Source organism: Gorilla gorilla, chromosome 3 (assembly GCF_029281585.2).
Source record: "Gorilla gorilla gorilla isolate KB3781 chromosome 3, NHGRI_mGorGor1-v2.1_pri, whole genome shotgun sequence".
Taxonomy (NCBI): Eukaryota; Metazoa; Chordata; class Mammalia; order Primates; family Hominidae; genus Gorilla; species Gorilla gorilla.
Window position 1 is genome coordinate 128937515 of NC_073227.2, and position 848804 is coordinate 129786318.

Genomic DNA, 848804 nt, shown 5'->3' on the forward strand with positions numbered 1-848804 from the left:
GTTCCCAAAGTAAAAAACAGATCTACTTTAGGTATTATTCTGTCTCCAGAACTCCACGTTGACCTAGACTCACAACAATATCACAATGACCATTAATTTTCATAGTTTTGCAATCAGAAAATATCTTCATAATCATTAAGAAAAGATTGAGTTCAGCATAGTTTTATTGTCAAAAATATTCTATAATAATTCCAAAAGACTGATCATCTGTGAACTGTGCACATATTTTTTAATTAAAAATTTTTATTAACTTGAAATGTTCCATATGGTTTCAAAAATCAACTATTAGAGCCAGGTGCAGTGGCTCACACCTGTAATCCCAGCTACTTGGGAGGCTGAGGTGAGAGGATCACTTGACCCCAGAAGTTCAAGACCAGCCAGCAACATAGTGAGACCCTGCTTCTAAATAAATAAACAAATTTTAAAGAATCACCTATTAAACTGAAATGCAAGGACCTATGTTCTTAACTCAAAGATGGGATAAATAGCTAGAAAAATTCATTTCAGTCTTGGATTTGAAAAGGACTGCAATGGTACAAACAATTCCAAAAGATATTTTAAAACTGTCAAAATAATTCTTGAAACAAAATCAAATTTAATTATCTCTAATTTTAAAATACTGTATAAGCATGCTATGCAGGACAGGAATTAGGAGACTAGGTGTTGTACTCCAAACGTTAAGAAATACCCAGTTCAGTAAAGCCTCCACCCACATCTATTTAAGCGCAATTCTCATAAAAGCAGGGCTGTGTGCATGTGTGCGTGTGTGTGTGTGTGCGTGTGTGTGTGTGTGTGTGTGTGTTTTACCAAAAATACCCAATTATCAGATCGGTGATATTCACAGCTCTTCTGATGATGATCTTTCAGATGATGATCTTTGCTGTTCTAAGTGATGTATTAATGCTCACTTCCTTCTAGCCACAGAGCCTTGGCCCCACAAGTTGCCTGGAGGCAGCTCTGACCTACATGCAGTCAAATCATCCCAGTCACATCAGTCTCCAGGGTGATTTGAAGTGTGTGTAGTTGACATCTAAGGGATAAGTGGGAGGAAGTTCTGTGGCTGGTCTGACAGTAAGGAGGCTAATTCCTGAAAGGCAGAGAAATAAAATGTCACTCACTCCTATGAGCCCCTGTGGTTTTCAGAGCAGGATCCGATGTGTTTTCTGCCACAGTCTTAATAGGGCAATAAATGGAGAAGGAAATGAGTGGGAGTTCTGCAAGCTTGCCAATATGTGAATGCACCCAACAATGAAGACGAGCTTTTAGTTCCCTTCCCTGGTCACTAGCCACAATGTGCATGGTGGTCAGGAGCTCTGTATCCATATGGTGAGAATGATGCTTTGAGGTTTTGCTTGTTTTTTAATATTAGAGTGGGCAGCTCTCAATTGGATTGTCAAGCTAATATACATAGCAGCATGAAAGCCCTGCATTTACAATTAGTTCCCTGTTGAAATGGAATTATCCTTACTAATGACATGAGGGACTTTCTGATTGGGGTTCGAGATTAGAGGCATTTATTTACCTGTGTAAAGGCCAATGCAGGAGAAACCTATATGACATGGTTTGGATGTTTGTCCCCTCCAAACTTCATGCTGAAACATGACCTCCAATGTTGGAGGTGGGGCCTGGTGGAAGGTATTGAATCATGGGGGCAGATCCTTCATGAATGGCTTAGTGCCATCCCCTTGGTGATAAGTGAGTTCTTGCTCAGTTAGTTCACGTGAGATATGGTTGTTTAAAAGAGTCCGGAGGCCAAGTTCAATGGCTCACACCTGTAACTCCAGCACTTTGGGAGGCCAAGGCAGGAGGATCACTTGAGTCCAAGAGTTCGAGACCAGCCTGGGCAACATAGTGAGATCCTGTCTCTACAAAAACAAAAAAGAAATTAGTTGAGCATGGTGGCACCCACCTACGGTCCCAGCTACTTGGGAGGCTGAGGTGGGAGGATTGCTTGGGTCCAGGAGGTTGAGGTTGCAGTGAACCATGATTGCACCACTGCACTGCAGCCCGGGTGACAGAGTGGGACCCTGTCTCAAAAAAAAAAAAAAAAGTCTAGGACCTCCCCCTTCTCTCCCTTGCTCCTGCTTTCACCATGTGATATGCTGGCTTCCCTTTTCACCTTCCACCATGACTGTGAGCTTCCTGAGGCACTCATCAGAAGTCGAGCCAATATTGCTGCTATGCTTCCTGTACACCCTGCAGAACCATGAGTGAATTAAACCCCTTTTCTTTATGAATTACCCAGCCTCAGGTATTTCTTTATAGGAATGCAAGAGGGACTAGCATACCATACCTGAGGAGAAGGAGAGAATCCACGGAACCCAGGAAAGAAAAGAAAGCCATGCTCCCGGGGAATCTCTCAGTGGCAGAATTCCAGGCTCCGGTGGTCCATGTTCATCCTGTTGCCAGGGCCAATATCCCCAGCAGGCACAAAGGGCACAGCGACTAGAGACTCACAATATGTTTAGGGCCCATGGACAGATTTTTATTTCTTTAGAAATCCGAAGGAAAAAATAAAGTTTTAGGTCAAAGAACACGTTTTCATGTGTAATGTTAATACATTCACCTTTATTCTAACCTAGTCATAAAATATACTTTTTACTTTTTTTCTAAGGAGGAAGTGCCTACTGCTCCTGAAAGTTACCATGCAGCCTTGCCTGTGATATTAGGTTAAATGATACAATATTGCTGACAACCAATTGTTTCAGGTCTACGAAACAGTTTTGATCTACTTACTACATATCTCTCAGACGACCCTTTCCTGGTTTGTAGAAAATCTCAACTCAAGCCAGGTAGAGAAGGTAATCCATTTCTTTCTCTCCCTTTCTCCTTTTCCTCTCTCTCCTTTTTCTCTATTTCTTTTCCCTTTTCCTTCTATGTGTTTGCTGGGTAGTGGGTTCTCTGTCTCTCTCTCTCTCCCCTTTCATCTTCCCCTCTCCCCCATTCTCTCTCCTTTTTCACCTCTCCTTCTGTCCCTATTTTCTTGAACTCTCTTACAGAACCAGAAGATCAGTCATCTATAGTCCTCTGGGCTCCCCAAAGAACCTTGAACTGTCACAGGCACTCACTGTGCTCCTTCTACCCTCAATGCTATCTCTATCCTCTTTCTCTAAGTCATAGATGAGTTCCAGAAGAGATCAGAAAGACCAGGTGAACTCAGATCAGGGATATCCTTAAGCTCTCTGGGGGTTGGGGCAGGAGACAAGGTCCACAGACAAACTAATGTCTTTCTTTTCTTTTTCATTTTACAAACAGGATCTCACCTTGTTGCCCAGGCTGGAGTGCAGTGGTGCAATCATAGCTCACTGTAACCTCAGACTCCTGGGCTCAAGCAATCCTCCCCACTCAGCCTCCTGAAGATCTGAGACTACAGGCTCACACCATCATGCCTGGCTAACTGAAAAAAAAAAATTTTATCAAAACAAGGTCTCACTATGTTACCCAGGCTGGTCTTGAACTCCTGGCCTCAAGTGAGCCTCTTGTTTTGGCCTCCCAAAATGCTGGGATAACAGGCATGAGACATTGCTCCTGGCCAGACTAATTTCTTAAACTGCTTTGCTCCTCCCACACTCTTTATCTTTAGTTGCTGGGTTCTTGACCTGGTAGGGAAAGTGTGGAGGAAGGAGAAAAAATGATTCTACCTATTTGCTTATCCTTAAAAATTTTTTCCATTTTAATATTTAGGACAAAAATGTGGTGTTAAATCTATTTTGCAAGAATTTGCATTTTCTCCTTTCTGATCTCATCATTGAAAACCCCTAAAGAAATGAATGCCCCCTGATCTAGCTACATAAATAGGAAGTCACCAGATAAACAAGGTAAAAAGGGAAATAAGGACCAGGGCATACAGCACATCTGCTATAACTTCCCCTATCACTCTAGCACAAATACTAATTAAATCCATTAGGGACAAACCATAGAGTTGGCTGTCATGGCGATTCTGTGGATAGGGTCCTGTCCTCAAGGAACTACATTTAGTGGAGAAAAGTAACGTACATAAATAATACAAGAAAATGAACATAAATGAGGAAGGAGGAAGTGCTCAGTGGGGGATTGATAGAAAAGCAGCCAGTATCCAGGCTCCCTCTTGGCGATGAAAGGAGCTTAAAAGCTATTCTGTGGTCACAGATGATGGCGGATTATCCACTCCAGTCTGTGGCCCAATGAGAAGGCTGAGTGACTTCTGTTAAAAAACCCAGCCCAGAAGTGTGGTTAAATATTCAGGCTTAGAGAAGTACTGCAGAGCCTGGAGGAAGAGGACACCTTTAGGCAAGGTGAGAAAAGAAAGGAATGACTGAACTCTCATGATACAGAGCTGTGAAGGGAGAAGCAGTCAGAGACTACATGGATTTGGTTCAGGGCTTTCATTTATCTGAAGATGTCAAAGAACTTTTGTGTTACGGGCTTTCGGAAATTCTGGGAGAAGGCCAGGTGCAGTGGCTTATGTCTGTAATCCCAGCACTTTGGGAGACTGAGGCAGGCAGATCACCTAAGGTCAGAAGTTCGAGACCAGCCTGGCCAATATGGCAAAACCCCGTCTCTACTAAAAATACAAAAAAATTATCCAGGTGTGGTGGCACACGCCTGTAATCCCAGCTACTCGGGAGGCTGAGGCAGGAGAATCGCTTGAACCCAGGGGCAGAGGTTGCAGTGAGCTCAGATCGTGCCACTGCACTCCACTTCATGTAAAAAAAAAAAAAAAAAAAACTCTGGGAGAAGAAAATGAGGAAGGAGGCCATATTATTATCCAGCTTCTAGAGAGAGAGTAACAAAAGCAAAATGGTTAGCTTTGAATTTATAGCAAGTCATTAGTGGAACAAGAACTGCAGAGGAGAAGGCGCAACTTCCTTTTTGTGCCAACTTTGTCTGGACTTAAATGATGAATTTGGAAGAGAGAGGTGGAGTTGGGGAGTGGTAAAGCATTAAATAACCAACCATGACTAACTGCTGAGTTTAGCCTGAATGAATTCATTCTGCAAACATAGCTGTCATCAAAACATCGTTTACACAAGACTCCCAAATGTGCTGCATGTCACAACGTATAACTACAAATCCATGCTTTGTCTGCAAGGTCATAATCAACTGTCTGTGGTGTAGCATTTGGTATGGTTGGATAACATGGAATGGTCGCCCCAGGTGATTTCAGTTTTTATGAAAGTAGGGTAAGCATTTTATTCACTGCGTTGTTGAAGATAGATTTGTATAGTCAACAGAGTTTTGTGGCTGCTGTTTTTAATTCGAAGAACATGCTACAACAGAATACAGCTACCTTATAGTACAAACCCAAATTTTTATTCTAGTTCTGTATTGAGCTAGCTACATAAGGCATAATTACTTTATCTTAAAACAAGGCCCCTTCTAGTCTTAGAGTGCTATGATTACCCTGTTTGGTTATTGTGAACAGCCTGGTAGGCACTTTTCTCTGAGAAGATAGGGGAACAGCTGAGAAACAATGTAAGACACCATTAAATCTACTTACAACTGAAGGTAGGAAGAAAATTAATGAATTAAGTAGGGACTCTGTGGATTTCTTTCCTACTCTTTTCCTTATCCACTAATCCTAGCTTTCAAAAAAAAGGTGGGGAATATGTAAAATCAACTGCTATAAAGGGGTGAGCCATAGGATACTCAAACCTAGTACTTCTCCACTGAGCCCATACACCAAAAAAGGCATAAAGATAGAAGTTTTGACCCACGCTTGTGGTATTTTGAAAATGGGCCACGTATTTAAGAAATACCAAATTATAAATATTAGCTATATATTAGAGCTTGGTCTAGACCAGGGTTTCTCAGCCTCAGCGCTACTGACATTTAGAGTGTATAATTCCTTGTTTCAGGGAGCTGTGCTGTGCATTGTAAGATGTTTAGCAGAATCCCTGGACACTGCTCACTAGATGTCAATAGCAAACTGTCCCATCTTCTAATTTTGGTAATCAAAAATGTCCTCAGACATTACCAATGTCTTCTGGGTGGTAAAGTCGCCCTCCTTTAAGAACCACTGGTCTAGACAAATGATGAGGGATATTATAATGTTTTATTTTGATGTGTCTGTCCCTGTCACCTTTCCTGCCTCCTGCCTCGGGCATTTCTCTATTCATTTATTTAAGAGATGTTTATTAAGTAACGACTACGTGCCAGGCACTGTGCTAGGAGATGAGGATACAGTAGTGAAAAAGAGAATGCTCCCTAATCATGGAGTTTACAATTTCATAGGGGAGACAATGTGAAACAAATAATTCTAAATAATACAGCATACAAAACAGAAATACAGGTTACCTGCACACACAATTACAACCACTGTTTCCCCAATCCTATTAATATTATAGTAGATGGTTTAAGAAGGAATTAATCTACAAGAGAATGACAGTAGTAGAGGGGTAGAACAACACAATTTTGAAAACTAGGATGTAGATGGAGGAACTAGAGTGCGATATTATAATAAGAAATATATACTTGATCTCTGCCTCATTTTCTATCACATAGCTCAGAAAACCCTCAGAATCTCTGACGTAATATGTGCCTTTTTGTATGCCACTGAGGTGTCTAATGGCTGGAAGACGACAGAACAATACCTTCAACGTTCTGAAGAAAAAAATCTAATAATCAAGAATTCTATATCCATCCAAACTATTAAATAAGTGATAAATAGAAGACATTTCAAGACATTTAAGGTCTCAAATTATTTCCTATATGTTACAGTTTTATGTGGCTTCATGAAAAAGATCTCAAAACTTAGTGACTTGTAGCAACTATATCTTTTGATTCCAAGAATTTGAATGGAGCACAGAGGAGACAGATTGTCTCTATTTCTCAATGTCTATTATCTCAGATGGGTGAGTTGAACAGCTTGGGGGCTGCTGGGCATTTCTCTCTTTCCACATAGTCTTTCACAGGTTTAGTTTGGGCTTTCTCACAGGCCACAGTGTGGGTTCCAATGGGGATGCTCCATCACTGCCACTGCCATCACCCATATCACACCAGCTTCCAAGGGCCCAAGAACTTGCTCACATGCCCAGCAACCCTCCCCCCCCCCCCCCCCCCGCCCGCCACTGGCACTACCAGCACCCTCCCAAGCCACCTAGAGGCAAGGATCAACCCTCCTGGACCCAATAACACCAGTGCCAGCACAAGCTGCCTTGAAGCCAAAGAACAGGCATGCTAAGCTCACCACTACCACCACTGAGACCTGGTGACTGGCCCATGGCATCCTACTCCCCAGCAAAACTTCACCACAGTCTCAAATAATAACCACATCATAAGCCACTGAGTAAATCACAGATAGCACTGATACTGTTTATAGCCAAAGAAGTCATACAGAAATTACAATACTGCATGCTCCCAAAAGAAAAGCCAAAGTGCCCTACCCAACCAACAACGTTATATATACCTTCAGGAGAAAGTCCTTCCCTAAGAAAGCAATTTCAAAAAATTGGAAGAAGCAACAGTTACACCAGATACACAAATATCAACATAAAAAAGCAAGGAAATATGAAACCTCATAAGGAACGTAATTATTCTCCTGCAACATATCCCAATCAAAAAGAAATTTATAAGCTGGGCTCAGGGCTCATGCCTGTAATCCCAACACTTTGGGAGGCCAAGGCCAGTGGATCACTTGAGGCCAGAAGTTTGAGACCAGCCTGGCCAACATGGTGAAACCCCATCTCTACTAAAAATTTTTTTTTAATTGCTGGGCATGGTGGGAGGTGCCTGTAATCCCAGCTACGTGTTAGGCTGAGGCAGGAAGAATTGCTTGAGTCTGGGAGGTAGAGGTTGCAGTGAGCCGAGATCACACCACTGCACCCTGGCCTGGGCAACAGAATGACATCTCAAAAATAAATAAATTTATAAAATTCCAGATAAAGAATTCAAAATACTGATTTTAAAGAAGCTCAGTGAGATACAAGAGAATTCTTGAAGAAATCAGATAAACAGTTCAGAATATGAATCAGAAATTTATTAAAGACATAGACATTTTTAAAAAGAACCAAACAGAAATTCTGGAAGTGAATAATTCATTGAATGAAATACAAAATACATTTAAAAACTTCATCAACTGACTAGATTGAGCAGAAGAAAGAATATCAGAAATTGAACATGGGTCAGGGCCAAGAATATTAGATCCAGCAAGATTATCCTTTGTAAATGAAGAAGAATTAAAGTCTTTCCTAGACAAGCAAATGCTGAGGGAATTCATTACCACTAGACCAGCTCTACAAGAAATGCTCAAGGCCATCCTAAACCTGGAAGCAAAAGAATGTCATTTGCCATCATGAATACACATCAAACTGTAAATCTCACTGGTAAAGAAATCACACAATGGAGGAAAGGACTCAAATGATACCATGACAGAAACCCACCAAACCACAATGACAGACAATAACAGAAAAAAAATTAACAAAGAATATATTGAAAATCAGAAAACAATTAGCAATGTGACAGGAACAAAACCTCACATAGCAATGTAAATGGATCAAATTATCCAATTGAAAGATACAGAATGGTTGAATTGATATTTTTTAAATGATTCAGCTATATGCTGCTTTTGAGGAATTCATCTTACTAGTAAAGACATATAGACTGAAAGCAAAGGGATGAAAAAAGACATTCCATGCAAATGGAAACCGAAAGTTAGTAGGAGTAGCTACATCCGATAAAACAGACTTTAAATCAATAACAGTTAAAAAAAAGAAAGGACAAAGATGATAATTATATGTTAGTGAAAGTCAATCCAGCAAGAGAATACAACAATTCTAAACATATATGCATCCAAGGCTGGAACACCCAGATTCATAAAGCAAATATTCCTATATCTAAAGAGAGAGATAGACTGTAGTATAGGAATAGTGGGGGATTTCCCAACACCCCACTCTCAGCATTACACAGCTTATCTAGACAGAAAATTGACACAAAAAATTGAACTTAAAGTAGGCTTTATTTAGTCATTTACAGAACATTCTATCCAACAACTGCCAAATACGCATTCTGCTCATTAGCACATGGAACATTCTCCAAGACAGACTATATGTAAGGCCACAAAACAAGTCTCAGAAAATTTTTAAAAATCAAGTTCATATGAAGTATTTTCTCAGATCACAATAGAATAAAGCTAAAAATCAATATCATGAGAAACTCTCAAAACTAGACAAATACAAGGACATTAAACAACATGTTCTTGAATGACCATTGAGCCAATGAGGAAATCAAAACAGAAATCAAAAAATTTCTTGAAACAAATGAAACATAAATATCAAAGATACCAAAACCTGTGGAATACAGCAAAAGCAGTGCTAAGTGAGAAGTTTATAGGACTAAATGCCTGCACCAAAAAGGTAGAAAAATTACAAATGAGCATTCTAATAATGCACCTCGAGGAGTTAGAAAACCAAGAACAAATTAAATCAAAAATTAGCAGAAGAAAAGAAATAATAAAGATTGGAACAGAACTAAATGAAATAGAGACTTAAAAAAATACTAAAGATTAACAAAATGAAACATTGGTTCTTCAAAAAAATAAACAATATTGATAAACCACTAGCTAGACTAACGAAGAAGAAAGAAGATCCAAACAAAAACAGAAATGAAAAAGGAAACATTATGACTGGCATCACAGAAATACAAAAGATCATCAGAGACTACAATGAACAATTATACACTGACAAACTGGAAAACCTATAAGATACAGATAAATTCCTGAAAACATACAACCTACCCAGATTCAATCATGAAAAAATAGAACACCTGAACAAACCAATAACAGGTAGTAAGACTGAATGAGTAAGACCACAACAACAAAAAGCCCAGGACCAGAAAGATTTACAGCTGAATTCTACCAAATGTACAAAGCACTAATATCAATCTTCTTGAAGTTATTTTAAAATATCAGAGAGGAGGGAATTCTTCCTAACTCATCTATGAGGTCAGCATCACCCTAATATCAAAACCACAAGGAGACAACAAAAAAGAAAACTACAGGCCAATATCTCTGATGAACATAGACACAAAAATCCTCAACAAAATACTAGCAAACCAAATCCAGCAGCACATCAAAAAGATAATACCCCAGGGCCTGGCAGAGTGTATTATCTTTTTGATGTGCTGTTGGATTTGCTATTGGATTATCACATCTGTAACTCCAGCACTTTCAGAGGCCAAGGCAAGGTGGTAGGATTACTTGAGCCCAGGAGTTCAAGACCAGTATGGGCAACATAGTGAGACCCCATCTCTACAAAAAATACAAAAATTAGTCAGGTGTGTTGGCATCCACCTGTAGTCCCAGCTATTCAGGAGGCTTACGTGGGAGGATTGCTGGAGCCCAGGAGGTTGAGGCTGCAATAAGCTAAGATCACACAACTGCACTCCAGCCTGGGCAACATAAGGAGATCCTGCCTCAAACAAACAAACAAATAAACAAAAAACAAAAAGATATATACCATGATCACGTGAGATTTATACCAGGGATATAACAATGGTTCAACACATGCAAGTCAATAAACATGATATATCATGTCAACAGAATGAAGGACAAAAACTACATAATCATCTCAATAGATGCAGAAAAATCATTTAATAAAATTCAACATGGCTGCATGATTAACAAAAAAAACTCTCAACAAACTATGTATAGAAGGAACATACCACAAAATAAGAAAGGCCATATACAACAAACCCACAACTAGCAGCATACTGAATGTGGAAAAGTTGAAGACCTTTCCTCTAAGAACTAGAACACAACAAATATGCTCACTTTCACCACTCCTGTTCAACACAGTGCTGGAAGTCCTAACCAGAGCAATCAGACAAGTGAAAAAAATAAACAGCATCCAAAATGGAAAAGAGGAGGTTAAATTGTCCCTCTTTGCTATTGATATGATATACCTAGAAAAACCGAGATTACACACACACACACACACACATGCACACGCGTGCACACACACACACAACTCTTAGATTTGATTAATGAATTCAGTAAAGCTGCAGGATGCAAAATCAATGCCCCAAAATCAGTGGTATTTCTATACATCAATAATGATCTAGCCAAGAAATAAATCAAGAAGGCATTCCAATTTACAATAGCTACAAAAACAAAGAAAGAAATAAAAACCTAGGAATATATTTAACCAAAGAGGTGAAAGATCTCTACAAGGAAAACTACAAAACACTGATGAAAGAAATTGAAGATAATACAAACAAATGGAAAAACATCTCAAGCTCATGAATCAGAATTAAAATTGTTAAAATGACCATATGGACCAAAGCAATCTACAGATTCAATGCAATTTTAATGAAAACATCCCATCATTTTTCACAGAACTAGTAAAAACAGTCCTAAAATGCATGTGGAATCAAAAAAGAACCCAAGAGCCAAAGCAATCCTGAGCAAAATGAACAAAGCTGGAAGCATCACATTGCCTGACTTCAAAATATACCACAAGGCTATAATACCCCAAACAGCATCACATTGGTATAAAAATAGGCATACAGACCAATGGAACAGAACAGGGAACCTAAAAATAAGGCCACACATTTACAGTCAACTGATGTTTGACAAAGACACCAAGAACTCATATTGGAGAAAGGACAATCTCTTAAATAAATGGTGCTGGAAAAATAGGATAGCCACATTCCAGAAGAAGGAAACTGGACCCCTATTTCTCACCACATACCAAAATCAACTTGAAGTTGATTAAAGACTTAAACACAAGCTCTAAAACTATAAAAATACTAGAAGAAAACCTAGGGAAAACTCTTTTGGGCATCGGTCTAGGCGAAGAATGTATGACTGAGACCTCAAAAGCATAGATAACAGAAATAAAAATAGACAAACGGGACTTAATTAAACAAAAAAAGCTTCTGCACAAAAAAGAAATAATTAACAAAGTGAACAGACACCCTGTTGAATTGGAGAAAACATTTGCAAACTTCATCCGACAGGGGACTAATATCCAGAATATACAAGGAACTCAAACAACTCAACAGGAATAAAAGGCAACAAATAATTCCATTAAAAAGTGGGAGAGGCTGGGCGCAGTGGCTCATGCCTGTAATCGCAGCACTTTGGGAGGCCAAGGCAGGCAGATCACGAGGTCAAGAGATAGAGACCATCCTGGCCAACATGCTGAAACCCCATCTACTAAAAATACAAAACCTAGCTGGGTGTGGTGGTGCACCTGTAGTCCCAACTACTCGGGAGGCTGAGGCAGGATAACTGCTTGAACCCGAGAGGCGGAGGTTGCCGTGAGCCAAGATCTCGCCACTGCACTCCAGCCTGGTGACAGAGCGAGACTCAGTCTCAAAAAAAAAAAGTGGAGGAAAGCACATGAATAGATATTTCTCAAAAGACAACCTACAAATGGCCAACAGGTATATGAAAAAATGCTCAAATGCTCAACATCACTAATCCATCAGAGAAATGCAAATCAAAACCACAATGAGACATCATCTCACCCCAGTCAGAATGGCTATTATTAAAAAGACAAAAAAAATGGATGTTGGTGAGGAAGTGGAGAAAAAGGAAGTTGTATACTCTGTTGCTGGGAATGCAAACTGGTGCAGCCACTATGAAAAACAGTATGGAGATTTCTCAAAAAACTAAAAACAGAATTCAATCCAGCAGCCCCACTACCAAGTATCTATCCAAAAGAAACCAATAGATCAAAGGGATACAAAGCATTTGCATTTTTATTGCAGCACTATTCACAATAGCAAATATATGAAACAAACTTAAATACCCATCAATGGATGAATAGGTAAAGAAAACGTGGTAAATATACACAGTGGAATACCATTTGGCCATAAAAAAAGAATGAAATCATGTCATTTGCAGCAACATGAATGATCATTATATTAAGTGAAGTAAGCCAGGCATAAAAAGATAAATATTGTATGTATGTACTTACATGTGGAAGCTAAAAAATTTGATCACCTAGAGGTAGAGTGGAAAGAGATAATGGAGATTGGGAAAGGTGACTGGGGGAAGGAGAAAGAATGAAAAGAAATAGGTTAAAGAGTACAAACATGCAGTTCGATAGAAGAGATAAATGCAATATTTGATAGCAGAGTAGGGTGACTATAGTTAACAAAAAATGTGTTGTACTCAGGTGATGGACATCCTAAATACCCCGACTTGATCACTGTGCATTACATACATGTAACAAAATTTCACATGTACCCCAAAAATTTGTTTAAAAAAATTAAAAAGAAGAAGACAGCGGAACTAAATAGGGGAATCCTACATAAGAGAAAGGCAAAAAGAATCCCCAAAATGCAATGTGAAAGAGATATCAGGATTACAACTGTGAAGCAGCTCTAAGAACAGAGATCAAGGAATAGATAGATGTCTATGATTTTTAAAATAATAATAACCTTGCTTAAATAATTAATGTGTCAGAACATAGTGAGAAGAGAAGATTTATACTGTGGGGGATTGGGGGAGAATTAATGATAATTTAAAAATGAAAAAGAGGTGCATAGAATCAACACATTGAAGAGAAATTTTGCACTAGACACTTGTTAAAAATGGCAAGGAAGACTTTACTCAAGACTATTGCAATAGAGGAGAGAGATTGAACTCAATTCTAAATACAACAGGGATAACAACCTAAGTGACAAGAGTGAGACCCTACCTCAAAAATCAATCAATAAATAAATACAACAGGGATAAGTGGGAATATATATTCAAGGGGCATGATGAGGGAGTCATTGGATAGAAACATACTAAAGAGGGACTTGGTTAGGTATCAACAACACTGGGGGAGAAGAACTTGATTAGACATCAAGGGTAGGGAGGAGAGCTTGATTAGATATCAAAGGTGGTGGGATTCTCTATAAACTGGCTAAGCAGTATCCAAAGCTAAAACTAGACTTGGCAAGCCAAAGATTGGGCCAAAGATAAAGTCTAGTCAAAGGAGGGCTCAGAGGAGCCTGACTACATTTGCTGAATAAGGGAGTCTTTGTCAAATGAACTATTTCCTTCCCTTCCTTTCTTTCCTTCCTTCCTTCCCCACTTCTTTCTTTTGTTCATCCTTTCTTTCTTTTGTTCTTTATTTCTTGTCTGTCATCCAGGCTGGAGTGCAGTGGTGCCATCATAGCTCACTGTAACCTTAAACTCCTAGGCTCAAGAGATCTTCCCACCTCAGCCTCCTGAGGAGGTGGGATCACAGGCGCATGCTGCTATGCCTGGCTAATTTTTTTTTTATTTGTGTTATTTTTGGAGATGAGATCTCATTATGTTGCCCGGGCTGGTCTTGAACTCCTGTCCTCCCTAAGTGTTGGGATTACAAGTATTACATGCCACAAGGCATGACTATCTTTTAAAAACAAATGCAAAATGTTTGCTTTGTTATTTTTAATACATTTTTACAGATTATTTCTGTAAACCAAAAATAAAATTCTATGACCCCCCCAATCATCTGAATGGACTCCCTCCTCTTGGCCAGGGCACTCCTAAGATAACCTGAAAGACTGGTTCAGGCCATGATGGGAATGGCAGATTGGACATGCCTCATTATACCCTCCTCCCTTTTGGAATTCAGGAAAAGCTGACCAGCATTTAACATCAACACAAACCCTAAGTCTGATAAGAAACATTTGCAATGTATTCTCTTTGAAACTTGCTACCTGGAGGCTTCAACTGCACGATAAAACCTTGGACTGCACAACCACTTATCACAACCCAGACTTTGTTTTCTACTGATAAAAACTCTTTCAATCAATTGGCAATCAGAAAATTTTTAAATCTACCTATGACCTGGAAGTCCCCACTTCAAGTTGTCCTGCCTTTTTTGATTGAACCGCTGTAAATCTTACATCTATGGATTGATGTATTATTATGTCTCCCTAAAATGTATAAAAGCAAGCTGTACCCTGCCACCTTGGGCACATGTTGTCAGGACCTCCTGAGGCTGTGTCTCAGGTGTGTCCTTAGCCTTGGCAAAATAAACTTTCTAAATTGATCAAGACCTGTCTCAGATACTTTTGGGTTCACATTTCACACATAGAAATTATGAGAACAAATTTTTATGGAGGCCTAGAAGAAAGCACTACAAACTTTGCAAAATAAGTGCAGGAGAGGCAGGTGATAGTGATACAGCATTTCCCCCAATAATTACCCCCCCAAAAATGGCTGGTGCACTGAAGAAAACTTTAATTCTCCTACAGTTTTAACTAGGCTCAGCCACGAACATGGGGTAGGCTGGCATTTGTGCAATGACACTGGGGTTCTCCACTGCATGTCTGGTCATCCTATCAGTACCTTAAACCGGCCCACAACCAGTTCCTAAAAAGGAAAAGCAGTGTTCTTTTGCCAGCAAAATTGGGGTTTAGTTGAAAGTAAAAGGATGTATTTGAAAAGGTATATCTGCCTTTAAAGAATAAAAGGATCTATCTTTGCACCTGATAACAAATTAACAAAATCTCAAATGGATAAAGCTTGTGTGATGAGACCAAATCACACAAAGTGAAGAAGTCGAATTTTGTTTAATTTAAATGATAGAGAATAGACATGCGCTGAGTTACATTTTCCTTAAAAAATCACCCTGAATGCTATGTAGAGGATGGGTTGTAAGAGGGCAAACACAGAAGCATGGAGACCAGTTAGATAGTTACTGCAGCCAATTATTTGGACTAAGAGAGTAAAGATAGAGAATAAAAGAGATAATCAGATTTGAGATTGATTTTGGAGGGTGAGCTGACTAGATTTGCTGATGGATGGACACAGGGGTGACAGAAAGGAAGGAATCAAGAATGACTTCTAGGTTTTTAGCTTGAACAACTAAGTAGATATGTCATTTACTGAAATGATAAAGACAAGAACAGATTTGAGAGAGGAATCAAGAATTCTGGTTTCAAATGATTATTAGCTATCAAATTTCATATTAAGGAGGAGGTTGGATATGTAAGTTTGGACCTTAGTGGGGCTAGTGAAATACATTTGGAAATTGTCATAATTCTGGTGGTTATCAGATTGCCTAGAATGAGGATAAAGACAGAAAACAAACAGAGAAACCAAAATCAAGCCTATAGAGTACTCAAAAATTTAGGAGTTGAGCAAAGAAAGAAAACCCAAAGGAGTGAAACAAAAGCCAATGGTATGGGAAAAAATCCAAAGAACATGGTCTCAGGGAAGCCAAGGGTGTTTTAAGAGTGGAAGAGTGGTTAACCACATGCCAATTGGTCAGTAAGATGAAATCATAAAGAATGTTAACCATCGTTTTTGACTAGCTGGAGTCACTATAAATCTTGGTGAAAATGAAAACTATAGTAAGGTTAAGTAAGATTAAGGAGGAATGGAATGTGAAGAGTTAGAATAGGATGTAAAGAAATTGTAGAGATAGTATAAGGAGCCAGGGTTCTTTTTGAAAAAGAGCATCTAATAACTCCCATTCTTTTTCAGAGAGAAAGAGAGAGAGAGCACATAGGAAGGAGGCTAAACTTGCTTGCATAACCATCCCACTCTCTCAATAACCTTAATCCATTCATAAGGACAGAGCCCTTGTGATCTAATCACCTCTTAAAGGTCCCACCTGTCAACACTGTTGTATTGAGTATTAAGTTTCCAACACATAAACTTTGGAGGACACATTCAAACCATTGCAGGGAGTTATATGCACTTCCTCATGAGACTGTCAGTATATCAGAAAAGCTGTGTGAACAGCTTGTGACAGCTGCCCCAATGGCTGTTCCATAGGCTCTGGACAGGCGAGTGAGAGATGATGCAGGGTTTGGGTATTCTCTCTTTCTTTCTTCTCTTGAAGGGAGGGATAGGGAAATGAGACTTAACCCCAAAATCCACAGTGGTCTTACACTTTACCAAGACACAGGGTACAAAATTCCCCCTGGGAATGACAAATAACAAAAACCAGGATCAAAAGTCCTCAGTAATAAAGGAAGAAAACATTTGGCCCCACCCTCAAAGGGCAAGAGTGCTGAGGGAAAGCAGGACTCTCATTCTGAGTGACTTGAGCACCAAAAGTTTTATGTCTGGTCTTGAGACATCAACGGGCCCTTAGTGGGGAGGAAGAAAAACACCGTGGTGTTATTCAACAGTACCTCCAGACCAGTCCCTGGGGAAATTGCTCCAAGTTCCTCAAACAGTGGAGCCAGTAAAATTGAAAGAGTAAGACTACCTCTTGGGGGCCTAAAATATCTGTGGCCACTATGCGAAAATATCAGGTCAGGCCACCCAAGATTTCCAGAGTGGTATTCATTTTGATTGATGGCTTCTTCAACCAGGAGCAGGCCACAGGCTAGAGTGGTAGCGATGGAGAGCAGAGAGGTGGTTCCCAGAGCAGCAGTCATGAGAGGAGATGGGCCAGTGAGCAGCCTGAAAGCAGAACACACAACAACAGCAGGAAAGCTACAACAGCTGCAGAGGACCATGTGGAAAGGGAGATGCCTCAATGGTTTAGAATTCTATATTAAAAACAGTGGTGGTTTGGAAGAAGCCCCAAGATAACTGCTACCAAACCTGTGAAATATAATTTAGGTGCCTCAAACATGCCTCTGTGACCTGAGGCTCTTCCTGCTGCCTGGAACGTTCCTCTTGGGCTGAAGTGGGACCAACTTCTTATTCTTCAGGTACGAGCTAAAATGTATCTCAGCGTGGAGGCCATCCCTATTTAAAGATCTCCCTGTGATAGTATAACGCAGCCCTGTTTTTCCTTGAGAGTACTGCATTTCGCTGATTCTGATATATACTTTTTTTTCGTATTTTAACATATCTGAAGTTGGAATGAATCTTATAATCAATACTGTGTCATAGTTTAATTGGCCACAGTTTTTCTAAGTGATTTTTTTAAATGGTGCATTTTATAACCTGTGCCATTTCTATTCAAGAAAATAGAGTTTTCATCATATTCAGTGAGTGTTGTTTGTATGTTTACTGTTTGTTTGTCTACTCTATAAAACTGTAGGCTTCTTTAAAGCAAGCACTAGCATGTAGTACAATGCCTGGTGCATCATATGTATTCAATAATGATTAATCAAATGACTGAATTCATTAATTTTATTTATTTATTTTAATTTTTTTGAGACAGGGTCCTACTATGTTGCCCAGGCTGGTCTTGAACTCCTAGGCTCAAGTGATCCTCCCGCCTCGGCCTCCCAAAAAGTGGTGGGATTATAGGCATGAGCCACGGAGCTCGGCCTGAATTCATTAACCTTATGGTTGTACAGCTCTCAGCTGAAGAACACTGTACACAATACTGTGTATAATCAGGTGACTTAAGATTTTTGGACAAAATTGAATATATAGTCTCTCTGTCAGATTCACATGTACCCAATATCTTATCTCAAAGTACTGGTGTTTTTGTTTTTTGGATTTTTTTTTTTTTTGAATCTCACTCTGTTGCCCAAGCTGGAGTGCAGTGGTGCAATCTTGGCTCACTGCAACCTCTGCCTTCTGGGTTCAAGCAATTCTCCTGCCTCAGCCTCCCGAGTAGCTGGGACCACAGGTGCACATCACCATGTCCAGCTAATTTTTTTGTATTTTTAGTAGAGATGAGGGTTTCACCATGTTGGCCAGACTGGTCTCGAACGCCTGACCTCAAGTGATCTGCCCGCCTCAGCCTCCCAAAGTGCTGGGATTACAGGTATGAGCCACCATACCCAGCCTCAAGGTACTGGTTTTAAGCAGAAATTTCCAAACAAGTAGATACCTTAAAACAAAGAACACATATCTGTCTAAGCAGAACAAATTTTTTGTATTAGACATTTCTCAGAAAATTACTTTTAAAGGGGAGATAATAATAGAAAGTATTTATGCAGCATCTCTCAGTGTAATGCCCCGGTGCTTTGACAAGTACACTATTTTTGAACATGGAAAAAAACTCATTGTCATACATTATGACCAGTTTCTCCTGCTTAATACTATAGTTAAGTCTAATCCTATGTTTATAACCTCTTAATCTACTTCCGTGGAGGAAATAGATTTCGTCTTATCTATTCACTTGATACTAACTCAAATAAGTAGAAAAACCAGGGGATTTAATCTTGGCTAAAATAATTTAGCAATTAGCAAATATTTCAAGGAACGCCAGTTAGAAACATAGAAAACATAAATGGATTTCAATGCATGGTTGATCTTTTTGAAAATTTTCCTCTGAATGAACGTCCTTCTTTAATACTGATGCAAGGCTCTGGATAAATCTTATTATTATTAAAGTCCCCAATAGTGAGAATTTAAATCAAATTTATGCAAAATGAGAAAAATGGGTCACTTCTGCCACTGCCTTATTCTTGGAATTTTTTTTTAGCAAAATAGAGCTGAGAATAAAAATCATCTCAATTTTACAATACACCATATCTCCCTCGTAACATTCAGATAATGATTCTGAAGCTATTTGGTATGATGGATGAAGAAATGCATTCTGAGCTTGGGCAAATCACGCTACTCAGGACCTCTGTTTCAGCTTTTGCAAGTCTGACTTGTCAAGGGCCCCTCCCATCTCCTCAGAGAAAGCTTCCAGACATCCCTGGTCAGAATCGGAGTCTCCTTCCTCTTCTGGACCCACTTAACATGTAGTTTCTACTTCTTGTGTAACAATTATGCAGTGAACCCTGTAGTGCAAATGAGTGTGTGTGCATTTGTCTGCCTCAGAAGGGTGTGAACTCCTGGAGTGTTGGACTGTTTTCATTCATCCTTGGGTCTTGCACATGGAAGATGACTCATATTTTGCCATATCAAATTGAATTGCTTTAAAAGATTAGCTTTGGCTTATTCAGTTTATGCTCCCCAAGGTTATGTTTTTATGTCCTAGTATTGCAGATTAGAAAAAAAGAAAAAACAACCCAGCTCATCTCAAACCCTCGTGGGTCTTTTTGTGTGACACAGAATGAGAGCTGAGCTGAGCCCAGCCTCGGTTAAGAGAGTGCCTCCAGCAGTTCAGACCAAGTTCATGTCCTGAGATAAGACTGGGAGGGGCTTCCCTGGGCCCTGGGAAGAGAGGGGTTCCTACGAGATGAGAAAAGTATTCCCTTAGGTTCTCAGAGAAAATGGCAATGCTCTATGTGGACTATGCACCCATTAGAGACCCAATGCTCTATGTGGACTATGCAGCCGTTAGAGCCATTAGAGACTCTATATGGACTCTGCAGTATTAGAGCCATTAGAGACCCATATTTATGCAGTCTAATCCTGGGTCAAATACTCATTTTCCAGGTGATGATGGACAAGTCCCTTAAGCCTTCTGATCAGCAGCTTCTTGAACTCTAAAATGGGAAATCTAATATTAATGATATCCTACAACATGGACTGTTGTGAAAACTAATAAAGACAAAGCCTTCTCAAGCACTATGAAGCATTCAGTGCTAAGTACAATGAAAATAATGTGGCCAGAGGCCTCGGGCCTGTGCCAGATGGAACCAGCTTTGGCCACTCTTTCCCATACTGCTGCTCCCAGCTGACAGAGGTTTGGCTGAAGATTCTGCCAGGACCCGTGCATCAGTATTCCCACAAGGAGCTGCAGGGCACACACAAGTGTGTGCTGAGAAAGCCCCCAAGAAAGATGGAACCCACATGGGGGCATTGCTAATGCTGTCCCAGAAAACAAGCCCAGGGATTTTCCCAGCTCTATACATTGCTTTGTGTTTATCAGTGCTTTGACCAGCAGCTATTCATTTGTGATATGAAACTCTTAAAATAAAATCTTTTTTATTTTAGCAAGTTTTATTGAGGGAACCTGGCTGCAGGCAGGATTTCAGTCTTATATCTGCATAAAGCCTAAATTGTTGGCATGTTGAAATATTTCCTTAGAAAAACCAAGGTGTTTGATGTTGCTTAGCCACACCAATTGACTGGACTTCTCACTTCCTAACCAGTTGCCTTGGTGTTGCTTAGATGAAGCCCAGATTAATTTTTTTCTCGGTCACTTCTTATAAAATCTGAAATCTGAAAGTTCAGCCCTAACCACCTCACAAAATGGTCAGTCTTGTTCTTGACCTCATTAACAAAGGACTGTCCTTCCAACTCACACCAACCTGGGGGAGGAAATAAACCAGACAGCCCGAATGACGACAGAGTGGGATGAAATAACCCCTCCCTGGGACAATGCCTTTTCCTGTTTCTGGAGGCTCCTCCTATTCCCACACTGGCTTCTGCATCCGTTACTTGGCCAGGATCCTCTTTCACATCAAAGTGTCCCTCCTTGGGCTTCAGAAGTAGGGGCATAACCTTAGTTTCTACAGGAAGGCATTTTCATCCCAAAGGAAAGGGAAAAACCATGTGTTTGGTTGCTATACAATTACAAGCCACTTTCCTTGTTTTTCATTTTATAGTCATGCACATGAAAAGTATAGGCAGGCTTTTAGCTACGATGGGCCAAACATTTGGTTCCTAGACTTCTATAGTTTGAGCTGGAAACATTAAAATAATTAAACTGCAGCCATTAGTCTTCATTAATAATATTAAATGCCTGAGTCAGGAAAAGTTTTAGGAGAGGATATGATTTTCTTTTTTACTTCAAAAACACATGAAAGGGCATAATCTGGACAGATACTTAGGGAAGAGAGGTTGAAGAATGCCATGCATTCCATCTCAGACTAGGCTATGGGGACTCTACTTGGGAGGTCTGGATTTAAATCCAGTTTTGAATGACTGAATGTAATCGGTGATGGTAGGACACTACAGCTTTCCCAAAGCTGTCACTTTGTGTCATTATCAAAAGCACTTATTTGGTACCTAATATGTCTATGCATGGCAGATGTTTAAATAGGAATGTCCCTGCCTTTCTGGGGCCTCTGATCTAAAATGGTGCAGATACTCTTGGAAATGGGGTAAATAGCAGAACCTTGGGTGGGAGACAGCATGTCCAGTAGTATTTTTTTAGTGTGTAATTAGGGTGGGAGAGACTAGAAAGTTTTAACTGGTGGAGAATACAATTCATCATCATTGGAAGGGGACCCTGTAGAAGAGTATCACATTTGGGGGGTGGGAGCTGTTGATCAAAAGATAGCATAATTTTCAGCCAGGCGTGGTGGCTCATGCCTGGAATCCCAGCATTTTGGGAGGCTGAGGCAGGCGGATCACTTGAGGTCAGGCGTTTGAGACCAGCCTGGCCAACATGGTGAAACCCTGTTTCTTTTTTCATTTTATTTTATTTATTTATTGTTTTGGAGACAGAGTCTTGCTCTGTTGCCCAGGCTGGAGTGCAGTGGCATGATCTCGGCTCACCGTGACCTCTGCCTCCTGAGTTCAAGCGATCCTCCTGCCTCAGCCTCCCCAGTAGCTGGGATTACAGGTGTGTGCCACCACAATAGGCTAATTTTTGCATTTTTGGTAGAGACAAAGTTTTCCCATGTTGTCCAGGCTGGTCTTGAACTCCTGAGCTCAGCCAATCTGCCCACCTTGGCCTCCCAAAGTGCTAGGATTAAAGGCGTGAGCCACCTCACCCGGCCTGAAATCCCATTTCTACTAAAAATACAAAAGTTAGGTGGGCATGGTGGTGCATGCCTGTAATCCCAGCTACTGGGGAGGCTGAGGCAGGAGAATTGCTTGAACCTGGGAAGCAAAGGTTGCAGTGAGCCAAGATCATGCCACTGCATTCCACCCTGGGCCTCAGAGCAAGACTCTCTCTCAAAAAAAAAAAAAAAAAAAAAAAAAAAAAAAAAAAAAAGCATAAGTTTCAAAAACTGAAGAAATACTGTTCTAAAAGTATTCATTCATCATTTGCTCATTCAGAATTTACCGACTGCTTCCTGGATGCCCCAATGTGTAGCTGGCACTATAAAAGGTATAAAACAAGTAGACTCATCCAGACATTGACAAACTCATGTACACTCAGGAGCCCATAATGGCACAACATTGAAGCAATGAGGTAGAAGTGAATTATCCCAATCCACACCAACAGAATTGTTATATGAATCTCAATCACTTTGGGATAGATAAGGATATAGACTTAGAAACAGAAAAGCACAATATCTAACTGACCCTAAGTAACCTCAAAGCAAGCATCCTTAGTGTTCTTTTATCCTTCATATGCTCTCACTGAGGTAGAAAAATTAAGCTTTGTGGACACAGGAAGGGGAACATCACACACCAGGGCCTGTTGTGGGGTGGGGGGAGGCGGGAGGGATAGCATTAGGAGATATACCTAATGTAAATGATGAGTTAATGGGTGCAGCACACCAACATGGCACATGTATACATATGTAACAAACCTGCACGTTCTGCACATGTACCCTAGAACTTAAAGTATAATAAAATAATAATAATTAAAAAAAGAAAAATTAAGCTTTGTGTGGCTGAATTATAAATTTCCCTTAACAATTAAGAAAATGGCCGGACGTGGTGGCTCACGCCTGTAATCCCCGCACTTTGGGAGGCCAAGGTGAGTGGATCACGAGGTCAGGAGTTCCAGACCAGCCTGGCCAAGATGGTGAAACCCTGTCTCTACTGAAAATACAAAAATTAGCTGGGCGTGGTGGTGGGTGCCTGCAATCCCAGCTACTCGGGAGGCTGAGGCAGGAGAATCGCTTGAACTCGGGAGGCAGAGGTTGCAGTGAGCCAAGATCACACCACTGCACTCCAGCCTGGGCGACAGAGCAAAACTCTGTCTCAAAAAAAAAAAAAAAAAAAAAAAAACACAATTAAGAAAATGTTTCTTTACCAGAAGTGAATACTGTAGGTTTTACTCTTGGGTTAGGGAAAAGGAACATTGAAAGTGAATCAGATCTTCCACTAGGGCCATGTAATCATACTATTATTACAATGAAAAATAAAAAGGAAGAGAAAAGAGAGGAAAAAGAGAGCAAGATAGAAAAGATTGGATTCCAGTCTGTTAAAGCTGTCTTGTCTCTGACTGAGAAACCTGTTTGGTAACCTGAATGACACCGATTCCTACACCTACAGACAAGCGAGAGGAAAGAAACAGCATTGGTGAAGCATTCCTTTTTGTTGTTTGTTTGTTTGTTTGTTTGTTTGTTTGTGTGTTTTGAGATGAAGTGTCACTCTGTAGCCCAGGCTGGAGTGCAATGGCATGATCTCAGCTCACTGAAACCTCCGCCTCCCGGGTTCAAGTGATTCTCCTGCCTCAGCCTCCCAAGTAATTGGAATTACAGGTGTGTGCCATCTCGCCTAGCTGGTTTGTTTTTTTTTTTGTATTTTTAGTAGAGATAGGGTTTCACCATGTTAGCCAGGCTGATCTCAAACTCCTGACCTCAAGTGATCCACCCACCTCGGCCTCCCAAAGTGCTGGGATTACAGGCGTAAGCCACCGCGCCCAATGGTGAAGCATTCCTTATGCCCTATGTGCTTTAATACCATTATCTTATTTGATCCTGACAATAGCTTTCCAGGAAGGTGTTAACAACTCTCATTTTATAGATGAGGAAACTGAAGTTGAACGAGTTTAAGTAACTTGCCTAAACTCATACAGCTAGTAAGTAGCAGAGCCGGGAGTTAAATCCAGGGCTGTCTGATGTCAGAGCTCATGAATTTTCTCCTACTTACATTCCTTTCATTTGATGCTCAAAGCTCCAGAGAAAAATGTATGTATATAAGGCCCCGGTTGAGTGGAGGACAAATATTCCCTCTAAAATCTCTACCTGTTCAACCTCCCCAGGAATACATCAGACTACTCTTCAAATATAGTCTTCCCATGTCCCTGACCCACCTAAATTGTTCACTCTTTCTTTAATATTATTATAATGGAACTCATGGTTTATATTTGAAATGAATTGTATATTGTTATTTGAAGTGCATATGAGAGGCAATGCTATGTAAAGCCTAACAAGTGATTATTAAAACTTTATATACCCGTATACTTACGTGTATATAAAATATTGCAAAATAAAATAATATTTAAAGAGATGTGCATTTATTTTTGTCATTCTGATGCAAAACTATGCTGTATTCTGACTATTTATAAAGTTATTTCCTTACATGTTTTCTATTTTTTTTCCATCCTGTCATTCTTATTCCCCGGGTAATCTCTATATATCTAAGGAAGAGGAAGCAAGAAGTTGTTCCACCTGTGTTTACTAATTATAGTGTTAGTGCTTTGTATATAGTGTTTGTACTTTGTTAGAATGCTGATTATCTCTCAAGCAGCTAACCCTACTTAGACCTGACAACAATTTAAATTCAAATATCTTCACAGCAGGCAATTTTATTAATGTTTTACATGGCACACCAAAGAAGTGAGCTGATTTGGGTGTGTTTGGTTTGGGCTTTATTTTTTCTTTCCATTTTTGGAAGAATATTGTGCTTTAGAAAAGTATGTTCAGTTGGCCTATACCATTGGAAAACTTTATTGAATTGTTCAACCCATATGCCACAAGCCTGAACCTAGGAGACACCAGCTCCAAGAAAAAGCAGTGTGTTCTATCTCTGTGACTGATTTCATTTTTGGATTCTCTTTTGAGTCTGCCAATAAGTTCCAGATGGGATGTGTTGGTTTTTGAGATGCAAGTTACCTGTTCACTGGGAGCAGAGGAAGACCACTTGTTTGGGGCTCCCACAATTGACAGATGGCAGTGACTTTGGTCACTGATGATGTCTGGATTCAACTCAGCTTAGAAGAGAAACCATAATACCTTGTAAGAATTTCCTTTGCTCCACCCAGTCATTCTAGTAAAGAAAAGAAGACTTGAAAAGCTAAGACTCCAATGCCACACGTGCCACATTAACATCTAGACGAGGGCTTGAGGGAATCTCCCTGGAAACCGAAAAAGAAAAGAAAAAAACTGTCTAGGTCATGGGTAGCCAATCTTTTAGCTTCCCTAGGCCACACTGGAAGAAGAAGATTGTCTTGGGCCACACATAAAACACACTAATACTACTGATAGCTGGTGAGCTTAAAAAAAATAAAAATTAAAATTAAAAAACTCTTGATGTTTTAAGAAAGTTTACAAATTTCTGTTGGGTGGCATTCGAAGCCATCCTGGGCCACATGTGGGCCATGGGCTATGGGTTGGACAGGCTTGCTCGAGGTAATTGTGCTCCCTAACTAGGCAGGACAGCAAGCCTCCCTCCACAAGGAGACCACAGTTGAATGGGGGTGGGGTGAGGTGGAGCTTTTGGTTTGTAAGAATAGTCAGCAATGGAATGGCTGGTTGGTTATACAAATTAAAATTGATTTGCATTCATCTAAAAAAATTAGTAAATACAAGATGCCTATTATATACACAAATGTATTGCAGAAAGACTATAAATGCATGATAAAATGTTAACATACAAAACTTTTTTAATGGAAAAATGTTTGGAAAAGGGTTTCTGAATTCTGGGTTTAGCTTCTTGGGAAAAAATAATTTGAGCTATCGTAAAGTATCGTATCTGGCCGGATGCAGTGGCTCATGCCTGTAATCCCAATACTTTGGGAGGCTGAGGCAGGCAGATCACCTGAGGTCAGGAGTTAGAGACCAGCCTGGCCAACATGGTGAAACCCCATCTCTACTAAAAATACAAAAATTAGCCAAGTGTGGTGGTGGGCGCCTGTAATCCTAGCTACTCGGGAGGCTGAGGCACTAGAATCACTTGAATCCAGGAAGCAGAGGTTGCAGTGAGCCGAGATTATAACACTGCACTCTAGACTGGGCAACAGAGTGAGACTTCATCTCAAAAAAAAAATATATCATGTCTGATCAGTGTACCATGGCTGATGTGAAGGGCAGCTCAGACCAGCCAGAGTGCAATAGAACATTTAAAATTTTTCCTGAAGTTCTTCAATAAAAAAGGAACATAAGGACACCTTTATGTCCTTTAGTGCTCTTTTTCAGAATTCCTTGTCTTCTGTTTGGAAAATAACTTTCATGCTAATATAGTGGAATTAACCAATTCCATAGGCTTTGGAGTCTTAAAGACCCAGATTCAAATACAATTTTGACCTTTGGTAAATGACTTAACATCTCTAAGCCACAGTTTCCTCACAGGTGGAATAGGGTACTTATTTTACAGACTTGTGAGAATTAAGTTAGATTATACATAAATAGCATTTAACACAATTGCTGTCAGATGGTAAGCACTCAGTAATTGTCAGATAGGAATATAATCACAGCTACCCCCTTTTATATTTGTACTGCTTCCACCGTTTTGTACTGAGTCCACCGTTCATATTACTAACATTCTAGCTGCTGATGTGTAGGTTTCCTGGGCAACACAGTAGATCACTTAGGAACATGAATTCAAAAGTCCCACTGCCTGGGCTCAATTCCTGTCTCCCCTATTTATTGGCCCTTTGACCTAGGGTAATTGATTATACTTCACCTCTCTGATTCAGTCTGTCCTTTAAAATAGGAGTGATAATGCCTAGTTCCTAAAGTTACTGTGAGCACCAAATGAGTTAATTCATTAAAGTACTTAAAACAATACCCAGCTGTAGGAAACTCTCAGTAACTATTAGACATTTTTTTTCCCGAGACGGAGTCTTGCTCTGTTGCCCAGGTTGGAGTGCATTGGCAGGATCTCGGCTCACTGCAACCTCCGCCTCCCAGGTTCAAGCAATTCTCCTACCTCAGCCTCCCAGGTAGCTGGGATTACAGGCATGCACCACCATGCCCAGCTAATTTTTGTATTTTTAGAAGAGACGGGGTTTCACCATGTTGGCCAGGTTGGTCTTGAACTCCTGACCTCGTGATCCACCGGCCTCAGCCTCCCAAAATGCTAAGATTACAGACGTGAGCCACTGCGCCCAGCCTATTAGCTGCTATTAATATCATTTTTATGCCTCTCAATGCAATGGAGTCCTAATGTCATTGAGTTAAGATGCTGGTTGTAATGTCAATAAAGTCTGCTTTCATCCTCACTGTATCCACAAGCACCAAGCACATTATCTGACACTGAGAGGGGCCTCGATGAATACTGAGTTTCACTATCTTCTGTAGACCATAAAGTGGCTTACTAACAGCTCTCTCAGTCTGTGCTATCTCCCTTCAAATCTATCTGAACTGGCAACCCAGGTCTGTCCCAATCCTCTCCCCTCTGCCTCTCCCATCTGCTCTCCCATTGCTTTCCTATACATACTCCATCTCCAGCAAACACTGCTGATTTCCTCCCCCCAGCCACGGACTGCAGGGAAGGTGGGCCTTGCTGCAGCCGCAGAGGGAGAATCTTGATCCGTTTGGATCAGTCATGGTGTTCTCATTCCTCTTGCCATTGACTAGTGGAAGTATGGACACCTGATAGAATTTTGGCCAATTAGATGTGAGAGCAAGCCTTAGGAAGAGGAGGGAAGTATCTGAGAAAAACTTTTCCTCAGATACGGGATAAAGATAGGTAGAAAGAAATGGTCTCTCTCCTCCCACTGGATATTGCAGCATTTCCACGTGAGACATGGAGTTACTGCAGCCATCTGGCATGCATGAGTGGAGCTAAGCCAAAGCACTGAGAATGACAGGATGTACTGATCTGCAGAATTCATCAACCCTGTACACCCTAGTTAGAGAAATCATGCTATATGAGAGAATACAGATATATCTATACATATTTGATTTGGGCTTTTCTGTTATTTGCAACCCTAAGCAGCCTAACAGATATGCAAGAAACCTTAGCTGGGTGCAGTGGCTCACACCTGTAATCCCAGCACTTTGGGAGGCTGAAGCAGGAAGATTTCTTGAGCCCAGGAGTTCAGAACCAGCCTGGGTAACATAGGGCGAGTCTTTTTCCACTAAAAATTTAAAAACTAACCAGGCATGGTGGTACATGCCTGTGGTCCCAGCTACTCAGGAGGCTGAGGTGGGAGGATTGCTTGAGCCTGGGAGGTTGAGGCTGCAGTGAGCTAGGATCATACCACTGCCCTCCAGCCTAAGTGGCATAGTGAAAACCTGTCTCAAAAAAGAAAGAAATCCCCCCCACCCCTGTGCAAAGGCCAATATATAATACTTATCCCAATAAAGTATGCATATCACAAATACATAGCTCACAACAATCTAAGTATACTTATATAACGCAGCACTGAAATAAAAATTAAACATCATTAATATCTGAATAAAAAAGTTAAAACTAAAACCTTTTTTTACCTAACAAATTGGCAAAGATGAAAGACTAATCTTTCTCTTGACTTGGATGTAGAAAAGTGTATTCCCATATGCCTTTGGTAAGAGTATAATTTGGCAACATGTATAAAAATATTAAACACAACAAATAAAAAAAACTTTTAAACATGCTTATCTTTTGATCCAAAAATTTCACTTCTAGGAATTTATCTTAAGGAAATAATCAAATGTGCAAAGAGGCATGAGAATCTTTATTGCTGGTGTTTCACAGCAAATATTTGAAAATAATCCAAGTTACCTCCATAGAGGATTAAATAAATTTTTATATATCTTTAAAAAAGATGAGATTTTCAGGAATTGACATGGAAAGCAGACCATGATACACTCTTCCATAAAATCAGCATGTTGCAAAATAATAAGTGTAGTATGAACCCACCTGTAGTACAGAAGGATATACATTAACTGTTAACAGAGGTCATTTCTGGGGCATAAAAGCATGGACAGTATTTACTTTGTACACCATTGTAGTATGTTACTTTTTGGATCAATAGGCACATGTTACTATTTCCATCACAAGTCACATTGAAAGAGCTGAGAACAAATACTCTGCAGATCTCTGGATAGATCCCCTATCCAACATACCAGTATCTTCTCCGCCCCAACTTCCCTGCCTGCCTTGCATGGGTCAGTGGCTCTCACCAGGTTGTCCATGAGCCTCTAGTAAGATACAGACATGGTTTAGTTAAGACATCGGGTTTCCGTAGTAATCACAAAGAATTCACTGTAAAGATTAGAATTGATTATATAAATGGGAACTTTTATGTTTTATAACTTACTGTAAGAGGAATTATTTTTAAATTTCTATAAGGATTCCAACTATATGACATTCTGGAAAAGGCAAAACTATGAAGACAGTAAAAATAACAGTGGTTTTCAGTGGGTAGAGGGAGAGAGATGAATAGGAGGAGCATGGAGAATTTTTAAGACAATAAAACGATTCTGTGTGATACTACAATGATGGATGCATGTCGTTATACATTTCAAAACCCATAGAATGTACAACACCAAGAGCGAAAGTTAATGGAAATTATGAACTTTGGGTGATACCGATATGTCAATGTAGGTTCACTGATGGTAACAAATGTACTTCTATAGTGCAGGATGTTGGGGGAAGCTATGCATGTGTGGGGGCAGAGGGCATGTAAGAACTTTCCATTCTGTTTTGCTGTGAACCTAAAACTGCTCTAAAAACTAGGGTCTATGGCTGGGTGTGGTGGCTCACACCTGCAATCCCAGCACTTTGGGAGGCCGAGGTGGGCACAAGGTCAGGAGTTTGAGACCAGCCTGGCCAACATGATGAAACCCTGTCTCTACTAAAAATATAAAAACTTAGCCGGGCATGGTGGTGCAGGAGAGGCTGCTACTTGGGAGGCTGAGGCAGGAGAATCGCTTCAACCCAGGAGGCACAGGTTGCAGTGAGCCGAGATCGCGCCACTGCACTACAGCCTGGGCAACAGACCAAGACTCTGTCTCAAAAAAAAAAAAAATAGGGTCTATTTTTTTAAAAATCCTATAAGCATAGAAGTGTTCTTAGGACATGGGGTCTTTTATCTCTCTCATGTGAGAAAGATTGATTAGTATGAGCTAAAACTGGACAGGTTCAAACTACTGGCTTATAGCATGTTTCTGAATGCCCGATGACCTTAGCAGCCTATACAACACCTCATCCTCTCATACCTAGAACATTGTTCTTCCCAAAGATGTTTCCTACTTAGAGTTAAGTTTTTACCCAAAGCATCGGAGGAATAGACAAAATCAAATAGAAATAGTTTCAATCACTTGCAGTGTTTAAAATATTTATAATCCTTGCTATAGCCAAAGGCAGCCGGGCTAATTATTTACCAAGCAAGTGGAAATGATGTCCCGGGGGAGATGGCAGAACTGATACATCAATTGGGAGAAAGGCTAGTAGTTAGTAGGAATTCAGGGAGTCTCAGAAGCATCTTGGAGTGGCTCTGTTTTAGCCTCACATAAGAACTGGACCATCATGCTACAAATGACACACTTGCTACTCAAAAGATCAAAGGGTACCGGGAGGGCTTCTGTAGCTTGTCCTCAAGTTGATTTTCTGAGCATCTCTAATGAGCTGCAGTGAGAAAAATCTATGCTGTCTGGGGCTAGAAGGTCCCAAAATAGAAAGACTCTCTAAATTCCTGTAGAGAAATTTAATGGAGGTGAGAGATTATTGGGGCTCCACAAGGGCTTCGAATTTCTCAACTGAAAAGCTTTTTATTGGAAATGACAGTGATTTTATGAGTTTTGCTAATTAGAAGACCAATTAAGCCTTACTTTAAATTTTTTCAAACAACACAGTAACATCTGGACTTCAAATTGGAACTCCCTCTCACTTCTCAAACATGACAGTTAATGGTTTAATTATATTCCAGAATTTGTCTATGTATATACATATGTACATGCTGGTATAGGCTACATATTTAAATATCACATTACAATGCTGTTGCTCATTCCTAGCTCTGCTTGAAATGTCCACTGAATGACAGAAGTTTAGAGATTTGATGCAAAGACCAACAGCCAGAACTCGGGTTGCCCAATGAGCTACTGTCGAGTGTTTACGTTCCTGATTTCCACCTCACATCAGTAATGATAACACTTCCGAAACACCACCAGCTGTGTTTTCCAAGTTTGAAAACTCTAACCTATGTGCACTTTGCAAGTCAGAAACCTAGAGGTCATCCACCCCCTCCCTCACCACCATGTTTGATCCACAATAAAGTTCAGCCAATTTTATCTCCCTCTTTATTCATGTCTCTTCATTTTCATGATCACCATGGTGGTCCAAGCCACCACATTCTGCCACTCTCCCATCTGAACTGTGGCAGTAGCCTCCTCATAATCATGCCCTCTTCTAATCCATTCTCCACAAAATAGCTAGAGAAATCTTTTTTAAAAAATAAATCTATCCATATCACCACTTATCAAGAACTTTGCCTGGCACAGACAACAAAATCCAAACTCCATGCCACCGCCTTAAGTCCCTGTATGATATGACTCTGCCCCCCGTCCAGCCTCAGCCACTCACTCTCATTTCCCAGGCTCTAGTCACTCTGGCTTTCTACTCCTGGAGTGCCCATGTTCCCTCCTGGCTCAGATGTGTGGACCCTGTTGTTCTCTGTGGCTGGAATATTTTTCCTCCACCCTCCCTACTTTGCCTACTTAGCACCTATTCAGTTTTCAGATTTCAACTCAAACACCACTTTGTCAAGATAATTTTTGATGGTATGCCTGTGTGACTGTTTCGTTAATGTCTCTGTTGCCCACTATACTGTAGGCTGCATGCAGGTGGTTCTGTTTTAGTACCTGGTTTCCCCAGAAACTAACAATGTGCCTGCCATATGGCAGGAATTGGAATGTGAATTGCTAACAATTAAAGGGCTGGTGCACGTAAAGCTGTTGGACAGAGTCCTATCTGGGGAAATAGGGACCATATCTTCTGGTTTAAAAAAAAAAAAAAAAAAAAGCAGGAGTAGACTTTTTCTCAACTTCAGAGACTACCCATATACAAAAGCCCAGCTTCAGGCTGTGCTCTGTTCAGCTTGGCTTTGCCTGGATGGGCTGAAATGACAGTACACATGTGGACAGAGGTACTGATTCTCCCTTTTCAAGATGGAAAGATGGCCAGGCACAGTAGCTCACGCCTGTAATCCCAACACTGTGGATGGCTGAGGCGGGCAGATCACTTGAGGTCAGGAGTTCAAGACCAGCCTGGGCAACATGGTGAAACCCCATCTCTACTAAAAATACAAAAATTAGCTGGGTGTGGTGGCGGGTGCCTGTAATCCCAGCTACTCGGGAAGCTGAGGCAGGAGAATCGCTTGCACCCAGGTGGTGGAGGTTTCGGTGAGCCAAGATCACGCCACTGCACTCCAACCTGAGTGACAGAGGGAGACTCCGTCTCAAAACAAACAAACAAACAAAAGATGGAAAGATGACTTTTCAAAGGTTTATTTTCAAAAAAATATGTACTGGCGAATTGAGTTGGAGAAACAAACCAGTCATCAGTAATTACTTTTCCATCCTTTGGCGCCCTCTATTGACAATAAACTCAATTGCGGTAAAATTATACCAACACCTTCTACAGCTAGGAAATCTATGAGGTGGGTTCTTCTTCAAACAGATTCACGATGAATTCAGTCTTTGGGAAAATCTGACTCCTCTTTCATCAAAAGCATGGGTTCGTGTGTCTAAATTGTGTGTGTGTGTGTGTGCGTGTGTGTGTGTGTTGAGACGGAGTCTCGCTCTATCGCCAGGCTGGAGTGCAGTGGCGCGATCTCGGTTCACTGCAACCTCCACCTCCCAGGTTCAGTCGTTTCTCCTGCCTCAGCCTCCCTAGTAGCTGGGACCTAAACTTTTTTTGCCACATTTTTAGGCATCTGTATCTGGCCAACGTTAGAACTCAGAGCAAAATTATGGTAAAATATCTTTGTCTCAACTCTCAGCAAGAATCATCTTTAGGCTGCCTGTATGGGAAATACACTCCACACAGAGCTGCCAGATTGTCTTTTATTTTTCTCACCTGGACAAAATATTAGATCTATACTAGAAACAAGGACGAAGCAAATATTTAAATACAATATGTACTTTAATATTTTTTCCAAATGATTTAGTTTCAAAATAAATAATGTTAGTCCTTTTCCAAACACATGGAAAATGGATATATCAGTAAAAAAGAATAGAAGAGGCTGGGCGCGGTGGCTCACTCTTGTAATCCCAGTACTTTGGGAGGCCGAGGCAGGCGGATCACTTGAAGTCAAGGAGTTTGAGACCAGCCTGGGCCAAAAGGTGAAAGCCCATGTCTACTAAAAATACAAAAATTAGCCAGGTGTGGTGGTGGGCGCCTGTAATCCCAGCTACTTGGGAGGCTGAGACAGGAGAATCGCTTGAACCCAGAAGGTGGAGGTTGCAGTGAGCCGAGATGGCGCCACTGCACTCCAGCCTGGGTGACAGAGCAAGACACCGTCTCAAGAAAAAAAAAAAAAAAAGGACAGAAGAATGGATGAATCAGACAGCACAGGTTAAGCACAATGCCCAGTCTATAGCAGCTTCTGGTAAATGCTAGTTCCAGTGTCACCTCCATTCTGGCTCTGCCACCAACTAATTGACCTTGAAAAGTCATTAAACTCTCTGGACCTCACTTTCTTCATCCGTAAAATGAAAATGTTGAATTATGTGATCTCTGAGAGCCCTTCTCATCTGTAATTCTATATTTCTAAACCCACCCCCTATATCCTTTGGTTTCCCACCACACCACAGTTTCCAGAAAGGAAAGCAGAAACTCTCTATTGATTCCTACACTGTCAATTATGTTCTATGATCATCAACTCTGTATAAAGACGTGAGGACACACAGATGAATATGTTACTGTCCCTGACCTCCGGAAGCACATAGCTAAATGGTGTAATTCACTATAACACGTATAGGAAGAGCTATGTTTGAGTTACGAACAAATGCTGTGGTAACACATTGGACAGTACTATCACAGAGTTCATAAAATGATTGTTTTAATTTAGCAAATTCGGTCAAAAATCAGTTGAGTCGTGTGCTTGGCATTACCCCAACGATATAAGTAATAAGTTGGATTTTTCTCTTTTTGAACCTGTGCTCTAGGTTTCACTTGGGTATAGCCTAAATATCTAAGAAGAAATGCAAATGGTGCTAAAACTCATCCCTCCTTTTCTGAAGCATGGCTTTATTAGAAAAATCAGCTGTAGAAGTTGTGTCTTGATCTACTTACTGTGGACTTTCCTGAGAACAGCAAGTCCTCTTGCCAACATTTGCCATGCAGATACCAGACTGTGAGTTGAAAGTCTGTACAAAGCAATTTCCAGTGGAAGCAAAGCCATCAGATCCCCTGCAGGCATAGTCAGCAGTATCTCTTTCAACTCACCCGGTCTCAGTGCTGCCCATGGTCCACAAAATAATTCATTTCCACCTCAGCTGCTGAGACCTAAAATTCCCCTATTCTACTTCAACTCTTTGCAAATTGGAACTCATGCTGGTTCCATTTGCTAATGGTGACCACGGCCAGTCCCTCCAAATTCCTGTGTTGACGGACAAAGGCATAACTAAATTTTACCAAACCCTGGAGCTGTTTAGTGTTTTAGGACTCTGAAGCATTTATTTCTGTCCCACATAGAAGCTATTCTCTGCTATGAAATAGGAAGATTTCTTTAAAGAAAGCATTTGATGACCTAGTTGGTGAAAACAGAAATGATTAAAACTTAGGCAAATAATCCACATATTGCTATTACCTTAGTGATTAAAACATGCAGCTCATTAATTTAACCTGACAGTGGGCCCTTTTGTGGGTAGACAACTCATACGTAATGTCTTACTGCAGCTGAAGAGACTTGTCCCATGCCAAGCCTGGCTCCCCATTTCTTTTATTACTGTGAAGGCATTGGTACAATCCAAAATGATTAAAGCAATAGAGATTGAATTGCAGACAAAGAACATCAGACTGGATCAGGAATGGGAAAATAAAACTCCAAACAAGAATGAGACTCAAGGGACTAATGATCAAAGCATTCAAGTTTCCCTTTTTAAAAAAAAAAAAAAAGCTGGAATATTCAACTTTCTACTTTATGACACCTCAGAAAAAAAGAGTTTACATAATCTATTAATACAGTAATGCTTTTTATCTGGGAGGAGTTCTTCCAGGATTCCTAAAAGAGAACCCTTTATATATATATATATATGGAATCTTCCAGGATTCCTAAAACAGATTTTAGGATTTTAGGAATCTTCCAGGATTCCTAAAAGAGAACCCTTTATATATATATATATGGAATCTTCCAGGATTCCTAAAAGATTTTAGGATTTTAGGAATCTTCCAGGATTCCTAAAAGAGAACACTTTATATATATATATATATACACACACACACACATACATATATATACATATATGTTATATATATATGTATATATATGTTTTATATATGTGTGTGTATATATATAGAGAGAGAGAGAGAGAGAGTACAAAATATGTCAGAGGTGTAAGAAAACTAACGAAACAAAGTTCCTGGATCCAATTCTCCTTGTCCATAGCTACTCCTTGTATGAAACTGGAGAAACTCTTGAACTTCTTTATTGGTAATGATTATTAGTGGAATGGCATCTAACCCATTTAATCATGAATCACAAGAGAGCAGCAAAATTTACATGACACAAAAATTACAGAAAAACAAAAGAAAAAATCTTCAAGATTTACTGCCTCCATATGCCTCCATATACCTAACCCATGAAAAAGGAAATTTTCTCATTATAATTATTTCTTTGCACAAAACAAAAGCAAATAATTCAAACCTCCTTATCATTCAAAAAGCAAAGAGTATTTTCTATTGCTAATAGTCAGCATTTTAAATACCCATCTTAGGCTGGGTACGGTGGCTCATGCCTGTGATCCCAGCACTTTAGGAGGCCAAGGCAGACGGATCACTTGAGAACAGGAGTTCGAGACCAGCCTGGGCAACATGGTGAAAACTAATCTCTACTAAAAATACAAAAAGTAGCTGGTCATGGTAGTGTGCGTCTGTAGTCCCAGCTACTCCAGAGGCTGAGGCAGAAGAATGGCTTGAACCAGGGAGGTGGAGGTTGCAGTGAGCCAAGATCGTGCCACTGCACTCCAGCCTGGGCAATGGAGTGAGACTCTGTCTCAAAAAGAAAAAAAAAAAAATCTATCTTAAATCACTTCACAGTCATCCAAGTTGAACCTTATTCTTTTTCTTCTTAAGATTGAGCTAATCTACTATTAATGGAAACTGTACCCTTAAGTGACGTCAGGTTTGCCTACCAAGGAGATTCAGGCCCTCTCTGTTCTGCATCTTCTTTCACATCCTACCCATTCCCAGGAAGCCTTCTTGATCTAACTTATGCTATGGAATATCAGATATCAGATGAGTGAGGGGTACTCTCTGTGGTTCCTGTTGAGATAGATCATATTTTAACTGAATGGGAGATTTAATTCTGGAATTTCACTGTTAGCCAGTTTTTCTCCATAGAAAGGTGATCAAGGCAAATGCTATATGAATATTCTCCTCTTTACTATAGGTGGGTTCTTCTTAAGTCAAAACAAATTTATGGCCAGGTACGGTGGCTCACACCTGTAATCCCAACACTTTGGGAGGCCAAGGAGGGTGGATCACTTGGGGTCAGGAGTTCAAGACGAGCCTGGCCAACATGGCTAAACCCTGTCTCTAACAAAAATACAAAAATTAGCCAGGTGTGGTGGTGCACGCCTGTAATTCCAGCTACTTGGGAAGCTGAGGCAGGAGAATCGCTTGAGCCTGGGAGGAGGAGGTTGCAGTGAGCCAAGATTACACCACTGCACTCCAGCCTGGGCAACAAAGCTAGACTTCGTCTCAAGAAAAAAACAAAACAAAATAAAACAAATTTATCTTCCATAATAAAATCGTCAAAGGGGCCAGGTGCAGTGGCTGACGCCGGTAATCCCAGCACTTTGGGAGTCCAAAGTGGGTGGATCACCTGAGGTCAGGAGTTTGAGACCAGCCTGACCAACATGGTGAAACCCCACCTCTACTAAAAATACAAAAAATTAGCCAGGCATGGTGGCAGGCACCTGTAATCCCAGCTACTCAGGAGGCTGGGGCAGGAGAATCACTTGAACCAGGAGGCAGAGGTTGCAGTGAGCCAAGATCGCGCATTGAACTCCAGCCTGGATGATAAGGGCAAGACTCCATCTCAAAAAAAAAAAAAAAAAAAAAGTCAAAAGAAAACTCTTAAGTGGACTGTGTCTAAAGCAACCCACTATGCCCATGTGTTGATAGAAGAGCTGTGTTGCCTATTAAGACAAAGTAACTAAATGGTGACGCCACAATTATTAGTTTTTTATTTGTATAGATGGGGCTTATTTCTAGTTAATACTTCCTCTGGCTTGGGAGAGTCAGTGATAGGATATTGACACCTACGTGTAATGTTTAAGGCAAAATGTTGGTATCTTAGATGAATTCTTTCATTTAAATTCCTCCTTGTGATCTACTGGATTTACAGTGCATTTATCATGCTTCAATATTAGAACCTTTAGTTTGGGGCTAACAGAAATAGTTCAGCTAATGAAAATAATGATTTTTTCATGCTGTACTACATGGTAATTTAAAGCATTTCAATTAAACAAACTGTCTCATTATAGCTCCTTGATAATGTAGTTCCATTTGCTTTGATATGGTCAGAAATCCCAAGGATGCTTTCGGGATACACTCTAACTCTCATATGAACTTGCTTAAGAATGTTACCATACACCAGACATTTTAGAGTATTCAAATGACCTACTTTAAAAATGTTTGAAGTCATTTTATGGTGTGGACCCAGAACAAATTACCCTTATTTAATAAGTAGCTTTCAGTTTGTGTTCCAAAAGTCATCTGAATTCTACCAATGAGGTTTATTTTTTAAAGCTCCATTTTTCTCATATTATAAGATTTGAAAGCACATTCATTCATAAAATTCTCATTCTGGGCCAGCAGCAGTGGCTTAAGCCTGTAATCCTAGCAATTTGGGATGCCGAGGCAGGTGGATCACCTGAGGTCAGGAGTTCGAGATCAGCCTGGCCAACATGGAGAAACCCCACCTCTACTAAAAATACAAAAATTAGCTGGGTGTGGTGGTGCATGCCTATAATCCCAGCTACTTGGGACACTGAGGCAGGAGAATCGCTTGAATCTGGGAGGCGGAGGTTGAAGTGAGCTGATATCATGCCACTGCACTCCAGTGACTCCAGTCTGGGTGACAGAGAGAGACTCTGTCTCAAAAAAAAAAAAAAAGAAAAAAAAATCTCATTCTGTTACTTGTTTTTCACAGAATAATCTTATGATGAATATTATAATTTTAAAATTTACTATTTTGCATCATATTCCCTATCATTTTTTCCTCAAAACAGTCTAGACTCACTTGCTCATTTCTCCGGAAAACAAAAACCTAACTACATAAATTGGCCAAGCACAGTGACTCATGCCTGTAATCTCAGCACTTTGGGAGGAAGAGGTGGGCAGATCACCTGAGGTTGGGAGTTCAAGACCAGCCTGTCCAACACGGTGAAACCTCATCTCTACTAAAAATACAAAAAATAGCCAGTTATGGTGGCACACACCTATAATCCCAGCTACTTGGGAGGTTTGAGGCAGAAGAATTGCTTGAACTCAGGAGACGGAGGTTGCAGTGAGCTGAGATAGGGCCATTGCATTCCAGCCTGGGTGACAGGAGCAAGACTCCGTCTCAATAAATAAATAAACAAAATTGGTGAAAGGATCATTGAGATACTCTGAGGATAAATTATATATTGTTACTTTAACTCGAATATTTAAATCCCCTCACATAAGCTAAAGGCTCAAAAAGATAAATTCTATTAATTTTACTATAGTTGAAAATAGATGCTGGACTCGGTGGCTCACTCTGTAATCCCAGCACTTTGAGAGGCCAAGGCAGGCAGATCACCTGAGGTCAGGAGTTTGAGACCAGTCTGGCCAACATGGTGAAACCCCATCTCTACTAAAAATACAAAAATTAGCCAGGTGTGGTGGTCAGCGCCTGTAATCCCAGCTACTCGGGAGGCTGAGGCAGGAGAATGGCTTGAACCAGGGAAGCAGAGGTTGCAGTGAGCTGAGATCGCAACACTGCACTCCAGCCTGGGTGACAGAGCAAGACTTCATCTCAAAAATAAAAAAGAAAACAGATTAAAAAATAAATTTCTCATATGCCTAACATAAGTAAGAAGTGAGGCACTTGAAAATTTATTTTATGTTACCAAATAGTCTCTTGAATTTAAATACCTGTTAATTTAACTTAAATATCAGACAAACCAGTTGTTGAACATGATAAAATAGCACAATGAACAGCTGACTGGATACCAGCTAGTTTTTTTTGGCTATTGTATGCTATAGCAATTCAAATCCAACTGAACTAGTAAAAAAGAGAGTTTTATGCATTTAGGCATGCTAATAACACCACTATCTTTTACCTTGATTGCAAAAACCATTTTTTTATTATTTAGGGTAAGTAATGCTAACTGCTATAACAAATCCCAAGGTCTAAAATGGCTTAACACAATAAAAGTTTATTTCTATCTCTGAAACAATGTCCAATGTGGTCATTCCATCTTGTGACTTCAAAATAACTGGGGTCTCAGACGCCTCTCTTGGATCCGATAGCCAGGGGATGGACATCAGAGAGTGTAGAAAGAACACTGCAAAAGTCTTTTGGCTTTGTCTTTTGGGTTTGTTGGGGGGTGGGGGAAGAATGGGAACTGGGCTCAGAAGTATTGTACATCAGTTCTACCCACATTCCAGTGGCCCAAATTCAGTTACATGGTCACAACTAAGTACAGTGGAGGCTGGGAAATGTAGTCTGTCTGCCCAGGGAGTAAGAAAATGGGTTTTAGCCGGACGCGGTGGTTCACGCCTATAATCCCAGCACTTTGGGAGGCCGAGGCGGGCGGATCACGAGGTCAGGAGATCGAGACTATCCTGTCTAATGCAGTGAAACCTCGCCTCTACTAAAAATGCAAAAAAAAAAAAAAATTAGCCTGACGTGGTGGCGGGTGCCTGCAGTCCCAGCTACTCAGGAGGCTGAGGCAGGAGAATGGCGTGAACCCAGGAGGCGGAGCTTGCAGTGAGCCGAGATCACGCTACTGCACTCCAGCCTAGGCAACAGAGCGAGACTCTGTTTCAAAAAAACAAACAAACAAACAAACAAACAAAAACAAACCAACAAAAAAGAAAATGGGTTTTGGTGTACACATAGCAATCTTGCCACAAAAATCCCTATAGCCTCAGCAGGGACTTGCAACAAAGAATATAATCTCACAGTTGCTCCTATAACTAAAGATATTATCATTTGGTTTTTAGGTGGAATAATAAATATAAATTCTATAAAATAATGATACTATTCTAACTAAAAGGTATTTAGAAATCAGTAACCATCTATGTCACATGTTTAATCATCTGTGTCTCAGGTGCCTCTTCAAGGCACACAGATTCAGTTTTTCCCATCCAATTATCTGAATCTCTGAAAGCGCTTTTCTTTTCCACTCACTTGTCTATCAAAAATGGCAGACACAGTAACTTTAACTTAACTTTAATACTGAAAGCTGGAGTGAATCATATTAAACATAACTCAAATTTTTTTTGTTCTTTTCTTCCTGGCCTGTGTGACCCAAACCAGTGTTTTCAAAGGCGTACTGCATGAACCAATTTGAAGCTGAAGCTACGAGGTTTTTTTTTTTGTTTTTTTTTTAGCTATGAATTTTTGAACACTTAAACCCAGACAATGCCTCAACAGAACATCCAATAGTCTCTGGATTGCTATTTCATTCAGTTTAAGTTCCTGGCAGAGGTCTGATTTTATGAACCCTTGTTAATTACCAAGCTTTCCAAATTTCCTACAAGGACCTCTAATGCAAAAGGCTATCCACCCATTGTATAACTGGTATCCGAAGCAGACATTCAGCATAAAATTGAGGCAAGTATCCAGAAAACTCAGGCAAAATCTCACAGCTTGACTTGTATCTTCTTTTAAATATCAGAACCCTAGAGCAAAACAGCAAATAATTGATAGGCGATGTAGAGAAGAGTAACTGATAGGATTGAAACCCTGCAGGGACTGACCTAGAAAGAGAGATAAAAGGAACTGAGAGAGCCTGGTTGCTCCATCTTCACGCAATCCTGGGAGGTAGATGTTTCAGAGATCTGGCTCTGTCTAATCCCTCAGTGACTTCAAACATTTCTATTTTAGTGGCTCTTCCTCTTTCGAATGAGGATAATATAAAATGGGTTAAATTTCCTCTCTGGGCTGAAGGTGACATTCACAAGGCATCTATCGAGTCCATTTCCTTTCTCGAAGGCAATCTTCCACTGAGGCCTTCCTGAGAGACTCCTCTGAGACCCATTTCAGGCAGAGTCCTCAATTGACATCCTGCCTGTGTTTCCACAAACCCAAATTAAAGTTACTTAACCTCACTGGCCTCAGTTTCTCTTCTGCAAACTGGGAGTTAAAAATACCCACCTCCCAGGTTTGGATGAGGGTTAAATAAATTATTTAAAGTCACTTAACAGAGGGCTGTACAAATAAAAAGAGCTCAACCAGCTACTGTTATCTTAAAAAAGAAAGGTTAAACCAGCTCCCGACGACTTTCTGCATTATCTAACAATTCTTTGAGTTGGTAAAATATTATTTGAAGCGCAAAACTCTCTGTATTTAATTTAATCCTAATTCAATTCATTTTGGCTATATTTTAGAGAATCACATAATATCTTCTATGTGGTTATATATGGTTTCCATTATTTGTTCTTGAAAACTCCGAAGACTCAGAAAAATGGTAATGTTGAAACAGACGGTGCCACCCATACCCGAGTTCCTCCGCACAGGTGCTCAGTGGGGATTGACGGTGAGGTAGTGCTTGACTTGCTACAGCAGGGATGGCAAGTATGTGGCAGTTGCAATACCCAGCTTACCTCCAAAACATACGTCTATGTCTGCTAATAAACATCTACATCAGCGAATAGGTCACCAAACTCTTTTCCATAGAGTCTATATTTTTCCACAAAATCCTTTTCAAAAATACTTTGGACAATCTCTGCTGATCCATCAGCCACCACTAATCTATTTCCATTCTTGGGCTATAGCATAAAGGGAAGCAAATTTAAAACGGGAAGAAAACCTTGAAGAAGAACAAACTGATTTTAACTATTTGTTATGGTTTTCTGTGTCTAGAAACTGAAGAAAACAAAATGACTAAAGCCAGTTCTTGATCATCTGTGATATTGGAGAGTGTGGTTTAGCATGAATGAATCAAATTAATAAATGTATGTTAGAAATGAGACTTAAATGTCTAAATATAAAAATCAGAGGACTACAAAGAGCTTACATTTCATTTAAAAATAAAACGGAAAAAAAAATCAATGGTAGGCAACCATAGACAAACCTCCTCTTTTGTCAGAGCTGTTATTAACAAGTAACTAAGTCTGCAGATTTTATTTTCACCTTCTCTACCCTTCACTGCATGTAGACTGATAGATGGGTTCATGGGATCTGCAGTGGGCAAGACACAAAAATGTACACAGACAACTGAGCTGGAAACCACAGACATGTTGATCAGCTCTTGAATAATAAATATCTGCAAGGTTATAAAATTGTTGGTGATTTACATATGAAAACAGTCTCAGTGCTAAGGAGAGAAAAAAGTTTAAGTAGCAGTATGAGAAGCTTACAGGAAAAAGCTAAAAATATTTCAAAGGAAAATCTGTGAATTAGAAAAAAATATATACTTCCATAAGCAATTTTGTTTATCTCCTGGGTAAAAGACAAGATCATCTCTGTCTATGCTTGGTAAAGATGCTATGTATTTGGCCACTACCATTTGAGAGAAGCAGAAGAGCATAGCAGTGTTCAGACTCTAGAGCCAGACTGTCTGGGTTCAATCCCAGTTCTGGAACTTTTCAGTTTTGTGAGCTTGGGCAAGCTGCACGACTTCTCTGTGCCTTGGTCATCTTCTCCATAAAGTTAGGATGATAATAGAGCCCACCTCATAACATTCTGACAAGGGCTAAATGAGTTAATATATCTAACATCTAGACTAGTTCTTGATACATACTAGATTTTCTCCTTGGATATTTGTTGTTATTTGCTACAACTTGGTAAAGATCAGACCTCAAAGGAATAATAGCTACTTTTTAAAAATAGTAGATAGGCCAAGCATGGTGGCTCATGCCTCTAATCCCAGCACTCTGGGAGGCTGAGGTGGGTGGATTGTTTGAGCTCAGGAGTTCAAGACCATCTAGGGCAACATGGAAACACCCCATCTCTACAAAGATACAAAAATTAGCCAGGTATGGTGGTGGATGCCTGTAGTCCCAACTACTTGGGAGGCTGAGGTGGAAGTTGCAGTGAGTCGTGATCATGCCACTGCACTCCAGCCTCGGTGACAGAGCCAGACCCTGTCTCCAAAAAATATAAATAAATAAATAAATACATACATACATACATACATACATACATAAATATATAATGTAAAGTCCTTAAAATGGCCTATCAGGTGCCCATCAATCCAGGAGTGGATAAAGAAAATGTGGTATATAAATAAGATGGAATACTACTCAGCCATAAAAAGGAATGAGTTAATGGCATTCATGGCAACCTGGATGGGATGGGAGACTATTATTCTAAGTGAAGTAACTCAGGAATGGAAAATCAAACATTGCATGTTCTCACTCATAAGTGGGAGCTAAGCTCTGAGGATGCAAAGGCATAAGAATGATGCAATGGACTTTGGGGACTTTGGGGGAAAGGGTGGGAAGGGAGGTAAGGGATATAAGGCTACAAATTGGGTTCAGTGTTTACTGCTCAGGTGATGGGTGCACCAAAATCTCATAAATCACCACTAAAGAATTTACTCATGTAACCGAATACCAGCTGTTCCCCAAAAAACCTATTAAAAAAATGGCCTATTAGGGAAAAAAAATAGTGGGACGTATTATTGAGTTTTGTTATCTTGTGTTTTTTTAAAATACTTTTTTGAAAGTGTATTGGTTCTTTATTGTTGCTGTAACATATTTCCATAATATTGGTTCATGCAGTACCATAAATCCAGTGGCTTAAACAACACAAATATATTCTCTTCCAGTACTGGAGATTAGAAGTCTAAAATGGGTTTCACTGGGCTAATATCAAGGTGTTGGCAGGGCACCTCCTTTCAGGACCTTTCAGGGAAAATCCATTTTCTTGCCTTTCTGGCTTCTAGAGGCTGCCCACATTCCTTTGCTGCTAGTGCCATGCCATTGTCAAAGCCAGCAATGGCCAGTCAAGATTTCTTACATCACTCTGATGCCAAATCTTCTACCTCCTTCTCCCACACGTCGACACCCCTGTGATTTCTTTGGACCCACCCCGATAATCCAGGATAGTCTCCCTATTTTAAGATCAGCTGATTAGCGAACTTAATTCATCTGCAAGCCTAATTCCTCTTTGCCATGTAATGAAACATATTCACAGGTTCCAGGGATTAGGGCATAGACATTTTGGGCGGCCATTGTTCTGCCTGCCGCAGAGGGGAATAACATCTATCTTAGAAACTGGAATGATTAATATAGTCTGCATGGTAAAGTGAGAAGAGTTTTGGAGTAAGCAAACAAGAGGTCTGAGTTCAAGCCTGTGTTTGGTTATTAGCTAGTTTTATGATCTCGAGAAATTTTAAGTCACTTTATCTCTTTGGACTTCTATGCAATAAGAGTTGATGTTATATGACCTATGACTCTGTCAAATTAAAAATAAAGGGCTAAAGTCACTGGATTATACAACAAGGCATTGAGATATTCTTCTGCAGAGGACAGCTCTAAATTTAGTTTTTAAATGAGTCTACCTTTACCTGCCTTATTGGTTCTGAAATTTCCCCCTTTCACAGTATAAAAACCATGCATCGTCACAACTTCTGGGCATTGGGAGAGGTGCAGTTTTTTGTTTTTTTGTTTTGTTTTGTTTTGTTTTGTTTTTTTGTTAGATAGATACTCGCTCTGTTGCCCAGGCTGGAGTGCAGTGGTGCCATCTTGGCTCACTGCAACCTCCGCCTCCTGGGTTCAAGCGATTTTCCTGCCTCAGCCTCCTGAGTAGCTGGGATTATAGGCGCATGCCACCACATCCAGCTAATTTTTGTATTTTCATTAGAGACGGGGTTTCACCATGTTGGTCAGGCTGGTCCCGAACTCCTGACCTCATGATCCTCCCACTTCAGCCTCCCAAAGTGCTGGGATTACAGGAGTGAGCCACCGCACCCGGCCATGGTGCAGTATTTTTGAGGCAAGATGTATGAACTGTTTTATCAGTGCATACCAACATTCGCTCCAACATGGGAGAAATCATTCCTGTGGTGTTCTTTCTTAAACCTAATTTCCTCTATTCGTATAGGTGGACACAGGTAATATTTTAAAATAAAATCTGATTTTATTGCAGCTATAATTAGAAACCATTTACTTGAAAGTTCTTCTTTTTGAAAATGCAGAGGAATACATTATCCTTCGCATGACTTTCTGAATCCTTGAAGACCACTAGATCATCCCTTGTTCTCCTTCACAAGCATTACTTTTCAATCCTTTAATCACATTTGTTGCAAATTTAAGAGACTACTTTTAACACTTTGAGAGGGGCTGTTGTTAATGAAAATAGAGGCATAAGGGCAGATATGAAGCCAAGAAAACCTGTCATCTATTATGCTAAGCACGTTAATAGAGTTTATCCTTGTACTGAAGATCCTAGAGAAAGAGATAAAAGAGATATTTCTTCATTTTTGAAATTCATTTTTAAGGAGAAAAAAAAATCCATCTTAACTACCACAACTATTTATAGTCTCAGAAGTAGCTTGGTAACAGAAAATAATCCTGCTTGAACTAACAAATAAGTAATATAAATTCAAGCCTCAGTTATGACATTAACTAGCTGTGTGACCATGGACAAGTCACTTGACCTCTCTAAACTTTCATTTCATACTGTTCATTCACTGGACTGCAAGAGAATAATTGGGTCCAACAAAGAGTAACAAAGAAAACGTGATAGGATAGCGAAGACATATTAAAAAGAAACCTGTAAACCGTTTTAAGGAATGTTGAATTTCAAATACCACTAATTTAAACAAAATTCCCTCAACAGAGAATCGGATGGCCCAGCTATTTGATTTATTCCATCAACCTACCCAGGAATGCCAGCAGCTTAGGAAATTGTGATGATGAAAAGAAAACAAAAAAAGTTTGTAAAATTTGTTACTTTTTTGAAACCAAGTGAATATTTTTTTAATTTCATAATCAAACTTGTTTTCATTTTCAAATTTCTACGAAACAAATGAAGACAATGCTAAATATTGAGTTAGTTCAATTGAGCTTGACACTATTGAGGGCCCAAGCAGAGGTTTATTTCCTCAAAAAGCAATCAACATTCTCCCTCTTGGTGCTACCGAAATTTGTACCCTAACTAGGCAGTCACCTCAAAAACCTTAGTCTGGTAACGCAGAGCATAGAGCAAGGGAGTATGAGACCATCTCTAGTGGAAAAACAACTCAAACATGCTTGAGTGACAGACAACAGCCATAAATGGTATCTCTTTTCCTTGTGGAAAATAGCACTTCTCCATGCTTTGGCTGACTATCAAACCTTGGGGACAGCCTCCAGTTCCAAACGGAAAGCAACGCAGATCTCAGTGGCATTCCAATCTAGTCCGTTTTCAGTTCCCACAGATGTTTTTAGCTGGTGGTAGGCTGTTGCCTTCAGGAGTTTGTCATTTACAGAATCTTATAAAGTGGGTACCAGTGTTCCCTGCCCTCTTCCCAGGCAGGAACAGCTATGTCATGGCAAACCCGTCAGGCATTAAGCGGCTTCTTGTCCCAGACCTCCTGTGGTTGGCCTATCTTTCCAAGCCAATTTGAGGCTTCTCTATTCTCTTTGTCCCCCCTGGCTATCTATGACAAGGGGCTGGATCTTAGAGCTGTGTGGTCCATCAGGGATATTTTGGGCTAATAACACCCATTGTGCTTGGAAACATTTGTATGGTACCACAATAAAGTTCCTGAGTAGAATTTGCTTGTCTGTGCTAAAAAGTTCAGTAGACCATTGACAGGAGCCAAAGCCTTCAATGACAAGAGAGGATGTGTCTTATAGATGGGATGGGACAGGAGTAATAAAGTGTCTAAATGCAGGACTTACTTACTTTTATTGCTGAAGGCATGATCTTGAAAGATTTAAAGACAGAAACCAAGAAATGAATGTCATATTGTCACTTTTAATTCCCCAGCAAAATAAATCTCCTGATTTTTCTGTCAGAGTGATTTGTAAACAAAAACTCTGCATTAAAAAAAGAAATGATTTCTTTAAAGGCTGTCTTGTGAAAAGACATTGCTTACTATACTATTTAAATTTGATTTCCTGGGGTGGAAATATTTGCTTGTGCTGACAACAATGCATCAAGCATACAGACGCAGAGCCAGTGGCCGGGCTCCTTAAACAAATGATTTCAGTAGATGTGGCTCTTGGCCTTCAGGACATAAAATCTGTTTTTGTTTCTGTTTTGTATACTAATATCAGCAAAGGCTTCCCTTTTCTCATTGCATTTGGAAACTTTTGGTTGAATTTCATTAGGCAGGCGGCTCTCTTTTAATGTATAAGTTTTTGCGTAATGTTGGAAAAAGTTAATTAATCAGAATGCTTGAATAACAGGTTGAACAGCTATTAAAATTTGTAATCATTAAGATTCACTTAGCCAGAAGATACTTTCTGCCTCTATCCTTTTTTTTTTTTTTTTTTTTTCAGACAGTCTTGTTCTGTCGTCTAGACTGGAGTGCAGTGGCGCGATCTTGGCTCACTGCAACCTCTGCCTGCCCGGTTCAAGTGATTCTCCTGTCTCAGCCTCCCGAGCAGCTGGGATTACAGGTGCCCGCCACCACGCCTGGCTAATTTTGTATTTTTAGTAGAGATGGGGTTTCACCATGTTGGCCAGGCTAGTCTTGAGCTCCTGGCCTCAAGTGATCCACCCACTTCGGCCTCCCAAAGTGCTGGGATTACAGGCATGAGCCACCACACACAGCCCTCAAATCTTTTTAATAGAATCTTTAAAACTATATCGGCTGGGCATGGTGCATCACGCCTGTAATTCCAGCACTTTTGGGAGGCTGAAGCGGGTGGCTCACGTGAAGCCAGGAGTTTGAGACCAGCCTGGCCAATATGGTGAAACCCCGTTTCTACTAAAAATACAAAAATTAGCCAGGGCACAGGCCTGTAACCCCAGCTCTCAGGAGGCTGAGGCACAAGAATCGCTTGAACCCAAAAGGCAGAGGCTGCAGTTAGCTGAGATCGCACCACTGCATTCCAGCCTGGGGAACAGAGGGAGACTCCGTCTCAAAAAAACATCAAAAACAAACAAACAAAGAAAGTATATTATTGCCTATATTAAAGATCTTGTAGGGTACTAAGATCAAGATTCTGGATATGTTTGGACATTGTTCAGCTGTGGGTTGAAGACTAGGATGAAGTTGCACTGACTTTAGAACTTGCCTTTGTAACTATTACTTTTTATTAAATGACTGATACTGCATTTTTTTATGATTCCCCTATTTTTCCTGAAAGCCAAGTATAGAAGCTAATTCTAGTTAATTTATGGTTTCATTTAATTAAGTTCCACTTAAATGAGATTTTACTGTAACATGGTCAATTGTATTATGAATTATGAGATTTATTTGGGGCAAAGTTAGCACTTACAGGCTGGAAGAAACCTAATGTCTTTAAAACTTGAAAGAAGACTCTTCTTAGAACTTATTTTCTGGATGCCACACAGGTCTCCCTCTTTCTGATGAAACCTAATTCCAAGCATCACTTTTTATCTCTAAGAACTCCAGCTCTGATTGTGTCTTTGCTTTGGTGACACCCTGGCGGTTCCTTTCTGTTGCTCAGAATTTGTCAAAAGAATGAGGAAGATCCTGATGAGCTCAGTCTCCCTTACCCACCACTAGGTCAAGCCTCCCTCTCTGAAGAGTCCTTCTCATCCTTATGCCTGCTTCCAGAGTTGGTGGGGTTGGCTTTGGAGCAGGACTTAATTTTGCCTCATTTAAAATCATGTGCTCAATTGCTTTCTTTCTCTTAAATAATGAAAAGCCAGCAAAGAATAGCTTAATGTATAAGGAAAAATGAATTTAGAGAAATTATTCATCTGCCTGTAAATAATAGCTTCATGGATGTGAGGTAGCTAATTCTCGACAATATTAGGTGCTCTTTCAATAAAAGCAAGAGAAAGAAAAGATCTCAGAAATTTCTTTGTCATGCTTAAAAGTCCTCTGTCCCCCACTCCCCACAATTCCCTGTTTTTTTTTTTAGAAGCGATATTTGTTCTCTCTTATAATCTGGAAATGTATGTGCCTAATTGAAATAAGATGTACTCTTTAAATGATGAAAATAAAAAGTGATCAAAATAGATTTTTGTTATCCTTGGGGCATTGGGAGTTTAAACACAAACTGCATGGCTTGCAGTGTGGGGAATTAATTATTGGTAATTGAAGTTGTAAGCTTAATTCCCTGCTTGCTTCAATGAAAATGAATCCTTTTATTTAATATTGAAATAAGCACCACTAACCTCATGATCTGAGACAGCACATGCACTCAGCTTTTGAGCAACAGTGAATGTTTAAAAAGCTTTATCTTTTTAACACTGAATTGTGATTAAAACAAAACAAAACAAAAACACCGGGTTGCGGGAGTGGTATAAATACATTAGCAAATAACATAATAGATGGTATTTGGGTACTCTTAATAGATGCTGTTCTTATTCACCAGTAAGAGACTTTATTTTGTATTCAAATAAAAGTCTAAACCATTAAAAAATGCATTTATGCTTTTTGAAAACTTGTCCTGAGTAAAATATTTTCGTTGGCTTGTTTTGTCATGTTGAAGCAGGGTGACCATTCAAACTGTTGGGCAGATAAATTTCTCTGCCCTGTGTTTCTGCTGTGAGGAGTTCTTGTCTTCCTGAGGAAGCATTACAGCTAATCATGATGTGGACTTTGCCTCCTGCCCAGTTCTCTTGCTGTGTCTGTGCCTCTCTGTGTCTCAAGGAATGTCTCTGGGTATTTACACTGACTGTTCTGTGACTTAGGTCTGGTAGATTTCCAGGCCCCCTATTCTATGCCTGCTCTTTGCCTAATTAACATCTACTCCTCTCTCAGATCTCAACTCAAACATTACACCTGAGATTAAGGCAAGCACCCCTCTCTTATATTCTTACCACAGTAAATCATGTTGCAATTACTTGTTTCATGCTTGTCCGTTCTGCCAGAGCACAAGTTCCAAGAAGGCAGGGTCTGCCTTGTTCACGGGTAGAGGTCCAGTAACTAGTTCAGAGCCTTGCATATATGGGGGATCAAGAAACATGTTTGAGTGAATGAATGAATAAATGAATGAATGGTGAATGAATGTTAATCAAGGTTGGTCTGAGCAACACTTGGCAAAATTCCCAGTTTATAGTCCTGAAGTATCCATAACTCTTACAATACAATTAATAATTCATTTTTCTCATTTTTAAATAGGAAATGAATGGGATTAGTATTTTCTGACTTTCTGTTTATTGTACTTCATACTTAGTCCTCAGTCATCATTTCCTAAAAGACAATTTATCCATATTTCAGTAAGTAACATCTGTAATTGTGTAATAAGTAACACAAGAAAAATTAAGCTTGCTGTTTAATGTATTTATTAGAGAAAAACCTAGATATTGAAATTCCCTCAAATGAAACAGTGTTGTTTGAATTTGCTCTCAGTGGAACCTATCATTTCTGACCTAGGAGAGGTCTGTTCTTTAAGCAACCAGCCTCTGTGTCCACAAAGTTTGGTCATGGTTTGTAGAAAACTCCTTTGGGTCAGCTCCAAGGGCCAAGTTTGCTCAGATTGCTCAAACTTTCAAAACTATTTTTCTCAAAAGCACAGGGCTTAAATGAACACTTGTTTGATCTAAATATGGTTTCACATTGTCATGGAGAGAAAATAAAGGAGACAGAAGAACGCTTTGGTCTTTATCTCAGTATCCTGAAACTTCTACTTCGTTCATTTTTTAAAAAGGAGCAAAAGTAGATCTAAATGGTTTTCTGGGTTAAGATGGTAGACTAAACCACACATCTAATTTTGCTGCTCTACAAAATTCCATAAAACTTGAGTAAAGTGATTTTCTTGAAAAGGTACAACTCACATGAAAAAGAACACAAAAACAAAAAAAAGGAGAAACTAAAAAACAAAGAAAAAACTGGAAAAAAAAAAAAAAAAAAAGGCCGGGTACGGTGGCTCACGCCTCTAATCCCAGCACTTCGGGAGGCTGAGGAGGGCAGATCACTTGAGATTAGGAGCTGGCCCACATGGTGAAACCTCGTTTCTACTAAAAATACATAAATTAGCCAGGCATGGTGGTGGGCGCCTGTAATCCCAGCTGCTTGGGAGGCTGAGGCAGGAGAATCACTTGAACCTGGAAGGCGGAGGTTGCAGTGAGTTAAGATCACACCTGCACTCCAGCCTAGGTGACAGAGTGAGACTCTGGAAAAAAAAAAAGAAGAAGAAAGAAAGAGAGAAAGAGAGAGAAAGAAAGAAAGAAAGAGAGAGAGGGAGGGAGGAAAGAAGGAAGAAAGAAAGAAAGAGAAAGAGAGAGAGAAAGAAAGAAAGAAAGAAAGAAAAAGAAAGAAAGGAAGGAAGGAAAGAAGGAAGGAAGGAAGGAAAAGAAAAGCAAGCAAGCACAAGAGAATACAAGGGCAGGAAAATTTTGGAATCTGAAAAGCAGACTGACAACTGGCAGTGCCATATACCCCTACCACTGGTGTAGAGGGGAGGCCAAAATAATGAAGAGGGTAAAATAAGGATTGAATGAAAGCTGTTCCATTGGGTTAAATCTCTATACCTTAACTCACATTGCCCTTTCCTCACCTGATTTATTCTGAAGAGTAAGCGCAGCAGAAGGCCTTTGAAATGCAGGACACGAGATACAATTAAAGATCTATCATCATACCAAACACAGAGAGATTGCATGACTGAATGCATATGGAATGCTAAAACCTTTCATCACTTCCTCCACTTGGCTTCCAGAATGCCAGAAGCCTCGTCATTTCCCTTAGTAAGGAGATCGGAAGAGTGTTTTCTGCTAAAAATCTCAACATAGGAGGAAAGTTTTTTTGTTTTTTGGGATGTTTTTTTTTTTTTTTTGAGATGGAGTCTTGCTCTGTTGCCCAGGCTGGAGTGCAGTGGCACGATCTCTGCTCACTGAAGCCTCTGGCTCCCAGGTTCAAGCAATCCTCTGCCTCAGCCTCCCAAATAGCTGGGATTACAGGCATGTACCACGACACCCAGCTAATTTTTGTAATTTTAGTAGAGACGGGGTTTCATCATGTTGGCCAGGCTGGTCTTGAACTCCTGGCCTCAAGTGATCCGCCCACCTGGGCCTCCCAAAGTGCTGGGATTACAGGCATGAGCCACCATGCCCTGCCAGGAGGAAAGATTTTTTAAATATTGACATTGGAAGTACAAAGAGCCTAACCAGACCACTTGACAGTGACATCCAAAGTAAACAAGCTCCACAGAAGCACCCAGAGCAACCAATTATGATTTAAATCCCTTGTTCTTAATCATAAAGGAAGGATGACAAGATATGGAAGATAAAGACCAAACCAATAAACAAAAGAAAGCAACTTGAAGGAAATAGAGACTATACGGTGGGGGGTGGGGCGGGGGGGAAACTCCAACAAAGCTATTCTTTTTTTTTTTTTTTTTTTTTTTTGAGACAGGGTCTCATTCTGTTGCCCAGGCTGGAGTTTAGTGGCTCTATCTTGGCTCACTGTAGCTTCGATCTCCTGGGCTCAAGCAATTCTCCCAACTAAGCCTCCTGATAAGCCAGGACCACAGGCATGCACCAATATGACCAGCTAATTTTTTTTTATTTAATTTAATTAATTTATAAATTTATTTATTTGAGGTAGAGTCTAGCTCTGCCGCCCAGGCTGGAGTGTAGTGGCATGACCGCAGCTCACTGCAACCTCTGCCTCCCAGGCTCAAGCAATTCTCCTGCCTCACCCTCTCAAGTAAGTGGGATTACGGGCGCATGCAACCACACCCAGCTAATTTTTATATTTTTTTAGTAGAGACGAGGTTTCACCATGTTGGCCAAGTTGGTCTTGAACTCCTGACGTCAAGTGATCTGCCCACCTCGGCCTCCCAAAGTGCTGGGATTACAGGCGTGAGCCACTGTGCCCAGCCACCAGCTAATTTTTGTATTTTTTTTTTTTTTATTTTACTTTTAAGTTCTGGGATACATGTGCTGAATGTGCAGGCTTGTTACATAGGCATACATGTGCCATGGTGGTTTCCTGCACCTATCAACCTGTAATCTAGGTTTTAAGCCCTGCATGCATTAGGTATTTGTCTTAATGCTCTCTGTCCCCTTTCCCCCGACCTCCAACTTTTGTATTTTTAGAGGAGACAGGGTCTCATCATGTTGCTCAGGCTGGTGTCGAACTCCTGAGCTCAAGCAATCCACGCACCTCGGCTCCCAAAGTGGGCCACCGTGCCTGGCCAAACAAAGCTATTCTTTTTTTTTTCGAGACGGAGTTTCACTCTTGTTTCCCAGGCTGGAGTGCAATGGCACAATCTCGGCTCACCACAACTTCCGCCTCCCGGGTTCAAACAATTTTCCTGCCTTAACCTCCCAAGTAGCTGGGATTACAGGCATGCGCCACCATACCCAGCTAATTTTGTATTTTTGGTAGAGACAGGGTTTCACCATGTTGGCCAGGCTAATCTTGAACTCCTGACTTCAGGTGATCCACCTGCCTCAGCCTCCCAAAGTGCTGGGATTACAGGTGTGAGCCACTGCACCCAGCCCAGACAAAGCTATTCTTAATAACCTCAGAGAGACTGGGTGCAGTGGCTCCCGCCTGTAATTCTAGCGCTTTGGGAGGCCAAGGTGGGCAGACTGAAAGGCAATGGAAGGGCACCGTGGAACAATAAGGCCGAGAGGCGAGACTAAGAGGGCAAAAATCTTCTTTCTTGAGCTCTCGGGCGAGGTTCACTAGTCCGCAGGGGGAGGGCCAGGGAAGTCGCGCTGTGCCAAAGGTGCAGCGCGCTTTTATGGATGCTGGGTGAGGAGTGGGCGGGGTGGGGGGGGGTCGGTTAAGTTTCGCTCTTCAGTGTGACACGCCCTAGTGGGCATGCGCGTTAGTCGGGGTGGCGGGAACAGGAAAGGTGAACCCGGAAATGCTGAGTCAGGGTATCCGAGGTGGTGATCGCCATCTTGGAGCCTTCACTGGAGTCCAGTCACAGATCACCTCAGGTCCAGAGCTCAAGATCAGCCTGGCCAACATAGTGAAACCCCATCTCTACTAAAAATAGAAAAAATTACCTGGTCGTGGTGGCATATGCCTGTAGTCCCAGCTACTCGGGAGGCTGAGGCAGGAGAATCGCTTGAATCCAGGAGGCAGAGGTTGCAGTGAGCCGAGATCTTGACACTGCACTCCAGCCTGGGTGATGGAGCGAGACTCTGTCTAAAAAAAAAAAAATTCTGAGAGAAAATAGAAAATGATGCTATGTCAAAAGAAAATTCAGAGAATTAAAAGAGCAGCTAATAGCTGAAATGAAAAATGCAACAGAAGAGTTGAAGATAAAGTTCAAGAAAGTGTTAAGAAAACAGCAAAAAGACAGATGGAAAATAGAAGAGAAGATATAAGAAAAATAAAGGGAGCACACCTGAAGGTCTCACATATGAGTAATAAGGGTTCCAGGAAGAGAGCAAGGAGAAAATGAAGCAGAAAAATCATTAGTAAAATAATTTAACAAAAATTTTTCAGAACTGAAGGCATGAATTGCTAGATGAAAAGGGCCCACCAAGTGCTCCTGCAAAATAGATTCTAGTAGAGCTACATTGAGGAACATCACTGTGAAGTTTCAGAACACTGGGGACAGAGATCCTATAAACTTGCAGAGAAAAATAGACTACTTAGAAAGGACTAGGAATCAGAATGCCTTCACACTTCTCAGCTACAATAAGACAAGAGAAAGACCTTCAAAAAAAATTTTTTTTTTTTGAGATGGAGTCTCACTCTATTGCCCAGGCTGGAGTGCAATGGCGTGATCTTGGCTCACTGCAATCTCCACCTCCCAGGTTCAAGCGTTTCTCCTGCCTCAGCCTCTCGAGTAGCTGGGATTACAGATGCCCATCTCCACGCCCAGCTAATTTTTGTATTTTTAGTAGAGACAGGGTTTCACCATGTTGGCCAGGATGGTCTTGATCTCCTGGCCTCGTGATCCACCAGCTTTGGCCTCCCAAAGTGCTGGGATTACAGGTGTCAGTCACCACGCCCAGCCGACCTTCAAAATTTTTCAGAGTCCAGGCACAGTGGGTCACAGCTGTAATCCCAACACTTTGAAACACAAATATGGGAAGATCACTTGAGCCCAAGAGTTTAAGGGTGCAGTGAGCTATCATCATGCCATTGTATTTCAGCCTGGGCAATAGAGCAAGACCCTGAAAATGTCTTTGCTAAATTATAACAGTAATAGAAATCCACCTCAGTTGACTCCATTTTGCTTCTAACCTTCAAACTGTCCTTGGTCATTCCCAGGTGTAGTCCAAGCTAACTTTGGGAGAAATTTAGTTTGTATTTTAACTTTAAAACAAGGATGATAATAGTCCCTCCCTAAAACTAAGTCCTTCCAGCCGGGTGTGGTGGCTCATGCCTGTAATCCCAACATTTGGGGAAGTCAAGGCGGGTGGATCACCTGAGGTGAGGAGTTCGAGACTAGCCTGACCAACATGGTGAAACCCCATCTCTACTAAAAATACAAAAAAATAGCCAGGGGTAATGGCAGATGCCTGTAATCCCAGCTACTCGGGAGGCTGAGGCAGGAGAATTGCTTGAACAAGGAGGCAGAGGTTGCAGTGAGCCGAGATGTCGCCATTGCACTCTAGCCTGGGCAACAAGAGTGAAACTCCATCTCTAAATAGATAAATAAAAACTAAGCCCTTCCTTGCTCAGGGACTGAAAACCGCCTTTGTAAAACCACAAGATTAGGCTTATGGGAGGGACCTGAACTCTGCTAAAATATAGGAGTAGTTTCCATAATCCCTTACTGCTCAAGGATCATGTGCCCAGAGGTCACAAGATTTGTGACTTCTCCAATTGCTCTTCCAGATAACATCACTATTGTAAAACCTAAAATTATTATATTATTTTTTGCAATAGTTTTCAGACTGATCCCACCCACGCTCATGACTCAGGACTCAACTAATCCTGATATTCTCACCCAAAAGCTGACTCAGCACACAAGGACCATTCTCCACACTCCTGTGATTTCATCCCCAACAAATCAGCAGCACCCATTCCCTAGACCCCTACCCACCAAATTGACCATAAAAACCATAGCCTTCAAGCCTTCAGGGTAGCTGATTTGAATGATCACTCTATTTCTCCTGCATGGGCCAGCCTCATGTCAATTAAACTCTACTGCAATGCTGTGATCTCAGTGAATTGATTTTGTCTGTGCAGTGGACAGGAATAATCCGTTTGGCAATTATAACACTGTCTTTACAAAAACAACAAAAATTCTTGAGTTAAAGCATTCCTACTGCAATTCTAGATTCAGCCAAACCATCAAATACACAGGAGGGAAGAAGAAAAACATTTTCAGGCCATCCACCATGGCTCACACCTATAATCCCAGCACTTTGGGAGGCCGAAGCGGGAGGATCACCTGAGGCCAGGAGTTCAAGACCAGCCTGGCCAAAACAGGGTGAAACCCCATCTCTACTAAAAATACAAAAATTAGATGGGCGTGGTGGCACGCACTTGTAATCCCAGCTACTCGGGAGGCTGAGGCGGGAGAATCGCTGGAACCTGGAGGGCAGAGGTTGCAGTGAGCCAAGATCGTGCCACTGTACTCCAGCCTGGGTGACAGAGGGAGACTCCATCTTGTTTTTGTTGTTGTTGTTGTTGTTTGTTTGTTTTTTGAGTTGGAGTCTCGCTCTGTCGCCCAGGCTGGAGTGCAGTGGCGGGATCTCAGCTCATTGCAACCTCCACCTTCCAGGTTTGAGCGATTCTATCGCCTCAGCCTCCTGAGTAGCTGGGATTACAGGTGCATGCCACACCATGCCCAGCTAAAATTTGTATTTTTAGTAGAGACGGTGTTTCACCATGTTGGCCATGCTAGTCTTGAACACCTGACCTCAGGTGATCCACCCGCCTCGGCCTCCCAAAGTGCTGGGATTACAGGCGTGAGCCAAGGCGTCTGGCTCAGTCTCACTCTGTCGCCTAGGCTGGAGTGCAGTAGTGTGATCTAGGCTCACTGCAACCTCTGCCTCCCAGGTTCAAGTGATTCTCTCACCTCAGCCTCCTGAGTAGGTGGGATTACAGGGCGCGCCACCACGCTCAGCTAATTTTTGTATTTTACTAGAGACAGGGTTTCATCATGCTGGCCAGGCTGGTCTCGAACTCCTGACCTCAAGTGATCCACCCACCTCGGCCTCCCAAAGTGCTGGGATTACAGACGTGAGCCACTGCACCCAGATTGGCTTGGGTTTTTTGTTTTTTTGTTTTTTTGTTTTTTTTTTGAGACAGAGTTTCACTCTTGTTGCCCATGCTGGAGTGCAATGGCGCAATCTCGGCTAACCACAACCTCCGCCTCCCGGGTTCAAACAATTTTCCTGCCTCAGCCTCCCAAGTAGCTGAGATTACAGGCATGCACCACCATGCTCCACTAATTTTGTATTTTTTTAGTAGAGATGGGGTTTCTCCATGTTGATCAAGCTGGTCTCAAACTCCTGATCTCAGGTGATCCGCCCACCTCAGCCTCCCAAAGTGATGGGACTAGAGGCACGAGCCACTGCACCCAGCCCTTGGCTCTGTCTTAAAACAACAACAACAAAAACATTTTCAGACAATCAAGGTCTCAAAAACTTAATTCCCGTGTATTCTTTCTCAAGAAGCTATTAAGGATATGCTCCCACCAAAATGAATGGAAAAAAAGAATTAAGAAAGAAGAAAACATGGTATGCTGGAGTTTTTTCTGCACTCTAATCTGTGTCATGGGAAGTTCACCATTATGGATTGTATTACAGATTCACGTGCCCTGTGGTTGTGTTCAGACAAGGAGAGCCACCAGCAAGAAATCTGGAGGACAGAATGACAAAGACAGAGTAGGGCCTTGTGAAATTTAAAAAACCTGTGAGGTAACCAACACCCATTTTGTCACTCATTTCTCACTGACCTCTATCTTACTTTTGCTTTTCTTTCTTTCCTGTCTTCTTAGTCTGCTCCAACTTTCTTACTCTTCTCCCGCTCCTTCAATAAAGAAGCTTCAAAAGCAGTCTCCATCAGCATGCATAACCATGAATGGGGCAAATTGATCAAAAGAGGCAGTACGGCCTAAAGGATAAAAGGGCATGGGTTATAAAGTCAGAAAATAGTGAGTTCAAGTTCCAGCTCTGCCACTTAACAGAGGGGTGATCCTGGGCAAGTTACTCCTAATGTAATACAAGGAAAATTATCAGTATATCCACCTCATGGATGTATAGGGTGGTTAAATATGATTAATAAATGCAAAATCTTGGCCAGGTGCGGTGGCTCACGCCTGTAATCCCAGCACTTTGGGAGGCCGAGGCTTGAAACTGGGAGGCGGAGGTTGCAGTGAGCCGAGATTGCACCATTGCACTCCAGCCTGGGCAACCAGAGTGAATCTCCATCTCAAAAAATAGAAAAAATTAAATGTAAAATCTTAGGACAGTGAGTCACAAATTAAACTCTCAATGAATGGTAGCAATAATTAACATAAATTAAAAGTGCCGGCCAGGCACAGTGGCTAATGCCTGCAATCCCAGCACTTTGGAAGGACGAGGCGGGCGGATTACCTGAGTTCAGGGGTTCAAGACCAGCCTGACCAACATGGATAAATCCTGTCTCCACTAAAAATACAAAATTAGCCAGGTGTGGTGGTGCATGCCTGTAATCCCAGCTACTCAGGAGGCTGAGGCAGGAGAATCGCTGGAACCCGGGAGGTAGAGGTTGCAGTGAGCTAGCTGAGATTGCACCATTGCGCTGCAGCCTGGGCAATAAAAGCAAAACTCCATCTCAAAAAACAAAAACAAAAACAAAAAAGTGCCATCCACCTGGTGAGAGACAGCTAGATTGCTTTCAATTCTCCACTTCACAAATATTAAAAAAAAAATTCATATGTGGCTTATGTAGATAATAATGCTATTCTGCAAATATTTCCAGACCTTTTACTCAGCACAGAGTAGGACTGCACTTCCTAGCTACTTATTTTCCCCTTGATGATAAGTGTGATGAAGAGACTGCTTTGGTGGAGGAAATGTGAGTTGAACTGATATGTATTACTTAAGGGTAAAAGCTCTCAGAACCCATGTAGAATTTTAATTAACTTTCAGATTACTAGTGAATGTCTTTGTCACTGAATTACCTATTAATATGCTTTACACATTTTTATTTTTTTTAAATTTTGGGTTGTTTTTGCTATATAGGATTTCTATGTCTACACTGGGTCTGTGACTATTGAGCACTTGAAATGCAGCTAGAAATGAATTTTTCATTTCATTTCACTCCATTTAATTTAAATTTAAAACTGAAGCAGCATTTTGGTAAATGTACGTTTTACTTTAACTTATGTTATGTTAAGATATTGTTATTGTTTTATTATAGTACACATTTTTCTTATATATTATATATATTATACATACATTATTTCTTATGTATTATTTCTTATGTATTATACATAAAAACATCACCAACGTAGCCAGTACCAATGGACTGGATTTGGTTTGAATGATTTTTTTCTGTGAACTATGTAACACTGCAATGTGTTTATTTGAATATTTTGTGCAAACAGCAAGAGTTATAGTGATACCTACTTAAACCATCCTTGATAATTAAACTTATCCATCCTGCCAATCTCTGCCTTTTAATTGGCATATTTCGATTAGTTATATTGAAAGTAATGATTGGTGTGCTGGGCTTAAGTTGGCTATTTTATTAATTGTTTACTGTTTGTTCCCTCTGTTTTTCATTCCTCTGTTTCCCCTTTCTCACCTTTCTGTGGGTCACTTGAAAATGTTTTAGAATTACATTTTGACTTTATAGTTTTTTGAGTATATTTCTTTGAATAGTTTTCTTAATGGTTTCCCTAGGTATTACAATATACTTGCATAATTTATCACAGTCTAACAGCGTTGACATTTTACCACTTTGAGTGTAGAAACCTTACTTCCATTAGGTCCCTTCACTCTTTCACTTTTTTAAATTGAAATGTTTGTTCCGCTAATTGTAGATTCACATGCAGTTGTAAGAAATAACAGAGATAGATTCCTTATATGCTGATTCCAGTTTTCCTCAATGGTAAAACTTTACAAAACTGTATCATAACAGTGTAACTAGGATACTGACATTGATACAATCCACAGATCATATTCAGATTTCCCATTGGAATCATTTGCATGTGTGTGATGTATTAAGTTCCATATATATATTATATATATATGTATATGTGTATATATACGTGTGTGTGTGTATATATATTTATTTTTCTTTTTTTTTTTTTTTTTGAGATAGAGTCTCCCTCTGTTGCCCGGGCTAGAGTGCTGTGGCACAATCTCGGGTCACTACAACCTCTGCCTCCCGGGTTCAAGCCATTCCCCTGCCTCAGCCTCTCAAGCAGCTGGGATTACAGGCTCCCACCACCACACCCGGCTAATTTTTGTGTTTTTAGTAGAGACAGGTTTCACCATGTTGGCCAGGCGGTTCTCGATCTCCTGACCTCAGGTGATCCACCCGCCTCGGCCTCTCAAAGTCCTGAAATTACAAGCATGAACCACCACGCCTGGCCAAGTTCCATATATTTTTATCTTCTGTGCAGGTTTGTGTATCTACTGCCACAGTCAAGATGCTAAACAGTTCCAACACGACAGGGAGCCCACCTGATGCCTTTTACACCCACATCCACCTCCCTCCCACCTCTGCCAACCACTTTTTAAGATTCTAGACTAACAAGATGACTAATATCCTAAAATATCCTGCATTCTGCAGAGAAACTTGGAATAATGTACAAATTAAATCCATTACTTCTCATCCCTTCAGAAATTATCAAATAATCATAAAAAGGCAGGATATTGAAATTGATGCAATCTACTGATTATATTCAGATGTTCTAATTTTACTAGTATTCATTTGTGTGTGTGTGTGTTTATATACTGTTTTCTGTTTTTGTCTTTATTTTATTTTTATTATGTGTTTATATATTGTTTTATACAATGTTATCACCTATGTAGGTCATGTACCCACTACTACAATCAAGATATTCAACTGTTCCAAAACACAAAGATCCTCTGTGTTGCTCTCATAACCACATCCTCCTACCTTCCCCCGCCCCCACCCTCTGGCAACCATTTATCCTGGCAATATATATCCATTTCTAAAATTTCATCATTTCAAAATGTTAGAAAGATGAAATCACACAGTATACAACCTATAGGTGGCTTTTTTTAATTCAGCATAATTCCCTAGCGATTTATCCCTCCCCACCTCTTAAACATAATGTCTTAAGTATTTCCTCCACATACATTGAATATCACATCCAATTGGTATTATAATTTTTTAATCCTGTGATGGGCAGAATAATGCCCACTCTCAAAGATGTCCACATCCTAATCCCCCAAAACAGTTAATAGGTTATGTGGCGAAGGAGAAGTAAGGGAGCAGATGGAATTAAGGCTGCTAATCAGCTGACTTTAAAAAGAGAGATTATTCTATACTATCAAGGGAAGCCCAATATAGTCGTAAGGATTCATAAAAGTGGAAGAGCAGTCAGTTCTATGCCCAGAGTCCCAGCTACTGGGGAGGATGAGGTGAGAGGATTGCTTGAGCCAAGGAGTTCCAGGCCACTCTGGGCAATACAGCAAGACCCCATCTCACACAAATATACAGACGGACAGACAGACAGACAGACAGACATAACTGTGGGAGAGAGAGACAAAAAAGAAAACCAGAGAGGTAGCAGTGTGAGTGTGAGATGGACTCAACCAACACTGCTGTCTTTGAACATGGAAAAAAGGTGCCACGAGCCAACAAAAGCAGATGTCCTCTAGAAAATGGGAGAGACAAGGAAATGCATTCTCCCCTAGTCTCCAGAAGGAATGCAGCCCTGCTGACACCTTGATTTTAGCCTAGTGAGACTCATTTTGTGCTTCTGCTCTCTAGAACTATAAGATAATACATTTGTATTGTTTAAGCCCTTGTGTTTGCAGTTACTTGTTAGAGCTGCAATAGGAAACAAATTTAAACCATTAAACATAATTTTTAAAACATAAGAGATAAAAAATATTCTATTATAGTCACCCTATTTTTTCTCATTCCATTGTTCTTTCTTTCTAAAGTTCTATGCCTGCTGTTATCATTTCCTTTGAAGAATATCCTTAGTCATTCTTTAAAGGTAGGTCGACTGGTAATTCTCTTAGTTTCCTTCGTCTGAGAAGAAATTAAATTTAAATACCCAGTATTGTAACCATAATAAAATCATTTTTATTTTTTTTTAATTTTTTTGTTTTTATTATTATTATTATTATTATTATTATACTTTAAGTTTCAGGGTACATGTGCACAATGTGCAGGTTAGTTACATATGTATACATGTGCCATGCTGGTGTGCTGCACCCATTAACTCGTCATTTAGCATTAGGTATATCTCGTGCTAACCCTCCCCCCTCCCCCCACCTCACAAGAGTCCCCAGAGTGTGATGTTCCCCTTCCTGTGTAGCTTAAAAATGAACCAAATTTAAATATAAAATGAATGCATACCACTAATGCAGAATAAAGTGGAGATACAGAAACTAGTACTACAACTGGGCTATTAAAAGAAAAGGACTGGCCGGGTACAGTGGCTCACGCCTGTAATCCTAGCACTTTGGAAGGCCGAGGCGGGCGGATCACTTGAGGTCAGGAGTTCGAGAGCTGCCTGACCAATATGGTGAAACCCCGTCTCTACTAAAAATACAAAAATTAACCGGGCATGGTAGCGGGTGCCTGTAATCTCAGCTACTCAGGAGGCTGAGGCAGGAGAATCGCTTGAACCCAGGAGGCAGAGGTTGCAGTGAGCCAAGATCGTGCCATTGCACTCCAGCCTGGGGGACAGAGCAAGACTCCGTCTCAAAAAAAAAAAAAAAAGGCCGGGCGCAGTGGCTCACGCCTGTAATCCCAGCACTTTGGGAGGCCGAGACGGGTGGATCATGAGGTCAGGAGATCGAGACCATCCTGGCTAACACAGTGAAACCCCGTCTCTACTAAAAATACAAAAAATTACCCAGGTGTGGTGGCGGGCGCCTGTAGTCCCAGCTACTTGGGAGGCTGAGGCAGGAGAATGGTGTGAACCCGGGAGGCAGAGCTTGCAGTGAGCCAAGATCGCGCCACTACACTCCAGCCTGGGGGACAGAGCAAGACTCCGTCTCAAAAAAGAAAAAAAAAAGAAAAGGACTGAAAGAAAGCATGTCACAAATTCTACGATGAATGGAAATTGCAATTTGCTGTAACACAGCAAAATGAAAAAAGCTATTTGTGTGTAAAAAATATTTTAAGCAATAAATTAGACAATATTAAGAGACATTTTAAGTAAATACATAATGAATTTGGTAAGACATTTCCCCTTGGAAGTCAAAAAAGAAATCAAAATTGTAGTTCAAAATAGGAGTTAAATATATGACCAAAAAATCCTTAATGCTTCTTAACAGGATCTGAGATTATAATTTTATTTTATTTATGTTTTTAAGACAGAGTCTTGCTGTGTTGCCCAGGCTGTAGTGCAGTGGCACGATCTTGGCTCACTGCAACCTCTGCCTCCCAGGTTCAAGCGATTCTCATTCCTCAGCCTCCCGAGCAGCTGGGACTACAGGTGCACGCCACCAGGCCTGGTTAATTTTTTTATATTTTTTGGTAGAGATGAGATTTTGCCATGTTGGTCAGGCTGGTTTCAAACTCCTGACCTCAGTTGATTTGCCCACCTCAGCCTCCCAAAATGCTGGGATTACAGGCATAAGCCACCGCACCTGGCCCCTGAGCTTGTAATTTTAGACAGCTAAAAAATGTGTTGGATTCTTACAGAAAGAAAGGAGGGAGGGGAGGAAGGAAACAGAAAAAGAAAGGAAAGAAGGAAGGAAGGAAGAAAGGGAGGGAGGGAGGGAGGGGAAAGGGAGGGATGAAAAATGAAAGTCATTTTAAGTCAGATAGTAAAACAAATTATTTCAGTTGTGGAAATTTTGCTAGAAAATTATGAGAAAAAGACTAAAGAAGATATTTTACAAAAAGTGAAAGACCTTCAACTAAGCCATTAAAAAATGGCCCATAGATTACAAGAACTTTCCAACGATACAGTATCAAAGATCAATTGATTAACGATTTAAAAAATTACAAGTACTTTTCTTTAGCTTTAAAATGGATGATGTGATATAAGAGACAATGTCGGCTGGGCATGGTGGCTCACATCTGCATTCCCAGCACTTTGGGAGGCCAAGGCGGGTGGATTACCTTAGGTCACAAGTTCAAGACCAGCCTGGCTAACATGGTGAAACCCCGCCTCTATTAAAAAAAAAAAATTAGCCAGGCGTGGTGGCAGGCACCTGGAAACCCAGCTACTCGGGAGGCTGAGACAGGAGAATCACTTGAACCTGGGAGGTGGAGGTTACAGTGAGTCAAGATCGTACCATTGCACTCCAGCCTGGACTACAGAGTGAGACTCTATCTCAAAAAAATGACAATGTCTATTAATACTTTGGGTATATTTGTGTCTCAAAGGACTTCCAAAACTATGAAGTTTTATTAAATTTGAATTAAAAACACCTAAATTTCTGGAGCAGTTTTTCATCTTTTATAACCATCAAAGAAGAATTTGTGCCTATAATGACAGATGGTGGCCCATATATGTTAGGTAAAAATCCAGATTTGTTGGAATGGTAAGACAAGAGATTTCTATTTCATTTATTGCTTTGTTCCACTGTATGATATGTATTGAAAATCTTTGTGCTCAGTTTTTTAAAGCACACCATATGAAAATTGTTATGGAGTACAATTACTTTAAAGTCATTTAGGGCCAGGCGTGGTGCCTCACACCTGTAATCCCAGCACTTTGGGAGGCCAAGGCAGGCAGATCACCTGAAGTCAGGTGTTCAAGATCAGCCTGGCCGACATGGTGAAACCCAGTCTCTACTAAGAATACAAAAATTAGCTGGGCATGGTGGCGGGCGCCTGTATTCCCAGCTATTCGGGAGGCTGAGGCAGGAGAATCGCTTGAGCCCAGGAGGCAGAGGTTGCAGTGAGCCGAGATCGCATCACTTCACTCCAATCTGGGTGACACAGCAAGACTGTCTCTAAATAAATAAATAAATGTCATTTAGTATCTATACACTAATGCTATAAATCATTGCCAAGTTATGGAACTTTTGAAAGAAATAGACTGATAGAATTAAGACTGATTTTCTTAATCTTGTGTTCTCTGCCTGTGCTCATTGATAAGAGTTGTGGAAGAATTTTTATTTTATTTTATTTATTTTTTTTTTTTTGAGATGGAGTCTCGCTCTGTCACCCAGGCTGGAGTGCAGTGGCACAATCTCGGCCCACTGCAAGCTCTGCCTCCTGGGTTCACGCCATTCTCCAGCCTCAGCCTCTCAAGTAGCTGGGACTACAGGTGCCCGCCACCAAGCCCGGCTAATTTTTTTCTTTTTCTTTTTGTATTTTTAGTAGAGATGGAGTTTCACCATGTTAGCCAGGATGGTCTCAATCTCCTGACCTCGTGATCCACCTGCCTCGGCCTCCCAAATTGCTGGGATTACAGGCGTGAGCCACTGCGCCCGGCCAAGAATTTTTAGAAAGTACTTTTAACTCCAATTTAATATGTTCCTGAATTGGAAGGAATATTCAATAATCAAAGACAAAATGAAAATATGATTTATGTTTTCTCACAGATATCACACTACATATGAAAGAGCTAAATTTTAAACTCCAAAAGAAAGGAAGAGCTTATCAGTGATTTAGCCAGACAGGAACAACAATTTATGTTGAAATTGAAACTCTTCATAATAAAAATCAGAAACAATGACTTTATACATTTTTTTTTTTGAGACAGGTTCTCACTCTGTTGCCCAGGCTGGAGTACAGTGGTGCAATCTCAGCTCACTTCAATCTCTACCTCCTGGGCTCAAGTGATCCTCCAGGCTCAGCCCCTCAAGTAGCTGGGACTACAGGTGCGAGCCAGCATGCCTGACTAATTTTTTTTGTATTTTTTGTAGAGACAGGGTTTCACCGTGTTGCCCAGGCTGGTATTGAACTGAGCTCAAGCAATCCACCCACCTCACCCTCCTAAAGTGCTGGGATTACAGGCGTGAGCCACTATGCCTGGCCAGAATGGTTTTAGTTTTTAATGTGACTAAAAATTTTAAATTACATATGTGACTCACATTTCATTTCTACATATGTGACTCACATTTCATTTCTAGTGGACAGCACTGATATAAATATTATCCTTTGTTTTTGATGCTGCAACTATCTTCTCCTTGTCTATTAACTTTGTTTTTGGTAACCTTTGCTGAAAAAAATGCTGTAACATTAATGTAGCTAAGTCATCAATTTTCCACTTATTGTTTGTAGTTCAATGGTTTAATAAACTTCACAAAGATAATTCTTTATTTTCTTCTTCTGGTTTTGAATACTCACCTGTCTCATTTAGGTCTTTAATTCATTTAGAATCCATCTTTCTATAGTGTAACGTAAAAGTCCAGCTTTTTCTCCAGATGATGAGCCAGTTTTCCCAATACTATATTCCAAACAAGGCATTCTTTTCCATTTTTACCACATTTATTGTATATCAAATTCCCATATGCACACAGATCTATTTCTGAACTCTCCCTCTGTTCCGTTCATCTGTTCCTACACCAGAACCACACTGCTTTTGCTTTGTAATATTCCTCAATAACTAGTAGGTTGAATCACTCATTCGTATGCTGATATAAATATATCAGCCTAAAACATCCCAACAAAAGTTTCTTTACTTTCCCTTTGCTTTATCTTATCAGCTATAGAGTTTGGCCTTTTAAGTAATATTACTAAATATTGCCATTGGAACTTTCTTTGACTGCCTTTTCTTTAAGGATGTTTTTCTCAGTAAATCTTTTAGAGCTGTGATAGAGTTAAAAACTCATCTGCTCATATCTGATAAACCACATGGATGATGAGCAAACCTCTAGTGAGCACCTGCTATTGCAACTGTCTCTTGCATCAGTTAGAGTTATTTGGCTTCCACTGATAAAAATCAGTGGAGGAAAAGCTGAACAGCCAGGATTCAAGAAGAACAAGAATCAATGTTGGCTACTCTAACCTTCTCTTACTCAATAAGACATTAGTTCTTCAAACTCTTTATCTCATACCTGTTTACTTTTTTTTTTTTAACTGGTTTCTTGAGAAAAAAAAAAGAGAAAGGACAGATGTTTTACCTCTTTCTTACCACGTGGTATCTTCAGTCTCATATTATTGTTATTAACATTTATTATACCAGACAGACAGCTCTGGGGATAAAGGAATCGATAGCTAGTGTTTCCAAGGGAAATGGATCAGCTGTAATCATTTCCCTTCTTTGCATCATTCCACTTATAAATCAGTTCTTAGGAGATGGAATAAGATTTAGACCAAAGCAGGTTCCCCTAGCATGGACACTAAAGGATCACTCTCTTATTTGGTGCCATCGTTGTTTTCCAAAATTCAATTACATTTTAACCATGTAACTCTCTCATTCAGACACTTTAAGCGACTTTCAGTGTCTACAAATTAAATACAGATTCCTTAGCGTGGCATTCAAGGTCTTCCTAATATGACCACTTGCCCTTGTAGGCATATCCTATACTTTCCCATCTTCAGGCTTTTGTTTTGTTATTTCTTCTTTGTGAAACACCTTTGCCTTTGGAAATTCTACCAGTGTCTTAAGGCGTATTTCAAATGCCACATCCTCAGTGTTGGCTATCTAACCTTCTCCCACTCAATAAGACATGAGCTGTCCTTCAAACTCTTTCTCTCATACCTGTTTTACCTTTTTCTAAAACAAAAAACAAACAAACAACAACAAAAAAATGGTTTCTTGAGAAAGGACAGATGTTTTACCTCTTTCTTACCATGTGGTGTCTTCAGTCTCATATTATTGTCATTAATATTTATTATATTATCTATTCTCTGAGCAGCCCTTGCATCCTTCTCCTTCCCTTTTTGCTTGTTACCCAGAGTTGGCTTCTGTTGCCTGCAACTAAAGAACCATGATGTAATTTTTTGGTTTCTTTTAATTAGTTTAGACAATTAGACTCCTGCACATTTCTGTCACACTTGCCTGTTGTGGTTTATTCTTGACTGAATCTTTATGAAAGACACAAAATTAGAAGTTTTTAAAAAATGTTTTTTCCGTTTGCATTTGGTAGGGTATAGGGATTAAGGCTGGAAATCAGGGTAGGGTAAGGGGCACAAAACATAAATAGAAAAGACAGAGGAAGAGGACAGAATAAACGAAGGGGTAAGTTTTTAAAATATGTTGAAGTGCCCTCCCCTCAGAGAGATTAGATCAGGTAGAAGCAACAGTTTGAGAACTGATGCAAGGCTGAAAAATGGGTACTGGGGGGTGGGAGTGAGGTGAGAGATGTAGTGAATGGCCAAGGCTTTAAGAATTTTTAAATCCTTTGGAGAGGAAAATGAATGCAAGGCCCAGATTCAGCAAAGTCTCTCAGAATTCATGGAAGTCCATATTCTGAGGTAATGGTGCTTGAGCCTACAACAGTTATAAGAATTTTCAAGAAGAGTTTTGGTTTTTTAAAAAATATATGAATTATTGCTTATATAATTTATTTTTATTTTTATTTTATATGGAGTCTCACTCTGTCACCCAGGCTGGAGTGCAGTGGTGTGATTCCAGCTCACTGCAGCCTCTGCCTCCTGGGTTCAGGCGATTCTTGTGCCTCAGTCTCCCAAGTAGCTGGGATTACAGGTGCCTGCCACCATGCTTGGCTAATTTTTGCATTTTTAGTAGAGATGGGCTTTCACCATGTTGGCCAGGCTGTTCTTGAACTCCTGACCTCAAGTGATCCGCCTGCCTTGGCCTCCCAAAGTGCTGGGATTACAGGCGTGAGCCACTGTGCCCGGCCAGAATTATCGCTTACATAATTTATATTTTGGGGTTGACGTTAGTAAATATAGAAGTGGGGGAGCAGGACATAAATGTGGGGAGGGGGAATCATCGGAGCTTAGGAGTGAAAGACTGTTGTTTTACTTCAATATTTCCAGTCCCTGGCACTGCACTGACACAAAAAGAACCCTCAAACGCTTATGAGTAAATAGGTAAGTTGATGAATGAATAAAGTAGCAAAAAATCAGGATCCGTGAGCTATTCTGAAGGATTTCAGAGATGCTGCAAATTTGCAAGAGTAGGAATGACCATGGAGAGAATGTTCTTACATAGTTCAGTTTAACTGAAATATTTGTGAGATACATACTCTGTGCTCTGCACCTGCACTTCAGGAAAATACAAAGACAAGGAACAGTCCCTACTCCTACATAACTCACAATTCTGTATGTGAACAGGGAGAAATCGCAACATTAATAGCAATTATATGAGACTGAAGATACTACATAGCAAGAAAGAGGTAAAACATCTGTCCTTTCTCAAGAAACCAGTTTAAAAAAAGAAAGGTAAAAAGATATGAGAGGAAGAGTTTGAAGGACAGCTCATGTCTTATTGAGTGGGCCAACACTGAGGATGTGGAATTTGAAATACGCCTTGAGGCACTGTTAGAATTTCCAAAGACAAAGGTGTTTCACAAAGAAGAAAAAACAAAAACAAAAGCCTGGAGATGGGAAAGTATAGGATATGCCTACAAGGGCAGGTTGTGGTCATATTAGGAAGACCTTGAATGCCATGCTAAGGAATCTGTATTTAACTGTAGGCACTGAAAATCATTTAAAGTGTCTGAATGAGAAAGTTACATGGTTAAAATCAGTGTTTTAAAGAAAATGTGCCTGTCAGAGTTTTGTAGAATCTTGCTGCTCAAAGAGTGGTCAAGGACCAGAAGCGTGGGCTTTACCTGGCAGCCTACTAGCAATGCAGAATCTCAGGTCCCCATCCCAGACCCACAGAATCTAAACCTGTACAGTAGCAAGAGCCCCAAGCAATTTGTTTGCACATTAAAATTTGAGAACCACCGGTATAGAATATAATTGAAGAGGAAGACTTGACCTAAGAAAACCAGTTAGAGGACTAGGCCAAAGATAGCTGAACAAAGAGGGTGGCTAATGAGGGAGCCCGGAAAGGGAGAAGACAGAAATGACACAGGGCTTTTAGCCTGGATGGCGATGGCATATTTCTGCCTCACTCATTTTCCTAATAGGTTAATCCTCTTCCCTTATTCATTAAAGTGATTGTTTTCTGTTAATACATTTTTTCTACTTGGTTCTTCTATTCATTAGCAAGCACTGCTTCTTTCTGATTGTGCTCATAGGTCATAAAGCAAATGAGAAATTTTCTTGAGCCTCGTTCTTAAGGGATGCAGATTGCAACTACTGCTGTGCTATACGCTGGAGGAAAGAAATCACATAAAGCGATTAGAAAGGAGAAAAAAAATAAGTGAAACTACCTTCTCACGTACTTCAGGGTTTTCCTCCCTTCTGAGTTTAATATGAATCAAACAGGTGTGCATTCAAAGCATGCAAGTGTATCTTCATTGGCTTTTAATCATCAGCTTGAAGAAAATTCAGATCTCTCAGAAAGAGAGAAAAGTAAACAGCTGAGCACTGTGACTCATTTACACTTCAAATATACTTTGAATTGGTTATTCCTCAATTAATCAAATAGCTGGTGTATCCCTAAAGTAGTATAAAGTGACACACTGTGTGAAATCAATTTTTCTTTCCAAAATCATTAAATCCAGTAGCCTGTGACTACATCCCTGCTAATTCTGGTACCAGTCCTTTCATCCTCCATTAACTTTGGCACGCCTAACAGCCTGTCAAGAATAATTTCCCAGGACGTAAATAATTCAGAAATTAAAAATTAATAAATAATAACAGAGAACTACTGGGAAATAGGCTGGGTCAATTAGTGCGCTCTGCATTCTGTTTCTTCACAGCAGGGGGAGGCAGCCACATTCGTTACTTGAATCTTCCTTTCGATTCTGCAGTCTGATTTACAGCTCTTCATTACTGGATCCAGTCAGACGCAATTACCTCCATCACTATCTCAGTTCCTAACTTCAAAGAAACGAACGTTTTCTTGTCTGCTTTTTTTCTCCTTGAAGCAGGCTCAGCTTGACATCCCTGGAATTTCTTCCACGCAGACTAATTAATAAGTCTTCGACTTATCATATTCACTTCTCTTCTTTGATGTGCTACCTTAGTCAATCATCCCATTTAATTAGAATTTCAATGATAACTTTACTTATCTTGTGGCTATATGTAAATTAAAATAATGGGATTTTACTTCTCTTTCGTATGGGGTTATGACATTTTGGAAGAAAAAGTTTCAACACAAACATGATATTATGTACTTTTTACTTTTCATGTGGGGGTGGGGGAGCATTTTGCAAAATTATTTTCTTCTTGCTACAAAAGAGTATTGCTGTTGAGCAAGCAATAATGAAAATGCACTGGATTTTTCTATAGCATCTTTTCACCAAGCTTTCATAGGGAAACAATTGCCTTCATTTGCATAAATAATTGGAACAAGACACAGACGTGGAACAAGACACAAAGGCAGTGGCTACGTTTTGGGAAAAAAAAAAAAAAAGGATCTCCAGAAAGTCAAGGAGTTGACACACTAACCCTTTTAACTCTTTTGCCCTTTTCTGTCAATCCATGCTACGTTTCCATTTTGATATATTCTATAGTGGTTTTTCTAGAGTTCCCCAAAATAACACAAGGAAATAAAAATGTTCTCCTAAGAACACACCAAATATTAGTAAGGTATAAGATGTAACAGTGATGTGCAAAACTGGTTATAAGGAAGAGCAGAAGGCAGCATTTCATTTCTAGAAAACAATACTAAGACCAATCATCTATTGAGCAGCCATGGTGTGCCAGCCTCAGCCACGTGCTTTATCTCCGTTAATTCCCCCAGCACACCCACAATATGGGATTCCCACTTCCATGTTACAGATAAAGAGACAGTCTCAGGAAGGTTAACTTGCTTTCTGAAGTTCACAAAGGTAGCACGTGAGGAGAAAGAAATCAAAAGAGAAGGCACGAGAGAAACAATTTAAGCCTTTAAGCATAGCATTTAAAACTTTCCATCGTCTGGCTTCAAACTGCTTGCTAAACTCCCTCTCTTCCTACTTTACTACATTAACTCATCCAGAATAAAACTCCAGGCATGAGTTTAGTATCTACTGTATTATACCTTATTAATAATATATGCCTTATTAATACATTTTTGATGGTTGCTTTAATGCTTATAGACATTGGCAGAAATTCAGTCATTGTGGATGTAAATAGGGGGCATGTTTGTATATAAAACAGCATGGTGACCTCAATCATTATAAATACATTGTTTTTAAATAGCAAGTACAAACAGAAAATCATATACTATACATACAAGCTTAAAAGAAGAAAATAAGCTTTGCTCAGATTATCTTATTTTTTCTCAGAAATAAAATTATTAGCTGTTTCATTGGTTGCTTTTAAAAAAGTTACTAACAACAGGAACATCAACGGGAATTGCACATAATTATTCTGCCTTTAATCTCAATCATTCCCTTCCTCTACCCTCAGTAACAATGTCCAGTAAGACAAGAAGCAGAGGTTACAATGACCAATAGAAATTTATTTCATTAGTAAGATGTGAAACCACTGTATTTATACCATTTTGAATCTAACCTTTCGGGGATTTAGTACAGTTGTTCTTTAACAATAGAACTTCGCTCATTTGCTACTTAAGACATGATTATTTAAATTAAAGTTAATTGGTTTCCTTACTCCCCTTTAGGGCTTTAGGCTCAGAACATTTCTATTAGAAAAATCTAATTTGTTTCAAACTCTTATTTCTAAAATTTACAGTGGTTATTTAGAGTGGCTCTGATATTTTAACTCTTTGTAGCAAAAGTTGTACAACGTGTTTGTGTTTTAAGCTAAGTGTTATTACCAAAAAGTCAAAAAGTTAAATTTTTTTTAAACTTCATAAAGTAAAAAAGTAACAGTAAGCTTATTAAGGTTAGTCTATTATTGAAGAAAAAAACTTTTTATAAATTTAGTGTATATAAAACATATATATAGTGTGTATATAGAGTATATATATTTATCTTTTTATATATAAATATATATATAGTGTATACAAAGTGTATAGTGTTTATAAAGTCTACCATAGTGTATAGTAATGTCCTAGGCCTTCCCATTCACTCACCACTCACTCACTGACTCACCCAGAGCAACTTCCAGTCCTGCAAGCTCGCTTTATAGTCAGTGCCCTATACAGGTGTACCATTATCTTTTATATCGTATTTTTCTTCTACCTTTTCTATGTTTAGATATGTTTAGATACACAAATACTTACCATTGTGTTACAATTGCCTACACTATTCACTGCAGTAACATACTGTACAGGTTTGTAGACTAGAAGCAGAAGGCTATACTATAAAGCCTAGGTGTGCAGTAGACTCTACCATCTAGGTTTGTGTAAGTACACTCTATGATGTTCACACAAAGACGAAATCACCTAACATATTTCTCAGAATGTATCTGTCATTAAGCAACACATGACTATAATTGGGCCATTCACAAATAATCACGAGATTAATAAAAGGCATTGATTCATGGTGCAATATAGGCTATGAGGCCCAATAATGGAAAAACGTGTAAAAGTTCTACAATGAAAATGCTTTTAATCTCTTTACTTTATCTCCATAGCTGTAAGTCCAACCTTCGCTAGAATACTAAATTTTATTATTTGATATTCTTCTGGAATAATTCCTTAGTAGGTGCTAATCTCTACTTATTCATTCATTTAAAAAATATTTTTGAATGCTTACTGTTTGCCAAGCACTGCTCTAGGTATTGGAAACATGTAACTCAAAAAAAGGAAAAAAGAAAATAAGGACCAAACTTCCTAGCCTCATGGAGTATACTTGTAGTGGAGACAGAGTACACTTGTAGTGGAGACAGAGTACACTTGTAGTGGAGACAGACGACACACAATAAGCACAATAAATAAATATATAGTATGTTAGAAAGTGGTAAGTGTGAGGAAAAAAAGAACCTGGTGGGAGGAACTAACAATGCCAATGGAGGAGAGCAAAAAGTACAATTTAAATGAGATGATTAGGATGGGCCTCATTTCAAAAGTGACCTTGAGCAAAGGCATAAAGGAAATGGGAGCAAGCCATGCAGATACCTGGGGAACAGCATTCCAGGCAGAAGAACAGCCAGTGAGACATGAAAACCATGATGTCTTATGCAAATTAGAAAAGGCGCTCCATCGCTCTCCCCCAATATGATTCACTACATTAGTTGATCTAAAGAGAAAATTTAAACTCTCATCTTAATAGATAGTAAGAAGGCAATTCATAAATTAATATCCATTCCTGACATGGTAAAAAAAATAAATAAATAGTAATCAGTGGCTATTTTCTTAACATATGACATAGTGGAGAAACATGGATGTTTTCCTGCATTCAGGAATAAGACAAAAATACCATTAATCTATACTACTATTTATATTTAGTATTGCATTTGAGATATAAGCCAATGGGATTGAATAATAGGTATAAGAATTAGAAAGGAGGAGGTAATATCTGAAAAAAATAAAATCAATAAAAAGTTAATACAAATCATAAGATAATTCAGTAAGGTAGCAGGGCATACATGAATAAACAAAAATCCATAGCCTTCAATTTAAAAGAAAACAATTAAATGGAGTAGTGGGTAAGAGTATACCACTTATGTTAACAGCAAAACAGATAAAACACCTAGAGATAAACTTAATAAGAAATGTACAGAGCTTTTAGGGATAAAACTTTAAGGACACAGCAAACAGATATTCCATGTTCTTAGATAAGATGACTCAGGATCATAAAGATGTCAAGTCTCCCCAAGCTAATACACAAAATTGACACATAAAAATGCCAACTTTTGTTTGGAGTTAAACAAGTTGATGCTAAAAATTTGTATGTAATAATCAGTAAGAATTGTCAAGAAAACCCTGAAAAAGTAGAACAACATTGGGAGGGGTCAGTCTTACTAGATATTATATCGTTTATTATACAAAGCATCTTGAATTAAAACAAAGTGGTCTTAGAAAATGAGTAGATATCTAGGACTTAAAATCAATTTTTCATAAAACCAAGAGAAACATCAGACAGTACAAACAGATCCTAAGAAAACCCAGATAATGAAACATTGAAATAATTACGCTAAGTGTGTTTAAGCATTCAAAGAAAAAAGTCAAGACTGAAAATTTCAGCCTAGAATGGGAAACATAAACAGAGAAACAAATTGAAAGTTTAGAATAGAAAAATGTAATAACTGAAATTACAAACTCAAGGGATGGGTTTAACAGCACATTAGACATTGCTGGACTGGGAGACAGGTCAGAAGCATGTTAAGAACAAAAAGGTTTAAATATTAAAGAGCGGGAAAGAAACTATGGTGGTTTTAACATATAATCCTAAAATCACTGATAATCTTTCCATCAAGAATGAGGATATATAGGCCGGGCGCAGTGGCTCACGCCTGTAATCCCAGCACTTTGGGAGGCCAAGGCAGGTGGATCACGAGGTCAGGAGATCGAGACCATCCTGGCTAACATGGTGAAACCCCATCTGTACTAAAAAAAAAAAAAAAAAAGCCAGGCATGGTGGTGTGCACCTGTAGTCCCAGCTACTCAGGAGGCTTAGTCAGGAGAATGGTATGAACCCAGGAGGCAGAGCTTGCAGTGAGCCAAGATTGCACCACTGCACACCAGCCTGGGCAACAGAGCAAGACTCTGTCTCAAAAAAAAAAAAAAAAAAAAAAGAATGAGGATATATGTCTACTGCCTTTGAATCTTTTTAGGTTTGTGACACCCTTAACCAATAGAGTATGATTGAAGTGATGCTATGTGACTTCCAAGGCCATGTATCTTCTGTTGTTTCTCTTACAATGCTTTTTTCCTAGATGCTTTCTCTTGAGAACCTACCTCCCAGAACCAAACTGCCATTTGTGAGAATTCTAAGCCTTATAGAAAGGCTATATGTAGTTGCTCTGGTTGACAGTTCCATATGAGAGCCCAGCCTTTGAAGCAGCCCAGTCCAGGCATTAAACTAAAAAGTGTTCAGATAATTCTACCTTCTACCCCCACCCCATGATGATTAATTTCTTTTTTTTTTTTTTTTTCAGATGGGGTCTCACTCTGTCACACAGGTTGGAGTGCAGTGGTGCCATCTCAGCTTACTGCAACCTCTGCCTCCCAGGCTCAAGTAATCCTCCCACCTCAGCCTCCTGAGTAGCTGAGACCACAGGTATGCACCACCACACCTGGCTAACTTTTTTGTATTTTTGGTAGAGATGGGGTTTTGCCATGTTGCCCAGGCTGAACTCAAGCAATCGGTCCACCCTGGCCTCCCAAAGCACTGGGATTACAGGTGTGAGCCACCACGCCCAGCCTGATGATTAATTTCATGTGTCAACTTGACTGGGCTAAGAGATGCCCAGATAGCTGGTAACATTATTTCTGTGGGTCTGTGAAGGTGGTTTCAGAAAAGATTAGCATTGGAATCAGTACACTAAGTAAAGAAGATTGCCTTCACAATGTAGGTGACTATCATCCAATTTGTTGAGGGTCTGAATAGAAAAACATGCGGAGGAGAGTGAATTTTCTCTCTGCTTAAGCTGGGACATTCATGGTCTCTGTTCTTGAATATCAGCACTCCTGGTTCTTGGGACTCTGGACTCAGACTAGGGCTTATACCACCAGCTGTCCTGGTTTTCCAGCTTGCAGATGGCAGATTGCAGGGCCTCTCTGCCTTCATAATCACATGAGCCAATTCCTATAATAAATAAACAAATAAATGTATACCCTATCAGTTCTGTTTCTCTAGAGAACCCATGCACACCTTAGCTGTTCAAGTTACCCCCGAGTTGAGGCTCCAATCATTACATAGTAAAGGCAAACTATTCTCATTATACCATGTAGAAATTCCTGATCCATAGAATCCATGAGCATACCAAAATGATCATTTTATGCTTAGTGGCATAAAGTACTGAAAGCAAGAAAAGCAAGAAAAAACAACTGCCAATAATAAATTCTATTTTTAGCATAACAAAAGCTGTTGGTGTCTTGCAACACATTCCTTCATTCCACTTCTAATTTTGGCTTCCTTTGTAGTCTACTGATTAGTAATCATAATCACATGTACAAAATCCCTTAAAATTTTTTTTTTAGAGACAGGGTCTCTCTATGTTGCCCAGGTTGGCAACTTCAGTGGAAGTGCAGTGGTGCAATCTTGGCTCCCTGCAACCTCCACCTCCCAGGCACAAGTGATTCTCGTGCCTCAGCCTCCTGAGTATCTGGGATTACAGGCACCTGTCACCACGCCCAGATAATTTTTGTATTTTTAGTAGAGACGGGGTTTCGCCATGTTGGCCAGGCTGGTCTTGAACTCCTGGCCTCAAGCGATCCACCTGCCTTGACCTCCCAAAGTGCTGGGATTACAGGCATGTGCCACCACACCCGGCCTAAAGAACCTCATTTGTTTTTTTAATCTGTCTTTGTTCTCTGTTCATTAATTTCTGTGTGCACTTAATAAATATTTTACAGATTTTTGTGAAATTAAAATAAGGTGAACCTATCATACTTTTTTTGGCTTGGACTGGGAAACTTTGAGGTTTAACATTTTTTTATTTAAGGGTTTTTTGATAAAAGCTATTAATTGTAATGTGGTCAGATTTATTGGTCTTTTCTGAGTTTGTGCTTTTTGTGTCTTGTTTAAAAAATCCTTTTCTACTCCAAAGTCTATAAGATAGTCACCTATATTTCCTAATAAATTAAAGCCTTATTATTGACTCATTTAAGGGTTTTTTTCCGGTGTAGAGTGACTTAAGGATACAATTTTTTTCTTTCCATATGTATAACCATTTTTCCCAGCTTCATTTACTGAATAGTCACTAATCTTTCCCCACCAATCTGATATATTACCTTTGTCATATACCAAAGTTTCATACATTTATTATTATTATTATTATTATTATTATTATTATTATTGAGATAGGATCTCATTCTGTTGCCCAGGCTGGAGTATGGTGGCACAATCATGGTTCACTGCAGCCTCAAACTTCTAGGCTCAAGTGATCCTCCAGCCTCAGCCTCCTGAGTAGGTGGGACTAAAGGTGTGTGCTACAACACCTGGCTAATTAAAACAAAAAAAATTTGTAGAGATGGGCGTCTCGCTATGTTGCCCAGGCTGATCTTTAACTACAGGTCTCAGTGATCTTTCTGTATCAGCCTCCCAAAGTGCTAGGATTAACAGGCATGGGCCACTGTACCTGGCCGTCTTTGAAGTTTTTAATAAGATTGCCATATCTCTCTCAAGACTGATCAAGAAAAAATGCAAATACAAATTTAAAGAGAGGGAAAAATAGTATTATGGAACTGGGTTAAGTACCTTAAGGGAAAACTACAACAATGAGACCACTATTCTTATCTACTGGGGTGGGGGAAGGCACGGACAGAGACGTAAACAACAACATAGTGTGCCAAGGGCTCCCATCTCCTGTTCTCTTCTGCTCTGCAAAGTCTCTCTTAAAATATAGAGAACATATTGCAAATAAATACATTCATTAGTGCATTTATTCAAAAACCACATTTGTCTCTCTATGCAAGCTTCCATCTCAATGCCTGGCACAGAGACGAAAAGGATTTCAGAGGACAAAAATCAAAGGACTGGAAAGGAGGGAAGTAGCTGATGACAAGGTCGGGGGAGAAGCAGCTATTTGAGAGTGAGCAGAGGGAAGGATATAACCAGAGCCTTCCATCTGGTGTTGTGACAAAGATGGCAGTGATGTGAGGCTTGATAGAATTAACAGGCCTCACAGTTGAAGACAGACTACATGCCCTCAGTCACTTGCCTGCTTTCTTGGTTTGCTAGATGGATTAGAAATACTAGAAGGAAAGCTGAGTGGGTACTGGGATATCCTATCCAAATCCTCTCTTCTGGGGCAATGCAGCTGCCTCACAGCAACCACGTTGTGGATCACCTGACCCCGCCTTTCTCAGCTTCCTGGAGGTGCATTCTAAGAGCGCTCCCCATAAACCAACACTCAAGTCTCTTCGAGGTGTGTTTCCAGGGAGCCTAATCTAAGATTAAAAACTTAAAGGCCCCTTTTAGAATTGTCTTTTACAGCCCAGGCAAAGAGTTCTTTACTTTTTTAGAGGTCATGAATCCCTTTGACAAGGTGATGAAAGCCAGGGACCCTCTTCTCAGAAAAATACATACGCGCACTTAATGTAAAATTTTACATACTGTTTTAAAGGTTAAACTTTACCACCCATGAAAAGCCTCAAGTAGTTCTTTGTACATAATCATAAGATTAGCAACCATTTACTGAGCACTTCCTCTCTATAAGACCCTGTACTAAGTGCTTTAACTTCATAATGCCTTTGATCATGACATAACACGGCACGGTAGTTCCTAATATCTTCCTTTTAGAGATTTAAGGGCTTGCTCAAAGTAACATAGCTAATAATTAGCAGACACTGGATTAAAATCCCAATTTGTTTGTAAAGCTTGTGCTCTGAATAAATGACAAGGAAAGAGAAGGGAAGGTTGAAGAAGGGAAGGTTCTTGAAGGTCCCTGGTCCTTGAAGGTCCCTTAACCATAAATGTCAAGAGTTGGGATTTAAACCCAGGTCTAACGCCAGAGCTGGCGCCCTTTAGATTAAAAGTGCAGTGTCCATGACAACGAAAGAAGTTGATTTTGTCCCACCTTTGCTCTTTGCGGCTTTTCATTTGCGTTTGTTTCCACAGCGATTTCCAACAGATTTCTGCGTGGCCTTGACACACACAGCTAGTGTGAATCCCCGCCCACAGAGGTGCGGCACGTTGGTTGCCGTACAACGTGGTGGTTCCCTGCATCTCCGCCCACGTCGGAGAGGTGCGTCGGCTTCCGTACAACATGGATACGCTCTCTCTGACGCAACGTCCTGTCCTGCGCAATTCTATTTGACCTTTGAACTCGCAAAGGCTTTTTTCTTCCTCTTCCGGGGACGTTGTCTGCAGGTATGGAGGTTGTTCTCTTTTCCCTGTCTTTATTTCCTTCCCAATCGGCTGCCATCCGAGGAGCTGAGGAAGCCTAGAGCTCTCAGGAGCAGTCCTTTGAGCTGGCGTAGGGGTAAGGGGCACGACAGGGAGGTTGGTGGTGAGGAAGTTCCTTACTTTGATCTTTGGAAATCCCTTGTTCCTGGTGGCACCTCCAAAGCCTTGAGTAGCCAGAGCTCACCATCCGGGACTTTGCTGCATTCCAAGTGTAGCGTTTGGAGACTAACGAGTTGTGGTTTGGCGGTTTGAGACTGGAAAATCGCCAAACGTTTTCATATTTTACACCCACGTTTTCACAGCACGCCTGTACGTGTCCTTAGTCTTTGGGAGGGCAGGGACCGGCGAGTTCGGGTGGTGGTTTCGCTATTTGGCTTCTGCGTCCAAGGCCCATGTCAAGGAAGAGAAAAATGTGTTAGAAGTTTCTGTCTTGCTTTTGGAGATGCAAACAGAATAATGGCTTCATAAATCACTCGCACTGGTTTTACGTGTCAAGTTTTGGTGTCTGGTAATTCTGTTTTAGTTTAATTTTAGTGAGAGGCTTGTGACAACAAATGAGGTGGTTACAAGGGGTGGAATGGGAAGATTAAATTAGTTCAAGTATTGATTATGTTTTACGTTGGGTAGTTCCCTTAACGAAGTTGCTCATATGCATATCTGTATAACCGATTTGCTAAATAACATCACGATGTTTCCAGAAGTGGGAAGAAAGCAGGTGCCATAACCCAAAGAAACTTGTGTAATATCAAAATTAGTATTAGAGGGTATGCCTTTACGCAGGTGGTGCTTTAGGGCAAGACATTGAACCCTGATATGTGCCAGGCATTGTGTTGGGACGGATAGCTCACGTCGTTTAATCCTAATGACAGCTGTATAAAGTAGACAGAATTCCCATTTTAGAGATAAGGAGGCTAGCTCCTTGCCCTTTATATTCCCAATAAATGGCATAGCTAAGGATTCGACTTAAGAGCTCACTTTTTGTGCTCTTTGTTTAAAGCGGTGTTTCTCCAACTGGGCTCGTGGCACTTTTCTGGACACCACTCCAAACAAAATCAGACTCTGAGTAAGGAGCCTGGTCATCAGAACGTTAAGGAAGTGCCAACGTTTGATTATCATCAGGAAAGCTAACATTCTTGGCCTCTTGTTTATCAGTCACCTTTAAATACAAGTAGTTTTAAAATGTGGAATAATACATCTTAATTTAAGGGTGTTATATACAAGGATATGTATGTGAATGAAATAGACCACATGATACTGTTTTGAGATTTTATTTACTTTTACAATGGAAAGATTTGATGTTACTCTATTCTTAATTTAGGCACTCAGAATGGTCCAGCGTTTGACATACCGACGTAGGCTTTCCTACAATACAGCCTCTAACAAAACTAGGCTGTAAGTATTTCTAAAAATTTTAAGTATATGTTGTCATTTACTCTACAAAATGCTGACCTATTGACTGTTTCACTTTCTAGGTCCCGAACCCCTGGTAATAGAATTGTTTACCTTTATACCAAGAAGGTTGGGAAAGCACCAAAATCTGCATGTGGTGTGTGCCCAGGCAGACTTCGAGGGGTAAGTGTACCTTTTACTGTGTGCAGCCTAACAAGTCTTGAACTTACTGAGCTTTCATCCCTTGACGATGGAATGAATCAAGGAGAGGTTACCACTAAGAGGGTTCAGAATTAGTAAACATTCATGAGCCAAATCTGCCACGAACATAGACTTTTTAAACCAATCTGAGAAATGCAGTGAAATGCCTTTCAGATAAGTCGGTACACCATTTCCCTTTGAAACCTACTTTAAACTTGCCCTTAACACTTAACAAAATTTAGGAAAATTTCTGTTAAAGCATCACAAAAATCTTAATATTTTTCTTATGCAGGTTCGTGCTGTAAGACCTAAAGTTCTTATGAGATTGTCCAAAACAAAGAAACATGTCAGCAGGGCCTATGGTGGTTCCATGTGTGCTAAATGTGTTCGTGACAGGTAAGTTAAATGCTTAAATGGGCTTTCTTTAGCAAATTATTGTGTGTGTTATACTGTCTGCTGATCAGTACAATGGTGAAGCAACTCATTTTAAACCAGTTGCATGCTTTAGAACCCTTTCTTTACTATGGATAATTGATGCTGCACAAAGCAGGAAATGATATTCAAAGTAATAATTTGGGGGCATATTTATGCTAGATGTGGAGATTAAAAGTAACTTGGTTTTGTTCAGGAGGTGGGTAAGAAAGTCTCTGTTAGTGGTTTGGACAAAGATAGATGGAGTGTGGAAGGTGTTAAAAGTGTAGGAACAGAAGAGTTGTGTATTCTCATGTGCCTGGAGCATAGGGTTGCAGGAGATGATGGACAACAAAGGTAGAAAAGCCAGATTATGGCCAGGTGCGGTGGCTTATGCCTGAAATCCCAACACTTTGGGAGGCGGAGGCAGGCAGATACCTGAGGTTGGGAGTTTGAGACCAGGCTGACCAACATGGAGAAACGCCGTCTCTACTAAAAATACAAAAAGGTAGCTGGGCGTGGTGGTGCATGCATGTGATCCCAGCTACTCAGAGACTGAGGCAGGAGAATTGCTGGAAGCTGGGAGGCAGAGGTTGTGGTGAGCTGCGATTGCGCCATTGCACTCCAGCCTGGGCAACAAGAGCGAAACTCTGTCTCAAAAAAAAAAGGGAAAGAAAGAAAAGCCAGATTATGAGGGGCTTTACAGAATAAAAGGTAGATTAGCTTAATTCTTTTATTGATTGATTGATTTTGAGATGGAGTCTCGCTCTGTAGCCCAGGCTGGAGTCCAGTGGTGTGATCTTGGCTCACTGTAACCTCCACCTCCCGGGTTCAAGCAATTCTCCTGCCTCAGCCTCCCGAATAGCTGGGACTACAGGCACATGCCACCACACTTGACTGATTTTTTGTATTTTTAGTAGAGACAAGGTTTCACTGTGTTAGCCAGGATCGTCTCGATCTGACCTCGTGATCTGTCAGCCTCGGCCTCCCAAAGTGCTGGGAATACAGGTGTAAGCCACCGTACCCAGTCCTAGCTGAGTTTTTAAACCAAATCTTTTGACACCAAATGCAGGCTTCATTCTGCATTTTAGGAGGTAGTTTATAAGAGAACAGTAGGAGATACTACATTAATACAAATAGGGGATAAATATAGCTTCTGTGATATACAGCAAAGCTTAACTATGATTGAAGTTTAAAGGAGAAATTACTTGCAAATAACTAGGAATGGCATTTGAGTTGGAACCTAAATGATGGGCAAATTCTGGACAAAAGGCAGAAAGGGCATTCCAGGCAAGGAAAGTACAGACTGATCTGGCACGTTGTGGGTGAGAAATGGAAGTGTACATTGGAGATAAGTCATGAGTTTTAAGCTGAAGAAGTTTGGCTTTTTTTCCCCAGTCTTTGGTTCTAAAACTTTGCTGAACACAAAATCAGATGGGCACATTTATTAAAAATACAAATTCTCGGGCCTTATCTCCTGAAGATTTGAATTTAGGTTTACAGGATAGCCTAGAAATTAGCATTGTTAGCTGTGATGCTGAGCAGGTCTGCATGTGGTCTGTGCTTTGAGTAAGTTAAGGGAATTTTTAAGTGATTCAGTTGTATGTGTCTCTGATAGGATCACATGGGGGAGATTTGAAGAAATTAGAAAACCCAGAGTTTTGAGGGTAGGGTTTGATAACCAGGTTTACCAATGGGAAATGGGGTGGGGGAAGGTTTAAGTTGAAGCAAGAGGAGTGCTTTAAACTCTGGTGGTAACTCTGATTTAACAAATGCTAGGAAGACCTGCTTTTTGCTAGGTCCTGTGCAACCCTGTAATGATAGTGATCCATAAAATGCACTCCTAGATGGAGGCTCAAAGTCTGGAAAATCTTTCCAAATTTAATCCTCATAAACTCCCTGTTAAATAGGTGTGAAACTATTTTGTGCCTTAATATAGAGAAGGTAACTTGTCCAGTGTGCAGCTAGTGTGTGGTGGAGTTGGCCGTAAACAGGTTCTAAAATCCTTGCTCTTGGTGAGGTGTCTCTTGCTAATATCCCTTTACCTTTTAATTTTAGTTCTTAACACATAGCCCCTTCTGTGTTGTTTTTTACTGGGAATTTTCAAAAATATGGTTAAAATATTCTAAGACATTTTGCAAATCAAGAAATACCACTATTCCTGGATCCTAACAATAAATTAGAGCTCTCATAAGTGGTCTCCTGTGGGGATGACTTTATAGTTTATCTTGACTCAGAAGGAGGACAGATAACTACTGGCATGAAATTGAAGGATTATCCTGCTTTAAATGAATTTCATTCACCTTTTAAGTTTTACTCTATATTTGTGTATCCTGTAGTTTCCTGGGTTCCCTGATTGCTTTGCTTAGTTCTTTACCATGTTTGCCTTCTCTGTGCTAAATAAAAAATGAAGTTCATTTTAAAGAAATGATTAATTTGGTATTTTCCTTTCTAGGATCAAGCGTGCTTTCCTTATCGAGGAGCAGAAAATCGTTGTGAAAGTCTTGAAGGCACAAGCACAGAGTCAGAAAGCTAAATAAAAAAATGAAACTTTTTTGAGTAATAAAAATGAAAAGACTTGCTGTATGTATGACTTTTTTTTTTTTCTGTTGTGATGTGTTAGTATACAGATTTTGTTGCTGTATGGTATTTGGGGACCCTGTAGTTTTTAGCAGATTACTTTTTCTTGTTTTGTTTGTTGTTTGTTTTTGGTTTGGTTTGGTTTTTTTGAGACGGAGTTTCTCTCTTGTTGCCTAGGCTGGAGTACAATGGCAGGATCTCGGCTCACCGCACCCTCTGCCTTCCAGGTTCAAGTGATTCTCCTGCCTCAGCCTCCCAAGTAGCTGGGATTACAGGCATGTGCCACCATGCCTGGCTAATTTTGTATATTTTAGTAGAGACGAGGTTTCTCCATGTTGGTCAGGCTGGTCTCAAATTCACGACCTCAGGTGATCTGCCCACCTCGGCCTCCCAAAGTGCTGGTGTTAAGGTGCGAGCCACAGCACCCAGCCAGTGGGTTACTTTTTCTGAAGAAACAGTTGGTGGTCACTGATGGCGAGAATTTTTTTGGTGACAGCTCTACCGCTGCATTGGAGCATAATGTTCTTCTCTTTGTGGGCTGAGACTTCAGGGTGGTTTGGGAGGAATGGCCCTTCTATCTGAAACTTTAATATCCCTTTGATCCTTATTATGGTATCTCCTTTACGTCAGCAAGTTTCACAGGATAGAAACCTTGGTATTCTAGTTCCTTGGAATGGAACCTTTTTAAGATTGTTTTTAAACCCTCTGTTCTTTTAGGTCACTTCAGTTCAAAAATGGTATCTTGGAGAGCTCAGAACTCCTTATTTAACAAATGAGTGAGCTACTATATATGAAACCTTGGGTCAAGGGTATAGTTTCTGGTCTACATTGGATTTATTATCCAGGCCAGAATGTTAAAATACAGACCTCATTTTTCTTGGGAACTATGTAGTGTTTCTGCCAGCTCAGACAAGGTTTCACTCCTGCTGCCCAGCCTGGAGTGCAGTCTTGGCTTGCTGCAACCTCCACCTCCTGGACTCAAGTGATTCTCTGCCTCAGCCTCCCGAGTAGGTGGGACTACAAGTAGGCACCACCATGCCTGGCTCATTTTTGGTTTTTTTAGAAACAGTTTCACCATGTTCCTAGGCTGATCTCAAAACTCCTGGGCTCAAGCAGTCTGCCTGCCTCAGCCTCCCAGAGTGCCAGGATTACAGGCATGAGCCATTCTTCTGCCCAACCTGTTGGCTGACAACCTTTTTTTTTTTTTTTTTGAAATGGAGCCTTGCTCTTGCCCAGGCTAGAGCATACTGGCTCGATTTCGGCTCACTGCAACCTCCACCTCCTGGGTTCAAGCAATTCTGCCTCAGCCTCCTGAGGATTACAGGTGCCCACCACCACACCCGTCTAATTTTTGTATTTTTAGTAGAGATGGGGTTTTGCCATATTGGCCAGGTTCATCTTGAACTCTTGATCTCAAGTGATCCGCCCACCTTGGCCTCCCAAAGTGCTGAGATTACAGGCGTGAGCCCCTGCACCCGGCCAACACCATCTCTTAAAGCCATAACAAGCTTTATTCCAATCTGAGTAGAGAGCAGAGACCTTGAGCCATCATGGAATGCAGAAGCTGAAAGTACCTGGGTAGTTCAGTAAATTTTGACTATTTTCCTCAGTTGAGGAAAATTTACCTACTAACTGGCATGATGTAACTACTTAAGCAGAGGAGAGTTACCGCTTAGCTATACATAAGAACATGTTTTTCTGGCTGGACGCCATGGTTCATGCCTGTAATCCCAGTACTTTGGGAGGCCGAGGCGGGAGGATCATGAGGTCAGGAGATCGAGACCATCCTGTCTAGCGTGGTGAAACCCCGTCTGTACTAAAAATACAAAAAACTAGCTGTGCGTGGTGGTATGCATCTGTAATCCCAGTTACTCGGGAGGCTGAGGCAAGAGGATTGCTTGAACCCGGGAGGTGGAGGTTGCAGTGAGCCAAGATTGCGCCACTGCACTCTTGCCTGTGCAACAGAGCAAGACTCGGTCTCAAAAAAAAAAAAAAACACCTTTTCTTAGGCCAGACTCAGTGGCTCACCCCTGTAGTCCCAGTCTCAACACTTGGGATGCTGAGGCGGGAGGATCACTTGAGGACAGGAGTTGGAGACCACCCTGGGCAGCTTGGCAAGACCCTGCCTAAAAAATAATTAAAAAATAAGAATACCCCTTAAGGTAAAAGGCAAAAAAAATGGGATCTCATAACACCTTTACTGTACCCCACTGCCAGTTAACTTGTTCTTGGTATAAAAAATTTTTAATTAGCATTTTGCAGAAGAGGAGTCACAGAACTAGTAAGTGGCAAAGCTGGCAGTTGAACTCCCTTTTAAGAATTTAACCACCAGGCATGGTGGCTCACGCCTGTAATCCCAGCACTTTGGGAGGCTGAGGCGGGTGGATCACCGGAGGTCAGGAGTTCGAGACCAGCCTGACCAATATGGTGAAACCCTGTCTCTACTAAAAAATAACAAAAATTAGTCAGAAGTGGTGGCATGCACCTGTAATCCCAGCTATCAGGAGAATGAGGCAGAAGAATCGCTTGAACCTGTGAGGCAGAGGTTGAAGTGAGCCGAGATTGCGCCACTGCACTCCAGCCTGAGTGACAGTGAGACTCCTCAAAAAAAAAAAAAAAAAAAAAAGAATTTCATTTTAACCACAGTACACTTGATTGGCTGTGTGCCTGACTCCACCAAATTTGTTTTAGTCCTCCCAGCAACTCCAACAGCTTTATTCCCATTTTACTGATGAGAGAACAGACACAGGTTATAGAAAACCCAGAGCCATTTGTATTGTTGGTAGGATTTTTGCAGCTGTGTTAGTGACTAAGTGTAATGACCAGGCACCCTGATAAATGCTAGCATAATCAATGATAGCTGGGATCCCTGTTGTCAACATTCATAGTCTCAAACGATTGAGATACATTAGCTTTCTCCAAACACCTGCCAATCCCAAAGATTGTTAAGCAACCAGGATAATAGAATTATCTTGTATAATGTTTAATCACAGTATTGAAAATATTATAAAACGGGGATAGAATTGAAAAGCTTGAATTCTAAGGCAGATTTACATCACTTTCTCATGATTTAGGCTTATATATACTGCACCAAGCAGTTCTGTCACTGTGTTTTATTGTATTTGATATAACAATCTAAAAATTGGCACTTTTAATAATATACTCAGACAATAATGTGGCTTAAAACTTAAACTAATTGGCTGCTGTGTAGGCCAGTCCAGTTTTTGAAAGGTTTGAGATGTAATTTCTGAAAAATTGCTGTGGAAGAGAAAGCCTATTTGCCACCCCAGCCTGAGTTCTTGCTGGTGGAAGGAGGCTCCTCCCTCTCCTTGCTGCTCCAAGTTAGGTAGAAAAACATGACTGGACACAGGCTCTAGCTGGTGGGGACTAGCAAGTTTCAGCAAAATATGAAATGGGTGAACTTTGAGAAGTGTAAGGAAGTTAAAGAATTGAGGTGTACATTCTTTTCCAAGAATTCTTTGTATGTTAAATGGTTTTACTTAACAAACATCTTTGTAGACTATTTGGAAAGTTTGGAAAAATAGAATGATGAAAAACCTCAATTTCACTACTTATTATTATTATTTTGGAGACAGAGTCTCGCTCTATCACCCAGGCTGGAGTGCAGTGACGCGATCTCAGCTTACTGCAACCTCCACCTCTGGAGGGTTAAACCAGAATGGGTTTAAGTCATTCTGCCTCAGCCTCCTGAGTAGCTGGGATTACAGGTGCCTGCCACCACATCTGGCTAATTTTTGTATTTTTAGTAGAGACAGGGGTTCGCCATGTTGGCCAGGCTGGTCTCGAACTCCTGACCTCAGAACGTCCGCCCGCCTCGGCCTGCTAAAGTGTTGGGATGACAGGCTTGAGCCACCATGCCGGGCCACTACTCAGTCATTTTTAATAGTTGAATGTTTTTCCTCCCATCTTGTTTTCCATGAATAAAATAGACATTTTAAGTCAAAACTGGAAGCCCACTGCATATATAAACTTTTAACTCTTTTTTTCTCCCACATAACCCCTGTGATATTTCTTTTCAAAGAATATTTTAGTAGTTGCCTGCAGTATCAAATTTACATGCTATAATGTAGACATTCCCTTTATTTTGAACATTTGGGCTATTTCCAGTTTTTCTCTGTTTTAAAACATGAGCCTTCTTATATATCTGATTATTTCACTTATGCTGAATTGTTTTTTAATATTCACAAGCTGGTGTTGAAGTTTAGTATTTAGAAGACAAAGAGCATTGACTGGTGTGAACATAGTAACGACTCTGTCCAAGTGACCCAAATGGGTTCTATAACTCTTCTGGGTTTTGATTTTTGTAAACAAAATGAAGCTCTTATTGAATCCAGTTCTATGTGTGTGACAAAGTATTCTTGACAGGTTCCTAAAAAGACATGTGAATGTAGTCAGTGGTTTTCTTTTTAAAGTCTAATATTTCTCCTTCCGTTGAATCGCTTATAAATTCTGTTAGAAGGTTGAAAGGGTTCTTTTACCCTTAAAAATATAAAATCTCCAAATGTTTAAGTAAGCAAATCAAGTTTGTTTTAGCAACTTAATAACATCCTATAATCTTTACCCCAATGATTAAGAGGTTGGGCTTCCAGAATTTTGATAGTCAGGGCTATGTCCAACTTTCACTGTAAACTATGCATCTTATCAAACCAACTAAAATCACATATAATCCTCACAGAATAAGATTGTGAAGCAGTTCTGAATGTTATGATTTTTCCCTAAAGTATATTATTTATTGCCGGTAATAATTATTCTGCCATTATTAGGTCCAATAGAAAAAGTTGGTGTGCTGGAGCTACCTCACCTCAGCTTGTGAGAGCCAGTTGTGTGCATCTCTTTCCAGCTTTGCATCCAGTGACGTCTGCTTGGCACCTTGAGATTGTTATGGTGAGAGTATTTACACCTCAGCAAATGCTGCAAAATCCTGTTTTCCCCCAGAGAGCTGGAGGTTAAATACTACCAGCACATCCCTAGATACTACTCAAGTTACAGTATATGATCACTAATATAGTATGCTCTTGGTACCAGGACCTCTGATATATATCTGGTACATGTTTGATAATGACTTGATTGTTGTTATAAGTACTTATTAATACTTCGGTTCTGTAAGGAGTTTAGGGTTTGATTTTATAAAATCCAAAACGAGCCTTTTATTGAATCCAGTTCTCTGTGTGACCAGTTCTCTGTATGAATGGAAGGGAAAAGAATTAAAAATCTTGCAAAGGGGAAAGTTCCATCTTCTTAAAAACTAGATGTGGTAAACACTATTCTAAACCAGGAGTAGAAAAGCTAACACTATCTGGCTGGACACGGTGGCTCACACCTGTAATCCCAGCACTTTGGGAGGCCAAGGTGGGTGGATCATTAGGTCAGGAGATGGAGACCATCCTAGCTAACACGGTGAAACCCCATCTCTACTAAAAATACAAAAAATTAGCCGGGCATGGTGGCGGGCACCTGTAGTCACAGCTACCCGGAGACTGAGGCAGAAGAATGGCGTGAACCTGGGAGGTGGAGCTTGCCATGAGCCGAGATTGCGCCACTGCACTCCAGCCTGGGCTACAGAGCGAGACTCCGTCTCAAAAAAAAAAAAAAAAGAAAAGAAGTTAACACTGTCCTTATGAATCTCATTTCTATCTCAGCTAGTTCATGCTACTGTAACTACCACAGACTGAGTGGCTTGAACAACATTTATTTCTCACTGTTCTGGAAGCTAAGTCCAAGATCAAGGCACTGGCAGATTCCATGTCTCTTCCTGTTTGCAGATGGCCATCTCCTTGCTGTATCCACATGTGGTGGAGAGATCACCTCCACATCTCATGTCTTTTCTTAGAAGGGCACTTATCTCGTCATCAGGGCTCCATCCTCAAAATCTAATAATATATACCTCCCCAGAGCCTCACCATCCCATTGGAAGTTAGGACTTTAACATATAAATTTTGAGGGGGATGCAAACATTCAGTCCCTAACATTTTCTAAATTAAAGGATAAGATCCGCAATAATTCTGGATAAAAAGATGCTTTTGGGTTTCCAAAATATTAGCTATTCAATGATTTTTAATAAATCTTAAATGTTTCTGGTTAACCTGAAGGATTATGTAAGTATTTTTGCCAAACATTTACATTCTTTTATAATTGCTTTAGCTTTCATTCATTTACTCGGTAAATATTTATTAGAAACTACCATGTACCAGAAACTATGATGCTGGATAATTGTTAATACAGTAGTCAACAAAGCAGATGAGACTCTTCCCTTGGCCTCATGGCACACAGGAGAGACAATGTTAAATGGGGAACATATAAATAACATTTGTTGTTGCACACACTGGGATTAGACTCACAAAAAGAAAGTCCACAGTGCTGTGAAACGATGTGGAAAGGGAACCTCATGGGGGAGTTAAGGGAGGCTTTTTCTGAGAAAGTGATGTTTAAGCCCACAACAAAGATAAGTAGGTGTTGGCTGGGTGACAAAAAGGGAGAATACTCTGGACATAGAAACCAACATGTGCAAATGCCGTAAGTTGAGAAATAGTTTTTATGAAAAACAAAATCAATTCAGGCAATCCAATTCACTCTCAATATTTAAAGGCCAATAAACCTGAAAAGTGTGAACTGTTAATCACTAAGAAGGAACATCCCCGTCAGCACATAGATTTACTATACCTGTGTGGCCCCAGGGCTACTTTTCCATCCTAAGGGAGACCAGCAAAAGAAAAGCTTTCCTAAACTGTTTTGGTTAGGAGCAAATAAATCCTCCTCTACATTAGGGGATATTTAAATTATGCAATCCCCTAGATAATTTAGGCACCAACCACCTACCATTAAGGAGGAAAAGGATCAAATTTACTGACCAAATTCCCTTGATATTCATTCAGCTTCTATATTCCTTGGCCTGTGCAAATAGCCTGAAGGCTTTACTCTCTCAACTCTCTCTCATTCTAGGGTTGAAAATAAGCTTACAGCTTGACTTGCCTAAAGAACAAATGGTCTTGAAGAAAATTCACGTCTTTATTGCATCTTAGTGTAAGTCATATAAAGATGTCACAGGCCATATGGTCTCTGTCACAACTACTCAATTCTGCCATTGTAGAGTGTCAGTAGCCATAGACGATACATAAACAAATGTTCATGGCTATGTTCCAATAAAATTTTATTTACAAAAACTGATGTCAGGTCAGATTTGGCCTCTTAGCTCATAGTTTGGGACCCTGCTCTAGACAACTCTGCTTCTAGCCACAGCTGCCATCTGACTGCAACTGCATGAGAGACCTTAAGCAAGACCAGTAGAAAACTGCCTTGTTAAGTCTAAGTCTAATCAGCCCAATGGATGGTGGGAAAAAATAAAATGGCTGCTTTTTAAATTCCATTCAATTTTGAGGTGATTTGTTACATAGCAACATACCACTAAAACAATGGTACAGTGCAATGATCTTTAAATATTTCTTTTTACTTGAGTACCCCTTAACATTTTGGAAAGTTATGTAGACTCTTGCACATTTTCAGATTGTCATCTAAAACTTTTCATTCAAAATGTAAATCCTTGCAAAGGATATCATTTCCAACAGAGTGAACATTTTAATAATTTTAAAGAGAACTGTTTTATCAATTTTTAAGCATATCAAAATCTCCATAACCATTTTTTTGAGTTTTTGTATATGTATTTATTTATTTATTTTTAACTTTTAAGTTCAGTGGTATATGTGCAGATTTGTTATATAGGTAAACTTATGTCATGGGAGTTTGTTGTATAGATTATTTTATCACGCAGGTATTAAGCCTAGTACCCATTAGTTATTTTTCCTGGTCCTCTCCCTCCTCCCACCCTCTACCCTGCAGTAGGCCCCAGTGTGTGTTTTCCTCTATGTGTCCATGTGTCCTCATCATTTAGCTCCCACTTATAAGTGAGAACATGCAGAATTTGGTTTTCCATTCCTGCATTAGTTTGCTAAGGATAATGGCCTCCAGCTCCATCCATGTTCCTGCAAAGGACATGATATTGTTCTTTTTTATGGTATAGTAGCCATTTTCAAAAAGACAGGAACAAGCTTTTCTAACATTTGGAAGTTTTATATTCGTTCTTTTTTCTTCCATTTTGTTTTGTTTTGTTTTTTTAGAGACAGGGTCTTGCTCTATTGACTGGGCTGGAGTTTAATGGTGCCATCCTGGCTCACTGCAACATCAAACTTTTGGGCTCAAGCAGTCCTCTGCCTCAGCCTTCCAAGCAGCTGGGACTATAGGCATGTACCACCACACGTGGCTAATTTGTAAAATGGTTTTTGTTTTAAAAAAGAAAAAAAAGATGGAGTCTTGCTACGTTGCCTAGGCTGGTCTCAAACTCCTGGCCTCAAAGCAATTCTGCCCCGGCCTCCCAAAGCAATGGAATTATAGATGTGAGCCACTGTGTCACCCCTTTTTCTTTTTGACATATATTACCATTCCATTTCCTCCATAGAATTTTAAGCTAATATATTTTTATGTTGAAATATTTTCCTGATTGGTAATTCCCGCAATTCTCTCTCTCTCTCTTTTTTTTTTTTTTTTTTCTTGAGACAGAGTCTCACTCTGTTGCCCAGACTGGAATGCAATGGCGCAATCGCAATCTCAGCTCACTGCAACCTCCACCTCCTGGGTTCAAGTGATTCTCCTGCCTCACCCTCCCGAGTAGTTGGGATTACAGGCACCCACCACCACGGTCAGCTAATTTTTGTATTTTTAGTAGATACGGGGTTTCGCCTTGTTGGTCAGGCTGGTCGCGAACTCCTGACCTCAGGTGATCCACCCGCCTTGGCCTCCCAAATTGCTGGGATTACAGACATGAGCCACCGCGCCCGGCCCTACAATTCTGTTTTTAAGAGAGAACAAGCAAAAGAGAGAGTCATCGAGTCTTGCCGCTTGTTTATCCCGTGGATAAAATAAGGCGTTGATTGCTGCCTCTTCAACCATGCTCTCTGCTTCATTCTCAAGGGATTCCCTCAGGAAGTTTCATTTTTTTGACAATTTGGGGGAGATGAAAGAGGATAAGGTTGCTAAATGAAAATCGTCATCATTCTCCCTTACTCCATTCGACATTATCTCTGAGTTCACGCCGTCCGCCAGTGACAGCCAGGATATCCTGCTCCAGTGTAAGATGGGAAAGACACCAAGCCCCTGGTTTTTAAAATTTCTTCACAATCAGTCAAGTATTATTTACACTTTGTTGACTATGTACAAAATGCTAATATAGGCACTAAGATGAACAAAATAGACAAAAATCCCTGCCTTACTGGAGATTACCTTCCAGTGAGGGCTGACAGACAATAAATGAATGAAGGAATAAGTAATATGTCAATAGGTAAGTAAGTAAAAAACATATGAACAATAAATGCTATACAAAATATAAAGCAGTTGCCGGGCACGGTGGCTCACGCCTGTAATCCCAGCACTTTGGGACGCCGAGGCGGGCGGATCACGAGGTCAGGAGATCGAGACCATCCTGGCTAACACGGTGAAACCCTGCCTCTACTAAAAAATACAAAAAAATTAGCCAGACATGGTGGCAGGCACCTGTAGTCCCAGCTACTCAGGAGGCTGAGGCAGGAGAATGGCGTGAACCCAGGAGGCGGAGGTTGCAGTGAGCCGATATCGCGCCACTGCACTCCAGCCTGGGGGACAGAGCGAGACTCCATATCAAAAAAAAAAAGTATATATATATATAGAGAGAGAGAGAGAGAGCAGATAAAGGGGATAGAATGCAGGGTGGAAGTAGAGGGTTGCAGTTTGAATATCCTGGTGAGGGGAGGCTTCCCCAAGAAGGGGACATTGAAGCAAAGACCTGAAGGCAGTGAGGAGGGTGGCCATAAGGATATGTGGGAAAGAGCTTTCCAGCAGAGAATAGTCCGGAGGCAGGAGGAGGTCCTGAAGCTGAGGGAAAGCGCAACAGAAATGAGGTTAGGGAGTTCTCCAGACACCAGGTTGTGTGGGTCCTTACCATTCATCTCTAGGACCAGTGCGGCCCTCAGACAAGGGGCCTCTCCTCTGGGTCCCATGCTTTAGAGGGCGCTGCTCTGGCTTTCACCTGCCAATATCCCACCCCAAAAGCAAAGAGTTCAGGGGACCAAGGGGCATGCTAACCCTAAATGTATCCTCCCTTTCTGGACATAATCCCAGAACCCCTGGCCGAGGCATCCAAACCCACGCACATGTTCATTTCATGTGAGTCAACATGTTCCCTCCTCAAGGAGTATTTATATTTTTGGTTTTGTAATTGCTGATGGTGGGTTGAAAGACTGACTTCTGCTGAGGGAATTTTAAGCAGAGGAAGCTGGTAACTCAATCTGTTTGGAGTCAAGGATCACTCTACTCAATGTAACACAAAGCTAAGAGGTAATGCAAAGGACAGGATCGGCAGTGAAGAAAACACTTGGGATTGCCATGTCTTGGCAGAAATCGACATCAGAAGCTCCCATGAGGTTTGTCTTCTGAAATTTCCTTTTCTGTTTCAAAAATCTGAGCTTAACAATATTGTCAGTGGTTCTCACACTTTAGATTCACTTAGGATTCTTCTGGGAAACTTGTTAAAATTCAGATACCCAAGCTCCATCAAAGATGTCCCCAATCAGAACCTCTGAAAGTCAGGCCAAGAACTTTCATGGTAACAGATCTCCTAGCTGATTTTCACCCAGATGGATCTTGAACTGCCCTTTCACAACGATGTGTTACAAACTGTGTACGATTGGGCATTAGACAAACATGGGTTTAAATCATAGGTCTACCATTAACCAGTTAGATGACTGAGCAATTTTCTTACCTTCTTTCCATCTTAGTCACCTCACCTGTAAAAATGAAGATAAATAATCATAATTTCAGAGGTTCGGAGGGTTGCTGAAATACCTTGTGTTGTCCACATCGCAGAGCACATGGTTCATGGTAGAGATGCTCAGTAAGCCTCTTTCCTGCTTGCAGTACAAGAGCTGCCTTCTTACCTACTTGCAGAGAAACACAGAAAATGCATCAAGATGGCCAGGATGAAGTCTTCTCATTTAGAGTGATTGAAGAGCAGTGATAATATTGGAAATAAACCAAAAAGCCAACTGATATCCTCCTGTATCATGTTTTACCCAAAATGATTTTTTTTTTCTCTTTGTAAGGAATTACACACACACACCCCCATACACACACACTGGCTGATAGTATCAAGCTGTCTTTGATTAGCTCTGGGCAAATGCATGGCAGGGCATCTGAAAACCACAACTGGAGACATCATTTGTGATGGGCCTAATGCTCTGGGTATTTCCTTTCAACTGAACTTGGGGAAAGTACTTTGATATAATGTACATATGGAAATATTTTACAACATTCTTTAAAAGTTAGATACTTTATTCAGGATGTATGTAAAACACACTTTTCTCTTCAACGTGTATGGCTAAATTCCTTGTCATTTCTAAGCCAGCATATTTTTGTGTTGTTTTGTTAAATTGATCTCAGTGTGTAAGAAAGGACCATATTGACAGCCCTGGCGACAGAGTCTTTTTTCTGGGCTTCTGGCAGACAGCAGAACAGCTGCTGCTTAAGCATACCCCAAATATTTTACCTCTGGAAAGATCATTTCTGGAGGTGAGCAGGCACTTTGATTTCTCATTCCCTCTGAAAGGTGTCGGTGGGAATGGTGGGGGAATAGCTGGCCATTTACTCGGGGTTTTGGTTCTGAGGCCATTGCCACATTTCTTCTTCTTTTTTTTTTTTTTTTTTTTTTTTTTGAGACGGAGTCTCGCTGTATACACAGGCTGGAGTGCAGTGGCACGATCTCGGCTCACTGCAAACTCCGCCTCCCGGCTTCACGCCATTCTCCTGCCTCAGCCTCCCGAGTAGCTGGGACTACAGGCGCCCGCCACTGCGCCCGGCTAATTTTTTGTATTTTTAGTAGAGACGAGATTTCACCGTGTTAGCTAGGATGGTCTCGATCTCCTGACCTCATGATCCACCCGCCTCAGCTTCCCAAAGTGCTGGGATTACAGGCTTGAGCCACCGCGCCCAGCCGCCATTGCCACATTTCACATGTGCAATCAAATTGCAACCTGGGTTCTGGTTCAAATTCTTTTGAAGTGATTAAAGCCTGTTGTTTTAAATGCCATTCCTAATCTTAGGGTAAAACATTCCTTGGGAAAGTGTTCTTCAATCCAAGAATCTAACAGTGGTTACTTTCAGGGAGAAGGAATAGGGGAGGGGAGAAGATGATAAGGGGAAGGTGACATTTGCTTTGCATTTTTAAAATTATTTGTACTCTTTGAATTTATAACTCCAAACATGCCATCTTATTTTTTTAAAAAAGGAATCGTCTGTATAATGGTGTTGTGGACCATTTTTATTATTAATTCTCTTTAAATTTCTGAATTGAAAAATGAAATCTAGTAAGTATACTTTTGAAAGCTTAGCTAGAAATTATTTATTTTTAAGATTCAATTACCAAAACGTGCCAAATATACTTTTTTCTTTTTTAGTTTACAAGCCTGTATGTAAAATATTTGTAAGACAACTAGATATAAAAAATACCCTGGGTTTGATGTTTTATTCATCTGAAAATGATGCTTTCACAAGATTTTTTCTTTCATCATTAAAGAAGTAAATCATTTGCATTTTAAAGATATGCTCGTATGCTGTGGGATGCAGCTTTTCCCATTTATGTAATGTTTAATTGCATTTACTTGATCACAGCATTGAGGCAAGTTTCTTTAAAATAAGTTTGCCTTTTCATAATGCTTGCGACTATAGTTTGTAAATCTCAAAGTATCAAAAATACACTTTGATGAGGATAAAATTATGCAGGACTATGATTCCTATGAAAGAGAACTCCTGCCCTACTCTGGCCACAGAAAGGAATTACATGTGGGCAGCTGTAGAAAAATGCTGTTGTTATTTAGTTGAATTGCAACAGCTTTGCAAGTGAGGTAAAAAACGTGTAGATCTACAGTTATTTTTCTTTAACACATTTTAATATCTATGTGCCTGTGTGAGTGTTTTTTTGCTTTAACCTGGGTCCCTAATGTTGCAAAACAATTTATTCTTCACAGAGGACAGCTCCCAACTCTTTACCTCTCTTCCTAATGCAACACTCACTCTCACTCCCAGCAGCTTTATAATATCTGTAAATGTAGAAACTATCAGTTATGAACTTCTGTAACTCCCTTTTCATCTTTGGCACCTCAAAACTTGAATGTATGTAAAAGCATGGGCTTTGAAATTGGTAAACTGGAGCTCTATCAATTTCTGGCTGTGTCAACTTGAGCATGTTGCCTGATTTATATGAGCCTCAGTTTTCTTATCTAAAAAATGAAACTAATAATGCCTACTCCAAAAAATTGTTGGATGGATTAAGTAAGACAACCTAATATAATTCCTGTGCCTAGTAAATCCTAACTGTTAGTTGCCTTATACCTCTAATCTTCTTTCGGCTCTCTTTTCTTTAGAAGATGGCATGCATCTTTTCCAAGGTAAATTTTACCTCTGTTGAACTCTATCCCATACTCTCTTGCCATGGCCCTAATTTTGTTCAGTTACTGAACTCCTTCCCTTCCCTCTGACATCCTTGGTCCCTTCCTCTCCACAGTTTTATTCTCTCATCTTACACAAACATGCCCAAGTCTCATCATCCATAAAAACCTCTGTCATTACCACTTCAGCTCTCTTCTTCTGTTCATACCCAGCTGTGTTGGGTGCCATGAATCATTCACTGCTATTATTTTAAAAATTCCTATCACTACTTCTCCCCCCTGCAATCTGGCTTCTCCTGCCAACATGCTACTGAAATTAATTAATTCATCAAATATTTACAAGCATTTATCATGATACCATGTCCCAGGCACTGTGCTCAGTAACTTAAGTCATTATGATACTGTGTGCTTGACGATATGTTGTACTTACTGGTCAAAAATCACCAATGTCTAATTGTCAAGCTAAATGTCTTCTTTCAATTTCAATCTATCTGACATGCTGGAAACTTCCCTTTCCAAGGCTTCTTTGCTACCGCTCCCTTGGCTCTTCTGTTCCTTTGATCTTGCTGTATTTACTTTGTAGTATCCTCCTAATTATGGGGGTGATTCCCTAGGCATCCATCTTCAGCTTTCTTCTCTCTCACTCTTTTGACTTTACTCTGTGAATTTCCTGTAATTATACACTACATTTGGTGTGTGTGTGTGTGTGTCTGTGTGCACGTGCATTTTTCTAGGAAGGAGTTCATAGCTTTTATCAGCTCTGCAAGGAGGTCTATGACCCTCCCAATAACAACCCTGACCAGTTCCACCTCACGTGTAGACACATTCTTCCACTGTGATGACTTCCATTATCCTCTACATGCTGCTGATTCCTGGATCTCCAACCCTAAACCTCTTTCCCATGCTCCAGCGACCATCTTCCCAACTCTGCCTAGGTCCCTCCTGGAGGGTCCTTCTAGAATAATAGTTCTCATCAGGCAGGTGGCAGAACCTCTGTTTCCCACTCCTTGCATGCCCCTCTGTGAGGCTTGGGTGGGTTGGGGGTGATGGGAGGGGTGCATGTATAATCAGAGTCCCTGGGGTGCAGAAGCTCTGTTCTGACTTTGCCTCTTGCTATCCATGGAATTACTGCTCTGTCCTGGCCATTTTCCCATTCTCTTTCTCTGGTTCCAGGAAAAGCCTTCCCTGGTCCAGCTCTTGGACACAGCTGTAGTGTTGCCTGGAGCCATTGTTACACAATTCATTTTCATCAGAGCCCTCTCTTTCCAGAGTGTTCAAGCTCTATATTTATTTTTAATCAAATTCTCATATTTCTATCTGCACAGAAAGATCTTATGGTGGGGTGCAGTGGCTCACACCTGTAATCCCAGCACTTTGGGAGGCCAAGGCTGGCGGATCACAAGGTCAGGAGATCGAGGCCATCCTGGCCAACATGGTGAAACCCCATCTCTACTAAAAATAAAAGTATTAGCTGGGTGTGGTGGCAGGTACCTGTAATCCCAGCTACTCAGGAGGCTAAGGCAGGAGAATCGCTTGAACCAGGGAGTCAGAGGTTGCAGTGAGCCGAGATTGAGCCACTGCACTCCAGCCTGGCGACAGAGTGAGACGCCGGCTCACAGAAAAGAAAAAAAAAAGGTCTTTTATATCTTTTGCTTTACCACCACCCTCCCTGCTCTCCTCACTCCCAGTCTGTCTCAGCCCCTCGCTGTCTCTCATCTGGACTTCCACACTAAGGTCCTAAAAGGTTTCTCTGCCTCAAGTCTTTCTGTCATTCCATCTATTCTTCCAAACACAATACTAATCAATTCAAGTTTTAAAATCCTTCAATACTTCTTTATGCCTATATAATGAAATCTAAAAGCATCATAACATTGAAAGACCCTGTCTAGTCAGGCTTCTTCTTTTTTAGGTCGCATCTCCACTTTTAGTCCTCCATCATCACCATCACTCTGTTACCACCTTTGGGGCTTTCCCATCTCTCCGCCTTTGCTCAGCCTTGTCCGAATGCCTGAAAGCCTTTTCCCAACCGAGGAATCCATCTCTTCTATCAATGCTCCAGCTCAAATGTGAGCACTTCTGTAAGCCTGCCTTTTCCCTACCTGTTTGAGAATTTTTTTTTTTGAGACAGTGTCTTGCTGTGTCGCCCAGGCTGGAGTGCAATGGTGCGATCTCGGCTCACTGCAACCTCTGCCTCCTGGGTTCAAGCGATTCTCCTGCCTCAGCCCCCAAGTAACTGGGATTACAGGCATGCGCCACCACGCCCAGCTAATTTTTGTATTTTTAGTAGAGGCGGGGTTTCACTATGTTGGCCAGGCCGTTCCTGACCTCCTATTCCTGACCTCAAGTGATCCACCCGCCTCGGCCTCTCAAAATGCTGTGATTACAGGCGTGAGCCACTGTGCACTGCCTACCTGTGAGAATTAATCACTATTTCCTCAGGTCTCTCAAAGCCCAATTGGCCCAAACCTCCAATAGGCATGTGCTTCTCAGGCAGTTCTGCCATAGCGTGCATTCTCCTCAGACTAGGATAACAGTTTCTTGGGGATAAGAGTTATGCACTGGTTATCTTGGCACTGACAGCATTTAGGACAGCTTGTTTCTGCTACATGATCCATAAGTGCTTGATGAATGAATGAATGAGTGATGAACGTTGTCATTACCAACACTACTGCCTACTGTCTTTTTGTTTGTTTGTTTTCGAGACAGAGTCTCTGTTGCCCAGGCTGGAATGCAGTGGCGAAATCTCGGTTCACGGCAGCCTCCACCTCCCGGGTTCAAGTGATTCTCGTGCCTCAGCTTCCCGAGTAGCTTGGATTACAGATGCCTACCACGACGCTCAGCTAATTTTGTATTTTTAGTGAGATGGAGTTTTGCCATGTTGGCCAGGCTGGTCTCGAAGTCTCAACCTCAGGTTATCCACTGGCCTCCGCCACCGAATGTGCTGGGATTACAGGCATGAGCCACCGTGCCCGGCCCTGCCTGCTGTCATTGATTCCCATCTTGGCAAGGAAACGGAGGGAAGTGTGTGAGATTAGGCGTATTTCCACAAAACAAGTATTAAAATATGGAAAGGAGTTGTAACATAGCGAAGAAGGCAGTAGTGAATAAAAAGAACCAAATTTTACTTCCTGTTTAGCTACTTACTTCTCTCTAGCTAGCAGTAAAGACAGTATCTTGATTGGCATAATGAGATTTGTTCAGTTTCTTAAACAATGCACCTTGGCTGCAATGTAGAGAGAAATAGAGGCAGGACATCATGTGGATCTGAATTAATAAGTGGTGGTGGAGGTAGAAAAGAGGGAACAAACTAAATAAACATTAAGGAAGTACAATTGCTAAGATGACACCTTGAAGGATCAAAGGAAATGGAAGAATCAGGGGTTCATTTATTGATTCATTCAACTTATTTAATGAGTCCTACTATGTGCCAGCACTGTGAGAGGTGGTAGGAATTCCCTGGTGAAAAATATTTTGTCCCTGAATTTGAGACACTGAGTTTCTGATATTACAATTGGCTGTGTAATGGTACATAGTAATAAACATCCAATCACTCCTACTTGAATGTAAGCAAATATGAGAAGCATTATTATGCATCTCTTACAGAATACAGCAGTGGACACCTGGGTAGAGAGACAGATGTGCTGATGTAAGACCAGAAAGTACTTTGTGTTCTTACAAAGTACTATTATAAAAGTTTATTTTAGGTTACAAAAGTAATATATGCTTATTACAGAAAAATCAGGAAATACAAGTAGTTTCAAAGAAGGGAAAAATAATCTATAATCACATCACATAGACACAGTCATCTTTATGTTCCTTCAGACTTTTTTCCAGTGGAAAATGCATACAATAACAAATAAGCCAGTACTCTACATACAATCTTATGGTCTGATTTTCTTCATTTTAAGCCTATTGTGGAGGCCGGGCATGGTGGCTCATGCCTATAATCCCAGCACTTTGGGAGACCAAGGTGGGTGGATCTCTTGAGCCCAGGAGTTCGAGACCAGCCTAATCAGCATAGTGAAACCCTATCTCTACAATAAAAAAACACAAAAATTAGCCAGGTAAGGTGGCATGTGCCTGTAGTCGCAGCTACTCGGGAGGCTGAGGCAGGAGGATTGCTTGAGCCCAGGAGGTCAAGAATGCAGTAAGCCATGACTGCACCACTGCACTCTACCCTGAGTGACAGAGTGAGACTCTGTCTCAGAAAAAAACAGCTATTTTGGACATCTGTCCATTCCAGAAAATAAATTTCCACAGTGTGCTTTTTAATAGCTGTATAATATTCCATGGTATGAATGCTTTACAATTTTTTTAAATTAATCCACTATTTTTAATTGGGTATTTTTAATGTTTCAGAAATAACTGAAGATCAGTTGGAAAGTTACTTCACTAGTTAAACAATATGTTTCTTAAAAATAATGATGTCTCTTATGGCCCATACTAATTTAGAGCTCTGCAATGAAGGGATTCTGGGAGATGTAGTTCAGCTTAGCTAAGTTAACACAATACAAATCCACCACAGTTGATTCCTTGTCAACTAAATATCTCTATATACCTTTCTGAACCATATTTGGCTTAATTTTTTTTTTTTTTTTTGAGAAGGAGCTCACTCTGTTGCATAGGCTGGAGTGCAGTGGAACAATCTTGGCTCACTGCAACCTCCATCTCCTGGGTTCAAGCAGTTCTTCTGCCTCAGCCTCCCGAGTAGCTGGGATTACGGGTGTGGGCCACCATGCCCAGCTAATTTTTGTATTTTTAGTAGAGGCAGGATTTCACTATGTTGGCCAGGCTGGTCTTGAACTCCTGACCTCAAATGATCTGCCCATCTTGGCCTCCCAAAGTGCTGGGATTACAGGCGTGAGCCACCGCATTCGGCCTAGCTTAATTTTTTTTTTTTTTTTGAAATGGAGTTTCTCTCTTGTTGCCCAGGCTGGAGTGCAATGGTGTGATCTCAGCTCACCACAACCTCCGACTCCCAGGTTCAAGCGATTCTCCTGCCTCAGCCTCCCAAGTAGCTGGGATTACGGGCATGTGCCACCACACCGGGCTACACCCAGCTAATTTTGTATTTTAAGTAGAAACAGGGTTTCTCCATGTTGGTCAGACTGCTCTTGAACTCCTAACGTCAAATGATCTGCCCACCTCGGCCTCCCAAAGTGCTGGGATTACAGGCATGAGCCACTGTGCCTGGCCTGCTTAATTTTTAAATGAGAGCAATAACAACATTATGCTTCCACCTAGCAATGTAACTATCCCTCATACAATTGAAACATGCTGTCTCCCCAAAACAGGAAACAAACTCCTTTTATCCATTTTTGGGTAATAATCATCTCTCTTCTAGGTGATTCACTATTCCCTCTTTGATATCCAGTTACTTAAACACTGAGAGCTTAAATATTATCAACAAATTGTATATCACATTTGACTAGGAGAATGGGAGCCTGAAAAAAATTGGTTAATATACACAAAAATGTATTTGTATCAAAATAAAATACTCCTAACTATTACAGTGCTTATTTCTAAAACTGCTTACATGGTCATAGCTGGTATTTATAACTACATTCTTCCACTACCCATTTCATATTGTCTTTGCCCTCAGCAAAAATCTCAGCTGGTTGTGGTTTCTTGCCTGTTGGAGTGACCTAAACCTTAATCCCTGAAAGGTCTAAGCCACTAACAGTCCTGGCCCTATTGGGTTGTTGTAATTTTCCATTGAAGTTTATCACAGGATATGGGATTACTAAGGCATCTCAGGGGATCTACTGCATTCCAGGCGTACTCCTCCTTACTACTATTTTGTGATGACTATCTAATTTCCTCTTGATTGTCAAGATAAATCTGCCTAGCCCATAAAGTATTATTTTATTTGTTTCTTGATTCATTGGCACGAGGACTTGTGAAGTGGCTAGCTGACAGTCTCATCTCTCAAATTAATGGAACCATTAATGTGTTCCTTGGTGGAAGTATTCTTCTTTGGTACTAATACTTCTAGATCAGTAGAGCCCTAAGTTGAGTAAAAGCGAGAGGAGCCATTCCCATTTTCTACACATGATTTCTGGACTTGTGAATTCTAACTGTGAGAGAAATATGTTGCTTACTGATTTACTGCATATATGTATCTTAGAAGACACGGACCTGCTCCCAAAGGGGTTGCCATCATAACTGAGTTTTCAAAAGACCATTCCACCATTTCACATACTAAGACTAGTAAGTTTCATGAACATGAGCCAATGGCCACAACTCATTTGCTGTTAAATGAGTTCCTTGGCCAGAAGCAATGCTGTATAGTAAACCATGGTGATGATTATGGCATTCCCTAGGCCTACAGTACAGTGATTTTGGTAGCAGCATCATGCGTAAGGAAGGAAACTTTGTTCTAGTGTGTTTACTTCAGTAAAAACCAAGTGCCTACTGGACCTGGTCCTATATAATTAACTTGCCACCAGGTCTGGCTCATCCTCCTGTAGAATAGTGCCATATTGTGGGCTCATTGTTGGTTTCTCCTGTGGCAGGCTGGGCACTCAGCAGTGGTTCTAGGCAGATCAGCCTTAGTGAATGAAAGGCCATGCATAGCTTCCATCCCTCCTGCCATGGCCACTTCATCTGTAGGTCCTTTGGGCAAGGTCACGAATGGATATGGAAAGAGGCTGACTGATGTCCACAGAATGGGCCATCTTGTCCACCTAATTATAAAGATCTTCCTATGCAGAGATTGCTCTTTGGTAAGCACTCACATAAGGCACAAATATCTTTACATTTTGTACCCCTACAGGAAGGTCTATCCACATGCCTCTCCTCCAGACCTCCTCGGTAATTTTCCTATTGTGTTCCTTCCCATTTTTCAACCATCTGACTAAATGATTGAACTGCCCATGAATCTAACTAAATGATTGATCTGCAATTCTTGCTGTTGCTCCTTCCAGGCAAAATGAACAACCAGGTACACTGCTAAAGTTCTGCCCAATGGGAAGATTTTTCCTCACCACTTTCCTTCAGGCCTACCACTCTCCTTCATAGTGAGGCTGTTGTGCAAAGCCATCTACTTTCAGAGAGTGCCAGCACATTGTGTGGAACTATCTGTAAATCAGGCTTTTCTTCTTCAGTCAACTGGTCATAGGTTGCCTGAAGGTATAATGCCATAGATATAGGTTGAGAGAAAAGAGACAATGTGGCAGGAATGTGGGCCATGTGCATTTGAAACTATTTTTTGTACAACTTACTTGTACCTTCAAGATCTACTTGAGCTTGATCTTATGCACAACGCTTTCATTTGATGATGGAATGCTGCTGCAGACACCCACATTTATTGAATGATAGATTAGACAATGCCAAATTGTCAAATGATGGGTAGTTCAAGTTTCATGGTAGCTTGTTGCCCATGGTCAATAGTTTCATCTCTACTAAGGCTCAGTGGCAAGCCTAGAGTCATTTGTCAATGACTGCCTGTGAAATAATCTCAGTGGCAAGCCTGGAGATTATTTCTCAACAGAGGATGACATAGGTTTGCGCCAAAGCTCTAAGGCTCTGTGCTACGGTGGCTTGTCAAAAGCTTCATAAAGCATGCCTATCTACCACAGACATTACAAGTAATACTGGATCTACTAAGTTGTATGGCCCAAGTGGCAGAGCAGTTTGCTATTGAAGAACCTTTGCTTATTCAGGATCCCAATCAAAACTAGCAGCTTATTGGATTGCTCAGCAAATACATCAAAATGGTATGACCAAATGAAGTATATGTTGCAAGTGGTCCATCCATTGAGCATTGTGCAGCAAATATCCTTTATTTTGAAAGAGATATTCTATGTATTACAGATCACTTAACCCCTAGACATTTCCCTGAGGAGACCCTGACATTTTATTGTGCTTATTTTCCATCCTCTGACATGCATTTGTCCTAACAATATATCTACTGTAGTTGCTACTTAGATCACTATGTCTAATTAGCATATTATCAATGCAATGTCATAGTGTGATATTCTGTGAATACGAAGGCAATCAAAGTTCCTGCAAATCGGATTATGACATAGAGCTGGGGAATTGATATAATTCTGAAATGGAGGTGTGTTGCTGACTGCCAATTGAAAGCAAACTTCTTCTGATGGTCTTTACCATAGGCATAAGTAGAAACAGCATTTGCCAGAACAGCTCACAGGTGCCACGAGATGTGTTGATGTGCTCCAGCGACAAAACCACAAGTGGAGTCACCACATGATTAAATTTACAATAATCCACCATTGTTCTCCAAGGTCCATCTTTCTTTTGCAAGGGCCAAGTTAAGTGAGCAAAATGTGGCAGAAAACACTACTCAGCATCTTTCAAGTCTTTGATAGCACATCAGCCACTGAAGTCACTTTAGATTTATTATTTCTGTAGGTAAAAGCAGTTCTACTGGTTACACTTAGACTTTCCTGCCATAAAAGCCCTCATAATATGGGTCAGGAAACCAATATGGTGATTCTTCCATTTGCTGAGTACATTTATCCCAATTGTACATTCTAGAACTCAGTGATCTCACTACCTCTGGAAGAACTAAAATTAGAGTAGTGATAATGGGAAACTTATTCCATATGTGTCTCTAATATTTGAATAAATTAATTGTTTTACATTGGGCAGGTTCCTATGTTTTACTTGCATAATTTTATTTCTTATTTTCATTATTTATTTGTTTATTCATTTAGTTTTAGAGATGGAGTTTCTCTCTTGTTGCCCAGGCTCGGAGTGCAATGGCGCGATCTCGGCTCACTGCAATGTCCGCCTCTTGGGTTCAAGCCATTCTCCTGCCTCAGCCTTGCAAGTAGCTGGGATTAGAGGCATACACCACCATGCCCAGCTAATTTTGTACTTTTTAGTAGAGATGGGGTTTCATCATGTTAGTCAGGCTGGGTTCGAACTGCTGACCTCAGGTGAGGAGGCCTCCCAAAGTGCTGGGATTACAGACGTGAGCCACCGTGCCCAGCCATTACTTGCATATAATTTTAAAAACAACCTTCAAAGTGTAAAATAACTACAACAATAACACCAAACCCCACAATATTGCATTAGAAAGAGTTTTTATTTAGATCATGAGACATAATAGTGCTTCGTACTCATGCTTATACAGAACCTAGTGGGAAAGAACATAATTCAAGACACTGTCAACCAAACTGCAAAATGTCTTCATAAATAAAAATCCAGGTTAATATTAGTATTATTATCCTACAAAAAACAAAGCTACTAATTTCCTTTCCAACACATATTTAAATAAACAGAAATCAACAATATTTGTAGCCTTTGTAATTCTGGTTTGTTTAGAATTTAGTTAAAAACTTATTTGCGGAGCTCTCCCTCTCTTTTGGCTGGCAGAACCATTTCTGACTTCAAGGCTTTTTATTAAAATATTCTACGATGAACACAGAAAGCTTGGTAGATACCATCTTTACACTTTTTTCTACTTTGAATATATATTTGCTTGTGCACAGTAAGAATTATTAACATTTGCTTTTATGTGTAGCTTAAGATGACAGTTCTACTGCATATTATATTGTAAACTGTGTTTCTCTCAACATTTGTCCTTCTTCATCTATAAATAGAAAACCACTGAATGATTAGATTATATGTTTATTTAAGGGCATGCCCTAATGCCCACTGCTATATTCATTATTTCTTTGGTTTTCAGTTACAGAGTTTATGTTATGTTTAAATAGAACATTTTTCTGTAGGAATTGTGGGTTAGGACATGGATGATAACAGATATGCATATCTTACTCACAAAAGGTCTCTTTTATACGTGGCTTATAGAATATTACAAACTCATGTTGAAAAATATTTCAAAGCTTAAGAGGTTAAAAAATAATAATGAATTGGTTCCTGGAGCAAACTTACTTTTTGGAAAGTGATAGTAATAATTCAACATATAGATGAATGCAGTGTGTTCTGACTTGGCAGTTTTATTATTTATGAAATTAATTTTTCATTTAAAAATTATATATTAATAATTTCTATGTTCTCCACAATGTATGTAGAAATTATGTGTCCCTAGTATACACAGGAAGAAGGATAAGTATATAAACGTATACCATCTTAAATGTCTTAAATCTATTTTACTTCTACAGCAATTGCCTTTTAGGTCTCATCCAGTCACAGACTATACTACACTTTTTGAGTTTATTTCCCTTCCCAGGAGTCACTTTTGTCATATGTAAAGCAGTTATACTAGTATTTACCTAACAGAATTGTCATGAAGAGTATGTAAGCACAAATGTAAATCACTTAACATAGTACCTGCCAAGCAGTGGTTAATTAATGTTAGATTCCTTTTTAAGTTATAAAGGAAATTTAAAAACCTTTAATCCCTATGTTTTTCCAAAGCAAAATGTTTTATTTTTATTTTTTTCTTCATACCAAAGCAAAATATTTTAATTGTTCCAAAGTGTTCCTTACTTATGAAACTGTGGAAATTTCAGAAACATTCTGCTTTACAGTGCCCAGAGAAACTTCCTACATATAAACGCTGGTTCTGGTGTAAATGCATTCATTATTGGTGTTATCACTGGCCTTTACATAACCTAAGATTCGTGTGGCTCCGTTAAGACATAGGTAATATGACTCTGGGGGAGACTCTCACTAATGAACAGTAAGGGCAGCAAGCCTCAACTGTACTTAGAATTGGATACTGCAATGTTTTGATAGTATTTTCATTACGGTCTTCAAACAATTTCTTAACAATTGAGTTGTTAGCTAATTAGAAGTGCAGAACCAATACATGGCATCCTGTAAAAAAAAAAACCACGGGCTTAGTAACAAGCAAATAAAAAATATAAAAACATTGGCTCTATAATGTGTCAATATGCTCTGGACTTATGTAATCAGTGACTCTTAACTCTTGCTCCAAAAGGAAGTTAACATTTGTAGAGTCTTAAAAGATTATATAAAAAAGAAAAGCAAAACAGAAAAAAAAAAATCTTTTAGACCTTCTAGTCCATCCCTAATGACTAATTCTCCATCATATATTTTCATCTATTTGGATTGTAAATGTTGCCCAGACCAGAGATGGCGGTGGCTCACACTAGGGTGTCAGTGGTGGAATGGTGAGGGGCAGATGAACTGGAGATATTTTGGTAGTACAGCCAAAGAGACCTACTAATATTTTGGATGCAGAAGGTTAGTAAGGAGAGAAATCCAGACGACTTTAAGATTTTTGGCCAGAGGGATTTTACCTTTTACCGACATACAGATGACCAAGGGAAGAGCAAAGTTGAGAGGATGAGTTATTCAAAATAGTATTATGGTCATGCCAAGCTATCAGCATTAAGGCATCCCTGTAGAGATGTCCTGTTGACATTTGTGATCCAGGCTGGATGTTTAAAAAAAATTGGTAACATATTACTTTAGCAATTATTATTAATTCTTATTATTACCACGACTACATCGGGAAGTAAAAGCTCAGCAGCCTCCGGCTTTTCCTAACCCTTGAAAAAACCTCTAATATAAAAGGCATTTCTATCCAAAAGTTCCCATTCATCTCCGGCTCTGGGAACCGGGAGCGCCCCCTGTCCAATCAGCTTTCAAATCCCCTGCGACAGCGAGTGGGCGGGGCTCACCTAGACTCCTTGGCCTCCGCTTCTCCGGCTTGGCCACGTTAGAAGTCCCGCAGGTCCTTGAAGGTACACAAATCACCTATATATCCATTGGAAAAATATAGAGTACATTATCACAATTTAAGTTTAATTAGATTAAATAATTTACAACATTTTTTTCAAATCATTTATTTGTTTTATTTAATTTCTTATTTTCTTCTATGAATATAGTAACTCCCTCCGAGCTTTACGGATCTGCGGGTCCTTTCCTCGCGCACGCGCAGTTGTTAGGGAGGGCGGGCCCGTTTCCGGGAGGCGCGTGGGGCTTGAGGCCGATAACGGCTCTTGCTGCTACCAACATGGAGACTTTGTACCGCGTCCCGTTCTTAGTGCTCGAATGTCCCAACCTGAAGCTGAAGAAGCCTCCCTGGTTGCACATGCCGTCGGCCATGACTGTGTATGCTCTGGTGGTGGTGTCTTACTTCCTCATCACCGGAGGTAACTCGGGCTGTCGGGCCCGAGAGGCTGAGGCGCGGAGAACTGACCCGCCCCGGGAGGCGCGTCTGTTCCGCTGACTCTCAGCCCCGGGGGAAGCATAGCTCTGCTTTGGATCTTTTCTGAGGGTGGAGGGGAGTTCTGGGGTCCGAAGTGTTAACGTCCAGGTTTATTCGCCCTCACGCCCTGTCTTGAGAGAATTCGTGTTCTCACTCCCATTGCCTTTCTTCTCCTTCTAGCCCTCCCATCCCAGGGATCCGAGTCAAATATATTTTTCAAAGCCAAATTGTTGCTCTTTTTATTGCTTGCCATACGTTGTTTGATAAATGTCCTGGGAAAGCCTAGTTTGGCCAACTCCGTTTCCGTGGTTGGTTGGTTGATAAAGGTCCTGGGAAGGTCTAATTTGGCCAACTCCGCTTCCATGGTTGGTCAAGAGCTTGTGGGACTTTTAAACTTGTCTTTGTCCTGGAATCTTGGAAGAGACTTGACAGTCTTTAGTTTTGTTGGCTCAAACCTTCGGTTCTGTGTTGCCTTTTGCATGACCTACAATAAATATCAGTGGAATTTTCTGAAATCACAGGTTTGATAAATATTTGAGATTGGAGATGAGATTTGCAGACGATACTGTATTTCAGTGGGCAGAAGTTGAGAATTAAAAAAATAAGATAAATAGCATTACTATTAAACGCTTCTGAATTGTCTATCATTTTATTCTGTCCTTTTCAAATAGAAAATTGCAAAGGGGCGTTGCCTTATGTACTGGTGAGTTGGCAATCCGGCTACAGTCTTTTCAGAGCCACTACCCTTTCAGGCCACAGTTCCAAGATTTACTTAGAACTGTGCTACTGTGTACATTTAGATTTGGGGAAGTAGTGTACTTAACTTGGAAATTATAAAATTAATTTAGATTTTGGGAAGTGGTGTACTTAACCTGGAAATTATAAAATTAAAGCTACGGATTTGGGATAGCAAAAGTAGTTCTACTTTTAAGGGAGTGGCCATATAATTGTTATTTTCATAGATGTTTTGTGAGAATAGTTGGCACTGAAGGGGGAGGATTCAGACGGAGAGAGCTGAGTTCTAGAAGGCACCTTTGAATTTACCCCCTTCCCCCAATCTAGAATAGTGAGAATTAACTTACGTTCATTTAAATAAATTACATTTAAATATTTGAGTTACATTTAAATACTTTTTTGGTAACAAGATACTATCTAGCATTGCATTAGCATTAACCATTAACATTTGCTCATCAAGTTAATAGCTACTGTACTAAATAAAATTTAAAATGCATGTGGCTTTTAAAAATAATAGACTTTTAAAAATAAATAATATAGAATAATTCAGTATTATTATTGAGTGCTCGCTTCGGCAGCACATATACTAAAATTGGAATGATAGGGAGAAGATTACCATGGCCCCTGTGCAAGAATGACTAGCAAATTCGTGAAGCGTTCCATATTTTTGCACAGTTCACGAAGGTCGTTGGACAAAAAAAAAAAGTCATTATTCAATAATAATAATGAATAATGCTAGTTTCTTTCCTGTAACCCTTACTTCCCTTGGAGTCGGATTCTTTGCGAGAAGCCTCAGTTTTCTTTGTGGCCCTCTTTTTTTCCCTGTTGATTATTGTAATGGGGAGATTCTCTGTCCCAACCATTGGGGGAAAGTGGAAAGGATGCCTTTTAGTGGCCAGGTCTATGAGGTATCTTGTATGATGAATTGGTTTTGCCACTGGAAGGGAAGAAGTCTCTTCTAAAAACTGAGTGCACCTTTATAAATAAACTCTTTGTTGCTGACAAATAGTCAGCAAATAGATACTGAGTCCCATTAAGTTTCAGGCACTAGGTACTGGAGATAATAGAACAAAACATAAGGACCCTGACCTCCTGAAGCTTATAATGTCATAGATGAGACATGTTAAATGTCACATAATTTTTTTGTCCATTAAAAATGGTCACAAAAACAGGCCAGGCGCAGTGGCTCACGCCTGTAATCCAACACCTTGGGAGCCTGAGCCAGTTGGATCATTTGAGCCCAGGAGTTCAAGGCCAGCCTGGGCAACATGGCGAAACCCTGTCTCTACTGAAAATACAAAAAATTAACCAGGCGTGGTGGTACACGCCTGTAGTCCCAGCTACTTGTGAGGCTGAGGCAGGAGAATTGCTTGTACCTGGGAGGTGAAGGTTGCAGTGAGCCGAGATGGTGCCACCGCACTCCAGCCTGGGCAACAGAGCAAGGCCCTGTTTCAAAAACAAAAAACAAACCCCAAAATTAGCTAAGCTTGGTGGCGCACGCCTGTAGTCCCAAGTAGCTGGGACTATGGTGCAGGAGTTTGAAGTGGGAGGATCGCCTGAGCCTGGGAAGCTGAGGCTGCAGTAAGCTGTGATGGCACCACTGCACTCCAGCCAGGGTGACAGAGCAAGACCCAGCCCTCTCTCAAAAAATAAAAACAAACGGTGGTTATAAATACGGTGAAAGAAAAGAACAAGAGGTTTTTGAGAAAATAAAGGGAGTTGGAAGCATCATCTGGATTGGACTGGATGTGATTCCTGAGGAAATGGTATGTAAGCCAAAATCTGAAGAGTTCGGGGAAAGGATATGCTAGGCAGAGGGAAACGTAGGGCAAATGTGAGACCAAAAGACCAATTAGGTGGCCTTTGTAGTTGACTGAGACTATACAAGGTTTATGGTAGTGGAGATCAGGATAATATAATGAAAGATATGTTGGAAGTAGATTCAGTAGGTCTTCAATTCACTGGGTGTAGGGGAAGAATGAAGTGGGAAGGAATCTTACAGGTTTCTGGTTTGAGCACCTGAATAGATGGAAGTATCATTTCCTGAGATTGAGAAAACAAAGTTTTTGGTGGAAAATGGTGCACCAGAGGTTGTTTTGGGGTAAAATTAGTTGGATATGTCACATGTGCAGATGGGAATCTAGACCTGAGAAAAGAGGCCTGTGTTGAAGTTGGTCAACTAACAGACATTTCTGGAACTCCCATGAGACATTGAAGAGTATAGGCAAAGTCCAAAGTCCCTGTTCTTGAGGAGCTTACATGTAATTCTAATGGTACTGGCATTATTTGAGAGGCCTTGGCACATCACATTGAGAGTCTTTGGCACATCACATTGAGAGTCTTTGGCACATCACATTGAGAGTCTTTAGCACATGAAATTGAAAGCCCTGGGAGTTCATTTTGGAGAGAAGTAGAAGAGGACAGTGGACCAATCCCTGAGGGCCTCCAACATTTAGTGGTTTTATAAAAGAAGAGGCCCAATAGAGAGGTAGCAAGAAAACATGAAGAGGAGTATCACAAAAGCCATAAGAAGAGGTGTTTTTCAAGAAATTGGTTTAGTAAACTGGATTGAGTGCTTCTGAGAAGTCTCCTAAGATGAGAACTGAAAAGTGTCCATTGAATTTGACAACATGGAGATCATTGGTGACCTTAGAAAGAGCAGTATCAATGGTTGCAGAAGCCAGATTGGATTGAGTTGAAGAATGAAGGGTAAGTAAGAAAGGGGAGATGGCAAGTTTGCCTAAGTCTTCCAGAAGAAAGTCTGACTCCCTTTCAGAAAGCAAAGATAGAAATAGGATGTTAGCTAAGAGGATCTGAAGTCAAGGAGGGTTGATGTAGGGAAGGAGAGCTTGAAAATACAGGAGAGAGGAGAGATATCCAAAGGAATAAAGTCCCTGAGAGTCCAAGTGGGAATGGACTCCTGGTAATTGCAAAAGGGATCCCACATAATAGGAGGTGGGAATCTTCCTCTTTGTAGCTGGAAAGAAGGAGGTGAGGATGGATGCAGGTACCAGGTATTTGTAGATTTGGTGGGGAAAAGACAAGGGAATTCCTATAGGATTGTTTTGTCAGGCTAGGATAAGGGAGATAGGCTTGTTATGCTTAAGAAAAGCTGGAGATGAAGATGTTTGAGAACAGTGGAGAAGGCAGAGTAGATGTTGACAGTGGGAGATGGAGAAAACTATTAGTGCTGATGAACATTAATGTTAATGATCACGATGACATTATGACATAATGGTGGACATTAGTGTTAATGATTATGAATCTCTAGTATTGCCATTCTGCCTGATGGCGTGGTTTTAAAATGTCTCCTTGTTTTACATTTAAGCAATTTCTCTAGTTATTTTTCAATTTACAGAAACAAATCTAAGCATATCTGAGACAATTTTTGTGAACTGAAGTAGAGCCTTTAATTTTAAATCCCCTTTATACTAAAGTCATTCCTGAGTATTAGCAACTCTTATTGGATGAATTTCCTTTATGAAATTTGTACTTCATTTAAATATCATACAGTTTTCAAAGTAATTCTAAAACATTGAGTTGAATGTCTGAATGATTTATCAGAACCTTAGATGAGTTGGGCCACATTTGGTTATAATAATACAATCAAAGCATTCCTATTTAAAAGTAAATGAACCTTGGCTGGGTGCAGTGGCTCACACCTGTAATCCCAGCACTTTGGGAGACTGAGGCAGGTGGATCACCTGAGGTCAGGAGTTCGAGACCAGCCTGACCAATATGGTGAAATCCCGTCTCTACTAAAAATACAAAAATTAGCTGGGCATGGTGGTGGGCGCCTGTAGGCCCAGCTACTTGGGAGGCTGAGGCAGGAGACTTGCTTCAACTTGGGTGGCGGAGTTTGGCAGTAAGCCAAGTGGCGCCACCGCACTCTCAGCCTGGGTGACAGAGTGAGACTGTGTCTCAAGAAAAAGTAAATGAACCTTAAGAGACAATGAAAACTATAATCCTATTTTCAAAAATTAGTAATACAATCTAATCTGTTCTGTTGTCTTTCTTATAGGAATAATTTATGATGTTATTGTTGAACCTCCAAGTGTCGGTTCTATGACTGATGAACATGGACATCAGAGGCCAGTAGCTTTCTTGGCCTACAGGTAAAAGATACCTTTTTGAATGATTTGGTGGTGGGAAAGAAGGTTGCTGTGGTATGCCAACTTATTTTAAAATAGAGTAAAACCTATGGGATCCATGTGTATTTAGACAACAGCTGTTTTAAAATGCTGGATTCTGAAATGGCAGAAAGTGAGTCAAGAACAAGAGTATATTATTTATTTATTAAGAAATAAAGTATTTCATAATGATGTATTACCAATTTACAGTAGGGTGTCAGTTTAAACTACATTTATAGATTGTTCTGGGGGTCAGCGAACTATAGCTGCTTTTTTCTTTTCCCCAAAAAAGTTTTATTGGAAGTAAGCATGCCCATGTGTTTTATATGATCTATGGCTGCTTTTAAGCTACAGTGGCTGAGTTGAGTAAGTATGACACAAACCACATACCCTGCAAGCCTAAGATATTTACTATATGGGTATTTAAGAAAATATTTTTGGACTATACCCTGGTCTATACCATTAAATAACAAAAGTATTTTTGAGACTTGAGGGTTCTGTTTCATCAGTGAAACCCTGTTCCAGTGTGGTTTTGTTCACCTGAACAATGCTTATATTGCTTTCTAAAATTTACTTGATAAATATCTACCAAAACATAGCCATATATTTATATTTGCAGTAATGCTATTTATGCATAGAATATTTCTGGAAAGATTTATTAGTATTCTCTGTGGAGGGGAGTTAATAATGACAGGTTGATGGTAGGGTGGTTTTTCATAGTACCCTCTTTCACACTGTTTGAATTTTGAACTTGGTACATATATTGTGTTTTCAGTGAAAACAATTGACCAAAAAAAAAAATACCCTGTTTACATATGCCTATGTATAATCATCCCTTTAACGAGAAATTTTCTTCTTGAGGTCCCTGAACTATGAGAATTTGATAAAAGCTCTGTATCCCTAGAAAAATCACACACACACACAGACTTTTACCTATAATTATAGGGGTTTGTAGTTCACTGAAGTTCTTATGGGGCTCATGGAGCCTTATTTAAGAACAGTTTCTTTTTAAAATATTTCCATTTGAAACAAGAAGTTTATTATTATTAACATAAAACTTCAAGAAACACATCTAACCAATTCAAAATTGGTTTGAAATTGATAGTAGAAATTTAAATAGCATAACTTTTAAAAAAAAGACCGGGCGCGGTGGCTCACGCCTCTAATCCCAGCACTTTGGGAGGCCGAGGTGGGCGGATCACGAGGTCAGGAGATTGGGACTATCCTGGCTAACCCGGTGAAACCCTGTCTCCACTAAAAATACAAAAAATTAGCCAGGCGTGGTGGCACGCGCCTGTAGTCCCAGCGATCTGGGAGGTGGAGGTTGCAGTGAGCCGAGATCGTGCCACAGCACTCCAGCCTGGGCGACAGCAAGACTCCATCTCAAAAAAAAAAAAAGCTAAGCTAAAGTTCTGGGTAAAGCGTTCGTATACATAAAATATGAGTATTTATTTTACATAAACAGCTGTGTTAGTTGAGGTTTTACAACTTTTTTTGAATGTGAACTCCATGAAGACAAAGATTTTTGTCTGTTTTATTCATTGTTGTATATCCCCCAGAACCTAAAACAGTTCTTGCTACCTAATAGACTCAATAAATATCTGTTGAATGTACAGATGAATATCCAGAGGTACAGTAAAATAGTTGTAAGGCTAAGAATAAGAAATATAACACAAAAATGTTTTGGCACAAAAACGGAAATAGGAATTTCTATTTAAGGGGAAACATTTCTATTTATTATCTTTCTATGGTCATTCTTTTCTTTTCCAGAGTAAATGGACAATATATTATGGAAGGACTTGCATCCAGCTTCCTATTTACAATGGGAGGTTTAGGTTTCATAATCCTGGACCGATCGAATGCACCAAATATCCCAAAACTCAATAGATTTCTTCTTCTGTTCATTGGATTCGTCTGTGTCCTATTGAGTTTTTTCATGGCTAGAGTATTCATGAGAATGAAACTGCCGTAAGTTATTTGTGTAATCAGCACCTTATGTTGCAAATTGGTAAAATGATTACCTGGAAAATGTAACGTCATAGGACATTTAATTTAACTTTCATTTACATGGGTGAAAAATCCAGAAACCAAATGTATTTGTAACTTGGTCAGGTTACAGCTATAGTTAATAAAAATTGAAACTAATAGATCTTCTTAGTTGTTATCCCCATGAATGTTCATGAGAGAAAATTTAGTTACTTTGTCCTGGCATCAATGACTGAAGATAGTCATTGTTTCTTTTTTTTTTCTTTTTTTTTTTTTTGAGACGGAGTTTCGCTCTTGTTGCCCAGGCTGGAAATGCAATGGCACAATCTTGGCTCACTGCAACCTCTGTCTCCCAGGCTCAAGTGATGCTCCTGCCTCAGCCTTCTGAGTAGCTGGGATTACAGGCATGCACCACAGCACTCAGCTATTTTTTGTATTTTTAGTAGAGATGGGGTTTCACAATGTTGACCAGGCTGATCTTGAACTCCTGGGCTCAGGTGATCCTCCTGCCTCGGCCTTCCAAAGTGCTGGGATTATAGGCATGAGCTACCGCGTCCAGCTGTCATTGTTTCTTTAAAATGCCTTTTGGCTAATCTGTAACACAGGATTCCAGTAGTATTAATGGTAGGGAATAGCTTCAGATCACTCACTGTTGCCGCTCTTTGAATATTGGTGGGAAGAAAACCCATTATGCCTTGTAAGGGAAAAGAGAGTTACTGCCTTTCAAAAAGATAGGAAAAGGATATTTATATATTTGTGTGTGTGTGTGTGTGTGTGTGTGTGTGTGTGTGTGTGTTTAATGTGTATTTAAAGATTATTTTGATTCAGAAAACTTTTCAATATCTTTAGAAGAAAAATAAGATGGTTTATGGCATCTTTCATAATTCTGTTTAAGATTATTTACTTGAAATGTGAACAAATACAATCACATTTCCATATATTCTAATTTAATTCATGGATGCATTAGTAACTACAGTAATGACAGGAAATTTGGGCAAGCATACCACAAATATTAGCTCTTAGTATTTTATTTTTAGTATTTTATTTTTTAGGGACTGTATTAAACATCAAGTGTCAACTATACTGATTTCTTAGTGTGTTTGAATTTTACAAATTCACTTGTTCTGTGACTTAACCTGTCCATTGTCTGTAACACACCTGGGGTAGAATGGGCAAAAGTACGTGATGATCCCACAATCATCGTGTTCCCATTTTAGTCCTGGCAGGATGGGAGGGAAAGCATGGAGTTCTTTGTCAGCTGAATATCTGTGTGGCCATATAGCTGCCTCAGTTTCCTCTGGCAGCAGCTCTTTTTTTTTTTTTTGAGATGGAGTCTCACATTGTTGCCCAGGCTGGAGTGCAGTGGTGCAATCTCGGCTCACTGCAACCTCCGCCTCCCAGGTTCAAGAGATTTTCCTGCGTCAGCCTTACAAGTAGCTGGGATTACAGCCTCAGCGTCCCAAGTAGCTGGGATTACAGGCGCCCGCCACCACACCCAGCTAATTTTTTTTGTATTTTTAGTAGAGACAAGTTTTCACTATGTTGGCCAGGCTGTTCTGGAACGCTTGACTTCATGATCCACCCGCCTCAGCCTCCCAAAGTGCTGGGATTATAGGTGTGAGCCACTGTGCCCGGCCAGCAGCTCTTATTTTCATTTGGGGAAGGCATTTCTGGCTATTGGCTAAGTTGTATGAAGACTAAGGTACTCCAGCCTCTTCTTTTTGTTCCTTGTTTTTCTGCTCCTAGTGGAAGTAAGTCACCATAGCCTGGTAAGGTGTACTGGTATAGAAAAGACTGAAGTTTTCATTAGCAGAGCAAGAAAAGAAGAGACTCCCAGATAGAATAAAGAGGTTACTGAAAGGCTCGTGCCTGTAATCCCAGCACTTTGGGAGGCTGAAGCGGGCGGATCACAAGGTCAGGAGATCAAAACCATCCTGGCTAACATGGTGAAACCCCATCTCTTACTAAAAATACAAAAAATGAGCCAGGCATGGTGTCGGGTGCCTGTAGTCCCAGCTACTCGGGAGGCTGAGGCAGGAGAATGGCGTGAACCCAGGAGGCAGAGCTTGCAGTGAGCCAGGATCATGCCACTGCACTCCAGCCTGGGCGACAGAGTAAGACTCCATCTCAAAAAAAAAAAAAAAAAAGAAAATTTACAACCAAAACAAAAGAAACCTTTGGAGGCATGTGTCAGAACAAAGAAAGTGTCCTGGTTTTGCTTATAGAATCAAATATGTTCTCATTCTACCTATTGTTTTCATTCTACACAGTGTTTTCCTTCTTTATAGTTTTAGGTCCTCTTCCTAGGAGTGAGTCTATTAAGAAAATAGGTGTTTATCTTTTAGCTTTGGCATTTGACTTTCAGGATAATAGAGCTATCTGCTACTGACAGAAAAGCTTTGACAAGTGTTTAATACTCTGGATTGCCTTCATCTTACTTTTGCAATCATTTATGTGAACATTTGTCTTCCTGTCCGCATTCTGTAGGCTACTATGTAACATCGTTGACTAAATCCAAACTTTAGGCTAGGGAAAAAGGGTATACTTTCTGGGTTTCAGTTGTAGATTATGTTTAGATCTAATCAAAACAGGACAGTGGTCCAAACAGAAAATTGCTATTTTCTGTATCTTGTTATGCAGCTAAATCTAGGATTTGAATTTTTAAGATGAATTTGTGGTTCCCTTTGTGATATCATTTCTCATCTGCAGCTCCTAATGCCTGGTACCTTGGGTATGGAGTGAGGAGAGACAATGGACAGTTTTATATAAGAAATGGAAGTAATGATACTATCTTTCCTGGAATATTTGCAGGCCCCAGAGGAGATGATGAGCAAGGACTGTTGGCCTGTATTACACACAACAGGATTGTAGTTACTATCCCAGCAAGGAAAGGGTGTATCTTTCTTCTTTCATGCAAATTATCTATGATGACCTAACAGTTTGATTATAGTGAGTGGACTTAACCACAACAATAAAAAAGATGTCAAAAAAACACCAATAGCCACTGGTTTTTCCAAATCAACTATGTTTCTAGCATCTGAGATAAAGGATGGCTGTATCATAAGATGCACCATGATAACCTCCAGGGTGGAATTCTTTTTTACAAAGATGTTACCTTTAGCGAGAGATGCCTTTGAAAAGGAGAAAACAGTAGCACTGAAACAGTATTACTGGTTCTGTTTTCTGATATATGCTTTTTTGAAAGACCTGATGTTTCCCCTATTGATATAATTTTACTAATTAAAACATGTTTTATTTGATGTCTTGAGTTTTGAAGAAACATCGAAAATGAATGACTGTTGGCTGGGCACAGTGGCTCAGGCCTGTAATCCCAGCATTTTGGGAGGCCGAGGTGTGCAGATCACTTGAGGTCGGGAGTTCAAGACCAGCCTGGTCAACATGGTGAAACCCAGTCTCTACTAAAAAATAAAAAAATTAGCTGGGCGTGGTAGTACACGCCTGTAATCCCAGCTATTTGGGAGGCTGAAGCACGAGAATTGCTTGAACCCAGGAGGCAGAGGTTGCAGTGAGTCGAAATTGTGCCACTGCATTCCAGGCTCGGTGACAGAGTGGGACTCCATCTCAAAAAAAAAAAAAAGAATAAAGAATGATTGTTTATTAGCTTTGCACACATAGCAGTACATTTAAAAGGAAAATATTAAACTGTAGTCCCTAATATTTTTATTAGTACAGTCTCAAAGGAGTAATTTTCACTGTGAAAATGAAAATATTCTAATATAATTTATGAGATAATGTATGTGAAATCATGTATGTATGCGTCTGTATGTTCACTGCATTTTAAATATACATAGACTCAAAGGAAATAATGTTCGGTTACTGAGTAGAAGACTGGTACACGTTTGAACTTGATTCTTCTGAAAAAAGAATGAATCTTCATTAGATTGTCTTTAGCCTCCACTCTTAGGGCAGCTTTAACTTAAAAGCAGAATCTTTTTCTTTTCTTTTCTTTTCTTTTTTCCTTTTTTGAGACAGAGTCTTGCTCTATCACCCAGGCTAGAGTGCAATGGCGCGGTCTTGGCTCACTGCTACCTCCACCTCCCAGGTTCAAGCCATTGTCCTGCCTCAGCCTCCCGAGTAGCTGGGATTACAGGCATGCGCCACCGTGCCAGGCTAATTTTTGTATTTTTAGTAGAGACGAGGTTTTGCCATTTTGGCAGAGGCTGGTCTCGAACTCCTGACCTCAAGTGATCTGCCTGCCTCGGCCTCCCAAAGTGCTGGGATTACAGGCGTGAGCCACCATGCCCGGCCAAAAGCAGAATCTTAAAAAAAAAAAAAAAATAAAAGGTGGCCTGTGGTGGCATGGTAATGCCCTAAAGTCAGGCGAGGTGTTCAATTGGAGATGGAGGAATGGGTTCCTACATTCAGGCAAGTCTGTTATAAAGCTGTATAAAACTACTTGAAATAGATACTATCATATAATTGAGGACAAAAGGTCTGCCTTATTTCAGCTGGCAAAAATGGCTTTTTAGCAATTTCACCTAGTGTATATTAAGCTTGAGAAGAAAAGCTAAGGATCTTCTGGATGAATCCTGAGATCATGGGATCAGTTCAGAAAACAAGTTCTCTTAAAGGGAGAAAGGAATAAAAAATATGAATGTAATAATATTTAAACTAACATCATTTAGGGAATGATATGATGCATATATGTGATTCCATGTAATTGAAAATACATAAATACTAAAACATTGCATTCATTTTCGACAGATCTCTTTCTAAAGCGTTTGTTGTATTACACGTTAACACTCACATTTGTATGTAGCAAATATTTATTATTTGATAACTGTTATTTGCTGGACACTGTGAGATTAAACATAATTTAACCTTCTCCACTGAGGGTCATTTTTCATTTCTGTTATGCATAGTCCTACTTTTCAGTTTTGTTGATTTCACTGGCCTGTCACTTGTCATGGTGATCAGTATATACCTATTGTAATTTCATCCTTTCCGTCTTCTTCTTTTCAGTTTGCTGGTTATTCTATGACTTAAGGGAATAGATAACCTAGCTATTAATTACCTTTTAAATCAGTTCTGGCTGAAGGAGAGCTTAATGGCTTGGCTTTGTAACCATACTTTCAGATGTTTGAGAATCTCTTTCATTTCCTTCCAGATTTGGAGCTATATTTTAGAGAGTTAAGGCTGTAGAGAAACTAGCAGCTGGATTGTTTCAGCGACTAAAAAGCTGATATCCGAGGTTCATTTTTAGCAAATAAGGGACGTAATTCATTCTAAAGAAACAAAACATTTGTACAGCTGCTGAGGACAATGTGTAGTAGAGAGGGTGAGGAATTTGGAGTCCAGTTTTGGCCTGCCACTTAATAGCTCTGAGACTTTGGATTAGTTCTGTGAACTCTCTTGGCCTCAGGTTCCAAACCTGTTAAATGAAGTATTAATGTACCTTGGGGAGTTACAGTTGTCAAGATTAATGAGAAGGTGTGCTCTCAATCATAATGTAAGTGTTAACCAATGTCAGTGTTTTCATTCTAAAGATAGAGTCCTAAAAGTTCTGTTTCAAGTTAGATTATGGCCACAGTTTCAAAAATAAATGAATAAACCATTACTGTTTTGGTTTTGTTTCATTTTGAGACGGAGTCTCGCTCTGTTGCCCAGGCTGGAGTGCAGTGGTGTGATCTCGGCTCACTACAAACTCTGCCTCCCAGGTACATACCATTCTCCTGCCTCAGCCTCCCTAGTAGCTGGGACTACAGGCGCCCGCCACCATGCCCAGCTCATTTTTTGTATTTTTAGTAGAGATGGGGTTTCACCGTGTTAGCCAGTGATCTCCTAACCTCGTGATCCGCCTGCCTCGGCCTCCCAAAGTGCTAGGATTACAGGCGTGAGCCACCGTGCCCAGCCTGAATAAACCATTACTGTTTCTAAAAGAAGAAAGTGAGGTTTCCATTTCTAGGACCATTGGAGTGGGTAGTAGACCAGGAGTGAGGAGACTTGTGTTTTAATGCTGGTTCTGTTCTTTTCTGGCCTTGTGATTTTGAGCAAACCACTTAATTGCTGTCACACTCTTCATCTGTAAAATGAGACTAATCCTTGTTTCACACACCCTTTTAAGATTGTTGCAAGGGTTAAATGCAATAATGAATGTGGTAGTGTTTTGAGAAGTTTCTGTTAGTGCTAACCTAGCACAGTGCTTTCCTTAATATACAGAGGCACTGAGTGATGATTGAAAGAATGGCCTTAAAGATTAAATAGAAGGTCCTTCATGGTGGCTTCTCCTGTCTCTAGTTGGTTTTTGAGTTCTTGATTTACTTTTTATTGTATTTATCTATGGTTTTACTTATGTAAAATTCTCACAGGCCTGAATATAAGATTATGAAATTTTCTAGGTCAAGAGAGGGGGCTAAATGATTGAGTATACATTATAGTAAGTGTATTTCAACAATTTTATTTTTATTTCTTACCAAGAAGTATAGTAATGTATTTGTTCTTCTTTTCTTTTTTCTAACATGCTATCATTATAGCATTATAATATTTCTTAGTATCTCCAAAATTGTCCTTAAGGTAAAACTATTTTAAGTTTGGCAGCTTTGAACAGGACATGTCTATTTAAATATTCTTTTCTATCTAAATATAGGTTGACAAGCATGGGTCACCCACTAGTTACAAGGAAGGATACCATAATATATAGCTATATTAAGAGACAGAGTACAAAGTGTATATTCACATATAGGTATATGCAAATGACAAGAAGTTACTCCTAATGAGTCTTTAGTACCCTTGTTTCATAGTGTAAGCTAGCTGTTGGGTAACTTCTACTACAGAGTGCAGATATTAGTGGATGCTTGCTTAAAATCTTCTTGAACCTTTTTTTTTTTTCTTGTGAAGCTTATGTTTTCAAGTATCCTTTTTGTGACACATCAGGCATTATAGTAGCAAATTTATGTGAGGTCTTTAAATTCAATGTATATATCCAAAGAGCCTTTTAATTTTTTTTTTTTTTTTTTTGTGGGGGACGGAGTCTGGCTCTGTTGCCAGGCTGGAGTGCAGTGGCATGATCTCGGTTCAGTGCAATCTCCGCCTCCCAGGTTCAAGTGATTCTCCAGCCTCAGCATCCTGAGTAGCTGGGACTACAGGCGTGCACTACCACACCCAGGTAATTTTTGTATTTTTAGTAGAGATGGGGTTTCACTGTGTTGGCCAGGATGGTTTCAATCTCTTGACCTCGTGATCCGCCTGCCTCAGCCTCCCAAAGTGCTGGGATTATAGGCGTGAGTCACTGTGCCCAGCCAAACCTTTTTATTTTTAAATTTTTGTTAAGTTTTGGATTTGGGAGGAGGTGAGAAGTATCTGGGTGTCAAGGTGGTTGTGTTAGATGAAAGTTCTCTTTACTCAGAGTGTGTGGATTGGCCAGGCTGATATAGCAGAAAGAAAAGAGTGTGTGAGTTCTAGGTTGATTGCATTGGCTGAACATAAGTCTAATCATACAGGGAGTCCAGTGAGTTCAGAAGCCGAAAGGGAGGGAAGTCACATTTTTGAGTGTTTGCTGTGTGCCAAGCACTGGAGGAGACCTCAGTAGTGTCAAGTAGTTTTTAAATCCTACGTTACCAGTGAAGAAACTTGGGACTCTAAAAATAGCAGCTAACATTTGTCAAGTGCATGTAACTATGAGTAGCAATTACTATATGAGTAGATTCTCTTATAATCCTTAAAACCCTTTGAGGTAACTCCATTTTACAGATGAGGAAACTGAGTGAGGTTTGCCAGGCTCATGCAGTAAGTGGTAGAAGCAGGGTCAAAAGAAAAAGTGTTCTGAAGCCGTCAGTGAGTATAAGGTGTTGTAAACCTTTTTTTTTTTTTTTTTTTGAGACGGAGTCTTGCACTATTGCCCAGGCTGGAGCATGGGGTTTCACCGTGTTAGCCAGGATGTTTTGTTTTGTTTTGTTTTGTTTTGTTTTGTTTTTTCTTTTTTTTTTTTGAGATGGAGTTTCACTCTGTTTGCCCAGGCTGGAGTGCAATGGCACAATCTTGGCTCACTGCAACCTCCACCTCCTGGGTTCAAGCAATTCTCCTGCCTCAGCCTCCTAAGTAGCTGAGATTACAGGCGTCTGTCACCACGCCCAGCTAATTTTTGTAGTTTTAGTAGAGGTGGGTTTTCACCATGTTGGCTAGGCTGGTCTCGAACTCCTGACCTGGTGCTCCACCTGCCTCGGCTTCCCAAAGTGCTGGGATTATAGGCATGAGCTACCATGCCCAGCCCAACCCTTTCTTAATGTGGATACTTGTACATAATTTTTCCATTTTTTTTCCTGATCCTGTAGATTCTTAATAATAGACTTTAAGGGTTTATTGCCAAAGGAAAGGTTTGGAACTTTTATAACACCAGATTTAATGCTTTAATTTAAAGGGGATTTCAGGGCCTAACTTGCACATTTAATAAAAGGATCTCCTGTTTGACCAGCATGAAGTTTGACCTTACCAGCAGATACAGCTAAAGCTCCTAACTGTTATCCAGACATTTCCTAAAGTATTAGAGGTTCAGGGGCAGATGTTTGTGCACACTTTTTTGAAGTCTCAGAGGCTCACCTCCCAGTCCTGAATAGCTTCTGATTCTCCCACTTCTCTTCTGGTAATATTAGAGTTTTTAGAAATCCAAACCAGTTTCTTTACATAAAAAAACATTTTGATTTTGTTGCACTTCTGAGAGCCTAAAATAAATTGATTCTGACTCTTAACTTTAACTTTTAGATATCATTTTCTTTTCTTTACTTCCTTTTCTTATTCTGTGTTGTTTGGCATACTGCTTTGTAACTTTAAGAGGGAAGGGCCAGGCGCGGTGGCTTACACCTGTAATTCCAGCACTTTGGGAGGCCGAGGTGGATGGATTAACTGAGGTCGGGCATTTGAGACCAGCCTGGCCAAGATGGTGAAACCCCGTGTCTACTAAAAATAGAAAAAGTTAGCTGGGCGTGGTGGCAGTCACCTGTAATCCCAGCTACTTGGGAGGCTGAGGCAGGAGAATCGCTTGAACCCAGGAGGCAGAGGTTGCAGTGAGCTGAGATTGCACCATTGCACTCTAGCCTGGGCAACAAGAGCAAAACTCCATCTCAAAAAAAAAAAAAAAAAAAAAACTTTGCCGGGCTTCACGCGTGTAATCCCACCAGTTTGGAAGGCCAAGGCAGGAGGATCACCTGAAGTCAGGAGTTCCAGACCAACCTGGCCAACATGGCGAAAACCTGTCTATAAAAATACAAAAGTTAGCTAGGTGTGGTGGCACGCTCCTGTAATCCCAGCTACTTGGGAGGCTGAGGCAGGAGAACCACTTGAACCCGGGAGGCGGAGGTTGCAGTGAGCTGAGATCACACCATTGCACTCCAGCCTGGGTGACAAGAGCAAAACTCCGTCTCAAAAAAAAAAAGGAAAAAGAGGGAAGGATAGTAGAACTGAGGCGCAGTAATTTATTTGTATATTGGGGTGAGGGGGGCAAAATATGAAATAAGGACCATAATAAAGAATCACGCAATTATATTTTTGGATTGTTATTTGATATATCATAAAATTTGTTTTGGCATTTTGAAATACTATAATAATAAGAGAATATAAAAACAATTCTTTTCACTTTTTGTGCTTATAATTATATTTCTGCAGGGGCTATCTGATGGGTTAGAGTGCCTTTGAGAAGAAATCAATGGATACTGGATTTGCTCCTGTCAATGAAGTTTTAAAGGCTGTACCAATCCTCTAATATGAAATGTGGAAAAGAATGAAGAGCAGCAGTAAAAGAAATATCTAGTGAAAAAACAGGAAGCGTATTGAAGCTTGGACTAGAATTTCTTCTTGGTATTAAACAGACAAGTTTATCACAGAATTTTTTTTCCTGCTGGCCTATTGCTATACCAATGATGTTGAGTGGCATTTTCTTTTTAGTTTTTCATTTCTTAAAATATATTCCATATCTACAACTATAATATCAAATAAAGTGATTATTTTTTACAACCCTCTTAACTTTTTTGGAGATGACATTTCTGGTTTTCAGAAATTAACATAAAATCCAGAAGCAAGATTCCATAAGCTGAGAACTCTGGACAGCTGATCAGCTTTACCTATGGTGCTTTGCCTTTAACTAGAGTGTGTGATGGTAGATTATTTCAGATATGTATGTAAAACTGTTTCCTGAACAATAAGATGTATGAACGGAGCAGAAATAAATACTTTTTCTAATTAATACCTTTTATATTTGTTTTTTAACTGACAGTGTTAAGTTTTTGGTCTATTAATCATTCATTCCCATCTTATGACTTTCTTTAGCTACTTTTGGTAGCCTAAGATTTCAAAATATGGTTGGCAGGATGCCTTGAGAATTAGCATCTTTATATCCTTGTAAATATTCAAGCACAGGCTGCGTATCTATGTCAGAGTTGTCAATGTGAATGTGCTAGATAAGCACATGTAAAAACATCTCTGGGGCCTGGTGCGGTGGCTCACACCTGTAATCCCAGCACTTTGGGAGGCCGAGGCGGGCGGATCACGAGGTCAGGAGATCGAGACCATCCTGGCCAACACGGTGAAACCCCGTCTCTACTAAAAATACAAACAAACAAAAACATCTCTGGACCAATCTGGTCTTAATTTCTTCTATCCAGGCCTTTTGATTCTCCCTGGCTGGCCATGGGCTTCACTTCTCTGATGGCTCAATTCATTCTTTCCTAAGATCTTCAAGTTTATAGTGAAATTTTCTCTCAAGTGAGCTTTTTTCCTGCTTATTCCAAGGCTGATTTAATTATAACCATTCTTTAAGTAAAAAAGGACTTTATTCAAAAATTCTGAGTACCTTTTTCATACTAGGCAGCACTGAGAATGTCATGGTGAGTAAAATGAATAAAGGCTGTGCCCTTATAGAGCTTACATTCTTGTGGGGAAATCAGCAGACTTAAAATGTTTTAAACTGTCAGATACTAGTAAATTCAACAAAGGGGAAAAAAAGCAAGGGAAGTGAAGATCTGTATTATAGAGAATAATGGGAGAGATGGAGAAAAAGGGTTGCAGTATTTCCAAAGCCTTGAGAAAGGAAAACAGGACCTATATGCACTTATCAACTTAAAAGACTTGATTCAATAGTAAGAACTTTTTGGTTTGTTTTTTGGTTTTTGGTTTTTTTTTTTTTTTTTGGTCATTTGCTGTATTTTAAAACCTCGTTCAAACTAGGTGGACAGGAAGTAACTCATGGGTGATTATGGCTTCAAAAGTCTGCTTTTTGTCATATTCATTGAGCAGTGAACAGTTCCTAGTTAAGTACCATAAGATGGTGCTGTTAAGGTTTGTTGTTTTTTTTCTGTTTCAAAGCTCTTAAGGCTTTTTGGGGGAATAATAAACGTATCTTTACCAAATAAAGTGAAATATATTTAAAATAATTATATTTTAAAATATCAATACTACAGACTTTTAAATCAATGTGTAAAATGTTTTGCTGGTAAAAGCACAATGATTATGTGAAGAAACAAACTCATTGTACTAGGTTTAAAATGTTTTGGGAACATGAAACCAAAATGTCACAGTCTGAGGGAAAGCGTGCCAAGCATTATTAACATAAAAGAGGTTAAATAGGTGAGAGATTAAGTTTACAGATTAAATTGGAAATAAATGAATCTTTGTTTTTGTCACAGGAAAGATCCCCCAGGGAGAGGATACTAAAATGTAGCTAGAAGTGCAAAATGTTTTAGTAGAGCTTAACTCCAGTGAAAGGAGAAGGAAGGGTGCAGAATTAGGGGAAAATGTCAGACAGTGATGCAGAGTTGACAAAGTTGCTGTCAGCCCAGTGGGAGCTTCGGAGCAGAGACTCCCTGATAGAGTGGTATGTTAGGCAGAAATGGCTAGACCACTGTCCCACTGCATTGTCAGGTAATTGGCTGGGAATCACCTCACCTGGCTAGAAAGTTGAGGTAAACTCCGACAAAGCCAATAACGAGGCTATCAGCTAGCCACAGCTGGGTAGCAAGTCCTTGCAGCTGGGTAGCACGTCCTTTCTTGAGGGGAGATCTGAGCAGCACATCTCTGCCAAAAATTTATAAAGAAAACATCATATTTATAGAATTAAAATGAAATCCTATATAATTTGCTTAGAATGATTATACTGTGATTACTTGAACTGCAAAGTTAGAAGTAACTTAGGTGCTCAGTAAATGGTACATTTCTGATGGGTAAAGTTGGAAGAAAAAGATTATTATTTTTGCTTGAATTTTGCTCTGAATAGCAGAGCAGTTGTTCTCATTATGTGCTATTTGCTGATGCAGAAGATCAGTCTTTGAACATAGTAATAAGAAGTATACATTTATTTATTCAAAGGAAGGCGTGTGCCAGATGCTGGATTACATCAGAATGAGCAAGAAAAATACAGCATCTGTCCAGGTGGAACTTACAGTCTGGTGAATACACACAAATAGGTAAATTCTCTTTGCTGTAGGAGCAACACCTAAGCCCAGATTTGAGATAAGGGAAGGCTGTAATTTGTTTTTGGAACAATGGGTTGCTAATCTGCTTAAAAGTTTCGAGCACTAATACATGTTTGTCCAAATCTTTTACTCGTTTTTCTTACATACTAAGACTTAATTGCAAGGAAGAGAAACTCAGGCTATCTTAAAGAGGATAATATATTAGGATAGTGGAGAAACATGATACTAAAGACGAGTGCAGCAGGGAGTACAAGAACGGGGAATGTGGTACTGGAAGGACTCTTGTTCATTTCTGATATATTGTATGGGTCTGTGTAATGCTTTCCTCTCTATAAAACTGGTCACTTCCAGTTCAGAGTGGTGAGAATCATGACTGCTAACCTATCTTCATTATTATGCTTGACGCCTTCAGCCACCACAGGGGACATTTCTTTGATTCCATAACAGATTCAAAGTCCAGAAGTGCCAGAGAAGAGACTAGTTGACCAGTTTGGTTGATGTATTTACCTGGAGTGTTCTTTCATGTTGGAAAACACATTCAAAGAGTTGGGTTAGGTTGTTGGCTTGTGCTTCAGGGTCTGAACAGTAGAAGCATTAATATGCACCAAGGGATGATAGTACTGGCTTTTCACCATATTTTTTATTTCTTATAACACTGGTAAATTTGCTAAGATGCTTTCATACACCATGTGTGTCTTTGGGTTTTGTCTTATTTTTAATTATCATGGATACATAATGATTGTACATATTTATGGGGTCCATGTGATATTTTGATACAAGCATACAATGTGTAATGATCAAACCAGGGTAATTGGGGTATCCATTACCTCATGCGTTTATCATTGCTTTGCGTTAGGAACATTCCAATTCCACTCTTAGTTACTTTGAAATATACGATAAATTATTTTTCACTATAGTCACCCTATTGTGCTACAGAACACTAGAGCCATCCTTTTATCTAACATTAATTGAAAAAGGTGTCACTTTAAGATTATTAGAATTTTTTTTTTTTTTTTGAGATGGAGTCTCACTTGCTGCCCCAGCTGGAGTTCAGTGGCGCGCCCTCGGCTCACTGCAACCTCCACCTCCCAGGTTCAAGCGATTCTCCTGCCTCAGCCTCCCAAGTAGCTGGATTACAGGCACATGGCATCACACCCCGCTAATTTTTGTATTTTTTATAGAGAGGGGGTTTCACCACATTGGCCAGGCTGGTCTCGAACTTCTGACCTCAAGTGATCCACCCGCCTTGGCCTCCCAAAGGCGTGAGCCACCACACACAGTCAAATCATTAGAATTTTAAGTAATTCAAATTGGAATGATTAATTCCAATAATTAGAATTAAGTAAATTTAAAATAAACAATGCTACCATCTCAAAGAGAAAATTAATTGCATTATGTGGTAGCTGTCTAATAGAGTAGCTGCTGGCTATGTATGGCTATTGAGTATTGGAAAGGGAGCTAGTCTGAATTAAGATGTGCTGTAAGTATGAAATGCACATTGGATTTTAAAGACTTCATATCAAAAAGTAAAATATCTCAATATTTTTATGTAGATTACAAGTTGAAATTTTTGTGTATATTGAGTTAAATCTCAAAATTAATTTCATCTTTTTATCTTTTTAAATGTAGCTACTGGAAAAGTTGAAAATTAACATGCGGCTTGCTTATTTCTGTTGGACAACACTACTGTAGACCAACGGGTCTCAAACAGAGCAGAGAGTTTATGAACACACAGATTGCTGGGCCCTACAAATTTAGTTCCTAGTTAAGTACCTTTATATTTTGCTTAGAAAGATTATACTGTATTTGTTAATGTTTATTTGAATTGTGAAGTGTGAAGTAAACTGTTTCTGATTCAGTAGGTCTGTATGAGGTCTGAGAGTTTGAATTTCTGACAGGTTCCTGTACTGATGCTGCTGATCCAAGGACCACATTTTAAGAAACACTGCTTTAGACCAGGCCCTAAGTAGGGCCAGATAGTAAGTGTTTTAGGCTTGGGGTAGAGGTGAGGGTGGGGAAGTCGCTTAACCCAGAATTCTATAACCAATGAAAATTTTCTTTAAGACTGAAGATGAAATACAATTTTCAAATGAAAGAAAACAAAAAATTTGTTGTCCAAAGACCTGCACTAAAAGAAAGAAGCTTTTCAGATTGAAAGGAAATGATGCAAATGGAGATTTAGATCCTTATAAAACAATGGAGGGTGTCAGAAATGGTAGATATATGGGTCAATGCAAAAGGCTTTTTAATTTTTTTCCTAATTTCTTTTTAATACATACAACTTTATAGTAAGAATAACAACTGTATCTTGTTGGGTTTATAATGTACATAGATGTAATACATATAAACATGATAGCATAATGATTAGAAGTGGGATTTGGGCCTACAGTTGCAAGGTTGTATTATAGTACATAATATATGTTATTATTATATATAAATATATATATATATTTGAGACAGAGTCTCACTCTGTCATCTAGGCTGGAGTACACTGGCATGATCTCAGCTCACTGCAATCTTTGTCTCCTGGGTTCAGATGATTCTCATGCCTCAACCTCCTGAGTAACTGGGATTAGAGGTGCACACTGCCATACCCAGCTAATTTTTGCATTTTTAGTAGAGACTAGGTTTTGCCATGTTGGCCAGGCTGGTCTTGAACTCCTGACCTCAAGTGATCTGCCTGTCTTGGCCTCCCAAAGTGATGGAATTACACTGTGCCCAGCCTCACATAATACAAAATTGAGAAGAGGCAGGAAAGGAGAAATAGAAACAAAAAACAGAGGAGATAAATAGAGAACAATAAAGTGGTGGGCTCAAACAACCATATCCGTAATTATATTAAATGTTAGAGGATTAAACCCTTTAACTGAAAGGTTAAGATTGTCAGGATAGATAAACACACATATACATAATTGTATGCTGTTTATGAGAGACTTACTTTTCATATAAAGACACAGCTCAAAATAAATGGGAAAAGAGATATACTATGCAAACAGTAGCACTAGAAGTTTGGACTGACTATACTAATGTCTACTAAAATAGATTTCAAAACAAAAAGTATCCCCAGAGATAAAAATGTATATTTCAATTTCATAATGTCAAAAGAGTGAATTTAGCAGTAAGACATTACAATAATAGATTTGTATGCAGCTAATAACAGACCTTCACCATATACAAAGGAAAAATTGACAAAATTGGAGAGTGAAGCAGTTTCAGAGTTGAATATTTTTACATTTTCTATTTAGAAATTGATAGAACAACAAGACAAGTAATTAACAGGAACCTAGAAGACCTGAATCACACTATCGACCACCTTGATTCAACTTATATTTTCAAAACTCTACACCCAACAATGGGTGTGCACATCATATGTTTACCATGATAGTCCATAAGATTGGCCTTAAAGCAGCTGTAATACATTTGAAATGATTAAAAAAAGTTAATCTACCTGAGGATAGATAAATAGGTCAATAAAACAGAGAAGAGTCCAAAAATTGATGCACACATATATGACCCATTGACTTGGTAAAAGTTCCAAGACAATTCAATGAGGAACAAATAGCTTTTTTTTTTTTTTTTTTTTTTTTTTTTTTTTTTTTGAGACAGAGTCTCTCTCTGTTGCCCAGGCTGGAGTGCAGTGGCATGATCTCAGCTCACTGCAACCTCTACCTCCTGGGTTCAAGTGATTCTCCTGCCTCAGCCTCCTGAGTAGCTGGGATTACAGGTGCCTGCTACCATGCCCAGCTAATTTTTAGTAGAGATGGGGTTTTGCCATGTTGGCCAGGCTGTTTTCGAACTCCTGACCTCAGGTGACCTGCCCACCTTGGCCTCCCAAATTGCTGGGATTACAGGTGTGAGTCACCGCTCCCGGCAGGAATAGCCTTTTTAACAAACGGCGCTGGGGCAATTGGATAACCATATGCAAAAAAAAAAAAAAAAGAAAAAAAAAGCTTCAACGCTTACCTCACCATTTACAAAACTTCATGAATTACATGGATCACAGACTTTAATATAAGAGCCTGAATCATAATACTTCTAGAAGAAAACATGGATGAAAAATGTAGTGACCTTGGGCTTGGCAAAGATTTTTAAATATGATACACAAAAGCATAAGCTATAAATGAAAAGAACATCAATCAACTAGACTGGATTAAAATTAAAAACTTTTGCTTTTCAAGAGATACTGTTAAGAAAATTAAAAGGCAAGCTCAGACTGTTGGAAGATACTTGCAAAATATATATCTGACGAATGACTTCTATCTGGTTGTATATGGTTGTGGGGGTGAGGTCTGGGGAGAAGAGTGGGAGGTATGAGAGGGAGGAGTGACAAAAGGTCATAAGGAAACTTTTTTGGGTGATGGATATTTTCATTTTATTTTACTTTTTTTTTAAAAAAAATGTAGGCTACCTTGGTAGTTTATGAAGGAAATCAATAGTATTAAAAATTGGATGTAAAAAATGGATACCATCAGAAACCCATGGATGAAGAGAATGGGAAGCTGTTCATTAAGATCAATTGAACAGGATGCCTCAGGGCATCACCAGGGCCCCAGCCCCTTCCAGTAGCTAAAAATGCAAAGAAAAAGATAGAAGAAGAAAGGAAGGAAGGAAGGAAGGAAAGGGAGGGAAGGAGGGAAGGAGGGGAGGGAAGGGAGGGAGGGAGGGAAAGAAGGAAGGAAGGAAGGATTATAATACTTAAATTATACTTACAAATTATTTTTCCTGAAATAAGAGATTTGAAACTATTTTGAAAGATCATGTAGTAACCGGAAAAACTGACCCAAAACGATGGACTCCAAGATATATCTTAATAAAATTATTTAAAATTTTAAAATACAGGGGATATTATAAACATATGCCAAAGATTATCCGCCCATATGCCAAGCTTTTCATTAACTTGACTAAAGGTTACAAGTATAGTACTAGGATCCTCTCCTGAATGGACACAGGCCCAGCTGCCTTTTAACCAAGAGAGGTTGGGTTCTATCTGTGAGGAGGCACTGAAAACATTACTGGGCTGATCAGTTCCCCTCAGCTGGCTTTCTAGATGACAAAAATTCTTTTTAATTCACATAGTCTACCAGTCTGTGGGACTTGAAAACAGCCAAGGGAATTCTGGGGAGATAAAAAACGGTCTTGTCTTGACACAGTTTATCAAAGAGCAAAACTCTGGGCTCTATTCAGAAAGTATAGTACTCTATAAATTTAGTTATCTAAGTAAAGTTAAGGAACGTGCCTATGAAGTACCATTTCAAGTGACGACCAGCTATAACTTCGCATATATACTCATCAGTGAATATAGATTTTAAAAATAGGATGCCACATGGCATCTTTTCCTGACTTTATTAACAGTAGTGTTGGAAGTGCTCTTGTGAGCCCAGCCCTACAGCACCAAGGACATACCTAGCAAGGAAGTGAGGGTAATATTTTTCTATTTAATGTTTCATAATTCTGGCCTTTTAAAATGTCTGACTTGAAGAAAATAAGTCAGTCATATTCAAGATTAATCTATACAACATGTTTGACGGTATTTTAAGTTTATATTTTTAAATTTAATTGACAAATAAAAATTGTATATTGTATACATTTACAGTGTACAACATGATGTGCATATATATTATATATATACATTGTGGAATGGCTATGCAAGCTAATTAATGTGTGAATTACCTCACATATTTACCTTTTGTTTTGGTGAAAATACTTAAAATCTACTCTCTCAGCAATTTTCAAGTATACAATATATTGTTATTAACTATATTCACCACGATGTTCAATAGATCTCTTGAACTAATTCCTCCCGCCTAACTGAAATTTTGTGCTCCTTGACCAACATCTCCCCAATTCCCCTACTCTCTAGCCTCTAGTAACCACGATTTTACTGTTCAACTTTTCTAGATTCCACATTATATGTTCATTATCTTGATTGTGGCATGGTTTCCAGGACAAAGGTCAAACTTATCAGATTGCACATCTTAAATACATGTAGTTTGTTATTTTTTTGAGACAAGGTCTCACTCTGTCACCCAAGCTGGGGTGCAGTGGTGTGTTCACGGCTCTCACTGCAGCCTCCATCTTCTGGGCTCAAGTGATCCTCCCACCTCAGCCTCCCGAGTAGCTGGGACTGTAGGTGCGCACCATTACACCTGGCTGATTTTTTGCATTTTTTAGTAGAGATGAGGTCTCCCTATGTTGCCCAGGCTGGACTGGGCCTCCAAGCCTCAAGTGATCCTCCCACCTCAACCTCCCAAAGTGCTGGGATTACAGGTCGTGGGTCACCCGGCCTGGCCCAAATATGTGTAGTTTTTAAAAAATGTCAATTATATCTTTAAGCTGTTTTTAAAAAGTTAAGTTTTTTTTAAATTTTTTTGTTTTTTGGTTTGTTTTTGAGACGGAGTCTGGCTCTGTCGCCTAGGCTGGAGTGCAGTGGCACAATCTCTGCTCACTGCAAGCTCCACCTCCCAGGTTCACGCCATTCTCCTGCCTCAGCCTCCTGAGTAGCTGGGATTACAGGCACACACCACCACGCCCAGCTAATTTTTTTTTTTTTTCCAGTAGATACGGGGTTTCACCGTGTTAGCCAGGATGGTCTCAATCTCCTGATCTCGTGATCCGCCTGCTTTGGCCTCCCAAACTGCTGGGATTACAGGCATGAGCCATGTACCCAGCCTAAAAAGTCAAGTTTTTAATAGGCCACACCCTTGACTATAAACTTCTACTTCTTCCTTCCTCTTTGCCCATCCCTCAGTCCTGCTGCACCCAGTGGTCTAGCTACCTCTTTACAAGATTACTCGAAGTCCACTTGTTATCAAGTTTATGGAATTTAGTTTAGGTAATTTGTTATAAAATATACAAGAAAATTCAAATTATAATTTCATTAGCCAAAATGAGGTGTGTTCTAACTACTGTTGACATTATCAGTGATGGGAACTTCCTTACCTCTCAAGGTAGCCCATTCCATCTTCAGATCACTTTTCTTTTGGAAAGCCTTTTTTTGTTTTAGTTAATTGGTTTTGGTTCCATCCTTGTGCCTATACAGAACATACTTAGCTGCACACCATAATGATAGCCAGCGTTTCAAATATTAAAAGCCTGTCATGTGCCTCCATTTTTCTCAGGTTAGCTATTTATAGTTTCTCAGGCTCAGAAACATGAGGTCTGGTTCCTTTATGATCACTCTTGTCTAACTGCAGTCTAGGTTCTCTATGTTAATTTGAAAATAAAGTCCCCAAAAGAATATGTACTGCTCTTAGAAAGCATATTAGACCAATATAGCCGTTTTGGTGGCTAAATACTTCTCCTAAGCCATGTTAACCAATTAGATTTGGATTCGTATGCCATCTTTGCCAGTTACCAGCTGTTTCACCTTTAGCAAGATAAATATTCTCCAAGCCTCACTTTCCTCTTGGTAAAATGAAGATAACAATACCTACCCCATAGGGATGTTCTGATAATTAAATGAGATAATGCACAGCCTCTGGAACATATGAGGTGCTCCACTTATCTGTAGTTATTTTCCCACTCACACCCCATACTTTTTTCAATGCATGATTGTACATTCTCATCTGGAGATGGAAGTGGTATAAATGTGCATACATTGGCAGGTATGATAAATATAGTTGAATCATGGAATGTCTGCTTTTATTTCTATGTTCATTGAAAACAGTGTTTTTATGATTTATGTTGTATCTGTTGCAGGGGGGAAATAGTTTCAAAGCAGCATGACGCCACCGCTCGACTGAAGGCCAAGGAGCTGCCTTTGGGTAATGGATGGCACCTCCTTTTCATAAAGTCCATTTCTTCAGATGCCTCCTGTGGTGGATGAACCTTTGCATATGTCATTAAGTGCTTAATGTTGGCAACTGCTCCATCTCAGAAAAAAACTTTTCTCTTGACAGTGGCGTGTGAGCACACAGAGCACTCAAGGTCTAACCAGGTTAATAGGTAGGAACAGCTATAAATCAGAGTCCCCAGCACTGTCTGCACTATTTTAACTGAGATGATAGGAAAATAGGTAACAAGTTTAACCCCCCATGGCAACTGCTGTACTGTATCTCTTCACATACACTTTACACTTGTATAATAACATATTTCAACTTTCAAAAGTGGGCTCACATCTATCATCTCATTTTACCCTAACAAGGACCCCACCCACCTCCCGGATCTTTTAATATCATAACCAGAAAGAGCTGACTAAGTCAACAAGGGAAGGTACCATGCTGGGTACTTTATACATATGACTTCCAGCGCTGACAACGATCCATTCTGGTAGATATTACTGTCTCCTTGTAATAGGGCCCAGCTGGGATTGAACTGAAGTGTGTCTAGCTCTAAAACCCTTGTACTTTCAACTGGGTCATCATACACTTATCCTATGTTCTAATTCATTATTAAAAGTCAATCTTTCCTATGGATAATGGTTACTTTGAGAGGTGGGGGTAGTGACCAGAAAGGGATGTAAAGGGGGTTGCTGGTAATGCTGTTTTTTCATTTGGATACTACTTAGATGAGCGTGTACCCTTTGGGAAAGCCCACTGAGTTGTACACTTAGGATTTGTGCACTTTATGTATGTTTGTAAGAAATATTTCAATAGGAAACATTTTAAAGCTAGTTTTTCTTTTGAAGGTGTAAGCTTTTTACTTACTTGTCTCCAAAATCTAACTCTTTATGTGCCTCTATGTTGCAGTGGAAAAAGTGAGCTCATGATCATTTTGCTTATTTACAATGGATAAATGAGATCCAAAAACACAGAATCAAGGGAAGGAGTTGCTTCTTCTAAGAGTGATGCTTAATCTTCTGGGCCATGGATGAATTGAAGATTTGATTAAAGTTACAATAAAAAGAGAAATAATCAAAGCACGTACATTCTGTATCACGAACGGTGCCAAACTCTTTATATATATTAGCTCCTTTCAGCTGTATCATAACACTGAGAGGTGGATGCTATTATTTCCTTGTTACTCCTCTACCACACACACACACACTCTCTCACACACACACACACGCTCACACACACAGAGTTTTCCCTGTTATTTCAGGGAGCACATGAATGTCCTAAGGTACATTATCCAGAGACACAGCTTAAGAGCCCCTATCAGGTTGAAAAAAAATGACAGAAGAAAAAAATTTTTAAAGCAATGGATTATGGAAAAGGACTCAGATTGTTAATTCAATTAAGTTGTAGTTTGTCATTTTACATTCTTTTGTTTCCCCTATAAAGCTTGATGTCATGTAATTTTTCTTTTCTTTTTTTTTGAGACAGTCTTGCTCTGTCTCTCAGGCTGGAGTGCAATGGCACAATCTTGGCTCACCGCAGCCTTGACCTCCGAGCCCAAGCAATCCTTCTGCCTCAGCCTCCTGAGTAGCTGGGACTAAAGTCATGTGCCACCACACCTGGCTAGTTTTTAAATTTTGTTCGTTTGTTTTGTTTTGTAGAGATGAGGTCTCACTATATTGCTCAGGCTGGTCTTGAACTCCTGGGCTCAAGCAATCCTCTCATCTCAGCCTCCCAAAGTGTGGGATTATAGGCGTGAGCCACAGCACATGGCCTCCTTTTACATACATTTTACTTTATAATATTTAATATACCCAAACATATATGAAGCAGTCATACATTATAAAGCATAATAAAATGCATAAAGTCCTGTGAACCTATAACCCAATATAAGAATTAAAATATTGCCAATACTCTTAATACTATCTTTGTATTCTATCCTTATCCACTTCCCTCCCTTCCTTCTAGAAGCATCTACTGCCCTGAATTGGTGTTTATCACATCTTTGCTTTTTTATCTTTGTATTTCAATGCATATAAAAGCACTTCTTTGCTTTTTAAAGAATAGTGTTAACACATATATATGAATACCTAAATATCATTTTGTTTTGCTTGCTTTTGAGTTATTGCTTGACACATCAGTAATTTAAAGTTGTGGGCCAGGCACGGTGCCTCACGCCTGTAATCTCAGTACTGTGGGAGGCCGAGGCGGGTGGATCACCTGTGGTCAGGAGTTCGAGACCAGCCTGGCCAACACGGTGAAACCCCATCTCTACTAAAAACACAAAAATTAGCCAAGCATGGTGGTGTGTGCCTGTAGTCCCAGCTACTCAGGAGGCTGAGGCAGGGGAATCGCTTGAACTCAAGAGGCGGAGCTTGTAGTGAGCCGAGATCGTACCACTGTACTCTCAGCCTGGGCGACAGAGCGAGACTCCGTCTCAAAAAAGAAAATAATAAAAATAATAATAATAAAGTTGTGTGTTGTATCTTCTACCATGATTGTAATTTTTAAATATATTGTCAGTTTTACAAAATCTGATTGTCATATCTTTCTGGTGAATTCAAGTTTTCATCATTGTGTAGTGACTCTCCTCATAGCATAGTAATTTTTTGTCTCAAAGTTGATGGACTCTCATGTTCATATAGCTGACTCAACCCTTTGCAGATGTTGTTTTGCCATGTATTGTTTTCTATAACTTTCTTTGAAACTTTTTTCGTTCTTATATTTTAGGGGTATCGCTTATGAATATCATATAGATTTATTTTTGTTTTATTCTGTCAATCTTGTCTTTTAATGAGTGAGTTCAGTCTACTTTCAGGAATTATGATTACAGATGCTCCTCAATTTACGATGGAGTCATGTCCGAATAAACCCATTACTAGTTGGAAATATAGAAAGTTAAAAATGCATTTAATATACTTAATCTATTGAACATCATAGTTTAACCTAGTCTAACTTAAACATGATCGGAACACTTACATAGCCCCTAGTTAGGAAAAGTCATCTAACACAAAGTTTATCTTATAATAAAGTGTTGAATATCTCATGTAATTTATTGAAAATGGTACTGAAAATGAAAAACAGAATGGTTGTATGGGTACTAGAAGTATGATTTCTACTGAATGTCTATCACTTTCACACTTTCACACTGTCATAAAGTTGTCATAAATTTAACTATTGTAAGTCGGGGACTGTCTGTATTATATATTTGGACTTTTCTGTATCTCCTCCTCACTTTATTCTATTTGTCTAACTTTTCAAGGTTTATTTCCCCTTCTTTCTAATTATTTTTGAGTTGATAGGAATTTTTAAAAACATCTATAAATGGAAGATTGTCATTTCCAAAAGTGACTGCAGCAGTAACTCCTAACTCATATGTTTTATACAAAGTGACCTTGCTGCTCCTTATTAAGAGAAGATGATTTCTCTTGTTCGTGGAATGTGGCCAGCCTTGTCACCGCTTTTCCTGGTTAAAGATGGCAAAAGTGACTGCCAGTGCTGGGCATAGTTTTTAAACAGCTTGGCAGCTTCTGCTTCCTGCCTCTGAGAATGCTGATTCTTGGGATGCACCCTCTTGGAACCCAGCTGCAGGATCATGAGCACCCCAAACCACATGGAAAAACCACATGTCGCCAATCCTGTCAACATCAGCTGAGCTCGGAGCTAGCTGCTACAATCAACTTCCAGTCCTGCAAAGGAGCCTTCATGGACATTAGCCCAGCTGCCATCTGACTACAACTGTGTGAGATACCCCAAGGGAGAACTACTCAGCTGAGTCCAGTCAGCCTGCAGGACCTTGGGAAATAGGAATAAACTGTTTTCAGCCACTAAATGTTCGGCTTGCTTTTAATGAGCAATCAAGAACTGGGATGAATGTGTGGCTTTAGGACCAAACAGTGGATTGAAACTTCCAGGGTCTTGAAGAGATGAAAAATGCAAGCCAGAAAGGCCTGGAGAAGACAATGAAAGTGGAGCTGTTGGCCGGGCGTGGTGGCTCACGCCTGTAATCCCAGCTCTTTGGGAGGCCGAGGCAGGCGGATCGAGGTAAGGAGATCGAGACCATCCTGGCTAACACGGTGAAACCCCGTCTCTACTAAAAATACAAAAAATTAGCTGGGCACGGTGGCGGATGCCTGTAGTCCCAGCTACTTGGAAGGCTGAGGCAGGAGAATGGCGTGAACCTGGGAGGCGGAGCTTGCAGTGAGCCGAGATTGCGTCACTGCACTCCAGCCTGGGCGACAGAGCGAGACTCCGTCTCAAAAAAAAAAAAAAGAAAGTGGAGCTGTTGATGCTTCAAGATAGTGAGGTCAATGACCTTAGAGGCTGAAGAGAAGGGACCTTTGTTAGGTAAAGGCGAAATTTGCTAATGCTCTAACCATGTGAGGCAGGGGTGGTGGGAGGGCATAGAAAGGGCACCTAATGAACTCATTGATCCAGCTAGGGAGGAAGTAGAAAGTGCCAGGTCAACTGTCTTGTACTGTATATTGTGAAATATAAGAAGAGACAGATGAACTAAGGTTTGTTCTGTTTCTAAGCTGAATTTAGAGGAAACAGAGCCCAGAACAATCTTTCCAGGCAGCAAATGAAAGCTTGTGTTTTTAAAACAGCTTATCCAAGAAATGTTACTTATTTATTCTTTTTTTTTTTTTTTTTTTTTTGAGATGGAGTCTCGCTCTGTTACCCAGGCTGGAGTGCAGTGGTGTGATCTCGGCTTACTGCAACCTCCGCCTCCCGGGTTCAAGTGATTCTCCTGCCTCAGCCTCCCAAGTAGCTGAGATTACAGGCACACACCACAAGCCCCGGCTAATTTTTGTATTTTTAGTAGACATGGGGTTTTGCCATGTTGGCCCATGCTGGTCTCGAACTCCTGACCTCAGGTGATCTGCCCACCTCGGCCTCCCAAAGTGCTGGGATTACCGGCGTGAGCCACCGTGCACAGCCTTATTTTATTTTATTTTTTTTTAAGATTTTGTTGTTAAATTGATGATTAAAATTGTATCTTTGGTACATCACTATCTCTGTCTAAGCACAATAACTTCTAGTTGTATTACATTTTTTCAGTTTACAAAGAACTTTTACATACATTATCTCAATTCTCCTGACAATCCTGGTGTGAGGCATGTAGGAAAGTTATTTTTAGTCCATAGTATTAATAGTAGCAACACCCACAGCCACCCTTTCTTTTTCTCCAATTTTGGGATTCCTACTATGTGCCCACCATTATACATTAAATAGGTCATCTTGTATCCTCATGGTAGAATATTATGACTCACACATTAAGGATGAAGGATATTAAGACAGAGATACTTCAACAAAGAAATAGCTAGCAATGGTGGAAACTCCATTTGGACATTAGTTTAACTACAAGTCCAAACTCTCATAATCACCTTTTTTCCTGAGAAGAGCAGGAAGCAATTTTAAACCAGAAAGCATCTTCAATATGTAGATTATTTTCACCTCACAAAATTTCATACTCATTATATGACAGTCAATGTTTTTCAGAGTTACTCTGTGTGAACTATGATTTTGATAAACTACAGTATTTGACTTTTTCCGCTTCTGGTTGGGAACTTGTCAGTGTTGTAACAAGTGTCTTCATTTGTAAAGTAAGTGGGTTCAGCAGATGATCCCTAATACCCCTTTCCTATTTGATATTCCTTTTAATATTTTATAATTTTCTGAAACATGAGTTTTCTTATCACTATCTGCAGGGCTACAGATTAATTCTTTTTGACCAGCAGATGGGGCTCTTGATACCTGAATAGTACTTAAGTTTACTTGCTGGCTCAGTCATCATTTATTAGTCGTAGGAAGCCTTTATTGAGCGCCTACCATAATGTGCCAGGCCTAAGCATAATCCTGCTGCTGCTTTAGATTTACATAATAATGTTCTTAGGCCTATCTCAAATTATTTTTACATGTGGTAAAGTTTTCAAAGGACCACTTACCATTTTATTAAGAAGAAACTTCTCCCTGTAGAAGACTGGATTAGGTGATTTCTGAGATGTTTCCCAGTGCTAGCTGCCATGATTTGAGGCCTGGGATTAAGTGACCTTAGCAGTCCAGGACTGTTTTGTGAAGAAGCTGATATGTCTCATTTTCTGTGGTCTCCAAATACTGCCCAGGAGATCAGTAGCTGGAAAATGTATTTTTAAAAGCAATTGTGATCATAAATAGGGTACAGAAGTCATGAGAAGTTTGATAACATTTTCAAATTATACATAAATTTTTAATTATTGATATATTTTATCTATAAATAGGTAACATCTTTTTACCCTAGGTACCAATTAAGTGATGCTTCAAAACAGGGAGTAGAAAAATCCAGATGTTTCTGAAATTTTTTTTCTCTTTGCCTCTCTCAAAACTCTCTTATAGTTGTCCAGTATTGGTTATTATTTTATAAAAGGCCACACTCAATTGTAGAGTAGTAGTTAGGTGTATTTAACATTTCTAAGTTATAGATGTCCCAAGACAGGGGCTGAACTGAAGCTGGCAATACCACTTAAAACTGCTCGAACAATCAAATAAGATTCATCAAACACTTAGATAACCTCTCAGAGAGAAGCCAGGACAAATTACTAGCTTTTCCACTTAGTAAACCTGGACATGTGTCCCTTTGGAAAAGGCATATTCCCCCTTGGTGTACATGCTTTTTCATGGAGGTACCCGGAGGATGAGTCAACTGTGCAGGTAATCACAGCACGCTCATCATCTGTCTGGACCATGTGGTTTGGTGTCCCATAGCCTGTGTGCCACACCTGGTCAGCATTTTCAGAAGTGCAGACAAGTGGCCCAGAAAAGGAATCTGTATCTCTGGTTCTTTCGGGTCTCGCATGTCGAGGCAGATCTTCTATTTTTTGTTTTCTTTTCCCTTTTTTTTTTTTTTTTTTTGAGATGGAGTCTCATTCATTGCCTAGGCTGAGTGCAGTGGTGCGATCTCGGCTCACTGCAACCTCTGCCTCCCTGGTTCAAGCAATTCTCTGCCTCAGCCTCCCGAGTAGCTGGGACTACAGGTGCCTGCCACCACACCTGGCTAATTTTTGTATTTTTAGTAGAGACATGGTTTCACCATGTTGGCCAGGCTGGTCTCGCACTACTGACCTCAGGTGATCCGCCTGCCTCAACCTCCCAAAGTGCTGGGATTACAGGCATTGAGCCACCGTGCCTGCCCTAGTTTTTCCTTTTCTACCCACCCCACCCCAACCAACCTGTCTCAGTGAAAACCTGGTTGTTACTAAAGTGAAACTTTAATAAGGATATTGCCTAGGGAAGATTAGTTGTTTTCCTTGTCATTCAAGTTCATTCTGGACCTCTTCCTCTGAGCTGTTAATCAGTGTTGCTAAACAGACAGAGAAAGACAAGGGAGAGAAAAATGCTGATTCATTCTTCAGAACTTTTAACCCTTTTAACCCCTAATTCTTCTCCTTGAGAAGCTATTCTTTGATTGTGAAAAGCTTTGTTGTTCAAGGAAATATGGGTAATAAAAATAGCTAACATTTATTAAGAGCATAACATTTATTAAGAGCATACTGTGTGCCAGATATTGTTCCAAGCACTTTTCATATTAACTCACTGCATCCTCATAAAATGCTATGAGATAGTACAATTAAGTCCATTTCATAGATGAGAAAACTGAGGTTCAGAGAGATTAAGTCACTTGCCAAAGATTGCACAGGTCCTAGGTGGCAAGCCTGCAGTAGAGATCCAGAGCCTCTGCTCCTAACCACAATGGAGTCTTCTAGGAACGTGTCCTTATTTGGCCTCAAAGGAATAATAATCTTTTAATATTTTTTAAAAAAGAGTTGACTAGATTGGAAAGTGCCTAAGTTCAAGGTCTGATTCTGTTTCTTAGTTACTTTACAAAATTTTCTGCACCATACCTCTAGCTATATATTCATACCCACTTGTTGTAGCACTTAGAAGTTTTATCAGTTTAGTCTCACTTGTCTTTGCATCTGAGCAATATGCACAATGGTTAGTATATATTATTATTATTATTATTATTATTAAGACCGAGTCTCACTCTGTCACCCAGGCTGGAGTACAGTGGTACAATCCCTGCTCATTGCAACCTCCTCCTCCCAGGTTCAAGTGATTCTCATGCCTCAGCCTCCCAAGTAGCTGGGACTACAGGCACGCACCACCATGCCCAGCTAATTTTTGTATTTTTAGTAGAGATGGGGTTTCACCATGTTGGCCAGGCTGATCTGGAACTCCTGACCTCAAGTGATTGCCCACCTCAGCCTCCCAAAGTGCTGGGATTACAGGTGTGAGCCACCATGGCCAAAAAATATATAATATTATATATTACATATATCTTATATATATCTTGACATATGTTTGGGGACTTATATAGAAATAACTTTTGGAGAATGCTTTAAAGTTTACAAAGGATATGTTCATTGCTTTACCTATGACTAATTATAGATATTTAACATGGCCTCATTTATTTGAAATTTAGAAAAGTATTTTTTCATATAACTTCCCTTTGGAAGCATGTTAGTTTAATTCTACCCAAACTGTATGTGCAAGATTATATGTACATATGTTTCTTTTGATAATGCAGCTTTTATATTTCATTTTACTAAATTCAGGCATGAGAAGAGGATAAATCAAGGAAATTTACTCATATAGGTGGTTCATGGCTTCAGTAATGAGGTAAGCTATACTATAAACTTAGCAAAATGAGAAACGAGAACCCCTTTATGAAGCTGGTAAAATGTTCCTAAAATAGAGGTGATTCGCTATCTTGGATTATAAGCTGAGAAATCATAATAATGTGGAACTGAAAATTTGGGGAACACCCAACTCCAATCAAGGTGAGCTACGTTTGATCCCCGGGGATCTGTTCACTTGTGCTGTGGTGGGTCTGCAGATAGACAGGAGATAGAAGCAGGAGGATCAGGCCAGACCATAAAAAGAAAATCCCCCAAACCAAGGTTTCTCCTGCACTGTCCAGATTAGAAGGAGCCTTTGCAAGATTATTGCAGTAAAGGAAAGAAGTGCCTCAAACTCTTCTTTAAGAGACGTTTTAGGTTCACTCATTTCCCACTGTTTTGGCTCTACTCACCAAAGTCACTTCCTGATTTGATTAGCTAAAGTTTTATTCCTCTGATTAAAATCTTTCAGATAAAATCTTCACGATAAAAGCCCAACTCCTAATAGTGGCCCCAAAGGCCCTGTACATCGCCTCTTCCCCCTCTCCATCCTTTGATCTCATCTCCTAATCCTCCAGTTCATTCTGTCCACACTGCCTTCCTTACTGTTCCTCAAACACACCAATCACACCCTGCCTCGTGGCCTTTCCTCTCCCTCTACCCAGATGGCTCATTCCCTCATTTCCTTCAAGTCTTTGTTCAAAGGTCATTTCTCAATGAAGCTTTCCTTCTCTGTTTAAAAATTACAGCTTCTACCTTTCTAATTTCTTTTCCATAGCACTCAGTGCTGTCTATCATACTATATAATTGCCTTGTTTATTTTATTTATCTAGATTAGTATATAAGCTACATGAAGGCAAGACATAGATCAGTGCCTGGACATAATACATGCTCAATAAATATTCAATGAATTACTCAATGTAACCCTTCAGGAAAATATAAGAACTGGCTGATTTGCTATAAGCATCTAAGCATCCCAGGACAATTGGAGTTAATTTTTTCTGCCAAGTATCTTCCCTGACAACTTTCTTACTCCTTGTCTATTCCTCTTTATAACTTGAACTAATCTTTTTTGTTTGAGACGGAGTCTCGCTTTGTCGCCAGGCTAGAGTGGAGTGGCGCAATCTCGGCTCACTGCAACCTCCACCTCCTGAGTTCAAGCAATTCTCCTGCCTCAGCCTCCCAAGTAGCTGGGACTACAGGTGGCATGCCACCACGCCCAGCTAAATTTTGTATTTTTAGTAAAGAAGGGGCTTCACCATATTGGCCAGGATGGTCTCGATTTCTTGACCTCGTGATCTGCCCTCCTCGGACTCCCAGAGTGCTGGGATTACAGGCATGAGCCACCTTGCCCAGCCAACTTGAACTAATCTTAACTCTTTATATCCCTAACTTCATCTCTACACATTAAGTCCCCTGATTTTTTTGGAGTCTCTATGTATATTTTCAGCTTCGGCTTCATTTGCAGCAGACTCATTCTACTGATAATTATAATTCGTCTAGTTTATCTTTCTGAGCCAGGCCTCATGCTTTGGTTATCCACACATTGGAAGCCCACTTCCGATCCAGGCAGTTATACCTAGAGGTGTGTTGTCACAAGGCCACCTCAGACAGGGCTTTGGTTGTGACAAACATCATGTTAGACACTCATATAAGAAATTGGGATTGGAATTTACAAATTAAATCTCATAAATATGGTCATGTTCTTGAGATTGAATAATTCAAAGTGCATGCAAAACTGCATTTCTGATCGTGTAAAGCTGAGGAACTTCTAGAACCATAGAGGCAATTTTATCAGTTGGAGCCCCTGAGGCCCGCCTGACGATCTGTCAGTAAAACTGCTCCAAAACTTCATGTTAGCTGTCTCTGTTCAGCCATCTTTGGAGCATCTTTGGCTAATTCACTAATCAATGTAAGAAGTAATCAGGTTTGAGTCATTTTCAGACATGAGCTGCCACATTTGACACGTAGTTGATTAATGAATACTTAACAAATAATTGACAATAGAGGTCAGGACTGTACACACATTCAAGCTAAATAAAAACCAGTCACATAGCCCACACCTTGTTAGGAAACGACTTCTTCATCTAAAATGTTTAGATCATGTGAGATGTTACAAGTAAAATAAATTCTCAACTAATTTGTCTGCCATCTATGCCACTTGAGCCAATGAACATTTAGTAAATTGCTAGAGCTGCTGACTTGTGTTACAGTTCGTGCTTTGGTGTATTTTATAATCTGGTTACGTTTTTCCAAAGCTAATGCAGTGTCAGGATCTGGAATTTTATTCTGTTTGCAAGCTAATAAGCTAGCCTATTACTATTTCATGGATACTGGCAGAAGACATGAGACTTCTGGATCAGAGAGAAAGGACTTTATTACTCACAATGGAGCAAGTAAAATGAGTTTTATGTTGGCTTTGGTTTTCCAACACACTTCAAGTCCCACAGGGGCAATGCAGAAAGGCCTATGTTGATGTTTACACATAGCTGGTTCGTGTGGCAGCCAGGGAGCACTAAGCTTGGGGAATATGCTGCTTTTATAGTAAGCAAACCTGCTGTCTGTCTGGAGGGAGACATTATCTTATTCCTCAAGGTTGCTTGCTGCAAGCATAACCCTGAGCAATGGTCTGGGTAAAGATCAGTCATGGCCTTGCATGCTTTACATACCCAGCAAGAAGGTGTGAGGATGCTCAGGGCCCATGGTGGATTGCCTTTCTCAACGTATACTTAGTTGGTAAAGCATTTCAAGGTTGGCATAATTAAGTGGATCACTTTTAATGCTATGTATTACTTTACTGACATTGTGCACACAGTTTCATTATATACTTTATCATTTAGTATTATTTTTTGATATGTGAAATGAATTAGTTCAGCTTCTTAGATAGTGCCATGTCTTTTGCCATTTCATTTACTGAAATGAGTTCAGATTTATATCAAATGGCTGTACCTACCTATATGTTTATTTTGTATTTTCTTGCTATATTCATTGCCATGCAAACTGTTTTAAAAATCCAGGTAATGGCATTAGCCTTTAGCAACAGTCAGTAATATATAGTTATGAAGCATCACAGTACATCTGTTTTGAAGCCTTATAAAATTTGTTGAGTTTCTGCAAATAACTGAACTTTGTCCCAACATTTTAAACTCTTTTTTAGTCTCAGGTAGTTTATGTAATTCTTATAAAATCTCTATCTGAGACTATCCCTACTACACTTACTATGTCCATCATTACAACCCCCAGCTTTTTTCCTAGCCAAGTATTTGTATCTTATTTAAAATATTATACTTGAGTGTAGCTATATCCTGGTCAAGAAGAAAATTAATTTCTCTACTTTTCCTCCATATCCCACAACATGCAAGATGTCAGATGTTTATTCTATATGACTAGTATCATGGCCACTGCAAGTTAGGTAGGAATAGCATTGCAGCTCTTAATGAAAGAGCTGTTTCAATTAGCACAGCCTAACCGGGCAACTGGAACTTGAGCCCCTTGCATTTTCTCTCTCTCTCTCTCTCTCTCTCTCTCTCAGGGTACTGACACTTACTTTGGATTTCAGTTTGTTGAGTGAGTTCATGCTTGCTGTCTTTCCTTTATGAGGCTGTTAAGCTCCTTGAAGACAGAACCTGGTTTTGCACAACCCATTGTACAGAGCAGAGTGTGCACATTGTAGGGGTTAAGTAAGTCTTGTTTAAAGGTTGTTTGTATTATTTGCTTATCTTTTTACTTTTATTGTGGACATTTTAAACATAAGTAAAAGCAAAGTTAATAGTACTAATAAACCTCTCCTTACCCATTGCCTAACTTCACCTGTTATCAACGTATGGCCAGTCTTGTTTAATCAATGTATAACCTCATTCCTCCGCTCCCAACCCAGGTTGATTTGAAGTAAATCCCAGATGATAAAATATGTATTTATCTGTAAAGAAATATATATTTTTGAATAATTATATTTCTTAGAATATAGCTATTAGGCCAAAATTACAGTATTCCATAAATATCAGTCACGTTTCATAAATTGATATGAAAGGGAAATCATATAAGTCTAGCTCAAATACTATAATTCTGATCCCATTTAAATTATATTATTATTCTTCTCTTGACATGTTTACTTGTGAGAAAAAAGTATTACTACCCAACTTTAGCCAGCCACTTCTATTTTTGAAGGTTTTTTGTTGCCTTAGACATAGCTGAAAATTTTTCCTGTGACAATCTTGATGTGACAGTTTCAACAGGCTGTAAATGAAGTGACCCTGACACTCCTCTCTCAGGACACATCAATGTGGGACATGTTCTTTATTGTTTGTGAAGAGCTGATGGTTCATCTTTTGGAAAAACACAAACCAGCCGTCAAAAGGCCTTTATTTGTGCAATAGTTCAGATTACAGCACCATTGGGCAACCCCTGTGAAGGATCATCCACTTTAACTTTCTGAGATGCTGGTATTTCATCACTTTTGTTGAGGTTCCAGGTGGTTTGGTTCTCTGGAACTGACAATGGCCCCTGACCAGGTATGTTTTTGGATATAGTGATTGCCATGCTGCTTCCTTTTGTAGTTCGGGGGCGGGTAAAAATTGTGCTGCTGGTGATCATAAATAGCATTAGTTCATAAAATAACAATTGTTTCTGTTTTTTTGAACTAGGTCTGCTTCTGATTCGAATAAGCAGAGTGAAAGAAAGGCTTTCTTCTCAGTGCACCTGGGCAGTGCCATATGCCAAGAGGCCATGGAGGACAATGGTGAAGCATGGGGATTCCAGGGTCAATCTGGGTTTTAATTTGCCCTCCATCACCTATTTGCTATGTGAATTGGGCTATTTGCTTGACTACTCAGTGCTAAATTTCCTTTCCTGAAATAAGGGGTAATCATAATACCTGGATCATAGGTCATTGGTGGGTTAAATTTATTTATTCAACAAACATTTAAAGGATGCTGCTAATTGTCAAGTATACTTGCAGGCCCTGGCAATATAACAGTGAGCAACCATAGGTTCTTAAACTCTTGGAGATTACATTCAAGATTATATATATATATATATATATATATATATATATATATATATGTGTGTGTGTGTGTATATACATATGTATATATACACATATGTGTGTGTATATATGTATATATGTAGGTATATACACACACACATATATATGTGTGTATATATAAAATATATATACATATATATCATCATGTCCTTACCCTCATTCATTTTCCTTCATAACACTTGTCTCCCTGACATTATATATTTATTTTCACCAATATATATATGCACATATATATACACACACACACATATTTTATATATAAATGAATCAGGGTATACAATTCACATATATATGCACAATATATACACATATACACATATATATTATATATAAAGGAGTTATATATATAAAGGGGTTTTATATATAAAGGAGTTAACATAGGTAAAGCTGTCAGCAGACATGAGGTGTTACTATTGCTCTCCCTCGTCTGGATCCAAAGGAGTAGCCAGACCATGGCTTAGCTAGGGAGGAGCAGACCTTGTTTAAACATTTGACATGCATAATTGTATGCTTTAGAGGAAGGGAATGAACATTCGTATTGCAGTGTGTGGCCTTGTGTGCAGCACTTTAAGTCCTTCAAACAGTACTGTAAGTTGGGTATTTTAAGCCCAAGTTTTAAGAAGATGAAACTGAAAAACATAAGGAATTTTGCCTACTTCATGCATGTGTATGGCTCTTATACTTTCCTCTCTACATGACATTTCTCACAGATGCTGTTTTTCAGGGAAGAGTTCAAAGAAACCACAGAGTTTGAAACTGTGTGTATGGAATAGGCCATTTGGGGTAGACCTGCCATTTGGCCTGCATTTACCCTGCCCCCTTCTGAGATGATTGATTACAGGTAGTTCTTTATGTCCAGATCTCCATGTGCTGCAGCTTGGCGGCCTTGATCTCACCCTATCCGCAGATGCTCCCTGAGGCCAAGGCAGTGAGAGAGAGACCAACTAGTGGCCTATATCAAGACTAACAGAAATGAAATGCATTAAACTGTGAAAAATGATTTAATCATATATTTTTAAATGGTAACTGGTGGCAGCAGAAGAGGTAGACCAAACATTAATAAAGGATGAAAAAGTAGGCAGAGGGGAGGGGAATAGGGGAGGCAACAGAGCAGAGACGACTGGATAGCCCAGACTCAGACTGGTGGACTACCAGTCTACCATGGTATCCTGAGTGACTGCACAGGCCAATGATTTGACTGCTAAGAGGGCTTCCTGTTCTTATTTCCCTTTGGTACTTTAAATAAGTCCTCATTAGCTGAGGCAACTTGAGCATGGAAACTGAAAGAGCCAAACATTCACATTAGATGATGCTGGGCTACATACATTTACTTTACAGAGCTACAGACAGGTAGGGAAGATAAGTACTGAGCAGGGAACATGTCATTCCTTTTCTTGTTCTATATCTAGGCAAGCTCTGGAGAATCTGAGTCAGTGAGGAACACCCTGGAGAATCTGAAAAAGTCTGCAATGCTGAGATGTGATAGGCTTTAACACCCGACAAACACCTAGGTATGAAGTTTGACTCATAGACCTTCAAGACACACTGGAACCTTTTTAAAAGCAAAGCTTGGGGTGACTCAAGGACTGTGTTAAGATGTGGGAAAGTGGTTAGGTCAGACTGCTGACACTGGCTTCTCCTGGCTACATAGACCCCTGGCAATCAAATTGCCAAGATGGGAGAGGGCAGTAGAACAGAGCAATGTTGCCTATTTCAAGTCTGGAGGGAAGTAAAACAGGCTTGATGCTGGACATGTGTTGCATGAATTGATACATCTTCAGATTAGGTTCTTTTGAGAGATGAGGTGACCTAAATCACCATGCACACTTGGGGAGGCTGTCGCCTTCTCAGGGCCTTGGCTTTCTCCGCAGTGAAGAGGGTCAAGTTTGGGCAAAGTTGGTCTCCAAACTCACAGCTGTAATAGTCGGTGAGTTCACAGTGAAAAATGTACCAAGTAGGCACCTTGGATTACTTTATCCAGGCTGATGATCTCCAGAGAGGAGAATTCCTAGGGATGGATCAAATGCTATGAATATGAAATATATACAATTTTGTAAAAATTCAAGTTATTTTAAACTGGAGCTCTGGAACACTGTTCAACCTCAAGGCAAGCAGAAAGTGACTCATGTGGTATTGTGCAAAGCTGGAGACATTGAGGGTGGGTTGAATCTTGTGCAGTTATTTTGACTACAATGCACTTTACCTTTTCAGAAAGCATCTTGCCATCCTTCAAAACTCACTTCTGCAGACTTAATTGCTCTGTGCTCAGTGTTTCCATAACGCTTTGTTTATCACTGAGCTTCTAACGTACCGAGTCCGTCTACAAGTCTCCCTCGTCTTCTAGACTTTGATCTCCTCAAAGGCAAGAACTGGGCCTTATTTATTTTTGCATCCATTATACAATGCCTGTAACCTGATAGCTCTATAAGTGTTTGTTGACTGATGAATGATATCTTACTTAGGCAAACTAGAGAAGCAGAAAATTATAATGCAGCCAGTTCCCTAAGAGTTAAATTAAGTCTGAATAGAAATCATCACCAGTTGGATTTGGGAACAAGACTAAGAAGCAAAAGCTAATAAGATTGAGACCTGATAGCATAGTTGAATATTGAAAAAGGACAAAATCCTATTTGCCTCTGTCGATTAGTTAACAGTGATGAGATTGGCAAACTCCTGGGAAAGAGCCAGTATTCTCTGGGCACATACCAAGCTACTGCAGGGAAGCATGTCGCCAGCAAGTGATGCTGTGGAATTGGAGTGAAGGTCATTCAGCCAGGTGCTTCAGTAACACCAGAGCCTACAGGGCACACAGATGGCCTAATCCATCTATGGATTAGGTATTTTGATATCAATATTTGGATTTTATCTTCTTAACAATATGCTAGATTTAATAAATGGTTTTATTTATTTACTTTATTCATTCATTTGTTTAGCAAATATTTATAATGAGTGATTATTGTTTTCCAGACATAATTCTAGGCACTGGATAAAACAGTAAATAAATCAACAAAATTCTTGTCTTCATGGAGATTATATTCTTGTGTGGAAGACAGATAATAAACAAATGAGTAAACTGTGGGTAGATATGAGAATTGATAAGGAAGAAAAAGGTAGAGAAGGGGAATATGAGCTAGGGGAGTGGGAAGGTTCACAGTGTTTGATATGATGGCCAGTGAGGGCCTTACTAAGAAGGTAACTCTTGAGTAAGGAAATGAAAGAAGTGAGGGAGCTCATCATGCGGTCCTTTAGGGAAGAGTAGAAAAAGGAGCAAGTACCAAGGTCCTGAGGTTGAAGTGGACCTGGTGAGTCAAGGATCAGTGAGCAAGCTGGTGTGGTGGAGTTGAGTGAACAAGGGGAGAGTAGCAGGAGAGAAGAGGTTAGAAAGATAACACAGGGTCACATCACATTGGGCCTGGTGGGACATGATAATGACTTTGGCTTTTACTTCAAATGGGATGGGATGCCGCTGGAGTGTTTTGAACAGAAGAATAACTCAGCTTGACATATAATATGAATATATATATGTATATATAATATATATATTATATATATTATAGTAATATATATTATATATTATAGTAATATATATTATATATTATAGTAATATATATTATATATTATAGTAATATATATTATATATTATAGTAATATATATTATAATAATATATATTATATATTATAATAATATATAATATATATTATTATAATATATATTATTATAATATATATTATATATTATTATAATATATATTATATATTATTATAATATATATTATATATATAATATATATAATATATATTATAATATATATATTATATATTATTATAATATATATATTATATATTATAATATATATATTATATATTTTATAATATATATATTATATATTATATATATAATAATATATATATAATAATAATAATATATATATATTTTTTTTTGAGATGGAGTCTCGCACTGTCTTGCCCAGGCTGGAGTGCAGTGGTGTGATCTCGTCTCACTGCAGCCTCCACCTCCCAGGTTCAAGCAATTCTCCTGTCTCAGCCTCCTAAGTAGCTAGAACTACAGACATGTGCCACCACACCTGGCTAATTTAGTATTTTTAGTAGAGATGGGGTTTCACCATGTTGGCCAGTCTGGTCTCAAACCCCTGACCTCAGGTGATCCACCTGCCTCAGCCTCCCAAAGTACTGGGATTACAGGCATGAGCCACTGCGCCTGGCCTTGACTTATATTTTAACAGCATCAATTGGCTACTGTTAAAGCAGTAAGGGCAGTAGCTGAAAGATCAATTATGAGGCTAATTGCAATAATGTAGGTGACAGATAATAGGAGCTTATATAAGGGTAGGGACAGGCAGGGTGGGGCTAGAAGTGATATGTTTTGAAGCTGAACAAACAAGGGAGATTGAGAATGAGCAGCTAGAAAAGTCAGAAGAAAACAAGGCAAATGTGAAGTCCTGGAAGGCAAGCAGAGAAGGTATTTAAGCAGGAAAGAGTGACCCTGCTAGGTCAAGTAAGGTGAGGACTGGGAAATCATCGTCAGGTTTAGCAATGCAAAGTTCACTGGTGACCTTAAAAAGAGTACTTTCAGGGGAGCAGTGGAGGCGGAAACTTGAATGATGTGTTTGTGATGGAATGGAAGGAGAGAGATCAGATCAGTGGGTATACGCAATACTTATAAGAACTTTTACTGAAAAGGGATGAAGAGAAATGAATATTAGCTGGTGGGACAAGTGGGATTTAAAAAGTTATTTTTAGACGAGCAAATTAGCAATACATTTGCATGCTGATAGGAGTAATTCAGTAGAGAAAGAAAAATGGATGACGCAAGTGACAGCAAGGAGAATGCTGGTGCAATGTCCTAAAGTAGATGAGAGAGAAAGGCCTTAGCTAGGAGCACAGAAAGTTTATTCAACCATAGAAAGAGGAGTGAAAGCAGAATATAGCATGATGGGGACTGTGGAAGTTCTCTTCTGATTGCTTCAGTTTCCTCAGCAGAGCAGGAAGAAGACTGTTCACTTAGTGAGGATGGAGGAAGAGCTGGACATTTCAGGGGAGAGGAGACAACATGACACAGCCCTTTCCTAGCAAAAGGAGGGAATCTCTACATGATAAGAAGTTTACAGAATGGAACACATTGTCAATGGAGAGATGTATGCAGAGATAGGATAACAACTGTTGGGATGTCTTGGGGGGAATTCAGGTATTGGATGGAGGATTTAGTGAGAGTTAAGTGTTCCTTTCTCAAATCTTTAATATTTATTCTTTGAGAAACTTTTATCTGGAAAATGTTTTTAGTATTATATGTAAAATCACTGATGTGGTACACAAGTATTTACACACACATAAATGTATATAAATATTTGTATTTATATATTCTGATTTATATAATACTTTCAGAATTCCATGTCATCAAAATATTAACCAAATGCTTAACAAAACTCTAAAGATGAAAGAAGCTGAGTTTACCAAATATGAAAAATCAAAAGTAAGAACTCTTATCTAATAGTTTGAGGGGAATGTCTGCTATTTCATAAGCACGGAAAGCCTCAATAATCTTGCAATAATAAAATTCATACACTCTCGGCACTCAAAAAACTGCTGGGAAATTGCCTCATTAACCTTTATAACACCCTTGTGAGGTCGGCAGGAATTTGACGAGATTTCCATTCTCCCTAGTGGGGAAATGGAGACAGGGAGATTTGAAGAAAACTGTAGACATAGCTCAAATATAAGTAAATCTTGTGTTGAATCCCGTGAGGGTCATCAGTTTGGAGGTATATGAAGGAATTAAAGTCTATCAATCACCTTGAGGTGAACCAGCCATTTTTAACCTGTATCATAGATTTTAAGAACAAAAAGTCATGTTAGAAGAAATGATGAGAGGAAAGAGAAAAAAAATCTAGCGAGCGCTTTCTATTTGAACTCTTTAAACTGTCTCCAGTCATAGGTGTCAGAGAAGTAAGGACTCATTCCTGTGCAGAGGGCAAGAAGTTTGAGAAAAAAATGAATACTCTAAACAAAAACAGGAATTCTAAAGCTGCTAAAATTAAATAAAGGAATAAAAATGAGGCCAAACAGGAGAATCTTATGTGAGGTATATAGGGGAATGAAAAGGAAAAATCTGTGAAATTTTGAAATCTGTGAAAGCTAAACTAACTGTATAAATCATGTATTCTTGAACTGGAGTATGTTTTGTGAGGGGAAGCATAGTGGAAAGAACTGATAATCTCGGCCAGGTGTGGTGGCTCACGCCTGTAATCCCAACATTGTGGGAGGCCGAGGCGGGTGGATCACCTGAGGTCAGGAGTTTGAGACCAGCCTGACCAACATGGTGAAAACATGTCTCTACTAAAAATACAAAAATTAGCTGGGTGTTGTGTCCAGTGCCTGTAATCCCAGCCACTTGGGAGGCTGAAACAGGAGAATCACTTGAACCTGGGAGGCGGAGGTTGCAGTGAGCTGAGATTGCACCATTGCACTCCAACCTGGGCAACAAGAGTGAAACTGTCTCAAAAGAAAAAAAAAAAAAAAAAAAGAACTGATAATCTCCTAAAAATAGCATTCCTAGCTTGACACCCAAATGGCCTTGTGTTAACAGTAAGCAGTAGCTAACATTTAGTGACAACTTACCATTTGCCAGGCACTCTTCTTAGCCCTGTACATATACAGTGTTAATTTAATCCTCACCACATATCTATGAAGTAAATACTACTATCATACTCACTTTACCAATTAGTCAATTTAGGCATGGAGGTAAAGTAACCTGCCCAAAGGCAGTCATTACATGGAGCAACCTGATAATCCAGTCCAATCATTTATTATACACCTGCAATGAGGAGCAGCTACACAATAGGTGCATAATAAATATCTGTTGAATCAACAAACAAATGAACCCATAAATAAATGACCTGGCAGGGTCCAATGCCAGGGTGAGACCCAGGCAATGCTCAAAGTACCCAAGGACCTAAGAGAGGTGTCCTGCCCTCTCTTTCATCATCTTCTCTTCCTTTGGGACTCCCCTTACCCCACATCCTTACTGCTTGCCTCCTGTACCCAACACTTTGGGTGCTTGCCCTCACCATTGAAACCATCTTTTCCTCAAAGTTTAAGTTCTGCGATCCACCAACACCCTCAGCCCTCTTTCCACCCTCTCTTTAGCCAAAGAATCAATACTATTAATGATTTACATACCAGAAACAATTCTCACTGGGCAGGGATTACAGGTGAAAATGAACTCCCCAGAAACATGTCTTCAGCCATGTCTTTCCAGGATCCTCCTTCGATGGTGTTAAACCCACTAGGTCCTCACCTTTACACCTTTGAATAAGGAAAGTTTTTCATGAATATCTTTATTTTATTTTTCGACTTTCATAACCTTCCCCAATTCATGAATATCTCATATACAGAAAATCTGGAAGGCAAGTGTGAAAACTCCAAGCTTCTATAAGTAGGAAACTTGTCAAGATGACAGCTACAAAATTAATATGCACAGATATAGGTAAATATAGACGGAGATCCTTGCTACCCTTTTTTGCACACCTATGAAAATAATAGCAAAGATTTGTGAATTGCTTATTATGGTCCAGTAATTCTGCTAAGCACTTTATATGTATTTTGTCATTTAGTGACCCCAGTGACACCGAGGGACAAGAAAACTGAGGTTCAAGGTATTACCTTGACTAACCCAATAAATAAGTGGAGAAGCCAGGATTCCAATTCTCCCTAACCCCAAAACTGATGCTTATTTTGCACTTCAGCCCTGCCTACTTTCTACTGGAAATAAAGATAGAAACACTAGGGCCCCAGGCTCACAATCACCTCCCTAAGGAGACGTTCACAACAAATGCTCTTCAGCTTGCAATGAAAGCTTTACTCATCTGTTGCAGTAATTATAACATTTATTTTCTGGAACCTCTTCTTAGTCAAGTCCCATAGGTCCCAGGGAGAGATGCATTCCTGTTCTGGAAGTCATGGGGGAGCATTAGCCCTGGCCCCATTGTCACCTTTTGTCACTGAAGTGACCCTGAATGCTTCCCTTCTTAGGCCACACCAGCCAAGGTATGGGGAATGATAAGAAAAGAGGCAGTCGGTACAAATTCTAGCACCTGCCTAAACTTTGAATTTTAATCATTTTTAGAGAGGTGTGTGTGTGTGTGTGTGTGTGTGTGTGTGTGTATCCTCTACCCTTTCTCATTCACTAGTCCAGGGACTTTATATAGGTGGTTTTTGTTTGTGTTGGTTTCAGAGGCTGATGAGTGTTATCTTGTTCCTACTAATAACTTTCAAATCTCCCCCAGGATAAGTCCTATCAGGAAGAAAACCTTATATATTTTTTTCATCATACCGTATGCCTAGTGCCTAACTCTGTGCCTGGTATAGAGTAAACATTCAATAAATGTTTGTTTAATGAATAAATTGGTCAAACTCTAGTAGATTGAAGAAAAATAGCAAACTGCCCTATCACTGTGGCCCTAGGGTACTTAGGTATTTTGCAAATATAGATTTTCGGACTTTGCCACAGATCTGAAGAAATAGAGTTTGCAGATTAGTATTTTTAATAAGAACACTAGATACTTTTTAGTAGTAGGCAAATTATGGAACATTGCCCTGGGATTTTGAATAAATATGCTTCTTATGTGTCAGTGTCTCATAAGTACTTACCCCTTGTCATTTAACAGTCATTTATTGAGCAACTACTACAGTATTTCTGAGTCAATACCAAGCATTTGACTTTTTCTCCTGCTATATAACATTGTTAACGTTGATTCCTGGGCTGTCTCGCGGTTAATGCATTCTTTCATGTTTTCATTCATTAGTTTGTTCATTCACTCAACAAACACATATTGAAAGTCCATGATAGACCAGTCGTGTCCACATGTTTGGTTGTAAGGGGAAATGTTCACTGAAGTTATATCTCTGGGTCCCTGCTCAGCTGTTTTCACTCAGTTTGACAGGTAATTTATGGTGATGGTAGAGAACTGGGGAGAAGGGAGAAGCAGGAAGAGATGTGGCTTGGCCCTTTGTCAACATTATAATATAATTCTGCCCTTGGCAGAGAACAGACTCTGAGGGACTTTCCAGATTCCTTTATTGGCCACAAATGTGGTTGGATGAAATATTGTGTGCCACTGGAGCTTGGAAATTATTCTTTTTTCAATACAGAAATTTTGGAGGCAATGGCATCTAACTTGGAGTGAGTCTCTCCTGCTTATGCAGGAAGACTTATTTAATCTCCAAATCTAGTTTGTTTTTGCCACTTTGCCTATAATCTTTTCTTCAAGTATGAGATTCTTCTTGCTGGATGGTACTATTTAATATGCAGAGCTAAAATGCTAGCTAGAATTGTAGGCTTCACTCTCTGAGATCCTATGTGTGTTAATGGATGTTTTTATTCACAAGTGTCAAAGCCAAGCTACGTAGAGTAGGTATGTGGACAAGAAAGCACCTTTGTGCTCAAGAGACCTGTCTTTGGAACAGGATGTGTCTGTTGCTGTTATCTAATCCACGCTGATGGCTCTGCAGAAGGACATATCCACCTCATCTGCTTCCAGCTGCTGGCTTTGCCCCTTCTCTGCCTCTAAGCACCAGACCTTCAGGATTCCTCATTTTACATCTTTGACATCAAATGAAAAGAAAGACTGACAAATAAGCCTCATAGATATGTGAAGTGTACCGTTTAATATTTTTAACTATTGTGTCACCGCTGTCTCAGTTATTCCTGTAGCCAAGTCCCAAGTCCATCACCTACCTCCTCTCCCTTCTTCTCTTCCTCCTTTTTCTTTTTCTTTCTTTCTTTTTTTTTTTTTTTTTTTTGAGACAGAGTTTCACTCTGTCACCCAGGCTGGAGTGCAGTGGCACGATCTCAGCTCACTGCAACCTCCGCCTCCCAGCTTCAAGCAATTCTCCTGCCTTAACCTCCCGAGTAGCTGGGACTACAGGTGTGTCCCACCTCACCCAGCTAATTTTTTGTATTTTTAGTAGAGATGGAATTTCCACATGTTGGCCAGGCTGGTCTCGAACTCCTGACCTCAGGTGATTAGCTTGCCTTGGCCTTCCAAAGTGCTAGGATTACAGGTGTGAGCCACCGCAGCTGGCCCCCTTCCTCCTTTTTCTTTAGTATCTACTATATTTGGGACACTCTGCTAGAGGAAACAGTAGAATCAGGAAAAAAAAGTTTCTCAGAAAGTTGTCTGTAAACCACCTGCATCAGATTAACCTGAGGTGCTGGGGAGGAAGACTCTTGAACCCCTCTAAACTTACCGAATATACTCCCAACATGATAGGGCCAAGAAATGCATTGTTAGCTCACACCCCTGGTGATTCTCATGCACACAGAAGGCTGAGAACAACCACTGAATCAGGAAAGATACAAACTCTGCAACTTAGAAGTTGTTTGTCCTTAGTGGAGTTACTTGACTTCGCTGAGTTTCAGCTTCCTTAGCTGAAAAACCTCCAGGGTCCCTCTGAGGAATGGAGAGGAGAAATGTAAAGCATAGTTTCTGGCATACAGCATGTGCTCCATAGAGAGTCATTACTTGAAACTAGATGCTGTGGAGGGTAAGAGGTTTAGACAATGTAATTGTCATCACCTTTTTTTTTTCCTAAAACCTGTCCAACTCCCCTCTACATCAGTGGTTCTCAGTCTTGGCTGCTCATTAGAATCATCTCATGAGTTGGGGTGTTTTAAAAATTCTGATGCGGGGTTCCCAGATTAATTCTATCAGAATCTGTGGGGGTGAGACCATGGCATCATGATTTTTTAAAATTCCCCAGGTGAGTCCAACGTGTGTCTGTCTACATTCCCTTCATTTTCTGTCTTTTCTTTCTGTCCAATAGCAGGCTTGAGCCTCCAATTTTGTTTTGGAAAATAGCCTGGGGTTATGCCATGCCCACCTCTAGCCAATTAGAGAATTGTACTTTTTGATTGTTTTTGAAAGGGACAGGTTCTGGTGTCCATCTTGTTTATTGTGAAAATGGACACCATATAAGTCTGGAATTAGGGCTAAATGACAATGCTGGTAAGGTGTGTTATTAAATGACCTTCAAAGCGCACATGAGGAGCTTGAGAGGGAAGCTTGGAGTAGGAGTGAAAAGCCCCAGTGAAGACAGACATGAAGGAAAGCTAGGGGGCTCTGCTGGAAGGATTGGCAAATAAATATTTTCTAAGCTCTGCTGTGGAAAAAAGGAGGAAATTTCTTTTTGACCTCCTGGTTACATTCAAACTAGTGTAAGACAAAAACCAACCAACTGGCTGGGTGTGGTAGCTCATGCCTGTAATCCCAACACTTTGGGAGGCCTAGGTGGGAGGATTGCTTGAGCTTAGGAGATCGAGACCAGCCTGAGCAACATAGTGAGGCTCCATCTCTACAAAAAATAACACACACACACACACACACACACACACACACACACACACACACACACAACCAACCAACACGGATACAAGTGAAAAGGATGATAGGATGGGATGGAGATTCCAGGGCCGCTGGAATGAAAAACCCCAAACTCTCAGAGTTCCTTCTCCTAACCCTGCTTTTCTGCTTCTTTTTGTACAACGGTTTTACTGCTCTTTCTCTGGTGAACAGATTTCTCTGCTCCTCTAGGCACAGGGTATGTGGTTTCCTCACACTTCCTGAGTTTATGTGCTACATTTCTGGCTAAACAGATTCAAACCACTCTTTGTTCTAGTTTCAGATTTTGTAGCAGAGGATCTTAATGGTCTTGGGTCAGGCATAACTTGTGACTACACAGATAATTTCTCTAAGGCCAACCAGTAGCTAATTTTGTGTGCAGTTGGTAATTTTATTTCCTTCAGATGGTGGAACAATTTGACTATAAAATGTACTTGTAACTGGGGTTATAAGGTGTGTGCTCTTCCTCCTCCATGATCTCATTTTTACCATGATAAATGAGAACTCATCCATCAATAACATCATGGTTATTTGCCAATTCTCTCTCTCTCTGTTTTTCACTGTTTATCTAATCAGATGAATCAGTTATCTGATATGTGGCCATCAGCTGTAGATAAATGACACATGTTGGGGAATGTACTATTATTGTGACAGTCATTCATTGTAGAAATAGAACACATGGCATGTGAGCTGGATTGTATGCATGAGTGTGTGTGTATATCTACCATTTCAATCCATAACTTGTCCTTACACAAATTTAGGTATTGAGTAAATGTTTCCAGTTTACTAGTTGTGGGACAATGAGTAAATTATACCTCCTCTAAGGCCCAGTTGACTTATTTGTCAGATGAGGAAGAAAAATAATACTTATTATCATGTGAGGGTTAAACACAATAATACACCTAAAATGCTTAGCAAAACGCTTGGCACATTTAATAATCATTAAGATATCTTAACAATTACTGTTTAGTTTTTATTATTAAGAGACCAATCTTCGTCCCTAACTCACGAAATCTGCAAAGGACATATATATAAAACCTAAATATATGTCTTTATAGGTGCTTTATGACATTATTTTAAAGGGATCTCAATTCATGATGAATTCTTAAAAAAAAAAAATTCTACCACCATTTGTTACAATCTGGCAGTGCTTACCAGTAGGGATCAAATTCTACAGGTTCACTTTCTCTAGACTCAAGGGCAGAGTAAAAGGGGTGGGGAGAAAACCCTCTGCCAATTGGTGACTTTGGCAGAAGGCTTGTTTAGAGATAAGCATTATTGAACGAGCTTCACTTTGCCCTACACCTAAGGTGATAAAACTGATAGATGTCATGACTTTCAGAAAGAGCAAGAGGTAACCTCACTGTCCAGTCAACATTGCTTTTGTACAGGACAGAATGTAAGTCCAAGACAGCATGTAGGGCACTCCTGAATATGTAACCCTTGTAGAAGTTGTTCTCTCATCTCTGGCTCTAATCTTACTAGAGATTTTTGGGGCGGGGGAATGAAATCAGCATTTTAAAAAATTATTTATCATGTGCTAAGTACTGTACTATGTGCTATTTGTAATACAGTAGTCCACTCTTATCCGGGGGTTATGTTCTGAGACCCCTAATGGATGTGTGAAATTGTGGATAGTATGGAATCCTATATATGTATATTATGCTTTTTTCTCTATATACATACCTATGATAAAGTTTAATCTATAAATTAGGCACAGTAAGAGATTAGCAGCAATAATGAACAATAAAATAGAACAATTATAACAATATACTGTCATAAAGGGCTGCCCTGCCTATGGAGTAGTCATTCTTTTATTCTTTTACTTTCTTAATAAACTCGTTTCCACTTTAAAAACAAACAAAAAATCCCCCAATATACTGTAATAAAAGTTATGTGACTATGGCCTCTCTCTCTCTCTCTTTCTGTCTCAAAATATAATGGCCGGGCTCAGTGGCTCATGCCTGTAATCCTGGCAGTTTGGGAGGCTGAGGCGAGTGGATCATATGATGCCAGGAGTTTGAGATCAGCCTGACCAACATAGCAAACCCTGTCTCTACTAAAAGAACAAAAATTAGCCGGGCATGGTGGTGAATGTCTGTGATCCCAGTGATATGGTTTGGCTGTGTCCTCATACAAATTTCTTTTGGAATTGTAGTTCCCATAATCCCCACATGTCATGGGAGGGACCCAGTGGGAAGTAATTGAATCACGGGGTGGTTACCCTCATGCTGTTTTATATATATTTACATAATTTTACGGTATTCACCTACTTTCAAACCTCAGTTGGCTGTAGAAAGTGCAAGGGCAGATAAGGGGGGACTACTGTATTGTATGAGGAGACAAATTTGTGATGCAGTTATTAGCTCCATTTGACAAATGGGAAAGCTGAGGAGAGAAAGACACTAATGGAACAAGGACTAATGTAACAACTAGCTAAGAGGTGGAGTTGGAAATTTAAAAGTATTTCATTATGAAATATACACACAAAAGTTAAACAAAAAACATACATATTTTAATAAATAATTATAAAGCAGATATATAACTATAATCAAGTCAAGAAATAAAACTCCTTATGTATCCTTCCCAAATGATGATCCTTACATCTCCCTACAGGTAACCACTCTACTGACTTGTGTAGTAATCAATTCCTTGCTATATTTAAAACTTATCAACCCCTAAGAACCACTGGTGTTTAATTTTATAAAAATTGAATCATACTGTAAATATGTCAATTCTCCCGAAATTGATTTATAGACTCAACAATCACAATCAAAATCCCAATAATTATTGTTACAAGTTGATTGTAAAATATATACAGAAATTTAAAAGGCCAAGAATTGGTGAAGCAGTCTAGAAGTAAAATAATAAAGTAGGAAAATCTGTTCTACCAAATAGAAAAACTTACAAGCCATACTGAGGAAGACAGGGTGATACTGCCCCAAGAATGGACACATAGACCAATGGGACAGAAAAGAGCCTGAATCAAACTCATATTCATGTAGATACTTGATATGTAAGAAGGTGACATTGCAGACCAGTGGAAAAAAGGTGGTCTTTTTGATAAACGTTGTTGGGACAATTGGGTAACCATATGGAGGAAAATCCCCAAACACAAAAGTCAACACTAGAATGATTAAATACTGAAATGTTAAAGCTATAAAGCTTTTAGAAAATATATTGGAATATGTTTTCATGACTTCAGGGTTTGGAAGGATTTTTTAAGCCACAAAAGCAGAATTAGAGTTAAGTCTATAATTGATTGGGTCAAAGTCCATGCTCTTTTGATTATGATACGTTTTAACAGAGGGACAAATATCTCTGTCCTGTGGATTTCTTGATGCTGCATTTATATTTATGAAAGAAAAAAGAGAAAGAGAGACTGGATTAAAAAATCTTGGAACAGCCTTGGAAGTAACGCTATTTCTTAACAACAAACACCATCATCTTTACACATATATGACTAATGCCCCAAAATAGCATCTTCTGTGTGCAAAATCAGGTGAAATGAATCTAATTCTGCTCCCTGACAGCCGAAGCTGAGTAGGGATGAGCACCAGCATGAGTCACAAGGTTCTGGAGCTTGTCACTTCTTCATACAGGGATCTGGGGTCCCCATATGTGATTTGTCTTTTGATTTTATTTCCTGCTGGACAATGCCAAGTCCACAGTCCTGAGTCTGTCAGGTAGAAGGGACAGCAGAAGAACTGCATTAGACAGTGCTTGTTTCCTGGGAGGGGACCCAGGTTAGCTAGGCTTGCAGAAAGGGCCCTAACGACATGATCCAAGAACACACAGAGACCCTGACGGCAAGTAGTCGTGATGGGATTGCAGATAGAGAAATAGAGAAAGTCACTGCTAGGCTGTCCAAAGAAGCGTTTGAGGGCAGTAATCCAGATCATCAGACAAGCTGAGCTGTGGCCTAGGCCCTTGTGGCCAGCTTTTTATATGCATCCCCGTCAAGTGGGCATCCTAGTGTTCTTAGCAATGTCCCTTCCGTGCTTTATCCTTCTGGACTAGTAAAGCAGCTCTCCACGTCTCTCTGTGTCAGTGTTTCCTCAGCAGTCAACAGGAGAAGAGAGGATCAGGCAGGCTCCTTGCTTGATGGTTCAGAGCACAAGCAGAAAGAGTTATCCCAGCACTAATATCTACTCGCACTTAGTATGGAAGGTATTAATTAGTATTCTTTGATTGCAAGTAATAGAAGCAAGTTACTTGAAGTAATATAAGGGGGGAAAGGGGCAGGGGGAGGGAGGAAAAGAGGCACCATGGAGCTCAAGAGCAGGAATGTAGTTGGGCTAAGTGAGGGACTGGAAAGGGGAATGAGAAGGCCTAGGGCTCACTGTCTCCATGTTTTTCTGATTTCTGCACAGTTGCTTCACTATGCTGCCCAGTTTCTCTGTTCCTTTGTACATAGATACAAGGCAGGGGAATATGGTTGTCTAACATACTTACAATGATATTTCTTGAATTTACAAATTGTATTTCCAGCCACATAGTCTTAATCATAGGTAGTTCAATTACAGAGGCAAATCAAGTGATTGACACAGCTGGGTATACATCCCTGGCCCAATCAGTTACAGCAAGTGGGCTAAGTGCACAGGGCACAAACACGGCTCTTAGGGATCTGCTTGTGTTAAGGAAAATTCCCACAGAAGGTGTGGGGAGGTTATTAGCTTACAGACTTGGCAGACCCACCAAAAGCTGTCTACTTCAGAGGGGCACTGTACAACCCTGGGAACATCACTTAATCTCCCTAGGTCTCTATTTCTTTCTATATAATAAGAAGGGGTTGAAATCAAACATCTTTTTTTGTAATCAATTACAGCTTCAATTTGCTGTATTTATAAACTCAGTGCCCCTCCTTTTCTCATTCTATGAAATTTTCTTTCTCTTTTTTTCTTGTCTTTTTTTTTTTTTTTTTTTTTTGTTGCCCAGGCTGGAGTGCAATGGTGCGATCTTGGCTCACCACAACCTCCACCTCCCAGGTTCAAGCGATTCTCTTGCCTCAGCCTCCTGAGTAGCTGGGATTACAGGCATGCGCCACCAGGCCCGCATAATTTCTTTTTGTATTTTTAGTAGAGATGGGGTTTCACCATGTTGGTCAGGCTGGTCTCGAACTCCTGACCTCATAATCTGCCTGCCTCGGCCTCCCGAAGTGCTGGGATTACAGGCGTGAGCCACCACGCCTAGCCATTCTATGAAATTTTCTAGAGCCCAACAACAAATCATTTCTGGTAACTACCGGGGTACATCTTTACAGAAGAGCTGCCATGTTTTACCCAAGACTCCTTTCCCTTTCAAATTGGCCTAAATTATTTTCCTTCTGGAAATTGGGACCAGATCAAGAAGACTATGTATAATAGGTGCCTCAGAAGGCAGGTCAGGAAGCCTTGTGTGAATTCTTCTGTCTCTTCAACCTCCACACAGAGGAGTGATTGCGGACATCCTGCACTAAGCAGGCAGATGGTTAGAGCTTGCAGACATCCTGCAGGAGGCAGGCAATGGTTAGAGCTGGATAGGCTGTACTTGGTGGTTAGCTTTCTCCTCCACTTGCTACTTGCGTTATCTGCCTACCAAACGACAGTAGATGGTTCATTTGCTTTAGCTATGAACTCAATGCTAGCAAATAGGAACAGGTAGAAAGTGAATAACTATTTCCATACCATTTAACCCAGCAATCCCATTACTGGGCATATATACCCAAAGGATTATAAATCATTCTACAATAAAGACACATGCACACATATGTTTATTGCGGCACTATTCACAATAGCAAAGACTTGGAACCAACCCAAATGTCCATCAATGATAGACTGGATTAAGAAAATATGGCACATATACACCATGGAATACCACGCAGCCATTAAAAAAGGTTGAGTTCATGTCCTTTGCAGGGGCATGGATGAAGCTGGAAACCATCATTCTCAGCAAACTATCACAAGATCAGAAAACCAAACACCGCATGTTCTCATAAGTGGGGGTTGAACAATGAGAACACATGGACACAGGGAGGGGAATATCACACACCAGGGCCTGTTGTGGGGTAGGGGGCTAGGTGAGGGATAACATTAGAAGAAACACCTAATGTAGGTGACGGGTTGATGGGTGCAGCAAACCACCAGGGCACGTATATACCTATGTAACAAAACTGCATGATCTGCACATGTAACCTGGAACTTAAAGTATAAAAAACAAACAAACAAATAAATAAATAAAATAAAATAAACACTGGCAGAAAAAAAAATAAAAGAAAGTGAATAACTATTTCCTCAGTTAACCTCTCTCTCAGTTCCTCCCAGCCCTGCCCATTATCCACTTTTACGCCCTCGTATACATCAGATTGTTTTCACACACTGGTCAAGTCTAAGTTGCATCAAGCCTGGGGGTGCTCGCACTCTGGCGCAGCTCCCCAGCAATTGCTCTGCTCAGCCAGAGGCCGAGAAGTGGGTGGGACACTGCAGCCCCTCTCACTCTCCTCCATGACTTCACCTACTCGCGGCTCTGGGCACCACCTCAGGCTCCTCCCACCATTAACGACCACTTCTGTCATCCCAGGGGAATTCGTTGAGCAAATACAACCACTTGCTGGCCTTCTAGATCAGAAAGTTAACCACTGCTGTGTCCCAGCCATTTTCCTCAGAATCCCTGGACCCTGGGACAGCCAGATAATCCACCCTGGCATGAATGGGTGGACATAGGTGCAATTTGCAAGCCTCCTGTCATTGTTATTGTTGTCAAGAATAATAACATCGTACCTATATAGTACCTCCTATTTCCACACTGTTTTCTTCTCTCCATTTTCTCAAACAACCCTATCAAATGAGGGAGAGCTTTCATAGAAGGAAGACCCTTGTCCGAGGGCTCAGATACCTCGAGGTGGCAGTTTGGTTGTGGCTACAAATGGGGCTGACGATGCTGGAGATTCTCCAGGCAAGGAGCTTTCAACTAGGTTCCACCCCCTCATTAATAGGCAGCCTGGGAGTTGTTTCTACTCTGCCACTGCCACTCTCTCCAGCCTCTAGGTGCAGACAAGAATGAGAAGGAGATCAGACGTTTTACAATGTGTGAGGACGTAGACTTGAGTGTGACTTGAGAAAGACAGTTTTCCTGTCTGAGGACCCCACTATTCCACACAACCCCATATGTACACACACATATACATAGAATATTTAATATGAAAATTACATTGCTCTAGCTACAGTTTGCTAATATCTCTGCACCCCAACCCCTTATTTCCATGCCCCAACCCCTTTCCTGCTTTTCTGGAAGGTAAGAACCCCTGAACCCCTTCCCTCCATGTCGCTACTCTCTCTTTTCTCTGGGCTTGCCTCCTTCACTATGGGCAAGCTTCCACCTTCCATTCCTCCTTTTTCTCCCTTAGCCTGTATTCTTAAGAACTTAGAACCTCTTCAACTCTCACCTGACCTAAAATCTAAGCATCTTATTTTCTTCTGCAATGCCGCTTGACTCCAATACAAACTTGACAGTAGTTCCAAATAGCCAGAAAACGGCACTTTCAATTTTTCCATCCTACAAGATCTAAATAATTCTTGTCGTAAAATGGGCAAATGGTCTGAGGTGCCTGACGTCCAGGCACTCTTTTACACATCGGTCCCTCTCTAGTCTCTGTTCCCAATGCAACCCATCCCAAATCTTCCTTCCTTCCCTCCCACCTGTCCCCTCAGTCCCAACCCCAAGCGTCGCTGAGTCTTTCTAATCTTCCTTTTCTACAGACCAATCTGACCTCTCCCCTCCTCCCCAGGCTGCTCCTCGCCAGGCCGAGCCAGGTCCCAATTCTTCCTCAGCCTCCGCTCCTCCACCCTATAATCCTTTTATCACCTCCCCTCCTCACACCTGGTCCGGCTTACAGTTTCATTCTGTGACTAGCCCTCCCCAACCTGCCCAGCAATTTACTCTTTAAAAGGTGGCTGGAGCTAAAGGCATAGTCAAGGTTAATGCTCCTTTTTCTTTATCCCAAATCAGATAGCGTTTAGGCTCTTTTTCATCAAATATAAAAATCCAGCCCAGTTCATGACTCCTTTGGCAGCAACCCTGAGACACTTTACAGCCCTAGACCCTAAAATGTCAAAAGGCCGTCTTATTCTCAATATACATTTTATTACCCAATCTGCTCCCGACATTAAATAAAACTCCAAAAATTAAATTCCGGCCCTCAAACCCCACAACAGGATTTAATTAACCTCGCCTTAAAGGTGTACAATAATAGAAAAAAGTTGCAATTCCTTGCCTCCACTGTGAGACAAACCCCAGCCACATCTCCAGCGCACAAGAACTTCCAAACGCCTGAACTGCAGCAGCCAGGCGTTCCTCCAGAACCTCCTCCCCCAGGAGCTTGCTACAAGTGCCAGAAATCTGACCACCAGGCCAAGGAATGCCTGCAGCCCAGGATTCCTCCTAAGCCATGTCCCATCTGTGTGGGACCCCACTGGAAATCGGACTATTCAACTCACCTGGCAGCCACTCCTAGAGCCCCTGGAACTCTGGCCCAAGGCTCTCTGACTGACTCCTTCTCGGCTTAGTGGCTGAAGACTGACACTGTCATGTCGCCTCGGAAGCCCCGTAGACCATCACGGATGCCAAGCTTTAGGTAACTCTCACAGTGGAGGGTAAGTCCGTCCCCTTCTTAATCAATACGGAGGCTACCCACTCCACATTACCTTCTTTTCAAGGGCCTGTTTCCCTTGCCTCCATAACTGTTGTGGGTATTGACAGCCAGGCTTCTAAACCTCTTAAAACTCCCCAACTCTGGTGCTAACTTAGACAATACTCTTTTATGCACTCTTTTTTAGTTATCCCCACCTGCCCAGTTCCCCCATTAGGCCAAGATATTTTAACCAAATTATCTGCTTCCCTGACTATTCCTGGACTACAGCCGCATCTCATTGCTGCCAACTTAGACAATACTCTTTTAAGCACTCCTTTTAGTTATCCCCACCTGCCCAGTTCCCTTATTAGGCCGAGACACTTTAACTAAATTATCTGCTTCCCTGGCTATTCCTGGATTACAGCTACATCTCATTGCTGCCCTTCTTCGCAATCCAAAGCCTCCTTTGCGTCCTCCTCTTTTATCCCCCCACCTTAACCGACAACTATAAGATACCTCTACTCCCTCCTTGGTGACCGATCATGCACCCCTTACCATCTCATTAAAACCTAATCACCCTTACCCCACTCAATGCCAATATCCCATCCCACAGCATGCTTTGAAAGGATTAAAGCCTGCTATCACTCGCCTGCTACAGCATGGCCTTTTAAAGCCTGTAAACTCTCCTTACAATTCCCCCATTTTACGTGTCCTAAAACCAGACAAGCCTTACAAGTTAGTTCAGGATCTATGCCTTATCAACCAAATTGTTTTGCCTATCCACCCCATGGTGCCAAACCCATATACTCTGCTATCCTCAATACCTCCCTTCACAATCCATTATTCTGTTCTGGATCTCAAACATGCTTTCTTTACTATTCCTTTGCACCCGTCATCCCAGCCTCTCTTCGCTTTCACTTGGACTGACCCTGACACCCATCAGGCTCAGCAAATTACCTGAGCTGTACTGCCGCAAAGCTTCACAGACAGCCCCCATTACTTCAGTCCAGCCTAAATTTCTTCCTTATCTGTTACCTATCTCAGCATAATTCTCATAAAAACACACGTGCTCTCCCTGCTGATCGTGTCCAATTAATCTCCCAAACCTCAATCCCTTACAAAACAACAACTCCTTTCCTTCCTAGGCATGGTTGGTGCAGTCAGAATTCTTACACAAGAGCCAGGACCACACCCTGTAGCCTTTCTGTCCAAACAACTTGACCTTACTGTTTTAGCCTAGCCCTCATGTCTGTGTGCAGCGGCTGCTGCCGCCCTAATAATTTTAGAGGCCCTCAAAATCACAAACTATGCTCAACTTACTCTCTACATTTCTCATAACTTCCAAAATCTATTTTCTTCCTCATACCTGATGCATATACTTTCTGCTCCCCGGCTCCTTCAGCTGTACTCACTCTTTGTTAAGTCCCACAATTACCATTGTTCCTGGCCCGGACTTCAATCCGGCCTCCCACATTATTCCTGATACCACACCTGGCCCCTATGACTGTATCTCTCTGATCCACCTGACATTCACCCCATTTCCCCATATTTCCTTCCTTCCTGTTCCTCACCCTGATCACACTTGATTTATTGATGGCGGTTCCACCAGGCCTAATCGCCACACACCAGCAAAGGCAGGCTATGCTATAGTACAAGCCACTAGCCTGCCTCTTAGAACCTCTCATTTCCTTTCCATCGTGGAAATCTATCCTCAAGGAAATAACTTCTCAGTGTTCCATCTGCTATTCTACTATTCCTCAGGGATTATTCAGGCCCCCTCCCTTCCCTACACATCAAACTCAAGGATTTGCCCCTGCCCAGGACTGGCAAATTAGCTTTACTCAACATGCCCCGAGTCACAAAAACTAAAATACTAAAATACCTCTTAGTCTAAGTAGACACTTTCACTAGATAGGTAGAGGCCTTTCCTACAGGGTCTGAGAAGGCCACCGCAGTTATTTCTTCCCTTCTTTCAGATATAATTCCTCAGTTTAGCCTTCCCACCTCTATACAGTCTGATAACAGATCAGCCTTTATTAGTTAAATCAGCCAAGCAGTTTTTCATGCTCTTAGTATTCAGTGAAACCTTTATATCCATTACAGTCCTCAGTCTTCAGGAAAAGTAGAACAGACTAAAGGTCTTTTAAAAACACACCTCGCCAAGCTCAGCCACACACTTAAAAAGGAATAGACAATACTTTTACCACTTTCCCTTCTCAGAAGTCAGACCTGTCCTCAGAATGCTACAAGGTATAGCCCATTTGAGCTCCTGTATAGACGTTCCTTTTTATTAGGCCCTAGTCTCATTCCAGACACCAGACCAACTTAGACTGTGCCCCAAAAAAACTTGTCATCCCTACGATCTTCTGTCTAGTCATACTCCTATTCACTGTTCTCAACTACTCATACATGCCCTGCTCTTGTTTACACTGCCGGTTTACATTGTTTCTCCAAGCCATCACAGCTGATATCTCCTGGTGCTATCCCCAAACTGCCACTCTTAACTCTTGAAGTAAATAAATAATCTTTGCTGGCAGGACTATGCTGAATCTCCTTAGGCACTCTCTAATCAGATGTCCTGAGTCGTCCCAATTCTTAGACCTTTTATACCTGTTTTTCTCCTTCTGTTATTCCATTTAGTTTCTCAATTCATCCAAAACCGTATCCAGGCCATCACCAATAATTCTATATGACAAATGTTCCTTCTAACAACCCCACAATATCACCCCTTACCACAAAATCTTCCTTCAGCTTAATCGCTCCCACTCTAGGTTCCCACGCCGCCCCAATCCCGCTCAAAGCAGCCCTGAGAAACATCGCCCATTATCTCTCCATACCATCCCTCAAAATTTTCGCTGTCTCAACACTTTACCACTATTTCATTTTATTTTTCTTATTAATATAAGAAGACAGGAATGTCAGGCCTCTGAGCCCAAGCTGAGCCATCATATCCCCTGTGACCTGCACGTACACATCCAGATCGCTGGTTCCTGCCTTAACTATGACATTCCACCATGAAAGAAGTGAAAATGGCCTGTTCCTGCCTTAACTGATGACATTGTCTTGTGAAATTCCTTCTCCTGGCTCATCCTGGCTCAAAAGCTCCCCCACTGAGTACCTTGTGACCCCCACTCCTGCCCGCCAGAGAACAACCCCCCTTTTTCCTTTACCTACCCAAATCCTATAAAACGGCCCCACCCCTATCTCCCTTCGCTGACTCTCTTTTCGGACTCAGCCCGCCTGCACCCAGGTGAAATAAACAGCTTTATTGCTCACACAAAGCCTGTTTGGTGGTCTCTTCACACAGATGCGCATGAAACACCCGACAACAAATGTCTACTGTAGAATGTGTATCACTCTGTGGGAGATAAAAATACGAATCAGAGGACCTCCTGCTCTCAAGGGCCTCAAAGAGAGAAATAGTTAAGATATATTCCCTGAATATCTATACATCAATGTGCTTTCACTGCAGCATTTGCTAACTTCGAGATTGTAATCAAAGCCTCATGAAAGAGAGCATTGTTATGTTTTGCAGGACTCTGGGGCGCTGCAATCCTGGATTTACAGCATTTACATAATTAAAGCAAACAAAAATTGTAGTGAAAACGTTGGATAAGAAGAGAAAAAAGCTACAACATTCACAATGCTAATTCCTATCACCTGAGTATATTTGTTGATGGTCTGCTCATTTGTAACACGTTTCTTATTCTGCATATGGGAAAATAAAATCAAATGTTAAATTTTTCCTTCCTAGAGCTCCCTAATTCTAAGCTATTCCCTTGTATTTTGTGGCTTCATTTGACTTGTCACTTGGAAGCTACCACTGTGACAGGCTGAATTATGGTCCTGGGAGATGTTCTCATTAGAATCCCTGGAACTGTGAATGTTGCCTTATATTGCAAAGAGATTTTGCAGATGTGCCAAGTTAAGGATCTCAAGATGGGGAGATTACTCTGGATTATCCAGCTGGATCTAGTATAATCACAAGAATCCTCGTAAAAGGGAGGGCTGTCATTGTGCTGTTTACCTCTGTTCTCCTGGTAGAAGCCAACACTGCTAGGCAGGAACATGGGAAAAATCCAAAAAGGAACTGCCGAAGGCATGGATGATCATGCCTTTGTCACCTCATCTTGTCTTCAGGTCTCTTGTGAACCATACCATCTCTCCTTTCCTCCTCTAGTTTAGTGTAGATGGGCTTTAAAATCGTTCCTCAGGGTTGACATTTACTAAACATGTCTACACTGCAGTCACAGGCTGGGGTTAGAGAGTCGGGATATTGGATACTCTCAGCTTGAACGTAACCCTTGTACTTAGGGACACAAATACAGCAAGAGCAAGCCCAGCTTGGTAATATTTTTAGAAAGATATACAAAAATTCTAAATCATGGGGAGTTTGTTAAAATTAACATTTAACCTTTCATTAATGACCTTAAAGTACTTTTTAAAAAGACATAAAAATGAGAGAAAATAAGGTGCTTTGGCCTGTCACCTTGTAGACCCAGGACTTTGTCTATTGCCATTTTATTCTGACCCTTTTATTCTTTAGTCTGAGGCAGAAACGTGGTCCTCGCAACCACCCTTTCTTTGTCCCCACCTCCATGAAGAGCTAGCAAATAATAGAAAGAGCCCGAGAGAGCAGGAAAGATTGAGAAAGAACAGGGAGGATAAAAATTAAGATCAGACAATCAAAAAGGAATGATAATTAAATCAAAGTTTGGAAATTGTCATGATGTAGTCCCAAATTATACAACCATGGATGTAGGTGCAAATCCAGGTTGTGTGGGTCCTAAAACTTATGCAGTCTCTGGCCCTCTTGAAGAAAAATACAAATGTCTGATCTGCTAATGTTATATAAACAAATGACCAAGTGAACCTATTGGCAGTGAACCATTTAAGGCCTTGGAAAAGGTCTGTGCAAGAGGGCCCCTGAAGCTTAAGCTTCATTTTACAGTAGATGCTCCTTTGCAGGGCCAAGGATCAGACTGCAGATGGCACTTGTGACACAGATGCACGTACCCTTCCATTTTCGTTGTCTGGTCCCAGGGCAGAAGCCTGATGCCTCCTGTTAGTGATAGCATTAGTGATGCTTGTTGGAGCATAAATTGGCTGTTGAGGACTCTGCAAAGGCTGGTGTCCTGGAAAAGTTGAAGGGATTTGGTTGGGTCTCAGGACTTGATCTAAGCAGGGTGGCTGTGCCAACAGCATCGGTCTCACTCAAAGATGAGGGCTCAGTTTCCTCAAAAATATAGTTTTTGGCTGGGCACAGTGGCTCACGCCTATAATCCCAGCACATTGGGAGACTGAGGTAGGTGGTTCACTTGAGGTCAGGGGTTTGAGACCAGCCTGGCCAACATGGCGAAACCCCGTCTCTACTAAAAATACAAAAATTATCTGGGTGTGGTGGAATACACTTGTAATCCCAGCTACTTGGGAGCCTGAGGCAGGAGAATCACTTGAACTTGAGTGGTGGACGTTGCAGTGAGCTGAGATCGTGCCATTGCACTCCAGTCTGGGCGATGGAGCGAGACCCTCTCTCTATACATATACATATACATATACATATACATATACATATACATATACATATACATACACATATACATGTATATAAATATATGTATGTATTTCATTCTTTTCAAAATTCTGTTTGTATGTTTAGACAGGGCCCTCAGAAAACTTTCAGTGGGCCTCACTTCATCAAACACTGTTGATGTCCAGTCTCTTGGACTACTGAGTTCACCAGGATGGCATCTGTGGGCTTTGGGAGTTTGCTTCAATGCAAGCAGATGCAACCCAGAACAGTGCAGGCATTAACATCACTGGGGCAACCCTCAACCAATGGGGGAGTAAGTGAGTGGAAAAATGCTCCTCCACATTTCCCCCCCTGCAGTGGGACAATGCTAAAATGTGTCCCTCAAAACTTGTTAGACAGCCCTGTTCACCCAGGGTGGTGATTCACCCAGGGTGGGGTGGGTGACTGCTTTTCTCCCATCCCAGTCAGTTCCCCACTTCCTCATTTCTGCTTCCTGGGATTATCTCCAGTGCAAGCTATCTGCTTCCAGGTCTTTGTCTTAGGGTCTGCTTTTAGAAAAACCCAAAGTAAGGCATTACTTAAAACCACATGGCTACTCATTAGGGAAAGTTGAGACTTTCTTTACTTAATTATGGGGATGGAGATAAGAACATTTTTCTACCTTTTATTTTGAAATCTCACTACCAGTCCTAATAATCTGGTAACTTAGAGGATACTCTGCTTCTCTTTCCTTCAACTGGCAGCAACTTCCTCTTTAGGGGCCATGTCCATCTGCACTCCCAAATTATAACACCCAGAATCAAGCCGGATCAGATACTACACTATTGTGAGAATATCTAATGCAAACATGACATTAAAAAAAAGAGACTGTTTTATATCAGTCTTGGACTTTACTTGCAAGGCTTTCAAAAAGTCACATGGAAACAATTGCAATGAAAGGATTTTATGCATTTTTTGGTGCAAAGTTTATTTATTCAGATTGTCTTTATAGTTGGATCTCATCATGTTAGAGGATTTTGCAGAAACTCTTCAGTTTCATTTTCAAAGCTATAGATGTCTTATTTGTATAATTATTACTTTTTGGTGGAGACAAAGTGACCCAGTTTGAGAGTTCAGTTAGAATTTTGTATTCTTCACAGATTTTCCTATTGAATACACAAATTAATTCTTTTGTTTGACGATTTCCAAAGCAGTTCTTGGCAAAAATAACTTTTCACATTTTCATGTAAAACCAAACCTTATGTAAATAACCAACTGCAGAATCTTTGGGCTTCATTCTAATCCATCAGAGTCAACTTGACTTTTCTGAGTTTTATTTTTAAAACTTTAAGTATCAGAGAAAATTCATTATCTTGACTCTCTTTTAAAATCAGACTAATCAGGGCCTCATTGGTTAGGATAAAGAGGATTAAATTAAACTCAAGTTGTCAGGCATCTGATTATGGACTTCAAGAGCTGGGAAGAGGCCAGGCACAGGTGGCTCACACCTGTAATTCCAGCACTTTGGGAGGCTGAGGTGGGCAGATCACCTGAGGTCAGGAGTTCAAGACCAGCCTGGCCAACATGGTAAAACCCCATCTCTACTAAAAATACAAAAATTAGCTGGGTGTGGCAGTACCTGCCTATAATCCCAGCTACCTGGGAGGCTGAGGCAGGAGAATTGCCAGAACCCGGGAGGCAGAGGCTGCAGTGAGCCAAGATTGGGCCACTGCACTCCAGCCTGGGTGACAGAGTGAGACTCCATCTCAAAAAAAAAAAAAAAAAAATAGCTGGGTGTGGTGATGGGCTTCTGTAAGTCTAGCTACTCAAGAGGCTGAGGCTGGAGAATCACCTGAAACCAGGAGGCGGAGGTTGCAGTGAGCCAAGATCACGCCACTGCATTCCAGCTTGGGAGACAGAGCAAGACAGAGTAAGACTCCATCTCAGAAAAAAAAAAAAAAAAAAAAAAAAAAAAAGAGCTGGGGAAGACACTTATTTCCCTGAAAGCCAGAACTTCAACTCTTGAGTCACAAGCGATGACACTGAGGAGTAGTAATCTAGAGTCTCATCCTGACATCCTTTGACCTGAACAGGGCATAAGAAAACACCCAGCTCTTGTGTTGCCCACAGAAACAGTTGACCCTCACATTTCCCCTTTAAGACTTGACAACAGGAGAATCTCTCAGTGCTTCTGTAGAAGTTGAGATTCTTTATTCCTACGCATGTCTAAGTCTGGAGCTCTGATCCCGAAATACGCTCTATGAGAATGCTATGAGTATGAGTATGCTATGGACTGAATTGTGTCTCCCAAAATTTATATGTTGTGCCCTAACCCCTAATGTAATGGTATTTGGGGACAAGGGCTTTCAAAGATAATTGGGTCTAAATGAAATCATGAAGGTAGGGCCCTCGTGATGAGATCAGTGCTCTTAGAAGAAGAGACACCAGAGAGCTTGCTGTCTCTCTCTGCCATGTGAAGACAGGGTGAGAAGGCAGTCAGGAAGAGAGCCCTCAGCAGAACTTGACCATGTTGGCACCCCAATCTTGGACTTCCAGCCTCCGGAACTGTGAGAAAATAAACTTTGGCTGGTGAAGTCTCCCAGCCTGTGGTATTTTGTTACGGCAGCCTGAGCTGACTAACACAGTATATAAACTCTACAAGCACCATTCGGGTATATGGAAGACTCAAATATTCTCCTTGCCTCTCCCTTGGAGCTGTTTAATTTAACCTATAATTCTTCTCATAACTGTATTTCCTAGAATCACACATTGACTGTAGACCGGAAAGAAGGAGGTTTGGCTGCATCCTGACTTTTCATATATATATAGTCAAATATGAAATATACTGTTATCTATCTGTACACCTAAGAAGGGCAGATTTACTGTGCATAATTTTATACTTTAATAAATCTGAACTTAAAAAAGATCAGTGCCTAGGAAACTGGTTTCTATGAAGAAAGCCTTTAGCCAAAGATGAGAGATTGGGGGTTGGGGGTAGAAAACCTGAAATAACTGGGTTTAGTTAACTTAGAAAAAACAAATTTAGCAGTGGTTTAATAATATCTGAAATCCAAATGTCAGTTTTTCCTCTCCACCTTGAGGGTCACTTTGCAACATTCTATTTGAAGGAAAAAAAAAAAACAGATTTAACTATGAGTAGCTGACTTGGTTGCACTACAGTGTACAGTGAGCTTTGACATATCATTCCAGAAGGCCCACGCTGGGTGGTTGTTGGTCTGCCCAAGTTCAATCCTTTTCACAGACTCCCTGCCTGAGTGAGTTTGCAGAAATACTTGTTTATTTTTCTAAGTGTCCGGGAGGTACGTGTTGGAAAAGAAATACACACACATACATATAATGCACACACACTCATTCCTATCTCCAAAGGACTAATATAAATCCTTAAAAGAAACAGACTAAACTGATAAAAAGAGAATCATTTTCCTAATGAACTCATAACTTATAAGGTTTACTCTGCCCACAATAAAATTGGGTGATAGTTGGAACTCTTAATTGTTCCATTACTGAGTCACTACCCCAATGGGAGCTTTCTAGTTTCAAACACCTCTCTTGCTTCAAGTCTTTAGCCCCAGTATTTCTCAAAATATGTCCTCAAATTGCCGCTATCAGAATTATCTGGAATGATTGTTCAAAATCCAGATACTTGAAAATGAATTTCTAAGGGTGGGCCTCAGAAATCTGCATATGAAAAAAGTCCCCTGGTAATTCATTTAGCACCAAAAGTTGAGAACACTTCTTTTAACTGCTATGATGAAAAGGTTTATTTATTTCTTTTTCTCTTGCTCCTGGACATAAAACAAGAGCAAACTCTTTCTGCCACATTCTTAGTTTGGAGGTTGGGTAGTCTTAAAAATGGGTCAGAAAATTGGGTAGTTCATGTGTTCTACAGATTTTTAATGAAGGTTGATACTCAACATTTTGAAATGGCATGAAGGGGCAAAGAACTAAGAGAGGGGAAGAAATAGAAACCCAACCAACCTACTATGCATAAAGTACTGGTCTAAGTGTTAAACGATTTGTGTTTCAAGTTCCCCAATGTTAGTGATTTCTTCCTTTCATCTAGCTTTCCATCTTTTCTTCCAATTTTCTTTCATTAAAAAAATTTATTTGTATATGTGCACAGAATTGAATTCATCAAAATTGTTGGTCACATTATATTCTCATCATTGGTTCACGCATGGTCTTTTTTTAATTCATTATTTAATTAGATATTTTAACTAATGCAATAAATACCTAAGAAAGCAACACCTAAATCAAATGCTAGTACCTTGACAATAACTATAAGCAGAACACCAAAACCACTCTGTTCTTCTGGAAACCATAGTCAAGGGAACTCAGGACCTGACAAGCTAGCAGAAGGTTAAGAAGTTCTTACCAGCCGGGCTCCTGGCCTCTCTTTCTGTGGAATCTGGTCAAGCAGATGGTAAAATCACCATTTGTCCCCTTTTCCTCTCCAAAATCTTGATTCATGAGAGAAAAGGACTTATGTGACTAGTCTTGGGGGTATAAACTCTGGTGTACTTTTGGTATGAGTATTCACAATTGTCTAATCATTTTCCTCCCAGAAGTAGACTTTCCCTTTGTCTTTGTTTTCTGTGTTTTTCTGTCATAAAGAGGGGTACCACAGGGTAGAACATGGGCCCAAAACTTCTGAAAGCCCGTTGTTTGAACTGGTCCTGCCAATTGGTCAGTTTTTTGGTTCTGATGAGACAAATGTCTATTTAGACAAACTTTGCTGTAGGTGCCTGAAGTAAAAACTGGATGAGGTTCCCCTCTCATCCTGTTTGACATCCTTGATAGCTTAACTTGTGACCGAGTGGGAGCACTTTCTCTTGGTCTCTGCCATCCAGGGGATGTGATTTTCAGCTCATGTCTGGTAGCCAGTCAGAAAATGGCTGGGAACCCGAGACAAAAGATTTTAAGCAGCACACTCTGTTCCAAACATGTCAAGCTCTCAGGGGAGTTTGTTTTAAGGGGTCCCATCCGTAGAGACTTTTTTTCATCTTAACAGTCTTTGGCTGGTTAGTCCTGGAAAAGTCTAATACCAGGAGGGGCTACCTGGCATCACAGACCCAGGGGTTTGTGACTAGTGACTGCCCCCACCTCCCAAATCTGTGGGATACCAGGACAACATAAGCACAAATGCCACCCTTAACCATCTGTGGCAACAAGAGTTTTTTGCTATCTTAGCCTATTCCTGGAATGCATTTTTGGGGATTATGGGGACTGACTCTTCTATGTCCTCTCCATATAACGCCCTTTGCTTATATGGTAAAAACTTACTCTAAACCTGGAAAATTACCTCCTGGGCTTTCTATCAAGTAGCTTATTGGATTGAGCTGCTATTGGAGTAAGTACACCATTGGAAAGTATTTGTGTGACTCTTGACTTTTTGGAATAACCATTTGTTACTGACCCTTTTCCCTTCCATGAAGAGCTTTCGATTTCCTGTCTTCTTCTATCTATGGGCACACTGGGCTTTTAAGTCTTTGCGTGTAGATGGTTAGTTGAGAAGCTGACACCCTACAGAATGTGACTGAAAGAATTGTAAGTTATACTTCATTTGCAACTAGCAAAGGTTCTTTTGTTGTTGTTGTCTTTAGGGGTGGTTTTGGGTCTTGGGAGGATTACTTTGAACCACTTGGGAGGTCTCATGCATCCTTATTTAAGCCATAACCTTGGTGAAGGCTTACTGGTTTTGGTGAGTGACTTGGGAAGGTACTTTTGTTTTAACAAAACAAAGCTCAAGCTAGGATGGCTGTTTTTCCTGGCTGAAATCTGACAAGAGATTTGAAAAAATATGTATATATTTCTTAAGAGCTTTATAGTCAAAAGTCAGCTTAACTAAAAGCTGATATTCAGGATTTTTTTTTTTTAATCTTTCTGCATTCTCTTTTGGATCCTGTTTCTGGGAATGTTTTTCAATTGACTGAAAGCTCTTTTAATACGTTTGGTGTCTGTTTTCTCTCTTTCTTTTTAGCATGATTTTTGCCTAGAAAAATGTAAAGCTTTATTGGCCTTTTACAGAGCTTAAAATCTCCACAGATTGTTTCCTCTAAGGCTTATTCTTCCATTTCCTTCCACTTCTTCTCCTCCTTCCTTTTGCCGTCTTTGATAGCACATGAAGAAACCTAGAAGAAATTTCTAGCAGCCTTGAGACCCCTTGAAGAACACAAAAAAGGCACTATACACCCCCTTTTTGGTGTCTTTTTTCTTTATTTTTTTAAAAATGGAGACAGGTTTTTGTCTTGTTGCCAAGGCTGGTCTTAAACTCCTATGTTCAAATGATCTGCCCACCTTGGCCTCTCAAAGTGTGGGGATTACAGGTGTGAACCACCACACCTGGACTATATTCATAAATTATTGGTACATGACTGATAATTAAAAACTGCTTACTTCATAGGTTGTCACTGTGAATTAAAGTTACTCAGGTTTAAAATTGTAGGTAATATGTATAATTAAAACTACTAGATATAAGAAGAATAATTCTATATACAAATATTATAATATATAATTCTAATTAAAAATAATTCTATATGCAAATATTAAAGTCTTGTGTCTTCAAGGAGGTTAAGGGAAAGGATAAAAAGACTCTGCTAGGTAATCTGAAATACAGACCTTTGCTTATGACCTTGACATCAAGGAAAGTAGGATGTGTTTTGGAAAGGAAGGTTATGAGAAAATCATGAAAATGTAGTTTTGTTAAATAAAAAGTAATTTTGTCTAGTTTAAAGGTTGTTTACAAGGTGTTTTAAATTCGAGGAATAAAGTAAGAATAATAGAAAAAACTGAATGAATATAGAAAGTTGGGGAAAGAAATAGAATGGGAAAAATTGTGAGAGGTTATAAAAGATTTATGAAAATCTTATCTTTGTGGTTAAACATGATTGAGATTAGACAGATCTGCTTATAAGGTTTTATTAAAATTATGTTTAATATTAATAATACACTGATTGATAGAAGGGTAGAGTTTGGTTTTCTCTTTTAAACAAGATTTTCATTTGCTATTAATAAGAGATAGTAAAAGATTTTTGTTTGCCTTTTGAGTAAACTTCATAAAAAGAAAGAGATGAAGAGACAGACTTTGTTAGTCTCATGCTGTCTATATCAGGTATTTTGATTGTTTGAAAAATAGTGTCTCCTCTCTATCAAAGAGTAAAATTTTTGCTTTTTGAAATCTTTAAATTATCATTTTGGCTAAATTAGTGACTGTTATTTTATAGTGACCTATGATCCTCATGACCTATGATTAAGTGTCTTCAATCTTTCATATTTTGATAACAAAATAAACCTTAGGTATTCAACAAACTTCCCAAATCAAAGTTTCATGTTCTAAATTAAGCCTTTTTTTTTTTTTTTTTTTTTTTTTTTTTACCTTGAACTGGTTTTGGACATTCAAAAAGGGCCCCTGGATATCTAAGACAGACATATTAGGCTTATTTGTCATGTTAAAATCACATAGGAAGCATTGTCAAATAAGAAATGATATTTAACTCTGAGTTACATTTGTATGGATGTGTTATTAATATGTGTTTCAAAATTATATGAGAATCTTAAAAATCTGGTATGTCTTGGTATATGTGGTAAATTGCTTTATTCTGATCTTTTTCTAAAAGCTCTTTGCAAATATTAAAGCCTTGTGTCTTCAAGGAGGTTAAGGGAAAGGATAAAAAGACTCTGCTAGATAATCTGAAATACAGACCTTTGCTTATGACCTTGAGATCATACAATTGAACTGAGTAGGAATTTCAATAACACCATTGGGGAAAAACTGGACTCATAAAACTGCTAACTTAATATCAGACAGAATAACAATTAATTACATAGGACTGAACTGATGGAGGACTGAAATAATTTTTTGTTTAAAACATTACTGATTCTTTTTGTTTTGTTTTCCAGAGTTAATAACACTTTTTTAAAAAGCTATTTATAGTTTTCAGCACTTGAGTAAAGTATACTTTCTTTTTTTTCACTCAAGACTTGTTCTGTCACCCAGGCAGGAGTGCAGTAGCATGATCTCAGCTCACTGCAGCCTCCACCTCCTGGGTTCAATCAATTCTCCTGCCTCAGCCTCCCAAATAGCTGGGACTACGGGACTACAGGTGTGCGCCACCATGCCTGGCTAGTTTTTCTTTTTTTTTTTGTATTTTTAGTAGAGATGGGGTTTCACCATGTTGTTCAGGCTGGTCTTGAACTCCTGACATCGTGATCCACCCACCTTGGCCTCCCAAAGTGCTGGGATTACAGGCGTGAGCCACTGCACCCAGCCATGCCTTCTTATAATCTTTTACCAAAACACATTCTATTTTCCTTACACACCTTGCATGTAAAACTGTTTTTCCAGTAGTCTCAAGTACGTGTTACACTGCTAACCCTTACCAACTTTTACTTTTGGTAAGTAAGTAATTCTAATTATGTACTAGGTGTGGAGCCTAGGACACCAGACAGAAGTGCAGATAATGTTTGAGTCTTCTCAGCATAGCTAGGGGACATGGCTAGCTCTGTGTGTCCTCTGGCCTTACCTAGCTTTAAAGAAGGCAAATTGTACAGTTAAGAGTCATAGTAGCAGTTTATGAAGCATTTAGTAGGCCTAATAACCTTTAAACTATACAACATTTATTTCATAAATTTTTTCAGACTTACACAGACCATCTATGACATGCCTGGACTTTCTGACTTGTAGTAAACATCCCTCTTTTTTTAACAACTATTTTACTTTAGGACAATAATTTATCATACAAGATCTTTTTTTTATATACAAAATCTCTTTTCTCTATAACATTCCTTACCAAAAATACCTCTTTACCTTTAAGTTAGACAAAAGTCATTTTCCTTCTGTTAGGAAGTTAAGGTTTGTACTGCATGTTGCTGCGTGAGTCCTGTGAAGAGGGAGCAGATAAGGAGGTTATCTGCAACTGAAGAAGTTATTCCCCTTCAAGAAATTGTTTGGGGCCGGGTGCGGTGGCTCATGCCTGTAATCCCAGCACTTTGGGAGGCTGAGGCAGGCGGATCACAAGGTCAGGAGATTGAGACCATCCTGGCTAACACAGTGAAACCCCGTCTCTACTAAAAATACAAAAAAAAATTAGCCGGGCATGGTGGCGGGCGCCTGTAGTCCCAGCTGGAGGCTGAGGCAGGAGAATGGCATGAACCTGGGAGGCGGAGCTTGCAGTGAGCCGAGATTGCGCCACTGCACTCCCACTTGGGCGACAGAGCGAGACTCCGTCTCAAAAAAAAAAAAAAAGAAATTGTTTGGTTAGATTTTTGCTAGAGCTTGTCTGAATAAGTGTGGGCCACTTCTAAACTCCTGAGGTAGGAATGTCCAGGTTGAAGTTATTGGTTAAAGATTTAGGTAACTTTCCTAGGAGAAATAGGGCTATAGGAAAACATGAATTTAGAGGTTGATTAAATATTAAGCAAGCAAGCACCTATCTTGAAAAGTATATTTTTGTCAAAAGCCATGTGAATATTTTCTTCTGGAGGGAGGAGGTGCCATTTGTCCCTACTACCTGACAGGATTTGGAGGAGAGTTGCTCAGATAATAAGATGAGCACAGAGTAGGCAGCTCTTGAAACCTAAAGGGAAATATATAATTTTACTTACTTTATTGTTATAAATAGTTCTAGTTTTGCTTTTACCTTAGCTAGTTTTTATGACAAGGTCAAACTTTTCCAAGGAATTTAATCCTCTCTTGGAGCATCTTATACATCTCTTTCCTGTTATTTAAACATTTCATCTAATACTGTCTTCAAAGTGGATTTTTGTATGCACAAACCAGCTAAAGTTCATGTATGCCTGAGAAAATGTTTATGATGCCTTCATATTTGAATGTTAGTTTGGCTTGGTATAAAATTGTAACTGCATTTCTTTCAAAATTTGAAAATATTATCTCATGTGTCTTGCTTATCATGTTGCTGTTGAAAAAACTTGGTGTTACTCGAATTTTAATTTTGGTTGGTGATCTATTTTTCTGTACAGTGTATTTTAGAATTTTCTCTTCTTATTCTAGGAGTGGATTTTTATCTTGTTCCCTATGTTTAGTCCTCTATGAAGCCTTTCATTCTGAGGTCTTTTATTGTTTTCCCCCATTTATTTTTGAAAATTTATCTCCTTTATTTTTTTAAACATTTTTATCATCATTATTATTATTTTCTGTATTTTTTTTTCAGACAGAGTCTTGCTCTGTTGCCCAGACTGGAGTGCAGTGGTGTGATCTCGGCTCACTGCAACCTCTGCCTCCTGGGTTCAAACAATTCTCCTGCCTCAGCCTCCCAAGTAATGGGGATTACAGGCTTGTGACACCACACCTGGCTAATTTTTGTATTTTAGTAGAGATGAAGTTTCACCTTATTGGCCAAGCTGGTCTCAAACTCCTGACCTCAGGTGATCCACCCACCTCGGCCCCTCAAAGAGCTGGGATTACAGGTGTGAGCCACCATGCCTGGACTTAAATATTATTTTAATTTCTCTTTAGGACTTCCATTATCTGGCGTACATCTTTGTCTTATCATTTATCCTTGTTTATATATTAGTCGTTCTCAAAGCATGATCTTCAGATTAGCAGCACTGGCACCACTTGTGAGCTTATTAGAAATGAAAACTCATGTCCCTTCCCACACCTAATGAATTAGAATCTCTGGGATTCAGGGTCAAGAAACTGGTTATCAATCTCTCCAGGTGATTCTTATATATAAGTTAAGACTTAAGGCTGCGCGTGGTGGCTCATGCCTGTAATTCCAGCACTTTGGGAGGCCGAGGTTGGCAGATCACGAGGTCAGGAGATCGAGACCATCCTGACTAACACGGTGAAACCCTGTCTCTACTAAAAACACACAAAAAATTAGCTGGGCATGGTGGCAGGTGCCTGTACTCCCAGCTACCCGGGAGGCTGAGGCAGGAGAATGGCACGAACTTGGGAGGCAGAGCTTGCAGTGAGCTGAGATCACGCCACTGAACTCCAGCCTGGGCGACAGAGCGAGGCTCCATCTAAAAAAGAAAAAAAAAAGATTTAAGAACAGGACCCAGCCAGGCCCAGTGGCTCACACCTGCAATCCCAGCACTTTGAGAGGCTGAGGTGGGTGGATCACATGAGGTCAGGAGTTCGAGACCAGCCTGGCCAACATGGTGAAACCCCATCTCTACTAAAAATACAAAAGTTAGCCGGATGTGGTGGCAGGTGCCTGTAATCCCAGCTACTCGGGGGGCTGAGACAGGAGAATCACTTGAATCTGGGAGATGGAGGTTGCAGTGAGCAGAGATCGTGACACTGCACTCCAGCCTAGGTGACAGAGCAAGACTCTGTCTCAAAAAAAAAAAAAAAGAACAGGGTCAGGTGGCTCACGCCTGTAATCCTAGCACTTTGGGAGGGTGAGGCTGGTGGATCACTTGAGGTTAGGAGTTTGAGACCAGCCTGAAGAACATGGTGAAACCCCGTCTCTACTAAAAATACAAAAATTAGCTGGGTGCAGTGGCATATGCCTATAATCCCAACTACTTGGGAGGCTGAGGCACAAGAATCACTTGAACTCGGGAGATGGATGTTGCAGTGAGCCGAGATCACTTGTACTCCAGCCTGGGCGACAGAGGAAGGTTCTGTCTCAAAAATAATAATAACAATAAATTTAAGAAAAATTGTTTTATTTTTGTATTTTCTTCTTTGCTATGGGAGGGTTTCTCAGTCTTCTAATTTGCTGACTTTTCCCCCTCAGTTGCATATATTCTTTCAATTATCCCAACTATGTGTCCCATTCTTCTTTAATTTAACCTTAAATTGGGTTCAGTAGACCAGCAGCCTCACTATCACCTGGGAACTTGTTAGAAATGCAAAATCCTAAACCGGGTGTAGTGGCTCATGCCTGTAATTCCAGCGCTTTGGGAGGCTGAGGCGGGTGGGTCACTTGAGGTCAAGAGTTCGAGACCAGCCTGGCCAACACGGCAAAACCCTGTCTCTACTAAAAATATAAAAAAATTAGGTGGGTGAGGTGGTGGTATGCACCTGTAACCCCAGCAACTCGGGAGGTTGAGGGAGAAGAATCACTTGAACCCGGGAGGTGGAGGTTGCAGTGAGCTGAGATCACGCCATTGTACTCCAGCCTGGGTGACAGAATGAGACTCTGTCTCAAAAAAAAAAAAAAAAAAAAAAGAAATGCACAATCCCAGGTTCTCATGTAACACCTACTGAATCAGAAACTCTAAAGGCAAGGCCCAGCTATTTATTTTAACAAGCCTTCCATGGATTCTTCTGATCCATGCTTAATTTTCAGAACTATTGCCAGGTGCGGTGGCTCATGCCTGTAATCCCAGCACTTTGGGAGGCCAAGGCGGGTGGATCACCTGAGGTCAGGAGTTCGAGGGCAGCCTGACCAACATAGTGAAACCCCGTCTCTACGAAAGACACAAAACTTAGCTGGGCGTGGTGGAGCATGCCTGTAATCCCAGCTATTCGGGAGGCTGAGGTACAAGAATCACTTGAACCCAGGAGGCAGTGGTTGCAGTGAGCTGAGATCGCACCATTGTACCCCAGACTGGGAAACAAGAATGAAACTACATCTCAAAAAAAAAAAAAAAAAAAAATTCAGAACTATTGCTCTTGTATTTTTTAATGAAAATATTCCTGTTTTTTTAGTGCCTTCTTGTCCTTGCTTCAAGTCATATCTTCCCTTAGTTCTGTTAATATGTTTATTAAGCTAATTTAAAACTCTTGATTTATTTTTTTCTAATAATTTGGCCAATTTTGCTACTTGTAATCTTTTGTGTTTGTTTCCATTTTTGAAATGCTTGTGCTTCTCAAATGTCTTGCTATTTTGGCCTGTGACTGTGCTCACCCTGTGGGTTATTGGTTACTGGGTGGGGCAATGCATATGGAGGAAGGCCAGAATCCCCAAGCTCAGGCACCAGGGTGCAGCAGGTGGAAAACACTGGGCTTCAGAAATCTAGTCAAGCACACCCCACCTCACACAGCCACTATTCCAGGCTTTACATCTAGGAGAAGAGGCTTAGGACAGAGAGACCCAGTTTAGATCACCATTCTTGGCCAGAAGGCTTGGAGCAGGAGGGGTGGGAAAGCAACAACCTGAGGTCAGTTAGTGCTTACACACATTCCTCCCACAGATGTTACACTACAATATTACTCCTGAAGGCACCTGGCCCTGAGTTCTGAAGACACTGTATCCCAAGGCAATGGCAGGGATGGAACCAGGGCAGAAGCCAGCAATTGCTCCTCCTGTTCTCCCTTAACACCAAGCTGGGCTGCCTCTTTCCCAGATGCACCCTTCCCCAACTTTCAGACACCAAGTTCAAAACACCCCCACCCAAGGATGTCAGACAGTACCCTCTGTTTTCCCTTGGTAGTTTCTGCTACCTTAATCTTTGGGGCAGAAACCAGGAGTTGTTCAGTATCCTGGTCAGATGTGTTGAGTTTTCAAAGTTGGTACTAAGAGCTTCCATTAGTACGGCCCTGGTTTCTAAGCACTCTCAAATGTATTATTTCATTCTCACAATCACCTATGCGGTAGCTTGCACACGTGTTATTATTCTTATTTTATAGAAGAAGAAATGGATTCCAAAAAGCAGTGACTCACTGAGGTCACACAGTAGTTGAGTGGCAGAGCTAGGAGAGAACTCTGGTCTCCTGCCTGGTTGAACAAATCTTGCTGTGACCTCTGACCTGTCAGCTAATGTGCTTGTGGTCTGGGAACAGGGACCTTGAGCCCTGCCCTGCGCCTGTGATTCTCTGGACTTGCCTCACTCATGCAGATGAAAGCTGACACTGTGGAGCGCATCTTACTGTTTCCTGCCTATGAGTAGATTTGTCTCTAATGGAAAGAGGGGTTTCTTGTTGTTCCGGGCCCACTGGACCTACTGCTAGGACACCATTGATTTTTAAAAAAGGATGTTTTTAAAATGTTTTCCACATGCTCAGACACCTTAGTGTCTCAAAAAATAAGAAAATATGTTAGAGATGTCAGAACAAGTAAATGATGTTTAAAGTCTCTTCTGTGCTTAAAATAAACCCTTTTTCACGGATGCTGTTGGTGCCCCACCCAGATCCCTTCTGTCAGGTGGTGCACTCAGTCCCCATTTGCTGTAAGCTGCTGATGGCCCACAGCTGCCCCTTTCTCTGAAGAATGGCCTTCTGCCCAATGGGGCTGGCTTCCCAGAGATGTCTGGAAATAGCCTCATCCTTCATCTGCAGCAACGACTGCCTAATACAATAAAGGCTCGGCTCCTTGTTAAGGAAGGTTAATTGTGTGATGTAATTTTTGTTCCAAAGATCCTTCTGAGGCCAAATAAATTCTTACACATGAATTCCTGTCTTAGGCTTTGCTTCTAGAAAACCCAAACTAAGATACTCTTTAATCAACAAAGAATGTATTAATGCACTCCAGGCGCTATAGGGCAACATTGAAACTTGGTATATTTAATGTTTGACATTTACCATTTCTAATGTCCCTTGAAACTGCCTCTTTGACCCATGACTTGTGTGTTGCTTAACTTCCTAGTGTTTGTACATTTTCCTGTTATTATTCTGTTACTGAGTTTTAGATTAATTCCATTATGGTCAGAAAATACTTTGATTAATGTATCAGAGTTCAATAGTAAAAGAAGAACCTCTAGGATATCTGTAGCTATCTATATGAGACACACACATTTATGCTTATACATATTTACATTTATAGGGATTTGTTATGGAGAATTGACCTCATGCAATAATTGTGGTGCCATCCCTGTAAAGCAGGGCAAGCTTTGGGAAAGGGAAGATGAGTTTAAGGTGGATAGGACAACAAACTGGAATCCAAAGCATAACATGGAGCCATGAGGACAGATTGAACCCCAGGTGAGTTTTTGTTGCCTCTCACCCTAGTGGTATGGGTGTTCTGCATGGGCTGGGGCCCATGGTCATGAAGCTTAACACACACCTCAGGTCCAGGAGTTGGAGGAGCTAAAGGGGAAGCCATGGGAAGTGGAGGAGTTGCAGGCTCAGTCACTGCCTCACACCATGGAGGTAAGTCAGTGACAATGTGTGAAGGCCACAGAATGGCCACTGCTTCACTTCCTCCCTCAAACTGTTACACCAGAACCTCTCTGGTGGCCCACTCTAACCACCAAAAACATGCAGGAAAAGGAATTCTTGGAAATTACAAGAATCTAGAATTTAGTCCAAGCAAGTTGACACATTACAAAGTCACCACAGTCCTTCCCACTTCAAATAAGAACCTATGCATAGCTTGTAAACCATATTAATCTCCAAATAAAAACAATAACAACTTTATATTTTCACCTAACATGATACATCTATACCACCTACAACCAAAAACACATTATTTATTTTCCCAGAACAGGATACAGAGTTCCCATGGTCCCTTAAAAAAAAAAGGTGATGTTTACTTTTCTCTTGCATTCTAGCCATACTTTTCCTTACCCTAATTGTGCACTAGTAACAACAATCTCCCTTAATGATCAGGATCAGTCACCCCAATGAGATAAAGTAACCACCTTATATACGTGCTGGTTCAATGTCATGAAGAGCCCTAAGTGGTCAGGTGGCAGTCTCAGCTTCTATTCTTTTCCTTTCCTTTCCTTTTCCTTTTCTCCTTCCTTCCTTCCTTTTTCTTCTTTTCTTTTTTTTTTTAGACAGAGTTTCACTCTTGTTGCCCAAGCTGGAGTGCAATGGCGTGATCTCGGCTCACTGCAACCTCTGCCTCCCAGGTTCAAGCGGTTCTGCTGCCTCAGCCTCCCAAGTAGCTTGGATTACAAGTGCGCACCACCATGCCCGGCTAATTTTTTGTATTTTTAGTAGAAATGGGGGTTCACCATGTTAGCCAGGCTGGTCTCGAACTCCTGACCTCAGGTGATTTGCCCACCTCCATCCCCACCACCATAAGCCCATTTCCTCATAAGCCAAAGTGATAGGATGGGCAGTGATAGGAGTGACTGAGTGATTGATTCTGACCATCATGGGGAAACTGGTTCTAGATTGCTTCTAGAAAAGCAATCTGCTAATGAAAACTCTTTAGAAAGGAGGAATTAAATAAAGCAGCAGTTCAGAAAGGGAAAAAAATAATTGAAAATCCTAAGATAGACATCCTAGGTCAGGAATCTCAATTATATCCCAGAGCAATATTAGGAGACAGTGAAAAATAAAAGCGAATTATTGAGTATTTGAAAGGAATGAGCGATTAGTTTTATCCCTTAATCTTCTCCTTTTCCTTCTTTTTAAATTCTGATCACACCAAAAACATGAACTATGTGTGAGGCATGAAAAGGGCATGGTTCACATCAGGGGACTCCTCAATGTGTCCTGAATGAGCAATGTTAGAAGACCTTGGCTCTCTGCAAACCCTTCTTGCTTTCTAAATCTGTACTTTCTACTCTCACAATTCCATTTCCACTTTAAATCCTGTGCTACTGTTGCTCTCTTCTTCTCTCTAGGGGATGGAAAATGAGCTCTGGATTTCTACTCGCTTGTGGTAGCTATTTATTTCAGTTCACAGATGATATTGCTATTGATATAAAAAGTAGCAAGGATGCATAAGTCAGCATTTGGTGGCCAATGTTTCATTACGTTCAAGTCAATATTACCTGGTAAAATTATAGTGTATTTGTTACTGTGTTACTCGGGTGAGTTTTCCTAATTAACATTTTCATGTCTATCACTGATTGATAAACAGTTTTGCTTCTTGCTTGCTAGTAATTGAGAATCAATTCATCAAAATAACTGGTTTGACTGCATTTCATTAGGAGAGTCAACCATCCATGCCAGTTGATGACTCTTTCATGTGTCTAATGCTAACATTTTTAAGCGGTGTGATTGGCCTGGGAGTCAGAGTCCTCTGGGTGCCAGTCCCAGCTCTGCCTCTGAGGCTGTGGGGGCACTTCAACCACAAAAAAAAGCAATTGTGATATATGTAAATCTAATATAATACTGAGCATATAAAATAACACAGATAGAGATACAATACAGATATGGCAAAAACCATGATTACTTTTACATCAACCTATAGATTTATAAATATAGATGTAGTTAGGCCCAAAGTTACAAACTTAAAAGATACAAAAGTAACATTCCAGTTAGGGTGTGATAAGTGAAGTCAAAGCATTCTAAAGTCTTTGCATTAATCAGGAAGAGGACAAAAATCTCAGTCAATATTGGATTTTAATGAGTCAAGGATGTATGTGCTCTAATTTCTGGGGTAACCACTTAAAAATGTTAAAATGGCAAATAACTTCCAGATTCATGATGAGTAAGAAACAAATGGAATGATAAAAAAATGCTCAATTTATCCAGACAAATTGGATAAGTAAAAGAAATACTCAAATATATTCCAAAGAAAGCAAGAAAGGAGAGAAAAAGGAGAAAGGAACAAATAGAACAAATGATCATTAATAAAAAAGATATATTTAAATTCACATGTATCAGAATTACATTACATAGAAATGCTCAAATTAAAAGACAAAGATTGTCAGATGGAATAAAAAATACAACTTTATATGCTATTTGTAAGATGCCCATCTGGCCAGGTGCGGCGGCTCATGCCTGTAATCCCAACACTTTGGGAGGCTGAGGCGGGCAGATCACGTGGTCAGGAGTTCAAGACCAGCGTGACCAACATGGTGAAACCCCATCTCTACTAAAAATACAAAAATTAGCCAGGCTTGGTGGCACGTGCCTGTAATCCCAGCTACTCAGGAGGCTGAGGCAGGATAATCGCTTGAAACTGGGAGGCGGAGTTTGCAGTGAGCTGAGATAGCACCACTGCACTCCAGCCTGGTGACAGAGCGAGACTCCGTCTAAAAAAAAAAAAAAAAGATGCCTATCTAAATTCATGGATATAGAAAAGTTGGCAATAAAAGAGTAAAAAGTCTCTTCTTTGGGAATATTTAATAATCATACATTTGTATGCATGTAGTAATATATTCTGAATCCTATAAAGCAAAAATTGATGGTACTACAGAGAAATAAAAAAGTCATGCATATTATGGGAGACTTTTACACTTATCTCTCTGTAACTTATAGACAAGCAAACAAATATTCCAATAAAGATATATAGAAGGTTTGCACATGATCGAAAACTTAATGACACACATAGAACACAGAATTCATATTCTTTTCAAGTACACATAACACACTTAACAAAATTGACCACGTGCTGAGTCACAAAATAAGTTTCAACAAATTTCAAAGGAATGATAGCACACAGAGTATGTTCTCTGACCAAAATGCAGTAAGAAATCAATTAAATTGATAATTTAAGACCTTCTCACAAAGAAAATACCAGCCTCAAATGACCACTCAGTAAATTCTACCTAACATCTAAGGAATACACAATGCTAATATTCACAAATACTTTCAGAGACTAGAAAAGTAGAATTTGTTTTTTGAGGCCAGCCTAACCCTGGTACTAAAAATTGAAAAGGACATTATCAGAGAGAAAATTTTCAGGCTAATCTCACTCGGGAGCACAGACGTGTAAATCCTAAACAAAATCCTTGCATACCACATGTATATGTAATAATGCATCATGACCAAGTGGGTTAATTTCAGGCTAGTTTAGCATTTGAAAATCCATTTGTGTACATCATTAATGTAATTTTCCTGCCCAAAATGTTTAATCTGAATTTAATCACAAGAAAAATTAAATTCACACTGGCATTTTTCAAAACAACTATCTTAGACTCCTAAAAAATGTCTATGTGATCAAAGAAAAAAAGATAGAAAAATATTCTGGATTAAAGGAGAATGAACAGAAGCAACAACTAAATACTATGCGGGATCCTAGAGAGGATTCTGAATTTTTAAAAAAGGCTACAAAGGACATTATTGACACAGTTTAGGAAATTTAATATAAATTATACATTAGATAATATAACTTAATGTTAAATGTTCCAAATATGATCATTGATTTGTAGGAGAATGCCCTTGTTTTTAGGGGAGACAAAGAGGAATACTCCTTGTTTTGGGGAGAGAAAAGACCGTGCTCTCCCCTGTGCTGTCCCCTCTGCCATGTTGTCCTGTCTGTCTCTTTTTGTAGAGACAGGGTCTCATTATGCTGCCCAGGCTGGCCTTGAACTCCTGACTCAAGCAATCCTCTCCCCTTCGCCTTTCAAAGTGCTGGGATTACAGGTGTGAGTCATCACACCTGATCCCAAAGAGAAATATTTAGGGATAAATTGCCTTGATGTCTGCAACTAAATCTCAAATAGCTCAGCCAAAAACAAATCTCAAATGGCTCTAATGGCTGAGCCAAAACCCAAACTGTGTGTGTGTGTGTGCGTGCACATGTGTGTGTACATAGATAGTAAAGCAAGTGGGGCAAAATATGAACAATTGGTGAATTCAGGTGAAGGATATGATGTGAAATTTCACTGAAGCTTTGAAATTTTTTAGAATAAAAACTTGGAGAAAAATATATAGAAAAAAATTTATAAGGATTTTCCTGGAGAAGGAAAAATTTAAATAACAAAATGTAAAATGGCTACTGATATGAAGGAAATTAACAATTAAAATAAGGTGATAATGTAAAGTGACTTTAAGAGAATGCACAATGAAAAGGAATTCCTCAAAGAGGACTGAAAGCATTGATGGTCAGAAAAAGATCACATGCTTTAAAAAGAAGAAAGAGAAAATCAGTATAGTCACCACATGTACAGAAGAAAGAAGAAATCATATCATCCTTTAAATAGATACACACATCCTTTGATAAAATTTATCATTCACAGTCTGACCAACATGGTGAAACCCTGTCTCTATCACAAATACAAAAATTAGACTGGTGTGGTGACATGTGCCTGTAATCTCAGCTACTCAGGAGGATGAGGCAGGAAAATCGCTTGAACCCGGGAGGAGGAGATTGCAGTGAGCCAAGATGATGCCATTTCACTCCAGCCTGGGCAACAAGAGTGACACTCTTGTCTCAAAATAAATAAAATAAAATAAAATCACTTTCTAAATACCAAGAACAGTCAGAAAATGGAATTTTTAAAAGGATACCATTTGCAATGGTACCATAATCTATCAAGTACCTCCAAATAAAACTAACCAAATGTAGACCCATCAAGGCATAGATTCTTTGTTTCAGAAAATTGGAGAGAATCCTGGATTTTCCTTGCCTCTACTTCAGCTTGACGTCCTATCTTGGATATTGAGAATATTTTTTTCTTGCTCTCCCTGAAAAAATATCCCTCCACCCTCTTCACAAATTGCCCTGTTTAAAGCCTGCTTATGTGCTTGCCTGTACTGCCCCAAAGAGAGCCTTATATTCTTAGGCAAGTGAATGCGTGCCTTGTTGGAGGACGTGAGCAGGAAAATTCACTGCTCCTCAAGGCTTCACTAATCAAGACCACCTGTGTCATTTCCGCAGCCCCTGAATGCATGATTGGGATGGACATACAGACACTCCCTAACATACCATTGTTCGCTTGGAATTCTTTCACTTTACAGTGGTGTGAAAGCGATACTCATTCAGTACAAATTATACTTCAAATTTTGAATTTTGATCTTTTCCTGGGCTAGTGCTATGTCATAGGATACTCTCTTGTGATGCTGGGCAGTGGCAACGAGCCGCATCTCCCAGACAGCCATGGCATCACAAGGATAAACAAGTGAGATCTACAGTGTATTGTGCTGCCTGATGACTGTGCCCAGCTGCAGGCTAATGGAAGTCTTCCGAGTATGGTTAAGGGAGGCTGAACTAAGCTATGATGTTCAGTAGGTTAGGTGTATTAAGTGCATTTTTGACTTAGAATATTTTCAACTTACTATGTGTTTATTGGGAGGTCACACCATCATAAGCTGAGGAGCATCTGTACTTGGCAGTTGGAGTAACCCCCAAGTCCTTGGCCTGTGGAATAAGAGCTATCATGGTCGGGTAGGCAAGGCTGGAGCACCTGAAGCTACCTCTCCACATTCCTGTTCCCCCATCAACCAAGATGATAAATCAAAGACAACATCACATTCTAGGGAGTTGATGGGGGAGACTAGTGCCACTCTTAAAATTCTAAAGGATGCAGGAGTGGTGGTTTCTATTCCTCATCACATCTCTCCATTAGCCAGTAGGGCACAGAGACTAGATGACAGTTATGGAGAATGACTGCATATTATTGCAAATTCAGCCAAGCAGTAGCCCCAATTACAGCTGCAGTGCCAGGCGCAGTATTGTTGCCAGGGCAAATTAGTAAGACCTCACCTACACGATATACGGCTGTTAAATGGGGGGGAATTTACTTATTTTTAAGCAAATCACAAAAGAAAATCAGAAATAATTTGCATTCCTATGGAATGGACAATATTATTTACACTTTTGTCTTAGAGCTATGCTAATTCTCCTGCCCTCTGTCATAACAATCTGAACAGATTCAAACTATCTGAGCATCCTGCAGAGTATCACAGTGATCCATTATGCTGATGACATCATGCTGACTCAGCAGGAGGAGTAAGAGGTGCTCCTCAGTATGAACCAGTACACTGGAGGCCTGGGTAAAACAAGCATGCTGGAGAGGGTGGGAGATAAACCCTATAAAGATGCAGAGTCCTGCCATTTTGGTAAAATAGATGGTGGCTGCTTTCTAGCCACACTCAGTGGTGGCCTTGAAAGAGCAGCAATGAAAAATCTTCCCATTGGCAGCACTTTGAGTAGCACACTTGGTGATCCACCTTGTGTGGAAGGAGGAATAAGGTGCATATATATATGGAGTTATGAGCAGTGGTGAATGGCCTGGCTAGCTAGCCAGGACTCTGAATGTACTAGAATACCTGAGACAAAGGAGATATGGGATAGAGGCATATAAATCGGTATAGGGAGTAAATACTACTTGTTATTTTTGTATCACATGTAATGTCCATTAAGAAGTGTCCACCCCGGAAGAGAGACTGAACAACAAAGTAGGCAAAATGACTTGACTGGTTGACATTAGCCAGTTTTTGTCACCAGCCACCCCACAACAGGCACAATGGACTCATGAACAAAGTGGACACAGTGGCAGAGATGGAGGCCATGCAAGGAACAACAGCACGGACTCCCACTTACCAAGACAGTTTTAACTATTGGCCCCTGGCATAGCTAATCTACTCACAGCAGAGAACAACACTGAGCCTCCAATATGACACTATTCCTTGAGGAAACCGATCAGCCACTCGGCGGCAAGTTGACTTTATTGAGCCCCTTTCATCCTGGAGGAGCCAGAGATTTGTTCCCACAGGAATAGAGTGCCTGATGCACAGGCACAGAATCCCATAAATCAGATTGTCCAAAGAGCAGAGCCACACTATAGTGAAGATGTGCAGGAGTGGGCCCGTGCCCATGAGATTGACTGGTTGTATTACACTCTCACCCTCCAGAGGCAGCCAGGTTGGTAGAATTGAAGTATACTACTGGAGGTGCAGTTGAGGCACCAGCTCAGGGGCAATTGTCTGCAAGCATGGGGTGCCATCCTTCAGGATGCAGTAGCTGCACTGAACCAGAGATTTCCATGTGTCACTGGGTCTCCAATATGATCCTGGATCCAAGAGGCAAAATCTGGCAGTGGCCCCACTTACCTTCAGTGACTCACTGGAGACTTTTATTCTCTTCATCCCTGCAACTTTGGGGGGGTTGGAGGCCCTGGTCCGGTAAGGGGGTGCACTTTTGCCAAAGGAAAAAGCAAGGGTATTGTTAAACTATAAGCTAGGACTGACACCTGAGCACCTTTGACTCCTTATGTCTAGGGAGCAGCAGGAGCCCCTGTGTTGGCAGGGTTAATTGACCATGATCAGCAGGTAGGTAGGGCTGCTGTTCTACAGTAGGGGCAGGAAGGATATGTGTGGAACCCAGAGGACACATTTTTGGTGTCCTTGGTGCCCCTTGTCTAATTGTAGCTGTGAATGGACAAATATAGCAGCCCTGGCCCAAGAAGGGCATGGTCACCAGGGCTCAGACTCCTTAGGAATGAAGATTGGTGCATGTCCAGATGAGCAGAACTGTTAGCTGAGGGTGAGTGTAATTTCAATCATGGACAAGGGACATGATGAGTCCAGTTGTGGCCCTGGGATTATTTGCATGTCTGGGGTCCGAGAGGACCACGCTGACACAGCCTTGATTTTGACACCATGGAAACGAGGCAGCTACCTGAAAGCTCACTCACAAGTGGTATGTCTGTTGTATTCAGGAAGGAGTCGTTTCTTTCTATATCTTCCTTCCTTGTTATAAAAACCTAAATTATAGGTAATAAAGAAGAGTGGAGTATGTCAAAAAGTAAAGCCTTAGTTTTCAATTATTTTCCACTTGGAGAACTCATAACACAGGTATGAGGCTTTCTCCTTCCTCCCCCTCTCTTGCATGTAATAACAACTCCGATAAGAGGCTGTGGGCACTCTCTGAGCATGCTAACAAAATATGCTCACAGGAGTGTCAATCTGTGAAAGATCTGATTATCTCAAAGTGCTCTTGCTCCCTAGAAGCAAACCATAGAGACCTCTCTTCCATCTCCTCCTCACCAGTTCCTGGCAACCAACCTCAGCATTATCCAACCGGGATCCAGAGTCACAAGTGTAGTTTTAGGAGCAAAAAGTGTTTAACAATAAGACCCTGCATTTTTATGATGAACTCAGGAAGGAAGCTTTTTACAATGAGTTTTCCTTTCAACCTCCCCCTTAGCTATCATTAAATAGCTGTAGCAAAATTATTATCTTTTCTTTATGGAATAAAAAATAAAACACAGGCTGGGCATGGTGGCTCACACCTGTAATCCTAGCACTTTGGGAGGCTGAGGCAGGTGGATCACATGAGGTCAGGAGTATGAGACCAGCCTGGCCAACATGGTGAAACCCCCATCTCTACTAAAAATACAAAAGTTATCCAGGCATGGTAGCTCGTGCCTGTAATCCCAGCTACTTGGGAGGCTGAGGCAGGAGAATCCCTTGAACCTGGGAGGCACGGGTTGCAGTGAGCCGAGATTGTGCCACCACACTCCAGCCTGGGCAACAGAGCGAGACTCCATCTCAAAAATAAAATAAAAATAAATCACAAAGTTTAATAATTATTAGAAAGGCAATAGAGAGATAATGAGAAAAATCAACCCCGAAATTCAAATTTCTTCCAGTTCAGTCTATTAGCCTCCGAATGAACCTCTCATGGCAGCATCATGTAACTAAGAGATCCTCGATGTCCTACTTTCCTCCAACTTCCTTTTGCCAGTGCCGGGCTAGAGATTGTGTGTGTGTGTGTGTGCGCGCGCGCACGCGTGCACGTGCACTCATGTGCTCCTGCTTGAGTACATGCAGGGGGTGGGCATAAGTGATGATAAACTTGATGGTAAGAGGAAGATGATTGGTTAAAAGAAGATTTCTTGGCTAGGTGCACTGGCTCATGCCTGTCCCAGCACTAGGAGTCTGAGGCGGATGGATTGCCTGAGCCCAGGAGTTCAAGACCAGCCTCCTGGGCAACATGATGAAACCCTGTCTTTACAGAAAATACAAAAATTAGCCAGGCACAGTGGTGTGCACCTGCAATCCCAGCTACTCAGGAGGCTGAGGTGGAAGGATTGCTTCAGCTTGGGAGGTTGAGGCTGCAGTGAGCCAGGATAGTGCCACTGCACTCCAGCCTGGGCAACTACCCTGTCTCAAAAGATAATTTCTTACCTGACAGGTAAATGACTTGGTTTGGGTGATACAATCCGTGAATAGACAAAGCAGAAGTCTCCTGACTCTGAATGCCCTGCTTCAGCTACTGCTGCTGTTCCAGAAATGTCTTTATGCGTGTATTTCTGTGTATATTCCTTGTTCCCTTCTCAATCCCCATGGGATGGTGATTAACCAAGTTCCTTGCTAGAGGCCTGAATTATTCTATCACTTTTTAATATTTGCTGTTTGTGATTTTTTTCTGAATGACTTTGCTTTTACCATCCCAACCCTTAATATTCCCTGCAAAGGGTAGGTAAACACTTTTCTAGTAATTTTTTTTTGTTTACATCATATTTTATTTCATTACAGTCAATAAATATACTTTAATATATGAAATCATTATAGAATACATATTTTAAGGCACTAAGTCTCAAAAGTGAAGGCACCTGTTATACTTTGCTCTCTAATTTGACACATTAAAACATGAGAGGTAAATCTGCCAACTTATTTTGAGTTTGCAAGCTTACATTTAATAGAATAAATCAGGTAGCTTCAGAAATCAAATAAGAAAATTAACAGGCTAGAGTCTGAACTAATAATCTTGACATGGTTTGATTATCACTTGGCTTATTCTGATTACTCATTTACCTTTTCATTTATGAATCTAAACTGACAATTCCACCTTTAGAGGTACAATAGAGCTATTAACCGATGAGACACATCTACTCATTCTCTGTAACTCTGGACATCGCATCTTGCTTTAAAATGCAAATCAGTCATGTCTTGAGCCTCTTACTGAGCAGCGAATGTGTATCCGTGCACATTCCATTTCTCTTTCTGCTGGGATTTTCTTTGGAGTCAGTGGTGCTGTCCCTAAGCAGTTCTACGTGGGCTTCTTTCAGCATCTGCAAGACAGGCACACAAAGCTCCAGTGGGCATCCACCTCTAATCCAGCCTCCACAGGACTGACTTAACAAGCCCACACACAAACAAAGGACACAGAAAAACCAAACAAAACAACACTGCTTGCTCCTTTCTAACCCTCTCCTCAGTATCTTCAATAGACATTTGAAATGTGATGTCAACAGAAAATCCGGGACTCCGAGTCAACTTTTCATAAAATGTGTGCCAACTTTGCTAACCCTAAAGTGGGATTTCTTGTGCTGAACACTTCTTTTGTTTTGTTTTGTTTTGTTTTGTTTCGTTTTGTTTTGTTTCATTTGCAGGACTCTTTTTAATGCTTGGGGAACCAGTGGTTACAGCTGTGATTCTGTCTTAGACTTGATAAACTATTCTTGACATCAAAGAATAATTGATTCCTATAATTGGTTTGTGTTGTTAGACGAAACAGAAGCCATGCTGTTAGCGAATCACTTGCTCTCATTCAAACAGCCTGATGATTTTAATCACGAAAAAAGACTTTGCTGACTCCACTGGATGCGCAGGCGGGCTCGAGGCACTGAGTGTTCCTTTATGCATCGAACTCATAAACAAATAACAAATTATGCAACAAAGCCTCTCAAGTTTTTGCCTTTCTGTTTCCCAGCCCAGGGTGCTCTTTCTCACACCCTGGGCAGCTCAGGAGAGAATGGCAAGGCCCTCTGCTGGAAGCACATCAAATGCAGAAACTAGGCCAGGCAATGCCAGACAGTTCCCAGGCCCCACTGCCATTCGAAGCTTACGCTTTAGTTCGTTTTAGAACCAAACTCTGGCACTTCAGAACCTCCCTGCTAATGCTTCTGCTGATTGTAAAGTCAGTGTGTGAGAATCGGAGGCAGTGTCAGGAAGCCCTCAGGAAAAGCAGGAAGGAGGTTAGGCCGTTTTAATTCTCTCTATATATATTTTATAGGCCCTCTTTGCAGGCCCACGAGGCTGCTTTTGGAATGGGAATGATCCTGTAAGAATGGTTCTTTGGCTTTTGATGTGTCAAATGATGTGACACTTGCTGTGGAAATTTAATTGTGCACTCAAAATTGCAACAATAAGCCAACATAATACAGGCTGGTATTGTTCTAATGGTCACTGCACAATTTTTTGAAAATTTGTATTCCTTTTTTAAACATTCCCCAAATTTTAAACATTCCCCCTAAAAATAAAGTAGCCAACCCTTACCTTTGTTTTGCATGGAGTATTCTCAGAGGTCACACTTTCGGTTTTGGTTCCCATGGCTTCTTCTAAAACTAAATCAAGGAAGGTATTATGGAGAAGACAAAATAACATAAAAACCTTAAGAAAAAAAACTTTTTGGTATCTTAGCAATACCTTTAATGAAGAATAGAAGGAAATGTTATGTGTTAAAAGAATGGGCCAGGCGCTGTGGCTCATGCCTGTCATCCCAGCACTTCGGGAGGCCGAAGAGGGCGGATCACAAGGTCAGGAGTTCGAGACCAGCCTGGCCAATATGGTGACACCCCGTCTTTTCTAAAAATAAAAAAATTAGCCGGATGTGGTGGCGCACGCCTGTAGTCCCAGCTACTCAGGAGGCTGAGGCAGAAGAATCACTTAAGCCTGGGACGCAGAGGTTGCAGTGAGCCGAGATCACACCACTGCACTCCAGCCTGGGCGACAGAGTGAGACTCTGTCTCAAAAAGAAAAAAAAAATCACTATTAAAATTACTTTAAGATTCTTTTGTAGTATTTTACCATTATCATTTATAAGTGGCACTAAGCCCATTTTACCTACTCCTCATTCACTTTATTCAAAGGAAATTCTTCTGGCCCACTATTAATAACACTCAAGCTCTGAGTTGATGCAGACATAGAGTGACAGATTGCCCCAAGCCACAAGCCACACTCTCTCCTCTACCCTGCCCTATGGGATCAAAGGACACATCTGCTTGTGAGGAATGCTTGCCAGGTCTGGGTGTGAGCATGCTCTCTGAGTCCAAAGACAGTGACCCTATTATTAATAACTTATGTGGACTCTCAAGTTTCCAAACATTCACTATTCATATCTATTTTGTATGCTATATTGATTCCTAGCTTCTTGGCTTTATCCTAACCCCAAAAGGCTGAGAAGCAAGTAGAGAAGTTGAAATTTTTTTTTTTTTTTTGGAGACAGGGTCTTACTCTGTCACCCAGGCTGAAGTGTAGTGGCGCGGCTCACTGCAACCTCTGCCTTGCAGTCTCAAGTAATACTCCCACCTCAGCCAAGTCCCAAGTAGTTGGGACTACAGGCGCACGCACCACCATGTCAGGCTAATTTTTGTATTTTATTTTTTGTACAGACAACCTTTCACCTTGTTGCCCAGGCTAGTCTCCAGCTCCTGAGCTATCCTGATCTCAAGTCAAGCAGTTTGCTTACCTTGGCCTCTGGGATCTTATAGGCATGTGCTGCCATGCTGGCCTGAATTGTAAAAACATAACTAAAGCAAAAACGACAATATCTATCATTTTTATCATGCTTTATGCTCTTCAACATGGTTTTACAGTGCTAATTTACTTTCTAATCCAATGTATGTTCATAACAAAAAAATAAATTAACCTAGTTGCATAATATAGGTAAACAAAAGATATATTTTTATGATAGACTATAATTCTGAATAACAAAAGTCCTCAAAAGTTAAACAGTAAAAGATATTTCAATATTTTAAATATTTTTAAAGAAAAAAGCAAAAGAAAAAAATAAAAATTAAGGCCGGGTGCAGTGGATCATGCATGTAATCTCAGCACTTTGGGAGGCTGAGGTGAGCAGATCACGAGGTCAGGAGTTCGAGACCAGCCTGGCCCACATGGTGAAACCTGTCTCCACTAAATTACAAACATTAGTTGGGTGTGGTGGCATGCTCCTGTAGTCCTAGCTACTCAGGTGGCTGAGGCAGGATAATTGCTTGAATCTGGGAGGCGGAGGTTGCAGTGAGCCGAGATCCCACCACTGCACTCCAGCCTGGGTGACACAGCAAGACTCTGTCTCAGAAAATAAATAAATAAATAAATAAAAATTAAAAAATAAAAGTTAAAAATACAAAGTTAGGCTGGACGCAGTGACTTACGTCTATAATCCTAGAACTTTGGGAGGTCGAGGTGGGTGGATCACCTGAGGTCAGGAATTCGATACCAGCCTGGCCAACATAGTGAAACCCCATCTCTACTAAAAATGCAGAAATTAGCCCGGCATGGTGGCGGGTGCCTGTAATCCCGGATACCTGGGAGGCTGAGGCAGGAGAATCGCTGAAACCCGGGAGGCGGAGGCTGCAGTGAGCCGAGATCACAGCACTACACTCCAGCCTGGATGACAGAGTGAGACTCCGTCTCAAAAAAACAAAAACAAAAACAAAAAAAACACACGCAAAGTTAAGTGATTCAGCATATAGCAAAGAACTGTCACACTGTAGCCTATATAATTTTTTTATTAGAAATGTTTCATGTATTAGTCACACAATGCTGAAATACTATACACTGTAGTATTTGTGGTGCATGGCACAATGCAGACATGCACTTTTAAATACGCTAGCTAAAGTAAAAATAAACGACAAAACAGTATGTTCTTTCAGCAAAAACTTATATTTGGAGTTATATGAATAGAAACTGAAAATTTCAATTTAAGAGTCCATGTAGTTACTTTTCAGCTATCTTTTTCTAGTCCTAAATGGAAAGTTACACATTTATTTCTGCCCTGCCTCACTTCCATCATGAATAACAAGATGCATATGCTCATTATGACTAGACCAGGGTTTGAGGGGTGGGTTTGGGAGAGGGAACAAGAAGACATCTTAAAGATCCGTGGACCCACCTGTTAGAATCCCATCAAGTTGGTCCACCATGAACTTTGCATCTTCTTCAGTGAAGCACATAGGTGGTTTTATTTTAAGTACATTTCTATGAGGTCCATCGGCACTGAGAAGCACTCGTTTTTCTTTCATCCTAATTTGTGTAGGAAATACATGTGAGTGTATGCAAAGGATAACTACGATTACTGAAGAATTATGTGAACATAGAGCAGTTTAAGTATTCTGCATTTAAGAAGCCCACATTATAAATAGGATGTATTTAAACTTTCCTTTTTCAGAGGGGTGGGAGGAAGTCAAGCAAGCTTTCAAGTGGGTAGGCATCCTGCAGCCAAGATACCAAACAGGTGGGTGTGGGGGTGAATTACTTGTAGATGATGTGCTGAGCTTCAGCTGTGGCAGGGGTCCTTTTCAGATGGTCCTTCACTAAATCAATTCCAATAAAAAGGCCAATGCCCCTGCGAGAGGTGAAGAAAAACTTGACCCACAATCTGTCCAACTCTTCACTGTCACAAAAAGTTAACACTATCACCAAACTTCCATTTAATTTCCAAGTTTAATTCTAACTAAATCAAGATACCAATCTATGTTCACAGTTGTTTCTACTTTTGGAAATAAATTAGTTTTTGTCATCCAGTTTTCTTTTCTCAATTATAAAAGAAAATGGCTTAAAAACAACCCTTTCATGCTATTTAGTTTCTCAGGATGTTAATGATGATAAATGTTAACATATATATATATATGTCAGTATTTCATACATATATATGAAAAATATCCAGTTTTTCAGAATAGCATTTTAAATAATTTTCAATAAATTATTTAGAGCTACATTAAGTTCCTTCTTTTCATCTTTTGGGTGCTGACATTATCCTAACTTTATTAAAAAAGTATAAAAGCCAGGAAAGACATATACCCAAATGGTTTTTGTTGGTGGTGGTTTATTTATTTATTTTATAGAAACAAGGTTTCTTGTTACGTTGCCCAGGCTGGTCTCAAACTCCTGGGCTCAAGCAATATTCCTGCCTCTGCCTCCCAAGGTGCTGGGATTACAGATGTGAACCACCACATCCGGCCCCACCCAAATGTTAACAGTGGTGATATCTGGATTCTGGAATAAGAATAATTTTTGCCATCTCTGTTTTTTGGTGTTTTCCAGATTTAGTTTTATGTACTTTATTATAAACTTACAAGATAAAATATAAGCTATTATTATTATTGTTAGAGACAGGATTTCACCCTATCACCCAGGCTGGAATGCAGTGGCACAATCTCGGCTCACTGCAACCTCTGCCTCCCAAGCTCAAGTGATTCTCATGCCTCAGCCTCCCGAGTAGCTGGGACTATTGGTGCGTGCCACCACACCTGGCTAATTTTTTGTAGTTTTAATAGAGACGGTGTTTCACCATGTTGCCCAGCCTATAAACTATTATTATTTTGAAAAAAATGAGTAACTACATGACGACTTCATAATGAACATACCTAATATCTCCTATCAAAGTGTGTTTAGCCTTCTGTTTTTTCAGTAACTCAGTGAGATAATTCCCTACTCTCTCGGCATTTCCTTGAAGGTCTTCATTTTCAATTATATTCAGGACAGCCAAACCAACAGCACAAGATACTGGATTTCCTCCATACTGTAAAAAAAAAAAAAAACAAATGAGAAAATATACCAGTTGAATGAGTGGTATTCCCTCATCCATGAGAAATTTGGCTCATACATACATAAGTGAAGATATAATTTGAATAAAATATTCTCTTATAATATTAGTTTCTCATATTTAGAATAGAGCATGATTCTATTTATTCAGGATTGAGTGAAAATTCATTCTAAATTATATTATCCAAGCTGCATAACTGGTATGAAGGACTACCAGTGATTTTATTTGCTCATCCAAACAAAAGCAGACATTATGTTGGGAGTTCAGGATTTCATAGTGTTGCCCAATGAGGGAAATAGGGGTTTCTGCCCTTGAAGAGCTGAGTAAAAGTAGCTAAGCAATGACATTTTCCCCAAGCAATTTATGTCCTCAGATTTGAATCTTACTTTTAGCTTTAACAAGTCATATTATATATACTGAACAAACTACAATAATTTTTCCAAGCTTAAAGCTTATGGGGATAAGTCAAAAAAATATAATATCCCAAAGATAAAAATTTAGTATCTCTTATGACAGCTGTATAACATTTATAGTACTGAGTCATAAAAATACTTTAAAAGTGTTTTGGAAGTTTAAGTATGATATGAAACAAAGCAATGAAAATATCATAACCTGTAGAATTTAGCAGGGCAACCATCTATCATTGGAAAAATTAATAAGACTGTTTTAGGACTGGTAAAGATACACAAGCAGAAATACAAGGAGCATTTTGTCAGACAGAATAAAATCTGGTTAGATAAAAGTTTGGCCATATCTAATGCATGTGGGACTTAAAATCTAGATGACGGGTTGATAGGTGCAGCAAACCACCATGGCACATGTGTACCTACGTAACAAACCTGCACATTCTACTCATGTATCCCGGAACTTAAAGTATAATTATATATATATATATATGTATGTATTTAAGATGTTTTATTAAAATAAGAAAAAACTTTGGCCAGAGTTCTGGGTGGTTAGCCGGCAATACTGAGCTTTATTCTTTACTACATTGACAAAAAATATAAGAACATGCATTATTTTTCCTTCTTAGCATTAAAGTTGGAGACCAAAATGTACCGTATTAAAATATTCCATCCCAGAGCTGCTGAAGGCTTCTGCAATTTCTTTGGTCGTTACCACACATGCCACCGGGTGGCCGTTGCCCATCGGTTTTCCCATTGTGACGATGTCTGGAACAAAGTCTTCACCATACATCTGGAAGCTCCAGAAATGTTTCCCAACTCGGCCAAAGCCCACTTGAACTTCATCAGCTATAAACACACCCCCTGCACCGTGTACATATCTGAAAAGCAAAGCGGCAGTCTAATGCCTTCAGGTCACTGAGATCCCCAAACCCACCCACAAAGGTGCAAATTATTGAAGACAAAAAAAAAAAGTTGTTAACCTGAAGCCTTAATTTTTCTTAAAAAACATTTCAGTACTCTAAACCCCACATAAATGTCATTGACTTTACAATATAATCACGTAATTTTTAGATTAGATGTATTCCATACCAGTTGGGTTTGTGCTACTTAAAGTAAGCTATATTGCAGTATTTTTTTTTAAGAGACGGGGTCTCACTCTGTTGCCCAGGCGGGAGTGCAGTGGTATGATCAAACTCCCTGTAACCTCAAACTCCTGGGCTCAAGCCATCCTCCCACCTCAGCCTCCCGAGTAGCTGGAACTACAAATGTGTGCCACCATGCCCAGATAATATTTTTAAAAAGGTTTTGTAGAGAGGGGGGTCTTGCTCTGTTGCCCAGCTGGTATTGAATTCCTGGCCTCAGGTGATCCTTCTGCTTTGGCCTCCCAAAGTGCTGGGATTATAGGCATGAGCCACAGCACCCAGTCCTATTACCATATTACGTTTTAAGTGGGAAGAGAAAGAATCAAACAAGTAGTTGTTAACAGGGTTAGTCTTCAAATATTTACTAATTGGGAAGGCTTGTGTAATGGTTAATACTGAGTGTCAACTTGATTGAATTGAAGGACACAAAGTATTAATCCTGGGTTCCTGGGTATGTCTGTGACGGTGTTCCCAAAAGAGATTAACATTTGAGTCAGTGGGCTGGGGAAAGCAGATCCATGCTTAATCTGGTGGGCACAATCTAATCAGCTGCCAGCGAATATAAAGCAGGCAGGAAAATGTGAAGAGGAGAGACTGGCCTAGCCTCCCAGCCTACATCTTTCTCCCATGCTGGATACTTCCTGCCCTCAAACATCAGACTCCAGGTTCTTCAGTTTTGGGACTTAAACTGGTTGTCCTTGCTCCTCAGCTTGCAGACAGCCTATTGTGGGACCTTGTGATCATGTAAGTTAATACTTAATACTGCCGTGTGTGTGTGTGTGTGTGTGTATGATATGTGATATATATGATATATAGATATGTGATATATCATATATATAGATATGTGATATATCATATATGATAGATATGTGATATATATGATATATAGATATGTGATATATCATATATGATATATATATGTGATATCTCATATATGATGTATATGATATGTGATATCTCATATATGATATATATGATATGTGATATCTCATATATGATATATATGATATGTGATATCTCATATATGATATATATGATATGTGATATCTCATATATGATATATATGATATGTGATATCTCATATATTATATATATGTGATATCTCATATATGATATATATGATATGTGATATATCATATATGATATATATACACACATATATCCTATTAGTTCGGTCCCTCTAGAGAACCCTGACCAATACAGATTTGGTACTAGCCAATCAGAGAGGATGCAGGCTGGAGGCTGGAGCAGAGTTCTGAACCCCCGCTGTTGGACCATGTGTAAACCTTGTACTTGCTGGATCTTGGGGAAGGCTGAGAGATCATCCAGGAGTCCTGGGTTGGCAGGCACTCAGGTGTGGCTATTTACCAGCTAATCAGGAATTATTTTAATATCTTAGCAACTAGTATGGCCCTACAGAATTGTCGCAGTGCTCTCAGTTTGACCAAGGAGGCCCAAGTCAAGTACATACTCTGCCACTTTCTGGAAGTAGCCTGCTGGAGGAATTATTTGTCCGCCACAACTCTGCATGGATTCAGCAATAAAGGCAGCAATCTATATAAGAGAAGATGGTGTCAAAGTCCATTAGGTCCCCCTACAACCCCCCTAAAAAGAGGATATCTTATAGAGCAGGTTATTTTAAAAATGGCTAGGAATAGACCTGTAGCAAGTGGCAAATTAGCCATTTGATTAAAGAAAAAGGAAAAGGTGTCTATGCAGGAAAAGCAATTGATTTAAAGCATTAACTTCTGAAAATCTAGGGTACCAATAAAGCTACCATGAGAAATAGAGGAGATGAGAGTGCAACTTCTATTTCTCATAATTACATGCAGCAGTTTCATTAGGATGAACTGAATAAGACTGCTATTTTTATTAGTCTTTGGTTATGAACCTGTAAAAAGTTATCTAGGTCCAAAGGCATTGTCGTGGTGCCTGTTTCTTAAGCTTGGTGAAGTAGGGCTGCTTGAGGCTGGAATTTGCACCGTGAAAATGGCAGGGTGGTTTGTGGCCACACACTATAGTTACTGTGCCGTATTTCTAGGTTTTGCCCTAAACCACGCTTAACTCAACAGTGGGCAGTTAACAATAGGAACTACAGATGAATCATTCTAGAGACTAAGAAAAGAGAAGTAGGAAATAGATAATGTTGAAGAGAAAGCACAAAGAATGTGAGATAAGAAATCAAGAGAACCCAGGTTCTAGTTCAGACTACCCCTTAGTAATTGTATGACCTTGGGTTAAATCCTTCACTTTTTAGATATTTGGTTTCTTAGCTGTAAAATGAGGCTGTTGGACTCAAGACTTTTGCTGTACAATTCCATGACTTTGCAAGCACATCTAATATTCTGAAGCACTGATCTTATATTTGTTCATTGCTTTCAGCACTGCTAATATGATAGCAACAATCCAATAAATGTTGAATGCTAATGTTCTCAAAAAATTATTCAAACCCTCTTTTAGCAGCAAAGAGTCCGTAAGATCTTGTTAATGTAAATTTTTTCCTAAAAGTGTTGTTTGCCATTTGTTTAAACAGGTACAGACCACATTTGAAGAGGAAGAGTATGAAGCTTCCCACAACACGTAGAGCTTTAGGTCTACCTGCACAGATGTTTCACATAAGAAGATAAAAACAAATGGGTTGGGGGAAAAAAAAAAGAAGCAGTTAAGAAATGTGAACGGCTCTCTAGTCATGAAGACAAAAATATTTGAGTTAATTAGAAAAAGAAAAGGCCTCATTTTTATTTCAGTTAAGGTTTTTTAAAAAATAGCCAAGTCTATGCCATAAGCCAATTTTTAAGGCAAAGTACTGTCAGGTTGCATTAAAATCCACATAAGTAACCTACAGATGGGCTGAGAATTGAACATCAAGCTGAAGACAGTAGGGTGAAGACCAAGAAAGTGAAAACACTTTTTTCCTCCTCTCAAGGATTTTGTTTCTGTCTTAGAAGTCCAGGCCCACATCGGAAGAACATTTTCTGCCTTGGCTTACCCAGGTGCAAACCAGCCCCAGGCTCCATGGCTTCAAGAAGGTCGAAGTTCGAGGGAAGCACCAAGGCTCCCTTGTGGGTCTGGAAATCTGCATTGGTCCTCAGGTCCCAGGGCTACTTTGTCTCTTCTCTTCCCTTCACCATGTAATGACCCCTACCCCTCTAGACTAGACCCTGCATACCACTGTAAAGGTCAGAATTAGGCAACCAGTTCTGGAACCAGATAATGGTTGTATTTCCAGGATAAATACAAGTAGACAGTCTTAGAGGCATGATTGTAATAACGCATTTTTGAAATTTGAATCAAGTGAAAACGTAACTAGAGAAGAACAGAAAGGGACATTAGATATAATCCTTTTCCATCTCTTCAGTGAATCCCAACAGTTTTAATCCCTTTTATAAAAGATGTTGAGATGTTTCCAAAGCTATAAATACGAACCTTCCTTCCACTGTTATGAGCATCTTCAATGATTTTCTTCACTTCATCTGCATAAGCACTGGCTGGGTCTGCATGGTCTTCTCTATATTTTCCTCTGTAAGTATCTGGAGTTGGTGCCTGAAAACGTCAAATAATGCAGTTGCTTGTAATTTGCCTTTTCGACAAACCTTAAAAAAAAGGCATTTCCCCACAAGAACATGTTAGAATGGTGATCATGTGAACTTAAGATACTTTAGGTTTTTTTGTTCTTTTTTTTCCTGAACATTTCTAAATTCTGTGAAGAACTGACATCTTTGAATTGTGAACAGAAGTTTGGATTTGCTTCCAGACTGTTATAAATCAAGACTATATCCCTCCTCACATAAATAGAACATTCAAATCAACAAGTGTGATGATACTATTTAAAAATGTCAGTGAATGGAAACTGTATTAACTAGTCTGTATTTAAAATGAGCCAACACCGATCAACTATATTACAAATCGTAATCATTCAGAAAACTAGAGTGTGTTAGCACTCACTCCAGATCTTAAAATCTTTAAAGTGTTGATGATTCTCAAGAAATTTGGCCAGGCGCAGTGGCTCACGTCTGTAATCCCAGCACTTTGGGAGGCTGAGGTGTGCAGGTCTCTTAAGGTCAGGAGTTTGAGACCAGCCTGGCCTACATGATGAAACCCTGTCTCTACAAAAAATACAAAAATTAGCAGGGCTTGGTGGTGTATGCCTGTAATCCCAGCTGCTCGGGAGGCTGAGGCTGAAGAATCGCTTGAACACTGTAGGCGGAGGTTTCAGTGAGCCAAGATCGTGCCACTGCACTCCAGCCTGGGTAGCAAAATGAGACTCCGTCTCAAATAAATAGATAAATAAATAAATAAATAAATAAATAAATAAATAAATAAAAGAAAAGAAAAGAAAAAAGAAATTATACTGTTCCTCAGTTAAGAAAAACACACCAAATAAATTTCACTTTTTCAACAACTTGGTTGGTTTCTTTATTTTACTTAATAAAGCTATATAATAATTTAGCATTATTATACAGAGCAATTTACTTTTTTCTTTTCTTTTTTTTTTTTTTTTTTTTGAGATGGAGTCTCACTCTGTCACCCAGGCTGGAGTGCAGTGGCACGATCTCAGCTCACTGCAACCTCCACCTCCCAGGTTCAAGCGATTCTCCTGTCTCAGCCTCCCAAGTTGCTGGGACTACAGGCACCTGCCACCACACCTGGCTAATTTTTGTACTTTTTTTAAGTAGAGACAGGATTTCGCCATGTTGTCCAGGCTGGTCTTGAATTCCTGACCTCAAGTGATCTGCCCACCTCGGCCTCCCAAAGCCCTAGAACTACAGGCGTGAGACACTGCGCCCGGTCAAGAGCAATTTAAACACACACTTAGTTCAACTCTGAATTTTGAGTTGGCATTTGTGATAGAAAATGTAACTGCAGATTAAGGAGCAAGAAAAATAAAATGATAGCTCTGAACAACTACTAAACTAATTTGCCTATTGTAATACTCATCAATGTATTTTAAATAGATAAATAGATTTTAAATAACATTCTGTCATTATTTAGCCCTTTGACCTTAGCAAGCCACATAACTGCTCTTGATTTTAGTTTCTCTTTCATGGTTCATCTAGATGAAAGCATTGGCTGGATTATCATTAAGCATTCCTCCAATACAAACATTCTGATTTAGGATTTTAAGACACTTACCACATGTACAAATTCTTTTTTGACATCTTTTCCTTTCTGAAACTTATATGGGCTAATCTCAATTAAGGATGATAGGTGACCATGGTAAGCACTGAAGAGAGAAAGAAAAAAAAACAGTAATCAAAATAATTCCAAGAGAGATATTTTCAAGTATATGAAAACCAGTGTTGCATTTCATCCATATGCATCCGTCCAGGGAGAATCTCAACACTGGTGCCAGATTTGACTATATGGGATCTAATTTTTCATGGCAAGACTGGCCCTTAATGTGTCCAATTCTTCTTCCACATGTAATAAAACTCATAGAAAGCCAAGCATGTGTCCTCATTGACAATTTCTTTTTAGTTGGGAAAAACTGATGTATTTGGATTATATTGCTAAATTAGATTGTCTAAATGTGAAAAATTGTTTTCTATATCCTCACGCAATACTTTACATGTATGTATTCTTTAAATGTGTTAAAAGAATATGTGTTACATTCTAGTAAATTTAAAAACAACTTTATATCATAGAATGGGCATCTGTTTCTGTTGGGGATGATTTCTAAAGCATGTCCACTTGCAAACATTAGGCAAATATTACTTGAGAAGGAAAAGGAGATCTTTTTAAGAACTAAGATTGAGGCTAGCCATATGCAGAAGAATGAAACTAGACTCCTGCCTTTTACCATACACAAAAATTAACTCAACATGGATTAAAGACTTAAATTTAAGACTTAAAACTCTAAAAATCCTAGAAGAAACCCTAGGAAATACCATTCTGGACATCAGCCTTGGCAAAGAATTTATGAATAAGTTCCCAAAAGCAATTGGGAAGGGCATGAAATGAGGTACATATTTAACTTCACCCTCTACATCTGAAGTTAGTGAGTGGGGTGGAGGAGTAGACAAAAATTTAAAAGAAAAAATATCCGTAGGCTAGCCTTGGTGGCTTACGCCTGTAATCCTAGCACTTTGAGGGGCTGAGGCGGGTGGATCACTTAAGGTCAGGAGTTCGAAACCAGCCTGGCCAACATGGTGAAACCCTGTCTCTACTAAAAATACAAAAAAAGTTAGTTGGGCATGGCAGCGGGCACCTATAATACCAGCTAATTCCAGAGGCTGAGGCAGGAGAATTGCTTGAACCCAGGAGGCGGAGGTTGCAATGAGTGGAGATCGCACCACTGCACTCCAGCCTGGATGACAGAGCGAGACTCCGTCTCAAAACAAACAAACAAACAAACAAACTCTAATAAAGATGGAAGTTGCCAGATTTCTGGTTTAAAATGTAATAAATTCATGTTTGACAGGTAAGATTAGATAGTGACTGTTAATAATTACAGGCTAATGAAAAAGTTTTAAATTTTACCTGGCTGCCGGTTTTCTTTAAAATTTGCTGTAAATTGTTATCTTTAAAATGAGTGACTGCGAATAATCACAATAGTGAAGTGAATGCTTGAATTTTTTTGAAATTAATTGTATTCTGATTTGGAAAACAATTTAATTACTTACATGTTAATAGTGGCTCAATAAATAATGTGTGAAAAGTAATCCATGATTTATGCAAACTCCATGAAGCTACATCCCCCACAGTACCCAAGAGAGCCTCTCCTACTTCCTGGTACTTAGAAGGAATTAAGTATCCCTCTGGATTTAAGCTGGCCTTGATAGCTTAATACATAATTTTTAAAAACATTGCTCCATATATCTGTCCTCTTTCACATGCGTTCATGGTATTAGTATGCATAGGATCAATACAATTTTGTCTCTGAAGAAGCTTCTTGCTTAAAAATCTTGTGTCTAAGACTTACTGGTCAAGAGTGATCACATCCTGGTGGCCTCTGAACTGCCGAGCCAGGCGTAAGGCTAAGTCGTTGGCTTCAGATCTATTAAGATAACATAGAGAGAGAGGACACTGTGACACAGTCTCTTTTTAAAACATTTAGGATGTGCCAGGCACGGTAGCTCACGCCTGTAATCCTAGCGCTTTGGGAGGCCAAGGAGGGCCGATTGCCTGAGCTCAGAAGTTAGAGACCAGATTAGGCAACTCCATCTCTACTAAAATACAAAAAATTAGCCAGGCGCGGCAGCGTGCACCTATAGTCTCAGCTACTTGGGAGGCCGAGGCAAGAGAATTGCTTGAACCTGGGAGGTGGAGGTTGCAGTGAGCAGAGATTGCCCAACTGCACTCCAGCCTGGGTAACAGACTGAGACTCCATCTCCAGAACAACAACAACAACAACAAACATTTAGGATGTTAATTACAAAAGTTGTAAGATTACATTTATTCAGAAACTTATAAAATAATAAGTTGAAATCCTCTCCTTCCTCTATCTTGCCCGCCCACTTTACCCTTCCAATATAAGGTTCCTTAGATGTTTTCAGTAAAGAATGAGACATATAGAAGAAACCCAATAAAAATTAAGGATATGCTGCCCATTCCAGACTTTAGTCTAGTTCAGCCACATAGTGACTGAGGACAAGAAGAAGCCTTCATTAAATCTGATCTCCACAGGAGGAATGGGAGACTGAGGGCCCATTAGCTTGGCTGCCAACCCTATGTCATATTTACCCAACATTTGACTAGCTTCCTTCTCTATAAAATGAGTATCAAATTTTTTCCTATATATTTCAGACAATCTAAATATACTACCCAAAAAAAGGAAGAAAATAATAATAAGTGGAATGTTTACTATCTGCTAAACATCATGCTGAGGATTTTACTTGTATTTTTTCTCATAACAGCATTACAAGTATTGCCATCTCCTTTATATGGATAAAACAGCCTCAGAGAGGTAAAGTAATCAGAATAAGGTCTCATAGCTAATATGAGGTAGAGCAGGATTCAGACTGAAGACTTTTTTACTTTAAGAGTATTTTGTTGGCCAGGCATGGTGGCGGTGGCTCACACCTGTAATCTTAGCACTTTGGTAAGCCAAGGCGGGAAGATTTCTTGAGGTCAGGAGTTCAAGACCAACCTGACCAATCTAGCAATACCTTGTCTCTAAAAATAATAAAGTAATTTTTTTAATTAAAAAAACAGAATATTAGTCTTGGCTGGATGCGGTGACTCATGTCTGTAATCCTAGCACTTTGGGAGGCTGAGGCGGGCAGATTGCTTGAGCCCATGAGTTTGAGACCAGTCTGGGCAACATGGTGAAACCCCATCTCCACAAAAAATACAAAAATTAGCCCAGGCATAGTGGGCTATGTAACCCCAACACTTTGGGAAGCCGAGCCAGGCACAGTAGTGTGACCACCACGCTGGACATAAATTGGTTTTAAAATATCTTAATGGAAAGTGAATCACAGAGAGTCATATAATCAAATATTCATGGAATGTCTAATAGTTAATTTTCATATATATTTCTTTCTTTTTTTTTTTTTTTTTTTTTTGACGGAGTCTCACTCTGTTGCCAGGCTGGAGTGCAATGGTGTGATCTCGGCTCACTGCAACCTGACTGCAATTCTCCTGCCTCAGCCTCCCAAGTAGCTGGGACTACAGGCACACACCACCACGTGCAGCTAATTTTTGTATTTTTAGTAGAGACAGGGTTTCACCATGTTGGCCAGGATGGTCTTGATCTCTTGACCTCGTGATCCACCCTCCTTGGCCTCCCAAAGTGCTGGGATTACAGGCATGAGCCACCACGCCGAACCATATTTCATTTTTAAAATAGGAGTTTCTACTATATATCTATAAAGCTTTCCCCAATATAATATTGCACTTTAAGTACATATTTAGACATGCATTTGCAAAAACATACTTCTAAATATCTGCATAATAGTCTATAGAATGGATATATAATGATTTGAATTTACAGAATTTAAAAGTTGGGGCCAGGCACGGTGGCTCACACCTGTAATCCCTGCACTTTGGAAGGCTCAGGTGGGCAGATTGCTTGAGTCCAGGAGTTCAAGAGCAGCCTGGGCAACATAATGAGACACTGTCACTAAAAATCAAACAAAACAAAACAAAAAACTAAGTTAAAAAGTTGAGGCAGCCCGAGGTGCCTGCATGGAGATGGCCAGCCTGTGGGTGTTGGTGCTGGCCCCAGGGTCCCCACGCTGACCCCGAGGCGCTGCTGGTGGCCCTGTGCATGGCCTTCCAGACCAGCCCGCATCTCTTGGGGCTCCTTCTGGCTGGGCACGGTTGCTCACGCTTGCAATCCCAGCACTGGGAGGCCAAGGCGGGTGGATCACCTGAGGTCGGGAGTTTGAGACCATCCTGACCAACATGGAGAAACTCCATCTCTACTAGAATACAAAATTAGCTGGGTGTGGTGGCGCATGCCTGTAATCCCAGCTACTCAGGAGGCTGAGGCAGGAGAATCACTCAAACCCGGGAGGTGGAGGTTGCAGTGAGCAGAGATAGTGCCATTACACTCCAGCCTGGGGAACAAGAGCGAAACTCCATCTCAAATAAATAAATAAATAAATGAAAGTTGAAATGTATCTATTTGAGTTTCCTTCTTTTTTCTTTTCTTGTGTTTGTGTTGGGGAAATATGCTCAATTTTCAACAATCAAAAATCTTTAAAAAGTCTAGCTTGTTGCCAGGCGCAGTGGCTCATGCCTGTAATCCCAGCACTTTGGGAGGCTGAGGTGGGTGGATCACAAAAAATTAGCTGGGCGTTGTGGCGGATGCCTGTAATCCCAGCTACTTGGGAGGCTGAGGCAGGAGAATAGCGTGAACCTGGGAAGCGGAGCTTGCAGTGAGCTGAGATCACACCACTGCACTCCAGCCTGGGCGATAGAGCAAAACTCTGTCTCAAAAAAAAAAAAAAAAAAAAGTTTTAGCTTGTTTAGTAGAGTTATTTATTGGCTAAAGTTCTTCATACATTCATTGAAAGAATATCTTGGCCTATCAATCCTTAAGCTACTTATTGCACTGCCTGAGGAGGTGAGCATCATTTGACCAGTTAGATTCACAGTCATAGAATAAAGTGGGAGAACCAGAAAGGCCAGGTCCCTAATGTGTGATCACTTAGTGAATGGCAAGAAACTCAGCAAACCCTTTTGGACAAGCTCCACCATGAATCAAAAGGAAAGATTTATGTGCAAGAGTAGACAAAGTTTAGTGGGAATGGGGAGGGGTGGGAAACCATGAAACATACCCTGAATTTGTAAAATAACAAACAGAGAGTTTCTCCGGCAGAGTTGCTGAAAGGCGCTTGGCATACTCAACAATGTTGTCGTGGAGGAATCGAGAATTTGTATTTAGCAGTTCCATCTGTTTCAGGGCAGCTTTGACCACTCCTGGGTGACAGTGTCCCACTAAAATTTATGAAACAAAAGCCCAAGAAATAAGTTAGAATTCTAAGTGCCTGGGAATAAGAGGAATTATGAAGCAAGCAAGCAAGCAAACAAACAAACAAACAAAAGTTGAGTTCCTTTCTCTTCCATATTTTGCTGCGATTTTCCCCACTAGGACTACTGGCCCACTCAGCAAAGGAACTGCAGCCACTGCAATTCCCCAGACAAAGATTAAGTGTTCCAAGTCAGCTTTACTCCATGAACATTTCCTCCAAAGCACTGCAAGGACAGGACATTTACCATGGGCAACATTGTTGATGCAGTCCAAGTACTGTTCACCGTTCTCATCAAACATGTACTGCCTCTGGGCTCTCACTATTTTGATGGGATCCGACGCAAAGAAAACTTTGCATGAGGGCCTAGAAATAATCAAAGGAAACACTTTGGTCTGGTAGGACTACTCTCAGTATTTTTCCTTCTCAGTGAAGGTCCCCATCAGTGGAAAAGTACAATTACATAAAGGAAAGGGAAAACACAACCTGGATGACACACATTTCTTTTCATTTCATGTAAACCTGGAAACTTTTATGTTAATCCCCCATTCATGACATTGTTCACATTCCTTATGCTTGTTATATTAAATATGCCATGATTTGACAATTTATTAGAGGCACATGAATCCACTCTGTGATGGTTCTAATCACACAAACCAATAACTAATTTTCCTTTGAGAAATTTTGTTCCATCAGAAAAAAATAACCAAGTTTTTTTGGGGGGCTTAACGTGTCAGAAGCTGTTATATATTTTGTAAATATTATTTAATCCTGTCAACAATCCTATGAAAGAGAGGTTATTATCTTTCTCTTATAGGTGAGGAGACAAAGGCACAGAGAAATTAAGAAACTGGTTTAAGGTTACACAGACAGTAAATGAGAAAACCAGAATTTGCAAGTAGGCTGTGTTGTGCTGTAGCCCAAGGTAGACATCTCTGTTTCCCCTTCAATCTAATGTATAAAGACATGAATAGCACTGAAAGCTAAATGCAAATAAACTAGAGTTAAATACTACAAAGGAAGTTTTATAGATCATTTTCATTTTCATGTATTTTGAGTGGTACTTGTCCTGTATCAAATGGATTTTCCATTATTAAATAGTGAAATTCAATTATTCTTCTAAGCATTTAATATGTTTTTTTGAGCATAATAAAGTCATCCATACTTTTATTTGGATGAATGGCTGGATTATACATTTTAGCACATAGAAATTTCACAAAGGCTTCTAATCTTGGCTTTATGAACATTTAAGAACTAAAGTTAAATATATTTATTTATTTTGGTGATTTTGCATACATACAAAAAAACCCTCACACACACTGGAGGTAGTTCTAGTAGTAGAAATATACTAAATTGATATGTAACTGTTTAGAAGGAATTTTGATTATTACAAACAGTAGGTAACCTCAAATTTTAAAATTGCATAAGGTTGTGTTATATACTGATTTTTTTTTAAGCATCATCAGCTGAAATGAAAATAGTATTTTATAAGAATTTCTTATTGGTTCAAACTCAGCTGTTAGTTTATACCTACAAGTTAAAATCCAAAAAAAAACTTTGTTAAGGATGTGAGCTGAAAGCTGCAGACTTCACATTGCCTTTTTAATACACTTTCCACCTTGCCCGTCAGACTTCAGGTAAAATTCTCCTTTTTCCAGTCAGCCCATGGCTACACTCGTGCTTTTAGAAAATTTGTTCTGCTCATGTCAGAAACCATTAGGCATTTACCGGAATCTAACTAAGATTGAAAACTAACGCAGGGAGTGATTAGAAAAAGTAGGGTAGTGATTGATTAATGGGGAAAGAACTGGATTATTTTGATCCCACTTCGCGGCTGAGAGAGATGGAACTAGTCTTCCAAACCACCCAGAAACCCCTCCAGTTGGGGTGAGGAGATTCAGTCTGAGAAACTGTCCAGCATTCCTCCGAAGAGGATGCGGATTGTTTTCTTCCTTGTAACCCCAAGTGCTCTCTCATGCCCACTGGCCCGGCTGCAGTCGTTCATTTCAAGTGAATATTGCAGACGGTTGACTTTACAGTATTCGGGGTCATTAATCATCATTTATATTTACACGTATCTTTTTAAAAAACACGCACAAAACACTAACATATTAATCTCATCTTCTTGCTCCTGTGAAGTAGAATGTTATTCCTACTTTCATAGAAGAGACAAAGTAATTTGACAGAGGTCACACAGGGAATATGACACCCAACGAGGGCCAGAGCCCCTGTCGGTCTTATATACTCACCATTATATTACTAAGTCGTTTGTGACGGGGGCAAGACAAGCAGGCTGGGGAGAACACAGCTTGGGAGACCAAGTTGGGTAAGAGGGATCTAAATAAAGTCTCTTGCTTTTCTAACAGAAGGTGGTTTCAAGTTTTTCTATTGGCTAGATAAACCCTTCACCGCTTAACCAAGCATGCAAGAAGAAAAAGCTCACTTTAAGTAAAAATTGTCAGAACTGGTTTGTTTGCGGAGCCATCATGAAAAAATATTTCTCAGTTCACAGTTTCCAAAAACTTTCGAGTTGTGTGGGGGTGGCCGAGCGCTATCCTTCTTCCACCCATCTCCCATCCCTGGAATGGTGTCTGCTAGGGCTACTGGCCGTCATCCACCAACCCCTCTAGCCGGCCGGCAGCCCCCGCTAGTCCGCCGGCTGCAGAGCGAGCCGGGAACTTTGGAGCGGGCAGGAAGCCCAGCGTTCCGGGTTCCAGGAGCGTTTCTGGGAGCCCGCGCGGCCCCTGCAGGTGGAGGCGCGCGGGGCGCGTGCACAGGCGCGGCGGGCACGGAGTGCGGCTGCAGCGCATCGCTTGTTCCCTAGCCGGCTTTCTCTCTCCACCTTCTGCACTCGTTATTGCCCCCTCTCTGCGCTTTCTTCCGGGCCAGGGTGCCCTTACCCGATGTGCTTCTTCCTCAGCGCCAGAGTGTCCCGCTTACTGTACAGCTCGCACATGGTGGCGGGGTGCAGGGCGCTGCGAAGGTGCAAGATGCCCCTGTCTGGTCTGCGCGCCTCCTACGCGAGCCTGGGACTGCCTTGGCGGCCCCGGCCGGCCTTCCTCCCGTTATCCCTCGTGGCGTTCTCTTGCCCGGGGCGTCGGAGGTCACTGGTGGCATCAACTAGCTAGGATCATCTCCCTTTTAAGTCTGGCTCTGGCGTTGCCCTTTGCCAAGCCCCTCCTCCTCCCCCGCCGGGGCCGCGGGCAGGTCGCCGGGCTAGCAGCTCATTCGCCACCACCCTGTCCTGCCAGGCCGGCTCGGCCCTACCCGCCCCTATCATTCCTCTGAATTCGCCTTTCATTCTCCTCACTTTGCCTCGCCTTTGCTTTTCCTCCTCCTCTCCCTGCGAATTCCCTCCTTCCCACGTTCTTTCTCGTTTCTTTTTAGTGTAGTCCTTTATTTTCTGGTAAAAATTCAGGAGTTAGGCGCTTCCCGGATCAAGACTCACTGCGCAGTCCGATAAGGTAACCTACCATTTACTCAGCACAAGGACGCGTCCTGACGAGAAATAACCCGGACTCAGCCTGTTATCTCCATTGGCAGTGATGATACATGCAGCGTTTCAAACATCTCCTTTAACAATGATTACACTTCTAATTCTTCTAACTATACAACTTACAAAACACATTCACATGACTTATCTTGTTCAGTCTTCAAAACAACCCTGAGAGATGACCACGAGTGTTACCCCATTTAATAAACGGGGAAAGTGAGGTTATTCCCTGTTCTAATGATTACACATCCACTTGATGCTGAAAACGGGACTCATTCTTAGATTTCTTGACTTCCTTCAAGATGGTCTTCTCACACTGATCATATCTGAAGCTAAATATGTGCACAGGTAGAAACTTTTTTTTTTTTTTTTTTTTTTTGAGGATGGAGTCTGGCTCTGTCGCCCAGGCTGGAGTGCAGTGGCGCAATCTCGGCTCACTGCAAGCTCCGCCTCCCGGGTTCACGCCATTCTCCTGCCTCAGCCTCCCGAGTAGCTGGGACTACAGGCGCCCGTCACTACGCCTGGCTAATTTTTGTATTTTTAGTAGAGATGGGGTTTCACCATGTTAGCCAGGATAGTCTCGATCTCCTGACCTCGTGATCCCCCTGCCTCGGCCTCCCAATAGAATCTTAATTAACTGTATCATTAAATCATACATTATTTTAACTAGAAGTCATCTGGTTTAACTTCTCTGCTCTGTAGATAAGAACAGTGAGGCACAGGAAAGGTGAAGGTTTATTCAAGTTCACACAAACACTTAGTCATTGGGTTAAGGATAGGTCATTTTATTCTCTCTGTGTTTTGAAAGGGCAGCAGGGAAAGCCTAATTTGCATGTATCAACACATTTGATAAATATTTGCAACTGATCTTTCTCTTGAAAAAAGTTATTAATATATATTCACGCACTGCAGGAGGAGTAGAATTGGATTGCCTAAGGTAGAAAGAGAAATGGAGTCCTATGAGGAACAGTGTGTTAATTCCAGATTTTAGGCCAGGCGCCATGACTCACGCCTGTAATCCCAGCATTTTGGGAGTCCAAACTGGGCGAATCACCTGAGGTCTGGAGTTCCAGACCAGCCTGGCCAACATAGCAAAACCGCATCTCTACTAAAAAAATACAAAAATTAGCTGGGCGTGGTGGTGGGCACCTGTAATCCCAGCTACCCAGGAGGCTGAGGCAGGGAGAATTGCTTGAACCTGGGAGGCAGAGGTTGCAGTGGGTTGAGATCATGCCACTGCACTCCAGCCTGGGCAACAGAGTGAGACTCCATCCCCCTCCACAAAGAAAAGAAAAAAAAAAAAGAATTCCATGTTTTATAAATGAAGAGCAGGAAGCACTTTGGAGACTTGCAAGAAATCCCAGTTATGTAATCTTGGTCTAGTTCTGTGCCTGAAAGATATTGCCAACTGTATATCTACTCTCAAACCACCTTGACCTGGTGAAGTCGTAGTCACACTTCCTTCATAAAACTTTATGGATTCTTGTTGTTAATATTCCCAGTGCCTTAAGAAACTCTGGATTGAGAGTCTTGGGTTCTAGATCTGGTTCTTCCATAAACCAGCTGGGCTTCTTAACCTTTCTAGGCCCAATTTCTTTGTATTGAAAACTGAGCTCTGTGGCTGGTGGGGAGCTACACAGCTGTAATCCCAACACTTTGGGAGGCTGAGGCAGGTGCATCACTTGAGCTCAGGAGTTTGAGACCAGCCTGGGCAACCTGGTGAAATTCTGTCTGTACAAAAAATTAAAAAATGAGCCAGAGATGGTGGCGTGTACCTGTAATCCCAGTTACTCGGCAGGCTGAGGTGGGAGGATCCCTTGAGCCTAGGAGGAAGAGTCTGCAGTGAGCTAAGATTGTGCCACTGCACTCTAGCCTGGATGACACAGTGAGACCCTGTCTCATAAAAAGAAGAAACTCTCTGACTCAAAGCATTACAAGTAGGGCTTGAATGAGATCATGATTTGGTCTTTATAAGGGTAGAGTCCTGAACCCTCTTCTTTTCTCTTCACTCTTTCCCAAGAGTGCTACCTTATGTTTTAACCATTTATTTAGGAGAAGGCTTCTTAGATTCATTATCTTTTATGGGAAAGCAAGTCACTGTTACATAAAAGATAATTTCCCCATTATTTAACTTTTTTCACGATAGAATATATAATATTGACTGAGTACCAAGGACAGTCTTTAAATAAAGAACTGACACATAATGGATCAAAATAAGGATGGATGAAAGTCGACAGACATCCACACTATACAAAGCTTTATCAAAAAACAAATCCCAAGGTATTTTGGGGTATATTTTCTCATGTACTTCTCAAATGTAGAATTATTTGGTAGGAATGTATGCTGTAGTGCCTTTTCTCTCCAGAAGTTGACACTTGGGCCAGGCGTGGTGGCTCACACCTGCAATCCCAGCACTTTGGGAGGCAGAAGTGGGCAGATCTCTTGAGATCAGGAGTTCAAGACCAGCCTGGCCAACATGGTGAAACCCCATCTCTACTAAAAATGCAAAAAATTAGCCAGCTGTGGTGGCATGTGCCTGTAGTCCCAGCTACTCGGGAGGCTGAGGCAAGACAATCACTTGAACTTGGGAGGTGCAGGTTGCAGTGAGCTGAGATCGTGCCACTCCAGCTCCAGCCTAGGTGACAGAGCAAGATTCTGTCTCAAAAAAAAAAAAAAAAAAGAAAAAAAGAAGTTGACGTTCTCTCAGTTTTGGTCCTGACCTTATTGATTGGCTCACTCTATTAAGTGAGTCCTGATCCGAAGGTCATAGATTTCTCAACAACCTAGGCTTGGCCAAACAAACCATACTTGTGCATGACTGAAATGAGGAGGTACAGCCCACACAAGCTTGGGAAAATAAGAATTCCATTCAATAGTCCAATGAGAAGAGTCTGAATGGCAAGTTTTAATTTTCTTTTTGGTAAAAACCCTGTAAAAATGGGTGGGTGAACTGTATGTTCCCAAGAACAGAGATTATTCAGCTTATTAGACATTACTCAAGATGGAACATGGGCATTTGAAACTTTTCACTCTTTCCTGTTACCCTGTCATGCCCTAATCTACCCTATCCTTCATAGGGATTTGTATTTTCTGAAAATCATACATCATCTGGGACAAATGCTGGGTGTGGTGCTTTTCTGACCTGACACACGGTATCCAAAGAGGGCATCCTTGACCCCAGACAGAACTTTGCATGAGCAATGTAATTCACATGTCTAAACTTCACCTGAGAAGTCTACACTGCTGTCAACGTGTGCATATAACTGTGCACACAACTCCTAGTTCAGATTAGAAGGAGGCTGACAGGTTAAAACAGATGTCCATCTCTGGGAGTTCAAAACCACCTCAAAGAAGCCATTTGACCCCATACAATATGTGTGGGCTGGGTGCAGTGGCTCACGCCTACAATCCCAGCACCTTGGGAGGTCAAGGCGGGTGGATAACTTGGGGTCAGGAGTTTGAAACCAGCCTGGCCAACATGGTGAAACCCCATCTCTACTAAAAATACAAAAATTAGCCTGGCGTGGTGGCATGCACCTGTAGTCCCAGCTACTTGAGAGGCTGAGGCAGGAGAATTGCTTGAACCCAGGAGGTGGAGGTTGCAGTGATCTGAGATCACACCACTGAACTCCAGCCTGGGTGACAGAGTGAGACTGTGTCTCAAACAAAACAAAACAATATGTGTGAATGTGTGCCTCTACTGTGTATCAATGGCACATCAAGATTGTGTAAACTGGCTAGGTACAATGGCTAGCACCTCTAATCCCAGCACTTTGGGAGGCTGAGGTGGGAGGATCAGGTGAGCCCAGGAGTTCGAGACCAGCCCAGGCAACATAGTGAGATTCCATCTTTATTTTCTCTAAATAAATTAATTAAATTTTAAAATTGTATAAACCTTTTTCTCTACTCCCTTCATCCTGAAGTTCCCTTCCAAACGAAGTCCAGAGGAGTCTTCCAGACTTGTGTTTGTGTGTGGTGGAGGAGACTTCTGGAAAGGGGGCAGTAAGGTTATATTTTAAATACCCCAGGCTCATCTTAGTTCTTACTGAAACCTCTAGCCAACCTAGGAGCCACATACAAAACTCAAGAAGCTGATGACTGGTACTTGTACTTCATGGTGCTCCAGATGGAGACAGGGATCTAGAATATGGCTTCAGTTTATTTCTCGTGAGTTTATCTCCAATGGTGAAGTGGAGCAGAATATGCCACTGTAGAATAAAAGTTAATTTGAGCTGAAGGCATTTGAGAATCAACAGATGACAGAGAGGCTTCTTTTCTCAACTCCCTTATCTACCTAAAAGCAGTCTCCCAAAGGAACTCAATCATCTTAAGTCCCCTCCCTAGGAGTTTCACAAAGAGGGAAGATTGACTCTTGTCGCCAGAGCCAAGAATTCAGCTTCAGGATAAGAGATCGCCTAAGCAGATATTGCCACAAAGCTATCTTATCTCCCAGGTATTTTCCTAAGGACCCGTTTATTCTTCCTAAATGTCCCATTATTATTCCTAAATGTCATTTTTTTTCTTTTTTTGTTTTTGTTTTTTTTTTTTTGAGATGGAGTTTCACTCTTGTTACCCAGGCTGGAGTGCAGTGGCGTGATCTCAGCTCACTGCAACCTCTGCCTCCTGGGTTCAAGCAATTCTCCTGCCTCAGCCTCCCAAGTAGCTGGGATTACAGGTGCCTGCCACACGCCTGGCTGATTTTTTTGTGTTTTTAGTAGAGACAGGGGTTTCACCATGTTGGCCAGGCTGGTCTCAAACTCCTGACCTCAGATGATCCACCCGCCTTAGCCTCCCAAAGTGCTGGGATTACAGGCATGAGCCACTGCGCCCGGCCCATTTGTTTTTTTCGTTAAGTGCTCTTCCTCTCTTCCTCTCCCTTCTTTTCTTCTCTTAAGATGGTTTATAAGCTCCCAATTCTTTTTTTTTTTTTCTTTTTACATGGATTTTTGCTCTTGTTGCCCAGGCTGTAGTGTAATGGCACAGTCTCAGGTCACTGCAACCGCCACCTCCTGGATTCGAGTGATTCTCCTGCCTCAGCCTCCCAAGTTGCTGGGATTACAGATACCCACCACCATGCCTGGCTAATTTTTTGTACTTTTAATAGAGACGAGGTTTCACCATGTTGGCCAGGCTGGTCTCGAACTCCTGGCCTCGAGAGATCTGCCTGCCTTGTCCTCCTAAAGTGCTGGGATTACAGGCTTGAGCCACCGTGCCTGGCCACTAACTGTTCTTTTAAGTCACACTTTTCTTTGTGTTCCCACATACACACATGCATAAAAATTTGTCTTTTCTTTCATCAATCTGTCTTCTGTCAAGTTTAGTTCACAAGCCTCAGCACTGAATCTAAGTGGGTAAAGTTTTTCATCTCTGCCAGGGTCAACTTCCTAGAGCAAAGGTTGGCAAACTAAGACCTAGGGACCAAATCAGCCCCACTGACTGTTTTTGTGTGACCCATGAGCTAAGAACAGTTTTAATATGTTTAAATAATTAAAACAAATCAAAAGAAGAAGGGTATTTCATAACACTTGAAAACTATATGACATTTAAATGTGTGGTCAGGTGTAGTGGCTCACACCTGTAATCCCAGCACTTTGGGAGGCCGAGGCAGGTGGATGACCTGAGGTCAGGAGTTCTAGACCAGCCTGGCGAACTTGGTGAAACTCTGTCTCTACTAAAAATATAAAAAATTAGCCAGGTGTGCCATGTGCCTGTATTCCCAGTTACTCTGGAAGCTGAGGCAGGAGAATAGCTTGAACCCAAGAGGTGGAGGTTGCAGTGAGCTGAAATTGTGCCCCTCCACTCCAACATGGGTGACGGCGAAAGACTCTGTCTTAAAAAAAAAAAAAGAAAGAAAGAAAACAGAAATTTAAATTTGTGTCCATGAATAAAGTTTTATTGGAACATAGCCATGGTCATTTGCTTATGTATTGTGTATGACTGCTTTTGCTTTAGAACAGTAGAGTTGAGTAGTTGTGGCCTACAAAGCTGAAAATATTTGCTATCTGGTTCTTTAGAGATAAAGTATGCCCCCCTCTGCCCTGTTACATTACCGCTCTATCCTATTACTATGTTTTAGTCTCCTCATAGCACTTCTCACTGTGTCCATTTTTGTTTACCTGTTTTGCCTGCCCCACTAGAACATGAACTCCCCAGGGGCAGAGACGTTAGAAGCTTTTTCTTCACCGCACCCCCAGCACTTTAAGCACAGTACCTCACACATAACAGGTGCTCAGTATGAATGAGTGGATAACAATAGAGAGCATTTTTTTTTCTTTTCTTTTCTTTTTCTTTTTTGAGACAGAGCCAGGCTCTGCCACCCAGCCTGGAGTGCAGCGGGACAATCTCAGCTCACTGCAACCTCCGCTGCTTGGGCTCAAGCAATCCTCCCATCTCAGTCCCCCAAATAGCTGGGACTACTGGTATGCACCACCACACCCAACTAACTTTTGTATTTTTTTGTAGAGACAGGGTTTCACCATGTTGCCCAGGTTGGTCTCCAACTTTTGAGCTCAAGCAATTTTCTTAAGCGATCCGCCTGCCTCGGCCTCTCAAAGTGCTGGGATTGCAGGTGTGAGCCACTGTGCCCATCCAATAGACAGCATTTACTGGGCACTTACTATATGTCAGGCACATGCAGTATGTCTTTTACTTCTGGCGATAACCCTGTTGGATGGATACCATTTGTTATGGCCTGACTAGTACCCCCCAAAACTCTGTGTTGAAGTCTCCACCCCCAATACCTCAGAACATGACTCTATTGGGGACAGAGACTTTAATGAGGTAAAATGAGGTCACTGGTGAGGGGCCCTAATCCCCTATGACTAGTAGCCTTATAAGAAAAAAGAGATTGCCCAGGTGCAGTGGCTCATGCCTGTAATCCCACCTACTCAGGAGGCTGAGGCAGGAGAATTGCTTGAACCCAGGAGGTGGAGGTTGCAGTGAGCCAAGATCGTGCCATTGCACTCCAGCCTGGGCAACAAGAGCGAAATTCTATCTCAAAAAAAAAAAAAGAAAAGAAAAGAAAAAAAGATTAAGACACAGATATACACAGAGGAAAAGACCATTTGAAGACACTGAAAGACAGCAGCCATCTATAAGCCAAGGGGAGAGGTCTCAGAAGAAACCAGTCCTGCCAATATCTTGGTATTGAACGTCTAGACTTCAGAACTGTGAGTCAATACATTTCTGTTGTTTAAGCCCCGTAGCCTGTAGTATTTTGTTACGGCAGCCCTAACAAATTAATATACTATTACTGTTACCTTTTTCAGATGAGAAAACTGAAGAACATAGAGATTAAGTACTTCTGCCATTAGAAATAAAAGAGCCAGGATGTGGACACTGGGAGTCTGATTCTTATGCTCGTTCTCTTAACTACTATGCTATGCTACCTCTCTGTGGGTGAACAGACAGAAAAGATAACAGGAGAGTTTACTGCAAAAAGTTTTCTTCTTCCAACTGGATAAAACATAAGAATTTTCCGAGGACACTATCCACTTAAGGTCTCGATATTTTCTTTTGGAACAACTGGCAGAGTTTGGGAGGTAACAAAGTCCCAAGTTCGATGACTTGGCAGAGAAGTACTGTATCCTTATGGTGAACTGGGGAGGTGCCATTCAGCTCTGCAGGAATTTCATAGAGTGTAGAAAAAGACGGTTGCTTTATTCTATAACTCTTCATCCTGGCTGCTCCACACAGTTTTGGCAGACACGAAGTATCTGCTTCATGCCTATCTTGCCAGCCGTACCTCCATTAATACTCTGAAAAATTCATATTTCAAGGACACATTTCAAAAAACATGGATCTAGGTGATCTGAACATTGGAAATATGATAGCTGAAGTGCTTTTAGTTCTAAATAGAGAAGGCATAATGTGAACTAAAAGTTTACACTTGCAACCTGGCTTGGTTAGGGTCATGAAAAGCATAATTTCTAAAAGTATGGATTTATTTTGCAAGGAAAAGGAAAGTGTATTTCTCAGTGTACATGGCAGGTTAGCATTAGACAAACTTGCCTAATAACAAGAATCACCCAGGAAGCTTGTGGAAAGTACAAATCCCCAGTCCCATCCTGGACCCACTAAAACTGAATCTCCACAGTGGAGTACTGGTGACCAATATTTTTAACATGTTTCATAGATTCTTATCATCAGGCAAATTTGAGAAGCATTGTAACAGGAGATAACATAGAGCCATGTGTCCATTTCAACGTATTCCTAGTCTCAGATACCACTGTCTCTTGCCTGATTTATTATTATTATTTTCAGGGCCTCGCTCTGTTGCCCAGGCTGGAGTACAGTAGCACAATCATGGATTACTGCAGCCTCGACCTCCCGGGCTCAAGTGATCCTCTCACCTCAGCCTCCTGAGTAGCTGGGACTACAGGTGTGTGCCACAACTCCTGGCCAGTTTTTGTATTTTTGTAGAGACAGTTTCTCATTGTGCTGCCCAGGCCAGTCTCAAATTCCTGGGCTCAAGTGATCCTCTCACCTTGGCCTCCCAAAGTGGTGGGATTACAGGCATGAGCCACTGCACCCAGCCCACTTGCCTGAATCACAATGACAGCCTCAGAATTGTCGCTGTAGGTTTCTTCTTGGGTGCCCTTCCAGTGTCTCATCCTCAGAACATCAGGAGTGACACGTTTACTACAAAAGCTGGGGCACCACTCTCCTCTGCTAATACTTCTTTTTCTTTTCTTTTCTTTTCTTTTCTTTTCTTTTCTTTTCTTTTTTTTTGAGACCGAGTCTCACTCTGTTGCCCAGGCTGGAGTGCAGTGGCACGATCTCGGCTCACTGCAACCTCCACCTCCCAGGTTCAAGCGATTCTCCTGCCTCAGCCTCCCGAGTAGCTGGGACTACAGGCGCCCGCCACCACACCCAGCTAATTTTTGTATTTTTAGTAGAGATGGGGTTTCACCATATTTGTCAGGCTCGTCTGGATCACCTGACCTCAGGTGACCCACCTAACTCGGCCTCCCAAAGTGCTGGGATTACAGATGTGAGCCACCGCACCCAGCCTTCTGCTAATATTTTTTAATGGTTTCCCATTCTCCTTAAAAATAAAATCTGGGAGCCTGCAAGTCCTGTGTCCTCCAGCCTCACCTTGTGCTCTCTCCCTATCGCTTGTTCACCTCTCGCCACACTGGCCCTCATCCAAGTTCTCAGCTGTGAAGCTCTCCTGGCACCTGCCCACTGTCACCTCCCACCTCTCTCCATTTCACTCCACGGCTGTTGGCCTCAGCTTCAACGAGGCGTGCTCATGGTGGCTTCATGACCCCATTACCCTTCTCTCCCGCTTAGGAAACCAAGTCTAGCTAGTCTATCTCTGTTTAGTAGTTTCATGGTATCCCATTTTTCTTTCGCAGCACTTGTCACAATTGTAATTAATAAATTAGAAGCTGGGCGCAGTGGCTCATGCCTGTAATCCCAGCACTTTGGGAGGCCAAGGGGCAGATCACCTGAGGTCAGGAGTTCGAGACCAGCCTGGCCAAACCTAGCTGGTGAAACCTCGTCTCTACTAAAATATAAAAATTAACTGGGCATGGTGGCAGGTGCCTGTAACCCCAGCTACTTTGGAGGCTGAGGCAGGAGAATTGCTTAAACCCAGGAGGCGGAGGTTGCGGTGAGCCAAGACCACACCATCGCACTCCAGCTTGGGCAACAAGAGAGAAACTCCATCTCAAAAGTAAATAAATAAATAAATTAGGAGATTCCCAGCAGCTGAACATGTGGAGGTTCCTGGAGGCTGGTGCCCCAGGTAGTGCATGGAAGCTCCATGCCCCTTCCCTCATACCTCTCCTTATGCATCTCTTCATCTGTATCCTTTGTAATATCCTTTTTTTTTTTTTCTGAGACAGGGTCTCACTCTGTTACCTAGGCTTGAGCACAGTGGTGTGATCTCAGCTCACTGCAGCTCCCACCTCCCGGGGTCAAGCGATTCTTGTGCCTCAGCCTCCCGTGTAGTTGGGATTACAGTAGTGCACCTGTGTTTTTTGTATTGTTATAGAGACAAGGTTTCACTATGTTGTCCAGGCTGGTCTCGAACTCCTGACCTCAAATGATCCACCCACCTCGGCCTCCCAAAGTGCTGGGATTACAGGTGTGAGCCACCACACCTGGCCTCCCTTGTAATATCCTTTATAATAAACCAGTCAATGGGCCTAGTAGAGAAAAAAAGAGATGAAATTCGTTTTAAGTAAGTTAGAAGCAGCACAGTAATACTTGGCACAGAAGTATTGGGCATGTTCGAAAAGCATTACATGTGCTGTGGAAAGGAGAAAATGTCAGATACACAGAAAGACTGGAAACTCTTTTGAGTCCTTTTACTTTCTGTACATACATGCCTTGGATTGTTTTCCAAAGTCAACACTTGAAAGAGATTGAGGAAGAAGTAGGAAGGCTCTTCTGTACCAATATGTTCAACATTCCTCAAAGGAAGTGTGAAGATGAAGAATCAGGAGGAGAAAAGACAGCTTGACTTCTGTACCATTCAGGAGAATGATGGCAAAACACCTAGCAATGAAAAAAGCAATTAGCATGTGCTTTTCAGTCATGTTCACTCTGCTGCCACCTATCAGAAAAAACTCAGGATGGCATTGTGTTTGAAGTAAACTGTTTGAATTAATTACTTAAAAAATTAGATGTGTCATTTTATATATATATATATAAAATAGACTTGCTTAAAATATATATATATATATATTTTAAGCAAGCTTATTAGGAAAGTAAAGGAATAAAAGAATGGCTGCTCCATGGGCAGAGCAGTGATCATTATATCCCTAAGGCCTATTTTTTCTCCCTAGAATCAAAGTTCAAAGTTCTATAAGCTAGGGACTGTATCTGACCTTATCCCGCTTATCCTAGCATCTAGTCCAGGGTCTGGCATACAATAGAGTCTCAATAAATACTTAACAAATAGATGTCAATTTTAGTAATTAGTGGATAGCAATCACAGCTACAAATTATTGCCTCTTCCCACCATGTGGTTGGCATATGCTGGGTACTTGGATTTACATCTCTCCTATCTTCATATCATCAGGGTAGATATTATCTCCATTTTCACAGAAGAAAACTGAGACTCAGAAGGTTGTGTGATTTGCCCAAGTCCACAAAGCTGCTTTGGGGTAGAACCAGGACAAGTTTCCCGTCTGTTTCTGTTTTACTCTAAAATCCGTGCCCCTTCCATTCTGAGTGACTGCTTTGAGGGCTACCTGATGTGCCATTGTTTTCTACCCTCTTCTCAAAGGGTAGAAAGGCACTACCAAGACAGTCTCTGCTAACATAGAGTTAAGACAAAGCTCCTTGCACATTTGACTGAGAATGATAGCATCAGCTGATTTTCCTGGAGAAAGTCTATGTTTGGAAATCATAGTGAAATGGAACAATCTTTTTAAAAAGCCATCTATGCAGCAGCATTCAGCTGACATATTATAGTTCCTTTTTATGTGGAAGAAGTCCAGAAATGTCAATAAGTCTCTAGGTAAGTAGGTACAGAAATAATGGGTGACACTGCAATAACAGACATGGCACATAGGGGTGCCCACGCCTCCAGGCAGCTTTCCAGGAAATAGCTTCACTGGGAACTGGCAGGCCTTAGGAGCCATGTGGCTGCCAAGTTCTTGCCCAGTGAGAGACCTTTCTTCCTGGCTTGTCCCTGAGACTGCAGGGACATGGAAGCAGACCAGAAGCAGCAAAAGTTGTACAGTATGTGTGTTCAACTTTTAAAAATGGAAGTAAAGTGGGTATTTAATTTAATATTATAAATTAGGTATTATAAACTTTTTGTTTGAAATTTTTACTTATTTATTTATTTTTGAGATAGGATCTCACTCTGTCACCCAAGCTGGAGTGCAGTGGCATGATCACAGCTCACTGCAGCCTTGACCTCCCTGGCTTCAGCTGATCCTCACACTTCAGCCTCCTGAGTAGCTGGGACGACAGGCATGTGTCACCATGCCTGGCTAAATAATTTCTGTATTTTTTGTAGAGACAGAGTTTTGCCATGGTGTCCAGGCTCGTCTCTAACTTCTGTGCTCAAGTGATTCACCTGCCTCGGCCTCCCAAATTGCTCAAATTACAGATGGGAGCCACCATGCCTGGCCCTTATAAACTTTTTGTTTTTTTTCCCACCAAGACAGAGTCTTGCTCTGTCACCCAGGCAAGAGTGCAATGGCATGATCTTGGCTCACCGCAACCTCCACCTCCTGGGTTTAAGCAATTCTCCTGCCTCAGCCTCCCGAGTAGCTGGGATTACAGGCATGCGTCACCACACCCGGCTAATTTTTTTTTTTTTTTTTTGTATTTTTAGTAGAGACAGGGTTTCACCATGTTGGCCAGGCTGATCTCGAACTCTTGACCTTGTGATCCGTCCGCCTCGGCCTCCCAATGTAAACTTTTTAAAAAGTTTAGTATACTGAGGTTTTCATGGCATTTAATATTTGTAGTCTTGAACCTTTAAATACCACTCCTTCCCCTTTAGTTTTCCTGATTATAAAGATACGTGGTATGATTTATAGCAAGGAGAAAATTGGTACTGTAAAAACCAGAATCATGCTTCCTTTGCGAAAGAGGGCTACTGTGGAAAGCAAAATGCCCAAGGCTTCTGGATATGAAATTGTAAGCTTCGGGGCAGGGTCTTAAATGGGCAGGGTGAGTAACTGAATTGCACCCCCTGGAAAAGAGGAAGAGCATTCTTGCTCTGGAGATGGAGGGCTCAAGGAGGAGAGACCAGGGGAAAGAAGAGAGAGATGAGATGAGCCTGCAGAGAAGAAAAGGTCAAGGAATCTTTCCATTATTCCATTCTGATTTGCTTGATTTGATACAGTCATGTAGACCCTTCATGCCACCAAGCCTTAGGCAAGTGTATCATACACACACACTGTATTTATCATGTCACTGTTTTGTGGAAATCGTGAGAACAGGGCTGAATTCCACACCTGTGTCCCCAGGAAGAGTGAAACTGGGATTTTGCAGGCGTGGGAAAGTGAAGCAGAGATGGTAAGGAGAAAACAGCAACCTCGGCCATGCCTGGGAACCATTGGCTTCTGGATCCTGTGTAGGACTTCTCCCAAAATGCAGAAGGGGGTTTATAGACACTATTTCCTGGATTTTGAGGGGGCAAGATGACATTTGGGTTGCATCGGTGGAGTTTCCCAGGCCTGTCTCTTGTATTCATCATTGGTACCTCTTTTCTTTTTCGGGAAACTGTGGTAGAGGGAAGAGGAGTTTTGGAGACAGGCTAACCTGAATTTGCAACCAATCTCTGTTTCTATTGCTTAACCTATTTGAGCCACTTAGTTTTTCAGCCATAAAAAAAAGTCTCACAGGACACAGGACTGTGAAGAGGCTCAAATTAAAAGACATCTCATACACAGGTTAAAAATTCAGGTCTTAACGCCAAAGTGCTTGATTCAAGTCCTGGCTTTACCATCTGCTAGCCATGTGACTTTGGATAAGTTATTCAATTTCCTCTTATAAAAAATGGGGCAGCTGGGCGTGGTGGCTCACGCCTGTAATCCTAGCACTTTGGGAGGCCAAGGTGGGCCAATTACTTGAGGTCAGGAGTTTGAGACCAGGCTGGCCAACATGGTAAAGAAATCCCGTGTCTACTAAAAATATAAAAATTAGCCAGTGTGGTGGCCTATGCCGGCAGGAGAATCACTAGAACCTGGGAGGCGGAGGTTGCAGTGAGCAGAGAGCACATCACTGCACTTCAGTCTGGGCAACAGAGTGAGACTGTGTCTCAAAAAAAAAAAAAAAAAGAAAGAAAGAAAAGAAAATGGGGCAAATCAGTGCATCTAGCTTCCATGTTGTTGGGAGTGTCAAATGAGATAATATAGTAAAGCACTTTAGTGTAATTGCCAGACAAGTTCTTCTTGCCCACTGCACAGATAAACCCAATTCACTGAGACATGTTATTGCAGTAGAGAAATAATTTAATTATTGCAAGGCAGCTGAACAGGAAGAGGGGATTTATTATTCAAAGTCACTTCCATGAAGGCTCAGAGGTTAGGATTTTTCAGGAATAGTTTGGTGGACATGGGGACATTAGGGAATGGGTGCTGTTGTTTTGTTGGGGATGCAATCATAGGGGTGTGGAAAAACATGGAGTATTCCTCTGGGTGGAGTCCTGAGTCATAGGTTTGGGTGGAGTTGGTCAGTAGCCAGAAGGCAGGAGTCTGAAAAAGCATCTCAAAATATCAATCTTAGGTTCTCCATTAATGATGTTATCTATAGGAGCATTTGGGGAAGTCTCAGATCTTGTGACCTCCAGCACAGTAAAGGATTATAGCAAGGCATGCTATGCCTACATTTTAGCAGAACTCAGGCCCCTCCCATAAACCCTTGGGGGCTTTCATTAGTTTTACAAAGGTGGTTTCAGTTCCTGAGCAAGGAGGGGGTTAGTTTTAGGGAGGGACTGTTATCATCCTTGCTTCAAAGTTAAACTGTAAACTAAATTCTTCCTATGGTTAGTTTGCCCTATGCCCAGGAATGAGTGAGGTCAGCCAGCTTGTGGGGCTAGAAGCAAGATGGAGTCAGCCATGCTAGACTTTTCCCATTATCATAATCTTTGCAAAGGCAGTTTCAATCATGTCTGGTATTACAGCAAGTGCTTAATAAGTGGCAGCTATTATTGTTATTATGTATGTAAAATGTCTGGTTTGGTAAGACATTGATTAATGACTTTTGCCCTTTCATTTTATCGAAATATAAGAGCTGTGAATTCCCATGCTACCCACACCTCTTTTTCCCAGAAGAATTAACTAAAAGAGACTCAACCGATCACTTATGTTAGTTATGAAGGTTCATAGAAGCTTAAAAAACACCTCTGCATTTTTTAAAAATAAAGACTTCTGACCAAAGAAGTTTAAAATGTTGTTGAGCCTGGGCACGGTGGCTCACACCTGTAATCCCAGCACTTTGGGAGGCCGAGGCAGGCAGATCACGAGGTCAGGAGATCGAGACCATCCTGGCTAACACGGTGAAACCCTGTCTCTACTAAAAATACAAAAAAATTAGCCGGGCGTGGTGGCGGGCGCCTGTGGTCCCAGCTACTCGGGAGGCTGAGGCAGGAGAATGGCGTGAACCCGGGAGGCAGAGCTTGCTTGCGGTAAGCTGAGATGGCGCCACTGCACTCCAGCCTGAGGGACAGAGCGAGACCCCGTCTCAAAAAAAAAAAAATGTTGATACATACATATATTTTATTTGGAAAAAAAAAAGGTACTGTGAGTTCTAAGAGATATACTCCGTGTTTTTGTTTGCACTTCAACAATCTCCTTGTCATTTGTCCTCTAATGCAGAATCTTCGACCTGCCAGTGTGCATCCTCTCCCTGTGGACAGCACACTCTGCCTTTTCATGCTACTCAGTTTTCCTCACACTTTGTTCTGTTTTCCTAGTACTGCTTCAGGTTGATAGCATCTTTCCGTGGTATTTGAGGCATACACCCGAATGCCAGGATTTTGAATGTCATACTAAATAAAGAGGATTTTTTTTTTTTTTTTGGAGTCAGAGTCTCACTATTTCACCCAGGCTGGAGTGCAGTTGTGCAATCTTGGCTCACTGCAGCCTCGACCTCCCAGGCTCAAGCAATCCTTCCACCTCAGCCTCCCAAGTGGCTGAGACTACAGGCGCATGCCACCACACCCAGGTAATTTTTGTAGAGACAGGATTTTGCCATGTTGTCCAGGCTGGTCTCAATCTCCCAGGCTTAAGCGGTCCTCCCACCTTGATCTCCCGAAGTACTTGGATAAATAAAGAGGTTTTTTGTTTGTTTGTTTGTTTGTTTGTTTTTGAGACAGAGCCTCACTCTGTCACCCAGGCAGGAGTGCAATGGCACAATCTTGGCTCATTGGAACTTCCACCTCCTGGGTTCAAGTGATTCTCCTGCCTCAGCCTCCTGAGTAGCTGGGATTACAGGTGTATGCCACATTGCCCGGCTAATTTCTGCATTTTTAGTAGAGATGGGGTCTCGCCACTTTGGCCAGGCTGGCCTCTAACTCCTGGCCTCAGGTAATCCACCTGCCTCGACCTCCCAAAGTGCTGGGATTACAGGCATGAGCCACCGTGCCCGGCAAAGAGTTTTTTAAAAGGAAGTTTTGGAAAAAGAAAGAAGCTTTCCTGCTCGCCCTTTGTCATGGTGGAGCCGAACTATTTAGTGCTCTGATTGTGAGGAGCTCTGCTGAGATATAGAATAGCTTGGTGTGAGAGTTCAGACTTTAGAGTTAGAGGGCTTGGGTTCAAGTCCTGACTCTGAGCTTACTTGTGTGGCCTTGGTCAAATCACTTAGTTTTTCTCTTTTTTGGTTTCCTTGGGTAAAATAGGGTAGCTGGCTCTGCAGGGAAGGAGGGTAAATAAATTAATAATCCTGACGAATGGTAAATATGTTGGTTCTTATTGGTAATGTGCTAGGCTATTTTAGTGAATTATTTCTGACCCAAACCAGTTTCCCACCTCCAGTTTCAGGAAGATAATAAACCTAGTAGTGCTGAATTACCAGGACGTGTGTAGGGCTAGTGGTTGATTTTATTCCTTATCGCTGAATGTGCATCACCCTGCACTTTGCTGTAATCTTGAATTAAAATGGTTCTGAGCCTCCTAATAGTAACTCATTATTGACAGCTTTAGCTTTCTTGAGAGGTCTCATGAGACATCTGAAGCTCTTTCTGCCTGGAGCTGGAGCCAGGAAGCTTGGATTCTAGTCCCTATTCCTGACTTCCTATTGGGGATTGGCAGCAAGGCAATTCACTTTCCTGAGCTTGTTTTTATAGATTGGGTAAGATTCAGATGACATTTTACATGAAATGATTTTTAAGTTGGGGAATGTGCAAAAGATAAGCTATTGTGTGATATGTTGATAATAATGGTAACAGTAGTAAGTGCACTTATTTTATTAGTAGGTGTGACCTCAAGGCTTACCTAGAGTGTGTTTTTATTTCTTTTAGTCCTCATAATGCTGAAGATCCTAGGCATAGGATTCTTTACCATTTACAGTGGTGGCAGTATTTGGGCAAGATATTATATAGAAGAAAGATTTTAAAATGTATGTTAGTCAAATGTTGCTAATTATTTGCCATGATATATAACTTGAAGAAGGAAGATAGAGTTTTGGGGAGATTATTATGTGGAGTTACACTAACCATGTGCTTTTTGGATAACTTTGGAGAGAGTAGAGGGGGCATATAGGCATTATATTTATAGATCATTTGTAAATTTTAAAATTTTTATTAGAGACAAGGTCTCACTTTGTTGCCCAGGCTGGAGTGTAGTGGCATGATCATAGCTCACTGCAGCCTCGACCTCTGGGCTCAAGTGATCCTCCCACCTCAGCCTCCTGAGTAGCTGGGACTACAGGTGCATGCCACAACACCTGGCTAATTTTTACAATTTTTTTTGTAGAGATGGGGGTCTCACTTTGTTGCTCAGGCAGGTTTCAAACTCCTGGGCTCAAGTGACCCTCCTGCCTTGGTCTCCCAAAGTGCTGGGATTACAGGCATGAGCCACTGTACCTGGCTCTACAGATTCTTTCATGCTTAAAAATAAATGAAAATACACTCTCCTTTATTTCCAGATGTACTTTTCTCTTGATCCTTGAACTACTTTCTTATTTTGTACCTCAGTAAACACAGTGATTAGCAGAGGTTGAAGGAGAAATCACAAGCTGTTTTCCATAGTCTTAACTACATTCTGTCGTGGAATAAAAATGAGGATTGTCCTATGTGTTCCAGCAGAACTATTAGGTACACCATTTTCTGGGAACCCCTCCTTTTGAATTCCTCTCATTTTGAGGGTCACCATGGTCTAAAGCCACCACTGGTTTCAGGGGACAGTCCTAGGACTCCAGTCCACTCCCAGACAGGTCACTGCTCTGCCTGTCCATTGGTGATATATAAAAGATATGTATGTATGTATGTACGTACGTATTTTTGAGATGGAGTTTCACTCTTGTTGCCCAGGCTGGAGTGCAATGGCATGATCTCAGCTCACTGCAACCTCCGCCTCCCAGGTTCAAGCGATTCTCCTGCCTCAGCCTCCCGAGTAGCTGGGATTACGTGCATGCACCACCACACCCGGCTAATTTTTTTTTTTTTTTTGGATTTTTAGTAGAGACAGGGTTTCTCCATGTTGGTCAGGCTAGTCTTGAACTCCCGGCCTCAGGTTGTCCGCCCACCTCAGCCTTCCGAAGTGCTGGGATTACAGGCATGAGCCACCATACCTGGCCAAAAGATTTTATATATTAAAGATCTACCACTGAAAAATAATAAAATCTACCATTTATTCTATAGTTAAAATCCACCATTGAAAATGAATTTGTGCAGAAACAAATTCATTTTCAATTGTAACTGAACCTCTGTTAAACCCTAGTTGGAATGTAATTACTCACTAAGAAAACCTTGATTCAGGGCTTAAAAACCAGGTAGATAATATACAAGCACTTTTTCTTCACTTTCAGAACCATTAGTTCAAGAACTATTTAATGTTTCTTTTCAGTTTTCCCCATAACACTTTCTTTGTGCCACTAATATAGAATTTATTTTATGCTACTGGAACATTCCAATGCGTTGATTTTATATTGTCATATAGGTTGCACATACCTTGAAGGCAGAAACCTTGTTTTGTTTTTTCTTTTTCTTTTTTTTTTTTTTTGAGACAGAGTCTCACTACCTTGCCCAGGCTGGAGTGCAGTGGTGCAATCTCGGCTCACTGCAACCTCCACCTCCTGGGTTCAAGCGATTCTCCTGCCTCAGCCTCCCAAGTAGCTGGGACTACAGGCATGCGCCACCACTGCCAGCTAATTTTTGTATTTTTAATAGAATGGGGTTTCACCATGTTGGCCAGGCTGGTCTCGAACTCTTGACCTCAGGTGATCCGCCCGCCTCGGCCTCCCAAAGTGCTGGGATTACAGGTATGAGCCACCTGCCGGGCCTAGTGCTCGGCGGAATTAAGATAAGAATGCTTAATCTTATTCTGGTGCTTTGTATATGCTGTGTGCTAAAGTGTTTTTGACTTAAAGTATGAGGGTGGGAGAGATAGGTTGAGAAAGATAGGAGAAAAATATTAAACAAATTTCACCTTGAGAATATAATGAAATAATTTTTTTTTTGAGATGGAATTTTGCTCTTGTTGCCCAGGCTGGAGTGCAATGGCACAATCTTGGCTCACAACAACTTCTGCCTCCCAGGTTCAAGCGATTCTCCTGCCTCAGCCTCCTGAGTAGCTGGGACTACAGGCATGCGCCACTATGCCTGGCTAATTTTGTATTTTTAGTAGAGACAGGGTTTCTCCATGTTGGTCAGGCTGGTCTAGAACTCCCAACCTCAGGTGATCTGCTCGACTCGGCCCCCCAAAGTGCTGGGATTACAGACATGAGCCACCGCGCCTGGCCAATAATTTTATACTAATTGAATTTTTAGAACTTGCTCTCAATTTGACAGAGGTGACTTTATAGGATATAATATTACTATTTTTAAAAAGAACCTAAAAAATTCATTTAATTTTACATTTTAATTAAATTTTTAATTTTAAATTTTAAAAGTTAAGAATTCATTAACACTCAGGCAAGTCCCTTAGATGAGGCCACTGGAAGATCTAAGCCCAGCTCTGCTCAGGGCGGCTCCTGCAAAGGCTGTTTTCATTAAAGCCAGTTTTCATTAGATGAGTCTCCTGGGGCAATATATTTGTTTAGAGTTTATTATTTTAATTGAAATATAAATCTTTACATAGTTAGCACCTAGATTTCTGGATTTTTGTTTTGTTTTGTTTTTGAGATGGGTTCTCGCTCTGTCGTCCAGGCTGGAGTGCAGTGGCGCCATCTCAGCATTCTGAAACCTCCATCCCCCCGGTTCAAGCGATTCTCCTGCCTCAGCCTCTCGAGTAGCTGGGACTACAGGAATGCGCCACCATGCCTGGCTAATTTTTGTGTTTTTAGTGAGATGAGATTTCACCCTGTTGGCCAGCCTGGTCTTGAACTCCTGACCTCAGGTGATCCGCCCGCCTCGGCCTCCCAAAGTGCTGGGATTACAGGCGTGAGCCACCGCGCCCGGCCTTTGGATTTTATTAATACACATCTTTCCTTGGATTTACGGGAAAAACGTGCTAGTTGTGTATGTGAAGTCTTATTCTAATTCTTGCATTATTTGGATCTGGGACTTGTAGAAACATTTTGTTTGTTTATTTACTTGCTTTTTGATACATTTTCTTAAAAACAGAAAATTATTTGAAAGATAAGATGTATGTGTAGAGAAGATATATTTCAAATAAGTGCATTAGATTTGAGGTCACCGACATGAGTGGAAAGACTTGCAGCTGCAATTCTTTATTATGTGTGAGCTTATAAGGAAACTGGGCTCAAGGGCATTGAAGGATACATAACTTTCCTTGGCATTCAGGGTCTGCCCTCTGTCGGTGATATGTGCATAAAAATACCTTTATCCCTCAGAATTCTGCACTAGATTGAAATAAATTTTATCGATTAGGCATAGTGTATGGGAAGTCAGATGTGAATGAAGTAGAAAACTCTTTAAAAACTCAAACTTAAATTATAATTTTTCTCACTGTGGGATTTGCCGTTAATGCAGAAAGGATAGGGATAAAGTTAAAGAAAAATAGACAAATTACAGACATTTTTCGATTTCACAATTAGAAGGAGAAGTAATTTAAAAATCTTGAATCAAATGAGGGATTGGACATTTTCATTGATGCAGGAGTAAAGGCCACTCCATTTTCTCCATGCATTGAATACAGTATTTGATTTTACATAAATGTGTCTTGATCCTTTTTGTAAACCAGTTACTCACTAATAGTAAACCCAGCGCTCTTGTTAATTATTAATGAGACTCTAAATATTCAGAGATAACTTTTTTAGTTCATTGCATAATACTGTCAATATAAGGGTTTTTAATTTACAATGAAATTATAACCTCATGAAACAAAGTTATAATATAACTTTATTTAAAAATTAACATTTAATGGGATTATTAAATAGTGTAAAAATACTAAAATTATATGCTCTTTTGCATTGTTTTTATTTTTTATGTAATCTTTTCTTTGGCATTAAAAAACTAACATATGTGAGAAATCTTGGAGAAGAAAAATACATTTTTATGTATTACTCTCTAGGTAGTAAATGCTACATCAGTGGGCTGTGGAATCTAACTGGGTTTACACATTGACATTTTTGTAATTTAAAAACTGTCTTTGACAGTTTACAAGCATGAGCACAGTGGCTTATGCTTGTAATCCCAGCACTTTGGGAGGCCGAGGCGGGCAGATCACTTAAGGTTGGGAGTTTGAGACCAGCCTGGCCAACATGGTGAAACCCCATCTCTACTAAAAATATAAAAATTGGCCAGACGTGGTGGTGCAGGCTTGTAGTCCCAGCTACTCAGGAGGCTGAGGCAGGAGAACGACTTGATCCCGGGAGGCAGAGGTTTTAGTGAGCCAAGATCACACCACTGCACTCCAGTCTGGGCAACAGAGTGAGACTCTGTCTCAAAAAACAAAACAAAACAAACAAACAAACAAAAAAAACATAAAGACGTAAATTTTAAAAAACTATCTTTGTTTTTAAAACTGACTTCAAAATATACTACAAAGCTATAGTAATAACCAAAACAGCATGGTATTGGCATAAAAGTAGGCACATCACCAGTGGAACAGAATAGAGGACAAATAAATAAATTCATACACTTATAGCCAACTGATTTCCAATGAAGACATCACAAACATACATTGGGGAAAAGGCAGTCCTTTCAATAAATGGTGGTAGTCTCGACAATAAAGTCAGTCTCTTCAATAAAGGCAGTCTCTTCAATAAATGGTGCATGCGAATATCCAATTTTCCTACTACCGTTTATTGAAGAGATCTCTATTTCTCAGCACATACAAAAGTCAACTCAAAATGGATTAAATATAAATGTAGGCCAAGCATGGTGGCTCACCCTTGTAATCCCAGCAGTTTGGGAGGCTTTGGTGGGAAGACTGCTTGAGGCCAGGAGTTCAAGACCAGCCTGAGTAATACAGCAAGACCACTTCTCTACAAAAAATTTAAAGAAATTAGCCAGGTATGGTGGCATGTGCCTGTAGTTCCAGCTACTCGGGAGGCTGAGTTGGGAGGATTGCTTGAGCCCTAGAGATTGAGGCTTCAGTGAACCATGTTCACGCCATTGCACTCCAGCCTAGGTTTTGAGACCCTATCACAAAAAAAAAAAAAAAAAAAAAAAGATTTAAATGTAAGTACTGAAACTATGAAACTACTAGAAGCAAACCCTGGGGAAATGCTTCATAACATTGCTCTGGGCAAAGATTTTTTTGGGTAACAGCTCAAACTTACAGGCAACAAAAGCAAAAATAGACAAATAGGATTATACAAAACTGAAAAGCTGCACAGCAAAAGAAACAATAAATAAGAAACTCAGACAATTCAATACCAAGAAAACAAATAATATAATTTAAAAAATGCGTGAAAGCGGGCATGGCAACTCACGCCTGTAATCCTAGCACTTTGGGAAGCCGAGACCAGCCTGGCCAACATGGAGAAACCCCGTCACTACTAAAAAATACAAAAGTTAGCCAGGCATGGTGGCAGGAGCCTGTAATCCCAGCTACTCAAGAGGCTGAGGCAGGAGAATCACCTGAACCTGGCAGGTGGAGGTTGCAGTGAGTGGAGATTGCACCACTGCATTACAGCCTGGGCAAGAGAGTGAGACTACGTCTCAAAAAAAATTATTTAAAATGTTTACTCCAAGAAATACATATATATGAAATAATTACAGCACTAAACCAGGATCCTTTGACCAAATCACAACCTCCTCTTTGATTCCCCTTCACTCTAGGCCTCTTTCAAATTCTTTTTCCTGAGCTGGAAGACAAGTCAGATGCCCGCAGGGTCAGTGCCAAGCACGTTCCCAGCTGGGCGACTGTGTACCTTTCTCTAAGAATGCATGACGTCCTTCCCCCCAACTCCTTGTTTTAAAAGATTTAACCCATTAGGAAGTTCATTTTTCAGTCTAAGCCAAAAGGAGGTGTGGGACATGGCAGTCTTCACTTCGAAGATCCCTTTCCTCCTCCAGTCCCTGTCAAGGGTTCTGGAAGAGGCTGGCTGTTGGGTTTACATGAGGCCACCGGAAGATCTATGCCCAGTTCTGCCCAAGGCAGCTCCTGCAAAGGCTGGGACCTCAGGTGCTGCTTCCTCAACCCTCTCGGTGACCACGACTCAAAGGACAGACCTGAAGGGTACGAGGAGCAACAGGTGCTTGGGCTGCGTTCCAGGAAAGACACCTGTCCAGAGAAACGGATCAGGCTGTCGCATGCAAGATTGAATCAGAGATGGTGGTTTGGGGGTGATTTGGACAAATTAGGTTAGTTTAACAAAGCTCTGAAGTGGCAGAAGATCTCTCCTGGACTACTGATTGAACACAGAACAAGAGATGAGCATGGTGTCAGACTAAGTCTTAGAGAGATGCAGGCCAGTCTCCTCCCACAGGGCCTTTGGACTGCAGGGACAGACACTGCTTGGTACCCTCCTCCAGCAGGAGTCACGGTAAGGAGTGACTGGGGTGGAAACTTGGGAAAAAGCAACAACAACTAGATAGCTTTTGGCATTGTAACATAGAGACAGTGATAAGTGGTAACAACAGCAAAAGAAAAAAAAAAACGAAAAACTTGAAGACACCAATATTTAACAACCATTCACCCAAGTCTCACACTTAAGTTCTATTCCCATCGCCTCCATAAGCACCACTGAACTAAATATCTATTTTAAAGCACCCAAACCAGTCCAGACCCTCTGGAAACCAAGAGCCCCAGCCAGAGCTGTCGCCTGTCTTGGGTCCAGGTGAGAGCAGGGTTCTGGGAAAGGCACCCCGTTAGTCACTCAGCGCAGCGCACAGGGCGGCAAGCTCGGGCATGGGCACTTGACGGGGTCGCGGTTGGCAGTCACAGCATCCGTGCTGACACACGAGGAAGGGGACTCTTCGGTAATCCCAACTATTTGGTACCAGAGCCAAGCAAACGTGACTAAAGGGAGCCGGGTCAGCAGAAAGGTACCCCGAGTCTCAGCAACAGGACGGCCCGTGAGAGGCAGGATCCAGGCAGGAGAGAAAAGGAGACCAAAGCACGTCTTGCACAAGGCTGGTACGGAAAGGGCTGATCCTTCTTGCAAGAACGGGAGAATGCACTTGACTGCTGGCTGATCAATCTCTAATTGGCAAGTGCGGGTGACAAGGCTCGACCCTGGCTCCACAGGGAGCCACGAAGCTGACTCAACTGATACAAATGTTCCCATCTCTGCCCCACCCCCAAGTCCCCATGGTTCCACCATCACCTGATTTTCATTTGGACTTCTTTTACAGCTAAAGTAGGTATAAATGGCTAAACACAGACCCCCAACACCCCCACCAGGAGGAACACGGCAGATTCTATAATGGCGCAGCCAGAAGTCTGTGGGCGTATAGGCAGCAAAGGGGAGAAACAGAACCGACACCGGCCTCGGCTGATGTGCAAGAAAAAGCGGGAAAGGAGTGTCACGGATGCTTCTGAAGCACGCGAGCGTGATTTTGGATGGAGGCCGGCCGGCAGGGACCGACTTTGTCTAGCTGCTGCCGGTTCCTCTAAGGGACATTTTTTTTCTGAGTAAATGGCGATTCCTCTTCCATGTAGCATCCACTTGGATCACGATGCTAATTATAACTGGAAAGGGGTGTTTTGGGGAGTGTATTTAGGAAAGGAAGAAAGAAAAAACTTTTTAAAAAACCTAGATTGCTCAAAGTTTCTGCTTGTTTTGTAGGAATGGTAAGTCAACTATGAGCAAATATTTTAATTCAACATTAAGAGGAAAAAACATACTTTGGAAAGCATACACAAAAAAAGGTAGTTAATGTTGGATCGCTTGTAAAATGGAACCTCAGGGAGCCTAAACAAAAATGCATCTTTGGTCAACTTTTGCTTTTTTTTGAGACAGAGTTTCGCTCTTGTCACCCAGGCTGGAGTGCAGTGGCGCGATCTCAGATCACTGCAACCTCTGCCTACTGGGTTCAAGTGATTCTCTTGCCTCAGCCTCCTGAGTAGCTGGGATAACAGGTACATGCCACCATACTTGGCTAATTTTTTGTATTTTTAGTAGAGACGGGGTTTCATCACATTGGCCAGGCTGGTCTCGAACTCCTGACCTCAGGTGATCTGCCCACCTCAGCCTCCCAAAGTGCTGGGATTACAGGCCTGAGCCACTGTGCCCCAGCAACTTTTGCTTTTTTAAATTCCTAGTTTGACTTCACGTCCCAGTGCTCATGGAAATGATAGCTGCTGCGAGAAGTGTGGAGTTGGAGGAGTCTCCAGGAGCATCAGAGGGTTGGGGGGTTGTATTCTGGCAGTTTCTTGATCTTCTCTTTCTCGGTCTAGCATTTGTCTCTTGCTATCACCAAGGTGTGTGAGTAGCCCTTGGCGACCTGCTCTGAGAAAATGCTATCCAGAGTCTTCACCTCTTGGGCTGCAGTGGAAGACTTAGGCTTGTGGTCCCCATAGCCGTGTTCCCCGAAGGTTGGCGACGGGCCCCAGCTGATGGTGCTCTCATTGGTGGCCACAGTGATGCTGCTCTTCCCACAAGCCAGGCTCCATATTATCCAGCCACAGAGGTCCTGCACTGCTTTCGGGTACACGGTAGATTCATGGGAGGTGTTGGTGACCCCCAGAAAAACAGACCACCCACTTCACTGATGGCAAAGAAGCAGGTGTAACCAGCATAGATCTGGGACACCCCACGGACAGAAAAGTCAAACAGCTTCACCAGGCGGGGAACCATCTCATCCTTCTGCTCTGCATGGCCCAACCAGCCATAGCCACTGGAGCCCCAGAGAAGACTTGCCTCTGGGAGTCCAGAACCAGAGTGTGGTTAGTGCCACTGGCCACATCTTGCACAACCACATTTGGTACAGGCAGCATCTGTCAATTTTTGGTCTTCTCGATGAAGATGGCCACTTGCAGGGGCACCAGTTTGCAGTCGTATTCTATCTGCTATGGCCAGGCAATGAACTTCCCATCCGAGTTGTGTCCCAGCTGACCATATTCAGGGCACCCAAAGGAACAGAGGTTTCCTTTGCAGTCTATTATCATACTGAATTCAGCCCCCACAGGCCATTTTGGTAATTGGCTGGCCATTGTACATTATCTGTGCGGGGCTGTGGACAGTCTGTCTGGTTGCCAAGGCCCAGCTGCCCCATCTTGTTCTCCCCAAATGCAAACACGGAGCCAGTTTCCCTCAAGGCCAAGGTGTGGTTCTGCCCACATGCTGCAGATACGATCACTTTGTGGCTGAGACCCTCGATGAGTCTGGGGGCTTCCACTCTCTTGGTGTCCCCATGTCCCAGCTGCCCCTTCTTTGAAGAATTTTTAAAAGCTGATCTCATAGAAATAGAGTAGAATAGTGGTTACCAGAGGGTCAGGATGGGGTGGGGTAGGTAGGAAGGATGGGAAAATGAGGAGAGGTTAGTGAACGGGTACAGGATTGCAGCTAGTTTGAAGAAATAAGGTCTAGTGTCCTATATTTGACTATATTTGACAATATTGAATATTTCAAAATAATGAGAAGGTTTTGAATGTTCTTACTACAAAGAAATGATAAATGTTTGAGGTGAAGGTAAGCCAATTACCCTGATTTGATAATTTCACAATGTATACATGTATTTAAAGATCACACTGTGTCCCATAAGTATGCAAAATTATGGGTCAAAAATACAATAAAATGTAAGAAATCCCTGTCTTTGGAAATCACTATTTTTTTCTCTCTGTTTTTTTGTTTTTGAGATGAAGTCTTGCTCTGTCACCCAGGCTGGAGTGCAGTGGCTTGATCTCAGCTCACTGCAACCTCTGCCTCCTGGATTCAAGCGATTTTCCTGTCTCAGCCTCCTGAGTAGCTGGGATTACAGGTGCCTGCCACCATGCCTAGCTAATTTTTGTATTTTTAATAGAGATGGGGTTTCGCCATGTTGGCCAGGCTGGTCTCGAACTCCTGACCTCAGGTATTCCACCTGCCTTGGCCTCCCGGAGTGCTGGGATTATAGGCATGAGCTATCGCACCTGGCCTGGAAATTACTATTTAAAGTTAGGAGTTATCTATCTACTTATTTGTTGTCCCTGTTGTTTGACTTGTAGACTTTGGTACAGCCTGAAGTATAAAATTCCTATTGTTAACTACATAAAATTCTGTTATTAATAAACAAACTCAAAAGAATACCAGAACAAAAGTTTCTTTATTATGAAGCCCTCTCTTTTTAAAAAGCATTCAGCGGAAACAAACAATATAGTGTATGCCAGAACATCAGCATCACTTCTAGAAAATGACTCCAAGTTTCACAGCAGTTTACTGGGTTCCATGGTTTTGGGGAATAGAAAAGCAGGGTAGTACCTGTCACACCTGTATTCAGTTTCCTTCTTCTACTATATCCTCCCTTTTTTTTTTTTTTTTTTTGAGATAGATTCTCCCTCTATTGCCCAGGCTGGAGTGCAGTGGTGCAATCTTGGCCCACTGCAACCTCTGCCTCCTTGGTTCAAGCGATTCTCCTGCCTCAGCCTCCCGAGTAGCTGGGACTACAGGTGTGCATCACCATGCCTGACTAGTTTTTCTTTATTTTTAGTAGAGACGGGGCTTCACCATATTGGCCAGGCTGGTCTTGAACTCATGACCTCGTGATCTGCCCACCTCGGCCTCCCAAAGGGTGAGATAATAGGTGTGAGCCACCATGCTCAGCCTATTGTATCCTCCTTTTATGAGTTGAAAGTGTCCCCTCAAAAGATGTTGAAGTTCTAACCCCCGGTACTTGTGCATATGACTTAATTTGGAAAATAGGATCTTTGCCGATGATCAAGTTAAGATGAAGTCATTTGGGTAGGCCCTAATCTAATATGATTGAGTCCTTACAAAAAGGGGAAATTTTGTCACAGAAACTGACCCTTAGAGAGAGAAGACAATGTGAATACACAGGGATAAGGCCATCTATTTAATACCAGCCAATGAACCCTTGAGGCTCCCGGAAACTAAGAACCCTTTCAAATAATCAAAATGCCAGGTTTTTTGTTTGTTTGTTTTGAGACAGAGTCTCACTCTGTCACCCAGGCTGGAGTGCAGTGGCATGATCTTGGCTCACTGCAACCTCTGCCTCCCAGGTCCAATCGACCTGGGAGTATAGTAAATATAACAACATAGCACCTTAATCTCACAATAAGGTTATTTTTTCTGTCTTAATTTTATCTTGTTTTATCCTTATATATTTTGGAATATGGATCAGCAGCTTTTTTTTTTTTTTTTTTTTGAGACACAGCTTACAGCGGCCTCAACCTCCTGGGCTCAAGTGATCCTCCCACCTCAGCCACCCGAGTAGCCGAGATTACAGTCATGAGCTAGCACACCTGGCTAATTTTTACATTTTTGGTAGAGATGGAGTCTCACTATGTTGCCCAGTCCGGTCTCAAACTCCTGAGTTCAAGCAATCCTCCCACCTTGGCCTCCCAAGGTCCTGGGATTTCAGGCGTGAGCATTAGTTCCAGCCAGCTGCTTCTATACAATAGGATTTATTCTTACCATGTTTTCTAATGTATTTTGTGCCATTTCCTGCTGTTCTAAGACACAAAAGTAAAAAAAAAAATATTTTCATATAATATTTACATGTATATAATGTTTACATATATATTTGTATTTGATGTCTGGGTCCAGAGTTACATCTGAAGTTTTTATTACGTTAACCATTATAATTGGCATCCTACTGCTGTCAGATTTACTCTAACAAATAGATTACTGTTTATTATATTGAAGGAAGGGTGTATTGAACGATGGCTAGCTTTTGAAATGAAAATCTCAAGAGACAGTGACTCAATTTATTATGGGATTTGATATGTTTGATGGAGGGGACAGAAAACATTTTTAGCCAGCATCATGATTTCTAATTTTTGTTTGGGTCTTAGAGAAGAGGGAAGATTTCACCTTCCAGATCCCCTATGTACCAATTCCAGATGTTGGAAACAGACGTTTGGGAAATCTTTGGAGTCCTGTGTGGACTTGTGACCTCCTATCCTAAGTCCAGTCACAATTTTTTTTTTTAGCATTCTTGAATTGTACAGTGAGAAATGAGTTGCTTGGTCAAATGTTCCTCCTTTTTGCCGTGGTGTACTCTGGGCATATCCCTAACTTTGCATTGGCTGTAAGGCTCTTCATTTCAGCTTTGTAGATGAGAGTGCGGTGCTTAGTTTCAAATTCTGGTTCTGCTACTTTCTAGCTGTGTGAGCCTGGGTGAATTACTCATCTTTCTGACTTTTAGTTTTCTAATGTGTAAAATGAGAATAATAAAGTGCCCAATTCACAGTGTGGTTGTAAGGATGAAATAAGATATATGATGGCCCAGCATAATAGTATGTGGTAAGCACTAAGTCAATGACATCTATTATTACCTCTATACTTGTGCTGCTCAGAATTCGTGTCTTGCAAAGAGCTTGGCTGCAGCCCTCTGAGACTGTTAAACTGAACTAATTGATCAGAGTTTGGTCACCTAGTGCCCACATTATATACAGCCAAGGAACCGGTTAGTTTTGGACATGTTGGCGGATCACTTAAATTCATGCTACTGGCCTTGAAGGACCTTGAACAAGAGCATTTTCTTGGTTCATTGCAAACCTATCACTAGTGTTAGAAAAATAACCTACGCACGTGTGTGTTAGAGGCATCGCCTCTGTGGAGGAAGCATCATTATAATTACTTATTGACTTCTTGCTGTGCAATATTTTAAATAATAATGCTTTAATAATGTTTTAGTCAAAATGAAAATATCTTTAATAGAGCTCAAGCACACACTGAATTGATAAAAAGTTATATGACAAAAGAAAGAGTGCTGTAATGACATTTTTATGAGTCAATCTTTATTGCATGTCAATAAAATTCTGCACTATTCTAGTTGAATAGGGAGAGACTAGTTCATAAGAAGCCCATTACCCTAAGCTAGGTGTTAATAATCTCTTTGTCTGTGTTAATATTACAATATGCTGCATAATGCCAGGCTTGGAATACAAAAGTTCAGGGTTATGTAAGTGTTCTGGCATGCACAACCCTTTGAGCAAGACACTTGGAATTCTAGCTTGTCCAGCAGTTTAACTAGGCTGCGCAAACAATAGGGGCAAGAATGTAGCAAAATGCCCCTATTTCAACTATTCTTAACATAGCTGTCTTTTGATGGCTTTCTCACAAATTGTTCAGTCCTGAGAGTCCCATATCTTTTTCCTATCAATAGTTTACCATCTTTACACTTAGCAAGGAAACTTGCTAAGTGTCTTAAGAGGTGGTGACATTCATTATTTTTTAATTTATCTGAAGAAAACTACCCTTTTCTCTCACTAGCTTTTACATAAAATTTAGTCCTTAAGCCGGTATATTTGGGACACTAAATAGTCAATAAAATGCAAGAAAAAGCATTTAGCTTTTAAGAGCAAATGTCTCACTTTCTTTTTTTTTTTTTTTCTTTTTTGAGACGGAGTCTGGCTCTGTCGCCCAGGCTGGAGTGCAGTGGCGCGATCTCGGCTCCCTGCAAGCTCCGCCTCCCGGATTCACGCCATTCTCCTGCCTCAGCCTCCCGAGTAGCTGGGACTACAGGCGCCCGCCACCTCGCCCGGCTAATTTTTTGTATTTTAGTAGAGACGGGGTTTCACCCTGTTAGCCAGGATGGTCTCGATCTCCTGACCTCGTGATCCACCCGCCTCGGCCTCCCAAAGTGTTGGGATTACAGGCGTGAGCCATCGCGCCGGGCCAAATGTCTCACTTTCTTAACATAGAGCAGACCTTCTTAATGACTGCAAACTTTCTACCGATCTGATAGATATATAAGGCTTCTCTTCGGAAGAGAAAAATAGCTAGTGGTTCATTGAGAATTGACTCTGGGCCAGAGTCTGACCTAAGCACGTATGTGTATTAACTCACTAAATATGTGTATTAACTTACCACCTTGAGGTGGGTAATTTTATCTTTTCCATTTCACAAATTAGGAAACCAAGGCCCACAGAGATCAGATAACTTGCTTTAGTAAGTGGTTAAACAGGGATTCAAATATAGGCTAATTGGGCCAGGCATGTGGCTCATGCCTGTAATTCCAGCACTTTGGGAGGCCGAAGCAGGTGGATCACCTGAGGTCAGGAGTTCGAGACCAGCCTGGCCAGTGTGGCAAAACCCAGTCTCTACTAACATTACAAAAATTAGCTGGGCTTGGTGGCATGTGCCTGTAATCCCAGCTACTTGGGAGGCTGAGGCATGAGAATTGCTTGAACCCAAGAGGCAGAGGTTGCAGTGAGCTGACATCGCACCACTGCCCTCCAGCCTAGGAGACAGAACGAGTCTCTGTCTCAAAAAAAAAAAAAAAAAAAAAAAAAAAAAAAATTAGCCTAATTGGCTCCAGTAACTGAGTTCTTCAACACTAAACTATTTGTGTTTTGGATGCCAAAAAAGACTTCGCAAACATCAGTTGAGAACAGTCTAGAAATAACTTTTTCCTAATTAAAAAAAGGAAAAAGAAGAAAATGACAAAAATTTAGAGTAGATTTTTTTCTTGCCCAAAATCATCTCATGGAAAATACACATTAGAAAGGCTTTTGGAACACTGTTTGCTTTTTTGGGCTTTCATGCTTCATGTCTCAGTGAAAGGACAAAGTTCTAAGAGCTGGGAGGTTCTGGTTCCAGGCTCTGCTGTTAATAGTTGTATCACGTTGGCTGAGTCACTCATTCTCTTTGGATTATTTTTTCCAAGTGAAAATATTAATGCTATTAATCTTATATAGTTATTGGGAGAATCAGATAGAACTGATAGGAAATGATCTAAAAATACCAAGTGGTATGGAAATATAAAGTGGTATTTATAGTTGTTTATTGTCACCAGCCATATATGGAATCATGTGATCTCAGAATTGGAAGAAGTGTTAGAGTCACCTAGGAACAAGGCATAGTGGTGGGGTGGAAAGAGCTGTAACATTTATCCTGCATTCAAATCTTTTCTCAGCCACTTATTTACTTAATCTTGGGCTGGTGATCCAACTTCTCTGAGTCTCGGCTCTATTTGTGAAAGATAATTATATTTTCTTTCCAGGGATATGACGATTAAGTGTAGTGTCCTGTCACATGCTCTCTCAGGAAATCCTCAGCCTAAAAGAAAACAAAACAAAGCCAGAAACAGCCTGCCAACTGAGATCAATACAAGTAGCAAAAATCACACACCGTAATATTTTGAAGATAAATGGAAGTCAATAAACATTTGTTAAGTATTACCATAATAAGTGTTTTGGCTGGATGCAGTGGCTCACGCCTGTAATCTCAACACTTTGGGAGGCTGAGGCGGGTGGATCAACTGAAGTCAGGAGTTCGAGACCAGCCTGACCAACATGGTGAAACCCTGTCTCTACTAAATACAAAAAATTAGCCTGGCATGGTGGCACGTGCCTGTAATCCCAGCTATTCGGGAGGCTGAGGCAGGAGAAACACTCGAACCTGGGAGGCAGAAGTTGCAGTGAGCTGAGATGGTACTATTGCACTCCAGCCTGAGCAGCAAGAATGAAACTCCGTCTCAAAAAAGACAAAAAAAAAAGAAGTGTTTTAAGTATTCTTACTAAAGGAACATGTGAAAGGTATGAGATGCCAACGGCATCTTTATTTTATTTTTATTTTTTACCTGCAGCCCATGTTTCTGCTAAGTATCTGTATTTTATAAAAACATAGCAACGCTATGCTAACTACTTATAATTTTTAGAGGATGACAATACCACAAAATATGATGGTTTACAGTTTCTTTAGGTTTATCTATATACACAACCTGTGAGCGGTGGCAGTGTGGTAGGCAGAATAGTGACACCGTAAAGATATTCATGTCCTAATCCCCAGAACCTGTGAATATGTTATGCTGTATGCCAAGGAGATATTAGGGTTGCAGATGGAATTAAGGTTGCTTGCTATCAGCTGACCTTAAAATAGGGAGAGTATGTTGGGTTATCCAGGTGGGCTCAATGTAATCACAAGGGTTCTAAAAAGTGAAAGAGGTAGAAGAGAGAGACCCAGACTGATTGCAGCATCTGAAGGACTTGGCCTAATGTTGCTGACTTTGAGGAATAATGAAGAGGGTTATGAGCCAAGGAATGCAAGAAGCCACTAGAAGCTGTAAAAGGCAAGGATAATGATTCTTCCTTAGAGCTTCCAGAAAGGTGCAGCCCTGTCAACACCTTAATTTTAGCACTATGAGATCCATTTTGGACTTCTGAACTACAGAACTGTAAGATAATGCATTTGTGTTATTTTAAGCCACCGAATTTTGGTAATTTGTTATAGCAGCCATAAAATAAACACAGGCAGTTTTCTTTCTTTTCAACCCTTTTCTTTTCTTTTTCTTTTTTTTTCTTTTGAGATGGAATCTCGCTCTGTTGCCCAGGCTGGAGTTCAATGGTGCAATCTCTGCTCATTGCAACCTCCACCTCTGGGGTTCAAGCAATTATCCTGCCTCAGCCTCCTGAGTAGCTGGGATTACAGGTGCATGCCACCAAGCCCGGCTAATTTTTGTATTTTTAGTAGAGATGGGGTTTCACCATGTTTGTCAGGCTGGTCTTGACTTCCTGACCTCGTGATCCACCTGCCTGAGCCTCCCAAAGGGCTGGGATTACAGGCATGAGCCACCATGCCTGGCCTATTTTTCTTTTCTACTTGCATTGGCTAATTGCATTATTTTTACCAGCTAATTACATATTGTAATTGCATTGTTGCTTCTATTACATATACTATTAATAATTACTAGTATAATTAATTGGACTATTATTGCTTCTCTTAATAGAATAGTATTAAATGTTCTATTCTTGTTTTTCATTTTAAAAGGAATGTTTATAAGTTTTTGCTAATAAGAAATATGTTTGCTATAGGTTTTTAATATATTCATTCCTATGTCAGGTTAAGAAAACTCCATTCTATTTCATCTTTTAAAATCAGAGAATACCTATTAAATTTTATCAAATATTATACCTTAATTTCTCCTTTCTTATGTTACACATTTCTTATCCAATTTTTGTACCCAAAATAGCATAATTAGGCTTTCTCCCTCTTTCTTACATTTTTGGAAAAGATGATGAGTCAGGGAGGAGAGTACTCTTTAAAAAGTAATGAATAATTTAGCCCTAAAAGTAGAAAAAGTAATTTTATTGTTGGTGAGTTCTCAAAGCAGTACCAAAAATTGCTAGATGAGTTAAAGAAGAAAGTGGGAGCTTATTGTGGCAGTAAATTATAGATAGTAAGTTGTGGGCAGTAAATTTAAAACAGCAAATAGTGTAAAATATGTAGCTAAAACTATCTAAGGGTAGGTTCTCTAGTCTGACATCTATTTTCTTTTTTCTTGAGATAGAGTTTTGCTGTTGTTGCCTGCCCAGGCTGGAGTGCAATGGGGTGATCTTGGCTCACTGCAACCTTTGCCTCCTGGGTTCAAGGGATTCTCCTGCCTCAGCCTCCCAAGTAGCTGGGATTACAGGAGCCAGCCACCACACCCAGCTAATTTTTTGTATTTTTTTTAGTAGATACAACATTTCACCATGTTGGCCAGGCTGGTCTCGAACTCCTGACCTCAGGTGATCTACCCGCCTCAGCCTCCCAAAGTGCTGGGATTTCAGGCGTGAGCCACTGTGCCTGGCCAAGTCAAACATCTTTACTCAATTTTTTCATTATCACTTGCTTTTATGTTTGTTTTCATTTTCTGCAGGTAGACAGAATAGTATAGGAAACTTCATAATTATGCAATGTCAATATGGCTAAGATATTTGATACCTTGTCCATTTACTAAACATCTCAACCATAGATGAAGTCAACAACTATTTCCACCACAGTTTGACCATTTCAGAACTCCTGTCTTCTCAGCCAGTGACTTGATATATTTGCTCATTATAAGTATGACTCATTTTCTTTCTTTCATTGTTTCTGTATTCCAACCTTCCTTTTAATTTGTAAGTATAAACTCATAATTTAGAAAAGCTTATATCTACTTGACTGCCTTTTATGTACTCTACTGAAAAACATTTTCCAAATGGGACTTTATTACTTTTAGAACTTGTCATTGACCTTGAATGATGGATTTGGTGGATGCTGAAAGCAGGCTTTAATTCAAGCTAAGAAGTGAATCCTGGTGCATTTTTGGGTAGAGATATGAGAGGGGATTGAGGGTGGAGTGCAGTGGAGATGAAAAGAATGGAAAGGAGTGCCAAAGAGTGAGGAGTTACCAGTGAAGACAGCTCTGAATAGTCACTCCTTGGAACAACTCCTGTGATAGGAATGCCAATTGAGAAACAAGGCCCTGCGTACCTCAGGTATGGCAAGTTTTGATTGAATTGGAGCAAACACTGCTGCCGGACAGCATTTCCCAATTGTGTCTATGAAAGACATATCCTTTATCCCTTTAACAGACACTCTGGTTCATATTCTTTTTTTTTTTTGAAACCAAGTTTCGCTCTTTTTTGTCCAGGCTGGAGTGCAATAGCGTAATCTCAGCTCACTGCAACCTCTGCCTCCTGGGTTCAAGTGACTCTCCTGCCTCAGCCTCCTGAGTAGCTGGGATTACAGGCACACACCACCACACCCGAATAATTTTGTATTTTTACTAGAGATGGGGTTTCACCATTTTGGCCAGGTTGGTCTCGAACTCCTGACCTCAGGTGATCTGCCCGCCTTGGCCTACCAAAGTGCTCAGATTACAGGCGTGAGCCACCGCACCCAGCCCCAGTTCATATTCTTATGTTGAATTATCTTATTTGTGGAATACTTATCACTATTTTATTGGATAATTGTTTTCCGGAGGACACAGCTTGGTTTAGAAGAAGAACAGCCCCACCACCAAGTCTTTTCTGCTATCACTATTTGATGTTGATACCACAGAGAATAGAAGGGAAAATGCACATAGACTTATGTCTCTTGTATTGAGGGATTCTTTTGTTTGCTTGTTTTTGAGACAGAGTCTCGCTCTGTCACCCAGGCTGGAGTGCAGTGGTGTGGTCTTGGCTCACTGTAACCTCTGCCTCCCGGGTTCAAGCGATTCTCCTGCCTCAGCCTCCTGAGTAGCTGGGACTACAGACACCCGCCACCACGGCTGGCTAATTTTTGTATTTTTAATAGAGACGGGGCTTCACCATGTTAGCCAGGCTAGTCTCAAACTCCTGACCTTGTGATCTGCCTGCCTCGGCCTTCCAAAGTGCTGAGATTACAGGCATGAGCCATTGCGCCCAGCCAAGGGATTCTTTATTATCAATTCTGAATCAGTAGAAAAGTCATGCAGATTTTAATATGAATTACATGCTCACTGTTGCATTGCATATTCACATACCCAATATTATCCCTGGATGACTTGTTCTTTTTTTCATTTGGTTAATTGCTTTCATTAATATATTATTTTAATTAGTATGTATTTGAGTACCAACTATGTGCTGGACATTAAAGACATAAGGGCAAACAACACAGAGCTCTCTCTCTCTCTTCATGGAGTCATAGCATGTCAAAAGAGGCAAAGGGAGCACAGAGGAGAGCTAAGTAACCAACACTGGAAAATCCAGAGAAGCTTCCCCAGAGGTAGTAACGTCTAAGCTGAGATTTTTTTTTCTTTTTCTTTCTTTCTTTTTTTTTTTTTTTTTTGAGACAGAGTCTCACTGATTTTTGAGACCTCTGCCTCCCAGGTTCAAGCGATTCTCCTGCCTCAGCCTCCCGAGTAGCTGGGATTACAGGCATGCGCCACCACACCCAGCTAATTTTTGAATTTTTGGTAGAGGTGGGGTTTCACCATGTTGGCCACGCTGGTCTTGAACTCCTGACCTTAGGTCCTCCACCCGCCTCAGCCTCCCAAAGTGCTGGGATTACAGGCATGAGCCACTGTGCCCGGACTCTTTTTTTTTTTTTTTTTTTTTAAGCCTCTGAGACAAGTTCAACTAAGCAGACACTTTAAGGATAAGTAGAAGTTAGGGAGGTAAAGTGGGTTTTTAGGTAAAGGAGGGATGAAACAGTGGCAGAGAAGAGCCTGGTTGAATGACTGAAAAATAAGTGCAGGCTGTCTACATAAATGACAAGGAAAAGAATGGCGAGAGGTAAGGCTAGAGGAGTAGATACAGACTGAATAAAGAAGGGCCTTGTAAACGGTAAGGAATTTGAGATTTATCCTGAGAGAAACAGAGCTTCAAGTTAAAGAGTTTCAAGCAGGGAAAGATAATTCTGGCTACTGTGTAGGGCAGGACCAACCACTGTAAGACCTGCAGTTACAGTAATTCAGACATGACACATAAGTTACTTGGCCTTCGGTTGTGACCATGCAATGCTGTGAAGATGGCAGTTGTAGTTTATATTGAATCAGTAGAACCTGCTGGTCATGAAGAGTGACTGGGGATGATGAGGAGGGTAGAGTCAGAAGTGACAGGTAAGTTTTGGTTTCATCAATTGTGTGAGTGGTGATACTATTCCCATAGTGATACTATGTGGGGCAGAGGAGGAGGAATGTGGCAGAGGGGCAGTGGGCAAGATCCGTTCTGCATGTGTTGAGTTTGAGGTGCCAGTTGCACATCCAGAAGTATGCAGCTGCAATCAAAACTGGAGTTTGGAGAGAGATAGTGGCATATTGATGGTAACTTAATTCCGAAGGCTTTAGGAGCTCCCTAGGGGAGAGAGTAGTTTCACTGTGTGGTGGGGGAGGGCTTAATAATGGATTGAGGAGTGAATGGAAGGTGAGGAAGCGGGTATGGTGAGTACATAATCAACCTCCTAGAAGTCAGTCTTTAAGGGAAAGCAGCAAAAAGAAAGGCCAGCAGCTAAAGGGGTGCACAGGTTTGAGGAAAGGCCTTTATAAAAATGGAAGATATCTGAATATACTTAAATGTGTTTAGTCAAAGGGAAGGATAAGTTGAAACAACAGGGCAAGGTCCCTGAGAAGCCTGGGGTGGATGTGAAGCATTTGTGGCAGAGGTTAGCCTTAAGCAGGGAGAGTGACATCATTTTCAATTGTAATAGAAGGGAAGGAAGGAATCAAGGGTGTAGAGGTGGGCACACTTTCAGTCGGCTCGAGGGGTTTGAGAGAGTCTCTCTGTGGATTTCTTTTCTTTTGTGAATGCAGGATTATCCACCGAGAATGAAAAGGAAGAAATTAAAGGAGAGTAGAAAAAGTTTGAATTACCACCATGATTAGGGAAACACAGACAGATTGTTAGTTGTTGGTAGTTGTTGAATGCACAGGTGAATTTGGAGACTTTGAATTTACGATGAACCAATCTGGGCTACTGAGTGATCTTCTCCCATAGCATTGAGTGGACTATACCAGACAAAGATGCAGAGAAGGTGGACAGATGGGCTATTACATATTTGGCTTTTAGCAAGTGAGCACATGGAACAATGGGGTAAAGAAGTTGTTGGCGTCAGTGTAGGTGAAAATTTGTTCTGTGTAACTTAAGTTGGAGAGCAGAGGAAGTGGAGCTATGTGGGGCATGGTAAGGAGGGCCGAGAGATATAGGGAATGGAGGTGGTTGTTAGGTGCAAGAATAGGTACAGTGGGAGTCACTGGGAAGGAAATCCTGCCAGGATAGTGGAGAGTCCTCAGAGTGGGATGTTTGAATGCATTATTCCAGAGTTGGAGCAGTTTCAGGGACTGACACAAATCAGTGTGTCAGAGGAGTGAGTGGCAGAATTGGAGGGTGGAAAAAGTCATTAGAAATGAGGTCTGAGAAGATAATGGAATAAGGTGTTGGTTATATTGACCATGTTGACATGTAAGTTACCTCAAATGATAGCATATAGGGAGAAAAATAAGACTGTGAACCACGTGCTAAAGGCTTCAATTAATGAAGGGAACGACAGAAGATGGCTGCAAAGAAGAAGGGCAGAGGGTGCTAGTAACCAGTTATCATTAAGACTCAAATAAGTGGGGCTTTCTATACATGGATGAAGAATTGTGTGGAACTGGCAATAAGGAGCAATGTGGATGCCAACTTTCTTTCCATCTAGCTGGGAGAATTGTGGGAAAATTAGCAGCCTCTATTTGAAGGAGTTGCAAAAGAGTGACCTCAGAGTTTTAGTTAAGGCACTGATGAGGAGAGAAAATTCACAGAAGAGGTTCACAATAAAAGGAAGGTCACCACCCCTGAATTAACGTCAGTCACTTATATTTTATTAAAACAGACTAGACGGCCGGGTGCGGTGGCTCACGCCTGTAATCCCAGCACTTTGGGAGGCCGAGGCGGGTGGATCATGAGGTCAGGAAATGGAGACCATCCTGGCTAACACGGTGAAACCCTGTCTCTACTAAAAATACAAAAAATTAGCTGGGCATGGTGGCAGGTGCCTGCAGTCCCAGCTACTCGGGAGGCTGAGGCAGGAGAATGGCATGAACCTGGGAGGTGGAGGTTGCAGTGAGCTGAGACTGCGCCAGTGCACTCCAGCCTGAGCAACAGAGCGAGACTTTGTCTCAAAATAAAAATTAAAAAATTAAAAAAAATAAAATAGACTAGACTAGCAGTGTTTCTCAAAGTGTGGACCTTGGAACAAGTGCACTACCACCACCTAGGAGCTTGTTAGAAATAGAAATTCTCCAGTCCCATACCAGATCTCTTGAATCAGAAATTTAGGGGGTGGGGCCCAGCTATCTGTTTTCACAAGTTCTCCAGGTGATTCTGATAAATGCTGAAGTTTGAGAACTTCCAGACTAGATCTAGCTTCCTAACATGAACAGACAATGAAAAGTCAACAAATACAAATTGAGAGAAGATTTAGAAGGCAAACATTTGATATTCAAATAGATAACAACATGTGTACTGTACAAAGGTGCAGAGGGATTGGAAAAAAATCATGGTCCTCAGTTTCACTGGCTTGCTTTAAACCACATATTAATCATCGTAGGCTTCCTGTTCTTACTCCTGTTCTCCATGGACTACTTCAAACCTCTCTACTTTCTTTAAATTCCTCCCTGATCACTTATTAGGTGATATTCCATCTACCACCAAGCAGGTGATATTACACCATACTTTATATAAAACATATCTGTAGTAAAAGGTCACAACACATCTTCCCTTAGTTTGAGAACTAGTTAGCATGCCACAGACAAGCTCTGTGGATTGTTTTGCCCATCATGCACATTAATAAAATTCAGAAGTCCCAGTGAGTTTTGTTGTTCTTGCAGCTTTTGTTATTTCTTTTCTTTTTTTCTTCCAAGAGAAATAACCATTTATTTACTAAAAAATATTAATTGAGAACTCACTGGGTTGGGTTCCTGCTTAGTTTTACCATGTGGTGGAGGAGACAGACAAACTACAGTTATTAACCATCTGATAAGTGTTTTAGCAGTGCCAAGTACAAGAGATTATTGGAGTAAAGAAAGAGCATCTCAACTTGGCAGGAAGAGGTGTTTAGTAAGTTGATGCATACGTTGAATCTTGGAAGAAGAGGAAGTATTCTTCAAATCAATGGCAGGGATGGGAATGGAGACTATTTCAAGGCTAGAGAGCAACCAAAGTGATCCTCAAATAGTTTAACATAGGAGAACCTTGGGTGAGGGTTGCTGGCCAGCAAGGCATGAGGTTATAAAGCTGGTCATGGTTGGATCACAGTGGGCCTCGGATTCTACACTGAGGTATCTGCATGAGGATGGGAGACTACTGGCAGATTTTAAGCAAAGGAATAGCATTATTAAATTTCCCCGTAGAACTGTTTTTAGGGAAGCTGGTTTTGGCACAATGCTATGGTTTGGATATGGCACGTTCATGCCAAGTCTCATGTTGAAATTTGATCCCCGCTGTTGGAGGTGGGGCCTACTGGGAGGTGTTTTGGTCATGGGGATGGATCCCTCATGAATGGCTTGGTGCCATCCTCATGGTAATGAGTGAGCTCTCATTTTATTAGTTTTTGCGAGAGCTTGCCCAAGTGCTGGTGTTAAAAAGAGCCTGGCACCTTCCCCTGTTCTCTTGCTTCTGCTTTCTGCATGTGGTCTCTGTTCACTGGCTCCCCATTCACCATCAGTGGAAGTAGCTTGAAGCTCTCACCAGATGCAGATGCTGGTGCCATGTTTCTTGTATAGCCTGCAGAACCCTGAAACAAATAAACCTCTTTTCTTTATAAATTACCAAGCCTTAAGTACTCCTTTCTGGCAACACAAAAATAGACTAAGACATACTCGTGCTTGACTTACATTGAGAAACATTATCAAAATCTGCTGATGTAGTTATTATAGAAGTGTTCTTTACAAGAAATCGCACATAAAAAATATTTTCAGGCCAGGTGTGGTGGCTCAGGCCTGTAATCCCAGAACTTTGGGAGGCCAAGGCGGGCAGATCTTGAGGTCAGAAGATGAAGACCATCTTGGCCAACATGGTGAAACCCCGTCTCTGCTAAAAATTAGCTGGGCATGGTGGCACGTGCCTGTAATCCCAGCTACTTGGGAGGCTGAGGCAGGAGAATCACTTGAACCAGGGAGTCGGAGGTTGCAGTGAGTCGAGATCGCACTACTCAACTCCAGTCTGGGCAACAGAGCAAGACTTCGTCTCAAAAAAAAAAAAAAAAAAAAAAAAATTCAGGCCAGGTGTGGTGGCTGAGGCCTGTAATCCCAGCACTTTGGGAGGCTGAAGTGGGCAGATCACCTGATGTCAGGAGTTTGAGACCAGCCTGACCAACATGGTGAAACCCTGTCTCTACTAAAAATACAAAAAATCAGTCAGGCATGGAGACACACACCTGTAATGCCAGCTATTCGGAAGGCAGAGGAAGGAGAATTGCTTGAACCCACAAGGTAGAGGTTGCAGTGAGCCGAGATCGCGCCACTGCACTCCAGCCTGGGTGATAGAGTGAGACTCCATCTAAAAAGATATATATATATTTATATTTAATGTATATTTACATAAATTAAATTATTTAAAGTATATATATTTATATAACATATACAAATTTATAAATATATACTTTAAATAAATAAATAAATAAATATATATATATTTTCAATTAGCTTTGGTTATTTTGAGGAAACTGTGCCTTGTCACTTTATGGATAAGTGTGTTACTGATTTATTTTTCTTTTTGCTATGAACACCAAGGAGCTCAGAGCCATGCTGGTTGTTTGATTTAATGATACTATGTACTTTTATATTCTCTATCTTTTCATTATAACTTTCTTTGTGGTCTTGAACTATGTTTACTATGTTTTTCCAGGTTCTTATTTTTAAACTAATTCATATATTTTAGAAGTTTTCTTTTTTTCTTTTTTTGTGAAACAGGGTCTCCCTCCAACACCCAGGCTGGAGTGCAGTGGTGCCATCTTGACTCACTACAGCCTTGACCTCCCAGGCTCGTGATCGTCTTGCCTCAGCCTCCCAAGTAGCTGTGACTACAGGTGTGTACAAGAATGACTGAATAATTTCTTCTTGCATTTTTTGTAGAGACAGGGTTTTGCCATGTTGCTTGGGCTGGTCTCAAATTTCTGGGCTCAAGCAATCTGCCTGCCTCAGCCTCCCAAAGTGCTGGCATTACAGGGGTGAGCCACCGTGCCTGGCAATAGTGTTCTTTATAAACGTTCTTTTAATTTTTCTTAAATATTATGGGAAGTGAAATAAAAGGATGAATTTATAAATAAAGCCATATTTACTTTCTTTGAATCATCATCCTCAGAGTGATAGAGGGTATGAGATAGTTAATAGTTGCAGAGAGGCCAGTTAGAAGGCTTCTCCAAAAGTTTGAAAAATGAGTAAAGTCTAAACTGAGACCATGGGATGAGGATGGAGAGAAGGGGTAGATCTGATGGAGATTTAGGAGGCAGAATTGAAGGAACTTGGTGATGAATTAGATGCTGTGTGTATGAGGGGATGGGTGGGTGATGGAGGTGGGTAGTGTCCATAATGATTCTGAGGCCTCCACCTTGTTTGCCTGGATGGCAGGTGGGGAAGGTGGCACCATTTATTATGATATGGAAGTCTGTAAGAGAACCAGGGGTGAAGTGGAAGATGATAAGCACCTGTGGGACATCCCGGTGGACATGCCTTTATCAGTTGGTCTGAAAGTCGGAAGGAAGTCTGATGAAGACAGAAACGTGGTCTTTGTGAGAAAGAATGAGCTCTTTTGGAGAGAGGGAATGCGTGGCTGAGAAGAGCAAAAGCAGAAGAGAGAATGAAAGTGAGAGCCCTGGGAATCATCATTTAACAATCAGGTAGAGAAGGAAGAGCTGGCAGAGGAAAATAAGGAAGAAAAGTAGGATTAAATGACAAGAATATAAAGACTAGAGAACTAAAAAGAGTGCTGAAGAGGGTGGCAGTGGTCAACTGCATCTAATGCTGCTGGCAAGATCAACAAAGATGAGCGCTAGGTCTAGCCACTCCACAGTGTGTATATACTTCAAAACATCGTATTTTGCACAACAGATACACACAATTTTATCTTTCAATTACAAAAGCAAAAATATAAGAAAGGTGAGCATTGGGAAGTACTCTTTTATTTGGGACTTGTAAATAATTGGTGTCTTTGTGGAGGCATTTATTCATTCATCATTCATTAAATACATATATATGTAAAATTTTTTTTTTTTTTTTTTTTTTTTTTTTTTAGACTGAGCCTCGTTCTGTCCCCTAGGTGCAATCTGGGCTCACTGCAACCTCCGCCTCCCAGGTTCAAGTGATTCTCCTGCCTCAGCCTCCTGAATAGCTGGGATTACAGGTGCCTGCCACCACGCCCAGCTAATTTTTTGTATTTTCAGTAGAGATGGGGTTTCACCATGTTGTCCAGGATGGTTTTGATCTCCTGACCTCGTGATCCACCCACCTCAGCCTCCCAAAGTGCTGGGATTACAGACGTGAGCCACTGCGCCCAGCCCATTAAATACTTATTAAGTGATTACTATACGCTACATTCTAATCATATACTGATGACTAATTTGATGGGAGGATGGTAAGAGGCAACTAAATGTAAGGTAACAATTCACCAAGATGGGAAATAGTGGAGGAAAATTAGGAGGGGAGGCCGGGCGCAGTGGCTCACGCCTGCAATCCCAGCACTTTGGGAGGCTGAGGCAGGTGGATCACGAGGTCAGGAGTTTGAGACCAGCCTGACCAACATGATGAAACCTTGTCTCTACTAAAAATACAAAAATTAGCCTGTGTGGTGGCGGGCACGTGTAGTCCAAGCTACTCAGGAGGCTGAGGCAAGAGAAACGCTTGAACCCAGGAGGTGGAGCTTGAAGTGAGCCGAGATCGGTCCACTGCACTCCAGCCTGGGCAACACAGCGAGACTCCATCTCAAAAAAAAAAAAAAAAACAACAAACCAGAAAGTTCTAGTTTTAGAAAATCCCTATAGCTAGGTATGTGCACCAGGTTAAATGGTGGGGTTACAATATTGTAGAAGAGTAGAATAAAATTCTTTATGAATAATGTTTAAATCAAAGAAAAGAGGCCAAGGTTTTCATGAACATCAATAAAGCTTTATAACAATACAATTCATTATCATTGTTTGGATTAATATTGTAATAATTACACACTTTTTACATTATGAAAATAAGTCATAAATAGTGTAAAAATAATTCTGAAGATCAACTTCTCACAAACTAGGAACCCTGAAAACAAATTTAAAAAGCAAATAAAAACAAATTGGAAACTGAACACAATGCAATTATCTCCAAACCGCAAATCAAAAATCTTATGCATCTTTTGATACAGTAATGTCAGCTGGAGAAATTACAATGAAATTAAAATAAAAATTGAACAGGGAGAATTCAATCTTTCAATTATTTACACTACTGAGATAAACAGGTTTGTGCCATATTTACAGTGATAAGACACAACACATTCTTAGAATAATCAATTATATGAGACTGGCCCACAAACATTTAAAAAAATATGCAGTGTAATGCTTGCCAAAATATTTTTTTTGCATATTTCACTTATTTTGTATTTATGTGAGTTTTTGGCAATATAAAAATAGCTGCACATAGAGATGAACTTTAAAATGTAAAAAATACAAATAAAAATATAATATTTTCTAAAGAAAAATCAGATACATACATCTTTTAAAATGTTATTAAGTTGAATGAAACATTTACAACAGTATAAAGAATATTCACATAAATGTCAACAGTATGTAAGACATTCTTTTGTGAATCCAATTCATTAATATTTCTGAGATAGGTAAGAATATCAACTACATTTTGAGAAATGTTAGTACTTTCTTTGTTAAGTTGTTAATAAATCACACATAACGGTTTAGGTTGAAAAAGTCTTCTTATTCCCAAAAGGACGGTTCTTTCGATAAGCAGCATAGGCAATTTTATACATTTAAATATTTTGAAATGAAAAAAGTCATTAAAGTGTTTATTAGTACGGGGTTAGCAAAAACCAAACTCCACTAAAAATTTAAGTTAGAGGAGTGTCTCTGCTGTGTCAATTTTATATTGGCAACAAATCTAGCCAATATAAAGGTATCCCAAGAAAAATGGGAAGAAGTAGGGACTGACAGTCCTTCTAGCCTAAAACAATTTAGCATAATCATAATTGGTCAAGCTTGTTAATTCCACTAGGGATGTATGATTTTAATAGCCAGAATCACATGTGATTGTTCTTACTTATTATTTTTAGAAAGATAAGATAGGGTTCCTAAGGACTTAACTTCCAAGAGATAGCAGGAGCTCTTGTTTTTACAAATTAGAAAATCCTATTTTTTGTAGTGTGAAATATTAATATAATTTGATTATTAGGAAGTAAGAAAAAACAAGATTTCAAATATTAGCATCTGTATGTTGCTTATGATCACTTATTAGAAGATGTTAAAACACCACCAAAGTATAGCCCAACTCTGGGTAAGACAATATATAGTGGGGAAAGAAAGGATAACAAATGATGTTAACTTTTCATGCTTCCATAGTAACATTAAAAAAAAAACACTTGGAAATTAAGCACATTTCCTAAGTGATAAAAATATAACATATCAAAGACAATTTTTCCGTTGGCACTGACATGCTGATTTGACAATTTTCTAAACTAGCACATATGTCTATATAGATAGATAGTTAGACAAAGGACATGTAGTATAAACTAGTTGATGTGTAAGTTCTTGCTGTCCCATCAGAACATCGTATGCACAGAATGTAAATTCAAAAACAAGACCTTTCTTCTAGTAGGAATTAAAGATATTCTAATGTCCTCTATAAAATCACATGAGAAAAAAAAATCCTCCAAGACTGCTTTTGCTAATGAAAAACAAAAACTGAAAGAAAAAATTAGGCATATTTGTGCACTAGGTACTCTATACGGTGTGTGCAGACTTCTCTGACGCTAGTTTTGTCATGTTTCATCAAATCATATAAACTAAAAGATGAGTGAATGAAAAAGATGAGACACATGAAAGTAGATAAAGGCATATGATGTATGAAATGAATATGAAATAGGAGGATCCATGATCTGAGTAAACACACATCATCTATTGGTACACTGTTTTGTTTTACATTAAGAAAGCCTGGTCATTGGACCATAATTATAGCAAATTCATGAACTTTAAAAATAAAATAACACACTAATGATTTAGGAATGCTATTAAACAGGGAAATAAAATTATCCATAGTAGTTGCATTGTCCATAGAGAAAAAGGAAAAGAGATACATTAGCACCAACCAACATAAATGAAAAACAATTTTAAATCTAAAACACATATCAATTTGCTATCCTTCAATGTTTTATCAGAAATAGAAACTGACCTTGCCTTATTTCCAATGTGTCTTTCATGTATATTTTCTCAACCCTCTATCCAATAACACACATTAAAGAAATCTTTAAGGAAAGTATATTATCTATCAACACATATCAACAAACACAATTCTTTCATTCACTTAGAAATTATTTAAGAATTCTCTATATGACAAAATGGATGCTTGAAAACATTGTAGTAACCAAAAGTTAAAGATTATCCATCATGGTTAAGACCTAGCAATTCCATTGAACAAGGAGGAGTATTTCCATCCCTTTGTTTTTCCCAAGGAAATAAATGTAATGAAAGTTTACAACCTCATTTAATCATGAAATAAGTTGATGTTGTCAAATCAGTTATAGAGCAAAAACTCAATATACACACAGGACAGAACAGTATTCTTTGAAGGGCTGTATTTCAAAAAATTTTTTTATACATAAAGTGTTTTTCTTTTGATGTTGAGGTATCGTCTCCTGAAGCTGTGCAAGTTTTAAATAGTGATCCATTTCAATCCACCTCTTTCTACTAGAGGAGCAGAAAAAAAAGATAGAAGGGAAAAAAATATAGCCACTGGACACTGTAGTTTGTTTTCCTGAAGAGAATGTAGTTCCACCCACTTCAGTTCATTTTTCCAAACCATTTAAGACAAATTGTGTCGGACATTGAGCAATACGTTATCCTAACACCATGCCATACAAGAAATTGTTAGAAAATGTCCTCCATTATTTTCAAAATGCTAAACTGGCTTAGGGGTGTGGAATGTTACCAGAAATGTTACCAATTAGACTGATCTAATAGTTTAAACATCTTTCAACCTTAAAAATTTAATAGAAAAAAAAGAAGATGCCATTTTGTATGACTGTCATTTGGTTACATAACATAAATGAGATCATGAGGATTTTAGGTTCCTTGTCTTATGGTTATATCTTAACTATAAGCCAAGGATGAGTTAATTTCCCTTCTGGTGGTGACACCTATGCATGAAACTAGAAATCTTCCCAGAAGATGGCATCGAGTCAGGAGAGAAATTAAATTCTCTAATGGGCTGAAAGGGTGCCTACTCCTCATTGATAATGTTTCTTTCAATGTAACACTTCCACTTAGAATAAGCCATTTCAAAACACGCTACCAACTCTTTACTGTGCAAAGAAATGTTCCATCTAATATGGGTAGGTAAAGTTTGAGCAAGTAGATGAAAAATATTTTCTTTATGGCAACTATATTTCACAGCTTTCTGAGATCTTAGATTTGGTCTGTGGATATGAGGATGAGACAAACATTTAGAAATGTTAAAAAGAGAAAGAAATCTAAATATAGACAAAACTTAAAACCATAAAAATAGAAATTAGTTAATATTACCAAATGTGACAAAATCTTGGCTTTATATTAACTGATAATCTCCATGTACGTTACATTCATCATGTAAAAAAAGTCAAAACTACTTAAAAATGCATAACTTTCATGCTTTACAATGATTAGACTGAAAGTGGAGCTTCTTTTATATTCTATCCAATTATCCAAAACAAGAGAGAAGTTAGTAAAAGGTCATTTTGACTACTGGAGCCAAATTATTATGATTTGAAGACTTCTTAAAAAAATTGTTCAAAACATATGTGACAAAAACTGAAACGAATATTTTTTCAATATTCTTGGGACTAAAGAAAGAAAAAGAAAAAAGCATTAAAAAGAATGAAAAATACCTTTCTGTTTCTCGAACTTTGTAGGAAATGTTTGACATGGTTGGATCGTAGGAGGAAGGAAAGCTCTCACAACAACTTTGGCACAGATTGTCCCAGTAAGCTCTCCTACATCATCGGGAGAGGCGATTTTGGCTGATCCCTTCTCAGAACATGTTATTTCTTCAGCAACCCAAGTTTTGGTGGGATGGACATCCCTTTTCCCTCAGGGACAGGATCTCCCATTCCAAGAATCTCCTATTCCAAAAGAAGTGCTGTGCCTCTGTCATTTTTAAAAGCACCTATATTAACACTTGCTGAAATTCAGTTTATTTATATATATTTTTAAAGTCTGTGGTTCTGCATGTTTGCATTTGTAAACCTCTTTCCTACTTGGTCACATGAGAGGCAGTGCTGGAGGCTGAATCGGTCCTCTTTCCATGTCTTCACTGCCAAGGGCAGCCCAAGGAAAACTGGCGGCAGCAACAGGCTCAACCCCTTCGTATTTCAACCAAAGTGGCCACATGAGCCCACAATACTGGAAGCTGTAGATCTGCAGTCAGGACTGCAACTCCCTCAAAATACAAGACAAATTGTGTATGCTCTCCACCACCTTATCTCTTTTTGGCAATAAGCCATGGTGTAACCCCCTTGAGATGACAAAAGGAATAAAGGTTCAGATGTAATCAAAGGACTCCTGGTCAACATGCTAGCATCTGAAATTGCACAGCAAGCAGGTTTGGCACACAGTCATGCTTTTTTAGTTAGTTTCAATGGGTGGTGTAGGTATGAGTCAACGCCGACATGAAAGGTGAATGGGAATGTGATAATCAGCTCTAAAATCAGTCAGTATAGTACATTTTCATAGCTTTGAGTCCATATTTGGTCACCATTTCATGTAAACTATTTCATGGCACTTTTTGTCCATGCAATTAGCAAGCCAAAAGAAGGAAAATAGCTAGTACAATCAATCATTCTCTACCACTGATTTGTCCATATAAATACGTATCTTCACATAAGATAAGGAGATACTGATCTATATTTTTTGCAGCATTCTCACTGGTTTCACAAATTGCCCAATTTCAGATGTAAGTGGAGTAAAAATGGACATGTATACTACTGCCAGCAGGAAGAAGCAGCCCTATGTAAACATATCTCAGACTTGTAAAATCTGCAATTCAGTTTTCAACTATAAATATTAAAAATGGACCATTATATACACAACTTCATGCTTGAAAGGTTAGATTCATCACTGCAGAAAAAGACAACAAAAAGACAAATACATGGAATTAGTAGTCTTGAATTAAAATTTTAAATCAATATTTATTTTAAGAAAACTGGTAGAACCTTGAATAGAGTCTATAAGCCAACTGACTGGCTATCAATGAGCCAATTGATTATCTGATATGTGTGCTATATATTAGTTTCTAAACTCCAAGATGTCATGGCAATTTCCATCTGAGGTTCATTCCACATTTTTCCTTTGCCACTGAGAATTATCTTTCCTTTGCCACTGAGAATTTTAGGGTAAGTGTTTTGCTCAGTGACTGTTCTGGGAAAGCAGAAAATTAGGATGTTTATCACATATGTACCATAATTAAATTTAATTTTGTATTTGTAACCTACATAATCTTCTGCAAGCATTACAATACAACTGTGGAAAGGGCTGAGGATTGACCTCGATAATGTTGTTTACTTCACCAACACCTGACTCTAATCCTCTGTTCTTCAGTTCTTGGTTCCTCCTTCCTTTTGCAAGCCTTGCCCACTGCGAATGTTGTGCAAGGTAGACCTGCCTGCTGTCAGGCCTTCAATCTGTATTACAGGTTCCATTGTGACCTAAGGCACCACAGATTTCTGGTTTCTCACCACAGATTTCTGGTTTCTCATCTCTCTCTCATAGCAGTCATAACTAAGGTTTTCTTAGAACTGCATTAAGTCAGAGGTCTGAGGAACAGAGGTCTTTGAGATATACACTTACAAAGCAGATCTTAGAGACGTCCTTGACATTGGGTGTATCACCCTTTTGAACACTGCTGTGTTTATTAGGCTGTAGGGCACAGTGGCAAATGTTTGCTTGACTTAAAATTCAAATTGTGGCAGTCGTATAAATCACTGATTATCAGTAAGCAGAATGTATAGGGAAGGAGAATAACAGAGGTCTCTTCATTCACCCTCCACAATGCATGGAGTCATCTTTAAGTTTATTTATTAACATTTGTTTTTCTCTATTCAAGGAAAATAGATGCTCTACTAGGTGTGCTTTGGAGGCTGCTTTCTAATCTTCAGAGAAGGAGTTCACTCAATATTCTTGCCTGTTATGCCAATGCCAAAAAATGTGTCTATAGGAAGCACTCCTTTTTCCAAACCCTCACTTATCTCTCTTAACTCTTCTTGTGTTGGTAAATTTAGAAAATGGAACTATATCTAGAAAGAAAACTAATTTAAAAAAAGATCAAATAGTTTTGCATATATAAATCATTGAGAGGAGCATGACCAAGAGGAGTTGGTAATTAATCAGTGATTTATACGACTGCCACAATTTGAATTTTAAGTCAAGCAAACATTTGCCACTGTGCCCTACAGCCTAATAAACACAGCAGTGTTCAAAAGAGTGATACACCCAAAATAGGACTCACTAAAAGCAATCCGCTGACTTTATTTTAAAAATATAATTTAAAAAATAGTTTTATTTGACTATTCAATGTAACAGCTAAGTTGACCACATAAGAAATTTGAGAACGTTTTCATTTTCTAAATTGTTTCTTTCCTTTCTGGGGATGGGTGGGAGAGGTTGATCAGAATGATTTGCATTTGTGTGTGTTGGGTGGGTGTGGTAAACAATACTAAACTTTCATAATTCTTATTCTTTATATAAGAAGATGCTGGATTCATAAGATCTTTAATCTTATGTAGTGTATAGTGTCTATTCTGTGGAAAAAGGAGTATTTAAAAGGAAAATTTCTGATTTTCTAATCGTATTCATATTACTACCAGTAATATGAATTTCATGAACCATTTCATGAACCAAAAAGATGATGCCCATTTCATGAACCAAAAAGATGGTGAGTTCTTTGTTGCCATTTAAGGGTATAACCCCCTTTTAAAAAGGCAGCGATTCAGAGGCGGCTAAGAACGATTGCGAACCCAAGTTCTGAGTGGTGTCAGAAGGCTGGCTAAAGCAAGCCTATTGCATCTCCTCTATGTGAAGTGTGCTAATGGCTGGTTTAAAAAATCATTATACTATTAGATTACAGGGCAAAGGTTAGAGAGTGAGTGGTAATTCCAGCTCAAGATGGTATTAAAAATTCTGTGAACGGGGGTTATGATAGTGGAGGGATAGTTTTCTCAGGTGAAGAAGAATATGATGATAGGTCCATTTTCATGAGACTCACTTGACCCTGTGTGTGATCAAGCTAATTATCTGACAGGCTGAAAGCGGAGTATGGGAAGCTACTAAATAAATGACGCTACTGAGAGAGGTTTTACTTTCTCTGGTCAAGTAGGTGAAACTGATTAAGAAAGAGAGTGAGTTATTCAGGATTTTCTCACCAATGGAGTTGCTAAGGTAAGAGGCAACTAGGAGTCAGGTTTCCCATCTTTCTGCATTGCTACATAGTTTTGCTATAATTTTGCTAATGAAGCATGCCTGTCCAAAATTACTGAAGAAGCCACAAGGTGCTGGAGAAAAAATTTCAAAATGATTGAAGCATCTTGTGCATTTCCTCAGCTCATTTTTACGTGCTTGGAATGCTTTTATCCTTCAGTAGCATGTGCACAGCCTTTATAATTAGATCTTCACCATTATTGCATAAAGGTTTGCTATTCTGTGAATAGCACAGCACATATGGATGATCTCTTCCCTGCTTACAGTTTTACTGTTGCTTTCCGTTGTCTCTCTCTCTCCCTCTCCTAGTTGTGATACATACTAGTTCTGTGCTCTTGGAAGGTCCTTGACCTCTCAAATTTGTTTCCTCATCTGCATCACTGAGGGTAATAAGACTTTATGGAGTCATTGTGTGGATTAAATGAAATGATATTCTCTATATGAAAAGGCTTATCATACAGCCTTTGCACATAGAAGGTTCTCTATAAAGAATAAACTTCTTTCATCACTGAATACACACACAGTGACTATGGGCAGTCATATGAAGAGGCTAGAATAAACTGATGTCATAAAGGACACCACTTAAATTTAATTCAGTTTTTCCTACATAAGTCAAGACATAATTAAACAAATGATGCTTATATTTTTCTGCTTTCTCAGCTCTGTGACTAATATTGACAGGGTTCTACCATGTATTATCATGTTTGTCAGTGTAAGTAAGGATAAATAGAAAAAGAATCACAATTAAGAATAGTTTTAAACATTAGGAAGACAAAGATTTTGAGAGACAAGCAAAACATTATCAGGATGCACTGCCCCTTTCCATTCCAAAGAAAGGATTAGATAGGGAAGGTTCCGAATTTCAGTGTTTGCTAAGAATTGCATTAGCTGATCAGTTTAGGAAGAAATCAGCAGTAAATATACTGATCAAAAGATATTCTGGAGATGAAATCTCTTGCTTTTTAATATCCAAAGAACCTTCGGAATGTCACATCCGAAGGTCTTTTCTGAATGGAAAAGGCTAGTCCAGGTTAAGAGAAAGGGAGAGTGCTTCTTTTGAGAAATTATTCAGTAAAGCCTACCTTTTGCCAACAGCCAGGCATGGGTAAGCCATCTGGCCCCTGTTTTAAAGAGAAGAAAAAGAATTCCTCAGGTTCCATAAGAGTGATTAAACTTCATAATTCACATGCTCAGAGGCTTAAAAATAAATTTCTACCCATTAGTGACTTTGGTCATGGGCATCTTTTACTAATTAGCAACTCCCGATATATTTCCCAGTGTTAGGTAAAATAAAGAAAATTCAAATGTTTTCCAGAGTGAGTACACATTTTGAAAACACATGAAGTATAGAAAATGTTATGCCTAATTTTGAAAAAGCAATTTACAAAGCACAGTGCTCTATTCATATCTATATTTTTAGATAATAAATCTATACTCTTAATTCCATTAAAACACATCTCACTGGTATCTCTATTACGTAAACCAAAATAACTTCTCTTCCCGGTCACTATTAGACTATGGCTGAATTCATGATAATGATGAATAATCAATGATAAGCCATTTCTATCTGAAGTTTATAGCTCTTCACATGCCAGTATTTTTCACTTTTCTATATTGAAAGTAAACACAGTAGAACATACTCAATTGAATCAGAAGACAGGCAGCCTATCTATATTTTTATGATAAAATATTATCTACAGCATTTATCGATTTCTCTATTTAAATTATTCAAAAGTTAACAAATTCTGAATAAAATAAGAGGTTCCTAAGTATTGCAAAATTTATTTTAAAGTGTATGCATTCTTCAGATACAAATGATACAAATAACACAGGAAGAGTTGGTACATCAAGAAGGCATGCTTCTACTTTTCCACCAACAAAATGATCATAAAATATGATTTATCATCAATACCAAGCAAACAAAGAACTGGGAACTTCATATTGAGATTTTCTAACTATAATCACCGACTGCTTAATTTTTTAAAATATAAATACAATCTCTTAAAGAGAAATATAAATTTATCTTTAAAGAATCATGCTTATACCTGAAGAATAATATAAGAACATGCAGACCAATATAACCATCAATGCAAACATAAAAATTTTTATTTATACCTCAGAAAATATGAATATACTTTCATTTTAAATGTAAAAAAAGAACACTTTTAAAAAGCTTCATAAAATATTTGGGAAAAACTGGTAATGCCAGATTGGTACAAGGAGAAGGTTCAACCAGCAGAATTTTAGATTTTAGTATCAGGAGGATTTTGAGTTCATGCCAATGGAGATAAGGGAGTTTGGTCTACTTTAGGAAAGTGAGTTTCAAAAGGAGAGACCATTAAACTGAAAAGGTTATGTGACAAAGAAGAAGGTTGGGGCTGCAGACTTTTATCATGTTTAGAAGCTCAGAGAAGTTTGGTCTTCTTCTTTGTGGTCTCTTAAAGCATTCTCTTGAATTGGTTAACACTTGACAACAGAAGCTGATTTCCGTAGGTTGGGCCTTATTTATAGCCTGATTGAAATATAGCGAAAAAGGCAGAAATACCTTTTTTTTTTTTTAGAGAAAAAGAAAAAAAGTCAAACTTAGGTGGAAAACCAAAAGTTATGGTCTAGCAGTGTCTTTGCATCAAATATTTTCACATAATTTTAATGTAATCTTTAAATATTTATTGAAAAAATTAATATCCCAAAGAACACAGAAAAGGTGGTCATGTCAGTTGTGAGAACAACATCAGGAGATTAATTTGCATTCATTGATAGAAACGCGTGCTTGCTCTCTGACTCTGCACAGTGGCAGAAGGAGCCTGTTCATGCACATGCATGTAGTGTGTTTATCATGTAAAGCTTGCCCAGAAAGCACCACTTTACACTGATAGAGATGAACATGTGATAAACAAAGGAAATGCATGCAGGGTGGTAGGAAAGAGAAATACTGTACCAATTGGCAAGGAGCATCCAGCCCATCCAGGCCAGGCTGGCCTGGCTCCCCTTTTTCCCCCTTAACGCCACGGAATCCCTGTTTGTAAAGATTAACTCATAATGTTACTAACACAAGAAATCACTTAAGCACAAATTCTGCGAAAGAAGTAACTACAACAACAAAGGCTGGGAGAGGAGCAACTCTGAAGGGAAAAGTAACATCCAGTGAAGTTGGGCAAAGTAAAATGGAGGGAGACATATTCCTACAACCGGGGCTTGTCTGAAAACTGTGGCCTTCTCTTTTGAGGGGTATGGAATCGTGCCAGTTCCTTTCGGATCTTACATTCAGGTTCCAGTTGTGCCGTGATATTTGGGGGTTAAGAAACCAGGCAGAGCTAGTGGCCCAAGACGAGATGTGGAACATATCAGGATAACTGATAAATGTTTCTGGGTATCTTGAAGTCCATGTTAAATGACCCCAATCAGAAACCCTCCTGTTACGGATCCCTCCAGCTTGCTCTTCTCCCATCTGATCCCCTCACACAAACATCTGGAGACAGTTCCACAAGTCAGACATACCAACGGGCAGGGTGCATCTAATCCAGGAGCACCCTGTTCTCCTTTCTCCCCTTTAGGCCCCTTTTTGCCTTTCTTTCCCTTTTCCCCCTGTGGATACAAGGGTTTAAATAAAAGACAAATTTTATTTGGGGGAAAATAATGGTAATTCAAAAGATGGTTTAGGTAAGAAAATTCTGGAAGGGCATTTACCACTGTTTTCTGATTTAGGTAAGGCATGATATTATAAAAGCTAACATATTTTCAGAGTGACAATGGATTCTGGGCAGGGGCATGTGGGATTTTATTTAAGATACTCAACAAGACAGAATAAGGAGGCTTAAAAGCTGATACATCAGAAGTGCTAACTTAGACCACAATGTCACAATCATGAATTAGGTGTTTGAGTCACAGATCCTGTGAGGATGACAGGTACCAAAACCATTGAAGCCAGCCAGCGGCAGATGAAGTTCAGGGAAATAATGGATACTTCACTCAATTTTCAATACCTGTCACCTTGCTTTTTTCTATCCTGTAACGGATGAAAGCTGCATTGAACCAGAGGAAAAGGAAAGAATATGAACAGTGTCTATTTCTTTGAAATGTATCCAACTTTATGATTGATATTACTTGTGTAACTCTCATTCAAAAATATTCAATATCTTAAAATATGCTTCTATATCTTTTAATATTTTTTACATCCTTTTGTTACAGCAAAACATTTTTTAAAAGAAACTAAAAGCAAATACTTTCCTTATTAAGTCAGGTAAACAAATGTTAAAAGTGCTAATACTTTGCAGCAATGCCAACTGGAGAAACAGACTTATTTATAAACCTAGGGATCTTCTTTAATTCACTCTCTTACTGATCTCATGCCATGTATTTACAACGGTAAATGAGTTTCCAGCTTACTCACAATGTAACAAAAGCCAAAAAAAAAAAAAAATCTGTTCAGGAGAGGAAAAGCAGCTTGGACTCAGTAAAAATGAGGTAGGCAGGATAATTACATAGTGGGAATGTAGCTATGGAAATTAGTATTTAGGAATCAAGGTAAAGGTTGTGGGAAATCTGCATGGATCATAAGGCCAGAGGAATTAAGGAAAGGAGGCAAAAGGAGTAGTAGGAAGGAATGCACCTCAGCTGTTTTATATTAACATCAGTATCTCTGCATATTTACAGACAGGGAGTTAGTGCCGTGCAGAATTCAAAATACTACACAATACATACTTAAATAAATGTATTCATTCTGCAATCAGGATGGGAGTTACAATAAAACTGAATAATGTCTGAAGCAAAGCAACATGAATATTGAAAGGTTAAAAGAGATATACATAACAGAAATATATGAGATGTGCATTCAAATCAATACATTCATTCTGACAGCATGAGCAAAAGCTCTTCATTTATCTCCTGTGTGCCAAAAAGATTGCATCAGAAGGCTCAGAATCAAAAACACTTGGATTTCTTGAATATGGGGCAAAGAAACATTCTCTGTGGCTTAGTTGATCATGATCAAAGACAATGATGACCCCAGAAGTCAGGGTGAAATGAGAGCAGTTGTGATAGGAAGTAAGATGGGAAGAACATTCAGGAGTAAGTTGGTCACTCACTCAAGATGGATCAACATCCTTCCTTAACAAATCACTTCAGTACCATGACATAAAACTGATGTAAACTCATCTGGGTGAGCTCTTCCCTCCCAAAGGGCAGTGGACTCTTCTTCACATAGGTGTGTCTGAGACCACGTGTGTTGGGTATTATCACTTTGGAATTCAATTCATCATTTGATTGGTAAATCAACTCAGATTAACCACTCAACAGAAAAATGTCATATGAATGTTACTGTGCCAGGCTATAGGAATCATTTTTCAGTAATATTTTAGTGAGCCTCAAGCTTTATGGGAAAGAAACACTACAGTATGAAGAATAACGTGCCAATGTTATTATTAGTCAGCATTGTTTTGTAATATGTACTGATTCCCCATGCAATACAAAACCATGTCATTGTGGGTATGAGTACATGAGAGCTCTTGATAACTTTTATTTCCCATGTCAAAGAATTATATACATGAATTATTCTCATTTAGAACCAATTTTTGTAAATTTAAAACTTCTAATCATGGAAGCTGAACATGGAAATATTTTGTACGGGTGATTAACATTATTCTGAGGATCAAGTTTCTAGCTTTTATGCTTTCCTATGCTGTAATGCTGGTAATTTCTTTCTCATAAACATGAGTATCCTCCTAATGGTAATTTTTTTTTTTTTTTTTTTTTTTTTTGGGGGGACAGAGTCTCACTCTTGTTGCCCAGGCTGGAGTGCAATGGCGTGATCTCGGCTCACTGCAACCTCTGCCTCCTGGGTTCAAGCGATTCTCCTGCCTCAGCCTCCTGAGTAGCTGGGATTACAGGTACCCACCACCACCCCCAGCTAACTTTTGTATTTTTAGTAGAGATGGGGTTTCGTCATGTTGGCCAGGCTGGTCTCAAACTCCTGACCTCAAGTGATCCACCCGCCTCGGCCTCCCAAAGTGTTGGGATTACAGGCGTGAGCCACCACGCCCGGCGGTAATATGTTTTTGAGTGATTAAGATTTTAGACTCATACAACCCATTAGGTAAATATAAAATGCATATATATATGTTTTTGAGTTTTTTTAGAGATAAAGTCTTGTTCTGTCACCCAGGCTAAAGTACAGTGGTACGAGCATAGCTCACTGCAGCCTCAAACTCTTGAGTTCAAGTGATCTTCCCACCTCAGCCTCTGGAGTAGCTGGGACTACAGGTACATGCCACCATGCCCCACCATATTTTTTTATTTTTTAGTAGAGATGGGGGTCTCACTAGAGATGGGTTGCCCAGGCTAGTGTTGAACTCTGGGCCTTAAGCAGTCCTCCCACCTTGGACTCTCAAAGCACTGGGATTATAGGCATGAACCACTGCACCCAGCTACATATCATCTTTAAAACACACTCATCTTGGGCTGAAAGCTTATATGCATAATTTATCTCAAAACATATGTATTTTATAGTCAGAATTTATAATTCAGAATAAAAGAATTTTTTATACTTCAGTTTCCTTGTTTGTGAAGTGGGGAAAATAACGCCAACTTTGGGGGTTGTTATGAGGATTAAAAGACTTATCATATGTAAAGCTCTTGGGAAAGCACATAACGTTCAGTAAATGTGATGATACTGGTGATGATGATGGGGCTTTCAGATAACCACTTACACGGGCTCTCTTACCAATGGGTGGGAGGAGAGTCTAAGCAATGCTTAAGGCCTAAAACTTACACCACAAGCTTAATAATCTTCTTTCTTTCACAACTCTCATTTAGCCTTGCTTGTCAACAGCTATGAATGTCACTGTTCAAGAGACTTCATAAGGTTAAATAGAGCAGGGACATAAATTAACCTGAGAAATATAAGGTTTAAATTTGTACTGTGAAATGTAGTTTCAGCCACTTTAAGATTTTCACTGTTCTATTGAGGGATTGAGTTTTTGATGGCTTCTTTTGTTGTGTCCAGTGTAAACAATTCTCCTTAGATTTACTACCAGGTAAAAGACCCAAGCAAAATACTGAGAAAGGGGTGGTAGGGGAAGAGAGAGATAGAGAAGGATGGAGGGAGGGAGGGAAGGAGAGAAAAGAAACAGAGGAGAGGAAATGAGGGAAGGGAGGAGAAAAGAACAAAGGAGAGGAAAGGAAAAATTGACTTTTAAAATCCATAAGCCAAACTTTTCTTTCAAGTCATAAAACCATATTGCCTGATATGGGCTCCTAAAGACCACGGAGCTGATGGTTCTGAGATAGAACTTCAACATCAACCTCATAAAATACACCAATATCTCTGTTTTAAAAATCCCTGTTGCTCTGAATCTGAAAGTGGCAAGTCCTAGTCCTGCGTAGTGAACTTACTGTAGTTTATCAGTCACACTGCTTCTCCTCCATTTTCAAATAAAAAATACCAACGTACAAAACATATCTCCATTTCTCTACTGGGAAGTAGTGAAGACAAGTGAGATGCTGCCTTTGCAGGGTTCAATGAGCTCTGCCAAATACTACTGCAGATTTGTGTCATTTAATTTTACTTTTTAAAATGATTTTTTTTTCAGAAATCCTTTATTTTTCCATAAATTGGTGTCAGGTGGTTGAAAAACTGTAGCTAGAATATCTGGGGATAATAATTTTTTCTTCTATGCCAGGCAGTGCCCTTATATCTGGCAGTACAGCCTTCTTCATTCCTGAAGACCTGATTCCTTAAATCAGGCATCAGTATGTTTTTGGAGCACAGGATGGAGAAAGATTAAGTGTCAAATGGAATCACACAAGCTGAACAGCAAAGCAGACAGCAGGAGAAGAATCAAACAAGGTACATGCTGGGATGGAGAGGTCACCTTTTCTCCCTTTTCTCCTAGATCACCCTTCTCACCCCGTGGACCAGGGAAGCCCTGTAAGATAAAAAGCAAACCAAAAAGATCTATTGGTGTAATAGTGGCAAAATCATATAGAAACAAATATTTTAGGATTTTACATTTCTGAGCTTAAATATAACAAGAAATGGCTCACCAGTCTTAAGACTTAGATAATAAAGCAGTGCTTAGAAACATAAGTTTTCTAATGTCTCAATTATCTATACACAACAGGTTTCTTGCTTTTTCTTTTAAGAAATACAGAGTAGAAAGAATACCAGAATACTAGTTTGAATTCTGGCAAGTTCACTGATTTGTGCAGATTTGGGCAAATCACTTACCTCTCTGCACTTTAGTCCGTTGACTGTAAAATGGGGTTAATGATATCTACCAGACAGCTGTTGTGAATGTTAAATGTGATGATGTACTACAAAATACCAGAATGATGCCTGCCCATAACAGGTGCTCATAAACAGTAACTAGTATTACTTTTGGTATTCTCATTATTCAGGTAATACAGGATGAGCAGTGATTGTGTCTAGAGGCATTTACTTTTGACATTCTCTATTTTCACAGAAGCAATTAGCATAAGATATATAGGGACTAAATGTTAAAAGGAAAAAAATATTGCATAACTGCTTTGAGAAAAAAACATAATATATCATTCTGTAAGGATAGCATGTGAGAAGTATATTGATTTTATGCATATTTTTCATAAATAGGTCATGCTGATGTTAAGAGTACCCTCAATTTGGGAAAGTATTTTGAAGTGCCACTATCCATTACCAGTTATTAATTTTATACAAGATAATTGTGTTTTTTTGCTTTTCTGTTTTATCTCATGCAAACACTAGTGTATTTTATATTGCTGTTTACATGCACAGCAATATATGTTCTATGCATACCTATATGCACAGAAAAAAAAGAAGTATTCTTTTTGTTATCGATGATGGAGACCATCAACATCTATTATAATAGGATGATGTTTATTGTACTTATTACTTACATCAAGACCAGGCTCTCCATCTTTCCCCTGCCAAAGAACCATAGTAGCTACATTAGTGTTTCTAAGTTTTATGAATAGATTATTGCTTTATTTAAGGCTGTCTGAACATGCAACACTAGTACTAGAACAACTACTTCAGAAATGTGAAAAAGATTCTCATTTGGATTAGTGACTGTTAGTGTTGCAGTTAAGGGTCATGAAAATTTTATATTATATATAGGGTTAAATAGATTAATATTTTGCTGATGTTTAAGCCTTGGTAGCTAAGTTATCAGTCCAGGAGTTAAATTAAAAGTAAAAATACTGTTTAGTTGATTAGTGACTGTTAGTGTTGAAGTTAAGGGTCATGAAAATTTTATATGATATATTGGGTTAAATAGACTAATATTCTACTGATGTTTAAAGCTTGGTATCTAAGTTACCAGTCCAGGAGTTAAGTTAAAAGCAAAAAATACTGTTTAGCTGATTTAAAAACATACCAGCACTAATAGAGGATGTGAATCAATGCTACTTTAATTTGATAACTTAGTAGTTAGCTCACAAATGAGTAAAGAATGTAGAAATACAGTTTTAATTTGGCTAGGATGTGCACACTGTGTACGAAGGATGTGAAGGCTGCAACTTAAAAGCTGTTTTTAAGTAAGCTTTGTAAATGAATAATCCCCAAATTTTTTTTAAAAGTCGTAAGACTGTTAGGCAAGAATGATAAATTCACTCCCATGGTGCAGATTATCATGGTGATGACCCTATTGTGTCATATTATGGATCCATCCAAAGTTCACGAGAGGTTACTTTGATTTCATCAATTAGATTTTGAAACCTATTTCAAAATCAGCATCTTTTTTTTGATTTAGCACTGAGGTAATCATGGTTTATGTTTATTATTTCAATTCATAAAGAGCATGTGGGAGATATGGAAAGGTTAAAACCCTTAATGCAACGTACGCTTCTACTGTCGTCCTACCCTATCTTAATGAATCAATTATAATTATTCCCAAGATGATATTTTTAAAGCAAACCGGAGGTCTCAATTTGAATTCTGTGTAATTAAGAATTTTCAGGCCAGGCGCAGTGTCTCACGCCTATAAATCGAGCACTTTGAGAGGCCGAGAAGGGCGGATCACTTGAGGTCAGGAGTTTGAGACCAGCGTGGCCAACATAGTGAAACCCCATCTCTACTAAAAATACAAAAATTAGCTGGGCGTGGTGGCACACATCTGTAATCCCAGCTACTCGGGAGGCTGAGGCACGAGAATCACTTGAACCCGGGAGGTGGAGGTTGCAGTGAGCCAAGATCATGCCACTGCACTCCAGCCTGGGCAAAAGAGCAAGACTCTATCTCAAATGATAATAATAATAAGAAGAGAAGAATTTTCAGAAGACAGAGCACTATCAGTGTTCTATGTTCTGAAGATCATTCGTCATCACGGTAATTTAGAAAGTCAGAAACATCAAGTCGTCATAAATATCAATGTAATTTGGGGAATAATTTTTACTAGCAAGAGTCATTTTAGTAAATAGTCTATAGGAACAGATAAAGTCTGAAGAAGGCTGTTTTCAGTGAAGCTTCCACAGCCATTTTTGGATCCAGTGATCTTCCAAGGAAGTGCCAGTTATGAGTGTCCAGTCAGATGATGTAGGGAGGGCATCTTCTGACAGTTAGGATCCCGTTCTCGAGTTAATAGTTTATTCTAGAGACAGTCTCTGATCCTGTCAATCTCGTGAAGTGCCTGGATATGTGTCTGTACATGATGAGAGGGCAAGAGACTGAATATGACCTATTTGTGAAGGACATGGAAGTACTGAATTTATAGATAATGAGTGGATTGTTGTTTCTTCTCTAACATTAGTCTGCCCCACAAGGGAAGGGTTAACCGTGTCAGTGACTGGTCATCTATGCATGCGGAAGGTGGGGAGGTGCATGTGACCGGGAACTCACAGGCAGCCCATAGGGCCCTCTTGGTCCAGGCTCTCCCATAGCTCCTTTTTCACCCTAAAATGAAAAGTAGAAAGTTCAAATCATACACACACACCTACATTCACACACTTTCTCTCATGCCCTATGTCTAAAGCCTCTATTTCAAGGACCATTCTATGAAAATCTCAAAGATTTAGCCTCTGGCAGAGTCACTGCCAGTGATATTTGGAAAGTAATCCACAGTAGCATCTTTTACTAAATCACCTTTGAAAGAGGGGCAGCACAAGATTGCTGCTGGCCAGCCGTGCAAAAGCATTTGCATATCTCAGATGCCATACTTAGGTTTCTTTGGCATTAGTGTGAAACATTTATTTGTTACTAATTATTTTGTTAGCACCTTTAAATGTAAGAATAAAGTGCCTTTCTTTTTTGAGACAGGGTCTCCCTCTTTCATCCAGGCTGGAGTGCAGTGGCATGATCACGGCTCACTGAAACCTTAAACTACTGGGCCTAAGTGATCCTCCCACCTCGACCTCCTGAGTAGCTGGGACTACAGGCAAGCACCACTATGCCCAGGTAGTTTTTAAATTATTTGTAGAGATGGAGGTCTTACTATGTTGTCCAGGCTGGTCTTGAACTCTGGGGCCTCAAGCAATCCTCCCACCTTGGACTCCCAAAGTGTTGGGATTACAGGCTTGAACTACAGTGCGTGGCCTGAAATACCTTTCCTTCTATCAACAAACAATGATTCAGGGAAACCCTTTCTCGATTGCCCACTTCCTACCCCCAGCTATATTTTATTTCACAGCCCTTAGACACCAGAAGACCCATGAAGCTTATGACCTGCTTATTCTCTGCTACCCTCACTAGAATATACACAGGAGGGTTCTGGGGCCTCTAGCTTTGTTGTTCCCTATAGCATCCTTACAGGTTAGAATAGTGTATGGCACATCAGTAAATGTTTGTTGAACGAATGAATCAAAGCAAATCTGTATAATCATGTACACAGTTTGCTTCCTTTCTGAAAAAGAGGATTTATTTATTTTTTATTTTGAGACAGAGTCTTGCTCTGTTGCCTGGGCTAGAGTGCAGTGGCACAATCTCGGCTCACTGCAACCTCCGCCTCCCAGGTTCAAGCAATTCTGCCTCAGCCTCCCGAGTAGCTGGGATTACAGGTGCCTGCCACGTCTGGCCAATTTTTGTATTTTTAGTAGAGACGGGGTTTCACCATGTTGGCCGGGCTAGTCTCGAAGTCCTGACTTCAGGTGATCCACCCACCTGAGCCTCCCAAAGTGCTGGGATTACAGGCATGAGCCACCATGCCTGGCCTGAAAAAGAGGGTTTAAAAACTTTCAACCCCTCTGAATGCTAGATAAGGTAGGTATATGCTATCTTCCTCACTTTCTCTCTAAGTGTCTATTTAAATAGAACAGCTTTCCCCATCTCACACGATATTCTTGAACACTTATAAAGAATAAGTGTTATTGGAGGTAATCTTGTGAATAGAATAATTGTGATGATAAAGAAAGAGATGTTCTGTATTTCAAATGGTGTTTTCTGCTGCTGTCATCTCCAAATTGAAGTGTTTGTCAGTATTAAGTAGGAAAACTTCAGGAGTAATGGTGATTTTATATGAGTAGCCAAACAGAAAATCTTATCTCCTTTTATCATACCCCTGAAGGAGTTTAAAGGTTAGCAAATCTTTTTTTCTTGGCAAAACACCAGGTTCAGCTGATAACAGTGCCTGCAGAGCCACCTGATATGCCTGTGTTTCTCCAGATTCCCGTGTGAGCAAATTTCAGGTCCCTGTTAGCATTTTCTTTATCTAAATTTGAGGGGTCAGTGGAACTAATTAACACTGTCACCTAGAGGCAATATGGTATGGGTGAGATTACTGAAAATAAATATGATAAAAGTTTGAACTTTTATTCATTATTACTTTACGGTTATTACCAAAGCAGAAGCAATTGCACTCAGCACAGTGGCCAGATTTTAAATGAAACATTAAACATTTTTTTAAGAAGGGAATTTCCTTAATTTGTTAAGAGACATCTATAAAAAGTATCTATAGCATATTTCTTAATAGTGAAATATCAAAAACAGTCCCTTTAAGAATGGAGCAAAGGACGGGTGCAGTGGCTTATGCTTTGCACTTTGGGAGTTCAAGGCAGGAGGATCATTTTGAGGCCAGGAGTTTGAGACCAGCCTGGGGAACAAGGTGAGACCCTATCTCTAAAAAAACAACCAAACAAAATAACTAGTAAGGTGTGTATGTGTAAGTGTGTATCTATCTATCTATCTATCTATCTATCTATCTATCTATCTATCATCTATCTATCTGTGTGTGTGTGTGTGTGTGTGCGCCCACACACACACGTGTAGTGGGAGGTGAGAGTTTTAAGGGAGGATCCACATAAACTGGACTATGTCTAGTTTGAAATAACTGAAATAACTCCACAGATTAGGGTGGGTCTAATTGGAAAAATCTCCATAGATTATTTTGATATAACCATTCCCTTCTCACCTGAGAATCTTGGCTTTGTCTTATTCTTAAAACAAATATACTATGGCTCATTTGAATAAAGCTGTCACTAGAACAGCTGTCTGTGAAACAACTCTTCTAGAACAGCCCACCCCCCAAAATTACTTAAGCTATTAATGACAATTCCATTTCTCTTGCCAGTGACTGCCTCAGAAATGGACAGCTGACCCAGTTCTGGCAAATGAGGTGTCAGGGGCATCAGCCGGGAAGCTCTGGGGAAGGTTCCTCTCTGCTCAGGAAGAGACATGAGGTAGTCTCTCTGTTCTCTGCCAGTGTCTCACCAGAGAGGATGCTTGGACCACTGTGCCCAGCTTGTCTGTGGTCAGAAGACAATGCCGACATGTGGAAAAGGGCTCCCAAGCAAAACCTAGAGTCCTCCTTTGAATATTTTCTTATATAAAATAATGTATTTCTTTATTGTGTAAGCCATTTTGAATTTGTCACTTAGAGCCAAAAAGCATTCTAATGATTCCAGCTTGAAAACTTTTAGGAATGAAATATTAACACAGGGATTTGAATGTATAACTCCTTTTCCTGGATTAAGCAATTCCAAAAGTATTTTTCAACCTCTCAAGCTTAACACATTTATAGAGTTCCAAAGCCAAATGAAGAAATCGGCTAAGGTAGGGAGGATCAGATGCTTGCAGAGTGGAATATTGATGCTGTCAATCATACACTTGAAAATGTTTGAATAACATTGGCTGTCAAATGCGTGGTTTCTTTTAGGTTGTTCTGATTTCATTCGGGTTCTTTAATTTGCACATCAACACTGAGGCATTATCCTAGAACACCTCCCTTTGCTGATTCTGACTTCTTTAAAATTTGAAACTTTTTCAGGAGAGTCCAGATGGCAACTTGGCAACTCCATCAATTAACTCTGAGAATCACACTCCAGTTTAGCACTTCCAGTGAGGGGCACTTGGAGAGTACTGATATATGATCCAGTTAAGATAGTTAACATGCTGCGTAAATACAAGAGGAACACTTTACACTGCACACCATTTGACTGAAACTATGCCTTCAAAATTCTTAGCAATTTCATTTGCTCTTCTGGTTAATTCTGCTCCAGCACTGAGACCTGATACTCTTGTGACATTGTGGAGCTATCGGAAGTAGCAGCTGATTTACCACACGGTAAACCCTCTTGAGCCCCAGGGCATTCTGCCAAAAGACTGCCTGAGATTTGCTGCTCCATTTTTAGTACATGGGCTGGGTTTCTTCATACAATGCTTGAAAGCCAATCTGCATCAGCAGCGTTGAGGCTTTTAGCTTTTAAATATTTTTAATTAAGATGATCTTCAGAAGTCATTGGTTTGATCTTAGAAATATGACAATTGCACATTCAGATTACATGTTCCCTTAGAACTCATCTCTTTCTACAAGCATTCTTGGATAAAGCCAATCTTCATCACTGTACAGCTTACTATTTGTATTATTTTGGCCTCATTCTCTGGTTATTTCCTTCATGCATTTTTTTTTCTCTGCAATTAGATTGTAAACTCTTCTAGGTCAGGAAGAATAGCTGCTTTTTTTGCAGCATTCAGTATATATTAATAAATATTAATAAAAGACCAAGAGATAATTAATCAATTATAATGGTATTATTCAATGTACTGAAGCAAATTAGCAAAATAGGCTTTACATAAGTGGGAGGAGAGTGTTTCCATTTCACACTAGTAGTAATACCATGCTTTGCACATAGTAGCATTTGGTAAATATTTCCTGAATGAATGAGATCACTCTACAGAACACAGAATTATGGAATTGGAAGGTATGTTAAAGAAATGACTACTGGCCCTCTTTTTTTAAAGCAAATTATCTCAGACTGATGAAAATCTATCTAGTTTTTAAAAGACCACAAACTTGCACAGTGAATCATTCTGACATTTTGAAGACTTCACTATTAAAATACTTTCTTTATATCCTCTCCTGGATAGTAGGGAAATTGATGACATAATTCCACTCAGACACACAAAAATAATTCTAAGATTTCCAAGGTGAGGAAAAGAAATAGTGGGAGAAAAACAGAAAAGGTGGGGAGAGAGAGAGAGAGAGAGAGAGAGAGAGAGAGAGCGTACGCATGAGAGGGAGAAGAGAGAAGAAAGTTCCAGACAGATGACCATTTATCTTCCATTCTGAATGTCTTTTTTCCCCCAAAAGATATGGAAACACGGCCTAGCAATAGAGAGGTTAGTGAAAGGTTTTCATTTTATAATGCACTGAAATTATTTCCTTATGGTTAAAGAGAAACAGCCTATCCTTTAGCTTTAAAAAAGGGGGAGCATTTGTAACTGTGCAGAAAAGAATACTTAGGTTTCATTATTTCCTTTGGAAAAAAGTTATAACCTACTCTGAATGAGTACAGTAGCGTTATATAAAAGATTATCAACGAGAATACATACTCCTGGAAATTTTAGCTCCATTGACTTCGACTTTCTGGATAAAGGCCAAATGAAAATATCTTCCTTATGGGTGAGGGAAGAATCATCTGAGCTATTTATTTTAGCTATGTAAATGTATGTATTGTTTTTATTAAGGCAGCCGTGTTCTATTTTATGCTCTGTGGTTTTCTTCTCTCAATATTAGGACTCTGAATAGAACTTAGGATGGTATCTCTTTTTATTTAATATTAGATAGCCCTTTATTTCTTCTGAAAAATGAACAGTTCAATTAATATGGAAAAGCCATGCTCTGTGTTTTCTTTAGTACAAGCTTAATAACCTCAGCAACAACTTACTCTTTCTCCTTTGGGACCTGCAGGGCCATGGGGTCCCATAGGACCATCTGTACCCTAAAAAAAAAGATCATATGAGATATATCACAAGGGCTGCAAGAATAGCAGTTATAATTTATCCTGGATTTTTCCCAGATGAATGGTGCCTAAGAATATCAGTAAGACAACTCATCTCCTTTCAAAGTGCTTTATGCTTGATTATTTCAGGACAGTGGTTTTCAAGAAACTCATGCAAAAAGGATGAAGTATATAACTGCATGTTTCAATGAAAGGTACACACAAAAAGCTGCATATCATATTTAATTATATCTTTTTCCTCTGACTAAATAAAGCATCATTGGCCGGGTGCGGTGGCTCAAGCCTGTAATCCCAGCACTTTGGGAGGCTGAGGTGGGTGGATCACCTGAGGTCAGGAGTTTGAAGCCAGCCAGCCTGGCCAACACGGTGAAACCCCGTCTCTATTAAAAACACAAAAATTAGCTGGGCATGGTGATGGGTGCCTGCATTCCCCTACTCGGGAGGCTGAGACTGTAGTGAGCCAAGATCGTGCCACTGCACTCCAGCCTGGGCAACAGAGCGAGACTCCGTCTCAAAAAATAATAAATAAATAAATAAATAAATAAAGCATCTTCACTTTGCCCCATAATCTTAAGAAGAAAAATGTAATTGTTATTCCTTCCTGTCACCTCTTCCTCAAGCCCTTTCTCTACACCCACTGCCACCCTTAACCGGGCATGCTCTGAACTCTTGTTTTCAGCTGTTTAAGAGGCTTGAACTGTTACACAAGTAGAAGAAAATCATTAAGTAAATGAAAACAGTGTGTAACTGTTCAATCCAAAAACTTCCTGCAGCTCTGTTGGGGGCAGCAGGGGCTTACAGGAAAGGAATCATTCTTACAGATTCTGTGGCAGTGGCCAGTCACTAGGCTTACAACTCACAAACCAGGCAGCCAAGATGACTTAAAGGTATAATTCCCCTTTGTCCCCCTGGTTAGTTCAGGATTAGGATTTCTGCAGTAGAAGAGGTGATATTTGAATGAATGTAAGAACGCTGAGGTCCAGTGAAAATAATGACTGCCTGAAACAAGTTTTTAGAATTGAAAAGATGGGAATTTCTTTTAGATTCTTAAAACTGTAGCCAGGACTTCAAGTATACTTGCTCATTTCCAGTATGACTATGCTTAGATTCATAAAAAATTGATTATAATATTTGCAAATGTAGGAACTATTCCAGCATGATTTTTCTTTAGTATTCCCATTTCTGTTCTACTATTCTGGTTTATTCTGTTAGAGCTTTGTGATAAGAAAGAATTCAGAGTTTTAAATTCATTCTAATGTTGCTGAATTCTCATCAGCTTAACTGATATTTTTCTTATTGCCTGAATTCAAAGTTCACCTTCAGAAGACTTCTAAATACTGAGTATCTGTGGCTGAAATTTAAGAGCTGGAGCTGCTAAGAGCCAAAGAAAAAAAGACAAAATGACAGAAGACAGACAAGTCATTTCTATGAACAGAAATTAAAAGTTAGTGCCAAGGAAGAAGTTACATTTGATGGACATCAGTCTAAAAGGAAAAGCAAGTTACAATAATTTCACATTATTTTAATCTCTTCAGAGGGCCACTCTCATGGAATTGTAGGGGATGTCTGTCTATTGGTTCTGGAAAAATTCATGTGGAATTCTAAGACAATGAAGCCCATTAGTCTGGTCATTCTTCCCACCTAGCAAATTATCCAGACTTGAACACAAGCTTCAGAAAGACATTCTGGCAGTTTAGCTGTTCTCCGGACTGAGTTGCAACCGTCCTCTGTCCACCTTTCCCCCTTTTGCCGCCATCTGTGTCCACCTTCCCCTTTTACTCCAGCTCTAACTACACCCTCATCATTTGATGAGAGGACATGGAGCAAAGGGGTCTGTGCTGAAGCACATGATTCACAGCCACAAAACATGTCAGAGCAAGACAAGGGACTGACTCACCCGGGATCCTGGCTTTCCGTCTAAGCCAGATGCTCCCTGTGTGATTTGGTTGGTAGCAGGGTTGGTGGGTGTAACACGAATGACAAGAACAGAGATTAGTATGAGGTACCGATGAACAAATGTAACACTTCAAACAACATAATACGCAGTTACAGGGTTCTGGGATGAATATCACATTGCTACAAATTGTTAGTTAAAAAAAAAAACCACATGACAAACACCCCACAGATGATGGCATTTTAATGACATTTCTATTTGACAAGTTCTTATTTAGAAATCAAGCTAATGAAGTGTATAAACTGGGCAACAAAGTAGTTACTCATAACGGTTGCAGGCTTCTATCTAATTTCCATATGAAATTCATTTTCTAAAGACTGTGCTATTCACCATATATTTCTTTAGGTTCTGAAGAGAAAAGAACGGTAATTTCCTAAAAAAGGGCTCATTATAATAATCAATCAAATTTAGCATTTCAGAGGAGAAGAAAGAGCTCTGGTTATACTTGTTAAAATAGTATTTATGAATAACAAATACAGGGTTTTCACATGTTAGGATGACTCTTAGTGGATTTTACATGAACAATAATTACTCATTGTTTTCTGGGTTGTTCCTACTGTTCACTCTACTTTCCACTAGAGGGACTTCTAGGAAAGGGAAAAAGCCAGAAAACAATGTGCGACCAAGCAAAAAATAACTTCCAAACTAAATTGTTTCTCAATTCCTTCAAATAATCTTTGCATCAAAGCCTGATGGGGGAAATAACTTTAAAAATTGAATGTTCTCAGACAATGCATGCTTTTCTTCACTTTGAACTCTAGGCTACACGTAAATAGTGTATGATTAAACAATGGCATTTTCAATGCTTGTTTCAAGAATAAGTACAATAATTTCTTTGATACGGTTTTTTGTGTCTCAAAGCCCAAATATTTATTTATAGTCCTTTAAAAATATTGGTTATATCAAGGAGTATTTAAGAAAGAAAATGCACTGGCCCTAAAAATTCTATTGTCAAGATTGCAGAACTATTTCCCAATTTTATGCTTCAGATGCAGTTAATAATACAAAATGGAAAAAAAAAATCTATTCCAGATGAAAACTCTACCAATGATGTTATTCTACATACATTTTGAGTATCTTGAGTTTTTATTTTAAAATTTCTTCTGTATAATCCATGAGCCATACTATAACTGCAAAATACATACATTCTTTTTTTTTTTTTTTGAGATGGAGTTTCACTCTTGTTGCCCAGGCTGAAGTGCAATGGCACAATCTTGGCTCACTGCAACCTCCACCTCCCAGGTTCAAGCAATTCTCCTGCCTCAGCCTCCCGAGTAGCTGGGATTACAGGCATGCGCCATCACACCCGGCTAATTTTTGTTTTTAGTAGAGACAGGGTTTCATCATGTTGGCCAGGCTGGTCTCGAACTCCTGATCTCCACTGATCACTTGCCTCCATCTCCCAAAGTACTGGGATTACAGGTGTGAGCCACAGTGCCCGGCTTACATACGTCTTTTTTTTTGAGACGGACTCTCACTCTGTTGCCCGGGCTGGAGTGCAGTGGCGCGATCTCAGTTCACTGCAACCTCTGCCTCTCGGGTTTATGCCATTCTCCTGCCTCAGCCTCCTGAGTAGCTGGGACTACAGGCACCCACCACCAAGCCTGGCTAATTTTTTGTATTTTTAATCGAGACAGGTTTCACCCTGTTAGCCAGGATGGTCTCGATCTCCTAACCTGGTGATCCGCCCACCTCGGCCTCCCAAAGTGCTGGGATTACAGGCATGAGCCACCGTGCCCGGCCTTACATACGTCTTTTGTTAGCAATAATTACAATAAAAATATATATTGTTGTTCATTTGTTTAAGGCTAGCATAGGTACAGCTGTTAGCTAAATGTTGCATAAAAATTATCAATAGCCCTAAATTTTAAAAAAGGGCAGACTTTAAATAAATCAGATTGAAAGTTTAAATAAAATAGAAAATCCAAACTTTCTTTTGCCTTTTGATACCTTCTTCAGTTACATTATAACATTTGAAAGTAAATGTAGGCCAGGCATAGTGGCTCACAGCTATAATCCCAGAGCTTTTAGAGGCCGAGGCAGGAAGATTGTTTGAGGCCATGAGTTAGAGATCAGCGTGGGAAACATGGCGAGACCCAATCTCTATAAAATATTTTTAAAAATAAAGCGCTTGAGCCCAGGACTTTGAAGCTGCAGTGAGCTGTGAGTGTACCATTAGACTCTAGCCTGGGTGACAGAGTGAGACGCTGTCTCAAACAAAGAAAAAAGAAAATAAATGGGGAAACTGTAATAATTTTATACTGATACTATTATATCTACCTAGAATGCTGAAATAATGACTCACATATATTATAGAGGTTTTATGCCTAGGTCCATTGATCTAACTGGTGTGATTAAACCCATATTCTAGGCTGGGCTGGTGGCTCATGCCTTTAATCCTAGCACTTTGTGAAGCCGAGGCGGGTGGATCACCTGAGGTCAGGAGTTTGAGACCAGACTGGCCAACGTGGTGAAACCCTGTCTCTACTAAAAATAGAAAACTTAGCTGGGCATGGTGGCGTGCACCTGTAGTCCCAGCTACTTGGGAGGCTGAGGCACGAGAATTGCTTGAACCTGGGAGATGGAGGTTGTCGTGAGCCAACGTGGCACCACGGCACTCCAGCCTGGGTGACAGAGAGAGACTCTGTCTCAAAAATAAATAAATAAAATAAACCTATATTTTAATACAAGGTTTATATCAGTCATTCAATAAAGAAATACCTATTGACCATCATATGGTGGATGTATGTAAGGCACTTGCTATCAGCTGGCGTAAAGTATAATACCCATGGCAAAAATGAAAAAGTGGTCATCAGCTTTTTTTTCCTCCCACATTTCAAATTGTGTATAAACTATATTCTGTTACTGATTTTATGTCATATTTTACTAATGTAATCTATATTGTTCTTTGTTGATTTGTATCTGTATTCACCAAATAGATAGCATATTAAAGGCTTGAAATTAAAGCCTCGTTATTTAATAACAATTTAAAAAAATCTCCGTTTAGTTGTTGTGGAAAGAAGGCTGACATAAAGAAAATGAAGAGCCTGGGGGAGATTCCTTCTTCATTAAAAATAAAAATCTCTAAACAACTGCAAAATACTTCTTTTATACGACTCACTATTGCCACAAGAACCTCATAACAGGGAATTTTCAAAACGAACAACATAAAACACATAGAACATGATATGATTGATTAATGTAAGGAGCCACAGCATTGACCTCACTCCATCAACAATGGCCAATTCCATACCTGCCACCAACAGAGGGCTACAGTTTTTGGTATCCAAGGAGAAAAAACAATTGAGGAAGCATTTTAAACTGCACTAGATTATAAAAAGTGTTTGGGAGAAACTATGAAATAATGAGCGCAACACTTTTAAAAGAAGGGGACAATGGAAGAAGAATTGTCAGCCCTAAAAGAGGAAGGTTGGCATGTATGTAACTGAAGAATGACAGGACATTTATAGCATTGTTTGTTGCGGGTCTTCCTCTGACACAAGAGAAGACATCAGAGAAAACAAAACTGAGCTGAGCTCTGCTCTAATATAACATGTTTCCTAATTACAGAAACCTCAACAGTACGAGCTGCTGAGTAAACCAGAGCTATCATGTAGGGTAGAAAGAAAAATCTGAGATTCGCACTAAAATGGAAAGTTTTCTTTACTTACTGGAAGACCAAGGGGTCCTCTGTCACCCTTTTGACCTGGTTCACCCTTCAATCCTTTAACACCATTTAACCCTGGTTCACCCTAAATGCAAAAGCAAATGCCAATTTTGGTTGCTATTATGGGTGTTTAAACTGTGAGAGAAGAGAGCCAGTCTCTGAAATAGTTGCAGATTCCAGTTTTAGGAAACAGCAGAGTCAGGCTAGATTTGTCTTGCACCAAACATTAATTTTTAAAGTTAAAATACTTACTAAACTGACATCAACAATTAATATTCTAGAAATCAAAACTCCCAAGAAAGTGTGCTCCTTACAATAAAAATATGTATGGTTGAATTCCTAAATTTTTCAGTTCTATCTCAAGGAAATTCATGTTATACCACATTTTTATGATCAAATAATTCAAAGACAATTGAGTGGAGGATGCTGAAGAAGATTCGGTAGAAAAAAAAACCCACTCTGCTGGAATGGAAAACTGGAATATGCAGGACAGGGTTATAGACAGATATTTTAAGCCTTTAAGCATGTTGCCCAAGGGAATGAACTAAAAATGTAGCAGCTGATGTTTGAAGTAATGCCATTTAGCAAGTCCTCATTCACTGCCCTTGCCAAGTCAGATCCCTACATGGACTAATCAACAAATCACCAATCCCAGGAGAAAATATGAAGATCAAAGAACTTAGATGCAGTTTTACTAACTATCCATCTGCCCAATGTTAGAATAAAGAAAGTATGAATTTAACTCAGGTTGACATTATAAAAGCCACGGTAAATGATAAATTCTTGACTCCATTTTTAAAAACCAAGGAATACAGTATACCTATTTTCCATCAGTAACGGCATGTTAGATATCAAGTTCTGACCTGTATACTTTTCAACTTTTAAGTGTAGACATTAATTTGCCAAGAAAATCTTGAAGGGCTTGTGAAAGAAAGATGATTTCAGACACAAATACCCTATAGAGTCTTGCTGGGTGGGGGCGGGAAAGGGGAGAGGCTATACTGACATGGCAGAATAACCTGGGCAGTATTTACTCAACTTGCCTGATGACGTAAGTCAGTGTAGCGCTTGTTAAACATAAAGGGTTCAGGGCCCCACCCAGTCCATGGTAACACAGAAATGGGTATCTTTAATAAGTCTCCCAGGTGATTCTTATCAGGAAATTCTGGGAAACACTGAGCTAGATTCATGCATGGAATGCTATATATTTGAACTTTCAAAGGGGGTTGCAAAATGATGAACACACTGGCATGGCATAAAAGGTTTTCAGGATTTTGAAGATAGGATGTTTGCAGTACAGCCACTATAGCAAGTCCAAATGTGTTGGTGTTGGTAAGGTAGTATCCCGGGAATGCTATTGATTGAGGACACCATATTAAGGCCAAGGCTCAGTAGTCAGTGACTAATTTGAGATCCGTGGCTTTGCATGTGTGCGCACTTTCAGCAAGTGGTCTTGAGGTACTTGAGGTTAAATCCAGTGACAGAAAGACCAAATTTCAAGTCTGGACCTAAGTTCTAGTCCCAGATCTGTCATGAACTAGCTGTGTAATTAGGGGCAAATGACCTAAACTGTTTGGGCCTGAAGTTTATCATCTATGAAATCAGGGAACTTGCATAGATATCTATGAGGTCTTTTCAACTTTATAATTATCTGAAACTTATGATTTAAGTAAGAATTGAAGTTGTATGGACAAAATAAATTGTTGCATTTTAGAAATCAAAAGCATCTTGGGCATCTCCTAATCCAATGGTGATGGCATATCTGAATCACTTATGAAATTAAATATCTTGGTGGCATTATCCTTAGTCATTATGACCAGGCTGGTTTTTGGTGGCATCTTAAAATCCAAGAGTAAGGCCGGGCGCAGTGGCTCATGCTTGTAATCCTAGCACTTTGGGAGGCCGAGGCGGGCGGATCACCTGGGGTCAGGAGTTCAAGACCAGCCTGGCCAACATGGTGAAACCTTGTCTCTACTAAAAATACAAAAATTAGCCAGGCATGGTGGTGGATGCCTGTAATCCCAGATACTTGGGAGGCTGAGGCGGAAGAATCACTTGAACCCAGGAGGCGGAGGTTGCAGCGAGCCGAGACTGCACCATTGCACTCCAGCCTGGGAAACAAGAGCGAAACGCCATCTCAAAAAAAAAAAAAAAAAAAAAAAAATCCATGAGTAGGCAGCATTGATTTAGTCTAGATGGGGAAAAAGGCCCAGAGAGATTAAACGACTACTAAGGTCACAAAGCTGATAGATGGGGCTCTCTCTTCTGAACCCCCAGATAGTACTCTTACCCCAAAGTCTAATTCATGCTTCTGAGATACTGTTACTCACTGGCCTTACTGGAAGGTAAGGTAGTCTAAGAAGAATAAAGAGGCATGAACCCATTCTTGGGTGTCACCTGCCTGACTGGGAAAAGGAAACCCAGATTTCCTGAGTCAGACCAATACCTGCCACCACTCCTAGAGCTGGGTGGGCCAAAGAGAGCCAGTCTCCCCAGAGGAGACAGTGGCCTGCTTCTGGGCTTTGTGACACCTAGTGCCAACACTGCCTTTATGTGTCTCCCCAGCCCCTCCCTTCCTGTTAGTTGCACCAACTCACTACTGAGGCACTCTCAGGAGTTCATGAACCTTCTTTCAAGCAGGGTTGAGGATGAGTTATAGAATTTTTCTGTTCAGAACCAAGTATCACATAGCAACAATAACAGCGGTCTTTTGACATTTATCAACAGCTGCACCAGATATTTTGCTAAGTGTTTTATAAGCATACCTCATTAAGTTATCACAGCACTGTAAGGTGAGTTACCCAGTTGAGTAAATAAAGGATCAGAGAGGGTCCATAATCTGCTTAAGGTGATACAGCCTGGCAAGATTGAGATTAGAACATAAGTCTTCATCACGTATGCTCCCTGAAAGGGGGAGCTTGTCTTTCAGGGCTTATTTTAATCTGCCAGGATGTCCTTGCGGTCTAGACAAAGGCAAAGGACAGGTGGAGACCATCTTCATCATGCAAGCTACACTAATTCTGACAAAGAGGAGCTTTTCTCCCTTGTTCTCTTCTTAACCCAAAAGTGTAGAATGCATGTTAAGTGATGTGATCTTCTTCCCAGTATAGCACACCTGAAATACCCCACCCGCTTCTAGACCAATGACCTCTGGGCGAGTACAAAATTAAGATGCTGGAGAGGCAAAGCATTTAGATGTGATATGACTACGTGGCAAGCAAGAAATATCAATTAATAACATCCAAATATACAGCTAGAGACACCATTTAAAAAAAGCATCTAGACTAGTCTGAGAATCTCATCAGATTCACTTCTAAATGGTTGACTTGAGTACATTATGATTTGTAATTTGAGAAGCTTACATAGTGACCAGGAAAAAGGCAAAATGAGGAATAATTTATCTCCAGGTGATATCATTTAAATTTGTTATAAGTCATTTTGTGTTATGAGATTTAAACATATGGATGCTTAAAGGCTCAAAGATTATCAACATTACTTGACAAATAAATAAGACAGGACAGACATGCTTCTGTCATGCTTCTCCATGATTATCAAGGAAGCAGAAATCAAATAATCAAGGGATTTGTTGGATTACCTTTGGTCCAGGAAGTCCATGAGGTCCCTGAAAATGGAAAACAGAGCTTTTAATTAAGAATTGATTCACTGTTTCCCAGCAAGAGTGAATATTATATCACATAACAAAAGAGATGTGAGACAAGCATCTTCTTGTTTGAGCTATAGCTAGAGGCAGGCTAGTGGATGTTATTTATTACCCACCAAAAGTTCCTTCCAGCTCTTGGATTGCTCTGTAATAGGAAATTCATTAATAGCAATTCTGTCTGCTAACACCTTTGAGGAGGGAGAAATCTGCCAGGGTTACACGGAAGAAAGAAGTAGGAAAAAGAGGTATTCTGAACTCAAATTACCATTACAAAGTCTGAGTGGAATACGTGAGATGCTTCATGAGTTTAAATGAAATAAAAATATGACTTCAAAGAGAAATTTGCCAAAGAGAAGCCCCAGACTTTAAGTGCCAGGGAAGAGGAAAGTTTTCCATTAACTCCTCCAGACCCAAGGTGTTGAAGAATCTAAAGGAGACATGAAGTGAGGAGATGACACCCAAATTTGGGATTTTGTAGCATCATTTATTTAAGATTAAATAAAAGATTATTATGTAGGAAAGCTAAGCATTATTATTTAGATTGCATTTATTTTTACAAAAACAAATTCCTCAAAGCTCTTGTAATAGTTGTTTATCAGTGGAAGAAAGTCATAATGCATGCATGAATCAGGATTGCAAAACACATATTTTGTAGAAAATCTAAATATACAGACTAGTCAACTTAAATTAACTAAGGTTACTGTGGATTGCTGTAAACCTTTCAAGTAATTTAAACAAACTATTTGGAGAAAGGAGTATTTAAATATCCATCAGTAAAATTATAAAACTGCAGGAAAAAGTTTTTATTAAGCAATGCCTATATATTTGTTACATATGTCCACATTAGAATAATATTTTCCTTTTCAATAAGTTTCAGGTAAGCATTTTCAGTAAATGGCTGTTACTTTATCGGGTATTCTTACCTCATTTTAATAATGGCTTAAAATTCCTCTAAACTAATTAATTTTATGATATGAACAGGCTGTAGCATTTTCTAATTTAACCTTCTATCTTATAGTAGAGGGAGTATTTTTAAAAAGCCAAAAGTATGCCATTTGCTTAATTCTTAATGAACCCTCTAGTTTTAAGAAAATAAGGTCACACTGGGCGAGGTGGCTCACATCTGTAATCCTAGCACTTTGGGAGGCCAAGGCAGGTGCATCACTTGGGCCCAGCAGTTTGAGAACAGCTTGGGCAATGTGGTGAAACTTCATCTGTTCAAAAAATACAAAAATTAACTGGGCGTGGTTGGTGGCATGTGCCTGTAGTCCCAGCTACTCAGGAGGCTGATGTGGGAAGATCACCTGAGCCTAGGAGGTAGAGGTTGCAGTGAGCCATGATCGTGCCACTGTACTCCAGCCTGGGTGACAGAGTGAGACCCTGTCTCAAAAAAAAAAAAAAAAAAAAGAAGAAGAAGAAGAAGAAAGAAGAAAGAAGAAGGAAGAAGGAAGAAAGAAGAAAAAGAAAATAAGGTCAATAATAATTGTTTACGTTATAAAATAGAAATGGAGCTAATCACTGGCTACGCTCTTGGCTTGGATCATTCCAATAATGCTCTTTCTTATGCAATGGGAGGAAAGAGTGACCATAATTTACTTATTCTGTAATACTGAAGTCCTTTGATTTATTGACACCTGAGAGACACATGTGACCTTCTAGCCTGCCTGACTTGCTCTTATTCTGCCCCAGTCAAAAGCATTTGAAGCATTCTGCCTTCAACATTCTAACCTTAACATAACTGTCATTGGTTTGACATTTAGAGAATTATACTTCCTTAATGGCTGCCTTCCTCACTGGACATCAGTTTCTTGAGGGCAGGGCCACTGTCACCATTGGCCACTGCAAGACACCTGCAGTTAACACTGGCCCTGGCTCAATGAATCAATCAAAGTATCATAAAAGTAAGAAGGAAAAGATCTAACAATATATGTTATCTGAGGAAGTAAGCTGCAATTTTTATCATACTATTTTACAAATATTCTTTTTTAAAATTGACACATAATAACTATATATTTATGGATATAGTGTGATGTTTTGATACCTTATACATAAATGTTCCTATTGAACATTTCATTAAAGAGTTCAAACCTCAAACTTTGTCAGAAAACATTCTTTAATGGCTATTATTACTATTATTATTATTATTATTATTTTTGAGATAGAGTCTCACTGTCTCCCAGGCTAAAGGGCAAGGGCACGATCACAACTCACTGCAACCTCGGCCTCCCTGGGCTCAGGCAATCCTCCCACCTCAGCCTCCTGAGTAGCTGGGACTACAGGCATGTGCCACCATGGCCAGTTAATTTTTGTAGTAGAGATGGGGTTTTGCCATGTTGCCCAGGCTGGTAACTCCTGACCTCAAGTGATCTGCCCACCTCGGCCTCCCAAAGTGTTGGCATGAGCCATTGTGTCCAGCCAATTCTAAATCTTATTCTGCTGGTATCAGGTTAGAGGAGTGGCCGGATAAAATGATTTGCCAGTGTTCACGCTGTAAGGTTGTAGTAGAGCTTGCTATATGTGTCTGTCTTTCCTCACCTCTATCGCAAAACTACTCTATCTCTTCCCAACATATGTGTTTGGGAGAGTGAATGACAACACTGTAAAGTCAATATATCTCAAAGCACCTGGTATTTTCCATCCATTCCACAGAGAGTAGTACAAAATACAAGCTGGCTGTTTAGAGGGATGTGTTCATGTTCTCTCTAGTAGCATGCTCATAAATAAGCAATTACATTTCAGAAAGAAGGGAAACTTACCATGGGGCCAGGTGGGCCATGGGGACCTGGTGGGCCTGGTGGGCCTATGATCTGTATGTCCAAAAAATAAAAATGTATTTGGTTACTTCATTTAGATAAGGCAGTTCAACTTGAATCTTGTGCTGGGGTTCTGCTAAGGCCATTAGTAGTAGGAGAGGAAGAAAGATACTAGAATAAGTGATGTGTTTGATTCTCTAGATTTAGAAATTCCCTTATGAGAATTTAAAAAAAAACTCCAAAAAAAAGTTCTCCAAAAGCCAGAATAAATGAAAACTATGTTAAAAGAAAAGGAAGCAACTAATTACCAAGAAATGCTATAATGTCACTACTATCAAAATCAAATATTTCACTAAGCATAAGCAGGGCTCTGGAGAAACAAACAAGTATGTTCTATATTCACAAAGATCTACCCATTGTTAGGAGAAAACCATTGATTTTTTTCCTCAGGATTAGACAGTCCTCTGAAAACCTGCTTCTACCTCAGACCTCTGATATACTTTGTCTATCACTGTGCAAGGCTGACGGATGTTTCTTCTACAGTTTGAGAAACCAAGAGGTTTGAGGTCTGTCTACTGTTGTGCAGCCATCTGGCAGAGGTGGAATAGATAAGTAACAGGTCAGTGTGTGAGGAGGTTCAGGAACCATGGAAGTTCAGCCACCATGGACTTACAGAAGGACCCTGTGGACCCGGCATTCCAGAATCTCCTTTTTCTCCTTTCATTCCATTGGCTCCCTACAAATAACCATTAAGCAGAGTTAAGCAGGTAAAGTTATTTCCAGTGTAAGAGACAACTGAATTTTCTCCCCAAACCCATTGTTCTCTTGACATTTTATAATATTATGCACTTGCTACGTAAAAGAAGGATTTATCTCCTTGAATTCTAGCTTAAAATAGCAAGCTTATTAAAATCCCTAGGATTATGGGTAATATGTAGAATAAAATATAAAGTAAATGAAAACTAGTTTGAGCTTGATTGGTTAAAGACCTACAGTGTTAAATACATTGAGTTATAAATGGTATATCTTTTATGGTGGTGTGCAATTTAAACAGCAAAGGTAAGGCTTTTAACTTAGTTTTTACTGACATTTATATACTTCCTTGTTTTACAAAAAAGTCTAAGGCAGTGGAGTTTACTGCATTTTTTAAAACAATTTTTACATTTTCTCCTCCAAATTCTCAGTTAGAATTATGGGGAAAACCATAAAACACCATCCCATAGTATCATACACACAGAAGACACTTTCCAGAGTAATTTGTTTTTTAATTCTCCTATATTTTGGCTCATTTCTTTATTATGGTTTATTTTACAATAACCAGTTACCACCATCTTATGCATACTAAATTAAAGTGGCCAACTATGTTTATTTTATTATCTTCTAGGGAAAACAATTCAGGAAAACATGAAGGCTTCCTTTATAATTCATTTGGTTACATGCCTTACAATTTGAGTTCCCTAGAGTAATTAACCAATAACACCTCAAATATTTCAAAATAAAAATATGAGATGAACCACTAGATGAGATTGCAGCTAATAATATAACTCTTTTCTGATTGTTTAATTTATCTTAATAAGAACATAACATAAAAAGTATAAACAAACAGAAAGTATAAACATACCGGTAATCCAGGAAGTCCAATTCCTCCTTTTTCACCTGTCATACCTGGGTCCCCCATGTCTCCCTTTGAGCCTTTGAGTCCCTAAAAATGATAGACAAGGTTGGCATGTAAGTGGCATAATGACCCCTGATAATTACATCCTAGGGAAAACAGAATTCCAGATCAATTTTGTTAATAGGTGGGTTCAATGTTGAGATGATTCTGATTTTTGTTTTTAGGTAGAGTTATTTCTTACAGCAACCTTCTACATGCAATCAGTACTATTTCTCCTTGTAATGAAATAGATTAAGTTCTATTAGGCCATGTAAGCATAAAAAACATGAACTTAGGTTTTGACATAATTTCTCCTGATTTTGTATTTTTACCTGGCAGCTAATTCTATCTCACCAGACCTGAAAACAACTTAATAGACTTAATTCTCAACAATACAGGATGTATTTTGAACTGGGACCTAGTGTTATATAATAACAAATGTCCAAATTTCTCTCATCTCTACCCACTATACTCCCCTCCCTCCTAACTGCAGGCAGAAGTTCCAGTCACCATCAGTTTTCAATGGTCCAGTCTACAGACTGGTAAATCACTGGATCATTTACCACACACTAACGCTCAATCAATGCTTAAAAGTATGACAACCTCTTCACAGTGTTCTTATTTTGTTCTCATGATGTCTCTATGAGGTGAGTCAGAATGGTATTTTTATTCTCCTTTACAGTGAGGAAATAGATAAATATGCATTTTGAATGTTAACAAATCTGAATTTTGTAATTTTTTTTTTTTTTTTTTTTGAGTCGGAGTCTCACTCTGTCACCCAGGCTGGACTGCAATGGCGCGATCTTGGCTCACTGCAACCTCCGGCTCCTGGGTTCAAGCCATTCTCCTGCTTCAGCCTCCCAAGTAGCTGGGGCTACAAGCATGCGCCACCATGCCCAGCTAATTTTTGTATTTTTAGTAGAGACGAGGTTTCACCATGTTGGCCCGGCTGGTCTCAAACTCCTGACCTCAGGTGATCTGCTCACCTTGGCCTCCCAAAGTGCTGGGATTACAGGCGTGAGCCACCATGCCTGGCCTGAATTTTATAATATTAATATTGACATTAATTTATATTTTTAAGCATTTTCATCCTAGGAAACTCACTTCAATATACTGATGGCTCATTCTTCAGTAGAGATGATCATAGTTATTATGGTAAGGGGCTTCTAGGCTGCACAAACCTGTTTATCTTTTCTTTATTAAAAACGATGGAGAAAAATTATTTATGGAAAGGATCTCTTCTTGTTAACTGTACCTATTTAATAGCATTCAGAATTACCCAATGGGTAAGTAGGTGCCTGAGTGAATAGATGGATCTTACTGATTAATAAGACCTGGATTATTTTTAGGGATCTAGTGATGGCAGCAGGATGGCAACCCACTGTACTTAGTGATCGAAGAAGACCTTGCAAAGCCTACAGAAGAAAAAAAAAAGCTAGCTACTATATCTGTAGGAGCCATATTGTATATCATTATGCATGTCAAATTAATTACTTATAATGACCAATGGTCAGAGAAGTAACATAGACAGACTTTAAAATTCTAAGTGATCTATGATATAGCAAATCATCTAAGGTATCTATGTTTCTGTTTACCACATGTTCATTTAATATGGCATTATTATTATTTCAGCATATAACTCTGATAGTAAAAATAATTCTAAACCTAATTTTCCTATCTAATACTTTCTTCTGAGGAGTATATGTGCACTAACTGTATTAAGAATCCTTTCGATTTCTTATGATTTTCCTGATTTTAGCCATTTCTTGGGTAAATAATGGAAATCAAGAAAACATTAAAGATCTTGAAATTAACCCTTTTGATTCCATTCCAAATTCTGAATACTGTCCACGTTCTCCAACTCAGATTCTTTTAGGGCAGAGGTCGCCAAACCATGGCTCACAGGCCAAATTCATCCCAGGGATTGTTTTTGTACAGAGTGAATTTAAAAAAAAATTGTTGAGGTGTTAACCAAAAATAAATAAATAAAAAGGAAACTTCAACACAGATTGTATGTGGCCTGTAAAGCCTAAAGCATTTACTATCTGGACCTTTATTAACAAAGCTTGCCGACTTCTGTTTTAGAGGGAACCCTCAGAGATACACTACCATACTCTGTCAAGCTACAAGTTCCCTGCTTGTTTCTGTATTTTCTAAGGATCTAGGGATAGGTGTCATCTTTATTTGGGAAAAGAAAACATTGTCTAAATAAGGCATATAGGCAAGATTTAGTTTTGTGGAAACTATAGTCACTGATTTTAATCTTGACATATTTGTATTCACTGACAAAAATTAGGCTAGTTTTACTGACTTGGTAATGATTTTACAAGTCTATTAAAAATTTGCAGGGGAGTCACTGGTAGGTTGATAGAAAGTATTAAGAACAAAACTGAAGTATCATATGGCTTAGATGTTTTTGCAAAGAAAACTAATGTCTGATTTCAAACTAATTGCTTTTTAGAGTCAATGAAGTCTCTAGAACAAATGATTAAAAGAAAGAGGGTATCAAATATCAATGCTCATGACATTTTGGCTTCAAACCTACAATAAAAGTAGTAATCAAGAATGATGCTTTAAATAATAGTATATATCTTTGAAAATTACCTGTTCTCCATCCATTCCTGGGATTCCTGGAGATCCCTGCTCTCCCTATTAAGATAAAAATAGATGACTTGCCTCCATTCTCATTGGTAACATACTGCACTACATAAAAAAACGATGCTAGTTTGTTAACACCACAATTTGACTTTCAGCAAATGCATCATAACCCGAGAATATTCTATTATAGCACATATCTAAACTAAGGGAAGCAATAATCTTTCGTCAAGATTATGTATAGTATTTATATGTAGCTAAGATCCAATGCTTTTAGTGTTTTTATTTTTTCTCCATGTGAGATGCAGGCTAAAAAAGAGTGGTCAAGGAAAACTGATAGACACAATTTGATAGCTGACCATATCCTATAGCAACAACCTATCTGCATCAGTTAGTTAATTTTTTTCTCCATACAACCTCTGTATGATTTCTCTCACTTTCCAATTTCAGTAAAAAGGAAAACATAACAGTTAACCTAAAAAAATAAAATGCAAAGCCCCATGAATTTTCAACAATATTTTAATTGGCACAGTTCAAACAGTTAGTTACAAATTCATGATTGTGAGTGTGCAATTTCCAGAAAAGCCTCACTGAAGGATATCATAAATCAGATATCTTAATCCATATAAAATTACTTTTGGATCAATTCAATTTCTTATACTGTGCTATGAATGAACTAAAATTTACTATTCATGTTATGATTTATAAGGATTTTTGACAAACTCAAAATATAGAGATTTTTGTTTGCTTTTTTAAACTGAAGATGTTCCATTAAAAGCAAATTTATACAATATGCCAGAAAGTTAATCAAACAGCAAATGTTTAGTCACTTTTCAGTTTTGAAAGGTGACTAAATAAATTCCTTGAAAAGTAAGCATTATTTTGTATCAATGAGTCATTTATGTGGATCCCATTACAAATATCCCTGAATCCCACACTGTGGAAACTTTGTAAAAACAGCTCTTCTGAGTGTGAGAGGCCTGCCTCACAGACAGATTTCCAACAGAGCTGACCTGAGGCTATATTTTCTAGAAAGGCCTGTTTGGTGATACTATAAACCACAATATTGAAATGGTTAGAGCTCCTTTCCCTGGTAAAAACTTTAAGAGCTATGAGGTATAGCATGAAATTTGAGCTTTCCAGTGTTTAAGGAAGGCATGATCTTGTGGTTATAAACAAATGAAGCAAGAAAAGCGGCGGGGGAATGGCCTTTTCTTATTTCAGGTTTCCTGCTCTTTGTGGTAGCAGCAAAGTTTATTTTGCCACAAACAAGTCTGCTGAGGTTGGATGCACCTGGCTAAGCCCTAGTTTCATTCAGAGTCTGAATACTTGTCAGCACTGTGGGCCCAATAATGATGGCTTTGCTAGGCTTTTCCCTTTAAAATATGACTCACAAGTGTTTAAAAGAAAAACATAAATCATGAGTTATTCATTTATCCTTCACCCCTCAAATGGGGTTTGTAAGAGTTATTTGATGTGTAGGGAATCAAACAATTCTTGTGTGATAAATGAAGGAGAAATGCTAATTGAGTAAGTTCCCATTCAGTCTGAATTCCAAGATCACAAGGGGTTCTATACTTGACTCAGGCTACATTTTGCTGTCTCTTGGTCATAGCTACATTCCACCCCAATTATCCCAACCTTCTCAAGGACAGATCATGGAAAGCATAAAGGACTATATCAGCTAACACAAGATCTCAATTATAAGACCATTGTGGGGTGGGTGGGGTAGGGATGATAGTATACTGGGAAGGATGGCAAGGGTAGGAGGAAAGCGAGAATGACTCAACCCTCCTCCATATTGCTTGTCTAGATATTCATCTGGGCAACTTCTTCCTGTCTTTCAGTTTCAACTCAAAGCCACCCTTGGCTCTTAAGACTTAGAGGGACCTTCTATGCATTTACTGTATTAATAATTGTACCTTTACTTGCCTATCTCCCTCCCTAGGCCATAAGCCCTCTATTGGAATTTCTTTCTAGTATCCTTACTAGATATTAGTCCTTACCATAGAGTAGAGGCTCAAAAATTACTTACTGAATAACTGAATTAATACACGAATAGCAATTGGATTATAAAACCAGGGGAATATAGGTTTTAGTGATACAGATTTTTTACCTAGGAGGTCCTTTTTGCCTCTTTGGGTCAAAGAATGGGTGCCTTTGGGGCTTCTCTAGGCCTTTGGACTGTAGAGAAGAGAAAAGTCCTGGAAACTTTTGAGGTTTGTGGGAAATGAGATACGTATTTAGCTTTGGGGACAATTTTGGTTCTGGAGTCTTAGTCAAGCGAGGAGGTGAAATAATGAACTTAGACACTTGGTTGGTTCTACACAAAGGAAAAAAAGAAATTGCAGATTTCCTTCTAGGATATCTAGTCCAGCTCACCAAGATATTATTGATTGGGGATCCAGGCAGTGTTGCTCACCAAGAATAAAGATTATGTATAGTTTTTTTGTGTTATGTCTCTTAGGGACCAGAATGTGCTGGAGAAATAGAAAGTTAAAAATCCCACACCTTATATTAATGTTATACAAGAAATCTATTTGAAATTAGGATCTATGTTCTAAATATATAGGCAAGGAGCTCAGTAATATTGTAATTTATATTCCTTTATATAATAGAAAAATAAAGTTTCTATATACTAGATTTCTGTTTTTAAGTATCTTGAGAGGGTATGAAAGCTGATACGTGTGCGTGTGTGTTATGACAGACTTAGCAAATAAACTGCCTTAAGAAGCATTAACAAAAGATGAATTCTGAAATAACTTGAATCTCCTACAAGAATCCAATGACGAAAGTCATATTTCAACACATGTAGCTCAGTTCTGAAAAGCCAGAATCACTGGCCATGTGTTAATTGATCAAACATGGTTGAATGACTAAGCTTCAGTTTGGAGGGATAAAGCCATCAACAAAGTTTAGATATAAGCAAGCAATTCTAGCCTTCTACTGTTTTTAGTTGGTATGTTTCACTAGATAAGATTTAAATGGCAAAATGTCTGAAAGTATATAATACAGAATGCATTATGAAAAATGATTCCTAAAGTTTTGATTTGTGAATGCATCGTACTAAAACTTTTCTTACTCTTTTTATTATAAAAGCATTAGAAGCAAGGATCTTTCTTGGTGTCAAGTTAAATTTTCTCTAATCCTCCTTTAATCAAACATTTTCTTTTGTTTTCAGACACCATATTTAGTGTTTTTTACATTTATAATTTCTGTGGAACTTGTTTTTCCCTTGTTTAATATCTTTTTTCAATGTCTTCCCCTAAATTAAATTTCTCTCTCTTCTTTTCCTATTTTCCCTTCTTCTTTTCTAATTTTCTATCTTCCTTCAGTCCAGACCTCAATTTCTTTTCTTTGCTCTCTAAAACAATACTGTTGATCTCAGCTTCTTCAGCATTTTGTAAGACTGATTTTCAAAGATGCATATACTTAATGTGGTATTCCCTGCACTGTATGTGATAAATGCAAACAAGTAAATAAAGAATAACCTTTGGCCCTTGTAGTCCTTGAGGTCCAGGAGGTCCAGGGGGACCCTAAATCAAGAAAAGCACAGTTTTTAAAAGTAGTAATTATATGCATTAAAATTCATGCCTTAAATAGGCACACTATACACCTTCCTTATTTCTATCGTAATCAGATCTCCCCAAATATAAATTTGCAATGAGGAAAAATTTTACTAGTTACATAATTAGAAAAAAACACCTATTTATATGCTAAAATATTAACACATTTGAGGTCAAAATAATGTGGAAGGTGCTTCTGGGTAGATTCGGTAAGGCAATGTAAAATTGCTGCCATGCTCAACACTCATCGTATTGGGATGAATTAGCATATGAATATTAGCTTTGTTTCTACATACACTTCTTACCCCTCCACCCCAAAGGCGTTGATTTCCCAAACCCTAAAGAATAAAGCTATATTGTTCAGATAAGGCCAGAGACTTTTAAGAAAATTAGCAATCACTTTTTTCCTGACCTTTTCACTAAGCAGACAAAGTGATTCAACTGGAGCAAATGTAAAAGATTATTAATACAAGAAAACATAAAATTAAGTATCAGATAAAAACAATAGCTACATTAGTACTATTTTGGCTGGCATGCATCAACACCAAATACAAAACCACAAACCACAGAAAGCATGCAATAGGAGTTACCGTGACAGTTAAGGTGGTAATCCTCTGTTGGGAAAATGTGTTAACAAAGACAGAGTTATCTATTTTGTGTGCCAAAGTACAGTAATACATTTGTGAAATAATCAACTTTTTGAATATGTTTGGCTAGTTTGATATCTTAAAAGGATTTGACAAGATACTGAGAACATATTACCCTATCTTCAATACAGTATAGTTGTAGAGATTTTTTAAAAATTATTTTTAGAATCCTATTTTAAAAATCTATGGCTGAAGAAAAAGAAATGTCAAAATTTTAATTCACCTGATTGAAAAAATAATGCAGTAAAGTCATATATGCTAGAGGCTTGTCAGTATAATTGTGAACTGAGAAATTTTGCTATTGATAAAAGCACTATTCTAGAGAGTACTTCATTAGAGAAAACTGAAATACCCAATTGCATATTTTTTCTCTTTTAGTCTGCAGCTCATTTGTTGCATTAAAACTAACTTTGTGTATGTGTGTGTGTGTGTGTGTGTGTGTGTGTGCCATAACTAAAGATATTAGCCGACACAGAATTGATCTAATTTCCTTTTTTTTTGGCATTCCAATTTTTCTGTGAACTTAATCAGAAAAACAAATGAGTTTTTAAAATTTATTTATTGATTGATTTATTATACTTAAGTTCTGGGATACATGTGCAGAATGTGCACATTTGTTACATAGGTATACATGTGCCATCGTGGTTTGCTGCACCCATCAACTCGTCATCTACATTAGGTATTTCTCCAAATGCTATCCCTCCCCTTGCCCCCCACCCCCTGACAGGCCCTGGTGTGTGATGTTCCCCTCCCTGTGCCCATATGTTCTCATTGTTCAACTCCCACTTATGAGTGAGAATATGCGGTGTTTGGTTTTCCATTCCTGGGTTAGTTTGCTGAGAATGATGGTTTCCAGCTTCATCCATGTCCCTACAAAGGACATGAACTCATTCTTTTTTATGGCTGCATAGTATTCCGTGGTGTATATGTGCCATATTTTCTTTATCCAGTCTATCATTGATGGGCATTTGGGTTGGTTCCAAGTCTTTGCTATTGTGAATAGTGCTGCAATAAACACACATGTGCATGTATCTTTATAGTAGACTGGTACCAAAACAAATATATAGACCAATGGAACAGAACAGAGGCCTCAGAAATAACACCACACATCTACAACCATCTGATCTTTGACAAACCTGACAAAAACAAGCAACGTGGAAAGGATTCCCTATTTAATAAATGGTGTTGGGAAAACTGGCTAGCCATATGCAGAAAACTGAACCTTAAACCTTATACAAAAATTAACTCAAAACGGATTAAAGATTTAAATGTAAAACCTAAAACCATAAAAACCCTAGAAGAAAACCTAGGCAATACCATTCAGGACATAGGTATAGGCAAAGACTTCATGACTAAAACACCAAAAGCAGTGGCAACAAGAGCCAAAATTGACAAACAGAATCTAATTAAACTAAAGAGCTTCTGAATAGCAAAAAAACTATCATCAGAGTGAACAGGCAACCTACAGAAAGGGAGAAAATTTTTGCAATCTATCCATCTGACAAAGGGCTAATATCCAGAATCTACAAAGAACTTAAATTTACAAGAAAAAAAAACAACCCCATTGAAAAGTGGGCAAAGGATATGAACAGACATTTTTCAAAAGAACACATTTATGCAGCCAACAAACATATGAAAAAAAGCTCATCATCACTGGTCTTTAGAGAAATGCAAATCAAAACCACAATGAGATACCATCTCATGCCAGTTAGAATGGCGATCATTAAAAAGTCAGGAAACAACAGATGCTGAAAAGGATGTGGAGAAATAGGAACACTTTTACACTGTTTGTGGGAGAGTAAACTAGTTCAACCATTGTGGAAGACAGTGTGGCAATTCCTCGAGGATCTAGAACTAGCAATACCATTTGACCCAGCAATCCTATTACTGGGTATATACTGAAAGAATTAATCTAATTTCTTAAAGTGTTAGAGAATTGTAACAAAATATACTGTGTCTAAGTCTGAATCTCTAAAACATAATTCCTGATCCGTCTATGAATCATATTTTTGAATTAACATTTTTCTGGTCTAGGTTCTGTGCTGAAAGTTCTATGGGGTTGATAACCACTTTATGAAATCACAGAGGGGAGAACATTTCCTTTAGGGACTCTGGTCATAGAGAAACATTATTCAATTACATTCAAATTCGTAGGTATCAGTTGAACACCATCCTTCTGTTTTCCACTATTCCACTCCAATTTCTGATTTGAGCTGTTGTTACTGTTTTTTTTTTATTTTTTAAATTGTTGTAAAAGGTAAAATGTCCACAAACTGGGGGCAAGGTTATAAGAAAAAAATAAGGTCCCAGAATTTTACACCACCAGATCTGTGTAACATAATTCCATTCAGTTTATGCTTCAGGAATTCACCTAGAACAAGAATTGGATTTGTAGTTATGGTAAAGCTACTTTTTTTTTGTTGTTCCTACAGTGTAGAGAAGTCATTTAAACAAGGCTATTAGAAAATTAAGGAGTAGAAATAATTTCTTTATCATTGTCTTCCAATTACATGTTACTTTTTAACTAGAAAACAGGATCATAAAGCCCTAAAAAGGAAAGGGAGCTTCAAATTTGAGCTCTCTGAGGTTTTCCAACATGTGCCATATACTAATTCATTTTTCACCTGAACATAATGCTAGTTGGTATTTTTTTAAATTTAAAGATAACAACATGTTTAATAATGAGCTGCAAAATAAAAGAATATTATTAATAGTAACTGACCTAACAGATGGAGTTTAAATGATTTTGTTAAATAACTATGTTTGTGAAACTTTAAAATTGTATAATGTTCCATCCAGCTAATAGGTTTTAATGACAACAAACTGAGCTAACTTCACAAATACATAGTCTTGACCACCAACTGGAAGCACCAGTATGCAGACACACAGAGAAGTCCTAACGATGTGGCTCACTGTGCATTTCTTATATGTGGCAAATCCAAGTTAAAGCTATATAAACTCAACAGGATTCTCTCTTGAACTCAAATAACGATTTGAAAGTCAGAATTTTTGGTGGTGATGGAGAAAGACATGGCATTCTCTAGTGAGACGTGATGTGAAATGGGAGGCATGAACTACAGAAACTGCAAATTGGGTAAAGCCCAGCAGCCTGCTTTGTGATTTATTCCCTGAAATGTTTATCTGAATCTCTTTAGAATTAAAGGTTACTTTCTTTCATTTCTCATAATGATGAAAGCTTAAACTCGCCCATGATTCATACTAGAGAACAGGTTTAGTTTAGATGGCGATGAGAATTTTTTAAAGAGTCAGTTAGAAAACAGAGGTTTTACTGCTAATTTGTAGAAATTTAGCCACCTTAAATAAAAATAAATAGCTTATGGCAATGTTTATGTAAATCACAATCTTCAATAGAGGCAACAGTAAAATTTTATATTTCGAATACGGTATGATTATAACTGTAATATATTTCTATTTATCTGATTATCCTAGAGTATTTTTGGCAGATTGTTTTAAAAGGGATAACAATGACATACCTGCAAAACTGTAAATATCCATCACTGGTTAGAGAATTAGAAGAATAAATGTCTACCATCTCTTCTCAATCTAATGTATTAATTTTATGAGGGACTCAATTCACTAGAGCACTATGTTAGGGAAACCAATAGTTTTGATGTGAAAAGATAACTATAAGCTATTTATAAGCATGGCAAATAGTTGCCTCACAACCAACCCAATAAGAATAGTAAACCTTTAGGTTGAGACATAAGCATGAACTAGTTGACTATGATAGATATTGACTGTTTAGTAGTCATATACAATTAAAGATGAGAAAAAGAAACAGAAGTATATCTTTTCATATCGAAATATAGGTGTCACATTTTTAAAAAAGTACAATGCTTTTAGGCATATCAGGAAAAAGTGTTCAGAAGCTCTGAAAAATCACCCAAAGAATAGTATTAGGTTTCGTGGACTCATAGAAAAAAATTTATTCCAATAACATCCTTATTTTGCAGATAAGATCAACGAAGTATAGATACATTAAGCAATTTTCCCCAAATGACTGAGCTAATAGAGGGGAGATCAAAATAGAGATTTCCATTTTAGACTAAGGATAGCTTGCCTCATGCCAGGCCCAGTTCATGCAAAGAATGCTTTGAGAACTTGATCACAGTGTTGCAGAAAATGCCCAATTATATTGGAGCAGTTCTTGGAGGATAAGAAAGTAGATACCTCTTAAAGGTGGTAGCAGGAATTATAGGGCCATTGGAAGTAGTTTAAGGGCAATTTACAACATTGCTAATAAACTAAGTTTTTAAAAAGTCCTTATATTTTATAAGAACTTTGAAAACAGTAGGCACACCAAAACTTTGTGTTCCCTGTCTCTGTCTCCCTTTCTTTCCTTACATAGTTATCAACTTGTGGGGAAAAGGGAATAATTCAGAAAACTAGTTCTAGAATTTGATAGTAACCCAGAGGGCACTACTTACATCAAATCCAATTACACAGAGGAACACTAATTCAAGCTCCTGACTAAAGATACTGTCCAAGCAACATTTCTCCAAGCAGTACACATGCTTCTCTTTGTATTTTACCAGAAGAAAAATAATGAAAGGCCAAAAAATAGGCTGAGCTGAAAATAGATTTAAAAAAAAAAACGACTTAGTGCTCTACTAGTTAAAAATGATAGTTGTAGCAAAGAACCTATACAGGTACAGATCTGTCATAATTAGATTGTGTTAGTAAAATCATAAAGATGGAAAAATAATTCAAACAGGTACAAAGTAGCAGAGAAGTATTTAAAACAACTAATTCGGCTTACAAGCAAAGAAATGGCTTGTACATATGAATTAAGTATACTTATTCAACCAATAACCATTTACTTAATATTTACATATCTAGTTAATATAAGCATAAAATGTTTTTCTGTCACCAAGCTTACAATCTGATAAGAGGTAAGACTAAAATCAACTATGGAGTTTGATTTTAAATGGTAAACCACTAGAACCCCACCACTAATGTTTAAAAGGATTAAGAGGAAGAACTCATCTGAGTGGCAGCAGTGGATTGCTGTGTAGAATTTATATGGGAAAGAAAGGAAAGAAGAATGGGATGAACACATGCAAAAAGGAGGAGACTTGTATGGATATGATAACAATGAATATATCAGGGGGAATTCTGCTGTGGAGAAATGAAAAGTTCTCCACAGGAAGGGCATGACTATACAGGCTTAAGATGGAGAAGCTTGGGCTTGATAGAACAGACAGTAGGGGGGTCATTAAGGTTTCTGAGCAAATTAGAACCATCGAAGCCACGATCATTTATAAAAATTAATCTTGGAGTGATACACAAGATGAATTAGAAGGACCAGGAGGCACTAGGGAAAGAGTCATTGGTCAAGGAGCTGTTGCTGTATTAGGAATGAAGTAAACAGGATGTGGACTCAGTTAGGAATGGAAAGAACAGGCAATCTCAAGAGATACTTTGAAAAAGGAAATAGCAGCCCCTTGGTGAGACAGAATAAGTAAAGGACTAAGAATAGTTTTAAAATGACTCTAAACTTTCTATTCCCTCAAAATTCAGATTCATGGTATCACTAACAGAAACCGGTCACTTAAAAAAGGGACTCATTTGGTAGGTGGGAAAGGTAACCAGTATAATTGTATTGGTGGAAGCTGATAAGGCATTCATACATCCATAATGGAAACATTCTTGGACAGCTGGGGGCATACACAGATTATATCTAGAGATGAAAGAATTGAGAGCCATAATGTGGAAGAACACAGAGGGAGTGACTGTACCAAGAAAAGATCAGAGACTTGAGGATACCAAAAACTAGGGAATAGACAGACAAATTAGAAACACCAAAATAAAGGTGATACGCCAGAGAAGAAAAATGGAAAAAATGAAAGTAGAAGGTCAGAGAGACAAAAAAAAAGTTTCAAAAGGAAGGTGGTTTGATATCAATATCACAAAAATGTCAGGGGCGATGAGTCCAGTGGACTTGACATAGAAGTTATTGTTGACCTTTGTAAGAGAAGATGCAACAGAATGATGATAGAGGCTAGAATGCAGCAGTCTAAACATGAAAAGAATGAATAGGAAGCAAAGGTGATAGAGACAAGCCACATAGTCTATTGCTTACTTAATGAGAAGAAAAGAATTATATGGTAGCAGTAATAAGAAATACAGAGGGCTTACTATGTACCAGGAACTGTTCTAAGAGTATAATATATATTGTGCCATTTGCTCTTCTCAACAAGGCTGTGAGGCAGATACTGCTACCATCCTCATTCTGTAGACGGGAAAACTGAGGCACAGAGAAGTGAAATAACTTGCCCTAGGTCACATATTTAGTAAACAAGAGAGCTGAGACTTGAATGCAAGCAGCTCCAGCCCCAGAGGCACAGAGCTCTTGATTGCCTTGCCACATTCCCTCTGCAAGCAAGGAGGCAAAAATTGGCCAAACTAACACAAGGTTTATCCCTCATAAGGCTTAACTATATCTGAAGGTGGAAGGGAAAGGAAAGAAATGATTGAAAAATGCTACAAAATAAAGAAGATAAACTGGGTCACAGAGAAGGGGATGGGTTCTTGAGAACAGGGAGAAGGGATGCCTTGAGCAGTGGAGTCCTCTGAGGATAGAGGGTGTGGAAGCTCATATTTGCACACATTACATGGGTGCTCCTCAGCATCCTTCTCAGTGTGTGTCAGGGCAGGGACCAGTCACTTGCCTGTAAGGCTTCGTGGAGGTTGCCGTTGTAGTCTATGATCTCAGTGGCTCCTTGATCCCCTTTTTGACCAGGTGGACCCTATGACAAAACCAATCAAGGGAAAATCATGGGTATTAGCTTAGCATGTAGGGTGGACTGTGGCAGAAACAGAAATACAACTCACAGCTCTCTCTGAACATCATTTCCCTACTAAGGCCCAACTGTACTTTAGGATATATAAATAATTATGTTCAAAATGTATCCTTATCTCAAAGGAGGCAAACCACTTCTTATATCCTGTCTTTGGTAGGTTCAATATATGAAATCTGATAAAAAAAATACGATTTAATTTTTGAAACTATTTTCTGAAAATTACAATATAGGCTACTCTGATGTGACATGTAAAATTTTATTTGCTTTATTCATATTTATTAAAGCATCCTCTAATCTTTTGTTCCTCATCCATACCTCATACATTGCTTCCTCATTCCTTTTTTGAGACGGAGTCTCACTCTGTTGCCCGGGCTGGAATGCAGTAGCGTGATCTCAGCTCACTGCAACCTCTGCCTCCTGTGTTCAAGCAATTCTCCTGCCTCAGCCTCCCATGCACCACCATGACCAGCTAATTTTTGTATTTTTAGTGGAGACAGAGTTTCACCATGTTGGGCAGGCTGGCCTTGAACTCCTGACCTCAGGTGATCCACCAGCCTTAGCTCCCAAAGTGCTAGGATTACAGGTGTGAGCCACTGCACCTGGCCGTCATTCTTTAAAAAGATAGAACATTGTTCTGTAGAAAAATACTTGGCTTTCCCATCAGGAATGAATGCCACAAAAATTAAAAAAAATAGGGAACAAACAATAGAATACATGTATATTTTTAAGACTTCTACCCTACTTATTAGATCTGCTACTTAATTTCCATTAGTCATGCCATAATTCCCTTTTTTTTTTTTAAAAAAGACACTGAACATATGGGTTATTGCTTTCTTTATGACTGAGTTAATTGAAAAGTGGAAAATTCCATTAGCTGGATGGGAACAGAGGGAAAGTAGACAGGGGGAGTTCTTTAGACCTTCTCAAAGAAGCTTAGTTTATGTGTTGGAATCCCTACATGCACTGCTCCTGGTGAGGAAAATAAAGGAGGTAGGGGTGTTTCAGAAATAATTACAGTAGTCTACCTCCAATACTATTATTGAGTATTATTAATACAGATGTCATATGAATGGCCATGCAGACATGAATTCAAATCTGGGATTGTAGGGAGCAAAAGTTTAGATGGATGAGAGGAACACTCACCCTTGGTCCCTGAGCTCCAGAGTCCCCTTTGTCTCCACGATCCCCCTTTTCCCGTTGGAAAGAGAAAAAACTTAATCAGAAGTGGGGGAATCTACAAATCTCGTGTAAGAACATGTTTATGCCATACAGAAGCACCTTTAATATGAACTTCTGAAGTGAAAAACAACAGCAACCACCACCAAAATAGCAAATACTTTTTTAAGATGCAGCTTGAAAAGAACTAAAATTCCTTTTTTTAAAAAACTCCCTTTTCAGGTAATAGAGTATCTTGAAAAAACAATATATATGGTAACTGTCTCACTAGGTAGGATCTGCAAAGGCAAAGCAAGTGGTTTCTATGGCACCCAAAGTAAGCTTTTACCTTGCAAATTGAGCCATTTTCTTCCTTTTTATGAAGAGATTTGGGGCAAAGGGAAAAAGAGCCAACAATTGTTTTTCCTCTGAGAAGAAAAGTGTAGATAGTTGGGACAGGAAAGGAGTAGAGAGCTCATTCTAGGGAGAATTAGGAAAGGAAGGTCACAGGCTAGGCCTCCCTCTGATGATGGGGATCTAAGGAAAAGTTCATCTGTAGGTATAGGCATTTTAACACTCAGTGCTGAAGTGGACAGCAGCCAGCTGGAACAGGTTGGCAGCGCTGAAGGTCGGGGCAGGGCAAACCCAGCTCTCTCTTTTTTCAATGCAATATGAAATTTATCTGAAGTTTCATTGATGGTGGCATTACCTCAACTGTAGAGCAGCAGGAATAGTCTAAGCCCTCAAAATTCTTAGAAACGTAAACTGAAACTTTGGAGAAGAGATTCAAACCTGTGTAGATTTAAAGGTTCTTTAAAACAGCCTTAAATTGATAGGGTTCTTTTTCTGTACGGACTTCAAAGCATTTTTATATGTCTTTCTACAGATTCCTATAAACTGGGTAAGGATGAATAAAGATAAGCAGGAAAAAGGATTATAATTCTTCCCATCCACAGTATGCCAATAACATTGATCATAATAAATTTGCTATGAATGAAGCATTAATAATCTTTGCTCTCTGTTTTCTTCATCTTGCACACATTTTTTTCCATGTCAGTAGCTAACAGCATTTTAAATAATATGATTCTGCTGACAGTATATATGTTATTGCAGATAGTATAAAGAGTATGATATAGAGGAGAATTTCAATTGGCAGTAAAATTTTAATGCAACGAAGGGAGTCAACTAAAAAGCAGAGTATAATTTGAGCATTTATCACAAAGACAGCGAGGAAATGAAAAATTAGATTACACAATACACAATTTAAGGAAAGTTCTTAATTCTTTTCAAAGAAGCTATTCCTATGAAATAGGAAATACAACTTCTCTTAAAGAATTTTCTGAAGCACTAGACTATTCAAAAACAAGCAAGATGAAACAAATGTATTGTTTTGAGATATCATCATAGGGATACTGCAATCCCTTTTGCAATAAGTATTGCAGTTCCACTGTGTGAAAGAGTTTAGTCTAAAACATGAAAAACATGCCTCTGTGGCAAAGGCAAAAAGCACAGATCTTGAAGGCCTCATGTTATATTTAAATGGTTATCTGGTTACTGACCTTTGACCCCTTTGGGCCTCTAGTTCCTGATTCACCTTGTTTCCCCTATTACAGCAGAATAAGAGGATGAAAAAGATAAAATTATAGAGGAGATAAGAACAGAAAAATAGAAATTAGCAGTGACTCAGAATAATGAAGAAAAATGGAAACACTTTATTTTAACTGCCTCAATATATGGCTCTACAGAATGTCGGTTATTATAATACTAAACATAAGTATCATCACCATATCATCAGTTCATTCCATTATTATTTTGAAGGCTGCCCTCCCATCAGTGGATGAGAAGAGTTCTGTGAATAATTCTCATTAGTCTCAACAGTGTTTGGCTGCATCAATTTCCTTTTCATCAGTGAGTAAATAGTTTCCTGTGTCTCTAGGATGGGCTATTAAAATAAAGTGTGACCACATTAGTTTGCAGAAAGTTTAAATGAATAAGGTCAAACAGACAAATAAGTCCTTAGCTCTAATATTTTCAAGGTGTTACACTCCATTAAGTTACCATAGAAACTAACACAGCACTTATCAACAGGGATTTTTTCTCAGTAAGTTTTAATACACATTGAGTGATAATGTGTTAATGACAGCACTTCTTTTACATTTGGATATGCTATCAATTTGCTCACTGAACAGAACAGAGTAAACAGGGTGAGGTGAATTGTAAAATCTCTTTTGAAAAGAACCAGTTGGTGTGCATTTCAACAAACTATTTGTGATTTGGGCTGTTTTAATACCTGTTAAGAATGTTGTTTTAGTTTTTTGTGTTCTAAATCAAATCAAGCCAGAGAATGGTTATTTTCCAGTTTAAGAATAACTCACCTTTGGTCCGGGGGCTCCAGGTTCCCCTCGCTCACCTCTTCCAGGAGGCCCTGCTTCCCCCCGTTCACCCTGTCACAAATTGCAAAACAGGTAAATGGCCATTCCCCCCACCCAGGCTGGTCCCTGTAGATTAATAAATGAGTTGAATGAAACCAAAGAAAGCAGAGAGTTTTCATTGATTTACCCTGTACCCAGCACTTTATTAATCTCTTAACATGAATTATCTCATTTTATAATCAAAGCAATTTGTGATGGTTAATTTTAGGTGTCAACCTGACTGGATTAAGGGACACATAGAAAGATAATAAAGCACTGCTTCTGGGTTGTCTGTGAAGGTGTTAATGGAGGAGATTGGCAGGTGAGTCTGTTGACTGAGTACGGAAGATCTACTTTCAATGTGAGGGGGCATCATCAAATCTGCTGGGGGCCCAGATAGAAGAGGAAAGGCAAACTCTCTTCCGCAGCTGAGAGCCCTTCCTCTCAGTCCTTAGACATCAGAACTCCAGGTTCTCTGGCCTTTGGATTTTGGGACTTGCACCAGTGCCCCTCAGGCTCTTATGCCTTCAGCCTCAGACTGAAAGTTACACCATCTGCCTCCCTGGACCTGAGGCCTTCAGACTTGGACCGAGCCATGCTACCGTCAACCCAGGGTCTCCTCCAGCTTGCAGATAGCCTGTTGTGGGACTTCTCAGCCTCCATAATTGTATAAGCCAATTCCCCTCATAAATCCCCACTCATCTATCTATCTCCCTATATATATCCTATTGGTTCTGTCTCTCTGCAGAAACTTCACTACTATGCAATTATCCAATGTTTGTATTATCATCTCCATTTTATGGATAAGGAAATGGTTTGATAAATGCCTGTCAAATAGCTATGTTGGTAAACAGAAAGACCTTTAAAGGGAATTGATAAAGACCATCACTATACCTCAAGATAGGAATGAATATCCATTTTCATTCTGCAGTCACTTTTTAAGCACTGCTGGCAAGAAGCATGGCAAAGTGGTTAAGTTCCTGGCTCTGTAATCTAGCATCTTAGGTTTTACTCCTGGCTCTGCTATTTACCAATTCTGTGTTCTAGGGTAAGTTAGTTAGGTTTTGTACATCTCAGTTTCCTCAGTAAAATGGACAAAGTTATAGTACTCATCTCATAGTTTATGAATGTAAAAGTGTTCGGGTTTTACAGTTTTTTAATATATTCATATCTCTATGAAGTATAAATATGGCTACTGTCCTCAAGGAGCTAGTGATCTAGTTAGGCAGACAAGAGCCACAAAACCAAAATAGTTAAGGATTAAGGAGTAATGTAAGGCCATATGTGACAGAAGGGGAATCCCTATTGGTTTCTATTATTGTGGATTGGATCCCTGGAGGTGAGACTTGAGTCGTGTCCTGAAGGATGAGTAGGGTTTATTTCATAATTATTGCTGTTAATGACTGTAGCATGGATGAGTGCAGAAACTGCACAAAACACTTTACATGTATTATTCTATTTAATCCTCAAGACAAATGAGAAAAATTTTATTATCCATATTCTACAGATGAGGAAGCCAAAGTTTGGAGAGGTTAAGTAACTTGCTCAAAGTGACAAAGCTTTTAAAGTGGGTAAAACTGATGGTACTCGATCTTCAACTTTTGCATAAATGTTTTAAATGTAAATCTTTTGCACATCTTTGATCATTTTCTCAGGATAAATTCCTAGTTGGAAAATTGCTAGGTCAAAAAAGTATGAATATTTTTTAAAACTTGCTAAATTGCCCTTCAGGAAGATGGTACCTTTTAATACTCCCTAAACACAGAGTAAAGAGTGTCTGGCTTCTTGCATAAGGGGTAGAATTTCAATCATCAAACATTTGGAATTCAGACTGTTGATGACATATTTATGGATGAAAGAGGTGCTCTCCTCACTGAAGGAAATACTTCATCTTGGAAAAGATAAGAAAATAGAATTAGATCAGTGGTGGGTCACGTAGGGCTTGAAATTCCAAGATTCTTATCTGTATCATGCCCACTTTGGGAAGCCTTTGTGGTTTTATAGGGGAGGTGGGATAGGTTAGTCAAGGGTTAAGAAAGACAGGAGGCAAGTGTTAAAGACTCAGTAGGTTTCTTAACAGCAACTGAAGAGGTTGTGAAAATGGAGAGGTTGGGAGAAAGACAAGGGACTTCTCTAGATACAGGAGATAGACACAATGGCCCAGAAATGAAAAGACTTTTTGCTTTTTGTCATCCCCCACCCCATTACCCTGTTGAGTGAGACTAAGGAGCTTCTATTGGTATATGAAAATTATTTAAAAACTGTAAAGTATTTGGTGTTTCTTTTAATGTTTTATTTTAAGAATTACAGAATTCTAAAACAGTCCACTATGAAAAACAAAAACCCTTAAAAATAATTTATCTGTAGTTCACCACAAGAGTGAAGTCAATACATCTTCACTTTTTAACATTTATATATTTTTAGAGAGGGGATCTTGCTATGTTGCCTAGGCTGGTGTACAGTGGCTATTCACAGGCACTATCATAGCACACTACAGCCTCAAACTCCTGGACTCAAGTAGTCCTCTGGCCTCAGCCTCCTGAGTAGGTAGGATGACAGGTGTGCACCACCACACTCAGCTAGAATCTCTTTTTATTATGTCTCTTATTAGTTCCCTATCACTCTCTGAAATTATATTATTTGTCTACTTCTTTCCCTCCTTCCATCTCTTCCTTGTCCACACTACAATGTAAGCTTCAGGAGAATAGAAACTGTTGCTGTTGCATTTACTTCCCATGCTTAAATGCAGAAAAATATTTGGTCAAAACATTGGTGAATTAACAAATAAACAGTATTAGTAAAAGTATTCTAAAATATTCTGACTATAGTCCCATTTCTTTTCTTGCTTTTTTTTTTTTTTTGAGGTCTCACTCTGTCACCCAGGCTGGAGAGCAGTGTTGTGATCTCGGCTCACTGCAACCTCTGCCTCCTGGGCTCGGGTGATCCTTCCACCTCAGCCTCCTAAGTAGCTGGGACTACAGGCATGCGCCGCCATGCCCAGATAATTTTTGTATTTTTAGTGGAGATGGGGTCTCATCATGTTGCCCAGGCTGATCTCAAACTCCTGGGCTCAAGCAATCTGCCTGCCTCAGCCTCCCAAAGTGCTGGGATTACAGGCGTAAGCCACCATGCCCAGGCCCCTCCCCCAATTTCCTTAGCCTGATAGAGGTCCCTCTCAGGCACTAATGTAGGTATAAAAGATGCAGCATGTTTTGATGCCATTGTACATCTTCCTTCATTATGATCTCTCCTCACTGTGTTGGGAATAAGAAATATAGTCTTAGTTACTTTTTAAATCTGAATTTAGTGGTACAAATCCAGACTGTCTATACAAGTGGAAGAATGGTGTTCAGCTGAAAGAGATTTTTAAAATAACCATGACTTTCCCATGATGACACTGAACCAACCATAACATTTATACTTAACATATGTGGATTCAACACAAATTAGATATTTCAAATAATACTGATGATGTGTGTATATGTGTGCACGTGCATGTTGCTGTTTTAACAGCTGAGTTAAGGTAGGTAATTCGGCTGACAATTAACCTCAAAGTAATGTTAGTAAAATGAATTTCCTATCCATATCCCTTCTGTGGAAATACAAAATAGGTAGAGTACATTCTTTAGTTTTATTCAGGGTTCAGAGTAGTATCTGTTATATGAGTACCTGGTCTATAAAATCATGCTGGGTTCTTCATAACAGTAATTAATGTTGATTTTATGCCTCTACATCTGGAACTTTTTCTGAAACTGCAGAATAGTTTAAAATCAGGAAACTAAAGAAAAGATATTTAGGAATGAACTTCACTCTCTACTGCTTGTGTTTTTTCTATTTTCCCTTGCACAGCACACAAAATGCCACACACGCTTTTAGATCCAGTTCACGCCTGGCTTTCTCCTTCATTGACCAGGCCGCCCTTTCTTTGTGTATCATGCCCATCTGCGAGGCTGACTTCTTTCCTGCCCTGGGTCCGAGGCTGCAAGCCTGAATAAATGCAACAGTTCTTGTATTAACAGGGAATGCTCATTATTTTCTTGCTCTCACTCTCTCTTTTTATTCCAGAAAGACATTTCTTGTGTGAATCTGCTCAGGCTAAAACAGGCATTCCTCATATTTTGTTAGTAAGCCTGACAGTTCATTATGTGAAGAAATTTCTTAAGAAAACAATTTTGCATAATCCGATGGAGTTTCAGTCCCCCCTAGGACACACATAGTTTCCATTTACTAGGTTTAGAGTTATTTTCACTTGACCAGCAGAAATGAGGACCCTTCTGTCAGAACAGACCATGAACATATTTCTGTAACTCTTGGAAATCATCCCTGGCTTATTTCTGTTGAATGCAATACACATTGAGGCAAAGCCTGCTATGGTTTAAAAATAAAAGAACGTAGTTTGATGTAATTTTGCCCCTTCTTTGATTCATGAGTCTGTCATGAGTAAAGTTCCATCATCAGAGCTGTACTTTTTATGTCTTTCAGGGTAGATAAAAAGAGAACTCTGGGTCTGACTGTATTCATAGCAGCATATATATATATATATATATTTTGCATGGCAGTATATATATATTTTGCTTTTAGAGCCCTCCCTAGGTTTGCCAAGTAGAAGATCATGAGATGGTTTTCATTATAGAATATTTTTGCAGATGTTATTCAGAGTAGATCCTTTTGGGATGAGGCACTTAGGAATCTATATGACATCAGTACTTGCCTTTGAAATCTGGGGAGTAATGGGAATAGTAATAACCTTTGATTTACAAGTATATCCTGAAATTGGTGATGAGGAGCAGGAGTTAATGAGTTCTATCTCTCCTCCTCAGAATTTCTCTACTTTTCCACATGGCCAGGAAGCTAATAGCATCCCATCAGTTTAGGAGCAATTTGGGGTACAAGTGGAACAACTGAAATATTTCACCATCCTGTTGTCTTGCCTAAGGCTTTCTAGAATTAACTTTCCACTACTCAATATTGAACACAGTGGTGCCATTAGAAGTGTTAGTAATGGGTAGATTAAGCTGCTTTCATTCTCTATTAGGCAAAAATATCTGGTCACCTAAATTACCAAGTTGCCCCACATTTCTTTCAACATAGTAGACTAAAAATATATGACAAAGATTTCAGAAAGAAGAAATCAAGCAAGAAGGAAGGAAGGAGGGAGGGAGGGAGACAGAGAGGAAGAAAAGAAAGAAGGAAAAGAAAAAAGAAAGAAAGAAGAAAGAAAGAAAGAAAGAGAAAGAGAGAAAGAAGGAAGGAAGAAAGAAAGAGAAAGAAAGAAAGAAAGAGAAAGAAAGAAGGGAAAAGGGAAGGAAGGGAAGGGAAAGAAGGAAAGGAAGGGGAAGGAAAGGAAAGGGAAGGGAAGCGAAGGGAAGGAAGAAAGGAAGGAGGGAAAGAAGAAAGGAAGGGAGGAAGGAAGGAAGGAGGAAGAAAGAAAAAGGAAAGGAAAGGAAGGAAGGGAAGGAAGGAAGGAAGGAAAGAAGGAAGGAAGATAGGAAGGAAAGAAGGAAGGAAGAGAGAGAGAGAAAGAAGAAAGATGGAAGGAAAGAGAAAAAGAAAGAAAGAGAAAGAAAAGAAGGAAGGAAAGAAAGAAAAAGGAAAGAAAGGAAAGGAAGAAAGAGAATAAAAGAAAGAGAAAGGAAAGAAAAAGAAAGGAAAGAAGGAAGGAAGAAAAGAAAGAAAGAAAAAGAAAGAAAGAAAGAAGGAAAGAAAGAGGCCCACTTACTTTTGTTCCTGGTAAACCTGGTAAGCCTGGTTCTCCTTGAGGACCAATGAAACCTGGTTCTCCCTTTAAAAACATGGGCATATGAGATCATTAATCATTTGACAATAAATAAATAAACAAATAAATAAAACTAAACTCATTTTCTTCTACTGAGATTTTACTTCCCTGGTTGTATACAGCTTTCTTGCCGAGATCCAGCTACTTACTATAAAATTAAACCAAACAGGTTTTAATGAGTGAAGACACTTTGAGCAAAATTTTGGTGAAGATTTAGAAAGTAAAAGTGACTAAGTAATCAGATAAATGTCCTAATAATTTCCTCTCTCATCTGTTGTCCAGCGTTTCTCACCACTTACCAAAATAAGTGCATTATGTTTGGGTGAATGTGGTAGGTAGCCTCTAAAATGGGCCTCAATAATCTTACCTCCTGTTGTTCATCGCTTTGTGTAATCCTCTCCCCTTGAGTGTAGACTGGATTTACTGACACACATCTAATGAACAGAATATGGCAGAAGTGATGGGGTATCACATCTGAACCTAAGTTGTGAAAAGCCTGTGGCTTCCATTTTGGGGGCCCTTTCTTGTTCTCTCTTAATTGGATCACATGTTGAGGACTGAGGTCTGCCAGCAACCACATGTGTGAACGTGGGAGCAAGTGCCTCACCCTTATAGAGTCCTCAGATGCGACCACAGGCCTGGCTGACAGCTTCACAGCAATCTCATGGGAGACTGAGCCAGAAGCACATAGTTATACTGTGCTTGAATTCCTGTCCCTCACAAACTATAAGATAGTTAATGTTTGTTGTTTTAAGCCACTGAAGTTTTAAGGGTATTATAGTAGGCAGCAATAGATAACTGACACAATGAATGTTGTTAGAGAAGAGATTCAGAAATGTTCAGCATGAAAAGAAAACTATCTCTCCTTGCCATACCTCCAAAACCTTGTCTCCACTACCTAGAGGAAACCCAGCAGTAAAATAAAAATATATTTCATATTCGTCCCCAATTCCTGGCACCAACCTCCTAAAATGGAATTTTCTGAGTGATAGGATAGAGAAGGAGCATCTTTTGTTATTCAAACCAGCTCCTTTCAACCATACCTAAGTCTCTGTCACTGAGGTGACTCTCATGGGAGCCCTAGACAGCTTCAGGACAGGAACTGGTTGCCAGAGGGGCCAACGGTGTAAGAGTGTGGGAACTTTCTGCCCTACCTCCCAGCCTCTGGGGAAGGGACAGGGTCTGGACATGAGTCCAACCACCAATGGCCAATGATTTAATCAATTACGTCTACGTAATGGAAGTTCCATAAAAGCCCCTAAACAACAGGGACTGGAGAGCTTCCAAGTCAGTGAGCACATCCATACACTGGGAGGGTGGAATATATCAACTCTATGGAAACAGAGGCTTTTGTACTCTGGCCTCTTTTGGACCTTGCCCTATGTACTTCTTCATTTGGCTGTTCATTTTTATTAGCTGTAATAGTATATAGCACCTTCCTGATTTCTGTCAGTTGCTGTAGCAAATATTAATCCTGAGTCGGGGGGAGGGGATGTGCAAACCCCTGCATTTGTAGCTGAGTCAGACAGAAGTACAGGTAACCTGCGGGCTCAATACCTGTGCCTGGTGAGCAAAATGAGGTCACTCTTATAAGACTGAGCCCTTAAATCTGTTTGATACCAACCAGGGGAGTTAGTGCCAGAATAGGATCGAATTGTAGGACACCCAATCGGTGTCAGAGAATCAGAGAGGTAGAGAACTGTTGTTGGAAAATACACTACATATTTGGTGTTGGAAAACACTTGAGATGAGCGTTCACATTAGCTTGACTATCCATAAAGTTTTATTTTCTTTTTTAACTATTTGAGGTCAAATATAAGAGTTTACCCAAAATCTATAAGAAAATTTTAAAGCAAAAGCCATAATGGCTTTGTTCTCAGTTCCTGCTTTTTCCCCTCTTGGATGATTTCTGGAGCAGTTGTTAATATTTTAAAATATATTTGATTTCTTTCTAAGGCAGTAGTATTTCAACCTTTGTTTCATGATACTTGCAACTGAGCAGCAATGTATAGAGAAAACGTTTTATAAGACATGATAAAATGTCAGGCTGGGTGCTGTGGCTCACACCTGTAATCCCAGTACTTTGGAAGGCTGAGGTGGGTGCATCACTTGAGTCCAGGAGTTTGAGACCAGCCTGGGCAACATAGGGAGACCCCCGTTCTGTACAAAAAATATGAAAAATTAGCCGGGTGTGATGGTGCGAGCCTGTCGTCCCAGCTACTTAGGAGACTGAGGCAGGAGGATCGTTTGAGCCCGGGAGGTTGAGGCTGCAGTGAGCCGTGATGGTGCCACTGCACTCCAACATGGTTGACAGAGCAAGACCCTGTCTCATAGAAACAAAACAAAAAGACACACTAAAATGTCATCAAATATTTTTCACAGAAGTCAATTTTTTAAATATGCTATAAAAAACCTTGGGTATTGGGTGGGGAACAAAAGGATATCACCACCACCAGACATATATTGATATATAACTCAAATGTATTTATCTCTAGCCCTGGTGCTCATGAGACTGATCTAAGAAAAAAAAAAAAGGCAGGAGTGAGTAACTAATGCTTTGGGTTTACTGCTTGCACATTTTCTGTAACTCCCTAGTCTACCTGTCCCATACCCTTACGACTATTAGAAAGGAGAATCTGAAAATATAATTTTGGGTGGATCTCTTAATGGCCTAAAACGAAAATCTGAACTATATTCAGAGAAATCAATGGCGATTATTCTACTTCTAGTAAAAGAGTTTAACTTAAGTCAAACAAAAACATTATAAGGAATACATCTGTTTACATGTAAAATATTTCACCTAACAAAATGATATATACAAATAAATATTTCTTCTCCCTTCCCAAAAGAAATGCTGTGTTAAAGTCAACGTGTATCATTGGTAACAACTTACTGTCAGGGAAATGTAATGCAAGTTAATATGTTGAAAGTTTACACGGAAACCAGAATTCTTGTATACATTCAAGTGAAAATAAAATGATTTCATTCTTTAGAAAAACAAATAGATGCACCATTAAAGCATACTAATAGAAGAAAAAAGAGTAAATGTTGCAAAAACATATTTCTTATACAGGTTAGTGTTTAGTTTATAAAAAGATGAACCATGCAGGTGCATAATTCACAAACAAATAAATAGGGCTTTGAGATCTCAGCTGCCAGGTAAAACTGTTTTTTTCTTCCTTTTTAAAAAATAGAAGATATGTTGTTTCCTTTAGTAAGTGTATGGAAAGTTCTTTTTTTTATGTGCTAGCTGAAAGCATCGATAGTTCTTTGAAACAGAAAATTCAGGGGAAAATTTATTTCTAGATACAAAATTAGCACTGCATTTGACAATCTCAATGATTTTAGCACAATTAATATTGATTGGCTAATTTTATTTTATTTATTTTATTTTATTGAGACGGAGTCTCACTCAGTCGCCCAGGCTGGAGTGCAGTGGCACAATCTTGGCTCACTGCAAGCTCCGCCTCCCGGGTTCACGCCATTTTCCTGCCTCAGCCTCCCGAGTAGCTGGGACTACAGGCACCCACCACTACGCCCGGCTAATATTTTTGCATTTTTAGTAGAGACAGGGTTTCACCGTGTTAGCCAGGATGGTCTCGATCTCCTGACCTCGTGATCCGCCCGTCTCGGCCTCCCAAAGTGCTGGGATTACAGGCGTGAGCCACCGCACCTGGCCTGACTGGCTAATTTTAAAGGCTTTGAGCATGATACATTATACCTGATTATGCCACTTTAAGAAAGCATCTACCGTATCTATACATTCTGACACACTTCTTATTTCAATTTATTCAAGGAGAAAAACCACATACTTAATTTTAGGATCACAGTTTTCGTCTATTTACTTCCAGAGGTCTGAATCACTTTAGAAACATTATCTCCATTCTCTCTATATCTTGGCAGGATGGGCAGGAGTTAATTATTGTTCCCTTTTTTCTCTCTCAGACTTCAAAAACAATTGTTGAAGTAAATAAGGCATGGATATGTTGACTCTTGGTCTTCAGCTAGTTGGGCTATTTCTTACTTCCCTAAGCTTATACCAGAGGTTCTCAAAGTGTGCTCTGGGGACCTCTGGAGATTTCTGGACTTTTTCAGGAAGTCTTTAAGGTCAAACTATTTTTACAATAACACAAAGACATTATTTGCCTTTTTACTTTCATTCCTTCATGAGTACACGGAGTATGAAAAGTTCACTAGGCCAGGCGTGGTGGCTCATGTTTGTAATCCCAGCACTTTGGGAGGCCAAGGAGGATGGATTACTTGAGGTCAGGAGTTTGAGACCAGCCTGGCCAACATGGTGAAAACCCATCTCTATTAAAAATACAAAAACTAGCCGGGAATGGTGGCATGCACCTGTAACTCCAGCTACTTGGGAGGCTGAGGCAGGAGAACCACTTGAACCTGGGAGGCAGAGGTTACAGTGAGCTAAGATTGCGCCACTGCACTCCAGCTCAGGCAACAGAGGGAGACTCTGTTTCAAACAAACAAACCAAAAAGAAAGGTTTATTATATGGTTCCAGATTCCACGTTGCACCTAACCTTTAAGAAACTACCACTTGTGGGGTTTAGGATAGTAGCCAAGAAAAATATCAACAATTATCTGAATAGGCTAACCTTCCCCTGTCCAATTACATATCTGCATGAGGCCAGTTTTTCTTCATATACTTCAACGAAAACAACAAATTGAATGCAGAAGCAGATATGAGAATCCAGTTGCCTTCTATTAAGTCAGGCATTAGATTTGATATATATATATATACACACACACACACACATATACATATATACACACACACATACATATACATATATACACACACATATATCTCTCAAAATGTCATTCTTCCTGCTCTTTTTAAAAAATCTTGTCTTAAAAACCAGTTATATTTCATAAAACATGCTATTTGATTAACATGTAATTGATTTTTAGAAATTTTTCAGTTTTAACTTCTTTTTTTTTTCTTTGTTTTTGTTTTTGAGACAGGGTCTCACTCTGTGCCCAGGCTGAAGTTCAGTGGTATGATCATGGCTCACTGCAGGCTTGATCCCCTGGGCTCAAAGGATCCTCCCACCTCAGCTTCCTGAGTAGCTTGGACTATAGCTGTGCATCATCACGCCTGGCTAATTTTTAAATTTTTTGTAGAGACTAGGTCTCGCTATGTTGCCCAGGCTGGTCTCGAACTCCTGGCCTCAAGCAATCCTCCTGCCTTTGCCTCCCAAAGCACTGGGATTACAGGTGTGAGCCACTCCCCACAGGCAGCTTTAATTTCCAATGCAGAAATAACACAAGACATATTCTACATAAACAAAAGCTCTTTCAATTCTAATTTTTAAGAATGTAAAGGGATTCTGAGACCAAAAAGTTCAAGAACTGCTAGAACAAAAATGCAGAATTTTATTAAAGGCTGACTTTTCAAGCTGGAGTCTTAATAGAGGATTCTGGCTTTGTTAACGTGTGGCTTAGTTAAGACTTACCATACAAAACTGCAAGCAAAGCACTTAACCTCTCCCTAGAATTAAGTCAGTGTGCAATAAATACTTGTTATTACTGTTTCCCTTATCTTACAGGCTTACAAATGTTAGCTGTCTAGTAGTAGTAGTAGTAGCAGTAGTAGTAGTAGTAGTAGCAGCAGCAGCAGTAGCAGCAGTAGCAGTAGTAGTAGTAGTAGTGTTACAGCATCTCTGCAACCTAACTGGTAATATACAAAGTGTCTTCTTGTCACCTTTTAACCTGCCTAGGGTTATACTCAATACTACTTCAGCTTCTTTCAATAAGTAACCCTAAATTTTCTCAGTTGAATATGTCATTAATTTATGAGACAATATCCATCTGCCAGAGCAGTTGAGATTGCAAAACCAAAAGAGGTTTAAAACACATCAGAACGGTGTAAGATAGAAAAGTGATGAGTTTACTAAGAATGAGTTTTCTTCCTTCAAAGACGGAAAGAAGAAAATGTTCCTACCTATAAATTTCCCTAAATGAATGTAATCTTAAAAAAAAAACCCATCTTTTTGAAAAGAATTGATATACGGTTTAAAGTTTCTAGAATCTCCTAAAATGTCTTGGCAAAAGGCAATGACAGCCTAAGTTTATAGAAATATTTTCTTGTAATAAAAAAATAAGCAAATGATTACTATACTATAGTCCCAATTAGTCACAATTTCTGTTAACCAGGGTAGAGGAAAAAGACCAGGTCGGGGAAGAAGGCGGGAGGAAGCAGCTGAAGTACGATTCAAAGGCAAAGGACTTTTGGGAAATCATCTTTGGAGTCAATCAGACTTCACAAAAATGAGCTTACATAAGTTTTCATGGCAACAAACAGGAGAAATAACTGTTTATATTGGAATGTATAATGATTATCACAGCTGTTTTACATATTTAATCTCCCTTAATGAATGGGACATAGGAGAGTAGTAAATTGAAAATTATCCACACGTATTTGTCTGAGTAGACAAAGTGAGGGAGGAAACTGGAACTATAATGGAATTAAGTACTTAACATTACTTTTAATGAAGGAAAAAAATAAATCCAGAGGGTTTTTTTTATTTTTCTTTTTTACTGGGCAATTACCTAAATTACAAAATCCAAATCATAATTTCAAAATGAGCCATTTTAGAAATAACATGGGAACATAAAGCAGAGATCCTTTGAAAAGGGCATGTCCTGCTCCCATTATCAGGGAAATGAGGTTTTAAACAGGCAGACTGCAAGTAAAATAGCTCTACCATTGAAGTAAAAACAATAAAGTAGGACATTTTCTGAAAGTGTTTATCTTTAAAGTTAATGTTCTGTTAGTGCATTTTAAAGAAAATAACAAAAATGTCTAAGAAAAATGAGGGAAAGACAAAGACTTAAATCTGGCTTGTTGCATATATCAGGACACCAATGAATAGCATAAGAATAAGTTGGGTAGAGCACCAATTATTTCAGAGTTACTTTAATCCATTTTTTTTCCCTCAGGTATTATACATATTTCTTCTCTCATTTCATAGATATTCCACATTCTCCATCTCTCCATCTGTTCACTCACTATCTCAAGTTAGATAGCATGTTAGGTTTTTACTTTTGTTATCAGTGAGAACACCAAGATGACAAAGTCAATTGGGATTCCTCACGTTGGTGCTGAGGATAGATAGTGTGTGGAAGGGAATGGATGAAGGCAACCAAGAGACAGATCTGAGATCATTGCTGCTTGCAAAGTTAGTGCCTAACTCATGGGCAAGGACTTCATGACTAAAACACCAAAAGCAATGGCAACAAAAGCCAAAACAGACAAATGAGATCTAATTCAACTAAAGAGTTTCTGCACGGCAAAAGAAACTACCATCAGAGTGAACAGGCAACCTACAGAATGGGAGAAAATTTTCGCAACCTACTCATCTGACAAAGGGCTAATATGCAGAATCTACAAAGAACTCAAACAAATTTACAAGAAAAAAACAAACAACCCCATCAAAAAGTGGGCAAAGGACATGAACAGACACTTCTCAAAAGAAGACATCTATGCAGCCAACAGACATATGAAAAAATGCTCATCATCACTGGTCATTAGAGAAATGAAAATCAAAACCACAATGAGATACCATCTCATGCCAGTTAGAATGGCAATCATTAAAAAGTCAGGAAAAACACATGCTGGAGAGATGTGGAGAAATAGGAACGCTTTTACACGGTTGGTGGGACTGTAAATTGGTTCAACCATTGTGGAAGACAGTGTGGCGACTCCTTGAGGATCTAGAACTAGAATTACCATTTGACACAGCAATCCCATTACTGGGTATATACCCAAAGGATTATAAATCATGCTACTATAAAGGCACATGCACACATATGTTTATTGTGGCACTATTCACAATAGCAAAGACTTGGAACCAACCCAAATGTCCATCAATGAGAGACTGGATTAAGAAAATGTGGCACATATACACCATGGAATACTATGCCGCCATAAAAAAGGATGAGTTCATGTCCTTTGTAAGGACATAGATGAAGCTGGAAACCATCATTCTCAGCAAACTATCACAAGGACAGAAAACCAAACACCGCACATTCTCACTCATAAGTGGGAATTGAACAATGAGATCACTTGGACACAGGGTGGGGAACATCACACACCGGGGCCTGTCAGGGGGTGGAGGGCTGGGGGAGGGATAGCGTTAGGAGAAATACCTAATGTAAATGATAAGTTGATGGGTGCAGCAAACCAACATGGACATGTATACCTACGTATCAAACCTGCAGGGTATGCACATGTACCCTAGAACTTAAAGTATATAAAAAAGCCATCCCATTACTGGGTATATACCCAAAGGACTATAAATCATGCTGCTATAAAGACACATGCACACGTATGTTTATTGCGGCATTATTCACAATAGCAAAGACTTGGAACCAACCCAAATGTCCAACAATGATAGATTGGATTAAGAAAATGTGGCACATATACACCATGGAATACTATGCAGCCATAAAAAATGATGAGATCATGTCCTTTGTAGGGACATGGATGAAACTGGAAATCATCATTCTCAGTAAACTATCACAAGAATAAAAAACCAAACACCGCATATTCTCACTCATAGGTGGGAATTGAACAATGAGATCACATGGACACAGGAAGGGGAATATCACACTCTGGGGACTGTTGTGGGGTGGGGGGAGGGGGGAGGGATAGCATTGGGATATATACCTAATGCTAGATGACGAGTTAGTGGGTGCAGCACACCAGCATGGCACATGTATACATATGTAACTAACCTGCACAATGTGCACATGTACCCTAAAACTTAAAGTATAATAATAAAAAAAAAAAGTTAGTGCCTAACTAAGGTGAGAGAGAATAGTAAAAAGAAGGAAGAAAAGGATGAGGAGAAGGAGTAGTGAGGAATTCAGGGAGGGAGGGAAGGAGAGGGAGAGAGGAAGACAAGAGGAGAGAGAAATAATAGAGAGGAACAGGCATTTAAAAATGTTCTTCTCCTTTCCACATTACCATAAAAATTAAATCCAGATTTAATCTGTTCTCTTTGTTTTTATTGTTTTCTGTTGTTCTGTTTTGTTTTTATGTGTCCTGGAAATCTCCAACTAGATCTACTCTTGGGACAAACAATAATCTAAACAATGTATTATCTAACCCTTAAAATCAGTACAGAACTATGATTTAATCAAAACCTGGGGATAAAATATATATAACATTATTTATCAGAACCCTTAAGAAAATCCAAAATTTTAATTACTAATACATAATAGCTGGCATCCTGTTCTGTTCCCCAAGCCACATGCTAACCAGTAACTGAATAGGTTGTCCACAATATGGATATCTCAGCCCTGTTGGTGTTATTATAGCATAGGACTAATGCAGCTTCAAATTCCAAAATGAAGACAAATTTGGTCTAATTTTCTGGTCTTCTCCTGGATATTGCATCTGATTTCTTCCTGAATTGTTTCATGAGTTTTATCCTTTGGTTATTCTTAACATTAATTAATAGCTCACCATCAATGAGTTAAAAAACCAGGTCTCAAAACTAAGACTACAGCATATTTCCCTTTGTTGACCTGGTAGAAAAGATGAATAATAGAATAGCTGTGATTTTGGCAACTAACCTGGGGTTCAGTTAGGAAAGAAGAAATGCTATTAATTCAGGATAAAGCACAGTGTAGGCCTGACAGTAAACTGCTGGGAGCAGCCGCAAGCTGAAAATCTGACACAGGCTGCTAATTTGAACAAAAGATTTAAACAGCCAGGGCACATTCAGATACAGAATCAAGTCTGTGGAGAATAACTATAGCTGAAATCAGAGGTGTATCTTCACATGACCAACTACGGAGGGCCTCATCATCTCACATTGATCTTTCCATTTAGGCAGTCATAACTTCAATCTTGTAGTATAAGCTCAGTGACTATCAGCTACAGTACCTAATGTGCACTATATTTGAAACAGGATCCTGTTTTTGCATGAAACAAAAAGTTCCATTGTCGATTAGTGTATGAGCATTAAACCTCTCTCTCTCTCTTTTCCTCTTGTGTCCATAAACTGGCTATATGTACACACAGAAATGACATAAACTACAGAAGATTTAGCTGTAGGAAAGTGGGTCCTATTCATTCTATATAAGATAGATACCTTTAAGGTAAGATTTTTGACTGAAGCCACTTCTCCTCAACTCCTTTGCTATTACTTTTAAAAAATTCAAATAGTCTACTGAGATAGCAGCTTAAATACTGTTTTCTGGCCAAAAAACAAAAAACTAACAAATAATAATAAAAAAAAAACCACATGAACAACTACCATCTCTAGAAGCCAAAAGGGAAACAAACAAAAACTGGTCTTCTATTTTACAGAAAGGCAAGGCAAAGCTGGAAAATTCCTTAGGACCATGACATTTCTGAAATCTAACAATGACCATCAAAGGTCTCATTAAGTCTTAGAATTCAATAATAAAATCTTGACTGACTTTTCTTCAAACCCATATGTAATACATAGCAAGAAAGTATTTCAGGTGACCTTATTTTATCTTCTAAAATGGTTATTGGGACAGTTCACTTAACACTCTTTTGCCAATTTACATAATGATGAGAAGAATCAACAAATACTTAGATGGGATTATTAGTCAATGTAAGAAAGGAGGAGACAGCTTCATTCATACAGAAATGACTCATCAGGTGTTTCTCTATAAAATTCCAGAATTTACCGTCTGCTAAATGGAATGGTGGCTGGAATGTCCTGACTGCTTAGCTGTGGCCCATAGAAAAATCTCTGGTTTTTTCATTTTACCATTTGTTTTATTTTTATAAGTCATTATCAATTAAAGGAGTAAAAAAATTACTTTTTAACCCCTCTGAAAAAACCTCTAGTATACCAGGTTAAGGCAGGTAATATTTTCCATGATATTTATTACCCCCGAGAAGGTCCAGTTTTCATTGCCCAATAAATAGTACAGCAGGGCTTAAAAAATGTGTGCTGATCTGCCTGGGTGCTAAAAGCATCACCAATAATCTTGATTAACGTGTCTTGACACTGAATGCATTAGCCATATAATATTCTTCTTGCTTAAAGGCTAATTAGAATTCAAGGCAGCATGATACCTGCTTTTGAGGATTACAGTAAGAACATTTGTTGTAATAAGAACCACCAGGCAGCCAGTTTTGGTAATGATTGATATGTAAAATTATTGAGGGGAAAAAAGAATGAGAAAGTAGAGTCTGCCCCCAAAACATTTATTTCCCGTAAGGATCAAATTTTAGTATAAATTAAAACATCTTGGTGGCACTGATGAAAATGAACTATAATAGCAGGTTTATTTAAAATCCAGAAAACATACCTTTCTGACTTTTTTTTCTTAACTGGCTTACATCATGAAAGCATATTCCTTGTATTTATTGGAGGTTTCATTCTGGCAGCTAAAAATCTCTGATTTCTGGTTATGTGAGTTTCCTAATTTGACTCTCCAATTATTCAACTTCTCAGATGAACTTTGTGCAGACAGGAAATAATTATAAGTAACGATAACACAATGTTATTCGTTTAACCAGTACTCCATTTTCTTTTTCTCTTTTAGGAATTCATTTCACATCCTATGTTGCTTCAGAAGTTTTTCTCTGCTATTTTTAAAATGTGATTTGATGTTTGTGAGGAAGGAACCTCATCTCTGGTGGATTTGGAAGATAAGCTTCTATTAGATTACTGAGCACTGTACTTAATCCTAGGAATGCCAGAGTAAATGCTTCTGCCACCTGTAAAAGCTAGTCTTTACATAATTTAGTGGCAAGAATGATTTCATATGCTGGGATATAAAGAGTTAGTTACTGTCTCATACCCTCCTAGTCCCCAAGTTCTTGATCTTAATGTCAAATTTTCACTAATGTGGAAGCCAGAACAAAAATATCAAGCTTTGAAGCATGATACTACTGTGAAAATGTATTTGCCACTAAAATGATTTCATATGTTTTTTACTGTATTACATCTCCCTTGCTCCATGTTTTTTTTTCCCCCAATTTGCTTTCTGAATATGGTAAAATAAACTGATGGTATATGGGTTTTTTTCTGGTTGTTCTTCTTAAGATGGAGTCTCACTCTGTTACCCAGGCAGGAATGCAGTGGCATGATCCCGGCTCACTGCAGTCTCCACCTCCCAGGTTCAAGTGATTCTCCTGCCTCAGCCTCCTAAGTAACTGGGACTACAGGCATGCACCACCACCCTCGGCTAATTTTTGTATTTTTAGTAGAGATGTGGTTTCACCATGTTGGCCAGGCTGGTCTCGAACTCCTGACCTCAAGTGATCCACCTGCCTCGGCCCCCCAAAGTGCTGGGATTACAGGCGTGAGCCACCGTGCCCGGCCTGGTGGTACATGTTGAAAGAAGGAAAAGCAAGTGCTGAAAATCTATATTTATTTATTTATTTTTATTTTTTATTTTTTTTGAGATGGAGTCTTGCTCCATTGCCCACGCTGGAGCGCAGTGGCACGATCTTGGCTCACTGCAACCTGTGCCTCCCGGGTTCAAGCAATTCTCTTGTCTCAGCCTCCCCACTAGCTGGGACTACAACTGCCTGCCACCACGCCCAGCTAATTTTTGTATTTTTAGTAGAGATGGGGTTTCACCTTGTTGGTCAGGCTGGTCTCAAACTCCTGACCTCAGGTGATCCACCCGCCTTGGCCTCCCAAAGTGCTGGGATTACAGGCTTGAGCCATTGCGCCCAGCCTAAAAATCTATATTTATGAAAAATGTCTTGGGTTAGGTAACATTGACTGGAGCCTGGAGAATTTCCATCATTACATGTCAAGGTTTGCTTTTACTTTTCCTGTGAACAGAACCAGGAAGAAGAACATTGACAGTGCCATGTCCTATCCCCATAACACTGTGGTTCTTCATCCTTTGTTCCTGGGATACATTTGGGTAATAGGAAAAGGGTATAGTGTGATGTCATGTTTGGAGAAAAAGCAGGTGATCCTGACTGCTCTTAAAGTAACATCCACTCATCGCTGCAAAGGAGTTTTCGGAATTTATATTTACTAACCTACAGAGTATACACGGCTTTACATCCTATAGGTTAAAATTAAATGAGGAAAAATTGTATAGAACATGTGTGTAACCAATGTTTCCAATATTTTGAGCTGCCCCAAAAGAAAGAGATAACAATAATCAAAACCGACATAGCATTTACTACATGCTTGGCAATATTTTAGGAACTTTACATGTATTAGTGCATTTAATTTTCACAACAACTGAGTTATGGTCAATGAGTCCCATCTTATGAGGAAACTGAAGTACAGACAGACGATAGAAGTTGCCCCACATTATGTTATTGATAAGGCGTGGACAAGGATCCACACATTGGTGGTCTGTTATGAAGTCTGCTCTATCCTGCTTACTGCTAGGGCAACATAACCATAGAAAGGGGGTAAGTAATGTATTTACATTTTTCAAAATAAGTGTAGAGAGCAAAGCCTAAGAAAATAGGAACTTAGAATCTTACTCTTTTATGTGATATCAGAAAAGCTGGTTACAATAATTTTACCCATTAAAAATATGTGAAAGCTTGTTTCAGAAACTAATTTTCTGGGCTCAAATCTTATTCCAGAAGATCAATGTCTACATGGTACATTGTACATAATTTAATTTTCCCAGTTGAACATCGTGACACTACATGAACCATGAATGCACGAAATAGGAATTCCAAATGTCTTCCATATGGTAAGAGGACTTTTGGATACTTCTGCAGGAAGCTTAAGAGTAGCTCGAAATTAAGTTATGCCTGTTCTTAGTGACTTTTATTATGTATGCCTAAGGTATTAGCACTTTTCTCTGAGTGGGACCTTGAGGTGATAGATAGATGAGTCTGCTGTCTGTATTTAGGCACTTTGCTCATTTCCTGAGAGCTGTGGAAGGCATGTGGACACTCATTAAGTTTCCAACCATTCCCCGAGAGCAACAGCTGGTGAATCAAAGCTTCCCTGGTATGTCATGGCTGGTTTCCTCAAAGTCTTGGAAATAATGGATGGCATTCACATGCTCTCTGTAGCACCAACAGATAAGAAGGAGATGAATAGCAACAGGAAGCATTTCCAAAGCATAAAGAAACACACAGGTCTAGGAAGATTATGAGTAATGTGCTTGCTACCACACATTCTATATCCATACATGGTGGTTTCATCTTTTAAATACTGTTACTCGTTCAAACTATGAAATCATAGTTAACTGTCCTGTGGTGGCTACCTAATAGAAGAAATGTAAATTGAAGGGAAAAAGAACATTCTAAGTTAAGAAAACTATGTCATAAAATTATAAGCCTTTAACTCTACATTTATAAATATCCAATGACCACTAATAGTTGTGATGTATCTTTAAATTGTCTCCTTTTCAAAATTACTAATTTATAGTGAGCACTGACTACATTATAAGGAAAGTGTATCTCCCACATCCTGATTAGAGAAGACAAAGCTTATTAAACCAAAAATAGAGCCTAAGATTTAAATCAAATACCAGATAGTTACCCAACAGTACTTGATAATTATGTAGAAGAGTATGTCTAGTGATTGATGAAAAAAGTTTTTGTCAATTAATAGCTTCTTTTCACTATAGTCAGCAGTCAAGGAGAGAAAAACAAAAGAAAATATCAGAGCTACCTGACCTCGACAAACTCCATCTGGCCATTTCCTAAGACTTGAGGAATAAAAGCATTTGCTAGAGGTGGCAAATTGTTTAACATCCCTCCCAACTTCAAAAAGCTCAAAACATTCTGACTAGTCCACAGATGACTAGGCAAATTCCGAGGGTCCAGTGGGATATTTTTGTGATGGAGGATATAAGACTAAAGTAAGATGATAAATAGTATAATCAAAATTGCTTTTTTTTTTCTCCTTTGGAGGGAGATAATCAATTCCACATTCTCAAGTACTCTCTCTCTCTCCAAGAAAGTGCTTCAAGTTCAGGAGAAGGGACAACTAGATTTCAAAGCACGGAGGTTCCTGCAAGAGAAGCTGGTACCCCGATAACCTACAAGCACTTGCTGCAGCAAACTGCTTCAGCCCTTCCTTTAAAATGCCTTCCCCTTTATTTATAATGCTACAAGGTTATTTTTGATTAATGCTGAGTATCACTTTCTTATCACTTTAAACAAATAGTTTTTAAATTTTTATGATCTTCCCATTATTTGTAAAAAGCCATCTTTGTGTGTGTGTGTGTGTGTGTTACTAAGAAATGCCATAATTTAACTCTATAATATGAAACCACCTATTAATTTGTGAAGTTATTTTTGCTAAATATCAAATGATAAGGAAGTGACTTCAACTATTTAGTAAACTGTTGTCATAGTGTTACTTTTTCACCAAAGAAGCCAAAGACTAAAAATCTATTAAAAGGACATATCTGAACTTTTATGATACTAATCTAGAAACATCAAACAAAAAGATAGAACTAAAATTGCTGAATGCCAACCAAGAAGACATAGCTTTCATGTCTATCAATTGTACCAAATATACTCATAAAATATTATACATATTATATGATCTCTGAGAACTCAATAATATATCTATCCTAAAAATCATATTATTTCACATAACTCACACTCCAAGCAGAACCTTCATAAAACAGTATACACAACTCTCAAACTAGAAGTAGGAATGTTAACTTTATTTATTTTTCTTTTTTAGAGATGGAATAGCACTCTGTTGCCCAGCCTGGAGTGTAGTGGCGTGATCTCGGCTCACTGCAAGCTCCACCTCCCGGGTTCAAGAGAGCCTCCTGCCTCAGCCTCCTGAGTAGCTGAGATCACACTCGGATAATTTTTTTTGTATTTTTCATAGATACAGGGTTTTACCATGTTGGCCAGGCTGGTTTCGAACTCCTGACCCAAATAATCCGCCCGCTTCGGCCTCCCAAAGTGTTAGGATTACATGAGCCACCGTGCCCGGCCTAGAAATACTAAGTTTAGAATGGACTAACGTACAACAGAGATTGATTCAAAACTTTGTAAGATGAGAACAACAAAAGAAAATGTATTTGCATTATGTTAACCCCTATTAAGTAGTTCTAGAATATATAAAAAAACTTTTAAAATAAGAAGCTGATTTTAAAGGAGTAACTATAGCTAAGGCAGTAGAACTTTAAGTCTTGTCAGTTGCCACGCAAAAAATTTCAAAACATTTTTAAAAATGTTTTTAACATTTTTAAGTGGTTTACATCCATTTAAAACAAATGTCTTCAAACTAAGCTTTAAGCAATTATTTCAAAAGATATTTAGAAAGTTTATGGGGACAGTGTATGTGTTGGGTCAAAATATTTTAGTAATATGATTTGTACTTTGCAGTGATAATTACTGAGAGGAAGTAGAAGATAAATGTTTTAGAGAGATTATTATAATGAGTGAATCACAAAAACTGCTGCCTAAATGTTAGCTTTATGGGGATGTTAAGACTCTAATTCTGATCAAAATCTGATAGGGTCTTAAGAATAAAACTAAAATATGAAGGTAAAGAGACATTTTAGACTTTAAAGAACTCCTGTGACTTCAAATGAAGGGACATTTACATTTATTTAAGGGGCAGTAGTAAGTTAAATGGAGAAATAAACAATCCATATTGCCATGGCAAACTTTAGAGGTATCTGTGCTTAATTTTTAATTTAAAAATTTAGTTAGTTGAGATGGCTGGAGAGTACTTAGAGAACAGCATTCTATTTTTAGTTTCCATTTTTCCCTATTTTCCTCCAATTTGGGTGAATCTCATAATTACAGTTCTGTGAAGCCAAGACTGTCCGTGCAGTATTTACCTTTATCCCCGGAAGTCCAGGAAGCCCAGGAAGCCCTGGTTCACCCTACATAGGAAAATCATATAGCATTATAGAATGATATTCACTCAGTCACAATATCTGGAGAAAAACATGGCAAATGTTCCTAGCTCAATACTTTCTGCAAAGATAAATTAAAAAACCATCTACTTTCAAAAACTTTGATGAGATTATACAATTCAGTCAACTCTTGATTTAGAAATGGGTTGACCTCTTCACAGATTTTTTGGGATTTTCTCTCTTCCTTTCAGTTCACTGCACATTGGTATCTCCGTCAGATGGCGAGAAAGAGGAGTCAAAAGGGAAGAAACTCCCATATTTCATTATTTCTTCCTTAAATGATTTGGTGGGGAGGCTGAATCTATTTGCCCAAATGAAGATAATGTGTGCATTTCAACAATGCATCCTATCCCAGTATTCCCTCACCTTAGATAATCAAGAGTTGGCTGTATGAACAGATGGTCACATCAAAACAATATTCATTAAAAGTCTTGCTCACTTAAAAAGTATAGTAAGCTTTCCTTTTCATTCCTGAATGATGAGAAGATAAATGAATACTTAAGATTAAACCTAACTCCCGTCTGTACTTCTGACAATTGTTGAGTCTGAGCAACCCTGCTTAGCAGCTTAGGGCTAATGGTACTATGCAGCTGTTGCTGAATACAGGTTTGAGATTAAGTAGTACATTTTGGGTGAGCACATTGGAGTCAAGCTTAACCTTCTCATTTTCACAGAGTTGTCTACATTATTTTAAGCCCAAAGAATGATAATAAGAGGTTCCATTGCTTAGAAAATCTCCTGAATTCTACTAAAGAAGTATAAAGGAATCTCAGGAGAAAATGAAAGTCCTCTCTGTTGGATTGAAGTGATTATTTTTTGTGGAAATAACATTTGAAGGCAAAAGGGTGATACTACTTCGTGATGGCCAGTTAGTGGGATGACAACTATACTAGAAGACACAGGAGCATTAAACTAACAGTGAAGTGACAAAAGAAAGCATTTCCTTTCATCTAAATGCTTTAACAATCCTCATTTCAAGGAACATCCACTAAGTCCAACCAGAAGTTTCATCTTTAGTAATATTACTTTCAAATTATGAAGCACCGTGGTTTGTTCTGGTGTTATCACAAAGTGATGTCTGAGACTGCTTGTTAAGCTGTGTGATTAGACCAAAAAAGGACAATGGTTTTCTTGATGATTTAGGTCAAAGTTACTTCAGGAATGCAAAAGAAAAACGATTCTGTCTGAAACTATATAAATGAAGGTTTGCATTGTGAACAATAAGACTAAAATGAGACTAAGCCAGAGGAGAAAGGCTGATTATCAAGAACTTGTTATTCCATTCAAAGAATGTCCAAGTAGATTAAATTTCACACAGATATAACATTATATATTTGATCTTCTTTTACTTTCTCTTTTACCTTTCAATCAAGGAGTTTAAGAGGATCCAGTAAAAAGAGCTTGTATATATTTTTTGCTGAAAATTCTCTTTTATGTTAAAAAAGCATAAGGCCCTTGAAAACAGTAAATTGCAATAGAATATACAATTAATAAAAGTAAACGTATTGATGGCAAATCTATAGCTTTGTATTCTTTCAGAAAAGTCCCCCCAAACTCATTTTTGCAGACATTCTATCTGAAACATTTGTGGAAGTATGTAGGTTGTAACATTATTGTCCAACAGGTGTTCTCGTCACCTCTTTTCTTCCCACCAAATGAAAGGATTGAATGATTACTTTAAAGAAAGATATTTATTTAAACACGCATGCATACATAGACACACACCCATGTTTTTAATCAAGAAAAAGATGTGTAAGACATTATGGAATATTTTATAATGTAGATTGACTACTTACAGAGATTGAGCATTTAACTTTTCTCTACATCATATGTGTATTATGTATGTGTGTTAATAAATGTATTTTTTAGTGAACAGATACTTAGAAATTCGTATTTCTCATAGTTTTCATATTTCATAATTTGACCTTTCAAGTTTATGTTTATTAGTTGATATGATGAAAGATTATAATACATGTAATGTTACCCTTTGTGGAACATCACCTAACATTTTTAGAAAGACTTTTTTTTCCTATATAAATCCTCTGTCTTTATACCATAAAAGGTTATCTTCTAACTAGGACAACTGTGTCCAACCCACAGCCCACGGGCCACATGTAGCCCAGGATGGCTTTGAATATGGCCCAACACAAATTTATAAACTTTCTTAAAGTGCTATGAGATTTTGTGTGTGTGTGTGTGTGTGTTTTTGTTTTTGTTTTTGTTTTTTTTTTTTAGCTCATCAGCTATTTTATGTGTGGCCCGACAGTTTTTCTTCCAACGTGCCCCAGGGAAGACAAAAGATTGGACATTCCTGAACTAAGTGATAGCTTTTCAGTTAACTTCTCCATTCTTCCCTATTCCTTGACTCAGGGGCTTCTCTCAAGAACTCAATTTGGGGATGCACAACCCAAAATCTGGGATCAGATCTTGGTCATAATTAGGATTTGATTCATTATCCCATTCAAAGGGGATATCAAAATAAATCAAAAGTGTAACATATCTGTATAAAGCTTAACCTTCAGGTTTAGACTTTTGCTTTTTTCCCCTTCTTTTCACCTTTCACTCTCCATTACAGGAGAACCTCAAAATCAGGACTCTGCCTTCACCTCATGTCCCTGCTAGAGTGCCCTAAATATTTCTAGAGAGTTTAACTGTGAGGGGCCCTTCTGATAGGAGATCGATTTTACTCCTCTAAAATTAAAATATTTATTTTTAAAAGATGTGGGAAAGTTAGGAAGGAAAGAATTAGGTGAAGAAACACAATACTTATTTTATAAACCTACACACTCACTCTACAAGCACATATATACACTCCAACTCACACATCAATCACATACTAAACTCTTGAGGCTATAAAAGAAAGAAAATCCAATGGAATTATTCCTACATTATGAATATAACTCTAGATCTCAAACTCTCATGCTGAAAAAGACCACACGGTGGAAAGCTAACTGATGAGCTTTTTGCTGTGTCACAATATTCTGTACTTTTCTGGGAGTGTCTCTGACACAGGAGCCTAAGTGCCAATGAACCCCCAGCATGGTTCTGCAATGGAGAGGAAAATGCCGTGGAAGATCTCTTGAAGCGATTCTGTACTCAGTTCAGTTTATTTTTCTAATCTACATCAGCAGCAAGCATGGACATAATTTACTTTTAAATCAGTGTTGGGCTAAGTATTGCCAAGTCCCGATATTAGACAAAGGAAGTCATAATATTGTGGGAAAGTGGGATTGTATCAAAGGGTAGAATCTGGCCTAAATATTAATGAAAAAGATGATGCTCACTTTAGGGCACATAGTCATTCAGGAGGACTGTAAGATTTTAAGGATTCTACCCCTTCTCTCAATATAGTTTAAAACTGGTTTTTAGTGCAATGCAAAGGAAATCCAGTGTTATGAGTAAATCTATAAACTTCCAGAATGAATCTAAACTGTATTTATAAGTAATCATTATGATAAGGCAATGTTTTATTAAGTAATTGAAAATCTATTTGAATATTCCACTCTGAAAACAGTGTCAACTATACGAGATTATAGCAGGTTTGTTTTGGTTTATTTTTTAGAGACACAACTATCTTACAGACTTTTTAGCAAAACACAGACTTGGAGAGCAGTAAAAACTTAGGCTTTAAATTCGAAAGACTAAGGGACCTAAAATTAGATTGTCTGAGAAGATCAGTTGCTTTTTCAAACCAAAGCAGACCATGGATCTCTGTATCACTAATTCCAAATTTCTTAAATAGAGAATTGATAGGAAATCTTACAAAATAAATAGTAAATTTTGCAAAGTTCTGCTAGGCTCTTTGAAAGAGTATCAACTTTACCTAAAACTGGGCCTAATGAGTCATTGCTTAGACTCTTAGTTTTAAGAGAAAAATCTGTTTTTAAATTAGAGAAATGTTAAAAGAATGTGGAAGATCTCCTCAAAAATTATGTCCATCCTAAGTGTTTAAAATGAAGCAATTATCCTCTCAATGACTTCAAGAAGTTGGAAACCTTATTTTACTACATCTTCAGGTTCCAAAATACAAGAAGGGATTTATTCTCTCTTCCCTTTTCTGCTAATAGGTAAATTTTATTTTTCTATTCATATGTTTATCTACAACATCAGCTACTGCTAGACAAAGGCAGAGTCATGATCTTTAAGAGATTTAACCTAATATAGAATCCATATTTACTTGCTAGCTACATCTGTGGTCTAAAATCTGACTGTATGGGCATTGATATCCAAATGCTCAGACGATAAACTGCTAGCATGTGTTTCCTGTTTCAGACTCAAATGAGAGTATGAATCTAAACATATTCACTGCATGTCTTCTAATTTATTGCTAAAGTGACATACAAATAAAAAAACAAAAACTAATGTATCCATAAAATGGTATCGCTAGTGTCTCTAATTAAAATTTAGTTCATTAACAAATTTAGTGTGTATAACAACAGCCACGGCACAAGTAGATATAAATCACATAAAAAATTATCAGTATGGAAGCATTTGCAATGATAGGAAAAGGAATATAATTCATAAAGAATTGTCCATCACTATTGAGACAGTTTAATGACAGTTAGATAGAAACAGCAAAGCAACACAGCCAATTATAGACATTTTTTTCTATTAAAAAGTTATTTAATAGAAGACAGAAACATGCAGATTACCATGAAGCATGCAGGATACATTGTTGGCATTCCAACCCACCTAATCTTTGAGTTTCAAACAGCTAAGTATATGCAGACTTTTATTTCACAAAGCATCTTTTACATATATAAAGTTTGTTTGCACATTGTGCTATGGTCATCATCAAGATCTTTTAAAATGCAAAACAACAATAATACTCTGCAATGCAAAACATGAAAACTGCATCATTTTGTAATAATTGTTTTCATATTACACAGTGGATGGTAGATATAAAATGGTGAATATGAGACAGTAAGAACACACTAGAGATAGAGATATTACCTTTTGCCCTGGACGACCAGATTCCCCAGGTTCTCCCTGACCAAAGAAAACCAAAGATGAAAAAGACAGTCTTACAAGAATTTTCTAAAACACTTAGACCTCTGGGCACCATCACAGGGATGGCCTAGCCCCCTTCTTCAACCACATGTCTTTTATTTCCTTTATCCTGCGACTCTACATCTCACTAGACATACGGATTTCTTTTTTTTTTTTTTTTTTTTTGCTGTAAATATAGCTATAGATCACATATAAATCACATTTCCATAAAAACCAATCAGAAAGGGAAGAGAATGCAAGACTTCTTATTTAAACCTTCATCACATTTCCCACAGATATTCCCTATTGTTTTTGGAAGCCCAGTTATTGCAGGAGAATAAGAACAGAGTTATAACCATCAAAGTTGCTAAAAAGGGAGAGAAAGTAGAGGCCTATAAAAATCAGAACTGTAACTCCTGGAGTACAAATACTTGCAAGGTTATAGTTACCTTAATTCCTGCAGCAGATGATCCAGGGTCACCCTAAAACGAAACCCAGGAGAGATTATCTCACAAGTTACGGGAATAGGAAACATCACAAGCACTCAGAGAGCCATCACCAACACAGGTACTCAAAGGGTACCTCATGACTAATGGGCCTAACTACGTTCCATAAGACTTTGTACCAATATCTCAGCTGTTAAGATGTCAACAATTTCCAAGATAAACAATGTACTTCCTAAAAACTGGGTTTACTTCGCATGCAGATACATAAGGACTACATTCCGTGAAATAAACATGAATTTCTTCCCTTGATACAGCGCTAAAAATACATTGTGAAGCAATAAATTACAATTTAGGGATATGGAACTTTTGGCTTTCTCTATTCCTGGAATTTATTAATGCCATCAGCTATCATTTACTGGGAGTTCCCTGACCCTTTTACTCTTCAGCAAGTCAAGGTTCAACAGATGAAGTCAGAGGTTAATGATGTCGAGTTAGAAAAACCCACGCAGCAGATCAGTTTGTTTTCCTCATAAAGCACTGTCACAGTTACAATGGGCACGTTTTTTCCAGCTTTACACTTATTTCATTGTAACTTAGGCACCAGGAAGTTACAGGATGATGGATGACTTGTGGGTGAGGGGGACACATGTGAGCTCTGAGAGAAAGTCTTGAGAATCTGTTTTTTAATAAGGTACTGTGTTCCAGCCAGATTTCACTGAGGGTGAATACTTCTCTAAAGCAAATGTGTTATAAATAAGCAGAGAGGAACTAATGGGGAAAATAATATGGAGGGTAGCTGGGAATGTTGCTTATTTCTGAAATGAAGTCAGCAAAGGGCCTAGAATTTCAAGTTCCTTCTAGCCCTCTCTGTCTCATGAATACGCTAGAAGGAAAAAGAAAAGGTCACTTGAGACTGTCAAGAAAATAGAAACAGCCACAGGAGGGAGGCACATATTGGGATTTCCTCAGCTGTCTCATCTGTACAAATGCTCAAGGAGCTCCGGGGGCCCATTTCCTTGTTCTAGATTCCAGAAGCTGCTCATCAATCTCTTTTAGAGACAGATATAAGGCCTCAGGCCTCTGTACACGGGCCACTTGCCCAGCTCCCTCAATTTCTCTCCCCTCTGCCCATGGCTGGCTTTGCCTTGAAGACCCCTTCACCAACCAGCCTAGACACATCAGACGCATGCCCCTCATGCACACATCTTACTCCGTAGCATCATGCTCTGTTCATGTCCACCGCAGCTCACTTCCTAATTGGCTATTTATGTTCCCTGCCTATTCATTGTCTATCTCTCTGTTAGACAGTTAGCTGCATGTGAGCAGATTCTGGATCTATTTTTATTCAGTTCCCGGGCCCATAGTATATGCTCAATACATGTATGGTGAACGAATGAACAAATCTCAAAAAGAATTTTTAAACAGGTTAATTGTCAAGGATCAAAATGTAAATTCTTCAGGAAGGGGGAAAAAAAAGCTTACGAAAGAGAAGGAAATAGCAAATTAGCTTGTTAAGTAAACCGATAGTTACGTGAGTTTCTTTGACATCTATAATTGCTATTCCTCCTGTTGAAAATTAAAATGTAACTAAACATAAAAAACAAGAGGACCCTAATACTGTCTTACTGTAGAATGAGACTGATTTCTCTTGCCAATCATTAATATCCAATTGAGTTCCAAATGGGAAGCAACATGTCCAATAAAAAGAATATTTATTTCTACTAAATTAAGTCTGAAAGCCATCAGTACCAATGAATCAGGTTTGCAATATTTTATACAATAATATCTTTGAATTCATAAAAGCAATTTTGACTATACAAAGTTCCTACTTTATCTCATTTAAACCTCACAAAACTCTCATGAAATAAAGGGGGCAGATATTACTATTTCCATTTAATAAACAAGGATATCAAAGCAGCTAGAGGTTAAATGAATTTGGGGCTTCCTAAATTCTACTGCCGTGTTTTAGGTTTTTTTTTTTAATACAAAAAAATTGTTGGCTTATTTCATTTTGACAACAGGACATAAAGGTTGTAGTAAACTTGTAAATACAAAGAAGCTGCTTGTATTAATTGTAGTTGAATTCAATATCTTAACGAAAAGCATCCAGATAATCCCTAATGTGAATAAAGACTAGATTTAGTTCTCATAAAAAGTGGATGGAAAGGAAAAGACAGTTTCTTGAAAGGCCAATATATTTGTGGAAATCTGAGCAGTTCCATTTGATGGACAACTAAGGGTGATTTTTTTTTCTTTTTTAAAGACTTAGAACTGTGAAATCTCAAGGAATTTTTATAACTTTTAAGTGGTAACATGACTGCTGGAAGACAGTCATACGTTAAACATTTTAAAGGATAATGCTGCAAGTAGTGGAAATAAAACAGTGTGTGTTTATAATCCTCCTTCCCCACAAAGTGAAAATGAATACTGGATTAAAGTAGGGGGAAAAACCCCAACTGCGTCTTAAGTATACTCTCAGCTTCATAAGTCAGTTGGCTTGGAAATAAAAATTTCTACAGGGTAAGTTATAGATGAGGAAATACTATGAGAAGATACTTGAGATAAATGAATTTGACTTTACTATGTTTCATTCAAGCACAGTTTCCATTTTTGTTTGTGATTATTTTCAAAACAACACTCAGATAATTATATGTGTGTGTTAATAAGGCACATGTGGATATATGAAGTGAATGTAGTGACTTATTTTTATCAGTCATTAATTCATTCAACAAATACTTAGCAAGCACTAATTGTGTGCCAGACATATCTATTAATAGATGCTGAGAGCTGGGAGATAACAGTGAACAATGAAGTTATAATCCCTGTCCTTGTCCTGCATTACAATGATCATTTTGTAATATATGTAGTGCAAAAATATTATTGATGGAAAGCATGAAAGGTAATTCATTTTTTTCTTTCTTTCCTTTTTTTTTTTTTTTTGAAATCTGGTGTAGGAAGAGACTGTCATGTTTGGAAAATTCTGTGTCACTATGCATGCACAGAAGACACGATAAGCAAATGCATGGCTATCAAAGGAATTATAAAGAGTGCTGTGGAGAATATAGCAGGTGACCTACCTAATCCAGAGGAGACTGAAGGCTGCTTCAGGGAACTGACTTATAAATTAAGTTTACAGCAGACTGAAGAATGAGTAATATCAGAAAGTAGAGAAGTGGTGATGAGGAGTCAGGGGGCGGAGGACAGACAGCAATAGTATTCTAAATTATGGGAATGATGTGTGCTAATTAGGGAAGGCCCGGCACCAATTAGGGTGGGAGTGCCAACTGGGATAGGCCTTCAGGTGTGATTTTATGAAAAGAAGACAGTTTGGTTGGCTCCAAATATGATGTGGCTTCTGAAAAGGCTCAGAGGATGCAAGTCAAAGATGCATTTTCATACTTCATACTTCATACATGCATCTTTGCTATGTAGATGTGAAGTATGAAGATGAAGACAGCGTGAATACACATAGGAATGGAAATGGGGGAGAGAGGAGCAAAGAAAAAAAAAACAGGTAATGCTAAGAAAGTGAAGGCAGAGCTTTTGAACCAACAGACAGAATTGTGAAGAGTAGAGTGATGTGGCCAAACCATTTAGTGTGCAGCACAAATACCCCATTTCGCACAAGGGAAAATAGATAAGAAATCAATTTCTACATTTGTTGGTGGGGTTAACACTCCAAAGAGTGGGACATAATCCTTCAATAGTAACTCTACGTATGACTGAACTCCGTCTTTGGCAGGTTTACGCTCTTAAATCTAGGGTGTACCATGGTTGTAGGCCAGAGTGTGCTGAAGTTACTGGCCACAGAGAAAACCCAGCCTAGTGGTTTTTATAGTTCCACAGTATTTCCAGATGACCAGTCTGGAAAGGTTTAGATTACTTTACCATCCAAAGGCGCTGAGTTGAATCAAAAGGAAAAAAAAATCCTATTAAAGTCAATCAATGACGTAATTTACTACATCAATGGCAGAAAAGAAGGATTTTTAAAAATTTTTACATCTCAAACTTGGTAAACGATGAATGAGTTTCACATACTGAACACAAAGGCCATGAGAAGAGTGTTTCCAACATGCTGGAAACAAATTATATGACAGAAGCAGGAAATGTTTAAAAAACACATCAAAAATTATATTCCAATTACAGCATTCTTGGGATAAATGCTACAGGTCAGATTACATATTATACACATTACAGATTCCTATTTACAATCCCCTGTTTAGACCCATTGAAGGTTTATGGAAATGATTTCCATTTTAACTGAAGTATTTCTTATACTTAATTTCAGCTGACTAATAAAACTTTTTGATAAAAAAAAAGAATAACAATCTAGTTGATTTCAATTTCCATGTGGGAAGAAAAGCTAATATTTATTGAGAGTTTATTATGTGTGAGTCAGTATGGTAAATGATTTGCATTAATATATAAAATAAGAACAGTATTCCTTTGAGATGAACTTGGTCTTTTCAAAGAAAAAAAGCTGTTTTACCATTGTAAAATTAAATTTCAAAAAATTTAATTTTACAATATGATTGAAGAAACAATTATTGGCCTACATTCCAAAAATGAAACTTTAAAAAGACATCTTTTAAGCATAAAATTCTCTACATAAATCCACATAGGCATAGTTCAGACGTAGTATAAATTTTTTTCACTTGAAAAAAATTGCCCTCTGTGTAGAATATTTCCTTTCTTTTAAGCAGAGGTTGGTAACTATGGCCAAATTCAGTTGGCCACCTGCAAGACCCAGGAGCTAAAAATGGTTTTTAAAAATCAAAATAACAATAATAATTCATGACATATGAAAATTACATGAAATTAAAATTTCAGTGTCCAGAAATAAAGTTTTATTGGAACACAGCCTACTCACTTGTTTATGTATTGTGTATGGTTGCTTTCATGCCATAACAACAGAGTTGAGTAGCTGTGACAGAGACCACATGGCCCACAAAATCTAAAATATTTATGTTCTGGCACTTTACTGACTTCTGCTTTTAAGCAAAAACAAGCAAGTTAGATGTAACACCAGGTTTACATATTTAGGATTTCAAATTCTGACTTTGAGAGTAATCAGGGTATATCATTGGTCTCATTTGTATTAAACAGATTCATGCCATATTTGATTGCAGCATGATACTTGAATTTGGCAGATAAATAAAATGGGCCTACAGCAGTGATACTCAACTGTGGGTGGCTTTGTCCCCCAGGTAACGTTTGACAATACCTGGAGACATGTTTGATTGTCACAACTTGGAGGTACCATAGGTATCTTGTGAGTAGAGGCCAAAAATGATGCTAAACATCTGAGGGCCCCATAACAGAGAATTATCTGGCCCCAAATGTCAATAGTGCTGAGGTTGAGAAACACAGATCTATAAGAAACTGAGCCCACTCTAATTTCTAGACTCCTCGAATATGAATATAATTGCTACTTGGTGACATTATTTCATTCCTACCACACATGCCATATTTATATTAATATTTATGAGAAGAAAAAAGATAAATTTCTTTTTATTTTGTAGCTATGTTTTTATGACTAACCATTATCCATCTGTACTGTAATAATTTTCAAAGTGGAATAGTCTTAGTCTCAACTGTAAGGCTAAATAAATAAATCTTCATCACTCAACTACTTAGCTTGATTTAAATTAAAACCCATCTGACTTTATTCTGTTTTCAATTTCTTAAAAAGATCTTCTTAATCTTTAACACATAGCACAAGTGAAGTATAACATCCTTCCTCTGTCAGAGGTATCTATAAAGTATGAATCCAAGCAAAAGCTATCATGATAGACTGAGGAAAAATAAGAAGAGAGGAGGCAGAAGACAAGCCACAAGACTACTGCAGTATAAATGCTAATAATGGTTTAAAAGACCCTTTGCCCCAGGACTGAATATGAAGCCTGACAAAATACCCAGATTTAGTGGAATTTGAATTGAGGTAAATTTTCAAGACTGCATTAGAGGGTCTAATCAAGTGACATTAACTTATAATCAAACTTTTCTTTTCAAAATTATGATTTCAATGGGTTTTTGGGGGAAGAGGTGGTGTTTGGTTAATGGATAAGTTCTTTAGTTCCGAGATTTTGGTGCACCCATCACCCAAGCAATGTACACTATTATACCCAATGTGTAGTCTTTTATCCTCACCCCCTTTCCCATACTTTCCCCAAGTCCCCAAAGTCCATTATATATCATTCTTAAGCCTTATAATCACACTTTTTTTTTTTTTTTTTTTTTTTTGAGACAGAGTCTCTCTGTCGCCCAGGCTGGAGTGCAGTGGTGCGATCTCAGCTCACTGCAAACTCCACCTCCCAGGTTCACGCCATTCTCCTGCCTCAGCCTCCTGAGTAGCTGGGACTACAGGCGCCCACCACCATGCCCAGCTAATTTTTTTGTATTTTTTTAGTAGGGACGGGGTTTCACTGTGTTAGCCAGGATGGTCTCGATCTGCTGACCTCATGATCCACCCACCTCAGCCTCCCAAAGTGCTGGGATTACAGGCGTGAGTCACCGTGCCTGGCCTCAAACTTGTAAATCTCATTCCAATCCTCTGACATGTTCTCTCCTGAAACTGGTACAAACTGAATCACTTTAGGGCCTCTATTTTCATATGCCTGCGCATAAAGGGAGCGTCCCATTTACACATGAATAAGTGTTTTAATTCCTTGAAAGCCATATTACTGAAAACTTAGCTACACATTTTCTATAATTTTTGATATATCATTTTACTTTGAAAATATTTTAATTTGTGGATAGGAGCTTGCGGAATAATCACCTTTTATAAATCAAATATTTAAATGTTTTCTAATCTTGGAGAATGATCTCTGACCTTTTCATATTAAGCAACTCTCACTTATCTCTCTAAAAATCCCCCATCTTCATAAACTTGAAGTATATTTCTTGCTCACATATGTACCCTTTCTTGTCTTACAAAACTGTACCTTTTCGCCTCTGTCACCCTTGGGGCCGTTCTCTCCAGCGTCTCCCTGAGGAGGTGAGAAAGTGACACATGTAAAATACACTGGTGACGTTAAGCAGATAATATTTTTCATTATTTTAAGCTTTCTTTCATGAACACTATATATTAAAATCTGTTGCAAATGCTCTATAGAGCTAATGTATTTATACTTGACCAGTTGTCTGATATCAATAAAAGAAATTTTACTACAACGAACATGGCTGAACAGTTTTAAACTATTCCACAGTATTAACAGAAAACACTTATCTGTCTTCCAATGCCTTATTTGGGCACTTAAAGCCTTCTTAATTCTGTCTCTGCTCAAAGCTCCACTCAAACAAAGGCTTTCTCCTGACAGTTCCCTGAATATGCCATGGGCCTTACCAACTCTGAGGCCTTCTTCATATAATTCCTGTCACCTGGATCCCTCCCCTCTCTTTCCCTTTCCATCTGTATAAATCCTGCCCTGTCTTCAAGCATATCTCAAAATCTCCAGGGCCTCAAAGTACATGACAGGGCCCTCAAAACCTGTAGACTGAATATTTATTTATCTGGGCCTACATGGTTTGCATTTGTGAAATGAATGTTTTATGCTTTACTAGAAAAATTTTAAAAATCATAGTTTATGCTTTTTTTGTTGTTATTTTTGAGACTTCCTATGCCTGTTCCCTCACTGACATCTCTTTTCTGTCTACGAAGCAATGCATTAGGGAAATAAAGCATTCGTTTATTATGTTCCTTAAATTCTGAATTCTTCAATATAAGTCTTACAATATGTTATGTGGAAATGTTATGGACTTTGGAGCCAGGGAGACAGACCAGTTCCAGCACCTACTGGGCAAATGAGATTCTCTATGCATCAGGTTTCTCCTGTGCAATGTAATGGAAAGGATAATTTACACAGTTATAAGAAATAAGTACTACACTGTGTGTAAAGCAACTAGGGCAGTATCTGGCACATCATAAGCTATTAATGATAACAATGCATTACTATTCACATATTCCATAGGCTGGAATGCAGTCACTTTTCTATTACTCAAAAAGTTTCTTAAAATAGGACAGAAACTATTGATCATAACTTTCTTGGGAGGGGGCAGAAAGGAAGTTGGGAAGGCAGACTTTCACTTTTTTCTCTGTATTTTGTTTTATTCTTTCAAATAAGCAGGAAGTTAGTCTGCCTGGGCATTTGTTTATGGTGACAAATACACTGCGGCAGGCCACAAGAGCCTGGGACACTTTCTCTGATGAACGCCTGGTATGGTGCTGATACTGCTCCTTTTCCCTCCTAATTTCTACACAAAAGAGTCACCCAGTGACTAATTAATTTCAGGTTAATTACCATGAACTGATTGGATGCTAAATAAATGTCCTAGTAATGTGTTATGAGGGATCTTTGATAGGCAGTTGATTTGCATGCTTTTTATAAAATTGCACAAAAATCCCTCTATTACAGAACAAAACAAACAAACCAACCTTCTTAGTAGGTAAACTGGCTCAGAGTAATTGCAAAGTGAAGGGTTTAACTGAGCTGTCCCCTCAGGAAACTGCCCTTTCCACCCACATATTTTGCTCCCCCTCCATTAAATAAATGGTTTTTTTTCTTTACAATGTTGAAAAATACAGTTATAATTAAGAATTTTTCTTGATCTTTACATAAACTTCTTTTGGGATGAGAGGTTATAATACTGATTTGTCAGAAAGACCATATCACTTACAAAGAGCATGATGTAGTAACTTGGTAGTTTCCTACTCAGCATATTTTTCAAACACTATTAAAATAAGTAGCATGAGAACCAGGAAAATAAGTATCGTAATATGCAATCAGAGCCTAAAAATAATCAGGACAGGCCCAAGTAAGAAAAAGAGTCTAGGAGTAACTTAACACTCTGCTCTTCCTGTTTCTCTTTTTGGTTTTTATGGGAGTTCTTTGTGGGCAACCTTCAGATAATTGCTGCAGGTAAACATCTGTATCCCTTTAACCTAGTGACATTAGAAGCAGTAGAGAGAGATGTGGGTGCTTGGAAAAGTATTAGAATGGCATTAGCAAGTAGGCAGACCAGATTTTGCAGGCCTAAGGATTTTTGAAACCCATTTAAAAGCTTAAAAGCCTGACACAGAATGTTTAAATTTGCTCCTTTTCTCTTCATTATTAAATATTTGTTCTGAAGGTATATCGGCACCTTTCTCTTTATTTTTTAAAACTTTTTTTAACCCAAATTTTTGTGTATACATAAGAATCACACTATTTCCTCCTTCCACTAATTAACAGTTTGAAAAAACACAGGAGTCATTATATCTATATCTATATATCTACATATCTACCTACCTACCTACCTACCTACCTATTAATCTACCCACCCATCCATCCATCCACCCATCCATTCATGCATATAGTTTAGTTTGAGTACTTCTTTGGTATGCTGGTGGTGGGGAGTAGGGAGAGAGAAATACAGGCAGAATCATTCTTACCTTTTCACCTTGTTCTCCAGGTTCTCCCTGAGCAAAAGGACAGAGATTGGGTGACATCAAATCATAAAACACCTAATTTTATTATCATTATTAAACAAAACAGATATTGAACTTACTAGGTAAATTATGCATGACACTTTCTATTTTGGCTACATGCAGTTGCTATACGAAAACAAATGATAAAATGAGTTTCCTGGAGAATTTGAGTATGAATATCAATTATCAAATGTAATCTTAATTTTTTGCTTTTATAGCACTAAAGAAATGTTTTTGAAGATTATCATCCAGAAACTGGCTTTTGGAGCACTAAGGAGAATGATGGTGTGGTAATTCAATATCTTGAGAGGCTTCTTAGCCTATAATTTTTCATTCTGCTTAAACTCAGAGTTAATCAGGTGGACTAGCATGTTTTTCTGAAAATCCTTTTATTCAAAGCGTTCCCTGGTTCATAGATCATTTCCAGGGTCTAGGGTGCCAGGGTAGTTACCCAATCTGTCTTGCCCTAACATGATCATAAATAGTCCTAATCTTGAACCCCTTACAATGTCATAAACTCTCTTTAGCTTCTGGTAAAGAGCATGTTCCAGATCAGGTCTATTTTAGGAGACACCTTAAGGAAAGACACTAGAATGGGGCAGAATTGAAGTGAGTTTAGGAATGATGTCCTTATTCAAAATGATGACCTGGATAGCATGAGGACTAAAATGCAAAATGGTGCCCTGAAGAGAATCTCATTTTCACTTTACCCAGGAAAGGACAGAGGTTGGAGTAGGAGAGTAGGAGTCCTAAAGTAAATCATATACATTATGATAATAGTTTACTATGAAAAGCTTGAGTGAATGTTGCCATAAGATCAGACTGCTTTGGAAAAAAATGAAATAAGGCAATTATTGTATTTTTTTAAATTTATAACCCACTGCAGAAGTCAGTTTGGAAGCAAGACTCTTTTCTCTGGAACTCAACCTGACCCTTTGGCTTTCTGCATTTCTGGTCACCTTCACTGCTCAACACCCATCCTGATGGTCGCTAGGCAACACCAGAATAGCACTGTGAACATGCATTAAGCATTAACTCCCATTGTCTGGCTTTTTAGCATGGAGAAAGAGAGAGAAGAAGACAGGAAAACAGCTAGAGTCCCAGAAGGAATATTTTCTTTCCTCTCCTGCAGGACAAAAAACAGGTCTATAAATTTAAGGTCTGTCCTAGGCGCCTGTCAATAGCAAACGATCTGTAAAATCAGCTGACAGGCATCTGTGGGTACGAATACACACCAGCACAGCTGATGGGATTAAACATTAGTTTTGTACTTCAAGGGATGTTCACTCATCAAAGGATTTGGGATTTGGCTGCCTGCTTGATTTAAACTAAATTGTCCCCAATCTTTTTATATTTAACTGATTCAATTTTTTTAAGAAACAAAGAAGACTTGGAATAAAAAAATCTTCATTACATTTTTTCCCTATTTAGTAATTCAGACTACATCCATTTTTAAATTTTAAACATCTTTATTCTGCCTTCATCTGATTAACTGGTTATGTTGTGTAAGAGTTGGAGGTGGCCAAATCTTGGGGAAAAGCCATAGTGAATGTCATCTTTAGTAAGGCATGTAAATATAAAAATTTTAGGCAATATGGACATGACCTATGTTTTTATATACCCATTAAGTGGTAAAATGACAACAGCCATATTGGAAACATAGGCCTACTCATGTTATTTAAGTATCTCAGAATAAAGATGTTAGATTATCACATCCCATTGATTTTTCTGCATTTAATACTAATGAGAATCACAAATACAATTAATTCATTAGTAACAAAGTTCTATACTATAGCATATTATACTATTCACAAAATACCCATGTAAGTGCAACTGGTGAGATTGTTAAAAATTGTATTAAATAATAGCTTACAATTTCCTGACAATTCATGGGTCAAATGATTCTGCTTGGCTTTATTTGTACTAACCTTAGGTCCTGGTATTCCATTCTGTCCTACTGCTCCAGGCAACCCGGGCTCACCCTCAAAATAGAAAAACAGATACTACTAAGTAAAATAGACAAAATCAATACATTACATGGATCATTAGAGGAGACAGCCATCTAATAATTCTCTAGAAATAGATTAAGAATAAGTGACTATTAGTTTAAATTCAAGTTAGCTTCCATGGTCCAAAACGCTGCATGTAATGGAGCAAGGATACAACGGGGTTAATTTCCTTTGTTCAGTCTTCTCATCATTAAGAAAACTGAGGCAACTTACCAGTGGAAATTAACATCTAGCATGTTGCTGGGTACATTGTGAACATCAAATAAATATTTTTTGAATGAGTAAAAGACAACTGAAAATACAAGACTCTCCTGGCAAAAAACTTTTAAGTGATTCATCAGCTCAGAAAAAGAAAGAATAAATCATTCTGTTCTCACATTAGACTTAAATGAACATTTACAAACCTAAATCTTGAAGAACATACACATCTTTGAACACCTACTTAATTCATTTAGACACATTTGACACAAAAGTAAACACTAAAAACAGATTTGGTTTTTCTTTCCAATTTCATTGTAAAAATAAGTAGAATAAAACATTCAGACTTATGGATCTCATTGCTATATTGAATGATAGGCTTTTGGGCAAAAGATGATGACTATTAGGCTAGAAAAATTTCCTACTTCAGAAAGATGATGATGTATACCAGTCTTTCAAGACTCTGAACCAGCAATTGTTTTCCAAAGAGACAAAGCTCCCTGAAGTGCCCAGAAACAAGGAAAAGATACTTTGGGCCTTTATGCTTCCATGTGGCTCAAACTTACAGCAATTAGAATTCTGTTCTCATTTTAAAACATTCTGAAAGCCCTTCACTGTGTGCCCCAATTACTGGACAACTTTCTTCTTTCCATTGAGGCTAGTAAAGTTGCTCCTTAGTTGATTTTTAAAAAATAGACTTTATTGTTAGAGCAGTTTTAGGTTCACTGCAAACTTAATTGATTTTTGAGAATGTTTTCTAAGTCACCTGGAGGGCAAGAATTCCGTCACTTTTATATTTGTGTTCTCAGCTTCAAAAACATATATATTAATAATAATAGTAACATTTCTTAAGTGCCAGGATCTTTATATTCATTGACTCAATTCACACAAATTCCTATGAGGTAGGTACTATTTTTATCTCTATTTTACAGGTAAAGAAACTAAGGCACAGAGAAGTTAAGTAATTTGTCCAGATTTACACAACTATAGTCAGGACTTGAACCTTCATGGTTTAAGAAGGTATGCTCTTAACACCATGTTACACTGATAAGTGAATGAATGTATCTAGGAATTGGGAGAGAGTAGATGATGAATATTTCTATCTTAATTATTATTTGGTTTATAGTCCCACTTATAAATGACTGTCAGAATGTGTAGAAACCTGAATTAAATATAACCTACATAGAGATGATTTTTTAATATCTACCAGATAAACTAAGCAATGTGAAGCTTGTAGTGTCTAGAATAGCGAAAAGTATTTTACTATTATAGTGGATTATTAAAATTGCTAAAGTCTTAACCTCCTGGAAAAAAATTCTGCTTCCTATATAAAGTCACACTGTAATTGTAACTCTTGCACTTTCCTTGGTAAAATGGGAAAAAATGTTGACTTAGAATAATGATGGTCATTATGGCAAGATTTTGATATGCCATTTGTACATAACAAAGGATAAGAACTTGGAAACAGAATACACCCTGAAAAAGGAGTATCATTTACTGTGCAACCAGAAAAAGACCTATGGAGTCTGCTTGCTTCAAAGAATCCACAACAGGAAGCACTAATATCATAACTCATGGTTTCATGCAAATAAGAGATGCCGCCAGGAAACAATACAAACATTGTTTAGACTTTCAAAGAATAACCATGGTAGCCAGAGTTTTTTTTTTAAAGAATGGTTAAGCCCCTGGAACCGGACAAAATTCATGCTGAGATTTTGAAGCAAGGAAGAGAAATGCTGCTTAGGTATCTGCATAACATTCTCCTTAATATATGAACATTGAGGGATGAAAGTTTGATCTCCTTCTTTTCTTTGATTTTTTATGTTGCCAATCTTTAACATAAAAGGCAGCAAAAAATTGTACCCGTAATCCCCATCACTCTATAATAATTGTTTTCATTTTGTCCTGTCTCCTTCTGGTCTTTGATATTTACAGTTACATAGTTTCAAGCAATTGTAAACATATTGCATAGCTTGATGTTCTGATTTTTTAAATCTTTATACACACATTTGTTTTCACACAGTATTTGTGAATACTGTCTTGTGAATAGTTTAATCATCTATCAAAGTCAGGTGTGACCACTTGTTTAATCAGTCCCACATTGTTGAATACTCGTGTTCTTCCAATTTTTACTATTAAAGATAAACTAAAATAAATACCTCTGTAAATATACTCATTTTTCTGTCAAATAATTTAATTATGATAAATTATCTAAACTTGTTTTATTAGTCAATGGAAACATTTTATGGCACTAACTGCATATTTCTAAATTGCTTTCTAATAGAGTTCTGAGTTTTATTTGCTTTTATAGGCACTTCAAAAAAATTTTATAGGCATTGCTTTTATAGGCATCCACTCTGTGTTACTTTTTCACAACTTCTTACAATGGTTTTTCACAACAGCATTGAATATCACAATTTTAATTATTTTTGTAGCCATTTTAATAAGCACAAATGAGAGCTTACTGTTGTTCAGTTTTAAATTTTTCACTTGTAAGCTTAAATATTTTCTGATGGGTTCATAATTTAAGTAGGTATTCACAAAATTTTACAGCTGAAAAGTGAATAAAGCTAGAGGAAAAAATGACTGATAGCATTTTACCCTTATAATAGTTACATCACGAAACACATACTCCAAGTTAGATTAAAGGACTACAGAGCATTCTGTTATTGTCCACGCTTAGTTTCCCAGGTTCTGTGAAAAGAATATAAACGATAAACCACTGTACAAGTCTGAGTTTCATAGCCAAGCTTTAGGAATCTGTAGGTGCTGATTATTCAACTGACAGTGAAAATTTACTATACGTTCTACTGTGGACTGAACGTTTCCTGAGACATAAAGATAAAATAGACATGACAGGTGCCTGTGCCCAAAGAGCTTATTTTTGAGTGGGGAAAATATATACATATATGTATACATATACACATATACATATACACATTAGGTGGCATCTAATTGAGTTCATGAAACATTTTTAGGGGCAAAGTTTTCTTACACTTCATGAAGTAAGAAGCATAATAAATAGAAAACAACAAGAAGTCTTGCTGAGGAATAAAGCATACATCTTATATTGTGTTAATGTATTTTAATATATCAGGACAAAAATTATTATCATGAGCCCTCTAAATAAAGTTGTAATGATGTTACACTATTACATAATAGTGAACATGTACATATACAGAAAAATATATCAGAAAGGTACAAACAAAAAAATGGGAACCAGGTTGTGTGTGTGTATGTGGGTGGGGGTAGCTGGTCTCATGTTTGTGGCATAATCTATCCATCTATTTCTGAACACATTTCATACTTAAAACACCGAGGGCATTCCATAGATGGTAATAAAGAAAAACGGCAGCTAACATCTTAACCACAGGTAGATTAATGGGGTTTTGTCTACTATACTTTAAATTTAAAGGCTATTCCCAGTATGACCATTCCAAAATGGCCATTTCCATTTCAAGCTGAAAACAAGTTGGACTGACTTTTAAGAAGGATGGCTTGCTGCTTTCATTTTTTTAAAAAAAACAACTCTTTTAGAACTCTAATGTAAAACATCACTCAAGGCCATACAATTATTTCAGGTACTGTCATTCAAGGGCAACTTGAATGAATAGTTAAGGATAAAAAGAAATGCGGTTTTCTTACAAATATTGAGTGCTCAAAGGAAGTAGGTCATCTAGCAGTAATATTGTTCATCATCACTTCAATCACGATAGTCTTCCTTTCTGGAAATTGGAATGAGAATGGAATGGACCTATACGTTATACCTGGAAAATGAGCAGATTCTAAACCTGTGTTGTCCAATTGGTACCACTAGCCACAGGCAACGATGGAGCAGTAGAAATGTGTCTAGTCCTAATGGAGATGGACGTAAGTGCAAAATACAATTTTAAAGATTTAGTAGGAAAAAAATGTAAAATATCTCACTAAAAATGTGAATATTATTATTCTTGAAATATTAATTCATATCATGTTAAAATGATAATTTTGAATAGATATTGAGTTTAAAAACTATATTATTAAAAATAATATTACTTGTTTCTTTTTACCTTTTTTCAATGTGGTTAACAGAAAATCAAAAATTACATATGCAGTTTGTATTTGAGGTTTGCATTATATTTCTGTTTCTATTGAGCATTGGTTTAAACTATAAAATTATTTAATTATTAGAAGACATCATGAACCAAAAGCCTTTAAAACCAAGGAAGGAGTACTATCAGTATTAAAGCAAGTCAACATACAGCAATACTTCAGAATGGAGACTCCACTCCACTGCATATGCAGTTAAAATGCACCAGAGAACTCTGCCAAGCTGGAGCAGTATGTGGGGGAGGGGGGGGGGCGTGGAGAGACTAGAAGCAAGCTCTGGCTCAGGACAGAGTGGCTTTTGGAGGGTCCAGGAGATCAAGTTCTTGTGTGTAACATGGCACAGCCACAACTGGTCTCTGTACTGTCCGTACGGTAAGCCAGTGGTTAGAGGCTGACTCTAGGGACCAACTAACGGAATTCTTTGCCACCCACCAGCTTCCAACATTCTCTTAAAAGCAAGTCAGGCATAGAGCTCCTTCACTCAGTTCTCTGCAAGCCGGTCCCATCTCATTCAGAATAAGAGCCGACATCCTTACAATGGCCCCAGCCCCACATGATCTGACCCCTGCTGCTCCTCTGACCTCCCTTCTGCTGCCCCCTCACATACTCCAGCCACACTGAACCCCACCCTCACCTTGCTCCAGTGTGGAAAGCAGCCACCTGCCCAGGGCCTTTGCACCTAGGCGTTCTCTAACGGACCTCCTATGTTTTTCCTCGGATAGCTATAGGATTGCTCTCTCACCTCCTTTAACTTTGGATCAAGTATCTCCTTACTACAGGGGTTACCCCTGAGTTCCCCCCACTCCCCTAACCACACCACCACTCCCTATAAAGGCATATGCCTGTGCCTTTCTCTATTATACCAACTGCCGCCTAAGATACAACTTTGTGTTTCTTTTCTGTCTCCTGCCATTAAGACTTTCAGGTTTAGCAAACAAAAATATAGGAGACTGAGTTAAGTTTAAATTTCAGATAAATAATGAATCATATTTTAGTTAAATATATTCCAAATATTAAATGGGACGTAGTCACATTAGAAATTCTCAGTTGGTATGTGAAATCCAAATTTAATAGAGCATCTTATATTTTATCTGACAACCCTATTTTCCACTCCCACATCCCCATCACCACTAGTCTATGAGCTCCTTGGGCAGAGAACTTGGTCTATTTTGCTCATTACTCTTTCACAGTGCCTATTAAAACCACTCACACATAATAGCTGTTCAGTACATCAGTGTTAGAGGAATGAATGAATATAGCAGAATCAAATGCATTAAGCCTACATGAAGATGTGAAGCACTGAACAGGCCAGGTAGAAAACGAGACAGCAAGGCTGCCCAACTGGGAGTTTGGAAAATAATATAACTGTCATGGCAAGAGATGGCTCTGTCTCAGGAACCGCAAGGCAGCCGTCACGGGAAAAGAGAAGGGAGCAAGGAAAAGATGGGAGAAATGTTAACCCTGCAGTGGCACACCTCCAAGTCATGCCCAGTTCAGTCCGAATCACTAGGATTGATGGACACAGGCACAGCATGGGGTGGAGTGAAGCGAGGTGAGTGCGAGTTAGAAGAGGAGTCTGTGAAGGGCAGGGTGACAGGAATGAGAACTTTAATGGCTTCCAAGAAAAACCCTCCAGGACTCTGTTGGGGGAAGAGTGTTTACCTAGAGGACTAAAGGCTCCAACAATTAATCCTGTGGGTCCAGAGCCTGGGGCATTGTCGACATTTCCATGTACTGCTCATCTCTTCTGTCTGCTTCTTCTTCCTTCACCCCCAGTGCCTCAGGTGAGGGGCAAGAAGTAGCTGGGACAATGCTGGTTCTATAAATTTTCATGTCATCTAAAGTTCCCCAAAGACCCTCTCAGAATTTACACAAGTGTCATCATTTACCCCATGAACTCGCTAACATCTGCTTTTCCCTAAGCAGGAGCAATCACAAAACAGTGAAATATTTTAGTGAAAGGAGCCAAGCCAGTCATTCTTAACAGAGGAAGAAACACATTCAGAGAGAGGAAGTAACTTTTCCAGAGACAAAAAGCCACAAAGAGGTAGATGTGAGATTAAAACCCAGGTCTTCTGATTCCTCATCTTGTGTTTTCTTCTATTGAAGCAGCTTGTGTCTAAAAATCTCATTCAATTTTATCGTTTCTTTTCTGTTTAAGTTTCACATAAAATAGTAAAGTGGCTTTAGGACACTAATACCAGCCTAATATCATAATACCAGCTGTTCCACATAATAGCTGTTCAGTACATTGGTGTTAGATGTACTGAACTTCCAGTTCTGACAAAGAACAATTTGCTTATGCTTCCATGGGGCTGTTTTTCTCTTGTAAAGTGTGTGGGGCTGAATCAAATATTTGCTTTCTTTCAACTCTAAAGGAATAAGATTTATTATTATTGCTAGTAGTTGTTGTTGCTGCTCTTGTTGCTGTTGGACTAAAGATGTTACCTGGTCATTCTTTATTTCTTAGAGATCTGACTAAATTTGGCTCAAGTCTAAGACTTGCTTTTTCCAGCCCCCTGCTCAAGCCTTGCATCTATACATGTCTCTGCTTTGCCCCATACCAATTCCGGTGGTTCAGTCAATTCTTCACCAGTTTCCTCAAGAATTCCTCTCTGCAGGCATTTTGTGAATTCAAGATTCACTATTTGGTACTCTCAGGAAGGCGTCATCACTGAGCTGAGTCTGTCTTCATCTTACTGGCTTCTCCTCTCTGCCTCTTCCACCTCACTGTCCTCTTTCTTCCCTCCCTCCTAGAACATCCTAGGAAATCGGCTTCTCTCTGTGTGTAGCAGTTCAGTAGTCTTTAGCTCCTACTTGCATACCCAATCCCTGATTCTTTTTCTTTATCATTCCGGGAAGCAGAGGAAGCTGTGTAACACGCAAAAGTAAAAAGAGAAAACCCCTAGCCTGGACTATTAGGTTTGCTTATGCATCAGAGAACTGGCATCCCTACTGCGTTATCTAAACAGCAAACTCCCTCCCTAAAATTAGAACCGCATAACCACCCAATGGGTTCATCTTGCCCGCTGCCCAGACAGAGCCAATTTATCAAGACAAGAGAATTGCAATGGAGAAAGAGTAATTCACACAGAGGCGGCTGTGCAGGAGACCAGAGTTTTATTATTACTCAAATCAGTCTCCCCAAAAACTTGAAGATCAGAGTTTTTAAGGATAATTTGGTGGGTAGGGGGCCAGTGAATTGGAAGTGCTGATTGGTTGGTTCAGAGATGATATCATTGGGAGTGGAAGCTGTTCTCTTATGATAAGTCAGTTCCTGGGTGGGGGCCACAGAACTGGTTGGCAGGTCGAGGTGGGGCCATCCGGTTAGAAATGCAAAAACCTGAAAAGACATCTCAAAAGGCCAATCTTAGGTTCACAATAGTGATGTAAGTTGCAAATCTTATGACCTCCGGAATAACGGCTGGTAACATTTAGTATTCCAGCCCCTCTCATCCTTACTTGGTGGCTGGTGGCCTTTTATTCATTTTACAAGAACAGTTTAGCTTTTGGGAAGGGCTATTATTTAAACTATAACTAAAATCCAAGACTAGTTCAACCTACACCCAGGAATGGACAAGGACAGTTTAGAGGTTAAACGCAAGATGGAGTTGGTTAAGTCTGGTATCTTTCACTGTCATAATTTCCTTAGTTATAATTTTGCAAAGGCAGTTTCAATCTCTTTGTCCACATTGGTAATGTGAATACTAAATAGTAGAAGAGTAGACAAGTATATCAGCCAGGAACTTAATACAAATACCCTCTTTTAAGTAATTTGCTGAAATGGGTCTTAAACTGTTTAATAACTAAATTTAACCTGGTGACCAAACCTTCCTTATGCTTTTTTAAAAATTACACATGTCTAAAAATGATAAATAAGAAAACATGATAGTTGTATCAATAATATAATAGTATGAGGTGTTTCAGAAATAAGTCTGCTAGTTAACACTTTTAATCTTAGATTTTCATATTGTTCATGTAGACAGAAATATCTACAACACAATTTGAACAAAGGAAATGTAATGCAGAGAGATAGTTAGAAGTTTGGGGGGAGATCACGAAAGACAGCTAAATTGACTTTATTGGGGTGAAATTTACATAAATGAGAGGAATTATTTGCCTTGAGGAAACTCACAAAATCTGAAGGTCTAAGCAGGAGTATGCATGGTCACACAGATACTCCCCCATTCCACTCCCTGCCTGATAATTTCCTCCTTTCTCTTCCCATCCTCTTTGTCTCTCCAGCCCTAGTTCTCTCTAGGAGGTGCCTTGGGGATTACATGTGAACACCACAGCCTCCAAGCCCTGCTCATAGCTCCTCGTTAACAGTGCTCCACGGCCACCCATGGGCTTAGCGGTGCACGTGCCAGCAATATGGTCCACTCTTTCTGAATACGTATCTGGGGAGGGCCCATTACTAACCCTGGAAGCTGACTTAAGGAAATACCTTTATTTTTTCACCTGGTTCCCTTAAGTTTCCATGACTTGTAACATAATGTGTCCTTGAAAATATATCCATTTTTAAAGTTTTAAAACCCAGCTAATTCCATATTTCCCAAAGTATAGTTCTTAAAGAAACTGTGTATAGTTTGAATGATAAATTATTCTTTCTCTTGGAAAGAGAATGTGTTTAATTATTAATAGAAATTTTAAATGTTTATGTCCACGTGGAAAAATTCTAAAGGTCAATTAAGAGAATGAGATAATACTTCTTACTGATACTCACTTGGACACCTAAGAGGTTTCTGAATCATGGAGGTATTAATGCCTCCAATTCAAAGAGGAAAACAATCTACCCTTATTTAACAGTCTTTTAACAGACAGTTATATGTATTACTTCCTTTATCTTTTCTGATTAAACTTAGAGGTAAACATTATAATCCCTATTTGAAAAATGAGGAAACTAAGGCTCTGAGAAGGTAAGCAATTTGTCCAAGGTCATACAAACACTGAGTGGCAAAGCTAGGATTTTCTGAATTTAAAAATCCACACGCTCAACCACTACTATGCAGTGGAAGTATACTGCCTGACTTTTAAGCTCTACTCTGCCACTAACACCTGGGTGACCTTGGGCTTCTTTTATTCTTTCTGCACCTCAGTTTCCTCATTAAGAAAATGGAGATAATCATAGTGCCTATTTCATAGAATTGCTATAAGGACTGAATGAGCTAAGATGCCTATAACATTTAGGATGCTGCCCAGCAGTTAATAAACACTGGATACATTTTAGTAATTATGATATACTGCTTCTATTCTCTGCACTAGGCAGAGAAGACAGAGAAGAGAAACCTGAAAGGAATTCAGTTTCTCATAAATTAATCCCACTGATGTTGTCTCACAGTTGGATCATGGCTACCCCTTGGCAATGTGGCCTGGTGTCAAATAAATGGAACGGGGTAGATTTCACCCGTTATGGTTTTGACAATAAATTATTACACTGCAGCCTTATTTTTAATACAAATCTCAAAATCAAGAGACCTAATGATACAAAAACAGGGTGCGTGGTTTATATTGATTTAATATCTTACTGGTCAGAAATTTTAAGGAAAAGCTGTCCATGATGAATACAAAATCCTACAGTGATCAATGATATCAACAATACAGTGTTTTAGGAACAGAATTCTAAGACCAAGGCTATCTGTAGTATAAATTGTAAGTATTGCAACATGGTGATAGCTTCTCTTCTTTTGCCAACTCCTGTTTACACTGGGAACCTCACCAAAAGTCTCCGATTCAGGGAAGTGCTCTTATTCAGCCCTTTGCACCAGGCCAGGGAGCCCTGTGCTTTTCTGTTATAATACTTCGCAGTACTCTAATTTAAAAATCTATAGATTTTTCATATAATTGTTCATTTAATCCCCCTACTACCCATTAGCCTAGAAATTCCATGAGGCAGAGACAGCTGTAAACTCAGTGTTCAGTTGGTGCCTCACACTTAGTGAGGGCTAAATAAATATTTGTTGAATGAATGATCGAGGAAATTAATAAGTTAATCAATGAGTACATTTAAGGGAAATTTCTTTAAAAAGCTTTTCCCAATTATGGATACAATTTAATCAGATGTAATATGTCAGTATTTTTGTGATTTCTTCTATGAAATGCAGTGTGTTTTACATTAAAATAGAAAATAGTGGATTTCATGATGCCATAATTCATTAACAAACATTTGCTTCGGTTTTTTTTTTGTTTTTTTTTTTTTTGCAAAAGCGAGTGAGGAGCTTTACTTCCTCAGCTACCCCTTTCTCTCAGCAATCCCAATCCTTCAACTGTTTATTCTTCCTTCTCCCAATATTTTCATTTGCTACAATAATAACTGGTATCAAACTTTATAGTAACATGCCTAAATAAAGTCGGGAGAAAGTGGTTTTAAAGAAAATCTTACTTATTTTATTTCAAGCCAGCAGGAAAAAACTTCCTTCAACTAACTTTTTGTTTCCCCCAAAGAAACCCAAAAATAATTACATGAAGAAAAGAAATATCTTGTGTTCCGCTTAACAAGTAAAATTGAGTGAAAAATGTCTTTAAGAGTAGAGTAGGCTTGTGTATAAAAATGGCTGAGAATGTATAAATCATTCCCAGGAATGGATGAAGTGATTTGACTTTATGAAATATCTGTAACAGGAAATGATGGTGCTTCTTTTAGAAGAAAGCATTCATCCTCTTATTATAGTTACTAGAGGAAAATGGTCATGTACTCTTGGAATTCTAATCTATACAATTATTAACGTTAAAAAACTGAAAAATTAAAAAATATAATTCTCACTTTTAACACAAAAAAGATTGAATGGTTGTAAGGTACTTTCCTTGAACTACTAACTAATCTGGAATCATCAATCAATCACTTAATTTAGTCTCAATATCTTTTCTTAAAGTTTAGCATTAGAAAGTCATAAACATACTGCATAATAAATTACTGGGTAAATTCTGCTAAAGGAAAATTTTAAGCTAATTAACTAGAAAACAAAAACAGCCCTACAACATATTGAAAACTTTCAGGAATGTAGGTGGCAGTAAATATATAAATAAATAACAAAAAAACTGTGTTTAGTGTTTATAGTAAGTGAATGGGGGATAAAAAATATTGGATTTACTGTATCATTCACTGCATAGACTTGAATCAACGGCTTAAGCTTTGAAAGTCTGAGAGCTTCAATTTATCTATTCTCTAAATATACTTACAATAAAAATGCCATTAAAAATATGCTGTGAAGATTAATGTCAGTGAAGAACTGTGTTACCCATGTATAAGAGATAAAAAGGAATTTCAAATGTCATAACTATAAACTAATTAAAATTTAATGTTACTTAAAAATCACTTAGCTATTTGTGATGGATTCATAGGTGACACACTAATATCAATTTTTAAATTTATGTTATATTTGAAGTTTTAAAAATAACAATAAACTCTAGAAAGCACTTAAAATTGCACGAATCAAGATCATCTGATATTTATCTTTTGCTTTGGAAACAATCCCTATGACTCTGCAGGCCTCAGAAAAATTCTAGCTTGCATAGACAAAAAAAATTTCATTTCAATCCTGAAAATATTCAACATTATTTTTATAGTAATCAAGAGACAAGGATGTGAATTAAGAGGAGCAAAAAATGGGACTTTGTGTGGTCTCTGTCTCTCCTTTTTTTTTTTTTTTTTTTTTTTTTTAAGACGGAGTTTTGCTCTTGTTGCCCAGGCTGGAGTGCAACGGCGTGATCTTGGCTCACTTGCAACCTCCGCCTCCAGGGTTATCCTGCCTCAGCATCCCAAGTAGCTGGGATTACAGGCATGCACCACCATGCCCTGCTGATTTTGTATTTTTAGTACAGACGGGGTTTCCCCGTGTTGGTCAGGCTGGTCTCGAACTCCCGACCTCAGGTGATCCACCCACCTCGGCCTCCCAAACTGTTGGGATTATAGGCGTGAGACACCGCACCCGACCTCCAGCTCCTCTTTCATGGCATTTGCACAGTGTTGGGCACTAATTGCTATTCAAATAAATTGTCATAGTGATTATTTGTTCTTATGGATGCTAAGAAAGATGAAAATCAGGAAAAAGTAGAAAAATGCAGAGTTTTAATAACACCTTTTAACAGTTCAGATTTTTAAAAACTGACATATAAGTATATAAACAAAAATTGTAGACAGCAATCTATTTTGCCAAAAAATTATTCACTTTAAAAACATGGTTCTACTATAAAATTATTTTAAATAGCTCACATTTCTCCAGAGTATTTGAAGTAGGAACTAACTGACCAATATTCAAATATACATCACTTCATGTATGTGTGTGTGTGTGTTTGCGTGCATGCACTCATGCACACGCGCATGGTGGGGGAAAGAATAAATTATGGAGGGCAAATAAAATGTTAATTATATGTTTAAACCAACAAGATCTTCAGGAGAATTACATTATTTTTGTGTTCAATATAATTAGCCAAAGAAGAAATAGATAACATTTTATATTTTTAGGCAGGATTTGCATTAGATCTGCCCTAACTGCTTGGTTGGTGGAAACAAGTCCAAATTATGAAAACATCAGCTTTCAGAATTGGGAACAGAGGATGCTAAAAGCTGGTTGCACTGGAAACAAGACATGGGGGATGGGGGACTTTTTGTGTACTCATAGTATCTCTGAGAAACTTAGAGATAAATTGGTACAGCTTCTGCTCTCATTTTACAAATGAATTCCCTTTGAATGCAGAGAAAAAAGGGATCCTTCAAAGGCTACACAAGAGGTGAAAGAGCACAGAGTGTTCTGATGCCAGGACAGGGCTCCTACATCAACCCACTGGTGACTGTGCTTTCATAATAATGTGAAACATGTGTTTCTCTTTCTTGTATCTATAGCAGTGACATTCCAACTACCCAGTCCTTAAGAGCTGGGGCCTTTAGTCCTTAGGGTCAGGGAGACAGCCAGGGGATAGAGAATACATTCTACCTCTATGTGTATTTCTGCATATTCATTTTCTTTCTATGAGGAATTCACCTGGCTTTTCCTCCCTGCTTGAATGTAAGTCTAAGGTTCATTTGCTGAAACTTTTTTTTTTTTTTTTTTGAGACAGGGTCTCACTATGTTGCCCACGCTGGAGTGCAGTGGCATGATCACGGCTCACTGTAACCTTGAACTCCTGGGCTTAAGTGATCCTCCCACCTTGGCCTCCCAAAGCGTTGGGATTACAAGCATGAGCCACTGTACCCAGCCTGCTGAAATTCTTAAGGCATGAGAATACTACTAGAGACACTTGACAGCATTTATTGGGCATCTATTACATAATATTTACTTTAGATATATTGTCTAATTAATACTACAAGGTCTGTCTCTATATTGTACACTGGAACCTTAGAAAGTTAAGTGATTGGCCCAAATGAGAACACAGAGCATTCTCTCTCAGATGCAGAGACCACGCCCTTTTCTCTGTACCACACTGCCTCCTACTTTTCACAAAGGGATGTTCTGTAGCCCTTCACAGGTTGTGATGCCAGAAGGGGCAAGATTGGAGTCTAATGCCATGCCACTGCATAAGCAGTCCTTTCTCCTAATACAGTCAGAAGAACTGAAAGACCATTACAAAAATAAGTATTCAGATTAGCAATCAAGGTGATCAAAATGGAAAAGATAATGTGTAGGAAAAACGTCACACCAAGTTTATGTGCTAAGGCCATCACCTATTTTGCCAACCTGAATGGATGGACAATGTGCTATGGGAAACAAAGCATTTTTGTCTTCTTTTTCTCTTTCTCTCTCTCTCTCTTTCTTTTTTATAAATAGAGACAGGGTTTCACCATGTTGCCCAGGTTGGTCTCTAGCTCCTGAGCTTAGGCAATCCTCCTGCCTTAGCCTCTAAAAATGCTGGGATTATTGGCATGGGCCACCTTTCCTGGCCAGTGTTTTCTTAAAATAGTATACTTTTCTTTCTTTTTTTCCAAACATAAGAAAATAATTTTTTATTCCCTAGTTTTTATTTGCCATATTTCTTACTTTTTTTCTTTTTAAGAGATAGGATAGGATCTCACTATGGTGCTCAAGCTGGACTCCAGCAATCCTTCTGCCTGAGCACCCCCACCCCAAGTAGCTGGATATTATTTGCCATATTTCTGATGGCTTAGAAATTATATCCTCCCCTAACCACTGTCTGAAAACTTTTCTAAGCATCAAAAGTAATCTTTTGGAAAAAGCAAAATTGTAATGGAGAAGAAAATGTTTTCCCAAGACAGTTTAAGGATATTGAGGTGCTCTTACTAAAACAAAATTATTATGTCATTGTAAGCTCCTTTCTTAGAAAAACAAATTCTAGAGTTCAAGATTCCAGAAAAACAAAGTCTAGAGTTCAAGAAATTTGTTTAAAAACAAATTCTAGAGTTCATTTCATGTGCTCTAAGTATGTAAAATTATTACTCTATTGCCAACTTTGTTTTTACTCTCTAAGTGACCTGCTGTTTCAGTGAAGGAGACTCATGTTTTTTACACTTTCTTTTCCTAAAAATGATACAGCAAATATTACAAATGTTAAGTAATTACTAGACCTAACAGAAGTTCCATACACAAAGCTTTAGGTTCAATTCTCTGAAGGAGGGAAAACAAATTTAAATTACATTTTGCTGATACCTTCATAAAAGTGTGAAATCATTTCGTTTCCCTGGGTTTTACAGAAAACACTTTTAAAATGCCACAAAGATGTATAACGAGACATAAAACTGCAAATATTAACTATTTCCTTGAAATATAATTTAAACTTGGTGACTAGGACAAGAAAATGTCACATTCCTTTCTCTTGCTAAGGAAATTGCATATTTCCTTTGCAAAAGTAAAGAATATGCAGTCTTTGAAAGAGTATATGTGACAGTTTTAAAGTTGTTTTGTTTCATGTTAAAAGTTTCTATAAATTTTCATGATTGTGTCAAAGCTGAAAAATGAAAAGAAATAAAGACGAAAAAGGAAAACATTATTAATCTTAGGCATACAAGTTTTGTTTTTCACCAATGTCAAAAACAACAATTATGCCATATCTGTATTTTGTTCTTTCTAAATGTTATCTTGAGTTATATAATTTTCAAATCCATCTGAGAATGAATACACTTTTAAATTTTTGCTTAGGTTTCCCTCCATGATCTGCAATATTCTAAACAGAATATTCTAAATATTCTGTCTTTGCCAGGATTTGTGAAGCAAATGGATACGCATTTTACTAAGTGGAAAATGTAGCTGCGACATGGGCGGTTAACTGCTGGCGAGTGTGCGGTGTTTGGTTTATGGACTAAAGGACACCATAAGCTTTGGCTGAGAACATTAATTTCATGGGGGAATTGAGTACTTCTGGGAACACAGAGCCTCTTAAAAACATAGATTAACTGAATTTTCAGAATTTCACTTAACTGAAGTGAAGGAAAAGTTTAATGGTAATATCAAATACTGTCTAAGGGCTTTACATCTATTTGCTCCCTTAACTCTCATTGACTCTATTAGGTAGGCACTGCCATTGTCTCCCTTTACAGATGAGAAACTGACGCCAGAGAATTCCAAGGACTTTGCCAAAATTCACACAGCCTCTGAGTGGAAGACTCATGCTCTTAGCAACTTACTAGGTTTAAAATTGTGGTTGTTTATGTCTTATTGATAGAAAGAAAAGATGGACTCAATGGAAAAGGACACAAGGAGTATTTATTGCACCTGAAAGGGTTGAGTTACGTATGATTTCAGAATTTGGTCCAGGGTGCATGGATTTAAAATACTCTGGGAAGGCAAGATAATGGGTCGCAGAGTATAAAAGGGCCAGGCCAAGAACTCTGGGGAAGACAGGAAAGTCCCTCGCTCAGCTTCCTGGCTCCTGACAGACCGGCTCAGCAATGGGCTTTGTCAGCTGCCACAGTGGCTTTCCTGGTTTCTGTGAAGGTTCCAGACTAAAGGGCCGGTCAGGGATGTTGAGGAGCTATGCTTTGTTCAACTAGTAAGTATGTTGCAGGAGTAAATGTACACAACACACAGATATGTGTATGTAGAGTGTGTTGTTTCTTTCACTTTACTTTTTCCTCTCATGATTAACAGTACAATAAAAGTGTATGTAATACCAAAGCGGGACAAATCTATTTAACTTCTACTTTTGATTAACAGTGAAAAGAGCTACCTTCTGGATTCAGAAAGTTTGACTAGTTCCTTCTATGAGAATAACTTCTGTTAGCCAATTATTAATACGTATTAGTTTTACCATGACCAGAATAAACTAAAGTGCATTTTGTTTATCACAATCAATGTTAAACATAAATTTTTCCAATTCCATATCTATTTATGAGAAGGATATAGTTGTATCACATACATAATTTATTGAAAAGTAACACATCCAAAATACTTGAAATGGAAAATCTTCAAAGAATTCCTGACTATTTAATGCATCTTTAAAAATTAAACTAATTTGGTAATTTGTAGCACAATTTTCCTGTATTTCAAAACATAGTGTTTTTATAAGCATATAAGCTTATTACTAACATTATGGACTAGAATAATTTTGTGATTTCAATGCTCACCAAATTATTTTTAAAATACAATATTCTATAGAACTCACCTTTTGCCCATTCATCCCTGGAATTCCAGGTGCTCCAATAGAACCCTAAAGAGACACATGATTAAATTCAGTTGATATCATACAAAAAATATTTCAATTCTAAATTTATATTGTATTAGTTATGTAAGCCTTGCTAAAACATTTCTAGGAAGTTTTATTTTTCAGACCTTATCCACTGTGTTCAAATATATAATGTAAGCAGATTCCTCAAGCTTCCCCAGAAACTACAGAGTTAAAATTAAACCTTGCTTCTAAGTATCCACTTAACTTTAATATGTTTTAAAGAAATTTACATGATAAATTGGTCATACCTATCAGAGGGCCACATGGCTCTAAATTTTCATGTTTTTAAGAATAAATAGGCTTAGTTCCATCTGGAAAAAGCCTACCAGTAGCAGTAACACTTGCACTTCATGAGTTAAAATACAATGAAACAAAAGGTAATTAAAATAACAACCATTTGTTCCGCAGTTAAATAAGGGGCCCATGTCGTAAACTCAAATTTGTTTTATTTTAAGCATTTTTCTCCAAGACTTTCAAGGAGTAAGTTTAAGCCACATGAATGTGAATATGTCTTCCAGAGTGACTCAAAAAGGTGCAAAAAATGTTATACACTGACCAGGAACAACACAACTTCTGTGCAAAAAAAGTTAAGGTGTGTGTGTAAGCACGTGTGGGCATGTGTGTGCACATGCATAGTGGCATGAGTATGAATGATTGGACATAGATGGGTGAGCTGGAGAATAAGAAAGCTAATTATTACCTGAGAAAATCTATGACATTTAACTGGATATAGAAACATTAGCAAATATTTTCAAACAGTGATGTCATTTCCCTCCATTACACCTTCCATTTAGGCTCTGGAGAAACCATTTTAAATACAATGTGCTTATTCTTTGTCTAAAACTAGAAAACAGATTTTTCTGATATTACATTTCTTTAATAATAATGGGAAAAAGATTTTTTAAAATCTGTAATTATAGACCAAAACTCCCCTAAAAAAATGGTCTGTAATTATAGACCAAAAACTCCCCTAAAAAATAGTCTACTAAAAAAACAGTAATTATAATCAAAACAAATTGAGATGGCAAGTTCCTTAGTGCATTCAGTGATTATATTGAATGGGTCATTAAAGGACTTCCCGAAGCCTGAAGCAGTAATTTTATCCTGGTCGTATGTGGATTAGAGTAGCTTTACAATTTCACACCATGCTTAATAGAGACATTATTGCGAAGGACAAAGTGTTCCTATGCACAAGTTGTCCTGCAACCCATGGGCTTTTACTTGGTTTGTAGGATTATGTTTCAACAGATGCCACATGCCCAGTGCTTGGGGGATAAAAAGTCTCTATCTTTGATGGATTCCAAAGATAAAGAATAATCACTTTTCCACCTGTTATAATACAATTGTTTTCTTTAGTTTTCCGTGGGTTAAATATCCCCCTCCCGGCTTGAGGGGTGTAAGGATGGGGGAATGAGGACTTAGTGATATTTTGTTGGCAAAATGCCATCTATTTGCTATTAATATATTTACTGCTATAGGATAGGTGTAATTTTGGAAACCCTAGATCTTCTCCATCAGAATTTGAAAAAAAAAATTTTTTTTTTGAGACCAAGTTTTGCTCTGTCTCACCCAGGCTGGAGTGCAGTGGCACAATCTTGGCTCACTGCAGCCTCTGCCTCCCAGGTTCAAGCGATTCTCCTGTCTCAGCCTCTTGAGTAGCTGGGACTACAGGCGTGTGCCACCACACCCGGCTATTTTTTGTATTTTTAGTAGAGATGGGGTTTCACCATGTTGGTCAGGCTGGTCTCTAACTCTTGACCTCAGGTGATCCAACCGCCTCAGCCTCTCAAAGTGCTGGGATTACAGGCATGAGCCACTGTGCCTGGCCTCTCCAGCAGAATTTAATTGTCAATTCTGATGATTGTGGATAACAATGAAATGACAATCAGGAAGTCACTTTTCAGGTTACCTCAGCAAAGAAGGACACCAGTAGGCTACTTGAATATAGTGAACCCAGCAATATCCTTCTTCTGGGCTCAGTTCTCTGGCCGTTTGGCAATCATATAATTGAGGAAGGCCATGCATTCATTTTGCAATATCAAATTATCTTTCACATTTTAAATTTTGTCATGTTTTACCAGTATTTGAATTAAAATTCAATAACGTACAAGTTCAGCAGACAACTTAAAAAGAGTCTGTTCTTGGATTTATTGAATTTTTTATAATGGAGTCAATTAGAAATCTAATGCTCACATTATGTGACTATATTTTTAGAAAGCAGAATACACAAACCAGACTAACTGCTTCAGCATGGCTTACAGTAGCTAATTTCATTCACCTCTCCTGCTTGCCATTAGGTCATGAGAGCATAATTACTTTCACAGTATTGTTGCTTATACTCTACCTTTTGTCCCAGAGGCCCTAGAGGACCCTAAAAAAGAAAAACAATTCAATTAACATAATATTGTAGCCATTTAAGCTTAGATGACCAATTTAAACTGTCCTATTCTCTAAGATTCTCTTTGCTATACTGAAATATGTTGACATTTCATATATCAGGAAAAAAAAAGAAAAGAAAAATTTCAGTTTGAAGTTCCAAATGGATCTTTTCTTCTAATTTTCTTTTGAAAAACATTAAGCATATGCAGCAGGATTCTGATTTCTCCTCTCTATTAAAAAATAATCTTTGCTGTTCCAGCACATATCGTTTTTTAAAAAAAACCTATAAATGTGTTACATCAATCTCATTTAGAAGGCTGAAGATATAGTCCCTAGAAGCAGTTAAAATGCAATGTAGTTTCTCAGCAAATGGACACATTAGATGACTTCTGCACCTGCAAATCTTCAGTAAGCAGATTTGCAAAGGAAATAATTGAATAGCATTACAAAGAAATATGACTTTTTTTTTTCTGTTCTTCCTCTTAGGAAATATGGTCAACTAACCTGCACAAAAACTTGTTTACAAACTAGGGCAGGCCAGTGTCAACTGTGATACCGAGTATATACTAGAAAAGGGAACAAAAGATGCTGTCAGTTGTTTCTTAGACTAAGATACTAGATGGAGGAGATTTAGTGAGATGAATGAGAATATTTATACAGCATGGAAATGCAGCAGTTTTGAGATTTAGCAGTTTTTCAACCACAAAGTCAGTGTTGGGATTCTCTTGGCTTTATTTAGAGCAAGGCATGGCTTTGAGACAGTGGAAAATAACTCAAAGAGATATAGCTATATTTCTATCTATTTTTAAATACAACTATTATGCATTTTCTTCCAGTTCTTTCAAAAATATTTTTTAGTATGTTTTAGCAAAGCTATAGACACTCATCATTTCATGTTAAAAGTTCTTTATTCCATGACATTTAACTAATGACCAGCTTATTTTCAGTGTGTGACATTTCAGTTAAACAGCATGTTGCATTCTCGCTCTGTAACACTAAATAAAACACTAGGGTGGTTGTCAGAAGAAGACCTGCTCATGCATCCTTTTTATTAAAAATATCTAATGTTTAGGAACATTCAGAGAATCTGTTCCCCATGTTATTTTGCAATCCTCACAGGAAGACTAACAGTTTCCTCATATAATCAGCTTTAGGTTATTGAAAGTACAGTGTGCAATACTGCCTTTATATATTTCTATTTAATTTACTCAACCAACTGTTTAATGAGCTTGTTATTTGGTTTATCTGTGTGGTCAGACATTCTCCCTACTTATCTCACTCCCTTTATTTAAAATTCTCCCTGTTTTAGATTTTGCAGAGAAAATAGAGACTATCAGGTGTAAATTCCCTCAACATCTTGTCTCTCATGAAACCAAACGTATGTGTACCTCTTTCCTGTGTCAGAGGAAGAAGAGTCCCTCCTCCTATACAAGGCAAATTCATCTGGTATACTCTGGAATCCATCCTTGTCTCTGTCCTCAGGGATCTTTTGCAATCAGTTACCCCTACATCTGTATCAGAGGCTCCACTTCTTCACTAGTTCTTCCCCTTAGCATATAAACATATTCAATCATTTCCTCACTTGGGTAAATTGTTTGGAAAGTAAATGTTCATGCTAAGTAAGGGCAGAATTTGGAGGCTGTGGTGATAGGAGATCTGAGAATGAAGAAAGGACTTGGGTTTTATCATTGTCTATGATTCCATTTTCTCCAGTGTCTCTAGAGTACTTTAGTTCTTAAAATGTTGATGTTAGAAAGGAAATCATAGAACAAGGGGTACATTAATTCAGTATTTAGGCTGAGAATGTGTATGTTCAATTCACAAAGGCTTGTTTCCCACTGTAAACCTAACTGCCACTTGAAAAAAATGTTGTTCACTAAAATTGTCTATTTCATCACATTGATATATAACCCTGGAAGGGAATATTTCAAACAAAAATAAGAGTGAATTCTACATCAAATATTTTAATTAGAGAATAACATATCTGATATTTTCTAATTTGGTCTGTTGCATAATCACATAAAATCAGAGATTTAGAATGACTAATCACAACTCTGAAATTCATAAAATTAAATAAGTTGTATATTTTAACACAATATTTAATGAAAATCTAAGGATGGCTACAAAGACAATATTTTCCTTTACTGTTAGGAAACTACTGCTACTTCTGGTAACCTCTAAAAATAAAAGCAGTTTTTAAGATTTAACATTAATTTTGAATTGGGAATACATGGCTTATAGAATTTTCATAACTATGCTGCCAAGAATATATTCAGTTACCAGAAATGTGCATATACTTCTTTGATCTCTCTGGCAGGAAAAATGGTAGGGATCTAACAAGAGTATCATCCATTACTGGGGGAGGGATACCTGGGATTAAGGCAGAATAAAATATAGAACACTTAAGTACAGGCAGACAGACACACACACACACGTGTGCGCATGCATGCACACATCCAGAAATACCAGTTATTTTTACTGAGCAAGATTTTACTTATATGCATTTGAGTATCCTTAGATTAATAATACCATTATGTATCTATAACACTGTGGTAATTAAAGTTAAGCTTACAAATCAAAGTTTCCCTACTCAAACATTGATTTTAAAATTAGGGTATGTTGCTACCAGTTGGTTAAGATGATTAAATTTGATTAGTCTTGCAGTTTCTGGTACAAATGTAAGTTTATAAAGTAATGGGTAAATACCATAGAAACATTCATTAATTTATCAAATCTTTATTTTTGTTTTCTCTTTTGAGACAGGGTCCCACTCTGTTGCCCAGGCTGGAGTGCAGTGGCGTGATCATAGCTCACTGCAGCCTCAAACTCCTGGGCTCAAGCAATCCTCCTGCCTCAGCCTCCCAAGTAGCTGGGACTACAAGCACGTGTCACCATGCCTGGCTAAGTTTTTAATGTTTTGTAGAGACAAGGTTTTGCTATATTGCCCAGGCTGGTCTCAAACTCCTGGCCTCAAACGATCCTCTCACCTTGGCATCCCAAAGTGTTGGGATTACAAGTGTTAGCTACTACTCCTAGCCTATCTAATCTTCCTTACACTTGTTTCTATTTTCATCCTGCACAACAACTTGGATGAATAATGCCATAAATTCATTATTCACTAGTTAAACAAATGCTGATTATTCCCAAAATTAAAGTCAATTGTTCTAGTGATTCAAGATTTCTAAAACAATTCCATTATTGTTATCCTCATGATTTAGTAAGTTTGTATCAAGTAGATTTCCAACCTAGAGTCATAATCTTTTCGGTTCATCTCTGTTAATCAATGAAGTGGTCCTTCCTTATTTATATTTGCATATACTTTGTATATAACCAGTTAAGATGAAAATAATCTAGTTTTATTTTTTCAACATAATTTCTTTGCATATATCTCAAGATCAAAAACTGTAACATACAGAATCTCAACATATTGAGCTATATTTCTTTAAACTCCAGAAACATCAACTATAATTAGAACCTTAAAATACACTAATTTAAATACAGGTTCTGGGTGATATAAATTGTAAAAACTTTTAATTGAAGAATTCTGCACCATGAATATAACTTTATCAAAAAGATACAAACTCAAAGAGTCACTGAAAAATTCTAAGCATGAAGTAACATCACTAATCTGCATATAAACCTTTATACCAGTTTTAATACTCTTTCAGAAAACATCATGGAAAGTTATGCAAAATAAAGTTCAGATAAAAACTTGTGAACACAGTAAGAAATTATACAGTATACTTGATATTCTTTCCAATTTTTCCTCTCCCCGCTAGATTCCATATATAAAGATTTATGTACAATATTCAGCATATGGTGAGAAAGTAAGTTAAAGAAACATGATAGACCCCATGTTGGTGACTGTCTTTACCAAAAGCATGTTACTCAGGCCTCAGAGTAAAGTTTAACTCCTCCTACTTCAGTCCATCAGATACTTAAGAATATCTCTATGGTCCAGCCTTCTTCTCCAGTCACATTGCTACATTCCTGTTAAACCCATTTCTCGCTCCCTTAGCTAACATAACATTCACCTAATGACCACCCTACTTTTGGTCTCCTCCAATCCTTTCTGCACACTGCTGCCTGCGTGAGCTTCCCCTAATGGGTTCATACCTTTCCCATGCTTAAATATCTTTCAATGGCTTTTCGTAGCCTTTTAGAAGAGTCTGAGCTTTGACAGTAGTTGCAGCTTTCTGCATAAGCCAGGCTTCCACATTTCTACACCTGTCTATTCCTATAAGGGGCTTTCTTCTCCCCGGTCCTCTCCTGCATCCATTCCAAATATCAGAGCTCAGTACCCTCACCTTTGGTGTTAGGTGCCCTTCTTTTCTTCTCCAAAGCACCCCTATGATGTTTTCATAGAATTTTCCAACAATAATCATAATTGTCTGGTTACTTCTTTATTCACTCTAAATTACCTTTATCATGCACAGTAGCTGGCACATAGTGATTGCTCAGTGAATCGTTTTGAGATTAATTCATTTATTCACTCACATAATAGTTTTTAAGAGCCCACTGAGTTCTTTTTTGTCTACAAAATAAGACAAAACAAAATGACCACTCAGTGAGCACTCAAAACAAAATAAGATAAAAATGCATACCCCTGGACTTCATATACTAGTGAATGTAGTAAAACAGTAAACAAATAAAATATAAAATTGTGTCAGGTGGTAACTGCTAAAGCAAAGAGGGGGATATGGATTGTGAGAAGTAGATGGAATAGTTTAAATTGTGTGTGTGGTGGGGGCGGGGTGGTCATTTAGTGAAGCTCTCAGTCATAAAGAGGTCAGGAAAAGAGCCATGCATATAGAAGAGGGAAGAATATTCCAGGCAAGGGAAGAGCAAATGCAAAGACCAAGAGTTGGGCACATGCTAAGTGTGTTCAAAGAACACCAAGGAGGCTATCAGTGAGTAGTAGGAGATGGGGATACAAACAGGGAAGAACAATTGTATGTGTATGGCCTTGTAGGTGCTTGTAAGCACAATGATGTTTACTCTGAGTAGGATAAAATTTACAGAAATGAATAAATGGATACATAAAGCAAATCAGGTTTTTTTTTTTCCTTAAACTTTAGACAATAGTGTCTCAAGACAGAAATGGCAGGATTTTTCACCCTTTTGTTCACCTGACTCATTCTAACATTGCTGGCCTATTCTAATAGCCTCCAGATTAGCTCTAATTGCAAGCGTGAGTGGAGGAATTCAGGTCATGACTTCCATATGAATACAGCAAAGCCAAAATCATCCAAATTACATGGTATCATTAACAATGAGAGTGTTGTGTATGTGTATGTAGGCCTAAGGTCTCTAATGCACTTCAGAAAACAATTATGCAAACAGTAGATAGAATTATCAACCCAAGTAAATCTTCAAAGTAGGCTGTTAAGAAAAGAATGACTATGTGACCGTTATGTGTTGGCTGTACTTTCCAGTTTGTGAACAAAAAAAAACACAGAAAGATACATCATGAGATGGAAAAAAATTAATGAATTTTTCTGACACTACTGATGTTAGCACAAATTTGACTGAGGTATTAATTACTTAAACAGGATGCTGAGTTCCTAAATGATGTGCTTTAGGATGCCTCTTGGGACATGTTTTAAGGCAAGTTCTGGTTGCCTGCTATTAGGAAATGATGTAGGGGGCGGACACAGTTCCTGTTCTGTCCCTGATGACTAACAGTAAAATTTGAAGCTCTGAGAGCCGCTGGTCATTTCTGGACACAAGAATATACAACTAGCTTCTGTAATAAAAAACACAGGGAACAAAAAAGAGGTGGTCCATCTGTGAAGGGGAGGATAAAAGCCCAAAACTATTAAGCCATTTAAAATTATTTCCTTTTTAAGAATTTTTCCACGATTTAATAAAAGTTAGGCAAAATGAAGAAAATACTTTTAAAAGTCTAGTTCCAAAGGGAAGAATGATAACACGTATAATCTAACTTATGGAGTCATAAAACATTAGTACCAGACTTTCTCAAGGGTTTGGTACAACAGACTTTAATTACAATTTTTTGAAAGATATTAACCTGGTGAAATGCATCACAAGATCACAAAATACATAAACTTGGTTTATAAAGAGTAAGAGGAAATTTATCTTACTTAAGAAGGAATCATTTAAGATGCATGTATATAAAATGCCATGTTCTGCTTGGATGTTTGATGTGGGAAGGTTAAGAAACATAATCTCTAGCCACTATTATATGTATGTCTGGAGTGTAATTCAATTGATGTTTTACAGGATTTGGATTTCATAGCTTAAGTGTGTGGAAATGCCAACTAGAAACTATCGGGAAATGTTTAGAATATAAGAGAGTGCACTGCAATGTTTTCAATGTAAAAGCCGGTGATTTAGTTGAAGTGGGTATGAAGGAACACAGTATAAACAAGAGCAGAGCAAGACAGTGCTGAGAAGGGAGAGCCTCATCTCTTGTTTCAAGTCTTTCATGGATCCTGTCTTCAGTCACACTTCATCATTTATATTTTCCCAAGAAGTCCATATCCTTCTCCGATCAGTCTTCATGTGAAGTTCTTAATCATTCTTCAAGGCCCAGTGGTCATAACTCACTTCCTTTGTGAGCCTTCTCCAGCACACCCAGACAAAGCTTGTTTTTTTCCTTTGTGTTTCTTTAGCACATTTCAACTGGCTATATTTTAACATATTTACCTATTTTAAAAATTCACTTGACTAAAAATCCACTTCCTCAGGCCATATATTTCACATCGTCAGCACCTAGATTAGTGCCTAACACATAAATAATTATTGACTAAATGGAAAAAATGAATGAATGAATTTAAAAATTATTAAATTCTGTTTAGTGGCTTTCCACCATTATTTCAACACTCATATTACCATACCTCTATCACTGGAAAGAGTTGCCAGTTTTGAGGCAGTTGTTCTGTTTAAGTATCTGAGATTTTTGTTTCAGTAATATCACCCCATAATTTCTATTATTTGAAAAAGTTCCTCTACAACCCAGAGCCTGTTAGGAAGATGGCATGTCGTTATATTTATTCATGAGCATTTGATGAAAAATAGTTCTACATGCAGTAATTATTTTTTAAAAGAGTAAATTCTTTTTGACTTCTCTATCTCATGTGCTGAATTTTTGAGGAAAATATTAAACCAGGATGATTCATTTATTGGTGTTTCTCAAAATCATGAGGCTATGACCTCTTTAAGGGAGGTCTCTTAAAGCTCAGGAAATTAAAGAAGTAATACATTTTTCTCACCACTTGACAAAACCAGAACCCAAGACTAAATATTGAGCATTATATACCATAGATTAAAGATAAATCTAGGTATATAAAAGTCTATTTTTGATCAGATTCCAAAACAGAGACTCTATATTACCTCTCGCCAGATATCCACACTAAAATTAGCTCACTCCATCCCTTCTAAATATTTAATAAATTGCTTCTTATTGCTAAACCCAAAATGGAAATGATCCGAAAAGAAAGAAAAATTAACAGGCTTCTTTGCCCTCTGTGATTAAACATACTTCCCTCGAGTACTATAAAGGAAACAAATTTATGGTTCACAAAGGCCTATCACCCTACACTACACTCAGTAAAAAATATTTCCATTGAGCAGTGTAAGTGCTTTTCCTATTTTAAATCAACAATGCTGAGAAACACCGGCTGCTAGAGTTTAAATAACTCATGATTCACAGAAAAAGTTCTTAAATTTAAGATTATAATATATAGTCATATCCTATTCAGATCTGTTTTCTACCTAGATGGATCTGCACTGTCTATTAATAACAGAACTTTCTTTAATGACAGAAACATTCTATATTGGTCAATCCAGTAGGATAGCCACCAATCACATATGGCTACTGAGCACCTGAAATGTGGCCAGTACAATATTTAGACACTGAATTTTTAATTTTATTTATTTATTTATTTCTACAGAGACTCACTTTATCACCCAGACCGGAGTGCAGTGGCATGATCTCGACTTGCTACAACCTCTGCCTCCACCTTCCAGCCTCAAGCGATCCTCCTGTCTCAGCCCCATAAGTAGCTGGGACTACACGCATGAGCCACCCAGACTAATTTTTGTTTTTGTTTGTTTGTTTTGTAGAAATGGGTTTTCACCATGTTACCCAGGCTGGTCTCAAACTCCTGAGCTCAAGTGATCCACCCACTTGGGCCTCCCAAAGTGCTAGAATTATAGGCATGAGCCACAGAGCCTGGCCAACCTTAAATTTAAAGAGCCATATGTAGCTAATGGTGACTGCATTGAACAGTGCAGATCTAGACAACAGAACACCCAAGACTGAAATCAGGTGAACTGGATTCTAGCCTGGTTCTGCCGTTAACTATTTTGTAACCTTGGCTGTTTCCTTTTCACTCTGATGCTGTTCTGTGAAATGCTAAGCTAAATGATTTCTAAGATTTCTTCTAAACCTTTTATATCCTACTTAATAAATAGCCATATGGTGTGACTAGAAACTGGTTGTTTCTTTTTTGTTTTGTTTTGTTTTGTTTTGAGACCAAGTCTCGCTCTGTCACCCAGGCTGGAGTGCAATGGTGCGACTTTGGCTCACTGCAACCTCTGCCTTCCAGGTTCAAGTGATTCTCCTGCCTCAGCCTCCAGAGTAGCTGGGATTACAGGCACCTCCCACCATGCCTGCTAATTTTTTCTATTTTTAGTAGAGACAGGGTTTCACCATGTTGGCCAGGCTGGTCTCAAACTCCTGACCTCAGGTAATTCACCCACCTTGGTCTCCCAAAGTACTGGGATTGCAGGCATGAGCCACCGCGCCCGGCTGGTGTGACTAGAAATTGATGCAATTACTTTTCCATTGTCCTCATGAAAATCATCCCTTTAGTTATAACGTGCATATTTATAAGCACACATATACTCCAAATAATCTATAAGACATATATAAATATAAAAAGATGCAGGCTGGGTGTGGTGGCTCACACCTGTAATCCCAGCACTTTGGGAGGCCCATGCAAGAGGATTGCTTGAAGCCTGGGCAATACAGCAAGCCTCCATCTCCATAAAACATAAAAATTAAAACAAGGTATGGTGGTGCATGCCTTAGTCCTAGCAACTTGGGAGGCTGAGGCAGGAGGATTCCTTGAACCCAGGAGTTTGAGGCTGAGGTGAGCTGTGATCATGCCACTGCACTGCAGGCCAGGTGACAGAGCAAGACCCTGTCTCTAAAACAACAAAACAAAACAAAAGAAGAAAAATAAGAGCAATTTTGTGTAATTCTGTTGAATTTATCCTACTCAATCCTACCCTTGGGGCATAATGACATGACATCAATTGGGAGAAAAACATAAAGCTAATTTCTTTGTATTAGAGCCTGATTTATTAATTGATTAACTCATATCACTCAGTCACTCTTATTATTAAACACACTAAGTACCAATAACTATTATATGATGTGACAAATGCTGTGGAGAAGGGGAGAAGACAGCTTCTAACTTAGCTTGGGGGAGTGTGAAAGTGTATGCATGTGTGAGGTTTCCTCAAAAGAGGTGACCAAGCAGAAGTCTATTTCTTTTTTAAGGTTCCACTCAGACACATGGATCCTGAACTTCCCTTAGATCTGGCAAGGAGGCTTTTGTCTTGTGCCCATGCTTTAAAAGGCTTTTTTCTGGTTGTGCCTCCCGGGGGTTAGGAATCTGTGGGTCTAAGAGAACATGCTCACCTCTATACATACCCTCCACCCTCAGCCCTACCACCCCACCCAGCCACCTGACCTTCAGGTACTAAGGACTCCAGAATTCTCTGCCCCAATGACTTGAGCTCACTTCAAAGACTATGTGTTGCCTCTTCCCAGGCCTGTTCTTCTGAAGGTAAACCATACCACTGGTGTGCACCACAACAAATTGGAAGAGAAGGCAAAGAGGTGGGTATTTTGAGGGGGATAGATGAAATTTGGTCCTGTGAGCATTCAAGAACCTTTATAAAGTTAGAGGCTAAGTCTTATAAAGTTGAAAAATGGAGGAAGGTGTGGGAGAGAAGGGAAGCAGGCCAAGGACAGGGCTAGGGCTAGTTACAGCTCTCCTCGTGCCACCACACTGTGGCTTTGAACTCCAAGGAGTGCAAGAATTCTGGATTTGAACTTTCCAAGTCATCATGAGAATATATCTGTAAAGGTTGGGGGATAGAACATATTTTACTGAACAGTTTTATTAGGTTGGTTTATAACTTAAATATTTAGACACTTTGTATAAGGACTCCCATTTTTCTTCTTGCTCTAAAACTTGTACATTTGCCCTAAGTCTGCAAATGTAAAGCATAAACAGATTTAGCTCTGTTTTTAAAAATTTCTTCTTTATCTAATGATGAAATATGAGAATTTGATAAGACAGATCAATTATAACTTAGTTAATATTCTCATACAAGAGTCACTTATTTTGCTTCAGTAGAGCTAGAATAAGCTGGATTCTACAGTTACAAGAAGTGACAACTAGAGAAGCTGATTATGGTTTTGGAGAAGGAGACAATTTTTAAGACTTTCTTCTATTAAAAACTTAGCATATGACTGTTCATTGCTTTTAATTATTTACAGAACATATATAACAGATACATATAATATGCATCTGTGCATTCATAATAGAAACAGAGTAGGATGACGGGACTTTAGAGTTGGAAGGGAAATCATGCCGTTTAGTTTCACCATTCTTTACAGATGAGGAATCTAAGGCCTGGATACCTTAATTTGTCCAAATGATAGAGCTTATTAGACCTTGAGCTGGAGCCACTGTAAAAATAGTTAATAATAGAGCTGATTCACAGCCTAGAGGTCAATAAGGAAAACAAAATGAAGTAATGAGAGAGGAATACAGACACAGTCATCTACTCAGCTGTTGAGACTTTCTGCTACATAATCATGCTTCTAAATCACTGTTGAAAATGCTCCCCAAGATGACATTTTGTTTCTAGGAGACAGAACCAGCTTCAAAGGAAAGTCAAATGTTCCTTCCTATCACCTCACTAGGTGACCTTTAGACACCTCTGGAGAAGTCTGTGCACGTAGGAATCAACACAGAGCAGGTCCCCCCAGCCTGGGGAGACACAGCTCCACTGTGTTGATTCTATGGCAAGACTCCCTGGAAGGGGTGGCGGGGCAGCACCAGAAATAGAAGGCATCACTTGTCTACTTTTTCTGGTCCCTTTGAAAAACAGCACTACAGGCTCTGGGCAAAAGTACCAAGGGGGTGGGAAGAGCCCTGCAGGTGTGCCATTTATATGTACTTCATGGACAATCAGATTAAGGAAGGCTGATAAAGCATTAGAATGGTTGCTAAGGCATCTCAGCAGGCAGTGTGCACAACTGAAGGACATGCAGTTTTACCAAACAAGATTTTGTTGTCAAAATCTAGTCTAATAACTAACTACAATAAGATGATTTCAGTCATTTTTGTTATTTGTGATTTGAAGGTTTGGGGGTCTTGCTTCCTCTGCCAGATCCAAATCAGGAAGTCTGCTGTTGTCTTCAGTGTCTGCCATCTGCTGATCAAGATAGCAGGCAGATCAAAGCACAGTGAAGGAAAGCCATGAGTTTTATGAAATCCATCGGATAGCAATGCATTATAAATTGAACATATTTAAAGTAAACCTTCACATACTGGGTATTTCAATTTTATTTTAAATGCAACAGAAACATTTTCATGCTTATATTATTAACTAATATTTTAAAAACATTATATTCACTTCACCCAAATGTATTAAATGTGTTTTCAGGTAAAATTAAAATAAACCAAAAGTATCTGTAAACTGTTTGGACAAAAGTCCAAATTTCACTTTAAGGCACCACAACAGCAAATATTTCTGAGTTTTGAACTCTCAGATACCACTATGGCCCAATGAGGAACACTTTAAGTATTCTTATAATTCAGTAGAAGATAAATGAACACGTTATGGAGTTTATATATATTTAGGGGAGGAGAAGAAAGGAATAAAGAGTTTCAGAACAGGAAAGTGATTTGGTTTTTGAAACCTTGGATATAGACAATTTGGAACAAAAAATAATATACATGAAACTGGAGCAATTTGGTATATTTTTTTCAATACTGTCTATCTTTCATGCTTTTGAAAATTTCTGCATCTGTCAAAGAAAGAAACAGCAAGAACATCGAAAGGAAAGATACCTTTTAAAATACTGTTTTAACAACAATTTGAATCTCTGAAGAACTGAAAGATAAAGATCATTTGTGCTAGGATTCAGAACTTGATCACTTCCAATTATGGTCATTCCTTTGTTTCATTCTTGGGTCTAGTTTTATAAGATACAGCAGCTCTCTCCTTATTTAGATGGAGTCAAATTTATTTAAGTGCAAAATCTGGGTTTTAAAAGCTCATCCTGAACTTCTTGGAAACCCAAAGGTCACGTTTACAGAATAGATGCATGGCAGGATTAAATCAATGTGGAACTGCATGAGCTGCAGGTTTTCTTTTTTATTCTATCACAGATGCTGTTAATCGTCAGATGATTACTTCTGCAATATAAACTATATATCTTAGATTATGAAAACGAATTCCCTACCTGAGACACTCATACAGTTTTGCAAGAGCTAATTTTAGATTGTTTCTAGCTTCTTCATTTCATCATCAGAGACATTTTAAATTTATAACAACTCTCTAGTGCCTCTTAAGGCCCTTATGTAAGCAAGCACTCCTCCATGACACAAACCAACAAATGTAGTGGGGTTTACATAATGTGAAAAAGATGAGAATAGTGGTATTTATTGTCTTTTGTTTGTCTTAATAAGTGGGCGAGAAGGAGAATGTTATGAAAAATTAATAATGTAAGATGATATGATATTTAGGAGAAGAAAGCTAAAACAACAACAACTACAAATAGGACAAAAGCAATAAATTACACTCTTAATTGCACTATTTGACATGTTGTAATTTAATTGGTAGCTATCATTCAACTATTCTTAGCCCTTACATTTCTTAGAGCAGCCTTTGTGTATGCCAAGTTATATCACTAGACATTTGTTTTAATAGTAATACTTCTCACTTATGGAACTCCTTGTGGTTCATAAAACATTTCATATTATCATTTCACTTGCTTCTCACCATAACCCAGTGAGACAGGTAGAACAGGAATTATTACCTACATTTTATAGATCAGTAAAAAGGATCACAGACTATAGTCATACACTACTAAGTAGTTCTAAAACAGGAACTACTGATACAATGTACTTTTCTCCCTACCAGATTTCAAGTTCACAGACACACACACACACACACACACACACACAACGTGTGAAAGAAAATTTCTAAGTTTCTAAGAAAAATTTCCTCCTCACGATTCCTCAAGGATCTAGAACTAGAATTACCATTTGACCCAGTAATCCCATTACTGGGTATATACCCAAAGGATTATAAATCATGCTACTATAAAGACACATACACACGTATATTTGTTGTGGTACTATTCACAATAGCAAAGACTTGGAGCCAACCCAAATATCCATCAGTGATAGACTGGATTAAGAAAATGTGGCACATATACACCATGGAATACTATGCAGCCATAAAAAAAGGATGAGTTCGTGTCCTTTGCAGGGACATGGATGAAGCTGGAAACCATCATTCTCAGCAAACTATCACAAGGACAGAAAACCAGACACTGCATGTTCTCACTCATAGGTGGGAATTGAACAATGAGATCACTTGGACACAGGGCGGGGAACATCATACACCGGGGCCTGTCGGGGGGCTGGGGGGCTGGGGGAGGGATAGCATTAGGAAAAATACCTAATGTAAATGATGAGTTGATGGGTGCAGCAAAACAACATGGCACATGTATACCTATGTATCAAATCTGCACATTGTGCACATGTACCCTAGAATTTAAAGTATAGCAAAAATAATAATAAAAGAGAAAAAAAAGAAAAATTTCCTCCTCATGAAAATTGCAGTTATATTTCTAGTATCCTCTTCTCTCTTTGATATGAGTTAAAATATTCAGGTGCTATTCAAGTTAACAAATCATGATTTCTTTTTAAAAAGATAGATTTTTAGATAGGAGAAATACTTCATGTTAAGCAAACATAAAATATAGAAATTCAGTTTGCTGAGGAGAAGAATTAGGGGATTACACTGATTTACAGAAAGATTCTGAATAGGATTTCTTTAAACAGCAAAATTCCCTGGCACATTCAAAATATGTTGATTTAAGAAAATCTGATTTATACAAAACTTTACAGGAATCCATCTGTTATATAAATCTACACTCACCTGTGATTTACTCTAGAGAGAACAATTGAGTGATAATAATAATAACATACTCATATAGTTCTTCATTATATGTTTTAAAGTGCTTTCCCCTAATTTATTGCATTTTCTTTGGCAACCTTTTAAGGCAGTCAGAGAGGGTATTATTATCCTTTCTTCACAGATGAGAAATTGAGAGGTTAAGTGACTTGCCCAAGGTCAGATGGACATTCATTCATTTACTGCTATCAGAATGATGTAGTTTTAACGGGGTAGTCAAGGAAATATGGTTCTTCCTCCCATTTTTTTAAACAAGCTGTGAAAGCCATTAAAACAGAGGTAGATGATCTCACAAATATAATGTTGAATGAAAGAAGCCAGACACAAAAGTGTACCTACTGTAGGATTCGATTACTATAAAATTCAAATGTAGGCAAAACTAAAGTATAGTGACAGAAGTCAGGGTGGAGGCTACCTCTGGGATGGCAACTGGGGGTAAAGAAGGGTTTAAGATAACCTCCTTGTTCTTGATCTGGTTTGTACATAGTTTTGTTCACTTGGTGAAAATTCACTGGGATATGCACTATAATTTGTCACTTTTGTTTATATACATTAAAGAGGTTTTCTCTTTGAAAAGAATCTTACATCTTTAAAAACAGTAATTTTTAAATGCCATTTAGATCACTTAATATATATATCCTTGAAACATTTGTCATTTTCATTGTTTCTTAAATGCATTTAAAAAATAACATGAACTAAATCATAAGAGTTTAAGGAGTCAAGAAAAGTTTGTAGAAAAAAAACCCAGTATTGTTTCACCTGAGAAAGTTTTGATATGAAATGAGAATTGGAGCACACTAAGATAATAATGCAAGTGATTTAGGATCAGGTCAAACATTTGTATTTAACTATGTCAAACTGGGAATGGTAAGCAAATGAGATTATATTGTTATTCACATAGTATATCCCAGAGAGCATATGTAATATGTAACAGAGAATTCCTTGAGTAGAAGATAAGAATTTTTAAAAAGTATATCCGTTTTATTTTAGAACATTGTATATTAGGATGCTGTGTTGGGTATCGGAAAAAAGCCAATGCCAGTGATAAAAATCTGAGTAGTCTGTGCACACCTGGGGACAAACAAAGGCTCCTGAGAAGCCCACATAGCTTTCAATATAAGAATATACTGGGAAGAATGTGTTTTCACCATTTTCCAGGACAAAAATTACATGTACCTTCAATTGCTTAAATTCATTTCAAAATTTTATTGTAGTTCTCCCAGAATTCTTCATACTCTATAACTCCATACCACTGGGAGCTAATGCTGCACTTGTATGCAGTTACCACTGATGACAAAGTTTTTGTTTAAGTTTTACATATGGACTTTTTCCCGTTCCTTCCACTTTTTTCTTTTTTAAACAAAAACCATTGTAGCACCAAAAATTATCTGTATTGGGCGCGGTGGCTCACGCCTGTAATCCCAGCACTTTGGGAGGCCGAGGCAGGTGGATCACAAGGTCAGGAGATCAAGACCATCCTGGCCAACATGGTGAAACCCCGTCTCTACTAAAAATACAAAAATTAGCTGGGCCTGGTGGCACACACCTGTAGTGCCAGCTGCTCAGGAAACTGAGGCAGGAGAATCGCTTGAACCCAGGAGGTGGTGGTTGCAGTGAGCCGAGATCGCGCCACTGCACTCCAGCCTGGGTGACAGAGCAAGACTCTGTCTCAAACAAACAAACAAAAAAATTGTATCTTGATATTACAGGTCAGGAACAGAGAATTTCCAGGCAGTGAGTGAGATCTGGACCCAGAATGCTTTCATTTCACCAGGGATCCTGCAAAGGCAGCTGTACCTACAGCTGACTCCCCAGGAGAGCTGCTGAATACAATCCAAGCCCAAAGAAGCCTTGTTGATTCCTGACTCTATGCGTTAGTTTCACTAGGACCTACCTGTTTCTTAAATATATATATATGTATTTAGAGACAGGGTCTCACCGTGTTACCCAGGCTAGTCTCAAACTCCTGGGCTCAAGTGATCCTCCCTTCTCTGGCTTCCCAAAGTGCTAAGATTACAGGTATGAACCCCCATGCCCAGCCTACATTTTATACCTTGAACATCTGCATGCTGCATGCCAAACATTATGCAGGATGGAAAGTGTCAAGCTGATTGTGGTCACCTGTCAGCTCCCTGGCAATCTCTGGGCCCATTCCTTCAGTATCCAGGATGAGTGTGAGCCGTCCTCTGGCATTTGGGTTATTAGAGAATTACCCCGTGCTTCCCAATAGTGTTCACATCATAACATAGATTAGAGAGGCAGCTCAGGAGACAGACAGGAGGGGACAGGAAGAGGTAGGTTGAAGGAATTCTACTCTTCCCGAGCCACCAACCTAACCAAACATTTTTTCCACCAGCAAAAGATAAACAATTCATGGGGAACTGGGACCTGTGTGTCTATGAGTAAGTCCATGTGGAATCATTTCAGGACCAATTTTTTTTTTTTAAATGACAGAGAATCAAAAGGCACAACGATTTTTCTCTGGGTAGAGATATTCAACAGTAGAAAAATTCTGCATCACTGTGCAAAGTTTGCTGTGCTAATTCATTTAGTCAGACCTGATCCCTTTGAAAATGGGATTTCTATTTCTATTTAAGCTAATAGGCATGCCCCTAAATTTAATCTCTCTTACAGCAGAGTCACTTAATTAATTCTCTCCTTTGACCTGCAGCATCTCTGTCGCTCCCCACACCTGGAATCTCCTTCTTTTTCTCCTGCAACAGCAATGTAGATATGTAGTCTTATGACCATTAGCATGTAGTAGGCCATATTACTTTTAAATTTTACTAATTTTCACTTTTTTATTATAGTCTGTCATATGACAGATACATTTATCACACATAATCTTGACCATAGTTGTAAACAACCTGGCTTAGTATAGAAAAAGATAAATTGAGATACTTGCCATCAAGCCTTGTTCTCCTGGTTTTCCTGGTTCACCCTTAAAAAAGAATAGTGATAATTTTAGTAATGCTGTAAGTATTTAAAAAAAACCCTTCAATCATTTTTTCTTCTTTGACTGGGGCATGTAAATGTCAAATATATTTCTTCGGGTTAAATAGAGGAATGTAGCACATTAAAAGAGAGCTAATTTCCCTTCTACAAATAAACTTTACAAATTTAGGGTTTAATAAAATTAGTCTAGATTATCATGTCTTCTTTAGGATGACATAAAGATAATGACATGGTGTCTTTATGAGAACTCAGAACTTTCATACATAGGACAGAGAGACAATTGCTCTTGGTGCAGGTGTTTAATAAAATGAGCAGAGACTGATGTTAAATTTTGCTCTTCCTGGATTAATGATGGCTGAAGTAACATGTTTCATTAAATTTGATAGAGAAAATTACACTATATCATGACATTATCATTTTCTTATATTCAGATTGATATAGAATTATCATATTTTATTGTCATTATAATGACAGTCATTGGCTAAAAATATTTTTGTCTTAAATTGCCAATAAATATAGATATTGCTGGTCTTTCAAAATAAGTATTTCACAGTTTATTTTTATAGTCTTCTTCTAGCAAGGTATGATGACACATGCCTGTAATCTCAGCTATTTGGGAGGCTGAGGCAGGAGGACTGTGTGAGCCCAGGTCTTTAAGGCTATAATGTGCTATGATGGCGTCTGTGAATAGCCACTGCACTACAGCTTGGGCAACACAGCAAAGACCTCATCACACACAAAAAAATCTTTTTCCACTTTGGAAGGCCGAGGTGGGCGGATCACAAGGTCAGGAGATAAAGACCATCTTGGCTAACATGGTGAAACTCTGTCTCTACTAAAAATACAAAAAAATTAGCCGGGCATGGTGGTGGGTACCTGTAGTCCCAGCTACTCAGGAGGCTGAGACAGGAGAATGGTGTGAACCCGGGAGGCAGAGGTTGCAGTGAGCCGAGATCACACCACTGCTCTCCAGCCTGGGTGACAGAGCGAGACTCCGTCTCAAAAAAAAAATCTTTTTCTAGCAGTCATCATAGTATATATAAATAAACTCTGAGACCATATACAGTTCAATTATATTTCTGAAAATTTTAAAACAAGTTAATTTGTCCTATGTGTAGAAAGCTCCATTTCTTACTTACATGAATAAACTATATTCATTTAAAGAATGATATAATTTTGGATTGTGTGGTTTGTCATACTTTACCTTTAATTTTGTTTTTAAAAAGTAATTTCTATCTTGAATTTGAGTATAGTATAGTATATAATGCTCAATGATCTGACTAATGTACCATCAAAATGGTTTTAACTACTTTTTGAAGAGACGCTCACTGTATTTCTGTTGGCAACCAGCAATAATTGGAGAGCTTTAAATATCCCTAAAGCTGTGGATCTCTCTACCTTTTGGAATATCATCATGAGAAAAAGCAAGGCATTAGAAGACAGTTACAGAATTCAACCACTGTCTTTGAAGGTTGAGTGAAAGCAGTCCTAACAACTAGCAAATCATATGTTGAAAGACAATTCCTCATTTTATATCAGCAAATTCACAGCAGCTTTCAGAAAGGGATATGGGCTTATGAGGCTGTCTCAGAAGTTTTAAAGTATGCTATATTCTCATAAAGAGTCATTCTTTTAAAAATGCACAAATATATGCATATAAAAATGAAAGAAAATATACCAAAACATTAATGAGTATTGTAAATATTGTAAACATTAATGAGTATGGTAAAAGAAAAAAATATTTTTTTCTTTTTGGTTTTATTTTCAAAAGTTTCTGCTTCGTGGATAAATATTTTCATTATTATTATGTACTACAAAAATACTATGAAAATAATTTGCTAAATAAATACATTGAATAAATAATTTAATCCAGTAATAAACCTTAATTTCTAGTCCTAAAGTCATAAAATAAATCTAAAATTTTTGACCTTTTCCATATATTTCTTTTAATTGCTGGGTTGCCTCTATGAAATCAAACCATTTATCTTCTGCCTTTTACTACTATATCATTGACACTTGACCAATCTTAGTAGCCAAGTATTGAGACTACTTTTAAATTATTTCTATGAAAAAGCCTTACATACAAAAAGACAAATGATATTTAAACCATACCCACTGATGTTTTGACCATTCATTTTACGGTTATTAGCAATTTTGGGGGTTCAAGTTATTTATAAGGGATTAAATATTAGAACATTTTACTTCGTCTACTTTCCATAAATAGTATAGGACTTTATTGGTCTGCTATTGAAACTTTGGAAAATGTTATTAGACTCCTACTTAGTTTTTCAGACTAATCTCCCATTTAAACCAAAGACCCCGGTGCACACTACGGCAGTGAGGATACACCTGGGAATGGGCAACTCCAGTCAAAGACTTCTTGAGGCTTACCTCAAAAAAACAGTTTAGTGGCTGCCTCCGGGTGTCTCTTGTGGTTTGCTTGGATCCCCAGTGTATTCAGTGGTAAAGAGGAATGCAGCTGGGAGTGCCCTGTGCTGCTTGGGGACTTTCCCATCATCTCACTTCCCTCAACCCACTCCACTCATCATCCCACTTCCCTCAACTCACTCCACTCACTTGACCCCCTGACCTGATGCCCCTCACCACCCTACTCCACCCTAGTTCTCAGCCCTTAACATGAAGCAAAACGTGTGAGAATAAGTGATCCAAAAAGCGACTCACGGGTACTCCTGGCATTCCACGGGGGCCATCTTTCCCTGTGTCCCCAGGTGGCCCTCTTGGGCCTGGAGGGCCAGGGGGTCCTGGAGGCCCTGCCTGCCCTTGGTCACCCTGTGATGGAGAGGGGAACAGACCAGCAATAACCATGAAAGATAAAGACCCAGGTCTTCTTTTCAGCACCTTAAATTTGTATTATCTAATTCACATTTACACTAAGAACCAGAACCACCACAAATATAAAGCCTGTAGGCAATTTGCTTCCCAGCAGGGAGCAAATAAATATTCATGCTGGGTGACTGAGCAGATGTTATTAAAATCAAAGCAGTTCAGGAACTAGCACTTCCAGTTCTTGGAAATAGTGTGTATGTTACCACTATAGTCAGAGCTGGTATAAAACGTGTGCATTACTTTATCCATAACAACACTGCATCAGTTACATTCACCTCATTTAATAAAATGGCTGCATTTATAGTTAGACAAATGTGTTTACTTTAAATTAAGCATATGAGGCTCCCATCATATTGCCTAATAATTTATAAATGACCAAATCTAGAGAGCTTAGAAACTGGATCTGTTAGTAGTTACAATTTACAATTTTTTAATTAAGAAAAAATTAGATAGGCTTTTAATATCTTTTTTGGTAACTTTATCTAACATTTCAAACAAATGCAGCTCACTAAACATAATTTTGTTTGAGGATATTTCCAAATAAATGCCCACCTACCACCCACACCCCACCCATAAGAGATAAATCGTAAAGCAATAGGTACACAGAGCAATAACTGATGTAAAGAAGAAATGAGACTTCAGCAAGAATAAGCACTACCTTAATCAGGCGGCGTTTAATGAGCTGCTGATCAGCAGAGAGAAACCCATGATTGATTTTAGGAAACACCATCTGATCAGTCAGTTGAGGTCAAAGGTTGAAGTTCAGAGATGAGAGAGTTGAAGAATAGACATCAGAAGGCCCCAAGAAAGAAATAAAGATATCCACATTAGACTTATAATGATTATTAAACAAAATAGAACTGGCACTTATGTCTAACATTAGACCCACTGGCTCTTCTTGAAAGAAATATAATCCTGAAATGGGATGCTGAGACCAGATCTTCAGTAGTAATGAATATTTTTTGTGCCTCATCATTTCACTGTGGATGTTGGATCTTTTTAATGTAGTTTATTCCCAGAAACAGGTAAGCAAGTGCACCCCTGCATTCTTCAGTCTGAGCAGAAAGTCTAGAGACAAAATGCCAGTTCCATTTCCGTCAGACTTGTCAACCAGCATAATGTGGCGTGAACTCAACTGCCATTTTATTGATGCCTGAAGTCCAGAGAGAGTACTTAGGATTATTTAATTGACTGGAAAAATATTACAGAGCATTAGAATGCTTGTAAATTAAGCCATCAAGGCGTGGCATGGTTCTAGATCGCTATGCCCACCTCTGTTCACAGTACCTGTTTGACGTCAATATCCTCCTCTCAAGTATGCTCAGGATACACCCTCTTAATAGACATTTGACCTCAATGATGCAAGTGGGGTCCCAAGTGCCCAGTAACTTGATATATACTATGAGAGGAAGCCAATGGGCTCGGCAAGCCAGTTGAATGGTTCCTGCTCACGCTTATGCTGATTGCATTTCTGACTGTGCAGGCATGAGTTACAACCACAAACCTTGACGGTGAGGATCTGATTACTGTGCAGGGCAGCAACTGTGGGGAAGCCTGGCAGGCCCTATGGACATAGCACAGCACCAAAACAACACGACATAAAACGTCACACAGACATTTCACTAGGGGACAAACAAAACAAGCACATACCTAGCACCTCCCTTTCCTGGGACTTAGAAGTCTTGCCTCATCTGACATACCATAAACAAAATTAGACATATGAGGCCCCAAAATAAACCTTTTTTTTTTTCTTTTTAAGATGAAGTCTCACTCTGTTGCTCAGGCTGGAGTGCAGTGGCCTGATCTAGGCTCACTGCAACCTCCACCTCCCAGGTTCAGGCAATTCTCCTGCCTCAGCCTCCCTAGTAGCTGGGATTACAGCCATGTGCCACCACGCCAAGCTAAGTTTTGTATTTTTAGTAGAGATGGGTTTTCAGTTTCACCATGTTGGCCAGGCTGGTCTCAAACTCCTGACCTCAGGTGATCCACCGGCCTCAGCCTCCCAAAGTGCTGGGATTACAGGCATGGACCACCACATCTGGACTTTTTTTTTTTTTTTTTTTTTTTTGAGACGGAGTCTTCCTCTGTCACCCAGGTTGCAGTGCAGTGGTACAATCTCAGCTCACTGAAGCCTCTGCCTCCAGGGTTCAAGTGATTCTCTGTCTCAGCCTGCCCAGTAGCTGGGATTACAGGTGTGCACCACCACGCCCAGCTAATTTTTGTATTTGTAGTAGAGACTGGGTTTCATTATGTTGGCCAGGCTGGTCTCAAACTCCTGACCTCAAGTGATCTGACTGCCTCGGCCTCCCAAAATGCTGGGATTACAGGCGTGAACCACCATGCCCAGTCAAACCAATAATTTCTTAAAGCATGGAATAGGGAAAATGAGAGCTCATTGTCAGTGAGCCTGGGGCAGGTACAATGGGATCTGTGTCTAAACGGTGTAAAGAGTTTGCTACACGAAGCATTTCTGGAATCTTACTTACAAAATTACAACATCTTAATTACAAAATGTTAGTACAAAATGGAGATAACTATAGACACTGTTACAAAAACCACACTGTAATTTCCCTCAATTGACATTCTGTTTACAACTCAGGACATACAATACGTGTATTAATTCTTTTTTGGACAACAACAGGGAACAAAATTTTGCCATCAGATCATACTTATTCCCCAGAATAAACACAGCACGCCTCACAAAATATAGTCTTGCCACCCACATATCAAAATTTCTCTCTCCAATAATATGATGAATCTCAGATCTCTCCTGTTTCAGGAATTCATGCAGAGGTGGTGGATGAAAATCTGTCTCTTACAACATGTGTATTTCATGTCAGGGGGATTTACAGTCACACTCTGCAGTAATCACTTCTGTCACATAACTTTTCCAAAAGAACTTGACAGTTCACACAACCCCTTAATGCAGAAAAGCGGTTTTGAATTCCTTATCCAAGGAGAACAGGGAGAGATGTTTTAGACACTCGTTCTTCAATAACTTGTACTAACTCCTCCTCCCAGGCGTTATCAATTGGGTAAGTCTGAGAGAGAAATTTTGGCTTTGTTCTATTTCTTTTCTAACAACATGTGAAACTAAAGCCTTTTATTCCTTTTTTTCAAAAAAAAAAAACACAGAACATGTTTACCGTATAAATAAAATAAACAACAACCACAGCAATACATGGCCTGGGCTCTCCCTCTTCCCACCCAAATTTATCTTGTGGATATTTTTAGGAAAGCCCAGGAAATTTCTACATTTTCTACATTTTTAATTTTATTAGTTTCATGAATATTTCACCCCCCACATTCCTCATATTAGAGATATGTTTTTCATTTTAAGAAAGGCAGTAAAATTAGTTTGTAGTCTGAAGACATTTCTTCAGCTCTAATGCCTTTGACTCTCAGTCTTCAGTACTACAACTTCTCAGGAAGCAAAACAGAGAAAATCTTATTTCTTTTGCCAAATCCGTTCTGATAAGGCTATTAAGTGGCTGCGTAGTTTTGAGGTGACCTATGTCCTCTTTTTCTTCTCTCTAAATACAAGTCCTTTAAATATAGATTCTGCATAAATTCAGAAATGCTACAAGTTGGAAAACAGATGTATACAATTTGCTTTTGTTTTACTATGCAATATGAGTTTAAAATGTTATTAGATGGTAATGTGCCAGCGTCTTTCCATCTGTGACTCATTAGCCCTATATTACACAGTCAGAATTTTATATATAAACCTCATATTTATGTAACAAAGAACAAAAACAGATACAAACAGGAAGTCTATGAGGGATCAGAATCTTGATTAGTGGCGATAAATCATAATGTCACTTGAAACAGGATTATCTAACAAAATAATTTTAAATTAAAAACCTTTTAGCAGCACACATGGTAGGACTTAAAAATATTTTGAAATTTGAATGTGTAAATAAGTCACTTCTTGTACTCATCTCTGAGCATGACCAGCTTTCTACTTGATCGTATTTTCAAAATGCTCACAAAAAAAAAAAAAGCATTAAGTTTTATAACTCCTTAGTTTGGGTTCTAATTTTAATGAGATCTAAAGAGAGAATTGGATAGGTAATTCTCACCTCAGAAAGACCTTTTTCCTCAAACAGAATAATCTCTATTTGAGGAAGCTGATTTATATTCCTCAATCATCTTGACTGTGAAAATGCTACCAATTAGGTGTTTAGTGCTACATTTTAAAGATATCATTAGCATGCTAGGCAAGGAATTTTTCAGGAGTTTACGTGTAGCAAAGTAAAAAGGGGACATGTGGACAGAGTTTCTTATATTCTAACAAAAATCCCATGATTTGGGCTGCAATGTGCTAGGACCCTGTGCTTTTCAAACTGGGGTAAAAGTAACCCTCAGAGTATATGCCAGCATCCTACAGAGTGTTTCAAAGCAATAATAAATATAGTACATCTTCCTAAAAAGTCTATTTAATTAATGGCAAATAAATTTAAACATTATTATGTAAAGCAAACATCGATATATTATAGAGTTTTAGCATTCAAAATTGAATATGTTTTAAAAATTTTCACCATTTTATGGTGGTAAAAAAAATCCCATTTCACAGGGGCTGCCTCCAGATCCTAGGTAGACACTGACTCTGCTTCTTGCACGAGTTCTTTGGAGGGTTGGTTTGTAAAGTACAGGTGTTGACACCTATCTTCAGTACAGGTGTTGACACCTTATGGCTTTGTGTGGCCATACCTGCTAGGCTTCTCTAGCTGCTCATACAGAGGATATAATTTTTATTAACTATACCATGTTTTCCCACAGTACCATTAGTCATAATCCTTTCTAAACAAATAAAATGGACATATTTTACTTGGTTTTGCATCTCAGAAAATTTGCCTGGTACACAGATGGTTTGAGTGGGTGTGGAAAAACAAATGTGCCTCCAGAAAAATATGGAGAAAACATCCAGGAATAAGCTGAATATTGAAATAATTTTTGTTATTGTTGTTGTTTTTTGAGATGGAGTCTGGCTCTTCACCCAGGCTGGAGTGTAGTGGTGCGATCTCGGCTCACTGCAACCTCTGCCTTCTGGGTTCAAGCAATTCTCCTGCCTCAGCCTCCCCAGTAGGCTGGGACTACAGGCATGCACCACCATGCCCAGCTATTTTTTGTATTTTTAGTAGAAACGGGGTTTCACCATGTTGCCCAGGCTGGTCTCGAACTCCTGACCTCACGTGATCCGCCCACCTCAGCCTCTCAAAGTGCTGGGATTATAGGCGTGAGCCACTGCACCTGGCCTGAAATAATTTGTACATATTTTCACACCCAAATACTTTGAATTCTTAAGAAATCGGATGTATAAGAGCTGTGAAACTACCATATATATAAAACTTATTTTTTTCCCTCCTGAGAGCATAAAGCCTCAGACAGCTTCATGAATCTTCATGACATTCTGTGAAGTAGGCAACCATCTCACAACGAATATTTTGACATCATTACAGGAAAGGCTATATCTCCCCCTTCATTACCATCTAGAAGAAACAATGCAAGCCTACCCCAAAGGGATATTGAACAAATAAATAATTCATAAGAAATGCTTCCAACTACTTAGAGGCCATACATTCAAGGTGTTATTGTCATTTTTATTGTTACGCAGTAATAATGAGTGTTATAAGATTACAAATAGTGAGAAGATTTTGTGCTTTCTCAAAAGTATTCAGTAAGGCAATGATAGAGCCAGAAATTCAATTCAGGACTTCTGATTCTAAACTTTGTCATTATGCAATTTATGTGTTTATAATTTTCTTCTACCTGCTTTACAGTTTAAATATTAGAAAGCTTTAAAATTGACTAACATTCAACAATATTTAAAAAGCATTTTTTGAGCACCTTCTGTGCAACATTTACTATGCCATGCTCTGGGTATTGAATGGTGAGCAAGATCCCAAGCTCACAGGGTTTACCATCTAGTGGAGAAATAGAAATAAGCTGGCAGTTATCATACAGAGTGATAAGTATTATGGTGGAGAAGTTGGCGGGGGGGCTACAAAGAAAATAAAATGTGCACTAGACACATGTTTCAGGAGCCATGGAAGACCTCCCAAGCCAGGTGAATGAGGGGCTGGAGGTTGGTACAGGAAGAGTAAAACCGAAGATAGACCATTTAGGAAGGTATTACAATAGTCTAGTTGTGAGATTGTGTCTTAGAACTAGAGGAGGGACAAATCAATTGTTTCAATTGTTATTAAGGAAGTTGAAATTTGTAGGACTTGTAACTTGGCTGATAATATAAGGGTAAATTAAGAGCAGAGAATGGTCCTAGGTCTGTAGCTTGGACAATGGAAGGATAGTAGAGGGAACACAAGGAAGAGGCTTTCTGGGGTAGGCAGGTAGTTATGAATCATGAATTCAGCTATAGATTCACTGAATTTGAGATGTCTGTGGACAGCCAAGGGACAGCAGTTGGACACGCATATAAAATAGAAGATGAGAAATGGCTGGGCACGGTGGCTCATGCCTATAATCCCAGCACTTTGGGAGGCTGAGGCGGGCAGATCACGAGGTCAGGAGTTCGAGACCAGCCTGGCCAACATGGTGAAACCCCGTCCCTACTAAAAATATGAAAATTAGCTGGGCATGGTGGCGGGTGCCTGTAATCTCAGCTACTTGGGAGGCTGAGGCAGGAGAATCATTTGAACCTGGGAGGCGGAGGTTGCAGTGAGCCGAGATAGTGCTGTTGCACTCCAGCTTGGGCAACAAAAATGAAACTCCGTCTCAAAAAAAAAAAGAAAAAGAAAAAGAAAGAAAAGAAAGAAAGAAAGGTGAGAATTATGAGCCATAGAAATATCTGAAGTCACCTAGAGAGGCTGTAGAGAAGGCAGACCCTTCAAAAGGCTTAGGTTTAAGGGATGAGCAGGGGAAGAGGCAACTACAAAGAAGATGAAAAGGAGTGGCTATAGAAGCAGGAGGAATGGTAATTCTCCTCACAAAAATTCTAGTCAGGCAAATGACTCAAAATGATAGATGCATATACTCTACTTTGCTGTTTATTGCATCATCAATAATGCTGCCTAAATGCACATAAATAACTCATAATAAGAACAGGTTAACAATGGCCAGTGTCACTGACAATGGCTGATCATTGATCAGCACAAGGGAGTGTACCTGAGGTTGTTGGGCTATGGAGGAAAAGATAATTATTTTAATTATGAAGAGTCAAGGGGCCCCAATAGCAAGTCATATTGAAAGAAAAAATATGCATTATGCTAGGAAATGAAATCTCCAAGTCTCTCTTTAATGTAAATACTATCATGATTCTGTTTGCCCAAAATTCATCATGCATTACAACACGACCATCACAGTGGGCATGTGTGCAGCATAAATAGAGATAAATACTCCTCAAAGTTGATAAGATAATTTCTAGCTAAGAGAGACCAGATGGGGAAATACTATAATAAGGTACAAAAATATTTAGGTAAAAGAATTGCTTCAGTTTAGCAGAAACTGTTAGAAGGCTAAATTAAGAAAGAAGAGAATTTAAGAGAAAGAAATTTGCAGCTAGATCATTCCATATTGCAGTAGATGGTATAATTTATCTGTCTGAGTAGAAAAATCAACTATATAAAGCTAAACAGCTAAAGGAATTTTTGAACAATCATGTAATATGAGAATTGGGGCCTGTGGAAATCAGAAGTTATAACTGATGATAAAAGATTGCCTCATGGTATTATTAATTATGGGAAGAATTAGCCTTCTGTAGTTGAATATAATATTTTCAACTGGCTCAAAAAGTTACTATTTTTCTTTTTTATTGATACTCTAAATTCCATTCTACTACGTTTTCTCATAAATGTTAACCCTAGTCACCCCAGGAATTATCTTTTTTTGTCTATAAATGATAAGTGTAAATTTTACAAGTTATTTGAACATAATATTTTCAACTGGCTCAAAAACTGACTATTTTTCTTTTTTATAGATACTCTGAATTCCATTCTACTATGTTTTATCATAAATATTAACCCTAGTCACTGCAGGAATTATCTTTTTATATGTCGATGATAAGTGTAACTTTATAAGTTATTTGGAAGAGAAAGAAAACAATGCAATCTCTGTATTAACAAATATCATTAAATACTGTAGCTACTAAAATGCTAAGTAAGTGAAGACAGCCTGCAAAAGATCTATGAATAAGAAGACGGCAGATACACTTCAACACTGGCAAGTGCAAAGTATAAGAAAAGTGCCTAAACTATTCATATAGGGCCAAAGGCTCTACTTGTTGTATATGATCTATTAGGGGATTCCAGGGCTTGTTGTAAAGTGTTCCCTAATGACATACACCTAAGAAAAGCCAACAGAAGATGAGACCCCATGAAAAGAGGTAGAATTCCTGAAGAAGCATTTTCCTGGTCTGAGTGCACTAGAGAATTATAGACACAGAATACAGGGAAGAAAAATAAAACAGCCTTGCAGTCTGGGATGATGTAGAAAAATAAAACTGTATTGATTTTATTTATATACACTCTGCTAGAACTGGATCAGAGCTATTCTCTATAAATAAACATCAAGAGAACAGTACTGTCTTAGGGTTTCTTAATAATAGTTAAAATAATAAATAATGACAATGGTGATGATGGCATTAATAGTGGTCAAGGCTTACATGATACGTTCTTTGAGTGAGGTATTCTTCTAAAAGTTTTATAAATATTAACTCTTTTAATCTTCACACCAACTACTTGACAGATGAGGAATTTGAGACACGAAGAGGTGAGGGGTCTTGCCCACCCAATTGTAAGTGGCAGAGCCAAGAGTCACCCCCTGACAACCTGCTCCAGTGACAACCATCTTAATCAGCATATTTTCCATAAATTTTTCTTTTTTTTTTTTTTTGAGACTGAGTCTCACTCTGTCACCCAGACTGGAGTGCAGTGGCACAATCTCGGCTCACTGCAACCTCTACCTCCTGGGTTCAAGCGATTCTCCTGCCTCAGCCCCTCAAGTAGCTGGAACTAAAGCCGTGTGCCACCACGCCTGCTAATTTTTTTTGCATTTTTAGTAGAGATGGGATTTCACCATGTTGACCAGGATGGTCTCGCTCTCTTGACCTCATGATCCACCCACCTCGGCCTCCCAAAGTGCTGGGATTACAGGCATGAGCCACCGCGCCCAGCCCCATATCTTCCATAAATTTTTCATAGTCTATGAATTTCATTTCCACTTATTCATTTATTCAATAAGAATTTAACACAATCACACAATGACCAAGGCAATATTTGGACATTGGGATTAGAGCGGTAAACAAGATAGACTTTATACCAGGCTTTACGGAGCTTAGAATGTATGAAGGCAGGCAGACATGAAACAAGCAACTTCAAATGTGGCTGGGATCTCTTTTGCTAACATTTATCCACACTCTTTTTCTCTTGTATTTTTTCATTTCCTCCCCACTCCTGCATCAAGCTCTTAGACAACCCTTTGCTTAGGGCCTCAGAGGAGGCATGAGGAGGCAGAGTGCAAGACATAACTTGTCTACCAACATTTCTAGAAATGAAAAATACCTAGAAAGACACTCCACCAAACTAGAAGTGAGGAAAGAGATCTGTAGTCTCTGAGAGCAAAGAGGCACCTAAGCTCTGCTTCCCAGCAGCACTTCCAGGAAAGCAACACCACAAAGAAATGGCCATGTGACGTGTCAGATAGACATGTGTGGGCAGCCTTGCAAAGGATTCCCCTGCCTGAAGCACTACACAGAAGTAGCAGAAAGATTCCCATGCCCCATAGGTGCAGTCATGACACACTAGGAGACCCTTCTGGCTAGCCACTCTCAAAGGGCAACAATACCTTTCCTTCCTGATACTTCCGCCTAGATGAACGCTGGAAAAAACCAGAAAATATATTTTCCTTTTCTAAAGACATACTGAATCAACACTTGGTATACGGATATTAGGTTCTATTTTAGGAACTCTCCTTTGAGACGTAGACTCTGTTCTTCAACTTGGGCAAGGTCAGGATAAGGGCAATGGCAAAGGGTTATAAGGATTCCTGTGGGAGGTCAGAGTGATGAGAACAAGAGAGATGAACTAAAACATGCATTCCTTCGTGTGACAAATGTCTCTGGAATACATGCTATACGCCAAGTACAGTGAAAGAAGCTGCAGGGTTTCAAATCTAATGGGGGAGAGGGAATTGTCATATGAATGTCAATCCACATGGAAAATGTGTTAAATTAGTGCTCTGGTTAGAGGAGCAGGCAGTACTTAAGCTTATTCTGTCTGAGGACTGGAGTAAGACTCCCATAAAGGTAGAAATTAAGACACGTGAAGAGGATTAGGACCCTGGCATTGCAGTGAAGTGTGGACTGCAGGCTTCTGAAAGAAGGTATTCCAGTCTGTAGCACAGTGAACAAAGGAGAAGGAACACTCAGGAAATTCTGGTAAGGTGAGTTTGGCTGTGGTGAAGCACACACATTTTAGAGAAATGCCTGGAAAAACTGATAGGGCACAGATGTGGGAGGTCTTAAAAGAAGCTTCAAGAGGGAAGTAGTGGAAAGCCATGAAGGTTTTTACACAACGAAGGTGCCATGCCATGTGAGTATGAGGAAGACAATTCTGACAAAAGTAAAGAACAGATTAAAAGCCAAGATATGGTTCATGATCCTTCATCTGCAGTTCCAAAATCCAAAGTCTCTGAAGATAAATATTTTTTCATTTTTAGAAAAATTTTTTTTCTTTTCTTTTTTTTTAGACAGTGTCTTGCTCTGTCATGGAGGCTGGAGTGCAGTGGTGCTATCTCGGCTCACTGCAACCTCCGCCTCCCAGGTTCAAGTGATTCTCCTGCCTCAGCCTCCCAAATAGCTGGGACTACAAGTGCCCACCACCACGCCCGGCAAATTTTTGTATTTTTAGTAGAGATGGGATTTCATCATGTTGGCCAGGCGGGTCTCAAACTCCTGATCTCAGGTGATCTACACACCTTGGCCTCCTAAAGCGTTGGGATTACAGGCGTAAGCCACCGCGCCCAGCCAAAATATTTTTTCTTAAGTTTTAAAGTTTTTCCTGCTTGCAGGAAACTTATGTGATGGCAAAAACTTACTTGAACAGATGTAAGGCTATTTATGGTCATTAATAATCCTTCTAAGTGTGAATATGCATATGTTTCACTGTAGAATTTGATGGTTTGATTACAGGGTGTCTCAGGCCCCTAAGGGTGTCAGACAATATGCATAGCATGAACTAAATTAACTTTCTAATTCCTAAAAACCGTAAGTTCTGAAACACACTTGACTAATAAGAGTTTTAAGAAGGGATTGTGAGCCTAGTTCAAAATTAATGACAAAGAGCTCTTTAGCAGAACTAAAGATTATAGAAAGAGTGGTAAGTTTTGAATTTAAGGAAATGAATGTGGGTTTGAACAATAAAATGTATTAATTATAGAGAAGTTTAAAAAATGCCCTGTCTCAATATATGGCAATCTGCATTATACATTATAATTTATACCAGTTTGTAGTAATTAAAAATAAATCTACTTTTATGATTTCAGTGTTACATATTAATGAGAACTAGTATGATCAATTATCTGGTATACATCTTTTAATTAATTGCTTTAATGAATAAATAAGCACATTTATAATTAGCATCTGTTTTGCAAATAAACACCAAAAAAAACTGTGAAAATTTTTTCTTTTCATGAAATGAAAAAAATTCTCCAGAAGTCCTGTTTAGAAGGTCAATTTGATTGTCAAACACTGCATAAAAATCTGCTTAAACCTCCCTGTGGAAACAAAAATGGTGCAAAAGCGGGCTTGAACTCAGCCCCATCTGAATTTCCTGCAATATGCCTTTGAAATACAAATTTTGAATTGTGGAGCTCAAATTACAGTTTTTAATTGTCGAAAAGTCTTCTAAGATGGTGCAGTATAAAAATAGCATGCAATACAATAATATTTTGGAACTACATTTCTATAAAACCCAGGGTGCTCTTCAGTTGAGGTTGCCAGGTCAAGGACTCATCTCAACTTCAATATATCCTATCCATTTTCTGAAAGGAAACAGTCTACATCTGGGAGAGGAGGCACAGCATGGATCAGGAAAGAAGATCAGTAGCTGACAGAGCACCTGACACTAAAGGGAAAACAGGCATTTCTTCAGCAGCCTGTGAGAAAAACTCAACTTTTTTTTTTTTTTTTTTTTTTTTTTTTTTGCATGTTTCATGCTGGGAGAGAAAGCATAAGTGTCCTGCCATTCTCTGGGAACTCTATTTAGTACTCTGGTTTAATGAGTATTTGCTAAACATCCTTTGTTTGATATTAGATTAAGTTGACTCTAAAATTCCTTGGGCATGCACCGTTAATGGTAGCCTCTTTCCTGTTCATGGAAGAAGTAGATGGCTATAATGGATGGAAAATCATCCTGTACTTCCTTGTATACCTCTGAAGTTTAACATCCACCCTAAATAAGGTTTAGCCCACAGCAAATGGCTGACAGCCCTCTGGGATAACTGAACTCTTCAAAAGTGACCTTAGCAACAAAAAGATAATGGAGTGCTTGGAACAGTAGAGCAGGGAGTAACATTACTTGCAATGGTACTCTTCTAGGTACCTTTCTGTACTAGTTCATCTGGTCCTATCCTCCAACATCCTCCTTTAGTTCAAATCCTAATTTTGTAGTTTTTTCAGGGTCTGTTCAATTACACAAAAGTAAAATAGAGTCTGTTCCTTGAGGGCATCCCTGAACTCTGCATGTTTCCCAAAGAGGCTAAAATATTTATTGCAATTTAGGACATGTTTGAACATCCTGTAATTATTTTTATATTTGATGTCATTTGTACATATGGAGTAAACTGAAATGACTATAAGAACTTGGCAGACAATATAAATAAAGAAGCAGGTTTAAGACAAAAGGAAGTGGGGAGACTTGGCTGAATAGAAGAGTGAAGCTGGAGCTGAAAGGAAACAATAACTAATCCCTTGATTTTTGCCACAGATGAAAGCAGACCTAGTGTGGCTACATCTTCACCTGCTCCATGAGAAACAAGAAATGAAAGTCTTTTTTTAAGAAAAAAATAAATGCTTCAGATTTTGATGTTTGTTAACAATTCAAATTTAGTTTACACACTTTATATTCCAAATGAAAATACATTTGATAGTAGGATTTGTCTCACAAATCACCAGTTAAAGATCTCTGATTTAGTGTTTTTGAGTGGTGAAATACAAACAAAACAACTGTAGGACTTTGCTTCATAGCACACTTAGCCCAACTGATAGAACTTTATTTTGTTGCATTAGCGTTTGAGGAAAGGGTTACTGGTTCTGTATCAATTACACATTGTAATTCAGAGCACTGATTCTTAAATCATAAAAATGTCAAAATATGATTGTTATACACTATCTCTAGCAGGAATAAGAACAGAACAAAGTATAATTCCTTTTCGAAAAGGACATAGCTACATCCCATAGTGATTAATTCATTTGGGAGGAGTCCCATGATTTGCTGTTAATGAAAGAGGCTGTTGTAATCTACATGAGAATTATGGTTTCTCTGGGAATGTCAAAACCGAATTTCCTGACTTCTGTGAAATTAAATTTAAACTTTAGAATGATATAAATATTGAAAAATCATAAAATAAACTTTCTGCTTTTTGGTTTTAATTTCCTAGTTGTGGTTGATAATGTTATTTAACGAAATGCAGTACATTTTTTATATTAAATAGTGTATCACATGCTATCATGTTTATTATATTTAATTCTTAAAAGTGATATTTATTCGCACATATAATTTACTTGAAATAACTACACTGATAATATTCATATTTAACCTCAAAAGTCTTTTATACTTCCAAATCTCAAGTACTTTTATGCTTCCAAATTTAGATAATAATAAGGCAGACAAAAATGTCAAGAGTAAAGATTAGATTGTCTTCGTTACTGAAAATGAGGGCTCAAAATATGCCTTAGGTGCAATTTTGAATAGGAACAATTCTTTCTTTATTTAAATGTACTTAATATTCCATTTACCAAAGAAAATTGTCCATATAAAATAGAAAAAAAGATTTTCTCTTTTTATGGTTACATGAATTAATTCAAAGTGTAACATGGTCTTTCAACTTAGTAAATTTTAAATGATATATATGCATTATTTGCTGTTAAATAAAAGAGAAAAAAAGGGAATGACAATGCTCTGGGTTTGAAACCATAACTAATCAAGACCAAGGAAAAAACTTTCTCTGATGTCTTAAAATATCTAAAAGCAATAGCCCAATTTACAAACTACAGATGTATGTTATAAATCTTTTTTTTTTTTTAATGGTTCTTCGATTTCAGTACCCATAGCAACAAAGTTTATGTTTTAAAAACCAGGTGGCATCTGGGATACCGAGATAAGTGACCAGTTCTACCACCTCATTAGCTACAAGTTTTATGACTCACATATGTGGCTAAAAAATTACAAGATGTATGTCTGTCATGTCATTATTAAAATTGAATTGCTTATTTTCACATAAGGGACTGCCAATCATTCTACCTGGGTGATACAGGATTTTAGCACGTAAGAAACATTAAAGAGAGTAAGAAGAAGTTACTATTTTATAGCTGTGGGATGAAGCTTCATAACATTATAAAGAGTTGAGATTAAGCTTCATAAACTTTAATTGTTCAATTGTCCATGTTTCTTGACTTGTGAAATGTTGGGGAAGTTAATGTTGGAAAAGTGGCACAAAACGAATTTGACTAAGAAAAAAAAGATTTTTCAAGGGAAATGCGAGTCAACTTTTGTACAAGGCATAATTATCCAATTTGTGAATTACTAAGGGCCTAACAATTCACAAATTGCAGAGTGGACTTCCCTTCCCCTCTCCTATTCTTTGTAGGATTTCCTTCTTTATGAATATCTTAATTACAAATAAGGAAGGAAACAAAAAAGGAAGTGAAAGTCAATCCAAGGATTAACACAGAAGAGTAGCATGGAACATTATGATCTGTGTCAGGAGCACTTGGGCTCCATGAAGACTGGGAGGAATTTCTAAGGGCAACAAAAAGAGTATATTCCGTCAGATTCAGACAGAGAAGCATAATAAAATAATAGATCTATTTTTTCAGTCAACTGAGAATAAAATGTGAATAGTTGATAGAAGAAAGCAGTAGCAACCAGTTCCTATTTAGCTTCTAATTCTCTGTCAAACAGAAAAAAAATATAGTTGTTTGAATTAAACATTGCCACAAATACTGGTGTATTAAATGCCAAGAAAAGTGAAGAGATTACTAATGAAAACTTTGCAAATATAAATGTGTTTTAGCGGAATAAACAGCTTTCAAAATACTGAGCATTTGCCAAAAAAAAATTATTCAACCATTCGTATCATTTTTTTGGGAACTGTGAAAAGTGCAAGAAGAAATAGAAGAGAGAAAAAGGTAGCTCTGTGAAGTATATACAGATTGCTAAAATTTGTATTGACCTAAGTTAAGATGAGAATATATTATTAAAAGGATTGTTGGTGAAAATTTATAACAGAATACTAACTTTATTTAGTTTTTTAAAAGGGTTATTAGTAGGTGGATGCACATATGTAACTGGATTTCAGCAAGTGGTATGCCAAGGTTTCTTATATTATCCTTAGATTCTATATTGAGAAATCTGAACTGAAAATCAATGACAAGAATGGATTTATAACTGGTTGAACAATCTACACAGATAATAATACTTAACCAGTCACACAGTTCAGGACCTCAGGACTGATCCGTTTAATACATGTTATTTTTGTTTGTTTGTTTTTGAGACAGAATTTTGCTCTTATCTCCCAGACTGGAGTGCAATGGTGCAATCTTTGCTCACTGCAAACTCCGCCTCCCAGGTTCAAGCGATTCTCCTGCCTCAGCCTCCTGAGTAGCTGGGATTACAGGTGCGTGCCACCGCACCCAGCTAATTTTTGTATTTTTAGTAGAGATGGGGTTTCACATGTTGGCCAGACTGGTCGCGAACTCCTGACCTCAGGTGATCCACCTGCTTTGGCCTCCCAAAGTGCTGGGATTACAGGCATGAGCCACCACACCCAGCCTCAATATATGTATTAATGAAACAGTCTTCTCAAACTTTGGGTGTGGGAATGATTTTTGTCTCTACATGAATGTCTGTTTCTACATCTATATCTCAAATCTCCAGGAAATGGGAAAGAAGAAGAAATGTAATGTTTGTTGGATTGCAGAATCAGAATCCAGAGGGGACCTCAACAGGATGGAATGATGAGAGTGGTATACTAACATGGAATAAAAGAAAGTAACGGTGTGTGAATCCAATAAACAAGTTACATAAATACACGATTGAGGAGCTAACAGTAACAGTAAAAAAAAATTTTAGAATTTAAGTCGATAAATTTATACATTAATATATGATATGGCTGCCAATGTTATTTCAAGCTCATCTAATTCCAGACTGTATTAACATAAACAGACACATACACAGGTAGGTTTTATCCCAAACACATTTATCCAGGCCCACCTGGATAAATGTGTTTGCTTTCTATACATTATCCTTTAAGGAGGACATAGGAGCATGAATACAGAACCAGGACAGTAAGAGGGGAAAAACTGTTCACATGAGGACTGGATGAAGAAGATGGGCTTGGAGCAGGAGAAGATGAGATGGGACGTGAGAGGTATTTTAAACAGGCTGAAAACTGAAGGGAGAGCACAGAGCAGAACCACCACCACCACCACATGGTGTATTCAGTTTAGGCTGGGCCATCACTGTCAAAGAATGTAACCAATAATGGAAGAGCTTTAAGGTTCATTTCACCCATGAGCTTCCATGTTTCTATAAACCACTGAAGGATAGTCCTGTGGAAGAATAATTCGTTCAGAAGACAGGACTGAAACTAAATGTACAGGAAGTAGAAAACGGTAGATGTTGATTCAAAAGAAGGAACAATAAATATTTGTTGAATGAATGATTGAATTATTTTGTAATCTTAGAACTGTCTATGATTAGAATAGTCTGCTTTTTAAAAGAGTGAGTTCCTTGTCACTGAAAATTTTTGAATAAAACTCAGCCTAGGACACCCTATAGAAGTTTTTAGGTAATTAGCTGGCAGGGCCGATTGTCTAAATGGGTGAAGTGGGTTTGTTTTGCAGTTATAAGAAAAAGTTTGATGAGGCAGCAAGTGAATTTCTCTCAACCATATTATCTTCCCCCTCATCACTCTTTTAAAATAGGACAACTAACGTTTATCTAGAAAGCCTTTCTGGCATTGTCAAACCATTTTTAATTCTAATAAAAAGCAAAATGTGACCTCTTATATTACCCAATAGTTTAAAACACTATAAGAAAAAAAATTCAGATGCATTCAACTCTTTCCCATAAAAGGAAATATAATCTACCATATAGGATTCTATTTATGTTATCTTTTTTATTTTTTAACTTTCGGACGATCTCATTAAATTCTATATTTATTGCACTCAGATAAATTAACTTTCAATTTATTTTTATATCAAGGTGGACACAAAGAAAAAAGAATCAAATAATACTGACCCAAATTAGTTCTTCCTCTTAAGATTTGTCAATACAACCATAAGGGGCAACTCCAAACAATTCATGATCTTGTTCCTCTTTGGTGCCTCAACAGAGCAATTTTGTTAGAAATATTTATAAGGGAAAATGTTCCATTAACCCAACTGCATAAAGAAAACCCAGAAAATATATATAATAACTTAAAACATGGGTGTTTCTAGAAGTATATGGACTAGTATTATAAATGAAATTATTTGGGTCCAACAATGAAAACATATGCAACTAAATATGATATGATTCTAAATATCTATGAACTTTGGCAATGACCTATATAAGATATCTAAGCTAGATCATCTTAGGTAATAAACCAACATTTTTTTAAAAAAAAACCTCTTGGAAATTCTGAAATTTAGAGTCCCATTTTTCCTTAAAGGAGTGACTCTGAAATTCTCCCCCTCAAAGTCTCCTATGTTTCTAATTTTAAACATATGCAATTAAAAGACTAAAATTCATCTTTTTTAACATTATTTACATGCTACTTAATGATGGTTATTCTATCTACAACTGTGCTAACTTTCTAAAAATTCTGTTATTCTATAATTTATATTTTAAACAAAAAAATCTTGAAGATAACATAAATTCTGTTGGAATCTTGATGTAAAACTACCAAGTTTAAACTATACTAATTTCAATCTTTGAGCAGACTAGTATACTAATAAAAATTCTACACTATCACAGACTGAAAACCACAAGTATAAAAACAATTCGATATATTTTAAAATAAACAGTATGTAATTATGTTAAAGGCACTATTATAGCCTTTTTTTCTAGAAAGTAAATGATTCATAATTGTTTTGTGATCTATGTGTTTGTATATTTTGATGGACTCTGTCATCATAACATCAAAAGCAAAATCATCTTAATATCTAATCCAGGTATTGCAAACTCCAATGCCAACAGAAACTGCATACATATGTAAGTAAATGGAACAGGTTGGGTGTCACTGGGGATAATCCAAAATGCATGTCCTACCTAAAGCAGACAGACTCCATTCACCTTCAACCAACCTTCCTTATAAAGGAAGGTAAACTCAATGGTGCCAGCTTTTTAAATTTCTCAAGAGAAATTTTTAAATATGATTTATATGAAATTGCCCAATATTAGCAACTAATCTGGGAAAGAAAAATGAAATGTATTTACTACCAAAATCTGGTTCACAGGTTACCAGCTTGCAGCCTCTAATCTGCTCCTTTGTGAATTACTAATTTAAAATATAGAAGGAAGATTGCACCAAATAGTGAACACATTCCAATAACAGGAAAAAATAAAGACATTGAATTCCTTTTCCCCACTACAACCAAAGGTGTTAGTCTCTACCCTAAAAAGAAATTCCATGTAAGTTGTGACAGTTTCTCAAACTACAACCCTGTTGGCACATGCCATTACATTTGACACATTCTAAAAATCTTGACTTATTGTAACAGTTATAATATACAATTCTGGGTAGATACAATGACTCAAACTTTGCATTCTTCTCTGACACATTTTATTAGAAGTACATGGCTCCAAAGTGGAAGTAATACCACAGACCAGTATAGAGTTACAGCACTAACATTCAACATTGTACTGGTGACATAGCAAGCTTTCTCCAATTCAATTTTGTTTGACTTTTCTGCCTAAAAATGTAAAATGAAGGGTGAAGTTGTAAATCTCTACATTAGCTTTCTGAACAAATCCAAAAAGTCTAATAGATCTCCAGATATTCCCCTCTTCCTGAAACTCCTCAAAATTCATTTCCTTTTTAAAAATTTTTGAATAATTGCAAATGACTACTAAAGAAAAAGTTGCAAGACTGAAAAGTGATTTTGTACTGAACTTATTAAAAAAGGCAGCAAAAATAGAATGGCTTCATAATGTTGTATTCTAGAGTTTCCTAATATAGAAGATCCTTTGGAAAATTCGCTTTGTCAACATAGAAATAATGTGTTTATCTATGCCAGAAAATGAAATAATGTGTGTAGTGGGGTAAAGCTCTTAACATAAACATAGTAGTTATCTATTTGGCAGAGAAAGAAAAAGAGATTGTTCAAAGACAACATACTCCTTACTATTCTTTTCATCATCAAAATTATAGTGATTGTCAAATATATTACACATTTTTTAAAAAACGAAGATATACCACCAAAGAAATGTAAAACATTAATAAAAATGGTTAAATTGTAGCTAGTGGCCTTCTACCATATCATGCATATAAGCCATGTTACCAAAGACAAAATACAGTAATTTTTGATGTTCAAAACATGAGATAAAACTATGCCAGTGGTTTAAAATCTTTTCAATGCTATGTTCTCAAAGCACAGTTCAGTAGGATAAAAAATGAACTGAGGATAGGGAAGAATCAAGGCTGAAAAATTACAAAGTGCTGCTATAACTTCTGTTAAATTCAAGGACTACGTTAGAGCCCCCTTTGTATCTAGAAGTTTACATTCCTAAAAGGAAGCTTTGGTGCTGGCATTCTAGAACCATCTTCTTCAACCACTACGAAATAGAAAGAAAAGATATATCTAAGAAAAGTCATCTGTCTCTTGAATTTGTCTCCAAGTTTTCTCTAAAATCGAAGTCAAGGTAAATATTTGCTTTTCAAGATTATCTTGAAAACGTGTGTGGACTCTATTTGGAAGTCAGAGCCAGTCTTTGATGCGATCATCAAGAACTTCCACTGTGCTTGCTTCCATCTCACTTTGCAAAGAAATATTAAGAATGATTTCCTTGCATGTTAAGGTATGCAAGCAGAAACCTCTAGCGCTAACTTATTGTTAATTTACATTCTCTTTAATCCTGAAATGCTACACTGAATAGAAAAATACTTTTTAAAAAACAATTAATTAGAAGATGAGGAGCTTAAAAATTTTTGTGCAAAAGGCTAAGGAAGATATATCAAGTTAATCTAAAAAGCTTCATAGATTGCTTTGAACATTTACCTATCTTTTCTTAACAGGAATTAGAGTATAAACAAGAATAGGTTCACATTTGTGCATGTTTAGATCTTGCACATGTGGAGAATCTGTATTTATGGACAACTCTGCTTCATAAAGACATTATTGATGAGTGTAATTATGAGTAAGTATTCACACAGAGAGATGTGTATATAAAATGTACCTAGAGATAGACTAATTCCTATCAGTGAGAACTGAAATACGTTCACACACTAGCATATGGAATGAGATACAGTACAATATTTTAAACAACTGGCTATAAAAGGCAAGTGTTTGATAATTCTTAATATAAGAAGTAATTCATAAATCTTGCAAAAGGCAATCCAAAATGTATTATTTTGATTGTCTTTTGCAAGATTTGCCACTTAGTTTTCAGTCGCATATGATTACAGCATATGCAACTTCAAACTAAGGCACATCTCAGAAGGTTCTCCTGTTCTGTTGTGTTGTGTTGTGTTGTGTTGTGTTGTGTTGTGTTGTGTTGTGTTGTATTGTGTTGTGTTTGGGCATCACTCCCTCAGTCACTTCCTTCATTCTGTACTTCCTACCTCACCAGTGGAAGAATTTCCCTTTAGCAGTCCCGGAAATGTAACAAAGTGATGGTTTCCTTTCAATGATGACAAGGTCAAGATTTTCGCAAGAAATTTCAAGATTGGGCCACAATTTTAATAGTCTAAGTAAATTAAGTCAGCCTCTAAAAATAATAAGCCTGATGAAAGGCCAAAGGAATAAAAGTATTTTTGAAAACAACTGAATGTATTCTTAATTAAAAATTTGATTGTATCTCCCTTAGATTTTTCTTCCCCTGCCAATAAACAGAATATTCAGGCTGACATGTTCTTTTGAAGACAAGGCAAATGAGACAGGAATTACCACCTGTTGTTCTCTTGTCCTTCCTAATGTTACAGTTAGTTCCTGCCATTTCCCGCTGCATCCCACAGGCTTCAAGCCAGGACAGCACTCTCACTCTGCCATGGCAATTTCTCTCTCTCTTTTTGTTTTCCACCACCATTCCTCTACCTCGATTCTTTTTTTTTTTTTTTTTTTTGAGACGGAGTCTCGCTCTGTCACCCAGGATGGAGTGCAGTGGCGGGATCTCGACTCACTGCAACCTCCACCTCCCGGGTTCAAGCGATTCTCCTGCCTCAGCCTCCCAAGTAGCTGGGACTATAGGCGCTACACCCAGCCAGTTTTTGTATTTTCAGTAGAGACAGTGTTTCACCATGTTGGCTAGGATGGTCTTGATCTCCTGACCTCATGATCCACCCGCCTCGGCCTCCCAAAATGCTGGGATTACAGGTGTGAGCCACTGCACCCAGCCCTTAATTCTTAATTATAAGGAATTACTTTAGGCCTGAAGCGACTAAAATACCTGTACTGAAAAGAGTATCCTATGTAACCAGTTCTTTGATGGTTTGGAATGCTACACTGGAGGTTTTTGATACTACCTTTCCATCACTGACTCTTTTGTCAACCAGATTCGTGCTAAATTCACAAGCTTATAAAGCATGATAAGAATGCCCGGAAGTTCTTGGTATGTGGAACTGTAAAACCAACAGTATTGTTATTATTATTATGATGATGATTACTATTTGTCTCTCTATGTTTGTGTTAAATAATTCATTTGTGCTAATAAAACCCACTAGTGATCAATAAAGGTTTCTCTCAATATCAACATTTTTCAAGCAAAGTTTAACTGGCTTCTAAGAGATGAAAAGCAAACCTTCCTCACTCCCCCAAAGTCACTGTAGAATTACATTTGAAGTAGGGCCTTGCAACTGACATCCTTTTCCTACAAAGCCAGTCTTGTTTGCCAATTGTGATTTACAGGCTGTGTCTGCTACAGGGGGCTGCTGGACACATTAGTGCAGGTATGCTTATGAAAGGATGCTGCTGTCTGGCATTAAATGACTTTCCAGAGACCCATCTCATTCAGACCTACAGGAACTGTTCTCCCTGAACATCATCTGTCAATGCATAAGCCATTATTCCACCCATTCTGAAGGGAAGAATCAAAAATATAATCCTGCCCTCCAGTCCCTTCTGTAAATCGTGATGCACCATTAAAATCTGCTGTTTTATGCTTTCTTGACTTCTATTTGGTTAACTCACTTCAAATATTTCCAGTTGCAACTATAATTCTACATTAGGGAGTGATACAAAAATAATGGTGGTAATAATGTTCAATTTTGTTAGTGTAAATTGTTTATAAATTGCTGTATTTTCTATCCACAATATGTTCATTATTCATGGGTATTACCAGCTAAAGTATAAATTGGATTTTTTTTTGTCCATTTCAAATACAGGTTTTAGTATATTTACTAAAAGCCTTACATTCTCTATATAATATTGAAAGTCATCAACCCCAAATCGACCTTCATATTTTAGCATATGCTTCCATTGTAGGCGTTAGTGCAACTCATAGCTCTACATTACATGAATTAATAAATCTAAAAATCTTATATTTGGATTCAAGTAAAAAAGCTTGCTTAAATATAAGACAAAGAATAAAACCTTCTGCATAGTTTCATGTTTGAGAGAGGATTATTAATATATTACTTATCAAGGAAGTCTTTAAATTATGTGACCAATATTTTATAAAAAGCAGCACTTGTAAAAATCCCAACAAAAGAAATATAAATGGAATAATATTAAATATATACATATACAAATATATTCTTTTTCGATTAAAATATGTCATTCTACTTAATTTCAAGAAAAATTTGAAATAGTGCCCCTAAGCCTGAAAAGATAAGGCATACATCCAGGGATATATGTCACATGAAAAAGTAAGAAGAATATTGCAGTTTACATGAACAATGAGCACAAAAGTGTGGACAAATGAAATCTCTTTACTCCATAAAATGGAAATAATTATTTACATATCATATGTAAATAATATCATAATTAAATAATGTGAATAATTTAATTAAACAAATAATGTGAATATTAAATTAAATTAATAAATTAATAAATAGTAAATAATAAAATTAATTAAAATAAATAATATAAATAATCAAATAATTATTTACATATGAAGGTCACTGTACTCAAAAGACAAAAAGGAAATCCAATCGTTATTTAAACTGGTTGGTATCATTTTCCAGAATTTCTTGTCAGAGGATGTGCTTAGGATTGGATTTTGGCTTTGGTTTTGATTTTAATATCTCTGTGGTCATTAATAGAATTTTCAGTTAAAGGCTCACATCTCAGGCATTTCACTACTATACTATTTTATATATATAAGCATTTTGCAAAATGTTCCTTCTTACTTTCATATATTTTGTATAAAAGTTTACTCAACTGAATTACTATATTTATTCAGTAGGGATAGATTTACTTACATAATCTTTTAAGGACATATATACAAGATTTACAGTGACATAATATAGGTAGAGCCATTATTCCTCATCCTTTCCAAATCTCTCTTTTTTTCATATTTGATGAGCCCAGCCATTCAACCACTAACACTGAGATAAAATTTACAACACTGAATTCCAAGGAAATATTGTCAACACATCTACCATTGTTTGTAAAAAATAATTTATTTTCTAAATTGACCGATATTAGGACAAATTTACAAATATTCCTGGGTTCAATTCAATGCAACAACTTTTTAGTGGGTTGAAGCATGACACAGAACACTCAAAAGAGAACTCTGATTAGAAAATCCCTATGATAAGAACATGTGCAAATCTTAATGAGCTTACTGTTTCCATGCCAGCTTCTGAATCTGGAAAGTGTTAAAATAATTTTCTCATAATTTATTTCTTTCCATTGTGTTATATCCATTCCCTTTTCTCAGGCAATACATTCAGTACCCAATGAGTAGTATATTCATTAAGGCTACAGAGAAAGGCAAGGGTTAAACAAATAAGGACATCAAATTAATATCCAGGCCTAAATGTTTTAGCAGAGCCAAAAAATCTGTTTAATCATTCAAGTCAACAAAGGTTAAGATAATAAAATAAACTTCTAAATGCTTTCCTTTTCTGGAACTTAATCTGTCTTGCCAAAGATGTTTTTAAGATGCTATCAGTTTTGCATAGTCCCAGCTGTTATGAAAATTTACTCGAATACACTAGAAGGAGAAAGGAATTTTATGAAAATGTGAAGCAGAGCTCCTGGGTGGCTTATTGAAACTGTGAGAGCTTAGGACTCATTTAAAACCAGCTGTTGGCTGATGATGTCAAGACCAATAACCACTAAATCTCCTATTTATCAGGACTCTGTGTTATTTGGCAAGGTGATAGTAACCAACTGATTAGAAGATTAATATATAATCAAAAGATAACTTCATGACGTTTCATTTTATTGCCTAAGTTTGATTAATAAATTTGCCACAATTTCAGAAAAACATAGTATTCCATTTTAAAAAATCATTATTAAACATTACAACAGCTTTGCTTATTTTTAAGGCTATGTTTTTAAGTCACTAAGATAGAGAAAAGAAATATGAGCCATTATCATCAAAGCCCTGAGTGTCACTGTGATTCCAGGGCTATGGTTCATGATGAGGGCAGAGGCTCTTATGAACTGGGCAAACAAAAAGCCCTCTTTAATGATGAAGAGAGACAGCGGTAGCAGGTGGGTGTAGATGACAACGGGAGAAGCATTAAAAGTCTTGAGACTTTTACAGTTGACACTGAAGTTCTGTTACTGATAAAGAAATGAAGTTCATTTTTTTGCAAAGAGGGACTTAGAATAAAAGTGGAACAACAACATAGCTTATAGGTTATGCAAACTCAGCATTATGAAGAGCAGAAAACAAACTTCATCCGTCTGGTTATCCTGAAGAAACAATTACTAATAGCAAGTATAAGCAAGATCTTGACATGCAATTTTCTTTTTAAAAAATTTTTAAGACTGGTGTGATAATATATACAATTTTCGAATAGGTGCTATTGAGTTGAGAAGTAAAATCTGTATTATAACAAGGTAATTGGGTGTTCTTACAATCCTTGGAGGGGGGCCAACATTGCCCTGCCTCTCTTTGCTCCATATAGTGAGTTCTAAGGTATTACTCAGTGACATACAGTTTCTAGGGTATTACTATGTGGTGATCATTCATTCACTTATGTTTTGGGGGGGGTATTACTATATGGCCATTCATCCATTCATATGTTTTCTGTTGGGTTGACAGTGTGTGGCCTGCATAAACTGAGTCCATCATAATTACAAAGAAAAAATATCCACCTATTTGTGCTTGTGTTCCCCAGCTTTTTCAATCTTATTCACAGAGGCCTGGGATTTTCAAGTTGAAAGGGTTCCTAGCAGCAATCTGGAGGCAGCTTGATATTGTAGAAAGATAGCAGGATTTGAAATTGGCGTTGAGTCCCAACACTGTCTTTTGGTAAATGTATGTGAAAGAACTTGAACAAGTCACTTAATCTGCTTGAGTTCAATCCTCATCAGAAAAATAAAAAATCATAATAAAGTTGGCCATGCGCAGTGGCTCGCACCTGTAATCCCAGCACTCAGGGTAGGCTGAGGTAGGCACATCACTTGAGTCCAGGAGTTCAAGGCCAGCCTGGGCAACATGATGAAACCCTGTCTCTACTAAAAATTAAAAAAAATAGCTGGGCATGGTAGTGTGTGCCTGTAGTCCCAGCTATTCGGGGGACTGAGGCAGGAGGATCACCTGAGCCTTGGGAGGTTGAGGCTGCAGTGAGCCGTGATTGTGGCACTGCATTCCAGCCTGGCAACAGAGTGAGACCCTGTCTTAAAAGAAAAGAAAGAAAAGAAAAGACAAGAAAAGAAAAGAAAAAAAGAAAAGGAAGGAAGGGAAGGGAAGGGAAAAAGGAAAGAGAGAAAAAGAAAGAAAAGAGAGAGAGAGAAAGAAAGAGAGGAAAGAAAGAAAAAGAAAGAAAGAAAGAAAAAGAAAGAAAAGTTTTATTAATACGTGTTCTACTAACTTACAGCATTACTTTACAGGATAAATGAGAGAATACATGGAAAATGTAATCTGTAAATACCTAGGTTCAAATTCTGGTTCTGCCAGTGAGTGATTATTATTTTGGACAAAATATTTAAATTTTCTAAGTCTTGGTTTCCTCATCCATTAAATGAGAATAATAAAAGTAAGTATTTCATAGGGTTGTTGAAATAAGGTGTGACATCACAGAGTGATTGGCGTATTTTAGGAACTCAATTAAAGTATCCTTATTGTTATTATTTCAAACACAGATATTTCTGTAACCCCTATCATTTCACATTAATGTTGATGACTTTATAACAACTACCTTATTGATAGGGAAGCAGTCTTGTTCACCGAAAACAGCACAAACTAGAAGCTGAGAAAGCCAGGTTTAAATCCCATTTCTACCACTTACAAATTATGTCAACTTGGGCAAGTTACTTTACCCCATATTCCTCATACGAAATATGTGAAGAAAAATCAGGTATGGTTTGTTGAGAGCCTATTATAGATTTTTTCATATACTACTTTATTAATCCTGATCATAATCATAGATAGTGGTAGAGTTAGAATTTGATCCCTGTCCAGCCTGACTTCAGCCCATGTGGATAATCATTTTACTCGACTGCATCCACTTTTCCCCTTTTCCTCCCTGATAATCTATCTCTCTGCACTATAGTAAGGCTTAGAGATGATGTATGCAACTTACCTAGAAAAGTATCCAGCAAGTTGTAAGACTAAGCTATAGGCAATTATAATTATTATGTGAGGTCTTATTTCCTAGTCCAACTTTCTTATTCAACCTAGGAATCCCCGACAACTTCCTTTCAGCAGGTTGTGTAATCTCTACTTAAATACAAGGTAAAGTCATAGCCTCAAAACTTTGCAATACAAAGCTATGAGGATGAAATAAAGAGAATCAATTATCTCTTTGCGCCTGGATACTCTATGCGTGGTGACTGACAGCACACGTAAAGCACCATCCTGACCCTAAGCCTAAAGGCCTAATGAAATGCAGTGTTTGGAAGAATGAATTAAAGATTAGTGGCAAATCTGCAATGACATCTCCCCAGGAATCAAGGTGGGAAGTACAATTCTTATGTCAGGATGCATTCATTTTTGGAAATCTAACACTCAGTGCCTCGTAGAATAAAACCAAATGATATTTGTGGTTATTATATTACACCTAAAACTGTAGGCCTGAAATTGGTTCAATGTATACTGAACTGAAAGTTAATGCTGAAAAGTTAGCCCACTTTCTCCTGCATTAAATCATATGCCATCAACTATATTCAAAGACGGTCAACTTTCCTACCATTACCTTTTAACTTCTTGCAATCTGACTTCCACTCTCACTACTTAACAAAAGATATTCCTTTAATAGCCCATGACTCCAAAACAGCAAATCCAAAGGCTTTTGAAAGACCTCATCCCTGAGGCTCTCTTTTTATTCAGAATATTATATTGGCCACTCTTTTTTTTTTTTTTAAGTAGTTTTGTATGTGGTGTTCACACAATGCAGTGTCCTGCTTCTACCTTCAAATGCTCTCCTTTTGCTGACACTCCTTCCTTCCTCATCCCACTCCGTAAGTGTGAGTATTTTTAAAGACTCTATTCTAGGGCAGTACTCTTCTTACTCTTTTGCCTACCATGTTTCTAATTCCGGGATTTCAATTCTCCCTCTGTGATAGTTCAGCTGTGTAACAGTTACCTACAGTTATGGCACTGCCTCAGAATTCTAGTCTCATGTTTCTGTTTGTTACACTATTCCAATGAAATATCTCATCAAGATCACGAATTCAACATAATTAAAATCCATCTTCTCACTTATCCTCCCAACTTTCTTCTGACCTATTTTATCAAGCATCAAGCCAGAAACTTTAGCCCTATCTTTGTCTTCTTTTTCAACTTCATCCCCTGCATCAAACTGGCTTCAAGACTGGTCTTGAATTTTCACCTCAGCATCTTTCCATTTCACTTCCTGACTGCTTTTTTAAAAAACTTTAACCTGACTACAACTCCAGGGTCACAGGTCCTCAGTGTCAGCTGAATAGGGACACTTGTTCAAGTGTCCTCAAGACTTCTGTCTCACCAAATGCTCCTCTATCAGTGTCAGCCCTGATTTCCCTCTTTGTCTACTCAGGTGTTTGCTTGGCACTTGTGGTAAACCTTATTGGTTGGATGACCTAAGTTCCCTTTCAGCCCTATTCCCCTTGTCCCTTCCAGCTTTTGGATGACTGTGTGACACAACCTAGCCAATGAGACATGACCAGAAGTCTACTAAGAAGTTCAAAGTTCATAGGGAAAATGTTGCTTTCTTGATTCAGACTCTTCCCTCTCTATCCTTCCTGCTGATATACGCCTAGATGCAATGGTTGGACTTGAAGCAGGCTTCTTGCAATCATGAGACAAGGCCAGGAGATTCACAGACTTAGTAACATCATTGAATCAACAGTAACACCATTTAATTATATAAATAACACTATCAACTGCCTTCTCCAAACTTCTTTTTATGCGAGAATAATGAACTCACATCCTAGCTTTCATGGTGAAATTGGAGCTTTTGTCCGTATTTTGGTGACCACTTTGGAATCTCTTTCTTGGTTCATCAACTTACCACCTCCCACTCCACCTCTCTCCCTAACCCCCGCTGAAATTCTACTCTGACACTGACCTTTCTACTCAGTATGTGTCCTTGCCTCCAATGATACCTGATGTTCCATGCTAAGTCAGCTCATCCTTTCCGCTTACCTCTCCACTGAGGACTGGACATTGTCTGTACAGCCTAGATTCTTATGACTTTGTTCTAAATGAGTGACATAGTTTCCTGGTCTACTTGGTCACCCTGCTTTCAGTCTCTTCCAATTGTATTCTATAGCAGATACTACCACCAAATATATATATATATAAAATAATTATTTTGAGCCCAAGTCTCACTCTGTTGCCCAGGCTGGAGTGCAGTCATGCTATCTTGGCTCACTGCAACCTCCACCTACCAGGTTCAAGTGATTCTCCTGTCTCAGCCTCCCAAGTAGCTGGGATTACAGGCACTCGCCACCACGCCTGGCTACTCTTTGTATTTTTAGTAGAGATAGGGTTTCACTATGATGGCCAGGCTGGTCTCGAACTCCTGACGTCAGGTGATCTGCCTACCTCAGCCTCCCAAAGTGCTGTGATTACAGCAGTGAACCACTGCATCTGGCCTCTAAAATATTTTTATAAAGAACATTTGGTAATAAGCACAGATAGTCTCAAAATAAGATAAGCACAGATTACTCAAAATTCTCAATGGCTCTCTAATGCCTACCACGCTAGACATTCAAAATGCTCCATAATATAACTTCAACCCAAAATTTTCCATCTATATGACACAATATTTTACTTAACCTACTTATTGGCAAATGGAATATTATTTTTTAGGGTCCTTTTTAAAACTTACTTTTAATTGACAAATACAAATTATATATATTGTTACATATGTTGTTTTGAAATATGTATACATCATGCGATGGCTATATCAGGCTAATTAACATTTGTATTACCTCACATCCTTATCTTTTTTGGTGAGAACACAATGTACTCTCAGCAATTTGCAAGAATACAATATATTGTTATTAACTGTGGTCACGTTGCTGTACAGTAGATCTGTTGAACTTGTTCCTCTTATCTAACTGAAAGTTTGTATCCTTTGACCAACATCTCCTAAAACCCTCCCCACCAGCCATGGGTCACCACCATTAAATGCTCTACTTCTATGTATTCAACTTTTAAAAATTCCACATATAAGTGAGATCATGCAGTTATTTATCTTTCTGTACCTGCCTTATTTCACTTAACATAATGTCCTTCAGGTTCATCCATGCTGTGGCAAATGAAAAGATTCCCTTCTTTTTTAAGGTTAAATAGTATTCCATTGTGTATACCACATTTTAAAAAATCACAAATGGAATATTATTGTTCCTTAACTAAATCCTGCCATTTTCTACTTGGATAATATTGTTTATACTATTTCCTCTTCCTGGAATATGTACTGTCTTGCTCTTCAGTGTATCCTCCTAAAGATTACCAATTTATCAAGTTCTAGCTCAAGTGTCACCTCTTCCACAGTTGCCAGTGCTCATTTAAAATGAAAGAATTTTCACTTTTCTAGCACCCCTTGGTATATATCTATTTGAGGCATATAACATATAACCACACAGTTTCTTACTCAGGTACCCATGAAATTATCAGCTTCTTGAGGGCCATAATGATATAACAATATTTTATTCATACATTCAACAAATATTTATTGAATCTTCACTATTCTATGTGAAGGGGTATGAACAAGACAGAGAAGAACCTTGCTTTTATGCAATATAGGACCTAAGGAGGGAGGGGGGCATACTTCATAGATAATGGGCAAGTAAATACATAAACAAGATAGAATAATCTCTGGTTTAGATTGAGTAGTTAGAGAAGTTCTCTCAGAGGAGGTGATATTTGAGATGAAGTTTCAATGATAAGAACCCAATCACAAGAAGACCGGAAGAGGGCAAATGGAAAGCTGTTGAGTTGGGTGAAAGTGCAGTGTGTCTGAAGAGGACATGGAGGACAGTGTGTGGCTGAGTGTCGTAGGTGAAGGCAAGACTAGTGTGAGATGAACTGGTGGGGATGGGCAAGAGCTAAGCACAGCAGGTTGGATTTCATTCTAAAGTTTTACACAGGAGTAACATGATCTAATTTACAATGTCAAGTGATCTCTCTGCCTGCTGTGTAGAAAATGGATTATACAAGGTTAAGAGTGGAAACAGAAAGATTAATTGGAAAGCCACTGAAGTAATCAAGAACATGAAAGTAAGTTGAATTTGGTGGTTAGTAGAAGAGAGAGATAAGTGGACATATTTATTGTGTCTACAGTATTAAGCACAGTATCTTAAAGATGGTAGCTGCTCAATATATACTGCTGAATATATGTCCAAGTACTTAAAAATAGTCTCACATTCTTAATTTCTCTATGATCTTCAAGTTTTTTCAGCTTCGATTTACCTCTTATGGCTTAATTTATTCCCACTGGACACTTGGGGAGTCAAAGAGTTAAAACTTCCAAATATTCAAGAAAATGATATAGGTCTCATGATGGAAATTCACCTGACAAAGAGCTGACATGATGGAGTTTGGAGTTCACATTGTTATTTATGGGAAGAAATAAACTATTGGAAACAAATGGTAAAAAGCGTAATTCAAAATCTGCAACAGGATGAAAATGGACAGGGTATTGGAATACAAACTCTACATTTAAAAAAAAGAGAGCCTTTGGTCATCGTCAGCAAGAATACCATGCCTAAATAGAGAATGTGGGTAAAATTAATTTTCATTAAAATTGGAAACTTTTCCAGTTCTTGCTTTTGATGTTTTTTGAAATATAGAACCTTCATCTTACTATCTTGATATGATCAATTTCCTAATATGTAGCTAATACTATCTTATTAGATAGTAATGTTTACAAAATTCTAAGAGCACTGAATGAGACCTGCTTGGAATCTGAGAAAAGACAGGCAAGTCAGTGGGTTCTCATTCTCTTTCACCTCTACCTTCCAGGACATTTAGATTCGTACCCATGAAGACTCATCCTGTATTAGGAATTCAATCCAAATTCCTTCAATACAAAGCAAAATACAGAGGAAAATGAGATCACTTTTTGCCACTTTCCACCTGAAATGCTAAATGGGCTCTGAATTGAGTGAAACTTGGCCCCACTCAGTGTGAAAACTAGCTGAAATCTGTATGAAAGGCAGTCTGGGTTTGTCGAAGTAGTTCATGAACTTTGGCCAAACTTTCAAGGAACCTGGTCCAAGTCTTAGTTTGTAATGCAACATGAAACCAGGTGAATTTCAGATGGTTTCAGGTTTCATCCTGAAAATTTGGCCTAGCTTTATAATCAATCATCACTCTTTGTAACGATGAAAGCCAACACACCTTTTTGAAAATGAGGACTGCATGCATACTGATGACAGCTAAGCTGTGAACCACCCTTCACTTCCTTTGCCAAAAGAAGATTTCTCAGAATGGAAACAGTTTCCCTCTTACCTGGAAAGGGGAAGTTGAGTGATTTTGATATTGCGTGTAGAAAGAAATGATACTCGATATGAGGAGACATGTCATGTGAAATAATCACCACATACAGAGCAAATGGCTGTATTCTAACCATTTAAGGTTATGAGAGTCTTATTTTGTTCACATCCATGACAGTGGATAACGTGGTGTTTAATCTCCTAAAATGAGCATTTGGCTTGAAGCTAGTCATCAGCCAGAGTAACTGCCACGAGAAACAAAATGCTGTGAAGCATAATCAGTATTTCTATATGAAGAAGTGACTGAAGAACAAAAGGGAAAGTATAATAAATCATAGCATAACTTTTGTCTAGTTTAAGAAACATGAGGAGATAATACAACTACAAACCTTTCAAGTTTGCATCCACTGCATCTTTTGCAAAAATATCTCTATGCAGTATAAATGCATTTAATAAGTAACTAAGCACAGTGAATTTTACAGAAAGACCTACATAGTTTCTTTTTTCAACCTGAAAGTTTTAAATGAGCCTTTCCACTGTAAAAAATTACTCTATTCAACCAAATACTTGCTTTTGCGCATAGTGACATGAGAAAATTGAGAGGTATGTTGAACGGAGCCACTACATCATTGAAACAGTATGTCTGAACATTTGGGTAATAAGGCACAGATGTGAAGTAGAGGACTTGGCACTACCAAGGTAACAACAAAGCATTCACCATTGTGTTATAATGGTTAAAAGGGCCACATCTGAGAAGCTTAAAAGAATGCTCCCTCCTCCCTGCAATGCTAAATTGTATTACACCTTTTATCTGCTTAAAAATCTATAAAAACTAGAAATTCAAATAAGTATCATGCAAACTTATGGCAAAGAACAAATATGTAAAATGCACTGATAATTTTATCTGTAAAAAACATTTATGCAATAGCACGTAACGTTTAACTGCAGCAAAAGGCCAAATTCCATAGAAATCCACATGGCCTCTATGTTGCGAAACAATTCATGCAAATCTGAAGGACTCAATAGTCACGGGAAAGGTGGCTGCTAGTGATTCTTAGAAGTGAGATCACATGGACACAGGAAGGGGAATATCACACTCTGGGGACTGTTGTGGGGCGGGGGGAGGTGGGAGGGACAGCATTGGGAGATATACCTAATGCTAGATGACGAGTTAGTGGGTGCAGCGCACCAGCATGGCACATGTATACATATGTAACTAACCTGCACAATGTGCACATGTACCCTAAAACTTAAAGTATAATAAAAAAAAAAAAAGAAGTGATTCTGGCCCTTACTCAATATGTCTAATTATTGTAGAATTTTCTATTTATAGGCATCAAGTAAAGATAATGCAACAGAATACATCCAAATCGTTAGTCAGGTTTTTTTAACTTACAAGTGGTATGGTATTCTTGCCAGCCATTACTGAACCATGTGGCACAAAGGCAGTTATGAAGCTGGGGTACTTTCATTCAATAAATGTGGAGTTAGAAACTAATTTTCCGCCCAAGATAGGTAGAGCATGACTTACCCTAGGTCCCTGATCACCTTGTTCCCCCTGTAGAATAGAAAGGTGAGATAACAGTTTTAGCCAAAATTTATACATGATGTTCATTAAAAAGATCAAAATGTAACACAGTATAGGTCACGCCAATATGGATCTCCACTAACTTTATTTCTGGTATGCATTTTCTTACCTTATCGCCTTTTGGACCAGGAGGGCCCTGAAAAAAAGAAAGAGAAAAAAATTTTAATTAAAAAAAGATATTGTAAACTGAATAGATCAGCCAGGTTAGTTGAAAAATTCATTCAAAGAATACAGAGATAGCTGTCAATGAGGTTTCTCAAGAAATTTTGGTTTCTAAACTATAATCATATTAGAATGTGAAACATATAACCATATATGTTTGTGCATGTATACCTGTACATATCATGTCATAAGTACATAATATGCTCAATAAATGTTCACAAACTCAGCACATGTATGCAAGTAGAACCCAGTTAAAGAAATAGAACATTACCTGCAAGTTAGAAGCTCCTGTTGGGACATTTCCTTGTCACCACCCTCTACCAACAGTAACCACTATTCTGACCCCTGACAATATAGATTAGCTTGTCTGTTTTTGTACTTCATGTACATAAAATCATAGAGTCTGGCCTCTTTTGCTTAATTAGTATGAAATTCATCCATAATTTTGTGTGTAGTTGTAGATTGTTCTTACTGCTTTATAATACTCCACTGTATGACTATATCATCATTTACTTATTCATTCTAGTGTTGGCAGCCATTTGTTTCCAGGAGTTTCCAGGTCTTGGCTATTATAAAAATATGCTATGGCCAGGCACAGTGGCTCATGCCTGTAATCCCAGCACTTGGGGAGGCCAAAGCGGGTGGATCACCTTAGCTCAGGAGTTCAAGACCAGCCTGGCCAACATGGTTGAAACCACATCTCTACTAAAAATACAAAAATTAGCTGGGTGTGGTGGCGCATGCCTGTGATCCCAGCTACTTGGGAGGCTGAGGCAGGAGAATCGCTTGAACCTGGGAGGTGGAGGTTGAGGTGAGCTGAGATTGTGCCACTGCACTCCGGCCTGGACAACAGAGCAAGACTGTCTCCAAAACAAGTGCTATGAACATAGTAATTCACGTCTTTTGTGAAAATGTATATTCATTTCTGCTGGGTGTGTATCTAGAAAAGGAACTGTTAGGTTACAGACTATACATATGTTCGGTTTTAGTAGATGCTGCCAAATGGTTTTTCAAAGTGATTCTTAACAATTTAAGCCCCATCAGCGATGTATAGAATTTCAGTTGCCCCATATTACCAATACTTGATATTTTCTATCCTTTTCATTTTAGGCATTCTGGTGGTGATGTAGTAATTTCACATCATGTTTTAGTATGTATTTACCCAGTGATTAGTAAATTGAACTCCCTTTTAATACACTTATTGACCATTTTACATCCTTTTTCATAAAGTGTCTCTTCATACCTTTTGTCCTTGGCCTACTGAATTGTCCTGTTGATTTGCTAGAGTTCTTTATCTATTATCTATTATATATTGTACATATGTATGTAGGTAGATGCAGAGTTATTTATATATTTTGAATGAGTCTTTTGTCAGATATATTTACTGCAAATATGTTTTCCCACTTTGTTTACTGCCTTTACATTCTCTTAGAGGTGTTTTTGATGAACACCTCTGAGTTCTTAATTTTAATAAAACTCAATTTAACATTTTTTATTCTTTATAGTTGTCCCTTTTTATATTCCACTTAAGAAATCTTTGCCTACTTCAATGTCATAAAGAGGGCTTTCCATTTTATTTTAGAAGCTATTTTTTTAGCTAAAGTTTATTTTAAAAGCCAAAAACTTCATTATTTTATCTTCCATATTTAAATCTGAATTTATTAAGAACTGATTGTGTATGATGTGAGGTAAAAGTCAAGATGCTTTTTAAAAATGTGGATATCAAATTAACCAAACACCATTTCTTGAAAATGTACCTTTTCCCCATTATAGTACAGTATTACCTTTGTCATAAGTTAACTGATGCTACGTATGTGGCTCTTTACAGGAATTTCTATTTTGTTGGGCAGCTGTCTATTCCTGGACCTCATTGAGATTTTCTTTACCTTTGAACAGAAATACTAATTCTAGAGGCACTGATATATTTTCTAGCTCTTAAAGATAAAGTCAAGTTTTGGTTTCAGCCCACCTGAGGAGCTGGAGCATTTCAGAGTCACCTTCTCTCACCTCTATTTTCAGCAGGGCTGAGGAAAAAGGACAAGGCTGGACAGGAAACACGCCCAGGTTCTAGCAAAGTGCCAGTGGAGGCTGCTATGTCACTGCAGGTGGGAACGTAGCAATGATCCACCTTCCAAAACATTTCCTTTTGCTAAGTACCAGCTACAGAGTAACTGCACCAAATTCCCATTCTCAGTGTGGCCCTTCTGGTAACAGCTGTGAAATTACCATAAAATTACTAATAACTACATCATGTCCTATACTTTGTATCTTTTACCATTGACAAGAAACTTTTTCACCTGTTATTGCATTTAATCTTTTCCACACTCCAATGAGATAAGTATTATGATAATCCTTTTACAGATGCCAAAAATGAAACTCAAAGACTATCAATGTTAGGCTTCTTGTGAGTTAGAAAGGACTTTAACCCAGTATGTGTGACTTTAAATGCAGAGGTTTTGACACAAAGTATTGGAACACAGCTCTGGAACTAGAGTCTCAGAAAGAAGGATACCTATCTGGTGCCTGCCTTCAACAAGCGCCATCTAAAATGCCTCCCCACTGCATTTTCCACAGTGTCACAGACACTGGTCCCAGCGTCTCAAGTTCAAAATGAGAGAAAGGGGAATAGAGGAGGAGTGAGGAGGGGCAGAGGGGACTAAGATAATGGAAATCAACTTTATAAAACCTTTTTATGTCTTACCCCCAAAATCATTTTGCAAGTTAAAAGAGGAAAGAGAAAATATTATTTTTGTTTTCAATAAATTTTTAACATTTTTATTATTTTCCATGAATCAAGTAGTAATTAGTGAGTACAGTCTGTGTGTTCATCTCTGGAAAATTAAGTTTAAGGACTTTATTCAATTATTTTTAACACATGCAAAATGCTTACTAAGGTTATACAAGTAGGATTTTATTTGTGGTGGGGCAGATGAAAGCCAAAGAAAAGAATAATGAGAGGATATGACCAAATTTAAAAAATAAAATTGAGGTTCTAGTCTTGATTTAAGTAGCATGTTAGTTAACTTTATTTTGATTTTTACACACATTTGTTGAATGTCTATACAGTGTGGCAACACTGTAAGCACTGGTGGAACATATATGTTGGGAAAGGCTGATTTAGAAAGACATGGTCTCTGTCCTGGAGAAGCTAAATAGCCTAGTGTCTAAGGCAAACAGTTTCCACATAGTAGCATTAAGAAAAAACGACCTCTAGAAAACTCAGCTACATCAAGGTCAACTGTTACTATGGACACCTCCCCAGCCTCCATATCCACCCCCTTCCCAGGTTTCTCTTTAAACTTTTGTTTGCTTTTGCCAGTGAGATTTCAGAGGCCACATCTCCCATTGTACCAGTCCTCTAAAGGCACCTTGTTAGGTTACACAGCATCTTTAAGGACAAAGTTTTTGTGAAGTTATTTGACAGTGAGGAACAGAGACAACCCTTTTCCTCAAAGTCCAATTACTCATGCCAAATCCACGTATCAACTAGAGTTCTTTAGCCAACTTGCCCTGAGCAAGGATGCTTAATTAGCATCTACAATTGAGCAATAAATATTGCTGCCTCAAAAGATGGTGTTTCTGAGCAGACAGTATGGCGTCCTGGCACCTGCCAGCTTAGGACAGAAGCAAAGCCGAGGTCAACCTCCATGCACAGCTGCAGCGGCTGCTTCGGACGCTCCGGCCCCGACTTGTGCACTTGGATTAACAGCAGGTGTTTTCTTCTGCTCTGACTGAAATCCCACTCTTCCTTCCGAATTGGACCCTCTTCACTGAAAATATGGGTTAAATTTGCAGAAAAAAGTGGGCTACCTTAGTAAACACAGATAGTATAATATTTCCAAAATTTAGAAGCCATACTTCTTTTCTAAGTCAAAAAATTACAAATGAAAGAAAGGTTTATTTGAACATTACCCTTTAAAATTAAAATTGGGGTATTAATGTTTTTTTTTATCTTTAGCATTAAAAAAGCTAACTAGTATTAACTAAAGGATAGGCAGCAATAAAAATTAATGGCTATTTGAATTACAAATTATTTTTCAATGGCACATTGCTGTTTCCAACTAAACCAAGCTCAACAATCTAATATTTAGTAGACATATTTATTGTTCAGGTGACAGTATCAATGGCTGATTGGTAACTATTTGAAGATAAAACTTTGTTGCTCCAACAAGGTTAGGGTCAATGGAAAGGAAAGATGATAAAATTAGCAGTCATAGGGAAGTGAACAGTGAGTCACAGCTCTATAGAAGGCCCTTTTGGGGACTCTTGTCCTGGTTTGGTCTAGAATCCAATAGTCAGATCTTTTATAAGCCCCACTTTAATAAATAAGTACGAATATTTGAAATGATCTTTTGAATCAGTTGTATGTAATTAATCCTAAAGTTAATTACATTAATAAGTACTTAAGGGTGCTAATAAAGTTTTTATTTATTAGTGTTGTTAGTAATTAGAACATTTATTTTAGGGCATTGTTGGAATGTTATTAACTTCCTACCAAAGGATTTCTACATTTCTGTGGCAAACTTAAAATTAGCCCCTGTTCAAACGGCTTTACATTCAGAGTTTGCAAGAACCACCCTTCTATTTGTAAAAAGCCTTTAATGTGGGTTTTGGCCTATACCAATTTAAGTCTCCTCAAATCTACTTCCGTTTAAGTAACTAAGGTTTTAGCTTTTTTCCTATGCTCTATTGTCTATTTCAATTAAATGATAAAACCAAACTAAAAACAAAGAGAGGCACAATGAATGACATTCAGGAAAATACTGAATTTCAATCTACATAACAGCAATGGAAATACAGCTGGAAAAGAGAGATATACTCATAGGCCTGGAGTAACCCAATCATGGTTTTTTATTTACTGGAACTGTAAATTATATTTGCTTTGAACTGGAAAAAACTAAGGCAGGAATAGTTTTTAAAAGATGACAATCATGAAAACAAAATTAAATTCTGCTTGAGGTAGAAAAAAGTGGAAAAGGAGCAAATGCTGGGAATTCTTGGCAGCCCGAGTGCCTGGAATAAGAACGGGGTTATGACTTCTATCCCAGGAAAGAATAGATAAGTTTATTTTTATTCATGAAATATAACAAAACCTTTTCTGATTAATCTATTCATTGCTGTAGAAATATGAGGACAAGCAAGCTTCACTCTCTAAGAATTTCTGGCTCACTATCAGCCAGGCGATGTACTCTGAGTCTGGAGGAGGGACATGTAAATATAATCACAATCAGTGGACTAAATACTGTGTTGTGGGAGTACAGAGCAGAAAGAGGTGGGAGAGCTGGAGTTGAAAAGATGCTATTGGAACTGGCTCTTGAAAGATATCCAGGAATAAGGGGATGGAGGGAGGAGGAGCGAAGCAGGCTGGAGGCGGGAAGGGATGCACATGCCCAGTTGTGAGAAAATACCACTCTGTCAGAGAAAGGAGTTCAGGGTGGTAAGAACATGTGGGGAGTGGAGATAGAAAATAGCAGGAAAGAGATTTTAAGAGGCTGGTTAACCACACTCAGGCATTTGAGCTGGATTCTGTCATCAATGTAACAAGGAGTGCGGAGATGAAGTGTGCTCTGTTTTGTGGAACTCTGAGAACACGGGGTGTTCAGGATTCTTAGGAAGTATTTGCCTTGGTCCAAAAGAGAGATGGTAAAGCTTTGAATTAAGGTTGTGCTAATGGAGGCACAGGGAGAGTTCTAGATTCAGGAGACATTTCTCAAGTAAAAATCAACAAGACTAGTTAACTGATTGGACATGGGGGCCACTGACAGGTGTCACCATGTTTTAACAAGTCCTACTCATTTCAAGGTTCACAATTTAGTGTATTTGCAGACAAGCATTGGCCTAAGCTGGTTCAACGTAGATAAACACAGCAGTTCCACAGCCAAGTGAATCAAATAGAGTTTAAATCTGGTTTTAGTGTTATATTTCAAATCCACAGTGTTGGCAGCTTCGGCTGGCCTAATTGGAAATAGCTGAGGAGAGAGAAAACATTCTCTATCATCACCATTGAGCAGAAGCAGCACAGAGGTAGTCATAACTGCCTCCCCTCAGAAGCCACAATTCTTCCGTGTTAACTTCTGAATAGAGGAAACCTTTATCACATTTTCTTTCCTCTACTTTTTCAACTGTAAACTGAATATGGAATTACTCTATTTTAAACTCTACAAGTTTCCTACTCTTTTAAAGATAAAGAAGATAGTCTGCTGTACAAGCCGTCCTCTAGGAGCACAGCACAACCTCAATGGTCACCGCACGTCTGATGTGGGTCTTCTTTCTGATGTGCTCAGGCACAAGCAAACATCGATGTTCACAGTCTCACAGGGAGGAAGCGGAATATCCCGTTTTTCTCTTGTACAACTAGGATAGAAGCTTCAATTCTACTGCCTACTCCCTAAATTGCATGATGAACTTGACTCATAGTGCCAATGACACACATACTCAATCCCCACACTTACAAGGAAACTGAATTTGGTACCACAGTTTCTTAACAGGTCTCTAAAACTGCAGAAAACCACATTGCAAATAGTATTAACAATTGAAAATATAGTGTTTTACTTGAAAAATAGGGATCCTAGGTATTTAGGTGAGGATACATCCACCCTACTTCTGAAAAAAAGTGTTTTATGTAGTACAGGTTTACCTCCAACTAGAATGTGAACATGTGTTCTTTCGAGTATTTACTTTCACCTTAAACTCATACATAGTTTTCTGTTTTACTGGCACACATTTTTTAGAGACATTTCTTCTTCAAACCACTAAGTTGTTTTATAGACTTTCAACTTTGCAAATAACTTGAACTACAAATGTGAAAATTTTAAAGTTAAAATAACTTTTTCTGAAAAAACTGATGTAAAATCATAGGAGTTCCCGTATGTAAGTATAGATAAATTGTGTGTGTGGATACTTGTGTTTAATATCTTTTTAAATGCTTCAGTAAAAAGTTAAAAAAAAGTGAAAGTAGAATTTGAGAGTTACTTTAAAATGCAGTACATGAAATAACATATCTTGGCGGTTAAGAGCTCAAGTTTTGGAGTCAAACCGATGCAGATTGAAATCCTGGCTGCAATCACCTGTGCGATCTTTAAATGGTTAATTAATCTCTTTGTTCCGCAATTTCTTAATCTTAAAATGGGGAAAATAATGCCCACTGTTTGGCTAAAATAAAATATTATACATGAAGCAATTTATAAAATGCCTGCCCTACCAATAATATAATAGTAATTATCAAGTACACGCTCCATATTTTTAATATTTTAATTATCATAAACATAAAATAAAATTTATTTTTCAGATACTTGACTTGAGGATAAAGAAATACAATCAACTTCCTGGCTAGGTGCGGTGGCTCACGCAGCACTTTAGGAGGCCGAGGCAGGCAGATCACAAGGTCAGGAGTTCGAGACCAGCCTGACCAACATGGTGAAACCTCGTCTATACTAAAAATACAAAAATTAGCCAGGCGTGGTGGCATGCGCCTGTAATCCCAGCTACTCAGGAGGCTGAGGCAGGAGAATCGCTTGAACCAAAGAGGCGGAGCTTGCAGTGAGCTGAGATCGTGCCACTGCACTCCAGCCTGGGCAAGAGTGAGACTCTGTCTCACAAAACACACACACACACACACACACACAAACAAAACAAAAAAGAAATACAATTGATTTCCTAAACCAAAAGAAAATGCCTTGGGAAATGTCCTGGGGGGACGGTGAAAATATTTGGAGAATAGGAAGGTCTAATATAGTCTACCTCTATCGTTAAGGAACTATTACCAAACAAAACAAATAAACTTGGTCGTAGTTTTAACCACATTACTTTTATGATTAAAATAGACTAAACGTCAGGCCCTAGAACCACCTAGTCACCCGTAGCATAGAGTAAGTGCCCAACCAGTTCTTGCTGAATTGAAAGGCCCAGAAAGAAAAGAATGCAATAAAACTCTCAGTGTTCAAAACAGCAACATATAAAGCATTATAGAAGAACCAGATTCAATGTTGCTTCAGAAGAACCGTGTTTATTATAGTGTCAAACTCTGCTAAGCCAGGGAAGGGAATTATAGCTATAAACAGATTTATAGCTTCAGACTTTACACCTTTCAGTGTGCACTGAAGATTAAAAGAGACCAAGCAGAGGGGGTGGGTATAAACAGAAACTTTTAAAATATCAAAACCAGCCTCACTTACTAGAAAACAAATTTTTATGGCTATTATTTTCTGGGCATTTTCCACAGTAAGATCATAACTATAAGGTTTTTTGTGATGTCCATCTGAGCCCTGAACAAGGGACTATATGTGCCCATGATCAGTCTTAAATCAAAAGCAGCTGCCATAAGGAAGCAATTAGTGGGTCTAGCACTAAAGAACATTTAGAAAAACCAAACATTAAAAAAGGACTCTCAAAAGTAAGACTGATGTAGCTCAATGTAGTTAAATGCTTATAAAACAGCAGGAATCAGGGACGCTCTCTCTGGTTTTCTTTTCTAACACAATACAAATTAAATACAGTCAAATTACCGCTCCTGCCAATCAAAACGAAGGGAACCCTTCTTCCTAGCATCATTCCTTGCCTTACATGTTTTAAGAAATTGCTAAAACTTCTTTGTTTAACTTTGATTTTTTTTAACTTATTTTTAAGAGGTCAAATAAAATGAACCCCATGGTGAAAGACTTGGAATCCTAAACATTCCTTTTGTCGAAAGAAAGTATCAACTTGCTCTTTTAATGCCCTAGTAGTCCTGTGATTTTACAGCTAATGGTGCAACCTACCCTACAATGCTCTTACTGTCCTCAACACGATTCAAATGTATTCAGAGATACGTTCATGTTTATACCTTGGGTTTAATCTATAATCATCGATTTCAGCATGTTTCCTAATATATTGTCCCAACATAGTTTTATCCGGGCTACTTAAGAAACATTGTGTGCCGGTCAGTTCGATTCTTTGCTTCATTTGCAGTAGTATTGTGTCCAGAACTGGTGGGTTCTTGGTCTCACTGACTTCAAGAATGAAGTCGCGGACCCTCGCAGTGAGTGTTACAGCTCTTAAGGTGGCGCATCTGGAGTTTGTTCCTTCTGATGTTCGGATGTGTTTGGAGTTTCTTCCTTCTGGTGGGTTCATGGTCTCGCTGGCTCAGGAGTGAAGCTGCGGACCTTCGCAGTGAGTGTTACAGCTCTTAAGGCGGTGCGTCTGGAGTTGTTCATTCCTCCCCGTGGGTTCGTGGTCTCGCTGGCTTCAGGAGTGAAGCTGCAGACCTTCGCAGTGAGTGTTGCAGCTCATAATGGCAGTGTGGACCCGAAGAGTGAGCAGCAGCAGGATTTATTGCAAAGAGCAAAAGAACAAAGCTTCCACAGTGTGGAAGGGGACCCAAGCGGGTTGCCACTGCTGACTGGGGCAGCCTGCTTTTATTCTCTTATCTGGCCCCACCCACATCCTGCTGATTGGTAGAGCAGAGTGGTCTGTTTTGACAGGGCGCTGATTGGTGCCTTTACAATCCCTGAGCTAGACACAAAGGTTCTCCAAGGCCTCACCAGATTAGCTAGATACAGACTGTCCACACAAAGGTTCTCCAAGTCCCCACCAGAGTAGCTAGATACAGAGTGTTGACTGGTGCATTCACAAACCCTGAGCTAGACACAGGGTGCTGACTGGTGTGTTCACAAGCCTTGAGCTAGATACAGAGTGCCAATTGGTGTATTTACAATCCCTGAGCTAGACATAAAGGTTCTCCACGTCCCCACCAGACTCAGGAGCCCAGCTGGCTTCACCCAGTGGATCCCGCACAGGGGCTGCAGGTGGAGCTGCCTGCCAGTCCCCCACCGTGCGCCTGCACTCCTCAGCCCTTGGGTGGTTGATGGGACTGGGGGCCCTAGAGCGGGGGGGGGGGGGGGGTGGGGGGGTGGCGCTCATTGGGGAGGCTCTGGCCGCACAGGAGACCATGACGGGGGCGGGAGGGAGGCTCACGCATGGCGGGCTGCAGGTCCGGAGCCCTGCTCCGGGGGAAGGCAGCTAAGGCCCAGCGAGAAATTGAGCACAGCAGCTGCTGGCCCAGGTGCTAAGCCCCTCACTGCCCGCGGCAGGTGGGGCCAGCCGCCCGCTCCGAAGTGCGGGGTTCGCTGAGCCCACGCCCACCCGGAACTCGCGCTGGCCCGCAATCACCGCGCTCAGCCCGTTCCCGCCCGCGCCTCTCCCTCCACACCTCCCCACAAGCTGAGGGAGCCGGCTCCAGCCTTGGCCAGCCCAGAAAGGGGTTCCCACAGTGCAGCGGCGGGCTGAAGGGCTCCTCAAGTGCCGCCAAAGTGGGAGCCCAGGCAGAGGAAGCGCCAAGAGCGAGCGACGGCTGTGAGACTGCCAGCACACTGTCACCTCTCAGTATATAGAGCAATATAGGTTTTATGAAGGGCCGCTAAGCACAACACAGGATAAGGGTAAGATGTTCCTTTGAGTCTAAAGAGATACTCAGAAGGAATTAAAAAATGACTCTCAAATGAGGCTAGGAGAGTCTGACTCTCAGGGCTTGTCTACCATTCTCCTTCTTCCCATGTATACTGGATCTCCCTCCTTTTCAGTTGATGCCTAAGATCATCAAAGGCTTTTAATATGAGTTTCTACAACTACCACACTCCCCATCTTCAGAGTCTTCTGTACCTTCATCCTTCTCTCTGTGGAGTGAAGAACACTGTACCTACCCACTTCTGTGCTTCCTCCCCAGCCTTGCCCCAGTTACTCTTTTTCTCACTTGTCTCTTCAATCATTCCCATTACCTTGGATTCTCCTCCATGCTCTTCGAACATGTTCTTTCACCCTCTCCTAAAGACAAGGGGAAGCAAAGCTGCCTTTGCCCATTACTCCCTCATTTTAATGTCTTGTCTTCTTCCTCACTGTCTCCCTAAATAGATTGGGCATAGAAAGGAAGTTGAATTGCAGGACGGAAGGGGAGGTAGCAGAATAGACATCATATTTTTATAGTCTGTTTTGGGAAAAATAAACATGAGTTGAAATACATACTGATCTTGGGGACATTTCTTTCCATTAGGAAGAAGAAAGCTAAACTATGGGAAGGAAAACTGCTGAGCCAGTCCTCCAGGCACAAGAGAGGAGTTATCTCTGGTGAAACTAAAACCAAATAAACTGGAGTTTTGGGAAGATGGGGTTGACAAAACCTGTAAACATTCAGATTGCCCAAATTTGTGTCTAAACCTTTTTTGTTTTTTACTCTACTTCCCTCATTAGCTATAAAATATATACCCTTAAGGCTACAACTATTACCTGACTTATGTCCTAAATTCTTTTTCAAGCTGCAATCCTGCATTCTCAAGTGGTCACCAGATGTATAAGCCAACATATACTATCATCAGCTCAAATTCAACATTCTCAAACCAAATTTCTCAATTTCTGTTGCAAGCCATTCATGATTCTTGACTTTCCTATTTTTCCTATTTTTGTTAAACTCAGTACTGCTCCTCCAAGCCTAAAAGCTGAGTATTATATTTGATTCACTTAATCTATTGCCAAGTCCTATAGATTTCATTTTCCACAAAATCCCTTGAATCTATGGCCATCTTTTCATGTTTGTTGCACCCTTATTCCTGGATAACTGGAATAATCTACAAGCCTCTGTTGGCCTTACCTCTTCTATTCCATCCTACATACTTTTGTCAGATTAATTTTTCTAAAGCACATTGCTGAGCATATCATTCCTCAGCTCAAAGAACTTCAGGGGCCCATTTTGTAATCTACAATGAAAAAGTTGCCATAGACAACAATCTTCAATAGATGTTATTTGGTGAAAGGTTGCTGGGTATCAGGTCAACATACCTTGACCTCCTGATCAACCAAACTTTGTGTACTTCTTGATATAATGAACTAAGAATTGTACTATACATTTATTACAGGTTTTCCTAAAAATTGAGCCAAACCTACTCAATCTTCTGAATGTAACCTGTAGTTTAAATAAAACAGAGAACATAGGGGAACAAGTTAAATAATACCACAAGGAAGTAATTAGACAAATCCAGAATGTGGGACACTCTAAATGTAGAATAAATGTCCTAGAAAAACTGATTTCATGAAATAATAAGGGGAAGGAAGACCACTATAGAATAAGAAAGACTGAAGAGTTTTAATAATTAAATGCCAAGTGCAGGCTTTGGGTCTTGGTTCTAACAAAACATCTGTAAAAAGACATTTTTGAGACAATTGGTGAAATTTAAATATGGACTGAGTGTTGATATTAAGAAATTACTGGTAATTTTATTAGGGTTGATGATAAAATGGTGGTTATGTTTTCCAAAGCCTCTATCAGTTAGAGATTCATATTTCAGTATTTGTAAATAAAACAACATAATATCTAAGCTTTGCTTTAAAATATACCAGCAAAAACTAAACAAAACAAAATAAATGAGAGGAAAGGGATTCATAAAAGTAAGATTAGCAATTGATGTTTCTTGAGGCTGGGTGATAGGTCTAGGTCAATTTATGATACTATTTTCTCCTCCTTTTGAGAATCTTTGAACATTCCCATAGTAGTTATATAATTTAAAAATTTATTTTACAATGCTGTTCCCATTCATGCCAAATAAAGCATTAACTTCTATCTGTGTCCAAAGCCTTCTATAACCTGCTCCTAATTTTCCTTTTCTGCCTTATCTTCCCCAATTCTCCACAAGGAGCCTCTCCTCCAGCCTGTCTTCAATACCATCTGTTCTCAAAATGACCCCGTCTTCTCACTCTCTCTATCTTTACTTACGTCCTTCTTTCTCCTGAATAAACATTATCAATTGTCATTTTGCTTGGAATAGTTAGAGCATACCTTTCTTTTTCTTTTTTTTTTCTTTTTTTTTTTGAGATGGAGTCTCGCTCTGTCGCCCAGGCTGGAGTGCAGTGGTGTGATCTCTGCTCACTGCAACCTCCGCCTCCCGGGTTCAGGCAATTCTCTGCCTCAGCCTGCCGAGTAGCTGGGATTACAGATGCCCACCACCACGCCTGGCTAATTTTTTGTATTTTTAGTAGAGTCGGGGTTTCACCATCTTGGCCAGGCTGATCTTGAACTCCTGACCTCGTGATCCACCCGCCTCTGCATCCCAAAGTGCTGGGATTACACAAGTGAGCCACCGCACCCAGCCGTGCATACCTTTCTTAAACGTCTTACCTGGAAGCCTGAGCTATGAAGCTACTTGGAAAAAAAAAAAAAACATAGAATTTTGAGTTTCTGAAAGAAAATTTTGTTTTTGCAGTACAGTCCCATCTCCACCTCCCCCATAAGCTCACAATCTCTATAGCAATCATTGATGACTCATCTCCATGATCTCACTCCCCAAAGCATTACCAGACTATCCTTTGAATATGTCCTTTCCTTATTTCTGAACTCCTAAAACACTTGTGTCACTTTTATGAAACTTAGCTCACCCTGCTGGGAGTAAGATTTGTTTCTTAATAAAATACCAGGGCCCTTGAGGGTAGGAAAAGAGGTACATGGAGAAACATAACAAACACTGACTTTGGAGGCTTTAATATATACTACCACGTGACCTTTGGCAAATGACTTAACGTCTCTGAGCCTCAGTTTCCACATCTGTAACCTAGAGCAAAGAATAATTACCTCATATGCAAGTTGTAGAAAGTAATTAAAAGAATGCAGGGTTTTCTGTAAATATTACTTCCACTCCCTTTCTCTCAAATGTGTAGCTTTGTGCCTTATACATGGTAAATATCCAATAAATACATTAGCATATTTTCTGCAACAAAGGCCTTTAACAATACATCGGGACCAAAATTAGTATTTTCTGAATAGCCTGATAGCAATAAAAAAGACACAGATATCTGTGTATCCAACATGCTTCCAATGAGTGCTTATGAGGATAGAGTTCAACTAGAAATTGTGCCTTTTGGGGTGACTACAATTTCTCATGTGTCGACTCATGACACTAGGTCAGAAGAGTTAATAGAAGAAAGAATAAAAACTTTGCACAGTCTCCTGGAGAGGAAATGAACAGTATTCAATGAAATGTTTTTCTCATATCTCAAACACAGGCATACATTTTTGGCTCCTGTTTCCCTCCTCCCTGTGACTTCAAAGTTTTAAAAAGAGTTATTCTGTTTTTACTCCCCCCACATTTTCAATAACAAGTCACTCCTGAAACCATGGCAAATGCTGCACCGAAAACCACCAGGCTACTGAAGTTACTGAATAACTTTCTACTTGCAAACCCAGTAACAACATTTCACATGCTCACCATTCCTCCCTTAGCTTCACTGGCAACACTTTTCCTTTGGGTCTTCGACTAATGGGGCTTTCTCAATTTCCTTCCCTGGACCTTTCCGTGTTCTGCAATTCATAATTAACCCTACCCTCATTTCTGTCTTTTCTTCCCCTCTACGCACTCTCTGGGGATCCCCTTTATTTCCACAGCGTCAGCTACTACTTGTCCACTCTATCCCACTGTGGCCTCTCTCCAGGACTCTGCCTACTGACCACTCTGCATCTGCTCCTGGATGTCCTATTCTCATCTCAGATCATTATGTTCACCACAAAGACTTGGTAGTTTTCTTCTGAGTAAACTGCATGCACTTTATTCAGGGTCCTGCTGGCCCAAATTGGGACTGGATCAGTTAGAGGAGGCTTCCATCCAGATGAAGCTCCCTGCCAGGCTCCCAGCTAGGCAAGTGGAGCAGAAGCTGGATTTCAAACTGTGCCTGCCCCTTAGCTGAGCTGCTCTGTGCAGTGCACAGTGTGCACAAATGTCAATGGTGGTGCTGAGCTTATTGCAAGTAGTAATGTTTCCTTCGCAAATGAAAAATTCTACTATGTTTATTTTTTTTGAAGTAGCCCCATAGCTTAGGTTGCCAGGTAAGAGGTTTCAAGGAAGGTGTGCTACAACTCTTCTAAGCAAAATGATAACTGATGATATTTACTTGACTATATCAATTAAGGATACATCAGCTTTGACTTGTCTTCAATTCTGCATATTGTTTATTAAAATAAAAATTACTAATTTTGAATTACTATGATCAATTCTGCCTGATTTAAGAGTTCCAATAATTAGCACTGGATATACTGATCATTTGGAAAGACAAAATACAAACCTTAAAGTGTATAGGCTAACATTAACTTGGTGAAAGATTAGACTCTGCTACACTCACTGTGCTAACAAGATTTAAGCATGCCCTACCCAAAAGAGAGAAAACAGAACAAAATGTTTCTGGAACTCTTTTTCTAACTACTATCATATAGCATTCCCCATTTTAATCTCTCTACTATCCAAAAACTAAGTATATATTTAAAATGTGGTATCAGTTGAAATATCTGAAGATGCTTAGAGAGAAAATAAAATTAGCCTATCAAGAATTTTGGCTAGGATATAAAAATTACCAAATACGCCGGGCACAGTGGCTTACGCCCGTAATGCCAACACTTCGGGAGGCCAAGGCAGGTGGATCACTTGGGGTCAGGAGTTTGAGACCAGCCTGGACAACATGGTGAAACCCCGTCTCTACTAAAAATACCAAAAATTAGCCAGGTATAGTGTCGGGGCTGTAATCTCAGCTACTCAGAAGGCTGAGACAGGAGAATCACTTGAACCCTGGAGGCAGAGGTTGCAGTGAGCTGAGATCACACCATTACACTCCAGCCTGGACAACAAGAGCAAAACTCCATCTCAAAAAAAAAAAAAAAAAAAATATATATATATATATATATATACATATATATGTATCTCTCTCTCTCTCTCAAAAGAATCCATAAAAATATATATGTGAAATTATATCTACAGAAATAATATACATCACAAAATTTATAAGTAAAATTTTTAAAGTTTGAAATATTTCAAAGTGAATTAATCTTACTTCATTGAAGAACATTTTGAACTAAAACTTTGCTGTCTTTAAAGAAAATTATATATACCGTGTGCACATAAATGTTTATTTACATAGAGGGTCTTATGCTATAACCATATCTAACAGTGATAGTTGCTCCATTATTTCTTAACTTTAATATCGAGTTATTTATCCCAAAATATCTACCTACTTTGAGGTTATTATTATATTAAGTGTTTATCCAGCAAGTAAAGTACCACCTCTAAGGGCAATATCAAGTCATTATGGCTCTATCTCAGTATGAGTGTTACGTGAGAAGGTATATATGTGGGTGTTTACATGTGCATAAATATGCCTTTACTAATAACAGTTATATATGTGTGCCAATACACTGTTTTAAGTGCTTCATTAGGTCACATATTAAGTTAAACCAGCCATTTTCATTTTACATTGAAAAACTGAAGGAAAAAAGTTAACTTGTCCAAAGTCATACAGCTCATAAGTGGTAGGCCACAACTTAAACCCAGGTACCTACCCCTGGAGCCCATACCCTTCACCCTGTATGTGTTTCATATGCTATTGTACAACCAGACTGCTAAAAGCTGATATTTTCAGTAGGCTCAGAATTTCATCATCAAATGCATATAAAATTATCATTAAATCTGAATGATTAAATATATACATTTATTTAACAGAAATTTATTGTGCATTTTCTATAGCTCAGTATTGTATAAAGATGCAGTAATGAGTAAATTCAGGGAGTGATAACAGCTTCCACAGATGCAAAACATTGTTGGACTAAGTTAATTATTCATGAAATGCTACGTGTTATTCACCTTTATTCAGGCAGAATTGAGAGGAATATATTAGAAAACATAGCATAAAGTAGGCAATAGAAATTCTTCAGCTAATTTCAGTGAGAAAAATTCTAAGATAAAATTAAACTCTGAGATGATACTACACCATTTAAATACACAAATGATCATGTTAAAAACAATGAAATATGGATTATAGTAAAATACATAAGCCGTTATACCATGTGTACTCTTAAAGACATAAACTATCTGGAGTACAATGGAGTTTTTCATATCATATTAACCATCTGCTTCATAAAACATCAAAAATTCTAATATATTAAGACTTTTATTATCATTCTCTTTATAATGTAACCACCACATAAAATAATATAACAGAAGATGATAATACTTTGCAAGTCTAGCATGATTTCTTTAGGATAGACTACATTCTTAGTTTAATATGACAGTTCTATTGTGTAGTGAGCAAAATACTTTCTGCACACACATGCACACATATGCATGCAAAGGCACATGCTTTTTGAATTTCTTGGAGAATGTATATTTACTTCCACCCCCTGCCCCCAAGTCAGGCTATATGATCTGAAAAAGGCTGGATTGGAACACAAACATGAAATATGGGATTTCTAAAGTGTTAGGTTAGAAAGAGCTTAGTATATAATTAAAAACATATGAATAGAAAGTTAAATACTGCCCCAAAATATAATATTTCATTCAGGAATAATTCCTTTTTAAGGCACACACAGCTTGAGTTTTGTAAATTTTAGTAAAATACTGTGAAATGAAATTAATAATTAGAACACACACACAGAAGGAAGCAAAGAAAGATTTGGGGGAAAAGGCAAAGTGACATCCTCCACTTCTTTTCAAGAGCATCTGAAAAAGTACAAATGGCAGCCTCAAGCCCCTGTGTGCAGTTGTCCGATGGTACTTGCTTGTGGTTTCTCTCACATTTTTTTCTCACTGAGTAATACAGAATTACAACACGCATAACACTTTACTCCTCCAAATTCCTAAGGAAATTATATCTCCTTTATGTTCATGAAACTCCAAAAGAGAGTTATGAGGCTTTGAAACTAACAATTTTATGCGAAAGAAATGGTCTTAGTATGGAAGGCGATTAATACAATGTCCCACTATTTCACTATCCTCTGTTGAAGATACTGATGGGGTTATTTGGGCCAAAGTCATGGTCAATAGATCTTTGTAAAGAATACAGGATAGAATCCTGAGAAAGTTTTAAAATATAACTAGCTTCTACAATTTGTATAAAAGTCTTTATTAGTGGAAGAATATTGATATCTAAGGAATGTGTGGTTATACACAACCACCATGAACTATTTTCTATGATAGTCCCAAGAAAGCCAAGCCTCAGACCCCACAAATAAATTGTTACAAAATAAAATAACATAACGTAAGTATGGCCCTGGGTTAGTACTGTTTATTTTCACCAAAGATTAAATATCAATATAAATAAACTACTACAATGAAGGAAACAAAGGTATCCACACTCCAAACCATGTGGAAGCAAGTTATTGAAACTGCTAAGTGTTCAGTAAAATCTCAGGGCTTAGGAACCTCAGAGATGTCATTTAAATGGCACTATTTATGACACATGATATTACTGACTAGGTCATTATATTTTGTTTGTTTTGGTTTTTTTTGTTCTTATTATTCTATTTTTAATTGACAGAGAAAATTATATGTATTCTGAGTCTCAAGTCAAGGCTAAATGAAATAAAAATTATATGCATTTTTCATGTACAACATGATGTTCAGAAGTATATATACATTGTAGAATGACCAAGTCTAGCTAAATAACATATGCATTACCTGACATGGTTATCATGTTGTGGTGAGAACACTTAACATCCAATCTTAGCATTTTCCAAGAATACAGTATATTGTTATTAACTGTAGTCACCATGTTGTACCATAGATTTCTTAAACTTATTCCTCCTAGCTGGAATTTTGTATCCTTTGAACAACATCATCCCACACTCCCACCCCAAACCCTGCCATCTGCTGATAACTGCCATTCTACCCTCTGCTTCTGTAAGATCAACATTTTTAGATTCCACATATGCATGAGAACACGAGATATTTATCTTTCTGTGCCTGGCTTATTTCACTTAGCATAATGTCTTCCAGGTTCATCCATGTTGTTGCAAATGACAGGATTTCCTTCTCTTTTTAAGGCTGAATAGTATTCTGTTGTGTAAACATACCACATTTTCTTTATCCATTCATCCACAATGGGCTAGGGCACTTCCAATTATAAAAAGCTAATAGTTTTCTCTTTCCCTCAACTTCCTTTTCCTAAAGCACTCACATGTACCATTTACAACTCAATAATATTTGTTGAACTTCCACCATGTGCAAGAAAATAAATTAGGTAAGCCGGGTGTGGTGACTCACGCCTGTAATCCCAGCACTTTGGGAGGCTGAGGAGGGTGGATCACCTGAAGTCAGGAGTTTGAGACTAGCCTGGCCAACATCATGAAACCCCATCTCTACTAAAAATACAAAAATTAGCTGGGCGTGGTGGTAGGTTCCTGTAATCCCAGCTACTCCAGAGGCTGAGGCAGGAGAATTGCTTGAACCCGGGAGGCGGAGGTTGCAGTGAGCCGAGATTGTGCCATTGCACTCCAGCCTGGGCAGTAAGAGTGAAACTCCATCTCAAAAAAAAGAAATTAGGTGTTGTGGGGGATACTAACAGTGAAAGAAAGCATAGATTCTGCCTTTGAAGATCAGAAAATCTATCACGAAAGAGAGAAAAGAGGCAGAGGGGAGGTTGCTTCCAAGATGGCCAAATAGGAACAGCTCTGGTCTGCAGCTCCCAGCAAGATTGACACAGAAGACAGATGATTTCTGCATTTCCAATTGAGGTACCTGGTTCATCTCACTGGGACTGGTTGGACAGTGGGTGCAGCCCACAGAGGGCTAGCTGAAGCAGGGAGGGGCATCGCCTCATCCAGGAAACTCAAGGGGTCAGGGGATTTCCCTTTCCTAGCCAAGGGAAGCCGTGACAGACTGCACCTGGAGAAACGGTACATTCCTGACCAAATAGTGTACTTTTCCCACAGTCTTAACAACCGGCAGAACAGAAGATACTCTCCCGTGCCTGGTGCAGCGGGTCCCATGCCCATGGAGCCTTGCTCACTGCTAGCGCAGAAGTCTGAGATTGACCTGCGAGGCTGCAGCTTGATGGGGGGAGGGGCGTCCACCATTGCTGAGGCTTGACTAGCTCACAGTGTAAACAAAGTGGCTGGGAAGCACCAAATGGGCAGAGCCCACTGCAGTCAGCAAGGCCTACTGCCTCTATAGATTCTACCTCTGTGGGCAGGGCATAGTAGAACAAAAGGCAGCAGACAGCTTCTACAGACTTAAATGTCCCTGTCTGACAGCTCTGAAGAGAGCAGTGGTTCTCTCAGAATGACGTTCGAGCTCCGAGAAGGGACAGACTGCTGCCTCAAGCAGGTCCCTGACCCCCGTGTACCTGACTGGGAAATACCTCCCAGTAGGGGCCGACAGACACTTCATACAGGCGGGTGCCCCTCTGGGACAAAGCTTCCAGAGGAAGGATCAGGCAGCAATATTTGCTGTTCTGCGGCCTCCGCTAGTGATACCCAGGCAAACAGGGTCTGGAGTGGACCTCCAGCAAACTCCAACAGACCTGCAGCTGAGGGGCCTGTTAGAAGGAAAACTAACAAACAGAAAGGAATAGTATCAACATCAACAAAAAGGACATCCACACCAAAACCTCATCTCTAGGTCACCAACATCAAAGACCAAAGGTAGATAAAACCATAAAGATGGGAAGAAACCAGAGCAGAAAAGCTGAAAATTCCAAAAAACAGAGTGCCTCTTCTCCTCCAAAGGATCACAGCTGGTCACCAGCAAGGCAACAAAACTGGATGGAGAATGAGTTTGACGAATTAACAGAAGTAGGCTTCAGAAGGTTGGTAATAACAAACTTCTCTGAGCTAAAGGAACATATTTTAACCCATTACAAGGAAGCTAAAAACCTTGACAAAAGGTTAGATGAATGGCTACCTAGAATAACCAGTGTAGAGAAGAGCTTAAATGACCTGATGGAGCTGAAAACCATGGCACAAGAACTTCGTGACACATGCACGAGCTTCAATAGTCGATTCAATCAAGTGGAAGAAAGGATATCAGTGATTGAAGATCAAATTAATGAAATAAAGTGAGAAGACAAGATTAGAGAAAAAAGAGTGAAAAGAAATGAACAAAGCCTCCAGGAAATATGGGACTATGTGAAAAGACCAAATATGTATTTGATTGGTGTACCAGAAAGTGACGGGGAGAATGGAACCAAATTAGAAAACACTCTTCAGGATGTTATTCAGGAGAACTTCCCCAACCTAGCAAGGCAGGCCAACATTCAAATTCAGGAAATAATTGAACACCACAAAGATACTCCTCGAGAAGAGCAACTCCAAGACACATAATTGTCAGATTCACCAAGGTTGAAATGAATGAAAAAATGTTAAGGGCAGCCAGAAAGAAAGGTCGGGTTACCCACAAAGGGAAGCCCATCAGACTAACAGTGGATCTCTCAGCAGAAACCCTATAAGCCAGAAGAGAGTGGGGGCCAATATTCAACATTCTTAAAGAAAAGAATTTTCAACCCAGAATCTCATGTCCAGCCAAAATAAGCTTCATAAGTGAAGGAGAAATAAAATCCCTTACAAACAAGGAAATGCTGAGAGATTTTGTCACCACCAGGCCTGCCTTACGAGAGCTCCTGAAGGAAGCACTAAATATGGAAAGGAACAACCGGTACCAGCCACTGCAAAAACACGACAAATTGTAAAGACCGTCGATGCTAGGAAGAAACTGCATCAACTAACGGGCAAAATAACCAGCTAACATCATAATGACAAGATCAAATTCACACATAAAAACATTAACCTTAAATGTAAATGGGCTAAATGCCCTAATTAAAAGACACAGACTGGCATATTGGATAAAGAGTCAGAACCCATCGGTGTGCTGTATTCATGAGACCCATCTCACATGCAAAGACACATAGGCTCAAAATAAAGGGATGGAGGAAGATCTACCAAGCAAATGGAAAACAAAAAAAAAAAAAAGGAGGGGTTGCAATCCTGGTCTCTGATAAGACAGACTTTAAAACAACAAAGATCAAAAGAGACAAGGCCATTACATAATGGTAAAGGGATTAATGCAACATGAAGAGCTAACTACCCTAAACATATATGCACTCAATACAGGAGCACCCAGATTCATAAAGCACATCCTTAGAGACCTACAAAGAGACTTAGACTCCCACACAATGATAATGGGAGATTTTAACACCCCACTGTCAATATTAGACAGATCAACAAGACAGAAGGTTAACAAGGATATCCAGGACGTGAACTCAGCTCTGGATCAAATAGACCTAATAGATAGACATCTACAGAACTCTACAACCCAAATCAACAGAATGTGCATTCTTCTCAGCACCACATCATACTTATTCCAAAATTAACCACATAATTGATAATAAAACACTCCTCAGCAAATGTAAAAGAACAGAAATCACAACAAGCTGTCTCTCAGACCACAGTGCAATCAAATTAGAACTCAGGATTAAGAAACTCACTTAAAACCACAGAACTACATGGAAACTGAACAACCTGCTCCTGAATGACTACTGGGTAAACAACGAAATGAAGGCAGAAATAAAGATGTTCTTTGAAACCAATGAGAACAAAGACACGATGTACCAGAATCACTGGGACACATTTAAAGCAGTGTGTAGAGGGAAATTTATAGCACTAAATGCCCACAAAAGAAAGCAGGAAAAATCTAAAATCAACACCCTAACATCACAATTAAAAGAACTAGAGAAACAAGAGCAAACAAATTCAAAGGCTACCAGAAGGCAAGAAATAAATAAGATCAGAGCAGAACTGAAGGAGATAGAGACACAAAAAACCCTTCAAATAAATCAATGAATCCAGGAGCTGTTTTTTTGAAAAGATCAACAAAATAGATAGACCACTAGCAAGACTAATAAAGAAGAGAGAAGAATCAAATAGATGCAATAAAAAATGATAAAGGGGATATCACAACTGATCCCACAGAAATACAAACTACCATCAGAGAATACTATAAACACCTCTATGCAAATAAACTAGAAAATCTAGAAGAAATGGATAAATTCCTGGATACTTACAACCTCCCAAAACTAAACCAGGAAGAAGCTGAATCTCTGAATAGACCAATAACAGGTTCTGACATTGAGACAATAATTAATAGCCTACCAACCAAAAAAAGTCCAAGACCAGACGAATTCACAGCCGAATTCTACCAGAGGTACAAAGAGGAGCTGGTGCCATTCCTTCTGAAACTATTTCAATCAATAGAAAAAGAGGGAATCCTCCCTAACTCATTTTATGAGGCTAGCATCATCCTGATACCAAAGCCTGGTAGAGACACAACAAAAAAAGAGAATTTTAGGCCAATATACCTGATGAACATCAATGCAAAAATCTTCAATAAAATACTGGCAAATAGAATTTAGCAGCACCTCAAAAAGCTTATCCACCATGATCAAGTCAGCTTCATTCCTGGGATGCAAGGCTTGTTCAACATACACAAATCAATAAACATAATCCATCAAGTAAACAGAACCAATGACAAAAACCACATGATTATCTCAATTGATGCAGAAAAGGCTTCAGAAAAAATTCAACAGCCCTTCATGCTAAAAACTCTCAATAAACTAGGTATTGATGGAATGTATCTCAAAATAATAAGAGATATTTATGACAAACCCACAGGCAATATCATACTGAATGGGCAAAAACTGGAAGCATTCCCTTTGAAAACTGGCACAAGACAAGAATGCCCCCTCTCACCATTCCTAATCAACATAGTGTTGGAAGTACTGTCCAGGGCAATCAGGCAAGAGAAAGAAATAAAGGGTATTGAATTAGGAAAAGAGGAAGTCAAATTGTCTCTGCAGATGACATGATTGTATATTTAGAAAACCCCATCGTCTCAGCCCCAAATTTCCTTAAGCTGATTAGCAACTTCAGCAAAGTCTCAGGATACAAAATCAATGTGCAAAAATCACAAGCATTCCTATACACCAATAATAGACAGAGAGCCAAATCATGAGTGAACCCCCATTCACAATTGCTACAAAGAGAATAAAATACCTAGAAATCCAACTTACAAGGGATGTGAAGGACCTCTTCAAGGAGAACTACAAACCACTGTTCAATGAAATAAAAGATGACACAAACAAATGGAAAAACATTCCATGCTCATGGATAGGAAGAATCAATATCATGAAAATGGCCAACCTGCCCAAGGTAATTTATAGATTCAATGCTATCCCCATCAGGCTACCAATGACTTTCTTCACAGAATTGGAAAAAACTACTTTAAACTTCATATGGAACAAAAAAAGGCCTGCATAGCCAAGACAATCCTAAGCAAAAAGAACAAAGCTGGAGGCAACATGCTACCTGACTTCAAACTATACTACAAGGCTACAGTAACCAAAACAGCATGGTACTGGTACCAAAACAGATATATAGACCAATGCAACAGAACAGAGGCCTCAGAAATAACACCACACATCTACAACCATCTGATCTTTGACAAGCCTGACAAAAACAAGCAATGGGGAAAGGATTCCCTATTTAATAAATGGTGCTGGGAAAACTGGCTAGCCATATGTTGAAAGCTGAAACTGGATCCCTTCTTTACACCATATACAAAAATTAACTTAAGATGGATAAAAGACTTAAATGTAAGACCTAACATCATAAAAATGCTAGAAGAAAACCTAAGCAATACCACTGAGGACATAGGCATGGGCAAAAAGTTCATGACTAAAACACCAAAAGCAATGGCAACAAAAGCCAAAATTGACAAATGGGATCTAATTAAACTAAAGAGCTTCTGCACAGCAAAAGAAACTATCATCAGAGTGAACAGGTAACCTAAAGAATGGGACAAAATCTTTGCAATCTAACCATCTGACAGAGGGCTAATATCCAGAATCTACAAAAAACTTACACAAATTTGCAAGAAAAAAACCTTTGCCCCATATCCTTTGCCCCATCAAAAAGTGGGCAAAGGATATGAACAGACACTTCTCAAAAGAAGACATTTATGCAGCCAACAGACATATGAAAAAATGGTCATCATCACTGGTCATTAGAGAAATGCAAATCAAAACCACAATGAGATACCATCTCACACCAGTTAGAATGGCAATAATTAAAAAGTCAGGAAACAACAGATTCTGGAGAGGATGTGGAGAAACAGGAATGCTTTTACACTGTTGGTTGGACTGTAAACTAGTTCAACCATTGTGGAAGACAGTGTGGCGATTCCTCAAGGATCTAGAACTAGAAATACCATTTGACCCAGCAATCCCATTACTGGGTATATACCCAAAGGATTATAAATCATGCTACTATAAAGACACATGCACACGTATGTTTATTATGACACTATTCACAATAGCAAAGACTTGGACCCAACCCAAATGTCCATCAATGATAGACTGGATTAAGAAAATGTGGCACATATATACCATGGAATACTATGCAGCCATAAAAAAGGATGAGTTCATGTCCTTTGCAGGCACATGGATGAAGCTGGAAACCATCATTCTCAGCAAACTATCACAAGGACAGAAAACCAAACACCACATGTTCTCATTCATAGGTGGGAGATGAACAACAAGAACACATGGACACAGGGCAGAGAACATCACACACCGGGGCCTGTTGTGGGGTGGGGGCCTGGGGGAGGGATATCATTAGGAGAAATACCTAATGTAAATGACAAGTTGATGAGTATATCAAACCAACATGGCACATGTATACTTATGTAACAAACCTGCACATTGTACACATGTACCCTAGAACTTAAAGTATAATAATAAAAAAAAGCTCTGCAAAAAAAAGAGAGAAAGGAAAAAAGTGTTCATGAATAATTATAATACAATTTAAAGAGGAAACTGGAGGAAGAAAATTAATATTCACTGAGTGATTGCTATGGACTAGGCACCACATTAGACATCTTACATATATTATTTTAATCCTCACACTGTTGAGATAAGACATAATTATCTCTGCTGTACAGATGAGGAAAATGAGACTAGCATGATTGAGTAACTTGCCAAAGATAGATAGTTTGTAAGTGGTAAAGCTGGGATTTGAATTATGTAATCTGTCTGATCAAAGTCCATGCCCCTCTATTTTAATTGTAAAGTGTTATATAAAAAGTGCCAGACTTGGTGGCTCATGCCTGTAATCCCAGCACTTTGGGAGGCTGAGGCAGGAGGATCACCTGAGGTCAGGGGTTTGAGACCAGCCTGGCCAACATGGTGAAACCCCATCTCTACTAAAAATACAAAAAGTAGCTGGGCATGATGGCACAAACCTGTAATCCCAGCTACTCAGGAGGCTGAGGCAGGAGAATAATTTTAACCCCGGAGGCAAAGGTTGCAGTGAGCCAATATTGTGCCACCGCACTCCAGCCTGGGCAACAGAGTGAGACTCTGTCGGAAAAAAAAAAAAAAAAAAAAAAACAAAAAACAAAAAAAAAACTATACACATAACACTTTGTCAGGATTCAGAAAAAGGGAGAAATTACATTTAGTTAAGGGAGAGTAAAGACTTCTTAATAGAAGAAGCAGCATTCAAATACGAAGGGGTATCCTATTTGGATGTGTGGAAACTGAGTGTGTCTAAGGATTAGGAGGAAAGGCTACTGGAAGAAAAGGCAAAAAGAAAAAGAAAGATTTGAGGAGAAAAGAAGTAAATGGTTTGATTTGGTTTGGTGAAGCATAGTCTAGAAAGGGCATTAATGAAAAATTAATGGGAGATTAGGCTAGAAAACAGGCCAGATAAGAGGATTTGGATGTCAAGCAAGAATCTAGATTCTATTGTATTCTAAATGAAAACCATTAAGACTCAAGGTTTTGAGGTCAGAAGAGTGACATAATCAGAACTATGATATATAATTGTATTAGGATACTACTGGTTGATAGTACACTCAATCCTAAATGCCTGCACTACAGATACAGAAAAAAAGCTAACTACTCACTTTCCTGACTTGCCTCCCTGCAGCAATGAGTGGCCAGACAACAGGCATATCTTCGCAGTGTGAAGAATGGCAATGGGGAAACCACAGTTAAAAGAAACAGGCATCTGAGATCCTGTCAGGTAGGCAGTGAGCTAGAGGGTTGTAACTGTTCAGTCTGCCATTGGCAAAGCTGCACAAAGTATTAGTACTGTGACTTGAATACCTGTCAGTAATGAGGAAAGGGAAAGGAGAACTGGGATGAAGAGTATAAGGTAGAAAGGGAATGCAGAGGTGAGGATCCAGGAAATGACTTAGTTCCAGAACAAGGGTTTTTGAATCTGAGCAGAAACTCAATTATCAGAGAACTAAGGCATGACTCTAGGACCATTCTTAGGATAACAGTATTGATCCTGAGTCACCTGCATGTTGGAAAAGGGCCTACTTAAATGCCTCATGTTTAAGGTCTCCATTGAACCTGGAGATTACCCAGATGTGCAGGTGGAGATTAGCCAGAGCAGGATTTGCAGGTGGGGTTAAAGTCATCCTTGGAAGGGATGGGTCTGAACATTTGAGAACTCTGACACTTTATAGACTATTATTGACAACATTAAAAGTACTATCACAAGAGATGTGACATTTTTCCAAAGAAGATATACCTAGGGCCAACAGGGATATGAAAAGGTGCTCTACATCACTAATCATCAAGGAAATGAAAATCAAACCATAGTGAGTTATCACCTCACACCTATCAGAATGGCTATTGTAAAAAAGACAAAAGATAACAAGTGTTGGTAAGGATGTAGAGCAAAGGGAATCCTCGTACACGGTTGGTAGGGATGTCAATTAGTACAACCATCATGGAGAATTGTATAGAGGTTTCTCAAAAAATTAAAATAGAACTATTACCATAGGACCTAGCAATCCCACAGCTAGGTATATATCTGAAGGAAGTGAAATCAGTATGTTGAAGAGATATCTGCATGCACGTGTTCATTGCAGCATTTCTCACAATAGTCAAGATATGGAATCAACCTAAATGTCTATTAGCTGATGAACAGGTAAAGAAACTGTGGTATACATACACAACGGAATATTACTTAGCCACAAAAAAGACTACCCTGCCATTTGCAACAACATGGATAAACCTGGATGACATTGTGCTAAGTGAAATAAACCAGACACAGAAATATAAATATTTTATAATCTCATTTATATGTGAAATCTAAAGAGGTCAAACTCATAGAAGCATAGAACAAAGGCTGGAGGGTGGCAGAAATGGGGAGATGTTGGTAAAAGGGTACAAATTTTCAGTTACAAGATGAACAAGTTCTGAGGATTGAATATACAACATGGGTGGTGAAAAATATGTTAATTTGATTGTTATAATATTGCACAATGTATATGTATGTGAAATAATTACACTGTACATCTTGAGTATATTCAGTCTTTGTCTACTAAGTAGTTTTAAATAAAAATATAGATACTTTTTTTTTTGTTTTACTTTAAGTTCTGGGATACATATGCAGAACTTGCAGGTTTGTTACACAGGTATGCATCTGCCATGGTAGTTTGCTGCACCTATCAACCCATCATCTAGGTTTTAAGCCCCGCATGCATTAGGTATTTGTCCTAATGCTCTCCCTCCCCTTGCCCCTGAACCCTGACAGGTTGCAGTGTGTGATGTTCCCCTCCCTGTGTCCATGTGTTCTCATTGCTCAACTCCCACTTATGAGTGAGGACATGTGGTGTTTGCTTTTCTGTTCCTGTGTTAGTTTGCTGAGAATGATGGCTCCAAAAGCAATTGCAACAAAATCCAAAATTGACAAATGGGACCTAATTAAACTAAAGAGCTTCTGCACAGCAAAAGAAACTATCATCAGAGTAAACAGGCAACCTACAGAATGGGAGAAAACTTTTGCAATCTATCCATCTGACAAAGGTTTAATATCCAGAATCTACAAAGAACTTAAACAAATTTATACAATTTTTAAAATTAAAAAAACCAGAACTATCACAAGAACAGAGACTGGGTCTGCTTATCCACCACAATTACACTGCCTTATTGTGCCTTGCACATTGTACCTTATATATAGGGGCTAAATAATACTTGTTGAGTAGTTAATTGAATTATGTTAATATGAATTAATGAACAAATGTCAGGGTAACTTTCATTTCAATAAATTTAGCCTTACCCTTAAATAATTCTCATTACTTCTAGTTTGAAATATAAAAGGCTGGGCATGGTGGCTCACGCCTGTAATCCCAGCACTTCGGGAGGCCAAGGCAGGTGGATCACCTGAGGTCAGGAGTTCGAGACCAACCTGACCAACATGGTGAAACCCAGTGTCTACTAAAAATACAAAAGGTAGCCTGGTGTGGTGGCGGATGCCTATAATCCCAGCTACTCCAGAGGCTGACACATGAGAATAGCTTGAACCCGGGAAGCAGGGTTGCAGTGAGCCGAGATCGTGCCATTGCACTCCAGCCTGGGCAACAGAGCGAGACTCCAACTCAAAAACAAAAACAAAAACAAAAAAATGAAATATAAATGCTCGTCTGCATTTTCTTTCATTTCCCTTTCTTCTTTCTGCCTTTACCCTCTGTTGTTACTTGTTATTTTTCCAAGTTGCTGTGACATTATTTACTTTATTCCCTTTCTTTTCCTCTCCAAGAGTTTTATTTCCCTTGATTCAGGAGATTCACAGCAACATCCTCTCTCTTCATTTCCCTGGCCCTTTTTCCATCTTAACCACAGCTGTGAGAATTGCTTTTTAAATTTTTTTTCATTCTAATACCCTTTCACCATCTCATTTCCCTTGTCAAGAACCATTTTCTCACCCATTTAGGTAAATGCAAAGACTCACCTCTCTTCCCTAAGGTCTCCTTTCTTATTTAATTTCATCCTATGACTGTAAAAGAGTTTGTTGCTATTTAGCTTTCTAGTCCCAGCAATTCTTAACAATCTATGCTGTCTTCAGCTTTAGGAAGACGATCAGAACCACTCACTGAATAATAGACAGTTTCCCTTTTTACCATCGGTCTGCAAAATAAAACCTTATTAATCTGGAAGGCTTTACAAAATAACATGTGATATAGAAGTAGAATTGAGGTTTTTTTGTTTTTTTTTTACTCTCTAAGGAGGAGTTTTGCACTGTATAATATAAATACTATGAATAAGATGATGTGGGAACGATAGAGTTTGGATATTTGCCCCCACCCAAATCTCTTGTTGAAATATAATCCCTAGAGTTGGAGGTAGAGCCTGGTGGGAGGTGACTGGATCATGGGGGTGGATTTCTCACGAATGATCTAGCATCCTCTTGGTGCTGTCCTCAAGATAGCAAATTCTCACAAGATCTGGGTGTTGAAAAGTGTGTGGCACCTTCTCTCTCTCTCTCCTGCTTTTGCCATGTGACGTGCCTGCTCCCCCTTTGCCTTCCACTATGATTGTAAGCTTCCTAAGACTTCCCTAGAAGCTGAGCAGATGCCAGCACTATGCTTCCTGTAAAGCCTGCAGTACCGTGAGCCAGTTACATCTCTTCTGTTTATAAATTACCAGTTTCATGTATTTATTTATAACGATGCAAGAACAGCTTAACAAAGAGAATGTTCAGCCTATGCGAGACAATTCTCACTGATATAAACATTTGCACGGGAATAACAAGTTGTTAATTACAATTCTGTCCAAGTCTTTTAATAAATTTTAAAGGATGCCCAATCCCTATATTAGTCCATTCTTGCACTGCTGTAAAGAAATACCTGAGACTAAGTAATTTACAAAGAAAAGAGGCTTAACTGGCTCACGATTCTGCAGGCTGCACAGGAAGCATAGCAACTTCTGCTTCTGGGGGAGGCCTCAGGAAGCTTCCTTGCCAATCATGGTATAAGGCAAAGTGGGAGCCAGCACTTCACAAGGTCAGAGCAGCAGCAAGAGAGAGATGGCAGGGAGTTGCTACACACATTTTTAAACAACTAGATCTTATGAGAACTAGCCAGAAGAACAGCACCAAGGGTGTGGTGCTAAACCATTCATGAAAGATTCACCCCTATGATCCAATCACCTCCCATCAGGCCACACCTCCAACACTGGGAATTACAATTCACATGAGATTGAGTGGGAACACAGGTCTAAACCATATCAATCCCCCAACTTAAACATTTACAACCCTTTTTTGGGGGAAGTATTTTGTTTGGAAACCTAATTATATCTTCCTGTAGGAATCACAATATGAATATGGTTTATTTTCCCAGCCTAATCCACAAAAGCCTATTCCTAAAGTACCTAAAACATATCCCCATAGTACAATAGAAGCAGACCATTATTAGTAATAGTGTCTTAATGAAAAATCCATTGAAAGTCAGAAGTGTAGATTAGAAGAGTCTGAATGACACGGTCATGACTCAGACAGGGGTGGGAAATGTGGGTTTAAGGGTTGGCTAAGGGAGAATTTGTTTGTAGAAACCTTGCACAGATGACAAGCTGTCTTCCTTAACTAGTTGCAAAAGAAGATGGGGAGTGAAAGAAGAAGTTTTGCAACGTCCATGCCCTTCCATTTTCCCAGAGCTAACAGCATGTGCTAGGGAGACCCAGAGCAGGAGAGGAACAGAATTATCAGGCCAATCAGTTATGTTGAATTGTACATAAATAACAAAAAACAAATTTTGACATTTTAGGTCAAAATCTTATAAAATCAAAGAAATCAAAAGGGTTGACATTTTAAGAAAAAAAGTAGGTATCATTTTGAGTCAACAAAAAGAAGAGGAAAAAAGAAAAAGAAGATAATCAAAATTTCAAGTTCCTGTTACTAGACATATACTGTATGTGAAAAGGATCATTTTCAGTGAGCCAAGTAAACAGAACATGGAAATTTTAAGAAAAATTTGATCAAATAAAAGAAAGCTTTCAACAACTTAAAAACCCATAACAAGTTTCTAATTTTTTGTGGGGGTGGCGGGTGGGTCTCACTCTGTTGCCCAGGCTGGAGTCCAGTGGAGCTATCTTGGCTCACTGCAACCTCCATCTCAGGTTCAAGCAGTTCTCCTGCCTCAGCCTCCCTAGTAGCTAGGATTATAGGTGTGCACCACCACACCCAGCTAATTTTTTTTTTTTTTTGGTATTTTTAGGAGAGACAGGGTTTTACCATTTTGGCCAGGCTGGTCTCAAACACCTGACCTCAAGTGATCTGCCTGCCTTGGCCTCCCAAAATGTTGGGATTACAGGTGTGAGCCACCGTGTTCAGTCTCTAATTTGGGTTTTAAATGCATATTACTTATTAATACACTGTATGTACCTTATAGATCTATGTTAAACAGATTTAATGTATAGTTTATGTAAATTTACTCAAAGAAAAAGTAGGCTCATAGTAAGGTGTTAATGTAAGACATAATTTTATAAAATACAAAAACTCTGCTGCACATATTGATAATCAAATCTACTACATGTATCATTTCTAAGTGCTCATATTTATGATAGATAAAATTTGTTTTGTGGTTGAAAGCCTATTTAAGGAACAGAAAACCAAACACTGCATGTTCTCATTTATAAGTGGCAACTGACTGATGAGAACACATGGACTCATCGTGGGGAGCAACACACATTGGGCACCTGTGGGGGCTTGGGGGAAGAAAGAGCATCGGGAAGAACAGCTAATGGATTCTGGGCTTAATACCTGGGTGATCAGATGATCTGTGCTGTAAACCACCATGACACATGTTTACCTGTGTAACAAACCTGCACATCCTGCATATGTAACCCTGAACTTAAAATAAAAGTCAAAGATAAATAAAAATAAATAAAAGCCATTTTGCTGAAGAGTAATTTTTAAAAAGTCAGTTTAAGGTCCACTTTTTTTGTAAAAGAAAATTTCCCGAGAGCAGAGCAGGGGTTAGGAAAGTAACACATTACAGTAGGTAATGGGGAAAACAAAATATACAGATGGATAGGAGCCTATATAAAATTCATCTATAATTTTAAAAATATCAGAGAAAAGCTAATGACCATCAAGCACCACATGCAAAACTTCATTAAGTGCTATTTAATTTCAAATCTAACAATGGAAGTATCATAAATATGAGCACTTAGAAATGATACATGTAGTAGATTTTGGAAAAATATTATGATAATGATGTAGGCATAAGAGGTAGGCCAGACTTTTCCTTGGGGACACAACAACAACTCTTCGCTTCTTTTTTGTGCTGTGGAAAGATCATGTGAGGGTATGTCTTGGCTTCACGTTTTCCCTAATACCTATCCTTCCTCAATTTATTGACTTCCTTTTGCTGTGATGTGAGGAAGACATTTTAAACTAAATGATCATGAGATTTCACATCCACTAAAGGCAAACTGGTAGCCAAAACAAAGGAAACCAGAGCAGGTTTCTAATGGGACCATTTGAAAATGCTGGTCCCAACCTCCTTGCAAATTTTCAACATTTTCCAGCATAGGCAGTTAGGTAGACTATGTTTCTGCAGAGCCATAGTAAATATAGGACCTGATGTGAAGGTGTTCTGAAGTGCCATGAAATACATTCATTCTTAGCCACTGTCATCCACGGTTCTCCTGGTCCTGTCCATTCTTGGTTTCCAGTGCTGGTTTATGATCCTTCTTCTGTTTATTAACTGTGGCTGTATACTCAAGATTTACTATTACTGTTTTTCTTTTTACAGTTACTCTCTTTAGTATCTTATTAACTACTAGGCATTTAATGCTGCCTTTATATTTAATTTCCCAAGTCTTTCTATTCATATCTGAATTTTCTACTGTCTTGTCTATAAGACATGTGCACTTGGATGTTGTGGCAGATGTAGGTGCCTGCCCACCACTACCTGCTCCAAGACAGTGCTAGAATACAGGTCCCATATGTCCCTCTGGCTTCCTAAATTCCTTTCACAGCAGGCCAGGAGTGCTGAAAAGCCAACATCCAGCTGTGAACGTCAACAGTAAAGGCAGGGAACTTAGTGGATAAATCCATCAACTTCCTTGTCCCTCTTTGGGATGATTCTGGGGCATGCTCTACATAGTCTCTCAAGATTCCTCAGCAGGATTGAGCCCCATTTGTCCACAGCAGAAACCTGCTAATTGAGGCATCCATTTTTTGGTTTTGTTGCCTTCCCTGTGTCATTTCTCCACTCTCTCACGATGCTTTCTAGGATCATCTCTCAAATAAATTATTTATGCTCAAATTCTTAAGAAATGCTTTGGGATGTGGGAAAGAAGGTCCAGCTAAGACAGAGGTCCTATTAAAAATTAAAATATGTTAAAGATTACAATCTCTCAAAACCAACTCATCAACTTCTTTTATCATCTGCTGTCTCACCATCTTCTTTCAAGGGCTGAGCACTACAAGGTATGAGGGTTTTAGAGACAGACTTCAGCTAACCTCCCAGTTTATGGTGTCACTCATGTGAGTAATTTATCTCTTCTGTTTCTGTATGTTTATACACACACACGCGTGCGCGCGCACACACATACACACACACACACACACACGTAGGATAATAATACTTTCCAAGGCTGTTGTAAGCATCAAATAAAAGAAAGCATGCAAGCTGAGTACGGTGGCTCATGCCTGTAATTCCAGCATTTTGGGAGGCCAAGGTGGGTAGATCACCTGAGGTCAGGAGTGGAGTTCAAGACCAGTCTGGCCAACATGGTGAAACCTCATCTCCACTAAAAATACAAAAATTAGCCAGGCATGGTGGCAGTTGGCCTGTAATCCCAGCTACTTGGGTGGCTGAGACAGGAGAATTACTTGAACCCAGGAGGCGGAAGTTGCAGTGAGCCGAAACTGCACCATTGCACTCCAGCCTGGGCGACAGAGCAAGACTCCGTCTCAGAAAAAACAAAACAAAACAAAAAACAAAAGAAACTATGCAAAGCATCTTTTACTTTGTCTTCATTCCATTGTAATATGGCCATTTCAAATTTAGTAAACAAGCTATAACTTTCTTCCGTGGGTTTTATTCCATTAATAATTGCCTTGAACCAACATGGAATACAAGAGTGAAAATCACAAATAATGAGAATATAGGTATTTTCAGATATCAATATAAGTTAATTAAAAGTCAAAACTTTCTCATAAGCTTGGTGTGAAAAGAACTTGTTCACTGAAGTATGTGGAATTTTTTGCTTCATTAGACATCTATATACAGAGATCATAAAAACCATAAATAATATTCTTATGATCTGGTATGAGGTGGAGCACACAATAGATAATTCATGATATTGACTACAAAACTATCATGAAAATGGCTTATTTGTGAAACAATCTAAGGCAGAAATAACATTCAGTACATCAAGGGTAAAGAGATGGAAGATGAGTTCAGTAAATAATTATATTATTTATAGGCACTACAGTATTAAAAGTAAAACATTAATAACTGCATTTTCTTCTCTCTAGAATCCTAGGGATTATAATTAGTATTGATATTGAATTTGTTGTTTGTTGAGTTTCTCGTACTGACTTTTCATTTCTGAAAACTCACGTATTTTTTTGTATTTCCATCTTCATGCCACATTCCTCCCCTTCCTAAAATTTGCTCATTTTCTTCAATATGGGCTCAATAAGATTTTCTGTTGACCGCATTCATGCTTAATTATAAATCATGTCTTCGGCAGTTGTTTCTAAATTAAAAATTCAATATCTGTCTATAATGAATCAAAAGTAGCTAGTAGGATCACAGTCTAAATAATCAGAGTCTGCAGGGATTCACAACAACATTATTAGTACATGATTAATCAGTACATAATGCACACCAGTTCATACTCGACTTTTGTGTCATGCTGTCTTACATTACAGTCCTGTGGCACTGTTTCAGATCAGTTAAGAGTTTTGCTTTATATGATAGTACATTGTTAAATCTGCCATCTGGCCCAACAGCTGATGTGGCTCACACAACCATGAAGAGGCCCCAAGGGTTTACTCCTGGGAAATATTTGGTCTACTGTGTGGTGTTGTGATTATCAGTTCATAGCTTTTTTATATCTTTTGAAAGAATTGCAGAAAGACCTCCACACTGGGAAAATCCTAAATTGAAAATAATTTGCTAGAAAAGAATTATCTTACCTGAGGACCAGGCTGTCCCTGAAATTAAAAAGAAAAAGAAAAACAATTACAAAATTGTATCCTAAGTGAATATTTTCACTACCAAAACTGAAACTAGTTCTGGAAATATTTACAAATATTTCTGAAGATAATATCCTAACTACTGACAGATTTCACTTGTGGCTTTAAAAAATCATATCACATCCTGCTAGTTTTACTTTATGCTATTTATCTAAAATCCTGATATTATAGTCTATTTAACTCCAAAATGACCCTAGGGTTTTAGCATGCTCCAAAATTTAATTGGAAAAAGAGAAGGCAAAAGGAATACCACACCTAGTATTACTGTGATGAAGGGGTTACTTAAAGGAAGAGTCTTGCAGCATAGGCTATGAGCCCAAACTATGAGCTATTCAAAGCGCAGACTGTGAGCTACATATTCAAATATGACAGAGTTACGTTTTAAAAAAACAAAGGCAGATACTTTAGTTACAGCTCATCAAGTCTTTTAATTTCTCATTATTTCAATAACATTTTAAGTTAATTTAAAAAATAAACCCTTATCTTTTATTCTGCATAACTGAGCCTAAGGACATTTTAAAAGGATATGAGAGGTCTTTGGATCATGCATCCTAACTCTTCACACAGTCAATGGATTATGTGACCTCTGTCCAATCTAATTTATTTTGAATGTCATTTTCTTATTTAAGCTGATCAAAAATTTCAAAGCAGTATAACTGTAAATGCTTCTAGCTAAAGATCAATCACCTGTGAATAAAAGTATGGATTACATATCACCTTCTTAAAATCTCCAATTGGATTTTGTATCAGATGAGATTAAAGAAAATGTTCACACTGAGTTAAGAAATCTTAAAAAGTAAATAAATAATGTGTAGTCTCATTGTCTCAGCTGTGTGGCACCAAGAATCACACAGGAAAGTGTGTAGCTAATACAACTCCCAGAGAAGGCCCAGGAACTGTCTCTCTTAGCCTCTCTCCAGGCTTGCAATTTCCTTAGGTACTTGTTCTCTAACTCACTGGGGACAGAACAGATGATTTCCAAGAACTTTGCCTGAAAATGTAGTTGGCAGGTCAAACTAGGAAGGGGAGCCAAACCAAGTCACTGCAGATGTTACTCACCCGACTCCTGTACTCTCCAGTGGTGGAGAGAGAGAGAAAGAGAATAACATTTATTAATTCCTTACCAAGTGCCAGACACTTTGGGATATGCTATTCCATTTATTTCTTATAACTGCCCTGAATTTTTCAGATGGAGAAACTGAGGCTCAGAGAAATAAGCTAAAGGTCACAACTTATATAAATTTATAGAAAAGCCAGAATTTAAACCCAAATCTGATTTCAAGGCTTATGCATTTTCTACCAGGTCATTCTGCCTTTCGGCCTAGAAGTTTAAGCTGACAGTTACATACAGACTTGTTCAGATCAACTATGGTACAAGAGCATTCTTCAAGTGCGTAACACTCTCAACTTGCCAACCACTCCAGGACTGCCACAGCATGAATCTTTGCTTCCAGAAGCATACCTAGGACCAGTAGGCATTCCTACCTGCAACTGATACGTATACAGAAGCCAGTTCAGCAAAGCTTCTTGAGAGTAATAGCTCTAAAATCGGCACTAAACGTAGAGAAGATTTCTATGGAGACACTATGAAGGTTTTTTGTTTGTTCATTTGTTATAGGGTCTCACTCTGTTGCCCAGGCAGGAGTGTAGTGGCACAATCATGGCTCACTGCAGTCTTCACCTCCCAGGCTCAAGTGATCCTTTGACTTCAGCCTCCCAAGTACCTGGGACTACAGGCACATGCCACTATGCCTCGCTAACTTTATAAAAAAAATTTTTTTGAGGTCTTGCTATGTTGCCTAGGCTGGCTACAAAGGTTTTCTCCTAAGAACCGCTTATATGTAACTATGGATCTTTCCAGATCCATGTACTGGGTGAAATTGAGAGGTGACAATGCGCTAGCAGCCCTCGCTTGCTCTCAGCACTTCCTTGGCCTTGGCGTCCGCTCTGGCTACGCTTAAGGAGCCCTTCAGCCCGCCGCTGCACTGTGGGAGCCCCTGTCTGGGCTGGCCAAGGCCGGAGCCGGCTCCCTCTGCTTGTGGGGAGGTGTGGAGGGAGAGGCGTGGGCAGGAACTTGGGCTGCGTGCAGCATTCGCGGGCCAGCGCGAGTTCCAGGTGGGCGCGGGCTTGGCAGGCCTGCACTTGGGGCAGCCGGCCAGCCGGCGGTGCCAGCCTTGGTCAGTAAGGGGCTTAGCACCCGGGCCAGCAGCTGCGGAGGGGGCGCCAGGTCCCCCGGCACTGCTGGCCCGCCCGCACCACGCTCGAATTCTCACCGGGCCTCAGCCGCCTCTCTGCCGGGCAGGGCTCAGGACCTGCAGCCTGCCATACCTGAGGCCCTCTGCAGTGGGCTCCCATGTGGCCCCAGCCTCCCTGACAGGTGCCTCCCCCTGCTCTGCAGCACCCAGTCCCATCGACCGCCCAAGGGCTGAGGAGTGCAGGCGCGTGGTATGGAACTGGAGGGCAGCTCCGCCAGTGGCCCTGGTGCAGGATCCACTAAGCGAAGCCAGCTGGGCTCCTGAGTCAGGTGGGAACTTGGAGAACTTTTATGTCTATGCAGAGGATTGTATATGCACCAATCAGCACTCTGTGTCTAGCTCGGGGTTCGTGGATGCACCAATCAGCACTCTGTATCTAGCTAATCTGGTAGGGACTTGAACTTTTACGTCTAGCTAAAGGATTGTAAATGCACCAATCAGCACTCTGTGTCTAGCTCAAAGTTTGTAAACGCACCAATCAGTGCTCTGTGTCTAGCTCAAGGTTTATAAATGCACCAATCAGTGCTCTGTGTCTAGCTAATCTAGTGGGGACTTGGAGAACTTTTACATCTAGCTAGAGGATTGTAAATACACCAATCAGCACTCTGTTTCTAGCTCAGGGATTGTAAACGCACCAATCAGCACCCTGTCAAAAACAGACCAGTCAGCTCTCTGTAAAATGGACCAGTCAGCTCTCTGTAAAATGGGCCAATCAGCAGGATGTGGGTGGGGCCAGATAACAGAATAAAAGCAGGCTGCCTGAGCCAGCAGCAGCAACTTGCTTGAGTCCCCTTCCACACTGTGTAGGCTTTGTTCTTTCACTCTTTGCAATAAATCTTGCTGCTGCTCACTCTTTGGGTCCACGCTGCCTTTATGAGCTGTAACACTCACCACGAAGGTCTGCAGCTTCACTCCTGAGGCCAGCAAGACCACAAACCCACCAGGAGGAATGAACAACTCTGAATGGAAGGAATGACCCAACTCCAGACGCGCCGCCTTAAGAGCTGTTAACACTCACCGGTTAACAGCTTCACTCCCGAAGCCAGCGAGACCACGAACCCAACAGAAGGAAGAAACTCTAAGCACGTCTGAACATCAGAAGGAACAAACTCCGGACACACCATCTTTAAGAACTGTAACACTCACCACGAGGATCCGCGGCTTCATTCTTGAAGTCAGTGAGACCAAGAGCCCACCAATTTCGGACACAAAATTACAAACGTGGTCACTCTTGTGCACTCCTCCCCCACCCCACCAACCCCCCTCAGCTTTAAGCTTTTGGTCTTTCTGATGTTTTGAACTACTGCAAACTCAGAAATGTGAACATGTGGCTGGGTGTGGTGGCTCATGCCTGTAATTCCAGCACTTTGGGAGGCCGAGGTGGCCGGTTCACTTGAGGTCAGGGGTTTGAGACTAGCCTGGCAAACATGGTGAAACCCCGTCTCTACTAAAAATACAAAAATTAGCTGGGCGTGGTGGCACGCACCTGTAATTCCACCTACTTGGGAGGCTGAGGTGAGAGAATCACTTGAGTCCGGGGGGCAGAGGTTGCAGTGAGCTGAGATTGTGCCACTGTACTCTAGCCTCAGTTATAGAGTGACACTCTGTCTCAAAAAAAAAAGTGTAAACATGAATATTTTATAGAATCCCAGAATATATTGCATCTCTTATATGTGTTATGTGAAAATTAAAATGCAGGATTCTCTAAAATCGGGAAGAACAACTTCAAATGAAAATTTATTTAGTATAGTTGTGATATTTTCAGACTCCTCTGGTTGTTCTACAAGTGACAGACTTTTCCAGTCCATCTTTATTTAATACGTCGCATTCCTGCCATTATACTGACCAAATGATATGGCACAATGTGTGCATACACTTATATGCTATTATATAAAATATACATTGCATTATGGATTTTATGTTAGTGATAGAACAAACAGCCATAAATGACTGTTTACTACTAAAAACTGACATCTATATAGGCATTGAAGAATTTATAGCACTAAAGAACTCAGATTATTCTAACGTGTAATATGAATTTCAGGGATGTATGGTGTGTGTGTTGGGGGAGGGAACATGAAAAGGAGGGAAAAGAGGAAGTTGTTGATAGAGACGCTTCCCAGAGAAACAAAGCATACAATGTAACAAATTCGGAAACTCTGATCTAAAACTTGGAATACACAACACAGTCCTTACCACTCTTCTATGAGATTCCAGGACTGCCTACACCACATCCTCTCACTCACTAGGATGTAACAATCGACACCTAAAATATCTGCAAAAAGACAGTCCGGCAGCGCCGAGTCTTGCAGTCGTCCTAATAGAGCCATCTGGCCAAACCAGGGCCATGACCAGAGGAGAGGTTTCTGGTGATATGGTAATGGTATCTGCTCTGAGCAGGAGCCATGGAATAGAGGGAGAGCAGGAGAGTGTCTCAGAAACTTCCTAGAGACTGAGAGCATGTGGTGATACTTTGTCCCAGACTAATCAAAAAGAAACACCTCAGCATTTCCTTAAGTTGCTTCTGAGTAGCTTGATTAATACAAATATTTTCATTCGTTACTGAGTAGTATTGTTCTAGTCTATTGTAATTTAAAGGTAGTGACCACTATTAATAATTAACTGTGAAGGTTAACTTTTTCTAAAGGACAACCTGAATGAGTAGTTATAAATTATGATTAAGGTTCACAAAACACACCGTAAGTTGCCTTTTTAAAAATGGAATTCCTGAAAAGATCATTTTTCCCAAGCAAATCACCAAAATGCTTCATAAATAAAAACCTGAATCTAGTAAACGTAAAAGCCATGCCAAGTGAAACAGTTAAATCACAAACATACTGAAGTCAGGAAAATACATGAGAAAGTGGAGAATACTGAGTGCTCTGGGTCACTGACTCACTGTACGTCAACAGCTAAATGCAATGCTCAGGGCAGCTTAGGTACCAGCAGGAAGAAGAAGAAACAGCAGGAGAAGCTGATCTTAAAAACTGGTAATCAGAACAGCAAAATGGAAAACAATCAGCCAGTAGCTGATGTTTTACAGGAAAGTATTCACAGGAGGTTGAAAGTTTGGCAATGCAAGTAAGCCACAATGGAACATGATAAATGAGATGACCTATCACAGGAGTATACATTACTTTAGACAACTAAAGAGCAATATTAACTATTCTTTGTTGGACTGTTGTTGATGGCAGCAGTGGCCCATCTGGAGTGGCTGCTGTGAAGATGCTGGCTGCAGCACAGGAAGTGCAGCCAGGGCTGTGTGCTCCATGAAGCCAGCAGGGACAGGAAGAGGCAGGATCCCTGCCCCCTACTGAGTTGGTGGGGTGGGTGCCCCGCACTCCTGGGGGCAGCTGCAGCTGCCCAGTTATGGCTCCAGACCCAGGCATTCCCTGCATTTAGGGAACCTGGGAAGCCCCTCCTGCCCCTGCAGACTTAGAAGTGCCTGCTCCCACTCTCCAGCCTCTCCCTACTCCTAGTGTCTGCTCCAGGGTGGAGCAAAGTTGTGGCCGAGCCCAGACACTCACAACCAAGCTGGGTGTGTGCATGATCAGGGCAGTGCTGATACAGCAGCCCCCCGCTGCCTCAGCCCCCTCCAGACTTTAAGTGCCAATGAGCACAGAATGGAGGCCAGTGGGGCTGAGGGCGGCACAGTGCAGGCCTGCAGGTGCCTCTTGGCATGAACAGCCAAGGTGCCATTGAAGACATGTTGATGACAGCAGGAGGCAGACAGATTCCTAGGCGGAAAGGGGCAGGTCCCTGGTGAAACCCCTCCTTCAAGCCAGGAAAGGCCTGAAGCTTGGGGACCAGACTGCCAGTTCCAGGTCCAGGCCAACCCATGGCTGCCCATGGATCAATCAGCACCCACTTTCTTCCTTCTGAAGCCCATAAAAACCCCAGACTCAGGCAGACTCACACAGACATGGGGACTACCACCTGCAGAAAGGAGCTACCACTCTGGGTCTTCTATTTGCGGAGAGCTGGACATTCATCAGGATGACCTGCCTGCAGAAAGGAGCTACTGCTCCGGGTCTCCTATCTGCTGAGAGCTGGACACTTGTCAGGATGACCTGCCTGCAGAAAGGAGCTACCGCTCTGGGTCTCCTGAGAGCTGTTCTGTTGCTTAATAAGGCTCCTCTCCATCCTGCTCATCCTCCAGTTGTCCATGTACCTCATTCTTCCTGAATGTGGGACAAGAACTTGAGACCCAACAAATGGCAAGACTGAAAGAGTTGTAACACAGAGCTTAAATACCTGCCCCTCATTCGCCATGTTGCGAGCACCAGAAAAAAAGAGCTGTGGCCCCTCAGGGAGCCCAGACCTAGGGACTCCCTGAGCCAGGGCTGTGACTCCCTCTTCGGGGCTCTGTGATTTCTGGTATCTCCAAGTTTCTGGGCACCACTACATTCCCCTTGTCCAGACATGGGTGCCCGCAGCAGAAGCCACCTGCAGTGCATCTTATCCAGCCACAGGTTTGCACAGAGCCAGCATCTGTGACAGCACCTGGAGCTGCCTGCCCCACTGCAGCAGTCAGTGTACCTGGCTGTGTGCAATGGCTGGACCCTGGGCTCACTCACACACCCCTCACCATTTGGCATCTGGCTCACCCTTGGCATGTGTGGGACCCAGGCTGGTAGCATGAGCTGAGCACAGCCTGCCAGGCCCAGTGGGCAGAATGAGCCCAGCAGGTCTGAACAAAACTCAAGCAAAGGCGCCACTGGCCACAAAGGTTTCCAGCTGGAAAAGTGACACCCAAAGGATCCTGTGACATTGTCACAATTATGGTTGCCAGTAAGTGCTAACACAATTCTCTGAGTTGACAAACTCATTTGGATCTCTGACTGAGGCAATTAGTTTCACTACATGATACTTTTTTTATGGATGGTAAATCTGTGTCTTTCCTTTTCAGATGAGACAAATGCTGCTTTCCCATTTAACACACTCACAGATAGGCACAGAAAGGTTGTAGTTTTAAAGTATAATATTATTTTGAAATATTGATTAGGATAACAGATTCATGTACATCCTTACTATGACCAATTTTAAATAAAAAACTTCCATCTACAAAAACTTGAGGAAATATTAACATTGTTCATGCAACTCTAAAAGGTACTACCTCTGTTTCAAGATAATTAGAAAGAAATTCCCTCAATAACTCAGAAACTCATCATTAAGAAACCCAAGCTTGACTACTACTTTTATTTTAGTATACTCATATTCAGATGTTTTTATTCTCTTGAATTGTTGGATTCCTTGCCACCTAAAACAATCATTTGAAATGATTACTATAATTTCATTATCTTTAAAATTCTCAAGTTCACACACTGAGATGTCAAGCTTATTTTTTTTTTTCAGGTGAAAAGAAAAGCACCTATAAAATAACACCTGTAGTAAGCATCCAGATAAAGCTTTAGAACCACCTCAAAAAACTCTGAGCAGTTGCAGGATTGTTCTGGTGGCAGGAGGTCTTGAGGGCCAATAGGAGTCCTGTCATGGAACCCTCTCCTGGCCCCTGATCCCGTCCTCTTTCTTTTTTATTTTGAGATGGATTTTTGCTCTTGTTGCCCAGGCTGGAGTGTAATGGTGCAATCTCAGCTCACTGCAACCTCCACCTCCCATGTTCAAGTGATTCTCCTGCCTCAGTCTCCCAAGTAGCTGGGATTACAGGCACGCTCCACCAATCCCAGAAAATTTTTTGTATTTAGTAGAGATGGGGTTTCACCATGTTCGTCAGGCTGGTCTCAAATTCCTGACCTCAGGTGATCCACCCACTTCAGCCTCCCAAAGTGCTGGGATTACAGGCGTGAGCCACTTTGCCTGGCCCCATCCTCTCAATGGGAACCTTAGCCTTACAAGAGTTGCAGTTTGACCTAGAGTCTGTGCCAGTTAGTGGAAAAGATGTATTCTACACTTGCAGCACCAGGGAGTAGGGATCTTGCCCATCCTCAACTCTGTGAATATGTTTGCATTTTCTTCTCCAATATCTCAGACCCCAAGCTATAAGGTGCATCTGAAACAATTGCTGAACTGCTGAAAGGCAAGACTCTTTTGACTAGCCCAAAGAGGGTAGACAATAATATTTTTAAAGAACCAGTAGAATGGTTACTATTCTTCATTACAGTGGTATATTTTCAAAATGTAGGTTCTCAATCTAATATTCCAGAAAGTATTCTCTTGGCTTCTGTTCACTGCAGAATAAATGCATCAATGTTGAAAAGGAAGTCTTACTGTATTAGTTCATTTTCACACTGCTATAAAGACATACCCAAGTGTGATGGTTAATAGGGAGTGTCAACTTGATTGGATTGAGGGATACAAAGTATTTATCCTGGCTGTGTCTGTGTGGGTGTTGCCAAAAGAGAATAACATTTGAGTCAGTGGGCTGGGGAAGGCAGATCCACCCTTAATCTGGTGGGCACAATCTAATTAGCTTCCAGTGAACAAAAAGCAGGCAGAAAACCATGAAAAAGAGAGACCGGCCTAGCCTCCTGCACTGGATGCTTCCTGCCCTCAAATATCAGACTCCAAGTTCTTCAGTTTGGAGACCGAGACTGGCTCTCCTTGCTCCTCAGCTTGCAGACAGTGTGACCTTGTGATCATGTAAGTTAATACTTAAAAAACTCTCATATACATGTGTGTACACACACACACACACACACACACACACACACATATATATATTTATATGTGTATCCTATTAGTTCTGTCCCAGACCCCAATATACCAAGACTGGGTAATTTATAAAGAAAAAATGTTTAATTAGCTCACAGTTCCACATAGCTGGGGAGGCCTCAGGAAACTTACAATCATGGTAGAAGGGGAAGCAGGCACGTCTTACATGGTGGCAGCCGAGAGAGTGAGCAAGAGCAGGGAAAACCGCCTTATAAAACCATTGGGTCTCAACTCATTCACTATCTTGAGAACAGCACAGGGGAAACTGCCCCCATAATGCAGTTACCTCTCACCTGGTCCCTCCCTTGACACGTGGGGATTATGGGGATTACAACTGGAGATGAGACTTGGGTGGGGATACAGAGCCAAACCATATAATGCACACTCAATGGAATTTTATTCAGATAATAAAGATAAAACTGAGGCAGCCAAAGGCCAGAGGAGGCTATGTATACACCTACCAATATAAAAGAGAAGCATGAAAGTTCCATATTGACGAAAAATTACTTTCTAGTTTGATTTGGTCTCCATATCCAATTAACTTGAAAATATTATATCAAATTACTTCATAAATTATGCTCTGTAAGTACTGCATGGAGGTTTAAAATAGGTTATATATCTGATTCCAACACTTCATTTCATTCAAATTTAGATACAGTATCAACTAATTTTTAAAACTAATTATATGCAAATGATATACTAGAGAGAGAAGCAATTGAAAACATAAAGCATTATGGATTATGTGTATTAATTTTAAAATGGCTTTGCAAAGACTGCATAATCTCCCAATGTCTATAAGCTGCTCTTGCCAAGAACTCTTATACACTTGACTGAGATAAACATTATTCATAATTTATATTACCTGTTGTGCTATCCTACAGGATAGATATTAATAATTCTGCACCTTAGCTACAGTCAACTAATATTACTTAGATAAGAATTTTTCAATTTAAGGTTTTCTTTTGGAAAACAATTAATTCTCAATGGTTTTAATGCTGAAAAGCAAAAGCCATATTCTACTCCAGAGGAAAATAAGTGGCTCATCTAAAACCTGGTGGATATTTCTTTTTTAAAAAATTTGAAAGAGACAGAGAGCAAGAATGAGCATGGAGATTATTATGGGGGGGGGTTCAATATAAAAAACAAGATTCAAAACTTGGAAGATTTCTTCCATGATATTTGCTTTTCATAAATATATAATTGTATTTAAAAATCTACTCATGTTTAAACAGGTTGACAAGTTGTCACATTAATTTAAAAATATTATATTTTCTAACACAATACCATATTTATTTTTTCTCTCTTATAACTAACATGTTCATAGGTGGAACATAAGTAAAAAATTTTATCACAAAATTTTATAGCAAAATTTTTTTGCTATAAAAATTTCACATACAGAACACACAAAAAATAAAGACTCATTCATTAATTTGCATTATTAAATTTTATTGGATAACTAATATTCCACTGAGGTTTATTCAGATTTTTACTATTATAAATAATGTTTATGTCTTTGTATATACAGATGGTCCTCAATTTATGATGGTTCAGCTTACAACTTTTTGACTTTCACAATGGTGCAAGAGCATTCCATAGAAGCTTTTGAATTTTGCTCTTTTCCCAGGTTAGGGATACATGGTGCAATACTCTCTCGATGTTGGGCAGCAGCCGCATGCCACAGCTCCCAGTCAGCCACTCAGTCACATAGGTAAACAACCAATAGTCTACTGTGTACTGTGTTGTTGTCATTTTTTGGATATGGTGTTTTGTATTTTTATGTCATATCATGTCTGCAGAATGCTCATCTGTGTCTCCTGTTTCTGGTGAGAAGAAGAGGAAGGCAATTACTCTTGAGATGAAACTCAATATAACTGCCCAGTATGAAGGCATAAGCCAGTAATGGCCATTGCAAGAGAGTTAGAACTTTCACTGTTGTGGGAAGTCAGGGACCCCAAACAGAGGGACAGGCTGGAGCAGCGGCAGAGGAACATAAATTGTGAAGATTTCATGGACATTTATCACTTCCCTAATAATACTCTGTCTTACTTTAATCTCTTAATCCTGTTATCTTTGTAAGCTGAGGATGTACGTCACCTCAGGATCCTGTGATGACTGCATTAACTGTACAAATTGATTGTAAAACATGTGTTTGAACAATATGAAATCAGTGCACCTTGAAAATGAACAGAATAATAGTGATTTTAAGGAATAAGGGAAGACAACCATAAGGTCTGACTGCCTGTGGGGTCGGGCAAAAAGAGCCATATTTTTCTTCTTGCAGAGAGCCTATAAATGGATGTGCAAGTAGAAGAGATATCACCAAATTCTTTTCCTAGCAAGGAATATAATATTAAGACCCTAGGAAAAGAATTGCATTCCTGGGGGCAGGTCTATAAACCACCGCTCTGGGAGTGTCTGTCCTATGCGGTTGAGATAAGGACTGAGATACACCCTGGTCTCCTGCAGTACCCTCAGGCTTACTAGGATTGGGAAACCCCAGCCCTGGTAAATTTGAGGTGAGACCGGTTCTCTGCTCTCGAACCCTGTTTTCTGTTTATCAAGACAATATGTGCACTGCTGAACATAGACCCTTATCAGGAGTTTCTGATTTTGCCCTGGTCCTGTTTCCTCAGAAGCATGTGATCTTCACTCTGCCTTTTGCCCCCTGAAGCATGTGATCTTTGTGACCTACTCCCTGTTCATACACCCCCTCCCCTTTTGAAATCCCTAATAAAAACTTGCTGGTTTTGCGGCTCAGGTGGGCATCACGGACCTGCCGATATGTGATGTTGCCCCTGGCGGCCCAGCTGTAAAATTCCTCTCTTTGTGCTCTTTCTCTTTATTTCTCAGACTGGCTGACACTTAGGGAAAATAGAAAGAACCTACACTGAAATATTGGGGGCGGGTTCCCCCAATATTTCACGATCCATGATATCAACCATCTTAAAGGATAAGATGTGAATCAGTGAGGCAGTGAAATCATCAGCATTGGTTAAATCCATTATCATCACAAAGAGAAGAGCTGGGCTGCTTGATAACATGGAAAAATTACTTGTCATGTGGATGGAAAACCAGATACAGAGATGCATACTGCTTAGCCTACTGATGACTTAGGCTAGGGTAAGAAGTGTGTTCTATAAGTTCAAAGAGTACACCAATGATCCTACATATATACAAATGTTTATAGCAAGACATGGCCAGTTCCAACACTTGAAAATGCATCATAATTTTCATAATATGAAGGTCTGTGGTGAGGCAGCAAGTCCTGATATTGAAGGTAACAAAGCTTTTGGGAAGAGCCACATAGGGTAAGTGTGGATGAGAAGTATTTACCAGCACAAATATTTAAAGTCAATGAAATGAGCTTATTCTGAAAGTATACACCAGAGCATACATACATTCACCACGAGTCCAATGCCAGGGCCTACAGCATTCAAAGGCTGTGTAACACTGCTTTGGGGTGTTACAGGAAAGGCTCTAATTTAGGGTGGAAATGTTGCTTTGGGGTGGAAATGTTGCAGGATTCAAATTAAAGCCTTTCCTAATCAACCACTCAGAGAACCCAAGAGCATTCAAGAATGTGAGCACCATACGCTTCCTGTTTATATCACCATAACGAAAAAGCCTGGATATCAGCATTGTTTGAAGACTGGTTTTTGAACTGTTTTATTCCACAGCAAGAAAATATTGTGGGCAAAAACAACATTCCATTCAAGATTCTTCTAATCTTAGGCAATACTCCAGGGCTTCCACAGCATATCAGTGACATGCATCTTGATGTAAATGTTGTGAATCTGCTGCTGAACACAAATGCTTTCATTCAACCAATGGACCAAGGCACAAGAGCTGTGTTCAAAGTATACTGATATGCTAGACATTTGTGTAGGCTGTTGGAGTGACTAAATCTGGCTACATTCTAAATTCTATCCAAAACATCACCACAAGGGAAGAAGTCACACAGCAATGCATGAACGGCATTTGGAAGAAAGTTTTGAAGACATATGTGAACACATCCACAGGCTTTAACAAAGATTCTGCTGTTGATTAAATAGTAACAAGATACCAGTGCTTAGGAAATCACTAGAATTGGACATTGATAAAGAGAAAATTTATGAGCTTGTTGGCATTGAGGCTGAAGAACTTTCCAATGAGGAGCTAATTGAACTGGAGGAAGAAAGAAGTAAAGAAGTTGAGGCAGAGAAAGCAGAAGTTATGTCCAAGGCACCAAGAACGTTCACAGCAAAGAAACTGGCAGAAATATTTGCTACTACTATTAGCAATGGCTTTTGGAAATTACAGAAATGGATGTCAATTACAAGAGATTCACAATCGCTGATGGCAGATACAGGATGCTCTTGTTTGCAATAAAGAGAAATATATAATGAAAAGAAGAAACAAACCATACAGTCAAAACTTGCTGTCTTCCAGAAGAACACTGTGCCTGCTAAACCATCAACAAGTGTAATGCCCTTCTACTCGCTATTCTCAAGCCTCTCAGAAGAGAGAGATTGATAACCCTGTTGCTGCAAGATGTCCATCATCCAGCAATTATTTTTAGTTCAATGCTTCAAACATTCTTCAGGCCCAGCGGGCATTCTTCTGTGTATGTTACTTCATGGTGAGTACCCATACAACTATCCTGTTTTTCACTTTCAGTACAGTATTCAATAAATTACATAAGATAGCCAACATTTTATCATAAAATAGGCTTTGTGTTAGACGATTTTGTCCTACTGTAGGCTAATGTAAGTGTTCTGAGAACATTTAAAGTAAGCTAGGCTAAGCTATGATGGGCAGTAGGTTAGGTGTATTAAATGCATTTTCTACTTACAACATTTTCAACTTACTCTGGGTTTATTGGGACATACATAACCTCATCATAAATTAAGGAGCATCTGTAAATATCTGACTATATTTCTGACTATTTCTTTATAACACTAAAAATGCAGTGTTATTCCAATTATCAACTTTATATATATTTATATATTATGCTTATTTATACTGTAGTATACAAAATACAGATTATATATTTTCTAGGACATAATTTTTGTGTATATACATATTTATTCAGACATATAGTTATAAATCTATCTAAAAAAGAAAGAGAAGGAAAAGAAAAGAAGAGATGAAGAGGGAGGGAGGAAGAAAGAAAACATGTACAAAAATAGTGGTTCCCTATGGATGATAGGATTATAAGTAAATATTTTTATTATTTAAGTTTTTTGTGCTTCTCTAAATTTTACTAGTCCCATCTCATGATTACAAAAATATATCATCACATGATAACTAATTAACTGCAGAAAACTTTTAAATCCTTAATTAAGTTGTTAATTTTTTTCCATATTAGTCATTTACTCAAAGATCTAGGTCAATGATTTCTGAATTCCAGTTTCTAACTTTCTCCCAATTCAGGGTGTTTTTAATTACTTGGAAGAATGTTGCAAAATGCTTAAGATATGCTCTCAAAAATTCAGTAAGTAAGGGTTTTAAATGTACCTTTCTGTATGCCACATATCACTTTTGGAAGTAGGAATAAAGAAAGGGGCAGAAGAGTTATACAGTTAAACACTAGCGAGAAGAGGTCATGACTCCACATCAACTGGGGATCCCTGCTAGGCATAGAGGCCCTTGGATCCTTTGCTGTTTTGCAAACCAAAATATCTGGGTTGTAATTTAACTGCATTATTTTATGGAGTTGTATAAATAACTTACACTTTTGACTATAAATGTTTGTCACGCTTCTAAAACATCTTGCTTATCCAAGCCTTTTCACCAGCTGGCATGGAATCAGGATTGGCAATCAAGGTGTAAGTAAATGATCAGTTTTACAGACATGTTTAGTAGGATACAATAAACATATATGAAGTACCTCTGAAAAGAGACCTGCTCAGCTTCCATTGCTTTAAAAACACATACCTAGGCAATTTTTACTGCCCTACCAATTTTTATTACACTGTATATATTGAGTAATTTGGTTTCTGCTATGTTTAATAACATTCTTAATGTGTGCTTTGTTGATTGTTCCAGATAAATACTGGAAGCCAATTTATAAACATCTTTCAGTCTGATTAAATTTATATGTGCCCAATTCTGATTTTCTAAATATTGTGCACAAAGACAGACTTGACAATGCTCTCTGCAGCTGTCCTAGATGTTTCACATTAATAAATGCATGCTAGCAGATTTCTAACACCCAGAGAGTCAATTAATTTATAATGCATGAGTCACATCATACTTACTGCTTCACTAAAGCAGAATCCTAAAAATGAAGCCTGTTTTAAAATGAGGGAGGAGAGGCTCTGCAAGCTGACAAGCTTATGTTCTTGAGGGACCCAGATGTTTGTGGCTGAATCGTAATAGCTACCACTTACTGACCACTACATAACACCAAGAGCTTTACAAATGACATCTCTCTTTGTTACAATAACCCTGCAAATTAGGGGTCATTTCTACCATTTTGCAGTTGAACAAACCAAGTTTCAGAGAGGTTAAATAACGTTTCCTTAGTCAAACAGCGTCTAAAAGGGGAAGTTCAAACTATGAACATGGGTTTATTTGACTTGGACTCTTTTGAGCTCTCACTTGTGTCATGCTGGCTGCCCATGGGCTTGGGCAAGATTACCCCGAGAAAGAAAGTAGCAGTGATTCTTAGCCCTCTTAGGAACTGGATAAAAGCTATAGCTGCAGTGGTTAGAAATATCCACATATAAAACACTTTGCGCGCACACACACACACACACACACACACACACACACACACACATATACTCTTAAATTAGTTCACGGATTCTCTAGGAAATAATTCACCCGGGTTAAGAACCCCTGACTAGGGGTAATGTAATGTAATGTAAATATTTCAGGAGCAGGAGAGGAAAAGTGTCCCAAAATGGAAACTGAGGATGAAAAAAACCTAAAAACAATGACAACAAAATTAGAGTTACAGAAATCAAGATTGGAGAGAATTTCAAGAAGGCAAATTGATTAAAACAAGGAGTCCATTGCATTTAACAAGTAGAAAGTTGGAATTTGTATTGTAATTGATTAAGCAGTGAGGAGGAAATTAAGAAAAGAATAAGCTCCGTAGATGGCAAGCAGGCGTTATATGAAGTGTGAACTCTGGTTATTAACGACTGCCTGGAATAACATGTTTAGAAGGTTCAGAGGCTGGTTATAGACTTTGGAAAAGGGTGTGGGATTGATAGGGAATGTCTACAGACAGCAACAGTGGAAAACATGTGTGCCGACGATTTGCTAGCCCGAGTAGACACCTCTTTTTAGTTACTGTGCATGAAGAAAAGAAATAGGAGAGTAGCTAAAAGGCATATAGGGTTAAGGAAAATTTTTCTTGCTTGTTTTTGTGGTAAGATGGGAGGTACTTGAAAATGTTTGCAAACGGACAGGACATAGAGAAAAGAAATGGCTTGCAGAGCAGTATCAGCATGCAAGAGAACACAAAAGGAAGTGGAGTCAGAGAAAAAGAATGCGGAGAAAGAACACCATCTTACATAAGATGAGAAGAAAGAAAGTGAGAATAAATACAGATCAATTTGCTGTACAGAGGCAGAAAATGGATGTATTCCATTCCTTAAATCTCAGAGGACTCTGAAATAGAAGTCTGCTAGGGATGGGGCAGATGTGAGAGGAATAAAATTGATTATTTATTCATTCACATAATATTTGTTGAGTACCTACAGTGTGCAGGCATTCTTCAGGTACTAGGACTATAGTAAATATGGTAGCTAAAACAAAGCCCCGCTATCACTTTTGTGGGAGAAGCAGGCTTTAAGAGAATGTTTATGAATAATGTGGCAGACAGCGATAAGGACTCAGCAGGAAAGTACATGAGGATAAGGAGGCTAGAGAACAACTCAATGGGAGGGCGCTATTTTACAGGGTGGTCATGGGGGGCCTTGAATGGAAAAAAGGAGGAAAAACAAACAGCAAGTGGTAATGCTCTGTAAGATGGAGGTGTGCTTAGCGTGTCCAGCAACTGACAGTGCGTCTGGACTACAGTGAGTGAGGAAAAAGAGTAAGGAGGAAAGTTACAGAGCGGGAGGGAGGAGATCAGACAGGACTTTGCAGGTCATGAAAAGAACTTGGCTTTTAATCTGGATGAAACAGAAAGCCATGGCGAGGAGGTTCTGCACAGAGAAAAGACACAATCTGAATTATATTTGAAAAGGATCATGTCCACTATCGGGAAAAGGCAGTAGAAAGGCAGGGGTGTACACATGGAGAGATGTTAGGAGGCTTTTGTAACATTCTAAGTGAAAGATAAAGGATGGGATGGGCCAGGGTAATAGCAACCAAGGAGGTAAAAAGTGGTCAGTTTCTGGTGCAAGACTTGCAGCTAGATTGAATGTGGGGTGTGAGAAAAAAGAGGAGTAAAAAATGACTCCAAAGGTTGACCAGAGCAATTAGAGCAGTGGAGCTGCTCTTTAGTGATGTGTGGAAGATCTGGAAGAGGAGCAGCTTTGGAGAGTAAGGGTGGAATTCCAGCATTTGGTTTTGAACATGTTAAATTTGAGATCTCTGGGAGACATCCATGTGCAAATGCTGAATAGATAGTTGGATATGCAAGTCCAAAATTCAGAGAGTTCAGACTGGAGATATACATTTGGGAGACTTTGACACATAGATAATAGTTAAAGCCATGAGATTATATGAGATCATCTAATGAGGCAATGTAAATAAGGAAGAAGAAAGGTCCAAGTTCTGAGCCATCAGGCATTTCAAAATTCATTTATTTATTCATTCATTCATTTACTGAGACAGAGTCTCACTTTGTCACCCAGGCTGGAGTGCAGTGGTGCAATCGGAGCTCATTGCAGTCTCACACTCCTCCCACTTCAGTCTCCCCAGTAGCTAGGACTACAGCCACGTACCACCACACTCAGCTAATTTTCTATTTTTTTGTAGAGACAGGTTCTTGCTATGCTTCCCAGGCTGGTCTTGAACTCCTGGGCTCAAGTAATCCTCCTGTCTTGGCCTCCCAGTGTGCTGGGATTACAAGCATGAGCCACCATGCCCTGCCCATTCCAACATGTAGAAATCATGAAGAAGAAAAAGGGGCCAGGCCCAGTGGCTCATGTCTGTAATCCCAGCACTTTGGGAGGCAAAGGCAGGCAGATCACAAGGTCAAGTGATCAAGACCATCCTGGCCAACAAGGGTGAAACCTCATCTCTACTAAAAATACAAAAATTAGCTGGGCGTGGTGGAGTGCGCCTGTAGTCCCAGCTACTTGGGAGGCTGAGGCAGGAGAATTACTTGAACCCAGGAGGCGGATGTTGCAGGGGGCCGAGATTGTACCACTGCACTCCAGCCTGGCGACAGAGCGGGACTCCATCTCAAAAAAAAGAAAAAAAGAAAAAGAAAAGAAAAGAAAGAAAAAGGACTAGCTAGCAAGGGAGGAGTGGTGAGTAAGGTAGGAGGAGCACCTTGAAAGAGTGATAAGAACAAGGAGATAAACAGAGAAAGTGTTTCAAGAAGACACCAATTCACTGTGTTGAATGTGGTCCAGCAAAGTTGGAACTGAATTCTGACCACTAAATTTGTCATAATAAAGGTAACCAGTGCCCTTAAGAAGAATGTTTTCAGTACAGTGGTAGAGATGGAGGCCATGTTAGATTAGAGAGAGAGTGGGAAAACAATATTTGATGAGTGTGGGCAACTCTTTCCAGAGTTTCATTGTAAAAGGGAGTGGGAGCTATAAAGAAATGGAACAGCATCTGGGAAACATATGGGGTCAAGGAAGTTTCGTTTTGAGGACAAAAGACATTATGGCATAATTCTATGCTAATGAAATTATCCAAAAGAGAGGAAAAACCAATGATACAGGAGGGAGGCAATACCTAAGTTTTAAGTTGCACACCATTCTGAGTAGTGGGATGAAATCTCATGCCATCCCACTCCATCCCACCCAATACATGAATCACCTCTTTGTCTAATGTATCTATGCTGTATATGCCACCTGCAGAAGGTCAATAGTAGCCTAACGCTACGTCAACAATGCCTACGTCATTCACCTCACTTCCTCTCACCATGTAGGCATTTTGTCATCTCACATCATCACAGGAAGGGCGAGTACAGCACAGTAAAATATGTTGAGAGACCAAATTTATATAACTTTTATGGTAGTATATAGTTATAATTGTTCTATTTTATTATTGTTGTTGTTCATCTCTTACTGTAGCTAATTTATAAGTTAGACTTTATATAGGTGTATGTGTGTGGTATATGTGTATACATATTTGTAGGAAGAAACATATATGTATAGGATTTGGTGCTATCCGCAGTTTGAGGCATCCACTGAGGGTTTTGGAACATATCGCCTTGGACAAGAAGGAACTACTATGTAAAAATAATATAGATAATATTGTCTATATTTATTCAATAAGAACTCAAAAACTCAGAAATACAGAGTACTCATACAAATTTGTAATTTCCTGCCTACAATATTCTTAATTTCCTTATAATTCTTAGATATTATTGTCTTTATATATTATTCATGATGAGCTATTACAGAATTTACTCTGAAAACAGGAAATCAGAGGCATCCAGGCACCTCATAGATAAAGAACCTACATCTATTCCCTGCTTTAAATATTTTCCTTGCATAGCTGATACCTGCTACGGACGTTAATACACCCTTTCTCCACACCTCCTGCTCCTCAGAGTTCGGATCCTCTATCCTTTACTTCCTCAGGATGAAAATAAATGGCCAAGCCTCATGGACAGGCCAACTGAGACACAAGCAGCAGAAGGCAGCTCAGTGTATCACATTCCTCCAGAGAGGTGGTGCCTGGATCATCATTTCACGGAAGTCAACAAGATAGGCTATGAAAGAAATAGCAACAGAAGGAAGCAGCTGCTGCCTGACTCCCTGCCCCTTCTGGTCTTTAGAATTCATGAATCCCCACACCTGAACTATGGAGAGAGGCAGCTGCCCCATCATTCCCATCCTACACCCACCATTGGGCACACTTTGGCTCAGCACTGGCCACAGAGTTCAAGTGGAATAGCCTCTAGTGCATCTCCAGAGAGGACAGGCAGGGGCAAGGAATGAGCTGGGCTTTGGGTGACAGGTCTAGGAGGAAGGGAACCACCAAGGACCCACAGCACGAACTCAGTAGTTGTGAAGACAAAAGAGGATTATGTCTGTGAAAGACCCTTGAATAAGTGGCTAATGTAGTGAATTACTGATGTTGCAAAGATTCAGCCAAGATTCATGTAGACTCTCTGGTCTGTATGGGAGCTTTGAGGTACGTCAAAGGCCTGTGCAGTCATTCCTCATATCAACATGGACATATTAAAGTCAGGCTTCCAGGTGTACCACAATGCAATGCCTGTTAAAAATTTTTAAAAGGGTAAAACTTCATTTTGTTGTTGTTGTTGTTGTTGTTTTGGGTCTTGCTTTGTCACCCAAGCTGGAGTGCAGTGGCACCATCGCAGCTCACTGCAACCTCCATCTCCTTGGCTCAAGCGATCCTCCCACCTCAGCCTCCCGAGTAGCTGGGTCTACATGCCTGGCTAACGTTTTGTATTTGTTTGTAGAGACAGAGTTTTGCCATATTGCCCAGGCTGGTCTTGAACTGGACTCAAAGTGATCCACCTGCCTCAGCCTCCCAAAGTGTTGGGATTATAGGGATGAGCCACTGTGCCTGGCCAAAACTCCATTTTATGCCGTGTGTTTCAGGATAACTACTATGCAGACCTGTTTTCTTATGCCACGCAACTTTCAATAATTATATGCCATATATTAAAGTGTTACAATACCTGTCGCCCAGGCTGGAGTGCAGTGGCGTGATCTTGGCTCACTGCAAGCTCCGCCTCCCGGGTCCATGCCATTCTCTCACCTCAGCCTTGTGAGTAGCTGGGACTACAGGTGCCTGCCACCACGCCCGGCTAATTTTATTTTTGTATTTTTAGTAGAGACGGGGTTTCACCGTGTTAGCCAGGATGGTCTCGATCTTCTGACCTCGTGATCCGCCCGCCTCGGCCTCCCAAAGTGCTAGGATTACAGGCGTGAGCCACCGCGCCAGGCCATGTTACAATACTTTTTTAAAAAAAAAGAATTTACGCAAATCACCATTCCTATACTTTCTGTAGCGAGACCAAATAAACTTCACCCACCAGGTCACAAAACCTTAAGGATGCCAGCAGCTGGGTAAGCTGAGTGCTGCTGAAATGCCAGAGGGAGAACAATGGCACTTAGAGCACTCAGGCAGTTCCAGCGAGATGTACTGCCCACATTTTAAAGCTTTACTTTTACTCCATCAAAGAAAATGACATCTCATTTTGCCCAAATCAAGGCATAGTTAGACCTGGCAGTCAAAACCCTTAGCTCCAGCCCGTGTAGAGGCCCTTAGCCCCATGACCTTCCTCCAATTGCTATAAGCTCCTGACTCCTAGCAGACTCTTGTTCCTGCTTATCCTCACAACCTGGTGTGTCCTCCCACTCATTCACTTCTCAAAATCCCATCCGTGCTCTCAGCTTTCACCTCTTTCCAAAGCTTGGTCTGCTTTCCTATAGCAGATGGGAAGTTTATTTCTTCCAAATATACACAGATCATTGTCTCAATTCATTTATAGCATTACATTCTGCCTTAAAATATAGGTATTGATAGCTTATCTCTTCTATTAAACTGCATGCTCCTTGAACAGCTAACACTTATGGTGTTGTTACAATATGCCAGGTACTGTGATGTTGGTTTTGCAGACATCAGTAGGTACCATTATTAGCCCCATTTTACAGCTGTGGAAACCGAGACCCGGAAATGTTGAGTGACTTGTCTAAGATCACACCACTAGTAAATGGAAATACTGAGACATACATTTGGGTCTGCCAGATTCCTGAGCCTAGGTTTTTAACTATGATGTTACACCACATAGTCCTTCCACAGTGGAAGGCATGCCAAAAACATTTGACTCTTTAAAAATTCATTCTTATATGAATTTGTATTCAACCTACATTTATTAAGCCAGGCACTGCAGTGATGCTAGAGAAACATGGAATAATAAGTGCTAAACTCTTCAACAGGGGAACTTATGGTCACAAATAACACAAAGAGGTTAGTGCACTTTAAGATTCCCATACTTTATTCTCATACTTTCCAAGCAATTGGAAAATCTTTTGACAGAGGCTCAAGTTGTGAAAACTAGTTAAAGTCCTCACTTCGCACTGCAATAAAATGTTTTATAATGAGAAATCAACCACCTTAATTTATTTTAACAGATAACATTATACAATTAGCGATGCTGAGATTAAATCAGATACTGTAATGTTATAATCAAGAGTATCTGAATACATTTATTTTATAGCATAAATGTTCTCCATTGAGACAGGAAATGTAGCTTAGCATTTTTAGAGCCACTGGCTAAATTACCTCTATTGATGAGGCTCGGCAGGTTCTTTCTGAACGATTCTAAATAACTGCTGAGGGATGAAAGAAAGTGTTCCATAGACTGTAGCCACAGCATGCTCGGAGTCTACTGGGGAGAGAATAAAGCACTTGCCCCATGCATGAATGGGTCTGCGTCCCGCCTGGAGCATGGCTGACTAGCCATCCCTGAAATTGTATAAATGAAAGGAAGTAGGCCAAGGTAGACGTTTGTATTAATAATTGGTGTGCACAAGTAAATTAGGCTATCCCACCAGGTCCTCCATAAAGGATGGAAAGGCAGTATGAACCTTCAGAAATAAAGTCTGCTAAAGCAATCTTTTCAAAGCTTTTGACAAATTGCAAACCTCAGCCATTTGTTTTGTTTCATTGAAAGGAAAGTTCAGGGAAAAGTTTCAGTTCAGTTCACACACAACACATGTACAGATTCACATACACACAAAGAGTATATAGGTGTATGAAGCATGAACCAGGACATGAGAGTTATGTAGCACTATCCTTATTCACAGAGGCAGTCAAGGGACCTGGTTGTGCCATTAGGCATGGGAGCATTTTTCACCAATGTCAGAAGGCAGGCACATAACAGTTCCGGGCTCCTTTAGCTTCCAGGTATCGTGCCCCACATCAACAATCCACAGCACAATGAAATCTGGCCCCTTGTTTGCACAGTCATGTTGCGATAGTAGGAACAGTGAAAGGCAGTCCCCATCAGAGGAGAGAGGTCAAGGAATAAAACCAAGTTATGGCTCAGATTTTTCACATTTTGAAAGGAAACAAAACATTTGGAACCTCTTTGTTTTTGTGGTCCTGAGGAATGGAATTTTAACCTGCCTATTTTTTGGTGTAGGAAATTTCCAGGTTTCTAAATTATCTTCAACATCTCCCTTTCATGAAGAGCACATAGCAGGTAAAGAATAATGAGAAATATTAGTTCATTTAATAATGCTATAAAATCTAATCTTTGCAGGGAAAAAAAGCTAATTTATTTTGACAGTAATGTCTTTTACACCAAACATCATTAATCTTATGTCATTACATAATAAATTTTTATTCTTTCACTTGCACAAACATTAACAATAATAATCCAAAAGGAATAATAAAATCAAAGTTAATAAATAATGGTGAATTATTTAAATATTTTAATTAAAAAATAGATTCCCAAACTTCCTCTCAATTGTATTGACACTTAAATTAAAGCAAAACATAAGCAATTAAAGACTAACAAAGTTTTGAGGTTTAACTCGAGTAATTAAAGAATAATATTATAGTACTTAAAGAATAGAAAATAGATTCCCTTGATAGTGCTATTCCATTCCTTAACCACACAAATATTTAAATAACAAAAATGTAGTAGTACTGAAACTTGAAAAACATCTTTACCTAAAAGTTCTCATTATTCTTAAGAAACTGAAAGCTCTGCATACAGAAACAGAATGCACATTCTCATTCATCTTGAGTGTCACTCAAGAAACACATTTGATATGGTTTTTGCCTTGATAATGAGGACACAATAAACTATGAAAAATGTCATTTCTGGAAAATTTGTTGGCTATAGTTCATCAAGAAATGAATCTTTTTAACAGATATGGCATGATGACTTTGATGAATTGAACTTTTAAATATATGGAGCATTAAAAAAGATATGCCCTTAGAAATGAATTAATTTAGATACAACAGCATACTGTATACCATAATTCATTGTCTCCACTTTCATCACTGCAGAGTGGTTCTGTCCATGTGACAAGGTCCCTCTTCAAATTCCTATTTGGGCTTCACTTGAATTCATTAACTTAAAAAATGATGACCTAGCTTGGACCCAATCTCTAAGTTTTCTATTAACTCTTAACAATTCTATAAATTTAGTGTTTTATGCACTCTGAAACTTTACATGGTTTGAAGATAAAAATTTCAGGAAAATATCCTTCTGAAAGATTCTTTTTATCTACTTAGCAGAAAAGTTTGAGCTACAAGACAATTCCGACAAGACAAGTCAATATCTTGGTCAATTTCTATATATGCATCACTTTGAAAGTTGTTTAAAATAAATTAAAATCTTATAAATGCCAAATATTAAAATTTAATACTCCACTATGGGGCTTTGTATTTGGATGTTTAGACAGGGAACTGAAATCTTATATAAGGACACATATTCATATTACTGGGATTCATATGATGCCCTGATGGATAAAGTCAAACAACATTTATCTAATTTTGGTTATAGTTTAAAAGTAAGAAGTTTGAAGGCTTGTAATGTAGGATACCATTTTTGGTATCCTAAAGTATTTAAAAGCATACCCAGCATAGGGTGAGACAAGTTGAGAAAATATAGGTAACAGAAAAAGTATCCTTTTTCAAGAGATTTATCATATTGATTTTAGTAGTATGCTGCCTGCCATAGCTACTGTCAGCCAACAAAGGCACATCTGAAATGATGCTGACTTCCAGTCCCCAAGCAAGAAACCTTCTAATGTAAACCATCGATTAACTGTTACCAAACTCTTCCTAAAATGAATGCTTATATTGCCCATGGAGTCTAATTTACTGATAAAATAATAAGTGTATTATAAATCATTGAAAGTATTAAAGTATGTTACATCTTGGTAATCACAGTACTTAAGAGCAATAGTTTGAGCTCCTGTTAGTATAAAGAGAAAGGAGACAGATCAATTTCCAATAATAATTTATAAGAATAAAAACTTTCTATTTAAATTTACTTTTAACAGAACAGAAACCTAGAAATGACCGGGGTACTTTAGTTATTGGAATTTCTAGATAGTATTGGAAGTTCTAGAAATGAACAGGAATGAAAGAAATTTCCTACTTTTTAAGGATATTTTTTAATGACAAAATAAAAGCTTCTCCTTCTCAATGATGAATAGGAAGAGGTTTCCCAATCCAAATTTATTTGCCTTGTGGTTTTCATTAAAATCTACACATAGGAAACTTCATATTATAGGAAATATACAATTTTTGTAGTGAATTCCTTATAAATTATGATATTTGATACAAGGTCAAGCAATTTTTCATTTTGTTTAAAATGTTCCAACAATCTAAAATTGCCACCAGTTTGTTTATGCTCTTCAAACTCTCTTCTCCTAAACTCTATTAATATCACCAAACTAAAGATTTTTATTTTATTTTATTTTTATTTTTATTTATTTATTTATTTATTTGAGACAGAGTCTCACTCTGTCGCTCAGGCTGGAGTGCAGTGGCGTGATCTCGGCTCACTGCAAGCTATGCCTCCCAGGTTCATGCCATTCTCCTGCCTCAGTCTCCTGAGCAGCTGGGACTACAGGCGCCCGCCACCATGCCCAGCTACTTTTTGGTATTTTTAGTAGAGACAGGGTTTCACTGTGCTAGCCAGGATGGTCTCGATCTCCTGACCTCATGATCCGCCCACCTCAACCTCCCAAAGTGCTGGGATTACAGGCATGAGCTACCATGCCTGGCCCAAACTAAAGATTTTAAAAGGATTTTTTTTTCCCCTCTAAACAAGGGAGCTAATGCCTATGGGAAAATAACATTCTTAACAAATAAAACCCAGGGGATATAGTCAGACAAAGGAATAAATTCTCATTTTCCACACGACTTTCAAACTAGTAAACAATACAAGAATTCTATAATAGTTTCTTTTCAACTCATGCCATATAATGTACAAAGTAAGTTTGTATGTAATGGCAACTCCTGATCAGCTTTCCAGACATAAAGATTCAATGATTAGAGGCTTAACTTTAATATGCAAAGTAGAGGGTTGGGTGGATGTGGAGAGGGCATCAGGATAAATAATCCACATAACTGGAAGTGGAAGTTTAGGTCATTTCCTATCCAAGGATATACATAGAGCATATTGAATAATGGTCAGACTACCTGAAAGGAAACCACAAGCTGATTAGTTCCACTCCAAGGGATGGTTTTTAAAAACCAGTTGTTATTCTTCACCATTGATTAGAAGTCTAAATGGAAGGCTACATATGGTGAAAGATATATACATTCAGTCATTACCACAGAAGGGTGATAAATTATCCAGCATGCCTGCAGAGAACTCTCTAATCCACTCTTTCAATTTTCACTCTCACCTGTGAAAAAGCCTGAACTGTATGCCAACTGGTTGTTAATAATGCTCTCTGGAAGGGAGCAAGTTGAAGTTGTTCCCCAAACTGCAAATTAAGAGACAAAGTATGTGTGTCTACTACAGTTGAATGAAATTATATATCTGAATAAAAGACCGTGTCTGCAGTACAGGACTGAAGTATGCTTTCATGTGTCCTATAAAATCCTTGTGCTCTGGGCAGCACAAAGCTCTTAGAATGCTTCCATTTCGTCTCCCAGAAGAACATCATAACATAGATGTAGCTAACAAAGGCCTCCAAAAGGAAGCTTGTGATATAAAACATAAAATAATTGTTTTTAAATTTGTAGTTTCCAGATTGGGTTTCTACTCTGCCTGCCAAATACTCTCCTTCTTTCTCATGAGTTAGCTGCACAAATATGGATTTCATTTATTAATGGAAGTGGTGACTCGGCCACTTCGCATGGATTCTTTAGCTCTTCTATCTCCACTCTCCTCTTCCTCCACAGAACACAGTGAGGTATGATGGATCCAAAGCCAGGAGGAGGGGAGCTCACAGTGAGGCTGTCTGGCATGGTCTGCAGCGCAGCCTACTCTGGCTGCCTCTCAAAACCCTCCTGACTAGTGCTACCCTCAATCCTTGGCCAGCCCCTCTGCTGGGCAGCAGAAATGCTAGCACCGATCAATTTCTTTTACATAGGTTCCAAATGCCAGTTTACCAGGAATGTTTCATTCTCGCATGTGCGGCAGAGAGACTCTTTTGTAACTTTTCTCTAAAAGTGTGTGGATCTGTATTTATTTGCTACAGAAAAGTAAAATGTAAGCCTTCCACAGCTTAGAGCTGGCCCACGTGTCACTTCTGAGCCATGTGTGCCCTAAGTCTGTCACTCTCCTTCTCTGAGCCCTTGCTGACAGCTATAAAGTAAAATAGCACAATTTTATCAGTCCTGCCTTCTTCATGGGGTCGTAGCATCAAATGACCTATGTGAACGGGCTTTTGATGACTTACTTTCAATTAAATGTATTATTATTAGCCAGGAAAGCTTATCAAATCAGGCATGCATATTTATACAACACTGCCAAGTTATAAGGTTATATACATGGAATATGAAAGCTGAATCAAGGAAATGGATAAAAGAAGGAGGAAGGAATTACAGAGAGAGGAGAAGAAAGCCATGAAAGACAAGTGTGAAGGTATATCTATGCAAGTTCAGTAAGAATCTGAAAAAGTAGGACTTGAAGAGGTGTCTGTTTACAACCTCACTGTGATGGTTAATGTGATGTGTCAACTTGGCTAGGCTGCGGTGCCCAGTTGTTTGGACAAATACTAGTTTAGATGTTGCTGTGAAGATATTTTGTGGCTGTGATTAATGTTTACCATCAGTTCACTAAGAAAAGCAGATTTCTCTCAATAATGCGGGAGGGCTTCATCCAATCATTTGAAGGCCTTAAGAACAAAAACTGAAGTTTCCTAGAGAAGAAAGAATTCTATCTCAAGATTTAACATAGAAATCTTGCCTGAGTTCCAGCCTTCAAGCCTGCCCTACAGATTTCGGACTTACCCGTTCCCATAACCGCATGAGCCAATTCCATAAAATAAATCCCTGTACCTCTATAGATGCCCTATGGTTCTGTTTCTCTGGAGCACCCTGAGTGATACAATCACCAAGGCTGTTTTTACTGATAATCCCATTGGATTCTTTTTAGTCTTTATCTTATTTGCCATTTTGCAGGAACATGTGCATTCCAATCACGCCAGCAATACAGTGTAGAGAGAATAAAGTCCTGAGCAAATGAGCATTTTTGGATACAATGAGAAGAGTTTGGTGGCTCTCAACGTCAATAAATATCTCCACTTAGCTGTCTTACCAATAGCTCAAACTCAAATGTTCAAAACAGAAATCTTTGCTTCCCATAAGAGGCTTCTTTTATTGAGTTGCTGCTCCTGCAGTGTCCCCCTCTGCCCCCACTGGAGATTCATCCTTCCCTTCTTCCTCTGGGTGACTGCTCACGTCTACTCCAGCAACCTTGTAGTTCTTCCTTGAAACAGTTTCTCAGATGAAGCCCTCAGCATCAACCCCTACCCAAGTCTGCTCTTCCATCTTTATTTTCCATCTCAGTGGCCTCACTATGATTCGCCAGAATGAGGACTGAGAGCCACCTCCACTTCTATCTCCTCTTCATTCCTACATCATCACGCATCTGTCACTCCTACCTCATTAATGCCACCTAAATCTGCCCCAGTCTCTACATCTCCCCTGCTACCATTCTTTCCAGATCATTTTATGTCCCCCTAGTTAGCTGCAACAATACCCTAATCATCTCTCTCTTCCCATTTGTCCTCCCCCTTGTCCTTTAGCAGAATGGCCTTCTCTAATGTTCCTCTGACCCTGCCACCCTGCTCCTTTAGCCCTTCTAAGACTGCATACTTTTAGGGTAACCACTTGGAATGGCATGCAAAGTACTCCATAGCCTCATCCTCCTCCAATCTCTATTTTTACTAGTTACTTCGTTATCTCTTTCTTGAACTTTACATTTCAGCTTTATTTATACACCACTTCCCAAAATGCCAGTTTTTTCTTGGGTTCCAAAGGCTTTGAAAATGCTAACCTCTTGGAAAATACACACTACTTCGATTTTTCACCCAGACAAGTCCTTCACTGATCTCAGATCCAGAGGCATTCCTGATCCCCTCCACATCTAAATCTGGATTATATTCTCTACTGTCCTCCCACTGCACCGTGGCGTATCCTGAGCATACTTGTCTCACAAGATTGCTATGTTTTTGTTTTGTTTTCTTCCTCTCTAGATGATAAGGACCTTGAAAACAAAAGTCACGTCTTATTTGCCATTTATCCTCATCGTATAGCAGAGGGTGTGGTACGTATTAAGCACTCAGTATTAGTTTGATGAATGAATCAGTGTGGGAATACGCATTATCTTTCAAATAACTCTATGAACTAATTATTAACAATCCTTTGAAGTCTCTCCTGTCTCTAAATTCTATATTCCATCCTTTTTTCTTTCCTTGACCATACAGAAATACCTTCCTTCAAAATTAAGCAGAAGTAAGAACTAGAGATATGTGTGCATATTTGCTTGTATGTGTGTATATCTTTGAGACCAAAGATATTAACAAGTAACAAAAGATGCATGTTTTATTCCATTTAACCCTATGCAAATCTTAAGGATGCATGAGAACTTGTTTCAAAAAGTATAATAAAAATATCATTAATAATTTTTAAAAACATAAGAACATCTAGGTAACCTGGAACACTTTAGATTCCACATCTTGATGTCTTTTTAATTCCACCAAAACAGAAACAAAAATTTATTTAATGACTGAAGAAGGGGATTCTTTCCACATTATAGTCCATGACCCAGTTAAGACCAAACACAGCACTTAGTTAACTTAGGCCAAATGTAGGCCAGCGTCATGGTGTCCACATAATTAGAATTATGCAGAAGCCACCCTTTGTATAAGAGGAATCACAGCATTTTACGTAGCTAGTTTGGAAGAATGGGAACATTGAGCCCTTCTCTGATCACATGCTGCCAAAGATTATTAAATGTTTAGCCATTCATGAGGAAACAATAATCATTCAAATCACTCATTTGACCTTGTTCAAAATATTAACATTCAAAATGCATCTAAGCTGCTTTGTAACAGCACTTAATTTTCAAGTGGCTTTCTTGAATATAGCTAGTTATTGCCTCACAAACCAGCAAGAGTCACATAGTTACTTCCCTAATTAGTCCCATAAGATATTTACAGGTCTGCATTAGGCAGACAGCCCTAGAAATTCAGCAACATGACTAAATATTTGGTCATAAGAAAGCAAAACAAGAAGCAGTGACAGGACACTCTATTTGTTCGGAGACTGGACATTAGAATGGTACACAGATGTCCAATCATCAACTAATAGCAAAGGCTTTAAAATCGAGGCATTCCTTTTGAATTTTCTTTTTAGAAATTTTGACTGCCTTGTACTGTCTGTTTTGGTTTTTTATTTTTTAATTTGAAAAGAAGCAAATTTAATTTTACTTATCAAGTATCCTGGGGAGAGAAAGGATTCAGTCCTAAACTCTCACTTTTAAAATGTTATCCTGTTTCCTACCATAAGAATGGCAGTGGCTCACTCTTCAAGCTTCATGAAACTGACTCAAAGTGTTAGTCACTTTTTTTCACAGAAGCATTGCTAAAAATTAAACTTTATCCTGAAACTATTGGGAATATAAAACCAGACACATAACCAGAATTGTGCCTAGTTGAGGAGGTTACCCTGGACCCAATCCTGTTATAGATCTAAGCCACTCCATGGCAAGAGAAAGGGTACAAGGAAAGAGAAGGCCGTAACAATGAATAGAGGTGCTTAAAGATTTGAGAAATACTGAAAGATAAAAAGTCCTCACTATCAATGAGGTTATGAAGTAATCTGGAAGGCCTGGGTCTCATGACCTGCCATTAATACTCTTCTCTTTTTACAGACCACCCTTTAACTTTTATGTCACCCCTTTTTTAAAAAAAAAATCCCCTTCCTTTAATTTTTTTTTCTGTTCTAGGTTTCTAGTGATAATAGTTTTAATGATTGTTCTTCTCTAAAATGTTACAAGACTGAGACCACATTATTCCCAAGTGATACACCAATGTATGTTTCTCTGATGATTTCTGGTTCTTTTTATTTCTTCAGGAATTATTTCCAGTAGGACAGTGGAGACTTAGGGCAGTGGAGACTGGCTGTTCACCAAATTTGTTTACTTTTCCTTCTGAGCCCACAGCTACATTTCTCTCCCTCTCTTACAGTTAGGTATGAACATTTGACTTGACTCTTGCCAAAGGAATGTGGTCAGAAGAGATATAAATCATAAAATTCTAAACTTCCAATAATGGTCAAAAAAATCCTCCCATCTGACCCTCCGCTCTTTCCTTATCTATGGCTGTGCATCCGTGCCCAAGATAGCCTTGGAACACACATGTTAAAGATGGCAGAGTCTCCATCAGTCTGGGCTCCTGCAAGGAGCCTTGCCCATCAATATGCAAAAAAAATGAATTTTTATTATGGTACGCCACTAATATCTTAAGGTCCGTCTGTTACAACAGCTAAAGTTATTCTAAAACAGATGGTATCCAGAAATAGACCGTAGGAAAAAAATAATGTTGCAAAAAAATTGTCAATATTTTTGTATGTCTATTTCTTCTTCCTTGTTCCTTTTTAAAATTTTAATTTTTTTACTTTAACAGCCTTATTTAAGCTCAATTTGCAGCTCTTTGCCCCTTACTGTTGCCACTTCCAGAATTCCAAACTTCTGCTTAACCTGGCACTACATCTACAGAAACAATAGCAGAGGAAGCATTTAAACAGATTGCCACTGAACACAGTGCTCTCTACAAACATGGAAGCCCAAACCACTCAATACAGAAGACATGAAAAGACACTACAGAATCTATTCTATGTACACATTCATAGTCATATTCTTTTTCTTTTTCTGCTTTCTGTCCTAGAAGACAAATCAGTGTGCAGGGTCTCAAAATGAACAACCTGAGTTGTTCATTTGACAAGTGACAGCCTGAGATCATTCTATTAAAACTCTACCCCCAAACAGCCTTTCAGTGAAAATTAATTCTCTGGGCTTTTGCTTCTATGGTTTGTTATGGTGACTGTTATAATGACTGAATTGATCTAGCTATGCTGGTATTTTACACTCATACTGCCTCCTACAAGATAAATGGTTTGTTCCCTCCATCAATAATCATAATACCCTGCTATTATAGAAAAAATACAGTTACTACACATTTAAAAGCACATTCTTTGAGTCCAAATATAAATTTTTAAATATTATAATAATTAAGTAGGAATATAAAAAGGAGTAATTAAAGGAATATTTGCTGAAAAACTTCAAGAAAATTTTATACCTAGTTTTCTTAACTCAAGAGGCAAAGCTCATACGTCCACATGATTTGCTTCTGTTAAATGATAATTAGATGATTTACGAGTTTGTTTTGAGTAACTGGCAGTTTAAAAGAGCAGTCATAAGATGTAAGATCTACAAATAACTAACAGCTTAATATGAACCATACACGATGAGGATAGGATAAGATACAACAAAGATGTTTACAAAGAGGGTGGTATCACTTAAACCTTACTTGCCTGAAAAACATCTTATAGAAATATGGGGCACTTTGAAGAGCGACAGACCTGGGTTTATATTTCAGTTCTGTCTCCTGCTAGATGTGCACCCTTGGGCAAATTATTTGGTCCAATGCTCACCTTTCTCCTCTGTAAAACAGGTATAGTAACTCTCTAGGTCACGGGGTGGTCTGAGAACTGGTATGTAAAGTGACACATGGTAGGTAGCTGCTATACATCGTAGTTATTAGTATATCAGGAAAAGACATAATTTGACTTAAAAATCTTATCATTTTTTTCATTATGAAGTAAAGGTATCAGAGGTTTTCATCAAAAAGTTCTACTGAGATTTCTTTCCTAATTCATCTACCACATTGGCAGAAACAGCATTGTAAGCTTAACTTGGCCAAGTCTGCTTCATTCATCTGTCAACAAGATTCTAGGGTTCAAACCGAGCTGACAATTGTTAAAGGTGGACAGGACAGAGCAGGCTGCACAACAGAGTCGTATTTCACACCTCAGAGAGTTCTACACGACCAACAATAACATCATATCTCTGTCAGTCAAGCATAATTATAGGGCTTGATAGACTGATACAAATAAAACAGCCAGTTAAAAAAAGGTCTCCTGGCTCTTTTCTGGCTATAGTTACACGACTTGCTTGATTCTGTGACCTGTGAATATTAGAATAACACTTCTTTTTGGGACAAAGAGACAGAGAGACTGCACCCACTATTGACTCTGAAAAGGATCAAAATTATGTGTAAAATTTGCTCCATTTAAAAACCCTAAAGTCATTTTGTAAATTTTGATCAAACTCTCTCTGCTTCCTATTAAAGTGCAAACTTATTTTTAAGTGATCCAAAATAGAAGGTACCATTTGATAGTCACATAATACAATGGACTGACAAATCATTCTAGCAAATACAGTTGTGATATCTGAGCTTGATGCTCAAAGCACACGCACAGAGTCCATTAGAACAATATTCTAATATGTGTTACCTTTATGAGAAAGAAAATAGAAAAAAGTATGTGATATTCACTTAAAAACAAATTATATACATTATCACAAAATTGCTCTGTTGCAGCCATTTTTAGCAGAGACTCCTCTGATAGTGTGTGTATGTGTGTGTGTATGTATGTATATAAATATATATATATCTCAAAATAGATAAGGCTGAGTAATAAGCTGAAAGCTTCCTAGAGAATAAATTGATACACGGGATCTAATTCAAGTTGTATTTCAAGTTTAAATTATAAATGATCTCAATATGCAAGACTATAAAAACTGACAAAAGAAACACATAGTTATATATCCACACATAATTCTAGTGGAATATATCCAAGTTTTCCAAAACATTCTAAGTAAAGTTGCAAATATATGGTTGCTAAATTAAAGTTTATCATTAATACTTTTCTTTTTTGTTTCTTTTAATCTTACAGTGAGATCTGCCATTATCCCCTGGGCCATCTAATTTTTTATTAGTTAGTTAGTTTGTTTGTTTGTTTTACTGAGTGTCCAAATGTCTCTTGCACTATTGGAGCACATTTCATAATGAAGTGAAAGTGAATGACAGCAAAATATACATCAAGATCCCAGGTTACACTTTCTAATCTGTCTGTACACATGAAGCCACAGCACCATGGGAATTGCGGGCCAGAAGGAAGTTTGAGAAATTTACTCGATGTAGGTTCTGTGCCAAGGATTGCTCACCAGAAGCAAGACTAACTTCTCAGAGCAATTTTGTGCTTTATATTTAGAGTGCAGAATGGAGGCAAGGGCAACTGTGATTAAGATGACAATATATGCCTCGATAGCACACTTGCGGAGATAGCTGAATAATGTTTTAAAAGATACAAAGTAGGACAATACATTTCTCTAAAAATTAAAATTACAGAAACTGTCAGATTTTAGTTCAGGAAAAAGAACTGAAAGGAAAATATATACAGTTGACCTTAAACAGCATGGGTTTGAACCACATTGGTCCACTTATATGCCAGTTTTCCTCCTCCTCTGCCGGTAACAAGACCAACCCCTTTTCGTCCTTCTCCTCCTCAGATTATTCAGTGTGAACATGGTGAGGATGAAGACTTTTGTGATGATCCACTTCTACTTAATGAATAGTAAATGTATTTTCTCTTCACTGTGATTTTCTAAATAACATCTTTTCTCTAGCTTATTGTAAGAATGCAGTATGTAATACATACAACATATAAAATGTATATTAATTAACCATTTGTGTTATCAGTAAGGTTTTCTGTCAATAGTAGGTTATTGGTAGTAAAGTTTTTGGGGAGTCAAAAGTTATCTGTGGATTTCTCACTGAGCAGAGGGTTGGTGCCTCTCACCCCCACATTGTTCAAGGGTTAATTGTACATAAAATTAAGGTGATGTAAAAATAGGAATAGTCCCTAGAAATTAAAATTGTCAGTAATTGGGTATTGCCTCTAAATAAACATATTGCTGATAAATTTATTTAACTGTAATAATCCCATTGTAATATTTACTCAGATATAAAAAAGATGCCAGAAATTTGTTATAAAGCCACCTACTCTAAAGCAAAGTTTGATGGAAGGCAGATACTTTTTAGACATTATACATGGAGATTTAGGAATTGGAGGCTCAAGAAGATTTCATCATAATGTATTTTACCCACAAGGAAGCCCATGATATTGGGTCCTAAGTACTATGGTAGGGTTGTATTGTATTAGTAAAGATAGCATAATCAATGTTTTTTTTTCTCTTTTGTACAATCAATGTTTTTTCATCTTATCAAATATAAGCAACTTGAATTATCTTCCAGTCAGTATGGAAACTCATGATTATACTTTATTTCTTGGATTTGATGCTGTTTGCCAAACATATTATAACTTCTTTAAAATGTAGTCAAGGTGGGACAGTATCAATACTTGTTTTATAGATTAGCCATTTTGCAGTTTTGGCCATAATTTTATATTATATGTGATTATTTTAATCAAGGAATATGATTTGACCCATGGCCTGACAAACCCATGTAACAATGATCCATGTTATAACACAACTATAATTCATAAGGAATGGAATAAAGTGGTAAACTGAATCGATTTGAAATCAGACATATCTAATTGAATTTCAACTTTGCAAATCCTCTAGCTGTGCAAACTTTGGTAATTAACCTCTATGAGCCTCAGTGTCCTCACTGAACAATAGGAATGGTAACATCAGAGGGTTGGTGTGAGAACAAAATGAAATTATACATGTAAAGTACCTAGAATATTGCTTGCCTTACACTAGGGGCTTAATGCTAATTCTCTCTTATTTCTATATAATAAGAAAAGGAGGAACAATTGACATCTTTAGGTAGAAAATTTGGACTAACAGATGGCCTCAAGAAAGCGAGAGCTATATGGTTGCGTGACTTTTCGAGGAATCAAAAAGGAAGTACTAGAATCCTGAAGAATTCATAAGGCAGAAATGAGATTTAACTACCTCTTGCCATAGCTAATGTGGATTCCAAAAAAAGAAGCCTTGAACACTCTACTCCAGCCGTAACCTCAGGAGTTTCCTCTGGGTAGTAGTGGTTTGTTACTTACTTAACATGAAGAGACTTAAGTATGAAGCCAAAAAGTAAAGACTCCTAGACCTAAGGCATGCCATCTGCCTAGCATTAAGCAAGAGCTGAAAGTCAGTTACAGAAGCAAAGTCATTTCTAACATGATTAATGTTCCATCCTTGAACATGGCAGGAAGACTGCAAAAGATATTTGGAGGCCAATGTTTCCTCTGAATAAAGTAAATAAGTACACGCTAAGCCCCTGTCCCTGGACCATGCTGGCCTGTTAGATAAGTTGCCAACGTGGAGTCTGCGAACCTTGGAGCAAACTGACTATCCAGGATGAGAAAATATCTCAAGGCCAATGATCATTGCTACCGTAAATGCACACTGCACAGTATAAACACTGGGGTCAGATACAGATATCCAGGATATTACTCAAAAACACATCTAGCTCAGAGCTGACAAGATAATCTGTTCCTGTGAGTGCAAAACAGACTGGAATGCTGCAGCTATGACCTACTCAAGGAAAGAAAAAAGAAAGTGAAACTCTCCAAGGGCTCCATCTCATGTTCTTTATGCAGGCAAAACTCCAACAGACTTCAAAGGGAGTGTTGCCTAAGGAGGGAGGACTGGTCCAAGCTCACTGGGGGTATCATTTCCATGATCATGTTGCCATCTACATTTGGCAGACTGGCAAATGCAAATATTTCAGATACAAGTTTAAACAGATGAAAAAAGAAGTGTGAAATAGCTTGGAGATTTGCTTGCAAAAGAAACCTCAGAATTCCAGGAAAAGGATTTAAAATCAGAATCTTCATTAGTTATCCAAAAATCCCATGAGGGTATTGGTGTGTGATCATATCAAAAATAAACGTTTTTTATCGTATGTTCTCACTTATAAGTGGGAGCTAAGTTATGAGGATGCAAAGGCATAAGAATGACACAGTGGACTTCGGGGACTTGGGGGAAAAGGTGTGAAGGGGGTGAGGGATAAACGACCACAAATACGGTGAAGTGTATACTGCTCAGGTGATGGGTACACCAAAATCTCACAAATCACTGCTAAAGAACATGTAACCAAATACCACCTGTTCCCCAATAACCCATGGAAATAAAAAAATTTAAAACAAATTTAAATGGACATATATTGCATTCTAACATCACATGATCACAAAATTGTGTATCTAAAAAATAATTTTCCAAACTTTAAGTATACTCTTTTTTTTTTTTTGAGACGGAGTCTCGCTCTTTTGCCCAGACTGGAGTGCAGTGGCACGATCTCGGCTCACTGCAAGCTCCGCCTCCCGGGTTCACGCCATTCTCCTGCCTCAGCCTCCCGAGTAGCTGGGACTACAGGCGCCCACCAACATGTCCAGCTAATTTTTTGTATTTTTAGTAGAGACGGGGTTTCACCGTGTTAGCCAGGATGGTCTCGATCTCCTGACCTCATGATCCACCCGCCTCGGCCTCCCAAAGTGCTGGGATTACAAGCATGAGCCACCGCGACCGACCACTTTAAGTATACTCTTAAAAGGTCAGTAACATTTTTCTAATAGACATAGAGACTATATTTTGGTGTTTTAACAAAGTTTTAACATACACGATCCTGATAAATGCAAACAAGCCAATGTGCAGCAAACATACTTACAGGAGGACCTATGCGGGGAGCAGGTGGAGAGAGAAGAGAGAGAGAGGAGTTAGTGAATATGCAAAATATCAAAATCAAACAAAAGATATGAGCATAATCATCAGCATGACATAATAGACATGGAAGTTTTTTAAAATTCACTGATTCTTAATCATTTTTAGACCATGGAGGCTTTGAGACCATTTCAGAAAAATTTATAATTGCACACAAAATTTTACATAAAATTTCAAGTAATTTTTAGATTCCCTGAAGCCTGTCTATGAATTACTGAGATGGTCATATATCTTAAGTAAAGACTAATTTATAAAAGTTTAGAGAAGTATGAATTATGAGAATATTTGGTAATTTATGATAGACCAGTTATAGAGAATTGATCAAACTTCTTGAGTTTGATAAAACAGCCAAATGAGAAATGTACTGATTATTTGTCCTTAGAATTTTTTATTCAACATTATTGTAAGTATGCAAAAGACTAGGTCCTCACGTTTATGTAAGTTTCTTTAAAACCATCAAAACAGGCAAAGTCTAAGACAATTTTAAATATTTCACACACCATTATGCTCAATTAAAATACTAGTTCTAAGTAGCTAGGAAGTTGGAAATTGGCTTTTATTTTCTATGAAACTTTGTGTAAGCATAAATTTTTCACTTTTTCTCCATAATCCTCTTTCTTTTGACAAAGAACAAAGATCGTTTCTATGATTATCTGATTCCACTAATGTTTTATCATTTCTTTTTCCTCAAAACAAATTTATAAAGTGTCCTCTATTAGAAAACTTTGCACTTTGTGAAGGAATACCTATACAAGTTTCCAATTATTTAGATTCAATGAGCTTTAAAGGTAGCTTTTGACAACACTCTTTAAAAAAAATAAGCAACTATACTGCTCAAATTAATAAATTTTCACAAATGCTTTTTACTTTTACATCTTTCTTAAAACGGAAGAGAAAATGAGGCAAGAAAAAAACCACACATTAATCTGCTATCAGCTCTTGATAGGTTAATGTTTCTGTTTCAATACTTAGTAATTGATTATTTTTAATATTGATAAATACTTAGAGAAAATACTGAAAAATAACAATTTACAGCATGCTAGAGTCAATCCTTAAATTACTTTATCCTGCATGTAAGAATTAATGGCCTGATAAGACTTTATGTGGTCATTTCCAAAAAAAGAAAAATAGTAAGTGAACTCATTTATACAGATCATCTCAGTTTCAAAAGAAATTTTACTTGACTTTTCTGTTTTACATTGGGGATTTGTTTTACATATAGGGATTTGGCCTGAAAGCAAGAATGTCCTGAAGTAGGAATCAGGACAATTGGTTCTGTTTCAAGTTTTGCCTTGGCCAAATCACCTGACTGCTATGGGCCTCCATTTCCTCAACTACAAAATGAAAATTCTAGATTGATTACTAAGGCTCTTGTCATCACTAAAATTCCATGGTTGTACAAAAAGGATAAAACATTCCCAAATTTTGAAAACGGTTAAGAGTAAAAGCATGACAAAATTGTGCCAATTGGATAAAATAACAACACAGCTTTCTAAGACATGTGCCCTAGTGTCCCAAGGCAGATGTTTTTGCAAAGGACCTACATTGACTGACCACCTATATAGATGGAAACGTGGGTGATGCTATCACACCGTGTGCAGCTGAGAAACACACCATTGTACATAGAAAGGACAGACTTAACTTGACCCAGTAAATAAGCCCCAAATGGGTACCAATTGTTACTAAACTGCAATTAACAATACTTTGCAAACTTCTCCTTTTTACAGTTTAATAGAAATAAGAAGAAGATTAAAAAATAATAAATAAACAAATAAAAACTAGGTCTAGCAGAGAAAGATTTAAACACACACATATAACCTCCAACAAGACAATATTATCATTAATTAGGAAGAACAGATGCCGGAACTTAACCAGAACATGAGTGACATAGAGCAGCTGAAAGAGAGACTTACCAGATTCTCCTCTTCGGCCTCTCTTACCTCGTTTCCCTGGAGGGCCTGAAATACAAAGGATAATTTTTTTAGTGTAGTTTAATTCTTTTTCCTGGTTCCAAAATAGCTAGTAAATAATTTATATATATTTTCTCATTGTTTTTAACTACCAACTTCAAGAAAGGGATCAGATATTTGTAAAGGTCAGTATTGTCTTTAGTGTTTCAGCAAAACTCTTAAGGTTCATTTAATTATAAAAGCTACTCTAGATACATGATCATCTAGTGTTACTTAAGAAAACTAATGATTCGGAATTTTTGTTCATCCTGCTTTAATATCATCAATAAAGAAAGGGTTTGCTAAGAAAATTGGTAGTTGAGTTTTATATTTCTAAGACATATTTGTTTTCAGTATATGAATAATTAAAGTACTAATTAATAATTTAAAAGTACTAAGTCCAAATGATTTACAGTTTCTTTTCAGTCAGGTCCATCATAATTTTCTGAAAATGTTTAGTTAGCAGTTAGTTAAATGTATATATTAGTAATGGAAAATAATCCTTACAAATATTTATATTTCATTAAATGTGAATATATTGGAATTTCACCGATCAACAACCACCTGAATAAAATCACAACCTTTTTAATAAGACAGTGTTTAGGTAGTAATTATAGGCCTGATTTTTCTACAAGGGCAAGTTCATTATTGTCATTCAATAAATAGTTAGCCTTTATGATGATCCCATTTTAAAAGCAGAGAAAAAAACTTGTTTTTTTTTTTTTTTTGGTAAGTTACCGGTAAAGACCACCAAGCTAGTATGTATCAGACTTCGCACAAGATTCTAGACGTTCATGGCTTTCAAGCCATTATTCTCCATTATATAATTTCTGTCCTCATTTCCTTGGGCAGGAGTAGCCTTGCATTGAATTATGGTTCAGGCAAATAGAAGAGAATAATTAGCCCACAATGAGAATTGAGGTCTTACAATATTTGCCAGGAGAAGAAGGCCAAGGAAAATACAGAACTGCCTGATTTTAAAGAATGAGCTGCTAAGTAGGACTGATGACTTCCAAACTTTAGAAAGTTCAAGACACAAGCAGCACAGGCCTTAGTATCCAAGCGACTTTCAATGTGATCCTGAGCTACTGGCTCCCACATGGAAACACTATCATGAGAAACAAAAACATCAGTGGGGCAGTTAGTTTCCTCCCAGTCCCTTACACAGAATAAGTCTGACCGTCTGTATTTTGTAAGAGGTTAAGAAACAATTGAGCAATAAAACCAATCGAAAATATTAGGAGAATAAGCTTTGTAGCAAAGTCCAAAACTGCCAATAGAAATTTCAGATTTCTTTCTATATTCTAGAATAAAGGGATGTTTTCATCATATTCAAGGTATCTTGGCCAGATTGGGAACAGGAGAAGAATCATATAAATCAGTAAATGAGCCCAGAGAACCCTAAAAGGTACGAAAATATAAAGTGAATACATCTGTTCAAACACACATACATACACACACACACACACACACACATACACATACAGACATAATCTGATATATAAAACTTCCTTAAGACTAAGAATTATATTTTTTCTAGTATAACATCACTTAAACTAAGAACTCTCTAGCAACTACTATATACTTATAATGTCTGTGGTTCACATGGTAGGACCATTAGAAGCCATTGTGAAAGAGATGACAGATGAGAATTTTCCAAAACTGAATATAGCAGTCCTATGATTGAACTTTTTTTCGAGTGGCATGTAAAAATAATTCACCCTAACCATGTGGAAGGAGAAACTTAGGAATATTCAAAGATTAAAAAAAAATGTTAGGAAATACCAGAGGGAAATTATAATGGAAAGTACTTTGACTGACCGTTGTCTCACCTACAACAATGGTGCCAGAAAGTCCCAGCCCTGATTTGTACATGTCTTAGAGGCCTCTAATTATTACTTATTTATTGGGAAGTAGCTTATTTGCCATTTTCTCCCTGAAGAGTGTGTCTTTCAACAGTGGATTTCATCAAATAAAAACAATAGATTGCACAAATGTTTAAGAAATAACTTGAATAAATTTTTACTTAACAGACAGAAGATTATGAAAAAAATGATTAAAGAAGCACTCACATCTTTTGAAGAAATCAAAAACCAAAATATGAATATTTCTGAACATATCTGGATTAAATATTCAATCAGAAGGTTTAAGAAGGTTTAAGAACAATCAGAACAATCAGAATTGAAGAACAGGATGCAAGCAAACTCAAACAGCACTTGGCAACACAGACATCTATTGAATATGGTAGGGTTTTACAAAGCATGTCATAATATTTGACAGAGAAAATGAATTTAAACTAAGTTATGAGAAGATGGAATCTAAACTCTAATGAATTTACAATGAAAATACTGGATTTAAGAAAAGCAGGTTATAATTATTATTGGAATCAGAAAACTGCAGGGAGCATTATACTGACCTTGCTGAACTAATAAATTACACAAAACTCTTGGAAAAGCCTAGGTAAAGATCTTACTTCTAAGAGAATAATTTGATGTTTGAAGAAGTCTACTGTGCAGATAAGATAATTTGATCTTGCTTCTGAATTTAAAGACAAAAAGAATAATAAAAATGAAATGGATGAGATGAATTTGGCAATGGATAGCTGGCAGAACAGAGTGAGAACACAGAAAATCAGAAAAGAAAAATCAGACAAAACTGATGTTAACAATTGTCACAAAAGATAGTGGCCATTTTCATTCCAAAGTGAGTGATGAATTGTCAGCCAGGCATGAGCTGTATGAACACATACAGAAGCTGGAACATGGCCCTCATTCACTAAACTTGGCCAGATCTTTACAACAGAAATTCTCAGTAAATTCTATCAGCAGAAAAACGTGACTCTGCAAAAGAAACTGGTTCAAGAACATGAATGGGAAGAGAGAAAACAGAAGCTATCAGCAACAGAGGAAGTGAAAACTTACAAGCAGAAAATTCATTCAATGAAGAATGAATTACAGAAAACAGAGAGAGATGACAAAACCAGATTGCTCTTCAGGATTAGAAAATTCAGGACAATTGGTACTATTCATGCTTCAGAAAGAGTTCTTGCTAACTTTCAAAAATAGATGCAAGCTGTCAGCCTGAGATAGAATTAGTAAAAATTTGCCATCATGGTAATTATTTAAAAACCAGTGACTATAAACCCAACTCCAGACAGACCCCGTTCATCAAATAACAGAGGCAAGCCTCCTAAACCACGCCAGTTCTTTTGGCCCATGACTGATATTGTTTGAACGCTCTGTTCCTCACTAATGTGTATCCACTTGAAAAGGCTCTTCTCTAAATTTAGAAATGTACCTAGAAGGAAACATATGCCACTCCATGGGCCCTCACATGATCGTGAGGGTGGGTGGTTATTGGAAGTAGCTGGAATACCCTTCCCTGGCTCATCAGGTGAATTACCAAAACCTGTCAATTCTACCCCTATTACTTAGATCTGTTCACTCTTCTCCACTCCTAAGAGTATAATATTTCAAGGTTGAGTTTCAACATAATCTTTCTTGATACTCCAAGAAGAGATTTTTTTCACAAGGATGTTATTTGTCTTTGAAAATATTTTTACCTTTTATAAACATTTACAATAAACACACAGGAAGCATTTAGAGAAAAGTTTCAGAATTCATCATTGGCTGGGTGTTTTGTTTTGACCTCTTGTCTTCTATTTCAACACACATTTCTGGCTGGGTCTGCTTTTGGAGAGCAGGTATCATGTGGATAAAAAGCAAAGGGATGGCTCACGCCCTGGGTGATTGTGCTTAGGTGCGTTGTCATAAACACCCGAGAATAGGGAGAAGGTGGCTATCTCATTATGAGAATGGCTTAATGGTCACCACTGACACAGGTCATTAGATAATAAATTCCTGACTGAATGGAGGAGGTAATTAATGAATATACAGACACACACTAGGTGTTCAATAAACATTAGCTCCCACTTTTACTTTCTTTATATTTTCTTTTTAGTCCATTGTGATTCTATTTGAGAATTTGATAAAAGTTGACTATATGTGAACAAGATTGCAAGAGATTAATATCACCTTATAATTATACTATTCAAAGAGGCAATTTAATATACTAAAGACAACATGGAACACAGAGTTAAAAACCTATGGATTTTTCACTACTGTGTGAATTGAGCTGACTTTCAACTAATCTCTTTGATTTTAATCTGCTATCTGGTAAATAATACTCACTCCGCCCCATTTGTATGATTATTGTGAGGATGAAACTGTAAAGTGCTATTACATTATACTAAACAAGTGTTTCCTTCATTTTTCATTCATGTGTTGAAGCTTATAAACCACTTCCGTGCTATATTACTGTCATATTCATCAATAAGAATAGTAAGCTTTTTAAACATAGTAAGAATTCTAAAATAGTAAGATTTTGACACATTCTAATAAAAAGCTGAAACTTAGAAGTTTCATCCCCAAAAGCATAGGGAACTTTAAGTACATTAGATAAGAAAAATCATAAAATACCTCAAACAGTAGAAAATATTCCAAAAAAATACTCTTATTCAGAGTTTTGGAGGCAGAAAATGGAGACGTTACAGCAAAGTAAAGGGCAGAAAACCGAACTTGTGGTCTGGGAGGGACAGAGTGAGGACGAAGCTGTTTGCAGATGGAGCAGCCCTCTTGATGGACGCCCACTGGGGTAGGGAAGTCTGGAGGACAAATGTGTGCGAACCCAAGATGCTCCTCCACCCCAAACGATCCCTGAACAGGTCGCCAACAGCTGCAGCTGGCTCTTGGGAGGGAGGAACCTGTCTGGGCACAGAGGAGACAGCGGATCATCCTTTCTGAACCAACCTCCCCCATCCTCCAGCTACATTCAGAGACTAAACCAGGTTTACCTTCAGGTCTTCTGGATTAACCTTACAAGCAGGCACAGATTAATTTCAGAGCTCTCCCCAAAGTCCTCCCACCTGTTTGCTTGCTTAATGCCTGAAATTCCTTCAAGATGGACCAAAGCGTTTCATTCCACAATTAGAAGTAAAAGACTTAAATGGCAATGCCTGGTAGAAGTAGAACACTAAATAAAATTTATTCTCTCCATACTCATAAAATGTCTGTACTACAACAGACCCATGAGGTCATAAGAGCCAAAGGTTTTCATGCTCTGCTCAGAACCTGGACCATCAGAGCAGCTCCAGATTGCCATACTGAATTGCAACCATTTTAAGTAAAACCTCCGTGGCTAAAACAAATTTATAAATGATTCACATTTCTGCAAATGTAAAACTGAGCCCAACAGAGGCGAAACAACCTGCCCACAGTCCCACACAGCAGATCCCAGCTTCCTGATTCCAAACCGAGAGTTCTGTGGCTCAATGCACTGCCTGTCAGTTTTGAATTCACATTCCACAGACACAACCAGCCACAACCAGTGCGAACTTTCCAAAATACTTTATTTTATCAATGACCCACCTTGTATTTTTCGAACATCGCTACTTAGACAGATGTATTATTAATCTTTGTGACAGCCTTCCACTAGACTGTAAGCTCATGAAGGGAGAAATTCTCTCGTTCATCCTTGTATCTCCAGCAGCAGGCATGGGGCTGACCACTCGGAAAACTTTAAAGGGGCACTGTCTATGAGCTATTTGATGCACACCAACGTTATTTCATACTCTTATGGCAAAAATCACAATTACTTTTGCACCAACCTAATACATTAATTTTTTAGAAGAAATGACTTTTTTTATTCAGGAGATTTATTTCTCAAGATTTTCTCAATCAGCATGTACTCCACTATACATAACACAGGGTTGTTTGTTTTAAATATCTTTTATGTGTTTATTTTTGTTTCAAATTTCCTCAAGTTTTAATCTCTGTGGAATGTCAGTTTATAAACGAAAGTTAATCATAATAAAATAATAGGAAATAATTTCAGCTTACAATAGCCAAGTTCCATAACTCTCACTACAGAGTATTATTCAGATATACAGTAATCATTTTAAAGATAATGAGTTCAACTGAAACTTTGGAAAAGTCTTTCTCCCTTATTTTTAACAATAGAAAAGATATACTAACAAATATGTGAGGGACTATTTTCTTACACATTATTTAACTAATAAATGTATTTAAATTGTTTGCTAGTAAGATTTTTACTGTATTTTAGTTACAAACAACAAAAATTAAGTTGCCAAATTTTTATTTTTATAACCTAATCAGAGCAACATAATTTTAATAAAGTTATGAATATTTACAATATACTGTTCCCCTAAAGTCAGTAATTAGATTTATTTTGTGAAATTCCTAGAGGATATTTTTTAGATCAAATAAAAATACCAAATATTTAATTTTATGAATAGTCCTTTCATAAATATGCTTATTTTCAAGCTTTTATACCAAGGGATTTATGATAATTCCACATAAAATTTATAAAACATAAAGAATTTGCAGAAACTATGTTCACTGAATGAACATAAAACACAATAAAGCCCATGGAAGGTACAAAAAGATTTAAAAAAAAAAAACTCTCTTCAAGTGGCTAATAAACGTGGGTGCATTATCAGTATATACATTAGACCACCTAAAGCCAACTGAGAGGATATGTATGTGTGTACTGGTTTAAATGCAAAATGTAATGTTCCTTGGTGTAGTAGCCAGTGCTTTAGAAGAAAATGGGCTGGTTATTCCAGAATATACTTCTCATTAGGATAGTTTTTTGTTTGACACAGTCTTACTATGTCACCGAGGCTGATGACAGTGTATGTGGTGTCGAACATCACTACTTAGAGTGCAGTGGTGATAATAGCTCACTGTAACCTCAAACTCCTGGGTTCAAGTGATCCTCCCATCTCAATCTCCTGAACAGCTTGGGCTACAGGCACACACCACCACGACAAGCTAAGTTTTTTATTTTTTGTAGAGACAAGGTCTCACTGTGTTGCCCAGGCTGGTCTCAAACTCCTGGCCTCAAGCAATCCTCCTGCCTTGGACTCCCAAAGAGTTAGAATTAAAGGTGTGAGCCATCGTCCCTGGCCTAGGAGAGTTATTAAGCAGCAAGGTATGCCCTTCTGGCAAAGCATGTTATCTTTCTCACGAAATGCACTGAGAGCAGGACTCTTATTTGTTTCTGTAATTTTTTCAATTTTATTTATTTACTTATTGGGAAAGAGTCTTACTCTGTCACCCAGGCTGGAGTGCAGTGGCATGATCTCAGCTCACTGCAACCTCCACCTCCTGAGTTCAAGCGATTCTCCTGCCTTAGCCTCACGAGTAGCTGGGACCACTATGCCTAGCTAATTTTTTTTTTTTTTTTTGCATTTTTAGTAGAGATGGGGTTTTGTCATGTTGGCCAGGCTGGTCTCAAACTCCTGACTTCAGGTGATCTGCCGGCCTTTGCCTCCCAAAGTGCTGGGATTATAGGCATGAGCCACTGTGCCTGGCCTCAATTTGAAATAAAGTGAAAATTTTAACAATTGCCATTAAGATGTTATAAGTAAATACAAATTAATTACATCAGAACTGTGGTAAATCTAATTCTCAACATTATGTGATCATTAGAGTTATTTTTAAACTGGCTGAGTTTCTACTCCTGTGGAAAGAGGTCAATAAACCAAAATTACCTTCTAAAACTTCTTCCCAGTTATCGCAGTGTAAGTTTAGTTCTTTCTGGTGCCAGGTTTAAATGAAGCATGTCAAGTTTAACTGATAATTAGTTGCTATTTATTAATTTTATAAGTAGAAAAAACTGATCACATTCATGAGATAACTGGAGACTCTCACAAGGACATACTGGAAAATACTACTGCACTTGAACAATAAAAGAAACGGATTTCCAAACTGAGTGCAACGTTTTCTGGGCTTTATATAGATGCTTTGTTTCCAGAAATGGAATTTCAGAAAATGAGGGGTTATCTTTGTTGCTGTTTTTAATATCTAGATAATAAATATAGTAGAATATTCCATAGAAACTGTTCAAGACTACAAATAGCCTGATGTTGCAGTTCACTGACTTTAATGAGGTCTGATGTGGCACAGTTGTTATTTCTATCATTCTTTTCCCACACATAAAGTGTTTCATTATTGTGGTACTAGAATGTTTTACCCCAGGATCCTACAGGGGATTTATCATGACAGCTTTTTTTATTTCTACTTGTGGGGAAGGGGGCTGCAAGATGTCAGAGAGTAGGGGTTGGGAAATAGGAAAGATATGATTCTTTGTGAGATTACATGCTATGTAACAAGAGTGGCTATTATCTATACAATGTAATATATTAACATGAAAAACAGTTTCCAAGCTTGCAGAAAAATATTTTAAATTAGCTTTGCAGATTATATGTTTCTAATGGAACTGAGAGTGGTAGACACCTCTTTTAAAGATAAAAATGTTAAACTAACAGAAAAAAATAAGATCAAAAGTTGAATATAGTTTTTCAAATATTCAATAAATAAAATTATGTTAATTTTTATTTATCAGAGATTGAAATAATCTTCATGGAAAATTTAAAAAGTGGGCTAATAGAAACTAGGATTTGTTTTTATTAATGGCTTTGTGACACCACAAGCTTTTGCCAAATTGCCGATGGATGAATTAAACACAGCAGCACCACATACACCTTTACACATATGCAAATGGCCCAGATATTTAAGCGGGTGCTAAATTAATCATTTAGCATGATGCCAAAATTTTCACCCAGTAGTAAAAATACTCATAGAATAATAATACAGAACTGGTTTAACACTGAACATGAGTGATGGAAAATGAATAAACAGAAAGGCAAGACAAAGCCATTTGAGTAAGAGTAGGAGTAGTTCAGAGAGAGAGGGTAACACAGAAGTCTGGACCCAGTGAAATAAGCACGAAGGCACAGGCATACTAAAACAATTAGTGCAGGAATGATAGAGTAAGATCTGTTTGTGGAAGCCAGAGAACCTAATGAGCCCCTGTATCATGTGGGGGAAAAGCACAAAATACTAGGAAATAATACAAGGGACAATGATGATGACTAATATTTATGAGTGCCATCACACACCCTGCACTGGGCTAAGCACTGTACATGCTTGGTCTCACTTATTTTTACTAGTTGTGTGATCTCAATACAATTTTGGAAAGTGATGATATAGACAGGTTAAAAGATTTGCTCAACAGCACATAGGTAGTAAATGGTGGGTTAGGGACGTATATCCAGACAGCCTGACTCTTGGATTACAAATGATGAAACTAACAATTTGGTCACTTATTAAACACACTATAGATCACTGTATTTTCTGATACAAAAACACACAACTGCCTGAAGGAAAATAGGAGATTTAAGTCAACTTAGAAAAAATATGTTCATGAGTATTTCTGAAGCCCTTTATTTAAAATCTTTGTTTATAGGCTTATTTTTAGCTTTTCATTTTAAAGGAAAAATAATCATAAGAAATCACTGGCCAACAGCTAATAAACTTCTATTTTACAAAGTTAAAAAGACACTGTTCTCTCTTCATACACTGAGAACACTCATGGCTAGTCTAAGGGGATGTGATTAACACATATTTATGTTTAAGCTCAGTTAATATGCTCTTATACCATGCACAGCAGTTTTTACCCATGCTGTTACATATAAGTATTTAAAGTGACAGAAATAAGAAAAATATTGATCTTTTAGAAAGGAGGGATATTGCCTGTCTTCTTCATTATTGTATTCGCAGTACCTGGCACATAATTAAATGTTAAATGGATGACCTTTTTTTTAAAAGGCTGAAATAACAATAACACTTCTGTAGTATTTCTGCCAGTTAAAAACAAAACAAAACAAAACAAATGGCAGAGTACAACTTTTGAAATCAGCCATAAGGACCTCTATGTTTGAACCTGTCTCTTCAACAAATTAGCTACATGACTTTGGACAAATTAACCTCTTAGAACCCTTGTCTTCATCTACAAACTAACCTCTCAGAAACCCTTGTTTTCATCTTTAAACAGAGGGCTTCAGAATGTTTACAATGTAGATAATATCTATCTCAGACTTGTTCTGAGTGTCAAGTGAGATATTTTACCTGTGAGGTACTGAGCACGTGGCAGCTGTGAAGACACAGCATCTGTGCCAGTAAAGGCAAGTGCTACTTAGGAGATATTTAGTTAGGGGACTTTGATGAATTAGATAATCTGGGAAGAAAGAGCAACCTCTAATCCTTTTCAGTCTACAGTCCAGCCCTCACCAGCTTCCCAAAGCAACCTGTCTCTTCCTACAATTCTTTCATGGCCCCCTTGACCCCCACCCTCATTGCCCCTTTGCTATGTCAGACCCTAACAGTATCACATAGTGTAATGATAATGGACATGGACTCTGGCAGATGAGGTAAATCATAGCATCTGTTTCATTTTTGTGAACATGTTAGCAGTTGGTCCATTTACAAACATGTCTGGCACAGAGTAAACATTCTTTAGATGTTACCAATTGTAGTGACTTTTCACATCTCTGAATGTTTCTCATTTGTCTAGGAAGTCCTTTGCAGATGGTACCTTCCACACGTTGGGTGCTCAGTACCAACTCAGACTCAATTTTCAAAAAAAAAAAAAAAAAACATTACCTTCTTGGCAAAATGAGTTCATGGCTTTCAGAATTTGGGCGGCCATGACACAATTTTTCATTCACCCGAGCTTAAAATATCAAGGCAATTTTTTAGTCCTTCCCTCACATTCTTGTGAAATTTAGTGTTTCATCAGTATTTTTTCTTGAAACAACTCTTGACTGTCCCTTTGTTTTCAATCCCAATGCTGATGCTATAGTTTGGGCCCATACTTTTCAACTCTAAGTGCTTACTGGTCTCTCTCAAATCCATCTGCATAAACTACTAGGGTAATCATTTTAACCTATTTTCATCATGCAATTCTCCAGATCAATAAGCTTTCATGCTACATAAGTGAGGAAGTACTTACACATTGGTCCAACACACAAGGTTTTCTCCTATCTAACAAATCCAACCCTAAGTCTCCATACTACCTAAAAGAGTCTTTTTTGCCTAATCCTTGGTCTTTCATCACTCTTGTGCTCTCCTTACTTAAATCTAATTTCTAGAAGACATAATAGAGGAGTGACAATCCTTTCTCCTTTGCCATGTATTTGGCCCATTTTTCTTCTCTAGTATTTTTTCCAACATACCCATGAATTAATTCTTGTTGTGATAGAAATTCTGCCTTCTTCACTATCACTACCAGGTTAACACAGTTCAATTTTAATAGAGTTGTTAAGTAAAAGTACAAAATTCTTAAAACTTTACTCCAGTTGCCTAAATAGGAATAGGAATAGATTTCATACTTCAAACTATAGTTTAAGGAGGAGCTGCTATTTTGTCTATTTAAGGAATTAATTTGCTCAGTGCTATGATGTATTTGGAAATGTCATGCATATAAAAAGTGCTCTACAAAATGCCAAATTATCTTGCTAAACTAACTGAGAACACAGTGCAGTGTAGGTTAGGATTACGGTTGGCCTCCCATAGAAAATGCTAACATAGGCGATCTTCACCAGAAAATCAAATCCCATTTGGCCATTTAAAAAGATACTTGAAATCGCCTAGCCTCCCCCACTGAGTTTCATTGCCTCCTTCAGAATAAACACAGTTATTTCCTTACAGTTAAATCTCAGATTCATACTGACAGGCAAATTCCCTAGAATACAAAAACATCATGAGTAGATTTCTATGAATAAAATGTTTCCCCATATGATTTCATAATAATTCTAGCACTTTACTGCTGCTATATCTATCACACGGCAAGTAAGCATTTTCCAATGAAACTACAGACGGGCCAATCCAAGACATGATTTTAACTTCTGAGGTTGAGTTTCTTTTCTATGTTGCATAGGAACTAACACAGAATTTTTAAAAATATCAAAAGCCTTGATATACATACACTCTTTTGCCCTTAAGTAATAAAGAAAACATACACCAAAATTTTATTGGCTTTCCATCTGGCATCTTTTGTACTAATGAAGATGGGAAGCTTCAAAGCATGCTGAAGTTCGGACGAGTGTCAGAGGCCTAACTACAAGTGCCAATCAACTTAAAGGACTTATGAAAGGTCCTTGATCAAGTAGACCAAGAGCTCTGGAGCTAACTATCAGAGGTGAAAGTTCAAGGGTTACAACTTTAAGTTATGAGGGAGAAGGTAATTTCAAAGTAGAATTTGAGTTACTTTATTTTGCAACTTAACTATCATAAGGGCTTTTCATAAAATAGGACAGTTTTAAAATATGGCATTTTATTATGATATCAAGTAACAACAGAGGGAAAACCTTCAAGGAAAAAATTAACTGTAGTAAATATAGAAGAATTGTAATAATCAGAAATAGAATGGATTCTATGAAGTCTATTTTATGCTCCTTAGTAAAATGACACAAAAGATGTATTGAATAAGACAGTTGTATAAGTAAAATAAATTCTGTACACAAAGCTTTGTGTAAAATATATTCAATAGAATACATTTTCATTAATAGTGATTCTCATATCCATATTTAAGAACAAAAATGAGGAAATTAGGATCTTAATCCACTTTGGTACAACCTATATTCCATCCACATGCATATTTATGAATATGACTTAATCAGTTTTAATCATTCCTCATATTCAGCCTCCTCATTAGACAATCATTATTAAGAAATTCTTAAATTCTACTGGTAAGCTTTGAAGTTAGTTGTTAATACAGAGCATGAAAATGGATTACTATAAATAACATAAATCCCCAAGACACCTGATTGAATTTGATTGTTCTCTGAATATTTTATGCTGAGATAAAAATGGACATAACTAAAACAGTTCTTGACTATTAAAATATTTTAAGTCAAAGAATAGCCATGAGTGCCTATGCCATCAACACTTTATGTGTATGTTTGGTTTCCCTCTGAAAAGGCCTCATGAATTTGTGAGAGATGCAAGGCCTAAAACAAAAACAAAATAAAAATAAAGAACAATGTTAGCCAATACATAATACAGTGTTACACTGCAAATGGCATTGATTATGCCACAGTTGCTCAGAGAAGTGTTGAGAAAAGGTTGTCAGAAAAGTGAAATTTTAATTTAACTTTAAAAAGTCAATAAAAGGCTGGGTGCTCATGCCTATAATCCCAGCACTTTGGGAGGCCAAGGCATGTGGATCACCTGAGGTCAGGAGTTTGAGACCAGCCTGACCAACATGATAAAACCCCGTCTCTACTAAAAATACAAAAATTAGCCGGGCTTGGTAGCACGTGCCTGTAATCTCAGCTACTCAGGAGGCTGAGGCAGGAGAATCGCTTGAACCCGGAAGGCAGAAGTTGCAGTAAGCCAAGATCACACCACTGCACTCCAGCCTGGGCAAGAGAGCAAGACTCCAACTCAAAAAAAAAAAAAAAAGTGGATAAAAGAGGGTAAGGAAGGATAAAAAAATGAGGCACAGCCCCAGTGCAGTGGTTCACATCTGCAATCCCAGCACCTTGGGAAGCAGAGGCAGGAGGATCACTGGAACCCAGTTCAAGACCAGCCTGGGCAAAACAGTGGGACCTTGTCTCTAATAATAATAATACAGCATAAACACAGCTAGCCACATGCACCACAGCTTACCATGAGACTACATTCACTGGAATTTTTGTTTGAAATAAGACTGGATAAGTAAGCCCCGTCCAGATTATTAAAGTCCTCAAATGGCAGGAGAAAAAGTTAAGAAATTCTCCAATAAGTAACAGGAATCAAATACAGATAGAGTAGTAAGATAATGGCATGAAGAAAGTGGTGTTTTGTGAGGACTAACCTGGCAGGAATTAGGGAAGCCAATTATGAGTCTCTTACGGAACCTAAGGCACAGTGATAAAGGGACTAGTGACAAATGGGGACAAAAAATAGATACCGAAAGTAATACTTGACAAACAGAGTCAAAGTTGGAGGCTTAATTGGATTTAGGAGGTGAATACAACAGGTTGAAAGTCAAAGACGGTCTCCAAGGATTTGAGCCTTATAGAATAGAAAATTGGTGGTACTGTTTACATATATTGGATAGATTAAACAAAAGATCCCTCTGCCATTAACGTGATAGTCAGATGTCAACCTTGGACCTTGGAAACAGCTTCAGAATATTGGCATATTTATATGAATTAGATCCTCTGTGGAGTCTGCCTTTCTTCTTTTAACACGATATGCACAGACCTTTACAATTGAAGATTTGCCCCAAAACTTGGAAAACATTTGTTCTTGTATTTGGGCATCCATAGTATGCAAGGTTAGTTTTGTAGACATAATTACAAAGTTCTACAAGTAAATGCATAATAAGTTGATGTTAATATTACAGAATCCTTACCAACAAATCATCAAATGGAGGCCAAACCTACTAAGGTTGTTTGTATCTTTCTATCGATTCCCTTAAAATCTGTGAAATCCATTCCAATATTTTCACTCAAATACAGTGATTTAATTCAGAATTTTCATCAGTTGAATATTGATTTGAATCATTCCTGAACTAAGAAGACAGCAGGAACAGTGACTAGAGAGCCAGAGACCTCCCATGCATTGTCATTAAGTTCTACAGAATATTAGACTTCTTATCTATAACATGAAAGGACTGTACTGGAGCTCCATGTTTCCTTCCAACAATATGATTCCATGAGAAGCAAAAGAAAATCATTTTTTCTTTCTAACTAAATGACCACATCTGGTCTCTAGTACCTACAAAAGCCCTAACCCTAGGTCCATCAAAGTAAATACAAGAAAGCCAGCCAAGTCAATTGATTTCACATCCAATAGGCATGCAGATCATTATGTGAGGATCATAGGAAGCACCTCCTTGAGGAGGTACAGGGTAGAAGTAGAACATGGTGTATCCAATGCACCGGTAAGGAGGGCAGTCAGCCCACAGAATTCTATTGGCTTTCCAGAACTGTGGCAAGAACTCGGGAGTCATAATGAATGACAGCAATGTGCTCTGCTCCTTTCGGGCTCATCTAGCCCCTCGGACTGGACTGATGGCTACAGCTGAGAAATTCCAAAGGGATTGAGAAGGGGAAGTGCCCAGGGCATGATGCAGGCACACAAATCCCTCTGGAGTCCTAATCATTCTGCCCAAGTACACGCAATCATGAAGCACAGTTGTTTGATCTGGCTACACACTCCGTCTTTCTTGTGAGGGAGAGGGAGGACTGTTTAGAAGTAGGAACACTCCCATTCAGTTGCATCACAAGTTGTGATAAATCAATAGCCAGTCCTTGTCCAGCCATGTCAATTATAATCTGGCCAGATCAGTTCTACATTCCAGAAGAATGTAGGGAACTGTTTTCTATAGTTACCTGACAGAAACATGTTGTATTTATTGCGCTAGAAAATGTTGATGCAGTAATCCAAGCAACACCAAATGGCTTGCAAATACCTTTTTGGTGCAGCACGTGCATGCGCGTGTGTGTGTGTGCGTGCGTGCAGGTGCATGCACGTGTGTTTAAGAAATAAATTTTTTCTCCCTTAATACTATCCCTTACTTTTATTCCATTGGATGAAACAACCAAAAATATCTAATATTAATTTAGAGGAAGTCTTGCAAAGAGAACCTATTGAACAACTCTATTTTTATTCAAAGACTATGCCAGTCTAACGACTATCTCTGGTTATTAGGCCTAGATTTTGAGCCACAATTGACAAGACCTTCCTTGTGATGACAGATTAAAGTATTCACTGTATGGAAAGGTTTTTTATTTCACTGCAGCAACCAATGATGAAATGCAATATGGTCAGATTAAAGGTAGCACATAACTACCCTTTTGTAGTAGTAATGCCTTTGGTGAACCCACACATGCTATCGGTCATTTAAATCCATAACCTGGAGCTAAGCAGAGCCCCATCAAAGTCTTCTTTACATGCCCCACCTGCCCTGGGGTGGTGCATACATCATTTGAAGCAAAGCTTAGTGACAGCTGCAGAAATGTACTCAGTGAAGCTAAAATAGACAGCAATCTAGAATAATAGTGATGGAAATATCTGGACATTCATATTTAAATGAATGAAATGATTACCCTAAATCCAGAGCTGATTTGCAGCTGGTACACATCAGCACTACCACACTGGCTTTTGGTCAGTTTTAGAAGCACCACTCACCCCAAGTGCCTCTTTTCCTAATACCTGACCATCTTAGTCCCTTCCCCAGAGCCCCTGGAATGACATACAAAATGGGTACTCAAGGAAGAAAACACCTGGCCCATCAGAAGGTCTCCCAAACTCTGTTCCAGCATTGAGACTGGCATCCACTATGATTTGCTGAAAGGCAAATTGATTAATACTTTGAATACTACCCTGCCTATCTCCATCATCATTACAGCACATATCATGTTGTATTGCAGTTATTTCTTTGTAAGTCAGCATTCATCTACTATTCTCAAGCACTTAAAAACAGAGAACCAATCTAATTCATCTTTGAACTCTAGTGCCTAGGAGAATGGTAGATTATAAATAGATACTTGGTGAACCTATGGATGAATGAACTCTAAAATAATCAAATTCCTTTCTTCCTTTTTTTGAGACAGGATCTTGCTCTGTCTCCAGCAATCCCAGGCTGGAGTGCCATGGCATGATCATAGCTCACTGCAGCCTCAAAATCCTGGGTTCAAGGGATCCTCCTGCCTCACTCTCCCATGTAGCTAGGACTACAGGTGCATGACACCACACCTGGCTAATTTTTTTATTGCTATCTTTTAGTAGAGATGGGGTCTCACTATGTTGCCCAGGCTAGTCTCTAGTGATCCTGGCCTCAGGCAATCCTCCCAACTCAGCCTCCCAAATTGCTGAGATTACAGGTGTGAGCCACTACATCCAGCCCCAAAATCAAATTTCACCATGTCACTTTGATAATATAATATTTTCAGATAAAATTATTCTCATTCTTACACAATATTTGCAACTTCTTATAAGGATTTTCATATAGACACATGTGGCCTTCAAGGTTTTTTCTGGCTTTCACATAGGAAGATAGCAATGGTGAACTAACGGTCCAAAGAGGGAACTCTTTTGAGTTAGCTGTGCTTGTTGTCTTACACCTGCCACTGTCCTCTGGAAGCATAATAAGCTTTATAAGAGAATATCCTATGGATATAAAAATATCAACATTAAGAAAAAACCCTTTCATCTGACTCACTATAGAAATAATCTCAATAACTTATATTCTTCAAATACCCATACTTTTTGAATGTATATAATGGCTGAGACTCCATTGAGCACCGGGGTCCCCTACCCCAGCACTTTTAATCTAAACATAGTGAAACTCTTTGATGTCTAAGGAAAAAAAAAATTGAAAATATTTTTGTCTTCACTGCATTTAAAAATTACAGTCACAGAGTGTTTTTAAAATTTTTTCCATTGGACAATATTTTGGTGCCAGACAGGAACCTAAATTTTGTTTCATCGTGTTGGGGAACATTTAGGATATCAGGAAGCACAGTGGAAAAATTTCTTTACAGAAGAATATATTCTCCATCTCCTGGTGAACAGTTTTTGTTTTCTTTTCCAGGGAGTAGTTTATGCACTAAGTTTAGGCCACACATGAAAGTAATATCTCCCTCAAGAGACTGCCTTTGGCTTATGCTGATTTTTTTGAGGCCAAGACTATGGTAATGATTTAAGGAGGAAAAGAAGCAAAATGGAACAGGAGGAAAAGATGGAAGAAAAGGGATTAGAGAAATGAACAGTTTTCCCAATAGAATTCAACACAATTAAAGTATGTGTTGGGAAATCATGAGGGTCAGATCTCAGAACCAAAGTCAGTGAGATAGTGACTTCATTGGGTAATCCATACTGGGTATTATGTGGCCTGATTCACCAAAGGAATGTCAAAGATGCAACAATAATTGAGAATCAAGTTCAGTTCTCATTACACAATAACCAGAAGTCTACTGGGGTGCGTGCCATTGCTTTTGGTGGCTCCTCCAAGGCCAGCTGTGCATATCTTCAGTAGCTTGGAAGCTGGCCAGTGCAGTAAGCCCCATGCTGGACTTGGGAAACTAATCTCCTGTATTATTGCTTTTTCACAGGTGGGACACCTGCCCTTTTCTTTTATCAAAGTCTTCCTAATGACATATTAAAGGCTCCCCAAACTCAACACAACATTGGATTATTACAGTTGAATGAAAAGATAAAAGCAAAAAAGAAACATGAGTAATGAGTAAGCAGGATATTTAGTCTAAGGACCTGGTGCACATGCAACAGATTTACCATTTTTGACAGCCAGACTGAAAGGGAGGGAGAGAGGAAGGAAGGAAAGAAGAAAGGAAGGGAGGTAGGGAAGCAGGGAAGAGGAGGGAGGTAGGGAAAAGGAGAGAAGAGAGAGAGCAAAATCGGAGGGAAAGCAAACAAACTCAGGATTTTAAAAATTGTCAGTTTGTCAAAGGAAGTTTACTTCTAAATCTCCTATGATGAATCTGATAATCCTATATAGTAGTTTAAAATATAAAACCAGCAGCATGGCCAAATGAAAAGATAATATGTTTTGGTGCTTATAAGCCTGGATTATAATTCTATCACCACTAAATATGTGATTTTCTAAATGTGACAACTGTGTGACTCTCAGTTTCCTCATCTATAAAATGGAAATACTAAATATGAACTCATGAAGTATTTACTTATTCAAAAATAATTAGAGACCTTACTATGGCCTGGCTCTGGGTTCGGTGGTACAGTTAAAACAGAGAAAAGATGCACAGAGTCTTTACAATGGAGCTTACATACAAACAGAGGAGACAGGAGACAAGGAAAACAAGAAATATGTCACACATTTACATACTGAGATTAGTCCTATGAAAGACATAGTCAGGTCCTATAAGAGGAAATAATTATGATGAAGAATGAGGTGAGATATGAATAGCACAGGCTATGACACATATTAAGCCCTCAAGAAATATGAATTTCTTCACTTTATAGTTTAACCACTCCATAAAATTCAAATATTTTTAAAATATTTAATATTTAAATATTTTAAGCTTTTAAATTTTTTTTTGGCTGAGCAGAAAACTCTTGCAGACTTGCCAAAAAAAGGCAATTTAAAACTAACAATACCTAATTAGTTTTCTTTCTTTTTTTTTTTAAGAGACAGGATCTCATTCTGTCACCCAAGCTGGAGTACAGTGGCATGATCATGGCTCACTGCAGCCTTGACCTCCCTGGCTCAATCAATGCTCTCACCTGAGCCTCCCCAGTAGTTGGGACAGCAGGCATGCACCACCACAGCCAGCTGATTTATTTTTATTTTTAGTAGACAAGGTGTCTTGCTATGCTGCCCAGGCTGGTCTCAAACTCGTGGCCTCAAGCAGTCCTCTCAAAGTGCTGGGTGAGAGCCACCATGTCCAGCCCCTAATGAGTTTTAAAGTACGTGGAATTTCACGTCAACTTTTAACTACTACTTAAATGTAGAACATCAGGGACCATGATCATTTAAGCCAGTCCCAGCAGTGTAAGTATGCCGAAGTCAAAAGCTGAATGGCAAACATTTGTGACTACATCTAAAAGGAAGGTGGAACAATAAAGAATTGGGACGTGCAGTGCAAGCCAAGACAAGAACACTTTCTGGGCTCTCTGTAAATGAAATCTTCATATCCCTCTATGGCGCTATTTTCTTTTCCTGGAGAAAATCATGAGAACTGGAATTGTCCAGGAAATGTGGAAGCTGCTGGCTTCTAAACATTTGAAAACTCACTTTCTTTACTCATATATGAAATAAGCATATGCTACTTACCTTAAATAGATAAATATTAAAATATACAATTTTTGAAAATAAAAGCAAGATAACTATATAATAGGAAATTTCAAAAATTAAGAAAAGCAATAATTTTTTTTTTTTTAAACCCTCTCACCTGTAATCCCAGCACTTTGGGAGGCCAAGGTGGGCAGATCACAAGGTCAGGAGATCGGAACCAGCCTGGCCAACAAGGTGAAACCCCGTCTCTACTAAAAATACAAAAAAAAAACTAGCTGGGCATGGGGTGTATGCCTCTAGTCCCAGCTACTCGGGAGGCTGAGGCAGGAGAATGGCATGAACCCGGGAGGTGGAGGCTGCAGACAGTCGAGATCACTCCAGCCTGAGAGACACAGCGAGACTCTGTCTCAAAAAACAAAAAAACAAACCCTCTCACTTTGCTGACACAACTATTGTTTGGCACCAGTGTACTTTTATGAGCATGTATTTGATAAGTTTATTCCATGTGCAAAACATTTTTTAATCTTTTTTTTTTTACTTAATCCCACATCATAAGCCTTTTCCATGTCATGTCAATCTTCATATTCGTGATCTTTAATCATATTTGGTTAAGTAGATGTTTCATTTTAGAATAATTACAAAATCCATGATCCTGATTTTACTGTTGAACATTTTGGTTGCCCACACATTTTGGCTACTATTTCTTTTTTTATTATACTTTAAGTTCTAGGGTACATGTGCACAATGTGCAGGTTTGTTACATATGTATACATGTGCCATGTTGGTGTGCTGCACCCATTAACTCGTCATTTACATTAGGTATATCTCCTAATGCTATCCCTCCCCACTCCTCCCACCCCACGACCAGCCCCAGTGTGTGATGTTCCCCTTCCTATGTCCAAATGTTCTCATTGTTCAATTCCCAACTATGAGTGAGAACATGCGGTGTTTGGTGTTTTGTCCTTGCGATAGTTTGCTGAGAATTATGGTTTCCAGCTTCATCCATGTCCCAACAAAGGACACGAACTCATCCTTTTTTATGGGTGCATAGTATTCCATGGTGTATATGTGCCACATTTTCTTAATCCAGCCTATCATTGATGGACATTTGGGTTGATTCCAAGTCTTTGAAAAAGAGCCCGCATTGTCAAGACAATCCTAAGCCAAAAGAATAAAGCTGGAGGCATCACGCTACCTGACTTCAAACTATACCACAAGGCTACAGTAACCAAAACAACATGGTACTGGTACCAAAACAGAGATACAGACCAATGGAACAGAACAGAGCCCTCAGAAATAATACCACACATCTACAACCATCTGATCTTTGACAAACCTGACAAAAATAAGAAATGGGGAAAGGATTCCCTATTTAATAAATGGTGCTGGGAAAACTGGCTAGCCATATGGAGAAAGCTGAAACTGGATCCCTTCCTTACACCTTATACAAAAATTAATTCAAGATGGATTAAAGACTTACATGTTAGACCTAAAACCATAAAAACCCTAGAAGAAAACCTAGGCAATACCATTCAGGACATAGGCATGGGCAAGGACTTCATGTCTAAAACACCAAAAGCAGTGGCAACAAAAGCCAAAATTGACAAATGGGATCTAATTAAACTAAAGAGCTTCTGCACAGCAAAAGAAACCACCATCAGAGTGAACAGGCAACCTACAGAATGGGAGAAAATTTTTGCAGTCTACTCATCTGACAAAGGGCTAATATCCAGAATCTACAAGGAACTCAAACAAATTTACAAGAAAAAAACAAACAACCCCATCAAAAAGTGGGCAAAGGATATGAACAGACACTTCTCAAAAGAAGACATTTATGCAGCCAAAAGACACATGAAAAAATGCTCATCATCACTGGCCATCAGAGAAATGCAAATCAAAACCACAATGAGATACCATCTTACACCAGTTAGAATGGCAATCATTAAAAAGTCAGGAAACAACATGTGCTGGTGAGGATGTGGAGAAATAGGAACACTTTCACACTGTTGGTGGGACTGTAAACTAGTTCAACCATCGTGGAAGACAGTGTGGCAATTCCTCAGGGATCTAGAACTAGAAATACCATTTGACCCAGCCATCCCATTACTGGGTATATACCCAAGGATTATAAATCATGCTGCTATAAAGACACATGCACACATTTTGGCTACTATTAATATGAGGAACATTTTCGTGCAGATAGGGTTTTTGTTTTCTTTTTTCATAATAGGGATTGTTTCCTTGGGATGAAGTATCAGAAATACAACTCCTGGGCTAAGAGGAGTCGAAAATCCATTTTGTGGAAATTGACACATACTGCCTAATTGCTTTCCAAAATATATATACTAATTCATAATGACTATTATGTATTGAAATATATAATACTTTGAGTCTCCATACCTGTGTCACCACTGGATAATTTCATTAATTTTCAAATTTCTGTTAACAGATGAACGATGTTACCTTAATTTAACTCACGTTTTCTTCCTTCCTAATTAGGTTGAACATTTTTTATTTAATAGTTACATTTCCTGTTTCATAAGCTCAGTTTATGTATTTTGTATGGATGAGTTTTGAGAGAGTCAAACAATGAGAAATCTGTTATTTTGAAATTTGGTCTTGTGGTTATTATTATCATTGATGTTTTCTTTCTCATGTAAAATGTAACCCAGTCATATCACAGGGATCCCAGATTTTAGAACTCTGTTCTCCCTGTAATTATAGAATCAATATGGGTCTCCCAAATCTGGTGGCTAACAGTGATTTCACCACTTCTGTCCTTTCTGAGGTCTGTAACACAGACTCACCCACATTCTTAGCTTGCAGAACCTTCTGCAAGTTTTCTGTTTTCTTTCTGAAACCTTTTGAAGGCTCTGAGATGACAACACCATGACCACTATGCATCTCCACTCTCACCAAGATGTCTTATTACTCAATCATAAATTTCGCAATCAGCACTACAGCTGCCAAGCTATTCCTTGCCCAGATGTGTTAAATCAGTTGCGTAACTCTACAGGGGGCCCACATAAAACTTTATACTGCTCCGCACCACCCCATTCCAACCTCCAACATGAGTTGCCCTGACTCTGCAGCACAGTGTAGGATTTAATGGCTTATTCCATTCCTCCACTGTGTTCTGGGCTGGTCCCTGAAATCAGGTTTTATCAGGTTGAGACTTTTCTCTGAGGACAGATTTACCATTATTCCTTCAGTTTCCAGATGGGATCACTATACTGTTATACACACAATCTGGCCTATTTCAGAACCTCTGATACTGATAAGGTGTGTGTGCATGCGTATGTGTGTGTGTGTGTGGGGGGGGCGCATGTGCATGGGTGTTTGGTGGTTGTCAGGAGGGGAGGCATGGTGGAGGGAGAGAAACCAAGACCTTGGCCTCTTACCTCAGAATAAATGAGCACTTCAAACACCTTTCAACTCCTGAATGTAACTTTGGCTGCTAATCTTCCTTTAAAATCACTCTAGGATTTGGAAATACCTCTAGAAATAACCTCCATGATGGGCATCATGAGAATGTACAGATCCATTAGACCAGAGATTCCAAAAGGACAAAACTCATGTTCATCCTTTGAGCTGGCTCCTCCACCTGGTGTGTATTTACTCAAAAATAATAACACAATTGCTGCAGATCTTCTTTAATAAGTGCCCCCTGGGATTTTGGCTTAATAATATAACATTTCATTGTTGATTGCTAGATATTTAAGGTTTATCTCTGAAGCACAACAAAATGTATCCTTTGGGATATTGTAGCTTCATCTGTTTGTGTGGTCTACTGATAATCAATGTTCCTCTACTCATTGTAGCAATAATTTACATACTTTGAGATGCTATCATATCTTTCCTGGCTGCTTTCCTTAGAGGCTGAAAACACTGCATTTAATATCTACTCATAGATCATATCTTCAGGTCTCTATTATTTTGCCAAATTCTACTAATTTCACTATTTCTGTCTACTAATTTTTTGGCATTTCACTAGTTGGATTCTACTAATTTCTCAATGTCATTTCCATGACACAAGGCCACAACTAAAAATAACAGTTTAATACATAGAAAAACAAAAACAATGTCCTTTTGCCCAGACTCTAATCATTCAACCCACAGAAAGATGTAGATTATTTAGGCCAGTGGTCCCCAACCTTTTTGGCACCAGGGACCAGTTTCGTGGAAGACAATTTTTTGACAAGGGTGGGTGGCTGTGGTTTTGGGATCAAACTGTTTCACCTCAGATCATCAGGCATTAGATTCTTGTAAGGAGCATGCAACCTAGATCCCTCACATGTGCAGTTCCACAGTAGGGTTCCCGCTCCTATAAGAATCTAATGCCACCACTGATCTGACAGGAGGTGGGGCTCAGGTAGTAATATTCACTCACCCACTGATTGCCTTCTGCTGTGCAGCCCAGTTCCTAACAGGCCAAGGAGCAGGACTGGTCAGTGGCCCAAGGACTGGGGACCCTTGATTCAGGCAGACTCAATGTTTGTGTTGCTGTTTGGACTAGTTGAGAAATAAACCAAAATGGCACCAGAAAAAATAAACAATTCTAGTCCCCCCCACCTCAGAGTATTATTGGCTTTCTTTGCTTTGAAGAAAGAATAAGCAACTACTCTTAAAAATTCCCATTGTCGTAGAAAATGAAATGTACAACATTCATTTATATGCCAAATTATATGAAATGTTAAACAGGGTTAGCTAATGTATATAATCCAAAGAGTTCTCCCAAGCTCCTTAAACAGTATGAAATTTATACAGGCAGTTGGATTCCTGATGATGTGACTTAGTTTAAGTAATGAAATTAACATACTATCCAAAGGGAGTTCTGTGTATTATTCTCATTAATTATGAGAATATGATTAAATGATTTACTCATTTATAATAGTGCCACCATTTAGGCATTCAATGGAATCATACAGCTAAGAAAATCATAGATGTTTCATTTAAGAAAGCTAAGCTTGTTTTAGCAAATTTTTAGTTACTAGAGTGCCATTGATACCACTCAGACACCAGAAAAGCATAAAGTTTCTTAATAAGATTGTAAGAAGTATGCGCATGACTTAAGATTTGGTAACATAAACTCACACATTTGTACACAAAATAGGTCCCCCAAAACACAATGCTAAAGTTAGGTGAGCTCTGTATTGCATGTATCCCTAACAAAGAAGCAAAACAACAAAGAAAAGGTAATTTCACCAAAATAGGTTATTAAGTTTCTCAGTAACACAAGTCCTCTAAAAGCAGATAATATTCCCCAGATGACATCATCTCACAGTTTTATGATGAGAATATGACAGTTAAGTACCAATTCAAAATCCAGGAAACATCAGCATTTTCTGAGTTGCTAGAATCTATGGTGGAAGTTTTAACACCAGAACAGAATATCACTGTTAGTCTCATTATTTTGTTCTTTTAAATAATTTTCAAGTGATATGTAGGCACTTTCTTTCCTATTATAATAAAATAATTACTAAATTAGTTATCTAAATACATATACTTTAAAATTGGAAGTGTTTTATTAATAGAGCTAGATGTATATACAAACAGAGAAGAAATTTTAAGTTATTCTATATACTTGGAATTAAAGACAAGACATGACTAGAATCACGTTTGAAGGGGGAAATGATCATAAGAATTGATATTATGTGATATGAATAAAATAGAATGACAAAATAGATGAAATATCAAAGTATATTAAAACTTTATTTTTTAACCTATTAGATCTTCTCACAAAATTTTGGGAGAGTACACACTTTTAGATTATACTTTCTTTCTCAAAGACATCTATTAACATTGAAAAAGTGTAGCCCCAAAGGAAAAAAGTTAACACAATATGTAATAAAAATATATTAAGAATTTTATGCCTTTCACTTCCTGTATATATTTTACCCACCATATAGTCCACACAGACTTAGCCAAATTAACAATCTATATGATCTTACGTATGCACTTAAAAGCCCACATAAATACCAAAACATCGAGTGTTTCCTGAGAATTCTAACTGACAATGCATATTTCAAATATTTAAGCATTAACAATAAATACAGTCAACCCTCAGTATCCATGCATTCTGTATCGCAGATTCAACCAACCACAGATAGAAAATATTTGGGGAAAAAACTGCATCTGTAGTGAACATGTGCAGACTTTTCTTTTTTATCATTATTCCCTAAACAGTATTGTATAACAATTATTTACATAGCACTTATATTGTATTAGGTATTATAAGTAATCTAGAGATGATTTAATGTGTAAGGGAGAATATGCATAGCTTATATGCAAATATTACTCCATTTTGTATCAGAGACTTGAGCATCCATGGATTTTGGTATCCATGGGAGGTCCTGGAACCTGTTTCCCACTGACACCAAGGAACAACTATATATCTACACTCATCAGAATTCTGAAGGGTCATATGAATATGATTTTTTAGGTGTTTTAAACCATATCAGCAATATCTGCTTTGTGCTTCACAGTAAAATTATCTCTCTCTTTAAGAGGGAATTTGTTCTTTGTCCCACTTTCAACTTTTATTAACCCTAGTAGCTTATTAATATATTAATCAATTTATCACTTATTGAGTGCTTTTTATGTGCTAACCCTGGTGTGCTGCTGATTCCTGAGACAACAACGAAGAACACTTTGCATGTGATTCCTAATAAGAATATCTGCTACACTAATAAGTACAGTAGAGCAGTGGTCCCAACCTTTTTGGTACCAGAGACTGGTTTTGTAGAAGAGAATTTTTCCATGGACCCAGTGGCCAGGGGTGGTTTGGGGATGATTCAAAAGCATTACATTTATTGTGCACTTTATTATATGGTGATAGATAACAAAATAATTATACAACTCGCCATAATGTAGAATCAGTGGGAGCCCTAAGCTTGTTTTCCTGCAACTAGATGGTCCCATGTGGGGGTGATGGGAAACAGTGACAGATCATCAGGCATTAGATTCTCATAAGGAACACACAACCTAGATCCCTCACATGCACAGTTCACAATAGGATTCATGCTCCTATGAGAATCTAATGCCATTGCTGATTTGACAGGAGGTGGTGCTCAGGCAGTAATGCAAGCAATGGAGAGTGGCTACAAATACAGATTAAGCTTCACTGGCTTGCCTGCCTGCTGCTCACCTCCTTTGCTGTGAGGCCCAGTTTCTAAGAGGCCATGGACCGATACCCGAACTTTGAAGGGACTGCGGACCTCTGCAGTAAAGGGTCCTGCAATGATTGCTCTTGCTGTGTTTAAAGCAAATTATCAGATAAGCTAATTGGCACAACACCAAACAATAAGTAAAGGGTTTGATAAGTGACCACCATGGGCTAAATGAAAATGGAAAACCAAAGCAGGACGCATAAAGGAAAATTTTTAAAAACAATAAACTTTTAGAATGGAAACAGTAGAAAATGAGAGATTGTGGAATCCATATCTATACAGCAATACTTAAGCACAAGGCCAAGCACTGCTCTAGGGAACATGGGATAAACTATCAGCTTGTGGAATTTCTTTCAGATCTCTATTTCCATAATGCTAATAAAAACAAAACTAGCCTTCCACCTATTGCCTCTTCCCACCACCACCCCCCCGCCCCCAACACTCCTGCTAAGGAACAAAAGTGGCAACATTATTTTAAACATTATTTTCTTCAGCTAACACTGACAGCCACTATTCTGTCTAGCAGGTACTAGGCCCAAAGGCAGACTAAAAATTTTAAGTAGCTATGAGTGTGTATTAGAAGCCCAATGAACACCAGCTTCAAACATTTTAGCCCCAGAGCAATGGGCAGCCATTGATACATGATGTCAACCGTCTGAAGGGTAAGAATGAAACCATTTTAAAATGGAAACAGACAGAAAGGCAAACACCCTCGAGCATTTTCAAGCTATGTCATAATAGATGGTGTTGAAAGCCGAAGGATAAGACCGCAGGAGAAAGTAAAATTTCTCCACAATGTGAGGAGGTCATTTATAACTCTGACAAGGGTCATCTCCCTACTCGCTGCTTTTTGGGTGACAGAAATGTTCACATTTAGAGTAGTTTGAAATACAGGTATTCAATTCTTTGGCCATCACCCATAAAGGATAATTCTGGGGATGGAGAGAGGATAGAAGTGGTCTGTTCGTAGCAGTAGGGGTGTTTTCTTATCTTTTCTCGGCTGCTCTTAAAATGTCACCCATTATCCGGGTCTGTCCAGATAGCCTCTTGACTTGTTTGTCCTTTAAGAAGATTTTTGCAGTGCCTGGGTTTCTCTATTAAACTCTAATTTTCTGCTAATTTTCCTTTAACTTCCTAAACTCAAAACAACACTGGAATAACATCACCCATAACTCATTTCCTAGAATGTGTTGAAGGTTTTTGTTTTGCTTTGCTTTTTAAATAAGAGTCAGGGATCTTGGTTCTATTTAAAAGTAGCCTCCGATCCTTATGATGCTCCCTCTGAGTATTTACCACAGTGTAATTAAGTTAACCACGTGAATTTCAGCAGTACTTTATATAATTTTTGAGGTTATCTATCATAAATCGCCAGATACTCTCAAGTCTGCATTTTTCTTTAAACTAAATAAAATAAATGACATATAGCATTTGCATCACCAAAACTGTCATGCAGGCTTTTCTCAAAAAATAAAAGTTTAGAAAAGCATGTTTAAACAATATTTACCATAAAGCTGCTTTTCACAGCTCTTTCTGGCATCAGATTAAGAATACACATTTATTAAAATGGAATCTAGAAAAAAAGACACTATTTACACAAAAGCCCATCCAAATGTTTAAATAGGGCTTATAATATGCAGGAAAGTTATTTCTAGGTGAAATGTTAAAATCCATAGGGGAAAAACTAGATGAATTGCAAGGCAGAAATCTAGCATGGACTGTGTTGTGACAGAAGTAGCAACACTGTGAAGTGCCTGCAAATCCGCAGCATGGGCAGACTTCCTACTTGCCCTTGTAATCCTGAACACCTCCCTGGTATGATTAGCAGCTACAGCACACTGGCTTCCAAAGATGCATTTCTGAATGTGAGTTCTGGGGAAAGAGTAGCCTACAGAGCCTTTGAATCCTAATATTTGTTTCTGCTTACTACATGGAATGCCAAGTGCAAAAGGCAAGGAAAAAAATCCATGTTTTCACTGGCAAGCCTACAGAGTCTTGTGGTCAGAAGAATCTTACAATTTCTGCTGATGCTTCTGGAAACAGATTGATGATCTAGGTTACTGTGCTTTTTCAGAAGGGGAGTGAAAGAATGGTGTTAAATAAGACAGATCATTCTGAAATACAGTTTAATAATAATCCCAAGATTCAGACTGAACTAAAGTAAAGCTTCACCAATCTTTCAGGTGAATTTTTTTTCTCCCCAAGATTTCCATTTGTTTTCAGTGTCCAGACAGATTTCCAGCTGGACAGCTGAATGCTCTCATTGTTCTATTGAAGAATATTCTACACTATTTACCATTAATCAATCCACTTTAACTGTGTAGCATAGTGTTTAGTATTAACTGAAAATTTTTTATAGCCATTTGAGCAATCCTTCTGAATTGACTCATACATTCGTTTATTCAACAACAAAAAATGTTGTCATTTTATGGGCTAGGTACTGTGCTAGGTCCTGAGATGAACAGCTGAAAAATAACACATCGCCCTTATCCATGTGAGGATTTCAGTATGTACAGAGAGATATAAAAACACCTATAATAAGAGCTAGAATAAATTCAAGCTCAGATAGCTAAAAAGTGCACACAATAAAAGGAGCTAATTCTGGCTTATAGGAGGCAGCAGCTGAGAAAATTGAATCTCTTCACTGCAAAACTTAAGAAAAAAAAATCTATCCATTTAGAGTAGTTTTCCAGCATTCTGGAGCTGATAAGCACATTTTTGTGTCACAGGCTTCCAGTCTTCCTGAAAAGTCTTATTTATTTACATTTCTAAGAGTTGAAGTGAGTTAAAACTGGTGCTGTTTTGAGAATTTCATCATATCTACTGAAATAATTAGAGACTACAGGGGCAATATGGAATAGCAACCATTGATACGTAATTTAAACTCAGATTACAAAAGTAATGGAAACAGGAAGTGGGTCAATGGCTTTCTTTCCAGTCAGTATAGAGGTGTTTATACTAATATCAGTTGAGTGCTTTACTCAAGGAATTGGGCTGTGCCAACTTCTGTTTGCAAACTGTCATCACCAAATTGAGCTGTCGTTATCATTACCCCCACCACACCACCATTAACAACACGTAGTATAAGCCATGTGCCAGGTACTGTGCTATTATAGATATTAATCACTCTTGTAATCCTTACCTCAATTTATATGATAGGTACTACTGTTATTCTCATTTTATAGATAAGAAAACTGAGGCATAGTGAAGTTAAATAATTTCTTAACTAATTATTAAGTAGTAGAGTTAGGAAGTCTGGCTCTAGAGTCTTTGGTCTTAACCGTTATACTAAACTGTTTCTCTATGGATTTTAAAAATATAATAATAATAAATACAGTAATATAATATTTACCTAAGAGAGTTAATCCTAATAGAAAAAAATATTAAATTCCATAATAAGCAAGGGATAAATCACCTGTAGGACTCCGTAAGTCTGTGATACCCTTACCCAAAGGTGTTCTACTGCAAAAATTGACAAGTTCTTTTCCAAATGTCTTTTCTGTACATTTCATATAAATAGAATCATATACTATGTGGTCTTTTATGACTAGCATAACATTTCAAGATTCATCCACGTTGTAGCCTGTATCAGTACTACATTCAATTTCATAGCTGAGTACTATTCCATTGTATGCAAATACAAATTTTCTTCATCCATTCGTCAGCTGATGGACATTTGAGATGTTTATACTTGTTAGCTGTTAAAAATAATGCTGCTATGAACATTTCTGTACAAGTTTTTGCATAGACATATGTTTTCATTTCTCTTAGGTATAGACTAAAGTGGAATTACTGGTCATTTGGTAAACTTGATCTTTAATTATTTGAGAGGCTGCCAGACTGTTTTCCAAAGAGGCTGTACCATTTACAGTCCCATCAGCATGTATGAGGGTTCCATATCCTCACCAACATTTGTTACGATCTGGCTTTTTTATTACAGCCGTCCTCATGCATGTGAGGTAGTATTCCATTGGGGTTTTCATGTGCATTTTCCTGATTACTAATGAAACTGAGCATCTTTTTAAATGCTTATTGGCCATTTGTTTATCTTCTGTAGAGAAATGTCTATTCAGATCTTTTGACCATTTTAAAATTGGTTTGTCTTTTTATTTCTGAGTTGTAAGAGTTCTTTTTATATTCTAGATACGCATGCCTTGCGGGATATATGATTTGCAAATATCTTCCCCTATTCTGTGGGTTGCCTTTTCACCTTTTTCTCTTTTTTAAAAAACTTTTATTTTAGGTTCATGGTTACATTTGCAGGTTTGTTATATAGGTAAACTACTGGCATGGGGGTTTGTTGTACAGATTATTTCATCACCCAGGTACTAAGCCTAATACCCAATAGTTAATAGAAACTGATATTTTGAACAAAATAATGCTCCTTTTTCCTAAAAAGAATCTCATTAAATATTATTAGATGAGAAATATAATATGATGAGAGAAGGACATTTATGAAAACTGTAGCATATAAAGTAAGTTTGATACAGCCATTTCTAAAATAAAACTTTGTAAAGGGCACAAGCAGCTTTAAAAATCTGATATTGTAATGAAAATTTAATAGGACTTCCAAACAAAGAAGCATTCATCTATTTCAGGACCTTCTGAGAAACAAATCTAAGTATTTGCCTAAGTCTGGTTTAAAAATGTCTGATATTTTTAACTCCATAATAGTGATCAATGTGATTTACTGATGTAAATTAGTTTGTTTAGTTGTTGTTTCTAAATATCAAAAAATGATATTGTGAAAGGCTAAAAAAGGAAAGCCTAAAAAATGAAAAAAATTTCTAAAGGGAAGCATAACAATTTTATTACTCCATACATTCCAGACTGCTTTATTTCTTCTTTAACTGCTATTTAGTATGACCAAAATACATAAACACCAATAACTTTTACACTAAATAAAATATTTTATACATACAAAACTACAGAGAGTAGGCAGGTTTCTGTAACAATCTTCCACAAAGAAAGATATAAAGTAAGAGAACAAAAAAGGAGTAGCTTTTATCTCCCTAGTTTTTCATGTCAGTTTGCCTTTCATATTTTCACCTCTCTCTATCCTGCATTTTTATCTATCATAAAATAGAAAAACAACTTAAATTAAAAGAAAAAGACTACATGTGGCATTTTGTTTTGTTTTAAGAAAAAAGAATAATCCACTACACAAGACTCATTTTGTGTCACAAACTCTACAAAGCTTTTTCCTGAGGACCTTGTCCTGAAGCAGAACTTAGAGCTTCCTCATTTTAAGTCCCCTTCCAATCATGCACATCTGTCTTAGAGAATAAAACAGATGACTGTATTAATTTGTCCCATCTGTTTTGACTGTGGGACTGGAAGTTCCTTGAGGGCAAAGGACACATATTGCCTTGGATTTCTCGGTAGACCGTACAGAATTTGAAAGGGACTTCCCTAACTAACGTGTTGAAAGACAAAAATGAATAAATTATAGGTATGCCTTGCCTTAATTAAGGCCGCAGTATTAATACTATTCTCACAGTGTTGAAGTTTAAAAACTAAAACTGTAATGAAGGAAGCTGCTTATAAGTTAGCTCTCAAAATGAAAAAAATCAGCAACATATAGAAAGAACACACTTTTCACTGCAAATTCACAAGATAGGATCATTGTTGGTAACCCAGATGACTGAAGCACGTTTATTTTCACATCACATACTTAATCTCTCTAACACTACAGGGGAGCCTAAACTACTTTTTATATTACATTGAATTCCCTGAGAATTTATTCTTGTATGTTATTATACAAGCAATGCTATAGCAAGAACCACACATCAGGTTTTTATGCCCTATGTTTAAGCCCATATTCCATTGTATTCTGTGGGACCAGCATGATTCATTTAGAATGCAAAATCAATCTCTCATTTTGTATAAATCAGTAGTTTTCACATCTGAGAGCTACTTGGTTAGTTTTCAGGTTGTGGCATTTTATTTTATGTTGTTTTCTGCAATATACTGTCTAGTGCTCCTTTGTTTTTGTTTTTTCAAATGGCAACCTAAGTTACATTTTAATAAATGCCTTATTCTTTCTTGCATTTTAATTTTTATCCCTACAATTCCAACAGAGCCCTCTCAAAAGTCACCAATAACTTTTCAAATTCAATAACCTTTTTCTTTTTTCAGTCTCCATGTCCAGATGTCACAGCAGAATTTGGCACTTCTCCTCCTTTTGGTTTCTGTGACACCAAATGATCCTGGTTCTCATGCACTCTGTGACATTGGTGTGCCTGTTCTCCAAGGTTTTGTGCCACTGTCTTCTCTATCTACTCTCTCATCCATTGCAGTTGGGGCTCCATCACCATTACCGGACTGAGTCCTGCATCTAAAGAGTCCGCTGAGCCCCATACAAGAGGCCAGCCTGCATTTCTAATTGTCTTCTATGTGAACAGAACCTTCAGACTCTGCAAATTCAACATTTTGAAACAGAATGCACGTTCCCTTCAGATGAAGTACAGCATATTCCTTGTCTCTCAGGTTCTGATTTCATTTAAAAGTTTACTCCCTTTCTCTCTTGTCTATTCTGCGATATATCTTGCACTCATTCTTCCTTCTGATTCCACTTACTCCATCTCAATTTAGGTCAATTTCATTCACCTGGACAACTATAAAGTTCTAAGTGAACTAGTTTCTAGTCTTTCCCCTCTCCAATGCATTAAACATACTGCTCTTATGTTAAGTAAGCTTCCTTAAGGACATATCTGGTTATTTATTTCCATTGCACAAAAAGCCATCAAGGGATAGAATGCAAAAACTTTTGTCTAGCATTCAGTGTTCCCTGCAATATCCACCATATCTACCACCTTTCCAACCTATTTCCTTCTCCTCCCTTTGGGGATTTGGCATCTCAGCACAACTGACATACTAAATCTTTGTGCATACTCCAAGTGAAGATGTTATCTTTACACTGCTAGCACCAAGAATACTGCCTAGCCCATAAAAGTGCTCAATAAATATTTGTTAAAAGAATAAATGATAGCCTATAAGAATCGTTTACCCTGAAAATAACATCCAGTATATTTTATAAGGATGAGGTAGAAGTTACTATAAAGTTTACTAAATCCAAAGAGTACAACCAGCCAAAGGAGGAATGGGAGTGGAGGCTACCAAGGAAGCCCCAGGAGGACACTTCCCCTGAAAGATTATTAGCTCTGTTGGAAAGCATATGACTTTTTAGACATAAAGTAAGAGGGCAAATAGTAACTTGCCAAAGAAGCTCCCAGTACTACACATTTTTTTAGAAGAAATTCAGTTCCTGCTGTTCTTTATTTACTTAAAAATGAGTGTCACCTATCAGAGTCATTTGTCAAGGGCTGAACAGTTGCAGCATAACAAATTTGAACCTTTCACTATGAATAATGCACAATTAACACACTAGCCAAAGGATGCTGAGTGTTTAGCTCAAAAACATTCTGGTACCAACAAAGAAAAGGAATCTTACTTGGTAAATTGAAACATATGGTGCATGTTTTACTCTCAACATCCATAAATTGAAGGAAGAGATGCCAATTTGTCTAGTAATGATGATGAAGTTGGAAGAACAGTGGGGAAAATCCTCCCTTAAAGGATTATTTTCCAGATAATTTATCATCTTCTATTTTTGCTTTGAGATATGTTTTGTGATGAGATCTTTATAGTAGGATTTGAACCATATGACATTTAAAATATTCAAAAATAAATAGAAAAGCTCTGTAGTCTATTCTCTAATCAGCCTTCCTGATTCTGTCATTATAGTAAGTAAGTAGGACTCTTAATGCATCTAAATAAGAAATCAGTGTTATGCCCTGTTTTATGCTTGACTGCTGGGAATTGCTCTTTGACTATTAATAATTATCCATCACCCACGCCTGGCTATTCAATTAAAACTCTGGCTAAGTCTTCTTGGAAGAGTCTGTTTCTACTCAGAGGGGCCTAGGAAAGCTGTTCTGCAATGCAGCGGGCTCCCCTTACACACCTTTACAGGAGTTAGTTGAACATCACATGCTAGTGCCCATAGCATTATCAAAATACCGCAAATAAGTTCATTGATAGGACTGCTGACATGGAGTGCTGTCTCTTTCCAAAGTGGCCCAGTGGAAGTTAAGGGAGACAAGAAAAGGGTCAACAGACAGTGAACAATGGGACACTTGCTGTCACCTAGTCTGTGTGGGATCCCTCCTACTCAGAATGCAAGTATGAGTACAAAGGGATGAATATGGACCTGCCTATCAACCACCCAGTGTGTGGGCAAAATGGCAAAATGTTCCAAGAAGCTAGGAGAGAAGCAACATTCAAGTAATCCAAGAGCCATGGCTGGACCCCAGCCCTCAACAATGTGACCGTTAGCTTCCATGCTGTGGCATTACTGTTTCTTTTAGCGTGAAAAAAAAAAAATCAAAACCAAAAAACTCTCTTTGAGGGAAGCAGCATATAAGAAACCTTAAGATTACATAAAACTTTTTGACTGAACAAAGCCATAAAGGGGTCTGCACCTAAAACACAGAAATTTAACTGCACTACCCACCCCGACTGCACCACACCTAAATGACACCAGACATAGAAATGCCACTGCCTAACTCATGCCTTGAAATCCAGGTGCCTTCTCTGAAGTGATCCATGGACCACTCTTGCCTGAAAATAGAAGTGCCCTTTCTAAACTTACATGCACACATCAAGAAATATATTGATGATCCTTGTTTCATATCCAGTGGTCCTCTACTCTACTGAACCACACTTCAGGTTTATTAGAAACATTTAATATACTACTGACTGATCTGTTTACTATACACTGTGAAAGTCATATTACTTTTACTTTGCTTCCTTTATTTTAATAAGCTCTGTTATTAAATATAGACATTCAAATACTTACATTAGGAAATATATTCTTCAAAAATTTATTGCTTTTTGCATATAAAATCTCACCTGTATTTTTTCTTGAATAATTAGAATTCCCATAATAGTTAGAAATTGGGTCAAATAGCTGCAGTGGACTGAGATATACACTGTTCTGTGATTATTATTTAAACCTCATTCTATATACTATTCATATCATTATATTTTAGAAACAACACACAACTTGACTGGCATCCAAAAAGTTAATACAGGAGTTATTTAATACTCTGAAGCTTCTGTGGTAATGAATGGACTCTAAGTTTCCTTTTTTATTGAAAATAAATTTTTAAATATATATATTTAATATATATATTAAAACCTGAAATAAGACTTCAAAATTAATCAACACACATAGAAAGGCATATTTTATGCTGCTCTTATTGACAGATGCTTTGTAAGTTTTAATTTTATCCATCTTGTCTAGTACTTGAGAAAGTTGATACAGTTTAGAGGCTGTGTTGAGTGTCAAAAACATCTTTAATTTCCTCAGCTTTATGAGTCTGAATCTGTGAAAAATTAGAGTAATTATGGCTCCACAGTGAGGAGCAGGTATGGGGCATGGTTTAAGGTTCCGATGCCACCTGTGGCAAAACTGAACTGAGGCTAAATCAGTGGTTCTGAGATCTTTTGTTTTGTTTTCAAATAAGTAATTTTAATTGTAAATTGACAATTTATAATTGTATAAATTTATGGGGTGACATTATAATTTATGAGTAATGCTGTACTAAAATGGTTGATGTGTCTGCCTCCACCATGAATCTATAAATGTCTAGAAACAGGAACTTATCCCATTCAACTTGCACCCATGAAGCTTAACACAGTGCCTATGAAGTAGACATTCAAAACTGATGAATGAATGAATGATAACGATCAATTAGCAATATTTGTTAAGAACCGGGTAATGTTCCAGGCACTGAATTTATAGTAGTAAGTGAGACAGTTTCCCTGCTTTCAGGGGATTTACATTCGAATAGAAGACATACTCTTCTCTGTGGGGCCACATGTAACCATTGAAGTTGGCAACATGAGGTTACTGGTGATTTGGACAAGAGAATGAATGACGGGGATAGAACCCAACTGAGTAGGAGAATGAAGACAGTCATTATAGAGAACTCTTCCAAGCAGTTTCCTCTGGGAGAATTCCAGTTTTAATACTGTGGTACCCTCTTCTCTTAGAAATCAACCACGTACAGCAAAGAGAAAGAAGCAGAAAGATAAATGGCATCTTTGCCTGACTTGTTCACTCTTTACTAAAAAAATTTTCAGAGATAAATGAAAAAGGAGCTTCGCCTGCCCATGACCAGCACCTGAAGAGGAGGGCTGGACAAGCACAGTGGGACATTTGGAAAGAGTAGTTCAAGGAAATATTAAACAAAAGAAGACATGAAGTGGAAAAGCCATCACATTGTGGGAAAAAATGACACAGAACAATCAAAATAGAGACATAACCTCATAACCTTACAGAGAAAGGACCATTTAATCATCCTGGCAAAATGATCAGGTTATTTCCAATGAAATTACATTAATCCATTTTGGGCAGGTCAGTTCAATCTCTCATCTTTCATTCCTTTACTAGAATGCCCACCTCATAGGACATGAAGAAGGCATATAGCAGCTCCTGTATTTAATAAATAATAGCTTCTCTTCTGCTAGGTGGAGAATTAAAAAGTGCTTGACAGTAACTTCTTATATAAAACCTGTACTCATTTTATTTACTCTGTTTTTCCCATAACACAAAGGTCAACATCATTTCAGTTCCTGTTTGAATGATTACAAATTATGAGATCAGATCTACTTGAGGCATATAGGACAGTTACATCTATTATTTCACTTGAGTATATTTTTTAAAAATATTTTTTTTTTGAGACAAGGTCTTGCTCTGTCACCCTGGCTGGAGTGCAATGGCATGATCTTGGCTCACTGAAACCTCTGCCTCCTGAACTCAAGTGATTCTCCCAGTTAAACCTCCCAAATAGCTGGGACTATAGGCATGCACCACCATGCCTGGCTAATTTTTATATTTGTAGTTGAGATGGGGTTTTGCCATGCTGCCCAGATTGGTCTCAAACTCTGCATTCAAGCAATCTGCCTGACTCGGTTTCCAAAAGTGCTGGGATTACAGGTGTGAGCCACCACGCCCAGCTATATTTTAGAAGTATAATTGCTACATAGGGTTTTTTTTTTCAAAAATTCAATTAAAGTGACATAAATATGAAGTACTATAAATTCTGCATGAAGTTTGAGTTTACCAAATTCAGTATATATAAATGTAAAACATTTCTAGTTAAGAATATAGTCCATATATAATATAAACATGTAAAATGTAATAGAAACATAATACATGTAATAGAAACGTGTAAGATGTTTCTATTTCAGAATAAAGTTATTTCTTAAGCAAAATTACTTTTTCTCTACACAGAATTTAAGTTTAAAGTAGTACATTTGACCTATAAAAACCATACGGAACTGACAGTTTTACGTAATTCCTACTTTAGCAAACCTTTGCTAATTTATTCATGAATGTTTAATCTGAATTTTTGTCCCCTATGATCTCCTTGTTAGTAGGTTTCCTTTATTTTTCTTCTACCTTTTGCCTTCACATAAAAATTTTTTCACTTTGGTAAATGACTTTTCATCTTAATTAAACATAGAGGAGAGTATCTGTCATCAGTCATTCTATTGCATTTATCAAAAAGTCAAGAGGCTGTTAGGAAACTACGAAAGTGCTTTCAGAATTTAAAATTAAAATATACAGTTTTAGAACTTACAGCAACTAGAACTAAACATACTGCTTGCAAGTGCTGAAATGTAGTTATGTTATGTCTAAATGTCTTATTAAAGACAATATACTTGTAAATGAGTGCTATTTTTTAAAAAAGCAAAAACCTTCTTTACTACTTAGTTTCACCCACTTCCTTCTTGGCCAGAATGCCAAGTGGAATATTATCAGTTTAAAATTCCATTTGAAAGTTTATTTTCTGAATTAACATCATTGAGAACTATAGTGAGCAGCATGATGTGATGTAACTACTTGGGAAACAGTCTTTTGGACTCAGCTTTAGTGATTGACATCTTCAAGGGATGAGTGTGTATCATCAAAGTCAAATCAAAGTTGCTAACATTTATAGCCTGGGTTGAACAAAGGGAAAATTTTCAAATGAAATGTTCTAAGGGAAGACCTTTCCTCAGGACAGCTTATATATTTATATACAGGAATAGACATTAAATTTCCTGGCTTCCTTCTTTTCTCCCCAACTGTGAAGGGCAAAACACAAATTTGGCAACATCTCCTGGAAGAAAAAGAATCATATAAGTGGCTGAAAAGGCAGTTCAAGGAAGCAGTTTTTGAAATGCTTCAGAATAAAGACTAGTCAACAGACTGAAATCCAAAGCCTTCAATACTCTGACTACAACCTTCATTTCTAACTTGTTTGCTTTGATTCTCCTTCTGTAACTCCTTAACTACAGTTAGACTGGTCTCTCTCTACACCTCCAAAAGGTGTTTGCTTTTTCTCTCTGTGTTTGTGCTCACGAATACCCTCTTCTCCCCTTTTTGTCTCTCTAAGTCCCATTACTATTTCAGATGCAACTCAAACTCATTTTACCAAGTCTTTCTCAGTCCAAAGTATTTCCTTTACACTCAAAACCACGACAGCAATTGTCTATACAATTTAATTCTCAATTATCATGCAATTCTTTCTGAGATGTCCTATGTTGTTGTTTAAACCGCTTTTTTCATCCAAATCGTCTCTGTGTGTGTGTGCGTGTCTGTCTATCTAGCCTATACTTTTATACAAACCCACAACACCTAACACATAGTTCACCATGCACGGCAATAGAGTTCTCAAGAGCATATATCACTTCCTGAGAGTTCTTTTAGAAGTCAGCTAAAGCATTTCCAAGACAGTTCTTCCCTTTCTGCTTACTAGTAAAATAGTGGCTCAGATATCTGACTAATAACTCTTTAGGTGGGGGAAAAAAAAAAAAGCCCTGTACAATACTGCAATCCTTAACACCAGACTCAGAGGGAATCCATTTTAATCCGAAATAGGCCAGGACACATCACCACTTATTTTGAAGGGTCTGGCTGCTCTGCATAAACACACAAGTGCAGGAGTGAGTTTTCCAAGATTCATTGAGATGTGAGCCAGTGCTGTATGCCTCAGATTAGCAGCAAGCCCAAAGCCGAGAGACGCAGACTCTTAAAACATTTATGACATGTTGGTCAGGAGCAATGGATGACAGCCCAAGGAAACAGTAACGTGATACTGAGCTTTTCACCTTGAGGTGACTGGTTAAAACTCAGCTTGGGATCATGAGAAATTTATAGCACCCTAATGCAATAAAGAAAGCTATCTGCGACCCAGGGAAAGTGACCGTAAGACAAGGGCCACTACCACAAGTCCACAGGGAGATCTGAGACAGAGGCACAAAGCCTAAAAAGAAGTTAAGTAATCTGTAATCTCAGCACTTTGGGAGTCTGAGGTCAAAGGACTGCATAAGGCCAGGAATTCAAGACCAGCCTGGGCAATACAGCAATACTCTGTCTCTACAAAAGTTCTTTTTAAAAAAAATAGCTGGGTGTAGTGGTGCGCAGTCTCAGGTAGTCCCAGCTACCTGGGAGGCTGAGGTGAGACGATTGCTTGAGCCCAGGAGTCTGAGGCTGGCTGCAGTGAGCTATGGTCATGCCACTGCATTCCAGCCTGGGTGACACAGCGAGATGCACACATGCGTGCACACACCACGCCACCCACATCACACACAGCCATCACTTTCCGCAAAGAATAAACTTCCTCTGGGGCAACCCTCAAGGTCCACTCCCTTACCTTCTTACTCTCTTAGAAGTTATCTTGAATTCTAAGGTACTTGTACTAAATTATGGATTTGACAAAAGTGCTTAAACTTGTCATTCTTACTGTCAATTTAGAAAAGTGATTTTCTACAAGACATTGTCCAGTGCTCCCTATAAGCATATTTACCTTACTTCCTAAGATTTCTTAGAGTTTGCTATAATGGAGTGAAAAAGAGCATGCAACTTGGCATGAGAAGATCCAGCTTGAGTCTTGGACCTCAAGTAACTCACTCAATCTGTGTGAACCTCAGTCTCCTTTCCTATAGAATTGGGGTAAAAATAACCTATATTCATAGGAGATTGTGAAGATTGAAGGTTAAATATACTATTGCCAGAAAAAAATTTACCTCTGCCAACTGTTTTACAAAATCAAGTAAAATTACAGTCACTTTTTTTTTTATCCTCACTGGGAAAGGTTATACTGAACACTGGTCAGATTTCCTACTCCAGGCCAGAACAAAACAAGAAGTCTTAAACCCGGAGATCTTCCAAGCACATGTGCAGTTCAAATGATAAAAGGGAACTATCAGACATGACTTTAATAAGGCTTTGGAAAATACCAACTAAAACTAAAAATCACATTATCTTTGCCCCCCTATTTAGTCTAAGATGAAGTTCCTAACCCTTTTGTAGATTGCAACTAAAAATCATTTGACGTCTCAACTAATTTAATCCTTCCTCTTAAAAAATGCATACAGGCTGGATGCAGGGGCTCATGCCTATAATCTCAGTACTTTGGGAGGCCAAAGTGAAAGGGTCACTTGAGGCCAGGAGTTTGAGACCAGCCTGGGCAATACAGCAAGACTCCATCTCTATGAAAAAAAAAAAAAACAAACCTTTTTTAAATTAGTTAACTGTGGTGGTGCGCCTCTGTAGTCCCAGCTACCTGGGAGGCTGAGGTGAGAGGATTGCCTGAGCCCAGGAGTCTGAGGCTGGCTGCAATGAGCTATAATCACACCACTGCATTCCAGCCCAGGTGACAAAGCAAGACCCTATCTCTTAAAAGAAAAAAAAAGATACACACAGCCAAAATGTGGGTTTTAAAGTAAAATACTGTAGTTCAAAGACTCAGAAAAATTTTCAGAACTAATGGCAATCCTGTAAAATAATATATGAGGCCAAACATGAAATTAACATTTTTAAAAGCATGTTTTACGCTAATTCTTAATGCAATTTGGATGACAACATTTTGTTAACTTCAAATTTATCATCAAAAGCCTTTTCCTTTTTCTAAATTTATAGCAACTTAGTATTTCTCACTGCAAAAAAAAAGTTTTTAACCATTTAGAACTTTAGTTGGAAAATATCCATACCAAATCAAAGACATTGTAATTTCACAGGCCCTGTTTATTAATATTATATGACTAGTCAAATACAGCACAGTATCTAAAAAACAATAGAGCTTCAATAAATATGTACTGAATGAAGGAAACAATAAATGAATGAGTGAATAAATGATAAGTTTGTCTTCCAAGATTTTGTAAAACCTTTCTACATATATGAAATACCCTTCTAGTGAAAGAGAGTTGGTTCTTCCTTTCTCCATTGTCAGTTGCATAAAAATACAAAAGGAAACCCATTCAAACCACATGCACATGATGGATAAAAGATAGTATTTAGGCTTGACTAGTCAAACAAATATTCATTCAGATCCTGCCAGAAGAACTAAGGTTTCACAAGGCAAACCCTTGAATTTAATTTTCCTCCTTTCCATTACATTTGCTTGGCAGACACTTAGCCCCATCAGAAGAGAATCATTAAATATATCACTGTAATCTTCTTGAACATTCAAGTTCACTGTGTACCGTAATACTTTTTAACTTTCTTTAAAAAAAATTAAAAATGATTCCTCAAAGAGAATGTGTGGTTTTATATTTGCTAACTTAGGAATCATCTACCCCCTTCTTGTAACTACAACTTTCTTTCGGACTTAGCTTAATTCACATTCATACCTAGTCCTTGACATAAGGTTCTCATGTTTGGTAGCCGACTATCAACTTAATCAAATCATTTAAATCACACAGCATTAAGATACTACATTTTGGCAATACACTTCATTCCACATGTCTGAAAACTTTAGAATTTCAGACAATCAGTGGAAATGTAGACTGTTGATGATTAGTTTGCAAATGTTCTCCCCAAAAGTCAAAATAAGTCTATCTTTAAGTCATCTGATGAGTTACAAAGACTGTATTTGAAAACAGATTCTTCCAAAACTACAAAAAGTAAAGCAAAGCCTTCTAATGATTAGACAAGAACAAATCAGCTTAAATATATACTAATCATGCATTTGAATAATTGGTCTACATTTCTCCCTTCTCTAATTGTTACAACTTTTCAAAGAATACAATTCACTTTATTCTACTCCCATATAACCAACCACCATTAGTTGCTAATGTAGTAAAACATCATCCTAAATAAACTGTGTTCACTGTGAATAATGTTGCAATACACTGAAAAGTTCAAGCACATGTAACAAAATGAGTTACTTCAATATTCAAAGTAATGAGTTAAAATTTCAGAAATTCCTCAAATGCTAACTCTTTCAATGAAAGTAAACTGACATATTATCTCGCTACCAACAAATAAATGATTCTAGGATGCAGTAACAATTCATTCCACTTTGTCTGTCAGAACACCAAAGACACTCAGCTTTTAAGGACTCAGCTTTCTTTAGAACAAAGTAGATGATAAATGTAATTCTCTTATCAAAATATACTGGTTTTTTTTAAAAACCTAGGAATAGTAAAAACTTTGGGAAACTCATTCCATTATTTTTCACTGGAAGAGGGCATAATGATGCAGAACCAAAGTGCCAGAAATGAATAGGGACTGTGGTTCTCTTTTGACTTATGTGCTTAAGTGCACACTACTGGTGTGCAGCCCACGTGCAGCCAATATGTCAGGGTCCAAAGGCTTCATACCAAGAGATCACGCAGAGACAATGCATGCACAACTCATTTGTCCCCTGGGAAAGCTAAAGTAAACCTTCTGCAACCAGCTCTGAAAATCAGCTGCCCTTCTGAAGAGCCTTTGAAGAATTATTTTCAATAACATAGTAGTAAAATAAAGAGTAATGGAGTAGCAGACATGGGTATTTGTAAAACAAGGCCTAGCTGGACTAACAAAGTGATCTTCTTACTTACTAGAGGCACTTATATGGAAAAGTGAGAGAGGGGATCAGCTGTCATATGATCCCTGGCAACCCCTAAAGGGTATGTCCACAGCACAAAATTAATCACATAAGAGTAGCAAGAGAAATTGTTTACCAAGAGTAGAAATTTGGTCTTTGCACACTCAAAGACTGGAATTTGTGCACAAGTTGAAGATGAATTCACTAACTGAGTGAAGGGTTAGGAAACTGAAGTGGAACGAACGTGTCTGGAATTGGAATGACGGGTTAGACAGCTATAGAACAATGGGTTGGCGACATGAGAGCCAAATGAATGTTGTCATTATCACTTAACCATTTAATGCATGTTTTCTTCATGCATAGCAAAATAATGTATTGCCTGTAAACAAACTTTGCCCTATTATCATTTTTTCAGTAGATAACAAAACTTTACTTCTACAGTTCACTACTAAGAGACTTCCTTTAGTAATATGATTACTGTCATGCACCACATAATGACACTTTGGTCAATGACAGACTGCATTTATGATGTTGGTCCCACATGATTATAATGGAGCTGAAAAATTCTTATTGCTTAGTGATGTAGCCTTTGTAATGTCACAGCACAACAAATTAGCTTTTCTATGTTTAGATACACAAATACCTACCACTGTGTTACAATTGCCTAGAATATTGAGTACAGTAACATGCTGTACAGGTTTGTACCCTAGGAGCAACAGGCTATACCACATAGCCGAGGTGTACAGTAGGCTATACCACTAGGTTTGTGTAAATCCACTCTGTCATGTCCACACAATGACAAAATTGCCTAATGATGTGTTTCTCAGAACATATCCCCATCATTAAGTGACTCATAATTGTATTATTATTAAAAGTTATATAGATTTAAAGTGCCACTTGTCAAAGTGTTAGCTTAATAGAAACTTTTCATAAGTTCAATTTCTATTTTTAATTTTGTATAATAAATCAACCAAAAAACAGGCCTGACATAGAACGGCACTCAGCTGCAGTTCCTGACAAATAGCTATTTCCCCTCCCTGATTATGGGACCAGTTGCTGATGTCAAAAGACAATACTATGACAAATTTAGTTATAGATTTAATTGGCTTTAATTCATGATTCATTAATCGGGGCATCCTCCATTATACAAAATAGAATGAGAGCTCCCACTGGGCAACCGTAATAGCAGGTTGTATAAGGTAGGAGCAAGGAAACAGAACAATAGGAAAAAAGTTGACTAGTTAACCTCAAGTTACTTCAGGTTACTTTCTCTGTAAGGGTTAAAAGCAGAAGGAACTTCGTGTTATGCTGGCTCAAGTAGACTGAAATCCCCTGTTTGCAGGAAAAACTAGCCTGGTTAGTATCTATCTGCTTCTTTAATGTTTCAGTTTGATTATGTGGCATTTAGCACGACTGACTCCGTTTTGGTTTGGTCTGGTCTGTTTGTGCCTAGTGCAAGAGCTCAGTTCAAAACAACAGCCTCTCATAATTTTTGTTTAACACTTACAAGTGAGCCATGTTAATTAAAATTATGTTATCTGGCCGAGTATGGTGGCCTGTGCCTGTAATCCCAGCACTTTGGGAGGCCAAGGCAGGAGGGTCACTTGAGACCAGGAGTTTGAGACAAGCCTGGGCAACATGGAGAAACCCCATCTAAAAAAAAAAAAAAAAACCACAAAAATTAGCCAGGCTTGGTCACACGCACTTGTAGTCCCAGCTACCTGGGAGTGTGAGGTGGGAGGATCACTTGAGCCCAGCAGGCGAAGGTTGCAGTGAGCCCAGATGGCACCATGGCACTCCAGCCTGGGTGAAAAAAGCAAGACCTTATCTCAAAAATAAACATATAAATAAATAAATAAAATTATGTTATCTTAGGTAAACATCAATTTTTTTTTTTTTTTTTTTTTTTTTGAGACAGAGTCTTGCACTGTCACCCAGGCTGGAGTGCAGTGGCGCGATCTTGGCTCACTGCAACCTCCGCCTCCTGGGTTCAGGCGATTCTCCTGCCTCAGCCTCCCCAGTAGCTCGTACCACAGTTGCGCACCACCACGCCCAGCTAATTTTTGTATTTTTAACAGAGACGGGGTTTCACAATATTGGCCAGGATGGTCTCAATCTCTTGACCTCGTGATCCGCCTACCTCGGCCTCCCAAAGTGCTGGGATTACAGGCGTGAGCCACCGGCACCAGGCACAAATTTCATTTTTTAAGATGCAAATTAAAACCATTTAAAATGATGGAGCAATGACATTCTCTAGGGATAGATGGTGTATCAATTTCATAAAGGCCTCTGCTTCAGGAAACTATTGTTATTATTCTGTGAATGCACATTACATGAATACTTTTTTGTTGCTCCAGACCACACTTTTACTACCCTTCATCAATATCATCTACTTTCTCAGTTTAGAGTATGCTACTTTTCTTTAGGCAGACACAGAAGTGCTAAATTGCTTAAGCTGATACGCAGTTTCTAAGACCCATACTGTCTTGCGGAAGTGTCTGTGGGCCAAGGGAAGGCCCTGGGTAATCGGACATGTAAGTGATGGTTACTTAGAGGTGTTCTGAAATATAGGAAACTGGGAACCCAAGAATCCTCACCTCTGGACAAGTGACTGTTTCTCTTCATGATACCAGCACCTGCTTTAATCAAGGAGACCCATAATCCATGTAGATGTAAGACTTTGGATAAGATAAAGCAAGTGCTCATATGAGAGTAAATATCTGCCTGTGTTGTAGATGCAATTTAAGTATAATTCAATTATGATCAATATTATGCATCATTTTCACTCTCTGGATGATAATTAAATCTTCTTATGCTCAGAAAGCAAAACAAAACAAAATTTTCGTCTTAGATCATTGAAGCCTTCATCAATCTTCTTTATTCACATTAGCATTCTTTACTCAATTTAACCAGTTGTACTGTCTGGGTCAAATAATTTTACCTGATAGCAAGAATATAATTCATCAAGAAGATAAAGAACAAAATGACCCCTATTCCCCAATCTACTTTAAGCACAGGATGTTTAGTCTATAACCAATGTTAACTGCAAACTTTGAAAGATTAGACAACAGAGTGAAATAAAGTAGCAGTTATATTAGGTAGTAATTAAAAGCATGGATTTTGAAATCAGACTGCCTTGCTTCACTTCTGGCTCCAGTACTTAGCAGTTTTGTGAGCTTGGATATCAATCTGTGAAAGCTCAGTCTCCTTATCTACAAAATAGCTACTTCACAGGAGGTTATCCATGTAAAGCATTCAGGGCATGTAGGGCACACAGCAAATACACAATGAACGTTAGCTCTACTATTATTTTACACTATTTTCTAATGATCTAAATATTGTTCATAAGATGCTTTCCTTTAAGAAGTTCTGTGTATGGTGGGAAAAATTAGCAAAATCAAAACCATCAGCCTGAACCTTTTGTAGAATTTTGTAAGCAATTATAATCAGAAGAATGATTGCCTTGCTTGGGAAAAGGTAGATGTAACAACAAATAAGAAATGAGAAATCTACACCAACACAAAAGTTTTGTTAAACTGACTTGGAAAAGCCAGCATTGCACAGATTTCCAGCTGAAATATTTGCATATCTAGACAAGAGGCAGTATATTTTAATGACATATAACTTTTTTGATATAAAAGAAAAGGTATAGCAAACCATTCTTACCAAAGGTTCAGTTTAACTTCCATGAAAGTGATCCTTTGCCTATATTACAAATGAAATATTTATATGTAACATCAAAAATAAATAGAAAAAAAATCCAAGAAATTATGGAACTTGTAGAACCAATAATTGAATATTAGACATAAAACAAGGTGGGAAGTCTTTTAAAAATAGGTTCTCCCAAAGTTATAAAAAAAATAAAGAAAAATAAATAATACATTTGAATACATGAAAGTCAAATCTTTTACATATCCCAAAACACCATAAATTAGTCTGAAAGGTAAATAACTAGGAGAAAAAATAAATATATATGTATAACTAATGTATAAAAAATTCTGATGAAAACATGAGGGCAAAAATAGTTAATGTGAAAGAAAAAACCCAAAACACAGAAACACACGAAAAAGGCCAATAGACATATTTTAAAACTATTTGAACTGCTAATATTTGGACAGCCATCTTTCAATCAAATTAAAACAGCAGAGATATGATTTTTTCACCTCCAAATTGGCAGATTAAAAATAATAGCATCATGTGTGGGGACAGCATGTGGGAAATCTCTACCCTCCTCTCAATTCTTCTGTAAGCCCAAAATACTCTAAAAATATTAAGACTATTGAAAAGAATGATAAATTTACAAGAAATCGGGCACATCCATACACTGCTGTAGGAGTGGAAATGGTGCAATTTTTCTGAAGGTCAGTTTAGTAACTCAAGCATATTATTTGGTACACTACTTCTAGTAATTTAACTTAAGGAAATAACCATGGAGGCACTCAAGGGTTTGTTCACTGTAAAACATGCAGTCATTTTCAGCAATGAGGAATCATTAAGTAAATTATCAAAGGATGGTAGCCCTCATTAAAAATTATAAAAGTGGAATGTCAATTAGATATGAAAAACATTTTCAAAATACTTTTAAATAAAATCAAAACCAATGACAAAAACTACAAAAACTAGATAAAATATAAGCCCATTTTTGTAAAAAAAAAAAAAAAAAAAAAAGACTGGAAACACACACCCACGAGTTAATAGTAGGTAGGTCTCACGCTGTCTGTGGGTGATTGAAATAAGGAGAATTCATTTTTTCATTTACTTGTTTGTTAATCTTATTCATATTATCTAAATTTTTGGCCACAAAAGTTATACATATTTTCCCTGTAGCATTTCTATACCTAAAGAATAAAAATCTCTTCTTTAACACCTTTAACACCAAGCTTATCTTCTCCAGAGAAAAATGTTAACCTCTAGTAAGTACTGTTAATTATGAATTTCCATACAAATAACCTGGAAATTTTTGTTTTACAGGGTTCATAGTTGGGAATATGACAATGGAGAAGGAGGTATGCTATACACTGCAAACCCAAAGACAGTGAAATACTCCCGATTCCAATTGCTTCATAATCAGACTTCAGAACTGAAAGGTAGACATTCAGGCAGTGATGGTTATGAAAAGGTGATCTCACCCAAACTCAGGTTGGTTTTCTCTGACCAATTTAGTAAAAGTTTACTAGCTAGCTATTTCTGGTCTCAGAATTCTAAGGCCATCATTGTAGGAAAATTTTAAAGTGGCTACTTCAAAGCGGCCTTAGATAAAGATCAAAGTGGAATATAACAGGAATAGGACACAACTCAAAACTTCCCCTTTATAGTGTGACGAGAGTATTATTGTTAATGTCACGGAATTGTCTTGGCCAATTTGAAAATACTCAAAATAGAATTCAAAGGGAGTAAAAAAGAACCACAAGACTCAACGTGTTCCGCCAAATACTGTGTGATTTCTCCATGACAGTAATGAGAGAGGTAGAAGCTGGGGAGGAATGCACAGGTAAGGCTGCGCCCTCGGTGACCGCAGGTGAGAAAAAAGTGAGGACAGTGGAGAAAAGCTGCAGTCCGTAGCAGCAAAGCTTGCTAAATAAGCTACAGTAAAATGCCCCTGGTGCCACAAACCTAAGCCTGTCTGGCCTTGTGGAAGATAAAGTTGCAAAAGAATTGTTAAAAGATCAGGGTAATTTGGGAGAGCGGGGGATAGTTCTTAAAATGGAGATTTCAAAATATGCAAAAACGTACAAAACGTACGAAAGAAAAAACCCTCAGTATCACTACTCTGTTTGCAGAAGCTAATCCAATCCTCCTGCTTTCCCATAATATTCACCAATTCCTTTTCTCCAGAAACAAGTCTAGGTGTCTCTTGAACTCATCTATGCTCCTCCAATTGCTTTTCCCAGTAATTTATTCCATATGTTTATTATCTCTTTCATGAAATGCTCTCCACTCAGCATGGAAGTAGACAAAGCATACTCGTCAGGCTGACATCTGGCTGTCTCTTTCAGAAAGCAAAGACCCTTTCAATGCTTCTCTTGGGCCCCCCTTTCACACATCCTGAACTTACTGAGCTACAGATGAAATGTTCATCCCTGTCCCCCATGAAAACTCACAACCAAGAGTTTAATGAACCCCATTCCATAAATAAATAGCCCACTACACATTATCCAGACTAACAATTTTATAAAAGCTTAATATGAAATACATCACATGTATGTTTCTGTGATATTTTGTCTCCCTTAGGATATAAATTCTTTATAAGGAGAACTTTTTTTACATACAGAGCATAATATGATTATCATGTTCACCTTATAGAAATCAATTGTTTTCAATTATTCTAATTCCACTAACTTCACAAAAACTCAAAACATGTTTGAAACTCAACTTTTTATGCATGCACATGTATTTTACATGTAAAATATAATGTATAAAACTATAAATTTTACACAGGTAGATAAATATATATTTAATTACTCTTGTGATTTTTTTCCCTTAACCTTTGTGTAATTTATAGGTGCTTTTATAATTTTCAGATATCTTTTTGCTATTGATTTCTGAATTAGTTTCATTATGGTCAGATATTTCCTGTATGGTATCAATCCTCTTAAATTTATTGAGCCTTGTTTAATGGTCCAGAAATATAGTCTAGCTGTTGAATGTTCCATGTGCACTTAAACAGACTCTTCTGTTGTTAGGTGGAATGTTCTACTAATGTCAATTAAATCAAGTTGGTTGATAATATTTTTCAGGTATTCTATTTCATTACTAATTTTCTATTTATTTGTCGTATCAATTTCTGAAAAAAAGGATGTTGAGATCTCTGACTAAAATTGTGGGATTTTTCTATTTTCTCTTGTCAGTTCTGTTAATGTTTGCTTCATACACTTACAAGCTCTGTTATTAGTTAAATATACATTTAGGATTGTCATGTCCCCTTGATGAAATGACCCATTTGTCACTATAAAATATCTCTATGTACCTTTCATAATCTTTCTTTTATAAAATCTATTTTGATTTTAATATAGCCACTTTAGCTTACTTTATGCTTACAGTCAGTTCCTGGCAGATAGCAAACAGTTGCTCTTTATCCAATCTGAAAAATCTCTGCCTTTTAATTGGGGGTGTGTAGACTATTTACATTTAATGCAATTATTATTATGTTTAAATTTAAATCTTCTAACTTGCTGTGTATTTAAGCAGATATTTATAAATAATGTAAATACTATAGATATCGCACTAGTTTGGTGATTGCACTTACCATTCAAGAAACAAAAGATCTCTTAACACAGAAACCTTTAATTAAGAGCCAAAGCAACACACTGATGTTCTGAAACACACATTCTTGTCCTTAGCTGGTGCTACAAAGAGATCTTATTTCATTAACTTCAAATAAACTAATACATCACTATGCAAAACAAATAAGAAACCATAATAAAAATTCAATGTTTTCATAGAAAGTTCATTCTTCCTTTTCTTTGCACCAAATTATATTTTTAAAATAATAATTTCACAAATCAAATCTTGCTAAATGTTAACTCTCTAGACAAATTCAGTGAGACTCTGCAATCAATGCTCCTTTTGGTAGCATTACTAAATACTTTTGTTTTTTGCCTCACCCCTTATTATGCACTATCTGTGTTAGTCAATTATTCCACCATTAAAATAAAAATTTATTTCCCACTTGCTTTTAGGATCATACCTAAAGCCATGGGGTCATGCTTATAAGTCACCAATTTTTTATTTGCCCATATAACCAAGTATGTACTTTCTCTTAAATTGTCAAACAAGTTTCAAAGTAATTTTTTTCTTCAAAAAAATACAAAAATACCCAGAATTGTGGTATTGAAATGCCATTTCTCACTGAAAGGAATGAAGTCTTTGGAGAAGTATCTGAACTCATGTTTAAAATGGAAAATGAACAAATTGAACCTGAAGCATCTTGTCATGGAAGCTATCACAACCACTAGCGTTCTGTCAAAGGGCTCAGAGCCAACTTGGATAAAAGATGGTGCAATTTGATCACTAATAAGGTTAATAACTACAAAGTGTTGACATATTAAATCCATGAATTTTTAATGATTCAAAAAAATACACATTGGCCATTTTTTGGAAGATGCCAGAAAATAACTTCATTATTTTGAATACTGATAAAGAAAAAGATATAAATGGGAATCATTTCTTTTCTATAGAAATTATGGCTCAGCACAACTCAACAGACAATGATTGCAGACATTTTAACAGAAAATTTTTTATAGAAATATTCCAACTACAAATGCAAAAGGAATACTAGAATTAGAAAATCACTCTTTTTAGCCAGGTTGAATAGCTCATGCTTGTAATTGCAACATTTTGGGAAGCTGAGGTGGGAGGATCACTTGAGGCCAGGAGTCTGAAACCAGCCCTAGCAAAATGTTGAGACCCTGTCTCATTAAAAAAATGAAAAATTAGCTGGGTATGTTGGCACATACCCATAGTCCTAGCTACTTGGGATGCTGAGGTGGGAGAATCCCTTGGGCCCAGGAGTTCGAGGTTACAGTGAGCTATAACTGTGCCACTACACTCCAGCCTGGGTGACAGAGCAAGACCCTATCTCAAAATAAATAAATAAATAAATAAAAAGGAAATCACTCTCTCTCTCTCTCTTTTTTTTTGCAATCTGTAATGAATTAATGGTTCCAATCAATGTTTACTAAAGTCAGATAAAGGAGAGCAAGAGAGAGCAAAAATCAGACATGATGTATCTCCTAACACAAGGTCAAAATTCCCATTATGACATGGGTTTGCCAAAACATGAACTTAGTTTTGACTAAGCCTCTAACTCTAACTACCAGTTAGAAGGAAATACAAGGAACAGGGGAACACATTAAAAGACACCTTTAGGAAGGTAACAACAAAATCTGGAATCTGGGAAACTACAGGATAAATTAACTAATTTCTTCAACAACAGAAAAAAAAGAGAGAGAGGCAACCTATAAATTAAAGGAAACGTATACATCTCAACCAGTTGTAAGACAATGTTTGAATTCTGATTCAAATAAAATAACTGCTAAATATTAAAAACACAATCGGAAAGAGGAAAACGCTGGATATCTAGTGATAAGAAATTGATATTTATTAGATGCAATAATGGTATTGTGGTTATGGTAAATAAAGTCCTAATTCTTACAGATAAATATTGAAATGCCTGCATATGAAATGATATTCTACCTTGGATTGTCTTCAAGATAATCCTGGTGGTAGGGGGAAGTGGGTAGGAATAGGTGCCTTATGCTGATCACTGTGGAGGCTAGTTGGGGATAAATTATTTTGTGAAGCTAATCTAAATACTTTTGCATTTGTTTTTATAATTTTCTATAATAAAAAAATTCTAGGCTGGGCACAGTAGCTCACACACCTATAATGCCAGCACTTTGGGAGGCCGAGGCAGGTGGATCACTTGAGGTCAGGAGTTCGAGACCAGCCTGGCCAACATGGTGAAACCTCATCTCTACTAAAAATACAAAAATTAGCTGAGCATGGTGGTGCACACTTGTAATCCCAGCTACTCAGGAGGCTGAGGCAGGAGAATCACTTGGAGGCAGAGGTTGCAGGGAGCCAAGATCGTGCCACTGCACTCCAGCTTGGGATACAGAGTAAAGGGATACAGAATAAGAGGCTCCATCTCAAACAAACAAACAAAATTCTAAAATCTAAATTCTGCTCTCTCATTGTATTTAAACTAAATGAAAAAGAAATTGGAAGAAGTTCATTAAATAATCTTGTTGGTGATAATTTTATAATATGTAATGGAAAGAACAGAAAGAAAAATGGAGAGCTATGAAAAAGTGGATAAATAAGGCTTTACAACTTGGAAATATGCCATTTTCCTGGTTTTAAAGAGTGTAAAATGACCCTAGGAAGAGCTCTGGCACTTGCCCTTAATGATGGTTCTCCCAAGGAAACAGAAGATAAAGATATTAAATAAAACCCCACATCCTCTTCTGCAAACTTTAATGTACCAAGCAGCAGCTTTTCCTTTTAAATACACTTCTTTTATGAAACCTATCAATTTTATTTCCATTTATTGAGTATGGTTAGTTTCTAGAAGCTGTAAAGTTTTCTGTCAAAACTACTTTACTTTATGACAATCTTAATTATCAATTTCACTCAAGAATATCTTATTATTAAGGATGTCAGACACCACCCTCTATTACATTTAGTGAATGAACTACTGTGCTTTCTACATTTTCAGTATGAGGGATCTCGCTCACATAATCAGGATGATAACATAGGAAAAAGAATATTGTTAATCTCCATATAATAAACATACATTCTAAACAGACTGATGAGCTATACAAATTATCTTTCTCTTTTTGCCTCCCTACTCCTATCCCACAATTTTCTACAGTAGGCTATTGTGACAGTGACCTATGACACCAGCCACAAGCACCATTTCTTAAAATTTGGGAGCAATGAACAGTGAAATTTCCGTCCCAACTCCTCCTAAATTGTCAACTTTCCCACCAACTACACTGACTTAAAATCAATACGTTGGCATTTGTATTTATTTTGATAGTTCAATGAGTTTTTAGCTTAAAGTTTGCCCCTCTCTCCCCAACCAAAATAAAAAACCTAGGACATTCTGATACTGTACACTTTACAAGAGAGATTTGCGATTAAGACTGTTATGCTCATCCACAGCTACCTTACAGGATTATTCATGACACTGAAAGAGGTATTCAGCTATCTCAGAAACTTAAAAAAAAAATCAATGTGAGGAGTGTTATTCTGGAAAAGTATAGCTAAGAGCATTTGTGCCTATATCTTACTAACACTGGGCAGAGAATATTAGCTGTAAAAATAGAATGAAAAGTTCTCGCCAAAATGGAGCAGTATTTCAGCCCCACCAATCACTTTGGGACTATACGCATGTGTAATTCCCAATATCCATTTTTAAAAAATTTTTTTGGGGGGTGGGAGTGGGCAGGGTCTCGCTCTGTTGCCCAGCATGAAGTGCAGTGGCACAGTCATGGTTCACTGCAGCCTTGACTTCCCAAGCTCAAGTGATCCTCCCACCTCAGCTTCCAGAGTAGCTGGGACTACAGGCGCAGGCTACCTCGCTCTGCTAATTTTTTCTGTTTCCTGTAGAGATGGGGTCTCACTATGTTGCCTAAGCTAGTCTTGAACTCCTGGGCTCAAGCAACTCTTCCTCCTCAGCCTCCCGAAGTGTTACGATTACAGGCATGAGCCACACGACTAGTCCATTTAAAATTTAATAAGTGCTTCAAAAAGTTTTTTTTAAACTTAGCTTAGTGTAAATCATAATGATAAATTCAGTGTCCACCATAAGTTCCAATGAAGCAATTTAGACAAAAAGTAATATTAAAGAAAACTAGGTAGTTACTGAGAACACCTTTTTTTACCCTGTCTCCACAAAATGCCTAAGGAAAAATTATTTTCTAGGAAAAAATATATTCTAGGTTTCTAAATGGACTTCACTGAAGGTCCTCAGGAGTTATTTTCCACAAAGTCTGTATTTACAGATTTTATTTTTCCTATTTCAACCTCAAAGATGACTAGATATTTTGAAGTTTATACCTCAGTGTAACAATTCAGGAGTAATATGTATTACAGATGTTTTGAGCTGTGATATAACATTTTTCATCTATTTTTACTGAGAAAAGGAAACTAACCACTAGTCATTTAGTAAGATAATAACATTTTTTTCATCATTGACAAGTGAAAGTTGGAAATGCTGGAGGTGAGGAGAAGAAAAGCCCAAAGGAAAAAAGAAGAGATGAGGATCAGCTATTGCTCCCCTTTCATCACGTGATTTTACATAAAATAGACCGAGAAATTAGAGACACCAGCTCTTATTTAGGTAAACAGCATCTAGAATATTACTAACATCTGTAAAGTCATTCTAACAAATACCAGAACTGATAGCCTTTACACAAAAGAGGACCACCAACGTGACTACCAAAAGAAACAAAAAATACTGAAAAATAAATCCAAGCTCTTTGTTCTTTTTCTCACTGTGGGCACCTCGTATATACACAGCTTACCACTGAACAGAGGATGGGGTGAATGTGTAACAGCATTTTAAAAATTCCATTTAACTTCTAATTCCATGTGATCAAATCTTTCCGTTCATTTTCTTTTCATCTGAAAGGTATCAGTGTAAACTTTCTACATACCTTAAAAACCTATTGATGTACGTGGCCAATTTTTTAAAATTGTACTTTAAGTTTTAGGGTACATGTGCACAACATGCAGGTTTGTTACATATGTATACATGTGCCATGTTGGTGTGCTGCACCCATTAACTCGTCATTTAACATTAGGTGTATCTCCTAATGCTATCCCTCCCCACTCCCCCCACCCCACAACAGGCCCCGGTGTGTGATGTTCCCCTTCCTGTGTCCATGTGTTCTCATTGTTCAGTTCCCACCTATGAGTGAGAATATGCGGTGTTTGATTTTTTGTCCTTGTGATAGTTTGCTGAGAATGATGGTTTCCAGCTTCATCCATGTCCCTACAAAGGACATGAACTCACCCTTTTTTATGGCTGCATAGTATTCCATGGTGCATATGTGCCACATTTTCTTAATCCAGTCTATCATTGTTGGACATTTGGCTTGGTTCCAAGTCTTTGCTATTGTGAATAGTGCCGCAATAAACATACGTGTCCATGTGTCTTTATAGCAGCATGATTTATAATCCTTTGGGTATATACCCAGTAATGGGATGACTGGGTCAAATGGTATTTCTAGTTCTAGATCCCTGAGGAATCGCCACACTGACTTCCACAATGGTTGAACTAGTTTACAGTCCCACCAATGGTGCAAAAGTGTTCCTATTTCTCCACATCCTCTCCAGCACCTGTTGTTTCCTGACTTTTTTTTTTTTTTTTTTTTTGAGACGGAGTCTGGCTCTGTCGCCCAGGCTGGAGTGCAGTGGTGCAATCTCAGCTCACTGCAAGCTCCGCCTCCCGGGTTCACGCCATTCTCCTGCCTCAGCCTCCCGAGTGTTTCCTGACTTTTTAATGATTGCCATTCTAACTGGTGTGAGATGGTATCTCATTGTGGTTTTGATTTGCATTTCTCTGATGGGTACATGGCCAATTTTTATAATACCTACATCTTAAATAAGAATATAGATAGTTTTTATAGCATCTGGTAGAAAATATTTGTAAAAATTTTACATTTTAAGTTAAAAGTGACAACTTTTGTCTGTGGATAGAGAAATCAAATACTGTGTTTAGGTTATATTTGTTTCAATGCATAGTCAAATCTACAAAACATACACATACATAAATTAGAGGAGCATTTGCATATACACATATAGTATTAAAAACCCCAAATATTTACTCCTAGTATAGCCATACCTTGAAATACTATGAAAAAATACAGGGAGGTTGAGTGTGTGCCATAAAGTCCAAGGACAAATTATTTCTGAGGAGAGCTTTTCTTTTAAATGTTTGCATGAATTAATCATCATTCAGGGTGGAAGAGGGGAGTAGCTACTGATTGTCACGTGTGTAAAGGTCAGCATTATATCCACATCTTCTGTATTTCTTATCCCTCCAGTTACACCACACTGTTTCCTTTAAGGCACAGATCAGTGGAAAGCCCTTGGTCTACAACTCAGCGATGTGCGTGTGCTAATCGGGATGCTCGATAACCCAGTCATGAAGAACCGAGCACCGCATGCCCTGTTACAGAGCACTCAGAGACACCAGTGAGCTCGATAACCCAGTCATGAAGAACCGAGCACCGCATGCCCTGTTACAGAGCACTCAGAGACACCAGTGAGCATCACTTCTCTTTACTCCTCCATTTTTGCTAACCTATCGTTACTCACCACCTATCTTCTCTTTACCAAAAATCATTAGCTTTAATTTTAGATCTTTCTGTTACCTTATTAATAACTCCTCTCTCTTCCTCCAATCCTTCAATAAGGTGATTTTTTAAAAAAATAAATTACAATGGTACTCATTATGGTTTTTTATTATTTTTTTAGCAATAAAGTATTTTAAATAAATTTAAGTACATTTCAGACATGCTATTGCACACTTCTTAGACTATAATATAGTGTAAAAATAATTTTTGCATGCACTTGGAAACCAAAACATTTGTGTGCCTTGCTTTATTGTGATATCTGCTTTATTGAAATATCTGCTTTATTGTGGTGGTCTGTAACCGAGCCCATTATACAGGTATGCCTGTACAATCAAGTAAAGAAAGAAAACTCCAAAATACTTTACATACACTTTTAAAAACTGGCAAATAATTGTTCCTTTCAAAAAATGAAGATGCCAATAAACTCATCTTTTTTTCCCTTCTTTCTTTCTTTTGACAGAGACTTGCTCTATCACCCAGGCTTTGCAGTGGCACAATCTCTCCTCACCACAACCTCCTCCTCCTGGGTTCAAGCTATTCCAGTGCCTCAGCTTTCCAAATAGCTGGGATTACAGATGTGCACCATCACACCTGGCTGTGTCAAGAGTTATGGTACAACTGTCTACCCAGAAATCGGAGTTTCTCCTTGACTTCTGTGTCACCCCACACAACAAATAAGTTTCCAAAGCCCATCAGTTCTGGAGAATATATATTTCCCTTTCCTCTTTTCATGTCTACCACCATCTTTGTATTTTTAGTACAGATGGGTTTTTGCCATGTTGGCCAGATTGGTCTCGAACTCCTGGCCTCAAGTGATCTGCCCGCCACAGCCTCCTGAAGTGCTGGGATTACAGGTGGCATGAGCCACTGCGCCCAGCCTAAACTCATCTTTACATTAACAAGCAGCTGTTACCTAAAACAACTAATGAAATGTGAACTCTCCCCGCTATCCTCTGCTTCAGTGGCTCCCTTTCACGGTTCATGGTTGTCACCAGGTGCTCTGTGCCTGGGGATGTATATATGTCCAGTTTACCCATCTGAAATGCCCTTAACCCCACACCTAACACTGTTTTTGGACTGTTAATCCCAAAAATGCAGGACTGGCTATCTTGCTCCCTAATGTCTACATCCACATCTGAGCAGTTCCAGAACCAGTGTTGAAGATGTATTAGACATGGAAACAGAGATGATCAGTGATGGCATCCTCACTGACACTCCTACCCTCACAGAGAAGACAGACACACATATCAGCTTTCTTATTATCTCACGTGTCATTGTTTACTTCCTTTAAATCCCTCATTTCCATCTTATAAACTGAAGTGTGGCCATTCCTTCACACGTTTCTTTTCTCACAAAAATACAAACACCAGGATTGTACGAATTTGTGTTTTCATGCCTCTATATTCAGAACCTAGAGGTCCGGGATTCTTTGTGTTTCATTCTGTATGGTTTCAGTCTACATCTAGTACAGGAGGGATGTTCAAAAATTAGCATCAAGAGCAAATATGGTTTCTTCTTATATTAATACTCCTGAATCACAAGGCTAGAGACAACCAGGTGCTCCCAAAAAGGTACCAAGTCAGTGATTTGTGATCTGTACCCAGCGTTGATCTTCAGCTGGTATTCACCCAGGAAGCCTCATTTATTCTCTGGAGTGCTTACATTTTTAGCATCTCCTTGAAACTTTTTTCCTTTTGCTTCCCATAATCCCATTCTGTTATGTATAGACCCCATTTCCTCTCACTGTCCCTGGAACATTAGTGTTTCTCAAAGCTCATGTCCCTTACCTTCTTCTCCGTTAGCTGTTTTTCTTGCAGGGGCTTACCTATTTCTGTGGCTCAAATTAAATATTAGTGATTCCCAAATGTGAGTTTTAGCTCTCATATCACTCCTGATCTCGAGGTCAATATTACCAATTTCACATGGGCAAATTCTCCAGACCCCTCAAATGTAAGAAATGAAATGTTCACTTTGTTCCTCGTCTCCTCCCCATTTTTCCTGCTCCAACTTTTCCTGCTCCTCCTTTTCCTGCTCCTCTTCATTCTCTAATTTCAGTCAAGAGTTATGGTGCAATTGTCTACCAAGAAATCGGAGTTTCTCCTTGACTTCTGTGTAACCCCACACAACAAATAAGTTTCCAAAGCCCATCAGTTCTGGAGAATATATATTTCCCTTTCCTCTTTCCATGTCTACCACCACCTTAGTCTAGCTCTTCAGCTATTTTCGTCTGCACTATTGCAATAGCATCCTACTCTGGCTCCATGATTCCGATTCCATCTTCCTGAAATTTTCCTCCAAAGAAGTTCCGGAGTGATCTAAAATTCAAAGCTGACAACATTTACCCTTCAAGCATTTTTCATTGTCTACAGGATCAATTCAAAACCCCATGTGGCACATGAGGCCCTTCAAAATCTTTCTCTGGCCACTGTTCCAGATTTTTCTCTACCTCCTCCCTGCACATGGAGTCTTTATTCGGCCATAAATTGTGTTTATTTGATGTACTATGTGGTGTTTTCGCAATGACTGTTCTTTCTGTAGGAAAGATCTTCTCTTCCATTTCTCTGTATCCAGCAGGAATTGACAGCTTTACAACAACTGTGAAGGCCAGAATCCAGTCCAGGAAAATGTGCCCTGGCCTGACCCTATCCCACAGTCATTTCTCAGTTGTTCTTAGCCTCCTCTAGACTGGAAGTGCTAATATATCCTCCTGGCTTCCCATTATATGTAGTCCTATATCTATGGTGGATTCTTTGCTTTACAAATTCTTCCATTCACAACCCATCATCTCACATCTTATGTCACAACCTGTTTGTTTTTCTGGCCCAGTGCAAATAAACCAGTAATGTGCCCTCGCTGTCTTGCCTTCGGAATCCTTCCTCTGGAACTTCTCTCAAGGATTCCTCGGACACAGACCAGTGCTTCTGGTCTAGATATGGCCTCAGACAGTGGATAATGGCTGGACCTTCTGGTAAAATTCATCTCAGCTTTTAAGTCTCAGCTCAAACAGTATACTTCTCTGTGAAGCCTCCCCTTACCCTTTCCAGAGTCATTAATTTTTAGGCTTTGGATAAATTTCCATCACACGGCTTTCATTCTATAATTAATATGTGTTTACTTTTTTCTCCCATTAGGCTATAGGCTCTTTAAAGGAAGACTGTAGTATTTATGTTATATCCACAATACCAGACAATGTCAGGAATATAGTAGATGCTTAATACATAATGATTGAAAGGAAATAAAATGGTAGTTCAATAGCATTTTTCTCCAGTGAATAATCCCTTAAGACTAAAGAAATTCATGTACCAATACATTTGAAGAATCTCACGTTTAATCTAAGATTATTGTTCCTAGCTACTCCTTCTAGTTTCTGTTTGCCGGTTTTTCTTAGTCTTGGTTGCTTTATCTTCTTGTTTTTATTTGTATTAAGTAAATGTTTATTGAGGGAATTAAAAAAAACAGTAAATGAATGACTGAACTGATTTAGTAGTACAAATTAAATTCTCCTGCTATATGTTCATTTTCCTCTCAATAAACATGGTTAATAAACTGTTGTTATAGGAGATCTTCAGGATATTTAAATGGGGCCTAAGATTCCTCCCCCACTCAACCACCCAACATTCTGAGGTGATTTACTTCTTCTCCTGGGAAGTAGATGGAATGAAAGACAGTAAGGACAGTCTATTTTTCTTAAAGTAAATAAAGGCACATGTGTCCTTCCCAAGCTAATGCTTGTCTGACCATAATAAATATGGTGGATTATGGAATGAAAATTTTTTTTACCCCAAATTCCTCTTTGGTTAAGAATTACGTTTATTTGCTTTTTAAAATATATTATTTTATAAAATATTAGAAAAAAAGTGTTTCTATTCTGCCATGGCATCTATTAAAAAGCAGATTTCATTTTTTATTTTTTCAATATATCTCCTCAGTTTATATTAAATGTTCAAGTAAAACTAATATGCACATATTTCCTTATTAAGGAAACTTATCCTCAAAAAAGAAAGAAAAATGACAGTAGTCCCAAAGAAAGTAAATTTTATGTTTAAGACAACCTGAAAAATTTGTATAATTACAGAGCAAAGTGAACAAGTATATAATATAAACTACTTCATCATATTTCCACAAAGCTTTTCCTATTTCTTTGTGCAGCATTCTTTCTGTTCTTATCCCAGATCTCTCAGAGGTAAAACCTTGCCAAGAATGAAAAAGTCTGTTGAACCCTGTAGTAGTTATATAAAATTGGCAAACGTCCATAAAGACTTTCAGAAGGACCACCAAATTCAGCTGAGCTTTCAACTAAAGACCCCCGAACAGTCAAGTTTAACTCTGATTGATAAGGGGGAAACCAAAGAACTGAATCAGCAGTGATGGCAGTACATAGGTTTAGTTCTTCAATTTCTTTGATAAGTGGAGAATAGGAAAGGCTTCTATACCGGAGAGAGGAAAAACAAACAACTGTTTTAGTAGCACTGGGGCAAATGTGAATAATCTCTTCTTCTGATGTATTTCCCTGATCTCTTTGGGAAAAAAATATCTCTCAACAGCACAGGAAGAAAACTGGTTCTTTAACCCCCTGATGACAGAAACAAATTGTTTTGCAGCTCTGGAAAGAGATTTGTCACCAATGTGCAAACCAGACCCTGTATCCTGGACATTGTGCAGAGCTGCAATATCACATTTTTAGGGAATTCCAAAGTGATCCTCTAATAACACAAGAGAATTTTTAACACAAAGTTCTGTCTTGATGGCTTAACATATATGGATTTTGTGTGTGTGTGTGATCTCAAATGTAATTTTGTTTTTAGTTTAAATATTATTATTACATTTGCTCTAATTCTCATGTGTCCATTTTGATATTTTTATCTCAATATAGTTTTTCAAAATGTTAATTCTGTTGTTAATGTTAAAATGTTAATGGATACATTTAACATCAAACATATTTAAACCTAAATAGCTGTTTATGGTAAATTGGGCAATAAAGAAAGCTTGCTGACTGAACTAACCATTCTATGAATCACTCCAGTGATGCTATTTCCATAAAAGAGACTGTCCTTATGGTAACCCTTCATAAGCACTTCATGAGCACTACAGATTTTCGTAAGCATTTCCATACGCAGCTGAAGAAAGGCAACATATGTAGTACAAAAAGCATGAGCTCTAAATAACAGATAGACTTAGAATACAAATCCTAGCTCTACCACTGGGCAGATATGAAATTAACTAAGTAACTTAGCATCCCCAAGTGTCCAGTTCCTCAATTATATAATGAAGATGAAAAAACAAATCTTAAAGAATCACCATAAGCACTAAATGAGAAAATATATTAAGCACCTAGCTGAAGGTCTTGCATGTAATAAGATGACCAATAATTGCCAATGTCCATTATCATCAAAAAATAAAAACAACCACAATGATAATAGTTCTAGAACAAGATACAAAGATATTAAGAAGTGAAACATCCTTCCTACAGGATTTGTGAGTAGTTCTGTATAAGGATAAACTCTGCATACATCATCCAAGAACAACAGAAAATCTAGAATGAACACTCAATTAATTATTTACAAGTAATATTCCATCAGTTCATTAAATGATAATTAACCTTTAATTATGTGCTGGCAATATCGACATAGTTCAATATTGGCATAGTTCCTGAGATCAACAGGATTACAATTTAGGACAGGGGTTTACACAACTGTATACTTGCAAAGACAGATGACTATGAGTAAGTATGAATGTAGGTGGACATTCAACCCAGACTTGAGGGAGATGACAGAATCAAAAAGAGCCTTCTCAAAGGATCTGACATCAGAGCTGAGCTTTGAAACATCAGGAGTCATCCAGGTGCAGAAAGTGATGTAGAATGGAGTTGAGAGGTGGAATGTGCCATGTAGGACCAGGGAGCTGCATGTGAAAGTCATGAAGATGTAAGAAAGCCCTGTGCATCCTGGGAATTACAAATACTTCAGGAAGGCTGGAGCATAGGATGCAACACATTTACCAAAAATATCAATGTGACATACAGGAATTTCATTTTTGGCAGGTACTAGAGTAAGATGTTGCCAACCCTAGAGAATGGGATCTTTCCTTTATGAAAGGCATGTGCAATACTGGCAGCAACTAAAAATGGCAATGTGGATGCCAAAATTACTGTTGCACTTAAATTGTGGTAGTACTACATAATCAGGACCACCCAACTTTCGATCTTCCAAAAGAAGGAGTGGCTATCTATTTAAGGCATAAGAAAATTACCAGCATAGTAAAGAACAGCTTCAATAAAGTATTTGTTCATGCAAAATCAAACTACAGTCAAATTAGATGACTACACCACTAATTGCTAGAACAGTAGGAAGCAGGATGTTATTAAAAATTTATGAACATAGGCATCAAGTGAAATACTTGTAAAACAGAAACAAAATACATTAAAATGTTTTTGGCCCAAAATCAAATTCGCATATTGAATAAGAGTCAAAATAAGGTATAACATTCTTGTAATAGTAGTTATAATGAACATAAACAGCAGCTGAAAAAAATAACCCCACACTTGATACTTAGGGGATTTGCCTAAACACAAAGAAAACAAATACCTTTATTTTTCTCTTTTCCACTTCCAGATATTATTTTAGGTGACACTACAGGCAGTGGGAACTGCTATAAGATTAATGCATCTTAAAGACTTTCTTGTGTTGAAAGGAAGATGAATCCCAAATCCTATAGGGTAAAATTTGGTGGGAGCAGGTAAAGAGTCAAAATGTAGGTTTTTGAAGAGCTCTGTCCAAAGTTGAAGGGCCGACATTAAGTCAGGGAACAAAGCTACAGAAAGAAAGGGTAGGGCTTAAATATTTTTAGCTCCTTTCATTTGAACTAAGGGGATGGTCACAACATCAATTTTGTATCTTTCTTCTTCTATGTTGTAACATCCACCAATCATCCCCATTCCTTAGGCAAAGATGATTAAAACCACAGGAAGTCATGTGGAGATGTTAAGGGTGTACCTTCAGGAGAAGACTAAAATATTAGGCAATAAAAAAGAAGTGTAGCTTTTCTAATACCCCCTTCTCCAGAGGCCAGTGTACAGACAGATGCATCAAGAAAGCAATAGTTCCCGAATACTAGTTCCCAAACTATCAATGTGAAAAGGAGACCAAGCAACACTGAGATATATAAAAGGAGCACGAGATGGAAAGAAGCTGCTGTCAAGATGACATCTCAATACTGCACATGAAACACCCCCTACACCTACCATGTATCCTAGAGGTGACCCCTAGGTTACATACATAACAGATAAGATGCTGATCTTCTAAAATCTATGAGAGAAGTGAGGGAACAGGACAAATCACAGCTCCAAAAACTGGAGAGACAGACAGACAGATACAGAGAATCAAAACTTCACTGGAACTCAGCAGAAACCAGTGCCAGGATAGGAAAACCCGAAGTGTAGTTGATGAATTGCTGGAGATTCAGTAGGGATAGCAATGAGAATCAAAAACTCCAGAGGGACACAGTAATGGGGCCCCCACACTTTTGTGAGTTTTATCTCTAGGAGGTCTGCCAGGGGCTCGCAGTGAATACTGGAGAAAAAGACAGTGAATGTCATGCTTTCAGGTGAAGGAGGGGAAATAAGCCATTTTGAAATAACAACAGCATTTTATTCTTGTCAACAAGGCCTCCATCAGGAGAATCTATTTTCACAGAGCGTAGCCTGTTGCGATTTTATCAGAGCCTAATCAACCTGAAGATTAGGAAAATCTTCCTCTAGCCATGTTATCCTACTTAAGGGAAAGGGGAAATAAGAAGCACTGGTGAGGTTCACAGCTCAAGGGCACAGCTTACCAAAAACTGAGACCTAATTATAGAATTGTAGAACTCTCCTCTTCTCCCCACACCTTACCACATTACTAAAGGCCTATTTACCACAGTTCCTTTTACCCAGTTTATCATGCCCACCTCTCAAAAGTGATTACAAGGCATACTAAAAAGCAAAACATATGGTGTCAGAGACTGAACAAGCATCAGAACCAGAGTCAGATATGATAAGAATGTTGGAATTATCAAACCAGGATTTTTTAAACTGTAATTAATATGCTAAGGGCTTTAAAGGTAAAAGTATATCATATGCAAGGAGAGATGATTAATGTAAGCAAAGAGACAGAAATTATAAAAAAGCATTAAAAAAGAAGTGCTAAGGATTTAAAACACTGTAACACAAATGAAGAATGCCTTGATGGACTCAGTAGCAGACTGGACATGGCTGAGGAGAAGAATCTCTGAACTTGAGAATGTGACAATGGAAACTTTCAAAACTGAAAACTAAACAGAAAAATGACAGAAAAGGAAAATAAAACAGAATATTTAAGAACTGCGAGACAACTACGGAAGTGTAACATGTGTAATAGGAATATCAGAAGGAGAAGAAAGAGAAAAAAAACAGAAGTAATATTTGTAACAATGATGACTGAGAATTTTCCAAAATAAATGTCAGACACCAAACCACACATGAATACCAAGCAGGATAAATGCCCCCACACTACACCTACGTATACATATCACATTCAAACTTCAGAAATCAAATATAAACAAAAATCTTGAAAGAGACCAGAGGGGGGAAAAAACACCTTATCTATTGAGGAACAATCTAAATAGAATAAGAATTACGTCCAATTTCTTCTCAGAACCCATGTAAACGAGAAGAAAGTAGAGAGAAATATTTAAAGTGTTGAGGGAAAAAGGACCATCAAAACAGATTCTGTACTCTGTGAAATTATTCTTCATAAATAAAGAAGAATCAAAACTTTCTCAAACAAAAATTGAGAGAATTTGCTGCCAGTGGAACCACCTTGCAAGAACTATTAGAGTTCTTCAGACAGAAGAAAAAGTATGAGGTCAGAAACTCAAATCTCCACAACCAAAGTGCATCAGAGAATGACTAAGTGAAAGTAAAATGGAAACTGTTATTTCCCTTATTCTTAGTTGGTCTAACAAATGCTACTTTATTCAAAATAATAGCAACAATGTATTCAGTTATGTGTGCTCATGTGTATTATATATATGCTTATATATACTTATGCATAAGAGAAATGACAGCAATGATACAAGAGATGGAAGAAAGACATTAGGAATATTAGAAATATTTTGATATTATAAGTTATTTGCACTATCTGTGAAGTGGTGTAGTGTATTTAGAAAGTGGACTCAGATTACTTGTAAAGTGTATTGCAAACTCTGGAGCAACTACTTAAAACCAGTGTTTTTAAAAAGATAAAAATAAAAAAGAAGTATAACTGATGTGCTAAAAAAGGAAGAAAATGGAATGATATAAAATGCTCAATTAAAACCAAAAAGGCAGGAAAAAATGTAGAATATAAAATAGAAACAAAAGAACAAGGACAACAAACAAAAAACAATACCAAATATGGTATAATCACTTTAAACATCAGTGGTCAAAATACAGCAATTAAAATACAGAAATTATCAGAGTAAATAAAAAACAATAATTAATACAATTTGTCTCCAAGAAATCCAATTAAAATATAAAGACATATAGACTAAAAGTATTAATAGAGAAAGGGGAGATGTTGATCAAAGGGTACAATGTTTCAGTTAGACTTGAATGAGTTTTAGTGATCTATTGCACTGCATAGTGACCCCAGTTAATAATAATATATTTCAAAATTGTTAAAATAATGCATTTTAAACATTCGCACCACAAAAAAAGATAACACAGTGAGGTGATGGGTATGTTAATTACCCTGATTTACTCTTTCTACTACATATACATGTAACACCACATCACGTTGTACTTCATAAATATATATAATTATTATTTGTCAATTAAAAATATAAGCAAATAAAGTAAAAATAAAGGTTTTGAGAAAGATGTACCACGGGAACACTAATCAAAAGAAAGCTGGAGTAACTATATTAATCTTAGACAGAGCAGCCTTCACAGAAAGAAAAGTTATCAGGAATAAAGAGAGTTTTACATAATAATAATAAAGGGGTTAACATTTCAAGAAGACGAAACAAGTCTTAATGTGTATGTGCCCAACAAAAGGGCATCAAATTATGTAAGCCAAAAACTGATAGAATTGCAAGGAGAAATATATTAATCCATTATTACAGTTGGACACTTACACCCCTCTGTCAGAAATGGACAGATCCACCACGCAGAAAATCGATGAACTCAACAGACCCACCAATCAACTGGGTATAAGTGACATATATAGACTACTTCATCAACCAACAGCAGCCTACACATTCTTCTCAATTTCACATGAAACATTCACCAAGATACCCCACATTTTTGGACTAAAACATGCCTTAACAAACTTAAAAGAATAGAAAGTATAAAATGTTTGCTGGCAGATAACAATGGAATGAAACTGGAAATCAAAAACAGAAAGATAGCTAAAACATCCCAAAATACTTAGAGATTAAACAATATACTTCTAAATAACACATAGGTCAAAGAAGAACTCTCAAGAGAACTATTTAAATATTTTGAACTAAATGAAAATAAAAATAGACCTTACCAAAATTTGTGGAATGTAGTGAAAGCAGTGCTTAGAGGAAAATTTATAGCATTGGATGCACATATTAGAAAAGAAGAAATATCTAAAATTAATAATCTAAGCTTCCACATTAGGAAACTAAAAAAGAACAAATTAAATCCAGAATAAGCAGAATAAAAGAAATAATAAAAATTAGAGCAGAAAGTAAAGAAATAAGAAATTAATAGAGAAAATCAGCAAAACTCAAAACTGGTTCTTTGGAAAAAATCGATAAAATTGATAAGCCTCTAGAGAACACACAAATTGCTGATAAAGGATATGAGAGTAGGAATATCACTACAGATCCCATGGACATTACAAGGATAACAAAAGAATACTATGAACAGCTCTATGCCCACAGATTAAATAAACCAACTCCTTGAAACACACAATCTGCCCAAACTCACTTACACAGATCTGAGTACGCCTATTAATGAATGAATAATTAACACTCTTCCAAAACAGCACCAAACCAAGATAGCTTGAGTGAATTCTACCAAACATTTAAAAAGAGAAAGTATATCAATTCTCTAAAAAGCTCTACCAGAAGATAGAAACAGAGGAAGTACTTCCTAACTTATTCTACAGGGCCAGCATTATCCTAACACCAAAAAACCAGTTAAAGTCATCAGAAGAAAAGAAAGCCTATCAATCAATATCTCTCATAAACACAGATGCAAAAATCTTCAACAAAATACTAGCAAATAAAATTCAACAATGTATAAAAATAATGATACACCAAAACCAACTGGAATTTATCCCCAGAATGCAAGGCTGGCTCCATATTTAAAAATTCGTTAAGGCAATCCATCACAGCATAAGGCTAAAAAAGAAAAATCACATGGTCTGCATCTATAGATTCAGAAAAACCATGTGACAAAATGCAACACCCATTAATGATAAAAAACTCTCAGTAAACTAATACAGAAGAGCCTCTACCGGATAAAGAACATTGACAAAAACCTACAGCAAACATCATACTTAAGAGTGAGAAACTCAAAGCTTTCCAGTTTAGATCAGGAACAAGGCAAGATGTCTCTTCTCACCACTGCTTTTCAACATTGTATTGGAAGTCTAGCTAATGTAATAAGACAAGAAGAGGAAATTAAAAGGTATACAGGTTGGGAAGGAAAAAATAAAACTGCCTCTTTTTTTGTAGATGATATGATTGCCTATGGAGAAAATTGGAAAAATAAACAAAAAACAACTCTCTTGGATTTAATAAGCAATTATAACAAGATTTCAGGATAAAAGGTTAATATGCAAAAGTCAATTGCTTTTTTATATTCCAACAATAAGTAAGAAGAATTTGAAATTGAAAACACATTACCAGGCCAGGTGTGGTGGCTCATACCTGTAATCCCAGCATTTTGGGAAGCCAAGGCTAGTGGATTGCTTGAGCCCAGGAGTTTGAGACCAGCCTGGGAAACACAGCAAAACTCCATCTTTACAAAAAATGCAAAAATTAGCTTGGTGTGGTGGCATGCACCTGTTGTCTCAGCTACTTAAGAGGCTGAGGTGGAAGGATCAATTGAGCCAGAGGGTGGAAGCTGCAGTGAGCTGTGATTGTGCCACTGTCCTCCAGCATGGGCAACAGAGTGAGACTCTGTCTCAACGAAAGAAAAAAACAAAAAATTCAAAAACAATTATTATTTACATTAGCACCCAAAACAATAAAATACTTAGATATAAATCTAAAAAAAATGTGCAAGAACTATATGAGGAAAACTACAAAACTCTGATGAAAGATATCAAACAAGAACCAAATAAATGGAGAGACATTCCATATTCATGGACAGGAATATTCAATATTATCAAGATATCAATTTTTCCCATCTTAATCTATAGATTCAATGCAATCCCAATCAAAATCCCAGCAAGTTACTTTGTGGACGTCAACAAACTGATTCTAAAGTTGATATAGAGAGGCAAAAGATCCAGAATAACTAACTCAATACTGAAGAACAAATTTGAAGGACTAACAAAAGTATAAAACTCCTATGTGATAACACAGGAGAAATCATAGATAAACTTGGATTTTGTGATGACATTTTAGATAAAACCCCAAAGTGACAAACTATGAAAAATATAACTGGACCTCATTAAAATTAAAATCTACTCTGTGAAAAACAATGTAAAGAGAATGAGAAGACAGACTGGGAGAAAATATTTGCAAGAAGCATCTGATAAAGGGTGATTATCTCAAATATACAAAGAACTCCTAAAACTCAACTATAAGAAAACTAACAACCTAATTAAAAACCGGACAAAAGATCTAAAAAGGTAGCTCACCAAAGAAAATAAACAGATGACAAGTAAACATATGAAAATTTCAGTGGCATATGTCAGTAGGGAATTGTAAACTAAAACAACAATAAGATATTACTATACACCTATTAGAATGACCAAAATCTAAAACCCTGACAACACCAAATGATGGCAAAGATGTGGAGCAGAAGGGACTCTCATTCATTGCTTGTAGGAATGCCAAATGATACAGCCACTTTGGAAGAAAGTTTGGCAGTTTCTTACAAAATGAAACATACTCTTACCACACGATTCAGCAATAATGCTTCTTGATATTTACCGAAAGGAACCGAAAACTTATATCCACACAAAAATCTTCACTCAGATGTTTAAAACAGCATTATTCATAATTGCCAAAACTTGTAAATAATCAAGATGTCTTTCAATAGGTGAAAGGATAAACTGTGATACATCCAGACAATGGAATATCATATCATTCAGGCTAAAAAGAGATGAGCTATCAAGCCATGAACAGACATGGATGAAACTTAGATGCATACTAATAAGTGAATGAAACCAACCTGGAAAGGCGACATATTATATGATTCCAGCTATATGATATTCTGAAAAAGGCAAACTATGGAGACAGCAAAAAGATTAGTAGCTGCCAAGGGTTAGAGGAGAGGGAGGGATAAACAATCTGAGCACAGAGGATTTTAGGATGGTGAAACTGTTCTGTATGATACTACAGTGTTGGCTACCTGACATTATACATTTGCTCAAACCCACAGAATGTCCAGTGCCAAGAAGGAACCCTAATGTAAACTATGGACTCTGGGTGATAATGATGTGTCAGAGTCGGCTTATTGACTGTAATGAAGGTACCACTATGGCATGGGATGTTGATAGCACAGGAAGGTGAAGGGTGGGCAGGTATATGGGAACTCTCTGCGCTTTCCACTCAGTTTTGCTATAAACCTAAAACTACTCTAAAAATTTAAGTTTATTAGAAGGAAGGAAGTGAGGGGAATCGAGGGGAGAAGAAGGGAAGTCTGTCATAAATTTGGCAGCAAAAGTAGATAGAATGTGAGTTATGCCCAAGATGCCCAAAAGAAAGTGCTATAGGAATTAGGAAAGGAAGACATTACTTATATGTTGTAACATGTAAGTTATACCTTATGGCAACTTTGATTATGGGACTGTGATGAATTCTCAGTGAACTTTCTAAGGGAAACAAGTCATAATTCTAATGGAAGGACATTTGGAGCTGTGAATGTTATCAAGGACAGAAAGAGACATGTAAGCATGGTTTTTGGATATAACCAAAAGTATATTTGACAGTAAATCTACTAAGCAATAACTTTCCAGGAAAATATGGAACCATGAACATAGAGAAATATACTTATTGAGTTATTCACACACTTTGACAGTCCTCAGAAATAAGTCAATGCCAAGGAATGACCGTAGAGCAGACAAGTATAAAGACAATCAAGACTTGTGGGGGACTGTGCTGTTCAGCACTAATCATGCCAGATGACATACCTAGTTATCTGCAGTTTGCTTATTTAATAAAAGAAGCTAAAATGTAACTATCGCGGACCCACAAAAGCTATGCAAGAAGAATCAAATATCCTGCAAATTAATCCCACTATTTAAGGGATTTGAAATTTCTTCCCAAAGATATCTATTTGATACCTTTCAAGTGTAGGGCAGAATATTCACATAAATAGCTGAGTTGTGGGATATTTATCAAATTTTCTCTGACAACAAGAACTTTAATAAGGATGTCTTCCCTCCCCAATAAATGAACAGCAGCCATAAAAATAAGGATCCAATGCCAGTGACACTAGAGTGACTGCATAAAAAAAAAAAACAGGTTGTTTTTCCTTTAAATATAATCTATAAACTTTTGCTTACTGAAACAAAATCATATTCTATTAAATATGTCCTCCTAAGTGAAACCTTATTTTAATTATTTTCACAATCTGATCTATAGTAAGCCTAGCCCATATTAATAATGTGAGCTAAAGGGATAAATAAATAAATAAGTTGATATGATTAAGTTCTGGCAAAAATAGAGTTTAGGTAAATTAATAACTACATGGAAATACAAACCATAAAGTAAACTGAACTTCTCCTAACAAAATATGTATGGAGTAATATGCTTATATTTGAACCAAAGATTAAGAAGTATGGCATTTCACAATTACAAAGAAATAATATTCTATTGATAATGCTGGAATTGAAAAATGAAATTATTTCCACATTAACGTAAAGAATCATGATATATATGCAATTATTCTAAGGTGTTCAATGAGGTCAGATGTTGCTGTTGGACATAGGCCTCGGTTCTACAGCCATCACGGATTATTCCTCCCTCTTTAGGATTTATCCTTCATCTTGAAACCCCTGTATCTCCTGATCCTGATTTGTGTGCCTCTGACACACAAAGGGAAACAAACAAGGTAAGTTTATACAAGTTGAGAAACAGATACATAAAATCTACATGCTACTTCAACCTATTTTGCCCAGTCCCAAACTTTTCACTAATGACTCTACATTAACAGTTCAGAGTATGTTTCATTCACAAAAAAAAATTTCACAAAATGTAAAACTAGAAATACATAAGGAAAAACTCTACTTTCTATTATTTTACTATTCTGTTTCGGGCACTGACATTGACTTTAAAATTTGTAAAATCAGCATTTTACTTCATGCAAATGGTATTTTTGACAATCCCTGCTCCTTATATTTCTTTAATTTTAAGCAGTAAGATGGTTATTCAGCTTTCCTCTCCCATGTATTTTTCAGCATTTTATTCTGACTTCAATTCAAGGTTTTAATTAATGTCCTAAAATGTAATTTTAAGTTATCCTATGCAATTATGTGGGCAAATTACTCAGAGAAGGCTAGACATTATTAGCTATAATCACCTTCTAAAATAAAAGTTTAAAATATATGATTTTGTGAAATTTTCCATTCTGGCTACAACCTCTCCTTACTAATACACAAACTTTTAATTTTATTTTTCTAGTCTAACAACAAAAGAATGTCACATAAAAAACATCAGCTCACAAAGACTGAAGAATTAAAATGTTTTTTTTTCCAGCTTCTAATCTTTCATTGCTAGTAGAGAATGGTTATCATGCCTTTAAAATAAATGTATTTAATTAAACTTAATTAAATAATTAAGTTTTCTCTCTACAGCAGATGTCCAACAATAAATGCAAAATGCTCCATCTCTCACCTTAAATTGTCCTAATTCCTAGAAAGATTTCTACCAAAAATCAAATAAGCAAAACAGATAATTATATAGCCAAATAATGAAGTTCTACTAATTCATTCTTTAAAAAAATCACACATTTACCTTTCTTCTTTGGGTAGAAAAACATATAGCAAGATATAAAAATATATGTATATATTATCTCCCCCTTAACTTAAACTAGGAATTTGTCAATGAATATATTTAACTGTGTTTGATACTGACCAAATGTCCTGCAAGCTTGAAATAATCTATTTGTCATGGTAGCTTAATATTACAGAATTTAAAAACAGAAAACAAAGCAAAACCCCCCCACACTTTTCGCCTAGAATAACAACAACAAAGGTAAGCAGAAGTGTCTTAAGATTTTATTCCACCTAAAAAGACTCTATTTTCTCATAGAATCTATGTCCACAGACAGGAAACCGAGTTATCAAAGGGATGTATAAAGTTAAACTCTATCTATCACTACAATGTGTATGTGGAGAGAAGGCAGGTAGTAGATGGCTATCCCTCAAGGAACTAATCCTGATGGTATTACCTCACAAATGATGACAAGGACTTTTTGGAAGGCAGTTGCTGCAATCTAGGTAGTTCCTTCAATATGCAAATTTATCCCTAGTGACAGGGCAAATAGCCTTCTCAGGAAGTAACACTTCTAAATTACAGGAACTGTGTGCTAAATACAGCTGGCAGGGTGCTGAACACCTGATTTCTTTCAATGAGTATATTTTCATGCTCACACTGAACCAGTTCTGAATGAATCTTCAAAAAGTGAGACTAAAATAGGCAACTTTAATACATCTTCTTAAACCAAGTATTTCTAGAATACAAACTGTCAACATTTCTTCGCTTCATTTCTCTACAAAATTATTCCTAAGGTTTCTGTGCCCGTGGTCACTGGCTGAGAAGAACTAGCAGTTGATGGAACAGTTATTTTAACATCATTATTATTGTTGTAATGGTGATCAATTTTCAACACATGGAATCTATGGCCTATTGCCACTGAAGAACAAACTGGATACTGGCACAACTCCCGTAGGAAAGAGGTAACAGTTGCCCCACACTGGAAGCCCGAGGGAGCTGATCAGATACAAACACAGAAAGAAAGAGTGACATGATTTCAGCATCAAGTAAACACAAACATTGCCATTTTTCTTGAATGATTATTAAATAAGCAATATTTGGGGACCTTAAAAAATACTATCTACTAACCGTTACCTTTGTTGTTCTGAAGGAAACTAAAAGGTGGGAAGAGATATACATAATAACTCCAATTCATATTACTAAGCCACAAAGCTTTTTACTCCTTCACCAAGTTCTGCAATTATTTCCTATGTGCTTTGCTGTGCCGTAATATTTTTTGTAGGAAGAAAACATGTATGTAAGAAAATTTTATTATTTTGCTACTTGAAATGGAAAGAGGTTTTTTTTAAATCCCGAATGTTTTTCTAATCCTCACGGTAAAAAAGAAAAGTAAAGCGTGCAAATGAAAAACATACTTTCTTGATAAATGTTGACATTTTTTCTAAAAAGACAAACGGAGTCATCAGAGATTATTAACTTACTTTATTTTGTATATAACTTCTTTTAAATCGAGACTTTCAAGGAATAAGAATGTATTTGCAAACAATGTGAATAAAATCTAAATCCAACTCTGAAAACAAGAAGGTAGAACAAAGCTTCCAAACCTGGTCTGCTTTGACTTGAGATCAAGAATTTGGGAAAATTTCATTACCATATCACCATGTCATATACTGACAGTAAAAACAAAACACAGTGATATTAGGATATAATATAAATTTAAAACATTGCACATTTAAATAATGTTCTAAAGTTATAACAGCTCTTCTTATTTTAAGGACAAAAGAAGCCAGATTATAACAGATACTACAGGCTTACACAATGTCTATTGTATTTATTCCAAATATTAGATAACCTGATAATTTTCATTTTGAAAAGCTTTGAGATACTACCTCTCAAGAAACTTCTCTCTTCACTTCTTCACTTCCCTTTTACATTCTTATTTTCCCAACTTATGTTTTCCCCAACTTTATGTTTTATATTAGATAACCTGATAGCTTTTCATTTTGAAGACCTACGAGTTAATGGGTGCAGCACACCAGCATGGCACATGTATACATATGTAACTAACCTGCACATTGTGCACATGTACCCTAAAACTTAAAGTATAATAATAAAATTTAAAAAAAAAGAAACGTCTCTCTTTACTTCTTCACTTCCCTTTTACATTCTTATTTTCCTAACTTATGTTTTTCATTCAGTGAAAGAATAACAGATGGGAACAATAAAAGAAATGGAGAAAGAGATAAAAGCTTCAGAAGAGTGAATAAGAATTACTCATAATCACATGGCTCAAGGATGTTAGTTTTAAAAAGCTTAAAGAATTATTCATAATCTGATAGAATATTACACTGGCACAGTATATTATCTCTTGGCAATAAAATATTCCAAAGTGTTTTGATACATTTGAGTATGAGGACCATGCCTTCATTCCTTAGTGTGTGCTACTTTAATTAAACATCTATAAGGCGTAATAGAACTTCAGCACTGCTTGGTCATAATTTGGCCCATTATTCTTTCCAATACTCAAGGAAGAGATTAATTATCAATGTATAAGTAACTTCTAGTTGCAACAGTATGCAACAGTATGCTAAAGTAGAAAAATCATTGATTTTTGATTCATATATGTGAAGCACATAAACACAGCTCTAGTGGTTATTAGTTGGGTGTCCTCAGACAAGTTACTTTCTTTTATTTATTTATTTTTATTTTTAAATAGATACAGGGTTTCTCTATGTCGCCCAGGCTGGTCTCAAACTCCTGGGATCAAGCAATCTTCCCACCTTAGCTTCCCAAAGGGCTAGGATTACAAGTGTGAGCCACCGCGCCTGGCCAAACAAGTTACTTTCTGAGCTTTAGATTCCACGTTAGTAAAAGAGAGAGAGAAAAAAAAAAAGAAAAACCAAACTCGAGGGGCTAAGTGGGCTAAAAATCAGTTGGTACTTAGTAGGCAGTAAACGTTAGCTGATTTCCTTGGCGTGAGACAACGAACCTCGGGTATTTACCCCAGACAAGGACGCTGCTTCGCGAGTAGAAAAAAGAGGAGGTAGAGCAATGCTCACAGTTAATGTATCATTCAGCTTAAGTGATTTTTAAATCTTGCATAAAATAAACTTAAATAGAACCTAAATTTTCAAAACTAATGAGAAATGACAGAGTTATTCTTTGCTATTGAGGCAGAGCAGGGACGCTCTTTTTAGGGCCCTGCAGTCTCCTGAGCATGGAAATAAAGGAAAACCTTGAGTTCCTTCAAGGGAAATTCCAAGCACCTAGCTGGGGCTGAGAAGTAAATAAGCAGCTTGATAAGCAAGAAGGTAACAGTAGCCTAAAACAATAGCCAAGGAAGTTAGAGTCAGGAGATGTTTGGTTCCTTTGTAGAAACTAAAACTAACAGCGTATGTCCCTGAGTTGTTTTTCAGAAACCCAAACCCCCACCAAACAGATCTGCTGGCACACAGACCTTAGATAAGAGGAAGCTGAGGACTAAACTCTGGCCACCATTCCTTGTTCAAAATTTCTTCCAGAGGAGCCTGGAGGAGGTGATGCTCATGAGCCAGAGCTAACATTCTTTTCTGCCGATCTCAAATTTTTAGACAAAGCTTTGCTTCCCGAACCTATCACAAATCAGAAAATCTTTCAATCCACCTATGACCTGTGGGTCCCTGCTTCGAGCTCTTCCTCCTTTTTAGGTCAAACCAATATAGCCTCCATGTATTGATTTATGACTTTGTCTATAACTTCCTTCCTGAAATTTACTCCTGCCTTTAAAAACTCTTACTTGCAAGACATCAGGGAGTTCGGGTCTTAAGCATGAGCTGCCCAGACTGTCCTTGTTTGGTGCCCTGCAAATAAACACCTTCCTTTTCTGTGTATCCCAGAGTAGGACAGTGACTTGACACTAATGTAAGACTAAAACAGGGGCCCATGGTATACTGGAAGAAACCTTGCAATGGTGACTTCAGGGAATTTTCTGCTATCTAATCACCAAAGTCTCCTTTGGATAAGACAGCATTAGATAAGCAAATCAGAGAAGCTGGTATCTAAGGTTCCTTCTGGCTTGTCTGACCACTGACCAGTATTACTTGTAGAACTCAAGCTATGGTATGAAGCACGTTGTGTTATAACAATATGTGAAACTGGGAACAGAAAAAGTCAGGAATTTCTAAACTGAGGAGATTTTAAAACACAGATTCGCAGGCTGGAAAGTCTGATTCAACATGTCTAAGGAGAGCCTGGATATGAGCATTTTATGAAAGCTCTTCAGGTGATCCTGATGTACAACCAGGCTTGGGAATCAGTGAAATAATTCACGCTTTTACTTAGTTGGACCTTATTTTGTCAAATAATTTTTTTTTTTTTGAGACAGAGTTTCGCTCTTGTTGCCCAGGCTGGAGTGCAATGGTGTGATCTTGGCTCACCGTAACCTCCACCTTCCAGGTTCAAGCGATTCTCCTGCCTCAGCCTCCCGAGTAGCTGGGATTACAGGCCTGCACCATCATGCCCGGCTAATTTTGTATTTTCAGTAGAGACAGGGTTTCTCCATGTTGGTCAGGCTGGTCTCGAACTCCTGACCTCAGGAGATCCGCCCACCTGAGCCTCCCAAAGTGCTGGGATTACAGGCATGAGCCACTGCACCCAGCCCTTGTCAAATAATTTCTATAATTTTTCTGTAGTTTTTCACTTGAATCCCAATCATTGTGTTCAAATCTAACATATATTATAAAGTAATATAATTTTCTTCAAAAGTAATAAAAATACTCGAAAGAGATACCGCAAAAATGTTTAGAGTGGACAATTTATGAATAACATAGGCAAAATATGAATTAAGTGATGACTATATGGTGTGATAAAACTGAAACCTGGGCCAGGCTAGTCTTTGATTTGTAAAATTTGTCCTATTCCTTCGACAGATGTTAAATGTTATCTTTTTGGCAACCAATGTGGCACCCATACCATATTTTCATTCCTGCTGGACTGTCATAGTAAACTAAGAAGTTATAGATTGTATAGATTTGGCCAAGTTTAATAAGCCCTTGAAGGAAAGTCTCTAAGTTGTCTCTCTCTCTTGCAAAGTTGTTTAAGAATAAAAGAATTGTGGATTTTTGAGGTGAGATAACAGATGAAAATTCCTTGGCTTAACAAAGCAATTAGTAATTTATTAAATCCATCTTTCCACAGAATATACATACATACATATATATGCGTTAATTAATAAAATCCCTCTAGACTGTGGAGACTAAAATAGGCCATACTGATGAGGATGATTAAAGTCAAATCAACAGAAGAGTTTAAATTTCTGCTTCCACTAGTGTTTATTTGCATAATATTATATAGTGCTCTACATTATAACAGACAGTAAATGTTCACACAAAAGATATACAGCCTCTACTTTCAAAATACTCAAAATTTAGTTGTGAATGTATACACATTAAAGAATTATAAATAGTAATAGAAGGTAGCACATAAATAGATGTCCCAAAGAATGGCACTGAAAAAAAATAACGTAAGAATTCAGCTAGAAAGATAGGAATATAGAATGGAGTGATCAAGGATGATTTCCAGGAGATAGAAATCGTTCTGAATCATCAAAGATGAATATTTTTATCAGTAAAAAGGGGAAGGAGTGAAGCAAACTAGAAAATAAGCTTGAACAAAATCATAGAAATGAGCAGTAAATGAGTACGTTGGGACCAAGCAAACAAGTAAAGAGAAAAAAATCTGGCTTTTAGTTGATGGTCTTGATTTAGAGGAACCATGAGCAAAAGCATGGGTAGTTTCAGTGGGTCACTATCTGGCAAGAAAGAGGGACCTGAAAAACTAATCTGAAATATTTGTACTTTATCCTACACGCCACTGGTCATTAAACTTTTTTGATCATGTAACCCTTTCATTTTCGAACCTGCATTAAAAATACATATTTATTTATATTGCATATTACTAAACCATTTGTTTATAATTCATATACCAAAACAGAAAATTTAAAGGAATGATATAAAGAAGAAATGAAAAATAATTTTAAATATCTTGCTAATCATGATAGTTTTATACCATCATTACTTAACATCTCAAGGTTCAGCATAACGATAATAAATGAAACAATATTTCAAACACTCTTTTGGCTAATTTCAAATAATTCCACAATAAGATATGGTTAGACAATCATGATTAGCCTTATATGACAAAGAACTCTAAAGAGAAGATAAAAATAATTTTAAAATCTCATCAGTAATGTTTTTGTTGGTTGCTTATTGAAAAGATAATATTTTGGAAACATTGGCTTAATAAAAGTACTATTAAATTTAACATATTTAATTTACTTTTAAAGTACTATTAAATTTAATTTTACTGATTTCTTTTTACTTTTAAAACTGTGACTATTAGAAAATTTAAAATTACATATGTGGTTCACATTGTATTTCCATTGGACAGTATTGCCCTCTATACTGATGTGGCAGAAATGTAAAGGATGATGGAACGCAAGATAATTCTGAATATTGTTTTAAACATACTGCTGTACTCACTGCCTTACTCAATCAGATCATCTTTGGTAGGATATGTATTTTGTTATTTAATACCACATATTTTATAGCTATTCAGTGGGAATATACAAGGAAAATACGGTGAGGGGGAGTTCATGATCAGGTTACAGGGAGATGAAAGCTGTGTGATCAAGATATCACCAACCAACCAGAGCAGTAAAATCTTCCCTCTCATATCTCATTATCCAGATGCAACCTATATTCAGGAGAGCAGGAGTGTGACGTTCACAAAAAGGCAGGGCAGCACATGCTGAGGCTGGGCCATCATAGGCGCAAGTCCTCCTCACCTCCCCATTCACCAGGAACCCAGATGGTGCCCCTGAACAGTGGCAGTGCATTGTGAGAAACCCCGCAGTGCCAAGAAGGATAAGCATGCGCTGTTGCTGGACGATGTCAGCACACTCACCACTGATACTATCTAATGGATGTGGGGAGGCAGAGTGATCCTCAGCTCTCTCTTCATACTACCAGGGACTCAAACAGAAAGGAGCACCATTCTTTGCTAGAGATAAGGGCCCCTCAGTAACTTCATCCTAACTAGACTTGGAGAGTCATGGTATTGAGAAGTGCCAATGAGGTTTTAAAATGAAAAATATTAGGTTTGAAAAAGCAAAAAGAATTGGGCAGAGATAGTCACAAATGCATCAGTAAGACTGTCACAGAGAGAGGGAATGCTTGGTGCCCATCCAACAAAGCCTCATGGAGGAAAAGCCATTAGACTTTAAATAGTCTATAGTCTAGATCTTTACAATATATATAATACACACACATGCATACACACACATAAATTTATATGGTTTGTTTTTACTTTCTTTTGTTTATTATGATAATTTCACTCCCAGATTCTTAAGAAAAGTTTTCAAAGAGGCTGCTTCCCATAACCTTTCTAGAACTTACTTTCCTTGAACCCAATACTAACAGATCAGCTATTATTGAGAGACATAAAATAAGGGCCTTATCTCAGATTTGCTTTTATTCACTTTAATCCTGACAATATATAAGAGAATTTTAAATAAAAATTTCAAAAGGCTATTTCGTAATTTGATTCTGTAAACCACATTTTAAATGAATTCTATTCTATCCAAAAAAATACATTAAATAATCATAGAATCAATTTAAGTAAAAGGAGAAATTTTGATTAGCTATTAAGAAAACAAATTAAATTATAATATGAGCTTTGACATATTGGAATGTGTTTTCTGGGTTATGCATTATCCTTCTCTGAAGGTAAGAAAGTAGTAAGTAATGACATAGATTTTTTATTTTCAGGAGATAAAAGATTGGAAAGAATAATTTTCAAAGACACTTCTAATAATACAATTCTGTAAACCTTCTAGATTTCCATATTACTTTGTGGAAATATGTTCTGCTTTGATTTTTCTACTTGCAAATACTGAATAGCAGTATTAGAACTGTGAGGATTAATTCACAGTGATATAATGTGGCACAAAAATAGTAGTATTAGACTTATGTATTCATTTAAATTTTTCATAATGAAATATTTGATTTGTGGACCTGACTTTTTCCTCCTGAAAATAACTATATTCATTCTTGTTTAGAGAAAAAGTTTCAATATAGAATTCATTTATAATATTAATTAGAACACCATCTACTACATTAGACTGCAGTTATGGATCTGTTACTGGGTCTATTGTACACTGGTTTTCAGATAGAATATAATTATTTTCTTACTTGACATAACATTTAGAATGAAATATCTATAAGGAAACATATTTAACAATTTTAGTTTAAGTATTGAAGAAAGAATATATTTTGTAGTTATGATATTAAAGTAAGGTTTACTGCTATGATCCAAGTAATAGAAGTAACATTTTATGAAAACACTAGACCTTATTGTAATATTATTTTTTACTATTATCTGATATGGTCTAATATTTATCACTATGACCTATAGGGTCGTTGTTGGGTTATTTTCCCCAAAACTCTACCTAATAAGTGCCTGCCCACTAAGACATTGAAGGAAAAAAATATCCACAGTACAAATTAAGAAAACAACAAGCAGAGATTCAGTTGTTCACCAAGAAAGGGCCAAATTTGCTCAATGTTTGTTAGGAAAGTCTCCTCTCCTTATCAAAATATTCTTGTAAATATCAATAGTTATTATGTTAATATGTATTAGCAATAGAATGTAAGATATATAGCAGCAGGAATTTATGAACTTAAATTATTACTGCAACACTGTGTGCAGAATGGTGACTGGCACAAAGTAGGCACTCAAAAAATATTTTAAAGTAGAAGAATGGATAATTGCTTAAGTCTATTAAGTCTCCTTTTTCTTTGACATTTATGAACATATAGAAACACTCTATTAAACATTGGAAATAAAGATGAATAAAATGTTAGGCATAACCTCAAAAAACTCTCAGTCTATTAGGAGAGATAGAAAAGAACAGATAATAAAACTGAAATATGGCAAGTATACTGATTGAGATTTTCACAAAATTCTATGTAAACGCATTGAACACATCCTGGAAGAACTACAGGGAGAGGGATGGGAGTCAGGAAATGTTTCTTGAAAGAAATTAGTATTAAATGATGAAAAACAGCCAGATAAGAATCAAAGAAAATACCTCAGACAGAGGGAAGCATGAAGATGAGAAAAAAAAGGGTGTGTTCAAAAATGACAAGTTCCACATGGCTGTGGATTAAATGAAAGGCAGAGTTAGAAAGGAAGACAGGGGCCAGATTATAGGAGTTGTTTTTTTTTTCTTATAGGTAATGAGGAGTCTTTAAGAGTCGTAAGTAGGAGATGATAGGTTTTTTTAATATTAGATAATTGCTCTGGCAACTATGTAGAAGATAGATTAGACAGAACGTGGAATGGTGTTCTAGGAGTCAAGGAGAAAATTGATAAGGGCTTGAACTAATACAGTAGCATCTGCAAGGAAAGGAGCATCTGATTTACACAATGCTTAGGACAGCAATTCTCAATCTCTGGAGTCTATTAGAACCATGTGGGAGCCTGTTTCAATCTACCCAGGGCTTTCCACTCCCTCTAAAGGTTTTGGCAAAGAAGCGCATTCCCCATTTCCAATGAGAGTCACTAACATTGTAACCCATTATGATATCTATAAGCATGACATAGCCCTCAGGTGTTTGGGGAAGAAAAAGCTAAGAAGAAAATCACCCGGACTTGGTTATTAGATAATCACATAAAGGAGTGAGTGATGGGGAAACAGGAACCCACGATTATTGTATGAACTAGATGGACGGTGAAGCCATCGACTGAGACGGGGAGGAAGGTGCAGAGAAGGAGCAAGTTTGAAGTCTGAGATGCCTGCAAACAGCTACGTGGAAAGGTCAATAGGAATTAGAAATACAAGTCAGACTTGGAGAAAAATTCTGAGCTAGAGATTTGAAGTCATCAGAATATAGATGATTGATAAAATGCAAGTAAGGAAATCGCTTATAGATCAAGAAGAAACAGAGGGTCAAAATAGAACCTGGAGAGTCCTCCTGAGGGAGTGGGCAAAGAGGAACTCAAGAAGATAACAGAGAAGAAACTGCCAAAAAGTAAACTTTTCTGTCAAAAAAAAAAAAAAAAAAGAACCAAGAGAATGCTATTCAGAAACACCCAAGTAGAGAGAGTTTTGGAAAAAAGGTGGTGATCAAGTGTGAACTGGGGTAGAAAAGTCCAATAAGATCAGGTCTTGGGCCCTCTTGGTTTTGGTAGTAAGCTGGTCTTACTGAGCTTTGCCAGATGTTCCATGAAGATAGGCAGGTAGAAGACAAGTTAGATCAAACTGAGGAGTGAGTAGGAATTGAGGGAATGACTATAGTGAAAAGAAACTACTCTCTGAATAAATTATAATATATTAATTCTTTCTGGCTGCCTTGTGTCATTACTCACCAAAAAGAATGTGTCCTTATCATTCTTTTAAATAAAAAAGAAATGCACAGTCACATAAATTTACCCTAATTGTGAAACCAGGAAATACATACTGTTATGTCCCTATTTTCAATGCAAAAATTTTAATACCACCTAAAACTCCACCTAGATTAGAAGCAAATATACTATACTCAAACCAAATTCCCTTGATCCTTCTCAATGTGCTGTCAACCTTCAACCCAAGTGAGGACAGCTTAAGTCAAAATGGGGACTGGTTCCTCCCAAACAATTGAAGCTTCACTTAAATGGAGCTTTTTTTTTCTTAATCTTATTCTCTAAACTCCAAATTAAATCTGCCACACACATCTACTTATTAAGTCATAAAGTCATAAAGCATGAGAGGCAAAAATAAAGTTATATAAAACAGAAATTTGGGTTTTTTTCGCCCAAAGCCACAGACTTCAGACCTGACTCAATAAAATGTATTGAGAGGAACTCACATGTGGTAGCTCTCTGACAGATCCATATATAGAGAGCATAAGCTTGTTGGTCACATTCACTGTACAGACTATACACAGCCTAGAGTCTGAGACACAGTTAATGTAATCAACAAGCACATGGTCTCACATATACGGCATAAGCATCTTGGTATTCATTTATCCATTCATTCAACAAATATTACTACATGCTTAGTATTGTGCCAGGCAGAAGCCCCGGTGGTAGGGATACAGCTTACAGTTAGCATAAAGGGCACATGATTTAAAATAATAATAGGCCAGGCACGGTGGCTCACATCTGTAATCCTAGCACTTTGGGAAGCCAAGGCGAGTGGATCACCTGAGGTCAGGAGTTTGAGACCAGCCTGGCCAACATGGTGAAACCCTGTCTCTACTAAAAATACAAAAAATTAGCCAGGTGTGGTGGCACGTGCCTGTAGTCCCAGCTACTGGGGAGGCTAAGGCATGAGAATCGCTTAAGCCTGGGAGGCGGAGGTTGCAGTGAGCCGAGATCATGACATTGCACTCCATGCTGGGCAAAAAGAGCAAAATTCTGTCTCAAAATAATAATAATAATAATCTTAAAGACCAATACATGCTATAATTGAAGAAAGAGCAAGAGCTCCTACCCAAATGTGGAAAATTGGGAGGGATTAGTCAGGAAATGCATCCTGAGGAAGTAATACTCAAACTGAAGTCTGTAGTACACACGTGAGTTAGTCAAATGAAGAGGAGAAGGAAGAATGTCCCATTGCTTGGAGCATTTCAGGAACTGAAAAGGTTGATTTGCCTGGAGTCTGGTGTGAATGGAAAACTGGCAAGGCACCAACTAGAGAGATGGGTAGTTAGGGTGTAGATAATGTAAGCCATGTGTGGCAGGCAGCCGCTGAGAAGGCCTCAGTGACCCCCAGCTGGTGCAGTCGTCAGCCCTTGCAGGTGGATCACGGCCTCCCCTCTAACAAACAGTATACAGCAAAACTGTTAGGATTTCACTTCCAAGATTTAGGGCTTCTGTCTCAGGTGCCCTCACTCTTCCATGGATCTCTCACTCTGGGGGAAGCCAACTGCCACATCCTCCTTTGAAGAGGCCCACATGTTCTTTGAGCCGACATGAGTAAGCTTCGAAGCAGATTTTCCCTTGAGATGACTGCAGCCCTGGTTGACACCTTGATTGCAGCTTTGTGAGAGACCCGGAGTCAGAACACCCATTCCTAGACACCTGACCCACAGAAACTGTGAGGTAATAAATGTGAGTTGTTTCCAGTCACTGAGCTTTGGGGTAATTTGTTAAAACAGCAATAGATTGCTAATACACCATGTTAAAGAACTGGGTCGAGCATTAACCTAAAAGAATGAGAATTTGCTGAAGAGTTTTAAGCAGAAAGAAAGATGAAATGTTCCTATTTGCAATTTTAGACATTGAGTAACACTCTCACATTAAGCTTGAAATAAAAATCTGGAACTATCAATGAAAATAAAAACTTAAGCAAACAACGCTTTCTGCTACAAAATTCTAGTTCTAAAGTTCAATATCCTGTATAAAACTTGTACCTCACTCCTCAAATTAATCAGTCAACAATCAATCTAATTAACTTTTTAAACACTGTAGACGCTCCCCTCTCCACTTGAGATCCACTGGACCACTGCCTTAGTTGAGGCCTCTATCATCTCCAACCTGGACCACTGGCAACAACCCCCTAATCATTTCCCCACCTAGAGTCTGGTGTCCTTCCCATCCACCCCAAACTGTACTAAGATTATCCTCATAAAAGCAGAAGCTAAGTATCATATATCCCATTAGATTATAGAAAACAATATAAGCTGCTATACAAATCACATATTTATTTCCATGACATGGCTCCTATTTATTCTCCATCATCTCCCAAATCACAATTTTGACTGGGTACAGGAGCCCAAATTTAGTAGGATCTCAAAAAACATCTGTGGAGTGGTTGGTATAATTCCTCATCAGGTTAAAGGAATCTGAACTTATTAACCAACGAGTAAAGTATCCTACATGCATCTGAAAGAAGAAGCCATGAAGTTGAAGCATGTTTGGTTATTATCACCCCTTTCAAATACATGCTCTAATTTAGAGAAATTAAGGAAGTAGGGAGAAAACAGAAATTTCATTATATATATATATGTGTGTGTGTGTTGGGATACATGTGCAGAACGTACTGGTTTGCTACATAGGTATACACACACCGTGGTGGTTTGCTACACCCATCAACCCGTCATCTACATTAGGTATTTCTCCTACTGCTATCCCTCCCTTTGCTCCCATCCCCCTGACAGACCCTGGTGTGTGATGTTCCCCTCCCTGTGTCCATGTGTTTTCATTGTTCAACTCCCACTTATGAATGAGAACACTTGGTGTTTGGTTTTTTGTTCCTGTGTTAGTTTGCTGAGAATGATGGTTCCCAGCTTCATCCATGTCCCTGCAAATGACATGAACTCATCCTTTTTCATCACTGCATGGTATTCCATGGTGTATATGTGCCACATTTTCTTTATCCAGTCTATCATTGATGGGCATATGGGTTGGTTCCAAGTCTTTGCTATTGTGAATAGTGCCGCAATAAACATATGTGTGCATGTGTCTTTATAGTAGAATGAGTTATAATCCTTTGCGTATATACCCAGCAATGGGGTTGCTGAGTCAAATGGTATTTCTGGTTCTAGATCCTTGAGGAATTGCCACACTGTCTTCCACAATGGTTGAACTAATTTACACTCCCACCAACAGTGTAAAAGCATTCCTATTTCTCCACATCCTCTCCAGCATCTGTTGTTTCCTGATTTTTGTTTTTTGTTGTTGTTTTTTGTTTTCGGTTTTTGTTTTTTTTTTTTTTTTTGAGACAGAGTCTTGCTCTGTTGCCCAGGCTGAAGGTGCAGTGGCACGATCTCAGCTCAGGCAAGCTCCACATCCTGGGTTCACGCCATTCTCCTGCCTCAGCCTCCCGAGTAGCTGCAACTACAGGTGCCCACCACCACGCCTGGCTAATTTTTTGTATTTTTAGTAGAGACGGGGTTTCACCCTGTTAGCCAGGATGGTCTTGATCTCCTGACCTTGTGATCCGCCCACCTCGGCCTCCCAAAGTGCTGGGATTACACGCATGAGCCACCACACCCAGCCTCTTCTAACTGGCGTGAGATGGTATCTCATTGTGGTTTTGATTTGCATTTCTCTAATGACCAGTGATGATGAGCTTTTTTTCATATGTCTGTTGGCTGCATTAAAAAGAAGACATTTGTCTTCTTTTGAGAAGTGTCTGTTCATATCCTTTGCCCACTTTTTGAAGGGGTTGTTTTTTCCTTGTAAATTTGTTTAAGTTCCTTGTAGATTCTGGATATTAGCCCTTTGTCAGATAGATAGAATGCAAAAATTTTCTTCCATTCTGTTGGTTCCCTGTTCACTCTGATGATAGCTTCTTTTGCTGTGCAGAAGCTCTTTAGTTTAATTAGATCTCATTTGCCCATTTTGGTTCTTGTTGCTATTGCTTTTGGTATTTTAGTCATGAAGTCTTTGCCCATGCCTATGTCCTAAATGGTATTGCCTAGGTTTTCTTCAAGGGTTTTTATGGTTTTTACATTTAAGTCTTTAATCCATCTTGAGTTAATTTTTGTATGAAGTGTAAGGAAGAAGTCCAGCTTCAGTTTTCTGCATATGGCTAGCCAGTTTTCCCAACACCATTTATTAAATATGGAATCTTTTCCCTGTTGCTTGTTTTTGTCAGGTTTCTCAAAGATCAGATGGTTGTAGATGTGTGGCGTTATTTCCTTCCCCCCCCCTTTATTAGTTTTTTTTAATTATTATTATACTTTAAGTTTTAGGGTACATGTGCACAATGTGCAGGTTTGTTACATATGTATACATGTGCCATGTTGGTGTGCTGCACCCATTAACTCGTCATTTAACATTAAGTATATCTCCTAATGCTATCCCACCCCCTCCCCCCCACCCCACAACAGGCCCCGGTGTGTGATGTTCCCCTTCCTGTGTCCATGTGTTCTCATTGTTCAATTCCCACCTATGAGTGAGAACATACAGTGTTTGGATTTTTGTCCTTGTGATAGTTTGCCGAGAATGATGGTTTCCAGCTTCATCGATGTCCCTACAAAGACATGAACTCATCGTTTTTTATGGTTGCATAGTATTCCATGGTGTATATGTGCCACATTTTCTTAATCCAGTCTATCATTGTTGGACATTTGGGTTGGTTCCAAGTCTTTGCTATTGTGAATAGTGCTGCAATAAACATACGTGTGCATGTGTCTTTACAGCAGCATGATTTATAATCCTTTGGGTATATACCCAGTAATGGGATGGCTGGGTCAAATGGTATTTCTAGTTCTAGATCCCTGAGGAATTGTGTGTGGTGTTATTTCTAAGGCCTTTGTTCCGTTCCACTGGTCTATTTATCTGTTTTGGTACCAGTACCATGCTATTTTGGTAACTGTAGCCTTGTAGTACAGTTTGAAGTCAGGTAGCGTGATGCCTCCAGCTTTGTTCTTTTGGCTTAGGATTGTCTTGGCTATACAGGCTCTTTTTTGGTTCCATATGAAATTTAAAGTAGTTTTTTTTCAAATTCTGTGAAGAAAGTCAATGGTAGCTTGATGGGGATAGCATTGAATCTATAAATCACTTTGGGCAGTATGGCCATTTTCATGATATTGATTCTTCCTATCCATGAGCATGGAATATTTTTCCATTTGTTTGTGTCCTCTCTTATTTCCTTGAGCAGTGGTTTGTAGTTCTCCTTGAAGAGGTACTTCACATCCCTTGTAAGTTGGATTCCTAGGTATTTTATTCTCTTTGCAGCAATTGTGAATGGGAGTTCACTCTTGATTTGGCTGTCTGTTTGCCTATTATTGGTGTATAGGAATGCTTGTGACTTTTGCACACTGACTTTGCATCCTGAGACTTTGCTGACGTTGCTTATCAGCTTAAAGAGATTTGGGGCTGAGACGACGGGGTTTTCTAAATATGCAATCATGTCATCTGCAAACAGAGACAATTTGACTTCCTCTCCTCCTATGTGAATCCCTTTATTTCTTTCTCTTGCCTGAGTACCCTGGCCAGTACTTCCAATACTATGTTGAATAGGAGTGGTGAGAGAGGACATCCTTATCTTGTGCCAGTTTTCAAAGGGAATGCTTCCAGCTTTTGCCCATTCAGTATGATATTGGCTGTGGGTTTCTCATAAATAGCTCTAATTATTTTGAGATACATTCCATCAATACCTAGTTTATTGAGAGTTTTCAGCATGAAGGGGTGTTGAATTTTATTGAAGGCGTTTTCTGCATCTATTGATAAAATTATGTGGTTTTGGTCATTGGTTCTGTTTATGTGATGAATTATGTTTATTGATTTGCATATGCTGAAGCAGACTTGCATCCCAGAAATGAAGCCGACTTGATCGTGGTGGATAAGCTTTTTGATGTGCTGCTGGGTTCAGTTTGCCAGTATTTTATTGAAGATTTTCACATCGATGTTCATCAGGGATACTGGCCAGAAATTTTCTTTTTTTGTGTGTGTTTCTGCCAGGTTTTGGTATCAGGATGATGCTGGCATCATAGAATGAGTTAGGGGGGATTCCTTCTTTTTCTGTTGTTTAGAATAGCTTCAGAAGGAATGGTACCAGATCCTCTTTGTACCTCTGGTAGAATTTGGCTATGAATCTATCTGGTCCTGGACTTCTTTTGGTTGGTAGGCTGTTAATTACTGCTTCAATTTCAGAACTTCTATTGGTCTATTCAGGGATTCGACTTCTTCCTGGTTTAGTCTTGGGAGGGTGTTTGTGTCCAGGAATTTATCCATTTCTTCTAGATTTTCTAGTTTATTTGCATAGAGGTGTTTATAGTATTCTCTGATGGTTGTTTGTATTTCTGTGGAATCTGTGATGATACCCCATTATCATTTTTTATTGTTTCTATTTGATTCTTCTATCTTTTCTTCTTTATTAGTCTGGCTAGTGGTCTATCTGTTAATCTTTTCAAAACACCAATTCCTGGATTAACTGATTTTTTGAAGAGTTTTCCATGTCTCTATCTACTTCAGTTCTACTCTGATCTTAGTTATTTCTTGTCTTCTGCTAGGTTTTGAATTTGTTTGCTCTTGCTTCTCTAGTTCCTTTCATTGTGATGTCAGGGTGTCGATTTTAGATCTTTCCCGCTTTCTCCTGTGGGCACTTAGTGCTATCAGTTTCCCTCTAAACACTGGTTTAGCTGTGTCCCAGAGATTCTGGTACATTGTGTCTTTGTTCTCATTGGTTTCAAAGAATTTATTTATTTCTGCCTTAATTTCGTTATTTACCCAGTAGTCATTCAGGAGCAGGTTGTTCAGTTTCCATGTAGTTGTGCAGTTTTGAGTGAGTTTCTTAATCCTGAGTTCTAATTTGATTGCAGTCTGAGAGACTGCTATGATATCCATTTTTTGCATTTGCTGAGGAGTGTTTTACTTCCAATTATGTGATCAGTTTTAGAATAAGTGTGATGTAGTGCTGAGAAGAATGTATATTCTGTTGATTTGGGGTGGAGAGTTCTGTAGATGTCTATTAGGTCTGCTTGGTCCAGAGCTGAGTTCAAGTCCTGAATATCCTTGTTAATTTTCTGTCTTGTTGATCTAATATTGACAGTGGGGTGTTAAAGTCTCCCACTATTATTGTGTGGGAGTCTAAGTCTCTTTGTAGTCTCTAAGAACTTACTTTATGACTCTCGGTGCTCCTGTATTGGGTGCATATATATTTAGGTTAGCTTTGTGTTGCATTGATCCCTTTACCATTATGTAATGGCCTTCTTTGTCTTTTTTTGATCTTTGTTGGCTTAAAGTCTGTTTTATCAGACACTAGGATTGCAATCCCTGCTTTTTTTTTGCTTTCCATTTTCTTGGTAAATCTTCCTCCATCCCTTTATTTTGAGCCTATGTGTGTCTTTGCAAATGAGATGGGTCTCCTGAATACAGCACACTGATGGGTCTTGACTCTTTATCCAATTTGCCAGTCTGTGTCTTTTAATTGGGGCATATAGCCCATTTACATTTAAAGTTAATATTGTTATATGTGAATTTGTTCCTGTCATTATGATGCTAGCTGGTTATTTTGCCCATTAGTTGATGCAGTTTCTTCATAGTGTCAATGGTCTTTACAATTTGGCATGTTTTTGCAGTGGCTGGTACTGGTTTTCCCTTTCCATATTTAGGGCTTCCTTCAGGAGCTCTTGTAAAGCAAGCCTGGTGGTGTCAAAATCTCACCATTTGCTTGTCTATCAAGGATTTTATTTCTCTTTGCTTATGAAGCTTAGTTTGGCTGGATATGAAATTCTGGGTTGAAAATTCTTTTGTTTAACAATGTTGAATATTGGCCTCCACTCTCTTCTGGCTTGCAGGGTTTCTACAGAGTGATCTGCTGTTAGTCTGATGGGCTTCCCTTTGTGGGTAACCTGACCTTTCTTTCTGGCTGCCCTTAACGTTTTTTTCCTTCATTTTAACCTTGTTGAATCTGATGATTATGTGTCTTGGGGTTGATCTTCTCGAGGAGTATCTTTGTGGTGTTCTCTGTATTTCCTGAATTTGAATGTTGGCATGTCTTGCTAGGTTGGGGAAGTTCTCCTGGATAATATCCTAAAGAGTGTTTTCCAACTTGATTCCATTCTCCCCGTCACTTTCAGGTACACCAATCAAACATAGGTTTGGTCTTTTCACATAGTCCCATATTTTTGGAGGCTTTCTTCGTTCCTTTCCATTCTTTTTTCTCTAATCTTGTCTTCACACTTTATTTCATTAAGCTAATCTTCAATCTCTGATATCCTTTCTTCCACTTGATCAATTCAGCTACTGATACTTGTGTATGCTTCACAAAGTTCTTGTGCTGTGTTTTTCAGCTCTATCAGGTCATTTAAACTGGTTATTCCAGTTAGCAATTCCTCTAACCCTTTTTCAAGGTTCTTAGCTTCCTTGCATTGGGTTACAGCATGCTCCTTTAGCTCGGAGGAGTTTACTATTGCCCACCTTCTGAAACCTACTTCTGTCAATTCATCAAACTCATTCTCTGTCCAGTTTTGTTCCCTTGCTGGCAAGGAGTTGTGATCCTTTAAAGAAGAGGCGTTCTGGTTTCTGGAATTTTCAGCCTTTTTGAGCTGGTTTTTCCTCATCTTTGTGGATTTATCTACCTTTGATCTTTCAGGTTGGTAACCTTTAAATAGAGTTTTTGAGGAGATGTCCTTTTTGTTGATGTTGATGGTATTCTTTTCTGTTCCTTAGTTTTCCTTCTAACAGTCAGGTCCCTTTGCTGCAGGTCTGCTGGAGTTTGCTAGAGGTCCATTCCCAACCCTGTTTGCCCTGGTATCACCAGCGGAGGCTGCAGAACAGCAAAGATTGCTGCCTGTTCCTTCTTCTGGAAGCTTCGTCCCAGAGGGGCACCTGCCAGATGCCAGCTGGAGCTCCCCTGTATGATTTGTCTGTTGACCCCTGCTAGGAGATGTCTCCCAGTTAGGAGGCATGGGTGTCAAGGACCCACTTGAGGAGGCAGTCTGTCCCTTAGCAGAGCTCAAGCACTGTGCTGGGAGATCTGCTGCTCTCTTCACAGTCAGCAGGGAAGAACGTTGAAGTCTGCTGAAGTTGCGCCCACAGCCGCCCCTTCCCCTAGGTGTTCTGTGCAAGGAAGATGGGAGTTTCATCTATAAGCCCCTGACTAGGGCTGCTGCCTTTCTTTCAGAGATACCCTGCCCAAGAAATTTCATTCTTTTTGTTCAGTGAAGCCAAATATATTTGGGGAAAAACTTCAGACTCACATCTCATCAGAAAAGTATTCCATTTACCAACTTAACACCTCTGCGTAGCACTTCACAGTAATGTCTAAGTCCGTGGCCCACTCAGGGAGACACAATTGTGTAAGTATTCAGAAACAAGGCAAGATTAGTACCTCAGGAGCCGTTAGCATTTCCAAAAGCATTACACAAATTGTTCCTATGTGAGACATTTATTTGTAAAAAGGAAACTAGTAATTAATTCAGTCATTTCAACTGCACAATTGTTTCAGGTAATATTGATGTCATAAAATCCTTTAGCCAAGAAACAAACTGTTAAGTGACTATGGAAAGTTCCAATAATCAAGAAAGGAAAGATCTCTAACTCCTATAAAATCCAGTGACTCTATGTATGAAATGAAAGTAAGCAAAATTTTTCAACTAAAACCTCAGCTTTTTTTTTTTTTTTTTTTTTTTTTTGAGACGGAGTCTCACTCTGTTGCCCAGGCTGGAGTGCAGTGGCGCAATCTGGGCTCACTGCAAGCTCTGCCTCCTGGGTTCACGCCATTCTCCTGCCTCAGCCTCCCGAGTAGCTGGGACTACAGGCGCCCGCCACCAAGCCCAGCTAATTTTTTGTATTTTTAGTAGAGACGGGCTTTCACCGTGTTAGCCAGGATGGTCTTGATCTCCTGACCTCATGATCTGCCCGCCTCGGTCTCCCAAAGTGCTAGGATTACAGGCATGAGCCACCACGCCTGGCCAAACCTCAACTTTTATCTAAATGATATAGCCACATTCTGTGAAGTTCAATGAAAACTTACACATACTGTAATTATTCATCCTTAAAATTGCCTTTCATTGAGCAAAACTCTAATTCTTTATTTCTTCCTTTTATAATTTTTGACAAGGTCAAATACTAAAGTTCAGTGTTACCATTAAGAGAGAAAGTACAGCCTTGGAGCAATGGCTCATGCCTGTAATCCCAACACTTTGGGAGGCTGAGGTGGGTGAATCACCTGAGGTCAGGAGTTTGAAACCAGCCTGGAAAACATGGTGAAACCCCGTCTCTACTAAAAATACAAAAAATTAGCCAGGCATGGTGGTGGGTGCCTCTAATCCCAGCTACTCAGGAGGCTGAAGCAGGAGAATCACTTGAACCCGGGAGATGGAGGTTGCAGTGAGCCAAGATCGCACCATTGCACTCCAGCCTGGGCAACAAGAGCTAAACTCCATCTCAAAAAAATAAAATAAATAAAAAAATAAGAGAGAAAATATAAAATACTCTTCTTTACCACTTGGATATATCTCCAAATATCCAAATATTTTATATTATCTCCATGCTACAGTAATATTAATTAATGTGTAAGGTAACTGTGCAAATTGAAGCCTATTTCTTTCTAATTTAAATGTGTAAATCAAAATTAATGTGAAAAAACTTTTCTCTAACTTAATATAAACAAATAAATTCTTCATTAACATTTTGAAATACTAGTATCAAAAGAAATATTCATCTTGCTGTAAATTCAGTTTGGAATGACTTTTTAAAAGCTTTTGAGGATTTTTTTAAAATCAGAATTAGAATAACCATGATTAAGAAGTTAACTGTTAAGTAAAAATGTATTTTCTAACATTTTGAGATGCTCTCATTAAGTACTAACACCCGTCATAATTACTATTTAATAAGAAAAGTCTATTTACATCTTATTTGCAATTTCCACTTCACTTAGATGGTTCAGAATCATAAAAGCATCCATGGAGAAAGATTTAAAAATCATTATATGACAATGTTTAATAGAAAGTGATGGCTTAAATGTTACAATATGTTTCTTGAATATCTTCACATTAAATAGTAATTGAACAAAAAGCCCCCTGGTTCTGCTTAAGGGCAAGTCCCACAAAGCTCTTCATTATTGGAATTTCCAACTTGGAAGCCAAACTAAATAACAAGGAGTAATTTGCCAATTAGAACTTCCTGCTCTTTTCTCTTTATTCTTTAAACACCATTCAGGGGCTGAAATGGTCAAACACTTTTAGCTTCAAAACAGCAACTGAAAGGATTTAATTTGTGTCTCTCCAAGGTGAACCTGTCAAGAGGCAGTGGTGATGCATTCCATGTCCCCCAGCAGCAATTTCCCCTAAAGACAGAGAAGTGTGTTTCCACTCTTGCAGAATATGAAGTTTCCTTTCCTCATTTCCCATTATTTATTTCAATTAATGACCTCCAAATTTTACACTTGGATAACTACTGGGCTTAAGAATGTTGCGTCAGTGTGTTCCTGGATTCTGCAAACATCTTCGGACCAAATCTGTGTATGTGTGTGTACACACAGTGGAAATAAACATTTCATAGCTACCTGACACAAAGTGGAACAAGGACCATCAAAACCGTGTAAAACCCAAAAAACAAAACAAAACTGCGTGGACCTAGGGAGGATCAAAGTATTCTCTATGAGAGGAGGCTTTGGCAAGAGAAGGGGTAAAAATCACCAGCAGTTAAAGACCGTTGGCAACATTTGCATTTCTCACCTGTACTTCCCTAATTGTAACCTGAGTTTGCTTCTCAGCTTGTTATTCAATTTAAAATTCCCAATGATTAACACAATTTAAATGCAGGCTTCTAAATTGCAAACACATTTACAGATTAACACTAAATCAGTGAAATCTGTTCCTCCCTTCTAACCCAAGGAAACAGGAAAGAGTCTCTGGGCTTCCCCATCAACCACCCACCAGCACTAAAAAAGGAGGCTTCACTTTGCTCACCATGAGCCTGTGCACAACCCTAAGGGAATCGCTCACTCCTCTGAACCCTAGGACAGGAGAATTAGTTAAGGAGAAACTGCTTTTCAAATATTTACTTTCAAAAAGTATTTGTAATCAGGTTTTTAAAAAATTCATTTTATTCTGGGTCTATACTGATAATCCATTGAAAATGTATTAGAGCTGGGCATGGTGGTTCACGTCTGTAATCCCAGCACTTTGGGAGGCCAGGGAGGGCAGATCACCTGAGGTCAGGAGTTCGAGACCAGCCTGGCCAATGTGGTGAAACCCTGTCTCTAGTCAAAATACAAAAATTAGCTGGATGTGGTGGCACACACCTGTAGTCCCGGCTACTCAGGAGGCTGAGGCACAAGAATCGCTTGAACCCAGGAGATGGAGTTTGCAGTGAGCCGAGATTGTGCCACTGCACTCCAGCCTGGATGACACAGAGAGACTCTGTCTCAAAAAAAAAAAAAGTATCGGAGTATTTCTATTTACATATTTAAAAATGAGAATGTATTGCCTGTATGAATGGAGTGCTTATAAGGTCAGCCAGGTTGAGAGAATACATTGTTTTTACCATAGGAGATAGCAGAAGGTCAGAATTGCTGAGCTAAGAGTTCAGGAGAGAATAGTCCCTTTTAGACTGGTTGTTAGGGTAGGGTTCCCTCACTTTCTACACAGTTTTAAAAGGGCCCAGGGAGTGAAAATTAAAGTGAAAATAAATACTACAGAGAGAAAGTATCAATAAGTATAAAGAACTTGAATTTCATTACTATTGTCTCTTTTTGTTCAGTGAGAATGTTTCAGTTCAAATAATTAGATCAACAGAAATTTATAGTCATAGCATCTAGAACTTTGGCAAATCTTAGTGACTATTTAATTCTTAAACACTTGCCACACAACTTTCCAGATATAAAAAAATTGACATAAAATGAGATTTAATAACAATATTTTAAAAATAGGAACAGATGTCAATTTTACTTATACATAGTTTGCAATGAATTCCAAGGGTTACCTAACATGCACAAAGAATATATTGCCTATTCTTACCTTTACAAACGAACCTCAAGTCAATTTGTCCAAAACAAATATTCATTCTACCATCCCACCAGGTACCCAAATTAGAAACTGGAAACGCTCCCGTGGATGCCTGCTCATCCGTCACCACGTTTAGTCTCCCGAGTCTGTTTCCTGGTCTCCCTTCACACTGCCCTGCTCTATTCCAGGAGCTGATCACCTATCTCACTGCCACTAGTCTTGCTCAATTCCAATCCATCCTCCATACTGTTGCAATAATTCTATTTCTCATTTACAATTTTGACCCTGTCACTCTCTTGCTTTTCATGCTCTGGTGGCTCCTTATCGCCACCCTTCAGATGTTTCCATGGCCTTTCCCACTCTGGCTTTAACCTCCGGCCAGTTTCCCCTGCTGCCCCTCCTCCAGCCAGGTCTAACCATGTAGCTGCCCAGCCTTCTCACTTTCCTCCAAATGTTCCTTCTCCATAGCTTGGCTAGTGCTTCTCACTGTTTTTGGAATCTTCTTCCTACCCACTTCCCTTCTCTTCTTCCTACCCACTTCCCTTCTCTTCTTCCTCCTCTCTCTATCTTGCAAATTTTCACACATCTTCACTTCTTCCCTTTGAAGTCTTTCTTCAAAAACACAAGATAAGTCAACTGCTCTTCCACAAGTTTATCATCACAATATCCTTCAATTGTATTATCATACATGTCTCTTCCAGATATCCCTAATCTCAACTTTCACATACACCCGTAAATTATGAGCTGTATGTTGATTTTTGTAGCCTTATTTTCCAACAAAGCGTTTGTATTACAAGTAAGTACTCTATAAACATTTGTGGAGTCAAATCACTTTGCAATGAATTTGCGATTGCCAACGGACAATGACCATGAGTTATTTCGGAAATGGTTTCCTATTGGCTCATTTGTCATGATTAAAGAAAAGTTGAAAAATATTAAATCATTTAATAACATTAAATTTCAGCAATTAAATATTGAAATATATAAAAACTACACTATTCTTCGATGTTCACCAATGAATTTTTTTTTAAGATGGGGGTCTTACTGTGTTGCCCAGGCTGGTTGGCATCAGTGAATATTTTATTGAGCCTACTCAAATACATAACAGTGCTGTGTACTGAGGTGATTTTAAATAATAAAATATAACCTCTGCCCATGGGAATTTACAATCTAAAAATTTATGGCATCAGCTGCAGCCATAAGGATAATATATGTTATGTCACTGAGGTGTGAGGTCACGACATGTAAATGAGTCTACAAAACACAACAAATCAGACATCTCTATGGATGCTGAGTTGTGGTTACAGTGAAATATCTGGCACAGTGCTACTTGTATTTTATTTGCAGCTTCTTTCTTAAACAATTGGAATGTTTTAAATGGGTATTTAAAAATATGTATATATATATTATAGATATGAAAAATGACGTGAAGCATAAATAGCTAGTTGTTCTACAGGATTAGATGAATGATAATGTAGACATATACAAATGATCCAGAGGCCATTTCTAGGTTCACACCTAATTAAATTTTCTGGATTGGTAGTTTTTTGGAAATAATTTTATGTGTATGTATGTGTGTGTGTGTGTGTACCTGTGTGTATGTGTATGTATGCGTGTATGTGTGGGTGTGTGTATGTGTGTGTATGTATCTGTGTGTGTGTGTATGTATGTGTGTATGTGTGTGTGTATGTGTGAGTATGTATGCATAGTGTGTATGTGTGTTTGTATGTCTGTATGTGTGTGTATGTGAACATGTGATAGTCTGTATTGTCTCTAACTTATCTAACCTACTGTGAACAAACTGGTTGCTATTATTTTGAGACACAGAAAACAAATCAAATAGGCCATCAAATACTATGAATGATCACAGTCTGATCTCTTTTTCTATGATTTCTCTAAAAGCTGTCTAGCCCCACTGTGATTCTTAAAAGGAGAATCTATTAGGTTTCTTAAGTTTCTAAGGTCGTTGGCAGTTCTCTCCTGTCTAGTTAATCAGGTAATGCCTCCTAAGGGTACTTCTGAGATGAGTGAAAACTGGGGTCATAATTTCTAAACTGTCAAGAAAATGGGAATTTATACATTGGATAAACCCCAGGGATGTTGCATAGCAAGAACTTTTATTTTAGTCTGGAGGTAAAAAGGCAAAATGTGGTGCCGAGATGTGGTGAAAAGTTTCTTGCAGCTATCTAATTTATTTTAACAGTGTGTTTCAAAAATAATTATCATTAATATAATCAGCAGAATATAAGATAGGAAAACTATGTAGAATTAAAGTGGGAAAAACAACTTTTTCTATGAGAATTAAACTTGACACTGGGACGTTTATGTCTAATGACAAATTTCAATGCTGGAAAATATTATATACACATTTATATTTTTTACAATTTTGCCATCAGGACAATAATTTTAGATGTCAAGATGATGTGTACACCAAATTATCATTGAATTTCATTTTAAAGAACCTGTTTACTCTTGAGATTATATTCCTTCATTTAAACTTTTAAAAAATAGATTATGTTCTCAATTCATTTTTTAACTTAGTATTTCCAAACTTATTAAGCTCTGCAAATGCAGGAGTAAATAATTACTACTGTATCTGTTTACATTTCTGTTTACCGGACTTTTATTTTGGATAGTTGAAAATTAATTAGTTATAACCTGCAAAAAGAGAAATTTGAGATGTTTTTAAAAGGTCTTCAACTGCGTAAAAGTAAATTCTAAAAATGCCACAGATATTAACGGTATTTATCACTTAGTAAAAAACAGTATATACATTGTGAATATATAAAATGCACCTAAATTGCATGCTTTAAAATGATTAATTTTATCTTATATGAATTTCCCCTCAAAAAAATGTATGGATGCTAAAAGAGACTGTTTCTATCCTGCTGCAAGTTACCTACAGATTAGCAAATGTTCCAATGTATGATGTCTTCCTAACTGGAGAACCTCCTCAGATTGCTGACCATTTGGTATCTCTTCTAAGACACACTAGACTTAGCATTCTCTTAACTCTCTCATAGTGATGTAATGGCATTAATCACAAAATAAGCAAAGAACCTTATGACTATTCAATTTTCAGCATTAGTGTTTTATTAAAATTCCATGGGAGAAAAATGATCTATGTAAGGCATATATAATGCCAGTAACCTTATTTTTAAAAAAAATTCTTGATTTTCCTGAAAAACAAAATTTAAAGTCCAGTAGCAGCATTAAAAATTCTTTACTTTGTATCAACTGGTCATGGGAATCCCTCCAAGCTGTCCCCAGGAATCCTAGAAATATTGAAAGTAAAATTTCACACTGTTGGTACATACAAATCACCACTTTCTGACTTTTCAATTCTTCCAAAGCTGGCTATAAAAACAGTCTTCCATGCTGACTCTAAAAATAAAGTCCTCCATGTTTCTAAAGATTCTCTGAATATATGACCAACCTTTATCTGATCTGATTGCATCAGGCAATATAGGCCAAGAATAAAGAAATTGTTACTAACCAGTGAATAAAGCTAACTTAGCTTCCATAAAAAGGTATACATTACAATGAATCGTCTGTGCTTAGAGTTTTAAGCTGATTGCTAAACTTCTGCTTAACTGGATGCCTGACTGGAGGTCAAGATCTAGTCCAATATTTCCTAGTGATGTTCCTAGATGAAATGTATGTGTTTAGAAGTACAACTTCAATTCTTCAGATTCTCTATATGAACAGTTAATTTTCAACAGAAAGCATGACTTTTTAATAAAAAAAAAAAAGTGGCATTTACCTTACACTAAAAGGGAAGACAGACTCTTACTTTCAAGTGTATGTATTACGGAAAAAACAATCTCAATAATGGACCCCAAAGAAGATAAATAATCCTTAATATTTATTGTGATAAAATATCAATGGGACAAAATTTAACTTAGCAGAATACAGTAAGTGGAGTTCAAAAATTATACTTGAATTCTGATGGGTTTACATTACACAAACTCATTAGCATATATTTAATTATAGCTGCCTAAGCAAAATTCGGAAATAGCACCTAAGAGAAAGAAGGTATCCTACACTGTAAAGTATATAGAGCTATTCTGCACATTTTTCCCTAAAAATTATTCTCCCCTGATAATATTAAAAATACCAGTATTTCCACATTAGTGGTATTATACATTTAATTGTCATATAGTGAAGCAAAAGTTTACTTTAAATGGTACCTAATTATGGCATTTAAAAAACAAAACAAATAGCATTATTCACAAAAGCCAAAAGCTGAAAGCAACCTAAACACCCATGGATGAATCAACAGAAAAACCAAATGTGGTATATACGTACAATGGAATGTAATTTGGCCTTAAAAAGGAAGGAATTTGTGACACATACTACAACACAGATGAAACTTAAAGACATACGGCTAAGTAAAATAAGCCAATCACAAAAAGACAAATATTGTGTGATTCAATTTATATGAGGTACCTACAGTAGTAAAATTCACACAGACAGAAAGTAGAATGGTGGTTGCCAGGGGCAGGGAAAGGAATCGGGGGAGTAGTGAGGGGTGGAAAATGGCATTTAATGGGTACAGAGATTCAGCTGGGGAAGACGCAAAAATTCTGGAGATGGATGATAGTGATGGTTGCATGACAACCTGAATGTACCGCAAAACTATACATTTAAGTGGTTAAAGAGATATATGTTATATATCATGTATTAATATATTATACCACAATTTTAAAGATTTAAATTACTTTTAAGTGCTACAAAAGTACTCTGGGCCGGGCGCAGTGGCTCACACCTGTAATCCCAGCACTTTGGGAGGCCGAGGTGGGTGGATCTCCTGAGGTCGGGAGTTCGAGACCAGCCTGACCAACATGGAGAAACCCCATCTCTACTAAAAATACAAAATTAGCTGGGCGTGGTAGCTCATGCCTGTAATCCCAGCTACTCGGGAGGCTGAGGCAGGAGAATCGAACCCGGGAGGCGGAGGTTGTGGTGAGCCAAGATCGCGCCATTGCACTCCAGCCTGGGCAACAAGAGTGAAGCTCCATCTCAAAAAAAAAAAAAAAAAAAGTACTCTGTATGTGTTTTTTTAATAACCAAAAAGGAAAGGAAAAAGAAGAGTAACAGCACTTGCACAGCTAGGTGCTAAACCAAAGGGAAATATTTCACAAGAGGGCTCTATTCCTTTTCATGATAATGCTGACGCCTCCAAAGAAGAGCCACATATTTTACCACTCATCTTCTCAATGAAACTTAGTGTCACCACCAACAACAAACGCCTTGATTGATTTTTGTGAAGATACATAATATTTGAATATACTAGAAAAGGGAGTTGGTACTGGTTCTGTAGAATTTATACATATTTAATTATTTTTATCAACCAGTGATTACTCAACTAACACTGACTTTATATGCCCATCATGGTTATGAGTTCTAGGGAACTTACAAAAAAATAAGATTTTTTAAGTGTCTTATTGTGTACCAAACACCATATATACTTTAGCTCAATTGCTGTATACTACAATCCCATAAGGTCAGTGTTACGCCCTTTTTCAGATGAGGAAGCTGAAGCTCCAGGACTAAGCAGCTTGCTGAGCAGCACACAGGGTTTGAAGGGGGCCTGCCTGACTGTACTACCAACACATGACCCTTGCCCCTGAGCAATTAGAAACCAATATACTTGAGCAAATAAAAGTTTAAAGTAGTAGCAAGGAAATTAAAAAATAATCTATTTGCAAACTAGAAATAATTCAGGGATTTTTGACTATTGCTTTTATAGTAAATCAAATCTATGCTAAACATCCTTTATGATTATCATCTTTATGATAACTCAAATCTAGGTTAAATATATTTTATGACTTTCACCTTTATAATCAATCAAATCTAGATTAAATATATTTTATATTCTAAATAATGAGTAGCAATTAAAGGCTACCCAGGGAGATGATGGAATTTCTATGTATTAGAATCTTTAAGAATACAGAACACACAAAAACAACCATCTGTCTTCTACAGTTTATGTACAGTGTTATCCAAGGTCATTTCTTGAAGTCCTCTGCCACTCAGGAGCTGTCTTAAAATATCTCTTTCTCACACACAAACACACACATGCACAAAAACAAACTTTAGTTATTTCCAAAGCTCAAGGGAAGAGTGGATCGCTGAGAAGGTGGGTCTGAAAAAGTTAGGGACTGCATGGCGTGACTGTTGGGTCAAGTCTGTGGGGCACATACAGACTTGAAGATGTTGGCAGGACAGTTGTTCCTCTCCATATCTGAGGCAGCTGTCTCATCAGCAAGAATATGAAGACACCGCCTAACATGAGTGAGTCAGAAAACATTCACAATCATCATCAATAAGCTTATGCAAATAAGAAATTGAAATCCTTGGTGGAAAACGAAAAAACATCTTCCCCAAGGAATTAAAATCCCATGCATGTCAACTGAAGCAAATAATACGAAAGAAAGTCTTTCTCTTCTTTTAATTTAACTTCCCAACTCCTGAGATTTCAATCCGAAGCAATCCTTTCTATCATTAAGATACATTGTCTTCTTTCCTTAGTGGACAAGGGAGAAGGGCTTGGCAAATATATCTTTAGCTATTATAGCAAGGGGGAAAATGATCATATTATACCCTCCCTAGCTTCCCTCCTTCCCATTTTCCCCTCCCATATATTTGGATCTTTCTGACTACAAAGGAAGCTCTTATATCACTTAAAGTATTTCAAAGCAAGGCAGGGATGATGTTAATAGTGTTAAGTATATTCATAAGATTAAATATTCCCTTTTTAAGCAACTCTGGTCAAGGGAGCATAAAGCTAACCAAACTTTACAGCACTTGAGGATAAGAGTTATTTGGCACTGTTGCTTCTACTATTCAGAAACAATTCCTCTCCTTCTTCTACAAGAACGCTACAGACCCAAGAAAGAGAAACAGACTTAAGTTGTCTGACCTCCTCTGTTATCCCCCAGGCTGTTGGGAAAAAGCAATACATACTTTGGTCTCCAATTTATCACTCCTATTTTTACAGTCATAAATTACTTCTTGGGCTTTAAAACAACAGGGTTTTTAAAGGACACTGTAAGGTACTTAAATTCCAGTAACTAAACTCAGATGTATGAGGCAATTTAAAATCTTTATAAAAGCTCCCTGTTTCAAAGCTACCCAAAATGGTAACCTAGAAAGCCTGTATAACAAAATGCTAGAGAGGTAGGTTAAAAGTAACGCACTAAACATATCTCTTCAGAGATCTTGCTACATAGAAAGTAATCAATGAATGAATGAATCTTAGATCATATCCTGTCATAGCTAATCAACTAATTTTTATTGCTATGATGTTCAAAATAAATTATCACAGACTAATCTATCATGCATTATCTTCATCCACAGACCAACAGAGCAATTCAGATGTCCAAAGTTCTGTTTTGTTCACTCACATAGAATGAATTTGGTTAAACCAGGCACCATTATGTAAGTATGCCAGATATGATTCATAAACAAGAAAATTAGCCAATGCTTTTGGACAAACTGAATCATAGCAAACAAAAGGCAAAGCAAAGAGAACAAAGCAGAAGTAAGGTGCTTAAGGAAAAACCCTGTTTTTGGCACAGATCCATAAGAAAAACAAAAACTGTCTATTAGGTACACAGTCAGAGTAGGGCCATTTGTCAAAGGACTGTAGGAACAAACTCTAAGTGGCTGTCTTACATGTCTCAAGAGGCAGAACCGAGCTGATGCTGTCAACTGCCAGTGCTGTAGCTCCAACTGCAGGAGCTCTAATTTGACCTCCTGAGAAAGAATCCCAGTTAGAACCACATAAAGGAAGCCATTTAGACATGGTGCTTTGGGACAAGTCTGACCCAGTGTGTCAATGTCAACTGAAACAAAAAACTAAAGGAACTTTCTCAAGCATGTTGTCTTTTCTAGATAAAAGCTAAAGACCTTTTAGACCCAGCTTTTGAAGCAGGCTTCCCTGGACTAAAATGAGAACAACTCAAATACCGAAAGCCGGCTTGATTTTTTCCCCCCAAAGCCTGCTGGTGTACTTTGTGAAAACAGAGGAGTATCATAACAAGCTATATGCCATATTCTAGCAAAATTAGCTAGTTAAAAATGTTTAATTCTTAGTGGTCAAACAGCAAGCTATGAAAGGTATTCATCTGTTAGTGATTTTAAATTTGGCCTTTCGTCTCAATTTGCCATCACTGCTGATTCCTTTTGGAATTGCCCCAAGTCTACACGATGTTGCTATTGCTACATCAACTACAAAGCAAACTCATATGTTGAGATATAAAAACTAAGGCCTGTTTGAAGATATAAGGGGGAAAGAGTATGGGAAAAAGGATAATTTAGGATTTCAACTATAAATCACACAGATACAAGAAAATAGCATGAAACAAAGCAAAAATGCACTCTATTCCATCCAGTTTTTGTTTTCAGTGAACTGTAGATTGAAGGTTCTTATTTGCACTCCACTGAGTCATTTAATCCGTTAAGATTTTGCAAATGTACTTTTCTCTGTGTATAGGTACTGTACCTTTCATTACATTCTCAAAGATGTCTGTGACCCAACAAAACTCAAGAGCCACTTTTCTAGATTTATGTGAATTTGCAGGTGTATTCTAACTATCTATAATATCTAAAGCACCTCTTTCATTTTCAACCTCAGCTTGACAAAAGGAAAAGTATCACACCAAACAAGCGCACAAGACCCAGGTCAAGGTCATACACCTACATTCAAATTTTTAACTGACAGTCAATTGCCTTCCACGTAGCTCCTGAAATTGAACAACTTACAAGGCATTCTCAGGAGGGGCACAGTGACTGAAGGAAGAGAAGAACTGTGTCTTATGGATATTCTCAATTGACAAAGAAATTGAAATAAAAGTTCACAAAATGAATTTTGACTCAACAAAAATTACTGTGATTTTTAAAATCTCATATCTTCAAGATTGTCTCATTGAAAAATTCGAGTTGAGACAACTAAAACCCAAAGAACATACGCCAGTAAGATCTTAACCATTTTCAATTAACTCAGCATAGGAAATTCCCTGGTAGATGACCTCCTCAGTACAGTGTAGAGAGGCAAGTTGTTCCATAATTTAGTCAACAGAATAACTTTAGGTACTTCCTGTGGGGTTTCTCCAATATATTCACCTGTACTATTTCATAATTCCTCAAGGGAACCTCGAAGACAATATGTTCAATGTGTACATAAAGAAACATGGTAATCATTTCTCCTGAAGAGAGATGATAATCGCTTCTCTTAAGGAGAGATAGTAATACATTCAAAAGCATGTTAATACTCTTGCTAAAGCAAAATTTAAAGGTTGGCACAGTTTTATTTCATATTTATTTATAAATCACCAATCCTGTCTTACAAGGATTTTGATAGGTTATTGGTAACAAGACAACCATCTATATATAAAAAATACATCTTTTGCAAGTACAGCTCCCTGCTTATGCCCAGGGGAGCAGTCGCTGAAACGAGACACTAGGCTATTGGCACCTAGCACGTGTCCATACAGCCGCTGCTGCAGAGCACAGCATGGGGCACTGTGCCATTCCCGGCGCTAAAGCACATGCAGGATCAAAGGCACGGGCATAACTGGCATGCCACTATCTACAGCTCTAGATGTGGAGCCAGCACTAAAGCCTGTGAATACTTCTATATAAAATTACATGGATGTTGACAAACCACCTGTTGAACTAAAGAAAAAAAAGTAAATTGTGCCCCTACAAGACCACTTTTCCCTTTATATTCCTGTAAAAATTTTTCTTTGAATTTTTTATACATATATTCTACTTTAAATGCTTTGCAGTATCCAGCCTATGGAGAGTTATGAAAATTTAAATTAAAAAAAAAAAGAAAATTTTACACTTTAATTTATCAAAATGCTTTAGGGTTGCAGGGGGATATCTTTGTTATAATGTTTACCAATCTGTGTGTCTTCCTGTGAATGCCAATGTTTTAAAGATTAAAAAAAAAAAAAAAAGACTAAACATTTTCCCAACAATGCCTCCAACTCTCCCCAACTAAAACCCTTCTAGGAAATACAATTAAAAAGCTGTATTCTTCTATATAGTATATTATTTTATTCAGAACATGTTAAATATGCAGGCATAATGGTAGTAAAGCAAGGTGGAAATAAACATAAAAGACAAATAAGATGTTTATTCACTTATGAAAAAACTACTAAGTATCTACAATATTCTAGGAGCAAATCTGGGCTCCAGGGATAAAAATAAGACTAAGTCGTGGCCCTGCCCTCAAGACTATCCATAAAGGGGACAGAGATCATGGACAATTACTGGAATTAAACGTGATTCACGGATCTAGAGAGCTATGTACATGGTACTGTGCCTCAGTGATTTACAGGTTTTGCAGGGAACAAGCTTGAGAATTTTAAAGAAAACACCCTAAGTTATAAAGTTTTAACACTATTTTTTAAACAGTTACCTGCTTCAAAAACTCAAAAGGAAGAAATGGTTATGTGTTGAACACTTTCCTTGTAACACCTGTCCATGGTTACCTTGCTCTCATTTAAGCATCCAATGTTAACACAAGAGTCTCTTATAACACTCTAATATTGCTTCCCTGATTAATAAAGGCTTTGCCTGCCAATGACATTCTCATGAGTATATTGTATTTTATTATGTATTTACGTAGTATGTATTTTATTATGACTAAAAGCCACTCTGTAGTAAGTGGAGCAATCCATAAAAACAGACTTCCGATGTTACTATATATCAAGTAAAATTCTCTTTTTACTAATTAAACATGCTAAAAATTTTTTATAATGCTTCAAAGTAGAGAAGAAGATAAGAAACAGGAAACAAAATAGAAAATATAACATGCATTCTACATGGAAAAAAAATGGCAAGAATACCTTTAAAAATATGCTCCAATACAAGGCTTTAATTAAATTTAAAATTACTGTCTCAGATAATTGAATAAATTACTTAAGTGGGTAACTGGGTTACGATCTAACCTAATGTTCACTATGCTTACAGTGGTGAGTGTGGTGACAATATTTTAAAGAAATAAAAAGGTAACGTATATGGGCAATTGTTACTTCTCTTCACTACTGGAGACATGTATAAGAATACACATGACAGGGAATCCTCTGCACCCCACGCTTTCCAGCACCACCCCTGTCCCACCATCCTTTGCCAGGTCTTTGCCTCCCCAGCACTGGCTCCCTCAGGATTTCTTCCAAATAACTGCAATGGCCAGGAGTTGAGTAATTTGATAGTATGAAGCATGGTTCACAGTACAGAATGAATAAAAGGAAAAAGAAAGAGCTATGAAGAACATTAATCATGAAGAAAAATGTAAGGAAAAGGCTCCAATTTGAGGTATTCTAAACTCATAAGACAGGGTTCTAACTATGTGGCTAAAATAGTGGATTTGGAAAGTATTATCAACATTAGACCATTTCTAACATTTTGGAGGCAGAAGAGTGAAATCCACAGAAACAGAAGAAATATTCGTGAGCTAGCAGAGAGGGTCAAAAGTGTGAAAGTAAGCAAGCTTGTCAACATGATAAACAAACAGAACAATCTACATATAATATAGAGGCAATCCAAACAAAGATTGCTAGTGAGGTAGGAAATAAAACTGATTACCACAGTACAAATGACACAAAATAAATATTTAAAATCATGTACCTTCAAAGAGGTCACAGTGTAAAATGACAAAAGTTTGTAATTGTGACAAAACCAGTTTCTCTTATAATAGGTAAATAGAAAAACCATAAAAGACACCATGCTTGGAAAGGAATAGTGTAATAAAGCTATGACCAAAGTTTAAACACCAGGGCCAAAATTTACATTGCTTTTTCTAATTTATATTCTATCATAGAAATTTATATTGCTTTTCTTAACTGAGAGTCAAGATATATCCATGAGTTAATAAAGGTCTGAGAAGAAACACAATCACTCCTTAAAGTTGAACATACGTGTAAAGTTGAAGAAAAGAACATCTCTTTTGTTCATTTTTAATGTCTGAATTAGCAAAATGAAAACAATCAAAAATTTTAAGTTATGTTTATAAATAGAGCAAACTATTAACAGAAAGTAAAACTGCCTTGGAAATTGGCCATACTTAACCCTAAGTAATAAACATTATTGCAAGTTTTTGTTTTTAAATTGAAGGTAAAGAAAAGCAGAGGAGATTTCTATTTATATTTTTATACCTAAGTTCGCCCTGCTTCAACCTGTCATGGATAAGCCACTACTACCTACAAGATGCCTTGGGAACGGGCTCTGTCCATCTGCACAATTTAGCATATTTGCACTAATTACTACAAGACTGGCCTATTGTTGGTCCCACAAATAGTCAGTGAGCCTGAGGTCAGCAGGAAGAGCTCTATGACCCACGCACTGACCCCAAGGGATGGCCAGTGACCTGCTGGCCTGACCTGTAAGTGAGGAAAGAACTAAAAATTCTCATCAGGATTCACTCTTTTTTTAAACTCAAAAACTAAAGTTTTTAAATGAGCATACCCTAAAATCCCTTTACCAACCTACATTATTATGTAATTGGCTTATTTCCTTTTATTATAACAATACAGCATTTTATTTTTATAAATTTGAATATTGTTAGACTCTGTACATCTTATATAATCCATATATGAAATATTTATAATAATTTACATAGTATAACTCTTTTTCTAATTATCTTTTGAGACAGGGTTCTCACTATGTTGTCCAGGTTAATTTCAAACTCCTGGCCTCAAGCGATCCTCCCACCTTCACCTCTCAAAATGCTGGGATTACACACATGGCCTCAACTATTTTATATGAATTTCAACTACATCATGATCTAGTTGGGGAACTAGAACCAGGGGAAATTTTGCACCCGGGAGATATTTGACAATCCCTGGAGACACTGATTCTTGCAACTAGAAGGTGGGACAGGCATCTGGTGGGTAAAAGTCAAGGATACTGCTAAATATTCTATAGTGTATGGGACAGCCACACAAAACAAAGAATTATCTGGTCTGAAATGTCAATAGTGCCAAGGTTGTTCTAGTTGATAAAAACCTGAATTAGTTCCTCTTATTGATTTGCCTTATAATCTAGTAAATCTGTTCTTTCTTTCTTATCCTTAAATATCTACATCAAGTAACATTATATTGTTATAATATAATTACCTGAATTGATTGTTTAAATAGAAGCTTTCTGAACCCCTGAAGATGAATCTGAATTGCTAGGAAAGAGATAAGGGAATTTACATTGATATCCAGCACTGTACTCTTTCTGCTGCACTCTGAATTGTGGAAGCCAAATATCTTCTTTGTTTTATATAACAAAGTATTTGCTTTTCCATGTTTAAACTCTGGAAGTTATATTGTATTTTCTTAAACAATTCAGAAAAACAAAAACAGATAACATTCCAGTTACTATATTAATACTTTAAAATTATACTGAAGATGGAAAAGACATTGGAGTTCATTTGTAAAACTTTCTTATAGGTGAGGAATAAGATGAGAAGTGCCTGAGATTCCCGGACCAGTTAGTGACTTCACCAGGGACCGTGTGTTAACTAGAGTAAGGTATGAAGAAGTAGTTCACTCCAAATCTCAGGCAACAGGTAACATCTAGTGAATCATTCTGCAGCGCTCTGAACTTTCCTGTGTGGTCTCTGCCAGTCATTCCAACATCATGTCCAATGCTCTGCATACGGGGCCAGGAAAGTAATGTAGAATCAAGAACATAGAAAAGAACATGAGGACATTTTTAAGATAATATAGAATTCAATTCAAATTAGTGTAATATGGTGCAGTTGACATAAATACAGGCAATTGAAGATATAACAGGGGAAATATATCAGGAAAGGCTTCCCATAGAAGGTTTTGCATCAGATTTTTAAGGAAGAAGAGGAGAAAGATTGGCTAGAAAGAGGCATAGGGCATTTTTGGTACATGCAAAGGCCCAAAAATAGAAATTAGCAAATCAAAGTCAGAGAACTGCAAGTAGTTGTAAGTGACTGGAGCAGGCAGATTATACTGGAGAGTGCTCAGAAATTAATTTGTTAAGGTCAGCAGTCTAATGCAGAAGAGTGAAAAGAAGTGGTGAAATCATCCAAGTGCCAGGCTGTATAGATTCTCAAGACACCTGCAACTACTGTCCATCAGCTTGTTTTGTTTCCTACATAGCAGTGTGACTCCCTAAAATCATTTTTATTTACCTACTTGACTTTTGTTGGTCTCCCTAACTACAATGCAGGTTCCATGCACTGAGTTTGGGTTGCCAGGAGGAATGTCTAGAGTCAACGAGAGCACTTTAAAATGAGGTGGATAGTATGGGAGCTATAGAAATAAGAATGAGTGTGACTAACATGAATTAGATGGAAAGAGTCAAAGTTTACTGGACCATAACAGCTGATTTACCTGCTATGCTACAGATGTGGCCTGAGAGGCACTGTCTGACAGAGACCGGCCTCACTGAACACGTGGGGAACTGGCATCCCAGCAGCTGCCTGAACATGCAGAAGAGTTAATGACCTCTCCAGGGAGTGAATTTATTTTAACTAATGTGAATTTTACCTAATTTTTTAAAAAGGGAGCCAGTGGATAAGTCGTTCTCTCTTCCTCCCCTTGAGGCACTGTTCTGACATGCATTAGTTCCTACGTCCTCTCTGATGATGTGCTGTGAGACTGAGCCGTCTTTGGGGTAATTCTTGTGAAGCTGCAGCCTGGTAAAGTTCACCTCCTTATGTTTGTTCAGCAACCTTTCACCTCCCCTGCTTTGCTCCATTTCCCCCTCACTTCTGCTTCCCTAGGTTTGCACTCCCCAGTAAAGTGCTAGGATGTTAAGCTTCTGACTCAGGCCATGTTTTCTGGGCATCCCAGGCTAAGACAAAAGCTATCCTACCTACTAAATGAAACTCAACCCAAGTACTTAGTGTGTTGGTTTTCAATCTATGTGGTCAAATCCAGCAAGGTTTAGAGATGTGTACAGTGTTACTAAGTGGGTGGCACAGGCTTTACGTTGCCAGTTCATCTGCCCAAAATTGTTTCCACCAGATACAATGGCCTTTGCTGCAGCCATGTAAAAACTGTGCAGAGTTTTTTGGCCTATATGACTAGAGAATATGCAAGGTGGGATGTGAAGGAACTGAGGACAAAAGAGAGGTAGGTTAGCAACACACAGAAAAGAAGCAACAGGGAAATGGAAGCAGACTAATTGCAGAAGATCAACCATTTCCCCCCAGCAGGAACTCCTGCTGCACAGGCTGCGTGGCAGATTTTGGAAGCCTAAACAGCATAAATGGCTAAAGGTGTTTTCTGATGAATGAGGTTTTACTTCTTTGGCAGGTAACTGAAGTCTGACTTTGGGAACAAGAACACCTGGAAGTCAGCTCAGCTCTTGAACTACTCCCAATTCCTCATATCAGGTTCATTATGAGAAGCCACCTGTGCCTCTGCTCATCAAATCCTGCTGGTTTCTGGTTCTGATCTGTTGCAATGCACCAAAGAGTCATTTTTATTTACAAAAGTAAAATAAATAATTCATAAGGATTTCCTGACCCTTCAGCTTTGAGCCAATGTGAAATTGGTCTATGTTGATGATCACAGAATTGTAAATTGCTTCAACACTTCTGCTAAGTAATTACTTAATCCAAGTAGTAAAACCTGAGTAATATAAATTAACGAGTGGTATGGCTCAGTTTTATTTACTGAAAATTATGAATTACAAGGTTTTCTTTTTTAAGAAGTGCTTATGGAAGAGAATGCTATGTATTCAACAAACTCTGCTTGCTTTTTCTCTTGGGCACACAATGGAATGCAGGCAGAAGTAGGCCTGGCTTGTGCACACAATGGAATGTAGGCAGAAGTAGGCCTGGCTTGTGCAAGAAACCTGGTATGCAAATCCTCCATGATTTTTTCCTTTTCCTATTCACTGCTTGATAAGAGAGGAAGACACAGCCCTGAAAGGAATTTAGCATAGTGAAACAATGAAAGAATCCTGGATCCCTAAAAGAATGCAGAGCAGAGACATCTCCTCTACCCTTATACCACCATCTCCCACATTGGAGATCGGAGTTTGACCTAATCAAGAAATACATTTGTTTGTTTGTTTGACCTAATCAAGAAATACATTTGTTCGTTTGTTTGTTGGTTGACTGGTTGGTTGGTTTTGTTTTTTAATGTTAAGAGACAGGATTTGAGGAAATTGTTGGTGTGAACAGTGTTGGTTACTCCAACTAGTGCAAGTTTGTAATTCAAACTAGGTTAGCAACATTCATTTAATCATTTACTTAATAAGAATCATTTATCTCATGTTAATCTGTTCAAAAGTCCTCTAGGGTGCATGCTTTATAAAAGGATAGGACCAAATAAAATTATGCAAATTCATTTTATCAACTGGTTCTTCTATGTTATATGAGAATGTTTTTGTTCTTTTAAATATTTTAAGCATTTCCACAACAATTTGCTTTATGATATTAATTAACAATATGAAACTTCCAGCCCAGTCTATCTGAATAATCACAATTATATTTAGTTAGAAACACCACCACTTTCTTGCTTTTCTATAATTTGCTTATTACTAAGTCTGGTTGGATGTCTTGCAGAAATATGTTTCCCAAACCATTGAGCTCTACTTCATTCTGTGCTTTTAGACTCCATACCTGAATTCAGAGACGTCTTCCAAATGTTTGCAACAAAAACTGTTACCTCCAAATAGAAAAACAACATATGATAATAGTCATGTAACATCCTTTGCACATAGAACTAGACTGTGTATTCTCTGAGTTATCAGAAATAAGAATTCAAGCACATATATTAACTCAAATTTAGGTTGTAAGCTTAATAGTTAATAATCAGGAAAGGGCGATTTAAATTTTTTTAAGTTTTATAGCTTTCAAGCAGAATATGGACAGTGGTCACAAAGTCCTCATGCATGTAGGCTAAGAAAAAACTTCTTAGCTAACAGTCAAGACCTAAAATCAGTTATCGGGGTCATCTCTAATAATTTCCAAAAAAAGAAAATGGGCAAAATTAGAGCATACATATACAAAGATCTTTAAAGGGAATTTTGGACACTGTCCATTGTTTAAAAAATAATGAAGGGCCAGCCACGGTGGCTCACGCCTGTAATCCCAGCACTTTGGGAGGATGAGTCAGGAGCCTCACTGGAGACCACGAGTTCGAGACCAGCCTGGGCAACATACTGAGACCCAGTCTCTACAAGAAATTTTAAAAGTTAGCTGTGTGTGGTGGGGCACACCTGTAATCCCAGCTACTTGGGAGGCTGAAGCAGGAGGATCACTTGAGCCTGGGAGGTTGAGGCTGCAGTGAGCTATGATCATGCCACTGCACTCCAGCCTGAGTGACAGAACAAGACTGTCTCAAAAAAGATAATAATAATTAGTAGTCATGATGGTGTACACTAGTGAGAAAAAGTATAGTTCACATTAAGTGTATGCTATCTCCATAATATTAAGAACTTTTTAAGTAAATTAAGTGTAATTTTAAAATTGCATTAAGTACAGTTTCTAACTAGAAGAAGGCTTGTACATAAACAGTTGTTCAATATAAATGTTTATTGAGCTGAAATGTCTTTAGTATCAAAAACATCTGGAATTACAACATTTAAAAATTCCAATTTTTTAAGCTCTTGCTTTAAAAAAATGACTTTTTTAGTTGAGATTTCCATTTTTCCTTTTTAAAATAACTTGCACTAAGAATAAAATTAGATCAATTTTTCTACTTAAAAGTCATACACATACTGTAGTGCCTGAATTTCAAATCAGTAGGGTTCAAATCAATGTAAGTTGTCTATAAGTGAGTGAAAGTGCGTGTATTTTTAGTTGCAACTTATAAGATGAGCTAAAGGTATTCCATGGCATATTCCAGATTTCCTACTGAATAACAAATGTATTCATCTGGCATGTCTAGTAGATCAATTGTCTCAATCTCCTTTCTTCCATCACTACTTATGCTTAAACATCCTTAAAGCTTTTCCTGTAAATACAGCTGGGATGAAGCTTCTTTCTGCCAATCTATTATTCTGTCACTTTTCCTTCTTTTATGTCCTCAACCAAATAAGTGTCATTTTCCTGCTTTTATTTTGGCTGAGAATTCAACTGAATCAGTTTTCCAACAAATCTGGTGCATAGAATTCTAATTTTCCCTGCTACTTTTGCCTCCCAAACAAAAACAAGCCATCTACTGTGACTCTACTGTATTTGGAGTTGGAACAGGTGCTATGTCTTCCTAAGGCCCAAACATCAAAATAGTTGTGAAATGAGATTTGCACTCCACTGATCTGTGTAAAATCATAGCTAACAACAACATATATTTACAATGAAAAGATTTCCTGGCACTGTGAGCACACAAACCCTAGGAAGGTTTTAAATGTTGCACTTTGCCATTGTGTTTCTCTCTGGAAACTAATGCCAAATAATGCATTCATTGAGTATGAATCTAATATACAAATTAGAGCTTGTGACTAATGGGTTTTTCAAGAAGCGTGAAATTCCTTTTTGTAATTGCTGAGTGATAGACATTTCCACTGAATTTGGTATTTCTATGAGGGTTTCTTTCATTCTAGTTAGTGATTGGAAAATCTGCAAGAGGAAAGTACTTATAGGGTGGTGGGAAAGATTCATGTAAATAATGTGCCTTTGAAGTTGGGGAGTTAATTTTAATAAAATTTCTAGAAAATGAATATGATCAATGAGGTCTTTGTTTAACAAATTTGCTTTTCTTGAATCTTATAAAATTGAGTGAAAATGAGAACATTGCCCTGTTAGACAAATGTTCGTGAGGGTATTAAATAAAAATCCTATAGGAATTTGTGTAACATCTTAAGTAGGTTTAAATAATCCTTGAAGTTGAACCAGAAGTACATTTTATAAAACTCATCTTTCTCTCTCAAGAGTGCCATTCAGGATAACATGTGTGCAAATCCTAGGCAATATATGGCTGCAAAGTGAGGCAAGGGACACATCAAGAGTAAAGCCAAGTTCTTTCTGAGTTATGCCCTATAACTCCTCTGTATTTTGGTCTCTAATTCCACGTGTGTAATACAAAATGAAGAAATAAAGCTTTTTTTCTCTATGGCCTCTTGAATGAATGAACAATAAGTTTGAGAAATTCTAGGAAAAATACTTATTGTGCCAGGCATTGTTCTTAAAATGTATCATTATGACATTTCTCTCATTTTAGGGACAACCTTAGGATAATTACATTTGTAACTGTAATTGAAGTGATAAGATTTCACCCAGCTCTCTATTTTTCTAAAATCAGCTTCCCTTCTTCCCCACTTTCCCTCCCTACTTCTCTCTCCCTTGTTTTTGAGTTACTTCATGTACATTAGCTTGGGGCTGAACACTGTGTTAAGCTCTGGATAAAGCCCACTGACAAGATGAATGAGTCTCTTACAGTCTAGAAGAAAAGACTAGCATTGAACAAGTCAAAGGAAAAAAATGGAGAGGTATCAATGCTCTGGGGACAAATAACAGAAGACAATCTAGAGTGATACAAAAAACTCATCTATAATTTCAGATAGATGAGGGGAGGTGGGCCAATTAATGATTTCATGGAACTAGAGAAACAATTTTGTCAAAACTTGGCCTCCATTCATGTATTTCCTTAATTCTGTAACCCAGTCAATTTGGGTAGAAAGGGATAACAGTAATAGTTGGTTTTTTAGGTTGCCATTTATGAGGCTCCTAAGAAAGAATGATGAACTAAGACTTGAGAATCCAAATCTCTCACAATGGCTCATTGTTTCTTCTGAACAAGGTTCTGCATCTTGATGAAAAATTAAATGGAGCCATGGCAATTCCTTGGCTAGGATTGTTTTCAAGGTTATATGAAATTTTAGTATATCCCTCTGAACCCTTCCTCCACTGAAACCCTACATTCTTGCTTTCTATTCTGGCTTTAAAATTCTGATAAGTTTAAGTGAATTTATTAGATCATGCTCACCATCACGGACTGAAGAAATATTACCAAATAAATATGGAGATCAAAAGCAACTACCAGCAACAGAGTGGGGGTATTAGCTAGTACACTTTGTAAATGCAACGACTTTCTCTTGCTTTAGAGTTTCACCATAAGTTATGATTCTTCCTTTGACTTACAAATAGGAAAAGATAATTATTCCAGCTAATTTTATTGTATGCATTTTAGACAGAAACATAAACAATCCTTAGAACACTCAGTCATAAAAGATTCACAAATTTATATTATTTATACTTTTCTAAACTCAAAATATACCGATGGAGTTCCAGTTCCCATTGACATATGTGACTCTCACGAGCTACTATATATCATATTAAAGTGTCCTTGCAGAGGTGCTCTTTCAGGGCCATGCCAAAAGTTTAATCTGGAACCAGACAAAACTAAACCAAGCTGTGACTCAAACTACTTCAGAATTGGATTCAGAAAGTATTATAGGCATCTAAATCCTAAGACTTATCCTAGAGAGAATAAAATGTTTCTAAACCAAATTTCTTAGAATCTTTTTTAGAATCTTTTTCTATCTCTTGATGTGAATTCATTGGAACATCCATATTTGCCATTCTGCATGCACACATCGAGCAGCTTAGCATTTCTCTGGGCATCTCTCACCCGCACTACTGCATGTACCTCTAGGCTACTCTCCACAACCTCTTCCTCCTCCACACTATGCAGAAAATTCTCATTAAAAATCTGATAATGTCCTCTTGTCTAAAAGCTTCCCCATGTGCCCCACACTCTACGGTATACATTTTAATTCTTTAACTTGGTAGAAGTGTCCTTATGTAAATATATCCCCAAACTACCTCTCTAGCCTCAGCTACTGTTCCACTTCATTCACTCAGTGTGTCCTGACACATGCAATACCTCTTTTCTGCCCATATGTGCTCCTTGCTAAATCCTTCTGTACATACAATTTACTTTGCTTAAAATTCTCTACTCCTCCGTTCTCTGCCTGGCAAACTTCCTAATCTAGCCTTCTCTAATGTAGCCAGGAATGATTAACAAAGTTGTCATGGTAATTTGTTCATCGGTGTTATGACACTTATTTGTGTGTCTTATGATATGACTCATATTTGTGTGTATTCCCTTTTCCTTCACTTGCTGTAGCTTACATAATCTTTGATGGCAAAGACCATGTCTTGATTATCCTTGCGTGTTTGCATATATCTATATCTCTATCACCTGTCTAATGCTTTATATAAGTGCTCAATGACAACTAGATAAATGATTTTTCTTAAGACACATTCAGACTGAATTGACCATTTAGGCTAAGTTGATCAGCCTCTACTGCAGCCCTAGAAATTTTAGTTTGACAAAATAGTCCAAATGAATCTATAAAAAAACTAATTTCCATTATAATATGGTTAATTGTACCTTTTCTTCAACTAATTTATTTGGATTTATATTTAAAAGTTTACTTAAAGTCACAGGAATATTTATTTTTCCTTCAAAAGGGAAAAGAGCAAAAGAAATAAATGAAAATATTTAAAATTTTCTTATTACACAGCCTGCATCTTTGCAACATATTGTTATATTGGTATTGTCTAATTAGCCACAAGAGTTACACAATTCAATATTTAAAATTCCATACTTATTGGAAACTATATTAGTTCATATATTCATTTATGTGAAAATGTATAATATATAATAAATGAATAAACATTCATATTAATTGTACAAGTCAAGAAAATAAATATTAAAAGGTTTGGTGTTTCTAGCTATGAACATTGATTCAGACAAAAAATAATATGTCATAGAACTATTCTGACCTGAGGACATGTTCCATAAATTTTATTGAATCAATTTTCCATAGGAAAAATACAAGCAAGGAGAAAATTAAACAGTATTCTACGTTTATTTTTCTGATATTTTATTTACTAAGGAGAAGAGATAATTCCCTAATAAGGAAGATGAAAATTACTGATAAAATTTTATTTATATGCTAAAAAAGTATAATTCTTGAAATAGGAAATCCATACCAGTCCTTCTAAAAACATTTTATGATAAGCAGCTTTCACCTCTTTTATTTATTCAAATAGAGAACTGGATTTACTTCTGTTCGGTGCAGGCCATAAAATCCACACATCTTTTCAGGAGTTTGAACACCAATATTCAGTGTGAACTCTTACTGTCTATGAATGCCTAAATGATCTTCTGATTAATAAAACAACAACAACAACAAATAAACAAAAAACCTGGCTCCTGGGTAGAAAAGAAAATCTGAACTTATTCTAACTCAGTTCAGAGTACACGTGCCCATGGTATGCCCCCAAACGCGTGGATGGATAAGGAGATCACGAAATGGGCAGGTGGAGAGGAAGGAATAGAAGGAGAAATAAATGCATTTTCTTACTCGAACTCAGTAAGATTCCTTAAAATGAATAACACATAGTGGTATATTTACTTGTAAACAATCCTTTGCAGAAATAGCTTAGGTGTCATCCAAAGTTTTTAAACAATGAATCAGAACATATTCTCCCTCAATCCCGTTGTCCAGGTGTGACATGGGATAGCTCCTGCAGACCTAACGGACCCACATTGTGCTTCTATGACCATTTCACGTGGTGGTGGTTCCTGTGGGTATTGTCTGTTGCTTTCCAGTTCCTCTATCAACTGCAAATGTGTAGAGGCACTTCCCACAGGATGCAAGCTGCATGAGGGAAAGGACTTTATCTTTTTCACTTCTATATCCCTGGTCCCCTGCTCGGTACATTATTACTGATGGAATGAATGAATGTGAACCCTACCACCAAGACCTGTTATCCATTGAATCCTAGCCCTTCTATCCAGTGAAAGGTCACATGGGCAGAACTGGATGACTAAGAAGAAGCAAAAGGAGGCATCCCAGAGGCTCCAGCCAGAGGCATGCCAACTGAGAGTGCTGGGACTCTTATCCCAAAGTTCTCATTCCTTGTCTCACTTCATTGACTTATAAAGATTGAGTAAAAGAGACTATGCAATGGACTGAATAATTCTGACTCACCTCCCCATATTCCCAGATCCATATGTTGAAACCCTAATCCCAGTTTCATAGTATTTGAAGGTGGGGCCTTTCAGAGATAATTAGGTCATGAAGGTGGAATTCACATGAATGGGAATAGCACCCTTATAAGAAGAGGCCAAAGAACTAGCTAGCTAAGCAATAAGTGTTTGTTGCTTAAACCATCCAGATTATGGCATTTTGTTACAGCAACTCAAGCTAAGACACAGACTAATTTCATTTTATCAAAATATAGAGTGAATGGTGTGAAATAAAAAGTGAAAATAAGAGGAGAAATATTAACAACTCTTCTATCACAGTTATTTGTCTTTCTCAGAGCTTTTCCAAGGTAAGTGCTGTATTTTATTCATCTTTGAATAGCCACCACTTTGACATAACACCTGAAATGTAATTGGTGTTCAACATACGTTTGTAGAACAAATGACGGCCACACACCTTGAAATGCATGCAAATAAGATAATCCGTTTTCTACAGATGATGAATATCCAGGACACTTCTCGCATGAGCCCTCTAGTCCCTTGACTGTGCTCCCTAAGGTATCACTGATGTGAAGTCCAGGCCTTTGTTTAAAGACCAGTCTCCACAGAGAATATGGGTCTCTGTGCTGACACAGAGGCAGAGATATCCCAGGGAATACGGCCTAATGAGAAAATTTAATTAAGTGTTGCCCCTTCAAGGGGTTAGGACCTGATACAATCGTTCCAGGCATTTTAAGGTGTATATGTCCTGCAGGGCCACCTGAACCATCAGCTCTGGAAGCCTGAGATGAGGTAGGAGCAATTTGCTTACTGAGCTCACTGAGAACACTTCCTTCTACTTAAGCCTCTTTTTGCTTCTCCTTCCATCCACTGTTCAAAAATATGTATTGCACCAGGCACTGTGCTAAGGGATGGGGATAACAAAAATAAATAATGCAGTTACAGTCTTTGCCCTTACAAAGTGCACTGCCAAGCAGGAGAAACAGATATTTAACCAAGCAGATACAAAAAATGTGATAAGATATAATCGAGGAAGAATAAGGTATTTGTCAAGAAGAGAATCCCAAGGGGTGGGAGTGGGAGGCAGAAAAGGCATCCCTGAGGCGGTAATGTCTAAGTTGGGACCTGAAGATGAATTTAATTGATTTAAGCCTTTCTACAAATCCATGTCCTGACCACAATCTGATCCTTCTTGCCTCCTGTGGGTCTAAGTGTCCTGCCTGTAGGACGATAATCCATCTTGATTATAATCCATCTTGATTATACCACTTTGCCACAAACCATTTCAATTCTGCAATGACTGAACTCTCTTTTGTCCTGTTAGGACGCTAAAATCTGAAATCCCTCTCTGAGGCCAAAATTTGAAAGTTTCTCTAACGCAATTCAGTTGAATAAACGGCATCCTAAAACCTCTTAAGCCTGAGAGTAGCAATACAATGTTCTGTGTGCCTTTAAAACAACCACTCCTCCTTCTGTCAAGCCTTCACTTTATCTAAGATGAACGGGAAAACAAATCAAATCCACATAATGGAAGACTCATCATGGGGTATGCAGTAACATGATTGGCTGGTCAACAAACTTGAGATGTTATACAAATACTACTTAAAATGTCATCTTTAAGCATTTCAAACATCTTAGGATTGATGACATTCTATCTAGTAGCCTGCAATGTAAAGAAGTTTGATCTTTAGAAAAGTACCATTAGAAGTTGCCAGGGTACTTCTTACAATTGGACATTAGAGAAACCATACTTTAAGGTGTGAGGTTTTTGTGTGTGTGAGAGACAGGGTCTCACTCTGTCATGCAGGCTGGAGTCCAGTGGTGCAATCATAACTCACTGCAACCTTGAACTCCTGGGCTCACTTGATCCTCCCCTTTCAGCCCCCTGAATAGCTAGGACTACAGGCACACACCACCACATCCAGCTAATTTAAAAAAAAAATAGTAGAGATGAGGTCTCACTATATTGTCCAGGCTGGTCTCAAACACCTGGGCTCAAACAATGCTCCAGCCTCAGCCTCCCAAAGTGCTTGGATCACAGGTCAAGGAATTCTGATGTCCAAGATATTTCCTGATGAATTAAATGACCTTCAGTTAGATTCCTGACTGATATATTATGGGAAATCTTATTTTGAGTATATTAAATTGCATTGCATTAAAGAAGCATAAAATTTTATGGTATATAAGAATATGCAAAGTTATACTCTTTTTTTAATATGAAATTGATTACTTTTCTATGAGCTTCTCTATGAGTATTGCTTTTCTATGAGCCACCAAATGGCAAATCTGAACTGGCAATAATACTAGTGTAAAAGAAATTTAATTACAGAAATTCTCACAGAATAAGAACTCAATTTGTTATATGTCAATAATTATATTCAGTTTAAAATAAATCATTCATAAACTCAAAAACATAATTATTGTCAAATATAATTCTTATATATTCAGTACAGGTTGAGTATTATCTTATCCAAAATGCTTGAGACCATCAGTGAGGATTTGTATTTTTTTTTTTTTTTGGATTTGAGAATATTTGCATTATACTTACCGGTTGAGCATCCCAGATTCAAAACTCCAAAATCTGAAATACTCCAATGAGTATTTCCTTTGAGCATCATCATGGCAGCACTCAAAACATTTTGGATTTTAGAGCACTTCAGATTTTGGATTTTTAGATTTGGGATGCTCAATCTATATGTCTATATTTTTTAATTGTATGAGTATTAAAAGCTAAATACTGAGAGAGGTGCTAGCCCATGGAAACCATAACCTTAAGGCTGCTTTCTAAATTCTGTCCATAGACTACAAGTAAAAATTTATCACCTTCAGAATCTCTGATATTTATGAGAAATGAATTCAGTTTTATACCTAAAAACATTAGAAGTCTGTGAATACAAGTAGCAACTTCGGTGTAAGGCCTAAAATAAAGCCCTATTGTAAATGTTGCCTTGACATGTGGTGAAATCAGGAGGGCCTCAAATGGCCAAACTGAAGCTCCCCCTCCCCATTCCGTCCTGACAGATAAAGTCCCCTAGCTAAACATCCCTTTTTATCACAGGGACCAGACACAGCTCCTGCTTATTCCTGAGTAGCATGTTTCAGTTCCCCACCAATCCACAGAATGTTTCAAGCAAGCCAATCACATCCTCCCACAGGAACCAGGGAGTACTCCACCCTCTTGACACTATGAAGCCTGCCTCTCACAGCCTTTGCTCATTGACATTGCTCCTGGGTGCAACCCCTCTGTGGCACTGCAGGGCATGTGGAGTCCTCCTCCCCCAGCCATGAGAATAAGTGACTAGGAAACTGCTGTCAATATCACCTGTCCCATGTTGCGTTATTGTGTGTTCCACCATCCCCAGAACTCCAGGGCAGGAATCTCTCCTTCATCAGTGGGGTAAAAGGAAGGCAATTAAAACAGCAACTTTATTGACTATTGAATGCAAAATTAAACACTCACCTTTTGTTCTTACAGACTAGGGGTCCTCAAAGCCAAGGCTGCAGACTACTACTGGTCCACGGCCTGTTAGGAACTGGGCCTCGCAGCAGGAAGCAAGCAGCAGGTGAGTGAGCATTACCGCCTGAGCTCTGCCTTCTGTCAGATCAGCAGTGGTATTAGATTCTCATAGGAACATGAACCCTATTGTGAACTGCGCTTGTGAGGGATCTAGGTTGTGCACTCCTTATAAGAACCTAACTAATGCCTGGTGATCTGAGGTGGAATAGTTTCGTGCCCAAACCATTGCCCACCCACTCCCATCTGTGTAAAAGTTGTCTTCCATGAAACTGGCCCCTGGTGCCAAAAAGGTTGGGGACCTCTGTTATAGACCATCATTTCAGTTGAGTATTTAGCTCTACTGCCAGAAAAGGATATGGAAGGTTCTAGGGGCTTCTACTCATGGCCAAGGTCATAAAAAATGACATCGAGTTTCTAGCATTACAAAGCAAATAGTTTGTGCCAAACCCAAACCTGCGTTTTTATGCAGTTAATATATTTTGATTTGAACACTGGGGCCCTGAGAGTGAATCTATACCACTCAATGAATATTCCACAAAGTAATCATTATTAACCAACTTTAACTAGTGTACATTAGCATAGGTTCTGAGGAATCTTGTTCCACTGAACCACAATATTGGGGAACTACACAGCATTCCAATAAGAGTTCTTCATATAAAACGCAATTGTGATTATGTCTTAAAAACATGTTACTTTTCCCCCTCACTGTTTTCATGATTAAATGTTTCTCTGCTGGTACATTAAGTCAATTTACTCAAATATTCATAAAACATGAGATTTTATTTATCCATCTTTCCCAAAAATTTAATTTTTAGGAATAGTTTTAATTGTTCAGCGAATAAAATATTTCAATATCTATTGAACTTTTAGCCATTCAATAGATACATCTAAGCCACATGAAATGCCATAGTAGAGTTGAAAATACAGGTCAAGTCCTGTCTAATGAAGACATACAGATGTCTAGTTGTAACTAATAAGTTTTTTCCTGCATCTTTATGAGGCCCACGGTATTGGTATTTTCTAGTTCATTTAAAATTATTTTTAGCTTATACTTTATGACCTAGCAAATGTCTTTTCCAGTAAGAGTTAAACCTTAACTTATAGTGAAGAATGCTGTTTGATACAACTGCATTAGAGAATTGTATAATAGACCATAAATGTTCAAAAAGTTCTAATTGCCATACCGTCATTCATCTATTCAGCACACATTTATCAACACCTACCAGGGCCACCCATTGATGCTACAAAGATAAACTATACAATCCCTGTCCTCAAGGAGCTCACATAAAAGCTAGAGAGGGCACTTTGGGAGGCTGAGGTGGGCAGATCACGAGGTCAGGAGATCAAGACCATCCTGGCCAACATGGTGAAACCCTGTCTCCACTAAAATACAAAAAATTAACCAGGCATGGTGGTGCATACTTGTAGTCCCAGCTACTCAGGAGGCTGAGGCAGGGGAATCACTTGAACCCGGGAGGTGGAGATTGCAGTGAGCCAAGATCGCACCACTGCACTCCAGCCTGGTGACAGAGTGAGACTCTGCCTCAAAAAAAAAAAAAAAAGAAAGCTAGAGAGGAGACTTGGCTTAAAAGAGTGGAGGATAGGATCCAGGGAGAACACTGATAATTGATGATTCTCCCAAAAACTAGAAAGGGTCAGCAAATACAGATTAGGGTGAAAAGAAAAAGTGAAAATGAGAAAGTTCCAAGAAAAAGAGTAGAGTGCTGAATGAGTTAAGATAACCTAAGGGTGGTATATTGGGTAGAACTCTGATCCCCAAAAAGATATGTCCAAGCCCTAGTCCCCAGTACCTGTGAATATGATCTGATTTGAAAAAAGGGTCTTTGCAGATGTAATTAAGTGAAAGATCTCAAGATGAGATCATTCTGGATTAACCAGGTGCCCCAAATTCAAAGACAAGTTTCTTTAAAATAAAAGGAAAAGACACAGACAGAAGAGGAGGAACATAGAGGAGAAGGTCACGTGAAGAGAGAGGCAGAGGCAGGAGCTCCACAAGGCCAAGGATCACCTGGAGCTACAAGAAGCTGGAAAACCCAAGGCCAGATCTCCCCTAGAGTTCAGAGGGAACATGGTGCTGCTGACACCCTGACTGTAGACTGCTGGCCTCCAGAATTGTGAAAGGATACATTTAATTTGTGTTAAGCCACCGAGTTTGTGGTAATTTGTTACAGAAGCCCTAGGAATCTAATATAGGTGGGGTACCTGAGAGGGATTTCCTAGTCTAGGAATGAATAGCAGGAAGGAATATGCAAACACACAAAATCAAGTTTCTAAATTGGAAAATAATATTCTTGTCTCTGAAGACAAAAAAGATGGAACATGGTAGAGTCTGTATTGGCCTAGATCAGAAGCCCCATCTGTTGTTGCCTAGTTGCGTCATTGGACACACTCCTTTCAGAGTCTCAATTTCATTGTCTGTAGAGTGAGGGGGACTGACAAAGAGTAAGCTGAGAGTTAAAACGTAGTGTAAACAAAACCTAAACAACAGCATAAAGAACCACCCACCCATCACTGCATTTGGGGAATGTTGGTAAAAAGCTCTACTCAAAAACATTAAAATGGAATATCTTGCATTACTCCAGGGACAAAAGCGAGCTACAAAACTTCTATTCTGACAGGTCTCCTCCTTGAACCAGCCCCCACCCCAGACCCTATTCCTTCATTTTGATGCTGAACTTTTAGACCAAATACAGTGGGCACCATCTGCTATCAATACAGCCTATACTCTTCCCAGCCAAGATGAGTTCCAGGCCAAGTTTATCTTGTGAGTTAACAGGAGGTGACAAGCCTGGCAGGACACAAATTCTCCCCGCATGATTGATGCAGCCTGGCTGACCAGCTCCATGCTAATGAGGATGTGCCAGGACTCCCAACAAAAACATTTTTGAATAATTTAAAATGAAAGCATAAATTGCCAGGTAATGTGATTCATTGTGTAATTACAGCTCCAGTTAAATTTGCGTTTAGGGGTGCCTCTATAGCAAACATCAGTTGACTGCAAACTGCCTGTTAGCAAAATTAACCATATAAATATTGCAAAAGAGCAGAGAGACATGTTAATCTTGTGAGGGAAGACAGTGAAGATAAAGTGTTTCAAATGCAATACTTCTAAATGAATAAGAGAATTAAACTTGAGTAGAATATCTATTTTCGTCCATTATATAGGTTTAAGTACAAACTGATACCATTTCTGGGGAATTGACTTTAATTTCTTGCCCTAATTCAGTTATCTACTTAAATAAGTTTAAATAAGTTTCTTTTTCCTTTTCTGGCAGTTTATGGCCCCTCCTATATACATCCTTATGCCAATCATTCAAATAAGGTATAACAAACATCTGAAGCATTCCTTAAAAGAGGGAATTGCCAAATGCGTTTCGCCTAAAGAATCAAAATGCTAAAAACGTTTTCAACTATGTTGGGTAAGGATTTATTAAGTATGGGCCCATACTTTTTTAAAACATTGTCCTTTTAACCTGAACATTGGAGAGTTAAGAGAAAAATAATAATAGCCAGATTTTTCCATCCAGTGGGAGCCTTGTACAGAAAGAGGACTTGAACTAAATGTGGAGCCAAATAATTTAGGTATACATTTGACCTTGAATTTGTTAGCTACAATGAGGCTGAGGACAAACTATCTGATCTCTGTAAGCCTCAGTTTTCTCATCTAAAAAATGGATTTCAGCCAGGCACGGTGGCTCACGCCTGTAATCCCAGCACTTTTGGAGGCTGAGGCGGGCAGATCGTGAGGTCAGATTGAGACTATCCTGGCTAACATGGTGAAACCCCGTCTCTACTAAAAATACAAAACAAAACAAAAAAATTAGCCAGGTGTGGTGGCGGGCGCCTGTAGGCCCAACTACTCAGGAGGCTGAGGCAGGAGAATGGCGTGAACCCAGGAGGCAGAGCTTGCAGTGAGCCGAGATTGCGCCACTGCACTCCAGCCTGGGCAACAGAACAAGACTCCATCTCCAAAAAAAAATGGATTTCATATCACCTAGCCAATCTGCTTCACATGAATTTTGAGACTCAAACCAAATGGAGTAGTGTATATAAAAGTGCCTTTGTGACATAAAGCCTCAATAGGACTGTAGAATATTAATCACTCAAACAAGTAGGAATATACTCATTTAAGCAAATGTTAGACTAGCATTTTTAAAATGAAAAAAAAAAAAAAGTTGTCCTAAAATGTTTTTCCAAGTTTCATCTGCCACCAGGGACATGAATTCAGGAAATCTTATCCTCAACTTCCTAGTCTGGAGGCACAGCAATGACAGGAGGAGCTTCAAGGTGACGGTCACCACCTGTGTTCCACTCTATTAAATCAACATCTCTGAGATGCCTCCAAGCTGGCAAGACAAGCACATCCACTATTGAGTCCCAGCCTTCCTTGCAACCTGCCTTAACTGTCCTCACCTCCCCCCACTGCACCTGACACAACAGCTGTTTGGGCAGCTCCCACCAGAGCTGCTGATTTCAAAGCCCTGTACCGTTCAACTATGTATGTCCATCCCATCCTGTTACGCCATGGTCATCTGAGACTTCTAATATGCATTCGTGATCCTAAACACTTGCTCCTCATTCAATTTTTTTGGATTTCAGAAACCAAACCCCCTGTTAGAAACCTTGCATGTTAGGATAGAGAAAGGTAATTCCCATGTGAATATACAATCATCTATCTCAATTTGTTTTAAAAATCTTATTATTTGAAATAACCAGTCACAAAACACTTAAACACCTGTCTTATTGATTACTTTCTGTGTTATAAAGCTGTCTTTTTTCAGATCTTCCACAAAACCAAACTTGAACTTCTTGAAGCTGTATTTTTCTTAACGTGGTCTTCTGTACAGTTTAGAAACTTGGAAACTTACTAGAAGTGTTCATCAAAATGTTGCTTTACTTTTAAGTAGAGGTTTAGAGAGTTCTGTGTATGTTTCTTGTTATTTAATCAACAATTAAAACTTAATGACAAAATGCTTCACATATGAAATCAATAGGGATTTTCCATGAGCAAAGACTGTAAAATCAGCCTATTATGAAGAGATTTGCATATTTTAATTATTGTGTTCTAGGGCTTTTGTCAAATAGATGCCTCAGTGCAGTAAGCACCATGTGGTTTGGGTAAAATGTTAACGCTCTGCTTTTAGTATACATAAATGTTGTTAGAAGCATAAATATGTTAAAATGGAAATACGTCTGGTTAGAGTGAAGCCTTCATTTTAATGCATGTGTTTATTATCTTGCTCTCAGAGTTTATTTGGAGAAGAAGAAATTTAGGAAGATTAAAATGTAAATAAACTGCTTGTAGAGGTCAAGTTAATTAGTAAATACACACAAATGACCATAACATAAGACCTTTGGCAACATTGCCAAAGTAGCCTCAAAACACAAAGCTAATTACTGAAATAATTTTGACTGTGAAGTGCAGATAACAAGTTAAATGCATAAAAATTCAGGTTTTTATTTCTCTATCTCTGACAACTAGTTATTTTAAAACTCTAAAGGATAGTAAAGTTTATTCATTTATTTATTTACTCATTTAAATATTATTATAGAGAGTTGAACAAGCTACCTAACCTCTCTTTGCTTCTGTTTTCTAGTCTGTAAAATGGGGCTAAAAGTTGTATCTACTGCATAGGATTGCTGTAATAATTAAATGAATTACTGGATAAAAAATACTTAGAATAGCACCTGCTACAGATGGTGATGGTGGTGATAACGATGATGATTATATAAGGGCTTTCAGAATTCAAATATATTTTTTAAAAACCAAAAATGTATATTAAGATTTATAATATCCATTAAGTTTATAGATTTCCATTAAGTTTATAAAATAAGCTTCAAACCTACAGTTTTGAGGCTTAAAGGAAGAGTCCATTGAAATAATGTCAGAAAGGGCTGCAATTTTAGAAAATAAAAGCAGCTTTTGCAAGTTACTCACATTTTCAATGAAAAGATTAAATATTCATTGGCTAATTATTTAGTATTTATAAAATATTAAATATACAATATTAAAACATGATTTGATTCATGTTTGTGACATTTCTAGAGATATATCTTTTTTCTGAAGAAGAGGTAGAATCAAATATATAATGTCATAATTCCTAACACCAATATCACCTATGCAATGCAAGTTTCCATGAAGACATTTGTGGAGGTCTGCATTGAGCAAAGTGGGCTCTGTCCATCAGGAAGCACTTTCTCACTGAGCTTCAGTGTCATTAAATTATAGCACTCCTAAAAACACATTTTTAAAGCTTTTCACAAGCCCACCAAGTTTCTGATAGCCCGTTCTACTTTATGTTAATCCTCTGGTTCTAGAATTTTATATGTATATGATTGGGGTGGGGTGGACGAGACTCCCTTGAGGATCTGAAAAAGCTATGGATCATCTCCCTGAAAATTCACTTACACGTATCTTTTACATTCAACTTCAGGGACTTCATGGACCAGAGTTCCATGCATAGAACTCACTATTCCAAATGGCGACTATTTGATTTTACCCTGAAATTAAATTTAATATTTCAGTAAAACATCATACGCCCATATGAAATACAGATGAAATTAATTAACACAGATTTAATCTCTATGTAAAGATATCAGATTATATGGTTATATATATTTAAAAATATTGCTGTGTATCTTTTGAAAGTAAAGAACAATAGCTAAATTTCTAAACAGAATATACCGTATTACTTTTTAAATTTTTCAAATTGACAGATAAAAATTATGCAAATGTTTTGATGTACAAATGATGTTTTGAAATGTGAATATACTATGGAATGGCTAAATTGAGCTAATAATTAACAAATGTATTACCTCACATACTTATTTTGCTTTGAACACTTAAAATCTACTCTCAGCAATTTTCAGGTATGTAATACATTGTTATTAACTATAGTCACCATGTTGTATAATATATCCCTTGAACTTTTCCTCCCATCAACTGAAATTTTATACCCTTTGACCAACATCTCCCCAATCCCCTCCTGCCCCTAGCCCTTGATAACCACCATCCTACTCTCTGTTTCTATGAGTTCAACTTTTTCAGATTCGACATGTGAGATCACAAGGTATTTGTCTTTCTGTGCCTGCATTATTTCACTTAACATAATGTTTTCCAGGTTCATTTATGTTGCCACAAATGCCGAATTTCCCTCTTTTTATAGGCTGAATAGAATCTCATTGTGTATATAGGCCACATTTTCCCTATCTAGTTATCCATTGACAGACACTTAAGTTGATTCCATATTTTGGCTATTGCAAGTAATGCTGAGATGAACATGGAAATGCAGATATCTTTACGAGGTGGTGATTTTCTTTCCTTTGGTGTACACTCAGCAGTGGGATTGCTGAATCATGTGGTAGTTTGACTTAATTTTTTGAGGAACCTCCACACTGTTTTCCACAATGGCTGTTTTCCATAATGCCAAAATTTATATTGCCACCAACGCTGTACCATTTTCATGTCTGTTTGTTATTATTTTCAATTGTGTAAAGAACAGAGCAGGAAGCATGTGCAAGAGAGTCTATTCATCACTAAGGAAGGCAAAGGGTAAACTACAGTATGATTATATTGATCCCATCAGCTACATAATAGTATTTGAATAAGATGTCCTTCATTTAAAAATATGTAAGTGTTTAAAAGTATAACATTTAGTAAACATGGTAAAGGTTTCAGCAATTTTCTGGTGAATAGGTACTCTTGACATCTCACATCTGTTCCAGCAGAGTACTAAAGAGCCAGGAACGCCCAGGTAAGAGCTGAAAACAAAATTCATTCAGATAGCACTACATAAAATTTATATAATCTTCTTATTAAACAAAACTGCGATGACAGACATTTAACATTCCCTCACTTTATGGGTAAGTGACTGAGGTCACATCACAAGACCATTAGAATTAGAGGCAGATATAGAGCCCTGGTGTCTACCCCAGCAGGTGTTAGGATAAATTACACTTGCAGCCTGAGAACTTTTGATGCTACAATATAAGGGGAAAAAAGGTTTCCTATTAACCTTTCAAGCTTCAAGCTGCTTTTCTGAGAACAATAAAGGTCATAGCACACACACACACAAAGAATCAGCTTTGCTTTATCAAAATCCTTTTTGTTCCCACTTCATTGCTCATTATTCTTCCAATCTTTTTACCGAGGCATCAGAAATATTCTAAACTAGGATTAGCCTAGTTACTTTAGTTACATGCAACCCTTAGAACTATAATGTATTAGCCATATATGACATTAACCTCAGTAATATAGTGTCAGAGAGAGAAGCCTCCCACCCCATCCATGTCCACAAACATATTAAAGGAAATTTTAAATTAAATTAACCCAACCAGCATCTCCACCAGCATCCTGATGATATAATATCAAAGACTCTGATGCTTTGCTCCCATACCCACCTGCCAAAAATCTACAAAGGAGAAAAAAGAGAAGACAATGAAAAAAGAGAAAAACTGAAGACAAAAAGTTTGGACCCATACCAAATGATGAACACACAACAATTTAATAGATTATCACACCTCAACCCTCAGGAGCAAACAACAAGCACTTCTGTGATTCATGAGAAAAATGCAAAGACTTTTATTTCATTTTACAAGCTTGCCTGACTTATCTGTGCTTTTCTCTTTCTTCTTCCCATACTCCAAGTGATTTCAAATCTAGGAGGTAATTTTTAAATTGATTTGTAGATGTAGCAAGTGCAGTATTTTATCTTTGTATAGATCAAGAACTATAACGAGGTATTTCAGATTTCTGGGGCATCTTGAAAACATTAGAAATGATTAATGTGAAAAAATGCTACCAACTATAAAGCATTCTTTATCATTAGAAATAAATGATAAACCTAAAGGCAAACTTTATGAGAGAGGCACAATACGTATGCCCATATGTGCATTTCCCTGGCTGGCTTTTAATAATAGCTAAAATATTGATAATAGCATCATGATTTCCAGTGTGCAAGTTGAAAGGTAAAGAATAAACTGATGTTTAACCTTAAAATATTTATGAAGCCCATATTACTTATACCTTTAAAACACACACCAACTTCAAAAAAAAAAAAAAAGATTGGGCTCCAGAAACTCTTTCAAAGGTCCTTTCACAACTCTCTTTGAAGCCCGCTTCATGAAAAAAATGCTGTTGTCCAAAATTTTTCAGCTTGGAGAATACAATGTTGTTATTGTCTTCCATTTCAGAGGTAGGAAAAGCATACATTAGTTTTCTTGGCTCTAGGTTTCCATGACTGAGCAAGGATATGGCTTTGTTCCAGATAGCAGTTTTCAAGGAATTTTGCTTACAAGGAAGTGCTAAACCAGGCACTTTAATTAACATTCATATTTACTTTGTTGCTAAATGAAGGTAAAGATTCTGTTGGCATAGATGAACTCTCACTCCCATAAACCTAAAATCCCTCTAGAGGATTCTGCTCTGGGAAGAGAGTGAGATGCATTAACACTCCATTAATATCTTCCTTGGAAACATTCTTTCTAACATTTATCTCTTCATCATTTCCTGAATCTGTAATGAAATGCTTGTGCTGGCATCTAACAAAAGGATCATGTCCAGGGCCTAACGAAGTGTTAGACACCAAGGTAAGACGCAAGCCGGCTGCACTGGCTCCTAGTGTCGGATACACAATGGTACTTTCTAGACTATATTTAGCTCCAAAGTGATGGTCAGTAGCCCTAGGACTTAAGGCACAGTCTGAAAGAACTTCAAGTCCCAGGGCTGCCAGAACAAGTTAATCAGAGTTCTATTTTCTAGGTCCTAAGCCAGACACTGAGGTAATTTCCATTTGGACATCCTTTTCTAAAGGGAGAGACTTCCTGAAAGTGACATTCTGGAATCACATAATTTCAGGGCAGAAGAGCTCTCCGAGGTCATGTATAGCAGTTTCCTGTCCACTGCTTGAAATGCTACCACAATATTCCTGCCAAGTGGCTCCCATTCAGAGGTGAGGAACTCACCACCTTGTGAGGAAACTCATTCCTTATTCAACAGCTCAAACTATTACAAAGTTCCTGTTTTAGTAGAGATTAAATCTTTCTCCTGGGGAATCCCATCTCTTGATCCTGATTCTGGCCTCCAGGGCCCCCAGAACAAGATGAGTCAGTGGAAAAGTTTCACTAGCATAACTTGGTTTGTTTTTTGAAATTCAAAGATGTGTAGAAAAGAAGAAAGTGTTGTGAGCAGTCAAGAATATTGTTAAGGTTGAAGAAAGGCATTTTTGAAGGCTTAAAAAAAGTATGGCTAGCTTTGCTTTTTCCCTAATTATGTATTTCATAATCATAGCTTTACTTCCCCTAAAATTATTCGTAAGGCAATCAAGGATGAGGAAATACTTGTTTATGATAGTTTTACTTGGATTAGGTAAATTGAGTCCTTGGGATACACCTAATCTCTGGGATAATAATAATCATCATTTTCATACATTGAGCACTTATAAACAACATTGTGTTCAGTGCTCTATGCAATAGCTGAAGCATTACTGTCCTCATGGTACAAAGGAGAAAACTAAGACTCAGGAAGAGTAAATAACTTCTCCATGGATAGTCAGTAGATGAGCCACAGGTTCAAATTCAGATCTGTCTGATTCCTAAGCTAAATTCATTCTGCTATTCAAACCTTCCTGTCTATTTTTTGGAAAGAATTTCTATAGCACTATCAATCCTCTTTAAAATTAGAAGGTACTACAAGTCTGTTAAGGATGGAATATTGGGGCCCTCCCCATTCAAATGCTAAAGCCCTAACCTCCAGTGTGGCTGTATTTGGAGATAGGGCTTCTAAGGCAGTAATTATGGTTAAATGAGGTCATAAGGGTGTGGCCCTGATCTAACAGGATTAGTGTCCTTATAAGAGTGTGCTCTCTCTCCCTCTCCCTTTCCCTGTCCCACTTCCTCCTCCATCTCCCTCTCTGCCTTTCTTCCTCTCTCCCCCTCAGAGCACACAGCAAGAAGCCAGACATCTGTAAGCCAGAAAGACAGGCCTCCTCAGAGACCCCACAGGACCTAGATCTGGATGACTTCCAGCCTCCAGAACTGTGAGAAAATAAATTTCTGTTGTTTAAGCCACCCAGTCATAATACATAAATAAGTATTCCGTTGTGGCAGCCTGGGCAAACTAATTTAAAATCTTTCTATCATTTGCTAAAACCTACCAAATATATGAGAAAAGAATGGCAATGAGGCATCTCTCTTGCCAGGACCTTTCGTCATTCTTCCGACCTTCCAGCTGGGAATGAATGAGATGAAAGAGAAGCACGTGGAAATCTCCTTCCCATGGACCACGTGCTGACTGCTGTGCTTTAGAGAAACAACTCCAATTCTTGGTCGACTCTCTTCTTGGTAAATTGAGAGATCTTGATTCTAACACTCTAATATCCTATCTGCATGAAAACAAATTTTTTTCTAATCTTTCTTTCTCATCTTTTTTTGCATATATTTTTCCATTTTTCTCAGATATTTGTATTCTCTGGATTTTTAATGTAAACAAATTAGAAGAAAAATTATATAAATGATAGTAATTTTTCAGAAAAGAGATCTCTAGCTTTAAAGTTAATTTTGCTTGCGACCTCATCAATTACATTATTGTATGCTTCCTATAAAAGCATCCCAACACAACTTTTTTTTAAAGCATCTCAAGAATCTAAGAATGTTCTAGCAGTTTCAGGAATTCTTGAAAATCCAAAAAGGTCACTGAAGACATTGGAAGCCCTTCTGCGATTGCCTTTCAAGTGGTCCCCTTTCATAGCCTGACAAATGGGACAGGATCACTACAAAAGAGACAATAAAATGTAGATTTCCCCACCTGGGGATAATTCTGTGTCCCTCTAAACAAATGTGAGAAGAATAAACATTTACATAATATTTGCCTTCCAGATGTAAATAATCTGCTCCCAGGAGTTCATTTGATTAGAGAATGTTTCTGAGGAGGTCCAAGGTCATGCATTCAACATCAGCAAATGCTTTGCTCTCTTCTGTGACCGAAAACTGGACTAAAAATTGTTCATCTAACTCACAAATTCAAACTATTGATGGTCTATAGCAAGTGGTATGAGAAAATAAATAATGAGCTAATGTAATTTGATCATTGTTACAGGGAACAACCCTTAGGGGTATGATTTGGGGTGATCATTGTTATTATTTTTCTATAAAAGAAGGCAAATGATTTAAATTATTTTCAAAATATTAATACTTGAAAGAAAGGAGAATCTATAGAAATTATTGTCATGCGATTATACCTTTTTTTAATAGTGACACAGAGTCATGTGTTTTGTGTGTATGTATTCTCTTGCTCTCTACACACACACACACACACACACACACACACACACACACATAATTAACTTTTCCATCTTTTCTTCTTCTCAAAGACTTCTCCAGGTTTCTTTACGTGTATTTAAATTAAGTAGATTCAGAAATAATTCATTAAGCATTTTAAGATGGATGTTCAGTCATTTGGCCTTTGCTAGTCTAACATGATTAAAAACGTAGATAATGGAGCCACACTGCCTGATTGCAAATCCTAGCTGACACTTACCTATAAAACCTATGGCAAGTTATTTGACTGCCCTCTGCTTCAGTTTCCTCATTTGTAAGATTGCCTCGTAGGGTTGGCATGAGAATTAAATTAGTTAATAAATGCAAAATGCTAAAAACAGTAGCTGGCACATTATAAAAGCTACAGAACTTGGTATTATTCATACTTATGTAGCATATTGTAGCTTCAAAATGAAGCTAATACACAGTTTTGAAAAATTATTTTTTTCTCAGTCCTCTGTGATTGGTGGCTTCATTTGATTGTAGTGTTATAATGTGATAATGCAGGCTGCAACGGAGAAATGTGGTAATTTTGCTAAAATCAGCTTTCCCCTTGCCCAAGGTACAAGGATGTGATGTCTTCTCTCATACTATAGCAATGAAAGTACATCAACCTTAGAAAAATGGTTTAAGGGAAAAATAAAATAACATTAAATTAAAATAAAAACCCTTTCCTCATTCTTCCTACTTAAAATTACATATTGTTAAGCAGCCCCTAAAGCAAGCAAGCTTTTCCAACTTCTTGAAAAAACACCTATGAAGGCACCCTCCAAAAGGAGATAAGTCACAATAATGAAAAGTGAGAGTAAGGGAAACCCGTGACATGAACATGGAAGAATTTCCCACTAATTACAAGGCCAATGAAACTAATCGAAAAACACAATAAGAGATCATAATTGCAATGTCAACTCTAAAGTGGGACTATAGAGCCGATGTTCCGATGCTCCTCCCCTACCATCTCTTTTTGATTCATACATACAGGGACTACAACAAATATACAACTGGTCAGCCACCCCTCTCCTGGATGCTCCTCATGCCCTATCCAGTTCTTTCCTCACTAACTCTCCTTCCAAGGAGACTGAGCTAGAAGGAAACAACTGGACAAAAAGTTTGGGAAGAGAAGGCTGGGAACACGTGGTGGTGCTCTGGATCCTGTAACTGAGAGTAGACCCAGGAAGCTTTCAGAAAGCAATGCACTCCACCTTGCACTTTTTCATGATTTCATATGTTCAGAGTATCAGAGAAACGTGGGGTGGGGGAATCAAACACAAGAGAAGACACCATTTCACTCCAGCTAAGCTACACTGGATAAAAGCCTATTAGATGTGAAAAACTGGGCTAAGAGATACATGTGTCAAACTTCCAGGAAACTGTAGCTTTGAGAATGGAATCGTACCAAAGGGGTCCCAAGAATGGGGACAACAGCAAGCCACTGGCAATCATCATCTACAGATCTATCTCTTATCTCAAGATTGAGTAAAGAAAAATCAAATGTGTAAAAGGAAAAGAGTACTACAAACAAAGTAAGGAGACCATCAATCAGAAGAATGAGGAAACATCTAAACATTATCTGCCATGGAAATCCTCCATAGAATGCAAAACAGCAGGCCTTTCATGAAAAGGGAATCCAGAAGAAGAAAACAGAGTATGATTAAAAGACCATGGGATAAAGTAAATAGTAATAATGTTAAATATATGAAGATTCTGTGTGTGTCGGTGGGGGTAGGGGGCAGGGGAGGTAATTTAGTTAATGAACATCATACAGTTTTTTAAATTATTTTTTCAATTAACACTAAAATGAATGTTTTCTTCAAACCATTACATTTTCTTTTAAAACAGGATTTTTAAAAAGATGGATAATATTTCATCATGTGTATTCTATCATGTATAATTCTCTTACTGTTGGGTATTTAGGTTTTTATATTTTCCAATTTTAAATCATACTGGGTACCTTTGTGCTTACAATTTTCATAACATCTTTGATTATTTCTTTAAGATATATTCCCACAAATAAGATTGATGTGTCAATGAATTTTCTCCTATTTAAGATTTTTCTGGCTGGGCATGGTGGCTCTCACCTGTAATTCCAGCACTTTGGGAGCCCAAGACAGGTTGATCACTTGAGGTCAGGAGTTCGAGACCAGCCTGGCCAACATGGTGAAAGCCTGTCTCTACTAAAAACACAAAAATTAGCTCAGCGTGCTGGCATGCACCTGTAATCCCAGCTACTCGGGAGGCTGAGGCAGGAGAATGGCGTGAACCCAGGAGGCAGAGCATGTAGTGAGCCACTGCACTCCAGGCTGGGTGACAGAGAGAGACTCCATCTCAAAAAAAAAAAAAAAAGATTTTTCACTCATATCAACAAGTGGGTTTCAAGAACGTCTGTTGAAGTTTGTGCTCATATCAGCAATATTTGTGATTATCCATTTCACAAAGTCCACCGCAGCACTGTATCTACTTTTTATCTTAATACTCCATATTTCAAAGTATTAATGTTTATTTTAAAATTTTACTAATTAGGTCAAGCACTTTTCCTGTATTTATCTATTTTTTTGTCTTCTCTGAATAACTTGTAATTGTCTCTGCCATTTTTGCCTCTTAAGCCACTGATATTCTTTTTAATTGAAAGAGCTTTTTTACATTAAGTTTAACGACTTTACTATTGGTGGGATTTTTTCCCCAGCAAATATTTGTCCTATGCCTTTCCTTTCATTTGTGGTATGTTTCCAAATATTAATTTACAATTTTATGTTTTAAAAAAACTAACAAAGCCGAGATAGAAATAAATGAGGAGAGGCAATAAAGAGTAAAATATATGTTTAAGAAAATATAATCAGTGATATGAAAGAAAAGTATGATATGTTCTCTAAAAATGCAGAACCAATCAAGCAGATGAAAAATAAATGAGAGAAGATAATATGTTTGTAGACCAAAGAATGCAGAGCCAGCCTATTATTTTGGTATTTATTCCAAAGTAATTGGAAGGAAAACAATAATAGAAGACATAATCAAAGAATAACTTTCCTAGATTGAAAAAAATCATGGATATACAAATGAGATGGGCTCATCACATTTTAAGCAAAATTTAAGAGACCAATGCCCAGAAACATATTGACAAATATTTTAATCACAAGAATAAGGAAAATATTTACAAAACATTCAGATTGAGGAAGGAAGGAGGGAAGAAGGGAGGGAAGGAGAGGGTGAAAGGGAGGAAAGACAAATAGGTGGCAAACATATATCCACACTCCTATGCAATCCTATTGTGGGGATCATTGGACTCTTTCTGGAACGTAAACAATGCAACTTTGGCAGGAGCAGGTGAGAGATTGAGGTTGTAAAATAAGACAGTAGGTTGGTCAGCATCTAAGAGAAAGTATGAATGGATAAAATGGAAACATTTTATGTAACGAAGTTTTTACAGGCCTGAAACTGCCTGATCACTGATGTAATTTCTTCTTGAAGAAAATATGGGGTGGATGGATGCAATAAGAACTGATCAGTTACACAGAAGAGGCTAAATATTCTAAAGCTTGCAATTTCATTATTATATCATAATCCATATCTCCTCTCTATATAAGCCTGTGGATTTTATAGCTAAGTAGCAAACTTGGGGACACTCATCAAAACTGACATTCAGAAGTGCAGAGTGGCATCTTTTCACCTGCTGTTTCACATAAGGAGGGAAAATGATCATCCAAAATAAGACTTTGAGAATGGCTTTAATTTATGAGGTCTGAAATTATTTTAGATCTGTGGCATAAAGCCTATCACCCTTCTGGTCTATAGTCATGTTACTTTTAAGGGAAGATGGCAAATTGCTTCAGCATTTTCCTGCAAGGTTGCTAATACATACCAGATCACTATTCCGAAGCAAACAGCTTCCTAGAATAGTACACAGAAAGCAGGATTTTAAATAAGCCACAAACCATGCTTCTTGGTTTTGTTTACACTGGTTCCACACATTGGGAAAACAATTAGTTTCGCAGTAAGTTCAGTGATGAAATAAATTATGTATTTGCCTGTCAGGTTAGGAAAAATACGTTCTTGTGGGAAATCAAGAAGGACAATGCACAAGAGAGGAGGGAATTTGTGCTATTTGACCAGGGTGACAAATTCAAGCAGCTGAGGCCAGGAACCCCAAACTCATTTTCATTCCCTTGTGTGCCATACAGATTTGGTACTTGTCGCCCACAAGAGAGGGTGAAACACAGGGAGCTTGGCAGCTGCTCAAAAGATTGAGGGCTTAGCAGCCCACTGTTTCCAGCCACGTTCCCTGAAAGCCTTTCACCTCGGCCAACCACCATCAGCTCTGAGGACTCTCCTGTTTTCCATAAGGAGTGCATTCGGCCTTAAGAGGAGCTATACATTTTAGGTTAATAGACCCAATATTTATTGCCCCAAAAATAGTGATTATAGTTGAAATCCTTTATTGAATGCTGAAAGTGATAAGAACAGTGAGAAGCACTTATGTATATAGCAATACTCTGTTTTTTAAAATTTATGTCACAAATTATTGAATCTCTAAGTAAGATAGCACAGAAAAGGCATCTAAGTACCTCATAAATGTGAGTTTCTATTTTACAAAGTGTATGAAAGCACTGTAGAGAAACACAAGATTCAATCTCTATGCTAGAGGAATTTACACACTGATACCAGAGATAAGAGCCATCTAAATTACTGTAATCAAAGTAAAATGTGGCAACTTCTCTAAAAGAAATAAAAGTAAGTGCAACAGGAATAGTGGTCAAAGGGAAATTAATTCCAACAAGAAGTGTCAGAGAGATCTTCCTAGGTTAAATAGCCATCTGAGCTGAGTCTTGAAGGGCAGGTAGCATTAGAAATAGAGAGCAACAGCCAAGAGAAATAAAGAGTCTGCTTGGGACACAGCAGTGATTCCATTTGGCTAGAATACAGGGTATGTGGAGGAGCAGTGGCAGCCAATCCTGGAAAGGCAGAGGCAACCCAGTAATGGATGACCATATATGTTAAGCTAAGAGTGATTAAGGTGTCACTAAGGAAAAAAGATCTCGGCATTAAAAAGATTAATCCAGTAATTGTGTGTAGTAAAGTGGTGAAAGAAAAAAGGCAGAGAATTGGGAGTGGGGGGCTGCAACAGTCTAGATAAAAGTGATGAACTGACTACAGTTATCAGCAGGAACAGGCAGTGTTATAGGCTGAGCTGTGCCCCTCCCCAACTCGTATGTTGAAGTTCTAACCCTCAGTACCTCAAAATGTCACTGCTTTTAAAGATAAGTCCTTTAAAAAGGCAATTAAGTTAAAGTGATGTCATGAGGGTGGGCTTTAATCCAACTGGAGTGGTGTCCTTTTAAGAAAAGGGAAGGTGGGCCTGGCACAGTGGCTCGCGCCTATAATCCCAGCACTTTGGGAGGTCGAGGCGGCAGATCACAAGGTCAGGAGATCGAGACCATCCTGGCTAACATGGTGAAACCCTGTCTCTACTAAAAATACAAAAAAATTAGCCAGGTGTGGTGGCGGGCACCTGTAGTCCCAGCTACTCAGAAGGCTGAGGCAGGAGAATAGCATGAACCCGGGACCCAGAGCTTGCAGGGAGCTGAGATCATGCCACTGCACTCCAGCCTGGGCAACAGAGCAAGACTCTGTCTCAAAATTAAAAAAAAAAAAAAGAAAAGGGAAGGTGGACACAGACACAGAAGGAGGCTCATGTGAAGACACAGAGAGAGCATGGCCATCCACAAGCCAACGAAAAAGATATCAGAAGAAACCAACCCTGCTGACATCCTGATCTTGGACTTCTAGCCTCCAGACTGGTGAGAAAATACATTTCTATATCGTTGTGTAATACTTTGTTATGGCAGCCCTTGCAAACTAGTAAGGGCAGGAATGGAGATTCTGTAATACAGGAATGGACAGATGTAAGCAATTTAGAAAAGGATTAATTCAGAGCAATTGGCTACAACCAAAGAAAGAAAAATTAGAAAGAGTAAAAGTTAACAAGATTTCAATTCAAGCAACCAGGAAATGTCATAAACAGTAGCAATTCAGCCAACTAGAAGAAGCTGGTTTAAGAAAAAAAAAATTCAATTTGAAAAATTTTAAGTTGGAGTTCTGACAAGACATCCAATCCATGTAAAGATGTAAATTAAGTAATTGTTAGTGTGGGAATACTTCAGGAATGAGCTAAATTTTGCGGTCATCTTGATAGAGGTTGAAGATGAAGAATTCCTTGTCTATAGGAATAGGCAAGGTTATTCAGGAAGATAATGAGGAATAAGAATAAAAATGTGAAGACACACTTGGAGGAACACCTAAAGCTTGCGGGCAAAGTGAAGAGACAGAGACTGAGAAAGGAATGGTCAATAACCACAAAAACCATCTGCTTTTATGGCAGCAAAATACAGAGGTGATTTCATCACCACCTCTTCTTTTACTTTGTTCTCCTGCTGCACCAACTTCGGTCAGAGACCCCTAATATTTCATTGCCTTTGTGGTGACAGGATGCTGAGTAGGAGTCCCCTGTTGCTCCTGAGTAACACAGATGAGCTCCAAGAGTCACTAAATACACAACATTGCCAAAAATCAGGAAAAGACGTCTTCTACCAGGTTCTTACTCAGAACTTGTAGAACCAGCCCTGCTATACTCCCAACAGGAAGTCATAGGCCAAAACCTTAGGATACTGCATAATCAACTTGAGCCTTTATGATATCTAGAGGAATAAGCCACTGAAAAGGGAGAGAAGAAAGAGTTAAGGGATAAAGGTATTGATTGATGAGCAAGGTCTTTGACTAATACCATTCTCTTTATTTAAAAATATACCACCAGCATGGCACATGTATACATATGTAACTAACCTGCACAATGTGCACATGTACCCTAAAACTTAAAGTATAATAAAAAATAAATAAAAAAAAAAAATAAAAAATAGACTGTGTGAAACAAGCAATTTGTTTTAAGCACTAACATGAGCAAGCAAACTTGTTAAAGCATTTTTGGGAGGTCTAACTCAGACTCTTTAATGACAAGATCTCAAATATTTGGGCAAGAAGGAATGGATTTGATAACAATAAACCCAGGACTCCTTATCCTACTGGACATTTTCATGAACTGTAAAGAGAGGATTGTAGTGGCAAAGGCTAATGTAAAAAATGAATATTTGCAGGTATATTTTATCTCCTCCTTTTCAGGTCAGAGGTTACTCCTTCTACGATGTCATATTCCACACAGTGTTAATCATAGTGTCATGTATATCATAAGTGCCCAGAAAAACTTTACAAATCTATTAGCCTGTTATCTCAATTGATTTTGGGAGAAGCCTAGTGTTAGATAAAATTCACTAATTCATTGCAAAAATATTTGCTTAGCTTCCATGCCGAGAACTATTCTAGACCTTGGTACACCCTGATGAATAAAGCAGATGTCATCCTTACCCCATGGAGTATATAGAAGGAGTGAGAGGAGGAGAAAGATATATAATTAGGAAATTATATACCAAATCGGGCAATAGGTTAGGATAGGTAACTTTGTAAACTGCTTCTTTGATTCCATCAGTCCATTCTAGATATATACTTTGTTCTCATCAAAAGGAAGAATATGAAAATAACTTATAATCTCGTGGTAGATTGTATTAATGGCCCCCGTTCTTCACCACTACCAGTATCCATGTGCTTTATACCATGTGACTTTGCAATTCCTCCTAGTAAAGAGAAAGAATATTTCTCTGCTCCTTGACTTCAGATTGATCCATGTGACATGCTTTGGCTAACATTTAGGTATAATGTGACACCCTCCCATCAAAACATTGATGTGTTTTGATAGCACAACAGGGTGGCTATAGTCAATAATAACAACTGTACATTTTAAAATAAAGTAATTGGATTATTTGCAACTCAATGGATAAATGCTTGAGGGGATAGATACTCCATTGTTTATGATGTGCTTATTTCAAATTCATGCCTGTATCAAAACATCTCATGTACCCCATAAATATATACACCTCCTAGGTACCCACAAAAATTTTTAAAAATTAATATTAAAATAGACAAAAAAAAATTGATGTGCACATGTGTGACTGTCTTGTCTTCTTACATTTCTACCACAGCCAGGCCTAGCCCACTGGTCCCAGGAGGATGAAGAGAAGCACATTGAGCAGAGTAGCCCCAGCCAGTTGCCGTAGATGAGCCCAATCTAGATCTGCTGACCTCCAGTTGACCCACAGACACATGAGCTTCATAAATGATTTTTATTTCATTGAAATACTGTGGTTGCTTGTTATGTTGCATTATTATAGCAACAATTGACTGGATATAACTTTATATAGACTTATCTTAATAGATCTTAATGTTCTGTTCATTTAATAGACGTGAATAGGCACTTCACATGTTGTAAAACACTGTAGTAGGATGAGCCTGGACATATAATTAGAAGTTCTAATTTCAAAAATGTAAGAAACTATAAAACCCAATAATATGAATTGTACAAATGGGAGAACCAAGTTGAACATGAGTCAACTTCTCATTACTAGACTCACCAAAGTAAAGTCCACAACTCAGCCCTAAGACCTTACTAAAATGTACTCTTTCCCAGACTGTCATATTGAACAGATCATGACATACAGAAGCCAAGGAAAACAAAATTCATGTTTTACTGGGTCCCACATGCTGTGATATTTTCAAACCCACATGCATCCACCAAGAAGCAGTCAAAATGTTTGATTCTGGAAACAAATCCATAACAAGAATAGAGTACAGAACAAAAATCAACTCAACAAGTCAACCCATATGTTTTTCATTTTCCTGTATTCTATGATGGAATTGAATGTGGTAAGTATACTTGGCTCCCAGTATAGGGACTTCCAGCTATTCTTTCTAATTTCATATTTACAGAGCCCTGTGTTACCCTTTGTCCTGCCCCTGAAATAGCAACAGAAGCGAAGAAGGTAATTGACCAAAGAGTAAATGTTGTACTTTGCTAGTGTAGTGGTCTTGGAGTCATGCTCCATGCCTAATGCAAAGATCTCTGTGCACTGTACACAAGTGGCTGGGATGAGCCAAATAAAGATAATGTACATCCATTACGGGGAGACGAGACCTCAGGCAATCACCATTGCAGTGTTGAAAGGAAATGCAATCAGACAGCCTTCCTTTCCTCTTTAAGTCTAAAGTAACATTTACAGATTTGTACACAGTTTGGATGCTTATTTAAAGTTTGGTATCTAAACAAAAAGGAGAAAGTTTCTCACATAGTTTATAGTGTATGAGAGAATAAATATAAAAATATCGTATGCATTATAACACATGCATATGTGAATGTGTGTATATATGTGTATATATGTATATATAAATGTTTGTAAACATATATGTTTACATAGAGAGTATATGTTAGATGCATTTACTCTAATATAGCTGTAAGCACAGATACAAATCATGTATCCTCAACTATATCTCTACCAGAATTCCATACAATGATCTGACAGCATTCTCCACTTCAAATCTTTTCAAAGAAAGGTTTTATTTTTCATTTCTCCAGCTAAAATTTAGTGCAGCTCAGGGTAAAAAGAAGCCATTTCAAAACATTCTTCTGTGTGTTCAGAAGTAAGAACAGAGACTGTACTTCATCATGCATACGTTACACTCCCAGACTATCTCTGTACTGGATTTAACAAGAAAGCTACAGTGCTCCTGAGCAACACAGAAAAATCAATCACCTGCAGAGACATTTTGATTATCAATGTGCAAATACTGAAAGGTATCAGAATTACTTTAGAGAGTCTAGTCTTTAACACAATTATCAAGTAATGTTAAAATTCAAAGACTTTCAGACAAACAGTATTGCTATTTCTTGTTACTCATGGTCCATTTAGAATCTGTTTACCAGGTATATACACCACAAACATATATTTATCAAACCATATGTTCAACAGTAAATATGTAAAGTCACAGGACAGGGCCAGTTGCAGTGGCTCACACCTGTAATCCCAGCATTTTGGGAGGCTAAGGTGGCAAGATCACTTGAGCTCAGGAGCTTGAGACCTGCCTGAGGAACATAGCAAGGCCTCATCTCTACTAAAAATAAAAAATAAAAAGAATTAGCCAGGTGTGGCGGTGCATGCCTCTAATCCCAGCTACTCAGAAGGCTGAGGCAGGAGGATCATTTGAGCCCAGGAGGCCAAAGGTGCAGTAAGCTATGATCACACCACTGCACTTCAGCCTGGGCAACAGAGAAAGACCCTGTCTCAAGTATATATATATATATATATATATATATATATATATATATAATCTCTCTCTCTATTATATATATAAAATGTATATTATATATTATATATAAATATTATATATAATATTATACATATATAAATAATAGAGAGAGAGAGTCACAGGACAATCTTTTTTAAATTTCACATTAAAATTTGCATGCTCTCATTGGGAATCATATAAATTTAAAAGCCTGTAACTTATTTTCATAGCACTAACATTATACAGGCTGTTTCTAAACCCTATTTCACCTAACATACCAAGCCAACACCTTACTCCAGAGTCTTTGAAATCAACTAATAATTTGTAAGACTCAATACTTGACAATATGCATGTATGTATACCTGACTATTACAGATTGAAGGTGACTGAGTCAATAGATGAATAAGTTATTCATCCTCTCAAAACATTTTATATTCAATAAAATTAAGTAACTAACAAGTACCAGTGGAATGCATGCTACTGTAAACTGAGATGAATAATATACATGCAACTTTACTATGTTGTCAATATTACATTCATCCAACACATTTTCTCATTCATAAAAACATATATCAAACAAGCTCTGCTTCTTTGTAACAGCAAGATTTTTTTTTGATTATTCATGTCTTAAAAATAATTTTTTCTTGTACTTTTATATCAATTGTTTGCTTTTACTTTGAACGTTTTTCATTATATCTTACCCCGGTTGTCTCAAAGATGAGCGTGTGGCTCTGGCCAATGATTCCTTCTTTCGTGGACTTGTTAACCCAACACAAGACAGGCCAGGAGGGCCCTCTTTAGAAATAATTCATCTTTTCTTAGCTCCCTGAACCGTAAAGTCACCTTATTAACCACATCAGACTCTGCATATTCATTCACACACACACACACACACACACACACACACACACACACACTGATATGTAGCTATTAATGCTATGCATTAATCAAGAGAAAACCGATGTTCAGAACACACTCCACTTTATCTCTCTGGCAGGCTTCTCAACATCTGATTTCAACTCTTTTTAAGTGTTCCAAAGGAACTTTATTAATACTGTAGAGAAAGACTCCTTTTACTCTCTTAAATTTACTGATAACCAGGTAAAACTCATTGAACAATCAAATCCTAGAGAAAGCCTCTTGAAAAGTCTGTAGAGGACATCAAGGAAATGGAAGTCACACAACAGCAATAACACCCTGATTGTATTCTATGCTAGCTCTAGAGCCTCCCTTCTGAACAGACACAGCAAAGTGTTAATGAAAAATCTGTTTCAGCTGTGATGAGAAAAATATTTCAAAATCCATAAAATTGCTGCTTCTGTCATGCCCACACTTACAATGGTTTACAATTTAAATCTTTAGTAATGCTACAAATGTCTGGGATGCTTTCCTGAAGACTTCTAATATGTACATTTGTGAAGAATCTGTCAGATTCATGAGATTAGTCTTGTGCTTGAAGCCAGGATAATACAGTACAGCTCTTTCTCTGAACACTAAACACTTCCCTGTACAGCATTTACAAATTGCAATTGGTTACTGAATCTAAATAAGACCCTATTGGGATAGCAGGGAATGTTTTAACATGGGAGTGCACAGGTAGAAGGAGATAAACTGTTAGTTCGAGATTTGATGGGTGCAGCCAAGTTCAGATCTTTTCTTCACTTTCTATTTCCTCCTTAAAGCACTTGACTTTTTTTTATAAGAATTACCTAGTATTTTTAAAGAATGCAAAGGATCTTTAGTCAACTCAAAGAAAAATGTTTTATAATTTTACTTATTGACACATTTCATTATTTCTGACTTTAATTTTAGAGTGATAATTGGCAAAATCTAATAGATCCCTGTCATGTCTTTATCACCACGATGTGTACTTCTGGTACAGAATTGGAATTACATTTCTTTTGTTTTTCTTTTTCTAGAGACAGGATTTTGCCATGTTGCACGAGTTGGTCTCGTACTCTGGGCTCAAGGGATCTGCCTGCCTTGGCCTTTGCAAGTGTTGGGATTATAGGCATGAGCCACCGTGCCCAGTCAAAATTGGAATTGCATTTCTGAAAACGGCACTGTAAATAAAAATGAGATATATATTTAATCTTATTTGCCCCTGAGAAGCAAAGTTATGATATGGGATTATTTTCCAGAAAAAAAAAAAACTAATGCCTAACTTTTTATAGAAATGAATACAAAGATTTTTATAACAATACATGAATACAGTAATCCAAATAAGTATATATTTATAGTTGCCATCAGAGATATTTACAAACACTATGGTTAGCTCTCCTTCCTAGCATGGGTTAGGATTGTATTTCCCTAGCCCTTGGAAGCCAGCATGGTCATGGGACTTCATTTGGTCAACGAAGTCACTTGGGATTGGAAGCATTAAAAGGTAGTGTGTAATTTACCATGACTCTTGTCCTCTGCCAGGGTGACTGGAAATGCTCAAGAAGAAGCCCGCTCTCCTAGCCTGGGTACTAGAGTAAGAATAAACTGCAGCAAAAGCACCAGCTGACCTATTACATAATATACATGGACTGTCAGCAAGAAACACACCTTAGTTATTTTAAACTGCTGAGATTTCAGGACTGTGGGTTATCACAGAGTAACCTAGCTTAAACTAACTGACACACACCTTCTATATTAAAGTATAGAGCTTTGTAAGAGGCAGCTAAATCATCAAGCAACCAATCACACATTGTTGGCTTATTTTCAGGAGCAATATATGAAATGGTAACTTCCTTCCATTATTCACTTTCCATCTTCCATCGTCAAAGTCTTTCTCCAGGAGTTCCTTTCACACAACAATCAGATGTGCTCAAGCCTCACTGCTGGTAAGACACTTCCTTCAATCTTGCCATGCCTAGGAGTTAACTTCTTTTCACTGCCAGCATTTCTGAAAGCATAGTCTACAATCATTGCTCCACTTCCATTTTACCTCATGCATTCTGGCAATTTTATCAAAGAACTTTGAATCACCAAATCCATGGCTCTTTGCTTTTTCAATTTTTCCTTCTTTTATTTCTGATATGGTATCATTTTGGTTCTCTCCTAACATGTATCTTTTGTGGGGTTTTTTTGAGACAGTCTCTCTCTGTCGCCCAGGCTGGAATGCAATGGCACAATTTTGGTTCTCTGCAACCTCCGCCTCCTGGGTTCAAGCGATTCTCCTGCCTCAGCCTAGCTGGGACTGCAATGTGTGCACCACCATGCCCAGCTAATTTTTTGTGTTTTTAGTAGAGATGCGGTTTCGCCAGGTTGGCCAGGCTGGTCTCCAACTCTTGAGCTCAAGTGATCTGCCCACCTTGGCCTCCCAAAGTGCTGGGATTACAGGTGTGAGCCACTGCACCCGGCCTCTCCTAACATGAATCTTCTAAGTTTCCTTTGCTAGTTCTTATTTCTCTACGTGTAAGTATGCCTCAAGGTCTTTTTCAGATCTTTCATCTCTTTTTCATTTCTCCCCAATAATCTCATTCACTTGTACAGCTTCAGCCCTCACTGTCATGTATACATGATTCCCAAAACCCTCTATCCTAAATTTGTTTCCTGAGTATTAGGTTACTTGATATATATATATATCTCCTACCCATATCACTAGAACCACAAAAATCAACTTATATTTTTGAATATTTATTTCCCTCCTGTCCTTTCTTCATTGATATTCTCAACAAGTCTCAATACATCAATGTCATCTTCAATAATCTTATCTTCCTCACTAACCACATTCAATCAGTTCCCAAATCCTATCTCTGTTCAGTACTAACTTAACACAAGACTGCTATTAAAATATGAAGAAGGCTACCTTTTCTGTTGGTATGCACTTGGTCCAGTAATTTATGATAAAGAATAGAGTTTAATAGAAAATCAAATCCAATAATATATTAAAAGAATTATACTCCACAACCAAGTGGGGTTTATGCCAGGTATAAAAGACCAATTTGACATTTAAAAATCAATTAATGAAATCCACCACACAACAGGCTAAGAAAGAAAAACAATACAGTCATATAAATAGATGCAGGAACAATATTTGACAAAATCCAACACCTATTCATTATAAAAACACACAGCAAACTAAGAATAGAGGGTAACTTTCTCAACCAGAGAAAAAACACCTACAAACAACAAACTATTAACATCACACTTAATGGTGAGAAATTAAGAAGCTCTTTCTCTAAACTCAGGAGCAAGGCAAGAATGTCCCTTCCCACCACTTCTATTCAATATCACTGGAAGTCCTAACTAATACAATAAGACAAGGAAAGGATATAAGAGGCATATAGACTGGGAAGGAAAACTTACAACTGTCTTTTCCACAGATTATATAATTGTTAACAAAGAAAATCTGAAAAATCAACAAAAACTCCTGGAACTAATAAGCAATTATGGCAAGGTTGCAGGATATAAAGTTAAAATGCAAAGTCAACAGCTTTCTTGTATACCGGCAATGAACAATTAGAATTTGAAATTAAAAATAAAAACCACTTATGTTATCACAAATTGAAAAGAAAGATACAAATCTAATAAAATATGTACAAAGTCTGCATCAGAGAAGCTACCAAACTGGTGAAAGACATCAAAGAACCAAATAAATGGAGAGATATTTCATGCTCCTGAACAGAAAACTCAATATCCTTAAGAAGTCAGTTCTTCCCAACTTGATTTATAGGTTCATTGCAATCCCGATCAACTTCCCAGCAAGTTATTTTGTGAATACTGACAAACTAATTCTGAAGTTTATATGAAAGGGCCAAAGACCCAAAATAGTCAACACAATAATGAAGAACAAAATCAGAGGACTGACGCCACCCGACTTCAAAACTTACTATAAAGCCAGAGTTATCAAGACAATGTGGTAATGACAAAAGAACAGACAAATGGGCCAAAGGAAAATAGCCTAGAAACAGGCCCACACAAATACAGCCAATTGATCACTGACAAACGAGCAATGGCAACTCAATGGAGAATGTTTTTTCAACAAATAGTGCTGGCATGACTGGATATCCATATGCAAAAAAAAAAAATGAATCCAAACACAGACCTTACACCTTTCACAAAGCCTAACTCAAAATAGATAACTGACCTGAATGCAAAATGCAACACTATAAAACTCCTAGAAAATAACACAGGAGAAAATCCATGTGATCTTGGACTTGGTCATGAATTTTTAGATACAAAACTGAAAGCACTATCCATAAAAGAAAAAACTAAAAACTTGGAATTCATAAAATAGTATGTAAATTAGTTTGTCAGTATTCACAAAAGACACTGTTAAGAGAATGAAGGGACAAGCCACATACTGGGAAAAATATTAACAAAATAGATTATCTATCGATCAATTGATCATTCTATCTACAGATACATATCTATATTTTATATATGTGTGTATACCTATATCTATAGAGATATCTAGCTATATGGAGATAATAATACTTTTGTAGATACATAGACATCTATATCTTATAAAGATAGATAAGTGGCGAGAGGGATATCTACATCTGTACAGATATATGGATATGTTGGAGAGGCAGCCATGGGAGAGAAAGAGAGAAGCAGGAGGAAGGAGAGAATGAGAATGAATAATAGCAGTAAAGGTGTGTAAAAAAAAATCAAAGAAATAAAACCTTCTTCCCCCAAAAGTCCTAGAACTAGAGGATGTTGTAGATGGAAAAGTCCCTGGCCCCAGGTCCCACCTTCATGACTAAATAAAGACTCACACAAAACCATACCATACTGAAATTTCAGAAAATTGTAGTTAAAGGAAGCTTCACAAAATTACAGATAGAAAAACAGGATGCATATGAGGGATAATCAGGATGGCATCAGAATTCTCAACTATAATAATGGAAAGCAGAAGACAAGACGAGCCATGCCTTCAAATTTTAAAACTAGAATGATTTCCAAAGTACAATTCTTTACTAACTAGACTAAAAATCAGATATGTCAATCAAACAAAGACATTTTTGGAAATGAGAGTTCTCAAAAACTGTACCTCTCATCTGCTCTTTCTCAGAAATTAAGAGCTGATGGAGTCCACCAAATCCAGAGCCTCCCCCAAAGAAGAAGAAATGGGACCCAGGAAGGAGGAAGGAGAAACAAAAGGAAATCACAGGATGATGCTGAGGGTAAGCTTCAGGAAAGCAATTTCTAAGGCCAGAGACCACCAGTCCAGAGGGAGAACTGAGAACTCCCGCAGGATGCCACCAAGAAAACAAACAAAAAGAATCCTACAGGTTGTCTGATTTTACCATAGTGATGAATTTGATAGCTTTAGCAGAGTATCTTAAGGTGAAATAAATAGTAAAGGGTGCATAGAAAAGTAAGAAAATAAATAAAAGTAAAGCAATGTTTAATTCCAAGGGAAAAATTTAATCATGGAACAATATGGCCCAATTGTGACAAATTCCCACTTAATTGTAATAAAATCAAATAATTATTTGTGGTTCAATAAACATCAGTGAATATTTTATTACGATTAAATAGAAATTTGCCACAGTTGGATCATATTGTTCTATGATTACAGCTAGATTGAAAGGGCAGGGAAGATACGTGTGTGTTTTGAGTGAAGCAACTGCAGGAATAACAGAATAAAATCTTCATCTATAAAAGCCAGTTATCAATGGAAAACTTATAATACACACTTTTTAAAATAAAAAAGCAGTCCTGCAAGCTTATTATTAGAAATAGGAAGGTAAATAACAGAAACAGCAGCTAAATGATTTCAAGTTGTTGCTTCTATAAAACAGAAATTGAGGGTGGAGGGAAGGTGGGGTAGAAAAACACTCTTTTATCATAATCATCATGAGTTTTAAAACTATATACCTATATTAATGTCATTTAAAATTTCAAAGGAAAATATTTTATCCTAAAGGATCCCAAAGTGGCTGGATTACTCCAACTTGAAATTTGACATTTTTATATAGGTTATCAGTTTTGCATTATAATTTGAGATAATAATTCTGAAAGACGTTGTATGAAGGAATCAGAAAAAGGCCACAACCAGAAAGCTCTTTTCCGCCCATGGCTTAGGAAGAATTTGGAAAGAATGGCCTATATAATAGGCACACTCTTTTATTACATCCAGAAAAGCAAAATACAGTAATGGTTATTAACAAAACAAAAACAACTACCACCAGCAATAGTGTATTCAGATAATAATTTAAATATTACATTAAGATTAAATGACCAATTATGCCATTTAAAGAAATAGAAACCATAAGGAACTTTTGTTTTATAGAAACAATCTGCCTTCAGACACAGCATGACTACTTTGTTTCAACAACAGAAAGCAGGAAGAGATTTGATATTGTCTATCCTGCAAATGAAAACATTTTTTAAGGTATTTGAAAGAAATTTATTGTTAAAGGTGTTACAATACCTACCAAATAAAAGACAAAAAAAAATGGAAAATACACACCCGGGACCCCAAAAATTATTCTTATACTCTGGGAAAATTCCCAACGGGAATTTTTATCATTACTCTGTCTTGCAGCTAAGCAGCAGTTCTGATTCTACCATGACTGATAAATTTGATTTTGTACTACAGAGTAGATAAGTAAATTCGCAATGCTTCCACAAAACTTTACTATCTTAGTGTGTGTGTTACCACTGTGTGATTGTTCCAATATAAAATATTAAGGAGCATGGCAAAAAGTGTTGAACTTATCTTTGCCCTTATAAGAAATACATAATTCATTATCCTAATGGTTCAGCTACATCATGTGTCTCCACTGAATTATGGAAAATCTGTTAGACAACATGCATTCATCAGCAATATTATCCAGAAAGCATGCTGAATAACATTGAGCTCTAAAACAATCATAGAGTTGATACATATCTTAAAATAGATTAAATATTTTCCACAGTATGTTTCTGTGCTAGAGAATGCTGGTTTTTCAATATCCATTCTTTCTTGCTTGCTTCAGTAAGCAGCCCTTCACATTTTAGCTGGGCATATGGCTGCCTAGCTAAAGACTACGTTTCCCAGCCTCCCTGAAGCTGGATGAGGACATGAGACTAATTTTGGCCAATGGATTGTGGACAGACATTGACATATAGGACTTCTGGTTTGTGCACTGAAAAGTAAAGAGCAGGTTTCCCACTGCTTCTTTCGGAGTCCCCACAGATTGGAAAATAAAAACAGTCATCTTAGACAATAAAACGAAAGCCTCAGATCAAATACGGAAGACATTAGGATCCTGGGTTCCTGATACTGTCAAGCTTCCAGGCCACCCCTGATCATTTACCCAGACTTACAAGAGGGGATATAAACTTCTATCTTGATTGTCATTGTATTTTTAGACTCTCCGTTACCTCAGAAAAATCTGTATCCTATCTAATAAAGTTTCACCTAACACTTTCCTGAAATATAATTCAGGGGCTCTTGACAACATACTAAATTTGCCAGACACCTTTTTTCCAAAGAGTCCAATTCCCTTTCCATAATTTTACATCACTTTTCTTCACAGTGTCTCTGATGTAATTTAATAACAATGCTTTAAGATTGACCTAACCCCCAGATTCCATGACCCCAGTGTTCACGTCAGGCTGCTTTCTGCCCTGGAAAACAACATCTGGTTCTGTTTCATACTCCTGGGCAAGCTAAATTCCCAGTTTTCAGGGACCAAGAACAAGATTATTTTAACTCATTTTTCAGAAAAAAAAAATCTTTTTCATTCATAGTCCTTGCAATTCACCAAAAACACACTTAATATATAAGATTAATAGACAGCAACTTACGGCTTTTCTCTAACGTTATCTTATGGCATAAAACAGTTAATATCCTTCTACTGTACACACCTTACCCATAATAAATAGCTTTCTCATATACTAAAGACAGGTTCAGATATTTATAAAGTACTTTTATCTATTCAGAGAGAAAAACACTATAAAACATAAACATTCTGTGGCTCTCAGGTTTCCCCAGCACCCTATCTTCTCTCTCCATAAAAATGGGATAATTATAACTGCAACAAACTATTTCGTGCTGATGTTATGAAGATAAATGAAATAACCAATATATGAAAGCATTTTGTGCTCTTAGGAAGAATAAATCCACCTTAAATCCAAGAAGGTATAATTCTTTATAATGTTTTCCAGGGATTTGCTGAACAGCCCTAGAGAGGTCATTACCCACAACAAACTTTTGGTACTGAAGGACCACCTTTCTAACAAAAATCTCATCTCTTGCACCTGACAACACTTTTCGATTAATTAGGGGTAGGTCCAGATGCTGCTCTATTTGGCCATCTTCAGTGCTCTAAAAGAATCCAGATTTTTTACTTCAATGTCTTGCAACAACTGAAATGAACAAAAAGCTCTCTAAATCACAGGTTTCAGTTGACAGGTTAACATTGAAACCCATTTCAGTCAACTTCAAATGCAAAGCAGATTTGGCAAGAACCAGGGCGGGGATGAGTGGGAAAAACAAAGCCCTGGTGGCAGTCTGACAACTCCCTCACGTCTACTGTCTGCTGTAATACATCAGCGACCTCTGAGGACCCAGCCAGTCAGCTGAGCTTGGCCTCCAACTCAACCAAATGAACGTCTTTTAGTTGGCATTCCTTCATTACGTATAGAAATCTGCTTTAGGTATATAGCTTCAGCAGATAATTTAGAAATAAGAATTTATGGTTGCAAATTAAAAAGCCAAAATTGTATGAATCTGACTCATAAATCACAGTCCTTACCCTAATATCCAACACTTTAATGACTCTGGCTAACTTCCTATTTACCTTGTGCTGGGGTTAACTAACAGACTTCTTTGCTTTTAGGGGAAGAGCCAAATGTTTCTGCACACCCCATGCTGTTTTAGGAAGCTGCCAAACAAAGAAATAAGGAGTGTGCCAGCTGCCTCTGTACCTCCCTGTGTGTATATGTGATACAGCTGAGTCAAAGCATCCCATATCAGATCATCAATTAGCTGTGGGTGATGTGGAGGCGGGGGAGCTTTAACATCTTGGCAGTCTTCCTGGAGCATAGTTACAGTGATGTAAGGTAATATCAGAGCTGGAGTGATTTGCAAGAGGATCACTGAGGTCTTCAATACAGTTCTACTCTCACTCCTGATGGCTTGTCCCTGAGGTTTCTATCACTGACAAAACACTTAAGATATAGCTCGGGTGTTGAATGTCACTTTTCATTGAAATTTCTCAAAATACTAATTTTCTAGTGCATGGTTTTCCCTCAAGCCAATGTTTTTAACAAGAAAACACTGCTTATCTGTTCAGATAAGTGTTAAAGAAAACAAAAATGACAAGTTTTGAAATAAGCACTACACATTGCCCCATAATTCAAAATGTGTGCTAATTCTATTTACAACTTAGTGACTACTAACCATACCTGTAATTGCTCATTAAAAAATATTTAGGATGCTGAAAAGTCAGAAACAAAAGAAAGTAAACATTCAATTTATAATACATCAAATACTTAAAGTTATGTTTTATAAGTCAATCCTACCTACACCATGCTAGCAATAAAGTATACTCTATTAAAGAATTGCTTCTCAATGTGATACTTTGAAAATGGTTGCCAAGACACTCTTAAACTTTTTCCAAAATCATTGAAAGACCTCTTCTAGTCTTTCTAAAGCAGGCTCAATGTAATCACCACTTTTCCTAGTGATCATAAACTAGGTTGTCCTGCAGCTTAACAGAGCATTATAGAAAGAAAGAGACACGCATATATACGCACTCTGTATGCCCTCTGCTAATTCCAACACAGCATGCAATATGCAAATCACAGCACAGGAACAGCTAAAACATAATTAACAACTCTGAAATGAGTCTTGCATTTTATCTACCATGCATCAGTCTGGGCAAAACTACTTTGACTTAAGGAATGAGTTCCATCTACGAGGTAGCTCTTATGCTTGTGAATCCGAGCAATCCAGCACACCAAAAATAATGAAGTCATTTATCATATTCTTTCCATCCACTTTCACTCATCCATTCAGCAAACATACACTGAGGAGTCTCTTTTTAGCAGACGTTGTTCCACGCCCTAAGGATGCAGCCTCCACCTCACTCTGCACTTCAGAATGTGGAGAACCCTGAAGGAAACATTTTTTTTCCAAGAAAGAAGATATCAGTTAATTAAAAAAAAAACCAAATTATTAAATCTCATTCAGATAGTTTAAAAACAGGAATTTTTCTCAACAGTTAATCACTATCTACATAGTGATTTCAGATTTTTTTAACTTTTAATATATTGTTTTATAAAAAAGATTATTAGCTTCACTGAACAAACTACAAAGAACCACATTACGAAGGAAAGTGATAACTCAAATAAATGATTTTGTTTCCATTTTAGAGAGGAGGCACACATATACATGAGTCCACATAACTTTCCTATATCTTACCAAGCTGAATTTTTTTAATACTAAGCTACAGAGAGCAGTAGCATGTGACACAACCATCTTACATAGAATACAAAGTGCCCTGAAGACGATCATTCTCCACTGCATTTTCTCTATTCTCACTTACACTCAGAAACATAAACCAGACTGTTTCTTACACTTATCTACCTCCTGCTTTTAGCACTGTGCTGAGAAAATAAACAGTAGATAATTGAATGAAATGTTTTATTATTGTGCTTTTCATTATATTCACTGAATATTTCTCCATTTACATGACAAAGAATGTTATGTAGGGGCATTTCTTTTGCAGGTCCTCTTCCACTAGATATACTGGTAAAGCAAGATGACCTTCAATTAATATTTTCAAGTAACTTTAACAGCCTAGGTGAGAGTTACATGCAACAAAGAATGGCACCAAAACAATGGGTTAAGGTGAACACTGCTCTGTACATATTCAGAATAAGCTAGTATCTATTTCTATTTCCAAAAGCAGATGAAACTAATCACATAACAATGCTGAATAGTAAAGATTTCATTTTTATTCCAAACAACTAGATAGGAGATAATGCCAGAAAAAAAAATGAGAGTTCCTAACATGTTCATATGCGTCTGAATAACCCAGTCAACTCCTTCAGAGATGAAATATCATCCAAATCAATGAGAGTTTCTCTCAATAAAAATATAGGCAACATTAAAATGTAAAATTAAACAGAAAAGATTAACCAATCAACTCTATTTCTTTCCAGACACAAAGCAGTAAATTTTAGTATCTTTGGGGATACTTATGAGATTCATAAAACAGAATTGAACATGTTATTAGTAACAACATTAATAAATTTCCCTCACTTTATTTTCAAAAACCTTCACTAAATAATTATTATCTTTGAAATACAGACTATTTCTACATAACGTATATAACTCACAGAAAGGAGTATATGATGTCCCCACTGTTTACTACTATATCTTATGTTTTCAATGGAAACACTTGCTCTCAAGAGTAAACCTCAAGCCTGGAGAGGTGGCTCACGACTGTAATCTCAGCACTTTGGGAGGCTGGGCTGGGCGGATCATTTGAGGTCAGAAATTTGAGACTAGCCTGGCCAACTTGGTGAAAACCCATCAACTAAAAATAGAAAAATTAGCCGGGCGTAATGGTGGACACCTACAGTCCCAGCTATTCGGGAGGCTGAGGCAGGAGAATTGCTTGAACCCGGGAGGCAGAGGTTGCAGTGAGCCAAATTAGCACCACTGCACTCCAGCCTGGGCGACAGAGTGAGACTTCATCTCAAAAAAAAAAAAAAAAGTAAACATTAAAATTCAGTATATGGTTCTTGTTAGGTATTAATTTCATTATAGCTCTGTGATGAACCAATTTGGGAAGGGAAAAGGGAGGGTGCAACATAAAGGAGCGAAGCCTCAAAAAAAAATCACTAAGAGGTAAAAGGCTCCTACTAGTATCAAAATAAATTGCAATATGGTTGTCAAAAAACTCTATTTTATATTGAATAACTGTAATGTTTTATATTGAAATTTTCACAATTTTAATAAAATTGTCTAAAACCTCTGAATGTCTCTGCTCTTCTACTTAAAATTTTAAAATTCACTTCTGTTACAAAAGAGATAATGGTCTAAGTTCAAAATAGTCGCTCTCTCTTTTAAGTTTCTGCCCACCTTACAAAACACTGCAGAATGCAGTCTACCTGTAAGATACCTTCCAAGATACTGGCAGGCAAGATGAGCCAGCATATTCCAACAGACAAAATTGCAATGTGATCTTATTTTGCCTCCCACCATTTTTAACATTTACACAGTGGGTGAAGTTCTTCCCCTGCCATGGCTGAAAAATCATACAATCGTGACCTTTTTGATAACTCTTATGTAATAAAATGCCTATATTTTCTTTAGGTTGCAAAATACAGTCTCAATCTGACCCCTAGAAAGTGAGTCTCCTGCGATAATTAAGTGATGCCAACATCACTCCATGTTCCAGCTGTTTCCCCTGTTCCTGGATAAAGCCTCCCACCTGGGAATAGATAAAGCAAATGTGGTATATATACAGCATGGAATCCTACACAGCCATAAAAAAGAATAAAATTATTCCCTTTGCAGCAACACGGATGGTGCTGGAGGCCATTATCCTAAGCGAGTTAACACAGGAACAGAAAACCAAATACCGCATGTTCTCAATTAATAAGTGGGAGCTAAACATTGAGTACACATGGGCACAAAGAAGGGAACCACAGACACTGGGGCCTACTTGAGAGTGAACGGTGAGAGGAGGGTGGATGAGAACTGAAAAACTACCTATCGGGTACTATGCTCATTATCTAGGTGACAAAATTATCTGTACACCAAATCCCCTGTGACACACCATCTACCAATGTAACAAACCTGCATTGCATATGAACCTAAAATAAAAGTTGAAAAGAAAAAAGAAAATATTTTTAAATACATATATATATGTTGTGTGCGTGTGTGTGTATATATATGTATATATATATGAAACTATATATATGTATATATATATGAAACTATATATATGTATATATATATGAAACTATATATATGTATATATATATGAAACTATATATATATACACATATATATATATATATGAAACAATTAAAAATACAAAAAGCATTTTTTAAAGCCTCCCAGTTAGGAAGGGCAAGAGAGACACTTTCCCTTTCTGATCATCTCCTATCCTGTTTGCTAGCTGTTCATTCTGAGCCTTCCTTAATGTTCCTTAATGTTCATTCTGAGCATTAAGAGATGGGGAGTGATAATGAGGGAGAAGAGGTATGGGGAGCAAGATGTTCTTACTTAAATTACCTGGCATTGTCATCAGTGGGCATCCCATTCTATGAACCTGGAAGATATTCAGAAAAAAAACTTAAAAAATAAAAAAAAAATTAAAGATGTTAAGAGAAAGAAAAGCTCTTTCATTAGCAGGATGCCTATGAAGGATTTTAGAGACATTCCATTGCTGGAGATTCTTTGACCCTGCCAAATACGTTTCTAATCTGGTTGTTTGTTTAACTGTTTAACCCCTTTCCAAACCCTAAGGAACCCAAAGATCCAACTGGAGCTTCCACCTGCTATGGTCTGTTCAGAATTCCAGGCAACCATGTTGACCAATGTGTAATATTATTTCACAATGCCTCGACCTGAAGAATGCTATAGCAGGAGAAAGAATGTGGGCTTTCACAGTCATAAGACCTGTATTTTGAATTCCAAGCCCTTTATTTCCTGATTGCCCTTGGAGTAACTAACTCTGAGTCTCAGTTTCCTCATCTATAAAACAATATGTTATTTTAATATTTTAAATAATTCTCTAGTCATGACTCATAGAAGGGCATTAAGAATTGGAAGACCAATTACACAGAATGCAGAGGAATGATGATCTGGTTATCCATTGCTCATAGCAAACCACCTATAAACTTAGTGATTTAAAGGAATAATTTATTATTATCCTATGGTTCTGTGGCCTCATCTGGGTAGTTCTCTGATATGGTTACAGATGATGGCTAAGATTTCAGTCATTTGAAGCCTTACCTGGGCTGGACATCCAAGATGGCTCATGCACCTGGCCAGCAGCTAATGCTAGCTATCAGCTAAGTGTTCAGCTGACCTGACAACCAAACCACCTACACATAGACTCTCTATGTGGCCTGGCATTGTTACAATATAGAGGCTGAGTTCCAAAAGGGAGCCCTCCAAGAGCAAGCATTCTAAAAGGCCTATTGGGAGGCTGAATGCCTTTATAGAAGTTAGTGCATGACATCACTTCTGCCACACTTTATTGGTTAAGAAATCAAGGCAAGTCCAGATTAAAGGAGAGGGAAATTAAACTCCATTTCATGATATGAAGACAGTATGCCCATGTCAGAAGAGAATCAACTGTTTATAGACTATCTACCACAAATGACTGTGGAGGAAAGTGGAAAGCCAAGGAAGGGGGAAAAGTAGTACCCATGAGTTCCCTAAAATGAGATGTATATGAGGATAAAATTACAAGTTCTGAAATTTTTTATCTTTTGCTTTTAAAATTTCTAATTGTTGTATAGAGTAAATACAATAGCAGTACTCTGGTACATGTATGGTACATGCTCAAAAAATTTCAGTAACAGGAATGAAGGCAAGGAATTATCTGTCTTCTGCTGCAGAAGACAGTAAGAGAGTATAAGAATTAGTGACATAGGTCCCTACTTGTTCTTCACCCCATATATAGGAGAAATATTTGCTTTTTATAAGTAATAATAGAGATGTATAGCCTATAATATTTGGAGACCACTGACAGGGTGTCCTGTTTCTGTCCAGACATGGGGATGACTTCAAGTGTACTACAAGGGATTCATGCATCAGTATGTGCTTAGAAACAGAAAAAGACTAAAAAAGCTAGAATGAATTTCTAGAATACTAATTATTAAATCATGGTATCTATTGACTTGCTTCTATTGTTTTGGAATATGACTAGCAGAATCTAATCTAAGATGACAGAAGTGCCTGAGTATCTATATTTTTACTGAGATAATACTAATCATAAGAAACATATGTGGTAGATTACAGACAGCTGCAAAGTATGCAACACTCCTCCCATTAAAAGATGAGATCCATGTTACCTCTCCTTAAATCTTAGTGGGCTCTGTGACTATTAATTGACCACCAGGATATGGCACAAGAGATGCTGAACCAGTGTCTGGGCCTTAGGATGCTGGCAGCTTTCACTTTCTGTCTTTTTGTGATACTTGTTCTTGGAAACCAGCTGCACGCTGTTGAGGGAGCCCAAACATCCCAATGGGGAGGACCATCTGGGGAGGAACTGAGAAGCCTGGTCAACAGCCCATTTAATCTCCCAGTTAACAGCACCAACTTACCAGCCATGTAAGTGAGTCATCTTAGAAATGGATCCTGCAGCCCCAGTTGAGCTATCTCAGTTGACGCCACATGAAACGAAGTCAAATCCTATCCAAATTGCAGGTTTGTAAACAAATTACATGATTATTGTTATTAGAAATCATCAAGTTTTAGGGTGACTTATTATACAATGCAATGTCCTAACCTTAGCTGTCCAAATTGTAAGTTTAATATTGCCTTTCTCCAGTAAATTAAATAATGAGCTTCACCTAACATGAGAATCTACCATCATATTTTATGGTGAGTAATACAACAGATCTAAGCTATGACGTGACATGCTATCACGTAGATAGTAAAAATAGTGCCCCTGACATGATCACCTTCATCTCTGAATGTGACCCTACTGTCACACATCAGAAGGTTGAGTCCCCCATAGTCATCATAGATTAGCCTCAACCCACCCTCAGCCATTTGCCTGATTTCTCCCTGTAACCAATGACATCTATTGGTAAGATTAATGATCTGGGCTTTAAAGACAGTATGATACGTGATTATGAAAGGGAATAAAACTTCAGACTCATAGGGCCTAATCTGTGTCCTCAGCCTCATAAATGGTCCATTTTGACCAATTTAACCTCAAACAAATAAAAAAAAGTAACAGAAAAACATATTGAAAACTTCCTAAAATCAATTAGGTTGTTTCATACAATAGCATTAAAATGAGGCTCCACTGTAGTGAACCAAAAACATCTAGAGGCCATATAGACAGTGTTATACCTTAACTTTATAATTACTATTTTATATACGTGGTCTATGGGAAACTGGGAGTAGTCACCAAGTCAATCTACATTGTTTATGTACAGTAACACTTAGAAACACTAGTAACACTAGTAACCAGTAACACTGAGAAAAGTCCTAGATTACCAACTTTGTCAGAAACACTAATAGTCGCTTTAAAATTATTTAAATATATGTTTTTTATTTTCCTGCAACAGTACTTTGAACGTCCCCATTTGGAGATATATAAATATATATGCATATATATAATCTGTAAAACAAGTTACGTGTTGGACAGGGGCCAAGTGGAGAAAAAAGTATCAATGCAAGATGAAACATACAACAAAAGGGAAGTAAGGAACCATCTACCCTGTGCTTCCAGAAAGCAGAAGAGATCAGAACTGGTGATGTTAGTCTGAGTCAAAGATGCCAAAAAGATGCCAAAAGGACCTGAGGAAGTGCTCTGTGAAAGCCATGGTTACCCTTTGATCTTACCATGGCTGGCATAGCGCTAACGAGACAGAGCTTGACAGGTTTCATTCTGGTTTAGTCTGGTGCTCAGACTAGCAACAGATTCATTTCATAATTTTTAATATGACATAGAAGGAAGTCTAAATGTACAATCTGCCTGTGTGTCTGGAGATTTTTCCCTTAGCTTGATGCATTGCCTTTTGATGAACATTTATCTCAGCAAATCTTATTTCTGTACACTAAGGAATTTTCTAGTTCTAGAAGAGGTTTTAAATCCTTTGGCAGAGATTCACTCATCCTAGTAAAACAATAGCTGGCAGATACACACAGTCTACAGGAAATCAGGGTAACAAGTTAGGTCATTTTTTAGGTGAGCTACTTAGCAAACTTTGATTTGTCCTTCACAAAATGAAGATTTGTTTTCTTAAATGAAAGTACACAATTTCTTTTTATTCTCTATTCTAAAAGTCAATAAACAAATCATCAAATAAAATCTGGTTTATACCAGCTTTCATGACTCACATCTGGGCTATGTAGCTCACAACAATATTTTCCACCATAATATTTCTGTAAAAATAATCCTAGAACATATTAAATCCAAAGAAAACAATATAGTTTATTTGGAGGTCAGCCATCAACACTTACACTAAAACTTTTCTCACCTCCCTATAATTTTGATAACTGACCTTTAGTCAGTAAGATATAAGTATGTAGAATATGTCTTTAAAACAACTAATTAGACTATATTCAGTTATTTTGCCTTGAGATCAGGAGGAAAGATGTAAGTAAAGTCAAATCTGAATTAACTCCTCCCCATATACCAATCAGCTGCTAGTTCTTTGTTACCTAAGAATGCCTTCCACATTATATCAGGATTTCAGAGAAAGTCCCATGAGGGCAGAGGCCACCTTTTCTTGCTCACCATTGCATCCTCTGACCTAACACAGCTCCCGTCACCCAGTAAGCACTTAGCACATATTGGGAGGATGAATACAGCATGAGACCCTCCTCAAAGCAATCTTTTCTACATTCTAAAATCAAATCTATATTAGCACCCCTCCTCTGACTTAATAAATTATTTATAGAAAGACCTTTTTAATACGTTACATGCGTGAATCAGCACATTGGGTTCAGATAGGTATGTGTAGCAGGGCAGCTAGCTGGCACTGACCACCCAGTCTGAAATGTACCTCTCACCCACATGCCATCCCCCTCTGCCCCCATATCTCTTGATCCTCTTTCCTTGTTTTATTGATCTTTGTAAAAATTATTCTCAAAGATGTTCTGTATGTTTAATGTCACTTGTCTATTGACTTCTAATAGAATATAAGTGCATGAGATCAGGAACTTTGTGTCACTCTATCCGGTGTTCCTACTGCCTAGGAAAATGTCGGGCACACAGCAGATGTTCATTTTATGTAATGGATGGATAGGAACGAAGGAAGGAAAAAAAGGAAGGAAGGAAGGAAGGGAGGGAGGGAGGGAGGGAGGGAGGGAGGGGGGGCAGTTAAAGAAGAAACTCAGTGGGCTGCCATGGTAAAAATGCTTATGGGTTGAATTGTGTTTCTTCAAAGAGATATGCTCAAGTTCTAACCCACAATACCTGTGTATATGACCTTATTTGGAAATGGTCTTTGTAGATATAATCAAATTAATACGATGTCATCCTGGATTAGAGTAGGTCCTAATCCAGTATGGCTGTCATCCTTATAAAAAGAGAAGAGACTCAGACACACACAAAAGGAGGACAGCCATGTGAAGACAGGCAGAGACTGGAGCTCTTCTGCCACAAGCCAAGAAATGCCCGGTACTATCATAAACTGTAAGAGGCAAGGAAGGGTCCTCCTCTAGAGGCTTCAGAGGGAGCATGGCCCTGCCAACATCTTGATTTCTGAGTCTCAAGAATTGGGAGAGAATAAATTTCTATTGTTTTAAGCCACAGTTTATGATACTTTATTACAACAGCCCTAGAAAATTAATACAACTGGGCACGATAAAAGCAGGGTATATTAAGGGAAGGGTCTCAAAAACCACAGTGGAAGATTGTAGAAAGACAAACTTTGCTTAACTAAAACATTTCCTGTAATATTCAACCAAAGCTGGTTGTAGAACAATGAATAAATGAAAGATGCAATAGGAATTTTAAAAAGGAAATTCTTAGAGCAACAGGTTACATTACTCTTTTTAAAAACCTAATTGTTTTTCTTAGTTTAGTACTTAATCTCTCTTTTCTTAATTTTTAATGCAAGTTTGCCTAACAAATACTATCTTTGGGATGCCTAACAACTTAAGAAATAGACAAATCTGACACTAAAGTTCAATCTCTTACCAATGAGCTAACATTTTACCTCAGATGCCAAAATGCAGCTTTTCAGATGGCAGATATGCAATTTGTTACTTTTATAATTCTATTAATTTTACTGGGGGTATTTTATATTTAATTTATAGTTAATATTTAATTCTTTTGTTTTGACCATATTTTAAAGCAAATCCTGTTTATTCCTTTGGCCATCTAACCATTAATATATTTGAAATACAAAACAGACAATAATTGCAATAATCTAACAGCTATTATTTTTAAACACTATGTGTTAGACATACTTATAAACTCTTTTATAGATAAGTCTTTTAAGTCTAAATAACTGTAAGAGAAATACAATTAATAACCTATTAATAATTTAGCAGGTGGAAACACTGAAGCTTCGAAATGTATAATGCAATGTGTCTCTAGTATTTCACCTTGGTTACAGGTAGGTGCTGACAAGCCAGATATCTAGTTATAATCATTTCTCAGTAAATGTGGGGGATTGGTTCCACGACCTCCCGAGGATACCATAATCCATGGAGTCCTTTGGGGATCATGTTTGAGTCCCTTATATTAAATGGTGTAGTATTTTGCACATAAACTACACACATTAGGTATTACTTATAATACCTAATACAATGCAAATGCTATGTAAGTAGTTGTTATACTGTTGAGTTTAGTCAATAACAACAGGAAAAATTTGTACATGTTCAGTATAGACACAACCATTCTTTTCTCCTCCCTGAGTATTTTCAGATCATGGTTGGTCGAAACCAAGGATACTAAACCCACAGAAATGGAGGCTGACTGTATATACAAGTCATATGTAATCTGTCTGTACGCCCATAGCTAGTAAGTAGTGGAGCCAGGTTTGTGCTGAGGCGCTCTGGCTCCAGAGCCTACACCTTTATGCACTATTCTATATTCATGTCTTTTTAATGGAGATATGTGTTTTTCCTGAAGTTGGCTCACTTATAGACATTACTGACAGTACTATAAGTCATATAGTAAAATCATTTCTCAGTTGCCAGTAATGGTGAAAATGAACACTCACCTTTCGGATGAATCCTGTAATATGGTTTGTTATGTTTGACAAGATACAATTTGGAAGCTTCACAATACTTTGTACATTAGGAGACATGACTTATTAATGTAGCATTAATGGAAAGTGTTACTAAATACTAAAATTCTGCAGAATCAATTGCTGGTTTTTTTGTTTTTTGTTTTTTGGTTTTTTTTTTTTTTTTGGCTTTTGAACTACACTTACTCTCCATGGCAGCTTAAAAAGAGAAGCCCCATGAAAGTTTTAAACTCTATCCAAACCCAGGACAATCCAGCCTCTGTTTAGATGTGCCTCCACCCATCTCAGATTTTGATATAATTTGTCACTCTGCCATGTCCTTGTTCAAATACTACAGTATGTACTCTCTCAGCTTTTATGCCAGAAACCACGAGTCTCCTAACTTTAGGAATATGTTGGGTAAATATTCTTACCCAATGAACTGCTTTTGAACACTTAATGGTTGGCATCTAATATTATATATCACTAATTTTTATCCTCTTCACTTCAAAAAACATAAAATTCACCCTTTGAACACATCACATGTCCCTGAATATGTAAGCTCTGTAACCAAATCTTCAGCTGCCATTCTCATGGGAGTTTTTTATCTAATGAGATTATACTGAACTCAAATCTAAAATAGATTTGCACTTAGAATTAAAGTGATAATTCTTTCTCCTTTATAAAATTTGCGCCAAAATAGGTTCATAGTTAGAATACCTCCACAAGGCTCTTGATGGCTCACAAAACTTCTGTTTTCTGGACTTGAAATGTGTAATGAGAGGTTTCAGTGATGTCAAACTAGTTATAGGGAGAATCTGATCAGCCACCTTTAAATTTCTAGGAGTCAGAGCAAACCCATTTAAATTTATATTAATGAGTTAGTACAAACTTTCCCCGGGAAGGTTGTCTATGATCCTCACTTGGAATTCTGCAAGCATAAAAGCAAGTAAGTCAGTCTGGAAGGCTTGATTTATTAAATTACCAAATCACAATAAAATAAAACTAGAAGGAACTGTGCAGATGATCTATAAACTCATTATTTTACAGGTGATAAAATTGAGGCTGTGGAAGACACTGACTTTACACATGACCAGGTTTCTAGTCCAGTGTACCCTCCACTGATTCAGACTGTTTCTTGCTTCTCAGGACCTGGTATTCTGAGGCAGTTTCTACCAATAGTCACACAGAGAATGAGTTTTTTTTTTAAGGTACAAAGAAAGACTGAGAACAAATAATTCTTTTAATTATCAGTTTTTACTCTTAGTCTCCACCCTATGTTCCTTGCTTCTTCCTCTGGTTCTCACCCTCCTCAATCCCACCCTGCCTGCCACACTCCCACTCTCTGTGTCACCCCCCACAAAAGAAACATAAAGCTGGGCATGAGTTCTGTTACTTTTGTTTTAACCTCTCCCATAGCCACACCCTTATTTTCAATAATTCCTGTCTATTATTTTCCATAAACTTAACAGGAAATTATACATCCTAGCACAAGCAGCCTCCTATGACTTTGTTGACTAATGCCTGAAGGAAAAAGCTATTACTTTCTGGTGGCCAAGTTATAGCTATAATTTTAGTTTATTCTTGAGATCACCTTCTATATGACAATATAAAATTAAAGTGCCAATTTAACTTCTGAAAAATCAACTTCTTTTTTTATCCTACTAAACAGAAATCCATGTTAAAATAAAAATAGTTGTACATTTTTCTCTATGCTATTATAATTTTCTGAAAAATAAGTCATTTTTATTTGTATCTGTGCTCAATAATGAGATGGAAAACCTATATGTATTACTTGTTTTCTAATTAGAAAGCAGGCTAGAAGATACCATCTGTCATTTATAGTCTTACTTCTAATCTAATAGAGGCAATAAACCCATATCAGAGCCACCAACTGCTTTGAGTTCTCAATCAATTGAGTCTTTGTATATTCTATAAGGGAAAAATTCATCCAAAAAACACACTATGAGAAAATCTCTGTTTTCTGGAAGACATTTAGTATGATGTCAGCCATCTGAACTGTGGTTCTTTTATTGGTTCATTACATTTTATTTTAAAGATTAACTGATTTTGCCCTTCAGTGAACGCATATTTCTGAACCTGAAGATTTCTTGAGATTACGCAGACATCCATTTCACTTCAGGTACTTGTGGTTTATCTCAACTGATGAGATATTCAGAAATAACTCTACATGGCAGAATGTTATGAACAAAAGCAATTCAAACTAGACACAAAGACTATCCAAAAGGTTTTACACCAGACACACTGTGGTTCCCCCATGGAATGCAGGGAATTTTAATAACATTATTTAATGAAGATCTGAAGACCGGACTAATTCTATCATGTATCAACTATGGTAATGATATGTTTAATGTTGTATACGTAGCAGTATTTTAATAGTAGAATTATTTGATAAGCATATAGAAATGTATTTTGCTATTAAAATCAAATCAAACCTGATGAGGATAATGTTACTAAGATTATAATAATAGAAAAAGGTTCAAAAGTACTTTATTGAAATCCAAATTCTGGAAACTAAATTCAAATTCCTTTAGAGCACATGGAAACAATTTTCTTTCTTTTTAGTACTCAAACATACTATGATTTATTCCCTATAAAACTGTTATTTCACTGTTTTCAACGTCACATTGCTTATGAGGTTTCTGCATTTATAATTCCTCTGAAAAGAATATAAGTAGACAACTATTTTACTGATATGAGTGGATATTTTTCCAGAAAATTTTATGGGTGAAATGTAGAACCGAGACTGAATAATGTGGAAACTGAATGTGAGGGTAAGTCTTCAGAGCCATAAACTTCCAGGAAGCAAGAGTTTCCCAACCCTGCACAATTTTATCAATTACTCATCCCATATTATTTAGTACTTAATATGCATAAGATATTAATAATATGCATAAGATATTAAGTACTAAATTATATGTGATGACTAATTGATAAAATTACTTAACATGCATAAGATACTAAGTACTAAACAATATGGGATGAGTAATTGATAAAATTCTATAGCAAAAAAAAGCCCTATATTACTCTTTGTATAAACAAATTTTCACTGAAAAATAAAGCAATTTTGAAATTTTTCAAATTTGCCTAAAACCTTTAAATCAGAGTAGAATGAAAATCCACGCAAATTTCTCCAATGAGTTCTTAAAGCGTAAGCTGCACTTTAAAAATCTATACCTGTAGGAATTACATCCAGTCATTAAACTTGTTTGAAATAGTAATGGATGAAATCACAGTTACTGTTTCCAAGAGTATGCAGAAACACATCTGAACCTAGCATGTTTTTGCTGACCTTAAAATATATAAGTACTTCATTTGTAATACATAAAACATGTATGCATATCTGTTGTAACAAGAAAATGGGATTAAAAGGCAAATGAAACATAGATAGAAAATAACTCTTTAACACTTCTATTATTTTAACCAATACTACTTTTGAGTATCAGATTGTGAAGTCACTGCAATGCTGTTAACAGTTAAGTGACCCAATTTACACCTTCTGTGTTATGGGCTCTTAACCAGTGTTACTAAAAACCTAGCTATCTTGGCCTTCCTTTCACTGATCAACCTATAAAATGCATGGACTTATGATCATATCTGAAATGAAAAGACTTCATTATTCAGTATCTATATCTTAATGTTCCTACATGTTGATTTTCTTCAGTGTTATACATTTTAAGGACTTTCATGCCTAAATAAATAAATAAATAAAATACCCCAATTTTCATAAAGACACAATCATGGGTCAATGTTGCTGTTGTAATAAGTCCTACAAAAGGAAAATGAATAATAAAGTGGTCACAAGTTTCAGCAAAATAGGCATATTCTTTCAGAGAAACTAACAAAATTTAAAAATAACATCAACTATTAAGTCACTTTTTGTATTTGTGCTCTAAATAACTTCTTATTCTTTTTTTTTTTTTTTTTTTTTTGAGATGGAGTCTCTCTCTGTCACCAGGCTGGAGTGCAATGGCGCAATCCCAGCTCACTGCAACCTCCGACTCCCCAGTTCAAGTGATTCTCCTGCCTCAGCCTCCAGAGTAGCTAAGATTACAGGCATGTGCCACCACATCCAGCTAATTTTTGTATTTTTAGTAGAGCCGGGGTTTCACCATGTTGGCCAGGATGGTCTTGATCTCCTGACCTCGTGATCCGCCCGCCTCAGCCTCCCAAAGTGCTGGGATTACAGGGGTGAGCCACAGCTCCTGGCCAACTTTTTATTCTTTAACCTCAATTCTAACACTTAACATTTGAACAATCATATTTTTAAAAAACTGATTTTCAGAGAAACTTGCTAAACTAAAAGCTCAACTCTATAGTCTTTTAGGCACCTGGTAAGTAATTATAACAATTTATGTTCTCAAGAATTAATATTAAACTATTTAATTTTAGTAATCAATTTTAATAATTACTACATAAACATTTTAATATGTTTAACTTATAAATTCCATCATCTTTTACTTGCTAAATGTAGGATTTAGAATCCTTACTTCACACATCTAGTCAACTATTCCCTCAGTGACCCAAGAGAGTTTAAAAAGTCATGTTGTCTTTACAGCTAGAAACCAGACATATTCCCAAAGCAGGCTGTCCATTTTGGGCTCAAGATTAAGCAAACCTATATAGCTGAATGAAAAAACTGCATTGTTTTAAATAACTCACAGACAAAACAGATTCTCTACAAATCCACCTTATTGTTTAAATAACTCTGTCTTGTGTATATCTGGAAAGAAATGTGATTAGTTTTATTAATTCTTAAAAAATTATCCAAATCAAATTGATTTCCTAACAATAAGTGTGAGTGGTTACGGGTGTATAAACATTTTGTATTCAGAGACCTGAACAGAATCACAGAAGCTGATCCTCTCGCCTTCAGCTATATCACATATATACCAACTCAAATAGACCAAGAATTAATTCCTGAAGGATGCTTTAGATCTATACACTATTAGGAGATGTTTCTTTATTGTCAGCCTCCATTTCCTCATGTCACAATTTAATTTGTAATTTCCTGGCATTTAGAGAAATGAAAATTTAAATGTTCTGTTACTGTAGATATTTTTATCTTTCCAAACTATTTCAACCTATTAATCAGGTCACCAATGTGGACTTACCCAAAAATAAACATTACAATTCTAACACGTCTATTGTAACCAGGCAGGCCTCAATCTTATTGTTGTGTACTCTTAGAAAGTTGGGATGCATTTTTACATGAAAACATTGGAAATTATTATTATATTCCACATTTTCCCCCCCAAAAAAAATGCACTAATGATAGTTCTATGTCTTAAATATTGACTTTAGAATCCAATATCCCCAAAGTTTCAGGGTATGCAGAATTAGTTGGGGAAAGCTGCTAGCAGCTGGCAGCACCCAAAACCAAGTCAGAAAAGAGTTCTGAAAGAAAGTGAGTGGGGACATCTCCCCCACCCCCACCTTGACCCTAACAGTAAGGGAAATGACCTTCATTTGGATAAAGATAATTCCCTTCCTAAAGTACTCTAAGCTTCTTAGTACAGTCAGAACTCCTTGGAGTACAGGAAAGTGTGCCCTATCGGCTGCATTTACTAGTTAGGTCTTAATAATCAGCCGATTATTTAACAAAACATCTTGCATCTAATAGGGACCAGTAAAGGGGTTAAATGAAGAGATCCTTTATTTCTATTACTAAATAATGTCTTTTAGAACCAGGCATAGCATACAAACTAGTGTGTGACAAGTGCTGAGTGTAAGATACTGATATCCCTAAAGATTTATGAATTACATATCTAAGAAGTATACCTATATCTACCGATTTTGAAATATATATCACAGAATTTATGTCATCTTCTTCCAAGTAAACACCTTAAAGAGCTACACTGACATTTACTTCATTGCTTCAAATATGCTCTGAACTCCTGTCTTGGAATTTTTTATGTTTTTTTTTTGTTTTGTTTTGTTTTTTGTTTTTTTTTTTTTTTTTGAGACGGAGTCTCGCTCTGTCGCCCAGGCTGGAGTGCAGTGGCGCGATCTCGGCTCACTGCAAGCTCCGCCTCCCGGGTTCACGCCATTCTCCTGCCTCAGCCTCCCGAGTAGCTGGGACTACAGGCGCCCGCCACCACGCCCGGCTAATTTTTAGTATTTTTAGTAGAGACGGGGTTTCACCGTGTTAGCCAGGATGGTCTCGATCTCCTGACCTCGTGATCCACCCGCCTCGGCCTCCCAAAGTGCTGGGATTACAGGCGTGAGCCACTGCGCCCGGCCGGAATTTTTTATGTTTTTTAATATCCTCAATGCTTGTTTATTTTTTAAGAGTACATATGATTTTAAGAAACACAGGTTTTTCCAAGCCAGGACTTGTGATAACAGCGATAAACATAATAAATAATATCATTGTGTTTAAAAAGAAGAAGGAGGAGGAGAAAAAAGTAATCAAATTGGTATGGGGGTTTGATCAACCAGGTTCTGAAAAACTCTGAAAGCAAATATCAAAAAAAGGTCATTGGAATTGCCCACTAATATATGGGTAGAACCCTTGAAGGCCTTGGAGAGAAACCACACATGGAGGTCCTTTAAGTGACTGCATTGAAAGGAACAAGTTTATTTATCCTTCTAAGTTCAGGCATATATGTTTAAATATCAGTCATCTTAACTTAAAATCTCATCCAGGAGTTTGTCTATATTGTATTATGTTTACTTAACTTGGGCTACATCTGTACTCCTTAAAGTTTAAAAAAAACATCAAATCCATTTCAAAGAATGTAAATTACTTGACTAAAATATGATAGAAATTCTTGTTTCTACCAACTCAGTAGAAGAGTGATTCTCAAGCTGTAGTGTACCTTAAAAATACAAATGCCTGGCCGGGCACAGTGGCTCACGCCTGTAATCTCAGCACTCTGGGAGTCCGAAGTGGGTGGAACAACTGAGGTCGAGAGTTAGAGATCAGCCTGACCAACATTGAGAAACCCCATCTCTACTAAAAATACAAAAATTAGCCAGGTGTGGTGGCAGGTGCCTGTAATCCCAGCTACTCGGGAGGCTGAGGCAGGAGAATCGCTTGAACGCGGGAGGCGGAGGTTGCTGTGAGCCGAGATTGCGCCATTGGACGCCAGCCTGGGCAACAAGAGTGAAACCCCATCTCAAAATAAATAAATGCATACATATATACAAGCATACATACAAATACCTGAGTCATACTCCCAGAAAATCTGACTTAATCAGCCTAGAGTACGTCCCTAGGGAATCTGCAATGTTAATTCCCAAGCTGATTATGATAGAGGTGGGCTTGGAACCACATTTTAAGAAACAGAGCACTCAGCTCTCATGAGGGTTAGACTTTCCAATTAAATTATCACTTCAGTAGGTATATCTGACAACTTTGAAAAATAATCCACAAAGAACTCTTTTCAGTAAAATATTTGCAAAGTGTGCATCTGACAAAAACTTACATTCAGAATCTACAAGGAATTCAAACAACAAAAAGAACAAATAACTCCATTAAAAAGTGGGCAAAAGGCCGGGCGCGGTGGCTCACGCCTGTAATCCCAGCACTTTGGGAGGCCGAGGCGGGCGGATCACGAGGTCAGGAGATCGAGACCATCCTGGCTAACACAGTGAAACCCCGTCTCTACTAAAAAAAATACAAAAAATTAGCCGGGCGTGGTGGCGGGCGCCTGTAGTCCCAGCTACGCGGGAGGCTGAGGCAGGAGAATGGCGTGAACCCGGGAGGCGGAGCTTGCAGTGAGCCAAGATCGCACCACTGCACTCCAGCCTGGGCGACAGAGCGAGACTCCGTCTCAAAAAAAAAAAAAAAAAAAAAAAAAAAAAGTGGGCAAAAGACATGAATAGACAATTTTCAAAAGAAGACATAGAAATGGCTCAACATCACTAATCATCAGAGAAATGCAAATTAAAACCACAGTGAGATACCATCTTACTCCAGTCAGAATAGCTATTACTAAAAAGACAAAAAATAACAGATGTTGACGAGGATGCGGAGAAAACGGAATACTTACATACTGTTGGTGGGAAAATTAGTACCACCTCTATGGAAAACAGTATGGAGATTTTGCAAAGAACTAAAAAGAGAACTACCATTTGATACAGCAATTCTACTACTGGGTATATACCCCAAAGAAAAGAAATTATATCAAAAAGAGACCTGCACTTGTATGTGTATTAGAGCACTATTCACAATAGCAGAGATACGAAATCAACCTGTGTCCAACAATGGATGACTGCATAAAGAAACTGTTGTGTGTGTATGTGTATAATTTAATTATATATTATTAAATATCTGTTTATATACATACATACATACACATACAATTTCATTGTGTGCACATATTTGCATATATAAAATGGAACACTATTGTATTCCAATACAATAGTATACATATATATTTATATAAATATGTATACATACTTGTTACACACTAGTCACACGCTAGTTTGTATTTATATAAATATATGCATACTGTTGTAATGAAATACAATAGTATTCCATTGTATTTGTAATACACACACACACACAACGGAATACTATTCAGCCATAAAAAAGAATGAAATCATGTCTTCTGCGGTCACATGGGTGAAACTGGAGACCATTGTTTTAAGTTAAATAAGTCAGAAACAGAAATTCAAAAACCACATTTTTCACTTATAAGTGGGAGCTAAATAATATGTGCACATAGACATGGAGTGTGGAATAACAGACTGGAGTCTCAGAAGAATGGGAGGTAGGAGGGGGGTGAGACATGAGAAATCACTTAATGAGTACAATGTACACTATTTGGGTGATGGTTACACTAAAAGCTCAGACTTTACCACTGTACAATATATCCATGTGACAAAACTGCACTTGTACCCTATTTTTCTATTTTCTAAAAAGAAAAAATAATTTTTCTCAGTAAAATAAATGTTTCATATTAACTTTCCCACTGAAAAATGACAGCGATTTATGAAAAGCACCATTCAATCCCTACATATGTTCAATATCAATCAAGGCTTATCTATCACTCCCAAGGAAAAACATCTCAGGTTTCCCCTCTTTGTTAGGGGTGCGGGCCATAATCCTGAGACACACAATCCTAAAAGACCGAATCCTGAATGCTGAAACTCTGAAACATCAAAATCCCTAAAGTCTAAAATCCCTAAAATCATAATCCTAAAAGATCAAAATCTCAAAAATATAATTCTGGGGAACAAAATAATTAAAAAATATTTTAAAGACATTTATTTACATTTTTAAGGGGGATTTATTTGGGAAACATAAAAACATGGCAGAACACTTGATAGCCCACCTTATATTAATACTATAAAATAGGCAATAATAATATACACATTTTTGCAAGCACAAACACTCAGGTATAGTAACAATAGTTGCATGAGTATAGCAGTTGTGAGTAGATGAACCAGATTCATAAAGAAATTGGTCAAAACGTGAAATGCAAAAACATATATCACTGTGGTTGCTAATTGTGGGCACCCAGCTATATAACTGCAGTTATCTGAAATACCATGATGAATAACCTAAGTCTTTTAACAAGACTGATCACAAACAGTGACAGGTCACCACTACATATGTAGTAAGAGTCAAGATCTTGAGAAATTTCATCCTTCACAAATGCAGATGTACAAAAAGGAAATTTCTTCGTTTTGTGAGGAGGTTTCAATGTTTTTATATACAAATACAATTCTTATCCACAGAGTCAACATTGTGATAACGCACTTTAATGGAGTAAAATTCGCAGCAAAAAAAAAAATGCATAAAACAAATTAGAACTCTCTAAAATTATTTACACAATTTACACCTCCAGTATTAAAAATGATGTGAAGATGAAATACATAGCATAATGAATTGTTACTATGTGTGAAGGAGCAGTAGTCGTACATGACTGAATAACTTGGCAAGGGAGGTATCTTGTAATTTTTGCTGGCATTGTCACTTTTCTATAATCTTCTAAACACTTGCTGCACTTGTATTTGGAAAGTGGTTATAGTCTACAAATTTTGTAACTATAAACTGTCCATTTGAAAGTCTGGTTATTGCTCAGCCATTGCAATTAGCGATTTTCTGCTTTGGCAGCATCAATTAATTAGCTTTAAAATTTTTATCTTTCACCATTAAGTAGCCTCATACACTTATCACAGCCTTTCTGCAAGGGGACAATTTTACAGATCTCTTACACTGTGTTATAAGGAATATGATAAGAAAAAAATGATATTCGGCTTCCTGACAGCAAATCTGTGTTACTCAGGGTTCTCCAGAGACAGAACCAATAGGGCACTTATATAGATAAATGAGAGGGGATTTATTAGGGGAATTGATTCATGCAACTATGGTGGCTGAGAAGTCCCAAGACAGGTCATCTACAAGCTGGAGATTCTGGGATGCTGGTAATGGTGGCTCAGTTCACATTTGAACGCCTCAGAACCAGGGAAGAGAATGGTATAACTCTCAAGCCAAGGCCAAAAGCCTCAGGACCTGGGGCACCACTGGTATAAGTCCTGGAGTCCAAAGGGCAGCAGGCCTGGAGTTCTGAAGTCCCCAGCGGCAGAAGAAAAGTCTGTCTCAGCTCTCAGAAAGACCAATTTGCCTTCTTTATTTTGTTCTCTCTAGGACCCCTGCCATTTGGATGGTATCCATTAATGTTGAGGGCAGATCTTCCCCACCTAGTTCACTCAGACTCACACTAATTTCCTCTGGAAACACCCTCACAGACACACCTAAAATAATGCTCTACCAGGTTTCTAGGTATTCCTTAATCCAGTCAAGTTAAAATCCAGTCAAAGTAAAATTAAGTCCACAAGTCCGCCCCTTGTCTACTTGGCACCCACACACATCTCTTTAAACCATACTTAATTCCAAATAAAGACAATAATAAGGTAATAGTTTTACCTAACATGATGCAACTGACACGATGTAACTATCCTTCATACAGCCAGATATACACTAATCCCTTTCCCCAGAATTTGCCTTCTTGGATTTCAGCACTCAGGATTTTAATCTTTTAGAATTGAGATTTTCAGAGTTTTAGATGTTACGGATTTTAAATGTTAAGGATCAAAAGATCCTTAGAGGTTTCAATCTGTTGGAATCTCAACATTCGGGATTACGGTGTTCAGGGATGTGTCTCTCTGGATTATGACAGGCATTGCTTTCTTAGGCCATCAGAGCAGGCAAAAATGAATTTCACCCAGGCTTTTCCTACAATATGAAAACTTGCTATAGGACTCTCCAGATCCCTTTCTTGACCAGAGACCAAATATGCTAGCACCACCATCCCTTGATTTGCAGGGCCCACTGAAGTTTTTGGTATACTACTGTGGAATTCCAGATAGTACAGTGGCTAAGATGTAGGAAATGTTTTCCATCTCTGTTAGTTTATGAATAGCCTATCTTAGAGTTATTTACATCATTCTTTAAACAAAATCTATTTTTAAATGCCCAACTGCATAACTGACTGAAATGTTCATTTTTATACAATCATATGGTAACTTACAGTACAGATCTAGAGAAGTAGCAAAATTTGGAAGTAAGAATGAACAAAAATGCTCAAGAGACATTTTAGTATCTTAAAGAAAACCCCCAGAGAAGCATCTGCTAAAAACATAACATAGTTTTAAGTTCTGGAGTACCCCTCTCCCCTAAAAAAAATGGATTTCTAAATAGCTACATTTGTAAGGTCTTCCTGATTATTCCAGAGGCATTTTGTCACGTGACTCCAACATGACAAACTTATTCTTGTTATTTGCAAAAGTTATAGTGTATAAGATTGCCACAAACACTGAATTCACAAATTCTGAACCATTGCTCCTAGGGGAAATACAAGGTTAGATTCCTGTAAGCCTCTGGTTACAACATTTTCGGCAACCATTCAATACATAACCTTGCTTCATGTATGTTTTTGTTTGAAGATACCTTATTTAATATATATTGTTGATTCATTAACATTGAACTCACTGCCAACAGCGTATTTAACTCATGCTTGAACAAAGCCTACCTCACACACACAAGTTCTCCATAAGACACATTACAGACTTCTTGCATTTAGGAATGCTGGAAAGCAGTTCAGCACTGTGTTTGAACATTTCCAACAGCAAAACCACCAACAGAAAGCACAAAAATTGTTTATATGTGGCACTAAATAAATTCTGAAAATGACACTTGGTTACACTATAAGAGCTGAACCGAGAAGGCAGGGCATCACCTTGTTAGAGTGTTGGGCAACTCAAATTTTTCAACCCTCTGCACATGTCTGACGATGGCTGTGCAAGTGCTGTGAATATTGATTTGGAGGGTATGTTGGGCTGTTCTTGCATTGCTATAAAGAAATACTTCAGATAGGGTAACTTATAAAAAAAGAGGTTTAACTGATCCGTGGTTCTGCAGGCTGTACAGGAAGTGCAGGGGCATCTGCTTCTGGGGGACCTCCCTCAGGGAGCTTTTACTCATGGTGGAAGGTGAAGCAGAAGCAGGAACTTCACATGGCAAAAGCAGGAGCAAGGGGTGGGGAGGTGCCACACACTTTTAAACAACCATACTTCGTGAAAACTCACTATCACAAAGACACCACAAAGCCATGAGGGATCCGCCTCCATGACCCAAACACCTCCCACCAGGCCCCACCTCCAGCATTAGGGATTACAATTCAACATGGGATTTAGGTGGGGACAAATATCCAAACTATATCAAGGGGTTACAAGTAAATTTTTGCAAGTAGGTGAATTGCAAATACAAAATCAATGAGTAATAAGGATCAACTATACTCTCACCATCATGGTCAATAAAGTCATACCATCAACGGGAAGTCCCTATTTTAGATTTGATACATACAGAGCAGCATTTTCTAAGGTCCTTTTTCAGTGATGTAATGCTGCAACAAAATATATTATTGTACCATAAACAGTGTTATTTGTAACATTTTCAATTATTTAAATCACTCTTGCCTTGTGACAATCAACAGTTGCTGTATTTTATTAAAAATGTATAATGTGGCCTTAATTAAGGCACATGTGTTTAGCACTCTGCAAATGTTTACGTGCCCAGAAGATGCTATAAAACTTAACAATGGTGTTAATAGCCACATGAAATTGTTTAAACTGTCAAAAGGGGAGCATCTATGCCAATGTCAGAATGCCAGTCCAAAGGTTCTATTTCAAAAATGCTTAATCAAAAAATAAAATGAAATAATAAAAAAGCACATTCAAACAGACATTTGAATTAGCGGTACAGAGAAGAAATGGAGGTAGGTGACAAAGAAATAGATATCTATGACCTAAAATACAAACTCAAAAATGTTGATAGAAATTCAATCTGCAAGGTGTTGATTACAGGTAAAAAATAAATTTAAGGCCAGGCGCAGTGGCTCACGCCTGTAATCCCAATGCTTTGGGAGGCTGAGGTGGGCGAATCACGAGGTCAAGAGATCAAGACCATCCTGGCCAACATGGTGAAACCCCATCTCTACTAAATACAAAAAAATTAGCCAGGCGTGGTGGCGCATGCCTGTAGTCCCAGGTACTCAGGAGTCTGAGGCAGGAGAATCGCTTGATCCCGGAAGGCAGAAGTTGCAGTGAACCGAGATAGAGTGCCACTGCACTCCAGCCTGGGAACAGAAGTGAGACTCCATCTCAAAAAAATAAAAAATATAGTGGGTGCAGCACACCAGCATGGCACATGTATACATATGTAACTAACCTGCACAATGTGCACATGTACCCTAAAACTTAAAGTATAATAAAAAAAAAAAAGAAAAAAAAATAAAGAGAAAAAGAAAACCTATAAAAAAATAAATAAATAAAAATAAAAATAAAAAATAATAATAAATAAATAAATTTAAAAATTTTCTTACATTAAAGTTAATCAATAAAATTATTCATGGCCAGTGAGAGTGACAAGATAATTGTGACTCATAACAATTGTTATTACATTCCAGTATTCCAAACCCACCAAATACTCATAGTCAAGCTTCATGTTACATGACAAACTAATCTACACATTTTAGAATTCTACCATGTAGAATTTCTAAGATTTAGCTATTATTTAGTTCAACTTCCTCATTTTACATATTAGTGACCACCAGCTCAGTTTACAGTAATCTCAAGCTGCAGCACATTCTTGTTTGTGGTGTGTATTATATATCAAAGAAGGCAAAAATTCACAGAGAAATCCAGGAAAGACAACTGCGTGGAGGCAGTGGCTCTTTTTACATGACATGAGGTGTGTGGTCAGGGATGAAATCAAACAAGGCCATTTGAGTGAGCACTGTAGCTCTGCTTACTTTATGTTTTTAAGCCACTCTAAATTCTATCCTGACCATCCAAACTAAATGGGATTTTCTAAACAGGTTTATTAAGGTTTATTGGAAAAGATGTTTCTTTATTGCTGAGAGGCAACATGGAAGAATGCAAATGCGCGACCTTGCAATTCAGGCAGACCTGGTCTAAACCTCAGCACTCTGTTACTAAATATGTGATTTTAGGCAAGTCAGAAACTTGCTGAACTTGTTTTTTTATGTGCAGAAGAAGGAAATTAAATTCTTACACAAAATGGTAGTGTTTTGAAAACTAAACAGCTTAAACTATAAAGAATATCTAACACAGAACTTAGTTATATACAATTACTCAACATACGACAGTTCTTTGGCCCTGGATAATGTCAAAAAATTCTGAAGTCATCATTTCAATTTCTTGGGTTAGCCCAGATGTTACCAAAAATCCAAATATGACTGTCGTTGATTTCAGAAGTCACCCAGTTCTTAATACAACCAATTTGCAGAGTAAGCAGATGGGAAGAGAAAAATTACCTTTAAATCCTAAGTACAAAAATCAATACTTTGTCAATAAAGCCACACCATGAACAGGAGAACATATCATAATTCATGCTGACAATTTTTCCCTCTAAGTCTTTGGCACAATATACTTAGAATTCATCATATGAATTGATTTTCTAACATGACACACTGAAAAAGAAGTAAGATAGTTCGTATTACTATTTCAGTCAATAAAAATTACAAGATGACTTTAGATATTGAATGAGAAAATACTGATGTTAAGTAACACTCCTATAAATTGTGGCTGAAATTTTGATTCACCTTTATAACATATAGAGTCACTGTCTTCAACAGAAAGATTTTAGACTGAATTATCCTAATAATTGTGTCATCGATTAAATGCATTTGTGTTGCTACCAAGAAAGACTTGATCAAGAATGTTAGCCAATAATAATTTCCTAATGTAAGCTGCATTCTCCTTTACAACACAAAATATATCCATTCAATTGGTCTGCAATTACATCCATAGAATTTTTCTTTCTGAGATATATATAAGTAACCTCTGTGACAAATCATGTAATTTGGTCTAGACCAGAAAGAACAATACATTATAAATCAGTGTCTCATTTTGCTATAATCGCCTCCTTAAAATAGCTACAACTGGATCAATGTCTCAGATGCTGTTTTATTATACCCACATTCTTAAAAGCATCAGTGACAAAACACTAACTGACTAAGGCAGAAGAGCAGCTGGTTCCATGGCTTCATAAAAAGAATGTTCTGAAAACAGTTCAAGAATGTTTGATGCACTTCACAAGGATTCTGTTCTAAAATTTCAAAGCCACATTAAAAAGTGATAACTGCTATCTTCAGTGGAAAAGAGGAAGTCCAAAATGTTAGAATTGGACCAAATGTTAGCAAAAACTATTTCTGGGTTACTTATGAATTCTTCTTTCTTCTTTCCTTCCTTCCAAATATGGCTTTCACCTGCATATTAAGTATTTAAGGACCTGGGGTTGTTTTTATTTCTTTAAGGCAGACACAGCTTTTTAATGCTTATCATCTGTATAGCATTCCAATTCACTTAGCAGGACAGAGGAATGTACTGCCTAATGAAAACATAATTACTTTTATAATCAACTACTTAATAAATGTATTACTTATTTTATTTTGAGGCTGCTAATTCCATGTTCTCTTTGCCTTGTTCTTTCTTTGTCCCTACATGTTAATTACACTTGGTTTTCTTTCCATAGTAGTCTGACTGTCATATTCATTCTGATCCAACTAGTACAAAACTATCTTACCTCACAAACATCAGGAAACAGAGATATTGAAAGACAGTGAGTATGTGGATTTTTTTTCTTTCTTCTGACTATTGGAAAAAGTCATATCTAATTCCATTTGTTTGAGGAAGCTCATTGAGCATTGAATAAGCACTGGAAGAACAGATTCAAAAACCCAGTTATAAGCTATATGTGCAACCTTTAATAATGTGATCCACATTCCTGAGATTCAATTTATTCATCATGTAGGAGACAGGTAAGATTATAATAATACTGACATACTTCACAAAGATATTGTGAAGAATGACTAATACACGAGGCCTTTGACATTACTATATAGCGCATGAAGCCCCATTACTCATGCTGCAGTGTTCTGCAGTGGGTAATTACAGGCTTCCAGAGGCCAAAGTACATAATGTACCATACTTAATACTGCTTGATAGATACAACTCTGTCACCCTTTTCCATCTACTCAACAATTTCATGGTCTTCAGATCATAGCTACTGCTTCCAAACATAATACTGCACTGTTAACAAGGTCCACAACTTGAGCAACAGAAGTGCAACAGAATACTTTCAGCTTCAAATATTCTGCTTTCCTACCTATTTACTCCATACAAACTTGTTCTCAATGGTCAATCTATTGCCCCACACTATTTCTTGAAGCAGCCTTATTCAATCTTACTGCATTATCACATTATAGAAAAAATAATGGGTAGAAGCCTATGTGAACAAATTAATTTTTTCCATGGTAAAACTAAAGTAAATATTCTTCCCACATCAAAATGTCTCTTTGCCTAAATAAAGGCCAAGCGTTAAAGATAAGGCTTGGGCAAGAATTCTCAATCATCTCCACTCTTCTTTTTTCTGAACTGTTTTTCTCCTTCAAGACTGTGCCTTCCCCTTTTCTAACATTATTCTCCAGAAGTAAGCCTGTTAGCAGTGTGATAGACTCTCCAACATCTACTCTACTCCTAAATGTTTAAAGTAAGCCAACTATGGCAATTTCTTCTCTGTTGACAATTGTTAATATTAGTTTCAGAAAAGAGTAGGTCTATGTCAATTTGGTTTGTTAAGGGTTTCTGGGGGAAAAAAGCTAATCCTGCTCTCTTTCTCTCTCCCCTCCCCCTGCATGTTAAGAATCAGGAAACATGTCAAAGTTGCTGCTGGCAGCCATCTTAGATAACAAAAAAACTTGCCTCAGTATAAAGCCACCAGAGAAGCACTTCCAGACTGGCAGAATAAGGACCTCCCAAAATTCACTCCTCCCTGGCAATAAGAACACCAGCAAAAATGGTCACAATCATATATTCCAGAACTCTGGAAATTAACCAAAGGCCTGCAACAATCTGATGAATTTTTATTCAGGAAAAACAGTTGAATCTCTATAAGAACAGCAAGTTGTGGAATTTTAACTTAGCCTATTCCCATCCCCTTCTTCCCAACCTTAAATACCAGTAGCCTCAAAACCATAGAAGCTTAAATTTTTCAGATGAAAAAACACTACTGTAAATTGTGAATAGCCAATACATAACTGTATTGTATGCAAATCTGTGACTGTTGGCAGTGTCATCTCTGAGAAACAGATAAATAAAGTTTATTTACTATATTAAAAAAAAAAAACCACAGAAGCTGTGAAACCCAGCAGTCACTGTTTGGGTCAGAACAGGTTTGGAGGTCCTCCCAAAAGCTCCATCCCAGAGACTTGTCACAGTTTGACCTGTGACAAGCTCTATTCTCAGGAATAAATTTTTGACCCCACTCAGAGATTGCTAAGTGAGAAAATACCTATCCCCAGAGTGTTTGTTAAAAACAATCAGCAGCAATTTTTTAAGATCTCAGTGGCCAGAGTCAGTGATACCAGTTACGGCTAACAAGAGACTGACAAAAAATTGTAAGCAAAATCTGGTTAATAAGACATTCATAACAGGCTTTGAAAACCTCCAATATATTCCTGGGGGATCTAAATAGGCACTTGGATGTGCAGGGCTATGTGCCTATCCAGGGAAGATCTGAGAAGATACTCATATCTCATTTCTGATTGACCTTAAGGCAATGCACAAGCAAGAAGTGAAAGCTAAGACAGAGGTGTAAACTGCTGGAGCACTGAAGGTATGCCCCCAACAAACATACACCCACACACACAAATACACACACACACACACACACACAGCCCCTCCACAAAGAATGGGAGACTTACTGATTCAAGAAATTTAAGGATATCTCAGTCTAACCATTAGCTGACCACTAAATTCAATGAGCAGATACTTCTGTGGCAGTATATGACAAAGAGGAAAGAATTCATCCAGTAAAGTCATAAAACAAATAAACAGCAAGGTGCAAGTAAAACTCAATCTATAGGCATAGACTGTACAATTAGGGCAAAGTGTAATGTCTTGTGTGACACAGATTTTGCAGTTACATTCAGGTGTAATTTCATCTATGGTGAAGGTATTCATTATCTATTTATAGCAAAGTTATTTCTAAGAATAACCTTCTCATTGGCACAGATTGGGCAGTTAGCTCTAGGTGGAATCTCCCTGTGACACAGATTCTTCTATACTTCTCCACACCCCATAGTAATTAGGCACTGGACTGAATATACTGTAGGTGCTTAACACATAATACTGATTTCTTATATATTGCTTATACTTTGTTGTTATTTCATTCATATTCATAAAATTAAGGATAAAAAGTTATATCCCATTGTAAAATAATAACAGCTCAAGAAACCACCAAGAAACAAACACTTAGATTTTTAAAAGTATAACTTCGGAGAATTGATTCACTTTACAAAAGATTTCTTCACTTTCATAATATCACTTTAAATTAGAAGCTCCCATATGCATTTAAAACATTTAATTTACAAAATTTGATGTTATACACAATTTTTCCAGAATATATTTGCCAAATAAAGGAAGATATAAGAAACCAAGATTTATTTCCTCTAAATAAGAGCTATTTTGAATTTTCTGGTTTGCTAGGCATCAGAGGCAGCAGAACCTGACAGAGAACATTAGTCCTGAATTGAATGAAACGCAAAGCCATTCCCCAAACACCTGTAACTCCTATAGCTCATTCTTAAAAGCTCTCATAAAACTTAAGAGTACAACCACAAATGGCCACTTTTCCATTCAATACTTCAGGAAATGAATATATTATGTTCAATCTATAAGCCTGGCACAAAATTTAGTTGACTGCTAAATATTGTTTATATTTTAAAAAGTCATCCTTATCCAAGAAAACTATTTTCATTCTGAGTCTCCTCCAAAAATTAATTTCTTCTAGAAATGTCTTTTTATTTATTGTTCTGCACACTTTAAAATATGATAATCTTATTTGTTTTGAGAACATTTTTGATGCAATCTTTCTCTCCAATGACTTACATTATTTAAATATCATTTACAAACCATGTTAAAAGCTATGGATGCTGGATATGAGTCTTTATTATATCTAGTTCTCAACAGGAATTGATATGCAAAATAGCCAGACTAGACTCTTTTTGCTCCTCTAAAAAAAAAATTGCTTAAGTGTACAAAAAAAATTTCTAGGAACATTGTTATATAGTTTCACATTATGTAGAATGGTCACTGAAAATGAAGGAAATACATCAAAATATCTCATAAGCATGTAAAATTAAAATCTCATTTTTAAAAATTTTAAAAATTTATACTACCAGTTAGTTGAACATGCTAAAAAGCCAAGTGATCTGAATCACTTATTTACAAGAGATAGCATTTACAATATGCCCTATTTTATAAAAACATTAGATATCATCCCAGGATCCCAGTAGCAGTACTTTTCTATCCTTCATGGGAAAGCAAGAGAGGAAACAAAAAAACATTTCTAATGTGATCTTCACGTTACAAAAAATAAGTGCTGAGGCATAACTGCTCAAATAAATGGCACAGCTAGGGAAATAGAAAGGAAGGGCAATTTGTCTCCATTCATAAGTGGAGATGAATAAAACATCTCATACACGAGGTATTTAGAAAAATTATCTTTCAGAGCTCAACATATTTTGGGGGAAAATTAGGGTCCACCCAGATGGAACTTTTCAAATGAAAAATTTACAAGGGCATAAACCTTCAACCAGGGCAGTAAAGAGAAAAATAAAAATCACATGAATAAATAAGAGAGTTGCCGTAAGGGTTATTTAAAGCCAAAATTGGCAAGTTTCCACTGGTACTAATGCACAGAATGTATACTGGTAAAGGAATGGTTTGATGGCAATCTTTTTTTTTTTTTTGCTTTAAAAAATTATTTGTGTGATAAAATATGCATAATGGAAAATTTACCTTTTAACATTTTTAATTGTACAGTTCAGTGACATTAAGTATACTCATATTGTTGTACAACCATCACTACCACCCATCCACAGAACATTTTTTACCTGCAAAACTGAAACTCTGTGCCCATTAAACAATAAACTGCCTGTTCTAGGCCCCCATTCCCAGCCCTTGGCAAGCACTTTGTCTCTGAATTTGACTACTCTAAGTACCTCATGGAAGTAAAACAATATATTTTTTGTCCTTTTGTTCCTACCTTCTTTCACTTAACATAGTATCTTCCATATCATAGCATGTGTCAGAATATCTTTTCTTTTTTAAGCCTATATGATAGTCCATTGTATATACATACTACATTTTGTTTATCTATTCATCTGTCAGTGAACACTTGTGTTGCTTCTACATTTTGGCTATTGCTAATATGTTGCTGTGAACGTGGGTATACAACTATCTCTTTGAGATCCTGTTTTCATTTCTTTTGAGGTATACACCCATAAGTGGAATTGCTGGATCTTATGGTAATTCTGTTTTTAATATTTTGGTACACTTTTATTATTGGGCTTAGATTTTTTTCCTAATCAAGTTTTTTACCAAGCAGCTTTAGGGAGAGAATAGTCGAACACATACTTTTTAAGTATTGCCTCAGACTTTAGGCAGAGTTTTGGCCCATTGTGATAATCTAAGTAGCACCCATGTACCGAATAAGTGAATTCAAAGAAAGGTTATGTCAGGCAACTATCTCAAAGTTTTATTATCTCTGCTTGCAATTTTTGTTCAATCATGGACCAAGTGCTTGAGGGCTTACTGCATGTGAGGCTCTGTAGACTAGTACTAAGGAACTTTCCTTTTGTCTTTGCAGTACCAGGTATCACTATCATGCATTTTGGAGCTTTGATCTCAATTTTCTGCCAAATGGATGGTCCTGTGTTTTGTGCTTGTTCGTTTACAAACAGAGATCCCTCTGACCACCGTGGAACTAGAAGGTGTGTGGTCAGAGAACCATGAATGGGCTGCTCTCTGCCTCTCACAGCAGCTCTGCTTCTCCTTGGGACTAGTCCTTGTTTTCCCCATTCCTAGCCCATTCTCTGTATATCCTTGGTCCAGATTCCAGAGGGTCTGCCAACTTGCACCCCATTCAGGCATCCATTACCAATATTTATGAAGCCCAGCATTTCTCTGGTACAGAGCAGGCAGTGGAAATTCCCTTTTGATGACAGATAACAGCTCCTGCATGCAGAGTGGTGGGGGTAGGAGAGTAGAGGTAGCCACTTTCTGGATGGGAGTAGTGTCATCAACCCGAGGGGAACCCCTTCATAGGCTAATCAGTAATTCCTGAGAGGCCCAATAAGGGCAACGACAACTACTCAAGTCAAACTGGTTTCTACTGACGGAAATCTTTGAACCAACTACTCTTAAATGCATCCCATCATTGCTAAAAGAATATGGTCATCTTTTGTTTAATGATGGGGATACATTCTGAGAACTGCATCATTAGGCAATTTTGTCATTGTGCAAACATCATAGAGTGTACTTAAACAAACCTAGATGGTATAGCCTACTATATACCTAGGCTATATAATACAGCTATACTATGTATAATAGCTATATTGTAGTAATATTATATTTATAGTAATATAGTAATATTTATATTATTATATAATGTAGCTCTATTATATATGTGTGTGTATATGTGTGTGTGTGTGTATATATATATATATATTTATTTATTTATTTATTTATTTATTTATATTCTATTGCTTGTAGGCTACAAACCTGTACAGCAGGTAGGCAATTGTAACACAATGGTATTTGTATGTCTTAACATAGGAAAGTTACAGTAAAAATATAGTATAAAATATTTTTTTAAGTGCTACTTGTATAAGTCACTTACCATGAATGGAGCTTGCAGGACTAGAAGTTGTTCTGGGTGAGTCAATGAGTGAGTGGTGAGTGAATGGGAAGGCCTAGGACATTACTGTACACCACTTGTAGACCTTATAAACACAGTATACTTAGACTACACTAAATTTATTTTTTAAAATTTTCTCTTCAATAATAAATTAAGCTTAGCTATTTACTTTACAAACTTTGTCATGTTTTTAATTTTTTGACTGTCTTGTAATAAATCTTAGCTTATAACACAAACACATTGTACACTTCATAGACTTTTCCAATTTTTAAATTTTTTTGGTTTTACTTTTTAAACCATTTTGTTAAAAAACTAAAACACGAACACACACTTTAGCCAAGGCCTACTCAGGGTCAGGATGATCAATATCACTGTCTTCCACCTCCACATCTTGTCTCACTGGAAGGTCTTCGGGGGCAATGACACATACGGAGCTGTCATCTCTTGTGATAGCAATGCCTTCTTCTGGATGCCTCCTGATGTACCTGCCTAAGGCTATTTTACAGTTAAATTTTTTTTAATAAGTAGGGGAGCAGTCTAAAATAATGATAAATAGTATAGCATAGTAAATATATAAACCAGTAACATAGTTGTTTATTATCATTACCAAGTATTACGTACTGTGCATAACTGTATGTGCTATACTTTTGTATGACTGGAAGTGCAGTAGGTTTGTTTACACCAGCAGCACCAAAAACATGTGAGTAATGCATTGTGCCATGACATCACAACAGCTATGACATTATTAGGTGACAGTTTTTCAGCTCTATTAAAATCTATTAAAATCTGATGGGTCATATATGCAGTTTGTTACTGTTCTAAGCATTGTCATGCAGTGCAAAACTGTAATGTGGCATCCTTAAACTTTCAGGAACATACTTCTCATTAATATATGTCTAAAATCTCCCATCCTTCAAAAGCCATTACCAGGACCACCAACTCAGATGCACCTCCAGCCCTGTGCTCCATTGGCCCAAATGGTTTTCATCACTCATTGAATTCACATGTCCATTTACATCTTTCTTGCAGTATGTTAGTATTTTGCCTTTATAATCAGCAACACAGTAATATCACAGTCATGAAGAGACCCCGCTGACAGAAAGACCTGAGTTCAAACCCTGATGCTGTCACTTGGGCTAGTGATTTAATATCTCTGTACTTCATCTTCTTAAGTGACCTTACAGGTCACTGAAAGAAATGAATGAAATAGTACATTTAAGTTGTCTGTCCAGGAGTCTGGGAGTTCATTAAGTTCAACAATTGTTACTGTGATCTCTTGTACCCCTTTTTATCCCATATTATAGTATAAATCCTTTCAGAAACAATGGAGAGTACAAATAATTTTTTGAGGGTATTTATTTGCTTTTCCTAAAGTCAATTTGTTATTATTTGTTAATTTGAATGGAGATTAATTCTTCCAGAACACTACACAATGCCTCTGACATCTACTTGTTGAATTACTGTTCATTATCTTAGTATGCATCCCATCAGCCTATCAGTAGAAGAATACAGAAACAAAAGAAAGGAAGCCTTTTCTGGGATGTAAGAGGTTTTTTATTTAGTTTAGTTTTTCCTTTTTTAACCTATAAATGCAAAGGAGTGGGCTACAGAATCTCTAAGGTGTCTTTTAATTCTCACATTCTAGAAACCTGTAATATCCATTAATGTCAAATAATTTTTCCTCTATTTTGAAGCTACTCCTTTTTAGCTTTGCCAACATTCTCCCTTAAATGCCCTCTTTCTTTCCAAAATGTCATCTAATATGGTTTGTGTTTTCTAGAGTGCCTTCTCTCTTCACTTTCACCTTCTTTGTGCAATCTTTAAAATAATAGAAACCTTGTTTTAATAATCAAGATCTATTGCTAAAAATTCTACTAAGTCATATATACACCAGGGAGTGTGGTCTGTTTTCTAGATGGTTTCTGAATACACCCTCATTAAATCACCTGGTAGCCACTTAATGGGGGAACTGCGGAGGAAACAAGTCATGTGCTAAGTCAAATCTATGAAGCATCTGTCTAGCCAAAAAAAAAAAAAAAATTGCTTGAGGAATAAATGACTCAGGTGGACACCACCAGTTTTCACCTTGGCACTCTGTTAGTCCCCATGTCCTTTTTGAGCTTACAGATGGCCTTAATTAAAAACAAGTAGTTTTTAATTTACAACACAGGAAACATTTAGAATTTGTTGTAGAAGTAGAGTTAGTGGAACCTGGTAACCCCAATCTCACTCCCAGACAACTACCTCCATGACTTTAATTCATTTGTACAGATTCCTGATGTATTCATAAGTCTTTTTTATTACAAGTAAAATATACTTCTACTGCACTTTTTAAAAAAAGTTGAAAGTCACCATATCAAGACTTGACTTTTCTCCACCCTGTGTCCTTGAGTTGTGTCAAGCTTGTAGTGGGAGCTGACTACAAAGATCAAGGGCCCTGGGTCTGGAATATTAATGGTTGATGGGCTTCACCTTTCATATATGTCACATTCTCTGTGACATTAGTGTCCCGAGGCTTTGTAAAATGGAATGCTGCTTGTTTTTCACACACTTATCTTCTTGCCATCCAGCTTTTTCTACAAACGCTCTAATAGCTGCTGTTTCACATTTACATTTCCCCCGCTTCACATCATGTGTTTAAGAAACAGTCAATTCCACTAACAATTTTTCTAACAGCCTATTCTGTTCAAAAGTATATAGCCCCATTTTTTAAAGGCAAATACTAACCTTGGAATAATGAATGTCCTTAACCCACCTGCACTTCACTTCACTCTTTGCAATAAACACACACACCAACACTCAATTTGTCAAAGTTTTTCAAGAGGTGAGGGGACGAGGTTGAAGGTCAAATTACGAATGGTTGTTTTATGGTCTGGGAGACTGGCCAACAGTAGTGTTCTTAAGATGGAGCTTGAACTGGACAAAGCTTATGGTATAATCCCAGGAGACCATAAGTCACATACTATTCCGGCTGATTCTTCCCTGTTCCTTAAAACTCACATTCTATGTAAAAGGTGGCTTGATATTGACATTATTTGCATTTAGACACCAACGCTGTTATAAAAATAGATAGAAGTGACTGGCTTTTTATTTCACCAAAGTTTTTTTAATTCTTTTATTTCCAGAGTTTGGGAAGTTCCTTATGCATAATAATTGTTCATTATGAACTTAGCAAATATATTTCTTTTCTTTTATCTTTTATTGTATATATTTAAGGTATACAACATGATGTTTTGATACACATAAGTGATTACCACAGTCAAGTCACTTAAGACATCCATCATCTCACATAGGTATCTTGTGTGTGTATATGTATTAAGAACACCTAAAATCTACTCTTTTAGCAATTTCTAGTATAAATACAATGTTAGTAACTAAGGTTTTCATGCTGGACATTATATCTCCAGACTTCATCATCCTACATATCTGCAACTTTATACCCTCTGACCAACATCTCCCTTTTATTTCTTTTATAAAATTTTTGAAAAGCTTTTTCTAGGTAGATTTCAGTGTTTCTAAAAACTTTCGTTTCTTAATATAAACTATTTGAATCTTCAACTAATAGTTCTATTCATAAACTAAATACAATTTTACAATGTGGGATGGGAGAGCAAATAGGAGTTAAAAAGAGTATAACCTTCAAGTTGAGTCTTCATCTCTGTTCGACTCCATGCATCTTCATGCTATCAGTATACACAGAAGAAATGGTTCTGTGAACTTGGAAGGAAAAGGTGTATGAACGAGCTCTGCTTGTGAGATGAGAGGGACAGCTGTAATTAAGCTAAGAGCTCTGTAGGACCAGATAGTTACTCTTTATCCTAAAAAAAAACAATTTTTTAAAATCCATACCTAAGTTGGAGGGTTCAAATTTAACTCAGCTAGAGAAGAGCCACAAAGATAATTAAAGGGTTGGTAGGTAGTATCTATTGGGAAAGAATAAAGAAACTAGGATCATTCCACCTGGTGAAGGGAAGACTGATGAGTGATTTAAAGACATTCTTAACGTGTTTGATCAGTTATTCCAGTGACCAGCTGTTCTCTATCTACAATGAGGACAAAACGAAAAGAAATAGCCTTAAATTCCAATATGAAAAATGTAGATTAGGTCTAAGAAAGATTTCTCTGAGAGTGAGGTTTTTAATATTGGAATGAAATAGCCACTTTGAAGTCCTTAAATCTGACATAGATTACCATCTTCCTATAGAAGAGAGTTGTGGTGCTAATGGAAGGTCAGAGGATAAATTCTTTCATTGTCCCTTCTATACCTATAAAATCTATGTTTTTTGAGTCAGTTTCTCTTGCATCTGTTGAGCATGTAGAATTACTTGTCTAAGAAAGTACTGAAGGCAGTGAAGTCAACCATTAAAGATTAAAACAGTCCAGTAGATAAAGGTTCTTTTCTACATAGAGGATTCTCAGACCTACACAAAGCAGCTCTAGACTACAGTAAACCCCTACTTTTGTTGATCTCACAGTCATACACAAACACTGTCCTCTTCACCTATCCCGGAAGAAGTAAAGAGAAATAGAAAGAAAGAAAAAAAAAAGCATGGTTTTTTTTTATCATGAAAAACAGCTGAAAAACAGGCATTGAATTCCCTAAGTTGAGGTAAACCGAATTCCCTAAGTCATGCACAATAGAAAAACAGTGTCTACACTGTGAATTATCTTTTTCCACTTTCCAATATTTTAGTATCCATTGACATACTAAAAAAAGCAGGATGATAATATCCTTAAATTCACAGACTATATCAAAAAAAGTGTCACTTTGTAGGCCTTCCTATGATTATGCTTCATTTAAAAGTACTCACAAGATCCCACTCTTCCCCTTCTATTGCAGTAATTTGCAACAATTTTAAGCAACTTTGCAAAGTGAATAAAAAGGAGTTGAAGCATCTGCAATTCAAGGCATTTAAGTTTTAATTCACAAACTGCAGCCCTGAGAATAATTATGAGGGCCTAGTTATTTTCTGCTATGTTGCACATGAAAGGCAACCGATCACTTTTTTAAAAAATACCCAAGATGCAGTATTTTTAGAATTGTTATCATTCTTCACTTGAGTGATTCAATAACAGCAGCACTTGCACTGCAGTCCCCAAAAGAGCTTACATAACTAAACATATACAATCACAGAGGTTTAAAATTAAGTGTCTGGGTACTGTGTTGCCTCACAGAATATTTGATGAAGGGCATGAAGCAAATCTTTTAAAATTTGCTTCCCAGAAACTCTTAATACTATGATAATATAGTGCCCAATAAATATGTGGATCTCTAGAAAAATATTTTGTGTCTTGATACCTTTATATTTATATTTTTATAACCTCTATTCAAATAGCCATAAACTAAAAGTCACTTAATACACTGGATAACTTTAAAAATCTGATTTATAAAAGTAAACCTCCAACTTTCTCAATATGGCACTATAATTGACACAGTTAAGACAAAATTTAAGAGTTCAGCTTCTGTCATAACTTAGGAAGGGTTTAAGTGACCATATTATATACTTTATTATCTAAACCTAGATACCTTGAGAGTAAAGGAGGCCCTATTGATAATTATACCAGAATAATAGGCAAAAAACCCCAGAACTTTCCTAGGCAAACCTAGAAAATATGAACATCCTTATCATAGACCAATATGGTCTAGTTTGTTATAGCCAAATATAGGAATCTGCAAGGTCTCCAGGAACTTGGTCCTCTGGGTTGGGACTGGTATACAGGAGGTAATTAACTGGTATGAAGGTGCAGAAAGGAAGTTTAATTTGGAAGTCAAAGCATCTATCAAAAGGCCAGTCCGGAGAAGTCAGCAATGGTGGAAGCCAAACTTGAAATAACAAAGGTATCCTATCATATGTGTGGAGCATGGTGATGACAGAATAAAATGCAGGAACATTTCAGAGTACCAGACAAGCAGGGAAAGAATCAGTAAGCCCTCAGAATTAAAGGGCTGAATCCAATCATCCAATCACCTATAACCATTATGTGAATACCTGCTATGAACCAAAGTCTACCTTAAGCTTGGGTTCATGAGTACAGCGGCAGCTACCAACACAGGGTATCAGCTAAAAACAAAGCAGATGATTGTTTACAAAAACTACAGCACAATGTAAGGATTAAATCTGAAAGAAAAAGACAGAAGTCCTATGTCAAGAATCATGGAACAGGAATAGGACAGAGCTTCAGTTAATACAACTATACCCCAAAGGTAGCAGCAAAAAAACAACTCAATGATTAAAGACAGGCAAGTTCACACCACATGATAGGGATTTGTCCCAGGGATCAGGATCAGGGTTAGGCCAGCTGATGGAAGACCAGGGGGCCTTGCCCATGGGGAGGAGAGATATGCAGAGGCCAGGCCTGAAAACTAGTTTTTCAGTAGAGGAACCTCTAGTTGCTTTTTTGTTAAAAAGCAAAAAAAAAAAAAAAAAAAAAATTAAAAAAACATAAACAATACACAAAATGAAAACATTAACAGCAATAAGGGTACCTAAAGTAGGAAAAAAGACTTAAGCATGAAAATAGATACTATCATAGCAGATACTTCAAATTCCTAAGGCTGCTCAGATACAAGAGTTTAAAACAATGACGATTATAATGATTAATATTCAAATTGTCCTCAAGGTATTACATGTAAATGCCAATATCTTAATATAAAATTAAGCAGAGATATAAAATGCAAATGACAAATCTATACAGTAAGCTGGTAGAGCTAGAAAACTACTAGTTCTAGCAGTAAACAAATAAAGTAAAAGCTCTAGAGACTACATCATTTTCACCTATATCAATGAAATTCTGACCTTGGATAGTCAAACAGGGTAAAGACAGTAAATGGTATTCTAATTGATGAGTGAGTACTCCACCAAATCTCAAGGAATTCTTGTTTTCTCAAAAGTGATTTGATATTTTACTGTATCAACTTTCCTACCAAGTTTATGATAATTAGTACATCTATATCTTTATCTATAAATTTAAAAAAATCTGAATAGGCATTCAACAAATCTTAAAATTTTATAAATATTTTAGAATTAAATTGTATTCTGATTTAATTATTCTAAAAAATTGACTCTACTATGCTCATTTTTTTCCTGTATACGATTCTATTCTCTTTTTCTTACCTATTCTGTGTTAAACTTCTTCATTAATTTATTTATCTACTTTATAAACTTGTTAAATCATTAAGGAGGAGGCCTCTGTTCTAGGGTTTGTAAGGGACACAAGGATGAAACCAAACATGAGTCCTATCTTCAAGCTTACGTGGAAAATGCACAAAATATGCCCTGGAATGCAAGGTAGGTTCAGAAGATGAACAAATTATTTCTATATAGGAAACTTACATCTGAACTGGGATTTAAAAGGGGAATAATATAATAAAAGACCTAAAACAAAAAGGCTTGATGTTTGCGCATTTAGGAAATTTAAAGTGTTCCAGATCAGCTGGAACATAGAAAAAGGAAGTAAAGAAAGATAAGCTTGAGGCCGGGTGTGGTGGTTCATGCCTGTAATCCCAGCACTTTGGGAGGCCAAGGCGGGTGGATCACCTGAGGTCAGGAGTTCAAGACCAGCCTAGCCAACATGGTAAAACCCCGTCTCTACCAAATTAGCCGGGTGTGGTTCTGTAATCCGAGCTACTCAGGAAGCTGAGTGAAGCAGGAGAATGGCTTGAACCCAGGAGGGGGAGTTTGCAGTGAGCAGAGATCGAACCACTGCACTCCAGCCTGGGCGACAGAGCAAGACTGAAAAAAAAAGGAAAGGAGGGAGGGAGGATTGAAAATGTGGAAACGAGCCCATCGTGGAAGGCTTGAATGTCAGGTAAGGAAAAGTGAAAGAAAAGAAGCCAGTTAATGCTTTTATGTAGCAAAATAGCAATTAAGACAAGCTCAAACTATTAGACAAGCCTACAGTCACTTGGGCCTGAATTAGGGAACATGTAATATTGCTTACGTACAATGCAAGGGCTTTAAAACCAATGAATGTAAGAATCATAGGAAAGGAAGACCTGGAGGAAGTTAACACTGAAAAAACAGTAAATAGATAGATAGAGGAGGAGCATATTTAGCAGATGAAGTCAGTCTTGAACATGCTAGGTGGGAAGTAAAACTAAGGCATTCTACATGGGATAACCACCAGGTAGTTAAAAACATGTGTCTTCAACTCAAAAGATCAAAACCTAAAGTAAAGATTTGAGATTCATCAGAACAGATGACACCAAGAGGAAGAATACAGAAACATAAGAGACAAGATCCAAGTAAAACATCAAAGGATGCTTTTAGCCAGCAAAGGCAAGAAACGGGTCAAGAAGGGAGAGAGATAACAGAAAGAAAAGAATCAAGAGAGCTTACTGTCATGAAAGTCAAGGGAAAGAAAGTTCACGGAAGGAGGTATAGTCAACAGAGTCAATTGCTAAAAGAGTTGAAAAGACCTGAGAAAAACCCGTATTGTCCCACAGTCAAGATAATATATGAGAATATTTTATCTTCTACGCATACCTATGTAATGTATTGCTATATAATGTAAATATATATGTATATTTACATATATATAAATGTATTGCTACAATTATAACTACTATTATTCTCTAGTCCTTAGCCAGGGTAATTTGAAACGTTTTACTCTTCAACTAGCTTATTCAGAATTATAAGTATTCAATAGAATTAATATTTCCTTTTTTTAGACTCTCAAACTTTTCATCAATAAATATGCATATATTCAACTATGGTAAAGATTTATTTTACTAACAAGTGTGTCCAGAATATATCTTGATCCTAGAAGGAGGCTGAAATCTTCACTGGTTATCAGGGCAATTGTGTTGATGAAGTCCCCTGTTCCTGAAGACAAGGAATCCAGAGCGACATTGTACTCAGCTCCATACTCTGCTTGCCTCCACTGACACAGCATTTCAGAAGTATCCCACACAAAAAGAATCAGCATCTTCCTATTTTCATAAATGGCATGAAAATAAGCATCCATCTATCTCCACCCATGCCACGCAGTAAAGCCAAGCCAAAGCACTAGTACTTCGCAGCTGCCAGACTACTCCTCCTCTCATGCCCTGCAGGGGATCAAGTTTGTCAGACATCAGTCCAGCTCTCCGGTGAACAGCTGATTAATGAGGGGTGGGTGAAATAGCCACCAAGCAGCTGCACCATTTTTCAGGGACAAAGCATGATGGTTAATGTTGATGGAAAGATGAATGTAAGGAAACTGCAGTTAAAGTCCTTGATAAGAAGAAGCACTACTCAAGCCAGCTCCTGGCCAAAAATTTTCTGATTGCTTTTCTGACATCCCTCATATAAGGGAGACAGTCAGCTAGTGGCATACAATTAACTCTATGGTTCATGGACTTATTCAGCATATACTTAATGTAAATCCACTAGGTGCCAGACATTGTAATAAGGACTAGATATTTTATCAACTTAACTAACTTACATACATGGTAGACACTGTCCAGGAATGTCTTCTTTTGTTCAAATCTAGCCTGGCTTTAAAAGTCCAGCTCAAATACCAGCTCCTCTAGGAAGGTTTCTCTGAGGCTCCATAGGCAAAAGTAATGACTCTTCTCTAAATTCTTACAGCACTCTATTTGGACCTCTGTTATAGAACATGATGAACATCCCACATTGTAATTCCTTATATGCATCATCTCCTAATAGACTACAAGTAACTTGAAGCCAAGATTCATGTGATCTTCATACCTCATGTCTCTAATATATTCATATTACCCAGAACATAATGTAGTTCTTTGCATAATTAATATATTAATGAACTACCTGCTGTCCACCTTAGCCCAACACAGTTAGATGCTTGGGGTGGGTGGGGAGGGAATCGTCTTATTCACTACAGCCAAAATCAATTTTGAAATTTAAATGGAGAGACAAAATAAACAACAAAAATGTTTTTATGTGTCAGTGTAATACAGTAAATAATCATAATTCCACGTCAATAAGACCGAACATAGCACACTTTGATTAAGACAGATTTTAAATCTTTGCATCTATTAAAGAAAGGATTTACTAAAAAGAAAAAGTTACTAAATATTCATGACCTACTTAAGCTTTCTAGATGAACTGTTTTCAGGTATTTTTAAAACATCAATTATACTAAAATCTTACATATTCATTGAAACAGGCCAAATAACATTCCTACTTTCCTCTATCAACAAAAGGTTTGTGTTAGCAAGGAAATTGGGTAACTACGTACTTGAGATAATTCTAAAGTTATACTTACTTATAAATAATCTATATTATTATACTTTGCAAATTCACCCCCATTTGCTTCAAATGCTCTAATTTAATGAGAGAAATCTTAACATGTGGAGGATACTGAAGCACTTAAGGGCTACACTGACTAAGTGAATGAAAGGAGGAATCAAAACCCACTTTTTTTGTAGAGGAGATGGGCAACCAGTAGTACTGGCGGTATGTTATGTAGAAAGAGTAATAGCTTAAGAGTTTGAAGACCTAGATTCTAGGCCCCATGCTGGTATGATGAGCTCTTTGTCCTGGGGTAACAAATTTAAACTTTCCGGGTCTGTTCACTTTTCTAAAAATGTCAGCTTGATAGATTTGCTATAAAATAAGATAACAATAGTCTCATTATGAATTGTCTCCAAGATATATTATAGAGAATTAGTATCATCCAAACAACATAAAGGCTTTAAGGCACAAATATCTGGTAGGGGAGGTAAACTTACTAACCATATGTATTAGAGTTTTCCAGAGAAATTGAACAAGTAGGAGATACACACACACATACACACACACACACACACACACACACACACACACACACATATGGGGAGAGAGAGAGAAGGTAAAGAATTAGTTTACATGATTATGGAGGATGAGAAGTTCAAGTCCCAAGATCGACAACTGGCAAGCTGGAGAACCAAAAGGGCCAATGGTATCGTTTCGGTTCAAGTCTTAAGAACTGAGAACGAAGAGAGCCAATGGTGTGAGTTCCAGTCCAAGTCTGATCCTGAAGGTAGAAGTCTGTGCCCTAGCTTGATGATAGAGAAAGCAAATTCTCCCTTTTTCTGCTTTTTTGTTCTATTCAGGCCTTTCAGTGGCTTGGAAGAGGTTTTCCCATATTGGGGTGGGCAATCTACTTTACTGAGTATACCAATTTAAATGTTAATCACATCCAGAAGCAGCTTCACAAACACACCCAGAATAATATTTAACCAAGTATCTGGGCACTCTGTAGATCAGTCAGGTTGACACATAACACTAACCATCACAAGTTCACCCTTGTTAACCCATATACTTCCTCTTAAACCATACTTAATCTCCAATTAAAGACAATAACAAGGTTATAACTCTGCCTAACATGATACAACCATTCTGCATACAACCAAAAACACATTAATCCCTTCTGCAGAAGAGGGTGTAAAGTCCTTGAGTTATGTTTATATCTTTTTCTTGATATCCCATAATTTAAATACTATGATGTAAAATTAATACTACTTAATACTATGATACGAAAGTGATACATCTTATGTTACATAATAAGGGAATAAGGGAAGAAAACAGATTTTTGCTTAATATATTTACACACACACATACACACACAAACATATTCATAACAAAATAAAGAGGAAATAGGATAACTATAATTCTTGTTTTTGTAGCTGGTCATGTGGTCATAGATGGTATTGATAACTACCTTCTTCCACCACTCATTCTGTATTCCCTTTGCCTCCAGCAATCACATTAGCTGACTATGTTTCTTTACGTGGTAGAGTGACTTAAACCTTCATTCCTGAAGGATCTAGGCTGTTAGCAGTCCTGTCTGGATTGGGTTGTTGTAGTTTCCCATTGACATTAATCACAGGGCATGGTAGACTAAGAGACACGCTAGGAGATCCCCTATATGCCATACATACTCCTGCTTACCTTCGTGGTAGAATAGCAGTCCAATTTCCCCTTGCTAGTCAGGGTCAGTCACCCCTGCCAGCACAGTAACTCCCTTCTTTGCCTGTTGACTCAGAGGCATGAGGAATCTAAAGTGGCCAGGGAGCAATCCTAACTTTCATTTCAATGGAACCATTGTTGTGTCTCCCGATAGAAGCATTCTTCCTTTGGGAACTGAGACCTCTAGACCAGCAGAGCATAAGGTCATGGGAACAGGAAGCAAAAATTCTGCTAGTTGGTCACTAAGGGTAATAGTGAGTGGTGCCAATCCCATTTTTACCTTTGATTCCTAGACCCATAAATTCTGGCTATGAAAGAAATAGCACCATATATTTAACACTGATTCAGAGGATATACATACAGTCTTTTAGAGAACCTTGCCTCAGCCTTGCAAGGTATTGCCACCTGAAGTGGCACTGTAACGGAGGCTTCAAAAGGCCTCTCCACCATCTTTCAAGCCAGCAGCTTCAGAATGTTGGGGAACTTTGTAAGGCCAATGAAATACATGAGCATGGGACTTTTGCCCCACTTCTTTTGCTACAAAGTGAGTTCTGATCAGAAGCAATGCTGTGTGTATGCTGCTAGGGCAGATAAGACATTCTATAAGTCCATGGATGGTAGTTTAGCAAAAACATCACATATAGGGAAGGCAAATCCATATCTACAGTGTCTATTCCAGTAAGAACAAAATGCTGCCCCTTCTATGATGGAAGAGGTCCAATGAAATCAACCTGCCACCAGGTAGCTGGCTGATCACCCTGGCGAATGGCGCCATATCAGGGACTAAGTGCTGGTCTCTGCTGCTGTCAGATTGGGCACTCAGCAGTGGCTGTAGCCAGATCATCCTTTGTGAGTGGAAGTCCACATTGCTGAGCCCACGTATAACCTCCATCCCTGCCACAGTGGCTACTTTATGAGCCAACTGGGTGAGAACAGGTGTGGCTGGGGCAAGTGGCTCACTGGTATCCGCAAAAAATGTCACTCTACCTACTTGATTATTAAAATCCTCTTCTGCTGAGGTCACCCTTTGGTGAGCATTCACATAGAGCACAAACATCTTCATGTTTTTTGCCCATTCAGGTGGGTCTATCCATATACCTCTTCTCCAAATTTCCTTGTCACCAACATTCCAATCAGTTCCTTCCAAGTCCCTGACTGTCCAGAAAAATCACTGGATACAACCCATGAATCAGTACATAATCGCATGTCTGGTCATCTCTCCTTCCAAGCAAAGTTTACAACCAGGTGCACAGCTTGAACTCTGCCCACTAGGCGAGTTTCCCCTTACCACTGACCTTCAGGGGTATCCCAGAAAAGGACTATAGTGTTACTGCTGCCCACTTTCACATGGTGCCTGTGGAAACATCTGTAAAGCTGGCCCAGGTCTTTCCTCCTCTCTCAACTGATCATAGCAAACTTTCTGTGAGGCCACAGGCACAGACTGGGAGAAAGAAGTCAAGGCAGCAGGAGTTGGGATCATAAGCTTTGGGGCTGCTTCTTCGTGTAACTTACTTGTGTCTTCTCTTTCCTACTGGAAATTGAGTCATTTAGCTCTTTAAATCTAATCAAATGAGAAAGCCAATTCCAGAAACCCCATAACCAATTCAGAAAACTCAAACTAAAGATTCTGTTCCTCTAGAACCACTCTTGGTACCAAAATCTGTATTACGCAGGATTCTCCTGAGAAACAGAGCCGATATGATGATGTAAGGAGATTTATGATAAGGAATTTGTGCACATGATTATGGAGGCTGAAATGTTCCAAGATCTTCAGCCAGCAAGGTAGAGACCCAGGAGAGTTGGAAGTATAATTCCAACCTGAGTCCTAAGGCCTGAGAACAAGGAAAGCCAAAGGTATAAGCTCCAGTCCAAGTCTGAGTTGAAAGGCAGGAGAAGACCTATGCCCTAGCTTGAAGACAGGTAGGGAGAGCAAATTTTCCCTTACCCGGCCTTTTTGTTCTATTCAGGCCCACCCACATCGGGGAAGGCCACCTGCTTTACTCAGTCTATGGAATTAACTGTTTATCTCATCCAGAAACACTGTAATAGACACATCCAGAAAAATGTTTAACCAAATATTTGGGTTCCATATAGCCCAGCCAAGCTGACACACAAAATTAACTATCATACCATAGTTCAAAAATTCATAAACATTTACTTTAATCTAACTTTTACTCAAAAAATCTAGGTGTTTTTTCCACCTAGAATCACTCTAAAATCCACTTTTTGACCAATGCCAAATAATAGCAACGTTAGAAAAATAAAATATTTCTGTTTACAGGATTTTTAAACGTTTAGGCTGGGCGCAGTGGCTCACACCTGTAATCCCAGCACTTTGGGAGGCCAAGGCGGGTGGATCACGAGGTCAGGAGATTGAGACCATCCTGGCTAACACGGTGAAACCCTGTCTCTACTAAAAATACAAAAAATTAGCCGGGCGCGGTGGCGGGCGCCTGTAGTCCCAGCTACTCAGGAGGCTGAGGCAGGAGAATGGCGCGAACCCGGGAGGCAGAGCTTGCAGTGAGCCGAGATCGCACCACTGCCCTCCAGCCTGGGCAACAGTGCGAGACTCCGTCTCAAGGAAAAAAAAAAAAAAAAAGAATTGTTTAAAGAACAAAGGAAGCAAAAACCCTGATGAATCCCACCAACAAGTTGTGGTATAGATAATTTTATGTCACCACAGCCAGAAAAGACTATGTATTATATTTCTTAATCACTAACATAATTAAATGTGCCTTTTGCCTCAGTACTCAATTTGATTCTCAAAGCAATCCTATGAGGAAGGTAGAGTAACCTTATTACTATTATTATTGTTTATTTCATTTGCCAAAGACATTGAGGCTGAAGGGGGTTTAAATCACTTACCCCAGGTCACAAGGCTGGGAACGCTATTGAGCAGTTTCCTGTGGCCTGCGTTCACATAATAGCAACAACAGGGTGCTATGTACACACAGGCATATGTTTATATATATATATGTATGTGTGTATATACATATACATATATATCTGTTCATGTGTAATATATTTAATATATGCCCCCTCATCTTCACCAACCCTGGATTATCAACTCCTTAAACACAGGAATGATGACGTACTCATCTTTCTGACTCCAACAATGTTTACACAAGTGCCTTGCATATAGTAGATAGTAAGTAAATTTTGGTTAAATTGAGCTGAATTTAAAGAAATTCCTTTAATAAGCTTAACTATTACTATGTTTTGATCAATATGCTTAAAAATAAGACACACTGCCCAGCAAAGAGATTCTGCTAGATTTTTGACAGGGTTTTCAAACCAATAAATATATTAATTCTTTTAAAAGACTTCTGTATGTCTCTAGATATCTCTCCAAAAGAACAAAAAAGGAAAAAGAGAAAATTAGCATTTATCGAGCTTCTACTATGCACCAGGCACCGAGCTAAGTGCTTTCGCAGAATTGCACTAATGCAAATACAAGGCTAACAAAATCTCACCTGTCAGGGATGAACTGGAGTCACTGGGCAAGGAAAATGCTGTCTTCTATGAAGTGAAAGCTGGCAGTTGAACTATTTTTAAAAATAAGTATCCCGTTTGGGTGGGAAAATGTCTTTTCTCAATGAAAGTTTACTTGATGGGAGATCTCTGCCACTGGGGACAATATGAATATGACTTTTGTAATTTATCAAAAATTCTGAACTTAGCAATAATGAAAAATTATTTTGCCCATAAAATAGTACCCTTGTAATTTTAAACTCATATATTTCAAGGATAACTTCATCTTATATTCCAAATTAATTTAAAAATAAAACTTAAGTCACAAAACCCAAAAAATACCACATTGCTAAAACAAACCCAGACCCCACTGAAGTTGAAAATTTGGTGCAAAGCTCACAGGCCTTGTGGTTTGGGTGTTTTCCAAATTTATTTCAACTGCTGCTCTAAAGCCATGGGTCTCCCCTATGTAGAGTGTCTCTGAATGGGAAAGAGGGTGAATATCTGCAGTTGGACAGACTACCTAGAGAATCCTTATGGAAACCCCTTCCCTCCTCGCAACTACACCATCTCCCAAATGAGAAACTGCTCATTCATTCATTCTAACAATCATTATTATGCACTAGACTCTTTTTAAAAACCTCTTTCCCTTTTCTAGGTTTCCCCTAAGCCAGAAGAAAAGTGAGAAGCTGATAGAAAAATGAAAATAGCAACAACAAATAAATTCCTCTCATTAAAACGTTTAGTAATTTCATAATATTGATGCTTTCTGACAATCTCATCTATATTTACCTCACAATGAATACTACATCTGTTATATACTCCAACAAAACTTGCTTTGAGTTTAGAATGTTTCAATTCCATTCGGCTCTTGCACCCTTAGTAAGTTAAGTAAAATGAGTATTTTACAGAGGATTTCAAGTGGCAGTCCAGAAGTCACAAATGGCATTTAGAACAGAGCATACCTAGTTCCCACATCATCTGCTCATCAATGCTAATCTCACCTCCTCCACATGTACCTGAAACCTTTCCTAAAGTAGCCACATGGAGAAACTACGTGTGGATATTAACATTTCAAGCATTGTTGTGTGTGTGTGTGTGTGTGTGTGTGTGTGTGAGTACAAATTTAACCTAGAGAGAAGAGCAAAAGAGTTTACCATATTGTTTTAAAGTAGACTTCTGGTGCTGTATGTCTGATACTTTGAAAAATTAAACTTGATCAACAGTTAAATGGTAAGATTTTTTTCATTCAGAAAATGTATGGACAGTTAAGTAAATTTTCTTCAGATCAAATTCACCTTGGGTGAACACGTACAGTTGCAAATAGCCTAGCCATAAGCGACCTTTAAGGCATCTTCTCAAACCAGGTACATGTCCGTCAGCAGAATGAAAGTGCACAGGGTACCAACATGGTACAGGCTCCTAACGCAGCCATTTCACATGAATATTTGAGGGGTAACTGAATTTTTGTGATCTCAAAGGGTTTTTTAATTTATTTTTTAAAAAATAAAAGTAGAAAAAATCAGGGATAATGATTAAACAAGTTTCAGTTCCATGTCTTATTACTTACATTTTTCCAATTTCACAGAAGCCTCATTTCCAGACCAGTGTTTGGTTGACATAATGTTAACACTCATGGAGCTTTTGTGGCAAAACAGTGAAAATACTGGGTATTAAAAAGACCTAAGTTGACCTCTGACTTGCCACTGTCATTATAGGTGTCTTGGTAACTTCTTTTAAATCTTTAGGTCTGAGTTTCTTCCTCTGTAAAACAAGGTGGTTGTTCTAGATCATACCTAAACCTCTTTCTAGTCTATATTCTGTGATTATTTTTAATATTTTATCTTTGAGGTAACTGGAATCTAAGAAGGTTAACTGAATCAGGGAAAAGTCTTCTCTGGGTCACTTCTAATCCCCTAACAAGAACTTAACTAATTTGACCACACTGACAAGTTCCCCTTAACAATTTTATCTAGGCTCATCTATCTACAGAAAAAGGTGGTTTATATCATTCCATATGAGTCAGTATTTTGCTGAGATAAGTACTTTTCAGAATAGTATCTGTTCAATCAAATGAAATTCCTAGCCTAATTGCTACATAAAAGATCATTATATCATTCGTAACATCTGTACAAATAAAATTTCTAGATATGTAAGGGGTTTGGAAGATTTTATATTTCATATATCATGTTCCCACAACTTGTCTTCATGCTGCACTTAAGAATCCAATGTGAAGATAAATTTTCACCCTCAATCTGAAATGTAATTTCACATAAAACCAGTTTATTATTACATCTCTTTGTAGTTCCTTATATTTTTAGAGTATTAACTCATTCCATGCTTAAAACAGAAAGATAATTACTGTGCTATTCATCTATGAAAGATGATCATGTACAGTTTAACATCTGGTAAGCAAAAGAAAATCATGACTACTTCTCTTAAGGTAGGCAGAGTTCCCATCAGGAAAGCAACTTGAACTAAAAAGAAATACTTGGATAGGAAGAAAAGGAACAAAAGGAGCAAATGAAACTTGTCAGGGGACTATGGTGTTCTATCTTTCCATAGACTTTTAGTGCTTATAGCAACTCTATTAGGTAGGCTGTTTCCATTTATAAACAAGTAAACCAATATCAAAGACATTGTTATTCCACAAGTAAGCATGGTGTAGTTGGAATTCGGGCCCAGTGTGGTCTCCCTCAATGAGGTTATGCTGCCTCCAGATTAAAGGTAATGGGACAGCATATGCAGTTTATGATGAAGTGGGCATGTAAAGGAAAGAGAAATTAGTCCCAGATTGAGACTTCAAAGACTGCACACTCCAGAAAAGAACTGTGAAGGAAGAATTAAGAGGAGAACCAAAATGTAACAATGGTCACCAACATGGAGAAGGAAAGAGAATTTCAAAGGAAGGATGGTGGGAAATGTTAAGCATTAGGAAGTTGGTAAAATATGAGAACACACTGACCACCTGTTAGTGATATCCCCATTAACCTAAGGAGACATCTATAAATCATCATTGATGCCTTCTTCTCCCTTACCAATTAACAGAGCCCAGTTGAGTTCCAGCCCTGCCTTTCCATCCTTCCTGCTCCCACCCAATCTCAGACTCATCATTTCACAGCTGAACAAATGTACTGGCTTGGTCTCCAGTTTGTGCCCTGGTCCATCTACACTTCATATTTTCCAGCTTAATATTCCTAAAACACTGTTTTGACCATATTACACTTCTGTGCAGAAATCAAAATGGTTTTCCACTAACCATACAGTATTCATCCATACAGTCTTTTTCACTGCCTATATGCATTTTTATATTAAAACTGAATCCCAATATTGCCCTAGTCAACCTGTGGGCTCTATGACCATTTTACTAGCTGTTTGACCTTCTGTAAGTTAATTATTCTATCTGTACCTCAGTATATCATCTGTAAAATGGGAATAAATAACAGTATGTACTTCATATAATTATTTTGAGACTAAAATACGTAAAACACTTAGAACAGTGCCTGCACTGTTCAATAAGTTCTTTAAAAATATCAGTAATCACTATCATTGTTACATTATTAAGTTTATAATAAAATAATGCAATCATAATTGCTATTGCCTTTTTGGCCAAATACTGTATAACACCTCAACATAAATGTTACTAACAATAATAATGATAGCAGTGTTGGCACCAAGATTTAAACACAAGTAATATGTCTTTAAAGTTATGCTTTTAACCACTATGCTATAATCCCATTAAAAATTATCTGATTAATGTCATTAAAATATAACTCCAAGCATTTGTTCTTGCTATTTTCTATATCTAAAGGATCCTCTCATTCTCAAATTATCAAATTCTTAAATATAATCATTAAAATTCCAGCCCAATTACTACCCCTTTAAGACATCTTTCTTCCAGCTAAAAGTCATGGTCTAACAGTTTTGAATTCCATTTACACTTTCATTTTCATTTTATGTGGCACTTATTAATTTATTGTTAGTAAATTTTAACCCACTATATTTTCATATTATGTCAAAGTTTACAAATCACTTTTAAATATATCACTCCTTATGTTTTATTTCTCTGTGTAAAGCTCCTCAGGGCAGGTACTGTGAATTACACCTCTATGCAATGTCACTCTCCCTTAGTACTGCACCTTACATAAAGGAGGCCTATAAAGATTTCTGTGCGGAGATTATTGATCCCTCACATGCAAGTAGTTTCAATAGAGCGGTTGAAAAAAGTAACCAAACTACTTTTCACAATGAGAAAAAAAATCAATGAAGGTTTTTAGATACTAAATCCCATTTTTCTTTAAGAAATGGCTTTTCAACTTTAAAAGAATCAATTTTCATTTAAAATGTCTGTTGCTGCAAACTGTCACCTGTTTTTTCCAAATATATTGTTGGTACTTCTTAATCACTAGAAAAATGGGATTTCATTGCCATGGTGACTGGAAGAATAAGTCTGTAGACAGGAACTACAATTCTGTCACTGTGACTAATGGCATTTTCCTTTCCTACATCTTTATTTTGATTTGATATATAAAGCCCAAAGGCAAGGTTGATTAATTGCAATTACGCAAGGCATTACCCTAGTTTTGCTGCAGTAGGAATGCCACATTACACTTCAACAGCACAGTCTTACCAAGACTTGTGGCTACCTCCAAAGATTATAATTAGAATTACCAAAAGCATCAATTTAAACATGTAATATATATTCATGTTTATATTTCTAAGTATTTACATTCACATAAACAACCTTTGATGTGTGTGCAGGCAGATAGCTACTATTTCCATTTTTTATACCTATCTCTGGCATCTATACCTTCCTCCAGCATCCCATTAAAGCAACACCAGTTTCAAAACAACAGAAAAACAGACATAAGCAACGTAGCCAGAGGCTGCCCTATCATCCATGCATTGCATGCTTTGCTGGAAGAGTCTTGAAAATGGTGATTTAGTTTACGACAAACAGGCGATGCAGGCAATGCAAACTCTTTCTCAAATTTTTACTGAAGAGCTAGAATTCCCATTTATGAGTCAAGGTGCAGCTGTACCAGGTACAAAGTAGAACAGGTGAAAAAACTGTCCTTAGTTTAACCCAGTTCCTTATACAAAGCTGCCTCCATTTTCTACATCAATATTTTGACGATGTTTTCTTTGCCAGATATCATATTGTAAGTTCTTTGAAGTATCTTTTTACTCAGTAGGTACTGGTCAACAGCAAGCAAGAGAAGTATTCTCATAATAAGCTCAGTCCTTAATTTGGAGAGAGCTACATAGAAAAGTAACAGGGAAAACAGTGGGTCAAATTTTTTTTAAAAATTGTGTACAATGGGGAAGGAGTAACGATTTTGGAACTTAAACAGGAAATAAACATCTCTACTCATACAAATAACTATTATTGTTTTACTATATCTTAGCCCCCCTCCCAAAGTCTTGTCTTGAAAGTATACTGTTTGTTTGGGATTTGTTTGGTTGGTTGGTTTTTTTGTTTGTTTTTTTTGAGGTGGAGTCTCTCTGTGTCACCCAGGCTGGAGTGCAGTGGCACGATCTTGGCTCACTGCAAGCTCCGCCTCCCAGGTTCAAGCCATTCTCCTGCCTCAGTCTCCTGCGTAGCTGGGACTACAGGTGCATACCACCATGCCCAGCTAATTTTTTTATTTTTAGTAGAGACGGGGTTTCACCATGTTGGCCAGGCTGGTCTCGAATTCCTGACCTCAAGAAATCTGCGTGCCTCGGCCTCCTAAAGTGCTGGGATTACAGGCGTGAGCCACCACGCCTGGCCATATACTGGTTTTTGTATATAATAAAAGTTTTATATTAATTTCACAATCGGCAGAAAAAAACAATATTATAAAAGAAAAAAGATTTTCAAAATTTAGTTTCAGAAGAAATATCAAGATGAAAGGACTAGCCCAATTTATTTCTGTATGTAAAAGTAATCTATAGATTACAAGAATGATATAAATTATTGCTATTGTTATTAGCATTTTTCAGAATAAAGCAACAAGGGATATTTCTGATAAAAACTGGGAGGTAAAAACCATAGAAGTGCTTAAGCAGCCTTACTTCAAATTATTGTATTTCAAAATATATTTCCTAGAGGTTTTATTATCTTTAGTCTTAAAATAAAAAATAGCATTCCTTACATTACACAGTTTAACTCTAGACATTATAAGTGATAATTATGTATTTAATTGAAATCAGCTTTTAAATATAAAGAAATTAGGCCAGGCACAGTAGCCCATGCCTGTAATCCCAGCACTTTGGGAGGCAAGCGGGTCACTTGAGGTCAGGAGTTCAAAACCAGCCTGGTCAACATTGCAAAACCTCATCTCTACTAAAAATACAAAAATTAGCCAGGTATGGTAGAGCACTCTGTAGACCCTGCTACTTGGGAGGCTGAGACACAAGAATCGCTTGAACCTGGGTGAGTGTCGGGGAGCGGAGGTTGCAATGAGCCAAGATCGTGCCATGGCACTCCAGCATAGGCAACAAAGTAAGATTCTGTCTCTAAAATAAATAAATGTAAAGAAATTCATTTTGTTTCCCTTTAGTAGGCAAAGTTTGTCCCCTTGAGCATCTCTGCAAGTATCTGTTATGGTGCTCCCGTAGCAGATTATTATTGACTTACACAGGTAATAATAGTATAGGCAAGTAATATTTTGATATACAATAATTTCTTTTTTCTTTTTTTTTTTTTTTTTTTTGAGACAGAGTCTCGCTCTGTCACCCAGGCTGGAGTGCAGTGGCATGATCTCGGCTCACTGTGAGCTCTACCTCCCGGGTTCACGCCATTCTCCTGCCTCAGCCTCCCGAGTAGCTGGGACTACAGGCGCCCGCCACCACGCCTGGCTATTTTTTTGTATTTTTAGTAGATGCGGGGTTTCACTGTGTTAGCCAGGATGGTCTCGATCTCCTGACCTCGTGATCTGCCTTTCTCGGCCTCCCAAAGTGCTGGGATTACAGGCATGAGCCACCACGCCCGGCTGATATACAATAATTTCAATCATCCTTGTCCTACGTTGTTTCCGTTTCATTCCCCTAAAGTAGGGCACTTTTCATCAATGCAAGAATAAGTGGTTAGAGAACATGCCTTCATGGGCCAGCATCACCTTGATTTCTAACCTTTTCATTTGAGAGCATTTCTGCATCCTCCCACACATTTATTTACCTACTATATTTTTAAATGCATGAAATAATGCAAGCTCTAAAAGCCTCCTACAGGCCGGGAGCAGTGGCTCACACCTGTAATCCCAGCACTTTGGGAGGCCGAGGCGGGTGGATCATCTGGGGTCAGAAGTTCGAGACCAGCCTGGCCAACATGGCAAAACCCCGTCTCTACTAAAAATACAAAAATTAGCTGGGCATGGTGGCATGCACCTGTAGTCCCAGCTACTCGGGAGGCTGAGGCAGGAGAATCGCTTGAACCTGGGAGGCGGAGGTTACAGTGAGCAGAGATCACACCACTGCACTCCAGCCTGGGCAACAGAGTTAGACTGTCTCTCAAAAAACAAACAAAAAAAAAGCTTCCTACATTAGTCACAACCAAGTTTACCTATTAACAAAAACGTTTAGGGTAAGCATCATACTATATGTTAAGAACCATTCCTTTCAGTTCATCGGTAAAAGTTATTAGTTTCAGAAGCAAAATTTCATCCACTTTGCAAAATGCATACTTATTTCTTTAGAGTTTCTTTAATAAAAGTCACAATATAGACAAAACACTGAAATAGTTACACACATTAACATCCCCAAAAATCATTCAAAGTGGTTTTAAGTTAAGCACAATAGTATTTTATTAGAGAAAAGTTTCTGGCAATTTGTCTATCAAAACCTTTCAGGCCGAGTGCAGTGAGTCATGCCTGTAATCCCAGCACTTTCGGAGGCCGAGGTGGGTGGATCACCTAAGGTCAGGCGCTCGAGACCAGCCTGACCAACATGGCGAAACCCCATCTCTACGAAAATACAAAAATTAGCTGGACATGGTGGTGGGCACCTGTAATTCCAACTACTCAGGAGGCTGAGGCAGTAGAATCACTTGAATCTGGGAAACTGAGGTTGCAGTGAGCCAAGATCACACCATTACACTCCAGCCTGGGCGACAGAGCAAGACTCTGTCTCAAAACAACAACAACAACAACAACAACAAAACCTTTCAAAATAAGAGCAATATTTTTAAATTGTAAATTACGAAGTCTTTTACAATATATCATGTTGGGGAGTTGCTAGAGATATATTTTAAAAGAACACAATAATGAGCCTTTAAAGAGCAGTAGTCCTTTCACTGAATTCAGTACTAAACTGATTTTTATTATCCCAGTTAATGACAAAGGGTGGCATACTCAAAAAGCTTCAAATACTAGTAAGAAAAATAATTAAAATATTAGAAAACAAGAGTTATATGAAAGGGGAGAAATTGGATAGTGGAGGGAAACAGGGAAAACTTGGTAATGATATAAGTGTATTGAGCTCTTGATTTCACCAAGGAAAAATCAGAAATGAGTTTATATTAAAGCAGAGAAATGTAAGTTAAATATTAGAAAGAATTCCCTAAAGTTTATTGGTTTCTACAATCAATTGCTGTGGAAAACTATAGCTCTGTTCGCTTGGAAATTGCTAGGAAATTGAAGGACAGAACAATAAACTGAACGTTGTTTAAAACAAAGCCCTCTCTGCCTCAGGAATTTCATACGGTATTGCTGCCTTGCTTTCTGTCACTGAGCACTGGGCCCTCCGCTCTCTACTACTTACTTTTACTAAATACTCTTCTCTCCTACTGCCTTGAGAAGGCATTCAGCAAAATGACATAAAAGATACTGTGCTCAACCAAGAAGGAAGAACAAAACGGCACACCCCCTCAACATTCATTCACTAATACTTGCTAAATGTCCTCTATGGACCAGGCACATGAGAAACCATGAGAAGCTCTTGGCATACGATGGTGAGCAAGACAGTCGCTTCATTTATGTCACTTAGAGCCTAATGGAACAGACAAACTGTACAACAAGAAGTAACAAAAAAGGATTTTAAGTACAAATTATTTTTAAAAACAAACAAAATTCTATGAAATTTGGATTTCTGTGAAAGCATATAAGCAAGAGAACTTAAGCTTCAAAAAAGAAGAGAAGCTTAAGCTTAGAATTAAAGGCTGAAGGGGGTGAAGGTTCTCCAATAACATCTTGGGTGAAGGCCAAAAAGTTGAAAAAAGAAAAAAGAAAACAACAGAAAATAGTGCGACCAGGAGAGGGAAGGGTAAGAGACTCAGCTAAGCAGGATAATGAAAACCTCAGCCTGTTAGCCATGCTGGCATGGTTGGGTTTTATCAGGGAATGCACAGATTTCACTTTAGAAAGAACACTCTGGGTATGGCGTGGAGAACATACTGGAGGACAGCAATAATGGAGTGGGGGAAACTCATTGGTATCTGTTACCATCACGCAAGGAACAATACTGGTTGGCAGAACTAAAGGAGTCACAGAAGGAACAGAGCGAAATGGACAAACTTGAGAAAATCGGGAGGAAAACAGACAGGACATGGTGAATGAAAAATTATGGGTGGTGCCAGGCAAGTCAAGAATAGTTCTCAAGTGTCTGGTGTGAACGATGAGCATCATTCACTGAGAAAAGCCTGGGCGAAGAGCAGATTCAGTGGGGAATGGGGAATGATAGATTCAGTCTGAGCCATTTTTAATTGGAGATGCCCAACTACAGATCAGGCCCACTGATCAAATTCCCCCAAGGTAATTTAAAAGGAAATCCAGCAACATGTGATATCATTGGCACTCCCTGGTTTACAAGTATCTTCAGCAATCCCACTCATTCCCACCAATAAGGACCACGTGGTTTTGACTCTAATGTTAAATAATTAATTACTTTCATTATATTTTATAAAGATCAACATCACCTTTCTTGAAGGAAGGAAATGTTTTCCAACTTAGAAACACAGCCTTGCTAAAAGAAAGGTTAATTTCTTTTAGCATAATTTCTAGTTAATCTATTTATAATGCCTTTTTTTATATAAAGAAAATGGAAAGTAAGTTCAGGTCCAAGTTCATGAATCATGCTCTTGTTCAGACATATTTGACATTTCCAATTTTAGCCATGTCACTAAGATGGAAAAATTCATGATTTAGTAAGCCGAGCAAAGTTCTCTGATCATCCAGTATTTAATTAGAAAATCCTCAAGTTTTCAGGGCAAACCGTGAGCTATATCTGTTTTAACTCTCCTATTCTATTAACCTATCTGTTAACACTCGAGAGCTGAAACACTGCACAGTATTCAGCATGAGCTACAGCTTTGAATTAATGATCACATAGTCAACAAATACTCCACACTGAAGGCCAAAGCACAATTTAAACAGCATTACTTCCTCCAAACGAACCAACTATGCTTTCTCTTTAGTATCTCTTTTCAATTAACAGTAACATTTTCCTTATACTTTTTCCATTAAACTAAAGTTATAATTGAGGCAATAAATATCTATTCTTGCATGTGTTTTCTTACAGTAATAACAGTACGTGTGTGTGTGTGTGTGTGTGTGTGTGTGTGTGTGTGTGTGTGTGTGTTAAACAGGAGCAGGAGGTGTTTGTGTTTTTATGTCATTTGAACTACATAAAGAATTCAAGATACCATAACTTGAGAATACCAGTGATGTCAGGATTCTCCTGAACAGCCATTGTTGCGGTCCTGTGCTGCACACCACCAGACCTTCCTAAATGTTACTTTCAAATCGTTAGTCTGCTTTCTCTCATTATCTGCCTGCTAAATGGTAATTTAAAACAGGCAACATTAAGAGGATAAGCACTCAGAAAAGCAACCAAAGAAAATGGAAAGAATGTAACAAATTTTACTGGTGTACATTTTTTAAGCAGTAGAAACTACTACCAAGTCATGACAGCATGCAGCCCTTTCTCTGGATTCCTCTCAGATTAACCTAGTGCTTTTCCATAGCCCTTCTCTTCTCTCAGGTACTTTTCTTCCTGCTACCAATACTACCTCCAAACATTTCCTGTGTTAAAGTTTTTTTAAAACAGGTCGACTCTTGAGGACTAACAGGTGTAACCGTTAAAGAGTTAAAAGCTTGAACTTGAATAAGACATAGCTAACTTCTGCTACTTAAAAGTTACATGACACATGAAAAGTTTTTTAACTTCTTTAGGGCTCATTTATCCTGTCTATTAAATCGGGATACCAGGTTGTTGTAAAAATTAACTAAGATAATACATGAAAAAGATGTTAAAACAGTGCTTGGTAGTCAGAATAATGAATGTCAGCTATTATTTTTATAATTTGCTTGGCAGGCTATGGATGAACAGCTGAGGAAGTGGACAAGCTACAGTTATTCTCTGGAAATGATGAGGTGAAGATGAATGACCTTCAGAAATCTTCACATGACAATGGAGCGATTTGAAGAAGGAATGCCAATATCAATCTCATGCCTTAAGCAGTGTAACAGAATGTTCTAAAGGCTCCATGGACCCTAAAATATACTTTGTGGATTGTTTATGTTGTTGGCACTAAACCTATGAAGATATGGGGGGCTGGGGAGGATGTACTAATAGTCTAGGACAGTCTTTCATAAATAAATGGTTGCCTCCTGACCAGTCGGCATGACCTCAGTTTGTAATGTTTACATCCATTACTACGATCAAAAAAAAAAAAAAAGTATTCATTGTAGGAAGAGAAGATAAAGATTACTCTCAACCACAGAAAGTGACATGAAAACGTGGATACAAATCTTTTTTCTGTACATTTGAATTACATGTTTTCTTCAAGCAAAAACCAAGTAGCAATTATAGTTATAAACTGAACCCATGACTTTTGTGCTGTTAGCTTTTTTGGGACTCCTCTGGGAGCCTTCGCTATTGCACTCCAAGTTATTCTGCTTTATGTCTTAATTAGATTAAACTGCATCACTTGAATCTGAGATCATCCTAAATCTGCCTGCTAAACGGCAATTTAAAACAGGCAACATTAAGAGAATAAGCACTCAGAAAATCAACCAAAGAAAACAGAAAGAATGTAACAAATTTTACTGGTGTGCATTTTTTTAAGCAATAGAAACTGCAACCAAGTCATGTCAGCATGCAGCCCTTTCTCTGGTAGAGAGGCTAATGAACCCAAATTCTAACCTATAGCTCTTAAAACCAGATAGGAAAAGTCCACTGAGTTTTCTGTGGGTTTATGAAAAATGATATAAATATGGTATCAGAAACTCTCATTCATCGAGCACTAGTGACAAATAATACTGCAAATTCTCATTCCCATAACTGGCAAAATTTTAAAAGCCCAATAAATCAGGTTAAATCCTGCATTTACCTGTTATTTGAATAAAAGCTTTCTAAAGTCATGGTACACAAAAAACATTTTCAATCCAAAACATTAAATGTTCTCTCCTATTCAATTGTATTTCTAAAGATCCAGAAATCTAAAAAAGAAAAACAAACGAAAGAAACTAGAAAATAACCCAATTAAAAGAAAATCTTCAATGTCTCCCATCAAACTAAATGCATTTCCATTGTAAGTTTTTAGTGTTATAATCAAATAATATATTTTAACTCTTCAGTTTCTTCTTTAGTCAGTATAGTATATCTCCTTTATGGATAACATCGTACATGTTGAATCATCCCTAATCCAAAAATCTGAAATCTGAAGAGCTCCAAAATCCACAACTTTTTGAGTACCAACATGATGTCCAAAAGAAACACTCTGGAGCATTTCAGATTTTGGATTTTCCAGATTAGGGATGCTCAACTGTAAGTATATAATGCAAATATTTCTAACTTAAAAAAAAAATCTAAAATCTGAAATACTTCAGGTCCCAAGCATCTCAGATAAGAGATACTTGACCTATATAAAACAGTCTAAAAGAGCTTTAATCAAATCTGACTTCATCTGACGTTTGGATCTAGTCTATATTGTCTTTCCTTAGTCATGACATACATCAGTCAAGATCGCTTCATTATTACAAAAAAAATTTGCATTGTAGGAGAAATAATTTGGAGAGAAATCTAAAACTTTAAAATGTCAAGCTAAATTAACCATAAAATCTGCACTGCAAGTAAGTCATTTTACTGATTGAAAACTCACATTTGAACATGTTAAAATGAGGTGTGAATATCTGCAATATATTATAAAGAGCACATTGTTTTATCAAAGCACAATTACTTTTGTCACAGGTAATAGCATAGGCATTAAGAGATTTGGGCGACTGAAGAATGTCTGCAATAATCTGAACATTTTCCTTTTTCTTTGCTTTGCTTTCTTTTCAGGAGACTATTAAAATTAGATAAGCATTTATGTCTATTTTTTCATGATTCTTGTATCCATTTGATGCTGTAAATTCCTGTTGTTGTGAGGTGAGAAAATGACGACCACTGCCCAAGTTTATAAAGGATATGGAACACAGCTACTTGCATGCATAGGACACCTCTAGAGAAACACACAAGTTATCAGTTACTGCGATTTCTTCTGGGTAGATGAGCAGTTTGGCTTAGGGGTGGGTAGGACCTCTTTTACCTTTCTGTTCCTGTACAATGAACCTGTGTAACCCTTTTAAAAACAACAAAATATTTTAAAATTAAGTATATAGAGCCAAAGACGTGCAAATTTAAAACTATCATTTATGAAAAAGATTACATGTCAATCATGATAACCTAATATGTATAAACCAGAAGAAGTAATTTCTAAAGAAGATTTCTTCCATTGCTCAAAGGAAACAACTCGAGATGCCTTGAGGCACAGCAAAGCTAGCCCCAACGGTGTGAGCTGGCTCAACAGAAGAACAAGCTGCCTAGCTTGTGAGACCAAAGGCTCCCTCATTCTAAGGAGATCACCTTCTCAACCAGGAGGCTTCCGGTAGCTCCCTCCGTCATGGTTACCTCACTGTTACCATCCCTCCACCCATCCCTATAAAGATGCAAATTCTTAAAGGGCAGGTCCTTCTCCTAGAGCCTGCTCCTGGAGAATACAGTCTAGCACTGCTTCATGACATCTCAAGGATTTTGGCACACTTGGTTACTTCTCCACTCTTGAGTTCCTCAATTACTCTGATCTCATATTTTACCATGTGACACTAACAGTATATGGAACCAAGCCCCTTTTGCACAAAACTAAACCCATTTATTTACTCAGTAAATATTTTTTGAGACTATACTATGTGTCAGGTCCTGTGTTAGGCACCTGGAAAACCTACGGCATATAATTACTTCAATAAAAATTAGAATCTAAAGATCATAATTATCTAATATCTTACCAGCATAATTACTATAACTCACTTATTGAATCCCCTCCTATGGGCCAGCATTGTGCTAGAATGCCTACTATGCATTATTTCTAATTCCTAACAGATATTAGCCTTTCAGTTTTATGGATCAGGAAACTGAGACTGGAAGGATTTTAGTAATTTGCCAAGCCCAGAGAGTGGGTAAATAGCTGAGCCAGAATTAGGGCCAGGTCTATCTGGTTCCAAAGCCTGAGTCCCTTCCACTGGCTACACCACTGCTGCCTCATTGGAAAATAATCAAGATTCTTTTTGCATCAGTTTTGAATATAATGCTATTTTTCTTTTTTATTATTATTGTTACACAAAAATACTTAGCTGCAAATTTCCTAGTAATGTAGAAAAGCAAAACTAAAATGTAAATTTAATGAAGGTCAATAAAATAAGGTTCTTGGTTAAAGGAAGTTGGAAGAGAAAATGCCCAATTTTATAGTGTACTAAATTCTACTTCACCTAGCTGAAAACTATATTACATATTTCCTTCGGCCTTCTTTTCTCTTTGACCTTAAATAAGCAGCTAATAAAGAGAATAAATAGTCTTTCCCTTGGTAAAATAAATTAGGTGAATATGGTTCTTTCACTTAGGTGATGAAGCACTCCCAGAAGACCAACTATGTCAACATCCACCCTGTCTTCACAGTAATGTGAAAATCCTACCTACCATCTTGGATTTGCTCTTTGGAGGCCTAAATTTTCAAAGCCTCCGTAATTCATTATATTAAATATTATTGAGTGTCAGTCACATGCTATGAACTATGCAGAAGAGAAATTTGCCCAGTATCTTTCCAGGGAGTTCTTTACATCAAAAACTTCAACCCTGAACACCACAGTGATTTTTCATACCAATGATTTCCTTCTTACTTCAAATTTTAAGATGGGGGTTAAGAACCTGAGGAAAAAAGTGTATAATTTTATAGTACTCACAGTAAACTTTTTCAAAGAATTTGCAGGAAAAAATTCCTCTCAAAATTCTAACAATGTTTTTATTGTAAGTGGTATTTTCAGTAAATTCTCATTCAACTTGTTATAAAGTGCATTTTTGTAAATTTTTTTAAAGTTAAAAATCAAGGGTGGGCATGGTGGCTCATGCCTGTAATCCTAGCACTTTGGGAGGCTGAGGCAGGTGGATCACTTGAGCCTAGGAGTTCGAGACCAGCCTGGGCAACATGAAACCCCATCTCTACAAAAAATACAAAAATTAACCAGTCATGGTGGTGTGTACCTGTAGTTCCTGCTACTCAGGAGGCTGAGGTGGAAGAGTCACCTGAGCCCGAGAGGTCAAGGCTGCGATGAGCCACGATCACCACAGCACTCTAGCCTGGGCAACACAGTGAGACCCTGTCTCAAAAATAAATAAAATAAAAATCAAAGTTATATCTCTTTTCAGTTATATTACAACAAAATCATAGAGGAGAATGAAATTGTTCATTGATGTGTGCCACACTGTGTAAATGAACTGCCACTTGCTACATGCCATTATCTAAATACACCAACTTGTTACTGCCTTTTCAGAGCCAAATTTTAAAGCAGGAATACATGCTGGAAATCATTTAATCCAATTCCCTCATGTAATGGGTATAGAACAGAGAGAATTATGAGAGTATTAGCTAAGATTAGCCAAATAATCTCCTTTGTAATATGTGTTCACTGGTGTTTGTATTCATTTCCCAACTGTTCATAAAGTTCTTTGAAAGCAGAGTTTTTCCATCAAATGGAAGTTAAGTATGTACTATGGACAAGGCACTGTGGGAGTTAGAGAGGCCCAGAAATAAATAATTGAGATGCAAAGTGGTATTACTATAAAGAGCAATGGATCAAGGCCTAATAGAGCTTCCAACCATGCTTGGAAGATTTGCAGGGAGCCTTATCATCTGAACTGACATTTGAGCATGTCATGAAGTATGGGTAGGCATTTACCAGGCAGAGGATGAGAGTGCTGAACATTCCAGGCAGGGGAGACAAAGTCACACAACAGGAATACAGCAGGTCTGAGGGAGTGAAGGCCTCCATGGCTGGGTATTAAGTACAGTGTCAAGTGGGACAGAAAAGGAAAGTTAGGGTCAATTTGGTTTCATCCAAAAAGCAATGGTGAAGGAATGGAGGTATTTAAGCATTATATAACATTTGCATTTTAGAAATACCCCAATATATGCCCCATGAAAAATCAACTGGGGAAGGGAGGATGGGAAAGGGGAAGGAGGGTATATGAACTAAAGACAAAGGGGATGAAAAGAGGTCAGATGCCACAAATAGTGTTACTTTCTTTGTAATCCACTATAGCCACAGGCTCACTAAGATACTTCCTTCTCTCCCTCTCCCTCTCCCCTCTCCCCTCTCCCCTCTCCCCTCTCCCCTCTCCCCTCTCCCCTCTCCCCTCTCCCCTCTTTCCACGGTCTCCCTCTGATGCCGAGCCGAAGCTGGACGGTACTGCTGCCATCTCAGCTCACTGCAACCTCCCTGCCTGATTCTCCTGCCTCAGCCTGCCGAGCGCCTGCGATTGCAGGCGCGCACCGCCCCGCCTGACTGGTTTTCGTATTTTTTTGGTGGAGACGGGGTTTCGCTGTGTTGGCTGGGCTGGTCTCCAGCTCCTAACCGCGAGTGATCAGCCAGCCTCGGCCTCCCGAGGTGCCGGGATTGCAGACAGAGTCTGGTTAACTCAGTGCTCAATGGTGCCCAGGCTGGAGTGCAGTGGCGTGATCTCGGCCCGCTACAACCACCTCCCAGCCGCCTGCCTTGGCCTCCCAAAGTGCCGAGATTGCAGCCTCTGCCTGGCTGCCGCCCCGTCTGGGAAGTGAGGAGCGTCTCCGCCTGGCCGCCCATCGTCCGGGATGTGAGGAGCCCCTCTGCCTGGCTGCCCAGTCTGGAAAGTGAGGAGCGTCTCTGCCCGGCCGCCATCCCATCTAGGAAACAAGGAGCGCCTCTTCCCAGCCGCCATCACATCTGGGAAGTGAGGAGCCTCTCTGCCCGGCCGCCCATGGTCTGAGATGTGAGGAGCACCTCTGCCCTGCTGCCCAGTCCGGGATGTGAGGAGCGTCTCTGCCCGGCCGCCCCGTCTGAGAAGTGAGGAGACCCTCTGCCTGGCAACCGCCCCGTCTGAGAAGTGAGGAGCCCCTCCGCCCAGCAGCCACCCCGTCTGGGAAGTGAGGAGCGTCTCCGCCCGGCAGCCACCTCGTCCGGGAGGGAGGTGGGGGGGTCAGCCCCCCACCCGGCCAGCCACCCCGTCCGGGAGGGAGGTGGAGGGATCAGCCCCCCGCCCGGCCAGCCACCCTGTCCGGGAGGTGAGGGGCGCCTCTGCCCGGCCACCCCTAATGGGAAGTGAGGAGCCCCTCTGCCCGGCCAGCCGCTCCGTCCGGGAGGGAGGTGGGGGGGTCAGCCCTCCGCCCGGCCAGCCAACCCGTCCAGGAGGGAGATGGGGGGGCCAGCCCCCCGCCCGGCGAGCCGCCCCGTCCGGAAGGGAGGTGGGGGGGTTAGCCCACCGCCCAGCCTGCCGCCCTGTCCAGGAGGGAGGTGGGGGTTCGGCCCCCCGCCTGGCCGGCCACCCGGTCCGAGAGGTGAGGGGCGCCTCTGCCCGGCCGCCCCTACTGGGAAGTGAGGAGCCCCTCTGCCCGGCCAGCCGCTCTGTCCGGGAGGGAGGTGGGGGGGTCAGCCCCCCGCCCGGCCAGCCACCCCGTCCGGAAGGGAGGTGGGGGGGTCAACCCCCCGCCTGGCCAGCCGCCCCGTCCGGGAGGTGAGGGGCACCTCTGCCCGGCCGCCCCTACTGGGAAGTGAGGAGCCCCCCCCCGCCCGGCCAGCCGCCCCGTCCGGGAGGGAGGTGGGGGGGTCAGCCCCCCGCCAAGCAAGCCGCCCCGTCCGGGAGGTGAGGGGCGCCTCTGCCCGGCCGCCCCTACTGGGAAGTGAGGAGCCCCTCAGCCCGGCCAGCCGCCCCGTCCGGGAGGGAGGTGGGGGGGTCAGCCCACTGCCCAGCCTGCCGCCCTGTCCGGGAGGGAGGTGGGGGTTCGGCCCCCCGCCTGACCAGCCGCCCCATCCGGGAGGTGAGGGGCGCCTCTGCCCGGCCGCCCCTACTGGGAAGTGAGGAGCCCCTCTGCCCAGCCAGCCGCCCCGACCAGGAGGGAGGTGGGGGGGGGTCAGCCCCCTGCCTGGCCAGCCACCCCGTCCGGGAGGTGAGGGGCACCTCTGCCCGGCCGCCCCTACTGGGAAGTGAGGAGCCCCTCTGCCCGGCCACCACCCCGGCTTGGAGGTGTACCCAACAGCTCATTGAGAACGGGTCATGATGACAATGGCGGTTTTGTGGAATGGAAAGGGGGGAAAGGTGGGGAAAAGATTGAGAAATCGGATGGTTGCCGTGTCTGTGTAGAAAGAGGTAGACATGGGAGACTTTTCATTTTGTTCTGTACTAAGAAAAAATTCTTCTGCCTTGGGATCCTGTTGATCTGTGACCCTACCCCCAACCCTGTGCTCTCTGAAACATGTGCTGTATCCACTCAGGGTTGAATGGATTAAGGGCGGTGCAAGATGTGCTTTGTTAAACAGATGCTTGAAGGCAGCATGCTCGTTAAGAGCCATCACCACTCCCTAATCTCAAGTACCCAGGGACACAAACACTGCGGAAGGCCGCAGGGTCCTCTGCCTAGGGAAACCAGAGAACTTTGTTCACTTGCTTATCTGCTGACCTTCCCTCCACTATTGTCCTGTAACCCTACCAAATCCCCCTCTGCGAGAAACACCCAAGAATGATCAATAAAAAAAAAAAAAAAAAAAAAAAAAAAAGAGTTAGGCAATCAGCATAGGAGCTAATATCATTAAAAAAAATACAACATCCACAATAATAAAATTTCATGCAGCTATCAAAAAAAAAAAAAAAAAAAAAAAAATCTGGACACTTTTGTGTTCTGTGCCTTGCTCCTTTGCTGCTGATATTGGAAAATACCACTATTTTGGCCAACTATAAATTAGACTGATTTCTGTGAGAAAAACAGTTCTTGGGAACATTTAGTAGCTTAACACGTGGACCGTGGTTAGTGTTTGAGATAAAAATAGAGATATTGACTTGGGCTTATTCGCTTAGAAAAAAATCTCATTTTAGAGGTTAGTACTAACACACGAGAAAGAAAAATAGCCAGACAAGCTCAAGGAAAATATCATAAAACCAGTGGGATATGATATGGAAGGAGCTAGAGAAATTTTCCTGAGTATTAAAAAAAAAACAGAGAGAAATAAAGAGAAGAGTTAGAATGGAAAACTTTTAAAATAAAGATTCAGGGAAGTTGTGCAATTGGGAAAAAAAAAAAAAAAAAAAAAAAAAAAAAAGATACTTCCTTCTTACCAGATTCTCAATTGATTAAAAAAACAAAGATTATAGTAATTGTCCTCATTACTAAGTAGAAATCTTCCAATAAAAGGTAATGAGATTTTTTAATTAAAATTAATTGTGTAAAAAATATATCCCCAATTGTTTATTAAACTAGATGCTAATAATTGAACATTTTAATGTACCTCAAATTGCTAAGTGCCATGCAGAGTCTTATACAGTCCTATAGAAGGAGCAAATTGGCACTGAACTACATCAGTAAATTAGGTTGTTCAATAATCGTTAATACACAGAAAAGTAATATAACCTTTATATTTCTTGTTTATTAGAAAACGATAAAATGCCAACTTGTCAAAACAATATGTTCTCATATGATTATTACTTCTGAATAGATATAATTAGTTGCTTGAAAGCAATTATATTTGACCCAGTGGTTTCCAATATTATCAAAAGTACTAAAGACCACCTTTCTCAGTTCAACAGCAATCCTATTTTAAGGCTAATAATCACTCTGTGCATCAGCAGAAAACCCATCCTTATAATTAGAAAAATAAGACACTAACACCTCCACCTTGGGCAAAGAGCCTTACCCCTGAGCCTCAGTTTTCTTATGTGCAAATTGCGATAGTAATGCCTGTCAGACCTACTGTCCAAGTTATTGCTTGGAATTAAATAAGACAATATGAGATCAATTATAAACTGTAAAAAAAATGAAAACAAAGTAAGGAATCTTTTAAATACACCAAGTTGTTACTGCCCTTTCATAGCCAAATTTTAAAGCAGGAATACTTGTTGGAAATCATTTAATCCAATTCCCTCGTGTAATGGGTATAGGTGGCAAAAAACGGAACTATTAATCCTCTTTCCTCAGAATTCAGAGCACACACTGTTGGTATCACTCACTTGAAAATCAATCTTGGATGGTGTCATATTCCTTTGTATATACATTGCACCATTTTGAATTTTTCAAAGTATCTTTTATTTTCCTTTCAATCAAATGTTCTATTTACATTTTCAATTAAAAAAAGATAATCAAAAGTTCAAAGTCTATTCTTCCAATTCTCTAATTAAACATACCCTAATTTTCTGTGTACAAATTACTTTCATCACAAATTTCTAAGCCATAAGGATGGACATAACAAAAACAGATGAAAAGAAAAATATATCATTTTATAAGATTCTAATAAATCAGCGGCTATTCTTTTTAGCTTTAGACTGGTTTACAGAAAGAGAAATGATTTCCTCAGATTAGTTAACAACTATGGAAAGATTATTTATTTCCATATAATGAATAGCTAATAGAGGGTCTTCCATCTAATATTTTATATTAACATTGTTGAATATCTGGAACATATGCCAAAATATCCTAAAGAAAAGAGATAGACACTTTAAAATGCTAAAAATTATCTTGCCAATTACTTTTTGTTAAAACGAATAATTTAAGAATTCATAGAAATATGCACAGCTATCTTTTTCTTTTTAAAATTAAACAAAGTACTTAAGACCCCTGAAAATATTAATTGGAAAATGACATTTTATATATAATTAAAAAATTACAAAATTCAGCAAGTTAAACTGGCACACTGGATATTTAATAGCCTGGTACAAAACATACGTCTATAATACAAACTGCCTAAGAATATTATACTGTGAATCTTCTTATATAACACACGAATAATTAACTCTCTCTATGAAAATTTTCAGTGTGTGTCGGCACAGTAAAACCATTGATCATACATTACCGCAAATAATTGAGACCCAGAGTTTTTGGTTATTGAACTTCCCTTTCATTGTATTTAAAACACAAAATTAGTTTTTACACAGAAGGTACATGTATACACAATGGCCCTCTTTGTGAAGCCAATGTTTTATTAAGACCTCTTTTTGTCACTCTACAAAAGGGCACTCTAAGCCTACCAACAAAACAGCTGAAAAGAACAGTAGCAATGAGTAAATGTCCCCCCGCTGGGTCTACAAAATTGTATGTTCCCCTCATGAAGAAGGCGTGCATGTAGCATGGCTGGGAAGCAAGTACTGGGTCTATTGTGTATTGTGTATGATCTCAAGTAGAGAAAACCATCTGTCCTTTTGCCCTGAAAAAGGACCCCCTGTGAGCCTCTTCTCACGAGCCATTATAGTTTCCTTCAACCCTGACACTAAACAGGCTTTGAACTGACGGCTATGTGACATAAAAAGTTCATCTCTAGCTATTTTTCCCCAGAGGTTTCATAGGGTTTAGGCTAAGGTGACCAATCATGTCCTAACAAAAAGATTAGTGTGTCCCAGCATAAAGTGACACAGAGATGTGTGACCCACTTGCCATACAGAATAGAGAACAGTGAATGTAGTCAACTACAGAATATGCAAAGGCGCCTGAGGGAAAAGAAATGAGGATGGCTGAGGGTTTCTGTCTTCACTTGGAAACAAGTGCTCTTTAATGCCAACAAGCATTCTCTCAAAGAGTTGTAATGATCCTCTCTCCTTCACTCTTTCTCCAAGAAATATTCATAGAAACGACTATTCCTATTTGACCTCAGGCAAACTTAAAACTGGAGTGCAACATTAGGCTTCTCTCTGTAAAGTTTTTTTTAGAAGGCAATCACTTGGTAAGGTTGTTGAATTGTCAGAGTCCCTAGGGTTTGTCTAGCCACCACCCTGATGCCAAAATGGCAAGAGGCCTTCTACAGCATTTTCAGAGAAAGTCATGTGAGCATTTTCCTTCCTCACAACCTCCCTCCACCACCCTTGCTTCTCAATCCACTGGGCAAACACCTACCCATTATTCAGTGTTGAACTCAAAGACAACCTTTTCTATAGACTTCCCTGCTCACTCTTCTCCTCCATATATACTGCTGTCATAGAACTGATAACATTTAATTATCATTACATGTTCTTACTGGATGATAAACCCTCAAGGATAAGATTGTCTTATTTCTTGGCCGGGCGCAGTTGCTTATGCCTATAATCCCAGCACTTTGGGAGGCTGAGGCGGGTGGATCACCTGAGGTCAGGAGATCAAGACCATCCTGGCTAACATGGTGAAACCTCATCTCTACTAAAACTACAAAAAATTAGCCGGGCATGGTGATGGGTGCCTGTAATCCCAGCTACTCAGGAGGCTGAGGCAGGAGAATCTCTTGAACCCAGGAGGCGGAGGTTGCAGTGAGCCGAGATTGCGCCACTGCACTCCAGCCTGGGCGACAGAGCAAGACTCTGTCTCAAAAAAAAAAAAAAAAAAAAATTGTCTTATTTTTTACACATCTAACACAATACTTGCCATAGTAGGTGCTTAATAACTATTTATAGTATAATTCTTTGAGGGGAAATCTTACAAAACTGGGTTTTATTCAACTTACTGAGCAGAAGAGAGCACCACCTTGAAGAAGCCTTAGCAGGATCTCCAACAGGGTAGAAGAGGTTAGGGAAGGAAACATTCAGGGTTTTAGCGGCTGGTGTCAGTCATAGAGTAGTTTCAGGGTAACAGTTTCAGTTAGTCTGTGTGGTCTAGGCAGGAATTGCTCTGTACTGCAATTCTTGAATTCTCTCAATGATGGCAAGCCCACCACATGAAAAGAAAGCCATTTTTAAACAACCTTGTTAGACGGGAAAAAATTCTCTTATTTTCAACAGAAATGTGCTCCCTGTTCATTTCCACTCCAGGACCCAAGTTCTGCCCTGTAGTAGAAATAGCCCACCACACACTGGAAGACAACCACCACACTTTCCTTAACCTCACTACCACCAACCACTTCTAGCTCTTGTCCTTTGCAAGCTAAATGTTTCCATTCTCTTCTGCTGTTATTCCTACAAGATAAATTTTAGATGCTTTCATATTCATTGCTCCCGCCTGGAACTGCTCTAGTTTGTAACCATTTCGTTCTAAACAAAACAAAATACTGCATGCATGATTCAAACTGTGCATCATGTAATAGAACTACTATTTACTTTGTTCCAGGAACAATATTGTTATTAATATTGCATTAATTACTCCCCCTTAGCCTTCTCCTTGTATCCCTCTCTCCATGCTTCTAAAAGGGATGATTAAAAACTTCAATAGAATTTAGGAACTCTGTTTCCTCAATGACCATGTATTTAACCAAACAGAGAGAAACTTGTGTATAAAGTCCATTATTATCCATATATTCATACTAATTTAGAGCTTTTGTTAAAAGTCACAGATTACAAGCAGTTGCTTCAAGTAATTAGTCTGGTTGAAAGACAGAAAGCAAGAGTGGGGCTAGGGTGGGAGCTGGAGAGTGGGGGAGGAAAAATCTTAACTGAATTCTTCAGTTTTGAAACAGATTTTTTAAAAATTTTCTCTTCTGAAAGTATCTAGCAACTAAATTAGATTTGTCCTATATGAAAATATCAGAACAACGTCCCCAGACAACCTGTATTTTCATACACTTCAAACAACAAATAAGAGTCTTTGTTGAAAATACCAACACATTAAATCACAGAAAAATTTCACTTAATAGTAAATACCCTGGGAATCTTCCAGAGAACTTAGATTATATAGGATTTCTATGTATCCATTTCTGATTCTACAGTCCAATATTTGAGTTTTCTGGCCCAATTAATACATTTTATTATTATGTTACACCATGACTTGCATGTAAATATAATTTCCCATTTCTAGAACTGCAAACAAAATGTGCTATTATTGGCCGGGCATGGTGGCTCACGCCTCTAATCCCAGCACTTTGGGAGGCCGAGGCAGGTGGATCACCAGGTCAGGAGATCAAGACCATCCTGGCTAACATGGTGAAACACCATCTCTACTAAAAATTCAAAAAATTAGCCAGGCATGGTGGCACACACCTGTAGTCCCAGTTACTCAGGAGGCTGAGGCAGAAGAATCGCTTGAACCCAGGAGGCGGAGGTTGCAGCGAGCCGAGATCACACCACTGCACTCCAGCCTGGGCAACAGAGCGAGACTCCATCTCAAAAAAAAAAAAAAAAAAAAAAGAAGTGCTATTACTTTAATGAGCTTGAGCTGAATCAGCATATCTATTCAGGTCACCTCTCTACAGCACAGAAATAGAATTTGATCTATATAATTTCAAATCCAACATAATCTACTTGTCAGAGAACATGCAGCTATGTAGCTTTATAAATGTTCAGTGATTATATCCTTTGTCTGGCATTCATATTTCTTATATGCTGAAATGGTATCTTACAAAAAGAAATATTTGGCAGTTTCATCAAAGAAAAAGGCTGGATGCCTTAAATTATTAATTTGTATTGAATTTAGTCCTACAATTATTTGGAAAATGTTTCATATGTTTTTCCTAAGAAAGTTACATTTGTAGAGCTGAAGGTCCATTGACCAGCTCCTTGAGTATTCTGAAAAACTAAATATACTATCAAATATATATGAAATGTATTCTTATGAAAATTTACAATACAATACACTGAGTACTTAGGTCTGGCTAATTGCAGGAAATTGCCTTCTGTTAATGACTTAGTTAAAACAAGAATATTGTCCCCACGGAACACCTTCTAGTTTCAATTCTGTTTATGAAGAATTTGGTGACTCGGCATAATGTTCACTTCCCTTAAAGGACTCTCTCTTCACAAATGATTCATTTTTAAGAAAAGCTTCTTAGTCCTTTAGGCTGTTCTAACAAAAATACCATAAACTAGGTAGCTTATAAAATTAACATTTATTTCTCACAGTTCTGGAGGCTGGGAAGTCGAAAATCAAGGTGCCAGCAGATTCAGTGTCTGGTGAGGGCCTGCTTCCTCTTGAATGGCACCTTGTAGCTGTGTTCACACATGGTGGAAGGGGCACGTCAACTCCCTAGGGACCTTTTTATATGGGCACTAATCCAATTTATCTGGCCTCTGTCCTCATGAACTAGTCACCTCTCGAAAGACCTACCTCTTAATTCTATCACACTGGAGATTCATTTTTAACATATGAGTTTTGGGCGGGGGGATGGGGGGAGACACAGACACCCAGACCACATCAAAAAATCAGTTAATCCTCCAATTTGTTGTAACTGGTTCACAATTCTATTTTAATTTCTGCATTAATTATATGGCTTACTGTAAGATTTTCAGAGTCAAGGACCCAGGAATGCAACAGATTTTGTGTTTGGCCAGAAAGAACGGAATTTTAGGATTTTTAAAGAATATACCTCTCCGGCTGGGTGCAGTGACTCACGCCAGTAATCCCAGTGCTTTGGGAGGTTGAGACCATCCTGGGCAAAATAAAGACTCCATCTCTTCAAAAAATTAGAAGATTAGCCAGGTCTGGCTAATCTGCACACCTCAGTCCCAGCTGCTCAAGAGGCTGAGCTGAGAATCGCTTGGGTCCAGGATTTTGAAGCAACAGTGAGCCCTGATTGTGCCAATGCACTCCAGCTTGGGCGACACAGCAAGACCCTGTCTCAATCAATCAAAATAAAAAATATACCTCTCTCATAATTAGAAATAAACTGTGAGTTTTGAGAAGTAAAATGTTTATAAAAGTAAATAATATAAAAGATAAATGTGTACATAGGCACATACACGTGTTGAAAAGCTTTTATCAATTGTATTAATTATTTTTTGTTAATGAGCCATATCCACAACAACCGTGTGAACATTTGCCCTTTATTCTACTATGTATCTACATTTCCTTTTTCTCCAGCATCCTGGAGCTTTAATTTCCTATCTTACATTTGTTTTCTGTAGACCAAATCAGTTCTGAAAATTCTACATTTGGGGTAGCAACATGAACAGTCTGCTCTAATAAAGAATTCTCAATCTGATGATCCTTAGGATACTGAAAGATGAGGCAGGGTCTAAGATCTAGCAAAGGGTTTACTTTGTCTTATGAGGAAACTAGAGTTCCCAGAGCTTTCCCACAAGTTTGGCCTGCACTACCTGGACTGGTCTATCTGGGTCTGCTATAGAAACAAAGATAAAAATTAAAAATGTTAAACACTTCGCAGGACTGAACAATGAAAATGACAACATGATTAAATGTTGAGGCTTCCTTTCTCCTGATCACCAGTGTGCATTACTATATGTTCAGAAGAAGTTTAGAGACAAAAAACACCTCAAATACCCATCAACTCAGACTATTTTAAAAATTACACATCCATTCAATGGAATTCTATTCAGATATTGAAGCAGCAAAAGATGAGACAGCGTCATCTATAAAATATTCTTGCCAAAAATGTTTAACCTGAATCTTACCAAGTTTACGGGAAACATAAGGAATAGCAGACAAGTGAAATAACACCATGCATAAACAAATAAATTGAGAACATAGAACGTTCTAACAAATACAATGCACAAACCTTGAATAGATCTTGGTCTGGGGGAGAAAAGTTAGCTATGAAGACATTCATGAGACCATGGTGGAAACCTGAATATATACTGAATATTAGATGACATTAGGAAATTATTTTCTTAGGTATGATTATAGTATTGTGGTTATATCTTTAGATAATTCATGCTGAAATACTTGTTTTGATTTTTTTTTTTTTTTGAGACAGAGTCTTGCTCTGTCGCCCAGGCTGGAGCACAATGGCAAGATCTCCGCTCACTGCAACCTCAGCCTCCTGAGTTCAAGTGATTCTCCTGCCTCAGCCTCCCGAGTAGCTGGGACTACAGGCATGCACCACCACACCCAACTAATTTTTTGTATTTTTAGTAAAGATGGAGTTTCACCATGTTGGCCAGGCTGGTCTCGAACTCCTGACCTTGTGATCCACCTACCTCGACCTCCCAAAGTGGCTGAAATACTTAATGGTAAAGTGTCATAATATCTACAACTTACATTTGAATGGTTCAACAAAATGTATGTGTTTACATACACATGTAGCTATAGATATAACAGATATAAATATGTAGATAGACAAAGGAAGCACATCTTAAAATGTTAGACTTTAATATTAAATAGGAAAAGAAGTTAATTAATTAATTGGGAGAGTACAAGAAAACACTTTACAAAACAGTATGCAAAGGACTCTTCTAAATAAGTGTAGTTAACTACAAGCAATATATATACTAGTTACCATTCACTAGTTTTCAAAGAATAAAATTATAATTAAACTAAAGCTGATCAGGGAATTGCTTAACTTTTCTTGATTAGCCAGAATGCCATCAAGTAACCATACAGTACAAAGGTTGTTATAAATTGACTTAAAGTCATTCTCCAAAAACTGTTTTCTTGAACAAACTTCCACATCAGCTCCTATATTTTTACAATTCCGTTATTTTCCTTAAAATGGCAAAAAAAAAAAAAAATCTAAATTCCAAATAAACAAGATTTTTTTTGAGTGGGAGGGATGGAAAGAACAGTTATTTTGACATTTTAGGCTCCTTTTTAATCAAACAGTAGAAATTTTAACTTCTACTAGCACTCCACCAGTCAAACCACCTTAGGAATGTTTAGGTGATCAGACAGTCCCTTCTAGAAGGCACCTGGATATGAGCTGGTTGTGACTAAAGGGATAACGATGGTTGTTAACTACTAACAATCTACTCAAAACCATATTTTATATGCACAAAGCTCAATAGCATTCAATAACAGAAAAAGCCACTTCCAAGTTCTTAAATGTTTATTCCATGGTTATTAATCTAATCATTTTGAAGAAAACTGGTCTAAAAGATTATACCCATCTAGTTAATAAGGAGTAATGCTAAAGCAAAGATAACTATAAGAGGGTGTTTTCTTTTAAAACTATACCTTTATTTTAGAGCAACATAAGCACTTTTGTTTGTTATACTACTAAACTTACTTCCTTAAAATCACTTTTCCCCAAGAACAGTGAGTGCTCTAAGTCACAGTCGAATGTGCTATTGTTAATATAATCATAAATTCTCCTAGCTGAGCCTAAGGGTGTATGTCATTATGCCATGCTGCAGGCAGCAGAAAACCAACCCAATGGGAAAAATGATGATTTGCACAGTTAAATTATATTTTTGCTTCAAATTTGTTTTTAAAGCTAGTTCATCTCTCAACGAAATCATTTTTTTAATATGAACACTGACATTCATACTAAGCAATTTTTCAGCTACTCTAAAAAACACAGTAAAATGTTGATGGATTTCTGGCTGGGTTTTAAATCCAGCTCCCCAAAGAGTAAGAACAACAGAAATGAAAGTTCCTGCAAAACCTTCAGGACAAAACATCAAGAGTGATTATTATTAACAAAGATACTCCTTTGATCTTAGATAACTACAATGTTTTCCCCTCTATGGCACAAAAATGGAGCCAGTAGCAGAAGTGGAAAAGAACTAAAAGGTGTTGCATAAAAATGAGAAAAAATAATGAAAAAGACAAAGCTGAACCCAACAAAACATCACTGATTTGTGGTACAGTGGAAAAATGAACTGAGATTTTGGTAGGAATTCTGAGAAGGTGCCATTTAACTATTTATAGAGTCAAGAACTGTTAAAGATATTCTTCAATATCATTTGCTAATCATTTATACTATGGTTATGTCACCCTGCCTTTGAGAGTTCACCACAGTGCTGGTGGGGATACCTGGAGATCAGAACTTTCTTTCCCTGGCTAATGTGCCATTTAGCTGTTCACATTATGGGTTCATAAAATTAGAACCAGTAATTCCACCTATAGGTAATTATCAACATGCATGCAGATATATTAAGTTTGCTGTGTTCTAGATATGAAGTCTCTTTTTTTTTTTTTTTTTTTTTTTTTTTTTTTGAGGCGAAGTCTCGCTCTGTGGCCCAGGCGGGAGTGCAGTGGCGCAATCTCGGCTCACTGCAAGCTCCGCCTCCCGGGTTCACGCCATTCTCCTGCCTCAGCCTCCCGAGTAGCTGGGACTACAGGCGCCCGCCATCACGCCCGGCTAATTTTTTTGTATTTTTAGTAGAGACGGGGTTTCACCGTGTTAGCCAGGATGGTCTCGATCTCTTGACCTCGTGATCCGCCCGCCTCGGCCTCCCAAAGTGCTGGGATTACAAGCGTGAGCCACCGCGCCCGGCCGATATGAAGTCTTGAGAACACTCACTTAAGCTATGTATTGTTAAGGCTACTTGATTCAGACTATACATAAAAGGCTTTGATGAAACTAAAATATTTATTGTACCTAATTATGACTAGTTACTATCTAAACTTTATTACTATTGCTCTATGCATGGTAAAGCACTGAAGAAAAAAAGGATAAAGATCATATTTTTAAGGAAAGAAAAATACTATAATGTTCTTAATGAACATAAGAACAAGCTGTATACTCTGAAATGTGTCACACACAAAAACTAAGCAGCATTAAGTAGAGAGGATAATTGAGTTGAAAAGGAGAAATTTATATAAAATATAAGTTACTTCTTTTTTTCTCCAAACTGAAAATATCTCTGTGTATTGGAGTTAGAGAGCTGCTATAGCTGAGTTGGGTCACTGAACAAAAAGCAAAAGTTCAGGCTTTAGACCTCACTAAAGAAAAAGGGTCTCACTCTATTGTATAGGCTGGAGTGCAGTGGCATGGCCATGGCTCATATAACCTCGAACTTCTGGGCTCAAGCAATCCTCCTGCCTCAGCCCACCAAGTAGCTGGGACTACTGGCATGTGCCACCATACCAGGCTAATTTTTTTTCTTTTTCTTTTTCTTTTTTTTTTTTTAAGAGAAAGGGTCTCACCATGTTGCCCAGGCTAGTCTCAAACTCCTGGGCTTAAGTGATCCTCCCACCTAGACATCCCAAAGTGCTAGGATTACAGGCGTGAGCCCCATCAGCTAGCAACGTGTTTTTAAAAATTACTTGAATGCTTTTAGGTAGGTCTTACAATCCAATCTGCTGACAAGATAGCCTAGTCTAACAAACTTCACACAAGTGTGTTATTTGTCTGACATTTGAGTTTGCCATCTGGCTTTAGACTTTAGTCCAACCCAGAGTATCTTCATTTATACTAATGTTTCTTCCCCTTCTCTTCCATTTCTTCCTGCTTTCTAGAAACTCATCAAGCCCTACTTCTGCAAGTTGAGAAACACTTTCTTTACTAACCTTAGACTATCTCAGCTAAAGTTCTGCAAACCTCCAAACTACTTCCTTCCAAATATCCCCAGTGGAAAACATCTATCAACCCACAGAACAGTTTACTATTAGTTATATTATTTTATCTAAGTGGGAAAAAACAGTGTTCTATGACCAAAAACGTTTGGAAAACATGCTATATTATATTCTCCAGTCTGGAGATTCACAAGGCACAAAACCTACAGTAAATAAATCTGCGTATATGTGTTTAATTTAGTGTATCTCTGATTTATTTGATCTTGAAAACCTTCTTCCTTACAACATTTGTTAACAATAAAAAGGAAATGGGACCAGGTGCAGTGGCTCACGCCTACAATCCCAGCACTTTGGGAGGCCGAGGCAGGCAGATCACCTGAGGTCAGGTGTTTGAGACCAGCCTGGCCAACATGGCAAAACCCTGTCTCTACTAAAAATACAAAAATTAGCCAGGCATGGTGACATGTGCCTGTAACCCCAGCTACTCAGGAGGCTGAGGCAGGAGAATTACTTGAACCTAGGAGGTAGAGGTTGCAGTGAGCCAAGATCGCACCAGTGTACTCTAGCCTGGCCTGGATGACAGAGTGAGACTCCGTCAAAAACAAGAAAAGAAAAGAAAAAGCAATGGTGCTCTGAGGAACACAGTTGAAAGCACTGCAATGCACGGAAGACAATTAAGTAAATGGATCACTGTAAAAAAGCAATTCCAAAGGTGTTCATAAATAGATTATTGGCAACTAAAAGAGAAAAACTACCAGAAAGCCATGGGGCTCTGTGCTGAACTTTCTCATGCTTAGGCATTTTATTACAGAATCAGAAGAAAACACCATTAGTCAGTTTTCATCAAATTTCCAAGTCACATGAAGGCAAAGGAAGCTGGAAATTTATTGAAAGAATAATTATTCCAACAAATTCTGACAAGGCCGGATTTAGGTTTTATAAACACAGGTAAGTATTTAATAAAAATATATATGTAGTCTTGAATTTGTCCCCCCTATGCCCCACCCAGGAAAAAAAATAACCTATACAATAAAGAGTGAGGAAGACAGGACTTAACAGCATGTATAAAAAAAAAAACTTCAGGATTTTCATCAGTGCTAAATTCAGTATCAGCCAATAGAATTATGAGACCAGCAAGAAAGTTATTATAATTTTAGTCTGCTTAGTTAGCAGTATAGTTTCTAGAACTAGGGAAGTTTTTTTTCTCTCCCATTCTTGCATATACCTGTCAGGCCACATCTGGAGCTTCATTGAGAATCAGTTGCACAAATTTAAGAAAGAAATAGATGAGCTTGAACCTCTGAATGAATTAAGGGAATTTATTCTAAAAATAAAGCCATCGATAGGAAATATAATAGGTCATTTTAAATACTTGAAGAGTTATCATAGTACAGAGGTACTCAACTTGTTTTTTATGATGTAGAGCAAGAATGGTATACAGAATCAAATGATCCATGCTATATAAAGAGAAGAATTTCAACCTAACAAAAAGGTGAAGTTTTCTAACAAATTGTCCAAAATTGAAAGCTCTATTTCAAATGATAATAATAAATTCAATGACTTATGTCACCAACTATTATAGCCAGAATGTCACCAAGGGAATTCAAGTATCAAATGTAATGTATGTCTAGATAACTTTCAAACACACTCTCTCCAACACCGAGATCCTAAAATTCTAGCCAAGGCAGCGTTGTCCCTTGGAGACAACATTATGACGAATAATGCAATTCACACCATCTAAAAAAGGGATTATCAGTGTCAGTGGTTGTGAGAAGCTGAATGCTGACTCGAGAGAGCTGATGGTTCAGCTTTCAGGATTTTGCAAGCCCATTGTTAAACACAGTGATTATTAAAACAAATTTTATAAACTTACTATTTAAAAATTACTCTAAAAGCAAAGCTAATAAACACTCAGATATCACTTCCTAACGCTACTGTGTTAACCTGAAATCAATCCTGGTAGGATATTTACACCCGAAAAACTTGCAAATGCTACAAATCAGAGTTGGGTTGTTGTTTGTTGGGTTTTTTTTGTTTTGTTTTTTGTTTTTTTTTGTTTGTTTGTTTGTTTGAGAGTGATTAAGCATTTATCAGCAGCATACCACATCAGTAATATCTTAGTCAGGAAGAATTGACTGGGCTCCCACATATACAGCTTGAAGCTGGTGGAATAGAAGTAGGAATCAAAGTAATTTTCCTCAGGAAACAGAAAAATTAGAAACAGGAAATAGTATCTGCACTTTCAAAAGTTATCTGTCATCCTATTAAACTGTGGTACAATCATATAATAGTGTATAGCCTTCAAAAATAATGATGCAAATCCATTTGTGTTAGAAAAATATGCAACAACCTACAGCAATAGACACCTCTGAAGAGAGATGGGATATTGTGTGCCACTTTTAATTCAAATTTTTGTATTTTTGTTATATGCATGGATCATTTAATAATAATAACAATACTATCATCAAACACAAAGAAAGAGTTCAACCTTGAGGTACACCTTGAGCATAAGGCAACAGAAGCAGCTATAATGTAGAGGAAAGAACGGCTTTGATAAAACAATAGAAATAGAAATAAAATTCTTAGGCCCCAGCAGGCACTATAATGGATGCCTCCCGGTGAGAAGATGATCATATATCCTGACTGTTCTGACTACCCTTCATTTCCTGTTCTTCTAAGAGAACTAGCTGCAGAGTATATATTCTTGCCTTTTTCATTCACTGGGAATAAGTAAAGAATGATTCTCAACTGGGAATGATTTTTGCTTCCTCTGGGACATTTGGCAAGATATGGAAACAGTTTTGGTTATGGAAGCCAAGGAGTGCAACTGGCATCTAGTGGATAGAAACAAAGGATGCTGCTAAGCATCCTATGACGCACAGACCAGCCCCCAAAAATAAAGAAGTAACCAACCCAAAATATCAATAATGGGAAGGCTGAAAATCTGTATACCACTGTTACTGAAGGCCACCTAATTCGATCTCTGGTCTCACAACCCAAGGGAGTCTAACCAAGACCCAGAGATTCTGCCTTCGCTAGAAAACATGACCATAGAGTCTGATCCAACATTTAGGAGAGCCAGCAAGGCTCCAATAACTGCCAGAAGGCATCTTGGGGAGGAGTTAAAAATGTGACAGTTGACCTAACAACTGGCAGAGATCATTTATCTCCAGAAAAACCATCTCATTGGTGTGTTAGCAGCATTTCTGCAAAGTATCATAATACACACACACACAAAAATCCAAATACCAATTTCTCTGATAACATGTTACTATTTTTGAAATCATGAAAAGTAAACTGGAATTATAAGTTCAAATACCAATTATCATTGTAGTTTTAAATCCATTAAAATTGGATATGGTTTGCTACAGGCCATACTTTTGTAACTATTAATTCTATTGCAGTCTTCAGTCTGCTTATCTGACACCATTAGTTCTTCACCTAATGTTTAGGTGAAGAAATAAGTAGGGTTTAGCAGCCTACTTATTTCCCTAAACAGTCAGGCATTTGGCACAGGGTTTCACCCACAGTAAGTCACAATAAACATTTTATTATTTAATTGAATAAAAAAATTTTTTAAAGGCTGCTATACACATGACCTTTCACCTTCACCAGAGTCAACTGGCATTAGGTAATACCAGAAGTCAGTTACCATCCACAATATATCATTTTTAAATACTAATATCTAAAATGTTTAATATTTATAATTAATCCCTCCTCCACCTAGTAGTATGAGACAACCAGAATGTAACTTGCTTTTAAATGAAGATAAATATTTCCCTACAAAACCCACCAACCCACCTGTAGTTTCAATGGATTCCCCTCACCCATAGCCCCTATTCTGACATACTTTCTTCCTAGAATGTACAGGCAAGGCCATCATCTAGCTTCAGCCATTCTTCTGCCAGAATCCAAGTTGCCTCAGCCAAAAGGTGGCAGCAACTGAGACAGGCAAGAGCAGAGGAGAGCATCCACATACCTAGGAAGCTTAAGGCCAAGCTGTTTGAGGAGCTGATAAAGTGGGTTGCATGTGGGTAGAAGAGGTAAAGCAAGATCAAACAAGGCAGACCAATGGAAGACATATGGGCCAAGAATAGGCAAACAAATCTTTCGAAGTATGGATTAAAAACAATGTTCTCTGAAGCAACAACACATGCATGAGTAAGATGGGAACTGGCTGGAAGTATCCAAGAAAAAAACAAACTAGGAGATGAGATATCTGAGGTCAAAGCCAGGAGGGCCAAAATAGCAGCGTAAAATCCCAGAGGCAACCATATGCTCATATCAGGCAAATGCAGTCTACAGATGAATGGTTTCTCCATTCAAAAAGTTCCTTCAGTCCTTCCTCTTCCTCAGCCTTACTCAGGCCCAGGAATAACTAAGGATTTCCTCCTCTACATCTCTTGCTAGTGAAAAAGAAAAAGGCTAGATATTTTTGTAGAAACAAACATCATTTATGAGTTCAAAATTTTAAATACAGTAATGGAGTTGGTATAACATGCTCTGTTTGCTCTGTTGCTAAATACACACAGTGAAAAATATAAGACAGGAGCATGGAATTGATTTACTCACAAATATTTTCTTTTCTAATCACAATGTGGTTCCCTGCAAAATCCATTATGATCAAAGATGCTCTTTAACCCCTTTGTTATCTTACTTTTCTGGTTTTTTTATATTAAATATTTATAATGGGCACTATTATTAATAGGGTGGTTCCCTGGAAGTACAGAAAAGGGAGAAAGGCTAATGTAACTGCCTGTACATAATTTTCCAAAACACAAAGTGAGGTCAGCAACTCCTTCTTTAACATTAGTGGAACTATTCATTGGTACCTAAATACAGGAAGCAGTGTCTTCCAAAGTGGTGTCTGCCTCAAACAAATTGTCAGTGTTACAATTTTCCATTTTACACTGATGTAAATCACACCAGTAATGCAAGCATAGCGATTAGCACCACCGCATGGGCCTAGCAGATAAAGTATATAAAGTCCAAACTCACAGGAACTGTCTTTTAAATAACTAATTTTAACAGAAATGAAAACATTCAGTCCCCCAAATCCATAGGTTAGGAATATGAAAGGAAACAGAATAATAAACAATCATCATTACTACCAGGAATACTAAATTATATACACACACACACACACACACACACACACATATATATATACAAAATTTTTTGCTTACCTAAAGAACTGTTTCCTGTGTAGTTGCTTTGGTAATGTAGGAAAAAATTTGTACACCTATGGAAAACTATGCATTGTCTACAGTACATCTTTCCTATGTATCTGATTCTGATTCTTTGAGAGCTATTTTATAACTGTGTAAGTTGTAGATAATTAATAGAAAAACAAAATTACTTTTATCTATAGACATGCAAACTCTCAGTATAACTGACTTCCCACTGTGAAAAAGTCCGTTTTGCCTCCCTTTGTACATCTATTTCAATATTTCTGAACTAAAAATATGTATGTCTTTAAACTCTCCTTTGAACTGGTTATAACACCTTACTAGTTCCTTCTTTAATGATTTAAGTAAAATCTTTAACACTTGTTAATTTTACATCTGTATGAAACTCTTATTTTTCGAAATTTATATTTTAACAGTAATTTTTGAGAAAATAATCAGCTACTTTTTGAAATGTGGGAGAAATATTGATATTTGCCATTGATGTTTTCTCAGTTATGCTGCTAAATTGAATCATGAATATAGCTATCGCCCAGGAAAGGTCTAGAGGCTTTGGGACCCAAGGGTGATGAAGCTCCAAATCAGAAGCTGACAGTAATCCAGGTAAAGTGTCATCAACAGAATGGAGGCAAAATAGGGGTTCTATCCATGCTAGAGAAAGGGAGGGAAGATAGGGGAGCCCCCTGAGTAGAATGGGGTTCTTATTTAGGAACACAGACCATCCTCTGTTTTTGTAGTTTCATAGCTATATGGCTACCTCCCAAAGACAATCCTGTCCACTCTGCTTGCCAACCACGGATCACGTTAGGGCAATGCTTGTTGATTAAGGGCCTGTTTGCTGTATTTACTCTTGGTTTTTTAGGAATCCAATGAACATTATTCTCATCACATCCTATAATTGTGAAACAGTGTGAATGTTTAAAATGCTAGCAGTATATGATTAAAAATAAACAAAAGTACAGATGTAATAACTTGAAAATGATGAGAAAAAATGATGTATGATACATATATACAGGGGATACGTGTTACTGATTATAAAATTCCTCTGAGATTTCTTCTTGAGGATTGATGATGGAAGCAAGGGTTTTCTGCTCAAAAAGATGAAAGCTTAAAAGAATAAAACACATTCTGACTCTAATGTGTCATGAACTCACCCACAGAATACAGAAAGTATACCTCAGACTTCTCCATTCAAGGGCATTTTTGCTATAAAAATAAATGAACCTTTTTTTAAAAATTCCAAAAATGGTAAATAAATTTTACCACCAATATATAGCATTCCTCATATAGAACTTGGTTGCAGAACCAAGCCAATATTCAGGAAAGTGTCCTCAGAAATAGCTAAAGCTTGGATCATTAAATAATTTTGTACAGAGGAAATTATATGCAAGTACATAAAAGTCCTGGTCTCTTTATGGAAGTAATTTCTCAATGCTAGAGGTTTGGGGTTTTTCAAATTAAAAACTTCCAGATGCTTAACATGTATGGTAGTACTAAGTCACACTTGTCAGACTTGCTGCTTGAAATCCTGGGAAACTGTCAGTATGTCCATAGGGGTTGGGAAGGAAATTTAGGAAATACAGTTTGTTTAGTTAAGTCTCTTTTTTTGTAGTTTATAATAGCTTTGGTTGGCATGTATTAGGGGCGTCCAATCTTTTGGCTTCCCTGGGCCACATTGGAAGAATTGTCTTGGACCACACATTAACATTAATGATAGCCAATGAGAAAAAAAAATTGCAAAAAGACTCATAATGTTTTAAGAAAATTTACGAATTTGTGTTGGACTACATTCAAAGCCATCCTGGGCCACATGCAGCCTGCAGGGACATGGGTTGGACAAGCTTGGCCTATATGGTCTTTCCAGCCTTTCTTACTTGTTCAACTTTCCTATCTTTGTTGCTTTACTGATAGTCTTTTTGCAGAAGACAAAGTAACCAGTTAAAAAAGAAGTCATTTTCTCTTCCAGTCTTCCTTGAAGTCCATAGTTTGAGACTGTGTATTAAAGAGAAAATAAATTGCTCACCAACACTTGATAACTTGTAGAACTGCTGTGTCATTCTGTGTCCTACCAGACAAGTGACGAAGGTGCTTCACTTAGCCAAACAACTGTCCACAGCTAGCTACTCATACAGTAAATAGTGCTGCTGATGACAGTGGGCATTCATTTCAATGCGAGGTAGAGTATTGTCTTTCAAATTTTCTTTTGCAGTACTTATTACAGTATGATTGTAGCCAGATTTATACTTTCTATGTGAAATGTATTGTATATCTCGCTCACTATTGGCTAAAATCCTGTTAATTCCTAGAGACTTTTTCCTAGTACTACTTATGTGCAATTCATGTATTCTCATTGTGCCATCAATTTAAATTTCAATATACAAACATCATCATTTTTATACACAACCAAAAATCAAGTCAAGTAAGAAAGTCTCAGAGATCTTAGAAGTATCTTTAGAAGATCCTAGAAGTCTTATAACGTATATTTTCTATAAATAACATAATTTAGGGGAGAGTTATTTTTCATATACTACCTTGTGGACTAAATATTAACTATTCATCAAAAAATCAAGTGCTTTAAGTAAATACATTTTAAAAGAATGAATTGCTGTAACTTGGTAATAAAGCTCCATATGAATATCTAGAATTAAAAAATAAGTAAAAACATAAGGGAAGAAATTTGAAGAAACACAGAAAATTGTCATTAAAAGAACAAGAACAATATTGTCACTTGAAGTCTTAAAAAATAAGTGACTTTAAGAAAAAGGATGAAGTGAGATGTAGATTTTTCTAACGAACAGTACCATGCTCAGTTACACAGTGCATTTACCCAGCTTTCCTGTGACACTATTATTACATCAGCTTCCTTGCTAGAATACTCTGACCCATTAAAGAGATGATATTATATGAATAGTCATTTTTAGACTTTAATTTGAATACATAATTTTACTACCATCATTTCTAGTCATGCTTACAGTACAGTATTTCAAAGATCACTTCTGTGTTGACAAGTGTAAGTCCTCTGGGGCTTGGACTTTCAATAATTTTCTAATAGTGTCCTATGGAGTCCTAAGGTTCTTTGGAGATGCCAGCATCAGGGAGAGAGGTGGGCAGCAGAAAGAAAGAGCATGGAGGCTATTGGCTTCTGCCTGCTCTAGTCTCCGAGGTCAATCAGTGTAGCTAACATTGCTTCCAATTTCATATGATGGGGTTTCTCATATAATTTCATTTTTAAAAAAGGTTCAGCCTTTTAAAGAAATGTTATAAAATCCCTGTACTAATTAATCTCCGAGATTTGTATTAGTTTTAATATGATATGGCTCACAAAGTTCTCAGAGAAAATGTTTAAAAGGCATGGGGATAAGAATAGTAATGCATGGAAAGAGATGCACCATATTAAAAGCCTCAACCCACATTTTCAGATCTTCATCATAAACATCTTGCTGTTTTACAGAGAACTTTCTATAGAGAGCTCTACGATGAGCCCTAGAGATACACAGATACAAACCAGAGCCCCTGCCAAGGAGTTCACAAGTGAGATTAGTAATACAGCTGTACCATGAGACCGCTTACCTGGGAAGAGACTGCAAGTATATCTATAGGGGTTTGGAGAGCCCGTAAGTGACATTGGTAGTAGAACAGAATTATACCATGAGACCACTTACCAGTTAGCATGTGTCAGGATCTGCCCACAAAAGTCACTGGATCCTTGACCCACTTAACCCACTTGATTCCGAATCAAGTTGATAACCATCCTGAGAAAAGCAGTTATTTAAGAAGCATTTTTCCATTTGAACATCACCTGCTCTGACCTTGTGCCCTAATTCTTTCAGTAAAAAATGATTTTTAGTGTTCCAAAGTTCACTTAGGAGCCCTAGAACCTGCCAGCATTTCTGGCATGACTTTAAAGTAAAAGCATTGGTTTTTGAATGTGGTTTGTGGAAATCACTTTCATCTTATGATCATATCATATATTATCTTAAAATGCTGGCTGGAATCTGGAGTCCCTCAGATGACAAATTGGGGTTTCATAATTCCTGGAAGGGTAATACAAACAACTTAACCTTTGACAGCTCCCAGCATTGACCTAAGACATCAGAATGCTAAGAAATGGATCAATTTTCCTGACATATTTCACTGCAGCATCTTAAAGATCAAAAATGGAGGTATAACACAAAGCTGTAACAGAGAATTCCTCTGGCTCCCTAACTATTGTCCAGAATTATATAACAATAAGAACTCTAAAATATCAAGCTTTCTAAGTATGATGATAAAGAAATATGATTCTGAGAGCTAAGGGGATAAAGGGGGCTTTTTCTTCCCCTCTTTTACTCTCCTTACACGTGAACTCTTTGGTAAACAAGGGAGAAAATAGACTTTACCCCTTCCCTGACCAGCTACTTTTAGTTAGACAGATTCTGACTCTCAATATTACCATAATGTACAAACTAGAGCTGGCTACAATTCATACAATTTACTCAGCCACTTAGCCTAAATGTGAAAATTGTGTTTTAAAATGTGCTGACCACACTTCAAATACAAGAATAAAAACATTGTGTACATAAACCAGGAAACTAGAGCTCCTAAAATCTAAATGATTAACATCCAAAGGAACAGACATAGTCTTGGTATTCATGACAAATAAGGTCTACATCTACTAAATATGACTTTATAGCAAAAAGATGAATTTAGCAACAAGACTAAATAACACAATATGAAGAAAAATAAAAAATGCGCTTCAAATCTCATATTATGTGGCAACTTAACATTGAAATGAAGACTCCAGATGACATTATGTCAAAAGCATGACAGTGATTCCAAATGATTCTGGATTTTGAGAAATTCCAAAATGTAAGTACAAAATCCTCAACAGGTAAGTTCAATTACATTTAGTTCATTTATTCTATCTACTGGGACACTAGCTTAAACTTCATATCTGTGAATTTATCTACTAAATGAACTATTTGACTAATATAAATGTGAAATCTACTAGATGCTTTTAAATGTCTTAAAGCTGATAGGACACTAGAGTTTTCAAATATAGGTGGAAGAAATTTCTTGCTTCCTCCATGAATCTTTTTCATTGCAAACAGAAGTCAAAAGATAGAAGTCAGCTAGGGGTTTAACTGCGAAGGAGGCAGAAGAGAGGAAGTACGCTATTCAGCTCAGTTCCTCCTCCTAGCGGTCACAAAGGGGAGGTGCCTGCCATCTGGTGCCATTTCCTCAATGGCTCCTTTCATTTAAATGAATCACAGAATAGTCATTTGGAGGAATATATGATGCCAATGAAAAGTGCTCAATTTTAATTTGTAAGTGATTTCCACTTACTTCTGCTTCTCACTCTTCTATGCTTACTTTTTTAAAAGTCAATTTTAAAATAATATTTCTTAATTGCAAGATTTCTGAATAAATCCCAAATGAAGCAGTAACTATCCATGTCTAAGAATTGAGTATGCAGGCATACTACAGTAATTTTTAACACAAACCAGGGAAAAGGTGCTAAATATCATGGTGCATTAAACCACCACATGGAACTTCACCCATATTGGCAAACCAGGGAGGCTGGGGATGCGTCTATATTTAACCATTGCACACTAGGCTATAGCCGCAGCCCGGATTGACTCATACATTGTTTTCACATTCTCAGCTTCCTTAAAACCACCAAGTAATTGTTTATAAAGTGATAGTATGAAATAAAAACCTTTTTCATGATAGGTTCTGGACGGTTTCCACTCAGGATAACATAGATTGATGTTATTTGGATAAATGTCTTGTGAGGTTCCCTGAAACAGGAAATGCCCCCCTGGGCTGCAAAGCAGTCCTGATTCTGACATATTTCCCCATCATCTCTCCATTTACCTAATCCTGTTGGTAAGAGGACGCCCCTTCTCCATCCCTAGACCTAAGCCTGACATTCAGATACTATTTTCATTAACATCATGTAGTTGATTTTGCATAATTACAAAGCAATCAGAAGCACAGTAGGATATTATGGCCCTGAGAGGCTTCTTATGTCTACATATAATTTGAATGAGCTAGAATGAATTAAACTCTATGCAGAATTTGTATCCTTCTTTTAAGTAATTCCCAGCTCATGAAAAAATAGAATTATTAAGGTAAGAAAGAGAAAAGAGTAGTTTAAGAATTAGCTTCTGAAAAACTTATAGACAAGAGAAGCAAGAGAAGCTAAGAAACAAGAACATTGCTTCAAGAGGCAATTTGTCATTGGCACTTTGGGTGACTGGGCATTTTTACCAGCTGTCACTCCTGGACCAACTAAAAGTGTTAGACCCAAACTGTTGTACTCATTAGGACTGAAACAATTTAACATGGATGCTTGAAGGCACTCGGATGTCACATTGTATTGTTTGGCTTATAAGAAGAGAGGAATGCCTGCTATTCTCATCTAAATAAAATTTATAACATTTTAATTTGATTTCTTTCTGCAAACTGTTTCTGACTATTCTTTACCTTACATAATTGAAAATCTACACATTATTATCCCCTTACTTGATGCACTCTTTCCATAGATTGTGCAGAGTGTTAGGATAAAAACATATAGCATAAGTGAAAAACCATGTATAGTAGGAAACACAAGTTTTATGTGAGAAAGTAAATTTATGTTAGAAAGGTAATTTAAAGGTTCTTCTTATACAATGGGAAAGAGTACACAACCATCAAGCTACAGTTAACATTTATTTCCACCCAAAACTGAGAACACAGGCAACGAGGTCAGTCACCAGGGGCAATATCATTTGCATTTATGAATCTTGCTTGCCTATGTGAATCGCTTGCCTACATGTACTCTTATTTTGTACACCATCATTTTCATGGACTTGGAATGTATAGAGAGACCTCAGAAGTTACCTAGTGTATCTTTTTTATCTCTAGTTAAACTCTCCAAGCAAATGACTAGCTGTGTTACATTGAATGATTATCACGAATGTACAGGAGCCAGGTCCAGTGGTACTATTCAGTAAGCCAGACATGAAGTTTTTCTCCTTATTCAACCTAACTCTCCCTATTTTCAGGAGAAAAGTAGAAGAATAAGCCATCATCCTCCTGTCTACAACAACCCTTTATATATTAAAAGTGCCTTTTTTTGTTTCACATGGGGTAAGTATACCAGGTATCAGTGTACCTCTATCTGTTCATAAATTCTTGGAGACCTAAAAGGCAAATCAGCTTTTTATCCATTGCTAGAGCTTTTATTTTCATCGGAAACCAGATTTTCTCTATTGTGAACTTCTAGAAAAGAATTATACTTTTTTCTTTATTTTCCCCAGAGAAAAGAAAAATAAAATCTTTGGGTTTACAAAAATGGAAGAGATTTTAGTCATCTGCCCCAAAGCACACTATACTTTTTCTTCGTTGCACTTGTCATACCTGTACATTCACGTCATTTTTAAAGATTTGTCTGTCATCCTCATCAAAATGTAAGCTTCTTGAGGGAAGATACCAAGTCTGCCTTGTACATCAACATTTTCCCAATGTCTAGCACAGTATTTGGCATACAGCAGCCTTTTCATTTAACCTGAAGAACTGACAAATGCCCTTCAAAATCATTCTTGCCCAGCACTCCTATTTTGGAGATATGAAAATAGAAACTCTAAGAGGTGTTCTTGGAAATGACTTCCCAAAATTGCATAACAAGTTAATGACAAAGCCAGGATTAGAACTTCGGATTATTTATTCCGCATCCACATTCTTCGTTCATTACACCACAGAGGTTCTTATACCTAATATCCTGGGCAGGCAACACTACTGATGAGTAAGATACAGAAATCTTTGTAATCTACACATCTTTTGGTTGGCTGCCTGGTTCCTAATGTTCTTTATCAGTTGAAACATAAAAACCTTCTCATAGATATGCCTGGTTTATGCATATTTTATGTAGGACTCCAAGAACAGAACGCAAACTAAATTCTACAGCCATAGCAAAGAGCCAACTTATTCTTTCCAATTAGAGTTGAATTTTACAGAGGCCAAGCCACAGATGCCAGCTGAATTTCTCTGGTTTGGTTACTGCTAAATCAAATATTCTGCTAAACACAGCTTCAATTTGTATGGAAATTTTAAGATTATTATTTTTTAAATTATCATTTTGGGTTTCTTTAAACCAAATATTTTTTAAAATAGAGCTTTTCTGACTGCATGAAAGAAATAAATCCAAGTTTCCCAGGGTGACAAGATGATCCAAAACTGGATTGTGGTGATGGCTGCCCAACTCTATTAATCTGTTTTAAAAATCTTAAAATAGGTAAATATTAAAAATTTTACTGCAGTAGGCTATTAAAAATTGAAAAGGAGTCACATAATTAAGCTACTTCTTTTTGTAAACATCTGGTATTAAAACTGTGAAGATATTCTTTAATATCCCCATGGTCTTTTAAGCCCAGGTCCTATCCACTTCAATCATGGTTTACCTAAAAGGTCAAAAGTTTTCCCTGCAATTTTTGTAAGAATAATTTAGGAGACTTATATAAATATCAAAAAAGAACCAATCTTTATTTATATAGCACCAAGAAATACTGACCAGTATGATTATCTGCACGAATAATCTACAGATATATTTGTTTAATTAAGTACAGTGTTCTAGTCCAAACCTGCCAATAATTAGCCACTGGGTTTTTAGCAAATTATGCAACATCTCCAGGTCTCAGTTTTCCCACCTATTTCATGTGTCTCTGTAGATCACAGCAGAGCTAAGTAGCATATAATATACTAAAAAGAATAGTAATTGCTATTGTCTAATGGATAGCCACTAATATACCAGACTATTTAGGTAAACTATTACCCTAAGGAAGATATTATTAGTCTTTTTTTCTTTTCTTTTCTTTTTTTTTTTTTTTTTTTGCAGATGAGGAAATTAGAACATAGGGAAGTTCATTAGTTTGACCAATGTACACAGTTATTTAGTTATAGATCCAGGATTCCAGTCCGGAATTATCCAGGTCCAAAACCTATACTTATTCTCTATTCCTTGGTAGACTGGGCTTTTAGTTCTATCAGATGTGGGCATGAATCCTGACCTTGCCTTTACTATGTTAAGTTAATCATCTTCTCTGAGTCTCAGTTTCCTCATCTGTAAAATGAGACTGCTAATACTTAAGTCAGAGTCATTGTGAAAATTAAATTAGAGAGTACATCCCCTGCCATTAGAAGCCATTTTTAAAAAATTGTCTTTTTCATCTCTCTCTCACAGAGGTTCCTTTTTGTGCATAAAAATATATCTATAAATTCTATGATTACCCTTAGAGCCTACCTGAATAAACCTCACTGGGACTGAGTTCTATCAAAAGAAATGAGTGAACACAAACAACACATCATTGCTTCTTTGCTATCAGTCCTTGGCTCTGTGACTAAAACTGTCAACAAGAGTGTTAACTTCAAGGGGTGGGCATCTGTCCACAGGAACTGAGCTGAGGTCACAGACTTGTCTCACTCTGCCCTACAAACAGATGTCTAGGTGACAACTCTTAGTCACTGCAAACCAGGGCTAGAGCCAAACCAGGTGGAAGTGCTGAATCTCTTTTCTAATCCTCTTGGTCAGCCCATTCATTCCCTAAGACAATTCCTCACTGAACCGTATTAGAAATAAATAGTTTTCCCCAAGATATTATTTTCAACATAATGTCCTTATTTTGATGATGTCTGATTATTCCTCAAGCAAAAGGGAGTATTTCCATAATAGCAGTTTGTCAGCAAGAAACCTGCTTGATTCTGCATATTAGAACGCACACCTTCAAATGTTTACCTTGGAAGTTGCCAGGTAAAAACTGATGTAATGTGGAGCTCTAGTGGTGGCAAGAGGTAAAGCAGCTATTAGTGGGAGCCAAAACAAAAGCCTAGGAAATCTCCATCTATTATTACGTTCACATGCTAAGATGAAAAATGGTCCAAAACAATCTAAGATAATATAATATACAGTAAATTTTAAATGTAATAGATTTCTTTTAGATTGCAAGTTAGACTTCAGTAGCTAGCCTACATTAAACATCACGAAACAATTATATCTTCTCAAAAAATAGAACTCAATGTTGTGGTTGTCACTTTTCTATTTTTACTAAGTTTATTAAGAATTCTATTAATTAAGCACTAGCTATTTTTCACACAGCTAGTAAGAATATTGTATACAAAAAAATGCTGGACTCTAAGTGGTATGATCAGTGAAGTCCTGTACCAACTGTCCTGGGAATTTAAATAATCCCTACAGGCTGATGAGGTGGTTGAGTTAATTCCCACACTAGAAAAGTGCCTTCCTTGAATATCTGACTTCTGAGATATTTTCCAACATAAAACAACTAAGAATGAGACCTACACTGTCAAAGGTTAACTCTTTGTTTTTCTGGTACCTAACGTATATGTCTTCTCGATCAAAAGGGCTTCATTTAAAAAATATAGCTCTATTATGTTCAAAAATTTAACAGAATATAAACAGCAAAATTTGTATAATGTGCAACCTGGAGTTGACATTTAAAATTTCTAAATGTGGTGCCTTGTGTAGCTCTGCCAAAACAAGTTATCATGAGGGGGAAACGTTTCAGAATATGAAAAAATACAAGAACTTGCCTTTTCATATATAAGCACCTAAGTATCATGTTGCTTAATACTAAAGAAATTTTAAGAGACTCACTTTCCATGAGTGATGATAAAAGAAACTATCATGTTCATAAATGTATTAACAATGTTTATCTGAAATAAACATCTCAACTCATGGGAGTTTTTCATGACTTACATGAGTTGAATCCACTAGACGTTTCCAATGGCCATATTCCAAGGGCTTCTAAATTGTTAGGTCTAAGATAACTACCAAGCCCTCAAAGGTCCATGAAGGAAGATTTAATGATTACCCAGGGGTCTTATTCATGATGTCCTTCTTCTCTGTCCTTCTACTAATATGCTGCCTTTAATATAGTTCCCTGAAGCTACACAGGAAAAAAAGGTAAAAATATAAGAGCCTCTTCTTCAAAAGTCACAGAGAATGCAAGAGTTTGTAATGGGAAGCTCAAGATAAAGAATTCATTTTCTTTCAGTCATCATCTCTAGCTATAGGATAGGAGATGGAATCTTTTTAATAGAATAGAAACAGCAGGAAAGGAAGTGAAGGTGGTTTACTAACATAATCGTATGCCAAAGGGAATAAACCAAAACAAAAAAAAACCCTGCACTAACACAATATGAGTGAGCCAGGAATTCAGAATCTAACAGTTCTACAGTCCTTTTCACTGTAGACATTAAGACAATTTAATTGAAGAATATTTTTCAATCTGCGAATCTAAGAAGTTTGTCCTTGTACATCACCTTGCCTATATTTTCTTTGGTGATTATCTCTATATCCTTTGCTTTCCCATAACAGGCCTTGGTATGCTGCTTAAAATAATATTTGGGGCTTTATTTGCCATCCTTTTGAATGAGACATGTTGATTTTATTAAAGCAAGTTGGGTCTGCATTCTTTCTTTACTATTATTACAGGTAGACTTGACAGACACAGGACCTTTGTTTTAAAATGCTCTGCTCTGGAGGAAACCTTGTTAAATAAGTTCCATTTTACCTGCTGGGCAGTTACATTCTGAAGGTGCTTCTCTTGCGATTCTTATTTTAGCCATATGTTCATAGGATTTCTGTAGGAAAAGAAGAGTTATTAATAATCATCAGTAGCACTGTAGAGGGATGGAGTCTTTAGGGACTCTGGCCATACGCCTGATTTACCGGCATTTCATAACCTGCATAACTAACATTTACATATGTACTTGGACTCTAGTCAAGAAAGTAACCATGCCTAAGTCCTAAAAAAAGAAAATGACCACTGATAGGGTATCAAGATTGCTGGACTTGTATAACATCTTTCTCCATTCTTCCCTACCACCACTCTCTCCCTCAGCTCAAGCATATGCAGTCAATGTAAAAACCTAGCACTAAAATGTTGCAGTACTAGGTAAGCTGTGGCTTACCAATAACAGTCAATATTTTATACATGAAGGTCAACTGCTTTATTTATCATGCTAGGCTGCAACTACTGCCAAATAGGCTCCCCGCTAGGGTAAGGTTCCAGAAAACCCCCTTACTCTAGTCTAAAGGTACCCTTAAACATAACGTAGATTCCTTTCAACTCTCAACTCCAAGGGCTCTGCATTCATAAATACCCCGGCACTGCATCCTTTACCAAAAATAAAGCTACTTTAAAAAAAAAAAAAGTTTAAACTTTTAATATGAAAAGATTCAACGTGTGAAATTATTGATTTTAAATTATATGAGATTATTTTACATTTAAGAGTGATTACCTTTTTTATATATTAATAACATCTATGACCCTAACCATCTTATAACATGTAAAAGATTTAACAGATGCTATCTCTGCAAGAAATATTCTCTCCACAATTGGGTTTGACTTAGGACAACTAAAAAGAGATAAAATGCCCTTTCCGAACCCTTTTAGACCTTCCTATGTGTTTAACACGCAAACATTAAGAGAGAGTGAGGGAAGATTAGAGATAGGGATGGGGACATCAAGGGATGTGCACATATAAATATATGCTACAGTGAGCATAGATCCTTGGCCAACACATGCACGCGCGCGCACACACACAGCCACACCAAGTATGCGTACAGTAAGGGTAACGGCTAGTCATGCACACAGAGTCACGCTTGTACAAGATGTTACCCACGTGCAAAATACCCCAGCCTCTCACACCTGAGCCAGAAGTCGCTCCACTTTCTCTTGCACCATAGCCTTGAGGTGATCCAGGGTATCAGGCAGCAGATGAATGGAAGGTGCCCCTTTGGCGGATTCGAGAGCGGCGATCCTCGCCTGGAGGTCGTTGGTTTTCACACCCAGGTACAGGCAAGACACCACGGCCACCACTGACAGGAGGGCCGCCAGGACGGCACACGGGGGCATGGTCCGGGCACAATGCTGTTCGGCAGGGGTCGGGTCCTCGGATCTGGGCTCCCGGCCCCCTCCTTTCCCTGCTGCTTTCTTCAGCAGCATCGTGGCGGGGTCGGCCGTCTCGGCTTCGCTTCCCACCCTCTACACCTCAAATAATCCTAAAAGGAAAGAAAAAGGTCGATTCCTCCAAAGTTCAGTCCCTGTGGCTGCACAGCTAGTTGGTGGAGTCAAGCCCACGAGCGGATATGGACCCCTGCCTTGCTCAGCGTCCAGACCCGCAGGCGTGCACCATCCCCGCTTTCTTCTCTCCTCCCAGCTGGAAGTGAAAAGCACCCTCCGTCCGGGGACTGGGTGGCGGTGGGGTAAAAAGCAAGACGAAACCCACCCAGACAGCTCTTCCGACTCCCAGAGGACCGACACCTCTTTCGAGGGCCCCAACAGTGGCCGCTCGGGGTCCGAGGGGCAGCGGCCGAGGCGCCACGCGGGGCCGCGGCTCGCCCTGGCCACGGAGGACCGGACCTGTTGCGCCTCTGTGAGTTTGCCTTATTTCTACCTACTCGGTGTCTTTCGGCACGCCGACCTGTTTCCCACCTGCATTCAGTTCAAGGCAAAAAGGCTGTGAGAGCACGCTACAGCGCAGCGCGAAAGGGGCGACTAAGGGGGAGAAGAGAGAGGAAAACGAAATAAACCCAAGGAGCCAATGCTAGTCGCGAAGCCGAAGTCGCGGCTGCCCGAAGGATCTCCGCAGCCCCGCGTGCGCGATCCTTAAATACCCTTCGGGATGCTCGCGTGAGTGTGTGTGTGAGTGTGTGAGTGCGCGCGCGCTCCGAGCACGACGTCCCTCCCCCGACCCCCTCCCAGCGCCCGGCGTCCGGCCTGCCGCTCCCGCTGCTGCGCGCCCCCCTTCCGAAGCCAAAGCAGGAGCCCGCCTTATTATCATAATGTATTCACCTTGGCCCAGCCCGCGGGCCGGCCCAGGGAACTCCCCAGGGAGGCGGGAAGCTTGGGTGGGAGCGGGGCAGGAGGTCTGTTATTAGCATAATGCATGCAAATAGCTGGAGCGGCCACCGTGATTGGAGAGGAGCCTGGCGACCCCTCCCCCTGCGCGGAGTAACTTCAGCGTCTCCGAAGGCCACCTCTCTGGCCTGGGCCAGGGGCCGAAGCGGGGTCGGCTGCGCAAGAGGCGGCAACTTTGGCTTATACTGACTCAGCCCAGCGCCCCCTTTTTATCCCACTTAAAAATGGAGAAATGGCCTCCGGGAGGAAGATGTGAAGCGGCACGCTCTATCTCTACTGATCTTCACTCAAAAGCAGCCGCAGGAGCTGTTGCTATCTCGCTGTGGTGCAGCGCTTTTCCCTCCTCCCTCACTTTCCCACATGCCCAGAGGCAAAGTGTCTGGCCGACGTCTGAGGTACATTTCCCCACTTCCCTTCTCTTCCCACTGCAGCCCTCAGATTGTCCAACGAGGGGAAGTTTTCTTTCCCCTCCCCCAGTTTCCTTGTCTTGACGGCACTGAGTCTCCTCCCAGCTCTGTATTCCTAGTCTGTACTAGGGTGCTAATGTGTTTTCCTGATTCCCTGTTTTGCGGGATTGGAAAAGGGAGTGTTGAGGTATACACATTTCTCAGGATTTAGGAAAGGAATGAAGAATGAAGTCAGTTTTTCCTTTTACCTGACTCTTAATGCTGTTCTCTCTGGATCAAATTACAAGGTCTCTAATGGGATTTTGGAAAGTTGGTAACAAGTAGCATTTGACATCTAATTGACTTTGGGGAAAACAGAAATCCCACCTCTTATTCCAAAGAGTTCCTTCTTATCTCCCTATAAAAAAAAAAAACCATATATTTTTCCTATTCTCCTTAATTAAGCTAACCTGAAGTCGTTGCTTACTATTGTAAACAATCAACAAAATACTTCACTAAGTTGGTCTTTCACATGTGTAAACGGATATTGCTAGGTGTGAAGCAAGGTAAGGAAATAACAGCATTAGAGGAAGAAAGAGAATAATATTGGAGGAAAACTCAATGAATTTGGCTATAAAGTCAGAACCATAATTCATTTGTATTACACAGTGGTTCTCAAAGGATGGTCCTAGACCAATAACATCAGCATCACCTGAGAACTTGGACAACATTAAAATTCTAGGTTCCTACCACAGATCTGAATCAGAAACTGCTACTACCACTACTGAAATAAAAATTTAAAAAAACCAGCAATCTGTGTTTTAACAAGCCCTCCAAATGATTTTGATATATACTACTAAAGTTTGAGAACCACTGGTATAATACTTTCCAAAATATTTTCAAATACTTTTTGTATTTGAACCTCATAACCCTGCGATGTGAGGATTTACTGTTCCTCTTTTAAATGTAAACGTTTTTAAATAAATTTTAAAATAAAGAGATAAATTTCAAGTCACATTTAATTGTGATTAAACATGTTTCCAATAACAGGACCCAAATAATGGGTACAAATATTTTAATGTACCACCTCTTTCTGTAACCTCTAACTATTCCTTAGTCTCACTTGCAGGCTTTTCCTCTTTCATTTCTCTGAAAGTTGGTGCTCCTTGGGTCTCCGTCTATTCCATCTTCTCTTCTCTGTATACTCTCTCCAGTAGAGTTCCCATTACACTAATGAGTCATAAATTCATATCAAAAGCCCAAACCTCTCTCCTGAACCTCAGATCCATATAGCCAGTTGCCTCTTTGTCGTCTCCATTTGGATGTCTCACTCTCATTTCCAATGTAACCTGCAGCTTACCTCCAAATTCTGTCTGCTTCCTCTGTTTCCCATCTCAGCCAATGGAGTTGCCATCCATCCAGTCTCCCCAAGCCAAAATACCCAGTAGCCGGCCCTGACTTCTCCCTTGCCCTCCTCTCCTCATCTATTTAGAGTCCTTCAATACTTCTGGTTGTCCTTAGGACAAAGATCTTACATCTTTCAACCCCCACAACAAAGCCCCCTGTCTACCATCTCACCAGCCTCATTGCTCATTCTTCCTCTCAAACTCTCCACATCAGTTTCTCTGAAGTATGGAGACAATGAGAATAAAGAGCTTTTTCTTTTGGACAACATACCACTCTTAAAATTTCAGTAGAAAAGCCATTTTCTGTCTTGACTGATGCCTACAGTAGGTTACACATTTAATTTGGATGATGCAATGTTCTTATAGCATGCTTTGTGTAAACTGGCCATGAGAAGGTACATTAACAACTCTGGCAAGCCTTCAGCACTATTAGATCTTAGTAGAGAGATAGAGTTGGAATTTTGTGGCTTTGAGATCTTTATCCAGAGGATTAGATTTGCTTTATGTCTTTGGTGGGCACAATACCTCAGAAATGTACCAGCCATTAGAGCTAAGATTTCAAAACCTGGTAGATTCTCTGCATCAAGCACAGAGAACGTGTGGATCAACAAAGCTCTGAGGATTTGAACGCATGCTGTTCTGTAGATTCATCAAAGCATAGTTATTTTGGTTCCCATGTGGAGGCTTCCAAAAAAGTAAAAATAGTACTAAAAATGCTATAGTCTAGCTGACTCCAATTTGCCTGACTAATATCAATGGTATTAATAGTAAAATGCAAACAGCTGGCTATAGGACAGGTATGCAGTGGGAAGAATAATGGACACCCAAAGATGTCCATGTCCTAATCTCCAAAACAGTGAATGTGTTACCTTGCATGCTGAAACAGATTGGCAGATATGATTCAGTTAAAGATCTGGAAGTGGGGAGATTTTCTTCAGTTATGTGGGTGGGCCCAGCGTAGCACAAGGGACCTTCTAAGTGGGAGGCAGGGTCTCAGAGTGAGAGGCAATGTAACAACAAAAGCAGAGGTGAGAGTGATGTGAATACTGGTGTAGAAGATGGAAGGGAGTCAGAAATCAAGGAATATAAGCAACTTCCAGAAGTTGCAAAAGATGAGGAACAAGTTCTCCTCTACAGCCTAGAGAAAGAACACAGCCCTGCCAACACCTTGATTTTAGGACCTCTGGCTATCAGAACTATAATTAATGTTTGTATTGTTTTAAACGACTAATTTGTGATAATTTGTTACAAGAGCAAAGGAAACCAATATCATCGCAATCACAGGAAATCAATGTTCATCTGCTACAGCATAAGTGATATTGGAACCACCATAATGCCCTATAACTCAAGCAGGCCCTGTAGTAACAAAGCCCAGTCTGTCAAATGTTTATACATTTCTATTTCATTGATATGCCCACTGGGAAAGGATCAGAGAGATATGCCCTCTCTCATGTCATGTAAAATTAGGATGCCCTTTATGAAGGCATATTAAACTGAATAAAATAATTTGTTTCCTTGATTCCTCCCATTAATGCAACTCAAAAACAATAAATCATCCAAGCTGTACAGTCACTGTCATCTCTCCTCCCTACTAATGCTAGCCTAGCCAGGATCCTGACCCAGGACTCAGCATTGCTACTGATTGTTTTGTTTATTTATTTATTTATTTATTTTGAGAGTGCATCTCACTCTGTTGCCCAGGCTGGAGTCCAGTGGCATGGTCATGGCTCACTCCAGCCTGGACCACCTGGGCTCAAATGATCCTCCCACCTCAGCCTCCTGGGTAGCTGGGACCACAGGTAATCACCAGGCTAATTTTTTATTTTTTGTAGAGATAGGGTCTCACTGTGTTGTCCAGGCTGGCCTCGAACTCCTGGACTCAAGTGATCCTCTTGCCTTGGCTTTCCAAAGTGGTGGGATTACAGGCATAAGCCACTGCACCCAGCCCACCACTAGTACTATTGTTACCAATCTCCATGCCAGAAAAAATGAAATAAAGACTAATGACAGAGAGGCACATCAGGAAGTTTAAGAAAGAAAGCACCTGGAGAAAGAGCAAGAAAAGATAAAGCGGAAAATTGAGACAGAAGAAAGGAGCTTTTTAAGTGGGTAAAAGTGTTCATTTTTAAAAAAAGAAAAAGACATAATCCACTCCTATATACCTCTAAGAGGCTAATCTTTAAAGGAGATAAAGCATAGAAGTGAGGAACTAACGTATATTAAAATTTCTGATGGTTTATGTGTATTTAGAAAGATTATCTGCCCAAAGTAAACAGCTGAGATAATCATGGTATGCTCTTTTTAGATATTAACTACATTGCAAAAAAAAATTTTAGTTTCATTAGAAAATATATTTTAGCACCATTAGTTTTTGAGGCTTGGGTTTTTATAACCACAATTTTAACCTAAGTTCACCAACAAAGCTATCAAGCAGAAGCGAATATATGAAGAGATTTGTGGCCATCTTTTTTTTTTTTTTTTTTTTTTTTTTTGACACTGAGTTTCACTCCTGTTGCCCAGGGTGGAATGCAATGGCATGATCTTGGCTCACTGCAACCTCTGCCCCCCGGGTTCAAGCAATTCTCCTGCCTCAGCCTCCTGAGTAGCTGGGATTACAAGGCATGCGCCACCACGCCCAGCTAATTTTGTATTTTTAGTAGAGACGGGTTTCTCCGTGTTGGTCAGGTTGTCTCGAACTCCCGACCTCAGGTGATCCGCCCACCTCAGCCTCCCAAAGTGCGGGGATTACAGGCGTGAGCCACCACACCCAGCCTGTGGCCATCTTTATATACCCACAACCACCTGTTACGTCCACTAAGTACCTTAATAAAGAAAATGGGAGAATACACTGTGTATAGTATTAAGCATGTTATTTTATATTCTTCAGATGGGAATGTGAGCTCATGGAAACATCTTTTAAGAAGACAAAGTTTCCTAAAGGGAATGGAGTAGGCAGCAAAGAGTTAAGTGAACTGAAACTTAAAAGATGCAGTTCTCCCACAGCCAGGCAAATTTCAATAAATCATAAACAAATTATAAATATCTTTAGGAGCAGAAGAGCAGAAAAGAAGGATTTGACTCTTAGTGACAGGCTGAAAAATTATTTTTCAAACAGATCAAGGAACTGATCCCATTTATACAAGCCTGGTTAAGCAAGGAGCTTACAACTGTATGAATGCAATAATCTGGATAATACAAGCCCTCCAAAATATCAATCCTCTGTGCAGAGCCAGTTTTATGTTTGTTGTTTGTTCTTGTTTTGTTTTATTTGGAAGGAGGAGGTATTTTTTTCTTCAAATCTTAAATAACAAGTTAATAGCCCCACTTAATGGATTCTTCCCCAAAAGTCACCAATTATATTGCTAACTCAAACAAGAGGCAACTTTTCATTGAACTTCCAAATCAACTTTTTCTTATAATGCTACATACACTGAACATGTTCATATCATTGAGTCAGCTCATGATTAAGAACAGAGAACCCAAGGCCAGTCTGCCTGCATTCATTATCCAGCTCTGCCATTTAATAGCTGTGGGACATTGGGTAAATTACTTCACTTTTCTATGCCTCATTTTTCTGGGCCATATATAAAACAAGAATGATAATACTTAACCATTAGGATCTTTTGCTGGAGTGGTTTGTGTAGGCATTACAATGCCTGGTAGATATTAAGGGCAATATACATTTACCTCTTGTTGATGCTATTGTTATTATTTAAATAATATATATTTAAAGTGATTGATGCTATTTAAAGTGTCAGTTTATTGACCCATAGACACTGAAAGGCAAGAACAATGTATACAATTATGCTATGGGGCAACGGTATATCCTAATCGTGATTTCAGTCCTATTTCAGTTTACAAGTATAAAATAGCATCAGGGCAACATTTCAGCTACTGGATGATTTGGAAAAGTCCCTACAACAGGCAACCATTAATGTATTTGATATCATTTTAGATTAGTTTTGACTGTTTTAGAGCTTCATATAAATGGAAGCATACAGTATATAGTCTTGTTATTTGTTTTTGGGGGGGTTTTTGTTTTGTTTGAGACAGGGTCTCATTCTGTCTCCCAGGCCGGAGTGCAGTGGCATGATCATAGCTCACCTTAGTCTTAAACTCCTGGGCTCATGTGATCCTCCCACCTCAGCCTCCTGAGTAGTAGTTAGAACTACAGGCAGGTGCCACCGTGCCCAGCTAACTTCTTTTTTAGAGATGGGGTCTCGCTATGTTGCCCAGGCTGGTATTAAACTCCTGGGCTCAAGTGATCCTCCCACCTCAGCTTCTCAAATTTTTGGCATTACAGATATGAGCCACTGTGCCCAGCCATAGATATTCTTATGTGCCCGGCTTCTTTTGCTCAACATGTTTTTGAGATTTGTCTATAGTGTTATATTTTGTTCATTTTTATTGTGACATAATATTCCACTGTTAGAATACACCATGACTTGTTCATCTGTTCATTTGGTGGGTATTTAAATTGTGTCCATTTTTTTGCTATATAAATAAAACTGCTATGAATACTTATAAATAAGTTTTTATTTTGTGTATTTCAAAAACAGAGAAAACAATTTCATTTCACTTAGAGATGATGATTAACTAAGACACTTTTTATAAAGAAGAACAGAAAAGAGAATGTGATTCTATCAGATAGTAAAATAGATTATAAAGGTATAGTAATTAACCCAGTTTAGTATTGCTTCAGAGACAGAAATTAAACCAAAGAAGTAGAATAAAGCCCCACATATATATAAGTACTTAAAATGAGAATGAAATAACACTGCAGAGGGGTAAGGAAAAGGTGAACTTTTCAATCAATTTAGCTATATATTCACACAGAAAAAAATAAAATTAAATTTTTCTCCATAGAATTCACAAAAGTTAAAGGGAGGTGGTTTATAAACCTAAATATAAAAGGTGATAATATGAGGGATCTTCAAAAGTTCATGGGAGATGCATGTTATGAAAAAACTATGCATGGATTTCAAAATATTTTGCACCAAAATAAACTCATACTAGTTTGTTAGACCATATCTTAATAGGATCTAGTTTGAGGCATTAAGGATAAAACGTCAGTTTGAAAAAAGTCCCCATCAGAATAACAGGAGTTCTCCGAAAATTGAAGCAAGTAAAGATACCAAATTTATGGAATTTATGGTGAAGCTAGGTGGAAGGATCGTGAAATCATTGATGTTTTACAAAAAGCTTAAGGAGACAGTGTCCACAAAGAAATCAGCAATTTGCAAATGGATAACTCATTTTAAGAAGGGACAAGATGGTTTTGAAAATAAAGCTCCAATTTATCATCACAAATACTTCAATTTGTGAGTGTAAACCAAAAATTCTAAGTCCCCCATCCAACTGCATGGACCCCTCCTCTCAGCCAAGGGCATTCTAAGGTAAACCTGAAACACTAGTTCAGGCTATCCTGGGAATGGGTGGTTGGACATGCCTCATTATACCTTTCTCCCATTAAAATTCAGGCACAGCTGACCAGCATTAACATTAAAATGAGACCGTAAGACTGACAGAACAGTCTTTTTATAGCAAGAAGATACCAACATGACAGATAGCAAGGCCTGTTAGAAACCAAAGTATTTTACCCCAAAATATGTTTCTTTGCCATTTCTTGAAACAGCCCTGCAAAGTTGTCTCTTGTGGGGCAAATCTACATTTTGTGTAGAGAATCCCCTTCCCTTTTCAGGCATTTTTCCTGATCCAGGAGAGAATCAACTGGGAGTTTGGCACTTTTTTAAGTCTGGAAAGAAACATTTGCAACCTGTTCTCTCTGAAGCCTACTGCCTGGAGGCTTCACCTGCATAATGGAAACCTTGGTCATCACAACCCCTTATCTTAGCCCAGGCATTCCTTGATTCCTAAAGACCTATTGATTCTAGGTCTTTAGACAGTAATTTAACTCTTTCAACCAATTGGCAGTCAGAAAATCATTGAATTCACCTATGACCTGGAAGCCCCTGCTTTGAGTTGTCCCACCTTTTCAGACCAAACCAATGTACATCTTACACGTATTGATTGATGTCTTACGTCTCCCTAAAGTGTATAAATCTAAGCTGTAGCCTGACCATCTCAGGCACATGTTCTTAGGACTCCTTGGGACTGTGCCCCAGGCTATTAGTCACTCATATTTGGTGCAGAATCAAACTCTTCTTATATTTTACAGAGTTTGACTCTTTTCATTGACATGAGAAAAAAATTAATTGTGTTCATCCCCTAATTGAAAAGAACCAACAATTAAGAACAGAGACAATAGCCAACATCATAGACATAGCGATTGATTTGGCTTACACAATCTGACGGTAAAATTAAAGTTGAGAAAATTTTCCACTCAGTGAGTGCCAAAACCACTGCACCCAGATTAGCTGCCAACAGTAGCAAAGCTTTCAATGAAAATGTTAAACAAGTGGGATCAAGATCCTGAAGCATTTCTTTGAAGAACTGTAACAGGAGATGAAACATGGCCTTACCAGTATGCTCCTGAAGACAAAGCACAATCAAAGCAATGGCTACCAAGAGGTGGACATGGTCCAGTCAAAGCAAAAGCAGCCCAGTCAAAAGCAAAGGTCATGGCAACAATTTTTAGGGATGCTCAAGGCATTTTGCTTGTTGACTTTCTGGAGGGCCAAAGAATTATAATATCTGCTTATTATGAGAATGTTTTGAGAAACTTAGCCAAAGCTTTAGCAGAAAGATGCCCAGAAAAGCTTCACCAGAGAGTTCTGCACCATGGCAATGCTCCCATTTATTCTTTTCTCATTTAACAAGGGCAAATTGGGAAGAGTTTCTACAGTCCTGATTTGTCTCCTTCTGACTTCTCTTTGTTTCCTAATCTTTAAAAAATCTTTAAGGGACACTCATTTTTCTTTAGGTAATAATGTTAAAAAAGACTGCATTGACATGGTTAAATTCCCAAGACCCTCAGTTCTTTAGGAATACACTAAAGAAATGTCTGGATGATTGATGACAAAAGTGTCTAGAACTTGATGGAGCTTAATTTGAGAAATAAAGTTTATATTTTTTATTTTTACCTTTTAATTCCATTTTTCTGTGAACTTTTTGAAGATCCCTTGCACAAAGCATTTAAAAGATAATAAAGGAGAATGTAATCATGACCTTAGATTGAGGCAGGGTTTTCTAAATAATATACGTAAAGAGCTAGCCACAGAGGAAATGATTGATAAATTGGAATATATTAAATCAAGATCTTCTGTTTATTAAAAAAACTTAAAATGATTGAAATACAAGACAAAGAATGAGAAAAGATATTTGCAAAATATAGAAATGAGAAAAGACTATTATCTAGAATGTATAAGAATTCTTGCAAATCAATGCGAAAAAGCATCAGACAACCTAATAAAAAAAATTAGCAGAAGCTTAAATAAGCACTTTTACAAGTGAAAAATAAAAAACAGCCAATAAACATTTTTAACTTTTATTTTAAGTTCAGGGGTACATGTTCAGGTTTGTTACATAGGTAAACTATGTCACAGGAGTTTATTGTAAAGATTATTTCATCACCCAGGTATTAAGCCTAATATCCATTAGTATTTTTCCAAATCCTCTCCTCCATCCCACCCTCCACCCTCTAGTAGGCCTCAATGTGTGTTGTTCCCCGCTATATGTCCTATACTCTCATTATTTAGCTCCCAGTTATGAGTGAGAAGAGGCAGCATTTGATTTTTTGTTCCCATATTAGTTTGCTAAGGTTAGGCATCCAACTCCATCCATGTCCCTGCAAAGGACATGATCTCATTCTTTTTTGTGGCTGAATAGTATTCCATGGTGTATTTGTGTCATGTTTTCTTTATCCAGTCTATCATTGATGGGCATTTAAGTTGATTCCATGTCTTTGCTATTGTGAATAGTGCTGCAATTAACATACACATGAATTTTTTTATAATAGAACAATTTATATTTCTGTAGCTATATACCCAGTAATGGGATTACTCGGTCAAATGGTATTTCTGTCTTTAGGTGTTTGAGGAATCACCACATTGTCTCCCACAATGGTTGAACTAATTTACACTCCTAGCAACAGTGTATTAATGTTCCTTTTTCTCCACAACCTTGGCTGTGATAGCCACAGGAGATAGATAAATTTCTAGGCAGACAGGATGGGTCCTTGGTGAAACTCAACCTTCAAGCCAAAGACAGTCTAAAGCCTGAAAACTGAGCTACTAATTCAGGATAGAAGCCACAGATCTGAGTGAGAACTTCCATCCCCACCTTATCCACTGTCTCTCAATAGGTTCTTTCTGAATGATGCCTTTTAACCAATTGAATGGTGTCTTTTCCAAGCCCACCCGTAAACCAATCAGCACACGTTCCCCTATTCTAAGCCCATAAAAACCCTGGACTCAGCCTCACTGATGGCAATCTACTTTTGGGTCCCCTCTTGCTGAGAGCTTTCTTTCTGTCACTCAATAAAATTCAACTCTGCCTTACTCACTCTCCAATGTCCATGTACCTCACTCCTCTTGGTCATGAGACAAGAACTCAGAACTCACCAAACTGCAGGAGTGAAAGAGCAGTAACGCTCCCTCCCACTCACTGAACTATGGGAGTAAAGAAGTTGCTTGGTGCCACTCTCTCCCTCTCGCCAAACTACAGGAGTGAAGAAGCCACTGGGAGCCACTCCCTCTCACTCACCGAACTATGGGAGTAAAGAAGCTGCAACATTTCTGGAGGCTCGTCCAGGTCTTCAGAAGGGTGAGTAAGAGCAGACCTGTGACCCTTTACTTTCATTTCTGAGGATTCTCATCCTCACTTTTTTTTGAAAACAGATAAAACACCAAGTATCTGTCAGACAGTTAAGGGTGAATAGACCAACTGCCAATCTACAAGACTCAGAGGACAGACTTGCTGGGGAGGACATTGTCAGTCCCCCTTCATTCTTGGGTGTTGGGAATGTTGGCCTTGTTCCAATCCAGTTTCCTTTCATGAAAGTCTAGCCATTACATAGGTTGGAATAAAGTCCTGAACAACTGAAGGTATCTGGCCAAGGCACACTTTGGTGTTACCTGAAGGCTCCTGGACCAGCTCCAATCCCCCACAGCCCATTCAGGTGCCAGGCCAAGGCTTTCAGTCCTTCCTATCTAATTTTCTTTCTTTCAAGAGTGTCCTGACTGCTATCCCCTATTTATAGACAATGTTACCGGTGTTTTTGCAACGAAAAGAGATACTATTACTGGATAGAATGAGGACTTGGCTTAGTCATCAGGAGTGTAATCCAGAACAATGTTGCTTCTGTCTATTCTTAGAAATAGAGGGATGTAACAATTAAGAGAGTTTTCTTTCCCCGTTGAAGAAACTCATTACCACAGAACAAGAGGCTATTTCCCCCAGCCACCTTCCCTCCTCTGCATTTAAATTGCTTTTTTCCACCCTGTCAGAGTCAACATAATCCTGCGAATACAAGGAGCTTTTCCATGCAAGGGATTAATGTTTTCCTTTTGGGAGGCATCTTATTAGGCCAGGTCCCCAATTCCCAGGATTCCCTTTCTTTCCTTTGTTTGAGGAGGATCTGGTTCCACACCTTCACCTTTGTATTACTCCATTGTATTTTCCAAGCTTCGATTTGGAGCCCTATAAAGAAAACTAGATTTGAGGGACCAAGAGGCAGTCAACAGCAAAAGGCTAGGGCACAGCACAGGTAAGAATGACTATCCCTGCCAATTAGGCCTTCCCACTTCATGGGTGGAGGTGATGTTCATATCCATGATGTAGACACCACCAGCCCATCCATGGCACCAGTACTAGGTGCTGAGATTCAGGGGGTGACTCAAATTCAAGAGGATAGAGAAGAGTCTAAAGGATACCTTTTCTCCCCTCTCTCTTTTCAGATGGGTAACAAACTATTTTCAGCCTGCACTCCTCTAGAGTGCATCCTGAATCACTGGGAATCCTTTGACCTGCAGATTCTGAAGAGAAAATGCTGTATATTCCTTTGCACAAGGGCTTGGCCAGGTTATAAGCAGCAGGATGGAGAAGCCTGGCCTCTGGAGGGAAGTATCAACTTTAATGCTAACCTGCAGCTAGACCGTTTCTGTAAACATGGAGGCAAATGGTCTGAGGTCTCATACATGCAGGTTTTCTTTGCCTTGCAGGATAATCTGGACCTTTGCTGATATTGTAGGATAGATCCAGCCTGCCTAGCAGTCATCTCAGGAGTGGCTGCAAAGGACAGTCCCAGGGAAGTAAACCCCAGGGAAGTAAACCCCAGAGGTGCCTCCAGCAGGGGGATCAGACCCCTCCAGTCCTACTCCTGGTCCATCATGTCCTCCCTATCCAGGTTCTCTCTCAAGCTTGTCCTCTCCTAGGAATCCTCGTTTCAGGCAGGTCCCAGCCTCACTCATGCCCCTACAAGAGATGCCTTGTGAATACGGCCCCATTAAGGTATAGACGTGTTTGCTCATGTCTTTTTTCTACAGGACTTAAGACAAATTAAGGGGGATCTTGGTAAGTTTTCAGATGACCCTGAAGGGTATATAGAGGCTTTCCAGAATTTAAACCAAGTATTTGAACTCTCCTGGAAGGATGTTATGTTACTTTTGAATCAAACCTTGACTACCACTAAGAAGCAAACAGCCCTGCAAGCAGCAGAGAAGTTTGTGGATGAGCTTTGTATCTCATACAGTGCCAAGAAAGGGAGAGGATATGCAAGAAAAAGACAGAAAAATCTATTGGCCACCCTGCAGCCTTACAAACCCCAGAATCCCAAAGATGCACCTGTTAACTGCGACAAATGTGGCAAACCAGGGAATGTTAAAAAGGACTGCCCAGGCAGCATGAGGAAGCCAGCTCGACCCTGTCCAATCTGTCGTGGGGACCACTGGAGGGTGGACTGTCCCCAGAGATGCAGGTCACTGGGTCCAAAGCCAGTCTCACAAGTGTCTAACAGGATTGATGGACCCCAGGGCTCCCGTCCCTGGCTCTGACAGCTCAGACTGCCATTACCATCCAGGAGCCCTGAATGATTCTGGAGGTCGACGGGAGGAAGGTGAACTTCTTCCTGGATAGCAGAGCAGCCATTTCTATTCTCCTCTCCAATCCAGGCCTCCCTTCTTCCCTTAGCATGACCATGAAGGGTGTCTCAGGAAAGCTTTTAACCTGATATTTTTCCAACCCCTTAGTTGTAGTTGGGGAGACCTCGTGTTTACTCATGTCTTTTTAATCATGCCCGAAAGCCCAATTCCTCTGTGAGGCAGGGATATTTTAGCTCATATGTGAACCACCATCCTTATGGCTCCAGGACACACTCCTTGCCTCCCCCTGGTGGAGACTGATATCAGTCCAGAAATTTGGGCAATTCAAGGGAAAATTGGCTGAGCCACAACCACCATACTGATCTGGATCCACCTTAAGGATCCCACCTCCTTCCCTAACCAGAAAAAGTATCCCCTAAAACTAGAAGCTAGGAAAGGGCTAGAAGCCATCATTGATAACTTGAGGATGCAGGGCCTCCTCAAACCCTGCAACAGCCCTTGTAGTGCCCCAATGTTGGGAGTACAGAAACACAATGGGGAATGGAGACTGATCCAGGACTTCTGCCTCATTAATGAGGCTGTGGTTCCAATTCATCCAGTGTTTCCCAATCCCTATACCTTCGTAACTCAAATACCTGAGGAAACTAAATGGTTCACAGTCCTGGACCTAAAGGACACTTTTTTTTTTTTGCAAATTGCTACATCCTGACTCCCAATATTTGTTTGCATTCAAGGGTCTCTCCAACTAGACCACCCAGTTAACCTGGATGGTGCTACTCCAAGGATTCTGGGGTAGTCCTCATCTGTTTGGACAGGCATTCTCAAAAGATCTCTCTGGGTTCCTTCATCCTTGGGTTAAAGTTTTACAAAATGTAGATGACATTCTCCTTTTTGCCCCAACTGAGGAAATCTCTCAGGAAGACACTAAGCCTCTTCTTAATTTTCTAGCTAACAGAGGATATAAGGTCTCAACATCTAAGGCTCAGCTCTGTCAGACTTCAGTGAAGTGCTTAGGTCTAGTCTTGTCAGAGGGGACCAGGGCACTGGGTGAAGACAGGATTAACCCTGTCTCCTCCTTTCCCTTCCCCCAAACCCTCAAACAACTGAGGGGATTCTTGGGCATGACAGGATTCTGCAGATTATGGATACCTGGGTACAATGAGATAGCTCATCCCTTGTATCACCTAATAAACTCAGGCAGCCAAGATCAATCCCGAATTTGGGAACCAGAGGCCAGAAGGGCCTTTGACCAATTGAAATAAGCCTTGCTTGGGGCACCAGCCCTTAGTCTTCCCATAGGGAAGTTGTTCAATCTTTATGTATCAAAAAGGAAGGAAATGGCCTTGGGAGTTCTAACCCAGGCCTGAGGTCCAGCCCAGCAGCCTGTAGGCTACCTAAGCAAGGAGCTTGATTTGGTAGCTAAAGGATGGCTAGCCTGCCTCCAGGCAGTTGCAGTGGTAGCTTTGCTAGTGCCAGAGGCTACTAAGTTAACCATGGAGAATAATAACATAATGTGGCAGGACTGCTGTCTTCTAAGAGGAGTCTCTAGCTAACAGACAGCTGCCTCCTCAAATATCAGGCTCTGCTATTGAAGGGATCTACAGTTCAGTTAAGGACCTGTCTTGGGGCCAGGCGCGGTGCTCACGCCTGTAATCCCAGCACTTTGGGAGGCTGAGACGGGCAGATCGCAAGGTCAGGAGACTGAGACCATCCTGGATAACACAGTGAAACCCCTTCTCTACTAAAAACAATACAAAAAATTAGCCAGGCGTTGTGGCGGGCGCCTGTAGTCCCAGCTACTTGGGAGGCTGAGGCAGGAGAACGGCTTGAACCCGGGAGGCGGAGCTTGCAGTGAGCCAAGATCGCCCCACTGCACTCCAGACTGGGAGAGAGAGCGAGACTCCGTCTCAAAAAAAAAAAAAAAAAAAAAAAAAACTGTCTTGGCTAACACAGTGAAACCACGCCTCTACTAAAAATACAAAAAATTAGCCAGGCGTGATGGCGGGCGCCTATAGTCCCAGTGACTTGGGAGGCTGAGGCAGGAGAATGGCATGAACCCGGGAGGCGGAGCTTGCAGTGAGCCGAGACCGCACCACTGCACTCCAGCCTGGGCGACAGAGCAAGACTCCGTCAAAAAAAAAAAAGAACCTGTCCCTGTCTAAACCCAGCCACCTTCCTCCCAGAGGAACCTGAGGAGACTGAACATGACTGCAAACAGATAGCAGTGCAAACCTATGCAGCCAGAGAGGCCCTCAAGGAAATCTCCTTAGAGAACCCAGACTGGACTCTCTTTATGGATGAAAGTTCTTTTGTAGAACAAGGGATCCATGAAGCAGGATATGCAGTAGTCACCTTGAATGACACTATTGAGAGTGCACCTCTCTCCGGGCACAATTTCTCAACAGCTGAGCTTGAGGGTGCTTGAATTAAGCAGAAGGAAAGCAGTTGGCATTTATACTGATTATAAGCATGCTTTTCTAGTCCTTCATGCTCATCCCACTATCTGGAAAGAGAGACTTTCTCACAGCTAATGGGTTTGCCATTAAATACTATCAATAAATTAATAGACTATTATCCTCAGTTTTCCTTTCATGGGAAGTGGCAGTAATACATTGTAAAGGCCACCATAGGGGATGGATGAAAGAGCTGAGGGAAATAAACTGGCAGACCAAGCAGCTAAATCAGCAATGAGAGGGTCCCAGATTTCTGATCCACTTGAAGCCCCTCTGATCTAGGAGGGCTCTGTAACAGAAATAAAAACCTCAATATTCTCCTGCAGAAACAGAATGGGCCACGTCTTGGGGATACACCTTTTAGCCCTTAGAGTGGCTACAATAAGAGGGTGGCAAACTTCATCTACCAGCTTCTAGCCAATGGAAAGTTCTTAAAATTCTTCACCAAGCCTTCCACCTGGGAAAGGATAAAACCTATTAATTGGCCCAAAGGTCGTTCTCAGGTAAAAATCTGCTAAAATGACCAAACAGCTCATTCATGCTTGTGAGACTTGCCTTAAAAATAATCCCCTCAATTGATGGCCTCTCCCCGCAAGAACCCAAAGAATGGGAGGCCACCCAGGAGAAGACTAGCATATAGATTTCACCCATATGCCAAAGATAAGGGGCATCCAGTACCTCCTGGTTTGGGTAGATACCTTCACTAACTGGGTGGAAGCATTTCCATGTTGAACAGAGAAACCCAATGAGGTAATAAAAGTACCAATTGATGAGACAGTTCCTCACTTTGGATGCCTTAAGTACCTCCAGAGTGATAATGGCCCCTTGTTCAAGGCAGCTATCACCCAGGGGGTCTCAGAGGCACTAGGCATACAATACCATCTTCATAGTGCTTAGAGACCACAATCCTTGGGAAAGGTAGAAAAGACAAATGATATTATCAAAAGGCACCTCAGAAAACTGTCTCAGGAGACTCATCTCCCCTGGATTACTCTTCTTCCTATTGCCCTACTATGTGTTAGAAACACCCCTTTGAAACTGGGCTTAAGTCCCTTCAAAATGATATATGGACAGCATTTTCTCACCAATTATTTATTGCTAGACCAAGAAACTTCTTATTTGATTAAACATGTAACTTCTTTGGCCCATTTCCAACAGGAACTGAAACAACTATTGGAGGCCCAATCCCGTGAACTAGGGGGCCACCTTTATTCAACCCAGGGGACCTAGTACTGGTAAAGGCTCTTCCTTCTCTTTTTCCCTCTCTAGGCCTGGATTGGGAGGGAACTTAGACTGCACTTCTTTCTACTCTTTCAGCAGTAAAGGTCACTGGAATAGATTATTGGATTCATATACTCAAGTAAAGGCCTGGGGAACTGACAGAATGACTTCTGTTGACCCAGAAGAGCACCCGAAGTACCAATGTGAAGAGAGACCTTGAGCTGATGATCAGAAAAGATAAGTATCAATAATTAACCTTCCATGGATATCCTCTTTATAGTCTTGCTTATACTTGTTCTTCTTGCCTTTGTTCTTTTCCTCACCATAAGGCATATTTCCCAAGGATCCCTTAATTCTGAACACCCATGAGATTATCTACTCTCCTAAACTGCTATCTCTTCTAAAATGTAACTGCCCTCCCCTATACAAGATTTTATTTATTTCACAAGGGTGAAACAGCTCTGGTCACAACATTGTTTTCAGAATGACTAGTCTATTTTACTTCTTGTTTCTGTTATCTCTCGCATTGGCATGGATTTTTCCCTTTTAGCTCCTCTTTGTATAATCTCATAATTGGTCCATGAATACTTAACCTTCTTGTAAAATTTGTTTCTTCTCACCTAGAGGCCATCGAATGGTAAATGGTCATGCAAATGGAGCCTTGAATGATGGCCTCCTTTTTACTAGGGACCCTTAAATAGGCCTCTGAGAGAGATCCGACTGCCATTTTCCCAACACAATGCCCCCTGTCAGCATGAAGCAGGTAGAGTAGTCATTATCCCTATCCTAATGGCAGCTAGATATATCTCTTCAGAGGGGGAATTGATAGGGACAGGAGACAGACAAATTCCTGGGCAGATAGGGACAGGTCCCTGGTGAAACTTGACCTTCAAGCCAAGGACAGTCTAATGCCTAAAAACCAAGCTACCAGTCTTGGATAGAATCCATGGACCTGAGTGAGAACTTCCATCCCCATCTTACCCACTCTCTCTCGATGAGTTCTTTCTGAATGATGCCTTTTAACAAATCGAATGGTGCATTTTCCAAGCCCACCCATAAGCAATAAGCACATATTACCCCATTCTAACCCCATAAAAACCCTGGACTCAGCCTCACAGATGGCAACCCACTTTCAGGTTCTCTTTGCTACTGAGAGCTTTCTTTTTGTTGCTCAATAAAATTCTACTCTGTCTTGTTCACTGTCCAGTGTCTGTGTACCTAATTCCACTTGGTCATGAGACAGGAACCTGGAACTCGCCAAACTGCAGGAGTGAAAGAGCTGTAACACTCCCTTCTCCTCACTGAACTACAGGAATGAAGAAGCCACTGGGTGTCTCTCCCTTCTGCTCGCTGAACTATGGGACTAAAGAAGCTGCAACATCAGCATCTGTTATTTTTTGACTTTTTAATAATAGCCATTCTGACTGGTGTGAGATGGTATCTCATTGTGGTTTTGATTTGCATTTCTGTAATGATAAGTGATGTTGAGATTTTTTTCATATGATTGTTGGTCACATAGATGTCTTCTTTTGAAAAGTGCCTGTTCATGTCCTTTGCCCACTTTTTAATGGGGTTGTTTGGACAATAAACGTTCTTAAATGTGCTCAACCCTATAAGTAATAAGAAAAAATGCACATTGAAACACCATATGATACCACTGTTCACCTAGCACAATGGCTAAAATGAAAGAAATAATAAATTTAAACAAGAATATGGAGCAACTGGAACTCACACACTGTTGGTTGTAATGTAAATTTGCACAAGCACTTCAGAAAACTGTCACTATCTATAAAACTGAACATATGTAAACCCTTTATGGAAGGACCTTGAAGAGAGTAATAGAAAAAGTCTGAAAGCCTAGAAAACTGTGTTAGTAGATGCCTGTATTAGTCCACTTTAAAAGTGCTATAAAGAACTACCTGAGACTGGGTAACTTATAAAGAAAAGAGGTTTAATTGACAAGAAGGCAAAAGGGAAGCAAGGCACATCTAACATAGCAGCAGAGGAGAGAGAAAGAGGAAGTGCCACACTTTAAAACTATCAGATCTCATGAGAACTCTCTTACTATCATGAGAACAGCATGGGGAAAACCGCTGCCATGATTCAGTCACCTCCCACCAGGTACCTCCCTAATATGTGGGGATTACAGTTCAAGATGAGATTTGAGTGGGAACACAGAGCCAAACCATATCACACTGAGAGGTGAAGCCAGCTGGGCTTCTGGGTAGGGTGGGGACTTGGAGAACTTTTCTGTCTAGCTAAAGGATTGTAAACACACCAATCAGTGCTCTGTGTCTAGCTAAAGGTTTGTAAACGCACCAATGAGCACTCTGTAAAATGGACCAATCAGTGCTCTGTAAAATGGACCAGCAGGTGCTGTAAAGACACATGCACACATATGTTTATTGTGGCACTATTCACAATAGCAAAGACTTGGAACCAACCCAAATGTCTATCAGTGATAGACTGGATTAAGAAAATGTGGCACATATACACCATGGAATACTATGCAGCCATAAAAAAGGATGAGTTCATGTCCTTTGTAGGGACATGGATGAAGCTGGAAACTGTCATTCTGAGCAAACTATCGCAAGGACAAAAAACCAAACACTGCATGTTCTCACTCACAGGTGGGAACTGAACAATGAGAACACTTGGACACAGGATGGGGAACATCACTCACCGGGGCCTGTTGTGGGGTGGCGGGAGAGGGGAGGGATAGCATTAGGAGCTATACCTAATGTAAATGACGAGTTAATGGGTGCAGCACACCAACATGGCACATGTATACATATGTAACAAACCTGCACATTGTGCACATGTACCCTAGAACTTAAAGTATAATAATAATAATTTTTTTAAAGTGGATCAGCAGGACATGGGCAGGGCCAAATAAGGGAATAAAGGCTGGCCACCCAAGCCAGCAGCAGCAACCCACTCAGGTCCCCTTCCATGCTGTGGACTTTGTTCTTTTGCTCTTCACAATAAAACTTGCTGCTGCTCAGTCTTTGGGTCCACACTACCTTTATGAGCTATAACACTTACTGTGAAGGTCTCTGGCTTCACTCCTGAAGTCAGAGAGACCACGAACCCACCGGAAGGAACAAACAACTCTGGACGCACCACCTTTAAGAGCTGTAACACTCACTGCAAAGGTCTGCGGCTTCACTCCTGAAGTCAAGCGAGACCACGAACCCACCAGAAGGAACCAATTCCGGACACAATACCACCCCTGGACACTCCCAAATTTTATGTCCTTCTCACATTTCAAAACACAATCATGCCTTCCCAACAGTCCCCCAGTGTCTTAACTCATTCCACCATTAGCCTAAAAGTCCAAGTCCAAAGACTCATCTGAGACAAGTCCCTTTCACCGATGAGCCTGTAAAATAAAAAGTTAGTTACTTACAAGATACAATGGGGATACAGGCATTGGGTAAATGCTTCCATTCCAAATGGGAGGAATTGGCCAAAACAAAGGGGCTATAGGCCACATGCAAGTCCAAAACCCAACAGGGCTGTCATTAAATCTTAAAGTGCCAAAATAGTCTTCTTTTACTCTATGTCTCAAAACCAGGGCATGCTGATGCAAGAAGTGGGCTCACAAGGCCTTAGGCAGCTCTGCCCTTGTGGCTCTGCAGGATACAGCTCCCTTGGCTGCTTTCACAGGCTGGCATTTAGTTCCTGCAGCTTTTCCAGATGTGCAGTGCAAGCTGTTGATGGATCTACCAGTCTGGGGTCTGGAGGATTCTCACAGCTCCTCTAGGCAGTGCCCCAGTGGGGACTCTGTGTGGGGGCTTCAACCCCACATTTCCCCTCTGCATTGGCCTAGTAGAGGTTCTCCATGAGGGCTCTGCCCCTGCAGCAGACTTCTGCCTGGACATCCAGGCATTTCCATACATCCTCTGAAATCTAGGCAGAGGCTCACAAAGCTCAACTCCTGTCTTCTGTGCACCTGTAGGCCCAACACCATATGGAAGCCACCAAGGCTTGGGGCTTGCACCCTCTGAAGCAATTCCCTGAGCTGTACTTTGGCCTCTTTTAGCCATGGCTGGAGGTGGAGTGGCTGGGATATAGGGTGCCATGTCCTGAGGCTGCACAGAGCAGCAGGGCCTTTGACCTGGTCCATGAAACCATTTTTTCCTTCCTAGGCCCCCAGGCCTGTGATGGGAGGGGCTGCTGTGAAGATCTCTGAAATGTCCTGGAGACATTTTTCCCATTTTCTTGGCTATTCACATTTGGCTCCTTGTTACTTATGCAAATTTATGCAGCCAGCTTGAATTTCTCCCCAGAAAATGGGGTTTTCTTTCTACAACATGGACAGGCTGCAAATTTTCCAAACTTTAATGTTCTGCTTCCCTTTTAAACATAAGTTCCAGTTTCAGATCATCTCTTGGTGAATGCATATGACTGTACACTTCAGAGAAAGCCAGGTCAACTCTTGAATGCTTTGCTGCTTAGAGATTTATTCTGCCAGATACCCTAAATTATCTCTCTCAAGTTCATAGCTCCACAGATCTCTAGGGCAGGGGCCAAATGCTGCCAGTCTCTTTGCTAAAGCATAGCAAGTCCGACCTTTGTTCTAGTTCCCAATAAGTTCCTCATCTCCATCTGAGACTACCTCACCCTGAACTTCATTTCCATATCACTATCAGCATTTTGGACAAAATCATTCAAGCCTCTAGGAAGTCACAAACTTTCCCACATCTTTCTTTTTCTGAGCCCTCTAAACTGTTCCAACCTCTGCCTCTTACCCAGTTCCAAAGTCACTTCCACATTTTCAGGTTATCTTTATAGCTGTACCCCACTCTTGGTACAAGTTTTCTGTATTAGTCAGTTTTCACACTGCTACAAAGAACTACCTGAAACTGGGTAATTTATAAAGAAAAGAGATTTAATTGACTCACAGTTCTGTGTGGCTTGGGAGGCCTCAGGAAGCTTACAATTATGGCGGAAGGCAAAGGGGAAGGCAAGGCACATCTTACATGGTGGCAGGAGGAAGAGAGGGGGGAGGAAATGCCACACTTTTAAATCATCAGATCTCATGACAATTCACTCATTATCATAAGAACAGCATGAGGCAAACCACCCCCATGATCTAATCACCTCCCATCAGATCGCTCCCTAATACGTAGGGATTACAATTCGAGATGAGATTTGGGTAGGGATGCAGAGCCACACCATATCAATGCCTAATTTCCTTACAGGAGACTTCAGATGGCAGCTTAAAGGATAGTGAAGAAGTGTCATTGAAAACTATAATGAAAGAGATTTGTACTATGTAGAGGAAGATGCTACAACATTGTTGCCTGCAATAACATAAAGAGTATAAAAAATGTACTTAATGAATTATGTGACCTACCTGAGTAGATTCCATTTACAGTTTTGAAGATGCCAACAGGTTTCTTCTGGTTGTGTATGGTAAAATATAAAAGAAGATAGATAAGCTAATGACAGTTAAATCAAAAGAAGCCAGGAATTGTTGGGATTAAAAATTCTCAGCCTCTCCAGATGATAACTGACACTAATATTAATAAATGACTGTTGAACAAAGTCGAATCAAGAGACTCACAGAAAAGCTGAGAGTATGGTTATAAAAATATTTTAAGACCTTAGAAATACCTCAGAACGCTTCATCAAACAATGGAGCTTCTTAAAAGCTTAAGGGTGCTGTTCCTCAGTAGGCTCAGCAGAAACTCAAGGTACAGTCAATGCCAATAATATTTATAGGAGACCAACAAATATTTAAAGAAAATAATAATTTCAAAAACATCTACTTAGACTGAAATGAACAGAAACAGTAAAAGAGGAAAAGAAGCCTTTGGATCCCAAAACCTCTATAGGCAGGAAGCAGGCTGAAAAAATTGTAGAGCTGCAAACACAAGCTACCCTTTATAGAAAGGAAAAATAACTTAAAAGCAGGAAAAAAGAGCCAGAATGCAGAGCCAAGAGCCACAAAATAAAATCATTCCTGGAATGGAAGAGGCCTCAGTCTTAATCAAAGAACCTCAAACATTCCAAATTCTAGCTGAATTTCAGAAGTTCTGTGGATTGGTTATTCCTGTGGTCTTTTTTCTCCCACTTTTAAACAGGAATGACTATAGCATTTATCTTACGTCAGTCTCACTATTGTATGCTTGGTAGATGTGGGGCACATACCTTGTCTCTTTAGTTCACAGGTCCTCATATGAAGAGTAACTATATTTGAGGAGAGGAACTTGAGGTTCCTAATCAAGGAACCACATCTGAAGAGCTTCATTCACACCTGGATCTGAGCTAGATGATCAGATCTTTGATTTTGTTGTATACTTTGAGAGATATAGTATATAGTGTCCCTATGATAGCCATAAGGTCTGTGATATAGTGAGAGACCTAGTGTGCCTATGATAGCCATAAGACCCACACAAACATCTCAGAGAGCCAACACTATGTGTCACTTAGCAGCATGGTGCAACCTGGCCTGGGGATTTTCTAACCCTGGCCCAGGGATTTCCAGGAGACAAAATCACCTCAGCACAATGCAACTCATAAACCTTAAAACATTGCTTACTATTACAAGAATAGCTTAAACTCTCTTTTTGAAAGAAACATCTGAGGCTGGGCATGGTGGCTCATGCCTATAATCCCAGCACTTTGGGAAGCCGACACAGGAAGATTCCTTGAGAGCAGGAGTTCAAGATGAACCTAAGCAATATAGCAAGATCCTGTCTGTACAAAAAAAATTTTTTTAATTAATTGGGCATGGTGATTTGTGCCTGTAGTTCTAGTTACTCAAGAACCTGAGGTGGGAGGATTACTTGAGCCCAGGAGTTTGAGGCTGCAGCTATATGATCTCACCACTGCACTCCAGCCTGGGCTGGAGTCCCTGTCTCAAAAAAAAAAAAAAAAAAAAAAAAAGACCTGGCAACCAACCCAGATTGAATACAACTATGAGAAATGGGGAAGAATCTCCCCAACTCTGAGAATGGTCTTCAGAGGAAGACCCTCCTGGTCAGGTGGCCATCTGACTCCCAACTATCTGGCCCATGCTACAGTCTGCTCTTGCTATCCATCTTGTAAGAATGATGCCAGAATGAATAAACTGCTTGACTATCAGACAGCTTCTAAGACTCATCTTCGATGCAAATTGGACCAAACGGAAGTTGCTCCTGAGGAAGCTGGTTAACTAGGACTACTCAGGAGCCCTGAACATGATACATTCCAAACTGATGCTGCAATGTGATGAGATCTGGGGAGGTCTTGAGAGAGGATGAGTATATTTTGCTTCCCCCTAGATTGCTTTCTCTAAGAAAAGCAAGATGCCATGTCATGAAGACTTTCAACCAGCCTAAGAAGAAGCCCATGTGGGGAAGAACCAAAGCCTCCTATTAATAGCCAGCACCAATTTACCAAGTATGTGGATGAAATGGATCCTTCTGCCCCATTCAGGCCTTCAGATGACAGTAGTGTCAACCAATATTTTAAATGAAATCTCATAAGAAAACTAGAGTCAGAAATACCCAGGTAATCTGCTCCCAAATAACTGACCTACAAAAACTATGAAATAAATGTTTATTATTATAAACCACTTCATCTTGGTGACCATTTATTAAGAAGCAATAGATAACAAATATACCATATCTTGAATATGATTATTAATTTTCCCTCATTTATTTAATTTTGCCACATGCATATATATTCATAAGCAATACATTATTTAGCTTTATTTTTTTTAACTTCATATAAAGGTACTCCTTTTTTTCTCATCATTATATTTGAGGGATCTGTTTAAGTTGTAACTGTTTAAACATTTTTACTGCTGTAAATATACCATTGTATGACTATACCACAATGTATCCATTCTCTAGTTGATGGGCCTTTGAGTTGTTTCTGTTTCCTTCCCCCTTCCCCCATTTCAAGCAATGCTACTATAAGAATTCTTCCACACATCTACTTTTACAGATGTGCAAGAGTTTCTCTAGTTATTTTTGCTGTGTAACAAATTATCCCAAGACATAGCAGCTTAAAACAACAAACCTTAATGATTTCACAGTTTCTGTGGAACAGGAATTTGAGAATGGTGGCCCTTGAGGTCTATCATGAAGCTGCAGACAAGATGTCAGCTGGGGCTGTAGTCATCTGAAGGCTTCACTGGGGTTGAAGGATCTTTCAAGATGGATCACTCACATGGCTCTTGGTGAGAGGACTTAGTATCTCCCTGGCTGTTGTCAGGAGACTTCAGTTCCTTGTCACTTAGGTCTCTCCAAAAGTCTGCTTGAGTGTCCTTATGACACGGCAGCTGGCTTCTCCCACACAGCAAGTGATCCGAGAGAAAGTAAGAAAGAAGTTATAATGCCATTCATGACCTATTCATGGAAGTCATACACTGTCATTTCCACCATGTTTCATTCATTAGAAGTGAGTCGCTAAGTCTAGTCCCTATTCAAGATGAGGGGATTAAGCCCCACCTATCACATAATTTCCAGACTTATTTTAAAACCACCACAGCTATGTTCCTGCTTGATAGAATATATGCATCATCTGGAGCTGGAAGCCATTATCCTCAGCAAACTCACACAGGAACAGAAAACCAAACACTGTATGTGCTCACTTATAAGTGGGAGCTGAACAATGAGAACACATGGACACAGGGAGGGGAACAACACATACTGGGGCCTGCCAGAGGGTGGGGCCAGGGGAGGGAGAGAATTAGGAAAAATAGCTAATGCATGCTGGGCTTAATACCTAGGTGATGGGTTGATAGGTGCAGCAAATCACCATGGCATTCGTTTGCCTATGTAACAAACCTGCACATCCTGCACATGTACCCCAGAACTCAAAATTAAAATTAAAATTAAAAAAAGAATATATGCATCATCAACTTTGTTAGATAATGCCAAATTATACTCCAAAAATGTTGTACCAGTTTTTACACCTACTAGTGATAGATAACAATTTCTCTTTTTCCACATCCTCGCCAACTGGCATTTATTATTTTCTTATCTTTTCATATTCTAATAAATCTGCGCTAGTTGACACTTCAACAAGACTAGCAAAATTAACTCAATTGCAGCACTTATTACATTGCATTGAGCAAAGACCAGAAAATGATGATGGAGTGAGACATGGATTATATGACTACCTGGAAAAAGATCACTGCAGAAAGTGGGAACAGGCTGAGGCTCAGAACTGGGTGCACATTGGGTGTGTTTGAGGAAAAGCAAGGTCAGCCTAGCAGGAGTACAATAAGCAAGGGGAAGCAGGGATAAAGTTAGAGGGATAACAAGGTGGAGAGTACATCATCGAGAACCTTATAGAGCTTTGCAGAAAGCACCACTGGACAGTAGAGATATTTAGGATTCATCCGTATGGTAACCAGTAGTTCTCAACTTTTGCTGCACATTGGAATCACCTGGACTGTCTGAACCATGAATTCTCACTGTAATTTGCCTTCTCTGAATCTACTACATGTTTTGGCCACTGCTTCTCCACGTGACCTTTTTCTGTGGTCTTTTCACATTATCTCTTCATCAGGGTAGTTGGGCTTCTTCTCATAGAACACTGTCATTTCCACTGAATGTTAGCGGTTAAAACAAGTAATGTGGCTAATACCATTTCAAGAGGAGACTACAGATAGACATGAATGCAGGGAGGCCTGATTCCCTGGAAACTACTGGTATAACAAACTACCACCTAAGGGAAGCATAGACACCAGGGATGTGAGGGACAATGAAAAGATGCGCAGAGAAATGAATTCTAGATCCCGGTAGATTTGTTGGAGTTAGGACACTCAAAGCAATGAGACAGGAAAACAGGTGTGGCAACTGGAGAGTAGAATGCTTGATACAAGGAAAGGATTAAAGTCACTGGTGATGGCAATGTCTAGAGCAGTGTTTCTCGACCCCGGTGGTACATTAGAAATATATCCCATATGCCATAAGATTTTGATATAATTAGGCTGGAGTGGGGCTGTCATTGGCATTACTTTAAAGGTCCTTGGATAATTCTACTCAAGTGCTAATTCTAATTCTAATTAAGTACCACTGATTTAGAATATGACCTTAAGGGGAATGGCTGAGACAAGCTGTAGGACAAAATCATTTGGAACAAAAAAGTTAAAACAAAAAACTGTCACCAGGCGATTGAAATAATCACCTGCCTGAACACTGAAATTACACAAAAAATTGTGAAAGGAGTAGTGATAAAGAATGAGAAGTTCAGGACTGAAAGATTCAAGGAAAGAGTAACTCCAGGTTTCCATTTTATGGAAAAATGATGATATCACAGGCAGAAATGGGGAAATATGGCAGAGAAATTTATTTGTGGGGAAAATGTTCAGATTTTTAGACAAAATAATATAAATAATATAAAGACTTAATATGGCAGGGACAACTGCATATCTATGTGCTAAAGAATGAAATTGGATCTCACTCCAAAACATATACAAAAATTAACCAAAAATAATCAAAGATCTAAATGTAAGAGCTAAAAATAAAAAGTGCTTAGAAAAAAACATAGGGATAAATACTTATGGCTCTGGTTTAGGCAGCAATTTCTTAGACACAACACCTATAATCTGTGGCCATACCACACTGATTGTATCCAATCTCATCAGATACATCACCAACAACACAAGCAACAATAGAAAAAATAAATAAATTGGGCTTCCTCAAAATTGAAAACTTTTCCAAGATCGCCATCAAGAATGAGAAAAGACACCCCACAAAATGGGAAAGAAATCTGCGAATCATCTAACAGATAAGAGACTTGCATCTAAAAAATACGAAGAACTCTTAAACCTCAATAGTAAAAAAGAAAATAGCCCAATTAAAGAACAAAGGATCTGAATATACATTTCTGCCAAAGAAGATACACAAATGGCCAATAAATGCATACAAAAATGCACAGCACCAACAACTCTCAAGGAAATGCAAATCAAAACTGCAGTGAAATACTGCTTCACACCACTAAGATGGTCATAATAAAATGATGAATAATAACAAGTGTTAGTGTCTTGGTCTGCTATAACAAAATATCATAGACTGGGTGGCTTATAAAGAACAGTTCTTCATAGACAGTCATTTTGTCATTATAACCTCACATAGTAGAAGAGGTGGGGGAATCTCCCTGGGATCTTTTTTACAAGGGCACCTCATCACCTCCCCAAAATTCCCACCTCCATATACCATCACCTTGAGCAGTTTCTCAAAGGTTAAACATAGTTGCCATATAACCCAGCAATTCCACTTGTAGGCATATACCTACAAGAATTAAAAACATATGTCTATGCAAAAACTTGCACACATATGTTTATAACAGCAATATTTACAATAACCAGTAAGTGGAAATAACTCAAATGGCCATTAACTGATGAATGAATAAATAAGATATAGCAGGCATATTCTTACAATAGAATATTATTGAGCCATAAAAAGGAATGAAGTACTTCATACCTCTACAGCATCAATGGACTTTGAAAACATTATGATAGGCCGGGCGCAGTGGCTCACGCCTGTCATCCCAGCACTTTGGGAGGTCGAGACGGGCAGATCACGAGGTCAGGAGATCGAGACCATCCTGGCTAACATGGTGAAATCCCATCTCTACTAAAAATGCAAAAAAATTAGCAGGGCGTGGTGGCGGGCGCCTGTTGTCCCAGCTACTGGGGAGGCTGAGGCAGGAGAATGGCGTGAACCCGGGAGGCGGAGCTTGCAGTAAGCCGAGATTGCGCCACTGCACTCCAGCCTGGGCGACAGAGTGAGACTCCATCTCAAAAAAAAAAAAAAAAAATTATGATAATTGAAAGATGCTAGTCACAAAAGACCACATATTGTTTGATTATGTTTATATGAAATACCTAAAATTTCTAGAAAAAGTAAATCTACTGAGAGAAAAAGTGGATTAGTGGTTGCCTAGGCTTGGAGGTGATAAAGGGAACGTGGGGAGGGGTAACTGCTAAAGAGTACAACGTTTCTTTTTGACATGATAAAAATAGTTTTAAATTGTAGTGATAGTTACATAACCCTTTGAGTATACTAAAAACATTGAATAGAATACTTTAAATGGGTGAATTTTAGGATAGGTGAATTCTATCTCTATAAAACCATTTACAAGAAAAGATGCAACATATTTAAAATTCAGAGATAATCAGAATGTACAAAACTTGGTTATATTTTGGCAGTCCCTCAAAAAGTTAAACATAGAATTACCATGTTACCAATTATCCATCAGTACTACTCCTGGGTATATACTCAAGAGAAATGAAGACATGTCCACACAGAAACTTGGACACAAATATCCCACCAAAAGGGAGAAACAACCCAAAAGCCCCTCAGTGGGTGAGTGGATAAAGTGTGATATATGCATGAATTGAAAATATTCAGACATAAAAAAGAAAGAAATACTTATAAATGCTGTGAGTTGGATGAACCTCAAAAACAGTATATTAAGTGAAAGAAGCCAGACCAAAAAAAGTCACATATTGTGTGACTTTTTTTATATGATATATCCAGAGTAAGCAAATCCAGAGAGACAGAAAGTAGATTCGTGGTTACTGGGTGACCAGGGAAGAGACAGTGATTACTCAATGGGCATAAGGGTGTTTCTCTGGGGAGATGAACAAGTTTTGAAGCTAGAGAGAGACGGTGGTTGCCCGACATTGCATGTGACTACACTAAATGACACTGAGCTGTATACTTTATCATCATTAATTATATGTTATGTGAATTTTACCTTAATTTTAAAAACTTGTGCGTTAAACTTCTTTCCATTTATACCAATTAAAACATTAATTGTTATAAATGGAAAGAATTAAAACATTAAAAAGACATCAAGATTAAGCATCTCACCCATGCAGTGTATCTACCACATACAAATTGAAATAGAATATAATATGCAGTTAGAGTTCATAATTTTTCAGGGGAAAGTTTTTAAAAAACACATTTTGCTCACTTCTCCCAACACAATGTGTTTGGCATGAGGTCCCAACATCCCTAAAACAAGTATTAAAGACAGAAGTGCTTGTTTGTGAAAAGCAGAAAGCTTTTTCTGGAGCATGTTGACATCTCAAAGGATATTTTGAGATCTCACTTTTTGAGACATCACTTATTATAATTAATAGTATATTTAGCTCATTGCTAACATGGTGTCTGTATTATTACTCTTGTCACTAAAGTGTCTGGATCTAAGACGTGATTAAGTAAATTCCTAGAAATAAGTACTGCATGGAAATCTCTGCTAGTGGATGGAGCATGGCATCAGGAGGGGCCTGGCAGTGGGTACAATGGGCTATAGGCTATATATTTGAACGGCCTCATTAATTAAGTCTTCCAGGCCACCTTTTATAGCATCTATTACACATCTGGCACCTGAAAAAGAACTTTCTTTGATTTGGTAATCCAAACCTTACAATAGGACTGGTGTTAGGTACAATTTTGTCATCATGACTTGGCTACTCTGGTATATCATAGTAACAAATCCCATACAGAGAACCTTACACAGCCCCAGCTTCATAAAGCTCCCAGGATGACTGACAGTTTGCTTCTTTTCAGTAACCTGTTTTGGGTCCTATAATCAAACATCACGTGGGGTCTTGTGGGTACTCAACCTCATAGGCAAACTTTGTCCACACCTCTCTACCCCCATTTCACACAAACACACACAGCCTGCCCTATAGCGCCCTCTGGGGCCAAGGGATGCACACCCCAGTGGTAAGTTATACCCTTTGGAGGGTGAGCCTGAAGAAGGTGGAGGCCTATGAAATGGGGCTTGGCACTATTTGACAGGGAATTCCACTGTCCAGTATGTTGAGCATGGCTGGGGTTGGGAAGAGAGTACAGCACTGGAACTGGGTGGGCATATGCCCTTGGCCCAGTGGAGTCTTCACTCTGTGAGGAGGAGAATCGCTGGAGGAGGGTCTAAACAGGGGCTCTGGAAAGGACAGGCCTGGAGAATAAGGGTGGTACTGCCTCAGATAATGCTCAGCACACTTTGCATAGCTTTGAACAGCTGCGTTAACCATAGATTCAGGAGTCATTTCACTTAGGACTAGCCTTATCAGAGTGAGTTACAAGGAAAGGAAGCTGAACAAGGAAACCCAGGCCACCAGCCTGTCCCAGGGAAAGGGTATGTCACAGCAGTTTCTGAGCTTAGATGTTTCTGAGCTTAGATGTTTCTGAGCTTCTATTCCTGCCATTCTAAAGCCCAAAGCACTGCTCAGTTTCCCCAAATAGGTCAAAGATACAAAGTTGGGGAAGGAGAGCGCCAAGGACATGGGAAGAAAGGTGGGTAGGTCTCCAGGGTCTCTGTCTTGTTCTCCAGCCCTACCCCATTTATTAATCTGCTTGTTTTCTTCACCTCCTAAGGATGGCAAATACCCCCAGGATAAAACATTTACCAGTTCACCAATTTCTGCTCTTACAATCACTCTATTCTCTCAAGGCAATTCTTCCCAGTTTTCTTAGGCATTTCATATTACTAACAAGATGTTTTCTATATTTTTTCTGGATATATTTTGTAATTTATTTTGTATGAGGGTTGGACTGAATTATAGTTGACTATTACTGGAAGTGGAAATCCCCAATTGGCTTTCAGATAGTTGGTTTTTGGCAAACTGTGTTTCAGTGAATGGACCCCAAGTAGAGCTTCAAGTTTCCTTAGATTAGCTTTGAAAATGCATTATTTAACAAACACTTCTTTAACCAGCACTTACTGACTATTACCCTCTTTAAGGCACTATAGTAAACCACAGAGAAGATACAAAAATGAAAACAATGTAAGTTGTGTCGTTAAAAGAATGTATAATCTTGAGGGGGAGTCAGACATACGTATAAATAATAAAGGAGTGAAGGAGGAGGGCGAAGTGCAGAGAATGAACTGACTCTGGAAGTAACACGCCTCGAGATTACAAATTGGAACAGAAATGTCATGTTTTGTGAGGACTATAAATCAAAGGTCTCAAAATGGTAGGCCACAGACTGAATTCAGCCCGCAAACGTGTTTGGTTTGGCCCACATCGTGTTTTAAAAATAAGAGATTTCCCATTTAAAAAAAAAATCTGGATTTCCATCTTCTGAAAACTCAGAATATCTGGCAACTGTCCTCATTGCCAACTGGCAAGCGTCAGCTGGAGCCGAGTGGAAGCTGCCTCCTTGGAGAGGGCCTCATTTCTTCCAGTCACCACATTTCCCATCAGTCCCCCACCATCAGCCTTCACACCCCGCACAGTTCACCTTCTCCACCTAATGAAAAGTGCTACATAAATGCAGCTTCCAGCCCTTCTTCTAGTAATCAGAGAGCCAATTTTAGGCCTTCAATTTCATGCCTCACCCCCACCCCACCCCTCCACACACATTGTTAACCCCATTTTTCTATATAGAAAATCTAGACCACAAGGACTCACCACCACCGTCAGTCATTGAAATATCCTTCCTGTAGGCACTTAAGTTTATGACCTCTGTGTGTTGATCCTATCCCTGCAGCATAGTCCATGGGAGAGCGAGTCCATGAAAGTGCCTTCCCAGCAGTTTTACTGCCAGAGGCTTTAGAGGAGAAGCCACCCCTAAGAGTTCTGTTTCAGAATAGGGTTTAGGGGTTGTGTCCTATTACCTATAAGTTGAAATTTGAGTATCAGATTCTACTATTCTTCCATGAGCCCTTAGGGCATATTTAATCATCTAATCATTCTGAACTAGAGGAAAATTTGTAGTCTAGCTCAGAGATGCAGGAGGAATAGAAACTCATCTGCAGGAGACTGGGGATCCTGGCTCTAGCTTCACACCAGATTCCTAGCATTGAGAAGGCTCCTGCAGCTTCAGCTAACTGGTGAAATTCTAAGGAGGAACAAGTTTCTGGACAGACGTTGGTAATTTGTGATCATTATTAACAACAGCCCTATTTCTTGTAGGCCTCGTGAAAGCTTGTTTGATTCTGTCAGTAAACTCCCTGTTGTTTTCTCTGTCAAGAGCCTCCAGTCAAAGCTCTCGGTGTGGTCCATTAAGAGGTGTCCCTTTCAGCTGGCTAATCAGGAAAAATATAATTAAATCTAACTGATGAGTAAGGTTGTCATCTAACAGGGCAGGGGTTAGGTGAGAATAACATGAATTTCCAAGATCTCACTCTATAAAGAGGAAATGAGGAGCCAGAAACACAGTGGCTGGAAATTTAAAGTATCCATGCATTTAAAGGAGCAAATAATAGTGTGCTAAAGGAAGTGCACAGAGCAGATTGCAGTGGAACAGAGTCAGGTAGGAAAGCTTAGCACTGAAGACAAGCACTGTCCAAACTGACTTGAAGGGCGGGCAGCCGCTGTGTAAGTCAACACCCTGGAGTAGGGAGGGATTGGATGCGTGCCACTGAGGCCCAAACTAAGAATGGTCAAAATCTTTTGACCATTTTAAAAGAGTTCTTTATGTGTTCTGGATCTAAGTCTTTTGTGAGACATGTATTTCAAGTATTGCTCTCTCCATCTATAACTTGCCTTTTAATTATTTAACAGTATCTTTTGTTAAATAATTTTAATTCAATGAAATCCAATTTATTGATGTTTTCCTTTATGGTTTATGCTTTCAGTGTTCTACGGAATCTGCTTAACCCAAGGTTATGAAGATGTCTTTTTAGGTTTATCTCTAGAAATTTTATAGTTTTAGTTTTGTAAATATTTTGGTCGATGATTTATTTTAATTAATTTTATGTATGGTATGAAATAAGGATCAAGAGTCCTTTTTTTCCATATGGATATTCAGATGTTCCAGCACCTTTGTTGAAAAGACTATCATTTCTTCTCATGGCATTAATAATCTTTGTAAAAAATCAGCCAATAATATGTGTGGGCCAACTTCTGGACTCTATATTCTGGTCCATCGATCTAGATTTGTGTCTTAATGCCAATGCCACACTATCTTGAAATCTATAACTCTGTAAGTCTGGAAACTAGGTAGTATAACTCTCCAACTTCATTTTTTTTTTAAAAAGTTGTTTTAGCTATTCTAGTTCTTTTGTCTTTCCATATAAATTTTAAAAATCAGTTTGTCAATTTCTACAGAAAAACCTATTGGGATTTTGGTAGATACTGTATTGGGTCTAACTTTGAAAGAACTGACATTTAACCATATGAAATCTCTAGTCCATGAACATAGTGTATCTCTCCATTTATTAGATCTTCTTTAAGATCTAAGCAATGTTTTTGTAATTTTCTTTGTATAGGTCTTGCTTATATTTTGTCAAATTTATCCCTAAGTATTTTATATTTTCTATGTAACTGAAAGTAATATGGCTTTTCCCATTTCAATTCCAATTAAACATTGAAAATATTTAGAAGAACAATTGATTTTTTAATATTGCCCTTGTACCATGTGACTTTATTAAACTTAATCATTAATCTGGTAAGGATTTTCTTTGGTAGATGTCTCAGGATTTTCTGCATACACAATCATGTTGTTTGCATATATAGACAGATGTATGCCTTTTACTTCTATTCCCTGCTTTGTTGCACTGACTAGAAATTCTAATAGATAGTAGAGTATGAATAGTAGGGGTAAGCATCCTAGTCTTGTTCCAGATGATAGGGAAAAAGCATTCAGCTTTCTGATAATGTGTATGATATTATTTTCCAGTTTTCTGTAGATGACTTAGATCAGATCTAGGAAATTTCATTCTATCCCTAACTGGCTGAGAAGTTGTCTTTTTAAAAAAAATCATGAATATACGCTGGATTTTGTAGAAAGCTTTTTCAACACTTACTAAGATGATCATATGGTTTTTCATTTTTAGTCTGTAAGTATGATCAATTACATTGATTAATTTTGAATGTTAAACCAACCTCAGATTTCTGGTCCTTTTATATAGTATTGGGGATTAAATTTGATTTTCATTTCCTATACTGTCTTGGTCTGGTTTGGGTATTGAGGTAATACTGGCCTTGAAAAATAAGTTGATACATGTTTTCTCCTCATTTTTCTAAAAGAGTATATGTGAAATTGGTAATATTTCTCCTTAAATAAGAAGTCATCTGGGCCTAGAGTTTTCTTCTGGAGAAGGCTTTAATGACTAATTCAATTTATTTAATAGATAAAGGCTATTGATATGACTTCAGTAAATGCTGTAATATATGTCTTTCAAGGAATTTGTCCATTTTATTTTAATTAGTAAATATGCTGGCATAAGTTGACCACAATATTTGTAGGTTGTCTCTATTATTTGTCTATTTTCTTTTCATTGACTTTTGCTCTTATCTTTAACATATTCCTCTGTATGATTATTTTGTGTCAGTTTTTGCTTCTTTTTTGCAGTTCCTTTTTCTAGTTTCTAAAGGTGAAGTTTACACCACAGATTTTAGACTTTTCTAATAAAAGCATTTAAAGCCATACATTCCCCTCTAAGCACTACTTTACTGTATCCCACAAATTTTAATTTGTTTTGTTTTTATTTTGATTCAGTTCAAATTATTTTGTAATATTTCTTATTATTTCTTCTTTTACCTATAGTTTATTTAGAACTGTCTTGTCTAATTTCCAAAACTTCAGATTTGACAGATTAACTTTTTGTGTTTGTTTCTAATTTAATTTCATAACAGTCATAGAATATAATTTCTATGATTTTGTCCTTTAAAATTTGTTGATCATCTGGGTGTAGTGGCTCACACCTGTAATTCCAGCACTTTGGGAGACCAAGGCAGGAGGATCACCTGAGGCCAGGAGTTCAAGACCAGCCTGGGCAACATAGCAAGATCCTTTCCCTAAAGAAATAAAACAAAATAGAACAATTTTTAAAATAAATTTGTTGATACATGTTCTATGGACAACATATCATCCATCTTGGTGAATGGTTCACATGATGTTAAAAAATTTGTATTCTACTATTGTTAGGTAAAGTGTTTTATAAACATCAATTAGGTGGTTGGTTTGATAGTGTTGCTCAAGTCTTCTATTATCCTTAGTGATTTGTCTATTTTTTCCCATCAATGATGGAGACATGAGCTGTAGAATCTTCCAGTGTAATTGAAGAGAGTTTTGGTCTCTTCTTTTTTCAGGTCTTTTTTATTTTGTGTACTTTGAAGCATTGTTTTGGGGTGCATCAACATTTAGGATGATATTTTCCTGATGAATTCACCTCTCTATAATTATGAAAAGATTCTCTTTACGCCTAATAATATTTCATGCTCTCAAGTCTAATTTATATTATATTAATACAGCCATTTTATCTATTTATTGTGCTTAATGTTTACATAGTATATCTTTTTCCATCCTTTTATTCTTAACCTAACTGGGTCTTTTTATTTAAAGTGCAGTTTTGTGTGTGTGTGTGTGTGTGTGTGTGTATTTTGTTGTTGTTGTTGGGTCTTGCTTTTTTATCCAGTCAGAGAATTCTGTATTTTCATTAGAACGTTTATATACTTTAAGTATATTGTAATTATTGATATGGTTGGATTTATACCTATCATCTTGCTATTTGTTTACTATTTATCACATTTGTACTTATACTTTTTTCCTCTTCTTCTCAATCTTTTGGATTAATACTATATTAGCAGGATGTAAATATTTAACTTGTTTTATTATGAAGCTAAACTGGTATTTCCCCCTTTTGTTTTGTTTCATTAGGAGGACTGACTTAACACATGGAAAATGAGTGGCTTTACCTTACTCCTATCCTATATGAAATGTGAATTTCTTCTTTTGGCCAAACTCTTTATTTAGTATTCTGTAGTTGTTTAACACACACTTAAAAGGTCTTATTGGGGGAGGTTCTTGCAGATTCCCAAGGAAATGTCAGAAAGGCAAAATGGCCAGCATTATCCATTTGCTTTTTTGGATTTACTGGGTGAATAGCACTTTCCTTACATAGGTATCTGGTTTCAGGTTTTTCATACTGAGAACATTGAGATTTCAGTTGGAAGACGCCCTGAAATCTTATGAGTAGCATACCCCAACCACCCTCTAATAGCTGTCTTGTTTATATCGGCAGAATGATTCATTTCTCCACTTTACATGGCTAGATGTTTTCTGGAAGATCTTAGGATTGTTTGCCTCACTTACTGGGAAAAATTGGATAGGAAGTGGCTTTTAGGGACCCTTTTACTTGGAAAGTTACAACACTAGTGCAACAAGTCTTAATACATTTAATATTTGCTTCCTGAAAAGCAATGTCATAAAGTCAAATAAAATTAAACATATTTTGGATTCTATTCCAAGATGGCCGAATAGGAACAGCTCTGGTCTGCAGCTCCCAGCATGACTGATGCAGAAGACAGGTGATTTCTGCATTTCCAACTGAGGTACCTGGTTCACCTCATTGGGACTGATTGGACAGTGGGTGCAGCCCATGGAGGGCGAGCCGAAGCAGGGTGGGACATCACCTCACCCAGGAAGCTCAAGGGGTCAGGGGATTTCCCTCTTCTAGCCAAGGAAAGTGATGACAGATGGAAAATGGAAAAAAGGGACACTCCCGCCCAAATACTGCACTTCTCCAATGTAGTAAATGGCACACCAGGATATTATATCCTGCGCATGGCTCGGCGGATCCCACACCCACAGAGCCTTGCTCACTGCTAGCACAGCAGTCTGAGATTGACCCGTGAGGCAGCAGCCTGGGTGGGGGAGGGCGTCTGCCATTGCTGAGGCTTAAGTAGGTAAACAAAGTGGCCAGGGAAGCTCAAACTGGGTGGAGCCCACCAGAGCTCAGCAAGGCTGGCTGCCTCTGTAGTCTCCACCTCTGGGGGCAGGGCGTAGCTGAACAAAAGGCAGCAGAAACTTCTGCAGAATTAATTGTCCCTGTCTGACAGCTCTGAAGAGAGCAGTAGTTCTCCCGGCAGTGTTTGAGTTCGAAGAACGGACAGACTGCCTTCTTAAGTGGGTTCCTGACCCCCCTGTAGCCTAACTGGGAGACACATCCCAGTAGGGGTCGACTGACACCTCATACAGGCAGGTGCCACTCTGAGATGAAGCTTCCAGAGGAAGGATCAGGCAGCAATATTTGCTGTTCTGCAGCCTCCACTGGTGATACCCAGGCAAACAGGGCCTGAAGTGGACCTCCAGCAAACTCCAACAGACCTACAGCTGAAGGATCTGACTGTTAGAAGGAAAACTAACAAACAGAAAGCAATAGCATCAACATCAACAAAAAGGACATCCACACCAAAACCCCATCTGTAGGTCACCAACATCAAAGACCAAAGGTAGGTAAAACCAGAAAGTTGGGGAGAAGCCAGAGCAGAAAAGCTGAAAATTCTAAAATTCTAAAAACCAGAGCACCTCTTCTCCTCCAAAGGATCACAGCTCCTTGCCAGTGGCGAAACAAAGCTGGATGGAGAATGACTTTGATGAGCTGACAGAAGTAGGTTTCAGAAGGTCGGTAATAACAAACTTCTCCGAGCTAAAGGAGGATGTTTGAACCCATCACAGGGAAGCTAAAAACGTTGAAAAAATATTAGACAAATAGCAAACTAGAACGAGTTAGAATGGCATGAGAACTACGTGATGCATGCACAAGCTTCAATAGTCAATTTGATCAAGTAGAAGAAAGGGTATCAGTGATTGAAGACCAAATTAATGAAATAAAGTGAGAAGAGAAGTTTAGAGAAAAAACAGTAAAAAGAAACAAACAAATCCTCGAATCAATATGAGACTATGGGAAAAGACCAAATCTACATTTGATTGGTGTACCTGAAAGTGATGGAGAGAATGGAACCAAGTTGGAAAACACTCTTCAGGACATTATCCAGGAGAACTTCCCCAACCTAGCAAAGCAGGCCAACATTCAAATTCGGGAAATACAGAGAACACCACAAAGATACTCCTTGAGAAGAGCGACCCCAAGATACTTAACTGTCAGATTCACCAAGGTTGAAATGAAGGAAAAAAATGTTAAGGACAGCCAGAGAGAAAGGTCAGGTTACCACAAATGGAAGCCCGTCAGGCTAACAGTGGATCTCTCGGCAGAAACTCTACAAGCCAAAAGAGAGTGGGGGCCAATATTCAACATTTTTAAAGAAAAGAATTTTCAACCCAGAATTTCATATCGAGCCAAACAAACTAAGCTTCATAAGTGAAGGAGAAATAAAATCCTTTACAGACAAGCAAATGCTGAAAGATTTTGTCACCACCAGGCCTGCCTTACAAGAGCTCCTGAAGGAAGCACTAAACATGGAAGGGAACAACCAGTATCAGCCACTGCAAAAACATGCCAAATTGTAAAGATCATCCTTGCTAGGAAGAAACTGCATCAACTAACGGGCAAAAAAACCAGCTAACATCATAATGACAAGATCAAATTCACACATAACAATATTAATCTTAAATGCAAATGGGCTAAATGCCCCAGTTAAGACACAAACTGGCAAGTTGGATAAAGAGTCAAGACCCATCAGCGTGCTGTATTCAGGAGACCCATCTCACGTGCAGAGACACACATAGGTTCAAAATAAAGGGAGGGAGGAAGATCTACCAAGCAAATGGAAAGCAGAAAAAAGCAGGGGTTTCAATCCTAGTCTCTGATAAAACATATTTAAACCAACAAAGATCAAAATAGGCAAAGAAGGCCATTATGTAATGGTAAAGGGATCAATTCAAGAAGAGCTAACTATCCTAAATATATATGCAACCAATATAGGAGCACCCAGATTCATAAAGCAAGTCCTTAGAGACCTACAAAGAGATTTAGACTCCCACACAATAGTAATGGGAGACTTTAACACCCCACGGTCAATATTAGACAGATCAATGAGACACAATGTTAACAAGAATATCCAGGACTTGCACTCAGTTCTGCACCAAGCAGACCTAATAGACATCTACTGAACTCTCCAGCCCAAATCAACAGAATATACATTCTTCTCAGCACTACATCACACTTATTCCAAAATTGACCACATAGTTGGAAGTAAGGCACTCCTCAGCAAATGGAAAACAACAGAAATCACAACAAACTGTCTCTCAGACCACAGTGCAATCAAATTAGTACTCAAGATTAAGAAACTCACTCAAAACCAAACAACTACATGGAAACTGAACAACCTGCTCCTGAATGACCACTGGGTAAATAACAAAATTAAGCCAGAAATACAGATGTTCTTTGAAACCAATGAGAACAAAGACACAACATACCAGAATCTCTGGGACACATTCAAAGCAGTGTGTAGAGGGAAATTTATAGCACTAAATGCCCACAAGAGAAAGCAGGAAAGATCTAAAATTGACACCCTAACATAACAATTAAAAGAACTAGAGAAACAAGAGCAAACACATTCAAAAGCTAGCAGAAGGCAAGAAATAACTAAGATCAGAGCAGAACTGAAGGAGATAGAAACATAAAAAACCCTTCAAAAAATCAATGAATCCAGGAGCTGGTTTTTTGAAAAGATCAACAAAATTGATAGATTGCTAGCAAGACTAACAAAGCAGAAAAGAGATAAGAATCAAATAGATGCAATAAAAAATGATAAAGGGGATATCATCACCAATCCCACAGAAATAAAATCTACCATCAGAGATTACTATAAACACCTCTACGCAAATAAACTAGAAAATCTAGAAGAAATGGATAAATTCCTGGACACATACACCCTCCCAAGACTAAACCAGGAAGAAGCTGAATCTCTGAATAGACCAATAACAGGTTTTGAAACTGAGGCAATAATTAACAGCCTACCAACCAAAAAAAGTCCAGGACCAGAAGGATTCACAGCCGAATTCTACCAGAGGTATAAAGACAAGCTGGTACCATTCCTTCTGAAACTATTCCAATCAATGGAAAAAGAGGAAATCCTCCCTAACTCATTTTATGAGGCCAGCATCATCTGATACCAAAGCCTGGCAGAGATACAACAAAAAAAGAGAATTTTAGACCAATATCCTTGATGAACATCGATGTGAAAATCCTCAATAAAATACTGGCAAACCAAATCCAGCAGCACATCAAAAAGCTTATCCACCACAATCAAGTCAGCTTCATCCCTGGGATGCAAGACTGGTTCAACATACGCAAATCAATAAATGTAATCCATCACATAAACAGAACCAATGACAAAAACCACATGATTATCTCAATAGATGCAGAAAAGGCCTTCGACATAATTCAACAGCACTTCATACTAAAAACTCTCAATAAACGAGGTATTGATGGAATGTATCTCAAATTAATAAAAGCTATTTATGACAAACCCACAGCCAATATCATACTGAATGGGCAAAAACTGGAAGCATTCCCTTTGAAAACTGGCATAAGACGGGGATGCCTCTCTCACCACTCCTATTCAACAGAGTGTTGGAAGTTCTGGCCAGGGCAATCAGGCAAGAGAAAGAAATAAAGTGTATTCAATTAGGAAAAGAGGAAGTCAAATTGTCCCTGTTTGCAGATGACATGATTGTATATTTAGAAAACCCCATCGTCTCAGCCCAAAATCTCCTTAAACTGATTTGCAACTTCAGCAAAGTCTCAGGATACAAAATCAATGTGCAAAAACCACAAGCATTCTTATACACCAATAACAAACAAAGAACCAAATCATGAGTGGACTCCCATTCACAACTGCAATTGCTACAAAGAGAATAAAATACCTAGGAATCCAACTTACAAGAGATGTGAAGGACCTCTTCAAGAAGAACTGCAAACCACTGCTCAACGAAATAAGAGGACACAAACAAATGGAAGAACATTCCATGCTCATGGATAGGAAGAATCAATATTGTGAAAATGGCCATACTGCCCAAGGTAATTTATAGATTCAATGCCATCCCCATCAAGCTACCAATGACTTTCTTCACAGAATTGGAAAAAACTACTTTAAAGTTCATATGGAACCAAAAAAGAGCTCACATAGCCAAGACAATCCTAAGCCAAAAGAACAAAGTTGGAGGCATCACGCTACCTGACTTCAAACTATACCACAAGGCTACAGTAACCAAAACAGCATGGTACTGGTACCAAAACAGATATATAGACCAATGAAACAGAACAGAGGCCTCAGAAATAACACCACACATCTACAACCATCTGATCTTTGACAAACCTGACAAAAAGAAGCAATGGGGAAAGGATTCCCTGTTTAATAAATGGTGCTGGGAAAACTGGCTAGCCATATGTTGAAAGCTGAAACTGGATCCCTTCCTTACACCTTATACAAAAATTAATTCAAGATGGATTAAAGACTTAAATGTTAGACCCAAAACCATAAAAACCCTAGAAGAAAACCTAGGCAATACCATTCAGGCCATAGGCATGGGCAAGGACTTCATGTCTAAAACACCAAAAGCAATGGTAACAAGAGCCAAAATTGACAAAGGGGATCTAATTAAACTGCAGAGCTTCTGCACAGCAAAAGAAACTACCATCAGAGTGAAGAGGCAGCCTACAGAATGGGAGAAAATTTTTGCAATCTACCCATCTGACAAAGGTCTAATATCCAGAATATACAAAGAACTTAAACAAATTTACAGGAAAAAAACAACCCCATCAAAAAGTGGGCAAAGGATATGAACAGACACTTCTCAAAAGAAGACATTCATGTACCCAACAGACACATGAAAAAATGCTCATCATCACTGGTCATCAGAGAAATGCAAATCAAAACCACAATGAGATACCATCTCACACCAGTTAGAATGGCAATCATTAAAAAGTCAGGAAACAACAGGTGCTGGAGAGGATGTGGAGAAATAGGAACACTTTTACACTGTTGTTGGGAGTGTAAACTAGTTCAACAGTTGTGGAAGACAGTGTGGCAATTCCTCAAGGATCTAGAACTAGAAATATCATTTGACCCAGCAACCCCATTATTGGGTATATACCGAAAGGATTATAAATCATGCTACTATAAAGACACATGCACACTTATGTTTATCATGGCAGTATCACAATAGCAAAGACTTGGAACCAACCCAAATGTCCATCAATGATAGACTGGATTAAGAAAATGTGGCACATATACACCATGGAATACTATGCAGCCATAAAAAAGGGTGAGTTCATGTCCTTTGCAGGGACACGGACGTAGCCGGAAACCATCATTCTGAGCAAACTATCACAAGGGCAGAAAACCAAACACTGCACGTTCCCACTCATAAGTGGGAATTGAACAATGAGAACACTTAGACACAGAGCAGGGAAGATCACACCCCGGGGCCTTTTGGGGGTGGAGGGCAGGGGGAGGGATAGCATTAGGAGAAATACCTAATGTAAATGACGAGTTAATGGGTGCAGCAAACCAACATGACATATGCATACCTATGTAACAAACCTGCACGTTGTGCACATGTACCCTAGAACTTAAAGTATAATTTTAAAAAATAAAAATAAGAGGTCAAAAAAATTAAACATGTTTTACTTTTTTCCTCACAAGAACATAAAAATTACGGAGGGGAACTTAACAGGGAATTTTTAAAAGGTAACACAATTTTTCCTTTAAGTAGTCCTTGGGTAGTTATCACAGAATAGTTTGCACTTTTTGTTTGTTTCTTTGAATGGGATTTTGGTCTAAAGTTTTGTTTGTTTCTAGTATCTGCTTCTGCCTCTCCCTCTATCAGATTGGCTTCCTCCACTGCCACCACCTCTTGGTGCTCCATGGCCTGAATTGCCGTAGGAATCACATGGAGGATTTCCGTAGAAGGGGGAAGCCCTCTTTCTTGTCTGCCAACCCGACCACGATCACTTGATTAGAGATCACTTCGGCTGCTTGAGTAACTGTCTCGACTTCCACCATATCCGTCACGTGAACTGCTATAATCATCGCTTGCACCATAAGATGGGGGGGCGGGGGCCCTCCTGTAGGTGGAGCACTATGTGAGTTACCGTAACTTTCATATGAATCTCTATAGGAATCTCCAGTTGGATGATCTGAATAGTCATGATCACTATTATATCCATCTCTATCGCTATAGCCTCTTGATGGATAGTCATCACGTGAACTGAAATGACCATAATCACGGTAAGTACAATCTCGTGGTGGTGGTGGTGCATAACCTCTTGTATCACGAGAACTTGGGTAATCTCTGCTTGAAGAACTGTCTTTTGTAGAATACCCATCATCTCTTGGGGGCAAATAAACATCTCTACGAGAGGGCAGCGGTTCCCTTCCAGGTGGACCGCACTAACTATCTCTTCCACGTGACACAGGAGCTCTTCCTCCCATTCCACTGCTGCTGCGAACTGGTCCTGAAGGTGCAGATCTCTTAGGAGGAGGACCTCCACTTGTTGGTGGTGGTCCTCTTTTTACTGGGAGTGGTCCCCTGGAAGAACTCATGTTAAAATTCATGGACTATCCACTGTCATCCATGTGTCTTCTCCATGAGGGAGGTCCCCTGGTTCCTCCACTTCTTCCTCTTCCACCTCTAAGACCTTTTGGAGGGCCTCTACTTCTTGGAGGTGGAGGCAGTCCACGTCTACCACTTTCAAATGATGGTTTGGTGGCTTGTTCCACCTTGATCGCTTTTCCATCTAATGACTTTCCATTCATGTCTCTGGCTGCATCCTTAGCATCTGCTGGGCTTTCAAAGGTGACAAAAGCAAATCCTCTTGATTTGTTGGTTTCATGCTCTTTCATCAAGAGTGCTTCCACTATTCGTCCATATTAGCCAAATACTGCTTCAAGAACTTTCTTATTTGTTTCCGTATTAAGCCCACCAATGAAGAACTTTGCTGGACAATCTGCTTCAACTTTTTTTTTTTTTTTGCCAGTGAGTCAGAGGGGTGACAGTGGATTCAAGCTCCAACGAGCTCGCCGACAGGGGCTTCCTAGCAGCTCATCACCAGTGGCGGCTGCCGGGTCTGAGGACCAAACCGCAAAGCCGCTAGCGCTACTGTGCAACCGTGAATTGTTAAACTCTTTCCTGAAAAGTAGAGAAGAAGAAATTATGTTTAAAAACTCACCCCTCGGCCAGGCGCGGTGGCTCACACCTGTAATCCCAACACTTTGGGAGGCCAAGGCGGGCAGATCATGAGGTCAGGAGTTCGAGACCAGCATGGCCAATATGGAGAAACCCCATCTCTACTAAAAATACAAAAATTAGCCCAGCGTGGTGGCGGGCGCCTGCAGTCCCAGCTACTCGAGAGGCTGAGACAGGAGAATCCTTTGAACCCTGGAGGTGGAGCTTGCAGTGAGCCGAGACCACGCCACTGCACTCCAGCCTGGGTGACAGAGCAAGACTCTGTCTCAAAAAAAAAAAAAAAAAAAAGACTCACCGCTCTTTGTTCTCCCAAAAAAAAGAAAACTTTGGTCTCTATTTTTATGGACTACTGGGGAAATAAATTAAGCTACTGGAGCTTGCACCAAGAATGATAAAAGGGGAAATGAGCTTACCTTTCAGGAGTGGGAAGAGCTGAAACCTGGCAGCACAGAGAAAGAATCTTACAGTAAGGGGCACTATCCAAGTGTGTGAGAGCTGTGTACTATATTGTCTTTGCCAGCTGGTCACCTAGTCTTTCCTGGAGTGAAAAATCTCCTACTGCCCTACCCATCTGCCGCTGCCTACTCTCTGTGGATATGCTCCAGCTCTCATAATTGAAAAGAGGCCTTGTAGGGTGTAAGGGTAACCTCTTTTTGCTGAGGGCTGAACTAAGGGAAACCTGCAGGCACTTTCATTGAGATTTCAAAGCATTTTTATGCCTGATAGCTAAATATAGTTGACAGAATAACACAGCAGAAAGATTGAAGTCAGACTAACCTGGCCTTGAACCCTGGCTCTGTCCTTTACTACTGTGTGCCTTTTCCTCTAAGTTTCATAGTAGCTGTGATGATTAAATAATATATGTAAAGTATTGAGAACAGTGCCTGGTATATAGCAACTACTCCATAATTGTCAGCTTTTATTATTGCTTCTCTTTATATAGTGTTATGGATTGAATATTTATAGCTTTTCAAACTACGTGTGTTGAAATCCTAGCCCCCAGTGCAATGATAATAGACACTGGGGCCTTTGGGAGGTGATTGGACCATGAGGATGCAGCCCTCATGAATAGGATTAGTGCCCTTATAAGAGAGACCTCAGAGAGCTCCCTTGCCCCTTCCACCATGTGAGGACAAAGGGAGAAGACAGCAGTCTATGAACTAGCAAGCAGGCCCTTACCAGACACTGAATCTGCCAGCATCTTGATCTAGAACTCCCCAGCCTTCAGAACTGTGAGAAATAAATGCCGTTTAAGCCACCCAGCCTACAGTATTTTTGTCATAGCAGCCTGAATGGACTAAGGCATGAAGAATCCATAAATCAGTAAGAATTTTATTTTGGGTCTTTGTCAGTCTTAATTATAAGCCTACATTGATGGGAGACTAAGAATTAAATGAGTAAATAAAAGCTGGTGTATTTGTTACACCATGTTTTACATGTAGAAGTCACAACATAGTTTGAAAAATGAGATTTTCACATACAGGACATGACTATATATGAGTAAATGACTTATAAATAAAATGTTACATCATGTAGTTTTTTCTCTAGCCTTTTATATAATTATAACCCATATAAAGTTGCCACACTCTCACTCCTGGACAAGAGTCATTTAAACCCAAGCAGAGTTTGGCAGACCATTCCAAGCTACTGTGTGACAAACTGCTCCTACCTCAAAAGTTTAGTTTTTAAACTCTGGCATTCCAGCCTGTGCCTGCCTTTGGTCTTATTTGATATCCATTATCAGACAAATTACCAGATGCTTATTTGTGTTTATTCTGACTCAAGCTTAAGTCTCCTCAGATCTTTTGAATATCAGTCTATATTGTGATTTATCATGACCTAAGGTTTTACCCAAATACAAATTCTATCCCCCTAAGTGATTTCAGATTGGAGGCATCGGCTTCACACTTCCCCAAGTTTTTCTTCCTATTTAAAGCTCTGCATCACCTTGTCTTCCTAAAGTTCTGCCCTTATAGGTAGCTTTCAAGAATCTATAAAATCTATACTTATTTGAGAAGGAGGGTAAATTTTTTATTGAAGGTTAACACACATACAAAAACAGAAAACTGCACAAAATCTAAGTGTACAGCTTTATAGCTTTTTACAAAATGAACACTCCTGTGTAATCTGTACCCAGATTAAGAAACAGTTGCAGTCCATCTCCTTTTTCCTATTGGAGACCTAGTAGTTTAATTTGATCTGCTTCTTATTGACCTTCCATAAATAAAACTAAACAATACTGACTTGTCTTTATCTGACTTCTTTGCTCAACACTATGTTTGTGAGATTCATTCATATTTTTGCAGATGGCTATAGTTCATTTATTTCTGTTACTATATGTATTTCTTTACTTGATATAACACAATTTATTTACCCATCTTATTATTAATGAGTATTTGGGTTGAGTTTAGTTTTTTGGTTATTAGAAATGTTGTTATAACACACTTGCCTGAGTCTTTTGGCAAATATCTAAACATTTCTGTTGCTTATGTACCTAGAAGTGAGATGGCTGGTTCATATGATTTGCAAATGTTCAACTTTAATAGATACTGCCACCCAGTTTTTCAAAGTGGTTGCAACAATGTACCTACCACACTTGGTATTGCAGAGCCCTTTTATTAGGTTGGTGCAAAAGTAATTGCGGTTTCTGCCATTAAAAGTAAGGGCAAATAAGCACAATTCCTCAAAATAAATTTCCTCATTTATGCTATACAGCTCACCTGCCTCCCACTGTATTGAGAGAGTTTTTGGCTTCCCATCCCCACCTTCCATCCCTACATTCCCTGTGCTAATAAGTATTTACATTAAACTTAAATTCACCCCTCTGGTACTACCTGATATGCACTATCGTCAGTAAAGAAATGGCACTACACATTGTATAGTCTTCTTAGACTTCTCATAGTTAACTTTTCTTAACTTGGAGCTATCTGATAGTAACAATCATAGATATGTAGTCACAGAAACACACACACACATACACACACGCTCCTGGTGCTAGTAGGTGAAAAGTACAAATTTTATACACCTTTTATTTCAAAAAAGATCATGCTATATTAGATCCTAAAATATAAAGAACCCTTTAAAATGACTAAAAACAAAGTGAATGGGAATAAGATAGCAATATTAGAGACTTCTTCACAGCAAGAAGTATGACTTCACTGCCATAATATTGGAAACATCATAGAGTGAAGATTAAAGTGTAATGCAAGTGTATGATATTGAGTCCCTCTAAGATCTGCTTCTTATTAAATTTACCCAAAAAAGAATTCACTCACGTTCTTCTTCCTAAATGTAGTTCCTTTTACTAGAAAAGAGATCATATAAATTCTTGGGCATTCAATTTCCCGCTAAAGCATTTATCAGTGCTAAATTCAACTTTTTCCAAAGGCAGAGGATAGATAAGACACTTCAAAGAAAGCACTTCAGGTAAGACATTGCATTTTCTTCAAATCCACCCCCATGTTCACGCATTCTTCTTTACATAAGTGTTTGAGCACCTATTTAATACACGTAGAATTATGAAGAATAAAGTGGAGGATTATAACGTTCCTGTTTCAACGTTCTTATGGCTTATAAGAAATAAGTAATAGGCTGGGTGCAGTGGCTCACAACTGTAATCCCAGCACTTTGGGAGGCCGAGGCGGGTGGATCACGAGGTCAGGAGATCGAGACCATCCTGGCTAACACGGTGAAACCCCGTCTCTACTAAAAATACAAAAAATTAGCCAGGCGTGGTGACGGGCGCCTGTAGTCCCAGCTACTCGGGAGGCTGAGGCAGGAGAATGGCGTGAACCCGGGAGGCGGAGCTTGCAGTGAGCCAAGATTGCGCCACTGCACTCCAGACTGGGAGAGAGAGTGAGGCTCCATCTCAAAAAAAAGAAGAAGAAGAAGAAGTAATAAGTAATAAATATTATTTAAATTTATTTATTTGTAACCCCCAGATTTTCTCTATAAAGAAAGATATCCTTAGTTTTCTATCTCTTTTGGATAAAGAACCTTATTCTTTACTTGAAACTATATTAACTACAGCAAATAAATCTCAATTATTCTCCCAGCAACAGATTTCTCCCTCAATTAAGAGATTTCTATTACTTTGTGCACTATTATGTATTTTTTAAAATCTGGCTTGGTTATGCTCCCTTTTGTAAATAACCAAAGACTGGAGTTTAGTTTCTATGGAAATCAGCCTCTCTGTCTCTGTCACTGTCTCTCTCTCTCTCTCTCTCTCTCTCTCTCTGTCTCTCTCTCTCTCTCTCACACACACACACATACACAAACACACACACACATACACAAACACACACACACACAGTGAAGGCTGGGAATAATGAGCTGAATTCTCTATAAAACTCAATATTCCAATTTGAATGTAAATTATAAACCTTGCACAAGGGATCAATTTTACCACTTGGAGTGCAAGAATATATTCCTTAGCATTAAGCCATGATTTTGAGAGCTAAGTTTGGGGTTATTTAAAATTATTTTCCCTTTGTCATTTTCATGGGGTTTTTGGGGGGTGGGGGCCTTAGTAAAAGAAAAATGCATTATGCCATTAATTAAAATTAAATGCCTCTCTTGCAGATAGCTGTAAGTCTATTAGACTCCTAAACTACCCTTTGTCGTTTTTAATAGACTTTTCCTAGACTTCATGTACCATATGTACACAAGTCACTCTATTCTCCTCTTGAGTCATGCATTTAGGTCCTATTAACACTAATGGAATTTATATGCATGCACACTGAGGGAGAATAAGCCCCTTAAACACCTTTTTAATGGAACAGTTTTGTTTCTTTCCATTCCTCTTCACACTCCTCTGTTTGGACTTTCTCTTACCAATCTGTGCTTCCAAATAATATAGTTCTGATTTCTTTTTCAGCTCTTATGCTTTATTTTTTATTGAATTCCAGGGCTCAAGTTAGGACTTAACTTCCCCTCTTTTATTGATAATTCCTGGAAAAAGCAGCATGACTAAATCATTACTACTGTATTAGATTTTCTGGTTTCAGAGTGAAATTCAGATGTTGCTTTCATTCAACATTTCATTTCATTTCAAAGTTCTTACTTTCCAGCAAATATATTTGACCCACAGGCTATTTTTTTTTATCCTCCTGAAGACTTAACCAGCCAGGAGCCAATTAAGATAATGAATATTTACCCAGGAGGCTAAAGACTTTTCCACGTTAACATGCAAATAAATAGGCATGATTTCAGACTCTCCTACTTTATAATGTTTTTATTTGTTTATACTTTAGGGAGGTTTTTTTTTTTTTCATCTTTTAAGTACCTATCACACAGGACTTCAGCAACATGCTCAAATTTAGAACAGTAAAGTATCAGGAAATGCCTTTGGAACCATAAAGCTGCAGAAAGTAAACCTCTAATGCGTGTACTAACAATCATATTTTTGTTTAGCTCTTAGAAATGCATTACTCTTTATTGTTCTTAAAACAAATAATCTTTATCAATAGACAGCTTTGTTTTTCCTTCCCCTATGTAAAATGAGAGACGGAATAAGACTGTTATGACCAAGTGCCTAGCAGAGTACCAGACTCACAGCATTAATCTGAATTATATGAAACTGCCATTTTGGTAGATCAAAAGCTGTTGAATAAGTGTTTAAAAAATCTGTTGGAAAAAAAATAAAAATAAAAATAAAAAAATAAAAACAGGTTGCCCACACACACCAAAAAAATCTGTTGAATACATCTGTTAAAAAAATAAATAAGTGAATGAATGAAGTCTCTTTCAAGAGTAAAATTTTATTTTTATTCTAATTTCAAAAATTAAAACAATAGTCTAAGGTAGTTAAAATATACATTAAGCAATGAACTTTTCCCAGTCATTTAATGGAATAAAACTCTAAAACTGACTACTGCCTGTTGTTTTCTGACTCAGTTTTTGGGCGGGGAGGGGGTAGTTATAACAACAGAGTACAGCAAATCTAATATTAATTAATTGCCACTAAAGGTAAGCTTAAATTTACATTATAGATAGATGATATTCTGATATATTTGAGCATTTGGAAAATAAATTGATATATGAAAGATCTGATGGTGTGTGTGGAAAGAATTGAGGATAAACATATGAAAAACTGAATAAGTAAATTTAATTGAAAATTATACAAGAAAGAGGCCGGGCGCTGTGGCTCACGCCTGTAATCCCAGCACTTTGGGAGGCCGAGGCGGGCGGATCACGAGGTCAGGAGATTGAGACCATCCCGGCTAACACGGTGAAACCCCGTCTCTACTAAAAATACAAAAAATTAGCCGGGCATGGTTGCAGGCGCTTGTAGTCCCAGCTGCTCCGGAGGCTGAGGCAGGAGAATGGCCTGAACCCGGGAGGCGGAGCTTGCAGTGAGCTGAGATCGCGCCACTGCACTCAGCCTGGGGGACAGAGCGAGACTCCGTCTCAAAAAAAAAAAAAAAATTATACAAGAAAGAAACCATAATTATAGCATATTACTTAACTTCAGTAAATAATATTCACATATCACAACCATATAACTCTTTTTAGTTATTCCAAAATATTATCTAAAAATACAAATTATCTATGCATTATGCCATTAATTAAAATTAAATGCCTCTCTTGCAGATACCTATACATCTATTACAATTACCTGAATTATTATCTAAAAATGTCAATACCAGTAGAAAGAGTTCAAAATATTGAAGCAGATTATGGATGGGAAGTATGAAAGTGTGAGAAGGAAATTTCTACTTTTAATCATGACATTTAGAACTTCAGGAAAACCCCTTGACCACACACCTCACAACATTATGAATTTCAGTGTAACTGAAGGAATTGGTGATGGGTTCCCATGCTCTGAACTAGACTCACCCCAATTATGTTAAGTTTACAATACTGCAACCCTATATTCTACCCAATTGAATTTTTTGACCCAATTTAGACTGTTATATGAGGTTTTATATCATTTGCATTTTAACTACATGCAAATATTAATATGATAAAAAATTAATTTAGAAAAACCTGAATTTCCTATTGAACCTATCCAAATTTTATTCTTTTAAGCAATTAACTCCAAGTTGGAAGGTAAAGGTGATAGTGAGAGAGGAGGGGAACTCAGGCCACTCCTAGGTAACTTTAACTCGACTTCACAATCTTACCTTTTTTCTCTGATTCCTCACTATTTCCAGCCACCTTTTTCTCACAGCTGACTGGCAGGAGGGTATGGAGCACTTTAGGTGCTATGGCCAGAATGAACAGGATAGGAAAAAATCATTTGAGTTCCTTAGTTTTCCTGCTGTAAGCCTCAATGCAACCTCATTATTTTGACATTAATTTTGCATTCATGCAATAAAATAACTTCCACTATATTTTAGGAATGTAAAAAGCATGAGAAGGTAATACAGTTCATGAAAACTTACTTTGTATTTTCTGACTTTCAAAATTGGAAAATTAAACTCTGTGCAAAAATGTATCTACCCACTTTTTCCATGAATGTATTCTCCATTATGTCCAATTTATTATGGGAATCAAGTCTTTATCAGAATAATTAATCAGATAAAATGGTTTTTGAGCCCATTCTGGAGGTGTGATGTCTACATTCCTTGCATACAAAGGTGAGCATTATAAATGAAATATGGTGTTTAGTAGATACTTAATCAGAAAAGCTTTTCAGTTCAATGCAGTGTCATTTTTAAGTTAAAAGGGGATCATGATTAAATAATTATTATGGCTTTTAACATTAGCCCCCTGCTGACTCAGGAAAGAAAGTTACCCAGATAGTGGGGCCAGAGCAGAAACAAAATAATTCAAAACCACAACGACAAAACAGATTAGGTAGTGTTTAAAACGAAAAACCCTAAATGGGCCCACCTTTAAGAATGGCTTCTCTATTATTCGGAAGTGGTAGCCCACTATGCCAGGTCAACTGAGAGCTCCCTGGGAGTGAAAACCCACTGCAGCCCCAGAATAATTTTGAACCCAAGTTCCAGTTGGAGATCCAAAATGCTGGTACTTGGATCCTCCAATTGCTGCTTCTAGACTATTTTTCTAACTTGCTCATTCAAAAGTCCCTTTTCTGTGAGTCCCACGGCATCTTTTTGTAGCCATTTTCTCAGATAATAAGCAAAGCATAGTGTGATTAGGAGCATGAACTCCTGAGCTATATACTCCTAGGTTTAAACCTCAGATTCTCCACTTATTAAGTGTCTGGCCTTGGTAAATTATTTAATCTTTCAGTCTCAATTTCATCATCTGTAAAATGAGGGTAATTATAATGCCTGTTTCACAGATTTTCTGTGAACATTAAATGACTTATCACATGTAACAGAACAGTACCAAGCATGTAGTAGACATTTTGTAATTTCCAGCTGTTATTTAACAGGCTGAACTCAATAGGTGCACTTCCTCTTCCTCGACCACACACACACACACACACACACACTCACACTCACACGAGTCCCTTTAAACCCATTATAAGATCTTGTTTCTTCCTTGGATTAAATATTGGACTGATCCTATAACTTTTCCATAATTTTCAAGATTACTCCAATCATCTTCTATCCCAATAAGTTATATTTGAATAATTAAAACATAGAGTAGTATTAAATCACTAGAATTTCCAACTTTTAACTAATGTGGAGATTTTCCTCTATCCCAGCTTGAAACCATTTATACCTGGAAGGCTTTGTGCATTGGCTGGGATGAGAGGGGATGTGAAGGGTCAGCTTTTGCTCTCCCTCCTTCTCACCAACTAGCTTTACTTCCTCTGCTAGCATCCTTGTCAGCATTCCCGACCCTTCCAAAGCCTGCCCCGGAAGAGGTGGGTATTATGGGAGCACTCTGAGCTTGGGAGTTGATTAGAGCTGGTACTTTCCCTAGCAGAGTGCTTTGGAAGTTTTCTCAGAAGTTTACATTTTTTAAAGGAAGGGGTCGTTTTTCTCTGGCTGGTCACTAATTACCTCAACTCTAATCTCCCGGGCATTTGGCAGTCCACCCCAGCCTCTCTCTACTGGGGTTCCATCGCCATTCAAAGAGCCCTCTCAGTCGGATGACTTTTTTTTTTTTTTTTTTTTTTTTTGAGATGGAGTCTCGCTCTGTCACCCAGCCTGGAGTGCAGTGGCGCGATCTCGGCTCACTGCAAGCTCCGCCTTCCAGATTCATGCCATTCTCCTACCTCTGCCTCCCGAGTAGCTGGGACTACAGGTGCCCGCCATCGCACCCGGCTAATTTTTTGTATTTTCAGTAGAGACGGGATTTCACCGTGGTCTCAATCTCCTGACCTCGTGATCCGCCCGCCTCGGCCTCCCAAAGTGCTGGGATTACAGGCGTGAGCCACCGCGCCCATCAGCCAGATGACTTTTAAGTTGGCCCCAAGAGTCCACTCCCCTATACCAAGTTCCAATGGTCTCACTTGCTTCACAGGAAAACTCATACATCCTCGCCTTGCGTGAAGGTATGTCTCGCCCTTTTTGTCTTCTCAATTGTAGGTCAGTATCATTAAACCAAGCATCCTCAACTCCAGGGCACATGTTTCAAGTTTCCAGGTGGAAAGAATCGTGTACAACCTGTGCAGGACTCCTCCTTTCTCCAGTGCTGGAAGGACTGGTTATGCACACACCAAATATCCCCAAGGAATCTTCTCTCCATCCATGTAGCATGTCCTGAAGAGGCAATCCAGCACCTCCTTTGGCACACAGTGGTGACTGGGCAGATACTGATTTATTCTCAGTCTTTGGAGCCTCAGCCAAAACTGTGATGTAAAGTATTCCATCTTATATTTTGTTACATTTGTTTTTAACTACTGCTCACTTCCAAGCCACTCTGCACATTCATCGAGGTATTTGATTGCTAGATTAATCTTCTTTTTACAGCCTGGTGCCTTTTTCATCAGTGGAGGGATTTAATTTCTGTGAATTTAATTTTACCTGCCTGTGGGGCGAGGGGTATTGGGTAGTGAAAAGATAGATAACAATTTCAACAATGCTTGCAGTTCCATTGCCATTCTTCTCAGTGAATTTATAACCCTGTGTAAGCTCCAGCTGGAGTTGAGTCTGCTATTTCCTAGGATGTATTCTGTTCCTGATATGCTTTTATACTATGAGCATCTCACCTTACTGAGCATGAGTCTATTATTTTAAAATATATGTTTTTCATACCTATAGCCCCTAAATGCAAACCAAAATACATGTGGTTCTTAACGAAGAAACACTGATCTTTTCTAAAGCTAGAGGGGAAACTGAAAATTAACTTGTGTTAAAAAAAAAAAAAAGAGGCCAGGCACAGCGGCTCACACCTGTAATCCCAGCACTTTGGGAGGACGAGTTGGGCGGATCCCTTGAGGTCAGGAGTTGGAGACCAGCCTGGCCAACATGGTGAAACCCTGTCTTTACTAAAAATACAAAAATTAGCTGGGTGTGGTGGTACGTGCCTGTAATCCCAGCTACTTGGGAGGCTGAGGCAAGAGAATTGGTTGAATCTGGGAGGTAGAGGTTGCCGTGGGCTGAGATTGCACCACTGCATTCCAGCCTGGGCGACAGAGTGAGACTGTCTTGGTGTAAAAAAAAAAGAGAGAGAGAGAGAATATAGGCATAGGGTCACCAATTTGTCCTGGTTTGCTCAGGAGTTTCCTAGTTTTAGCGCTAAGAGTCCCATATCCTGAGAAGCTCCTCAGTCCTGGGCAAACCAGGATGGTTAATGACCCTGCTAGTTGGGTCCAGCATGATAGTTAATTTTATGTGTCAACTTGAGTGGACCAAAGTTACCTGGATACCTGGTAAAACATTATTTCTGGGTGTGTCTGTAAGGTTGCTTCTGGAAGTGATTAGCATTTGAATCAGGAGATGAGTAAAGAAAATCGTCCTGACTAAGGTGGGTGGGCACGGGCACCATCCAATCTATTCAGGGCCCAAATAGAACAGAAAGTTGGAGAAAGACAGGGCAAATTTTCTCTCTCTTCTTGAGACATCTATCTTCTCCTGCCCTTGCACATCACAGCTCCTGGTTCTTGGGCGCTAAGACTCCAGGACTTACACCAGCACCCCCTAGTTTCCAATCCTTTGGCCTCAGACTGGGAGTTCCATTGTTGGCTCCCCTGGTTCTCAGGCCTTTGGACTCAGACTGAATTACCCCACTGGCTTTCCTGGGTCTCCAGCTGGCAGATGGCGTATCATGGGACTTCTCAGCATCCATAATCAAGTGAGCCAATTCCCATAACAAATCCCCTCTTATATATCTCTCTGTATATCCTATTAGTTCTATTTCTCTGGAGAACTGACTAATGCAATCCAGGCATCAGAAGGAGCAGAGGATCTTGGAAGAGTGTGAGGCTGTGCCTGAACACCCCTCAGCCCAGGCTCCAGCTCTCCTCAATGTCACTCTCTCCCAGTTCTCTTCCTGTCTTTCCCATTGTTTTTGCCTAGGCTAAGTGAGGGAAAGAAAAATAAGCCTTAGATGGCTTAAGTCAAAGGTCTAAAAAGCCAGGTTACTAATATTTTATGCAAGGTGGTTTTTTTAAAGGAATTTCTAGAACTTTTCACTGTGTGTTTCTCAAAGACTCTTTTATACCACAAGGAGGAAAAGGAAATGAACCACGAATAGCAAAGTGGTCTGCCCTTAGCCACACAACAATTATGGGGAAGATCTACGGTTTCCTGTTGTTGGCCTGGCCTGCTGAGCCATTTTTCTTGCTAAGTTACTTAAGCCTATCTGGGCTTCAGTTTGGTTTTGTCAGTTTTATAATCTTTAACTTTTTAAAAAAGAAATACTATATTTTGTGTGTAAGCCACTGGCTGATGATGAGGCTCAAATAAGAAAAGTTTGACAATACATGTGAAACCTCCTACTCAGACCTCCTTCCTCTAAGTCCCCAGGCCACTCACACTGCCAGCTCATTTTGGCCTAGTTATTTGCTTGTTCTCTCTGTCCCAAACATTAAAACTTGCCTGTCCAAGATTCCTCAACATTTGTTTCACTGAGCATGTCAAAAGAAAACCAAGTAATCTGAAAAAAATAAAACATAAAAACCTCTTGGCTAATAGAAGAAGGTAAATGGGTCTTACTCTCCTTTTAGTTTGCATCGTGGGCTTCCTTTTAGAAAGAAGGCCCTACATTTTTCTGGTCTAGAAGAGTGGTATCTAATGGCAGGACTATCACATCAGGTAGAATGTGATGGCAAAAAATAGATGGAAGAAACATTTGAGAACAGAGAGAGTTTTGGAGTTTCCTGAATCCGTCCATAACTGATTCCATCAGCTCATAGTTAACACTGAAGTGATAGAACAAGGATTCAGAGCGAGAACCCAACTGATGGATCCTGGTAGTGAAATCGAGTAATACAGGTGCGCTTGTTCTATGTCTAACATCTTTACACAGTAGCATGATTTTCTAAAACTGTGGCCATTTTCGGGGACAAGTATAGCCAAAATCAAAAGAACAAAAATAGATAACGTGTTTTAAAATTAGAAGTATGTCTCTCAGCTGGGCACAGTGGCTCATGCCTGTAATCCCAGCACTTTGGGAGGCCAAGGCAGGCAGATCACTTGAGGTCAGGAGTTCGAGACCAGCCTGGCCAACATGGTGAAACCTCATCTCTACTAAAAATACTAAAATTAGCCGGGCATGGTGGTGTGTGCCAGTAGTCCCAGCTACTCAGCAAGCTGAGACAGGAGAATGGCTTGAACCCAGGAGGCAGAAGATGCAGTGAGCTGAGGTTGCTCCACTGCACTCCAGCCTGGGCAACAGAGTGAGACTCCATTTCAATAAAATAAAATAAAATAAAAAGTATGTGTGTGAAGTTTTCACTTGAAAAGCTAACCTGCAGCCAGATTGGGAATATTAATGCACAATACTGATGTCAGCAGGCATTATTTAATCAGTGATAATGACTGAGATAGGGTCTGTTCAAATGACTGCAATCAACTTTACAAGTTGTGCTGGTTGTTCTCTTTTTTTTTTTTTTTTTTTTTTTTTTGACGCAGTCTCACTGTGTCACCAGGTTGCAGTGCAGTGGCGCAACCTCGGGTCACTGCAACCTCCACCTCCCAGGTTCAAGCAATTCTCCTGCATCAGCCTCCCAAGTAGCTAGGACTAAAGGCACATGCAACCACACCCAGATAATTTTTGTATTTTTAGTAGAGACGAGGTTTCACCGTGTTGGCCAGGATAGTCTCGATCTCTTGACCTCGTGATCTGCCCGCCTCAGCCTCCCAAAGTACTGGGATTTCAGGAGTGAGCCACCATGCCCGGAGGCTGGTTATTCTTTATTTTTCATATAGATCTATTGTATAATAGGGAACCGTCGGGAGATCAGATAAAGCTGGAGGATGGAGAAATTGGGGGATATGTTCTGCATCCTTTCCTGTCCAACTCCCTCTTTCTCTCTGCCAGGCTCTGGTTTGACAGTGACTGTGTTACTCTATGCAGGGCCAGAGTTCATGTTGGATGGGCCTTGTGGCATGGCTACAGTTCTCATCAGCTTTCAGTAAAGTCATTTCCTCTCCACTTGCCGCTTCAGCCCTCACAGTTCTAACAGCTTCCCACTGATGCTAGTCCTCAGGTAGTCACCATTTCTTGTTGGTTCTCATAACCATGCCCAGCCTTTGTGAATAGTCTCTCCATCAAATTCATTTCAATTGATCCCTTTAATTGTATTATCTGCTTCCTGCAAGGATACTGAGTGATACACGTACAAAAGATAAAATGGAGAATTGAAGAAATTTCTAAGTTACACAGACGTAAAAGAAAACATAAAATGACTTTTATCTGATATTTTTACATAATTAAAGTACTTCAATGCTTCATCTTTTTCCATGTGGACAGTGCAAGAATCAACTCCATTCAAAACAGTGTCTTCATTTTTCCCAGTTTTTTTATACAAGTTCTTTCAAAAATCTTTATTATAATATTAATTCTTTAACTATCCTCCAAAGATTATTCACCTCTTGGAGGTATTTTGAAAGATTTTTGTGTAATGTATAATGTCAAAGAGAACATTACAATTTTCATGTAATAAGTCCCTGGTTCACTCCCAGGTTTGGGCTCCCCCCAAATATATATGCTAAAATACACATGAAGTCATCTAGCTTTCTTTTTCCCAAAGCACAGCAAAAAGATGAGCATAAGTTCAGGGATACTGGGGTTGCTGAAGAAATCAAATGACAACTCTAGATTCTAAATGAAAAATAATTACTACAAGGGAAGACTGCAAACCATTAGACAATAGATGTAATATCAAATAAATGCAGCCATTATCCCGCTCTAATAGATCTTTAATTTCCTAAAGGTCTCTGCAGTTTAGAAAATGTTTCCATACATGTAGAGGTTTGCTAATTGCCTCCCGTGTACAGTTCTCCTTTGCCTTGGGAACAGAAGTAGAACTCTGGGTTTTAGTTGAGCGTATAGCCACCAAACTAACAGACTACATTCCCCAGCCTCCTCTGCAGTTAGTTGTAGCCAGGTAGCTGAGTTCTGACAAATGAGATCTGAGTGAGGTGAGTGGAACATACAGCAAGTCTCCTTAAGAGAAGTGCTCTTCTTCCCTTTCCCTCCTTTTTGTTGGCTGCAAAGCAGACAGGATGCTTGGAGCTTAGACCAGATGCTCTGAACCACAAGCAGCATGCGGATGGCAGAGCAGCAACATAGAAGCAGCCTGGGTCACTGATGATGGTGGAGTTTTCTTACCAGCCCTAAGCAACCTACCTCCAGACTCTATTCATGTAAAAGAAAAATCAATTTCTATCATGTTTAAATCACTCTTAATTTGTATTTTTAAAATCATATAAAGCCAATTGTAATCCTAAGCTATATAATTTATATTATCTTACCTAATTGTAAGCTAAATGAAATTGTGTGAGGGTAGAAGTCATGTATTTCTTCACTGCTAAACCCTCACAGTGCCAGTACAAAGTAGGCACACATGAAATCATTTCTCTAATTAAGTGAATAAATGAATGATCCATAAAAACACCCCTTTGAAAAAGATCATTGATAGGATAATGCTCTCCAAATGTGAACAATAATAATAGAAAGACTTTTTAAAAAAGCAGCATAGTACTGTGGACAAATGTGTGGGCTCTGGAACCACTCTGCCTGGCTCCAATCCTTACTCTGATACTTACCAGCTGTGGGTTGGAAAACTTCACTTAACTTCTCCCTGTAATATGTAAATAGAGAAAATATCAATACCTACCTAATAGAGCTTTTATAAGAATTAACTGTGTTGATATATTTCTAAAACCTAAAATAAATACTGGCATTAGCAAGCATTCAACAAATATTAACTAGTAGTAAGTACATATACAGCTGATCCTCATTATTCGCACATTCTGTATTTGCAAATTCGCCTACTCACTAAAACATATTTGAACCCCAACAATCAATGCTTATGGGCTTCTGTGGTCATTCATAGAGCAGTGAAAATTTTGAGTCGCCCAATGCACACATTCCCCACTGAGCTGAACAAGGTGACACTCTCTGTTTTTCAGCTCTCATACTGTAAACAAGTGACCTTTCCTCAGTCAATTTAGTTTTTACATTTTTGTGCTTTTTGTTGGTGACTTCACTGTTTAAAATCGTCCCCAACTGCACTGCTGAAGTGCTGTCCAGTAAGCGCAAGAAGGCTGTCATGCACCTCACAGAGAAAATACCCATGAAAGGTAAGCTTTGTTCACTCATGCATTACAGCTCTGTTGGCCATGTGTTCAATGTTAGTAAATCCACAATATATATTAAATAAGGTATAGAAATACACATAAAACAGGCTATGTATTGATCAATTGACAAACATGTTATGATTAGAGACTCACAGAAATCTAACCCTGTATTTCCCCTAGGTTCAGTATTCACTAATCCAGAATTGGCAGTAACTTTATAGAACATAAGCTATTAAAAATAATGAGAACTGACTCTCTGTGTGTGTGTTTGTGTGTGTGTGTGTGTGTGTGTACATAAAACAATAAGTTCTTTCTTGGCCAAGTGCGGTGGCTCACACCTGTAATCCCAGCACTTCGGGAGGCCGAGGTGGGTGGATCACTTGAGGTCAGGAGTTCAAGACCAGCCTAGCCAACATGGCAAAACCCCCTCTCTACTAAAAATAGAAAAATTAGCCAGGTGTGGTGGCTCACGCCTGTAGTCCCAGCTACCTGGGAGGCTGAGGCAGGAGAATTGCTTGAACCCAGGAGGTGGAGGTTGCTGTGAGCCAAGATCATGCCACTGCATTCCAGCCTGGGCCACAGAGCAAGATTCCGTCTCAAAAAAATTAATTAATTAATTACGAAGTACTTTATTTCCTAGGACCAATTTATGGCTAGCTTCAATTTATATTTTTGTTACATGAATCTTTAAGAGGAGGACTTGGTGATCCTTTCCATGGGGAGAAAAATTTCTAGATGGACTTGGAGGGCTAATAACACAAAGCTTGAAATTGCAAAAGCCAAAGTGAATTTTTAGTTAACAACAACAAAAAAAATCAACAGGTAGTTGATCCAGAGGATTAGCTGGTGGGCTGAAGTGACAACCAGGAGTTCCTGAATGTAAGTGTTTGTCTTATTTTAAACTTCTGACAAGTTACTCAACTAACATAAGACTACACGGGAAGTACGTTAACAATGCAAGTTGTCTATGTCTAGTCCTGTAGTGGATAGGAGTCAGGGTCTAGACTTGACAGTGTAGACTAGAGGCAGTGTGAGTTGGGGTGATCCCTGGAAAAGAGAAGGCAGACCAGAACTGTGAACTCATATTTCCTGTTATAGTTATATATTAAATAAAATTCTTGATAAAGTAGATGATGTATTCCTCAAAATTAAAAAGAGAATTTTGTTGTTCACCAGCATTGGCTTTGGAATCAGCAGACCTGGGTGTGAATCTCAGCTCCACTATTTCCTAATTTAGAGGTCCTGGGCAAGTCAGTCAACCTTGGTTTTCTTTTTTGTTGTTTGTTTGTTTGAGGCAGAGTCTCGCTCTGTCACCCAGGCTGGAATGCAGTAGTGTAATCTCGGCTCACTGCAACCTCCACCTCCTGGGTTCAAGCGATTCTCCTGCCTCAGCCTCCCAAGTAGCAGGGACTACAGGCATGCACTACCACGCCCAGCTAATTTTGGTATTTTTAGTAGAGACAGGGTTTCACCATGTCAGCCATGCTGGTCTTGAACTCGTGACCTCAAGTGATCCATCCACCTCAGCCTCCCAAAGTGCTGGGATTATAGGCATCAGTTGTTTTTATTGATTGGTTGTTTTATTGATAAAGTCAGGAACTAATACCTACCTCAAAATATTGTTTATGCGTTTAAATGTTGCATGTGTATGACAAATACCATACTGCTAGGCATATAGTCAGTTTTCAGTAAGCAGCAATAAATATATAATCCCAGGTTTTGTCTTTCTCTTCAGTAGAAAAGAAATCCTTAGCTTATATGTGTACCAAGATGTGATTATTTTAGCAAATATTTTAATATACTTTGAAAAGAACATAAGTATTTGGTGTGTTTCATCTCAATTACAATAATCATATTAATACTCAATCTCTGCACTTCTTTTTTTTTACTTTAAGTTCTGGGGTACACGTGCAGAACGTGCAGGTTTGTTACATAGATATACATGTGCCATGGTGGTTTGCTGCACCCATCAACCTGTCACCTAGGTTTTAAGCCCCACATATTTGTCCTAATGCTCTCCCTCCCCTTACCCACCTCCTCCTGACAGACCCTGGTGTTTGATGTTCCCTTCCCTGTGTCCATGTGTTCTCATTGTTCAGCTCCCAATTATGAGTGAGAATATGTGGTGTTTGGTTTTCTGTTCCTGTGTTAGTTTGCTGAGAATGATGTATTCCAGCTTCGTCCATGTCCCTGCACTGGACATGAACTCATTCTTTTTTATGGCTGCATAGTATTCCATGGTGTATATGTGCCACATTTTCTTTATTCAGTCTATCACTGATGGACATTCGGGTTGGTTCCAAGTCTTTGCTATTGTAAATAGTGCTGCAATACACATACTTGTCAATCTCTACACTTCTTAACATCAGAGAAATGTGGCAGGGAAAAGAAAACTTATTTTAAAGGTTTTTAATTATAGGAATTTGGAAATTAGCTCAAAAGTTCTTCTTCTAGAGACCTTTCATTAAGGAAAGCATAATTTTGTCACTGAGTCCCAGGTTGATATTTAGAGATTAGACATCTAATCACAATGGATTGACACATTCATTCATTCATTAATCGCTTGTTGAGAATACACTAAAGACCAGATTCTGTCCAATGCCCTGGGAATTTAGCTGTGAGCAACATATGCATGGTCCCTGCCCTGTGGTCTTGGGAGGAGAGGAGGAAAATAAAAGCATAAAACAATTACACAAACAACTGTATAATTATAAAAAATGATACACCTCAAGAAGTGTTACATCAGGACACATGTGATCCAGCCTCAGCATTCTTTCAAAGAAATAATGAGTAATTATTTCAGGAACTAATGAGTAATTCCAGGAACTAATGAGTAACTCCAGGAACTAATAAGTAAGTCTAGAACTAATGAGTAATTCCAGTGTAACAATGGGAAGAAAATATTTCTCCTTCAGTGACACTTCCAAAAATTCCCTCTCCTCTTTTACTTGCCTGACTCCTCAGAGCCACAAAACATCTCATCCCCTATCCTGAGGCCACAATGGTCTCTTAATTTCTATTTGTTTCCCATTTTCCACCTCCCTGGTTTCTTCCCCATTCCCATTCCACTCTGTTCCCCAACAATATCCCCAAATCCTCCTTGGAGGTGTAAGAGTGGAATAAACAAAGCAGCACACTTTTTACAAGTTGCGAGAAAAAGGCCAGGGATATCCTCTGATATTAATTTTTATTACTGTGCAGAAGGAAAACTACAGGGTTTAATAGAAGCATTCAATAGGAAAGCCCAACCAGTCTGGTAAAAATAGAGAAAAATCCCTGGGAAAATAACATTTAAGTTGAGACTGGAAGAAGAAGCGGTTAGTGGAGAGAGGGAAGAAGAGGACATGAATGAGATAGAAAACAGCACGGCATTGGCGGAACAAAGAAAAGGTCAATGTTGTCAGGGCAGAGCAGGGAGAAAGAAGTTTCACTCATTTGGTAAATGAGGCTGGATAGGCACAGAGGGGCCAGATCATGCAGGCTTTTATCTTAAAAGCAATAGGAAACCACTGAAGAGTATTTATTTTGTATTTATGAATATAATTCATTATGAATATAATTCTTTATACTTTCAGGTCAAGTTTTATGAATGTTTTTGGTAACACTGGTTTTTTAAAGCCAAGAATATTACTCTGAACTTTTCTCATCCACTATCATAACATACTCACCAAGGCTTTTTATTTTGAAATGAGAGTGATCCAGGTACCTTAGTTTGTAAAATTCACTTTTCTTTAAAATGAAAATCACATAGAAAAAATGAATATATCCTGCACCTATGCACAAATGCATTCTAGTTTGAATTGCTATAGACCATGTGTTGAAACACCCCAAATAAGGTTATTCCAGGAAATATAGCATAATTATAGCTCAAAACGTAGCTCTCCTTGATTATATTATGAAACCCAAAATGGACTTGTGACACAGGTTAGTTTTCAAACATTGAAATACACACATTTTTATCTTCCTCTATGCTTGTAACAAAGATTCCTTTTCTCTGTGTTCACACTGAATGACTGTGTTCAGCAGGAAAGAAACCAGTCTCTCATACCATTCTTTTCCTAAACACCTGGTTATTCAGTTTTAACAAGGTGACTGGTTTCCACCATAACTCTGCTATTTTTCCACTTGGCTGAGTCCCCCTGGACCTTAAAGTAAAAACCTATGTAACATTAGCTTTCCTACTTATACTATATGGGTTCCACCTACATCATGCCACTAATTTACATGGGATACTGTGAATAATGCAAATAGGTATTCCTTCCTGTGCACTTTCATTTGAATCTCTCTGAGATGGACCAAAAGGCAATGTTATTCAGATCTTTCATTTTCTACCTCAACTCATATTTCACTGATTTATAAGCACAGGTAGAACTCTTTCATCTGCTGCTGGCTCCTTTCCTAGTTTATTGTGTATTTGAAATAAGCATAAAGCGAAAAGATTTGCCAAGTTACCTTATCTATAGGATTAGAATAATGGTTGCCATTTACCTTTCAGACCAAAGTTCTTTCAAATATAACTAGAAGGAGGCCATTCCACAGTTGCAGTTACCCTTCCAAATGCTATAGAAACTCAGGGGAAGAGTGGTCATGTCAAACCCCCAGGTTGCATACTTTATATGGTAAAGTATGCAGTAAGGGTGTACCTGGTGCTTACTGAAACCATTCTAGTTTGAGAGCAGATGGACCATAAACACCAGGTAAATAATACTGACTTTAATAATTTTTAATTAAATGGAGAACTTAGAAGTTGACCACAAAGTTCTCCTTCCTACCTGGCTATGGAGGGAACAATATTGTATACACTGAGGTTTAAAAAGAAAAGTATCACTCTTAGACCCAGGTGAATGGACCCTTGTCCTAAGCCCCATGCTGTAGAGGGCCCCACTCTTCCCCATGTTGCAAGTAGTCTCCTGTGTCCACTCAGAGGCTACACCCCCCCACCCTTCGGGACCATTTCTGAATTCTAGGACCCCAGAATTCCTTGCCCAAATAGTCCTCAACCTGCTTCCAGAGTTTCTAGACCTAAAAGTGATCAAGTGGCAGCTGTCAGCGAGGAAGTGTGGTTGGCGCCTGGGTATGTGAATTGGGGTGTCCACACATACACAGGAAGCCCCTCGCCATGTAAGATGCAGCCAGCCATGGAGGAGACAGGGCCCGGCTCTCCCCATGCCTCCATGCTCTGGTAGGAAACACCAGGTTAAGAGAAAGAACATCTCCTACTGAACAATTTGTTCACTTGATTTATAACTTGGAAATATTTAGATATATGATCTGCGGGCCTCTATTTATATTCTTGCCCCAAATCTCACAATTGTAAAAAATGGGGTTTAAAAGAATATATTGAATTCGAGACATCAGTGACTAATAGTAATCTGGGAAACTTTATATTCTTTTCTAAACATAAATCACTAGAACTGTAATACGAAAGATGTGACGAGGAAGAAAGAGGGAGTGGGACTCCACTGTTTAGATCAAACAGTAGCTTCAATCTCTTAAGTTGTGCTCTTTGTTCATTAAGCATGAGGAGCCAGCTAGAACATTCTTCTCTCTGCCACAAGAATTCCATCTGTAGAACAGAGGCTCCCAGGCTGCCAGCTGCTCTTCACTCCCCTGTCGTAAGAATGCAGCTGAGGTTGAAAACTTGTCACCAAGTTGGAGCCAATATCCACCTGTCCCTCTTGTCAGTCTCTTTCTATAAAGTCTTCCTGGGATTTAAAAACTAAAGCCATAAAAATGGGATTTGCCTTGACTCTTTCTAGAACAGCTATATACCATGCATGCATCATATGTCCCACAATGACGGTGTCTCTTAAAAATTGTGGTATTTAAATAAAATAACAGCTGTGCAGTACTATGAACAGCCATGACAGATATTCTTAGAAATTGTTTGCTTATTCAAATCACTGAATGTGGATTTTATTTTTCCAGTAAACCAAAAAAGAGAGAATAATAAAAGAGGGATGTTCACAGTTATAATTTATACAAAATCGTGTCAAAAAATTTTCTATTTCTCATAAATAAAAAGCTAATATATAATTATATATCATAAGTATAGACTTTTTTCTATAGTAGGAAAGACAATGCTGCTATATAATATGCATGTCAATATGTCATTAATACTTAATACATTTTGAAAATATATAAATCCTTAATAGATTTTGCTTCAGTTTGGAAATTATATATAAGAGAATGTCTATCTTTTCATCAGATCATTAATAGGAAGACATGATTATGACATATGTTTTTAAAACTTTATTTGGAAGAAAAGTATTGTAAAGATACCTTATGTAATCTCAAATTGTGTGTCTAAAATCAAAAAGGAGTGTAACTAAACACATAAAGCAAACTTCTTTTGGGATCTGAAAAGTATCACTGGGGGGAAGAGAGTTAGGCTGGCTCCAGCTCTGGATAAATATGCATTGCCACTTTGCAGCAAACGGGACGCGGCAATGTGAGTTTGCAACTGGGCCAAGATTGGGGTATGGTGAGCAACAGTCTTTTACATATTTTGGAGTACTTTTCTTGTTCCATGGCTGCCTTTGTTGCAAGCAAATATTGTTTGTATGGGTTTTTTAACAGCTTTACAAAAATAGTTACCTGTTCAAACCCTTTCAATGAAGAATTCAAAAGAAAAAGAGAAAGAAAATTGACTTCTGTACTTCCTAGGGCCACATGGCTCTTATTTAGGAATCAGAAGGGGGACATCAAGTGAGGTATTTTGTATATTAACTTTATTAATTACGTTCATACATAAATGGATTTCTTTTTTTATTTTTTATTTTTGTTTGTTTGCTTTTTTTGAGGTGGAGTCTCACTCTGTCACCCAGGCTGGAGTTCAGTGACGTGATCTCGGCTCACTACAACCTCCACCTCCCTAGTTCAAGCAATTATCCTGTCTCAGCCTCCAGAGTAGCTGGGATTACAGGCGCCTGCCACCACGCCCAGCTAATTTTCCTATTTTTAGTCGAGAGGACGTTTTGCTATGTTGGCCAGGCTGGTCTCGAACTCCTGACCTCAGGTAATCCACTCGCCTCAGCCTCTCAAAGTGCTGGGATTACTGGCATGAGCCACCATACCCAGTCATAAATGGATTTCCTCATGGACATCTTTTTCATACAGACTGAAGATGCTCAATCCAGATGTAAAAAAGATAGTGTACCATGCCACTGGAATGAATAAAATAAAAGAGAACAGTTAGAGCCAAAAGCCAGGCATGGTGGCTCATGCCTGTAATTCTAGCACTTTGAGAGGCCAAGGCGGGCAGATCACTTGAGCTCAGGATTTTGAGACCAGCCTGGGCAACATAGCAAGATCCAAGACCTTGTCTCTCCAAAAAAAAAAAAATTAAAAAATTAGCTGGACGTGGTGGCGTGCACCTATAGTCCCAGCTACTTGGAAGGCTAAGCGGGAGGATCACTTGAGCCCAGGAAGTTGAGGCTACAGTGAGCCATTTCATGCCTCTGTTCTCCAGCCTGGGAGACAGAGTGAGACTCTGTCTCAAAAAAAAAAAAAAAGTCAAAAGAGAGACTACAGAAATATATATCACACACATTAACACAGAATTAATATTACACAGAGTTATGGGAAACAGATATTTAACAGAGCCCAGTCAACCATGCTCCCCTGTGTAGAGTGAAATCGTTAAAGATGGCATCCAATTAACAGATTCTGATTGAGCTAGAGAGAATGGCTGAATAATGATATTTATCCAATCTGTATATATGCTGATCTTTCAAGCTATTTCTAATTTTAACTTTTAAGAAATGAAACATATATTTCTATATTTGAGAGCTTAAAAGTGGATATGCCTTAAGGAAAACATTGCAGACTTATAGAGCCTCCTGGGCGTATATCTTGTCCTGCCAACACTGAAATCAGAAAATAGTAAGTGAAAGCAATTACCTTCATTGACTCAACATAGCTTAGCTATTCTTGAAACAGAGCTTATCAATGAGAAATCAGCTAGGAAAGTCACTTTCCAGTTCTCAACATTTCAATCGTGGAAGGTGACACAAATGTCACAGGCTGCGATTTCCTAACTCCCTAATTTGCTTTCCCTCAGGCATACTACTGTTTCCTTTGGAGAGGAAGGAGCAACTGGAAGCCAGCAGCTGAAGGTTCCTTCCCTTCAGTTACTCCCCTCACTTCACACTCCTCATGCCTCTCACTTCACCGTCTCCTTCACCTTTAATGCCATTAAGTTCCAACATAAAACCTAAACCTGTGGTAGCCCTTTCTAAATCAGAACGTGCAGCTCCACTTGGCAAGGCACCACATCTACTTTTAAAATATACACTGTACCCAGCCAGTGTGAGCACTCAGCACCAAACATACGTGTCAAACAGTAATAACTTCAACATTTGCTCACCATAACCTCAGCATATGTTCAAATAATATGGGCTACTAAAATTTCACTACACATGTACTTTTCTACCACCTCTACTGCACAGAAAGCTCATTCAACTTTAAGTCTCAGCAGCACTGAAATATGTTTATTTATAATATTATTTTCCAGTTTGGGTGGAGAGCCAATTTATACACTTTCAATAATTTCAGTAAACAAGTAGGCTATATCCTTCCTATCACAGTCTTCATTGTACGTCTGTTATCATATACAGCAATATTATTTTCTTAATGTTGACTGTGCCACCTGTGTGTATGTGTGTGTGTGTGAATCAATAGATATAGAGGCAGATAGCTGCCGTTCATTAAATGCTTACTCTATGCCAGGCAATGTGCTAATCACTTCACTCATTTGTTTAACAAATATTTATTGAACACCTCTGATGTGTCAGACACTGGATTAGATACTAAGAACATAGGAGCTAAAAAGACAAACATAGCCTGGTCCTCATAAAGCTTATAGTCCAGTAAAGAAAACAAAGTTTTAAAAAACATTGTAACAAGGAATCTAACCAATCCAAGGTTTTGACACTGATAAAGCAGCATCTTTGCGAACTGAGAGATAGTATAGCAGGTGAAAAGTGGGAGCAGAATGTTCCTGTTAGAGGAAACGAAACATTAAAATGTGTAGTTGCTTTGAAAAGGTAAAAAGAACTCGAGGGGAAGGGGAAAAGTGGGTAACGGTGATGCTGGAGGAACGGGCAGTGGCAAGGTCAGAGAGGGCACTTTAAGCACATTAAGGAATTTGGGCTTTACCCTGAAGACAATGAGAAGGTGCTGTGGGGATGTAAGCAAGGCAGTATCACCATCAGATGTGCATTTTATAAGATTCCTCTTTCCTCAGTATGGAGCAAGGAGTAGTCACAGAGACCAGTTCGAAGCCATTGCCCATGAATCCAGGCTGGAGAAAATGATGACCTAGACTAAGGTGCAAACGTGAGGAGGAACAAAGAGAACGGATTCAAGAAAATGGATGTGGTGATGCCTTAGGACTGGAAGACAGATTGAACTTGCAGGGAGACATGTAGGAGAGAAAGGAATCAACAAATTGCCCTGTAGGTGTAATTGTGGTACAGAGCCAAGCCAGATTATTCCCCTGGGAACACAGCCAACATTTGCTTTATTGTTTACTGTTTCTTTACTGTCGTGCCTCAATTATCTTAGTTCTCCATTGGATGATATATACACCTACAATACCTACAACAAGAAAGACTCAAAGCACTTTTTAATTAGTAGGCAAGCACTATCTTCATTTCACACATAGAAAAAAACATAGTTTACACAAAAGGACTATTCGTACCTCGTTCCTTGGCTTCATCTGAATCTTTTTTGAAGACCATGAATAGAAATTGAGACCCAGTTTCCAAATGAGTATGTTTTCCTAACACTCTACTACTTTATCATTCAAATTGTTTTGTTTTGCTTCTCAAGCACTCTAGGTTCTGTTAATTTGGGAATATTAGCAGAAATCCTAAAAATAGATGATTTTAGAGTCCAATACGCAGACTTTCAAAATTTACTTAATTGCTTAGTGATTATGCTCATAGCATCATAAAAGCTAAAATTGATGAGAAGCCAGCAGAGCCTATTTTGAAAACCAGTAAACTCTATTCCAATAACTTTCTGTCAACTTCTAAAACTTGAAAGTCAGATCTACAAGACCAGTAAAGGATCAGTGTGAAGGGCAAGATTGGACACAACCCTACAATGCACACTCATCAATAGCATAAGGTACCTATCTTATGAAGTGATTATGCTATCTTTTCTACAAATATATAAAAAGCCACCATGAAGATGGCTTGATGATGTCTATTATGACTGCTAGTGATATCATTATAAGAATCTACATACTTTGGAAACTCCCCAAAATTAAGTCTCTGTCTTATATGAGATAAAAAAGATGTATGTGGAGAGAAGACATCAAGATGGTTAATGCTCTCTCTTATTTTACAAATAATTCCACCAATAGTGCAATGCTGATTCTTCATGTATTTACTCGGTGCAAACAAGAAAGAATTAAAATTTAGAACAATATCCAAGTGGCACACACACAGAAAAAACAAACCAAACCAAGTAAGTAGTTGAAGTGCTGTTTTGAAAGGACATTATATAAAAACAGATTGTCTAAGAAACTGACTATCTGGGAAAAAAATGGATATTATTCAAAGCTGACCTTGAATGTAATAGAGTATGGAATTAGCAAGTTGAAATATCTAGCAGAAATGTACACAGACACAAATGGCTATGTGTTCTCACTGACCTGAAACACTACAGGATTAAACTTATCCTCCTATTATCTACTTTTTAACAGAAGTGTTTAACCTTTTATTCCTATGTTACCATTTCACAAATGTGACAATGCATCTATCAATTATTCTTAGAACCAACTCACAAAAGATTAGTGGTTTGTATGTGGGTAGAAAGAGCAAGTGTCAAGATGAGCTGCATCAACGGAACAGAGATCACCATTCTAATCAACAGGGTGCTATTGTGTACTTCACACACTACAGTTCAGAAAATATACATTTTTTGAGACAAGGTCTCACTCTGTCACCCATGCTGGAGTGTGGTGGCACAATCTTGGCTCACCTCAGCCTCGACCTCCTCAAGCTCAAGTGATCCTTCTGCCTCAGCCTCCCAGGTAGCTGGGACTACAGGTGCACATCACCATGAGGAGCTAAGTTTGTGTTTTGGGTTTTCTATTTTTATTTTTTTATGAGACAGGCTCACTTTGTTGCCAAGGCTGGTGTTGAACTCATGGCCTCAAACTATCCTTCCACCTCTCAAATTGCTGGGATTACAGGTATGAGCCACCTTGCCCAGCCCTCCTCTGAAAAATTGATGTAGAGATCTTCAAACCTAGGACTTGTACTTTAAGTCACAATCCACTACAAGCCAAGTTTCCAAAATGTTAACATTGATGAGTGAATTCACCAAGGGCTCACTATAACTTTAGTGGTAGTAAAATACCAGAAAAGTCATGATCTCATTTATTTCAAGAGGAGAAAGAGAGGGTAGGAGAGGAGGAGGAAGAGGAGGAAGAAGAGGAAGGAAGGAAGGGAAGGGAAGGGAAGGGAAAGGAAGGGCACAAAAAAATAAAGATCCACAAGAGGGTTCATAATCTGTAATAGAGTGAAAGCAAACTGCCTCAGTCCCTATAAGCCCAACCCTTTAAAGTTTCCATAATAATAATAATAGTAATAGCATCATTTTAATGGTACTTACTTTATGCCAGGCTCTGTTCTAAAGGTGTCATATATATTAACTTAGAGGTACTATTAATATGCTTACACTACAGATGAGGTTACTGAGGCACAGGGAGGTAAATAACTTGCCCAGAATTACTAAGCAGTGGAATCAGCATTTGAACCTAGACAGTTCTGTCTTCAAGAGCTAGTTGCTGTGTCCTTACTCTTTATTACAGCATCTCTAGATACAGTGCTACTCAAAGTGCTTGTTCATGAAATGTTCATTACTGGTCTACAATGAGATAAGGTGCTTGCAACCAGAATATAACAACTAGGTCACTAAACACACCGTCCAGATTAGCTGACATTATTATTATTATTATTATCATTTTGGTGTACTTTATACATGAAAGAAGTAGTGTGCCTGTTTACAGCTTGGCTCAAGTTGCTTATCTCATCTTCAACCAGTAACAGTTCCTGGACTAGCAACAGTCTGCAAATTGCCTTTTTTATTTTTTTGAGACAGAGTCTCGCTCTGTTGCCCAGGCTGGAGTGCAGTGGTGGGATCTCAGCTCACTGCAACCTCTCCCTCCTGGGTTCAAGAGATTCTCCTGCCTCAGCCTCCTGAGTAGCTGGGATTACAGGCACCTGCCACCACACCCAGCTAATTTTTGTATTTTTGTATTTTCAGTAGAGAAGGGGTTTCACCATGTTAGCCAGGCTGCTCACAAACTCCTGACCTCAAGTGATCTGCCCACCTTGGCTTCCCAAAGTGCTGGGATTACAGGTGTGAGCCACCATGCCTGGTGGGTAAATCTCCTTTTGAGTGGTGTGACCTTAGAAGATTATCTTCCCTGGATTGAAAGAAGGAAGGGAGCTAACACTTTTGAGCAACAAAATCACCTTGGCTTTGTCCATGTCATCCTGCAAACAGCCCTTTAAGGCAGGTGTTAATCAATGTGCTGAACCGTCTATTTCACAGTCTCACAGCTAGTAAGTGGAATAGACAGGATGTGAATGGAGATCGGACTGGTGCCCAAACAGACTGCAGGCTGTGACATGCCACCTCCCACTCCAAGGAGCCACTCAGACCAAGAATAAGGAATAAAACAGTTCCAGGGCTCTGGAAAATGTGTGAAGTGGGCAAACTTGGAGTTTGTTTTTCTCAGCTTCCAGTCTTGCGCCACCACCATCCTCAAACACTTTCCTACCCACTCACCCTACAGACATGTCCTTTTTTTTTTTTTTTTTTTTTTTTTTTTTGAGGCAGAGGCTTGCTCTTTCACCCAGACTGGAGTGTAGTGGTGCAATCTCAGCTCACTGCAACCTCCGCCTCCCAGGTGCAAACTATTCCCATGCCTCAGACTCCTGAGTAGCTGGGACTACAGGTGCAGGCCACCACACCCAGCTAATTTTTGTATTTTTAGTACAGACAGGGTTTCACCATGTTGGCCAGGTTGGTCTTGAACTCCTGACCTCAAGTGATCTGCCCACCTAGGCCTCCCTAAGTGCTTGGATTACAGGTGTGAGCCACCACACCCACCCAGAGATATCCTCTTTTGATTCATTTAGTCAGATGTCTTTCCTTGAGTTCTTTTCAAATTAAGCTACATGATTTGTCTAATCAGACTTCCTCCAGTTTGAGCAATGACAAGTTTTCCATGAGTCCAGTTAATATATGCTCTGCTTCCAGCTAAGGCAAAATACAACGTGCTGTGAGTTTAATCTCACTGCGTTCCTATCGGGAACACATCCATTTAGGAAATAGAAATGGTCTCTCCCCCATCTCCAGGGTATCTGTAAAATGGAGGGGGTGGGAATGGGAGTGTGCTGCTTCTCTTTCCCACACTGGTGAGCAGTTCTGGTCTCAGCTGTCCCTTCCTTGCACTGCCATTGGCATCTAAATGGGCTACCAGGTAAAGGGCAGGTGAATCACAGAATCTGCCAGGTAGAATGCAAGTCTAAACTTCCAACTGAAGACCTTTATACCCAAGAGGTGGTCATCCGAGTTCTGCATAAACTTCTTGTGACAGAGAAGTAGTCGCTTAAAATAGTAGATTTGGGTTCTATAGTCAATTGTCTGGGTTTGAATCATGGTTCTACCAATTCTTAGCTGTGCGAATGGGGAAATTTATTAAACCTTTCTGTCTCATTTTCTTCGCCAACAAAAAGAAAACCTACCTTATCATATGGCTGTGAATATTTAATGGTATAATGATATATAGAGAGCACATAGTAATTACCGAAAATTTTTAACTATTACCATTACTCCGAAGTACAGTGAGACTGTACATTTCTTGCTTGGAAATTGTAATTCTACTAAAAGAATCTAAAATTATATTTGATTGTTCTTTCCTGCCCTTGTTTATTCTTCCGTTCAACAAGTATCTGTCATGTTCCTGCTGTGAGTATGTAGAGAGATGGGTGACTTGGAGGGTTAGGAAAGGTGCTGTATTAAATCAATTCATCAGGGTAGTCCTCAATGAGAAGGTGATATCTGAGCAATGATTTGAAGCAAGGGAGTTAACTACAGGTACTCCAAGGAAAAGAATGTTTCAGCAGTGCACAGATGCTATGGTGGGACCCACATGCCATGTTCTGGGAACAAAAAGAGTCCATTGTGGCTGAAGCCCAGTGAGTCGGTGGGGCAGCAGTGAGAGAGGAAATCAGAAAGGTGAGCAGCAGACCCTTGGAGCTGGTGGGTTTCTATCTGAGGGAAATCTACAGCCCCTGCAGGGATCTGAATAAGGAAGGGGATGATCTGACTTGTATTTTAAATGGATCACTCTGGATGCTAGTTTGAGAAAAGAATTGAATATCTTTCCTCTCCCCACCTCCTGCAGGCTGAGGGGAAAGCAAAGTAGATTCTTGCCATATTGTAGGAGAAAGACGATGGCGACTAGACCAGGGTGGTGGCAGTGGAGGGGATGAGGAATGGTCCGATTCTGGGTCTAAAGAAATGGGCCTCAAAAGCCACATGAAGAAAATGTATGTAGTACAAAAGCACAATCAAATGTATCAAATGTGGCTGGCAGGGCCAGTAAAGTGAGAACTGAGCATTGGATTAAACCACCGAAAATCAGGGCTGACCCAGACGAGAGAGATTCCAAGGACATGCTGGAAGCAAAAAATCTCACTGAAATGGGCTTAAGAAGAATGAAAAGACTGTGTCCAGTCATGATGAAGCACTAGAGACTGAATTTACCCTCCCATCTTAAACACCTGAAAAACTGGACAAAATTCATGAAACAAAGAATTTTCAGTGAGTGGAAAACACACAGCACAGGACAGTGATCCCTGAGAGCCAGGAAACAAATGAGGTGCTCTACATGACTGCCCAGCGAACTGCATAGAGATTCCAGCCACACTGTGCAGCGGGGGAAACCAAACAGTGCCCCAAGGTGAGGGACAGAGTTGAGAATTCAGGGAGAACAAGGCAGTGCAAGAATTCACAGAGCAGAATAGCACAGCAAAGAGGACTGCTCAGAGAAAGAGCTCTGGAGGGCTGCAGGGGTTCCCTGTAGAGGGGCTTCAGCTGAAGAAACTCCCCAAGGCCCAGGAGAGAAACACAGAAAAGGAGCGAGAAACAATTCCCAGAGTCACACAGGACTGGAAATAATTCCAGAAGTAAGAATTGCATGTTTCAATGCTAATAGGAATCATTCAACAGAGAGGGAACAATTGATGATGTAGGAGAGGAAGGGGAGAATTGCTCAAGCAATGCCTCTGTGGGGGCAAGAAAGGTGCCTCCACAAATAGAGGTATGTGCTTGAGATAGTTCTGTCACAGGCAAGAAGGTGGTACCTGTGGGTGGAGATGCTGAGTGGTGAGCAGATGCAGTGGTGATGCAGAATCCATGCAACTTCTGATATGATCACTTCAGTTTTCTCAGTTAAGCAGAAAGCAGGCACATCAGCTTAGAAGGAGGATAACGAAGGAGATGCTGAGGAATTGAGGAGAGAGAAGGATGTGTGAAATATTCACTTAGGAGACCAAAAGGAGGAAAAGTCCTAATGCAACCAGGAGCGTTTATATGTTTCTATGAGTGGCAGCATTAAGGGCCTATTTGGTCTTAAATTTAAAGTAAGGACTTCCCGTGCGGTTGTATTTCTCTCCTGCCATTTGCAGCTGCATAAGTGCAGGTGTGGGACAGTAAGGATTGGATTTCACATGAGTTGGGGATTTGCTAAGTGAGTAAGATAAAGGGAGAGAGGGGCAAGCAAGCCATGCATCATCACAGTTGACTTTGAATGGAGTCCTTTTTGTTTTTTCTCCCTTGAACTGATATTAAACCAGATCCTCTCTCTGCTGTATTTGTGTTACTGAGTCTTTTCAACCTAAGGCCATTCTGCTCATATATTTTTATTCCATCACTCATCATTAAAAGCTATTCTTCCAACTCTGGATCAGTGAAACTCTCTCTTCTTCCTAGTCACTACCAGAAATATTGAACAGGACAAAGTCAAGGGCAGGTTCTCTTGGTTCACCTCTAAAGACTTCTTGTTGGATTAACAATTTATTTGTCAACATCAAGCTTCGTAAATACATGTAACCAGCTTTTTGTTTAGATAACTCTACCATCATCAAATTAAATATCTCCATCTTTTTTCAGTGACATCAAGAGGGTTTATTAATTGCCTTGCCAAAACCAAGACATTCTGTATCTACAGCATTTCCCCACCTCTCAGTGTAATTTTTAAAAATGTTTTATAAAGTTAGTGTGGCACAACTTGTTAACAAATCCATATTTGCTATTAGCAGTTAATGTTTTGGATTTTTCCCCCCAAGTACTTTAAAACAAGATAGCACTCTTCTGGGTGGGCCAGCTATATTTGCTCAAAGTTGGAGACAGCAGAATTATGATGACTGATGACCAGACTACCTTTCCTGGAACAACCATATACCTCTTACCTCCAATCCTGAAAATTTATTTCAAGATTCACACGAGTTCCTCAAGCAGTGGGGGTCTAGGTACAAGTATGCTGGGAAGGCAGTGCTAGTTGCTTCACCAGTCTTTCCCTTCTTCTTACTAACTGGACTCCCAATTTTCTTTCTTTCTTTTTTATTTTATTTTATTTTATTTTATTTTTTTTTGAGATGGAGTCTCACTCTGTCACCCAGGCTGGAGTACAGTGGTGTGATTTTGGCTCACTGCAACCTCTGCCTCCTGAGTTCAAGCGATTCTCCTGCCTCCTGAGCAGCTGGGATTACAGGTGCATGCCACCATGTGTGGCTAATTTTTGTATTTTTAGTAGAGATGGGGTTTCACCATCTTAGCCAGGCTGGTCTTGAACTCCTGACCTCATGATCCACCTGCCTTGGCCTCCCAAAGTGCTGAGAGTACAGGTGTGAGCCACCGCACCCAGCCCTGGACTCCCAATTTTGTCCTGGGCAACAATGTGCTAAGCTAAAAACAGAAAAAGGAGAAGGGTTTATATTTCTTAAAGTTTTGCTTGGCCGGGCGCAGTGGCTCACACCTGTAATCCCAGCACTTTGGGAGGCCGAGGCGGGTGAATCATGAGGTCAGGAGTTCAAGAGCAGCCTGGCCAACACGGTGAAACCCCGTCTCTACTAAAAATACAAAAAATTTGCTGGGCATAATGGCAGGCGCCTGTAATCCCAGCTACTCGAGAGGCTGAGGCAGGAGAATCGCTTGAACCCAGGAAGCGGAGGTTGCAAGGAGCCAAGATCATGCCACTGCACTCCAGCCCTGGTGACAGGGTGAGACTCTGTCTCAAAAAAAAAAAAAAAAAGTTTTTATTGCGAAGAGTCCATGTCACTGTTTAGGTAATGAGAAAAAAAGCAGGATTTTTGGGGGAAGTTTTGCATTTCTGATACTTATACATGGAAAACACATTTATCTTCATCATTTCTTCCCTCATGGAAATAGATGTGAAGCTGGAGGCTGTGAGATGGCAAATATGAGGAGAAAAGCTGCTTGTCCAGGATGGTGAAGTGGAAAGCTAGTGCAGCTTGGTGTGTTGTTGATGTTGTGGAGCTGCTGCTCCAGCCCTGAGCCGCCTGCCTGCAGACTTCTTGTTATGTGAAGACTACAAACCCCCCTTGGGCTAAGTCACTAATGCAGAGTTCCTGTTTTGTGCAGCAGAACTTGTACATATATACATGGATAGAAGCTGGAAAGCTGCCAGTCACAGGAGCAGCCCTAAGAATTGGCTGCTCTGTCTCCACCAGCTATCAATTGCTACATGGTTTGTCTCTCATGGTGTCTATTTATTTTTCCTGAATATTTATTTATTTTTCTTACTCTAACGACTTGCTTCCTTATCTAATCATTCTCTGTTCTCTAAGTCAAACTTTCTACTTACTAGTAATTTCTGCTCTCATGATTTTAGTTAACCACAGTCCACCCTGGCCTTTCCAGCATATTTTTACATCATGATTTTTACCTTGCAGCTCCCACACTAATTTTCTCATTCTTTGTTATTCCAAATTCTGGAGAGGAGTATGACAGTCCTGTTATGTTTAGGCCACAGGCCAATCTATTGATCGGTCACCCCTGGGTCTGGTGTTCACCTCTAATCCAAGCAGCTGTGGTTTGGGGGACGAATGATTTTAGGGATCCTATAAAAATCATGGCCCTCTAAGGGCCCTTCTCAGCAAAGACTCTGGACAGATCAAGGCTGGCAAGAAGGGACAGGACAAGCATCATAATGTAGCTCAGGTCTGCAACACTGTACCAATAGAAAGCATAGCCACCCCTGCAGACCAAAGCCAATTAAAGTCCCATTTTAAATTATGCACATTTCAGAAAACATAACCTAATAAACTATGACTGGGAAATTCCAGGACTCAAGTCTTAATCCCAGTTTTTCTATTAACACACTATGTGAAAGTTTGAAGATCTCTTTGCGCCTTACTTTCTTCATCTGTAAAAATAGGGACCTCATATCTATTACCTCTTGAGGTTGCAGAGAGGAACAATAAAATTGATTTGCAAAGTGTTTTATTGCCATAAAGTGCTATGCTGAAAACAGCCTGTGTTTAAATAGCCTGATTTGTTACAGTATGTAATAAAGAGTGCTATTTAAAGAATACATTCTCAATAAATGCATTCTTAATTTTCTTTCTGTTGTTACTTTCGTGACATTCACTAAAATCCAGGAAGAATACTCTGAGATGTTAAAGTCTTTATTCACACTAAATTTTTCCCTACCCAAAAAATAAAATTCCAGTCCCATAGTCTTAGTTTACTCGTCCACAATTCATTCAGCTAACATTTAAGTATAACAACTCAATCTCAAACTTTATGCTTAAATTTATGGAATCCAAAGTAATGAGTGCAGCCAGTACTGACTTTTGAGTGTCACTTATGCTCACCTTTTCCCAGCTCCATCTTCAGTAATGTTGATAGCTCGAAATCAGCTATTTTCAGGGTATTTACACCACAGAAATGAGCAAATGTATAGATGGGGTCTTCAACTTTCTCCTTTCCAGAGGACTGGTTATTAAACATTTACCAGCACACCAGTGGATTTCATGTACCTAGAACTGAAAAACGCACAGATACAAACAAAACACACATCATCATCATCATCATCAACAATAAAAACAGCAAAAATAGGCCAGGTGCGGTGGCTCACGCCTGTAATCCCAGCACTTTGGGAGGCTGAGGTGGGTGGATCACAAGGTCAGGAGATCGAGACCATCCTGGCTAACATGGTGAAACCCCATCTCTACTAAATACACAAATTAGCCGGGTGTGGTGGCGGGCGCCTGTAGTACCAGCTACTCGGGAAGCTGAGGCAGAAGAATGGCGTGAACCCGCGAGGCGGAGCTTGTAGTGAGCCGAGATCGCGCCACTGCACTCCAGCCTGGGCGACAGAGAGAGACTTTGTCTCAAAAAAAAAAAACAAAAAAACCCCAAAAAAAACCACAAACAAACAACAACAAAAAAACCCAGCAAAAATAGGCCTAAAAAGCATCAGAGAGATTAATTTTTAAGATAATATACTGTTTCTTCTTTAAAAATTTTTTATAGGAAAATATTTGCTACAAGTGGATCCAGACATTTTCTTAGCCTAAAGCAAAGACTCTCAAACTTTAGCATGCCATCAGAATTACCTGAAGAGCTCATCAAAACAAACTGCTCAACTCCAGACCTTGAATTTCTGATTTAGTAGGTTTTGGATGGGGCCTGTTAATTTACATCTCTGACAATTTCCCAGGTGAACCTGATACTACTGACTTAAATGTATGTAGGGTAACACAAAACAAACCAAAAACAAAAAGAACGATTGGAGGATTGCACTGATAAATATGAATTGGACCGGTGAAAATTTAGTGAAATGTACAGGATTTTTATGAACCTCTGAAAAGTATATGAAATGTCAGTTTTAGGATGCTGGCTATTCTAAGATTGCCTTGTTTCTGGGCCTCTTTACAGTAAGTGAGGTTACTATTATTTGTTCTGATAGATATAAAATGCTGTGAATTTGGAGTCAGAGTTTTTACTTCAACAGAAAATCACTTTGCCTCATTGGGCTTCAGTTTCATTATCCATTAAAAGCGAGAATTAAATTTCATGTTCACAGTTCTGTGTTAATCAGCTATAAAATGAAAAAGAATTCACTCACAGGTTCCTTAACTAATGAAGTTCTGTTGTAAAAATAATAACAATTATAATACATCAGAAAATAAGAAACCAGAATCTCAGATCCCAAAGACATGGATGAACAGTACCTAAAGCAGAGGCAGCTCACAGAATGGAGTTTGGAAACTGGGTTATCCTTGGAACCCAGTGAAGCTTTTACAACCCAGTTACTTTGCTGCCATCTCATCAGCAGGTTCATGGGTCCCAAAAATCTAGTGTTGTAACATTACCATGACCTTGCAAGTCTTCATCTCTGCCTCTATTAATATGTCTCTCTCAGCTTCTCCTTCTACTACCAAATGGTCTCTACTCTCCTTTTCTCATAGCTTCTGTATTTCCATGTAATGTAACTATTGTATACCTCCCAGCTTCTGTCACCATTTTGATGGCAGCAGCAGCCTGTCTAGAGTGGCCACTGTCATGACGTTGGCTGCAGTGTGGGAGGTACAGCTGGGGCTGTGCACTTCATGCAGCCGGTGGGAGCTGGGAACAGGTGGAAGCCCCACCCCCCTCTGTGTTCGCAGGGCAGGAGCTTCACACTCCCTGGGCACAGCTGCAGCCTCCCAGCTATGGCTTCAGACCCAGGTCTCCCTGTGCTCTTGGGGTCTGGGAGCAGGCAGGAACCCCGCCCTCCCAGGTGCAGCTGCAGCCACCCAAGTCATGGCTGCAGACCTGGGCATCTCTGTACTGTTGGGGGCCCAGGAAGACCCCCTGCCCCCATAGGCTCAGAAATGCCTGTTCCTGCTGCCTGGCCTCTCCCTGCTCCCGGCACCCACTTCAATCTCAGAGCAAAGTTGAGGCTGAGCCTGGGTGCTGTGACAATCTGGACAATCTCTCTGCAGCGTGTGTGCATGCTTGGAGCAGCACTAACATGCCAGCTTCCTTCCACCTCGGCCCACTCTGGACTTTGGGCACCAGCGAGCATGAGAGGGAGACTGAGTCAGGGGTAAGGGCAGCTTGGCATGGGCCTGCAGGCACCCCTTGGCATGAACAGCCTGGGCACCATGAACAGCAGCAGAAGGAAGACAGGCTCCTGGATGAAAAGTGATGGGTCCCCAGTGAAGCCCCACCTTCAAGCCAGGGAAGGCCTGAAGCTTACAGGCCAGGCTGCCAGCCCAAGGACAGAAATGGGAACTTATAGTGCTTTTTCTGGCCTGCCCATGGCCACCCATGGACCAATCAGCATGCACCTCCTCCCTTATGAAGCCCATAAAAACCCCAGAATAAGGAGACATTGGGATAGCCAGATGCACAGAGGAGCTGCCCACTGCAGGGTTTCCTCTCTGTTAAGGGCTGAACACTAGTCAGGACACCCTGGCTACAGAGAGCAGCTACCCACTGTGAGTCTCCTCTGAGCTGTTCCATTGCTCAATAAAGCTCCTCTTCACCTTGCTCACCCTCCAACTTGTCCACATACCTCATTCTTCCTGGGTGCAAGACAAGAATGCGAGACCCACCAAATGGCAGGGATGAAAGAGCTGTAACACAGACAGGGCTGAAACATGCCCCTTGCTCACCATATTGCGGGTGACAAAAAAAACAGAAAAGCTGCAGTCCTTCAGAAAGCCCAGACCTAGGAGTTCCCCAAGCCAGGGCTGTGACACTCTCTTTGGGGCTCTGCAGTTCCTGACATCTCCAACCTTCCAGGTGCCACCGTGTTGCCCCATGCCAGCCATAGAAGCTGCTTGCAGGATGCCCCATCCAGCCACAGCCTCACCCAACCTTCCAGGTGCCACCATGTCCCCCCGTGCCAGCCATGGAAGCTGCCTGCAGGGTGCCCAGTCCAGCCACAGCCTCACAGGGAGCTGGCGCTCATGCTGGCCCCTGAAGCTGCCCGCCCCACCGCAGCCAGTATGCCTGGCTGTGTGCAGTGACCAGACCCCACACTTGCTCCCTCACATACCTCTCACCACTCCACTCGTCCTTGGCAGGCATGGGATCCAGGCCAGTAACAGCCAAGCACAGCCTTTCAGGCTGAGTGGGCCCAGTGGGCCTGAGCAAATCTCAGGCAAATGCACAGCTGGCCACAGAGGTTTCCAGCTGGTGAAGTGACACCCCAAGAATCCTGTAACACTTTCATTTTTGCCATCTCTATAAGCTTTGCATTCAAAGCCTAATAAAGGATGAGTTTAAATCTACCTTGTTTAATGCTACATTCACAATGCCTGGTATAGGGCTTGGCACATAATAAGTATTTTTTGAATGAATGAATGAATGAATGCCTCATGTAAGTCAACTCATAGACTGGCCCACTCCAGACCTATTTATATTTATAGCCAAGAGGGCAAACTTACACATTATGGAATTTACCCAATTACACATAACAAACCTGAAAATCAACCTAGGTCAGCAGGAGTCTATGGGTTAGGCTGAGAACATGAATATTTATCTACAGCCATTCACCTTTGGACATTCTTTATCTTATTTAGGCTCAGGAGAGAAAAAAAATGGATTGGTTGAGAAGAGGGGTTGATAAAGACCACCCTTACCAGCTGTCTAGGATCATCCAAAAACTTCCACCAGCTGAGTTAGTTTTCAGCCAGGATGTCAGTGAACAATTTTTTGCAAAGACAGGTTCCCCTTAGAGCAGATTCTGAAACAAAATTTTGAGTGCTGCAGTTGATTTGGATGTCATCCCAATGAAGAAATAAAGAAATGAGACACGAGGAAGAAAAGTCAGCTAATTAAGATGTGTTTTCACTCTGGCTGTGTCACCCACTCTGGGCAACTGGAACTTAATTGCTCTCTGGAACTCTGCGTGTCAAGTCTCAGAGTTATCCCACCAGAGAAGTGAAAGAACTGGGACACATACACCTCCTCCCATCAGTTACTGGTGGGGCTGGGGGTCTGGGAAGGGGTCATTAGATTCCTGGCTTACCCAGCCTGCCTATGTTGCCAGAGGATACTTTGATCAGGTTGTCAGAAGCCAGCAATAGTAGTGAATTACAATGACAAGCCAGAAAGGAAATAGGCCAGGCACTGACAATGATTATTACAGACCCTCTTCCACCTTATGGTCATGTCTGAGAATTCACTGCCCCAGAATTTTAGAATTCCAGGAGACAGCATAACTCTATTTT

General features: G+C 38.6%; 5 protein-coding genes, 3 long non-coding RNA genes, 1 other non-coding gene and 2 pseudogenes across 22 annotated transcripts; 5 read left to right on the plus strand and 6 right to left on the minus strand.

The window, feature by feature from the left end:
* Positions 1-542: 542 nt before the first annotated feature.
* On the minus strand, positions 543-80746 carry LOC101143334 (uncharacterized). 8 transcript variants are annotated; one of them, XR_008679420.2, is made up of 6 exons: positions 80518-80650; positions 74951-75071; positions 58766-58923; positions 54906-55047; positions 50763-50880; positions 12664-17323 (listed from the first exon to the last, which is right to left on the minus strand). XR_008679420.2 is itself a non-coding variant. In XM_019025559.3 (4 exons), exons 1-4 carry the CDS (start codon positions 80706-80708, stop codon positions 1031-1033), a joined length of 615 nt encoding a protein of 204 aa, XP_018881104.2. In that variant the 5' UTR covers positions 80709-80746; the 3' UTR covers positions 543-1030. The 8 variants fall into 8 exon arrangements, 1 of the variants encoding a protein (XP_018881104.2); XM_019025559.3 differs by lacking the exons at positions 50763-50880; positions 54906-55047; positions 58766-58923; positions 74951-75071 and adding exons at positions 543-1087; positions 1773-1865 and having other exon boundaries at positions 17050-17323; positions 80518-80746; XR_010133453.1 differs by lacking the exons at positions 50763-50880; positions 74951-75071 and having other exon boundaries at positions 58777-58923; positions 80518-80647.
* LOC109026631 (uncharacterized) lies at positions 17492-20658 on the plus strand. The gene is made up of 2 exons (XR_002005659.3): positions 17492-17577; positions 20159-20658. It is a non-coding gene; the product is annotated as an uncharacterized lncRNA (long non-coding RNA).
* Positions 80709-85433, plus strand: RPL34 (ribosomal protein L34). 3 transcript variants are annotated; one of them, XM_019025561.3, is made up of 5 exons: positions 80709-80810; positions 82165-82238; positions 82319-82418; positions 82729-82832; positions 85303-85433. In XM_019025561.3, exons 2-5 carry the CDS (start codon positions 82174-82176, stop codon positions 85385-85387), a joined length of 354 nt encoding a protein of 117 aa, XP_018881106.1. In that variant the 5' UTR covers positions 80709-80810; positions 82165-82173; the 3' UTR covers positions 85388-85433. The 3 variants fall into 3 exon arrangements, with proteins under 3 accessions (XP_018881106.1, XP_018881107.1, XP_055241694.1); XM_019025562.3 differs by having other exon boundaries at positions 80785-80922; XM_055385719.2 differs by having other exon boundaries at positions 80792-81155.
* A 25316-nt stretch (positions 85434-110749) lies between these two features.
* OSTC (oligosaccharyltransferase complex non-catalytic subunit) lies at positions 110750-128069 on the plus strand. The gene is made up of 4 exons (XM_004040261.5): positions 110750-110967; positions 115780-115873; positions 117659-117856; positions 127493-128069. The coding sequence occupies exons 1-4, from the start codon at positions 110829-110831 to the stop codon at positions 127509-127511; spliced, it is 450 nt and encodes a 149-aa protein (XP_004040309.1). The 5' UTR covers positions 110750-110828; the 3' UTR covers positions 127512-128069.
* Positions 112321-112427, plus strand: LOC115934382 (U6 spliceosomal RNA). Its single transcript, XR_004070195.1, has one exon. It is a non-coding gene; the product is annotated as a U6 spliceosomal RNA (small nuclear RNA).
* A 74192-nt stretch (positions 128070-202261) lies between the features above and the next one.
* On the minus strand, positions 202262-223408 carry ETNPPL (ethanolamine-phosphate phospho-lyase). Of its 5 annotated transcripts, none has more exons than XM_004040264.5 (13): positions 223175-223408; positions 220522-220640; positions 220083-220242; positions 216779-216853; positions 214990-215080; positions 213283-213399; positions 211328-211410; positions 209367-209592; positions 208129-208283; positions 207018-207107; positions 206655-206785; positions 204035-204102; positions 202262-202827 (listed from the first exon to the last, which is right to left on the minus strand). In XM_004040264.5, exons 1-13 carry the CDS (start codon positions 223228-223230, stop codon positions 202699-202701), a joined length of 1500 nt encoding a protein of 499 aa, XP_004040312.5. In that variant the 5' UTR covers positions 223231-223408; the 3' UTR covers positions 202262-202698. The 5 variants fall into 5 exon arrangements, with proteins under 5 accessions (XP_004040312.5, XP_018881606.4, XP_063561531.1 ...); XM_019026061.4 differs by having other exon boundaries at positions 222524-223408; XM_063705461.1 differs by lacking the exon at positions 220522-220640.
* A 25689-nt stretch (positions 223409-249097) lies between these two features.
* On the minus strand, positions 249098-259179 carry LOC101145536 (protein RCC2-like; annotated as a pseudogene).
* A 9006-nt stretch (positions 259180-268185) lies between these two features.
* Positions 268186-765550, minus strand: COL25A1 (collagen type XXV alpha 1 chain). The gene is made up of 37 exons (XM_063705462.1): positions 765526-765550; positions 764380-764732; positions 763240-763309; positions 511309-511388; positions 435784-435810; positions 435618-435644; positions 402326-402397; positions 401503-401610; positions 398771-398806; positions 381572-381598; positions 379165-379209; positions 362245-362298; positions 360281-360307; positions 357795-357839; positions 350854-350886; positions 350369-350404; positions 345338-345382; positions 328513-328575; positions 322758-322826; positions 321942-321986; positions 320371-320415; positions 319096-319173; positions 311682-311726; positions 308200-308244; positions 305563-305643; positions 304615-304677; positions 303945-303995; positions 301123-301149; positions 297532-297612; positions 293804-293839; positions 291832-291885; positions 286574-286627; positions 284635-284661; positions 283614-283667; positions 278684-278761; positions 276828-276866; positions 268186-273390 (listed from the first exon to the last, which is right to left on the minus strand). Exons 2-37 carry the CDS (start codon positions 764674-764676, stop codon positions 273388-273390), a joined length of 2067 nt encoding a protein of 688 aa, XP_063561532.1. The 5' UTR covers positions 764677-764732; positions 765526-765550; the 3' UTR covers positions 268186-273387.
* Positions 643557-672599, minus strand: LOC109026437 (uncharacterized). The gene is made up of 3 exons (XR_002005469.4): positions 672393-672599; positions 671670-671706; positions 643557-643612 (listed from the first exon to the last, which is right to left on the minus strand). It is a non-coding gene; the product is annotated as an uncharacterized lncRNA (long non-coding RNA).
* A 142-nt stretch (positions 765551-765692) lies between the features above and the next one.
* Positions 765693-780292, plus strand: LOC101145908 (uncharacterized). The gene is made up of 3 exons (XR_002005589.4): positions 765693-765986; positions 776009-776107; positions 777241-780292. It is a non-coding gene; the product is annotated as an uncharacterized lncRNA (long non-coding RNA).
* Positions 780293-808328: 28036 nt separating this feature from the next.
* On the minus strand, positions 808329-809904 carry LOC134758353 (RNA-binding motif protein, X chromosome-like; annotated as a pseudogene).
* Between the last annotated feature and the right edge of the window lie 38900 nt (positions 809905-848804).

Excerpts from the sequence above, each read along its gene's own strand:
- LOC101143334 (XM_019025559.3), bottom strand. The coding sequence starts at position 80,708 with ATGTTGTACGGAAGCCGACGCACCTCTCCGACGTGGGCGGAGATGCAG. Across the intron at positions 17,324-80,517 it reads AAAAGCCGCAAAGAGCAAAG|GCTGCTCACTGGCCCATCTC; the intron begins GTGGGACAAAAT and ends TTCTGCTTTCAG. Across the intron at positions 1,866-17,049 it reads CCCCAGGGACTGGTCTGGAG|AGACAGGATCTCACTATGTT; the intron begins GTACTGTTGAAT and ends TTGTTTTTGTAG.
- RPL34 (XM_019025561.3), top strand. The coding sequence starts at position 82,174 with ATGGTCCAGCGTTTGACATACCGACGTAGGCTTTCCTACAATACAGCC. Across the intron at positions 82,239-82,318 it reads GCCTCTAACAAAACTAGGCT|GTCCCGAACCCCTGGTAATA; the intron begins GTAAGTATTTCT and ends TTCACTTTCTAG. Across the intron at positions 82,833-85,302 it reads GCTAAATGTGTTCGTGACAG|GATCAAGCGTGCTTTCCTTA; the intron begins GTAAGTTAAATG and ends TTTCCTTTCTAG.
- OSTC (XM_004040261.5), top strand. The coding sequence starts at position 110,829 with ATGGAGACTTTGTACCGCGTCCCGTTCTTAGTGCTCGAATGTCCCAAC. Across the intron at positions 110,968-115,779 it reads TTACTTCCTCATCACCGGAG|GAATAATTTATGATGTTATT; the intron begins GTAACTCGGGCT and ends TCTTTCTTATAG. Across the intron at positions 115,874-117,658 it reads GTAGCTTTCTTGGCCTACAG|AGTAAATGGACAATATATTA; the intron begins GTAAAAGATACC and ends TTTCTTTTCCAG.
- ETNPPL (XM_004040264.5), bottom strand. The coding sequence starts at position 223,230 with ATGTGCGAGCTGTACAGTAAGCGGGACACTCTGGCGCTGAGGAAGAAG. Across the intron at positions 220,243-220,521 it reads CATCAACAATGTTGCCCATG|TGGGACACTGTCACCCAGGA; the intron begins GTAAATGTCCTG and ends CATAAATTTTAG. Across the intron at positions 211,411-213,282 it reads CTCATAACAGTGGAAGGAAG|ATTGCTGCCTTTATTGCTGA; the intron begins GTTCGTATTTAT and ends TCTCTTATATAG.
- COL25A1 (XM_063705462.1), bottom strand. The coding sequence starts at position 764,676 with ATGCTGCTGAAGAAAGCAGCAGGGAAAGGAGGGGGCCGGGAGCCCAGA. Across the intron at positions 362,299-379,164 it reads CAGGGATGAATGGGCAAAAG|GGTGAGCCCGGGTTGCCTGG; the intron begins GTGAGTTCTATA and ends TTCTATTTTGAG. Across the intron at positions 297,613-301,122 it reads ATGGACTTCCTGGACCAAAG|GGTGAACCAGGGTTAAATGG; the intron begins GTAATCCAACAA and ends TTTTGCATTTAG.